Consider the following 1,153,433-nt stretch of genomic DNA (forward strand, 5'->3'; position numbering starts at 1 on the left):
ATCCCACCCCTCTAGGTGATCACAAAGCACTGAGCTGATCTCCCTGTGCTATGCGGCTGCTTCCCACTAGCTATCTATTTTACGTTTGGTAGTGTATATATGTCCATGCCACTCTCTCACTTTGTCCCAGCTTACCCTTCCCCCTCCCCATATCCTCAAGTCCATTCTCTAGTAGGTCTGCATCTTTATTCCTGTCTTGCCCCTAGGTTCTTCATGACCATTTTTTTTTTTTAGATTCCATATATATGTGTTAGCATACGGTATTTGTTTTTCTATTTCTGACTTAACTCTGTATGACAGTCTCTAGGTCCATCCACCTCACTACAAATAACCCAGTTTCGTTCCTTTTTATGGCTGAGTAATATTCCATTGTATATATGTGCCACATCTTCTTTATCCATTCATCTGTTGATGGACATTTAGGTTGCTTCTATGTCCTGGCTGTTGTAAATAGAGCTGCAATGAACATTGTGGTACATGACTCTTTTTGAATTATGGTTTTCTCTGGGTATATGCCCAGTAGTGGGATTGCTGGGTCGTATGGTAGTTCTATTTTTAGTTTTTTAAGAAACCTCCATACTGTTCTCCACAGTGGCTGTATCAATTTACATTCCCACCAACAGTGCAAGAGGGTTTCCTCTTCTCCACACCCTCTCCAGCATTTATTGTTTGTAGATTTTTTGATGATGGACATTCTGACCGTTGTGAGAAGATATCTCATTGTGGTTTTGATTTGCATTTTTCTAATGATTAATGATGTTGAGCATTCTTTCATGTGTCTTCTGGCAATCTATATATCTTCTTTGGAGAAATGTCTATTTAGGTGTTCTGCCCATTTTTGGATTGGGTTGTTTGTTTTTATGATATTGAGCTGCATGAGGTGCTTGTAAATTTTGGAGATTAATCCTTTGTCAGTTGCTTCATTTGCAAATATTTTCTCCCATTCTGAGGGTTGTCTTTTCATCTTGTTTATGGTTTCCTTTGCTGTGCAAAAGCTTTTAAGTTTCATTCAGTCCCATTTGTTTATTTTTTTTTTTAAATTTCCATTTCTATAAGAGGTGGGTCAAAAAGGATTGTGCTGTGATTAATGTCATAGAGTGTTCTGCCTATGTTTTCCTCTAAGAGTTTGATGGTGTCTGGACTTACATTTAGGTCTTTAATCCATTTTGAGTTTATTTTTGTGTATGGTGTTAGGGAGTGTTCTAATTTCGTTCTTTTACATGTGACTGTCCAGTTTTCCCAGCACCACTTATTGAAGAGGCTGTCTTTTCTCCACTGTATATTCTTGCCTCCTTTGTCAAAGATAAGGTGACCATTTGTGCATGGGTTTATCTCTGGACTTTCTATCCTGTTCCATTGATCTATATTTCTGTTTTTGTGCCAGTACCATACTGTAGGTTTGTAGTATAGTCTGAAGTCAGGGAGCCTGATTCTTCCAGCTCCGTTTTTCTTTCTCAAGATTGCTTTGGCTATTCGGGGTCTTTTATGTTTCCATACAAATTGTGAAATTTTTTGTTTTAGTTCTGTGAAAAATGCCATTGGTAGTTTGATAGGGATTGCATTGAATCTGTAGATTGCTTTGGGTAGTAGAGCCATTTTCACAATGTTGACTCTTCCAATCCAAGAACATGGTATATCTCTCCATCTATTTGTATCATCTTTAATTTCTTTCATCAGGGTCTTATAATTTTCTGCATACAGGTCTTTTGCCTCATTAGGTAAGTTTATTCCTAGATATTTTATTCTTTTTGTTGCAATGGTAAATGGGAGTGTTTTCTTAATTTCACTTTCAGATTTTTCATCATTAGTGTATAGGAATGCAAGAGATTTCTGGGCATTAATTCTGTATCCTGATATTTTACCAAATTCATTGATTAGCTCTAGTAGTTTTCTGGTAGCATCTTTAGGATTCTCTGTGTATAGTATCATGTCATCTGCAAACAGTGACAGCTTTACTTCTTCTTTTCCGATTTGGATTCCTTTTATTTCTTTTTCTTCTCTGATTGCTGTGGCTAACACTTCCAAAACTATGTTGAATAATAATGGTGAGAGTGGGCAACCTTGTCTTGTTCCTGATCTTAGTGGAAATGGTTTCAGTTTTTCACCATTGAGGATGATGTTGGCTGTGGGTTTGTCATACATGGCCTTTATTATGTTGAGGTAGGTTCCCTCTATGCCTACTTTCTGCAGGGTTTTTATCATAAATGGGTGTTGAATATTGTTGAAAGATTTCTCTGCATCTCTTGAGATGGTCATATGGTTTTTCTCTTCAGTTTGTTAATATGGTGTGTCATGTTGATTGATTTGCGTATATTGAAGAATCCTTCCATTCCTGGGATAAACCCCACTTGATCATAGTGTATGATCCTTTTAATGTGCGGTTGGATTCTGTTTGCTAGTATTTTGTTGAGGATTTTTGCATCTATGTTCATCAGTGATATTGGCCTGTAGTTTTCTTTCTTTGTGACATCTTTGTCTGGTTTTGGTATCAGGGTGATGGTGGCCTCGTAGAATGAGTTTCGGAGTGTTCCTCCCTCTGCTATATTTTGGAAGAGTTTGAGAAGGATAGGTGTTATCTCTTCTCTAAATGTTTGATAGAATTTGCCTGTGAAGCCATCTGGTCCTGGGCTTTTGTTTGTTGGAAGATTTTTAATCACAGTTTCAATTTCAGTGCTTGAGATTGGTCTGTTTATATTTTCTATTTCTTCCTGGTTCAGTCTCAGAAGGTTGTCCATGTCTAAGAATTTGTCCATTTCTTTCAGGTTGTCCATTTTATTGGCATATAGTTGCTTGTAGTAATCTCTCATGATCCTTTGTAATTCTGCAGTGTCAGTTGTTACATCTCCTTTTTCATTTCTAATTCTATTGATTTGAGTCTTCTCCCTTTTTTTCATGATAAGCCTGACTAATGGTTTATCAATTTTGTTTACTTCTCAAAGAGCCAACTTTTAGTTTTATTGATCTTTACTATTATTTCTTTCATTTCTTTTTCATTTATTTCTGATGTGATCTTTATGATTTCTTTCCTTCTGCTAACTTGGGGTTTTTTTTGTTCTTCTTTCTCTAATTGCTTTAGGTTTAAGGTTAGGTTGTTTATTTGAGATGTTTCTTGTTTCTTAAGGTAGGATTGTATTGCTATAAACTTTCCTCTTAGAACTGCTTATGCTGCATCCCATAGGTTTTGGGTCGTTGTGTTTTTTTCATTGTCATTTGTTTCTAGGTATTTTTTGATATCCTCTTTGATTTCTTTGGTGATCTCTTGGTTATTAAGTAGTGTGTTGTTTAGCCTCCAGGTGTTTGTATTTCTTACAGATTTTTTCCTGTAATTGATATCTGGTCTCATAGCGTTGTGATCAGAAAAGATACTTGATACGATTTCAATTTTCTTAAATTTACCGAGGCTTGATTTGTGACCCAAGATATGATCTATCCTGGAGAATGTTCCATGAGCACTTGAGAAGAATGTGTATTCTGTTGTTTTTGGATGGAATGTCCTATAAATATCAATTAAGTCCATCTTGTTTAATGTGTCATTTAAAGCTTGTGTTTCCTTATTTATTTTCATTTTGGATGATCTGTCCATGGGTGAAAGTGGGGAGTTAAATTCCCCTACTATGATTGTGTTACTGTTGATTTCCACTTTTATGGCTGTTACCATTTGCCTTATGTATTGAGGTGCTCCTATGTTGGGTGCATAAATATTTACAATTGTTATATCTTGTTCTTGGATTGATCCCTTGATCATTATGTAGTGTCCTTCCTTGTCTCTTGTGATAGTCTTTGCTTTAAAGTCTATTATGTCTGATACGAGAATTGCTACTCCAGCTTTGTTTTGATTTCCATTTGCATGGAATATCTTTTTCCATCCCCTCACTTTCAGTCTGTATGTGTCTCTAGGTCTGAAGTGGGTCTCTTGTAGACAGCATATATATGGGTCTTGTTTTTGTATCCATTCAGCCAATCTATATCTTTTGGTGGGAGCATTTAATCCATTTACATTTAAGGTAATTATCCATATGTATGTTCCTATTACCATTTTCCTAATTGTTTTGGGTTTATTATTGTAGGTCTTTTCCTTCTCTTGTGTTTCCTGCCTAGAGAAGTTCCTTTAGCATTTGTGGTAAAGCTGGTTTGGTGGTGCTGAATTCTCTTAGCTTTTGCTTGTCTGTAAAGGTTTTAATTTCTCTGTGAAATCTGAATGAGATTCTTGCTGGGTAGAGTAATCTTGGTTGTTGGTTTTTCTCATTCATCACTTTGAATATGTCCTGCCACTCCCTTCTGGCTTGCAGAGTTTCTGCTGAAAGTTCAGCTGTTAACCTTATGGTATTCCGTTATGTTTTTTTTTTTTCCCTTGCTGCTTTTAATATTTGTTCTTTGTATTTAATTTTTAATAGTTTGATTAATATGTGTCTTGGTGTGTTTCTCCTTGGATTTATCCTGTATGGGACTCTATGTGCTTCCTGGACTTGATTAACTATTTCCTTTCCCATATTAGGGAAATTTTCAACTATAATCTCTTCAAATATTTTCTCAGTCTCTTTCTTTTTCTCTTCTGCTTCTGGGACCCCTATAATTCGAATGTTGGTGCGTTTAATGTTGTCTCAGAGGTCTCTGAGACTGTCCTCAATTCTTTTCATTCTTTTTTCTTTATTCTGCTCTGCAGTATTTATTTCCAGTATTTTATATTCCAGGTCACTTATCCGTTCTTCTGCCTCAGTTATTCTGCTATTGATCCCTTCTAGAGAATTTTAAATTTCATTTATTGTGTTGTTCATCACTGTTTGTTTGCTCTTTAGTTCTTCTAGGTCCTTGTTAAACGTTTCCTGTAGTTTCTCCATTCTATTTCCAAGATTGTGGATCATCTCTACTATCATTATTCTGAATTGTTTTTCAGGTAGACTGTCTCTTTCCTCTTCATTTGTTAGGTCTGGTGGGTTTTTGCCTTGCTCCTTCATCTGCTGTGTGTTTCTCTGTCTTCTCCTTTTGCTTAACTTACTGTGTTTGGGGTCTCCTTTTTGCAGGCTGCATGTTCGTAGTTCCCGTTGTTTTTGGTGTCTGTCCCCAGTGGCTAAGGTTGGTTCAGTGGGTTGTGTAGGCTTCCTGGTGGAGGGGACTAGTGCCTGTGTTCTGGTGGATGAGGCTGGATCTTGTCTTTCTGGTGGGCAGGTCCACGTCTAGTGGTGTGTTTTGGGGTGTCTGTGGCCTTATTATGATTTTAGGCAGTCTCTCTGCTAATGGATGGGGTTGTGTTCCTGTCTTGCTAGTCGTTTGGCATATGGTGTCCAGCACTGTAGCTTGCTGGTCATTGAGTGGAGCTGGGTCTTGGCGTTGAGGTGGAGATCTCTGGGAGATTTTTGCCATTTGATATTACGTGGAGCTGGGAGGTCCCTTGTGGACCAGTGTTGTGACCTTGGCTCTGCCACCTCAGTTGCACAGCCCTGATGCCTGGCTGGAGCACCAAGAGCCTGTCCTCCACACGGCTCAGAATAAAAGGGAGAAAAAATATAAAGAAAGAAAGAAGAGGATAAAATAAAATAAAATAAAATAAAGTTATTAAAATAAAAAATAATTATTAAGAAAAAAAATTTTTAAGTAATAAAAAAAAAAAAAAAAGCAAAAACACGGACAGACAGAACCCTAAGACAAATGGTAAAAGCAAAGCTATACAGATAAAATCACACACAGAAGCATACACATACACACTCACAAAAAGAGAAAAAGGGAAAAATATATATATATATCATTGCTCCCAAAGTCCACCTCCTCCATTTGGGATGATTCGTGTCTATTCAGGTGTTCCACAGATGTAGGGCACATCAAGTTGATTGTGGAGATTTAATCCACTACTTCTGAGGCTGCTGGGAGAGATTTCCCTTTCTCTTCTTTGTTCGCACAGCTCCCAGGGTTCAGCTTTGGATTTGGACCCATCTGTGCGTGTAGGTCGCCTGAGGGTGTCTGTTCTTCGCTCAGACAGGACGGGGTTAAAGGAGCAGCTGCTTCGGGGGCTCTGGCTCACTCAGGCCGGGGACAGGGAGGGGTACGGATGCGGAGCGAGCCTGCGGCGGCAGAGGCCGGCGTGACGTTGCAGCAGCCTGAGGCACACCGTGTGTTCTCCTGGGGAAGTTGTCCCCGGATCACGGGAGCCTGGCCGTGGCGGGCTGCACCGGCTCCCGGGAGGGGCGGTGTGGAGAGTGTCCTGTGCTCGCACACAGGCTTCTTGGTGGCGGCAGCAGCAGCCTTAGCGTCTCATGCCCGTCTCTGGGGTCCGCGCTGATTGCTGCGGCTCGCGCCCGTCTCTGGAGCTCCTTTAAGTGGCACTCTTAATCCCCTCTCCTCGCGCACCAGGAAACAAAGAGGTAAGAAAAAGTCTCTTGTCTCTTCGGCAGCTCCAGACTTTTTCCTGGACTCCCTCCCAGCTAGCTGTGCACACTAGCCCCCTTCAGGCTGTGCTCACGCCACCAACCCCAGTCCTCTCCCTGCGATCCGACCGAAGCCCGAGCCTCAGCTCACAGCCCCCGCCCGCCCCGGCGGGTGAGCAGACAAGCCGCTCGGGCTGGTGAGTGCTGGACGGCACCGGTCCTCTGTGCGAGAATCTCTCCGCTTTGCCCTCTGCACCCCTGTTGCTGCACTCTCCTCCGTGGCTCCGAAGCTTCTCCCTCCGCCCCCCACAGTCTCCACCCGCGAAGGGGCTCCTAGTGTGTGGAAACCTTTCCTCCTTCACGGCTCCCTCCCACTGGTGCAGGTCCCGTCCCTATTCTTTTGTCTCTGTTTTTTCATTTTTCTTTTGCCCTACCCAGGTATGTGGGGAGTTTCTTGCCTTTTGGGAGGTCGGAGGTCTTCTGCCAGCGTTCAGTAGGTGTTCTGTAGGAGTTGTTCCACATGTAGATGTATTTCTGATGTATTTGTGGGGAGGAAGGTGATCTCCACGTCTTACTCTTCCGCCATCTTGAAGCTCCTCCACATCAGAATATTTTGTGCAGTAAGGACAAATTGGAGGTTAAGCCTTTTGAGATTAGAAAACAAAGGAGAGCTGGACCATCTCTTGGCCTCTGAGTAGGGTGGGAGCAAGGATCAAGAGGAGGAAGCAGCACGGTTGTTGGCATAACGGACGGGGCATGTGGTTCAGTCTGAGGGGGGTCAGGAGGAAACTAAATGAAGAAAGATGAGGCTGGAGGGGGTGCAGGGCCAGGTCCCCCAAATTCTTTTTTTATTGAAGTCTAGTTGATTTACAGTGTTGTGTTAATTTCTGCTGTACAGCACAGCGATGCAGTTATACGTGTATATACATTCTTTTTCATATTCTTTTCCATGATGGTTTATCACAGGAGATTGGATGTAGTTCCCTGTGCTCTACGGTAGGACCTTGTTGTTTAGCCATTCTCTGTATACTATTTTGCAGCTGCCAATTTTTATAAACCCGGTTAAAGTGTTTGGATTTTATTCTGAAGACGCTAGGGGCCCACAGAAGGGTTTTCAACATGATATAGCTCGGCTTTACATTTTAGAAACGTTACTTTGGCTGCTGTAAGGAGAGTGGATTGATTAGGGAAAGCTGAGGGTCAGAGAGACCAAACTGGGAGGTGGTTCAGTTACTGGGCAGATGGAAGGTGAGGTAGGTCTGTACTATAGGAGGCATTGAGAAGATGTGGTGTATGGGGTCTGGTGATGGGTGGAGTGCAGAGGGGTATGAGGACAGGATTCTGGCTTGGGTTACAGGGTAGATGGTAGTGGCATCTACTGGGGTAAGAAAGAACACTTTGTAACTGGCATTTTAAGTAAGCAGAGATAATGAGACACAATCACGAAAGCAACTTTGCTTTTCTATCTCTAACTATATACCTTTAAATCTGCTGAGGGGTTGAAAACTTCTGCAGGTCTCATGGCTTTTGTGGTCTCTTCATTGATACCAGGTCCTACTCACTTTCAGTCCCAAACACAGCCTCAGTGAACAAGAATAGTGTCCTGTCAGATATATATATATATATATATATATATATATATATATATATATATTTTTTTTTTTTTTTTTTTTTTTTAAGAAATGACTGCTTTGATATTCCTTCTAATTCTTTTATTTATTTATTTTTATTTTTGGCTGTGTTGGGTCCCTGTTTCTGTGTGAGGGTTTTCTCTAGTTGCGGCAAGCGGGAGCCACTCTTCATCGCGGTGAGCGGGCCTCTCACTATCGCGGCCTCTCTTGCTGCGGAGCACAGGCTCCAGACGCGCAGGCTCAGTAGTTGTGGCGCACGGGCCCAGTCGCTCCGCGGCATGTGGGATCTTCCCAGACCAGGGCTAGAACCCGTGTCCCCTGCATTGGCAGGCAGACTCCCAACCACCACGCCACCCCGGTCTGATATATTAACAAGCACCTTGATCCTCATTTTTCATTTTTTAAATTTTTAATTTTTTAAGTTGAAGTATAGTTGACTTACAATGTTGTGGTAATTTCTGCTGTACAGCAAAGTGATTCAGTTATTCACACATATATATACATACATTCTTTTTCATATTCTTTTCTTTTATGGTTTATCACAGGATATTGAATATAGTTCCCTGTGCTCTACAGTAGGACCTTGTTGTTTATCGATTCTCTATAAAATAGTGTGCATCTGCTAACCCCAAACTCCCAATCCTTCCCTCCCACATACGCCCTCCCGCTTGGAAACCACAAGTCTGTTCTCTACGTCTGTGAGTCTGTTTCTGTTTCATAAATGAGTTCATTCGTGTCATATTTTAGATTCCACACGTAAGTGATATCATATGGTATTTGTCTTTCTCTGTCTGACTCACTTCACTTAGTATGATCATCACTAGGTCCATCCATGTTGCTGCAAATGGCATTATTTCATTCTTTTTTATGGTGGAGTAATATTCCATTGTATATATGTACCACATCTTCTTTATCCATTCCTCTGTCGTTGGGCATTTAGATTGTTTCCACATCTTGGCTGTTGTGCTGCTGTGAACATGTATCTTTTCAAATTACAGTTTTGCTTGATCCTCATTTAATGTATGGTCCCCACCTCTGCCCAGGCAGGGGCCCTGCGGGTGGACACTGGCCCTCAGGGAAGGGCTGTGTTCGGCCTCACAGTTCCCAGTTCCTGTCCTCACTAACTTCCCAGCTGCTGTGTCTGCTCCCACCGGTGACGACGTAGGGGTAGAGGCAAGTCAGGAATGGGGACATCCTTACTGGACTTATGCTGCGTGGAGCTGGCTCTGCTCTCTGGCCCAGCAGGTGTTCTTATGGGCATGTCTGTGGATTCTTTGGGGACTCCTTGCTGGGCTCGTCTTCCCTGGGAGGTGCTTATCTATCAAGAGGATGCACTGGGAATTCCCTGGCAGCCCAATGGTTAGGACTCAGCTCTTTCACTTCCAAGGCCTGAGTTTGGTCCCTGGTTGGGAAACTAAGATCCCACAAGCCTCACGGTACCTCCAAAAAAAAGTAAAAGGGGATGCACTACTCACGCCTCAGCTTCTGCCTGAGCATCCTTCTGTGTCTCCATGCTGAGCCCCCACCCAGGCCTCCATTTAAGATCAATTTTAGGACAAGCCAGGGTCAACATTTCTATCACGAGTTCATCTTGGCCCACAGGCTTCCCTTGCTTTGATCTGCTCTGTGATCTGCACTTACTTCCCAGACTCAGGACTGGATTCTGCTGCCACAGTCGGCCTCAGGTTTCCCAGGCACGAGTCTGGCCAGGTTTGCTGTGTTCCCATCGGCAGGAAGCACGTGGCAAAGCCTGTTGGCTGTTGGGGCGAGTGGGAGGCCCCTCTCTATCCTCCCCTGTGCAGGTGGATGACACTGCTAGCTCCCAGTGACTGCCTCTAAAGGAATCTTTCTTCAATAAATAAACTTTTTTTTTTTTTAATTGGAGTATATTTGACTTCCCGTGTTGAGTTAGTTTCAGGTGTACAGCAAAGTGACTCAGTTATGCATATACATATACCCACTCTTTTTTAGATTCTTTTCCCATATAGTTCATTACAGAGTATTGAGTAGAGTTCCCTGTGCTGTACAGTAGGTCCTTGTTGGTTATCTATTTTATATACAGTCGTGTGTATATGTTAATCCCAAACTCCTGATTTATCCCTCCCTCCTTTCCCCTTTGGTAACCATAAGTTTGAAACACTAAATTTCTTAATATTTATTCTTGGTTCTTTTCCATTTTCATTGACAACGAATTATGTAGCTTGGTCTCATCACCAAGTTTGAAATGTCACATTGAGGTCTGTATTACACCCTGATTTTGGAAGCTGATGTTTATTACATGTCAATATCACCTTTGAAAGCTCCACCTGAATATTCTGTGGCAGGATGCTTTCAATCTTTCCCACACACCTTCTGTGTTTGAGCCTTAGAGCTGTACCGTGAAGTGGATAGGGAAGGCATTTTTGTCGCTGTATTTCATATGAGGAGATTAAGTGACTGGACGTGGTGCGTAAGAAGAAATCAACTAAGGGTCTGTGGACCAGACTGAGTCAGGAGAGCCAGGCTCAGCATCTACCTCTGGACAAGGCCATAGCAATGACCCAGACAGCAGTGCCTAAGGGGAGTCTTTCTGGATGGAACAGTGTCCCAGTGGCATGGATGTCACCCAGGTTAGGGCTGAATGAGAAATAAACTTGAGACAAGAGCTCACCCAGCCTGGGTCTTCAGATAGCAAGAGTTGAAATGAACTGCCTCAGGCTCCCGTGCTCTGGGGGAAAGTCCCTCCATGTCTCTGGGCCTCAGTCTCCTTATCTGTTAAATGGAAGCACAAATATCTTCCTCACAAGGTTGTCACAGGACTGGATGAGATAGTGTCTATTAAATTCCCGAACACTCTTTGCCAGAGGAGAGGTGGTAAACAGTAGACACAGTCCTTAAGCTAAGGCTACGGTTGTCAGGTAGAGGGGTACATGGTCCTCCACGCAGGTGGGGTCAGAAGAAGGAGAGGATTAGTAAGACCTTCCTCTAGAACTGGAAGCAGAAAGCAAAAGCCCTTGGTGATTTTTCTTCTTTCTCTCTCCATTCCTTCCTTCCTTTCCTTTCTCTCTTTTTTTCTTCCTTTCTCTCTTTTTTCTTCCTTTCTTTCTTTCCTTCTTTCTTTCTTTTCTTCTTTCTTTCTTTCTTTCTTTCTTTCTTTCTTTCTTTCTTTCATTCCCTTTCTTTCTTTCTTTCTTTCTTTTCCTCCTCCCTCCCCCCTCTCCCTTTTCCTTCCTTTCTTTTTTTAAAAATTGAAGTAGAGTTGATTTACAATGTTGTGTTAGTTTCAAGCATACAGTAAAGTGATTCAGTTATATATATGTACATATTCTTTTTCAGATTCTTTTCATTATAGGTTATTACAAGATATTGAATATAGTTTCCTGTGCTCTAAGGTAGGTCCTTGTTGTTTATCTATTTTATAGATAGTGGTGTGTATCTGTTAATCCCATACTCTTAATTTATTTGGTGATTTTTCTAATTTCCTTACTCCTAGTACTTAGGACCCTGGTTTGTTTTTGGAAACAGCAAGAGAACCAGGAGCTGGGGAGACTTCCAGGCCAGTCCCAGTGGCTGGAGAATGATAACCACGATGGACAGAGAGTAGAGCAATGCCAGTGACCAAGGGAGGAAGCAGGCCACATTTCCAGGTCCAGTGAAGAGAAGACAGGGGCGCTCCAGGTGCAGCCTTGGGAAGAGGGAACCCCTGGAGTCCGAGGAATCAGAAGGCCTGTGTGCAAGGCGGCACCACCCAAAGTCCTCTGCAAAGCTGCGGGGCACAGAAGGTGAGCTCCTGGCCTGAGGAGCACACAGCAAAGACACCAGGGCCAATCCAAACGCTAGGGCACCCATTTTCTTTGCTTGAGTTGAATCTCAATTTAGTGAGATAGTAGGGCCGAGGGAGAGGACCAGGTGGAAACACAGAAAATCCTTCTGTAGGTGTTGACTTGTTTTGTCCTCAGGCTGTGCTTTAAAATAGAATATAGCAGGGACTTCCCTGGTGGCGCAGTGGTTAAAAATCCGCCTGCCAATGCAAGGGACACGGGTTCAAGCCCTGGTCCGGGGAAATCCCACATGTCGCAGAGCAACGAAGCCCGTGTGCCACAACTACTGAGCCTGTGTGCTGCAACTACTGAGTCTGCGTGCTGCAACTACTAAAGTCCGTGCGCCTAGAGCCCACGCTCCGCAACAAGAAAAGCCACTGCAATGAGAAGCCTGTGCACTGCAACAAAGAGTAGCCCCTGCTCGCCGCAGCTAGAGAAAGCTTGTGTGCGGCAAAGAAGACCCAACACAGCCAAAAAAAAAAAAAAAATAGAATACAGCAAAACCATGGAGACAATACAAAGATCAGTGGTTGCCAGGGTTTTTCTAGAGGGAAGGGTACGTTCGGGGGACGGCTAGGTGCAGAGGATTTTTAGGGCAGTGAAAATACTCTGTGTGGTAATGTAATGATGGATACATATCACCATGTATTTGTCCAGACCCATAGAGAGTACAACACCAAGACTGAACGCTAATTAAACTATGAAGTTTGGGTGATGTTGATGTGTCAGTGTAGGTTCATCCATTGTAACAAACGTGCCTTGCTGGTGGGGGATATTTGTCATTGGGGAGGCTGTGCGTGTGTGTGGGGAGGGGCAGTATAGGAAATATCTGTGCCTGCAGCTCAATACTGCTCTGAAATTAAAACTGCTCGAGAAAATTAAGTCTTTACAAAAAATAGAATATACTGTGTGTTTAATCACACTATCATTCCTGTTCATCCCGGTTTGAGTAATGATTCTGCAGAGTACAAAGTGTCTTTTTCACTCCAGCCCTGGAGTTTCACTGTTGTTGGGTTTACCGTAATGGACAGGGTTGGGGTCTTTTCTGGCAGTGTTTGCTGGTGTGCATGTGTGTGTACACGTGTGTGCACTTAGGATGAGACGTCAGGCAGATGGGTGGATGGGAAGAATATAAAATGTGACAACCCTATATTTCAGCTTGTCTTTCTCTGGTAAAATGTATTTTTGTTAGAAATAAGTGATAGAAGAATTCTAAGCAATAGGAAAACACCGTCAGGGCATTTCCCCCGTGGAAACTTGCTGAGATGGGTACCATGTTTGTATGAATGGGGCCCATTCTGCTTCCTGTAGAATGAAATTTATTTCTTTATGTGCTGAGAAGTGTATGGGGCTCCTCTTATGGCAGCCTTTCCCCTGAATATTGTGTCAAGCCTTTGTTTTTAGTACCTAGTAGGCATGGTCAAATGGACTGATTGATGGATGGTCTCTGTAATTGGGGTCTCAAACTTGATCATACTTCAGAATCACCTGGAGGGCTTGTTCAAACACAGATTGCTGAGCCCCAGGCCTAGAGGGTCTGATTCGGCATGCCCGGGAGGGGCCCAACTAATTTCCCCAGGTGATGCTGAACTTCTGGTTCGAGGACCACAGTTTGAGAACCACTGGGCCTGTGAACAATTCTAATAAAATTTGATGTCATCTCTTCGAGGCACCAAAGCTGTAAACTAACTGTTTACTCTTAGGGCTTTAGAATGTTGCATAGTCAAAAGGAAAGTGATGTGCAGCTTTATCAACCACTGTGAGTTCCAGGAACCCCAAAGCAAAGCTCAGGGCAACCCTAGATTGGAGAAGAGACTTTAGGCTTGAGGCGAAAGGGTGGTTTCCACACCCGGACCCAAATGCAGGCCTTCAGTAATTACTGAGGGTCAGAGCTGGGATGTGAATGCAGGCAGAGTCTGCATCGTTAGATGGAGATTGCTGTTCTCATTGAATAGATGAGGAAATGGAGTTTCAGAGAGGTTAAGTGACTTGGTTACAGTCACACAGCTGGTAAGTGATGGGGTCAGAATTGAAACCCAGCCCCATGGGCCACAGACCTGGGGCTGCTTCCCCTCCAGGGCGCTGCCCTTTAGGACAGCTGCAACTGGTGAGGTCTACACATGGATGCCTGTGACAATTTCATCCTTGGAATAAGCGTAGCACTTTCTCCGGTTGCCTCCTTGATGGCGTGGCTGTTGCTTGGATGCATAATTTCCACTTGGGTGTCAAAAAGCCTTTCATGTGATTTTTGGTTTCATCTTACACATGCACTCAAATCTCCATTATGGATGAAGACAACAAGTGAATGTTTGATTTGCTTAAAAATCGCTGAGACAGCTCGTGGTGGTTCCGGACTTAAACTCAGCCTCCTCAACCCAGGGCTGGGCGCTCTTTGTGCCTGACCATCTACAGGAAGCCGTCAGGGCATCTACCTTTCCCTTCCACATTCCCAAATGGGGGGTGGGGGAGGGGAAAGCATATGGATTCACTGGTAATATTTTCACGCTGTTTCTGCTAAAGGTCAAACCGGCACTGCTGCCCTGGCCACTTCTGGCATCTCCAGTGAGTTATTTATCCTGTGTCTGTAGCACTCACACCATTTACACATGTGGAGATGCAATCTATGCAATTTGAAGGATGGTTATGACCATGGCCGGTTTATTACTGTATAAAAAGCTCCAGGAAATACGGTGTTTTTCTCAAAATGCCAATATGAAAGTTGATATAAAGATTGGTGATGTGTCAGCTTTGACATTACATAAAAATATATAGGCACTGTAAAAGTTAACAACCATGTTATTTATAATTATATTGCAGATTGGGATTTTTAGGTTCGTATTGTCAATGGTAACCTTTCCGCCTTCCCTTCAGTCTTGGCCCCAGATGTTTATACTAGGTTTTCACGTCTGTGTTTCCTTCTGTAACATCAGGGCTCACAGTGTCTTCCATGAGTCCCAGTCAAATGCGTGTCACTCATCCATCTCTCTTGGAAAAAGAATTCTTGTCCCACTGGATTCATAATTCATGGGATTCTGCTGCATACTTTGCTATCTCTTCACTGCCATGTAAGTACAAACTGTACTTTTCTCACTCTCGACATCTTCATATAACGTTTCTGGATTGCCACATCTGTCTTGCAAGATAGAAAAAGTTACATTCGGTTGAAATTTGAGCCCCTGGATTAAGAAATGTCCATTACCTAACTCTGCCAGGTTTACTAGGATGGAGATTCAAAGTCTCCTCCCAGCATACGTATGAGGAAGATAGTAGCACGTCTTTATCCTTTGCTCAGCACTGCTTTAAGGGAAAAAAAACACCTCATCTTAAATGTTTGTTCTTCTCTACAAAAGATTCCTTATTGAACAGGGAACTAGTATCTTTAGCTGGCAGAAAACCACCTTGACAGCGCTTTTAAAGTGGGAAGAGAAAAGTGACATCCACATGATATGCAGAACTATTGACCGTGGAATAATGCTATTTTCTTTCTTTCTTAAAATTTTTTTTTCCTTTTGAAGACCTAGGAATTTCTTATTTTAATTTAAAAAAAATTTTATTTTATATTGGAGTATAGTTGATGAACAATGTTGTGTTAGTTTCAAGTGTACAGCAAAGCCATACAGTTATACACCCCCCCACACACACACACACATCTATACTTTTTCAGAATCTTTTCCACTATAGGTTATTACAAAATATTGAGTATAGTCCCCTGTGCTATACAGTAGGTCCTTGTTAGTTATCTATTTTATACATAGTATATATGTATATGTTAATCTCCAAGTCCAAATTTATCTCTTTCCCCCACCACCCCCACTATCCCCTTTGGTAACTACAAGTTTGTTTTCTATGTCTGTGAGTCTATTTCTGTTTTGTAAATAAGTTCATTTGTATCATTTTATTTTAGATTCCACATATACGTGATATATCGTATGGTACTTGTCTTTCTCTGTCTGACTTACTTCGCTGAGTATGGTCATCTCTAGGTCCATGCATGTTGCTGCAAATGTCAGGATTTCGTTCCTTTTAATGGCTGAGTCATATTCCATTGTGTATATGGACCACATCTTCTTTATCCATCATCTGTCGATGGACACTTAGGTTGCTTCCGTCTTGACTATTGTAAACAAAGCAATGCTATTGTCTTTCTTGATGGCTCAGATTAAACAGTACTCTACGTAGGTGACCCCAGTGTCGGCGGGGTAGGCAGCTCTGGGCTCACAGAAGAAAGAGCAACCTTGGGAGTCAAGAGCTGTGGGTTCTGTGCCAGGTTCTGCTCTGCTGTTTACTACCTAGGCAACCTCTCTGAACCTGTTTCCCCACCTGTGAAAGATGGCATGGAAAGGTACCCCTCAGTCCACCTCACGAGATAGGGGAAGATTTGGTACAAGAACAATGTGTGATATTTTCTTCATGGAAGTGAAATCAGCCGACTCGTGTTTCTTTGACTAAGTAGAATCACTTGTTCGCTCATTTTAATCTCCTTGCTGAACTAAGACTTAAAGCTATGTCTAAAGGGTGCAGCCAGATGTGAGCACAGGGTAAACGCCATGTTGTGGGCACTCCATCCCTCGTCACAGCACCAAGGGCCCTGCACCATCCATTTCTGCCTCCTGCCTCCCTGTCTGTCTGCTCCATTGGACCTTGACAGTGGATCTCATCCTTGTGAGCACCTCACGCACAAGGACCATCGATTTATCCTCTGTCTTCATAGCACCTGTTATAGTGTTGGTCACATAGTAGGTTCTCAAGAACTTGGGGAAGGGGGAATAAAGGAATGAGTCACTCAGCAGTAGATTAAAAGGAAGTACTTTTAGGTCTCTGCCAACACGCCACAGTGACACCGCTCGTGACGGTTGAAAACCTGTGTAATACGTGTGTTCCAGAAACCCCTTCTATTTAGTTGTCAGCTTGGTTAAAAGGCATTTGCCAGGCTTCAAGGCTATGTTCAATGACTGCATTTGAACCCTTGAACTTGGTCCTGTCTCAGGGGCCAGACAGCCACCCCCTAATACCACCAATAGTCTCAAGTCTGGAGATGGAAGGGCTCCAAGGTGGTCTTATGACAATAACAAAGGGATTTAACTTCTCCTCTTGGCTTGAAGAAGTGACATGGACTCCTGGAGGGCAGGACGTATGTTTTATTTATCTCTATAGTAGAAACGTGAGTCATATGACTTGGCACATTTTTGATGTGTTTTGATGTGTTTGTTGAATGAATAAATGAGCCTGTTGTTATTAACCATAACACTTTATGGATGGGAAATGCCACTTAATGAAGAAATGCTAGCACTTGGGAAAAAAATAGGAGACCCCTGGCTTTTCAAATTATCAAGGACTTTAAGATTAGTGGGTGAGAAAAGTAATATTTTTGTGAGAGTCTGCCATGTGACAGACTCCTTATCTAGGGCATCAGACGTATTATCTCATCTCATCTTTGCTTAAACTCTGCAGAAACGTTGTCCCCACTTTATGGATGAAGAATTAAAGCTCGGACAAGTTGAACAATATGTCTAAGGCTACGCAGCTGGAGAACAGTACAATTGGGATTGAAACCCTGAGGTGGTCTGAAACAAGAACCTGTGCCAGGATTATCTCTCCCATTTTTGGGTCTTAGAATCAGTGGCTGGAAATCCAGAGACCCGGTTAACTCGAAGAAAGTAAGAATGCTGTTTGGCATTTAAACTCTGGCTCTGTTGGAGAGCTCGTTCAGCAGGACACCTTTGAATTCAAATCCAAATGCAATTTGTAGAAGGGTTTCCAGCATGGGGTAGGGAGTTGTCACTTCCACTGCTGTTCTCCAGCCTCAGGGGGTGTTGCAGGACTGAGATGATCTTTGAAAAAGAAAGATCAGAGGCACAGACTCTGAATTTCAGATATCGTTTCAGCCACCAGCATTCTCCGCATTTCACTACTGTATGTGCACTTGTCTTCCTCTGAAGACAGAATTCAGAAACTACTTGACCTTGGTGAGCTGGTTGCCTATCTGGGTCGTGGGTGAGAACGTAACTAGATGAAATTAGCATTGCAGGCACTTGACGGTTGCTTTATTAATTAGACTGCTTTATTTAGCAGACACTCTTCACATCATCCTCTCTCCTGCATGTGCTGAAGAGGCAACTACTTCTGTGCTCTGAATTGTGGAGTGGTGGGGTGGGCCCCGCATCCCAGAATAGTTGTGGCTCATGGCCCAGCATCACAAGAGGGTATCGTCTCACATGTCACTCGTCCAGGAAAAGATCAAAGTACAGTTTCTACCAAGTGCGTAGTGCTCTTGCCCCATTGTAAAGTCAAAACATTCTGAGTCCGTCCGTCTTAAGTTGGGGATCATCTGTATTGTTCTCTGTTCTCATTGTTTAACAGCTGCTCTATTTCTCCTTGTTTTGGTAAAGTTGGTACAGTAACCCTGGTCTTTGCCTGTTGGTTTAGTAGAAGGAGGAGCTCAGAGTGGTCAAACAGCCATCTCAAGTAAGTTCAGCGGAACAATTGTTGAGCCCCTCCAGTAAAAACATTACTGCCTTGGGCACAAAGACCTCCAAACCAGCAGACTCCAAAGTGATGGAGGTGTGAAGAAAAATTCTGCAAGTTAGTTATAGAAGTAGCAGTGGGGATGGCCACTCCTGCCTTCATGGCTTGCATCTCCCACCTTTACACTTTAGCTATCAGAGACAGAGTCCTTTAGTGGCTGCTGTATTTTATAGGATTTGCTTCCCAAGTGTGCACAGTGGTGTGTCTCAGCTAGTGCCACAACTGAGTTTTTAACAGGCCACTACAATTTTCTAGAAGGTCCTCTGTTTCTACATAATGGGGAAAATGGAAGAACGGCGAATGCCAAGGGGACAAGTCTATTGCCTTACTCATGCTGCTGAAATAAATTTCTTTGTGAGAAGCAATGTTATATAGAAGTGATAGCATAGTGATAACAAAGGCATTCAGTTCATTCACAGATGATAGTTCAGCAGAAGCATCAGGGCCAGAGAAGGCAAATCCAGATCCAGAGTAGGTCTATTCTAGTGAGGACAAATTGCTGACCCTTCATGAGAAGGGGCCCAGTATAATCTGACGGCCACCAGGTGTCTGGTCATATTGTGAACATGGTTTCCATCTCTGATTTGGGCAGGTGGGGCATTTGGCAATCGTAGCAGCCAGCAGAGATCAATATTGTTGAATTGATGCATAACTTCAATCTATGTCCTGGCTGCATGACTCAGGAATCCATTGAGCAAGCCCTGGGGTAGCTGGGGAAATAGGCTGCCTTGTCTAGAATGGATCAACTTCTTTACTACAAATAATAAATGCTGGAGAGGGTGTGGATAAAAGGGAACTCTCCTACACTGTTCGTGGGAATGTAAATTGGTGCAGCCACTATGGAGAACAGTATGGAGGTTCCTTAAAAAACTGAAAATAGAGTTGCCATGATCCAGCAATCCCACTCTTGGCCATATATCTGGAGAAAAACATGGTTCAAAAGGACAAATGTACCCCAAGGTTCATTGCAGTGCTGTTTACAATAGCCAAGACATGGAAGCAACCTAAATGTCCATTGACAGATGAATGGATAAAGAAGATGTGGTACATATATACAATGGAATATTACTCAGCCATAAAAAAGGATGAAATAATGCTATTTGCAGTAACATGGAGGGACCTAGAGATTATCATACTAAGTGAAGTAAGTCAGACAAAGACAAATATCACATAATATCTTTTATATGTGGAATCTCAAATATGATACAAAAGAACTTATTTACAAAACAGAAACAGACTCACAGACTTAGAGAATGAATTTATGGTTACCAAAGGGGAAGGGTAGCAGGGAGGGATAGATTGGGAGTTTGGGATTGACATGTACACTCTGCTATATTTAAAATAGATAACCAACAAGGACCTACTGTATAGCACAGGGAACTCTGCTCAATATTCTGTAATAACCTAAATGGGAAAAGAATTTGAAAAAGAAATGTGTATGTATAACTGAAGCACTTTGCTATACACCTGAAACTAACACAAGATTGTTAATCAGTTGTACTCCAATATAAAATAAAAATTAAAAACAAAAGAAAGTAGAAACAGAATGGAAATGGGGACAGTGCATGAATTCTGCTGAAGCTGGTATTTCAAGCCTTCATTCTGCACTGAGCCTTTCTTCTCTGGGGATGTCAGTCTTCCCCTGTACGGGCACCCTGCAATGTCCCCACCTTGGCCTTTCACTCATAAGGGAATGCGGATATTCTCAAGTTCCATTCCCACAGCCTTACATTGCCTCCAGACTCACGACCATGGGCAGAACTCTGCGGATTCTGTGGAGATGGGCAAAAGCAATAGCTCTTGATGTTCTCAGCTGCCGTCACTAAAGGCACGTTTCCTGGGAGAGATTCGTGGCTCACTGCAGAGCCTCCTGCTTGCTGCCTGCCCAAGGCCTCATGCCTACCTGCTGCTGTTGCAATGATAGCTTCTGCTTCTTAGCACTTTCCAAATCTTTCAGGAGGGCTTCTCACTGGATGATTCAGAAAAGAAACCACCCTAGCAAAAGAGTCTGGGAAATATGGTTTCTGGTCTTCTGCACCTGTGCCACCCGAGAGAACTCAGGCTAGTAGAGGTGGTGACAATCTCCCACTCGAAGGACCTGGTAAGGCTCACACTTGCTGAGAAAGTGAGGTGGTAACAGAGGAAAGAAGGAACATTCCTGCGAATGAGCTATTTGGAAGGTTAGAAAGGCGATGAAATACCTTGAATGGAGAAAAATTCTTATCACAACAAACAGTTTCATCACTGTTCTTGGTTGAAAAGACAGTTTCCAAAGACAGAAAAATGATATAGTTTTGGTCCCATAGTAGTAGCTTATATCTTGGTGGAGACCAGTTCCTAAATATTAATAAATTTCCAAAGATTCCTTGAAAGCCGTTAAGGGAAACAATTCTTTATGGGATTTGCTCAAGTTGGTTTTGTTTATAGAAAGGCTGAAGTCTTTCTCTCCTTGATGGGTTCTCTCTTAGGCATGAAATGTATTCCAGGGAAAGCCAGGAAAGCAAGAGAGCCAAGCAGTGAGTGGGACACATGTGTTTGTTAAGAGGTTTTGACAAAGCATCCAGAAGGGGCATCTGTTATTAACAGTGGGAGCTAAATTTCACTCTTTTGTTTCTCTTCGTGCATGCAGAGAAATGCGCCCACACCTCCCCTTTGGTATGATCGCAGAGATATGAGCTCTCTGGGAAAGAAGAAGGATTTCACATTTGAAATATGTGTACTTTCTTGGCTTCCGTACCCAGGACGTCTGAAGAACGAATAATGCATACATGATTATTCCTGATTATTATTTTAACCCTCAATATTGTACCAACTGGGAGAGTGTTGGCATGTTAACAGCTTCTAGAATAACAGGGAGCAAAGATTCTGCTTCAGCCATCAGAAGCAAACTCAACTCTACCGGCAAGGAGCACTGATACCCAGGGAAACTCCAATCTACCTTCATGTGCAGAAATCAAAGACCCCAAGATGACGTAGAAAAAAAATAGTGGACTCGTGTCAAGACTTTTTTTTAAGGAACTAAGATAAGTTCAGTGGGAGCTTATCACCAAAGAAGGTGACCCTAGAGTGGCAGAGTTGGAAGGAGAGCCTGAATTATAGGGGGAGGTGGTATCAGGCAGCCACAATGGTGCGCAGGAAGATGGCACTGGGGGTTGAAGAGGGTGGAAAGTGAAAGCTGCAAGGAAAGGTCCAAGCAGTGGGCTGGGGCAAGCGGCTCAGATCTACGCTGTGGACAGCAGTAAGGTGCTGGGCTGGCTTTTCCAGCTTGTGTGGGTGGAGGCTGAGTTGGCACATCAAAGCCACAGACCCAGGCTTGGGAGTCCCCGGAGAGCAGGTTATGACCCGGGACTGACCCACTGGGCGGCGGGGGGGGGGGGGGGGGCACCAGCGACAGCCCCCCTCTGTAGCATCTCTTCTTTGTAACTGCCCTTCTAGGACCACCTCCTCTGAGGGTGACGTGTGTGAGCTGGGCTTCAGCTTTGTGGATGTGGGGACTCCGTGGTCTTGGCCTCCCACAAACTTGCCTTTGCTCACCTCACCTGGGGCAGTCCTGCCGTTTTATATGATCTTACTCTGGCTGGAGCCCATCACCCAAGAAGAGCATCCTGCTGAAGTGTGTGATTGTGTAAACGGGGGTGGCTTCAGTTACAAGTGACAGAAACTCAACTCAAGCTGGCTTGGGTTGCTTTTTAAAAATGAATTTTATTGCCTTGTAGAACTAAAAAGTACAGAGGTAAATCTAGGTTCAATAACATCAGAAGATGCTTTTTGAACGTGGAATTGGGGGTAGGTGGGTGAAACAGGTTGGGGGTGGTCAAAAGGTACAAACTTCCGCTTATAAATAAGTCATGAGGATGTCATGTACAGCATGGTAACTATAGTTAATAATATCATACGGTATATTCGACAGTTGCAAAGAAAATGCAAGAAACAAAAAATCACACATCAGAAGACAGAGAATCAAATGATGTCATGACCCACGGGGACGCCAATGCCCTCTTTCATTCATCTCTGATCATCTCTGACTTGGTGTCACACTCAGGCAGGTTTTCTCTCTGTGTCTGTGGGTTTACAGTTTCATGAACTCAGGTCCAGAAGTAAAATAAGTTCCCTGTTTCTAAGTCCTGAGAATGAGCCTTTTTGGACCAGGATAGAACCCGTAAGCATCCCTGGTCTAATCTCTGTGGCTGGGGTTGAGGAGGTGGGGTTGTGTTCAGTGTTCTGATTGGCCAGACCTAGCTCATGTGTCCACATCCAGAGACAAGGGGGCGATTATCGCACTTGAGCCACTTAAACCGGGAGGTTTAGAGCTTGGAGGATTTCTTGCAGTAAATTAGGGTTCTGTTACTAGAAGAAGGGGAAGGAAAAAAATACCCAATGCATATGGGGAGCAGCAGGAGATTAGACCAGCGAAGCTAGCTCATGAAGCATCTAGAATGGCAGAGGCAAGTCTCAATTATGAATATCATTTGATTGGAATGACTGCCTGAAACATGGTGTTGAGAAGGATTCTGAGGCTGCCTCGGTGTGCAGTAACTGGTAAGCAATGTCAATCACGGATGCAGAAGGGAGGGCTGAGGTAAGTGCCATGGATTAGCCAACCCTGATGGAGAAGATGACTTTATTTGGCCGTGCTGATCATTAATGCCGTTAAAAAGAAAAAGATTTTCTCCTTTAAGAAAGAACATGAGACGGGATATAATTTTTCCTGCAGAAGATGAGCAATATATTCAAGCATCTCTTGTTCTAATGAAGGTCCCAGGATATCCTGCTCCCATCTTTTTTTGTGTGTTTGAAAATCAAGGTAAAGCAGAGAGCTTGGCAAGTATGGTTGAGATCTGGGTACAGGCTGCGGCAGCAATGCCTGGAGAGTGTTTGCGTTCCTCTGCTTCAGGCACAATTACATTGTGAATGAGCCAGTTGTGTGGAAGACGTAAAATGTTTCGGAGTGGATTTCTCGTCTTGACAAACTCCTCCACGAGCAGCTGGGGAACACAGATCTTTTTAGCCATGGAAGGAAATAGGCGTGAACGTAGGGAGGTTGGGATGCTAACAGCCTGAGCCCCTCTGCCCTCTGCCCAGTACCATCAGCTTAATCTTCCGTGGCACAGCGGCTGCCCTCCTGCAACTCTGGCCTTATTATACATGATCCTCGGGCCCACTGTTCCCTGCCCCACAGCTCCTCCTCATGCACCTGACATTCTCTCGTGAAGACATTGAACTTCACTTCTTACGACTGTCGCTCAGGTGCAAGTCAGTGTCCTCGGATGCCCGAGTGTCCGAGGGCCCCAGCAGCATGTGGCCACCAGGGTTGGGGCTCAGAGAGATGTTTTCAGGGGTGCATTCTCTCTGGGACCCATTCAGCAACACCCTTGAGTGTCTGGACCAGGCATGAGGATACAGAAATAAACATCACCTGTCCCTGTCCTCCAAGAGCATCAAGTCTGTGAGCAAAGACAGACCCCTTGATGTGTAAGTCACAATACAGAACACTGCATTCAAAAGGAAGGAATGGATCTGAAGAGGCTGCCTGAAGATGCAGTAATGAATGTGGCCTATCCTACTTCCTGATGCTCTCACTCCCCCTATTGTAAAGAACAAATCTGACTCCATATTAGAGCTGTTTCTTTTACTTTCACCTTTGTATCAATACCTATTGCTTTTGCTTCAAGAATGTTGCCTCTAGCCTGAAATATACAGGATAGCCCATTCTCAAGGCTCCGACCTTTAAGAGTATAACACTTTTCCATTCCTAGAGAGATACAAAGTTGCAGAACAGGGAATAACATTTGTCTTGTTGGAGGTTTACAGGAACATTGTGACCTGACCTGCCTGAACAGCTGCAAGAACAAAGGATTCAGACACCAAGAAGTTTGCCACAAACGGCCACGCCCCTCCCTCACCTGGCCTTTAAAAATGCTTTGCTGAAACCTTTTGGAGAGTTTGGGGTTTTGGGAGACATGAGCCCCTGGTCTCCTTGCATGGCCCTGCAATAAACCTTTCTCTGCTCCAAACTCTGACGTTTTGGTATTGTTTGGCCTCACTGTACGCTGGGCACACAAACTTGCATTAGGTAACACTATGAAGTTGGCAGGTCCTGTGTTTATTTCCCCCATTTTATAGATGGGGAAACCAAAGTTTAGGTTGCATAGCCTTTCATTCATTCACTTACCTTTTTCTAGTACCTACTATGTGTCATCACCTATGCTGGAGATACAGAGGTGGGTTGTCCCTCCCCGCCCTGATGGAGAGGCTCACACCTACCCCTCAAGAGTCACCACTCAGTAAGTGGATCTGGGAGGCCGAGCAGGTACATGTCATGCAGTGTAATCTCAGATATGGCATTCCTACAATGATCTGCTCCCCAAAATAACCCCGGATGTCTTGCTGCAGGATGTTTCTCTCAGTTCTCTGAAGCTTCGTCCTGATGGACATGGGCTCCTGGCTATACGAATGCAGGTCCATCCTACGGCTGAGACCATCTTTTGTGAACAAAGAAAGCTGACTCCCTATAAAGTTTTATCCTTTCAAATGGTTATTGACATATCCTGGAAGAATTCTTCAAGAAAGTTCTCTAAACACCAGACTTCAGAGTTATGTTTACAAAGCCATCTATTATGTTTACAAAGAAGCCCTGGAGGCAGAAATCTTTGGGCGGTGCAGGCGCTGCATGAACCCCGGTGGTGCCATCAGCACCCTTCTCTCATAAGGGAAGAAATGACAGGGTGAAGGGCTCCTCAGGACACCTCTGAACCCGGGAACCCGGGAAAGCCCTGGGCCCCTGCCACCTCCCTTTCCCCGGAATGAACACAGTGGAGGTGCCTCTGCTCTGCTTCTAACTCATGCAAGGCTATTAGAAATGATATTCAAGTTATTTTTCTGAAATCACCTACTACAATGGTTACACCCATGATTTGGTTCAGGCACATTTTGACCACCTTCCGAAAAGCTGTGTTTATAAGGATATTGTTAAGCTGACACAGAGAACATTCTTAGTTTGTTCCTTCAACTTTAAGCTGTCCTCGTTAGAGACAGGAGAGAGTGGGGAATCTTGTTAGCACCCTTTTGGGTGAGTTCTGCCAGTTTACAGAACAGCACGGAGCCCCCATCTCACAGAGCCGAGCAGACCATCAGGCTGGACCACAGAAAGCACTGTGGCAGCCTGTGACCTGTGACTGACAGATCGCCAGTCGAGGGAGGGTGGGACCGCGCTGTCCTGGACTTGGCTGAGGCAGGAGGACCCACCATATGGCCGGTGCTGTGCTTTGCCATTTTCATGCGCTTCTTCTCCCCTTGGGGGCTTGAGGAAGATTTGGGAGGCAGAAAAATGAAACATAGGGCTGGATAGAGTTGGAGTGGGGTTACATCTCCTGTGTTATTCCGAGCCTAATAAATCGACCTCAGGACTCAGGGAAAGCAAAGAACCCTTCCCACAAACCTAAGTGACCCTTGCTTTCTCTGAAAGAACACACTATCTGGGAATATTTAGGGTCAGTTATGCTGAATCCACTTAGGTTTTTTTAAAAAAAATTATTCAGCCTCTCACATGAGACTGTGACAAAAGATGAGGAGGGGTTGGTTAATTTTATCCTATAGTTTTCAACTAATATATAGCAAATCCACTTTTAGATCTAAAATTGCAATCTTCTAGACTCCAGGCTTGTGGTTGAAGTGTCACTGTGTTGTCACACACTCTTGACTTAGGAAGGAGCTGTTTATTTCCAGAGTCCCCCACTGTGAAGGGCCACGTGTGAGAGTGAATACATGAGAACCAGACGGTTTGGGAGGGAGACCACCGGACACTTCATCTCAATGGCCCATAATCGTGGGCAATGTGTAGAGGAAAAAACCTGGCTTCAAATTTTTTTTTTTCTTATTGAAATATAGTTGATTGACAATGTTGTGTTAATTTCTTCTGTACAGCAAAGTGATTCAGTTATACATATGTATGCATTCTTTTTTATATTCCTGGGTTCAAATTTTGATTTTTCACACTTACTAGTTGTGTGTCCCTAGGTCATTTTTTAAAAGCTACTTATTATCCTGGGAATAATACTGCTTTTGTAACAGGGAAGAGCTAAATAGGACTCGATGTTCCGATCTGTTTCTTTGACTTTAACCTTTGCTTTTCGTTGCTTTTGTTATTATAATCATACATAATGTCCTACCTCAGGGAACCCTGCCCCTCTGCCTGAATGTTAAACTAAAGTGCCTTTGTTCAGCTCACAGAGAGACAATCTGACCCCGCCCACCTGTGGAAGGCTGCAAGAAACAAGAAATTAACACATCCCCTCCCGGAGGCTGGCCATTCCAGGGGATATTTGCCAAACTTATGGCCTTTTTACTTTACTTCCTCATCTCCTCCCCCTCTCTGTGCTATAAAGGAAACTGGTGTCCAAACCCCGATAAGATCTTTTTTTCAGAGACACTAGTCTGTCATCTTCTTGGTCTGCCGGCTTTCTGAATAAGGTCGTATTCCTTGCCTCAACACCTCGTCTCCCGATTTATTGGCCTGTTGTGCGGTGAGCAAAGCAAACTTGGACTCGGTAACACTTCCTTGTAAGGTTGCTGCAAGGGGGCCTGGGCTTGCTCAATAAATGCTGCCCTTCACCCTGCCGTTTCTTCCCTTATGAGAGAAACATAAATAAAGCAGCTAATATGTATCCTCAGAAAGTAAAGACCACATTCAACTTAGTTCTTCAAAAGGTCATTTGTGCTTTGGGACTAGCCTTTCCCTGACCAATAACCATCTGGATTTTCAAGAATGTGTTTTCCTAATATTTTTAACATGCACGTAATTTGTGCTAAGCTGGCCTCTGCATGCATTTAAGTGAGTGATGATGTCCTCTGTTCTCACAGCCCAGGCCTCTGTTAAGCTCTGGAACCGAGTCAGAGCCAGTTCAAGTCAGGCGTGATTTATTAAGTACCAACGATGAACACGGGCTCAGATTTGCTTGCTGTCACTGTGTCCTTCACAGGTCTCTGAAACTGAGCAGGACCCTGTGGGGCTCCAGGGCACAAAAGCCTTTCTGTGACCCCTTTCCTGAGTTCCAAAGGGCAGGTTCAAACAGTTGCTAATCAGGGAAGGGAGGGGATATAGAGACAAAAGAGAAGCCATCAAAAAACAATAGTGTAGCCTTGGGGGCAGGGTCCTGGGTCTGTCTTAAGGGATATACATAACAATATCTTTGAGCTGTTTTGCAGGTATTGAAATCCGCCCCCCCAGGTGGCAGAAGTTAACTGTTTGCTGCCCACAAGCATGTAGACCCCAGACTTGTTGGAACCAGTTTGATGATGCGGACTCCCAATTATCTCACCACCAACCAATCAGAAGAATGTCCCACTCTCCTCTTTGAGCCATCACTAGCCCCTCCAGGTTGGGACACACAGTTTTGAGGGCATTAGCCTGCAGTGGACCCCTTTCCCTGGCAAAGCAATAAAGCTATTCTTTTCTACTACACCGAAAACTCTTGTCTCTGAGATTTAATTTGGTGTCGTTGTACAGAGGCTGGATTTGGCTTCACTGTTGACTGACCTGCACATCAAGAGCTTCTTTAGAGTTTCAGGGTCTCGGAAACCTAGGAAGACAATGAAAGGGGTTCAGCATAATATACTCTTCTTTGAAAACCATGGAAGTGCTGTGCTTTTAGCCCCCGACATGTCTCTCCTTTCTCCCACTGGGTCCTGGTTTCTGTCACGTGCGCGTTGAGTCTCTCACTGTTTTTTCTGGACCTGGACCACCTTGGACATGGGCACCAGGTCCATAAGAGGTGGCCTGAGAGTCATTAAGAATGATGTGGGAATTTCCTCTCTCTTTAAAATCGACAGGTGGAGTCTGGGCTTTCTCTCTCTTCTGGGTGGGCTCTTTCTCCCCACGCCCTGACCTGGTCCCTGAGAGCCAAGCTTTCCTTCTGAGGGTTGTTAGCTATCACCTGGCTGAACATTTTTTCCTCAACCCCTTAGGCAAAGAGACCACCTCTGCCTGGTGACCTGAACTAAAAGCTGAACATTTCCTTGCTCAGATAAACCCTCTTCTGGGGAATGAGCTAGTCTGAACAAATAGAAAAGAGGACAGGAGAGATACTTGGGTTTTTTCCTTCCTACTGAGGGACCCGGAGTGAGGCACTTAACTTCCCCGAGTCTCCGTGCCCTCCAGCAAAACCCTGGAGAATGTGAGGTTGCTAAGGATGGCCTTCTGTCCTGGAAGATGAGCTGCAGGATCTCTTGAGCTGATGGGACCCTCTGGGGCAGACTAAACTGACTGTAGTTTTCCCTTTTGTAACCACTTGTTTGATGTCATTTTAACAGAAGCTCTACTTTTTTTTAAAGGATGCTTTTTCATGCTGCAATTTGTCTTGTGATTCTTTCCTTATTATTTCCTCCTCCTGCTATTTAGTGCTGGCTTTCTACAGGTGTCCCTGGACCTCACCATCATCCATCAGAGTGATTTCCTCCGAATCTGTCCCCCACAGGGGCTCCCTGGAGGTTCCCCTTTTGTCCTGATACAACGAGACGATTTTAACAGCCACATTCCCACTGTTAAATCATGTGGAGGAGATGGAACTTTCCGACTGATTCTCTTTTCCTTTCTCCGATGCCATTACACGGTGCCTTTGATACGATCTGATTCGACACATGCCACAAAACGTGAAAAGATCACAATGCCTCTTTCTTTGGAAAGTTAAACAAGCGGCTTCCAACTTTTGATGCCACTTTTCTTCCACAAAAATTACCCAGAGAGTGGTTGATTTTTCTTCTCTTGGGGCAGCTCTAAAAAGAGAGAGGAGATAAAATTGTGATGTTGAGTGCTTCCCTTGTCCTTGGCTTTCTACCAGCTGCAGAAAGAACAGGCAACCTTGCCTTGAGAATTCTCAGCATAAAAGAAGACGGATGAAATGTTTCCAGAGGAGGCTGGAGAAGTGACTGCCCTGGCTTGCGGTGCTTTCTGCACCTGCACACTTTGTAAATTGCCCCTTTTGAGTCACAGCCTCCGGAAACGTCTTCTCTTTCTTCCCACTCATTTCTTGGGAGCAAAAGTTCATCGATGCTAATCAAATATTAGTTTTGATAACAATGAAATGGATGATAGTAATAGCTACTATTTGTGGATATCGAGTATGCATTAGGTGCACTACATGTACTGTTGTGTTTAGTAATCACCTTGGTCCTGCTAGAGAGAAGTGGTCTCCATTGTATAGACAGGGAAAGCAGAGCTCGGAGCAATTAAACTACCTGTCAGTAGGACTGAGCTAGAAATAAATGCCAAAGTGAGAATTCACACCCAGGGCTTTTCCAACTTCAAACTCTGTGCCCTTTAAATTTCACTTTGATTGTAGGTCTTTTCTCTTTCTTGGGTCTCCCTTGTCAGGGTAGATAGTATTTCTTTGATTTTCACTACAAGCAATGGGTAAGGGGTTTGAGCAGCAAAACTCTCTGAGAGGAACCTGGGAAGTTTGGGACCCACCCTCTAACACGCACCCATGCACACAGATGACACTGTTATTTGTTGATTTTATAGAAAAGTCGTTGATTTTATTTTCATTGTGAAAGGTTCAAACAATGGAAGAGTGTAGAGAAAAACAAATCACCCAGAGCCACGGGGAGATTTTTTAAAAAATACAGAGACCTGTGTCCCACGATGGAGACCCTGATTGAGGGCCCTGGGATGAGGTCTTAGGGTCTATATTTTAAATAGTCTGTACAGGTGATTCTAATTCACAACTTGAGCTAAAAAACCATGGCCTGCTCTAGACTCAGATGAAGGATCGCAGTCATGGTTTGGCTACTGGCCTGCTGTGTAAGTCCAGATGGGTCATGCGCCTCTCTCTGATCCCTTCTAACTGGAGGACTCTCTCTCTCTCTCCCTCTTTTTTTTTGGTTGCAATTTTCAATAAAAATTTATTTTTTAAGACAAAACTGTAGTGACAGAAAGCAGACTAGTGGCTGCCTAAGGTTAAGGACAAGAGTTGGTGATTGTCTGCAAAGAGGCTAGAGGGAACTTTTGAAGTTAAGAAAATGTTTTATATCTTGATTTTTTTTAATTGAAGTGTAGTTGATTTACAATGTTGTGTTAGTTTCAGGTGTACAGCACGGTGATTCAGTTTTATATATATATATATATGTATTCTTTTTCAGGTTCTTTTCCCTTATAGGTTATTACAAACCATTGAGTATAGTTCTCTGTGCTATACAGTAGGACTCTCATTTTCTGAGTGGGAAATAGGGCTGCCAGTGGTGTGGGAAGAGAAGTAATAGGACAGCGTGGAAGGCTCCAGGAGCTTTGCTTGTTCACTCAATCCCTTGAGATCCGGTATCTGGAATTTGCAAAGTTTGATCTATTTCCATTTCCAGGTAATGGCATGGTCTTCATTCTGAGATGCAGTGGGATATAGTGAAAAGAATGTGACTGCAGGGTCAGACCTATGTGGCCGGGAACTGGGGTCTTCCCTTAACTATAGTTGTGTCGGGACCCAATAGGAATCTCTGGCTTTATCATTAGACTTTGACATTTGGATCCAGCCCTTCCTGCAAAAGCATGGACCAAATGGGCCTGGTTCTTTGTAGGTATGCAATACATTCTAGTTCCCTTTTTCTGTTACGGGTAAGATTTTTAGAGCCAGGTTGAAGCCTATGCAGAGGGCATCACTTGAGATTTGCAAGCCTTGCCCACAGAACTCCTTTCCTTGGTCTCTTCAGAACTCCTTTCCTTGGTCAAGGTGACAAAGTCTCCCTCAAGCAGACGCTCAATTCTGCCTGGACCCAAGGAGGGAAGAAGCCTTCCAAAAAATGTAAACACCAGGAGTAAAGCACCACTTTGGTCAAGTGGAGATGCCAGCTTTTCTGTCTTAAAGAGAAGGATTTATGCTGTGGCCATTCCAAGGAGACTTGCAAATGGTTATAAGTGGTGCAAATTATAGAAGTGACTCATGGATACTTAGGTTATTTAATTTGATTGCTGCCCTGGAAAGATACCTCACTGACTGAAGTGTAACAGACAGGTAAACAGTGTCTGAGGAAGTTCCTTGACCTTGTCTGCCTGACTATTGATATGCATAAAAAAAACGAGGTATGAAAGAAAGACCGGGGGTGGGGTGGGGGGGGGAGGACCTCCAGCCACTTGTGGTTATAGAGCAGCTCCCAGCCTCAGAGTTACATTTGCAATGAAGCTTTTCAAACTCTCCTCTCCCAGCTCACCTCTTTCTCATCAATCAATGGCTGCAGAGGATGGGGACATTTACAGGTCAGTCCATTTATCCTTGAGGCTGCCGACAGGACTGTTGCCCTGCAAAAGTCTCAGACAGATGGGTGACTGTCCTCCTTTGCAGAGCTTTCCTGAGAAATAAATCATCAGCATTCTCAGTAACCCATGCTGGTGTGGAGCGCCAGTAAGAAGGTCTCAAATTCACATAGCCTTCAAGGGGAGAGGAGTTAGGAGTCCAGCTCTGTGTTTGGTAACATGGATCATACATCTTAGAATAAAGGAAGCATGGAAATCAAACACGTAAGTGTCAGAAACAACTCACTCAACACATTACCCTGTGGCTGGGGCATTATTCCTGACAATACCGGCTAATGTTCCTATAGAAAAGCATCTCTACTTTCAGGAGCTGCCTTTCAATTCTATGAAATGCTGCATTATGACACTCAAGGTGGAAGTCAACTATATGATTGGGACCTCATTTTAAGATATGGAAAAATTTTTTTTCCTTATGCAGAGCTGGCCCTCAGTGTAGATCTATTTGGCACTGATCTCCTTGGGTGTGGTTTGAGGGGCTCCCCACTGGTTAAAATTTTTTACAGCCTGTGAAATGGAGCAGGACCCTATGGTCCTTCCCCCACCCCATGTCCTCTGCCTGCATTTTGTCTGTGGAAAAACTTTAGCCAAAGAATACATTTAATCAGAGAAGTGAGAAAATACAGAAACAAAGGAAAAGAGTTAAAGGAGACCAAATAATAATAGTTTAGTCATTAAGCATAGCCAAGGACCTTTAGTTCCTTCTCAAGGGCTGTAGATAATATTCTGGGCCATATCCTGTGAGATGTCTTATAGATACTGGAACCACCAACAGGTGGAAGAAGTTAACTACTTTTTGGCTGATGACCAGATTGTAGCCATGACATAAGCTGCCACAATCCCGAGAATTGGCCTCAAGGAAATGGGAACAAACCGACCCTGGAAGTGAAGATTACCTGTACTGAAAACAATCAAGATGACGTCAGTCATACCACCGATGACCGATTTCAAGAGGATGGTCAGAGCTGACTCTGCTGTTTCTGCACGTAGCCCCCTGCCTCCGCCTATAAAACTCTTGCCCCCTGATTGTCAGTGTGTTATTTTTCCAAAATAAAGCAAACTTTCCTTTCCACTCTTTACTGGCTTTTGAGCAGCAATCAGCCAGATCCCACTTTCGGTAACACCTGTACATTTTGAATTTCCCTAATGTCCCGTATGGATGGCTGTCTCCCCTCTGTCTCTGCTCCCGCACTGGGACGACTCAGGGCTGACCCTTGGGAACTCTCTGTCCCTGGTGCCTGGCTTGATTCCATCTCCCAGACCAGACCGTCCCATGATGATAGACTCACATTACTGATCCCGTATCGTCAGGTACCCTCCCGGGACTTGGGGAAGACTTTATCTCCTCTGCTCCAGCACCTACTGACCCCATGAGTTAAGGAGCCCTTGGCTGTAAGTAAGAGGAGACAGAGACCCAAATTTGTTGTTATGATAAGGGCATCTATTATTACATATAACTAGAAGCTCAGTAGTAGGGCAGCTCCAGGATTCCTACAGTTAGAAGCTCAATGATGACATCAAGGGAAGTCTCCCCATTCTGTCATCCTCTTGTGCCACCTTTGCCCCCAGGATGGCTCCTTCTTGATCATATGATGGCCACACTGTTTTCCAGGTATTACATTCAGACATAGGGATTCCCAGGGGCAGAAGATGCTATCTATTCCAAGATTTCTTTCTTCAAGCAGAAAGGACTGCTTTCCTGGGAACCCCCCAATGACTGCCCCTCGTGTCTCACTAGCCAGCTGACCCACTGCTACCTACCAGCCAACACCAGGAAGAGGAAGGAGACCACCATGATGGGCACACAGTGGAGCTGACCTGGACCCACCTTCCCCTGAGGCACCCAACCCGGAGGAATCCTGTTAGAGAGGAAGATGAGACCATCAAGAGTTCCTACAAACTCTAGGTCCATCCATGTAGCTACAAACGGCATTATTTCATTCTTTTTTTATGGCTGAGTAGTATTCCATTGTACCATATATATGTACCACATCTTTATGCATTCCCCTGTCGATGGTCACTTAGGTTGCTTCCATTTCTTGGCTATTGTAAATAGTGCTGCTATGAACACCGGGGTGCATGTATCCTTTCAGATTATGGTTTTCTCCAGCGATATGCCCAGGAGTGGGATTGCTGGATCATGTGGTAACTCTATTTTTAGTTTTTTAAGGAACCTCCATACTGTACTCCATAGCGGCTGCACCAATTTACGTATTTCAGCATGATGTTAGTAACATGATGTGAACAAAATAAATATAACTGTCCTCATCCGTTTCCTTCCTGAAATGTCACATCCACTATGGTTTTCACCTTTTCTCCTCTTTCATTCCCAGTTTCCTGGAAGATATCCTGTTCCACATTTTTGTACAATTTCTTATTTAAATTTGGTTCCATTACGATCCTTCCTTGAGATACTGAACAATGGGCATTTCATTCAGATCACTGTCAAACTGAAAAACAATTGTTCCCATTTTATAGATGAAGAAATCAAAGTTGACATCAGAAAGCTCAATGAAGACAGCACTCTCATTAGATGTGGTGAAAGGATCCAGATGTCTCCAGCAACAAAGCCCACTGGCAAAGCGATTGGCACCCACCAAGCTGCTAATCCCCCGGGCTCGAGGAGCACATCTGAGCCGAAGAGAGAGCATGACACTGCTGTGGGATCCTGGCCCCTCTTGGGGTTTTGTTTCTGCTGCTGTTGTGGCTGTGATGGTCAAGCATCTGCCTGTTCTCAAGCTCTGTCACCACCTTGGCCCTGGCAACTGTCAACGTTTCTCTTTGCCCAGTTTAATCACTGACCTGTTGCTCAGAACTTTTAGATTTGGCACTGCCTTACTTTTACAGCCCACCTCCTGGAGAGACTCATGTCACTGGAGCTCAATTCATTATTTTTTAACCACTTTTAAAAATTGAAGTATAGTTAATTTACAATGTTGTGTTAGTTTCAGCAAAGCTATTCAGTTTTATATATGTATATGTACGTATATATATATGTGTGTGTGTGTGTATATATATATATTCTTTTTCAGATTCTTTTCCCTTATAGGTTATTACAAGATATTGAATATAGCTCTCTGTGTTATAAGTAGGTCCTTGTTGTTTATCTATTTTATATATAGCAGTGTGTACATGTTAATCCCAAACTCCTAATTTATCTCTCCCACTTCCTCTCCATCCTTTTTGGTAACCATAAGTTTGTTTTCTATGCTTATTCTTTTTTTTTTTTTTTGAATCTGGCAGAAAAGAAAATTGTGGGACAATATTCAGTTGGAAGAAAATATATTTAAAAATTTTAAATTTAATTTTTTGCCATTTAAAGAAATTTTTATTTTATATTGGAGTATAGTTGATTAACAATGTTACATTAGTTTCAGGTGTACAGCAAAGTGATTCAGTTATACATACACATGTATGTATTCTTTTTCAGATTCTTTTCCCATCTAGGTCATTACAGTGTATTGAGCAGAGTTCCCTGTGGTATACAGTAGGTCCTTGTTGGTTATCTATTTTATATGTTGTAGTGTTTATCTCTCTTGCTCCCCCTCCTTTCCCCTTTGGCAACCATAAATTTGTTTTCCATGTCTATTCACTTTTAACAGAAAATTTCCCTGATGCTAGTTTGCCGACCTTGACTTCCCTTTGGTCACTGCTTTTGGCCTGAGTGCCCCACCGCTGGGTACCACTGGACTGGATCCCAGTGAATGAATGAGAGCCAACTTTTCTAGAACCGTGTGGGGCAAAGTGCTGGGGAGGAATAAGAATGGTCCTTGTCCTCAAAGGCTCATGGTCTTCTTAAGGAGTGTGGAAGATGACATCATGATTCAGCAAGTTTCATTCCCACCCGCCATGGGAGGAGTTCACCTGTCTCCCCATTGACGTTGGTCTTGGCTCTGTGACTTGTTTCAGCACGTAGAATGTGGGTAGGAGTGTCCAGTGCACCAATTCTGAGCCCAGGCCTGGAGGGACACTGTGCATTTCTGCCTGTCCCCACACTCTCTGCCGTCACCGGGAAAGGGCTGTGCCCCAGGAAGCCTGCTGGCCCCTGGAGGACGAGAGACACGTGAGCAGATCTCAACTGAACCTGTGGCCTGGTCAAACCAGCAGACCTGCACACACGAGTGAGAAATAATGCAGACTGTTACTCCACTGAGATTTTGTGTTCTTTTGCGGCAAAAATTGGTACCTGGAGAGATATGATAATGATGAGTGTAATAATAGCATAATGGGGGAGGCATGATGGCTGGAGTCTTTACCCAAGCGCAGCTGCAGCTGTGTGGGTGCCTGCATTGCACGGCCCACCCTGGTGGGGTGTGGGGTTTGCCCCCCTCCCCTTGCTGTAGTTTGCTGGGATATTCTCCGAGAGACAGGACCCTCTCCTCCATGTCCATTGTTTAAATCTCCTCACTCATCCTGTGCAGTTAGGGCTTCCCTAGCAACTTCCGGGCAACTCAGGGATCTGCTAGGAGCACTGCAGTTATTCAGGAAGGATTACCCAGCAGTAAGCACTTAACCTTACATGTAATAATTATGTCAAAACTTAAATGACGACATTTTGTCCTTTAGATAGCATGGTGGGAGATCCGGAGATCTTTTATATTTTCTTTTTAAACACAGTTAAATCGTTAATGACTCCTTTACTGGATCTCAATTCTGAGATAACTGAGTTAGTGAAACCCCCTAGTGATTACAGAGAGAGCAAGACATCAACAGGGCAGGGCTGGCCTCCCAGACTGGTGACATCCTGAGGACCCACTGAGATAATGTGGTCCAAACCCAGCATTTGTGCATGTTTAAAATTGAGGTATAGTTGTGTTAGTTTCAGGTATACAGCAGAGTGATTCAGTTATATGTGTATATACATCTATATATTCTTTTTCAGATTCTTTTCCACCATAGGTTATTACAAAATATTGAATATAGTTCCCTGTGCTATACAGTGGGTCTTTGTTGTTTATCTATTTTATATATAGTAATGAGTGTCTTTTAATCCCAAACTTCTAATTTTTCCCTCCCCCCCTTTTCCCCTTTGGTAATCATAAGTTTGTTTTCTTTGTCTGTGGATCTATTTCTTTTGTGTTTGAAGTCCACAAAAGTGAAGGGACCTGCCCAAGGTCCCATAGCTGTTTGGCTGGTGCTGGGAACTAAGATTGATAGAGTATCTACCACGAGGTTTCTCCTCTGCCCCAGTTTTTTGTTATCACATTTTAATCCCTACAACATCCCTGTAAATATTACTGTACTTCCTACTACTGGTCTACAGTTGGAGAAACTGAGGCTCACAGAAGATAACTGTCGACCCCCCACCCTCATTACCCCCATCACCCTGCAGAGGAAGGGAGAGTATTCTTCTCTTTCAAGTAGCTGCCGGCATTGAAAACTTCTTAGATAATTTCATTAAGTTGAGGGTTTCAAATATCAAGAAAACTTGATGGCTTTTCTGCTTTGATTCCCATCCTGTGAGTCTGCTTCTTCTTTGTTTTATTCACTAGTTTGTTGTAGTTTTTAGATTCCACATACAAGGGATAGCATACAGGATTTGTCTTTATCTGTCTGACTTAGTTCACTTAGCATAATGCCCTCCAAGTCCATCCATGTTGCCGCAAATGGCAAAATTTCTTTTTATGGCTGAGTAGTATTCCATTGTATATATGTACCACATCTTCCTTATCCATTCATCTGTTGATGAACATTTAGGTTGCTTCCATGTCTTGGCTATTGTAAATAATGCTGCTGTGAATATTGGGGTGTATTTTTTCAAACTAGTGTTTTTGGCTTTTTTGGGGATGTATACCCAGGAGTGAAATTGCTGAAGCATATGGTAGTCCTAATTTTAGTTTTCTGAGAAACTCCCATGCTGTTTTCCATAGTGACTGCACCAATTTACATTCCCACCAACAGTGTACAAGGGTTCCCTTTTTTTCCTTGCCAACATTTGTGATTAGTGTTCTTTTTGATGATAGCCATTTTGACAGGTGTGAGGAGATATCTCATTGTGCTTTTGATGTGCATTCCCCTGATTATTAGTGATGTTGAGGATCTTTTCATGTGCCTGTTGGCCATTGGCATGTTCTGTTTGGAAAAATGTCTGTTCAGTTCTTCTGCCCGTTTTTCAATCAGGCTGTTTGTTTTTTTGATGTTGAGTTGCATGAACTGTTTATATATATTGGATATTAACCCTTACTGGTCTTATCATTTGAAAATATTTTCTCCCATTCAGTAAGTTGTCTTTTCATTTTGTTGATGGTTTCCTTTGCTGTGCAAAAACTTTTCAGTTTCATTAGGTCCCATTTGTTTATCTTTGCTTTTATTTCCTTTGTTTTAGGATACAGACACCACCCCCCCCCCCCCCACCAATAGTGCTGCTATTTATGTCAAAGAGTGTTCTGCCTGTGCTTTCCTCTAAGAGTTTTATAGTATCTGGTCTTACATGTAGGTCTTTACCTTATTTATTTATTTTTAAAAAATTTATTTATTTTAATTTTGGCTGCGTTGGGTCTTCGATGCTGTGCACGGGCTTTCTCTAGTTGCGGCGAGTGGGGGCTACTCTTTGTTGCGGTGCACAGGCTTCTCACTATGGTGGCTTCTCTTGTTGCGGAGCACGGGCTCTAGGCACGCGGGCTTCAGTAGTTGTGGTGCACTGGCTCAGTAGTTGTGGCTCACGGGCTCTAGAGTGCAGGCTCAATAGGCATGGCACATGGGCTTAGTTGCTCTGTGGCATGTGGGATCTTCCCTGACCAGGGCTCAAACCCGTGTCCCCTGCATTGGCAGGCAGATTCTTAACCACTGCACCACAAGTGAAGCCCCACATGTAGGTCTTTAATCCATTTATTCACTCAGAAGTCTGAGGGAACAGATTACTTTCAGAGAGTACTTTACTCACTCTAAGAGCAGGGCCACTAATATATAATGAAAATGATAAGGACAAGAACAATACCAATAATAATACTGTGTGGAGTCATGAGGGGCAGGATGGTCTCCCAATAGCCTTTGGCTCTGGAGTGGACGTGTTATTGTTTCTGCAGAAAAAGCAAACCTGTGGTGGGGTGGGAAGTCAGGAAGGCACTTGGCTTTGTTCTAAATGGAGAACGCACCTTCTTTTCACTTGGTGTGGGTTTTTATCAGGTAAGTCTTCACAGAGCAACTTTACTGAACCACAGTCTTTCTGCTATATTGAGTGTCTCTTTCCTGAGATGATTACAAAGATCCCCAGTTTCCTCCAACATGCTGTGACTTTAGTCATGTATTCCCGAGGGTGAGATTTCCGCTGAAATGTTACAAGGAAAAGAAATCAGGTTTCGAAAACTACCACGAAACTAAATTAAAAGGCATATAAAATAATTTCTTCTCCTATTGGCTTTTGGAGTATCAATATGACACATTGGGTTCTAATCTCAGATCTGCCATTTCTCATCTTTTGTTTCTATCCTAGTTTCTCCTTCTTTCATCCGTCCCTCCCTCTCTGCCTTCCTTATTTCCATTAAATTAGTAAGTATTTTTCTGAATAGTTGGGGGAAAAATGTATACTTTCAAGAAGGATTTGAAGTGGTAAAGATAATGACTTATTCAGAACTAAATCTTCTGGATGGACCTAGAGATTCTCATACTAAGTGAAGTAAGTCAGAACGAACAAGACAAATACCATATTATATCACTTATATGTGGAATCTAAAATATGACACAAATGAACTTATCTATGAAACAGAAACAGACTCAAAGACATAGAGAATAGACCTGTGGTTGCCAAGGGGGCGGGGAGGTGGGGAAGGATGGATTGGAGGTTTGGGATTAGCAGATGCAAACTATTATATAGAGAATGGATAAGCAACAAGGTCCTACTGTAGAGCACAGGGAACTCTGTTAAGTATCCTGCAATAAACCATAATAGAAAAGAACATGAAAAGGAATGTAGGTATATGTATATCTAAATCACTTTGCTGTACAGTAGAAACTAACAAAACATTGTAAGTCAATTATACTTCAATAAAACAAATTTAAAAAGGAACTAAATCTTTAATTTGTAGATGACATTTTTCAGCTCTTTTGACTCCATGTCAACCTTTTGGAGGAGGTAGGGGCCCTACTAGTATCTCCAGGTTACAGGGAAAGTATTTAAATGCCTCTGTTAAGATTCAGCTCACAGTGTGATTTGGTAAACAGTTGGGCCTAGGACCTGTATCTTGAATTTGCCCAAGCCTGAGAAGGTCTATGAGAGTCTAGGGCTGATAATATCATGACTCCTACAGCATAGGTCTGACCTTGAGACACCAGAGGTCGGCCTCCCATCCTGACCCTGCTCCTGTGTCTTACCAGCTTGGTGACCTGGGGCAAATTCAAAGGCCGCTCTTGCCTCAGATTCAGCTTCTATGAGATTCGTACAGTTGTGTCAAGAACTGTGTGGTCAGAATAAGTGAAACCCTGAAAGTGGAGCCTGGCACGTAGGAAAATCTCAAGCATGGCGTGGGTGACTTCAGTTATGACAATTGCCATCACGTCACTTTGCTAGGGAAACGGTCGTTCAGAGGCCTGAACAACGACAGGCTAGAGTCAAAACTGTAAATATAAAGATTTTGAATATTACTATTATTGGTAATACAAGCGATTTTCTCGGAAATCTCTGGCTATATGATGCTTTAATAATTTTGTGTATGCTGTTTTTTTTTGTGCTAGTAGAACTAATAAAAGTCCTAAAAAAAACCCCACACAAAACAAAACATGTTTTCCTGCTGATAGTAGATAAGGGGGCCTAAAATCCAGAAAGGAATGATTTTGCCATGATTAAAAAAGGAAATGAATGAAGACGCCTCTCACTGTAGGATAAAATAGAAAATATATGTGCTTTATGTTCTTTCTTCCCGGCTTAAAATTCCCCCCCCCCCCCACTTTTAATTCCTTTTGACCTCAGGGGTAAGTACCAGTATCCACCAGGTTGACATGGACAGAAATCTTTAGTTAAGCACAGTGGTGAGTATATAGTGTGCATGTTATTGCTGCCAATAATTTACACTATTAATCTGATTTTTTGGATGCACGTATTTATTTGGACTGGGGGTACTGAAGGAATTTGATTGCTTGAAAATAAAAGAACTAGCCTCAGCAGTCTTGGGTTTCCTAAGGAAGAGGGTGCTGGATTTTGAGCTGGGACCGAGGCTGGGGGCTCAAGTCCATATCTGGATACAGAGATCACTCTATCATCATTATTTGTTAATAAGCAAAAACAAACAAATCAACCAGACAGACAAAGAAGCAAACAAAAAACCCCAGTAGGACTTGGAGAAAACCTAAGCTCCAGAGAGTGTCTAGATTTTATGTTACTGTGGGTTGGGTTAAATTGAACCCGAAATGGTGAAATGGGTAACACAAGGAAATCTATGTTTGTAGAAGGTGAGATGAACTTAGTGAGTCCACGTGGCAGAGCTGTGTGTGTGTGTGTGTGTGTGTGTGTGTGTGTGCATGTGTGTGCACAGGGACTCTCTCTCTCTCTCTCTGCCTCTGGTGTAGAAATGTCTTTAGTCCTCCCTGTAATGATATTCCAAACGCATCTGGATCTTCTAAATACTTAGCTCATCTGCTCTCCTAATGGGCTCTCCAAGCTCAGGACAGGTGATTGCCCCCACCAGTCCTGAACAGAACAGCCAATATATTTGATCTTGGGAGTATTTTTGTCCAGAGGAGGCCTCTGAAAATCACAGCAAGTTACATGTGGCTTAAGAACGGGTAGGACTGTTTTCCAAACACCTAAAGCTGTATTTGAAAAATGTGATTCACAGACCACCTGCATCAGAACCACTGGTGGCTTCTGCTGGTTAAAAATGCATTTTCTGGGCCCCTTCTCAGACTCACTGAATCAGAAGGTCTGGGGGCAACTCTGAGAAGGCTTTAGAAATCAGTAGGGGATTCTAAGCCCACCGAACTTGAGCTGCAGTGATGACAAAGGATCCTTTCTCACAACTCTGCACGAGGGGACACATGTTCCTGCATCCCACCCAATTCAGTTTGGTGAGTTACCAAACTGATTACAACAAAGACTCCACTGCCTGAAAACCAACTTCCCACCATTGTCTGAGAGCTGGACACAGTGATAACAGGATTCTTGACATCCATTGACCTAAAGCTGATAGAATGCTGGCTACTCCATCATCAGGTCAGTTTGCAATTTGCAGTCGTGGAATTCAATGAACTCTGGTGGAGGTGGTGAGTCCGAGGCCATGGCTCCCAGAAGTCAATGGGGCAGGGAGGCCTGACTGGGTGGGAGGAGATGGGTCAGGACAGGCTGGGCCCTATGCATGGGCCACAAATAAGGTTGTTTGGAGCTTGAGAATCTCTGGTCCAGCACTGGGGGATGATGGGTACAGTGATGCCCCCAGGCTTCTGTTTCCCTCTCTGTCCACCTGGACCAATGTCTCCCCTTGCCGTTCTCCTTCCACGCCCCAGTGCTCAGTGGTCTGCGTTGATGATGTCACCAAGTTCTCACAATAATCCTCTGTGGTCAACACCAGTTGCTCCATTGAATAGACTGGGAAACCAAAGTTCGGGAAGTTTGGGTAAGTTGACCAAGATCTTTTACTTTGTGACTGGCATTCAAATGCTGTTCAGTGTTTACCTCACCTCCTTGGGTCAGGGAAAGAGATCCAGTGGCTGTCCTTGGGCCCCCTTTCCTGAGCCCAGGGAGGCCTCCTTCAGAGATCTGCAGAGGACGGCGGAGGTGTCCCTCATCTCCTCAGGCAGCCCTTCTCTGCGTGGCATCAAAGAGATGTCACTGCGCAGGGGAAAGAGTCTGGTTTTGGGGTCATTGGGTGTCCCACTTCTATCATTTTAGCTGCACGACCCTGAAAAAGTTACTTAACCTCTTTGGGTCTACCTATCTTTCCTTATCTTTAAGGGAGATTGGAAGGGTGGGCAGTAATACCCACAGGGCTGTGTTGAGGTGTAGAGCAAACAGTGTGTGCGGTGTGATTGGGACTGTTTCCAGCATCTAGTACGTACCAGTGACCCACAGTAGTGACAGCCAAGCAAGTTCAGTTTCAGCGCTGAGATAGACATATGCTGTGTGACGCAGTGGAACAGGCATCGGACCTGAGTTAGAGCAGCTGGGTTCTCATCCTGAGTCAGCCGTCCACCAGCCCTGGGAACATCGATGAAACTCTGAACCACTCGGAGCCTCAGTTTCTTCATCTGTAAAATGGGAGCTTAAATTGATCCCTGTCCCCTGTGCTCGCCCCATAGGATGGTTTTGAAGAACAGATGTCTGTGCAAGAGCTGTGTGCACGAAAGGGTTAGAGTTACACGAAAGAGGGACCAGACCCTGTCCCCACCCCAGAGGAACTTCTGATGCGGTAAGTGACATAACACACTCAGCTATGAAACTCTTGGGCAAAACGTTGGTATCACACGAGGACCAAAAAGATGCTACAGAGGACACTTGGGATTATAGCTGAACACCTCCTGCCAGCATCAGGCTTATTTGGATTTGTTGGGTCCTCATTGCCGATGGAGGAGATCAGCTAAACTCTTGGGCAGATTTTTGCTTTCAGGAAACAAACTCAATTTCCATTATTTGAATTTCTGTTGTCTTTAAGGGCCAGCTGGGTCTGCCTGAAGTCTTCGCTGTCCCTCGAGGCTATTTCTATGAACGTGAAGATCATTGCAAACAGCCTGCCCACTCCTGTTTGCTTTTTCCAACTCCTCCTAATGTTTCAAGGGGCGGGAAAGTAGAATTTGCATGGTCGAGCACCGCGTGAGGGGCGGGCTTAAGCTATTTGCATTTATGATTCCATTTCGTCTTTGCAACAACTTACCTGGTGGACATTATTGTCGTTTTGCAGATGAGGAAACCGAGGCTCAGAGAGGTTAAATAATCTGCTCAAGGGAACAAACAGAGTAAGTGAGCAAGTGAGCTGGGATTTAAACCAAGTATGTGCTCTTGCCTCCCTGCTCAGTGCTGAATTTCCTCCTGAAAGACTTTCTCCATCTCTGCCCCTTGCAAGATCTTACAGCGCTATTGACTTCCTTTGTACCCTCTCCAGGCACTAACCTCTGGACTACCCTGCCCTGTGGGGTTGGCTCCTGTGTGCCATAGGTAGTGCTCTTTGTATTCCAGGTGGGAGCGGGAGAGAGTACAGCTTGTTTCTCTAAACAGAGAACACCTGAGGGTAGGATATGTCTATTCATTCAGCAGATGTGGGTTGTGTACCTACTGTGTGCCAGACACCATTCCAGGCACTTGGACTATAGCAAGGGATAAAATAGACACACTCTTCTGTTTTCACAGAATATATTTTAGTGGGGAGAAGATAGACAATTTAATGAACCAAACCCTACTAACTAACCAGCTAACACATAGAGCTTGCTGGGTAGTGGAAGATGCCATGGAAAAAAATAAAACAAGAAAGAGGGTGCACACCAGTCAGAATGGCCATCGTTAAAAAGTCTACAAACAATAAATGCTGGAGAGGGTGTGGAGAAAAGGGAACCCTCCTACACTGTTGGTGGGAATGTAAATTGGTGCGGCCCCTGTGGAGAATAGTGTAGAGGTTCCTCAAAAAACTAAAACTGGAGTTACCATATGATCCTGCAATCCCACTCCTGGGCATATATCAGGACAAAACTATAATTTGAAAAGATACATGAACCCCTATGTTCATAGCAGCAGTATTTACAATAGCCAAGACATGGAAGCAACCCAGGTGTCCATCAACAGATGAATGGATAAAGAAGATGTGGTATACACACACACACACACACACACAGGATTATTATTCAGCCATCAAAAAGAATGAAATAATGCCATTTGCAGCAACATGGGTGAACTTAGAAATTATCATACTAAGTGAAGTAAGTCAGACAGAGAAAGACAAATATCATATGGTATCACTTATGTGGAGTCTAAAAAAATGATACAAATGAACATATTTACAAAACAGAAAGAGACTCACAGACATAGAACACAAACTTGTGGTTACCAAAGGGGAAACATGGCAGGGGGATAAATTAGGAGTTTGGGATTAACATACACACACTCCTATATATAAAGTAGATAACCAACAAGGACCTGCTGTAGAGCACAGGGAACTACACTCAATATTTTGTAATAACCTATAAGGGAAAAGAATCTTAAAATGAATATATATATGTATATAACTGAATCACTTTGCTGTACACCTGAAACTAACACAACATTGTAAATGAACTATAATTCCGTATAAAAATGGTTAAAAAAAAAAAAAGAAAGAGGATGGAAATGTCATTGGGGAGGGGTCACTGGGAGAGGGTCATTGAGGGAGGGGTTTACAATTTTAAAAAGGGACGCTCAGAGACAGCCTCACTGCAGGTGACCTTTGAGCAAAATCTGAAGGAGATGAGGGATAGGAGGCAGAGGTAGTGGGAGGAGGGCTCTGGGAAGTGCGTTCCAGGTGGAGGGAATGGCAAGAGCAAAGGCCCTGAGGTGAGGGGTGCAGGTCTTTTACAGGGTAGAGGGAAGGCTCGTCGGACCGGGGCCTGAGCGGGGCAGTTGTGGGGCAGGTGAGGGGAAGCTCCCAGAGGACAGGAGTCATTCTGCTGGATTTGCCTTTTATTTGGAATGAGGTTGGAAGTTAAAAGGAAGGCTCTGAGCCGAGGAGGGACATGACCTGAGTTATACTTTCACGGGCTCTCTCTGCCTGCTTCCTAGGGAAAAGCCAGAAGGAGGAGAGGTCAGAAGTTAGGAGGCTGCCAGGAAAAAAATGTTTTCATTTCTTTAATTTTGTATCTTTATGAGTTGATGGATGTGCACTGAAACTTACTGTGATAATCATTTCATTATGTATGTAAGTCAAATCATTATGCTGTACACCTTAAGCGTATCCAGTGCTGTGTGTCAATTATATCTCCATAAAACTGGAAGGAAAAAAAAAAAAATGAAGCGAGGGTGAGCTCTATCAGCCTGGCTTCCTCGAGTATGAGATTAAAAAAAAAAGAATTTAGGAAGCTATTGCATTAATGCAGGCGAGGGGGTCAGTTCCTCAGAGCACATCGGCCTGAGTTATTTTGTATCCACTCTCCTTCCACCACAAAAGAGTGGCGCATTGCAGGTGCCCACTAAACCCTTGTTAAAAGATGGAAAGCGAGGATGCAGCATCATCTAGTGCTTACAGAACGTGGGCATTGCTGCTGGATTGCAGCTACAGAGTTCCTGCGGTGTGACCTGGGACACGTGACTTTCCCTCTCTGTGCTTCAGGTCCCTGATCTGTAAATGGCATAATAACAGCCTTGACCCTGCACGCTTCTTGTGAGGATTGCACAGAATAATGTGTGTGAAGGGCTTGGAAGAGGGCCTGGCCCACAGTTAGGGCTCCACGAATATCCGTAATTGCCAAGGGAAGAGCAGGCTTTAAGTGACTTTGTTGAAGAAAGGGAAACGTTGAGAGAAAAATATTAGAAATCTTCATGAAAGATTTGGAAATGTGAGAAATACAGAGTATCTCTTTTGCCATGTTTCCATTCCAGCAATGCAGTTTTTGTCGCCCATCACTCTTCTTTCCTGGGATGCAATCAGAGTTTGGTTTTGCTGACATATTCCAAATGGGCTGATAGTCTGATCAGGCAGGAATGGGAAGGTGGGTTCCGTCCTCTGGCCCAACTTTTCTCTGTGTGGAGCAGCCCTGTGTCCTTTCCTTTTATCAAGCTTCATGGCACCCACGTTAAAAGTTTATTGCTAATGTTATTAGTTCCAAATCAGGGCCCACTGAGATTATTACCTAATGGCTATTGCTCTGCTCTTCCAACCAGATGTCAAATATAACGAGCCAATAAAACTGCTATTAATTTAGGCTGAGTGATAATTTTAGGCCCTCGGAGCTCAAGATGAGGGGCCTCATAAAAGCAGGGCACAAATAATTGGGGTGCTCAAAAGTAATAACAAAAATGGTGAGAATATGGCTAAATATGTTTCTAATTTAAAAGTGAAACACACAGCTCTGAATACTAAGATTTCTCGTGCACTTTCCCTGGATGAATGGAGCAGTCTTCAGGGACCCAGCCTGCAGGATTTGGGCAGAATGGCTGAGGAAGTCTGCTCTCCACAGGGAGAAATTATGGTACCACCACAGCCCTGTTTACCACGGTCCTGTTTGGTTCCAGTGAGAGAATGGGGTTCACGGGTGCCTGGAAGAGAGGGTTTCCCTGGAGAGCTCAGTGAAACATGCCTATTTGGCGGCCAGCCTCTGGGGCATCCTGAGTGGCCCCTGGTTGCCTGCCCTGACACGCACCCCATTTCTGAGAAATACCCTCCTTCTACTCATCTCTTCTGTCCTCCTGTAGAGGGTTTCGGGAAGCTTGTGTTCAAATCGTAATTGCTTCACTCTCTGAGGGAGTGATCGAAGCATCCTTCTGAATCTCAGCTCCCTCCTCTCCCAAATCAGCAATGTGAATAGCACCTACCTCAGAGGATTGCAGGTGCAGCATTCAAAGAAATAACAGATGGCAGGAGCTTAGCACGGCGCCTGCACCCCCATAAACTGGACCAAATATTGCAGCGCTTTAAATGATGCAAACGTGCTCTTTCTCCTTCCTCCTTGCCCATCCTCATACGCATAAATAACGCTGTCCTGTGTGCTTTCACTTTGTTCCACCAGTTTTTGTTTTTGTTTTATTTTCTTTTATTGAAGTATAGTTGATTTACGGTGTTGTATTAACTTCTGCTGTACAGCAAAGTGACTCAGTTATACATATATATATACATTCTTTTTCATATTCTTTTCCATAATGGTTTATCACAGGATATTGAATAGAGTCCCCTGTGCTCTACAGTGGGATCTTGTGGTTTATCCATTCTCTGTATAATAGTTTGCATCTGCTAACCCAAATCTCCCAAGCCATCCCTCCTCCCCCAGCCCCCTCCCTCTTGGCAACCACAAGTCTGTTCTCTGTGTCCTGTTTCACCATTTTTAAAGACACATAAACATGTTCTGCACACACACTTGGCTAATTGTGATGGTCGGGGTGTGGGGTGCAGAGGTGAAGCTTCAGTGGGTGCTTCGATTCTTCTAATGTCTGGTGACTGTAATCAAGGAGAACGACCCCTGTGTGGCCCTGGGAGAAGAAGGGTTGGCAGTAAAGGTTTCAGAAGAAGACTCCTTTGCTGTGGGCCCTCCATGGCCAAGCCTTCCATTAGTAGACCTGGGGTGTGGGGCTTGGCCCTGAGATGTTGCTGCAGACGTAGGCTAACTGTTCTCAATGGTTACTTGTTCCCACTAGGTACACAGGTCCATCCACGCCATTTCCCAGTGAATGGACTGTGGGCCAAGACGATGTGCAGCTTTCTCTCATCTCTCCCCATGCCTGGCCCATAAACCCTACCTTCCAACCCTCCAGGCCTCTCTTACTTTGTCTGCTGACCACCCTGAAAGATGCAGTAGCGCATCTGGGACCCCGCGATGTCAAACCAGCAGATGGAGGCAGCTGTCCCTGCATGAGCACCTGTCAACCTGCACTGAATAGTGAAGTGAGTACACAGATGTCATGGTGTAATAGGGAAAAACAAATCTGACTCCATGTTAGATCTGTTCTTTCACCTTTGTATTCTATTGCTTTTGCTTTGAGTTAAGAATGTTGCCTCTAGCCTGAAATACACAGAATAGCCCGTTTGGAAGGCTCCGAGCTTTAAGAGTCTAACACTTTCCCACTCATGTAGAGATACAAAGTCACAGAACAGAGAATAGCACTTGTCTTGTTGGAGGTTTACAGGAACATTGTGACCTAACCTACCTAGACAGCTGCAAGCACAGAGGATTCTGACACCAAGAAATGGTAGGATAAAAGAAGCCCTTTTTTAGTATAAAAGAAGCCTGAATTCTGACTGGGGTAAGATGGTTCTCCAGGATTAGTCTGCCATCTTCTTGGTCTGGTGGCTTTCTGAATAAAGTCATTATTCCTTGCCCCAGCAACTCGTCTCCCAATTTATTGGCCTGTCATGTGGGGTGCAGAATGAGTTTGGACTCAGTAACAATGGTGTGGAAGTCTGGAGGTTTGGGGTCATTTGTTATAGCAGCTAAGCATCCCTGACTAATACAGATGGGCAGGACTTTGCCAGGTAGACGGGCAGGAAGAGGGCACGGCAGGTCACAGGTGTGGAGGAGCCAGGAGCCCCCAGGTGTGTGCTGGGGGGACTAAACTCAGCCAGGACAGCAAGATTACCCAGTGGGAAGGGAGGGGGTGGTGACAGAGAGGGGGCAGGAGCAGAGGCTCAAGGGCTGTGTTTGCCTGGGCATGTCCTTCTGGTGGCAATTCTCCAGGGGAGGATGGATGAGGGTGACGTGGGATTTGTCCCAGGCTGATGGATAAGCAGGCTTTCCAGACGGTCCAGGGGAGACAGCATGGAGGCCTGAACTAGGAATGTGGTGGTGTTGGTGGGAGCTTGAGCTGACAAAGTTGCTATTTCAGAGGTAGAGTTTGCAGGACTTGGTAATCATTTTGGGCCCAGTTGGGATTGGGGGAGGAGACCCCTAAGACTTCCTCTTCCTTTTATATCCTTTTCTCCATTTTCCTTCTTTCCTAACTTCTTTCAAGTGTGAACTGGTGACACACTGGCTGTCACAAAATGAAGTTTGGTTCTTGTTTTCTGGGGGCATGCTTGCTTCCCACAGATGCACTGACCCACAAGGATGCAGAGCAAACAGTACTTGCCCATCAGTACCACTCATGCCCTGGCTCTGCCGTCTCCCAGGGCGTGTACAGGCAGTGGGCATCTAGGTGCAAGTTTCCTCAGCTCTGACTTCCTTGCTGTGGCCCCTCCATGGCCAAGTCTTCCATCAGTAGATCTGGGGTGTGGGGCTCCTAAACCACCTGCTAATTCATTGAGTCTGTTCATGAATTCATCACCAAGCAAGAAGATAGGAAATTATTTTAAATGGATTTGAACAGAATTTTAGCATGTTCAGCAGAGCCAGCTTTGCTTTTGGAACTCAGGTTAAAACTTGATGTGTTAATTGAGTCTCCAGTTCAACTAGATTATCTTTGCTGCTATTAAAGTAGAAATCAATATTAATATTTTCTCCCTGTTAACCATTTTTCTAGAACCAATATTTTTCTTCCCTTCATGTCTCCTTCTATGACTCTGCTACCTTTGCATTTCTAATTGTGTTTGGAATTTATGGAGTATCTTTTTTTTTTTTTTTTAAAGAACACAGAGAGTTTGTGATGCTGCAGCATTTCCCATCACATCTGGGATCAACATCTGTAATGGATTCGCTTCTATGCCCAGCTCCTGGACAGCCCTCTCATTATCTGATAAGAGAAGATTATTTTTGCTGGCCTTCTAGGTAATGGATCCTTTTCATCTGTTTTCCTGCAAATAAGAAAGGGGCTGGTGAGAGGATGGGAATTTTGTCCAATGTACCTCTTGAGAGAGCTTTTCTGACCCTCTGCTGTCCACGCAGCCTCACCTCTGACTGCAGACCTGTGCTCCCACCCCCTCTCTGGGGGCCAAGTTCATCATCTAACCAAGGTGTGTGTGCTCACCTGGGTCCCTGGGATGTTCCCCACCGTGTCTGGGGCGCTGGTGTTCTCTAACCTGGGTGTATAATTGGCGCTTGTGCCGACAGGCACTCTCATTCCTTTCCTCGTGCTCTACAGTGAGTGCTGCCCAGTGATTTTACCGCTCCCTCTAGGAACGGCTCTCAATTTGTTAGATGTGAACTCCTTAGCATGGCACGCAAGGTCCCCTGTAATCTGTCCGTCTTTATCTCTTTGGCCTCATCTCCAGCCTCCATGACGGGAATCTGAGCTGTAGTTATGCAGAGCTGCTTGCAAGTTCATGAAGACAGCTTGCAAAGGGGCCTTTCCATGTGGTTCCATCTTCCTGGGAGGTCTTTCCCCACGAGCTACCCTTCAAGGCTGAGCCTGAAGGGCCATTCTTCTGAGAAGCCCCTTGACCTTGCAGGCAGTTGGCTGTTCTCTGTCTTTCACATCCTTGTGGTCTGTCCTTCTCTCTTCTCCACTAGACCCTGAGTTCCTTGAGGGCAGGGCTCCTGTCTTCCCCTCTCTCTACTGCTGCCACCTTGCACGCAGCCTGGGGTAGAGATGTGCTGGGTGAAGGCTAGCTGAGCGGCATCTTTCCATGTGTGTCTGGTAACACAGCCCCCATGGAAAGTGCTTCACATGCCTACGTGCTTCACTCATCTACAACACACCTCTGTGAGGTAGGTGCTGTTCCTTTCCTCCATGTCACAGATGAGTCATTTGAGGCACAGAGAGGTTAAGTGACTTGTCTAAGATGGCTCAGCTTATGCGTGGAGGTGACAGGAACAAAACCCTGGCCTCTCGTGCTTCCAAGCCTATGGTCTTAACCATTTTGAACCATGGCCCTTCCCCTCCTCTCTGTTTCTCCCGCCCCTGCATCTTGACAGGTCTTTGTCCTCTCCCACTGCTTTCCTGCCTCTCTCAGAGGATACAGATTGTTGTAAGAGGAGATGGCGGTCTTTGTGAAGCTGAAAAACAGCGTAGGTGTGCTGTGTGGGGCTGCCCTCTGTTTGTCACCCCTCCCAGCACCTCCCCTGTGTAGGCTCCAGCTCTCTCTGCCCCGTGTCCCAGGAGCTCAGCTCTGGGGACTCTTCACTTGCTCTCTGGCTTCCATGTGGCCCATGGAGGCACTGGGATGGGGGACAGAGGCAAGGTGGTTCCCGCTCCCTAACTGTGCTCCCCTAGAGCAGGGGTTGCAAACTCTGTAAAGTGCCAGATGGTAAATATTTCAAGCTTTGTGGCCCAAGAGACAAAAGTAAGGCTATAATTTAGGTACTTATATAACCTTTTTTTTTTTAAATATTTATTTATTTATTTATTTATTGGCTGTGTTGGGTCTTCGTTTCTGTGCGAGGGCTTTCTCTAGTTGCGGCGAGCAGGGGCCACTCTTCATCGTGGTGTGCGGGCCTCTCACTATCGCGGCCTCTCTTGTTGCGGAGCACAGGCTCCAGACGCGCAGGCTCAGTAGTTGTGGCTCACGGGCCTTGTTGCTCCGCGGCATGTCGGATCCTCCCAGACCAGGGTTCGAACTCGTGTCCCCTGCATTGGCAGGCAGATTCCTAACCACTGCGCCACCAGGGAAGCCCCATAACCATTTTAAATGTAACCATTTGAAAATGTAAAGTCATCCCTAGCTCATGAGCTGTAACAGAGCAGGCAGCAGGTCCGGTCTGGCCCAGCTGTAGTTTGCCAACCGCTGATCTGGAGTCTACGGCAGGGGCTGTCAAACTTTGCTGTGTATCAGCATCACTGCAGGGCTGTTCTAAGACAGATAGCAGACCCCGTCCCCATAGCTTCTGATTCTGTAGGTCTGCAACGGGGACCGAGGATTTGCCTATCTAACAAGTTTCCGGGTGGTGCTGATACTGCTGGTCTGGGTACCACAGTCTGAGAACCATCAGAGTGGAGATGGCACCTGCCAAGTGTTCCTTTGGGCTCAGGGACTCTATGCTCCCCCTTTGCTCCTTCAGGCCTGGATGCTTCCCAATCCTTCGGGGATTCCCTTAGCACTGCCTAAATCTTGGTAAATCATTCTTTCCTTTTCAGTTAAACCCATTGCGTGCGCCATCTTGGCCAGAATCTTCCTGATACTTGAAGGGTTTCCATTTTCCAGAAAGGGCCTGAGAACTCTGTGTCTGTGTACGTTAAAGGAATACTCCTCCCTGCAGGAGAATGTTTCATCGTTGAACTATTCTTGTGCTGATCGCATAAACATTCCTAAAGAATCTCTTCTGTGTGTGGCTCTCTGGGAGCTGGGACCAGTTCAGAGGATGAATAGAACAGAGCAGAGTCCCTGCTACCAAATGGGCATCTGTAGGATGCTATGGGTGTGTCAAGGCCGCCCAGCTCCAAGGAAGTGGCTCACAGTAGGCTCTCCAGGGGAGGAGATGAGTTCAAACGAAAAGTATGCAGCAGCCCACAAGGAACTGGAGGTCTTGGGGAGCAGAGGGTGTGTGGAGGGACCTGGGGAGACCTGGCCATAGTGTGTGTGTGTGTGTGGGGGGGCAGGGTCTGAGAGCAGCCGTACAGCTAGAGAAGTGAGCAGAGGCCAGATCACTGGGTCCTCATTGAGGATAAATGTGGGAACACTGGGGTTTTCATCAGGGAATGACATAGCGAGATTTCCAAGCAGAAGGACCACCTCAGTGGGGAACTGCGTGGATGGCACATGGGAGAGAGGCTGGTGGTTGGGTAGAAGGGCCCCTCACAGGCTGCCAGGCTGGTTTCCCACTGATCTGGGCTGGGACAGGCTGAACCTGGAAACCATGGCTGCCAGGAAGCTTTAGGATAATCTGAGACTGATCTCTGCCATTGCACGTGTGCCCCCTGGTGAGTGTGCAAGAAGAAAACCTCTACCCAAGGCCTCGCCTCCTGCCTCTGGGAAGCAGAATTCTCATTGGGCTGGACGCTGTCCACCATGACTCCGCTTGAGGGCTTCATTTCACAAATGAAAAATATCAACGAATCGAATCATCTCGAAGAGGTAAAGTGTTAAGGAAACCACGGCAGCCCAATGTCCGTGTTTCCTGGGAGCCAAAGCCTTCTCCGAAACATTTACCCAACACCTCTGAGAGCTCCCACCAACCGAGGGCTACATTTTTGGAAAGGTCAGACTTTTAAAAGGTTAATTGTTACCCTTAAGAAAACTGCAAAAACAAACTGCAGGGCTGCATCTTTAATGAGTGTTTGGTACAGCAGTTCCCAGAAGCACCATTCCTGACGATTTGATTTAAACAAGACTAGTCTAGAAATCAAGTGCCAGTGGCGACTTCTGACTTAAAGTGTGCAGGGCCGTCTGCGGTTTAAGGAGTATTACTGTGCTTCGGAAATGTCCTCTGGCCCAAACCCCAGCCAGCCAGGAATTTGAGCGCTGCTAAATGCTTGGATCTTTGCAGTGAGGCGGCTGAACAGCCGAGCGCGGAGGGACCCCAAGATTTCAGCCTCTTCTCCTGTCCGTATGCTTTCTCGCTCAGCAGTCTCGCCCGGCCCAGCGCCTGGCCGGTCCCCTCTGAGGATGCCTTGTCCATCGGCTTCCTTTTTTTTTTCTTTTTTAAATTTATTTATTTATTTATTTTATTTATGGCTGTGTTGGGTCTTCGTTTCTGTGTGAGGGCTTTCTCTAGCTGCAGCAAGCGGGGGCCACTCTTCATCGCGGTGCGCGGGCCTCTCACTATCGCGGCCTCTCTCGTTGCGGAGCACAGGCTCCAGACGCGCAGGCTCAGTAGTTGTGGCTCACGGGCCCAGTTGCTCCGCGGCATGTGGGATCCTCCCAGACCAGGGCTCGAACCCGTGTCCCCTGCATTGGCAGGCAGATTCTCAACCACTGTGCCACCAGGGAAGCCCCATCGGCTTCTTCTTGATCCCCTCCACGTGGCTGCTTTGCAGCAACCTCAATGCAATTTGACCAAATCAAATCACTGTCGCCCCTTCCCTCCGCGCTAGCTCTGCCCCAGCCCCTCCCTTCTGCCGAGCGCGTCCCTCCCCCAGAGCTCGCCCCACCCCCAGCCGGAACTCTCCGGTTCTTGGTTATTTTCCCACCCCGCACTGTTCATCTAGGGCCTCGTCCTCCCAGTTGCCAGGTCCTACTGATTTCTTCCTCACGGTCCGTCTCAGGACTGTCTCTTTTCATCGCTGCGGGCACCACAGTGGTCTGATCCGAACCTCTCTCCTACGTGATTCCAATCACTTCCCACCATCTTCCTTGTGGGTCATCCACACCGCCCGCTGACACGAGACAGATTTTCCTGAAGATCTGCTGTGATTCCGTAAATCCCTCGATCCAACGGCTCACTCTTTTCTTATCGTCTCTGGAATGAAACTCAGAATTTCAGTATTCATCACCTTTGCTTAATCTCTTACCCTCCCCTTGCCTTCTTTAAATTATAAGTTTTTATTTATTTATTTTATTGAAGTATAGCTGATTTTCAATGTTGTGTCCTCCTCCTTTTTAATTGTGAGAGCATTGTAGAGATCTACCCTCTTATCCAGTTTGTAAGCCCACAGTACGGTATTGTGAGCTATAGGCACTGGAGTTAGGCAGACCTCTAGAACACATTAAATATTACAGAACCTATCGCATGGAAGAGGATGGTCTCTGGTCTAAACTGGAAGCTCACCTCCCCTCTCTGTGACTTTGCTTGGCCCTCAAATACCTGGGATGCCCCTGCACTCTTACGGGGGGGGGGTCTCCCTCTTCCCCATGTCCTCCCACTTCTCCCCCTGGTCACCCTGGGTGTCCTTTCTCCTAGGCTGCAGGGTATTACGGCTGTTTGTGTCCACGGGGTGTTAGACCTGCTGCACCGTGACTTATTTACCTTGTAGCCTCACGGCTATGCTTTTTGAAACTGTTTGGTTTGTTTTTAATCCATAGAATGAGGATAATCATTCTTCCAAAGCAAGTGTATGGGGTTAATATTATTGATAAATGCCAAGGGCACAGTGAGCTCCTGACAGAGTGTCTGGCCCACGGTGGGTAGGAAACACACAAGCACAGTCCAGAGTAGGTGGGTCATTTCAAAGGGCGGAAGTGGTGGGGAGGGAAGAAGAAACACAGGAAGGGAGGAAGGAGGGAAGGGAGGAGGGAAGGAAGGGGGTAAAAAAGCTCATTTGCTAGAACTGTCTTAACTGTGCTTCTCCTTGCAGTCAGACCATAGTCTTGCTACTCCTCCTACGTGGTAAGCTCTGTCCCATCTCTACACCTTTACCCATTCTCTGCATTTCTCCTGAAAGAGCTGTGTCCTGGACTGTACCAGGTTGCACCCAGTCCCGTGGATTCGTCTCCTGAAGCCGCCACACATGCACTCCAAGAGCTGTTTTCCCTTAAATTTTCCCTTACTAGTTGAGTGCCCCACGTGGAAGGTCATACCGGGTCATCAGCCACTTGTGCGTTTTTATTGCACATGCTCCATGGTTTTCAGGGCCAGAGTTTCTTGCTCAGATGCTACAAAGTTTCTGTTTTAGATGCCATTCCTCCATGTATCTAATGGCCTCATTCAGTGCAAAACGAGGAGGTGGCTTTGCCTTCTGGCTGTCCTTGGGTCCCACCCTGTCTTTCCTGCCTCAGTACTGCTATGGTCTAAATACCTTAAGTATTTAGGTAAGATTTAGGGGGGATCTGTTTTCCCCTCCAGGTTCCTCCCCTACATCTCCGCCTCGCTGGGCTGGCCTCCTAGGAGGAAACCTACAAGGCCTCCCACCCTCTGACTTACAGTTGCATTGGGTCAGTGTCACATCAGGAGGAGGGGCAGATGGGGTACTTCTTTTGGCTTCTCCCCTGCATGGTTGCCCAGGCTGGCTGTGGCCCGACCAAATGTAGCCTCTTCTCTCCTCTGGGTCAGGCGGCCACCCCCTCCCTCTCCTTCAGGGGGTGCTCCTGGTCATTACTGATGCCAGGGTGCTTGTGCATTCCCAAATCTCTGCCCCAAGTTTGTAGACAGGTTATTAAACTCCCTTAACTTACAAGTGGAGTCTTCCTTCCTGACAAATGTTCTCTGTAAGTGCCTTGTGGATCAAACTCAGAAATATCGTGTCCAGCAAAAGCCCCACAGGAAGGAATGCGCATGAAGTTCAAGAACAGACAAAACTCATCTGTGGTGATAGAAGTCAGGGCTGTGGTTGTTTGTTTTTGGGTTGGGACTTGGCAGGAGGGAACTCGCTGAGGTTTTGGAAACGTTCTGTATTGTGATTGGGTGGTGGTTATGTGAATATTTGCAATTGTCAAAAGTGATTGATGCAAATCAAAACTACAGTGAAGTGTCACCTCACACTAGTCATGATGTCAAAATCTTGGCTCTCTGTGAACCCATGATGAAAAAAAGTATGGAGACAGAGTTTTGGAGGAATGAGAAAAAAGGCTTTAATCTTTGCCTGCAAGGGGGGTAACACAGCAGGCTAGTGGCTCAAGAACTGTGCCCCCCTCCCTGGGGAATAGGGAAAGGTTATATAGCCTGGGGCTCGCGGTCTGGGGTAGGTGATAAAGCTCAAAGTAATGAAGGTCTTGCATTTATTTTCTTCTGCAAATTCATGGCCAAAGCTGCTGTCAGGTGACTCAGCAACCGGGTCTGGTGTCCTTGAAGTTATGGGCCCGTGACCTTCTTTCTGAAATGAAGAGTGCTACAAGGGAGTGCAAGGGGAGAAGAAATGCCAGGTGCAAAGGGTAATTCATGTGAAGTCAGAGAATAATCAGCTTTGTGAAGGACAAGTCTAGCTACAACTGTTTGTTAGTAGTAACAGCTAAAGAATAACCAAGATTGCTTAACTCTTTCAGGCCTGTTTATGTTGTTTCCCCAGCCTGTTCATTGTTTCCTTATTTTCCTTGTTTATTGGAAAACAAAAGTCTCATTTCTATTTTTGCTGCAACGGTCAGAATGGCCATCATGAAAAAGTCTACAAATAATAAATGCTGGAGAGGGTGTGGAGAAAAGGGAACCCTCCTATACTGTTGGTGGGAATGTAAATTGGTGCAGCCACTATGGAGAACAGTATGGATGTTCCTTAAAAATCTATAAACAGAGTTAACATATGATCCTACAATCCCACTCCTGGGCATATACCTAGAAAAAAAGCTAATTCAAAAACATACATGCACCCCAGTGTTCATTGTAGCACTATTTACAATAGCCAAGACACAGAAGCAACCTAAATGTCCATCGACAGATGAATGGATAAAGAAGATGTGGTATATATATATACAATGGAATATTACTTAGTCATAAAAAATGAAATAATGCCATTTGCAGCAACATGGATGGACCCAGAGATTATCATATTGAGTGAAGTAAGCCAGACAAAGACAAATATCATATGATATCATTTATATGTGGAATCTAAAAAAACAGGTACAAATGAACTTATTTACAAAATAGACAGAGAAAACAAACTTATGGTTACTGAAGGGGGCAGTGGTGTGGATGGGGAGAGATAGATTAGGAGTTTGGGATAAACATATACACACTACTATGTATAAAACAGATAACCAACAAGAACCTATTGTATAGCACAGGGAACTATATTCACTGTCTTGTAATAAACTATAATGGAAAAGAATCTGAAAAAATATATATATATGTGTATATATATATATATAAAACTGAATATATATATAAAAAACTGAAACCAACCAACAAACAGACTAACCCCAAAATTGTTCTTGAAGCAAAACTCATCTTTGGGAAGACTTTTAAAAAATTTGGCTACAGTGTTAAGATACTGGTATATGTTTTTCTGTAGGTTTATTGGTAATTTGTGTTCATTTTATAAAATGTCTATTCATATCTTTTTAAAATAAATTTATTTATTTTATTATTTATTTTTGGCTGCATTGGGTCTTCATCACTGCGCTTGGGCTTTCTCTAGTTGCGGTGAGTGGGGGCTACTCTTCATCGTGGCTCATGGGCTTCTCACTGCGGTGGCTTCTCTTGTTGCAGAGCACTGGCTCTAGGCGCACAGGCTCAGTAGTTGTGGCTCACAAGCTCTAGAGCGCAGGCTCAGTAGTTGTGGTGCACGGGCTTAGCTGCTCTGCGGCATGTGGGATCTACCCAGACCAGGGCTCGAACCCGTGTCCCCTGCATTGGCAGGCGGACTCAACCACTGTACCACCGGGGAAGTCCTATTCATATCTTTAAAAAAAAGACATTATGAGAAAACTCTTCTTCAGAATAACTCAGCCTGCACTTGAGAGGCAGTGAAAGGTTATCATTTGAATAAATCAAGGAAAAAAGTCATTGAACTCATACATACATTTTATTATACGTAAATTATACCCAATAAAATGTAAGTATCTAGAATTACAAGGGAAAAGTAATTATACTGAAATATATGTAATGAAATGTTAAATACAAGTTTGTGGAATGAATAAAAACGTCTTCCTTTTCCTCAACTATCCATCAACATTCCATACATCCTCAGTCATGAGCCCCCAACCTGGTGGCACCTAGGTCTGCAGCAGCCTTTCTTCCAGCCCAGAACTGTCTCCGCTGTCCTCACAGGGCATCTACTGCACCTATGTTAACCACTGTATAAGCAGGTGTTGTCACCTTCATAACACCCCCGTGGGAACCTGGGCACAGAGGTCTGCTGTTTAGGTAATTTTCATAAAAAGAGAAAATCAACTCCAGCCCAGCATTGTGTGTGGGATGTTGGGTGTCAGGATGGAGACTCACCAGGATGGCCGGCCTCCTGCATCCTCCCTGTATGCCTGCCCTTGGTCCACTGACATCCTTAGGTAGCATCTCAGTAGGTGAATTCCCTGCCCCAAGCAGCCACTAGGGAGGTAGAATCTATTCTTTCACGTTTCCCCTGCCACAGTGTCCATTTTCCCATTTCTTTTGAATTGTTTTTCAGGGACCAATCAAAGCAGGTCATTTTTCCTTTCATGCAATTTCCTGAAATTCTAATAAAAATATATTTTTCCATCTTATTACATCTGATAGAAAAGTATTTCAATCTCGTGTGGTGGTGCCAATGCAGAAGACCTCTCTGGAGGATGGGTGAGCAAAAGACAATAAATTGTGTAATTTTGGCCTCTGGCCATCCTCACCCAATACAGCTTCTGCCTTAGGTGATGGGCAGTGCTCTTCTCTGGGACTGTGCTTGGGGATCTGTTCCATGCCACAGCCGGGATGTGGGATGATCTTGTCCGTTCTACTTGAGGCTTCTCAGCCACTATGGGGCACCCGTGGTCGGGTAAGGTGTCAGGCAGCCTGGGGTGTGTGTGGATGTCGCGTGTGCAGACAGAGCTGCATGAGGATCTGAAGGGTCAGGGTGTGGGTAGTCGGAATTCCCAGGCTAGATCTTCTCCAGCTTCTTCTACCCTCAGAGCCAAGGTCTACCCCCATGTTGGACCCTATCCTTTGGGAGTTGTTAGGGTTTGTGAGGGGGCACCCATACTAACCAGATCTTCATTCTCTGACCTCAGTTTCTGGAGGTCCCACGTAGAATTCTTCTTTTTGGTGCAATTTGCCCCAAGATGTCCATCAAGAGTTGAAGGTAAAACAAATGGAATGCAATTCCACTTCACAAAGTCTTAGGTACCATTTTGTATTTCTTCAATCTGTCGCGTAAGTACCTGGGCTCTGATGGGTGCCACGAGGTGGTTGCCTAGGAGACCATGCATGACCCTGGAAGGGAATGAGCCTCTAAGTTGTTCTGAAGATCCCTTCTGAGGAACCCAATAATGACCTCACCCGAGGACTCTGCCTGGTTGGGGGTTCAGCCTCCTGCATAAGCTTTGGATATGGGAATCTGAGTTTATGCTCCAAGATCTCTGTGAGGTTTGTTTTCTGGGGGTAGCACTTTTCCTGGAGATAACAGACTTTTATTTTCCTAAATTCGCAAGACTGGGGGGCAGAAAATCTCAGCCTTTTTGTGCAGGCTCAGTTTCTTGAGCTGCATCTCACTGTCAATCATTTTCTTTCTTCTTTGCTCCAGCTGGATCTGATTTTCCAGATTAAAATCATGAGGGGTTGGTATCCAGCTTACTGCCAAAGCCTGGGGAGGTTTTACCCTGAGATCTTTTCTCCTTCCTGTTGGTGCATGTTCAGAAACCTGTCATTGGATGCCAGCACCATCCACAGTCCTGCAGGCCTGTCTGAGTGCTCTTTGGCCCTGGAGACAGAGAGATTCATGACTTTTGACTTTGTGCAATTTCTAATTCTGGACCACGCAATTTTTCTATTCATCACCATTGCTTCTCCATGTCTGAAACCTGCCTCAGCAGGAGCATTTCAGTGGCATGTTCTAACTGTGGCTCAAAATCTTCCTCTTCAATCTGGCACTGTTTGCCCCCAGATGCCTTATCTGGGCTAGCATCCATGTACCTGTGACCAGCGATTCCAGGATAGCTTGATAGTTACCCCTTAACAGGAGGCCGGGCTCTGGAGCAGTCTGTCTCAGCAAACAAAGCAGGATGAAGACCCTTCTCAGTTATCTTGAGCTAGGTGATCACGGGTCTCTTCTCCTCTTTTAGGACTGAGTGTCACTGGAAGCTGTATTGACCCCCAATCTGTAGGGTTTCCTCTGGTTGGCTAGTTGATAAGTTCATTTCTTGTCCTGTGTTGCCCTGGCCAGGGTACCAGCAAATGCTCTGTGTGTATTGCTCTCTCTACCTGCCTGGATAGGAACATCATTCCCTCACATTTTCATGTTGGTCTTGGGGCTACGTGACCACTGTCCTCTGACCCAAGCATCGCCACTCTTCTCTGACCCAAGCATCAGCCTGGTCCCTGCAGGAACAGTCATCTTTCTCCCCTTTTGGCAATCAGGATGAGAGTGCCCTTTGGCTTAGCTCTAGGGTAGTAATTTCATCCACACTGCATTGCACTGGGTTCCTGTTCCTCAGCTTTAAGATCCTAGGCCTGTGCCCCAGTGTTACTCAGCTGTCACTTGGGTTTGCTCCGCCTCCTGAATATTTAGGTAAATGTGACTCTAATCTTCAATGTCATGGATTGTGTGAGCTCAGAGCTCTCTGAACAATTGCTGTGAATTCAAAAACTTGAGTCCTCAGGGTCCCCATATGGGCCTCTTTGAAGACCTGGATGCAAATCTTTGCCTGTTCAGAGCTTTCCTCCAAAATTGTTACTCAAGCCAAGCTGATACTCTGCCACTTCTGTGTTTTTTTTTTTTGCTTTTCTGTTTGTTTTTGGTAGAGAAGAGCTGCTATAGGCCAGTCAGCTCTGTCTTGATGAATACAGTTTTCTCTCTTTCCTTAGACAAGTATTTTTAAGTTGGACTTGGCCGCGATCACCAATATTATTCCATACTCAATTACAGGCAATATTTCTGGCATGGAGTAGGTTTGAGTTTATAAACAAGGGGGTTTGCAATGCTTATTCAACAGTATTTGGCTTAACAGATGTTACCTAAACATGGGTAAGTAAGGGAAATGAAAATTAAACCCCTTATTTTCATGTGATTTCATGAAAAGCACATTGGCTTTTTTTCCTACTCCTCAAAATTCTTTTTTATTCAAAGAATTGCATTTTTATTGTTAAGTATCACTGTATTCATATTGTAAACAACATTTATAATATGCCTTAAATAGCTAATACGTACTTAGTTGTAATGGCTCTGTTCAACTTTCCAGCTATTTTTAATCACCACTTAATGCAACCCTGACATTAACACTGAATATATATATTTCATACCAATTTATTTTTCTAGAAGTCATTCTGCTTCCTAGAAAATGTTCATACCAGAGATTCTTTCCAGAAACCTGGACCTGGTTCTTCATAGGAATTTCTGCTGAAAAGTCTTTTAATTAAAATTTAACCTATATCGTTGTAGAAACAATCATCATCATCATCATCAAATTTGCATTCTCAACTCTTTTCATGAGCCCTAGAATAAAGCGCCTGTAATAGCTTTCTGTTCTTTTCCTGGCCAACAAAACATTCTCTCCATAGCTTTACGGTAAAAGAATGTAATGCCCCACACAATTTAAAATCATAATCTACTCTTGTTTAATGGTATTTTGTTGCCTTTATCTCCATTTATCTATAAATGCATTTTTAAACATAAGATGTCCATACCATTTTGTCTTCTTTTTTACTCACTCACACTAGAACACATTTCAATGTTTCTCCGGAGGCTTCATAAACGTAATTCTTAATGCCCATAATCTATCTTTCTATCTGCATCTTAACAATCAAAACGTTTATTTCCCCTCTGACATCTACAAACACATTTGCTCAAAAAGCTGCTTTTAGCCCGTGGTTTCAGGTAAGACTGCCTGGGTCTGATGGTAAACTTGGCTCTGCAGTGGTTCTCTGACTTCGGGTAAGTTATCCTCACCCCACTCTTCTCATCACAGAAGCCTGATAATAATAGTGCCACGTCATAGGACTGTTGTGAAGGTCAAATGTGTATTATGTGAAAAGCCTTTGGATCAGTGCCTGGCACAGAGTAAGCCCTTAATAAATGTTGCCTATTATTCTTTTCTTGTTTTTATTCTTATTTTTTGTAAACGTCTCCATTAGAAATCACCTAGTTCCCCAGGCTGGCCTAATGTCTGCTTGGGTTGTGCAATGCATACCCTTAATTCTTTTCATTCTTCACAGTTTATGGAGAATCCCTTGGAAATGCTCTACTCCCTGATTTAAGTGGCTTTCGAGGTAGAGTAAAATAAAGCGACTTTGTGTGGCGGTGAGCTGGCCCCCTTGCATTAATTACAGAAGTAACAATAGTGTTCCCTAAGAAAGCAGGTGTTGCTTTTTGAAAATTTACATGAAGATTGCTTTGTGGCATATGGTTTGTTTGACAACAAGAAATTTTATTTCTTCATAAGTAGATGCAAACCAAGAACTTAGAAAGTCACATAAAGAGTTATGTGGAATCACAATGACTGCATTGCTCTGAAACTCACCCAGCTGAGTTTCTGAACGAATTGGTCTTCAGCAAATTTACTATTAACCAATACCCCTATAGCTAGCTATATCACTTACTAGGCCCAGTTAGACCATTATGAAGTTTAGCAAGTTGAAGTTTACTTCTCTGTCTCAATTTTTCTCTCATCAAATTAAGAGAAACCCTGCTGAATTTCACAGGGGTATAAAGTATTTTGAAATGTAAATATAACTATAGATGCATATATAAAATAAACTATAAAACGCTCTGCAAATATCTTATTAAAACTATGCATTTTCTTTGAAAGGTCCAGAGATTATTTTAATTCACATTTTTAGGAAGCCTATTTTCAGTTAAAGTTAGGATTGGTGGTCTTTGTGAGTGAGGAAAAGTCTACAGTTGTAGGTTTCATTCACATGAGAGAGAACCCCTCTTCATATCTCTATATAATATAATGCTGTCTTTTCAAAGAAGGCTTTATTTTTCAAAGACCACCTGTGTAAGCAGGTGAGAAAAGCAAGATCAGAGACCTTCTCTCACCGTGTACTGATGACGTACTTTGGGTGAATTCCATTTCAAATCAGCAAAGGCACAGTGGATTTGAAATTAGAAGACATACATTTGCCTTTGGTTCTCCTGTGTAATCTTGGCAAATCAACGAATTTCTCCCTTCCACCTTGCCCTTCTGTCCTCTCGCTTATTTCCTCTAAAACATATTGCATGTCTGAATTTTCCAGACACCTACCCACTTATATTCTGAGTCTCGTCAGACGCAAATATAACCATTTTGTAGTTATAACTATAAAAACTATAAACATAACCTTTCTAACTAGCTGTATTTCTTTGTAGCAGTTCCTTGGAATCACAGAAATAAATTTTGGTTCAAATATCAGAGATTATCAGGTCTCTGGTTTCTTTGCATATTAATTGAATGCTAAGTTTTAATTAGAAAACATGATATTTATTTAGAAGTTTTCTTTCATGCACTTAGATTCTTTTAAAGACTTAAGAAATTATTCATTTTTAAGGAAAGAAGGGGATATTTAAAAAGTACAAAACGTATGTTAAAAAATAGTTTGTTATAGATTGAATCGTGTCGCCCAAATTCATATGTAGAAGTCCTAACCCCTGGTATCTCAGAATGTGATCTTACTTGGAAACAGGGTCATTGAAAATGCAATTAGTTAAGATGAAGCCATCCTGGGGTAGGGTGGGTTCCTAATCTGATAGGACTGGTGTTCTTATAAAAAGGGGAAATTTGGACACAAACACGCACCGGGAGAACACCAGGTGAAGATGAAGGCAGAGATCCGGGTGCTGCTTCTAAAACCCAAAAAGAATGTCAAATATTGCTGAAAAAACACCTGAAGCTGGGAGAGGAGCACAGAACAGAGTCTCCCTCCGAGCTTTCAGAAGGAGCCAACCTTGCCGAAACTTTGATCTCCAACTTCTAGCCTCCAGAACTGTGAGACAATACATTTCTGTTATCTTAGTCACCCATTCTGTGGTAGTTTGTTAGGCAACTCTAGCAAATTAATACAGATTGTAGTACCAGGAAGTGGGGTGCTTCTGCAGGGAATACCTACAATGAGAAAGTGGCTTTGGAATTTGGTAATAGAGTCTTGAGGTGCTTGATAGAAAAAGCCTAGATTGCCTTTAGGAGATTGTTGGTAGAAATAAGATTGTTAAAGGAATTCTAGTGAGGTCTCAGATATAAATGAGGAACGCTATTGGAGACTGGAGGAAAGGCAGTCCTTGTGAAAAGGTGGCAGAGGACTTGGCTGGATTGTGTTTTGTTTTTTGGAAAGTAGAACTTGTGAGCAATGGACTCGGGTATTTAGACGAGGAGATTTCCAGGTGAAGTGTCGAAGGTGTGATCCGGTTGCTTCTTGCTGCCCGTGGTAAAATGGGAGTGGACAGAGACGAATTGAAGAGGGACGACTAAGCAGTGCTCTGGAAGCAGGACCAAAGGTGTAGCTGGACAACCTTTGCTAAAGAGATTAGGTCTGTGGCTTGTGGGTCCAATCAACTGTCTCAGCAGAAATGCTGCCAGCTTGGACTGAAAGGGACAGAGTTGGGATGAAATGAAAGAAGGTTGCTGGACTTCTCGGATTCTACAGGCAAGAACTGAGCTGATAGTGCTATTCAGCTGCATACAACTGTTGTCCTTCAAGAAAAAAGAAGAATGACTCAAAGGCAACTTAGAGGACGGTGAGGCTACCTCTTGCTCCATTGTAGTGTATCTGTCTTTCGTTTTTAGTGTCCCTCTAGACCAGTATAGTCAGTACCTCTTTGCTTTCACTTGGGGAGGGCAACAATACACCTGGACAGTCATGCCCCAGAGGTTCACAGAAGCCCCTTCTGTTTTCCCTAGGTCCTTAATACTTAAGTGATCTAAATTTCCCTTGTGAGACACATGACTATTCACTGCCACAACACCCTGAATCCTGCCAACCTCCTGCCCCTACAAGAAGAAGGGAAATTTCATGACTGTCTTACCTTGGGGTACTTTCTGTACCTCACTCAGATATACTAGAGACTTCTACTGAGAATGCAAACCTGACATTATTTATGTGTGGATAATTCCTCAAAGGTGAAACTGGAGCTTATTAGGAGAATATGGTATTTCCAATGAAAGCTGTACTCTAGAACATGGTTCTCTACTTGAGGTAAAATCAACCCAGCTTTTGACAAGTAAGTGAAAAACTCATTGCACTTACTTGTCAGCTAGCCAAACAATGGAGAACAACCGTATACAGTTGTCCTTCAGTATCTGCAGGGAATTGGTTTCAGGACCCCCCCCCCCCATATATTCAAGTCTCATATTAAAATGGGGTAGTTTTTACACATAACCCACGCACATCCTCCCGTATGCTTTAAATCATCTCTAGATGACTTATAATGCCTAATGTAATGTAAATGCTATGCATATAGTTGTAAATACAATGTAAACTCTATGTAAATAGTTGCCAGCATGCGGCAAATCCAAATTTTGCTTTTTGGAATGATCTGGAATTTTTTCCTGGATATTTTTCATCCACAGTTGGTTGAATCCATGGATGTGAAACCCATGAATATGGAAGGCCAATTGTATACAGATGTCAGGTATGATTTTGGAGTAGTACATGACTCTGGGATGCTTTGGAGGAAAAGGCTTTTTTGCCTTTTCTGAAGCTCCTATCAAAAGTGGACAAGTTAAGGAAATTTAGATGCACTCTACTTCCCATAGAGGTGGCTAATTTAAAGGTTGAGGTCCATGAAAAGAGAGATAATATATATGTTAAAGGAAATACTCTGGCAGATCACTATGACAAAAACAGTCATAGTAACCCAGGTAACAATCTTAACTAAACCCTCCAAGTATTTAACCAGGTCATTATAAAATGTCAATGATTAGCCGCTGATTTTGGAAAGGAAGAACAGAAAAAGTGGGTTTCACCCTTAACTCATATAAACTCTGGCAATACCAAGATGGCTACTTGGTGGTACCAGATTATTTCAAATAGATACTAGTTAAATTTCTCCATGAACCAATTTATTATGGTACAGAAAAATGGGTTACTATCTTAAATCAACATCTGTGTGGAAACTTTCAAAAGACAGTTAAAGTTATTTTGAGGTCACATGTCACCTGTCAGGAACATAATCCTGGAAAAACTGTAAAGGAACATAGCCAGAAACAAAAACCTCAGGATCCTTTGAACACCTTAAGATGGATTTGGTACAATTTCCAGCCTCCATGGGATTTGAATATGTTTTAGCTATTGTATATTTATTCTCAGGATGGGTTGAAGCATTTCCTTGTCAAAAACTACAGATTTTACAGTAGTGAAACACCTGCTTGATTTTGTGTTTTAACCTGGGCACAGCAATTTTTATATTAAATTACTGAAGCACATAGTTTCTGGGAACAATTATAGAAAAACTCTGTAAGGCATTACCTGTTACTCAATAACTATATTGCTCTTACCACGCGTGATCATCTGGAATGATTGAAAGAACCATTGGTTTCCTTAAATTAAAATGAGCAAAACTTTCAGGAACTCTTGAGTTCTTTTGGCCAAAGCTCTTCTGAAATAGACCTTCTGGCCATAAATCCACTCCCTCTAGGACACATTAGTCATCTCCTTATTAATTGGTAACTGGAAGTCCCATGCACTTAAGATTTTACTTCCAGTACTAAACTCTGCCATGCTACACACAGACATAGCAAAATATTGTAAGGAACTCATCATGTACTATACCTGGCCTATCACCAATAGGTTAGTGCATCTTCCCCCAATATCTTCCTGAACAGCCTCTTCATGACATTCGACTGTGAGATTGCATATGTTGGAAGAGACATCAGAGAAAAACTGTTCTGAAGTCATGCTGGAAGGAACCATATCATGTTCTGTTAACAACAAGTACAGCAGTGCAACCCCAGGGAGTCAAGCTTTGTGTTCACATTTCACAACTAAAGAAGCAATTCAGAATTCCACACAATTGGAAGTCTACTCCAACTGCAGGTTCTTAGAGACCTTCTAGAAGGAGCTGATCTTCTGGAGTAGACAGCTGACCCAAGATCTTTGGAACTAGTACATGACTTCAGATAGTGGGAAGCTTCATCCCAAAATTTGAGCCAAGACCTATGTCTAATTCCTGTTTTGTTTTTCATCTGTTCGCTTATAATCATCTTATTTTCTCTAGACCCCTGGTTGTCACTGACCCATATTGGTCTCTTTTCTCTTTTCTTTCATCTTTATTATAATGGCTGAGTTTGAACCTACTCATTTAAACACCATTCTTAGATTACCCCCAATAGTAGCCACTACCTCAATCTTGCTGACTGCTGGATATGCCATCCATGATCAGTCCCCCATGATAAAAATTCTGGGCAATTCTTGTTTCATCAAATGAGGCAATCATAGCTAATGGCATTTCCACTTGCACCACATGGACAATTGACCCTTAACAAGTCAACTTATGACTTTGTTAGTGTTCCTCTCTCCCAGAAAAATAACTATTTATCACAATGTATTGATCAGACCCTAGGAACCTCTAAATTTGAATTCAGCAAACTTTGTAGGTGGATATGCCAAATCCCACCTGAAAGAGACTAATATAGGTCCAAACGTAACCCAGCTAATATAAGGGTTTGGTTCCAATCTCATGTCATGAAAACTCCTTTTTTCCTGATCTCCATGGACCCCTAATGGATACTGTTTCTTTTATGGCCAGGATGTCTGGTCCTGTTTGCTTCTGATTAGTACCTCATGCACTTTAGAACTAGTATTATTATACTTGTCTGTACACAAAGGTCCGATTTCTATAAATCATCAGGGCTCAAAATTCTGACTCAGATGTGGGCTCCAAAACAAAGCCACCCTCCACACGCTCTACCTGGAGGAATTACTGACTTGTTTATGTGAATCATCAGAGCAGTGTTCCCAATTGGCACTCTGCAGAGGTCATTAACTGTACCACCTCTGCCCTAGATGGAACACAGATTGGTCTCAACTCACTAGCATGAGTAGAAGTGGACAGTTACGTTGTTCTAGATGCTTTTGTTGGCTAGTTGTGGTGGAGTCTCTGCCATTGCTAATACCTTGCTCTGTACTTGGGCGGATGAAACAGACAGGATGGAGCAGGCTATACAATGCCTTAAGGAAAAAGCTACATGGCTCATGGTTGATGCTTATGGCCTAGAGGGGATTTGTTCTTGGTCTGGATTGGACAGTTGGGATTCCCAGTTCTGAAGCATTTTACAGGGACTGTTAATTGCTCTTGTTTTTGTCCTGATGATGGTCTGTTGCATTCTATCCAGAGTCTTAAATGCATCTATGCAGCTGTTCTTTTGTCAGAAGGTCATGATGATGACACAAAAACAAAAAGTTCAAGAAGATCTCACAATACAGTGAACTATGGAGAAAATTGTACAATTCATGAATGGAGACAATCTGGATCTCTAGCCTTCTGTGAACTGGTCAACCTCTCACAAGTGAGAGACTGACCAAAAGGGGGAACTGAAAGACTGAATATACAAGTGGACAAAGCCCAGACCATATACGACAGTACACTGTAACCCATATCAGCAGCAACCAGTCCAGGAAGCCCAGCTACAACTTCTGCAACAATTGTCCCTGAATGGTTAGGGCTTGGTCAATGACTGACAGCTTCCCCAATTTTTGTTCCCACCCCTTACCTCTTTCCAGTTCAGGGCCAACTAGAGAAAGCCAAATATGCTCCCCAAACCACTTACGTAAGATGCCTCACTTCTAGTTATCCTACCTCTACTTCCCTGTGGCAACAACCTCCAATCAGGGCATATCTGAAGTCTTCCCTTTTTGTCACTGTAAACCTTTCCTACTCCCCTGCCTGCTTCTGAGTCTCTGTCAAACTCAATGGTGGTGACTGCCACACTTCTTAGCAATAAAGAATATGTAGTGGGAAGCAGCCGCGTAGCACAGGGAGATCAGCTAGGTGCTTTGTGACCACCTAGAGGGGTGGGATAGGGAGGGTGGGAGGGAGGGAGATGCAAGAGGGAAGAGAGGTGGGAACATATGTATATGTATAACTGATTCACTTTGTTATAAAGCAGAAACTAACACACCATTGTAAAGCAATTATACTCCAATAAAGATGTAAAAAAAAAAAAAAAAAGAATAAAGGGCAATCTCGCTAATTAAGAATAATATGCATATTGTTTAGAGGGAGGAAGAAATTCTGGGTAGGAGAGAGAAGACAAGGTTAGTCTGATTTAGTACAAGAGTGAAATAGAGTTTTCAGAGTTGCATTTTTTTAAACTTTCAAATAATAACCTTTCTCTTGTCATTGTCTCACACATGGTAGACAACTATTAAGTGTTTGTTGAATGAATGAGTCTGTGGAAGCTTGTTCTCCCCTCTTCCATCCCCACAGCAACATCCTCAGCTCCTACTGTTTGCAGGATATTATTGAGCTGGACAGTTGGCCCTGGGGCCAGAACTGTGACTAGTGGAAATTGGTTTAATGCTTGTCCTTTCAACCTTCCTTTTGGCACTAAGGCTATGTTCTCTTTTTCTAGGACCCTCTGGTTCAAAATTGTTGCTACTTATTATTAGATCCTTTTATTCAAGAGAAAGAACCTGTATATTTTTTGAGGGCCGAAAAGTATTTTATTCCAAGGAAATTATGCAAGAGATATTTTCAAACTGTTGAAGTCCTAGCATTGTGGTCTTACAGGATACAGATTTATTCCTATAGCGAAGAATTATAAAGACTTAAGTTTTAGTAAATTAGGGAAGGTAAAATGTTGGTGAATGTTATGACTTTATATTGAAATTTATCCATGGAGATGGTCCATCTGATTGACCAACCAAGTCATGGCTCCAGGCAGGTGTGATGTGCACAAACTCACCCTGAACTTTCTCTAATTTTTTTCTCCCCCTGACTTTTTCCTCTAATCATTCTTCACTCCTTTTTTTTTCTTGTGACAGTTTCTAATCAATTAAAAAATTTTAGTTTATCTTATAGTACACTACAGTGGGTGCATGCATGCACGTGTGTGCATGCACACACACACACAGACACACACACACACACACACACACACACACACACAGTTTTCTCTAAATGGAGAACATCTTCCTTGACTTCTCTTACTTTGGTCCATTCCCTTCACGGCTTACTTTTGTGACACTGTGCACCTACCTCTCTTTTCTATCATTTGTCTCAGTTGCAATTTTATACTTATTTTATGATGATTTGATCAGTAGACTGGAAGAACTATGTCTATTTTTGTCACGGTTTAGCACAGTGCTTGGTTCAGTAAATATTTAATTGAATTAATGGAATAAAAGTATTGAAATCATCTAATAACCTGTTTTCACATCTCTCTCCTCATTAGGTAATGCTGATTTCTTAGAACACAGGGCTAAGACTGACACATATTGGACACTTAATAGAAAGCTTTTTTTGAAATGAATTGGTTGTATCTGTCCTGTGTCATTATGCCATCCCTGGGGGAAGCGTGAACCAAACTAATTACCAATGTGCCTGACTGAGGAGAAGTAGGTAAGAAACTACAAGGGGTACGTGTGGTTGCATCAGAGCAGTCTGCTTTATTTCTTGCAGAAGATAAGTGATTAAATCACACGTTAATTCACCTTCAGTGGCACTGGATTTATTGTCCTTTTGGTTTCTTAGGCTGTTTGATAATTGGATTAGTAAGTTAGTTAAGGAAGTAGGAAATTCTTATTGTAATGTAGTGGAAAAACTGGTCTAAGAATCAGAGACCTTGATTCTTCTATTTTGTCTTTAGCTAATGATGGGCAAAACTGTTTTACTCTCTGGGCTGCAATTTTTCAGCTTAAAATGAAGCTTTGGGGACAGAAAGTCTCCTAGATTTCTAACCCTAAAATTCTGTATCTTGTAAAATAAGACAGGATGTTAAGTTTGAATTTTCATTTATTTTGCTTATTTCAGCCATATATTCTTGCAAGTTTTGAATCATATTCTGAAAAAGTTGAGCATTCCTGAAGGAGTATTTACAAGGCAGAATAATACTGACTTAAAATATGGCCAAAAAAACTTAAATGTAATAAAATTCTCTCTCTATTTTTATATCTAACTGGTCATCCCAGGCTAGCTCATCACAATTATTTCTTACTCCTGACAAATATATTGTCAATTAATTGTACTCTGCCTTGGTTCTTTAATTATTTAAGTATGATGTATTTTATATGTGTATTATGAATTCTTTTTTCTAACCTACTAGGGAGATATGGTGTAGTGTATGGGCTTGTGTGTCAGACACAACTAGGTCAAAATCCCAGCTCTGGCGCTCACTAGCTGATTTATCAGGACAATTTATTTATTGGCTCTAATCCTCATTTCTTCCTCTAGTGAAGGCTAATGAAGATGACATCATCAATGTGATGACATCATCGATCAGTATGATGACATCATATTGTAGTCTTTGTAAGGAATAAATGCAATAATGTAGAGCAGACTGAGTTCCCATTATGTTCCTGGCACTGCAGTGTGTGAAAGGTTCTCAGTCAACACAAGCCCTTCCCCTTCTGCTGTGTTCAAGGAGAATTCCTGAGTCAAGCAACTCTTTCTTTTTGTAAACACTACACCACTATAATCAGCAATTTTTATAGTAGGAGCTTCAGACAGGCTGATGGTTGGAGCGAAAGATTGCTCAATACCTAGAAAGATCATAGTTTTGAAGAATTTTTTTTTTTTTTTTTAGTTCAGGGGAACCAGAAGGGGGATCAAGCCAATAAAATGTAAATGTCATGGGAAACACACAGAAGGTGGGAGACTTCTCGTTAAGGGTGAAATACGATAGTGAGTGTGCTCTCTGGATAGACCAGAAAAACAATGCTTCTCCTCTGGTCATCCCTGCAAGGCGGCAAAACTGTAAAAATGTGCATTATTTCCTGGCAAATCATGATGGAAATGCTGTGGATTTGTGCATGAGGACTTAATGGATTCATCATGGTTTATTCTATTACAATAAACACCAAAGAGAGTAATAATGGTACACCATATATTTTGTAGTATTGTCAACCTTTTTATATGGTAGACGGAATCTCCACAGGCTTGCTAATGGTATATAGGCCATAAAACCTTTGCACAATAATGTTTAGCTGTATCTGAAACAGTGCAGTCTTCTGGGAGTTGCATAAGTGGTCTGGTTCTTAAATCTCTAGGAGAATAACAGAAGTGCAACCAAAGGCCTCTGGGAATTTCTTTTTCAGAACAGATGACCATCAATCAGCAAATACTTGCTGCTTGTGTACAATTTATAAGGCTTCGTCCTGGTCCTGTATGTGTATGTGTATATGAGCGGGCATGATTACACCAGGTACTTCGATTTAACAAGTCAGATGCAAAGTCAATGTATGCAAAATGCTGAAACCGAACTGAACTTCCTTGTTAGGCTCTATTTTGTTTTACTTTAACTGGATCTCTAATCAAACTTATTTTTTAGTTAACTCCTAAAAACCAAGTATTAATCCATTGCAAATGAATAGATTAGAAATGTTAAAGTGTTTTCAACGAGGAACCTGGAATGAAAAATATTTTATAACATTGAAGGGACTGTCGCTCTTTTTCTCTCTCCCTCCCTCTCCTGGTTTCATTCTTCCTCCTTCTCTCTTCTCTCTTGTCTTCACTTTTTCCTTTCCCCAAGTTTGAGATATGCTTTTCTCCTTGTCAAATGAATAGCTGTATCATAAAATACAGCAGCTCTTAAGCAGAAAGGAATTTCAGGATGTCACCACATATGAGCCCATAGTTTCAGATCCAGTTGTCCCTGAAAGACCCTTAGATAATTGTTTTTCTAGTTGTTAGAACTAACTACCTCATTCTCAGCATAAGCAATAATGAGGGAAGGTAAATTTCTATAGGGGAGAACGCCTACAAAAATAGCCTTGCTTTAGGTTATATGGTAAGGCCCATCCCTGGAATTACAGAGGAAGATTCAATGCCAACTGTTCATGCATATATGAAGCAATCGGCATATATAATAGTCTCATGGTTCCACAGCCTTGGGTATAACACATGGAGTGATTTATCTCATTATAAACCATGATAAACCAAACAAACCTCTGTTTGTATTTCTTCCCAACTGCAAGAATAGTGATCATTGGGGAAAGTTGAATGTTTTATCCATTTCAGCATACTCAGAGTAACGCAATGTAGAATATGATTCAAATTGAGTAGTTTCCATGTAAAAATGAAACATACTATCCCATGCCTAATACATTAAACCATGCCCGTGTCAAAGGAAACATTCTGTTGTGAATAATGAGCAAGAATTTTCAGAGAACTTGGCTGAGGCTATGGGTAAAAATTTAAAATAAAGAGCTGCAAGTTTCCTTTCGGCCCGTGGAACTCTTGCAGTTTTCCATTAAAATGAGTCCAAGTGGAACCTGGCAGAGTAGCAATGGAGCATTTAAATCAGGAGAATGGTGCAACAGTTGTGAATATACAGTGGGTTTTTAAGCATTGGAAACAGGAATTCCTTTTGCCATGCAATAGCAGAACATTCTGTTATTTTTGTAAATGCATTGATCAACTCTATCGGGACAGAAGGATATTGGGACTGAAGATGGATCAGGGTTATTTCAAACTAGGAAAAAATATCAAAAGGTGGTTTCTGTTAAAGTTGCTGCAGGGAAATTTCCAGTGATCCCAACTACTTTGGCCTGAGTACCCACCAGTACCAGTTACCTTGGTAGGACTCACAGACACCAAAGATGGGAGAGCAGCAAAGTCAGCCTGGAAATTAACATTGACCCTCCGCTCAATATTCGTAGTAACCTAAATGGGAGAAGAATTTGAAAAAGAATAGATACATGTATATGTATAACTGAATCACTTTGCTGTACACCTGAAACTAACACAACGTTGTTAATCAACTATGCTCCAATATAAAATAAAAATTTAAAAATAAAAGAAAATGATTGCTTTAAAAACTAAAAAAAGTAATAAACAAATAAAAATGTGTAGCTTAGTGGTAATGTCCATATAGTTATTCTTAAAAATGTTTTAATTAATTAATTAAATTTTATTTTATTTTTTATTGAAGTACAATTGATTTACAATATTGTGTTCATTTCTGGAAATTTTAAATTTATTTTTATTATTATTATTTTTTTAGATGATAGTGGCTACAAGCCTATATTATAACCTAAAAGGAGCATGTTACACTCCCATGATATTAGACTTCTGTAATGAAGAATGATAAATTGGTCAGGGAAGGGAGATATTTTGCTTTCAAAGCGGGGGGTCGCATGGCAGTCAAATGAGCACAGGCTTTGAAGTTGGCCAGGGCAACTTCAAGCTTCCCTGCCTCCTGAGGGGAGGCAAATCATTTAGCCTTTCTGAGATGCAGTTTCCCTATCTGTCAAAGGACATGCTAATCCTGGTGGTTAGACATAATGTAGGAAAGCATGGGACATAGGTAATCAATACGTGTGTTATAATTGAGAAAGTGTCTGGTGAATGCATAGTACCAACTAAATTGCAGGGGCAGTCAAAACTGCATAAGATGCTAATGTGAGACCATTTATGTGCAATTGACTTGATCATTTAAATAATACTTACCAATAAATAGAGCCTTTTCCCACAGCAAGTAACTTCATAAGGCAAAGCTTAACCAGATTCCATCTGCAGGTATTTGAAAATATTTCTTAATTCTGAGCACTCTGGCACCTGGTTAGGACAGGGAAGTGGTGGAGTGCTGGAGCCCAGTTTCTTGGCTTCCAATCTTTTTCGGGTTCTTTTCCCTTATAGGTCATTACAGAATATTGAGTAGAGTTCCCTGTGCTGTAGAGTGGGTCCTCGTTGATTACTGATTTTGTTTATAGTAGTGTGTATATATTCATCCCAACCTCTTAATTTATCCTCCCTTCCCACTTCCCCTTTGGTAACCATAAGTTTGTTTTTATACAGAGTAGTTTGTATCTCTTAATTCCATATCTCTATCTTGGCCTTCTCCCCTTCTCTTTCCCCACAAGTAACCACTAGTTTGTTTTCTATATTTGTGAGTGTGTTTCTGTTTTGTTATATACATTTGTTTGTTTTATTTTTTAGATTCCACATATAAGTGATAACATACAGTATTTGTCTTTCTCTGTCTGACTTATTTTGCTAAGCATAATACTCTCTAGGTCCATCCACATTGTTGCAAATGGCAGAATTTCATTTTTTTTTAACATCTTTATTGGAGTATAATTGCTTTACAATGGTGTGTTAGTTTCTGCTGTATAACAAAGTGAATCAGTTATACATATACATATGTTCCCATATCTCTTCCCTCTTGCATCTCCTTCCCTCCCACCCTCCCTATCCCACCCATCTAGGTGGTCACAAACCACTGAGCTGATCTCCCTGTGCTATGCGGCTGCTTCATTCTTTTTTATGGCTAACATTCCATTGTATGTATATATACCACAAATACTTTCTCCATTAATCTGTTGATGGACACTTGGGTTGCTTTCTTATCTTGGCAGTGGTAAATAATTCTGCTATGAACATTGGGGTGCATGTATATTTTTGAATTATTATCTATTTGCATGATTAGTTTCTAAATTTTTATAGTGTTATCAGAGAGCTCAGTGAATGTAGGCTAATCATAGGGTATATTGATGTCTTCTTTGTGGCAAAATATATGGTCAAATAAAAATAATGTTTCCTAGACATCTAGTTTCATGATGTAGAGTTTGATACAGCTATAAGACATAACATGTTAACCAGGTAATTCAGATCTATAACAGTCTACTTTATTGTTTTCTACCTTTTCTTGATGGCCAGAGAACAATGAGTAAAAACATCGTATGGTTCTGTGTTTCCATTTTTCTCCCTCATTGTTGTTGCTTTGTAAATGTTTATGTGTCCTACGTGAAGATTTATGACAAACCTTCCTGTGGATGATGGCTTCTGTTACTAGTAAGTTCACTTCTTGGCTTCACTTACTGTTTTATGCTTTTCATTTAATGAGGACTACTATTCATCAATGAGTCCTGATTTCTTTTTGTTTCCATCTGCTTTTATGTTGTTACCCATCACTTTTCTTTCAAAATTTCTGAGTCTTTTGTTTGTGTCTTTTGTTTACAGCATGTGGATGGATTTCATGTTTTACACATCTAAGAAATATTTTAAAAGGTGAGTTCATCTCATTAACATTTATTGATATGACAGTTGTATTTGATGTGTTCATTTTTGTTTAACCTAGATTTTCAGTTTGTTTTCTACCTTTTGGTACATATTTTGTGTTTACGTTGCTTTGAGCACGTTTTCTTTCTGAGAACATGCAAAGTTTATGCTCTGTTTTCAGTTTTTGTTAATATATATTGTTGTATTGTTTGTGTTCTGTTGTTATTGTTTTTTCATAACTTTTAATAATACACTTAACCTTAAGTTCCTTGATTTATGAGACTCTGGTAGCATCTACTGTTGTCCCCCTGTGAAAGATGAAATAATTAGTGCAGATATAATTCCTTTCACTGCCTTTTGCTTCTTTGACCTCTGACTTTTGACTTTTTCTTTTCTACTTTCAAGGGGAAACCCATCCCCACCTCTCACCTTCCTACCTCTGCCTGTACGCCTAGTACCATGACCTGACCATAATGCCATACAGGATTATCTTCATAGAATAAATAGTGTGTGCAAACTTCCACTTCTTGATTTTCAGTATTAAACAGTACCCATTGAGTCTCTGGTATGAAAAAAGAGCTAATCAAAAACTAACCGTCCTCTAATTTTCTTCCAAAAGTTGCACCAGTATTGGTACTTTTACTGTTGTTTTGTAACTTCACTGACTTGTTATTCTTAGTTTTCATATACTGTAGGTTGGGGTTATAGCTGTTTTAGGGGGGCTATTTTGGGGGCATGTATACTTGTATATGTGTATTATGTCAGTATAAAAATCATAAAATTATGTAAGTATAAAGCTTTACATTGTTTTATATTCTATAAATATATTTTACATTTTACATATTATATTTTATATCATATAATATTATATATTATATAAGCCATTTTCTATTTTTTAGATTGTGGTAATATATGCATAACATAAACTTTACCATTTAACCATTTTAAAATGTACAATTTAGTGGCATTAATACATTCATAATTTTGTGCAATCCTTACCACTATCTAGTTCCAGAAGATTTCCCAAAATAAACTCTCTCATCCATTAGGCAGTCACTCCTCATTCTCCTCTTCTTCCAACCCCTGGTAACCACTAATCTGCTTTTTGTCTCTAGTGATTTGCTTATTATGGACATTTCACATAAATGGAATCACACAAAGTGTGGCCTTTTGTGTCTGTCTCCTTTCACTTAGCACGTGACCTAGTGATTCTACTTCTAGTTATATACACAGGTGTTCAAACAAAACCTGTACACAAATGTTCATAGCAGCATTATTCACAATAGCCAAAGGGTGAAAACAACCCAAATTTCCATCAACTGCTAAAGGGACAAACAAAATGTGATATATCCATATGATGGAATATTATTCAGCCATAAAAGGAAATGAAGTACAGATACATGTTGCAAAACGGATGAACCTTGAAAACCATTATAGGTTATTTATAATGTTATTACAAATTATTTGCATATTAATAGAAATTGTATATCTCTATCTAGGAGACTTTGGCTTCTGTGTTCCAAAACCCTAAAGCATTAGGGAAAATGATTTAGAAAGGCAGGCAATGTGCCCCTCACTCTCACACCCTCTCTCCAGACTAGAAACCATTTCCTCAAGAGCTTGGAGTTGATGAGGCTGAGGGGAGTGGATGAGAGTCAAGACTTTGTGCAACCCAGGGAAGGGGTTCTGTGCCTGCCCCCTTGCCTTGTTCCTTGTCCCGGGGAAAAAAGAAGACCCAGAGAGCTCTGGAGGAAGCAAGAACAGAGGAGATGTACATTTCCCACAGAGAATGGAGGAGAGTGGCTGCCTGCAGAGAGGGTGTGCTGCACGGTGCCCGGTGCATCTCAGCCAGGGTCAGCCTGGCCACAACTCCTAGGCCCCAATGTGACCCAGAAACAGCAATGTGATGGCCATGCCCTTAGGTCTCACCTGAGAGTATCAGAGAGAACCAGGAGGGAGTGAGCGAATGGGCCCTGGGGCCAACTTGTAGTAGCAACCTGTGTGTACAGATGGCTGAGCATCTTTGGGGCATGGACACAGCAATCTCTCTGTGGACATGTAAATCTATTCTATTATAGCTGGCTCCCCACTGCTTTCCCTGCTTCCTTGATAAACAACAAGATACAAACACATCTCCTTGGTATCACACAAATCTCTGGAACTTGGACATGGCTTTGGGGGAAGTCTGAGTGAAACCAAAATCAGCTGAGATGAATTTTCCACTATTTCATTGGGTGGAGTTTTAATTATTAGAGAAAAATAAAAAGAAGGATCATTTCTTTTTGATACCTAGGTTTTTGTAATTACACTTAACCTCTTTATACAGGTGTCAACAGGGTTTCTTTCTTCAATTTCCAATTTCAGTTTTTGTTGTTGTTGTTTTCTGTTGCTTTCAGAGAGGAAGTTGAAATAGAAGTACTTTATTCCAGTTTATTTAATTGGAAACTCCACATGAACTATTTTAAAAACATTTGGATTAAAAAGTATATAGATAGATAGATAGATAGATAGATAAACTGAATCACTTTGCTGTACACCTGAAACTAATACAACATTGTAAATTAACTATACTTCAATTAACAAAGAGAGAATAAAATAAAATATGATAAAATGAATCCATATAAAAGCTTTTTGGTAAAAATAAAGAAAAAGTAATATTGCTAAGGTCAAGTTCTTGGATTGTCTAAAGGGTCTGATTTGATTTTTCTAAACTTTTCCAGCAGGCAAAGTTTATTTGGGAAGAGACAATTAGCTGCATAGGTAAGGTGTGGTTTGCAAGTGGAAAGGAAGGAAGTCAACACCAGGAAAGATGTCCTCCCTCACTGCCTTGTATCTAGTTGTCCTAGGTTGTCTTGAGCCCATGGTTGAAGAACTATATCAGTTGAAGGTATATGCTGTTTTGAAGAAGAGCTCTCCAAAATTTCTTAATGAAAACTAAACATGCAAACTCAGAGAAGATACACGCAGGGATTATGAAAGCTTAACAAGATAAATCCAAACGAGAATGAATACATTGACTTCAAAGAAGCTGTGCTATATTTGAAGACAAGATGCCCATCCAGGGTCCATGCTGGGCAAACTTGCATGATCTGGAGGGACAGAGTCAGTTCGGGTGCAGGCAAATTGATGAGGTCCTTATCATCAAGTCTGAACAAAATGAAACAAAGGCAATCATTCAGTTGGGCAAACCAGCGGTTTTTCGAGCTGAGTCTGCAATCTGTTTTGGAGATTGGCTCATCATTAGGATGTTACACAGTGGAGTGACATGACCATTTTTCTCCTCTCCAGCTGTTTGTTATTGTGTAGCCACCCTCTTTTATGTTAGATATAAAATTACCTGACAAGGTAAAATGAAATGATGTTATCTTTTTAATAAACGTGTAATGGCCATACTGGTTTCAGCCACAGTGACTGAGCAGCCCATGTCTGCGATCCAGAGAAATCAGTAGAAATGCCATGGATGGGTCTCTCTTCTGGATGCTTTTGGGAGGGGATGGTGGCGGTATGATGTCACCGGGAGTGAACATTACTGTGTCTTTCGTCTTTCTTTCAACAGGGCCTCATTTACACTGTGAGAATTTCCTAAGAGAGTGTCCTCTCCCCTTTTTCAAGACATTCTGAGATGCCCTAGGGAAGGATTGGCACCCAGCAGTCAGTTGTTCTGCCCAAGAAGAGCAGCAGCAAATTCAGTGGCTGTTTTGACTCATGTGTACAGTTGATACTCCTGGAGGCTTCCCAGTGGGTCTGTAATGTCCATGCCATCTCTGATGATGTGGAGGAGATACCCAAGGCTCACACAGGAGGAGACTGATGTGGTGGAGTGTGTGAAAGCTTGGAGCCATGCAGGTCCATGTTCAAATCAAGTGCTCCAGGACTTATTACCTCTATGGCCTGGAATGAGTTTTGGAACTGCTCTGAGCTCTAGATTTCTCTATGGGAATAGAAATAATTCTATCCCCAAATTTTCAATGAAATCCATACATGTTTTGAATATCTGCTATGTACCAGAGTCAAGTTGGAGAGACAGATTTACGTTTATTCATTCACAAATATTTGGTGAGAATATGTTATGTGCCAGGCCGCTAAAATGAATGCCAAAAAAAGAAAAAGGATTGCAGGAGAAAGTGATAAATACATGGATAGAGATGATTTCCAGGTTTATAGAAGAGTATAGAAGGACTGGTGAGATCAGGGAAAGCTCACAGAGAGGAGCTTCTGGCCCGTAGCTTTGAATGAGGAAGAGGAATATTCCAAGTGGGGAGCTGACCAGCCTCCTCTAGTGAGGGTGTGATGGAGAGAGAGGCCCAGTCCCCGATCCAGGAGCTTCTGGACTCCTAATCTAGTGCTCTTTTTCATGGCTGTATTCTCCATCTTGGTTTGAGCTTTAAAGGATTAGATGCTAAATATGATAATTGGGGTATTTAGGAAAGAGCACATAAAACCACAAATGAATCAAATATGAAGAACCATTTAAAATGCAGGCTTCCATCTGTCTCTCATAGCCAGGAATGACATTCTGATGCTCTCCTTAGAGGATAATGTTTAAGTTAAAAAAATTAATATCAAAGCCTCAATTATGGGGGATGGGGTGGAGAGAATGCATTGCATGATAAGAATTATTTAAGTCATTGAGATAATAAAACCTTCATTCTCATAACAAGGATGAGATAATGAGATGTTAATCCTTCCAAGATTTCACAGATTTATTATTCTAATGAACTCTACTTGACAGCTTTGAACTGTATATAAAAACGTATTAATCTTTGGACAGACATTGAGATTTTTCTTGCTCTCCATCGAGGTGTACGATGGAAAAGTTATGGCTGAAATTGCTCACTGAAATTTTCTTCATGGCAGAGTGCCATGTTGAAGATATGTCTCTCTACCATCCTGACTTTATTGAATTAAACTGTGGAAATAAAACTCTGCAAAGAAGAAATTAGAGGCGTAGTGATGGAGGAGATTAACTGACGTATGGGTCCAGTAATAAACAAAATGAAACACAAATGGTAGAGGCTTTTATCTGCCAGCTCAGCAAGATTCTGTCTTGTTAATTTAATGGTGTTGTTAATTTCACATAGATGTTCTGAACATCTATTTTGTGCCAGGCACAGTGTTGGTGCCAGGGACACAAAGTTAACTAGGATATGGCTTCTGTCCTTGAGGATCTCAGCTTGTAGGGACCAGGGACCCCCAGCCAGGCAAGGAGGGAATTGAGTACTGAGATGGGCAAGGGATAGGAAAAGGGGCAGAATGAACAGATTGGCAGTCTTGATATAGTTAAATAATTGTGGGAGCTGGGATACTAGAGAGAATTAACAAGAGTACAGAAGGTGGTGGTTAGGGAGTGAGATGCTTGAAATAGAAACATAGGATGAGGTGCAATTATTGGTAATGTTTACAGCAGTGTTTTTCACATGTTTCTGACTATGACTCAACATAAGAGAGAAAGATTTTGTATCTCTACCTAGTACCCATGTATATCATTGAAACAAAGTTCCATGAAACAATTCTTACTCTTCCTACTGGAAATGTCCTCTGATATTTCCTTTTCTACTTTATTCTGTTTACCTAACTAAATATAGATTTTATGACTCACTAATAAATTGTCACTCTAGTTGGAAAATCACCAGGAATTGGTGGTTAACAAGGGGTAGAAGACAAACCCACTGGCAGTGAGAAGGTAAAGAAACCAAGAGGCCAGAGTATTGAATGGATTGTTCAAGGGTTTTGAAATCACCAAGCATCGTGGTAGGGGTAATGGTGGAGAGAAAGACAGTGGTCTAGGGGATAGAATCTTCAGTGAATGGGGGGAAGCGACCAGGAGAATGGGTGACTGCAAAAGAAGGAGGGATGGTGTCTTCTAGTCCGATGGAAAGTACTTCAGAGGGACCAGGAGTCTTAGGGAGATGGAGAGGACATGGTGCAGAAGCAGCTATGTGCGGCAAGAAGGCACTCGCCCCATGAGTGTGAGAGAAACACAGCTGCCACTTAAAAGAATTTCAGGGGAAACAGTCATCAGGGAGAGATAGCTTCCAGTTAGAAGATGGAAGGAATGTTTAGAGAGAGAGTGAAGATGGAGAAGACTTTGCCCTCTGGAACTCATGGTCTGTCATTGGGTTTGGAGGGCGGAGGAAATGAAGGAGCTTGGGTTGGTGTAGAAAATGGGTCAAATTTTGAGGGGCTGAGCTGTGGGTGCTCTATGGTGACCGAGTGAAAGGAGGACATTTGCATCATGGGCTTTGACATGGTGCCCTCTGGGCAGAAAGTTGATCAACCTTCATGAGACAAGTCTCTTCAGCAGCGTGTAGCATTGAGTCAGGGAGCATTTTGGGGAAGCATGTCTGCTGTTTTCAGAAGGTGGAGGGGGACATGAGATACCACCTCTATCCTCTTTGTAAAGGTTCAGAAGTTTGCTCAAACGACAGAGTGTTGCCAGATCATAATGCAGCATGCAGGTGCCAATCGCTATTGAGAGAAAATAGAAGAATTAACTTCTCAGAGGAATTGGGGAAGGTTTCACAGAGAGGGTGAACTCTAAGTCTTCACCTGGTTACAAAGAGAGGGCAAACATTCTACATCCAAAGGAAAATCCCCCTGGAGAAAGTAAGACCTGATCTGGGTCTTGGCACTGGCTTAGAACAAACTGTGGATTGCAAACCATTAGTGTATTTTAATTTAAGCAGTGGGTCTGCACTGGCATTTTTTAAAAGTATAGAACATACTAGAATAAAAAATATAACGTAGTAAGGGAAAATATAATTTCCTGAAGATTTTGCATGATGAACATCTAGTGTAAGTGTTCTCCACGGAGAGTCATAACTCTTGGTATGAGAAGTAGAGAGTAGTGGTCAATTACAATTCCCACAGAGAGTTAACTCTGGCACTGCCTCTTTGAGGGACTTAGGAAATCATGGTTCCCCTCTGGACTTCAGCCTCCTCATCTGCAAAGCAAAGTGCTGGGGTGATCTTTTTGTTTTTTTCCCAGCTCTAAAATCCTCTGATTTCTCTTATTCTTATCTAGGAAGATGGCTGCAAAGCACACAGTAGACAGAATGCTGATGTTTACTATTTCACAGTATATTTTATCTGAAGTTTTCTGTCTCATGGGGTCAGAGAATTAAACTCATTATCCTTATTGCTAATATAAAATGCCTTTGAAGCAGAGATTTCACTTCTGTAGTCATCACTGATCATTGAGTGATAATTATGTGGTCACATAATGAATTACATTACCAACTGCATAAATAATGAATTACAGAATCAGTTATTTAAAAGCTATTTTAAAGTGGAGGAAATTGACTTAATCTCCTAAACCAAGGAAGTATCCCTTAGAGCTAAGTAAATTCTTTCTTTTTTTCTTTTTCTTTTTTTTTTAAACTGATAACACTTAGAGCCTGGCCAAAAGATATCTACAGAAGTAGAAAATGGTCTGTCTTAGAAGTTTTTAAAGATCTATATTAAGGTGCAGTCCTGTTCTATACAATATGTTTGATTTTTCCTAGATCTATCTTTCTCTTTTTTTCCTGACAGCACATTTACCCATGTACCTTTCATACTGAGCTTTTCAACTGACCAGCCTCATTTGCAATTTGCTAGAAGGAGGTAAAATGCAACTTCTGATTTTTGAATGGAAATAGTTTGTGTGTAATAGAGTAAGTGAATGCAAGCTACTACTGATACAGTTTCTAATAACTTTCTGGAGATTAGAGAGAAAGCCATGCATAGAAAACATGGTTATCTCTCAGTTTTCAATGTGTACAGTTAAAATGAAAGATTACAAAAAAACTAGGCTTGATATAGGCTTAGAAGTTGAGGACAGCATAAGGAAAAAATAATAGCCTCGCCTTACTGTTATCTATGGGGTTTGTCATTGAGAATCAGCTGATGGGTTTCAATACTTCTCTTTATTAAATGGGTTGGGGACACACCTTCACATCTGTGATTAGAATCAAGTTTTTAATGTGAAGCTGCAAGTAACTGTACTTGTTCTAGACGTTGAAAGATCATATAAAAGTAATAAAAAATAGTGCAGAAAATAGGTTGCTATGAATATGAAAGAAAATATGTCTAAAATTCCTAGTTCAGGGCCTGGCACGTAGTATCAGCAAGTACCATAGTATCACAGCAAGTGGTAGCTATCATTATTTCTAGAGTATTTATTAGAGAATAGGGTCTTTGACCAACAAAACAAAACAAACAAACAAACAAAAAAGCCTCCCCACGGATTCCAGATTCCTCTCTCTGTTTTTCTTTTAACTTATTTGGAAATATTGTCAAACTTTTCCCATACCTTACAAAAAACAAATCAACTGAAAAAGAATTTAGGATTTGTGTGCAATTCTCCTTTTCCACCTCATCCAAGACTGAGGGCTTACAGTCACACATCATGTTTATAAGTTATTTGGATAAGTTCTCCCTCTTTTTTCCTCTTTAAGGTGGTTTTGAAATTACATACACAAATACATTCATTTGAAATACATATAACAGAGTTCCTTTGTTCCAGTTCTGGATTTCCTCATCACATCCTTATTGATTTAGTTTAATGTTTTGTATACACAGACCATTAACAAGCTCCAAAAAGCTCCTAGAAATGATACAAGAAGGTGTACTCAGAGAAGATCAGTCCCATACCCCTGACACCTCACCTTTACCAACCACTTGTAGGTAACCAACATTACTGTTTTCTAGTTTATCCTTTCTCTGTTCCCATTGGTAAATATAAGGAGATACAGGCATGCTTTCTTATTTCTCTTTGTTTATTTATTTCACCGAAAGATAACATATACATATCATCTTTTCCACTTTGCTTCTTTAGAAAAAAACTTTATGGTATCTTCTGGAAATCACTCCATATTGGTTCATAGAAATCTTCTTTATTCTTTTTCATAGTTGCATAGTATTCTGTCATATGTAGGTAACATAGTTTATTTCACAAGTCTGCCTGTACTTTGACTCTTTGGTAATTTCCAAATTAACATTTTGAAAAGTCAAATAATGCAGCAATAAGTAAGATATTGTTTGAAATGTGTATTCAGAATAAGTGTGATGTTGAAGTTGAGGCTGAAAGCATGTAAATATTTGTTCGATATTGCCAAATTCTGTAGAGGTTGTACAGTTTGGCATTCTTACCTGTGATGGGATTTCTTGAGCTGGAAAGACTCTAGTGTCCATAGCAATGTGCAAAATCAGCTGGTGCCTCTAAATCTGGTGTTTATTATTCAGTGTTTACTGGTATTTCTGTCTCCTACGTAGCCCCACATCTCACTTCAGTAATCAAAGCCACCACAACATTTCACTTCTCACTTCGAGGGAAAGTAGTGCCGACTGCATTGAGTCTTCTTCTCCCCAGTTTTGCTTCTGATTGTGCAGTAAATTTCCCTCTTTTGAGGAAGTAAGGGTTTGATCTGCAGAGAAACTCCTCCCTCTCTTACAGCTGGGACCTTATGCCAAAATCAAAAGATGGAACAGAGCCAGGAACTGAACTTGGAGGAAAAAATGAATAAGTCAGAGAGGAGGTGTAGAATGCATAGTCAGAAATGAGGATTAGGAAGTAGCTAATCCAGGATGATTTGAGCCAGAGAATTCAGGTGGAGAGGAAAGATCTTTGGATCGGGGAAGTGAGGAGCGAGCCCAACAATGACCTGGAACATAGTGTGGTGCATGGGAGGACAGTGCACACCACAGGTGCTGGAAGACAAGCCAGTAACCAAGGTCATCAAGCATCTAATCTGTGTCTGGTACCGTGGTTGGTGTTTCAAGTCAAGGCTTTTTAGTTCATCCATGCTTGGGTTGGGAGATGCCTCCAGCAGCGAACTAAGTTTTGGTGAACTTAGAATGTTCTTTTTTTAGACTTCTATTCATTTTTTCATCTTCATTCAGCTCAGTGAATAACCACTGGGTGCTTCTGGCAAACTAGGGATGATGCAGATTCAAGACAGCTTCTACCCAGCCTCTGCCTCCAAGGGTCTCGTGGCCACCACTTTCTAAAGTGGGTGAGACTATTCAGGCAGTGCCAATCCAACGTGGGAGAGGGGAGAACAGAGTGGGGGTGGGTATCCTGGGAGCCTTGAGGAGTCCTCAGAGATTTCCAGAGGAGGGGTTGCTGCCTGCCTGAGCCAAGTGTGGGCAAAAGAATGAGAGGCAACCAGAGGAAGAGCAATGAGGTTTCAGGCAGAGAAAGCATCCTCAGTTCTGCACCCATGGCCCAGAAGAATGAAACAACAGGACACGAATGGCTGAAACTGTGGACACAAGATACTGAATGGGGGAGGAGGATGTGGAGGGATGGGCTGCCCTTGGGGGTCCCTTGTCACCTCCTGTGGGCAGAGGATGTATGCGCAGTTCTCTTTGTCCGTAACTATCTGTGCACTCTTTCTAGTTGTTAAGAATCAGGAATAATCATAGTGTTAATAATAATACTCAAAATAGTAAATCATTCTTTATTTGGAAGGTATTTGGCTGGCCAAAAAGTTCAACCTGTTTTAAGTAAAAATAAAAGACACATTTTTCATTTTCATCAGGAACTTTATTGAACAACGTATTTGCTAACCAAACGAACTTTTTGGCCAATCCAAATAATTGGACAAATGAGACCTAGAAATTGTCACGTCTGGGAAGATCCAGTGGCTGCGTGATCTTTGGCCAGAGCTTCTGGGTGAGCGCTTGCTTGACTTTAAGGTCAGTTGGATTGATTTTATTCACTGTCTACTTCTGGAAATTGTCTCATGGAGACTAGATAGTCAAAACAAGCATGTGTTCTCCACTGTGTGGCATCTTCTGCAGTGGGGCACAGCCTGTACCCTGTCTTTGTTCCAGAAATACCGGAGTGATGGATGTGCTCAATAAAAGTGTACCTCAGAAAGACACTAAGAACACATTTTTCTTGAATTTTATTTTTAATACATTACTTTCTTATTAGCTATCTATTTTATACATATTAGTGTATATATGTCAATCCCAATCTCCCAATTCATCCCACCACCACCACCCCCACTTTCCCCCCTTGGTGTCCATACTTTTGTACTAAGAACACATTTTGTAAGTGATTTGTTGGCCTGAGCAAGAGCTGTACTACTGAATTATATTTATTTTTATGTTATTGCTTAATATCATTCCTAACAACCTTTGGGGCAAAATCAATCCTCCCTCCAATTACAGTGTTCTTTCCAAGCCTAAAAGCAAAAGAGTAACTTCCAAGTGGCTGAAGGTATAGGATCTGAATTATCAACAAGCTGATTTTCGTTAGAGCACCGCACTTGGGTGTTTCCCTGAGGAGAATCTAACCTGAGTCACTCATCAACTGCCACAGCCTCCTTTTTAAAGATAAACATTTCTTCTTGCACAAACAAAGATGTTTTCAGTGCAATCTTTACACATGGATTTTTTTTTTCTCTTCCTTTTCCTTTCTTTCCTGCAACATGTTTTTCTCCCTAATTATCTACTGTCAAATCTCTCTTGGACATTGTTATATAACCTGTCATTCGAGTGAGCTGTTGGATTAACCTGGTCTATTAACATTATTAAAACTTGCATGTTTCATGTTAGTCTTTTGTTATACTTGGTAGAACCAACTAGAATTCTCATCTCCCAGATGAAGAGAGACTATGCCAGCCTGGTTCATTCTCTTCATTAGGAAAATGGACTAATTTAACATTTCAGGAACCACTATCGAATCATTTCTCCATTTGGTTGTTGTATGCAACCACTGTACTGATGAACCATTTGAGCTGCATTCTGCCTTATTTTGTGAGAAGGACCCTGCTGACTGGCCCTTTCTTCTCTGCATCTGAGATTGTCTGACGTACTTGCAGCTCCTTGGATTTCTTTTTTCCTGTTCACAGAGATAAAAACAAGCACCACTCTGTCATCTAGAAGCAAATATATACTGAACAAAGGAAATAAAACATTTGCATAAATGATCACTTGGGAAAGTCAATAGCAAATGGATAATTGGATAGGATACAGGCAACTTTTTGTATGTTTCATATTTACTGTCACCTAAAACCGGAGGTTAGGGTACATATGAAAGTTTGTTGGTTTTTATAAGGTGATGTCAATTCTACCTGGGTTGAACTCATTAACTTTAACAATAGATCAAGTGATTCTCGTATATTTCCTAGCTAGATGATCATATTGTATACCAAGAATGACAAAAATACTATTTCCTTTCCTATAGCATTGGCTAGAACCAAGGTTCAGTATAGAATCATATGATTGATAATGATTTCTTTTACTTTTACATCAAGTATAACGTTGACTGTAGGTTTTTGAGAGATTGAAATTTCAAGTTAAGAAGTTTTCATTAAAACCTAGATAGCTGTCTTATTTTAAAAAAAACGATGGTAGGAATGAAGGTTGAACTTTATCAAATGATTTTCCGGAATCTATTGAATTGATTTTTATCCCTTACTCCATCTCAAATCTAATGTAATTTCATGTATTGATAGTATGGTGTATCAGCCTGAGAAATACTTTGATGTAGAAGCATGATCAAATTCCTGAATTAAAGCCTATGGCCATGAGGTGGTTTTTGTAGTTATTGTTTTTTTTTTTTTCTTTTCCTCTGCTTTATTCAATTTGCTAATAGTTTTCTATCGTTGATTTTGTTTTCCAGTTTAGTATTAAATTATATTTGATGGATAAAATGAGTTGGACTTTCCTATGCTCTGGGAGAAATCACAGAATCGTCTCAAAGTTTCATTAGAATGCCTCAAAAAATCAATCTGTTCTTATTTTTAACTTATCAATTACAATTTTGATTATTGGACTATTACATTTTCCATATTTTATTGAGTCATTTTTGATAATTTAAATTTTTCTGGAGAAATTTCTATTCCTTCTAGGTTTCCAGATATTATTGAAAGGCTATACATACCATCCTCCTATCACTTTAACATTTTCTTCTTCATCTATATGTAAAAACAACTTCCTAATAACATTCATTCCAATATCTATTTTTACCTGATTAGTCCTTTAATTTTTATGTATTTCAACAATTTTCCAAATTATCTTTTTTACTTTATTAATCAACTGTAGTTGAAGACTTTATTTTTCATTAATTTCTATTTTAATCTTTATCAATCCTTTCCTATTCTGTTAATGAATATATTTTTCTAGCTTTTAGAAAAGAAAGCTGTTTATTTATTTTTCATTTTTCTTGTTTTCCAATAGAGATCTTTGATATATTTTCTCTCATTATTGCTTTGGTTAGATCCCTCAGTTTGTATGTAAACAGTCACTAAAGTTTCTGTTGAAATTATAATTTTAACTTTGATAATTTCTTTAACCCAATAATTAATTAAGAGTATGTTTTAATATCCAGGCATATGGATTTTCTTTTGGATAGCCTTTATTGCTATTGTCCACTTTGATTGCATTCATGTTCGGAAAAGGTGGCCTCTTTGATTTTTACTTTTCAGAATTTGGGGAGATTTCTTTTGTGGTCTAACACATGATTTGTGTTGTCAATGTTCCATGTATGTTTGAAGAGAAAGTATTGATTTCATAACAACAAATTTCTATGTACAGATAGGTACTAGATCAAGCTTTTAAAATTATGTTATTCAAGCATCATCTACTTCTCCCCCCCCCCCCTTTTTTTTTTACTAACTTATCTCTGAGAAAGGTGTACTTAAATCTACTTCCATGATTTTAGGTGTCAATTACTCTTATATTTCCAACAGATTTTGCCTTACATATTTCTAATCTGTATGGTCAGGTACATAAATAAATGTGATTATTTTCTTTGTGAACTGGACTCTTTCTCTTATCAACATGAAATATCTTCCTATCTCTCTTAATATTTTCTAAACTGAATTCTGTTAACTTTTATTGATAGTATTATACCACTACATTTATTCCTCTTATTAACATTTGCACTGCATATATTTTCCATCATTTATTCAATTTTCTTGTGATGTTTTAGTTATAGGTATGTCTCTTTAAGGCAACATATTCTTGGCTTTTATTAGTTATTCAATTTGAGTTTACTTATCATTTTTAAAAAATTATTCTCTTTATTGTGGTAAAATATATACAACATAAAATAAGCAATTTTAACCATTTTAACTGTACAGTTCTATAAAATTAAGTACATTTATAATGTTGTACAATCATCACTACTATCAATTTCCAAAACTTATTCATCATCCTGAATAGAAACTGTAACCATTAAGCAATAATTCTTTATTTTTCCCTCATCCTGCCTCTGATAACCTCTAACCTACTTTCTGCCTCTATGAATTTGCTTATTCTAGATATTTCATGTGAGTGGAATCATACAATGTGTCCTTTTGTGTCCAACTTATTTCACTTATCACAATGTTTTCAAGGTTCATCTATATTGTAGTAGGTGTCAGAATGTCACTCTTCTTTTGTTGCTAAATAATAGTCCATTGTGTGGATATACCACATTATTTATCCATTCATCAGTCGATGGACATTTGGATTGTTTTCCACCTTTTGGCTACTGTGAATAATACTGCAATGAACACTAGCATACAAATATCTGTTTGAGTCCCTGTTTTCAATTCTTTTGAAATTCTCTTTTCAATTCTACCTAAAAGTAGATTTGCTGGGTCATATGGTAATTCTATGTTTAGCTTTTTGAGGAACCTCCATACTGTTTTCCATTGTAGCTGTACCAGTTTTCATTCCCACCAACAAGGGTTTCCTTTTCTCCACATCCTCACCAGCATTTGTTATCTCTTGTCTTTTTAATAATAGCCATTCTAACAAGTGTGAGGTTGCATTTTACCCTGATGATAAGTGAGGGCGAGCATCTTTCCATGTGCTTATTGACCATTAGTTTATCTTCTTTGGAGAAATGTTTATCTAAGCCTTTGGTCCGTTTTAAAATTGGGTCATTTGTCTTTCTTTCTATTGAGTTGTAGGAGTTCTTTATATATTTTGTATATCAAATCATTATCAGAGATATGATTTGCAAATATTTTATCACATTCTGTAGGTTGTCTTTTCACTTTCTTGATAATGCCTTTTGATGTACAAAAGTTTTAAATTTTGATAAAGTTCAATTTAATCTATATTTTCTCTTTTTGTTCATGCTTTTAGTGTGATAACTAAGACCCTGAACCTACAGTCATGAAAACTGAGCACTATATTTTCTTCTAAGAGTTTTATGGTTTTAGCTTTTTTGTTGTTTTTCAATTTTAAGTTAATTTTTATATATGCTGTGATGTAATGGTCCAATTTTTTTCCTTTGAATGTGGTAATCTAGTTGTCTCAGCACAATTTGTTGAAGAAATGATTTTCTTTTTTTTACTTAAAAAAATTTTGTTTGGAGTATAGTTGCTTTACAATGTGGTGTTAGTTTCTGCCTTATAGCAAAGAGAATCAGTTATATGTATACACATATCCCATCTTTTTTCGATTTCCTTCCCATTTAGGTTACCACAGAGCACTGAGTAGAGTTCCCTGTGCTATACAGTAGGTTCTCATTAGATATCTATTTTACACATAGTAGCAATAATGTATATATGTCAATCCTAATCTCCCAATTCATCCCAGCTCCTTCCCTCCCCCTTGGTATCCGTAAGTTTGTTCTCTATATCTGTGTCTCTACTTCTGCTTTGCAAATAAGTTATCTGTACCATTATTCTAGATTCCACATATAAGCAATATTATAGGATATTTGTTTCTTTCTTTCTGACTTACTTCACTCTGCATGACAGTATAGGTCTATCCACGTTTCTGCAAATGGCACTACTTCATTCCTTTTTATGACTGAGTAATATTCCATTGTATATATGTACCAGATCTTCTTTCTCCATTCCTCTGATGATGGACATTTAGGGTGTTTCCATCTCCTGTCTATTGTAAATAGTGCTGCAATGAACATTGTGGTACATATCTCTTTTCGAATTATGGTTTTCTCAGGGTATATGCCCAGTAGTGGGATTGCTGGGTCATATGGTAGTTCTATTTTTAGTTTTTTAAGGAACCTCCATACTGTTCTTCATAATGGTTGTATCAATTTACATTCCCACCAACAGTGTATGAGGGTCCCCTTTTCTCCACATCCTCTCCAGCATTTTTTATTTATAGATATTTTTGTTGATGGTCACTCTAACTGGTGTGAGGTGATACCTCATTGTAGTTTTGATTTGCATTTCTCTAATAATTAGCGATGTTGAACATCTTTTCATGGGAAAACTGGATAGCTACATGTAAAAGAATGAAATTAGAATACTCCCTAACACCATACATAAAAATAAGCTCAAAATAGATTAAAGACTTAAATGTAAGGCCAGATGCTATAACACTCTTCGAGGAAAACAGACAGAACACACTTTGACGTAAATCACAGCAAGATCTTTTTTGACCCACCTCCTAGAGTAATAAAAATAAAAACAAAAATAAAAATAAACAAATGGGACCGAATGAGACCTAAAAGCTTTTGCACAGCAAAGGAAACCATAAACAAGATGAAAAGACAACCCTCAGAATGGGAGAAAATATTTGTAAAAGAAGCAATGGACAAAAGATTAATCTCCAAAATATACAAACAGCTCATGCAGCTCAATATCAGAAAAACACAAAACCCAATGAAAAAATGGGTGAAAGACCTAAATAGAATTTCTCCAAAGAAGACATACAGAAGAGATGATTCTATCTTCATTCCATGGACTTGGTACACTTGTCAAAAATTAACTGGCCATACATTTATAGATTTATTTCCAGGCTCTCAATTCTGTTCCATTGGCTTATATGTCTAACTGTTTTGATTTTGATTTGTAGCTTTGTTGTAAGGTCAAATGTGGGAAGTGTGAATCCTCCAACTTTGTTCTTTTTCAAGATTGTTTTGCCTGTTTGAGGCCCTTTGCAATTCTATATGAATTTGAACATTGCTTTTTCCATTTCTGAAAAAAGGATGTTGAAAGTTTTATAGGGATTGCATTGAATCTGTAGATTGCTTTAGGTAGAACCAACTTCTAAACAATATTAAGTCTTCTTACCCATGAGTATGGGATGCATTTATGTTAATTTAGGTTTTCTTTAATTTCTTTCAGCAGTATTTTACAGGTTTCAGAGTCAAGTCTTTCACCTCTTTGGTCAAATTTATTTCTAGTTTTTTATTTTTTAGATGTTATTGTAAATGGAATTGCTTTCTTAATTTACATTTCAGATTGTTCATTGCAGGTGTGTAGAAACACAATTGATTTTTATAAATTTATTTATTTATTTGTCTTTGGCTGCGTTGGGTCTTCATTGCTGCGCAAGTGGGGGCTACTCTTTGTTGCGGTGCATGGGCTTCTCATTGTGGTGGCTTCTCCTTGTTACGGAGCATGGAATCTAGGTGCACAGGCTTCAGTAGTTGTGGCATGGGGGCTCAGTAGTTGTGGCTTGCGGGCTCTAGAGCTCAGGCTCAGTAGATGTGGCACACGGGTTTAGTTGCTCTGTGGCATGTGGGATCTTCCTGGATCAGGGCTTGAACCCATGTCCCCTGCATTGGCAGGCAGATTCTTAACCACTGCACCACCAGGGAAGTCCCACACAATTGATTTTTAAATCTGAGTTTCATTTTATTACAATTCATATTCATGGTGAATTTAAACTATTTTTGGATTTATTCTGTCTTTTGGCAATTTCTTTTTAATGTGTTTTTATTTTTTCCCCTTTCTTGCCTTTTGTTAAATTACTTCTAATGGCTTTGAAGAATAGATCGGAAAATAGATTTGAAAAATGTCTGTTTTTTCAATAGCTTCTCTTAAATTAAGAGGTATGCTAAGGCTTCCCTGGTGACGCAGTGGTTAGGAATCTGCCTGCCAATTCAGAGGACACGGGTTCGAGCCCTGGTCAGGGAAGATTCCACATGCCACAGAGCGGCTAGGCCCATGAGCCACGACTACTGAGCCTGTGCGTCTGGAGCCTGTGCTCCGCAATGGGAGAGGCCGCGACAGTGAGAGGCCCACACGCCGCGATGAAGAGTGGCCACCGCTCGCCAGAACTGGAGAAGGCCCTCGCACAGAAACGAAGACCCAACACACTGAAAAATAAATAAATTAATTAATTAAAAAAAGAAAAAAAAAGAGGTATGCTAAATATTAATACATATATATTTATTTTAAATTAATTTCTAGAATTAATCAGAAAACACATCATTGCTTGGAATAAGCAAGAATCATATCTTGTTTTTATCTCCTTTCCTTTTCTTCCACCCAACTGCCCTTCTTGATACAATGTAGAGTTTTAATTATACTATCATTATTATTTCTCTTTGTTTTTGTCTCTTATTAGACTTAGTGATAAGTTTTAATCCTTATTTTTTCTCATAATTGCTTCTATGATTCACTCTTGGATGCACTTTTATTTTTGTTTTGTTGAAGTACATCCTTTAGTACCTCTTCCAGGTTGATCTGTGAAGAGTTAACTTATTTTCTTCCCCAATTCTAAACATGCTTTTATTTTATTTTGCTCTCATTTTGAATAGATAACTTGTGTAGGGAATCCTTGATCAAAAATATTTTCCCTCAGAATCCTGAAGAAATTGTTATATTGTCTTTCTGCATTTAATAGTGTCAATAGAGTCTTCTATCAGTTTAATTATATCTTCTATGTAAGTAATCTATCCTCCTCACTAGAAGTTCTTTGAGTTTTCTCTTTTTCTCTGGTATTCATCATGATATGTATGTTTGCACCTTCATTTGGCATCATTAGGGCACTATCTGAGGTTTCACGTCTTTTTTAAATTCTAAGAAGTTTCTCCTATTATTGATTTATGTGTATTTCTCCTCTCTGGTTTCTGCTTTGGGAATTACTATTAGACAGTTATTAGAATTTGTGTAAGTGAGGGAGAATAATACGTACAACTTTCCATTTGCAAAATAAATGAGTTACAGGTATGAAATGTACACTGTGTGGAATAGAGTCAATAATTATGTAATATCTTTGTATGGTGACAGATGGTAACTAGACTTATCATGGTGATCATTTTGAAATGTATAGAAATATAAAATCACTGTGCTGTGTAACAGGAACTAACATAGTGTTGTAGGTCAATTATACTTAAAAAAATATATATGTATCTTTCCTCTCTCTCTTTTAACTTTCTACTTTCTTATCTTTTTGTGGTGTTTTTCTTGAATAGTTCAAACTTCCAGCTCACTTTTTTACTCCCTTTAAAAATTATATTTATCTTGAAAAATATTCAACATATTAAAAGGTACAGAGAATAATAAGTATTTATGTACATAAAATCTCGCTTAAGGAATAAAATAGCACCAAAATATTTGAAGTCTGTGGTGTTTCCCTCCTCAATCAGAACGTTTCTCTCTAACCGCAGGGAATCATATTTTTTGCATCTGGTGTTTTATCATTCCCACTCATGTCTCTACATTTACGATATACATGGCATTGCTTCCCTTTTTAAAATATTGTACAAACAATATTATAATGTATACATCTTTTGTAGCCTTGCTTTTTTAAAAAACTCAGTATTATGTTTATAATATTCACTCATGTTTATAGGTATAGTTCTAGATCATTCCTTCAAATTGTTGTTTAAAATATCTGCGCAGACCTCAGTTTATTTATCCATTTTCCTCTTGGTGTGCATTCAGGTTTTCTCCAAATAGACACTTGCTATTAGAAGCAGGCTTACTATGACCATCCTGGTCCACGTCTTTTTCTTACTGAACTATAGATTACCTTACTTATCTTAGGGAGTAATATTTTGAGGGTCCAAATATGGTCATCTCATTTTCTAATAGATTGTTTTTGCACTCCTCAAATGGTTTCTTTGGATAAAGAGATGTTTTAAAATTAGTGTGTGATTACGTTTATTAATTACTTTCTTTAAGATTTGCGCTTTTTATGTCTTATTAAGAAATCACTCCCTGTGTGAAGTCATAAAATATTCTTTACTGTTTTATACAGGTTTCAGGTTTTCATTTTATTCATATTTAAGTCTTTGATCTGTCTGCAATTGTTTATTACTCACAGACTAGTTAATTTCCATAGGTACTCAAATATTCCAAAATATTTGAGACATTATATAAATAAGAACAAGGCAAGATGAAAATAGCTAATGGCTAATTACTCATTATGATCGTGAGTAATTTAGACTTGACTGACGTCTTCCAGACATTGGGAAAGTTGGGCTTTTTAGAATTAACTCTTGTCATAGAGGGACGATCTGAGCTTGTGAGATGCTCTTGTGGTCTTAGCCCAGAGCATGAGGCTAGAAGACTCAGGACATCACTGCTGGGAAGCAGCATAGGAAATTAGTCCTTCATTCAAATGTGCCAGAGGACAGTGGGCAGTGAGTCTTTCGACTGTTTGCCATTTGATAAGCTTTCGTCATCTAACTCAGTAACTTGTGCCTGGGAGCAGCTTATGTACTATGTTATTTAAGTTAAAGCCACAGACTTGATATTCTGCAGGCTTTTTAATCATGTGGGTTTTCATTAGAATGCTGTGAACCTGCTGCTTTGTAACAGCTCTCTGATGGAGATTAGAGGAAGCCCGCCTCTCAGGGCCTGAAATAGCAAAAATAAAGGTGTTATTGGCTGTCATCACTGCCAGTCAGCTCAGGCAGAGGAGGAGAGGCAGTGCCTAGGTTGAGCCCATGGAGCTTAAGTGTGGATTAATTTCTTTTTGTCTGCTTTATCAGCTGGAGCCTAATTATTATGCGTAAAGCATGATTTTTATCTTTTATACCCCATATAGAGAAATGAAGGGATTTTGTCAATAAACCCATCTACCTGATGGGTCTATCTCTTGAAGCTCTGAACCCTTAAAAAAATAATAATTTATTCATTATCTTTGGACCTGGTAAGAGAAGGAATCTGCCCTGATTATTCACCAAAATTTCTCCTTGAATGACATCTTATCTATATCATGGTTCTGTGACTTTTCTCCAGCAGTCTCCTCTACCTGGCAATGTGTCCACCTTCTTTTAGAAAATAGACTCCTTTTCACCCTTTAAAACCAGCTAAGCTAAGAGTGCCCCTCAGCCAGTATCTCCATCATGGTGCTCAGCACATGGGTGAGGGTGGCCTCTTCATGTGTCCTCCTTTCTGCTCGACTGTGAGCTCTTGAAGAGCATGGACTTGTCCTCTTCATATCTGTATCTGCTCTTCTTTGTTCTTTGTACACACATGCACATACACACACACATACATGGACACAATGAATCTCTTTCTTTTTGGTGTCCATGTGCGTTTTATTTTTTATTTAAAAAGAGGCTGGGTGTTTCCTAAGGTGGTCTAGGTCAGCTTCTTTTTTTTAATCTTTTATTTTTTTTAAATTGAAGTATAGTTGATTTACAATGTTGTTAGTTTCAGGTGTTCAGGTGTACAGCAAAGTGATTCAGTTATACATATATACATATATATTTATTCTTTCTCTCTTTCTATTTCTGTTGAACTGAATTGAAATGAAAGTATCATTAACTGATATACAGAGAGGCAGAAATAAAAGAAGATTAAAAGCTTTGGGATCAGAGAGAACTGGGCTCAAATGCTACTTTGGCCGTTTATTGCTCAGATGACTTTGGAAAAATGAGTATCTGAATCTTAGCTTGTTGTTTGATAAAATGAGAATCATAAGTGTTCTGTTAGATGAGACAGCAGCACTTACACAGTCACTGTCACACAGTAGGGCTACTTTTAGGTCTACTCTCCTTCCCTCTTTTCAAAAAAGGGCCGCTTTTAGGTTATTTTCATTTTAGAAGAAGCCTATTGATGACAGTCCCTTGCATAAGCAAAGGATCAAATTATGCGTGTTCCTCACTCCTTGCTTATTTGCTATTTCCCTGTGTAGGAAAGAATAAATCAATGAAGATTTGGCATCAGACTCCAGGGACCAGAAGCATCACAGCCACTTGGGAGCTGGTGAGAAATGCAGAATCCCAAAAGTTATTGAATGAGAAATGTGCATTTTAGGAAGAGCCTCTGAAAATTCAAGTGCCATTGAAGTTTGAGGAGAGCTGAGCTAGAGCAGGTGATGAGTGCTGATGGAGTAATTGTAGGAAGTTAATTCTAGTTTTGTGCTATTCATAGGGAGACTTCTGGGGGTAAATATGGGCCAGCTGGATAAAACTTCCTTGTGGTGAAATGAGGGATGGGCTTCCTGTTGCATTTAGTTCATGGGTGTGCCAGCCTGGAGCTGCCTGAGCCTGTATAACCATTACTGTCCCCAGAGAAACCAGCTCACATGCTCACGGATGTGGAAAGAGTGGCTTGATTTCATTTCTCTGTCTGTGATTCTTTCCCGTGGCCATGTCAGCAGACTGTAAAGGCTTGTGCCTCCCAGGGATTCAGAGGACTGAAACAAAACTTTTATTTTCTCTTTTGTTGTTTTATTAAAAAAAAACCCTCGAAAAGCAAGGCGTTAATATAATGTATATTTATTTGAAGTGTTCCATGTCTCACAGAAAACATATTATTACCCTTTGAAAGGACAACCTTCACTGAGATTTCAAGTCAAGGATATTGGCCTGGTTGACTATCTTTCTTTTAAGCATCCATACATTTATTTGAGATTTGAAGGTGTTCTCACATCAATTTGATGTCTATATTCTGAAGAAGATCATTCATGAATAACTCCAGAGTTTCATCAGTGGCAGGTAAATGTAGATTTTCATGTTTGTCTAGGTGCGTACTTTTTGTCCTATCTTGTGTGATAACCAAACAAATGTCACTTCTGAGAGCTGGAGGGAAACTTAGGAAGTGTTTTTCAGTAGGAAAGATGGCTTTGATATTTTCCAGTTTCTCTTTTATGTGTTGGTTCAACAAATCTCTCAAATACACCTGCAGCAGAACACGTCCTTGGAGTAAAGAGAGATGAGGGGCAAAAAGAGTCTCTGCCTTCAAGAGGTCAAGAAATTAGTAAGCCTATAAGCAGTGTTCAATTGATTGCATATAAAATATGATGTAATTGCTGGACTCTAAATTAAATAAGACCAAAGTAGGTATAGAGTACTATTTTTGTCCAGGGAGAACAAAGGGGATGTTTGGGTGGGGGCTTGAAGTCCCAGAACAGGTAAGTAAACTTTGGTTGTGTGTGATTAAGAAGAAACCCCCATATGGACCAGAGTGGCAAAAAGACATTCTTTTGGAGGGAAATGCATCTGCTCAGGCCGGGAGATATGAAACAGTATTGTATATTTGGGGAACTAAAAGTATCTGTTGGTGGGAATGTAAATTGATACAACCACTATGGAGAACAGTATGGAGGTTCCTTACAAAACTAAAACTAGAACTACCATATGACCCAGCAATCCCACTACTGGGCATATACCCTGAGAAAACCATAATTCAAAAAAAGACATGTACTACAATGTTCATGCAGCACTATTTACAATAGCCAGGACATGGAAGCAACCTAAGTGTCCATCAATAGATGAATTGATAAAGAAGATGTGGCACATATATACAATGGAATATTACTCAGCCATAAAAAGAAATGAAATTGGGTTATTTGTAGTGAGGTGGATGGACCTAGAGTCTGTCATACAGAGTGAAGTAAGTCAGAAAGAGAAAAATAAATACCATATGCTAATGCATATATATGGAATCTAGAAAAAAAAAAAAGGTACTTATGAACCTAGTTGCAGGGCAGGAATAAAGAAAGACCCCAAAGGAATAGAAAATGGACTTGACCCCATAGAAAATGGACCTGAGGACATGGAGTGGAAGGGTGAAGCTGGGGCAAAGTGAGAGTAGCATCGACATATATACACTACTGAATGTAAAATAGTTGGCTGGTGGGAAGCAGCAGCATAGCACAGGTAGATCGGCTCGGTGCTTTGCGATGACCTAGAGGAGTGGGATAGGGAGGATGGGAGGGAGGCTCAAGAGGGAGGTGATATGGGGACATGTGTATGCATATGGTTGATTCGCTTTGTTGTACAATAGAAGCTACACAGTATTGTGAAGCAATTATACTCCAATAAAGATCTATTAAAAAAAACCCAACAATGTGGTATATACATACAATGGAATACTACTCAGCCATATGAAAGAATGAAATAATGCCATTTGAAGCAACATGGATGGACCTAGAGGTTATCATACTAAGCGAAGTCAGACAGAGAAAAACAAATATCATATGATTTCACTTATATGTGGAATCTAAAAAAATGATACAAATGAACTTATTTACAAAACAGAAATAGACCAAAAGGGAAAGGGGAGAGGGATAAATTGGGAGTTTGGGATTAACATATACACACCACTATATATAAAATAGGTAACCAACAAGGACCTACTGTATAGCACAGGGAACTCTATTCAATGTTCTGTAATAACCTATAATGGAGAACAATCTGAAAAAGCATATATATATATATATATATATATATATATATATTTAACTGAATCACTCTGCTGTATAACTGAAACTAACATAACATTGTAAATCAACTATACAACTATACTTCAATTAAAGAAAAATGATGGGTACTAGGTTTTGGCTTGAGCAACTGTATGTATGGTAGAATCACTTGTTGAGATTGGGGTGGGCTTGTGTGTATTATTGTGCAGGTGAAGGGTGGTGATCAAGAATCTTTGTGACCACCTAGAGGGGTGGAATAGGGAGGATGGGAGGGAGATGCAAGAGGGAGGAGATATGGGGATATATGTATATGTATAGCTGATTCACTTTGTTATAAAGCAGAAATTAACATACAATTGTAAAGCAATTATACTCCAATCAAGACGTTAAAAAAAAAAAAGAATTTTGTTTTGATTGAGGTGAATTTGAGACGACTATTGATTTCCAGGAGGAGATGTCAAGTAGATAGATGAATAAATTAATGAGGAATTCAGTGAGGATGTCTGGACCTAGATTCATGAATGTGAGTGTCTTTGGCATGCGGGTGGTATTTAAAGCTGTGGGATAGTATGGCATCAGACAAGAAGAGAAAGCAGATAGAGAAAAACAGGGAGTCTAGTTCTTAATGAAATGGGCTCCATAATTAAAACATGTAACTGAGGAAGGGAAGACAAAAACTAAGACTGGAAGCTGGTGGTGAACGTGGTAGAGGGAAGCCTGGGTGGTTGTTCTTAAAATACCAGCAGGAATGAGTGTCTTCTAAAGAAGGAGGCCCTCAATTGTGTCAGATGCTGATGAAAAGACAAATGGCAGGAAGGAATGATTGCGTCTGACAAGGAGAATTGGAGTGGTGTTGGAAAGAGTAATTTTTTGTAGAGTGGTGGCTTTGGAAGCAAGAATGGAAGGGCTGGAATGATGATCATGAGGATGTGGGGATTGGGACAGGTGCTGTACCAGAGCCCAGGAGGCAGTGAGAACACCTGTTTGTCTATCCCAAGTACAATGGAATGTTATTGAAAGGGTTTCAAATAGAGAGTTTTGAAATACTGTGTGGATAGTATATGGAGAGCAGACATGATGTGGGTGTGTGTGGCTAGAGAGAGAGAAATTAGGAGGCTTTTGCAGTGGTCCAGGTGAGAAATGAGGGCAGCTTATTCTAAGCATTTGGGTCCATGAAGGAACTATGTCACAGAAACCCTTCAGAGAACAAAGAAGCAAGTTCAACAGGAGCAGCAAAAGTGTTTTATCTTTGGAAACGAGCGTGATCTTGCATTTGACAATATCTCATGTTAATTTATTCTGTTGACTAATTGTTCTTTGGAGAGATTGAACTCATTCTCCATTAGGTTTGACATGTTAAATTAATCAGATTTCTTAAAAGGCTTCCAAATTCTGAAAACATCAGACAGTTCAAAATTGCATCCACATTTATCCACGCTGTTTTTGACATGACATGCAAAGAAAAATAGCCTCATTCATTCCTGTCTATACACCAGCATAGGGGGGCATTTCCTAGGTTACAAATTATTTCCCATTCTTCAAGATGAACTGACTGCCTTAAACTCAACTCTATGATTAATCCATTATTGATAAATAGAAGCCTTAAAAATACAGTGTTTTAAAAATTGCAACATACCATAGATCACGTTCCAACACCTTTCATTTCTCATCACTTCATTTATGATTTTGATATTGCTTTTAAAAAAAGATTTTCTCTTCTCTGTAATGAGATATGGTGTCTATAGCACATTTCCTATTACACTGCCATTTTCCTTTAATGGAACTCAAAGTATCAATTTTTCACTTGGAACAAAATGAAATTCTTTTGCTGAGTTGTTGTGTTAACGATCCCTGTTGTGTTGTTTCTAGCTCTTCAAAACCATTAGTGATGTATACTTAATGGGTCTTCTTCTCACATCTCACCCATTTTTCTACATTTCTCACTGATCCTAAATATTCTCTCCAAAAATATAACCTTTATGCTTTTCTACTAAGCTCTTCTCTTACAGTTTAATGCCTCACTTAGATGTAGTTTATCATTGTCTGTACTTAAAGATGTGGTTCTTGTTTGAGGAGATGTGATTACCTAAAAGTAGCTTTTGCAAAACTTTTAAATAGACTAAACTTTTAAGCAGACTTTTTCAGTCCTGAACAAAGATCTAACTACATTTCTGTGCAATTTGTAAAGTTCCAACTTGAATGAATGCTCTGTTGGTCTTGAGAATATTGAAAAGGTGTTTGACTTTGAGCAGGATGCATTTGTGCTCTGGTTCTCTCTCTGTCTCTGTCTCCCTCTGTCTCTCTCTCTGTACTTCTCTAAAGACTCTACCTGCCTCTCTGCCCCATCTCACCTGCATCTTGCACTGTTCCTCTGACTCCTGATAAAAGGAAGTTGTACCTCTTTTCTCCACCTTCCATTTTAATCCAGAAACTAGATTCCTCCTTCTCACCAACTCTCTTTCTTTTCACCACAGTTCTAACCGTCTGTACTTTATTGCTTTACACACTTGCGCACTGACCATGCCTTAAAGGTACTAGATAATCAGGCATCACTCATAATTCATTTCTTGGTTCAGTTAGCCAACAAACACTCATAGTGTCCACACTAAATGCATTATTTACTAGGAATGTAGACATGAATGAGACAGAATCTATGTCCTCAAGGAACATCCATGAGAGAAGGACACACCTAAGCCTGGATTCAAAAGGAAAACTCTCAGAAGACTTGTTGATATATCACATTTTCTTTATACCTTCATCTGTTGATGGGCACTTAGGTAGTTTCTATATCATGGCTGTTGTAAATAGTGCAGTGATAAACATAGGGGTGCACATATCTTATCAAATTCGTGTTTTCTTATTCTTGGCTAAATACCCAGAGGTAGGACAGCTAGATAATATGGTAGTTCTATTCTTCCTTTTTTGAGGAATCTCCATACTGTCTTCCATAGTGGCTGCCCCAATTTACATTCCCACCCACAGTGTTTGAGGGTTCCCTTTTCTCCACATCTTTACCAACACTTGCTATTTCTTGCCTTTTTGATAATAACCAGTTAACAGGCATGAGGTTATATCTCATTGTGATTTTGATCTGCATTTCCCTAATAATTAGTGATGTTGAACATCTTTTCATGTACCTGTTGACCATCTGTATGTCTTCTTTGGAAAAATGTCTATTCAGCTCCTCTGCCTGATTTTTAATTGGGTTGTTTTTGTTGTTGTTGTTGTTGAGTTGTATAGGTTCTTTATATATTTTGGTTATTAACCCCTGATGGGATGTATCATTTGCAAATATCTTCTCCCATTCAGTAGGTTGTCTTTCGTTTTGAAGCTTTTTAGTTTGATGTAGTAACATTTGTTTATTTTTGCTTTTGTTTCCCTTGCCTGAGAAGACATATCTAGAAACATATTGCTAAGATTTGTGTCAAAGAGTGTATTGCCTATGTTTTCTTCTAGGAGTTTTATGGTTTTAGGTCTTACAAGTCTTTAATCCATTTTGAGTTAATTTTTGTGTATGGTGTGAGATAGGGATCTAGTTTCTTTCTTTTTTTTTTTTTTTTTTTGCATGTGACTATCTGGTTTTCCTAACACCATTTACTGAAAAGACTATCCTTTCTCCCTTGCATATTGTTCACTCCTTTGTCATAAATTAATTGCCCATACTTGTGTGGGTTTATTTCTGGGCTCTGTCTTCTGTACCATTGATCTATGTATCTGTTTTTCTGCCAATACCATGCTGTTTTGATTACTATGGCTTTGTAATATAGTTTGAAATCAGGGAGTGTGATACCTTCAGCTTTGTTCTTTCTTCTTAAGATTGCTTTGGCTATTTGAGATCTTTTATGGTTCTATATAAATTTTAGAATTTTTTGTTCTATTTCTGTGAAAATATCCTTGGGATTTTGATAGGGATGACATTGAAACTTTAGGTTGCTTTAGGTAATATGGGCATTTTAACAATGTTAATGATTCCAATCCATGAGCATGGAATACCTTTGCATTTATTTATATCCTTTTCAATTTCTTTCAACAATGTCTTACTGTTTTCAGTGTACAGGTCTTTTACCTCCCTGGTTAAATTTATTCCTAGGTATTTTATTCTTTTTTTGCAATTGTAAATGGAATTGTTTTCTTAATTTTCCTCATTTTCACTCTATAAGCCATCCTGTAACATCATGCCTCTGAACTTCACATCAGTTTAGATTTTAAAGCTCCAGAACAGTTTGTGAACTGTTCTTATATGCACAATAAATGCTTATTAAATTTTACTGATCCGGTGGTTTTATTTTTGTTCTTTCTGGATATTTGACATCTTTATTATGAACACTTTCAAATATGCACCAATAGCACCTAGCATCAATATTCAATATCAAATATCAGTATCATTAATTTATCAATATCTTGCCATTCTTCTTTCATCCATCACCATCATCCCCCATATCTTTTTTATTTTTTATTTTTTTTGGGCAAAGGAGTATTTTAAGCAAATCAAAGATGTCATATTATTTCACCTGTATACATTTTACTTTCGGTCTGTAATAGTTATGAACTTGTAAATACACAAACAATATTATTAGCACAACAAATACAATTAATAATATTCCTTAATAATTGCTTAATATCATCCAATACTCAACTCATGCTTGCTTTCTTCTGATTGTCTCAAAATGTCTTTCTGGAGTTGCTTTTTTTTAACAATTAAGATCTCAAATAGGTCCATACGTTGCATTTGGTTAATATGCCCATTAAGGCTCTTTTTACCTTTACAATTCCTTTTCCTCTCCGTTTTTTTCATGCCAATTACTTGTTGAAGACACTTGGTTGTTTCTTCTGTGGAATTTCTCACATTCTCTATTGGGCTGATTATTTCACTTGATTTTGTTTAACGCATTCCTTTATCCCACATATTTTCAGTAAACAGGCAGGACAATCTAGTGGCATCATTAGATTCAGATTAATGTATTTTCTTTTGACAAAACTTTTTCTTCATAAGTGGTAGAGTGTCTGTCTTATTACAGAGCACATGATGTCTGGTGTCCCCTTTCTGTCAATATTACAGTTGATAACTAGGTTCAGATGTTGTCGATCTGAGCCACACTTTGCAAAAACCCTCATGAACCTCTCACTCATGGTTTTGAAGCCAAAACCATGTGCATTTTCCATGTCGATCATTTCATTAGGTGTTGTAAAATGGTGATTACTATAATTCTATCATTCCTGGTACATTCATTAGTTAGCAGTTTTCTAGAATAAGAATTTTTCCTACATCAATTATTTAGAAAATATGGTTCATAGCCAAAAGGCAGGATATATGTTTGATTCACTTGATTCTGACCCTGTTTTTACCAAGTTTCAGAATGATGAGTTGGTAGAATGCTATACAATACAACACAGTATTGGAACCCAGGATTATGTGACTCTAAGCCTTTTTAATTTCCACCTAACTAGAGAGTTTAAAAGGTTGCATAAGAATATAAATGAAGTCTAAAAGTCCTAGTGCTTTTTGGCAGGCAATAGGTTAAAGAGCCAGGATCCCTCCCTCATTCTGCTGTTTCAGGAGAAATGTCAGAGGTTACCAAGTGTCACCCAGTTGCATTTCATAGCAGTTACGGCCCTTTGCAGGCTGATTATCTATCATAATCACCATGGACTCTCAACACTCCGATGGTCAACAGCTATGTTTAATTTATACCCCATCCCCTCTCCTGTGCTCCTGGCTCCGGGCTGGAAGAACAGCAGAGAGAGTGCTTGCTGGGGCATTTCCTTCTATTTCACTTCCTGAGGTGCAGCAGTCTGACACCTTTGGAGAAGAGGAGAATTATGTGAGTAAATACAGTATTTCCTCTCCAGCCCCAAGGAGGTTGCCTTTGTCAGCATCAGCGGAAAATTGTAGATTGGAAGTGACTCGCTGTTGCTCCCGAGCTAGGCCAGCACAGCAGCTGAAACCAAACACGTCTCTGTGTGCCCATGTGAAAACCTGAAAATAATGTGTTTATCCCCGTGCTTTTAAAATGAGAAGGATTTTTCAAGAACCCTTGGAGTGTTCCTTGGAGGCACCAAGGAAATCGTGGAAGGTTCAGCTAACTGCTCTTTTTCCACCTGTTGCTCTCCTGGGCAGGTGGCCTGGGAGGGGTTATCTCCAGGCACCACTGCCTTAGAAAAATGTTGGGACTTTCTCCAGCCATCCCTCCCCCAAATTTGAAATGTTCTTACTAATCCTACATGGGAGGATGGAGCCCAACCTTAGTCATATCAAAGAGATGGCGTTGGATAACAGAGATATTTAGAATTGTAATATGTATACAAATTCCACCCCCCTCCCTACTGGGAACCCAAAAGGGTAGAGAAGATTCCTGCACACAACTGTCTTGGGGAGTGGGAGGAGGGAGGGTCAGAGTAGGGGGTATCCAAGAATACAGAGAAGAGGGCAGAAGGTTGGGGATAGAGGAAGGGCAAGGGAGCCCAAGGAGAGCAGAGGGGGCAGTGGGGCCAGGAGTCAGGTGGATTCCAAGGGGAGAGACCGGGCTCCCTTCCTTACTGCTCCCGAGTTCTCTGCCCCTCCTCTTCTTTCTCCCCCAGTGTCCTGATTGGGATGGCTCTTGGCAGGTGGTCCAGTACTGAGTCTTTGGGAGAGCCTGAGGCTGCAGATGGCTGTGGTGGGTGAGAACAGGGCATACTCTCAGCTCGTCTCCATGCTCATATTCCCATAAAGGTCAGTACAGAGTATTGAGTAGAGTTCCTTGTGCTCTACAGTAGGTCCTTGTTGATTATCTACCTTATACATAGTAGTGTGTATGTGTCAATAACAATCTCCCAATTTATCCCTTCCCCCTTTCCCCCCTGGTAACCATAAGTTTGTTCTCTAGGTTTGTGAGTCTATTTCTGTTTTGTATATAAGTTCATTCATACCATTTTTTTTTTAAGATTCCACATATAAGCGATATCATTTGATATTTGTCTTTGTCTGACTTACTTCACTCAGAACGATAATCTCTAGGTCCATCCACGTTGCTGCAAATGGCATTATTTCATTCTTTTTTTGTGGCTGAGCAATATTCTACTGTATAGATGTACCACAGCTCCTTTCTTTTTAACATTGAATGATAGTCGATTGTCTGGATGTCCCAAAGTTTATTAATCCATTCACTTAGTAAAAGACATCTTGTTGCTTTCGAGTTTTGGCAAATTATGAATAAAGTTGCTATAAACATTCACGTGCAGGTTTTTCTGTGGACCTAAGGTCTCAACTCACTTGAGTAAATTCCTAGGAGCACGATTACTGGATCATATGATAGGACTATGCTTAGTTTTGTAAGAAACCATCAAACTGTCTTCTAAGGTGACTGTGCCATTTGCAATCCCACCAGCAGTGAATGAGAGTTCATGTTGCTCTGCATCCTTCCTAGCACTTTGCATGGTTAGTATTTGGGGTTTTGGACTTTCTGATAGACGTGTAGTGACATCTCATTGTTGTTTTAACTTGCATCTCCCTGCTGATATTTGATATTAAGCATCTCTTCATATGCTTATTTGTCATCTGTGTATGTTTCTATGGTGATGTGCCTGCTCAGATATTTTGCCAATTTAAATTGGGTTGTTTTCTTATTGTCGAGTTTTAAGACTTCTTGGCATGTTTTCAATACAAGTTCTTTATGAGATGTGTTCTTTGCAAATATTTTCTCTGAATCTGTGGCCTGAACTTTCATTCTCTTAAAGGCCTTTAAGAGATTTTCCAAGTGTCTCAGAAGCACTGGGTTACACTATGGTGGGCTTCAGAACAGAAGGCAAGTCATCTAAGATAACTTCACAGAGTTGGTCCTTGTAGCCACTTAGAATAGTCCTGACATTTCATAAAACCTATAAAAGTGTTTGTAAGATAAAAGAAAACAACTAAATCAAGGGTGTTGTAAGTAGATGGTAGTTTACATGAACCTTAAAGATAGAGAAGTTATTAGATAGGCAGGATGGGATGGAATTCAACTGATTGAGATAACATTTGCAAAAGTCATAGCAAGAACATATTTAGTGATGTTTTCTGGTGAGGAAGGAAACTATAGGGCAGAGTAGAGGAAACCATTCCTCAAAAGAGAAAAAGATGGTGGACTATATATTCTATTATTAATAATAGAATAACAACTGTAATGAGGGCCCATGACTGTAAAATGTATATCTTTAGATGGCTGTAAAACATGAAATTGCAGTTTTCAGTTTTTCACCATTGAGAATGATGTTTGCTGTGGGTTTGTCGTATATAGCCTTTATTATGTTGAGGTAGGTTCCCTCTATGCCCTCTTTCTGGAGAGTTTTTATCATAAATGGGTGTTGAATTTTGTCAAAAGCTTTTTCTGCATCTATTGAGATGATCATATGGTTTTTATTCTTCAATTTGTTAATATGTTTTATCACATTGATTGATTTACATATATTGAAGAATCCTTGCATCCCTGGGATAAATCCCACTTGATCATGGTGCATGATCATTTTAGTGTGTTGTTGGATTCTATTTGCTAGTATTTTGTTGAGGATTTTTGCATCTCTATTCATCAGTGATATTGGTCTGTATTTTCTTTTTTTGTAGTATCTTTGTCTGGTTTTGGTATCAGGGTGATGGTGGCCTCATAGAATAAGTTCGGGAGTGTTCCTTCCTCTGCAATTTTTTGGAAGAGTTTGAGAAAGATGGGTGTTAGCTCTTCTCTAAATGTTTGATAGAATTCACCTGTGAAGCCTGGTCCTGGACTTTTGTTTGTTGGAAGATTTTTAATCACAGTTTCAATTTCATTACTTGTGATTTGTCTGTTCATATTTTCTATTTCTTCCTGGTTCAGTCTTGGAAGGTTATACCTTTCTAAGAATTTGTCCATTTCTTCCAGGTTGTCCATTTTATTGGCATAGAGTTGCTTGTAGTAGTCTCTTAGGATGCTTTGTATTTCTGCAGTGTCTGTTGTAATTTCTCCTTTTTCATTTCTAATTTTATTAATTTGAGTCCTATCCCTCTTTTTCTTGATGAGTATGGCTAATGGTTTATCAATTTTGTTTATCTTCTCGAAGAACAAGCTTTTAGTTTTATTGATCTTTGCTATTGTTTTCTTTGTTTCTATTTCATTTATTTCTGCTCTGATCTTTATGATTTCTTTCCTTCTACTAACCTTGGATTCTGTTTGTTCTTCTCTCTAGTTCCTTTAGGTGTAAGGTTAGATTGTTTATTTGAGATTTTTCTTGTTTCTTGAGATAGGCTTGTATAGCTATAACCTTCCCTCTTAGAACTGCTTTTGCTGCATCCCATAGGTTTTGGATCATCGTGTTTTCATTGTCATTTGTCTCTAGGTATTTTTTGATTTCCTCTTTGATTTCTTCAGTGATCTCTTGGTTATTTAGTAACGTATTGTTTAACCTCCATGTATTTGTGTTTTTAACATTTTTTTCCCTGCAGTTGATTTCTAATCTCATAGCATTGTGGTCAGAAAAGATGCCTGATATGATTTCAATTTTCTGAATTTTACTGAGGCTTGATTTGTGACCCAAGATGTGATCTATCCTGGAGAATGTTCCGTGTGCACTTGAGAAGAAAGTGTAATCTGCTGTTTTTGGGTGGAATGTCCTATAAATATGAATTAAATCTATCTGGTCTATTGTGTCATTTAAAGCTTCTGTTTCCTTATTTATTTTCATTTTGGATGATCTGTCCATTGGTGTAAGTGAGGTGTTAAAGTCCCCAACTATTATTGTGTTACTGTCAGTTTCCTCTTTTATAGCTGTTAGCAGTTACCTTATGTATTGAGATGCTCCTATGTTGGGTGCATATATATTTATAATTGTTATATCTTCTTCTTGGATTGATCCCTTGATCATTATGTAGTGTCCTTCTTTGTGTCTTGTAACATTCTTTATTTTAAAGTCCATTTTATCTGATATGAGTATTGTTACTCAGGCTTTCTTTTGATTTCCATTTGCATGGAATATCTTTTTCCATCCCCTCACTTTCAGTCCGTATGTGTCCCTAGGTCTGAAGTGGGTCTCTTGTAGATAGCATATATATGGGTCTTGTTTTTGTATCCATTCAGCAAGCCTGTGTCTTTTGGTTGGAGCATTTAATCCATTCACGTTTAAGGTAATTATCGATATGTATGTTCCTATGACCATTTTCTTAATTGTTTTGGGTTTGTTTTTGTAGCTCCTTTTCTTCTCCTTTTTTTCCCACTTAGAGAAGTTCCTTTAGCATTTGTTGTAGAGCTGGTTTGGTGGTGCTGAGTTCTCTTAGCTTTTGCTTGTCTGTAAAGCTTTTGATTTCTCCATCGAATCTGAATGAGATCCTTGCTGGGTAGAGTAATCTTGGTTGTAGGTTCTTCCCTTTCATCACTTTAAGTATATCATGCCACTCCCTTCTGGCTTGTAGAGTTTCTGCTGAGAAATCAGCTGTTAACCTTATGGGAGTTCCCTTGTATGTTATTTGTCATTTTTCCCTTGCTGCTTGCAATATTTTTTCTTTGTCTTTAATTTTTTCCAGTTTGATTAGTATGTGCCTCGTTGTGTTTGTTCTTGGGTTTATCCTGTATGGGACTCTCTGTGCTTCCTGGACTTGGGTTGCTATTTCCTTTCCCATGTTAGGGAAATTTTCGACTATAATGTCTTAAAATATTTTCTCGGGTCATTTCTCTCTCTCTTCTCCTTCTGGGACACCTATGATGTGAATGTTGTTGCATTTAATGTTGTCCCAGAGGTCTCTTAGGCTGTCTTCATTTCTTTTTTTAAAAAAATTAATTAATTTATTTTTATATTTATTTTTGGCTGTGTTGGTTCTTTGTTTCTGTGCGAGGGCTTTCTCTAGTTGTGGCAAGCAGGGGCCATTCTTCATCGCGGTGCATGGGCCTCTCACTATCACAGCCTCTCTTGTTGCGGAGCACAGGCTCCAGACACGCAGGCTCAGTAGTTGTGGCTCATGGACCCAGTTGCCCCGTGGCCTGTGGGATCTTCCCAGACCAGGGCTCGAACTCGTGTCCCCTGCACTGGCAGGCAGATTCTCAACCACTGTGCCAACAAGGAAGCCCTGTCTTCATTTCTTTTCATTCTTTTTTCTTTATTCTTTTCCACAGCAGTGAATTCCACCATTCTGTCTTCCAGATCACTTATCCGTTCTTCTGCCTCAGTTATTCTGCTATTGATTCCTTATAGTGTAGTTTTCATTTCAGTTATTGAATTGTTCATCTCTGTTTGTTTGTTCTTTAATTCTTCTAGGTCTTTGTTAAACATTTCTTGCATCTTCTCGGTCTTTGCCTCCATTGTTTTTCTGAGGTCCTGGATCATCTTCACTATCATTATTCTGAATTCTTTTTCTGGATGGTTGCCTACCTCCACTTCCTTTATTTGTTTTTCTGGGGTTTTATCTTGTTCCTTTATCTGGTACATAGCCCTCTGCCTTTTCATCTTTTCTATCTTTCTGTGAATGTGGTTTTTGTTCCACAGGTTGCAGGATTGTAGTTCTTCTTGTTTCTGCTGTCTGCCCTGTCGCCCACTCGTTCTTTCTTGAAGACTCTTGGCAAGTTAAGGTATGTGGACCCTTCTAGAGAACCTGCTCACATTTCCCAGATGGACCTTTGCACTTTGGATATCTTGGTGCCACTTAAATCTACACAAGTGTCTGTCCCAATATCCTTATATCATAAAGTGCATGCTGAAGTTCTGTAAACAGCAGTGAGAAAATGTAGGAAAAGTGGATGGTCTCATCCCTAATTATAGTGCATAGAGTTACATAAACCCCAAAATACAGTCAGGAGGTTCAGATACCACCATGGCCCTGGGCAGGGAAAGGCAGGGAGAAAGAAAAAGTACAGAGCTCTCACCCGGATGCAAGGGAGAAGGAGATTACAAAGCCAGAGTGTGGATTCTGCCTGTTACCTGGTACCCCATATAACCCACTCCAGTTCCATATGATTGTTTTCCCCCTCACATCCTCTTTGCTGTAGAAAATTGCAGGACATGAAGGAGAAGCAAGGAGCCTTTACTACACCCTGAGGAGGTGCACGCCACAGTGGGGGCATTCATCATGATATCAAGGACTAAGTTTAAAGAGAAGTGAACACTATGTTCAAGGAATAAAATGCCTGCTGATTGCATTTTCTTTCCCATTAATACCAAACAAACATTTTTCCATTTTACTCAGCTGTGCTGAATTCCAAGCTGGATGTCCTTTTTAAGTTCCACAATTAATCACCTGACAGAAGGAAGGAAGGGGGTGTGGGTGGGAAATGAGTTGATAGGAGAACGGAATCGGTGAGGAAACACACAATTACAGCTGTGTGAAGGGCTGCACCAAAGGCAGTGGTTTCTGTCTACTCCATTCCACTGAACGGAAGCAGCAGGAAACCCAGCGATGGACCCAGGTGACAACACATATTTAAGCACTGTTGGCTCTCCCCCTGCTCAGTTTGTGTTGGCCACACAATTTGGGAGGCTGAAGCCAGAGAAAGCGCAGTTAGGAGTTTCAGTTTTCAAATTATGAAACGTTTACCTGGTTCTTGAAGGAGAAAGATGTGTGCCTGGCAGAAGATGAGCCCACCTGGGTACTGCCCAATCATTCCTCTCTTGTATCATGTAGCATCTCCTCATCACACGTCTGCAGGGACCGTGAGCATCTGGGAACATCCCACCAGTTCCCAAACATGAAACTCCTTTGGCTTCTCTCTCTTACGACTTTCTTTGCCTCACCCTGCGAAGAGAGAAAAATGGGCCTGCATTCCAATTGCCTATTAAGGGAGACAAAAATGTTGCTTTTGAATTTCAAGTTTAACATCTACTAACACAACTGTGTATCTTAGAAAGATTATTTTTTTTTAATGTAAACTTTTTTTCTTTCTCTTTTTGCAAACAGCGTTAATTGGGGATGTGTCATAATTTCTTAAGTTCCTTTTGTCTGATTTCAGTTGATCAAAATATTAGTTGGTCATCTACTTAATCATTCAATAATGTCTTATTAGGTAGTGATTATCAATCATTTGGTAGCCTGGGATATAAAGATGATGAAGGAATAGTTGCTGTCCTCGAGGAGCTCCAAGTGTAGAAGGATCCCCGACATTCACAAGAGAAGCCAAACTGAAGCCTTTGAGATTAATCCCATAGCCTATTATGCCCCCCCAACATGCAAAAAACTAAAACTGAAAAATTAATCTCATTCAGGTCCTTTGTCATGCTTGAAGAGTCATCAATTAAGCCAATCATTAATTCAACAAATATTTATTAAGCATGTACTGTCAGAAACTCTCATGGAACTTACATTTATGTCAGATAGTGATAAAGGCAGTGATGAATGAACTCGGTTAAGCAGATAGAGAGAGATATCGTGGTCAGGGAAGGCCTCTTTGATACGGTGACAATTGAACAGAGAAGGGGTGAGCCTTACAGGTATCAGATATCTGCAAGGGCAGAGGGCCTGAGGCATGAATGAACTAGACTTGCTCAAGGGAGAGCCAGGAAGCCAGTGGGGCCACAGAACAGGAAGAGGAAGTAAGTGATGAGGAAGAGAGGAGGTGAAGGCATCTTATATGTGGATGCATGGTTGTGTGGGTCCTGGTAAGGATTTGGGATTTCACAGCGTGGCTACAGGAAACAGATGAATATACAATAAATGTTATTTAACATAATATGACAGTATAATCAAATAATACCATCTCTGTTTCCAAATTTTATGGCCACCCTGAATAATGAAAAATGTGGGCAGCTCATGGTGGGTTTGGAGCAGAAGAGAGGCATGGTCTGACTTTTGAAGGGGTTCAGAGTATGCTCCCCTCAATGTACCATGCTGGCATAAGGATTATTTTAAGTTCAAGACAATTGAGAAAAAGCAGACACAAGAAAATCTCTCTACCCTCCCCCTCTCTACCAGGAAGAGCAAGACAGTCCTTAATCCCCCAGGAGAAAACTCCAGGTGCTTATCAGACCAAAGATGACCCCAGAAGAATCTACATAGCAAATCTTGCGAAAACTGCCCTTACTTTACATTAGTTTCCTCCCTATATTTACCTTCTCACAATTTGCTTCTCAAGTTAAAAGCTCCCTTTCCTCTTTATCTTGTCACTTCTCTACAAAGTTATTGTTCTCTTGTTAAGATGCTATTTAAGCCCCATTTCTAATCACCCCTATGAATCACCATCACAGATGACTCCCATGTGCATGTGAATGCACTCATTAATAAACTTCTGTTTGTTTTCCTCTTGTTCATCTGTCTTTTGTCAGTCTAATTTGCAGAGCCCTAGCCGGAGAAACTAGGGGGGTAGAGGGAAAAAGAGTTAAGTTTTTCCTCCCCTACACTTTCATTTACCAAATCATTCCACCTGCTATGTTGGGAATAACATGGAAGGTTGTAAGGAAGAAGCAGGAAAAGCAGGTGATGGGCTATGGAAATGGCTTTGGTGGAAGATATTGGGAGACTGGGCTGGAATGGTGATGGGGAGAAGGGCAGATTCCAGATATATGTCAAAGGTAGAGCCAACAGGACTTGATGGTGGATTGTGATATGGTTTGAGAAATAAAAAATAACAAGGACAACTCCAGGTTTTTGTCCTAGGTGACTGACAGCCAGGAGTGGGTGATTCCCAAGATGGGAAAGACTAAGGGAAGAGCATGTTTGGGGTGAGGGTCACCCCAAATGGAGATAAATGAAAAGTGGGTTTGGGTTTTCTGTATTTTATCAACAGAATAGAAAACAAGTGGCACTGATGAGTGGGCAGTTGGATGTGTGGGTCTGGAGTTTAGGGTGGGGCAGGGGAGGAATCTGGGCTGGAGACCATCAGAATTTGAGAGACCCCGGTGTATGGATGTTATTTGCAGCCCTTGGTGGGGCTGAGATTCCTTGGAGAGTAAATATAGAGAGAGGAGGGGGTGAGGACTGAACTCTAAGTCGTCCCAAAATTTAGATGTTGGAAAGATGAGGAGGAACCTGGGAAGGGGATGGAGAGGAGTGAATAGCAAGATCCAGGAGAAAGTGAACTCTGAATGCCAAGTGAAGAAGACGGTTCAAGGAGCTAACGTTCAACTTTGACTCAAGGTGAAGACCTCACTTTCTTTTCTCATTTTTTTTTTAACCAGTCCTAAAAAAATGTCATAAATGGCTTTTATGTCTACATATATTAAGAGCTAGTAGCAACTTGCTTTCTTCCTTCTTTCTTTCCTACCTTCCTTCTTTCCTTCCTCCCTCTCACTCTCTTTCTTTCTTTCTTTCTTTGGCCATGCCACGTGGCATGCGGGATCTTAGATCCCTGACCAGGGATCGAACATGTCCCCCCTGCTGTGGAAGCACAGAGCCCTAACCACTGGACCACCAGGGAAGTCTCCGGTAGTAGCTTTCTTTAAGAAAATATTTTCAACTCTTCATAAAATGTATTACATGTAATAATTAGAGAATAAAGAGAGACGAGTGTGTGTTGAGATGAACTGCTGGACTGTGGATGAGGCCGTCTCCTTAGCTGTGTTTGTCTCACAACATTTGTGTTTCCCATTTAGACCTCAACAAAAAGACAATTTTCTGTATATCATTGACCTTTGGGTCTGATCACATATAATTGAAATTGCAAAAGTTCAAGTCATAAATGCCAAGAGCCGACAACAAAGAGTTGCAGGGGCTGTGATAGAAGAACATGTACAATTTGGGCACAAAAAATAGAAATAGTCAATTTTGCTTTCTATGTGGCTTATTTATTTATAACCTGCTTTGTCCCTAACTATAATCTTCCAGCAGGTAAAATCTGTGTCTAAAAACACCCATTGTTTGCAGGAACTTAGATTAAGTGCCTGGGGGTGTAACAAAGAATTAAAAAGAAAATAGAGGCAGGAATCTTCTAGTTGGCTTACTTTGGTCAATGTACAGATGCTACATACTTCTTAGATTTTTAGTTTTTCACCCATATGATCATTTAGACTCTAAACCCACAGGCTAAATCCAGGCAACAGGCAAGTTTTGTATGGTGAACACAATGTTGGCTTACATATAAAAACTGGAAGATTTCCCATTGTACATTTCTGGGTGTTTTTTTTTTTTTTTTTGAAAAACTGGCCCGATAATACGCTGAGCTGGGTCACAGCTAGCCCTCTAGATAGGGCATGCCATTCAGTCTTCAGCTTGCCAAAATCCACACTCGGCCTAATTTATCCATTTAAGTTACCTGAGTGAGCCTTAGAGAGAATGGAGTTTGCAATCATTGACCTGTGGGATTTAGTTATCACATAATTTATTATCACTTGAGTTTTCTTTCAACACAACACATGTGGCTCTCCCATAAACAATTTTCAAGATGAGAAAATTGACTTCTTCTGTGTGTTACATTGTTTTGGATGCTCATTTGCATCATGTAAAAGTTCACTTAAAATTATTTTGATATGTCAAAACGAGATGCATATGGTTCTGAGCAAGTCCATAAATATATATTGCTATATTTTCCAATGTCAGAGTATTGTAAAGATCTGATAAGTTGACTCACTTGGCCATACATATCCACCATATTGGACCAGACATCTTAACCCACCATGCTACAATCTCTGAAATGGCTTTCATTAGTTAATTCATTCATGTTCATTCGCTTACTCTGTGTCGGTGCCTTTTATATGTCAGAACTGCTGGGAGATTGAGATTACAAAGGAGTAAACTTGTTTCCCTACCATTATGATTCACTAGGAAGATAAATACAGAAGCAGACAATCAAGATCCAGTGGGATAAATTCTAGGAGAGAGTCAGCACAATGTGCTGTGGGACCACAGAGTAGAGGGTCTGAAAGCAAGCAGGAAGCTGTGGGGCCCTCCCGGGTACAAAAGCTCCTCTGTGTCCCCCACTGCTTGTCTATAGAAAAAGGCTTCAGCCTCCTAGACCTTCCCTTAGCTCCAAAGAGCAGACCCAAGCAGTTACTAATTAGGGAAGTGAGGGGATGCAGACTCATAGGAGGAGCAGGCAAGAAACAAGAGTTTAGTGATAAAACAGAGTCCTAGTTTCTCCTCAAGGGGTAGCAATCTGATGCACATCTTTGAGTTGCTCTACAGCAGGAGTCCCCAACCCCCAGGCCGTGGACCAGTACTGGCCCTCGGCCTGTTAGGAACAGGGCCACACAGCAGGAAGCGAGTGGAAGGTGAAGCTAGAGAATCTTCATCTGCTGCTCCCCATCACTCACATTACCGCCTGAACCACACCCCCTCCCCCAGTCCTTGGAAAAATTGTCTTCTGTGAAACTGGTCCCTGATGCCAAAAAAGGTTGGGGACCACTGGCATACAGGAACCCAGGTGGAGGATGGTAACTTCAGGCTGAGCACAAGATTCCTGGAGCACTGCCCCATTACCTCACCACCAGCCAATCAGAAGAAAGCCACACACCCTGCAGCCTTCACCACAATTGTTGCCTTTAAAAAGTCTTCCCAGAAAACCATTCAGGGAGTTTGGGTCTTCTGAGCAGAGCTGTGGATTCTCCTTGCTTGGCCCTGCAATAAACCTCTGCTCCAAACTCCAACATTTCTGTTTGTTTCTGTTTGCTTCAGTGTGCATCAGGCACACGAACTTGAACTTGGGTTCGACAACGGGACCAATGACCTCATTCAACGAGGAACTCCAGTGTGGATAACTTCCAAGCTTCTTTGTTCTTAGCAGTTGAGTGAATATCAAGTATCTTACTGAACAGTGCTACTCTTTTGTGTTGGTGTGTGATGGGTCTCCATCAGGTCTCATTCAAGGATATTCTCTCCGACTCTCTCTATCTTTCTGTCTCTCTCAGTTTATTGCTAGAGAGATAGGGAGGGAGGGAGAGGGAGAAGGGAAGAAAGAGAAGGAGGAAAAGAAAAAATGGGGGAGGTTAAAAGCATTTATTTTAATTTGGTTTCCAGAGATGGGTTTATATAACACTAGGGTTTGTAACACTTTGCTATGTAGCAAGGAAATTTACTGTCTCACAACAGCAAAGAAGTCCTGAGCTAGTCTTTTTTTTTTTTTTTTTTAAATTAAATCAAACTATCTATTTCATTAAAACCATATTGAGCCTCTAACTTTTTTTTTTATAGTAATCTTTTATTTATTTATTTATTTATATATATATATTTTTTGGCTGTGTTGGATCTTCGTTTCTGTGCGAGGGCTTTCTCTAGCTGCGGCAAGCGGGGGCCACTCTTCATCGCGGTGTGCGGGCCTCTTCACCATCGCGGCCCCGCCCGTTGCAGAGCACAGGCTCCAGACGCGCAGGCTCAGTAACTGTGGCTCACGGGCCTAGTCGCTCCACGGCATGTGGGATCTTTCCCAGACCAGGGCTCGAACCCGTGTCCCCTGCATTAGCAGGCAGACTCTCAACCACTGCGCCACCAGGGAAGCCCCTGAGCTAGTCTTATTATTCTCCATTTAACAGATGAGGAAACTCAGAGTAATTAGGTCACTCACCCAAGATCCAGGGCTTATAAGTGGCAGAAGCAAGTTGCAAACCAATGTCTCTATAACCTTGATAACCTTACACTATGCAGCTCTCCATCATGGCATACAGGAGTTAAGCTCTGCTTCTCAGAGGGGGGGAAATGGCAAGAACCAAGCAGAGACTCCAGACCTGTCAAAATATTACAAAGACTGGGAAAGCACAGTGAGAAATAGACTGAAGCTTGGAGGGTCCTGGGGGTCCAAGGGATATACTCCAGGCATCCTAAAAAGGCACCTGAAGCTTAAGGAAAGACCCCCTTAATTCCCACTCCAGCACCTGTTGACACCAAATCTAAGGCCCAATGTTGTCTTGGTCAGAATTGATGCAGTAGCCAGTGGGGAGGGGGCAGAAAAGAGGGCCTGCAGATCCAAACCTCTGTTTGCAGGACAGTTAGGAAGGGGCTGGTACTGTTTGTGGATCTACCTGTTGGAGAATGAACCCCTGCTCCTACTTTTGGTGGTGAGCATTTCCTTTGAAATATTACAGCCTTGTCGGTGAGCTGCATGCCTCCTCTGAGATGCATTTTAATGTTTCTATACAATTCTCCCCTCAATTTCGTGGGTTCTTGCCTTATTTCAAGTACTGTCTTCAGGCCAATGGAATGATTGCTGCAGAGAGTCTACATCATCCCAGGGTAGCCCTTCCTGGTCACCTACAGCTGCAAGGTCATGGAGGGCTGGCTCCCTCACCTGGGTGGGACGTCCCTAAACATAAATTACATTCCTGATTTCCCCTGTAAGATCAGCTGTAGCGGCTTCTGTAGGGTGTTGTCTGAACTCACACCTTTACTTGTCTTCTTCCCCTTTTCTGTCTGTCTTTCTTTTACTAGATTCTCCTTAATCAATAATTTGCTCCTGATCCTTGTTTCAGGATTTGCTTCTGGAGAAACTCACCTAAGACATGCAGTATTCATGTTTGTGTGTTACAGATTTATATATTCAGTCATGTTCGAAACTCACAGAGAGTGGTGTTTATGGAAAAATGGCATCGTGTTTGAAGCCAGATGAATCTTGCAAACCGAACCACTGCTACTGAGGCTGTCGGGCAAGGTATCCCACCCCACCAGCTCTCACCTTGCTTGTTTCATAATGTGTGAAATGTCAGTAATGGTACTGAAATGGGAGTCTGAATTTAATAGGATAAAGTATTTAAATCACCTAGTACTCAATGGCCTAGTTATTATAACCCCAAACAAAATAAAGTTTGAGACATTGACTCCCAGAAGTCATGAAGAAACTGCATTTAAAATATAAATAATTTTCCTTTGATTATGTTTTTGCATAGATCTTTCTCATATAAAGGAAGAAATGAATCAGTACAGCCCTGGCCTTCACAGAGACAGTCAATGCCTGCTTGGAGTTCTATAGTGTTGCTGGCAATTTGTTCTCACCCTCAGGAGGCCCTGTGGTCTGTGGACAGAGAAATAAATATTTCTGTTTGTTTCTTCATTTAGTATACGTCAGTCTTCCATTGATCTTGGCTATTTCCCTCAAAGGGCTGCATGTAGAAGCAGTTTTCACAGCACAGATAAATATTAAAGGCATATTTAGTTCCCTACAGTAAACTAAACAGAGGAGACAAACAGTCCTATCACCAAAGGATGTATTTGAAGGCAGATTAAGGGCTGGCCATCAAAATGACCTACCTAAAGCCCTAAAAAATATGCCTTTCCTAAAACTCAAGTACCTGCCATCTTCCTTTGGGCTCTGCATTGAGCCCTGCATCACTTCTGTCCCTCAAGACCCAAAACGCTTCTTCCCTGGCTCAAGGTTAAATATTCTATTCACAGAAGCATGTGGGCTTGATGTTTTCCTGGATTTTATAGAGAATTCAAACTTCTTTCTTGGAAGCAGCATGGGCTGTGGGTTGGTACCTGTCCGCCCCAAGAAGAGGCTGAGAAAGGGTTGAGCATTTATTCCACAGGACCTCATCTCTGGTTTGGGATAAAGAACCACTAATACCTCTGGCCGTTACAGACACACCAGGCTGCATTTTCTTTCTCTGTCTTCATCCACACTGCTTGCTCTGCCTGGAGTTTCCATCTCTTCCATTACCCCTACACCTGTCTCCCTCTACCTGGGGCTCAGCTACTCATGTTCCAAGATTCCGCTCTAGCAGCATCTGCTCTAATCAGCCTCTCCTGCCTCCTCTAATTAGCCTTGTCCTCATCTTCTGTTGCTCCCCTGCTCTGTTTGGATGTGCACTGCAGCAGCTATAACTGCCTAGAGCCAGGGACTGTGGTTTCCCATGAGTAAGAAGCATGACCGTCATTTTGGTTCTTACAGCGTTGGTCACATAATATGCACTCAATGCATGTTGGCTAGAAAAAGAGCATTCACAAAGTCAGATACCAGACAAGATGTTGAAATAAAAATATAACCCTACCTTCCAAAATTAGAAGCCTCCACAACTTTCCAGTTCCATGAAGAGGGGGATTTTATTTTATTTTATTTTTTCAAAATTAAGGTAGAGTTGATTTATGTTGTGTTAGTTTCAGGTATATAGCAAAGTGATTCAATTATATAGGTAGATAGATAGAGATATATAGATATGTCTTTTTCAGATTCTTTTCCCTTATAGGTTATTAAAAATATTGAGTATAGTTCCCTCTGCTATGCAGTAGGTCCTTATTTGTTATCTATTTTATATATAGTAGAATGCATCTGTTAATCCTAAACTCCTAATTTATCCCTCCCCCTCGTTCCCCTTTGGTAACCATACGTTTGCTTTCCTATGTCTGTGGGTCTATTTCTGTTTTGTAAATAAGTTCATTTGTATCATTTTTTAAAGATTACCCATATAAGTGATATTATATGGTATTTGTTTTTCTCTTTCTGACTTACTTCACTTAGTATGATCATCTCTAGGTCCATCCATGTTGCTGCAAATGGCATTATTTCATTCTTTTTTATAGCTGAGTAATATTCCATTGTATATGTGTACCGCATCTTCTTTATCCATTTATCTGTCGATGGATATTCAGGTTGTTTCCATGTCTTAGCTATTGTGAATAGTGCTTCTGTGAACATTGGGGTGCATGTATCTTTTCGAATTAGAGTTTTCATCTTTTCTGGATATATGCTCAGGTTGGAACTGCAGGATCATATGGCAGCTCTATTTTTAGTTTTTTAAGGAACATCCATACTGGTTGTACCAATTTACATTCCTGCCAAAAGTGTAGGAGGGTTCTTTTTTTGAGGAGGGGGATTTTAGTCTGCATTGTTCACTATATTTTCAATCCCCCAGAACAGTGCCTGACACGTAGTAGGCCCTTAATAAATATGTTATGAATGAAAGGATGCATTCCCCTTGGTAATAGTTATAGCTCTCTCAATGACGGATCCTGTTTAACATTATAACATGAGAAATGTATTGCTTCGGCTTGCCAAATCAGGGGTCCTTGTTAAAAGGCAAATATCTCTGGGGAAAAAGTGATGGAGATATTTTAAATCTTGGCCTAACCAAACAGAAGCAAGTTAAACCCTTGTTTAAATTTGCTTTTCAGAGGTTCTGGTTTGTTAGAATCTTAAATGGTACCTGGAGGTTAACAGAAGCTGGTTGCTTTTGAGCTCAAACACTTGCTGTAGGAAGTGAGATTGTGGGTGGGGTTTCATCCATCCAGGCATCAGCAGCCACGGAAAATACAAGTTCAGCTGTAGACTGTTGAATCCAATTTAGGGAGTTAAGTAGAAAATGTCTTCTTGATTGGAAGTCATTTCTGCTCTTCCTGGGTTGTTAGGTACTTCATCACAAGGGTAGATTTTGTCTTGTCTTTCTCTGTATATTCTGGAAGGTTTAATAGAGGGCAGTAAAACCTTTAGTAAATGGCTTCAACCACAGGCTGTGTCGCTGGAATAATTCCTGAAAGATGTATGGCAGGTATCACTGTAGAGATTTTTGATGGCAAAGTAGAATCCTCTCTTGATGTCCTAGGACAGTTTTGACTCTAAGAAGAGATGGTTACGGAATTACAAAAGATAATTCTATTCCAAGACTAGAGAATCTAACAAGATTATAGTCAGCTGTGATTGAGATCAGTAAAAGAAAGGAAAAAGCATAACAAAATCTAGAAACATTGACCCTATAGGTTTTATCTTTGAATGTGCTATTTATTAGTATTACTCTGTTTAGTGTTTAGAGGTATCTGTTTAGACTTACATTTCGGGAAATATCAGCATAGTATTCTGATTCTTAGAAAAGAATACGCTTCTCAGTTCAAACTAGATAATTAAGATACCTGTGCTCCACAGTGGCAATGTGGTATTTTCTGGAAGAAAAGAAAAGGGACGGGACTCAGGAGAAGCCCTCACTTGGCATTTGGGTCTGGAGAGGGGTGGGGAAGGCATCAGTGGGGAGAAGGTGCAGAGACTAGAACTTGGGAGCTCTTGGAGAAGAGGGCAGGCATTAGCTAAGCACCTTCTTGCAAGTGGATGCCATATAAATTGCAGAAACTTGGCCACTTGTCTTCTTGGCTTTTCTCTCTTTCAGAATGTCAGAAGGAGTAAGTGTTTGTGGAGGGTAGGGAGGACATGATGAGAATTTAAATGATGGTTTAGGGAGTCTGGTGGAGTGGCTCAGGTTGCCTAAATGGCTGGTGAAAGTAGGAAGTCCTATATATGCATTCCCAAGTGTCTTTCCTTCCTGATTATCCCCCCCCCCCCCCCCCCAGCGTCCTCTGCCTACCAGGAGGTGTGGAGTTGCATCTGCTAGAATTTCTACCCAGGAGGGCTATGCATCACTGTGTCATCCTGGAGTTGATGGCTGGCAGTTAAGCTGTCCCTGGGGCCTTTGCAGATTTAGCAATTCACCCTCCTGGAAAGCATGACTGGATTAATATTGATGCCCCAGGGAGAAGGGTTATTGTAAAAATGGAATCCTGGAATAGTCACTTTTACTGCCTCAATCCATTTGCATCATTGCTTTAGAGGGATGCATAGGTATTTCTATTTTTTAGCTTGCTTCTTTGTGAGCAAAGGGAAGGGAGTTATGTTCCCTGAAATGAGATCTTGATTTTTCAAAGCAGAATCAATAGGCTGCCTCATTTCTGGGAAGAGAGAAGATGCTGCAATGGGTCTGGAACCTGCTAATCAAAAGCACAGTAGAGTCACCTGTATTTCTCGTTCTGTCCTGGTGAAGAAAGGCTGTTGTGAGAAGGAAGCCTGACATCCACTCTCACTGCCTAAACCCTCATCCATCCACATCCTCATCCAAACCGCAAAGGGCTTGACCTCCCAGCCGCTCAGCAGGGGCTTTCATCTATTTTCTAAGGTGACCTCTATGAAATGGTGCTGTTATCCCCGCCTCACCTGATGACAGGGGAACTCTTGACCTTCAGAGCTCGTGAATAGAGAAACTAGAACTTGAACCTGGGCTTTTGTTCCTTAAGAGCCTGTACATTTAGGAAGTAGGCTTTCTTGCTTGTTTGTTAATTATTAATTAATAATTGAACAATTCAGCCAATATTTCTGCTTCTCTATTGTACAAAGAACCAGTTAGGACACTGGATTAGTCAGGGTTCTCCAGAGAAATGGAACCAAGAGGAGATATAGTTGGAGATTTATTATAGGAATAATAGACAACATATTTTATATATGTTAATATAATATTAATATTAATTAATAATAAAATTGATCATTATATAATATATTATGTATAAAATAACATAATAAATATAGAAATAAATATATAAAATAAGTAGAAAATATATAATATTGGGTATTATATAATTAATCATATTATTAATTAATCTTACTATTATTTTAACATATAAAATACATTGTATATTATTTCTATAATAAATTTCCATATCTATCTATCTATATCTATCTATTTATTACCTACCTATCTAGCTATCATCTATCTATCTATCTCTACAGTTTATCTGCCTATCTATCTATCTATCTATCATCTATTTACCTATCTATCTATCATCTATCCATCTATCTCTACTGTCTGTCTATCTGCCTGTCTATCTATCATCTATCTATCTATCTATCTATCTATCTATCTATCTCATGCGATTTGGAGGCTGAGAAGTCTCACCATCTGTCATGTGCAAGCTGGAGAAACAGGAATGCTGGTGGTATAATTCAGTGCACCTCTGATGACCTGAGAATCGGGGGGCTGGTGGTGTAAGTCCTGATCTGTGTCTAAAGGCCCAAGAAACCCGAGCTTCGATGTCAGAAGGCAGGAGAAGATACATGTCCCAGCTCAAGCAAGGAGAGCAAATTTGACCTTCTTCTGCCTTTTTGTTCTGTTCAGGCCCTCAATGGATTGTATGATGCCCGTTTGCATTGGTGAGGGTGATTCCTTTACTAAATCTCCCGATTCAAGTGCTGATCTCTTCTACAGACAACTTCACAGTCACACCCAGAAATAATGTTTACCAGCTCTCTGAGTATCCCTTAGCCCAGACAAGTGGGCATATAAAATTAACTATCCTAGACACAGTTGCAAGCATTTATCATTCTTGTAGACAAATGATCTATGGTGGAATGTGTTCTTTGAGATGGGTGACCAAAGAGGGATAATGTGAACATGGGAAAGATGGTTAGCAGGTGTTTCCTGGGGAAGACACTGCCTATCCTTCCCTGGGACATCTGACTGCTTCCTTAAATTCCGTGGACTCTCCGTGTGGGTGTGGTGAGCACATGCCAGATTTGGCTGACAAAGTGGAAGATCCTATTCTTTCTCATTGGAAATACAGTTGTTTCATCATCGTGTGTACCATCTCTCCTTCTGTTTTAGGAGACAGCTTTATGCAGTGGAAGGACAATGACCTTGGAGTGGAATTCCCAATCTCCTTTTGCAGTGGGACCAACCTGGGCAAGCCAAGGAAACCAGCTGCCCTGCAAAGGGACACACACCGCTTGGGTATGAATACTGACTGTTTCTTACACTTGGCCCTCTGGATCCATGAGTTCTGCATCCACAGATGCAACCAACCTTAGATCAAAAGTAATCAAAATAAAAAATTCCAGAAAGTTTCAAAAGCAAAACTTGAATTTGCTGCATACTGGCAACTGTTTAAACAGCTTATATGTTGTATTTACAACTATTTATATAGCATTTATACTGGATGAAGTATTATAAATAATCTATTGATGACTTAAAGTAAACAGGAGGATGTGTGTAGGTTATATGCAAATACCATGCCATTTTATATAAGGGACTGAGCATCCAGGGATTTTGGTATCCACGAGGGGTCCTGGAACCAATTCCCTGCAGATACCGAGGGAGCATTGTACTAGGAATATGACCTCAGACAGGTTCCTTACCTGTTCTGTGCCTCAGTCTCCTCATCTGTGAAATGGGGATGATAATATCTATTATGTTTTATATAAACCCATGGAGATTATATGACGGATAGGTGGGTTTCTAAATAAACTACTTTCAAGGATGCCTGGTCCATAATAAATTCTAAGCAAGTGTTCACTGTCTCAGCTATTTCTTCCCTGGTAAAAGAAGCATTTTAATTCCTTCCTCATGAGCAGAGTTGAGATAAATTTGTATACCTTATAGCTGTGACTTTCAACCAGGGCCAGTTTTTCTCCAGAGGATATTTGGCAATGTCTGTAAACATTTTTGATTGTTTAAAACTGGGGTGGGGTGGTGCTACTGGCATAGCACCAGAGGTCGGGGAAGGTGCTAAACATCCTACAATGCCCATTGCAGACCCCAAAGCAAAGAATTATCTAGTCCAAATGCCAATAGTGCTGAGGTGGGTACCCTGACTTACAGGATGCATGTAGCTCAGCCCTAGGTACCTTACAGGTATGCAGTGTGTATTGGTACCTTTCTTTTTCCCATCTTCCTTCACCTATACCATTGATATACCATTGACTATCACCTTTCTTTCTTCACAGGTGTACATTTACAGTCAACAACTCTACTTGATGCTCCATCTTTCTATTCCTTCCTTTAAGAATACACCAGATATTGGGCTTTTGTGGGAAGATTGGAATAATGAGCTCCCACTTCAGAGCTGTTTTTAGAGCTACCAGAAGAAAATGGATGATAGAGGGCCAGTTCTGGCTTGGAGCTTAGAGTGCTAGAATCTACAGTCATTGAAGTGTCATTGTTTCCATTTCTAAAATTCTGAGTGGACCAGGGCATGTTTTCTGCCCGTAATAGATCCTGGGTTGGGGGGGAGTTGAGTGGAATCTCTAAAAAGAACAGAACACTTGGTCAGTGATAGAAAGGGGTGTTCATTTATCTCACCTCTTTCCTTGATGAAGATCCTAGTGATTGGGAGTAATTGGTGTCACGGATGAGAAGAAGGAAATAATGGACATGCAGAGGATCATTTTAGAAACTGTCTTTGAGGCTTACCTGGGAGAGCTTCTGTAGCTACCGGTAAATTTATTGTTTGGAGATACATAATTTATCTGAATTTTTATGACAATCGTTTTGGCTCCCTATAAACATTTCCTAAAGCAGGAGGGTTCTAGGTTCCACCTCTTTTACGTTGACAAATGAAAAGAGAAATGATCTTGAGCATTACGTATTATCCAAAATTTTCTTAGTAGATGTTCTAGTAATTAGATGTATGTTCAGAGGAAGCTTCATTGGAATCAAATACACCATTATTAATTGCTGAACACAAATAATGCCTTGCATTTGTGTGATGTGTAGTACAGTATGAATCCTTATCTCCATGTTTGACTGGCCATTTTCCATTTTCTCAAAGTTCTTAAACTGTCTCTCTTATTTAGAAACTGACACGTTCCTCTCATAGATGACCTATGGTTTTAGAATGAGAAATATAATCAGGAAGAAATTTCCCTAAAAGTAATCCAGTATTTTATTTTCAAGGCTATAGAGTGTTATTGAATATGAATGCAATGTGCCTGTAACCTCTTGGCACCTACATTATATTAAAAAATGTGCATTTGATAAAGTCTCAGATATGAACCATGAGTCAGGGCAATTTTTCAAAGCCATTGTGCAGAGTTCTTATGACAGCAATAAATACCTAAACATCAGTTTAATAATTGGATTCTGACAAGTATGCAACTGTGGCCACACATCACCAAAACTGTTTATTCAGCACCTCAGAAAAAAATCAGAGGATGCATTTGTGCAAGATGTTTTCAAGTTAAAAAAGAAAGCAGAAAACAAATAGAGAGGAAGTGCTAAAAAGACAAATGCTGAGCCTTTTGCCTAAGTTTTTTGCATTAGTCTCATTTGAGGAGCAGGATTTGAAGATGTATCGTACAGGCAGTTTGACCTATGTTGAAATTTTGGTTCTTCCTCTTAATCCCTCTATGACCTTAGACACTTTATTTAACCTCTGCTTTTAAAACTTTTTCACATCTATGGATATTGCAAAGATGAAATGAGATAGTCCATACAGATATCTTTGCACAGATTACTGGAATATAGCAGGTAGTGCTTAAGAAATTGAACCAATAGATCCTCAAGTAAAAGTAATGTGTAATTGATGTGATATTTATCAACACAACATTTTGAAATTTCTATCTTCTCGTTATTTCCTTTTTAGGAATTTTGGAGTTGGGAGAGGTCAAAAGAAGTTTGACGTATGGCAAATTTCTAGTCACATCCAACTCAGGTGAACATAGATATTGTAGTGTAAGGGTAAAAACTGTTCCCAGTCAGATTTTTAGGCACATTATGAGCAGGTAGAATTTTGTTGGATTTCCCAAAAAGCTGAAAAATGACTCTAGTGAGGAGAAAGTCGGCTTACATGAATGACCATTATTACTCTGCTGTCTTTTAAATGCAAGTTCAAAAATGAAGACGGAAAATTATATAGAGCATTTCGGCATCTTTGTTTACATTGCTCTTCAAATCGAATTGAAAGTCCACTGTTTTCAAGCCCTCTGTCACTTTCTAGCTGTGTGATTTGGGGCAAGTTACTTAATCTTTCTAAGCCTTAATTCTTCCATCTATAAAATGGTACTACTCAGAGCACCTGTTTCAAATTTGGTCATGAAGATTAAAGGAGATAATGCATAAGAGTTTGTTAATAACCATTAGCTCTTACTTTCATTGTTAGCCTCCCAGAATTATTTTCCATTCACCCTGGCTCTTCTGGTCAAGTTTCCCCAGGGAGATGTGGAGGGTTTGGATGGCTGGTGAGTTTGTGAGCCTCTAATAGCTGCTGCTATAAGGTCTTAGGTTCAGGAATGCTGTCAGTTGTAGTGATAACCTTGGAGACTGGTAAAAAATGCAAGTTTGCTATTGACAGGAGCTGAGGCATCTGTAATTAAGCACCTTGTCTTTGACCTCTTGATTGCATCTGTCTATATATGTATCTATGCTTATATATTTATTTAGAAAGTGTGATTAGGTTAAACGTTTCTGGCGATATTTTTAACTCTTCTATGATGCTTCCTACGACCATCTTCACTGCAATTGTTTCCGGATCCAAACTTGGTTGCGACACTTTCTAAGGAATTTAAAAAATACAGGTACATGTATTTTAACTATTGCTTGACATTAAAAAAAAGTCTCACAATGGAAATATTCACTATGATTTACATCAAAATGAAAACTTCAGGAATTATAGTTGCTTTCATCCTGGGATAACATTAGCTGTTTGCTGGGAATGAATATCAGCCATAAAAAATAGATGGGAGCTGCTTATTTAGTGTTTTCATTTGTTGTAGCAAATCTGTCAGGTGACTTTGACAACAAGATGAGCACCCCCAGTTTGATTCATACAGGAGGAACGGGAGGAACTCTGCAGAGATTGGACTTAAGCCTGGTATATGAGGGAAATGTAGGTGAATAAGGAAATCCAGATAAACCACACAGCCAGCAAACTTACAAGAGAAAGCCTTCAGCCATCTGATAGTGACATACATTTTAGAAGGTGTCCTGCTTTAAACTGATACCACCAAGGGACCCCTCTTCTAACTCGGAGGTTTAGGTTACAAATCACTTTTACATCACTTTGAATGCTTAGTTTCTCCATACAGGCAAAGACTAGTATGGAGAATATCATTAATTTGTTCAACATGATATCTTAAATACCTACCGTGTTCCAAGTAAATGCTGGTGGCTGAGAAGTGCATGAGATACTGTGTTTGCTCTGGGGGCAGGTGGAAGGGATGGAGGCTGGGTAAACTCACTCACAAACAAGCAAATGTTACAAAATTCAGGGGCATTCCGGAAGTCATAGCTTGTGGGGCAAAGAGGAGATAGTTGTCATTTCCATTTGTGGGTAAGGGTTGTCCATATCAGAAAAGGTTTCAAAGACGAGATGAGGCTCAGGTGACTTGGAAAGTTAGCAGGTGTTTGTCAGAAAAGATAGGAAAGACATTTCAGGAAAAGGTATCATTTGAGCAAAGACAAAGCAGTGTGAAGCCCATGAGCCAAGTATTGGCATCCACATTTTTTGTGTGTGTGAAATTCATCCAAGTATTTTATTTTAAAGGATGACTCAATTACGAAAGAATAAACACAGATGAGAAGGTCATTAAAGAGTATTCAGTTGGAATAAAATAATACTTTAACAATATCTGCTCTGCTGGGGTGCCCGTGGTTGATTAGCAGCAGTGGTGATGTTGTGGATTGGCTCATTAAACACCATTCCAACCTTCTTCTTTGTGTGCGTGTCTGACTGGAGATTCTGAAACACTTAAAATGACACTTCCCATGGCACCCACATTTGACTTCATCTGGGCAGTCCGATCAAGCCTGGTCTCAGCTCCTTCCATATCACTCAACTGTATGAGCTTTGGGGTCAGGAAGTATAGAAATAGGACTGCTATAGACTGAATGTTTGTCCCCCTAAAACTCATATGTTGAAGCCCCAGCCCCCAGTGTGATGGTGTTTGGAGATGGAGCCTCTGGGAGTGTTATGAATTTGTCAGATTAACACTTGGTTAAATGGAGCTCAGGGTGCTGGATGGTGAGCTGTGTTTCAACAACAGGTCACAAGAGAGATTGAAATAAGGAAGTTTATTACTCGCAGGTCCTGGAAGAAGTATCTGGAATGCCTCAAGAGGCCACCGGTGAGGTCAAGGCAGAGTACAGACAGAGAGAGACAGGCCCTAGTACACATACCTTGTGAGGGTCTGTGGGTGGGGTGCTTTGGGGTTCTTAAGCAAGGCCGGTTTGGTTAATTGAAAGCAAAGTGCTGGCTTCTAGTACACTCCATGGGGGCTTTATCTGAGGGGTGTGTAAGGGGCAGGCCCTGGGAGACAGGGGAGACTGGGGATCACAAGGGCCCCTGGGAGGTCATATCAGGAACTTACATTTGCTTGGGACTCGGAGGACTGCTATCTAGGGCACATGTTTGAATGAGGGGCCAGTGTCAGTTTAAGGTCCCTGCGGGCCACACGGCTGAAAAAATTGGATGCCAAGCAAGACGGATGCCGAGGTAGCAATACCATGGAATAGCTTAGCTATACTCTCAACAGAGAGGTGATTAGGTCATGAAGGTGGTGCCTTCATTAACGCCATTTATAAGAAGAGACATGGGACAGATGATCTTTCTCTATCATGTGAGGCCACAGCAAGAAGGAAGGCATCTATCTGCAAACGAGGGAGAAGGCTCTCACCAGGAATCAAATCACCTGGCAACTCAATCTTAGATTTCTGAGCCAGCAGAACTATGAGAAATAAAAATGTTTCCACCCAGTCTATGATATTGGTTACAGCATCCAAGGCAGACTAAGGCAGACAGGTTTGAGATCTCACAGAGAACAGATTGGTGGTTGCTAGGGGGTGAGATGTGGGTGAAATTGTGGAAGAGAGTCAAAAGGTATAAACTTGCAGTTATAAAATAGGTAAGTCATGGGGATGTAATGTACAGTATGGCGACTAAGGTTAATAATACTCTATTGCATATTTGAAAGTTGCTAAGAGAATAGAATAGTTCGTATCACAAGAAAAACATTCTGTAACTATGTGTGGTGATGGATGTTAATTAGACTTATTGTGGTGATCATTTTGCAGTAGAGAGAAATATCGAATCATTATGTTGTACACCTGAAACTAATATAACATTATATGTCATTATACCTCAAAAAAATAAATAAAATCAAAGGAATTAAAAATGCAAAAAAAACCAGGGTTGAGATTATCTCAGAAAGAACTTTGGGTGTAGTTAGAGCTACATGGGTCAACTGGAATCAAATCAGAATCTAAATGCATTTTTGAACAGGCTTTATTGCCAACAAAACTGCAATCCTGGAAAATACAAAAAACTAGACAAAAAAAATCTCCATCCCTCAATTAAAAAACCCTGTGCCTGTTTGACATTTAGGACACTAAGTTTCCTATGGCAAGAAGAGGGTGGGGTTGTTGTGACATTCCCAAGGAAGACATACCTCCCCAAACCCTCTTCAGATACGGCAAAGAGGAGAATGGAAAGTGGACAGAGGCATTCCTCCCGGAAAACAGAATCAAAGCCGAATCAAGGAGCATCCCTCATCCCCTGAATCAGCTGGATCTCATAACTGGGCTAGTACTTCTGTGTGTCTTCCATTCTTTCATGATCAATGGGGAATTTTTATTGTCAATTTCCTGACCCTGGCCCACCGTTGCTTATCAAGTGTGTGTGTGTCTGTGGTGGGCAGGTGACTCTCACTGGACCACCAGCAGTCATGTGGCTCTTCATGTTGTCTTCCGGGGGCTGGGGTGAATGGGTTCCATGGCAACCAGAAGGGTGGACCACGAGGGGTATAGTGCTTGATGCTCACCGAGCCGGTGTCCTTTCCCCCCTGCTCACCCAGGAAGACAGGTCCCAGGCCCTTTCAACAAATACATACTTTCTAAAGTTAGATGGAACTTTGGGATTGAATTTTGGCCGTGGGAATGTGAATGGAAGTGGCTGGCCATTTGGGGCTAGTCCTACCACCTCCTCTCACAGGAGCCTCTACAGTTTCTCCCATCCCCATCTTCCAACTGGATTTGGTACCCAAGGCCACCTTGGGGACTACATATGGAGAATAGTGAAGCTTCTGTGATGAAACAAGGAGCCTTCCTTCCTGGCTCAGGACTGCACCATGAGTGCAGTGTTTGCTACAGTGTTTGCTGTAGGATTCTGAGATGTGGAGTTTTTTTGTTATAGCAGTTAGCCAACTCTGACAGCTCCTATCTAACTTCTACCTGTAGCCTCAGCATTTAGCAAGGTTCCCAGAACATAGTAAATGCTCAGTATATATACTTGTTGAACTAATGGATAAAGTTATATACTAAATTTAAGAATTTTTTATGGTTATTATAAAATATTGGCTACATTCCCTATGCTGTACAATGTATCCTTATAGCTTATTTATTTTACTTTTAAATTTTATCTTATTGAAGTATAGTTGATTTACAAGGTTGTGTTAGTTTCTGCTGTACAGCAAAGTGATTCAGCTATACGTATACATATACATTCTTTTTCATATTCTTTTCATTATGGTTTATCACAGGATATTGAATGTAGTTTTCTGTTCTATACAGTAGGACCTTGTTGTTTATAAGAAGAATTTAATGAGTATCTGCTATATGACAAGAATTGAGTGAAGTACTGCAGGGAAATGATGACTAAGATATTGTTTTATCCCTTAAATGGTTAAGAAATCTTTTAAAAAGTTATATTTTACTTTATTCAATCACTTTGTTCCTTAATGGTTCTGAGGTATTACATTAAAAGCAAAAGTCGTAGAATGAAATGCAATATCGATAAGAATCAAGAGTCGGGATCAGGGAAACAGAAGTTTTAATGGGCAGTCAAGATCAAGGTGAAGGCAGGAGACTAGTAACAGGCTGTAATCCCCCACCTGGTTCCTGGACTTGAGCAGCTTAGCCTCTTGGAAGCTAATGTGTAAAATAGGCATGGCTAGAAACCTAATTTTTATTGTAGGAGAGGAAAACCCAGGAGACACAAGGCTATGCACACTGTAAAGTATAAGTAGCCTTTTTTTCCCCCAGTCCCCAAAATTCCCTTTGAACTTGAAATTGAGACCATTCCACTTTCCTTTAACAACTACAGTCACTTATTAGAATTGGGAAGGCCATTAGCATTCAACAATTTTTTTTTCAAGGTGAAGTTTATTTAAAATGTAACAGAAATAGCTCTTTAATATGCTAGTGAAATACTATCCATTTAGGTGCACTTGAATTTAATGCAAAATGTTAAGCTACTTACTCCATGCTACATACCTTAAGGGAAGGAAAGTGACTTTTGGTAAATACTTCCTAAGTGCCTAGTACATAATAAACACTCAGTAAATACGTGTTGAATGAACACTTGCAGCCACCATCAGGTTAAATTTCAATTGAATTAGAGTTGGTTACCTTCTATAGATTGAACTTTATTGAAGTTCCTTTCAATAGGCCTTACATAATAGACCACATTGATTTTAATAAAATGTGCATTGATTACGGCAAAATGTCAGTTTTCTGCCCTGAACACAATCTCCCACAGTCATTAAACAACATTACAGTTTTATTAAATCAATTCTATTCATTCATTTTAATTAAGGACAGCTTTTAATTTGACCTTCTTTTTACTTTGGAGGACATTTGATCAAGATTTAGCAAAGAGTTAATCACTTCACTCAAATGCATTTTGTTGAATCCTTAGAAAAAAAAAGAAACTGCAATTATGTTGTCTTGGTCTTATCCAAAGGCACAGATAAAATACATCAATCACATCACTTTAAATTTCAATTTGGGGGTCAGAAGTCCAAGTGTTTGAAAAGTTAATTTTTGGAGCCAAATTTCTCTTATCTTCTGATCTAGAGTCAGGTTCCCAATGCAAAGTACAAAGCAGAAGAGGTTGGTCCTTGGAACTCGCCCACTTTCCCCAGTTTTCTTCCCTTTATACACTTCCTTTCTCTTTGTGACACGACTCAATTTATTTTCCACATTAGAAAATATATGTTAAAAAGTGTTTCCTAAGATGCTAAGTAAGACAAGCCATAGAGACAAACAAAAAAAACCCCAACCCTCGCAATAATAGGTGAAAGTGGAATCCTATTTTAGCTTTGAATTCTTTGCTTATTAGTGACGTTGATCATTGTTCCTTCTGTATGATTGTTGGGCACTTGTATATCCGGTTGTGTGAATGTGCCTTTAAATTTTGGTTATGGGTTTTGCTTTTTTAAGTAACCAAACAAATTGGTCTTTTCCTATGCCATGCTTTTCCCCCCATCTTTTCCTGTTAAACGTGGAGACCCTTCCCAATCTGGAGATTTAATAAATATTAATTTTCCTTTGCAAAAAAAAAAAAGAGTCTCCCAAGATGCTAATGGAGATTAAGTTTCATCTGCCTCATCATCCAGGGGTTTTTGTATTAGTTTAACAGGAGAAAATGCCTTGGTTCTTCAAGCACAACCTCATTTCTACCTCTAGACTGGATATGACTGACTTACCATAGCCACAGCACACCTGTGACTCTGGTTTAACAAGAAAAGCCTAATAAGTTGTACCTACAGTGAGTACATCAGTGAGGACTGACCCCAGCCTCCTGTCCCCACTGCGGACCCGATAACACAAAGTCTCATGCCCACAGGCTTGGCTAAAAGTAATTATAATCAAAGTGTATTGTAACTAATTATCTAATTTTGATAACTAATTATCTAATTTTGATAAGCTGTTTATAGTTAATTTTGTGAATATTCTATTATGAAAGTGATGACCTTATAAAGTGTTCCAGACAAAAGAGAAATAGATATGTATAAAATTTCCAGGTACAATTAACTTATGTTTGAGTTCCATCCAATTCTCTAATTCTCTGTGTGGATCAACCGTTATTTTAAAAGAAAAAGATAAACAAATGTGTCTTGTACATTCATAGGTTTTAGAGCTCATGGCCACTGCAGGGGGGTGGAAAACAAAACAAAATTCTATAGCTGAATGTTAACCCTAAACAATAAGAATCGAATGAATGCCAGTCATTTCCTCCCTCCCTCCCTGCCTTACCCTTACTTTGGTTTCCCTGTGCTTCTGTTTAGTTTTCTGATTCCTCTTCCTCCAAGTAGTCTATGAGCATTTCGAGAATGAGGCCCGTCTTTTATCTTTATCCCAGTTATGTTCATTGCAGCATCTAATTCATGGGAAGTACTCCATCCCATGAATTAATTGAATGAATTAATTATTAATTATTAATTAAGTAATTATTAAATGAATGAATGAAATCACTCTTCTTTATGAACATTTAAATAACATTTTACCCTGTGCTTCTGCAAAATAAATAAAAAAAAAATCCCTAGAGAAAGTCAGTGTAGTGTAATCAAAATTGATCCAACATTAGTCTTTTCGAAAAAAACATCTTACATGATTCGTGTGGTTTTCTGAAGGATAAAAATGAAATCTCTTCTTTCAGTAGTCGTTTTCCAACTATTCACAGAAGACTTGTTAAATAGACAGCATTGAGCTAAGCAATGTGGAAAACTAATGAAAATACTACAGCTTTCCTGTCCACAAGTTGTTTGGAATCTGGCTGGGAAAAAGCAAGAGGTAAAAATAGGTGAAGGTATCAAGGATTCTTAAGACTGAAAGAGCATCCCAAGAAGGGCTCTGCTACAAGCCGGATGCAAAACGAAGGTGGGCTGGAAGAAGCTTCAGGGGGAAGCTTCCTGAAGGGTGAAGCATCAAACTGTATTTAAGCACGGGTGGTTCACAGACCCGGTAGAGAGGAGGAAGATGGGCACTGCAGTGTGTATGAAATCGATGGTGGAAGAGGACATCTCATCATGATTAGAGGCAATGGACAGCTGGTCTCCCTGGAACTGGGGCAGATGGAATGAGGTTGGAAGGCTAAATGGAAAGGTGTGTGGTTAAGATCGTGGGCTTTGGAACACGTTAGTCCTGAGTAGGGGCCATGGCTAGTTTGTGCAGGGCTCCGGGCAAATGTTTTTTGTGCACTTTGATATATAAACAATTTGATGTAAAAATGTATTGCACCCCAGTCTAATCATTAGAAAACATCAGGCAAACCACAATGGAGGAATATTCTACACAATACCTGACTGGTCCTCTTTAAAAGTGTCAGGATCATAAAAAACAAGGAAAGACTGAGAAACTGCCAAAGATAGAAGGCAACTGAGCAGACATGGTAACAAGATGTAATGTGGGACTCTGGGTAGGACCCTGGAACATCTTGGGAAATCCAAATAAAACCTGTAGCTTAGTTAATAATATTGTACTGGTGCTAATTTCCAAGTTTTGACAAGTGTACCATGGCCATGTAAGATGTTAACATTGGGGAGTGGGTGAAGAGTATCTTTTGTAATTTTTCTTTAAAGGTAGAAGTTTATTTTTAAAAAACACATTCTCAGGGCAGTGAAACTACTCTGTATGATATTATAATGATGGATATATGTCATTATATATATTTGTCAAAGCCTATAGAATATACAACATGAAGAGTGCACCCTGCTGACCTTGGTTGATAATGATGTATCAGTGTTGGTTCATTGATTGCAATAAACATATCACGCTGGTGTAGGATGTTGATGGTGGGAGAGACGGTGTGTGTGGGGAGAGGGTATGTGGGGACTCTGTATTTTCTGTTCACTTTTGCTCTGAACCCAAAACTGCTTTAAAAAAAGGATGTTCTTTGGAGAATGGATATATGTATATGTATAACTGAACCACTTAGTTGTACACCTGAAAACTAACACAACATTGTAAATCAACTATATTCCAATATAAAATAGAAATTAAATTAAAAAATAAAGTATATTTCTTTAAAAAAACACATTGTAGTACCACATGTACAAGAATCCTAGATTCGTATGAAAACTGTTATATATAGTGTGCTCCTTACCCTGGAAATTTTCACCCCTCCCCACTTTTGCATGAACTCTTGAGTTTTCAAAATCAAAAAGTTCAATAAAAATGTGACTATCAAAAATGCATTACAAAATTCATGGGTTCGTGTGAGCTATAGTGATTTATTGATTAAGATTTTGAATTATAGATGGAAAAGAAGTACTTACTTGTTTGTTTATTGCCAAGTCGGTGCACATGGAGATTCTGCAGAGTGTCCAGGCACCACCTCACTGTCTTTGGGCCCAAACACACTATTTCTGCATAATTCCATACCTTCCACCATTACTCACAATACTATGGTTTGGGGGAAACAGTTCTATAATGAGTTAATGTAGGTCTCACCTTTGCGGTATCTCAGGTCATTCATTGAATACTGGTGACATCATCACTCCTGACGCTGGTCACCCACTGGACCACCTGGGAATACCAGCTCTCAGCAACTCTCTCTAATGTTGGCAATTTATTTCTGGTTATGTGAAATTTACTGCTCAGAATTTCCTATCATAAATATACAGCGGCACATCTTCCAGCGACATCTTTGAAGACTTCAGGCTGTAATGACTGCATTGCTAGAATGCAATGTCTTTCTTGGTGCCTTCCACAAACCTGCCTGTTGCAGGGAGTGTAGGTGAGGGGTCTGTGGGAAGAGTGAGAAGAGCAGTCCCATTTTTTTTTTTTTTAACATCTTTATTGGAGTATAATTGCTTTACAATGGTGTGTTAGTTTCTGCTTTATAACAAAGTGAATCAGTTATACATATACATATGTTCCCATGTCTCCTCCCTCTTGCGTCTCCCTCCCACCCTCCCTATCCCACCCCTCTAGGTGGTCACAAACCACCAAGCTGATCTCCCTGTGCTATGCGGCCGCTTCCCACTAGCTATCTATTTTACGTTTGGTAGTGTATATATGTCTATGCCACTCTCGCACTTTGTCACAGCTTACCCTTCCCCCTCCCCATATCCTCAAGTCCATTCTCTAGTAGGTCTGTGTCTTTATTCCCATCTTACCCCTAGGTTCTTCACAACTTTTTTTTTTTTTCTTAGATTCCATATATATGTGTTAGCATACAGTATTTGTTTTTCTCTTTCTGACTTACTTCACTCTGTATGACAGACTCTAGGTCCATCCACTTCACTACAAATAACTCAATTTCGTTTCTTTTTATGGCTGAGTAATATTCCATTGTATATATGTGCCACATCTTCTTTACCCATTCATCTGTTGATGGACACTTAGGTTTCTTCCTGGCTATTGTAAATATTGTATGTCCTGGCTATTGTAAATAGAGCTGCAATGAACATTTTGGTACATGACTCTTTTTGAATTATGGTTTTCTCAGGGTATATGCCCAGTAGTGGGATTGCTGGGTAGTATGGTAATTCTAATTTTAGTTTTTTAAGGAACCTCCATACTGTTCTCCATAGTGGCTGTATCAATTTACATTCCCACCAACAGTGCAAGAGTGTTCCCTTTTCTCAACACCCTCTCCAGCATTTATTGTTTCTAGATTTTTTGATGATGGCCATTCTGACCGGTGTGAGATGATATCTCATTGTAGTTTTGATTTGCATTTCTCTAATGATTAATGATGTTGAGCATTCCCATTTATGCAAGGAACCTCTGTCTCCCATCCTGCATGACTTATGACTCATGTAGGAGAGCATGGCTTTATCACATTGGATGTTTGTGATTCACTTGAACAAGGCATGTGTTTTGGAGATCTCTGTGACATCTGGTTAACCCCATGAGGGGGGCAGAATGTCAGGCACATCCCCCCAAAAGAGAGATGGGATCAGGGTTCATGCAGGTCCAAATCCAGGTCACGGGTACCCCCAGATGGCACTGCTCACCTCAGCCAGCCCCAAGAACAAGAGGGGACTTAGAAACTCTTGAGGAAGGTAGCAATACAAAGTGCGGGGCCCCTGTGGAGCCAGGTCTGGGACAGGAGTCCCGATTTCTTGCTCGAGACTAAGGGTGTTGCTGGACCTGAGATTGGTCCCAAGTCTGCCTCTTACTAGACCTGAAACCCAGACAAGTCTCGACCTCTGGGCCTTGTTTTCTTCTTCTCTAAGATGAAGATCATAACCTCACAGGGTTGTTTTGAAGAGTGAATGAGATATCTATTGAGTTCTTCTGAAATGCACTAGAGGAAAAGCAGTGAATAAGACACGTAGAAACTGCCCTCCTAAAATTTATAATCCTGTATTCTATGAAGTCAGAACTGTTCTGAGCAAACAATACACTCTCAATAAATGTCACGTGGCATTGTTGTTTGTACAAATTGTAGATCTTCTCCCCAGGGTGTTCTAGGCCTGCCTGGATGCTTCAGTGAGGCCAGAACTTGTTTTTGGCTTTACAGGGTGAGACAGAAAGGACTAGGCCAGGTGAGAAGGGGCTTTGCTTGTTGGGTTTAATCCAAGTGTTATTTAAGAGCAGAGGAGAGGAACAAAAAGACCACAAGGTCCTCAGGTGACACTTCCTAAATGTGTCTTTCTTCCAACAGAGATTTTTCAAGGGATCAGATAGCAGTGGGTCCAAGATTTTACTTTGCTGTGAGTTCCCCCCACTCTTAGTTGCATAAGTGAAGATATCTCTGCCTGAACCGGGTCAGGATGTGTTCGCTATAACAATATGTGTAGTGACTTTACGTTCCACCAAGATTCCTCCTGATGTCTTTGAAATAAATTCTATTAATAGAAAAATCTACTTGATCATCTTTCTAGAATACAACAATTGCTAAAAGCAGTGCAAAATGGCATTGTTCTTTAAATTTCATTTTCTGACTTTCCAATGTTTTTGGACCTGAAAAATATATTAAAAAAATTCCTTTCCAGATATGCTTCTAAAAGGCTGTATGAACCCCAGAGATACTGTTCTTCCTTTGAACAAGTGCCTACCATACATCCACGTGTGATGTACCAATAATTAAAGGATACCCTAGTCATAATTGGGAGTTAGCTTTACTTTCTGCTCAGTAGGAATTCTGTCTGAAATTCACTTTCTTTCGTGTTTAAATGAATACCTCACATGCATTTTAGTTGAATAACAGGGAGAAAAGCCAATTATATTTGCTATAGCTATCTTTTCCCATTGTCCCATAATAAAGCATTATCTCCATGTAGAGAGAGTAACATTGACATACATATAGTAAGTTTAAATAGAGATGTTAACTTATTTGTGATCGACATTCCAGTAAGAGTATAAGGCTATTATCTGGACAAGTTTTCTTTACCTGAACACTTTGGAGGAGAGAGCATAGGTTGGTAATTGTTATGGGCTGAATTGTGTCCCCTCCTCCCCCAACCTTTCTGTGTTGAAGATCTCACCCCCAGGGCCTCAGTTTATGACTGTATTTGGAGATGGGGTCTTTCAAGAGGTAATTAAGTTAAAATGAAGTCATTAGGGTGGGCCTTAATCAAGTATGTCTGGTGTCCTTATAAGAAGAGAAGATTTGGACATAGACACACACAGAGGGATGACCATGTGAAGACACAGGGAGAAGACAGCCATCTACAAGACAAGAAGTGAGGCCTCTGGAGAAACCAACTCTGCCGACACTTTGGTCTTGCACTTCCAGCCTTCAGAACTGTGAGAAATAAATTTCTGTTGTTTAAGCCATCCAGTCTGTGCTACTTTGCTATGGCAGCCCTAGAAAACTGAGATAGTGAAGCAACACTTTATAGTCACACAGCACAGGGCTGAAAAAATCACTGGGAGACATCAGTGCACCTAGAGCTTTACTTCCCTGATATTTTAGCTGAATCATAAGAAGTGTTCCTTTCTGAGTATATTTCTGCAATATTAATCATCACCACCATCACCACCACCACCATCAGCAGCAGCAGCAGCAGCATCACAATTTTATAAAGCAACTCCAGAGTCTTTCAGCTAGTACAAATTTACCAGGCAATGTGCTCTGGACTTTTCGTCCACACTATAGGAATATGATTCATATCATAGGACCATCACAAAGCCTTTAAAAATATCTGTGATTCAACATTATACATGTTTGCATCTTGCTCATGCATTGTCTGGAATGGGTACTCCTGGCTGGGAGGCTCTCCTTAGAGGTTCCCTTTCAACAAGTGAATGAGGGACACAACAATCTCCTTCTTCCTTCTGTCCTCTCAGAATTGACTTCACTGAGTCAGTGGGGAGAGAGAGAGAGAGAGAGAGAGAGAGAGAGGGAGAGATGAGGGCCATTGTGTTGTTCATAGGAGGATTTTGTGGGCAAGACTTGGAAGTGGAGTTTGTCACTGGTCACCACCTTCCACTACCCTGAACTAGTGATGGGGTTTCACACAAGTGCAAAAGATCCCGGGAAGTATAGACCCAGGATGGGAAGTGAGCAAATTGGGGAACGGCAAACCTTCCTCTGCCACGGTCTCTGAAAATTTCCTCTCTCTCCAAGTCTTATGCTATAATAAGGTAGATCTTATTCCCCTTTTACAAATGGCATGAAAATGAGGGTTAGAGAGGTTAAGTGATGTGTCTGAGGTCAAAAAGATGGAACTGGGAGTGAGCTCAAGGCCCCAGCATTCCAACACCTGTGATGTTTCCCCCAGTACATTAGTGTGGAATTAAAGTGAATTTCCAAGTGATGTTTTAAAAAAGGAAAAGTTCTATGGTCAAATACATTGAAAACACCACACACCATAGGCCCCCCTTGGATATTCAAAATGGACTTTGATATATTAAAGGATGTGAGGACTCTGGAAACCTGCCCAGAGCCACCCCAGCTCCTCCTTTGGACTCCTTAGTTATTCCCATGTGATGCTACATAAAGGTTACTGACAGCACAGCTGTTGGCCATCAGGATCCAGCTCCAGCACTAAGGCTAGTGTCTGTTCTGATTGTTCACTGACGATGTCATTTAGCTTTCAGAGGCACCCACTTCCTGGCCATCACTGTTGGCTGGCCAGGGATCATTACGTGCTGCTCCAAACCTTGCCCATGTTCCTGTTGGATTAATGGAGCCACAAGTGGGCACCACCAGGGCATAATCCTGGCATCTGCTGGGCTGCTGTTTGCCAGGCAATCAAATGGGACCCCCAACTAGAGTGGCCTTTTCCCTGGTGAGAGAAGAGGCACTCTTCGTGACATCACTGGCACCCCAGTGCTAAGTGCGTGCCGTCCATCTGGCCACCTGTTTCCATGGATACTCCCCACTGCCTAGTGTTTCTCAACTTTCCCTCCACATGGCCTTTTTGGGTACAAAGACTTTAGTACCAAGACAAAGATTTTGGCTCTGAGAGAGCCAAGGTTGGATAAAGAAGCAAATGAGTGGGCAGTCATAGAGGTCAGTGCAGACCCCAGCTGTAAATCATGTAATCTACCAGCATGGGGAGGGGGATACTCCTGTGACAGGACAGAAAGAGTGGCCGTGCCCGCGGGTGGTTTGGGATGAGAGGACACCAAGGCTTTGGGTTCCTCTTTTCAGCAATCCTGTTGAAGCTCATCTCCATTTAAGTGGAGGAATTCACTACAACGCATAAATGCTGACTTATCATAAATATTAAAAACATTAAGTTTATTAATAAAATGATAGTTAACACTTATACACCACTTGCTCTTCGCCAGGCATATCCTATCTAAATGAATAATCAATTCAGTAGACTATTATAATTATCATCATTAGCCCCTTTACAAGTGAAGAAACTGAGGGAGGGAAAAGTGATTTAATCGTAGAGCCAGAGTTTGAGATTACAGATGGTGATCTGAATTATCAGACAACTCCACCATTTTCTGGTCAGGAAGACAAGATTTGAACTAATTATCTATGACTTTCCAGTAAGTGATTTTTATGACTTAGTCAATAGTAAAGATATTGAAAATATACAAAAACTAAGACATTTTTATTTTAAATTTTAGTCCTTTTGCTAAATTGGTCTATTGCTGTTGCCCAATTACTATTGGTTCAGCAGAAACTGAGAGGATTCAGCTGCAGAGGAATGAATATGGTCGATTTTAGAAGGAAATTTTGACTTCTTATAAGTGACCTAATAAATATTGATTCAATGGAAACGTCATTGGAATAGTTTGATGTGGTTTCCTATGTCAAAATATGACTCAGACAGCCAGCATCCGTTGTGTCAGAAGGATTGCAACAGTGATCATTTTGGACATTTAAAAAATGATTTGATAAATGATTTATGCTACAACTTGTGAAAACTGATAATCAGTTGTTGAGTTTAACTAAATTAGGTGTTAGTTTGCAACTGTGGGAACTTTCTGTGTGCAATCTGAAACCAGTCCCTGTACACAGAGGGCAGGGGGAGACCAAGGAAACAGACATATCACTGCAGATTCGCAGGTTTCATAAGCAAGGGAACTTACACATGAGGCTTGTCTTTGGCGGCTGTGAGACTAGGAGAGCTCACACCCACCTGCCAGAATCTTCAAGTTTATACAGAGACCTTGATTGGGTTCAGCCACGTATACGGTCTAGATGGTCTCAGTAACACCTTACTCTCTCGAGGCTGTATCCTTGAAACCACTCCTGTAGGAATAGTGGGCATATTCCAAGGACAGTGGGGGGTGGGGCAGGGTGAGGAGTATCGGATTGGCCAGGTCCAGCTTATGGGTCAATCAGTGGTCATGTCCTTTGGATTACATCCTCCAACATTAGGAAATAAAAATAGATAAAATAGTTATATATAAATATATATATATATTTCCATATTAATGTTATCACTGTACCATTTTGATGGTATAGTCAATATTCTGACTATATACCTGTGGGTGTCAAATCTTATAAAAGTGCTTCTGGGTGGTCCACTCGTTATAGTTCCATATCATCTGATGTACTGGGTTAAATGGTGTCCTCCCAAGATTTTTGTCACTTGGAACCTCAAAATGTGAGGAAGTAGGGTCTTTGCAGATGTAATGAGTTAAGACAATATCATACTGGATTAAGGGGGCCTTAAATCCAATGACTGGTGTCTTTACAAGAGACATTCAGACTCAGAGACACACAGAGGGGAGAAGGTCATATGGAGATGGAGGAAGAAACGGGAGGTGTGCCATCACAAACCAAGGAATGCCAAGGGTTGACGGTAGCTATCAGAAGGTAGAAGAGGCAAAGAAGGAGTCTTCACTAGAGCTTTTGGAGGGAGCTTGGCCCTGCTGATGATCTGATTTTGGACTTAGCCTCCGGAACTGTGAGAGAATACATTTCTGTTTGAAGTCACCCAGTTACGGTAATTTCTTATGGCAGCTCTAGGAAATGAATACATTTGCTTCTGCACCTCTTACTCATTCTTCAAGTCAAATTCAATCTTTGTCTCTTTTGGGAAGTCTTCCTTCTCAATGCATGGAGATATTGCTTTTCTTTAAACCCTAAGACATCTTATTGTCTCAACCATTCCTACTCACACTTCAAGATTCAGCACAGGTATTTATTACCTTTCCAAGAGAGCCTTCCCTGAATACCACCAATACCTTAGTAAGCAAGGGGCTTTTGGTCTATAATCTCACGGCTCCCAGATTTTTATCTTTGTCACAGTACCCATCATACTATCTTTATTGTTGGTTTATCTGTGAGCCATTTGAATGTAGGTGTTGTGTCCTTCATTTGTGCCTAATGTTACAGACCCTCAAGTGTGTGCTAATTGAACCACATGCATGAAGGCTGGAAGTCAAGGAACTTTTTGCTTAATTGCATTTGGCAATATTCTTGTGATTTTTACGTTAAATTCCTTTAGCCCTTGCCTTTGTTTTCTTGGGATCTGTGAGCTTATAAAATGCATGTACTAATGTAATAATAGGTCATGACCCTGGGTCTTTTTTTTTTTTTTTTTTTTTTAAAGAAATTCACGTTCTTTTATTTATTTATTTATGACTGTGTTGAGTCTTCGTTTCTGTGTGAGGGCTTTCTCTAGTTGCGGCAAGTGGGGACCACTCTTCATCGCAGTGCGCAGGCCTCTCACCATCGCGGCCTCTCTTGTTGCGGAGCACAGGCTCCAGACTCGCAGGCTCAGTAATTGTGGCTCACGGGCCCAGTTGCTCCGTGGCATGTGGGATTCTCCCAGACCAGGGCTCGAACCCGTGTCCCCTGCATTGGCAGGCAGACTCTCAACCACTGCGCCACCAGGGAAGCCCTGACCCTGGGTCTTTTAATACCTGCAGCATCTTCAAAGTTGAAAACATATCAGAGATGGTTACAACATCCCTGTGAATTTTCCAGTGTATTAATATCTACCATTTTTATCAGCTTCCTTTGTTAATTTTCTCCATTAGTGTTTAGTTCTTCTTTTGTCATTTTAAATTGTAAAATCTTTACTAAAATTGCATTAAGTTAAAAAAAATAACACTCATTGTTCTTTATTCCATATGGCTAAACCTCATACTTTTATTTTTATAAATTCTGGTAGCTGCACATCCATACTTAATCTTTCTAAACTTTACTCATGATGTGACTATAATCCTGTTTTGTGTTTATAGTGGATGTCTGTGGGTGTTGCCTGCCCTTTGTCTGGTAGGGCATCTTGACTCTGAGACTAGATGGTGAGACAGAGGTAGATAAGAAAAGACAGAGGGAAGAGCAAATACAACACACTTAAGATGAGAAAGAAATTGGCATATTTGGGGAAAAGAAGTATGGTAAGTGGAGAGTAGTAGGAGATTAACTTGAAGAAGATGATGCTTAAATCATGAGAGGGCCTTTAAGCCCTGATAAAAAGGTTAAATTTATTCTAAGTGCAAAGCAATGAGACTCTATTGGGAAATTATAAGCAAGGGAGTAACATTGTCTGATTTTTGATAGGAATGATTTCTATGTGGAAATTGGATTGGGAAGGGGCCAGCATGGAAGCAGTGAGACCAAAAGCTCAGAAACCAAAGGAAAAAAATTAAATTGGACTTCATCAAAATTTAAAACTTTTGTGCATCAAAGGGCAACATAGTCAAAATACAACTAACAGAATGGGAGAAAATATTTACAAATTGTACATTTGATACACTCTAGTATCCAGAGTAACAGAAAAACTCCTACAACTTGTGGTAGGCAGAATAATGGTCACCTAAAGATGCCCATGTTCTAACCCCTGGAACCTTTGAGTATTTTACCTTATGTGGCAAATGGTACTTTGCAATGTGACTAAGCTAAGAACCTTGAAGTGGGAAGATTACCCTGGATTATCTAGGTGGGCCCAGTGTAATCACTAGGGTCCTTATGAGAGGGAAACAGGAAAGTCAGAGCCAGAGATGCTGTGACAATGGAAGCAGAGATCAGAGTGATGCAGTCATAGGCTAAGGAATATGGGCAGCCTCAAGAAGCAGAAAAAAGGCTAAGAATAGATTCTTTCTTCGAGCCTCCAAAAGGAATGCTGCTCTGTCAACACCTTGAATTTAGCCTGGTAAGACCCATTTCAAACTTCTGATCTCCAGAACTGTAAGATAATAAATTAGTGTTGTTTTAGGCCACTGTGTTTTTAGTAATTTGTTACAGCACAATAGGAAACTAATATGGACTTTGGTACCTGGAAATGGAGTGGCTCCTGTTATAAATAACTAAAAATGTGGAAGTGGTTTGGAAGTGAGCAGTGGGCAGAGGTTGGAAAAATTTGAGAAACATGATAGAAAAAGCCTCGATTGCCTTGAACAGATTGTTAGTAGGAATTTAGATATTAAAGGCTCTGCCGGTGAGGGCTCAAAAGGAAATGAGGAGCATGGTAGAGAAAACCTGTATAATCCTACAGAATACCTAAGGCATCATAGACAGACTGTTGGTAGAAATATGAATACTGAGTGCTACTGGTGAGGTGTCAGAAGGCAATGAGGAACACATTATTGAAAAATGAAGAAGGGGGATCCTTGTTATATAGTGGCAGAAAACAGTAGAATTTTATCTTACAGTTATGTGAAAGGCAGAACTTATAAGTGATGAACTGAATATTTAGCTAAGGAGGTTTCCAAGCAAAGTGCTGAAGGTGTGGACTGTTTCTTCTTGTTGCTTATAGTAAAATAAAAATCAGAGAAATAAATCAAGAAAAGAACTATTAAGCAAAAAGGGAACAAGGATTTGGTGATTGGGGAAATTCTCAGCTTATCTAGATTGCAAAAGGCACTAAAATTTGGAGATTTAGCCAAGAGTATGACAAGACAAACTTTTCCCAATACCTGGGGAGAATCAAGAGATCAGAACATTCAAATCATACAGAGGAGCCTTTAAAGAGATTAGGTGTGTGACTCAGCCATCTCCCCAGAAGCCAGGGATAGAGATGAGGTGGGATTTTTGTGGAGGAGCCTCTAGTTTATGAGTGAATCCTCAGGCATACACAGGAGACCTACAGGGTTCTTGAGAATGTTATACCGGCAGAAACACTGTCAATTTAGGCACAAAGAGAGGATGAAATGAAAGAAGGCTGTCAGACTCCCCAAACAGGCTAATAAACAACTAAGCAGCAAACATTTGCTACCCTCCATGAAAAAGGAACGATGTCTCAGAGGGTGGAGCCATGAGCCCAGAGAGAAAATAGTTCTCAAGCATTGGTGGTAAAGAGCTTAAGATTTTCTTTTAAGAGTTACAATATAGTATGTATAAAAACAAGGATGGCAACAGCAGCAGCATCAAGAGGTGTCATTCACTGAGTGTCCTTCCTGTTCCAGACACCATTCTATATGTGTTTCATTCGATTATTCTAACAATACCAGGAAGTAGGTAGTCTTGTGCCCATTTTAAAACATGTAAATTATGGTTTGGAGAGACCAAGAAACTTGCTCATGGTCACAGAGTGGGGGTGGAACAGGCTGCTTTCAGAGCCTGGAGTGGGTACCACAATGTTGCATTTCCTTCTCATTCTGTAATGGATTAAGGTGACATAGTGAAAGTCACCTTAAAAGTACTAAATCTCAGACCAAAGGGATAATTTTCAGGAACCTAAAATAGTTTATGGCATTAACATACTAGAAGGAAAAAAAAAAATCGACTAGAAGGCAGATGTCAGCAGTTCCTCCTGTAAGTATTCTAGTATGGAAGAAATTTTGTGTAAGAATTCTGAATATTTAAACTCTCTGGCCCTGCTAAACTTATACTAACTATTTCAGGTTAGTTTAGTTCATGGATACTCTGTAATTCAGAGTATCCATATATTAGATATAAAATATCAAATTCCATGCTCACCACAGAATCTATGATTTTAGGGAGTTCCCTGGTGGTCTAGTGGTTAGGAGTCAGAGCTTTCACTGCTGTGGCCTGGGTTCAGTCCCTGGTCTGGGAATTGAGGTTTTGCAAGCTGCACAGTGCGGCCACACACACACACACACACACAATTCTATGATTTTAATATCTTCATGTAGATTAGCTCCATACAGAAAATGTGGAGAGCACATATGCCTAGGGGAACTGGTCTACAGGATAAATATATTGCTTGTTTTCTTTCTTTATCTTTTTGGCTGTGCCACACGGCATGAAGCCCCTATATTTCTCATTGGAGTCATTAAAATGACAATCTGGGAAATGTACAGTTAGGTAATGGAATGTAGTGGTTAAAGCATAGATTTCAGAGGAGGAAAGACTAAGCTGGAATTATCGTTCCATCACTAACTAGCTACAGGCAAACTGCCTCGTAGGATAATAGTGAGGGCAAAATGTAGTATTTCATGTCATTTACATAACACAGTAACTTATACCTATTAAGCACTCGGTATAGTTTAGCTGTTGTTATTATGATTTTACCCAGATCCCTGGGACTTGGTTAATATGACTCTCTGAGATGACAGATCAAGTCCCTGAGCCTATATGATGGAAAAGAAGACCTGGGACTACAGTGAAACTGTCCCAGGGATAATCTATTCTGTCTGAATCCCCTGGGATTTCATGAAACAGAACAATTCCTGATAGAGGAGACAAAAGTAAGATTGTTGAAATTCAATCATGCCAAACAAAGCAAGCTACAAACAGAACAAACAGACCCAAATGTTACCATCATTTCATAAATGAAAGGACATTTCAACATCAAAATGTAATAAGGAAATAATCTTGGAATAAATAATGGCTCTTTGAATACATTTAGCTTTTTGAAAAATTCCCTTAATCTGACTTGGTTTTTCTGTTTGATACAGATCAGTGAAAATGTCATCTTTTTTGGCATCAATATGTGGATCAGAATTTAGCAAAGGTTGATAGAGATCATTTGACAGTTCTTTTGTCAGCTAGCTAGTTGATGTTGCTTGTAGACACTCCGAACTTGCTCCTTTATTTATATGCAAGGTTGCACTAAAATTTTTATAGCTCTGTTCATCTTCACATCTTTGTGAATAACTATCATGCACACAATCTATGACAGACTGCAGAGAGCTACCACTGAACTGGGGTAGAAGAGAAGATCACATCAATAATTTTAGTTGCTTCTTGAACATACCTAAGACATTTCCAGCTTATATTATTATGTTCTAGATGCTGTTTTCGGGTTTTATTTATATTATTTTACCAAAGCTCCACAGTATTCTCTTTAGAGAATAGCAAATAAAAGTATTATTCTTATTTACAAACTAGGTGTCCACGGCACACAGAGGTTTAATGTCACAAGTTAATAAGCAGTGGAGCTAGGATCCTATCCCAGTTTTTCTCACTCCATAACCAGCTCAACTATCATCTCTTTATCTGCAGATCTTGTCATTTGTGAGGATTATGGACACATAAATGGAGTGTTTCAACAAAATAACATATTATTAAGTCCTAGACGAGCATAAGTTACTTAGGAATACAGAGAATTAACCATTGGCCTATTCTGAGGTTCAGAAAGAGCTTCTTTAAAGAGATGATGCTTGAGTATAGTCTTAAAGGATGAAGAAGATAAGAAGGGCACGCCTGAGAGAGAAAACAGCACTAGCGAAGGCATGGATAGATGAAAGCCATGTAGAAACTATGCAGCTTAGGTGGAGTTCCATGTAATTCAAGAGTAACAAGTATAAAGGACTTGAAAGAGGTTTTTAAAGAATAACATTAATATGTATGGAAGTCTACTATTATAGTGGAATTTGAGTGGTCTAAAGCTTTGTTCCCTCCACTGTTTCCTGCAGGCGAATATCTGGAAGCAGGAGGATGGCTTTAGATGACCAGACATCTACATCATACCTTTTCTTTGTTTCTTTTCTCCTGAATTAATTAAATCAAGCTTTTAACAAACTTAACCTTAGACCTAAACATGCCTAGATATGGGGAAGGTGAAGAATATATACTTCCTTCTAGTTGGGGTATTTATACTTAGGATTTTTACAGTTGGGCATGGAATTTCTTGGGGTACAATTGTTTCCTATTTGGAATATTAAAGGATGAGACAATGTCACTGGGAAAGACGGGTTCAGGGGCATCAGCACAAAGGCCTGGAGTCTCTCCTGTTGCAGCACCACCTCCTCCTATGGTGCATCACTGGGGGTGTTTACCCTGCTGGATTGCGAAGCATTTTGAAATTATTAAGATGGTTCTTGTGAAGATGTGTTAATAGTGAAGCTATAATCAAGCTTGGCTGGGACTATTACTTTAGTCTTAGAGCATATGGGAGGCCATGTGGTCAATAACATCTGTTAAAATCCTGCTAAGGGGTGGCATCTATTTTAATTTAATGATCTTAGTACCTATAAGAGAGTAAGGGTCTGGTTTGTTATAGCTGTTAAGCAATGATGCAATCGAGCAAAAGAGAGCTCATTTATGTGTGGCCTTGCATACCATGTTAAGGAGCACACAAATGTTGGGAATCATTGGTGGATTTTAAGGAATAGAGTCTAAAATGGTCAGATATGAAACTCAGTATTTTCACGTGACAGTGTGAAGGGTGGATTAAGGGATTAAAGACAGGAGGATAGCAGCTGGAAGCCTATTGTAATCGTTAGCTGATGGAAGAGCATGGGCCATGGAGTCAGATAAACCAAGGTTCAAATCCTGGATCTACCAACTCCTGGGCTTGACTCTTGGAAAGTCACTTCATTCTTTTCTAAGCCTCAGATTCCTCCACTGTATGGAGGAATGTAGGAAGAAAAGCGTTTTGTTGTAGGATTTAAGAGATCATTTGTGTAGAGTACCCCATTTAGCACCTGCCAGAGTAAATGAATAGCATTATCATATCTCATAACTGTTAGGTGTCCATCACATTTTTCCATTCATATGCTAATGCCAGAAATTTCTTCAAAGCTACCGACCTCTTTGTGCAATTTAGCATAAAACTTAGAGTGAAAATCTCTCATGAAGAGAGCTCGTTGATTAAAATTAACCCTGATCAAGATGTAGATGGTTGGCATGACGTCTCACCCTGAAACCAAGGAGAGTAACTCTCCGATGAGAGAAAAATGGGGCCATGAACAAACTGCAGAAACAAGAGGCTGGTTGGTGGTGGACGTGTTGAGAGAACAAAAGACAAACACTTTACCAAAAACGCTGGTCTTGTTAATTAGATCCATCTGTAGCTTGGCTCAAGCTAACATGCTAGTCTTTTCTCTTTATCAACTCACCCATTTTCAGATTTTATTCCCCTATCAAACAGCACTTTGTATCAAAATGAAATTCCCTGAATGCAATTTTTGAACAGGGATGTGTTATTACTGAATGATCCCCTGGCTCCATTTTTTCCTAAGTTTCCTAAGTTTCAAAGTAGGGTCTTGCACTCTTGCAGGGGGTTTGAAGAGGTTGTGTGGAGCCAGTAATACCCTTGCAGTTGATTGTATTTATTCGGTGGTGAAGCAATGGAGTCTGTCATTCTCCAGAATGGCAGCTTCAGATGTCTATCCTTGAGCAGAAACACTGCTATGGCTGCATTCAACAGTGGATTTAATAGGATACCTTTTGGTTAAACCTCTGGAAGAATGACTTTGAGAGACAGAGTGAATTAGTTGCCTAAGTGGGACTGAACTTATGAGGTGGGAATTCTTTGACCTCTTTTGTGACCAAAACCAAAATTAGTTTTCCTTTATAGTTTTGGGCTGGGAAGCTTTCCTAAGCCACTAATTTATTTATTTATTTTTTTTTCATTTTTCCAAAGTAAGTTGAGCACAGAAAGATTTGCAGTGACGGCCACCCTCTGATAATAGATATAATTGAGATAAATATACTTAATATATTCTTTTTTTAAAAAAAATTACAATTGGTTTCTTCTCAAATCACATTTTTAATGAAATGTTTCTGTTATGATTTATAATGATTTGAAAACAAAAAGAAGATTAGTTTGAACAAAGAGTCCAATGAAAATGTGATCCAGTTATTCAAATACGATCTATTTCTCTGTGTCAGCACAGTAGTTCCAAGACATAACAGAGTGGATTAAAAAATATTTTATTACTAAAAACATTAATAAATGGGCATCAATAGGGTAAGCTTGATTATTTCCCTTAAGGAATATTCTCTGTGCGTCGATAAAATTGATAGCCGCTTAATTCACAGTAACATCTGAATGGCTCTGGAAGGTCCTTTTGTCCTCAGAGTCACCCTTCCCCAGCCTCCAGGTTATAGGATCTGTCTGTTTACAGGTTCACTGGCCCCTCTTTTGGGAGAAAGCTTTATGATGTGGATCAATGCCACTCCTGCTACATTTATTTAAAGAATATCACCTTGTTGACTGACAGACAGACAGACTTTGCAGTATAAGTCTCTACTTCTGATCCTCATTGGTCACAGTTGGACCAAAAAGGGGGCAAAAGCAGGATACCAGAAATAAATGACCTACGAGGCCTGGCTCAAATAGGCATACTGGTTGCATCAGAGTTTCTTGTGGCTTTGAGTCAAGAAATACTGAGACTGTGACCGTTAGCAGGTTGCCAGGAAGCTCTGCTGGGACCCTGGCCACAAACTCCACGTACAGGTTGAGGAAATAGACAAGGTATTGGATATAGGATGAGGACATCGGTAAAGATGGGGGAAAAGGAGCAGATATGCAGAGAAGCCAGAGAGAGAGGCCAAGAAGCGAGAGAGCATGAGTGGAGAGGGGCAGGGCCTCACCGCCTGCCCTGGAGCGCCAGCTCTTGTTCAGCCCATATATCTTCATGATAATCACATACTCCCTCTGGTAACTTAAATTAGGTCTCTCTTTTTCTCAACCTAATAAGCAAAACACAGAAAATATCAAAAGTTTTTTTCTAATAGCAAATAAGTTCAGAAACACTGACATAATATTTTCCAAGTGCCCATTGCTTAATGAGGTTAAATAACAAAACTAATGAGCTGGTCAAGGAATGGGCCTGCAGGAACAGGGCAGGAATTGAAAAGATCCTTTGGGCAGGGAAGGCTTAAGGGGACACCCTGGGCTAGTTATTCTCCTGGGTGAGCTTTGGGCTGGGAGTCTAAGGAGATGGGAAACAAACCTTGCAAAGAACACGATTTTCTCCTCAACGGGATGACTTTCACTTAGTTGTGCTTTGGCTTATACCCTACATTTTCACTGAGGCATCAAGAAAAAGTGCTTTCGAAAAAAAACCACAGTTACAGAAAGATAGAGAAGATGAAAAGGCAGAGGGCTATGTACCAGATGAAGGAACAAGAAAAAACCCCAGAAAGACAACTAAATGAAGTGGAGATAGGCAACATTCCAGAAAAAGAATTCAGAATAATGATAGTGAAGATGATCCAGGACCTCGGAATAAGAATGGAGGCAAAGATTGAGAAGATGCAAGAAATGATTAACAAAGACCTAGAAGAATTAAAGAACAAACAAACAGAGATGACCAATACAATAACTGAAATGAAAACTACACTAGAAGGAATCAATAGCAGAATAACTGAGGCAGAAGAACGGATAAGTGACCTGGAAGACAGAATGGTGGAATTCACTGCTGCGGAACAGACTAAAGAAAAAAGAATGAAAAGAAATGAAGACAGCCTAAGAGACCTCTGGGACAACATTAAACGCAACAACATTCGCATTATAGGGGTCCCAGAAGGAGAAGAGAGAGAGAAAGGACCTGAGAAAATATTTGAAGAGATTATAGTCGAAAACTTCCCTAACATGGGAAAGGAAATAGCCACCCAAGTCCAGGAAGCGCAGAGAGTCCCATACAGAATAAACCCAAGGAGAAACACACCGAGACACATAGTAATCAAAGTGGCAAAAATTAAAGACAAAGAAAAATTATTGAAAGCAGCAAGGGAAAAACGACAAATAACATAAAAGGGAACTCCCATAAGGTTAACAGCTGATTTCTCAGCAGAAACTCTGCAAGCCAGAAGGGAGTGGCATGATATACTTAAAGTGATGAAAGGGAAGAACCTACAACCAAGATTACTCTACCCGGCAAGGATCTCATTTAGATTTGATGGAGAAATCAAAAGCTTTACAGACAAGCAAAAGCTAAGAGAACTCAGCACCACCAAACCAGCTCTACAACAAATGCTAAAGGAACTTCTCTAAGTGGGAAACACAAGAGAAGAAAAGCACCTACAAAAACAAACCCAAAACAATTAAGAACATGGTCATAGGAACATACATATCGATAATTACCTTAAACGTGAATGGATTAAATGCCCCAACCAAAAGACATAGACTGGCTGAATGGATACAACAACAAGACCCATATATATGCTGTCTACAAGAGACCCACTTTAGACCTAGGGACACATACAGACTGAAAGTGAGGGGATGGAAAAAGATATTCCATGCAAATGGAAATCAAAAGAAAGCTGGAGTAGCTGTACTCATATCAGATAAAATAGACTTTAAAATAAAGAATGTTACAAGAGACAAGGAAGGACACTACATAATGATCAAGGGATCAATCCAAGAAGAAGATATAACAATTATAAATATATATGCACCCAACATAGGAGCACCTCAAAACATAAGGCAACTGCTAACAGCTATAAAAGAGGAAATTGACAGTAACACAATAATAGTGGGGGACTTTAACACTTCACTTACACCAATGGACAGATCATCCAAAATGAAAATAAATAAGGAAACAGAAGCTTTAAATGACACAATAGACCAGATAGATTTAATTGATATATATAGGACATTCCATCCAAAAACAGCAGATTACACGTTCTTCTCAAGTGCGCACGGAACATTCTCCAGGATAGATCACATCTTGGGTCACAAATCAAGCCTCAGTAAATTTAAGAAAATTGAAATCATATCAAGCATCTTTTCTGACCACAACACTATGAGATTAGAAATGAATTACAGGGAAAAAAACGTAAAAAAGACAAACACATGGAGGCTAAACAATACGTTACTAAATAACCAAGAGATCACTGAAGAAATCAAACAGGAAATAAAAAAATACCTAGAGACAAATGACAATGAAAACACGACGACCCAAAACCTATGGGATGCAGCAAAAGCAGTTCTAAGAGGGAAGTTTATAGCTATACAAGCCTACCTAAAGAAACAAGAAAGATCTCAAGTAAACAATCTAACCTTACACCTAAGGAAACTAGAGAAAGAAGAACAAACAAAACCCAAAGTTAGCAGAAGGAAAGAAATCATAAAGATCAGAGCAGAAATAAATGAAATAGAAACAAAGAAAACAATAGCAAAGATCAATAAAACTAAAAGTTGGTTCTTTGAGAAGATAAAATTGATAAGCCATTAGCCAGACTCATCAAGAAAAAGAGGGAGAGGACTCAAATCAATAAAATCAGAAATGAAAAAGGAGAAGTTACAACAGACACGGCAGAAATACAAAGCATCCTAAGAGACTACTACAAGCAACTTTAGGCCAATAAAATGGACAACCTGGAAGAAATGGACAAATTCTTAGAAAGGTATAACCTTCCAAGACTGAATCAGGAAGAAACAGAAAATATGAACAGACCAATCACAAGTAATGAAATTGAAACTGTGATTAAAAATCTTCCAACAAACAAAAGTCCAGGACCAGATGGCTTCACAGGTGAATTCTATCAAACATTTAGAGAAGAGCTAACACCCATCCTTCTCAAACTCTTCCAAAAAATTGCAGAGGAAGGAACACTCCCAAACTCATTCTATGAGGCCACCATCACCCTGATACCAAAACCAGACAAAGACACTACAAAAAAAGAAAATTACAGACCAATATCACTGATGAATATAGATGCAAAAATCCTCAACAAAATACTAGCAAACAGAATCCAACAACACATTAAAAGGATCATACACCACGATCAAGTGGGATTTATCCCAGGGATGCAAGGATTCTTCAATATACGAAAATCAATCAATGTGATACACCATATTAACAAATTGAAGAATAAAAACCATATGGTCATCTCAATAGATGCAGAAAAAGCTTTTGACAAAATTCAACACCCATTTCTGATAAAAACTCTCCAGAAAGTGGACATAGAGGGAACCTACCTCAACATAATAAAGGCCATATATGACAAACCCACAGCAAACATCATTCTCAATGGTGAAAAACTGAAAGCATTTCCTCTAAGATCAGGAACGAGACAAGGATGTCCACTCTCACCACTATTATTCAACATAGTTCTGGAAGTCCTAGCCACGGCAATCAGAGAAGAAAAAGAAATAAAAGGAATACAAATTGGAAAAGAAGAAGTAAAACTGTCACTGTTTGCGGATGACATGATACTATACATAGAGAATCCTAAAACTGCCACCAGAAAACTGCTAGAGCTAATTAATGAATATGGTAAAGTTGCAGGATACAAAATTAATGCACAGAAATCTCTTGCATTCCTATACACTAATGATGAAAAATCTGAAAGAGAAATTTTGGAAACACTCCCATTTACCATTGCAACAAAAAGAATAAAATACCTAGGAATAAACTTACCTAGGGAGACAAAAGACCTGTATGCAGAAAACTATAAGACACTGATGAAAGAAATTAAAGCTGATACCAACAGATGGAGAGATATACCATGTTCTTGGATTGGAAGAATCAACATTGTGAAAATGAGTATACTACCCAAAGCAATCTACAGATTCAATGCAATCCCTATCAAATTACCAATGGCATTTTTTACGGAGCTAGAACAAATCATCTTAAAATTTGTATGGAGACACAAAAGACCCCGAATAGCCAAAGCAGTCTTGAGGCAAAAAAATGGAGCTGGAGGAATCAGACTCCCTGACTTCAAACTCTACTACAAAGCTACAGTAATCAAGACAATATGGTACTGGCACAAAAACAGAAACATAGATCAATGGAACAAGATAGAAAGCCCAGAGATTAACCCACGCACCTATGGTCAACTAATCTATGACAAAGGAGGCAAAGATATACAATGGAGAAAAGACAGTCTCTTCAATAAGTGGTGCTGGGAAAACTGGACAGCTACATGTAAAAGAATGAAATTAGAATACTCCCTAACACCATACACAAAAATAAACTCAAAATGGATTAGAGACCTAAATATAAGACTGGACACTATAAAACTCTTAGAGGAAAACATAGGAAGAACACTCTTTGACATAAATCACAGCAAGATCTTTTTTGATCCACCTCCTAGAGTAATGGAAATAAAAACAAAAATAAACAAGTGGGACCTAATGAAACTTCAAAGCTTTTGCACAGCAAAGGAAACCATAAACAAGACGAGAAGACAACCCTCAGAATGGGAGAAAATATTTGCAAATGAATCAACGGACAAAGGATTAATCTCCAAAATATATAAACAGCTCATTCAGCTCAATATCAAAGAAACAAACACCCCAATCCAAAAATGGGCAGAAGACCTAAATAGACATTTCTCCAAAGAAGACATACAGACGGCCACAAAGCACATGAAAAGATGCTCAACATCACTAATTATTAGAGAAATGCAAATCAAAACTACAATGAGGTATCACCTCACTCCTGTTAGAATGGGCATCATCAGAAAATCTACAAACAACAAATGCTGGAGAGGGTGTGGAGAAAAGGGAACCCTCTTGCACTGTTGGTGGGAATGTAAATTGATACAGCCACTATGGAGAACAATATGGAGGTTCCTTAAAAAACTAAAAATAGAATTACCATATGACCCAGCAATCCCACTACTGGTCATATACCCAGAGAAAACCGTAATTCAAAAAGACACATGCACCCGAATGTTCATTGCAGCACTATTTACAATAGCCAGGTCATGGAAGCCACCTAAATGCCCATCAACAGACGAATGGATAAAGAAGATGTGGTACATATATACAATGGAATATTACTCAGCCATAAAAAGGAACGAAATTCAGTCATTTGTTGAGACGTGGATGGATCTAGAGACTGTCATACAGAGTGAAGTAAGTCAGAAAGAGAGAAACAAATATCGTATATTAATGCATGTATGTGGAACCTAGAAAAATGGTACAGATGAGCCAGTTTGCAGGGCAGAAGTTGAGACACAGATGTAGAGAATGGACATATGGACACCAAGGGGGGAAAACTGCGGTGAGGTGGGGATGGTGGTGTGCTGAATTGGGCGATTGGGATTGACATGTATACACTGATGTGTATAAAATTGATGCCTAATAAGAACCTGCAGTATAAAAAAACAAACAAAACAACTAATACTAAACTTTCATTGGGTTATTTGTATGGAAATATGTTAATATAAATGTTTCAGACATTACATGAAATTTCTAAAAATCTTATATTTGTATTTGTATGGAAATATGTATGGAAATATGTTAATATAAATGTTTCAGACATTACATGAAATTTCTAAAAATCTTATATGTTCTGGTATAATGTTATAAGTAATAATCCTAGTTATTACTTTAAAATGTATATCTCAGAAATAACTAATTTTCTTGTCAACTGCATTATTATGAACTTTCATCAAATCTTTAACCGTGGTCATTTTTAAGTCTTTTGTCATTTACAGACAGTTCTGGGTGTACTCTGATGATTTTGCAAATATGTTCCTATAAAAGGGTTTCATCTTCAAGAAATTCATGGAAAAGACTCTGACAAGTACAGGTTTCTGGTAACTGACTGTACTGCTGAACTGAATGAATAAGCATTTTCAGAACTCTAATGAAAAACTGATGAACTCATAAAAGTGCTAACAAAAGATCAAGATGAAAAAAAAAATGAATTACATGGGACTGAGTGAACTGATGAGGATGAGTATAATTTTTGTGACTTTCTGTCTGAATTAAAAAAAAAAAAAAATCCCACAAGGACTCAGAGGCAAAGAATATACAAATCAATTTTCACTGCAAAGTAAAGGAGCTGTTACAGTGGAGGATTACTGGACTGAATGTCAATATTATGACATAGTATGAGTGTGTTTCATGTTTGGTAATTGCAATCATTGTTGCTTTTGTTGTGGTCATCCATGTACAATGCTTGGTGTCAGTCTATTTATCTCTTGTAAAAATAAAATACAGTGTGTGTGTGTGAAAAAAAAAAAAAAAAAGAAAAAGTGCTTTCTGAGGCTCACACTTACATTTCATAACGAGATATGGTTACTATCACCACCCCCAACATTGCTTGAATTCCTTTTAAGAAGTTTCATACAGGGAATTCTGCGGCAGTCCAATGGTTAGGGCTTGGCGCTTTCACTGCCTTGGCCCGGGTTTGATCCCTGGTTGAGGAACTAAGAACCTACAAGCCACCTGGTGTGGCCAAAAAAAAAAAAAAAAAAAAATTCTTTTTTTTTCCCTACAAGAAATTTCTTTCGGAGTGAAGTGGTAGGTAAAATTTTACTTCCTCTTATGAACTATCATGATTTATCTTCATGGGCATTGAGAAACCACTCAAATGATTCTGTTACCATTTTTATTTTGGTTGTCAGGATGCTCAGAAGTAAAGTCCTGGAGGACCTTCTGGACCACATATTTGTCTTCTCTCTCTCTCTCCCTTTCTCTCTCTCCCTCTGTCTCTCTTTTTCTCTCTCTCTCTCTCTTTTTTTCTCCAGGCTTTAGTTTCCAAGGTTTAACTCTATGTTTACTAGGTTTAATATTTATGTTGTAATTAATATTTTACTATTTTATTGCATAATTAAGTAAGTAGTGCTGGAAAGATTCTAATTTTATTTTATTTTATTTATTTATTTTTTAAAATATTTATTTAGGCCACACCAGGTCTTAGTTGAAGCACACGGGATCTTCATTGGGGCGTGTGGGATCTTTTTGTAGTTGTGGCATGCGAACTCTTAGTTGCGGCATGCAAGTGGGATCTAGTTCCTTGACCACGGATTTAACCTGGGATCCCTACATTGGGAGCGCAGAGCCTTACTCACTGGACCCCCAGGGAAGTCCCAAGATTCTACTTTTAAAAGCATGATAAATGAAGGATCATAGAGAAGGTGATATTTGATAAAAACAAGAAGGAGGTAAGAGAGGGAGCAACGTGGGGTGGAAATAGCAAGGAGGAATGGCCCAGAAGAAAAGACAGCAAGTGCAAGTGCTTTCAGGAAGGAGTGGGACACAGAGTCTTAAAGAACTGTGAGCCAGCCAGTGTGGACCAGTGGAGGGTTTGAGGTAGGGAGGCATATGAGATAAGTGGGGCAGGGTTAAAGATTGTGTCAGACCCTGTAGGCCATTGCAGTGATTTTGGCTTTCACTTGAAATGATGTAGAAAGCTACAGAAGGGGAGTAAGAAGGAGAGTGAGATGATATAACTTACATTGTAACAGGAATATTCCAATTGCAGTGTCAAGAATAGACTAAAACATTGGGTAGTAGGCACGATAGAGTCAACAAAGTCCAAAGCAAGGAGACAAATTAGAAGACTTCCCTGGTGGCACGGTGGTTAAGAATCTGACTGCCAATGCAGGGGACATGGGTTTGATCCCTGGTCCGGGAAGATCCCACATGCCGTGGAGCAACTAAGCCCGTGAGCCACAACTACTGAGTCTGCACTCTAGATCCCGTAAGCCATAACTACTGAGCCCACATGCCAGAGCTACTGAAGCCCGCGTGCCTAGAGCCCATGCTCCGTAACGAGAGAAGCCACCACAGTGAGAAGCCCGCGCACCGCAACAAAGAGTAGCCCCCGCTCGCCGCAACTAGAGAAAGCCTGTGTGCAGCAATGAAGCCCCAACGCAGCCAAAAAAAAAAAAAGACGACAAATTAGGAGGCATTTCAGTCATCCATGTCAGGGATGATGCTGGCTTGTTACAGGTTGGTAGCAGTGGAGGTGATGAGATGTCTTTGACTGTGGATGTATTTCCATGGCAGCACAGGTACCTGATAGACTTGATGTGCCATGTGAGAGTAAGAGAGAAGTCGTGGACAGCTGGGCTGGAGCAATAGGAATACTGAAGTTACCCACACGGAGATGGAGCTCTGTCTGGGACACGCTCAGCTTAATGAGCTTATTAGAGTGTGGATGTTTAAGCAGAGATCTGGAGACGGAAGTTCAGGTGACAGGTCCATGGAGGAGGGTCATCATCTGGGGAGACAGCAGCGTATAGATAGATTTCAATGTCATAAGACTGATGGGATCATGAAGGAAGTGAGTCTATTTAGAAGAGAGAAGATGTCCAAGATTGAGTCAAGGAAATGAGGTGGATCCATCAGAGAAGATGCAGAAGCAATGGCCAGTGTGATAGGAGGAAAATTTGGAAATTTTGGAAATATCCTGGAGTCAAACAAGCAAAGACTATTGAAGAGGAGGGAGCAATCCACCTAGTCAATGTGAATGGAAGCTGGAGAATCAGCAGTTGCATTTATTAGAGCAATACAGGTCTCAGTGGTGACCTTGATTGGAATACTTTCTTCATGAAGCAACAGGAGAAGTTAAAAGCCAAAGAAGGTGGGACAGAGCTGCTTAAGAAAAAGAGGATGCCTAAGTATCAGGAGAGAAGGGGTCAACATCGATCTGGAGAGTCTAAGTCAAGACTGAAGCCTCTGCCTTCAGATTTTGGAGTAGGTGGAAACAGAATCTTAGTTCAAACAAGCTTACAAACAAGGAAAAATTTCTGAGAAATTACTTTGAGCATAAACTAGTGTTTTAGGCTGAACTTTACAGGACACGAATGCGTGGTATGTGAGTGTTTGAGGCTGGCTTATGGGGTTAAGCAACAAATGAACACAGACTCTTTCCATTTGGGGTATACAAGTAAATGTAAAGAAAAACATATTAAATATAATTGTGGTTATCTAATCCAAATTTTCACGAGACAACATTTTTAAAAAGAAAAATGCTCAGATTAATTATATTGTGGCATTTTAAATATGTCTTGGGTTGCCGTCATTTTATCTTTTAAAAACTATCCTTCTAGATTTGACCAATCCCCTATGTTTACAGAAAATCAATTTGATTTTTGGACTGCACATTAATTTCATTTCCTAGCATAACGAAATTCCACTGACCAATTTCATTAGCCCTGAAAAGTGAATTGGTCATTTTGGGTCAGAAAACTAGCATTAGGCTGAAAGACAACAAATCTCCCATTACTTTGCCTTAAAAAAAAAAAAAAAGAGTTCTCTGGTTTTACTGCATCTAGCGATCCTTTGGGTGAAAAAAACATTCTGTCCCAAATTCTGTGCCAAATTTCATCACATTTCCTTCACTGCACAGCTTGTTAAATGTGAACAAGTGCCTTGGATTTCAAGGCGGTGCTAAGATCCTCACTTAAATTGCCTTGGAACTTGGTGGCCCCTGATTAATCCAGTCATGGCTAGACATTTTGTGTGATACTGTTTACACAGTTGATAGAAAAAACACATCTGTGCAGCAAGGTCTGGAATGCATAGTGAAACAGGAAATACAGACTTTTAAACGTGGCCATTAAAATGTCCCAACGGGAAGCCTAGAGTATAGGTGTTACTCTTGTTATTTAGGTTATTTTTAAAGCGCTTGCAAAGGAGGACTGTTTAAGCAGAGTTAAATACCAGGCTGACTTTGGACTTCATTCTCCGAGGGAGTTGTTGAAAGAATTTGAGCATGAAAACAGCATGATCACTTCACTCTGGTGGTTCTTTGGAGCACATACAGGAGGAAGATGAGATTGCTGACAAGGAACTAAGAGGTTATTGAAATTGTCCAGATGCAAACAATGCACAAGACCTAGGAGGAAAGAAACAACGGCAATGGCGATTGAGGGGATTTCACTGCGTTACTTTGCATTTTGCTGTGTCGTTGAGTCTAGAAAATATAAGTACAGCCCAATTCTCCTAGGGTTTCCTATTCTAACATCCTGTTCTAACATCTGTTTCCTTACTTTGTTTTGGTTAGGTGCTCCAATATTAAATGCTCTTTCTATTTCTTTGAGCTGACGAAATTGGTGCTGCTTCTTCCCATTTCTAAAGAAGAGGGGCTTATGAACCGTAGCAACTAGCCATTCCTTTACCCAATTCGGTAATCTGAAAGTTATCTTGGACAATCTTTGCTCACTGTATAAATCCATTTTTCTTTTACCAAATCCCAGAAATAAGAGGAGACATCAAATTCCTTCCTAAGTGGTAATTATATGTATCTCGCTCCATGTGGCTCATCTTATGGTAAAATTGAGATGTTACCACTTTTATTAAGCAAACTGCTCTGGCATAGTTGACTAGGGTGGAATGTGGTAGACAAAGATTCCTGATATACTGTTGGTTTGTGTTTTGAAAGTAGATATTGAAAATAGTTCTGCTTAGAAAGTCTAAGCCGGAGGGTAGTATATGGTGATGTATCTTACCCATAATGGTTTTAAGTAGAAATGAAAATTTTTTTTGGATTGAATTTTTGTAGCTGTTATGTTAATCTTTTTTTTCTTTTTTATAAATTTATTTATTTATTTTTGGCTGCATTGGGTCTTTGTTGAGGTGCACCGGCTTTTCATTAAGGGGGCTTCTCCTGTTGTGGAACACAGGCTCTAGGCGTGCGGGCTTCAGTAGTTGTGGCATGTGGGCTCAGTAGTTGTGGCTGGCAGGCTCTAGTGTGCAGGCTTAATAGTTGTGGTGCACAGGCTTAGTTGCCCCGCGGCACGTGGGATCTTCCCAGACCAGGGCTCAAACCTGTGTCCCCTACATTGGCAGGGGGCCAAAAAACACAGAACTAGTTTCCAGTTTATTGAGTAAAGCCTTGTTTCCTGTGCTATGCTTTGCTTGATGTGCAGATAAGCAACAGAAGCCCATTATTCCTCTGTAAGTGCTCGCATGTTTGCATCTTCTGGCCCTTCTCCATGCCCCATCCGTAGGAGGCAGCCAATAAATTAATGCTGAAACTGTATAAACTCAATAGCAGTCTAATTTGGCATATTGATATGTCATTTAAAAAAAGCTCTTACTCATAATTAGTATACTAAACGAACCATTCATTTAGGAACAAAAAGTTCCACGTGTACCCATTTATCATTTTCTGAGTTTCCACTGTGTGTGGAAAGCGATAATTACTGCTGGGGTCTTCTGAAATGAGGACAGCACTGCTTTCATCCTCCAAGACTCACAGACTGATGGAGGTGACAACTGGATAAATTTTTACAAATCAGTTTGAAGTGTTGCAATAGACATGTGCAAAGACTCATTACGGTGTGCCTAGAAAGACCCTGTCAAGCCCATTTCAACCTAGAAACAGAAAGTCATAGCATTGTTTTGCTAGAGTTGGAGGCTGTTTCAGAGGTCATGATGCAAACTTTTAGTCTCTCTTGCCAGACAAGTTAAATAAAAACATCTTTACAATGAATCACAAGCAAGTAGTTTGGACAAAGACACCGTCATTTACCAGCTTAAATAAACAATCATTATTCAATAAATAATTATTGAACACCTATTATGGCCCAGATACCTCTATTTATAGTAGATGTCTCTAGATACAGTATTTAAGTTAAAGAGCTCAAATACTCAAAATTACCTGAATTCAATGTATTGACTGTCTGTTTATGTATTCTAGTGTCTTATGTTCTAACTCTCTTACATTGATCAATTCTAGTTTTCAACTCTTATTTGCCTCTTCCCTTCCAAAATATTTCTTGCATGATAAGTTTCAACTTTGGATTGGAGTAGAACTGACCAGAATTTTTTTCTTTTTCTTTTCTTTTCATTTATTTAATTGAAGTATAATTAATTTAAAATATTGTGTTAGTTTCGAGTGTATAGTTAAGTGATTCGTTATACATATATATATTCTTTTTCAGTTTCTTTTCTATTATAGGTTATTACAAGATATTGAATATAGTTCCCTGTGCTATACAGTAGGTTCTTGTTGTTTACCTAGTTTATATATAATAGTGTGTATATGTTCATCCCAAACTCCTAATTTATCCCTTCCCTGCCTTTCCCCTTTGGTAACTGTAAGTTTGTTTTCTATGTCTAAGAACCTGTTTCTGTTTTGTAAATAAGTTCATTTTTATCATTTTTTAAAATTCCACATGTAAGTGATATCATATGATATTTGTCTTTGTCTGACTTACCTCACTTAGTATGATAATCTCTGGCTCCATCAATGTTGCTGCAAATGGCACTATTCCATTTTTTGTGGCTGAGTAATAGTCCATTGTGTATGTGTGTATATATATATATATCACATCTTCTTTATCCATCATCTGTCAATGGACATTTAGGTTGTTCCTCTGTCTTGGCTGTGGTAAATAGTGCTGCTATGAACATTGGGGTGCATGTATCTTTTCAAATTAGAGTTTTCTCTGGATATATGCCCAGGAGTTGTGTTGCAGGATTATAAGGTAACTCTATTTTTAGTTTTTTAAGGAACCTCCATACTGTTCTCCATAGTGGCTGTACCAATTTACATTCCCATCAACAGTGTAGGAGGGTTCCCTTTTCTCCACATCCTCTCCAGCATTTGTTGTAGACTTTTTAATGATGGACATTCTGACTGGTGTGAAATGGCACCTCATTGTAGTTTTGATTTTCATTTCTCTAATAATTAGTCATGCTGAGAACCTTTTCATGTGCCTGTTGACCATCTGTATGTCATATTTGGAGAAATGAGAATGGATCAGAATTTTAAAAGAGATGACTTTAGGAGCAGGTACACTGGTGAGTTGTTCACATTCTCAAGAATTTTCCAATCCAGAAATAATAATTTTTAAAAAAAGAAATGGTGACTGAACATTAATGAAGACCATGAAAACTCTAGATATTTATGAATAGCCTCTAGGTTCAATAGAAAGAACAGGTCCTGGACTATAGGCTCTTCTCAGTAAAGGAAGAAGTGCCCATTTGGGGAAGTAAAACAGAAGAGAGTGTTGAAGTAATGGCTGTGAAGAGGGCAGCTTGGATAGAAAAATGAGAAACATTCTTTTTCACGTGAAGAATAAGCTCTGGTTACTTTCTTCCATTTTGGGAGAGTTAGAGTGGATTAGACTTAGTAAACTGCAGCCATTATTATTAGAGCCACGTTCTAGTAATTTGTTTGAAGACTCCTGTAGGCAAGAAAGCCTCATACGCTCTTGAGTGAAGAATAGTTCTTCCAGATGGGGGAAAGTGACTCCTTGGTGGAACTCAGGCAAAGAGAGGATGGAGGAAGAAAAAACTCAGAAGTCACATAAGAAATCTGATTTCTGGTAGTGATAGAAGAGCTTAATTAGACTCACCCTATAACTGTAGATGATAACTATAAAATGTAGACAAATAATGTGAAAAATACAACTATGTAAAAGCCCTAGAGAGCAAACATGCAGAAACAGGAGTGAGATGAACAAGTTGGCAGCATCAGGCTGGAAGGTACCCTCTGCTGCCCCATACTTAGTTTGCATGAGTCTCCAGCTGCAGAAAGCTGCTCCTTATTGGCACAAGTTGTCAAAGGACAAAGTTCAGGCTGGCAGAACGATGATAAAATTATGGGGGAGTTCTTGGAAGAGGGGGAGCCCCACAGAGAGTGTGAATTCCCTGATCGGCACATAAAAACCACCCAAATCTTTGGGGACTAGGAGCTATCTTACAAGGATGTAAGCAAACCTGCATTTTGCTCCGGAGGGAGACACTGTCTCTCTTCATCAAGGCTGGTCATTACATAAACATCCTTCAAAATATAGTCCAGAACAAAAGGCAGTCAGTTTCTCTGCTCAAGGTGTGCAGGGATTTGAGAGATCCATGAAGAATTTTACCCCTACAGTAATGTCTTTATAAGCTTAAATTCTTAATAAACGGAGTTGGAATGAAAAAAAAAAAACAACAACTACTACTTAAAGTAATAATTATAACACTGTAGTATGGGGTTTGTAATGTTTATAGGTATAATATGTATAATAATTATAGCACAAAGGATGGTGGTGGTAAATTGAACTATGATATTAGAAGATTTCTACATTTTTTTTACATGAAGTAGTAAAAATTAAGCCCACATAGGTGGTTAAGATACCCATTGTAATTTCTAGTGAAACCAGTAAAAAATAATGCAAAGAGATTATAGCTAAAACATCAACAGAGGAATCAAAATAGAACATTAAAAATATTTGACTAACCAAAAGGACTATAACATTACATATGTAATTGACATAAAAATAACACCTGCAAATCGATAAGAAATGCATTAAAACCCCAGTAAATGAAAGAAGCAAGAAGTATAAAGAAAGAATCTACCAAAAAAGAAAATAAAGCTATCAGTAGAAATGGGATAGAGGCAATTTATGAAGGAAAATTTCAGAAGAAAGTTTTGAAATTATTAAAAGCAAAGCTGTTCTGTTATTTGAAAAGACAGCCAGTAAAAAGTCTCTTTGGAAGATATTTTTCAAAATTTCTAGGACGAGCGATGTCTGACATTGAATTTAAATTTTTTCTTGGCTTATGCTAAAGTGACCCTCTTCTACCTTCAAACCCTCAACAAAGGCCAGCGTACTCAAGAATCTTGTGTTAGTTATGTCTGGAGAAGTTTAACTACCTCTAACAATGTAATATTTCCCACTACTTCTCTTCGATAGTGACTACTGTTTAAACCAATGCGAACCAGTGGTCTACTCCATGCCTATCACTGTGCTATGACCTTCAGGTGGTTTATTTTTAAATCTGGATTTACTCCCATTTTATGGAGGCCTAGGGAGCTTAAGTGACTTACCCCAAATCACAGAGCCAGAAATTGGGTGGGTGAGTTGACCCTTGGTTCTCTGACGTTAGTGTCAACACATGTAATCATGGGGTTACGCTGAAGGAAGACAGGTGACACCACCACGGCACAAAATAGGCTAAAACAGGATAGTAGCTGCCTAAGGACCCAAGCGCTATGAATGGGAGCAAGTGTTAGGTGTGAGTGGAAAACAAGATCACTGCACGCTGGAGAATGTTGAAATTTCCAGGTAGCTGCTGTCTGGTTTACAAGAAGATTATGATTAACATGAGAGAATGATACAATTATAGAACAAAGTGGGATACAAAATTGAGGCAGTATCCAAATGTGACTAACATACATTTATTTGATCTTGCTCATACAAAAATAATGTAGGAATTCAAGTTGAGAAAGAAATAAAACCCGAATAGTTAGTTACCGTCTGTGTTTGGACAATAGAATCACATTGATCTCGATTGTTCTTTATTCTGTTTCATTTTTACATTTTCTACCATGAACATTTACTATCTTTGTAAGCAGAAAATATATTTCTAAAAGGAAAAAAAAAAAAAAGAAAGCACCATCATTTTGGCCGTTCCAGGAAGAAATGTAAAAGAATAAACATAATTTCATCAGGCTTTAAAGAATATCTCTCATGGCAACTGCTTCTGAGAATCTGATATATTCTCTGAGGGAAACTGCTCATTAAACAATTCTCAATAATGTGGTGAAGAAATACAGCAAAGTTATTAAAGATATGATGGCTGTCCCAGGGTACACCTACCACAGGGGCTAGAACCACTCTTTTAAATATATTTTCATTTGACTACTGCTCCGACAGACTGAAGCCATATTACCATACCTAATTTTTAAAACTCTTTTTAATAGGGGTCATTCTTCTTGCCTTGCAAACTGGCTCATTTTATTACTTTGGAACCTCTGTGGAGCCTGATGATTTTACATTCTTTTGATATTTTCATATGGTTTGGTTTTCACTAAATCAAAGGATATAGTAAGATAGTGATGACTTCAGGGGCCTTCTGACACCTTACCTGCTCAGTGGTTGCTGAAATTATCTAAAAGTGTATACTTGTTAATTATACAAATTACAGAAAAACTTTAAGATACAAAGAACCTGGAAGAGGTCAGGCATGGCAGTAAATCATATTAAAGTAGAAATGTCTAATTATCTATCTATCATCTATCTATCTATCTAATCTATCAATCTATAATTTTAAACAATTAGAACTAGTGGGGATTTCAGGAAGCCCCAGGTTCCTGAAACAAAGATATATTATGGTGAGGGAAGTAAGCAATAGAGTTTTAGTATTCTTGCTTCATTGAGTACTAGTACTTATGTTGTCTATTAGACAGTTCTGCCTCAGTTTAACCCTAACCAAAGGAGTTTGTATGACTTGAAAGGCTGTGAAGAAATAGAGCAGATATACCTGGGTTAAAATATGCTCTCTGTCTCCTCTAGCTGTGTGATTGAAGGCAAGGGATTCAATCTCCCTCAAGCTCAAGTTTCTTTACATGTAAAATGAAGGTGATGTGAGCCACTGGTCTACTCTATGCTGCACACTGTGCTATGTATGTGTGACATCAGTTTTATTTTTAACCCGGATTCACTCCCATTTCATGGATGAAAAGGTAGGGAAGCTTATTGATTTGTTATGAGGGTTAAATGAGAGAAGTTTTCTGAAGTACAAGGCCTAGGGTTTCATATCTCATAGGCATTCCATAATTATTTGTCCAGCCCTCCAAATCCATTTCACAATGCACCCCAGGAGACTGTAACTTCTTAAGCACTATTTATTTTCTGCCTGTAAAGATGCGCTGCTTCTTCTCTCCCTGGTGAATTTCTATCCCATATTTCAGGTGTGTATTTTATCTACCACATCAGTCTTATATATTCACTCTATGAACACTGATTTTTCCTTCTATCAGATTTCTGTATCTAAGAATGTATGTCCCTTGGTCTGGCTCTATACATCATTCAACCAGAATTTTGGTCTATTTTGTAAACTTTGGAGTCCTTGGCTTAGAGTCTAATTTTATAATTTACTATGTGAAGAGCCACAGCAAAATATTGAATCTCTCTCTGTCCTCATTTCCGTATCTGCAAAAGAGGGAGGACCTTCGTTAAATGCACCTTGAGGACTATTGTAAGGATAAAATTTAAAAATGTGTGAAAACCCCCAATGCGTGTATGTACACAATGGATCATCTACACGTGCTAGATCTTGTCCCTAATTGTCCCAAAGAACTCTAATATTTTTGAAGCACAGATGATTTCTTATTTTTTCTTTGTATGTCTCACATGCCCATTGTCATGAACTGCTCTGGTCATATTGAACTACTTGCAGTTTCCGACGTGTGCCATTCTTTCCAACAGATGCGTTTTGAAATTATTGACCTGACTCCTTTATCCTTCACCACTCAGCTCAGGCATCACTTCCTCTTGGAAGACTCCTGGGACCTTTTAAGCTGGGGTTTCCCTCCACTCCTCAGGCACGATGCATGTCTGTCATTGTGCTTATTACACTTTATTACCTATGCACATATCTCCTTCCTCTGGTGGAACAGGAGCCTCTTGAAAAGTGATTTATTTGTCCCTTTATCCTTGAAGCATAGTTCAGGCCATGAAACATAGGTGCTCCATGAGTATTTGTTGAATGGATGAGTTGAATGAATGGGTACAAAACACGACTGTCAGGAACGGAGTGCTATCACTGGGTAGAGTCTCCAGCTGGACCCTGGGATGTCTGATTGCCAATGGGTACACTCAGCATTGAATTACGCAGCATGCTGTTGGCATTTTTGGTGATCCTTTTCTTCTTCAAACTCCCAGATATGGCAAAGACACATGACCAGTTGGCTCACTGGTCAGCCATCAAGATGACCTTTGGAAATTTAGCCGCAAGGGATAACTTGCCTTTTTTGGCTGGTGGTTTACGTAACTTACAGATACTGCAATGGTTCAGATCTCACTTATTTGTATGCATGCCATGGCTGATCTAGAAAACATATGGCATTTTGAAATATTGATCTCTTCAATGCCAGTGAGTAAGAGATATTAGTGTATCCTGGGATTCCATTTGTAACCGTGGGATTACAGTCAGAGAAGTAGAAAATTGGAATAGAGCAAAATTCATGTGAAGTGGAAAGTACAGCTGGCAGTGGTGTTAAAGAAGGAGAATGACAAATAAGGGAAGCATTATTTTAAAAGGTGACTCAACCATCAAGTGGGAAAGCAGCAGTCAAGTGAATAGGCTTTCGTTGCCTCAGCTTCCTGTGCCTCCAGGTTGGTTTTGCAGACTTAAATTCAGCACAACAGCTGGAAAAGGCAAAACAGAACGATTTGGAAGGAGGGAAAGGTGACACCCCTATGGGTTCCTGCCACTTCTGCCAAGCAAGTAAATGGGAAGATGAATTGGAGAAAGAAGTAACTGTGGTGAGGAAAGATTGAAAAAAATAATAGAACATTTTCCTAATGCTTATTATTATACCTAAACTGGACCTTTTAAGTCTTCCAATGTCACTTTCACCATGAAACCCTTCTAGACCCTTCCTGGCCTGTTCACTTGCAGAGCGAATCCTCTTTTTTCATCGCTAAGCTTGAAGATTCTGCAATAATGCCCTGGACAATTGACTCCATGTGTGTCTCTGTTGCCTCAGCTTTGTGCAGAACCTAGGTTTGATTTGATTTTGTGCTTCCAGAGACAGAGAACCTAGCACATTATCTGGCACATAGAAGGCACCCCAAAATACTTTCTGATTGAATGGCTGGGTGAACACATTTAGAAGAAATATATTTAGTTGATATTCTATCCACCGGACCTTTAAAGTATCTCTGTCCAAGGATTTAGTCCTGTTCTCAGGTGGGACTGGCTCCTCCTTGATTGTAAGGAGAAAGTTAAACCCCAATGTCTTTGTCTTTTTTTTTTTTATATAATTTTTTTTTTAATTCACGTTCTTTTATTTATTTATTTATTTATTTTTGGCTGTGTTGGGTCTTCGTTTCTGTGTGAGGGCTTTCTCTAGTTGTGGCAAGTGGGGACCACTCTTCATCGCGGTGCGTGGGCCTCTCACTATCGCGGCCTCTCTTGTTGCGGAGCACAGGCTCCAGACGCGCAGGCTCAGTAGTTGTGGTTCACGGGCCTAGTTGCTCTGTGGCATGTGGGATCTTCCCAGACCAGGGCTCGAACCCGTGTCCCCTGCATTGGCAGGCAGATTCTCAACCACTGCGCCACCAGGGAAGCCCTGTCTTTGTCTTTAAAAAGGAGGAAATGTACTAGATAAACAGGAAAGGAGACTGATGGGAAAGAAGTACCTTAGGTAATAGATGTAAGATGGAGGCATGACTCCTTGTTAGCAATTCTTGTTTCTTTGGTTCTTCTTTCTCTAGGAACCTTTATAGGTCAGGGTCTATCTACCATGTTCCCAAAATCAAGTCATACAGTATTGCCTGAAGACTTGAAATATTTTTACATTAAGTGGCAGAGAATAACATTCAGCAAATATTTAACTTTCTCTTCTACATTTATCAGTCATGTTTGTTAGAGAGGGCCATGTGGGTACTTAGGTCGATGAGCGATTGGCAGGTGATGTGGCTCCATTGCAGGCTGAGGCAGTAAGAAGTCCATGTGCAATTGGCCGTCCTTTTCCTCTTCCTGTTCCAGCAACTGAGGGGGATGCATATTATAAATGATGTTCTTTCTAAAAGAGGAGGGACCTCCCTCAGCCTGGATCCTCGAGTGATTTTTGTAATAGACACCTCACCAATCCCCTGGGGATGTGTAACATAAGGGAGAATTAAGCTTGTGCATTAAGTAACCACACTTTTGGAGTTGTTCGCTGTGGCATCATAACCAAGGCTCTCCTGACTCCTACCCACCACTTATACATTTTCAGCAATTTCTTTTTGCACGTGCTTTCCGCTATACTTTCCTCTGTCAATCTGATCTTGTCTTTTCTATATCTTTTATTCTGTAATGTTGTGGACTGATTATTTTTGAAATATGATTTGTCATTTTTAGGAATTTGGGGTGGGCAAGGGGGCAGACATATTTGCTCAGCCAGCAATTTTAATGCAGTCTCAGAATATACGTGGATACATTTATGGATTTGGGTTCCTTAGAGAAATGAAGCTGCTTGAAACACATTCCTATCATTTGAAGGAGACTTCACGATACAAAGTGACTGCTCTTCATATCATGTTATTTTGATTGAGCAAAATTATCACATACCTATTTAACGTCTAACTCTGGGCTTGGTAGGGGTTATGGTGGGGAAGGGAGGGTGGCAAGAGAATTTTAAATCATAGCTGCTATTTTCCCTCCTCCTACATAACCTTTACAGTTTTGAGAGGATGAAAAATATTGTGCAGGTGAAACATTAATGTAACAAAGCAGGAAAATTTTAAGTGATGTCGAGTCATCTTCTATTGAGGCTCAAACACATAGATAAAAGTGAATCTGCTTTGAAGTAATTGAACTTGACCAACTTATCTCCTTTAACCACCATGGTGATCCCTTGGACAATTGTTCTTGGAGACCCCCTCTATTTCTCTGCTGGCTCTAAAGTAATATGAGTCATAGTAGGTAAGGTGGATTCTGGGAGGGACTGTAATTTGAACTTGGCCTTCCTTGGTACAAGGAAGGGGGTGGGAAGCCTTCAAGGCTTTGAAAAAAAAAAAAGATTAGAATGGAAAAGGTATGGAAATGGCTAACTGGGTGGACCCCCGGGGATATAGGTTGGAAAACAGTAGAAGTGTTCTAGGTTTTGGTGGGTCTTCTTATTCTCTTATCAGAAACATGACTCTTCATTATTTAATGTTTTTAGTTGCTTAATCTTGTGCGTTCTCTACTGCCAATTTTGTAGTTTCTATGCAGTGAATAAAATGTAGGAACATTTCAATTTTTACCAAGGTATCTGGCTTTCAGTCATTTCTATAGCCATATGAAGCTACAAGTTTATTTCCTAATCTCTCTTTATCATCATCTATCCTTTATTCTTTTCTCTGTGACTTTTAGTCTGACTCTTGACACCAGGTAGACACACAGGCTGATGTGTAGCAACAAAATCTCTATGAGGATCACCCATCATCTGGATAGAACCATGCCAGGATGTTTATCCTCTCATGTCAATTCCTCCATTTATTCCACAAGTGTTAACTGTCAGAGATTGTGCTGGATATTAGGGATATAAAGAAGAACAGTGCATTCTCTGCCCTCATAGTCTTAGAATGGAAATAGCCTCATAACATCCTGTAGCACAGTGGGATAATTATTTTAGAGTTAGGATTAAGAAACAGCAGATGACAGCTCTTGAGAGCTCAAGTTGAAAACTGGCCTGAATTTCATGTGTTAACTGATCTGTTTTTGACTTCCTCAACTGGACTGGTACTGAAATATTGTCTTTTGGGTTAGTCTGATCCTGCTGCCTAAAAATGGACTCAACCTCTATCACTGGGGATGTTTAAACCAGCCACCTACCACATGAAATAAGAATCAGGATGCAAAGACTCCTCAAAAGAGTTTTGGTAGGATTGTTACCAAAAGAAGAGGAAAAGGATATCAAAAGGACAAAATTAGCAGATGCCTACAACTTGCGGTCAGCCTTTCTGAAAAGAAGTCTAGGGAGCCATGGAGCAGACAAGTTCAGAAGGGAGAAACCTGAGGGTAAACTAGACACATCCTGAGGGAAAAAGCAGGTATGTGGAGTCATGACAGGTATTTCCTTTCTTTCCTCCAGATCCATTCTGCACCCTTCTCTCCACCCTGTTTTATGTTGGAGGAAAATGACTATCACGGGCTACACTAGCCAACCTCCCTTGCCCCACACCTTCCACAATCAGAAGATGGAAAGATGGGAATAGAGAGAGATTGAGGTGTTTATTCCCTTTGGTCCTTCCCTCCTGTGCTCAGGTGGCAGTGATTGTGTTCTCCAGAAAGTCAGAGCTTCTGTCTCATTATCTTGTCCTACAGCTACAGCTACTGTTACAATATGACTATTACCTTCAACAGGGTCTAGAATTTTTTCCCCCTCTCCTTGCCCTTTCAGCCTAAGAGGTAGAGTGGCTCCCTGCTCTTGCTGGCCCTGAGGTGCTTTACCATTCCTTGTTGGTTTCCTTTAACTTTGTTCTCATCATTTAGGTAGGTGAAATATTACTATGCTTGAATGGATCCTGTCTCTTGTTGGGTCCTTGAATGCAGGATGGGACATTGTTGGATTAAGAAACAACTAAGGATAGGGAGCCCAACATTTGGAGACCATGGAACCAGATGATGGGTAACAACTGGGTTGGGTGGAGTCCCAGCAGGCTTGAGAAACATATTGAAAGGAGCAGACAACACACACCCAAGTAAGAGAGGGAAGGGCTGATGGCAAATAGTAGTAGGGCTACTGCATTGGAAAATTCCAGTGTTGACTTTTCACACAGTATTCTAAGTAAAACAATTTTTTTTCCATTGGAGACCACCTTGGGGGGGGGATAGGGAGGGTAGGAGGGAGACACAAGAAGGAGGAGATATGGAGATATATGAAGATGTATAACTGATTCACTTTGTTATAAAGCAGAAACTAACACACCATTGTAAAGCAATTATTCTCCAATAAAGATGTTAAAAAAAAAAAAAGAGACCTAGTCTTAGAGTGGAGCCTGACAAGATAAAGTGAACTACCTTTCCTAGAAATACTGAGGTGCTGAAGAACTTGTCCATGTAGGATTGTTGATTAGACAGGGTCTTTGAAGTTACAAACACCACAATTGATGGGAATAACACTGCTTTTAAAAATTATATTGAAAACATACCAACAGCTCTTCCAATTTCTTCATTTCCTTTGGTAGGTTATTTAAGCTCTCTAAGCCTCAGTTACCTCTTCTATAGACTGGGAATAATGATATCTACCCCCATGTGCAGGCTAATCTTGTAGCAGCTTATGGAAAGTAGTCTCTGCTCAAAAGTGGTAATAGATTTCTGAGCACAGCAAAGGGGGTCTTTGGTCCATTATGTGCCATTTAGTTAGAGGTTTGTGAGGTGCATTCTCTTGTCTGCCATGTGGCAGAAATGTGATTTTAAAAAATGATATACAAACAACCAATGAGTCATGAAGAAATCAAAAGGGAAATAAAAATCTTGAAACAAATGAAAATGGAAAAACAACATATCAAAACCAGAGGGATTTTGCAAAAGCAGTTCTAAGAGGAAAGTTTAGAGTGATAAATGCCTACATTAAGGAAAAAGAAAGATTACAAACAACCTACATTTACACCTCAAGAAAATTAGAACAACTAAGCTCAAAGTTAGCAGAAAGAAGAAAATAACAAACATCAGAACAGAAATAAATGAAACAGAGACCAGAAAAACAACAGAAAAGATCAATGAAACTCAGAGCTGTTTTTTTTAAAATTAATTTATTATTTATTTATTATTTATTTTTGGCTGTGTTGGGTCTTCGTTTCTTTGCGAGGGCTTTCTCTAGTTGCGGCAAGTGGGGGCCACTCTTCATCATGGTGCACAGGCCTCTCACTATCGCGGCCTCTCTTGTTGCGGAGCACAGGCTCCGGACACGCAGGCTCAGTAGTTGTGGCTCACAGGCCTAGTTGCTCTGCGGCATGTGGGATCTTCCCAGACCGGGGCTCGAACCCATGTCCCCTGCATTAGCAGGCAGATTCTCAACCACTGCGCCACCAGGGAAGCCCAGAGCTGTTTTTTTTAAAGATTGACATAAAATTGAAAAAGTAGTTAGATTAAGAAAAAAAAAAAAGAGAGAAGAGACCAAATAAAGTCAGAAATGAAAGAGGAGACATTACAACTGATAACACAGAAATACAAAGCATCATGAGACTACTGGTAGCAATTATTTGCAAATAATCTGGATAATTTGGAATATATGGATAAATTCCTAGAAACATACAACCTACCAAGACTGAATGATGAAGAAATATAAAATCTGAACAGCTCAATAATGAGTAAGGGGATTAAATCAGTAATCAAAACCTCCCAACAAAGAACAGCCCGGGACTATATGGCCTAACTGACAGGTTCTGTCAAACATTTAAAGAAGAATTAGAGCCAATTCTTCTCAAACTCTTCCAAAAAATTGAAGAGAAAGGAATATTTCCAAGTTCATTTCACAAGGTCAGCATTCTCATAATACCAAAGCTAGAAAAGGATGCTACAAGAAAAAGAAAGCTATAGACCAATATCCCTGATGAACATAGATGAAGAAGTTCTCAACAAAATACTAGCACACCAAATTCAACAATATATTAAAGGAATCGTATACCGTGATAACATGGGAATTATTCCTGGGATGCAAGGATGTTTCAACATTCATGAATCAATAAATGTGATAAAACACATTAATAGAATGAAAGGCTAAAATCATACAATGATCTCAATAGATGCAGAATAAGCATTTGACAAAATACATCTTTTCATGATAAAAAAACTTAACAAATTGGGTGTAAAAGGAATGTATCTCAACACATAAAGGCCATATATGATAAGCCCATAACTAACATTATACTCAATGGTGAAAGGTTAAAAACGTTTCCTCTAAGATCAGTAACAAGACAAAGGTGTCCACTATCAACACTCTTATTCAACATAGTACTGGAAGTCCTATCCTGTTCAATCAGGTGAGAAAAAGAAATAAGAAAGGAAGAAGGAAAATTTTCTTTGTTTGCAGATGATATGATCTTATATATAGAAAATCCAAAAGACTCCTCCAAAAAACCCTTCAGAACTGATCAACAAATTCAGTAAATTTTCTGGACACAAAGTCAACATACAAAAATCAGTTGCTTTTCTATATATTAAAAATGAAACATCTGAAAAAGAAATAAAGAAAACAATAAAAGTATCATAAGTATTTTATTGTCTAACATTAAAAACAATAAAGTACTTAGGAATAAATTTAATCAAGTTGAAAGATCTATACACTGAAAACTGCAAGTCTTCAATGAAAGAAATTGAAGAAGACAAAAATATCTGGAAAGCTATCTCATGTTCGTGGATCAGAAGAATTAATATTGTTTAAAAAATCCGTACTATGCTAAGCCATCTGTAGGGTCAGTGCAATTCTTATCAAAATTCCAATGGCATTTTCCACAGAAATAGAAAAAGTTATCAAAAAATTTGTATGGACTCACTATACACACACACACACACACACACACACACACACATATATATGCAAAGCAGTTCTGAGAAAGAAGAACAAAACTGGAGGAATCACACATCCTGATTTTAAACTATACTCCAAAGTTCTAGTAATCAAAACTCTATGGCACTGGCATAAAAGTAGACACATAGACCAATTGAACAGAATTGAGAGCCCAGAAATAAACCATTGCATTTACAGTCAACTAATATTTGACAAGGGAGCTAAGAATACTCAATGGGGAAAGAAAAGTCTCTTCGATAAATGGTATTGGATAAACTGGGTAACCGCATGCAAAAGAATAAAATTAGACTCTAATACCACCCACAAAAATTAACTCAAAATTGATTAAAGACTTAGATATAAAAACTGAAACTGTAAAACCCCTAGAAGAAAACCTAACGAAAAATCTCCTTAACATTGGTCTTGGCAATGATTTTTTGGATATGATACCAAAAGCACAAGCAACAAAAGCAAAAATTAATAAGTGGGACTACATAAAACTAAAAATCTTCCAAACAGCAAAAGAAACAATCAACAAAATGAAAAGGCAGCCTACTGAATGGGAGATAATATTTGCAGATTGCATGTTTGATGAGGGGGTAATATCCAAAAAATGCAAAGAACTCATACAACTCAGTAGCAAAAAACAAAACAAAACCCAAACAACCTAATTGAAAAATGGGCAAAGGATCTGAAGAGACAGTTTTCCAAAAAAGACATAGAGAAAAGTTCTGTGCTCAGCATCACTGATCATGAGGAAAATGCAGATCAGAACCACAATGATATATCACCTCAAAGCTGTTAGAATGGCTATCATCAAAAAGACAGGAGATTAAAAAGGCAACTCTTGTTAGTGTTGGTGACAATGTAGAGAAGAGGGAACCCTCATGTACTGTTCAGGGGAATGTAAATTGGTGAAGCCACTATGGAAAACAGTATGGAGTTCCTCAAAAAGGTAAAAATAGAACTACCATATGATCCAACAATTCCCTTTCTGGGTGTATATCTTAAGGAAATGAAAACAGTATTTTAAAGAGATATCTGCACCCTATGTTCATTGCAACCTTATTTACAATAGTCAAGATATGGAAACAACCTACATGTCCATCAACTGTGACTGAATAAAGAAGATGTGTGTATATGTATAATGGAATAATATTCAGCCATGAAAAAGGAAAAATATCCTGCCACTTGCAGCAATATGGATGGACTTGAGGGCATTAAGCTTAGTGAAATAAGTCAGAGAGAGAAAGACAAATACTGCATGTTGTCACTTATATGTAGACTATAATTAGGAGCCAGACTCAGAAATAGAGAGTAGAGTGGTGGTTACCAGGGGCTGGGGGTGGGGGAAATGGGGAGATGCTGAGAGATGTTTAGTCAAGTGGCCAAGACCGATGGGTACACGCTTTTAGGTATAATATTCTATTATATACAGATCTTCCTCTGTTTTCGATGAGTTTATATTGCAAGTCAAAAATGCATTTAATACACCTAACCTACCGAACATCATGGCTTAGCCTTGCCTACTTTAAACATGCTCGGAACACTTCTATTAGCCTACAGTTGGGCAAAATCATCTAATAGAAAGCCTATTTTATAATAAAGTGTTGAATATCTCATGTAATTTATTGAATACTATACTGAAAATGAAAAGCAGAATGATTATTTGGGTACAGAATGGCTGTAAGTGTATTGGTTGTTTACCCTTGTGATTGTGTGTCTCACTGGGACATGCAGTTTGCTGCCACTGCCTGGTATCAGGAGTGAGTATGTACCGCCTAATTCTAGCCCTGGAAAAAAACTGAAAATTCAAAGTACAGTTTCTACTGCATGTGTATCCCTTTTGCACCATCGTAAGTAAAAATTGTAAGCAGGACCATCAGAGTCGGGGACTGCCTGTACTTGAAAGTTGCTGAGAGAGTACATCTTTAATGTTCTCACCACAAAAAGGAAACAGTAAATATGGGATGGGATAGAGGTGTTAGCTAGTTCTGTGGTTATAATCATTTTGCAATATATAAGTGATCAAATCAACACAATGTACACCTTTAAACATACACTATATGTCAGCTATATCTCAATAAAGGTGGAGGGAAAATGGTATACAAACTCAGAGCCCAACTAATCATCAGGCTACCTTGTTTCTGAGTGACCTGAATTAAGGAATCCAGGTACATTAAATTCTTCCTGAAGAAGGGGCAGAATCCTTCTCAGAGTCTGAGCCTGAGTTTACTGGCCAAAACTGAAGGTAAAATATTGCAATGGGGAATAGGGCTTGCTCAGTCACGTTATTATCATGTGGATTATATTATAGGGCCAAAACAAACAAACAAACAAACTGATGAACAGCCTCATGTCTAGAATTATTTAGCAGTGCTGAAGAGCATCAACAGTTTAGTAAGGCAAATCGGTTTCTTAGCATTGCTCTAATCTCAATCAAGCCATCAGAATCATGAAACTCCATAAGCCTCCATCAAAGTTCCTGTATTGTTTTCAATATTCCGAGTTAGCTTGTTGTTGCATAAGAAATTTGGATGACAATCTGTGTAATCAACTTAATAATTCATTCAGAAAATGGACTTGTGACTTTTTGTATTTCTTTCAAGATTCTCCCCCCCCCCCCCGCCACCGCCCCAGAAAAATCAATGTTAATGAGATTACATTAAGAGTTACTTTTCGTGAAGGGTTTTATTGGAAAGATCATCTCAGTAAGGACATTATCTAAGGGGCTGAAAGGGCATTGAGAAAGTAAATTTGTGTACCAGCAATATCAGTTACAGCCTTGTGTAAAATAAATAATAATAATAGCATAATGAGAATGAAAAATTCCACTGCACACATGCTTTTAGAAGCAGCTCAGCATTAAAATATAACTGATGACAATCCAATTAAGCCAAATATTTCCTCCCTGGTTTAGAGTTACTTGTTTGAAGGACTCTATGGTTCCATCCGGACTTTTGTGTTGGCTCTGACCAGAATCGGTGTCATGGTTTATGGCTTACCATCATTTGCAATTTTATGGAAAATTACAATGCAATATAACATGCTTTCAAGACATAATGACTATGCATTTGGAGAGTAGAGTGAATTATTAAATCACAGGCTTTGAATATATGCCTAAAATTGATATGTCAGTGAGTCAGTTTGTCAAACTTTGATAAGAAGTTGTGATGGAAAGTCTTGAAGTAAGGTGAAAGGGGCAATAGACAAGCTGTATCCCCGTAATGTATGCTGAATATTTAATCAAGAAGGCAAATAGGGCCTGAAAATGCAAACCAGGGCACTGAATCACTGCTTGGTCCTTCGTTCCTGAGGAAGGTATGAGACCAACATTAACCATGACAAAGATACTAGCATAGGGAATGGAGACAGGACATGGCGAAAGCACATTTAGAAGGTGAAATCCAAGACAGCTAATTTAATTGATATAATAATTTCTTCCTCCTTTATAAATATACCGGGTCATCCATCCCAGTAGTCAGGAGCTCCAAATTAACTGATTTTGAGGCCATGGTTTTTCATTCTATTAGTGCTTTTAAATTTACTGTGGAATAATGCACAAGCTCTGTTGAAAGCAGGAGAACCCTTGGCTTTTAAAGCCAAAAAGAAAACCAAAATGAAGCCTTTGAAACTGTTACATGTCAGATCAAGGGTGTCATGTGCATCCTCTGAGTTCCTGCAGTGCCCTGTGTTTATTGCTTTTTGTGTTTATCATGGTGAATTGGAATGATCTGGTTGCTGCTCTGTTTCGTTCTTCAGATTGATGTTTTAAGGGCAGAGATCATTTTCTAGTTGAGTTCAGTCCAGCTGTAGAGTTTGCCAGACACTCCTGTTCAAGCTGTTACTTGAAGCTTTGGCAATAAGTATATGTACAAGATGTAGTTCTGGCCAGAGTGTTAAGTGGGGAAACTTGCCACATTATCAATGCAGTAAGAACTCTGATGATGGTATGTCTGGGGCCAATGGAAACATAGATGAGATACACTGTATCATTTTCAGCCTGGGGGAGAGAAAAGATTTGGGCAGGTTTTCCACAGTGGGGGTAATAATGGAGGTGTTTTACAATGTTTCATCGTTATTCATCTTAGGTGAGGCCAACAGACAAGAAGACAATTACCATTGAAGATACTTTGTTACTTACAGTTCCCAAGAGGAGGGGGCACATGTGCCACACAGGGGCCACAAAGGGAAGCACCAGGGTCAGTCAGGAGGCAGAGGGAACAAGAGGAAAACATGGCAAAAAACATGGTTTCCACAGGAAGGAGCTAGTGAAGCAGGGTAAATAGGTTTAGGATTGTCTAGTGTGAATAATTTCAACAGGCTCTGGGGCATAAGGGCTGTCCCTAGTTGTTTGTTGTCTGGTCCAGAGATGTTTAGGGCTGTGAAATAGTGGTTTGAAGTATGAGAGCTTGATAAAGTGGTGGCCTGGGTGTGTGCATTGGTTGGTTTGCCTACAGAAGATGCTCTCCCAGGTGAGTTGTTTACCACCTCTGGGAATCAGCCAGCCCTCAGAAGAGCAGTCTCTCCAGGGTCGGCAAGGTCCTGAATGTAAAAGCTTTAGAAATATGGAAAATTAAAAGGCATGATGAATACAGTGAGTTTTAGGGTAATGGGAAAGAATTATCCAAGCAAAGAGATGGCCAAGGGCACACCAAGGAGACAAAAAGCTTGAGCAGATAGGGTGCGGACAGCACATCATGATGTGTCCCCTGAATGCCTGTATTTAAAGTTCACTAGAATTGCAGTAGAATATGGATGACAAGAGTTGAGACAAAAGAGAAAAGCCAGAGGAAAATTCAGGAGGAGCCTGGGCTTTCTCCTGGAGGACATGGATTCTGGAGAGAGGATGATCAATCAGGCATGGGGAAAAATTGCATGAAAAGTAAAACAGACAGAAGGCTGTTGTCATCTATCCAAATGAGAGAAGATGAAGGTTGGAATTGAAGGTCGAAAGCAAGAATTTAAATCTGATTTATTTGACTCCTGAACTCATGTTCTTTCCACTATGTTATTGGGTTTATTATTATTATAATCCTATTATTGTTTACTAATTGTAGACAATATGAAGAACAATATGGCAGCGGGATGTAAACAAGGATGGACAGTGGATGTAAAATAGACAGGATTTGTTAGGGATTGACTGTCAAGATGGCATTCATTTTGTATTATATCTCCAGATCTTGGCATGTAGCAGGGACTCAGAAGTCATTTGTTAAATACACTAATATCTGGTCAAAAGGTTTTTTTTTTTTTGCAGAGTTTTATACAAACTACTTTATTCACCAGAAATCATATCCCTGAGGTTCATAATAGAGCTTGCATATTTCCTGAAATGGCTAAATCTCTTATAATCATTGTTACTAACATCTCTCAAGAGAATAAAAACAATTTGGTCTAATTATCCCAGGTTTTCTGAGAGGAACCATTATCACACATGCATAGCATCAAAGAAAGCTCCCCATCCTCCCCTTACAGAATCAGGGAGATGATTTCCTAAGCTAGATCACACCACTTCTGACAGCAAGAGAATTTTAGACTTTTCAGTTCATTAGCTTTATGGCAGCCATCTACTATAAACATATCCTTTGCTAGTCTTTAGGCATTTTAATTTTACCAGGTGTTCGAGAGACCAGACAGGCCATTGAAAGTCTAACTGATTACCCTGTATCCAGGTAAAGAACCTGGACTCAAAGCACACCTGTCTGCCACTGGTTTTACGGTCACAAACTTTGTTTTACATGGAGCTGATGTACCCGTGTAGGGGACATTTCTGGTTTGGTATCCGACTCTCTAGGTAGACAAAGACATGGCGTTTTTGACTCAGAAAGGTGTCTCAGCTTAGTTTTCAGTGATCAGCTTAGTTTTCAGTGAAGCTCCTTCTCCCATTTCGATAAAAATTTTACTATATAAGAAAGCAACGTGTATCATGTGAGGTAATTTACAGAGGTTGTTTTATTTAATTCTTACAACAGCTCTGGGAGGAAGGTATTCTATAAGGAATTTGATGAAAAAGGTAACAACAGGGCCTTATAAAGGTGATGAGACTTGTCCACCGTCAAATGGCACTAATTTAAATCATATTTATTTGATTCCTGGGCTCATGTTCTTTCCACTATGTTATTGGGTCTATTATTATCATCATAATTATACTATTATTATCATCACAAAACTGTCACTTACTAAGTGTAGGCAATTTGAAAAAATACGAAGAAAGAAACCTCATCCATAACCCATCCTAAACATTTCAGTTTTTTTTTTTCTAGTTATTTTTTCCCCTAACCAGTTTCTTCTATCTTTGCGTGGCTATGAATATACTGCATAGATTATTTTGTATCACTTGGAAAGATTTTAAATCTTTTTTGGGGGGAGAGAGAAAAAAGAATTTAAATGATATAAAAGAGCTTGAAAATAGGAGGAAATATGAGGTGGAAAGAGATATTAAGAATTAAGAAGTGTCAATCATTATAATTTATTTTGAAACATTTTTGCAGCCTTAAAAAATAGCCTCCTGTCACTGCCAATACTCATACAAGACACCTGTACCACTCTACAGCCAAACCTCAAACATCCCAGTAAGTTCCCTTATTCCCATACCAGTCAAATATAAAAATAACTAGGTTATTATAACTTTTGGATCCCTTTCTCTAGATAAAAAAGTGGTCATTTAAGACTGAAGTTGTGGAGACTATTTGTGAGAATTTAATTAATAACGAGATCTTGTTAAACTCATCCAATAATGGAACTATGATAAAACTAGGGGAAAATTTTGATTTTATTCCATGAGATTTAGGAATTCCTTCTAAGCTTTTGAGATGGCAATCAGGAGCCAACGACCCCCTGGTAAACCTGAACTAGAGTTAAATAATTATTTTCAAACAGTTAATTATTATAATCAAGTCATCAGCTTCATTTCGTCAATAAATGGAGCACCTTATTTCAGCCATGCACTCTGGAATCCAACCCAGGGAGGCGTTAGGGCTTGAGGAACCATGAGAAGTTCTAACAGCCTTTCTGCCATCTGACTGCCTTTACAGAGATGATATTTTCCTGGTGCGCATTTCTTGTTTTAGCTGGATATAGAATCTTGTGATGGTTCAGCAACAGAATAAGTCAACACAAAGAATCGATCTATATTGTACCTGCCAAGAATGATCAGAAGTGTGATTTGAACTATGTAGGACTGATAACCAGAGTAAGTGGTCATGTGGATTGCTTTGTCCAAAGCCAGAAATGCAGGCTTGTGTGTCGGCAGTGTTGTCAGTAATGCACGCCCAACTGAGAAGGCAGAAATCACAGTTGATAGGTGAAGCCAAGTAGGGGACCCAATTGTTGGCCAGTTGTTGGAGGAGACATCCAAATTCATACATTGAGGGTAAAGTGGGCTCAAGAACCAAATATGGGCCACTGAACACAAACCAGAACTGGCAGGAGATGGATGCAACTTTGACAAATGTCTTCTTCTTATCTTAGATATCGTTTTTTGTTCCAAGAGGGTGACTCTCACCCCTCTGGGGCCATCGTAAAGGAGTTTCACTGTTGGCATATGGAACCATCTCCAACCAATGAGATAAATTTAGGTAATTGGATAAGGCCTGGATACCCAGGTTGATAAGCTACCTAAAGACAGGTGAGTGACAAATATTTTAAATAATACATGTGATAGGAACATACCAAAAATCAAGCCACAATCACTTGTGGGTCCAGGAAGTGATCTCAAATAACTTGAAGCAGCCTTCGGTCAGGTTAATAATTTCCCACCCACTTGGCCTAACACCATTCCTGCCAGCCTTCCTCCACCCAACCAGAGGCAATGTGTTTTAAACTCTGATTTCATTTTATCTGCTAGATATCACAGCACAAAGTCTTTGAAATGCTCTTGTTTCCTCCACAGTTGTTCATCTATTTAGAGAACATACTTTGTGACATATTTTCTGTCATTATATACATCTCTCTTATTTTAGACTCTCCTGTTTATATCTTATTTCCCTGATTATAGTCTTCCTTCGAACAGAAATCAAGACTTGGAGTTTTACATTTCTCCACCAATGTTGATATAGTGCCCTGCAGACAGTCATTGCCATAGGGATGGTTGTCAATTGGGTGAGAATCAACAGCTACCTTTAAATGACTTTTTTGGTAGGTTGTCATCATTACACACCCATTTTCAATATAACTTATTCAGACAATTTTGTTTTTGTTGTTCTTTTATGAAGGAAAGGGAAGAGATCCATGTGCATAGATAGAAATTATGGGACCTGGGGTTAATCCTGTGACCTACAAAACTGTCTACTTCTTTAGTTTATGAGATAAAATAACTTATGTGTAAAGACTTTGTAAACCATTAAGGCCCTTTAGAAGCAGTCATTTTTATTTGATTAAAATTCTGGGAGCTGATGGTTGCTTTGTAGAATTCTTTTCAATACCATTATTATTTGCACGATATTGTTTTTAAATTCAGATGAATATATTTTGTTCTTTATACGTAAGGACATTCTAGGTTCCTGTCAAAACAATGTTAGAATTGGAAGCAACTATAGTAGTTTGCTAGAGCTGCCATAATAAAACACCACAGACTGGAGGCTTAAACAACGGAAATTATTTTCTCACAGTTTGGAGGCTGGAAGTCCAAAATCAAGGTGCTGGCAGAGCTGGATTCCTCTGAGACCTCACTCATTGACTGGCAGATGAACACCCTCTTGCTGTGTACTTATTTGGGCTTTTCCCTGTGTGTGTTAATCCCTGGTGTCTTTTCCTTTTGTTATAAAAGCACCGGTTCTACTGTATCAGAGCCCCACCCGTATGACCTCATTTATCCTTAGTTACCTCTTTTAAGACCCTATGTCCAAATATAGTCACATTGGGAGTTAAGGCTTCAAAATATGAATTTTAAGGGGACACATTTCGGTCCATAACAGTGATTTTATGGTTTAAAACAGTACCTACATTTTATAAATGGAGAAACTGATGTCTGGAAATGGAAAGTGCCCAGCAAATCAAGGTCAGAGCTGGGGCAGAGCTGGTGGCCCCGGCTCCAATCACACCATCTTCTGCCTTTCTTTCTCATGTTTTCGTTTCTCTAACTTCCATCCAGGTAGTACACAAGCAAAACAGGACACTTCAATGCATTTATTTTCATCCTCAGATCCTCAAGAATATGTTTGTAGAGAAATAACTTAAGCATCATCAAAATTATACTAGCAAATATAAAATTCTGTGTGTAATACTAGTGTGTTAATGATATTCTTTTTTTTTTCTTTTTCTTGACTTCCAAGGTGTAGTGTGTGTGTGTATGTGTGTGTGTGTGTTTATTTGATAAAAGTATCAGATTTGGACATGCCTACATGTTTTGTTAGCCTTTTTCCACATGTTTTGTTAGCCTTTTCTCAAAATATGAAAAAGGAGGATAGAAGGACAAAAGGAAGACAGAAATAAGAATGGAGTATGTTCATACAATTAAACACAATAATCTAAAGAGTAGACATATACCTTCATACACATATCTCTAGTTAACAAGACTCTTTAACCTTTGGCTCAACGTAGGCATGGACATTCGGTTTGGGATGAGGTGAACGCATGTGCAAATTGCTGGTCACCCCCTGCCTGTCCTTGTCCTCCTTCACTGACAGATGGTGCTCCTTTCACAGCCAAGCTATCCTGCCTACCACCCTTACCCCTGTGACCCAGGGACCCACCCTCTCTTGTAGCTAAGTGTGGAAATGCGACTATATTCTGGCAAAGAGATAAAAAACAGTTCTTTTCCCTATCCTCCTTTCCAGTGGCCGGAATGCAGAACTAATGTTTGGAACTCAAGCAATTATCTTGGACTATGAGATAAAAGGCACATTCTGAGGATGACAGAGTCACCAAGTAGAAGGAGTGCCTGTCCTTCATACTTCTATAAACCTGCTCCATCTACCTGCTCTATCTCTGGGGAGAGAGGGGAAAAAAATCAACTTCTCACTTACTGTTACTTTAGGTTTTCTGATACACACAGACCAACCCAACCTAACAAATTTGGCAGGACTTTAACATGTAGAGTAGTTGCAAGCAACAGACACATTATGTACTTTTCCATATGAATGCAGAACATTTTCATTGCTTTAGTGGGTTAACGTGGGAGCAAAACCACCACTTAGTATGTTATTTATTTACTAAAATTTCAAGTGACTATTTTTTCTCCCCCATGGAATTTTATTTTCTTGTATAAAATTGTTTTGATATTTAGAGACCTGGAAATCATTTTAAATATTCTCTAAAGAAAATGAGACAAGTAGATGTCATGTATTTGTCTATTTGAGTGGACAAAATATACACTTGTATAAAATGGGCACAACATAAGACAGATTGTGGTCAGTGGTTTTGTATGGGGAAGGAGAATTTTGATCACATGCTTGGTCCTGCCAGCAATTTGGGGTCATCCCAGTTTTAGCAAGGGCTCCTTTTGAAAGCTCTCATCCGCATGTGTCTTTAGTTTGTTTACTACAATACTGAGCATTTGCTCGATGTTAAATTATTTAATAGTTTTATTATACCTGATGTTTTTAGGTATTTAATACTTTGAGGTTTATTTGAAATAATCTTTGTTGTGCTAAAAGCTTCCTTAAAGTGCTTTGAGTACTAGAGCTCCAGTCATTCCGTCTGCATTCCTGTCAGCAAAGAATGAGGCAAAGAATGACAACCCTCCCTTTAAAAAAATGACTGGAAATTATGCACAATACTTTTACAGTGATGGTTGAAAAGCACACCATAATTTTTGACATTCACGTTGTTCTTCATCCATGTTAAATGTCATTATATAGCATATGCACTGTTTCTTTGGCGAATAACAGACATATTCTTCAAAACAATTTTTTAGGTATCTTCTTACTTAAAAGCAGCATTTTTTTCAAACTATGTCACTATACTGTACAAAAATATTGTTTTCTTTCTTTTTGTAATTGAATAAAGTGTCAACATAGTTGGAATTTTGAGTAGACCTAGTTCATGTGAAATTAGACATTTAGATTTTCATTTACGGTGAAGCCAGAGGTTAGCAAACCAGTAATGACGAACCTCCAGTATTAATGAAGGAAAGACAAAGTACAGAAGAGATGCTTAAAATAATTAGCTTCTTTTTTTTTTTTTTTTTTGCATGCAGGTGTTGACCTTTGTTCTCCAAGTTTCTTTCTCCACAGGAGGGGGAGCCTGCAATAAGTAATGGCAGTAAGATGGCATCTCCCACCGAGAAACACTTGTACCACTTAGAGGTGGGAAAGATGTTCTAATAAAGGTGGGCATTTCTGCTGGGAGCCAGTTTGTGCAGGTCTAAATATATCCCACATCTGCACAGGCACCCGAGATGCTCTGGCAGCACGTCTTAGCTGCAGTCTTTGTAGGAATTTGTGTTGAGCATATTATGAGAGACCCTTGATGTGAAGTTCAAAATCCATGTTGACTATACTTTACAAAAATAAACACTTATGTAAAAATGAGGTTTGTTCATCTCATAAAACTAATACATTTTTTCCTGGTACAAAAGTGATAAGTCAGGAAGTGTAGTTTGGGGGATCCTGAGATTCAAGTTAGGAAACATTAAATCTGGTTAAGTGGGTTCTGGGGCATGATCGTAGGTTTTCAGCAGAAAACAATTCAACAAAAGATGTAGATGAGAAAGATTAGACTGGCAGTAGAGTTTAAGATGGGTTGCGGGTGAGACTGACCAGGGACGGTAAGCCCAGATAGAGCCTGTGAGAAGTCCCAGTGAGCCTAGACTTGCACATCTCCTTTTTATGACACATTTTGGGAAGAAGTTTCAGTGGAGTTGTGAATGGGGAGAATAGGATATGAAAAGGTGGGGTTTGAAGGTGTAAAGTGATATAAGATACTCTTGAAGGTGGTTTGGAAAAGTTTGGGATTTAGAACAGAGAGGAAAGAACCTGACCGAGGGATACCTAATGAAGTGGGAAGTGATGGGAATTCGACACCGTTCTCAAGACGTTAGATTCTCAGAGACAGGAATCAGTAATGAGACAGAGCTAGGGAAAGTGGAATTAGAGGAAATCAAGGCTAAAGAAGCTTATTTGTGGGGCTTCCCTGGTGGCGCAGTGGTTGGGAGTCTGCCTGCCAATGCAGGGGACACGGGTTCGAGCCCTGGTCTGGGAAGATCCCACGTGCCGCAGAGCGGCTAGGCCCGTGAGCCACGACTACTGAGCCTGCGCATCTGGAGCCTGTGCTCCGCAATGGGAGAGGCCGCGACAGTGAGAGGCCCGCGCACCGCGATGAAGGGTGGCCCCCGCTTGCCACAACTAGAGAGAGCCCTCGCGCAGAAACGAGGACCCAACGCAGCCATAAATAAATAAATAAATAAATTTATAAAAAAAAAAAAAAAAAAAAAAAAAAGAAGCTTATTTGTGATGGATGGTAAGGAATCCACTGGGACACAAAAAAGTGGAGCAATGATGGGGAAGTTGGCAGAGACAATGGGGAAGGTTGGAAGCAGAAGGATTAACCACAGGGCAGAACAGAGGTGCCTCTTTGGCTAAAACATGGGTGGGGACAGGGAAGGCTAGAAAATACAGACACCACAAGAGGTCAAGAGGAGGGATGCCCACAGTACAGAGGGCTGGGTGAGCAGCTCAGGGATGAGGATTAGGGGTGCAATGACAGCAATTTTATCAATGCAGTTTGCACTTTCCAAGAAAACAAGGGTCAAGATTCCAAACAGATTCAGATAGAGAGGAGAAAACTTACATGGGTGTCCTCAGCAACAGTAAAGTAGAAGATTCAGTCATTTCCTGAGATTGAATAGGATGGTGAAGTGTGGATGCCCAGGGACTGTGGGGCGGGTTTCAGAAGTCTCAGTGAGATAGGTGACAGCAATCAAAACAAAACCCAAAATACCAGGTAGTACAACTAAAACAAAACTCAGGTAGACACGATTTGTGATCTTTTTTGTCACATGGGAAACAAGCATGTGAAATGGGTAGCGAGGATTACTCAGTTGGTGTAGAATTTGCACCAACTCATTCATTCATTCAACAAATATTATTGAATATTTACTTTGTGTAAGGCATTTTTCCAAGTTCTGGGTGTTCAACAGAACCCAGAAAACAGTCTTGAATCTCAGGCCTTCATAGCCTAGAGATTAAAAAACAAGAAATGACAAGTAGGTGTGATAAGGAGTTGTGGGAACACAAGGCACCTGATCCCATCTGGAAGGGTAGGGATGATGAAAGAAAGACTGCATGGTGTAAGGTGAAGCCTGAGAATGATGAACAGATCATGCACAACAGAGCCAGGGTCCCATAAAGTCCAGTTAAAGGGTCTAGAAGGGAACTGGAGAATATTGACTGGGCTTGGTGGCAGAAGTGGGATAGAGAATGAGAAAATGGGCTACAGAGGGTGCTTTGTCCCTACAAGAGAGAAGCACTGGGACAAGCTGGAAAGGCAATAAGAAAAAGAGATTGCTGTGTGGGCAGATATTGTATAAAAGAGAGAGGTAAAGAAAAACAATTGGCCTTCTGGTTGCTTTTGGCAAATGGGGACTGGGGCAAAAGAAGAGCCAGTCCTGTGTCTCCTCCCTGGCTCCCCAAGAGGCTGGCTTGTATTGAAACAGAAAGAACCTAGATCTTGGAATCATACCCAGGCTTGAACCACGGCTCTGCATCAACTTTCCTGAACCTCAAAGTCCTCATCTTTATGATTACTGTTGTATTTAAGTTTCCAAGTTGTTGTAAGGACCAAATAGGATAATTTAACAAAAAAGTACTTGGTAAATTAACTTGCAAAACAGTTCTTATTTCGTCTAAAGATGCCTCCTAGAGAGCATTCACAAGCAGGATGCCTGCATCCAGCTGTCAACAAAACTCTTCATCTCAGCATTTCTTTTCCTTAAGAGAGTGGAGAAGCATTAGCTCACCCCCGAATGCCAGACCATCAAAGAATCTAACCACTTTGTTGATTTCTGAAGCAACATTCAGGTGATGAGTTTTTAATGCTTGTTATCTATGACTTGGAAGCTTTGTGATTTCATATCTCAAACATAAACCAAGGCATCGTTGACAAGCATCTGTGAGACCAGCAGGAGGGCACTGGGCATTTCTCATCTGAGAAGAAACAGGTTGGTATGTCCCATACTATGGCAAGCCTGATCCAATACCAGTTAGAATTTAATGATTTTACAAGAGCATTCAGGAGTTTCATATAATCTTGACATGTTCATTCTGTAGAGTTGTTTTTCTCTGGACTTTGCTTTTCTGTCTCTACTTCCTTAAACCCCTTCCTCTCTCCCACCACCCACATATCTTACACCCCAAACTCACCCTGAATAACACGTCCAAAATTCTTAAAAATAGGTAAAGTATGTACTTCGTTGTCTTAAGCAACTTACATAAATTCAGAGTTGAGACTTAAACCCAGGTATTTCAAAATCACTGGGCATTAACTACAGCATATAGGAAACGTGTTTTATTTATATACAAACCAGGAAGTTGACCATACATAGTTCTGGCTTACTTTAGTTGTTTTATTTAGCTCTATGGTATGTTATTTGCTTTTTTTTTTTTCTCCCTAAGTTTCTGATTTTAGAAATTGGGTCAAATTGGGTCTAATATCAGTTTAGCTGTTTCACTCATTTTAAAATCCCTTGTTTATTAACTGATAGATTGGTTGATACATTCATTTGCTCACTCAACAAATATTTATTCATGAAATAAACACTTGTGCTAGGGGACATGGAGAGACATTCTAATATTTACCTGGAACTCAAACAGCTTGCAGCCCAATGAAATGTAAGATTGAAAGAGGAAGGGCAGAACCCAGAGGAAGGACATCAGTGGCGACTGTCAGTTCTGGCACAGGGAGGAGGATGCTTGGGTGAGATAAGGACAAGAGAGGTGAGAGTTACTCGTTCAGAAGGGGCCAGCTGGGACATGTGACAGGCAGAGTCCACAACTTCTGCAAAGTACTACAGGTGAGAGTTTGGTTGGTGTGTAGAAGCTAGACATCAGAATGGATTTAGGGGGGCACAGCGAACTATATTCAATATCCTGGGGTAAACCATAATGGAAAAGAGTATAAAAGAATATATATATATATTCTGAATCACTGTTCTGTACAGCAGAAATTAACACATTGTAAATCAACTATGCTTCAAAAAAAATATGCTTCCTGGAGAATACAACCTGGGAAAGGTTGATATTTCAGTACTTCCAGTAAATCAATATTAAAACCAGTAAATCAATATTAAAATATTTAATCAATATTAAAACTAAATTATTGAAGAGACCTTCAAGATGACAGAAGAGTAAGACATGGAGATCACCTTCCTCCCCACAAATACATCAGAAATACATCTACATGTGGAACAACTCCTATAGAACACCTACTGAATGCTGGCAGAAGACCTCAGACTTCCTCAAAGGCAAGAAACTACCCACATACCTGGGTAGAGCAAAATAAAAAAGAAAAAAACAGAGGCAAAAGAATAGGGATGGGACCTGCGCCACTGGGAGGGAGCTGTGAAGGAGGAAAAGTTTCCACACACTAGGAAGCCCCTTCACTGGCGGAGATAAGGGGTGGCAGGGGGGAAGCGTCAGAGCCACAGAGGAGAGCGCAGCAACAGGGGTGCAGAGGGCAGAGCAGAGAGATTCCTGCACAGAGGATCAGTGCCAACCTGCACTCACCAACCCGAGAAGTTTGTCTTCTCACCCGCCGGCCCAACGGGTGGGAGCTGGGAGCTGAGGCTTAGGCTTTGGAGGTCAGATCCCAGGGAGAAGACTGTGGTTGGCTGCATGAACACAGCCTGAAGGGGGCTAGTGCGCCACAGCTAGTCGGGAGGAAGTCTGGGGAAAAGTCTGGAACTGCCTAAGAGGCAAGAGACCATTGTTTCAGGGTGCGCAAGGAGAGGGGATTCAGAGCACCACCTAAACGAGCTCCAGAGACGGGTGTGAGCCGTGGCTATCAGAGCGGACACAAGAGATGTGCATGAACAGCCACCAAGAAGCCTGTGTGCAAACACAGGTCACTCTCCACACCGCCCCTCCCGAGAGCCCGTGCAGCCTGCCACTACCAGGGTCTCGTGACCCAGGGACAACTTCCCCGAGAGAACACATGGCATGCCTCAGGCAATTGCAACTTCATGACGGCCTCTGCTGCCACAGGCTCACCCCGCATTGCGTAACCCTCCTTCTTCCCCACCCCACCCCCCCACAGCCTGAGTAACCAGAGCCCTCTAATCAGCTGCTACTTTAACCTCATCCTGTCTGAGTGAAGAACAGTCGCCCTCAGGCGAAGTACATGCAGAGGCAGGGCCAAATCCAAAGCTGAACCCCAGGAGCTGTGCGAACAAAGAAGAGAAAGGGAAATCTCTCCCAGCAGCATCAGGAGTAGCAGATTAAATTTCCACAATCAACTTGATGTACCCTGTATCTGTGGAATAACTGAATAGACAACAAATCATCCCAAAATTGAGGTGGTAGACTTTGGGAGCAATGATATATATATATTTTTCCTTTTTCTCTTTTTGTGAGTGTGTATGTGTATGCTTCTTTGTGTGATTTTGTCTGTATAGCTTTGTTTTTACCATTTGTCCTAGGGTTATTTCTGTTATTTATTTATTTATTTATTTATTTTTAGTATACATTTTAGTGCTTGTTATCATTGGTATATTGTTTTGGTTTGGCTGGTCTCTTCTTTCTTTTTTTCTTTTTCTTTTTCTAAATTACTTTAAAAACTTTTAATTTTTAATAATTATTTTTTACTTTAATAAGTTTATTTTATTTTATTTTATTCTTCCTTTTTTTCTTCCTTTTCTTCTGAGCCATGTGGCTGACAGGGTCTTGGTGCTCCAGCCGGGTGTCAGGCCTGTCCCTCTGAGGTAAGAGAGCCGAGTTCAGGACATTGGTCCACCAGAGACCTCCCAGATCCACATAATATCAAACAGCAAAAGCTCTCCCAGAGATCTCCATCTCAACGCTAAGACCCAGCTCCACTCAATGACCAGCAAACTCCAGTGCTGGACACCCTATGCCAAACAACTAGGAAGATAGGAACACAAGCACACTCATTAGCAGAGAGGCTGCCTAAAATCATAATAAGGTAACAGACAGCCCAAAACATACCACCGGGTGTGGTCCTGCCCACCAGAAAGACAAGATCCAGCCTCATCCACCAGAACACAAGCACCAGTCCCTTCCACCAGGAAGCCTACACAACCCACTGAACCAACCTTACCCACTGGGGGCAGACACCAAAAACAACAGGAACTACGAACTTACAGCCTGTGAAAAGGAGACTCCAAATACAGTAAGTTAAGCAAAATGAGGAGACAGAGAAACACAGAGCAGATGAAGGATCAAGGTAAAAACTCACCAGACCAAAAAGTGAAAGGAAGTAGGCAAAAGAATTCAGAGTAATGATAGTAAAGATGATCCAAAATCTTGGAAATAGAATGGAGAAAATACAAGAAACGTTTAGCAAGGACCTAGAAGAACTAAAGAGCATGGGAAGGGGTGGCCACCAGAGAGTGGAGATAAGTAAAGACCCTTGCAGAATGCCTTCATTTTTCAGAGTCAGAGTTAAAGCAGGGTTTCCCAACCTTGGCACTACTGACATCTTTGGGGGATACTTTTCTATTGTTGCTCTGTGTGTTGCAGAATGTTTAACAGCATTGCTGGACTCTACCCACTGAATGTGAGTAGTACCCTTCCCAGCTGTGACAACCAAAGTGGTCTCCAGACATTGCCAAATGCCCCCTTAGGCCAAAATTGCCCCCAGTTGAGAACCACCAGAGTAATGGATCCAGAAGCAGTCCAAGAGGTCAGGAGTGAATAGTGGAGCTAGGATTCAAACCTGGACCCTTCTAAATGTAAGAGGCCAGGGCCTTTCCAAAGGTCAACACTGTCTCTCCCACCCCAACACTCACTGCCAGCACTCTTGCACATGTATACACATAAATGCACACAAACACACATACCTATGAACACACACACACGCATAATGCACACATGTGCATATGCACACACCAGTACAAACTTGCATGCAAGAACACCCATGTGCACACACACATAGATATAACCTAGATTAAAATGGAACCTATAGGACACTAAGAAGCTGGGTGGGAGTGAGTGTGGGGGTCAGGCCTTTGGTAAGTGAGCTGTGTGTCGAGGGCAGGGCAGGGGAGGTGGAGGTGCAAGGCCAGCTGGGACTCTGTTTTGGAGCTTTCACTCGTTTCTTAACCAGTCCCAAATCCTGGAGAAGACGGCAGCTCTGTGTCTGTGGTGATGGGGAAGCAGTAGCCCAGCCCAGAACTCTGGGGCAATGTCAGGGGTGACTGGGGATGACCAAATCTGCTTCCTTGACATCTGCCCTTTGGCAGGTGATCCCTTTGCAGAGAGAATGGTAGAAATAATCAAGAGTTTAGAGAGAGTTTCAAAATTGATTAAAGACCAAAATGTAAGACTGAATACTATAAAACTATTAGAAGAAAACATAGGAGGGACACTCTTTGACATAAATCATAGCAATATTTTTTTGGATCTGTCTCCTAAAACAAGGGAAACAAAAGCAAAAATAAACAAATGGGACCTAAATAAACTTAAAAGCTTTTGCACAGCAAAGGAAAAGACAACCTACTGAATGGGGGAAAATATTTGCAAATGATATGACCTAGAAGGGGTTAACATGCAAAATTCATTATCAGCTCATACAACTTAACACACAAAAAAACCAACGACTCAACTAAAAAATGGGCAGAGGAACTGAATAGACATTTTTCCAAAGAAGACATACAGAAGGCCAACAGGCACATGAAAAGATGCTTCTCAACATGGCTAATCATCAGAGAAATGCAGATTAAAACCACCTTACACCTGTCAGAATGGCCATCATTAAAAAAGAACACAAATAACAAGTGTTGGTGAGGATGTGAAGAAAAGGGAATCTTTGCACACTGTTGGTGGGAATGGAAATTGATACAGCCACTATGGATAACAGTATGGAGGTTTCTCAAAAAACTAAAAATAGAACTATCATATGATCCACTCCTGGGTATATATCTGAACAAAACTAAAACACTAATTTGAAAAGATACTTGCACTCCAATGTTCATAGCAGTACTATTTACAATTGCCAAGGTATAGAAGTTACCTGTGTCCATCAAGAGATGAATGGATAAAAAAGATGTTTTATATATATATATATATATATATATCACATATATATTATATATATATAATGAAATATTACTCAGCCATAAAAAATAAATGTTGCCATTTGGAAAAACATGGATGGACTTGGAGGGCATTATGCTATGTGAAATAAGTCAGACAGAGAAAAACATACATTGTATGATATCACTTATATGTGTAATCTAAAAAATATGACAAACTAGTGAATATAACAAAAAAGAAGCAGACTCACAGATATAGAGAACAAACTAGTGGTTACCCAGTAGGGAGAGGGAAGGGAGGAGGGGCAAAATAGGCGTAGGGCATTAAGAGGTCCAAATTACTATGTTTAAAATAAATAAGTTACAAAGATATATTGTACAACACAGGGAATATAGTCAACATTTTATAAGTATAAATGGAATATAACCTTTAAAAATTGTGAATCACTATGTTGTAAATCTGAAACTTATATAATATTGTACATCTATACCTCATTTAAAAAAGAAGAGTTTGGGGAAAGTTTAATCTCATCTCACCACTTTCTAGATCTTTGACTTCAGCAACTTAAGTTCAAATTCTCTGAGCCTGTTTCCTTATCTGTTAAATGGGAACAATACAGTTGTTTTTATTACAAGAGTTAGGGTATTATAAAGAGCCTAATAGCATCTATCAGTGTAAGATCTTGATAAATGGTAGCTGTTATTATTATTATTATTGCTATAAGTTTAAATGCTATAGACACATTATATCTAAGATTTTTTATTTAACAAGCAGCCTGGAATCATCAAGACAGCTGACCGAGAACATTTATAAATTTATGCATTTATACATCTACTATTTTCCTTTGTGTGTCTTTATCGGTTATTGCTTGTCAGCATTTTTCAATTTACTTGAATTATTTCAGTGTAAAGTTTCTAACTCCTAAGAAAATCCCTATTTCATATTGAAAATTAAAAATATACTGTTTATCCCAAGTTTCTAGGTTATTAGTAAAAACCTCACATCATACTGACCAAATTAAGTATCTCTATGGTTTTCCCCGAGTGACGGTGTCCCAAGATAGTGGTCTTTTAAACATGTTTAACTTGTGTGCCTACCAAACTGATTTTAATAAAGTCTTCTGTGAGTTTTCATAGTTCTAAATCACATTTCAAATATGTATGCATATAAGATTATATGGAGTTGTGTATAATATATATATACACACATACCCACAATCACAAACAAATGTGCACATCCTTTGCCTTTGCCCCATCTACCAATCCTGCCATCTTATCCAGAAAGCAACTAGATTTGTTTGGCATCAAATGACCAACACAATCCACTATTTCTGTTTTCCTCTGTATTGTTCAAGTAGAAAAAAAGCTGTTATTTTCTTGCATTTTTTCCCACAAGAACCACACCTAGACTTTTTGTGTGTTAATTGCTATATTTGATTTCCTTGGGTTGATTTCTAAGGTGATGAGCTTTTAAAGACATTTCCCTCAGGACATTTGTTTTCTTTGACATAGTTTTGCTGCTAGACTCTGAGTGTTTTTGTTACCCAAGACCATGATCATTGCTGATTTTATTAACTGGTTGATGCATAAGAATTTATTTTGAATAAATACTGCCAGGCTTATTAGAACATGTGTCTTTCTTCTAGGTCGTTTTGTAGGTTATCATCTTATCTGGTTTCTCCTAAGCAATTAAGATAAGAAAGTCTATTAAAAATTAAACTTTGAACAAAGATTTCAGTCATCAATACGTAATAGGATAATTGCTTTCCAAAAGTATCAATGGATTGCTTTCAGATCTTTCTGACAAAGCATGTTTGTTATGACCTTGGAATTATCCTTAAAAACATCTACCGTCCCTATATGTTTCTAAGTAGTTTGGTGGAAGACAGGTAGCAGTTATTATCGTTATTTTTATGAAAAGAGCTTTGAAGTCAACATACTTGTATTTAATCTTGACTTCATCACCTAAGACCCGGATGGACTTGTTAAGTTACTCAGCATCTGTGTGACTTGTATCCCTCGCCTGTAAAATGGAGATAGTAATACCTCTTCATCCAGTGCCTAGAGGGCCAAATGCACCTGCAGAAAAACAAGAGTGCTGGCTAATCGGACTTCCATTCATGATCACAACTGTCCAGTTGCTTCTATCTCAGATCGGCAGTTTCCTGTTAGAAGAATTTGCCCTTCTTTCCAGGATGATTCCTCAACCCTCCCCTTTGCTGTCCCACCTCTATTTTCAACCTGGGACCTTGCCTCACACTTCAATGGGAAAAGAAATATTCCGATTGGAAAGCCCCAGCCTCTCCCCTGCTCAGTCTCCCAACACGCTTGCATCCATATTCACACCTCCCCCTCTGTGGTCTCTCCTGCTGTGACCTGGACCAAGAGGGCTGAAACCCGCACCACCTCCTGGCTCAGTTCTTCCTCCACACTCAAGGTCTCTGCTCCTTCAGATTCCCTCTCCTTCCTGCATCTTCCATTTCTTCTCCAAGTGTCATTATCATTGGTGTAAAAATAAGTAACTAACTGTGATAATAATAATAATCTAACTGTGAATAAACCCTTCAGTGATCCAATGTCCCCCTGTATATATTGCTTCATTTTTCTGTTGTCCTTTTCAACTAATCTTTCCAAAGGAGTTGATACACTCACTGCCCTCTTTCTTCTCTTATATTCTCTCTTCTCTATTCTGTATGACTTATAGCCTGACTACTCTAACTCCTGGGTCAAAGGTATCCTTAACTTCCCTCTGGCCAGTTCCAATGGACATTTTTTGCCATTATCTTCCATGACTTGTCAGCAGCTTTTAATATAATTAACCATCCCCTTTGGAAACACTCTATTCTCTCTCTCTCTCTCTCTTTTTTTTTTCCTTGAAAATTACAGCATCTTTTTATTTATTTATTACAATTTTTTAAATTGAAGTATAGTTAATTTACAACGTTGTGTTAGTTTCTGTTGTACAGCAAAGTGATTCAGTTATACACACACACACACACACACAATTGTATATATATTCTTTTTCAGATTATTTTCCATTTTAGGTTATTACAAGTTCCCTGTGCTATACAGTAGGCCCTTGTTGCTTACCTAGTTTATATATAGTAGTGTGTATATGTTAAACCCCAAATCTTAATTTATCCCTCCATCCCGGCTCCCTGTTATCCCTTGGTAACCATAAGTTCGTTTTCTATGTCTGTGAGTCTATTTCTGTTTTGTAAATAAGTTCATTTGTATCATTTTTTAAGATTCCACATATAAGTGACATCATATGATATTTGTCCTTCTCTGACTTATTTCACTTAATATGATAATCTCTAGGTCCATCCATGTTGCTGCAAATGGCACTATTTCATTCTTTTTTTATTTTATATATCCATCTTCTTTATCCAACTGTCAGTGGACATTTAGGTGGCTTCCATGTCTTGGCTATTATACATAGTGCTGCTGTGAACATTAGGGTGTATGTATCTTTTTGAATTATAGTTTTCTCCTGATATATGCCCAGAAGTGGGATTGTTGGATCATATGGTAACTCTATTTTTAGTTTTTTAAGGAACCTCCCCACCACTCTCCATGGTGGATGCAACAATTCATGTTCCTACCACCAATGTAGGAGGGTTCCTTTTTCTCCACACCCTCTCCAGCATTTGTTATTTGTAGGCTTTTTGATGATGATCATTCTGATTGGCGTGAGGTGATACCTCATTATAGTTTTGATTTGCCTTTCTCCAATAATTAGCGATGTTGAGCATCTTTTCATGTGCCTATGGGCCATCTGTATGTCTTCCTTGGAGAAATGTCTATTTAGCTCTTCTGCCCATTTTTTTTGTTGAGGTTGTTTGTTTGTTTTTTGATGTGAAGCTGTATGAGCTGATTATATATTTTGGAAATTAATCCCTTGTCTGTAGCATCACTTGCAAATACTTTGCCTCATGCTGTGGGCTGTCTTTTCATTCTGCTTATGGTGGAAGCACTCTATTCTCTTGTCTTTTGTGTCCTTAAACTCTTCTAGTTTTCTTTATGTCATTTTGGACTTTCTCCATTCATTGTTTCTTGAAGGTAGCACTACCTTCTTTGTCTCTGCTGCTGGATTCTCTTTCTCTGCCAGCTGTCAAAGGAGTTGAGAATGACATGGTAAAACATAGGCATCATCCTTGATTCTGCTCCTTTTCTTACCACCATGTTGAATCTATCACTAAATATTCTAAGTGCTCTGTGGTATATCAGACATCTATCTACTATCCAGGTCCACCTCCACCCTAATCCAAACCATCATCATCTCCTGGTTCACTACTGCAACCAATTCCTGTTGGGGATCTCTGTCTCAATTTTGCTCTTCTGAAACTGATTCTTCACCCACCAGCCAAAATGATCTTTAAAAATCATAAGTTATAGAATTTTACTCCTTTACACAAATGCTGCCTGTGACTTTCTATTGCCTTTGGAATAGAACCCATTCTCCCTAACATGGCTGAGATAACTTCAGTTCTCCCTTTTCTTTATATCACTCAGTCCTCACCCACCAAGTTACAGCCATACTGATCTTCTGATTCTCAAACTCACCAAGCTGATTAAGTTTTGGCCTTTGCATCAACTTATTTAGCTATAGATATTTGGGATCTCAAAAATGGTCACTATATTATTATTAATTTACATGTATATATCCACTTTCTTATTTCATTTGGAAACATTGTTTTGAGTCATATTTTTAGGTGATGTTGGGTAATTGGCCAGAGTTTGTTTCAAGTCAAGATCCATTTTGTTCTCAGCTCTTTGGTATTATAAGCTTAAGCCTGGAAGGTTTGGGCTGGGCAGTTGATGTAGTGAAAAGGGAGCTAAGATAACACCACTATGAAATAGGATGTTTAAAGCATAATTTGGAGGTAATTCAACAAGATCTTTTGCTAGAGAAGAGAACTTACAGATAAAATTCTCAATAGATATGAAACTGTTCTGCTATGCATATCATAGGAAACTATTATTAAAGGTTTTCTAACTTCTTTAAGGCATAGAAGGAAAAGAAAATAAAGATTCATACAAATCTGCCTCAAATTTAATTCTAAATTAACTGTTCTAAGTACTTTTTGTGATGTTGCAAATAAACATTTAAAATTATTTTCTTAATATTTTTCAACAAAACTGATTTTATTATACTCATTGCTCTGCAATTTACATTTTTCACTTAAAATATATCATAAACAGCTTTCCAGATTAGTATTTAAAGATATAATTCGTTATGTTAATGGCTTCAAATGATTTAAGTGATGTTTCATAGTTTAGTCATAATTTTTCTATTTATGGGGTGTTTAGATTATTTTCAGTTTTCTTGCCATTATAAATAGTGCTGCAATGAACATATTTGGATACATACCTCCTTTGGGTACTGATATTTTTATTTCTATAGAATTAGTTCCTAAACTGAAATTGCTGAGTCATTGATTCTGAAGTTATCAGTCTCTAACACTTTTTGCCAATCTGATTTGTGAAAATTGTACTTATTTTAATTTGAACGTCTTCACTTGCACGTGAGGTTTAGTACTTTTTCATTCAAATAATATGTACTGAGCACCTATTATATGCTCAGTGGTGTGCTGGAGGGGGCTCCTAGTGGCTTCTGACAGCTGATTGGACATAACTCTTTCCAACTCCATGAAGTGACCTTGTTAATTTGGTTGCTTGAAATCTGCCAAGCTGAGAGAGTTTGAACCTTACCATCATCAAATGATTTCTACTCCCCCCAACCCCCGATTTCTTAAACGTTTACTAGTATAACATTGTACATTCCAAATGCTGTTCCAGGTGATTTGAAGACATCAGTGGTCAAACAAACAAACATCCCTGCTGTTACAGAGCTTACATTCTTGGAGAGGAGACAGATGATTCAGAAAATAAACAAATTGTAGAGTAGGTTAAAAGATAATAATATTACAGAAAAAAGAAACAGTAGAATGAGGGAAGGGGGAACAGGAGTGTGTGTGTTGGGAAGGCATGCAACTTTACATAAAGTGGTCAGAGGCTCAAGAAGACATTGGAGCTTGGGTGGAGGACATGAGGGGATACAGCAAGTGTGAAGGGAAGCAGTCAAGGTAGAGGATACCTCCCTGCAAAAGCCCTATTTAGGAGTGTGTCTGGGTTTCTAAGGATCAGTAAAGCAGGTGCTGTGCTTGAAGTGGAATGAGCAAGACAGAGGTTAACAGGGGAGAAGTCCCAGAGATAAGGGGGCCTGGTGGGTAGTGTAAGCTCTGTTCCGCTCTAAGTGAAGTGGGAGCCTTCACCAGGGGAGCTGAGGAGTGACCTGACCTTACTTTTTTAAAATTAATTTTTATTGGAGTATAGTTGATTTACAATGTTGTGTTAGTTTCTGCTGTACAGCAAAGTGAATCATTTATACATATACATATATTCACTCTTTTTTAGATTCTTTTCCCATAGAGGTTCCCTGTGCTATACAGTAGGTCCTTGTTAGTTATCTATTTTATATATAGCAGTGTGTATATGTCAATCCCAATCTCCCAATTTATCCCCCCCTCTTACCTCCTGGTAACCATGAGTTTGTTTTCTACATTTGTGGCTCCACTTTTGTTTTGTAAATGAGTTCATTTGTACCATTTTTTAAGATTCCACATATAAGCGATAATCATATGTGGAATCTAAGTGACCTTACGTTTGAAGAGCGCACTTTCTTAAGTTTATTGGTATTTAGAGTTTCTTCTTTTGAAAACTGTCTGCTTATGTCCTTCACAGATATATCAATTGGGTCATTTTTATTCTACTTATCAATTTGCAAGAACTCTTTATATATTAGATATATTTATCCCTTTCCTGCCATATACTCTTGCAAATATTTTCTCTGTGGCTTGTCTTTTGACTTTGTTTATAGTTTCCTATGCTCTGCTTTTATGTAATTATAAGTCTTTTATATAATTATGTCTTTTATATAATTATGTCTGTGGCTTGTCTTTTGAATTTGTTTATAGTTTCTTATACTCTGCTTTTATATAATTATGCAGTAAATATGTAAGTCATTTCCTTTCTATTATCTGGGTTTCCCATCTTGTTCAAGAAGACCTCTTCACTCTGAGATGAAGAAACTTTTCTTCTTTTAATATCATTGGGATTCATATTCTTTGTTTTCATTTTTTGGCATTAGATCTTTAAGTCATCTTTAATTTATTTTTGTGAGATTGGAAATTCACTTAAATTTTTCTGGTCAGGGGTTAGTACAGCCAGGTCCATTTATTTACATATTGTCTATGGTTCTTTTCTTCCTACAATGGCAGAGTTCTTGTGAAAGGTACTAGATGGGTTGCAAAGCTGAAAGTATTTACTATCTGGCTATTTACCAAAAATAGCTTGTTTTAGCTGATGGACAGGAGATTATTTCAATGTCATAATTGTCTTATTAATTAAAATGTCACATTTACCATATATTAATTTCCAATTACATATTTTGTTTTGCCAGCACTATTTTTTTCATTCACTGGTCTGTCTATTCCTGCATCAATACCACTACTATACTACCTCTGTGTAGATTTAAAACCATGAAAGGCAAATTATCTGTCATTGTTAACTTTCAAATTTTTCTAGGAAGAAATTTCTCATACACTTATTTTTCCACATAAACCTTAAAAAACTTTCCAGTTAAAAAAACTGGAATCCTTATTGCCATTCTAGTAAGATGACTTATTGGTTTGGGTAGAATTGTCCTTTTTATGATATTAAACATCTTCCAACCCAGGAAAGTACTATGCCTTTCTTTTTACTTATGTTCCACTTTATATCCTTTTATAAAATTTTATAGCTCTTTTCATATAGGCCCAGTAATTTTAAGTTAAATTTAATCTACATTTTGTGGTTTTTATAACTTTTGATAACAGGATTTTCCTCTTTACATACCTCTTTCTAGCATGGAATTGTTCGCATTAAAATCTATCTATTGAACTTGTATTCAGCCAACTTAAAAAATTATTTTATTATTTCAAATATGTTTTTAGTAGCCTTTTGTATTTTCTGGCAAACCATCATATAAAGATATTTTTGTTTAGTGACTGCTGGAATAGCTGCTGTTAATCATGACAACTTATTTCACTATTATTGCTATGTTTCTTGTTGGATATTGTTAATTAGACTTTGTGGTGTTTGGAGAATTTCATTTTATTCCTATTTTGCTAATAGTTTTCATGACAAATGGCTTCTAAATCATGTTAAATGTTATTTTATCACATGGTAACAAAATCATGTATTCTGCTTTTTTTCTCTTTAATTAGTTGATATAAAGTTATATTGATAAATTTGCTGAATATTGAATCAGCAGTCATGGAATAAACTTTTCTTAGTTAAAATGTGACATTTAAAAATATGGTGCTGTGTTTAGTGTGACTATAATGTATCAGGATTTTTTACTATTTATAAGAGAAATTTGCTGCAGTTTTCTGTGCTATGGCAAGTTTTGATATCTTAATCTATATCCTGGAACAGTTAAGATAATTAAAAGAAAATGCTGGTGATGGCAATGATAATGATAATGATGTTTAGAAAGTTGGATGGAATTCAGCTATAAAACCTTGTGTATTTTGTACCTTTTTAAGTAGTAGATCTTTATAATCTGTTAATGTTTTCTTAAAATGGATTAATTTTAGAAATTTATATTTGCATAAAAATAACAATTTTCTATTTATAGAGTTGAATGTATACCCTTCTATGACTATGACTTTGATACACTTGTGGGACTTTCTCATTCTTGGTGTTGAACATATTAAATTTCTTTTTGTTTCGATCAGAATTGCTAGGAGGTTAAAGGGTTTTTTTTCCCCCCTCTTTTAAAAAGGGCTAGGTTTGGGAGGAGTCAAGATGGCAGAATAAGAGGATGCAGAATTTGTTGCTCCTCACAAGTTCATCAAAAATGCATTTACAAATGGAATAATTCCCACAGAGCTCCTGCCGAACGGTAGTGGTAGACTTTGGACTCCCAAAAGAATGAAAGAAAGAAGAAAAAAGAAAAGAGAAATCAAAAAGAGACCAAAAACTCTGGTGGGAAGCTGAAGGCGAGGAGAGCTCTCCACATTAAGAAAGACTCCCTCATGGAGGGGAAATCAGCTGGGACAGAAAAGGAACTTCGGGGGATCAAAGGAGAATGCAGCAGATGGACGGTCTGTGGAAGGTAAGACAAAGTAAGAACCACACGCATGATCTATAACACAGCTCTGCGCATTCCAGCCTGAATTGTGAGCCACCTGTTGCAAAGGGGAGCTGGGTGCTGGAAAGAGGGGTTTAGAATGCAGACCCAGGGAGAGGACAGCTCTTGGCTGGGAAAAGACAGCCTGAAGGGACAGGAGCAAGGGGTGCCACAACTGGGCACAGGAAAGGAGACCATAAACAAGACAAAAAGACAGCCCTCAGAATGGGAGAAAATATTTGCAAACGAAGCAACTGGCAAAGAATTAATCTCCAAAATATACAAACAGCTCATACAGCTCAATATCAAAAAAACAAACAACCCAATCCAAAAATGGGCCACCTAAATAGACATTTCTCTAAAGAAGATATACAGATGGCCAAAAAACACATGAAAAGATGCTCAACATCACTAATCATTAGAGAAATACAAATCAAAACTACAATGAGGTATCACATCACACCAGTCAGAATGGCCATCATCAAAAAGTCTACAAACAATAAATGGTGGAGAGGTTGTGGAGAAAATGGAACCCTCTTACACTATTGGTGGGAATGTAAATTGATACAGTCACTATGGAGAACAGTATGGAGGTTCCTTAAAAAACTAAAAATAGAACTACCATATGACCCAGCAATCCCACTACTGGGCATATACCCTGAGAAAACCATAATTCAAAAAAACACATGTACCCCAATGTTCATAGCAGCACTATTTACAATAGCCAGGTCATGGAAGCAAGCTAAATGTCCATCAACAGAGGAATGGATAAAGAAGATGTGGTACATATATATAATGGAATATTACTCAGCCATAAAAAAGAATGAAATTGTGTCATTTGTAGAGACATGGATGGACCTAGAGTCTGTCATACAGTGAAGTAAGTCAGAAAGAGAAAAGCAAATATTGTATAATAACGCATATATGTGGAATCTAGAAAAATGGTATAGCTGATCTTAGTTGCAAAGCAGAAATAGAGACACAGACATAGAGAACAAATGTATGGATACCAAGGGGGAAATGGGTGGGGTTCGAGGAATTGGGAGACTGGGATTTACACATATACACTATTGATACTATGTATAAAATGGACAACTGATGGGAACATGTGTATAGCACAGGGAACTCCCCTAGTGCACTGTGGTAACCTAAATGGGAGGGAAGTCAGAAAGGGAGGGGATATCTGTATGTGTATGGCTGATTCATTTTGTTGTGCAGTGGTGGTTAACACAACATTGTAAAGCAACCATACTCCAATAAAAATTATTAAAATAAAATATTTGCTAGTTTGATGAAAAAAAGGTTAGGTTTTATAAAATCTTTCTTTTTAATATTTTGTTTCTTTTATTAATTTCAAATTTATCACTATTAATTCCTTTTCCTAGATTATATTAGTTTATTTGATTATTTTTTCCAGCTTTTCCTTCTCCTCCTCTTTATTAATTGCATGCCTATGAAAATAATAAATACTTTTAGGACTACAGATTGTCTGAGTACTATTTATCCCACATGTTGGGATATAAAACAATCTCTTCTTTATAAATTTTCCTTCTTGACTTACCCAAATTCTGGTATACTTTTGGGGGACATGAATAAGTGAATGAAAAAAATCTATAATTTCACCTTAAATTTCCTCTTTGAGACTGGGTTTTTTAAGAAGAATATTTCTTTGTTTCCAACTGGTAGATTTGCTTTGATCATTTTTTGTTGTTGTTGAGGATTTCTTGGTTTATTATGTGCAAAAAAGACAGGCTTTATAATTTCTTTCTTTTAAAATACCCTATAGACTTAATCCTTGTTTTGTTACTCTTTTCAGATAAGAAGCCAATCAGAGCAGGGCAAGGGAGGGAGGACTATTTTCTAGAGTGCTCATAGAGGGTCAGATTTGCAACCCGCATTATTTCTCATGTGGCTTATAGAGAGACACCTCTTTGGTCATGTGCTCTAAGCCCAATAATGTAATCCTCTCAGTACCGTTGGTGTCACCTGCAGGTATCTCTACTCTGAGGGCTCCCCATGAGCCCATCTGACCTTCTGGGCAGCTGAGGTATCTTCACCTGAGAGGCAAATGTCTCCCCACTTAGATGACATGAACCAGCAGGCTCTTGCCTAGACTCCAGCAGGCAGCCATAGGGTGGAGACGGCCCAATAAGGAGGTGGATGAAGGGATACCTGAGCATCTCCTGCTATCTTCATTCTAAAGCAATTTAAATGGGGGATTTTCTCCTTTGGTGTACATCCTGGTTGAACAGCTTCTCCTCCTCTTCCTTCCCCTCTTCTCCCTCCTCCCCCTTCTCCTCCTCCTCCTCCTCTTCCCCCTCCTTCCTCTCCTCCTCTTCCCCTCCACCCCCTCCTCTTCCCCTCCTCCCCCTCCTCTTCCCCTTCCTCCCCCTCCTCTTCTCCCTCTTCCCCCTCCTCCCCCTCCTCCCTTCTCTCTCTTTCCCCTCCTCCTCCAACTCCTCCCCTTCCTCTTCCCCCTCCTCTTCCTCCTCCTCCTCTTACTCCTTCTTCTTCTCCTAACCTTCCTCCTCTTCCTTCCTCTTTTTCTTCTTTTTCTGACATGCTATCCTGCTTGAATTGACTGGTCAATTTTGCTCTTTTTCTGGCTAAGCAGCCTGCCTGGGTTACACTTATATGCTGTGTCACATTGAGTCAGATGTTGAACCCTCCTAGGTTTCAGTGTCCCCATCTCCACTTTTCCAGTTGTGAGAAGTAGTGATATTTGCCACATGCTTAGCAAGGTTCATAACGGGCAGTTGCTGTTGTCATTATTATTATTAATTGCTTAGTCATTGCTTTGGCAGTCTGCCTTGGTTGAGCTGTCTCTGTAATTGAGCTAACCCTAATAATAACGGATCCATACCTCCTCTTGCCCTTGGAAATGCAGTCCAACATTCTAGACTAAATGTGTTCATATGTGGAAAGGGAACCATCTGACCTTATCCTGGCTGCTGGCTCCAGTTCCTTGACAAAAATCAAACGAAGCAATGCCCCACCCCCACACACACAAAAAAAAAACCTGTCAGGAAAATTCTCTATAGAGGTCATCTGGAAATACAATGCCACAAACAATATCATAACATGGATATTATTTAAATTCCGGCTTGGCCAGTGTTACAGTTGCAGTGTTATTTTAGCAATTTCAGCAGACCCAGGAGTGCAAATAGTTGTAATTAAAGGCTTCCAGTAACAGCCCTGTCAAGTCCTTGTGTGTATCACATTTGGCACATGTTTCAATGCTGAGAGCGATATTAAATAGACCATCTGTTGGTTTTCATTAGGTTTTCTCTCATCAACAGCACTTTAAATATAACTGAACTCATTTTAAAAAAATCCCTGACATCTGTGCTTTCATTTGGAGCGTTGATCAATATTAATAAAAATTCTACTTCACCTGAATTGATTATTAATGAAAAGTTAAATACAGCATAAATATAAATGTTTGTCCTACAATACTTTTAATAGTACTTAGCCACACAAAGCCAGAGAAAGCACCCTGTCTTATGAGTAGAAGTGATGGAAATGCCTGGATATGAGTATTCGACTGAATCCCACTGGTGGCCAGCATACCTGCAGCATCTGGGCTTGCAAATTTCTCTCCAGAAAGCCTTTCCCTGCAAATTTTACCTGGCAAACTTTTACTATCCTTCAAGTACTGTCTTAGGCATGACCTCCTCTTGGAAGACTTCCTTGTTTTTATCAGTGTTGACTTACCCTTTCCTTTCCCCTCCTCCAGTCCTTGAACAAAAGACTTTGATCAAATTTCACTTTCTTTCATGTTTGTCTCCCCAGGAAGAGCAGAATCATGCCTTATGGCTTAACATTAAACCTTGTGCATAGTAGGTGCTAGGTTGAAATTTACTGAATGAAGAAATAAATGAAGGAACAAATGAAATGCAACTCTAGTACACATGGGAGAGAAAACTTAGCTGAACTCAACAGTTGGTGAAGACTTTTCCCCAGCGCACAAACAAGGAGCATGGCAAAGGTAGAAAGATTTATAGAATGAGCACAAATATTAACTCTCAACTGAAGAGTCTGCCTTCTTTCTTGTTTCTGTTCCTCTGTCTTGCCCTGCAGCCCTAGACTAATGTGTCTTGGCTGTCACATTGTTCCTCTTTGAGGGGCTCAAAGACATTTTGATTCAATGGAGAGTTTTGAGTCCAGATGACTGACCTGTATCAGCATGCATACGCTAGTGTATAAACTCCTCCCCTGGATTATCAGCCACTTGAGGGCAGGGATTGGGTGTAATTCACCTCTGGACTTGCACAGTGTCTGCTTCAAGAAAATGCTGCAAAACTGATTTGAACACAGCAGAGACAGCTACCTGAGTTCAGGTATGTTTGATAGGCCCAGTAAGTTCTCCTCATTTACTCATTCATGGTTTTCTTATATAGACTTTATGACTATGTAAGTTTTTAAAAATTATTACTCAGTTATGGCAAGGCCTACAGATGAAGAGATGATAGTCATTGAAAAGATAATTTCCTACTCACAGTTCCCAGGAGGAGAGTGTGTGCTGCACCAGCAGGGCCACACAGTGAAGCACCAGGGTCAGCCAGGAGGGAGAGGGAGGGAGGGGGAAACATGGGTAGGAGCCTTTATCATGGTTCCTGCAGGAAAGGATGGGTGGGGCAGGGTAAGTAGGTTTAGTATTAGATGGTTTGAACAATTTCGACAGCCTCTGGGGTGCTGGTACCTTGGTATCTGGCCCCAGGGTGATAAGGTGGGCAGGTGGATGGCAACCCAGAGTGAGAGCTCAATAAATGAGGTATTAGTGGTGTGGCCTCTGGACCTGTTGGTTTGTGTATGGAAGTCACACCCACAGGTTAGTCATTTGCTGTCTCTAGTAGGGACAGTCTCCTCAGGGTAAGGCTCCAGATGCCAAAACATCAGAATCAAAAGACAGCCGAATACATTCATCCATTTGTTCAACAAGCATTTCCTGAATGACTGCTACCACCAGGCCATTGTGTTGGGGGCTCAATGTTGAGTAAGTCATAGGCCCTCCCCTTGAGGAGTTCATAGTCAAGCGAGGAGAACAGCTGGGGAGATAGCCACCATACAGAATGATTGAGCTGTGACAAAGAACAGAATAGGGTCACCCAAAGTGAACTAGGGGTTAAGAGCAGTGAAGCTTCCTAGAGGAACTGAGCTGAATGTTACAAGTAAGGTTTTGCAAAGCAGGGTGGGGTAGAAGGCGGCAGAGTCAGAAGTCATCCAAAAGCAAGCATGCCTTAATGTCTTAAGGTTTCCTTAAGGACCAAGTGAATGTCTTCACTGGGGCAGGTGCTGGGAGTAGAGACCATTAGGGAAGGCCCTTCACATGAGAGGCAGCCCTTTTTCTTACCCAGGTCTGGTTGATTTGCAAGGTGTCATGAGAAGGTGCATGTCAGGGTATTCCAGCAACTGTGTGTATTCATCTAGTGCTTTCTTTATGCTTCATGCTTATTTTCTTGTGTGCCTCTTACAAGCAACTTGTGAATCGGGAGGGGCACATCTCATATATGTATACTTCCGTACTGTATTTCATTATAATTCCATGTTTAAGAAGACACATATACAGCTAAGTGTGGGCTCCTTGATGGAGCTAATGAACTTTGTCGTTTTCTTCATCTATTAAATCTCAGACTTGTCACATAGTCAATTTCAATTGGCCATAAATACTCCCATCTATGAAGATGGAGAGAGAGAAGGAAGATGGGCCATTGGGGGATGGAGGGTCAGGGAAAGGAAGTGGGAATGTAGACATTGGTTCTTCCTAACTTTGCTTTGGCTCCAGAACCCTTCCACAGCATAACATCTCATCAAGCTGAGAGTGTCTGCTATGCAAAAGCTCTCTGTTATTAATATGGAAGCTCCTCACCAAGACAATGGGGGAGTGGATAATATTTAAAGAGCATTTTGTGGTTACAAATAAAATGACATATGCAACATACTTAGGAAAGTGTCTGGCACTTAATAGCTGCATGATAAAATGGTAATTGCTATTATTTCATTATTATCAACATTGTCCTTACTATCTTTTCATATATGGACACCTACCACGTACACAGAAGTCGATTTGCTCATTTTCTGGAGGAGATGAAGAGGCACTGTAAAGATACCCTGAGAAAACCATAATTCAAAAAGAGTCATGTACCAAAATGTTCATTGCAGCTCTATTTACAATAGCCAGGACATGGAAGCAACCTAAGTGTCCATCAACGGATGAATGGATAAAGAAGATGTGGCACATATATACAATGGAATATTACTCAGCCATAAAAAGAAAGGAAATGGAGGTATTTGTAATGAGGTGGATGGAGTTAGAGTCTGTCATACAGAGTGAAGTAAGTCAGAAAGAGAAAAACAAATACAGTATGGTAACACATATATACGGAATCTAAGGAAAAAAAAAAAGGTCATGAAGAACCTAGTGGCAAGACGGGAATAAAGACACAGACCTACTAGAGAATGGACTTGAGGATATGGGGAGGGGGAGGGGTGAGATGTGACAGGGTGAGAGAGTGTCATGGACATATATACACTACCAAATGTAAAATAGATAGCTAGTGGGAAGCAGCCGCATAGCACAGGGAGATCAGCTCAGTGCTTTGTGATCACCTAGAGGGGTGGGATAGGGAGGGTGGGAGGGAGGGAGATGCAAGAGGGAAGAGATATGGGAACATATGTATATGTATAGCTGATTCACTTTGTTATAAAGCAGAAACTAACACACCATTGTAGAGCAATTATACTTCAATAAAGATGTTTAAAAAAATAATAATAATAAATTCTCCCTTCTCCTGAAAAAAAAAAAAAAAAAAGATGCAGTACAAAAACAAAGAATCTGTAATCAGGATGCGGGATTTAAGGCTTAGATTTTGAAGGTTTCTTTAATGATGGGACATAGCGTTTGATACAAGGTAGATCAGGGCATGTGTAATAAGTGACAGTTTTGATGGAGAACAAGACAGCTTATAGCTGAGGGGTTAGAGAAGACCTGGTACATTTAGTATATACCCTGACTTGCTTCAAATCCTTTGTAGAAAAAGACGCAAAGGAAGGAAATGAAAACACACAGGTTCTAAATAAAATTCAGATTGTTTCATATGAGAGATACTGTTTGTATAGAGAAGGTGTAAAATAAAGATACTTGTGGAATGTTGGGCCAGACAGGGAAGGCTAAGAAGTGTGTTGTGAGGCCTCGGGACTTTGTCCTGAATGTCCAACCACAAGAGGTCACAGCAGGAACACTGAGTTACCTATCACCCACGGGTTAGCCTTTTGAACGAGTTAACAATGCTCAAAATAGAGCAAAGAGATATGTCTGATTTGGTAATGGGTATTAATCGGAAAGTTGGAAACAAAATAGTTTTTCTTTAAGATCACATGTACTAATTGTTAACACAACCTCTCTTTAGCTTAGGGTTCAAGTGTTGAGTTGCTACTTACTTGGTGTCTCAAGTAATGCCCTTCCACATTTGATGTGTTTTTCAGTAAGATTTAAAAATGGTTCTTTGGCATGTTAATAAGGCAACAGAGACACCCCCTAGTGTCAATGTGAAATTCTCTGATGGGACCCAGTACCGATAAAAGGTAATGCCTAAATGTTTTTGTGAACTTTCTACAACTGGGCACACAATCACAAATACGGTAACCACTTTATAAAAGTTATGTGCTGTCTAATAAACCCTCTTCTTTTTGGATGGAGAAATTGAGTTAAAGAAAAAATTATTGACAGAGCACATAAAGTTATTTTAGTGGCATCCATCATGTCTTTTGGGGTTATGTTGGTTTGATTGTGTTCTTATAACACCAGGGTTGGATTAACTTTGATAACACATATTTTCAATTGAGGACAATAAAATCATATCCTAGTTTGCCTTGTATTAGTTATTCAGATAATTGGGATAAAAAGATTTTTGGACTCTACTTCCCCTGGGTGATAGCTAACCCCTCACTTTCCTTTGTACTTGGAAAAGGGGATTTCCTGAGATCCTAAACTGAGTACCATTGCCAGTGTGGGGTTGTGTAGAATGATGGTGTTTGGGTCTGCTGGTGGGTCTGTTTACATAGGGTTTCAAGAGCTGCAAAGAAGAACAACTAACTTGCTGCTTAGAGGCTGGATACACAGCTGAGTCTTGGCACGAACATCCCCAAGCCCTAAGGAGTAAACTGGGCACTCTTAAATCAATGATTCTGAAGCAGGTATACACATCAGCCTCAAATGGGGAGCATTTTAAAGTACAGATTTCAGGAATCCAGATCCTGAAACATTCTGATTCTGTAGGTCTGGAGGTCGGGGAAGTGATACTCTTCTAAGAGGATGCCACGAGCAAGTCTTCTATGGAGTTCTAGTTGCTATTGACTATAAGTGTGCCTCTCAGGTAAGGACTAAATGCGGAAGGTAGTTTCCTGGAGGGAGGGGACAGTAAGGGCTCATGAACTTGTGAGAGGTGTATGTACACGTCCCCACTCATGACCCCTCTGTGTTGCCTTCAGGCCCTACTCCCTCTGAAACATGTCAGAGTCCTAGAAGTGTCTCTCAAAGGCCAGTAGAGAATCATGCTTTCTGCAGTTCCCCAGATGTGGCAGGAGAGATTTGGGGAGTCCAGTATCTCACCCTAGAGGAGAGCCTTTGTTTGGTTCTTAGAGCCAATGGAACAGGTGTGGGAGGGTTGAATTTCTAAGGGTGTGGCCTGTGGGGGTGAGCTGTGTCCACTACGTAGAGCTGCTTTCCATTTTCTTAGGCCAGTCCCTTTGCAAATATCTGCTACCAAGATATTTCAGTTGGAAGCAAGGGTTAGTCAATAGTCAAAGACATCAAACAAATGCAAATCAAAATGCAAACTTTCATGTTAACTTCTTTAACTAAAAGCATTTAAAAATCATAGCAATAAGATAACTCACATATACTCACATCATTATGTACCAGATACTGAATGTTTGTATTCTCTATCCAGTAAATCCAACTCTAGAATCTACCATAGGAAATAATCTGAAATACAAATATTTATGTACTAAGATATTCTCCAAAATGTTATTCATAACACTGGAATAATGGAAACAGATGTCCTAAATTGTTTGGTAAATTGAGGAGTGCTCTGTGAGAAAATACCAAACAACCACTAAAAATATTTATTAAAATATAGGATATGAGAAATTGATCTTGACATGCTGAGCAAAGGAAGAAAAAAGCAGAGGATGAGAAAGCGCTCTAAACTGTAACACACACACACACACACACACACACACGGACACACACACACAGACACACACATAAACACATGGACACACACGGACACACACACAGACACACATGGACACACACGGACACACACACAGACACACACACACACACAGACACACACAAACACACATAAACACATGGGCACAGACACACACACACACACACGGACACATACACAGACACACGCACACACACACACATACACATGCATACACAGACATGCACACGGAAACACGGGCACACACACATAAACACATGGACACACAGAGATGCACACACGGACACACAGAGATGCACACATGGACACACATGTACCCATGCACACATGGACACACACATACACACAGAGACACACACATACACACACGGACACACACACATACACACACGGACACACAAACACATACATACACGGACACACAAACATACACACACATACACATATGACACACACACGGACAGACACACATGGACACATACACACATGGACACACACAGACATGCACACAGATACACACACAGACACACACACACATACACACACGGACACACACACACTCACACAGATAAATGATTGGAAGAAATATGCCAACAAATGCCAAGGGATGACTTTCTTCAAATTTGACATGGTGACATTTTCTCACCCATCAATCTCACCTTGATATAGCCTCAGAGAAGACAACACTTACCCCTCTGTCTGTAGTAAGTTCCCAGCATTACCATGATTTTGTTACTGAATTAAGTTGTATGGACTCTGCTTTTTCTGTTCAGGTTTGTGTAGCCAAATAATGAAACCAAATTTGAGATAGTTTGCAATCTTTGCTCAATGGCCAAAGAATGGAGAAGTGGAGAATTGGGAACTAAGTTCACAGATCAACTTCTGGACCACGTGGTGAGAGGGATTTGATTTTAAAGAGTAAAGACAAAGGCTATATCCAATCTCCTGAGATATACCATAATGGAAAAGAATATTAAAAAAAGAATGTATAGGGCTTCCCTGGTGGCACAGTGGTTGAGAATCTGCCTGCCAATGCAGGGGACACGGGTTCGAGCCCTGGTCTGGGAAGATCCCACATGCCGTGGAGCAACTGGGCCCGTGAGCCACAACTACTGAGCCTGAGCGTCTGGAGCCTCTGCTCCGCAACAAGAGAGGCCGCGATAGTGACAGGCCCGCGCACCGCGATGAAGAGTGGCCCCCACTCGCTGCAACTGGAGAAAGCCCTCACACAGAAACGAAGACCCAACACAGTCAAAAAAAAATAAACATAATAAATAAATAATAAATAAAAATTAAAAAAAAAAAAAAAGAATGTATAAATGTGTGAAACTGAGTCACTTTCCTGTACAGCAGAGATTGACACAACATTGTAAATCAACTACGCTTCAATAGAAAAAAAAAAAAGGAAAAGAAAAAAAAATAAAGACAAATGGAGGAGGAGTGAAGCTAATGATGGGGAGGCATATGCATTAGTTTACTGGGGAAAGGGCAGGGCTTTGTGAGGGAATGTGCGCCACCCTCTTTTTATCCTTTTTTGGTCATAATTTCCAGTCCTGGCTGCCCGTATGTGTGTCATTTAATTTGCTAATATAGTGAAATCAGCATATAATGAGACTCAGGTTCTGTTGGAGGTCAGATTCATCACCATCTTGGTCCCAGCTGGTTCCACCTGTTTTTTGTTTGCTTGTTTGTTTGTCTCTCCCTATAGCTTCCTTTCTTTTCTCTGGGCCCTGTGACTTAAAGATTTATGTTCATTCCTGCTAAAGGTGTGGGTTGGGGGTTTTGAGCAAGGACCTGGTGCAGCAGCTCTGACAACAATTTTACTCTTCAGAACACTGTTCTTTTCATTTATAAAAAGAGAAGTACCTGTTTATTTGCTTATATAATAGGTCTCACTTTTGGAAAACTGTGCTTCTTAGGGTGAAGAGCACTTCTGCTTTACTTACTACCATTTATTTGGGGGCTGGTCCAGGTTGGTCCTGGAGCAGTAGACACTCAGTAAATTAGTATTTTCTATATTACATTAGCTGATAGAGTCTGTACTCTCTGTGTATTTCATATGTATTTGTATGTATATAAATACACATATGTATATATAATTTTCCACTCAATTCCACAGTGTCTGATATTTCACATTTGAAATTTGAGATTTACTTCATTACTTTACTTTTCTTTACAGCTTTTTAAAAAAAGTACATTCCTCTGATAAACAGTGGATGGGTAGGGTAATACATGACATAGTTACTTATACCTTAGCAGGAAATATTTTCTCAATAAGTTTCTTTCCTGGTAATAGGCTATTAAAGAAATGACCACTCTGATGATACAAGGAAGGGGTCTTACTGGACTTCAAGTTTGCCCCAATGGCCTCAGACACAACTGGGCCCTGCCAAGGGCAGCCAAACAGCCCCAAGAGGTGTGGCCAGAAAGGGAAGATGGAAGGGGTCAAAGCAGATATTTATTTTCTCAACTTTGGTTGGGAGCTAACCCTGTCTGCAGATGTTTGTGAAAGAGGAAAAGAAGGGCACATGTTGGTGGTGAGTGGGGAGAGAGATAGAAAGGGACAGAGAGATAAAGAGATAGAGATTGTAGCAGAGCTCAATTTCATCCTAAAAATTGTTCTGAAATAAGTGTATTCCCAGTTGTTATTTCCAGTTACCAAAAATATCCAGTCTCACTAACATGCTCATTTATTTTTCTCAAGCTTATTTAAAATTTCTTTCCCATAATTTGGAGTCTGACTCCAGAAAAGATGCCAATCCAACTTTATGCAACTCAATCCCATGGGAGCATTCTGATTTCCTTATAGAAGCCAAGCACAAAGGGCTCACTTTGAGGTCACATTGTTCTGGTTCCTAGCTTGCCTTTTCTTATGGAAACACAAGGGCAAACACATTGATGAATTTGGATGAATCCCTCCCCTTCTCTCTCCCTCCTTCCTTTCCTTTCTCCCTCCTTCCTTCTCTCAGGTTGCCTTATTCTCTCTTCTTTTCCTTTTCAACTCTCAGGTTGGAGCTAAGATTTAGGTCGAAGCAGATGAGCAAAACAGATTGGAGACATTAACCTGGAGGGTGTCTTTGACTCTGAAATTAGCATCAACTCTGGGTGTGAATGACTGTTGATCCCTATTTTAAAGGAAGCTGCAATTTCTTGAAAATTGGAGGGATATTATGAGCATCTGAAACCTGCAGGGAGCCCCACTAATTACATATCCTGGACAAATATTTCTTACAGTAAAATCGACACATATAGAAATACTAATTTTAAGTCTTCCAATGTTGATGCTTAATGTCTATTTTCCTTCTCTAATGAGAGAGCTCACGTGTTAATTAGGCTGGATCGCAGAGATGATTCACCTCTTCCCTGTTAGAAGGCAAAGCATGTTTCCTGCCAAAGAGGCAGGAGAAGTTTACTTTTACCTACTCCCCCCTTCCACCAAAGCCTTCTGGCATTTAGTTGTGAAACATCAATCTCTTCTAACGTTGTATCTCATCTAGTTTCCGCAATAATCTCTTAACAGGCTTTCCTCTTTCCAATTCTCTTGTTTGCTAGAGACAGTGCTGATTTATGCCTGTTACCCCGGCATAATTATTAAAATTGTCCCCATTTTTGCTCAGAGGTGTCTTGGTTTGGATGATAATTGTATAGTCACCCAGCGTGATTTGAACCATACCCACCTCTCCAAGCTCATATTTCACTTAACTTCTTTTTGCTTGCTGCACTTTCTCTTGTTCCCTTGGATCATTTCATGTTTTCTGGGGCCTTTTGGTGTATGTTCCTTTAGCCTTGCACACTGTCTTCTTCACCTCCCTATCTCAGCTCTGAAATTACTTCCAAAGCTTTCCTGACCTTACCAACCTAAATCAGGGCTCGTTGTTCAAAGGGTTCTTAGCGTTTATCAGAGCTATCATTCTACAATCATTTAGCATGATTGTTTCATGAATGTGAATTCCCCCATTAGATTCTGTCAGCCCCAAAATTATATTTCCTCCTTTATAGGAGGAAAACATGTTTTAGAGAGATTAAAAATTTGATGCGTGATAACTGAGTGTGTATCTGAACCTCAGTTCCACCTAACTCTGACACCTATGAAGGGAAGAGCTTATGGGATGCTTGTGGTGGGCCTCTCCACTCTTTTCTTTCTTATAGGATCATACTTGGCTGGCAGATTTGGGTGATGGCTGGGGACAGAGCAGCAGGGAAAAGCAAATCTTTTTGAAAAGGGTATCTGGAGCAACTACAAATTGAAGGAGGATTATCTTGGATTACTTGATATATTTTAAGATTTATTTTTCCTCTTTTTAATGCCGTGATTTTGTTTCTATAAAAATATTCATTAGCAATAAAAACATGGGTCATATTTATTGCATCACTGGATCATAGTTTGAAGGGACCTTAGGGTTTATGCAAACGAATCAATTTATTTTTAATATAAGAGGGAAAACGATGTCAAGAGAAATTACAAAAATTATCCAGAGTCACACAGCTCCTACCCAGAGGTCCTGTGGAACTGAGTTCAGATCAGTTATCTTGGATTTTTTCACCTGAGGTCTTGCTCATAATAGAACTCTATATACACCCCCATGACCACAAGGTGGGGGTGGGTTGTGAGTGTTGTACAGGAGAACCTAACTCTAACTTGGTTATCACAGAAGTTGCTGCCCACTTGGGTCAGTATCCTGCACCTCCTCTGCTACTCACTCAACCCTGGATCCATACACATAGAAAGAAGTGAAAGAATTATCTCAGACAGCACACAGGAAGCAATTTGAGACATGATCAGTTATTTTCAAACCAACTCATATACCATATTCATGCCACCAGCCTGCTACATATAATATGCGTTATGAATGAATGCTTGTGCACTGCTCAAATTCATAGGTTGAAACCAAACCCCTGATGTGATGGTGTTAGAAGGTGGAGATTTCGGGAGGCAATAAGTTTTAAATGAGGTCAAGAGAGTGGACACCCCTGCCCCCAGGATGGAATTAGTGTCCTTATAAGAAGAAGAAGAGACATCAGAACTCACTCTCTCCACCAGATGAGGATACAGCAAGAAGGCAGCCGTCTGCAAGCCAGAAAGTGGGCCCTCTCTAGAAACCAACCATGCTGGTACCCTGACCTTGGACTTCCAGCCTCCAGAATTGAAGGAAATAAATGTCTGTTGTTACACCACCCAGTCTATGGTATTTTGTTATAGCAGCTTGAGGTGACTTAGATAGTATATTTACAGAAGCATTTTAAAAATAATTAAAATGTTAAACATAGTTAAGAAATTGCTGTGATCTCCCAGGGAAGACAGTAGAGAGTTTAGAGTGAAGAAAACATCCCTAAGAGTTAAATAAGCAGGTGGAGAAACTCTTATTTTACAAAGAAGACACAGATGTGACCTGACAATTAAAAATATCTCTGTAGATAGGTACCTGTTAATAAATGGGCTGAGCTATGCGGCCCCATTTGTATTTCCTTTAGAAGTCTTTAGCAGGAAGTGCTAAAAGTGAACTTGACAAGGACTCTGTCTTGCAATATCTTCAGTTTCTCTTTGGTATTAAAAATAATTTCCAATCAATATTTTCAAGTTCTGGAAAGCCTTAAGACTGGTTGGCTGGAAAATTCACAGTTTTGAGTGATGTCACTATGTGTCCCTTATTACCTGGGGAATCTCTTTATTCTTTTTATCATTCTTCTGTTTGTGGCATACATATCCTAACCCCTTACTAATGGACCCTTGAAGGGGAAAACTTTTTTTTATCCTTTAATTTTGTTTATTCATTTATGTTATTATTATTATTATTTTTTACATCTTTATTGGAGTATAATTGCTTTACAATGTTGTGTTAGTTTTTGCTGAAGAGGAGAACTTCTGGTGCTGGAAATGAGAAGAAAGATTTGCCCTGATGGACAAAACCTAGAGAGGAAGGAGAAAGTAAGGGGATCATATGGGGCTTTAATCACATGGACTCTCTGAGAAGTCTCATGTCCAGCAAATTCTGTTTCCTGTTCTTCCTCAGAACCTGTTTAAGCTACATTTCCCACTTTCCTTTACAGTGAGGGGAAGCCCTGTGACTGAATTCTGACCAATGGGATATGGGGAGATATTAGGTATGTTATTTCTATACTATAAAATCTTGCATGCAATTTTCTGTATTCCATTTGCTGGTGACGTAATAAAATTGATTGCATACCTTGACCAAATCCACAACTCAAAATCCCAATTTCCTCTCAATTTGCCTGTATAGACAGTTGGAAGTGCTGGTCACCTCCTCTTACACCTGGTTTTAATCATCCTTACTCCCAACCCTGGATTCTGCTGTTAGTAGAAGTATAAACTGATGCAATATCGTGGGACAATTCTTTATGGGCTTCTTGCATTTCTGTAACTTTTATGAGCAGAGGCATTGATGGCTTCTGTTTCAGACAATTTCTTCAAGGATGCTTATAGAGCAAACTTGGAAAATGGGAAGATGCCAGATTAGTTTACTGTCTGAGACAATAAAGATATTATCTCCTTTCAGCTCAAAGACTGAGCAGGTTTGTTGTGAGCCTTTTAAAAGTTTGGGGGTTTCCTAAGCTCAAGGTTCCACTGCATGCATAGAATTTACCTGGGCCCCTCTGCATTGCCCCTGTGGGCTTTGTTGGAGAGGGGGGTCAGGGGAACCAACTTGAACATGAAGCCCATGCTGCCTGTTGTGGTATGATCAATAGGTCCTTTGTCTCTGACTCAAGAGTCTCATGTCTTCTTCCAGCATCTATGAAACTGTGGCAGGATGACCTGTTATTAGGGTAAAATCTCAGACTCTTCACAGTTCTTGACAGCATTTGTTGAGAGTAATTTGAATGTATCTATGAATTTAAAATCCTTTGATATTACAGTTTCATCCTTAGAAATCCATCCTGCAGAAAAAGTTGTGTGAGTGTATTCAAATACAAATACAAAGCTGTCTATTTCAAGGAAGAGTCTGATAGTGAGAAATTTAAAAGAACCTGAACATTTATCAGTAGGAACATACTTACTTTCATGATAGGCATCCATATTCTTTTCTTTTCTTTTTTTTTAGGTTTTTTTGTTTTTGATATGGACCATTTATAAGTCTTTATTGAATTTGTTACAATATTGCTTCTCTTTTATGTTTTGGTTTTTTTGGCCACGAGGCATGTGGGATCTTAGCTCTCCAACCAGGGATCAAACCCACACCCCCTGCATTGGAAGGCAAGGTCTTAACCACTGGACCACCAGGGAAGTCCCTAGGGCTCCATATTCTGACAACAATTCAGCAACTAGAAAACAGGGAGCTCTTTATGTGCTGACAGAGGACTTTTTCCATGATTCATTTTTTTCATGGGAAAAAGCAAGTTATTCCATGATAATGTGAATTATGAACTCATTTTCTATCCATCTATTCACTTACCAAACATTTATTGAGCACCTACTATGTGCCAGGATACATGATAATATAATCATAGGCAACATTAACAGCACCCCTACTTTCACATTGTGGGGAAACCAGAGAGTAAACAATAATAAAAACAAAAAATAAGGCAATGACATGGCTGTGAAATGATACTCAAATAATAGAAAGCCAGGGAGGCTGCTTTAGATGAGGTGGAAGTGGAAATCTGTAGTTTCAGAGAGGGGTCTGGGGAGGTAGCATTTGAGATGATACCACAGGTTTGGGAATAAGCTAACCAAGCAGGGATTGGGGGAACATTTGAGTCAGAGACTCAGAGAAGGAAAAGGTTTCTTATCTTTTAGGATGAGAAAGGAACCCACGATGACCAGATGATACCGGTCATGAGGGAGGATGGTGATGTTGAGGGTCATGATAATGTATTTGGAAGGAGGCAAAAACCATGTTAGGGCAGTGATAGGATCTGGTTTTCTTATTTAGATAATCATCCTGACTGCTGTGTGGAAAACAGACTTTAAGATAGTCTCTCTTTCTGTTTATATACGTGTATGTATATATGCACATATACACCCATATATGTGTACACACATACACATATACATGCATATATGCATACATACTTATAAACATACATGTCTATATTTTATGTAGAAATGACAGCTTATGGTTTTGGGGGGAGAATTGGGAGAACTTTGCTACTTAATTTTTTATAAAAAATATAAGGAAGCACATTCTGAATGTTACTAGGAAAAGATGGGAAAGGCCAGAATTTCAGGAGCCAGGTTATATACAAGAACAAGATTGAATTTTCCTCCCAGAGATATTATTAAAATCTCTTAAAAATTTTGAGCCTACTTTCAGACACAGAAAGTGAAATATCATATGATATCTCTTACATGCAGAATCTAAATTTAAAAAGATAAAAGTGAACTTATTTACCAAACAGAAACAGACTCACAGGCTCAGAGAATGAATTGAAGGTTATGGGGAGGGAGAAGGGGGAGGGATAGTTAGGGAGTTTGGGATTGACATGTATACCTTACTATGTTTAAAATGGATAACCAACAAGGACCTACGGTATAGCACAGGGAACTCTGCTCAATATTATGTAACAAACTAAATGGGAAAAAGAATTTGAATAAGAATAGATACATGTATGCGTATAATTGAATCAGTTTGCTATACATCTGAAACTAACACAACGTTGTTAATCAACTATACTTTAATATAAAATAAAAAGTTAAAAAAAACTATTTTTAAAAAAATTAAAAAAAATTTGACCTATTTATTTGTTTCTTTATCGCCAGAGATGACGATATTAGCATTGCTTAGAAAATAATTGTCTGTGTATATGCATGTACATGTTAACAAACATCCATCGGTTTCTAGCATATGAATATTAATTGCCATCTCTAAAAAGAGATCAAAGGAGGAAAAAGGAGCCACAAAGAATGCAGTCACGCAATCTTGTTTTGGACGAGTTAATAAATTGGAAGCTTGACCAAAATGACCTGGTCAAGGAAACATTTATGAGATCTTCTGATAAACTCTGCCAAAGATGGTATTAAGGGAAAGATCCTTTACAATTGAAGGATTTTAAAGGTTGCAAAATAGAAATTCAATGTTTTTTCTACTGTCAGTAAACAAATAAATCAATATATATCTTCTTTCATAAATACATAATTCTAGCAATTCATTGCTATGGCCATTTCTCACTAAGCCATCTTTTAATTTGATAACAAAATTATAATGGAACAAAACTTCCTTATTGATGCTGAGACTTCATTTAAGCATCTACAGGCTCCCTATTTAGAATGAACCTTGTTCTTGATCCAAATTCTGCAAGGCTATGAGAGCTATCCTAGGAGAAGTCTCACTAAACTATTTACTGAAATTTTATTACCACAAACTGTCATAGACACAGCCACTCGCACTCTCATTCTCACTCTGAGTTAGTGACTCACCTCAGGGAGAAAATGTCATATTCTTCTTTTTAAGCAATGGAATTAAAAAAAAAACCGCTAATTAATATGGAAGTAAATTGGCTAATTACCAACGCTTGAATATGTACAGCCAATGTTGGGAGCTTTTGGCCAGCCCGATGATAAGGACAGATAACTCTAGGAGCTGTCACTGGTTTTGTACTTTCTTCTGATGCTGAAGGTGGGGCTAATTATATTGAGGATTGGCAGAAATAACTGTCAGAGCCTTGGAATTTATTGATGGATTCATTAGAAAAACTACTGAACATCTTCTATGTTCCATGCACTGTACAGAATGAGTGAAATATGTTCTTGACACTTTTCTGGTGTCTAATCATCTTTCATTTGGTTGTTCCACCATGTTAGATATGCCACACTTACTTTTTCAAAATTTATAGGTCCTCAGAAAGTACCGTGAAATGATATCTCCCTCCAAGGGTTCTATTTGACTTTTGCTTGGTCGTTTGGAATTCATAGAAATTGTTGTTGCATTTGAATAGCATATTTCCTATTGTTTTAGGCAGAGTGATTTATAACAGTGCATGGGAAGGTTTGATTTTTGACATGCTTAACACTGATGAATTAGGTGAAATATTTCTCAATCACAGGTTTCTGGCCAAGCTTCTTCTGAAGTGAAGCCCAAGTTCCCTCTGCGGAAACTAGAGAGGAAGGAGCAGGTGAATTAAATAGCGCCGTCCTCAGACTAGAAAAGCTTCTACCCACATCTTGGCTGTAGCATCTATACCTTATTTTGCCTTGATGCACATCTGGTCCACATTTTTGTCAGTTAATCCTTGACTCTCCCTGGATTGTTGGAGCAGGTTAACAACTTTGCTTACTTTTCCAGGGAAGGAAGAAAACTATGGCTCTTTCCCTTAAAGCTTTTACTGGTTCTCCCTCCCTGCCTCATTGTGGCTCAGAATAGCCCATGGTAATTTTGTCAATCTTCTCGGAGGGGATACATACTTCCTGGATTCTCTTGACCAAAGTCAAGGATGTTCCTTGAATTCATGCATCAGAAATCACTTATTTTAAGAGCTGCAGGTGGACCCTCCTGCATGAGGTCTAAAAAGCCCTGTGATATCATAAAAACTTCCCCTTTTCTTATTTTCCACTACTGATGCCAGAAGGTTAGCCTTTTTTGTTTTAAATTTTTTACTGGAGTATAGTTGATTTACAATGTTGTATTAGTTTCAGGTGTACAGTTTCAGCTGTTATATATATATATAACAGATTCACTTCATATATACACACACACACACACACACATATATATATATATCCATTCTTTTTCAGATTCTTTTCCTTTATAAGGTATTACAGAATACTGAGTAGAGTTCCCTGTGCTATACAGTAAATCCTTGTTAGTTATCTATTTTATGTATAGTAGTGTGTATCTGTTAATCCCAATCTCCTAATTTATCACTTCCCCCCACATTTCCCCTTTGGTAACCATAAGTTTGATTTTGAGATCTGTGAGTCTGTTTCTATTTTGTAAAAATGTTCATTTGTATCATTTTTATTAGATTCCACATATATGTGATATCATGATATTTATCTTCGTATGGTTGAGTAATTTTCCATTGTGTCTATGTTCCACATCTTCTTTATCCAGTCATCTGTTAATGGACATTTAGGTTTCATTTAGGTCTTGGCTATTGTAAATAGTGCAGCAATGAACTTTGCAGTGCATGTATCTTTTCGAATTATGGTTTTCCCTGGATATATGCCCAGGAGTGGAATTGCTGGATCATATGGTAGTTCTATTCTTCCTGACACATAACTATCTTCTTCATGACCTCCTCAACTCAGAGACAAGATGGGTGGTCTGGCCTTTGCCTTGAACAGCCCCAGAAGCCTCATATTCACATAGGTTCCCGTGGCAACTTCAGAGCAATTTTTATAAAGGCAACACGTCTTAAACTTTTGAGTGTTTTGGGATCACCTGGGGTGCCTATTAAGAATTGCAGACTTGGGGGTCTTCCCTGGTGGCACAGTGGTTGAGAATCTGCCTGCCAGTGCAGGGGACACGGGTTCGAGCCCTGGTCTGGGAAGATCCCACATGCCGCGGAGCAACTGGGCCTGTGAGCCACAACTACTGAGCCTGCGCGTCTGGAGCCTGTGCCCGCAACAAGAGAGGCCACGATAGTGAGAGGCCCGCGCACCGCGATGAAGAGTGGCCCCCGCTTGCCACAACTAGAGAAAGCCCTCACACAGAAACGAAGACCCAACACAGCCATAAATAAAATAAAAAAAAAAAAAAAAAAAGAATTGCATACTTGGGATCATTGCCACGAGAGATAATGATTCTGTAAATCTGTGGTACGCCCCCTAAAACTGATCTAGTAATAATGGTCATTACAGTGCAAGTGGTGTTGAGTTCACGCTTTGAGGAAGATTGCACTGTGATGACAAACACTGGCTTGTGAATTGACAAACCTGGTTGAATTTCTAGCCCTACAACTTAGTAAGAGCATGACTTTGGATATGTTAATTTACTAACCAAAATTTGTAATCTAGCTCTCATACTTCTCATTGGTTTTTAATGTTATTTAATTTCACCAAGCCCATAATGACAGATAGTATAGATACAAGGATCAGGTCATTCTAGGGAAACTTATAAGTGAAGGTCAACAAGAAAAGGTACATAGTTACTCAGATTGCCTGGCTTTCTGCAGAGATGTATGCCGGGGATGGTGCTTGCTGGACCTACCGTGGCTGTGCTCCAGGGAAGGGACCTTGCAGTCTGTTGCTCTCCCTTTAATGGGATGAGCACCAGAAAGACCTTGACAGTGGGTGACACGATGCTTTGTGAGTTCACCTGGTATTGTACGTAATTATAATGTAATAACAGCTTAGATGCCACTGTTTAGGGGAGTGATGGGAAATGTCACCTGCTTAGTACCTGGAGACCTAGGGTACACCTGTAGGAAAATGCAGCTTCTCCTTCTTGGGCGAGGGTAGTTGTTTCTGGTTCCCTCTAATGCATTTCCGGGCAATTCAGAGACAGTTCTCAGGGAACTTTGCAGATAGATGCCACAATATCTCATAGGGCTTCTGTGAACATTGGATGGGATAATATATGATGAAAAGACTTAATTCAGCTCTGATCCACAGTAAAAATTGTTTATACTTTATCCCTTTCCTGCATCCTACAGGGCCCAGGACACTTAGAAACTGCATGTTTTATACTCCTTTGTTCCAAATTGGCTAATAGTTTATATTATAATTGTTGTTGATGTTTTTGTTATTATTAATCCCATTAATCTGAGTTGAAACCTTTTTGTAGTTTCTGGTTTTATTCTCCTGAGGGAAGTTCCGTCTAAGCAAGAAAATTTTTTTTCTCCTCTGAAGCCTAGGTTGAAGTCCGTTATAATTCTAACAATCTGCCATAGAGTTTTCCACATTCAAATTGTTAGAAGCATTGTATGAGTAGCTGAATTGCTAAACTGCATTTCTAGGGAACAAAAGGACTGAAATTCACAGATTTTGATTATTTAAAATATTGCTATCTGAAGGACTTGCTGCAAAATTGTTTTAATATAATCGCATACTTCCATTAATATGTGCAAACCTTTATACATGAGGCTTTGTGAGCTCACATGGAATTACAGATAATAAATAATGTTAATGCATACAATTCAAATTATTGTAAGTTCAAATTTCAACAATATTGTAAACTATTATATACACACATATGAATGTACTCTATATCTATCTGCTAAGATAGGGAATGAGTAATTTTGCCAGAGTACAACTTTGTACAGATTATTAAATAAAGCTGTATATCTCTTATTATTTTTAAAAACCCCAGCAAATGTTATGTACTCTCTCTCTCAACATCTATCTATCTATTTTATACATAGCACAATGCCTGCCATAAACAGAAACCCAGTCAAAGCTTGTTAAATATCCAGATTATCACCATCGTTTGTGATTTGGACATTTTCATTATCCAGAAAGAATCAATGAGTAGGGAATGTTGAAGAATTTAGTCTCCACTGATAGTGCTATATGCTTATAACATGAGTGCTATATTAGAAGATGTTTTGTTTATCTTCAGTTCCCGAATATCTCCCTATTGTTTACGAGGCCATAACTGAAGTTTCTCAAATCATCCTGAAGCCTCGTCCATTTTGTCTCAGAGAGGGATTCATTCAAGATTTGGGGGGAATTACCAAGGGCTGTATTCATTCGAGCCCATTGACCCTTCTCAGAAAACACTAAGTCCTGCTCAAGGGAAAACAGGAAAAAGGACGAAGGGAGAATTTCTGTACTGGAGAAGAGCATGACATAGATCAACCCCTTCATCTTCCACCATCATAAGGAAGCAGGTTTCTGTTACATTCTTTGCAGACAGAAGGAGAGAGCAGGAAAACCTCAAAGCACCCAACTCCTCCTTCCAATGGAATCATCTCTAACCATGTGCTATTGCCAAAATGTAGTCCCAACCCTTCTACTATCTTACCTCCCTTATTTCTTCCTTAGTCGTTATTTTCCTAAAACACAAATCTGACCATGTTGCATTTCTTATCAAAAACCTTCCCTGTGTTCCACTTCTTCCAGAATATAAATTTAAACTTGGCAGCATAGAATTCATTCCCTCTGACCCCAGTTTCCACCATGCCTCTTCACATTCTTTTCATTCTGGTGAAAGGGAACTACCTACTTGGCCAAACACATTACACAGTTTCACACTTAGTGTCTGTGTGTAGTATACTTTCAGCTCACAATAATCGTGACCATGCTCTCTGCTTTCCTTGTAGGGCCGTCTAGTGCCTACCTTCCCTGAAGGTTTTCCAACTCTCCTATAGATATTCCAATCTCTCAGTCTCCTGTTCTCATTGCTGGCACTTTTACCACATTACTGACATGATGAAACAGGCTGTTTGCATGTCATTTTCTCTCCTTTCACCCTCTCTGGTTTTAAGCATCTGTAGGGCAAGGACTGTGCCTTATTTACTCTACAACTCCATGCCTTGCAAGCCTAGCATGTGGACTTGCATGGAAAGAAAAGAGAGAAGGCGGGATTACATTCAACGCAGGAAATGCTTTAAGAATCCTCAGGTCCTTGGAGCCACTAGTGCAACTGGTGCTATACTAGGGGCTAAATAAAGAAGAAGAAAATGAGAACAAAGGGAAAGAAGACACTTAATAAATCAGTCAAGTCTATAACATAGACTTCATTCCTTAAAGAACTCAAGAATGATGCATTGCTTGGACAATGAAGAGAAAATTAGGCAAAATTTGAGAGAATATATGTTATGGTCTTATTTGCTCACTTGTTTATATAGGCTGCTTTATGGGTCTAGTTCATTTTGAAAATGTGATAATTGAGAATTATTTTATTGGTATTCAACAGGTATCACTATGTAGTGCACAGAGCTTGAGTTCTGGAGTCATACAGTATCCGGTTAAACTGTTAGTTTCTCCCCTAATTCGCTGTGTAGCTTCAGAAGCAATTTGACCCTCAGTTTTCTATTTCTAAAAAAAACCATAGTGATAACTGCTCCAAGATTAAAATAATGCATGGCAAGTATCTGGCACATGAACCCTGCCATTTTTTATTATTATTAGTGATTACAGCAATATAAAGTTAATACACAATTTATTGAGCACTCATAAGTGTACTTAGCTTTTGTAGTGTGTTTTTCCAAAGTCTCTAAAGAGCCAGCCTTTCTCTCTGTCTCTCCCTCCCTCCCACCCCATATATATATATACACACACACATATATATTCCTGCCATATGCAAAAACTCAATAAAAGTTTGTTAAATATCCAGAGTATCACCATCATTTGTGATTCGGACATTTTCATTATCTAGAAAGAATCAGGGAGCAGGGATGTTGAAAAATTTAGTCTCCATCTGCCACTTTCACCTCCCAGTAACCCCACCTCCACACTGCCCCTCAATAGAGCTTTGAGCATCTGTATATCTGAAGTACAATACAATACAATACAGTACAATGAGTACAATCATTATGCCCAAGACATAATCTCTCTACCAAAATTTTTCACATCACTTAAGGTGTTGATTGACATTTATGAGTTTACTAATATAAACTTGAATAAATTGATAATAAACTGCTAATATGAGACTAAAAATGTTCATGAAGTCAGAAACATTTAAAACTTGGCAGCAACTAAACTGTACTAACTGAAAATTGGACAGGAAATTATCCTTTTCTCAATTGACATTTTGAAATCCATTGACCTTTACCTCACTTGCAGCAGTATTCTGGTTTTATTTTATGTGCTTTCTCACTCCATTCGCGGCTGGTTCTTCTTCCTCCTGATTCCAGAGTACAGAAGATGCCTGTTGCTCCTTGACATTAGTCTTCTCCGAGCAGCACAAACATTGGCTTAGAGGCTGAGGGCAGGGCGTGAGCGGGCACTGGTGCGCCGGCATTGTAATGCTCGCTTATTTCCCCAAGAGGGAGAAGCCCGAGACGGAGTTTTTGAGTGAGGAAAATGAGGGGAAGCCAGAGTCTAAATGAGAGGAGAAAAGAAGGAAGAACTGGGAGGGGTTGTTGAAACAGAGAATTGTCACCGAGTGATCCTATATAGGGCACCATGATATTGGAAAGTGACTGCTTTAACAAGCTTTCTATACTGTGAACAGAGAGTTCACCTGCCTGCAAGGAGCAGACGTTCTAGTCATGACCACAAAACGTGCCTGTAAAATCAGTAGCTATACACAGAGCTTGGGATCCTTGGTCTATGCAGTAGTAGTTTCTGGTTGCCTTTTTTTTTTTTTTTTTTTTTTCCAGGCTTCAGAACACTTTGTACCTATGAAAATTTATTTTTAATTCCAATAAAAAGGAGCTGCCCTGGATGAAAGCAGGCAGGGCTCTGATCATTGTCTACTTGCAGGTCCTGGAACCCTGGAGGGACTTCCCAAGAAACCCTGGGTTTCTGGGGTTCAGCACAAAGCCTGCTGCCCCAGAGGATGCTCCAGGTTCCTGTCAGCCTCTGCCACCTGTCATTCTGTTCTTCTCCCCATCACCCTCCTGGGTAAGAACTGTGTGAACCTTGGCTGTAACCTAGACACCCCTTGACTCATGAGCTTCTTCTCATCCTGCAATCATTCTAGAATAATCTTTCCTGCTTCATCTGCCCGGTCAGTGAAGGTCGTCTTTTCTTACCAGATCCTCCACTAGGCAGCTGCCTCCACCCTGCGAGAGCTGGCCTGTCTGCAGTGCCCCTCCTTGTCTGCTGTGCTTGGCAGTGACAGGCTCATGGGGCCAACTTCCCTTCCAAGTGCTCTGTTTCTCTAGATTAGAGGGCTTTCTCCAATCTGTCTCCCCATCAGGGAGGACTAGGGATTTGCTTTTCTGGCTAAAGAAGGTGGTGAGAGACTGAAGATGGTCCATATTCCACCAGAAATTGTCTAAAAAGCAGGAAACAAGCCCACTGTCCTCTCTTTTGCTGCCTGCATCTGGGTTTGGTGAGGAAATCCAGCTCAAAGGGCAGAAAAGCCCAGGGACCGGGGCCAGCCTCCATCTCTTAGAGCAGACTGGGAGGCCCAGCTTCCTCCTCTTGGTTCCCCATTCTGCTGGCCCCTGGTGTGTGCTGAGTGACTGTGACCCCTTGCATGAATCAGTGCATTCACTACTTGGATTGGTGAATAAAACTTTTTCAGTAAATAGTGCCCAAAGTGGACTTGGGGCCAAGGTAACAAAAGACCTCACTTTGCCTTCAGATCCAAATCCCATTTTCCAACTCGACTTTACAAGAGAACCCTATAAAGTGGGGCATCAGTCAACCCTTTAAGACAACTTATGCTGAAATTAAATCCCCGTTGGTCCTTTTGCCTGTTTTCGGGCAGAGAGTGCAAGTGAGTGGTTAACACCTATAACCTACTACAGTGGCAACTATAACCTTTTGCATACTTATATCTTTATCCCATAGCCGAAAAGTGATGTGATGCACTTATCAATTCAAGTTGAAAGGCAAGAAGTATGATCTCTGGAGACAGCTAGCAACTTATCATAGTACATCGCAGGTACTCAGCAAATACTTTTTGACTGATCACTGATTGACTATCTGAAACAAGAAGAAATCACTGATCCTGTTTACAGTTTCCTAGGTCATTAAAGCTGAGGTCATTTCCTTAGCTATTAAACAAAGTCAAGGACCTTAGTTCCTCCTCAAGGGCTATAGATAATATTCTGAGCCATGTCCTTTGAGCTGTTTTGCAGATACTGAAACCCCCACCAGGTGGAAGAAATTAACTGTATGCTGCCCACAAACACATAGACCCCAGACTGGCTGGGACCAGAAGGTTGATGATGTTGACTCTGTATTACCTTACCACCAGCCAATCAGAAGAATGTCCATGAGTTGATCACATCCCCCCAAACCTCCGTCCCTTACCCTGTCTTTAAAAACCTTTTCCTGAAAGCCTTTGGGGAGTTTGTGCCTTTTAAGCACTAGCTGCTTGGATTCCTTGCTGGGTGCCCTGCTATAAACGCTGTACTTTCCTTCACCATGACCCAGTATATCAGTAGACTGGCTTTACTGTGCGTGGGTGAGCAGACCCAAGTTTGGTTTGGTAACGTGTGTGTGTTTCTGTAGTCTGAGAGAAACCATGACTGCATTACATACATTTTAAACTGTTTGTATTAATGTGCATGCACAGGTGAGGCTTGCTCCTCTCCCCTAGCTGAGGAAATGTGATAGAATGTGTGGCACAGGGTTCAGTCTTGAGTTGGGCTCCACAGGGCAATATGTCCCACATTCAGGGCACAGGCTCTGTGTTCTCCAGGCTCGAATCCAGCTTTACCACTTACTAGTCATGAGACACTGGGCAAGTTGCTCACCTCATTAAGATTAATTAGGTAAGACTGACAAAGTACTTAGAATAATGCTTAGTACTCAATAAGTGTTAGCTAATATTACCGAGAATGTTAATGTCATTTTTTTAACTTGAATTTCTAACTAGCTATAATTTTCTGATTTTTGTCATGTATAATATTTGGATTGTTTCATTGTCACCATTAATATAATATTGTACTACTAATGTAGGCAACAATAATAAAAACCATTTCTGTAAATGAGCCAATTCTATAATCTCTAATGCTCATTCATCAACGCACTTTCTTTAAAAGCCTGGTCAAAAAAATATTGCAGATGTCCTATTCTTATTTATGCAGAGCCATGGAAATGAGCTGCATTATGGGGCTGAGAGTATTACTACTGTAGCAGACGTCAGAGAGAGGGCATTCTATTGAGCTGATGGTCTTCACTAAGAGTAAAAGATACATGTCCCGTGTTCCTGAAGGAAGACCTCCTACCACAGAACAGGAGCTGTTCGTCAGCTAAACCTTTCAGGTATTATTTAATTTGAGAAGTGAGAGAAATTAAATTATTCCAGGAAGGGCAGTGAGAACCCCAGTGAAGGTAATGGGATGAAACACTGATTTAATTCAGAGCTATGCGTGGACTAAGTTACACCATACTCCCAAAGACTAGGCAGAAATCACGAGGTGCTCTACCTTTATTGATTTTTGTAATTCTAAAGCATTAACTCTTTTTGCTACTACTGGAGGGTGCCAATAGCAAGAAGACCATACTTAAAAGAAATGTTTTAGAAGTTACATAGTGAAGAGGATTGATTGCCGAATACTGTAGGATAAAGAACTCCATATGGGAGTCCGAAGATGTGTGGACTGGCTGTGATTCTGGATGAAGAATTTAATATTGCTGGACCTCAAGTCCTCATGTAAAAAGGAGTAATTTCTGCTTGGATGACAGCCGTTAAGGTACATGCTTTATAACTTAGCCTTGGAAAGAGAAAGTATATTGTTGCCATTGTATCCTTTAATGTTAACATTGATAATGATAGGTGAATCCTTAATTTTTCCCACCTACAGATTGAGTGCTTGTGATTATGGAGACTAAATGAGGCTGCACATGTAAAGCATTTAACACAACATTTAATAAACATGTTAGTTACTATTATTATGAGACTAAGAGAGGATGCGTATGCCTCCATATTCTAGAGTGCTCTAGAAGAAGGAATTCTGGGTGGAGTGGAGCCTTCGAGTCCTATGGTTAGTGGGAGAGCTGTGAGGAGAAATACTATTGGGTGTCTGTGGAACACTTCCTCGTAGCCAATCCAAGCAAAAAAAGCTATTAGAGGTTGCTCAAACTTTGCTCACAAAATATGAGCAATTTGAATTTAATAATATATAAATAGGATCATACACCATGATCAAGTGGGATTTATTCCAGGGATGCAGGAATGGTTCAATATTTGCAAGTCAATCAATGTGATCACCACATTAACAGAAGGAAGTATAAAACTCACATAATTATTTCAATAGATGCAGAAAAAGCATTTAACAAAATTCAACATCCATTCATGATGAAAACTCTTATCAAAATTGGTATAGAGGAAACATGTCTCAACATATAAAGATCATTTTTGACAAACCCACAGTGAGCGGAAAAGTAAGACTCTTAGGCTGGTATGAAAAAACTCAGGTAAAACTACTATGAAAGGGATGTTATATTGCTCTACTTTCATATTCTATTACCTTCTTTTCATTCCCAGAGTAGATATTTTTAGAACACACTTTAATTTTAGGAGAAAGAGACATCAGTTGTATATTTTACATTTGTGAAAGGACAAATGGGAGAAAACTGAAAACTAAAATTTTAAAATGTATTATGCCATCCCTGAGACTAATTGGCTTAATGATGAAAAACTCTAAAATCAGGGACAAGTCAAAGATGGCCTCTCTTTCCACTTCTACTTAACAAAATTTTGAACTCCTAACCACAGCAATCAGAGAAGAAAAATAAATAAAAGACATCCAAATTGGAATTGAAGAAGTAAAACACTATTGCAGATGACATGATAATTTATATAGAAAACTCTGATGTCTCCACTTAAAGTTATTAGAACTAATAAATGAATCAGCAAAGTTTCAGGATACAAGATTATATAGAAATCTGTTGCTCTATACACTAATAATGAACTATCAGAAAGAGAAATTAAGGAGACAGTCCCATTTATAATCACATTAAAAAGAATAAAATACCTTAAACTTAACCAAGGAGGTGAAAGACCTATAATCTGAAAACTAAAAAAACTGAAGACGGATTTTGAAAAGGATACAAAAAAATGGGATATCCCATGTTCATGGCTTAGAAGAATTAATATTGTTAAAATGTCCATTCTACCCCAAGCAAGCAACAGATTTAATAAAATCCTTATCAAAATATTCATGACATTTTTCACAGAACTAGAACAAATAATCCTAAAATTTATATGGAACCAAACAAAAACCTCAAATTGCCAAAGAAATCTTGAGAAAAAAGAACAGAGCTGGAGTTATCACATTCTCTGACTTCAGACTATACTACAAAGCTACATAATCAATACAGCATGTTACTGGCACAAAAACAGACACATAAATCGATAGAACAGAGTAGTAAGCCCAGAAATAAACCCACACACTTATGGTTAATTAATCTACAACAAAGGAGGCAAGAATATATGACAGAGAAAAGACAATCGCTTCAATAACTGGTGCTGGAAAAACTGGAGAGCTACATATAAAAGAATGAGATTAGAACATTTCCTCATACTAATTACAAAAGTAAACTCAAAATGGATTATATATCTAAATGTAAGACCTGAAACCATAAAACTTCTAGAAGAGAACATAGGTAGAACACTCTTTGACATAACTGATGGCAATATTTCAGATCTGTTTCCTAAGGCAAAAGAAAGAAAAGCAAAAATAAACAAATGAGACCTAGTTAAATTTAAAAGCTTTTGCAAAGAAAATCATTGACAAAATGAAAAGACAACCTACTGAATGGGAGAAAATATTTGTAAATGATATGACCAATAACGCATTAATATCCAAAATATATAAATAGCTTATAAAACACAATAGCCAAAACATAAAAAGAGAACCCAATTTGCAGTGCTATTTACAATAGTCAGGACATGGAAGCAACCTAAGTGTCCATTGACAGATGAATGGATAAAGAAGATGTGGCACATATATACAATGGAATATTACTCAGTCATAAAAAGAAATGAAATTGAGCTATTTGTAGTGAGGTGGATGGACCTAGAGTCTGTCATACAGATTGAAGTAAGTCAGAAAGAGAAAAACAAATACCATATGCTAACACATGTATATGGAATCTAAAAAAAAAAAAAAAGTTATGAAGAACCTTGGGGCAGGACAGGAATAAAGACGCAGATGTAGAGAATGGACTTTCATTCCATTCAGAGAGGGGGAAGGGTAAGCTGGGATGAAGTGAGAGAGTAGCACTGACATATATACACTACTAAATGTAAAATAGATAGCTAATGGGAAGCAGCTGCACAGCACAGGGAGATCAGCTCAGTGCTTTGTGACCATCTAGAGGGGTGGGTTGGGGGAGTGGGAGGGAGACGGGATAAGGAGAGTGGGAGGGGGATGCAAAAGGGAGGGGATATGGGGATATATGTATACATATAGCTGATTCACTTTGTTATACAACAGAAACTAACACAACATCATAAAGCAATTATACTCCAATAGAGACATTTAAAATAAATAAATAAATAAATAAAATTGACCCGACTAGATATTTTTCCAAAGAAGATATACAGATGGCCAAGAAGCCCACTAAAAGATGCTCAAAATTGCTAACAATCAGAGAAATGAAAATCAAAATCACAATGAGGTATCACTTCACACCTGTCAGAATAGATAGCCTCAAAAAGTTTACAAATAGCAAATGTTGGTGAAGATGTAAAAAAAAAATGAACCCTAGTACACTGTTGGTGGGATTATAAATCAGTGAAGCCGCTCTGGAAAACAGTTATGGAGGTTCCTCAAAGAAATGAAAATAGAACTACGATATTATCCAGTAATTCCACTGCTCATTATATAGTCAAAGAAAATGAAAACGCAAGTACATGCATTCCAATGTTCGTAGCAGCTTTATTTACAATTGCCAAAATATGGAAGCAACCCAAGTGTCCATCAACAGATGAATGGATAAAGAACATGTGATATAAATATACAATGTAATATTACTCAGCCATCAAAAGAACTAAATTCTGCCGTTTGCAACAACATGGATGGACATGGTGAGTATTATGCTTAGTGAAATGTCAGACAGAGAAAGACAAATACTCTATGCTATCACTTATATGTGAAATCTAAAGAATAATACATATGAACGTATATAATAAAACAGAAACAGACTCACAGACATAGACAACAAACTTATTTATCAGTGAGGAGAGGAAAGTGGGGAGGGGCAAAATAGGGGTATGGGATTAAGAGACACAAATTACTATGTGTAAAATAAATAAGCCACAGGAATATATTGTACAGCACAGGGAAATATAGCCATTGTTTTGTAATAACTTTAAATGTAATATAATCTATTAAAAACTAAAATGAATGTTAAAACAGCACATACACACACAAAAGAACTGTGATGATGTGAACTCCCTTTAAATGACTTATAAATTAATTTTCAAGTATTTTTTGAGACTCCTACCCTGCGCTAGGGTTGTAGGACTCATTGAGCAAACAGACATGAGCAATCAGAGGTCATACTATGTCTAATACAGAAGCCTATACAATTTACATCTAACTACACTGCTCCGGTTGTTGGGAAAGAAAAATGTAGTGAGTTCTGTCTCCTTTTCTTCAGAATGTTTTTGATTCATTCCATTGGCTCTAATTCATATCCCCCAATCTGGGTCAGGTCTATATCAAATCTCTATCACAATAGACTCATCCTTTGTCTCATCTCCCTGTCCATTTCACTCTGCTTATAGCTCCTGTATTAATCATTCTTAGAGATAATTTGCTGACTCTATGATTAAAAAAGGTAGGCATAGAAATGATTATCATTTTTAGAAACTCTTTGCCTCAATCTTGAGGTAGAGAAATTTTGCTAGATTTTGGAATCCTTGTTACCAGAAGGTATACAACCAAGCATAAAGAACACAATTACACTAACTTTGTCCAGGAAAAATAACTTACCACTTTTGTGTCCCAATTCCTTCTGTATCACCCAGAAAAGTCTTTTTAAAAACCCTTTTAAAACAGAGCATGAGTAGAAAAGTATGTTGGTAATTTGGTGAGAAACAAAGTAATTTATTGTCAACGAAAGAAACATCTCAGGTCACATATGTATTTGAAGAATTTTAAAATATCTTATTTACTCAAATGAATGGTTCCAAAAACAATTGAAATTAATTTATAGCTGTCTAATTAAAAGAACTGGCAGTAAGCTGAAATAACTTTTGGGGATATTAGCCCAATCAATATAAAAAACAAACTGTAAATGTCTGCAGGATAAAATGACAATCTCCAGCCCTGGAGGAATAATGAATGTGAAATAATTAAGCTGTTAAGATTTAAAAAAAAATCCTGCTATTCAGAACATGATGTAGCTTCTCTTCATTTCAATGTTACTAATAATGATTGCCTTTTATAAGTTGACGTGTTTGAAAACCCAATCTGTCAGAGGCAAGTGTGGAATTATGAAAGGGCTCATGAATTTCACATCTCAGCCTTTAAAAAGCAAGTTCTAATTCTTCTTTGTCTTTCCTCTCAGGTATCAGTCACATACTCTCTGGGAGTGTGTGTTGAAAAACTCCTTCTGACATGGAGACTTGCCTCCTATCTTGAAAAAACCCCAAGGAGCTTGCCCTGAAAGCACTATGTTCCCCCACATTGAACGAACTAAGTCCTTCATAAGGAAGGGGAAGAGAAGTTGGTCCAAACTGGTAAGGGGCCAGTCCATCAGAAGAGTTGTAAACAGTGGACTGAATGATTCACTTCACTAACAGCCCTGGCTTTCATCCTATGGTATAAAACCCAACTGCTAATTGTGGCATACAAGTCCCTTTGAAAATCGGTCTGCCTAAATTTCTTTCTTTATCTTCTGCTTCTTCCCTTGTATTCCTGCCATGCACAATACTCTATGTTTTTATTGCCATTGTTATTTTGATCATACTCTTCCCTTTACTTTGAATGCCATGACACAGCCAGCAAAGGCTAATAAAGTAAGAATATGAGCAGAACCTTCAGCAAATCATAGGTCTGGGATGTTGAAAATTGGAATTAAGAACATTCTAATGTGAAGAGGGTCAGGCAAAAATCTCCAGGCTTTAGGCTGGTTTCTTTGAAGGGATATAATCAAGAGTAAAAGTAAAACAACAACAAAATAGACCAACTTCCACAAACTCTGAAATCCAGTCTTAAATCATCTCAATCCTTAATTGGATTAAGGAGATCTTTCCCTAACAGCCTCCTAGAGACCTAAATATATTCTCTATGAGGAATTATAACTTCATCTGACTTAAAGACACAGATTGTTAGGGTGAATTTTTTAAATTTTACTCTTTTCTACTAGGAAGAGATCCATCTTAAATATAAGAATATTAAAATGTTGAAAGTAAAAGAATGAAAAAGAGATAAATCCAGCAAACACTTACCAAAAGAAAGAGTAACTATATCAATGTCAGAAAAAATAGACTTTATGAAATAAAGCACCACTAGAGATTAAAAAGGACATTTATATATTAACCAGGAATATATAAAAATTTTAAATTTGAATGCACCTGGTTAACAAAGTCTCAGAATATATAAATCAGAAATAGAGGTAAAACAAGAGAAATGGACAAATCTACAATCATAGTGGAAGATTTTAACACAACCCCTCTCATTAGATGATAGAACAGGTAGACAATTTGAATATACAGACAATTTGAACAACTGTAGAATATACACTGTCTTCATACATCCACTAAACACTATCCAAAGTTAAACATATGTTGGATCACAAAACAATTTTAACAAATTTCAAAGGATTGAAATCTTAGAGTATGTTCTCTGACAACAGTGGAACTAACCAGAAACTAAAAACAAAACAAAATAAAACAAAAGAAACTAAAATATTCTCAAAGTATGCATATTAAGAAAAAAATCTTTTAAATAAGTCATGGATTCGAAAAAGAAATCACAATAGAAATTAAAATAATTTCTAAAATATGTGGAATGTAGCAAAAATTGTGCTTAAGAGAAATTTATACCCTTAAGTCACATCAGAGAAACTAAAAGTTTGAAAATTTATGATCTAAATATACATGTCAAGATATTTTTAAAAATAACAAAAGATTAAAACCAAAGAAAGTAGAAAGAAGAAAATATTAAAGATAAGAAATTGATTTTTAAAAAGAAACATGCAATAGAGAGAATGCACAGAAACTGACAATGGTATTGCAAAAAGATTAATACAACTAGTACAATGCTGGTAAAGATTATTCAAGAAGAAAATCAAGAAGGCACAAATTACTAATATCCTGCATACATAATTAATACTAAAAATATATTAATGAATGACAATAGATTTAAAAATGTAGTTGAAATTGACAAATTCCTTGAAATCACATGCAAAAACTGAAACAAGAAAAAATGGAAAACCTGAAATGTCTAAAATCCTTAAGTAATTTAATCCATAATTTTCAGTCTAGATGATTTCACCAGTGAATTTTTTTCTAAATTTTTAAATAAAAATAACAGCAGTCAAACACAAACTTCACTATAGAATTGAAAACTGGAAACACTTCCCATATTCCTTTATATGTTTTATATTACCAATAAACAGAGACAGAATTTTTTTTTTATATAAAGGAATGACATTCACAATTTCCTTAAACAGTGACTACTTGCTAGGAATAAATTTAACCAAAGATGCATAAAATCTATATACCACCAAGCTACAAGATGTTATTGAGAGAAATTAAAAATATCTAAATAAATGGTGGGATATACCATGTTCATGGATTGCAAGATTAAATAAAGATATCAATTCTCCCTCCATTAATCTATACATTTAAAGTAATCTTAATTAAAATCCCAACTATTATTATTGGTGAAAATTGACAAGCTAATTCTAAAATTCATAGGAAAGTATACCTAATCAAGTATATCCAAAGCAGTCTTGAAGAAGAACAAAGTTAACCTAAAAAATCTTATTATAAATTTACAATAATTAAAACTGTGTGGTATTAGTGAAAGGTTAGACAGCAGATCAGTTGAATGGAGTAGAGCACACAGAAACAAACCCACATATACTTAAAACACTGGTTTTTATGATAAATTTTGCAATACAGGATAGTGGAGAAATAATAGAATTCTCAGTAAGTAGTGTTGGATTCATTGGATACCCATATGTTTATAGAGTGAACATTCACTACTACCCCACTTCCTACACAAAAGCAATAGATTGATTATAGATCTACATTTAAAAAGAAAAATAATAAAACTTCTAAAAGACATTATCTTTATGATAAGATAGATAAAGCTTTCTTAAATATGGTGTTAATAGGCTAACGATAGAGAAATATATTTAGAAATTCACTGTTTTAAGGTTAACAACTTCTTTGCATCGAAGTTATCTTTAAGAGAGTGAGAAAAGCAAACTTTTCAGTGGGAAAAGTATTAGCAATACATATAACTAACACAAAACTTCATTCAGAATATATAAAAATCTCTTACAGGGCTTCCCTGGTGGCGCAGTGGTTGAGAATCTGCATGCCAATGCAGGGGACGTGGGTTCGAGCCCTGGTCCGGGAAGATCCCACATGCCGCGGAGCAGCTGGGCCTGTGTGCCACAGCTGCTGAACCTGTACTCTGGAGCCTGCAAGCCACAACTACTGAGCCCATGTGCCACAACTATGGAAGCCCACGTGCCTAGAGCCCGTGCTCCACAACAAGAGAAGCCACCACAATGAGAAGCCCATGGACCACAACAAAGAGTAGCCCCTGCTTGCTGCAACTAGAGAAAGCCCATGAGCAGCAACGAAGACCCAGTACAGCCAAAAATAAATAAATAAATGAAAAAAAAAAAAAACTCTTACAAATCAACAAGAAAATCGAATGGAAAACTGGGCAAGAGTCTTGAAAAGTTTCTTTTAAAAATAAGATATTCAAATCGAAAATACACATATGAAAATATGCTCAACTTCATTGGGAATCAGGAAAATGCAAAATAAAATAACAATGGAACACAACTATATGTCCACCAGAATGGCTAAAAGAAAAAGACTGATGATACTTTGTGTTAGGACAACCTGAATGTTCAAATGCTGCTGGTGGGAGAGTAAAAGTAAAACAGATCTCTTGAAAGGCTGATGAAATACACACTTTCCCTAGGACCAAGCAATTCCACTCCTGGATATATATATCCAAAACGAAGTCATATATATGCTTACCAAAAGACATATCCAGGAATGAGTATAGTAGTCTAAGACACAATGGGATCAAACCAGGAAAAAAATCAAATGCTTATCACCAGTAAAGTGGGAAAAATACATTATGGCATCTTTAAACAAAAGAATACTGTATAGCCATTCACCAACAAACCACAACTCCTTGCAAAAGCATGGATAAATCTCCCAAACATTGTTTTGCACAAAATAAGCCATACAGTGACTTCCCTGGTGGCACAGTGGTTGAGAATCTGCCTGCCAGTGCAGGGGACATGGGTTTGATCCCTGGTCCAGGAAGATCCCACAAGCTGCGGAGCATCTAAGCCTGTGTGCCACAACTACTGAGCCTGTACTCTAGAGCTGGTGAGCCACAACTACTGAGCCCACCTGCTACAACTACTGAAGCCCACATGCCTAGAGCCCATGCTCCACAACAAGAGAAGCAACCTCAATGAGAGGCCCATGCACCGCAATGAAGAGTAGCCCTTGCTGGCCAAAACTAGAGAAAGCCTGCATGCAGCAACGAAGACCCAATGCAGCCAAAAATAAATTAATTAATTAAAAAAAAAAAAACCCAAAACACCAACTTTTGGTTAAATACATAAATAAATAAATAAGCCAGACAGAAAAGAACAAGTACTGTATTAGTCCTCTTATATCAAAAGTCCCCAAACAGGCAAAACTAATATGTACTGCTAGAAGTCAGTCAAATGGCTACCTTTGCATGGAGAGCAGGGGTAGCTACTGGGGCACCAAATACTCTTCTGAGATGCTTGTTATTGTTATTTTCTTGATCTGAGGGCTAGTTACACAGGTGCATTCACTTTGCATAAATTGTTCAGATTGTTCACTCCTGATTTGTGTACTTCTCTATATTCATATTGTACTTCAAAAATATTTATTAGGGGCTTCCCTGGTGACACAGTGGTTGAGAATCTGCCTGCCAATGCAGGGGACATGGGTTCGAGCCCTGGTCTGGGAAGATCCCACATGCCGCAGAGCAACTAGGCCCGTGAGCCACAACTACTGAGCCTGCGCATTTGGAGCCTGTGTTCTGCAATAAGAGAGGCCGCAATAGTGAGAGGCCCACGCACCGCGATGAAGACTGGCCCCCACTTGCCGCAACTATAGAAAGCCCTTGCACAGAAACGAAGACCCAACACAGCCATAAGTAAATAAATAAATAAAATTTAAAAAAATATATTTATTAAAAATAGTTCTAGTATTCCAAGCAGGTGGGTCAAGTTAGAGACTGCTCTTTATTGAACCCTGTGCTGTGCTTCTATCTGGATAAACTATCCAGTCCAACTCTTCTGAGTAAAGAATGAATCAAGGGCCACAGGATCGCTACAATTTCTCCAAGTTGAGGAGAAAGCTTATCAACCAATTCATAGAAAAAAAATCAGAGTCCCAATTGAGACCGTTTCTTCACTTAATTGGGAAACTGTGTGATGTGAGGCTTATGTCACAGGACCTAAGAACTGAAGGGCTAGGTAGGGGCCAGTTAGGAGACTATAATATGTATACATAGTCTTTAGTTTTACAATGTGAAATTGTTATGTATTAGATAATAAATCTCACCACAAATCTCACCTGAGGGACTCAGTACTATAGGGGAAAGGGAAAATGAATAACTATGATAATAACAGCAATTATATAAATTTATATAGTGGGGTAATGTCAGTGAAAATGGTAGAGTAAGGAACTTTGAAAATCCATACTTCCATAAGCAATAAAAAAGCTGGCAAAAACACTTAGAATCATTTTCTTTTTTAGTCTCTGGAAATCAACCAAAGGCTTGCAGCAATCTGAACTGTCTGGTAGTTCCCTGGAAAACTGGCGTGAAAGGCTTGTCTGATTCAGAACTTGCCCAGTGCTAAAGCCACCACCTAGGGAGCCTTTGCTGAAAATATTTATAGACAAATGTTTTAGCTGCTGCTGCTGCTGGTAATAGAAAAAAGTTGGGACAAACATTAGACTAATCAAAAAGCTCATGGGGAAAAGCTAGGGAATGAGATGGCCATAAGGAATTTGAAAAGCTCTGACATATTCCTGGGAACCTGGAAGGCCATGTGTATGTGTAGGGCTGTGCACATGCTCAGGAAAGTCCTGAGACTCTCACCTCTTGCTGACCTTGAGTCTTTGTGCAAATGGAAAGTCAAGGCTAAGGCATAGCTGTAACTCCCTGGCTATGTGTCAAAGGAGTGCCCCAAATGTACACAGAACCGTCCCGAGAAAGACTGAGTGTTTTTTGGTTTCAGAGGAATTCTCTGTTCAATCATTCATTGACCACTAATGTAATAGACAGAAAATTCAATGACTCACTTGAAAAGGAGTACAGAATTCATAGAATTAATTTAGAAAAGACACTAAACAAACAACTACAAGTATAGTAAACAGTACCAGCCAAAAAACTGGGGGGGTGTGCTCTGATTTCCAGAGTTGTACATTATAATATTCAAAATACCTACAGTTTTCAACAAATATTACAGAAATGCAAAAAAAAAAAGAAGTATGAATCATAAACACACACCCACAAAAACAAAACAAAGCAGTGAATAGAAACTGCCCCTGAGGAAAGCCTAGACATGGAAATTTCTAGACAAGACTTTAAATCAGCTATTTTAAATATATTCAAATTATAAAAGCAAACTATCTTTAAAGAACTAAAGAAATAGACAAGAACAATGTCAACCAAATAGAGTATCTTAACAAAAAGATAGAAATTATTTTTAAAATAGAAATTACAGAGTTGAAAATACAATAACTGAAATGAAAATGAAACATTTATTTTAGTAAATTTAGTGGTTCAACAGCACTTGCAAGCAAGCAGAAGAAAGAGTTGGTGAACTTGAAGATACATCAGTTGAGATTATCAAGTCTCAGGAATAAAAAGTCAAAAATGAATAAAAATGAACAAAGCCTCAGAAGCCTATGGAACATTGTCATATGTACCAACTATGTAATGAAAGTCCCAGAAGGAGAGGGGGGAGAAAAAGAAGTAGAAAGAATGTTTGAAGAAATAATGGCCCAAACTTCCCAAACATTAATCTATACATACAAGAAGTTCAATAAACTCCAAGTTGGGGTAAACTCCAAGAGATCCACACCCAGACACAACATGATCCAACTACTAAAAGCCAAACCAGAATCTTCAACTCAGCAAGAGAAAAGTGATTAATCACATACAGGGGATCCTTAATAAGATTAACAGCTCATTTCTCATCAGGAAGGATAGGGCTAGAAGGCATTGTGAAGACATATTCAAATAACTGAAAGAAAAAAATATATATTGACAAAGAATTCTGTATCTGGCTAAGCTATCCTTCAAAAATGAAGGATAAGTTCTGACATACCAGATAAACAAACATTGAGAGAATGTTAAGGTAGTAGAAAGTCCATAGAAGAAATTCTATAGAAAGTTCTTCAAGGTAAGGTGAATGGACAGTAGAGAGTAACTCACATCCACATGAATACATAAGAACCCTAGTGAGGGTAGCTATATGGATAAATATTGAAAACAGTGTGAACTCATTGTTTTTTATTGTAGCTCCTTTTCCCTATATGATTCAAAAAATAGTTACAAATCCATGTTGATGGGCACACAATGTAAAATGATGTAATTTAAAATATTAACACCACCATTAAAATGTGAGGGAAATGGAGCTATGTAGAAAAAAAATTTGTGTACTATTGAAGTTAAGTTAGTATTAATCTGAATAAGATCATAGTTGTAACCCCCAGGGCAACAACCAAGAAGATAACTAAAAAGTATATAGTAGGGCTTCCCTGGTGGCGCAGTGGTTGGGAGTCTGCCTGCCAATGCAGGAGACACGGGTTCGAGCCCTGGTCCGGGAAGATCCCACATGCCGCAGAGCAACTAGGCCCATGAGCCGCAACTAAGTCCAGGAACCACAACTACCGAGCCTGCGCTCTAGAGCCCGCAAGCCACAACTGCTGAAGCCTGCATGCCTAGAGCCCATGCTCGGCAACAAGAGAGGCCACCACAATGAGAGGCCCATGCACCGCAACAAAGAGTAGCCCCGCTCAATGCAACTAGAGAAAGCCCATGTGCAGCAACAAAGACCCAATGCAGCCAAAAATAAATAAAGTAAATAAATTTATATTTAAAAAAAAAGTATATAGTAAATGAAATGGCAAGAGAATTAAAATGGTATAGTAGCAAATTTAAGTTGAAAATTAACACAAAATAAGGCAGTATATTTGAGGAACAAAAGATACATGGCATGTAGAAAACAAATAGCAAAAGGGAAGAAATAAATCCTTTCTTACATCAATGTAAATGAAGTAAACTTTCCAATTAAAAGGTAAAGATGAAAGAATGGATTAAAAAACAGGATCCAACAATATGCTATCTTGAAGAGACACAAATAGTTGAGAGTAAAGGAAGAAAAAAGATATACTATGCAAATAGAAACTAAAATGGAACTGAAGTGTCTATGATGATATCAAACAAAATAGACTTTAAAACAAAAATTGTCACTAGAGACAAAGAAGTGTATTGTATTTTATACACCAACACATCAAGATATAAGAGTTATAACACATATACACCTCACAATAAAGCTCCAAAATATATGAAGAAAAACTGACAGAATTGAAAAGAGGAATAGACAATTCAATAATAATAGTTGAAGATTTCAATAACCTACTTCCAATAATGAAACTAGAAAGAAAGTCAGCAAAGAAAAAGAAGATTTGAGCCACACTATAAACCAAGTAGACCGAACAGAAATCTATGCAATGCTCTACCCAACAGCAGCTGATACACAATCTTCTCAAGTGAATATGGAACACTAAACAGGATAGACCATATTTTAAGCTTACATCTTAATAAATTTAAAATGATTGAAATCATACAAAGTATGTTCTCTGAGTACAACAAAATGAAATTTGATATCAATAACAAATAAATTTGAAAAATTCACAAAATATGGAAATTAAACAGCACATTCCTAAATAAGCAATGAGTTAAAGAAGAGATTACAATGGAAATTAGAAAGTGTTTTTTGATGAATATAGCAAAACACAACATATCAAGACATATAGAATGCAGTGAAAGCTCTGCTCAGAGAGAAATATACAGCTGCAAATGCCTCAAAATGAAAAAAAAAGGAAGATCTCAGATAAAATTCTAACCTTTCCTCTCAAGGAAAAAAGAAGAACCAGTTTAACCCAAAAGAAGCAGAAGAAAGGAATTATTAAAGATTACAGTGGAAAGAAATGATCAGAAAACAGTAGAGAAAATGAACAAAACCAAAAGTTGATTCTTTAAGAAGAGCAACAAAATTGACAAACTTTTAGCTAGTCTGATCAAGAAAAAAAGAGGAAAAAACTCAGATTAATAAAATCTGGGATGAAATAGAGGGCATTAACAACAACCTTACAGAAATGAAAGGGATTCAAGGGAAGTGCTATAAACAAGTGTATGTATGTATCCAAACAACAAATTGGACAGCATAGGTGAAATAAACTTCTAGAACCACAGAAATGATCAAAAGTGACAAGAAAAATCAAGAATATAAATACATCTATAACAAATAAAGAGATTGAGCTTTTAATCAGAAAACTTCCAACAAAGAAAGCCATGACACAAATGGCTTTGTTCTTGGAGGGACAGCTGTCTTGAAGCAGGATCTTATTTTCCTGTCCAGGGATTGAACCTAGATGTTAGTCCACCCGAGGCTAGAGGCTAGAAGCAAAGTTCCCTGGCTCTTGCCCCATTTGAGGGCAAGAATATTTCATGGAGGTAAAAACTGCAAAAACAGGTACAGAGTTTATTATTAGAGACACAGCACAATGTATGGGAGAGCACACAGAGAAACAGTTTATTTATTTAAGTCAGAAGCAAGGCAAGAATACACAGCTGGGGAGGAGTGTGGGCGTCCTGAATGAGCAGCACACTAAAGAGGTGATTTAAATCACTTATACAGGACATTCCTTCCAGGTCTTTGTTTACATTTGGCCAATTACCTTTTTTAAAAATCAATTAATTAATTTTTTTTTTTTTAGCTGTGTTTGGTCTCCCTTGCTGTGTGTGCACTTTCTCTAGTTGCAGCAATGGGGACTACTCTTCGTTGCGGTGCACAGGCTTCTCATTGTGGTGGCTTCTCTTGTTGTGGAGCACGGGCTCTAGGTGCACGGGCTTCAGTAGTTGTGGCACACGGGCTCAGTAGTTGTGGCTTGCGGCTCTAGAGTGCAGGCTCAGTAGTTGTGGTGCACGTGCTTAGTTGCTCCGCGGCACGTGGGATCTTCTCGGACCAGGGCTCCAACCCGTGTCCCCTGCATTGGCAGGCAGATTCTTAACCACTGTGCCACCAGAGAAGTCCTTGGCCAATGATCTTGTTTCTTTTTTCACAGCTAATCGGCCCTAGGGCCCTTCCCAGCACGCACGTGCAACTTTTTGCTAAGATGGATTCCACCTATCATGGTGTGGTTCCCCCTCCTTTTTGACCCCCAAGGAGCCTTTCTGTGTCTGTGTAGTCGGGGAAGTTTCCTTGACCTCAGGAGTGGTCATCTTATCTCTTTATTCCAGCAGAGCTCAGCTTCTGCTTTGTCCTTGGAGTGTCTGGGGGAAAACAAAGCTCCAATTTTACTCCACTTGACAAACACCAGTTGTCCAGCCCAGGGGCTCATCTACCTCCTACCTCAGCTTTACTGGTAAATTCCACCAAATGTTTAGAGGAGAGTTAACAACAGTACTTTTCAAAGTCTTCCAAAATATAGAAGAGGAGGAAATACTTCCTTATTCATTCTAGAGACCAGCATTATCTTTATACTAAAGTCAGACCAAGATATTACAAAACATGTAAACTGCTGACTAGTACCCTTTATAAATACAGATGCAAGAATCCTCAACAAACAGTAGAAACTATATCTGACAGCATATGTAAAGGATTCTACACTATGTTCAACTTGGATTTTTCCTAGGAATGCAAAGTTTGTTCATTATATACAAATCAATCAACATAATACAACGTACTAATAAGGGACAAAAACTACATGATCATCTCAATTTAAGCAGAGAAAAAAATGGCAAAACCTGATACCATTTAATAATTTAAACATTCAGTCAACTAGGAGAGGGGTATTTCTTCAATCTGATAAAGGGCATCTATGAAAAACTCACAGCTATATCATACCTGATGGTCAAAGACTGAAAGCTTTCTTCACGAGATCAGGAATAAGGATTTCCACTCTCGCCTGGTTTATTTAACATTGTGCTGAAGGTTATATCCATGGAAATTTGACATGAAAAATGCATCCATATTGGAAAGGGAGAATAAAACACTCTATTTCAGATGACATGGTCTTATATATAGAAAACCCTGAAGGATACACACACACACACACACACACACACACACACACACACACACACACACAACCACCAGAGCTAAGGAATGAGTTTAACAAAGTTTCAGGATGCAAGATCAATATACAAAAAAATCAGTTGCAGCCCTCTACACTAGCAATGAATAACCTGCAAATGAAGTAAGAAAATAATTTCATTTGCAATAGCATCAAAAGGCATACAATACTTAGGAATAAATTTAACCAAAGTACAAAACTTGTACACTGAAAACTATAAAGCACTGTGAAAGAAATTAAATACTTAAGTAAATGGAAAGGTATCTTGTATTCATGGAAGACTTAATATTGTTAACATGGTGACATTCCCCCAGCTGATCTATAGATATAATTCCTATCATAATTCTTGCTGCCTTGAAGTGGACAAGATAATCCTAAATAGAGAAATACAAAGGACTCCGAATTGATATAATTTTGAAAAAGAAGAACAAAGTTTGAGGACTGACACTTTCTGACTTCAAAAGTTACTACAAGGATACAGTGATTAAGAAAATGTGGTAGTGGCAGAAGAATAGATGCATAGATCAGTGTAATAGAATTGAGAGTCCAGAAATCAACCCATATATCTATGGTCATTTCATTTTTCAACAATGGTGGCAAGATTATTTAAGCAGGAAAGAATAGCCAAAAGTGGAAACAGCTCAAATGTCCATCAACTGATGAATAGGTTAACAATGTGGTATATCCATACGACAGAATATTATCGTCATAAAAAGGAGTGAAATATTGATTCATGCTACAACATAGGTGGTCCTTAAAAACTTTATGCTAAGTAAATGAAGTCAGACAAAGGGCCACATATTGTATGATTCCATTTATATGAAATGACCACATAGGTAAATCCATAGGAACAGAAGTAGGTTATTGGTTGCCAGGGGATGAAGAGTGTGTTGAGTGACTGGTAACATTACAGGGTTTCTTCTTGGGGTAATGGAAGTATTTTGGAAATAGATCATTGTGATGGTTGCACAACATTGTGAATATACTAAAAATCTCTGCATTGTACACTTTATAGTAATGAATTTTATGTGAATTATATCTCAGCTTAAAAAATGCAAATATATGCATATATATATATTCATATAGATCTCCAGTGCAAGCCCTTTACATGCATTAACTCTTTTTATCATAATAATCCTAAAGATTATTACTATATTTCCCCCCATCTTCCTTATGGAGAAATTGAAGTAGAAAAAGCACAGAGAAGTTAAGAGACTTGCCCAGGGACTTCTCTGGTGGTGCAGTGGTTAAGAATCTGCTGCCAATGCAGGGGACATGGGTTCAAGTCCTGGTCCGGGAAGATCCCACATGCCACAGAGCAACTAAGCCCGTGCGCCACAACTACTGAAGCCCGCGTGCCTAGAGCCCATGCTCCACAGCAAGAGAAGCCACGACAATGAGAAGCCTGCGCACCACAACAAAGAGTAACCCCCACTTGCCACAACTAGAGAAAGATGGCACACCGCAATGAAGACCCAACGCAGCCAAAAATAAATGAATGAATGAATGAATGAATGAATTTATTTAAAAAAAAAAAAAAGAAATTTGCCCAAGGTCATACAGTTTATGAATAGTGAAGTCAGGACTTGAAGACCAGTGGTCCAATTTCATGGTCCATTCTATTGACAATTATGGAAGCCCACTCTAGAAAGCCACAGTGTTGAGTACTTTATGGTATCCTATTCACTCCTAGCAAGAACCTCATGATACAACTATACTTGCTTATGAGATGAGAAAAGTTAGGCTGAATAGTGGTAATCTTGTCTATGGTTATACCCAACTAAGATGCAGCTATACCTAGGCAATAAAACCAGATCAAATGACTAATATATGGAGATTGTTAGATTGTTTTTATACTCTGAAAGTCCAAATCCTTCCTGTTTTCTTGTACTTCAAGCCTTGTTGTATTTATGTCCCTATCAATCTGCCTGACTCTCAAAGGTCCATTCTCCTGCTAAATAAATTTACATTATCAAATAGGGCAGGGCGATGCCTACAAATGAAAGTAGTTTTGCAGGCTGCTGATAAGGAGGTTGACAACAGGAAGTAGATTTGTATTAAACCACTTAGTTTTATCTAAGTCAGGAAGGAGAGGTGGCAGCATCTCTAGCGCAGGAGCCAATCAATCACTCAAATGTAATTTGTCAAAAGAAACTTTCTTTTAAGACAGTTCCCAACCTAACTGGGTCTGTCAATTAAACAGTGTGGTGTACAATCTTAGGTCTGTAAATGAAAAGAAAGGAAATGACAAGGTATTTAATCAGAATGACGGAGATGCAGAGAGACAAGTTTTTCATTATTTGAGGATAGAAGAACCCCAGTAAACGCAGAGGGAAAGAATGGATAAGAAGTCATTTGAAGAAACAAAGAAAATCAGTAGATAGCAAAACTTAGATGGGCCCAGCTAACCTCCTGTTCAGCCATATCCCTAGACCTCAGTGAAGTGAAAGGAAGAACATACATGTCGAAACCTGATAGATGCCTAGTGGCCTCTGCCTATCTTTATGAACTTGAGCAAGTTACCTAAATTCTTTGATTCCTAGTTTCAGTTTCCGTAACATGGCAATAATAACACTTGCTTATCAGGGTTTTTATGGAGCTTAATTAACATAATGGAAAACTTCTTGTGCACTATACGGCAATGTGCCCTAGGTGTTTGGTAAGTGAGATTTGCTTTCCTCTTCGCCCATATGTCATGACTTTGTAAAGTATGCACTTCTTGTTTATGCCTATGTCACTACTATCCCACCTTTTTCCACTTTTTGGCTCCCCGATGTCTGTAATGATGAGCTTCCTAGGTTTCCCCACATAAAATTTACTTCCAGAATAGGGTTAAGTGTGTACTTGAGATATTCTTTCTTTTCAGTTATTTTAACCTTCCTGCTAGGACAGCATTCCCAGACACTTTGCCATTCAAGCATTTTTCAGGAGGTGTTTGTAACCATTTTATTATTATTCAGCTATGGTGAGGTCAACTATTGGGAAGAAGAGGGGCGCACCAAGAAGAGGGGCACACCATGCCACCCCATGCAGGGCCACAAGGCAAACATCAGCGTGGGTCAGGGGGTGGAAGGAAAATGTGGGCAAGGACCTTCATTATGTTTTCCACAGGAAGGACCTGGCAACGCAGGATAAGCAGGCTTAGACTGGTGAGTTTGGGTAATTTCAGTGGGCTCTGGGGCATGGAAGCTACACCTGGTTGTCTGGTTCTTGGCCCTGGGATGATTAGGGGTAGGTGGATAGCTGTCTGAGTTCTTTATTGAGTTCTTACACGAACTCAATAAAGGAAGTGGTGGGGGTGAAGGCTCTGGGCTGGTTGGTTTGCATATGAAGGGTACACCTCCAGGTGAGTTGTTTGCTGTCTCTAGGCATCAGCTAGCCCTCGGAGGGGCAGTCCCTCCAGGGTCAGCAAGGTTCCAGATGTTAAAACATCAAGGACAGAAACTAGAAAACATGGTAATTACAAGGTCATATCCTAGGGATTTAGACTATAAATCCAAATTCTAGACCTAACTGGTAGGAGATACATGACCACGGACAAGTTACGCAGTTGCTCTGAACCTCGGTTTTCTCAAGGGCAAAACAGACTTACTACCTAGGACTGTCTTGAGGATTAAATGATATGAAGGATGTACATTTCCTAAAGCAGTACCGATTCCAGGACAAATGACTGGAGCAGTGGATGAGAAAGCAGTGCCTGTTATGTTCCAGGTACTCTTCTAGGTACTAAGGGTACAGCAATGAAACATTCGGACAAAAGCCCCCCTCTCGTGTAGCTTACATTCTGGAGATGGTGTGATAGGCAGTAAGTTAATAAGTAAAATATGTAGTGCGTCAGCTGACAATAAATGCCATTGGGAACATTCGGGCAGAGAGTGTTGGGAGGTGGAAATTACAGTGTATACGGGGTAGTCAGGAGAGGCCTCACTGTGTAACATGAAAGTCGGGGGATAGAGATGCTTGGATACCTGGGGGGAAATATACCTGACAGAGGTGGCAGCAGGTGCAAAGTCCTTGAGGTGAGAGCGTGCCTGGAGTGTTTCAGGATTACAAGAGAATCTAGTGTTTGGAGAAGGATGAGAAGGGGAAAAGGGGAAGCTATGAAGTCAGAGAGACAGTGGAGTCAGGGTCTGAAGGGCATTGCAGACCAGGGCACAGGGCTTGGATTTTAGGAGTGAGATGGGGAGCCGACAGTAGAGAGATTGGATCAGAGGAGAGACGTGGCCTGACTTACCAATAACTGCATCACTGTTGTTGCTGTGTAACGAGCAGATGAAGTTAAGAGTAAAAGCAAATGACTCTCAGGAGAAGTTCTGATAATCCAAGCAAGAATGGATGGAGGCTTGAATCACAGGGTGGTGATAAGGCTTGGACTCTGGATGAACCCTTGAAAGTACAGATGACAGGATTTGCTGTGAGATCAGATGAGGGGGCATTAGGGGCAGGGAGGGGTTAATGAAGACCCCAAGTGTTTTGGCCTGAGCAAGTAGAGGACAGAGGTCAACTGAGACAGGAGCCACTGTGAGAGGACAGATTTGTGTGTGGGGAGAGGACAGGGGAGAAGACAGGGCTTTGGAAAAACTGAATTGGAAATGCCTATTAAATATCTGAACAGAGATGCCGAGAGACAGACGGATGTATATATCAGGAGTCCACGGAGGAGCTCTAGACTGGAAGTATAAATTTTGGAGTCATTTGCATATAAATTATATTTGAAGCCCTGTGACTTGAAATAATAAAGGAGGTGAACATAGAAAAGGTAAAATAATAGGTTTTGAGGACCCTCTGGGCAAAATCTTCAGCCCTGACCTGTAAATCAATTAACTGGCTGTCAGTTCACTAGCGTTATCTCATTCATGCTGCTCCTTCTTTTTTCATAGCACCTATCCCCTCCTACTTTACTATTTTACATATTGGTCTGTGTTTGTTGTTCATAGTCTCTCTCTTTCCGTTTTCTGCCCCCTCCTCCACTGGACCCAAGCTCCTTAAGGGCAGGGGTCACTGTATGCCTGTTCAGGAATGTATTCCCAGCACCTAAAATGGTGCCTGATGCTAGGTACTGAATACATTTTTGGTTAATGAAAGAAATATTCCTTAATGAAAGAAAGAAATGGGGATTTTATTAATTTCTCTGTTGACGATCGTTTAATCTTTAAAATTTTGACTTTTAAAGGTTATAGTGTCAGGAAAAGCTAAAACTTACTAGCTATCACATTAGTTGATAGTCATCTTTGATGACAGGTTTGAGAACGATCTTGAAAGAAATGGAAACAAAGACATGCCCTGATCAGGACTTAGTAGAGAAAAGAAAAAATAGTGTTAAGGGAGAAGGCAGGTACCAGAGAAAACCTGGCTTCTGGATTCTGCTCTGGTCTGTTTGGGAATAATGGAAGGTATCACATTTCTAAGACCTGGCTCATCCTAGGGACCAAATCTGACAGTTATAGCTTTGCTAATATTTTCAACAGGGATTTAATTCAACGGAAACCTAGACATGCCATAAATGCTTGTTAATGGATAAATATTTGTTCTGCATTAGCTCTGTCCTAAGCAGTGTGTTATGTGTGCCATGCTACGGGTTGAGGGTACAAATATGAATAACGATAGTCAGTGTTCAGTTAGGATAGGTCACTTAAATAATAAGAAATGGACACATACAGGGAGATAGCAGGGCAAGAGATAAGCTTGCTTGGTACCGTTAGAAAGGTCTGCAAAACTGGTATGGCTTGAGGTGAGACTTGAAAAGTGAGTAGCATGAGTTTGTCAATCAGCCCTTCCTGGACATTTTTTTGTTATATGGATTCTGACAGGTCATAATTCCATCTTCCCATGATGACCCAGAAGAGCAACATAGAACAATTCAGAAGGTTCAAAAGTAACACATGTGTCCAGTCATTCTTTAACAAACATTCACTGAGTGCTTACTTAGGTCAAATACCGTACACTAGAAATAGCAGCTTAAATAATCCATGGACACTGCCCTCAAAAGACTTATGCTCTATAGCCATGATTCCCAAACCTTAAGGCACCTCAGAATCACCTGGAGAGCTTGGTAAAACACGAGTTTGCTGGCCTTAGGCCCGAGCTGTCGATTCACTAGGTCTGGGGTAGGGCTCAGTAAGTTGCATTTAAAGCAAATTCCTGCGTAATGAGCTGCTACTAGTCTGAAGACCACTTTGAAAACCGCAGATCTCTAGGAGAAAGGGACACCTAAGCAGATCAGGGATTACCAATCAGTGGGATGAGTACGTGAAGGAGCAGGAAAGAATTGAGACAGCACCATCTGGGATGTGGAAGTAAAAATCACACTATACCAAGCCATCTTTACTCCCCTGGGGATTCCCTACTGATGAACTACAGGCTTCCTCATGATGTACCTTACATAGAAGTATCAAAACCACGACCCCATAAATTCTCTTATCCAAAGAGTATTCATGTTCAGTGTCAAAACTTAGTCTATGCTATAAACTAAGTACATTTGAATTTTGAATTATTTTAGTGAAAGAAAAAACTAGAAACACATTTAATTCACGATGATTGAAGGCAATTAAAATAGAATATAATACACTTTATAAAATCTACAGATTATCTAGAATTCAAGTGGATAGTAGAATTGGGAAGAATGACTGATTTATCCCTCTACAGTGAAAAGAGTTTGAATAAGAATTTGCAACCAGTTAACATTTAATGAATCAATATTGTTCTGTGAGTTTCAAAGTAGTCAAAAATATTTCTTCAGCTACCTCTCTGTATGTAGCATGGTGTGATATGATGAAAATAATAACAACGTGAGAGGTGGCCCATGGCCTCAAATAGATTGCAGTATATAGTTAGATAAAAGGATCGGGTGACATCTATTCATTCATGCATTCATTTTGCGTCTATTGTAAACCTGAAGCTGTGTTATATTCTGGGAACACAAACTTAAACAACACAGGGTCCCCACCCTAAAAGATTTTGTATTTCAGTGAAGGGGGCAGTGATTTATGAGAAAATAAATATAAGTTGAAGTACAATGATTGTGCAAAGATGAAGTGGTAACAGTGATGAAGATTAGCAAAAATCTGAGGAAGAAATAATGCCTTCATTGGATCCTAAAGGAAGGTCACCAGGTGGATGAATTTGGTGGGCAGGGAGACTTTCAGGGCAGAAGGAACCGTTCGCTCCTACAGAGAGATATGACACGGCATGGGGCAGTGGGGAGCTATGAGTCGTTCAGTATGACTGAAGCCTGAGGCTAGAGAAGCAGGCAAGGGACAGATGAACAAGGGCCCTGAATGCTGTGTGTTTAATGTTTTAATTTTTTAAATTGAGTTATATTAGCCATACAACACTGTGTAAGTTCAAGGTGTACAATGTATTGATTCGATACGTTCGTGTCGTGATATGATTGCCATAGCAGTGCTAGCTAAAACCTCTATTGCGCCACATAATTATATATTTTCTAATGTTGGGAACCATTGAAATCTAGTCTCTCAGGAAGTTTCACTTGTATAATACGGTTTTGTTAAATGCTGCGTTAAAGAATGTGGACTTTACGCTGAGTCATGCTCTACACGGACGATGCTCTATTTGGATTGTAATTACTGAAACCTCCCGTCGTAGGTGGTTTTGTTGATCGTGAAGGATGGCCACTTTATGCGTGTTTTGCCAGGTGGTGGAGGAGGGTGACCTTTAACTTAGAGTTTGAAGAAAAAAAATACGCCAATTAATGCCTGTCAAATTAAAGTGAAACGCTCAAAAATAACTCTTAGATTGGGTGGGCGCCACCCTGGAGCCAGAGGGGCAGGAAGGCCTTCCTGGCTGTTTGAGGAGGCCCATTCCTTTTGGAGTAAGCAGAGCGACTCAGCTAATGGGGGGTGTGAGGAGATGGAAATTATAGCTCAGGGAACTCTGCTCAATATTCTGTAATGACCTATGAGGGAAAAGAATCTGAAAAAGAATGGATATATGCCTATGTATAACTGAATCATTTTGCCATATGCCTGAAACACAACATTGTAAATCAACTATATTCCAATAAAGTTTTTTTAAAAAGTATAAATAACTAACGGAGGAAGTTGAGGGATCTAGCCAGGGGATCATCCTAGAGACCTATAGACGTAGTCAATTATTCAAGGATCTTGAGAACAATTCATTGAACTTGGTAAATAATAATAGGTAGCATTTATTAATCTCTTACTATGAACAACATACTATTCTAAAATCTTTACAGGAATCAACTCATTTAATCCTCTTAACAACTTTATGCAGTAGAAACTGTTATCATTCCCATTATACATAGGAGGAAACTGAGGCACAGATGAGCTAATCAACTTCCTCAAATCCACAGAGTTAGTGTGTAGTGGAGTCAGTATTTAAAACCAGAAAATATGAGCAATTAGCTATTGTATTAATACTATACCTACCTCAGAAAACATACATCCAGGAATTGGATGTGGAGATACACCCATCCATATTCAGAGTTGTTGTTTTGGTGATGAGGAAAGTGCTTCCCCTAAGTGCTTCCTTATTTGAAGGAAGTTCTCTTGTTTTGTCTCATCAGACTCTTGGGAATATTTGCTGAGAGTGTCCTCTATGGCTGTGTAAAAAATTGACCCAAAACTTCCTGGCTTGAAATGACAAATATTTATTATCTCACAGTTTCTTTGGGTTGGGAATCGGGCATGGCCTATGTCTGTGCCTCTGACCCGAGGTCCTTCACAAGGTTGCGTGTGCCCATGGGGAGTATGGTCTCATCAGAGGACTGGACTCTGGGAGGATCTGCTTCCAAGCTTACTCACATGGTTGTTGGAAGGATTCAGTTCCTTGTGTGCTTCTGGACTGAGGGCCTCAGTTCCCTGATTACTGCTGGCCAGAGGCCTCGCCCCGTTCCTTGCCATGTGGGCCTTTCCAAGGGGCAGCTCACACGTGGTACTTGGCGTCTATCAGTGCCAACGAGAGAGAGAGAGGTTGTCCCTAGCTTATGCTACAGTGTTTTCATAACCTAATCTTAGCTTGACATCCTATAACTTCTGCTGTATTTTTTTTTAACATCTTTATTGGAGTATAATTGTTTTACAATGGTGTGTTAGTTTCTGCTTTATAACAAAGTGAATCAGTTATACATATACATATGTTCCCATATCTCTTCCTTCTTGCATCTCCCTCTCTCCCACCCTCCATATCCCACCCCTCTAGGTGGTCACAAAGCACCGAGCTGATCTCCCTGTGCTATGCGGTTGCTTCCCACTAGCTATCTATTTTACGTTTGGTAGTGTATATATGTCCATGCCACTCTCTCACTTTGTCACAGCTTACCCTTCCCCCTCCCCATATCCTCAAGTCCATTCTCTAATAGGTCTGTGTCTTTATTCCCGTCTTGCCACTAGGTTCTTCATGACCTTTTTTTTTTTTCCCTTAGATTCCATATATATGTGTTAGCATACTGTATTTGTTTTTCTCTTTCTGACTTACTTCACTCTGTATGACAGACTCTAACTCCATCCACCTCACTACAAATAACTCAATTTCATTTCTTTTTATGGCTGAGTAATATTCCATTGTATATATGTGCCACATCTTCTTTATCCATTCATCCGATGATGGACACTTAGGTTGCTTCCAGGTCCTGGCTATTGTAAATAGAGCTGCAATGAACATTTTGGTACATGACTCTTTTTGAATTATGGTTTTCTCAGGGTATATGCCCAGTAGTGGGATTGCTGGGTCGTATGGTAGTTCTATTTTTAGTTTTTTAAGGAACCTCCATACTGTTCCCCATAGTGGCTGTATCAATTTACATTGCCACCAACAGTGCAAGAGTGTTCCCTTTTCTCCACACCCTCTCCAGCATTTATTGTTTCTAGATTTTTTGGTGATGGCTATTCTAACTGGTGTGAGATGATATCTCATTGTAGTTTTGATTTGCATTTCTCTAATGATTAATGATGTTGAGCATTCTTTCATGTGTTTGTTGGCAATGTGTATATCTTCTTTGGAGAAATGTCTATTTAGGTCTTCTGCCCATTTTTGGATTGGGTTGTTTGTTTTTTTGATATTGAGCTGTATGAGCTGCTTGTAAATCTTGGAGATTAATCCTTTGTCAGTTGCTTCATTTGCAAATATTTTCTCCCATTCTGAGGGTTGTCTTTTGGTCTTGTATATGGTTTCCTTTGCTGTGCAAAAGCTTTTAAGTTTCATTAGGTCCCATTTGTTTATTTTTGTTTTTATTTCCGTTTCTCTAGGAGCTGGGTCAAAAAGGATCTTGCTGTAATTTATGTTATAGAGTGTTCTGCCTATGTTTTCCTCTAAGAGTTTGATGGTGTCTGGCCTTACATTTAGGTCTTTAATCCATTTTGAGTTTATTTTTGTGTATGGTGTTAGGGAGTGTTCTAATTTCATTCCTTTACATGTAGCTGTCCAGTTTTCCCAGCACCACTTATTGAAGAGGCTGTCTTTTCTCCACTGTATATGCTTGCCTCCTTTATCAAAGATAAGGTGACCATATGTGTGTGGGTTTATCTCTGGGCTTTCTATCCTGTTCCATTGATCCTACCTTAAGAAACAGGAAACATCTCAAATAAACAACCTAACCTTGCACCTAAAGCAATTAGAGAAAGAAGAACAAAAAACCCCCAAAGTTAGCAGAAGGAAAGAAATCATAAAGATCAGATCAGAAATAAATGAAAAAGAAATGAAGGAAACGATAGCAAAGATCAATAAAACTAAAAGCTGGTTCTTCGAGAAGATAAACAAAATTGATAAACCATTAGCCAGACTCATCAAGAAAAAAAGGGAGAAGACTCAAATCAATAGAATTAGAAATGAAAAAGGAGAAGTAACAACTGACACTGCAGAAATACAAATGATCATGAGAGATTACTACAAGCAACTCTATGCCAATAAAATGGACAACCTGGAAGAAATGGACAAATTCTTAGCAATGCACAACCTTCTGAGACTGAACCAGGAAGAAATAGAAAATATGAACAGACCAATCCCAAGCACTGAAATTGAAACTGTGATTAAAAATCTTCCAACAAACAAAAGCCCAGGACCAGATGGCTTCACAGGCAATTTCTATCAAACATTTAGGAAGAGCTAACACCTATCCTTCTCAAACTCTTCCAAAATATTGCAGAGGGAGGAACACTCCCAAACTCATTCTACGAGGCCACCATCACCCTGATACCAAAACCAGACAAAGATGTCACAAAAAAAGAAAACTACAGGCCAATATCACTGATGAACATAGATGCAAAAATCCTCAACAAAATATTAGCAAACAGAATCCAACAGCACATTAAAAGGATCATACACCATGATCAAATGGGGTTTATTCCAGGAATGCAAAGATTCTTCAATATGCGCAAATCAATCAACGTGATACACCATATTAACAAATTGAAGGAGAAAAACCATATGATCATCTCAATAGATGCAGAGAAAGCTTTCAACAAAGTTCAACACCCATTTATGATAAAAGCCCTGCAGAAAGTAGGCATAGAGGGAACTTACCTCAGCATAATAAAAGCCATATATGACAAACCCACAGCCAACATCATCCTCAATGGTGAAAAACTGAAACCATTTCCACTAAGATCAGGAACAAGACAAGGTTGCCCACTCTCACCACTATTATTCAACATGGTTTCGGAAGTTTTAGCCACAGCAATCAGAAAAGAAAAAGAAATAAAAGGAATCCAAATCGGAAAAGAAGAAGTAAAGCTGTCACTGTTTGCAGATGACATACTATACATAGAGAATCCTAAAGATGCTACCAGAAAACTACTAGAGCTAATCAATGAATTTGGTAAAGTAGCAGGATACAAAATTAACGCACGGAAATCTCTTGCATTCCTATATACTAATGATGAAAAATCTGAAAGTGAAATTAAGAAAACACTCCCATTTACCATTGTAACAAAAAGAATAAAATATCCCTGAATAAACCTACCTAAGGAGACAAAAGACCTGTATGCAGAAAATTATGACACTGATGAAAGTAATTAAAGATGATACAAATAGATGGAGAGATATACCATGTTCTTGGATTGGAAGAATCAACATTGTGAAAATGACTATACTACCCAAAGCAATCTACAGATTCAATGCGATCCCTATCAAACTACCACTGGCATTTTTCACAGAACTAGAACAAAAAATTTCACAATTTGTATGGAAACACAAAAGACCCCGAATAGCCAAAGCAATCTTGAGAACGAAAAATAGAGCTGGAGGAATCAGGCTCCCTGACTTCAGACTATACTACAAAGCTACTGTAATCAAGACAGTATGGTTCTGCTCTATTTTATTAATTGAAAGCAAGTCAATAAGTCGAGTGCACAATCAAAGTGAGGGGAGTAGATGAAGGCATAAATTCCAGGAGGTGAGGATTCCGGGGACCATATAAAGGCTACTTAACCACAGTGTGGACTCTTACTTTATTCAGAAGACTTGGTACAATTTACTGGCCCAAAACTAAGAAGCTGTCTTGACAAATGTTCTGGATCTCTGAGAAAATTTATGGGAGGAGAGTTGAAGAGGTGGGGTCCTGGATCCTCTGAGCCAGGCCCTCCAGCACTTGTCTGTCGTGGGAAATAAACATGCCAGCAGGCACGGGAGACATGCACAGTGTGTGTGAGGCGTGGTGCCTGATGAAGGGTTCCAAAACTCAGCGCCATCAGGGATGCACTGCCATTCTGTTAACCCTGCAGGAAAGCCCCAGGGCCTGGCTTTTAATAGAGGGAAGGGGGCCACAGCTCTCCTGCAACATAGAAGGGCGTCTCCTCCCTCTCTGGTTCCCTTGCTGACGTTCTACATAATCTCAGGTCACAGTGCATTTGTTCGTCTTAATTTTGCATTTGTGTTTTTCAGCTCCTACTAATTCCTGAAAGGATAAAGGAGACGCAGAGTTCAAATCAGATTCTCTATTGAGAATTAGGTGGGTTTACTGGGGCTGGTTAAGAAGACTTTTTCAGCCACGGTAACCAATTTTTCTGGGTTTCTGGACTCCTAAGATTTTGCCCAAGCTTTCAGTCTTAACCTATTATATGTAGAAGGAGGGACATGCTTTAGAGTGCAAAACTGAGATGTCATTTAAGAGCACCTCCTATACTCCCGGCAATGTTCAAGGAGCGCTCAGGGCACTATTTCAGTTAACACCTTCAAACACTATGCATAACCTGAGTTATTATCATCAGTTGGCAAATGTCAAAAGTGAGGTTTGGGGAGGTTAGGTCAGTTGATCAAGGCTGCTCTGGCCACAGGCGGGGCAAGAGCCAAGGCTTGGTGCAGGCTTGGCTGACTGCAGAGACCCTATTCCATGGCACGTCTGTATTCTTCACTGGGGAACATAATCACAAAAGTGATACCGAGCAGGGCCCTGTGGGGCTCCTGGGCACAAAGTCTTTCTGTGTCCCCCGTTTCTTTGATTACAGGAAACAGCCTTCATTCAGTCTCCATGACCTTCCCTGAGTTCCAATGGGCAGATCCAAGCAGTTGCTAATTAGGGAAGGGAGGAGATGTGAGACCAAGGAGAAACAAACAGTCAAGAGAAGCCTTGGGGCAAGGTCCTGTTTCCCCATCAACAATACACACAACCATATCTTTGAGCTATTTTGCAGATGCTGAAACCCCCTGGGGGGGGGGAGTTAACCATTTACAATGGTATGCTGCCCACAAACATGTAGACCCCAGACCAGTTGGACCTGAAGGTTGGTGATGCTGACCTCCCCACCAACCCATCAGAAGAATGCAAGCCTGTTCCTGCCTTGATCCTTATCGCATACCCCTGACCTCGAGCCCTGAGGATAAGACCTCTCCCTATTCCCCAGGGAGGGGGGCACAGTTCTTGAGGCACTAGCCTACTGTGTTCCCCCTTTGCCTGGCAAAGTAATAAAGCTCTCCTTTTCTACTTCGCCCAAAACTCTATCTCCAAGATTTGATTTGGCACCGGTGTACAGAGAAGCTGAGCTTACAGTATCAAAAGCAACAAGCAAGCAAACAAAAACAAAACACTGCATACCCTTGGATGGCTTGTACTTAGAAGTCAGGCTCGTGCTTCTTCACCTTTCTTGTTACTAGTATAAGTGCTGTTGCTGCTATAAATGTTGGGGCTGGCACTGAATGATGCTCATTCAGTATGCCAAGGGAAATTCAGTAAATCAAGGGCTCTGGAGCATGGTACACCTGAGTTCAAAGCCTAACTCCTTTTTCTACTATCTGTGTGACCTTGATGAAGTTACTAAAACTCTCTGAACCTCAATTTCTCCATCTGTAAAGTGGAGTTAAAAGCACCCATCAGTGTGTTGTTCCTAGGAAGAGCAGGTGTTTGACACATGGAAGTTGCTTTCTTCCTCTGGAGTAAGGGACGTTTAAACATTTTGGTGCTCCTCTGAGGGTTTGCCTAGATTCCGTCATCAAATGGAAGTTTCCAAGCTGTGTTCATAAGTAGTCTTATAATTTTAATGGAAATAGTTACATTCAAGCTTGGCTATTAAGGTTGGTCTTTGTGTGAAGCATCACTAAAATAACTTCTCCTTGGAATGTGTTTCCATCAAACTATTATCCCCTAAACATGGCGGTGCATTGATGAGGGATGCCACCATGGCCAAGGTGCCAGCAGCCCATAATGAAAGGGAATGGCCACTGAATCAGAAGCAGATAATCTTGTTATAGCCCACTCAAAATGGCCTGATTCCCCGATATTACTAAATGTCATTGAATTAAACAAAAAATCACTCTACCATTTTAAGTAAATTTTATCTGCAGCTAAAAATCTAAGGAGAGGGAGGGTGGGAGGGAGACTCAAGAGGGAGGAGATATGGGGATGTATGTATATGTACAGCTGATTCACTTTGTTATACAGCAGAAACTAACACACCGTTGTAAAGCAATTATACTCCAATAAAGATGTAAAAAAAAATCTAAGGAGAATTTGAAAAAAATGTAGACATATGCAGACTAAGAAAAAGAATGCAAAATTCAATTATGCAGTACACCTTAAAGTAAGTGTTTCAGGAATAGAAAGACCCAAATAACATCTAACACACAGATTCAACTAGGAGGAAACGGAATGTCCCACAGGTCTGTGAGCTAGTTGAATGGACATTGATGGATTTGTTTTCCTTTCAGATTAAATTGAACTTCTGATGTGAAAGTAGCTTACCAGCTTCCGATCTTGAAAACAACATTTTTTTTTTTTCTCTAACTAAATTTCTCTTGTTTAAGTGTCTTAGCTTTCGAGCAGCCTGAAAAGTGGTGCTTCAGAGTCTCAGAAGATTCAGGAGAAATTATTTACTTAAAAAATGTTGAGAGAAACACAGAACTTGGCAAACTTTACTTTCCCTCTGGTAAAGTGGTGTTTGGCAAATGGACCCTACACTGGGCTTGAATATTTTCTCTCAGGCTCAAATGCCCAAAGATATGCAAAATAATGTTTCAGCAATTTTTCATGGCTTGACAAGATAAATATTATCAGAACTGAATGTGAACATTTCTGTAAATGAGGGCTGGCCTTTAAGGATGGAGATAGTGCAGAGGAGTGCTAAGTAGGTGCCAGCTTTGGCTGTTAATTAGATAATGTCTGTGCTGAGAACTCATTTTCCCTTAGCATCTGTGGACGTAATCTCATCTTCAGGGTTAGCTGATTTAGGAAAAGATATCTTATGCTAATTTATTTCTCAAGAAAATATTTTAATTTCTGACATTGACAGATAAGATATCTAGACATGGCAGAGACATCCACATAAGTGTAGAATAAATGCTATTGTTCATGTGTGATTGCTGTTTTTCCCTGTGATCATCTTTGATTGCATGGTACATTTGTCAAAACCAAGTAATCAACATTGGTACATTACTACTAACTAAATTCCAGACTTTATTTGGAATTCACCTGTTTTTCCATTAATGTCCTCTTGCTATCTCAGGATGAAGACCAGGGTACCATAATGTGTTTAACTGTCATACCTCCTGAGTTTCTTCTGGTCTATGGCAGTTTCTCAGCTTTTACTTGCTTTTCATGGCCTTGACAGTATTAAGGTATGCTGGCCAAGTATCCTGCAGAATTCCTCTCAGCCTGGGTGTGTCTGATATTTTTTTCTCATGATTAGACTCGGGTGAAGGTCTCTCTGGTCACATTATATGATGGGGTCATGGTATCCATATGATGTATCTGATGATGCTACTGTTTTTTTCCTTTTCTTACTAAAGGAGACACTAAAATACTAAGTACTAAAGAGTATTTTAAATGACATTTTTGCATACTGGGTAGGAAGAATTTGAAGTGAAAGGAGGGAGTTTCGTTAAAAAATACTCTGGATATATCTAAGCCCTTCTGCATATCTACACTGAGATGGAGTAGGTCAAATGAGGGAACATCGGGGCTATGCTTTTTCTTTTTTTTAAGTAGTTTTCTTTAGGAACTGTCAGCAAGCTCTTGGTGAAGTGTGGAGTTGTAACTCTGCGTGAACTATCGACAGTCAGCAATATACACTTAAAAGTTGCACTATTGAGAAATGGGTGTTTTATCCAGTACTCATACACTGTTTTTTTGTACGGCTGGTCCTGTGCCAGAAACACTTTCTTTTATTGTTTCTTGCTTTTTAAACTTTGTTTTAGCCACTTAAAGAAAATCTGCTTATGGCACAGTTTGCCTCAAATCCATTCCAAGTTGTATATGTGTTTTCCAATAAAAAAATTACAGTTAAACAAAAAATAATAGAGGGACTTCCCTGGTGGTCCAGTGGTTAAGCCTTCGCCTTCCAGCGCAGGGGGTGCGGGTTTGATCCCTGGTCGGGGAGCTAAGATCCCACATGCTTCGCAGCCAAAAATCCAAAACATAAAACAGAAGCAATATTGTAACAAATTCAATAAAGACTTTAAAAATGGTCCACATCAAAAAAAAATTTTTTAAATAATAAAAATAAAAAATAGTCATAATCTTGAGTGTGTGCTTATGTGGGTGTGAACTAGAGAGATAGCTGTAGTTTAAAAATAAGAGGAAAATTTGAATGAGGAAAATTCAGTAGAACCCAGTGATTATCTTGAAGGAGAGGGTCAAGGATGATTTCAAAGTGTTAAGCCTGCACCAGGTGAATGACAATATCAAGGACAATAAGGTCTATGTAGGAAGGTAAACTTGGATAATGACTTCCTTTTTACTTGGATTTCAGTTTCAGAAGATAGTATTGTTCTTACCTGTGGGGCCATCAAAGAAACAGTTGAAAATGTGGAATTGAATGTCATAAAGAAGGTCAGGGTTGAAGAGAGAGCCTGTTTGAAATAAAGTATCATTAAAATGGAAGCTATTTTAGAGATTGCCAAACATACTCACTCCTTAATCACTGCAATTTATTCAGAGGCACCAACCTTCCACCCCAGCCATTTCTTTGGCTATCCTTCTCGCAGCCTTTCATTACGACTTTGGAATAAAAGCAAACCAAGGTCAAATATCAGATCCCTGCAGGGAGATAACCTGGGCCCTTTGTCAGATGAAATCTCAGCACCTGACAGCTCACTGCTCTTCAGGGAAATCCAAGGCTGCTGCTTTCCTTAACGTTCGAAATTCAGCACTTTGGACTGATCCAGGTGTCTTGTTGTTCCTCTGGCCGCCTCTCCAGTGGTCCAGCAAACTGAACATTTGCTGGCAGCCCTGACTCACTCCTGGGGTTTCCAGACCCATGAGGGCAGGAGCTGCATATGATATTTCTCTTTATTTTTCAAAGTACTTGACATGGAATAGGAAGTGTAACACTCATATCATAGGAAGAAAACATGAATTAGAAAGTTAGGTGGGCTTGAGTTCAAAATCTTGCTCTGCCATTTACACTTGAGCAGCTAGGGCTGTTGTTTAATCCTGCGGAGCTGCAGATTCCCCCTCTGATGTGCTAGGAGAAGTGCCCACATTCTGTGAGCGGGGTTAAAAACTTTGTGTCGGGTGATGTATTAAAGCTCTTAGCACAGAGTCTGGACCTAATAGGCATTTGATAAAGGTTAAGAATAACAGACACTTATATAACATTTCCTAAGGGTCGGGCACCCAAGTCCCATCTGTGTTGTCACAAATGGCAGGATTTCCTTCATTCTCATGGTTGAATAATATTCCATTGTATATATATATACCACATCTTCTTTATTCATTCAACCATTGATGAATGCTTAGGTTGTTTCCATGTCTTGGCTATTGTGAATTGTGAATAATGCTGCATTGAACATGGAATGCAAATATCCTTTCAAGATCCTGTTTTAATTTCCTTTGGGTATATACCCAGAAGTGGGATTGCTGGATCATATGGTAATTCTTTTTTAATTTTTTAAGGAACCTCCATACTGTTCTCCTTAGTGGCTACACCAATTTACATGCCCACCAACAGTGCACAAGGGTTCCATTTTCCCCACATGCTTGCAGCATTTGTTATCTCTTGTCTTTTGGATGATAGGCATTCTAAAAGGTGTGAGGTGATAGCTCACTGTGGTTTGACTTCCCTAATGATTAGTGGTGCTGAGTACCTTTTCATGTACCTGCAGGCAATTTGATATCTTCTTTGGAAAAAATGTCTATTCAGTTCCTCTTCCCATTTTTTAATTGGATTGTTTAGGGGTTTTTGCTATTGAGTTGTATGAGTTTTGTTTTTGTTTTTTAATATTTTGGATATTAACCCCTTATCAGATATATTATTTGCAAATATTTTCTCCCATTCAGTGGGTTGCCTTTTTATTTTATTGATTGTTTCCTTTGCTGTGCAGAAGCATTTAAATTTGATGTAGTTCCACTGATTGATTTTTGTTTTTGTTGCTTTTGCTTTTGTTGTCAAATCCAAAATAGTCGTTGCCAATACTGATGTGAAGGAGCTTACCCTGTATATTTTCTTCCAGGAGTTTTATGAATCCAGGTCTTACATTTAAGTCTTTTTTTTTTTTTTTTAATATTTATTTTTGGCTGTGTTGGGTCTTCATTTCTGTGCGAGGGCTTTTCTCTAGTTGTGGCAAGTGGGGGCCACTCTTCATCGCGGTGCACAGGCCTCTCACTATTGCGGCCTCTCTTGTTGCGGAGCACAGGCTGCAGATGCGCAGGCTCAGTAGTTGTGGCTCACGGGCCTAGTTGCTCCGCGGTATGTGGGATCTTCCCAGACCAGGGTTCGAACCCACGTCCCCTGCATTGGCAGGCAGATTCTCAACCACTGTGGCACCAGGGAAGCCCTACATTTAAGTCTTTAATCCATTTTGACTTGACACTTGTGATGGTGTAAAATTGCAGTCCAATTTCATTATTTTGCATGTGCTGTCCAATTTCCCAACACCCTTTATTGAGTGCCTTTTCTCCACTTATATTCCTGATTGCTTTGTCCCACATTAATTGACCATATATGCATGGGTTTATTTCTGGGCTCTCTATTGTGTTATATTGACCTCTGTGTCTGTTTTTATGTCAATTCCACACTATTTTGAAAATTTATTTATTTTTATTTATTTATGGCTGTGTTGGGTCTTCGTTGCTGTGCGAGGGCTTTCTCTCTAGTTGTGGCAAGCAGGGGCCACTCTTCATCACGGTGCGCGGGCCTCTCACTATCGCGGCCTCTCTTGTTGCGGAGCACAGGCTCCAGACGCACAGGCTCGGTAATTGTGGCTCACGGGCCCAGTTGCTCCGCGGCATGTGGGATCTTCCCAGACCAGGGCTCGAACCCGTGTCCCCTGCATTGGCAGGCAGATTCTCAACCACTGCGCCACCAGGGAAGCCCTATTTTGAATACTATAGCTTGTAATGTAGTTTGAAATCAGGAAGTGTTATGACTCCAGATTTATTCTTCTTTCTCAAGATTGATTTGACTATTCAGGGTCTTTTGTGGTTCCATACAATTTTAGGATAGTTTGTTCTATTTCTGTGAAAAATACTGTTGGAATTTTGATAGGAATTGAATTGACTCTGTAGATTGCTTTGGGTAGCATGGACACTTTAACAATCTTAATTCATCCAATCCATGAACATGGAATATCTTTCCATTCATTTGTGTCATCTTCAATTTCTTTCATCAGTGTCTCAGTTTTCAATGTACAAATCTCCACCCCCTTGGTTAAATTTATTTCTAAGCATTAATTTTTTGATGCAATTGTAAGTGGGATTGTTTACTTAATTTCTCTTTCTGATAGTTCATTGTTAGTGTATAGAAACTAAATCGATTTTGGTATATTGATTTTGTATCCTACAACTTTACTGAATTCATTTATTAGTTCTAATAGTTTTTGGTGAAGTCTTTCAGGTTTTCTATATATAATACTATGTCATGTAGAAATAGAGACATAATACTCTATAATACTACATAATACTCTATCTTTACTTCTTCCTTTCAATTTTGGATATCTTTCATTTCTTTCTCTTGCCTAATTGATCTGGCTAGGACTTCCAGTACTCTGTTGAATATGGTGAGTGAGTATCCTTGTCTTGTTCCTGATCTTAGAGGAAAAAATTTCAGCTTTTCACTGTTAAATTTGATGTTAGTTGTGGGCTTGTCATATACAGTCTTTATTATGTTGAGGTACATTCCCTCTATATGCAGTTTGTTGAAAGTTTTTACTATGAAAGGATGCTGGATTTTGTCAAATATTTTTTTTGAATCTATTGAGATGATCATATGATTTTTGTCCTTCATTTTGTTAATGTGGTATATTACATTGATTGATTCACATATGTCAAAACCATCCTGACATCCCTGGAATAAATGTCACTTGATCATGGTGTATAATCCTTTGACAGTATAGTTGCATTCAGTTTACTAACATTTTGTTCAGGATTTTTGCATCTATGTTCATCTTGGATGTTGACTTGTAATTTTCTTTTCTTGTAGTGTCCTTGTCTGGCTTTTTTACTGTTGGCCTTGTAAAATGAGTTTGGAATTGTTTCCTCCTCTTCAAATTTTTGAGAAATTAATTCTTCTTTAAATGGTTAGTAGAATTCAACTGTGAAGCCATCTGGTCCTTGACTTTTCTATGGTAGGGTGTTTTTAATTACTGATTCAATCTCCTTCCTGATAATTGGTCTATTCAGATTTTCTATTTCTTCATGATTCAGTCTTGGTGGTTGTATATGTCAACAAATTTATCCATTTCTTGTAGGTTGCCCAACTTGTTGGCATTTAATTGTTCATAGTAGTCTTATGATCCTCTGTATTCCTGTATTATCAGTTGTAGTATCTCCTCTTTTATTTCTAATGTTATTTATTTAAGTTCTCTCTCTCTCTCTTTGGTAATTCTAGGCAGCGTTTTGTCTATTTTGTTTAGTCTCTAGTTTGTTTATTTCCCTTCTGATTATTGTTATTTCCTTCCTTCTACTAATTTTGGGCTTAGTTTGTTCTTTTTCCAGTTCCTTGATGTGTAAAATTAAGTTGGTTTTTGAGACTTTCTTTTTTTAATGTTTGCAGCTATCACTATGAACATCCCTCCTAGAACTGCTTTTGTTGCATCCCATAAGTTTTGGTATATTGTATTTCCATTATCATTTGTCTCAAGATATTTTCTGATTTTCCTTTTGATTTCTTCTTGACTCATTTTTTATCCATGATCATGCTGTTTAATCTTCAAATATTTGTGAGTTTTCTAGTTTTCTTCTTGTAACTGATTTTTATTTTTCATGTGCCTATTAGCCATCTGCACATCCTCTTTGGATAAATTTCTATTTAGTTCTTCTGCCTATTTTCTAATCAGGTGTTTTTTTTTTGATGTTGAGTTGTATGAGCTATTTATATATGTTGGATAGTAATCCCTTATTGGTCATATCATTTGCAAATATTTTCTCCCATTCAGTAGGTTGTCTTTTCATTTTGTCAATGGTTTCCTTTGCTGTGCAAAAGCTTTTAAGTTTCATTAGGTCCCCTTTGCTTAGTGTTGCTTTTTTTCCCTTTGTTTTAGGAGACAGATCCAAAAAAAATATTGCTATGTTTTATGTCAAAGAGTGCTCTGCCTACGTTTTCTTCTAGGAGTTTTACGGTATCTGGTCTTACATTTAGCTCTTTAATCCATTTTGAGGTTTTTTTTTGTATATGGTGTTAAAAAATGTTCTAATTTCTTTCTTTTACATGTAGCTGTCCAGTTTTCCCAACACCACTTGTATTGAAGAGACTGTCTTTTCTCCATTGTATATTCTTGCCTCCTTTGTTGTAGACCATAAGTGTGTGGGTTTATTTCTGGGCTCTCTATTCTCTTCCATTGATCTATGTGTCTGTTTTGTGCCAATATCATACTGTTTTGATTACTGTAGCTTTGTAGTATAGTCTGAAGTCAGGGAGCATGATTCCTCCAACTCTGTTCTTCTTTCTCAGGATGCTTTTGGCTATTCAGGGTCTTTTGGTTTCCATACAAATTTTAAAATTATTTGTTCTAGTTCTGTGAAAAACATTATTAGTATTTTGATAGGGGTTGCATTGAATCTGTAGATTGGGTAATATGATCATTTTAAGAATATCAATTCTAACAAAATCAATTCTTTCAATCCAAATACATGGTATATCTCCTCATCTGTTTGTGTCGTCTTCAATTTCTTTCATCAGTGTCTTATAGTTTTCTGAGTACACATCTTTTACATCCTTAGGTAGATTTATTCCTAGGTATTTTATTCTTTTTAATGTGATGGTAAATTGGATTGTTTCCTTAATTTCTCTTTCTGATAGTTTGTTTTTAGTATGTAGAAATGCAACATATTTCTGTATACTGATTTTGTATCCTACAATTTTACTGAATTCATTGATGAGCTCTAGTAGTCTTCTGGTGGAGAAGCTTCTTAAATTTTAAAACTTATTTTGTGGTCTAAAATATGATCTATCCTGAGGAATGTCCCATGTACATTTGAGAAGGATATATATTATTCTGCTTGTTAGATGTAATATTCTGTAAATGTTTGTTAAGTCCATCTGGTCCAATGTTCCATTTAACTCCAGCGTTTCCTTATTGATTTTTTGTCTGCATGATCTACCATTGCTGCAAGTGGGGTAGTGAAGTCCCATAATATTATTCTATTGCTCTCTATTTCTCCCTTCAGGTCTGTTAAATATTGCATTATATATTTAGGTGCTTCTATGTTGGGTGCATAAATTTTACAAATGTTATATCCTCTTGTTTGATTGACTCTTTTATTGTTATATAATGCCCTCCTTTTTCTCTATTTATAGTCATTGGCTTAAAATCTATTTTGTCTAGTGTAAGTGTAGCTATCACTGTTTATTTTTGTTTTCCATATGCATGGAATCTCTTTTTCTATCTTTTTTACTTTCTGTGTGTGTTTCCTTAAAGCTGAGTTGCGTCTCTTGTAGGCAACATATAGTTGGGTCTTATTTTTTTAAAGTTATTCAGCCATTCTATGTCTTTTGATTAGAGAATTTAATCCATTTATATTTAAAGTAGTTATTTTTAGGGTATTCTGAACTTAATTATGTATTTATCTTTGCCAGTGAGATTTGTACTTCCATATGTTTTCTTGTAATTAGTATCTTTTCATTTCAGTTTGAAGAAGTCCATTTAACATTTCTTGTATGGCCAGATTAGTGGGGATGAACTCCTTCAGCTTTTGCTTGTCTGGAAATCTCTTTATCACTCCTTCAATTCTGAAGGACAACTTTGCCAGGTAGAGTATTCTTGATTGGTAGCTTTTGTTATTGTTGTTTTTCTTTCAGCACTCTGAATGTATCATGCCACTCCCTTCTCGACTACAAAATTTCTGCTAAAAAAGCTGCTGATAGTCTTATGGAGGTTACCTTTTATGTAACAAGTGGTTTTTCTCTTGCTTCTTTTAAGATTCTATCCTTGTCTTTAACTTTTGACAATTTAATTATAATGTGTCTTGGTGTGGTTGTTTTTGGATTCCACTTACCTGAAATTCTCGGGTCTTCTGATTTGGATGTCTAACAGATCCTACCTTATGATGGGTTCTGACCACATAGTTAGGGACTATAGTCACTTGTCCCATAGTTAGGGACTTCATCTCTGATAGAGTCCAACAGCACATCAGGAGCTGTTCTTGAAAAGTGTATGATGGCCTAAGGGCAAAATTTATGATGTGTCTCTTCTATTGGGTCAACACCATAAACTCCACATGACATATTTTCCCACCATAGATAAGTTCTTCATTGTAACCTCAAGTGACCCTAAGCAGAGGTTCCATATAAACTGTGTCCTGATTCCTCCACAGAAACTATGAGGTAATAAATTGTAATGAAAACAACCTGATGCTGCTGTAGAGTCCTTTCCTGTTCTAGGCCTGTGAGGATCAGTTATATGTATCAACTCTGCCAGGTTATTAGTCCCTAATTGTTTAATAAAACATGAATCAAGGTATTGTTATGAAGGTGTTTTGTAAATGTGAGAGAGTTTCCAGCCTGTCCCTCCTGATGGCTTGCCTACCAGATGGATGTCAGACTTGATTAGCCAGCTTCCTTAATTTCATAAGCCAATTCCTTGCAATAAATTTCATATATATGAATGTACTTGCATGTATGAATGTGTCTATATATGCATACACACACACACACACACACACACACACACACACACACACAATCATGTATGTATGTATGTATATCTTACTGATCTGCTTTGCAGGTGGAACCCTGACTGATAGACGGTCCTACTAAAATTTGGCAGCTTTTGGTTGTCCCAGAGTCCATTTCTTTCTAATAAAAGTCCTTATCTTGTCATAGCAGACCTGTTAAGTTTGAAAATTCAACATTCTCTCTACCTCTGTTGCTATTATAATTAAACCTTGAGCCCCACTCTCAGCTTTTTCTTCTCTCCCATTGTAGGAGATGAGATTCTCTTTATATACTGCTAAAGAGACCCTCTAGCCTTAATCTATGGCTGGAGATTAATCACCTCATTCTTTCATTTCATTTTTATCTTCAAAGCATTTATTGACCACAGCAACATCCTTTGAGTGCCCTTTTCCTGGTATGCCATCCTAGTTTATCACTGGAGAATGTGTTAACAATTACACTGCTCTTACATGCCAAGGACTATCCATGCTCCACCAACTACCATTTTGGGGTCCTCATTGCCTGACAGCCTGTAGGTGATCTAGCTTAGCTACAGAATTTCAGTTTAGAGTCTTTTCTCTTGGGCCACTCCTGGTGCCATCTATCATATCTTGGGTTTCCTGGTAAGCAGACTCTGAGATGGGGATTTGCAAGCAGGGGGTGTGTTGGGGGGGGTGCTTTCTGAATCAACACCTCTGGGGGAATAAAGGAACCAGAAGTGGGCAGAGCAAACATGGGAGAGAGTGATACAGTAACAATAAGTCTTTAGTCAATCCTATCTGTAGTTATGGAGCTGGTTGCCTCTTCAGAGTTGTCTGAGGCTAGAAAAGGAAGCTGGGCATTTATATCTCTGCACTGACCAGTCATTGGATATAGGCTAAACCTAAAAAAGTGGCAAAACTTGAGAGCAAGGCAACGTTCTTTACCTGAAGGAAAGTTCTAGACAAAGACAGTGGAAAGTCATTAGCTGCTAAATCTCTCAGCAGTAGGAAAATGAGGGTTTCAGTTTTGGACAGGGCTTCTAGGAGGTGCCCCATGGCATCCATTACAATCTAGCATCAAGGTCTACTGCTATCAGAAACAATCTACCAGCTGAAATCAACATTCACGGATCATGTCTGTTTAAATATTCTGGTGTAGGTTACTAACAAGACTTCATAGGAATGTAATAGCCTTTCAGTTGACTGGGGTTTTAAAGTAGTTGTATTGGCAGAGAAATACAATCTTGTCAAATGTATTTTATTAATTTCTAAGGCACCCCCAGATCCCTAAAATTGTACCTATAGAAAGTGGGCTTCTAAAGTGATAGAACTTCTAGATCCCTACAATTGTACCTATAGAAAGTGGGCTTCTAAAGTGATAGAACTTCTAGAGTGTAAGTTATTTCTGTGTCTCTGTCAGGCATGAGCATAGAGGAAAACATGCCAGAGAATAGAACTGTCGCAGCCAGATTGACTATCAAGGATCTCATTCCCCCACTAGCGCAGAGAGATACTACTCTTCTTGTCTAGTATTTCATGTGTGCTATAGATCAAGAACCTCTCTATATTACTCCCTTTTCTCTGAATTCTGAATGAGAACATTTTTGATTATTAACTTATTTTCCTTTCACTTTTAAATTGGTATGTTTGGAATGATTAAATTGATTATGTGTTCTATGCATAGACCACAGAATATTGAAATCGGATTTCAACAGGCATAGAAGCAGAATGAACATTCCTTGGATTGTAAACCCAATGGACTCATGACATGACAAGACTGTGTAACGTCTGGAAGTGACTTGAGGCTATAACTCTTTGGGAAGTGTTGAGCAGGATTTAACTTCCTGTGGATACTTGTAATATGTTAGGTGGAAATGGAAATGAATGTTTGAGAAGGGTGTGTGTGTGCTTTCTGGTCAGTAAAGGAAAACTCAAGCTATTGTTTTTATGTTTTAGCATGTTTCTTCCCTGTTTCTTCCATTTACATGTTCCCTTCCTTTTAAGATACTATTATCTTTTTCTGTGCTCCTATCAGTCAATGAATCATAAAATCCCTCTGTATCACATCCACTATAGGATTGAAACGTGACCTAAATACGGCCAATCCTACTAATCAATTTCTTGAATCTAGGGTTCACGTATGACCCAGGCAGGGCAAATTAAAGTTTTGCCCCCTGATTAACATCTGAACATTGGAAGAGAGGCTTCTTTTTCAACTGAGGTTGCTAAACTGAGAGGATATGAATACAGGATTACAGGTGGGCCATTTCCTCATCACAGGGGAAGACACTACATATAGAAGAGAATGAGACCAACACAGAGAGCTAAGATCCAGAACTCGAGAGAAAGCACAGATTGTCATTTGGTGACCGGAGTCCAGGTGTACTTGAAATCACCTTTAATTTCAGGCATCTTGGTTACATAAGGATATAATTTTTCCTTTAGCGTGAGATCGTTTTAGATAGTTTTCTGCCCCTTGTGACCAAAAGAGTCCTGACTAAATAGATTATCAACAATCTGCTTACAACAACCAATGACCTTTCATCAGCTATCACTCTCCTTCAGCTCTTCTTGGTATTTCCCAAGGATGATTGGTCCCTGGTTCCCTGAAGCCCTCTGTCTTAGTCTGGTTGGGCCGCTAGAATAAAATTCAACAGACTGGGTAGCTAGTAAACAATAGAAGTGTACCGCTTACAGTCCTGGGGGATGGAAGTTCAAGATCAGGGAGACAACACGGTCAGGTCACAGACATTTAATTTATCCTACCAGGGTGGAAAGAGCTTGTGAGCTCTGTGGGATCTCTTTTTGTAAGAGCACTAACCTCAATCAGGAGGCCTCCACCCTCATGACCTAATCATCTCCCAAAGACCTTGCCTTCAGGGGGCTAGCATTTCAATATGTGAAGTTTAGGGGAATGCAAACATTTAGACCATAGCACTCTCTCTTCACTTGACCTCTGTTATTCCTTCCCCCCACGCCGCCCACCACCAAAATACACACTTCCCTATGACTACAGAAGAAGCTTGGTCCTGTTTTTGCCATTAATTTATGGTACACCCATAGGTAAGTTACTTTTCCTAGGCCTTTATTTCCTCATCTCCAAAATGAGGATGTTACACTAAAATTACTCCTAAAATACACCATTCAGCTCTAAAATCCTGTGCTTTTATAACAGGAGGAAGTGAGGAGTAATCACTGTGCAGTTAGAAGTTGCATACATTTTAGCATATGCTTGATTCAAATGCAGATGCACTTAGGTGAAATAATTTTTAATTTCCCTTTTAACTGTTGGGTAAGTTCATGATGCTCTATAATATGTGTATTTTTTTCCTAGAGGAAGGAAGGAGACCTTTTGAAAAAAGCCGTAAAGGATTTGACAATGCCCAGTAGTATTGTTGCTGGAATCCAATTACTGGGGAAGCATTCTACATATCTTTACACATCACATTTGAACATGTCATCTCCTCTAAGTGGAACCGATTTCATTAAAGTTGTTAGGAAACTACAGTCATCCTCATCCTTCCAGTAAAAATTTAATCATAAAAAATTTAAATGTACATATTCATTTTCCTCCCCTTCAACCAAGCAAGTACACTTCGTCAGTATTCTCTGCAAAAGTGATTATCATGTCTCCGTTCATGAAAATCTTAATGGAAAAATTAGATGGTCAACAGACTCCTGCTAAACTAAACATCTGATTCTGTTACTAGCTGGTATTCATTTTTACATCTGCCACCGAAAATCTTTTATCTTTGCTATTTTTCCTCCTCTGTATTTTTTATTTTCATTATGTGTGTGTGTGTGAATTAGAGAAAAGAGAAGGAAAATATTTTCCAGATACTCAAGCTAATACTGTACCAAATATTTAAGTTGCATATTTTCAAGATTATATATATTCACTGACAGGGTTTTAATTTACTTACATCCAAGAATATTTCATTGCTTTATTTCTTCCAAATCAACTTAAATCTGACTCCAACTCTTCATTTGTCAAAGTAGTTAAGAAATGTAATGTCTTTTTGTTTTGAAGAACTCTTACCCACTTGGGAAGCATTTCAGAGCTCTTAGGGCCTGCCACATTCCAGAACATTTGGTTCAGGTTTTCTGGTCTGTCCACAATGGTCAGCAGGAATGTATTGTGTCCAAATCTATGTGATTCCTTGAAGTTGACAGCACTGCACACTTTTGTGTCATACTTGCACAAAGAGGCTATTCATGAGGCTAGGAGCATTTACTCATGCCCTGTCCTTCTACTGTGAAGTCTTGTTCTCCGAAGTCCTACCATCTTTCCTGCGTGCTGAATTAGGAGCAGAGTAATTGATTCTTTCACCTATGAGATTTCCCCCCACTTCTACAGAGTCTTTCTAGTTTGTGCAGAAGTTAAAAAAAAAATCTATCTATTATCATCTATCTATCTATCATCTATCATCTGTCTATCTATCTATCTAACTATTTATCTATCTATCTACAGTCTAACCACCTACTATCTATCTATCTATCTACAGTCTAGCCATCTACTATCTATCTATCTATCTATCTATCTACAATCCATCTATCTATCATCTATCTATCTACAATCCATCTATTTACTATCTATCTATCTACCTATCTGTCCTCAACCTGTGTATCTACAATCTATCTACAATCTATCTATCTATCTATGTATCTATCTATCTACCCACCTACCTACCTATCTATCATCTCTCTACTTTGACCATACCTAAGTAAGACTTGGCTCCCAGCAGGGGAAAGTTGGTCTCCCCACCTTTCCCTGGGGACTCTGGTATGTCCTAGCACAGCACAGTGCACACTCCTGTCCTCAAATCTAGGGGATCAGGTGTAAATATAGCTTTCTAGATTTTGAAAACAAAGGCCAGAGAGGATTATCAGAAGTTTGGGAACTTCTGCTTTGAACCAAGACAGATAAAAGTAATTAATTATCCACCCAAACAAAGGTCTAACCACATTTTGGGGAAAGGAGGAGTGAATATTACCAGTACTATTTAATACAGTATAGTGGGCAAGAAGAACTATCCTCATCTGGGTTCAAATCTCCACTCCAGTGTAGTTGTGGGACTTTGGGCTAATTACTTAAACTCTCTGCACACTAGTTACCTTATTTGTAAAGTGAAAATATATTAGTACCTAATAATTTATGGAGTTGCTATGAAGGTTAGATGAGTTATTATTAGAAAGGTGTCAGATTACCCGTGAGCTCTATAAGCCTGCAAGTAATAAGCCTGCATTTTCTGAACTCAATAACCCTCAACATCTAATGTCAAATACAACATGTTCTTCAGAATCAAAGGCTTAAATCTTGATCTTATCAATTGTCTGACCTTGGGTCATGTAACCTCTCAGCTTTGGTTTCATCATCCGGAAAATGTAGTTATTAGTATCTACTTATAGGATGGTTGCAAGTATTAAAATAAATGATGTCTGTGAATCCCTTAGCAGAAAGTTTAAAAAAAATTCTTAACTCTTGACCCCGGAGGGGAATTTATTTCCTGATCTGATTACATACTGCCCAACTCTAATATGATGTCTGCCAAAGTTACCTTACTTCTTCTCCCATTTTCCTGACCCCAGGGCTAGACACAAGGTAGGCACACAACTACATATAAATCCTTGTTGAATTTAGGTAACTCAGCTGGGACTGCAGATAGGTCTAAGTTATCTTTCTATTGGCTGTCGCCTGTCATCAGCAGTGTACCATCTGTTGTCCAGATCCGACAGCAGGACTCAACCCCCAGTTACGTTCATTTATCATGAAGTGGAGTCACGCTGAGAGAGTGTTCATTCTTGCCATGGATGCTCTGTCCTGTGCCAAGCAGCCAGGCTGCCTGAATGGAAGCAGATGCAGAGTGCCTGGCCTGGAGGAGCCATCGGAAGGGCCCACAGGTTGCCTGGGAGGATGCATCTGATGCCCATATTGGGCCAAGTCTAACACATGGGCTGTTAGCAATATTAATGACTGTCCTCAAACGGGCCCAGCCAAATGTTATTTCTATTCAGTAGTCTTCCAACTCACTCTGTGTGGCAAGGCTGAATGGGAAGGTGAAGCTATGTGCTTTTGATGGCAATAGCAGCTTTTCTTTGACAGACAAAGTTTGTTTGCTTTTCATCATTCAGTAAACTGCCAGAGACTTTTGGTTCTTCTATTGTATGCTCATCCTTAGCCTAGGCACTTTGTGGAGCTCCGTAGAGAGCTGTTTTAAGCCTCTGAGAAACTTACCATCTAACTGGGAAGAAATGAACTATATTTATTAACTAAACAGGGAATTAAAATAGTGAGCTCTGGCATATTGATTTAACAGACATCCATTCATGTATCACATAGTTATCAAAGAGTGACAATTGATGGTATGGCTGTGCACTTGACTATAAGTGAAGAAAGCAGAGCGAACAATGTAGCCTGAAATAGCCACAGGACATTTCACAGAGGAGAGAGAGATTGAGCATTGACTAAAGGAGGGGACAGATTGGTATGCTGATGTCTTTCCTGGTTTGGCGCCTTTACGTAAACCCAGCCCACGGGTAAAAACCATCAGAGGGGTAATGCAAACTGTTCCCTGGGTCTCAGTACTTTTCATGCTGCTTACCAGTTGTTAGAGCTGAGACTTGAGTGTATGAATGTCTATTTCCCAAACCTAAGTTAGTGTTCGGGGGTTGCAGTAAGCATTAGGGCTAATGGTAAATCCTGTGCTCTTGTTTCCTTCTTTCTGGGCACATGGTAGAACTGAGTTTTCTTCTTTTGGTGTTGTGTGTGCCCACATGACTAACTCTGGCGAATGAAATTTGAATGCGAGTGGACTGTGTTACTTCCAGATGGAAGCTGAGAGTCAGAGTGTGATTCTCCATGACGCTTCTCCCATCACAAACATACAAGCATGTGCCAAAATGGAACTGCCCTCAATCTCTGTCTCTAGTGACCAAAACTACTGGCCAATCTGTATTGGGCATTGTGGGAGGGAGAGATGCATTTTTTTAAAAATTAATTTATTTATTTTTGGCTGTGTTGGGTCTTCGTTTCTGTGCGAGGGTTTCTCTCTAGTTGCGGCAAGCGGGGGCCACTCTTCATTGCGGTGCACAGGACTCTCACTGTCGGGGCCTCTCTTGTTGCAGAGCACAGGCTCCAGACGCGCAGGCTCAGTAGTTGTGGCTCGCGGGCCCCGTTGCTCGGCGGCATGTGGGATCTTCCCAGACCAGGGCTCGAACCCATGTCCCCTGCATTGGCAGGCGGATTCTCAACCACTGCGCCACCAGGGAAGTCCCGAGAGGCATTTTTGATACATTAAGATTTTGTGTGAGATTTGGGGGCTGTTTGTTCCTGAGGCATAACCTGGACCATTCTGCCAGAACTGGAAGCATAAGACAAATGCCAATTATAATAGGGACCAGCCTAATGAAGGGCAAAGAGGATATCTACCTATCCACAAGGACGAGGGGAGTCTCAGAATCCCCTTAATTAAAAAATGATTTCCCCTACCATGGGGTCACAAAAACCCAGTAATCCCCGCTTCTTCTGTCTCCTTTAAGTTATGGCCAAATGCTTCCTGTTAGAATGCAAATGCGATCCCCTACAGCGGCTAATTAGGCAGCCACACAGATCGAGTTTGCCAGCTGTGTTTCTTTCTAGCCCAGTGGCTTTCATCCTCTGTTTTTGCATAAGCCTGGTGGTCCAAAGCTACAGTCAGATTTAAACAGCTTTTTTTTTTTTTTCCTTCTCAACTTTCAATGTGAAAAAGTTAATGGGAATAATTTTTCTTAATTAAAAAAAATTACATCATGAATTGCATTTAAATCTCTTTTACATGCTACTGCTTATTGCTTGTAAAAATGTAGTCCCAGATTCCATATAGAGTAATTTCAAATACAAATATTTGCATTCTGACATTTCTCATGGTGTCATGGAAAGAACACAGAGGTGTTTAGGTCTTCTGTGACCTTAACCAGGTTCAGAAACATTGAATTATTACTCAGTTCTGCTCCTTGGTTTAGGGATTCACAACCCTGACTGTGCCTGTCTCCTAGAAAAGTATGTTAAAATGGAGGGTTCTAGGAGGAAACAAAAGCTCCCCTGGGAATTATAATATTGAAGAAGGCAGAGGGTGGTCAAGGGAACGGATACTTGACTTGGTATTAGGGGAGAAGGGAGACAGCCTGTGTCCACAGGGCTTCACCATCAGGAAGGACTGGGGACTCCTGTGTCCGCACAATTTAACTATACCTTCCAGGAAATTATCACTGGGAACGATAAGGATGTAAACCAATAAATAACTTTGCTGTTGCTTCAGGAAATTTCTACAAACCAATATGTCTGGACAAATGGTTTGCTCATTAGTTCACCGATCCTACATAATTTATTCCTCAGACTCACTTCAAGACCCCACCTCATGGTGCTACCTGGAACAAAATCCAATAACGATCGACTCCTTGCCTAGAAAGATCTGCCTAATACCACTTGAGCAGAAACTCCAAAACTCTATAAATATCCTCCCAACCTTCTCCTTTTGGGAGAGTACTAAGGTTCTGCCAAGGTAGCATTTCCTCTTACAGCACTGAGTAAGATTTGGTGAAATATGGTAGATTAGGATCATATGTCCATCCATGTCATACATTGACTTCCCCTTGTTTAGAAATGGAATATTGGAATATATGTCGTCAAAAATGGCAAAACACATTCTAAACAGCAAATTTATTTTCCATCATGTATTTATTTATGCTTGCTAATTAACTAGCCCAGTACCAACTGCACAGGGATGATATATTTGGACAAACTAAAAAGAAACAAACATGCATATTTTGGCCAAGGAGCCCAAATTTCAAAGTGGGTCTGTATTTCATCTCTCCCCAAAGGAAATTCAAACAACTCTGTAAAGAGAAGTATAGCTAGTACAAATGAAACTTCTACCGCCTTATATGCTGGTGCTCTCCACTTAAATGATCATTTACAGTTTCATCACCATCAAAGAAGTAGATAATTTTGCTGTCAATGATGATCCTGTCCTAGCAAAATACTAATATAGGTTTGTCGTATTTGGACTTTTCTGTGTCAGTGCTTTAGCTGTAACACAATTTTGTTTGCAAAGGAAGACTGCTTTTTGGTTTTCATCCATTCTAAAATTAATTAGCCTTTTCATACTTGTAGCTGGCATATCTCACACTCCAGCAGATAGCAAGGCTGCATTTCCGCTAACTACCCATCTTGCAATTATTTTTGCACATCAGATCCATCTCCAAGGAACCGGGCACCAGCTTTAGCATTTTGCTGTCTAAACACAAAGAGAAGAACTATCCCTTCCAACCCAGCAACAAAACATCTAACACTCACTAAACATCAACCCTGGGTGGAGTGGAGACTGTGCTATGCACTTACATGTCTTAACTCAAGAAACCTCACAATAGCCCTATGAATTAGTACTGTTATTAGCCTCAGTTTAAGATGAGAACGTGTAAGTAGAGAGAGTTTAAGTTGTCCAACAACGGCAGCTAGAATGTGGGAACTGGAATGGGATCTCTACCTGCTCTTTCCACAACTTGTGCACTTAACCACACTCCCTACTAGGGCCCAGAATTAACGCACACCAGAATTTATCTTACTAAACAAACATAAAATATTTGCATTAGGATTACTTCACCATTTTTTTTCTTAAGAGATGGGAAAAGAAATGGCTCCTCATTTTACATTGCGTACCCAAAGGGTGGCTTCTTCCAAATAAAGGAGTCGTCTGTCTACAGATACATGGAAGCTCCTACTTCTGGTGATTGACATATATTCCAGGCTCCATAAGAGCTTGTGAAAATGTGAACAAAGTTGAGCCCCACCTGCTAAGAGGGCTTCCCTCATCCTCTTGGGTCCCCAAATTTCCCAGACCAGAGACACCTTCAAGCTTGCTATTACCTTTGTTCTTATCAAGACTAGATGTCAACTGGCCCTGACTAGTCTTTCTCCTCATTCCTTTCATGCTCCAAACTGGCTGTCTGTTGCCATATCCTGGAAAGTTTTCTCCCTATTTATCCCATTTTTTCCATAAGGAGATGCTCTATCTCATTCCCTGTTTCCAAAATGGTGTGCCTAGCAGTTTTATACACATTTACAATTCAATGTTTTCTTCACGTAGTATAAGACTAATCCATTCCTTTAACTTATATGAGATTGGCTTGTCCACTAGCACAATAAAAGTGAAAGAAATATGAGATTGAATTAACCTTACAAGTGGGATTGTAGTGAAGTCTGAAAATCTTTAAGAAGAAAACTGAAAGATCATTGTTTTTTATAACTGGGAATATTTTCCAAGTGGCTTAGATGCTCTAGAAAAGAGGAGGAAGTTGTTCTACTTTGAACACACACCTGTTGAGGCTAATAAATCACTGTACTGCATACTTTGGTCCTCATCCTTTCCCCACACCCCACCTTAATTTGTAAAATGCAAAGATACATGCTTCATTTGTGGGTGAATGAGTCTGTTTAACTGGCAAGTTGTCATGATTTCTTGTAATTTTGGTTTTTTAGCTATGTGAAAAAAGCCAAATGATAAATTATAGTACCATCATTTGTCACTTGATGTAACGATGATCTCTGAATTATAAGTGCTGTGTGCACTAATGCATCTGTTATTTCTCTGTGACAAAGAGGATGATCAACACCTTTAATAGAGTGTACTCTTTTCTCCTGACAGGTTTATTTATTCTTTTTTCTGTGTTTGCAAGATCCCTTCCACTCATTATCTTCTACTGGCACCCAAGGCAGGGATCCAGAGCCAGGACCGAGAGCAAACCAAGATTTTCTCTGGTAAGCAGACCAAAGTAAAACTACCATCCTGACTGGTGTATGGGAGGTTCTTGCAGGCAACTTGAGGAGGGCATGTGGATAATTGAAGCCACTGCTACCTTAGCACCAATTCTTCACTAGGTATGCATTATTATTCTTGTTATCTCCAAGAATCCTTCAGGAGCATTCTCTCACTCCTCCCTCTGCTGGCTCCAGCCTCATTCCCCCAGTTGCTTGGTTCTTAGGAGAAGCTTCACTCCCCACTATAAATTCCATCTGCTGTGGAATAGGGCGACCTGCATATCACGTAGGTGCTCTCTGATGGTACTTGGAGAGCTGAGGAACTTGGTGGCTTCTCTGGTGATTGGCATTTTATCTCTTATCTTGCCTTTTTATTATCTCTTGCTGTCTTCTTTAGAGATTTATAATCACTAGTCTTTAAACTGGGCACACATATCCCTATGGACATAGAAATATTTTCTAAGGAGCATGTATAGATGAAAGAAAATCAATTTCTGGATACTCAGCTTCCATTTGCACCCTCCTCTAAGATTATTCTACCTGGGAACCCATCTGCCCGTTCTTTTCTTCATTCCCCTTTACCAAATGCTTTTTCCAGTTTCCGGGGAAAATAAGGAAACATCTCCCTCAGCTATCTGGAATTTACTAAAGTGCTGTGATCCAGAGCGTAAAAACCTCCTGAGCACTCAACAAAAGGACACCTCAAAACTGTTCCCCTCTCAAGGAAGAGAGCTTTGTTTCAGCCAGGAAGCACCCAGGCAACGCTACATCCCACAGCTAGCTAGTTAGCCTCTTAGAATTAAAACTCAGCAGTGAAAATTTCATGGAGGGGATGTGTATTCACAAGTTTATTTAAATTTTAAAAATGAACTCAGGCTTTTTCTCTCAGAATTTAAGCCTCTTAGGCTGATTGGTTTGACAGTGAGGATGGGAATGAATGGACTACATCTGCAGAGTTTAATCAAAATATATTTAAAGCATTACAAAACATGTAATAGGTTGGAAAACACATCTTTGGTAATTAAGAGAATTATAATAAAAATTTTCAGACGTCAACTTAAAAATATGTCAGGAGTCCACGGGTTTCCAACCTGTCATGTGGGAACAAAACTGTTCTCACTGTTCAGTCTCCTGTGCCCATTCAACATCCGTCTTTCTCTTTCTGTATTTCCTCTATCTGTCTCAATGTATGGAGAGTAGCAGTTTCTCAAAACGTGCATATGAGATAGAAATAAAATGATTTTTTAAAAAGATCTGAGTTCTTAGAATACTGCAGTGGACTTGTTCATCTGAAATGTGATACAAGTTCTTTATGCAGATGGATCAAAGTTGATTTCATGGCTCTTTTTCACATCCCGGCACGATTTACTTTTACAGGCATTATGGTATTAAATGTATGTTTTCAAGGAATCAAAGCCTTAGGGAATTAAGTGGTTGCATAAACTAGTTAATTTTGAATGAGCCTGCAGCTCAGTGGAAAGATAATTAAGAGAGAGTTAAGAGAGAGACCCAGTTCAGGGCAAGAGCCCAAAAAACAGGAGCATCCATTCAGCCCTTAAGTCCTGAACAAAAGGTTTCCCTAAAATGTTTCTGGATGAAAGAAAATCCAGAATCAAGTCAGTTTTCAGAAATATCATAGCTTAAAGGAAAGTTCTTTTTAATGTGTATCTTGCAATATTTATACCCAAGTGTCAAAGGGAGAGTTTGGATACTAATTCAGTCATACACTTGAGATGAAACGGGCCCCAGGAATATAATTGTCTGTTGAGATCTATCAAAGCCTTGGTACCAGGGGGCACACCTTCCCTCCTGGCCAGCAACATGACAAATGAACTCCTGAGATCAGAAATATTGCTGAGATGGGACATGAGCCATGCTATAATTACGTATTTCCCCCTGCTTTGAACTTTGGAACTAGGTATGCGCAAAGGAAAGTTATCTTAATACGTGAAAAAAGAAGCTTATGAGCAGGAGGAAGACATTCAAACAGCATATGAGCACACAACACTCTTGCGCAGTCGGAAGTCATTTTGGCATGGGGTGCAATGGGACCCCGAGGATCGTGGAATGTGCTCAGAAAGGCAAAGATGTAAGAAAGACCTGAGAAGGGAGGGACAGAGAATAAGGGAAAATACAGGGAAAGAGAGAGCGGAAGGGAGAGAGAAACAAGAGTTGATTTAGAATGCCAAAAATATTAGTACAGATATGTGCAAGGGATGAATATAAACATGACTGCAAAAATGCATAGGTGATTAGAATCTAGAAAGACCAAAGGGATTTGCTAAAGGATGAAGCAAACAATTTGAAGTCACCATGATGACAATATGGTCCAGGGCAGGGGTCAGCAAACTATGACCATGGATCACTCTGCCCCACTGCCTGCTTTTGTGTGGCCCAGGAGCTATGAATGCTTTTAATATTTTAATTTTTTTAAGGTTTAAACTGTATGTTACTATTTTTATTATTTTAAAAAAGTCAAGCATAAGTGAAATAATTTTAGGTGACAGAAAAGAATCAAAAAAAGAATATTTCACAGTGATAATAACTATGTGATTTTCAAATTTCAGTGTCCATAACTGAAATCTAACTAGAACACAGCCATATTTGTGTATAGCTACAGCAACAGAATTGCATAGATGTGACAGGGTCACATGACCTGCAAAGCCTAAAATATTTACTGTCTGACCTTTTATAGAAAAGTATTTCCAATCCTTGTCTAGAGAACTTATACTGAGCTTTTGGCCAGAAACACATTTTTGTTCTACTTTTCCTCTGTGTGTCACCTGGGTTGGTTAGTTAGACTTTCTTGGCTTTGGTTTCATCATCTGCAAAACTAATAATATATCTTGGTGGATTTATGGTGATAATTGGGAATAGTCTCAAAGTGTATTCATTAACCTGGGAGAAATGGTTAAAAGTCACCATGCAACATAAACAATGCATAATCCTCCTATCTAAGGCTAATCTCCTCTTTCTCTTTACTTTGGGTTCTATCACCTTTTTCTTTTTTTCGGGAATTCTAAATATAGAACTGAATCACTTTGCTGTACACCTGAAACCTGCACAACATTGTAAATCAACTATACTTCAATAAAAAAACTTAAAGTGCTCTCTTTTAAGTAAATTGGAGTCTTTTGATTGCCTTGTTACATCTCATGTTGATTTACCCACCATCTTCATGCCCACTGTGCCCTTGACATAGTAATACTGTAACAAAACTAATACTTCACATTAAAGAAAAAAGAAAGAAAACATATATCATCATATTTTCAGCAAATTAACGTATTAATTTTGGATATCAGGTTCACAGTAGTTTAAACATCTCATATTATGATTCATCATCATCACTGATCTAAGCTGATACTCTCTTCTATTTATTTACTTTTAATTTATTTAAAAAATTTGGTTCTCTGTACCTCTTATTTCCAATTCTAAACCCTCCACATTTTACTCCTCTCCACTGGCATCCGCAGTTAGTATTTAATGTGTGTTCTTCCTTCCATTCCACTTTTCATAAAATTATTTGCATTTAGGCATCTATGAGCTATTTACAGTATTGGTTTGTTTGGGGGGGCATGTTTTACTAATCTGTTTAAGGAGTACTGTAATTCTGATTTTTTTACTTATAATTTTTTGCGATTCATCCCTGTTACTTACTTAGACCTAGTTCTTTCCTTAGACTGTTGCATTATATTCCACCATTTGCATATGATAGTTTAAAAATATTATTCCCTCATTCCCATTTGACTTGCTTTCCACTTACAGTCATTACAAATCAGGCTCTGATAAATATCCACATAAATAACTCTCTTTGTACCAAATGAGAGGTTTTACTAGAGTATATATCAGGAGTGAAATTTCTGTAAGATAAAGTTTATCTTATTTTGAGCAAATACTTCCAAATTTATCTGCAAAATGGCTGCACCAATCTTCACTCCCATAAGCAATAGGTGAGGGTTTCCCACATTGTCAACATTTGAAATTATTTTACTTGTAAATGTTTACCTTTCTGATTTCTTGTACAGTGGTTGCTTGTTATTCCTTTTAAGTAGATTTTTTCTCTTAGCTAGTGAGGTGGAACTTTTTAATTCATATTCCTTGTAGCCAGTTGGGTTTCACCATTATTGAAATATCTATTCATCTTTTTTGCTCAAATGTTTAAAAATTGGTTACCTTCTCTTTTCTCCCTAAATAATTTAAGATCTACATAGACGCATATACATACGTGGCCCCACCTGACACATATTCTTTATGATTTGTCAGCAGGAAGCATGACAAATATATTCTTTTTATAAGTTATTACTCCTTTAACTATGTTTATGTTTCTTAATCAGAAATCTTTAACAGCAGTACTGAAGTGTAATTGACGTCAATAAACTGCACATAATTAAATTATGTGATTTGATAAATGTTGACCTACTGAAGTGGGTGCTATGCATACCCATGAAACTAACACCACAATCAAGATAATTGACATAGCCATCACACTCAAAAGTCCCCAAGCCCCTTTGAAATCCCGCCCTCCAGGGTCTCCCTGCTCACCTCCCTTCACCCACCCTATTCCCACACAACCACTGATCTGCTTTCTGTCTTTATAGATATTTTAAAAACATTTTTAGAATATTATATAAATTTATATAAATGAAATCATATAGCATGTATAAACCACACAGTATGTGTATGCAGTATGTATGATTTTTTTGTCTTTTTTCATTTGGCTTAATTAGTTTGCAATTTATTTATGTCATTGCGTGTATCAATAGTTCATTCCTGTTAATTGAGAAGTAGTATTCCATTGTAGCGATATACCACAACTTACGTATTCATTATGTATATTTATGTTGTATATTTATGTTGTTATGTATATTTATGTTGATTATTATGTATATTTATGTTGTTTCCAGCTTTTGCTTATAACCCAAAAAACTTCTATAAATATATGTGTAAAATATGTATTGATATAAGCTTTTTTTTTTTTAGTAAATAGATAAGTGACATGGCTTGTTAATATGACTGATGAATGTTTAAGCTTTCAAGAAAGTGCTAAACTATTTTCCAAAGTGGGTGTACCATTTTACGTTCTTACTAGAAGTATAAACTTACTGTTTTCACAGTATATGGTTTTCAATCCTTTTGCTTTTAACATACTTCTGTCTTTATATAAGTGGATCTCTTGTAAACAATATAGAGTTGGGTATCTTTTAGTTATTCCAGGCCAGCCATCTTGTTCTTTCATTTGCAATGTTTAGTACATTTACATTGGTGTAATTACTTATATATTTGAGGTTAAATCTTTCATCTTACTAATTGTCTTTTATTTGTCCTATCTGTATTTTCTGCCTTTATTTCTTTGTTCCTACCTTCTTTTTCAGATGAATCAAATAATGTTTTATTATTTCATATCATCTTCCAATTGGCTTTATAAATCTAGCTAATTCCATAATTTTAGCTAATGTAATTCTAACATATAAATATATATATTTAGTATTCACTGTAAAGATTGCAGTACATATCCTTGACTGAAGTCTTTCTTCAGTTAGTGCCTTTTCCACTTGCTAAACAATCAAAGAATATTTGAGAGTTATTTGTATTTTCTCTTCCATTACTAATTTATCGTTATGAAATGCTTTACTTATTTTTCAAAGTTGTTTTGGCAATTATGGGTCGTTTGCATTTCTATATGAATTTTAGAATCAGCTTGTCAATTTCTACGAAGAAGATAACTAGGATTCTGAGAGGAATTACATTAAATATGTAGGTAAATGTGGGGAGTATTACCATAATATGTTTTCCAATTCATGAGTATAAGATACTTTCCCATTTATTTAGATCTTTTAAAAATTACTATCAAAAACATTTGTACTTTTCAGTGTACAGATCTTGCATTTTTTTTTGTTAAATTTATTCCTAAGTATTTTATTCTTTTTGATGCTATTTAAAATGGAATTAATTTCTTAACATTGTTTTTAGGTTGTTCCCTGCAAGTTATAGAAATACTGTCAATTTGTGTATATTGATCTTGTATCTTGCAACGCTGATGAACTTATTTATTAGTTCTAATAGTTTTGTTTTTTTACTGGATTCCTTAGGATTTTCTGCATATATTATCATGTGATCTGTGAATGGAGATAGTTTTACATCTTTCTCAGTCTGGATGCTTTTTAATTATTTTTCTTGCCTAACTGCTCTGGCTGGAACCTACAGTACAATGTTGAACAGAAGCATCAAGAATAGACTTCCTTATCTTGTTTCTGATCTTTGGGGGAAATCATCAAGAATTTCACTATAAAGTAGGATATTAATTGTGGGCTTTTCATAGATGACCTTTATCAGATTGAGAAAGTTCCCTTCTATTCATAATTTGTTTAGTGTTTTTATCATGAAAGTCTGTTGTGTTGTGTCAGAGCTTACTAAGGTAATCATATGCTTTTTGATTTTTATTCTGTTAAGATGATTCTGGATAATAAACTGTGCTTGCATCCTTGGGATAAATTTTACTTGGTGATAGTATGTAATTCTTTTTTATACAATGCCAAATTGATTTTCTGGTATCTTGTTGTAGATTTCTGTGATCCATATTTTATAAGAGGTATTGGTTTGTCGTTTTCTTTTCTCATTATGTCTTTGTGAGTTTTTGGAATCAGGAAAATGCTGGCCTCATAGAATGAGTTGAGAAGTTTTATCTTCTCTTCAATTTTTTTGGAAGAGTTTGTGAAGAATTGATGTTAATGATTGTTTAAGTGTTTGGTAGAAATCACCAGTAAAGCTACCTATACCTAGGCATTTCTTTATGGGTACCATTTTGATTATTAATTAAATTTTTTAACTTTTCTATTCAGAATGACTATTTCTTCTTGAATCAGTTTCAGTAGTTCGTCTCTTTGGAATTTGTCAATTTCATCTACATTCTCCAATTCATAGACATAAAACCGAATACAGCCCCACCCACTAGCAAGCAGTCTGTCTTAAGCCCCCCTGAGCCCACAGCTGTCCTGGGACCTGGCCACATCCACAAGAGGGCGCAGGATCTGGCCCCACACACCAGTTTTCTGGCACTAGCCGCAGCAGCTCCAGCAGCCCCAGAGACCCTGGGACCCAGATCCACCCACTGGTGAGTTGGCACTAGCCGCAGGACACCCTGGGCTGCAGCCCCACTCACCAGTAGGCCAACACCAGCTCTGGGACCCCTGGGCCCTGCAGCCAGAGACTATAGAAAACAGTATGGAAATTCCTCAAAACATTAAAAATAGAACTACCATATGACTCAGCAATTTCACTCTTGGGTATATAGCTGAATAAAATGAAAACACTAATTTGAAAAGATATATGCACCCCTATGTTCATTGCAGCATTATTTATAATAGCCAAGATATGGAAGCCACCTAACTGCCCATCAATAGATGAATGGATAAAGAAGATGTGGTATATATATCACTTTGAAATGTATAGAAATATCAAATCACTATGTTGTATAATATAAACTACACAGAGTTGTAGGTCAGTTGTAATTCAGACACCAACCAACCAACTAACCAAGAAACTCACAGAAAAAGAGATCAGACTTGTGGTTACCAGAGATGGTGGTTGGGAAAAGGGGGAGTTGGGTGAAGGTGGTCAAAAGGTACAAACTTCCAGTTATAAGACGAATAGGTCCTAGGGATGTGATGTAAACATAATTAACATTGGTGTATATTATATATGAAAGTTATCGAGAGAGTAAATCCTAAGAATTCTCATCACAAAGAAAATTTTTGTGTTCTATTTCTTTAATTTTGTAACTATATAAGAGGATGGATGTTCAGTAAATATATTGTGATCATTTCATGATGTATATAAGTCAAATCATTATGCTGTGCACCTTAAACTTATACAGTGCTGTATGCATATTATATCTCAATAAAACTGGAGGGAAAAAGCAAGTTTGCCTACACACATGTCTGATATTTTGTCTTTTTTTAAAAAAATTTCTGTGCCAAAAATGTATTGTTTAAATTATCATGGCCTAAAAACGAGCCTGATTATTTGATAGAGACAGTGTGAAAAAATTACTTTTTTATTTTTTATGTTCAATTATTTCATATTTATTTCAAAGTTAAGTGTTTCAAAGCCACAATGTATCACATTGTGATTTTTATTGGAAGAACGTTAAGTTTATAGATTAACTTGGAATAAAGTTGACATCTTTACAACATTAAGCCTTCTCATATACAAACACAGTGTAATCTCTCTAGTTATCCAGATTTTCATTTATGTTAATAGATTAAAATTTTTTTCTTTATAGAGTTTCTATCCACTTTTTTTTCTTGTTTTTAGGTTAATTCCTCAATACCATATTTTTTATTTTGTTGCTGATATTGTACATGATATTACACTTTTCCTTTTTAAAAAATTATTGGTGTTGAGAAATACTGCTGAATTTGATATGTTGTTCCATTACATAGCAATTTGGCTGAACTTATTTTACTAGTTTTAATATGTTGTCAGTTTTGCTTTCCTGTAAGTGATCATATCATCTGCTCCTACAGAAATTTACTTCTTTTGTTTCAATCTTAATAATTATTTTCTCTTACTGCAGGAATTCTTGTTTTCTTACTTTAAATAAAATGCTTCTTCAGTTTCTATATTAAGCTTGATGTTTGCTGTAAAGTTTTTGTAAATACAGTTGTCAGATTAAGGAAATTTTATTATATTCCTACTTACCTATAGGTATTTTAAATTCGTTAATATACATTAACAAATATATATATATATATATCTTGTCAAATGCCTTTTGCCCTCTATGTTGGGATGTTGTTTTTCTCCTTAAATCTGTTAATTTGGTGAGATAAATGATAGGCATGTAATTATTTCTTTAGTTTGTATTCCTAAGGTAAATCTATATGAATTTGAAATTACATTTTGCTTAAAATACTCTTGCATTGCATCAACTATAATATATTACTTAAGATTTTTGCATCTATGCTCAAAAGGAAAATGAGTCCACATTTTTTGATCTCTTTGAATTTCATTATCTGACCTGTGTCAATGATATAATAATTTCTCGGGTGGAGTCAAGATGGCGGTGGGGAAGGACACAGAGTTCATGTCTCCCCACAACTAGGATGCCTGCCAGAGGCTGGTGGGTGACCTTGACTCCCATGGAGATGGGAGGAACCCCTGAGTGACCGGATTGGATGTGGGGGGAGCAAGGGGGGAGAGAGGAGGGGGGAGAAGTGGAGGCTGGACAGTGCCCTGAGGGGTGGCTGGGAGGGGGGAGGGGTTCCCATGCCTGGAGGGGCCCTGGGGGCTCAGAGGATCAAGGCAGAGTGCTCCTAGCGTTTCCCCCACCCACTCAGCCCAGGAAGCCTGCTGGGCTCCCAGGCCTGATCCTTTGTCCTCTGAGGCCCCCTCTGGCTGCAGGGGTCCTAGGGACATAGGATGGAGGGAGGAGGGGGAAGAGGAGGAGAGGCAGATGGAGGGGACCCTCTGGGGACGGGGATTAGGGGAAGTGATGTGGGCTTTTCCCCCACTCATGGCCCTGAGAAGACTGTTGGGCTTCTGTGTCTGGTCCTCTGCATTCTGGGGTCCCCTCTGGCCACGTGGGTCTTAGGGGCATAAGAGGAAGGGAGGAGGGGAAGAAAAAGAGGGGCCAACAGAGAGGGGTCCTCTGGGATCGGAGGATTGGGGGGAATGGGCCTAGCATTTCCCCCGCCCACTCGGGCCCAGTGAGCCTGCTGGGGTCCTGGACCTGGTCCTCCACCCTCCAAGGCCAGAGGCATTCCTGGGCCCCTCCTGCTACGTTGAGCCTAAGCCCCATGCCCCAGACACCCCAGGGCCTTTTCCGGCCCTGTGGGTCCCAGGCATAGGCCACACCCACCGCCTAAATCCCACCTGTGCCTAAGCCCCGCCTCCTTCAGCCAAGGCCTTTTCTGGATTTTTTTTTCCTCCTCTTTTTTACTATTGTGGTTCTGTTTTAACTTTTGATGTTTCATCTATATGTTTATGTTTTTATTCTTCCTAACATTTCTGTTAGTTTTCTAATCTTATTTTATTTTTTACTCTTGTTATTGTTCTGCTCATTTTTTCCTTTATTTATTTATTTATTTGCTGCCCAATGCAGCTTGTGGGATCTTGGTTCACAAGCTGGGGGTTGGGCCAGAACTCCTGTGGTGGGGGCTCCAAGTCTGAACCACTGGACTAACAGAGAACCTCAGACCCCAGGGAATATTCACTGGAGTGGGTTCTCCTGGAGGTCCTCTTCTTGGCACTAAGGCCCAGCTCTATCTAACAGCCTACAAACTCCAGTGCTGAAAGCCTCAGTCCAAACAACGAATAAGACAGGAACACAATCTCACCCATCAAAAAAAAAAAAAAAAATGAGATGACAAAAAATTATGTCACAGATGAAGGAGCAAGGTAAAAACCTACAAGCTCAAATAAATGAAGAGGAAATAACCAACCTACCTGAAAAAGAATGCAGAGTAATGATAGTAAAGATGATCCAGAATCTCAGAAATAGAATGGAGGCACAGACAGTTAAAATACAAGACATGTTTTAAAAAGATTTAGAAGAACTAATGAACAACTACAAAAAAAAATACAGAGATGAACAACACAATAACTGAAATGAAAAATACACTAGAAGGAAGCAATAACAGAATAACTGAGGCAGAAGAACGAATAAGTGAGCTGGAAGAAGATTGGTGGAAATAAATGCCAAGGAGCAGAATAAAGAAAAAAGAATGAAAGGAACTTAAGACAATCTCAGAGACCTCTGGGACAGCATCAAATGCACCAACATTCAAATTATAGGGGTCCCAGAAGAAGAAGAGAAAAAGAAAGAATCTGAGAAAATATTTGAAGAGATTATAGTTGGAAACTTCCCTAATATGGGAAAGGAAATAGTTAATCAAGTCCAGGAAGCACAGAGTCCCATACAGGATAAACCCTAGGAGAAACACACCAAGACACATATTAATCACACTAACAAAAATTAAATTCAAAGAAAAATATTAAAAGCAGCAAGAGAAAAGCAAAAATTAACATACAAGGGAATCCCTGTAAGGATATCAGTTGATTTTTCAGCAGAAACTCTGCAGGCCAGAAGGGAGTGGCATGATATACTTAAAGTGATGAAAGAGAAAAACCTACAACCAAGATGACTCTACCCAGCCAGGATCTCATTCAGATTCGACAGAGAAATCAAAACTTTACAGAAAAGCAAAAGTTAAGAGAATTCAGCAGCACCAAACCAGCTTTACAACAAATGTTAAAGAAACTTCTCTAGGCGGGAAACACAAGAGGAGAAAAAGACCCACAATAAGAAAGCCAAATCAAATAAGGGAACGGTAATAGGAACATACATATTGATAATAACCTTGAATGTAGATGGATTAAATGCTCCAACCAAAAGGCACAGATTGGCTGAATGGATACAAAAAACAAGACCCATATATATATATGCTGTCTACAAGAGACTCACTTCAGACCTAGGGACACATACAGACTGAAAGTGAAGGGATGAAAAAAGATATTCCATACAAATGGAAATCAAAAGAAAGCTGGAGTGGCAATACTCATATCAGATAAAATAGACTTTAAAATGAAGAATGTTACAAGAGACAAGGAAGGACACTACATAATGATCAAGGGATCAATCCAAGAAGAAGATATAGCTATTGTAAATATTTATACACCCAACATAGGAGCACCTCAATACATAAGGCAATTGCTAACAACCATAAAAGAGGAAATTGACAGTAACACAATAATAGTAGGGGACTTTAACACCCCAGTTACACCAATGGACATATCATCCAAACAGAAAGTAAATAAGGAAACACAAGCTTTAAATGACACAATACATCAGATAGATTTAATTGATATTTATAGGACATTCCACCCAAAACTGGCAGAATACACTTTCTTCTCAAGTGCACATGGAACATTCTGCAGAATAGATCACATCTTGTGTCACAAAATAAGCCTCAGAAAACTTAAGAAAATTGAAATCATATCAAGCATCCTTTCTGACCACAATGCTATGAGATTGGAAATCAATTACAGGAAAAAAAAAAAAAACCTGTAAAAAACACAAATACATAGAGGCAAAACAGTGCACTACTAAATAACCAAGAGATCACTGAAGAAATCAAAGAGGAAATAAAAAAATACATAGAAACAAATGACAATGAAAACATGATGACCCAAAACCTATGGGACACAGCAAAAGCAGTTTTAAGATGGAAATTAATAGCAATTTAATCTCATCTCAAGAAACAAGAAAAATCTCAAATAAACAATCTAACCTTACACCTAAAGCCACTAGAGAAAGAAGAACAAAGAAAATCCAGGGTCAGTAGAAGGAAAGAAATCATAAAGATCAGAGCAGAAATAAGTGAAAGAGAAACAAAGAGAACAATAGCAAAGATCAATAAAACCAGAAGTTGGTTCTTTGAGAAGATAAACAAAATGGATAAACTTTTAGCCAGGTTCATCAAGAAAAAAAGGGAGAGGACGCAAATCAATAAAATTAGAAATGAAAACAGAGAAGTTACAACAGACACCACAGAAATACAAATCATCATAAGAGACTACTACAAGTAACTTTATGCCAATAAAATGGACAACCACGAAGAAATGGACAAATTCTTGGAAAGGTACAATTTTCCAAGACTGAACCAGGAAGAATTAGAAAATATAAACAGAGCTATCACAAGTAATGAAATTGAAACCGTAATTAAAAATTTCCAACAAACAAAAGTCCAGGACCAGATGGCTTCACAGGTGAATTCTATCAAACATTTAGAGAAGAGCTAATACCAATCCTTCTCAAACTCTTCCAAAAATACAAATGAGACTTAATTAAACTTAAAAGCCTTTGCACAGCAAAGGAAACCATAAATAAGACAAAAAGACAGCCCTCAGAATGGGAGAAAATATTTGCAAATGAAGCAAGGGACAAGGGTTAATCTCCAAAATATACAAACAGCTCATGGAGCTCAATATCAAAAAAACAAAAATCCCAATTAAAAAATGGGTAGAAGAACTAAATAAACATTTCACCAAAGAAGACATACAGATGGCCAAGAGGCACATAAAAAGATTCTCAACATCACTAATTATCAGAGAAATACAAATCAAAACTACAATGAGGTATCACTTTACACTGGTCAGAATGGCCATCATCAAAAAATCTACAAACAATAAATGCTGGAGAGGGTGTGGAGAAAAGGGAACCCTCTTGCACTGTTGGTGGGAAGGTAAATTGATATAGTCACTATGGAGAACAGTATGGAGGTTCCTTAAAAAACTAAAAATAGAACTACCATATGACCCAGAAATCCCACTACTTGTCATATACCCTGAGAAAACCATAATTCAAAAGGACACGTGTACCCCATTTTTCATTGCAGCACTATTTACAGTAGCCAGGTCATGGAAACACTTAACTGTCCAATGATAGATGAATGGATAAAGACAATGCGGTACATATATACAGTGGAATATTACTCAGCCATAAAAAGGAATGAATCTGGGTCATTTGTAGAGATGTAGATGAGAGTCTGTCATATAGAGTGACGTAAGCCAGAAAGGGAAAATCAAATATCGTATATTAATGCATATGTGGAATCTATAAAAATGGTACAGGTGAACCTCTTTGTAGGGCAGGAACAGAGATGTAGACATAGAGAATGGACATGTGGACACCTTCGCCTTTGGGGGAAGGGGAAGGTGGAACCAATTTGGAGATTAGGCTTGACATAAATACACTACCATGTGTAAAATAGGTAGCTAGTGGGAACTTGCTGTATAGCACAGGGAGCTCAGCTCCATGCTTTGTGATAACCTAGATGGGTGGGATTGGGGGGAGGGCTGGGATGGAAGTCCAAGAGGGAGGGGATATAAGTATACATATAGCTGATTCACTTCATTTTACAGCAGAAACGAATACAGCATTGTAAAGCAATTTTATTCCAATAAAAAAAAAATGATATACTATTTTTATTTAAAAATCTGGGAAGTTTTCCCCTTTCTCTAATTTTGATAATGAATTGTTTGTGAGTGTGCCTTTGTCCTCTGATGTGTGGGAAAATCCACTAGTAAGCCATTTAGGCTTGGGAATGTGGGGAGTTGGGAAATTGTTGACAATTTCTGTTTTAATAGTTACTTTTCTGTTTAATTTTTCTATCATTGTGCCAATTTTGGCAGTTACTGTGTCTTTGATCTTATATGTTTATCTATGTTAAATAGAGCTTTGGTTTGTGGCTTATTCTTTTCCAAAATGTTCTTCTAATATATATATATATTTTATCTATTATTTTTCTAATATTTTTGAATCTCTTCTATATTTGTGGTTAGTTCTCCATCCCCTCTCTCTTGTTTTTGTAACTTCTCCCTTTCTCTGTTGTGAATGTTTACGTGAGTTTTACTGATCTGTCTTTTCAGAAGTTTATCATATTGTACGTTTGTAATCATTCTTATTGTTTTGTTGTTCTCTGTTTTGTGGATTTGTGATATCTTTCTTGATTTCTTTCCTTATTTCTTTTAGTTTATGTTTTTAATTTATTTAATTTCTCGAGGCCAATACATAAGCTCATTCATTTTTGACATTTTTTTCTGACACATTTAAAATTATTATTTTTCCCTCTAAGTAAATATTTTGATATTTTGAAATTTAACTGCTATTTAGCACTAAGTACCTTAGGGTTTTTTGTCATTTCATCTTTAATCCATTGTTTAAAGGGAGTATGCTTTCAAGTTTTATAAACTGTTTTAATTATCCATTTGCTACTAATTTTCAAATTTATTGGATGTGGTCAGAGAAAATATTTGGATGTTGAAATGTATTGAGATGTCCCATGTGGCTTATTTTACTGTTCCCCATGCTTTTGAGAGGAATCTAGAGTCCTAATGAATAGTACAAAAAAATGGAAACACATCAATTAAATTGTCCTTGTTAAGCATGCTAGTCAAGTCCTCCATAACCTAGGATAATTTTGAGGATACTGTGTTTTGAGGGGTGTGTGTGTAACTTCCAATTACACTTGTAAATTACATATTTTTCCTAATACTTCATCATATGATATATTACATAGTTCAAGGCTATATATTTATGTGATGTATGATTTTAATTATTGTCTCCATTTAGTATAGATTTTTCCTTTATTCAGTATGCAGCGTTCCTTTCTGTCACACTTTCATTTTTATTTGAATGCTATTTTTTCATATTAAAATGACCAGCTTGCATTATTTTAACATTTGTTAGCTATTCCTTTGTTTTCTAATCCTTTTAAATCAAATTTCTTGTGATATTTTTTCTTCATCTTTTAAATACATATCATTAGTTCTATTTTATTAAAACCTATGACTGCATCCTTTTAATAAATAAATACATTTGTGTATAACATAATAATAGATAAAAATGAACTTATTTTGCCATCTCCCTTCATATTTTGTAATTATCATGCTTTTTTTGGTTTTGATTTCTTTTTCTAATTATTATTGCACAGATGATTTTTTTCTTTTTCTACTGCTGATTTGTAAGCTCTATGTAGTTTTTTTAATAGTAACACAATTTTTAAGGCCTTTATGTACCCACATTTTCCCTAATTATTTAATATTATCAATACCTGTATACTCTTTTATGGGAACCAGCAATTGTTTTTATCATGCTTTGTCACTCACCTATCTTTAACCTTCCCAAACTGTCATGTTGATTTTCAGATAGTTGCAGATATTCTTGGTGAGTTTGATGACTTTGTAGGGGAAAAGCTTGGCACTCTATAAACTCTTTCAACAGAAATCTAGTGTCATTTAAAAGCACATATATTAATTTTAAAATGTTTTGTTTTTCCTTTGTCCCTATTTCCTCTCCTGTTTAGACAGATTGGCTCTTTTGCTTTCACATTTTTCTTAGCTTATCACTTAAAATTTTCATTCTCTATCTCTTGATATTACTTTTGAAAAGACCTCCTCCATCTTAATGTTTGGTTTTTTAATTTGCTCTCTGAATCCATTTATTCTATCATATAACTCATTGTTATCATTTTGAGAACTTTATTTGCAGGTAGAAAAAAATCCAGTTTCATCTTAAAGATGGAAAGGAATTTAATGGCATATGCAAACAAATATGTCTTCAGCTATAGTATGAACAGGGCTCCTAGCTCTGATCTTTATATGTAGACTTGATGCTCAGACTCACTTCCATTATTATAGGAAGACAGTTTTAGGCTTCAAGCGACATCATCCAGAGCAATCTAGAAGCATCTGTGTCCCACAACTTCCCCACTGAATCCTGACAGTCACTTGAATTTGACCACCTTAGGTTACACGCCAACACACAGATCAGTCACTGTGGACAGGGAAGCAACACACATTGTTCAGTTTTTCAAGGCCACAGGCTCTTTGAGAACCACACATGTCCCAGTGGAAATTATGGGCCATTGGGAAATGGGAGTGGTGATCTAGGGAAGCCACCAATTAGTGCTATAATTCTTTTGAAAATGTTATTTTTAAGGCAATATCACCAATCATTTCTCATGCACACATCTTGTTCTTATTTCATGCTTGCAAATGCCTTTTTAAAATTTTCTGAAATAATAATAATAGTTGTTTAAAATCCCTCCTCAAACTGCCATATTGCACTTGTCGCTTCTGTTACAGATAGGTCTCTTTTTGCCTTTTTTCCCAATGTTTGACCTTCATCAATACTTTAACTGTTTTGCCCCAAGCTCAGGTTTGTTCTCTCTAGACTGTCAGCTGTCTAGGCTTGTCTTCCTTTTGGTAAAATTTACAGCTAGAAAGCAAAACAGATATCTGAACTCAGTACTGTCATGTGGACTCAAACATCTCCTTTTTTCACGACCTTTTTTGCACCCAGGTCAGCTTCCTCCCATGTCTGGAGGTACCACTCTTGTCTGATGAACTCAACCTTAGTTTCAAGAGCCTGGTCCAAGGGGAAGGGGTGTAGATGCACACTAGCTGGTCTATGTGCACCTGTTTTCAGCATGATTTTGGCCTTGTCTTCCTTCCTCCTTCTTGCCATTGTCTTCCTGCTACTTCTCTCTCACCAGGGACCAGGGCAAGGTGGACCTTCAAGTGTTGGCACACTTATGTACCTGTTTGTAGGTCCCCCTATTCTGAGTGTTTCCCTGGTCAGCAACACCAGCCTGTGTCCTTACATGCCACCAAAGGGGTTCTAATCAGCTCTTGCCCAGAGTGCTCTGTTATAGACAAAATTTGTTGCTCCAAATTTTAACAGGTGCCCTACTCAGCTGGGCTCAGGCCCCTATCTCTGTCCCTCTTGCAGCCACCATTCTTCCTTACAGTGAGATCCAACCATCTTTAGTCTTCCAAGTTTTCCTTTAAGTTTTGTTCCTACAGGCATCTATTCTGACACCCTGTGTTTTCTCCAGTGCCTCCAGGCTTGGTGTGAGGGACTATGCAGAAAGCTGGAGCATAATTTATCATCTAGATCTAAGCTGGAAGCCTTTCTTTATTCCTCTGTGATAAAATGGAATCTCTCCTATCATTTACACATTTTCCTCTAATTGACAAGATGGATGACAAGAGTTTGATTCCTTATCACTCCATGGGAGGTGGTACTTTTAAAGAGACTTTTCACTCAGAGAGAGGAAAAAAATATTTATATAATGGTGGGGAATTTCAGGTACAAAAACAAGTCAGATATATGTTTTTTTTTATTATGGGGTAAATGTGGCTCTTAAGTTTCACAATAGAGAAGAATTCCTAACTCACTTACTTGTAAGATCATCTTTCTATAACATATAATAACATACAAGGTAAGAATTGCCCTTGTTCTCTATACTGGACATGTAAAAAATAAATAAATAAAATTAGTAAGATACATATTCTTATAAACCTTGAAGAACATCTGACAAGAGCAGAGATCATCAAAAAGCTTTTGTCATAAGGGTGAACTGAAATTTACAGTGAAAAGAGTTAATATGTTAGTCATATGATACCAGAAAATGTTATACTAATCATAAAATGTGTTGCTATTTTCTATTCTCATTGTTGGTTTGCTTTGAAAAATTTATTCTCTTCATTGCTGATATTTAAAGTCAGTTCTTCAAGTAAAATATTAAAATAAATGTGATTTAGAAATGAATTCAATGACTTTGTTTTAGCAAATCAAGGTCTGTGTGTTTAAGTTCTACATTACGTTGAAGATGCAAGTAGCATTAGTGAAATTAATAGTACAAAGACTTTCAGTACTTTTTTAAATGCAAACATTTTATCAAAGTTTTTGTGATTTTTCCTTCTTTTTTTCTCATTCACATATGTGTACACACACTTAGAATATTATATCAAGCAGAAGTAGGTCCTCCCTTAACAGTAATTATTTTGAGTGTAAACTCTCCAATCAAAGACAGAGATTTTCAGAATGGATAAAAAATACACATGATCCAGCTACATACTGTCTATAAGGGACTCAATTTAGATTGGCACATAAAAATAGGTTGAAAGTGAAATGCTGGAAAAGATATTCCATGAAAATAGTAACCAAAAGACAGCAGAGGTAGCTATACTGATATCAGACAAAATAGACTTTAAATAAAAAATTCATAAGAGACAAAATAGGACAATATATCTTAATAAAAGGTTCAATATAGCAAGAAGATACAACAATTGCAAACATTTACTCACCTTGTAACAGATCATCAAAATATATGAAGCAGAACTTCCCTGGTGGTACAGTGGTTGAGGATCTGCCTGCCAATGCAGGGGACACGGGTTCGAGCCCTGGTCTGGGAAGATCCCACATGCCACGGAGCAACTGGGCCCGTGAGCCACAACTACTGAGCCTGCATGTCTGGAGCCTGTGCTCCGCAACAAGAGAGGCCGCGACAGTGAGAGGCCCGCGCACCACGATGAAGAGTGGCCCCCGCTTGCTGCAACTAGAGAAAGCACTCACACAGAAATGAAGACCCAACACAGCCAAAAAAAATTAAATTTAATTAATTAATTAATTAAAAAAAATATATATGAAGCAAAAACTGACTGAACTGAAGGGAAAAATAGACATTTCTTCAATAATAGTTGGAGATTTCAACATCCCACTTTCAATAATGGACAGAACAACCAGACATAAGATAAGTAAGGAAATAAGGACTTGAACAACACAATAAACCGACTAGATGTAAAAGACATATACAGAACACAGTAACATGGATGTACTTAGTAACAAAGAATTGTACACTTAAAAATGGTTGAGATGCCAAATTTTGTGTTATGTGTATGTTACCACATATAAAATTTTAAAAATTAATATAAATATGATGAGTTATGGTTTCATGGGTACAGTGTTTCAGTTTTGCAAGATGAAAAATAGTTCTGGTGATGGATGGTGGTGATGGTTTCACAACAGTGGGAACGTACTTAATAGCAGAGAACTGTACACTTTAAAATGGTTAGGATAGTAAATTTGTGTGTATTTTACCACAATAAGAAAGCAGAAAAAGTCGTCATAAAAAAACTTTTATGTGATAAGACCAGGGTTTAAAACATGTGTCTGGCATAACTCCAACAATCATGTTACGATAGACGTTTGCTTTACACCAAATTCAAGGCTAGTAGTAACCACAATAAGGAAGCAGTATGGTCTTCTCTGCAGTATGGACTTCACTCCCATTTCACTGTAAAAAATATGTAGAGTGAGAAGATTTGGATGTTGCCACACATTTCAGTCTTACCAGAAACAGCATTCATCACTCTGTCTTGTACAAAATACATGGGAAACGTGTTCCCCTTTGCCAGAGTACAGCATGAGAAACCTTGTGAATTTTGAAGCTCAGAATTTTGCATAAGGCTCTGGAGGCTGTTAATCACCTTTTTGAAAATATGAGATTCCTAAAAACAAATTTCTGGCACCAAATAAATCTAAAGAAAATCACGGTGGAGATATACAAAAATAAAGTCATTTCAAGTTCAGTAGGACTCCAGAAGTTTTCCAAGTGTATTTAAAAATGCATGTTTATTAAAGAAATTAGGGAAAACCATCCAAAAAAGTAGAAATATTTTCATGGCTCTACACTTCTTTCTCTGCATTTTAAAGTTGTCTTAAATATACTATAAAAGGTAGAATTATTTCTGCTTTATTCACTTAATATAATAACCGTTTCTCACAAACATTTACGTTTGGGCCTGTGTCATGTATGTGCTTAGATTTGTTAATTAAGAAATTATTAAGCACCCAGTATGTTCCAAGTCAATCTATATGCTGAGAAAGATATAAGAAAAATGGAAGTCAAGAAATTTAGAGTCCTGAATATACAATACAGATGAACAGATGAGCGTCCAAATTCCAGGAGAGCTTCCAGAAGGAAAAACCTTTAACATTCCCAAGCAGGGTTAGTCAGTCCCTCCCACTGGACTTTCCAGTTCAAATCTTCATTCTTTTATCTTCATGTCTAAAGTCTCCCGAAGCTCTTGACTGGGTGGTGAAACTCAAGCTGACCTGAACTCATTTGGGAGCCAATATGATCTGAACAGATGTGAGTCTATTTTTAGTCTTTAGCATATTTTGTGTGAATATTCATAGATTCCCTGAAGAATTGTCAGCATGTTTGCTTATTGAGTGCCGCTCTAGACAAAGAGTATGATACATTATGTCATATAAACACTGTATGACCTTTTCTTAAAATTGAAAAGTTCTGGATTCCAAAACAAATCTGATGTGAAGGTTTCAGATAGATTATGGGCCTGCACTTAACCATGGAATTGTAATGCTTACATGTCATCCTTATAGATTCTGAGCTTCTGGAAAGGAGACTTACTTCACCTTTGTATCCCCAATACCTTGTGAAAAATAGATGCACAATTAATGATTTTTGTGTCCTGCTGTATCTGACAAAGGAATTAGGCTCTGGAGCATGAATATAGCAGGCATAAGAAGATGAATTTCAGTACCCCATTTCTGAGACTAGATTCCCAGGGACCATCCTATGATGAATTTCAGGGTATGCCTATCATTATCTTATACACATTTTGATTCCTTTAGAAGTTGAACCCCAATCTACGTTGTAGATTTTTAATGTTACGTAGCAACAGTGCTGAAGGATGTGAAATCCTCATAGACTTCCATAATTTACCAGGTTTTTAGATGATCACATCAACTGGTTTGACAAACATTGTATGTTGGACTTTTGCTTTTTACAGTGTCTTGAATCCATGACTTGAAGTCAGGGACTCATGTTTGGATAATCTTCTATTTTCTTGCTCAGGGTCATGCAGATAGGGTATTCTTTCTAAATAGAAACCTGAACCTGTTTTTTTTTTTTTTTTGGCCCCAAACACAAACACGTCTCCTTTGATTCAAGTCCAAAATTGACTTTAATTCATTTCCATTTTTTCCCGAGTTTCTAGCTGCTTTATTTATTTCCTTTTGTACACTGGAAGACCACTTTTCCCAAACTTTGAGCTCCTTGAGGGAAGGGTCCTTGTTCTATTCATCTGTGCATTCCAGTGTTCAGCATGTGTCCTATACATGCAGATGCCCAGCAATTTTTGGAAAAAGGTTTTAAAATTACTGCCACTATTCTTTTATGTGCATTTAGCTTTTATTTATAAACCTCTGAAAAATGTAAAGTGAAGCAATAGGAATAAGTCAGGACCTGTAAAATACTCATGGCCAGGAGGACCTCAGATACCACTTAGCTCCACTCTGCTCATTGACCACATGGGTAGGAAGTGAGTTAAGTGACCGGCAGAACCAAGTGTAAAGCTGAGATTTGGTGCCCATTCTGTTGCCCTCTCATTTTGGTCTTGCCTCAGATTAAACTGCAAACTGTAATAAGCCCTAGATGAGCCCCTTGCCCAGAACAGACATTCATAAAACATCTATTGAGTGAATGACATACTGTGATGAGAAAACAGACCACTAATAAAAGGAAATGCCCAGGTTGGCAGAAAAGACATGCTAAAATAAAAATCATGAAATCATCATCATACCCCTTTAAATCATGAACCATGCTTTGAAAACCAGTTTGGACTTCATTTCGACCCCTAAATGTGATGTTAATTTTTACTCTTCACCTTTTAGTGTCTGAGGGGGAACAGGAAAGGACCATATTTGGCAGGGAAATGACTGGAAGTTAAAGTAAGACATCAGGGTTCTCAGAAGAAAAGGATGAGGAGTCAGTCTTATATCTGTTCCTTGCACATACTGTATAATTTCCTTTGGATGCTTTTAAGATTTCTCTATTTATTACTAGTTTTCAACAAATTGCTTATGATATGCCTTTGTGCAGTTTTCATCATGTTTCTTTTACTTGGAGTTCATTGAGTTTCTGAATCTATGGGCTTTTGTTTTCATTAAATTTGGGACATTTTTAGCCATTGTTTCTCCCAATATTTTTCTTCTGTCCCCCCTCTTTCTCATCTTCTTTGGGGATTCCAATAATATTAGGCTGCTTGAAGTTCTCCTACAGTTCATCAATTCTATATCCCTTTTTTTCAGTTCTTTCTTTCTTTCTCTCTTTTTCCTTCTTTCCTCCCTCCTTCCCTTCGATCAATAGATCAATTTTGTTGAGTCATATAGAATGTGAAGAAAAGCAGCTGAATTGAGATATGCTGCTAGAAAGATACAATGGAACAATTTTTCAAATATCCCCAAAGATAGCAGTAAAAAGGCAGTGTTTATTTGGTAAAGCCAGGGCAAGCTTCTCTCATGTAAGTGAATATAACTGCAGCTCTGTGGTAGAAGATTAAACTTCCAGAAAGCAGTGATTGAGGGAGACTGAACTGCAGAACAACACAGAAGGGAGACCTGCCTGCAAGACATTGGCCCTAGCCCAGAAAGAGGTTATAAAGACCGTAAGTGGAGGTGAGAATGCAGGAATGTGGGAGAGGAATCAAGAGAGGGAGCTAAGAGTGCAGTTCAGGATGGCAGCACAGGAAGACCCTGAACACAATAGAAAACCTCCTCCCATGGACACAATAAATCTACAGCTACAAATAATTTTCCTCTGAAAAGGACCTGAGAACTGGAGGAACAGCCTCTCCACAACAAAAGACCAAATAAAAGCACTGAGAAGGATTTGACAGGTGGAGACACAACCTTGCCCAGGACCCCACCCCAGGTGTGGTGACCCCACAACTGGAGGGATTCCCCAAATCTGGAACCCTTGAGGAGTGAAGGGATTATACCACACATCAGGCATCCTGACTCTGAGGGACAGCATTGGAAAGATGGGCCTCCCAGATGTCTGGTTTTGAAAATCAAAGGGGAACAGACCAGGAGAAACACAGAAATGTAGGAAACAGAGATCCCACTCTTAAAGGCCTTGCTTGCAAACCTACTCTCCCTGAGACCCAGTGTAGAAGTGATAGATTGAAAACCTACTATAGCATAAATGAGGGAGACCCACTTACTAATTTTAAAGCAGTTGCTGCAGGGACTTTATCCAGAGATGGGAGCACTGCCAGACAGCATTTTTGCAATCTCATCCTAACTTCAGGAGATGGAGCCAATGGACACGAGTTTTAGTGTCCTCCCCCCAGCCTGCACTGGAGGGTGTGCTCTGCCAACCCTGGACCACAGCCAGGCTGGTCGAGTGCTCCGCACCCCATCACTTGGCAGAACTGAAGCGGCAACTGCCTGGGCCAGTGCCCTGAGTTGCATCCTCCCTGCAAAGCAGCTGAGCTGCACCTGCACCCTGCTCTCCCCAGGAAGCAGCTGAGCCCTGGTTGGCCAGGACTGGGTGCCCTGACCCCTGCCTGACCTGCACAGAGACCAAGCTGCAACTGGGATGGGTAAGCGACTCAAATCCCACCCTTCTCATGCAGCAGCCATGGCCCGATTACAAATGGTGGGCACATACCGCCCACACAGCCCACACTATGCCCATAGTGTCCCTGGCACTGGTGGCCTGAGGAGATTGCACTCTGGGCCACACGGAACAGTTCCTACATGAGACCACTCCTTGGAGACTGAGGGAGGTCACCATTTCACCTAATACTTACAGATAAACACAGAGAAACAGGCAAAATGAGGAGACAGAGGAATATGTTCCAAACCAAAGAACAAGGCAAACCCTCAGATAAAGATCTTTATTTAATGAAATGGTGATAAGCAGAGTACCTGGTAAAGAATTCAATTGAATGGTCATAAAGATGCTATCAATCTCAGAGAAGAAAGGGTGAACACAGTGAGAAGTTCAACGAAGAAATAGAAAATACAAGAAAGTACCAAACAGAAGTTATAAGTGAACTGAAAAATACACTAGAGAGGTTCAACAGCAGAGTGTATAAAACAGAAACACAAATCAGAGAGCCAAAAGACAAACAATGGAAAATACACAGACAAAACAGCAAAATGAGAAAAGAATTAAAAGAAGTGAGAATACCTTCAGGGACCTCTAGGACAACATCAAGTGAAATAACATCACATTATAAGGGTCCCAGAAGGAGAAAAGAAAGAGAAAGGGCCAGAAGAAAACTGTTTGAAGAAATAATGGCTGAATACTTTCCTAATCTGGGGAAAGAAACAGACATCCAGGTCCAGGAAGCCCAGAGAGTTTGAAATAAGATGAACCCAAAGAGATGCACACTGAGACACACTATAACTAAAATGATAAAAGTTAAGGCTAAAGAGAGAATTTTAAAAGCAGCAAGAGAAAAGCAACATATTATGTACAAGAGAAACTCCAAAAAGCTATAAGCAGATTTTTCAGCAGAAACTGTCCATGCCAGAAGGAAGGATATGACATATTCAAAGTGCAGAAAGGAAAAATTTTCCAACCAAGAAGTCTACCTTTGCAAGGTTTTCATTTAGAATTGAGGGAAAGATTGAGTTTTCTAGATAAGCAAAAGCTAAAGGAGCTCATCATCACTAAACTGGCTTTACAAGAAATGTTAAAGGGACATCCTAAGCTAAAAAGAAAAGGCACTAATTAATAATTAAAAAAAAATAAGTGAAAATCTCACCAGAAACGGTAAACAAATAGTAAAGGTAGTGTTCAACATCCATTTATGATTTAAAAAAACTCTCAACAAAATGTGTATAAAAGAAACATACCTGAAGATAATAAAGGCCATATATGACAAGCCCACAGCTAATATCATACTCAACAGTGAAAACCTAAAAGCATGTTTTCTAAGATCAGAAACAAGAGAAGGATGTCCACCCTCACCACTATTATTCAAGATAGTGTTGGAAGTCCTAGCCACAGCAATTAGATAAGAAAAAGAAAGAGACTCCAAACTGGAAAGGAAGAAGTAAAACTGTCACTTTTTGCAGCTGACATGATACTATACACAGAAAATCCTAAAGATGCCACCATAAAACTACTAGAACTCATCGAAAAATACAGTAAGATGCTGAAAACAAAATTAATATACAGAAACCTGTTGCATTTCTATACACTAATAAACAAGCAGAAAGAGAAATTAAAAAAATAATCTGATTTACAATCCCATCTAAAACAGTAAAATATCTAAGAATGAATCTACCTAAGGAGATAAAAGACCTGTACTCAGAAAACTGTAAGACACTTCTGAAAGAAATTGAAGGTGACACAAACAAATGGAAAGGTACACTGTGCTCTTGGGTTAGAATAATTAATATTGTTAAAATGACTGTAATACCCAAGGCAATCTACAGATTCAATGAAATCCTTATCAAAATACCCATAGCATTTTTCACAAAACTAGAACAAATAACCCTAAAATTTGTACAGAACCACAAAAGACAATGAATAGTAAAAACAATATTGAGAACGAACAAAGCTGGAGGTATCACAGTCCCTGATTTCAAATTCTACTACCAGACTATGGTCATCAAAACAGTGTGGGGCTTCCCTGGTGGCGCAGTGGTTGAGAGTCTGCCTGCCAATGCAGGGGACATGGGTTCGAGCCCTGGTCTGGGGGGATCCCACATGCCGCGGAGCAACTGGGCCCGTGAGCCACAACTACTGAGCCTGCACGTCTGGAGCTTGTGCTCCGCAACAAGAGAGGCCGCGACAGTGAGAGGCCCGCACACCACAATGAAGAGTGGCCCCCACTCGCTGCAACTGGAGAAAGCCCTCGCACAGAAACGAAGACCCAACACAGCCAAAAATAAATAAATAAATAAATTAATTAATTAATTAATTAATAAAAAACAAAACAAAACAGTGTGGTACTGGCACAAGAACAGATACATAGATCAATAGAACCAAATAGAGAGCCCGGAAATAAACCCACACTTATATGATATGGTCAATTAATGTGTGACAAATGAGGGAAAAGACAGTCTCTTCAAGAAATTGTGTTAGGAAAAGTGGACAGTTTCATGCCAAAGAATAAAACTGGACTCCGTTTTCACACTGTATACAAAAAATAAACTCAAAATGGATAAAAGACTTAAATGTGAGAGCTGAAACCATAAAACTCCTAGAATAAATCAGAGGTAGTACGCTCTTTGACATACTTTTTTGGATCTGTCTCCTCAGGCAAGGGAAACAAAAGCAAAAAATAAACAAATGGGATTACATCAAAGTAAAAAGCTTTTGCACAGTGAAGGAAACCATCAATAAAATGAAAAGGCAGCCTCCTGAAGGGGAGAAGATCTTTGCAAACAATACATCTGATAAAGTTTTAATATCCAAAATATATAAAGAACTCATACAACTCAACATGAAACAAACAAACAAGCAACTAGATTAAAAAATGGACAAAGGATTTGAATAGATATTTTTCCAAGGAAGATACACAGATGGCCAACAGGCACATGAAAATATGCTCACCATCACTAATCATCCAGGAAATGCAAATCAAAACCACAATGAGATAACACCTCATGCCTGTCAGAATGCTATAATCAAAAAGACAACAAAGACATGTATTGGCAAAGGTGTGGAGAAAAAGGAACACTTCTACACTGTTGGTGGGACTGTAAATTGGTGCAGCCACTATGTGAAACAGTATGGAAGTTTCTCAAAAAATTAAAATTAGAACTACTATACCATCCAGCAGTTCCACATCTGAGTTTTTATCTGAAGAATATGAAAACACTAATTTGAAAACTTATTTGTACCCCTATGTTCACTGCAGTGTTATTTACAGTAGCCAAGATATGGAAGCAACCTAAGTGTCCTTTGATAGATAAATAGATAAACAAATTGTGGTATATATACCATGGAATGTTAACTAGCCATAAAAAGAATGAAATCTTGCAGTTTTCGACTGCATGGTTGGACCTAGATGATACTATGCTAGGTGAAGTAAGTCAGGCAGAGACAGACAAGCACTGTATGATTTCACTTATATGTGGAATCTAAAAATTAAAAGAAAGGAACAAAACAAAAAACTGAAACAGACTCAGATGCAGAGAACAAACTGATGGTTGCCAGAGGAAAGGGGTAGGGGAATGGGTGAATTAGGTGAAGGGGATTCAGAGGTACAAACTTCCAGTTATAAAATAAATAAGTCACAGGGATGTACTGTACAGCAGTGGTCCCCAACCTTTTTGACACCAGGGACCGGTTTCATGGAAGACAATTTTTCCACAGACTGGGCTGGGGTTGGTGGGGGATGGTTTGGGGATGATTCAAGTGCATTACATTTACTGTGCACTTTATTTCTATTATTATTACATTATAATATATAATGAAATAATTATACAACTCACCATAATGCAGAATTAGTGGCACCCCTGAGCTTGTTTTCCTGCAACTAGATGGTCCCATCTGGGGGGGATGGGAGACAGTGACACCCGAAATGTTTTGCTTATGTCCAGTCTACTCTGTAATCCTGTTTTGGTTGCTGTCATTGCAGAGAACCCTGCTTCACAAAGATAGGATGTTGGAAATGGAAGCAGGCTTTTCAGTGCTTTTGTGGCAATCTCAGGATATTCTGCCTTGACTTTCATCCAGAATGCATGGAGATTTGAAGTTGTCTCAGATATACTTTTAAGGTCACCGTCATTTGTGATCTCAAGCAGTTGATCCTCCTCTGGCATGGAGAAAGTCGATTCACCTGGCTTATCCACAAATGGGTCATGGATCCATTCCTTCCCATTTTGGGGGTCTTTTGTGGTTGGGAAGTAATGCTCAAACTTTTTGAAAGTTGAGATAGGTGATCATGCACCAGCTGGGAAAAGAAGGCTCTGGCTCAGCCTCTTTCAAAATCTCTGCTAGTGTTTGAAACATGTCAAAAATCCCCATGTTCACTCGTCGCCCCTATAATTCCAGTTCCGCTTTGAATGCAGCCACTTTATCTGCCGACTTGAACACAGTTGTCGTTCTCCCCTGAAGTGACAGATTGAGTTCGTTGAGCAGGTTGTATATGTCACACAAGTAAGCAAGTTTTGCGACGCATTCTGTGTCACTGAAATGTGCTGCCAGTGGTGACTGTTTTTCTAAAAGAAATCTCCGGAGCAGCTCTCGTAACTCAGAAACTCTGGCCAGTGATCTACCTTTAGAAAGCCATCCCACTTCTGTGTATAAGAGAAGACGTGTGTGCTCTGTGTCCATCTCCTCACAGAGCTGTGCAAACAGATGTGAGTTAAGGGCGCGTACTTTAATATGGCTGATAATTTTAATCACATCCTGCAAAACGTTGTTAAGTTCAGTCGACATTTTTCGGCTAGCCAGCACTTCTCTATGGATGACACAGGGCGTAGACACACATTCAGAAGCGACCTCTTCAACCCGAGTAGTGAAACCAGAAAGCCGTCCAGTCATGGCAGCCGCTCCGTCCGTTCATATGCTGACACAAAATAACCAATTCAGTTTTCCTGATATGTAATCATTCAAAGACTTGAATAGTTCTGCAGCTGTGGTGTTGGTTGGCAACAAAAGTGCACATAACATAGCTTCATGAACATCCTCCTGAAAAGTGTATCACACAAAAACAAGCATTGTTGCCTTGTTGTCAACATCGGTAGACTCTCAACCTGGATTGCGTGCCACGGTGACTCATTAATCCTCTCGAACAACTGAACCTCAATATCCTCTGCTATTTCATCAATTTGGCTAGTTATGGTGCTAGCCAAAAGAGGAACACGTACCACCTTTTGAACTGCAGCCTCTCCTAAAGGTTCACAACAAACATCCTTAGCAGCAGGCAGGATCAACTTTTCACCAATAGCCAAGGGCTTCTTAGCTTTAGCAATGTGGTTAGCCACTAAAAATTATGCTCACCGTGCAGACACATTTGATGAAGTGGTGGCCTTCAATAATTGCTTTTGTTCTTTGTGTTCATGTTTCTTTCTTTTGAAAAACTCCAAAGCCTTGTCTTTTAATTCAGGGTGCTTGGTCTCCATGTGGCGAAGCAGTTTTGAAGGTTTCGTTGAATAGCCGGTCGCCACATATTATACAAAGTGGGCTTGGAGAATGTGAAGCACCTGTTGCAACGAACCTTTGATTTAAGTAGGACTCTTGGTATTTTCTTTTAAATGCAGCTTTCTTTTTGTTGGCAGTCTTAGAGTCTTCTGCTGTCTCATCATTGGGTCTTTCCCCCTTTTCAAAGAAACTCTCCAGTGACATTTGTTTTTCACTCATTTTGGCTAGGGTTAGCCTGTGGGCTTACCAAAACTGTGACTGAGACAAGTGCACAGCACAGGAAAGAGGAGAAGATGGAAGTGGTAAATAAAATAATGGGCGGGCCACATGTGGACTAAAGTAAGTGTTGGATTCTGACTTAAAGCCTGCCACCAGATGCAGCTTAATTGTCACTTGTCACTCACTGATAGGGTTTTGATATGAATCTGCAAGCAAATGATTTATTATGGTCTCTGTGCAGTCAAACCTGTCTGCTAATGATAATCTGTATTTGCAGCCACTCCCCAGCGCTAACATCACCGCCTCAGCTCCACCTCAGATCACCAGGCATTAGATTCTCATAAGGAGTGTGCAACCTAGATCCCTCACATGTGCAGTTCACAGTAGGGTTCACGCTCCTCTGAGAATCTAATGCCACCTCTGATCTGACAGGAGGTGGAGCTCAGGTTGTAATGTGAGAGATGGGGAGCGGCTGTAAATACAGATGAAGCTTTGCTCGCTCACGCACCTCTTACCTCCTGCTGTGCAGCCCGGTTCCTGGGGGCCAGGGACCCCTGCTGTACAGCACAGGTGATACAGTTGATAATATTGTGATAACTTTGTATGGTGACAGATGGTAAGTAGATTACTGTGGTGATCATTTCCTGATATGCAAAAGTATCAAACCACTATGTTGTACACCTGAAACTAATATAATATTGTATCTCAATTTAAAATTGAGAAGTTAAAAATTAAAAAGAGGAAGAGAGAGAGGGCTTGACCATCATCAGCTTAGCTGGAATGAGGAAGAGATTGGAGGTAGAGTGGCTCTGACATCTGAATCTGGCTGACTGTGTAGATGACATGCAGTTAGTGAAAATTAATAATGCAGGATGAAGACTAGGTTGTGAGAAGAAATATAATATTCATATAGTCCTTATATTTAATTATTTAGGGATTTGAGACCATGCACAATCAAATGACTTATCCAAAGACACACTTTCCTCTAGTGAGGCAAGAACATAACCTCCTTTCCCCCAGTCCACAGTATTTTCTGCTTGACACCTTTTTTCTCTTTAGTATTTATTCTGATTAGCAAGTGTTTACAATTCCTCCTTCTGTCTAACTTGAATTATTTTTTAAAGTAAAACGAAGCTATGTTTTTATTTTACCTTGTTCTTCCCTTAACATAGAGATAGATCCTTTACCTAGTGATAATGTATAATTGACACTTTATATTATTTTCCTTGGGCTAAACAGTCTTATTCATTTTTATCTTTTCCTGTGCATAATATCTAGTTGAAACTAATTTGAATTAACAACACCTTTGCCATTAGTAAGGGCCATTATAGCACTTTGAAGTTTCGTTTCAAAAATGATATATTTACAAATTGATTCACTCTAGTTTCAATGAGTTATTACTGATGAGTCTGAGGACATCATACCAATTACCAGTACCTTATGTGATTGGCACTGCTAGGTAGTAAGCAAGTGCAGCCCGGAAGTAGACACAGGAACTCTGTCTTCTCAAGGCTGCTCCTTCCCTCCCACATCCTATCTCAGAACCATGTCTATTAGACTAGAGGTTCAGATTTATTTTAGGTTTCAGGACAAATGGATGAGCATTCTCCTTAAATTGTGAACTTCTGTGGAATGCACATTATTTTTCAATCATTTTCACACAATCACATTTTGAGTCCACAACTAGAAAAAGATAATATTGTTCACATATTGATAACAGTGAGGAAACTGAGTCTAGGAAAATCCCAGCAATTCATCAGAGGTGACACCATGAGTAGTGACAGACACAAATGAACCCATGTAGGTCAACTCTAGTCCAGGGCTTCCCCCAACCCTCCATACATCATTAAATGCTGATTCCAGAGTCATTTCACTTTGAGTTAATTTAATCAATCATCTGCATCTCCTTTTAAATCTTTCCAAAGTCTCCACAACTGTCCATATCAAGTTATGAATGTAGTGACAAAATTGGAGACTCATGTCTATTTTGCTTCCACTTTTCCATGCAAGAATTTGTGTGTGGGTATATGTGAGTGTGTAACTGTGTGAATGCTTATGTGTGTATGAGCAGATGAAGTGTGTATGTGAACATGTGTGTGGAAGTATATGGAAGTGTGTGTGGCACATCTGAATGTGTGTTTGTGTGGACATAAGTGAGTGTGTATGTGAGTGTGTGAGGAGCATGGATGAGTGTGTGTGCACATATGTGGATGTACCAGTGAGGGACATATGTAAGTATGTATGTGGCAGATGTGAGTGTGTGAATGTGTGTATGTGTGTATGTAAATGTGTGATGTGTTTTGGCAAAGAATGGGCAGAGGTGTTGCTCTCCTTGGATTTCTGTCCAATCCTCAGATTGTGAGAACGACAAAGTGGTACTAGTTTGTGCAGCGGGCATAGCACTGACCTGGGGCCCCCAACATCAGTTTGCACCCATTTTCTTACTAGCTGATTGAGTTAAATGCTCAAAGAACACTCACTAGGATCAGCCACTGCCTATTTTCTCCAGACACCTCCCTTCCCTAGGACTCAATACTCTGGCATTGCCAAAAATTGCTGGGAACTTCCTGTGCCCGCCACACATTTCTGCTGTGTCTTTGCCTGCCTTGGTATTTTCCCCTTTCCTTCTGTTCACTTAATAATTCTTATTCCTCTCATAATTCCTATTCCTCCTTGTTTTCCTTTTGGGATTAACTCTTACTTCACAAGCAGTCATAGTGGGCTGTAAATCAAAGTGATCTATCTTCGTCTAGGCAAGAACTGAGATTTTTTGAGTGGAGGAGTATAAAGAAAGGAAAACCACTGGAGCTCATTCACCATGGCAGTGGTTTCCTGATGAGACAGCCAAGCTCCTCAGAGTGTTCCATGCCTGCCACCCTCGCCTTCCCAACTGTTCTATATAAACCAGAGACTTAGTGCTCACCAAGTCTTCCACATGCTCCTCCACATTTTCCATACTTCATTGCAGTTATTTCAGAGCTGTATGCCTTGTTTTGGCCAATGGACTGTGAGAAGAAGTGATGTTTTTAGCTTCTGGGCCAAGCAGTTAAGAACTAGTGTGCCTCCTATATCCTTCAATGTAATATTACTGAGTCATAGACAAAGAAGAATGAAATGATGCCATTTACAGCAGCATGGATGGACCTAGAGATTATCATAGTAAGTGAAGTAAGCCAGACAGAGAAAGACAAATATCATATGATATCACTTATGTGTGGAATCTAAAAAAATGATATAAATGAATTTATTTACAAAACAGAAACCCACTCACAGACACAGAAAACAAACTTATGGTTACCAAAGGGGAAGTGAGAGGAGGAGGGATAAATTAGGAGTTTGGGATTAACTGATACACACTACTATTTAAAAAATAGATAAACAACAAGGAAATATTGTATAACATTGAGAACTATATTCAGTATCTTGTAATAATCTATAAAGGAAAAGAATCTGAAAAAGAATATATATATATATATAACTGAATCACTTTGCTCTACACCTGAAACTAACACAACGTTGTAAATCAACTGTACTTTAATTTAAAAAAAGTCTAAATCCCTGGGTCACTGTTTGGCAGATACCCCACCTGTATCAGACTAGGACATAAGCAATAGTCAAAGCTTCCTTGGATTCAGCCACTGTGATTTAAGGGTAGTTGTTCTTGCAGTATCTAGAGCTGATTACTCCAATCAATATAACTCTCTATTTTCTAGTTAAATTATTTTCTGCTTTAGTTACCACAGTCATTTTCTTTTGCTAGTACCAAAAGAACCTAGATTGATAATACACCATCCATTGCACACCAAAATTAGAGCACACCTATGATTATTTGTTTATGACTCTGCTTCCTTCACTAGGCTGTGAGCAATTTGAACCCAGGGACAATGTTTGTTCTTTCTTTATTGCTGGTGATTAGACTAGTGCTTGGTATAGAAAGAGTCTCCCTTTAGGCTTGCTAAAAGAATAAATTATTTTCTCCTTGGTGTATTTAATTTGATTTTTATTTGGCTTGATAAAAATAATGTTTTGATCCTTTGGAATAAAACCCAACTGGGCTTGCTTTCCAGCTCAGACAGTGGTAGACTTTCATCAAGTTAATTAACTTTTCTGATCTTCTAGTTCCTTATCTATAAAATGAGGACAAAAATATGACCAACCCTGCAGAGTTATCAGTAAGATAAAATAAGAAAATGTATACAAAATGTTTAGGGCAGTACCTGATACACAGTGAGAAATAGGTAAACAGCGGCTACTATTACTACCACTGTGGTATAAGAATTGTGAGCCTTTATTTTAATCCACTTTTGTTTTCCATAACCATTGATATCAACACAGCCAAGTTGACAAGAGAATCCAATGGACATTCTCCCTGACATTCTTGTCTGTATTTAATCATTATCTTCTCTTCCTAAGACAATGCTATTTCCCTCACCCCCTCCCATTTTCTTCTATATTGTTGGCACACTCTTCTTTACTGATATAAAAGTAACTAGCAATTCCTTGGGATTTTTCATCATAAGTAAGAATTATTTTATTCCTCAAATAAAATCTCTGTTATAAATAGTTCAGAGTGTAGATTTAGTAAATGAGAAAAAAACATCTGTTCAAGATTTCCTAACCTGTCAGCAACTCTCACTGTTGAGTGGGTCAGATTCAGCAATGTGACCAGAAGTGATGACTCCAATTCAATAGGGCTCAGAAATGATCAAACGTTATGATTCCTTTTCAGCTGCTTGATGCTCAACATTGAGCTGTTTTAGCAAACATCCCCTTATTCTTGCAGCCAGATGCCATGGAGCATGAAAAAATAAAACATTATAAAAAAAAAAAATTGAGATTGGTGCAAGATGGCAGAGTAAAAGGACGTGTGCTTACTCTCCCTTGTGAAAGCACAAGAATCACAACTAACTGCTGAACAATCATCAAGAGGAAAACACTAGAATTCATCAAAAAGATACCCCACATGCAAAGACAAAGGAGAAGCCACAATGAGATGGTAGGAGGGGCACAAACACAATAAAATCAAATCCCATAACTGCTGGGTGGCTGATTCACAAACTGGAGAACACTTATACCACAGAAGTCCACCCACTGGAGTGAAGGTTCTGAGCCCCACATCAGGCTTCCAAACCTGGGGATCCTGCAACGGGAGGAGTAATTCCTAGAAAATCAGACTTTGAAGGCTAGTGGGACTTGATTGCAGGATTTGACAGGACTGGGGGAAACAGAGACTCCACTCTTGGAGGGCACACACAAAGTAGTGAGCGCATCACGACCCAGGGAAATGAGCAGTGATCCCCTAGGAGACATAACCAAACCTACCTGCTAGTGTTGGAGGGTCTCCTGCAGAGGCAGGGGGTGTCTGTGGCTCACGGTGAGGACAAGGACACTGCAGCAGAAGTTCTGGGAAGTACTCCTTGGCGTGAGCCCTCCCAGAGTCTGCCATTAGCCCCACCAAAGAGCTGGGTAGTCTCCAGTGTTGGGCCACCTCAGGCCAAACAACCAACAGGGAGGGGACCCAGCCCACCCATAAGCAGACAAGTGGATTAAAGTTTTACTGAGCTCTGCCCACCAGAGCAACACCCAGCTCTACCCACCACCAGTCCCTCCCATCAGGAAACCTGCACAAGCCTCTTAGATAGCCTCATCCACCAGATGGCAGACAGCAGAAGCAAGAAGAACTACAATCCTGCAGCCTGTGGAACAAAAACCACAATCACAGAAAGACAGACAAGATGAAAAGGCAGAGGGTTATGTACCAGATGAAGGAACAAGATAAAACCCCAGAAAAAAAACTAAATGAAGTGGAGACAGGAAACCTTCCAGAAAAAGAATTCAGAGTAATGAGAGTGAAGATGATCCGGGACCTCTGAAAAAGAATGGAGGCAAAGATCAAGAAGATGCAAGAAATATTTAACAAAGACCTAGAAGAATTAAAGAACAAACACTTAGAAGAATTAAAGAGCAAACAAACAGAGATGAACAATAAAATAACTGAAATGTAAAATACACTAGAAGGAATCAATACAGAATAACTGAAGCAGAAGAACGGATAAGTGACCTGGAAGACAGGATGGTGGAATTCACTGCCATGGAACAAAATAAAGAAAAAAGAATGAAAAGAAATGGAGACAGCCTAAGAGACCTCTGGGACAACATTAAATGCAACAACATTCGCATGATAGGGGTCCCAGAAGGGGAAGAGAGAGAGAAAGGACACGAGAAAATATTTGAAGAGATTATAGTGAAAACTTCCCTAACATGGAGAAAGAAATAGCCACCCAAGTCCAGGAAGCACAGAGAGTCCCAGGCAGGACAAACCCAAGGAGAAATATGCCGAGACACATAGTAATCAAATTGACAAAAATTAAAGACAAAGAAAAATTATTGAAAGAAACAAGGGGAAAATGACAAATAACATACAAGGGAACTCCCATAAGGTTAACAGCTGATTTCTCAGCAGAAACTCTACAAGCCAGAAGGGAGTGGCATATATATAAAGTGATGAAAGGGAAAAACCTACAACCAAGATTACTCTACCTGGCAGGGATCTCATTCAGATTTGACAGAGAAATCAAAAGCTTTACAGACAAGCAAAAGCTAAGAGAATTCAGCACCACGAAACCAGCACTACAACAAATGCTAAAGGAACTTCTCTAAGTGGGAAACATAAGAGAAGAAAAGGACCTAAAAAATAAAACCATAACAATTAAAAAACTGGTAATAGGAACATACATATCGATAATTACCTTAAACGTCAATGGATTAAATGATCCAACCAAAAGACACAGACTGGCTGAATGGATACAAAAACAAGACCCATATATATGCTGTCTACAGGAGACCCACTTCAGACCTAGGGACACCTACAGACTGAAAGTGAGGGGATGGAAAAAGATATTCCATACAAATGGAAATCAAAAGAAAGCTGGAGTACCAATACTCATATCAAATAAAATAGACTTTAAAATAAAGAATGTTACAAGAGACAAGGAAGGACACTAGATAATGATTAAGTGTTCAATGCAAGAAGTAGATATAACAATTATAAATATATATGCACCCAACATAAGAGCACATCAATACATAAGGCAACTGCTATCACCTATAAAATAGTTAATCGACAGTAACACAATAATAGTGGGGGACTTTAACACCCCACTTACATCAATGGACAGATCATCCAAACAGAAAATTAATAAGGAAACACAGCTTTAAATGACACAACAGACCAGATAGATTTAATTGATGTTTATAGGACAGTCCACCCAAAAACAGCAGATTACACTTTCTTCTCAAGTGCGCACGGAACATTCTCCAGGATAGATCACATCTAGGGTCACAAATCAAGCCTCAGTAAATTTAAGAAAATTGAAATCATATCAAGCATTTTTTCTGACCACACGCTATGAGATTAGAAATGAATTACAGGGGAAAAAATGTAAAAAACACAAACACATGGAGGCTAAACACTACGTTACTAATAACCAAGAGATCACTGAAGAAATCAAAGAGGAAATCAAAAAATACTTAGAGACAAATGACAATAAAAACACGATGATCCAAAACCCATGGGATGCAGCAAAAGCAGTTCTAAGAAGGAAGTTTATAGCAATACAAGTCTACCTCAAGAAACAAGAAAAATCTCAAGTAAACAATCTAACCTTTCACCTAAAGGAACTAGAGAAAGAAGAACAAACAAAACCCAAAGTTAGTAGAAGGAAAGAAATCATAAAGATCAGAGCAGAAGTAAATGAAATAGAAACAAAGAAAACAATAAAAAATATCAATAATACTAAGAGCTGGTTCTTTCAGAAGATAAATAAAATTGATCAACCTTTAGCAAGACTCATCAAGAAAAGGAGAAAGAGGACTCAAATCAGTAAAATTAGAAATGAAAAAGGAGAAGTTACAACAGACACTGTAGAAATACAAAACATCCTAAGAGACTATTACAAGCAACTCTATGCCAATAAAATGGACAAACTGAAGAAATGCACAAATTCTTAGAAAGGTATAACCTTCCAAGACTGAACCAGGAAGAAACAGAAAATATGAACAGAACAATCACAAGTAATGAAATTGAAACTGTGATTAAAAATCTTACAACAAACAAAAGTCCAGGACCAGATGGCTTCACAAGTGAATTCTATCAAACATTTAGAGAAGAGCTAAAACCCATCCTTCTCAAACACTTCCAAAAAATTGCAGAGGAAAGAACACTCCTAAACTCATTCTATGAGGCCACCATCACCCTGATAGCAAAACCAGACAAAGATACTGCAAGAAAAGAAAATTACAGACCAATATCACTGATGACTATAGATGCAAAAATCCTCAACAAAATACTAGCAAACAGAATCTAGCGACACATTAAAAGGATCATACACCATGATCAAGTGGGATGTATCCCAGGGATGCAAGGATTCTTCAACATATGGAAATCAATCAATGTGGTACACCATATTAAAAAATTAAAGAATAAAAACCATATGATCATCTGAATAGGTGTAGAAAAAGCTTTTGAGATAATTCAACACCATTTATGATAAAAACTCTCCAGAAAGTGGGAATAGAGGGAAGCTGCCTCAACATAATAAAGGCCATATACGGCAAACCCACAGCAAACATCATTCTCAATGGTGAAAAGCTGAAAGCATTTCCTCTAAGATCAGGAACAAGACAAGGATGTCCACTCTCACCACTATTAGTCAACATAGTTTTGGAAGTCCTAGGCATTGCAATCAGAGAAGAAAAAGAAATAAAAGGAATACAAATTGGAAAAGAAGAAGTAAAACTGTCACTGTTTGCAGATGACATGATACTATACAAAGGGAATCCTAAAGATGCCACTAGAAAACTAATAGAGCTAATCAATGAATTTGGTAAAGTTGCAGGATACAAAATTAATGCACAGAAATCTCTTGTGTTCCTATACACTAATGATGAAACATGTGAAGGAGAAATTAAGGAAACACTCCCATTTACCACTGCAACAAAAAGAATAAAATACCTAGGAATAAACCTACCTAGGGAGAAAAAAGACCTGTATGCAGAAAAATATAAGACACTGATGAAAGAAATTAAAGATATAAACAGATGGAGAGATATACCATGTTCTTGGACAAGAAGAATCAATATTGTGAAAATGACTATACTACCCAAAGCAATCTACAGATTCAGTGCAATCCCCATCAAATTGCCAATGGCATTTTTTTTACAGAACTAGAACAAAAAAATCTTAAAATATGTATGGAGACACAAAAGACCCTGAATAGCCAAAGCAGTCTTGAGGGAAAAAAATGGAGCTGGAGGAATCAGACTCCCTGACTTCAGACTATACAACAAAGTTACAGTAATCAAGACAGTATGGTACTGGCACAAAAACAGAAATATACATCAGTGGAACAGGATAGAAAGCCCAGAGGTAAACCCACGCACCTATGGTCAACTAATCTATGACAAAGGATGCAAAGATATACAATGGAGAAAAGACAGTCTCTTCAATAAGTGGTGCTGGGAAAACTGGACAGCTACATGTAAAAGAATGAAATTAGAACAGTCCCTAACACCTTACACAAAAATAAACTCAAAATGGATTAGAGACCTAATTTAATACTGGACACTATAAAACTCTTAAAGGAAAACATAGGAAGAATACATTTTGACATAAATCACAAGAAGATCTTTTTTGATCCACCTCCCTAAAGTAATGGAAATAAAGACAAAAATAAACAAATGGGACCTAATGAAACTTCAAAGCTTTTGCAAAGCAAAGGAAACTACAAACAAGACGAAAAGACAACCCTCAGAATGGGAGAAAATATTTGCAAAGGAATTAACGCACAAAGGATTAAAATATATAAACAGCTCAGGCAGCTCAATATTAAAAAACCAAACAACCCAATCCAAAAATGGGCAGGAGACCTAAATAGACATTTCTCCAAAGAAGACATACAGAGGGCCAAGAAGCACATGAAAAGCTGTTCAACATCATTAATCATTAGAGAAATGCAAATCAAACTACAATGAGGTATCACCTCACACCAGTTAGAATGGGCATCATCAGAAAATCTACAAACAACATATGCTGGAGAGAGTGTGGAGAATAGGGAACCCTCTTGCACTGTTGATGGGAATATAAATTGATAGAGCCACTATGGAGAACAGTATGGAGGTTCCTTAAAAAATTAAAAATAGAATTACCATATGACCCAGCGATCCCACTACTGGGCATATACCCAGAGAAAACCATAATTCAAAAAGACACATGTACCCCAATATTCATTGCAGCACTATTTACAATAGCCAGGTCATGGAAGCAACCTAAATGCCCATCAACAGATGAATGGATAAAGAAGATGTGGTACATATATACAATGGAATATTACTCAGCCAAAAAACGGAACGAAACTGGGTCATTTGCAGAGACGTCGATGGATCGAGAGACTGTCATACTAAGTGAAGTAAGTCAGAAAGACAAAAACAAATATCATATATTAATGCATATATGTGGAACCTAAAAAAATGGCACAGATGAACCGGTTTGCAAGGCAGAAATAGAGACACAGATGTAGAGAACAAACGTATGGACACCAAAGGGTGAAAGTGGTGGGGGGGTTGGTGGTGGTGGGATAAATTGGGAGATTGGGATTGACATATATACACTAACATGTATAAAATGGATGACTAATAAGAACCTGCTGTATAAAAAATAAAATAAAATTCAAAAATTTCCAAAAATATTTCCCCCTCACCCCTGCTACCGCAGTAAGTGGAAGTCACAAAGGAAGGGATTTAAATGAGCTGCGAGACCTGACTGAGCTCTCCCGGGTCAGAGGTGCGGTGCATTGACACACCTAGGGAAGCCTGCTCTGCTAATGTACCTGTGCCGTAAATCACCCTGGAAGGAATCACTTCATTATCCATGACTTAAACATTCCTGTTTGAAAATGGTGGTCTATGTCATGTACTGTTGCATTACCAATTCAGTTATTCTTTTGTCGTGCCAACTCCCTGAGCAGTGACAAAGGGTGGGGCAGGCTCTTCATAGCTCTCGAGCTATAATGTTGTCCAGGAGCAGTTTTCTTCAGGCTGCTGGGAGCGGGAGAATTTATGACATGGCTCTCACGGAACTTGTCTGCCAATAATGGGAAATCGATGATCACTCTCTAAACATTTAGCAATCCTCCATTAACCTGCCTTCCTTAACTGTTAGTATTTCATGGTTTGGGGGATGAATTTGGAAAAATGAGAGAGAAAGCCTGCCCTACAGAATCTATCACAATAAAATTCATTTTTTTTGTTGCTTTCTATTTTCTTAATGTTATGAAACCAATTTTGCAGGGAAAGATGTTCCAATGTTTTTGAGGAGGTCTTTTTTATGTTGGCAATAGAAAGGATGGAGTTGAGATTGATATGATGGCAAAACAAATATGTGAGGAGAGAGAACTTCAGTCATTCATGTGATTGTTTTAGCCTCATGGTGGCAAGTGTTGATTTTATATAGTGGTATAGCAAGTATCTGCTTTTCCTTCTGAGTTGATTAAAATGGTGTTGGTGTCACTGGATGCAGCCAATGGAACACTTGTAATTTCAGGCACTACAATGCTTTTACATACCTGTATGTCAGAGAATTATTAAAATTTACTGATGCCTTCATGTTAGCAGAGAACAGAGCACTGGATTAGGAGCTTTGAGGACAGCATTTAAGGGGGGGAAATGTGATTCATGTTCCTTTGGTTTCTTTCTTTTTTCGTTTCCTCTCTTCCTCCCTCTCTCCCTGCTTTCTCTGCTCCCCTCCCCCCCCCCCACTTCCTTTCTTTTTTCTCTCAGTTCTACTTTTTACTGGACTGGGGTCTTTAACAAAGGAAGGTTGAGGAGCAGTGAATCAACCCAGTTCTACACAGGATCTATTTCCGGCCTGAGGTTGGAGGGAAATGTTGACATTTTGTCACCACCATATTTGTGGGTGTTACATTTCATCCTCAAAATGACCCTATGAGTTACTATTTCTGTTTTGCTGTTAAGGAAATGTTGATAGATTTTCAGAAAAGTCAATGACTTGCTCAAGATCAACAAGGTCGATCCATTTCCAAAAAATCTTCTCTTTACTATATATCCAAACAACTCCCTAACTGTATAAACTTTGGGGCTTTCAAATACATAGAAGGCAAGATCTTTATAACTTTAATACTGCCAGTTAGTCTATAATTAGTACAGAGATGGATCTAGTTTTTGCAAGACCTGAAGCTTGTTCAAATCTGGGACTCTCTTTTAATGAAAATAATACAAAATCATAAGATCACAATTAGGTTTAAGACTTTAAATGAAGCCCATCAGGTGAGGGACCTTGAAGATTAAGCTTATTAGTTGCATGGCAAATTCACCTCTGAATAAGTGTCAAGGAAAGAAATAAAATTATTTCCAAGTGTGTCCCAAGTAATCCAGGACTCCTTGAAGTAAAGCAGTAAAATTGTAGGTGGTTCCAACTGTGTGTTTTCAGTCAAGCAGTCTCTCCAATCAACGTGGCTTTTTTGTAGGCAAACACTTGCTAAGTGCTATGTGTCATTAAAGCAGAAGGATGTTGCCTGTTTTCAGAATGAGCCAATAATCCTTGCTAAAGGGACCAGTATTTCCAATGGAAAAATATGAACCCTTTTGGAAGTGCTAACCTTCTGGCTACAAACTTATCCAGTGTTTTAAGATCACATTTCCAAGTAGCTCCAGTGCCCATAGTTCCATGTCCTATAAATCAAAACCAAAACCACCACCACCAACAGAAAATAACTTCAAATTATTCAAAAACTTTTGCTCTGTATTAATTAAGCCCTTCAGAAGAGTGGCTTTCAAACTTTTTGATAAACACATCCAGAGAATGAATACATTTTAAATCATGGTTCAGCTACATATATATGTGTATATATATATATATATATATACACACACACACATATTCAAGGGTGTGTGTGTATATAATACGTAAAATAATACTTGCTTACTGCATGTACAGAACTCTAATAACTTCTTTTTTTCTTTTTTTTTTCTGCCGGTTCTTATTACTCATCAATTTTTTACACATCAGTGTATACATGTCAATCCCAGTCGCCCAATTCAGCACACCACCATCCCCACCCCACTGTGGTTTTCCCCTCTTGGTGTCCATACGTTTGTTCTCTACATCTGTGTCTCAACTTCCTCCCTGCAAACCAGTTCATCTGTACTATTTTTCTAGGTCCCACATACATGTGTTAATATACGATTTTTTTTTTATCTTTCTGACTTACTTCACTCTGTATGACAGTCTCTAGATCCATCCACGTCTCAATAAATGACTCAATTTCGTTACTTTTTATGACTAAGTAATATTCCATTGTATATATGTACCACAACTTCTTTATCCATTCATCTGTTGATGGGCATTTAGGTTGCTTCCGTGACCTGGCTATTGTAAATAGTGCTGCAATGAACATTGGGGTGCATGTGTCTTTTTGAATTATGGTTTTCTCTGGGTATATGCCATGTAGTGGGATTGCTGGATCATATGGTAATTCTATTTTTAGTTTTTTAAGGAACCTCCATACTGTTCTCCATAGTGGCTGTATCAATTTACATTCCCACCAACAGTGCAAGAGGGTTCCCTTTTCTCCACACCCTCTCCAGCATTTGTTGTTTGTAGATTTTCTGATGATGCTCATTCTAACTGGTGTGAGGTGGTACCTCATTGTAGCTTTGATTTGCATTTCTCTAATAATTAATGATGTTGAGCAGCTTTTCATGTGCATCTTGGCCATCTGTATGTCTTCTTTGGAGAAATGTCTATTTAGGTCTTCTGCCCATTTTTGGATTGGGTTGTTTGTTTCTTTAATATTGAGATGCATGAGCTGTTTATATATTTTGGAGATTAATCCTTTGTCTGTTGATTCATTTGCAAATATTTTCTCCCAATCTGAGGGTTGTCTTTTGGTCTTGTTTATGGTTTCCTTTGCTGTGCAAAAGATTCGAAGTTTCATTAGGTCCCATTTGTTTATTTTTGTTTTTATTTCCGTTACTCTAGGAGGTGGATCAAAAATGATCTTGCTGTGATTTATGTCAAAGAGTGTTCTTCCTATGTTTTCCTCTAAGAGTTTTATAGTGTCCATTCTTGCATTTAGGTCTTTAATCCATTTTGAGCTTATTTTTGTGTATGGTGTTAGGGAGTGTTCTAATTTCATTCTTTTACATGTAGCTGTCCAGTTTTCCCGGCACCACTTATTGAAGAGACTGTCTTTTCTCCATTGTATATCTTTGCCTCCTTTGTCATAGATTAGTTGACCATAGGTGTGTGGGTTTATCTCTGGGCTTTCTATCTTGTTCCATTGATCTATGTTTCTGTTTTTGTGCCAGTACCATATTGTCTTGATTACTGTAGCTTTGTAGTATAGTCTAATAACTTCTATTTTATTTTATTCTATTGCCATTTGATTGAAACATAATCTGACTCTTAGAGGTGTTAAATGTAATATTCCATGGTCCCTCTCCAAGTAAGACATGAGAGTTAAACACAGGTTTACTCTATAACCAGAGTTAAAATTGCTGACTCTATACAGGAGAGAATATATAATATTTTGTCCTTCTCCAGCTATGGTTAGGAAACAAAAAATCTGTATTATGCGTGAACTAATACAATGTTTTCAGTCAAACTAAGTGAATAACTGTAAATTTAAAAGTGTATTTAATTGAACCCCAAAACAATATATCTTTTTAAATTTATTTTTTCCTTCAGATATGCTCTTTGAGTTTGAGGCATTGGCAAAATATCCACAAGCATATATCTCTTGTAAACCTTCTTCACTTATTTCACTCCTCCTTTAGCTAACTTGTAAGCCACTCTATAGTAGTCCTCAGTGGCTCTATGTTTGTTCTTAGATTTGTTACAGAGTGCCATTATAATTTTTTTAAATGAGCGGTATTTAGATTATTTAAGGGCCCCAGTCCAAAACCTGAAATATATAAAACGATGTTTTCTAAATAAATAAGCACACTAGCATTTTGGAGTTGCATTTGCAAGAGTGAAGATTCATTCCTCCATTCTATATTTCTATGCAACACACCTTAATGATACAAAGAAAATCAGCAGAGGTTGGATATCACCTGCAAATGGGTTGGTAGATACAACCCAAGCAGCTGTGTCCAAAAGTAACTCACTTTGTCAAGTGAGTTACTTCCATATGGACCTCTGTATACATGAAATACTATTGAGGATTACAACCCACAAATGCTTTAGAAATGGCCAAAGGGGCTTCCCTGGTGGTGCAGTGGTTGAGAATCTGCCTGCCAATGCAGGGGACATGGGTTCGGGCCCTGGTCTGGGAAGATACCACATGCCGTGGAGCAATTAGGCCCGTGAGCCACAGCTACTGAGCCTGCGCGTCTGGAGCCTGTGCTCCGCAACAAGAGAGGCCGGGATAGTGAGAGGCCCGCGCACCGCGATGAGGAGCAGCCCCCACCTGCCACAACTGGAGAGAGCCCTCGCGCAGAGGCGAAGACCCAACACAGCCAAAAATAAATAAATAAATAAATAAAGGAGTTCCTTTAAAAAAAAAAAAAAAGAAATGGCCATAATATGGATAAAAATGAGATTGCTTCAGGGTGCTATTTAAAACTTGTGATAGAGTTGAAATAAAATTTCAATCCTTTTTCATTTGGTAATGAAACACATCTCTTCATATGCAAGAACCATTTAAACAAGCAGGTTAATTGGATTTTGCAAAATATCATTTTCTTCAATCAAAAATAATTCACTTAATTTTAAGTACCTAGAACATTTGTACTAAAAACATGAATGTTTGGCCTAGGAGATTAAAGAGGGATAAAATGAAGACAGAGACAGACCCAGTACAGGAAGGAAAGTAAATAAAGAAAGAAACTTGAAGATTAAAAAGTCTTGGGTATATTTGAATCAGTGCAATGATAAAGCCATTGAAGGAAGGCAAATAATGGATACATTATTACATTTAACCTTCCAAGTTAGAAAGGTCAAAAGGTGACAGTAAATATACATGTTACAGAGCAAAATATGTGAAAAGTTCTGTTTTATGTATTAATTAAACAATAATTAAATGAATGCTTATAAGCTAACAAGTGCTCTGCTTGTCATTGACAATATTTAAATAGAATTCTTGGCCTAGGATTTTAAGAATTTGCTAATCTAATAAGAGACACATGTGTAAATAAGCTACTAAAATGCAATATGTTAAGTCCTTTGAAAGATGTATGTAAAATTCAATACGAACATTATCCTAGTTATCAATTTCATCACCTTCACAATTGAGGTCTTATAATGAATGGTTGGGAGAAAATTCTCATTGGATTTCTCATGTTCCTGCATGGTCCAGCCCTTCTGAACAAAAGACATGTCTGAATAGTAAATACCCTTGGAAGCTAGAGATAATGTATCCCTCCAGAGAGATGCAGAGGCTCTCTGAGCCTCTAAAAGCCCTAGGGCAGTGAAGGTAAAACCTTCTTCTTCCCCTCTCTAGGGACACTGGCCTATGTTCCAGGACAAGAAGCCTAGAGATGCCTTTGCCTTCTCCCTTAGAGAAGAATTTCTTACGTTTCAGGACAATTAGTAATCTTTCTCCAGGGGGTGGGATGGGCAGATGTGCAAGGAGAGCCATCACAGTTCAGAGCCTCCAAATTTTATGGTTCCTTTCTGAGGTGTATGCGTGTGCAGCTAAAACCCTGACTTTAGTACGTCTGTGAGGAGATCAGGGCATGGCAGCAGCACGATAATGCTCTGGCTACTGTTTTCCATGTGAATAATAACACCATGTGTTTCAGGGTACCTCTGACCTGGGAGACTTGAGGTCTCACACATATACACAGCTGTGTGTGTGTGTGTGTATATGTGTGTATGCGTGTATATATGTGTGTGCATGAGTGTGTATGTGTACATGTGTGTATGTGTGTATGTGTGTATATATGTGTGTGTGTGCATGTGTGTGTATGTGTGTATGTGTGTATATATGTGTGTATGTGTGTATATGTGTGCATGAGTGTGTATGTGTGTGTATATATGTGTGTGCATGTGTGTATGTGTGTGTATCTGTGTGTATGTGTGTGTATATGTGTGTGCGTGCATGTGTGTGTATATATGTGTGTGCATGAGTGTGTATGTGTGTATATATGTGTGTGCATGTGTGTATGTGTGTGTGTATCTGTGTGTATGTGTGTATATATATGTGTGTGTATATGTGTGTGTGTGTGCATGTGTGTGTATATATGTGTGTGCATGAGTGTGTATGTGTGTGTATATATGTGTGTGCATGTGTGTATGTGTGTGTATGTGTGTGTGTGTATCTGTGTGTATGTGTGTGTATATGTGTGTGTGTGTGTGTGTGTATACATATCATCAGATAACCATAGACTTCATTTTTACTCATTGTTAAGAGAAGTTTATCATGGATTGAACTGTGTCCTCAAAAAAAAAAAATCATATGCTGAAGTCCTAAGCCCCAGTACCTCAGAATGTGACTTTATTTGGAAAGAGTTATTGCAGATAAAATTAGTTAAGATGCAGTCATAAGCATGGACACTAATTCAATATGACTGGTGTCCTATAAAAAGGGAAAATTTGGACAGAGAAACACACAGAAGGAGAATGCCATGTAGAGATAAAGACAGAAATTAGAATGATGCTTCTACATGCCAGGAAATGTCAAAGATTGCCAGCAAACTACTAGAAGGTAGGAGAGAGCCATGGAACAGATTCTCTCTCTTGAAGTCTTCAGAAGAAACCAACCCTTCCGATCACCTAGATCTGTGAGACAAGACATTTCTCTTACTTAAGCTACCTAGTTTGTGGTACTTTGTTAGGACAGCCTTAGCACACTAATACATTTATTGATAATTATTTTACATAGTTGTTTTGAGCATATGTAAACAATGTTTCAAAAGGGAATAATGTGGTTCACTAAACAATAAAAGTCCTGCCCCCCACTGCAAATGGTGAACACATCTCACTCCATCTGTCCCTGTCCTCAGCTCTCAGTCTCTCAGAATCCTATCCTGTCAGACTGCTGGCTTTGTCCTTACATGGCTGATGTATGGTTGAAAGGCGTCTCAGGACATTTGTTCTTCCTATGATGCAGGTTGCAGAGTGCCTGAACTATTATGTGTTTAATGTATATCTACTTTGGCTGCCTGTCTGTCTATCTGTCTATCTGTCTGTCTGTCTCTTCTTTTCCTCCTGGGGAACTCAGAATTAATTCACTGTTGCAGGCAAAGGGGTAAATTGTAGTAGGATTTTGGGGCAGTATGGAAAAATACCTGGACCAAGAGTTAGTCGGCTGTGAATCTGAATTCCAGTCTGACTACTCCGTTACTACATGGGTCAAATCACTTAGCATATCTAAGTATCGCTGTCCCTGTGCAGTACTGATTCAATAATAATTATTCTAACCATTTCTAACAGTTGTCAGGAGACTCAAAAGAGACAATACTTGTGAAAAAATTGCGCTACACAAATATGATAAGTCTTATAAATCTAACTCTTATTTTCAATATTTTTAAAATTAAGAAGAAATGTTTGACTCTTAGCCTTTTTTATTTCTTATAACATTTGCTATTGTCAACCTCTCCCCCTTCCTTGAAACACTCTCTTCTCTGGATTTCTGTGACACAGTATATTTCTGGTTTCATTCTGGTTTTTTTTTGATTACTACTCTTAGCCACTGTCACAAGCTCATCCTTTTCTAGGTGGATGTTGATATAGGCTGAAGTTTTGAAGGTTTCATCTTAGGCTACTGTCTTGGTATATTTTCTCTAGGCTAGGCGCCCATACCCACGAATCATCACCTTTGCCCAGATAACTTACAAATGGATATCTCCACCCCAGATCTCTTAACTACAGGCATAAATATTCAACTGTCCACTAGAAATCTCTTCCAATATCATTTAGGGCAGCTAAAACTCAACATATCCAAAAGTAAATTTCTGATGTTCCTAAGTAAACCTTGCATCTCCCTTACATATCTACTGAGACTGCCGTATCTCCCACCGCCACCCAGAAATCTAAATATTCTGTTCTTCACTCCTCATGTCTATTCCATTATATTCCTATAGATTTTAAAATCTGTATCACTTCAGATGCTTTAGCTACACCTAACAGAAAAATATGTCAATTTAAATTTATTTAAAATTAAACTTTTTTAAATGTCAGATAATAATAAGCCCTAGCGTAAGAGAGCTCCAGGGTTGGTTATGTCAGAGGTAATTCATCAGGAACCAATATTTTTCTTCACTTTTCTCTCTGCTGTCATTAACATGTCTGCCTTGTCCTCAGACTATTTCTATTATAGCTGCAAGACTGCTGAAGCACATCTCAGTTTCACATATAAATTCAACAATGCCCAGTGGAAAAAAAGGCCATCTCTTCTTAAGCACCTCTTTTTAAGAATGCAGAAACATTTTCCCAGAAGCCTCTCTGGCTTCTCCCATACATATCATTTGTTTGAATTACACTACATGCCCATACCTAAATCAATTACTGTCAAGGGATCTGGAACCAGCTTACCCTGAAGCATGGAGGGGAGGGAAGTTACCTGAACAAAATCCAGTCTTCGCTGGCAAAGAAGATGATGCAAAATAGATTCTGGGAGAGAACAACAGTATCTGTATCACTTCCTAAGTATGTCTCAAACTGTTCATTCTTTTCATCTTAATTCCAAACACTTAAGGTAGACGCTATAGCTGCTTACCAAGAGTTGGAGTTCTAGTACAGTGTGCCCTCTCCAAAAGGGAGCAGTGGTCCTGGGCCTGGATTGATAACCACACTCACAAGATACAATAGGCTTCACCCAGCACAAAATATACATAGCATTTAGAAAGGATATAAGGCAAGAAAAATACAGCATGTATAGCAACAACAAAGGGATCATAACCTCCAGGAAGTTTCCCATTTCTCAATGTTGCTTTGCACTTGGCATGAATGTTTCATGAGAGATCATACTGAGAAGGCGTGGATGGACACCTTCATCTCAGGGAAGCCATCAACCGTGGCACTTTTAACATTTTATCCCTTGAAAAGCATATAGCTCTTTCGGGAATAAGTGACTAGCACCCAGGACCCAGTGCAGCTGCATCTCATTAATATAGGTTCCTCACTGAACAACCTTAGATACAGATGCTTTAGTACTTAGCAAGTTCAGCAGGGTACCATACACTTCTACATATTCCTTGATTTAGAATAGCAAGGAAGATACAACTATGCATTACATTTTCAGTTATGCATGAGGCTAGAGCAGGATTTCTCAATCTTAGCACTACTGATATTTGGCCAGATAGGGGGCTTTCCTGTGTATTGTAGGATGTTTAGTACCAACCACCCAGTTGTAAAAACTCAAACTGTTTCTAGGCATTGCAAAATGTCCCCTTGGGGGCAAAATCACACCCAGTTGAGAACCACTGGGTTCAAGGAAAGGCTACAGACTGGCTGTAGTTTATTGCTTCTTTCATGGAGCATTCCCTACCTACTTGATGTAAGGCATGGTGCAAGTGACTTATTTTTTTTTCTAATGAAACATGAGCAGGAGTTACACAGTCACTTCCTTGAGGAAGTACTTAAAAGTCAGTATATGGTTCTCCAGGCTTTCTCTTCTATCTAGGATTTGTGGAAGCACTAGTAGTTGCCGTGAGGTCAGAGCAACCTGAAGTATTGTGCCCGGGGGAGAGCATCCCTGGGCAGTTGTCTGGTCCATGGCAGATACTAAATAAATGACTGATACACATCTGTCTGATTTTTTTATGTCCTTGAATTTTGGGGGTTGTTTTTTATTTCAGCATAAACCTGTCTTAACTGGTACAGTCCTCTACTCCAAAGGACCATCATCTTAGGTTCAGACAGCTACGACAGTCTCCAAATTGGTCTTCCATACACACACTGGTTCTCCTCTAATCCAGTAGTCATCCTGCCAGATATGTACTTTAAAAACTGCAAATCTGATCATGCCATCCCTCAGAGTATAGCCCTTTACTGACCTCAATGACTTCCCATTATGTGTAGGATAAAGTCCAAGTTCCTAGTATAACCACAAAGCTCTGGGCAATCTGACCTCCTGCTTTATCTCCAGCCTCATCGTACACACTAGTCTCTCTCACTTAATCTCTTTATTCCAGACATACTGACTTTTACTTCCTGGGAATTTTCACACCCACTGCCCTCACCTGTTACCTGAGCTTTGCGTGTGCTGTTCCCGTCCCCCTTCTACATCTAGTTCACACTAACCCTTTCTTCAGAGCTTGAATCAGCTGTCGCTTCTTCAGAGATGGACTCTTTGGCCCTCCCAACTGAGCCAAATCTTCCAATTAAGTGGTCTTTCTCATAATACTATGCACCTCTGTCTGAAGCAGATTTTCTATTGTAATTTTTACCTTAATTGGTAAGAGTACAGGATTCACGTCTATGTTGTACACTAGATCATAAGCCCCATGAGGTCAGGAGCAATTTTTGCTAATCATTATTTGCCCTAGTACCTGCTCTAAGGTGTGACACATAGTAGATTCCCATCTATTCCCATTTGAGGATTAAATGCTTTATAATAACAGATAGTCCCACTGATAGAAATGTTCAAGCCTTGATGTTTCATTTAACCTTCCATATAGTTTCTAATTATTCAAATGAGGTTGCTTTTAAAGTGATAAACCTGTTACATTGCTTGAGGTCTGAATGGATTCGTGGTCTTGCAGACATTTAATGGAGTACTCACCAGAAGTAATCAACTGTAACCATGAATTCCATTTATTTACAAGAACAAATAAAAGATGACCTTATTCTTATTCTACACTCTATTATACTGAAGTAAAAAATATAACAATTCTGGGCTTTTGAATTATTAATAACCATTATATGTAGCTAGAGAACAGAGGTTAGAAGTATATGACCCTGTCCTTTGTCTTTGCTCATTTATTTTGCTTAAGAACAGCACCTCATATTAGCATAATTCCTTTAAATTGTAAAATCACTTTCATTTCAGCTGATTCTCATAACAGCCCTGGTTGTGTTAGGACAGGACATATGTCTCCATTGTGTAAAAGAATAACTATGGCACAGAGATTATGTGATTTCAATAGTTCAGAAGTCTAAGTGAATAGTACAGTCAATATATAGCCCAATTTTCCTGGCTCCCCACCCTTGGATAGTATGATGAATCTGTGGATATTTGTCATAGGAGAAATTTATGGTTGACAAAATGGAGGAAAAAAAGGAAAGCTGGAAATGAAGTAATGAAAACCGTGGACTTTACATTATTTTCCATTTACTAAAATAAAGCTATAAAAACAGTGTGTTTAAGTGAAATGACATCATAGTTCAATGGATATGTGTTCACCCATGAAAAATTTCCATCTAGTAAGCATTCAAGTGTTTGCTTAGTTAGTAGTATTACCATTATCATTATTTACCAAAACTTAATTCCAAGACATACTTCAAGATTATCTCTGCTGCTGTTCCAATCATTTTCTCATACAATAATTTTTCATAGACTATTTGAAAGAAGAATGCAAAGGACTTCCCTGGCAGTCCAGTGGTTAAGACTTCACCTTCCAATGCAGGGGATATGGGTTCGATCCCTGGTCGGGGAGCTAAGATCCCACATGCCTCGTGGCCAAAAAAACAAAACATGAAACAGAAGCAATATTGTAACAAATTCAATAAAGACTTAAAAAAAAGAAAAAATAATAATAAAAAGAAAAGACTTTGGGTAATTAGCTGCATCTAAGCAAATTGGCCAACTCCTGTTGCTTTATAGAAGAGAGACCCCGAGGTTACCTTCTCTTAGCTAAGGGACAACCAGTCAGCTGAGAAAGTGGCCTTCTAAATGCAATTTTAGGGTGGTTTGTGATATGCACAAATAATGTTGTATTCCAATGTGGGGAAAAGTTCACTGAAGGTAAATCAGTATTGCAGAATTCCAGTAAGGGACTCTCAGTGCTTAGGCTGAATGATTATACTGTATTAATTTTCCCATGGACAACACAGTCTAATAGAACAGAGCAGAAGTTTTGAGACATAGTGACCTGAATCTGACATCTGCTTCTGCCTTTAATGCTATATTCAGACAAATCCTCTGAGGTACCTAAGCCTTAGAGAGCTCATCTGTAAATAGGACAACAATGGGGCCAAGTATGATGGGAATGATGCAATGCTTGTAAGTAGCTGAGTACCACTGTCCCTGATACATATTAACTATTACTCTTACTACCAACCCATGTGGCTGCAGTAGCCTTGGCAACTACTCTGAGTGAATCACATGCCAACTAAGACATCCTCTGTCCTCTGTAACATCAGTCACCCTGGCGCATCATCAATGCCTGTGCTGAAGCAATGCTCAGGCAACCACTTCACTCTCTGTGTAGGAGACACCGGCCAGTCTTGACTGGGCACCACATGGAGCTCAGGTCTGAAGACAGGCACTATGGGTGAGTCAAAGGGCAGATAGGACTGTGCAGCCATGGTGTCTAGACTTCCCTTTTGTGGTTTTTTCAGGCTGCTGCTGTACAGAGATTTATTTTTCCTCTTTGTCCAACCATTTATGTATATAACCTACTCATTTCTGCCCAAACACCTCTCTCTCTCTCAACAGGGTCTCAACGGACTTCCAACTATGTGAGCTACATGAAAACCAGCGAAATACGCTCACAAGTTCTGACTATACATAGGGTAAGTGTAGAAGATATTTTTATCAAATAATAAGTAGCATTTTCAGGACATATTTTATACAGGAAAAGTTCAAATCTCTGAGGAGACATTATCTGTGAATAGGAGAAACGCCATTCCAATGTAGACCAGATGGACACTATAGAAATACTTTACCCATTGACTGAGGTCATAAAGACCCCATATCCAAAGAAAGCAATCAAGGAAGGGAAAGGAGATGGGAAGTAATCTTAATTATGCTCTTTCCTTGCACCTGACCCTTTGTCACAATTTTCACATACTTTATCCCACTTAATAAGCACACCAACAATGTCACCTAGGTCTTAGTTTCTTTTTTCTTTTACAGTAAACTGAGGATCCAATTAAGGACGTTGGTTTAATTCAGATTCAGCTTAGTGAATATTAAGATTTTTATTTTAATTTAGTTATTTATGTTGTTTAATTCAATTATTTAAGAAAAGATGAAGTTTGGTCCTAATTCCAACTCAGTATTTAGTTTATCTACAATGTGTGTGTTTACCATTGAATTTTTCAAATAATTGAATAAAACATACATATTAGGGTTTGATTGTAGTTTGGCAAATTAGAGCATTCCACTGAAATTTTTTTCATATTTCTATTGGATTTCAAGGCACCTTGAAAAATAAAAGAATATTTGTGCATTGAAATAGACCATATCTATCATCTAGTCCAGACTTCCACCCACAGAAATTCCCTCCATGGTATTCCTGACAAGTAGCGCCCAGGCTCTGCCTGATCTCCTCCAGTGACTGGGAGTGTCTCACTTGCAGAGATGGCCCAGAGCATTTTTCATTAATCTACTGGTTGGTCTGAGTTCTGTCTTTTCAATCTGAACAGATGCAGTGGCTTCCTCTCAACACATGGTAGAGCTAAGAGTGAGAATTCCTTCCCTTATCTCAGTGAATGTATTAGCTGAAAAGTTGGCAGTGTTCTAACACTCCTCACAGCGTCACCTGCTTCATCTAAGAGTGACACTCAGGGGAAAGGCCTGGGGTGGGGAGAGAGGATAGTTTAAGGATGAAGGATCAGCAAAGCAACAAAGAAGAGGTGGGCCATGAGCTGAATCTTTAAGTTTCTGACTTTCTGTTATTGCTTTTATTGATTTTGGAATGATCTTCTTACTCCCTTTTGTTTTGTTCTATTTTCCTACAGTCTTCTTTTCATGATTATACTGAATTTGGATTTTCAGTGGAAAATAGTCATTTGTGCACGGTGGAGCTGGGTGCCTGGGACAGGAGGTGGGGTAACCCTAGAATACAACCAGCAAGGCTACCTTGCCAGGAAGAATGGGACACAGAAATGCCCTGATTTCCTGTGAGTGTTAAGAAAGAACAGACCCTGAAAAAAAAAAATTGTCGAATCTCTAAACCGGCTCCAGAAACTGATCCTTAGAGAAATTCCTCCCAATACAGCAAGAATTAAAACCCAAACTGAGAGAACTAGCAAAAGCAGCAGTAATCCTCAGAGGGAAGTCAGAGCAAGGCCACAAATCAAAGAGCAATATTAGAAAAAGCTACAATAATAAGAAAGAATCATAGCAAGACAGTAGAAGGGAGCTGGGGAACTGTAGGTTTTCCTTTTTGTTGGACACACAAGCCAGAAGTCTTGCTTTGTAAACTTCCCAAGAGATCGGACAAGAAATTACAGCCTGTGGAGGGGCTGGTGGGGATGGAGAGAAGGCTGAGATGAACAACAGAGGCTCCTAGTCCTGGGTCTCAGCTTTAACCCCAGCACAGCCTGAATCTAAGAGCATCGCCCTTCTCCTGCAGTAGCAGGGTGACTGATGCACTTGCCTGCATCTCTTTAGAGGGTACCTTCCCTTGCTCTAATACATGATGCCCTTGTGCCCTTGGAGGATGATGCTGGGAACAAAAAAGGAGGAGCCCCGCCAAGCCAGGAGCCCAGCACTGCAGGCAATGAACACCTTTTACAGGAAAGAGGTGTTTTAACCATGGTCTTATGTATCTTTGCATTCCAATTTCCCCTGACATTTTTCCCCACTTATTGGAATGGCATGGGCATTTTTAGGATCCAGCTAAGGGGAAGTTGAGTCAGAAATGCATTTAGTTTGGTATATTTAGAATCATTCAACTGTCACTTTAATATACTGCAAAGAAACAGCAACTATGAGTAGCCCAGACAGTCGCCATGTTAGATCAATTGACAAAGTGACAAAAAAGGCACAGGGCCCAAGGGATGTCACAAAATAGATGTGTCTTTTAGTGCCAGAAAAGAAGTATGTATGCAGCTAAGTGGGAACCAGGTTTGATCCATGAGGAGCAGGAGGCTAGTCTAGGGAAGTTCTCCCAAATCTCATAGTTCATATAACAAATAAGGTTGATATATTTTTCCCTAAATTTGAAAGCCATACTAAAGATGTATGTGGCATTATCAATAAAAACTTGGTAGATGAAAGAAATATAAAAAAAAAAACTTTTCTAAACTATCAGAAAATTTAAAAAGTTACTTGGATCAAGCTGCTAGAAGAAATATTGAATAATCTTTCTATTCCCTTCATAATGTTACAAAATTGATGTCATACAAAAAGGCATTAAAAAAATTTACAGCTATAAATGTAGACAAAAGGTATGTATTATAGAGTTATGTCAGTTTGTTAATTAAAGCTATGCTGTTTTCTAGATTTTGTGATTTTTATGATATTTGTTCATTTTTTAAAAAATTTTATTTATTTATTTTTGGCTGTGTTGGGTCTGCGTCTCTGTGTGAGGGCTTTCTCTAGTTGCGGCGAGCGGAGGCCACTCTTCATCGCGGTTCGCAAGCCTCTCACTATCACGGCCTCTCTTGTTGTGGAGCACAAGCTCCGGACGCGCAGGCTCAGTAGTTGTGGCTCATGGGCTTAGTTGCTCCGCGGCATGTGGGATCTTCCCAGACCAGAGCTCGAACGCGTTTCCCCTGCATTGGCAGGCAGATTCTCAACCACTGCGCCACCAGGGAAGCCCACATTTGTTCATTTTTAAAGTAATTTGTATTTGAATTTTTTTGTCATTGATATTCAAAGTGATTTTTTAATTTGGAGTTTTGTATTCTTTTTCTTGGCGAGTACATCCCAAACTGTTAAGCTTCTGACCCCACAAAACCTCCACCTGCTTTTTCTTCTTTCATTGTATATACTCCACTGTATCATCTTTTACTTGATTACGTGTCTCTGTTACCTCCTGGGTGGTAAGGACTAAATCTAATTATTCCTAATATTCCCAGCACCTAATGTAATAAGATCTGGCAGTCGTTCAATATATTTTTGTTGATTGAAAATCTAATTGATGGCTATTGGAAAGAAAGTGGAGTTTCCACATAGTTATGCTTCAGATAGGAACAAAAAAACAACACTAAGACTGGAAGTGGGGTCAAAAGCTGAAGGGGAGACTGGGGAGGTTGCAAGATGCTGAATAAAATGTGAGAGGATGAAGAACCTCCCGCAGAAAAAATAACTGGATTATAGAAAAGACCACTAAAGGGTGCATTTGGGAACAAAAGGTAGACATATATGAGGCCTAAAATCAATAGCTTTACTTTCTCTAGAGGAGGTAGATATATTTCTTTCTGGAATTAAATGTGATTGCACATACATCATTTACCTTAATATCAGTCACAGAGTAGGTGATCAATAGACACGACTGCCACTCTCTTCACTAACTTTGCTTCAAGAATACAAGTTTGAGCCCAGAAACTATACAGGGATAGAAACCAACAACACATAAGTAGGACGGTCTGGAGTTTAAAACCTTTATCAGGTGGAGTGAACACAAGTGAGAATGTATACCTTCTCTCCACATTGAGGAGGTTGAGCTGAGTGTCGGAACTGATTGTACTGGTCTGAAGTAAGTAAAGTGGAGAAAGGGGCCCTAGTGGAAAGGAGAGAGAAGAGAAGCCAACCTAGAATTTCACTCTCCTCTCTCTGCAACCCCACCTAGCAGTGGTCCTTCCTACCCATCCAGGGACACGATGGGGTGCTTGGCTTGGTCCCCCAGGAGGCTCATTTTCCAGGGGTGGTCTTTACAGAATAAACTTTAATTGCAATGTGCCTTAATGGGCTTTGCATTTTGTCAGGCATATCCTCTCACCCGTAATTCCTTCCCCTAGACAGTGGGAGCTCACCCACTTACCGACATTATGGCAATTTCCCCTTCACTAGAAATCTCCCCTAAGCGTCTACTTAGGAAGCTCTTTGTTTGATGTCATTGACATGCTAATAGGAACAGCTCTGGGTTCTCTGCAGCTGTGAATACTGAAAGCTGAAGAAAATTTGAGAGAAGCTGGCAGGGGCATTCCACATTCCAAGTTCCATTGTTGAACACTAAGTGGAAAACAGAAGGATTCAGAGCAATAATTAAAAAGTTTTGAACACAAAGTTTGATACAAGTTAGAATTTGAAGAGGCCAGATCAACCATGTGTTCTAAGTAAGTGGATAGAACCACAGAGGAACAGCTGGCCCATATTTAAGTCCTCTTAGGCTTTTGTACAAAATCTATATTTAGGAGTTTGCTCATCTTTACATTGACACTAAGGCTGAAGTCCATTCATTAGTATTATTAATGATGAATCACCATTTATTCTTGAACAAGTGATAAGTGAGGTATAGTCCTTCATGCAGAGGAGTTTACAGTCAAATAAGGAGAACAGTTCTGGAGACAGATGATGGATGTAGTCAGGGTCAGAGCTGGAACAAGGAAGGGCTAATAGTGTCCCTATGAGAGCCAGGCAATCCGGGTCAGGATGGTCCAAAGATGGTGTCATAGCCAGAGGCAATCCCAGGCCTCCTAATGACTATGGAGATACATTTATCTATGTTCTGTAATAATAGATTGGCCCATTTTCCCTTTATGTCCCTCTAGCTTAGCAATGAAAATGGGTGATTGTTTTCTACATCCTGATCCAAGGAAGGAGATGTTGTCTCTGTGGAATTTTTTCCCCAAGGATGTGGTTGGGTTTAGCAGGTGTGGACTCAGAGTTGCCAGCATGGGGAACCCAGCACAATGTTTGGGTTGAGGTCACATTTCTTATGTGCCAATGTGGGATTGGATTAAAGGTGTTTTGAAATGTCTTTCATAAAGAGATTAAATGAGGAACCTCTTCAGAAGACCAAATATCTCCCATGCTCCAAACCATATAAGGCCCTGCTTCAGGTAGAAAAATTTCCTGCAGTTGTTTTTATTAAGGAATCAATTTAATTTCAAAGGTCAAGGTCACGCACAAAGGAAATGGATGGCAATAAACTTCTTGAAGACTTATTTCTATGGCTGCTTCCATGTGGGGATAAACAGGATCAAAAAAATGGTAACAGACAGAACTAGGTATCTATCTTCATTCATATTGTAGCATCCCAAGCTCCTCTGGTTGCAGACATCCTCAAGGGGTATCACATGTGGGTTTGTGAGTGTGGTTCACTCAACCACGCATTTCCCATATTTTCCCTCTTTTGTTCCAGCAGCTACTCTGCTGTCTTACCCTACATCCTTCCTAGTCTAGCCCATGCACTGATACTCGAATGCCAGGTGTCTTCTGCCATCAATATATAACTAGATTTCTGATCCTATTCTGTATGTCCACATACTGTAAAAAAAACCCATTTGTGGGAAAAAGTTGTCATCTCCACTTGGGATACCATCTTGTTTTATATGCAACACAATCATGTGTTCTTTTTATTATTGAAGTATAGTTGGTTTACAATACTGTGTTAGTTGCAGATGTACAGCAAGGTGATTCAGTTATACATACATATATATCTATTTTTTTTTCAAATTCTTTTATATGTTATGTATTCTTAGAACTTTATAAAGTTTTGTGACAGAAGGACTTTCCAGTTACCATGTAGCTTCATTGTGTTCTTCTCACTATAGGGATCTGTACTCTGGTAGTGATCTATAGAAGCTGGGACAGAGTCCAGGATGGTTTACAGACATCATATTGTACATTAAGTTTCCCCACTAACCCAGACCCACAGTCAAGTCTGTATATCTGAACTCTCACTCCACATTGGCTGAGTTCTTTTCCAGGGTGAGTCTTGTTTTCTCCTGCAAGTAGGTCTCCAATGGCTTGCCCCACTGTTCTTTAGGCATGCTAGAAATCCCAGAATTTGTGACAAGTACACAACTTAGAGCAGATCTTTGGACTCAGTATATTAGGATGACTTGCTATTTGTAACTTGCCTCCAAATAAGTACTCTTTTGTGACAGGCAAAGAGAAAGATACTGTTAATTTACCTAACCCATAGGTTAGGGGAAAAATAAATCAATGATTCTGAAACATGGAAAGAGCAATAAGCAGCAGGTTCTTGTAGGCCCATTTGCTGGGAGCTCTAGAATTCTATAAGAATTCTGCCATGAAATTTGGGAGCAAAAAGAAGGAAAACTAACATTTAGAGTCATAGAATGTATTAAGTAATTTAATTACTAAGGCACACATTTAATGTAGTATTATTCTTTGTGGAAACACAAGTTCATAGCAAATGATAAGGTATCCAAGGCACAAAACTAGTCCTATCTCATTATTGTTATTGCCCCATTATTGTTTTCCACTATAATACAAAGTTGAGTCTTTTAAAATCCCTGAGCTGAGACCCCCAGATATTAAGACCATCAAAACATGTTTTGGATATTAAGTCACAAAAATTAAATATAAGGGAAAATGGGGAGGTGTGTTTTAAAATCCAGTATTTTAATCCAAGACCTCCTTTAGGGCTGTGTCCAGCGGATGCAAGCTGGGCCATCTGGCTCCAGAATCTATGCCATTACATGTAAAGCCATTAATGAAACTTGGCAAATAGTATTTCTATTAACTTATTTATCAGGACCTCCCCCCTTATAAAATGAGGACAAAGGATGGAAAACCCAGAAGAATTACAGAGGGAATTCCAGGAGTAAATATGGAAACCCTTCTGATGTCCCTGTAACACACTTCATGTGATTTTTGCACCTGCTCAGTTTTCCTACATGTTTGGCTGATGGTTACACATCACACCATCAGGACACATGTGAGCTGCCTGAGAGCAATTGCCACTAACAGGAGTGTGAACTTGAAACCAGTATATTTATCGTCAGAAGACCAGGAGAGAAAAGCAAATCAAGTTGACTTCATTGATTAGGAAGAACGTGGACTCAGGAATCAGACAGACTTGGTTTCAGGACTTAGATCTTTTCTTATCTGCTATTTAAACTTGAGCAAGTTGCTTAACCTTTTGGTATGTTAGTTTTATCAAGGGAAATGGAGTATTAACGTCTAATTCATAATGTTGGTCTTGATTATATAACGAAGCTGTAACGGCGAACCATGGATGAAATTTGGTTCTGGGTATCATGAAACCTCAGTGGACGGAGTCTGGGAAAGTCTCCATCTGTAACTACAAGCAGTCTCATTTTCAGGGATGCAGAGGCTTCAACATTCCTTTTGTGTTTTTTTGCTGTAGAAAACCCACAGAAAGTGCCCTTTAGATAGAAAAAGAAGTCAAACACTATTTTACTCAAGGAAAGCTCAAAAGTCACTATTCACCAAATGCAGATAGATGTTATATTTGGTAATAATTGTAGGATGCATATTCATTAAAATATACATGTTCATACTTTTGTTTCTTTGACATATTTTGAGGAGAGCATTTCTTTTTCGCTTATGCTATGCACTGTTTATACACGTTTGTTTCTTACTGTTGTTGGCTTATGCATGGTGTATGAGGTAATGAGGAAAATAGAATAGCAGACATAATTCAATAATACAAGGGCAGAGCAAAGAGTATTATTCATTATTTCATATCTTTATAAAGTTTATTTCTACCTTAAAGCCCTACTTGGAAATTTTCTTTAATTCATTATATGATGCTTCCATCTAGATTAGGTCTGTCATTTATTTTATTTTTTTAATTTTTTAATATAACCATTACAGTTTTATTCTGTGTTTATCTTAAATCCCAACATATTTCCAAAATTGTAGAGACATAAACTTTGATAACCTCAGGCAATTTTGTTTACACATATTTCTTAGAAACATGATGACTTTTATTTTTATACAGCAGGTTCTTATTAGTCATCAATTTTATACACATCAGTGTATGCATGTCAATCCCAATCTCCCAAATCATCACACCTCCACCCCCACCCCCCCCACAACTTTCCCCCCTTGGTGTCCATACGTTTGTTCTATACATCTGTGTCTCAATTTCTGCCCTGCAAACTGGTTCATCTGTACCATTTTTCTAGGTTCCACATATATGCATTAATATATGATATTTGTTTTTCTCTTTCTGACTTACTTCACTCTGTATGACAGTCTCTAGATCCATCCACGTCTCAACAAATGACCCAATTTCGTTCCTTTTTATGGCTGAGTAATATTCCATTGTATATATGTACCACAACTTCTTTATCCATTCGTCTGTTGATGGGCATTTAGGTGGCTTCCATGACCTGGCTATTGTAAATAGTGCTGCAATGAATATTGGGATGTATGTGTCTTTTTGAATTGTGGTTTTCTCTGGGTATATGCCCAGTAGTGGGATTGCTGGATCATATGGTAATTCTATTTTTAGTTTTTTAAGGAAACGCCATACTGTTCTCCATAGTGGCTGTATCAGTTTACATTCCCACCAACAGTGCAAGAGGGTTCCCTTATCTCCCCACCCTCTCCAGCATTTGCAGTTTGTAGATTTTCTGATGAAGCCCATTCTAACTGGTGTGAGGTGATACCTCATTGTAGTTTTGATTTGCATTTCTATAATAATTAGTGATGTTGAGCAGCTTTTCATGTGCTTCTTGGCCGTCCGTATGTCTTCTTTGGAAAAATGTCTATTTAGGTCTTCTGCCCGTTTTTGTATTGGGTTGTTTGTTTTTTTTTAATATCGAGCTGCATGAGCTGTTTATATATTTTGGAGTTTTATCCTTTTTCCATTGATTCATTTAAAAATATTTTCTCCCATTCTGAGGGTTGTCTTTTCGTCTTGTTTATGGTTTCCTTTGCTGTGCAAAAGCTTTTAAGTTTCATTAGGTCCCATTTGTATACTTTTGTTTTTATTTCCATTACTCTAGGAGGTGGATCAAAAAAGATCTTGCTGTGATTTATGCCAAAGAGAGTTCTTCCTATGTTTTCCTCTAAGAGTTTTATAGTGTCCAGTCTTACATTTAGGTCTCTAATCCATTTTGAGTTTGTTTTTGTGTAAGGTGTTAGGGAGTGTTCTAATTTCATTCTTTTACATGTAGCTGTCCAGTTTTCCCAGCACCACTTATTGAAGAGACTGTCTTTTCTCCATTGCATATCCTTGCCTCTTTTGTCATAGATTAGTTGACCATAGGTGTGTGGATTTATCTCTGGGCTTCCTATCTTGCTCCATTGATCTATGTTTCTGTTTTTGTGCCAGTACCATATTGTCATGATTACTGTAGCTTTGTAGTATAGTCTGAAGTCAGGGAGTCTGATTCCTCCAACTCCGTTTTTTCCCCTCAAGTCTGCTTTGGCTCTTCAGGGTCTTTTGTGTCTCCATACAAATTTTAAGATTTTTTATTCTAGTTCCGTAAAAAATGTCATTGGTAATTTGATAGGGATTGAATTGAATCTGAAGACTGTTTTGGGTAGTATAGTCATTTTCACAATATTGATTCTTCCAATCCAGGAACATGGTATATCTCTCCATCTGTTGGTATCATCTTGAATTTCTTTTATCAGTGTCTTATAGTTTTGTGCATACAGGTCTTTTGTCTCCCTTGGTAGGTTTATTCCTAGGTATTTTATTCTTTTAGTTGCAATGGTAAATGGGAGTGTTTCCTTAATTTCTCTTTCAGATTTTCATCATTAGTGCATAGGAATGCAAGAGATTTCTGTGCATTAATTTTGTATCCTGCAACTTTACCAAATTCACTCTTTAGCTCTATTAGTTTTCTGGTGGCATCGTTAGGATTCTCTATGTATAGTATCATGTCATCTGCAAGCAGTGACAGTTTTACTTCTTCTTTTCCAATTTGTATTCCTTTTATTTCTTTTTCTTCTCTGATTGCCGAGGCTAGGACTTCCAAAACTATTTTGAATAATGGTGGTGAGATTGGACATCTTGCCTTGTTCCTGATCTTAGAGGAAATGCTTTCAGTTTTTCACCATTGAGAATGATGTTTGCTGTGGGTTTGTCGTATATGGCCTTTATTATGTTAAGGTAGGTTCCCTCTATGCTTACTTTCTGGAGAGTTTTTATCATAAATAGGTGTTGAATTTTGTCAAAAGCTTTTTCTGCATCTATTGAGATGATCATATGGATTTTATTCTTCTATTTGTTAATTCGGTGTATCACATTGATTGATTTGCATATATTGAAGAATCCTTGCATCCCTAGGATAAATCCCACTTGATCGTGGTGTATGATCCTTTTAATGTGTTGTTGGATTCAGTTTGCTAGTATTTTTTTGAGGATTTTTGCATCTATATTCATCAGTGATATTGGTCTGTAATTTTCTTTTTTTGTACTATCTTTGTCTGGTTTTGGTATCAGGGTGATGGTGGCCTCATACAATGAGTTTGGGAGTGTTCCTTCCTCCACAATTTTTTGGAAGAGTTTGAGAAAGATGGGTTTAGCTCTTCTCTAAATGTTTGATAGAATTCACCTGTGAAGCCATCTGATCTTGGACTTTTGTTTTTTGGAAGATTTTTAATCACAGTTTCTATTTCATTTCTTGTGATTGGTCTGTTCATATTTCCTATTTCTTCCTGGTTCAGTCTTGGAAGGTTATACCTTTCTAAGAATTGTCCATTTCTTGCAGGTTGTCCATTTTATTGGCATAGAGTTGCTTGTAGTAGTCTCTTAGGATGCTTTGTATTTCTGCGGTGTCTATTGTAACTTCTCCTTTTTCATTTCAAATTTTATTGATTTGAGTCCTCTCCCTCTTTTTCTTGATGAGTCTGGCTAATGGTTTATCAATTTTGTTTATCTTCTCAAAGAACCAGCTTTTAGTTTTATTGATCTTTGCTATTGTTTTGTTTGTTTCTATTTCAGTTACTTCTGCTCTGATCTTTATGATTTCTTTCCTTCTGCTAATTTTGGGTTTTGTTTGTTCTTCTTTCTCTAGTTCCTTTAGGTGTAAGGTTAGATTATTTATCTGCGATTTTTCTTGTTTCTTGAGATAGGCTTGTATAGCTATAACCTTCCCTCTTAGAACTGCTTTTGCTGCATCCCATAGGTTTTGGATCGTCGTGTTTTCATTGTCATTTGTCTGTAGGTATTTTTTGATTTCCTCTTTGATTTCTTCAGTGATCTCTTGGTTATTTAGTAACGTAGTGTTTAGCCTCCATGTGTTTGTGTTTTTTACATTTTCTCCCCTGTAATTCATTTCTAATCTCATAGCATTGTGGTCAGAAAAGATGCTTGACATGATTTCAATTTTCTTAAATTTACTGAGGCTTGATTTGTGACCCTAGATGTGATCTATTCTGGAGAATGTTCTGTGCGCACTTGAGAAGGAAGTGTAATCTGCTGTTTTTGGATGGAATGTCCTATAAATATCAATTAAATCTATCTGGTCTATTGTGTCACTTAAAGCTTCTGTTTCCTTATTTATTTTCATTTTGGATTTTCTGTGCATTGATGTAAGTGAGGTGTTAAAGTCTCCCACTATTATTGTATTACTGTCGATTTCCTCTTTTATAGCTGTTAGCAGTTGCCTTATGCATTGAGGTGCTCCTATGTTGCATGCATATATATTTATAATTGTTATATCTTCTTCTTGAATTGATCCCTTGATCATTATGTAGTGCCCTTCCTTGTCTCTTGTAGCATTCTTTGTTTTAAAGTCTATTTTATTTGATATGAGTGTTGCTGCTCCAGCTTTCTTTTGATTTCCAGTTACATGGAATATCTTTTTCCATACCCTCACTTTCAGTCTGTATGTGTCCCTAGGTCTGCAGTGTGTCTATTGTAGACAGCATATATATGGGTCTTGTTTCTGAATCCATTCAGCAAGCCTGTATCTTTTGGTTGGAGCATTTAATCCATTCACGTTTAAGGAAATTATCGATATGTATGTTCCTATGACCATGTTCTTAATTGTTTTGTGTTTGTTTTTGTAGGTCTTTTTCTTCTCTTGTGTTTCCTGCCTAGAGAAGTTCCTTTAGCATTTGTTGTAGAGCTGATTTGGTGGTGCTGAATTCTCTTAGCTTTTGCTTGTCTGTAAAGCTTTTGATTTCTCTGTCAAATCTGAATGAGATCCTTGCTGGGTAGAGAAATCTTGGTTGTAGGTTCTTCCCTTTCATCACTTTATATATATGCCACTCCCTTCTGGCTTGTAGACTTTCTGCTGAGAAATCAACTGTTAACCTTATGGGAGTTCCCTTGTATGTTATTTGTCATTTTTTGCTTGCTCCTTTCAATAATTTTTCTTTGTCTTTAACTTTTGCCAGTTTGATTACTATGTGTCTCGGCGTGTTTCTCCTTGGGTTTATCCTGTATGGGACTTGCTATGCTTCCTGGACTTGGGTGGCCATTTACTTTCCCATGTTTGGGAATTTTTCGAGTATAATCTCTTCAAATATTTTCTTGGGTCCTCTCTCTTTCTCTTCTCCTTCTGGGACCCCTATAATGGGAATGTTGTTGTGTTTAATGTTGTCCCAGAGGTCTCTTAGGCTGTCTTCATTTCTTTTCATTCTTTTTTCTTTATTCTGTGCTGCAGCAGTGAATGCCACCATTCTGTCTTCCAGGTCACTTATCCGTTCTTCTGCCTCAGTTATTCTGCTGTTGGTTCCTTCTAGTGTAGTTTTCATTTCAGTTATTGTATTGTTCATCTCTCTTTGTTGTTTCTTTAATTCTTCTAGGTCTTTGTTAAATATTTCTTGCATCTTCTCGATCTTTGCCTCCATTGTTTTTCTGAGGTCCTGGATCATCTTCACTATCATTATTCTGAATTCTTTTTCTGGAAGATTGTCTATCTCCACTTCATTTAGTTGTTTTTCTGGGGTTTTATCTTTTTCCTTCATCTGGTACATAGCCCTCTGCCTTTTCATCTTTTCTATCTTTCTGTGAATGTGGTTTTTGTTCCACAGGCTGCAGGATTGTAGTTCTTCTTCCTTCTGCTGTCTGCCCTCTGGTGGATGAGGCTATCTAAGAGGCTTGTGCAGGTTTCCTGATGGGAGGGAGTGTTGGTGGGTAGAGCTGGCTGCTGCTCTGGTAGGCAGAGCTCAGTAAAACTTTAATCTGCTTGTCTGTTGATGGGTAGGGCTGGGTTCCCTCCCTGTTGGTTGTTTGGCCTGAGGTAACCTAATACTGGAGCCTACCTGGGCCCTTTGTTGGGGCTAATGGCAGACTCTGGGAGGGCTCACGCCAAGGAGTACTTCCCAGAACTTCTGCTGCCAGTGTCCTTGTCCCCATGGTGAGCCACAGCCATCCCCCGCCTCTGCAGGAGACCCTCCAACACTAGCAGGTAGGTCTGGTTCAGTCTCCTCTGGGTTCACTGCTCCTTCCCCCAGGTCCCGATGTGCACACTACTTTGTGTGTGCCCTCCAAGAGTGGAGTCTCTGTTTCCCCCAGTCCTGTCAAAGTCCTGCAATCAAATCTCACTAGCCTTCAAAGTCTGATTCTCTAGGAATTCCTCCTCCTGTTGCCGGATCCCCAGGTTTCGAAGCCTGACGTGGGGCTCAGAACCTTCACTCCAGTGGGTGTACTTCTGTGGTATAAATGTTCTCCAGTCTGTGAGTCACCTACCCAGCAGTTCTGGGATTTGATTTTGCTGTGATTGCGCCCCTCCTACCATCTCACTGTGGCTTCTCCTTTGTCTTTGGATGTGGGGTATCTTTTTTGGTGAGTTCCAGTGTCTTCCTATCGATGACTGTCCAGCAGCTAGTTGTGATTCTGGTGTTCTCACAAGAGGGAGTGAGAGGACATCCTTCTACTCCGCCATCTTTGTTCAATGGCATTTATTTTTGTATCCTATGTTCCTTTTATTCTCCTTTTTGAATTCTTTTCTCACTCATTTGTTTTCATTCTGCGCTGTAATTCATATCCATCGTATACATTTTTGTTGTAAAATGCATCGGGAAGTTGCAGTACAGGTAGGAGAGGGAGAATGCAGCTGTGGTTTAATCCAGGTTCACTGGAGAATTTGGTCTTTGCTCATTTAAGTTTCACTAAATGTCTGCACCATGATACTCTGTGCCTAGGAGTGTGCATGTGCATGTATATGTGTGCATATGTGCATGAGTGGGTGTGTGTGTCTATATAAGCATGTGCAGTAAGGTTATAACCTGGCCTTTCCTTGGTTCCCTCAGTCCAGCATGCAGCTCTGGAAAAAAAATCTCATTTTCCCCACTTTTGATGAGACACTAAGCCAATTAGGAGGGTTTTATAGTATTAAGAAAAACAATTTCCAATTCTCTCTGATATTTTTTCTTATGTTTTCAGTTTAATTCTCTCCATATTAGTAGTCATAGTTTTCAGGCTTTGTCAGAAGTTTCTTCTTTCCATAGTAATCTTCCAGAAGTGGAGGTGGTACCAAGATCTGTCCTAAGCCCCGCTTTCACCTCTCTTTCTTTGTTCATAAAATCTCAAAGTTTAAAAAATAATATTGTAGACTTTTTCCTAGTTAATTTTTTCTGGTGACCTTTTTTTAAAATTTATTTTATAATGGGAAAAGTTTCTGTGAAAGTTTCATTCTTCAATGTTTCCCCATGAGATGGAGTTTTATATATGAAAGCAAATAAGTAAATTAATAGACAGACAGATAGATGAAACACATTAAATATTCCATGATAAGCTAAGTAAATTGTAATATAACTATATTATGAAGTGCCATGCAATCATCAAAACATATTTTTGGAGATTTTTAAAAATAGCATAGGTAATTCCTAAATTTAAATGTGACATGTTAAAAAATACATATAGAAAACAACCTTAACTGTGTAAAACATATAGAGTTTATGGCTCATGAAGCCTAACTAAACATATGTGTTTACCTCTCCCTCACCCAAAAATCTCACTGAAATGATCTAAGGAATACAATAATAGCAATAAATCACAAGCAATGTGGCAGTGATATATAGCTGGGAAGAGAGCCTCCAGCATACCAAACTAGTATAAAAATTTTAGAAATTTTAAAAGCCCATGAAGTTAGATGACCACAAAAAACAAGAGTTTCTGAATGACCTTGTCTATCACCCCCAGAATAATTGTGCAAATGTAGTTTTTAATACTATAACTTCCTTTTATAAGAATTTACACTAGCTTTCTGTATATCCTTCCATCCAATGTTAGCTCCTCTGTTTGATGTTCAGAGTCTTCTAGGATATGGTCCAACCTTCATTCAATGCTGTCACCCTTGTCTTCTCAGTATGAAGATCCCTTTATCTCCTGAATTTGCTCATGTTATTTTCTCAGCCTGAAATGCAGACTTCCCACCTTCAATTCACCATTACACAAATCTTCTCTATATTTAAAGTTTAAAGAATAATTTTTCTCTGACTTCTGGGATTCCCCAAGTAATTAATACCCATCTGTAAAGTCATACTGATTGGGTCACATTTGTTGATTACAAGTTCTATCATTTTTTTAAGGAATTACCTGACATTTAAATTTGAAGCCTCTTGAGGCCTTCCATTTTTGTACATTTCATGATATATAACTCCAGGCCATGGACACAGATGTTCAATGGATTCTGAATTCTTTGTAGTGCTCTGGGCACATCATGCTTTCATCTGTCTCTAGGCTTTGGTTCAGGCTCTCTCCCTTGCCTGGAATACTCCTCTTGCTTTCACTTTCTTAATCAAATACCATCTTTCCTTAGAGATGAAATTTCTTGACTTTCAGTGACTCTCTGCGCTACTTCTGTGCTATGAATTTTCCTTAAATAGAGCAAAGATCACACTGTAATCATTTGCATCTCTCTCTCCCTTCCCTAGAATGTGTATGGTATACAGAATCCTCAGATGGCTACCAAGGTTCCCACCCTTGATATATAACCTTCTCCCTTTAAATGTGGGAGAGATCTGAGAATATGATGGCTATTATTCCAATGATTAGGTTACAATAAGATGACTTTGGGTTAATTAAGAAGGAGATTTCTTGAGTGGGTTTGACTTCATCAGGGAAGTCCTTAAAAAGGACTGAGAGCTTTCTGAAGTCAGAGATTCCAAAGTGAGAATGTGAGAGTGCTGATGGAGAAAACCATGGAGCAAGGACCTCAGAGTGGCCCCTATGAGCCAAGAGCAGTCCCTGATGGGCAGCTAGCAAGACAGGGGGACCTCGGCTTTGCAACCACAAGGAAATGAATTCTGGTGACATCCTGAGAAAGTTTGTAAGTGGATATCCTTTCTAGTAAAGCCTCCAGATGAGGGTGTAAGGTCAACACTTTGATGTCAGCCTTGGGATACCCAGTGTGGAGGACCAAGGTGAGACATGCTAGACTCTTATCGTGCAGAAGAACATCATGCAGAAGATTATCAATTTGTCTTGCTTCAAGCTGTTTACATTTGTGGTGATTTGCTACACAGCAATAGAAAAATGAACAAAATATGAGTGTTGCAGTTTCGGTTGCTTGGCACCTGAGATTAGGCAGATTCTGAAATGGAGATTAGGATGCAGAAAGCTTGCTGGGGAAGTGTTTAACATGAACACCACAGGAGGAGTAAAGGGAGCAGGACTGAGTAGAGGGAGGGGTTGGGCTGTGCTGCAGCCACGATGAAGACCTCAATCCCTTTCATCAGGAGCTTGGACACTGGGATGGTCCTTCACAGTGGACCAGTCCCTCTGCATAGTCCCTCCTTGACCAGTCATTGGATGCAGGCTGCCTCCAGGAAGCGCACATGGCCTTGGACAAGGTGACTTTCTTCAAGGAAATGTTATTCTTAGACTGGACTCTCAGCTGAGGGTAACAGGGAACATGTTCCTGGTTGTACAGCATACGATGCTCCACTGTGAGCTTTTTAAGTGCAGGGACTGCATCTTCTTCATTTCCATATTCCCTTCAGCTAGCATTGTGCCTAGCACAGACAGAGTATGCAAGACAAATTTTGGAAAACTCACCTGGTTGAAACATCTCTAGTTTGTTAATAATCAGTACAATATACACTGGAAGTATTTGTTTCAGGGTCCCAATTACTAGGCTTTTATTTAACAAATAATTACTGACCACTTATTATATACCTGACTCTCTTGTAGATACTTGGAATGAGACAGTATATAAAACAGGCAGACTCCCACCTTCATAGATGAACAAAAACTAAACAACAATATACATGTATGTATATAAACACACCAAAGACATGTATAACACATGTATAAGTATGTGTGCATATATATATATATATATTTTTTTTTTAGTAAAAGTACTTTATTTCTTCTTGTATTTGTTTTATAGCTCGCTTCACAAAGTTAGAAAGTGCATACGTGCAATGAGAAAAAGAAACTGTAAAGCTGGGTATAGAGTATCAGGATTTTGGGGGGCAGGGCGTGGGGACCAGTTGTGATTTTAAAATAGGATAGTCAAGCTGAATCTCATTGAAAAGGTGGCCTTTGAGCAACGACCTAGAAAAGATGTGGGGGAGAGCCATTCCAAGGGAAGGAACAACTAATGCAGAATCATAAGAAAGGGTTGTGCTAGTGAGATGTTTCAGAACACCAAAGAGTCCAGTGTGGTAGAAACAGCAAGTGAGGGGAGGGTGCTAAGAAAAATGAAGTTGGAGAAGCAACAGGAGGCCAGGTCACTTAAGGCCTTGTAGGCACTGGGGACTTGGGGTTTTACGCTGCATCACTCAGCAGGTTTAAGAGAGAACACACAATGGATGCTCATGTTATGCTGTGCAGTGTGCTGAGCACTTTGTGTTCATATGTTTATTAGTCCTCGTGGAAACTCTGTGTATAAGGTAGTATTACTAGTATCCCTGTTTCATTAGTGAGCACACCTGGTTTTAAAGACGTTGATTAACCCACCCAAGGGCACACCGATGTTAAGTTATGAGGACTGCATCTAGGCTGTCTGACTCTTGTGCATTGAATCATAGCATCATCCTGATTCCCAACTCAATGGCTTCTATTTGATTTTGTAGCATCAAACTAGATGAAAAGTTCTGCACATACAAGTCAAAACCTACTGCTGTCAAAGGGTAAGTTGGTAAAATATCTTAACACTCTCCCAGATAATAGAAAGTGCATTTACCTTCAACTGAGAAAATAAGTTCTGTCGTCGTTTGCCATATCATCACCATCCAACAAACATTTGTTGTGTTTCCATCTTGCAAATTGGGTTCTCTGGAAAGGCCTTTGAGAACAACCCTTGTGAAAAGTAGGCGACAGACAGGTGAGTGGGCAGAGGGGAAGTTAACCCCGATGCAGCCCCAGTGACAGCCTTGACTGACCTCCCAGGAAGCTTGGGAGCTTGAATGGCTCAGTAGAGTTGGGCCAAGATGGCGAGGCCTTTGTTCTCCTACAGCAGCCCATCACTGGCTGTGAGCCTTTGAAGGGGGCTAGAGCGCAATACCTGACAGGGTCACCATGATCCACTATGCACAAAAAGCCATCTCTGATCCCCTGAGTTGTCTTAGTTGCTACAAGAAAAGTACAAGCAGATCGCTAAGCATGGTTTTGATGATATAGGAGTGTAGCTTCATCCACATGGACAAAGAAGCAGTGGCAATATACAAATCCACTGACATTTTCCCTACATTTCGTGTGCACAGACACATTTGGTCTGCATCTATAAATTTAAAGCTAATGAGATTTTTTACTGCTGCTATAACTTTTTAATCTAAAAAGATTGAGAAACATTCTTTTGTGAAAAAAGAAACCTAGAATTGTGAAGTCTCACAAATAGAGACTAGGAGAGGTGGCATAAGAGAATGTAACATTTTTCCCCATTTTTTCTTCCTCATTCACGTTCATCTCTCCTTTCCCTTTCATGGTTGCTGAGGCTCTACTTAGTCATCTGCTGCCGGAAGAGCAAGTATCCCAGTGTCAAAGGGCATTGTCTCTCTGCGGCTGAGCTGCTGATGGTAGTTGAGTGATGGTAAGATGTTACTGTTGTTATTACCAGCTTTGATGAGCAAAAACTGGAGCTCAGCTTAAAGTCATTTTCATCCCTAGAATTTTCTTTCTTTTTCTCCTACACAGACAAGAGTGGTATCTTTTGCATTTTATGGCTTTATTTTTTTTAATGACCCCAAGTAAGCCAAACTCAAAGGACAAACTGTCAAATTCCCTTGCTTTTCATAATTTGTAAAGAATTTACCATGTGTCTCACCACGATTTTATCAACCTCTTCACCCAGGAAAGTCACTAATGGAATTCCCACTGGGTTCATAATAAAAGAAGGCCACAATTTCATCTATTAATTAGCATATTAGTATGTAGGATCATGCACACCTGAAAATAAGGGTGCTATTTTGCATTGTCTTATTTTCTGAGAAAGCAGTGACTTGTATTTTGATATAAACTCTGTGTGATTTTTATCCACGTTTAGAAAAATCCAGCATACATATTTCCCAGCTACAGAAATGTGATAAACCCACATGCCCTACTGTTACACAACCTTCCTTATCTCAGAACTACCCATTCAAAAATCCTATAGGAGGCCTCCTATCAATCATTAAATGTGCAGGAATAAGCCTAACTCTTAGCTGTATAAAGGATTGGAAAACTATACTCTTCTGGTAATTGTCAGTGATACATAAACCTTCTAAGATACTTTGAAACAAGAATATTCCGGTTAACCTTCTCCACCCTTTAACACAGGAGGAGACAACATAGATTCTCCAACCTCTGAGATTGTTAGGAAAGAAGGGCTTCCAGAACCTTACCAACCAGCCACAGAATCAAAGATTGTACTCAACTAAAACACACGGATTGGCAAATTCTTCATTTATGTGTCTGAGAATGTCACCTCTCAGGAAGCAGAGAGTATACAAAGGGAAACAAAATCTCTAGATGATTCACAACTAGCTAGGAAACTATATATGGATATATGGAACTAATAGGTACCTTGGGAAGAGTTTATTATGTTCATTTGCCTATTAATTGAAACATTTTTTTATTTATTCGATAATCAAACATTACTTGAATGCCTACTGGGCTCCATGAATCAAGGATACAGAAATTAAAAACTCAGACCCTGTCTTGGCTGCAGAGAGGCACAGAAGAGGAAACAAATATATAATGCAATAACCTGAGCACTTCCCTGGAAGTACACTCAGAGAAATATGAGAGGGTATGGGCTGGAAACCAAGCTCAGACTAGCAGCTGTGGAGGAAGCTTTTTTTTGCAGGAATTCCATATGACGTCAGGCTTGAAGTATAGTATAAATAAACCAGGAGGCGCAGAAATAATCTGCGGGTGGTAGTGGAAGGGTCGGATCGTCAGGATCTTCAGCCCTGCTTGGAATTTTGGACTTTATCCTGAAGACAATAAGGAGCCCCTGAAAGCAGGGAAGTCCTGGGGACATTTCTGCTTTATAGCCGGGGGCTGTACACAGGGGTTTCGAATCCATGAGGACCATGAAATTAAATGAGATGTTCCAGATGACCATGTTTTCTTAATGAAATAGAATCAAGTAGAATGGAAAAGAAAACATTAAAATGCATTATAAGTAGTATAAGTAAGTATTGCTTTGTGAAATGTGGGTGTTAGATCACAAAATAAATTTTTCTTAAAGGGGGCTGTGGTCAAAATAATTTGAGAAGCAGCGTTTTAGAAAGATATTTTAGGTAGTTGAGGCAGGGATTATTACAACCAATAATAAAAGTGAAAAAAGATGGGCTCTTTGGAATCTGTAAGACCATGGAAAGGACAGTAAGTTCATTTCTCTGACATCTCTGAGGTAGGGAAAGCCACCGGACTTTCTATTTTACACACTTATAATAAGAACAGCTCCCTCCTTGTATCCACCACTGCTTTTGCCATTTTCTCCATCTGAGATGATATTGCCCCTGTTTCTGCATGAAAAATCCATTATTCAAAGGACAGTTAAGGGCTTCCCTGGTGGCACAGTGGTTAAGAGTCCGCCTGCCAATGCAGGGGACACGGGTTCGAGTCCTGGTCTGGGAAGATCCCACATGCCGCGGAGCAACTAAGCCCGTGCGCCACAACTACTGAGCCTGCGCTCTAGAGCCCGCAAGCCACAACTACTGAAGCCCGTGCGCCTAGAGCCCGTGCTCCACAGAAAAGAGAAGCCACTGCAATGAGAAGCCCGCACACCACAACGAAGAGTAGCCCCCGCTCGTCGCAACTGGAGAAAACCTGTGCGCAGCAACGAAGACCCAATGCAGCCAAAAATAAATAAATAAAATAAATAAATTTATTAAAAAAAAAAAAAAAGGACAGTTAAAATGGTGCTTTTTCCATGAAATTTCCCAGAGCTCCCCATTGAGACATAACCTAGCATCAATCCTTCCATGTACCGTAAATCACTTTCTGTCTTAGCCTGTTGTATGGTCTTCACAATAAGCGGCACTATTTGGAAATGGCTTGTTTTATTGTAGGCCTTCTTATTTCTTCTTCATTTTCCCTCTTCTAGAATGTTAGACGCTTGAGGGTAGGATGGGGACTTCCTGTTCACAGCCCCTAGAAGTGGGGCTGGCAGTGCTGAAAGACTGAATAAAAAGTTCTTAAGTAAAGTAATGAATGAACTCGTCTCTTACCTGAAAGAACTTGAGGCAGAATTGGTGTGTGACCTGCACCCTGATTCCACAACATTGACTTCATTATCACCACTCCAGGATCTTCATTCTGGTTTCTGTTTTCCCCATTGCACCAAACTGTTTCTTTAAACAGAAGACCCCAAAAGAGGGAAATTCATTGTAAAGTAGATTCCATTTTGAAACTTTATTTGGATTAAAATGAATTGTGGTCATATTTTCACTTCCTGCTAAATGGTTACATACATAATATATATCACACTTGCATTATATTTACAAAGCATCAGTGTCTCTTATTCTGTGACTTTAGAAAGTTTTTCCAATGTGGATTCAATGTGCCGATGTCCCTGTGAGAGGGGAGAAGAAGGGCACATACGTTTTGGAGGTTCCCAAGTGGGCAGTGCTGGCGATGGTTCCAGGAGTCCTGTCCAGTGGTCTCTGGGAAGGTCTCCAACCCCTTACCCACTTTTTTCCCCTTGTTTATTTTTAAGAAGCAAGACAACAGGAGAACATGTTGAGCAGAGAACATTTAATTATAGGCTGTGGCTTTTTTGGAAATAAAATAAATAGTAGTGCATTAACCATTTTACCAAACAACTCACAATGCTCTTGCTGTTAAGGCTGACAACACTTCTTAATTTAAAAGTCAAACAAACCTAGCATTTATCCAGTGGTGAAACAACCCTGCTGCTTAACCCTTTGTGCTGCATCTGGTGAGAGTATTTAGGAACCTGGCTTGAGGAGAAGACCTGAGCTTTTACCTGATTCAACAAGGCATTAACAAAACACAGGGATCCCTGAAAAGTCAAATGCAGGCTAAAACCAGAGACTTTTTAGCACTGAGATACAGGTATCCAGAGTCTGGTGCCCATGCTGATGGCCGATGGAAGAATTTAAATGATTGTGTAAGCAGACCATGTACAATGATCTAGATCTCACTTGGGGCTGATTGCTTCTATAGGGTGTCATAATGTGGTTAAGAAGGGGAAAACAATGACAGAAACCAGGACATCTGGATTCTAGTTACTGTTTACTATAAATTAGTTGTATAACAATGAGAGGATTTTAAACCAAACCAAACCAAAATAGGACAAATGTCATTTGAATTAGAAGATGTTGGGGAAGCAAAATAATTTTCCCTCTACCCTTCTAGGTTCGTGACTGAGATCCTCCCCCCACCCCGTAATAAAAGACAGATTAACAGGAAAAACAAGCAAGGTTAATAACATGTATACCTCCCATATATATAGGAGATACTCAGGAAAACTGAGTAACTCTGAAGTGGCCCAAGCCACCATCTCCAGCTAAAGACAAAAGAAGATTGGGAGGTTGGCTGTCATAAGAGGTGACCAGGAAAAACACAGTAGACCAGGGTGTGGCTGTTTTGCAGATTTCAGTCCTAGCCTTCCCCATTGATAAGTGTTTCTGGAGGTTGAGAGTCCAGGTTGAGAGTCGGCCTTCTTTTCTTCATGGTACAGAAAAGGAGACATCCTTACAAATGGAGACTTCCTTTATAAATGTAAACGTTTCTTGCAAAAAGTAACTTCCGCTTGGTTTTCAGAACTTTCCCTGTGTTTACACTTTCTTAAAAAATAATCAGTGGGGTAGGGATGGATTAGGAGTTTGGGATTAACATATACACATGACTATATAGAAAATAGATAAACAACAAGGTCCTACTGTATAGCACAAGGAAATATATTCAATATCCTGTGATAAATCATAATGGAAAAGAATATGAAAAAGATTGTATATATATATACATATATATACACATATATAACTGAATCACCTTGCTTACAGCAGAAATTAACACAACATTGTAAATCAACTATACTTCACTAAAATTAAAAAAAATAATCAGTCTAAAATAATCCTTAGGCCAAAGAGGCATATTTTTGTGCAACCAATTCTGCTCCCTTTCAAGGAACTACAGACAAATTTGAGATTAAATCCTATGTTTACTGCTTACCATCTTCGTAATAGTTTGCAAGGTCTGGTGTTTCAGAGCCTCAGTTTTCTCATCTGTGGAGAGAGGATGACATGCTGGGTCAAGAAATTGCGAGAATCCACTGAGTAGTGTTAACGTAAATCACCTATGAAAAATACTAAGGGTTCAATTTTTTTCTATAAAACATTACTGGGGCTAATTGGGGGAAGGAGACCGAGATCCAGAAGAGCTGGGAAAAAGGTCATTGGAGGAAGTGGGAAGATTCACCACGGAGAAGTGACAGCAGCGTGTTGGAAAGAGAAGTGGATTGGGGGCTGGGAATATGATTTATCCGCTCAGCTCTGCCACCAAATGTAGGGGACTGGGGATCATCGTATTCTGGACCTAATTTTTCTTGATTTACAAAATCAGAAGAGTGGAGTGGACGATCTTTGAGGTGGTTGTGGTTGTTTTTTCACTCTGTGGACTGAGATATAAGACCAGTGCTATAAGACAACAAAAGCATTTATCTGGGGCCTTAGAAACTGCAATTCAGGAGACTCAGATTTGGGTTGAAACTCAAATGTGCTCTGAGGAGGATTGAAAACCAAAGAGTTTTTAAAGGCAAAAGGAGGAAATTTACATAAATTGTTTTGCAAGAATTCCGATTGGTGCTGGCAGACTAGAGCCATTCTTGTCTACACATTATTGGTTGCTGAGGCTGTTACTAGGCAAGAGTTCGCTGGGTAAGCCATCCCTCAGGATGCTTTTGGGGTCTGGCCCAGTTCGAAGTGCATGTTCCATCCAGGTAGAGACGTGCATAGTCTTTCCAGCGACTCCTGGCTCCATCTTAGTGCTCTGCCAGCATCACAGACTCCCTTTTATTCATTCATTCACGACTCTGACAATTACCCGAATCTAAGAATAAACTGAGTAGCTGCCGGCGGATGTTTAAGGGGTTGGCATATTGTAGGAGATACGGACTTACTCTGTGCTGCCCTGGAAAGCAGAACTAGTCTTGAGAGTTATATTGAGAAAATATTTGCTCGAGAGTTATAAAAAGGGACCCTCCAACAATTAAAATTATTTAAAAATAGAAAAATGCCCTTGTAGTGACTCCAAATCACTGGAATTATTAAGCCTCTGTATTTCCTCAGATGCTATTCCTTCTTTTTACAACACCTTCCTCCCTCTTTGTCACCTTGCCAATTCATATTCAGACCCAACTAACTTATCACCTCTTTGGGTAGGAGGTTCTGGTAAAGTCACCATGTTTCTGTTTTCCCTCAGGCTTTCGTGCTTATAGCTGTTGCTGGGGCCAGTCTTGGGGCAAAAATGTAATTACAACGTAATTTGTCATGACAAGAAAGTGTAACCTCCCCCAACGGGGGAACTGAAAAACCATGGGTTATCCATGTGATGAGACACCTCAGAGTCATTTAAAATTTTGTCCTTGAGAAGTTGTTTTTCCTTTAATATGTAAAATTGTTTTTTATAATGTTATCTAAAAAAACAAGGTACAAAGTTGTACGTATAAATGTATTTAAACTGATTTTTTTCTTCCAGTTTTATTGAGATATAACTGACACACAGCACTGTATAAGTGTAAGCATAATGATTTGACTTATACACGTCATGAAGTAATCACAGTAATTTTAATGAGCATCCATCATCTCATAGAGATATAAAGTTTAAAACAGAGAAAATGAATATTTTCCTTTTGATGAGAACTCTTAGGATTTGTTCTAACTTTCATATATAATATTGATATATACAGCAGTGCTAATTATAGTTATCATGTTATACATCACATCTCTAGGACTTATTTATCTTGTAACTGGAAGTTCGGACCTTTTGACCACCTTCATCTGATTCTTTCTCCCTCAAGTGTCCCACCTCTGGTAACCACATACCTGAACTCTTTTTCTAGAATTTTGTTTATTTTTTTTATTTTTTATTTTTGTTAGTTAGTGCTTTATAACAAAGTGAATCAGTTATACATATACATATGTTCCCATATTTGTTTTTTGAAGTATAATTGCCTTCCAACTCTATGTTATTTCCCGGTATACAGCACAGTGATTATATATTGTATTTCAGCTGTTTTAAATGTGCTTATGAAGACCTAAAGAGAAGCACATACATTAAAATATCAACTCATTTTTTCAAAGTGAGTAAATATGAGTAAATGTTTATTTTTTTCTCAACTGTTTTATGTTTCCATATTTTCTAGAATAAATATTTTTGCTTTTGTAACCAGAAAAATTATTTAAAATTGAAAGTAAATTTTTAAAAAATCATATTTTGTAACTCATGAGAACAGTTGATATTCATGCTACTCTGGATATCTGGAATGTTACCAAATTCCTGGAATCTGTGTTGTAGGTAGGCATGGAAAAGTGTCATGTATGATTTCTGATGAGCAATCCTTTTTTTCTGGAAGCTTCTTTTGCCCTTCATTCTCATTCAGTATCTAGTACCAGAGTCCACCTGCAGGAAGGCTGAGACCAGTATACCATAAAATCACAGAGGCTGAGTTCAGAGAATGCAGCCTGCCCATATAAGGACGTTGGGATTAAAAAAAAAACAAAAACACCCACAAAACTTCCCTATATTCTTCCTGTTTCTCTCATGTTACTTGCCCTAACCCTGGCTAAAATGCTGACTAGATTGTTATGCTTGTGGATTTGGACTTCAGTTTCTTCTCTCTTATTTCTTCAGTCTCAATTCTGCCGTGGCTTCAACTCATAAGCCAAACCTTCCAGGGTTCCTGTCATGAAAGGGGTCCTGCTGATTTTGACACAATTAAGCTCTGATGTAGATTTCAGAAAGAGAAAGAGCCATTTCATATCAGGATTCTCTGGTCAAAAAAAGGATTTGGATGCGTTGTGAGCAGATGACTTAGGTCAGGTGCCTGGAATAGTCTAGAAAAAGTGAACTGTGTGACAATGGGGTTCAAACTATTTGTCTAGTGTCACCTCCTTCAATCAACAAATGTTGAGAAACACCTCACACTAGTCCAGGCTCACTGCTAGGCATTCTAGTGAACAAAGGTGAACAAGCCTCAAGGAGTTCATCAGAGTGTCAGCAGGCAGAGGTGGGAAGAATTAATTGCAATGTTGAGTAATATGCACAATAATATAGTTATATGCTAAGTAGACTGCAGTGTATATGTGAATTTGTCTTTAAATGCAGGCAGATATAAAGAACTGAGTTATAAGAGTGGTGAGAATTTATCTCCCAAATATGGGAAAAGGCAAGGAGAGGTAAATGAAGGGGTAGATGAAAGTGCCTGTGTAGAGCCTCAGACATATGAATAGGCCTATCCGGTGGGAGATTGTCATTCAGTCGGTTGATATTTAGTGAGAACCAGGGTGTGTTAGGAGCTCTACTGGAAACTCTTAGGCAATGGGAATCAGCTTCTCAACCTGGGCATGTATTATATGAGGGAGGGAGAAAATACACTGATTAACAAATATAACTATAATAACTTCTCGGCCATCAAGGAGGTGAAGCATAACTTCTCACCCCTTTAGTGTGGACTGCACATAATGATTTCTTTCCAAAGAGTAAAATGTGAAAAAGAGTGAGGAGAGAATAACTTTACAGTGGTGAAACCTCAGCCAGGTGGTCAAGGTCAACATCAACAGTGATATGCTGATAGTATATATCCTTGATATGATGGGATGAAAATGGCACTTTACCTCTGCTGTTTTTTTCCCCAAAACATGTCATCCCAGGCTAAAAATGAGAAAAAAAAAAAAAAAAAAAACAGACAAATTCCCATAGAGAGACATATTGCAAAGTACATTACCACTACTCTTGAAAACTTTAAAAGTCATCCAAAGCAAGTAATATGTAAGAAATTATCACAGCTAAGAGGAACCTAAGGAGCCATAACAAGTAAATGTACTGTGGTGTCCTAGATGGGATCCTGGACACTTAAGTGAAAACTAAGGAAATCTGAGTAAAGCATGGACTTTGCATAATAACAGTGGTGAAACCAGTATAGTTTCATTCGTTGTGACAAATGTACTAAGGTGAGATGTTAATAACAAGGGAAACAGGATGTGGAGAATATGGAAACTTTCTATAGCATCTTTTCAATTCTTCTATAAATCCAAAATTGTTCTTAAAAATATAAGGTCAATGGATGATAAATGCTGTGAGAACAAAGTAAAGCAAAGAATGGGGAGAAAGAAATTGGGGACAGAGGAGTTTTTTGGAAGGGATTGTAAGGGACTCCAATATGAGTAGGTGATAGTTGTAAAAAAGGCTGGAGTGAAGACGGAGGAGCATGCCAGTTTCTGTGGGAAGAGCCCGCCAGCAGATGGCATGCATCAAAGGCCTTGAGGCATTCTGAACTATCCTTGGTGTGTTTGAAGAACAGAAAACAGGCAAGTTTGGACAGGGTGCAGTGAGCTGATAGGAAGGTCACAAGATGAGGTAGGAAGCCAGATTATGCAAAAGTTTAGAGGCCATAGTGGAGGATTTGGATTTTACTTAGAGTGAAATAAAACAATGTTACTTGATTTGCCTTATGTATTCTTAAGATTTTGTTTGCTGCTGCATGGATAGTTGATGGTAGAGGGCAGAGAGGAAGCAGAGGGGCATTTAGGAAACTTATTACTGTGGAGCAGATCAATGGTGATGGTTACCAGAGGCAGGACAGAAGTGGTGGCATTTGTAAGAAATAGTCAGGATTTGGAAGAAACATGCCATGCTGATGCATCAGACAGAATGAGGGAAAAAGAGAAAAATTAAGGAAGCTTCTAAAATGTTTTGAGAAGTTGGGTGGTTGGTAGTGTCACTTAAGAAGTTGAGGGAGACTTTGGAAGCAGCAGACTTGAGAGGTAAACCAAGAATTTGAATCTTGGATGTGTGATGTTTGAGATGCACATTAGGCCTCCAAGCAGAGATTCAGATAAGTAGCTGAGTAGATGAATTTGGAGTGCAAAGGTGAGATAAGAGCTGAAATAAACACTTAGGAGTCATCAGTTCATCTGAATGGTTTTTCAAGCATGAATGGTGAATTTACATAGGAAGTGATTGTAAGTTAGAGGTTTCTGAAGACCAAGCCCTGAGGAACTCCCAACATTTAGTGGTTGGGAAGAAGAGAATTTAACAAGTGAACACTTTGGGGAGGTAGAAGTAAAAGCAGGAATGATTGTATATTTCAGAAGCCAAGTGCAGAAATTGTTTCCAAATGGAGGGAGAGGTCAACTGCATCAAATGCTATGAAGAGTTAAGTAAGATCAGTACTGGGGATTGACCACTGAATTAGCTCCCTTGACAAAGGTAGTTTAGGGCAATGATGGGAATAAAGACATAATTGGATTGAATTCAAGAGAGATTGCAGAGTAATAAAATGAAAACCGGTAGTATAAGCAACAACATTTGCTGTCAATTTTGACAAAAAGAGGAAGAAAAAAGCATGGTAACTGGAGAAGATACTAAAGCCAGGTAAAAAAAATTTTTTTGGTTGGGCATTTATTAAGTGTAATTTCAAGTTGATGAGAATGACCCAATAGAGAAGAAATGGTTGATTGCCTAAAAGGAAACAGGGAAAATGGGGAAATTGTAGGTGCAAAATACTTTAGAGAAAAGAATAAATGGGATTCAGGTCATAAGTAGAGGGATCTACTTAGATAGGGGTCTGAGGAGTTCATTCACTGTATGAGAAGAATGGTCAGATATAAGAGTGCAGATGGGGTTAATAGATTTGGTGTCATGATACTGAAAATAGTCTCTGTTCATCTATTTTCTCAGAAAAATGAGAAGCAAGGCCACCAGGTGATAATGAGAAGGAGGAAGGCATTTGATATTTTAAAGAGTGAAGAAAAGGTGAGAAATAGTTGTTTTAGAGAGTGGGAGAGTGAATTGGCTGGGCTAATAGGTTTCCTAAGCAGAGTTTAGATCATAAATTTAAAGTAAGCCCAGCTGGCAGGTACTGTGATTTCTCCAGCCTCAATCATCTGCATGGGTGCAAGAGAGAACAGCAAAAATTGGATTTAAACCAGGGTTGGGATTTTGCAAAAGAGTATGATAGAGAGAATGATAGGCAAGGAAGAGAATGGCAAATGGAAGGAGTGATGATAATAACAATAGACCAAAGACTCTGAACTGGATAAGAGAAGAAGTGATGAGCTGAAGGAAGAAGGGGGTGGAAGGTGGCAGTGTTAATAGATGTGAAGTTGTCCTTGAGTGGAAGAGCAGGTGTCGCTACCCAGAAGACTGGATGCTGGATTGGAGCTCTTAGTGATGCTTTAGTTACTGGTAAAGATAAAATCTGAAAACAAAAGCAAACAAAACAAAACGATATGGGAGTGATGAACAGTTAAAGGAAGAAAGGTGGGGTGTCCTATAAGTTGATTGGAAGAGGAAGACAAGCTATTGAGAAGCCAAATATTAGACGGATTTTGAGGACTGAAAATGATAATAGGAGTATAGTGGAGAAGTTAAGAGTTAATTCGGGTGCTAAAGACTTTTAAAAATGAGAGGGATTGATCTGAAAGATAGAAAATTGTGACAAAGAAAAATAGTGAGAGGTATAATTTGAGAGTACTATATGTGGAGGGAGAGATAAATTAGGAGTGTGAGATTAACATATACACACTACCGTATATAAACTAAGTAAACAACAAGGCCCTACTGTATAGCACAGGGAACTCTACTCTTATAATAATGCATAATGGAAAAGAATTTGAAAAATATATATATATTCAGATATATATATATATATCCGAATGATTTTGTTGTGTACTTGAAACTAACACATAGTAAATTTACTATACTTCAGTTTTTCAAAAAGACACCTGATTTAAAAAAAAAAAAAGAAAGAAATCTATGTTTCAATAAAGCTTGTTTATTGCTTCTAAAAAAAAAAATTGAGAGTATATGCATCAAAGACCGGGAGGTTTAGGGAGGAGAAAGAAGCCATCTTCTGGAACTGGCAACAGAGACCAAGGAGGACATTTATCCCAGACCCAGCAAGATAAGAAGACTCATCTCTTGAGAGGGCTGCAAGGGAAGTGTGACCTCAGGGGAGAGACAGGTTTGTAGAACAGAAGGCAAAGGGAATATTCTGTGAAGAGGTTGAATATATAACATGGGGGTTTTATTCTTCCTAGAGAGTTTAAATTCCAGAGGAAATATTTTGAGGAGTTTGGTAGGAATTAGAGCTTGAATCTGATTAGGGAACTTACACAATAGAAGATGGAAGAACACATCTTAGACTTATTGCCGTAAGAGACACAAAAAGGGACTGTACTAATGTTCTCTTAGGGAGGGGCAACCATCAGTTCAAATGATCATCTACTTCTTGGAAAAGGTCACTTGGGTCATTTGCACTGGTGTAGCAGGCAGTGTTGGAAGGAGGGAGGGTGACCCTGTGTGCTTCCCATAAATCCAGCTGTGGACATTGTTGACACCAGGAAATGAGGCTGAGACAGTGAGCTGAAGTCATGGGGAGAGGTTTGAACCAGTCTTTGAAATGAGGGTGCTGCATTGAGTTGAATGGTGACTCCTCCTCCCCAAATGATATGTTCATGCCCTAATCACAGATCCTGGGAATGTGACCTTGTTTAGAAAAAAAAAAATCTTTGCTGATGTCATTAAGTTAAGGATCTTGAGTTGAGATCATTCTGTATGTGTGGGCCCTAAAACTAGTTAAGACTGTAAAAAAAAAAAAAAAAGAAGGAAGGGAAAACAGACACAGATGCACAGAGAAGAGGCTATGTGAAGACAGGCAGAGACTGAAGTGATGCAGCTACAAGTCAAGGAACACCAAGTGTTGCCAGCAGCCACCTGAAGTTAGGAGAAAATCATGGAACGGATTTTCTGGCAGAGTCTCCAGAAGGAACTAACCAAACACTTTGATATTCTAGCCTTCAGAATTGTGAGAAAATAAACTTCTGTTGTCTTAAGCCACCAAATTTGTGGTCATTTGTTATGGAAGTCCTAGGAAATGAATACAGGTGCCTAAGTAAAGAATGATAGTGTCACATACATGAACACACATGGCTTTTTAGACTTTTAAAGCAGTCAATCCTCAAAGAGATTTGTGACCAGCCTGAGATTTCTTCAGCCTAGAAGTGTTTACTTAGCTGATAAAAGCAGACCTTAATTGAAATACTGAGTGTTATTACAATACTGTGTTAGAAATGATTTTATGTTAGTGAATGAAGAAAGAGATTGGCAGGAATGAGTTGAATAAGGAAAAAAATTGTGTGTGAAAGAGAACATGCCAAATATTTCAGTAGATCTAACTCAAGGACAATTCTCTGGAGCTGGTAGGACTCTTTCCTCGTGAGACCAGCAAGAACCAACTGACTGAGGTGTCTTAGGGTGTTGAATGACAGGGCATGTTGGTCTGACCTGACTTTGTGCCTTGATCTAGAAACTGCTCCCCACAAATACCACAGAGGACAAAATAATAGGAGTCTGCAGAAATCCTCTTGGACCCTTTCTTTTGGTTCTTTTGTCTTTATAATTATTCTGGTAGTTTCCAGTGTTTTCCTCTAGGACATGAAGAAGCTGGTGATGGAGAGTTGCATTATTTGCTTGTACCATTCTTTTGGCAAATATCGGACCTCTTACTCTCCCACAAACATTGCTATAGATATGGAAAATACTTCATAATGCATATATTCAGTGGATGAGAAAGGCAACACATGAGTACATGAATGCGATTTTAGGCAATAAAACTATGTAGGGAAAGAGATAAAAGGCATGCTATTTCTGATAGGGTGGCGAGAGACAAATTCTGAATGAGTGACATTAGAGCATAGACATACATTACAATGCATATGGGGAAGAATATTCTAGGCAGAGATAAGAGCAGGTGAAAATCCCTTAGATGGAATGAACTTGGCATATCTGAGTGACAGCAGGAAGATCAGGGAAGATGCTGTTTATGGAACCAGGGGCAGAGATGGGGCTAGAGAGACTGGGTTTTATCAAGTGCTATGTTTTTTTTTTTTAATATTTTATTTATTTATTTATTTATTTATATTTTTGGCTGCGTCAGATCTTAGTTGTGTCAAGTGGGATCTTTGTTGCTGCATGCGGGATCTTCATTGCAGCACTTAGGCTTCTCTCTAGATATGGCGTGCATGTTTTCTCTCTCTAGCTGTGGCACGTGGGCTCCAGAGTGTGTGGGCTTTGTAGTTTTCAGCATGTGCGCTCTCTAGTTGAGGCACATGGGCTCAGTAGTTGCAGTGTGTGGGCTTAGTTGCCCCATGGCATGAGGGATCTTAGTTTCCTGACCAGGGATTGAACCCACGTCCCCTGCTTTGGAAGGCTGATTCTTTACCACTGGACCACCATGGAAGTCCCAAATGCTATGGTTTTAATGGGGGTAGAACAGTGAGTAAGGCCACATCAACTGATTTCTGTTTTTAAAGTATCACAATGGCCTTGGGGTAGAGAAGAGCCAATAAGAAGCCAGAGTGAACTCTGGGAAACAACTTGGGAGGGTTTCTCAATAGTTAAGAAAGAGAGATGAAAGACAAGGATGGTAATGAAGGAAGTGCTGGAAAGCAAGTTGATTCAAGGTGTATTTGAGGGTAGTAGAGTCAACAGGATGTGCTGGTGGATTAAAAAGTGGGATGTGGGAAAAAAAAGAGAAATCAAAGTTTTCTCCTAGGCTTTTGACTGAAGAATTTGGTGTATATTGTACGTTTATTGGGATAAGGAAGACAAAAAAAGAATCATATTGAGAGAGAAGGTGAGAAACAAATAGTTCCATTTTTAGGTATTTAAATTTACAATGTATCTCAGATGGTTAGAGAAAACATTGCGTAGGCAGAGAGAAATATGAATCTGATGCTTAGGAGGAAGATTGAAGCTGGAATTCGGTGTTTAAAACCATAAATTAGAATGAGCTAAACTAGGGAGTAAGTGAAGGATAAAATTTCCATGCTGACATGGAGAGATAACAAAGAGGCTGGAAAAGTCTTCAAATTTGCAAAACAAAAAGTCTTGCTGCAACACAAAGTATCCTTCCTTTGCACAGCACCCATAAGATGGTATCAAGGGCCAGTAAAAACTTTATCAGTATTAAATTGAAACTGTCTTTTGGTTCTCTTCCAATCACATTGGGACATTGGGTCAACTTACTAATCTTTAGTGACATGTGTGTATGTGTGTGTTTATGTTTATGTATATTGTATTATGAACTGTTTGGATATGAGTGACACATTGTGATTAAGAAATATATTTAAAATGGGTAATTTTTTTCATTATAAAGTCTTCTTCCTGAGATTCTATACTAAGAAACATTGAGGCCAAAAGTTTTTCAAAGAGATCTTGATGCTATTGTGTCCTGGCATCAGGTCAGCATCTAAGAACTGTTTAAATTTGGTATGACAGAGGATCATCTTAATGGGAAAATTTTTTAAAAATGTGAGATGCAGAGTCAAAGTTTAAGAACACAATCAAGACTGGAAATATGATTTCAGGTGTCTTCCATATAAAAACAGTGAGCTTTAAAACCATGCAAGTGGTCACGTTTTCCAAGAGAGAAACATGCCCAGAGAAAAGAGAGCAGGGCACAAACCTGGGTTCTTCTATAAAGCAAATACCTTCTTATTTAACTGTTAAAATGATAGACACAGAGAAATATTCCAATAGGGTTAATGTCTGTCACATGGCAGGTCTCCGTAACTCTTTAACCAGTTAATGAAAGAATGGAATAAATAAGATGTAGTTGAGAGGAAGAGAAACAAACCTGAGCAGAAATCTGAGAAGAAATACAGTTAATGGGGTAGAACCAAGATAGGGCAGCGTCTAGGAAGCCAAAAGAATAAAGAATTCTAAGAATTTAGAAATTGTTTACAATCTCAAATGAGGAGGAGGAATTCAGTTCACAAGGAATCAGTATCCATGGTTCATTGTTGACCTTGATGAGAACAGTTTTAATAGCATGCTTTAGAGTGCTAGGGAATACAGATGAGCAACATATCCTGGAAACAATGTGAGGGGGAGTCTCTGAAGGCTTCCTGGAAGAAGCGATGCTAGGCTTGAATCTTAAACAATGAGTAAGAGTTTTCCTGGAAAAGTAAGAGAGGACTCAACATACTAGTTAATATTTTGAAGCATTTTGTATCCTGTTCCTCCTCAACTAATCCTTAACAGATCTATAGTGTGTGATCCTCATAAATAATATCTTACTCCAGTCAAGTGCTAATAATGACAAGATGATTTTTTGAGCACTTAAGAGTGCCAGATGCTCTGTTAAGATGCAGTTCATACAAAGGTACAAGAAATACAGTCCAATCTTCAAGATCCTTATGATGTATTTGCAGAGAGAAAAAAATCATGTTGATTTATAGAGCACAGACTATGTGTCTGATCCTATATTCTGCTTTAAGGACCCAGAGATAAAACCCACAATGTATGCCCAGGGTTGGACATGTAGGTTAAAAGACAATTACAGTTTCTTATGATAAACGATATGACGGGGCCTGTGGGAACAAAGAAGAAAGATACCTAACCTAGATCAGGTAAGAGGTCATGGAAAGCATAGAACAAGTAAACTTTGAGCTCAGTCTTACAGGAGACACTGCCTACAAACTTATCTGAGTAAAGTAGAATGTCCTATGAGAGTTAACGCACAGATCCAAGGGAGGAAGCTGCATTTGAGTATTTAGAATAAATACCTGAAAAGTATCTATAAGATGGGAGGGTGAGAGTGATGAGAAAAAAGCCTGGAGAGGGTGAATTTTGGCTAGAAAATTGTGACATCATATAATTCAGAACACTGTGGCTTTCTAACTTTTCAGTAACTCCATATTTCTTAGTGAGCCTCCAAATAACGTCATCTATATTAACAGCTTCTACAGACCTACTAGTACGTTGGAGTTCTGCTTCACCACATCTGGGTTCCAAATGCTCCTCATCAGTCATTTCAAAGCCTTAGCTTATTTTATTTAGGACTTGCTCCAATAAACACAATATTCCTACATGGAATTTAATGTGAACTATTGTCAGTGATTACTGTTCAACATGTGGTCTCTAATCTCCTATGCACCCCATAGTACTTAATGAGCACTCATTCAATCAGAATTTATTGAGCACTGCTACATGGTTGGAACTGGGCCAGGTGCTTTACAGCAATGTTTCTCAACCTCTTATATTCATATTTTCTTTGATTGGACATTAACATCATCCTTTCCTTTAATATCAATTGAAATTTCAAATTTTTCTTAAATTAAAAACAAAAGTATTTAATGGAATAAAAGTACTCATAGAGAAAATTAATTTTGCCCTAGGGAGGCACAAGGGACATTTTTGGCTCATATAATGACGATAGAAAGACAAGAATGAATCTGCTTGTTTGTGAAAAAGTTCTATGCTAAAATTATGTATTCATTTAACAAATATTTATCAAATATCAAGTGTGGGCGGAGCACTGGCCCTGTTTGGGATGTACCAATGAGAGCAACAACAAAAAAAATGAAGTGGACTTTCTGTTCTAGAAGGTTCAGACAGATAATACACATACACAAAATGAATAACTAAATGTATAATACATTTTAAGGTGAGAAGTACTATGGAAAAAATAGGAAAGGTTAAGGGAGATGGGAGGGTGGGGTTGGATGGGGGTTGCAGTTTTAAAAAGGGAGGTCCACACTGGCTTTATTGAGAAGGTAACAATCGAGCAAAGACTTGAAAAGGTTCAAGGAGATACCTATGGGGATATCAAGGGAGGAGCATTCCAAGCACAGCAAACAGCCAGCAGGAAAGGCAGGAGTGGGCCAGGTGAGTAAAGGAATAGCAAGATGTCCTGTCAACCCGGAGCGGGTAGGGTGAGTGTCAGCCAGAGTGGAAGGAGTGATGGTCAGAGAAGTTGTTGGGAGTGGGGAGAGATTCTAAGAGAAAGAGAGGGAGCGAGAGAGGAATCTTTAGTGAGTTACCTAAACAAAGATTACTTTTCTATTCAAGTCTAGGGTGCATTTATTAGTGCAAATAATGGCCTCAGAAATGCATGTGGAAGAATGCAGGACAATGGGATCGAATCTTTCACAAAGCTCCCCTTGAGGTCTTCTGCCAAAGACTGTGCAGTGGTTAATTCAGCTCAGAGGTGGATGCAGAGGGGGAGCTAGAGGGCCCTGGAATAAGACTACCTTTGTTCAAGTCCTGGCTCCACCACTGCTAGGCTGAGTTCTTTCCGGCAAGTTCCCTAACCTTTCTGTGTCTCATTTCCTCACATGGAAAAAGGAATGCTAGTCTTTCCATCATTATGACGCTGTGGGAATTGAGATAATACATGTAAGACATTTAGAGGTTTTGAGGATCGAGATGGCTGATGACAAAAACCCATGTCTGACACATACTAAATTCTCAGTCGATATCACCTATTATTGTAGCTTAGAAGAGGATTTCCTTCAAGTGTTTAGCAGAAAATTTTCACTCCAAAGTCAGGAAAATATCTTCTGCAGACAGAGTAAGTGAAATTGGATACTTTCCTTCAAATCATTTTAAAGAGTTGTGTCCTTGAGCATCTCATCAGTCTGAGAAGATGAAGACATGTTTTAGTACAAATTCTCGATGTCCATAGGTATATTTTGGTTATAAATGGTTGAAGCATATCATAATGAGCAAAGGTATTGGTACTCGTCCCCAAGGTTTTTATGTTCAGTGTATTCAAACTTCAAAAATATGGTTTTATTTGCTTAACATAGCTATAAAATATAATTCCGGGTAGTTTAGAGCAAATGATGGTTTTAAGTTAGCCCAAAATAGCTTAGTTCCCATTGACAACTAATGACCATATACTAGAGGGACTTTGGGATTGGTTATCAAATCTGCACAGAGAAGGGCAAACATTCTTATCTTTAATATATTTGTCTTCAAGGTCACTGATTTACAGCTGTCACAGCAAGGCTGAAGGCCTCTTGTGAATTAGCAGGCAGAGTTTTTGTGGTCACAGTGGGGTAGAGAATAATGGCGGGGGACTTTTAAAAACTAAAGTACACCTGTGAGTGTGCATTTAAAGTGCTTTGTTTTTCTTTTCTTTTTCTTTCTTTTTGTTTTTCTTTTGGAAATTCTGACCACTCTATTAAGGCATGACTGATTTGGTTAGAACATGAACTCTTCATTAATTTCAAACTCAACCCATTCACTCCAGGACATTTGACACAAAATTAAAGAAAAAAAAATCAGCTTTTAAAAACGTAGTATCCTAGGCTACAGAAAGCATCAATTCTTCTGCACACAGTTGAGTACAATTCATGTTGTCAGTGGAGGCATTAAAACTAAAAACAAAAGAGAGTGACAGCCATACATTTGAAAAATATTGTTGATCTCTTTGGCTATATTACAATTTTGGCACTTAACTAAAATTTCTTTTAAAATTTAGAATCCAAGAAATATTTTCCAAAGCAGTTAGTTTGCAAATTTTATAAGTTCTCCAATGATATGACTTAAATTTTTTAAATAGTCTCTCTTATTTCATAAAAATTTTCTGAGTCTGTAGATTCCTGCTATTATTTAGTCCAGTACTGCCTTGCTTCATGTGTAGGAAAAATGCTTTGTAAAAAATTTAAAAATATAATATGTAAACATTTTTTATTCAAATCATTTTAAGACAAGAGAGCTTGGGTCAAGTTTAAGATATACAACACAGAAAAATTTCTACAGTAGTTCTTGCAATGTATATAATAAATACAAACTAGGAATGCAGTAAAGCTTGGCATTGACCTTGATATTTGACCAAAATCAGGTATTTGGCTTCTACTCTGGTCTTCAAAAGGCTGACTGTCTACTTCAATGTAATTTTGATTCTGTGATCAGATACATTACCATCAATTTAAACACAGTAATGTCATTAGTACTCTAAATAACACATACCATTTGGATTTGTTAATGCCTAAATATTCTTTTTCAGATATAGAAAGACTTCTACCTATAAGTTGAAGTAAACAATTTTCTGCCTACTTTATACATAGAAAAGTCTCTACTTACTTAAAGTATAAATGTACCTTACTGTTGCAACTATAAAATGCTGTAAAATCATCAAAGTTGATGTGAAGCCTGTTAAATTTATGTTAAAAACCAATAAAAAATTCATCAGTGAAACCATTTGGTCCTGGGCTTTTCTTTGTTAGGAGGTTTTTGATTATAGATCCAATTTCCTTATTCATTATTGGTCTGTTCAGATATTATATTTCTTCTTGATTCATTCTTGATAGGTTGTATGTTTCTAGAAATTTATCCATTTCTCTAGATTATCCTATCTATTGGTATATAATTGTTCCTAATTGTCTCTTATAATCCTATTTTTATGGTATCATTTATAGTTTTTCCTCTTTCATTTCTAATTTTGAGTCTTCTCTTTTTTTTCTTAGTTAATCTAGCTTTAATTTTGTCTATTTGTTTATCTTTCCAAAAAAACCAACTCAATTTTGTTGATTATTTTACATATTGTTTTTCTATTCTATGCTTTATTTCTGCTTGAATCTTTATTATTTCCTTCCTTCTGCTAATTTAAGGTTTAGTTTTTTTCTTCCTTTTTTAGTTTTTTGAGGTATGAAATATTATTTATTTAAGATCTTTCTTCTTTTTTAATATTAGCATTTATAGCTATAAACCTCCCTCTTACTACTCCTTTTGCTGCATCCCTTAAGTTTTGATATGTTGTGTTTTCATGTTCATTTTTCTCAAAATATTTTCTAATTTTCCTATGATTTCTTCTTTGACCCATTTGTTCTTCAGGAGTTAGTTATTTAATTTTCACACATTTGTGAATTTTCCAGTTTTCCTTCTATTATTGATTCTACTTTAATACTCTTGTGGTTGGAAAAGATGCTTGGTATCATTTAAAATTTTCAAAATTTATTAAGGGTTATTTTGTGAACTAAAATGTCATCTACCCTGGAAAATGTACCACAGGCTCTTGTGAAAAATCTGTATTCTATTGCTTTTGGGTAAAATGCTCTGTATATCTGTAGGTACATTTGGTCTATATGTTATTCAAGAAGAATTAACACTGATCTTCTTAAACTCTTCCAAAAAATTTAGGAAGAGTGGACACTTCCAACTTCATTTTATGAGGCCTGCTACTATCCTGATGCCAAAGCCAGACAAAGATTGTACAAAAAACTACAGGCCAATATCCCTGATGAACATAAATACAAAAATCTTCAATAAAATACTAGCAAACTGAATTCAACAACACATTTAAAAGATCATACATAATTACTATGCAGAATTTATCCCTGGGTTGCAAGGATAGTTCAATATATAAAATCAATTAATGTGATACATCACAACAGAATGAAGGATAAAAGTCACATGATCATCTCAACTGATGCAAAAAAAGCATTTGACAAAATTCAACATTGTTTCATGATAAAAAAACTCTCAATAAATTATGTATACAAGAAATTTACCTCAACATAATAAAAGCCATTTATGAAAAGCCCACAGCTAACATCATAATTAATGGTAGAAAAACCAAAAACTTTCCCCCTAAGATCAAAGATGACCACTCTTACCACTCCAATTAAACATAGTACTAGAACTTTTAGCCAGAGCAATTAGATAAGAGAAAGAAATAAAAGGTGTCCAAATCAGAAAAGAAGAAGTAAAATTATCTTTGCAGATGAAATGATCTTATTGTAGAAAACTCTAATGGCTACACACACAAAAAACTGTGAGAGCTAATAAATATATTCAGTAAAGTAGCTGAATACAAAATTGACATATGAAAATCAATTTCATTTCTATACATTAATGACAAACTAGCCAAAAAGAAAATTTTAAAAAAATCTCATTTACAATAGCATAAAAAATAAAATACTTAATAATAAACTCAGCTAAGGTGTTTAAAGATTTGTACTCTGAAAACTACAAACAACTGATGAAAGAAATTAAAGAAGACAGTAATAATAGGAAAGACATCCTCTGTTCATGGATTGGAAGACTTAATAATGTTAAAATGTCTATACTACGTAGAGTGATCTAGATTGAAAGTAATCCCTATCAAAATCCTAATGGCATTTTTTATAGAAATAGAAAAACCCATCCTAAAATTCACATGAAATCACAAAAGTCCCTGAATAACCAAAGCAACCTTGAAAAAGAACAAAGCTAGAAACATCACACTTCCTGATTTCAAAATATATATAAGCCTGCAGTAATTAAATCAGTATGATATTCGTATAAAACCAAACATACAGACTAATAGAATAGCGAGCCCAGAAATAAACACATACGCATACTGTCAACTAATTTTTGACAAGGATGCTTAGAATACACAATGAAATAGTCTCTTCAACAAATGGTGTTCACAAACTGGATATCCACATGCAAAAGAATAAAATTGTATACTTATAACTACAAAAAATAAAATAAAAATGGATTAGAGATTTAAACATAAGACCTAAAACTGTAAAACTCTTAGAAGAAAACATAGGGGAAAATCTTCATGACACCAGTCTAGGAATGACTAATTGGATATGACACCAAAAGCCCAAGCAACAAAAGCAAAATCAGATAAGGGGGTTTACAGCAAGCTAAAAAGCATCAATACAGCAAAGGAAATAATCAACAGAATAAAAAGGAGACCCATGGGAGAAAATATTTGCAAACCATATATCTGGTAGGTGATTAAGACCCTTAATACTTAAGGATCTCCTACAACTCACTAGCAAAAAACCCAAATAATCCAACTTAAAAATGGGCAAAGAACTTGACTAGACATCTTTCCCCAAAATGACACACAAATAGCTCATAGGTTCATAAAAAGATACTCAACATCACTAATCCTCAGAGAAATGCAAGTCAAAACCAAAATGAGCTATCACCTCACATCTGTTAGAATGACTTTTTTTTTTTTTTTAAGTAAAAAGTACTGGTGACAATATGGAGAAACTGGAACTCTTGTATACTGTTTGTGGTAATGTGAGATGGTGTAACCGCTATGGAAAACAGTATGAAGATTCCTCAAAAAATTAAAAATAGAACTACCATATGATCCAGTAATTCCCCTTCTGAGTATATACCCAAAAGAATGGAAAGCAGAGTCTCAAAGCAATATCTGTACTCCTATGTTCATTGCAGCATTATTCACAATAGCCAAGATGTGGAAGCAACCTAAGTGATGAATGGATAAAGAAGATGTCGTATTTGTATATAAACGGATTATTATTCAGCCATGAGAAGGAAGGAAATCTTGACATTAGTGACAAGTGGCTGTACCTTGAGGGCATTATGCTAAGTGAAATAAGCCAGACTCAGAAGAAGAAATACTGTATTATTGCACTTATATGATGTATCTAAAAGAGTCAAATTTGTAGTGAGAGAGAGTAGAATGGTGATTATCAGGGGCTTGTGGGAGGGGAATGGGAAGTTTCAGTTCACATATAAAGTTTCAGTTATACAAGATGATTCAGTTATAGAGCTCTGCTGTACAACATTGTGCCTATAGCTAGCAATACTGTATTGTGTGCTTAAAAATTTGCTAAGATGGTAGAGTCCATTTTGTGTTCTTAACACTGTTAAAAATAATAAAGAATAAATAAAAATTAAAAACGAATGAAGATTCCATTGTATATATGTACCACATCTTCTTTATCCATTCCTATGTCCTGCAAACAGATTGTACCGTCTTTTTTTTTTTCCTGTGCTATACAGTACGTCCTCACCAGCCATCTACTTCATACATAGTAGTGTACATATGTCAATCCCAATCTCCCAATCCATCACACCTCCCCTTCCCCCCTTGGTGTCCATACATGTGTTCTCTATGTCTGTGTTTCTACTTCTGCTTTGCAAATAGGTTCATCTGTGCCATTTTTCTAAATTGCACATGTATGCATTAATATATTTGTTTTTTTCTCTTTCTGACTTACTTCACTCTGTATGACAGTTTCAGTTTAGGAAGGTGAAAATTTTGGGAGATGAATGATGGTGAGAGTTACACAACAATGTGAATATACTTAGTGCCACTGAACTGTACAGTTAAATATGGCTAAAATAGTATGTTTTATATTATGTGACTTTTACCACAATAAAAAAACAAACAAAAAAAAAACCAATGAGAACTCTCAGATAATTAAATAGCAACATAAATTGGTTGTGACATAAATATTAAGAAAGAGTGAATTCAGGGAGATCAACTTGATGCTTTATGATGACCTAGAGTGGTGGGTTAATGAGGGTGGGAGGTAGGCTCAAGAGGGAGGGGATATGGGAATATATGTATGCATATAGCTGATTCACTTTGTTGTACAGTAGAAACTATCACAACATTGTAAAGCAATTATACTCCAATAAAGATGTAAAAAAAAAGAGTGCATTAAGTAGTTAATTTAGATATAATATTTTCTTTTTGATTTAACAAAATTTAGAAAAGATTGAAAATTATTAAAAGTTGTATTATATTTTAATACTACTTTAAAAACAAAATTCTGGATTATTCTTTTTTTTAGAAAATAATATATTGAGGTGAAATTCATATAACATAAAATTAACCCTTTTAAAGTGAACAATTCAGTGGGTATTGATACATTCACAAAATATTCTACAACCACAGCCTTTATGTAGTTCCAAAACATTTCCATCATGCCAAAGTAGAACTCACTACCATTATAGTTTTCCCTGCTCCCCTCTGACCCTAGAAACCATCAACCTGTTTGATTTCTGTCTCTATAGATTTAACTATCCTCGATATTTCATATAAATGGAGTCCTACAATGTGAAATTTTGTATCTGGCTTCTTTTACTTAGCATAATGCTTTTGAGATTTATTCACACTGTACTTCATTTATTTTGATGGCTAAGTAATATTCCATTGTATATATATCAAAATTTGCCTATACATTCATCTTTTGATGGACATTCAGTCTGTTACCATCTTTTGGCTAACTGTGAATATTGCTGCTATAAACATGCATGTAGGTATACTAGTTTGGGTAGCTGTTTTCAGTTGTTTTGGACATACAAGAGTGTAATTATGGGCTCATATGGCTGTTGGATGTTTAATTTATTCAGGAACTGCCAAAACGGTTTACACAATGGTTGAACCATTTTACAGGATCCCACCAGCACTTTATGAGGGCTCTATGTCTCCATACCCTTGCCAAACTTGTCATTTTATGGTGTTCTGGTTTTAATCACCCTACTGTGACTGAAGTGGTACTTCGTTGTGATTTTAATTTGCATTTCCCTAATGATGAATGATATTGAGTTTTTTTGTTTTGTTTTGTTTTGTTTTGTTTTCTCCTTGAGAACAACACCTTTCCTTCAGCACTAGTGATGGGATACTTACAGCACGAGGGTCTCATGAGTCACATCATCATGGAAGTGTTACTGTTAGTGAACAGTTGACTGAAACCACCCGCCTTGGCCAGGCCCACTTGCCTGAGTTGTCTCACAACAGGAGGTCCCAATAAGGAACATGGTGCTGCCACTGAAAACTAACCAGGAGAATTCGGAAGGGGCCCAAAGAAGGAGGAGATGACCAGCCTCCCAGAGCCCTTCTCACTGGAATCCGTCTCAGCTGAGCGATGCACGTGCCACCAGGAAGGACCCTGAGTCAGACTAACTATGGGCCAAGCCAGAGATTGGCCAGAGACAACCAGGAAACTAACCCCATCACCATAAAACCAGAGACTGTGAGCCACGTGGCAGAACAGTTCTCCTGGGTTCCCTTACTCTGCTGCTCTCCGCCCGGGGCCCCTTCCCAATAAAGTCTCTTGCTTTGTCAGCACGTGTGTCTCCTTGGACAATTCATTTCTGAGTGTTAGACAAGAGTCCACTCTCAGGCCCTGGAAGGGGTAAGCCTTCCTGCAACACTCCTGTGCACCCCCTAGTGATGGTGCTGTCTGACCTGGAGTCCACAGTAGCCACACGGCCCATCTTTGTCCAGGTTTATGTACACTTTGGGGTGGGCAAGGGTCCCCCAGCGCCCTCACATGATATCACTCGACTGCTGACTTGGCTCACAGGCTGCTCTGCTATCAGATGGATGGTGAAGTTCTCATTCACCTCTTTCTGACGACTTACAAATCCAACTTTCCTGTTGTCTTTATCATCATAAACCTGGCCGGTGTGTGTGCGACCTTCTCCGTGATCTGCGAGGTCAACACCCCAAAGCACCTGGCGTCCCCCCCCCCCCCACCGCGCCTCAACCCCAGCAGCCGGAGGAGGGTCACTGCCACAGCCACCTTGCAGGCTGACCCTTGACCCAGTGCGTGGGCGCTAGCAGCTCTGAGAGCCCACACTTGCGCACTGCTCAATAATGAGTATTTTTTTCATGTGCTTTTTGGCAATTCGCATATCTCCTTTGGGCAAATGTCTGTTCAAGTCTCTTCCTCATTTTTAAATTTAGTTATATGTCTTGTTGCTGTTGATTAGTAAAATTTCTTTTATATTCTGGATACTAGAACTTTATCAGAATTATAATTGGTATATAATTTTCTTCAATTCTCTAGGTTTTCTTTTCACTTTCTTGAGGTCTTTTGATGCATAAAAGCTTTTAATTTGGATTAAGTCTAATTTATCTCTGTATTCTTTTGTTGCTTTCCTTGTCATTTCTAAAAATCCATTTCCAAATCCAATGTCATGAAGATTTTCCCCTATAGTTTCTTCTAAGAGTTTTACAGTTTTAGCTGTTATATTTAGGTCATTCATCCATTCTGAGATTATTTTTTTATATGGTAAAAGGTTGGGTCTAACTTTATTCTTTTGAATGTGAATATCCAGTTTTCCCAACTCCATTTGTGGAAGAGACTATTCTTTCCCACGTAATGATCTTGGACCCTGTCAGAAATCAATTGATTATAGATGTATGGGTTTATTTCTGCACTCTCAATGCTAGTACATTGATCTATATGTTTATGTGTGCCAGTGCCACACTATTTTGATTACTATAGCTTTGTAGAAAGTTTTGAAATTGGGAAGTGTATATCCTCTGGTTTTGTTCTTCTTTTTCAAGGATGTTGGCTATTCAGAGCCCAATTCAATTCTACATAAATTTGAGCATTGGATTTTCCATTTTTGCAAAAAAGTCCCTTGGAGTATGGACAGAGATTCCATTAAATCTGTAGATCACTTTGACATCTTAACAATATTAAGTCTTCCAATCCATGACAAGGGGATGCCATACTATTTATTTAAGTCTTCTTTAGTTTGTTTCAGCAATGTTTCAAAATGTTTAATGTGTAAATCTTGTGCCTCCTTGGTTAAGTAATTTCTATGTATTTTATTCTTTCTTAAATTATGACCAAATATACATAGCATAAAATTTAACACTTTAACCATATGTAGGGTACAATTCAGTGGCATTGAATGTATTTACACTGTTGGGTAATAATCATCACTGTCCATTTTCTGAACTTTTTAATAACCTCAATCCTAAACTCTGTACCATTAAACAATAATTTTCTATTAACACATCCTCTCCCCATTGAATGGTCTTGTCACTAGAATCATTTTGCTAGGGCTGCCATAATAAATTACCAGAGATTAGGTGGCTTAAACAACAGAAATTTATTTTCTCACAGATCTAGATCTACAGGCTAGAAGTCCAAGATCAAGGTGTTGGCAGGATTGACTTCTTCTGAGGTTACTCTCCTTGGCATTTAGATAGGCTTTTCTCCCTGTTTCTTCACATGGTCTTCCCTCTGAACATGTCCAAATTATTTTTTCTTATATAAACACCAGTCATAGCAAATAAGGTCTATTCAGCTCCATCTGGAACCAGGAACCAAGATTCCACACTGGGATTTCAGGGTGCCATCTTTAAGACAATATCAAGCTGAAGAGGGTGACCAAGGGCAAGTGAAATCACCACAAACTTTCCTACCATATTTAAGTTTTCTTCATATTGATTCAGCATTCACTTGGTTGCTGTAAACTTTTGATTGTTTCCCAGAGTTCTGACCAAGTAGATTCTGACAAGTACTGCTTATTTTTAATGTTTTTGCAAAGGAACAGGAGTTTGGAGCTTCCTACTCCATCAGTTTGCTGACCTCACCCTTCCAGATTTATTCTTGATCTCAGAAGTTAATTCTATGATAGAGATAATCAGTTTTGGCTTCAAGGTTCAGCTAGTTTTAAAAACTAGGTCTTTTTTGATAATTTGGCAAAAATATGTATTCACTGCACCTTATTATGGACATTGTAAAATGTTCATTCTTGCCAAAGACTTTATTTATCCCTACTTCTTCCAAAACATAAATATGAGGAGTATTAATAAGGTTGTATAAATTACCTTTTGGAGAAATAAATGGTATTGTTCTTGGCTTGGCTATCTGTAGTGTTTACTCATTTCTGAAACCTGAGAAACAAGATTTTTTTAAAGTTTTATAACCAGGATCAGCCACTTAACACTCGACTCAATTTAATGATGCCCAAAGGCAGATTAAAATGCCCTTAATTTGATAAAATCCTCTTTTCTAGCATAGAGATTTCAAGAAGAACGTTTTAAAAATGGAAAATGTGACAAAAATAATCTCTTAGAGTTCAAACCCAATGTAGTTATTAAGACCCACAAACAAGAAATAGTTTGTCTTTTAACTTAGCTATACTTACAGACAAAAAACAAAAAAAACAACCTTATATACACTTGTAATATACAGCAGCATTCTAAAATTAAACTGTAGTGTACTAAGACCATCTCTCAGAGTTAACAGACATATCATGCCCCTCGTTAACAGTCGGTTTGGACTGGAATGATTCCTCACTCATTTTTTTCTATTTCTTCACCATCACACATGTGTTTATCATATTTGTTCTCAAACAATAAGTGCATTTTTATATAAGTATATATTTCAGTGATTCTCAAATAAATTTACATTACAATATAGAATAGGCTTGTTTCAATGGAAAATACCCTTCTCCATCAAAGAACTTTGATAGGTTTCTAGGGGATTATACTGGTCCTCTCACTCCTCTTTCCCATCTGCCACCCTAGATAAGGCGCAGCTCTACATGACGGGAGCATAACATTATAACATCCCTTTCTACTTCAGAGACAAGTTATACACTTATAAGATCCTGAAATTGTAAAATATTAATGCCAAAAATCCCTTAGGAGCTGAATGATCGTTTACAACACCTCAACTTAAAGACCGAGAAACTAAGGGTTTGTGAGGTATATTGACTTTTCCAGGGTCACATAATGAGGCAGCATAATGGGGACATGAAGAATTAAATACTGAAATGAGTGCTGTAGGTAACAATTACACAGAAGGCAGAAATGGAAAGGATTTGAATTATTTAAAGGCTAGTTAACATTGCAGAGCACTTAAACTTTCACAGCACAGAAAAATATAGGAAAGCACTTAAAATAGGGATACCACAGTCTGTAAAAATGTATGGGTAGCTTGTTCTCAACCAAGATCTACTTGGCCAATCTAGAAAGTGTGTCTTGGGAAAGGTAAGGAATTAACAGCCGTTAGGATACAGATCTTTGTCTTGTGCAATATTTGTTTTCTCACATTTAAAATCAATCCAAGAAATTCGTGCCATGAAATCTGTCTGACTCTGATTTCCATGTAACTTCCACCATTGCACACTGCCTTCCAAGAGGTTGAGCAATGGAGCTATTGAATCGGTCTACATTTTGGGAAGAAAACTTCAAATGCAAGTGTCTAGTAGGTAGGCTTTAATGTTGAGGCCAGCGATAAACTCTTGAGGACAACCATGCCATGGCTAACTTCTATGACATTTAAATTTGTTTTCATTTGAATCATTTCAGTCATACAAAAAGGACAGACATTAATATAAAAATAATCCAAGTTTACCACTCTGATTTAGGAAATGTTAACATTTTTCTGTATTTGTTTCATGTTATTTTTGTTTGTAGGAATAAAAGCTTCAGGTACAGTTGTAGCCGCTCAACCTTCCATTTTGCCAGAAGTAACCATTTTACTGAGGTTGGTGTGTGGCCTTCTGTAGCTGCTTTATTCTTTACAACATATATTTATGTCTATAAAAAAGTCTAGTACTATTTTACGTGGTTTTTTATATCTGACATTGTACAATGTGCCCTTTTGCAACTTTTCACAGTGTTATGTTAGTGACATACCAATGTTGATACATGTATATGTAATTTATTTATCTGTGCTTCATTTAATTTGTTATTTTAAACTGATGGATTGAAAGAAGAGCAACAACTTAATTATTTTTTCTCCTCTGGTAGACATTTTAATTTCCTGTAATTATTTCCTATTATCAACAGTTCTGAAAAGAACACTGTGTTACATGTCTCCTTGTGCAAGTATTTAAGAGTCTAAGATAGCTAACTAATAGTGGTATTACTGAATTGTAAGGTATGTACTTAAAATTTAGGAGACAGTGTTCCAAGTCTCTCCAAACTGGTTGTGCCTTTTGTATGCCATGTTAGACAAGTATTTGCATGTACTTGTCAAATTGCCAGCTAGTCGGGTTCCAGATCATCATTCAGAGCCTGGCAGAAAAGTCACATTTTCCAGCTGAAAGGGATACTGTGTTCTCTGCTGTCCTTGGTTTTTCCCTGTCTGAATGGTGCAACTACTCAAGTCATAGCACCCTATAAAGTCTATCTATTGTTTTTATTTGCTACTCTTTGCTTTTCCTGTTACTGAAATAAGGGGTGGGATTTGCTACGTGGCCTTCTTCCTTGAATATTTGCTACAGATAGGTGCTATCACACCTGTGATAGTCTGCAAAATGCAGTCAGTACCAGAGGAGGTATTTGCTTTCAAATCTCCTTGAAAGATTGATAAAGATTATTGGGTCATAGTCCTACTGTCTGTTTGAATTGAACAACAGACAAGAGGTAGGGGTCTCTTGGGTAGACTATTTGGTATCAATTCACATGTTAAAGAGACTAAAAAATGTGAATTGCACAAATATTGCAGGAGTCCTTTAGGCATTGGAGGTTCACTAACCAGAGGCCAGAATCCATTCGCGCATCAAACATCAGTATCTCATTTCCTAAACTTTACTCCAGACAGAAGGTGCAAAATGAATCCTACAGGTGGTTATTTGAGGCAAACTATATCACAACTAGTTAATTCTGATCATATTCCTGCTTGATAAATCATATATTTACTCTTTCAACAAATTAACCTCCTGCCTATCAAAGAAGGAAGTTGCGTTGTGTTTGAGTTGCATAGTCTGGGAGAAGCTAACCATCTTTTCCATTACTGAGCCATCAGCTCTCACTAGGTGGTATGGAAAGAGAAGACCTACAATTGCAGTCAATCTCAGGAGAGCTGGGATCAGGCTCTGACACACAGAGCCACATGGTGTTGGTAAGGATGCGTTTCCCCCAGGTGACTGCTGTATTGTTCAGGGTGAATGACTTAGAGGAACCTGGGCTGGGTTTTGGCCCTTTAATCCCCTCATCAGGGCAGTCCATTGCAGTGAGCACCCTGTCAGGCCATCCGCTGCATCTCTGTCTGCTAACAGGTGGTTACTTTTGATTACTGTGTTATTCCACAGAGGGATTTGGGAAGGAACAGTGAGAGATGTGAACTCAGATTTCCAACTTAGAATGCTCTCCAATACGTCTACATCTTTCCCACAGATACTTTTAAGTTACAGGGAATTAAAATGCAGATAAGTAACTGTGTGTCCTATTTTGTTTGGTTGTATTGTATCAGTTCCATTTTTAAAATGTCATTATATTTTAATAAGTGCAAATCTTTGGCTGCATATTTTATTGAATGATAGGTATTCATCATAAGGCCTACCAGAGCTCTGTTTTTCAGACACTTATTTCCAACGTTTTTTATCTCAGCACGTAATGGTCCCGTAAACATTTTTGTGTGTAAATCTTGGTCTGCTTTTCAGATTGCTTACTCATTCATTCATTTTTACATATATGTATATATTGTATCTATTATGTGTCAGAGACTGTTGTTAATGCTTTTGATACATGGGTAACAAGTATTTGAAAGGAACTCTAGGATTTCAGAAATGTAAACATTTCAAAACATTTCAAACATTTCTTTATAAATACAAGCAAATTTACACGCATAGTTTTCAAGTTACAGATGGTCTTCAAGCACCAAACATTTTGAGGACTGGTGTCTGATCTCTTGGAACTTGAAATGCCAAGACCCATCCTTTCTTTGCTCCAGAGTTCAAAATATTAGAAGATACTTTAAAAAAACTGATGGCCAAATAGGGGGTAGCAATATAAGCTTTATTGAGATAAAATGACTGCAGAGCATAACTGTAACCTGAGGTCCACACTGCCTGTTTTTAGTTCCTCCCCGTTGAAAGAAAGGCCTAAGCAGAGGCAGCTGAAGAAGCTGGGCCAGAAAGAACAGATCCCTCCCCAGCCTAAATATAGGCCAGAAGCTCAGAAGGCCATGGCAGCTCCACTTACCCATGAAACAAGCACAAAAGATGAGGTGCAACTTGTGCACAGAAATCCTATGTACACTTACCAGGGCCCTGGGCATGTCAGGCCCTCCCCAGCCAGATTACCTATACCCCTTTCCAGCTTCCTCCCCTCAGAGAGAGAATAAGTGGGCTTATCTTCTGAAAGAAACATGATAGAGAAAATTTAAGGGTAGTTCTTTTGCAAATACTCCATGAGAGCTACAGGGAGCAGCATGTTTTCTCAGGAAGAGCAAGATATCAAAGGCTTTCATTCCTGGACACTTACTATGTAACATTAGACAATCTACTTAAATTATCTGAACCTCAAGCAGTGAGGATATGATACGCATTTCATAGTACTATTGCATAAATTAAAAGAAGTATTATTACTGAGTAACTTCTCCTCCCTGTGGAGTTGTCAATTCATCGACAGGGGAAAAAGTCAAAACAGTTGTTTAATACATTACCTCATTGACTATTATAGCTACAGAGGTCATAGTGGTGAAATTAGAAATGCCGTATAGACGTTCTCATTATTAACCCAGAGTTTATTGAACTTATGGCTCTTCTAGCCCCAACTGACATAAATCAACCACACGTAATTCTATGAGCTTGCTTATTTTATTTATATGTAAGATTAACAGATTTCTTACTTAATAGGCTTTGGAGATGTGTGTTAGCTGTTGATTTAGGTAGCTGTGTAAACAAGGGTTCTGATTTCTCCACATCCTTGACAATACTAGTTATTTTCCTTTGTTCTGACTCTGGCCAACCTAGTGGGTGTAAAGTGACACTTTGTTGTGGTTTTGATTTGCATTTCTCTAAAGATTAAAAATAAGAGCGCATCTTCTTTGGGAAAATGTCTATCTCAGTCCTTTACCCATTTAAAAATTTGATTGTCTTTTTTGTTGTCATTGAGTTCTTTATATATTCTGGATAGAAGTCCCTTACCAAATATATGATTTGCAAACATACTCTCCCATGATTTCGGTTGTCTTTTCAGTCTTCTGTTAGTTTCTTTTGATGCACAAGTTTTAAGTTTTTATGAGGCTCAATTCATCTTTTTTTGTTGTTGTTGCTTACACTTTTGATGTCATATCTAAGAAATCATTGTCAAATTCAAGGTTATAAAGCTTTCTAGGTTTAGCTTTTACATTTGCTCTCTACTCAAATTTCAGTTCTTTTTGCATATGATGTGAAGTAAGGGTCCAACTTTATTCTTTTGCAAGTGGATATCCAGTTACCCAAGCATCGCTTGTTGAAGAGGCTGTTCTGTATTCATTGAATCACCTTGGCACCCTCATCAAAAATCAAATGGTAATACATTTGACCCTTGAACAACATAGGGATTAGTGGACACTGACCGTCTGCATAGCGGAAAATTTGCATATAACTTTACAGTCGGCCCTCTGTATCTGTGGTTCCACATCTGGGAAGTCAAACAACCTCAGATTATGAAGAACTATAGTAAGTATTTATTGAAAAAAAATCCATGTATAAGTGGACCTGCACACTTCAAACCAGTGTTGTTCAAGGGTCATCTGTATATAGAAGGGTAAATTGGAAGTTGATTGTATTCCATTGGTCTACGCTTATGCCAGTACTACACTATTTGATTATTGTACATTAGGAGTAAGTCTAGAAATTAGGTAGTGTGAGTCCTCCAACATGGTTCTTCTTTTCCAATACTGTTTTGACTATTCAGAGTCCCTTGCAATTCCATATAAATTCTAAGATTGGCTTTCCCATTTTTGCAAAAGGGGTCATTGGGATTTTGAAAGGAATTGCTTTGAATCTGTAGATTGCTTTGGGAAGTATTGCATCATAACAATCTTCTGTTTTCCAATCTATAAATATGGGATGTCTTTTTATTTATTTAAGTCTTTATTGATTTCTTTTAGCAATGTTTGTAGTTTTCAGTGTACAAGTCTTGAACCTTAGTTGAATTTATTCCTAGGCATTTTATTCTTTATGATAAATGAAATTGTTTTCTTAATTTCCTTATTGGATTATTCATTTCTAGTATATAAAAACACAGCTCATTTTTGAGTGTTGATCTTGTACTCTTCAAATTTGCTGAATTCATTTACTAACTCTAATATTTTTTGTGACTTTGGGGCATTTTCTATATGAAAGACCATGTCATTTGCAAACAGTTTTTTCTTCTTCCTTTCCAATGTGGATTGCTTTATTTCTTTTTCTTGCTTAATTGCTCTATCTAAAATGTTCAGGATAATGCTGAATAGAATGACAAAACAGGCATACTTTTCTTTTCCCTGATTTTAGGAAAAAAGCTTTCACTTTTTTACCATTGAGCATGATATGAGCTCTGAGTTTTTCATAAATGGCCTTTATCATGTTGAAGAAGTTAACTTCTACTCATTTTTTTTAATTATAAAAGGTGATGGATTTTTTCAAATGCATTTTATACATTAATTAAGATGATCATGTGTTTTTTCTTCATTCATTTCAATAATTTTGTATATTACTTTTATTCATTTTCATATATTGAACACTCTTTGTATTCCTAGGATCAATCTCACTTGTTCATGATACAATCCTTTTAATATGTTGTTAGACTCAGTTTGCTAGTATATTTAAAGCACATTATCATCTATTTGGATAAGGGACATTGGACTGTAATTTTGTTTTCTTTTGATGTATTTGACTAGCTTTGGTATCAGAATTACGTTGACATCATAGAATGAGTTAGAAATGGTAGCCCTTACTCTATTTATAGGAGAATTTTAGAGGATTGGTCTTCTTTTTTTGAATTTTTAAAAAATATTTATTTATTTGGTTGTGCTGGGTCTTTAATTGCAGCAGACGAGCTCCTTAGTTGTGACTCCCTGGATCCTTAGTTGTGGCATGCGAACTCTTAGTTGCAGCAGGCACATGGGATCTAGTTTCATGACCGGGGATCAAACCAGGATCCCCTGCATTGGGAGCATGGAGTCTTAACCACTGCACCACCAGTGAAGTCCCTAGAGGATTGGTCTTAATTCTTTTTAAAATATTTGATAGAATAGCCCTGGACTTTTTTGGTGGGGAGGTTTTTGGTTACTGATTCAATCGCCTCACATTGAATTGACTTTTGTGTATGGTGTGAGGTAGGGGTTCAGCTTCATTTTTTTGTAGGTGGATATCCAGTTGTTCCTGAACCAATTCTTGAAAAGACTATTCTACATTTTATGTACCATTTTATCTCAGGATGCCCAGCATCTGAGGCAAATTGTCTGGAGGATCATGATCCCAAACCAAGTGGGGATAAGTCCCCCATCACATTGTTTTCTGTCAAAGGTTTTTCCTAAACTGAAGAGAGACTCAAGAACTTCTTAGGCCTTTCCTTCTAGTACAGACCTTCCCTCAGACTGTCTTCAGAGGCCTTGAGATGAGCAATGACTTTGGCATGTGATTCTCCCCCAAACTGGGGAGAAGGCCAAAGTTTTCTTAAGCCACATGCTGCCTCTACTTTTGTCACGTCTCAATCACACACAACTTTTCTTATTCCTTTGGTTTTGTTTTATCTTAACTACTACACTAATATCATAAACATTATCTTTCCATCTCAAAATTTCCTGCTGCAGTAGGATTTTGATTTGAGACTCCTCAGTGCTGGCAGAGAAAACAGAATCTGGGGGTAGCCACATGTTTACTCCAGAGTTCTGCCCTTTTGTGTTGAGCCTCTGCTTTGGCCTCTGCAGATGGGGCTCTAAGGTAAGAAAGATTGCCTTGGCTGCCCGAAGTCTCCAATAACATCTTTCCTGTCTCCCCACCAAATTCCTCTTCAAGCCAAGGCCAGATTATAGTTTGCTTTGTTTAGGATCATAAACAGACTTTCTCTCACCCACAATTTGGTTCTCTTTGTTACTAACACTAGTAGTTAGAACCACACTTGATAACTCAAACCATCAATGTGAGATCAGCCCAAACAGCCATGGGACCTGGTGCCTGGGTTCCCTGACTCTTTTTTTTTTTTTTTAAATTTTTATTTATTTATTTATTTATGGCTGTGTTGGGTCTTCGTTTCTGTGCAAGGGCTTTCTCTAGTTGTGGCGAGCGGGGGCCACTCTTCATCGCGGTGCGCAGGCCTCTCACTGTCGCGGCCTCTCTTGTTGCGGAGCACAGGCTCCAGACGCGCAGGCTCAGTAGTTGTGGCTCACGGGCCCAGTTGCTCCACGGCATGTGGGATCTTCCCAGACCAGGGCTCGAACCCGTGTCCCCTGCATTGGCAGGCAGATTCTCAACCACTGCGCCACCAGGGAAGCCCTCCCTGACTCTTTTTAACTTGAGGTTGAATGCAGCCTTTCTTGGAATTGTCACCTCCCTTTCTCTTTCTCTTCCTGGTCCCTGCAGCTTGGTTATAAGTGGATTCAGCATCCTTCTTGGCCTTGGCTGGCTCTCTCTATAGACACACAGGCAGAAGGGCAGGCCCTTTTTAGGCCTTGAATATGGGTTACCTCAATTTAGCATTTTATCAGAATTCTTCATAGAATTGTACAGATATTAATATTTTAGTGAAAAACTTGCTATTTCTTTTGAGAACTTTTGTCAAAGTTTTGGAAAAATGTATGGGAAATTTTAGGTTAGATTTGGGGAAATTATTGGCTTTCTGTCTATAGCACCATTGCAATATTCCTCAAGTTAAGTGTTTTTAGAACAATAATCTCAATATTTATAAGAGGTGTAAGAGGAATTTAGCAATAAACAGCCACCATTGTGGACATTTTTATCAGATGCCCAAAACATGTCATTGAAGCTTATCTAAAATCTACTCAAAGAACTCTGATGAATAAGAAGTATAAAGACCTTCAATTGGGAAGATAAGAAATGAAGATCATCACCTGTGACTGAAGAAGGCAGAGTCAGCTTCCGTGGAAGCACCACGGAAAAGGAAATTTGAATTTGAAGACAATGGGGTTGTCATCGCCTCCTGTGGAAATTAGCCCCACTGAGTAGCAATGATCTAGAAGGAGCAAAATAAACCAGAGTCAACAAATGCGTAAGAGCAAATGTCGTAGTTTTATAAAACAAGCTGCATTTTTAAAACACATTACATTTGTGAAAACAAATGTTGCAATGTTAGTAACTATTTGTGCCTATTTTTTCTCTTGTATTGTTCAGGGTGTTTTTGTTTCAAAGCACGACAGCTTTTGACAGCATGGTGGGGGTTGGAGGTTGGAGAGAATGTGCCCAGACCAGGAAGACCAGAGCTGAGGTCTCTGACTTCACTGAGGGGCCAGACTCCAAGGTGGATGATCAGCAGTTTTGTAAGCAGTATCATTCAAAGGTTGGTGGTAGGTCTGGTTGTGATGCATGAACTTTTGATATGTAAGGAGCTTCAATTCTATTAGAGACTCAGTCAGCATACAAAGAGTATTCACGATGGAACCATAATCCGTGTAAGCCAGGAGTGGGGAATCTCTGGTGATAAGTACATCACAAGAACATAGAGAAGCAAGTTCCAGTCATTTGAAAGTGTTAAAGCAGGCAGGTAGCTAGATATGAGCAGAGAAAGGAGGGCACAGGCCAGGTGGCAGGAAACCACACATGTTGGGGTGATCAGTGTCCTGAAGGCAGACAAAGAAAGATGGGAAAAGGAGGGAATCTCCGGCATCCTAATGTAATTTTTGCTCATTATGCTCTCATTACAATAAAATTAGCCTTGCAGATAGGAAGTTCCCATCATGCACCAAGACCATGACCCTTCCAATAAAGACTAAATAAGGACAGGGGCTTCCCTGGTGGCACGGTGGTTAAGAATCTGCCTGCCAATGCAGGGGACACGGGTTTGGGCCCTGGTCCAGGAAGATTCCACATGCCACGGAGCAACTAAGCCCATGTGCCACAACTACTGAAGCCCCTGAGCCTAGAGCCCGTGCTCCACAACAAGAGAAGCCACTGCAATGAGAAGCCCATACACCACAACAAAGAGTAGCCCCTGCTCGTCACAACTAGAGAAAGCCTGTGCACAGCAGCAAAGACCCAACGCAGACAAAAATAAATAAATTAATTAAAAAAAAAAAAAGACTAAATAAGGACAAAAATCCCTCCTCCCCTTGTGAAGGTGGAGCTGAGATGAAAGTCAGGGAATACGACCCCAAACCCCTCCTTCCCCAATGAATATTCTGCCGTTTCATTCTATGCCTCACATAACCAGCTTGCCAAAGAAACTCAGGGCATAAATCCTCACTTTACTTTCTTATCCCTGTCGCATTTCTGAATTGTTTATGTGACAAGACAAGAGCCTTTCACTGGGAACAAAAGGATACTTTGTTAGAATTAGGAACAGTGATGGGATTCCAAAAGTATGGAGAAGAATTGGCCAAAAATCTATTCCCAGCAAGAATGTGAAACCAGTAGGAGTGGGTAAGTACAAATCTGAAGCTCAAACCAAGGTGTAGAGATTTGGCCATATGGCAGAATGCCCAAAAGACCAGTGATTCATGGGCAAATGTGTGTCCAGAGGTCACCCCAAACACATGAAATGAGAAAATTTTGCTTCCATATCCAGAAACAAAGGATGTTGCAGCCATCAAGCCATCACATTACTGCATTTAGCTGCTCCTAAAGGTGAGCCCTGAGGGAACTCATGATGGAGACAGGATGTCCCCCGTCTAGCAGTCAGCCACTACAGCCACCCCCAACCATGCACCCTGAGGAGACTCAGGATGAGAAAGCACAGGATCCTGGCCCCAGAGAGCTGAGGTGCATATCAAAGGAATGATTTCAGTGAGCCCAGACTCTTGCATCTTCCCATACATAGAAGAGTGCTAAATTCCTTAACCTGAGATGTCTGGTTTTCTGTAATTAACAGTAATCTTTTGATGTTCTGACTACCTGGTCTTTGTTACAAAAACTCCCATAGATCCTGGCCCCTCCCTTGCCTCTTCGAAGCAGTCCCTCAGAGCATCTGAGATGCTGTCTCCTGGGCTTAGGTCCTCAGTCTTGTCTACCGAGTAATATATAATTCTCAAGTTTTAGGTTGTGTGTTTTTTTCAGTTGACACTACCCAACAAATCTCAGAACTGACCAATGGATAGGGCAGATTTGAGCTTTGTAGTTGACTTTGAACAACATCTTAAGGTTTAGTGTTTTCTAAACTGATTTCCTAAGTTACTTCTTGTGGTCAAATAAGCTTAAAAATGATATATGCAAAATTTCCATCTGATGGATTTATTAAACTTCTATAGTAAGTTAAAACAAACAAACAAGCTTTGTTTATCCCAGCATTTTCTAAATTTCCTTAAGAAAGGAATCCTTGAAATGTATTTTGAAAAGTCCTGCTGTAATCAGCAGATGAGACCCAGCAATCTAAACCAGAGGGCTTCCAGCTCCTCACACTCATTGCTAAAAGCATTCACTGCACTCTTTACCTCCCTGTTCAGCCCCTGAAGTTGGCCCTGAGAGCCTATTCACCAAGATTGTGGAAGCATTTTCTTTCCCAGAGAAGAAGATGTCATTTATCTCTTGTTGACCTTTGCATATATCATTCTCTCAGCCATCACCTACCACCAGATTAACTCCTACTCTCTCTCTCTCTCTTTTTTTTAAGATATCACTCCCTCTCAGGAAACTTCACATCACCTCCCCGCCCACTCACTACCAAATCTGCATGCACTGTCCCTGTTAGGTGCTCCCCAACTCTTTTGTTAAGTGGGTATTTATTGAGACTCTATTTTGTGCCAGGCTCTTGGGTTACATCAGTGAACAAAACAAAGCATCTGACCTTAGCATCTATCTCCCTAGGTGCCTGCCTTACATACACCTCATTAGTTTGTCAAGTATCTACTTTTTTTGTCTATCTCTCATGCTTACTCTAGCTGTGTAAGAACAAGATCCATCCAATTCTTTCAGTTTTATTCCCAAAACCCAGCATCACTTTTATGATGTTGAAGTCATTCAGTAAGTGCTAGTCAATGGCTATGAGAAACAATCAGACCATTTCTTATTCATTTTTCCTTTTGTTTGCCATAGTTTCAAATATCAAAATCTTATCTGGGAAGCTATCTCTAGGAGGTCAAAATAATTTATAGTGCAAATCTCTTAGTCAGATCTCTGCAATAATGGAAAGAAGCTCCTGGACTTTGCCAAGTTCCCCTTGGCCACCCCTCTGGTTTTTGGCAGTAAAGCCCTCCACCATCTCGTGCTCATATTTCCTAGAGTTAGGAGGTTGCAGTTTTATTAGCTTTTCTAACAACTTTCTATGCAATGTATAATTTTAGTGAATTAAATAAAAGTAAATGAATTTCTGATGAGATTTTTGTTGACCATGCTCAAGTAGCCTCTGTTCCCTTAAGCTGTCAGTCACCTTGGGCTGGCATAGAATGTAGCAAGAACAGAGTCCAGATTTTGACCAATTTGAACTAAATCCTCCCTTTGTCCCCGGGATGTGTGACTTTGGGAAGTTTACTTAACATTCTTGAGCATTACTATCCTCATTTGCAAAACAGGAATGACTAAGCTCCTTGCTGCCCTCATAGAATTGTGTGAACATTCAAAGAGTGTGGAAGGTGACAGACCTCACACAGTACTGCCTGACATATAGTAGAAACTCTGTAAGTGTTAGTTTCTTCTTCCTCCCAGGAGGATGACTTTCCTTTTACGGAAGGGGTGGGGGAAAGAGATATAAGACTGTCAAATTGTGGTGAGAATGTTAAATTAAGGCATCTTCTTGTGCAGATGTTAGGTCTCCTGTAGTTCGGCCTTAATTATTCAAAGGACTGAGCTGGAGGAACTGGAGTAAATGCATCATTTTAAAAAGTTATCTGCTTAATCTGCAGGGGTTCTTTCACTTGCTCCAGGCTGTAATTAAGACTTGTCTGAATATACACTAGTATTGTAATCGAGGTACAAGAGGAAGAAGATGAAATGCAGGAAAAACAGAGCTTCCAGCTTTCTTCTGAGTGAAAGATTGCTCACTTTGGAGAACAGAGTGAGCCTTCAAAAAGTGCTTACCATGTAAAGCAATTATACTCCAATAAAGACGCTAAAAAAAAAAAAAAAAAAGTGCTTACCAGGGGAAAATTTTAACATTTCCTTTTAACTACACAAGTAACATCAATGTGCTAATTATTCTAAAATGAGCTCGGAATTTGCTGTATAGTTACGCTTTACGAAATACTTGAGCTCCATTACACCAAGAAATAAAATGCTGCAAATTCACTTCTGTTAATTCATGCAAGATTGAAACAGGGGCTGGTGTGAAGCCTCCAGAATATGCACATTTTGGTTCCTTTGTTCTTACTGCATTTGTAGTTAAAGGTTTACAACAACAAAAAGCTGTAAGTACATTGGACTCATAACTTTTATGAACTGTTTAAATGCATAATGAAGATGATTCATAAACGTCTCTAATTATATAAACACGTCACTAAATATGGATTATAAAATATCTTGTTTACTTTTTCTATAAACCCACTATAGGTTAAAGAATATTACGAGCATAGCATCTATTTTGTGTAGGATGGAGATTGGATCTAATTTTTACCTAAGAAAAGTGGCCTTGGGGCTTCCCTGGTGGCGCAGTTGTTGAGAATCTGCCTGCCAATGCAGGGGACACGGGTTCGAGCCCTTGTCTGGGAAGATCCCACATGCCACGGAGCAACTGGGCCCGTGAGCCACAATTACTGAGCCTGCGCATCTGGAGACTGTGCTCTGCAACAAGAGAGGCCACGATGGTGAGAGGTCCGCGCACTGCGATGAAGAGTGGTCCCCACTTGCCACAACTAGAGAAAGCCCTCGCACAGAAACGAAGACCCAATACAGTCATAAATAAATAAATAAATAAATAAATAAATAAATAAATAAATAAATAAAAAGAACGTGAATTTCTAAAAAAAAAAAAAAGAAAAGAAAAGAAAATTGGCCTTGTGTCATTGGGACCATTTTTTCTTCAATTGTTTTTTCACCAAAATCAGAGAAATCATTCTGATATCATCTCGGTGAATATAAGTGAGGCCTTCAGTTGGCTGAATTTCTCAGTTAAAGCTTTAAGCTAAACCACATTAAAAATAATTCCTCTTTGAAAATCTTGTTAAAATATTTAAATCAAGCCCCCATGGCTCCATGCCCCACAGAGAAATGCAACAAAGCCGTTATGATACTAGATCTTTATCTGTCTCACTAAGGATTTTGTGTGATATGAAGGAAGTCATAATAGCCATTATCTAATGATCAGGTACTATATGCCAAACATATTTGCAGTTGCTTGTCCCCAACCCCTTCTCTCAACCCCCGCCCCCCAGGAATCCAGGATTGAACCTCTGCAAGTATGTGCCAGGCACTTAAGAGGAACTCAGAACTAATTGTGAACGATTTTGTGAAGTCATTTGTCAATGAACATGTTACTGAACTCAGCTTCAGCTGCTCGCTGCTCAAAAGCCAATACTTTGAGAGACAAGTGTCAGTAGAAAGGAAAGATGCTTTAATCAGAAAGTCTGGCAATCTGGGGAGAAGGTGGGCTCGTGTTCTAAGACCAACTACAAAAATTCTGCTCAACCATGACAGTTTTTAAAAGAAAGTGATGGGGGGAGGTGGTAAGAATCTCAGTGAATCATTGAGGCAGGATATTGGGTTCTGCATCTTTCTCCATTGCGTGCAGACTGGCTGACTCTCTCTTCAGGTGTTATCTTGCCCACATGATCTGTCCTCAGGATTCCTTGGGGCGGGGGGGTGGGTGTTGGGAGTAGAGAGCTAGTCATTTTTTAACTGCTTAATTCTTCATTCTTCTTTTTATCTAGGAAAAGAATCAACAGGTTAGGCAAGGCATGTTGTGCGTTCAGGAGAGCATAAGTCAGGAGTTAGGTTCAACTGCCTAGTGATCTCATTCCAATAATTAGGTTCTTTCAAGGTTAGAGGGGGACAGAAATGGGCAAACAAGAAAGGGGCAGAAGAGTTGATTTCCAATATATTGTGTAAGGCTTTTACAGTAAACATCTCCAACCTGCTGCAAACTGTTTGTGGCAGCATTAATTATCACCCCATTTTACAGGTGAACAACTGAGACTCAAGGAGTCTAAGTCATTTAGACATTGTAACACTGAGACAAAAATAAGGAAATTGGGTTCCAAGCCACATTTTAAAAATCCAACCTGGGTTGTTTCCAGTGCTCAAACCATGATGCAGTTCCATCTGCCAGAACAGGCTCACTGGCCTGGATTGCAGGAAACTCAAGAACTAGAGGGATTTCATGGGTTTGGGTCAACCTCTGAAAGATGTGTGTCTGTTTCCACATTAGGATAATCTTTTGTCTGCTTCTAAATTGTTTTTTAGCAAATACTTTTGGTTAGCTGAGGTTGTGATTAGTTGTGTTCTCATTAACTGGTGTTTAATTAATGAGAATCTGAACTCTCAGGCAAAAACAGGGCCAGAGAGTTCAGATTCTATAGACTAGGTTTGGAAACTCTAGGGCTTACAGAGTAACAATGAAATCAGCTCTTTTGCCCCTTTCCTGTTTGCCTATTTCTGTTCCCCTCTAACCTTAAAAATCTAACTATAGAGAGGTATAGAGACCCCAACCTCCTGCCTTGATGATTCACTGAGATTCTCTCTCTCTCATTATTCCCTTTAAAACTCTCATGGCTGAGCAGAATCTTTAGAGTTGGTCTCGGGACACAAGTCCATCTTCTTCCCAAATTGCTGGCTTTTCTTTTTCTTTTTTCTTTTTATTTGTTTATTTTTTTAACATCTTTACTGGAGTATAATTGCTTTACAATGGTGTGTTAGTTTCTGCTTTATAACAAAGTGAACCAGCTATACATATAAATATATCCCCATATCTCCTCCCCCTTGCATCTCCCTCCCACCGTCCCTATCCCACCCCTCTAGGTGGTCACAAAGCACCGAACTGATCTCCCTGTGCTATGCAGCTTCTTCCCACAAATATCTATTTTACATTTGGTAGTGTATATTAGTCCCTGCCACTCTCTCACTTTGTCCCATCTTACCCTTCCCCCTTCCCATGTCCTCAAGTCCATTCTCTATGTCTGCGTCTTTATGCCTGTCCTGCCCCTAGGTTCTTCAGAACCACTTTTTTTTGCTTAGATGCCATATATGTGTGTTAGCATATGGTATTTGTTTTTCTCTTTCTGACTTACTTCACTCTGTATGACAGACTCTAACTCCATCCACCTCACTACAAATACCTCCATTTCATTTCTTTTTATGGCTGAGTAATATTCCATTGTATATATGTGCCACATCTTCTTTATCCTTTCATCTGTTGATGGACAGTTAGGTTGCTCCCATGTCCTGGTTATTGTAAATAGAGCTGCAATGAACATTGTGGTACATGACTCTTTTTGAATTATGGTTTTCTCAGGGTATATGCCCAGTAGTGGGATTGCTGGGTCGTATGGTAGTTCAATTTTTAGTTTTTTAAGGAACCTCTATACTGTTCTCCATAGTGGCTGTATCAATTAACATTCCCACCAACAGTGCAAGAGGGTTCCCTTTTCTCCAACCCTCTCCAGCATTTATTGTTTGTAGATGCTTTTGATGATGGCCATTCTGACTGGTGTGGGAGGATACCTTATTGTAGTTTTGATTTGCATTTCTCTAATGATTAGTGATGTTGAGCATACTTTCATGTGTTTGTTGGTAATTTGTATATCTTCTTTGGAGAAATGTCTATTTAAGTCTTCTGCTCATTTTTGGATTGTGTTGTTTGTTTTTATGATATTGAGTTGCATGAGCTCTTTGTAAATTTTGGAGGTTAATCCTTTGTCAGCTGCTTCATTTGCAAATATTTTCTCCGATTCTGAGGGTTGTCTTTTCATCTTGTTTATGGTTTCCTTTGCTGTGCAAAAGCTTTTAAGTTTCATTAGGTCCCATTTGTTTATTTGTGTTTTTATTTCCATTTCTATAGGAGGTGGGTCAAAAAGGATCTTGCTGTGATTTATGTGATAGAGTGCTCTGCCTATGTTTTCCTCTAAGAGTTTGATAGTGTCTGGCCTTACATTTAGGTCTTTAATCTATTTTGAGTTTATTTTTGGGTATGGTGTTAGGGAATGTTGTAATTTCATTCTTTTACATGTAGCTGTCCAGTTTTCCCAGCACCACTTATTGAAGAAGCTGTCTTTTCTCCATTGTATATTCTTGCCTCCTTTATCAAAAATAAGGTGACCATGTGTGGGTAGGTTTATCTGTGGGTTTTCTATCCTGTTCCATTGATCTATATGTCTGTTTCTGTGCCAGTATCAAACTGTCTTGATTACTGTAGCTTTGTAATATGGTTGGAGGTCCAGGAGCCTGATTCCTCCAGCTCTGTTTTTCTTTCCCACGTTTGCTTTGGCTATTCGAGGTCTTTTGTATTTCCATACAAATTGTGAAATTCTTTGTCTAGTTCTTTGAAAAATGCCATCTATAGTTTGATAGGGATTGCATTGAATCTGTAGATTGCTTTGGGTAGTGGAGTCATTTTCACAATGTTGATTCTTCCAATCCAAGAGCATGGTATATCTCTCCATCTATTTGTATCATCTTTAATTTCTTTCATTAGTGTCTTATAGTTTTCTGCATACAGGTTTTTTTTTCTCCTTAGGTAGGTTTATTCCTAGCTATTTTATTCTTTTTGTTGCAATGGTAAATGATAGTGTTTCCTTAATTTCTCTTTCAGATTTTTCATCATTAGTGTATAGGAATGCAAGAGATTTCTGTGCATTAATTTTGTATCCTGCTACTTTACCAAATTCATTGATTAGCTCCAGTAGTTTTCTGGTTGCATCTTTAGGATTCTCTATGTATAGTATCATGTCATCTGCAAACAGGGACGGCTTTACTTCTTCTTTTCCGATTTGGATTCCTTTTATTTCTTTTTCTTCTTTGATTGCTGTGGCTAAAACTTCCAAAACTATGCTGAATATTAGTGGTGAGAGTGGACAACCTTGTCTTGTTCCTGATCTTAGTGGAAATGGTTTCAGTTTTTCACCATTGAGAACAATGTTGGCTGTGGGTTTGTCATATATGGCCTTTATTGTGTTGAGGTAAGTTCCTGCTAGGCCTACTTTCTGGAGGGTTTTTATCATAAATGGGTGTTGAATTTTGTCAAAAGCTTTTTCTGCATCTATTGAGCTGATCATATGGTTTTCTCCTTCAATTTGTTAATATGGTGTATCACATTGATTGACTTGTGTATACTGAAGAATCCTTGCATTCCTGAGATAAACCCTACTTGATCATGGTGTATTATCCTTTTAATGTGCTGTTGAATTCTGTTTGCTAGTATTTTGTTGAGGATTTTTGCATCTATGTTCATCAGTGATATTGGCCTGTAGTTTTCTTTTTTAGTGACATCTTTGTCTGATTTTGGTATCAGGGTGATGGTGGCCTCATAGAATGAGTTTGGGAGTGTTCCTCCCTCTGCTATATTTTGGAAGAGTTTGAGAAGGATAGGTGTTAGCTCTTCTCTAAATATTTGATAGAATTCACCTGTGAAGCCATCTGGTCCCGGACTTTTGTTTGTTGGAAAATTTTTAATCACAGTCTCAATTTCAGTGCTTGTGATTCGTCTGTTTATATTTTCTATTTCTTCCTGGTTCAGTCTTGGAAGGTTGTGCTAGATTGCTGGCTTTTCTGATTAAAGCAACTTTCCTTTCTACTGACACTTGCCTCTCTAATTATTGGTTTTTGAGTGGTGAGCAGCCGAACCTGAGTTCAGTAGCAACATCAGTATGAGAAGGATCCCAGCCTAATACAACTGGGACAGGTGGATGCCTATCCAATTACTAACCACACAGACAACTGAAATTAAAATAGTTGGCTCTAAAAAAAATGCCAGGAGAGTGAAAAGGCAAGTTCACTAACCTTCTACACTAAATCTTAATGCTTTGGAAGGCAACACTTTCCAGGGACAACTATACAGGTTTCAGAGTTGGACAAACCTAAGTTCCAATCCTGGTTTTATAACTGTGTAACTTTGAGATACTTGATCTTTCTCAGCCTCAACTTCCCCCTTTATACAATTGGGAACATACACCTAATTTCTCCAGTTGGGATAAGGAAAGAAAATAATATGTATTTACCTAGACATAGGATTTTGTCTCTAAACTCTGTTTTTTTGTCCATATGAAATGTCTGAATTCTTGGTTGAACTGAAGAATCATCACCATTTGAGATTATAGTCATCTGAACTTTACATTAACTAAATGTAATTTATTTGGAGTATCATGCGTCCCCTAAAGATTTGTAGCTTGCACCATCAGTGAGAATTGCCAAGACTGCAAGAGATGAAGAGATGTATATATCTCCATGTTCTGGCCCTTGGACCAGCTAATAAGTCCCTGTGGGGGATTCTGAATGGGATTGATTTTCTTTCAACCCTAATGTTATAGCTGGGCCTAAATCACAGCTACAGAAATAGGAAAAGTGGGAACACAGGCCAGCAGCCTGGCATGCTGTTCCCAGGCTCTTTTCTCTGGAAGATGGGAGGTGCTGGCATATTGCTTTAAGCCACACCTGCATTGAGAAGAGGAGATACAATATTCTGATGCTCAAAGAATGTTATTATTCAATTTTTTTTTTAAATTAAAGTACTCCTAATTTTTAAAAAAATTTTATTGGAGTATAGTTGATTTACAAATGTTGTGTTAGTTTCTGCTGTACAGCAAAGTGATTCAGTTATACACATATCCACTCTTTTTTAGATTCTTTCCCCATATAGGTCATTATAGAGTATTGTGTGGAGTTCCCTGTGCTGTACAGTAGGTCCTTACTAGCTATGTATTTTATATATAGTAGTGTGTATATGTCAATCCCAATCTCCCAATTTATCCCTCCCCTCCCCTTCCCCCCGACCCCCGGTAACCATAAGTTTGTTTTCTACATCTGTGACTCTATTTCTGTTTTGTAAGTAAGTTCATTTGTATCATTTTTTAGATTCCACATATAAGCGATATCATATGATATGTATCTTTCTCTGTCTGACTTACTTCACTCAGTATGATCATCTCTAGGTCCATCCATGTTGCTGAAAATGGCATTATTTCATTATTTTTTATGGCTGAGTAATATTCCATTGTATATAAGTACCACATCTTTATCCATTCATCTGTTGATGGACATTTAGGTTGCTCCCATATCTTAACTATTGTAAATAGTGCCTCTGAAAACATTGGGTTGCATGTATCTTTTTGTATTAGAGTTTTCTCCAGATATATGCCCAGGAGTGGGATTGCTGTATCACATAGTAGCTCTATTTTTAGTTTTTTAAGGAACCTGCATACTGTTCTCCATAATGGTTGTAAAGTACCCCTAATTTTGAACTGATTAATAAATTGGTTTACCATTCAGAAAGTACTATAGACACACACACACACATATATATATATACATATATAAAATAAGAAACCTCCAGAAACTTTTCCTCCATGTTTTCACTGGTTTTAAGCATATAAATAAAATTCGTAAAAGTGCTTTCATTGCCTCTCTCTACTTCAAACCTATATTGCAGTAATACTTACAATTCACAACTGCAAAATATTGAGTGTACCCCTCTAGAAATGTATACGAGGAAATGTCAATGTATATGCACACACATACACAGAGGGATATCATTTTAGACATATTGTTCTGTCACTTGAGTTTTGCTTAATAATACATGTGAACAAATTAATACATAAAGGCCTTTTAATTCTTTTTATTGGCTGCATAGTGTTCATCATATGGGTACATTATGAATTATTTGAATACTACTGTATTCAATACAATACATCCAGAGTACATCCAGACTCATTTGTGTTTGTTCTTTAGCTTTGTCCAGCTACCCTGCAATGGATATTTTTGCAGATACATTGTTATGTGGAGAACAATTCTTTGGAGTAGTTACTGGGTAAAGGGTGTGCACAAATTGCCCTTCCACAACCACATTTCCACTAGCAGGATATGAACGTGTCCCCTCCTCTCATCCTTGCCAGCTCTGGGTGGTTTCTGTTTTCTTTTTTTAATTTTCAGTCTGACAAGTAAAAATGGCATTTCATTTTATTAAGATTTATGTTTTATCAATTACTAATGAGCTTGAATATGTATTTAATATCTTTCTGGCTAGGAAATGAATCTACTACAGAGTGAGCTTTTCTCTAATCCATGCCTATACTCCTGAACTCAGCCAGACATGTAGAAAGCCAGTATCTCTGATCACAGGGAACCAGGGGATCAGACGTGTGCAAGGCCAGGCATGTGTGTGTGTGTGTGTGTGTGTGTGTGTGTGTTGTAACACCTGCTATGGACCAGCAAGGCCATGTGGACACGTTCCTGGTGTTTGCTCTGGTATTCATCCCTGCAAAAACACGTATTTGCCTAAATGAAATAAATTAATCATAGGTCTTTTTTTCTTTTACTATTTTTTTCTTTTACTATTTAAGCAACTTTTATTTGAGAATTTCTCAAAATATCTTAAAATAATTTAGAGACACTCTAAAGAATGTGAGGAAAAAGTTATTATAAAGTAAGGGCTTAGAGTTTCTTCTTTAGAGAAATTCTTTCATAGGAAATCATATCTAGTTCTCAATTCCAAAAAATAGTTCACAACTCAATTGGTATTCAGTCCAGAGTCATTAAACATTTGGGACATACCACAACTAGGCTGGTATTGGTATACAGAAATGAAAGTTTTATTCCCTACTTTCCACGAGCTCACACTCCAGAGGAGGAGGAGGTGAAAAGTAAAGACATAAGCATCATACAGTGAACTGAGTATTTTAGAACCAGTAAATATTGAGTGCAGTGGGGACCCAGGGTATGAGAATGTTTGGGGTCTGTCTTCATAAGAGCTATAAAAGCTCTCTGGAAAGAAATTTGCTCTGTGTGTGTGTGCATGTGTATGTGCACATGCGTTGGTACGTTCTACGTACACCTTTATTGAATTCACTGGTCTACAAAATACATGGCCAACTCCTGCCCAACAATTTTAATACAATTGCACCACACTGAAAGCCAGAGAATGAAGAGACAGATTACAGACCAGACTGTAACTTAATTACGGAACAACAGAAAAAAGAGGGGACTAGAGAGAGCTTCAAGATGGCGGAAGAGTAAGACGTGGAGATCACCTTCCTCAACACAAATACATCAGAAATACATCTACATGTGGAACAACTCCCACAGAACACCTACTGAACGCTGGCAGAAGACCTCAGACCTCCCAAAAGGTAAGAAACTCCCCAATACCTGGGTAGGGCAAAAGAAAAAAGAAAAAACAGAGACAAAGAATAGGGACGGGACCTGCACCAGTGGGAGGGAGCTGTGAAGGAGGAAAGGTGTCCACACACTAGGAGCCCCTTCGTGGGCGGAGACTGCAGGTGGCGGAGGGGGGAAGCTTCGGAGCCACGGAGGAGAGCACAGCCACAGGGGTGCAGAGGGCAAAGCGGAGAGATTCCCGCACGGAGGATCACTGCCGACCAGCACTCACCAGCCTGAGAGGCTTGTCTGTTCCCCCGCCGGGGCGGGCGGGGATGGGAGCTGAGGCTCGGGCTTCAGTCGGATCGCAGGGAGAGGACTGGGGTTGGCGGCGTGAACACAGCCTGAAGGGGTTAGCGCACCACAGCTGGCCGGGAGGGAGTCCGGGAAAAAGTCTGCAGCTGCCGAACAGGCAAGATACTTTTTCTTGCCTCTTTGTTTCCTGGTGCGCGAGGAGAGGGGATTCAGAGCGCCGCCTAAACGAGCTCCAGAGACAGGCGCGAGCCGCGGCTATCAGCGCAGACACCAGAGGCGGGCATGAAACACTAAGGCTGCTGCTGCCGCCACCAAGAAGCCTGTGTGCGAGCACAGGTCACTCTCCACACCACCCCTCCCGGGAGCCTGTGCAGCCCGCCACTGCCAGGGTCCCGTGATCCGGGGACAACTTCCCCAGGAGAACACAGGGTGCGCCTCGGGCTGGTGCAACATCACGCTGGCCTCTGCCGCCAGAGGCTCGCCCTGCATCCATAACCTTCCCTTCTCTCGGCCTGAGTTAACCAGAGCCCCTGAAGCAGCTTCTCCTTTAACCCCGTTCTGTCTGAGCAAAGAACAGATGCCCTCAGGCCACCTACACGCAGAGGCGGGTCCAAATCCAAAGCTGAACCCTGGGAGCTGTACGAACAAAGAAGTGAAAGGGAAATTTCTCCCAGCAGCCTCAGGAGCAGTGGATTAAATCTCCACCATCAACTTGATGTACCTGCATCCGTGGAATACCTGAACAGACAACGAATCATCCCAAATTGAGGAGGTGGACTTTGGGAGCAATGACATATATATATATTTTTTCCCTTTTTCTCTTTTTGTGAGTGTGTATGTGTATGCTTCTGTGTGTGATTTTGTCTGTATAACATTGCTTTCACAATTTGTCCTAGGGTTCTGTCTGTTTTTTTTTTTTTTTTTTTTTTTTACTTAAAAAATTTTTTTTCTTAATAATTTTTTTATTTTAATAACTTTATTTTATTTTATTTTCTTCTTTCTTTCTTTCATTTTTTTCTCCCTTTTATTCTGAGCCATGTGAAGGACAGGCTCTTGGTGCTCCAGCCAGGCATCAGGGCTGTGCCTCTGAGGTGGGAGAGACAAGTTCAGGACACTGGTCCACAAGAGACCTTGCAGCTCCATGTAATATCAAACAGCAAAAATCTCCCAGAGATCTCCATCTCAACACCAAGACCCAGCTCCACTCAACGACCAGCAAGCTACAGTGCTGGACACCATATGCCAAACAACTAGCAAGATGGTAACACAACCCCATCCATTAGCACAGAGACTGCCTAAAATCATAATAAGGCCACAGACACCCCAAAACACACCACCAGACATGGACCTGCCCACCAGAAAGATAAGATCCAGCCTCATCCACCAGAAAACAGGCACTAGTCCCCTCCACCAGGAAACCTACACAACCCACTGAACCAATCTTAGCCACTGCGGACAGACACCAAAAACAACGGGAACTACAAACCTGCAGCCTGCAAAAAGGAGACCCCAAACACAGTAAGTTAAGCAAAATGAGAAGACATAGAAATACACAGCAGATGAAGGAGCAAGGCAAAAACCCACCAGACCTAACAAATGAAGAGGAAATAGGCAGTCTACCTGAAAAAGAATTCAGAATAATGATAGTAAAGATGATCCACAATCTTGGAAATAGAATGGAGAAAATACAACAAACGTTTAACAAGGATCTAGAAGAACTAAAGAGCAAACAAACAGTGATGAACAACACAATAATGAAACCAAAAATTCTCTAGAAGTGATAAATAGCAGAATAACTGAGGCAGAAGAACGGATAAGTGACCTGTAAGATAAAATAGTGGAAATAACTACTGCAGAGCAGAATAAGGAAAAAAGAATTAAAAGAAGACAGTCTCAGAGACCTCTGGGACAACATTAAACACACCAACATTCGAATTATAGGGGTCCCAGAAGAAGAAGAGAAAAAGAAAGGGACTGAGAAAATATTTGACGAGATTATAATTGAAAACTTCCCTAATATGGAAAAGGGAAGAGTCAATCAAGTCCAGGAAGCACAGAGAGTCCCATACAGGATAAATCCAAGGAGAAACACGCTGAGACCCATATTAATCAAACTATCAAAAATTAAATACAAAGAACAAATATTAAAAGCAGCAAGGGAAAAGCAACAAATAACACACAAGGGAATCCCCATAAGGTTAACAGCTGATCTTTCAGCAGAAACTCTGCAAGCCAGAAGGGAGTGGCAGGACATATTTAAAGTGATGAAGCAGAAAAACCTACAACCACGATTACTCTACCCAGCAAGGATCTCATTCAGATTTGATGAAAAAATTTAAAACTTTACAGACAAGCAAAATCTACGAGAATTCGGCACCACCAAAGCAGCTTTACAACAAATGCTAAAGGAACTTTTCTAGGCAGGAAACACAAGAGGAGGAAAAGACCTACAATGATAAACCCAAAACCATTAAGAAAATGGTAATAGGAACATACATATTGATAATTACCTTAAATGTAAATAGATTAAATTCTCCAACCAAAAGACATAGACTGGCTGAATGGATACAAAAACAAGACCCGTATATATGCTGTCTACAAGAGACCCACTTCAGACCTAGGGACACATGCAGACTGAAAGTGAGGGGATGGAAAAAGATATTCCATGCAAATGAAATCAAAAGAAAGCTGGAGTAGCAATTCTCATATCAGACAAAATTGACTTTAAAACAAAGACTATTACAAGAGACAAAGAAGGACACTACATAATGATCAAGGGATCAATCCAAGAAGAAGATATAACAATTGTAAATATTTATGCACCCAACATAGGAGCACCTCAATACATAAGACAAATTCTAACAGCCATAAAAGGGGAAATTGACAGTAACACAATCATAGTAGGGGACTTTAACACCCCACTTTCACCAATGGACAGATCATCCAAAATGAAAATAAATAAGGAAACACAAGCTTTAAATGATACATTAAACAAGATGGACTTTTGATATTTATAGGACATTCCATCCAAAAGCAACAGAATACACAGTCTTCTCAAGTGCTCATGGAACATTCTCCAGGATAGATCATATCTTGGGTCACAAATCAAACCTTGGTAAATTTAAGAAAATTGAAATCGTATCAAGTATCTTTTCCGACCACAACACTAGGAGACTAGATATCAATTACAGGAAAAAATCTGTAAGAAGTACAAACACAGGGAGGCTAAACAACACACTACTTATTAACCAAGAGATGACTGAAGAAATCAAAGAGGAAATTAAAAAATACCAGAAACAAATGACAATGAAAACACAATCACCCAAATCCTATGGGATGCAGCAAAAGCAGTTCTAAGAGGGAAATTTATAGCAATACAATCCCACCTTAAGAAACAAAAAACATCTCAAATAAACAGCCTAACCTTACACCTAAAACAATTAGAGAAAGAAGCACAAAAAACCCCCAAAGTTAGCAGAAGGAAGAAATCATAAAGATCATATCAGAAATAAATGATAAAGAAATGAAGGAAATGATAGCAAAGATCAATAAAACTAAAAGCTGATTCTTTGAGAAGATAAACAAATTGATAAACCATTAGCCAGACTTATCAAGAAAAAAAAGAGAGAAGACTCAAGTCAATAGAATTAGAAATGAAAAAGGAGAAGAAACAACTGACACTGCAGAAATACAAAGGATCATGAGAGATTACTACAAGCAACTCTATGGCAATAAAATGGACAACCTGGAAGAAATGGACAAATTCTTAGAAATGGACAACTTCCGAGACTGAACCAGGAAGAAATAGAAAATATGAACAGACCAATCACAAACACTGAAATTGAGACTGTGATAAAAAATCTTCCAACAAACGAAAGCCCAGGACTAGATGGCTTCACAGACGATTTCTATCAAACATTTAGAGAACAGTTAACACCTATTCTTCTCAAACTCTTCCAAAATATAACAGAGGGAGGAACACTCCAAAACTCATTCTACGAGGCCACCATCACTCTGATACCAAAACCAGACACAGATGTCACAAAGAAAAAAAAGTACAGGCCAATATCACTGATGAACATAGATGCAAAAATCCTCAACAAAATACTAGCAAACAGAATTCAACAGCACATTAAAAGGATCATAGACTATGATCAAGTGGGGCTTATCCATGGAATGCAAGGATTCTTCAATATACGCAAATCAATCAACATAATACACTATATTAAAAAATTGAAGGAGAAAAACCATATGATCATCTCAATAGATGCAGAGAAAGCTTTTGACAAAATTCAACACCCATTTATGACAAACACCCTCCAGAAAGTAGGCATAGAGGGAACTTGCCTCAACATAATAAAGGCCATATATTTGAAACCCACAGCCAACATCGTCCTCAATGGTGAAAAACTGAAACCATTTCCACTAAGACCAGGAACAAGACAAGGTGGTCCAGTCTCACCACTATTATTCAACATAGTTTTGGAAGTTTTAGCCATGACACTCAGAGAAGAAAAAGAAATAAAAGGAATCCAAATAGGAAAAGAAGAAGTAAAGCTGTCACTGAAGATGACATGATACTATACATAGAAAATCCTAAAGATGATACCAGAAAACAACTAGAGCTAATCAATGAATTTGTTAAAATAGCAGGATACAAAATTAATGCCCAGAAATTTCTTGCATTCCTATAGACGAATGATGAAAAATCTGAAAGTGAAATTAAGAAAACACTCCCATTTACCATTGCAACAAAAAGAATAAAATATCTAGGAATAAACCTACCTAAGGAGACAAAAGACCTGTATGCAGAAAATTATAAGACACTGATGAAAGAAATTAAAGATGATACAAACAGATGGAGAGATATACCATGTTCTTGGATTGGAAGAATCAACATTGTGAAAATGACTCCACTACCCAAAGCAATCTACAGATTCAATGCAATCCCTATCAAACTACCACTGGCATTTTTCACAGAACTAGAACAAAAAATTTCACAATTTGTATGGAAACACAAAAGACCCCAAACAGCCAAAGCAATCTTGAGAAAGAAAAGCGGAACTGGGGGAATCAGGCTCCCTGACTTCAGACTATACTACAAAGCTACAATAATCAAGACAGTATGGTACTGGCACAGAAACAGAAATATAGATCAATGGAACAGGATAGAAAGCCCAGAGAGAAACCTATGCACATATGGTCACCTTATCTTTGATAAAGGAGTCAAGAATATACAGTGGAGAAAAGACAGCCTCTTCAATAAGTGGTTCTGCGAAAGCTGGACAGCTACATGTAAAAGAATGAAATTAGAACACTCCCTGACACCATACCCAAAAATAAACTCAAAATGGATTAAAGACCTAAATGTAAGGCCAGACACCATCAAACCCTTAGAGGAAAGAATAGGCAGAACACTCTATGACATAAATCACAGCAAGATCCTTTTTGACCCACCTCCTAGAGAAATGGAAATAAAAACAAAACAAAAAAAAAAAAATGGGACCAAATGAAACTGAAAAGCTTTTGCACAGCAAAGGAAACCATAAACAAGATGAAAATACAATCCTCAAAATGGGAGAAAATGTTTGCAAATGAAGCAACTGACAAAATATTAATCTCCAAAATTTACAAGCAGCCCGTGCAGCTCAACATTAAAAAAACAAACCGCCCAATCCAAAAATGGGCAGAAGACCTAAATAGACATTTCTCCAAAGAAGATATACAGATTGCCAACAGACACATGAAAGAATGCTCAACATCATTAATCATTAGAGAAATCCAAATCAAAACTACAATGAGGTGTCACCTCACACCAGTCAGAATGGCAATCATCAAAAAATCTACAAACAATAAATGCTGGAGAGGGTGTGGAGAAAAGGGAACCCTCTTTAACTGTTGGTTGAAATGAAATTGATAAAGCCACTATGGAGAACAGTATGGAGGTTACTTAAAAAACTAAAAGGAAAACTACCATACGACCCAGCAATCCCACCACTGGGCATATATCCTGAGAAAACCATAATTCAAAAAGGGTCACGTACCAAAATGTTCATTGCAGCTCTATTTACAATAGCTAGGACATGGAAGCAACCTAAGTGTCCATCATCGGATGAATGGATAAAGAAGATGTGACAAATATATACAATGGAATATTACTCAGCCATAAAAAGAAATGAAATGGAGGTATTTGTAATGAGGTGGATGGAGTTAGAGTCTGTCATACAGAGTGAAGTAAGTCAGAAAGAGAAAAACAAATACCGTATGCTAACACATATATATGGAATCTAAAAAAAAAAAAAAAAGTGGTCATGAAGAACCTAGGGGCAAGATGGGAATAAAAATGCAGATCTACTAGAGAAAGACTTGAGGATATTGGGAGGGGGAAGGGTAAGCTGGGAGAAAATGAGAGAGTGGCATGGACATATATACACTACCAAACGTAAAATAGATAGCTAGTGGGAAGCAGCTGCATAGCACAGGGAGATCAGCTGGGTGCTTTGTGACTGCCTAGAGGGGTGGGATAGGGAGTGTCGGATGGAGGGAGACGCAAGAGGGAAGAGATATGGGGGCATATGTATATGTATAACTGATTCACTTTGTTATAAAGGAGAAACTAACACACCATTGTAAAGCAATTAAACTCCAATAAAGATGTTAAAAAAAACAAAAAGAGGGAACCAATAAAGGCTGAAGTTTCACATTTACAAATGAGTTGATGCAACTGGAAGAAAAATTCAGGCTCTTTCAGATGCCAGTGCTCACAGAGGTGAAGGTGCAAGAAACAGTACGGAGGGGTTAGGAGCAAAGCAAGAAAGCAGGCACTAGGACAGAATGAATCGTCAAAGCCGATAACACTTGAAGCCCCTACTTTCAATTCCAATGATTCCTGGCATGGTTGAAAATAGTTGACATATTTTTCCTCTATTAATTTGTGTTTTCATGCTGCCTTTGCTCTTTCAGTCACAGAGAGTACAGCTACAAATATAAAAAGGAAAAATATCTTTTTGCAGCATTTTGGAAAAGCTAAGAGATGAAAAGGGCTGAAAATTTTGCAAAACTTTGTCCTTGATCAGTTTTGCAAACCCAGGGGTTCCACATAATTTGAGTAAACAAAGGAGAAAAATTTTTGCTAACCTTTCTAGTTCCCCCATTATTTCTTCTGGTCACATCCTGGCCCTTGTATTCCTGAAAATCTTCCCTGGAACCCACTGTTTCTTGTTGCTACTGATGTATTTTTCTGGTTTATAAACTTCTTAAAGGAGCTTTGCACCCTCTGAAGGACTGCCCAATGCCTCTCAGGGGAAAGATGTAGACCAAATTGACTCCTGCAGATGGTTTGCACAGAAAAGTAATGTTGAAGAAGTAGATTGGAGTCTTAGTATGGGGGCCTCAAATGTTTGGCTGTGAAGTTTGGAGCTTATTAAATAGGCCCTGGGGCTCCACATGAAAAACATGATGGTTTGCTGAGATTAATGATGCCAGTCCAGAGGATGGATGGTGGAGAGGGGTAGGAAGAGATACTAAAGGCAGAAAGAGCACTACAGAAATATAACTGTGAGGTGTAAACTCATATTTGAACTAATATAGTAGAAATGGAAGGTTAGGAGCGTATATAGATTCATCCTTCATTCAATCACCAATTTTTTGTTGGACATTGTGTGGGATGCTTTCTGAAGATCCAAAGATGTCTCAGGCATCTTTAACTGTCTCACATCTACTTCTATTGTTTGTAAGATTTATTTCAAGCTTGACCTGCTGGAAAAAGTCTTCTCTGACACCATACCTCTTTGACATTGGTGCCCAGGTCCATGTGCCCAGGTCCATGGTTTCCAAGGTTAAGTGCTCTTCACACTGTTGTAATTACCTTTTACATGCACATCATTCACTTTATACTGTGAGGCCCTTGAAGGCAGGAACTATGTCTCATTCATCTTGGTGATGCCCAGAAAGCAATGCGGGGCCTGCAACAGAGGAGGTGTCAACATTGACCTAAGGAATAGTGGCCTCAATATGAAGGGAAGCATGATTTTGGTACACAGTATTGTCACTGACTTTGGATTTCCCAGGAAGAAATTGAGTTCTTTTAATCACATTGTTACCAAATGCAGGTTTGGCTGCTTGCTGTTCAAAGCCAATAATTCAAGAGGCAAGTGTCAGTAGAAAGGAAAGCTGCTTTAGTCAGAAAAAACGGCAATTTTGGAACACGGTGAACTAGTGTCCAGAGACCAGTTCCAAAGATTCTGCTCAGCCATGACCGTTTTTGAAGGGAAAAATGACGGGAGGGGGGAAGAATCTCAGTGAATCATTGAGGCAGGAAGTTGGGTTCTGCATCCTTCTCCACTGCGTGCAGAATGGCTGACTCTCTCCTCAGATGTTATCTTGCCTGAGTGACCTGCCTGCAAGATTGCTAAGGGGACCCTTGGGAGTAGAGAGCTACTTATTCTTACTTCTTTTTATCTAGGAAAAGAATCAACAGGTTACTTAGGTTCTTTCAAGGTCAGAGGGGAGCAGAAATGGGCAAACAGGAAAGGGGCAAAAGAGCTGATTTTAACATGTTGTGTGTGAAGAGATACTAGTTGTCTAGAAGAGATACAGAGGCAGATGCAAAGGCAGAAGCACAGTGCAGTCAAGGAAGGAAGGCTAGACTCAGATTTGAAAAAGGAAGATTAAGTATTAGGTCTGAATAGAGAAGAAAGCCATAAATGAGGGAATGAAAGAGTAACATTCAAAATCAAGGAGCTTGAAAATATGTAGAAAGTGGAATATAAGTTGGTCTGTACCATTCAGTTTGAAGACTAAAAACAATCTGATGGTTCTGGAGACCAATTTTTATGTAGTGTTCACACTATGACATAGGACAACCAGGGCATGGGAGATCAAATAGAGCAGTGCAGAAAGAAGCTAGAGATGCGAACTTGCTCTCCAGTGAATGGTTCTGGATGGATTTATAGGTGCCATTTGTTTACTCATTCATTCATGCAACATTGCTGAGTGACTATCAAAGTGTTGAAAAACCGAACATGTCCTCAATAAATGTTTGCTAAACAAATGCTAGACGCTTTGAGGGTTGCTAAACTAAGACAGGTGTTCTACAACTCTAATACTGAGTTAGAATAGGAGCATTTAGAGGAACAGAGAGGACTAGATAGAACCCCATTGGAAAAGGCATCCATTCATTTTTTCCTGGACAGCTGTATAGGCAGACTTAAAAGAGGAATCATGGGAGAGGAATCTAGAAGTTGGGAAAAGCAGGAATAGGCATTTATATTAGAAATCAGTAGACACATTAGGAGCCCCGTTTGGTAGAAGTGTAGGACTTGTGTGTACTACACACATTACTGTCAAAATGAAGACTCTGTTTGAGAGATGTTCATACCGCATCTAAAGAGAAAGGTAGATGTCATCCAAAATTGTATACATGTATGTAAGTATGACGTCTCAGTTCCTGTTGATGAGGCCACACATGAAGTTTTTTTCTAAAAATATCCTAGAGAATTATCTCTTATTCCATAGGTCAGCATCTTCTTTTCCATAGGTCATCATCTTCATAGGTCATCATCATCATCATCATCATTTTAATAGGGCATCTATTTTTTTTTTCACAAAGATCATGATAACAAACCACCAGACAATAAAGCTGGGAAGAGCTCTGGACCAGTAGCCAACCAGGAGCCAGTCAGGCTTCATGGGCTGCTTAACAATCTGACTTTGGGCAATTTGCTTCCATTTTGAGTCTCAGTTTCTCTGTATGTTCAAACCAATGTTGAGTTCAGTGGTATCTCAAATTCTTTCTGACCTTGAGAGCTTTAGGGTTTTTTCTATCTTCTGTTTACATTAATGTCATGTAATTAATGTAATTACATGACATTACATTAAGTCAAAACACAGTGAAAGAGAGAACATATGACCTGGTCAGGACAATAGTTTTTGATGATTTAAATTACTACATAGCGGGTGTTTTAAAACCTGAAATAAACCATCAACATTGCTGTAGACTGAGCAATGAAACAGTAACAAGCTCCTAACACAGAACTGGGGTAGGAGTTCCTTTCCCTGGGAAAATTAAATCAACTCAAGTCATCAGACATTTCATTTCCATTTTAAAATGAGAAAATACACAAGCGATCATCTAAAAATATTACAGGGGGAAATGAATAAAGCAGGGTTTGTGTGTATGTTTTAAATTATTATTTTCAGAATGAATGTTTTTGCAGAATATGTTTCTCCACCGTTGCAGAGCCTTTCCTCAAATGTATTCAAATGTAGGTGAAAATAAATAAAGATACAATTGTCAGTGCAAAGTAATTGACAATCAGAGAGAAAGACAGATCTCAGTCATTATGTCAATACAATGGGTTTGATGGTCAGAGAAAGGAGACATCTTCAGTCGTACTGCTATTAATTGTTATTTTAACTGAAATCATAGGCTAGCTTTTTTTTTTTTAACCATGGATTTTTCTTGAAAATTCAGACTTGCCAGCTTGTTCTACAATTACTATTCAGAAATTGCATGAAATTCTCATTAATGATGCTGACCTTCTGGGAAGTAAGTCGGTAGGTTTCTACTGGTGGGGTGGAAGCAAGGCTCACCTAACATCTCTGCTTCGATGTGTGGGCAAGCATGTAGCAGGTGAGGGCTACAGTGGGTACCATCCCATCGGGCTGTGAACAAGCAGGCTGCACATCCATAACTCAGCTTGTGTTGAGGACCTTTTCTCAGCACAATGTGTGCAAAACAAAAGCAGTGGAATGAGTGCAGCACCCTGTGTGTTCCTGTACCTCCCCACCATGTGAGTAAGGAAAAGAGGAAGAGAATGGTAATGTTAAGGGCATGACAAATTATTTAGCAGAAATCTGTTCCCTTTTCCCTTGAACATTGACAGTCAAACCTATAGCATTCCATCTCAGAAATGTGGGGAACTTCTATAAGATTTACCTTGAGGTTTGTGTTTGCCCCACAGAGAGAGGAAGATTGGGGAGGGGGGAGGGTAGGCTAGAGGGGTGACCAGGTGGAGGACGTTGGCATTTCCCTCAGGCATTACGAGCTATCAGTGTGATTCTGCAAGACAGCCTTAGGAATGTCAAGTTCTTGCATGTTTCTGGGATATTTTAAGGCAGACAGCCATGACGCTATTTAAAACACGAAGATTACGCAGTTTATGTGAAATTTCTCTTCGGGTATAAATCCACCAATTGTGGAAAAGTGTAACACAAGATATGTGCATCCAGATATTCAAACAGCAAAGATTCATTCATTCACTCCTTCATTCTACAAGTATTTATTGAATATCTGGTACAACAGAGACATCAACTCATAAAGTCCTGCTTTCATGAAGTTTATATTCTAGTATATCCTAATCATTTTAGCATTTTCTAATTTTAATATTTTATATGGAGTTGTATACCTATAAACACACACACATACACAGAGTATTTTCATCAGATAGGATACTTCATAGAAAGAAATAAAAGAAAAGCAAGTAATAACAGAAATTGACTACAGTTTGTTTAATCTGCAAACAGGTTACTGAAACTGTAGAAATTGCTAGCTAACCAGGCTTAGATACAAGGCAGGAAAAGGGAACTACAGCCAATAGACACCACAGAACCAGCATGGCGGGGACATGGCCAATGCTACAGCTGAGCAAATGCTGTCAGAGCTCCGAGTCCTGGAGACTGCAATAAACCCTATATGGAGTGATGGCAGCTTGGTCCATGGTGCTGAAAAGTGATAAGATACTGGATATATTTTGAAGGTAGAGCTGAGAGGACTTGCAGATGGATCAGAGGTAGAGTATGAGAGAAAGACTCAAGGGTGATTCCAAAGTTTTTGACTTGAGACTGGAAACGTTCGTTGCCAACAATTGAAGTGGTAAATATCGTCAGCCATGACATTTAGGAAATCTGATTCTCATTGGTGGTGATAGTGTCTTCTTTTCCCCTGATCTTCAATGCTGAGAAATCTTTATCAAAACAGTGCAATACCAGAATAAAACGATACTTTAGGTTTTCATATTGTTCTACTTAAACCAAACCTTTGTATCATATCAGCTGAAATGATGTCCACATTGACTTTTGTTGTACTTTGATTTTAAAAGAAGGATCCTAGAAATAAATAATTTATGGCAACTGTATCACAGAGTTAATTCTAACCAATAGCATGCCATTTAAAATATGAATGTGCAAATAGTTCAATTTTATTTTTTTAATTAACTTTTCGGAAGTAATAGCTGACAATTGTCCTTGATCAGGTCAAATATTATACTTAAATGCCTGACAGTTTTTAAGCCTTTAATGGAAATCAATGGAAACAACTTCCTGAAGTGTGCTATTTACTTTTATCCTCCTACTGTGTTTTTAATAAGGATCAGGACTTAAAAATAACTTCCAAAATTCTCTCTGGCTAGAGCTGTCTATTCTTTCCCAAATAAATTCATAGTAGGCACTTACCCCTCTGATATCTTCCCCCCTAAATATCCAATCTCTATGCACCAATACTCTTTTCCTTTTTTTTCACTATCTATACACCACCCTGTCTTTCAAGGGCCAACATAATTCCCACTTCCTATAATCAATAACCCTGCCTTCAGCCCACACTGACCTCATATATTTCAATGTGATATTTCATATGTAAATTACTGTTTTTCACATAATATTTAAAAAATATGATTTGTAAGCAACCATTCTAAAAAAACAAGGATTTCGTTTTTGCATATCGTTTTTCTTTGTGTGTCCCTTCTTTGCAGTGATTCTTTAAATTAGCATCCCAGAGTGGAAACATGACAAGCTCATGATTCTAGTGGGCCCTCGTTAGTCTCTTACTGGAATGTTCTGAGCCACTAGACCATCCGAATGCCTGCTCCTGGTGTGTGGAGAAAAGGTGGGGCTAGGAGTCGAGGTGTGAGAGTTGGGTGCACAACCTGCAAGCCCATTGTTTGATGTGGTCGTTGTATGCTATGGGAAGGAGTTGGGTTGGAGGCTTGAGCTGTTTTGCTGGTGTCCATGGCATCGGTTTCTGCATGAAACTAACAATAAGGGGCTGAGGTGTGCACAGGGAGATGTTGGGTGTTCTTTGTTAATGGACTGTCATGAAGAGGACAATAAATACAAATGCTTGTACCCCAAGGGATAGATAGTGCTACTGCAGAAAGGGAGAGGAGTTTGCCAGCACCACGGGCCAGGAGGTAAGAACTTCTCTGTCCTCTCTGCAGCCTCTGTTCCACACCAGGATGCTGGGAGATGAGGAAAAGGAGGAGGGGTGTGGAAAAGCAGACCCTCCTCCCTCCATGCCAAGCAGCTAGAGTTACAGGCTTGGTATATCTAGGGATTTTGAATGGGAAGTGAGATGGAAGTTTGTAAGTGAACAACAGTGAGCCTTAAGATGCAACAACTCTGCTAATAACTGAAAAAAGTCATAACTGTTTGAACTCAGGATGAAGTTTTGTTAGGGGACCCTGCTACTCATGATGACAGAAGACTGACATAAAGCCATTGGTGGTATATATTGGGACAAATAAAAACATGTCATGCTTAGAGCCCATGACTCTGAGTTTCCTCACTAAATTGGCATTAGTTTCCTTCTTCAGAAAAGGAAATAATATTACCAGCTTGCATTGCTGCCAAAAAGTACTAAGAGCCAGGGGCTATTAATAGGGATCAGAAAATGCTGACCACCCCCCCCATACCTGGCAGCTGTAAGGATACACATGAGCAATGAAGTAGGATTTTCTCTCTCTCTCAACATTTGTAATGTGCAAATGTTTAATAAATAAATATTGTCTCACAGTTTGTCTTTTCCCATAGTATTCCTATAAGCTACCCCCATCCCAAGAGTGTCATACACATGGTCTGATGTTAAAGGAAAATTGTACTTCCATCTTTTCATTTATGTTCTTTGTTTTGAACTGTTTGTTTCAACACATCATACCTCTGACTTGTACTACCTGTGCCCCCAACTTCCTAAATCATTATTCTTTCTCAAATTTCAGGCTTTGGTCTTCCTTCCCCTTTCATAACTGATTTCCAGCTTTAAACTATGGTTTTTCAAAGAATGAAATAATGCCATTTGCAGCAACATGGATGGACCTAGAGATTATAATACTAAGTGAAGTAAGTCAGACAGAGAAAGACAAATATCACATGATATCGCTTATATCTGGAATCTAAAAAAAAGGTACAAATGAACTTATCTACAAAGCAGAAATAGAGTCACAGATATAGAAAACAAACTTATGGTTACCAGGAGGTAAGGGGGAGAGGGATAAATTGGGAGATTGGGATTGACATATACACACTATTATATATAAAATAGATAACTAACTGTGTGCGTGTATAGCACAGGGAACTCTACTCAATACTCTAGGAAAAGAATCTGAAAAAGAATGGATATATGTATATGTATAACTGATTCACTTTGCTGTGCACCTGAAACTAACACAACATTGTCAATCAACTATACTCCAATAAAAAAAAAAGAAAAAAGAAAAAACTGTGGCTTTTCTTCAATCACTATAGAGGTTTTCTGAATCTCAGATGGCCTTGAGCTCAGCGTTTTCAGTTCTATTCAGCAAGGCATGTCTCCCATGCCTGCTCATTGGCATTAGTTAACTGGTCACAAACGATTTTTCTAGATGTTTATAGGTACCAAATCCTCTCCTAAACATTATTGAAGAAAGATTATATTCTCAACACTAAATGAAATTTTGCTTGCTACTTCTTATCCACTATTGATTATGTTTGGAAGCTCTCCGTATAGTTTCTAAACATGTTAACATAAGGGATAACACCAGTATTCTAACAATATTAATGGAATGAAGAACAAGGACATTCATTCTTGTCATAAGTAAATTAAAAGAAAACCATAAGAAAAGCATTGATCTTTATAATTTTTCAGATTTAGGAATGACCACCGTCTAGTTATTTTAATCTAAGTGGCTTTTCTATCTCTCTTTCTCTCTTGTTAAGTAGTTATTTTTTTAGGAATGAACATCAGGATGCATCAAGTAATTTATCATCTAATCATTCATTTATGGCTGAAACTATAAATAAAAATGATTAGATGTAGGAACTCTGAGTATATACTTTGATTATTGCTTTTTCAACTTGGCCTGCTGAAAAAAAAATTTATTTTATGCCTGCATTTATTTTGCCCTACTCTTTTAGTTAAAATCTTATAAATGAAAAAATGGTATTTAATGGAGTTAAAATGTGGTTCCTTTGGCACAAGGGACATTTCTCATATAAATCAATAGAAGGAAATCTAATCAACATTTACAAACAACATTATTTTGGCTGATTCTCTGAGATTATTTCACCCACAGCGATAGCAAATAAGTTTCTTTTTGTCTTCTCCCTGATATTAGACTAAGACTTGTCTCAGTCTGGAATAAGGTAGATAAGACAAGCTTAAGATGTTTTCAGAGGCAACATGGCAGGCGAAAAATTGCAGTCTTTGGTGTTGGCCAAATCTGCATTTAATTTCATATTTTATCTCTTCATAGTTGAATGTTTTTCTGGGACATATTACTGGGCCTTTCTGAGTCTCAGTTTCCTGCTGTTCAAATGGGGTTAATAATGATTACTCTTCAATAGAGATTGGCTGCTAAGTAACTAGCCTAGGGCATTTGTGTGGTATGGAATCATTTGGGACACACTTTCAAATACATTATTGAATACACACATTGGATATATCGTATTTTGTGCTCACCATTTTGAAGGAGCTGATTTGACGGGAGATGTTTCAATGCAGCTGAAATAAACCAGCCATTAATCATTAACCATGATGGATGAGGAAACTAAAACTTAGAGAAGTAACTGACGTGCTCAAGGTCAATATTAGCAGGACAAAAGTGAAGCCTGACTCTTGGTCTCATAGGCTAATGTTTTCTTTATCCTGACCTTAGTCATGTTTAATGCAGGTTATGTTAAAAATAATACAGAATTTAGGGAATATTAACTCTTGGTCACAGTTGGATGTTTGATTATGTGGACCAGCTCTTTGCATTGGATAAAGCTAACAATTCTCTTTCCAAAATAAAGTATTGAAAAACAGATTCAGGAAACTAAGTTATGTGAATAGAGGGGGGTTTATGATTATACTCACAATCTATGTATTATATTAAATATACTTTATATTTTATTTAATCTGTAAGTAACACATATTAAGCAAACACAGTAATTAAATTGATTTATAGTTATTTCTTCTTGCAAGTCCTTTTTCCTAAATGTAAAAGAGAAGTTTTGGATATTTGGTCTCTAAGTTTGTATTTAATCTTGTCCCTCTTTATTAAAATATTTTGGGGAGGGGGAATCTATCTATTATTGACTGTCCAATCATGCCCCTTTCTTAAATATTTCTTCCACCTTGTATATTCTTGGAGGCTTCCTATATCTGTACCATATAAACCCAATCCTTTGGTCATGACTGCTGGCCCCAGGATGGGAACCTCAAAGAGAGTGGAAATAATGCACAGCAGGCACTGAGCCTTTTAGACAATCTTTCTTAGGAAAGTGGGTTGGATATATTCATTGGGTTGCAACATCATATAGAAATAAATGAGTGTAGTTGATAGAAACATGAATGAAAGCTGCCAATACAGGTAGGCTACAGGAGGGTGGCTTAGAGACTCAGGAAAAGTCATTCTGAGGAACTGAGATTGAGCAGATTTGACAAGACATGTGCAGGTCAAGAGGAACCTTGTACCTCCACAGAGAAAAGAGAGATGGGGAAGGAGAGAGCCAGGAAGCTTCAGTTCTCACTAGACACAGCTGAAATTTCTGCCCCATATTATCTTGATATTTCAGTAAATCTCTCCAACGAATCCTCATTTTGGGGTCAATTTGAATTGGTTTATGTCCTTGCAACTGAAGGATCATGATGCGAAGACAGTCTTTTGGTCGACAATTAAACTTATGGCTGTCTTTTAAATTCAGTGATGGAGAGAAAAGATGCTACATACTTGTAGAAGTTCCTCCCTTTTTGTCACTGAGCCTTGAACTGAGTAGATTCCCAACAAATATTTGATCTGAATACTCAGCATTGTGAAGAAATGAGTTCTGAAATGATTTAGACTACACTTCTTATTTATTTTTATTACGGATATTATTTTTTTTTAACATCTTTATTGGAGTATAATTGCTTTACAATGGTGTGTTAGTTTCTGCTGTACCAAAAAGTGAATCAGCTATACTTATACATATATCCCCATATCCCCTTCTTCTTGTGTCTCCCTCTCACCCTCCCTATCCCACCCCTCTAAGTGGTCACAAAGCACCGAGCTGATCTCCCTGTGCTATGTGGCTGCTTCCCACTAGCTCTCTATTTTACGTTTGGTACACTACCAAATGTAAAGTAGACTACACTTCTATGTAGCAGCCGTCTTCCTAAGTCAATTTCTTTGCAACACACAACTGAGGGGATTTTCCTATTACATCAGTTGGTAAGAGTCGTTATCACGGTTAGGAAAGAAAAGGTACAGTGAGAAGAGGGTGAATTTTTTTTTTTTTAAACAAGCTTCAAGGAAATTGGGTTTTCTGTTGAGTACAGAATTGATCAATTATAACCTAAAAAGCTGAGAAAGTGTTGTTTATTAAGAAAAGTTAAAAAAATCTATTTTTTTTCATTTGAAAAATGTCTGGTAGATACTAAAACATCTGGTTGAAAACTGAAATCTCCAGTGACACATCTGGATGTTTGCTCCATATGATGTCAAACATGAGGATAATTAAAAATATAGAGCTAAGTTACTTAAATGCTAAGCTTTCATCCAGATGTTTTATGCTGTATTAGACAAAAATAAAATCTTTATGTCAGACATTAAAGTAATCAGGAGTGTCTAAATGTCACTATGAATAAAATAACATTTCTAACATGTTTCATTGAAGAGAAAGTATTAACCAATGATTAGAGACAACCCAAGAAGTCTGTTAGTTAAAAGGTTTTTTCATCTGATCAGTAGTGACTAGTAAAATGTGGGAATATAGAATGAATATTCCTGGATGAAAATTGTCCAGACTGACTGACAAATAAACGAGTGTATTTTGATTTCCAAACTGTTATGTTTTTGTGCATGTTTAGTTCTTATGCATAGAAGTATCTATGAACTAAAGTTTTTGGCTATTTATTAAAGAACATAGGAGTTTATTTTTGTTTTTTTATTATTTTTTTATTGGGGTATAGTTGTTTTACACTGCTGTGTAAGTTTCCGCTGTACGGCAAAGTGAATCAGCCATATGTATACATATATCCCCTCTTTTTTGGATGTAAGAACACAGGAGCTTATTTTTGAAAGTGCATTAGAGAAATGGGGCAAAGTTTTGAATTGCAGTTCCTTGGCAATGTTTATTTGTGAGAAATAAAGTCCAAGTAGATACAACTTGCAGCTCTAATTCAGCATCAAGAAGTACCAGATGATATAGCCAGGGTTGGCTCACAAGTTATATCCTACGGGAAAGTGAAACCCAGAGAGCTGAGGATATGGGAAGGCACTTGGCTGACACAGCAGGCTCAGACAAAGAAAGTGTTAAATCCAGGCAGGGGAGTAATGCAGAGAAAGAAAGACTGTATCTTTGGGCAGTGCAGGCAGGAAGCAAGGTTTACCATCTAGGGAATCAGAGGAGGTTAAAGTGCCACTAAGTCATGCTAGTGGACAGAATCAAATACTCCTCATGGGCAAATAAGTAAACAAATAAACCCTCTGTGTACACTGATCAGTTTTTTTTAATTGGCTTCATTTATTTAGGCTGAATTAAAATGTCTCCCTTCCAAATGTCTCCATCAAAATGTTGGTAACAAATTATAATACATCCATGTGAAATGTTTACCCACATGAAGAATAAATACTTTAAGTCCCATTTACAAAAAAGGAAATAGGCTAAGAGAAGTCCAGTGACACATTCAAGGAGACACTCAGTTATGAAGTAGCAGGATGTGGACACAAATCCAAGTCTAACTCTAAAGGCCACGTTTGCTTTTCATTTATCATGCTGGCTTTGAAAACATCAAAGCATCAGTTGCCTTTTTCTGCACTAAGATGAGAATTGCTACATTTTATGGATTAATGTGCATATACAGACTACAGATGTGCATCCCAAATGGACTTGAGAAACAACTCTGATTAAGGAAAAGATTGAACATGTCCTACAAACTACTGTATGTATGAAACATGGAAAGTGTAGAATAATGGAAAGATTGTAGACTTTATGGTCAGAGAGGTAAAGTTTTGAGTTTCAGTTTTACCATTCCAGTTTTAGGCAGATAACATAAATACTGACTTATAAAATGAAGGTGACACTAAAGCTATGTTTTCTCTAGATTGTCATCCAGTTAAAATAGTTTCTCAAACATTTAACTTCATAAACTTGCTTCAGTGTTAGGTGCACAGAGCTCAATAAATATGGAATGAAACCACTTGAGGAAGTTACTTTTATATCTATATCTATGGGTACATGTATCTGTGTCCTTAACAGTCTTTACCAATATTTCTCTCAAAGTCAAGGTCAGGGTCATGTGTGGTATATTAGGGTCCACATATATCTTCTCATTCAGGAAATCATTTCAGGCTTAGGTCAAGAGTTAAGCATCTTGCCAGACAAGCCATGGTTTTGCCCATGCTAGACTCTCCACCCTAGTTCATGAATGGTTGAGAACTGTCCAGTCAGGGACCTTAGATGCCAGGAGCCAGTGCATGTAGCAAGGTCAAGAGCATATAAAGAGTTTAAATTATGTCTACCTGGGTCAGATTCAAGACAGCATAACCCAGATGACTTCTGGTACCTCTCAGCCCTTCAGAACAATATTAAAATATTTTAACTTCAATAGTCAGTGGTATTTCCCCATGTTTTGTTTTCTTGTTGGATGGTTTTTAATAGCAACCAAAGTATGTGTGGGAGGTGGAGTGAGGAGTGAATTGTGTCTTTATGGTGAGCTTTGGATTGCAATCTGGCTTCTGCAAAGTTTAATTTATTAATTGATGTTATTCCCTTCTCTTTGTGATGTTTTGAGTTTTGTGCTAGTAAACCCAGATGTAAAATTCAGCCTGTTTAATAATATGGGCAAAAGGTTCTCATTCACAGGCATTTGTATTTTGCCACTCTTACTAGAAACCTGGTTAAGAGGAGAGAGAGGAAGTGGTGTCTTCATAGAAGATAACCCAAATCCACTAAATGGTTGATAGACCCTGTTCTTTAGAGTCCTTTGACCATCCCACTGGGGAAAATTTTGCATGCCGTTTTATCCACAGCTTCAGACCATGTCCTGGGTTCTGTTTTCTTCCTTTTTCCTTCTCCATCCCTCCTTCTTTTCTCTTTTTTTCTCTTCTCATTTTCTCATGGAGTACTATTTATCCATCTTTTGTCTTCTCTTCACTGTTGTTTCAACGGTCTTAACTTCTACTGCAAAGTGATAATCAATTATTTTCTTAAAGAAAGATCTTCCAAAATAGATTTTTGGTAAAGCTATCCTTTCGTTATTTTGTCTCTGTTTCAATGTAAATGATCTCTTCCTGATATTCACCTAGGTACTTTTTCAAATATTTAATACACCCAACCAGTGGCTTTAGATTATTATTTTTTTAGAGATTTTTTTGATGTGGACCTTTTCTAAAAGTCTCTATTGAATTTGTTACAATATTGCTTCTGTTTTATGTTTTGGCTTTTTGGCTGCGAGGCATGTGGGACCTCAGCTCCCCAACCAGGGATCAAACCCACACCCCTGCATTGGAAGGCAAAGTCTTAACTGCTGGACCACCGTGGAAATCCCTAGATTATTTTAAGTCAAGTGGTTTAATATATGTCAACACAATTGCAATATTTAATAACACCTAGACCAGATGGTTTCTGTAAAGGCAGTACAGTGATTTGTGTAATTCCATTATAATCCTATTCTTTTTCTTCTAATGGTTAAACATTCTCAGCAAAGAAGTTATCTATGGATAGGCATGCTGCTTTTTTTAGATTCTCATTTGAAGTAAAAGTGTGAAAGTCCCAGCTAAATTCAGTAATTGGCTGTCATACGCTGTTTAGAATGCTGCTTTGAAGAGATCCACTTCTTTCTCTGCTGTTCTCTGTTTGCACCACAAAATATTCAAAATGGACAGATCAAAGTGGAATATTTATTTTTATTGCTTCTCTCTCATTTCTGATACTTATTCTAATCTTTCTTGGAGTAAGGACCAAAGATTTGGGTCAAAACAGAATTTGAACAGAGATGGATTGGGTCTGTTAGTTGCCCAGGAGATGGAAGCAGAGGAGAATCAGAGCTGGGATACTTGTAAGTACTTGCAAAACCTGTAATATTGTCTTTATATAGATGAAAGCAGGAATTTATCATCTGAGAGAAGGAAGTACTAAGTCTAGGAAGGGAAAAGGAGAGAAAGAGAGTCTGCTGATTTTGTTTCCTGAGTGCCTGGTGAAGTTGATTACATGCCTGCAGTCAAAATGGGATTCCACGTCTGAGAGATTGCCTTCACTTGACTGCTGCACACGACTGCATCTTGAAGATGGGAGTGCATCTGTAAAGAGACTGGCTTTACTTTGCAGTTACGGAAAAGAATTAGTTTACATCATAATTATTCTTCTTGAACTAACAGTTCAAAAACTTGCACTTATTTACAGGTCATTTCATTGTGTGTGGCAGAGACAAGGCCTTGTTTTAGCTACTCTCACTGAACAGGAACGCTTGGTGGAAAGTTTCTCTCTCTCTCTCCTTTCTCCATCCTTGACTTCTTCTCTCTTAACACAATTTCCCTTTCTTCAGGAACATCTTTACCTGGATCTTCCTCTAAAATGGATCAACATAAATACATACCTAATATTTTTTTCCTTATTGAATACAATGGATGTAGTTGAAATCTCTTTCCCCTGATATGTGACTCCCAGCTGGCCCAGCTAGCAGGGCTTGGATCCTGAGATGAAGCCTGCCATCATCTGCTTTCTTTGCTATTCTTTCCTGAACTGGTGTCTCTTCTGTCTTATAAGGAATCATCATTAGCACATCTGGTAGGTCTCCTGGAAGACATATCTCATTTGAAGTATCAAGAGACTCCAGCAACAAAACAGCATTCAGAGTTCTGAGTGGAGCCAGACATTGAGCTGACTGCACTAGAGAGGGCCATCTGATGATTGTCAAGGTTGTCAAAATTGACAGGCGAGGGCTTCTCTGGTGGCGCAGTGGTTAAGAATCTGCCTGCCAATGCAGGGGACACGGGTTCAAGCCCTGGTCCGGGAAGATCCCACATGCCGCGGATCAATGAAGCCCATGCACCACAACTACTGAGCTTGCACTCTAGAGTCCATGAGCCACAACTACTGAGCTCGTGTGTTACAACTACTGAAGCCCGCGCACCAAGAGCCCATGCTCTGCAACAAGAGAAGCCACCACAATGAAAAGCCCACGCACCGCAATGAAGAGTAGCCCACGCTCACTGCAACTAGAGAAAGCCCGAGCGTAGCAACAAAGACCCAATGCAACCAGAAATAAATAAAAAATAAATAAATTTTAAAAAATAGACAGGCTAGAACAAGATTCCACCTCTTATCTTAGGGGTGAATGTTTCATGAATTGGAATCCCAGGAAGGAAAATAAGTGGAGAATATTTCTGAGCAATTGCCTGGTTAAAGGGCAGCTGTCTCCAACTGTTCTTTTGATTCCCCTCTTTCCACTTGTTAACCTTCAAAATTCTACCCTATGTCCCAGTCTAGTCTGATGCAAGAATTAACTTGATTGCCTCATTCAGGTTGGTCCAAGGAAGAGTCAGGTGAAGTGGGTCTGGAAATGTGCATTTCACATTTCACAAGTACTCCAAGGTATCCTTTTAATCATGACCTTGTTATATAGATGTCCACATTCTCACCTTGATCTCTGTCTTGCCTGTTCATCTCTGTGCCCCCACGGACACCATAGCTCCTGATATCAAGATTCTTAATACATATCTATTGCGTGAATGGAAAACAGCACATATAGAGCAAGTACTTACTAGGGTCCAGACTCTGTTCTGTGCTTTGGGGATTCAATAATATATAAGTAACAAACTTGCTTCAAAAGGTTATTTGTACAATAAAGGCTATGTGTTGTCTGGTAAGGGGATGGCATTGGTGGTACCTAAGGGGACTATTGGATGTTTAGAAGTCAGGGACCTTCTTCCTGAAATCAGAAAGATGCTGTACAGTCTATTCTCCAATAGAAAGAATGGAGTCTAGTGGAATCCAGAGAAAAATAACAGAAGCTACTAGAAAACCAATCTGGAAGAGGAGAGATCTTACATTCCAATTTAATTTTTTAAAAATAAAAATAGTGAAATCTGAATAGTGAAGCTACTTGACATGCTGTGCTGTCCATCTGCCAAGGGCAGGCAGGCCTGGGACTTGCGCTAAGTGACAAGTCCTGTGGTTACCACGTTTACCAACTTCTCCTCTTTCAATGAGCTGGTTTGGCATGGCATCACCACACTCAAGAATTCAGCCCATAACTTCAAATGGCAACCTGACAAAGCTGATATGAGTATTGCTTATTGTGTGTCTTTCCATTGATGAGCATGTATGAAGCTGTTACCAATGTTTAGATATTCTGAATATCTTCAGTACCTCCTTGGGGGCAGAGCTTATACCTTTATAAAATAATGAGAAGGTATGCCTGCAAAGACATGAGAATTTGTTAATAAAAAGTGGCTGAATTAAAGTTCAACATGCATTTAGGCAAAATAGGTAACCTAGCTGATCTTCAGATTACTTCTTTAGAGGAAGAACATATACACAATCGTTGATAAGATTAAATAAGATAATGTGTAAATTTTTGATACATTATATAAAAGCTCAATAAATATTTATCCTCCTAAATTTCCATTTTCTTTCATTATATAACTGTGTATAAGGCTAAGTCAGGACATCTTTATAGACATACAGCATGGGAATAACCAGGAAAAGTTGAAATATTAGAAAAAAAATGATTGTTTCCTTTTCTCTCTTTACTGAGCTCCATCTATTTTTGCTGGAGCACATCACTTAGAGCATTTTTGAGGAAAGATCCTGAAAAAAAATCACACAAGCTAAGCTGAATATGATGGATAGAAATGAAGATATTGAAGGTGTAAGTAGTTGTTCTCAGACATTAGTGTACCCATGAATCGTCAGGGAAGCTTGGTATGATTTTATTCATACAAATCCCTAGATTCCACTTCCACAAAATTCAGCATCAGTGGGTTCCAGTATCAGACTTTGAAAAACCCAGCTCTAAAGTACATTTTCAAGATTAACAGCACACCTTAAAGCTGTGACCTTAAAACTGTGACTTGAGTGGTAGAAGCTTATAGTTTGAGAACATTCTGTGAAATAGATTTCTTGTAGGTGAAGGGTGTTCTGGAGCCCCTCACATAACTCCGCACAGACTACTAGGTAACGGAGAACCCAAGAATGGCATTTGCTAATTGTGTATAGAATTACTCTTTTTAAGGTTGCCTAAATATATTTATTAACAGTATTCTAAAGAAGTACTCTTAACTCTTTCAAAATCAATTAGATTTTTGAAGGAAGGGGTAGGGATAGGTTTGAGTGATATACTATTATACATCTTATAACATTGGATGAAATGTTTTTAAAAATCAATGTAAATCTTCTCCTTAGAAATGTAATTCTTGTCCCTCTAATGCTGCCGAATAAGAGGAAAACTGGTATGTCTTCTATCTTCCAGTTTTCATTTTTTACTCATTCATCCCCTAGAGTTTCTTCTTCATGATAATCCATCTGTTTATAGCTTGCAGATCACATCTGGTGCCTTTTTAATCTTTGGTGGGCCACGACAAACTCAGAGGTGATTAGAAATTTCAGAAGAACAGTTTTTAAAAAACTTCACCAAAGTACCATTTTCCCTTTTTATTCTTTGGTTTCTTTGGCAAACAAATAAAATTTCTTACTCCTGTTTGCCACTTCCTTCCAACAGGCAGCTGAGTAAATGTTGGCCCACACCCAAGGTAATGATAGCTTCTTGTATGCTCTGTCTTTGCTGTTGGCTCTCAGACTAATGGCTTCTGCTTTCAATGGATGAAATTTAGTATGATTAACTCTCAGGTGATTAATAGAGAGTGTTTCTGAAAGCTAAATAATGAAGAAGCAATTAAACAATCTGATATATTGTCTTGACCACAAATCAAGTCACACTTTTTCTTCCTGTTCCTAGGACTGTGGTTTGGGGGTCAGAAGGCTGCCATAACTCAGGGAAGAGAGCTCCTGGAAATGGTTCTGGGAAAAATAAGGACAGGAAACATGGCAGGACATGATTCAGCATCACTCAGCTGAGTTTGAGCTCTTAAAGTGTAGTATTTGAAAAACAGGCAAGTTATTTAATTCATGAACCCCAGTTTCTTCATCTCCAAAACAGGCAAGATAATACCTAATTTGTAGGTTTAAATGAAGATTAATGGAGATTAAATGACATAATGTATGCAAAGTATCTTGCAAATGCCAAGTATATAATGTTCAGTGCATATGCTAGTTTTAAATCCCTTCTCTTCTCCCAATCTTAACTCTCAACATTTTCCTGGGAGTGAAGAAGGTTAGGAGAAGGGATTATATGTAGGGAAACTTCTTTCTTTTTCTAATCTTCAGTAATCCAGAAAAGAAAGAAATTGGTGCCCACGCGCCCCTGCCAAATATAAAAAAAATGCCATTTATAGCCATGATCACTCTTACAAGTTATTATTTTTTAAAAAGCATAAGCCATTGAATGCCATATTTCCAGCTTCTAATATCAATTTCCACACTTCCTGTCACTTGGTCTCCCCTGTGTAGAATTTTATAGTTTCACTGGAAAGAACAATACAGTACACAACAAGTTAAAAAGAAAAAAGACATTATAGGTAATGGATACATTTCATTGAAACATTTAAAGATGGTGAGATCTCAAAATGGCAGAAATAGGAAGGCAATTTGCCTTAGAACAAGTAAGACTTGATCAGTTTATTAATCACCTTCTGCTTGGTTATGCTTTAGGAACAAACAATTTCAAAATATCATTGGTTTACAGCATTAAAGGTTGATTCTTGCTCATATCGTAGTGCAGCTCAAAGCAGTTCTCAACTTTATTTTTTACCAGTGGAGATAAGAAATAATTGCTCTGATCAACACTACTATAAAACTAGCAAATTCTTATCTGCATCTCTCTTTTTTATTCATTTTTGTTGAGGTATAATTTACATATCATAAAATGGATATTTTGTGCTCAGATCAATGAATTTTTACAATAGCATACATCTATGTTACCACCACCTAAAACAACATCTAGAATATTTCCCATCATCAACAGACATGCCCTTTTGTCTCTTTCCAGTCAATCCTTTCCCAGGCAACCCCTTCTACTATCAGTTAATTTTGCCTAGTCTAGAAATTCAGTTTTAAATAGGATTATAAAATATGAGCTCTCATTTGTTGGCCCCTTTTCAGTCAGCATACTGTCTGCATCTTGTATATTCATGGTCTTGCATGCATCATTAGTTAAGAAATTTTTATCGTTAAGTGATTTTCCATCTAATGGGTATATAATAGTGCAATATGTGGGCTCATACTCCTGCTATGAACGCTTGGGGTCATTTCCAGTTTGGGCTATTGTGAATAAAGCTGCTATTAATCTCATAGAAGTCTTTGTGGACATATGTTTTTATTTCCTTTAGGGAAATACCTAGGAGTAGGAATGCTGAGTCATAGGGTAGGTATATGTTTGACTCTATGAACAACAGCCAAAATGGTTTTTACCATTTCACATCTTCACCAGCCGCATCATAGTGTTCTGGTTGCTCCACAGTTTCACTGGTATTTGGCTTGGTAAGTAATCTTTTTATGAAGAGCAGGGGTGGCGTTCGAGTGGATATGAAATGGTGTCTCACGGGCATTATAATTTGCATTCCTCTGGTGATCACTGATATTCTGGACCTTTTCTTGTGGTTATTGTCTATTCATATGTCTTCTTTTGTGAGATGTTCAAGTATTTTCAGCCATTTTTATTGGGATATTCATCATTTTATTGTACATAAGCTAGACTTCTTTGTATAGCCTAGATATTAATGCTTTGTCAGATATATGTATTTAAAACTATTTTCTGAGCATGTGTGTGACTATTAGATATCTTAATGGTTGCTTTTGATGAGCAGAAGAGTCTATTAAAATCTTTTGCATTTTTTAAGAAAATTAGGCTTGTTGTTTTCAGGTAATTCTGGATATAAGTTCTTTATCATCTATATGGCTAATATTGTCTACCAGTATTTAAGTTGTCTTTTATTATCTCAACTATATCTTTCAAAGAGCATGAGTTTTTAATTTTGATAAATTCCAGTTTAACAATTTGTTCTTTTATGGATTGGGCTTTTGGTATCATATCTAAAATATTTTTGCCTAACTCAAGGCACAAATATTTTTCCTCATGTTTTCTTCCAGTGGTTTTTTAGTTTTTATTTTTAAAAGACCTATGACTCAATTTGAGTTAGTTTTTGTATATGGTACAAAGAATGTATTAGAGTTTTATTTGTATTTTTTATTTTTGCTTTTTTTTTTTTTTTTTTTTGCATATGGATATCTAATTGTTCTAACATCATTTGTTAAAAAGACCATACTGTCTCCACTAAATAGCCTTTGCGTCTTCATTGAAAATCAGTGATGCTATATGTGTGAGTCTTTCTGCAATCTCTGTTCTGTTTCACTGATCTATTTGTCTACAAATACTTGAATACACACTGTCTTGGTTATTATGCATCTTGAAATTAGATAACATTAGTTCCCAAACATTTTTTTCCCTTAGTTTTTTTTTTTTTTAGTTCCTTTTTTTTTCTATATAAATTTTATAATTAGCTTGGCAATATCTACAATAAAAACCTCTATCATTTTTATTGGGACAGTGTTGAATTTGTAGATTAATTTGAGGAGAATTGACATTTAACAATATTGTTTACTTTTGATTCATGAAAATGGTATATCTCTGCATTTATTTAGGTACCCTTAATTTTCTCCTGACAACGCTTTGTAGTTACCAAATCTTTGGACTCATTTCTTTTGCTTTCTTTCTGTCAGGATCACTACCCATCATTGCTTGATGTCCAGTTGAATATTGCTGTTTCATACATTTTTGTCTAACTATTGAGTTTTTTCCATTGAGAGGGAAATTGGTCTCTGTTACTTCATCTCGGTCATCAGAGGAAGTCTAGTTCATTTGCATTTTATTATAATTATTAATAAGGTTAGGTTTAACTCTAATATCTTTTGCTTGTTTTATATTTATTTATCCAATTTTTCCATGTTAGACTGTTCCTGTTTCCTGGATTATTTTGTGTTGATTCTTTTTAGCATTCAATTTTATAGCTTACATCAACTTTTCAGATTTAGTTTTGTGTTTTGTTTTCCTAGTTGCTCTAGAAATTACAGTATACATCTTTAAATTATTATAGTCTGCCTTCGTATAATGCTGTTTCAAAATCTCACTACTTCCTACATAGTGTGAAAATCTTACTACTGATTAATCCCATCTATCCTTCTGTCAGCTATTTGTGCTCTGCTTATTTACATTTGAATTCTATAAATATCACACATTCCATATTACATTGTCATTATTTTTGTTTATACAGTCTTTAAAATCTCTCTCTCTTTCTCTGTCATTAAAGTCATTAAAAATATTTTTTATGTTTACACAGATACCTTCTTCACTGATGCTCTTTATTCTACCTTGCAAGTCTAAGAATCATTTCCCTCTGATGTGAAGATTTCTTTAACATTTTCCATAGTGCAGGTCTTCTGAAGGTAAACACCTCTCACCTTTATTTTAATGAAGACATCTTTATTTCACTTTCATTTTGAGGCATATTCATGCTGGATATAGGATTCTAGACTTTTTTTCCCTCTCTCATGTAACTTTAAAGACATTGTTGTATTGTCTTCTGGCCTCCATTGTTTACAGTGGCAAGTCATTTGTAATTCTTATATATGTTCTCCTGCATGAATTGTGTCCCTTTTCCTTGTTTAGTTTTAATATTTGCTTTTTCTCCTGGGTATCAGTAATTTTACTAAATTTACTAATTTTACTAAGATGTGCCTAGATTGGGGACACTTTATATTTATCCTATTTATAGTTCACACAATTTCTTGTAGCTTTAGACTGATATCTTTCATCAATTTTGGAGTTCTTGAGACTTTTTTTGGAGGGTAGCTAAAATACCACCTTTATCCTTTTTTAAATTAAAACATTTTTACATAATTTTTAAATGTTACTTTCCCTTTACAGTTATTACAAAATATTGGTTATATGCTCTGTGTTGTACAATACATTCTTGAACCTCTCTTACACTCAATAGTACATACCTCCTGCTTCCCCACACAAAATTGCCCCCCCCATTGGTAACCACTAGTTTGTTCTCTATATCTGTGAGTCTGCTTCTTTTTTGTTATATTCACTAGTTTGTTGTATTTTTCAGGTTCCACATTAAAGCGATAGCATAAAGTATTTGTCTTTCTCTGTCTGACTTATTTCACTTTGCATAATGCTCTGCAAGTCCACCCATGTTGCTGCAAATGGCAAAATTTCATTCTTTTTATGGCTGAGTAGTATTTCATTGTATAGATATAGATATGGATATAGATATAGATAGATAGAGATATAGGTATAGATATACTACATCTTCTTTATCCATTCATCTGTTGATGGACACTTAGGTTGCTTCCATATCTTGGCAATCATAAATAATGCTGCTATGAACATTGGGGTGGATGTATCTTTTCAAATTAGTGGTTTTGTTTTTCCAGATATTTACCCAGGAATGGAATTGCTGGGTCATATGGTAGTTCTATTTTTAGTTTTTGAGAGGAAATGCAGATGGCCAACAGGCATATGAAAAGATGTTCAACATCACTAATCATCAAGGAAATGCAAAACAATATGACAATGAGATTTTAGCTAATACCTGTCATAATGGCTATCATCAAAAAGACCAGAAATGACAAATGTTGGCAAGGATGTGGAGAAGAGGGAACACTTGTACACTGTTGGTGGGAATGTAACTGGTGCAGCCACTGTGGAGAACAGTATGGAGGTTCCTCATCTTTATTCTTCATGAAGAGGAAGGTAGAGGATGCAGAATTCTGTTAGCGGAAAAGGGGCTGCTAGCTGAATTAATTTAGCAGCCACTCCCTCCCTCTGTACCAGGCAATGTCAGCTGGAAAAATGGATGGGGATATTGCTGGGATAGCCCATCTCAGGCATGGGTTCGACCCTACCTGGTGAGTCACACCAAGGAAAAGCAGAAAAACAAAAACACTCTGCAGGAATCTGGCTCCCAAAGGAAAAAGGAGGTGTCTAGTTGAGAAACTCTAGTTTACTTTTTATTTTTTTCACTAGCATGTATGGTACTTTTTTTTCATTGGGGAAAATATATATAACCTAAAGTTGGCCATTTAACCATTTTTTAAATGTACAGTTCACTGCCATTAATTACCTTCACAATTTTGTACAATGATATTCACTATCTGTTTCCAAAACTATGCATCCTCTTAAATGGGAACTGTGTAACCATGAAGCAATAACCTCCATTTCTCCTATTCCACAGCCCTTGGTCACCTTTAATCTACTTTCTGCCTCTATGAATTTGCTGATTCTGGATGTTTTATATAAGTCAAATCTTATTGTATTTGTCCTTTTCTATGTGGATTTTTCACTTAGCATGTTTTCAAGGTTCATCTGTGTTTTAGCTCAAGTTCATTACTTTTTATAGCTGAATAATATTTCATTGTGTATATATACCACGTTTCGTTTATCCATTCATTTGTTGACTGACACTTGGGTTGTTTCTCCCTTTGTGCTATTGTGAATAGTACTGCAATGAATACCGGCATACAGTATTTGGGCCCTTGTTTTTAACTCATTATAATATATACCTAGGAGGGGAATTGCTGAGTCATTTGATAATTCTACGGTTACATTTTTGAGGAACCACTGAACTTTTTTCCACAGTAGCTGTACCAGTTTACATTCTCACCAGCAATGCATAAGGGTCCCAATTTCTCTACATCCTTGCCAATATTTTCAGTTTTTTTCTTTTATTACAGTCATCCTAGTAGATGTGAATTGGTATTTCATTGTAGTTTTGATTTGCATTTCCCTAATGATTAATGATTTTAGCATTTTTTTTCATGTGCTTATAAGCCATTTGTAAATCTTCTTTGGAGAAACATCTATTCAAATACTCTTCTTATTTTTAAATTGGATTGGTTGTCTTTTTGTTTTTGAGTTGTAGGAGTTTTTTCTATATTCTTGATATTATTGTTTTTTACAGATATATAATTTGCAAGGATTATCTTCTATTCAGCTCCCATAGGTTGTCTTTTTATTTTCTTGATAATGTCCTTTGAAGCACAAAGAAAAACTAATTTTGATGACATCCAATTTATCTATATTTCTTTTTTTATTCCTCATACTTTTGGTGTCATATCTAAGAATCCATTGCCAAATTCAAGGCCATGAATACTTATCCCTATGTTTTCTTCTAAGAGTTTTATAGTTTTAGCTCTTATGTTTAGGTCATTGATCCAGTTTGAGTAAATTTTGTATATGGTATGAGGTAAGGGTCCAACTTCATTTTTCTTTTTCATGTGCTAGTGCCTTTTATTGAAGAGACTCTTCTTGTTGAATGGACTTGATACCTTTGTCAAAATAAATAATTGGTCATATATATGTATGGGCTTATTTCTGGACTAAAAATTCTATTTTATAGGTCTATATGTCCATCCTTTTGCCAGTACTACACTCTTTTGATTAATGTAGACTTGTAGTAAGTTTTGAGATTGGGAAGTGTTAACCTCAAATTTTGTTCTTCTTTTTCAAGATTGTTTTAGCTATTCAGGGCCCATTGTAATTCCCTTTGAAAATAAATTTGAAGATTGACTGTTTTGTTTCTGCAAAATGGATTTTGGAATTTTGATAAGGATTGCATTGAATCTGTGGACACTTTGGGTGGTTTTAATATCTTAACAAATATTGAATCCTACTATTCATTAACATGGGATGTCTTTCCATTTATTTAGCTCATTTTAAATTTCTTTCAGCAACATTTTAAAAAGCTTTTAGTGTACACATCTTTCATCTCTTTGGTTAAATTTATTCTTAGATAGTTTTTAATGCTATTATAAATGGAAGTGTTTTCTTAATTTCTTTTTAATTTCAGATTGCTCATTGCAGATATATAGAAACACCACTGAATTTTGTGTTGATCTTATACCTTGCAAGTGTGCTGAATTTATTTATTAGCTCTAGTAGATTTCTTGTTAATTTTTTGAATTTTCTATATATACGGGATCATATCATTTGTGAATAGAGATAGTTTCAGCTCTTTCTTTCCAATTGGAATGCCTTTCATTTTTTTTCCTGCCTAACTGCTCTGGCTAGAACTTGTAGTACTGTATTGAATAACAGTGGTGAAAGTGTGAATCCTTGTCTTATTCTTCATATTAAGAAAAGTTTTGTGTCTTTCACTATTGAATATGATGCTAGCTGTGGTTTTCTCATAAATACCCTTTGTCATGTTGAGGGAGGTACCTTCTATTCATACATTTCTAAGTGTTTTTATTATGAAAGGTTTTGGATGTTTCAAATGTCTGCTCTGTCTAAATTGAAACAATAATATATTTTTTTTTCTTTGTACTATTAATGTGATATATTACAGTGATTGATTTTATTATGTTGAACCAACCCTGCTTTTCTGAGATGAATTTCACTTGGTCTTTTTAATATGCTTCTGGAGTCGATTTGCTAGTGTTGATATTTTGTTGAGAATTTTTGCACTTATATTCATATGGGATATTGGACTGTAATTTTCTTACAATATTTTTATCTGTCTTTGTTATCAGTTTGCCTCATAGAATGAATAAGGAAGAGTTATCTTCTATTTTTTATGAATTAGAGAAGGATTTTTGTTAATTATTCCTTAAATGTTTGATAGAACTTAATAGTGAAGCCACCTGCACCTAGACTTCCTTTGTTGGGAGGTTTTAAATTACTGATTCAGTCTCTTTATTTGTTATAGGTCTGTTGAGATTTTCTACTTCATTGTGAATCAGCTTATCCAATCTGTGTGTTAGTAGGATTTGTCTGTTTCATCTCGGTTATAAAATTTGTTGGTATACAATTGTTCATAGTATTATTTTATAATCTTTTTTATTTCTGTAAGGGTGGTAGTAATGTCCCTACTTTTATTTCTGATTTTAGTTATTTGTGTCTTGTCTCCTTTCTTTCTTTGTAAGATTTGCCAATTTTTTTATCTTTTCAAAAAATTTATTTCACTGATCCTAAAAGAACAAAAAACAAAGAAAACGAACAGAAAAACAAACAAACAAACAAAAAAATAAAACTAAAATGAGAGAGAGATAGAAAACTGATCTCTCAGGTCTGAAGACTGACTCTACAATGGTGTCCTCCTTGAACACTTAGCCAGGTTTGTACTGACTTGAGGCATCCACACCAGGTGAAAGCTCAGTCTTCTCAGCCTGCAGGCATCTTGCCTGGTTATACATGTGCTTTCTAAACTCCGCAGCATACATGGCTACTTTTGAATGTTTTAATTTTCTAAAAAAGCTCTCCCAGCTTTTGCTCCAGACTTCATGCAGTCTATTTTATGCTTTGACTCTATACTTTTGCCACAAGCATCTTGAGGGCTGTTAGTTTGTCTTGCAGTATTTTCAACCAAAGCTCGTTGCGTTTCCAGCATGAGTTCTGAGTTAGATGAAACAGAGATGAACACCTTGCATCTGTTTTTCAGGTAACCCCAGACAAGTTAGAACTGACATACATGATATTTGCTCATGATACTTTTTCTTTTCCCTCCAGAGTCATAGAAAGAGTACCACATTGTGAATTCAGGCCACTATTGTTTCAAGACCAAGTCCATTTCTGCACCAGGGGTGGGCAGTGGTGGTGATGCAAGGGAAAATAAAATTGTCACAAAAATACCTACCATTTTGAAGTGACTTCTTCTTGATTCAGTATTTGGTTACTGCCAACTTTTTGACTGTTTTCCAGTGTTCTGACAATTTCTGCTTATTCTCCAGTGTTTCTGTGGGGAGATGAGAGGATGGAACTGCCTAGTTTACCATTTTGCTCATGTTTAGATCAGAAAGTTCTTGGTTATTTATTATCTCTTCAAATATTTCTTCTGCCTCATTCTCTCCTCCTTTTCCTTCTGAAATTCCAATGACACATATGTTACATATTTGATGTTATATCTCAGATCTCTAATATTGTGTCTATTTTATTTCACCCTTTTTTATCCTTGTGTTTCAGTTTTGATAGTTTCTATAGAAGTGTTTTCAAGTTCATTGAACTTCTTCTCTGCTCCGTTTGGTCTACTGCTAACTCCAACAAATGAATTCTCCTTTTATTATATTTTTCACTTCTAGTATTTTCATCTCTCCTTTTTTATTGTTTCCATCTCTCTGCTGAAATTCCCCATTTCTTTACCCATGTTGTCCATACTTTCCATTAGCTCCTTTAATATTTTCATTGTAATTGTTTTGTTATAGTGATTTCTGACAGAATTTCTGTTTTACTTCTAAATTTATATCAGCTCTTTGACTTTGATGACTGAACCTGGTTTTCCTGATTTTGATCTCTGGTGTTCTAAGGACTTTGGTTTTAACTTCTTGTTAGCCTCTTGACTTCAAGTTGCTTTCCATGGCTGCCAGGTAGGGGGTCCTAGTTTGGGGTCCAGGACCCATGCTTAGTCAATGAGATTCTCTTTGTGCAGCATTATATATGAGCACAGTGAAACCCTTTCTGACTTGTATCTCCCCCCACCCTCCAACCAACACACACTGCCTTTTTTTGGCTGGTATAGTTTCCTGCATGTAGTAAGACACTTAATTATTGATGTTGCTGCATTGAAATATAATGGCTAATAATATAAACCTTAGAATAGATGTACTGGTTTTAAATCTCATCTTCACCCTTTAAAAGCTGTTTGATTTTGGCAAAATTACTTCACTTCTTCAAGCCTCATTTTCTTCATTTGTAATATAGAGATAAGAAAATCCACCTTGTAGAATAATTGTAAAAATTATATAAAGAATAAAGGGACACAGTGCCTGGAGTTCACTACGCAATCATTAAACTGTACTTGTTATATTTACTTTATGACTGTAACCTTACTGAGTTTTAATTTCCTTACCTGAAAAATGAGTATTATGTTATACAATAATAACATTGCATCACGTACCTTTCTATATAAAATAATATGATAATTTTAACGACTGAAATTCATAATGCAATTTACAAATTACAAAGTATCTTTACATAGATAACATTCCCATAGAAACCTGAAAGGTGGGTGTAGTTTGCCCATTCTACAGATGAGGAAAGTGATGCCAGGAGAGAACTGCTATCACTCACAAGTAGTTAGAGACAGGTCATAAAGCAACACCTATGTCTCTTTAATCCTGGTCCTGCACTCTTTATACTGTATGATTCTAAATACTATAAGAGCAGGCCTAGAGGAACTCAACCATCTCGATTCTTTAGGCCAATATGCCCAAATGGTCTCATTATTTTCTTTCATTTCCCTTAATGTATTATAAACGTTGCTGATTTGCTGTTTTATGTTCTTCTCGGCTGTGTTTCTTAGCATTTTTTCATGCTGCATTTCATTTCATCATCTTTAGTTTCTATTTCCAAATGTAGCTATTTGTTCAGCCTGGTTTTGCTCTGTGAGGTGTTATTTACAATACATACTAATTTAATCCTTGTTCAGGGAAAAATGAGGAGCGATTTGCATACTTTCACAGATCATTGAAATTTCAAGCCTGGAAGAACTCACCTAGGACTAGAATCCTCCTTTTTATTTTATCAGTGACATATGTATATATACTGCCTGACCATAATACAAAAGTGGGTAAATATCATTCACAAAATTGTGATTGATTGCAAGCATTGTCTCCCATACATCTAATATAAAACATATTTTCCTAAACACAAATTTTGGATACAAATTCAGTAACCAGTAACGTGTGACACCTAGGATTTGAGAATGCTAAAGCTTAAAGGGAAGTCATCCATCATCCCAAGCAGATGAAACTAACACAGTAGACTGCAGAATCACCCATCACACAGGGCACATGGGGGCTGAATGTCCACTCCATCTGTCCCTAGACCTTCCAGGAGAGCATCCTTGTTGTAGCTCTTAACTTCATTTTGGTATTTTTCACCTGCCTGGACCTTCATCTAGGAGGAGCTGGTGTCTTTATTAAAGAGAAGTCCACTCCCAATACTAATTTTAACTATTTTCTCACTTTGTAATGCATCCCTTAGGTCCAGTTTCATTTAAGAGAAGTTCTGCATTGATGAAGTATTTCAATTAGGTCTTGGAATTTAACATTTTGTTCAAATATATATTTATTGAATCAGAAATAGCATACAGGGCTTCGCTGGTGGCGCAGTGGTTGAGAATCTGCCTGCCAATACAGGGTACAGGGGTTTGAGCCCTGGTCTGGGAAGATCCCACATGCCGTGGAGCAACTGGGCCCGTGTGCCACAACTACTGAGCCTGCGCGTCTGGAGCCTGTGCTCCGCAACAAGGGAGGCCATGATGGTGAGAGGCCTGCGCACCGCAATGAAGAGTGGCCCCCGCTTTCCGCAACTAGAGAAAGCCCTTGCACAGAAACGAAGACCTAACACAGCCAAAAATAAATAAATAAATATTAAAAAAAAAAAAAAAAAAAAGAAATAGCATACATTTATGGGAAGAGCCCAGTCTTTAGAAGGATTTTGAATTACTAATTTCTGGGGTTGCTCACTACTAACAATTTCAATAGTTGCCACCATCTTCTGAGCACTGACTAAAAAGCAGGTCCTCTGCTCAAAGCTCTCTATGAATTAAATCAGTGAATTGTCAGGATAAGCCTGTAACTTGTGATTTTAGACAAGTCATCTGATTTCTCTGCTCTCAGTTGCCTCCTCAGAAAAATAGGGACATTAATACCTGCCTTTCTTGCGTAGGCACTGATGAGGAAAAAATGAAATTATTTCTGTAGAGGCAATTAAATGACATTTGAGTGTTCAAATAAGATATTGAAGGTTTTTTTTTTTTTAACTTCTGTTATTCATTGAATCTTTACCAGTAACTGACAAGCTAATTTAGTATATACTGTTCATTTTATATGTTCTCCACTCTTCATAACTTTGATCATGTTAGATTTTCCACCAGGAATATTCATCTACCTTTTCTATCAAGATGCCTGTAAATCTATTCAGTGCTTCAAAACCCAATTCAAACAGCCCCTGTTCTTGAAGATTTTCTGATTTTCCAAACAAGGTAATTTATTTCTCCTCTGAACATTCAGAGTTTTTTTAATATCTACTGTGGCAATTGTTTCTTACTTTGAATTGCTGTTATTTGTGTGCTTCTTTTTTTGCTCTTATAGCCTGTGAGTCCCCAATGCCAAAACCTCTGCCATGTGTGTGTATGTTTCTCTCTCTGGATTAGAAAGCAGTAGATTACAGTTCTCGATAAATGCTTGATAGGAATTGCTGAATGAATTTCAACTTTGTCTTGTATCAGTAATGGTTATAGGACAGCAAGTGTTACTGGTTTTGAGATAAAATAAAATGGATGATGTGTTCATTAGGACTATATCTGATGTTTGCTGAAGCTCTGTCATTGGTGGTTGCCGAGGGGACACAGGGGTATTTGTCTTCTTTGGAATGCATCTTCCCTTTGTCCAGAAAAAGAGCCACGTTAGGGAGTCACTTTAGTTATGCAAATGCATGAGAAAACTGCTTGAAACCAAGAGGTTAAGTGTTTTCATTAGTCATGCAAATTGAGTTTATTAACAAGATGGTGTCCCTGAAGAGTCAGGTAAAATTATTGTATGTGTTTTGTGTTGTCACCTAAATTGGATTTGGAGTGCAGTCTCTGAAAACTGGTGTTGCTTCTTTTTGGGAAATGTGTCTCCCCTGTTCAAAAATTAGTTCAAGTCAGTTATGGAGCAAAGTTTTGAAAGATGACAGATGAAGGTGTAGACTCATTTTCGCTTTGGACTCTGGAGTTGGGAGTGCCATTCCCACACTGGTTTGTTCTGCCAACGATCCAAAAGGGATCCTTTTCAGTGAAAAACCCTGACTCTGAGATAGAAAACAAACAAACAAAAACCCCAAAAAACTACTGTTAAATATTCTGTTTGCTGTATTTGTGCCAGAAGGGCCTGCCAGGGTAACACTTGCGTCCTGGGGTGAGAAATTGGCTTTTGCTAGTTGTGCATTGAAGGGAAGCATTTTTCCTGCAGACAGAGGCATCTGGGTTGAGGAAAGTGATATCAAGAACATAAACTTAAGGCTTTTCTTGAGAATAAACAAAAAAGGAATGCCAGATCCTTTATGGAAAGACAAACATATAAAAGGGTCAGGGAATTTAGGAATTTTCTGGGAATGGATAATCCATCTTCCAAATGTGAAATGTCGTTTGGCAATTTAGGAAAGCAGCAGAGTAGAATGAGTTTCAATTTAGCAGTAGGGACTGTGGCTGATGTTCTCTCCACTGGAGTCCTGGGAGGATGGTGCCAACAGGACAGACTAGAAAAGCCAGAAAATGAGGGACTTCCAGCAACTAGCAACCAGAGCCATTACTGCCAATGCATCTGGATATTTGCTTTTGCCACTATGGTTATATTTTCTGTTACTGTGACTCTAATTTGTTTCAAGGGTTCTTCAGCAGAGCCTAAAATGCAAGGCAAAGTAAGTGAAATGTTAAATCTTGCTGTTTCAGATAGATAAACCTTTTATAGAACAAAACAAAACAAACCAGAAAACCCAAATAAGCAGATAAACAAACCAAAAAAACTGAAATAAGCAAATAAACAAACGAACAAGAAAACCCTCTACCCCCACCAACAAAACAACCAAACCCACCACAAGGATCATGATCTTGTGAGAAAAAATGGACTTTTTTTCATATTCATACTAGAAATGCCTGTGATATTTAGTATTAATATTTATCTTCTATTCAGCTTTTGTTAAATATCTACTATTTCCAAAAATGTATCATTTTCCTGGAAAAATACTGTACCCCATACCCTCTGATGCTAATCCTATCAACTTTGGAATGAGTATCATCTTCAGATGATACTCAGATATCAGATCAGATCAGATTTTTAGCCCCAGCTAAAAATCAGATCAGATTTTTAGCCCCAGCTCTGCTATTGTGCTAAGCACTTTACATCCTTTTTACATCCTTTTTCTTTTTTTTTTCCCTTCATTTAATCTCTCCAACAACCCTGTGAGCTTGGTGGAATTAGCTTCATTTTATGGGTGAGGCCACTGAAGCTTAATGGTGTTAGGTAACGTCCATCAGTGGCTGAGCTGGGCCATTCATCAGAGAAAGTTCATCAGTAGCTGAGGTGAGCCCTGAAGCCAAGCCTATTGGTTTTTATAGTGTGTGTACTTAACACCTATACCTGCTGGGTGGGATTATTTCTCACTCCACCTGTTAGGGGAACCACTAACCAAAACCGTCTGCTCTGCCCAGGCATGATAGTGACCACTTGCATGAGTTATCTTACCACAGGAGGTCCTAGTAAGGAACGTGGAACTAACAAGCTACCACCAACCAGAAGAATTCGGGAAAGGTCAAAAGGAGGGAGGAGATGCCAGTCCATATGTCCTACCAACCTCCCAGGGCCCTTCTTGCTGGAATCCATCTTGACTGAGCAAGGCGCATGCCACAAGGAAGGACCCTGAGTCAGACCAGCTATGGGTCAAGCAAGATGATTGGCCAGAGACAACTTGGAAACTAACCCCATTACTATAAAGCCTGAGACTGTGAGCCATGTGGCAGAGCAGTTCTCCTGGGTTCCCTTACCCTCCTGCTCTCTACCCGGGGCCCCTTCCCAATAAAGTCTCTTGCTTTGTCAGCACTTGTGTCTCCTCGGACAATTCATTTCTGAGTGTTAGACAAGAGCCCACTCTCGGGCTCTGGAAGGGGTCGCCCTTCCTGCAACACACCCTCTGTGATTCTAAGACAATCATGAGAATGTCAAGGCACTGAAGGATTTTCTGATCCTGACCCAAACTTTGTTTCATATTCTTGGCTCTTTCTTTAACCAACCATGAATATCTTGATTGATAAAAATCACTCTTGGCTTTTTTTGACAAATTTGTATTTTGGGTAGATACATCTTGAGATTAATGATTGTTATATAACTAGCTCTAAGAAATTAACATATCTAAGTCTTTGTATACTAAAAATGTACAGAATTATCTTCAGGAGACTGAACTCATGTTGGAGAAAATTTATATACATCATTAATGTTTTCCTTTGTACCCAGATATTTATTATTATATAAACAGCATTCTGCTTTATTTGAGGATTAACTTTGAGAAATTTAATAGTGTTTGGAACAGTATTTTGCCCAAAAGGCATGAATCAACGGTCCTTATTGTTTACCTTCCATACCAAAAAAAAACCCACTTTTTAAAATCTTTGCCAGATTTTTTTAAAGATATGATTGTTTATTCAACATGTCCTTTGTAGTATTTGATAAAAATAGAACAACCACAATAAAGTAATAATAATAACATCAGTAAGTATTCTTGAAGGCTTATGTCAAGCTCTATATTAAATGATTTACATGGATTATTTAATTTCATTTTTATAACATCTCCAAGAGATAGGAGCTATTAGAACAATTTTACAGTTAGACCAAATTTTGAAAGATTATTAACATGCCCAAATTCACACAGCTTTTAAGTTAACAGTTCTGGTCTTCCCCAGGCCCCAAGATTTTAGCCACTAAGCATATTGCCTTCTTAGAGAGAAAGTAAAAATACTACCAAAGGATTGTTAGTTATACCTTGTGATTCAGCTGCTATCTTAAAATTTTAAGTGAAAACTTTTCACTTGGGCATATTTTCATTATTTAAAATACATCTGAAACAAATTTGAAATGTGTTAACATTATTGGTCATATATTGAGACATCATAAATATTTGTGAATTGAATCATGAGAAAAATGGGAAAGGATGTTTCCTGTCAATTTGAAAAGTGAAGCAAAAGGAAAGAAGGAAGGAAGGGGATAGCGAGAGAAAATATATTTTCCTTACCTTATATATTGTGGGCAATGACATCTATATAGCTGTATTACATTTTTACAAGGTTTACATTTCATCCTTGGTTTATGTTGCCTTGTGATCATGTGGAATGCCTATTTATGTTGGTTGAAATTAATATATAAATCATACCTCCTAAGTTGACATCAACTATGGTAATGGTAATAGTTGGTGGGAAATAATAACGCTCTGGTTACCTTGTAAACATCATTTCCAATGATACAAACTCCTACCAGGGAGCTACGCCTGCTTTCAGACGAGGTTTAGTATTTTGCAGAAGTACCCAGCACAACTGTAGTAGCACTGAACTGGGACTGAACACAGCTCTAAGGCAAGCCTAGCCTCATTCTATGGCACAACGAACCTCCTAGGGGGAAGATCAGCATCACCCTTGGGAGGGGAAAGACATCTGAGAGCACCCAGAACTTTTTGGAGAGCTGTGTTAATAATCCAGTAACTTATACTTTTCCAAATTGCCAGGCTCTACTTGGAGGCAAGCAAAGCTCTCAGAAAGCTGAAAGCCGTGGCCTGCCTCTCTTTGCTGCTGATTACGGAGCTGCATCCTTCCTGGATTCCGTTCATTGATGGATGCTTCATGCTCATGCCCACCCTAGGCCAGTGGGCAGCCGGCCAGCCAGTTGCTACGGCTCTGCCTTTGTCAGCCTTTCTACTGGATCCTGTGCCCAGATTCCTCTCTGAGTTTTTAAAATTTTGATGAAGAGGATGATTATTTTTGAGTACAACAAAATGTGTAGAATTGGCATTGTTTGGAAATTTTTTAAAATCTCACTTTTTTTAATCCCTCAAAGAAAATGACCCTTTGAGAGAGGCAAGGGAGCTTCTCTCACTGCTCAGACTTTAAGTTGGCCGTGTATAGATACACGTGAGGGGGGCAAAGAAGAATTCCAATCAAATTCTGGGAAATCCAGGCATCTATTCAATACATATTTATTATGTGCCAGGCATTATCTTAAGTGCTAGAAACATAGTGACTAGCAAAGCAGATGGAATCCAGATCCCCATGGAGAGTGAATCTAATGCGAGACACGTACAATAAACACATGAGCAAATAAAGTCACAATATGATGTCAGATAACAGTAAGTACTATGAAGAAAAATGTATTCAAATTAAGTGGATGGAGGGTGACGGCTGGATATTTTACATAAGGTATATATATTCTTTGATTGGCAGCTTCAAGAACCAAGAGTTATATTTCAAATGACTGTTTTCCAAATGTTAGGGTAAGTCTAACATAAAATGAGGGAAGAGAGAATATGGCACATTTTCTGGACATCTTCATTTCTGACATGATTCTAAGGGCTCTCCTTCATCAGCACCCAGCCTGTCTTCCTGCTGCTTCGACCAGAGTAGTTTGTGTTTGTTCCACATATAGGGCTTTCCTATCAATTTTTCTTTGGAGATGGGGGTTCGTATCTAAAAATGCTTCCTTTGATCAAATATTCATTTAACACAGCTGGAAAGTGAGCGCCAGAGGGGATAAGTAACTTAGTCAAGGATGCCTGTGCGCCTTAGTGTCCGAGGAAGACCCAGGCTGACGTCCTCTCTGTTCCTGAACTACGGTCAAACCCCTGGTCCCGGGGAGGACCTCGGCCCTGAAAGGCACACAGTGGGCCTGCGAAGTGATCTAGAGTTTCCTGACTGGGTAAGGCTGAGCCCCCAGCCTCAGTCAAAATGAACCAGCAGCTTTAACAAAACTTTCACCTCAGGGACCTGGCACTCCGTTCACCCCTGGCTGCAGTTCAGACACAAATCCTGACCCTCCAGGGGCAGTAAAAACCGCCAGCTCCACAAACGCCAGGGTGAGAGGGGCATCGGCCCGTGGACTTTTCCCTTCTCTAATTCTGCAAAGCGCTGCACACAGAGCGCGGCTTCTCAAAGAGGCTGTTGCGAGGGAACGATGATCCGGATGCTGGCTGCGTTGCTGGTGGGCGGGGCAGAGGAGGGGTCCCCGCAGGATGCACCACTCTTCATCCCATCTTCCTGTGGCAGCTGCTACACTGTGACTGCCTTTGTGTTTGGTTGAATTGTCACTGAATTCCTCCCTGACTCCTTTTCTCCTTCTGAAGACAGAAGAAAAGAAAGGGGGTGGTGGAAGTCTCCGCTGGGCATCTCCTCTCCCTCCATCCCTCCCAAGGAGAAGGCCCTGCGTCTCACAGCGCCTTCGGGATGCCTCCGCGAGGGCCAGGACTCCTCAGTGCCGGCAAGAGGCGAGCAATGAGTGTTTTTCTTAACGAGGAGTCCTGGGGAAGAAGGAAAGAAAGTGAAGGAGACCGTAGTAGGCATTCAAAGCTGCAGGCAGGAGTGGGAGTTTTCCTGGCTTTTCTGCCACTTTCTGTTTCTAATCATCTTTTCTTTTTCCCCAGTGAGGATGCTAATGGGGTAAACACTTGGGCATTCAGGGAGAAGAATCAGTGGAGATTTCAGTAAAAGGAAACGTAATCTGGGGTGAAAAATAGCTTTTCTTTCACTGGCACGTGCGCACGCACATGTGCGTGTGTGTGTGAGAATGTTTTGCCATCTATGAGGCAGTGTATTAAAAGCAGGATAAACACTGAGCTTGGAACACATTCGATTTGATGAATGTGGGTCATGAGGAATCCAGCACTACCCTGGGGGCTTTGAGTCCTTCTTTATAAAATAAGGGCCTTGGCTAATATGATCTCCTGGCCCCCTTACAGTTTTATAATCTCACTATCAATTACACTTAAGAAAGAACACATTTCAAGATAATAGCTAGGAGGTTACTCATAGTAATGTGGTGTGATTTAAAAAGCACTCAAATCACTCCAGTCTTCAAAGTGTGTTTATATATACACGTGCACAGACATGTACATACGCAAACATACACACACGCTCATTCATTTTCAGGTGCCTGAAATTCTATCATGAAAGCCAATTGTGAACCTCAATTTTAATAGTTTTTTTTAATACATTTATTTATTCATTTATTTATTTTTGGCTGTGTTGGGTCTTCGTTTCTGTGCGAGGGCTTTCTCTAGTTGTGGCGAGCGGGGGCCACTCTTCATCGCGGTGTGCGGGCCTCTCACCATCGTGGCCTCTCCCGTTGCGGAGCACAGGCTCCAGACACACAGGCTCAGTAGTCGTGGCTCACGGGCCCAGTTGCTCCGTGGCATGTGGGATCCTCCCAGACCAGGGCTCGAACCCGTGTCCCCTGCATCAGCAGGCGGACTCCCAACCACTGCACCACCAGGGAAGCCCAGTTTAATAGTTTTAATTGTGGCCTTCTTGGTATTGTCTAATCTCTGCAAAACTCGACTTTTCTTTCCTTTTTTTTCTTCATAAGGGGAATAAATATTATCTACTTTATAACTTTATTATGGGATTTAAATGAGAAAACGTGTATAATGCTAGTTCTTCTAGCCTGAAAGATAAGAACGCATGGGTGTCATCATCGGGTCTCAAAATCATTGGAATTTGAGAGTAAATAGTGTGATGGGTAATTATGCTATTTCCCCAAAGCCATTAGGAACTTGAAGTTATTTTTTGACTACCTTTTCACACACCTATGTTGGCTAGAGCCATGGGCTCACCCTCATGAAGAATGTAATCTATGCCAATCTTTTTCAATGCCTTTTAGATGACTTTATCACCACCTTACAAATGTGGGTTATTTGCTGACACTGAAAAGGCCACAGGCACGGCCCCACTGACCTGAGGTTTTCTGGAAGCTCTTTTTTCTACACTGGACTTCCAACCTTGTTGACAGATGTCAGTCTGGGATGTAATTGATGACACTGTACACACCTGGAAAAAATAGAGGTTTCTTGTTTGTTTCTTCAGAATTAATTTTCTGGATTGAAAGTCAGCAACTCAGAGTGTTTTGACTTTCCAGTATTCAGAGGGCAGGAAGAATTTGAGGTGGGAATTTTACCTTATCTTCCAAATGCAGAATATTGAATGTTTTACTGCATGTCTCAATTCATAGCTAATCAGCCTTTAATTTTCAGGCAAATGTCTCAGAGCAGAGGCGCATGGGCATTCAGTTATTAACAAGATGGAGCTAGTAAGACGGACATGTGGATTCACATTGGAAAGCACATAGGCTGTGAAGTTAGGCGCCCTTGACTCCAGTTCTGTCATTCCCTCTCTGTATAAACTACTGGCAAGGTGCATAATTGATCCCCTGCTGACTTTTCTCTTACATCATCTGGAGATAATATTTACTTTATATAATTATTGTATTAAAAAAATAGCGCTGCAATGAACATTGGGGTGCATGTATCTTTTCAAATTTTGGTTTTCTCAGGGTATATGCCCAGGAGTGGGATTGCTGGGTCATATGGTAATTCTATTTTTATTTTTTTAAGGAACCTCCATACTGTTCTCCATAGTGGCTGCACCAATTTACATTCCCACCAACAGTGCAGCAGGGTTCCCTTCTCTCCACACCCTCTCCAGCATTTACTGTTTGTAGATTTTTTGACAATGGTCATTCTGACCAGATATACACACGACTGTATATAAATAGATAACTAATAAGGACCTACTGTACAGCAGAGGGAATTATACTCAATACTCTGTAATGGCCTATATGAGAAAATAACCTAAAAAAAAGAGTGGATATATGTATATGTATAAATGATTCACTTTGCTGTACACCTGAAACTAACACAACATTGTAAATCAACTATATTCCCATAGAAATTTTTTTTAAAAATTTAAAAAGAATAGAACATACCTAGCATGGTGTCAGTATCATAGGTATGAGTTTCGTGTTCTCACTGCTTTGCACTCACTGCTTTCTGGTGAAGGAAATATAACCACACATCAGAATATAATGTCTGTCAAAATACCAGAATCCTCCCTGTAGTTCTGGAACAAGAGTGAAGGAGAAGGAACACTGTAGTATTTTTTTTCTTTTTCCGTCTTTCTTTTGAGGAAGAGAACATTTGTGTGTGGTTCAATTGCAGTAATGGTGTGTGTAATGCTTTCGTGCTGTCATACCAGCTAACCTCCAAGATCTTATCCGGAAAAAAAAAAAAAAATCAGTTAAACAAGTGTCTTTATTGACCAGATCAGCCAAAACTGGAACAGGGAAAGTTGTTTTTCTCTGGATGAACTGTCGCCTGGACACGTGCAGTGTTGCAGAAGTCAGGAAGGTTTATTGTCTGTGGCAATTCTAGGAGTTGCCCTCTTTGTTAAACACACCATGGCGCTCAGGGGGAGGCTGGTGAGCCATTAATTCACTGTGATGATTTGTCCTAATGATTCTAATTAGTGTCTTGTCTCTGCAGACCAGCTGGTGTCTGGAAGCAGAGGGTAAGTCCCTGGGCATGAGGTCTGCCGTGGTGCAGAATCCTGGGCACTGGGACCTGCAGGATTCAGGGACTCAGTGTCAGGAGGACCTCAGTCTGTCGCTGCTGGTCCTGGCTTGCCTGTGCTGCTGCCGTAGCCTGGGTCAGTGTCCCCGGGGTCCTGTGCATCCTTTCCCACTGTGCTTCTTCCAACTTTTCCGGGAGATAAGCGTCCTGATAAATGGTCCTCTTCCATCTTGCCAGCCTGCTGTCCTGCCAGCTCCAGGTCACATTGGTCGCGTGTCCTTTGTACTTCCTCTTATTCACCCGTCCCTGCCTGGATGGCTCCCAATGTCGGGCTGGTCTCCTAACGACTGTTGATGATAAAAAGATCTATTCCGTACTGCATGCTGTCCAGTGCTGACGGCCTCACCTGAGCTGCCTCTTAAGTGTCACAGGGATCCATTAGCCTTGAACTGGAAGAGTCACGGGGCAGTTTCAATCCACACCCATGCACCATGGGCATTCCCTGGCTCTCTTTTCATATGGTCTTTGGGTGAACTGCCTGGTCAGGTTGACCAGAGAACTAGAACCTGATCTGTGTAGCTAAAGAGTTTTGGTAGCACCTGCACTGTTTATTTTTCAAAGATGTTAGGAGACTCAAACAAATACAAAACACATGAAGAGTTGGTCCAAATGTAAGAAGTTGTACTTCACTTTTCTAACAGAACTGAAGACGGGTTTGGTCGGCTCCATTTCCCATGGTCACTGTTTGCTCTATACGCCCAAGAGCCTGATGTGAATAAGACCCATGATCTCATGTGCAACTTGTAACCTTCAGCCTGGACCAATAAGCATGCTGTTTTGTGCTCACAAGGAACAGATGGTCTAAATGTAACTTCAGATTTTAAAGGAAACACAAAGACAAAATGAAATTCTTTGAGTACTTGATGAAAACATTTGATATTTGTTAATAATGAAGTAAAATTTAAAGGAATTCAATTGAACTCTTAAACTGTCCAGTGATAAAAATTAATGTCAGTTCTTTGATCTTTTTATATCATCGCAGTAATGAGTCAGACTTTTCTGGACCGCAGCTTTGGGAAGAAATACTGATAGAAAAAATAAGACAAACTTCAGGACATCACTCAGCATGATGTCTGAGAAATTAATACTCTTGATAATAATTTGAAAAGGAGCCATTGCCATAGAGGAAGCTGACCAGGAAACAGAAGGTTTTTAAGTGCAGAGGTGGCAGTAACCGCCCCTGGGGGTTCTCTTTTCTCTGCTCTGTAGCAGCAGACATGGTCCTGACTGAGCTGGGATGTTAATTTATTGAAGGACCAGACATATCTAAACCCAGCTGTGCAGGGGAACAGGCATGGGACAGAGACTCAAGGGAGGTGTTTTCTGGCTAGGGGGATCATGGGATCAGTCCAATTTATGCTGAGTTCACATGTGTTAACTGCAGCTCTTTGGCAAATCAAAACCCTAGCTCTAGCCCAAAGCCAGTCACTGCATAATTCTCTGATCTTATGAAGGTCTCTTGGCCTTCCTGGGTCTCAGTTTCCTCATCTGTCCCAATCCCTGTGTAGGAACCCTCAAGTGTGTTATGAGAATTCAATGAGATACACAGGTATAGAGAACAGACCTGTGGTTGCCAAGGGGAGGTGGGGGAGGGATGGATTGGGAGTTTGGGATTGGCAGATGCAAACTATCATATAGAGAATGGATAAACAACAAGGTCCTACTGTAGAGCACAGGGAACTCTATTCAATATCCTGCAATAAACCATAATGGAAAAGAATATGAAAAAGAATGTGTATATATATATATATATATATATACATACATCTGTAACTGGATCACTTTGTTGTACAGCAAAAAGTAACACAACCTTGTAAATCAACTATGTTTCAAAAAAATAAATTTTAAAAAGAGAGTTCAATGAGATAACGTGTGTTTGAGAGATTTGAAATAGGGGAAAATAGCATTGGGTAGCATTGTCTCTGTGACGTGGGTAGAGGTAACTCTCCTATAAACCACTTATTTTTTCTCTATTGATGAGAAGAATGAGAAGTAATTGAAATACAAATTAAAATGATTAAGTTCAACCTATAGGTTCAGGTCAGTAGTTTATATTTTAGTATTGTTTCCCTTTTATTATTTTCCCTCTAGGACTTTCATGATTTAGACATCATGACAGCTTTCAAACATAAAATAACTTTATTTATCAAACGCACATATGACTACCAGTCCTGAACTTCTGGCTTTAATGAAAAATCAGTGTGAACATGTTTAGTAATTCTTACTCCAGGAGAATGTAAAGGCAACTAGTTAACTTTTGTAGTATTATTTAGTGACAAATTATTTCTTTGGGGTTATTGCTAAATACTGAGAGAAGAGGCTGAGGACCAAGAATCCCTCCCCACCCACAAACAAGCATATATTATGGTCTCTTCTCTCTTGTGTTTTCCAAGGGCCTCATGTGAGGGCTAGCTCCCATACACTGTGTCCCACCCAAAGCTCAGAGCCAGCTGTTGGAAGGATCTGTGCCTCAGGGAGATTCCACAATGCACCCAAGGTCAAAGAGTGAGCAAGGAAAGGAGCAGAGAGGTGAACCATCTACTCTTTCCTCTAATTCAGTCTCTAAACTCCAGGTCCTCCAGGAATCCAGGAATAAGATCAAAGATGAAAACCTTTTTAAATTGATGTGAGACAAGAGTTTTCTAAAAATTTAAGATGCGGTGAATGAGTATTGAAAATTTCCAAACACTTAATATGCTGAAGTGTGCTTGAAACCAGAACAAAATGCAGGTAGGAGACAAGAAAACCATTGTCATCAAGGGATTGATTGACTATTAGAACGTTAGCAATAAAACCAGCTATCTGCAATTTTGCCAGACTCCTCCAAATTGGTTTAGCTTAAAAATTGAATAGCTAAACGTCTTTTTGTTTTAATCATCTAGACTTTAAAGTAAAACAGATCCAATATATTCCAATATATTATCTGAGTTTGAACAGTTTTCACATGCTGATTCTATCTCAATCATGAATATCTAAGTAACAGATATTCCATTTGAGAATACACACCAAAGAGAAAAATATCAATATTATATTTCAAGTCGAATTCTTTTCACTTTAAAATATGACCATCACAATACTTGTAAAGCTGAAATGAGCCAGTTCATCTTACGTATGCAAATCACAGAACGATGAAGCATGCAACTTCAGCTTGCAAACTGCTATGCGGGTAGCCATTACCTAGAAACATGCCAAAAGCCTAAAAGCACCTGGCTGAGCTTGCCTGGAGCAAATATGCTCAGTGGGAAGATACAGCTGTGCTTCAGTCAGTAGGTGGCCAGTGTGTCCATCCAGGGGAAATTGAAGGAAAGAGATGCTAGCAGACAGAGACAAAGGTACTCTGCCTCAAAAAAGGGACACCAGCCAAACCTAGGTTGTCCACAGGTGGTGAGTAACACACTGCCAAGGAGAGGCTTGTGAGGGAGATAGAGTGAAGGTCAAGATCCTGCAGATAGTATAAAATAATGCAGGGAATGAGGAGGGCTTACTGAGGGCTTGCTGTAAGCCATGCACTGAGACCTTTCCTATATTTCCTCATGTATTCTTTACTATAACAATATGAAGTAGGCACTATTTTATAAATAAGGAATTCAGACATTGCTTAAATAGTGTGATTAAATTGCTTGTCCAAGATTACAGTTGTAAGTGATAAAGACAAGATTTGCCCCCTTGTATATATGACTGCATATTCTGAACTTTTAACCACTACAAAGATAAATATTTTAAAACTTAGAAGTTTGGGGGATTGTAATAGTTACTAGGGGGAAGAGATGAAGGGAGAAAACATTTTTTGAGCACACATTATATTCTGGGGAAGTTTTAAATCTCTTAGTTCATTTCATCAATGGTAACATATTTTCTGAAATGATGACACAGAGACTCAGAAATATGAAAAAACTTTTCAATATCTCTCAGCTGGTACAATGATGAAAGAAATTTTGCCTCTCTGGTTGCAAGGTTGACATCCTTTACATTACTCCATGCTATTGAGATATGACCCTCTGCAAACTAATGGAACAGGAAACACTGGCCCCACATCCTCCTCGAAGTGCTGGGTACATCATCTTCTTTCCATCCTGCTTCTCTGAATACCAACTCCAAGGATGCTCGTTTCAATATCCCTCTGACTCTTCTCTCCTAAGGAGTCTTTGAATCCACCCCTCACCTGACTATCAAAATGTATTCATTCTAGACTACCGTCTCACTGGCTTTTACTGGGGGACTTGTTGACTGATTTTATAGATACATTAATTTAATATGATGTGCTTCATCTGAGGTCAATTGGATTTAAATGGTGTCTCCATGAAAGTAAATGGATTAGGTATTCAAAACATTGCTTGAGGTGTCAGACAACGTGTACCCTATATGTTGGCATTTCTGATACTGTGGTCATTCAGTGGAGCATTTAGGGTCAATTTTCCCTTTCTAACATTTAAGAGTGTGTAGGATATAGCTCTTTTCTACACAGAATTATCTCTCCTTACTACACAACTTACCAGTAAGATTCTCCAAACCCACCTTCTTAACTTATGATTCTTGACTTTGAAGGATAATGGGGAAAAGGAAAAGTCTGGTTCCAACTCTGCCACTAAGGGGCCTAAGGTCACTTGCATAAGCCTTCTGACTTATAGTTTCTTCATTAACAGAATGTGGCTAAAATGTCTACTTTTCTGATTTCTTAGGTTTTCCATGAAGATTCAAAGTAGTGGATGAGAAAGCACTATAAAAACAGAAATGTACTGCAACATTTGTAACATTATTATTTAATGGAAGAAATCAATAAATCATTACTGAAAACTGTTGTAGAAGCTACATATCTATCAGAGCCTCTTAATATACGTAGGATCAGAAATATAACATTTCCTCTAGAAAATAAATAGACAAGAGAATAAATACCTTGTTGATGACTTTTTCCCCCCTAGACTGTAAACTGATCATGGTAACCAACTCCCTGCTCAATTGTCTTTCTTACATCTGACTTTTCAGGAATCAATAAGAAAAGTCCAGTAATGGTGCAGCTGGTGTGGCAGAGAAATTGTTGTAGCAAAACATTCAGGATGAAGTTAATGAGAGCATGTGAGAAACGGAAGAGTGTTGAATTGATGTTAAAACTAATTTATTTCATTAGCTGGCACTAGACATAAATTGCAGTGTAATGGAATTAATCATTTAAAATGGATTGTTCACTTAGAAGTTATAAAAATACCAACATACCACTCGGTGCTGTCTCTTCCTCTCTGCTGAATCAATCTGGTTTTAAAGGATTTGTTTGCATTTAAAGTATAAAGAGAACTAAGGAGTTCATATAGCTCTGCTTGGGAGCAGGAATGAGACAGGGGAACTGGCTGGGGCAAGAGGATGTTAATGAACAAAAAGACTGAACAGATTTGTAAGGGGGCAGTCAATGATTACTACCTGGAGTCAGTGAACATGACCGGATAAATGGCTTTTTTTGGCCGCTAGGCATGTGGGACCTTCGCTCCCCAACCAGGGATCAAATCCGCATCCCATGCAGTGGACGTGCAGAGCCTTAACCACTGGACTGCCAGGGAAGTCCCCTTTGCCTTTAATAAAGGACCCTAAAGACTTAATCCATTCTGAGCCAAGCTGAACGCTGTGATTCTTAATCCTGGATATATATTATAATCTCCTGGAAAACTTTTGAAATACCAATGCCCAGGACTCACCCTAATTTAATTAAGTCAGAATTGTTGAGAACTAGTGCTGTAGAATGAATATAATGCCACTTTATTTTAAAAAATCAGATGGGGTTTTAAAAAAGAGTGTATTAATCAAAGGAATAAATATTTATATATTCCCTGAGCTGCATAAGGTCTTGAGTTAGGAACTATGGATTGAAAGAGGACTAGATATTCTTAAACAAGGCAAGTACTACCAGATTAGGGATATAAAAATATATGCATGCGCTCCAAGGTATTGACTGTCAATTCATGGTGGAAATGTTGTATGCCATAGACATTCAAAAGAAGAAGAAATGACTCTGAACCAGGAGAATTAGGGAACTCTGCTGAGAATCAGTAGGAGATGGGCCAGAATTTAAAGTACAATGTATCAGTAAGCCATCGTGCAACGAACAGTTTCAGTCTTAAAAACATAACAACAGGCATTTATTATATTTTTAAGAGTTTAAATCCACCTTGTTGACTTGGCTGTTCTAGGTTAATCTTGATTGGTCTTGGCTTGGGTTCTGTTGCTAATGATCAGAAACTGTTGTGGTCAACCATCTAATTAAAAAACAAAAAAAGATGCTTAAAATGCCTGTGACAGGGAGACCTTCAAGAAGGCAGAAGAGTAAGACGTGGAGATCACCTTCCTCCCCACAAATACATCAGAAATGCATCTACATGTGGAACAACTCCTACAGAACACATACTGAATGCTGGCAGAAGACCTCAGACTTCCCAAAAGGCAAGAAACTCCCCACATACCTGGGAAGGGCAAAAGAAAAAAGAAAAAACAGAGACAAAAGAATAGGGACGGGACCTGCACCACTGGGAGAGAGCTGTGAAGGAGGAAAAATTTCCATACACTAGGAAGCCCCTTCACTGGTGGAGACGGGAGCTGGGTGGTGGGGAGGAAGCTTCAGAGCCATGGAGGAGAGCGCAGCAACAGGGGTGCAGAGGGCAAAGTGGAGAGATTGCTGCACAGAGGATCGGTGCTGACCAGCACTCACCAGCCTGAGAGGCTTGTCTGCTCACCCGCCAGGATGGGTGGGGGCTGAGAGCTGAGGTTCTGGCTTCGGAGGTCAGATCCCGGGAGAGGACTGGGGTTGGCTGTGTGAACACAGGCTGAAGGGGACTAGTGTACCACAGCTAGCCAGAAGGGAGTCCGGGAAAAAGTCTGAATCTGCCTAAGAGGCAAGAGACAATTGTTTCAGGGTGACGAGGGGAGAGGTGATTCAGAGCACCACCTAAATGAGCTCCAGAGATGGGCGTGAGCTGTGGCTATCAGCACGGACCCCAGAGACGGGCATGAGACACTAATGCTGCTGCTGCAGCCACCAAGAAGCCTGTGTGCAAGCACAGGTCCCTACCCACACCTCCCCTCCTGGGAGCCTGTGCAGCCCGCCACGGCCAGGGTCCCGTGATCCAGGGACAGCATCCAAGGAGAACACATGGCATGCCTCAGGCTGTTGCAACATCATGCTGGCCTCTGCCACTGCAGGCTCGCACCGCATTCTGTACCCCTCCCTCCCCGCAGCCTGAGTGAGCCAGAGCCCCCTGATCAGCTGCTTCCTTAATCTCGTCTTGTCTGAGCAGGGAATACATGCCCTCAGGCGACCTATATGCAGAGGCAGGGCCAAATCCAAAGCTGAACCCCAGGGGCTGTGCAAAAGAAGAGCAAGGGAAATTTCTGCCAGCAGCCTCAGGAGCAGCGGATTAAATCTCCACAATCAACTTGATGTACCCTGCATCTCTGGAATACCTGAATAGACAACAAATCATCCCAAAATTGAGGCGGTGGACTTTGGGAGCAACTGTAGACTTGGGGTTTGCTTTCTGCATCTAATTTGTTTCTGGTTTTATGTTTATCTTAGTTTAGTACTTGGAGTTTATTATCATTGGTAGATTTGTTTATTGATTTGGTCACTCTCTTCCTTTTTCCTTTTTTTAATACATAGATATATATATATTTTTTTTCCTTTTCCTCTTTTTGTGAGTGTGTAGGTATATGCTTGTTTGTGTGATTTTGTCTGTATAGATTTGCTTTTACCATTTGTCTTAGGGTTATTTTTTTAGTATAGTTTTTAGCACTTGTTATCACTGGTAGATTTGTTTTTTGGTTTGGTTATACTCTCTTTTTTTTATTACTTAAAATTTTTTTTATTTTTAATATTATTTTTTATTTTAATAACATTTTATTTTATTTATTTTTTCTTTCTTTCTTTCTTTTTTCTCCCTTTTCTACTGAGCCATGTGGCTGACAGGGTATTGGTGCTCTGGCCAGGTGTCAAAACTGTGCCTCTGAGGTGGGAGAGCTGAGTTCAGGAATTTGGTACACCAGAGACCTCCTGGCACCATGTAATATCAAACAGTAAAAGCTCTCACAGAGATCTCCGTCTCAATGGTTAGACCCAGCTCAACTCAATGACCAGCAAGCTACAGTGCTGGACACCCTATGCAAAACAACTAGCAAGACAGGAAAACAAACCTGCTCATTAGCAGAGGGGCTGCCTAAAATCATAATCAGGTCACAGACAACCCAATACACACCACCAGACGTGGTCCTGCCCACTAGAAAGAAAATATCAAGCCTCATCCACCAGAACACAGACACAAGTCACCTCCACAAGGAAGCCTACAAAACTCACTGAAAAAACCTTAGCCACTGGGGGCAGACACCAAAAATGATGGGAACTACGAACCTGCAGCCTGCTCAAAAGAGACCTCAAACACATTACGTTAAGCAAAATGAGAAGACAGAGAAACACACAGCAAGCAGATGAAGGAGCAAGGCAAAAACCCACCAGATCAAACAAATGAAGAGGAAATAGGCAGTGTACCTGAAAAAGAATTCAGAGTAATGATAGTAAAGATGATCCAAAATCTGGGAATTGAATGGAGAAAATACAAGAAACGTTTAATAAGGACCTAGAAGAACTAAAGAGCAAACAATGATGAACAACACAATAAATGAAATTTAAAATTCTCTAAAAGGAAGCAATAGCAGAATAACTGAGGCAGAAGAACGGATAACTGACCTGGAAGATAAAATAGTGGAAATAACTACTGGAGAGCAGAATAAAGAAAAAAGAATGAAAAGAATTTAGGACAGTCTCAGAGACCTCTGGAGCAACATTAAATGAACCAACTGTTGAATTATAAGTGTCCCAGAAGAAGAAGAGAAAAAGAAAGGGACTGAGAAAATATTTGAAGAGATTATAGTTGAAAACTTCCCGAATATGGGACAGGAAATAGTCAGTCAAGCCCAGGAAGCACAGAGTCACATATAGGATAAATCCAAGGAGAAACATGCCAAGGCACATATTAATCACTCTATCAAAAATTAAATACAAAGAAAAAATATTAAAAGCAGCAAGGCAAAAACAACAAATAATATACAAGGGAATCCCCATAAGGTTAACAGCTGATCTTTCAGCAGAAACTCTGCAAGCTAGAAGGGAGTGACAGGACATATTTAAAGTGATGAAAGGGAAAATCCTACAACCAAGATTACTCTACCCAGCAAGGATCTTATTCAGATTTGATGGCGAAGTTAAAACCTTTACAGACAAGCAAAAGTTAAGAGAATTCAGCACCACCAAACCAGCTTTACAACAAATGCTAAAACAACTTCTCTAGGCAGAAAACACAAGAGAAGGAAAAGACCTACAATAATAAACCTAAAACAAATAAGAAAATGGTAATAAGAACATACATATAGATAATTACCTTAAATGTAAATGGATTAAATGCTCCAACCAAAAGACATAAACTGGCTAAATGGATACAAAATCAAGACCTGTATATATGCTGTCCATAAGAGACCCACTTCAGACCTAGAGACACATACAGACTGAAAGTGAGGGGACGGAAAAAGATATTCCATGCAAATGGAAATCAAAAGAAAGCTGGAGTAGCAATTCTCATATCAGACAAAATTGACTTTAAAATAAAGATTATTACAAGAGACAAAGAAAGACACTACATAATGATCAAGGGATCAATCCAAGAAGAAGATATAAAAATTGTAAATATTTATGCACCCAACATAGGAGAACCTAAATACATAAGGCAAATGCCAACAACCATAAAAGGGAAAATTGACAGTAACACAATCATAGTAGGGGACTTTAAACCCCATTTTCACCAAGGACAGATCATCCAAAATGAAAATAAATAAGGATACACAGGCTTTAAATGATACGTTAACAAGGAAACTTTATTCATATTTTTAGGACATTCCATCCTAAAACAACAGAATACACTTTCTTCTCAAGTGCTCATGGAACATTGTCCAGGATAGATCATATCTTGGGTCACAAATTAAGCCTTGGTAAATTTAAGAAATTTGAAATGGTATCAAGTATCTTTTCCGACCACAATGCTATGAGATAGATATCAATTACAGGAAAAAATCTGTAAAAAATACAAACACATGGATGCTAAACAATACATTACTAAATAACCAAGAGATCACTGAAGAAATCAAAGAGGAAATCAAAAAATCCCTAGAAACAAATGACAATGAAAACACAATGGCCCAAAACCTATGGGATGCAGCAAAAGCAGTTCTAAGAGGGAAGTTTATAGCAATACAATTCTACCAAAAGAAACAAGAAACATCTCAAATAAACAACCTAGCCACTAGGGAGAACAGTATGGGGGTTCCTTTAAAAACTAAAAATAGAACTACCATACAATCCAGCAATCCCACTACTGGACATATTCCCTGAGAAAACCATAATTCAAAAAGAGTCATGTACCACAATGTTCATTGCAGCTCTATTTACAATAGCCAGGACATGGAAACAACCTAAGTGTACATCAACAGATGAAAGGATAAAGAAAATGTGGCACATAATAGAATATTATTCAGCCATAAAAAGAAACAAAATTATATTATTTGTACTGAGGTGGATGGACCTAGAGTCTGTCATACAGAGTGAAGTAAGTCAGAAAGAGGAAACCAAATATATGCTAACACATATATATGGAATCTAAAATAAATATATAAATAAATAAAAGGTTTTGAAGGGCCTAGGGTCAGGACAGGAATAAAGACACAAACATAGAGAATGGTCTTGAGGACATGGGGAGGGGAAAGGGTAAGCTGGTACGAAGTGAGAGAGTGGCATGGAAATAGATACACAACCAAATGTAAAATAGATAGCTAGTGGGAAGCAGCCGCATAGCACAGGGGGATCAGCTCAGTGCTTTGTGACCACCTAGAGGGGTGGGATAGGGAGGGTGGGAGGGAAATGCAAGAAGGAGGAGATATGGGTATATATGTATATGTATAGTTGATTCACTTTGTTATAAAGCAGAAACTAACACACCATTGTAAAGCAATTATACTCCAATAAAGGTGTTAAAAGAAAATGCCTGTGACAATTGTGACACAAAGGCATTTCACAAATATCACTATATTGAGATTCAAAGAGTTTTTTTCAGTGGTCTTGACTGCAGGGTAATTAATGATATATTTGTAAGGAAAAGGGCTTCTTATATGTACATTTTTACGGACAATGAAGCTAGTTCAGAGCAGTTAAATGACTCTACCTGAGATAGTGTTTGGTCCATTTAAGACCCAAACCCAAGACTCTTGGATTCAAGTCTAACGTTCTTTCTACTTTGCAATTACAGATGGTCTTTGAAAAAAGGCTTTATGTACATTTTCATACAGAAGATTAAGTTTAATTAACCTCAAATGCAAGAAAAATTTATTGCCAGGACAGAAGAGTTCCGAGAACAAATATCTCTGAAGAACTCACTAGGTGTCAGCCAATTATAAATCATTACCTTTTAAATCTGTGACCAATCTTTTCAGTAAATATCTAACCATTTTACATGCAAAGAAGTTGAATCAAAGAGATGAATCCATCCACGCAGGATCACACAGTGGGTGACAGAGTTGGCATTGGAGTTCGGGTCTCTGTTCTTTCTAATCCATTGCTCCTGTACACTGTTACTTCAAAATGGGATATATTATATCTGACTGACTTTTAACCAGAAAGAATAAGTGAATACTAGGTAGGGGATCAATATTGACGTTTAGGAGCTGTAAGATCATGCAACAACATTTTCCTGGTTGATAAATGAGACGTTACCCTTCTTTGAATTAACTTAAACCTCTTTCCAAAAATGGTATTAAATAAATTTCAATGCATAACCATAGTGTCTATGCCTCCTACAGTTTGTAGGGGAATATATATATTATATATAATATGTATATATTAGTAAATATATGAAATGCTGAGAGAATTCCCTGGAGGTCTAGTGGTTAGGACTTGGCACTTCACTGCTGAGGCCAGGGTTTAATCCCTGGTAAGGAAACTAAGATCCCACAAGCCACATGGTGCGGCCGAAAACAAACAATACCAATATAGTATATGAAATGCTGAACACTGGGCCTGGCATATAGTAAGTGCTCAGTAACTTTCAACCACTATTTAAATAAATGTTTCATGAAAACATAGATGGGTAGTGAATGAATACATCAGTGTTCTTGGTAAAGTGGCACACCATGAGAATCTAAATAACACCCTATAATAGTTCATCCTAATTTGTTTTCTACCCTAAACTCAGGATCCATCACAATCTATATGGGAAACGATCAAAACAAAGTGGCATACCAAGAAGTCCCATGACAGTTGTGTGGAAATGCCATCTTTTCTTTTTACAGTGAAGTGGTAAATCCTTGCAAGTAGCATTTGTGCCTTTGATAAAGGGGAGACTGACAGCACTTAGTCGTGGTTGACAAGTACAAAATAGCATTCAGTAGGCAGGCACCAGAAAGTGAAAACAACTCTTATGTGTTGCTGTCTGTATTGAGGTAGATTTTAAAGAACTGAAAAACTCTCCATATGAGAATTGAGAACATGAAGATCCTTCAGTAAAATCTGTTATTCTTTCTAAGACAGACTGTTTTCTAAAGCTTTTTCTTTTTTGCCCACTATATGAAGATTGTATTGGAAAAATATCCATGGAAAACATAATAAAGCAGGTTTTGATGGAAAACATTCCCCTTCTGTTATAAACATCTAAATAATCCATTGTGAACATCAGAAGTTATTGAAATCTCCAATGTGACTGCAATATATTCTATCCTGTAGAATATAGGCATGTTTTCTGAAGGTTTATTGAAAAATGAAAGTCTTGTATAAAATGTATTTCAGATCATTTAACTTTTCTATCTTCTTTTATGATCCAACGAATTTTATTCATTTTAGCAACTTGTGTTAAACCTAAGTACTTTAGGATTAAGATTAAAATACTGAGTATATGAGTTAGGGTTAATAAAAAATCCAATATATTTTTGCTTATGCAGCTGCTGTCACTTAAATAAAATGATATGGCTTAGAGGTGCAGTTTGGGTAAATGAACTGATTTTCTTTTTAATATGATGTCCACAGAAATAAGCCCCAGATGGTCCTGTTGTTTAAGTTAAGTTTGGTCAAAGTGACACAGCTCCCTAGGGAACCTTTTCTCCAGACATTAAATCAGGTGCCCATAACTGTATTACTCCAGCTCTATCCCTGGGTGTAATCAAGGAGAAAACTTAAGACTAATCTGTAGACAATAGCAAATATCTCTCAGATATATTTCAACTGCCATTGGTTGGGTTAGCTAGAGAATATAAATACAAAGATGAAATATCTCTGAAATGAGCTATGAACAATTTACCTCAACTGTAGTGAAATTCTACCAGCAGCATATGTACAGGTTTAAAGGAAAATTCAGGCTATTTGTCAGACTAAATATGTAATCTGAGTTAAGGCACTGCATAGATGCAGATGTGTATATAAATCCTGCATGTGCCCCAGGGGGGACTCCTCTGTTTGTCTTCACTGGATAATGAAATCACACAGAAGGAATGCTCGTGATGTGTGCCACTGCTTCTCACAGCCTTAAAGAATGGGAACAATCTAGAGAAACATGGCATGATTGAAAATTAACCCTGAGGTCAGGGTGAAGAAGGGACAGTACAAGACCAGAGGTAGGGAGGTTTCTAGGGGAGCCCTTGAAATAATCTATAAAGAAAGAATCAAATGATATTTGTTTGTCTTTCTCTGGCTTACTTCACTTAGTATGATAACCTCTAGGTCCATCCAAGTTGCTCCAAATAGCATTATTTCATTCTTTTTTATGGCTGACTAATATTCCATTGTATGTCATATGATATCCCTTATTTGTGGAATCTAAAAAAGAAAGATACAAATGAAATTATTTACAAAACAGAAATAGACCCACAGACATAGAAAACAAACTTATTTGTGGTGAACAAAGAGGAAAGTGGGGTGAGGGATAAATTAGGAGTTTGGGATTAACATGTACACACTACTATATATAAAATAAACAACAAGGACCTACTGTACAGCACATGAAACTCTGCTCAGTATTCTGTAATAACCTAAATTGGAAAAGAATTTGAAAAAGAATAGGTACATGTATATTTATAACTGAATCACTTTGCTGTATACCTGAAACTAACACAACATTGTAAATCAACTATACTTTGATTAAAAAAAAGAAAAAAGAAAGACTCAATACCTGACCTATGATAGTCAAATCTGAAGTGGAGAGGATTAAACAAAGTTGAGAAACCTGAAGGAAGTGGAGTAGCAGGTTTTCCTGATGACTGACTGTGGGGAGAGATGGTGGAATTCAAGGATACTCAGGGACCAGCTCTTTCATGATGTTATTAATCAAGATAAGGAAGATTGAAGAAGAAAAGGGGTGATGGGAAAGACAATAACTTCAGTTTTTCTTCAACTGAATATGAGGTACCTGTGAGACATACTACACATAAATCCTAGTAAAGTGATCTGGGATATGGATTTCAATGTTGATTATGGATAATCAGATTGTTGAAGGTCAGTGAAACAATGGGAGAATAATGGATTGGATGTGAGACACATGTGTGCAAAAGAGACCTTATCTGTCATTTGAGATGGTTCTCCTTAGCCTTAGTGTTTAAGGTTGAGAAGCACACACAATTATACAGAAGGGGAAGCACAATGGTGTCCTGGCGGGAGAGCTGACTGCTCAGGAATTTGGTGAACTGGTTGTTAGACACAACTAGTAGTAGATACTAAGTTGTAGACATTTAACATTAAGTAAATTGTATTAAAAACAAAGATAAACAATCAAAATTATTTTCTACAATTTACTACTATCTATGCTCTTGAGGGTATTTACATCTATCGAGAGTCTGTGGTGGAAAAACTACAATGGTGTGCTACTGTGTAACTCCTTCCAGCTCTACTGTGAGTTGTATCCCACTGGTAGTTTGAAAAGACCCCTAGGTGATCAGCCAGCACTACTACAAATCAGGGCTTTCCTGTCCAGACAGCTGGCTGTTAAACATTTACCAGCACACCACTGATTAAGTAGGACCTTCCCTATCCAAGGAATGAAAATGGAATAAAAATGGAATGAAAATGGAATAAAAGCATTCCACTGACTATTGCTAAATAAATAAATCACCCCATAACTTAGTGGCTTAAAGCAACACCTATGATTTTATTATTATAACTCAAAGTGCTGTTGGTATATAGTTCCGGGATTCCATGGCTGGGGAGTTCCAGCTAAGGGTCTCTCAATCAGTGGCAGTCAGGTGATGGCTAGAGCCAGAACTGTGATAGGCTGAGACAGCTGTGCTGACCCTACTTCTCTCTTTTTCTTCTCCAGGTGTTCTCTCTGTGTCAGCTCGTTTGCACTTCCTCACAAGGTGGTCTCCTGGTAGTTGTACTTCTTACACGATGTCTCAGGGCTCCAAAGGTAAGAGTCTCAGGGAAGAAGGTGGAAGTTACATTACCTTTATTTCCTTGTCTCAAAAGCAGAGTCACTCCCATCACATTCCATTGGTTACAAACAAGTCAGCAGCCTGCCCAGACCTGAGGGCAAAAGAAGTCAACTTCATTTCCCTATAAAGGAAGGGCAAGTTTTAAGAATATATGGACTGGAAGATATCTGAAGACTATCTTTAGAAAATACAATCTGCCATGGAGCCCAATCCACAAACAACTTGTAGAAAAACAACTATAGGTACCTACCCCTGTGGTAGGCCCTCTGGAGGACACCTGAGAATGGTCACTTTCATCAATTTCAGACAAAATGAATACACAGGAGTTAGGCTGCCATTTTCAAGTAAAACATAAGAATGTTTAAAGCTCTGTAGTTGACTCCAGAATGTGGTTAATTATGAGAACCACTGTCCTAGAAGTTCCCAATGGTAAAGACATGACTGTGAGCTCAGGTGTAACTTATTTATTTATTATTATTTTTTATTGGAGTACAGTTGATTTACAATGTTGTGTTTGTTTCTGCTGTACAGCAAAGTGAATCGGTTATACATATATATCTGTATTTATATCTGTCCATCGATCTGTCTATCATCTATCTATCCCTCTATCTGTCTATCTATCTCAACTCTTTTTGTAGCCTCTTTCCCCATATAGGTTATTACTGAGTATTGAGTAGAGTTCCCCATGCTATACAATAGGTACTTACTGGTTATCTATTTTATATATAGTAGTGTGTATATGCAATCCCAATCTCCCAATTTATCCCTCCCCCCACCCTTAGCTCCTGGTAACCATAAGTTTAGAAATTCTTAACAGAGAGCGTAAACATCAATGGCTTCAGGTGGCAAGCAGTTAAAATGTACGAGGGAAGCAGTTCAGTTGGGAACAGGGGTGAACCAGCCAGAGTGTGGTCCTCTGCTCCTGCCAACAGGAGCCACATGGAACGAGGGACCAGTTTGCTCCATTAACCTCTTTTTCGGAAGTCAGAAATATGGATTGTATTTGTATGTGAAGCCTGCCAATTTTTAAATTTTGGCAACTTATTCACTTTATTAAAAACAATGAATAAGCTGAAGAAAAATTTGTCTGTGAGCTGAATTCAGCCCAAAGAATGGCCAATTTGTGACTTTTCTTTTAGAAAGGGGCCCTTCATATGGGTATATTATATTCTTCTCCAGCTTTTGTTTTTTGTTTTTTTGTTTTTTTTTTCCTCAGAAGCTTCTTTTATCTTTGCTCCCATGAAAATGTGCCAGAAGTTTCCCAGCCACTTCTAAACATTTGAAGGAACTTTTCCTCTGTATTCCAAATTTTTATGCCCAGTGCAGATACAAAGGCTGGTATCAGTAGACATTCAGCCTTTAGATCAACACATGGAAGAATGAGTGTTAGTTCACTAATGCTGTATACAAAACACCCAAACCAAATTTTACAGTACTTATGGATTCACGAAGAGATAATTAGCAATTTCTTTACTTCCCACTGAGCAGGATGAGTTGAGGATTAACTTCTCTCAATAGATTACACATTAGAGAGAAAAATGTCAAATAGCAAAGTAAAATAGGATGCTAAGTCTTCCCACACAAGCATCTACAGAGCACTAATGAGCTAGCTTTCCTGTCACATTCACAACTAGCAGGAGCTGACCTAAGAATAAGTCAGAGAATCTTTCTATTGGAGGAACTTTATTTTACCTCTAAATAATAGTAAAAAAGTGGGTCAATTGGTATTTACAGAAATTAGTTCAGTTCGACTTGGGAAAGTTAACTGAATTTGGACATAAGCCTTGGAAAGGTAGTCTCCCTTATTTCACATGTAAATTTAAAAATCTTTTAATTTGAAATAAACACTATTTTTTTTTTTAATTTGGAGAAATATATTTTTTCTGTCTTTACTCCATACATTATCTCCATGTCATGAGGCCTCTGATCCATGACCCCAACCACTTTTTCACTGTCTATTAACCTATTGCTGCTTTTCTTCTCTGTCCCACCTAGCACTCACATCCTATGCTTGGAATCAGATATTAGCAGAAGCAGGATGTTAGGCAGGGATGCAAGACCTGGGGAGTGGCCAGTGTACTGACCTATGCTCTATGATGCTTTGCAGGACCTCTCCAGATGGCTGTACTGGAGGAGAGAATTAAGAGTGAGAGATGAATCTGTGCATATTTGACATTTTATGATTCCTGTTGATCAAGATCTATTCAAGGGGACCCCCCTTTCTCCCCCTTGATGGTTCTGGACTGTGTCCTGGCAACACTGGCAGCTGCCCAGAGTACCAGATCCCATATGCTGCAGTGTGTTTCTTCATTCCAGTCTACCAGTGGCAGGAGCAGCCAGAGCTTCTGGGACTCCATGGCCTCCATGACTGCTCAAGGCTGCTCAGGCAAAGCACGAGGACAAGACGCTAAGAACAGAAGAGTCCAAGAGGGTCTGATAAAGGAGGTGAGCAGTGATGTTGGATACATATGGGCCAGGTGTTTTGAGAAAGAATATAGACACGTGAGTTTTGAAATGAAGGCATTGTTTGACATTTATTTCCTAGTATGAGGTCAGAATCCTAGTAGATATTTAGCCTTGAATAAAAAAATAGCATTTACTTTTGCTAGTAGAATTGACTTGGGGCAACTGTTTCCTTTTTCACGGTAGTTTACTTGACTGCAGTAACATATAATGATTTTTTTTTTCCAGTAAATTATTTTCAAAGATTTTCACAATTCATTTCAATTCATTACTATACTATTTATCTCAGAATTCCTGACATTATTGCTTTCTGCAAGAAGCTTCACAGTGAAAGGGGAGATTTTTTCAAGACAAGTGTTAGATTCTAAGACTACTCTGTCCAATAGGAATATAATTTGAATAACAAAAAACAGTCACTTATTAACTTTAAACATTTTTGATAGCCGCATTAAGAAAAGTCAAAGGTAAAAAATAAAAATACTTTTAGTAATATATTTTATTTAATTCAATTATTTCAATCTATAATCAATATGAAAGAATATTACTGGTTAAGAGAATAAGAAGACAGGCCACAGACTAGGGAAAATATTTGCAAAAGAAACATCTGATAAAGGAATGTTATCCAAAATATTAAAAGAACTCATAAAACTCAAAAATAAGAAAATGAACAACCCAGTTAAAAATAGACCAAAGATCTGAACACATATCTCAACCAAAGAAGCTCTACAGATGGCAATTAAGCATATGAAAACATACTCCACATCACATGTCACAAGAGAATTGCAAATTAAAACAACGAGAGAGATTGGTTCAAGATGGCAGAGTAGAAGGACATACGCTCACTCCCTCTTGCAAGAGCACTGGAATCACAACTAACTGCTGAACAATCATCGACAGGAAGACATTGGAACTCACCAAAAAGGATATCCTACACCCAAAGACAAAGGAGAAGCCACAGTGAGATGGTAGGGGGTGTGCAATCACAATAAAATCAAATCCCATAACTGCTGGGTGGGTGACTCAAAAACTGGAGAACAATTATACCATAGAAGTTCACTCACTGCAGTGAAGGTTCTGAGCCCCACGTTAGACTTCCCAACCTGGGGGTCTGGCAACGGAGGGAGGAATTCCTAGAGAATCAGACTTTGAATGTTAGTGGTATTTGATGGCAGGACTTCAACAAGAATGGGGGAAAAAGAGACTCTACTCTTGGAAGGCACACACAACAAAGTGTGCACACGAGGACCCAGGGGGAAGGAGCAGTGACCCCATAGGAAACTGAATCAGACCTACTGCTGGTGTTGGAGGGTCTCCTGCAGAAGCGGGGGGTGGCTGTGGCTCACTGTGGGGACAAGGATACTGGCAGCAGAAGTTCTGGGAAGTACTCCTTGGCGTGAGCCCTCCCAGAGTCCACCATTAGCCCCACCAAAGAGATGGGTAGGCTCCAGTGTTGGGTCACCTCAGGCCAAACAACCAACAGGGAGGGAACCCAGCCCCACCCATCAGCAGACAAGGGGATTAAAGTTTTACTGAGCTCTGCCCACCAGAGCAACAGCCAGCTCTACCCACCAACACTCCCTCCCATCAGGAAACTTACACAAGCCCCTTAGATAGCCTCATCCACCAGAGGGCAGACAGCAGAAGCAAGAAGAACTACAATCCTGCCGCCTGTGGAACAAACACCACATTCACAGAAAGATACATTAGATGAAAACACAGAGGGCTATGTACCAGATGAAGGAACAAGATAAAACCCAAGAAAAACAACTAAGTGAAGTGGAGATAGGCAACCTTCCAGAAAAAGAATTCAGAATAATGATAGTGAAGATGATCCACAACCTTGGAAAATGAATGGAGGCAAAGATGAAGAAGACAAAAGAAATAATTAATAAAGACCTAGAAGAATTAAAGAACAAAGAGCTAGAAGAATTAAAGAACAAACAAACAGAGATGAACAATACAATAACTGAAATGAAAAATACACTAGAAGGAATCAATAGCAGAATAACTGAGGCAGAAGAAAGGATAAGTAATCTGGAAGACAGAATGGTGGAAATCACTGCTGCAGAACAGAATAAAGAAGAAAGTATGAGAAGAAATGAAGGCACCCTAAGAGAGCTCTAGGACAACATTAAGCTCACTAACATTTGCATTATAGGTGTCTCTGAACGAGAAGAGAGAGAGAAAGGATCTGAAAAAATATTTGAAGAGATTATAGTTGAAAACCTCCCTAACATGGGAAAAGAAGTAGCCACCCAAATCCAGGAAGCTCAGAGAGTCCCAGGCAGGATAAGCTCAAGGAGAAACACGCCAAGATACATAGTAATCAAACTGACAAAAATTAAAGACAAAGAAAAACTATTAAAAGGAACAAGGGAAACATGACAAATAACATGCAAGGGAACTTCCATAAAGTTAACAGCTGATTTCTCAGCAGAAACTCTACAAGCCAGAAGGGAGTGGCATGATATATTTCAAGTGATGAAAGGGAAGAACCTACAACCAAGATTACTCTACCCAGGCACAATCGTATTCACATTCAATGGAGAAATCAAAAGCTTTACAGACAAGCAAAACCTAAGAGAATTCAGCACCATCAAACCAGCTCTACAACAAATGCTAAAGGAACTTCTCTAAGCGGGAAAAAAGAGAGAAGAAAGGACCTACAAAAACAAACCCAAAGCAATTAAGAAAATGGTAATAGGAACATACATATTGATAATTACCTTAAATGTGAATGGATTAAATGCTCCAACCAAAAGACACAGGCTCCCTGAATGGATACAAAAACAAGACCCCTATATATGCTGTCTACAACAGACCCACTTCAGACCTAGGGACACCTACAGACTGAAAGTGAGGGGATGGAAAAAGATATTCCATGCAAATGGAAATCAAAAGAAAGCTGGAGTAGCAATACTCATATCAAATAAAATAGACTTTAAAGTAAAGAATGTTACAAGACACAAGGAAGGACACTACATAATGATCAAGGGATCAATCCAAGAAGAAGATATTAAAATTAAAAATATATATGCAACAGAAAACCTACTGGACGCTGGCAGAAGACCTCAGACTTCCCAAAAGGGAAGAAATTATGGGGAAAGAGGAGAAGATGGTGGAAGAGTAAGACACGGAGATCACCTTCCTCCCCACAGATACATCAGAAATACATCTACATGTGGAACTGCTCCTATAGAACACCCACTGAACACTGACAGAAGACCTCAGACCTCCCAAAAGGCAAGAAACTCCCCAAGTATCTGGGTAGGGCAAAAGAAAAAAGAAATAACAGAGACAAAGAATAGGGACAGGACCTGCACCAGTGGGAGGGAGCTGTGAAGGAGGAAAGGTGTCCACACACTAGGAAGCCCCTTCGTGGGCGGAGACTGCGAGTGGAGGAGGGGTGAAGCTTCGGAGCCGCGGAGGAGAGCGCAGCCACAGGGGTGCAGAGGGCAAAGCGGAGAGATTCCCGCACAGAGGATCGGTGCTGAGTAGCGCTCACCAGCCAGAGAGGCTTGTCTGCTCAGCCGCCGGGGCGGGCAGGGGCTGAGAGCTGAGGCTCGGGCTTCGGTCGGATCGCAGGGAGAGGACTGGGGTTGGCGACATGAACACAGCCTGAAGGGGTTAGCGCACCACAGCTGGCCGGGAGGGAGTCCGGGAAAGTCTGGAGCTGCCGAAGAGGCAAGAGACTTTTTCTTGCCTCTTTTCTTGCCTCTTTGTTTCCTGGTACGCGAGGAGAGGGGATTCAGAGCGCCGCTTAAAGGAGCTCCAGAGACGGGTGCGAGCTGCGGCGATCAGCGCAGACCCCAGAGACGGGAAGGAGACGCTAAGGCTGCTGCTGCCACCACCAAGAAGCCTGTGTGCGAGCACAGGTCACTCTCCACACCTCCCCTCCCGGGAGCCTGTGCAGACCGCCACCGCCAGTGTCCCGTGGTCCAGGGACAACTTCCCCGGGAGAACGCACAGCGCTGCTCAGGCTGCTGCAACGTCACACTGGCCTCTGCCGCCGCAGGCTCGCCCCGCATCAGTACCCCTCCCTCCCCCCGGCCTGAGTGAGCCAGAGCCCCCGAAGCAGCTGCTCCCTTAATCCCGTCCTGTCTGAGTGAAGAACAGACGCCCTCAGGTGACCTACATGCAGAGGTGGGGCCAAATCCAAAGTTGAACCCCGGGAGCTGTGCAAACAAAGAAGAGAAAGGGAAATCTCTCCCAGCAGCCTCAGAAGCAGCGGATTAAAGCTCCACAATCAACTTGATGTACCTGCATCTGTGGAATACCTGAATAGACAACATATCATCCCAAATTGACGAGGTGGACTTTGGGAGTAAGATACATTATTTTTTCCCCTTTTCCTCTTTTTGTGAGTGTCTATGTGTATGCTTCTGTGTGAGATTTTGTCTGTATAGCTTTGCTTTCACCATTTGTCCTAGGGTTCTGTCCGTCCATTTTGTTGTTTATTTTTTTACTTAAAAAATTTTTTTTTCTTAATAATAATTATTTTCATTTTTAATTTTAATAACTTTATTTTATTTTATATTACTTTATTTTATTTCATTTTATCCTCTTTCTTTCTTTCCTTCTTTCTTTCTATTTTTTCTCCCTTTTATTCTAAGCCGTGTGGATGAAAGGATCTTGGTGCTCCTGCCAGGCACCAGGGCTGTGCCTCTGAGGTGGGAGAGCCAACTTCAGGACACTGGTCCAAAAGAGACCTCCCAGCTCCACGTAATAACAAATGGTGAAAATCTTCCAGAGATCTCCATCTCAACACAAAGACCCAGCTTCACTCAACGACCAGCAAGCTACAGTGCTGGTCACCCTATGTCAAACAACTAGCAAGACAGGAACACAGCCCCATCCATTAGCAGAGAGGCTGCCTAAAATCATAATAAGGCCACAGACACCCCAAAACACACCACCAGACGTGGACCTGCCCACCAGAAAGACAAGATCCAGCCTCATCCACCAGAACACAGGCACTAGTCCCCTCCACCAGGAAGCCTACACAACCCACTGAACCAACCTTAGCCACTGGGGACAGATACCAAAAACAACAGGAACTACGAACCTGCAGCCTGCAAAAAGGAGACCCCAAGCACAGTAAGATAAGCAAAATGAGAAGACAGAAAAACACACAGCAGATGAAGGAGCCAGGTAAAAACACACCAGACCTAACAAATGAAGAGGAAATAGGCAGTCTACCAGAAAAAGAATTCAGAATAATGATACTAAAGATGATCCAAAATCTTGGAAATAGAATAGACAAAATGCAAGAAACATTTAACAAGGACCTAGATGAACTAAAGAGGAAACAAGCAACAATGAACAACACAATAAATGAAATTAAAAATTCTCTAGAAGGAATCAATAGCAGAATAACTGAGGCAGAAGAACGGATAAGTGACCTGGAAGATAAAATAGTGGAAATAACTACTGCAGAGCAGAATAAAGAAAAAAGAATGAAAAGAACTGAGGACAGTCTCAGAGACTTCTGGGAAAACATTAAACACACCAACATTCGAATTATAGGGGTCCCAGAAGAAGAAGAGAAAAAGAGAGGGACTGAGAAAATATTTGAAGAGATTATAGTTGAAAACTTCCCTAATATGGGAAAGGAAATAGTTAATCAAGTCCTGGAAGCACAGAGAGTCCCATACAGGATAAATCCAAGAAGAAACATGCCAAGACACATATTAATCAAACTATCAAAAATTAAATGTAAAGAAAACATTAAAAGCAGCAAGGGGAAAACAACAAATAACACACAAGGGAATCCCCATAAGGTTAACAGCTGATCTTTCAGCAGAAACTCTGCAAGCCAGAAGGGAGTGGCAGGACATATTTAAAGTGATGAAGGAGAAAAACCTACAACCAAGATTACTCTACCCAGCAAGGATCTCAATCAGATTTGATGGAGAAATTAAAACCTTTACAGACAAGCAAAAGCTGAGAGAGTTCAGCACCACCAAACCAGCTTTACAACAAATGCTAAAGGAACTTCTCTAGGCAAGAAACACAAGAGATGGAAAACACCTACAATAACAAACCAAAAACATTTAAGAAAATGGGAATAGGAACATACATATCGATAATTACCTTAAATGTAAATGGATTAAATGCTCCCACGAAAAGACACAGACTGGCTGAATGTATACAAAAACAAGACCTGTATATATGCTGTCTACAAGAGACCACTTCAGACCTAGGGACACATGCAGACTGAAAGTGAGGGGTTGGAAAAAGATATTCCATGCAAATGTAAATCAAAAGAAAGCTGGAGTAGCAATTCTCATATCAGAAGAAATTAGACTTTAAAATAAAGATTATTACAAGAGACAAAGAAGGACACTACATAATGATCAAGGGATCGATCCAAGAAGAAGATATAACAATTGTAAATATTTATGCACCCAATATAGGAGCACCTCAATACATAAGGCAAATACTAACAGCCATAAAAGGGGAAATCGACAGTAACACAATCATAGTAGGGGACTTTAACACCCCACTTTCACCAATGGACAGATCATCCAAAATGAAAATAAACAAGGAAACACAAGCTTTAAATGATGCATTAAACAAGATGGACTTAATTGATATTTATAGAACATTCCACCCAAAAACAACAGAATACACTTTTTTCTCAAGTTCTCATGGAACATTTTCCAGGAGAGATCATATCTTGGGTCACAAATCAAGCCTTGGTAAATTTAAGAAAATTGAAATCATATCAAGTATCTTTTCCAACCACAACGCTATGAGACTGGTATCAATTACAGGAAAAGACCTGTAAAAAATACAAACACATGGAGGCTAAACAATACACTACTTAATAACGAGGTGAACACTGAAGAAATCAAAGGGGAAATCAAAAAATACCTAGAAACAAATGACAATGGAGACACGACAACCCAAAACCTATAGGATGCAGCAAAAGCAATTCTAAGAGAGAAGTTTATAGCAATACAATCCTACCTTAAGAAACAGGAAACATCTCAAATAAACAACCTAACCTTGTACCTAAAGCAATTAGAGAAAAAGGAACAAAAAACCACCAAATTTAGCAGAAGGAAAGAAATCATGAAGATCAGATGAGAAATAATGAAAAAGAAATGACAGAAATGATAGCAAAGATCAATAAAACTAAAAGCTGGTTCTTTGAGAAGATAAACAAAATTGATAAACCATTAGCCAGACTCATCAAAAAAAAAAAAGGAGAAGACTCAAATCAATAGAATTAGAAATGAAAAAGGAGAAGTAACAAGTGACATGGCAGAAATACAAACGATCATGAGAGATTACTACAAGCAACTCTACGTCAATAAAATGGACAGCCTGGAAGAAATGGACAAATTCTTAGAAATGCACAACCTGCCGAGACTGACCAGGAAGAAATAGAAAATATGAACACACGAATCACAAGCACTGAAATTGAGTCTGTGATTAAAAATCTTCCAAAAAACAAAAGCCCAGGACCAGATGGCGTCACAGGAGAATTCTATCAAACATTTAGAGAAGAGCTAACACCTATCCTTCTCAAACTCTTCCAAAATATTGCAGAGGGAGGAACACTCCCCAACTCATTCTATGAGGCCACCATCGCTCTGATACCAAAACCAGACAAAGATGTCACAAAAAAAGAAAACTACAGGCCAATATCACTGATGAACATAGATGCAAAAATCCTCAACAAAATACTAGCAAACAGAATCCAACAGCACATTAAAAGGATCATACACCATGATCAAGTGGGGTTTATTCCAGGAATGCAAGGATTCTTCAATATACACAAATCAATCAACGTGATACACCATATTAACAATTTGAAGGAGAAAAACCATATGATAATCTCAATAGATGCAGAGAAAGCTTTTGACAAAATTCAACACCCATTTATGATAAAAGCCCTGCAGAAAGTAGGCATAGAGGGAACTTTCCTCAACATAATAAAGGCCATATATGACAAACCCGCAGCCAACATCGTTCTCAATGGTGAAAAACTGAAACCATTTCCACTAAGATCAGGAACAAGACAAGGTTGCCCACTCTCACCATTGTTATTCAACATAGTTTTGGAAGTTTTAGCCACAGCAATCAGAGAAGAAAAAGAAATAAAAGGAATCCAAATCGGAAAAGAAGAAGTAAAGCTGTCACTGTTTGCAGATGACATGATATTATACATAGAGAATCCTAAAGATGCTACCAGAAAACTACTAGAGCTAATCAATGAATTTGGTAAAGTAGCAGGATACAAAATTAATGCACAGAAATCTCTTGCATTCCTATACACTAATGATGAAAAATCTGAAAGTGAAATTAAGAAAACACTCCCATTAACCATTGCAACCAAAAGAATAAAATATCTAGGAATAAACCTACCTAAGGAGACAAAGGACCTGTATGCAGAAAATTATAAGACACTGATGAAAGAAATTAAAGATGATACAAATAGGTGGAGAGATATACAATGTTCTTGGATTGGAAGAATCAACATTGTGAAAATGACTCTACTACCCAAAGCAATCTACAGACTCAATGCAATCCCTATCAAACTACCACTGGCATTTTTCACAGAACTAGAACAAAAAATTTCACAATTTGTATGGAAATGCAAAAGACCCTGAATACCCAAAGCAATCTTGAGAACGAAAAATAGAGCTGGAGGAATCAGGCTCCCTGACTTCAGACTATACAACAAATCTACAGTAATCAAGACAGTATGGTACTGGCACAAAAACAGAAATATAGATCAATGGAACAGGATAGAAAGCCCAGAGAGAAACCCACCCACATATGGTCACCTTATCTTTGATAAAGGAGGCAAGCATATACAGTGGAGAAAAGACAGCCTCTTCAATAAGTGGTGCTGGGAAAATTGGACAGGTACCTGTAAAAGTATGAAATTAGAACACTCCCTAACACCATACACAAAAATAAACTCAAACTGGATTAAAGACCTAAGTGTAAGACCAGACACTATCAAACTCTTAGAGGAAAACATAGGCAGAACACTCTATGACATAAATCACAGCAAGATCCTTTTTGACCCAGCTCCTAAAGAAATGGGAATAAAAACAAAAATAAACAAATGGGACCTAATGAAACTTAAAAGCTTTTGCACAGCAAAGGAAACCATAAACAAGACCAAAAGACAACCCTCAGAATGGGAGAAAATATTTGCAAATGAAGCAACTGACAAAGGATTAATCTCCAAAATTTATAAACAGCTCTTGCAGCTCAATAACAAACAAACAAACAACCCAATCCAAAAATGGGCAGAAGACCTAAATAGACATTTCTCCAAAAAGGATATACAGATTGCCAGCAAACACATGAAAGAATGCTCAACATCATTAACCATTAGAGAAATGCAAATCAAAACTACAATGAGATATCATCTCACACCTGTCAGAATGGCCATCATCAAAAAATCTAGAAACAATAAATCCTGGAGAGGGTGTGGAGAAAAGCGAACACTCTTGCACTGTTGGTGGGAATGTAAATGGATACAGCCACTATGGAGAACAGTATGGAAGTTCCTTAAAAAACGAAAAATAGAATTACCATATGATCCAGCAATCCCACTACTGGGCATATACCCTGAGAAAACCATAATTCAAAAAGAGTCATGTACCACAATGTTCATTGCAGCTCTATTTACAATAACCAGGACATGGGAACAACCTAAGTGTCCATCATCGGATGAATGGATAAAGAAGATGTGGCACATATATACAATGGAATATTACTCAGCCATAAAAAGAAACGAAATGGAGTTATTTGTAATGAGGTGGATGGAGTTAGAGTCTGTCATACAGAGTGAAGTAAGTCAGAAAGAGAAAAACAAATACAGTATGCTAACACATATATATGGAATCTAAGGGGGAAAAAAAAGGTCATGAAGAACCTAGTGGCAAGACGGGAATAAAGACACAGACCTACTAGAGAATGGACTTGAGGGTATGAGGAGGGGGAAGGGCAAGCTGTGACAAAGTGAGAGAGTGGCATGGACATATATACACTACTAAACGTAAAATAGATAGCTAGTGGGAAGCAGCCGCAGAGCACAGGGAGATCAGCTCGGTGCTTTGTGACCACCTAGAGGGGTGGGATAGGGAGGGTGAGAGGGAGACACAAGAAGAAGGGGATATGGGGATATATGTATAAGTATAGCTGATTCACTTTTTGGTACAGCAGAAACTAACACACCATTGTAAAGCAATTATACTCCAATAAAGATATTTAAAAAAAAAAAAGAAAGAAAGAAATTCCCCAAGTACCTGGGTAGGGCAAAAGAAAAAACAGAGACAAAAGAATAGGGACAGGAACTGCACCTCTGGGAGGTAGCAGTGAAGGAGGAAAAGTTTCCACACACTTGGAAGCCTGTTCACTGGTGGTGATGGGGGGTGGCGGGAGTGAAGCTTTGCAGCCAAAGAGGAGAGCGCAGCAACAGGGGTGCAGAGGGCAAAGCAGAGAGATTCCCGCACAGAGGATCGGTGCCAGCCAGCACTAACCAGCTGAGAGGCTTGTCTGCTCACCCACTGGGGCAGGTGGTGGCTGGGAGCTGAGGGGGTATATAGAAAATTTCTGTACCTTCCTCTTAATGTTGCTATGAACCTAAAACTTCTTTTAAAGATAAAGTTTACTCATCAAAACGTATTATTGAAATATTTTACATTTTTTAATAAAGACTTTGAAATTCAAACCATTTTTCCCCTTACAGCACATCTTAGTTTGGACTAGTCACATTTCACGTGACCCACACACACCACTAGCTACCGTGCGGGACTGTGCAGCTCTAGGAAATGTGAACGACAGGCTTGCAACCAATCCAAGAGAAATGCTTTGGATGGAAATTACGGTTCTCAAACTTGAGTATGCTTCAGAATCACGTGCAAAGCTTATTAAAATACAAATTACTGGGACTTTGCTGGTGGTCCAGTGGTAAAGAATTCACCTTCCAATGCAGGGGACGTGGGTTCGATCCCTGGTCAGGGAACTAAAATCCCACATGCCGAGGGGCAACTAAGCCTGCGTGCCACAACTACTGAGCCCACGCGCCTCAACTAAGAGCCATGTGCTGCAAACTACAGATCCCACGTGCTCTGGAGCCCACACACCACAACTAGAGGGAGAGAAAACCCGCATGTCACAGCTAGAGAGAATCCTGCACACCGCATTGAAGATCCCGTGTACTTGAACTAAGACCCGAAGCAGCCAAAAAAAAAAAAAATCTACAAATTACTGAACCTTATGCCAAGAGGCTCTGATTCCAATAGGTCTAGAGTGAGACCCCAAATTTCTGTTTCTAACAAGTTCCCAGGTTGTGCTGGTGCCACTAATCTGGGAACCACTCTGAGAATCACTGGTGAAGACAAAGCTTTGGGAAATCAGCTGTGTAATTTTTAAATGATGGAAGGGAGAGTTTCTAAATATGATGTAGATATTTCCTCCATAGCAGTAACAATCAGTATACAGCAAGAAAGACAGGTAATCAAATTCTGTTTAAGATCACAATTCTAGGGCTTCCCTGGTGGCGCAGTGGTTGAGAATCTGCCTGCCAATGCAGGGGACACGGGTTCGAGCCCTGGTCTGGGAGGATCCCACATGCCGTGGAGCAACTGGGCCCGTGAGCCACAACTACTGAGCCTGCGCGTCTGGAGCCTGTGCTCCGCAACGAGAGAGGCCGCGATAGTGAGAGGCCCGCGCACCGCGATGAAGAGTGGCCCCCACTTGCCACAACTAGAGAAAGCCCTCACACAGAAACGAAAGACCCAACACAGCCAAAAATAAATAAATAAATAAATAAAAAGAAAAAGAAACACTCTCTCAGCCTTGTTTAAAAAAAAAAAAAAGATCACAATTCTATTCCTCAGTGAAATGGCACAGAATAATCATTTTGGTCTTCTTAACCATTGGTTAAGTGAAGATGCAGGTATATAGAACTTATGTACACAAATGTGATATATTTAATTTATATAACTTGTGCATCGCAGCCAGAATGGATTCTTGTTTACATTTCCATTCACTAAAGGCAACATCTAGACATAGTTTGAATAAACAGCCACTTTGAGGTGAGAAAGTGATACCATGAGCACAATTCAATTCCTTTTAACTTACTGTAAACTCTCTTTAGTCTGCAAGTCCCTCTTAAAGTGGAATGTTTCTCATATTTACTGCAGTAGTCCCAGCTTTTTACCTCCCATTTTTAATTCTCTTTTTTGTATACAGTTGGTATCTAATAGATGAATGAGTGAATATTTTTACTTGCTTTATATATTTTTGAGAATGTGGTCTTTGGCTCTTCTGAATGTTTAAATACAATGTTGAAGTGTCATTGTAAAGGTCAGGAGAGTATGTACGTATGCAAAGATAGACAGCTCTCTTAATCCTATGTTCATTTTTGTGAGTATTAGGAATGTAATGTAGTTCAGAATAAAAATACAAGTTCCAACAAACTGTTTTTTACCTTGTGATTCTAGATGGCCTGATTATAAATAGCCCATTTCCAAACCTCTTCTCATTCCATAGGAGCCTAGAGGTGAATTACAAATTACCTGATGCTTTAGATTCACATTTCACAGTGTGATATCATAACATATTGCAACAAGGGATGCTACACATGAATCTTTAAATGATAGAAATGTATATCTCTAGTGATGCAAAATAAGGAACTTATGAATCTAACATTTTCTCAGGATTGGGCTTACAAATAGAGGTCAAACAACTTTAGTCAAGTGGAAACGAATTGAGAGTTGTTACTGCCTGGCATGTGTACATTTTTTCAAATAATCTAATGCTCTTGCTAATACTAGGTTCTAGGAGTCTAACTTTTATAAAGCAACTGTGGAGTTCATTACTGGATTATCATGTCACATGCACAATTAATCCACATGGGATAGTTCCATAATATTGTTGTTTGGAGGATGACATTAAGAATGCTCACATCCACTGAAGTATAAATCTGTGCCAGGCACTATTTATTTATTCTTCTAGCTTTATTGAAATATAATTGATATTTAACATTGTATAAACTTAAGACATACGTGTTGATTTGATACACTTATATATTACAAAATGACTACCTCCACAGCATTAGATGATACCTGTATCACTTCATGTAGTTACCATTTCATTTCTGTGGTGAGAACATTTACAATCTACTCTTTTGGCAACTTTCAAATATTTATATAGTACGGTATTATCAGCTATAATCAACATACATAACATTAGATTCCCAGAACACATTCATTTTTTTTTTTAATTTTTTAAATTTATTTATTTATGGCTGTGTTGGGTCTTCGTTTCTGTGCGAGGGCTTTCTCCAGTTGTGGCAAGCAGGGGCCACTCTTCATCGCAGTGCGCGGGCCTCTCACTATCGCGGCCTCTCTTGTTGTGGAGCACAGGCTCCAGACGCGCAGGCTCAGTAATTGTGGCTCACGGGCCTAGTTGCTCCGCGGCATGTGGGATCTTCCCAGACCAGGGCTCGAACCCGTGTCCCCTGCATTGACAGGCAGATTCTCAACCACTGCAACACCAGGGAAGCCCCACATTCATTTTATAACTGGAAGTTTGTGCCCTTTGACCACTATCTCCCCATTTCTCTCAGTCCCCAGCTCATGGTAGTGACCACTCTACTCTCTGTTTCTATATTTGACTTTTTTCCAGATTCCACATATAAGTGGTATCATACAGTATTTGTCTTTCTCTGTCGGACTTATTTCACTTATAATAATGCCTTAAAGTTTCACCCATGTTGTCACAAATGGCAGGATTTCCTTCCTTCTTTCACATGGCTGAATAATGTTCCATTGTATGTATATATCTCACACCTTCTTTATTCATTTATCTGTTGACAAACACTTAGGTTGTTTCCATATCTTGGCTATTACAGATAATTCTGCAATGAACATAGGAGTGCAGCTACCTCTTTAAAATCCTGTTTTCATTTCTTTTAGATATATACCCAGAAGTGGAGTTGCTGCATCATAAGGTAGTTCTATTTTTAATTTTTTGGGGGAACCTGCATACTGTTTTCCATAGTGGTTGTACCAATTTACATTCCCACCTACAGTGCGCAAGAGTTGTCTTTTTCCACATGCATGCCAACACTTCTTATCACTTGTCTTTTTCATGATAGCTATACCCACAGTTGTGAGGTGATATCTCACTGTGGTTTTGATTTGCATTTCTCTGATATTTAGTGATGTTGAGCACCTTCTCATGTACCTGTATCCATTCATATGTCCTTTTTAGAAAAATGTCTATTCAATTCCTCTGCCCATTTTTTAAACAGGTTGTTTTTATGTTTTGTTTGTTTGTTTTTGCTATTGATCTGCATGAGTTTTTATATATTTCTTATGTTAACCCCTTGCAGATATACAATTTGAAAATATTTTCTATTCTTCCATAGGTTGTCATTTCACTTTACTGATTGTTTCTTTTGCTGTGTAAAAGCTTCCAGTTTTATGTGGTCCCACTTATTAATTTTTGCTTTTCTTGCTTGTGTTTTTGGCATCATATCCAAAAAATTGTTGCCAAGACAAATGTTAAGGAACTTTTTCCCTATGTTTTCTTCTAGGAGTTTTATGGTTTCAGGTCTGATATTTAAGTCTTTAATCCATTTTGAGTTAATTTTTATGAGTGGTGTAAGATAGGGGTCCAATTTTATTCCTTTGCATGTGGTTGTCCAGTTTTCCCAACACCATGTATTGAAGGGACTATCTGGTCCCCATTGGTATCCTTGGCTGCCTTGTCAGATATTAGCTGAACCAAAACCTTTTTAGTCACTCAAATACTTGCCCCAACCACCATCAGAAGTAAAAATTATCATTTACTCCCATTTTGTATGAAACATGTCAAACTCAGTGAGTTCAAGTAATTTGCCCAAAGTGACCCAGATAGTAATTTGTCAAAGCATCTTTGGGAGATTCTTCAGACTCTACAGCCTACACTCCCTACTACTGAGCTATTCTAATTAGGCAGGTGACATAAGGCCTTCAGTAAATGTCCTTCATTATGGAAAAGACTTCTTATGGATAAACACACCTAAGTCATATCAGTATACAACTGCGTGGACCCCAAAGCAAGCAAATCCTTAATGACAGCACCGTCACACCTCTCTTCCATTAACCATTTAAGTGAAAAGGATATTTTTAAATACACTGAGGTTTAGTATTAACACAGGGATGGGACGTGAACCCACGTCTTCTGAGTCTGTGGCCTGTGCTTGTTCTGGGGCTCCACTGTCCATGGAAGCAACCTAAATGTCCATCAACAGAGGAGTGGATAAAGAAGATGTGGTACATATATACAATGGAATATTACTCAGCCATAAAAAAGAATGAAATAATGTAATTTGCAACAACATGGATGGACCTGGAGATTATCATACTAAGTGAAGTAAGTCAGAGAAAGACAAATATCATATAATATCACTTATATGTAGAATCTAAAAAAATGATACAAATGAACTTATTTACAAAATGGAAACAGACTCACAGACTTAGAAAACAAACTATGGTCACCAAAGGGGAAAGGTGGCAGGGAGGGATAAATTGGGAGTTTGAGATTGACATATACACACTACTGTATATAAAATAGATAACCAACAAGGACCTATTGTATAGCACAGGGAACTCTGTTTAATATTCTGTAATAACTTAAATGGGAAAAGAACTTGAAAAAGAATAGATATATGTATAACTGAATTGCTCTGCTGTACAACTGAAACTAACACAACATTGTAAATCAACTATAGTCCAATATAAAATAAAAATTTAAATGAATAAATACACTGGGGCTTTGAGAGCTGGATCCATCCTGAGCAAGTTGATACATCAGAGATTTGTGCTGGCAAAGGTGAATGCAGTGGCTGTACCATGGAGATTTGCACATTGGCTGTACAGCCATTTCCTTTCAAAAACATCTATAGAAGGTGATTTTTATGACAGTGTCTATTATGCTAGAGGATGAGGAATCCCAGTTGCTCTATTTCTACAGTTTTAGGAATCAGAGTAGAATCATTCCTTCCTTCATCTTAAGGCTCTGGAAAAGGATTTATCACGAGTGCTAACGAATTAAAAGAATTAGGTTATCTTAGTTCAGATAAGATAAAAGGCAGAGGACTAGAAACATATCCCAGGGGAATTAATTTACAATTTTTCCTTTCTTACTTTTGACATGAAAACTACACAATGATCTTTGGCCATGACATACACTCTCAAAACACATTTTCTATAGTGTTTGGACCTCAGGGAGCAGTGGCCACTCCTTGTCATCATTAAATCTTTTTTTTTCTTTTTTTCTCCAAAAACCACAGCTAGCTTTTTTGAGACACTATCACCAGTGAACTATATTTCTTAAAAAACATTCACGAAACTCCTCATAGAAAATCATTTATTCATCTTAGAAGTTATGCATCAAGACCTCACCTCTGCCCTGATGAGACTAATCCCTGCCATTAGGACAATTTTCACACACTTATACTTGATGTCAGGTCAAAAATTTATGAAGCCAACTGGGCTATGGCTCAGAAACCTTGTCTTTATTTTCCTTGGTGAGAAGATGATGTGAAACTGTGCTAAGCTGAAATGTTTGGAACACTGACTCATTTGAAATCACTATCAGTAGAAGATGTAAAGATGTCATGAAACATTTCCACCCAATTTTTTAATTTACACGCTTAGTCAAGTTGAGAGTATGGCATTATATTTCTTTTCTACTTAGTGAAGCCAAGCTTATGATCAGAATGAGATTAAAAGATAGAGGAATTAGACTCCAACAATCCATGTCTTTTGGTGTTGTTATTATGGAAATTAATGAAAACCACTTTTTTTATTCTGGGGCTCCAGGAGAGGCATTTGATTAAAATGAATGCAAAGCATTACATTGGTATAATTTTAAGATTGATATGGATGACCAATGAAACCCTACAGTTTCAAATTGCTTCAAAGAATTTCACCATAATGACTGTACTGCAATTTTGATGAGGTACCAAAAAATACCAAAAACTAATGACAGGCAAACAGACATATTAAAAAAAAAATAGTGGCATTATTTTATTCAATACAATCTTAGTAATTAACAATGCAATTTGGTCATGATACAAAAGTCTATTCATTCATTAATTTATCATGTGTCTATTATGTGTAGAGTACTGTATTAGGCACTAGAAATTTTCATTTATTCAACAAATAATTATCGAGTGCTTTTCTGTGCCAGATATTGTTTTGGAGCTGGGGAAACAGCAGTAAAATTCACATGCAAGATTTCTCTTCTCATGGAATTTATATTCTAATGGAGAAGAAGCAAAATAGGTAGGATAAATAAGAATGCAATATGCTTAAAAGAGTTAAGTACTAAGGAGAAAAAATGTAAAAGGGGAAAGGGGATAAGATACTATTGTGATGGGATGCTGAGGGGGTCATATTTCAGTAAGAGTGCCAGGGAAGAAATTTCAGAAGAGGTGACAGTTGAATGAAAACTAAGAAGAAACCAAGAAATTAACCACAAGGGTATCTAGGAGAAGAATACACAAGGTAGAAGGAATAGAAGGTGAGAAGCAAAGATTCTTAACATCTTGAGGAAGAGTAAGGATGTCATAGCCATTTGGTAAATGGTGTGAGGGGAGAGAGAGGTAGAAGATAAAGCCAGAGAGGTAAAGGGAATGGCTGATGGAGGGTCTTGAGGGGCATATGAAGGATTCTGCCACTTACTCTCAGTAGATGGGGAACCACTGGAGGGTGCTGACAGAGTAACAGCTGATCTGATTTATGACTTAGGAGGACCACTCTGACTGCCATGATGAGACTAGAATGCAAAGATGGGTCAAATACAGTTGCAATGCCAGTGAACTCACACTCCATTTAAAAGGCTGAAATGAATACAAGTTCAATGCAGTGAGCTAAGTGTTATTACACAATTCAGAGTGCTATGAGAGGTAAGGGTAACCCCTAAGACTCCTTCTCACTCCTCAGCCTACTCTAATTGACTTCCACCTCTCTAAGTCCACTGAGATAATTCCAGCTAACCATTCTGATGTCTTTTATGTCGCCAAGCTCAATGTCATTTTTAAAATCATCATAACCTTGATGTCTCAGCAGCAGCCATGATTTTTCTCATTGCCATTCTTCTTGAAATAGTATCTTCCCTTTGACTGCCATGCCTTGTCCATATTCTTCCCTCATTTCTCTTTACAGGCACTCACTTTACTAGCTCATCTTCCTCTCTCTCGGTCATTAGGAACTCAGACCTCATCCAGGACTGCCCCTTTGAACAACTCCAAAGGGCTCAGTTACGACACAGTCCAAGGGACTGGTGCTTTTTGAAGCTGAGTGTTGCTACCTGGCATGGCATGTAATGAAATAACTCATCTCCGTCCTAGTCTTTCATCTGTGTTGGTTCTCTGTACCTCAGCAATCTCCATCATGCATGTGGCTTCAAAATAAGAATTGTTTACACACTTATGTCTCCATCCCAGGATATTTTGCTGTGTAACACACTCCTATCAGTTGGCTGCTTGATATCCCCAGTTGGGTGTCTCAAATATACTTCAAACTGTTATGTCCCAAAGGGAACTCAAGGACTTCTCTTGATACAAGTTCCTCTTCCAGTGTTCCTGGGCTAACGGAGACCACTTCCATCCATCCTGCTATGCAAGCCAGAAACCTACAATTCCCATCTGATGTATCTACTTCAGGACCCTCCAAGTCTAATCCGTTATCCATCCATTGACTTGTTTCCCCAAGCCATCACCCTAGCCCAACATACCTTCATCTTCTGCTTTTTCTTCCTTCACAAATCCTACTCTGCACCACCACAGCCAAAGAAAGTTTTTCAAAATGCTAACTGAGTCATGTTACCAACCACACATCTGTTTAAACACTGTAATGGATTTCCTAGAAAAAAAAATTATCGTAATCTTTAAGTCCCCAGATGTTCTAACCTTTGTCTACCTCTCCAAGTTCATTTTGCTTTGATGCTTCCCCTTCCCCCTTTACATTCCTACTGCTACGGGCTTTTAAAAATTCATTTTTTACACATATGAACCTCTTTACCTTAGATGCTGAGGGAGATGCCACTGCTTATCTACATCTTTTTCTGCCACAACTAATCGCTGAGACACACCAAGTATCTAGAAATACCTGGATCTTGGCAGTTCAGGCAAACATACTACTATATAGAGTTTATTTGGATCATTAAAAACATTAATCAGATATGAAAATTTTACGGACAAAAATTAGAATCTGATCTACTTAGGGAATTGTATGGAATGTCTATAAGGATTGCTTGGGTTCCATCTCAGAATGGCCATGTTCTAAGTGTCTGCTTCTGGACAACCCACACAAGCTCTCCTTGCTTCATTTTCTTCTATAATGTTTCAGTGAACATTAATAAATGAAAATAAGTAAATAAATAACCAACATCCTTTGGGCTAGCTCTCATCCAATATAGTTCTCTAGCCCTGCAATTCCTATAATAAGCTGATTTAAATTCTCTTTCATCAAATGTCCTCTCTGGTTAAGAGAGTGCTTCTTGGTTTTAGATATGGGATTTTTTTTTTTGTCTGTAAAGCCTTTCTCTGCTTGAATCTGAAGAGCTTAAATTAAACAAGCCTTACACAAAAAGACATCGATAAAACAGTAAAAACTAGACAGGACTCTCCTTCCCAATGATGAGGAAAAGAAGGCATAACACCATCACCTGCGATTAGAAAAGTTGTCTGAGCTATTACGAGTCATTTTAGAACCTACCATAATGCTTTGGCATCTGTAGGAATACCTCTTACTGTAAACAAAAGGTTAATCGCTGTGCTTTTCCAGCTGTTTCACATGGGCCAGATGTCTGACTAGCCCAAACTACTTAGCTGCATATTAGTGCCACATAAACTGCCGGCTGCTGCTTGTCGGGAGAGCTGTTAATTTCTGTAGAATGTTGCACTGAATGTCATTAAGGTTTGAATGAAAATAAATTTGCTAAGTGGGTTGTATGTAAATGCTGGTACAAGAATTAGTTTAATGGAAGCAAAAATTATGCACGATTTAAGCAACACTCTAAGGCTTTTTTCACACTGCCCTCTCTCCAGTATCTGTACTTCCTGTCTGGCTTTCAGTTTCTGTAACTTGCCAGTACCCATGCACTACGTAGAGCCAAAGCATTCTATCAAAACTGAATCTTTATGTCCTACACCTGAAACTAATATAATGTTGTAAATCAACTAGACTTCAATTTAAAAGCCACTGAATCTTACAATTGGAAAAAAATTCTTGTAAAACATGATAGGTATTTATACTGCTTGAGAATATTATTATGACAATGAACTATTATGTAGTGTTCTAAAAATTGTAAATAATAACATTCAATGCAGGTACTGGATTCGGACTAAGTTTCAGATTGAGGGCTCAGTTTCTACATACTGTAATCTTAGTTTAGGGTCTGCATGCTGTATCTGCAGACCACATCTCACATATGGTTCATTTTCACAAACGATCTCATTTATTCCTCATAATTATTGCAAAAGGCAATATTTCTGTATTCATTTTCTATCTTTATTTTCTTGAAGCAGAAATTGAGATCTAGGTAGATTGTGAATTTACTGGTTGGTGGTGACACTAGGATTTTAACTGCAAGGCTATAGCTCCATAGGTCATGATTTTTGTATTGTTTCTTTCTGGATTAGTACAGATTTTTTCCTCTGTGCAACTACTGACTTAGGCAACTGCACACATGAATGTTTTGGTGATGGAGTTGGCAAGGAGAAGGGGGAGTATTTCAAAGTTCAGAGTCCAGTTGGGTGAGAACATCTTGGGGCCTGAGGAAGCGACCTGGCTTTGAGGAGTTTATTACGGTCAACATCTTTTCCTTTCCAATGTGCTTGCAGTTGCTGTAGTAAGCAGTTTCTGTCATTTTTGACCTAAGATATCTTTGAACTAGTCTCATAAGCTATCAACATTTATTGATGCTACACAACTAGTCACTCTTAAAAAGAGAAAAATACAAAACTCATAATTTTAAAACAAAATTATTTTTTAGTGCAATGACATTTATTTAACTTTCAAAGAGAAAATTTGCTTTTTCACAAGAAAGGGAGAACTAACATGTGTGTATGTGCATACACACAGACATGGAAGTTCTGCTAATTATACAGAATTATTTTTACTTAATTATTTCACTTAATTATCAAAATAATCTTGCATCATTTTGATACAAAAATAAATGTATTGTCTACATTTTACAGAAAACTTCAGAAAATTTAAATATTAATTTTTTTTTTGCTTTCTTCCATCTTCTCCATTTTCTCCTTAAAGGATAACAAGATAACATCATCTTCTTCCTTAATATTCAGTTGTGAAATAAAATAAGTTAAGAAACCTGCCACTGTCTATATAATTTAAAGAAATTTATTACAGTTGTTAAACTGAAGCATTAATATGTATTTTGCCTGGATATTAAGCTATTCAGAGGCTTTAGAAAAAGTGGTTAAGAGGAAAAATAAGGTTAGGACAGAATAGGTAATACTAAGAAACTTGAAACAATGCAAATGAGGTAATTACCATTTACCCAAGAATGCACAGGTGTGTTAAAATTAATAAGAGATGTGTTTTTATTATGTGTCATTTTTTAAGAAGTCTTAATACAGCTGTTCCATTTCTCATTTAAATATCTCTAAACCTCTTCTAGGTCCATATGACTGAGGGAGAATAAATAAAACCTTTCCTATCTCTTCCAAACAAATATGAAAGGCAGGTAAAATGTATTTTTATGTTAAATAGAATACATAGACTTACCTTTAAAAAGGGAAGGGGAGATCTCTGCTCATATCAAGAATAAATAGAAAATTACTTTAAACATCTACCAGAAGGAGAAGAAGGCAAAATTTTACAAAGTAATAGCAATTAGCTTGACAACAGACTTTTCATCACTACAAATAAACAAGGCCAATAAACTATTATCTTTAAAGTATTCAACTTAGAATGCTTACACTAGTTATACCATTATACTACATGGTGAGTATCAGAGTAAAGTCAAGACATTTAAGAAATATAAAGACTACAAGAAATTATTACTCATCTATCCTCCTGGAAAAAACCACTAAATGATGTAGCTGAGGAGGAAAATAATGTGTCTAGGTGGAAAAGTGAGGTTCATATGAAACTGTAACAAAAAAAGTAAAAATATGTGGTATTACTTTCCCATTGTTTCTGTAACAAATGCCCACAAATGTAGTGTCTTAAAAAGCACAAATTTGTTACCTTAAAATTTGGAGGCAAGAAGTCAAAAAACATTCTCACTAGGCTAAAATCAGGGTGTCAGCAAGGCTGGTTCACCTTGGGTACCTTAGGGGAGAATCTACTTCCTTGCCTTTTCCAGCCTCTCAAGAGTACGGGCACCCTTTGGACATGGCTTATTTCTCTATCTTCAGAGCCATCAGGGTAACATCTTTAAACCTCTGCCTTCTCTGACCTCTGCTTCCATGGTTATATCTCCTTGTCTGACTCTCTTGCCTTCCTCTTTCTCTTATAAGGACTCTTTTAATTACTCTGAGCCTACACAGATAATCCAGGATAATCTCCTTATTTCAAATCCTCTAATTTAATCACATTTTCAAAGACCTTTTTTTGGCCATGTAAAGTAACATGTTCACAGATTCCACAGATTAGAATATAGATATCTTTGGGGGACCTTTATTCTGCTGACCATGCATGTTGATAGAGCTAAAGAAATAATGACTATAAAAAGAAAATAGAAACAGTAGTTATATTTCTGCTAAAATAAAGGCAAGGGAGAGGAGCTATATTAACAAAGGAGCATCAAATTAATTTTAAAAAAATAGAAGGTAGAAAATTATTGAAAGACAAAGGAAATGCACAATGAAGAAAATCAACAAAGGAAAAGTTTGATCCTTTGAGAAGACTAATAAATTTGATAAACTCCTAGCAAAACTAAACTAGAAAAAAAATATGTATAATGCACAAATCACCCACATTAGAACTTGCATACATGAAAACTTAATAAAATGACATCATAAACAACTCTATGTGAATCAATTTGAAATTTGATTCATAATTAATGGGAGAAAATTATCCAGTTCCTTTTGTGAGGTCTGAATAACCTCGAAAACAAAACCTATCAAAATATTACAAGAAAGAATAATTACTAGCCAATCTTTCTCATGAGTCTAGATGCAAAAATTTCTGCATGCAGTATTAGCAGTTTAAATCCAGAGGTATATTAATAGGATAACAGGATGATGAATCATAAATACATTTTTTATTCCAGGAATACAAAGTTTCTTTAAAATTTGAAAATCAAGCAATGTACTCTACTCAGTGCTCTGTGGATACCTAAATGGGAAGGAAATCTAAGGAAGAGGGGATATATGTATATGTGTGGCTGATACACTTTGCTGTACAATAAAAACTAACACAACATTGTAAATCAATTATACTCCAATTAAAAAAAGAAATTCAAACGATGTGAGTCATCATATTAGCAAAATAAATGAGGAAATTCATTTGATCACCTCAATAGTTGCAGAAATTTCATTTGATGTAATATAGCGCCTATTCAGGGTGTGATTATCTACTTAGAAAATCCAAAAGAAACTACAGATAAATTGTTAGAATTATTGAGTTAATTTAGTAAGATTGCTGGATTCATGGTCAATAAAGAGAAATAATTTTTATACTTATACTGCCACAAAGAATTAGAAGATAAAATTTTAAAAAGCGGATATCATTTATAATACTGCAAAATAACTCTAGAAATAAATTTAGAAAATATTTGCAAAACATTGACACAGAGAACTACAAAATATTATTGAGGGAAAGTACAGAAGATCTAAATAAAAGGAATGATATTCCGTGTTAAGGGATGAAAGATTCAATGAAATAAAATTGTCGGTGTTCCTTACATCGACCTATTAATATATTATAATCTCAACTGAAATCTAAGCTTCTTCTTTTTTCTTTTGGTGAAAAATTTTACGTTGATTCTAAAATGCTTATGGAAGTGCAGAAGGCCAAAGTTAGCCAAATAAAACTTGAAAAGGAACAAGTTAGATAATGTATACTTGTAGGCATCAAGATTTATTATAATACTATAGTAAGGAAGAGAGTGTTGTATTAATGTAAAAAGACAAATAGAACAATGAAGGGAAAAATAATAGATTTGTTTAATAAATAATGCTGTATCAGTTAAATATCTAAACAGAAAAAAATGAATCCTAATCTTTATGCCACACCATACATAGAAATCTGTTTGAGGTGGGTAGATTGTAGATCTAATATGAATAGTAAAGCAATAAATCTTACAGAAGGTTATATATGACAATAATTTTATAATCTTGGGGTAGGCAAAATTTTCTTAAACAGGACATAAAAAGTCCTAATCATAAAGAAAATAACTGGTAGATTGTATTACACTAAAGTTAAGACTTTCTGCTCAACATACTATTAAGGGAGTGAAAATCAAACCACTACAGAGAGACTTCTGAATTTTTAGCAATTTCTAAGAAAAAGGTAGACAACACAATTTTAAAACTGAGGAAAAGATTTAAAAGGCAGTTTATTAAAAGTCTATCAGAATAAAAAACTTATAAATAATAGCTAATAATGTGAAAATGTGCTTACATGATTAGTTATTAAGAAATGAAAATTACACTACCATCTGTTTCTATTACCTACCTATCAGAACAACTAGAATTGAAAACAAAAGCAAAACAATAATAATTCTTTAATATTAAAATTCTCATATACTGCTGATGGGAGTGTAAATTGGTACAGTCCCTTGGAAATCTGTTTTACCCACAAGCATATACCCAAAATAACGACATGCATATGTTCATGAAAAGATATATATATATATTTGTGGAAAAAAATATATATATATTAATAAATATATATGCTCAAAGCTGCGATATTTGAGTCCAAAGTGGCAACAACCCAAATGCTTATCAACACTAGGGTAGATAAATACATTTTGGTATATTCATGCAATGTTATACCATAAAGCAGTGAAAATATACAAGCCATTGCTCTATCCAAAAGCATAAACAAAGGAAGCCATATATGAATGAATAATACTTCATGATACCATTTATAAAAATTTTAAATGACATAAAAGAAAATGGTTCTAATAGTTCTAATAGTTTATCTGCCTGTTCTAATAGTTCTAATGGTTCTAATAGTTTATCTGCCTGTTTGTTTAATTTCTATTACTTATATTCACATTAAATCAGCTTCATTTTGATTAGAATACACCTGGTTTATCTTTTTTCTTTTTAATAACCTTATGAACTAATTATTTATTATCTTTGATGTATATAATTTAAGCAGCATATAGCTAATTATTTTTAGTTTGTTTTACTTTTTGCAATCTGAGAATCTTCTTTCTCATAATTGGGTTTAGCTCATTTATATGAATTGTGATTACGGGTATATTTAGTGTCATAAGTTAAGAAGTGTTTACCTTTGGAGATAATTGCTTTGAGAGGGTTTAAGGAAGATTTCTGTATTGCTATACTCTTCTATTTTTTGGTTGGAGTGGTGGTAAAAATTTATCAAACTGTGTGCTTGATATTATGTACCTTTTAGAATGTACATTACATGTCAATAAAATGTTTACTTAAAAATTATACGAAATAAATGTGTTTTAATGAGAATTGAAGGATATAACAACCCCTCCCCCAAACATATAGGGTGTGTAATTGATGTGATATAATTTTAAATGAAAATATTTTCTCAACCCATACTATAAGTGAAAAAATTAAAGATGGATTTAAAAGCAAAATATAGGTAGGAGGAGTCAAAATTATTGGAAGCAATAAAGGGGAATATATTTATTTATTGGAAGCAATAAAGGGGAATATATTCTTCAAGAAGAAAGTAAAAATAAAATCCCTAATCAAAGAAAACAAGTAGTATAATTTGACTTCATTAAATATAATCCATTTATAAGCACAAAGACAACAACAAAAAGACACTGCAAGCAACGTTACAGGAAATATAATCAATTAGGAAAACAAATTTAGAATATCTATACTAATGTTTAGAAATTTGGTGGATATGTAAATTAGTATACAATTTGAAGAACAAATTTTAATATTTATTAAAATAGAAAATGACTCAGCAGAGAATATATATATAAAGAATATATAAAAAGTATACATATATGTGTATATAATCCAAACATAGATACGATTTTATATATAGACTCTGGCACAGGTGTTCTAGAATGTTAATTGTTCATCTATCTAGTTTCAGCTTTTGAGTTGGGGGAGGGGAGAAGAAAGGAAGGGGAGATCTGAGATAATTATTCTTTTATTAATCTGTTCACTCATTCAGGAAGTATTTATTGAGGAAGCACTAGGTATGGTACTCTATCTAGGCTGTTGTCAGTTCACACGTGGAAGTTTCACCCTGTCTCAGTGAGATGTCATGAGTCCTCTAGGAATAAATGCAAGTTGCTACTGTAGTTCAAAAGAAAGAATCTATTTGTGGGTACTGGGGAAGATCTCACATTCCAGAGGGTTCTTGAAAGATGAGGTCTATGCGAAGATAGATACGGAACTGCACACCACTCCATGGAAGACCAGATATCTGAGTCACTAAAATCATCTTGTCTTACTGATGGAGAGACTGTCTTGTGAGGACTATTAGCATAGACGCTGGAAGTCAGGATAAGCCTGAGCCCTTTATACTATCCCTCATTTTATGGGTGTTAGGTAGCCAACTAAGCATATCCAGACTGGGAAAAATACAAAAATTTACTGTTTTGGAAACAGAATCCAGTCAGCTGGGCAGAGGAAATTCTCAAAGGAACAGAGACCAGAGACAGAAAGTTAAATTAGGCTACTAAAGCGAAACAAAGATTAACAAAGATTAATAAGGTAGAGAAAACAGTGTGGAAGGAAAGAAGGGGAAATTTAAACATGGAGGTGATATAGTATGGTGAACCTTGATGGCTGTTCGTATATGAGAACGTAGGGCAGGGAGAGATGTGGTAATGACTGAATTTTCATAGCTTCTAATGAGCCCTTGAGTCATTCAATACTGTCCAGCTGGCAGGTGAAAATAGGAAAACTAATTATGGTTCTTCTGCTTATGAATTTCAGGAAGCTTATATTGAAACTGGTCTCTTTTTCCTCAGGAATCCCATTTGAGCTAATAAGCTTCATAACCACAACTTACTTCATGTCATGGCTTTGGCTGTGAAGGGAAAATTATTTATTGAATCAGAAGTTATTCTCCTAAAATACAGTCACTACTGATGCACATCTGAGGAAGAATCATCTTTTTTTGACAGCATGCCAGAAAATGAAAATTTCCACACAGAACAGGAGAAATATTAACATATGAAGACCTTGAGAAAGGACACTGATTGCTTTACTGAGTGATCTGGTTCAAATGAACTCCTAATACATGTGGACAGTCTCAAAAATAATCACCTTCTCTACTCTTAGAGTGTCATGGTATTAAAATATTCCATGGTCATTCAGGTGGCAATCATTTGAATGTCCAAGGCTTTTAAAAAGGAAAAAGGAAAACCTAAATACTTTGGCAACTGGACACATGATTTTAAATAGCAGAGAGAATTATCAACTTAGAAAAAAAAAAATCAGAACAAAAAGTAGGTGCTGAGTCATTAATTTCTCTTATTTGGGAAAGTCAGAAGGTCTCACTGGGTATTTGTTGGTCACTTGTTTTTGTCTAAAAATTGGTTACTTCTTTTGCCTGAAGTGGAAGCATTCTGAAGAGACTTTGTCAAGATCTGGATGTTTTGAAAACAGTGATAATTATGATCTCAGAAGTGCTTTAACACATATTCGTTAGGCATGTTCTTACTCAGAGCCAGGGAATAGATTTTGAACAATAAAATCCAATGTCGATTTAAAAAATGCACCTGCAAGTTCTTGAACATCCAATTAAATTGATAACTCCTTAGTTTTGCTTTCCCTAGGAAAAAAGATTCTCATTTCCTAAATCCCAGTGACATTTTCTTTACCCACTTGTAAGAGGCCTTATTCAGAGAAACACAGTGTGAACTGATATATTGGTCTGGGTCACTTTGCTTTGGGTGAGGCTGGAATAAATCAGTAGGAAATGGATATTCTCAGTGTCAGTCACTGTAAGAAGAAATTATACTTGAGAATAAGACAGGAGGAAGCTAGATTAGCCGTGGCTAGAAGGAGTCCAGGGAGAAGGACCCATGGGTAACTTCCATCTCTGCTAAACCCACTGCTCTGACCCTGTTGCCCTCATGCCAGCGTTGGATGGAAGCCCAATGTCAGAGGCTGGCTGGTGTCAACAAGATGAGACATTTTGTCAGTTAGTGGTTTCGTGCCTTTTCCTTGTTGGGCCTTAACATGTGATAAAAAATCTTCAAACTTTGTGCCCACGCCCATGTGTTTCCATCTCAGCCCTCTTGTTCCCAGTCTTCCAACTTTCCTCTATTCAGGCCCTTGGCCAGATGACCAGTCTAAGTGATCCATTGGCCACTGTTCATGAATTTCCATATAGTCTCATCCCAGGCTATTTCTCTTTCCACACAGGACATATGACCTGTTATACTGCTCGAAGCTCTGCCCATTGAGGAGATTTTCCTCTGCCACTCTATACTGAGGTCATCCCTGAGTGAAACTGGACTGCAATTGCAGTCTATTTTCATCTGGCACTCACATACCTAATCAAACCATCCATAAACTAAGCTGGTTTTTTTCCCTCTGTTCTTTGGTTATAAGGACTCTCTCATAAGGCTGCTTGTGTGGGCTGACGGAGGTCAGTTCTGGTGCTACAGTGCTGAATGACATGGGATCCTGAGATGCTTGCCTGTGTCCTCTGGTCTTGCTCATGTTCAGGTACTGATACACTACATTCATCATGCATCATGTGCTGTGCTTGGCCTGCTCCATTCAGGACTCAGTCAATACTGAACTCGTGATCAGTTCCACATTCATGATCACTTGGTGTTCCATGGCTAGATTTTCAGCATCTACCAAGGTCCAAAAGCACAAGAGAAATATTTTTCAAAAAATGTGTACTTCTCCACTGACTATGATATTGTCTTTTCCCAGAAGACCGGAGGCTTGAACTGTGATTCTCCCGTGGGGGTGTGATGAAATTCTGTTCATCATATTTCCCCACTATTCCTACCCGTGCTATCATAACCAGCTGCATTTTAAGGGCCAAGTGGCAGGACCTCTTGTACCTAGTCTGGACTGCTGCAGGACCCTTTCCTATTCTGGGCCAATGTCAAATCTGGGGACCTTTTGCATGACCTGGTTGTAGGTGAAAGCAATGTTCTAAGGTGTGTAAGATGCAGTTTCCAGATCCTTGAGAGGCTTATTAGGTACGTTTATGAAATAAAATATTTGTGATTCCCTCCCCCCATTCATATGTTGAAACTCTAACCCCCATTGTGACGGTATTTGGAGATTGGGACCTTTGGGAGGTAATTAGGGTCAGATGAGGTCATGAGTGTGGGACCATCATGATGCCATTGTAAGAAGAGAGATACTGTTGCCCTCCTCTCCCTCCTCCCCTCTGCCTTCCCCACCTCTCCTCTTTCCCTTCCCCTTAACCTCACTCACCCTCCCTCTGTCTCCCCCTGCAGACACAAAGGGAGAGATCATGTGAGCACAGGGCAGTAAAGTGGCCATCTGCAACCCAGGGGGAGAACCCTCACCAGAAACTGACCACGCTGGCACCCGAATCTCAGACTTCTAGCCTCCAGAATTGTAAGAAATAAATTTCTGTTGTTTAAGCCATTCAAGTCTACGTGTTTTTGTTAAGGCAGCCTGAGCAGACTAAGACAGGTATTATCAATCCTTCTTCATGGTGATAGGTGGGAGATGCAATAATTGGTCTTTTAAATTGGATAAGATGTCCCAGCATGTCCCCAACATATGGACCCCTAATATTTTTACTAATATGAAAGGCCCTTGAATCTTTGTAGGATTTTTCTCCTACACTCAGAAATACATGTTATACTAATTTTTCTGATATGCTAGCTGTTTCTTGCTCAATCATGATAATTAGCATGATGTCATCAATGTTTTGGATCACGTGATGTTGAGTGGTATGTATAGTTAGATGATCCAGATCTCTTTGAACCACATTATGACAGAAGTTGGGGTAGTGAATATAGTCCCGTGACAAAACTTGAAACTTTACTGATGTTCATTCCTTGCCAGTATAAATTGTGTCTGAACTTTTTTTCTGATAACAATAGAAAAATTAATGGCCAAATTAATGACCATATATGTTTACTTGAAGCCATGCTAATGTGCTTTTGTAAAGATAAACATTTGGCATTGTGGCTGCAACTGGGACAACTACTTGCTTGAGTTTGTAGTTTAGCTTGTTATGATAGTTTAATGTGTTCCTTTGGGATCTGTCTGGTTTCTACAGGAACTAAACTGATAAATCAAATGGTGTTTGTTGGGACTACCAGTTTAGAGAGCTTTAGGGTGTTACTTTTATGCCATTCTCCCACCTACTTCCATCCCCTACCCCGTGATGCAGTGTTGTTTTCGGTGTACCATCCATGTGGTGTACCGCTATGATCATCACACAAGGCTTGTACTAAAAATTAGTATATTTGCATTTGCTTTTATCTTTTCCTAATCCGTTATCCACTCCTCAGCCAAAAAGAGACTTTGTTTTTCATCTTTTTTATTGTGGTAAAATATACATATTTTAGCCACCTTTAGTGATCAGTTCTGTGGCAATTTGCACATTCGCATTGTTCTGTAACCATCACCCCTATCCACCTCTAGAATTTTTCATCATCCCAAACTGAAACTCTGTATCATTAAACATTAATTCCCAATTTCCTCATTCCCCAGACCCTGACAACAAATGTTCTACTTTCTGTCTGTATGAATTTCACTGCTCTAGGCTCCTTATATAAATGGAATCGTAAAGTATTTGTGTTTTTGTGACAAGTTTATTTCACTTAGTATAATGTCATCACGGTTCATTCATCTTGTACCATGTGTCAGAATTTCCTTACTTGTTAAGGCCGAATAATATTCCATTGTAAGTATATGCCACATTTTGTTTATCCATCCATGGGCATTTGGGTTGCTTCTATCCTTCGGCTGTTGTAAATAATGCTGCTGTGTATATGGGTGTGCAGATGTCTCTTTGAGACCCTGTTTTCAATTCTTCTGGGCAGAAAGCTAGAAGTATAATTGCTGGATCACATAATTCTATTTTTAGTTTTTTCAGGAAATGTCATTTTGTTTTCACAGTGGCTGTACCATTTTACATCCCCAACAGTGCACAGGATTCCATTTCTCCTCATCCTTGCCAACCATGTTATTTTCTGTTTGTTTTTTCATTTCAATAGTAGTCACCTAATGGGTTTGAGATGGTGTCTCATTATAGTTTGTATTTGCATTTCCCTAATGATTAGTGATGTTGAGCATCTTTCCATGTACTTATTGGCCATCTGTATATCATCTTTGGAGAAATGTCTATTCAAATTCTTTCCCCATCATTTAGTTTTCTTGTGTGTGTGATTTTGTTAGTGAGTTTTAGAACACTTTCTATATCCTGAATATTAATCCTTTATCAAATATATGATTTTCAAATATTTTATACCATTTGGTGGTGCTTTTTCACTCTTATTATGAACTTTGATGTACAAAAGCTTTTAATTTTGATGTTGCCCTATTTATCTACTGATATTTTTATTTTGTTGCCTGTGCTTTTGTGTTATATTTAAGAAATCATTGCCAAATCCAGTGTCATGTAGCTTTCCCCCTATGTTCTCTTCTAAGCATTTTGTAGTACTAGTTCTTACATTAATCTCTTTGATCCATTTTAAGGTAACTTTTGTGTATGGTATAAGGTAATGGTCCAACTTCATTCTTCTGCATGTGGAGATCCAGTTTTCTCAGCACCATTTGTTGTAAAGACTATCTTATTTTCATTGAATGGTCTTAGCACCCAAGTTGAAAATTATTTGACTACACATGTGAGGGTTTATTTCTGGGTGCTCTATTATTTTCCATTGGTTTATATGTCTGTCTTCATGCCAGCACAATACCGTTTTGATTACTATTGTTTTGTAATAAATTTTGAAATAAGGAATTGTGACACCAAATTTGTTCTTCTTTTCCAAGACCATTTTGGTTATTTGGTGTTTGTATGAATCTAATAATAGATTTTTCTGTTTTTTCAAAAAATATCATTTTTATTTTTATAGGGATTGCATTAAGTCTGTAGATCATTTGGGGTAGGATTAACATCTGAACTAAGTCCTTTAATCCTTTAATTGAGGTGTTCCATTTATTTATGTGTTCTTTAATTCCCTTCAGCAACGTATCGTAATTTTAGCATCAGGGTCGGTGGCCTCCTTGGTTAAGTTTATTCCTAAGTATTTTATTCTTTTGATACTATTGCAATTGTTTTATTACTTTTCTTTTGGGATTTTCATTGTTAATATAGAGAAAGACAACTGATTTTTTAAAAAAATTTATTTATTTTTGGCTGCGTTGGGTCTTCGTTGCTGCGTGCAGGCTTTCTCTAGTTACGGGGAATGGGGGCTACTCTTCGTTGTGGTGTGTGGGCTTCTCATTGTGGTGGCTTCCCTTGTTGCAGAGCATGGGCTCTAGGCATGTGAGCTTCAGTAGTTGTGGCACACAGGCTCGGTAGTTGTGGCTTGCGGGCTCTAGAGCGCAGGCTCAGTAGTTGTTGTGCATGGGCTTAGTCGCTCCGCAGCATGTGGGATCTTCCCAGACCAGGGATTGAACCCATGTCCCCTGCATTGGCAGGTAGATTCTTAACCACCGCACCACCAGAGAAGTACAGGCAACTGATTTTTTATGTTGATTTTCATTCTGTGAATTTGCTATATCAATTATCAGATTTAGCAGGTTTTTTGTGGAATTTTTAGAGTTTTTATACATATAAAGTCATGTAATCTGCAGTCAGATAATTTAAGTTCTTTCTTTCTAATTTGAATATCTTTTATTTCTTTTTCTTGCTTAACTACTCTGGCTAGAATTTCTAATACTATGTTGAATAGAAGTGAAAAAGTGAGCATCCTTGTTTCTAATCTTATGGAAAAACTTTCAGTCTTTCATTATTGAGTATGACATTCATTGTGGGTTTTTCATGTATGGCGTTTCTTATGCTGAAGTAGTTTCCTTCTACTTCTTTTTACTTGGTTGTTTTTATCATGAAAGGGTGTTGATTTTTGTCAAATACTTTGTATGAATTGAAACCATCTTGTGTTTTTTTTTCCCCCTTCATTCTGTTAATGTGATGTATTACACTGATCAATTTTTATATGTTGTACCATTTGTATTCCAAGAATAAATCCTACTTGGTCATAGTGTAAGATCATTTTAATATGTTGTTGAATTTGGTTTGGCATATTTTATTAAGGATCAAGATTCATCAGGGATATTATTCTATATTATTCTTTTCATGTACTAGTTTTGGCTTTGGTGTCATGTTAATGTTGGTCTCATAGAATGAGTTTGGAATAGTTCCTCTTGAATTTTTGGAAGTGTTTTAGGAGGATTAGTGTTAATTCTTATTTAAATGTTTGGTAGAATTTATGTATGAAGCCATCTGGTCCTGAGCTTTTCCTTTTTGGGAGGCTTTTGATTACTAATCCAATCTCCTTGCTGGTTATGCATATGCTCAAATTTTCTATTTATTCATGATTCAGTCTTGGTAGGTTTTGTAGTTTTAGGAATTTGTCCATTTTGTCAAGTTATCCAACTTGTTAATGTACAACCGTTCATAGTATCTTATAATCAGTTATGTAAAAATGGTAGTAATGACCCCTCCCTTTCATGTGTGATTTTCGTTATTTGGGCTTCTCTCTTTTTTCCTTATCAATCTAGCTACAGTTTGTCATTTTGTGTTGTCTTTTCACAAAATCTACACTTGGCTTTGTTGATTTTCTCTATCATTTTAAATTTCATTTATCTCTGCTCTAATATTTATTACTTCCTTCTGCTAGTTTTGGGGTGAGTTTTTTCTTCCATTTCCATCTCTATAAGGTGTAAAATTAGGTCATTGATTAAAAACCTTTATTCTTTTTTAATGTTGAGTTTACATGTATAAATTCTCCTCTTTGCACTGCTTTCACTGCATCTCATAAATTTTGAAATGTTGTGTTTTTGTTTTATTTGTCTCAGGATGTTTTCTAATTTTCTTCTTGATTTCTTCTTTGACTCACTGGTTGTTCAAGAGTGTTTTGTTTAATTTCCACATATTTTTGAATTTTTCAGTTTTCCGTCTGATATTGATTTCTAGTTTCATCTATTATTGTCAGAAAATATACTATGTATAATTTCAATCTTTTAAAATTTATTAAGTCTTGTTTTGTGGCCAAACATGTGATCTATCCTGGAGAATGATTCATGGCCCCTTGAGAAAAAGGTCTATCTGCTATTGTTTGGTAGAGTGTTCTGTTTGTGTCTCTTAGCTCCAATTGGTCTATAGTGTTGTTCATGTCTTCTCTTTCCTTATTGAAAGTGGAGTATTACAGGCTGATGACTATTACTATAGAGCTACCTATTTCTTCTTCAAACTTGTAAAACTTTGTTTCAATCTTGCAAAAGTTTGATGATTTTGGAACTCTGATGTTTGGTAAAAAGTATCTATAATTGTTATGTCTTCCTGGTAAATTGACCATTTTATCATTTTATAATGTCATTCTTTGTATAGTAACAGTTTTTAACTTACATCTATTTTGGCTGGTACTATTAAAGTTGTTCCTGCTTTATTTCAGCTAGTATTTGCATGAAATATGTTTTTTCCATCCTTACCTTTTCAATCTATATGTGTCCTTAGATATAAAATGAGTCACTTGTACACAAGACTTGGTTGGATCTTCTTTGGTTTATTTGTTAAATCATTCTGCTATTCTGTGGCTTTTGATTGAAGAGTTTAGTCCATTAACATTTAAAGTAATTGCTAATATGAAAGGATTTACTATTGTCATTTTTGTAATTGTTTTCTCTATACCTTGTAAATTTTTTGTTTCTAATTTTCTTCCCTACTGACTTCTTCTGTGTTTAGTTGATATTTTTATGGGACACTTTTTTTGTTGTTTTTTGATTTCTCATTTACTTGTGTATATGCTGTAGATATTTTATTTGTGGTTACCATGGTGATTACATAAAATATCTTATAGTTACAACAAACTATTTTAAACTGTTAACAATTTACTTCAGCCACATACAAAACCTCTATTCCTTTTCAGCCCTATCTCTTAATTCTGGTATTGATGTCACAAATTGCATGTTAAGTATGGTTTAGCTATTAACTTAGATTTATAGTTATTTTTACACTTATATTTTTAAAACCTATGAAATAATTAAAAGTGGAGTTACACACCAAAATAAAATAATACTTATTTATGTTTATCTATGTGTTTACCTGTACCAGAGAAGTTTATATTTTTGTATGGCTTTGAGTTACAGCCTTACATCCTTTTGTTTCCGTTTGAAGAATTCCCTTTAGCATTTATTGTAGGGAAGTCTGGTGGTAATGAACTTCTCAACTTTTGTTTATTTGAAAATGTCTTAATTTTTACCTTGTTTTTGAAGGGTAGTTTACCAGATACAGTATTCTCGGTTGACAGATATTCTTTTATCAGCACTTTAAATATATTATCCCACTGCCTTATGGCATACATTTCTCAGTTTAACCTGAAAACTACACTAATAATCTTTTTGAGGATCTCTTTTATTTGATGAGTCACTTTTCTCTTGTTGCATTCAAAATTCTCTCTTTGTCTTTGACTATCCACAGTTTGCTTATAATGTGTATTGGTGTGGATTTCTTTGGGTTTACCCAAATTGGAGATGTTGAGCTGCTTGGACTTATATCCACATATATCCTAGCATTTGCGGAGTTTTCAGCCATTATTTCTTCAAATAAGCTCTCTGACTCTTTCTTCTACTGAGACTTCCAGAATGTGTATATTGGTCTTCTTGAAGGTGTCTCTTATGTCCCTTAGGTTTTGTTCACATTCCATCATTATTTCTTTTTGCTTCTCAGACTTGATGATTTTAAAGGATGCCTTCAAATTTGTTGATTATTTTTTCTACCTGTTCAGTTATGCTGTGAAACTCCTCTAGTAAATTTTTCAATTCAGCTATTGTGTTCTTTTAGCTCCAAAATTTTTTGGTTCTTTTTAATAATTTCTCTTTGTTGATATTGTTATTTTCTTGATACACCATTTTTCTTGATTTCCTTTAGTTTTTTGTCTATGTTTTCCTTGACTTCAAGTGTATTGGAGACAATTGTTTAAGAAATATTTGTTTACTAAAATGGATGTGTTTCTTCAAGGATGGTTTCTGGAGGTTAATTTTGTTCCTTTGAATGGGCCATGTTTTCCTTTTCTTTTTAAGCTTTGCCATCATTTGCTGAAAATTGAACATTTAAAAAAGAAGCTACCTCTCACAATGGCATGGAAAACTTTTACTAAAAATAGGTTCCTAAGACTTGAAATCATCCCTGGATAGAAGCTTAAGATATTCTCTAGTCTTTTCTGGGCATGTATCCTCTCTGAGCCTGTGTGTGTGCTTGTGTGTGTGTGTTTGTTTGTTTGTTTTAGGGTTTTATTTTTTCGGTTTTTTGTTGTTTTGTTTTTTGATCCAAGTTAGCTTTTATTTTCATACTTAAATGTATTGAGCTAAAACAAAACCAAGGAACTAAGTTTTCCTAAAATATTGGCACATAGTGGAACAGAGATGACTATTAGGCTCTCCTTTTCTTCTTGTCTTTCTTCTTTACTTTCCAATTTTTCTAAATAAATACCTACTAATTTTTCCAAAAACCTGTATATTAGGATTTTATTAGTACTATTCTTTGTATATTATTATAAAGTTTGTAAACCATTATTTTCATTTTTCCTCATATTCCATCAGACGCAAATATCTTACAATTTTATTTACTTTTTATAGAAGTTTAGTTTTTTTTTATTTCTGTTTTTTTTTATACTTTCTTAAATAGAATCAAAATGAACATCTTGCTTGGATTATTATAATTAAATAAAATTTTATTTAATTATTATAATAAGTAAATTTAAGAAATTATTATAGGTTATATTGTCAGTGCTTTCTCTAAAGTTGTATTCAAAAGGAAGATATTATTACTATAGTTGCTATTCTGCTTTACAACACAAAATAACGTCAATGAGAACAGAAAAATTATTTTATTAATTGAGGTATAATTGACATATAACACTAGTATCAGGTGTACAACATAATAATTCAATATTTGTATATATTGCAAAATGGTCACCACAGTAACTCTAGTTAACATCTGCCACCATACATAGTTAAAATTTTTTCTTGTGATAAGAATCTTTAAGATTTACCCTCTTTGCAACTCTTAAATAGGCAATACAGTATTATTAATTCTTGTCACCATGCTGTACTTTACACCCGCATGACTTACTTATTTTATAACTGGAAGTTCACTTTTTATTCCTTCCATACCCACAGCTGTTTTTAATGTCTTAATTTCCCAAAGTATCTCACCCCAGCTTTCTCTTGGGGGCCTTAGAAGTTCTATTATATTTATCTGTCCATAGTCTCTTGCCACAATGTATCCATAGGCCTGCAGTCTCCCTGCAGTGTTCACAAACCATGATGCCCATCATTGCCTTCCATGGTTTCCACTGTTCCCTGTCTGACCTCCAAGTCAGATGAGACTGAAACCAGTCCCCCAGGCAGCCCAGAGAGAAGCTAGAACATTGTAAACAAGTTCCATTCTGCTCCTTTCATCCTGAGGGAGGGAATTGAGAATTGAGCCATTTCCTCCAGACCAGAAAGAGGATGGGGCTAGGTGAGTAAAATCACCAACCACCTTCTACCATTTTTAATGTACCTTTCTCTTGATTATATATTTGCTTGACTGATGTAGATCTTTGACTGGTCTTTCCATAGTTTATTTCATGTTTCTTATGGAGAGACAAGAGCCTGAAGCTTCCTATTCTGCCATCTTCCAAAGGGAGGCTTTTAAAACACAACTTAGATGATTTAATGCCTCTACTAAAAATCCTTCAAGGCTTCCTATTGCCCTTAAAATAATATCAACATTTCTGATTAAGAGCTACCATTTTCTACATGATCTTAATACTTCCGAGAGTTCTGAACTCACAATATACCATCATCCACATTTTGCCCAACCTTAAGTCATGTGTGTTTTGTTTTTGCTTTTTGACAAGTCCACCTCCTCTGTTACCATTGCTCTTGCCTTTCTCTCTGCCAAAAACACTTTCCCCAGAGTGCTGAAGAACTGCCTCTCCCTCATCTTTTGTTTGCAGCACAAATGATCTTTATAAGATCTTTCCTGACCACTGTAATTAAGGTAGCTATCACTTTTTTATTTTCTTCAGCTGGCTTATCTGCTTATCCAGTTGCCTTTTTATGTCACTCTCTTACTAGAATATTACAGCAACAAGAGCAGCTCTGAAGAGTGGATTCCCCGATCTCAGTGGTGCCCATCTAAATTTAAATTCTACTGGAAACTCATAAAATAGTAGATAGACATACATCTAATTTGCATAGCTGGGATTTGGGGTTGTTATACTCCAGAATAAGGAGGTCAGGGAGGTTCCTTTCATCCTAGTGGATGAAGCTAGGTATATGGGTTTCATATTTTTTGGTATATATCAGTTTTTATTTAAAATTAAATTACAATTTAATTTTTCAATAATGCAATATGCATGACATGCACCTGCCAAGTAGAATTAATCAATGTTATATTTATTTTTTTCCAAATTTTCTTATACAACCCTTTACATATTTATTGACTCTTTAAAGAAAAGATTTGCAGGTATAGTTAGAGCCACTCTCTTTTATGTTTTACAGTTCCCTCTGTCCCCAGACTTAATGGCTATCATAGCACTGTATATATTTATATATATATATATATATATATATATATATATATATATATATATTCTGTAGATCAGTGCTTCTCGATCTTTACTGTGTATATGAACCACCTCTTGCCATGTGGCTTTCTCCCTCTTCAAAGCTAGCAACAGAGAATCTTTTCCATGCTGGATTCCTCTTGTGCTTCACATTCTCTCTTGAAGATCCTGTCCATATTAAGGACTCACCTGATCATGTTAAGTCTATTGGAGGATAATCTCTCTATCTTAAAGTCAGCTGATTTGGGGTGTTAATCACATCTGCAAAATTCCTTTACAGCACCTAGATTAGTGTTCAATTTGATGACCGAGAGCATGTATATGTACATCAGGGGCCAGGAATTTGGGAGACTGTCTTAGAATTCCACTTAACACACCTTCTAAGTCAAGGACAAATTCTCACTTAAAGTGGGAATCAGCACAGCCTCTGAAATTTCCCTGTGTTTATACTAGGAGCTGATTACACAAGTAAGATTCCAAAGTATTTGCATTTAGTCTTTCATTCACCAAATTATTATTGTCTACATTATATTGTTAAGTACAATTCTATTCATGAGACACTGTGTGCTGAATGAGATAACCAAGTTCTAGAACTTTAGAGAGCTTAGTCTTTAGTGAATAACAAAGGTAGAAGATTAGAAGTCTAATGGAAAGCATGTTTTAATAAGGCAAACAAATCGATAATTAAAGAAATATCTATGTCTCTATGTATCTAAGTACCTATCTATCTATATTTTGATTTCTCTTCATAGCATTTACCATTAATCTAATTATATATTTAATTTGTATTCATACTTATATATATATATTGTATATATTTGTATATAATTTAAATTAATGGTAAGTGCTATGAAGAGAAAGCAAGACATGGAAAAGAGTGATGCAGTGTAGAGTGGGAAGCATATTAGGTGAGCTACTCAAAGAAGATCTCTTGAGGAAGTAATATCAGGCAGGACCTGAAAGAGGTGAGGGAGTAGACTAGAAATCAATCCCCATACTTGGGGAAAAGTCCAAAGCTCTAATAATCTTAGTGTTTTTAAAGACAGCCAGTTCAATGCAGACAGCACTAAATGAGTGAGAGGTGAGTCGTGTGAAATGAGGGAGGGGAGGGAGGCTAAGGCCAGATTATGTAGGAAACTGCAACTCAGTGTGATCGGCAGCATCAACATCATCTGGAAGCTTATACAAAATCCAGAACTTCAGGCCCCACTTCAGACCTGCTGAGTCAGAATCAGCATTTTAACAAGATCCTCAGGTGATGTTTAGGTGATTCAATTAGCTCATTAAAGTTTCAAAAAACACTGAGTACAGATAAAAAACATTGTAAAGTATTTGAGTTTTATCGTTATTGATGAAAAGCCATCGGTTTGGCAGTGGCTGAGTTTTTAACAGGATGCTGGCTGTGTACAGAACAGATCATGGCGAGGGTGTACAAGAGTTAGGAGACTACTGAGAGATGGTCATAGTTTCATGATGCTCTCACTCTCACCTGTAAGATAGAGGCAGGTATACGACTGCCTGGAGTCTGTACATACAGATGGAATATGTGAAGAAGAACCTTTGTATCCCAGCCTTCAAAGCAAGCCATGGCTATCTTTCCCCAGTTCACAAATGAAAGTTAATTTATAAATATTTATTCTTTACACTTAAAAAAAAAAAATTGGCACCTGCTCTTCCGAGCTCATTCCAATTTTACCATGGAGAAAGAGAGCCACTATCGACACAGTCTAGAAGTCAATTGAAGGTGTTGGAGCCATTTCAAAATGACTTTAAAGTAGATATTAATGAAATCTTCAGATAGTAAGAAAGAAATAATATCTACATATATAAATAAGGAATCAAAGGAGAAGGAGAGAAAAAGGATCTAATTGGAAGTCGTGACAATAAAAAAGAGTTATTGAAATTACAAAGACGTCAGCAAATGGGATAAACTCTTGGCTGGGCAGAAAGAGCAAACTAGGGAGGTGGACAATGGTGAACATTTGTCTAGAATACATTACAGCTGATAAAAACATGACATCAATCAAAGAGAAGGTAAGAGGCATGGAGTATCTATTTCAAAGAACCAATATACGTCTGGAGAAAAAAGAACCCTCCTACACTGTTGGTGGGAATATAAATTGTCACAGCCATTATAGAGAACAGAATGGAGGTTCCTTTAAAAAATAGAACTACCATATGACCCAGCAATCCCACTCCTGGGCATATATCCAGAAGAAACCATACTTTGAAAAGATACATGCACCCCAATGTTCAGAGCAGCACTATTTACAATAGCCAAGACTCAGAAGCAACCTAAATGTCCATCAACAGAGAAATGGATAAAGAAGATATGATTCATATATACAATGAAATATTACTCAGCCATAAAAAAGAACAAATAATGCCATTTACAGCAACATGGATGGACCTAGAGATTAACATACTAAGTGAAGTAAGTCAGACAAAGACAAACATCATATGATATCACATATATGTGGAATCTAAAAAAATGATACAAATGAACTTATTTACAAAACAGAAATATACTCACAGACATATAAGACAAACTTATTGTTACCAAAGGGGAAAGGAGTGGAGGAGGGATAAATTAGAAGTTTGGGATTAAATATATAGACTACTATATATAAAATAGATAATCAACAAGGACTTACTGCATAAGTATTTATTTATTTATTTATTTTGGCTCTGCTGGGTCTTAGTTGCAGTGTGCAGAATCTTTTTTTTTTTTTTCAGTTGCAACATGCGGACTCGGTTGCAGCATGCATGCTGGATCTAGTTCCCCAACCACAGAGCATGGATACTTACCCATTGGACCACCAGGGAAGTCCCAAAGACTTATTGTACAGCACAGGGAACTATATTCAATATTTTGTAATGACCCATAATGGAAAAGAATCTGAAAATGAATATATATATATAACTGAATCACTTTGCTGCACACCTGAAACTAATACAACATTGTAAATCAACTATACTCCAAGTAAAAATAAATAAATAAAGGGAAAAAATACACACCCGATATAAGTTCCAGGAGGAAAGAATGAAATAGCAGAGAGGTAATATTCATATTGACAGTGACCGAGAATCTCCTAGAATTGAAAGACAAGTATCTGCAGATGGAAACTACACTCTAAGTGCTAAACAATGTAAAAAAAATTGTCTTTCACTTAGACACATCATAGAGAAACTGATGAACATTAAAGATAAAAAGAACATTAAGGGTATAAACTTATTTTTCACCAATGGAAAGAACTAGGTCAACAAAAGATATACAGTAAGCATTCCTTTGGTCTACCTTGGTGTGGCAGTACTTGCTAACCAATTGTTAAACTGCTCCAGCCTGAGCCTCAGATTCTCTTCACCAGGGCCCTTTGTGACTTGCCAACTCCTCCTTAAGGAAACATTGGATCTCCCCATGACACAGGCCCGGAGAGAGTGGACACCTGCACGGCAGCATGAGACTCCAGCACTGGGGCTGCTGTGCATTCTGACTTCTCATTGCCTGAGACACATGCACGAAAACATGAAAATATCCCCTAAGACTGCTTGCAAAGCATCATTACCAATGTATGCCTGGTCATGACTCAAGCAGAATAAAGATATTTTCATATATTCACAAATGAAGAGAATTTACCGGTAACTTCTAAAACTTACTAAAAATACTACCAAAGACAGGTACTTTATTGGGAATAAAAGTGAATCCAAAGACAAGAAGTAGAATGCAAGAAACAAAGATGAGCAATGAATCTGGTAAAATTTACTAAAAATGGTTTAAAAGTTAAATAAACATAGTTATTTAGGGGAATAAAGCATTTGAATTCAAATGTTAGGCAAAAATAACAGGGAAGATTTTATAGGAAACGAGCAAAGAAACAATAATGGTATTTAAAATCTGCTTTGTTCTCCATCTCATTTAGGAAAATAAAATCAAGATAATGTAATAAATTTAGAGATTATTAGAAAAAGTTAGAGACACATGTGTATGTATAATATATGGTAACTACCATAAAAAGAAAACCTGAACAAAAGATGGGTGTTTCACAGAAGCATGAGCCATAAATAAATACATATAAAGCTGCAGTCTCTTTAATAAGCTGGGTAATACAAACCAAGACCACAATGAGAAGCATTTTTATATCCATTAAATGGACAACATTTAAGAGTCCTGACAAATGGGAATTTTAATATTTTTATAGCTCTTCTTGTTTTTACTTAACATGGGAAAAATTAACATGTTGCTGAACATGTGATATAGAGAAGCTCACACAATGTTTTAATTTATGTCTTCCAAAATTGAACATAAACATTTCATGCATCACATCAGTGCCACTCTCCAGAGAAACTCCTTCAAATGTGCACCAGGTTATCTGTGTAAGAATATTTGTAGCACCATTGTTCATGATCACAAAAAGTGGGAAACAGCTTGAATGTCTATCAATAATAATAATGGATCAATAACTTGTATATGTTAATGTAATGGAATACTATACATGAGTAAAAATGAATAAATATAGCTTTGTTAGTCAGCATGGCTCACTGTTAGAAACATAAGCAAGACATGGAAGACTGTATACCAAAGTATAATATTTGTATAAATTACAGAAAGAGGCAAAACAACATACTGTATGCTTTGGGATGCAAAGCATAAGCAGTACATAAACAGCATGGTTTGGGGATAGCAAAAAAAAAAGTTGGGGGGGACAAAACCAAATTTTCAGCAGTAAGGAAATGACTAAATATAGATTGTGATACATTTATGAGACATATTTATAATATGTGGTCGATGTGTAGATAAGGTGTAGAATTGAGCAGTAAAAGAGATGAAAATATGTCTATATGTATAAACAAGTTGCTAAAATACAATTTTGAGTGAGTAATCATGGTGTGCAACCTAATACACTGCATGATGCCTCTTACATAAACTAGATTCTCAAGTCAGTTCATGTAGTTTATTGACTTAACACATATGTAGTAAAAACAAAATGTACTAAACACACACCTACATTCATGATAGAAGCTGTGTCTGGGGTAACAGGATAAAGGATTGGGAGCATTTGGGATGGTGGATACATATGTGTTTTTATATTCTCCTTGTACTTTTCTGATTTTTTAATAGGTAAAAATATGAACATTCAACAGAATGAAGAGTATAAGTCTGAATGTCTGAAGGATCTAGTCCCAGCTCTGCCTCTGTATTGAATTACATGGGGCCGTCCCTTCACCCTGCCAGGACTCAAGGTCTCCACTTCTAAATACAGATTATAAAACCATTTCTTAAAGTCCCTTCTGCCTCTGACAGCCTGTAGTCCAACATATGACTTAACAATTTCACTGTTTTGGGGACAGTGCCATTGGCCAGGCTGTTCTAGTAAGTTGTCCATTAGACCAGATAATCCTTAAGAAACTCTAAGAAAGTGATTTCAGTTTAACATGCCAAAATTATTCTATACCTTGTACTGACCTTGGGTAACCCTAGGTACAGGTTTTCGCTCATTAGGTTATTGCTTAGATTCATAAGAGGGAGATGTGGAAGAAAGGAAATGACAGCTGTAGTCTAGGAGAGGAGTCTTCACTTTGCATAGTTTACCTTGAGGTAGCAACAGAATGCCAAGAGGGTCAAAAAACCAGAAATGTCAAAGCTGTGAGCAGAGAGAGCACTGTTGATTCTGGTTCAGTCTTAAGCACTTGCAGAACTCTGAGGCTGTCTGCCAAAAGGAAGGAATTCCAGATGTGGATAAACGGGGATTTAAACTTTCTGCACTGCACAACTTGTAGATGTGTGACTCTGAGTACATTGCTTCGCCTCTTTAAGCCTCAGCATCCAGCCTCTGAGAGTTACTGAGAGAAAGAAATGCAGTGAGATGAGGCAGATAGAACATCTACAATCTAACCTCCTGGCACAGAAAATATCGTCAATAAATTGTAGCTAGTATTATTTTAGCTGTGCTCTCACTTAAATCACTAGCATGATTTTATTAGTAATAATAGTACCTAAGTTTTAATGGTTTATGCATGCATTCATAAGCATTAACTCACTATATATTCACAATATAGCTGACTACATAGTTGTAGAATTCTTGAAACAAAGCCAGGTGACTGCTCCATTTTATCAACAGTGAGGGGTTTCTAAAGATTGAACATTGTGTAAATTATATACATAGTCCTTGCATATTTTGCATAAAGGACTTTGAAGCAATCAGCTTTGGAGTGTTCATACTTCATAGCCCTCCTCATAATATGTGCAAAGTAATGAGAAAATCCATATTATTTTCTTCCACTGACAGCATAGATTTGAGATCATTGTATAAATAAAAATATTCTTTAAATGAAGACCATTAAACCTTAAAAAGAATAATAATGCTTTATATTTTAATAGGGTTATAAACTTTCCAGAGTATTTTTAGACGTATTCTTTCACCAGGTAATGGGAGTACAAACCAACATGCCATAAAAGGAAGATAACGTCATGAAGGATGTTCTATTTTTATATAAATGACTTACAAAAACAGATCTACAAGATTCCTTCTTCAGCACTTATCCTAAGATCTCTATGATATTTAGGAAAGCAGGTATCGAGCATACATGTTTGAAGGTATCAAGCATGGAGTTGGCCAAACTTGAGTTTGGTGTGATCTTGGACAAGCTATTAACTTCCTTGAGCTATAGTTTCCCATCTGTTCAAAGGGGGGATAATAATATCCATTCCTCAGATATTAAAAAAGATTAAATTAGCACTCTATGAAATGATACTTGTATAGAAATGTTGAATAAGTGGTGAATTCTTCTTATTTTATTTTAATGTTTCATCCTTTTACTTGACTGGAGTTCTGTAATATAGAGGACTTGGGGAGAACGTGCCTATGAACTGTGGAAGCAGCCTGGAGTGAGGCAGAGGGATGCCAAGTAAGACATTATGGGCAGCTCTTACTTTTGTCTGTGGAATAAGCTAGTCCCTGAGTAGAAGGTGATGCATGATAGTTCTGACAATTTTCATAAAGAGTTATTACCTGATGTCAGTTATCTGTAGGGAAGTAGATAAACTTCCCTACTACCCTATGCTAGGGTAAAATGTGACAGGGAGAAAGTGATGTCCCATCTCTAATTTCCAGAGTAGCCGTAACAGTGTGGTCCTCACTGGAGGTGAGTTCTGTCCAGTGAAGCACTGCTTGGTTTGTCAGCTAGAAAGCCAGTACTGTGCTGGTGCAGACAGGAAGGGGTGGGCACACTGTGAGCCTGTTCCCTCCAGAAATTTCAGAAAAAGGTGGGGACACTGTGAGGGGGAAGCTGATTGTTGACAACAGCATCACAGATTTGCACCAACCTGGTTGAGTTACAAATGTTAGGCAACTGGCAAAATATTTAGCACACAGGATGCTCCACATGGCATTTTCTTCCTCTCCAATTTGTGCAATATTTTCACCCCAATAAGAAAGTAAACAGATTGGTCATGTGTGCTTTGCATCCTGTATTCAGCTACAAGCTGTACTTTTGACTCTTCTATCAGATTGATGACACGACTTGGCTAAAGCTGTAGAGTATTGGTCATAAAGACTAAATTATCTAGGGCAGCAGATCTAAATAGACATTCCTCCAGAGTAGGCATACAGATGGCCAAAAAAGCATATGAAAATATGCTCAACATCACTAATTATTGGAGAAATGCAAATCGAAACTACAATGAGGTATCACCTCACACCAGTCCGAATGGCCGCCATCAAAAAAATCTATAAATAATAAATGCTGGAGAGGGTGTGGAGAAAAGGGAACCCTCCTACACCGTTCGTGGGAATGTAAATTGATACAGCCACTATGGAGAACAGTATGGATGTTCCTTAAAAAACTAAAAACAGAACTACCGTATGACTCAGCAATCCCACTCCTGGGCATATATCCTGAGAAAACCATAACTTGAAAAGATACATGCACTCCAATGTTCATTGCAGCACTATTTACAATAACCAGGACATGGAAGCAATTACTCAACCATAGAAAAGAATGAAATAATGCCATTTACAGCAACATGGGTAGATCTAGAAAGACAAATATCATATTATATTTCTTATATGTGGAATCTAAAAAAAGGGTACAAACGAACTTATTTACAAAACAGAAGTAGAGTCACTGATGTAGAAAACAAACTTATGGTTACCAGTGTTTACCAGTGAGTAAGGGGGGGAGGGATAAATTGAGAGATTGGGACTGACATATACACACTACTACATATGAAATAGATAACTAATAAGGACTTACTGTATATCACAGGGAACTTTACTTAATACTCTGTAATGGCCTAAATGGGAAAAGAATCTAAAAAAAAAAAAAAAAGAATGGGTAGTTGTATATATATAACTGATTCACTTTGCTGTACACCTGAAACTAATACAGCATTATGAATCAACTATACTCCAATAAAAATTTTTAAAATAGAATGAATCATCCAGGATGAATTGTGGGACTGTGGTCTTGCGGCTTTGCTGACTGATTGTTCTACAGACCAATGAAAAGTCTTTGATTTGTCATCCAAATATCTGTTAAAGCACTTACAAAGAAAACGCTCACTGCCAACTGAATCACAATACTTACTCAAAAAAATCCCCCTTGCCTTCAAATAAGTATATTTTTCTCCCCAAATTGAAATGCACGGGAATAAAAAGACAAAAACCCTACAAAAATTAGCAAACACTCCAGGAAGTTTTTTCAACATTGCCATCAATAATTCAAAGAAATGACAACTCAGGTGGTATTTTCCGTTTGACTAGCCTATATGTTAGTACTCGGCACTCTCATAACAAGCAACAATGTGGTAATTAAAATGAAATGTTTTGCATTGTTTCAAGATCTGTTGTTCAGGGCATTACGTTGAAAAGCACTTACCCAAAAAGAAGAGCTAATATTCTGTTAGTGGTGGAGAGCAGGACTGATTTCCATTTGCTCTGTGCATGTCACTAGAGAGGTTCTAAACTATAAACAGTTCAGTGTCCACTTATGAGGTTTATACATGCAATTTCTGCATCATTTGTCTTTGTAAATGAAACTCAAAATTATCTTTACACTTATTCAACAGCCTTTCCTCGTCTCCGTCAAGTGGGAATGAACCTTTGGGAATGAAAATATCTTCTAGGTGTATGATTTTGCTGGGAAAATATGAAGTGATTTTCCAGCTCCAGAGTTTGTAAAAACAAGATAATTTTTTTCATTTATTGAGCAAATGATATTCTTAGAAATGATTCCTGTATATTACATCTTATACAATATAAATTTCCAGGGAAAGACCATGAGTTTTGTAATGAGATCTAAGAGTGCTTGCTCCCTCTCTGCTGTTTACTGGCCAGTGATGTAGGACAAATTAACTTAATTCTGAACTTAAGTTTCCTCATAAATAAAATGGGGATGAAAATATTTTTCCTGAGTTCTGCTTCCAGAGACTGTGACACACTAAACTGAAAGCTGAGATGCATGATGTGAAGGGTAAAAATGAAAAGAGAGATGAAAGATATGAATGTAAAATCATGTGAGAAAATATTATGAAGAGTGAAAGTGACTGAGTCTCATTGAGGGAAAAGTAGCAGCTTTGAGTAAAAAATATCCAGATGCATAGTCAGAGATTATGTTGGGATACCCTTTTCATTGTGGGGATATCCTTTTCTCCCCCAAATTTCCCAGAATAGACTGTTGCCCATCCGTTGACCCAATATGGTTGGTCCGGAAGAGAAACACTGTCCACGTGCTGTTCAGAGATGCTGGAGATATCAACATAGAAGCCCTTGAGAATAGCTGATGGAAAGTAAATCTCAGTGAGTTTAGGTAAGAGAGCTGGTACTTGAGAAATCCCTTGTCCACCCATCTAGCACATAGCTCCAAGGGCTAGGTGATCACACCAAAAATTACAAACCAGGAAAGAGGGATAAGCAAGCCTCCCAAGGACCAGGGTTGCAAGGGGGATGTGGCAAATAAGTAGTAGTTCTGCACCTTGGAGTGTATCCTTTTCTCAATACAGGCACATTCCTCTTGCCCAGGCCTTTCTCACACTTCAAGTATAGCATATATTCAAGCTTAAGGGTTTGCTTCTTCTCCCCAAGAATATATCAACTGTTAAAGTAGCTGAAAGTCTCAAGAAATTATGTGACTACAGGGGAAAATAACAAGACACTTAAGGATCATAAACCTTAAAAATAAAGAGAAAAAAATAAATAACCTCTATCTGATGACCCATTGAGAATGAGAATTTAAAATGATATTCACAGATAGAGAGGGTAATATTGGTAATGAGAAAAAAGAAGGCCCAGTAGTTACATTAAAAAAAGAAAAACTAAATTAAAATACTGAATAATAAAATTATAATAGTTGAAATAAGAGAACTGATATATGGGTGAATAATAAACTTAAAAAAAGAAGAATGATTTGGAGCTTCCTTTCTGAGAAGGCATGAAAAATAAGTATAAAAGATAAGCTAAGTAAAAGGAGAAGAAAAAACATGATTAATAAAATAGTAGGTCCAGAAGAAAAAAATAAAAGAAATGGAGGAAAAAGTAAGTACTTGAATACATTATGCTGAAAGATTTCTCATAAATAATGGAAGTTGATGACTTCAAATTGATGGAACTCATAGACACCGCAATGGAAATAGAGAAAAACAAAACATCCTTGACATAATAGTGAAATTTAGGTAGATCAAATGACAAAGGGGGATCCCAAAAGGCTTCTGGAAGTAAGAAGCAAATTTATATCAGATATCCCAAGAGCAACAATGGCTGCAAGATGATGATTATTATTTACAACATATTCAATCCAGAGAATATTTAAAATGTTGTATCAGTAAAGATAGAAACAAAGTTTAAAAACATCATAAGAGTACATAATAAGGAACAACAGATCAAGAAGATATAACAATCATGAACATACATGAGCCTAGGTATGTAGACTTGAAATATATAAAGCAACAACTTACAAAGTTGAGGAACAAATAGATAAACTAATAACTATAGTTGGGTAATTTAACATACATCTTTCAGAAACTAACAGGTCAATCAATTGGATTATAATAAAATTACAGAAAATATAGATAACCCAATTAATGAATTATACATATGTATAATGCATGTGTAGATAGATAGATACTGTCAAAAATAAATATTTTGAGTTCATAGGTAAAACTCACAAAAATTACCATATACAGGCCACAAATGAAGCTGCATAAATTTCAAAGACCCAAAATCATGTAGACTAAGGTCTTTAGCCAGAATGCAATACAATTGGCACTCAATAATAAAAGACCCACTTCAAAATTCTATTTTAGATAATTAAATAAGACACCAAAGAGATTTTGAAAGTATTGAGAATATTATGAGCTATTATATGCTAATACATTTGCAAACTTAGATGAAATGGTGAATTCCAACAAAAACATGAAATATGAAAAAGTGTCAATGAAATAGAGAGTATGAGCCATTCAGTAAGTGTTAAAGTAATTGAGCTGGCCAGCAAAGGATTAACCAATAACTTCTACAAACTTTCAAGGAATCACTATTTATTAACTTACAAATATTAATTTATAAAATTTATAAAAATATAAATTTTTACAGGAAAAAAAATGAAAATTTCCCAGCTCATTTTACAAAGCTACAGTAATCTTTATTCTAATACACACAGGGTTTCTAAAAAGCCATCAAGGGTGTGTGTGGTCCATATACTGCTGATTCCAAAATTGATTGAGAGCTTAGGATTAAAAGTTCAGAAATATAACCATGTATTTATAGCCAATGAGATATATGACAGAACTGGCATGCCAGAATAATAGGAAAATGTTAAGGATATAAGCCCATTAAACTGAGAAATGTGGAGTTGGATCCCTCTCATTCAATACATAAATGTGAAATTCAGAGTGCTTATAAATCTAAAACACTATAAATCTAAAGGAAGAAAATCTAGGAGAATATCCAGGGGGCCTTGAAGAAGAGTGGAGGAAAGAGACAGTATCCCAGATCCCAAAACCAAAAACTTCAGGGAAAAAAAGAGTTAATGGATTTTATTACATAAGAATTCAGAAATCCATTAAAGAAGAAAATCTAGACAACTAGCAAACATATGGCAGATTAGAAGGCATTATTTTCAACAACTAAATCCACTTAAGGACTAATATCTTGAATATAGAAGGACTTCCATGAATCAACAGGGAAACATGGAAAGCAAAGAAAAATATCTAGAAGTATATGGAAATGTATTCAACATCAGCAATAACAATCTGGTATATCATTTTACTAATATTAAAATATACCCTTTAGAAAATAATTAAGATTTGCATCATAGCAACTGTTGATGTGGATGAGGGTATGTGTGGATGTAGGCCATGTAGAAAAATGTGCAATGAAAGATTGAATAAATGAGTCTATATTTATAATTTTATATATATATATATAAAATTATATATATATATATATATATATAAAATAAGCCCATGGCAAACAATGTGTAAAATATTTAAAAGTGGTATCTATTCTAGAGCAATTCTCCAGAGAAATATTGACCCAGGGATTTGCATTATAACAGATTTTTAAATATTATACAAATTTCTTACAGAGTTCCATCTTCTAAAATTATGTCAAGGACAAAAATTACAATATTGTAACTATACCTTTAGTGACACAGCTGCCTGGTTTTTAAGAGAAGCATACTATGTAATTAGCAGTTTATCATTGAAAAAATAGTCCAAGGATTTTTGCTGGACATTTAAGAGTTTGTTGTGTTCAAGAATCAAGATAATAACAGCATAAAGTTTTCAGTGTGTGAAGTTTTAAAAACTGAGGTCTGCTGACTAGTCTTAAAAGACATTTGCACAAGCAGCATAATAAATTCAACATCATTTTAACCTTTAAAAAGAGTTTGCATGGTTGAAATGGAGGGCAACTGGCAGTAGTTCCGTAGTATATGTTATGTTTCCTGTTACCCAGGAACCCTATTCTTATGTATATGTTTCAAAAAAGTATGTATGAAGGTAATTCTTTTCAACATTGTTTGTGGTAGCTACTGTTTGTAGCCATCTTATGTGTTCATCTCTAAATAAATAAAATATGATGGATACATTCACTGTAACAAGCATTTAGGAGCAATGACTTAGGTATACATACAACGGCATGAAGACTTAAAGCTACAGCATTGTACATATACAAATCTCCATAGCACAATACCATTTACATAACCTAAAAACACATAAAAAGGACCACTGTAATTTTTTTTTTATGTGGCAGAATGTATGACTTGTAAACATTTTTTTTTAAACATCTTTATTGGAGTATAATTGCTTTACAATGGTATGTTAGTTTCTGCTTTATAACAAAGTGAATCAGCTATACATATACATATATCCCCATATCCCCTTCCTCTTGCCTCTCCCTCCCCCTCTCCCTGTCCCACTACTCTAAGGGGTCACAAAGCACCGAGCTGATCTCCCTGTGCTATGTGGCTGCTTCCCACTAGCTATCTATTTTACATTTGGTCGTGTATATTAGTCCATGCCACTATCTCACTTCATCCCAGCTTACTCTTCCCCCTCCCCATGTCCTCAAGTCCATTCTCTACATCTGCGTCTTTATTCCTGCCCTGCCCCTAGGTTCTTCAGAACCTTTTTTTTTTTTTCAGATTCCATATATATGTGCTAGCATACGGTATTTGTTTTCTCTTTCTGACTTACTTCACTCTGCATGACAGACTCTAGGTCCATCCACCTCACTACAAATAACTCAATTTCATTTCTTTTTATGGGTGAGTAATATTCCATTGTATACATGTACCACATCTTCTTTATCCATTCATCTGTCGATGGACACTTAGGTTGCTTCCATGTCCTGGCTATTGTAAATAGAGCTGCAATGAACATTGTGGTACATGACTCTTTTTGAATTATGGTTTTCTCAGGGTATATGCCCAGAAGTGGGATTTCTGGGTCATATGGTAGTTCTATTTTTAGTTTTTTAAGGAACCTCCATACTGTTCTCCATAGTGGCTGTATCAATTTACATTCCTACCAACAGTGCAAGAGGGTTCCCTTTTCTCCACACCCTGTCCAGCATTTATTGTTTTTAGATTTTTTGAGGACCACTGCATTTTTATAAGGTTATATACATATCCAAGGAAATGTTAACACATATATCAGATTGAGTGCCTATGTGGGAATACAGAACAAGATTGGGGATCAGCAATAGTGAAAAGAAAATAAAAGAGAATAAAATCTTCCATAAGCTAATGAGAATGGTTTACCCTACTGGAAGTTATACTTTTAACTCTAAAGCTGAGACCAAAAAAAAAAAAAAAAAGAAGAAAATTCCCAGTAACCAGAAGATGTTTCAGTTAATAGGGCACAATATCCTTGTGTCTCTCTGCAGTTAAGAACACTGGAATTTTGAAAGGCTGGGTTAATTCCATATTTCTTATGCTTTTTGTTTGGTCATTATCTTCATTCCTTGTCGGGCAAAAGAATTTATTCCCTGATGTGAATTCCTTTTGTAGTCTTTGGGCAAAATCTTCAAGTGCTTTACTAATTATGTAATCTTTCTTTACTATTCAAATGATGTTTTTAAAAAATTTTTATTTATTTATTAATTTTTATTAAAGTATAGTTGATTTACAATGTTGTGCCAATCTCTGCTATACAGCCAAGTGACTCAGTTGTACAGATATATACATTATTTTTTAATAGTCTTTTCCATTGTGGGTTATCAAGGGATATTGAATATATTTCCCTGTGCTATACATTAGGACCCTGTTGAGTATCCATTCTTTTTTTTCTTTTTTAAAAAATTTTATTTAAGTTATTTTTTATACAGCAGGTTCTTATTAGTTATCTATTTTATATATGTTAGTGTATCTATGTCAATCTCAATGTTGTTTTTTTTATCAGTTTCTTGTGTTCAGTTGCATGTTCCATCTAGGAGACACTGTGGTAAGAATATGATCCTTAGTCGATACACAATGCATACTTATAACAAAAACTCTTCACACGTTGGCAGCTGGCCTGTGAAGGGTTCCCAACACACCCCCTTGCTGTGATGTGCCAGTGGACAAACACTAGTCCAAATGAGCTAGAATAAAGCAATCCAGAAGAAAACTATGTGGTCCTTGAATGATGGGAACAGGTCTAACAATATGGAGAATGTAAATAATACGAGTGGAAAATATCACCAAACAACAAAATTCCATGCACAGTATTTGTAGTAAAGATATGTTTGAAAAAAGAAATGAAACACTTTAGCAGTGATTTATCATTGTCAGAGGAAGATTGGCCTTGGCTGTAGCAGACACAGCCAGCCCCCACCTCCACAGGCCTCCAGCCCTTCAGAGTGCTCTGACAACTTCCAGAGGCCAGTATCTGCATCTTTGTGCCTGAGAACCATTCCCGTGAAAGAGTGGGAAGCTGCCCTGTTGATGTGTTGATGTGCCCATATGCCAAGAAACCCACACCTCCTGGGGGCAGCTCTCCACAAACACACTTGGGAGTTGGTGCATAACACCAACAGGAAAAACAAGGCAGCATGAACATCGCTTTATAACAAATGAACTCCGTTGGCGTGATGACTGGTAGTCTGGAAATGTTGTCTATAATACAACCCTCTTGGCTTACTTGGACTCTACTTATGTCTAAAGCTCATGAGCAGCATGTGTTAATCACTTTCTAGATAGCCTTGAGGGAAAAAAAAAACTAAGATGAAAAGGTCTACCTTCCCACTTAAAAAGAAAAATAGAAAATAGAAGTTATGAAAAAGGCTAAATTTCTCTTCAACCACTGCTGTGATATAAATCTTGGACTGACCAAATACCCAGTGCCAAGAAGTTAAGACAAGGTGAATTTAAGATCTCCTCAATTTTTATCTTGATCTTCCACTTGTTAAACATTTTTAGTGTTCTAATTTCTTGTGTTCATAACTATCATTCAAAATCGGCAAGCCAGCCCCTTTCTCCATGGAAAAGTCGTGCTTACAGACTAATTGATCTTAAGCAATACTTGGTATTCTTTTGGGTGTGTTTCTTCCAAACCAATTGGAAAATAGCCTTACCCTTTCCCATCCAATGATTTAGGATGCCTGTTAAAAGTGTCTCTGAATCTCCTATAAGCTCACTTCTTGATGTATGCCAGGATTTCTCTTAGAAAAATAATTGCTATGTAGTTTTCATAATAAATTTTGACAAACCAAGTCACATTAAAACACACACACACACACACACTAGCTCACACAGGCAAGTATGAATAAAACAAAAGAAGTATGTGTTAAATCTAAAACAAACATCTTTTAATTCATTCAGTTAAAAATAATTTCTCCATTGAATCCTAAAAAAAAGTCCTTCACAGTTTAATATTTCAATTACAAGAAATTCCAATCAAAATATTTTGCTGAAGTTTAAAAAGTGATTCTCAAATGTATCTATAAGAAGAAACACATTAGAATAGCTGATGTCTTTCTTGGGTCAAGGGATTAGCTTTGCCTTGTGTGGAATGGACCCAAGTACTTCAGAACATATGTGGTGTCCTGCCTTCTGTGCCCAAGCCAAAGGAGGATTTCTTCCAGCTCCCTGAAGGAGGCATGTTCAGATGACCCAGGACTTTTAAATAGGGTATTGTTTCTTCTCTAAAATTACATTTCTGCCCACATCACCATGCAAGATTTATTATATTTAATCTTTATCCAGTCTCCAAACTGAGGCTGTTCTCCATGGTTTTTTTAAGAAATATTTTAGTGATAATTTGTTTAATATTTGTTTCTCTTACTGCAATGTAAGCTCTATGAAAAAAGTAATTTTGTCCATTTTTTTTTTATTATATTCTCAGTGCCTGGCAGTAAGGATGGTCTATGAAGAATCTCAATTCAGCATAAACAGAATGAAATTAGTACTTTATGATGGGTTAATGAGTTAATCGTCTTTAAAAAATTACATGGAGCATGCAACCTTACACAACTCCAAAATAAATGCCGTATGTTCTAAATATTTAAATGTAAATTATGAAATTAAAAAATATTTTAACAATATATCTATAATTTGGGTGGTTGGAAAAAACTTTTAAAAACACAAAACCAAAATAGGAGCCATGAAGAATAATATTAATAGTCTTAATTGCATAAAACTTAAATGTGTTTGAATAACCAAAAAAGTTTAAAAATGTTAAAAATATATAAAAAAGAATGTATAAAAAAACTGGGGTTTCATATCTAAAATAGGAGCTTAATTAAATAGCACATGAAAATGTAATTTTATAGATTTTAAAGCACTATCAAATGTAGGATATAAAATTATTAGTCTAGTAAATTAATAAACTTCAAAAAAATGTTAAAAATCAACGCTGAGAAATATATGTAAACATGCTATTATCAATAAACAAGAAAAATAAAACTTCCCTTTGGAAATGGACATAGAATATATAAGGAGGTGATTTAAAAAAAGAAAGAAGTCATATGATATACAGTTTACAAAGATATAAAAACATTAAATATTATTTGAAAATAAAAGAAATGTAAATCCTACAGCATTGAGATACCACTTTTTTCCTGTCAGATACATAAAGAATACATAATAGAAGTACTCTGTTTCTAGGAGTGTGCAAAAATAGACACTCATCTATACTTTAGCACAGAAGTGAAGGAAAATTTAAAATAAAATAATTTGAAATATGCATATTTATTGGTGTGTGACATTTATAATAATAAACTGGAAACAAATTGTGTCTCCAGTTTGAGGCTTATAAAAATGTATTATAGTGCATCCAACAAAAGAATGAGCCATGAAGGATGATGTCACAGAGCATTTTTATTAATGGGGGAAGGTATTTCTATACATGTGTGAACTATGCCACAAAAACATTGAAAAAGCTTGTATTTTTAGCATAAACCTAAGAATGGCTGTTATAGTTTCTTTAGAAATGATTTAATTTTTATTTTAATTTTTCTAGTATTTCTTCAAGAAGCAATGGGGAGCTATTTGGAATAACATTAAAAATGTATTCTTGGGTAGCCCGCCCAAACCTGAGATTCAATAAGGTTTATAACATGAGAGAGGTGAAACCAAAAACATTTTTCTAAAGTTTTTTTCTTTTTTGTTTCTCTGATTCAACCTGGTTTGGCCTACATTTAATTTTCTTGCAAATCAGAAGTAATTTATTTCTAATCCCTTAATTGTTTAATAAGGAAAACACAGGATGATTTTTCCATTCTTATGTAAAGTCTAATTCTCAGAGGACTTTATATGTGTCATATTTATGTCACTTTCCACATGATAATATCATATTTTATGAACATGCTTTTCTTCTACTGTACTGTAAATTTCATGAGAACTGTATTCTGACTAATCTATCTAATGTATCTTCCACTGTGCTGAAACTAAATATGTTTTTGAACGTAATAGATTCTTAATATAGTTGATGCAATAAATGAACTTTTTCTTTTCCTACATTTTTCCATTTAATATGTGGCCTGAAATGGGTTCCTCTCTTGAGTGCACCTGTTCTTTATGCTTAAGCTCTCTCCTTTCTCAATTAGAGCCATTTTCAGATGTTTTACTGTGTCTTAGATAGAACACATCTTCAGTGGCTAAGATATATAGGGGGGTAGCCTCAATATGGCAACATGTCTATTTTTCACGGTACAAAGCCCATAATTTTGTAAGCTAGCCCGTTCCATTATTGGACTGCCAAAGCTGTTTAAATTTTCTTTCTAACAGGTGAATTGTACTCATTTTTTCTATGACTATAACCATTGATTGCAGCTCTACCTCTTGGAGAAGCAGAGGAGAAATATGGCTTCTTGTCTATACGGCAGCCCACATCTGAAGATTCAGCCGAGTTACCTCAGACACTCCTCTGCTGGGCTAAGTGGCTGCTTGGTCCCGACATTTGTGGTGGTTGTTCCTGAATGCTCTGTTGCTTAGCCATGGCCTTCCCAGGACAGACAAAGTTGTTCCTGATTTAACTAGCCCTTTACAGAACACAGTGAGACAATCATCACCTTTATTTTGGAGTGTATATTCCTATGATAATACCTGTTTGCTTTGCCTTTGCTTTTTTCAGCAAGTATGTGACATTGCTGCATTACACAGATCTTATGGTTATTTGTTCCAGTTGCTCCATGTCCATTTATATTGTCTTTGTTCTCTAGCCCTGCAAGATTTCTCCACTGACTACACAGTAAACAATTCCAAGGTTTTAATTTTTTTCATCCATTTAATTTTTTCCCCCAAGCTATTGCTGTAAAGGAGAATTGGTAATACACCTTGAAAACTAATTTCTTTTCTATACTAATTTCCCCCACCCTGGCACTCTTGTATTATGTATGACGTGAGAACAGAGTCAGCATGATTCCTAGAGCACGGAGACCCAAAAAAGTTGAGACACAAGTCTCAGGGTTGGACACTGCTAAAATCAGAGAACCAAGAAGCCAGATTCAAAAATAGTGTTCACAAAATATCATTCCTTAGCCATCAGAGAAAAGAGTCCATGCCTGTTAGAGGCACCAACTTGAGTTCATATTATAATTGTTCAGTAAATTATCTCATTCAATCTTCTCAACCATTCTGTAAGGAAATTTTGTTTGTTTTCTTCGCTTTACATTTCAGGAAAATAAGTCTTGGGAAAGTTACACACTTGTCCGAAAGGTACTCTCAGATTCTGCCTTTTCTCCTCTCGTCATATCTCTTCCTGTGTCTTTAGAAAAAGAACATGAAGAAACTCTCTCTGTTCTGTTATTTACTCTCTTAACCATCTCACCCCAAGACAGTAAGAACTCCTTGTCTGAATGGGCAGAGCCTGAGACACTAGGCAATGTTTTACTAGACAGTGGACCTCCTCGTATGAGGAGCACACAGTAAAGCCCGAGCTTTGCATTCACTTCTCGCCTTCTGTGTTTTTCCCCTTGTGCTCCTTGGCTCCAAGAGAAAACCAAATCGGTGGAGCCCCTCTGTAAAGAGCCCAGCTACGTGTGCATTTTCTGCTTCAGCCTCTCAGCTTGATGAAACAAGGTGCCAGGTTAGCCTGTCCACAGGGCATTTGTCTGGGATCTGGTTCCACACATCCAGCTCTTCTAGACTAGAGGGAAAGAAAAGTAAGAAGTCTCACATAGGTTCCTGAATCTGAACCCAAGCTTGAGAGCTGTTGGGAAAAGGTCTGCCCAGGGTTGTCATGACAGTGTGGTCATGCTCTGACCTAGCTACTAAGTAAAGTGTTGTTTTTAAAAAAAATTTTTTTCAAGTTCAATTTGGCTGTTGTGCAAATATTGTGTCTGAGCAAATATAGTTTCCTCCCTATGAAACTGTGGAAAGAATGAGTGAGTGGTAGAATTTGTGCACCAAAACCCCTGCCTTATACTCTTAACGTTAACCTTATACTGCCGACTCCTACCTTCTTAGGCTTGTCCTGGAAGGCATGGGGTTAACTCAGCTTATTCACATGGGAAGAAACATTAGGTGGCCTCGTAGAAACCTTCTGAGCTTGAAATAATGAGAAGGAACATCTTCGTGGGTGGTAAAGACCTTCCTCCTACTACTTAAAACACAGGTTCACAGCTTAAGTTCTGTCCAGAATGCCCCCCTGCCGCCCTCCAACCTTTTTCTGCTCCCCTTGTCAACATACCCTGTCTTTCTTCCCCAGCCAGCCCTCATGTTTGATGCAGTGTGTTCTCTCAGGCTGGACAGCAGAAATAGCCCCTCTATGAACTCCTTACTCCTTCAAGTTTACATTCATTTGTAAACTGTCTCTCTCCTGCATTTTACATTGGGGCAGACATCAATACTGAGCCTGCTTATGAAAGCTGGAGGTGAACAGCTTACCTGGGTAAAATGGGAGTGAAGATGAGACAGGTGGGGCCTGGGACCTGGGACCCTTTGCTGCAGGGCTGGCACCTGGACAGATGTCTCCTCCAGCAACAGTTACAAAGTTATGAGGGACTAAAAATAGTGCATGTGCAGCTGGGGCAAATTATGGACAACAAGATACAAAGAGACCAAAACTCCAACTTCCACTTCTGAAAAGCCAGCCAAAGCAGAGGGTCGGGAGCAAAAGCAGGGCACTGAGCATGCCCCCTGCACACAGTACCACCAAAAGGGTGGGCAAACCACCTCAGCCACCCCTCCGGCCAGACCCCTGGACACACCCTCACTCCATATAAGGAACCGGCTTAGCCCCCCCTCAGAGAGCGAGCAAAGAACCCTGTTGTTTGTTCTCGCTCCCCCCTGCTGCCTCAGGGGCCCCAATAAAGCAGTGCCTAAATTTCTTGCCTGGCTTCTTATCAATTTCTATTGATTAAGGAAGGCCAAGAACCCTGGTCGCTATCAAAGATAAAGGGAGTGAAACCTTCCTTAACTCTGTGGGTGAAAATGAGCCCACTTGAAAACCGAGTTTATGATTAATCTCTCTATCTAAAACTTTATCCTCTTTCTTCCCTCCTCTGACCTCAGTCCTGTGCTAACTGAACACTAATCAACCAGAGTCAGCTGACTAAGATTGCTATTGTCAAAAACATCATTCACGTACTAAAATTGCTAGTATAGATATCATCATTAACATACAGGCTGTCTCCCCAGGGCAAGATGAGCTCACAGACTCCAAGCCACGGACCACCTGGACAGAGAATCCTAAACCAGAGTCATCCTGGCTCCCGAAACTACAATTAAGAAATGTTACCAGACAAGGATTAATCCCAGCCTCTTTGTTCTTCCCTGTTAAAAAACCGATAACTCAAGGACCAAGTGGAAGTGGATCTTTGTCCCCTACTCCCTTGCTGTGTTCCCTGCAAATAAACCCTTACTTTATTGCTGTCAGGGTTTGGCTTTCTGTGCTGCAGGCACACGAGCCCTGGCTCAGGCATCCTCCACACGTGCATGGAGCTTGTCCTATTGCATTCTGCTTATCCTGCCACCTCTGTCTCTACCATTAAGCTGTGACTTCCTTAACTATCTTTCCCTTTATTCCTTCAGCATGTACTGTTTTGAGCTTGTCCTATTTGCTAGGGAGTTGTGACTAGCTCCCAAAGTAAAAAGAAGTGAAACAAAGAAATGAATAAGATAGAGCTGCAGTCGCTTGCCCACAAGTCACTCACAATAACCCAGACGAGTAAACATGCAGAGTCTGGTGACTGCTTGAAGGGTCGGCTAATGCCTATGAGTCCTCAGAGGAGAGGCACCTTATCTGGCTGAGAGGTGAGGAGACTCAGGCTGGAGCAGACCACTTTATTTATTTATTTTTTAAATTAATTTACTTTATTTTTGGCTAGGTCGGGTCTTCGTTGCTGTGCGTGGTCTTTCTCTAGTTGTGGTGAGCAAGGGCTACTCTTCGTTGTGGTGCACGGGCTTCTCATTGTGGTGGCTTCCCTTGCTGTGGAGCATGAGCTCTAGGAAGCGCAGCTTCAGTAGTTGCAGCACGTGGGCTCAATAGTTGTGGCTCACGGGCTCTAGAGCACAGGCTCAGTAGTTGTGGCACACGGGCTTAGTTGCTCCATGGCATGTGGGATCTTCCCGGGCCACGGATCGAACCTGTGTCCCCTGCATTGGCAGGCGGATTCTTAACTACTGCACCACCAGGGAAGTCCTGGAGCAGACCACTTTAAGTGGAGTCCAGAAAGATTAGCGATCACTTGAGGCAAGGAGCAAGGCTGGGAGTAAGGGGCAGGGACCCCTCATGCCCTGCAGATGAAGCAGTGGCTGTGCAGTCTTCCTGGTGACAGCACAGCTGGGCTCAGAAAATTGGGCGTGTTCAGTGCAGCTGGGGAGGAGAGTGGGAGGGGTGTGGATTGGACAGAGGCTTGAATGCAGTTACTCATCATTGCCATTACTCTTCTGACTCCACAAATAGTAGCCTCTGTCTGTCTGTCTGTCTCTCCCTTATCTCTATCTCTGTGCTCTCATTTTCTTTAATTTTTTAAATTTTGTTGAAGTATAGTTGATTTACAATGCTGTGTTAATTTCTGCTGTACAGAAAGTGATTCAGTTATACACACAGACAGGCACATATATATATATTTTTCACTTTCTTTCTCATTATGGTTTATCACAGGATATTGATTATATATAGTAGTTGAATATATATAGTATTGAATATATAGTTCCCTGTGCTATATACAGTAGGACCTTGTTGTTTATCCAGCCTGTATATAACAGTTTGCATCTGCTAATCCCAACCTCACACTCCATCCCTCTCCCACCCCCACCCCCTTGGCAACCACCAGTCTGTTCTCTATGTCTGTGAGCCTGTTTCTGTTTTGTAGACATGGTCATTTGTGTCGTATTTTAGATTCCACATGTAAGTGATGTCATATGGTATTTGGCTTTCTGTGGTCTCATTTTCTAATGAATAAATGAATGAAGATCAAAGTAGACATCCCAAGGCTATCTCCCAAATGTTATATAAATATGTATGATTCATGGTTGTTGAAATCCCCAGAAGAAAAAAAGAACTTTAACTATTTGTCTCATTATTCCTTAAGTGCCTGTTTATGTGTTTGCTTAATTACTTTACATGGAAACATAGGGCTTCCCTGGTGGCACAGTGGTTAAGAATCCGCCTGCCAATGCAGGGGACACAGGTTCGAGCCCTGGTCTGGGAAGATCCCACATGCTGCGGAGCAACTAAGTCTGTGTGCCACAACTACTGAGACTGTGCTCTAGAGCCCATGAGCCACAACTACTGAGCTTGCTCTCTAGACCCCGTGAGCCACAACTACTGAGCCCCTGTGCTACAACTACTGGAGCCCGTGCTCCGCAACAAGAGAAGCCACCGCAATGAGACTCCGGCGCATTGCAACGAAGAGTAGCCCCCGCTCGCCACACATAGAGAAAGCCCACACGCAGCAACGAAGACCCAACACAGTCAAAAATAAATAAACAAAATAAATTAATTTTTAAAACTCTTAACAAAAAAAAGGGAAACATAGTTTAGAATTGCTGTGATTTCTCCTAAGGAAGAAACAAGCTGCAGGGTGCGGGAGAGACTCCAACCGTGGACCACAAATTGCCTTTTTATCATGTGAAGTTATTAGTATTGTCCTTGTTTATTGATTATTTGGAGGATTTATTTGGCATATTTCACCGCAGGTATTTTAGTCCGTGCTAACAGCTCCGGAAAGGCGTAACTGTCCAGCCTGTGTGGTGTGATGCCCTGTTCTTTGCAGGCAGCTGCCTGTGTCCTGGACTCACAAGCACCCAAAAGATTGTGGGAAAACTGTGGGAAGGAGCGGTGTGAGGCAGGAAACAGGCCAGAGGGGAAGTACAGTAGAGCGAGAACAGTTGAGAAACGTTTGACTGTGCTTGCCACTGAGTAGATCAAGGTGTTATTTGAATTACATCAGATAATCAAACTGGAACAAAAAAAATTGGGGGAGGGCACCTACTCTGTTCTTAGTCTTGGCTAAACAAAGACACGTTTAGGTAAAAGGATAGCTCCTGGCATTGTAGATCTGTACTATGTACTTTATTAAATTGCTATTATTCATCTTCCCATACACCATAATGACTCTCAGGGAGAAAACAATATTTCAGTGGAAATAAAATGAACTGTGGGTAGAGGGGGAGGAAGTAGAATCCTGTGAACAACTGGAATAAACTTTCCCTTCCAGCTGAGTGGAAAGAGTACGGGATTTGGAGTTAGCCTTTTCTGTGTGTATTTCTGGACCAGTAACTGAGTAACTGAGTAACACAAAATGGGGAGAATGATACATAATTTTCATGGTTGTTACCATGATTAACTAGATAACGCATGCAAAGTGACAGGCAAATTGTGGTTACTGTTGTTTTAACCAATGTGGCTGTTATTATTATTACTATGATTATTATGATTATTTTAAATTTTACTCATTCTTCACAATGAATGGAGAGAAAACTGAGTTTTTGTGAAAAGTCACACAGCAGCTAATGAGGGAACTAGAGCCAGGTCCTCTGACTCATAAGCAAGTTCTCTTTCGTATGTGCTCAGCTCGTCCCTGAGACTCCTTCTACTTCCTCTTCACCCCTTTCCGTGTCCTCGTCACAAGGTGGGATAACCTCATGGCTTGGAGGCAAGGAGAAAATCCCCTGACACTTAGTGGAACAATTTGGGGTGTCCAGGAAAGGCGTTCCCTCCCTAAACCCATTCCCCGTGATCCACAGTGATAACAGAAATCTCACCACAGATAACTTGATGCTCTGTTTCAACTTTGCCTTTCCCTCTGCCTTTTCAAAGCTGCTACCAGCCATCAAGAGGAGCATCAGTGACTTCAGCAAAGATTCTTGAATTCCTTCAAGTATTCAGGTAACTGAGCCATTGGGTGTTCTTCTATCCTGTGGAAGGTTCTTCCAACCTATTTTCATAGGTTTACATTAAAATCAGTAAATAAACCAGACACCATTTATTTTAGGTCCTAGGGTGAAAAAAATTTCAATGAAAGGATCAAAATGGAAATGAGCTCCCCCAACGTTTCATACATAGATATAGCTCAGACAACTGAGGCTGATTTTGTACCCATGTTTCCAGAACAGGCGTGAGGGGAGTACCTAATGACCTCTCTGAAATAAGAATAAGAAGGGGACATGTGGGCACACGGTAGTAGTTATTGACTGAGAAAATAACAGTAACAAATGTGACTTAAGTAACTTTGAGTTAGGGAGTCAGATCTTGGGCTAAGGCCGTAGAGTCACATATAACTTTTGTTCAAGTGCTAGTACAGCATATCTGTAGGATGCTGCAGAAGTTACTTACTCCTCAGGGTTTCCCAGTTTCTTTATCTGAAAAACAGAAATAATAAGATCTGCCTCTTGGGTTGCTGTGATAATTAAATTAGATAAGGAACCTTCTATTACATCCTCCATAGAGTAGCCTTTTAGAAGAGGCTAGCTTTCTTTTTTTTGGGGCCGTGCCGCTTGTTCTGTGGGATCTTAGATCCCCCACCAGGGATCAAACCGGTGCCCCCTACGTTGGAAGCACGGGAGGCTAGCTGCTTCTCCATTTTTTTTTTTCAAAGGTTTTACATAAAACAGTTTTAATTCTACACATTATGAGAAACATTTTACCACCCCAATAGAGTGGCTCACATCTCTGTCCTCATATTTAGGATGCCTCGACCCTCGTTGTCAACCTAAGATGTTCTGAGAAGCCCAATGTTTCAGCCACACCAGGGGAGGCGGACCAATGGTGATATTTTGTTTGCACCGCATTTCTTTAAATGAAAATCACCCCCAAACGTTTTAAAATAATTTGATTTCATATTAAAAACCACGATGGTGTGCCTCTCTGTGAAAACTGGAAGGTCTGCAAACCAGGTTTCCTTCTGGTGAGGCAAAGGTGAGCCATTCAACTGCCGCTTCAGAAAGGACTGTTCCAGCTCCGACCCTGCTCCCTACTTACTTATCTGGTTGATTTCTCAGCTCAAACTCAGAAATGTAATAGTTCTGAAAACTTGTCTGTCTTTATTCACTAATATTTAAACTAAATGTGTTTTTCTTAAAATTTGAACCCTTGTTATTTGATGCAAATTTTCACCCAGTCTTAGGGCCGCCGTAGAGCTTTCATACTGCATCTTGTGAACCTTATTTTATAGTCAAGAGTGACAACTAGCTGGAAGCATCTAGTATTCCAAAGTCCACTGTTGCAAAAGGGAGGGAGGGAGGTGGTGGTGTCGGGTCTGAGAGTGATGAGAAAGTCGAGACCTGAGCTCCCACTACAGCCCAGATAACAAAGAGAGATGAACCAACTTGGCCTCTGAATCTCCCCTGAGAAAATGGTTTTTTTCCCACTAAGGTAGCGACTTGGCTGAAATTTGGGGCTTCATCACCCTGATAGGACAGAAAAACACACTTGGGATGCACAGTGCATCCCATAGTTGGGAGTGAGCAACAGAGGCTGGGAGAAAGCAGGGCTGGGCAGGTCCAGAAATCCTCCAGAGCCATAGCCTCAGGCCCAGAGCGACTGGCTGGTACAAGAGGGGAGCAAGTGTCAGTGTCCTGGAAACACACTTGTATTGAAGGTCAGGGCAGAGGACGGTGCCCAAAGCAAGACAGAGAAGAAGCAGTTAAGGGAACAAGGCTCACAGGCCGAGAGAAGGAGTGAGTCAGTAAGACTGTAAGTAGTAGTTTACTTTAAAGCTCTTCATCTTGGGCCATGTGATATAAATGTGAATATGAGTTTGGTCCTATTGCATGCCAGGGTTAATCAGTTGCTCTAAATGTGTCAGAAAGATCTGGCAGCGTTTAATCAGAAAACCCACATTCCAGGGGTGGCTACTACAAATATTTGGATTCCTTTCTCACCAAATAATATCAGAGGCTATGCTAATTCACTAGAAAGGTTGATGGGTGTTAGAAAGGTTGTTGATTAGGAATAGGGAGGGTTAGAAATGTGCTTCCATTGGAACATTTTTGCTATTCCATACAGGTGGATAAGGTAAAATATTTTTAAAACATTCCCTGCTTTTTAAGGAATAGAGCTTTAAAATCTAGTGTCTCCTTCACCATATACCCTTAGAGATTACATGGGAGGTTTGGTTCATAAATGAGCTAGTGTCTTGCTGCTGGTTTAGCAGAGTGTTGGTCATAGCCTTGAAGAGATGATTCACTGAAATATACAACTGGAATACTGTATCATTAGTTTTCAGAGAAACTTCCATGCAAGGCATTTTCAGAGCCTCAAAAGAGATTAGTGGGATTTCACTGAGGCTGAATGCTTGCTCATTGGTTGTATGTGTGACAGAGTTTGGTCTGGGACTTGATTTTATAATTTCTTAGTAGAAATTATAAAGGAGGAGTGCTAATTCTCACTTATCTCCCATTATTGGGCCATGCTAGTGAGGTCTTCAGAAAGAACCTAGTAACTGTGCATGGTCACCGTGCTCAGGAAGATAGGCAAGAATGAGGATGACCTAAGGATTAAAAAGACAAATATCATATGATATCACTTATATGTGGAATCTGAAAAATGATACAAATGCACTTGTTTACAAAGTAGAAATAGACTCACACATAGAAAACAAACTTATGGTTACCAAAAGGGGAAGGAGGTGATGGATAAATTAGGAGATTGGGATTAACAGATACACACTACTATATATAATATAGATAACCAACAAGGACATAGTGTATAGCACAGGGAACTATACTCAATATCTTATAATAACCTATAAGGGAAAATGAATATATATATATATATATATATATATATATACATATATATATATTCAGTTGTACATATGTATATATAACTGAATCACTTCGCTCTACACCTGAAACTATAATTGTTAATCAACTATGCTCCAATTAAATAAAAGAGTGGAGCTGCCAGGGGAGCTTCAGGCTCAGTATAACCACTTGTGTAAAAGGCTTGGACCTTGCTATGCCTGCTATGGGGAGTAGGCAGCTTGGTGTGTGGAAAAGCTGAGACAAGATTCAGGGGACTTGGTTGAGGGTCAGCCCCAACTGACCACGTGAACTTGTGTAAGACCCATAATCCACTCTGCCCCTCGGCTCCCTAACATAAAAGATGAAGTGATAAAAGCCATAGCCTCAGCTGGGGTAGCACGGTGAGGTGAACTCAGCAAGACCTCAGAGCCTGTGGTCATGGCTAAGATCCCAGGCTCACCACTGATTAACTCAAACTCCCTGTGCAAGTTATGTAACCCACTGAAGGCTTAACTTTCTCATCCATGAAATGTGGGCAATGATATCTATCTGGGAAAGGTTGTTTTTAGGTCTCAGTGAAATGAGAAATGTGAAGAGCTCACACATGCATGCCCCACGAACAGTGCTCAAAAATGTTAATCACTCCCCTCCTTCCTTTTCTTTAGGCTCACACAGTCTACAATTCTACGGATCAAGAGAAAATGAAGGTCAGTTGTGACACAGGCAAAGCAATCTTGGGAATGATGATATGATTTCCTTGGTATTGGGCTCGAGATGATGGTAAATTACTTTTGATGTGAGATGGTTAATGTGCTAATGAGGGAATATATGTTTAAACTAATAAATAGGAGACTCATTTTCAAGTTAAATTCTTCTCCACAGAGAGAGCAAAAATAGCAGCCGAAAGCTAAGGAAGATCTGTAATTGCTAGTTAGGACCTTGAATCCAAGGATAGACATCTCTGGGTGAGGGACCAGAATTTGGAGCATGAGGAGAATACAGTGTGAGCACATAAACCATCTCTTCAGTACCACTGGCCGAAAGTACCACCAGGGAGGAGGAATCTCTCTCTCTATCAATCTCCTTAGGTGGATGATAGATAGATAGATAGAAACACAGGGCTTATATACATACATATAATATATGTACACATATTATATACATTCAGTAGATTTGAAAATTATGGAATTATGATAGAATATGATTTCAATCATCATCAACAATTCTTTCTGTCTTTTTTAAGCCATTACTTAATGACTTCCTTTTTATGAAAAATTGGATTGCTTGGTTCCCTATCTGACACTTTATTTTTAAAATGATTTACTTGTATTTAAAAAGGTAAACAAAACAAAAAGTAGAAGGAAACAATTAAAAATCCAAAAGGAAGCCCCCAATGCAGTGAAAGAGAATGAATCACTGTTAGCATTTGATAAACCTGAGCTGTACCTGGAGGCAGGAAGGCAGAGGGTAGAAGGTGAGCTCAGGACAGATGTGTCTGAAGATGAGGACAAGGAAGGCTATTGTACTAGGTTCTGAGAACATGTCTCTGGATCAGTGTGAGATCCAGTGGATCAGTGTAGCTCACAGGAACCCTCTTGAAGTCCTAAGTTCTCTGTGTTGAGATCTCATGATTTCTGCTCTTCCATTTTGCCTCTTTTCAACTTCATTTCCAGCAGTTCCTCAACCAGAAAGTAGACTGAAGTCATAAAATGACACATGAGGGTTTTCCTTCTTCATCTGTACCTATTTTAAAATGATGTCCATATGTGGATATCCCCCGTTTTTCCTTTGTACCCTCCTTCCACCGTGAACTGTTGAAAGGCTGTTTGAGGCCAATATTCTTCCTTTAGGGAGAGCTGAATCCTGCCCAAGGTCTGAATTAAGCACTGTCTTTCAGCCTTCTTCTTCATTCTGAAATCAATATCAGTGTTTTTGGCAAATGATCATCAAAGCATGACATTTGGAGTTGGGAACTTTTCCATATTGTGATGAAGATGGAGCTTTCTTCTTTGTGGTCATTTTTTTAGAATTTAGCAAGTTTCATAGCATGAGAAGTGGAACAGAAATGGCTTCATTCAGGAGATTGGTTCAAGATGGCAGAACAGAAGGACGTGCACTCACTCCTTCTTGTGAAAACACGGAAATCACAACTAACTGCTGAACAATCATCGACAGGAAGACACTGGAACACACCAAAAAAGATACCCCACATCCAAAGACAAAAGAGAAGCTGCAGTGAGATGGTAGGAGGGGTGTAATCACAATAAAATCAAATCCCCTAACCACTGGGTGGGTGACTCACAAACTGGAGAACACTTATACCACAGAAGTCCACCCACTGCAGTGAAGGTTCTCAGCCCCATGTCAGGCTTCCAAACCTGGGGGTCCAGCACCGGGAGGAGGATTTCCCAGATAATCAGACTTTGAAGGCTAGCAGGATTTGATTGCAGGATTTCGACAGGACTGGGGAAAACAGAGACTCCACTCTTCGAGGGCACACACAAAGTAGTGTGTGCATCGGGACCCAGGGGAAGGAGCAGTGACCCTATAGGAGACTGAACCAGCACTACCTGCTAGCGTTGGAGGGTCTCCTGCAGAGGTGGAGGGGGTGGCTGTGGCTCACTGCGGGGACAAGGACACTGGCAGCAGAAGTTCTGGGAAGTACCCCTTGGTGCGAGCCCTCCCAGAGTCCGCCATTAGCCCCACCAAAGAGCCTGTAGGCTCCAGTGCTGGGTCGCCTCAGGCCGAACAACCAACAGGGAGGGAATCCAGCCCCACCCATCAGCAGACAAGCAGATTAAAGTTTTACTGAGCTCTGCCCACCAGAGCAACAGCCAGCTCTACCCACCAACACTCCCTCCCATCAGGAAACTTGCACAAGCCCCTTATAGCCTCATCCACCAGAGGGCAGAAAGCAGAAGCAAGAAGGGCTACAATCCTGCAGCCTGAGGAAAGAAAACCACATTCACAGAAAGATAGACAAGATGAAAAGGCAGAGGACTATTTACCAGATGAAGGAACAAGATAAAACCCCAGTAAAACAACTAAATGAAGTGGAGATAGGTAACCTACCAGAAAAAGAATTCAGAATAATGATAGTGAAGATGATCCAAGATCTCAGAAAAAGAATGAAGGCAAAGATCGAGAAGATGCAAGAAATGTTTAACAAAGACCTAGAAGAATTAAAAACAGAGATGTACAATAAAATAACTGAAATGAAAAATACACTAGAAGGAATCAATAGCAGAATAACTGAGGCAGAACGGATAAGTGACCTGGAAGACAGAATGGTGGAATCCACTGCCCCGGAACAGAATAAAGAAAAAAGAAAGAAAAGAAATGAAGGCAACCTACGAGACATCTGGAACAATATTAAATGCACCAACATTCACATTACAGGGTTCCCAGAAGGAGAAGAGAGAGAGAAAGGATACAAGAAAGTATTTGAAGAGATTATAGTCGAAAACTTCCCTAACATGGGAAAGGAAATAGCCACCAAAGTCCAGGAAATGCAAAGAGTTCCAGGCATGATAAACCCAAGGAGACACATGGTAATCAAATAGGCAAAAAATAAGACAAAGAAAAATTATTAAAAGCAACAAAGGAAAAACGACAAATAACATACAAGGGAACTCCTATAAGGTTAACAGCTGATTTCTCAGCAGAAACTCTACAAGCCAGAAGGGAGTGGCATGGTATATTTCAAGTGATGAAAGGAAGAACCTACAACAAAGATTACTCTACCTGGCAAGGATCTCATTCAGATTTGATGGAGAAATCAAAAGCTTTACGGACCAGCAAAAGCAAAAAGAATTCAGCACCACTAAACCAGCTCTACAACAAATGCTAAAGGAACTTCTCTAAATGGGAAATACAAGAGAAGAAAAGGACCTACAAAAACAAACCCAAAACAATTGAGAAAATGGTAATAGGAACAAACATACTGATAATTACCTCGAATGTGAATGGATTAAATGCTCCAACCAAAAGACAGGCTCACTGAATGAATACAAAAACAAGACCCATATATATGCTGTCTATCACAGACCCACTTCAGACCTAGGGATACATACAGACTGAAAGTGAGAGGATGGAAAAGGGTATTCCATGCAAATGGAAATCAAAAGAAAGTTGGAGTAGCAATACTCATATCAGATAAAATAGACTTTAAAATAAAGAATGTTGCAAGAGACAAGGAGGGACACTACATAATGATCAAAGGATCAATCCAAGAAGAAGATATAACAATTATAAATATTTATGCACCCAACATAGGAGCACCACAATACATAAGGCAACTGCTAACAGCTATAAAAGAGGAAATCAACAGTGACACAGAAATAGTGGGGGACTTTAACACCTCACTTACAACAATGGGCAAATCATCCAGATGGAAAATTAATAAGGAAACACAAACTTTAAAAGACAAAATAGACCAGATAGACTTAATTGATATTTATAGGACATTCCATCCAAAAACAGCAGATTACACTTTTTTCTCAAGTGCACACGGAACATTCTCCAGGATAGATCACATCTTGGGTCACAAATCAAGCCTCAGTAAATTTAAGAAAATTGAAATCATATCAAACATCTCTTCTGACCACAACGCTATGAGATTAAAAATCAATTACAGGGAAAAAAACGTAAAACCCACAAACATGTGGAGACCAAACAATACCTTACTAAATAACCAAGAGATCACTGATGAAATCAGAGGAAATCAAAAAGTACCTAGGGACAAATGACAATGAAAACGCGATGATCCAAAACCGATGGGATGCAGCAAAAGCAGTTCTAAGAAGGAAGTTTATAGCAATACAATCCTACCTCAAGAAACAAGAAAAATCTCAAATAAAAATCTAACAGTACACCTAAAGGTACTAGAGAAAAAAGAACAAACAAAAAACAAAGTTAGTAGAAGGAAAAAAATCATAAAGATCAGAGCAGAAATAAATGAAATGGAAACAAAGAAAGCAAAAGCAAAGATCAATAAAATTAAAAGCTGGTTCTTTGAAAGATAAACAAAATTGATAAACCTTTAGCCAGACTCATCAAGAAAAAGAGGGAGGGGGCTCAAATCAATAAAATTAGAAATGGAAAAGGAGAAGTGCAAGGGACACTGCAGAAATACAAAGCATCATAAGAGACTACTACAAGCAACCCTATGCCAATAAAATGGACAACCTGGAAGAAATGCACAAATTCTTAGAAAAGCACAAACTGCCGAGACTGAACCAGGAGGTAATAGAAAATATAAACAGATGAATCACAAGCACTGAAATTGAGACTGTGATAAAAAATCTTCCAACAAACAAAAGTCCAGGACCAGATGGCTTCATAGGTGAATTCTATCAAATATTTAGAGAAGAGCTAACACCCATCCTTCTCAAACTCTTCCAAAAAATTGCAGAGGAAGGAACACTCCCAAACTTATTCTATGAGGCCACCATCACCCTGATACCAAAACCAGACAAAGATACTATAAAAAAAGAAAATTACAGACCAATATCATTGATGAATATAGATGCAAAAATCCTCAAAAAAATACTAGCAAACAGAATCCAACAACACATTTAAAGGATCATACACCATGATCAAGTGGGGTTTATCCCAGGGATGCAAGGATTCTTCAATATACACAAATCAATCAATGTGAGACACCATATTAACAAATTGAAGAATAAAAACCATATGATCATCTCAATATTATATAAACAGATAATAATCTGAAAAAATATGTCATTGCCAAGGTGAAACTATTTTTAGTGTTTAATAATTTAATATATTTAAGACCTGTAAGTTTTTAAGAGGAGGGTTCCAAATGAAAGAAACATAGGACAAAGTTAGACATGGGAAGGAAAATGTTCACATGTGTCTCATGTCTTGTTTCTGCACTATTTTGGGAGATGCTAAGGTCCTATTTAGACTCCATGAAACCTCGATTACCACGAAATCACCCACCCCACCCCCCCAGTGTAGGCTGCTGTTTCTTCTTTCAGCTTTTCTCCAGGAGACCTCTATCTCTCTGTCTTGGATATATATTTGGCCCTGATGGTAGCCCCAGAGCACCAGAGCTGGGATATTAAAATCCTTTGAGTTAAATAGTGTTAGGTGATTATTTTCCCTGGAGCCCTTAAAAATAGATGTATCCAATTACTGCAATTCTAATTTTTCAAATGTTAGTACTTTTGACAAGTTGTCAAGCTTTGTTTACCTATTCTTGTAGGAGCCTCGGTGATTTCCCCCAAAAGAGCAGCATGAAGCTGGAATTTTCCGTTTATCAAAGAAAATTGCATGCATTTTCCAAAAGTAAATTGCAGACCAAAGGTATTTGTAGATGAATAGAAAACTATGAGAAAAGGAACACTCTGCTGTTTGCCCACTTGTAACTTCAACCCCAATTACCTTTTGAAACACTCTTTGGAAATCTAAAAAAATTTCAAAAGGCACATTAATGGGTGTGTTGAAAATAGAACCCAACTTCCTTCTGGAGCTGAACCCAGCTCCAGACCCAGAGCACCACTATTCAACAGCTTAACCTTAGCGGAGTCTTTTTCCTAGGTTTCCTGGAGTATGTCCAAGTTTCAGTTCATAAAGTTCGCAGGCCCCCAACACAGCAAAGTTTACATTCTACTTTCTGATCACTCATATGCCAAGGGCAATTAGGAGGTCCTTCACACCGTGCCCTGCCCCGAAGAAGAGTGGCTTATTGAAACTCTTGTCACATATTTCTGAACAAACCCTTTTATTTAAGAAAAGGTCAGTAAAAATAGTGCTAGGGATTGAGGCGCAGAGGATTTAAGGGACTGTTTCAAAGGCTGTCAGCAAGCCAAAGGCAGACTTGGAACTTGAATTCAGGTCTCAACTTGCCTTTCAGCAGGAACATGCTGCTCTAAGGATAACTTACGATTTCTTCATAATATTTAATTAGATAAAGGCGTCATCCCTGTGGTGGTGTTTTCTCAGCATTTACTCTCCATTTCCATTCTTCAACTCACTCTCTCCTGCTGTGCGTGTTCTGGAGGCTGATCAAGGATGGATCAACTGGGTGCCTTGCTCTTCTGTTCTACGAGGCTGATGGAAATCACGGGAAAGAAATGAGAGAGTGGGAAACAGAAAGATCAGAGCCTTTAGCCCTCCCACATGATCCCTGCTTTAGTTCAGGCCTGGCAATGTCTGCAGCCATAGGAATATAGCAATGAGGGCAGCTCCTAATCATGCTCCAATAACACCACTTCCTCCCTCTGTTCCATCACATTTAGGGGTGGAAAAATTTTTCCACTACTGCTAGTCTTTAGATAGGGACTTGTGGGTTCCCTAGCTCTGCTCACACCTTGGTAAACAGCCACCTCATTAAGAAGTATCTTTGACAAATCCCAACTCAAGGTGCCATGTTTAATGCTGGAGTCCTGACATGTCGTGAACACTCTGTGTATATAATTTTTAAAAAGTGTAATTCACTTTCTGCTCCTGCCTACAATTATAACATGTATCCTGTAGCTGGATAAGAGATAAGCAAACTCTGCCACTAAATGACAGGTATGCACTTGATGTCTACATAAGCAGAGATGTTCTTCTTTTAGCAAGAGCTTCTTATCATGTGGGTATCTTACTGCCCTCTGTCTGCTGTGGTTTCTGTGTCTTGTTCAAGGGTCTTGATCTCATTCATCATATCCCCTATGTAACCTTTCCAGGCAGGGCAATGTTTGAAGAAAGACAGCCAACAAGGCAGATACCGTTTTGTTTCCAACTGTGAGAGGGGAGTTCTGGTATTCAGAACAGGAGATAATTCTTTATTTTTGTTCTTGGGATATATTTGGCATTTCTAAACTAGTATGCATGTGATATGTCCCCAGAACTCTGAAAATGTATTTAAGTATACGTTTAATTTCTTTACTGTATGCTCCTTCAACTTAACTTTGTTAAATCACGTTGACCCTTGAACAGTGCAGGGTTTAGGGCGCTGATTCTGCACAGTTGAAAATCTGCCTATAACTTTACAGTCTGTCCTCCAGATCCACAGTCCTGCATCCTGGGATTCAACCAACCTCAGATCATGTAGTACTACAGTACATATTTCACGAAAAAAAATCTATATATAAGTGGACTAGTGCAGTTCAAACTTATGTTGTACAGAGGACACCTGTATTCTACTCTATTCTGAAAGTGGCCAGAAAATTCTTTTCTATTCTGAAAATTCTCCAAGATTAACAGAAAGATCATGTAAAAATATAGCTTTCTCTCTTACATGTTCCTTCTCAATTTTATTTCTACCACTTGATATATTTTATCTTATTTATTTTTAATTGTTTCTGGTTCATTAGATTAAAGATTTAATTTACTATTTTACTTTTAAGGCTTTCACTTATCATGCAAGCTGTGTTCCATACAATGCATGAGAGAGAAGAAAATTTTAAAGAAAAATAAACAATAGTTTGACTTTCAGCTTACTGATAGTAAACAATCAATCGATACTATTTCCTGGGAGGTTTTTTTATTTATAAATTACTACACTAGGCTCAAAATAATAATAAAAATAAGGTTTCAAATAAAAGCATGCAAAAAGTGTCAATAAAATCCTAACTATGGAGTCTTGGGGTAATTGATAATTGCCTATACTTATATGCTTTGCAGTCTATCAATTACTTAGTCAACAAATATTTTCTACACCTCCTCTAGTGTACAAAACAATTTTGGAGTGATATCAAAAAAATATATTCTCTACCTTAAAAAAATAAAACTTAAAATTGATTTCGGAAGAAAATCAGGTATTTCTAAATGAAATACAAAGATAGTGGCAAATAAGCATTTCAAGCAGTACAGAGCAGTGCAATGGAGCCTCTTATCTGGGGTTGGAGACTGGGGGCTCTAGTCTCAGCAACAAATCAATAACAAATACCAATGACAGGAACCATGAGGCCTAGATAACTGGGTGACTGTGTATACTTCTAGTTATTGATTCAATCCTCAAAGGAGATGAAGTAAATACTGGTTAATTGAATAATGGAGTGTGTGTGTGTGTGGTAGCATAGGCTAGTACTTTGCTCTGTGAAGATAGGTTAAAAGCACCTTCATCCCTCCCTTCAGTATAGAAAGATGCAACTTGAGACACCACAGAAAGTAGGGAAACAGACCTGTTAATAAATTTCCAGGATTTACTCCCTGGGTTTGATGGTGAGGGTGAGGCTTAAAGTCTAAAAGCAATAGTGTGCAACTGATAAAATAAAATTCTAGTTTATCTATCAGTTGCTAAACAGTTACTAATAGGTGGTTGGTTATTCAACAGGTGGTACATTCAGGCAGACTGAAATACAAGTAGTTTGAAGAATTACCTAGAAAGGGTCCAGTGTAAAATGTTAAGAAAATAAAATGTTGTTCAGACACTTCCATATGACATCCCTAGAATGGAATACATCAAGGCTTTTCCTTCACCTTTATGTACCTTTAATAGAGTGGGCCTCTGGGAGTCCAGCTCATGAGAAATAGATCCAGGAAAGCGTCAACCAAGAGTCTTCATGCCTCTTTGTGTTGGTCAGAAAAGGCTGAAAGAAACTTCTGAAGAGAAATGACAAATGTTAGAAGAAGGGTAGAATGTGGGCTACTATTAGATGGTATCATAGCAGGGAAACCAGAATGGTCAGAATCCTGTCCCAAACCATAGCCACCTCTTTTCCAGATGAGGTATCTCCCGAAGACACACACAGAAACCACACTGCTGATCTCAGGTAAACTGAGCTAAAACATGTGAGAAGCCCAAAGACCTACTGGGCTTTCTCCCACCTGTGTGTCCAATCTCATGACCTTGTAAGAGCCCACTGCCAAACCCTGCCATGGTTGAAGTATCTTTTATCATGGGAAAGACAGAGACACAGAAATAAGCAAAAGAAAACAGCTGGGCTTTGATTTGCATTTCTCTGATAATTAGTGATGTTGAGCATCTTTTCATGTACTTTTTGGCCAAACTAAAATGAGGTTTCACCTCACACTAGTCAGAATGGCCAGCAATAAAAGTCTATAAACAATAAATGCTGAAGAGGTTATGGAGAAAAGGGAACTCTCCTACACTGTTGGTAAGAATGTAAATTGGTGCAGCCACTATGGAGAACAGAATGGAGGTTCCTTAAAAAACTAAAAATAGAACTACCATATGATCCAGCAATCCCACTACTGGGCATATATCCAGAGAAAACCCTAATTCAAAAAGATACATGCACCCCAGTGTTCATTGTAGCACTATTTACAATAGCCAGGACATGGAAGCAACCTAAATGTCCATCGACAGAGGAATGGCTAAAGAAGATGTGGTACGTATATATACAATGGAATATTACTCAGCCATGAGGAAGAATGGAATAATGCCATTTGCAGCAACGTGGATGGACCTAGAGATTATCGTACTAAGTGAAGTAAGTCAGACAGAGAAAGACAAATATCATATGATATCACTCATATGTGGAATCTAATTTTAAACAATGATATAAATGAATTTATTTACAAAACAGAAACAGATTCACAGATTTTGAAAACAAACTTATGGTTACCGAAGGGGAAAGGGGGGGAGGGAAAAATTGGGAGATTGGGATTGACATATACACACTACTATATATAAAATAGATAACCAACAAGAACCTACTGTATAGCACAGGGAACTCTACTCAATATTCTGTAATAACCTAGATGGGAAAAGAATCTGAAAAAGAATGAATATATGTATATGTATAACTAAATCACTATGTTGTACACCTTAAACTAACACAACATTGTAAATCAACTATGTTCCAATAAAATTAATTAAAAAAATAAAAGAGCTGGGCTTGCTCTGAGAGCAGGGTTGCCAGATAAAATAAATACAAGACACCACTTAAATTTTCCTAGAGGGTGACATCAGATACCCAATGAGAGATCTGCCATTTATCCCATCTTGTCAAGGATTTGTGAGAGTGGGGACTAGGAGAGACTTTCTCCCCCCAGTTATTTCCTCTACATTGCTCTCTCATTTCACTTTTTGATTCCCAAAGTGCATCTGTGGCCAGCCCAGGTGTGGCCTGTCCTTTGAGGTCACCATCTACACAGTTTCAGTAGCTCACTAGCCCCTCCATGTGGTCACTTCTTTTTTCCCTTCTTGGCAGAGTGCGATGCTTATACCCATCCTTGGATATTACTCTCAAGAGTCCAGTGTCATTGTCAACCATGAGAAATTTCTATCTTGAAACATTTTTATCTCCATATTGGAAAATTTTATTAGCAGCCCTACTATAGGGGTTATAAAAAGTACAACTATACTCTTCAGCAGCTTAAATGATTTCACCCAAGGAGATGCATTTACTTACATCAGCCCCACTCACCCTCTCCTTTGCTCCTCCTGCCATGTATGCGGGATGGGCATGCACACACACACACACACACACACACACACACTCATGCACACACAGTAAGTATTTCATGTGAGAACTGATAAATATCACATGAATTTTAGATATATAATTGGAGCAAAAGAAGGACATCCACGGAAAATATTTTTTGGGAATTCCCTGGTAGTCCAATGGTTAGGACTCAGTGCTTTCATGCTGTGGGCCCAGGTTCAATCCCTGGTCAGGGAATTAAGATCCCACAAGCCATGCAGCCAAAAATAAAAAAGTATTTAAATCTCATTTTATTTTTTCACTTTTCAAACAATGTTTTTCTCTCTGTGCTTACCTAGAGGTCTTTTGTCCTCTATAGTCTGTTTCAAGGGCCTGTCCTCTTCTTGCCCTGTTGAGAAATGATCACCTTCCCCACCCCACTCCCACCCAGCACTCCATCTTGCCCAGCAGACAAGCCAAATAATTACAGATCAACACCCTCAGTCAAAAGGCTTACCAGGTAATGAATGAGTCCCCCATGCTAGCAAGTAAGGAAAGAAAAAAAAATCAACTCTGCTAATATTTCTGGTAGTCTGGAGGAGAAATGCATGATTTGAATGTGAGCATTTAATTGTCATTATCTGGAACAGCTACTTCATTTAAACTTCTCTTTTATGTAAAATAAACACCTCAGTGCTCAAATTTCTGCCTGAGACATTTTTAGCAATAACTGCCAGTTGTCACTGACAACAATCATATTTAATTGTTGTTCCTGGGATGTTCCAGCACTCTATTAAACACAGATTACTCTAGATTGAATAAATGAATAGCAAAGATGCTGGCCAAGAGCTCTGAACACATCAGTGGTAACGGTGAGTTACATCACCTCTCATGAAAATACAGGAAGAGTCAGCATGAGAGCTTGTTAAGAGTTCCAGGTCATCAATTTCTGTCTGAATTTTCAAAAAACAAGTGTATTATCGACTGTATCTTGTGAGGGGGAAGAAGATGAAGGTCAGATTTCTTGATTGGAATGTTATTTAGCTATTTTATTTTACCTCTCAAAGTTATAATTCAGGAAGAGAATGAAATATATCTTATTCCTTATATTAATTTGTAAAAGGTAGATAGTTTTATTAACTGAATTTTAGTTCAATTTCTCTTTCACTTTCATTTTATTTTTATTATTATTATTTTATCAAGGACAATAAGTATTACCTTTTCACCAGTTATTATAAGAGTGTTTTAATATAAATAGGATTAGCTCAACAAATGTCAGAATAAGATTATATACAGTTTTATAAACATGCCTTTCCTTTGCTTCAATCTAATCTTGAATTTTTCTGAAAATTCTGGAAAGAATAAACTTTTCTCACCATTTTTAAGTCATTGGCAGGTCATATTATAACTATTTTTCTTTTAAATAATGACGATGAAAAGTGTGGGTTGTTCAATTAGTCACATCACTGAACCCGGCTATATAGATGGAGATCACTTTGGTGCTTTGTACCATGTCACAAATCCAGATGTCATGCTCTGGTACTGAGCTAAACACTAATTACAAAATCATTACACAGAATTATTATTATTATTATTATTATTTTATGACAGGTGGGTGTTAACATCTGAGCATGTTATCTATAAAAAAAAACACTCCTTTTTAAAAACATGTGCCATACATTTTCTCTGCACATAATAAATATGTCAATAAATGATTTTATTTGCTATAAAATGATCCATTCAGTGACAGTAACCTCCCATCATTTATTCAATAATTATTTTCTTAGTTACTAAAATACATTTTCATAGGTTTACTGTTTTAAAATTGCTTACATAAGCATCCCTGTGTATCTCTATGCACAAGAAAAGCAGGGAATGTACATTTTAAGACTTTGAGAGACATTTCCAAATTGTCCTTTAGAAAGTTTGTAACAATGCATGTGGTCCAATAATAGACAAGGGCATCTTTCTACTGATCACATTGAATATCTATTTGACAAAATTATAGGAAATGTGATATATGGTTATTGAATTTTTATTATAAACAAAATATCTTTTCACCTGTTTATTGAATATTTGAAGTTCTTTTATAAATTTCCTAGCCTTCTTAGCCTTCATTAGACTTTGTGTGCCATTCATGTTGCAAATATTTTTCAGTTGATCAGTTTCCTTTTGTTTTTTTATTATATTTGATATAAAATCTCAATATAATTATTATGGTGATTAAAACAAAGTGTCTCTAGCACCAGAATAACAATGCATACAAATATAGAATAAATGTGGTGCAATTTTAAAGTCCATACATTGAGTGGGAACTGAGGGGAAATCTGTCTTCATGATGCAGGGCACAGGCTTTGTGAAGGCTGCTCCTATCAGCCCCACCTAATTTTATCTAGATCTTTGAGGGTGTCAGAAATTTTACCTCCAGAAAAACAGGCACTGTTTCATGGCGTCAGTTATTGTCTTGGATTGCAAAAAGTGTTTCTTGAAAATTAAACGATGAGAGTTGGTTTCCTTCTACGCTGCTTTGACTTTAGATGATGGTTTTGTTTCCACGTACATTATGGTCTATAATCCTGCAAAGTGACCCATTGACAAGGGTTAGCCAAATATTCTGAAGCATCAGCCTGAGAATTTTAAATGTAGTTTTCATAGAAAATAAGAGCAAGCTTGTCCTACTAATACTGACTGCCCAGGAAGGCACCTGTACTTTTATAAAAGCTGGTAAAATGTCTTTTTATTGAGACATTATTTTCTTATAACAGATATTCATTGAATATTCTGTATCAAGCCCTGTATTCAGCACTGGCAGATTAAAGATTTACCTATCTATCAGTCTATCTATCTATCTATCTATCCATCTATATATCTATCCATCCATCCATCCATCCAACTACCTATATCAACTTATCTATCATCTAATCTACTTATATCTAAACTATGTATCTATGTATCTATCAACTATCTATCTATCATCCATACAACATAGATGTAGATATATACATATGGATTTTTTTTTTTATCCTCAGGAAAACCAGCCTTAAATGAGGATCTCAACTGAATGTGAAGGCAATAAGAGGGCAAAAAGTGGGGGAATCTAATTCAAGTGTGAGGTTCAGGGAAGGCTTCCTCGGGAAATTATACTGAAACTTGAAGGACAAGTGCATTATGTGGGTAAATAACTAGGGGGAGGGCTATAACAGACTAAGGAGGAAGAGGCAAAATTTAACATGATTATTTAAAAATGGTGCTATGGAAATAAAGAAAAAGTAACAGGAAACTACCTTAAGTCAATGTTTCTCAGGCCTGTCCATAAAAAAATAATTCTTGGGAACTTTAAAAAGTTCAGATGTATGGGAACTATCCCAGACCTACTAATAACTTTAAAGAGGCCAAAGCTGGTATTTTAAGTGATGGCAATCTTGAAAATTACAGGTAAGGAGTGAGGCTAAAGGAACCAATGCAAACAATCATAATTCTAAGCACAGGGAAGAAAGATAATAATTATTATTCTTAAGTGTTAAAACCAAGCTTATAACTAATGCACAGAAACAGACACCTAAGACAATATTTGAAATGAAGTAATGAAAAGATAATATATCTATAAAGCTGACTGTACACTTACAAAATAATTTAGAGAAAATAAAACTTGTTTTTCCAGTAATTTTGGGGAAACATATTAGGATTTAGGCAAATAAAGAGGAAGAAATTTGAATTCACTTAATGACCAATAAGAAATAGCAGGTTTCTTGACTTAATCACCTTATTTGCTAAGCTAATGAAAGGCTCTGGAAACAGCAAACGTGTGAGAAAATTCTTATCAAAATTCAATCAGGAAGTCTTTCTCAAATTGAGGAATCTTTCTCTCTTTCTCTCTCTATCACACACACATATACATACACACATACATACACAGGCACCAGCAGATTTTAAATACAAAATCAATATAGATGATATCCATATACAATAATTTTAACATTTAATATAAAAATACCAAGATCAATAAATAGGCTGTTCAGACATAAGACATTTTAATATTTTGCAATATTGGTTCCATATTTCTGAAGAAATAAAAGAGCTGTAGTTGAAGTCTCTTTTGTACTGCCCTTCTTTGTGTGAGTTTTCTCATTTCTTCCCTTTGTAGAAGATGCCATTTTACTGAGTATTAAACATTTAGATCTAAGTCATCTTACTTAAATGCTGTACCTTATGAACGTACCATGATTTATTTACACATTTCTCTATTAATGGACATTTAAACTTATTCCCAACTTTTTATAATACAAAATGTTGCAATAAACATCATATCTTTATCTCTTTACTCTCATGTATTAAAGTTGTCCTTTAGGGTTTATACCTAGAAGTGGGAGTTCCGAGTTGCAGTATATGTTAACATTACTAAACCTCATCCTTTTCCTCTATTTTTGTTTTTTCATTCTTCACCCTACTTCTGCCTAATCACAGTCACCAAAAGGGTGGTAGATTTTTTGGATGTGTACTTCCTTGGTAACGAGGGTTGGCTTAAAGCACCTAATCCTTTCAAGAACATCATGCAGTGTATAGACCTGTTCCATTTTTGAGTTGAGGAAGGCAATGTTAACGCAAACAAAAAACATTATTTAGATCTCAGCTAGCAAATGGCATACTAGAACATAAAAGTCTGGGCTGTTTTAGTTAAACTCAGAAGTCACAATTGAAGATGAATTTATTTAATTTTTTTAAAGTTTATTTTATTGAAGTATAGTTGATTTACAACATTGTGTTAATTTCTGCTATACAGCAAAGTCATTCAGTTATACATACATATACTTTCACCAGGTCTTATTATTTGGACTCTTCTCCTATATTCACACCTTTGAAGGTCTTATCAAGTCTCTGGGCTATAAATATGACCTATATTCTGAAGACTCTAATTTATATCTCCAGCGTGGATCTTTCCACTTAATTCTAAACTCAACAGATCCATTTAGATGTGTACTAGGCACACATCACACAATCTATCAGCAAATTCTTAAAGCACTACAATTGATATATAGTTTATGTATATCTGTAACACACACACATGACTAATGGTCATTTAGACTTTCAAACATTATTCTTTCTTATTTTTTTCCCCTAAATTTGTTGCAATGTGATTTCCCATTTTTTTCATCTGTCTTTACTCAGCCAATGCTAATGATTGCACTGTATAGTTGAACATTAGTTATAAAGTTTACCCTTGTATTTCACTATTATGAGAAGCAATTTGAGACTCTGTGCATCAGAGCTGCTTATTATTAAATCATGGGGGCACTATTACTTCCCCAATGGGTTGGCCCTAACCTAACCTCCACATCCTTATAAGCACGTGTCCATGGGCATATTTTTAAGTAAGAATAGTTATTCATACAGTCTCATCAACTGAAAAGAAGCAAAGGAAATCTGGAGAAAAAAAGCTATGTAACATTAATGGTCCATTTTCTATTACAAGTGCTTCTACAAGAATAAGCAAATATAAAAGTGATGGTGTATCTCCTCCTCATTCTTGTGTTATGGCATATCTCAATTCCTAGTCTAACTAGTTGTTTCAAACATTGTTTCATCAAAATTGCATGTATATGAAAACCTTCGGTCTCATCCCATGTTTCTTGATATTTGTGTTTGAGATGGAAGCCACACCCCGTCATGTCTGTAATTTGTGCAAAACTTACTAGTTGCAAAACTTACATGACTAGTTGCAAAACTTACAATACAACCTGGGTTGGAAAAATAAAAAGAGAAAACTTACAAGGGGATAGAGAATCATATCAGAGTGACAAAGGCTGAGAAGCACCAGTCTCAGAAATGAGCTTGAAGCGAGGACTGGCTACCAAACAGATTCTTTTGACTTCACTCATCTTTGCTTTGGTCCACAAATGTTCTCCATTCTTCTCTTATGTCTCAATCTGCTTTCTTCTGATTCTTTTGTTTGTGAAGTAGAGCTTGGCCTCTAATAATTCTTGAGCTTATGTGTTACTATTTCCATCATCAGGCATAATAACTTCCTCTTAGTACCAATATCTAATTCCTAGGGAAGCGTCTCTATCTGATGCTATCAAATATTGCCAAAGAATTGAAATTCTGCTCCAATGAATACTTCATTGTCCTTAATTGTATATTGAGGGAGTGGGCAGTTAATGGAAATTCTCTTAATAAATTCCAAAATTGTCCATTTAATGTACATGTAATGATTTAAGTCATATGATGCCATTTTCTCTTTTGGTTCAGCACATATCAAACAAACCAGCCAAAAGTCATGGTCTAGACATATGGTGCCTTGGCTTTGTGAAAAAATAAAAAATAAAAAAGGGAGGAAAGAGGAACCTCAATCACATATCCTATTAGGCTTTGCTAAAATCCACACTGAATAAACTTTATTTGCCAAAACTTGGGAGGCCCTCCTAGATTTGATTCCATTCAATTTATCCAGATGCTATTCAACACATACCTTCCGTGGAAGGTATCTTGGTTTCCACACTCACTCCCACCTTTTTGCATTAATCAAACTATCTTCTCATCCCCGAGATGCCCTCTCTCTTGCTTACCTAATTTTACCCACTCCTCAAGGCCCTCCCCCAGTCTGTTTTTATTAAACTTTTATTTTTTAATACACACTGTCCAGGGTTCAAAAGTTGCAAGAATAAAAACAATAATTTTTAGTTTCAAGGCATTTATAGTATACTAATTCAAGAGGGAGACTTTAAAAATAAATATAGTACTACAGTCTTATACATGTAAAAATTAGAATGGCTGGCTATCTGGAGGGGATAGTTGAGATTTGAAGACAGGAATGATGAGCTATTTTGGAGGAAGGGAAAGTAAGAGATGGAGACATTCCAGACGAATTCATGTAACTGCAACGAGCTTCCCTTGTGCTCCTGTCAGCACTGTAGTGCGGGTCGGGAATGTCGCATCCATTGGCTGGGCCATTTCTTATGTGCACTCTGTCATTAATGAGATTGTACAGTAAGTCCCCTACATACAAATGAGTTCCGTTCTGAGAGTGCGTTCATAAGTCCAATTTGTTCATAAGTCCGACAAAGTTAGCCTAGGTACCCAACTAACACAATCGGCTATGTAGTACTGTACAGTAATAGGTTTATAATACTCCTCACACAAATAATACATAAAAAACAAACACAAAAAATAAAGAAAACATTTTAAATCTTACAGTACAGTACCTTGAAAAGTACAGTAGTACAGTACAACAGCTGGCATCCAGGGGCAGGTTAGCAGCTTTGAAAGTTCACAACCTGAAGGTTCATATGTAGGGGACTTACTGTAACTTTTTGTGAGGAGAGGACATGAGTTACATGTCTTCTTCCTTTCACAGAGCGCCCTAAAGGATCCTCATCATGGTGCTGTATTTCAGTAATGAGTTACTAATTATCTTTCACTTTTCTAAGTTTTGATGTTTTCTGAAAGCCAGGAACTTAACAGTTATTAATTTCCAGCAATTGCAAAAAAAAAAAAAAATGGTTTGATGCTGTTTGATGCTGGGAAAGAAACAGATATTATCAGCCAAAGTGCTCTTCCCCTAAGGTGCTAGAAAATTATAAGGGCAGAGAATACTCTCAAAAACATGTGTAAGGTGGAAGTGTGTCATTGGAATGATCTGCCTCATATTTGCTTCAAATAAAGCTAAGCTCTTCTTTTTGCTTCTTCGTGTTTCCATGTAATGGATTCTATTCCACCGTCTTTCCTCTAGCTCCACTTGTTAGTCCTTTAAAAGGATTAACTTTTGGATTTTATCTACCATTTCACATTTTTATTATTTCAACCATTACCTATTATTTTCTTTGTTCTACTTTATTTTGTTTATTGTCATTTTTCTAGGTCCTCGAGCAAATGCTTAGGTCATATTTTTTTTCCCACTCATATTTCCTAACTGTAAGTGATATTTAAAATGACAAATTCTATCATGTGTGTTATTTATAAAACTATTTCAATCTTGTTGAGCCATTTTGTTTTGGGTGTGTCTTGTAAACAACATAGTCCCAATTTTGTTTTCTATTATAAAATCTGACAGTTTATGTATTAAGGAGTGGAGGACAGGATTTTAACTTAGTCACTTTTATTGTGATTATGGAATGTTTGAATTTATTCTAGACACCTTATCATATGCTATTTATGCAATGGGCTTTCATAGTCATGTCATTTATTTTTCTCTTTGTTGTCTTTTTCTCCTTTCCTGACATTTATTAGAGTGATAACATTATGTTTTGTACCATTTTGTCTTTATCATTTTTTTGCAACGATTTGCTTTAATTTTTTTAAAGTTAATTTTTAGAGCAGTTTTAGGTTTACAACAGAATTGGGAGAAAGAGACAACATTTCTCATATATCACCAGCCACAACACATTCTTAGCCTCCCCTATTATCAGTGTCACTCACTAGATTGATATATTTTTTTTTTTTACCAAGGATACACCTATATTGACACATCATAATCACCCTAATTCCATTGTTTACCTTAGGGTTCACTCTTGGTGTTATGCATTCTATGGGATTAGACAAATGTATAATGACATGTATCTATCACTAGAATATCATAGAGTATTTTCACTGATCTAAAAATTCTCTGTGCTCTGCGTATTTTTTCTGTCCCCCCACTCTTGTCAATCATTGATATTTTTATTGTCTCCATAGTTTTTTCTTTTCCAGAATGTCATATATTTGGAATTATCCAATATGTAGCCTTTCAGATTAGCTTCTTTCACTTAGTAATGTGCATTTCAGGTTCCACCATGTCTTTTTAAGGCTTGAGAGCACATTTCTTTTTAGCCCTGAAGAGTATTTCATTCTCTAGATGTACCACAGTTTATTTATCCATTCACTTACTGAAGGACATCTTGGTTGTTTCTAAGTTTTAACAATTAAGAAGAAAGCTGCTATGAACATCTGTGTGCAAGTTTTTGTGTAGGCATACATTTTCAAATGCTTTGGGTAAAAAGCAAGGAGCATGATTGATGCATTATATGGTAAGAGTATGTTTAGTTTTGTAAGAAACCACTTAAGTACTTTCCAAAAAGGATTTACCATTTTGTGTCTCACCAGCAATTTATGAGAGTTTCTGTTGCTCCACGTTCTCACCAAAATTTGCTGTTGTCAGTGTGTGGGTAACAGTTGTGTAGTGAATGGATTGAATGCCTCCCCCGCAAATTTGTATGTTAAAAGTCCTAACCCCATATCTCAAGCACGGCAATGTCTTGAGATGGGGCTTCTAAAGAAGTAATTAAGGTTAAGCGAGGTCATAATGGTGGGGTGCTGATCCCACTGAATTAGCGTCCTTTTAAGAGGAGAAATCATATAAAATAGAAAACTAATAAGAACCTGCTGTATAGCACAGGCAACTCCACCACACTGTACAGTAGAAACTAACACAACATTGTAAAACAACTATACCCCAATAAAAATAAATAAATAAAATTAAATTAAAAAAAGAGGAGAAACCAGAGAGCTTGCTTTTTGTCCCTTCCTGCTCAAGAACTGAGGAAAGACCATGTGAACACACAGCAAGAAAGAGTCCATCTGCAGTTAGGATGGGAACACTCATCAGAAATGGAATGGCTAGAACCTTGAGCTTGGACTTCCAGTCTCTGGAACTGTGAGAAGATATATCCCTAGAGTTTTAGCCACATAGTCTGTGGTATCAGCCTGAGAAGAGGGGTTCAACCCAGGTTCCCTTTTCAGCTCCAACACACCCATCCCATAGGGACTGAAGACTCACCTACTCTCACTGTATGTTACCTTCCACCAAAGGGAATCACCTTGTGCAAGAATGTGCTTTCTCCCAGGTTGTGGCTCACAGCCTAGGTAGCTGATATGGGGATCAAAGGCCTCAGCCTCTTACTTCAATTTGGAATAATTCTGGAGGATCATCCCAGCTCTAGAGCTCCCTGTAGGGTCAGTGGAACATTGTAAGTGTATTAGTGGGACAGAGTCTCCCTCCATCCAATTTTCTCTTCCTCACTTTCCTACAAATTTATCTCAGAACATTCCTCAGTAAATGTTCTGCACCTAGTTCTCTGTCTCAGAGTCTGTTTACAGATAACTCAATCAAAGGCAGGGTTTTATAAGTTCTTTCCTGTATTGTACTTCCATTCCCATATACTTTTTCTTACAGGGAGCTGACTGGTCCGCTATCCAAAGGCAAGGGCTCATCCCATGTTTACCTTACACGTGTATAAAGAAAGATGCTTGAACCTGGCAAGACTGGTGCTTCAGAAAGAATGAGGTCAATGCTGGAGATAGCAAGTGATAACTAGGATGGATTTATGAGACTTAGAACCATTTACCAGGCAACTTAGGAATGACTAGGGAAATTAACATGGTAAAATACAAGGGTTACTTCAGGAACAGTTACTTAGACAACTGTAATTTGGCATAAAGGAAATAACGACCTCAAAGGCCAGTGAATTACGGTATATACAGGATATCTTTCTTTATATACATGCATTAGCAAAATTGAGATTATTCCGTATAAAATCTTATGTATGGTTTTATTTCAGTTTTAAAAAATTAGGTCATAAAATAATTTTCAAAAGCATGACTTTTGATGATTGCATAATTTTACATACTTGATATGCACTATAATTTATTTTACCCATTTCTGTATTTTTGGATATTGATATCATTTTCTCATTTTCTGCTATTATAAATAATACTGAGATGACTATCATTGCACATAAATCTTAATGTGTATTTCTGATTATTTGCGGGGAATAAATCTGTAGAAGTGGGATTCTTGAGTTAAAAGGAAGACTATTTTGATAGCTTTTGATGTATATTGCAGAACTGTGATTCATAAGTGTAAAATATGCATTCCTTCCAGCCTTTCAATCAGTGTAGGTTTACTGAGTTATACAATGTAATGGGAACTCTTTCTAGATGTTGGGGGAAAAAAGTCAGATAGGGTCTTATTCTCAGGATTCTTATATTCCAGTGGGAAGACAATAATAACTAGTAGCAAAAAATAAGATGCCAGATAGTGATAAGCTCTGTGAAGGAAACAAAGCAGTGGTGGGGGAGAGCGTGCAAACATTGGTGAGAAGGTTGAGAACTCTTAGAGAAGGTGACTTTGAAAGATCTAAATGAAACCTGGGAGCTAGTCATGCAAGGAAATAATTGTGTGGCTAGTCATAGTGTTACCAAACAGTACTCATTAAAAAATTCTGATATTTACATGGAAATTGGATCCCACTATTATTTTTAAAAATTATCCTTTTATTATTTTGGAAAACTTTATTTTTCAAATACTTACTGATCATTTGAATTGCTTGCCTTGTGATTGTCCTATCTTGTCATTTATCAACTGATGGTTTAGAGTATTAGTGGCTTTCTTACTTATATTCAAAGGTTCCTCATGTATTAAAAACAATGACATTTCAAATGTCAGTACTTGCTGCTAACGTTTGTTCCAAGTTTTCCATTTGCTCTTTACTTCTGTTTTGACTGTACCTATAGAACTTTTTTCTCTTCAGATTTTTACATACTCAAATCTGTTCACTTTTACCTTTGTGATTCTCCTTTTGCAATGTAGCTTTAGAAATGACTTTCAAATTATCATTTTTGTCATTTAGAAGTGAAAGTTTTCCTAGACTGACAGAAGTTGAATTTGAACCTAGATATTTCCGTTCCCCAAAGCCTCTTTTCTTTCCATGATACCACACTCCTTTAAACATGAGCTGGAAAATATAAATGAAGCCTGTGATTTTAGTTTTTGAACATGTCTTTTATAGCCAGCCAGCTAGCTAAAGTTTTGCCAATATCTAGAACAAATAGAATACAAGACAAAATGAATTCTAGTGTCTTTGGATTGTGAAATCTGGGGCGAGATGCTGTTTGGCCCCAATTAGTATAATCCAAGTTGGGAGAGCCACAGTGGAGGAAGGAAAGTGAGCTATTCTCAGAGCACCAGAATGGTATCAAATTTCAAATTCCAGGGTTCGGAGACAAGGAGATAGAAAAGCCACCAAGTAAAGAAGATGTGGTACATATATACAATGGAATACTACTTAGCCATAAAAAGAATGCAATAATTCCATTTGCAGCAACATGGATGGACCTAGAGATTATCACACTAAGTGAAGTAAGTTGGAAAGAGAAAGACAAATATCCTATGACATCACTTATAGGTGGAATCTAAAATATGGCACAAATGAACCTATCTATGGAACAGAAACAGACTCACAGACATAGAGAACAGATTTGTGGTTGCCAAGAGGGAGTGGGGTGGGGGAGGGATGGAGTGGATTGTTGGGATTAGCAGATGCAAACTATTACATACAGACTGGATAAACAACAAGGCCCTACTGTAGAGCACAGGGAACTGTATTCAATATCCTGTGATAAACCATCGTGGAAAAGACTATTAAAAAATAATGTATATATGTATAACTGAATCACTTTGCTGTACAGTAGAAATTAACACTGTAAATCAACTATACGTCAATTTAAAAAAACTTAAAAAAAGAAAATCTATCAAGAAATAGAGTCAGAGACATATCTAGAGGAAGGGCTGGAGCTGAAACTACAAGAAATATGGATTGGTGCTTGATTTTCACTGAATTTATGAGCTTATGGTTGTGGCTAGGAGCTGGGAATGGCGTTGCCTGTGTCAGGGTAGAAAGAGACCCAACAGTGAATCGTCTGCCGATCCTTCCAATTGGTGGAATTAAAGACTGTGTGCACTACAATACAGCACAACATACTATAAATACATAACCATGTGCAATTTCATGGGTGAGTCTTCATTAGATTTTCAGTTGCATCAGGCATTATTTAAAGTATTTTCACATCCTCTTTTCGGTATGCCCCAAACAAAGCAAGTTTGTAGAGAAGATGCCTCATTTTCTTGGAAAATAAAGATGGTCTATTTGATGTAAGCTTTTTTCCTGCTCTGATAAGAACACGAAGGTATGCTGTTGTTGACCCTTCTTCCCTATATTTCTTAGCTACTTTTTATTTCACATTCTGCTGTTATACTTCCTAGATTTCAACATCAGTTTATATCCAATTACATCTCAAACTTCAAATCCTTACTTGCTCCAGAATCTTCCCACAAATCCCTTTCCTGCCCTTGTAATATATATGTACCTTTCAGGTTTTCACCTCGTGAAAAGGTAAAGAAAAAGGAACACCTTTTGTTTTTACCATGTAAGGAGTTGAGCTCCTGGCAGTTCTTCTGCCAGCAGAGCTGTTGATGAATGCTGGCAGCCTGTATAAAATGAGACAAAAAAGCATCAAGACTCTCCCTCAAATGTTGTATGAGATTCCTCTAGTAATTTTACCCAAGAAAAGGCACCATTGTACCAGTCATTTGCACCAGCAACGCTATTGCTACCATCTACATTAGCATCTCTGCCATCATTGAATGCTTTGGGTCATTCCCTCTGTGAATAATGGCACAGAGAATGATCTACTTTTTCTATAAAGCCTGGAATGACATACCTGAGACACATACCTTAAGAGTAAAATCTAAATATCCCTCTTTTCCGATACTCCCATTTTCATGGACCAATAAAGGAAAATGAAGGAATGAAGATACATGCAAAAGCATAGCCAATTTATGAGAAAATCTATCATTTACAGGCAGGTGGAATGTAAATGGTATAGGTTTTGAAGATTTTCAGCTCCGAATGAAGCCACAGCTCTGCAAATGAGTCAGTGTGGCACTTTATCTGACCTCTCTGGGCTTCTGTTTTCTCCTCTGTAAAATGCATAAAAAGGTTTTCTTAATTTATATTATGCATATACCACTTCTAGAATAATGCCTGGCCTATGGTATTGTTCATTAAAAAAGTAACAATAATAGTGAAATCAATTTGGATTTTCTGTTCAGTAAGTAAGCTTACAAGTAAAAGTACCTACTTTGATTTTTATGGCAATTACATTTTTTTTTTTTTAAATCTGAAAAAATCACTAGTGTTTCAGCATATTCTTCTTGTTCCTACTCATGACCCTTTTGAACATGAGAGGACTATATTATCTAGGAAGTACCTGAGTTTTGACAACTGCACATTTTGTGTGCAGACTGCACATCAATAGTGTTTTCTAAAATAACTAGTAATGGTTTTAGCTATATTGTAGGTACCCACTACAATATAAATTTTTGTTATTTTATTTTTCCAAACACAGAATAAAGGATTAGAAAATTACTCAGTTACAACATGTGACCCTGTATAGCTAATTATCCCAAATCAAAAGTCAGTTTCAGCCTCTTTTTCAGAAGTTGCAACCAAAATTCCGAATTGGATGACATATGTCCCATCAAGACAAAGAAATGGAGCCTATTAGTGGAAGTAAGTTCATCTGGTGAGGCCAAAAGACACCTGGGCCCCAATTTGGATTCTGTCTACTTGCATCCGTAGGAAAACATATTACACTTTTTAGATCTCACTGTCCTTATTTGTCAAGTTCAGATGACACTGATCTTCCCAAAGCACAACGTTGTTATGAGGGCCACCTTGTACAATTGGTAGACATCTGCTGCCACAAAAAGATGTAAATGAAGTACAGAATCAGACTCTCCTACAGAACATGCTCCCACCCAAGGCGTTTGCTGAATCACCTCAGGTTGTACAATCCAAGGTGAAGAAGGTCCAGGGTTCCAACCACTGAATAGAGGGACCATCTGGGAACTACAAAGTAGAAAACAGGCTGGTCTATGGTGAAAAATCGATGAGAAGCTGAGTAGTATTCCATTGTATGCATGTACCACGTCTTCTTTATCCATTCATCTGTCGATGGACACTTAGGTTGCTTCCATGTCTTGGCTATTGCAAATAGTGCTGCTATGAACATTGGGGTGCATGTATATTTTTGAATTAGAGTTTTGTTCAGGTAGATACCCAGGAGTGGGATTGCTGGATCATATAACTCTATTTTTAATTTTTAAAGGAACCTCCATACTGTTTTCCACAGTGGCTGCAGCAATTTATATTCCCACCAACAGTGCAAGAGGGTTCCTGATAAAAAAGAATGAAATAATGCCTTTGGCAGCAACATGGATGGACCTAGATATAATTGTACTAAGTGAAATAAGTCAGACAGAGAAAGACAAATACCATATGATATCACTTATATGTGGAATCTAAAAAAAAAAAATGATACAAATGAACTTATTTACAGAACTGAAATAGACCCAAAGACACAGAAAACAAAATTATGGTTACCAAAGGGGAAGGGGCGGGGGTGAAGGATAAATTAGGAGTTTGGATTTAACATATACACATCACTATATATAAAATAGATAACCAACAAGACCTACTGTGTAGCACAATATTTTATAATAACCTATAGGGGAAAAGAATCTCAAAAAGTATTTATATATATATATATATATCTGAATCACTGGGCTGTACACCTGAAACTAACACAACATTGTAAACTGACTATAGGTCAATTTAAAAAAATTTTAAAAAACAGATGAGAAGCAAGAAAATCAGTCCATAGTAAGAAAATAGAGAGATTAAACAGAGAAAGAGTCTAAGGCTCTGGCTGAAATGAGCATTGTTGAGCATGGGGTTTTGAAAGGCCCACTGTGTTTAAACAGTGAAGGGTGGGCAGAAGTAGCTGAACTGACCTCTCTGGAGTCATCATCCATGGACCTCCCTTTCCATCACTGGTACTTTTTCCCCAGATGCCCAGCCTTGGCACTTCAAAAGGGTATAGGTGAGAAGGTACATGTGTCCATGAGTTACCTCCCTTTGACACAAGGCAGAATATTGTTTGGCTTCCAAGAAAGAATGTATAGTTGAGTATTTGGGGGAAGATGTGAACAAGTAAGAAAACAAGTGCTTTATATTGAGGTAGATATAATTTGAGGCATCAGTTGGCATCCAAGAAAGAGATATCAAAGAGAAAAATCCACCTTCAATTATTGGACCCATCATTTGGCTCTTTGGGAAAATAACTTAAATTTTCTAAACTTTATCTCTAAATTTAAAATATGGATACTATATTAATCAGGGTTCCCTAGAGAGGGAGAAGATGAGAGAGACAGACAGACAGAAACAAAGACAGAGACGAGATCGTCCTTAATCCCATAGAAATGGAATGATATCTGAAGGGGGGGATTTGTTAAGTAGCTCTTTGCAGGCAACAGTCCTCTGCAGGAAATCCCTTTTCTCTTGTCACTTTAGCAAAACTACATCGTGACTAACTTTTAAATCAGGCTCCCCCATGCCCTACTCATCTCTGGCCCAAGCACACCTTTCAAATCTTTTGCTCACACAATACCTTGCCTAACTTGTTGGTTCTTTCTGTAGATCAAGAAGTAGAAATAAAGAATAAGTAATTAACAGGTGACCAGATCTCTTCCCTAGCTTCCCCTTCAGTAATCTCACAAACTGTGTGAACAAGATATTAGCTAAAGAAAGATCATGAGGAGTTGACACGTCTGCACACAAGCCTGCACACAGAGGGAGATGGCGACGGCCCTGAGCTCCCATCTCAATGATTAACTGAGATCGCTTCCCTTTTTCCCTTTAAAAACTTTCATGGCCCAACAAAACCTTCAGAGTTGGTTTTCTGGGGACACTGAGTCTGCCTTCTCCCCAGATTGCTGGCTTTCTGATTAAAAGCAGTGTTTTCCATTTCTACCAAAAAAAAAAGAATTGGCTTACAAGACTGTGAAGGCTGATAAACCTGCATTCCTTAGGCTAGATATTCAGATAAAGATTGATGCCATTTGAGTCTGAATTTTGTAGGGCAGGCCAGCAGGCTGGAAACTCAGACCAGATTTCTATATTATAGTCTGAGGCAGAATTACTTCTTTGAAAAAACTCAGTCTTTGCTCTTGAGGCCTTCAACTGATCGGATGAGACACACTCATACTTACTTAAAGTCAACTGATTGTAAATGTTAATCATGGGCACTAATACCTTAACAAGCCACATTTAGACTAGTGTTTGACCAAACAACTGGGTACCATAGACTAGCCAAGTTGACACAGAAAATTAACTGTCACAGATCCTTACTGCTTGGGGTAAATGTGATCACATGCAGAACGTTTAATAAGGGGGTTGACACAATTTGCCTTGTCAGCGTTTGATTTGGGTGACTGGTGGAAGTGAGGTGTATTGAGGAGATATTTTTCAAATGTACCAAATTGAACCTAAAACCATTTCCAGTTGGCTGGAATATATATATACATATACATATACACATTACTTTATCTTAGTGTTTTTTATGTTAAAGAAATTGATGTGACTTTGGTCAAAGAAGCCAGAGAAAACAGTGCTATGTATAGAAGAGCATAGCATTTGACAGTGTCAATGCCAAGTTTGAATCTAAGTTATGCTCTGTGTCACTTTGGCCAAGTTGCTCTCATCCTCAATTTCTTTATTTGCACAATGGATATAATAATGTCATGTCTTAGAGTTTGCGGGATGTGTGAAACATTTAGACCATGGAGTTTCTCAGAAAATTTTTTTTTTTTTTCTTCTCCATTCACTGTTTTCAACTTGCTGAATAGAAGCTCATTTTCCAGTCAGAGGATGACATTGTAAAATTTCATAACTGTCTGGCCCTTTATGATTATTACACTTAGTCCAGGGCAGTTTATAAATCCAATCCTGTGTCAAATTTAAAGCTTCTGTCTCCATCATTAACTATAACTGAGGGTGAAAAGACTTGGAGTGAAGATTGAGCGTGGCTTGTTTTTTCACTTCTAGCCATCGATGTTCCGGACCTTGTGTGAAGAGCTGTAATGAGACAGCTATGGCCATATGCAACTGAGGGGGTGCTGGCACCATGCAGAACTGCCCCTGGCCTTCCCCTGATGTGTGAGGCATCTGAAGACATAGCAGTCTGTGTATGAAGCGTCTGATTTTCTTGGAGAGGTATCCAGATTCCTCTAGCCTGTGTCTCACTGAAGACCGCTGTTTTGAGGTATAATTGACATACGACGTTATATCAGCTTTACTTGTGCAACGTAATTATTTGATATTTACATAGGTTGCAAAAAGATCACCACAATAAGTCTCGTGAACATCTATCACCACACATAGTTACAGAATTTTTTTTCTTGTGATGCAAAATTGAAGATCTACTCTCTTAACACCTTTCAAATATGCAATAGAGTATCGTTAACTATAGTCACCACGCTGTGCATTACATCCCCATGATTTATTTATTTTATAACTGGAAGTTTGCACCTTTTGACTCCCCCCATGCATTTCTCCCATCCCTCACCCTTTGCTTCTGGTAGCCACCAGTCTGTTCGCTGTATCTATGAGCTTGTTCTTTGTTTGTTTTTAGATTCCCCATGTAAGTGAGATCATGCAATATGTGTCTTTCTCTGTTTGATTTATTTCACTTAGCATAATGGCCTCAAGGTCTGTCCTTGTTGCAAATGGCAAGATTTCATTTTTTATGACTGAATAATAGATATAGATAAAGATTTAGATACAGATACAGATATAGATATAAATCACATTCTCTTTATTCATTCATCTGTCGATGGCACTTAGGTTGTTTTCTGTATCTTAGTTATTGTAAGTAATGCTGCAATCAACTTGGGAGTGCATATATCTTGTTGAGTTAGTGTTCTTGTTTTCTTTGGATAAATACCCAGAAGTGGAAGTGCTGGGTCGTATGGTAGTTCTATTTTTATTTTTTTGAGGAACCTCTGTACTATTTTCCAGAGTGACTGCACCAATTTACATTCCTACCAACAGTGTACAAGTGTTCCTTTTCTTTACATTCTTCCTAACACTTATTTCTTGTACTTTTGATGATAGCTATTCTAACAGGTGTGAGGTGATATTTCATTGTGGTTTTGATTTGCATTTCCCTGATGATTAGTGATGTTGAGTATCTTCTCATGTACCTGTTGGCCATCTCTATGTCCTCTTTGAAAAAAATGTCTATTCAAATCTTCTGACCATTTAAAAAATCGGATATTTTTTCTATTGAGTTGTATAAATTCTTTATATATTTTGTATATTAGCCCCTTATCAGATGTATAATTTGTGAATACTTTCTCCCATTCAGTAGGTTACCTTATCACTTTGTTGATGATCTCCTTTGCTGTGCAGAAGGTTTCTAGTTTGAAGACCAGTTTTAGAGGGGCATATATGTCCCTTCATTGGCTGCCACCATTAACAATACACCCCTCCACATTCTCTCTTCAAAAAGAGCTACTGGAGTTACTGAGGTCCTTCTCCTTCTGTGTCTTCTGGGGTTCTTAGGGATCTGGGATGGGGAATGGCATATTTGTTCCCATTGCTTAGGGCTACTCTTGTACACCTCCCATGTTCAGATATTATCTTGCCTGGCAAGAACCAGACAGACGTCTCTGTTTACATTCCCAAAGGCACACATGTCAAGCTTCTCAAGAACTGTCTCACAATGCACCTCTGCCCCTGTTCAGTCATCCATTATATATCCTGGGTTGACAAGTTATCCAGTGTTGATTGTTTCAGAAATATTTCCATCCCATCTTTGTAAGCCTCAGGGGTCTATATCTGACCCCTTTTGTTGATCACCTTCTTTTGATTATAGGCCTTAAATGCCAATTACAGGGCAACTGGAAAATTTCACTCTGAATTCTATTACAGTAGCTAATATTATTATCAGCAGAAACAGTAGCTACATTGTTCACACCAAACAGGTAGTCCTCTGTTTTTCTCCTTTATGACCATTGTATAATGTATATTTTCTGGATGGTGGCATATTGGGGCCTAAATACTGTAAATTTCTCCTACACAGATTTCCAATAGACACACCTTTACAATCATTTTATGGTTTTAAGAATAGCTCCATATCTTCAAGATCTTGTTTCCTGTTTCAAAAAGAGTTATTGGTTTTCCTCTTCCTTGTGCTGAGAAAAAATACATTTGAAGAACAGAATATTGCATGTTCCCCAGGGGTTGCTTTCTATAGGGTTACTCTGGGGGAGACCAACCAAGGCATTTCAGCAGGACTTTGCCATTTTTCTGCAAATCCTGGTCACATCTCTCTTTAGACACCACCTTCATATATATATGCACACATATTGTTTTTTGGCCATACTGTGAGGCATGCAGGATCTTGGTTTGCTGATGACCAGAGATTGAACCTGGGCCCCCTGCATTGGGAGTACAGAGTCTTAACTCCTGGACCACCAGGGAAGTCTCTCTGCCTTCCAATGTGTGCTGTCCAATTTCCAGTTTAATGAATTATTTTACAGGAAAACCCAGAACCAACAAAATCATCAGTAAGCTGGAAAAATTCAAATTTTATAGGGTGGAATATCATGCTGTACTGCCCTGGGGGTACTGTCTTAATCATGGCCTATGCTTTTCTGACTTAGTTAAACACAGTTATGGGTATCTCTTAGTTAGCACCTGGAAAGGACTGACAGTGATGTCTTTGAATAGGTCTCTGGTAAGTAAACTAAGGCTGAGGCCAAACAAAATATTAGGATGCTCTTGACAAGGACATCATCTCTGCTCAGCTTCAACCCAACGTTCTATTACATTGAAAACAGAGAGAAACTAGATTTTCAATTAATCTAAATTGAATACCTCATTACTTATGTTTGTTACTCACAGAGAAGATGTTCTCTCTTCAAAATTTTCAGGTTTCCCCAAAACAAAGCTGCACTTGTCTAGGAAATTAGGAGAAATGCAAGATTTACTGAAGATTCTGTAAGTGAAGTAGAGGTGGCCCAGCACTGAGCTTTGAAGTAGCAATATCTCTTCCCTGCTGCATCAGTGGCTAAGTCTCTTTTTTCTTTCCTGTGCTTAGGTTTCCTGGCTCTTGCCTCTTTTTCTGACATCTCTTTCTCTTCACTTCTTCCCACGGTCTTCTAGGTTTCTCTGGCAGAGCCATTTCACTCTGCCCCAGCTACTGTATTTTGTGTTCCTCGTTTAAAGGAAAGGTGATCTGGTTGCTAGGGCTCTTCCTCTCCAGAAGGTAATAGGTTATAACAAATGGCGAATAATTTCTTCCTGTTCTATGCCAGTATTCAAAGCAAGAACTTTATTATGTCTGCTCAATGCAAGATAAAGCAATTTATAATTTGCTATTTGTTTGAATTATGTGCAGAAACCCATGTTAACTGGCACCACATTTTCTATTTATTTCACTGATATTTTAGCACCCCTTATAGATCAATGCATCCAGCAGATGCCCAGATGGCTGGCCTATTAGCAGGTGTCCAACTGACCCTGATCCTGGGCTCTACCAAGCCTGTTCATCCATACACAATACTAAGGGCAAATAAAAATGAGAGTTGAGCACCACAGAATTTTTTTTTTATGTTTTTCTTTGTTGTAGTAAAGCACAGATAACATAAAATTTACAATTTTAAACATTATTAAAGTATAGTTCAGTGGCATTAAATGCATTCATAACGTTGTGAAACCATTACCAAGATCCATCTTCACAAATCTTTTCACCCTGCAAAACTGAAACTCTATACCCATTAAACAGTAACTTCCTGTTCCCCTCTCTCCCGACCTTGACAACCACTATTCTATTTTCTGTCTCTATAATTTTGACTACTGGAAGTACCACATATACAAGGAATCATACAATATTTGTTTTTTTGTGATTGGCTTATTTTACCTAGAATAATATCCTCAAGTTTCATGCATGTTGAAACATATTGCAGAATTTCCTTTCTTTTTAAAGCTGAATATATTCCATTGTATGTTTACACCGCATTTTGTTTATCCATTCATCTGTCCATGGGCACTTGGGTTGCCTCCACATTTTAGTTATTGTAAATAATGCTGTTATGAACATGGTGTACAAATATCTTTTTAAGATCTTGCTTTCAATTATTTTGGGTATATGCCAGAAGTAGAATTGCTGGATCATATATTAATTCTATTTTTTTTTTTTTTTTGAGGAATTACCATACTGTTTTCCATAATGGCTGTACCATTTTACATTTCCACTAACAGTGCACAAGGGTCCTAATTTCTCCAAGTTCTCTCCAACATTTCTTTTCTTTTTTTGAATAGTAGCCTTCCTAATGGGTGTGAGCTGGTATCTCATGTATCTTTCATTTGCATTTTGCTAATGAATAGTGATATTGAGCATCTTTTCATGTGTTTATTGGATATTTGATGTCTTCTGTGGAGAAATATCAACTCAAGTCCTTTGCCCACTTTTAATCAGCTTATCTGTATTTTTGTTGTTGAGTTTTAGGAATTCTTTATATATTCTGGATATATATTCCAGGTATATAATTTTCAAATATTTTCTTCCATTATGTGGGTTACCTTTTTATTCTATCCATAGTGTTGTTGATACACACATCTTTTAATTTTCATGAAGTCCAATGCGTCTATTTTTTATTGTGTTACATATGCCTTTGGAGTCATATCTGAGAAATCACTGCCAAATCCAATGTCATGAAGTTTTTGTCCTATGTTTTCTTCTCAGAGTTTTATGGTTTTAGGTCTTACATGTAGGTCTTTCATCCATTTTGAATTAATTTTTGCATATGGTGTTAGTAAAGGGTCCAACTTCATTATTTGCATGTGGTTATCAGTTGTCCCAGAATAATTTGTTGAAAAGACTGTCTTATTCTCATTGAATGGTCTTTCTCCATTGACTGGTCTTGTTAGTCTTGTCAAAAATCATTTGGCCGTATTTGTGAGGATTTATTTCTGAGCCCTCTATTCTGTTTCATTGGCCTATATGTCTTTTTTTTTTTTTTTTTTTTTGCTTATATCACACTGTTTTGATTACTGTAGCTTTATAGTAAGGCTTGAAATCAGAAAGTGAGTTCTGCAGGTTTGTTATTTCTCAAAATTGCTTTGTCTCTTTGAGGTCCCTTGAGATTCCATATGAATTTTAGGATGGGTCTTTCTATTTCTGCAAACAATATCACTGAGATTTTGATAGGGGTGACATTGAATCTGTAGATTGCTTTGGAGTGTATGGACATTTCAACAATATTAAGTCTTCTAATACATGAACATGGGATGTGCTTCCTTACTTATGACTTCTTTCATTTCCTTCAGCAATTTTTAAAAGATTTTATTGTGCAAGTCTTTTCCCTTCTTGGTTAAGTTAATTCGTAAGTATTTTATTCTTTTTGATGCAATTGTAATTCCAATTCTTTTTTTTTAACCTGGGAATATCCTACTTACCCCTCACTTTTGAAAGATAGTTATGCCAGATACAGAATTCTTCTTGATAGCTTCTTTTTTGATTTTTAGCACTTTGAAAACCTTGGTCCACTGCCTTCTGGCCTCCAACATCTTTGATGAGAAATCTGATAGTTTTATTTGGGACACTCCTTGTGTTTGGATTCACTTTTTTGTTGCTTTTAAGATCCTCTCTTTGTCTTTGTCTTCTGAAAGTTTGATTAAAATGTGTCTTGGTACGGTCTCTGAGTTCATTCTACTTGGAGTTTGTTGAGCATTTTGGAGTTTTATAGTAATGTATTTCATCACATTTGGGAAGTGTTCAGCTATGGTTTTTAAAAAGTATTCTCTCTGCCTTTTTTTTCTTTAGTTTTGGACTCCCACAATGTGCATATTGGGTCCATTTGATTGTGTCCCAAATGTCCTCTTATGATCTTTTCAATTTTCCCAATCTTTTTGCTTTCTGTTCCTCACACTTGATAATTTCCATTAAGCTTTCAAGTTTACTAATTCTTTCTCCTGTCTGCTCAAATCTGCCTTTGAATTCCTCTAGTAAACTTGTCATTTTAGTTATTGTACCTTTCAGTTCCAGAATTTATTTTTGGTTTCTTTTTAGGTTATCTGTGTCTTCATTGACATTTTCATCTTGTTCATACATGATTTTCTTGAGTTTATTCATATCTTTCTTTAGTTCCTTGAGCATCTTTAAGAAGTTGTTTTCATCTTTGTCTAGTATATGTCCCATGAGGTCTTTTTCAGGGACAGTTTCTGTGAATTTATTTTCTTCTTTAAATGGGCTGTACTTTCCTGTTTCTTTGTATGCTTTGTGATTTTTGCTGTTGTTGTTGAAAGTTGGACATTTGAATTTAATCATGTGGTAACTCTGGAAATCAGACTTTCCCCTTCCCTGGGGTTTGCTGTTTTTCGTTATTGTCTTTGCTTATTTATTATTATTTTAGGCTATCTCTTGCTGATTATCAGCCTGAGGAATAAACTTAAGGTCTTCTCAGGTCTTTACTAGACCTTCTCCTGGGTACACAGTGCCATTTTCTACATTTCCCCACACAGGCAGTTGTTTTTAAATGTCCTAGTTTTTAATGTCTTTGTCTTAAAAAGGGGAAAAAAGAGAAAAATGAAGAGCAGTAAAAAGGGTGCCAGCCCTTTAAATTCCTTGGAAGTTTCTTCAGTCTGAGGAAGAGGGTCTTGAAACATTGGGGGTTGGCGCAGGTACAATGGCTGCCCACTTCTTGTCTGCACCTCTGTGATCAGAAGCAGCAATCAGCCATCAAACACAGATGTCCAATATTTGGAGGATAACGTCCTTTTTGCCCACCCTGGCTTCCGCTTCAGGAATACATGCATGGCTGCCTGACACACGGCTGGCATGTCAGATGGGTTGCTGCTAGTATACTAAGAGCTAAAATTGTCAGAAATAAACCACAATTTACTGTCTGAGCCTTCATCTAGAAGTTGCAAGCCTTCAATAAACTCCAGAGTTCCAAAATGGTTACATCAGACAGATTTTGTCATTGCAAATTTTATCTACAGAATTTTTAACTACAGAATTTTTAGAACGATTTTCAGGCATGAACTTTGTTCTAAGCCTTTTTCTTTACCATATTTACTTGGTTCTTAGCCTTAATTTTATCTCATTTTAGTCCTAAATTTGCTCCTCAGATTTCATGAAATACTTTAGCATCCTGGTTTGGGTCTTCACAATTCCCTGAGACAATCTGTATAGAACAGTTAAGAAGTCCATGAGGGCAGAAATCCTAGATTGGAATTAGGTCAGCCACTTGCCATCTTTGTGATCAAGATTCATCTGGCATCTCAGAGCCTTGTTCTTCTCACCCATGAAACTTAGAGCTTAGAGAGGTTTGTTGTAAAGATTAAATTAGAAAAGCAGTTAAATGGCTTTAGTCCAGTGTAAGAAACATGGCAAACTTCATTGCATACTATTTGAAATGATAATTTCATCAGTTGTATTGTAATTACAATGCCTGACTACTTTCATCTCTAGCAAGTACCCAATGTTTCTCAGCACTGGTCTGCAGACCCTCACTGAGGCATCAGTCCTGCTGGAGACCCGTATGAGAGCTCACCCTCTTCCTTGGCAATTTGCACACTCAAGAGTTATCTCCCAACATATGATCACTTGTGGACCCAAGGCCATATTCTCTTCCTAATTAAAATAAGATCAAATTGATGCTTATTGTTAATAGCTTTAAATGTCCACTTAACACAGCTTTCGCCATATCAAGGTAAAATGAGATTTGAATTGTCTTCACGCAAGGAAAATCATGTGTTTTTCTTCTAACAGTCACTGCTGACATCGGGCCTATTAACAACAACAAAAAATGAGATAAAGGTATAGTTTTTATGAACAATACACTCTTTAGAATGTGTTTATGAGAATAGATGTGTTTGAAGGGGAGAAAGCAGCCCTTTTTCATTTCTGACGTGATGTTAATATGTCACTCTCAACTTGTACACTTGGCTCCCATTTCCGAGAATCATTTAGTTCCTTTTTTTATCAGTTACATAAAAGTGAAGGACTTTGGTTTATTCCTAGTTTAAATAAAGAGAACACGAAGGCAGCAGATCGTCAAGGACAGAACGTTGTCAGAGGAGATGGTGCTTGACAGTGAGAGGCTGACCAGGAGAGGCAGGTGCCACCACGGAGAGCGAACAAGCTCAGTTCTAAGTGGTTCATTTTCTATCTGTATAAATATAAAAATAAAAACATGCCACGTTGTCAGGGACGCTCTGGGTTCTGAGCATTCGGTGTAAGATGGGCTAGGAAGGAACCTACCAAGTGCCCTCGAAACCTCTCTTCTCTGGAGTGCTCTGGGGACATGTACCTCCCTTCCGGCTTAGAGCCTTGGTCTTTCAGTTGACTCCTCTGCCTTCTTTTCCCCTGAGTTTAACCTTTGTGTTTCTCACTTTTATATATGCTTCTGCAATCTTGATTATCCCACGTCTAAACTGTATGAGCTTGGGTGAGTCACTTAACACTCTCAACTTTAGTTTACACATCAGTAAAATGGGCATAATAATAGTGACCAACTCATATTAAAATATTTAAAGTATTTTATCTCTCTTGTGGTATTTTACCACTCGTCTCCGGTCTAGTAAAGACCTGAGAAGACCTTCAGTTTACTTAGACTCAGTAAGTAAAACACTTACAAGCTTTATTCACTGCAATCATTGAATTAACAGTATTTCTGATGACAAACAATAGAATCCTTGCCGCAGTTCAAGTGCAGGGTAAAACCTTCGTCTGGGTGCTGTGCTGCTGGGGAAAGTCACACAGCCATTCTCAGTAGCTTCACTTCAGAGCTGTAGTAAAATCAAAATGGGCACTCAATATTATCATGACACCCTCTGAGTTTTTCTAGAGGGATCATTTTTCACTCCTGGGAATAAATATTGTATGATATCTATCTCCATAAGATTGCCAAACCATTCCTTCTACCTCTCATCTCAACTATGAAGTTGCTCACACGACACTGGAAGAAAAAGAAATCGACAAACTACATCATTTCCCTATTACCAACTGGTAGTCTCCCTCTACTCAGCTTTACTTTCTTAATCTGAATACAAAGAAGGAATTGTCCCTTATCCTATCAAAGGTCAGTTCCTGCACATCTAGGGCCAGTGCTCCATCCCTCCTGGCTCTATTTGGTTATTGTGATTCTCCTGAACCATAAGCATCCATATTTCTGTTGAATCATTTCCATTAGCACATGGACATGTGCTGGTGCATTCTATATTTAAAATTAAAAATAAAGAATTCTTTCTTTTCTTCATTTCTGTTTGGCTAGCTCTATAATTGTCTGCCTCAGATTCACAGAAGGAGTCTCAAGAGTGATTTACTTTTGCACTATCCACTTCCTACTGAACCCACTCCAATAGGCTTCTTCCTTGACCATCCCATCCATTCCTTTAAGTAACAAATGTACCGGCCAAATCTATGCTAGGCTTGAGAGATGCAATAGTGAGTAAGAGAGAGAGCAATTCTTTCTTCACGACACTTACATTGTCTAGCATTAAAAAGGATTAAGAAAAAAACAAGTGACCACACTAATTATAAAAGATGCTAACAGGAAAAAAAAACAGGTGATTACTTGGATAATAATTGAGGTTCATTTGGGTAAACCTGAAGGGCCTGTGTGGGAAGCTCATGGATCCTCATGGTGAGGAAAAGTGAGGCTCTTGGGTTAGGTTCTAGGTCTTTGTGGAAGACACAAAGAGATAGGGCAGATACTCTAGATAGTGTGGGTCTTTCCAAAAGCAGGAGATGTTCATTTCACAGTTTAATGATGAATAAGACTTAGTCAAGAGTTGAGGAAAAGAGTATTCAAGTTAGAGCAAAGGAACGTTATGTCAAAGTCTGGTAAAGGAAAGTTTGAACTTTTCCAGAAGTGAAAGAAAATCTGTAAGCCTGGATTGTGGTGAACAAGATGGGTAAGTGCCCAAGCTGGGCATGGAGGGTGTGTAAGGACCAGAACTTGAAAAATCCAGAAGGCCACTGTCAGTAGTTTGGAAATTCATTTCTTACACAAGGATTATGACTGAAGGCTGTGTAGCAATTAATAGCATTTTTTTTGTTGGAGACAGTCTTGAAATACTGCTTATGTGAAAAGTGAGAGGCCAACTAGCAGATTATTCTGATGGGCCTGGAGGGAGACAATGGTGGTCTAGCTAGTAATTAATCCTCCCTAGTAATTATGCTCTGTCTTAGCCAACTGGACACCCTACAAAGCCTTCACCCCAGATGGCCTATTTTGGTGCCTGAGATTTTCTGATAGTAGAAACTGAAACCCAACTCTATTATTTCATTATTATTGGATTTCGTAGAACTCAGGAGTTGTGGCCCTATGCGATTGTGAGTTATTATTTTTATTGAGTTCCCAAAATATTTATTTAGTTATGGTACTAGACATTCTTAGATATAATTTTGCAAGTAAAACTTCATGGAGTTGGAGGCCCTGAAAGTCTATTGACTTATCCAAAATCTCATATTCACTAGTAGATACTATATTTTAAATGAGTTCTTTCTAGCTTCCGGGTAATAAGGAAGTGATGAACTAGCCTTAAAATAATAATGTTACTTGAGTAGCACACAATGTATTAGTGTTTTTCTCATTGTATTCAAATTTGCTTACCTTTTCACCCTCAAATCTCCTCAAATCTTGAGTCAGGTGAGAGGATTTACGTATTTACGTATGGAAACGCATCTCATTGACTTTCCTTCCTAACTACTTCATATTCTATTGGAAAAAGCAAGAGAGCTAAAAATAGAATAAGGTAATTTAGTAACCTCTGGACAATTCTGGGAAATTGAAAAACAGAGTCTGTGATCACACACACACACAAAAAATACCATAGGGGCTTCCCCAGTGGCGCAGTGGTTGAGAGTCTGCCTGCCAATGCAGGGGACACGGGTTTGAGCCCTGGTCTGGGAAGATCCCACATGCCGCGGGGCAGCTAGGCCCGTGAGCCACAACTACTGAGCCTGCACGTCTGGAGCCTGTGCCCCGCAACAAGAGAGGCCGCGATAGTGAGAGGCCCGCGCACCGCGATGAAGAGTGGCCCCTGCTTGCCGCAACTGGAGAAAGCCCTCGCACAGAAACGAAGACCCAACACAGCCAAAAATTAAAAAAAAAAAAAAAAAAATACCATATTTGGATAATGAAAATGTATCATGACAAGTCTGTAGAAAGTGACATCTTGAAAACTCACATTGTACCAAATCGAATCTTTCCTTCATGATGGCAAATGGATAGGTCCCACCTCAAATTTCTTTCTACTGTCCCAAAAAACAAGGTAGTCATTCTATTGCCTAAAACGAAAGAAATCATTCTAGGGAAACTTCAAGTGCTTTTAAATGAATAATCCTTTACATGTTTAACATTATCTTCCTCAATGATGAGAAAAGGAGTGCCATTTTAGTGTGACTAAAACTGTAGAAAACAGATCCTGCTTATTTGATATTTCTGATGGAGAGAGGATGGAGGTATTAATGTCATCAGAGCATGTACTGTTGATATAAAGTGGGATCCAAACACAGAGAGAGATGATTGATTGACTGATAAATGTGGGCGTACTTTTATTAAATCATGAAAACAAGAGTCACAAGGCCAAATGACTGTATCATTTATCATAACTGTGAAACTCTAAAAGGAGGTGGGGATGGGAATATTTAACATAAACTGTTTCTGAAATGAAGGAGACATTAAAATCAGGCTAATTTGGATTGTGTCTTAAACTCATCGTTTAGCTGATGTCTATCCCATTCCCTGCATGTGCTGTAAAACTCCTGCTGTCCATCTCTAGTAACTTGGGAAACTTTGCACAAGATGTGGTATTTATCCTGAAAACCCAGGAAAACCCAAGCTCCTTCACATACCAGCATGAAAACTGAAGAGGAGGGAATTGACATGCTCAGAGCATCATTTTCCTCACACATTGTATTCATTCCTAGGGTTGTCATAAAAAATTGCCACAAACTCAAAGCCTTAAAATAACAGGAATTTATTCTCAGTTTTAGAGGCTAGGAGTTTAAAACTGAGATGTGGGCAGGGCCATACTTCCTCAGAAAGCTCCAGAAAAGAACTCCTTCTGGTCCCTTCCAGCTTCTGGTTCCTCCTGCCACTCCTTGGCTCTTGGATGCTCTACTCTCTGCCTTCTTCACGTGACATTCTCCCCTGTGTCTCTGTGTCTGCTCCACTGTGTATAAGGACACCCTTCATTGGTTTCAAGGGCCACCCTAAACCTAAAGCGGTTTCATCTCAAGGCACTTAGCTAATTGCTTCTGCAAAGACCCTATTTCCAAATAAGGTCATATTCTTAGGTTCTGAGTGGACATGTATTTTGGGTGGGACACTATTTAACCATCTATAAATGGAGCTGGTGATGCCTAACTTGTAGGATCGTTATCATGACTGAATAACTGTCATGTAAAATATCTGGTACATTTTAAATGATCCATAGTTTTTGTTTGTTTTTAGGGATACCACTATAATTATCTTTATTCCTGACCAAGATTGGTCTGGATATTCTCATTTTCTTAAATATATTTTCAAGGTCTGCTCTGTTTTAGGTGTTGAGTATACAAGGAAACTACAGTATGCAAATAGGAATGATTATTATTCTATTTACTAGGCTGTGTGTTATAAATGCTTCCCAGAAGCATGGATATTGTGCAGAAGAGGGAGTGGTAACTTCTGGAAGAATGTGGCTGATAACTTTTCAGTAAGCCTCTGCAGGAAGGGTCACATGTTATTTTAAGTGGGTGGTGAACTAAACTAAGAAGCAACACTGCGATGTAACTAATTGGCTCCAAAGTGAGGTTCTTGAGCACCATGCTTTTCTCTTTCTGACATTAAAATTGATAATCAGAAATGAATTTATTATTTGAAATAAGCACAGTTTAAGTAAAACAAGCACTCTCTGAAAACAAAATTTTGAAGATTTTGCGCATTCTACCTTGCTAATGACAATAGTGAATCCTTATTGGAAATCAGTTTCAAAATATACACTCAAGAAATATTTAAGAGCTTGTATTTTTTGACCCAGGAACTCCTTATTATTGAGAATAACTTTGGAAATTGTACTTGACTTTTTAAACCTTTTTACACTGATATATTTATTTATTTAATCTAGCAGTGTTTTTGACATTGGAATTGGGAAACAATGTAATGCCCAACAGTGGGATTTTAGTAAAAGAAATTATGATATTCCCCTCCATTGAATACTGCATGGTCATTATAATTTGTATTTCAAAAGAGTGTAATAAAATAGAAGAAAATACTGGACTGAACGTCAATATTATGACATAGTATGAGTGTGTTTCGTGTTTGGTAATTGCAATCACTGTTGCTTTTGTTGTGGTCATCCATTTACAATGCCTGGTGTCAGTTTATTTATCTCGTAAAAATAAAATACAGTGTGTGTGTGTGAAAAAAAAATAGAAGAAAAGTTAACCTTTGATAATATGTATCTTAGATTGGTTCTTCCCAGAAACAGACCCTGAGATAAGGATTTGTCCCAGTTGTTTGTTTGAGAAATGATAACACGGAGCACAGTAAGAGGTGCCAAGAATTGAGGTAGACAATAAGGAAGCTACTAAAAATAATGGTTGGTAAACAATTTGTCACTATGGGAAACTGGGGCTCAGTCTTACTGGAGACTTCTTAGAGATACACAAAGTGTGCTTCAGAGTTGTTCCATCCGAGGGACCAGTACGCTGGTGTCCGTCTCTGGCCTCCAGCTCTGTCACTGGTGGGGGTCTCTTCTCAGGAGTATTAACTCTACAGCACTTATGGCACATTTGGTGCATGACATACATTCTAGAAGCTATAGACAGACCCAACTTCAGTGGGAAGCTCTGGGCTTGACATGCACAAAAAGGTTATGACAGGCAGCATGTTCCACATCATATGGGAAAAAAATATTGTTGTGTTCAAATTCTGATAATGACTTCTTGTAAAGCTTCACTAAGAACATGCCTTTTCTTGTATCAGAACCCTTAAATATAAGAGAATTTATGTGATGATATTTTGTAAATAATCACAACAATAATGATTATTGGGCTTCCCTGGTGGCGCAGTGGTTAAGAATCCGCCTGCCAATGCAGGGGACACGGGTTCAAGCCCTGGTCCGGGAAGATCCCACATGCCACGGGGCAACTAAGCCCGTGTGCCACAACTACTGAGCCTGCGCTCTAGAGCTCGCAAGCCACAACTACTGAGCCCACGTGCGACAACTACTGAAGCCCGCGCACCTAGAGCCCGTGTTCCAGAACAAGAGAAGCCACAACAAAGAGAAGCCCGCACACTACAAGGAAGAGTAGCCCCCGCTCGCCGCAACTAGAGAAAGCCCGTGTGCAGCAATGAAGACCCAACACAGCCATAAAAAATAAATAAATAAATAATGATTATTATTGTGAGAGTGGTTATTCATTATGCTCTTACTATCGGGGAAATATTATGATTTCTTTTTGTCCAGGTAATATTGCTAGGAGTTAGTGGCACCACCCTTCAATGTTAAGCAACCTGGTTTCAAGAAGATAATTTTAACGAATATGTTATACTATATAATCCTGCCATCGTGTAGGTAAGGAGAATTCCTGCAAATTAGAAAAACAGAGAAGCAACAAGAGTGTGTATATAATAGATCAATGAACGATACCCATGTAAGGAAACAGTAAAAGAAATGCAATGTGTTACAAAATACAAAATGTGCTTGTGTGGTGGAGGTTATAGGGACTTTGCTTCCTTTCCTCCTTTTCGATTAATTGAAAGGTCATGTGTTTGTCTATGAAAAAACTGTTGACTCTTTTCAACTGGTGATGAGGAGAGGTGAAACAATCCTTGAAGACCTGAAAATGCTGAATCCTGATTCTGCAGTTGAGCAGACTCGTAGTGTTCAGACTTTGTCAATCTCCAGAGGACAGAGACAGACAAGATAAATATTAGAGTTTCTGGGTGCCGTGTTCTTTGAGGGCGTCTGCCTTTATAAGAAAGATAGATTCTGGCTCAGGAGCAGTCATTATCACACTGTCCAACATCAAAAAGCCCCTCCTCCCTGCTCTGCCCCCAGCACCCCATTGATCTTGGACATCGCTGGGTGCTCTTGGACTCTTCCCAGCATCTGCTCAGCCTCTGAGCCCCTCCAACCCTCACTTTGCTTCTACAGGTCACATTAAATCCAAATTATGGAATTCCTTTAGGCAGAACTTTTTCAAAGAGTTGAAGCCAAAATAAAAGTTAATGAATTCCGGCAAAGGCAAAAGACTTCTGGATAGATGTTTTACCCTTTTTATTCATTGAGCTCATGCAGTTTTTGTTTTCTCAATTTTCTCTTTGTGAAACTCTCTGTTTCACCAATGTTTCCAAAATTAATTTTGACCTTCCGGCAACATTTTAATTTCACATGCCCCAGTAGATTCTCTTTGTTCAAAAACTTATTCCATATATTCATTATTCTTTTTAGAAAATAGCATTATCTTGCACAACATAAGTGTTCATTATATGCTTAATTACACTGAGAACTGCAAACAGAGGCATTAGCCAGGTACAAGGGAAGCAGTGCTTGTCTATGGGGGGAGCCGACCTGGATTCAGGAATGACCCTGTTATTTTTCACGGGGTCACTTCAGTGTGGGGCTGCTCCAAGCTGGAGTTCTGCTCTCATCAGAAGCTCAGTGAGTCACCTCTGAGTCTCATTTTCATGACTCTATAACATGATAGAGACCTTTAGGATTTTGTGACGATTTGGGAACGGTATTGCTAGCGTACATGAAAGGTGATGATGAAAGGTGATGATCCAGAATATATAATGAGTGGTATTTATTATTATTAATGATAACATCTCCTTGACATGAGAAATGAAGTACTCTTCTCTATTCAGAATCATTCAAGTGCCTTGTCTTCAAGAAGGTTCGACTGGAGAAGAGGAGATGGCTTTCCTTCACCTTCAGGAATAAATCCAGACTCCTCCCCGGGCTTAATGAGGCACTGGGCAATCTGGTCCCAGGGCAGTTCTCTAAGCGTGTCCTGGTCCTGGTGGACTGAACTTCTGCTTCACTCACTGTCCTGCATGCTGTTCTGGACACAGAGCAAACCCTTCCACACTTCTTTGATTCTGCATTTGCTTTTCACTGCATTTGGACTGCTCTACATACCTCAATGTCCCCATCCTTGTATGTCTGACACCTTCTTAACTTCCCTGGGTCACCTCCACCCTCGTTCCCTCAGAAAGCCTTTTTCTGACTATACTATTGAGGTGTCTCTTCATTCCTGGGCACTCTGTTTCATGATGTCATGATCTCTTTATAGTACTTGTCTCTATCTGAAATTCCCTTTCCAATTATTTCTTGATTTTTTTTTTTCTCTTTTTTCCAACGAAAATGAAAGTTTCACAAAGGCAGTGATCTTCCTGGTCTTCTTTCCCACTATATCTGCAGCTTTTTAAAAAAGTGGTTGTTGCTCAATCATAGTTGAATGGATGTGAATTGGATAAGAATAAATGGATGAATTAATGAAAATGACTCTGGTTTAAATGAACAGGTGTTTTGTTTTGTTTTGTTTTCCTATAGAAGTGGTGGGTATAAAAGATGGCTTCTAGAAGAAATAATTTTGGAGCTGGGCTTTGATAGATAAATGATTGGAAAAAAGAAAAAAAAGGGTGGAAGACAGGGAATTGGGTAGATAGAATACGAACCCTGGGGACAAAGAACTCCCTTATATGGCTGCCTATGGTCATCAAAGACTGAATGTGTCCAAAACTACTCCTCCTGCAGCCTCTCCTAACTCAGCAGATGCATGTTCTAACTCTCAGCCTATAAACGTTAGAGTCACCCTTGATTTTTTCTTTTTCTTACAGCCCATGTCCAGCCTATCAGGAAATCCATTTGGCTTTACCTCAAAATACTTTCAGATATTGGCCATTCCAAACCACCGAGGCACCACTGACTTTCAGATTGCTGCAGTAGCCTTTTAACAAATCTGATCCTAGCCTTGCCTCTTCTACAATCTATTCTCCACAGGGAAGCTGGATTGGGCTTTTAAAACACAAATGGGACTTCCTTGGTGGTCCAGTGATTAAGACTCTGTGCTTCCACTGCAGGGGGCCTGGGTTCCATCCCTGGTCTGGGAACTAATATCCCGCATGCTGTGTGGTGTGGCCAAACAAATTAAATAAAATAAAAAAAACACAAGTCATCTCCTGTACTTCACGTACCACCTCCTCCTCTGGCTCTCCGTTTACTCAGAGTAGAAGCCAAGTCCACAATCTCCCTCTTGGTCTGGCTGATCTCTCTACTTCCTTCCATCCTCTCTCTTTGCCTCGCCCTGTTCAACCCCACTGGCCTTGCTATACTTCATACACATCATGTATGCATCAACCTTACTCTTGCATCTTTCCTCAACCTGGAAATTTCTTCCCTCAAAACCTGTTTGGTGATTCTCTTACCTTTGAAACTTTTATTCTAATTGCATCTTCTCAGTGAGGGGATCCTATTTAATTCCATCCTCTGTCCCTGCCGGTCCTGATACCCCAGGTCTGCTCCTGATTTTTCTTTTTTGTCTGGCACACATAGAACCTTCTAGAGCACCATATTTTTACTTATTTATAAAGTTTGTTGTTTATTGTCTATCTACCATCACTAGAATGTCAGTTCCATGTGGGCGGAGATGACCGTCTTTTGCCCAATTCATAATAGGTCCTCAAATAATGAATGAGAGGTAACACTTAGTTCTATTTGGCCCACACACAGGAGAAACAGGTAAAGAAATTGACAGGCATGGCCAGAAAGGTAGCCTGGGGTCAACCGAAAGAAAGCCTTTAAATTCCAGATAAGTGCTTTTGTCCTTTATTCTAGGCGCACTGGGAAGTGATGGAAATTATTTAGAAAGAAAGTTGCATTGTTGCTGACAGCCCCCTTTAAAATGTGGTAGAAATTTTCTCCTGGACCTTTAACTTTCTTCCTCATAAATTTCATTGACTTAATACTTGCCTTCTTCCAATGAAGAGGAATTGTTTTGATCAGGAGTAGATGGTGATTGTATTTCTGGCCCATGGCACACTTGGTCCATGCAAGGCCTCTGCTTGGTTATTTCCTTTTCCTCCATTTCCTCCTCACAGGAAAATATTCTAACAAGCTTGTATATTCTCATGGGAAGTGTGTAACGTTACATGCATGTTTAGTTACATAAGTGACATTGTGTTACAGGCCTTATGTGGTTAGTTTTGCACATCTCCCTGGATGCGGACACCTAGGTTGGTTCCGCATTGCCCCAGTTAATGGTGTTACGAGCGTGAATGGAGAGGCCACATTTATCAGGAATCACAGTATCGTTATGGAGAGACCCAGCTTTTCTCACTACTTCTTCTGAAGTCAGCTCAGGTCCAAGCTTCCTTCTCTTCAATTTGCTGTTGTTTAAGGACCTCCTGTGCCCATACTTAGAAAGACAAGATCTACTCACCCTCATTCACTCAAATGCCAGCAACAATAGCGACAACCACAGTTTGATAGAAATTCTTGTTGGCTTTTAGGGGGTACTAAAATTTTTAAAACATTCTTGTCATTTGAACCTGGCCTGAGTTACAGAATTGCAAGATGATTGATTTTCATGTATAATCATCATGCAACACTTCCAGATTCTGGAAGAGAGTGTAAATATTGAGAATTCGGTGACAGATATATTAAAATAATCAACTGGTTACCTTTTAATGAATCACATGAATAAATGAATCTCAGGTTTTTAGTTATTTTCTGGCATGTACCCTTATCTGTATGTAATCATACTTAAATATTGATTAGTACATGTTGTGGATCTATGCTAAGTGCTATAGATGTGCAGTGAGCAAGACAACTGTGTAGTAATGACCCTCACTTTAGCTGTTGTCCGTCAGTCCCTAGAGGTGGAAGGTGTATCTCTCTCCCTGTTCCTCCTCTACGGCAGGACCCCTGTTCCATTGGAACCACTGAAAGTGCTCCATGTTCTTTGGCAGGATTCCTTGCAGCTACAGCCTGGCCTGCCACTCAGTGGTACCCAGGGAATCTTGAGGGGTAGTCAACATATTGAGCTTCTGGGTAAAAGGGTTCTCTCTGTCAATGTTGAACTCAACTTGGTCTTGTGATCCTGGAAAACAGTGATGGTGAAAGAAATCCCCCACTTTTATATTCTGGGAAACAGCTCACTGCAGAGATCCACCTTTCCCCATATGATTTAGATGACTCAGGATGCTCCCTTGTCTACCTGTGACCAGGCCAGACACAGGTTCCCCAAATTCCCATTCTTTGCCTCCTAAATGAGTAGCTGAACTGCTTCAATCCACTGACCAATCTGGGCAAAGGACTTAAGTCCTTGACTTGGCCACAATTTACTTGAGCTTCTCTCCTGCCACCAGGTCCTGAAACGTGGGGCTGAGCCCACACATGACCCCTCTTTAACAGCCTTTCTTGAGAACAGGTGAGCCTTGGGTGAAACATTCTCTGATCTATGGTCCTCTCACACCACCCTAGCTCATCCCACCTCCCCATACCCAATTCTTCATCTCTTTCCACCTTGTTTACCTCTCCCTATACAAGGAAAACCCTTTTCTGGCTGACCTTTATAGTGCTTGCACATCTCATGGTGTAAGTGCTTCCCCTATGGCAATATCCCCCTCCACTTAGTGCTATATTTTTGAATACAGTCTCCCATTACCTAGGTCCAGAATTGTTTCTTATTTTTCATCTCCTTAAGAAAAACAGATGTATTCAAGAAAATCCTCGTCTCCTTTTTAGCTGGATGCTGTGTTTCTATGCAGGAGGCCTAGAAATTGCTTTGGTCATCTTGACCCATGAGAAAACCCTGAAACTCTATGTCCTCTGAACTTCTTGTTATAATAGATAATAACCTCTTTATGGCTTAAGCCAATGAGAACTGGGCACTCTGCAGAAAAAAACATCCTCACGGGTACCTGTAACCAAGGGGCTGAGTTGTGGTTTCAATACTCTAGCTGAAGGTAATTTTGAATGTCGGGTTTGTTTCTGGAGTTGCCATAGAGACATTACAGGGATGAGGAAAGATAATGGATTTTAATGATTTGTTGAGTACCTAAAGTGATAGATGTAGAGAGAAGCAGAGTCATTTTAGGGGATTATGACTATCCTATAATACAGTAGAGCAGGTTATAATTCTATATTTTCTCTTCTCCAGGTTGGTGACCTTTGATAGGCAGGTTCACTACACAACAGTGAGCATTTGCTCTGAGTCTCTGAGGTCTTCTGCCATGATGCTTGATTCTGGGGATGCAGAGGAAACAAAGACACAGTTTTTATACTCAAGGGGCTCATGGTTTATTAGGAGAGTTAGAATTCATAAACAAATAATAGTAAATCAATGTGAAAACCACATTAATGAGTGTGCACAATTTATTGAAGGACAAATGCACTTTGTGGGGTTTTATAGCAAAGACTTGTAATAATGAGACACATGAAGAATGCCAGCAGTTTGCCAGGCAAATGAGGATGAGATGACCATTTCAAAAACAAAGAAAAGAAAAAAGACACGACATGTACCAAATGCACGGATATACAAGCGTGAGAAGACTGACCTGGCCAGACCATACAGTCAGTCCCTCATGGGTCTCACTCAGTCTCTATCCCAGCCTGTAGATGAAGGTTGCCAAACAGGGCCCCTGGGGACTCCAGTGATTCTGTGAGTTTCTCAGTTATCACTCTGTGAGGCCTGGGACTTACAGGAACTGTGGAGGGTTTTGATGAACAGACAAAATCCAGTTACCCATTTTATTAGCTCTGTGACATTGGGTAAGTATCCTAACCTCTCTGTGGCTCTGTTTCTACACGTGTATAATGGGAGAAATGATCGTAACTCTATCACTGGGTTGTTGTAAAGGTAAATTGTATAAATATATATAAAGTTCTTAGAACAAAGCTTGGCATATAGTAAGTGCCATGTATTATCAGCCAATGTTATGATGATCACACTTTAATCACAGGATCACACTTTTTCCAGAACTTTTTACCTATTTACATTGTAACTGAGTAGGATGCTCCTAAATGCAACTATTTTCTTTTCCTTTTTCTTTTTTTAAAATTTATTTTATCAAAGTATAGTTGATTTCAATGTTGTGTTAATTACTGCTCTACAGCAAAGTGATTCAGTTATACATATATATACATTTTTTTCGTATTCTTTTCCATTATGGTTTATCACAGGATATTGAATATTGTTCCCCCCAATCTTGTTTATAGAAAAACTTTAGCCTTCTCTGAGTTCCAAAGAGCAAATTTAATCAAAGAAGTGAGAAAATACAGAAGCAAAGGAAAACAGTCAAGCAAGACAAAATAAAAATAGCTTAGCCAAAAAACAAAAGTCAAGGACCTTTAGTTCCTCCTCAAGGAATATAGATACTATTCTGAGCCATATACTTTGAGCTGTTTTGCAGATACTGAAACCCCCACCGAGTGCGAGAAGGTAACTGCATGCTGCCCACAAGCATGTAGACCCCAGACTGGTTGGAACCAGGTTCCAGGTTGATGATGTTGACTCCCAATTACCTCACCACCAACCAATCAGAAGAATGTCCACGAGCTGATCACATACCCCACAATCCCCCTTCTTCACTCTGTCTTTTAAAACCTTTCACTGAAAACCATCAGGGAGTTCAGGTCTTTTGAGCATTAGCTGCCCATACTCCTTGCTTGGCACCTGCAGTAAAGGCCTCACTTTCATCACCACAACCCAGTGTCAGTAGACTGGCTTTATTATGCCCAGGTGAGCAGATCCAAGTTTGATTCAATAATGATATCTTCAGATTTAATTTCAGATACCTTTGAAGAAATGTTTGCAAAAATCTTTTTAACATTTGAAGATAACTCATATAGTTTAATTCTTTCAACACATATATAGTGAATGTCTATTGTGGCCCAGGCATGGTGCTCAGGATAGAACAGCAACACATTAGCAAATACCTCTGCCTTCATGGACTTTCCTTTGAATAGAGAAAGTCAAAAATTAAAAATATATTATGTATAGGAATAAAATATCTTAAATCATGTTAAATTCTCTGATAAAAATAATAGAGCAAAGCATTGGAAAAGAAATGCTGTGAGTGAGAGTTTAATTCCCAATCAGGTTGATAGGAAAGGTCTTGATGAGCAGATGATACCTGGGAAAGATGTAAAGCAAGTGAGAGAGTGAGTCAGCAAATCACTGGGGAATAAACCCTACGTGTGTGAGGATCTGAGAGGGAACCAAGGAATTCAGAGAGGAATGAGTGGGAAGAAAATGGTAAGGGAGGGTCTTTTGCCCCAAGGTGAGGGGCTGGACTGACTGGGGTATTGTTGGCAACTTGAACTGGAAATCATGGGAGGGTTTAGATAAGTGACGTAACCACTAGGCTAAGAGTGGATGGTTGCAGCCACAAAGGTCAGGATGCAAGTTACTCAACAATCCGTGGGAAAAGTGATGGTGGTACCTATTGGGGTGGTAGCAGAAATGGTAGAATTTTGAATAAACTTGTAAAGGGCTATATGGACAAAGAGGCTGTGACAGCGTGTAGCCAATGAAATTATTTGTAATTAATGTCTTTGGCAATCCTGTTACTGAGAAATTGTTTAGTGGGTTCCTGTGTATCTGGGCAAGAAAGGGTTACGGGAGCAGTTTGGCTCTTATTCCAAACACAGGTGCAGCCAATGGTTTTCTTGTCTTTGGACAAGAGTCCTTGGTAATTCCCTTGCTTAAACTGTTCCCTTGTCCCTATCATAAAATAGAATCTGACCCTGAATAATGTGACTTAATGAGGGCAGTTTAACTGCGCATACAAAGAACCACTAAATATACATTTATTTTATATTTAGTCTCAGCCATTATGCATGATTATATTTGAAAGGACACTGGATGGATAAGTCATAAGCCACAACAGGTGTGACTGGAGAAACACACAGAAATCACATAAAATTCAGGAGAGAGAGCAGACAATATAAGCTTCCCACTAGGGCAGCGAGATATAAGGCATGTTTGAACACTGAGGTCAATCAGTGCACAACCAAGTAACTACTGGCGGCCTACACCAGGATGGGAGATGCTGTGGGTGTGAACCAAGGGGCTCCCCCATAACTCACTCATCTTCAAGGTGCCCTTGGGTGCCTTGCCTCACTTAAAAGAGGAAATTATGGAGCTGTGGTAGGTGCAGGCTCTATGGAATTATATCAACAACTGAAAGACCATGGAACGAATAAGCCACGTTGCCCATGATTAAAGCAGATTACCTGAAGATTTAGCTCCTCTCCATTAAGTTCCTGTTAAACCTGACACTTTCTGTAGGTATTATCTTATTAACAGGCACACACTTTAATGACACACTATTCGTTAAGAGGTGATGGCAGGAGGGAAGAAATGACTGTAAGATTCCTAAAAATTCTCACAAGCAGTTGAGACCGAAACTAATGCTCAACAACTTCCTTCTTATCAGGGATTTGCAAGCACCACTTAATTCACTTCTCATGTCAACCCTGTTCTTTAAAGGAAGAAACACTGAGAGAGACGTAGTGAGTTTCTCAGAAGTGGTAGCATTTTCTAGAATCTAAATGGACTCTGAAAATATTGAGTCCCATGTTATTTCCACTACATCATTTGTCCTTCAAGGAGTGAACTATGACACCCAACATCGTATAGTATTTTGGTGGCAGAGCTGTCTTAGTACCCAGGTCTTCTGTGTTTTTCATTGTAGTCTCATGCCAGTTTCTGAGCTACAAGCCTACAGAGTCAATGCCTGGAGAGTTCCTATTAGGATATAGATAACAAGGTTTAAACATACCTCCATCTCTTACGTGAGTGGTGAGAGGGCGCGCTGGGGGGGGGGTGTAGCTGACTTTTCTGTTTGTATATTTCATTTATTGTTTTGTAGAACAAGCCTCAGACACTGGAAGTGGCTAAGTATTTCTCTCTGAGTATGAAGAAAGCTTGCCTATTTCCAGGTCATCTTTCTCTTAACCATTAAATTACTTTGGTCTCTGGCATCAAATATCCTTCAGGGGTGGCCTTAGACGAAGCTGTGAAATCCATCCTCTGTTCCGGGAACTTCTTCTTGTTTGCCCTCTCCATCACTCTGTAGAACTCCCATTCTCTAATAGGGCTTGAGGAATTTCCCTCCTACAAGCTCAAACAATTATTATATGTATGAAAACATGCTTCTGTTTTGCAATTCAAAGGGCAGGACAACTTTGTTTTCACCTCTTATGTGTTCAGAATCCCAAAGAAGATTTTTAACAAATGGTTCAAATTGAGGCATAGCCATGTCCTAAAATCAATGGAGAATAACTTGTGGACCTTTAAAAGTGTGTTGCCATTTGCCATTGCTTCCTTTAACGTTATGCAGTTAAGTCTTAATTCTCAATTCATCATATTTTTTAAATTTTTTTAAACTTTTTAATTAACAATGTTGTGATAGTTTCAGGTGCACAGCAAACTGATTCAGTTCTACATATACATGTATCTATTCTTTTTCAAATTATTTTCCCATTTATGGTTGTTACATAATATTGAGCAGAGTTCCCTGTGCTATAGAGTAGGTCCCTGTTGGTTATCCATTTTAAATATAGCAGTGTGTACATGTCATTCCCAAACTCCCAATCTGTCCCTCTCCCCACCGTCCCCCCCGTAACCATAAGTTCATTCTCTCAGTCTGTGAGTTGGTTTCTGTTTTGTAAATAAGTTCACTTGTATCATTTTCTTTTTAGATTCCACATATAAGCGATATCACACGATATTTATCTTCCTCTGACTTACTTCATACAGTATGACAATCTCTAGGCCCAGTACATTTTTAAAACATATTCTTTAAAACAAGCTTCTTGTTCCGTGGCTGAAACAAGTTTAAGACACTTAATTGAGTATTGCTTTATGGACCCAATCAAAGAAATGTTAATCAGCTACTAATCTAGTAAGAATTCCCTCAGGAAAACCAATAGGAACAAAGAAACAAACAAACCTGTGATTCAGAGTTAAGATGGCTGTCATAGGCTAAATAATGGTCCCTCCAAAGATGTCCACATCCTAATATTAGGAACCTGTAATTATATTCCCTTACATGTCAAAAGAGACTTTGCAGGTGGGATGAAGTTAATGATCTTGAGATGGAGATTAAACTCCTGGTTTGTTTGGGTGAGATCAATGTAATCACAAGGGTTCTTATAAGAGGGAGTCAGAGTCTGAAAAAAGATGTGGTGACAGAAACAGATAAAAGAGTGATGGAGAAATTTGAGGATGCCATGCTGCTGGCTTTGAAGATGGAGAAGGGTCCACAAGGTAAGAAAAGTGGGCCACCCATAGAAGCTGGAAAAGGATAAGAAAAATCAATTTTCCCTAGAGCTGCCAGATGGAATGCAATCCTGCCGACAGCTTGATGTTAAGATTCCCAACTTCAGAATCATAAGAGAATGAATCTGTGTTATTTTAAGCCACTAAATTTGTAGTCATTTGTTACAGCAGCCGTAAGAAACTAATGCCACAATTGTATGCCACACTAACAGTTAATATTTGGTACAATAAATCTTTGTAGAGCCACAGCTGTTGTAGTGGAACACTGGAATTTTGTGTTAGAAAATGCTTCAGGAAAACGAGCTAAAAATGTCCATGGTGTGTACCAGCAGGCCCCCAAGTCTTTCAAAAGAGAAATGACAGCAGTAAACAAACCGTGTTTCTTGGAGTGAATACTGGTGTTCTATTAAGTGTCCTAAGTTAAGGTGGTACATCGCTGCATGCCACTATAGCTACCTTTTCCTCTCTTTCTCTTTTTGAAGGTTCATCCAATAGAACATAAAACTGTGAAGCTTAAAGCCAAACATTAACTTGACCAGCCTTGATGTGAGTAGTGATTTCTTTCAGGTGTCAATCCTCACCAATCACAAGGGAAAGGTCAACCTGGGGCAAAAGAAGGGCTGACGTGACAGAAAGAACATTTTCTGGAGAATCTAACATTCTTTCTTCATCTGTAGAATTTCATCAGGCTTACAAAGAGGGGGGGAAAAAATGTTGTACGTTAAAAGTAATATAACAGTTGTTTACTGGGGCAAAACTTAATGACTTGGTTGGTTTGTGCCCTGACTATAACTCCCTTGTTTTCCCTTCTGACCCCCAAGAAGTTGAGAAGGTCTGTCTCAGTTTCTTCTCTCTGTAGAAAGAGGTCTTTTTAATAGCTCTTTTTTATCTATTGTAGATGCAATCCAGATTTAAATCCAGTGAGGACAAGAAGATCTAGAGACACAAAATTGTACGTTTTGTAGAGCAACATTTTCCCAAAAAAAGAAAAAAAAATGTGTTCTGTAAGTCATGAGAGATAATTCTGTTTCAAAGAGAGCTATAGTAATCCCAAACCCCTAATTTATCCTTCCCCCAATATATACGCACTACTATATACAAAATAGATAACCAGCAAGGACCTAACATAAAGCACAGGGAACTATACTCAATATCTTATAATAACCTATAATGGAAAATAATCGATATATATATATGTGTGTATATATATATATATATATATATATATATATATATATATATCTCTGAATCACTTTGCTGTATACCTGAAATTAACACATTGTAAATCAAATATACTTCAATAAATATATATATATATATAATATATATGTATGTGTGCATACACACACACACACACACACACACACACACACACCAAAAAAAAGCACAAAGAGAGTCATGGTCAAATAAATTTTGGGGAAATAATTATACCCCTTTTCTTGGGGACAGTTCAGTAGTGTTCTGGGTCCCCCATCAAACTCTTTGCACCCACTCCTCTGATTTGCCCCTTACACAGGCTCTATCAGAAGTCCTACGTGACCATCCTTCTGGTATGCTGTAAGGGAAGCAGCATAAGGTGCCAAGACTTTTAGGACATACTTTGCCGCAAGTCATTCCCATTTACTATCAATATCCAATTTAAAGGTAAATATTCAATAGCTCCCTGTGGCTGGTGCCTATGTTATTGCACAGCAGAGATCTAAACAAATATCTGTGATGAGTATTCTTTGGTTGCTCCCTGGGTTGAAGGAGGCAAGGAAGAACCTGCTCCTTTCTCCATGGATTGATACACTTTTAAGGAAGGGGATGGGTGGAGGAGGAGGAAGAGTCAGCCTTTCATCCTTTCTTTCCTACAGCAGTGCTACCGTGGTCAAAATGTACAGTTTCATAGAGAATTCAACGTGAGTCCAAATACACCTGAAATTTCATCAAGCACCTGCTGACGTGCATAATTTGCAGGCTCCATACATGCAGAAGAGCACAGGGTAATCTGGCTGTGCTTACGACCTAAGCTGTAGGGTGTGATCGCTATTGCCTGTGAGCACCTTGCCTTTCCACCTTCTTCCTATGGTTTTTGCTGCACATTAGCTATTGCTTGCCAATAGACAGGCCTCATAAGAGTAAAAGTAATCAGACCAACTGTACTTATGGCAAGAACACTTACTTGGGGTCACCATAATCTTGAGGACCCATATAATGGTAGAGAAAAAAGGAACCTTTGTGTGATTGAGCCTCACCACCTCACTTTACAGTTGGGGAGGGAAGTGAAAAGAGAATAAATTACTTTTCCAAGTTCACACAATATAATGATATGTGTACTCTACAGTGTCCTGGAGTCAAGCAGGATAAACTTGAGCTCTGAAAGTGCACTGTCTCTCTCTCTCTCTCTCTCTCTGCAGGAGAATTTTCTCCAACAATTTGAAAAAACCATAGGGAATACTCTGGATGAAATATGAAGTGCATGACAGTTCCTTCTGTCATCTTTAAGATAAATATTTTTTATGACATTAGCTCGTCCACTGAAAAAATGTTAGGCTTCCTCCATTCTACTACTATGGTAAAGAAAAGAAGGAGGGAAAATAGGAATTACTGATTACAACACTACTATTGTAACTACTAGTTTCCACTACTGCTTAATGAGAAATCCTTTCTATAAATTATATTATTTAACTCTCTTGACAACACTGTGAGATAAGTGGTGTTATCCCCAATAACCCCAGTAAGGAAACAGAGAGGAAGTTAAAGTAGTTTATTCAAGTTCCTACAACTGGTAAGTGGTTATGTTGGGGTTTGATCTCCAAGATAAGTATTTCCAAAGCTCATCGTTTTCCCATAGTGTGTGGTAAGTCTGAGTATCTGAAAATACCCTCACTTCAGATCTTTCCCTTCTCTTTCATCCTCTTTCTAATTTTATAGAGTGTTAGCCTATCTTTGGAAATATGGAAAACTAGTCCTTCTTAACATTTTAATACTGACTAATAAAGTATATTTCCAATTTCAAAGGATGAATTGAATACAATTTCTTTAAAAAGAGTGGAGTGAAAAGAGCATCAGAATAGGAGTCAGGTGACCTGCATTTCCTTTTCAGCTCTGTTTCTAACTCAAATCATAGAGCAGGAACTAATTGTTCTTACTGTACAATATCACAATATCAGGATTTGGCAGGATCTGTGATCTCACTTGGAAGCAGAATTGGGCGCACAGTAATCAAAATCACCTAGGGATGCTTTTTTTTTTTTTTTCCCAGTATATTATACCTACATCTGTCCATTCGCTAAGCCTCAAGTTATGACAGAATATCAAGGGTGGTGGTGTGGAAACTGACATGTCCATTTTAAAACCAGTCCCTAAGGGATTTTAATTTGTCACCTTCTTCTTTGAAGAGATGATCACCAAAGTCCATAAGATGTAGGTTAAGCGACGTTTGAGAATAGGCAGATATGAAATCGGTGAGACTTCTACCAAGTTGCCTTTTAACAAGTTACCATTCACTTTACCAAACTACACTGCAATGTATTCATTGTATAATACATCACACATTCATGTACTAACCCCTCTCTGACCACTAACATGTGCCGGATCCCCAAAGATAATTCTCTGCACTCAGAGGTTTTATTTGAAGCCTATGAAGTGCTAGATGTAATTCTGAAATTCTCTCAAGGCACCTGTAAAATCTTTTCTTTTTTCCTCAAAGCAAAGATTATTGGAAAAGGTCACTTAACCATTTTCTTGTAGAGGAGGCATGCATAAATCCATACCAGTCCCCAAGGAAATAAATGTCTTGCCTGTTATATTGGAAAGACATGAAATTGAGTTGAAATCCAAGGCGTATCTTGAATTCAGGCTTTATATTTAAAGTGAAAATCTGCATTCAAAACAAAAACATTAAACTAAAATATGTGTTTGGGAGGATGTAAATGTTGTATAAAGAATAATAAAAATAAAAAGCAGGTCAGGGCTCATTCAAAATTTATGACAGTTTATTTTGGTAAATCCACTAGATGGAATATAATATATTCATAAAATTTTAGCTATTAACTATATAATGTATAATATATAGTATTATATATAATATATAATAACTAATGTATAATAATATGTTTAAAAATCTAACAACATAAAAATATATAAAAAAAGCAGGACATAAAATTTTATTTACCATTTGAATAAAATTAGCTTGAAATATACACATGAAAATTATGTATACATATGGCTAATTGCCAATGTATTAAATATGAACTATAAGCCTGGAACTGTACCTTATATTTATTATCTCATTTAAATCTCAAAGCAACACTTACATAAGTACTACTTTTTCATGTTCAGTGAGAAAACTCACTTACTTAAAATGACTCAGCTTTTTATTTTCATGCCTATAAGATGGTTAATTTTACGTGCCAGCTTGGCCGAGTTATGGTACCCAGATATTTGGTCAAATACTATTTTAGATTTTTCTGTGACTATATATTTTTGGAGAGATTAACATTTAAATCACAGACTTTAAGAGAAGCCAATTTCCCTTCATCATGTGGGTTGACCTCATTCAATCAGTGAAGGTCTTACAAAAAGACTGACCTCCCCTGAAGAAGAGGGAATTCTTATAGCAGATGGCTTTGAACTCAAACTGTAGCCCTTCACAAGGTCTCCAGCTGACCAGTCTACCCTGCAGATTTTGGATTTGCCAACCTCCACGTCAGTGAGCCAATTCCTTACACAAAATCTCTCTCTGTCTCTCAGTATAGATAGATATTAATGGATAGATAGATATAGGTATAGATAGATAGATACATAGGTAGATATAGATATAGATACACATGTACATATAATATCTATCTATATCTATATGATGTCTATTTTTATATACATATCGATATATGTGTGTTATATACCCACATCCTATTCTGTTTCTCTAGGAAACAGTGACTACTACAGATTTTGTTTCAGAGAGTGGTTCTAGAGGAACATAATCTTAAGAATGAGTTTTCTAAATTGATTTTAGTTTTTCTGGAATTGTTTTTCTAATCTGATTAAATTTAAAGTCACTAATGACTCTATTTCCAGTAGTAAAGAGGGCACTGATCATCCATGATGTGATGTGACCATAGAGGTAAGCAAGGTATCACCATAATATTCATAATCAAACACTTATAAAAGGCAAGGTTCTGTGTGGCCATGTACTGTACATGATACCTTTGAAAATTTTTATCAAAATAATGTGTATAATGAAATTGTCTAGTTGCTCCTATATCACTGGAAAAAGTAGGGGAAAAAAGGGTGAGCTCAAGAATTCTAATTTCCAGTTGAAGTGCTGTATAAATGATCTGAAAACTTCTGTCTATGCTGAAAGAGACCCTTATCTACTATAGTTGCAGAGCTGAGATTGCTGAAAAACCAAAACCAGAAACTCATCCTGTGAGTGGCTGAATTACAACACAAATTGAATTCCCAACCTCACTGCATGTCTGCTGTTAAAGTGCGGTCAATGATTGGGAAAGAATGGAATCCTGGATGTTGGAATGGGAATGTATGGGAAGATTCAGATGAAACTGGGGACATTGAACCCCCAAATTCCGATGAGTCTTCTTTGCCAGTAGAAGTAGCTGATCCACCCCATCTGAGGAGATTGACCCTGCTTTGTCTGAGGAAACAGCAATGGCCTCCCCTGAAATAGTACCTTTCAAGACACAACAGATTCTTCTCAGGAATCACCCTCACCACCTCTCTTTGCTTCTGGACCTATAACTAGACTCAGCAAGACCTATAACAAGCCCCAGCAGGCTTCAAAAGATGAGGTAGAAATTATGACCCATGAGGATAATGATAGAAGGAACATAAAGTTGTATCCGCTGAATTTATGAATATGGGCCCCCTAAGCAGACATTCTCAATTTCATGTTGCAGCTCAGATTGTTAGAAAGGGCTCTAACAGTTTGGTTGGATGTTAAAACATGGATCAAAGGTGACACAGGTTAAATAAACTTGAAATGCTAGACCTGCCTTGGTATAGTGTGAGAGGAAGGAATTCAAAGGTTTAGAGAGATTGGAATGTCAGAGTGAATTTGTCACGTAAGACTTGCTCACCCACCTGGGAGGGTCTAGAGGACATATCTGTTACCAATACTGTGAGGACTAAATTTGTGAGGGAAGCCCCAGCATCCTTTAAGAGCTCTGGGATCACTCTTTTCTGTAGACCCAAAATTGCAGTGGGAATTGCTGCCACTAAATGCAATGGAAAACTTAATGCAATGAAAATCATTGGATCCCGGGGTAGCAGGGCCACATGGTGGCATCCACTGCCAAAGGCATAATGGACATAGCTATCCCAGCAGACAGCAGAGTCAAAGCAGCGATCAAAGTAATCGGGCTCACAAAGACCTGTGGTGTTAGCTAGGTGATCATGGTGTTCCTAGAAGGCAAATAGATGAGAAACATACAAATTCTTACCTTATCTGCATAAAGTGAAATAATTCTGGGTCAAGTGAACAAAACTAATTTGAATTATAAAAATAGAGAGTCATGGCCCCTCAAGTCAATTCCCAAACTTGACCCAGTTTGCGGACCCAGAGGCCCTTGTATAAAGGGAAGGTGGAGTCCACTTGAGGAAGGACTCTGTACCCTGTCAAAAATGTATACTCTTCATCGTTCTCTCAGTTTTACCCAAAGGGAGCCATGATCTTTTATCATGGTGACTCTGTACTGGGGATAAAGAGATAATCAGACCTTTCAGAGACTACTGAAAATGACTCTGAACTGAGACTAATTTCAGGGAATCCAACACATCACTGTAGCCCACACTGCAGTCAGAGTAGGGACTTGTGGACGTCAGGTGATCAATGAAGTTTTAGCTCAGGTCCATCTTACAATGGGTCCAGTGAGTCCATGAACCCATCCTGTGCTTATTTCTCCAGTTCTGGAATGCGTACTTTGAATAGACACACTGAGCAATTGGCAGAATCCCTACATTGGTTCCCTGACCGGTGGAGTGAAAGCTATATGGTAGGAAAGACCAAGGAAAGCCATTAGAACTGCCTCTCTCTAGGAGAAATCGTACACCAAAAACAACATCTCATTTATGAGATTAGCGCCACCATCAAGGACTTGAAGGATACAGGGGTAGTGATTCCTATGATATACCTATGCAGCTTGTCTATTTGGACTGTGCAGAAAATAGATCTTGGAGAATGAGAGTGGATTATCATAAGCTAAACAAGGTGGTGACTCCAACTGCAGTTACTGTACCCGATGTGGTTTCATTGCTAGGGCAAATTAACATGTCTCTTGGTGCCTGGGATCTAGCTATCCATCTGGCAAATGTCTTTTTCTCCACACCTGTTCGAAAAGACTATCAGAAGTGGTTTTCTTTCAGCTGGCAAGGCCAGCAATACACCTTTACTGTCTGACTTCAGCGGTACATCAACTTTTTAGCCTTATGTTATAGTTTAGTTATCAGGGATCTTGATTGCATTTCCCTTCCACGAGATATCACATGGGTCCATTACGTTGTTGATGTGCTGGTTGGACATAGTGAGAAAAAAGTAGCAACTGTTCTGGACTTGTTGGTAATGGATTTGCATCTAAGAAGATGGGAAATAAACCTGACAAAAATTCAAGGACCTTCTACCCAGTGAAATTTCTAAAGGCCCAGGGGCTTGAGAAAGTTGATAGCCCTTCTAAGGTGAGGGATACATTGTTGAATCTGACTTCCCCTACAAATGAAAAGTGACACCACACCCTGTGGGCATCTACGGATTTTTGAGGCAACATATTCTTCATGTGAGTGTGTTACCCTGGCTCATTTACCAAGTACCTGTAAAGCTGCTAGTTTTGATTCGATCTCAAAACAAGAGGAAGTTCTGCCACTGGTCCAAATTACTGTACAAGCTGCTCTGCCAAGTGGCCATATGTTACAGCAGATCCAATGGGGCTTGAAGTGTAATGGCAGATAGGGATGCTGTTGAAAAGCTTTAACGGTTCCTTAAAGCTGATCCACAGCAAAGGCCCCTAGGATTTTGGAGCAAAGACTTATCCTCTTCTATGGATAACTCCACTTCTTTTGAGAGAACAAAAAACAGCTCTCCGTGTTTTGAAACAGTGTTTTCAAACTGACAGCTGTTTTCTGAAATGGATCTTGGCCTGCTACTGAACCTTAGTAGAGACTGAATGATGAGAAGACTACTGAATCAAGCGATAACGATGGTCCACCAAGTTCCCATGCGACCTGAGCTGCTCGCCATGAACTGGATGTTATCTGACCCACCAAGCCATAACGCTGGGCATGCGCAGTAGCACGTTGTCATCAGATGAAGAGGTATGTGTGTAATCGGGCCCAAGCAGAGCAGGAAGGTACAAGTAAGTTACAGGAAGAAGAGACTCAAACGCCTATGGTCCTCGCTTCTCTCTCCCAGCCTGCACTCATGGCCCCATGGGGAGTTCCCTAAGATCAGTTGACAGAGGAAGAAAACATGTGGGTATTGTTTACATATGGCTCCGTGTAATATGCAGACACCACCCAGAAGTGGACAGCTGCGGCCCTGCAACATCTCTCTGGAACATCCTAGAAGGACAGTGATAAAGGGAAATCCTCTTAGTGGGCAGAACTTCAGGGCCTGATGCACCTTGATGTTCATTCATCTTGGAAGGCCAGGCATACAATTATACACCAGTTCTTGGGTGGTGGCCAATGGCTGGATGGTTAGGGACTTGGAAGTCACATGATTAGAAAATTAGTGACGAGATCTGGGTCAGAGGCATATGGATAGCCCTCTCTGAATGAGGAAAAGCGGGAAGATATTTGTGTCCCCCGTGAATGCTTACCCAAGGGTGACCTTAGCAGAGGGGAATTTTAATATCACGTGAATAGGCTGACTCATTCTGTGGATACCAGTCATTCTTTTCCCACAGCTACCCTTGTCATTACCCGGTGGGCACATGGGTAAAGTGATCATGGATGCAGGGATAGAGGTTTTACAAGGGCTCAGATACAGAGTTCCACTCATCAAGGCCAACCTACCTATGGCCACCACTGAATGCCCAATCCGCCAGCAGCAGAAACCAACACTATACCTCTGATATGGCACTATTCCCCAGCTAATTAGGCAGCAATCTGATAGCAGGTGGATGACACTGGGCCACTTCTATAACAGAAAGGGCAGTGTCTTGTTTTACAGTAATAGGTACTCGCTCAGGATCACATTTACCTTTCCCGTATGCAGTGCTTGTTCACGGTTACTTGGGGGTTACTAGTATTCACTTTATCCTCCGAGCAAGGAAAGTAAGGTGCAGAGGGGATAACTGAATTGCACTTTGCTACCTGGATGCTCATAGCAATATTTTAGCTTTCTTGTCAACTTTCCAACTATTTCTCATTTATCTATCTCTTCATAGAAGAATCATACTGTTTACCCCTTTGAAGGTGTATATTATGTTTACTATCAACCCTCATTACTCTTATTTTTCAGAATTTTCAAGCCATTCTTGTAAGGATTTTATAAGGATCTTGAAAACAAAGTTTTACTTTTTACCAAAAACATGTTGGTAATTTTATCAAATTAGCATTAAATTTATATCTTAGCAAAGATCATTTAAATGGTTATTTTTCTTTAAATAAGGTAAGACTTCCTATTTGTTGAAGTCTTTGTATTTTTGTGTTTATGCCACTCATTATCATTTTCAATATAGACCTAACTTCAACATAGAGCTGGTGTCTAGTAAGTTAGGTCTAGTTCCCCATCACTTCTTCTTACTGTTAAGCCTGATGTAAGTGTGGTTTTTTCTTCCATTATTTCTTCCAACCAGTTAGTAAGAAAATATTTATTTCTATATATTAAATTTACAAACAATGGTTCTGAGTTTTTTTGATCATTTGAACATTTAAGTGAGTTTTTTCAATTGAGTCTCATAGATGTTCCACATATAAGGTTAAAACTCTGATTTTGCTGTTGTTTTGTTTCATTTTTTTCAAATGTATTATTTCTTTCTTGTGAAATTGTATTTACTTGCAACTGAAGAATCTGGAGAAATAACAGTGGTGCTAGTGGAAACCATGTCTTCTTAGAACAAGAATGATCCTGGGACAGGATCCCTGGACTGGGCTCAGACCCCTCACTCCTTGGCGGGAAACTCTACAATTGTGATTATCCTCCTTTCTGTGGGTCACCTACTCAGTGGTGTGGGCCCTGGCTATACCGTATATCTGACCCTACTATCCATCTCACTGTGGTTTCTTCTTTATATCTTTATGTTTTGTAGCTAGTTGCTGACTTAATAACAGTGATCTTATATGCATTGTATTTATATCTCTTTCATTAAACATTTTCTATATTTTCTTTCCATAAATAAAAAAAATGTGTCCACTTTGTTTCTGCCACTCACTTTCTTCATCTCCAAATTTTAGATGATTACAGTGTTTGTGTGTGTGTGTTAAGGTTTATGCCTTTAAATATTCTCAATTATTTTTTGTCCTTCAAGTAAGTTTTTTGACCCGTTTATAAAACGTGAGAAAATTTCATACTTACACAACTTCATACCTTCTCTCCCTCATCAACTTCTGTTAGTTATATAATTTCAATGACACTAGAGTTTTTAGCATTCAAATTTTATATTAAAGTCATAATTCCACATTTGTTTTAGTCTTTGTTCTATAGTGAATGGAATCAACACTCAACACTAACCCTTCAATATCATTTCTCCATCCATCTTTTGTCTGGCTCAAGTTCATTCCAACGTATTTCCCTTAAAAAGGCCCCATTGGAAATCTTTATTCTGTTCTTGGGAATTCTAAATGATGTGTGTCAATTGCCTTCATTCTTAAATCCCTTTATAACTCGTATAAAATTCTTGGGACATTTTTGTTCATATAAGAATTAGGAACGGCTCTACTGTTTTCTACCATTGCTAGAAATGCTAGCTTAAAACATTCTTTATTTAATTTACAGTTCGGTAATTTATGAGGATATGTTTCAGGGTTAATCATTCTGTGTCAATTTTTCCCAGAACTCAATGCATTCTTTAATATTTAAAATCAAGTTTTCTTTTATATCTGGGAAAAATATTAAATGATACCTTCATTTTTTTCTGTTTCTTTTGTCCTCTTCAGAAACAACTAGTTTTCTTCAGAAACACCTATAATAAGAATCTGTCTTCTATAGGTATTATTATTATTTCAATTCCATAATGTATTATAATTTCAGTTACTTTTAAACTCTTTTAACCCTTTGGTTATTTTTCTTAATCATGTGCTTTATATAGAAGCCTTCATTTTTCTGTAATATTGTAAAATTCATCCCCCCTAAATACTACATCCAAAATTATCTTTATTTGTGTATTGGTTTTACTTTTTCATTTCACTTTTTTAGTTTAATTTAGCTTTGTTTTGTTTTGTTTTTTTAGTTCTGTTACTCATGCCCTTCTTTTGTTTCACAATTTTCCTCCTTCAATGTTTTTTGTAAGCTTTGAGCCCTTATTTTTTCTAGGAGAGTACTTAATTAAAGTTTTTTTTTTTCCTTTTATTTTATAGTCATGGCAACAGTTTTCATCCACTTCATGGCAGCATTTTTTTTTCCTTTTCTGGCAAATGTCTATACATATGTGTGTAAATTGTAATGTCTTTTTCTAAATCCAGTACTTATTTTTATTATTATCATTCATCTTGAATCAGATGAGATATTCTGAACCACATTTGCAAGAGGTACATATGAAAATCCAATACCAGGGTCCAGGCTAATAGGTTTAAGTTGTCTGTGTAAGTGAGCAGTTAGTTAGCTGAGCAGAGCAGCTGGAGGTCTCTGCATAATTCATTGCAGAGAATTCACTGAATTCATAATTCAGTTTCTCACTGCCCACTGCACCCTTTACCCAAAGGCTACCTCTTATAAGTATCATTTGGTTCTACACTGCCTCCTATGTTCCCACCTCCTGCACTTATTCTTGGTGCCAAACTAGCTCTATGAAAGCTTTCATTCTCATTTTTCAAAATGAGCTTCTAAGTGTTGTTCTTCAGCATATCCCCAGACTTTGTACCACCTGGGAAGCCATGACAGCACTTTTCGTTTTGTTCTCCAGTACGTTACATACCTTGTGGCTTCCAGTTTCAAGAAAAAGTAATGTTCTGCTATTGCCTTTCTTTCTCCCTATTGTTTTTGTATCATACCTGTGAAGAAAATTAGGGAGAGCTGATTTTGATGTTTTAAAATCTGTAGCCTGTTAGTTTTATTATCATTTGAGTATAGCCATACTTCAAAAATTCAACATTCCTAAAATGTAAGTATAGCAAATGTATTTTTATAGATTTAAAGCTTTTATTAGTTTGTGCAAATTTGGAGACAATGATAAAATATCTAACTTTTTGAAAACTTACATATTGTTACTTGTAGTGTGCCCATTTTTATAAGAGTAGAAAAAAATCAATAGACTAAACAAATAAATAAAATAGCAAGAAAATGTCAGGTAGTCAAAAGTGCTGTAATGAAAATAAACTCTGTTAGAGTGACAAGATTAGTTTATATTGGATGTTTTGAGAAGCTGTCATCAAAAGTAGGTATTTGAAGTGAGTATTAAATGCTGAGAATGAGGCAATTATATGAAGATTTGGGGACAGAGCATTCTAGAAATAGGGCACAGCAGTTCTCATGTTGTAAAATGTGACAGACTAGGATGCTGGCTGATATCATCTGGAGCCAGGTAGAGTCTTAAAGTCCAGGGTAAGTGCCTGGATTTCATTAAAGTGCACTATAGGGGATTTTTTTGAGATATAATTTGCATATACTATTATATTAGTTTCAGGTGTACAACATAATCTTTCGATATTGGTATGTATTTTGAAATGTTCACCACAATAAATCCAGTTAACATCTGTCACCAGACATGGTTAACAGAGTTTTTTTTTTCTTCTGATGTGAACTTTTAAGACCTACTCTCTTAGCACCTTTCAAATACACAATACAGTGTTATTAACTATAGTCACCATACTCTACATCCCTATGAATTATTTGTTTTATAACTGGAAGTTTTGACCCCCTTCACCCATTGATAAAGGAAAAAAATATTTTTTATAATGAAATCAGATGTCTTTGACTCGCATTCCCCTTTTGAATGGTATACTGTGAATGAGAATACAAACCCTCTTAATTCACCAGGTACTACAAGGTTTCCCCACACACAGATTTGTGAAATTTGAGATATAATTCAAACATATGGATGCTTCCTGACCTCAAGTGTTTTTCCACCTAGAAGAATTTGAATTGTAAATGAAGAGTCTAAAAGCTCCACTGATGTTGACCTAAACGAATTATCATTCATGAAGGCTTAGGTACATTGTCAAAGGGAGATGCTCTAGCCTGATGGATTACTTCTCTGAGGTAGATTCTCCCAAACAGTGACTGATTTAATTTTCACAACAACCTATTTGAAATAGGGGTATAAATTTCTTCTATTTTCCAGTTAAAGAAACACACATTCAAGGTTTAAGGACTTTGCCCAAGGTTACACAGCTAGTAAATGACAGAGCACAACCAAACTCAGCTCTGCTCATCACCCAGCCTGGGTGCTTCCCCTAAGTACTGATCTACCACCTGAAAGGCTAGAGGTAGAGAGAATTGGGGGCAGGAATTACCTTTCCGATTTGGCAAATCATTCCCCTATTACTAGTTGTCTCTGGAAGCTATGCAAGTGGTATCTTTGAGTTGGACCATTTATTCATCTCTGGCAAAGAGTAGGCTCCCTTTTCCCATAGCGGTGCAGCCTCAGCAGTCAGAATTGATAACAGCTCCTGGACACCTGAGTTGTTTTATATTTGCCAGGAGACAACAGCGTGAATGACTTGTAGCACCTTTGGAACCCCGATGAGTTCAAGGCCCAGAGAAGAGATTGCAGAGGATAATTCCCAGATAATTCAAGGAGAAGGGAAAACTAGACAAATCCCTGTTTCACTCTTTGAAGTTGTGCTATGAGAAATGAGTTTAGAAGTCTGAGAAGAAAAATTGTCTCATGGAGAGTGCTTCAAAGAATTTTTATCTTATTTTTCCTTCACTCTTTGGGGATTGAACTCCAACCCAACTCATTTTTAAAATTGGAATTTCTCTTCCATTCGGAGCAAGATTTAACACAAGATAAAATTTGATGCTTCCTTCAAAGACACCAAATGTCTTAGACACAGGCCAGGGAAACTATTGCTGGCTACTCATGTGCCATGGATCTCTTTCTTCCTTTTTGCCTTTTTGGTAAATTGGTGGTGGAAGTATAGGGGTTTTAGATCATTCAAATATGCTATTTTCTTTATTTCAAAATGCTGAGTCCATTCAGCCCTTCTGAAAGAGAGACAGATCATGCAGTGCTGCCTCAGTTTAGGCAGAAAACTGACTTTAAAGAAATTTATTTCAACATGAAGTTAGTGCCTCTCATATGTCAAACCATCTGGTAGGAGCTGAAATTCAAAGATAATAGGATCCTGGTCCTGTCCTTCCGAGGCTTACCTTCTCATTGTGGGGACAGATGGGCAACTAAGTCCAGTATGCAATGGGCAAGGCTTCCCACACTTTCTTGAAATTTGAGGTCTCCCTGTTTTTCATCATTTCTCCATCTTCTTAGGAAGGAGCCATAGATGAAGACCAGGGCCACACATCAGAGGAGAGATTGGAGGTACAGAGGTTTATGTGACATTATTAACGGGTTCTTCATGGGCTGAGATTTGAGATGACCTGGATTTAAATTCTAATTCTTTTACATACTGTCACTGTCACCTTGTGTGTAGTTCCTGTCTGAGTCCTCAGAGATGTGAGAAGAGGCTGAAGGGAAGAACATAGTCTTTGTGATGTGTTCTGCCAGGATGGTGGCTGGGACTCTTGGGTATGTGGTTGTCTGGAGGTGGCTTCACTCTCACCAGGTCCTTCTGTGACTTTCTCAGTGATCCCATGCTGGAAAATTTCTGTTGTGAGTCTTGTGATGTGGTGATGACTTTTCTCAGAAGGTTACACAGTAATTCTACAACCCACCTCTGCCCAGCCCATTCTGAGGCAGCCCCGTCCCCCACTTCCTCAACCACCCCCCCACCAGGGGACCTTGTCAGGAAAAGTCCCTTTAGAGTTGCATCCAGCTGGATCTTTCCCACATGCCTCAAATCAAGTTCATCCTTTTCACTGCTCTTTGTGGAAGTGAATGCTGGTCCTAATACAGCCCCTTATCTTTCTTCTGCCATCTTCAGTCAATAGCTACAGTCTTCAGATTTCTCAAGTTTTAGCTCGTTGGAGAAGAAAAACAAGTCTCAGATGAATTGTAAAAGGACTCTAGTCATCATAAACATGAACGAGTTCACACAAACAAACAACAATAATAACAACAATGATAGATGTCAATTTTTATTGCAAGCAAAATTAGATCAAAACATTGAAAGAGACCGTAAGTGATACGGAGGACAAAGGCTTGCCCATATTCACAATTATTGTCCCTGAATTAAAGATTTCAAGAAATGGAACAAAGCTGTATTCAAAGATAAAAAATGATAACTTCTTTTTTTCCTGGAATTAAGGAAGAACTGAATCTGATAATGCAAGAGTAGAATTGTGTTCCAAGGATGCTAGCACAGACATCTTCTTTTTCTGCAAATGTTGGGCTGTGTCACTAAGAGCAAACCTTCTGCCAAAAATTACCATAAAAAACTGGATAAAAGACTTTTTAAAAACAATTTTAAAAACCTGAAAATATGGTGAGGTAGTGCTAGAACAAACTTTGTGTCAGAACATTAACCAAGGGTATACAGAGCTGTACCATGTGGTGTAAAAAGGGAGGGTTTTTATTTATCTGTTTTTGTGCAATTAGACATCACACACTAATATGACTACTTGTGTCACTGCCACCAACCTGGAAGCACTGTTAAGATCATTTTCCTGAGGATCCACTTTTACACATTTCTGAATGATGCCTTGGGGACTAGTTTAGTCCCCCAGGACACCCAGGGGAAGAAAATCAGATAATATCAACGATTAAATTATTTTTGTTCCCAATAAATAACACCATTTTTCTCATCTCATGGCTACTGAGATTTTGCAGTAGCTGGAGACACTCACAAGTTGTAGGTTAGTCAAGTGAAGGAGCAAGAAAAAATATTTGCTCTGAAATAAACCATAATGGTGATGTGTCAGCTTAAAGAGTAAAAGAAAAATATTTTTTCTTCACATGTCCACCAGCTTATCACTGTGACTTATGTCCATCAGCTTATCACTGTGACTAGAAAACCCTTTCTCTTTTCATTATGGCACACTGCCTTCTTATCTGGAGAGACAACTTAGGCCAAAGACCTGGCAAAGTCCCTGGAATGTGGCGTGGGCCTGATCAATGACCTTCACTTTCTCACCTTGAACAAATATACTGTATTTCATTTTTTAGGAAGAGGCATGGACTCATCTTACATACAAATCTTGATGGACTTAAAATACTTTTCCCAAATGTACACTCAACTAATATCTCTTTAATAAGACTAGGTCTCTTTAAAGAAGATGAAAAGAAAAAGCATGTGGAGAGTTATTCTGTAGGGAAGGATGAGGTAGGTGATAAGGGGAGAAGACACCACAAACTAAACGCTTTGAGGATACCTTCGCTGCTCTCCTGCAAGAAAGCTAAGATGTAGCTTTTCCTATGATCACACTGAATTTATATTGTGTCACTAATAGTGTGGCAATTCTTTTATTGAATTTATTCAGTCTTTTGTTGATGCAATTTGGTGGATGAAAGAAATAAAAGAGGGACCAAACTATAGTCATTTATTTGATGAATTTAAGGAGTAAACAAATAGACAAATATAGTATTTTTTGATAAAGATAAACGAAGCTTGAGTTGAGATGAGCACAGGGGAAGAGTTCCAACAAATTACTGGGCCACAGAGACTATAACATTTTCCACAGATACATAGTAAGGGAGACCTGAAGAGTGAGTAGGAATGATCTGGAGACAAATGAGGAAAAACTCACCTAGACAGAGGATTGGCGTGTGCAAAGCCCAGCAGTAAAAAGTGTAGTGTAGCCTTCCAGGATTTCTTGCTTACTCAAAAGGTAGCAAAATATGCACACATCTCTTACCCTTCTTTTGTTCAATTAACAATATATTCTGGACATCTGCCTGTACAGGTTCATTAATTTCCAACTGCTTAGGAGTCTACTCTGTGGATACAGTTGAATCTAGTCTGGATTGATCACTTGCATGATTTCCGATTTTTGCTATTGCAAAAATGTTGCTCTGAATAAGATAACAATGTTTTCCCAGTTCCTCATTTATCTTTACATGTGTTTTCAAGACCTTACATAAAATTGTTTGTTTACATCTAGTATTCTATTTTGGCTTGAGATACCTCATATGTTATATATAAAATTTTCATAAATATTTGGGTCTATTTCTGAACTTTCTATCTTGTTTCCTTGCTTTGATTTTCTATTCATTTGCCAGTACTACATTTTAAAATTGCTGAATCCTTATAGTATATTAATATCTCTTAAACTATATTTCCTTGTTGCCTTTTTACTTCCAGTGCTATTAAAGCCATACTTACTTGTTCAAGTTTTATATAGGATTTAGTATTAACATATAATTCTGGAAATAAATCTTGGCATTTTCACTGACAGTGTTAATTTATAAATTATCTAGAATTGACATCTTTATGGGACTGAGTCACTCTATTAAGAACATGTTATACATTTCTATTCATCAGGTCTACTTTTGTGTCCTTAGAAATTTTGTTGTTGTTGTTTTTAAAGTTTCTGTGTGTAGTAGTTTTTTGCACATTTCTTGTTATAATTATTCTTAGGCTTTTATTTTCTGCTAGTAAAGGTGAAGTGTTTTCTTCTATTATATATTATTAGTTATGTATATATATGAAGGCTACTGACTGCTGAATATTAACTCTATAACCTGCTATCCATTGAGTTAATTTACTGTGTTTAGTAGTTTTTTTTCCTTGTTGACTCTTCATGGTTTTCCTGTTTTACAATCACATACTCTACAGAGAGTGTGTGTAGGGGGTGTGGGTGGGTCTATTTTAACCTTCTCCATACCACTTTTAATTCTCTAATATCTTTTGTTTGTCTGATAATGCCTCCAGTTAAAAGTTAAACAATAATTTTAGGAGTTAGGAGAGAGTGGGCATCTGTGTCTTGCTCCTGACTTTAAAAAGTGATAAAGTAACCAGGGTTTGTCCTTTCATTAAGCTGGATTTGAGATGTGTGTGTGTGTGTGTTTGTGTGTGTGTGTGTACACAGCATGTTTAAATAGGTAATCCTCAATTTCTGTCATATTACAGTTGTGGGTTATTTCTCAAGAATATAGTCGAAAGCTGTCAAAGTCCTGTTTCTATGGAGAGGTTTATATAATTTCTATAATTAAATGAAACTATGTTATCAATTATATTAACATATTTCTTGATAGTGAACCATCCTTGAATTATTGAAATGGAGTTTCATAAAATAAATTATTCTGTAGGTTTTCTTTTTGTGTTATCATCTTTATATTTTGAATCAATATTACGTTGTCTTCAGTAAAATAATTTAGTGATGACCCTTTTACCCCTAAATCTGGAATAGTTTAAATATTATTAGAATGATATGTTTGTTTGGTGTAATTCTGCTCTGAAACCATATGTTTTTGACATTCTTTTAGCAATATACTGTTGTCAAAGCTTTCCACTTGCTGTATGTATTTGATTTACTTATTTTGGTGTAAATCAATCTATTTAGCTTCTTCTCTCATGAAGACTTTTAGATAAATGATAGTTTGTTAAAATGTCATCCATTTTATCCAGTTTCTATTTATTTGCTCTGAGTTTACAAAAAAGAAAAGTCTCCTATGTTTTTTAATCTGCTCTTCCTGTCTCAGTGATTATGTCTTTATTTTGTGTTTTATCTTTTTATCAGGAAAGTTATTCTTTATTAATTTTGTATTGCTACAAAAGTAAGTTACTTATTTATTAGAAGTTTTCTTATCAGCTTTTCCCTAAATGATTAATTTGTATTTTATCTTCAATTATTTCTTATTTTCTTCAGTTTACTTTCACTGCTATTTTTCACCTTTTTTCCCTAAATTTCAATGAGATGCTTAATTCATTCACTTTCATTATTTCTTGTCTATTTATATGAGTATTTAAAATAATATTTCCTCTGAGCATTTCTTTTACTTCATTTTGGTTCTGAAATATAGTGTTCTCATTATCATTCTTTTTCTAGAAACTTTGCAATTTGGATTTATTTATCTTTTGACTTGAGATTTGCTTGTGAGAGACTTAAGGTATTCATGAATATCAAATATTATTCTTATAAGTATAATATAAGTATTATTATTTTAAACACATGAGAAATCTTACTCTCTGCAGAGGAGATAATGGATTGGAGGGAAACAGGCTGTAAGGACCTCCTTACGGGACTTCCCTTGTGGCACAGTGGTTAAGACTCTGTGCTCCCAATGCAGGGGGCCCAGGTTCGAACTCTGGTCAGGGAACTAGATCCCACATGAATGCCACAACTAAGGAGCCCACCTGCTGCAACTAAGACCCAGCACAACCAAATAAAGAAATAAATACATACATATTAAAGAAAACATAGATAAAGTGAATATGGAAACGTTTTTTAAAAAGAAACCTCTTTATATTTGAAATTGCTTATGTTCAAAGATAAATTTTAGGTTGCCTGAGATTGAGCAATTATGTATTCTAAACAAAGAAGACGATAGTGAGAAGGAAACAAGCAAGTGGATTTGAGGCATAGAAAGGGACTATAATAAAAATTTTCATAGGGATTCATTGTAAGTGCTTCCTGAGGCTGAGAAAAGTGTTAAGGCTATTGACATAAGATGAGGCATAGGCAGTGGCCTGGGTGGAGGAGCTACTCACTGAAGCAGGAACCGACAGATGAAGCACAGGTTCAAAGGGAAAGACAAGAAGAGACCTGACCTGTTAGATTTTAGGTGCCTGAGAAATATACAGGCAGTGATGTTCTCGACACAGCTGGATCCATAAAAGAGCCTAGGGGTGGAGAAAAATTTTAGAGTCATAGTATTGAGGTGGTAATTTGATATATGGAAATGGCTGAGGAAGGAAACTTAACAAGATAGGACTGAAGAGAGATCCTGAGACCTCCAGGCATTTGGGGGATGAGCAGAGCATGTATAGCCTATGATGGGGGCAGAGAAGAAGGAGCCAGTCTCTCTTGCCACTGAATGGTGAGTGCCTTGAAGCAGGCACAGAATCTGCAACGTGGGAAGTGGATGGAAAAGTGTTCATTAAAAGAGCAAATAAGTGAGTGTGTGGGCAAAGCAATTTTCCAAAACCGAGACTTTTCCATTGCTTATGCACGTGCAACATTTTGCTTGTCCATTCATCTGTCCGTTGACATTTGCAATGCTTCTGCGTTTTGGCTATTGTGAATAATGCTGCTATGAACATGCATACACAAGTATTTCCTAAATTTTTTTTTCCAAAACCAAGACCAATCACAAACACTGTTATGCTCATTTAATTAATGAGGAAATTGAACCACGAAATAAGTGGTGCTTAAGCCAGGACCTCCAGGGAAGGACAAACCTCCATAGAACCTGTGGTTCCATTGTTGTCAGAGTCCTTATCCAGCAGTAAAATACAGTCTCTCTCAGCCACTCTTGCTGTGCTTTAACACCCAGCCAGAGTGATCATTTTGACAGCTAGTTATTTAACAAGTTATCAGCAAGCAGGTAATAGCCCCTCAGGTCAGTCAAAACAGTCAAATGGGTTGTACATGTAGATATAGCCTTCCTTTGCCAAGATTGATGACATGGAGATGGATGAATCAGAAAATAGAACAATAACATCCTGTATATGAAAGAAGTGGCAACTGTCTAAAGTGAAAAAACACACACTGTTTACTGAGTGCCAATTGTCACTGAAGGTTGGAATAGTTTTAAAAGAAAACCAAAATATTCTAACTTCACTCCAGGGATTGAAACATACAATTTTGGAAGTTTTTATGGAAAGGAAGAGAAAAAATTAAAAGGGAAGTTGAAGTCTTTAAAAAGAGATGTATGAGTCAGCTCCTATCCAAACACCATAACCTTGACCTTGATTTAGACTTTGCTACTGTTTAGTTTCATCTAGGAAAATAGCTTCAATGGCACTTCAAAAAATAATCCAAAATTTTTTTTTCAAACAAGGTAGCAAGAAACCATCTGGCCAAAATTTTTACAAAATTGCATTCTTAATGCAAACCAAAATACATGTTTTAAAAATGTTTTATATCCATGACCCTGTGTTCTTACTTAGGAATGCAATACCCTTCCCTTCTCTCAGTCAAATAAAGGAACAAACAAACACCCTATGCATTGGACAAAGCTGCCTGATTAATTCCTGCCTGAGGGGCTGTTGTTTCTTTGACATAGATGTTAAGCTTCATACTCTATCATTTATGTAACATTTTATCATTTTGCCCAGTGCGATTTATAACACTGTACTGTGATTTTTTTCCTAAGCTTTAACTATCATGTTGTTTGCTGTTGTTTTTCACTAATCCTTGATTTCCTCAGAAGTCTGTTCTCTGTATGAACACGGGCTGGTCTGCACGTTGAAAGGGCGCAGTTATTTGTTGGATGAATAACTTGCTTTCTTCCTCTCCTCCCTCTGACTTCATTCCTGCCCCGCCCTTCTCTAAGCTCTCTTCTAAACAAATGGTTCACCGGATTTTCACGCAGCCCTCTGCATCAGTTACTTCCGAGGGCTATTCCAGATCTTGGTCACCCCACCACGAGTTTTCCAATTAAGTCTGCTATTTTCTCTTTCCTTCTGTGCCCCCCAGAATTGCTGTCAGTTAAGCAAAATGCAGAACCAGTGCGTGTTGGGCTGTTTAGTTTACTGATGTGGGAAATTCAATCAAGTACAGTTCCAGTTTTAATTGCTAATATTAAGTGATTTTTGAATTTCTAATGAATACCTAATTAGAGCAAATGTTTTTCTCTCTAACAAGTAATTATAGCATTCCGAACACATTTACTCTAATTAAACAAAACAGTTTGACTAATTACAATGGCAAGGCAGGACACAGTGTATTTTATCTTGAAGGTTCTTCCCTCAGAAATTCTCTTTAGGGAAAGAAATTTTCTTTCAGGCATTGGAAAGGCAGCTGCTGGTGGTACCAGTCACACGAAGGGAAGTGGTCCATCTGGAGATTCAATACGTTCTCTGTATGGTAGAGGTGTCTCCATGGGGTTCTTCTCAACTCCTTTTTTCCCCACTGAAGGGGAACAAATTACTCCAGAGCACATGGGGTAGTTGCCCAAAACAGCTGCTGGAATCTACAGACTCTAAGTTTCAGGTTAAAAGTTTTAAATGATATACATTTTGCATTATACATTATAATAACAAATCTGTTTTGATTTTAATGAAAGAAATAATAGCTTGCCCCAACTCTTTGGCCCTCCAAAACATAACCCACATCCTACTGAGGCTTTCTGGGCCCCTGGCACCACACAGTGGACTCGTGTGTTTGTGATTTTGGGGCAGTATCTATGGTGTCTGAATGCAAAATTCATCCTCTTGGTACACACTTAATGGTATGGGTCTCATTTGAATCATCATTGAAGGTAGCTAAACTTCAGTCTCCTCTTAGAGCTCTTATATATTGAGCTGTTACTGAAATTTGAAATTAGATCCTAAAATGTTACTACTGGTCTCTCTGTGCAGTATCCAGCAACATTACTGAGGAAACAGATAATTAGATATTTCACATTTACCTCTGAACCAAGCTGACCTGGTATCACTACTAGAGAGCTCCTGAAAGGAAATTCACACATAACCCTTCAAAGAGGCCAATCACAGGTACAGGGATCATATGAGTCACAAATAATGATGTAACTAGATATATTTATTGATGCTCATGTTATATAAAAATTTATCCTGAAGATATGTGACTGAAGGAAGATGAGCATGAAATGTGGTCTTGGGAGGATGCTTCTGGAGAAAATGGGTTTCACCAAATATCTGAGGATAAGCTTATAATCTGGTAAGAAAGAAAGTGTATTTACACCTAAGAATAGATTTGGAAGAAGGCAAAGGGATGAACTGACTATGGCATGGGAGAACAACAAGCAGGGAGAATAAAACTGTGCAGAGGATTGAAATCCAAGATGAACATGGAAGAAAAGTAGGACATAAAGCCCAAGAGAGAGTCCAGGTCTCAGCTTTGGAGGTTGTGCAAGGCATGCCTGTGTTTTATTGTGTTATTTGACCAGCACCCATCCCCGAAATCAGTGAGTATTTAACCACTTTTTCCCAGGTGCCAGCTGCGTGGGGCCATGCCATGTCCATAAACTGTTGTGATGTGAAGTAAGGGATCTGTCCCATGAAAGAGAAGCAGATACATGCTATAGGGGTTCAGAGGCCACAGGCTGGCCTTGCTTCTCAGTTTCTTCTCCTGCTCAGTTCTGTCTTGTGACTCTGCTCAGGGCATCTTCACGCAAACTGCCTTCACTGCTCATTCTCTCCCTGTTATTCTCTAGCCCTCATCAACTTCTCAGACTGGTAGAAGCTTTCCCCAATGAAACAGATGAATACTTGGCACATTTCTAAGGGCTTTTCAAGTGTTAACTAATTCAACTTGCCCAAGGGTGAATCAGTGGTGAGATACAGAGCCAGCAGCTGACCTACAGAACTGTGCTTCCATAGCCTGTATACTTAAAATATACCCCACAGTGCCCCTTCGATTCCTTCTTTGTTGTCACGAAGTATCCCCAATTTATCCATATAGAAGGTTCTCCATCTCCTCTGAATTCATGAAGCATTCCTTATGGCTCTCATCAAATATTTGTCTCACCATCATTTTATATGGGGGGTTCTTGAGAGTGTGACCCATGGGTGTTTTATATTTAGAGTAAATCAATAAATATTTGTAAAAGAATGAGTGATCCTATATCCAACCAAGAAAGCTCCAAAATAGTCCCAGATTCCTGTTTGATTTTTTTTTCATTTTTTTTTTCATAATTTTGGTCATTTTCTTGGTTTTTGAAATGATATAAGTATGTGTTTCTTGGCTAGTCTTGTTTTGAAGGTAAAATGCAGATTGCATACATGAATGTTTTGTGGTTAATTTATCTTTGTATAACTTTCCTCATGTAGACAGGGATTATGCAAATCTTTGAAGTTTTTCTTTGGTCCCCTCCCAACGTCTCTTTTATGGTCCTCTCCTATGTCCTGGCATTTGCAATGGCCTCCATCCTGGTATCTGATCCAGACCTGCCTTTCTTAAAAGGCCCTGTGCTCAGTTCCCTTCAAAAAGCCAACTTTGAGGTTTTATTTTAGCAGAGTAGATGAATTTACACTAAACTATTAATGAATACCCACTTATGCTTCCTATTATATTTGTTATTATTAAAATTGTTATCTTAAAGAGACATTGATTAACAATATTTGAACCTTTGCAAATAGTGGTATTTTTTAGCTGCAGTCTAATATTTCTCCTTGATACTCCAAACACCTTGTAAAATTCAAAAGGATTCAGGCATCTGAATCTTGCCTTTAATCAACGCAAACATTGTTCACTTAAAGCACTCATGAATCCTTTTCATAGATCTTAACTCAGAGGAACCTGCTTAATGCTCATTAAAGCTTTAGCCTCTGTTTAGCTGTGTTGGCATACAATGATTTTGCCCTCTAAGCCCTAAAGTTAGACCATTCATTTAATGTAATCAAGGTTTGAAGGATAGGCTTATAATAAGTAAACAAAAGGGAATTATCCTCCTACAGATTCCTTTTGCCTCCTGATACGATGCCATTTGCTTATCAGAATTCAGTTCCCTTCAGGATAGAATAAATTAGAACATGAACTGGGCAAATGTTAAAGCAAATAAAAGACATGAATTTTAAGGTGTAGATTTCAAGTAGCACAGAAGCCAGATGAGCGCTAACCACTACTTGCATTACACTTAGGGACAGAAAAATAAAATTTACTTGACACTATTTTATTTGAGGGCAAAATTTCAACTCACCAAACTCTGACGTCCTGAAATTTGTTAAAACATCTTAGGTGACCTAAGTACTAGAATCATCTCAGGCAAGACATGTTCCTCTCTTTGTGCCTCAGTTTGCCACACTGTCCAGTGATGATACTAGTCTGTGAACCTCCAAGATATTTTGCAATTCTGCGCAATATTAATTCCAAGTGAGATTGCTTCAGCTAGCTTGCCATCAAATGCTACATTTTTATTTGTTTTCTGATTTCCTTTTTTTCATTTAATAAAAAACAGAGTTCATGAATCTTTTCCTATCTATTTGATAGTGGGAAATTATAGGCACTTGGAACTAGTTTTAAATTTAAATTATATTTACTTTTCTCTCTTACTCCACCAGGGACATGTGCATGTAAAAATGTTTGCCTTCTTCCATCTATGCTCTGCTGACTCATTCGGAAACTTCAGAAGTGAGAGTCTCCTTCTCCCTTGCTAATAATAGCAGAGGAATCTAACATAGAAGAAATTGTACCTTCAAAGGATTGTTGCATGTAGTATTTGATATTTATTTTCACAATTGCATTATGATGTAGGAAGCATCATTACCTATTTTGCAAATAAGAAAATATGCTACAGAATAGGAACTTGAGCCACTCTACAAAACCCAAAGGTGTTATGGGTATAAGCAGCCATGGTTGTATGCCTCCCCCACAATCACTTACCCTTGACCTGCCTGCGCACATGCACACACAAACACACATACCTCACAAACATACAGAATGAAAAGCCAGGTAATAAGGTCTCTGTATTTATGTAAGTCACCACCTCTAGAATAATTGTAAGAATTAAAACCTTATATAGCGCAGGAAGGTAGTAAAAGCTCAACCAATGTAATTTTATTAATTTTGCCTCCTTTCTCATCTATAAATTCTACTGAAACAGAGAAGAACAAACTGACTCCCTATTGGATCTAGCCCTTGAACTCTAATCTTTGTGCCCTGTTGCCTGTGCTTAGTCATGCTGGCTCTGCACCTTTTGTAAAAGAATGTTGCCTAGAGCCTGAAATACACAGGAGAGACTATTCTCAGGGCTCTGACCTTTAAAGGTGTAACACTTTTCCATTAAACAGTTGTGGAACAGAGAATAACATTGGATTTGTTGGAGGTTTATAGGAACCTCTTGACCAGACTTATGTGGACGGCAGCAAGAACAAAGGAATCAAGCCGGCACCAAGAAGTTTACAACAACCAACCACACCCCCTTCACTTGCAGGAAAAACGAAGCCTGAATTACAACTCTGGGAAGATGGTTCTTTGGGACACGAGTCCACCATTTTCCTGGTCTGTTGTCCTTCTGAATAAAGTTGCTATTCCTTGTCCCAACAGCTCGTTTCTCGATTTATTGGCCTGTCCTATGGCAAGTAATACGAGCTTGGACTTAGTATCACTACCTCAATGTGGTCATAAGAACTATAAATGTAAGAGTGATGAATGCTTGATGCCCAGTTCATTCTCTGGGAATGATGATACATTCTTCCTTTACATGATTTCAGGGTCTCAGATCTGGATAATTCCTCCATCAAATAAGCAAGTCCTTGATAGTCCATTAATCATTTTGCTTAGACTCAACTGCACTATAATAAAAAAAAAAAAAAAAACACTCCAAATGTCAATAGCTTAAAACAGCAAAGGTTGACTCTTTGTCCCCTGTACATGCTGAGATACTGTTCCATATCCCCTATGCCTTAGAGTCAGACTGAAGACAAAGCCCCCATCTGGGACATATTTGTCTCAGGGCACAGGGGAAAAAGAGAGATGAGGGAATTATGCAACTGTTCTTCACGTTTCTGCTGAGGAATGGGTAACATTACTTCTGCTCCATTTTATTGAGCAAAGCAAGGCATTTGGCTTAGCCTCACGTCAAGGGGCTGGGGAAGTATAATCATCACACAGGCAGAGAGAGTCGATATTTGAAAATAGTAATCTATCACAAAGTAGCATGTTTTAAACAATTTTTAATTGCTCTCATCTAAGTGGATGACTGCAAACTTGGGCTCATCATTTGCTCATTTATTTATTTATACATTACTCCTCAGGTGCCCATGGAAGGTGTTCGAGATACTGTGCTAGGTCTTGTAGGTAGTAAAGAGAGAAAGAAAGTGTCGTCTACACATAGCAAGAAATTTTTTGATAGAAAAAGAAAAAAGTACTTTATTAGGGGGACTTCTGTGTATGTGTATATGTATGTGTTTGGAAGGTGGACACGGTGTCAAACACACACACACACACACATACATACACAAACACTTGTAAAAGTAGTGAGTGTTCATGTTTAGCCTTTTGAAGATCATAAGGGGAAGAGAGGAAAAAGCATGAACAAAGGCACATAGACCTCAAACATATTCTATGTTCAGGGAACGTAAACTTCATAGAAGCAGAGGTCACGTCTCATTCTGTTCACTTCTCTGTCTATACTCAGCAACTGTTCCTTGGAAATGAGAAAAGCAAGTGATCCAACACGTGGATGCACAGAGTGAGAGCAGAAGTGGTGAGTGTACAGTAATTCACACCAAAGACATCTGTAGGAAAACTGCTCCCAAATCGTGACAGCAATGCCTGCTCCGAGTCTCAGAGCAGCAGAGACCATGTGTCCAACATGAAGGTAAGGAGTCATTGGTGTCGGGAGGGAGCAATCTGAGGGTACTGTCCTGCTCCCTCTGTAAGACCAACTGGAGGGCCAGGGAAAGCTTCATGTTGAGATGGTGCTGACTGGGGCCCAGGTTCTGGCTACCAGAGGGTAAGGAGGCCCTGATCCAGAAACAGAAGAGGCAGTGTATGCTAATTCAGCTTATGTGGAAGGGAAGCCGATGGTTATTGACAGCTTGAAGCTTACTGAGAATTGTCAGCTTCTACATTCAGGCTTTGCATTTATATTAAGTGTTTAGGGTCCATATCAGTGTGTTGTCCTCATTAATTAACTTTTTTCCTATGATTTTGTACTACAGGATTGCAAGAAATGAGGTGCTGGGGAAAACAACTGTTTGGTAGAAGAAATCCAGGATCCCTACTGTAACATGACTGAAAGCATCCTACTAGGTTTGAAGACCCTTGAGGGAAAGGATGTCTTTGTATTGCCAGAAATAAGCTGTGTGTCCTGCATACATTAGGTATTTGGCAAAAGCTGTGTAAATGGATATAGGAGTGAATGACAGTGGCTCTTATTGAGAGAGGTTTTCCTTGCAATTTTCTATTCTATCAATCACTTGAGTCTGCAAGACTGCTATAAACCCACAATCTTTGGCACACTGCTGTTAGGATGAATAAATAGAAATTAAGGAGCTTTCTAGAGTGTATTAAAACAAGTTTCCTGCTTTGTAAGCTCATTTCAATTCTATTTAACTAAATTCAAGAAACATGTATTGAATCACCTGTAGGCATTAGGAACTGAGGTTCTGTGGTTTCAGTGATGATAAACACTTGATCCACGCTTTCAAGGATCTCACTGTCAAGTGAAGAAATAGATCACCTAATTTAAAATAATGTGCAGTTGATACTTTATTAATTGCACATTTACTGAGTCAATAAAGAGATGTGATTCTCTCTGGAAGGCTCAAATGAAAGGTTCTCAGGGAGGTACTTTTGACCCGAGCTCCAGTTGTAAAGTGAAATTAACCAGGCAGTCAAAGCTGAGAATGAAATCTACCTTCAAGGTGTTAATAAGAATTGAGTCTCTTTCATCATGAGAAGCAATGATCAAGGAACAGATACATGGTTAGAGTTGGAAAAAATATAGGAAACTGTACTGAATCTATGTGTTCCTAGGGAGATTGCCTTTTCTTTAATTAATCCATAATAAAGAATTGGATTTTATAATTTTATTCTGTGCTTTTAAGAGACAAAACAAAGTGAATTCTCTAACATTGCATTTTTTGTACTAAACCATCAATTTACATAGCTGCAGCATAAACAGTCTCAAATGATAACTCTAAAATATCAAGAACAAAACACTATAATTCTTTTGTTATTGACTTGTTCTGGAGTTATAATGTAGATTCCATATATTTGTTGTTCAGTACTTTATTATATTATTTCTCAGGCAATTACATTTTTACTGCCAATTTGGAGGATCTACTTGACATAATCATTGAATACAAGCACAGTGCTAAGTATTTAAATGAGAATATTATCAAATGAGTCTAATTTTTCTTGTCCTGTTGTAACCAGATTATTTTTAATATGGAGGATTTATTAAAACATTCTCAATTATGCTGGGAAATTTAAATCAAGGAAGCATTTCACACATAATATTGCCTCCGAATAAGGTTGCCGTTTACAAGATGGTGAGTAACATTTTGTATGCTTATTTCTTAAGTACTTTAGATTTTGTCAATACAAGATACATTAGCTAAGATCAGGCAAATTATGTTTAGGTATTTGGATTAATCATGTGCTCCATCTTGTCTGCAATATTGATAGGAATGTTTAGCAACTGTACCAAGTAGACTGAGTGGCAAAAATGAATACAGATTTTGCTATAAATTGAAAATAAGTACAGAATTATTCTGGTTGACTTAATCAAGAATACAGAATAACATTTCCATTTCAAGTAACTGTATTTTGATTTGTAGAATTCATTGGCAATGTAAAATGGCAATTTTATAAATCTTCACTTAGGAAAAATGGCAAAGAGAATTTATTTTCCAAATTAATAATGTTTATGTTGCATATGCTTATTCCAGACATTGCTTATTTGGTGTTATTGTTTAGGAAAAAATGTTTAGGAAAAAATGAACATTGGGAAATTGGGATTGACATATACACACTACTATATATAAAATAGATAACGAATAAGAACCTACTGTATAGCACAGGGAACTACTCAATACTCTCTAATGACCTATGTGGGAAAAGAGTCTAAAAAAGAGTGGGTATATGTATATGTATAACCGATTCACTTTGCTGTACACTTGAAACTAACACAACATTGTAAATCAACTATATTCCAATAAAAATGTAAAAAAAGAAAGATAAAAAATAAAAATAAAGGATCGTCATCACAGGTGGGTTTTAAGACACACTTCTCAATTGAGTGACTAATATAAATTTAAAGACTGGATGGCAAATTAAAGAATTTTTGGTGTGACCTCTTCTACATGTGCAACTGAGCCAATTTCTTTCTGGTTGTATACAACCCATTACCCCACAAACCTTGTCATAGTATTTTGAGTTGAAATTCCCCACAATCAGTGTCAGTGGATGCAGAAAAGAACCTTGTGAAAAAGCGCATCCGGAGCTAGCATTCAACATTCACATTTCTTTTTTCTTTTTAACTTACTTTGTAAATAAACATGCAGTTTTCATTTCTCCCAATCTTCTGAATTATTTTTATAATTAACTAGTGACTATATTGAGCTGATTTAGAATTAATCAATTTTTATGAACACATTTATAAGAAGGGATGGATTTAAGCATTTTTCCATTTTCACACTTTAAAGTTATCCAAGGAACTCACTCACCTTTAGGATAGAACCATATCTAGTCTCAGCACCACTTACTCGAGAGAGTATACATGAAGGTTATCTACTTTGAGAAAACTAACCCAATGTATAGTAGGATATATTCCCTCTGTCCCTTGTCCAAACCTAGGGAGAGAAACTTATGAGAACTCTGAGATAAAGGGTCATTTTCTAAAATCTCTGTATCACTAGTATCAAGGAAGGTGCTTAATATGTTATAGACACTTCACTCAGTCATTTAACAATATATAGCTTCCTTTCCTGGGGCTTATGTTCTGTTAGAGGCACAGAAATTTTAAAAATCATCAGTTCTTATATAATATTTCAGATGGTGATAAGTGTCACAGAAAAGATAAAGTCTGGGGAAGGTGATACATGTACTGTGCAGAGATTGCTGTTTTATATAGGGTGAAAAGAAAGCCCTTAACTTTAAGTTAACATTTGAGTGGATACCAGGGAGAAGTGATTCTATCTTAGGGAAGAATATCCAATACAGAAATCAATAGCAAGTACCAAGGACTGTGCTTAGCTAGTTTTAGGAAGAAGAAGGACATCATTGCAGAGAGGAGGAAAGCTAGTGGGAGACAGTAGAGCGGGTCTCATAGACAATGAGAGAGGATTTGGTTCCTCCTCTCAGTGAGAAGAGAAGCCAAGTGAGGATCATGAGAAGAGGAATGGCACAAAGGCACCTAAATCTTCAAAGGCTGATATTTTGAGAGTAGATAGTAGAGCACGTGGATAGTATCTGGGAACCCACTAAAGAGCTTCTTGCAATAATCTAGACAAGAGATAATGGTAAAAGAAGTTTTTAGTTTCTAGACTACTTTGCAGAATCAAATGCTTGGATGTGTTGACTGTTGGCTGGGAAAGAAAGAGAAAGCACAGATGCTTTCTGTTTCTGAAAACTGGGAATGAAAGAGTAGCTATTTACTGAGAGAGGGAACGGCTTGGGACAGGGGTAGGTTTTGGACTTGCTAAATTTGAGGTGACCACTGACATCTAAATGGAGACAGCAATACTTGATTAACTCTGCACATGAACACTGAGTAAGGGAGGACAGGGGCGCAGAGGGGAAGAACCCAGGAAGAAAGGATACACCAACAAGAGTAATAGCAAAAAATGTGAAATTTAAGTAGAACTGAAAGTCAAGACATCTTTTCTCAGTGAATACTTTTAGTTCTGTGTGGGCTAAGGCTAATTAGTAATTTGAGAATTAAATGAGCAGGAGTGGAAAGTATTTCCCCAGCAGTGACATCTGGCTTCTGAAAAGCTATTTTGGCAGATCCATGGCACTCTCCAAATCTAGCACATGGCTGAAATTCTGTATTTTAGCTGGTGTGACTTTTGTTCCTATACTTTTTAATTAGTGTCTCATGTATATTTGAAAAGAAATTATATTAATCATAATATATTTTTAAGGGAAAGCAACCTCAAAATGATTATATATTTGAAAATATAAAATAATGTTTAATAATTATATGTCATACCTAACAATTGAAATTACCTCCACGTGGATTATTAGTCAGTTAGCAATCATTCACTGGGTCTGTGCTATGTATATAACCTTGTTGTAAAGAGGTAATAATCAAAATGTTGAACAACTATTAGTTATGCACGCTGATTAGGTAGGAAGGGGCCCAAGAGAGAGGTGGAGAGTGCAGGTAAGAAATAGGGGGGCTTGAGGCAGCAACTATTTACCAGCCACTTTAGTCATATTATTATACTTGGTTTCTAGTGTGTTTCCAGTGATAAGAAAGGTACCTCATTACATTCTCACAACAATCTTGAGGTTTGTGCTTCTTTGGCAGTTGAAGTTGATGCCCAGAAAAGTTGTGGTTTTCCTAAGATCATCCAGCTGCTTTTAGCAATTCTGAAATCACATCCAAGTGGACTTGATTAGGAGAAGGGCTACATGTTTTTAGGATTCCTAAGAGTTGTTGATCCTCAAATCTTCCTTTGAGACCCACTCCTATAATCTCTGCTATCACCTCTTTAATCTAGTCTAGAAATACTTTCCACCCTCAAAGCCTAAATATCAAACTTTATCAGTGGTGTACTTTTACTTTACAATGCTATAAAATAAAATGACCTTAAACTATATTGCACAAGCATTTTCCAACTTATTATCCATTCTTACAATTGTCAAAATGGAACAGAGTTTTAACTGAGTCATAGGTTTTATGCATTTTAGCTATTGGGATATAGACTGTGATTATATTTTTGGGTAAGAACCAGAAAGATGTACAACCGTGCTGACATTACAATCTGAAGAAGTGAGACATTAACTCTGTAGGAAATCAATGTGATGTAGGATCAATGTGACCACTAAATAGATGAAAGTTGCCAGGGCAACTTTTCATATGCTCCAAGCAATGTTGTGGTTTGTTTTCCTGTTAATGAATATGATGCACACTTTTGGCTAAAATCCAATTCATTTAAAGAAATATTTATTACATTCTCACTGTGGATCCAGCATATTGTATCATTTTCCCTGACACCATTCATATATCTCTTCAAAAACTGAGACTTATGCAAAATAAACTGGCTTAGACTTTGTCTACATGGGACCAGAAAATTGACTCTTTCTATAATAATGACCAGTTCCATTTGCCAGCATGTATACCAAATTGCTGAGCCAAGATTTTGTTAGAAAATATTTGACACTAGCCTTAACTTAAGCTATAGTATAAAGTTAGAGCATCTAAACTATCCACTAATTAGTAACACGAAAACATAGAAAAATATACAACACACTGGTAAGAGTAAGCATATAGTAAGAGTCAGAATATTCTAATATCTTAGTATAGTGTTATGTTAACTATTTCACTAAAATGTAAAGGTTAAAAAGCAAAAGTATAAAAATAGCTATAGCTACAATATTTTGTTAATGGATACACAGTACAAAAGGATGTAAATCATGACATCAAAAACATAAAAGAATGTATATGTCAATCCCAATCTCCCAATTTGTCCTCCTCCTCCCTTCCCCTTTGGTAACCATAAGTTTGTTTTCTACATCTGTGACTCTATTTCTGTTTTGTAAATAAGTTCATTTGTATCATTTTTTTTTCATTCTACAAATACACACTACTTTATATAAAATAGCTAACTAATAAGAACCTACTGTATAGCACTGGGAACTCTTCTCAATATTCTATAATGGCCTATACGGGAAAAAAATCTAATAAAGAGTGGATATATGTATATGTATAACTGATTCACTTTGCTGCACAGCAGAAACTAACACAACATTGTAAATCAACTATACTCCAATAAAAACTAATTTAAAAAAATAAAAGAAGGGAGAGTAAAATAATGAAGTTTTTGGATGCAAATCAAGTTAAAATGTTATCGGTATAAAATAGACTGTTATATCTTTAATAAGTTTTATGTAAGCCACATTGTAACCACAAGATAAAAACCTACCGTAGATTCATAAAAGATAAAAAGAAGAAAATCAAAGTACCCTACTAGGGAAAAATCATCAATTCACAAAGGAATGCAGCAAGAGAGGAAGAAAGGAATAAAGGAAATGGGAAAAGCCAGCATTAGTAAGTCCTTACCCATTGATAATTACTCTAAATGTAAATGCATTGAATTTTCCAATCAAAAGACATGCAGTCGTTGAATGGATTAAAAAACAAGACTGTACTACATGCTGACTCCAAGATACTTACTTCAGCTTTAGGGATACAAATAGGCCCAAAGTGAAGGGAATGAAAAAAATATTTCATGCAAGGAGAACCCAAAAGAGAGTAGGAATAACTATATTTATATCAGACAAAATAGACTTTAAGTCAAAAACAGTAATGAGACAAAAACATCATTATATAGTGATAAAGGTGTCAATTCATCAAGAAAATATAACAATTGTATTGTAAATACATATGCACCCAACACTGGGATACATAAATATATTAAGCAAATACTAACAGATCTGAAAGGAGAAATAGACTACAATACAACAATAACAGGGGAGCTCAATATTCCACTTTCAATAATGGCTAGGTCAATCAGACAGAAAATCAACAAGGAAAAGTTAGATTTGAACCATACTGTAGATCAAATGAACCTAACAGACATATACAGAACATTTCATCCAATAGGATCAGAATACACATTTTTTTTCTCAAGCACACACAGACCAATCTCATATGATAGGTCACAATGCAAGTCTTAGCAAATTTAAGAACACTGGAATCATATGAAGTATCTCTTCTGATCACAATGGTATGAAACTAGAAATCAATAACAGGAGGAAACTGGAAAATTCACAAATGAGTGGAAATTAACAACACACTCCTGAACAGCCAGTGGGTCAAGAAGTAATTGAAAGGGAAATAAAAAGATATCTTGAAACAAACAAAAATGGAAACACAACATATCAAAACCTATGGGATGGTGCAAAAACAGTTCTGAAAGTGAAGTTCATTAGAATAAATGTCAACATTAAGAAAAAGAAAGATTTCAAATAAACAACTTAACTGTACACTTCAATAAACTAGGAAAAGAAAACAAACTAAGCCCAAAGTTAGCACAAGGAAGGAAATGACAAAGATCAGAGCAGAAATAAATAAAATAGAGATCAGGAAAACAATAGAAACTATTAATGAAACTAAGAGCAGTTTTTTAAAGATAAACATAATTGACAAAACTTTAGCTAGACTAAGAAAGGAAGAGAGAAGATGCAAATAAATAAAATCAGAAATGAAAGAAGAGACATTGCAAATGATACCACAGAACTACAAAGGATCATAAAAGACCACTATAAACAATTATATACCAACAAACTTGATAACCTAGAAGAAATAAATTCCTAGAAACATACAACTTACCAAAACTGAATCATGAAGAAATAGAAAATATGAACAGACCAGTTACAATTGAATTAGTAATCAAAAACTTTCCAAAAGAGAGAAGCCCAGGTCCAGATGGTAACACTGGTGGATCCTACCAAACATTTAAAGAAGAATTAATACCAAGATTTCTCAGCCCATGTGCAGATGGGCACAAACACTACATCAGGGTAAAAAAGTGGAAACTCTGAGTCAGAAAAATGAGGTTGCTGTGGAAAATGACAGAGAAAATTTTCCCAATTAGACCATCTTTGGCAATAGATTTTGTACAACTTTCCATCTTTGGAAATAGATTTTGTACATGGCTGAGCTTCAAGATACTTGGATTCTCATCTCTAGTCTAAGTGGCCTAAGCAATTATAAATATCTGGACTTCAGGTGTAAAATGGGTTTGGAGGTGGAAACAGATTATTTCCAAATTACTTCCAACTCAAAAAATTCAATTGTATAGTTTGTTTGGGGCAGAGGACACAATGTTTAACCTCAAAAGCTTGCAAATAAATAAAAATTAAAACAGTAATACAGTATCACTTTACAGTTATAAAAGTCAGATATTTTTTCTTAAGAAGATTGTTATTTTCTATTGTTAATGGAAACTAATGGTGTTTTGAAGCATTTTAAAAATAGAATACTCTATGCATGGGATGTTCTTGTATCTTCCTCAAACTTCTAGATAGTCTCTGTTCAAAGAGCCCTTCTCTTCTTATTTCCATCTGCCTTATAACCAATTATATCTGCTCTTTACTGCACTATATGGAATAATTGTCCTCTTTATGTTCTTGCCTAAAAACACACGCAACCACCCTATTCCTGACACTTAGAAGGAGATTAATTATATTTAACCCAAAGGACACTTGCTTAACTAGGAATGTTAAATGTATCAGCTACAGGCAAGGCCCAGCTGCCTGGTTGGCCATTTGGACATCCTTCATCTCTTCTCACTGATGCACAAATGTCTGAGGACTTGCAGGTGAACCCCAGTGTGTTGCACCCAGGGAAGGGTATTGTAAGCTGGTGCTCAGCTAGTCAGGTGGCATGTAGTGCCAGATCTCCATTTAACAACTTCATCAGTTTCTTTCTAGAGTTCAAGTATTTTACTCTGCAGAAATAAGAGCTGCTATTCATCGTAGTGCTATCACTTGTTTCCTCCCCTCTCAACCTCCAGAACTTATCCAATGTTGCATTGGATAAGTTCTGCAGGGGTTTGAACAATTGCTAATAAGGTAAAGGAAGATCCAGTGATTGGCTATCTTTCAGGCTGTGGTAAAGTTCCAAATTAGCTGCTGCTCTTATTGAAACTATGGTTAACATCATAAATAAGCACTGAAAACTAAAAGTATCCAGGGGTTTTAGAGATATATATACAGGACAAACATGTCAAGGACCCATAGTTTCCTGTGCAGAGACATATCACTTCATAAATCTTTCAGTACAGGGTGCTTGTGTGTTTGCAGGTACTTAGAAGAGAAAAGTTTTATGTATATGTGTGTGGGGGGGGTATGACAAAATTTAGAAATAATCTAAAAGTTCAATATTGGGGAAATATTAATAATGCTTCTTCAACATATAAAGCTATTTAGTTGATATTATAAAGCTTATATAACAATGTTAAATAATTATCATTTAATATTAAATAAATACGGAAAATACAAACTATCTGTACTTTGATCATATCTCTAAAAGTGTATGTATATAGAGAAAATGTGAAAAAGAACACATTATATTGTTGATATGGTATAGTATTAGGATTTGTCTTCCTACTTTAAAGCTTAATTTCATTAAAATGTAATCTATAAGCCACATATCAACATATATATTTATAAGGTTTCAATAAATAAGAAAATGAAATAAGGGACACTATTTGTCATGTACCAAGTCTTTTGTGTATTTGATCTCACAGCTATGTTTCGAGGCAAACATTATGCCCATTTTACAAATTAACAGACCAAGGCCAATTAACCAAGGCTAAATTAATTGCCCAAACTTACCATAGCAATAAGTGCAAAGTCAAATTCAGTGCTCTTTCAACTGTATCAAACTCTTACAGTGCCAATGATTGAAATGAGGTGCAAACAAAATCTTTGTTAGCTTAGAATGAGTACATGTATCTGGAGAGAAAGAGAACAAAAAATCTTAGGATTGAAAAACAATTCCTTTTTAGAAATAGTTTACTCTTAGACAAATGATATGCCTAATTTTATTTTGTATTTTAAAAAGATGATGTTATTTCCAGTCATTTCAGTGTTTCCAACTAGCAAAATCCTAAAATGACAACTCATTTATCAGCAATCAAGAGAAAATGTGTTTTGTCTCTACAGATATAAATTCCATTGGTGCACATGGACAGCATATGGCAAAGGCAATGACATCCGGGCATCAGAGAGGAGCTCTCGGAACCAGGAGAACAAATGGTGATGGACGGCGACACACAGAGGTTGATACAGAGTAAGCAAGAGGTTTGGAATATTTCTGCAGATAGAAGCAACTGGTCATGGCCAAGTCAAGATAAAAAAGGTCATGATTGTTTCAGGCACAATGTCAGCAGCAGATATTAACAGAATGCCAAATAATAAGACCAGATACACCATAACCAAAAGAATGCCAAGAGAGTGAAATTACCAGTATGGCAATATAGGTCATTCCTGAATTTGTTCCCCCTCACGAGTAGAACAACTAACAACTATTCAAGAAAGACAACACCGAGAGAATCCTAGAACATAAGGATGTTGCTGAAGCACCCTCCTTGAACCATGAGACAAAGCAAGGCTGCATTAGAAGGTTAAGAGAAGGAGATGCACAGACACCACCTTTCCCTTCACCCAGGCCAGTGCAACCCCATGCAGAGAGCTTTACCAGCTTTACAGCTGCTTCTTCCAATGCACCTGGGCACTCATTCAGGGCTGAATACAGCCTCCAGCTTGCCCAACCAGGGATCCTAACCAGAGCACATGGGAAGCTCTGTTATTCCACCCAACAGCCCTGCTTACAGTGGCACTTGAACAGAGAGCATAGCTTGTGGCTTTAATGTGTGCAAAGAAAAACTGATGGCCTCATCTAACCAGGGAATTTAGTGCATACTCTTGCCTAATTTAGGGCCCCAAACAAAGCTGTACAGACCCTGGGTCCCATCTTGCTGCCCTGCCAGTGCAGGGACGCTAATTTGTAGCTCTATATACCATCTTGCTGCCCTGCCAGTGCAGGGACGCTAATTTGTAGCTCTATTTGTAGCTCTATATACCAAGTAAATATAGTATCCAGTCCCAACCATCTAGTAAGCTGGACCATAGAATACAGGCAACCACAGAGTCCATCCTAGAGTCTCAGGTGGGTAGAGAACCAAGCCAGCAGTCCTAGCCAACTGTTTTCAGCCAGTGGCACACTCCCACTTTCAACCTCAGAGCTTAAACACTGCTTCACCCCAAAATAGACCATAATAGCAAGGCCTGCCTGCCCCAAAATGTTAGTAGCAGACATGCCAGAAACCCAAACTGAGCTGATTGGTGAAAATTTGTCTCTCCCAAAGCAAACCTGTAAAGTCTGGAAGAGGAACCTGTTTACTCAAATGTGCAGATACCAATGTAAGGAATTAAGGATTATCAAAAAAAAAAAAAAGAAAAAAAAGAAAGATATATGTGACACCACCAAAGAAAACTAATAAAGCTCCAAAAACTGATCCTAAAAAATGGTGATCTGTGAACTACCAGAAAAAGAATTCCAAATAATCCTCTTAAAGAAGTTTCATGAACTACATGAACACACAGACTTAAAACTAAGTGAAATTCAGGAAACAATGCAGGAATAAAACCAAAAAAAATTGGCAAAGCAATAGAAACCTTCAAAACAAAACAAAATAGAAATCCTAGAGTTAAAAATGAAATAAATGAACTGAAGAATTCAATAGAGAGTTTCAAAAGCAGACTTAAGAATGGAGAAGAAAGAATCAGCAACGTGGAGCACAGGATATTCAAAATTATCCAGTGAGAGGAATAAAAAGTAAAAAAGAATTAAAAAAATAAAGAAACCCTACCAGATTTGTGGGACACAATGAAAAGAAATAATACTCACATTATGGGAATCCCAGAAGGAGAAGAGAAAGAGAAAGGGATAGAAAGTGTATTTAAAGCAATAATGGTTAAAAACTCCATGAACCTGGGGAAAGAAATGGACATCCAGATCTATGAGGTTCAAAAGATCTTAAATAGGTTGAACCTGACTAGGGCTACATCAATACACATTATAATTAAATTGTCAAAAGTCAAAGACAAGAAAAAAAAAAATCAAAATAACAAGAGCAGAGAGATAAAAGAGATAGATTACAAATAAGGAAACCTCCATAAGTCTGTCAGCAGATTTATCAACATAAACTTTTCAGACCAGGAAGGATGACATATTCAAAATATTGAAAGAAAATAACTGTCAACCAAGAATACTATGCCCTGCAGAACTGTTCTTCAGAAATGAAGGAGGGGTAGACTTTCCCAAACAAACAAAAGCTGAGGGAGTTCATTACAACCAGAACTGCCTTACCAAAATGCTAAAGGAGTTCTTTGAGTGGAAGTGAAAGAACACTAATTATCATCACAAAAACACAAAAAGGTAGCATAAATCTCGTTGGTAATTGTGAATATATAGTCATAGTTAGATCTGCAACATGGTAATAGTGGTGCATAACTCACTTACAAACCTAGTTTAAAAGTTAAGAAGAACACAGAAAAATAATAATAAATGCAATAAACTGTCATTACTTACACAATATAAAAAGCATGTGAATTGTAACAATAACGTCAAATGTGAGGGGTAGAAAAAGTAAAAATGTAAAGTATATGAATTCTATTAAAGTTAACTTGTTATCAGTTTAAAATAGGGTGTAATAAGTGTAAGGTATTTTATGTAAGCCTCATGGCAACCACAAGGGAAAATCTTGTAGTAATTACACGAAAGAAAATGTTAAAGTCAAAGCATACTGATACAAAAGACATCAAATCATACAAAAAAAGACAGCAGATAAGAAAAGAGAGAACAATTGACCTACAAAACAACCAGAAAGCAATTAACAAAATGGCAACAGTAAGTCCTTACTTATCAATAATTACTTTAAACATAAATGAATTAAATTCTCCAATCAAAAGGCATTGAATGGCTGGATGGATTAAAAACAAAAAAACAAAAATAAGGTCCAACAATATGCTGCCTACAAGAGACTCACTTTAGCCATAAAGATATACATGAATGGAAAGTGAGGGATAGAAAAAGACATTTCAAGCAAACAGTAACAACAAAAAAAATCAGGGGTAGCTATACTTATATCAGACAAAGGAGACTTTAAACTAAAAATGGTAATAAAAAGAGACAAAGAAGATCATTATATAATGATAAAGGGGTCACTTTATCAAGAAGATATAAAAATTGTAAATATTTATGGACCCAATATCAAAACACCTAAATATATAAAGCAAACTAACAGAGCTAAAAGGAGAAATAAAGAGTAATACAATAATAGCTGGAGATTTAATACCACTTATTCAAGAATGGATACATCATTTGGAGAATCAATTAGCACACAGTGATTTGAACAACGCTATAGATCCTGTGGACCTAACAGACACATATAGAACATTTCATCCAACAATAGCAGAATACACATACTTCTCAAGTGCACACAGAACAACATTTTCCAGGATAGATCAGAACTTATGGAATGTAGCAAAAGCAGTTCTAAGAGGGAAGTTCATAGCTATAAATATCTACATTAAGAAGCAAGAAAGATCCCAAATAAATGACCTAACTCTACACGTTAAGGAACTAGAAAAAGAAGAACAAACTGAGCCCAAAATTAGTAGAAGAAAGGAAATGATTTGAGGTGAGAGCAGAAATAAATGAAATAGAGAACAGAAAAAAAATAGGAAAAATAACCAAACTAAGAGTTGGTTCTTTGAAAAGATAAAATTCACAAACCCTTAGCTTGACTAACCAAAGAAAAAAGAGAAAGAACCCAAGTCAACAAAATTCTAAATGAAAAAGGAGATGTTACAACTGATACCACAGAAATACAAAGAATTATAAGAGGCTACTATGAACAACTATATGCTGACAAACTGGACAACCTGGAAGAAACTGAAAAATTCTTAGAAACTTACCAAGCCTGAATCAGTCTTTGGCTATCATCAAACAGATAAGAGGTAACAAATGTTGGCATAGATGTGGAGAAAACAGAACCCTTGTGCACTGTTGGTGGGATTGTAAATTAGTACAATCACTATGGAAAACACTATAGAGTTTCCTCAAAAAATTAAAAAATATCATAAGATCCAACAGTTCCACTTTTGGGAATATATCCTAAGAAAATGAATACACTAACTTGAAAAGATATCTGCACCCTCAAATTTTATTGCAGCATTATTTGCAATAACCAAGATATGGAAACAATCTAAATGTCCATATATGGATGAACTGAATAAAAAAGATGTAGCATGTATATACAATGGAATGTTAGTCATAAAAATGAGAAAATCCTACCATTTGCAATTACAATGGATGGACCTTGAAGGCATGATGCTAAGTAAGTAAGACAAGGAAAGACATACTATATGATCTCACTTATATGTGGAATCTATAAAACAAAACAAAATAAAAACAAACACAACAACAAAAATCTCATAGGAAAAGAGGTCAGGCTTGTGGTTACCAGAATACCAGAGGCAGAGGGTGGGGTGAGGGGAAATGGGAGGCAAGTGATAAAATGGTACAAACTTCCAGTTACTATATTAATTAGTACTGGTGATGTAATATACAACATGATGACTAGAGTTAGCACTGTTCTGTGATATATAGGAAAGTGAAGAGAATAAATCCTAAGAATTCTCATCACACAGAAATATTTTTTCTTTTTTTTCTTTTTTTTAATCTTTCCTTCTTTTTATTCTATCTATATGAGATGACAGATGTTAGCTGAACCTGAGTCATTTCACAATATACGTAGATCATACTGTGTTCCTTAAACTTGCACAGTGATACATGCCAATTATTTCTCAATAAAACTGGAAAGAAAAAGAATACCAGATGAGTCCCATCTCAGCCAAGACTAGTAAGGACCCCAAAGACACAGAAAGGAGGCTGTCATTCCAAAGCACAAGGTCACAGGTGCCCTTCTTCCTCCAAACAGTCAGATGCCACACTGAGTACAAGCAGAGGAGAAGGAAGAGAATCTATGAGGCTAAGTACCTACAAAATGATATTGCTTAAAGGGATTACTTAGAATATTAGTTTGGATAGTCTTAAATCAGATTAGACTAAATGAATGTTCCTTTATATCAATTGGATGAAGATCATGAAGAAACAGCATATCAGTTTTAAGCAAGATGCATTCTGTGCCTATAGTACGAGTGCAGTTAAATTATCATCTGTATTAACACACACAAATCCCTTCGTACACTGTGTGTGTATGCATTTATTCTCATAAGTAAATGTGTGCACATATTCGTATATCTTATTGACAGTACAACCACCGCTCCAGTGGTTTTTACCACACTAGAGAATGAATAAATCATCTGATCAGGAATCTATTTGCCAAATACCTGGATCTGTTTTACACATGGATTTTGTTATTTCATATCACTTGTAATTCACATTCACGTGGAGCTGGGAATGTTTTTGAGATATTACTGAAATACTAATTGTAGCATATTCTCAAATGCTTTTACAGCTCCCCCAAATTTAATCTTTACTTAGAATCTTTGTTAACACTTTTACTACAGCACTAGCCATCTCTTCTCTCACTTTTTTTTAACTGTGCAGAAGTGAGAAAAGACTGGAGTTGTATTTCTCTTATAATTGTATAAATATACATATAGTTTCTACCTTAATTTACCCAGAATATGCTTTCTTCTCTGTGTGTTGCATAGAAAGGGTTCTATATGCCTGCATTTGAAGAAAATAAGTCACTTGCAGTCGAACTCTTATCTGAAATATTTTCCTCATTACTTAAAAGCCTACAACCCTTACTTTTTAAATTGAATAATTACATGTACAGCAGTTTGTTTTAAATGGACCACAAAGTCACTTTTAGGGTATATGTGTGTATGTGGTATGTGTATGTATATGTACAAACATGTGTTTATATCTAGATATGTACATATGAAATACAAATTATGATATATAACAGTGTTACATGTGATATAATATGCAATATATATATAAGATTTACACATATATCTAGGTACATACACTTTACACACATACCTTATTTACACACACACATAAATTTTAATCAAAAGTTTTATTTTCATACATGTACAATTTTGTGAGTTAGTTGGACCTACTTATTAGCTGGACTTACTTATTTAAAAAGGTTTTTGTTGCAAAAAATCCCACTGTAAACTTTTTTTTTAATTGAAGTATAGCTGATTTACAACATTGTGTTAATTTCAACTGTACAGCAAGCGGTTCAATTTTATATATATGTATATGTTTTTTCAGATTCTTTTCCATTACAGGAAATGTAATGGAAAAGAATGTATATTATTACAAGATATTGAATATAGTTCCCTTTGTTATACAGCAAATCCTTGTTGCTTATTGATTTTATGTGTAGTGGTTTGTATCTGTTAATCATATATGACTGTAAACTCCTTGAATGTCCCTCCATCCATTTTTTAAAAATTTGTAATGAATATCAAACATAATTTTAAAGAAAATGAAGGCCCGAGAAAATTAGGATGACAGTTCAATTGTTTTTACCAAACTGGGATATTTTGAGATTGAGAAAATAAAGCACTTTTTATGCCATGTTGATTGATAGATATCAAATGGGACTGTTATGGACAAAGTAATGAGAATGACCAACCCACTAAAATGTAGGTTCTATGTTCTATGATCCCATTATGGAAGAAGGTGCAGAGCTAGCCTACCTCTGTCCTTTGGTGCTGGTGTTGGTTGGGGTTTGGACACTGTGCTTGTGGGGTTTGGGCTCTGACAGCACCAGCAGACAGAGCCCATCCTTCTCTCCAAGTGACTCTCCTTCAGGTGCTGAGTCACTGCTCAGTCAACACCTGCATAATACCTCAATCCTGTTGCCGGCTTTTCTCACTCCATCATTCCCTCCCCACCCTCCCCAACACTTCAATGAAAGCCTGCTTCCCAAGCTGCAATAAATAAAGAAGGGAAAAGACACGGCTTCACCAGAGTTTAGTATGAGACCTAAACCAGTTTCTCATGATCGACCAACATTTCTTTCACAGATTTAACAAGGTGCTTTCTAAGAAAAGAAGATTAATCCAGAAGTTTTCTTCTCTGTATGGTAGATAGAGGTCTGTCATCTTTTGATGTGTTTTTCTTCGTACATTTTCATTCTGAAACTCTTCCATCTTTAGTCGGCGTCACTCATCCTGAAGTTTCTCTCTGGAGAAAGATGTCTTTTCTTATCGTATTTTCATTTCTCTGAAAAAAAACCTTATGTTTTAATACCTCAATCTCAGTACTATTCTTATATATATTGAATACTTGCTTCAGGGAGATATGAGTGAGAGAAAGTTGGCACTTCCTTTTCTATGGGCAAAAAATGAAAAGTTAATTTTAATATTAGAATTTATTTTAGATTAGTATATTCAGGAGAATGCACATAGTACAATTTCAATTTTCCCCCAAACTCCTTCTGAAAAGGAAGGTTCCTGGATTGTTCACACCTAACTCAACAGCTATTAGATTCTCTTTTCTCTCTTATCACAAGTTTCAGATTCTAAATTTCATACCTCCTATCAGAAGGATCCTTTGTTCCAGCTGCCCAAACTTTCTATTGTCAAGAAATTGCTCAATGACCTCCAGAATCCTGCCTTTTAATTACATCATCTGATGGACTTTTTAAAAAGTAACTTTTAATGAATCACACATAAGATCAGTAAACTATCAAAAATTCTGATCCCAAAGGGTCTCTGACAAAGCAAGTTTATTTTTTGGGGGTGGGAGGTGGGGAGGGTACCAAGATGACCTCAAGCAGAAAATAACGTGGGCTTTAGTTACATCATCAGGAAGGTGCAAATGTTTCTGTTTCATGAAGACTCCAGGGGCTGAGACCCACAGCAGGTGTGAGAAGAGCCTTCTGGTAGACCCCAGACCTGAACACTTGCATAAACTGGAGCCCAGGTCCTCATCTCTGCCACAAACCTCCACTTTGATGCCAGTGTGAAGCCTGGGCATTTTGCTGCTGCTGAGAGAGGCTCTGAGGCCTGGAGGACCTGAGACAGTTGAGTTGAGCCTATCTGTGTCAGTCTGAAGTCAGTGCCCATGACATCCACGGCGGGAACCAAGTCAACCCTAAAGAATGATATCACAGCAAAGATGCGAGTATTAAGGCAACATAAGGCAAGAGGTCATAACCAGAAAAAAAGCTGAAACAGGTAGGAAATGTGGACCAAGGGAACAGGATACAGTAGAGACAGCAAACACAACAAGGAACCTAAGGGCATAACTAACTTGTTTATGGCTGTAGCCTCAGTGCCTGGCACAGACACAGTAAACACTCAGGAAATATTAAATACATGCATGAACGAATTACTGACGTGAAATGAGACTGCCCAACCAATTGAAAGTACAAATCTTGACAGATCGGGACAATGTTACAGATACATTATCAAGCAGAATGGAGAAACTAGAGGATGCATGGAGTTGTCAGATTGCTCTACCCTTGAAATAATCTCCAACAAGACTTAAAAAAATCAATTACCTTACGTCATTATCATATTTCCTGGATGGCTAGGGATAGAATATCTAGTTCCTTAGTCCTAATATTCAAGGACCCTATGATTTGATGCATGAAACGAACAGCATACAGAGAGGATTTGCAATAGCTAAGGGATATCTTGAGCAGAAAAGTACAGTTGGCAGTCAAGATGGTGGAAATTAAGCTCAGATTATGAAGAGAAAGCACACACACGTACATTAGACTCAGTTTGTGTATACAAGGATGAACTTTGTCTCCCCTGTAATTCCAGTGTAAAAGATAAGACATGTGACCCTCAACTCTATCCAACCAAGTTAGAATATTTTATTTAAAGTAAATACTTAATGTCTTAGTTTGGGCTGCCATAACAAAATACCATAGACTGGGTGCATTATAAACAACAGAAATTTATTTCTCACAGTTCTGGAGGCTGAAAGTCTGAGATCAGGGTGCCAGCATGGTCGGTTTCTGGTGAGAGCCCTTTTCTGGTTGCAGACTGCCCTTTTCTTATTCATTCGCAGGGCAGAAACAAAGCAAGGGAACATTCTGGGGTCTCTTATAAGAACATTAATTCAAAGACCCCACACCTTAATATCATCACGTTGGGAGTTAGGATTTCAACACATGCCTTGGGGTGACACAAGCATTCAGTTCTTTGCACTCAGCTTTCATAATAGTTAAGTGGGAACAAAACTGTGAGGTCATAGATTCATGACCTGATTCCTTCTTTAGGGAAACCAGCTTTGTTTACATTCAGGGTGAAACTGAATAAAACTCTCTGTTTGCTTCAAGTTAATATACCTTGTGAACCTCAGCTTCTTATTATGAAATCAAAAAGCTGCAACCTATTTTAAGTAACTAAAAGGAAGCATAGCTTTGATGCACCCCTTCTTCCGGGCTTGAGGAGTCTCAGAAAGGAGAGCTGCAAATGCTAACTGGGTGACAATAGGTTTGACAAAGCACAGCATCACCTTTGCCTCAGGGAGGCTATGAAGTTAACAGACTATCACCACTTCGCTTTAAAATTTTTCCCACTTCTTCTCTTCAGAACGTTGCAGAGAAGATCTCCTCTTGGTAATTAATATGTTTCTGCTTTCAGATATGACAGGCTAAAGTCTACTTACCCAGATGGAAGCAAACTGTTTTTTGGCTTCTCTCCTTTGAGTAGCAGCCAATGTAACCATGGGTTTCTGAGTGAAATTCCAATGAAGAGATTCCCAAACCTCTGGCTGGTAGGAAAAGCACTCAATGTCTACGCTATTTGTGCCAATCAGGAAGAAGGATTAAGAAATATGAAAATATAAATTGATATCTACATATTCAACTATTTCCAGATCAGCTTAGAGAGGTAATCTGATAGGGCTTTTTGTTAAAAATTATAATTATAAATACTATATAAAATATAATTTATTAAACTAATTATTATAAAAAATTTTACTACACTAATAAGACCTCCTGTTCTTCTCACACACAGAACATTTTACTATAATAAACCTCCCTTCTCTCTCTCTCATGCATACACACACAATATGTGTTTGTATGTATATGTTTGTGTGTATATCAGATTGATGGGCATATCACTGAGTAATAAGATCAAGCAAATCTGAATGGTGAGAAAGGAAAATCTCTAAATGTCTGCTTACTTACAAAATTAATTCAATAAACAGTCATAGGTGAGAATGAAAAAAAGACTTTCTTCTGCGTAAAACATTATATTTGTCTTAAGTTGTATAGAGAGCTGAAGTTTGATTTAAGAGAAATGTGGGCATATATTCTTTCAAAGCTGGAAAATATGATTCTGGTCAAGTCAATGTCTCTGAGAGAAACTTCAGAATGTAAACATCACCTCAACATTGTGTTCTTTCATGGAGAGAGCATGATTCTTCTTAGCTGAGGGCAATCTTTTTGCAGAAGGTAAAAAGGGTAATGAGGGAAAGAATGGGCTACTTCCCGCCAGTGGGCATTTTCCTGTGGTTCATCACAAAATACAAGTCATCTTGAAATACAAATTTATGGGTAACTTGAACAGCAAAAAGTAGAAGCCAGAAAGGGTATATCTGAGAAGAATTAGGGAGCAACTTAAAGATGGGCCAATTATTAGGATTAACACTGAAAGGAGGATGAAATAATAACCCTTTTCAGGGAAAAGACATAGAAGGGCAATGATTGGTACTAAGTCTACTTTACAGTGTGTTCAACCAACATGAGCTCACTTTGACCCACACTATAGGTTTTTGCAGTATTATCATCCATATATTACACATGTGGAAATGGAATCAGGTTAGATAAGTTGTCCATGGCCACACAGCTAGTAAAGCCTGGAATCAGAATTCAAACCTAGGCTGCCATCCAAACCCAGTGATATGACAAGGTTGGATAAGGGGTTCTGTATTTCACCAAAATAGTAGAGTAATACTTTAAAGTTAAATAATGTGCTGAACAGAGAAAATTTCATCTTGTCTGAACATCTCTTTCAATCCATTTAAATAATTGTGAAGACAAAAATGGCCTTTTTATTTCCTCTACATATTAAAGAGTGAAAGTAAATGTGTTTACCAAAGTTTACAGTATTCTAAATCAGTAGTTCTTGAAGAAATGAATGACCACAAGTCCTAGGAATTTAGATTATACAATTTACTTTTTATAAATATATATTTAAATAGGTATTTGTGTACCTATGCACACAAGATGTAGATGCAGAGAATATTTTCACTAAATAGAGGTTCACTGACTTTTCTTTCAATAATTCCCAATACTTCTTTATCCTTTTTGTTTGTTTGCTTGTTTTTGTTTTGTTTTGTTTGATTATCTTAAAATTTTAGGAAATTTTCTTTTTGGAGATAACTTCAGATATGTTCTCAAACCAGCCTTTCTGGAAAGTTCTGGTATTAAAACAAAACAAACAGCAAAAATCCTAAAATATCTTTAAGAAAATGGTGCATTTTCAAGCCTTCATGAATGCAGACTGTCATTAACTTTGTTGGTATCATTATACACTTAGACATTTCTAAGGAGATACGGTTATGTCCCTGGGAACTTTCTCAGAAGTCCAACCCCAAACAAGGAAACCCTGTACAGAAAGGACATGCTCTAGAGTAAAGACCAAGATTAAGAAGAGGAGATGGTGGAGCTAGGATCCATGAGTACGTCACAGGCACAAGAACGAGTGGCACTAAAAACCTGGAACAGAACAGGTGGAGGTCAAGAGCAAAAGAACTGGCAGAACACACCCCCGAGCAAATACGGTTCCATGGTTTAAATGGAAAGTCCTGTCAAGCTAACTGTAGAGTTTTAAGAAGACTGAGGCTGTTGGAATCACAGTAGAGGTTGACCCTGAGTGATGTTTGATCATTCTCATTCCCACATATGAATCTTTTTTAAGACTCTCTACTGAAGACATGTTTTTATCTCAAAACTTAACATATTGTCTGGCTCTGACTCTTCTTCCAATTCCTGTCCTTCTAAATCATTTTTGAGAGCTAATTAGGTTGAGTGTCATTTTCAACTGCTACTTTGGAAGATAAGGTACATGCCCCCATATTGTGCACTTACCGCTGTGTACATCTGTGCTCCATATCTCTCTGCAGGGATTTTGAAGATTAACATTTCTTTAAAGGCAAAACAGGGTTATAATCAAAGGCATGTATTTCTTTTTTTTTCTTCACAACTTTATTGGAGTATAATTGCTTTACTGTGTTGTGTTCCTGCTGTACAACAAAGTGAATCAGCTATATGTATAAATATATCCCCATACCCACTCTCTCTTGCGTCTCTCTCCCACCCTCCCTATCTCACCCCTCTAGGTGGTCACAAAGCACCGAGCTGATCTCCCTGTGCTATGCAGCTGCTTCCCACTAGCTATCTCTTTTACATTTGGTAGTGTATATATGTCCATGCCACTCTCTCACTTCATCCCAGCTTACCCTTCCCACACTGTGTGCTCAAGTCCATTCTCTACATCTGTGTCTTTATTCCTGCCCTGCCACTAGGTTCATCAGTACTGTTTTTTTTTAGATTCCATACATGTGCGTTGGTATATGGCATTTGTTTTTCTCTTTCTGACTTACTTCACTCTGTATGACCGACTCTGGGTCCATCCACCTCATTACAAATAACTCAATTTCGTTCCTTTTTAAGGCTGAGTTATATTCCATTGTATATATGTGCCACATCTTCTTTCTCCATTCTTCTGTCAATGGACATTTAGGTTGCTTCCATGTCCTGGCTACTGTAAATAGTGCTGCAATGAACATAAAGACATGTATTTCTAATTAGTCTTTGGTCTTGCGGATACAACGTGGACTGCAGTTGAAAATGTATATGAACAGAATTAGGGCTTTTAAAAAATTTTGGAAATGCTCCTTTCTCACACAAATACACATAGGTAAAAAATATAGTTGGAAAATCTATATCTTAAAAATAAAATGTATGTTAAAAATAGTAAACAGATTTTTTTTTTCAGCTGCACCATGCAGCATATGGGATCTTAGTGCCCTGACCAGGGATCAAACCCACGCCCCCTGAGTTGGAAGCATGGAGTCTTAACCACTGGACTGCCAGGGAAGTCTCAAAAAATAGTAAACAATTTTTGAAAGATGCACCATGTCAGTATAAAATGGAAATCCATTTATATTTTCAAGAAAATGGGTTAGTCCAATTTTATATCAATTCTGAGATGCTTGACATGGGGAGATAAAAACAAATTTAAAAATCCCACCAAATCTTGATTAGAACTATGATCTCTGGAGGTTTTAAAATAGAAAAAAAATGCAAGTCTTTTTTCCCTATCAGAAGCATAGTTTTTTTTCCCTACCACTTTTATTTTATATTCCAGGTCTTGGGCCCCTGGAATCTGAGAACCTTTGTGCCTAGGGGAAAGAGAATGCCTTAAAGACATGTGTGTTTGTGACTGAGTCTTTTTTTGTTTTTGAAGTTTTATTTTATTTTATTATTTTTTTACAAAGAATATTTTGTTTTTTATTTATATTTTTTAAGTTTAATTGATTTACAATGTCATGTTAGTTTCAAGTGTACAGCACATTCAGTTATACATGTACATATATACATTTTTTTCTTCTCAGATTCTTTTCCCTTATAGGTTATTACAAAATATTGAGTATAGTTCCCTGTGCTACAAGTAGGTTCTTGTTGGTTACCTATTTTATATATAGTAGTGTGTATATGTTAATCAAAAACTCCTAATTTATCCCCCCCACCACCTTTCCCCCTTTGGTAACCATGAATTTGTTTTCTATGCCTGTGGGTCTATTTCTGTTTTGAAATAAGTCATTTGTTTTTGTTTTTTTTTTTTAGATTCCACATATAAGCAATATCATATGATATTGTCATTCTCCATCTGGCTTACTTACTTAGTATGGTAATCTCTAGGTCCAACCATGTTGCTGCAAATGGCATTATTTTATTCTTTTTTATGGTTGAGTAATATTCCATTGTACATATATACCATATCTTCTTTATCTATTCATCTGTCAATGGACATTTAGGTTGCTTCCATGTCTTGGCTGTTGTAAATAGTGCTGCTATAAATATTAGTGTGCATGTATCTTTTCAAATTATCATTTTTTCTGGTTATATGCCCAGGAGTGGGAATGCTGGATCATATGGCAACTCTATTTTTAGTTTTAGTTTTTTGAGGACCCTCCATACTGTTCTCCATAGTGTCTGCACCAATTTTTATTCCCACCAACAGAGTAAGAGGGTTCCCTTTTCTCCACACCCTCTCCAGCATTTGTTATTTGTAGACTTTTTGATGATGGCCATGCTGACGGGAGTGAGATGGTACTTCATTGTAGTTTTATCACATTATAAAGGACATAACTGTCTCCCCAGGAAGAAAGGATCAGATAACATATAGTCAATGATAGCCTGGAGGGATGAAGCAATTGACAGGTTTGATTTTTTTTTTTTTTTTTTTGAAATTGATCTTGAATTCTCTTAAGATGGAAAGAAAAGGGCAAGATTGGTAGCTAGAAACACCCAGAGGATCAAGCCAAAGTTAGTTGCACAGTGTATTTTGAATTTCCTGGTGCTGTAGTACACAAGGAGGAGCGAAAGGGTATGATGTAAGAACAGAAACTTACACATCTGGATGGTCCTGTTTGTTCCGTGTTTTATCAATTTAATTTAATTTATTACAAATATTATATAGTATAGGCAGAAATCAAAGCAATAGCATATATGGGTGAGTGGAAAAGAAGGTAATATAAAAGAATAAGGAACTCAAAGCAGCCTGTGGTCCTACTAGATTTGAGACTTTCAGATAGTTTGGCAAACACTTTCTGCAAAGGCCCAGATAGGGCCAGGTAGTAAATATCACAGCCTTAGCAACTACTTGATTTTGCCATTGTAGCAGGAAAGCTGCCATAGATAATATGTCAACAGATGAGCCTAGCTGTGTTCCAACTAACACTTTATTTATGGAAACTTAATTTGAATTTTATGTAATTTTCATATACCACCAAATAGCCTTCTTATTTTTTTCCAATCATTAAAACATATGAAAATTATTTTGGACTCATGGAACGTACAAAAGAAGGCACTGGGCTGGATTTGTCCCATGGACCATGGTCTGCTGGTCTCTACTTTAGAGCCTTGTGTTTACGCATAACTTTACATATCTCAAACGGGTATAGAGGAGGCACATTGCAAAACCCTCATGTTCTCTCTGATCACTGTGGTTTTTAAAACACACTCCCTTTGAATTACTTCTTTTCTTGAAGATATAAACCCCCAATTTAGAAACACAGACATTAGAAGATCTGGCAAATGAAAGAGAATTGTGGATTACTTTCCCACTGAATGTTTTAAAAATAAATAAAAACCACTTCGATTGGCATCACTGAACATACCAACGCTTATTTCTGCAGATTAAAAAGCCAAGTGCTATTTCCTACAAAATAAAGAGACTGACACATATATCAGACTCATTTGTCATTTCTGATATGAAAAAAAAAAAAAAGACTTCAGTAAGACCAATTAATTTATTTCTCTTTAGCATTGAGGCAAGTCACCTAACTCATCTGTCTGTGTGCAGGCAAATATGTTTTCCATTTTTCTGTGCTGGGATGCTATCAAACATCACCACCTTTTCAGATACTCTTTATTACACTGACAGGAAAACAAAGTAACAAGAAAGCTAGATAAAAGTCATTTCCTCAAGGTAAATTTGTAATGGTGGTTCATTTATAGTTTAGTGGCCTTGAAAATACAGGAATATTTTGTATTTTTTCATCTATCTTGTTATGGATACTTTTGTTCAGTGTTCATTATAAATGTAGTATCTATATAAAAATGATTGTAGGTCACATAATGTTTATTCAGCCAGGCTGAACGATGAGAAATATTGTCACCTATAATATCCCTCAAATAAAAAGATAAGTAATAAGTAGTTCCACCTTGAACGTACACTGCTTCAGAACATTGACTTAGTCTAGAAATTACAGGCCCCACATCTCCATCTGTGGATATTAGGGAAGCCACATTCCCTTCCTACCGCTCTATAGACCTACTTTATTTAACTGCTACTTTACTTCTCAAACTGTGTTTATTGGAGGCCCAGGGTGTCTTGAGGCCTCTCACAAGCAGAGAGAGGGGCAAGCAGAAATCCACAGGGTGCCTTACCCTGCTTCAAAAAAAAAGATAGCTTTGATTTGAACGTTTCATATCTATTAAATTCCTGCATAACATTTTATTTGAAAGTGTATTTCTGTGGTTTAAGAAATGTGAAAGTCAGAATGACAGACATTGAAGAATTATCAATATATTATTCCCAAATTACCTGCAACTTAATAATCACATTGATTTCCCATTGGGTTATCTCTCTTTTTTGTTTTTTGAATTTTATTTATTTTTTTATACAACAGGTTCTTATTATTTATCTATTTTATACATATTAGTGTATACATGTCAATCCCAATCTCCCAATTCATCCCACCACCAGTCCCCCCCACCCCACTTTCTCCCCTTGGTGTCCATATGTTTGTTCTCTACATCTGTGTCTCTATTTCTGCCTTGCAAACCGGTTCATCTGTACCATTTTTCTAGGTTCCACATATCTGCATTAATACACGATATTTGTTTTTCTCTTTCTGACTTACTTCACAGTGTATGACAGTCTCTAGGTCCATCCATGTCTCTACAAATGACCCAATTCCGTTCATTTTTATGGCTGAATAATATCCCATTGTATAAATGTATCACATCTTCTTTATCCATTCCTCTGTTGATGGACATTTAGGTTGCTTCCATGTCCTGGCTATTGTAAATAGTGCTGCAATGAACATTGGGGTGCTTGACTCTTTTTGAATTATGGTTTTCTCAGGGTATATGCCCAGTACTGAGATTGCTGTGTCATATGGTAATTCTAATTTTAGTTTTAGAAGGAACCTCCATACTGTTCTCCATAGTGGCTGTATCAATTTACATTCCCACTAACAGTGCAAGAGGGTTCCCTTTTCTCCACACCCTCTCCAGCAGTTGTTTGTAGATTTTCTGATGATGCCCATTTTAACAGGTGCTCATTGTAGATTTTATTTGCATTTCTCTGATAATTAGTGAAGTTGAGCGTCTTTTCATGTGTTTGTTGGCAATCTGTATATCTTCTTTGGAGAAATGTCTATTTAGGTCTTCTGCCCAATTTTTGATTGGGTTGTTTGTTTTTTTAATATTAAACTGCATGAGCTATTTATATATTTTGGACATTAATCCTTTGTCCATTGATTCATTTGCAAATATTTTCTCCATTCTGAGGGTTATCTTTTTGTCTTGTTTATAGCTTCCTTTGCTGTGCAAAAGCTTTTAAGTTTCATTAGGTCCCATTTGTTTATTTTTGGTTTTATTTCCATTTCTCTAGGAGGTGGGTTAAAAAAGATCTTGCTGTGATTTATGTCAGAGTATTCTTCCTATGTTTCCCTCTAAGAGTTTTATAGTATCTGGTCTTACATTTAGGTCTTTAATCCATTTTGAATTTATTTTTGTGTATGGTGTTAAGGAGTGTTCTAATTTCATACTGTTACATGTAGCTGTCCAGTTTTCCCAGCAGCACTTACTGAAGAGATTGTCTTTCCTCTATTGTATATTCTAGCCTCCTTTTTCATAGATTAGTTGACCATAGGTGTGTGGGTTTATCTCTGGGCTTTCTATCCTCTTCCATTGATCTATATTTCTGTTTTCGTGCCAGTACCATATTGACTTGATTACTGTAGCTTTGTAGTATAGTCTGAAGTCAGGGAGTCTGATTCCTCCAGCTCCATTTTTTCCCTTCAAGATTGCTTTGGCTATTTGGGTACTTTTGTGTCACCATACAAATTTTAAGATTTTTTGTTCTAGTTCTGTAAAAGATGTCATTGGTAATTTGATCAGGATTGTATTGAATCTGTAGATTGCTCTGGGTAGTATAGTCATTTTCACAATATTGATTCTTCCAAACCAAGAACATTGTATGTCTCTCCATCTTTGTGTCATCTTTGATTTCTTTCATCAGTGTCTTATAGTTTTTTGAGTACAGGTCTTTTTCCTCCTTACGTAGGTTTATTCCTAGGTATTTTGTACTTTTGGCTGCAGTGGTAAATGGGATTGTTTCCTTAACTGCTGTTTCTGATCTTTCATTGTTAGTGTATAGGAATGCAAGAGATTTCTGTGCATTAATTTTGTATCCTGCAATGTTACCAAAATCATTCATTAGCTCTAGTAGTTTTCTGGTGGCATCTTTAGGATTCTCTATGTATAGTATCATGTCATCTGCAAACAGTGACAGCTTTACTTATTCTTTTCCAATGTGTGTAATTTTATTTTTTTTTTCTTCTCTGATTGCCATGGCCAAGACTTCCAAAACTATGTTGAATAATAGTGTTGAGAGTGGCCATCCTTGTCTTGTTCCTGATCTTAGAGAAAATGCTTTCAGTTTTTCACCATTGAGAATGATGTTTCCTGTGGGTTTGTCATATATGGCCTTTATTATGTTGGGGTAGGTTCTCTCTATGCCCACTTTCTGGAGAGTTATTTTACCATAAATAGGTGTTGAATTTTGTCAAAAGCTTTTTCTGCATCTATTGAGATCATCATATGGTTTTTATTCTTCAGTTTTGTAATATGGTGTACCACATTGATTGATTTGCATATGTTGAAGAATCCTTGCATCCCTGGGATAAATCCCACTTGATCATGGTGTATGATCCTTTTAATGTATTGTTGGATTCTGTTTGCTAGTATTTTGTTCAGGACTTTTGCATCTATATTCATCAGTGATATTGGTCTGTAATTTTCTTTTTTTGTACTACCTTTGTCTCATTTTGGTATCAGGGTGATGGTGGTCTAGTTGAATGAGTTTGGGAGTGTTCCTTCTTCTGTAAATTTTTGGAAGAGTTTGAGAATGATGGGTTTTATCTCTTCTCTAAATGTTTGATAGAATTCACCTGTGAAGCCACCTGGTCCTGGACTTTTGCTTGTTGGAAGATTTCTAATCACAGATTCAATTTTATTGCTTGTGATTGGTCTGTTCATATTTTCTATTTCTTCCTGGTTCAGTCTTGGTAGGTTAAACCTTTCTAAGAATTTGTCTATTTCTTCCACATTGTCCATTTTATTAGCATAGAGTTGCTTGTAGTAGTCTCTTATGATACTTTGTATTTCTGCAGTGTCCCTTGCAACTTCTCCTTTTTCATTTCTAATTTTATTGATTTGAGTCCTCTCCCTTTTTTTCTTGATGAGTCTGGCTAAAGTTTATCAATTTTGTTTATCTTCTCAAAGAACCAGCTTTTAGTTTTAATGATCTTTGCTATTTTCTTTGTTTCTATTTCATTTATCTCTTCTCTGATTTTTATGATTTCTTTTCTTTTACTAACTTTGGGTTTTGTTTGTTCTTCTTTCTCTAGTTCTTTTAGGTATATGGTTAGATTGCTTATTTGTGATTTTTCTTGTTTCTTGAGGTAGGATTGTATTGCTATAAACTTCTCTCTTAGAACTGCTCTTGCTGCATCCCATAGGTTTTGGATCATCGTGTTTTCATTGTCATTTGTCTCCAGGTACTTTCTGATTTCCTTTTTGATTTCTTCAATGATCTCTTGCTTATTTAGTAACGTATTGTTTAGCCTCCTGTGTGTGTGTTTTTTATGTTTTTTCCCTTGTAATTGATTTCTAATCTCATAACGTTGTGGTTAGAAAAGTTGCATGATATGATTTCAATTTTCTTAAATTTACCAAGGCTTGATTTGTGACCAAAGATGTGATCTATCCTGGAGAATGTTCCATGTGCACTTGAGAAGAAAGTGTAATCTGTTGTTTTCAGATGGAATGTCCTATGAATATCAATTAAATCTATCTTGTTTATTGTGTCTTCTAAAGCTTGTATTTCTTTATTAATTTTCTGTCTGGATGATCTGATCGTTGATGTAAGTGAGGTGTTAAAGTCCCCCACTATTACTGTGTTACTGTCAATTCCTCTTTTATAGCTGTTAGCATGTGCCTTATGTATTGAAGTGCTCCTATGTTGGGTGCATATATATTTATAATTGTTATATCTTTTTCTTGCATTGATCCCTTGGTCATTATGTAGTGTCTTTCCTTGTCTCTTGTAACATTCTTTATTTTAAAGTCTATTTTATCTGATATGAGTATTGCTACTCCAGCTTTCTTTTGATTTCCATTTGCATGGAACATCATGCAATATTTTCCATCCCTTCACTTTCAGTCTGTAGGTGTCACTAGGTCTGAAGTGGGTCTGTTGTAGACAACATATATACAGGTCTTGTTTTTGTATTCATTCAGCGAGCCTCTATCTTTTGGTTGGAGCATTTAATCCATTCACATTCAAGGTGATTATTGATATGTTTGTTCCTATTACCATTTTCTCAATTGTTTTGGGTTTGTTTTTGTAGGTCCTTTTCTCCTTTTGTGTTTCCCACTTAGAGAAGTTCCTTTACCATTTGTTGTAGAGCTGGTTTGCTGGTGCTGAATTCTCTTAGCTTTTGCTGGTCCGTAAAGCTTTTGATTTCTCCATCAAAACTGAATGAGATCCTTACTGCGTAGAGTAATCTTGGCTGTAGGTTCTTCCCTTTCATCACTTGAAATATATCATGTCACACCCTTCTGGCTTGTAGAGTTTCTGCTGAGAAATCAGCTGTTAACCTTATGGGAGTTCCCTTGTATGTTTTTTGTCATTTTTCCTTGTTCCTTTTAATAATTTTTCTTTGTCTTATTTTTTGCCCATTTGATTACTATGTGTCTCGGCGTGTTTCTCCTTGGGTTTATCCTGCCTGGGACTCTCTGCATTTCCTGGACTTGGGTGGCTATTTCCTTTCCCATGTTAGGGAAGTTTTCAACTGTAATCTCTTCAAATATTTTCTTGGATCCTTTCTCTCTCTCTTCTCCTTCTGGGACCCCTATAATGCGAATGTTGATGTGTTTAATGTTGCTCCAGAGGTCTCATAGGTTGTCTTCATATCTTTTCATTCTTTTTTTCTTCATTTTGTTCTGCGGCACTGAATTCCACCATTCTGTCTGCTAGGTCACCTATCCGTTTTTCTGCCTCAGTTATTCTGCTATTGATTCCTTCTGGTGTATTTTTCATTGCAGTTACTGTATTGTTCATCTCTGTTTGTTTGTTCTTTAATTCTTCTAGGTCTTTGTTAAACATTTCTTGCATCTTCTCAATCTTTGCCTCCATTCTCTTTCCGAGGTCCTGGATCATCTTCACTATCATTATTTTGAATTCTTTTTCTGGAAGGTTGACTATCTCCACTTCATTTAGTTGTTTTTCTGGGTTTTATCTTGTTCCTTCCTCTGGTACATAGTCCTCTGCCTTTTCATTTTGTCTATCTTTCTGTGAATGTGGTTTTCGTTCCACGGGCTGCAGGATTGTAATCCTTCTTTTTCTTCTGTCTGCCCTCTGGTGGATGAGGCTATCTAAGAGACTTGTGAAAGCTTCCTGGTGTGAGGGACTGGTGGTGGGTAGAGCTGTGTCTTGCTCTGGTGGGTGGAGCTCAGTAAAACTTTAATCTGCTTGTCTGCTATTGGGCAGGGCTGAGTTCCTTCCCTGTTGGTGGTTTGGCCTGAGGTGATCCAGCACTGGAGGCTACAGGCTCTTTGGTGGGGCTAATGGTGGACTCTGGGAGGGCTCCTGCCAAGGAGTACTTCCCAGAACTTCTGTTGCCAGTGTCCTTGTCCCCACAGTGAGCCATAGCTGCCTCTCCCTGCCTCTGCAGAATACCCTCCAACACTAATAGGTAGGTGTGGTTCAGTTCCCTATGGGGTCACTCCTCCTTCCTCCTGGGTCCTGATGTGCACTACTCTGTGTGTGCCCTCCAAGAGTGGAGTCTCTCTTTCCTCCAGTCCTGTCAAAGTCCTGCAATCAAATCCTGCTAACCTTCAAAGTCTGATTCTCTAGGAATTCTTCCTCCTGTTGCCAGATCCCCAGGTTGGGAAGCCTGACGTGGGGCTCAGAACCTTCACTGCAGTGTGTGGTCTTCTGTAGTATATTTGTTCTCCAGTTTGTGAGTCACCCACCCAGCAGTTATGGGATTTGATTTTACTGTGATTGCACCCTCCTAGTGTCTCACTGCAGCTTCTCCTTTGTCTTTGGATGTGGGGTATCTTTTTTGGTGAGTTCCAGTGTCTTCCTGTCGATGATTGTTCAGCAGTTAGTTGTGATTCCAGTGCTCTTGCAAGAGGGAGTGAACACACGTCCTTCTTTGCCATCTTGGGAAGGATCTTGTGTTCTCTCTTGAATGTTAATATGTAGGAATACCTCAGGACTTAGAATACCCATACTCAAATTCTGGTTATTAATAAAAGCACTGAATTAGATTAGTGGTTTTGATGAAAATAATCAATTACAATGTATAATAATAATAGAATATACCCCGAGAGACAGCTTCTCAGATAATTCTGAGGAACTGCCCCGCAGAAGCATGGTTTTTGGCAGTTTTGTCTTGTCAGAACAAAGAATATTGAATAAGTCAGGGATACATTCCTTAAAGATTAAGAAAAAAAAAAGCTCAGCACATACACAGTGAGTCAGTATGGCCTTGGAACTTGGGATGGGTGTCTTATCATCAAAGGAGGACCAGCATTGGTGTCCCAGCATTTAATATTAATTTTAACATGGACATTCTTTACTTCTGCCCAATGTACCCTTTTCTTTAAAAATTAAAGCAGATGTACAATGTATGTATGATAGGCCACAAACAGGCGTAAATTTCATATTAGCTCACATATAAGTCAGAATGATTTCTCCATACCTCAGTATGTGAACATTTCTTTTATCAGTGGGAATGGTGGAGCAAGAACCCCTAAAAATCCATTTCTCCGTAAAAGCAATGAGAACAGTATCAAAAACTGTCAGAGTTAACTCTTTTTAGAAGAGTCTGTAGATTAACCAAAGGCTTTTAAAAAATCTAAGGAACATTTATTTAAGAAAAATAGCTGAATCTCAGTAACAACAGAAAGCTTTGTGGCATTTTACTTGTCTTTTTCTCATCATCTTTCCCTCACCTCCATGGTAGTCTTGAAAACCAATATTCCCACAATCACACTGAAAGCCAAAAACCTATCATGCACTAGTGGAGACAAAATGGGTTTGGAGCTCCCTAAAAGCAATATTCCAAAAAGAATTGTCATTATCTGACTGTTTATAACAGTAAATGTCTACATTTAAAAAAAATAAGGATCTCAAATGAATCACTGAACCTCTCTGCCTTAACAATCTAGCAAAATAAGAACAAATAAACCTAAAGGAAACAGGAAAAAAATAAACATTAGTGTGAAAATAATATAGAGACTAGAAAAACAATATAAATGTCACAAAACCACAGATGGTTCTTTGAAAAGATCAACAGAATTGACAAACTTTTAGCTAAAATGCCCAGGAAAAAAAGAAAGAAGACTTGATTTATGAAAATCAGGAATTAAAAAGGGGGCATTCCTACTGACATTGAAAATTTTTTTAATTTTTTAAAAATTTTAAGAAAGATAGGACTGTAAACAATTGTATGCCAATAAAATAAATAATCTAGATGAAATGGACAAATTCCTAGAAAGGCACAAATTATTGAAAGTAAGAAAAAATTAAAATCTGAATAGATTTATAACAAGTCAAGAGATGGAATTGGTAATTAAGAAACTCCCAAAAGAAATAGGACAGGCTCAGATGTGTCAATGGCCAATTTAAAGAGGAATTGATTGAAAGAAACATTTAAAGAAAAATTAATACCCATATTTTACAAATTTTCCAAAAAATAGGAGAGAAAGGGACATTTTCTAAATTATTCTATGAAGCCAGTGATACCTTTGAACCAAAGGTATCAAAGAACCAAAACAAGACATTATGAGAAAAGAAAATTAGAGCCTCATATTTCTAATGAACATGGATGGAAAACTCCTCAAAAAAATATTAGAAGACTGAATCCAGCAACATATAAAAAGGATTGTATTGCAAACCACATGTCTCATGAAGAATTAATATCCAAAATATACAAGCAACTCATACAACTTAATAGCAAAAAAAACCTCAATTTAAAAATAGTATTGTAAATACTCTTCTCTGTCCATTTAGCAGTAAAATATTAAACCTTGTGCTCTCACTTTCCATGTATTTTCCTGGCTGTTCATCCTCTTTCTCTTCTGCTTCTTCTTCCTTTTCTCTTTGACATGTCCAATTAGGATGGCCAAGAGCTCAGACTTCAGACCTATGTGCTCCCTCATATTCTCTCCTTTGACTTTGACTTAAATAGTTTTTCTCTATACCAGACCACTCCTCTTACATTTGTGCTTGTACATCCAACAGCAACGTCAACATCTTTATTTGTATGATTACTAAACCCCACTTTTTCCAGGGTCTGCTATCTCAGTTAATAAGTTGATTTGTTCTGGCCAAAACCCTGGATCCATTCTTGTACAATTATTCTCTCAAACCTGACACTGAGGGACTTCTCTGGCAGTCCAGTGGTTATGACTCTGCACTTCCACTGCAGGGGACTTTGGTTCGATCCCTGATCAGGGAACCAAGATCCCGTATGCCACACAGCATGGCCAAAAAAAACAAAAACAAAAACTGACATTGAACCCATTAACAAATCATGTTGGCTTTTGTTTCAAAATACACCCAGAATATGACTACTTCTCACCACTGGTACTGCTACCGCTCATGTCCGAGCCATCTTCTCGTCTCATCTGACTTCCTGTTCAAACCTCCCGGCTCATCTTCCTGCTTCTGTTCTTGTCCTCATTCATTAAATGCACAATTTACCACCGTAGCCAAAGTTTCCTTATTAAAATCCAAATTAAATTCCATCTGTTATTTCTCTGATCAAAATTCTATAATGTCTCCCAATTATAAACAAAACAATATTCAACGTTTTTATAATGGCCTACAAGGCCATATATAATCTGGCCCCATTATCTCTCTGACCTCACCTTTTCATAACTCTTTGTTCACTTTGCTCCAGGCCCCCACTCCACAGTGGTGTCCTTCTCTTTCTTGTCTCGAGTTCCCACTACTTTACTAGTGTTTCCACATCCCCTTCCAAGTAAACTAATTGTACTAGCATCCTTATCCCAGGGACTCCTTGAGTGAGAATCTAAGCCAAGAATTTTGGTAATAGAAATATTTCTAGGAAGCAAATCCTAAGAATCCCTTGACTTTGGATCACCTGCTACCCAAATGGCAATGATGAACTTACTGCTGGTGGTAAGATGAATGTTGATAACTCCTGACATGTTATAGCATCAAAATTTTTAAGACTTCTGTCTATGGTGGATTGAGTTGGGATAGAGGTAGAAGTGGTTAAGGTGACCTATGCAGTAACCCTAGCACTTGAGAGATAGGAAGTCAACAGTAATTATAAGAAGGTAGTTTGGTTGACAACTGTTAACTGTCATTGAAACTCTGGAAGAAGAAAATTATAGGCTCGGGTTAGCCAACACTCAATTCAACGTCTCTATGAAAGCTCAAATTTAAAGGCTCTCATTTCCTGCAACTGGATGGGATAGGTGCAGAGTTACAAAGTGAGCTGAATGCACAGTCCCAAGCAGCCTCTCTTGCTGGAGTCATGACCCAGACTGGACGGAATGGAGTCCTGAGGTCTGGGATGGGCATGTCTCGTGGTTGGGTTTGTGAACCAGAAACATCTAGGTTCCCCTGAATCCACTTAGAAGGCAGAAATGCCCTCTTCTCCTTGCTAGAGATTAGCAGCCTTCTCTTGTCTGAAGATTATGCAAAGTCCTTACCTGGGGTGGATTCCCCACAACATTGTACTTGCCCTCATAAGACTTTTCCCCAGGTACTATTTTGTGAGCAGTAATTAAGGTCTTGTTTCAGTATGCCTTCCTTCCCCTGCTACCGGAAGAAACACATTATTGACAAAAGTCCTGAAGGAACTGTCTAATAGGGAGGGGCGGAACTAGGAGAACAGTTCAGGAATTATTCTGGAGTTTGCTGAACCCTGGTGATAGAGACATGTTAAGGATCGAGAATGGAGCTTTGATTGATATGGGGCACTTTTCTGTAACTCGGGGTTTAATGTCCTGGCAAGGATAGCTGAGCAAGTCCCAGTGCACTGCTGGCACGGATCATTAAAGCTTAAAGAAAATGGTGGTATATTGAAAATGAAGTGGAAGTGACAGAATTGTCTAGAAGAATATTGACAAATGGATAACGAGGCTCATATAACTGTGTTAAAGGTGATCTATCATAGAACAACAGGGAATCCACCAGCTGACCCTATTCTGGGGAAGCCCATGGATTCTCCCTTCACTAGCAATAAGAAAGTGCTGGTGCAGAGGGTATATTAGCATAGCTGAGGAACTCAGAGTAGGCAGTCACATGCCTAGATGGAAAGCGACAAATGCTGCTATGGAAATAGTCTCCTTTGTGTCACTGGGAATGACAGGATTCTAGGAGGACAGAGGCCACTTTTTTTTTTTTTTTAATTTTTTGCCCATGCAGCATGTGGGATCTTAATTCCTGGACCAGGGATCAAATCCCCTGCAGTGGAAGTGCGGAGTCATACCCACTAGACCGCCAGGGAAGTCCTAAGAGCAGAGGCCATTTGATGGCAATAAACTGTTAGCGATCAGCTGAACCTAAGCAATGTCATGTGCCCAAAAGATACTGACTCACAGGGACCAGGTCATTACTAGAGATTCAAAGAGCAGCCATTGGCAAAACTGCTTCACTTATATAACCAACAGATCGGGAACAGAGGGGGTGACTGTGTATATCACCTACTATTGATACAAAGGAAAAGTATGGGTGTGGCTGGGTTTCTATACCTCAGTTAGTTCTCAGATCCAGAGGCCATGAACTGAAGATCACTGCAAGCATCTCCAGTAGAAATCCCCCCAAATTTTACTCAAGAAACATACAGCTATGTGCCAGAATCATTGAACACTGGGGAAAGGGAATACCCATACCCACAGCCAAGGTGGTAAATCAAAAACATGGTGGGATGGCAGATAAGGGCTATCCTCAAAGACTAAATAGTTCAAGGGTTGTTATCCCTGTCATGTCCACATTTAAGCTTCTAGCTTAATGCCTACAAAACACAGAAGGGCCATGAGGGATGATGGTAGAGGACTATAAACTCAACTAAGTGGTAGGTCTACTAAAGCAGCTGTGTTGGATATGGTATCTTTCCTAGAAAAAGGTCAACACACTCTCTACAACTTGATATGCAGCTATTTACCTGATTTTATTTGGTAAACTTGTTATTTAAAACATCTGTCAAGAAGAAGGTTCAGAAGCAGGTCACCTTCACCCAGGTTAGACAGCAGAATAGAAGTCACATTCTTGCCCCAAGGTTATATATCTTTGTCACGATATAGTCTGAAGGGAAAGGGACCTTGATCCTTAGAATATTACACTGGTCCACTATTTTTATTGGCATGGTGAGATAGAAGTGGCAAGGACCCTAGTAAGATGTATGTGTGCCCAAGGCTGGGAGATAAATCCTCCAAAATTTTAAGGGTTGTCACATCAGTAGACTTTTAGGTATCTAGTAGACTGAATGCCAAGACACTATGTTCAAGTTAATGCATAAGAGTTTGTACATCTCACTCCTTAACACTTAGAAAGAAAAACCCTGCCCTTGCTAGACCACTGCTAGTTCTGAATATAGCACACATTAAACATGGGAATATGACTTCAATCTATTTAGTTAGGACTTGAGAAGTTTAGGTCAGAGTAGCAATAAATCCACCATAAATTGGAGTCTGAACATTCAGGAATAAAGTTGAACAGATCCAAACGGTGTTGTATGTGGACCTGTGGGATTTTAAACTATGAAGGTAACTGAGAGATGACCTGGAGAGGCCAATGCCACTGGAAGAGGATTTATTAGGTGCATTTCTCAAGAGAAGGGGTCACGTCACACCATGTAGGAGCACAGGGGAAAAGCACCAGGTTTTGATCGGGAGGCAGAGGCAGGAGCATGTGGGAAGCCTAGGCTATAACCTTTATTTTGGTTTCCAGGGGGAAGGCAAAGCAGGACACAGTGATCTGTTAGGATTGCCCAGTTTGATTACTTCCAGCAGGCTTGGGGCTGTAGGCGTGGTCTCTAGTTGTCCATATCTGACTTTAAGGGATTTAGGGCAGGAGAGATATTGGCTTGGCACGTGTAGAGTTACTCAGGATTCGCTGGTTTGTATAAGAAAAGGGTGTTTGTGGGCATGTTGTTATTATCTTTGGGAATTAGCTAGCCCTGGGAGGGGCAGTCTCTCTTTAGGTCAATCCCCAAACGTCAAGACATCGTAAAATACAGAAGATAAAAAAACATGATTCACACAGGAAGCACAAGCAAGCTGTACAAGCAAGTAGCTTAGACCATATATCACCTACCTCAGAGGTACTGACACCACTCACTCACTTCACACAGGTGGGCTTATATGTCTGATTCATGGATGAATTGCCTACATATATGATTTCAGCCAAAAACACACTGCTGAAGATTACTGCTCCAATCAGGGTTGACCCTGAGAGATGGTAGTGAGGGCATGAATGTTCTCTCCACATAAAGAGATCTTAGCAATATACCAGGTCCAAGGTCAGCAAGCTTTTTCTTAAAGAGACAGATAAAAAGTATTTTGGTATGTGGGCCATTTGGCCTCTTCCATAACTACTCAGCTGTGGCCTTGTAATATGGAAGCAGCTACAGATAAGATGTAAACAAATGAGTTCAACTGTCTTCTAGTGAAATTTCATTTGCAGAAATAGGTGGTTAGACCATTGGCCATAGCCTGCTGACACTGGCACTAAGTCATCAACTTGGTATGGAGAGAAAATTGGCCTTAGATAAGAATATACACAGATTCTAGGACAATGGCAAATGTCTTGGCTTGTGGAGAGGAGCATGGAAGCAGCAAGAATGGAATTCCAGACACAGGTATAAAGTTCTTTGAGCCTATGGGCGTAAAGTGTGTGGATTTTTGAAACATATCAATGCCCACCAAAGATCATCACTCTAGAGAAGTCACAAAACAAGGTGAATAAGATATCTTGTACAGTGCATGTGAATCATCGTCTGTCTTAGCTCACCCTGAGGACAGAAGCAAGACCAGTGATTCATCACGGACTATGAAGAAAGCTGTGTTGGTCGTAATAGAGAGAATGAATGGGTCCAATGCTACCTATTAGCAGCAGAGAGGGATGTTGAGCCTTCAGGATGCTTCTGCCTCTTCAAAAGACCAGCAAGCTACTTGGTGGTGCTAAATGAGTTACATACTTTTCCTTCGAATACCTAATGCTCTGACTCTTGCCTGGTCAGCTTGGGCTCTTCATGCTGTGGGGCCAGTGGACAAAGGAAGGAGTTACTATGCTGGAACAGCAGTGACCCTTATTACCATGAAGAGAGAGAGTTTGATAGAGACAGAGTTTGGATCAAGCATTCAGGAAAAAAATCTCTGAGTCACTCCACGTCACCGGCAAACTTGCCAGCAGAAACCGTAGTCCAAGGTGATGGGAATATAGAATGAGTGACAGTGGGGGGACAGGATGAAAATCATTTATAGCCCAGCCTCAGTATTCCCTGGTTCAATCAACTGTTGGTTGAACCAGTGATTGGTGGAACCCACAGATGCAGAACCCGCGGATATGGAGGGTTAGCTGTAAGGGACTTGAGCATTTTGGTATCCACAGAGCGTTCTGGAATCAATGCTCTGTGGATGCCAAGGGGCTCTGTATAGCTTTGGAAGCAAATGCACAATCGGGAACTATAGCTGGTCCCACAGAAACTCCTGTCATAGAACTTTTTGTTAAGTACTTGTGACTTACTACCATTCAAAAATAAGTGACCTGGCAGGATGGACTTGCAAGTGGTTAAAAATAGGTGATGCTTCAGTGCATTGCTCTTTTTCCCTGAGAACAGCATGTCTACATGCTGAAGGCTGCCAAGTCTGCTCCCTGGGGCATTTTCTCTGGCTGTGGGGGCATGCTTGGTCTTTGCACAGGACAGGTGTGCCAAAGCATTAATTATGCCAATCACAGGCCTGGACCAATGAGGAACCTGGAGTTGATGTATAACCACCAGAGCTTCTTCAAGTCACCCCCAGTGGACTCAGGTCCAATGCCCACAGTAGTGACTGACTTGATCACCAAAACTCTTCTTGGCTTGCTTCTATTCTCTGTCTCAAGCTCCACTTCTTTCCTGGAATTTCCTGAGATTATTTCCCAAATAAACTACTACAATTAAAATCCCTTTTCAGAGTCTGTTTCTGGAGGAACTCACACTAAGACAATGATCTGTTGAGACTGGAGAAGCTACGTTTCAGTTTGCATTTTGAGGGAACTATTGCACTTAAAGATGCAAAATTCCAGAAGGTTATAATTGGATGAGATTCTAGAACTCTTTAAATCTGCAATTCTAAAAAAAATGGATGCAATATAATCAGTCTTCCCTTCACAATGCATAGGTAAAGCAAGCTACACTCCACATAAGTTAGTGGCTAAGCTTAAACTTTTCTTCTAATTTTTAGTTATGATTAGCCTGCCCATCTAACTCTCACTTTTAATTCACTGAGACCTCTAAGAGCAACAATCAAATACCTAAAGAAGCCACAATTATTCCCAACAAGGTAGAAAATTATTCCCAACAAGATAGAAAGGAGATAACTAATTCCCATAATTTTGATGAATTATATAAGAAATTATTCAGAGATTGTTGGAACATGAAATTCTGTTCATTAGTGTGTATAAATACATTCTTACCTCTCTACTAAACGATGCTTCCTGATCTCAGAGTTTTGCAGTCATCTCTTTTCAAATGACTACCTATTTCATTTGTTTTCTCTTAAGGCTCTCATTTTTCCCCAACAGTAATATATAGTCTTTACAAAGAGTATTTAAGTACAGAAATATAAGCATAAAGTGGGTACTTTTTGCCCCTCTTTCTAAGCTTTTGCTCCTTTTTTTCTTGAAGTAGCCATTGTTTCCAGTTCTTGAATATTTTTCTTGATATTTTTCTGCAGGTGTACACGCACAAATGCTTTGACACACCTGCACAGACACACATTCAGACGAGGCACACATGAATGTACACATTTATATGTTGACATAAATGAGATCATATTACCCATAGCACTTAGCAACTTGCATTATTGATGTAATGGATCTTAAGATGATTTATATCAATGTGTCAAGAGCCACCTATTTTTTATTTATTATTTTCATTGCATTATATCATATGGTTGTAGTACTACAATTTTTAACTATTTATATATTGATGGATTTTAAGTTTCTTCTGATTTATTTCCTATTACAAACAGTAACATTGTAATCAATAGTCTTGTATGCTTATCTTGCAATATTTCAAAGGACAGATTTTTAGAAGTGGAATTTTGGAGTTTAATGGTTTAGCCACTTTAAATTACACAGATAATGAGAAATTGCTTTCCTAAAATTTATTGTAACATTCTATAAATATCACTAATATTATTTTTGACAATTCCTATTTCCCCTAACACTATTATAAATATATTACTTGTTCTGTTATATTAAACAAAAATGGTATCGCTAGTAATGTTGATCATCTTTTTAATATACTTACTGGTTATTTGTGTTTCTTCTTCCATGAATTGTGTATTAAATTATTTTGCTCTTTTCCTACTGTATTATTTTATATTTAAATTTGTGACTCATAGAAGCATTCGTGTATTACAGATATTAATTTTGGTTTAAATATTGCATGTTTTCCTAACCTTTCTTTTAAATACTTTGTCAATATTTTCTTTTCTGATAGAGTGTCCTATTTTCACATATTCAAATCACTCACAATCAAAATCAAATCACAAATATTTGGAGTATTAACTTATTAACTGAATTTAGATTTTGTTTGTCAAGTTTCTTTGATGATAATTACATGAATTTTGACAGGCAAACAGCATTTCAATTTATACTTGCTTTCTTAAGTTATTTCAAAACTTTCATTCAGTCATTTCACACATACCATATTTCAGGCATTGACGATATAGCTATGAACAACAAATTGACAGTTCATTCTTTTCTGTGGGAGATATTTTAACACTTAAAAGTCATCATATATAAAAAATAATATCACCATCCAAAAGTAGTCATTTCTCTTATATCTCTGATTCCTATTAATAACACTTCTAATATTTTCAAGTATATAGATCAGCATTCATGGAGCCATGAATTCTCCTTCTACCTTTTCCTTTCCCCCATCATGACATAAATCTTCTGTCAATACTTGCTTGGCCTGCATGTGCAAGTCTTCCCTTTCTCTTTCCTCACCTGCATTTTTATACCATCATGTTGATTCATGACTCAGGCTGCCTTTATTTCCCCTAACTGCCCCATTCTGTTTGTTCACTGCTGTCAAATACAAAATCCTAAACCACAGCTTTGGTCATATCACATCTCAAATCAAGTCCCTCAAGTCTTTTCTTCAAACTTTCAAGAATACAAGCTTGGCCTGGCATTCAAGGGGAGATGGTGCAGAAATGCACTGAAAAACCAGTGGCAAATGTGATTTGCTTCTGAAAATTAATATAATCCTTATTTTAAAAAGTACAGGATGCATGTATTAGAAAGAAGTGTGGCATCAGCTGAAAATGGACAAAAGGAAAGTAGGTGGAACAGGGCAACGGTTAATAGAATGAAAGCTCCATGAAGACGGATTGTGTGTATGTTTTGTTTTTTGTTCTTTTGGGTTTATTTTGTCACTTCCATATCCACAATTCCTAGAGCAGTACCTTGTGGATATTGTGCCCTTGGTAAATATTTTTTTAATGAATGTCAAAGGCAGAGAAACAGATGTTGATATAGATTATTTGTTTGAGGTTTACCTACCTATTTGAGCAGTGGTGCTATTGATCAAGATAGTCAAGATAAACTATTTATGTAACAATAATTTGGTAATAGTTAGTCAATGCTTACCAGATACCAGGTATTGTTTAATGCTTTACATTCCTTATATTATTTAATCCCCAAACATCCATATGATATAATTGTGTTATGTCTATTCATTTTAAAGATAAAGGAACTGAGGCTTAAAGGGGTTAATTAATACATCAGATGCCAAAACTAAACGTATGCTAGAAACAGAATTTGAACTTACAGAGATTTACATAGACTTTATTACATAGACCAGGACCTAAGATATATTTGGGTTACAAAATAAATTTAAAAAATTATCATAAGAAGTAGAAAACCTAAATACATAAAGATGCATGTACTATAAGTTTTTAAAATGTTAAAAAGTTAAAATAAAATATCCATTCTTGATTATCCTATGGTGAATTCTTTCAGATTTTTAGTGTTGACACATTCTAATGCTACAAACGTGTTTCTAGAAAAGAGAACATTTTGGAAAGTTTTTTGTTTAATTTTACAATATTAATTATTTTTCCAAAAGAGAAAAAACACAGAATGAGCACACACATGTATAGATGTAATAATCTTACATAAATTGTCATACATATAATCCAATAGTATGTTAAACTTATAATTTACTTTGCCAAAAGAGAGTTTCAGGTTAACTTCATATTAGGAAATCTGTTTCTATAATTAGTTCATTAAGTAGAAGGAAAAAAAATGTATGTCATAATTTAGAGAATAAGCAGACCCTTAAAAAAGTGCAACAACTATTTCTGGTAAAAGCTGAAAACAGGTGTCATAAGAATATGCTGTTCACATAATAAAGAATGTCTGTCTTGAACCAACATTTCATCTCATAATTGAAGGCATAAAAGCAAAGGAGTTCCCATCACATATAGGAATCTGTCAAGAAGTGTGATTATTCCAATATTACTTAGTATTATTCTGGAAGCTGCAGTTAAGGGATAGTAAGAAAAGACTAAAAAAACTAGTTTTATTTTTGTTTGGTATATTTATTGTGCTAGTGTTTGGAATGGGAGAGAGTTCATTTAAAAGACAATCCATATGGGAAACTTATTTTACATCTGATTCTTCAATTTATTTTGAAGAAATCTGTGGTCAAACAAAGGGTCTCATGTAAGAAAGATGAAGAAAAACTTTCTAGTTTAGTGAAAACACCACCTCGCTGTGGATGTTCTGATCAGTAGGCCCCTTTACTAAGACCTGGGAATTCCCACCCCAAGATGTAGACTCATAATCATTTTTATGTCTTGGAGGGTGGCCAGTGTCTTTTGTCCAAATCTTTTCAGATTCCACCTCTTCTAATGACCTCTGGATAAAAGTGAGACCCAGGTTTTGACATGGCAATATTCTCAAGCTATTAACCAATTGAAGTAAACCATGTGGCAGGAATTTGAAACATGTTCTATCCATCCCATTTCAGACTTATGCAAAACCTGTACTTGCTTCTACTTCCTTCACTGTCATAAAGACGAAGTAAAAGATAGGAAGGAGGTATGTGGGAATCCTGCGGTTTAACTCTCATTTTGATATTCCAGGGTTTGGGGGACCTTGGAGAATTAGTTTGAGATTCAGGCATCTCTGCACATCTCAGACTTTTCTACAATAGTATGGTATTCTAAATCTTCAGATCCTTCCACCTTTCCACCTCCATAAAACAAAAAATCCAAAATCTAAAATAGCATCTTTAAATACTGAGATACAAATCATAGGAGAAGTGATTCTAAAAGTAACAAATATAGATATGCAAGCATATATGCTGAAGTATTTAGCTGGGGTAAAAAATGGCAAATTTAGAACATTTTAGACTCTGAATTCAGGTATCCAAAACTATACCGTCTTTTGAATGAACATTTTGTTTCCTGTGAAAGCAACATGTAAAGAAACAGCCTTACATTGATACCACACACATCTATCTACAAACTGAACCTCCAAATCTCTCTAAGATACTACTAGAGACAAGTGTAGGAATATGGACAATTGAAAAATTAGAAACAAAAATAAAAAATGATTTCCAGTGAATTATTTTTGTAAAATTAGTGTACAGCTAGGCATAAAAATACACATGCAGACTACATGTTCTGGCTAAGACAAGTTAGCTTGTGGAATAACAATTACTTGCTGAAAACAATTATGAAATCTGGATGAAATACCAAAAAAATTCTATTTGAAGGCATAGAGGAACTATCATGAGAGCCAGAACTTGAGGAGTCAAGCTTTTATCTTTATATGGAACAGAAGATATTTCTATACTGAAATGAGCACAATCTTTTACACTGTTTCAGAAGCAGCCCAAGGCAAGAGATAGAGAACCTATGGAGAAAGCAAAGACTAAGGTGACTGAGGAGATTAGTGGGGCTTTTGGCAGTCTCACAGTGCTAGGGAGATGAAAACTGGAGATCAGGAACCTGGTATAAATCTCAGGAGTAAGGAAGAAAAAGAAATTGCTCTGCCCATATGAAGACTGATAAACTTTGTTTACTAACTCAAGCCCTAATTAGATAAATATGATAAACCCCCTATTCAAACTACCTACCAGAAGCTACGGAGGTATTGGAACCCCTGCAATTTTTCAGTCCAAATGTCCAGGTTCACTAAACAATTAACTAAACAAACAAAAAACAGCTACATCAAATAACAGGACTGAAAGGAAAAACAGACAGTAGACACAGAGTCACAAGTGATCTAGATACTGGAGTTATCATGTATACTTTAATAGAACTACAATTGATATAAAATACAGGGAATAATTGATATCTTGAATAGAGAATTGCAATCTATGCAAAGAGAACAAATGGAAATCCTAGGATTAAATGTCAGGGGAATTCCCTGGTGGTCCAGTGGTTAGGAGTCCACGCTTTCACTGCTGAGGGTGCAGGTTCAATCTCTGGTTAGGGAACTAAGATCCTGCAAGCTGTGCAGTGTGGCCAAAACAATAAAAAATAAAAAAGAAATAAAAAAGAATAAATAAGTCAGTACTTTAAGACTGTATTAGATGAGTATAATAGCAGATTGGACACAATGGAATAGAGGAGTAGTAGGTAAAAGATAGATTCACAGGAAATTATTGAAACTGAAATACTGAGAGAAAATGGAAAACACATCTGGGAGAGTGTGAAAAAATCTTAAAGGGATATAATTACGTTCTCAAAAAGATAGGAGCAAGAAAGACAGATGAGGGCAGAAACATTTTAAGAGATAACAGCCAAGAATTTTCAAAAGCTGATAAAAGATACCAAGATATTTGCTACTAAGCCAAATAGGATAAACATACAGAGAAAGAATACGTAATTAGGCACATTGTAATAAAACTGAAGAAAGTCATTGAGAAAGTTAACATCTTAAAAGTATCTGAATAAAAAAACACCATATTTTAAAAATCAACAGTGAAATGACAACTAACTTCCCAGAAGAACAGATGGAAGCTTGAAGATGATGGAATGACATTTAAAATGTTTGGTTTCTCCACATTTTGAAGGTTTTCTTAAAGAAACGATAGTCCTCCCAAAAGCTAGCTATATAATAATTAGATAATAATTATCTTTAGAGAAAAGAGTGATAGCCAGATAGAGTTCATCAGGATAATCCCTAAAATTGAATAGGTTTCTGAAAAAATAAACCACAGAACAGACACTGCTTAAATAGAGGCATTGATGACTAGAAGGGAGAGAAGTGTCTGAAGCACCAGACTGGATCCAGAGAAAACATTTAATGTGCAACAATCCCATATTGAATAAATACAGGTTAACATACCTTTTAAAGATGCATTGCTTACATGCTCTGGCCATTTTATATGTCCATCTCTTTGTTCTTAGCCTTTACTATTTATAAGTAAAAGGTTTTAGTTTTCCTCATGTGCAGTGCCTGAACATGAGCCTTGACTGATTTTGTGTGACGTCCTTGTTTTTCTTACGTGTGCTCTGTGTGATGCCAACTTCCTCTTCTTTGGTCAATGGTACCAACTCTCTGCCTCCTTCTCTCCTCCATCACCTGCCTATGTCTTTGTTCTCTTTGTGAGCTGGGCTCTCAGTGGGTCGATAAACCCTGTGAGATGTGATGAGCAGGAGGCACTTTAAATCCCTTTAGCTGGACGAGTCCCTTGTGTATTCCATTCTGAACCAAAAATAGATCTCCCCACTTCTGGTTACTTCCTGGGTCAAACATCAAACACTGCCCTAGAAACAATACTTAAGATCAAAACCATCTAACCACTCTCTACTTTCCTTCAGAAGTGGGAAAGGAGCAGTGAAGAAAGCAAAGCAGTAAAAAGGGGGAATCATAATAAAACATGAAGACAAGGGCATGAGAATCCTATCTCATGGGGACCAGTCCATTGTGAATTTTATCCTATTTCTAATAGACACATATACATTGGCAAGATACTTAGAAATAACAACTTATTAAAAGATGAAGCCTAATATTGGTGTCAGCATGTTTGCCTTCGAAAAGGTAAAATTGGTCTTATGTTGTACTACAGTAGATGCTCACCTTTTAATTGTATTTAAGTCATCCATGATCACACCGTAGGGAGGTTGTAATTTTATTTCTTTCTTCCTAATTCCAGAAAACTATTTTCAAACAGCTATATGTGCCAATGCTGGGTTTTTACGATTGTATTTGTCATGTATTTCAGTACAGGTAGCCATGTATTTCAGTACATTTTGTAGAGATTATCAACACTCTACCCATCTTTTTGACATAGCACACACTTCTCAACCCAGTATGGTACCTACAATTTCTCACATCGCTGAATGGAACTTGGTGAGGATAAACGCTGTCCTTTCAAGGCCAACATATTGTCTGGTACATAGAAAGCATCCAGAAAATAGTACTGATTACTTTAATTATGTTTTCTTTATTTACTAATCCTTATGTACTTACCCAAAGTTTTAGGTTTTGGCCAAAATCCTGGCCAAATTTCATTTGGATTCTTTTAAAATAAGAAATGAAAAGCAATTTTATGACAGAGGGATTTCAGCAGGAGGTTAGGTGTATAGCTATTGCCCTCTGACCTTTATGAAATGATATTCAGGAGCAATCAAAAAATACTTACACTAAATTCAGCCTTCTCCTGACATGTTCTAGCCTTTTGCTTTGTGAGGGCTTTGGCTGTGTTTCCCAAAAGTCTGAGCAGTTCTCAACTCCCAGTTGTGGAGAGAAACAAGGCAGAAGATTTTTCTTTCAAACAGGAGAAAATGCTTCAAAGGGAAGAGGTCAGCTCAACCCATTTAATAACCTATCTTTGGGCAGAAATAGTTGGCTTTGTTAAATTCTACTCAAAACTACAATAAATCATTTGTGGTATTGATACATTGAGAGGTGGGGTTCCTGTTCATCCTTGTAGCTTCAGGAAATACTGAGCAAACGCATATTGAGGCAAGTTTTTTTTTGCCTTTTTGCAGGAACTCTGCAAGCGTTGCATGTTTCATGTATTGAAGAATTTCATAAAGTTTCATGAAGAAATTCATTTTCCAAAGAGTGGAACAGACACATCTGAGTACAACTTTCTTAATAAACATAGTTTGTCTTTTTCACCTTTTTTTTTTTTTTTTTTTTTTGAGTAAAGAAAAGAACATTAATTATAGAGTGAGTATCAGGAGACCTGTACAGGGTGAAATAACCAAGGGTCTTCTAGAACAGTTTGTCAGTGAACCAATTTTGAACTAAGTGAATTTGCCATAATTACTGTAGATAAAATGGTGAATAAGACAGTTGCCACCACCAACGTGGAATTTGTAGTTAAGTGCAGACAGCTGAATATTAACATATTTGTTTTGCAGATGACTACAAGGGCACAATGCATTGATGAAGGTTGTTAGTGGAACTTGTCTGGGGTTTCAGGGAAATATAGAAATGAAAGTACCTTTATGGAAGTTGATGAATGTTTTGTAGTCCTGTCTAGGTTCTTGTTACCTGATGAACTACCATTCATCCCTCACAATACAGCTTTCATGAAGTCTTGGTAGCATTCCAACCTCCATGCTCTCCTGCACAGACACTGCTGATTGCATATGCTTATTGTGTGAATTGACAGCACTGGGTTGTCATGAGAGATCATTTCCCATGTGTAACTGTGCTAGATTGCAAGCTCTCTAAGGACAGGCAGTGTCTGAGTTGCCCAGCACAGAGCCTGCCAGAGAAAACAGAAAACACCCTCAAAACCTATGTATTGAATTGAATGGTAACAGTGTGACCAGAACAGAGGAATGAAGCTTGTTAGCTTCCTATTTCTCTAATCTCCAAGGCTGTTGTATATTAGTATGTCAATGGAAACAATATTTAATGAGTGTCAAAGGGCAAATCAAGATGTTAGCTGGAAGCAGAGAGGAAATATTAAATATTAGGAGGTATGGTCTCATAACAGAGATACAAATAGCTTACTTGGATAGGAAACATTTTTATACTATGCTTGGTCTCCTATGCTTCTCATGTGCCTGTTTTCATTAGCAATGGTCTCAGGTGCTTTCTTCAAACTCATTTTTTTTCTCTCAACTCTTTTCCCTGAGCTTTTGAAATATTAGCTTGCTCTTCTGATGGACATCAGCATTACCAGCTTTATCAAGCATGACATCTCCTCCTAGTCTCTGATATTCCTCACAGATGGTGTTTCTCAACATGAACTACTTTGTCAAACATGACATTTACTTACAAGGTTTCTGAGGGGTGGATTAGAGGCTGCCTCATAATTTTGACTGCTACAGGTCATTGTTTCATAATTCCCGTTGATAACTTATTAGTCATACCACCTTGCTTCTCTGGAGGTCCACTGTAAAGGAGTTTAAAATTTACGTTTCACAGATTAGTTGAAATCCACCACTTCTGCTTCAATTTCAATTTTCATTACCATCTAGAAAGGGACCTTTCTGACAATTCCTAAAAATCAAGCAAAAGAACCACTTCTTTCTTAGCATCTGTGTGTGTGTGTGTATCTATACATGTGTGTGTGTGCTTGCATGTATGTCTAATTAAATACTTCAAGTATTTAGTTATCAACATGTGTGATTGGTATACTTAGCACAGAAGTGTTCAGTTATGGGAATTGAAAAGTTAGAAAAGTACACAACACAAAAAGCTGTGTGTGTGCTTGTGTGTCTGTGTCTTAACAAAACTGAGAAAAAATAGAAAAAACTAATTTTGTCTGCATTTTGCTAACTCTAAAGTTATTTGGAAATGTCAATTTTAAGGATTGCTTTAATTTTTAAACAGATGCGTAGTGCCAGGTGGAGAGAGCTTCTGTCGATGTTAAAGAATTTTCAGCTGGACTCTAGGTGTAGGGTTTTCTTTTCTGCACTAAATTCTGACATCAAATGGGAGAGGTTCTTCTGGGTTCTGGTTTTAGTTTTGTCTATTTTCTTTTCATTTCTCACTGCGGAGCAAATAGATCCTGGCCCCTGGCCTGTTAATTCCTTCTCCTCCCAGCCTCAGCCTTACAAACTTCCTCTCACTGCCCTCTGAAAAGACACCAAACACTGTCTTCTACACTTTCCCTGAGCCCCTGAAAAGTGATCTGAGCCACTGTTCTTGAGGTGTTAAGATCCCATCATGTCACACATGGCTACATTAGCATTTTAGAAAATAGTATTTGGGGAGAAAAAGTAATTGCAAGGATAGACAAGAAATAAAAGGCTTCCTGGACAACCAATGATCCTTTATACATTGGCGATTAAGATTCAATATGTACTTTGATTGTCCTTGTAAATCTAAAGAGAAAGAGAACATGTGCCTAGCAAAATGGGACGTGGGATATCAAGAGTTCAAGATATTATGAAATAAACTCATAAAACATCTAATGCACTAAGTTCATTAGCCCTTGCCAAAACCAGAGCACATTTGTTCATAAAAAGAAAAGTGTAAGAAACAAATTGCAAGTGTATTAATAATTTAAACTCAGGCCACGCAAAAAGAAAATGTAATAGCAGTGTTAGAAATTAAATTAGTCAGTTAATTGCGATTTCAAACACTCCCATTCACTATGGTGTGAGAAGTTAGGCATTACCTAGACTTCATTGCAAATGGACTTTATATGATTAGTCAGAATGGGCTAATTCCAGAGCTGGATGTTAACTGTTTTAATCATTTACATTTTGCACTGTATTATTAATTTTCATCTTTATTCTTCTCACAATCAAAAATCTAGAGTGTGTCTATTTATGAAAAAATATCTAAAAGATTATTTCCTTCACTCTCTTTGGTGCTTGTATATTTGTCCTGGCAGCCTGCTGAGGTAGAAATAAACTTTGCATTTCAAGTTTAATTATCTGAGTTCCATAGTGTCGTCGTACACAGACGATTACTCACTTGTTTCCTGTGCCTCAGTATCATCATGTTGCTAGTGAGGGCAAAGAGGACAAAATCACATCCACTGAGATCTCATTGTCTCAGTCACTCACTATTGAGGATCAGATATACACACTACTATATATAAAATAGATAACCAACAAGGGCCTACTGTATAGCACAGGGAACTATATTCAATATCCTGTAACAAACCATAAGGGAAAAGAATCTGAAAAAGAATGAATACATGTACATGTATAACTGAATCACTTTGCTGTATACCTGAAACTAACACAACATTACAAATCAACTAGACTTCAATAAAAAAATTAAAATAAATTAAAATAATTTTTTTAAAAAGAGAATCAGCCTGAACTCCTAGGTTCTTAGACCTCCACAAAGAGTGAACTTTAATCCCTTCAGGAAATGAAATGAAGGAGGGATGGTTAGCGCATTGACTGAATTAACTGATCATTTGTTCAGTCAGGAAATACTTTTTGTCCCGATATTTTTACATTATTCTTTTTTATTTCCATGATGATGGAGATTATTCTAATATAATTACCATCCCTTTACTTTTGGAATAGTCTTTTAACTTTCAATTTCCCTGAATTATAGTCTCTCCTATACAAAAATCAAAACTACATACTTTCATCAGATTAATCTTGCTATACACTTCATTTTGATTAACAGTTTTCTTAAAAAAAGAAAAAACAACTTTGATTAGTTCTGTATTGTCTATTAAATAAATTTGGGGTCAATAGCTTGTCGCTGAGTCTTCTCCAAGGCCAGGCCCCAACTTACCCATTTAGCCTTGTTTCCAAATACTCTCCCTTGGCAAGATATTTCTCCAAAGTAATTTAGTAGACTTCCTAGCTACAGAATACCATTTGAGGCTGCATGATTAGCTACAAGGTGATCTATACAGAAGAAATAAATAGAAAAAGTGTAATCTATCCTCAAAGAGAATGTCTAACATCTAAAAACCAAATCCTCAGAAAAGAAATTTGATTCCTATCTATGATGAATATATTAAGAGTTGAAGGAAAGTGTACCAAAGTTGATGTTAAGAATTTAGCTTCTAAACTCCTGCTGTGAATGAATACAAGAACAGTGATTAAGCTAGGTCATATTTAGAGGAAGCCAAGAGGAATTCAGATCCTTGAGATTTGAGAGCTGATAGGCAATCGTCTTTAAGTTAGGCCCACTGTTTATTCATTCTTGCATCACCCAGTTTCTGATACTTAATACTCATTAAATATAGATTAAATGAATAAACAAATGACTTAATATATCATAATGTGCATGTTCTTGACCATTGCCTGAAGTATTAGGTTGGATTCTCTTGGGCAACTAAGATATACAGGAGCCACAAATGAATGATTATTGGGGAAATAATCATAAGGCTGGTAACTCTGGGCAATATAGCCAGGAGATACTACTGCCTAAGGCCTGTAAGGAAGTGCCTGAAAGTTAGATAATCTTATGTTTTTAATGTAATATAAAGGCAAATATAAGTCACCAGAAAGAGGAAGGGTTATCAATAAAATGTAAATGTATAGAGAACAGACATGTGGTTGTCAGTGGGGAGGGGTGGTGGAGGAGGGATGGATTGGGAGTTTGGGATTAGCAGATGCAAACTATTATATAGAGAATGGATAAACAACAAGGTCCTACTGTAGAGCACAGGGAACTCTGTTCAATTTCCTGTGATAAACCATAATGGAAAAGAATATGAAAAATAATATATATATACAGCTGAATCACTGTGCTGTACAGCAGAAAATAACACAACATTGTAAATCAACTATACTTCAATAAAAAATAAAAATGTAATGTAAATGTAATAAAGAGCTTTAATAAGCAATCTTTGATCATGTGTGTCCAGCACCAAGCAGGACAGAGAAACAATGAAAACAAGATGATTTACTAGGTCAATAATCACAGCCTTTTTCTGAATCTATTGAGATGATTGTATGGTCTTTATTCCTTAATTTGTTAATGTGGTGCATCACATTGATGACTTTGCATATAATGAAGAATCCTTGCATCCCTGGGATAAATCCCACTTGATCATGGTGTATGATCCTTTTAATGTGCTGTTGGATTCTGTTTGCTAGTATTTTGTTCAGGATTTTTGCATCTATTTTCATCAGTGTTATTGGTCCATAATTTTCTTTTTTGGTGATATCTTTTTCTGGTTTTGGTATCAGGATGATAGTTGACTGGTGGGAAGCAACAGCATAGAACAGGGAGATCGGCTCGGTGCTTTGTGATGACCTAGAGGGGTGGGATAGGGAGGATGGGAGGGAGGCTCAAGAGGGAGGGGATATGGGGACATGTGTATGCATATGGCTGATTCACTTTGTTGTGCAACAGAAATTAACACAGTATTGTGAAGCAATTATACTCCAATAAAGATCTATTAAAAAAAAAAACCACAGCCTTGTTCACATATCTTTCAAGGCTACCTCTTTCTGCTTAGATTTCAGGCTCAACAAGCAAATGCCTCATGACTAGAATGCTGATGAGAAAATTGCTACAGAAAGAGAATGCCCTGCAGAAAGGGCATACACGCAAAATATCTTGGTTGGAAAAGCAACTTCTCCACCATTATAAATAGAACATGTGTAGTCTATTAGAAACAGTTTCATTTATCTGGGTCTACTCATAAAATCTATGTTGGTTTGTTTGTTTCTGTGTTTAATTCTGGATCTGCAAGTTTGATTTGAAGACACAGGACAGATGTCGGCAAGTCACCTGGTTATTCGGTTCACTGAGGTCTCTTGGCAACCTCACGTGCCTGCCTAGCCTTCCGCTGGGCCTCCCTCCACCTCACAGCTCATACTGCAGCCCTCAGGGGTAAATCCCTCCATTTTTCCATCATCTCTTCCTTGTTTCGTGCAACATTAAAGATAATCACTGCTACAAGGACCTCCTGTACAACACAGGGAACTCTGCTCAGTATTATGTAGCAACCTAAATGGGAAAAGAATTTGAACAAGAATAGATACATGTATATGTAGATCTGAATCACTTTGCTGTACACCTGAAATTAACACAACATTGTTAATCAACTATACTTCAATATAAAATAAAAAGTTAAAAAAAATGTGAAGAGGCTTCTTTCTAGGGTGAGTAAGGAGCAGTGAGAAGAAAACAGACCTCTGTGCACTTCACCAGGGCTCTGTTACCAAAGGGACCTAAGGGGCCTGGGTTAAAATAACAGACATTCTTCTTTTATAATTGTCTTGGTTTGCATCTTATGATTTATCATATTTAAGGTAGTTTTTTGCATCGTTCCCCTCTAAAGGGTTTGTTCCACTTTAATACTGGGCCAGGACATATTCCTACTGCATTTATATGTTTTATCTCATCATAGATGGTCATCAAGTAACTGTGGCCCCAAAGAAGAGAGCTGGGGCTACTTCTAAGCACTGGCAAATCTACCTGTCAAAGCTACAGCCGTCTGGAGTGGTGGTCTGATACCTCAGACAGCAGCATCCATCACTGAATGCATTAAGCTGAGTCTTAAGCAGGGCTACTTGCTGGATTTTGTAACTTGAGGAAATCACTATTGAACATGTGCTTGGGTAAGTTAGGTTTTATGTAGACTTAAGCTGCCATATTTAGGGAGTATTTTGGCTGGATCGGTAATGAGCTAGCCATAGAGGTTACTAAGTTTCATGTCACTTTACTTTTGTGTTCTTTATGGTCTTTCTGTCCTGAGCTATGTATGGGGCCAGGTGAATCCTTTGCTCACTCTATTCTAATTATAACTAATACTGGAAAATGCAAATGGAAGACAGGGAGGGGAAGGGGTGGAGGGAGTGGGCTTATTGCTGGTGGCTGTGGAAACAGAACAAAGGGATGTGATCATGCATGAATGACCAGGATCGGGGACGGTACAGCTCCATAAAAAATGTTGTGGGTCAGTATAGCTGGGGAAATCTGTAGATTCAATGCAATCCTAATCAAAATCCTGGCAGGCTTTTTTGTAGCTATAAAAAATCTGATTTTAAAATTTATGTGGCAAGGTACAATTTACATTGAAAAGTTACAAAGTTGCAGGACTCATACTACCTCATTTAAAATCTTATTATAAAGATGTAATAATCAAGATGGCATGGAATTAGTGAAAGAATGGACACAAAGATCAATGGAACAGAATAGAGTTCAGAAATATATGTCCACATTAATATAGTCTATATTTTTGGCAAAGGTGCAAAAACAATTCAAAGAAAAAAGAAGAGTCTTTTCAACAATAGTAGTGGAGAAATTAGACATCTATTTGGGAAAAAAAGAACTTCAGCCTATTCCTCACATCTTATATAAAATAACTCAAAATGGATCATACATATATAGATAAACTGTTAAACTATGAAACTTCCGGAAAAAGAAATGATAAAATACCTGTGATTTGGATTAAGCAGAGAATTTCTCTATAAAACTCTGTAGGATGATCCATCGAACTTTTTAAAAATAATAAATAGGACATTTCCAAATTTTAAATCTTTTGCTATCTAAACAATTGTATTCAGAGATAAAAAAGACAAGCTACAGACTGGAAAAAATATTTGCAAATCATAATTGACAAAGCACTTATATGCAGAATATATAAAGAACTTCTAAAAACTCAACAATAGAAACAAATTCAATTAGAAAACAGGCAAAACTTTCAATAGACACTCTGCCAAAGAGGATATATGCCTGACGAATGAACACATGAAAAGATGTTCAACGTTATTCATTAAATGCAAATTAAAACCACAATGAGATTGCACTAGACTTTACACTTACACACATAACATCGACCTGATATTACACAGCGCTGATGAAGATGAAGGGCAACTGGGGTCCTCCTACATTGCTGCAGAGACTGCAAAACGAAGGCACCACTTTGGTAAACAATTTGGTGGTTTTGTGTAAAGTCAAACATACAGTGATCATAAGACCCAGCAACCCCCCTCTAAGTATTTACCAAAGATAACTGAAAACTGATGTCCATACAACTTTTATATGACATTCTGGAAAAGATGAAATTATGGGAACAGAAGACAGACCAGTGGTTGTCAGAATTTAAGGCTGGAGAGCATTTGACCACAGGGGCAGCATGAGGAAAGTATTTGGGGTGAGGAACGCGTCTGTATCTTGCATGGGGTGGTGGATACGTGATTCTATGCATTTATCAAAACCTATAGAGCTGGGGCTTCCCTGGTGGCACAGTGGTTAAGAATTCCCCTGCCAATGCAGGGGACATGGGTTCGAGCCCTGGTCCGGGAAGATCCCACATGCCACGGAGCAACTAAGCCCTGTGCGCCACAACTATTGAGCCTGCGCTCTAGAGCCCCCAAGCCACAACTACTGAGCCCATGTGCCACAACTACTGAAGCCCGCGCTCCTAGAGCCCGTGCTCCACAACAAGAGAAGCCACCACAATGAGAAGCCTACGCACCGCAACGAAGAGTAGCCCCCGCTCGCCGCAACTAGAGAAAGCCCGCACGCAGCAACGAAGACCCAATGCAGCAAAAATAAATAATAAAATAAAATAAATAAATTTATAATTTAAAAAACCTATAGAGCTGTCTACCATGAAGAGTTAATTTTATTCTGTGTAAATTTATAAAACAAAACAAGTAGGAAACATAGAATGAGTTGGTTTGGCAAAAGCAATGTCTCTTTTAGTTTGGTTTAACTCTGAATACCTATCATTACGATGACTGGATCAACGGATGGTCCCGCAGACAAAAGTGGTATGTATTTACGGTTTATAGAAACACGGAGTTGATGGGAGCAAAGGAAAGGGCGAGAAAATGAGATTGATATGGATGGAGTGCCAATGTGATCTGGGCTTTTTTCTAGGCTCTTAACACCAGTGATTTCTCTTTATATTGACAAGTATCACTACACTCCTTTCATGGATAATGAAACTGAGGCTTGTCCAGATAAAAAGAAAATTTTCTGAAGACACACTGCTTCTGTACACAGAATGCATAACACCAACCCAGGCCTATAATTTGGTGGGGGGGGGGGGAGCATGAAAATGAAGGAATACACAAGAAGGTGTTACACAAAATTCCGCTTAAAGTTTAATAACAATTGTCTCAGTTTTCCAATGATAACTCTACATAGTCTTGGGGATGTGATGGAGAAACACTGGCTGGTTGATGATGCGAATACATGGAGTTAAAGATATTAAACCAGCTACACCCAAGGAGCATTTATTTCACTTTCTAATGGGAAAGACTGATCTGGCGGTATGCCACAGGGCTCTGTGTTGTTCTATAATCTGAAACACAACTGGAGTGAAGGCAGGTCATGTATGCTGATCAAATTCACATGTATTACAGAGGCAGGTAAATGGTTTATCTGTTGGATGGAATATTCAAAATATCATGCCAGGCTAGAAATATGGGAACAAGTAAACACTTGAAATTCAGCAGGGATCAATATAAACGTGTGCATTTTAGTTCAGAAAAATTAATTGTATAAAACAGAGAGTGTGTTGCCCACCTTTTGTGAGAGTGAGACATAAAGGGTGTTTTTCTAGGTGATTGTCTGTAGCTTTTAAATTTCACAAAATTCAAAAAAAAATAGAGGATGAAGAATTTTGATTTTAGAGCAAGTTTGGGGAACACAGATCTGACTGCTTTTGCTGGTCAGATTGTAATATGATCATATATGCATGTATGTGCACGCTTGTTTGCGTGTGTGTATTGGCAGCTGTTGAGATCTGGTGAACAAGCTGCAGCATTCCTGATGGAAATGAGGTTAGCAATGCGAGAGTAAACTTTGGTTTTCTTATCTGTTAATTGGAATAATTAATTCAACTAATATTTGTTTAGGGTGTAACATGCATTCCAGATACTGTTTCCGGGGCTAATGTTACAGCAGTGAATTAAAAAATATAGAATTTTTTTTTAAATGAAGATATCTGCCATTTTGCGATATTTTCAGAATTGAAGGCATCTGGTTATTTATTATAGGCAGTCAATCATAGCCAAGCGTGATAGTTACTGACAGAGTGGATAAGTTAGCATAAATATACATTTTATGTCCTGATGACTTTTAGAAACTTCATGCAAAGATATTGATTTGCCAAGACAGAATTAAACCATTAGGCTGGTCTAGGCTGTAACTACAAAGATCACTTTGGGCATTTTAGTGTTAACCTCATTAAAATGTCTACCTCTGTTCAGTGATTCATTTGAACTGCGTTGCATGCCTGGCAAATTTGATATTTTAAAACTGTTTGAAACTGACAGAAAAAAAAATATCATACCAAGAAACGGGCCTGTTTGAATTGTCAGACCGCTGTGGGCGGCTGTATCCTATGGCGTTATACTCTTGCCATTGGCAAGCCATGGCCAATACGTATAATCTTGCCATTGGCAAGCAGCCCTGGGCACCAAACCTGGGGGCTCCACAAAAGCTGGTAATCTGGGCAGCTGACAGCAAAGCCAACACAGAAGCCTCACAGGGGCATAATTAGAATCTCTTCTGTCAGACTGAAAAATCATAAAAAAGAAGGGCCCCATGGATTATGTGCAAATATTGGCTAGAATAGAATCACTTGCAAAAGTAAGAAGGAGAGATGACTTCAGCCCCTCTGGAAAGACTAGGAAGGACTTGTATAACCTACCTCCAATTACAAAGGGAGAAAAAGAACCACTTTTTTTTTATTGAAGTCTAGTTGGTTTACAATGTTACGTTAGTCTCAGGTATACAGCAAAGAGATTCAGTTATACACATTTTAAGGAGGAAAAGGCAATTGAAATTTTATTTGCATAACTTTCACAGGAGGGAAACAATGTAATGGCCCTATGGCTTCTGTGCCTGGTCAATTTGCTCCTCTGGGCTGGTCTGCCAGCCAGGGGTCAAGCAAGGGATGTTTCTGGATGTTTGCCTTTCATTAAGGTTTATTTTCAATGTGCTTAGGAATATATTAGTATATTTATCCTAGAGTCAGAAAATCAGAGCATGAATTTTAGCTGGGAGAGAATAAGAATGAGCGATTGAGACAGATATTCTATAATAAATAACTGACCCCTTACAGCTTATTTGACACCCAGGTACTATTTTCACAAATCTAGGCTGGCAGCTTAAGCACATTCAAACCACATCTAGAAGAAATCTCTGGGTCACCATCACCAGTTATGATGTTTAGGATGTGTCTTTCCATTGATCCGTCATTTACTGAGAATCTACCACCTGTCAGGCACTGCAGATCCCTACCTGTCGAGATTACATCACTGCTTCCTTCAAACTGTTCACTAGTTAATGGAAAAGAAAGAGACATCCACAGATAATGACAATGTACTATCATAAATTGTCAATTTTATGCAACTTTGTCTCAAACTGGGTAATTGCAGCGGCCTTCTCAGAGATTAAGTTTAGAACAGAACCTCCAAGAACACGTGTATTTTATCCAGGTGAATGTGGAAGGAGGTGGAGGGGAAATAGGAAATTCTACATGAGAGAAGCAAGGTAAGGATGGTCAGATGCTTCAGAGAATTTTACCTAAAAAATTTGGGAAGTAAGTCTATAGTCTGACGACAGTACCAAATGACACTGAAAAGGTAGTAGGAATCATAGCGTGAATCCTTTGCTAAGGAATTTTATCCTAAAGGCAAGAGCAGAGTCCAATGAATGAGGATGTTCCTTTTCTCCAGGGTGTGGTTGGATCAAGGTCATCTGGGGCTTTTTGGTTGAATTACAGAGAGACCTGTAGTGGAGAGATGGCTGCTGAACCATTGAAAACACTCAGCAGGGAGTTTGTTGGTGGGAGGAGGACAAAAAGGTGACATCTGGCATCAGGGCAGGATTGCCCCTCAGGAATCTGTCTGGGGACTATTTGAAGCAATGAACCCAGGACTGATTATGGGATGGTGTCTTCCCTTAATTGCCACTTTTATATCAGGCTTGAAGAATGGAATGTATTAAAAAGCTTGGGAGTTCTTTAGAATTGGCCATAAAGAAAACATAGGATAATTATGACATGGGTGATTGAATCATATCAATTTCTGTGACATTAATAATTCTGAAGAGTAGGTGTAGCTCTTACACCAGAGCAAGGAAGCCTGGTGGTGAAGGCTTCATGTATAGATCCTATCTGGATTTTGTGGGCTGGTGAGGAAGCCTCCAGAATGTGGGCTTGAAGGGGCTGGAAAGAATTCCCTAGAAGCAAGGGGTAATTTTTGGAATGCTTTTCACAGCTGTAAATAAAAGTCAACAGCACCTGAAGCTCTCAAAGTGCTGACAGCGGAATTCTGGGGTTTGCGAACCACATCTGGCCCTTCTGCAAGAGCAAATTGTCCTGTCCTGCTCACTCATGGTCCTGTGTGCCATAACTTCCTGTCCCACAACGATTTCCTCTTTAGTGGTCTGTTGTGTGCCCTCTCCTGGGGTTCTACAAGGGGAGGCTGCTGTTGGTTATACTTGAACCTGCCCCCATGGCATTGCTCCAGAATGCCAGGGGTTGTTCCCTGACCTGTGGTTTGATGGTCATAATAGAGGTAGGCCTCAGCGCCCATAAGGCAAAGGATATAACTTAGGTTGGACTTCAGTTTTTCTCCCAAAGGCTTTTGTGTCTTTGAGTGACTGCCATACCTTAGATTTTCTTCAGGAGAAACTGAAGAATATTAGCCAAATTTTGTTCTGAGATTTTACAAGTCCCTGGATATGATATCTTTGTCCGATTTGAGAGGAGGGGAACAGTTGCATTGTAACCCATGCAATTCATCTGGAATCCAGGCCACAGAGCATGTAAAATGGGTGCAAGCTCAGTGATGCACAGATTCATTACTCACTTAACCAGGTGACCATGCCCCATGTCAGTCCTGTCATCTCCTCTTCCAGCAGAAGGACCAGGGCTCAAATCCAATTGAAAATTTCTTTGGTTGTAACCCTCCATATACCTGCCCTACCTATTTCCTTGAAGCAGGCTGTTTCAGAGCAAAGCCGAACTCTTAACACAGGATGTTATAGACTTCCAAAGTGCTCTTTGCTCTAAAATGTATCTCTCATTGACTTCACCAAGCGTTCTGCCTTAGAAAGCCAAGGTAAGCCAGGGCCTCCCACATTTTGGTCATTACTGTACCATTCTCACAATTTTTGACATTGGCACTAATTTTTACTTAACATGTTTCCCTCCTTTTTTCTTTTTTTTCAAATTAATTTAATGCATTTATTAAGAGGGAAATTTCCCATCACTACTAAATAAGAAAATAAACAATATAATAGGACATGGGTGAAAGATATTTTTCCAAATAAATGTAAGAAAAACATAACAATTAAAATAAATCCTATCCATCTATGTAAAACTAAATCATTTCACAAACTATGAACTAAAACATAGCTAGTAGTATTTGGTACCATAATAAATAAGCATAATTTCTCTTGTCAAGGAATTCAGAATATAGGAAGGGAGAGAGACACATCAATAGACCACTGTAGATTGATGTCAGCATTTCTGGGATGAAGATAATCCCAGAGCACTTTACAGGCACAAAAGAAGAGCATTTAGCACTGCAAGCTTGTTTCAGAGAACTTGCTGGGGCAGGTGATGTCAGATCCAAGTGTTTGGTAAGGGGCTGGCAGAGGCCATGGTTATATGACAAAGGATCTCCCAAGCAGAGAGACAACATGAATAGTCTAGATTCCAGAAAAGGCATGGGATGAGTGGCATTTGTGTTGCCATAGTGAACAGTGAGGTCAAGGAGTGATGGGAAGCAGTTGAGGTTGAAGGCTAGGCAGGTAGCTTGCACTTCATTTTGTAAGTAATGGGGTGAGAGTGATGGATTTTACACTTTTCAGCAGGAGGTTTTAAAAGAATGTTAGAATTGCAGTCTAGCAAGTAAATACCACTTAGTGAACAAGGAAAACAAAGGAGAGAGGGAGATGGAAAGAAAGCTCTGAGAGAGCAGAACATCGCTGCCTAAAAATGATAGAGATTGGCTGTCCTTCCCTCCTGGTCCAAGCAAGCTTGTTCCAAGAATAGTTTGTTGAGGTGTATGTTGAGGTAGTGAGGATGGGTAGGACAGCACCAATTTTTCTGTGATGGTTGACAGCAAACCTTGAGAGCCGGCTTCCTTGACATTGATCTATTCTTCCTATGAGCTGATCCTTTTTAAAGACTCCTGTAATATTTCTTAAAGTCTCCAGGCAAGAATTACTTCCAGGGCCAGAGTCATGTCTTTGTACTCTTGTATATGATTACAAGAGTAATCTCTTCCTTTTCAAAGGCCTAATTTTTTTCATCTCTAAGATGGAACCAATGAAAGTCACCTTGAAAGGGAGTCTTGAAGATCAGTTGATATAAAGCATGTGAAAATGCCTTGCCCTGGGGTTTACACACACCACAAGGACTCAGCATTTGTTAGTTTTCTATTTCATTTGTTACACAATAGTAGGCATGTGATGGATGTTTGATAATGATGGTGACTTTGGAAAGGATTGATCAGCACATGCTTTTGTGGATTGGAAATGTGATTAAGGAAACAAAATGGACTTCAGTCTTTTGTTTTGATGACAGTTCAAATAATTTGGTGTTTGGATCTTCACTGTATTTGAAGTTATTGTAGACTGTTCTATGCTTTAGTGTGACTAAGTGACAAAAGGGAACCCAGGCTAAGAACATCCTTGATTCTCTATTAACCCTGATACCGACCATAATTCCTCCTGCTAATAGACTATTAGTCTATTAGTCAGCACGCCTATAATAAGGCCTGTCAAAATCTATATGTGTGCTGAACCCATTGTAGGAGAATCCAGCTTCTGCTGAACCGTGATGTCTCCAACCACGTCCTCAGACCAACCTGGAGGACAAGTAATCAGTTCACAAAGAGCTTATGTTTAAGATAGTTCATCTTCCTTTACATCAGCTATTTACACCAATGTGATTAAAAGATCAGATGATGGCAAGGACTCTCAAATGCGATGAAGTGCAAAGTAAAATCTATTCCTCAGAAATATTTTACGTGGGTCTGGGCAGTGCTGTTGATCTCCCATTTATTAAAGTTTTATATGTGCCAGGAACTGTGCTAAGTGCTTGACATACATTATTTCAGTAAATGTTCCCTACAAGCTTATGATATACGTGTTTTTTAGAGATGAAACAAACTGAGCCTGAGAGAAGTGAAATAACTTGCCTAAGGTTACAATGCCAGTTAAGAAGCAATCTAGATATCCAATTCCTGGTCTACCTGTAGCCATTGTTCAGGGAGGTTGCTAGATCCTCATTTGTCAGATGATAAAAAATATATTTCCACTAATATGAAACTCACTGGGGAGACATGGAAATCAAGTAAGTGAATAAATATGAAGAGGATCAAAAAAAAACTAAATGACTTAGCATGAGAACCGTAGCTAATGTATCTCTATCATACCCAAAGCAGAGTATCATAAAAAGGAGATGCCAAATAAGGACTTGTGTGTGAAGTTGGTTGTAAGTGTAAATTAGGCAAGTTAAACTGGAAGCAAACAAGTGGGGTAAAGTAGTTTGGGGGAAGGCACCAGACTTCTGATTAATGTAATATTGGGTTGATGGAGTTGCCATGGACTCCACATAGATTACCCATTTCTTCAAACTTAGTAGGTAGAAACCCACCCCACCAATATCCTGAACAGAATGACATCTTTTTTATTTTTTTAATTAAAAAAATTTTATTGAAGTATAGTTGATTTACAATGTTGTGTTAATTTCTACTGTACAGCAAAATGATTCGATCATACATATATATACATATATTCTTTTTCATATTCTTTTCCATTATGGTTTATCATAGGATATTGAATATAGTTCTCTGTGCTATAGAGTATGACCTTGTTGTTTATCCATTCTATACGTAATAGTTTGTATCTGCTAATCCCATACTCTCAGTCCATACCTCCCCCAGCCCCTCCCCCTTGGCAACCACAAGGCTGTTCTCTATGTCTGTGAGTCTGTTTCTGTTTCATAGATAAATTCATTTGTGTAATATTTTAGATTCCACATATAAGTGATATCATATGATATTTGTCTTTACCTAACTTACCTCACTTAGTATGATAATCTCTAGGTCCATCCATGTTGCTGCAAATGGCATTATTTCACAGAATGACATCTTATTCTGATGATTCCTGCAGAGGGTCTGACCTTCCTTCGCACCCTCCAAAAATCTCTTAAATTGACTTCTGCAGAAAATCTTTCCAGATGTCCCCAGATATCACTTTTCCCTCCTTTGAGGAACAAAGCAGCATGTGAATAGCTTTTAGAGGACATCATTTCTGACCTCTTTGTTTGAAAATTATTTTCTGGCTTTTATATATAGTCCCTATAATCACAGCATCAGTGGATAGCAAACAGGATCATTTTTTTCCCACTAAATTTAATCAAATTGCTGCAAATTCCAATGATGTATGATTCTCTCACAGAGATGCATAAATACTGGCTGAATAAAAACTGATGGTTGATGTGTTCCAACTTTCTAATGGTGCAAAGTCACACTGCAGTGACCGGTTCACAAGTGTTCACCAGTATGGCACGTTTGGAATAAAATCTCCAGCTGGAAATGTCTTACTAGGCATTACTCTGTGTATGTGTGCTCTGAAAGGAAAAGAAACTGGCCCTGAACTGGGTTGGTCCTGCAGACTTGCTGGATTTGGTTAGCGGGATTAATTTGGCAGAGGCATTCCTTGCCACTGGGAATGACTAAGTCACCAGACCATAACTGCATACTTCTTCAGTGGGGAAGGATGCTACCAGCAAGGGCAGATACATGTTTTGCTTTTCATAAAGGGATCATTAAATTTTATTTCCATTCCCTGCTGTTATCACCATAGGCGTAGGTCTAGATGTGAGCCCAACAGGGATAGAGGTGAGATATCAATATGAGAGTCAGAAAATATGCTGTGGTCAGATTCATCCATCCTGTACTTAGACTTCGTTCCTACATCAAGAGAATTGTGCCTGATTTCATGCTCCTGGTAAAGGGTATGATCATCACGAATGATGGTCACCAAATATGTCCAGCACGTGGTACTGCTGCCAAAATTTCGGCCTCTGTACGTTGGCACCTAATCAAAATCATGGAGTCAGAGTTTTGGGTAAGAAGAAAAGAGTAGCTTTATTTCTTTGTCAGGCAAAGGAGGCCATAGCAGGCTAGTGCCCTCAAGATTGTGTCCTCCTTGACAGGGTTCAGTGAGTAAAACTTATAGGGTTAGCTCAATAGGATTCCTGATAAGGGTCAGGGCAGGTGCGGGGTCTGCATTCTTCCTTTCTCTTGGAACATTTCAAAGCTGTCAAGGCTGGCGTCGTGAGGTCCAGAGATGGGCTCTGCGTTCTCCAGGTTTATCGTACCATGACCTTCTCTTCTGGAATGAAGAATGCTTACAAAGAAGAAAAGTGTTAGTGTTTCAATGAGGAAAAATACCAGGTGCCTGATATAGTTTTAGCTAACGAGTGAGTTACCTTAAGCAATTGGGTGCAAAGGAATCATTAATGAAAGAAAGAAAAAGATATATGGGAAAGAGGGCGTGCAAGTGAAGCATAAGGTGATGGAGACCTAGCTAGTCCAGTCAGTTTTAGCTACAACTAAACTTCCCGGTTTTTTGTAGTTGAATGTGTCCATATGACCAGTTCTGGGTGAGGATTTGTGAGCAGAATTGATGGGTTGCTCTGTCATCCTGGCTGCAATGAGGAGACATGAGGACTGACCCACAATGGGCAGGACCCTAAAACCACACCTTTCTTGTAATAGGTCATTAGCTTCCATGCTTGTTCATTACATGGAACAACCTTGCCATTTATGGTACATGGGGACTGCCCAGTCCTCACAAACACAAACTTTGGGTAGGCCTAGCTGTCAGGTTTCTTACTGAACAAGGAATTTACCGAGCACTGCTTCAAGGCAGACATTATCTAGGCACCAAATACACCGCATTGAACAAAGATCTTTATGCTGTCGAAGACCAGAAGAATCCATAAATTTAGGCCATGTGAAGTTAGCACTACTTGGGTGAAATTTTGATGTTGGGGAGGAAGATCGGGTCCTTTTTTTTTTTTTTTCCTCTGGATATTGCTAGGCTCAGGATGCCATATACTTCTGGACAGTTTTGGGTTGGGAGAAATAAGAGGAATTGGGACATGGTTGGGGAAAGTGGGTAAGGAGGGACATTTACACTGGCTCTAGGCTTTCAGAGAGGTGCTAAGGAGACTGCCTTTGGTTTCTGGTCCAGCCATTCTTGTCACACTAAGACAGTGCATAGGAATTTAGGAATATAGAATGCTCATTTGACTAATAATCTCTAGCTTTGCAGTTTTTAGAAACCCAGCCTAAGGGGGTTCTGGCCCAGGGAAGGAAAATGACAGGTGACCAAAGGCAGGGGATATTTGGAATAGCAGTCTTTCCTGGAAGAGGCTCTTTGGCTCTGTGATATGAAGTGAAATTTTGTTTTATACAAACTCGAGGTGGCTTTTCAACTGTAATACAGATTTTTTTTTTCTGGTAATTCACAAAACCCCTAAATGGAATGGTGTAACTTTACTTTTGTGGCAAACTGTAAAGTTTTCTCTGACCTTACACTGACCCTCTTCCTTTAAATGACTTCTCTTTGTCAACTATTCCTAGATAAGGATGTAAGTTTCCCAGGCTTACAATGCCTGCCACACCAAAGCCCATCAAATTCGGAGGTAGCACATGGCCCCTTTTGTTTCTTTCCCCTGTAAAGCCCTTTTGACTCATCATGTCTGGGAAACACTCTGCAACATTGTTCCTATTGTAACAGCCTAAATACAGTACCCATTTTCTTGCAGCCTGGGTCCAGGAGAAATGTTTAAATTTTGACAGTTTCTAACAGATGTAGATTCCTAGCACTCTTGAAAAAGAATTTTAAAAAGTTTACAAATAGAGACATTGGTCAGACCAAGAGGATTTATGATTGGTAAGAAGGTAGGAGAGGACATCTTTCAGAAGAGCTGAGTGACTCATGACCCAAAAATTTTCTGTTAAATTATAATAAAGTCATGCCTTTTATGGAGCGGAGAACTTATAATGCCATTTGCAACATGAATGAACCTAAAGATTACCATACTAAGTGAAGTAAGCCAGTCAGAGAAAAACAAATATCATATATCACTTATATGTGAAATATATTTTTTTAAAAAAAGGAAGCAAATGAACTTATTTACAAAACAGAAATAGGCCCACAGACATAGAAAAACAAACTTATGGTTACCAAAGGGGAAAGGGGAGGGTATAAATTAGGAGTTTGGGATTAACATATACACACTACTATATAAAAAATAAACAAAAAGGACCTACTGTATGACTCAGGGAACTATACTCAATACTCTGTAATAACCTATATGGGAAAAGAATAGATATATGTGTAACTGAATCACTTTGCTGTACACCTGAAACTAACACAATACTGTAAATCAACTAAACTTCTATAAAAAAGAGCTTATTAGAGTTCCATCAATTAAAAGAGACATGAAAGTAGAACATCTGATTATCTTCAGAATGTAGCAATAGTAATTATAGCTTCTATCTATTGAACATCTTCTATAGGATAGTTACTTGAATATATACAAATTATCCAGAATTATGCATGAAAATGAGGAAGAAATTATATTCATTTTCTATCACTGCATATCAAATTACCATAAATTTAGTAGCTTGAAACCACACCTATGATCTGCTTCTGTAGGTCAGAAGTCCAGGTGAGCTCAGCTGGTCTCTGGTCAGGTACCATGAAGCTTGAATCAATGTGTTAACCAGGCTGAGAGCTTACCTGGAGAACTGGGGGAAGAATCCATTTCCAAACTCAAGCAGCTGGTTGACAGAATGCATTTCGTTATGGTTATAGAACTGAGATTCCCATTTCCTTGCTGGCTGCAGAGGGTCTGTCTCTACCCCTAGAGGTCCCCGCATAGCTCCCTCCTCCATCTGTAAACCAGTAATAGCACCTTGAGGACTTCTTGTGCTTCAAATATCTGTGACGTCCCCTTCTGCCTTCTTCTGCCTTTTAAAAGGAACATATAATTCGATCAAGCTCATCTGGATAATCTCCCAAATTTAAGGTCAACTGATTTGCATCTTAAATTACAAGTGCAAAGTCCCTTCGCAGAAATACCTAGATTCGTGTGTTTGAATCCCCAGGGAATGGAAACCTTGGGGGAAAGTGGACAGTCCTTGGAATCCTGCCTACCACATAAAGTCTTAGAATTTCTCAAAATTGAGCATGTTGAGGTATGCTAACAGATCTAAATTCCTGCTCTGCAAATGTTTTCATCTCTCTGTGTCCTCATATCCATGAATCTAAGAAGCCACTTGGTAAACAGAGCTCTTTTTTAGGAAAAAAAAAAAAAAAACACCTTCATCACCCTTCCATCCCCCACATACATATACACACATACACAACATGCACACACACTTTTAGTTCTAAGGTAACTCAGAATATCGACTTTTACTTTTCTAGTGAGGAAAAATTTGTCACAGCACCCATTAACCTGAAAGATCAACACAAACAAAATTAAAAAATTGAGAAATGACACAGCACTAATTTGGGATTATAACGAATTTGTAAGGTGAAGCAAAGACGGGCGTGCTTGCATATATGCTCTAGACACATTACCACACGCCCGGTTTGAAGTCTCAGAATCAGCTCTAAATCATGTCAGCCTCACAATGTTCCTTTGTTTTGAATCCTCTATCAAAGTGCCAAAGCCATTCAATGGACTCTCCTTTGTAAATGCTGACTGCTTTGTCTTTACCAATTCACAGTATCCAGCTGAAGCTCAGATGTCACAGTTTGTGAACAACCGGCTTCCTTCTCTCTTTCTCTTGTCAGACTGCCAAGAAGCTGGCAATCAACCAAGGCTGGTTCTACTGGGTAACTCTTCATGCTGGCAAGTGTCAAGTTCCCCCTAAAGAGACCCCTGGTTTATAATTCCAGAGTTCAATGGGGAGGAAACAGTTTACTGGCATCTGTTAGCAAATAGGGACTTTCCTTATGTCTCCCCTAGGCTCTAATCAGACAGCACTTGCCATCTTTCCTGTTCCCACTCTAATTTCCATCTCAGGGTCTTCATTTATGTTTGTCCCCTACCTGAGAACTTCCTTCTTTCTTTCTACTTATTTAGAAGGTTGTAAATTCTTGATTCAATTTATTTAATACTTATAGGCCTATTCAGACTGTCTGCTTCCCTTGTGTGAGTTTTGGTAGTTTGTATCTTCCAAGGAATCAGTCCATTTCATCTATTACCAAATTTGTGGGCCTTTGTTGTTCATAGTTCTGAGTATTCTTTTATTTTTTAGTCTTTTATCATTGTTTCAACATACACAGGATCAGTTGTGATGACCTATGTCCGATATGGAAATTGGTATCTCCTCTCTGTTTTCTTGATGTCAAATAACAACCAATTAGACTTAGTTAAGGGGAGATTGTATTGAAAAGACTATTCCGATAGGGAGAAGATTCCAAGCACAATCTACAAGCCAATCAAAATCAAACAGAAAAAAGTTTCCTTTCCTAGGGAGGGGGGAGTAGGACGAACAGGAATTTTGAGGGGAAACTGAGTAAGAATGAACAGACAGCATCATAATTAAGGTGGTCTGATGGGATATGCTTCTGTTTTTCACCGTGGTCAGCCAGTTCTCAGGATGAACCTAAGGAGGGGTGTTCTGTTTTACTGCTTGTTCAGACTGGGAGACAAGCCAAAGTTCAGGGGTCCTTGGGGAGGAGAGAAGCCTGCCTAGAAACTGGCCAAGCCAGGGTAGAGGGTAAATTGTGGGCAATTGTAAACACTTGGTCATTGCTCAGCCTGGCTAGAGGTTTATCAGTTTCACTGATATTTTCAAAGAACCAGCTTTGGATTCATTGATTCTCTCTATTATTTTCCTGTTTCCAATATCATTCACTTCTGCTATAATTTTTATAAATTTTTGTATTCTACTTGCTTTAGGCTTAAATGGGTCTTCCTCTATTTTCTTAGATGGAAGCTTATATTGTTATAAAAGTCCTTCCCTGTTTCTTAACATACACATTTAGTGCTATAAATTTCCATCTGAGCATTGTTTTTTCTGCATCCCAACTTATTTTGATAAGTTGCATTTAGATTTTTCCTTCAGTTCAAAATATTTAAAAAATATTTTTCTAGAGATCTCTTTGTCCTCTGTGTTATTTAGGAGTGTATGTTTAATTACCAAATATTGGGGATTTTCCAACTATCTTCCTGTCATTGGTTTCTAGTTTAATTCCATTGTGGTCTGATAACATACTTTGTTTATTTGTACCAATCTGTTAAGGTGCATTTCATAGTCTGGAATGTCATCTGTCTTGGTGAATGTTTCATGTGAACTTGAGAAGAATGTGTATTCTGCTGTTGTTGAAGGGATATTCTATAAATATCAGTTAGATCAAGTGGATTGAGAGTGCTGTTTAAGTCAACTATATCCTTGGTGATCTTCTTCCTGCTTGAGCTACCAAATACTAATAGATTGTGTTGAAGTCTCTGACTATAATAGTGGACTTGTCTATTTCTTCTTGTAGTTCTGTCAGTGTTTGCCTCATGTATTTTGATGCTCTATTAAGTACATAAATGTGTAAGTTTGTATGTGTTCTTGGAAGACTGACAGCTCTTCGTCCCTGATAGTTTTCCTTGTTCTGAAGTCTGCTTTCTCTGAAATTGATAGCACTATTCCAGTTTTCTTTTGATGTTTTAGCATAGTATAGCTTTCTCTTGCACCGTTTACCTACCTGAGTCTTTTTTTTTAATGGGTTTCTGTAGACAACATACAGTTTGGTCTTGTACATTCATTCACTCTGGCAATCTCTGTCTTTAATTGGTGTATTCCTTCTACATGTTTAGACCTTATTCATCGTGACAGGCAAAATAATGTCTCCCAAAGATATTCATGCTTTATTATCTGGAAACTGTGACTATGATGCATTTCATGGCAAACAGGAATTTGCAGAAGTGACTAAAGTTGAGATGGAGAATGTTTTTTCTAGATTTTCTGGATGGACCCAATCTAAATCACTGTGAAAAAGGAAGGCAGCTGAGTAGGTCAGAGTATGTGCTGTGAGAAGGACCCAATCTGCCATTGCTAGCTTTCAAGGTAGAAGAAGGGGTCCATGAGCTAAGGAATGTGAGATGCCTCTAGAAAGTGGAAAAGACAAGGAAATGGAAAGCTACAGCAAAAGAGCCTACAGTAAGGACCACAGCCCTCCAATACCTTGGTTTTAGCCCAGTGAGACTGTCTCAGATTTCTGACCTATAGAACCATAAGGTGATACATCTATATTGTTAAACTCTCTAACTTTGTGGTAATTTGTTAGGGTAGCTATAGAAAACTAATAGACTCACATTTCATATTTCAGGATCAAATCCAGTCTAAATCTCCCTGGTATAGGTAGTACTTATATACCAACCTGGCCTGGGCTTCGATTTCTTTTGTGGTAAATCACCTTCCTACCATTCTTACCTGTTTTTGGTTTCACGCATTTCGGTTTGTGTATATGAGACAGAGTTAGTGTTTGTGTTGTTGCTATTCTTCTTTACCAGCCCCACACTGAGCTAAACTAATATTTGTTCCTAAAATTTTTCAGTTTATATATTTCTTAGATGCATATTAGAAGTATAAAAGAATAAGGCCAATTTGATTGAGGAGAAAGACCACGTGCTGACATTAGATAATCAGAGATGCTAATTCCATGTTACCTAAAATGACACCCAAATCTCAGTGCCCTCATCTGTAAGATAGTAATAAACATACCTACCCCAGTGAATACTTGTAAGGATTCAAGTCAGAAGCATGTAAATTGTTTGCCACTGAGTATTTGTTTAGATATTAGATATTCCAGTGCTTGATTTTCTTAATAGAACCGAAATAAGCAAGATAATTATCAGCATGAAATTTTCACTTCTGTTGCTCTATTTAAAAAATAGCAGTGGGAGACAAGGAGAAAGTTTACACCTAGCATTTTCTTGAGTGAGTGCACACAAATACTTCAGTTCTTGAGGGTCAACAGTCCTGTCCATAAGATGATCTCCTGTTCAATCCAATTATATGTAAGTAAACATGACACTTGTGCATACATCGCTCATTTCCATGGTCTGAAAGATAACAATTACATTGTTTTCCCTTCATTTAGTTCATACTCATGAGCTAATTGGACATGCATTACATTATTTCAAAATTCTATCTTGTCAACAAAAACAGGCACTTCATATGATCATTTTCATTTTAATGTATTTTTGGACTGGTAGGCAGTTTACTGGTGACATTTTACGAAAATAAATTTTGTTTTCACAGCACATAGAAGAAAAAATTTTATTAATTTGAGTGTTGTGGGCTTTTGAAAATAATTTAATTACATATAACTGATATAATTGTTATTTGACAATACAGATGCACAGAGAAGACTCAGAAAATTCAACAGAATATCTTTAAATTCAGTCATTCCCTTTATACATATATATATGAATGATATATGTCTATATCATATACAGATTATATAGATCATTCCTTGTATATATATGATGTATATATAATATATATCATACATACATGACCATATATACATATAAGATATATCGATAATATATCATATACATACATATTTATATGTGTTTTACATTTGTTTTAAATTTATAAATAAGCTTGTTTTAAATTTCCCAAATACTATGTAGTTGAAAGTGGTTTCCGGTTTGCCTCTTGCAGGCCCTTTTGAGATAAAATTCTCCATGGGTCCATCTTGTCTTTGCACATCTGGGGCACAGAAGCAGTGAGGTCTTTTTAAGAGACTATCTCTTCAAGGATATTTATAATCCAAACAGTCTCCGAAGGTAGAAATTGTATCTTTCTCCAGAGCAGAGGAAAGGTTTCCTTACTCTCCAGTCTAGTAAATGTAGTGCTTTCCTCCAGGTAACATTATTTGCAGATGTTCTTGCTGTCTACTATAAACTATTTGGGTCTCCAAAACCTGGGGTGATTCTTCTGTAACAACACTTGATGCAGGCATCCCCTGGGCCTCTTTGTGTCACCCTATGGGAACTGGGGCATGGAAACACTGAGCAAAGGTGTTAATATTTTGGCTACAGGTATTTCTGTAAATAATGATCTCTCCTTTGACTCTGACCCAGGACCCCGGCTGAGTTGTTAGTTTGCAAGTACAGTAAAATGTCAGGCCCATGGCAGCTCCTGACAGAATGAGATAGTAACACCTGTGACACAAGAAGGGCTTCATGTCCACAAAATAGGTTAATTACGTGTGTGCACATTTTCAAGATGTCTAGAAACATGATTTTCACACGTATGCAGAAGTGGCTTAGTGTAGCAGGACGAATACAAGGCTTGGGGTGGACATTGGACCCTGTTCCAGGTTCTCCTTTACCTCAGTTTGTGAACTGAACAAATTTACTTGTGCTCAATATGTTTCTCATATATTAACTCATTTATTGTTCACAAATGAAAAATACAGCAGGTTTTAAATTGCACACTTCTTTATAAAAAATTATTTTCCTGTTTTTCCTAGTTGATTAATAATTTGTGCAATTTTAATGTTGTCTGGTTTATTTATTCTGAATATGGGAGGTAAGGAGGATACAGGGTGCTGGAGAGGACCGCATACAAGTCTTGGTCCATCATTTTAAGCATACTGCAGATCTTACTGGAAACCTTTTAGTGTTCATGGGTATTTCCCATGAGTCATTAGACTCCAAGAATTCACTAGAGGAAGATACGACATCTTTAATGTCAAATGGAGAGCAAAGGTCACATTGGCCTGCCTGTATCTCCTGATAACATACCTACTATGTATCATGGGACAAGGAAGATAATGAAGTTAGTTCCGAAGATTGGACCACAAAGCAAAGTGACTGTGAAATATCACAACTGAAGAAAAAAATGTGTATTTATTATTTTGATCTAGGCTGACGGCTTGTATTTTACAGTTCTCATGATAGTAGTAGGCATAATACTGTGATCCAAGGATTTTTAAATGTTCTGTTTTGAGTGTGATGGTGGTTACACTACTGTATATATTTGTCCAAAGCTGCTGAACTGTACATTTAAAATGTATAAATTTTATTGTGTGTAAACTATCTCTCATAAAATAAATTAAAGAACATGTGATACTTTAGTACCTGAAGGAAGGTCTTGGTATTATCCTTGGCACCGTAGCTTCCCAAGGGATCTCAGCTTTTAATGGTCGTAGGGACACCATGCAAACTTCCATCAGAAGTGACAGCCATCTAAGATTTAAATATGTCTCCCAGATTCATTTTTTTCTGAAAATTATTTTTACTTAAGAGAGAAAGAAAGAGAGTATGAAACTAAGAATGAAAGAAAGGCAGATCTTCAAGAAAAAGTGATGCCCTGGGTAACTTAGGGCTTCCTCCCAATGAGACCTTGACTTAATCTCACTTTGTATTTTTTCTTGTGAGTAAAACATACAAACAGGACACCAGGCCTTCTTCTTCCGCCCAATGCCTCATTAATATAAAAACATTTCCTGTTCTTTTGGTCCGTACTTTTAAATGAGTAAAGAAAGAAATGCAATTCATTGGCTTTATGTGGTTAACTATTTAAAATTAATTTGGACAGCTTTGGTAGACTATCTTGTATTTATTTAATTTTCAGAATTAAATGTGACTCTTGATTTGCCATTAAAAATAATAGCCAGTACAAAATATTGTCTTAGACTTACGGGTTCCATAATGAGATATGTGAAGAGTGAAGTGATCCTTATTAGGGGTAGAATTATCGATAATTTATCATCATCATCATCTATATTTTTTTCCTAGCATAGTGCTTGACATAATATAGGAACATAAAAAAAATTTTCCTTTCTGTTAATATTCTGCAGCCACTATGAAAATTATGAACTATAATATTCTGTTAGAATTCATTGAGTGTTTGCACTGTTGTAGTCAGTTCAGAATGACATAGGACACGTAAAATTAATATCTAGTTCCTGTTTAAGACTGGTCATGCAGACACCTCAGGAACATGAAATTTAGAGTCCTCCTATGATAGGGTTGAAAGGGCTAAAGCTAGTGAGTATTTGTTCTCAATGACCAGAAAAAAAGAAGGGAAATCAAAAGCAGCACACAAAATGTTTTCAGGTAAATTTGGGGGGGGATAAGGATTAGCTGTAAGCAGAAGGGTGAGACGTGGTTTCTGAAGTCAAGGGTTCATCAACCATTCTGGAAATGTAGTCCAAGGTCGGGTGTGGGGAAACGGACTGGAGAGTGTCCACGGGACCAGGGGACATTGCAGATATTCCCTTATTACTAAGCATGGCAGACTTTGGCACAGGGGTGCTTGTAATGATACAGACCAGATTTCACAGAGGAAACATAAATTTTGCTCAAGATGAAAAATTATCCATACAGCACGCAATTAGAGCAATAGTTCTTGACTTTCAGTGTACAGATCTTCCTCGATTTACGATGGGGTTATTTCCTGATGAATCCATCATAAGTTGAAAATACCGTTAAGTTGAAAACACATTTAATACAAATAGCCTACCAAACATCGGAGAGTAGCTTCACTTATCTTAAAAGTGCTGGGAACACTTACATTAGCCTACAGTTGGGACAAGTCATCTAGTACAAAGCTTATTTAATAATAAGTTGTTGAATATCTCATGTAGTTTATTGAATCCTGTACTGAAAAACAGAACGATGTATGGGTACAGAATGGTTATAAATGTATTGATTGTTTGCCCTGGTGACCGTGGGGTTGACTGAGAGCTATGGCTGCTGCCCTCCCCTCCCCCAAGCATCAGGAGATATTATCAGACCACATATGGCTAGCCCAGGAAAAAATCAAACTTCAAAACTGAAAGTACAGTTTCTACTGAATGTATAATGCTTTCACACCACTGTAAACTCAAAAAATCCTAAGTTGAACCATGGTAAGTTGGGATCCCTCTGTAGATACTTTTCTCCCAAGGTGCTTATTCTAAGCACCCATTCCCAGACTCCATTTGAGAACATTTCTGATAATAGTTCCAGGATGGGGGCAGAATCTTCATTTAAACAAACATCTTAGGTAGACAAAGTGTAGATCTAATGTTTCACATATTAGAGTTAAGCTCCCAAGTAACATGATATCCAAGTATCATTATTCTAGAATGTATTAATATATTATGTCCTTTAAAATTTCTTTTTTTTTTTTTTTGGTGAAGATGAAAGCTTGCTTTATTTCAGATGCTGGCAATCAGGTGGTGGTGGGGGGACTCCTGTCCACAGGCTGACTCCCCACTCCCACCCACCAATCAGTGGGCAAGAGCTTTTATAGATGGAGGGAGGGGGTTACATGCAGAAACAGCACAGTCAGCTCTGACCGTCATCTTGAAACTGGTCGTGAAGTGGTCTGACCACCACCATCTTGATTGTCTTAAGTACGGTTAATCTTCAGTTCCAGGGTCATTTTGTTCACATTTCTTTGAGGCCAGTTCTCAGAATTGTGGCAGCTTATGTCATGGCTACAGTCTGGGCATCATGTAGTTAACTTCTTCCACCTGGTGGGGGTTTTAGTCTCTATAAGACAGCTCAAAGGATAAGGCTCAGAACGTTATCTATAGCCCATGAAGAGGAACTTAAAGTCCTTGACTTTGCTTAATGACTAAACTATTATTTTTTAGTCTTGTTGTACTGTTTTCCTTTGTTTTTACATTTACTCACTTCTCTCTCTCTCTCTTTTTTATTAAAGTATAGTTGCTTTACAGAATTGTGTAAGAGAATAAAATACCTAGGAATAAACCTACCTAAGGAGGCAAAATACCTGTATACAGAAAACAATAAGACACTGTTGAGAGAAATCAAAAACAACACAAACAAATGGAGAGATATACCATGTTCTTGGATTGGAAGATTCAATATTGTGAAAATGACTGTACTACCCAAAGCAAACTATAGATTCAATGCAATCCCTATCAAATTATCAATGGCATTTTTCACAGAACTAGAACAAAAAATTTTACAATTTGTATGGAAACACAAAAGACCACAGAATAGACAAAGCAATCTTGAGGAAGAAAAATGGATTGGAGGAATCAGCCTCCCTGACTTCAGACTGTAATACAAAGCTACAGTAATCAAGACAGTAAGGTACTGGCACAAAAATATGTGGGTTTTTTTTTTTTTTTTTTTTTGATATTAACATTTTTTCCTTTTTTTAGTGAAGCATAGTTGATTTACAGTGTTGTGTTAGTTTCAGGTCTACAACAAAGTGATTCATAGATATAGATCTATTTTTTCAGATTCTCTTCCCTTATAGGTTATTAAAAATATTGAGTATATTTCCCTGTGCTATACTGCAGGTCCTTGTTGCTTATCTGTTTTATATATAGTAGCGCGTATATGTTAATCCCAAACTCCTAAATTACCTCCCCCATTTCCCCTTTGGTAACCATAGGTTTGTTTTCTATGTTTGTCAGTCTATTTCTGTTTTGTAGATAAGTTCATTTGTGTCATATTTTAGATTCCACATATAAGTGATATCGTATGATGTTTGTCTATCTCTTTCTGACTTACTTCACTTAGTATGATAATTTCTAGGTCCATCCATGTTGCTGCAAATGACATTATTTCATTCTTTTTTATGGCTGAGTAATATTCCATTGTATATATGTACCACATCTTCTTTATCCATTCATCTGTCAATGGATATTTAGGTTGCTTCCATGTCTTGGCTATTGTAAACAGTGCTGCTATGAACATTGGGGTACATGTGACTTTCTGAATTACAGTTTGGATCTGAAAAAGGAACCCTTCATCATTAACATTTGAATCTGATGCAATTTGCCTATAAACATTGGTGGTCATTAGGCAAGATGGTACAGTGAAAAGAACCTATTCTTGGAATCAAAAATATATAAAGTAAAACTCAACTTTTGATATCTCTTAGTTAGTAAGATCCCAATTTGTTAATAAATGCTCAGTCTCCGTTTGTCATCTTTAGAATGGGGGAATAGTGGTGCTCATTTCACAGGGCCTTTTGGAGGATTAAATGAGAAAATGAGATGACCAGCAACTGTCCAGAAAAAACACAGGCATATTACAAATGTGATTCTCCAAACTGGACAACATAATGTATTTCTATGTACCCAGAGCAATTTGTTTTGATGAGTTGATTATCTTTTTTTTTTTTTTTTTTTTACTAATATTTTGAACTAATTTTAAACCTAGAGAATAGCTGGAGATTTAATACAAATAATTCTGTTATATCTGTCTCCTACTCCTGCTAATGTTAACATCTCACATAACCATAGTACAGTTGTCAAGAGCAAGAAATTGACATTAACACAATAATATAAACAAAATTTTTAAAAATGTCTACCAATTATTCAAATAATGTTATTTTTCTATTCTGGATTATATCCTGGATCCCACATTGCAGTTAGTTGTTATTTCTCTTTGTGTCTTGTAATTTGTAACAATTCCTTAGGTTTTTTTTTTTTTTTTACTTTCATGGCTTTTTACTTTTGAATAGTAAATTTGAATATGATTTGAATATGTCCATGCATTTTTGGCAAGAATGCTATATCCTCAGTGCATGATATCAAGGGATTAATGATGTCATATATATTATTACTATTGAAGTTTGCAACAATCACTTGTTTAAATTGGTATATGCCAGGGTTTTTTTACTGTAAAGTTATTTATCTCTCCTGTTGTCATTAATAAGTATCTTGAGGGAGTATTTCAAAACATTACACATCCTGTGTTTTCACAAACTTCCTCCCTGCAATTTAGTAACACCTATGTGTTGTCTTCTACAATTTTTACTTTGTTGTTTACCTAATGTTTATTCTCCATTTTCCACTTTCCTTCTACATTTATTAGTTGGATTCTACTGTAAGTAAGAATTACTTACACTTCTACTGTAAGTGAAATTTATCTTTTTTCTTCCATGTATTTATTTATTTTATGATTACTTTTATATCAGTATGGACTCATAAGTATTTTCCTATCAAGTAAAATATAGTACTTGAGTTAAAAGTCTTTTTTTTTTTTTAACATCTTTATTGGAGTATAATTGCTTTACAGTGGTGTGTTAGTTTCTGCTGTATAACCAAGTGAATCAGCTATGTGTATACATATATCCCCATATCCCCTCCCACTTGTGTTTCCCTCTCACACTCCCTATCCCACCCCTCAAGGTGATCACAAAGCACAGAGCTGATCTCCCTGTGCTATGCAGCTGCTTCCCACTAGCTATCTATTTTACATTTGGTAGTGTACATATGTCCATGCCACGCTCTCACTTTGTCCCAGTTTACCCTTCCCCCTCCCCGTGTCCTTAAGTCCATTCTCTACATCTGCATCTTTATTCTTGTCCTGCCCCTAGGTTCTTCAGAGCCTTTTTTTTTTTTAGATTCCATATATATGTGTTAGCATACGATATTTGTTTTTCTCTTTCTGACTTACTTCACTCTGTATGACAGACTCTAGGTCCATCCACCTCACTACAAATAACTCAATTTCGTTTCTTTTTATGGCTGAGTAATATTCCATTGTATATATGCACTACATCTATTGGCTACTTTGATTAGACTTTCTGCCCTAAACTGATGAAGTAGAACTTGTGGCTGGAAGTCAAATGATTCTTCTGTCCCAGTGATTTCCAAAATGATATCTAAATATTGTAAAAACAAAAAAATTTTAGAAGTCACACAACTACTTAAAGCAATACTATTGAAAGACTAGAAACATCAGATTTGTGTAGTGCTGAGTATGATTTCTAATTGCACAAATAACACTTACAATGAAAAATTGTTCACTGTTTCACATCCTCATTTCTTCATTTTTTGAAGTATACAAGTGATGTATACTTAAAGTATAAATAAGAGTATAAATAAATCTTTTCATAATTATTATTAGAAGAAATGCATTTAAGTTGTTAGTATTTTATGTGGTACATGGTGGGTGAAAAATAAATTGAATCTATTATACTGTGTGAGATGATGTATCTTTATTTCCCGAATTTCTTTGCAAAGAACAAAGCATTTAACGTGTTCCCATGACATTTTTTCTGGTACTAAAATTGAAAGCAATATTTGCCTTACCTAACTTCCAGGGGAGAATTTCTAGGTGTTCAGTGGTCTCAAGCATGTCATAAAGTTTTCTCCAAAGAAATTTTTTAAAAAGATGAATCCTATGATGTTCATTTTGGATTTTAGAGGCAACATGTATGATAGTTATGTATTTCACACTAAATCTTTCAAAGGATGACTCAAAAAGCTGCTATTTTTGAATGTGGCTCAGAGCAAAAGAAGGTCCTCCAACCTGATCAAGGACACAGTGGACTCGCATCCACTTCGTCCATAGACTCTGGCCAATCAGATGGTGATGATCCCTGATGATCATCGCAAGCCTGATAGAAGTTTCAAAGAGGACTCCCTGTATTTTTGAAGCAAGGCAAATTCCTTCTTAGTAAAACTGTTCTGTGAAAAACACAGAGATTGATAATGATGTTGATATTGTCTTGATAGTCTTACAGTGGAAATGGAGGAGTTGCCATTTTGGACCCAAGATGACTTTGTCTGCCATATGAAGCACTTATCACATATTAGGTGCTATCTGACTAGGATAACAATATATCTCAGTGTGGCCAGTGTAGACATCACTTCAACTCAGTGCCTCAGCATAGTTACTATCTCTGCCTTTACTCTCAAACGTGTTTCCACTAGATAACAAATCATGCATCAAACCATAAAGTGGAGTTTGACTTATGACACTACCCTCAGATTGAAGAAGTATATGAAGAATTTGGCCCTGACACCTCCTGTAGGTCCCAACAGTACTTTGAACAACTTTTTCCTGCCCATTATAAGTCTATCAGCACTTGTTTTTGTATGGTATTCTATACAACATTTTTTTCCTTTTATTTTTTTGAAGTATAGTTGATTTACAGTGTTGTGTTAATTTCTACTGTATGGCAAAGTGATTCAGTTATACATATATATACATTTTTTTTCATATTCTTTTCCATTATGGTCTATCACAGGATACTGAGTAGAGTTCCCTGTGCTCTACAGTAGGACCTTGCTGTTTATCCATCCTCTATATAATAGGTTGCATCTGCTAATCCTAGACACCCATCCATCCCTCCCTTCCCCCTCCCTCTCCCCCTTGGCAACTACAAGTCTGTTCTCTGTGTCCGTGAGTCTGTTTCATAGATAAGTTCATTTGTGTCATATTTTAGATTCCATATATAAGTGATATCATATGGTATTTGTCTTTCTCTTTCTGACTTACTTTACTTAGTGTGATAATCTCTAGGTCCATCCATGTCACTGAAAATGGCATTATTTCATTCTTTTTTATGGCTGAGTAATATTCCATTGTATATATGTACCACATCTTCTCTATCCATTCATCTGTTGATGGTCATTTAGGTTGTTTCCATGTCTTGGCTATTGTAAATTGTGCTGCTATGAACATTGGGGTGCATGTATCTTTTTGAATTATAGTTTACTCCAGATACACACCCAGGACTGGGATTGCTGGATCATATGGCAACTCTATTTTTAGTTTCTTGAGAAACCAACATACCGTTCTCCATAGTGGCTGCACTCATTTACATTCCCACTAGCAGTGTAGGAGTGTTCCCTTCTCTCCACACCCTCTCCAGCATTTGTTACTTATACAGTATTGTTTTGAACAAAGGATTTCACATCACATTTAAGGAGGACAATGAACTAATGCCCTTGGAAGTCATTGATATTATTACAGAATAGAGAGAGAGAAAAATGTAGTGGTTAAGAGTGCTTTCTAGAGATAGATTACTTGGGTTTAACTCCTCAGCCTTTAAAGCTCTTAAATTTTAACTCATTCTTGTAAACTAACCTGACTCTTATTAGGTGTATACCCTGGACAACTTGTCTCACCTCTCTGTGCCTTCTTTCCTCATCTGCAAAAGAATATGATTATGATACTATATATAGGGTTATTGTGGAGAGTAAATAAACATGTGATGTTCTTAGAACTGTGCTTGACATATAGTTAGCACTTGATTATTTTTTCCCATTATCATCATCTGCTAGTCTTCTGGAAAATTGAAATTATTTATTGAAGACCTAGCTGTAGTGCCAACTGAAAAACATACTAACAGTTCCCAGTGTTCTGGAAGATGCTGTCTTCCAAACTGCAATAGCCCTGGTTTAGCAACCCATATATAGCACAGAGATAGCTCCATGAAGAAAGTAATGGAATTTAGGGCCAGGGGAAAAATATCTCTCTACTACATCTATTGACCTATTCTCAAAATGATTTTTCCAGTCCCTATGCATCTGTACACTGTTTAGGTAGATGCTTTATTAACCCAAGGGAGAAATGCTTCCACAACTAGATAATAAATTGTACCACTCAACCCAGAAGCTGAACCTGTCACAGGGCTATTTCAGGCTTCTTATGACATTCAGAAAAGCAAGTAAAAGTGGGTCCACAGGGAACCAAGGTTTATAACACACTGAGGATATGTACTTCCTTTGAAATCCTTTGTCCAGTGTTAAAAATAATAAGCTCTACTGCTGTGTTTATAGACAGAGCATTGACCTCTTAAAAATGAAATTTATTGCACCTGAATAGCAAAATATGGACCAGCTGAAGCAATATCTGAGAGCAAAAAGACATAGCAGCACTGCAGACATAGTAACAAATTTATAAAGGGTTTATGTATTTTTCAAAACTAATTCAACTCTATACTTAAGATATGTGCTTTTCATAGTACAAAAATTACAACCTTTGTGTAATATATGTAAACATAGCTTTATTTATCATATATACACAAAACAGTTTATATATGTGTAAAGCAAAAGTTGAAAAAAACAAAAAGGAGAACTAGAAAAATCCACAATCATCATAGTTGGACACTATAACAGACCTCTCAATATAATAACCAACTTTACACCAATATTAGCAAGTGAAATCCATTCACGTATAAAATGGACAGAACATCATGGTAAAGTGGGATTATTTCAGGTATGCAAGATGGTTTGCCATTCAAAAGTCAATTAAAATTAGCATGTAATAATCAATCCAGTTAACATTAATGAGTATTCCTAGCCAGGGCCTAGCCATTATGTAGAAAATACAAATAATCTAAAGCCAGAATTGAATCAATTAGTATATTTTTAAGGTGAAATTCATATAACACAAAGTTAACCATTTTAAAGTTCCAATTCAGTGACATTTAGTGCATTAACAATATTGAAAATTCCAAAACATTTTCATCACTGTAAAGAGAAATCCTTTACCTATTGAACAGTGACCATTCATTCCCCCTTCTCCCAGCCCCTGTTAACTACTAATCTGCTTTCTGTCTCTATAGGCTTACTCTTTTTTTTTTGGCTGCGTTGGGTCTTTGTTGCTGTGCATGAGCTTTTCTCTAGCTGTGGTGAGTGGGGGTTACTCTTCGTTGCGGTGCATGGCTTCTCATTGTAGTGGCTTCTCTTGTTGTGGCACATGGGCTCAGTAGTTGTGACCAACAGGATCTAGAGCGCAGGCTCAGTCATTGTAGTGCACGGGCTTAATTGCTCCACGGCATGTAGGATCTTTCCATCTCAGGGATCAAACCTGTGTCCCCTGCATTGGCAGGCGGATTCTTAACCACTGCACCACCAGGGAAGTCCCTGAGTGGCCCATATTAATGTTTGTAGACAATGTCGATATGGAGCCATTGTTTATTTTTAAGGTTAGAAGTGATGTGATCCTATATGGCTTTTAGGTTCAGCGCTTTGGCAATAATAATGATGTCACAATCTTCTAGGAAATAGAAGACAAGGGCCTGAATTAAGGCATTTGTCATGAAAACACAGGGAAGAAATTGGATTTAGAAATTTCTAAGACAATAAATTTATACAAAATTTTGGCCAATTCTTTGCTTGGTGAAGGAAGAAGTCAATAATGACTTCTAGATGTTAGCTGGATAGATGTTGACGATATCATTTGAATATTGAAAAGAAGGGAAGATGGTACCGAAATCATAAGTATTTATGGACACATAGATGTGTCTGTGAAATATGTCCCAGGAGCTGCCCGTAGATAGGACTGGCTACATTATTGATGCGGGCCAGGAGAAAATGAAAATGCAGGGCCCTTGTTTAAGAATTACCATAAGTTCCCAGACAGTGACAATAGAGAGTTAAACAAACATAGGGCCCTCTGCACATGAGGGGCCTGTGTTCCTGCACAGATTACATGCCCATGAGCCAGCTTTGCCATCAGCAGTAGAAAATATATCCGTGAGTCTTAGGAGAGGGTATTGAACTGAAGATGTAGGTTCAGAATCAACTTACATGTGGTCACTGAAGTAATGGGAAAGCTTGGAACGCACACAGAAGAGGAACCCTAGGATGGGTCCTAGAAAGTGTGAAGGTTCAAGAAAATTTTAAAAAGTAAAAGAGATTGAAAAGCAATGGTCAGAACATGAGAGAGGAATCTGAAAAAAAAAAACCCAAAACCCACAATGACTGGAATGTCAAGACCAGAAAAAAAGAAAACAGCCTGCACTGTAAAATATGAGGGAAATGGACTACAGGGTAAATTCAGAAGTAAACTTGAGTAGATAATTAAAAGCTATGGGTGGTCTTAGATCAAAATTAGTAGACAGTGGAAGAGACGCCACATGGATCACAAGATTAATGTGATCTGAGAAAGATGAGAAAACTTCCATGACTGGGATTCTACAGAAGTTTCAATGTAATACTTTCTAAAAATAGAGGCACAAAGGTGGCTTAGTCCATTGATCCTGGACTTTCCAAAACATCATTTTTTTTTTGATTCAGAAAATATGCTTATTTGGAAATTCCAAAATACTGAGCTTTTGTTGAGAGTGGCTCCCAAGGCATAAACAGTGTAACTTTCTGAGTGGAATCAAGTGCTAACTAATGGCAGAATGAGCAAGGCCCCCTTTTCCCCAGTAGAAGCCGGTTGCCAAGATAAGCCAAGGAGGAAAGCATTTCTTCTCTGTGCTTCTCTGGACTTCGGAAGAAACTTTCTTATGTAGACTAAAGGCAACTTCATTTCCATTTAGAGTTGGGAGGGTCAGGAAAAAGTTCCTTTATGCCCCCAGAATTCCATTTGGCTTCCTATCATGTTTTCTTTTTTTTTCTTTTTGGTACACATATTTTTCTTCTTCTTCCTTTTTTTTTTTTTTTTTTTTTCGATACTGAAAGATCTGTGAAAAGCATAGGACTGATGATGGAATTATTATTATCATTTTTTTAGCCATTTTACCTTAAATTTAAAAAAAATATATAAAATTCTGGATATCTATAATGTTAGGATGCATCTCTTTAAGACATAGCAGACATGCTCCTTTTATTGGAAAGAGAATAGTTACTGCATGAAAGAGGTAATGATGGGACGCTAAGTCACTGAAAAATTTTTACCCACAATCTACTTTTCAGTGATAGGAGGAAATGTAAAGGATTAAATTCCTGCAGAGGATTGAAAAATTAGAGTTTAAAGCTGATTTTTCATGTTATTTGCAGTTGTAATGTACATTTTACTTAAAGCAAAAAAACTTTGTCACAAAACATCTTAGGAGAGCTTTACTGTGACCAGGAAGACTGGACATGTCTTATTATTTTAATTTTATAGAAGACGACGTTAAGGCACAGAGTCAAAATGTCAAAGGGCATATGTATAAAGGTCAAGCATTGAAGTCACTACCTCTTGGTTAAATGTTCCATCATCTATAAAAAGTGCCCTCAGGCACTCATTTTAACATTCTCCCTAACCATCTTTTTCTAGCAGAATAAGCTTTGGTCTTCACCTAATTTACTGCTTGGAGTAAATGGCATAGTACTAGGGCAAAAATAAAGAGAAATGAGACTTGGTAATATTCCAAGTTAATAACTGAAGTTTCGATTTTCAAGAGGTAGCTATAAATTAAGAATTCTAATTCTTAATTCTAACTCTAATTCTTAATTTTAATAGTCACACACATCCCATTTTATTTTCTAATAGTCACACACGTTCCATTAATATAGTTTCTGCCTTTTTATTTGCTATATAACAAAAACTTGACATTTTTGAGAAAGGTGAGTGAAACCTTCATAATTTAAAAAATTCAAGAAAGTCATTATTTGAAATGCAGACACTTGGTAGTCTCAAAGAGGCTTCTGTGTTGGCTTAGTGACTTCCCTCTGCAACTCAGCCTACCAATGTGCATAATAAGAATTCAGGATAGATGTCTAATCAATGTAAATCAAGAGACAGTTCTGATCAGCTTGCCCTTAATATCTAGAGGAGAAAGGCTCAAACTTCCATTCCATTCTGTACATTCTATGTACACACAGACTATAATTATTTTCTCTCTAATATTTTTATCTGTTCCCAAGATGTTTGCTTTCTAATGGTTGCTAATGTCGTGAATATGTACTTTTCATTTTCCTAGTACATTTTTAAATAGTTCCACCATTCTGCATGGGTGGTTCCTTTTCTACTCTATGCTGGCCAAGCTGTGCATTCCTCACCATCTAACAAAATGAAGTTACTGATAGCTCTCTTGCCTAGTAGACTTCAGGGAGAGCTTTGAAGAATGGAGGATTTGTGTTACTGTAAGACAAATACTACCACATGGATTGTTAGATACCAATGTGTTCAGAGTTCTTACCAATTGTGCCATTTTTATTTTTTTCCAGCTTTATTGATGTATAATTGAGAAATAAAATTGCAGCATATTTAAACTATACATTGTGATAATTTCAAATATGTATACATTATAAACGGACTCTTACCATTAATTAACACATCCAATACCTCACATATTTACCTTTCACGAGTATATGTATGAAAACACTTAATATCTATTCTCTTAGCAAATTCCAATTACACAATACATTATTATTAACTATAGTCACCATGCTGTACCCCAGAACTTATTCATCTTATAACTGAGAATTTGTACCATTTTATCACCCTCCTCCTATTTCCCCCACTGCTCAGCTGCAAGCTGCCATTTTGCTACTGTTTCTATGAACTCAACTTTTTCTTTAGATTCTACATATAAGTGATACCATGCAGTATTTGTCTTTCTCTGTCTGGCTTATTATTATTAGCAAATGTCCTTCAGGTTCATCTATGTTGTCAGAAGTTGCAGAATTTCCTTCTTTTTTTAAGAGTGAATAATATTCCATTCCAAAAGAACCTCACATATTTTATCTATTCATCAATCAATGGACCCTTAGGTTGTTTCCATATCTTGGTTATTGTAAATAATGCTGTTATGAACATGGGGACATGGCAGTACAAATACCTTTTTGAGACAGTGATTTCATTTCCTTTGGCTATATACCCAGAACTGGAATTGCTAAATCATATGGCAGTTCTACTTTTAATTCCTTAAGCAACCTCCATACTGTTTTCCACAGTGGCTGAACCAATTTACATTCCCACCACCAGTGCACAGGTCTTCCCTCTTTTCCACATCCTCATCAACACTTATTTGTTGTCTCTTTGATGACAGCCATTCTAACAGGTATTAGAGGTGACATCTTACTACGACTTTTTATTAATTTTTATTGGAGTATAGTTGCTCTACAATGTTGTGTTAGTTTCTGCTGTACAGCAAAGTGAATGAGCTATACGTATACATATATCTTTCCTTTTTTGGATTTCCTTCCCATTTAGGTCACCACAGAGCATTGAGTAGAGTTCCCTGTGCTATACGGTAGGTTCTCATTATTTATCTATTCTATACATAGTAGTGTATATAAATCAATCCCAATCTACCAATTCATCCCACTCTCCCTTCCCCCTTGGTATCCATACATTTGTTCCCTACATCTGTGTCTCTATTTCTCCTTTGCAAATAAGATCATCTATACCATTTTTCTAGATTCCACATATATGATAATATACAATATTTGTTTTTCTCTTTCTGACTTACGTCACTCTGTATGACAGTCTCTAGGCCCATCCACATCTCTGTGAATGACCCAATTTCATTCCTTTTTATGGCTAAGTAATATTCCATTGTATATATGTACCACATCTTCTTTATCCATTCCTCTGTTGAGGGACATTTAGGTTGTTTCCATGTCCTGGCTAATGTAAATAGTGCTGCAATGAACATTGGGGTGCATGTGTCTTTTTGAATTATGGTTTTCTCTGGGTATATGCCCAGGAGTGGGATTGCTGGATCATATGGCAGTTCTATTTTTAGTTTTTTAAGGAACCTCCATACTGTTCTCCATAGTGGCTGTATCAATTTATATTCCCACCAACAGTGCAAGAAGGTTCCCTTTTCTCCACACTCTCTCCAGCACTTTTTGTTTGTAGATTTTTTGATGATGGCCATTCTGACTGATGTGAAGTTATACCTCATTGTGGTTTTGATTTGCATTTCTCTAATAATTAGTGAAGTTGAGCATCTCTTCATGTGTTTGAAAGATCAGCTGTTAACCTTATGGGGATTCCCTTGTGTATTATTTGTTTTTCTCCCTTGCTGCTTTTAATATTTTTTCTTTGTATTTAATTTTTGATAGTTCGATTAATATGTGTCTTGGCATGTTTCTCCTTGGATTTATCCTGTATGGGACTCTCTGTGCTTCCTGGACTTGATTTAATATTTCCTTTCCCATATTAGGGAAGTTTTCGACTATAACCTCTTCAAATGTTTACTCAGTCCCTTTCTTTTTCTCTTCTTCTGGGACCCCTATAATTCGAATGTTGGTGTGTTTAACGTTGTCCCAGAGGTCTCTGAGACTGTCCTCAATTCTTTTCATTCTTTTTTCTTTATTCTGCTCTGTAGTAGTTATTTCCACTGTTTTATCTTCCAGGTCACTTATCCGTTCTTCTGCCTCAGTTATTCTGCTATTGATTCCTTCTAGAGAATTTTTTAATTTCATTTATTGTGTTGTTCTTTACTGTTTGTTTGCTCTTTAATTCTTCTAGGTCCTTGTTAAACGTTTGTTGTATTTTCTCCATTCTATTTCCAAGATTTTGGATCATCTTTACTATCATTATTCTGAATTCTTTTTCAGGTCGACTGCCTGTTTCCTCTTCATTTGTTCGGTCTGGTGGGTTTTTGCCTTGCTCCTTCATCTGCTGTGTGTTTTTCTGTCTTCTCATTTTGCTTAACTTACTGTGTTTGGGGTCTCCTTTACACAGGCTGCAGGTTTGTAGTTTCCGTTGTTTTTGGTGTCTGTCCCCAGTGGCTATGGTTGGTTCAGTGGGTTGTGTAGTCTTCCTGGTGGAGGGAACTAGTGCCTGTGTTCTGGTGGATGAGGCTGGATCTTGTCTTTCTGGTGGGCACGTCCATGTCTGGTGGTGTGTTTTGGGGTGTCTGTGGCCTTATGATTTTAGGCAGCCTCTCTGCTAATGGATGGGGCTGTGTTCCTGTCTTGCTAGTTGTTTGGCATAGGGTGTCCAGCACTGTAGCTTGCTGGTCGTTGAGTGAAGCTGGGTCTTGGTGTTGAGATGGAGATCTCTGGGAGATTTTCACCATTTGGTATTACGTGGAGCTGGGAGGTCTCTTGTGGACCAGTGTCCTGAAGTTGGCTCTCCCACCTCAGAGGCACAGCCCTGATGCCTGGCTGGAGCACCAAGAGCCTTTCATCCACACGGCTCAGAATAAAAGGGAAAAAAAAATAGAAAGAAAGAAGGTAAAATAAAAAAGTAAAATAAAATAAATTTATTAAAATAAAAAATAATTATTAAGAAAAAATATTTTTTAAGTAAAAAAACAAACAAACGGACAGACAGAACCCTCAGGCAAATGGTAAAAGCAAAGCTATACAGACAAAATCACACACAGACGCGTACACATACACACTCACAAAAGGAGAGAAAGGGGAAAATATGTATATATCTTTGCTACCAAAGTCCACCTCCCCAATTTGGGATGATTCATTGTCTATTCAGGTATTCCACAGACTCAGGGTACATCAAGTTGTTTGTGGAGCTTTAATCCGCTGCTCCTGAGGCTGCTGGGTGAGATTTCCTTTTCTCTTCTTTGTTCGCACAGCTCCCAGGGTTCAGCTTTGGATTTGGCCCCGCCTCTGCGTGTAGGTCGCCTGAGGGTGTCTGTTCTTCGCTCAGACAGAACGGGGTTAAAGGAGCAGCTGCTTCGGGGGCTCTGGCTCACTCAGGCCGGGGACAGGGAGGGGTACGGAGGAGGCGGGGCGAGCCTGCGCGGCAGAGGCCAGCGTGACGTTGCACCAGCCCGAGGCACGCCGTGCGTTCTCCCAGGGAAGTTGTCCCTGGATCACGGGAGCCTGGCGGTGGTGGGCTGCACCGGCTCCTGGGAGAGGCGGTGTGGAGAGTGACCTGTGCTTGCACACAGGCTTCTTGGTGGCGGCAGCAGCGGCCTTAGCATCTCATGCCCGTCTCTGAGGCCCGCGCTGATCGCCGCGGCTCGCGCCCGTCTCTGGAGCTCGTTTAGGCGGCGCTCTGAATCCCCTCTCCTCGCGCACCAGGAAACAAAGAGGGAAGAAAAAGTCTCTTGCCTCTTCGGCAGCTGCAGACCTTTTCCTGGACTCCCTCCCGGCTAGCCGTGGCGCACTAGGCCCCTTCAGGCTGTGTTCACGCCGCCAACCCCAGTCATCTCCCTGCTATCCGACCGCAGCCCGAGCCTCAGCTCCCAGCCCCGCCCACCCCGGCGGGGGAGCAGACAAGCCTCTCGGGCTGGTGAGTGCTGGTCGGCGCCGAGCCTCCGTGCGGGAATCTCTCCGCTTTGCCTTCCGCACCCCTGTGGCTGCGCTCTCCTCCGTGGCTCCGAAGCTCCCCCCTCCGCCACCCGCAGTCTCCGCCCGCGAAGGGCCTTCCTAGTGTGTGGAAACCTTTCCTCCTTCACGGCTCCCTCCCACTGGTGCAGGGCCCGTCCCTATTCTTTTGTCTCTGTTTTTTCTTTTTTCTTTTGCCCTACCCAGGTACTTGGGGAGTTTCTTGCCTTTTGGGAGGTCTGAGGTCTTCTGCCAGCGTTCAGTAGGTGTTCTGTAAGAGTTGTTCCAATGTAGATGTATTTCTGATGTATTTGTGGGGAGGAAGGTGATCTCTGCGTCTTACTCTTCCACCATATTGAAGCTTTCTTCGGAAGTTAACCATTGATATAAATGTATTATAGTAATCATTTTGCAATACATACATATATCAAACCATTATAATATACACCTAAAACTAATACAATGGTATATGTCAATTTTATCTCAATTAAATATGAAAAGATAAATTTAAAAGAGAATCACTTTCTAAAAGCAAAAAACATGCCTGGTGTCTATTGAGTGTTCATGTTAACCATGCACCAGATATTGTGCGAGATCCCATTCACGGCTTTTTTTAAATCCTTGGTTTACTTTAAATAAAGGAAAATTTCATCAGTACCTTAGAATTTCTTCAACTTCCCACCCACAACACTACAGAGTTGCATTGCTTTATTTCTCCTAAAAATAGGTTTATCTGGAACACAGCAAGACTTAGCTGAGCTTTCTGATTGGGTTCCATCAGTCCATCTCCCACCTCAGAGACCCCCATTCTGAAAGATAGTGAGTCCTAAGATTTTGTTTTTAGCCTCCTTTCTCTTGTTTAAGGTAGCTGTACTGCAGTTCTCTCAGCGTCTTGACCATCCTTTTTCCTCTGATAACCTAATTAACCTTAACTCTTTTGTTAACTTCTAACAAGTTTATATCCCACTTTATACTAACAGAGAATTTCATTTTCAGTATTAAATATATACCCTTCATGTGCAGTTCTTCTATGAGAAGCTTGCCCGCTCAGTAAGTTATATCTTCATCAAATCCTATGTGAATCTACGATTTCATATTGTTCATATCATATTTTTTCTTTTTAAAATTTGCCAGTGTTTTAAAAACTTTAATCTTCATTTAAAAAATTTTTTTCTACACTACATTTGTTAGTAATTAATTCATCATCAAATATACGTAAGCAATAACATTTCTAAGTTCTGGCCCTACCAAAATGTTGTTAGTTTATTCTCCCATATGAATCCAGTGTTGCATTGGTATAGAATTCTAGCTTCAAAGCATTTTCTTACAGAAATTCATAGACAATGTTTTATTATTCTTAACACGAAGTATCTCAATATGTTTTGACATTTCATTTGTATATGCATCTTCTAATTTTATTCAATATGTTTTGTACTTGATGGACATTTTCAGCTTAAAGCCATTTTATTTTCTTTAAATAATGAGCAATATTATTCTACTGATTCTTAACTTTTTTTTCTTCTACTCTGTGGTAGAGAACTCTAGATGCCCAGATTCATTCTCCAGCCTTCATTCATTCCATGAGGTGCAGCTATATGTGTAAATTCTTCCCAGGGGAACATAAGAGGCAAAGACATGCATCCATTCTTTAAATGGAAGGACATCAGTCATACGTAGCGCCTGCACGCATTCCTCAAGGATGCTCTCTCCTTCCCGGGGCTGCTGGTGGTGCCTACAGAGATACTGCATATGACAGAGCCACTGCCAGCCTGGACTTCAGAATGAATACAAAGAAAACCCTCTACCCACTGCGAACCAGAGTACCGCATGCCTTAGGATATTCGAGCAAGAATAATCTCCTGCTTCATTGAACCACTGGAATGCCGAGATACGTATGTTCTCCTATCCTAGACCACCCTAAAATAAACCATTCTTATGCCCTATGTGCTGAATAAATGATAGGTTCACCTTTTTATGTCTTTGCATATTTTTCATATTTTACTTCTATCTCTTTTTGTACTACTTTTGGGAAAAGTCTTTGAGTCAGTCTCTTTTCTTATGACTTTTCAGCTGTGTCCATTCTTCTTTATATTTAGTATTAATAATTTTCATTTTCAAGAGTTTTAATTAATTTTTTTCAAAACAATATGTTTTGATGTCTGGGATGTAATATCTTACCTTTATCTCTGGAGATATGACATATATTGTGAAGTTTTCTGTTTCTTAATAACAACCAATTACTCATTCATTATTTTTTTTATTTTTTGGTGACTGAGTTCATCTTTTTATTGGCTTTTCTTCATTGCTCTTTGGTTAATTTCTGATGATTTTTGTAAGTACTTTCATCTTTTTATTAGAGACTCCATTAGTCTCTGCATGCATTTCTCACGTATCAAATGTTACCTCTATGGACTCTGTGAGAGAAAATGCATGTGCCGCCAATATGTCTGCACCATTAAGGGATCTTCTAGGTTTGGGCATTTTTATTCTGCTGATTGTTTTCTCTCATTTCCGGGAACACTGACCTGCCACTCTGTCCCAAATGCCTGCACTCACTATTCCAGCCTAAGAGTAGACATCTCTAATGTTCATTACTAGCACAAGTAGAGGACAAAATATCATGTAGGAAACAGCCCAGCATGTAAGAAATAATGCCTATCAACATCAAATGCCAAGGTAATTGCCCTAGAGCTCCTTCCGCCAGGGTATCTTTTACCTCCAAGCTTGAGGCACCTGTTGACAAAAATCACAACTTTCATAGCTGCCTTCCTCTGGCTATCCCATATTTTTAGTAATTTCTGATAGTACTATCTTTTTTTCCATCTGCAGATAGGATGCACTTTATTTTCCATAGATTTATGACATTCTGTTTTCATATCATATTTTCTGCAATTTCTGAAAATTTTGGTGAGGGTTTGAGATGGATATGTTTCTGCTTAATTTTCCCTTTTTATCCAGTTCTCTTTTGGAAACTTTTCAATATCAAAGTCAAGCAGTAACCATTCCAAATTATCCCTGCTTTTTTGTGTTCAGACAATAACAGAATTTACTATTATATTTCTTAGGAATTGGAGGACCAAACACAAATCTATCAATGGCTGTATAGAAGGGACTAATCTTTAATGACAATGTGTTTTTTATAGACTAGGGCATTAAAAATCATTCAGAAGAAATTGTCAAGTTTAAGAAGATAGTCTACCCATCATTCAATTGGCTGCAGTCAGAGCACTGATTCCTCTGTATACCTTTATTCCAGTGGATAGCTGATACGAACACTTCACTATGGCAGATAAAGAATGTTTGCAGATTTCAAGAGTGTCCAATAAATACACTGAGCACTGTGAGCATATATTTCAACTACAATGATTTTCTTTCATTACAGTAATAATAAAGATTGTTTTCTAGCTCTTATGTGTTAGATTCTAGGTTAAGTGTTTTTTTGTACATTGTTTCTTTAACTATCACTACAGCTCTGTTAGTTAGGTACTTATATCTGTTTCACCAAGGAGAATACTGAGGCCGGAGAGAATAAGTAACTCATCCAAGGTCATATAAATCAGTGATGACATTTGAACTGAGGTCCACCTGATTTCAAAGTGCATGATTTGATCACTCTGCTATATTGCTGTATTGTTCTATCCTATAAAGCACTATGCTATATTGATTTCCCCCTCAGTCCACACACTATCCTAATAAATCTAATGAGTTTTCTTTAATTTCAATAATAAGTTATATTATTGATTCCATTTCAACCTGAAATGGCAGAATCAACTGGCACAGTCTAAGAGAAAGAATGAGAAATATACTTAAAACACTTAGCATAGGAGCTGACAGATAATACGCACTTCATAGCTGAATGTCATTACAGATGAAATGCTCTCATATGCTTCATTCCAAAAGGCCCAGTTGTCAACTATTAATAAATCACAAATTCACTCTCAGCATTTAGTTGAGATGCACTTAGAGTGAAATACCAATACCCAAGAGTATGAGCTTTAGTGGTGAAATTTCTTGCTATTTTTTACTTTGTTATCTCTCAAAATATAGAAATGCAAAATTAGAATTCAAATTTCTGGAATAAACATTTGTCTATTTTCTTATAATTGTGACCTAATCATAATACAAAGATGTATATACAGTATGACACACAAGTTTAACTATGCCTTTTAGTGGATAAACTTTGTGTGTGTGTATGTGTATGTGTGTGTCTGCTGATTTTTTTTTTTTTTTAAGAAGCTAAATGTAACTTACATTGCTATAATTGTCTAAAATACTTTCAGGTATATATGATTATATTCACTGCTAATGTGGAAAAATTAGACAGAGACAGTGATCAAATGAATGTTTAATACTTTTATATTATGTAGTCTTGGAATATCTACCACTTGACTCTTTTGACAACTCAGCAGTTCTTCCACTGCTACCTTTCCCTTTGCCTAAATTCCATGTAAGAACACAAAAGAGACAGATTGTAGGCTCAGATCTGAACTGATAATCACCTTTAGCATCCCATTATTTCCCTAAATGCAGGAAACAGATATTTTTTCAGTCATGTAATTATGGTTTTATGTGGTGTCCTTCACATTTCTATTTGTGTGGATTGCAATTCCCAACTGTCTGCCATTTGCTCCTAAAATTGAAATGTAAATCTAATTGGAGGCTGATGTGAGATTATCTCTGTTGCCATGTAAGCTATTTATATGTATGTATTACATGTATAAATAGCTATTTTCAGTTTAAGCATTTCTGGCAAGACTTCATATCAACACAGAGTTAGTCTTCATGATAGAATGGAAAATATGTCAAATACACAGTTTACTTCCAGGCCTAAAATTTTGCTTGTGACATAAGAACGATAAATTATATGCCAATAACGTACTTGATGTCACAGAGTTTAAAAAAGACACTTAGTGGAGTACAAATTGTAAAACCTTTCCCCAGTAAGCCCGTTGGTTGATATATTCCAAATATTTCCTTAATAATGCATTGTAGTTCTATTATTAACAAATACAATTTCACATTTCTGAAGATTTTTCTTTCACATTTGCCTCTCTAGAAGGTCATAATTTTTTAAAACCCAAATCAAAAGGAACATATACATACGCATATACACGATATATATATATATATATATATATATATATATATATGATTTGATCCGACATTAATGGGTCCTTTCTTTTGTTGAACCCAGTTAGTTAACTGGTTTGTTTGTTTTTTGTTTGTTTGGAGCTATGTTACGCTCCCTCCTTTATTTGGAGTCCTGGATCTGCTTTGAGTTTTATTTTGGGAAAAAGAAGAGAATTATGACCTTTTTGAAGCAAAATACAAAACAAAGAATAGAAGAGAGAGAATATCAAAACTCATTTATTTGCCCCTGGCTAGGTCTCCTGGCAAAGGAAGGATTCTACCAAGTCCCAAAGGTCCATTCCAGTACATTTGTTCCGAGGATACATTGCTGATAGTGAATATGATGTGATGGTGATTCTTTTTATTTTTAGTATTTTCAAACATATTTTATATTTGTTATCTCTATCTAATACCATCTCTGAAATGTGCAGAGAAAAGAAAATCTCTATTAGACACATGGAGAAACCGAAGACCAATGAAGCAAAGTTAGTGTAACCTAACAACTCTATCTAATCATGCAAACTCTTTGAAGACAGTGATTAGGTCCACCTTGTCGGTTATTATGTGCCCAGCAAGTAGCAGAGTGCCTGAGACAAAGTTGCTGTTTCTTAAATCAATGTAAATGAATGGGTGGAGAGAGCTTGAGCCTCCCCACCTCAATCCACAGGTTTTTCATCTATGCCACACAGCCAGGAAGATTCATTTCCTCAACTCCTCTGAGTCTTTCATTTTTAACTTTTATTATCCCACAATCTTTTTACAGACCTGACGACAGATTCTGACACTGGAGGTTCTAAAAGAACTTACAAGAAGGTAATAGTTTATAATCACGATCTTTTCCTTCCAAATTTGAAAGCTGACTCCAATTACAGTCAGTGTCATTGTAATGTATATTTCTTAACATTTATTCTGTACTTAATAATTTTAAAGCACTTCTTCAGACTTATATAGTGAGTTGCCTCAAATTCCCATGAACGATAGCATTATATTATCTGCAGATTCTCTAGAGGAAGGTCCTGCTTTTTTTTTTTTTTTTTAATTTTTAGAACAATGTTCTTTTTTAAAAAAATATCTATTGGAGTATAGTTGATTTCTAATGTTGCATTAGTTTCAGGCATACAAGGGAAGAAACTTGCATACAGCAGTTGGCACATGTGTAAGGGAAAGAAATTTGTCCAAACCTGTGGCTGGTGAAGAGTGCCTTGTTGCAAGGGACAGAGCACTTCTTGCTGGGTGTCAAGGGCTGCATTTAGAAAGCCTCCTTTTTTTTTTATGCACTGTGAGTGGGGTGCAATGCTCATTCCCTGTGTCTCCTCTCATATATAGTCATGCCTTCTCTTAAAAACGTTTTCTTTCATTTCCTTGCTTAACTCAGGAAAATGTCTACCTCTAAAGAAGTTGTACGAAATTAGGGTCGTGCAGCACTGGAAGAGAAAGATGAGTTATTGCAGGGCTGCCTCATGCCAAGTACTGTCCTGGGGACTATTCCTGAATCCTGTAATTTACCGCTGCTCAGTGCGTCAGAAGAGTATTTGTCTTTCTTGATAGTTGGAGGGTTGAGGAGGTTTGCCAAGGTGTGGTTGACTCCAGAACACAGGCTCTTCCTGCTACACTGAGCAAGAGCTATTATCATGCAACTTGGGTTCTAAAGTCAGCTCTTCTACTAATGAACGTGCTATGCAACCTTGGATATTTCACTTCAGTGTCAGGAGAATATTACATGGAGAAAGGATTTCACTTTCTCTGTAATTAATAAATTAACTTTAGAGTTGTGTATTAAAATTTTCCTTTATGCCGGGTTCTGTAATAATGGGACTAGCACAAGAGCAAAGTAGACCCATTCCTGACCTTGACCGTAGCATAATAGTTGATTTTATTGTAAGAATTTATAAAACTGAGGATAGCAAATTTATACAAATGAAAAAATGTGCTCCTAAGACATTTGAGATTACCTTTCCTTATTTATGTGAAAGCCAGAAAGCATCTCTCTAGAATTTCAAAGGCATCAATGTGTTTTCTTGTCAAAAATTCTTGCTAATTGGGTCTGAGAGATCCAATGTTATTTTTTACTGAACAGATGATAAAACAGCTTAAAGATCAATTTGAAAAAAAGGGCAAAAGAGGGAGCAGTTTTTCCTTTTGCACAAAATCTAGTTTTTAATTTCCACTCATATATGTTGTTATATAGACACAGTATATATAACATTTAGAACCATTTTGTTTTTCACTGACTATTTTTTTTAGGTATTTTCCATACTTTTGTAATTAAGACACATATTTATTTTTGAATTTTGACTTAGGATCTAAAATGTACTTACAAAGCAGTGAGATTATACATAATGTAAAGGGTAACATTGAGGGCAATGGATTCAAACAGTCTGAGGTCAATTCCCAGGTCCACTGCCTAATAAGTGTATGGCATTGAACAAGTTATTCAATGCCTAATACCTCAGTTTTCTTTTCTATAAAATGTAAATAATGTACTCACCTCATAGAGCTGTGAGCATTCGATAAGATAATGTATTAGAACACTTGTATCACTACCTGGTACAAAGTAACCACTCAGAAAATTATGTTATTAATAAAGAAATAGTTTACAACAATGGAAGTACATAATGCTAGAACATTAAGATGAAAACAGGAGAGTCTTTTGTACAAAATACTGAACTCCAGATTGTTTTATACAGTTACTAAAATAGCAGTTCAGTGTGGTAGTTTTCAATGTTTAACTGTTTCACATATTGACATATCACATCATTTATTAAATCATTGTGCTTTTTAAAATATTGTTTTCTGTCTTCAGTTATTATATATGCTCTTGTAATAAATCCTTCCAAGGAGTTTCCTTTATAGATATACTTCTTTAGGATAAGAGAGTCAAAAGATATCAATATAAATATACAAAACAGATACTGGAAATGTATTTTCAGAAAAAGGGAAAACTGACTTTGTTAATCACATTTTATCAAATACTGGATTTAACTTACTTCAGAATTTAAATTCATCACATAAAGTAGAAAACATAAAAACATAAGATAAGAATAACATGGCTCTGATAATACTAAAAATTCATGGTGCTTATGATATGATCCAGCAATTTCACTCCCTGATATTTACCCCCCAAATTGACAATGTATGCCCACACAAAAATCTGCACATAAATGCTTACTGAAGCTTTATCCACAATTGCCAAAAGTTGGAAACAACCAAGGATGGATAAACTGTTGTACACTTTATCCATTCAGTAGGTTCAGTAGGTGAATGGATAAACTGTGGTACCTCCAAACAAGGGAATATTACTCAGTGCTCAGAGGAATGAGCTATTGAGACATATGCAAAGACACAGAGGAAACTCAAGTGCATATTACCAAGGAAAGAAGCCGATCCAAAAAGACTACATATGCATGACTGCAACTATATGATTCTGGGAAAGCAAAACTGTGTATACACTCCAAGGACCAGTTGTTGCCAGGGTTGGCGGTGAGGAAAGGATGAATAGGCAGAGTACAGAGGAATTTTATGGCAGTGAAATAGTTCTGTATGAAAATGGTGAGTACATGCCATTACACATTTTTCAAAACCCATAGAATGTGCAACCAGGAGAGTGAGCAGTGATGTAAACTATGGACTTTGGGTGATTAGGATGGGTCATTGTCGGTTCATCCGTTGCAACGAATGCACCATCTTGCGCAGGGTGTCAGTAGTGGGGAGGCTGTGTTTATGTGATGGCAGGAAGTACATGTGAAATCTCTATACCTTCGTCTCAATTTTTCTGTGAACCTAAAACTGCTCTAAAATAATAAAGTCTATTTTTTTTTTAATGCATGATGTCTTTCACCGATGTGATCTATCTCATCGGTGATAATCCATTCTTCCGACCAGATGATTTCAGATAATTTATGCCTCTTCTTTCAAATTCAGTATGTATCACTTTAAAGAAGTTCATAGATATAGGTATAATTTTTAAAAGTTTGTTGATCTGAAGAAAGAATGAACAGTAGCAATGTGATTAGAGATAAACTGATAGTATGATATGCATAAAGTACCCTGCTACACATTAGAAATAGCAAGAGATATAAGAGAAAGGCTTGCTTCCAGTAGGCTCAAGATCTGGAGAAACAATAAAATGTGGAAGATTTGTAGTCAACAGTGGGCTGCAGCAGTAATAGGAAACGATGAAGTACCCGCACGTTCTCCAGATCTACCATTTCAGAAAACTAGTTGAAGATGGTTTCACATGGTTAAAAGTGATTCATTTTAGAAATGCTTCTCCTCTCACTAGGAACTCATCTCTCCTACAGGGTTGATACAATCTCATTTTGATCATTTTCCATTCAACTTGCCGGTCCATTATCATATTACTCAGAGTGTGTCACTCGCTTTGTTCGAACTGTGTGTGCCTCATTTGTAAATGACATTGTCAAGGCTATTATTGCAGCTGTTTGCAGAATGTCAGAAAGCTGTCAAACCCAGCAGAGTCAAACTGTTTGCAGCCAACAGCAAATGAAACGTACTCATAAATGATTAAAGGCACTTCATAAGTGATCCTTACCAAGAAAATGGAAATGTTGTCAGACTGAGTCATCATCTGTTTTCTGCACCTGGAATCAAGCCAAAGACAGTTGCTGCTAATAACCAGCTAGGGGAATGCCTGCTTCTCCAATGGAAAGGGGTGCTTTGCAGAAGAGCCTTTCAGTTTATTTTTTCCTTTATTTATTTTTTAATTGAGTATAGTTGATTTACAATGTTGTGTTAGTTTCAAGTGTACAGCAAAGTGATTCAGTTATACACACATATATATAAAAATCTATTCTTTTTCATATTATTTCCACTATAGGTTATTACAAGACATTGAATATAGTTCCCTGTGCTATACAGTAGGCCCTTGTTGTTTACCTATTTTATATTTAGTGGTGTGCATATGTTAATCCCAAACTCCTAATTTATCCCCCCCCCTTTCCCCTTTGGTAACCATAAGTTTGTTTTCTATGTCATTGGGTCTATTTCTGTCTTTTATATAAGTTCATTTGCATCATTTTTTTTTTTAGATTCCACATATAAGCAATATCATATGATATTTGTCTTTCTCTGTCTGACTTACTTCACTTAGTATGATAATCTCTAGGTCCGTCCATGCTGTTGCAAATGGTATTATTTCGTTCTTTTTAATGGCTGAGTAATATTCCATTGTGTATATATATATATATATATATATATATATATATATATATATATATATATATATATATAAAACACATCTTTATCCATTCATAAAGAGCCATTCATTTTAATGCAGGGTTGCCACATCAAGTGGGCATGACCCCCTTGTTTTTAGACTCATTACATAAATTCCATTTTATTCATTTTGGTGACTTCCCGAAAGAAGATATCAATAATCTCAAAAACAACATAAAACTAGGAAACATCAGAAGCAACAACCAAACACCCACATGCATACAACCAGCATTTATTCAAAAGGAACTCACCCACTTGGATATAGTTTTTCTTTATTGACAAAATAGCCAACTTTATTAAGGAGAATATTAGATATATTTAGTGAGATTTGTCTTCAACATGCTCATTGACAGTGGAAGGTCAGGATCCCAAATGAGAGTGGAATTTTACTTTTTCAGTTTTATTATTTGTAGAAATCAAGACTCTAGAAGTTTGCTGTCCAAGATCACATCTAATTTAATAAAACTGATAGGCATTTTGTGGTAAACTGAGGATGCTCCCAAAACAAGATTTTGATATAAACTTAATCATGTGCAGAAAAAATGAGGGAAGGAAAAAAAAGACTCAAAAGATGTGCTTCTCATGGCTCAAGGAAATAGATTCAAATCACATGTACTTAAAAAAAAAAATCAGCTCTGTCTCCATCTAATTTACATACAATAAAATTTGCTGATTTTAAGTGAACAGTTAAGTGAGTTTTAACAAATGTGTATCACCACAGACATCATCCAGAACATTTCCATTATCCCCCAAATACTCCACTCTTGTTTGCATAAAACACCTTCTCTCTACACCCTGGACCCTGACAACCACTTACCTGCTTCTCTCACTATAGATGTACCTTTTCTAGAATCTCATATAACTGGATTGGCTTTGCATGTGGCTTCTTTCACTCAGTATAATGTTTTCATAGTTCATGCCGTGAACATACTGTTGCATGTATAGGTCGTTCTTAATATATTCTACACATTAAAGTTCATTCTCCTTTACTATATTAGACTTCGACAATGTGAAGCTGCTCGCAACAATAGTTTTTGAAGGGGAAGAGCAAGGCCTTGTGCTTGCTCTACACATTGTTACATTAGATTCTCTTAATGACCCTTCAAGGTGGAGTTTATTAATGAAATGAAAAACTGAAGCTCATCAGATGTTTGTTAAAGAAAACGGCAAGCATCTCAACAGCTCTCTTTGTCTGATGACAATAAATGGGCGATCAATGGTTTGTCTTCCAATTTCTGTTAAGGTTAATAGGTTCCCTACAAGTGCTCAGAATAAACACTGGCTAAGAGGTCATGATGTTATACTTCGTTGTTTTGCTGCATGAAGTATTAGGACAATTGATAAAATGAGGAATGAGATGGTTAATGCTAGTACACCTCCTGTTTGTTGTGAATGGATCATAGAATTGCATATGAAAATAAGAAGTATAATTTTGGTTTGATGTGGGGGAAAGTATTATGGTCTGGATGCCCTAGAAGTTCAGGGGAGACTAGTACTAGTATTAGTAAGATTAGAAATAGGAACAAGGCACCCAAAATCACTTTAATCACATAGTATGGATTATATGGGATTTTGTCCGTGTAGGATGAGATCCCTGTCGGACTATTAGAGCCTGTTACATGACGGGATAATAGATGAAGAAGTGGAGGGAAAATTTTGTGCCCCAGTGGAAAACTATGCAGTGTCTAGAGCACAATTTCCAGGTTATATGATTGTATGGAGTTTTTTACATTGCTGTAAGTTGTTGCTAACGGAGAGAGCTGTGGAAATATTCTTATCCATAGACATGCAAATTCTGTCCAGTGGAAGTTCAATTTACTGCCTTCCCCTCTGTTGAAGATACCAAGATATTTTAATATTTGCACCTTCATTTTAATATTCCTTATCTATGAACATGTCTGTTTTTTGGATTCTCCATTGAACCGCCATAACATCCTGCCAATTTTTTATTAGTGAGTAAAATAAAATACTTAACACATGTTCATTTTTACACCTGTATAAGAATCATGATTTTACCTTTTTTCCTTTCTTGAAAATTATCTTTTAACAGAAAGGAAATAAACTCAGGGGTTTTGACCATATAGACTATCCTTCTTTCTGCTGTACTATGATTAGCTTCTATATTTTCATGATACTTTACTGCTGTTATTATCAATTCTCTTAACATATCAAAAAATATGTTTACATTTTGAACTCTCTTTCATCAAGGACAGAACAATCTCCTGGGATAGATTTATCTTTTATACAACAGGTCAGTATTGTGAATGGCATACATGGATTTTAAGGGAACTATATAGCTTTATTTTATAAAGATCAGGCTTCATCAGGTTGCAGCATTAGCAGGAAGCCTTTGACTTTGAAGAAGATAAGGTCATGTCAGAATATCTCCAAGACATGAGACGGAAGTGTCTCTAAGCCCTGACTTTTCTAGCTACCAACATTTTAAGGAGCATATTAGTAGTAATATTTGATGTTGAAGGAACCCATAGAAAAATGGATATGCCACTTTTTTCTCCTCTCTTATCTATTCAGGTGAAATTTGTGCTTTGTTCTCGTAGGAGACACCTGATTAGAACAGACCAAATGTCTAAGCTTTGTTTATGTCATTTGGTAATGACTTCTTAAATAAAATAGGTGTTTATAACCTGCAGAAAGTTACCCCATACCAAGATGAAGATGACTTCATGTCTTGTGCTTTTAGTGTAGATTTGAATTTTCAGGCTGGTTAAATGGGTCTGGGAGGGGGCAACAGGTATGAGAGACTGAGATTTCTCAACAGCAAGGTGGTTGCATCAGGATGCGTCTTGGCTACTGAGGGAAGCTGGAAGCCAAACGCTGTTTTTGCTTAAGTATTTTGTTTAAGTATTATTGCTTTCGTGACCTGAATTTCTAAGTAGAAATATTTTGAGAACATCTCACACTTTTTATATCACCAGATTTGTTTCAATCCCAATGGCATCATTATTAGCATCATTTTTTAAAAACACTCTCCCGTGATTCCAACTGTTCAAATCTTAGCACTTAAGACCCAATCCTAAGTTTTTGATGCACATAGAATAATTTGTTCCCTGTGATACTGGAGGAGTTTTCTTTCCGTGTTCTCAATTGTTTGAGCCCAAGTTCTGATATTTTTTCACAGCTAAATACATTTTAGGCTTCTCAACTGGGGGTAGGTTAGGAAAGAGGCTCAGAAACTTTACATCCATCCATTTACATCCATTCAAGAGCAGCAGTATGGAAACACAGCTGGTAATGGGAATCTGGCGAGTCTGTAGAGAATTCTGCACAGGCTGAGATCCCAGAGGTTCTGAGTATTTGAAAGGAACTTCACATGCATTACTGCAGTGTGGAACGGATGCTGAAAGCCCACGGAATCCATGAGGGTTATTTAGCATTTAGTTATTTAACTGACCATATTGTGACACCTACCCCTATTTAGGGGTCAAAAATAAAATCCTGTTTGAGCTCTGATTTTGTTTATGAAGAATATGCTTTGGATATTCAAAGCTGCCCCAATAATAGTGATGATGTGTTTTGAGGAGCATGTGTAGTTGCTGACTTTCTAAATTGTAAAAATAAGATCTAAATGGAAAACTTACTAATATTTAACTCTATCATATGAAATGCAATTTTGTTACGTTACCTTTGTTTCCACAATAACTACTTGTCAAGCTCTAGTTCTCCTTTGAGAAATTTCTTTTATTCACTTAAAGGGCTGATTCATCTGATGCACCATCAGACTACCACCAGTGGATGTATATTATTTCTTATTGCAGTATGCTACAGATATTTCAGTAATTTCCCTTTATTCACAAAATATTTCAGCACCTCACTTTCTGTATTCTTGTCTATAACTAACCTCAACATCATTTCTTATGACTACGACATTCACACAATTCCATCTAGTCCTCTAACTTCAGCTATTCAACCTTAAGTCTACATTTTCACCTTTGAAACTCTGATTTCCATTACCGTGCTCTCTGGATATCATAACCTACATTTAAATCTTGTTTATGATTTTATCTCAACTCCAACAAATTTTCAGCCACATGGGGATATCCACGGAATGATCTGACTGCCTTTTCACTGCTTTCCTTTGTGTAATTTCCCTTCGAACTCAACTTAGATTCAATAGTCTGACACTAAAATTGCTTCTTTACGTAGATTCTCAGCTCCCTTGAATCTATCTTCATTTGTCACACATACCTGACCAAAAGCAAGCTTATTTAAGTGGCATACTGACTAATGCACTTTTGAATGGTGGGATGGAATTATCATATATATTTATGATATACTATATTACATGTAATATATTATATGTTGTAGTATATTATATATAATAGTATATATATATATATATATATATCCTTCTGAATGGACTAGCTTTAAGTTTATGATAACGATTTTCAACTGTGCCTTCAGCACTGCCTGTTGTCTCAATATTTTTCTAGTTCTTTCCATTTACAATGGCCTGAGATGACTATTTTATATACTCCTATTTCTTCTCAGAACTTAAATATATCTCCCTCCCACTGCACAGTTTCAGCCAATGCTTGATTACTAGTTCACTGGAAAAATAGTGGCCAGCAGATTCACATGTGTCATCGTCCTACTATCAGTTATATAAATCTTTGTATACACACATACACAGATGTATTCTTCCTGCTACCATGAATGTACTATCTCTGTGCTTAACTTAGGCCAAAACTTCCATTTGTGCACTGCACTCCATTGGCTCTTGTTTACTCAAAAATATCCCTCTGTAAGTAGTCTCACCAATGCTTGCCCACATCACCAACGTTTCCCTTTTTCCCTCCAATCTGTAAGGGAAATTGTGCTGAGGAACTTTCATGTCTGGGGCTGCAGAATTTACATTAAAAATATATCTCTTGATTTAAAAAGTCCCTGATAGAAATTGTGGGTATGGTATAGCAGGGATGATTTTATAAGTATGATTGAGTTTTATAAAATATGAAGATAAAACCCCAGCTACCAAAAATGAAGAGAGACTAGAAAATCCTACTGTCAGGTTGACACCACACTGTGGCTTTGTTCATATTTGCTAATCTCAGTAATTTAGACATATTGTTTGAATGAACCCATGTGAGGAAGAAACACAAAAAGACCTCTCCCTTTACAGCTTTATTGTCTAATTTAAGTAGTTTGTCAAAGGAATATGTGTACACTATTTTAAAATTAAAAATATATTGAAGGTTAAAAAAGAGAGAGGGGAAGATAAAGAACATACAAGAAAAGAGAATAAAGCCAGAGCCCTCAAAGTTCGACACCCTGGGCTTCCCTGGTGGCGCAGTGGTTGAGAATCTGCCTGCCAATGCAGGGGACACGGGTTCGAGCCCTGGTCTGGGAAGATCCCACATGCCGTGGAGCAACTGGGCCCGTGAGCCACAACTACTGAGCCTGCGAATCTGGAGCCTGTGCTCCGCTACAAGAGAGGCCACGATAGTGAGAGGCCCGTGCACCGCGATGAAGAGTGGCCCCCGCTCGCCGCAACTAGAGAAAGCCCTCGCACGAAAACGAAGACCCAACACAGCTAAAAATAAATAAATTAATTAATTAATTTAAAAAAAAAAAAAAAGTTCGACACCCTCAGTGAAAAAAAAGGACTAGAAAAAAGTTGGGTTCCCATTTGTGTTCTGGATGGGGCAAAGTGCCCTCTGAGGAATCATCCACATAAGCTTGATTTCATGTGCGTCTGAAGCTTGAAATGTATCTAATCTCAACTCAACAAATTAATTTAACATGTTCATAGATTGGGACCATTTTAGAACTCCTGGCAGAATAGGTGCAAATAATCTCTGCTGGTGTGTATTCTTACAGTAGTTCCATAAAGTTCTGCTCTCTGAAAATGAGTATACAATCCAAGATTATAAAACTCAAAAAGAAAAATATGACTATGAGTGAGAGTCAATAGGAAAAAAGCTCAAAGGAATACAGATATTAGATAATGCACATGTCCAAAATGTCTATTTTTTTTTAAATTTTATAGGACCATAGTTGATTTACAATGTTGTATTAGTTTCAGGTGTACAGCATAGTGATTCAGTTATACATATACATATATTCATTCTTTTTCAGATTTTTTTCCCATATATGTTATTACAGAATATTGAGTAGAGTTCCCTGTGCTGTACAGTAGGCCTTTGTTGAGTATTTATTTTATATATAGTAGTGTGTGTCCAAAATGTTTAGAAAAGAAAAAGAGACAGTTATAAATATGAAGCAGGAATGGCATACTAGCTTAACACACATAAAAAGCAAATATTAAAATTTTAAAGTTACAAGATTGTAATTTTTACACTTACAGTTGGATGGATGAAACAGCAATTTAAATGAAATAAGATTTTATGAGAAAGAAGGTACACCTAAAGAAATTATCAAGAATGTAAACAGACAAAGAGAAGAAAAAATAAAAGAGGACACTGAAAGCTACTGCAGCTAACAGTAAAAAGTTGGGGATAAGACTAATCCAGAGAAAGAAATATTAGAAAAAAAGGGTGAGGAAAATTAAAAGAAAATAATGTTTTAAAATGTCCAGATTTAAAGAAAGAAAAAGTAATACTGAGATTTAGAAATTATAAAACATTCATACAGAAAAAAATAAAAAGAAACTACACATAAGTACATTTTGGTGAAAAGGAAAAATGAGAGACAATACAATTTTATTTCATTATTTTTTTGGGGAGTATACTTGATTTACAATGTTGTGTTAGTTTCAGGTGTACAACAAAGTGATTCAGTTATACATATATATACATATACTTTTTCATATTCCTTTCCATTATGGTTTATTACAAAACGTTAAGTATAGTTCCCTGTGCTATACAGTAGGTCCTTGTTTATTTATTTTATATATAGCAGTGTTTATCTGTTAAATCCAATTTCTCAATTTCCCTCCCCTCAACCCCCTTTGGTAAGCATAAGTTTGTTTTCTATGTCTGTGAGTCTCTTTCTGTTTCATAGATAAGTTCATTTGGATCATATTTTAGATTCCACATGTCAGTGTTAACATATGATATTTGTCTTTCTCTTTCTGACTTACTTCACTTAGTATGATAATCTCTAGATCCATCCATGTTGCTGCAAATGACATTATTTCATTCTTTTTTATGGCTGAGTAATAGTCCATTTTATATATGTACCACATCTTCTTTATCCATTTATCTGTCGATGGACATATAGGTTGCTTCCATGCAGAGATAATACAATTTTAAATCAGCCAAAGAGAAAACATAGATTACCTACTAAGGTTTAGAACTTGGTTGAAAGCACCCTTCCCATCAGCAAAAATGGAAGCCACGAGACACAAAGTTATCTACTGAAATCTGTTCCTGCTTTGACCTTAGTTATTTACCTCGCTTTGCTGTATTCATACAACTAGTGTAGAATATCTTCTTGCCTCATAATTACATATGATTCTAGAGCAGTTGTTTCAGGTGGAAGCATGGTGGAATCACAGGGGAAGTTTAGTAATCCCAGGAAGTGGACACTTCACTCATGTGTCGTTGCCAAAACTCAGTCACACAGCGGTGGAATCTGAGCCTAAATAAAGATAAGTGATTTATCCAAGTTCACACAGATGTGAAGAAATTAACAAGAAATTCAGATCCAGATTTTTTATTGCAGAGGCCATGCTCATCCTACTGTACAATATCCTGAAGGTTCTGGAATGATCTGCACTGTAAGTAAAACAAATGAAATTTTTAGCCCAGTTCTGCTGTTACCTGAAGCCACATGATGGTGGTATATGGGAAAAGGGTGAAGGTCAAGTTCCTAGAGTGGGCTTTCCCCCAGAGGCTCCAAGGATGAAGTTTTATTTGTTTATTATAAAGTCTAATAATAACGAATGTATTCAATTACTCATTTTTTAATAATTATTGAGAATATAGGAAAATTATAATTAGCAAATCAAGTGATACTGCTTTTCATACCATGTAAAATTATATAAAAACAGATAGGTTAAAATTTGACGTAAAATTCTCAGGTAAATGAAAGTGCCACTGATAATATTAAAAAATTGTGTGGCAGTATTTGAATATGAGTATAAGCTGGGCAAAGCTGCCTGCTAAACTACGTATCCTTTTATTTCTCATCTACGATGCAGCAGGGATCACAATAGATACACATATACATGTCTAATATTTTAATCAATTCATCCAAAGAAATACAGTTAATACCATTCACAGATGAAGAAAATTAGATAACAAAGTTAAATGCATTTCCCAAAGTAAGTAGACTTATGAAGGGCAGAGCAGACCTGCCAAATACCAGACCAGCTCAGTTCTAATGCCGTTGTCTTCATCCTTTGCCTCATCTAATTGTACATGGCATGAGGAAAAAGTCCTCATAAGTTTACAGGAAACTTGAAGCAAACTATTTTTGCTTGTTTACTATGTATAAGATGCTCAACATACAGGTGCTATGCAAGACAGAAAGAAACACAAAATTCTAGCTATTTACAAGAGGCCATGAAAAGAAAGTAACAAAGCAAATTTCAAAATAATATAAAGCTATGATATAAAGAGAAACATCAGAGAGTTTGTGATTTATTGTCAATAATAAATCTTTGGTTACATTTTTAATTACTCTTTTAATGGTAGTGCAAATGGAAACATATAAAGATGGTATGCCCCTATTCGTTTATAAAGAACTTTTTCTCATTCTAAATACAAAACTGCTTGACACCAAATACCATCTGCATTCATTTAAAAACACTATGTGGCACACAATAACATTATTCTTGGCTTCATTTTATTTTATTTCATATTGTTGTTTTCAAAATCATGGCACATCAGCATCATTGGACTTCTTGAAGTTATCTAAATATTTTCATTCTGTTTACTTCTGACAGGTGTGTATATAAATCTCCTGTTTTAAAATATTTGATCGGCTTCCATAGTTGTGATATTTAGCAGAAACACTCCAAAGCCTCACTCCACAAATTTTTTCAGTTCTTTTACAATTCAGCATATCTCCTTGCTTTTGTTCTAAACTCAATCCTTCCCTCTGCAATTTCCTCTCATTTACTCTGTGTTTTCCAGGCACTCAAGCTACAAATTTCCCTAAATAACTGTACTTATTTATAGAAACACTTCTCCCCTATACTTATTGCCTAAACAATCCATCCACTTCTGGCCTCTGTTTGTTGCCTTCTTAAGATACTTCAGAATCCACATGGCTGGTGTCTGTTTCTAGTGCTAAGGAAGAGTTTGCAGGTAAGATGGGAAATATGCCCAAGATTTCTAAGACTGTTACTCATTTTTGTTCCTTGAGGTATGATTCTACAACCAGCAGGTTTGCTCTAGGATTTACACAGAAGAAATAATGGTCCTGAGGCAACAGGGGCACTGCCTGCCTTCAGGAAGGGGGTCAGCATCCGTTGCTTTCCTGATGCAGCAGCTGGTTGTGTGCAGCCTGCCAAGGAGAGTGGTGCACCTGTGTGCAGTGTAGGATCCCTGTGTGAGCTCTGGGTGTCCCATGACACCCCAGAGCCATCTGGAGAACCAAGGCAGTGCCAGGGAATTAGCAAGTTTGGACACAAGCCAAATTGAGCAAGTCAAATGAAGACCAAACTTTCTCAGTGTTCTCTTATTTAGAAGCTGAGAGAAAAAGTATAGATTTGGAGTTAAACAAAGTTAAGTTGAAATAACCACTTTACATCTTAAAATCTTTGTTACCTTAGATTTAATTAACTTGTCTAATCTTACTCTCCTGACCTATATAATGTAAGAGAATAATGTGTACATAAAGCTCTCAAATTTATATAAACATTTAATGTTTTATTTCTTCTAACTTCACCTCCATCACACAGGAGTATCTCCAGATCAAGTCCAACCAGGGAAAACTCAGTGCTTATTTTTTTACAAATAATTTATGTGAAGTTTTCCTCTCAAAAATGGACCATACTCCTCTTCTCTTAAGTGAGGGCTGTGTTGGTGATTTTCTTCCAAAGTGACCAGTAGGGAAGGGAGAAGGGGGAAGAGAGACTTCACAGTGGAGAAACCTGACCAATAAATACTACCTCAAGCCAGTAAAAAGTCATCTTGATGGAGTGTACACTCGATTTGGGGTGTTGAAAATGGCACTTTACCTGTGATCTTGCTCTATAAAACCCCAGTTTAACCTTCAGAGAAACAGCAAACTGACACAAATTGAGGCAACTTTCTACAAAATACTCTTCAAAACTGTAAAAGTCATCAAAAACAAGGAAGGTCTACAGATAGCCACAAGGCACATGAAAAGATGTCTACATCTCTAATTATTAGATAAATGTAAATCAAGCTTGCAATGAGGTATCACCTCACACCAGTCAGAATGGCCATCATCAAAAAGTCTACAAATAATGAATGCTGGAGAGGGTGTGGAGGAAAGGGAATTGTGCTACACTGTTGGTGGAAATGTAAATGGGTGCAACCAGTATGGAAAACATTATGGGGGTTTCTTAAAAAACAAAAAATAGAGCTACTGTATGATCCAGCAATTCCACTCCTAGGCATATATCCAGAGAAAACCATAATTCAGAAAGATACATGCACTCCAATGTTCACTGCAGCACTATTTACAATAGCCAGGACGTGGAAGCAACCTAAATGTCCATCGACAGATGAATGGATAAGAAGACGTGGTACATATATACAATGAAATACTACTCAGCCATAAAAAGAATGAAATAATGCCATTTGCAGCAACACAGGTGGACCTAGATATTATACAAAGTGAAGTAAGTCAGACGAAGACAAATATGATATGTTATCACTTATATGTGGAATCTAAAAAATGATACAAATGAACTTATTTACAAAACAGAAACAGACTCACAGACATAGAAAACAAACTTATGGTTACCAAAGGGGAAAGGGGGAGGGGGAGGAAAAATTAGGAGTTTGGGGTTAACATATACACACGACTATATATAAAGTAGACAAACAATAAGGACCTACTGTATAGCACAGGCAACTATATTCAACATATTGTAATAACCTGAATGGAAGAGAATCTGAATATATATATACACATAACTGAATCACTTTGCTGTACACTTGAAACTAACATACCATTGTAAATCAACTATACTTCAATTTAAAGAAAAGATATATGTTTTGTAAAGAAAAAAAAAAGAAAAGTCTGAGAAATTTCCCCTATTTGGAGGAGCCTAATCCTGGTACCTGGATGGAATCTTAGAACAGAAAAATGACATTATGTAAAAATTAATGAACTCCAAATAAGGTCTGAACTTTAGTCAATCAGAATGTGTCAATGTCAGTCATAAGATGCTGATAATAAGGGAAACTGCAAGCGATATATACAAAGTTTATTTTAAAAATCAAATGTAGGAATTCACAGTAAGAGAAAATGGTACATGGTGTGACCCCATTTTCCACTCTTACCCATGACTGACCCCTTGGACTTTAGACCAAAAAGTACATTCTTAGAGATTTATTATATGTAGACAATCAACTTTGTGTAATGACACCTTAGTAAAAATGAGTTTTTTAATCAAAACACTTTTTTAAATGTTAATTACCAACACTTCTTTTAAAACGGATTTTGCGTAGGCATAGTCCAGAGTTCCTTGTGGGAAAATATAATCTAGGAACACATTGTGCACATTCTCGGTTGAATTTGGGTTCTGCTTCATGCAAAATTCAGTGAGCTTCTTAGTTGAAGGGATAATGAGAGTCATAAAATCACAGTGACAGGTAGTTTATACTTGATGAATTTACCCTCGTGAAATTTGGTACAAAAAGAAATTAAACTTGCACAAAGTTTGCCAAAGCAAATGTGTATACTATCTGAATAATGTAGGTTAAAAAATGGTCTCTGAGCCAAGTAAATTCTCAACAAAGGAATTTGGGGGAAGATGTAAGGAATATAGTTTGTCTACTTTGCCCAATATGCTAATATTTACTCTATGGATTTGTGAGAGAAAATGGACTGTAATATGAAACAAAATTTACTTTCCTCTTCACTAAGTCTACATTTCAGCCACAGAGGAGAACTATTTAATGACCTCTGAGTCATACTATTTATGTACCACAGATCCAATTCATGTCCGTTCAAGGGATTGAGCAGGTCCAAGGCCAGGGGTCAGAAATACCTGGATTTAAAGTCAAACTCTAATATCTGAATGATATTGTCAACTTGCCCAACTTTGACAAACCTCACTTTCTTTTCTTAACATGAAGATTATAGTAAATATTTAATGTACCAGGCACATGGTAGATGTGAAACAAATATTAGTTTTCTTCTTTTCTATTTCCTTTTTCCAGAATCCTCCCTCCCCATCTCCACAAAACCCCCAAAACAACAACAACAGAGAGAAAATCCATTTATTGTCAGATAAAGTCCAGTTCACCCACAAAATACTCACCAGCTTTTAATTGTTCTGCACAGAGTTTCTACCAACAAGAAAAACTATTTGTCACAACCCCAGTGTTGCCTGAACTGTGATGGGTATGGGAGTTTTTGTCTCTCTTAACTGCAGTTGAAAAGAGTACTCTGTATTCCAATTTATTGGGCAAGTTGTCACATGTAGCAGAACTGGAAAAAGTCAGAGTGATTGTACTTGTTAAGATGGTGACACAAGGAAGATTATTCAATAAATATTTGCTGTTGTTAGTGAGTCTGGCATACTTGAGGCTTTGTTCTGTGTAATTCAATTTCATTTTTTTAACTTCAAAGAACAGTTCATCCTCAAAAAGCAACCAACATGACCCAGAATAAATAATTTCTCTTTATGGTATCATCTGCTAATCTCCATAATAACTGATTTACTTAGAAAAAAAGGCACTCCCTTTATTTCAACATGATATCCAAAATATTTTACACGTCTCTTTGTAAGTTTCATGCCGGTGAATTTGCTCCCACAAGGGTATTCCCATTCATCTTCTCCTCCTTGAGTTGTTTGGTTTTGTTGTTGTTGTTGTTATTGAGTTGTATGAGCTGTTTGTATATTTTGGAAATTAAGCCCTGTCGGTCACATCATTTGTAAATATTTTCACCTAGTTCATAGGTTTTCTTTTCGTTTTGTTTATAGTTTCCTTTGCTGTGCAAAATCTAATAGGTTTGATTAGGTCCCATTTGTTTAGTTTTGCTTTTATTTCTATTGCCCTGGGAGACTGACCTAAGAAAACATTGCAACGATTTATGTCAGAGAATTTTTGCCTATGCTGTCTTCTAGAAGTTTTATCGTATCACATCTTGTATTTAAGCCTTTAAGTCATTTTGAGTTTATTTTTGTGTATGGTGTGAGAGAGTGTTCTAACTTCAAAGATTTACATGAGGCTGTCCAGCTTTCTCAATATCACTTGCTAAAGAGACTGTCTTGTCTCCATTGTATATTGCCTGCTTTGTCGAAGATTAATTGACCATAGATGTGGTTTTATTTCTGGGCTCTCTGTTCTGTTCCATTGATCTATATGTCTCTTATTGTGTAGTCGACATTTCTCTTTAGGTTCCTCTTTAGAAACTCTGTGGCAGTTTCTCAGACTTTCCTTATTTTTAATGACCTTGGCAATTTTGCAGAGTACTGGTGAGGAATTTTGTATGATGTCCTGCTATTAGGTTTTGTCTGACTTATCAAAATGTCTACCCTCCTAAACAACTGTCTAGTTAAGCTATTACAATTTATCAAAGCTTGCTTAGAAGAAATGTGCTCTAAATTATAAACGTTGTTGATGTTATAATTATAAGCCTGGGACCAGACAAAGCAAGATGCACTAGGAAGGGAATGAGCAATGGAGTGTTTGAAAGCTGAATCCCCAAACATTATCAACACAGCTTATTGATGAGACCAAATTGAATGTATTGCTTACCTCAGTAATGGAGAACACCACCTTGTAAAATTTCAGCAGGGTTGGGGGGAAGGGAGGTGCCTGGAGAGAGGGCTCTTGAGGTCTTGATTGGGATTGGGTAAGGACCAAGATACAATAACTCAGGACGAGTGGAAACCTCAAGGGAAGGATTTTGAGATGATGGATACAAAGAATCTTAGAGCACAAACTATCTGTAGATATTTTCCATTGAAGAGTTAGTGGGTCTTTTGGAAAGTTTCTGTATTAAACCATTAAACTATCTACCTGGGCAGGGGATGGATTAATGGAATAAAGGCACTAATGCTTCATTTTCATCTGAGTAACCACCTAAACCAAAAAGGGCAATGAGGAACAGAAACATAACTTTATGTTTAATGCATCTAAGTGATATCCATGGGAAATATTTAACATTCACTATAAAACAATTGCTAATAAATCAACAAAAATGATATTAAGTAAAAATTCTTGAAATAAGAAGGCATAATGAAGCAATGAACATTTTCAAAGATGATCCCAAAGCAGGTATACAAGAGATCGAGGAAGACATAAAGCAGTAAATGGAGAAGTAAAATCAAATGCATACATCAAAAACATAAGACATAATCAAAAACATGAAGAAATTAAATGAATTATAAAAGACTATTTTGGTCTATTCTAATCATACGAATTAAAATTGAAAACACTGAATTAAATGGAATAATACAATTTTATAGAAAAATTAGCAAAACCAATTAAAAGATATATTAGTGCCATAAATAACATGGATGAAAACAATTTTTTCTCAAAGTCCAATCCCCCCAAAACCATACTGCTCAAAAGAGTTACAGAGGTATTCTTTCAAATGTTTGGAAATAGATGACTCCAAACCCTGTTAAACTTTACAATAATGTGGAAAAAAAAAGAAATTCTCTTCAATATGTCTTTTGATGCTAGCAAATCAATTCCCAAACACAATAAAACATATACAAAAGAGAAAATTTGCCATATTTTTGCTGAACAAAAGTGTCCTAAATAAAATATTAGTAAGCATAATTTAGTGGCATATTTAGAAAATAATATTTCTTTCAAGAGTGGACTGTTTCCATTTTTGTCAGTTAACTATCATATTTTAATACAGAAGTTGGGCAAAAGGGAAAAAATAATCATATGCTCATCTCTGTAAATATTAAAATGTTGTTGATATGCCATAACTTAATTCCTTAACATATAAGTTTCAATAATATAGGAATATTGTCAAATAGAAATAAATATTAAATATGATTTAATATAGATCTAAAAACCATATCCTGGAATCCATAATCCAAAAAATTATCTTTAGATATAATCCAGCTCTATTAGAAGAGCCTGACAATCTCGGATGCCTGAGCAAGAGAGAATCATGATTAAGCTTTCTTGAGAGCTTCTCCAACAAAGCACCATCTATGAAATGATTCTGATGATTGAATGACCTCCCCATTGATACACTCTGAGCCCATCTAAGCTACTAATAAGGTGTAAATTGACTGTGTATCTGCAACCCAAGTGTATTTCTACTCACATGGACAACCCTCCCCCCTTGCTCTCACGTCCACTTTGAAAAGTTACATAAAACTCTTTTGAAGGTACTGCTTATGAAATACAGAAATCTACCAATAAATATCTCCTTTCAAAGTAGTCTGAGAAATCTTCGTAAACAGGGAATTCAGAGGCTTCAGAGTAATTCACCTTCATGACCTTGAAGGAAATTCTTTAATTCAGAAGACAAAGGGGAAACACTTTGACGTCGGGACCACTTGCACACCTCCGCACTGCCACAGTCCTGCTTGTAGAACTAGACAATTTCACTATTTTGTCAAGAAATTTACAGAGTGGAGGGGTCAATCTGAAGGTGTGAGAAACTTGAGTTCTCAAGTGCTTTAAAGAAAATACTCTTTCATGATTTTCAAACGCTAGGGTAATTCCAATTCTGATTTTTTTTTTTTTTTTTTTTTTTTGCAATTATGCAGCCCACTTGACCCAGTTTAAGGCAGAAAACTTCAGAAGTCAGCATGAATAGTAAAGAAGGAACCACTCTGACGGGAATTTACTGTCTCCTTCCGGAAGGTTGTCAATTTGCAGGTGTTTTGGTTTCACACATCAGCTTCCTTCTGGATGTCAATGTGTGGAACATGGAGGTGGTGGGAACTACAGGGAGTTACGACTCACAGAGGAGACACAAAGTGACCAGTTTAATGGGGACAGAAGCTAGGAAGAAGCTGGTTGCAGACTCAGGAATTTGGAATCAAGATGATAGGGTGAGAGCGCATTGAAGCATGAAGGGATTTGGACCTTCTAGAACATGCATTCTGAAATCACGCAGCCTGGGTTTGATGACTCTTATCAGCTCAGTGAGTCTGAACAAATTATTCAACATTTCTAAACATGATTCCACTTTCGCAATATGAGGATAATAATCGTGACGGCCTCACAAAGACGTTGAGAATATAAAATGAGATAAACAAGTAAAACACTTTGCACGGTGCATTCGGGAGATTGATAATATTGTGTGTGAGGCTCTTCTTAAGGATTGGGTGGGTAGAATGTGGGTAGTCAGCTGGAAGGCATTGTGGTTGGAACTGAGAAGCTCAGAGAAATGCATCTGATAATATTTGTTATGCTTCTCATATATTCCTTTATAAAGGTTCAAATAACATGGCATCTGTAAAAGCACAATAAAAATTATAAATAGCACTGTAAATAAAAGATTTCATTATAAAATTAGCTACATTCATCTGCAAATAATGCCTAAAGCATTTGAATATAATTTTTTCTTCTCATTAACTGAGTACCTTACAATAGGCTTTACTCTACATTTAGTTTGTTCAACTATGTAATTTCTTCAACACAATGAATAAAGAGATTTATTTCAACCTAAGTTGAATTATTAAAGAAGAATGAATTAGTGAGATCCAGATAAACCCATTTCTGCTTTATCTGATGGTCCCTTGGATTGAATTTTGAAGCTCAACAAGCTTGAGTTTTGTGGTTCCTCACTTACAATGGCCTTTGTAAGGCTCCCCTGTGCCCCAGAGTCCATTGCTGTTCCAGCCTGGACACACTGTCTACCCTTTAACGACCACAGGCCTATGGACTATGTGAAGTGGTCCTGTTATATTTGTTCCTTGGTCATTCCCTGGTGCCCTTCCCACCCCCCACTCCTGCCACCTATGGGGTAATTTCTCCGGCTGTCTAAGTTTGTGTCCAGTGTAAAATTCAGTTCATCTAATGCAACCTGTTCCCTTCTCAGCAGCAGCACCTGTTCCCTCTCCCCTGTGATGGAAGGGAGGTGTGTTTAGGGCCCTGGGAGGAAAAGATTCTCCAGGTGGATGGGGAAGGGTCTGGTCCGGGCTCTTCCCCGCCCCCATCCCCTTTCCACCCACTGGGGGAGCCGTGACCGTCCCCCCACCCCACCTCTACCACCTCCACGCCAAGGCTGTTCTCACCAGCTCTTTCAGACCACAAATGAGGCTAATGTACAAAACCTTCAGCGTCCTTTTTGCCTGCACCTTTTTAATGAGAATATACTATAATACTAAAAAACGTTAACTCCGTACCATCCCCACCTACAAGGGGAAGACTCTGAACTAAAGTTGACATGGGACACAGTGACCACCCAGTGGTCACTGTTGGGGACAGGAGTGGCTGAGGAGAATGGGAGTGGTGAGATGCCTGGGTTTTCTTTTTGTCCCACATATTCCAGACTTGGAGCTAAAGAATCTCACAACCCATTAAATCAGTGGGTGAGCTAAGGCTCTCTCGGCTGACCCACTGCTGTGGCCGAGGCCCCTTGCTGCCAACCAAGAAGAATCCAAGCCCTGAGTTCACTGAGGACCTGTCGGTTGACAAAAAGCATTCTGAGCAAGAAACTGTGGAGCTAAATCAAATGTGCCATTACCAAAAATGAGTGGTGAAACTGCAGGAAACTTTAATAAGTGATTTAAACTTTTTAAAAATCAAATTAACCAGAATAGAAGAAACTGAATTAGCTTTACATTGTTTCTGTAGAAAATACAGCAAATTTATTGTCGTATCAAGAGTCATTTAAAGAAGAAGCAGGGAGTTCCCTGGTGGTCCAGTGGTTAGGACTCCATCCTTTCACTGCCGAGAGCCAGGGCTCAATCCTTGGTCGTGGAACTAAGATCCCACAAGCTGTGCGACAGGGCCAAAAAAATAATTAATTAATTAATTAAAAAAAGGAAACTTGCTGTTTAAAAAAAAAAGAAGCAGCAGCAGCAGCCAGGAATTTCTTCGCCCAGCAAGATGCATAGACATAATTCCCCCATCCTTCCTGCTAACAACAACTAAACCCCCAGGATGTTATATTAAAACAAACAAACAAACCAAAAAAAAAAAAAAAAAAAAGAAGACTCTTAAAGATGGAGAGGAGGTGGCAGACCACCTAGAATACCAAAAAATGACACAACTTTGAGATTCCCTGGGTTTTCTCTCTGCCCCATATATTCCAGACTTGGAGCTGAAGAATCTGACAACCTAATAATGTTAATGGTGGCAGACAATAAAACTCCGCCCAAATTCTGTTGTCTCTAGACAAACAACCAGGAAAGTTGCAGCCTAGCAAGACATGACAATGTTTAAACAACCACTTTAACTTAACCAAACACCACAGAAAAAACCTAAGTTCTACCCCTACCCATGTCAGCAATGTGGAGGGGAAAGCCTAGGTTTCTACCCTTGCCAGGCTAACGAGGTGACCAAATTCCCCAGATGAAGTGGCTAAATGGGAAGCCAGGATTTTAAGTCCAACCAAGTGGTAACAAGCAGCTTCCACCCCACCCCTTGGTGTCCAAGGATGCCATGTGGGGAACTTTATGAGGCAATGCTGTTCCACCCATCCAAACAGGGATCAGTGAGAATCTGGAGAGAAGCCGTAATTAACTCCCATCCGTGCCCGGCAGTAACACGGGGCTCCCTAGCTCAGGTGCCAGTGAGGCTGAATGGGGAATCTGGACTTCTATCCCCACCAGCAGGTAATAGTAATAAGGCCAACTGCAACACACTGGATCTTTTTTCCTTAAGAGTAGGAACCAGTCAAGGATGTCCGCTCTCACCAGTCTTACTCAACCTAGCGCTACAGACTCTAGCTATTGCGGTGAGGCGTGGAATGGAAATAAAAGGCATCTAGATCAGAAACAAAGAAATAAAATTCTCCTTGTTGGTAGGTGACAAGAATGTCTGTGTGGAAAATCACATGGTAGATACCAAAACCTCAAATTCTTAGAACTTAGAAGTCAGTTCAGCAAATTACAAGATACAAGGTAAACACCAACATCAACTGTATTTCTATAGACTAACATTGGACATGTGGACACCAAAATTAAAAATATAAAGCTTTTCACAAAGAGGATCCCCTACAAAATAAAAATATCCCAGTAAAAGAGACTATTTATTAAAGTGCATTAATAATTATTTTATAGTAGTTATCTTGTTATTTGTAATCCTTTATTATTTTATTTTGTAATATATGTTATATAAAATTATTGTACTTTATTATAATATGTTAGTGATATGTATTTTTTAACAATTTTTGCACACCTATGAGTTTATAAGAAAATATTTGGTGAAGTTTTGGTGAAAGAAAGTTTGAATGGATGTTAGGGTATTTATTTTCTACCTTCAGTTCTGTTACTTCCAAACCACATGACCTCAGGTGAATTCTTTCATCTTTTTGGTCTTCCCTTAAAAATGACAAGCAGGACTGTAAGATTTAAATCCTATCTCCCATGACTTTGGAAAAGTTACATAACCTTCCTGGGCTTCACTTTCCTTATCTGCAAAAAAGAGAGCTAATCATAGTATCTCCATCATAGGGTAGCTGTCATGACTAAAATATTCATCAGATGTAAAGTACTAAGAATTGCACCTTATATAGCAGGTGCTATATAACCTTTTTCTTTTACCATTATAACAATCAAATTGAATTTCATGATCGGCAAATTGTTTCTTGCACTTAGGAGAATACAAGAATGAATATGAGAGTCTCTGATTTGCAGGTACTTGAAATTTCTGTTAAAGGTTTAACTACATGTTATACCCATATTCCAGTATCACAACAGGAGTGGATCTTAGGCCAGGGCACTGTAAAAGTTTTATTCTTTCCTTTTACAAATACATTCAGAGTACCAGTACTCTCCCATCTCCATTAACTTTTAGAGGCCTTGGAACTAAACAAATAAATATGTAACATGGAAGGTGATGAGTGATACTATCATGTGGGAAATTGTCGAGATTCATTGGTGGCCTCCAAGCTCAATACCAGGCAAGCTGTCCCAGTGGGTCCCACTCAGCGAGTCTCACAGACCGAATTAAAATGTTCAAATGACACGGCTTATCCATACCAAACACAGAGTGATAAGCAAGGAGAGAGAGATGGCAAAAGGCAGGACAGGGAATAAGAAGAGAATAGGGTGCAAGCCAGGTGGCAGCTCCTTCCTACCCAAACGCAGGGGCATGTAGCGTTCACATATCCTGATGCTCTGCCACGTCAGCCTTCTTCTGATGGTGTGAATACAAGGACAGAGTTGAGGTTCAGACAATGCGACCCACGGACAGAAAATGCCCTGAGCCAATAACACACTTGCTCTGTGGGAGATACACAGAGACATTAGCTCAGCGCAGCAGTAGCTTGACCATTAGCTCCACGAACAACCAGGGGATTTATTAGTGTTTCCTGGGCAGAGGACATATGGGGCCAGAATAGGTGTCACTGACGTGTGGCTGAATTAAAATAGAGTGAAAATTAAGTACTCGTGTCTATTGAGTGCATCCTGAACATTAAGTGGCTCTTTTATATTTGTATGTCATGGATATTTCCCTCATAATTATCTATGTTGGATACACATTCTCTACTTCCTCACTACATCTTACACTTAACACCTCGCATGAATTCTGCCTATATCTAACAAGAGTTTTGCTTCCTAGGTACTCATCTATCTAAAATATTTTAAAGGTTTGGTTTATATTTGACAAACTACACATTTATTCATCAAAGCAAAAGCACATTGCAGACATGAAAAAATACAGCAGGCTGAGTGCAAGTTTAGCCCCAAGTCAGCTAGAACAATATCTCTATCCCCTTTGCAAAGTGCAGCGCTCAGCTCTTTTCCTTTCTATTATGTCTCTTAGAGTACCAAGGGGATGAGTTTCCCTGTGTCTCTGTACCAGCACTGGAGTTTCTGCCTTCTTGACACCGGCTGCTGTTCTCTTTGTGCCTCTGGACCACAGTCTCCTCTCTAACTGGTGTTTAGAGCCTGCTTGCTGGTCTGCTATGGGCACCTTCTCTGTTCCTTTTGCCTTGAGAACGTTGGCAGAGCTTCTCTTTCTGCTACTGTTTATAGGAGTTCTTTGCTAATCTTCTCACCTGGCCATCCCAGGGGTGCACTCTAATCTGCTTCTGAGTGGCAGAAAAATCTTTTTCTCTTTACATGTCCTATCTTTATGTTAGCAATCTCATAGCAAAATTGTGTGAGTTCTCATATATCTATTATCTATCTATCTATCATCTATCTATCTATCTACAATCTATCCATCTACTATCCATCTACTTATCTACCTACCTACTACCTACCTATCTACAACCTATCTATCCATCTACAATCTATCCACTATCTATCTACCTACAATCTATCTATCTATCTGTCTATCTATCTATCTAGTTTTGACACAACCTCTTCCTCAGAATGCAGGTCACAGGAAGTTATATATTGCTTTACATTGTTTAATTCCTTTATTTAGACCTTGAATCTTCTGTCAATGACTTCCAAGTCTATTTCTACATTCTGGATTTCAATGAGCAACTCCAAATGCATCAAACAGGTTTATAGATATCTGAATTCCAACTGTGATAAGACTCAGAAATCATTTCAAAAGAGTCTGATAATCCCATATAAATCAAAATTTACATTAAGCTGCGATTGGATGTCATATAACACCAAAGGTACACAACCACAAAGGGCTCTCCATCAAGCAAATTGTAAGCCAGACATCGGCAAATCTTTCTTGTAAGGGGTTAAATGGTAAATATTTTAGGCTCTCCAGTCCATACAGTTTCTGTTACAAGTACTCAAGTCTTCCTTTGTATTTAGTACAAAATCAGCCATAAACAATACAGAGGGAATTTGAACTGAGAAACATGGAGAGGATCAGCCAGCTGGATTGGGGCTTGGGGATGGTGAGAGTGAGGGCAGGTAGGTAGAGAAAGGAGAAGCCACACGTGTTACCCTGTGGAACTGACCAACCAGTCCTCCTGACCTGAGGTAGCCTGAGTGAAATTATTTCTGTCCTTTGCAACCCAAAGAGCATAATTAGCCCAGTGTAATGCTAGAGCATAGTTTCAGCCTATTAATGTTTAAGCCATCTAGGGAGTGTGCTTAAGAACACTTAGAAGTATGGAAATAGAAAAAAAAAAATCCCAAACCCTGTTTTCCCCTTCCTCTGCCAGCTACTGCAATGGAATCAGCGGGTCACATCAGTCTGAAGGGAGAGGCTTGGAAAACCAAGTGTTGGAGGAGGTTATCGAGAGAAGATGCGACCACTGGTTGATCCCTGACCTGGAGCTAGGCAATTGGAGGCCCCTCACCCCATCCCCTGTCTGCCCACCATTCCTATAGTTTGAATGCAGCCTTGAGAGAGTACGTGTTTTTGAGAACATGTGGACTGAATATGTGACTGAACCCTGATAGGGCCTCTTTATAAACTTTTAAGATTCTGAGGGGGTGGGAGCGGGAGTGGAGATAGATGTACATGTCTTACAGCCACCGCCCAAGACAAGCCTCTAAGGAAGTTCCTTTGCTTATTAAGCCTGCCATCTCACACCCCCCAAAAAAATACAGAAATGAAGGGGTGTGACTGAGTTCCAATTATTTACAGAAGCAGGTAGCAGGCAGAAGTTGCCAACCCTAGTCTAAGTCACAACTTCTCTCTTAAGAATAGCGCTGACATTTCTGTAAGTGCTACCTGTGAGGGTCTCAGGATCAATCTGTTTGTTACGTGAATGAGCCACTTTCTGCCGTCCTTTTGCTATTAATCACTTTTAGGCCCTGGGGTTACATTATGGAAAAAAAAATCAGAGAAAGACCCCTACCTCTATGGAGTTTACGCTCCAGTGGAAGGAGACAGAAAACATACAAAATAAATAAAATATATAGTATTGAATATGTTTCACAGTGATAAATCAAATGATCGAAACAAAGCAGATGAGAGAGATGGAGATGGGATCTGTTGGGAATGTGGGATTAAAGGTGAAATTGAGCAAAATATTGCATTCCGTGAGGGGGCTGACCACATGAACAGCGGGGGGAAGAGCATGAGAGGCTTGGCAAGTGTGAGAGCACAGAGGCAGCAGCATGGAGTTTGATGAGCTGCAGAATGTGGTAGAAATGATCCCAAAAAGGGGAGAGACTCTTAAGAAGTAAAGTGGATGGGACTTCCCTGCACTCCCAATACAGGGACCTGGGTTCGATCCCCGGTTGGGGAACTAAGATCCCGCGTGTAGCATCATGCGGCCAAAACCAATTTTTTTTAATAAATTAAAAAATAAATTTAAAATGTTTTTAATAAATTAAAAAATAAAAATAAATTAAAAAAATAAATTTAAAAAAGTAGAAGAATCTACTGGCCCATGTTGTGTAGGGCCTTCTAGACCAATGGAATCACTTAAACTATTATTCTCAGGTGGGAAGTTATTGGAGAATTTTGGTAGAGGTTAAGTATTTAAGTCTTACCTCTCTCTTTTCCTCTTTCCTTCTGTCTTTTGCCTTCTCTATTCATGCCTACTTCCTTTTCTCCTTTCTTGTCTTTCCTCCTTCCTTTCTTTTGGAAATATAATGGACTCTACCAAGTGCTAGATATTGTATTATGGACTTGAGGTACAGAGATGGTAAATTACCTAAATTCAGACTGCAGTCTCTAAGAATGAAGAGGAATGTAAAGAATTACAATACAATGGAAGTCAGGAGAGAGTACAGGCAACTATGAGACCATTGAAAATGTCACATCCCAATCTAGTGATGACAACGGACTATCAGAGATCGGTTTGCAGTTACTTACTACTGTTTACTAGTAAGTAACTCAAGGCTAGTGGATTATAAGGGTCACCTATAACCTAATACATAGATATTAACAATATTATGTCAGCAAATGCACAAGGTTTCTCAGTGGCATTTGATTAAATTATCTGGCGGTTGAATAGTGAATTGAAATTAATGAATCAGAAAGAAGTATGTTCTAAGCTAAGGGAGATTTCATGGAAGGAGGGAAAGCTGAGAAAGTATAATGTAATTGGTTAAGCATGAGTAGTTCTATAAAGTACACGTGTGGTGGTCATGGTCCGAAAATGTTAGGGAAGTGAAAGGAATATGGTGAAGAGGTCTATACAGGGAATTAATTCTGTTTCAGGTGGAATGTTGATTAGTTAAAAATTCATGAATATGATTTTGACGATGACGTGCATGTAGCTTTGCAGCAGGCTTGATTGCAATCCACTCATAAAATACACTTTAACCTTATTTATTTTACTAACAGTAGTAAACTGTGTGGGAAATGCTGTCTATCTCCACATTTAAACACAGTTTTGACCTTCTCAATAAAAAAGTTGTAAACATATATGTCTGTAAAAGCCAAAGATGTTACAAAATGTTGAGAGCCACAACTTGCATGGATAATAATCCTATTAGAACTGCAAAGTGATATGGAAGTGTATCGTGGTAGCAATTTCCCATTACATCCTCTGTATCCTAGTAACGTTTCATGGCAAGTCTAGTTCATTTACTACCATATGGATTCAATAGTGACACATTCATAAAAGTCATAAATAAATGTCAGACATAAAAACTCTGAGGAAGCTTCACATGACCAGTGATGTAATACCATGCAATGAATTTGTTTTTAAAATAAGTTAACTATGATCATGTTATGTCAGTTTATGTACTAGTTACAATTTGTAATTTTCCAAGTTATCTGGGAAGCATTTATTCATAGCTTCCAAAAAAGTTGGAAGATGTTTCAAGCCTTCAGATTTATAATTAGTAGCCTAAAACAGTTAAGGCTAAATCTTTTTATTGTACACAATTTAAATGATCAATCTGATGAGACAGTACACTTAGAAATGTTTAAAAGTTTTCAATAATTTTGTATATATTTCATTTAAGATATACTAACTTGGAAATCTCTCATAATTTTACCACTTTAAGCCTTTCAGAACAAAACCAAGTTAAAACAAGAATTCCCTTGACCATAGGGGAAATATTAAGATTAAAATTAATAAGGTGTCTCTTAGTTCAATAATTTTGAGAAATACTAAATGCAACTAAGTTGAACAGATTTCTCAATAAATTTAATAGACCATACTTGGCATTGAAAATTACCATGGGGGTGTCAGAAAATCATAGAACTATTTTATCCATAGAGCATTTGCCAAGGCTCTATAAAATCATGGAACAAAATTCAATAAATGTATATAAAAGAAAAGCATTAGACTCAAAACTTAATAAGATAGCCCTCAGTGAAAAGTAATACTAATATGTTAGGAATAAGAGAGATGATGGAAAACAAGAACATTGGTCCAAATTTCTGTAACCACTTCATGAACCTGAAAATACATACAAACACTACAAGATAAGATTTTTTAAATGAATTTGAGAAGTAAACTCTGCTTTTGAAAGAATTTAGTCTACAGTATATTCATTGTTGTTCATAATGATGGTCCTGATTCATCAAGAGAAGTGAAAGGACAAGTTTCAAATCAAAGGAAATCATTTACAACCAGGAAAAAAAAAAGCAGCACCAAGAATGTATAAATGACCCATGTATGTCAATAAAAAAAGCATAAACAACATGAGAAATAATACACAGTGTGTTCTTTCATCACAATGGAATTAAACAAGAAGTCAATAACAGAATTTTGGGACACTTGCAAATATTTGGAAATAAATAACACACTCCCAAATAATCAGTGGGTATAAGAAGAAACCAGAAAGAAATTATAAAAAATACTTTGAGATACATAAAAATGAAGACAAGGAACACTTGGGAATTCCTTGGCAATCCAGTGGTTAGGACTTGGCACTGCCATGGTCTGGGTTCAATCCCTGGTTGGGGAACTAAGATCCCTCAAGCCGTGCCATGCAACAAAAAACAACAACAACAACAAAAGACAAAGAATACTAAAAAATAGAGTGCAGCAAAAGCAGTACTCAGAGTGAGAGTTATAGCTGTAAATTCCTATAGTAATAAAGATGAAAGACCTAAAATCAGTAACAAAACCATCCACCTTAAGGAACAAACTAAACCCAAAGCCGGCAGAAGGAAGAAAATAATAAAGATTAGAGCAGAAAATAAACAAAACAAAAATAGAAACATAATTTTAAAAAATCAGTGTAACCCAAGCTGGTACTTTGGAAAGATCTATAAATCTGATAAACTTTGACTAGAATGACTTAGAAAAAAAAGAAAAGAGAAAACTCAAATTACTAGACTCAGAAGTGAAAAAGGAGGCATTACTATGAAACTTACTGGAATAAAAAGGATAACAAGGGAACAGCATGAACAGGACACCCAAATGGGTGATTAAAATACTCCTGCTCCTTAGTAATCAGGGAAATGTATTTTAAAACCACAGTAATTTACAACCATATAGTCCCCAGAATGGCAAATAAATAAAAGAACAGAAAACTGACAATACCAAATGATAGAAAAATTACAGAATGTTCATTTTTCTAGTTGGGAGTATAAAGCAGAACTAATTAAAGAAGTTTTTCACATTATCTGCCGACTTCTGAAACTATGCATATGTTATGACAGAGCAGTTTCACTCCTAGGTTATCAAAGAGGGTAATATGCATGCATCTCAAAATACCTGTGCTAACACGTACATGGTTGCATTTTAACAAAATTCTAAGAAAAGAGCAACCCAAATGTCTGATCAGAGTAGAATGGTAGTTTGTGGTATATATAAATATATATATATATATATATAAAATACAATATAAATATATATATATAATACAGCCATTAACATGAACTCATTACAGTTATATATGGTAACACAGATGGATCTTGGAAAGTTCATGCTGAGGGAAAGAAGCCAGACACAAATAAATATATAGTATGCCTTTCCTTTTGTAGTGTGGCAAATACTACAACAGTGACTGGGAGAAGGAAATGTAGGCTTATGGATGCATGTTTAGTCAGCAAAATTATGAAGAAGAACCAGAAGTTATTTCAGTAAAAGTCAGAATTTGATAACTTTTTACGATGAGTGAAAGATAAGGATGGATGTGAAGGTGTCTTCTAGGCTGATGTCTCCGTGTGGCTAAATGAGGGTGGTGACTACATCATGGTTATTCATTTAATAGCAAAACACATTATGCACTTTTGTCCTATTTACTTATGCATTTTGTATTTCACAATGAAAAGTAAAAATGAATACATACACACACATACACGCATGCACACATAAAAACACCAAGTGTGATATGGTACGTGCTATTTCTTTGTTTGAATAGAAAATGTATGGAGAAGTGAAACAAAAAGTGATTACCTATAAAGTCACAAGGAGGAACAGAGGATTGGATGGTGGAGGACCCTGGGCAGGAGTAGCTGACTGTTCTTCAAAGGAGTCAGTAGAGAAGAGGGCAAGTGGAAATGATGTCTTGAGTTAAAATAGGGGACAACCGAAAGATACAGAGCAGCTGTGGATGAGACTAGAGACAGCCATTGCCAGGCTGCATGTGATGTGCTGATTGGTTGGCTTGAGTTAGAGTGGGATTACCTGTGTAGTAGGCTTCTTTCTCCATTCAATTTACTTAATAGCTTCTTCCCAAATAGGCAAAATATCTTTGGGGATTGAAAACCTCTCTAAAACTTTTTTTTTTTTTTGCAAAGAGTTGCACCACATCTACAAATTAATCCTGCAAAAAAAGATGGTCTCTCCTAGAGTAATGGAAATAAAATCAAAAATAAACAAATGGGACCTAATGAAACTTAAAAACTTTTGTACAGCAAAGAAAACCATAAACAAGACGAAAAGACAGCTCTCAGAATGGGAGAAAATATTTGCAAATGAAGCAACTGACAAAGGATTAATCTCCACAATATACAAGCAGCTCATGCAGCTCAATATCAAAAAAACAAACAACCCAATCCAAAAATGGGTGAATGACCTAAATAGACATTTCTCCAAAGTAGACATACAGATTGCCAACAAACACATGAAAAAATGTTCCACATCACTAATACTTAGAGAAATACAAATCAAAACCACAATGAAGTATCACCTCACATCAGTCAGAATGACCATCATCAAATAATCTACAAACAATAAATGCTGGAGAAGGTGTGAGAAAAGGGAACCCTCCTGCACTGTTGGTGGGAATGTAAATTGATACAGCCACTATGGAGAACAGTATGGAGGTTCCTTAAAAATCTAAAAATAGAACTACCATACGACCCAGCAATCCCACAACTGGGCATATACCCTGAGAAAGCCATAATTCAAAAAGAGACATGTACCACAATGTTCATTGCAGCACTATTTACAATAGCCAGGACATGGAAGCAACCTAAGTGTCCATCGACAGGTGAATGGATAAAGAAGATGTGGTACATATATACAATGGAACGTTAGCCATAAAAAGAAATGAAATTGAGTTATTTGTAGTGAGGTGGATGGACCTAGAGTCTGTCATACAGAGCGAAGTAAGTCAGAAAGAGAAAAACAAATACCGTATGCTAATGCACATATATGGAATCTAAAAAAACGGTGCTGATGAACCTAGTGGCAGGGCAAGAATAGAGACGCAGACGTAGAAAACGGACTTGAAGTCACAGGGAGGGAAGGGGAGGTTGGGATGAAGTGAGAGAGTAGCACTGACATATATACACAAAAAATGTAAAATAGATAGCTAGTGGGAAGCAGCCGCATAGCACAGGGAGATCAGCTCGGTGCTTTGTGACCACCTAGAGGGGTGGGATAGGGAGGGTGGGAGGGAGGTTCAAGAGGGAGGGGATAAGGGGCTATATGTATACATATAACTGATTCATTTTGTTATACAGCTGAAACTAAGACAGCATTGTAAAGAAATTATACTCCAGTAAAGATATAAAAAAATTGATGGTCTCAACGAAAAGAAATATATAAATTTTTATCTCATTTATTTTTTGGAATTTTTATTTTTATCTTCATCTATTAAAATAATATAAGTTTAAATACATAAAAGCACATACCTATATACATATGTACACTTATGCTTTTAAATATTTTTCTTACACATTGTAGGTCATACTTTATGGATAATTTTTGTACTACTTTTTTTTCTCTCTCTCTTTGCTGACAATGTATAGTTTAATTAATAATATTGTACTACTTTTAATTTTTTAAATAAAGTCTTTCTAATGTTACTGCAAATAATATTCAATCATCATTATCAAAGATGGCATAATATTCTATTCTATGACTAAATCATGATTTTCCTCACCTTTCCAATGTTTTTTCTTCCTATATTTTCAAACTACATTTAGCACTAGAATGAATATCATCTCAAATTATAAAATTTTCTGTACTCATAATTATTTCCTTAATGTTCAAAGCAGAACTACTGTGTCATTTGAACTACCTGTGAACATTTTTTATGACATTAAATTTGTTGCTAACATGCTTTCTGGAAAATTTTAACAAACTCACCAAAAGTGTATAAGAGAGAAATTATTTCCCATTACCTTGCCAGTCCTGAATATTTCACTAGTTTAAATTATTTGAAAGATGGGAAGAGGTATCGCATGGTGATTTTAATTTCCACTTAACTGAATTACTGGAAAGATTAAATAACGTTACATATGTTATTGAGAATTCATATTTCCTAATTAAAAATGGAACCTTCATGACTTTTGTCCATTTACCTAATTGGAGTCTTAATGTTTTCCCTCATGGATTCATATAACTTTTTTTTAATCATCATTAACTTGGAATCTTTCTTCTTGATGACTTTGTCATAAGCTTATCCTAAGTTTGGTTAAGCAAACACTCATTTGGCTACGAGAACTCATTCGAATTTGCTAAAGGAACTATGGTGATAAAATTACACAGCCAGTTGGGAAAAATACCCATGAAATAACACAACTTTTTCTAAAATTGTCAGGTTTCGATTCCAGTCACCCATAAGATAGGGCCTGAAGCCTATTCATAATCATCTTATTCCAGAATGAGGAGCTATTGACAGAAACTTTTTATGGGGTGAGAAAAGGAATAAAAGATGGTCAGTGGTGATGAATACAGGTTTAATGATACAGTGCTCTTCACAGGTGGTTACAGGAGACTGCAAACTGTTATCCAGGAACATACAACCATGCAACACTGACCACTTGGCCAGATCTAAAATAAACTGGCTTCTTACAACTACCCCGTAAACGTTGTAGCCCTTCCTGCATCCCCAAATGACCCTCATCTCACACGAAAACAATAACGTAGGGGAATCAGATACCCAGCTTTGCAGCCTAAGGTAAAAATTAAAGGAAAATAGCAATTCAGTGGTTAGCTGGTGAAAGTGGGAACTCTGGTGCCTTCACCATGCTGCTTTGCTTTTCTTACTCTTGTTCCTTTCGTCCCCCTTCTCCAGCCCATCCATGGTAGCTCTCAATAGGTTTGAATAAGCCATCTGAAACTTAGTCACTTCTTTGGAGCTCACCACAGCGCTGATCTTTATCCTATCAGTAGCTCTTAACAGACACTTGTTGTCTGAGGGCTCAAAGCCCTCCACAGAACTTTTCCTTGGAATGGGTTTAGTTCGACCATCATACTTCTTAAGAGTGAGGAACAGGTTGCCCACCAACAGGCACTTCTGGAAGAGCCTGGTCAACTCGGTCAGGAACTGACACACAACAAGCCTGGTCCTGTGAGGCACCCCATGTCCCCTTCCCACCCCAGTGCCTCCTGCAAAAGGAGACAGAGCTCCTGAGCCAAGCACCAAACAGCATCGGTCCCTCAGCCAGCCAGCTCTCATATAACTTTTTATAGAGTAAAATATTTTGCTATATTTATTTATTCATTTATCATCTAGACTTTTGGAACCATTGTTTTCCCTCTTGATTTAACCATTTTCTTTGAAGACCTTCTTTATTCTAAGATTTGATAACTATCCATTTTATTTCCATCATATTTTGTTCTGCAAACTCTTAGTGTGATGTCACGAGACAAATTTATTCCTTAATTTATTATTAAGCAAAATATGTATGCTTTAACTTTTCTACTTTTTTCTCATGGATACACACACACACACAAATGTTTTGTAATAATATGATATTTGGCTATGGGTTTATGTTTTTAAACATTGACATATTCATTGGAAAAATATGAAAATTATTGGACTTTTTTACATTTATTTTATAGTTTACTCTTGCTTTTATTTTGAATACCCATAAAGAGTATTTTAAAATTTTCAGTCCTTCGATCCTCTTAATCAAAACTTGTTCTGATGTAACTGGAATATATTTGTTTTCCTCCTTTCTCCTCCTTTCAGGGACAAACACTTTATCTTCTTCACATCCACAGACACTCCTTATCTCCTAGGAAAAGGAGAAGTCTACTAATTTGTTCTGCTTGATCTTTATTTAGAAACCATTTCTTATGAATAAACTGATATAATATCTTCTGAGGAAAGGTCTCTTCCCTGCGTATTGATGGAAAATTTCACCCAGTCAACTATTAAGCTAAAGAGCTCTTTAAATAGCCTTTATCCTACTACCTATCAGATAATGTTTTATAAATAATATGCCATTAATTCCCACCAGCTCGCAGATGTCAGTTTTCTTTTGCCCAGTTTATAGATGAAAAAAGTTACTAGAAACTTAGTAATTAGCCCAAATTGACAGGTGGAAGTATAAAGACTCAAGTACAGTTATCCTGAAAGCAAAGTCCATCATACTAGGAGGCATCCTAAATCTAGAGACATGAGCTCATCTCTTTCAAGTTATATATAAATCAGAATCCAAGGCTTCCCTGGTGGCACAGTGGTTGAGAATCCGCCTGCCAATGCAGGGGACATGGCTTCGAGTCCTGGTTCGGGAAGATCCCACATGTCGCGGAGCAACTAAGCCCGTGCGCCACAACTACTGAGCCTGAGCCCTAGAGCCTGCGAGCCACAACTACTGAAGCCTGCGAGCCACAACTACTGAACCTGTGTGCCACAACTACTGAAGCCCGCCCACCTAGAGCCAGTGGCAACAAGAGAAGCCACTGCAGTGAGAAGCCCGTGCACCACAACGAAGAGTAGCCCACGCTCACCGCAACTAAAGAAGGCCCCAGCCCAGCAATGAAGACCCTATGCAGCCAAAAATAAATAAATAAATAAATTTATTTTTTTAAAAAAATACATAAATCAGAATCCAAAATACTCAAGAATAAACGGCTGACACCCAAGAATGCATCGCTGTCATTCTATCCCGGGCCATCCTGATACAGCAGAATGGAATCTGATAAGCTCACCACGAGCTGTTGGCGTCTCTAATCTTCATTGCTGTGTTCTAGGCATGGCTCTAGAGATTCACACCTGTTAGACGCAATACTCTCCATCTCAGAGCCTATGTCCTAGTAGAAAAGGAACATACTAAAGGGAAAATGAAGGCAAGCCCCCAGGATGGTTGACAGGCTACTCTCATGGACACGCATGCCACAAGGGGCCAAGCATCGAGACCTCCTCCACACAAGGCCAGTCTTGGTGCGGACTCTGTGTCCGTGTTTGTATGCCTTGCACTGCTCCTTCCTGCACACAGCGCATACATTTCACTTGTGTTTCCTGCCTTCCTTCCTCCCAAAAAAGCTTAATATTGCTGCTGCAACCACCCCAGAAAAGCCTCTCATCTTTCTTTATTCAATTCTAATTCAGCTGCTGTATTGCAGCTATTAATAATAGTGGCCACCATACACTGGTTTCTTTTTGTACTAAGTGCTTTTCTTTTAGTTATTCAATTCAGTTTTCTCAATTACCCTATTAAGGTGGCAGTATAATTTCCACTCAGCAGGTGGGGAAATGGAAAAGGAGGAAAGAACACACAGAGAGAATGGAACAGACTTGGAACTCTCATTGGATTCTATCAGACCCAAAGCCCACTTTTTAGAAATTTATTTTATTGAAATATAGTTGATTTACAGTGTTGTGTTCATTTCTGCTGTACAGCAAAGTGATTCAGTTATATATATATATATATGTATATATATACATATATATATATATATATATATATATATATATATATATATATATTCTTTTTCATTTTCTTTTCCGTTATGGTTTATCACAGGATATTGAATATAGTTCCCTGTGCTATGCAGTAGGACCTTGTCATTTATCCATTCTGTATATAATAGTTTGCATCTGCTAACTCCAAGCTCCCAATCCATCCCTTCCCAACCCCCCTCCCCCTTGGCAACCACAAGCCTGTTCTCTATGTAGTGAGTCTGTTTCTGTTTCATAGATAAGTTCATTTGTGTCACATTTTAGATTCCACATATAGGTGATATCATATGATATGTGTCTTTCTCTTCCTGACTTACTTCATTTAGTATGATAATCTCTAGGTCCATCCATGTTACTGCAAATGGTATTATTTCATTCTTTTTTATGGCTGAGTAGTATTCCATTGTATATATATATATACACCACATCTTCTTTATCCATTCATCTGTCAATGGACATTTGGGTTGCTTCCATGTCTTGGCTATTGTAAATAGTGCTGAAATGAACATTGGGGTGCAAATATCTTTCCCAATTAGAGTTTTCTCTAGATATATGCCCAGAAGTGGGATTGCAGGATCATATGCAAAGCCCACTCTTTGTACTAGACAATATGATGAAATATTACCACTCCTAGTTAAAATGCCTTAACTTTGTTAAAGTCTACGTGGTTCTTTAAGAATGTATCTTTTAAAATACCTTGTTTTTTCAAGCATACTCTAATTATAGACAAGTAAGTGCAGATTTTGATGAGCTTCTACAAAATGAATACCATTACCACCACCCCCACTATAACCAGCCCTCAGATCAAGAAAAAGGATAATATTACTATTTTGGAGGCCCCTATCACACTTCCCTTTAGTACCCCACTCCAGGAGTAACCACTACCCTGAGCCAGGAGTGTTACAGTGAAATTAATTCTGGAGATTGAGGCAAGCTAGTGTTGAGAGGAACTTTGATCAGAAAGATTTTCCATGGATTGCGTAATGCAGGCAGAATCTGGTGCTAATCATTCCACAGGGCAGTCCTGGCTAAGCAGGTGACATAGGATCCATTGCATACCTGTGTAGAGACACAGGTAATTTGCAGCCATACTATTTGGTGGTTTTACAAGATGCCAAAAGTCCAAGTCAAATAGAGCCTAGCTGTGGGACCACAAGTTGAATTGCATGTTGTGATGTGTTCCCTGACCTGCATCAGTGCTGTCATAAATCCCAAGTTGCCACCCAAGGCTAGCCTCCCGTGGAAATGTAGACAATGTTATATCACAGAGCAGCATGTTCAATTTCTACCCTGGGAAGTATTTAACTCGAGCAGAATCAGAATTGATGTCAGAGATTTGGAGATAGATAAAGGTTTCTGAACAAAGAGTAAAATTATGACTAGTAAAGAATCTGGAAGAAAAGGAGAGAAATTTTTAGAAAACCACAATGTATTCTCAGAAGGGAATATCTTAAAGGGAAAGTATCAATTGGATGTGTATCTCTTTTCCTTTCTCTTTTCATTTTTCTTTTTATTTGTCAAGCTGCACTCCATTTATAACTGCTCATGCTTTGATTCAATTAGATTTGAGAAGATTGATGTCTTAGGGGTATAGAGAGAGCTGGTTGTGACTCTATAGTGCTCTTGGGGCATAAAGTGTAAAGATTGCTAATAAAAAAATATGGGATGTAGAGAAAAATATTCCGTGTCAGTGCTTCCAGGTTCAGTTGGAAAACAACAATGATCTTGTTTACATGACTTTGTGTCTGTGTTCCCAGTGATAGCATGAGCAAGAGGTGTGTGTGTGTGTGTGTGTGTGTGTGCGCGCGCGTGTGCACATGCACGCGCGCGCGCAAGAGAGAGAGAGAGAGAGAGAGAGAGAGAGGAGAAAACGCAAGAGATGGTGTGGGACTCAGCTGAATAAATTTTTAAGCTGTGCATTCTCTAGTCCAGGCCATATGCCATACCCTGGATGAGAAAGGTCCTTTCAAGTTATTGGAAACAAAACAGGAGGACATACATTTTCATACAGTATATTACCTATTATGAGAGGTGACAGTACAGGGTACAAAGAGGAAGTATACCTAAAATAGTGAGCCATCCCAAGGTTTTCCTGAAGGAGACAACACTTGAATTGTCAGTCGGGTGAAGAAGAGGTAAAAAGCCAATCTAGAGGAATGGAGCAGCCCAAGCAAGGGCTCAGAGCTAAAATAAATGCATAAGTAAATAAATAAATAATAAAAATTTAAAAGAACAAATGAATAGATTCATTCAAGAAACTCTGCGTAAAGTAGTGAGTTTGCCAGAAGGCTAGGGCAGTCAGCCACACAAAGGTCCTGAGGATGCTTCACGCCAGGCCAAGGAATATGGGTTTTATTCCAGGACCCATGTGGAGCCTCTTCGGTCCACATTGCTGAGATCGAGGGCTTGTACTTCAATAAAATATCTCCGGGGCTTCCCTGGTGGCGCAGTGGTTGAGAACCTGCCTGCCAATGCAGGGGACACGGGTTCGAGCCCTGGTCTGGGAAGATCCCACATGCCACAGAGCGGCTGGGCCCGTGAGCCACAATTACTGAGCCTGCGCGTCTGGAGCCTGTGCTCCGCAACAAGAGAGGCCGCGATAGTGAGAGGCCCGCGCACTGCGATGAAGAGTGGCCCCCGCTCGCCGCAACTAGAGAGAGCCCTCGCACAGAAACGAAGACCCAACACAGCCAAAAATAAAAATAAATAAATAAATTTAAAAAATAAAAATAAAAAAAAAATTAAATTAAATTAAATTAAATTAAAATATCTCCGGCAGATGTGTAGAGATAGAGATTGAGGGAATTAAGGTTTGAATCAGATGTATGAAGACCTCATTGATGTGAAAGTGTAATAGTATCAGATCCATTCATTTGAGAGCAGTTTTTTTTTTTTTTTTACTGAGTAGATCAAGGAAGCAACCAGAAGAGGGAAAGATTGGGAAAGTGGGATGGGGACCCTATAGAGACTGAATGGAAACTTCTCTCTGTCATACTTTCTCAGAATCAGTCTAGCTGATAAGATAGATATTCTCTGTTGAAATGGTATAATTTGTGAGAAGCATTCATTCTAATGTGTAACTAGAAGCAATACTCTCCAGCATATATTGCGTTCTGAAATGCTTGGTTTATCCACAGCCTATCAGCTATAGGCAACTCATAGTCACTCATTATTTTTCACCCAAAGAGGAAAAGAATGGATAAGGTAATAAACATTTGCTTTCCTTGAACTCTTCTTTATTGTCAAGAAATTCCTATTGCTTGAAGAAATTTTGATTAAAAGTATAACATTTATCTGGTTGTCTCCTTCCCTGTGGCTTCAGTGAGTTAATACTTGTTTTAAATTATGTTTTCTTACAAGTAATTGTTTCTGTGGTATGCTTGTGAACATGGGAATTTGGCTCTTAAATTCAGATTAATAAAATCTGATTGAATAGACATTTTTTTCCAGATAAAGATCAGTGCTTGGGTAGATTTTTAAAATTTCTCCAGTGGCAAAAATAAAAGATAATAAATTTTACAAGAATAAAATCATTATAATCAAAAGTATAAAGTCTGCCATTTAGTTTTAAACGTCTTTTGCATGAATAAGAAAATGGTTAAATAACACACATGTAAACTCTGCAGATGTTTTGAGCCAGAAAGGAGAAGGAAGAAGGGAAATGTTACTTAAATGTGCAACATTGTTTCAGAAAGTTCTTGGGTCTCTGGTGAAAGGTCTGGTCTTTTCGTTGGTGGTTTAGGATTTCAGGAGATTTTCTTAAGGTTGTTAGAACATTTATTATGGGGAGAGATGACAAGAGTTAAAGAAACTTATGCTAGAAAACAGACATGATAAAGAGATTTATTTGTAAAGGACCAAGGCAAAGTCCATCAATTAGACATTTTTATTATAAAGAGTAACATTTGTAAAGGAAACAAAATTCCTTTATCCTTTTAATTGTGTACCAAACTTACTGTAGGCAGATTGGTTAAATACATATATCCAGAATATTTACCAATGACAGACACTTGGCTTAATGACATAAAGAAGAAAAATTAACATTTATTGAGAGCTTACAATGGGCCATGTACTGAACCAGGTGATTTTAAATATCTTTTTTTACTTACAGTATTCTTGGGTTACAAATGCTATTAATCTCAGTTTTTCAGAAACTTACACATATTACCAAGTAGATTTTCAAGTAACCCAACACCACAAAGCTAGTAGGTAGTAGGTCTGGAATTTGACTCTCCCTCCCATCTGCTCCCAAAGCCTCATCTCCACGCTGTCAGTCTGGCTGTCACTGAATGAAGACTGCATCTTTGCAGTTGTTAAGAAAAAGTATTTACAAGTTTTGAAATAATTATAATTTTATACCATTCAATAAAAACTACCAGGATGTGTAAAATTGCTGCCTTACCAGGATGTGTACAATTGGTCCAAAATTCTTACCAGGATGTGTACAATTGCTGTCTACAAAATGTATTAAAGCATATGACTTCTGTGATACTTTACTGGTTACTAATTTGTTTAACATTATTTCAACAGTGAACATCTTATAATAAATTCACTAACTTTTCTTATTTAGTCCAGAAATAGTACAACATGAAATAGATTTTTTTCTCCCCATTCCTCAGGTTTTATGCCCGGTTCTACCAAATACCAATGTGGGTCACTTTTCCTTCTGGCACCCAACACAGTACTTGTGTTGGTCTCCTAACAATTTCAGAATTATAAGCAAAAGGCAACCAGCCCCTTGTCATGTAGGCCAAGGTACAGATGCTTCATAGTTCCCCTCTTGATAAATACTCAGGAACTGGTCAGTTTAATAAAAAAGATCAGTTAAAGATAAATGGTAATTCTGCATGATTTTACTCTTACTTGGGGAGGCCGCACCATGCAATGTAACGAATATGGTCCTTGGCATCAAAAACTGGGCTATAAATACTGGATCTATCAATATTTCTGTGAGTTGAGAAAATGATTTCATCCCTCTGAGTCTCAGTTTACAGTAAGATGAAAATAATAATTTGAGGGAGTGATGCTGAAGATGATATATGATATCTTATGCAAAGCTCTGGATATATTTCAGTATTCAGCTATTATTTACCATTTCTTTTTGAAATACTTTCTAGTACCTCCACCTTCTCCTTGCCCCAAGTTCCGGTACGGTTAAAGAACAGGCCAATTCTGTTTACATATTTGTTGAATGTAATTTAAATAATTTTTATAGAAAAAGAAACACCACAAACAAAAGGGTTTATTTACATAATTCAATCTTATATAGCCACCTAATCAGTTTGATTATATGGATGCAACCACTGTCTTCCTTCCTTTGTGGAACCTAAAAGTAAACATGTAGTAGATTTTCCAGAACTGCTAATGCAGAAACATAGAATTCCTAGAGATAAGAGGAGGATGCCTCCCTCAATCAGTGATCAAAACCGAAAACAGTATCCTTACGACCTTTCTCAAATGACAGAATATGGGCTGATAGTAACTGGAAATCTGGCTTTGAGTTTTCAGTGTTCACGTTTTTGTGTCCATGATAAAGTGGCTGCCGACATAAATTGAATCCATTCACTGTTTGCATGAAGGTCATCAGAAAAAATCAGCTCAGACCTGTGGGGGCTGATAGGGCTACCAGCCCTGAGAATAACTATTGGTGATCACACCAGGTTCAGGGAAGATGAATTTTGAAACTGGTCCTATTCACGTGCAGAACATTGTGAACTAGAAAATCCCCAGATGGTATTCATAGTGCATTTACCACCATCCGTAGTTGATTAATTGACTCAGGGTTTACTAAGCATCTCGTTTCTGAATTTAATGTGTCTTTAATGTTTCTTTTTTTTGTATGATTGTTATTGTTAGTTTTTGACACATAGTATGTGTCATTTTGGAAGATGCAAACAAAATGTTGGAGTGAGAGTAACTTAGACACAATGTCCCAGCCACCGTTTTCGTTACATTTGCTTTTGCTCCTGACTCAATATAACTTCAAAGCAACGTTGATTTCTCTGAGCTCCTGTACTGATATGGGATACTACAATAATTCCAACAATCAAGGAGTTTGGTTCTAAAATACACAGAATGCCTCAGCACTTCAGATTGACTGGGTTAATCTACACCCCCTCAAAAAAGATCTTATTTGTAGGTTTTTATGAAAATGTCCATTTTCAAAAATACATTTATAAGCCAACAAATAGATGATTTTTCTCCCATTAAACAGATATAAAATGCAATATCTGGAATGATACACTTTATATAGTAAAATATAAAAAAAAAATTCTGTTAACCAAGGAAGGTAGTTTTACAACACAATTACATTATTTTATTGCAGTAGAAACATTGAGTAATACAAGGTAGCAATCAATGGAAAATCAAATATATAAATTTTTTTAAATCATAGCAAGTTGTACTGCATACTTGGAATTTACATGGAAATTCAAATGAAATTACTCAGCTGGCTCCTTTATAATAAAGTGGAGCATGGAACACTCGAGTTGTACATTTCCTTATAAACAAATATTGATAAAATAATTTTGCCAGTAATACTAGAATGAGGAATAAATGTGTAGAAACGTACGAAAATAAAGTGTTTCTTCATTTTTTATGTCAATTCCCTTAATTGTAGCCATCACAATGCTTTTTCTCATCAGGCCTAAGTCATCAACAGAGCCTTCACTGGCAAATGAGTAAATAATGTTTACACTCCAATTCTAATTGTGCCTGCCTCTACTCTTGCTGATAAGCCAAATGGTGACTTGCAATTCAAAGAAAGAGTGCATGATCCAAAGAGCATGTACCTTGGAAAAAGCTGACCTTGGTTCCAATCCCATTTTTAACTCTTATTACCTGTGTAACCCCGGAATAATTCCTTTGGCCCTCTGACCTCAGGGTCTTCATCTCTAAAACGACTACAACAGTGACCTTAGGATTATTACAAGACTGTAAAGGGAGAAAACTTATATAAAACAAGCCAATGCAGAGCCAAACCCAAAATTTAGGGCTCAAACTGAACTTTTCTATAGCAAATGAAGAGGAGGCCATGAAGCACTGACAACAACGGAATGTAAGCATGGTGGGACTGAGTGCTACAAACCTCGGCATATTGCTCTATTGCTCTGTTCACAACATCAAGGGGATTTTTTTTTTTTTTTTTTTTTTTTTTTTTGTAATTCATGAAGTTTCTCAGCCTTAAATTCCCATCTCCTATGGAAAATGACATGGTCTCCAAGCACCAAACACCTTGGCAATACACAATTTCTCTTCTCTCCTCTTAGGCAAGAAGTGACTCTTTCCTGTTCCTATTTCACCATTAATATGATGCTATTTATTTCTTTCTACCTTATAAGATTAGTACATTGTTTATATATATTTTTGCAGGCATATATTAGATTCTTGAGAGAAAGGCCTTGTATACATTTGCACTGTATCTCTAAATTGTACACATCCACCTGAACCCTTAAGCCACACTAACCCACTCTCATAATAGGCAGCAAGGAGATAAAATGTAACAGAATTTGTCCCCAAAGATATCAAATATATGCTGTAAAAAACTGAAACCTTTATTTCTCAATCAAAAAATAAGACCTAAATAACACCCTCATGAAACCAAGGAGGCAGCCCTTCAAACTAGGAATCTACTGGGAAGTATTCACCATTTGGGAGATTTTCCCAATATTTAAGCCCTTCCTCCCCTGCATGTTGGATCATATTATATCAAAATGTGGTAAACAGATCCAGTTCTCAAGAGTAAATAAGTTTTAACAAATTGTACCCAGATATAAAAAAGCAGAATGCTAATTAATTCACTTAACAATAAGACATATTATCATGAAAACCCAGTATCTGAAATCCTCCCCATCAGTACATTTCCTTCCTCTTATTTTTCACTATGAGGAATTACTATCAGGTGCAAACTAAGAATAGAGATTTCCATAATTAATGCTCTCTTTTCCAATTATCCCACATCCTTCTGAATCACACAAGACAGGGAAGCAGAGCTCCCACTCAGAGTGCTTTGTTGTTCACTTTTTGTTGAATCATTGCTTTAATAAGCAAGACCACTCCCCATTTTTTAAAAAATCATTTTTGTAGTTGATCTTTCTGATTGCAGCTATTGTGCATTTTTTTGAATAATCACTTGTAAACATTGTTGCTGCTTGAAGCTATTTTCTTTGCTCAGGTTAAAGGAATTTTGTTGGTTTCGGCGACCTTGGTAGTGACTGCAAGAGTACAGTGGGAAAGAACCCCCGCCAACTATAGACTTGAGTACCATGAGGCTGTGGTCCTGCTTTTAATTGTGTTTGTATGTGTCCCTTCACATCAGCATCTAAAAGTACACACACACAATCACATACATATGTGCAGCACTATTCAATAAAGGATAGCTACTAATATATGCATATATATATATGCATTTGCAATATAATTGAAAAAGTAAAAATTATGAAGCATATAGCTTACATTGCAGCATTTTCTAACTCTAGCTAACACATCATTTCAAGCATTATGTAATCACATCCATCACTTGCCTTCACTCTTGGAATGTCTTTAGAGCACCTGCTGATATTTTCACATCAAATATTATATTTCCCTGAATAGTAAAAGGACAGATATCAAATGGGAGGAGAAACCAATTAGCAATGAACTAAATAACAACTTACACTTATTGGGCTCCTCTTGGCATTCCACTCAGTGTTAAGGGGTTCATGGGAGAGCTATTCAGAGTGGCTTCACTGTCTAGGTTAGAGTCAGACACTCAGAAGAATGGTCGTCACCCAGCCTTCAAAGTCCTTAGAGATGGAAATTGTAGCCAGGGGTTAAGGGTGGTTCCATTTTCCTTGCACTGTGCTCACTGATTGCATTTAAAGGCTGTGTCGGGAGGAGGATAGTGGCCTGGGTGTCTTGATCTGCTGTTTCCTTCAAATCGTATTCTCAGCAAGGAATCAGGACAATGAAGAGGAAATATTTGTGAAGGTCCGTGGCTTCTTCCCCATGTTTTCTTCTGTTTGTTGCTCAGTGGGTTGTTTATCACAGTGTCTAAGAAAAAAAATATTGAAAACAGGGAGATTCTGAGTAGTTACTGACTCTAAGGCATGGAGATATCTCAGAATAATTGACACAGTGTCCAATTTCTGCATATAGGGTGGCAGAGTGGCTCCACGTTCTAGAATGTATACAAGTTGCGTCATCTCTCTCTTTGTCCATTATGATTTATGTAGCTACCTCTTCAGTTTAGGAAACTCCTGGGGCTGCAACTCCTTCCATATTCTCAGAGTTTCCCCAGTCATGATTTCCAAGTCTTGGTCCAGTTATCGTGTGCTTGTAGGCACCTCTGTCTAAGGCATTCTCATTGCTTGCTCGCTCAGAAGTTCCCTGGGTTTCCACTTGGTGTGGTTCAAATAGAACAGTCATGATGCAAGCATGTAAACATGTAAGAGAGAGGCAGTGTCCCCAGGGCTTGTTTTAAGGCCTGACAAATAGCCCTAAGCAGATTAGGTTACAGAAATCCAGGTGTTTTTATTTTATTTTTTCCTCACAGAAGACTCTGGAGATAAGCTTCTGTTTCAGCAGATTTATTGTTATGGTAGTTTTTCAAACTTCCAAAATGCCTTGATATTTTTCCAGGTCAAACATATTCTTAGGGGAAAATTCTGAACATTCTGGTAAAATTATTATTAGAATAGCTCTAGCAGGCTGATCCCAGGAATACCCTGGGATAAAGAGTGTAGGTCTTCTTCATCCAAAACATCACCTCAAACTTTGCTTAATTGACAGTGGACTTGACATGTGATTAACAATGAAATTTTCTTGAGAGGCCTGCTTTCTGGCCTTCGAACCCCTCACATTCTACAAAACGTCATTCTCCAACTGATAAAGGAAGTACCAGCAGGAATAGAGAGGAAAAGAAAGGGATTCATTTTGCTATTTCAGGTATCATATTCACATTCAAAGCACTTTCTAACACATTTACTTTCAGAAATTTTCACATTTTCCTGAGGGGCAGGTAAGTGTTTTTATCTCAATTTTACAGATGAAAAACTTGAAACCCAAGGTTAAGTGATTTGCTTGCAGCAGGACTTGGAGCTAATGTCAAGATCAGAATTCCAACATCAATGTTTGATTGTTCAGACCACTGGACCACGACTCTTTCTAAGTATAACACAAATGTTTGGAAAATGGTTTTACCTGCTCCTGGGAATATAAACATTCAAAACTGTGCTCTGGGTCAGAATAGACTTTCTAAATGCCTGACGAACATGCAAATAGTGAAAGCAGAATGATGGCTGCTATATTTAATAGAGACGGCTACCATTGTAAATAATGTTGTAGGTTAAGTCATTCATCATTTCTATTTTCATGGATGAATTCAACAAACACTTAGCAACCAATGGCACAATTATCAGCTAAATTGTAAATATATATGCATGCAAATGTTATCCATGTATAACACACATTTGCAGCTACTATCTATAGAAATTATTCAGTGACAGGTTGTCTGGTGAATTATTCATTATATTATCACATATGTTGGTATATATTATTTCATTTAAGTATTAAACAAACTTGCACAATATTGTCCCAATTTTATAGGTAAGAAACTTTACAAATTACACAGAGAATTCACTTAGTAAGACAATATCTAAACCTAGGTTGGTGTTGGAAAGAACATGGGCTTTTGTATAAGACAGACATGAGTTCCAATTACAGTTCCACAACTTACTAGGCAAGTTGCAGTGGTATTATTTAAATGCTGTGAGTTTGTTTCCTTGCTTTGAAAATGGAAATGTTAATAACTAATACCATTGTCCAACAATTTTTCTGAGAATTAAGAAAAATATTACTTTTAGGTCTAACACTTTTTTTTCTAGAGAATTCAAGAGTCTCCTTCTAAAAATAATTTTAAAGTACTCTGGAAAAACTAATTTTAAAAAATCTTAAAATACAGGTGATTTGGGGATTAAGTAAGAAGTTTTCAGAACAAAGAACAAGTGAAGGCAGAAATACAGAACAGTAAGCTGAACCCAGCAGTTGGCTTTCATTTCAAAGCATATCATTACCAGGAAGACTTGAGCTTTGGCCTTCATAGATTCACAGGGAGAAAGGGAACAGATGACAAAGTCTATATCCTACACCAGGTGGAGTGTCTAATGGGAAATCCTCTCACATAAAATGGGGATACCCAAGAGTTATGTCTCATTGAAATAATGAGCCAAAAATATTCCCAGATGAAAGCAGGCAACATGGAAAATGTAATATTTTGACAAGGAATAAGGGCTAGAATATGCCTGAGAACTTGAAATGTCAACCTGTAGGTTATGTTTACAACTTGGATGGCTCAAAACTTCCAAGCTAAGCATTTAATTTGGAGTAACCTAAATTAGCAGTGCTTTTGTGGCTGCTGTTTAGAAGGTACCTCCCTTGAGAGCTTGGCTCTGGTGGCCAGTGGGGCTTGTGTTCACATGTTCAGTGGGACAGGAGCCAGCAAATAAACTGTTCTTAACTGGTGTTGCCGAAAACTTGGCCTCTGTGCACTGGTGCCAAATCGAATCTCAGAGATAAAGTTTTGGGTGAAGAAAAAAAGAAGAGCTCTATTGCTTTGCCAGACAAAGGGGGGACACCGTGGGCTCATGCCCCTCAAACACTGTGTGTCCCAACCCAGGGAGGATTTGGTCAGGAGTTTTTAGCAATGGTTCAAGGGCAGGGTTGCTGGTAAAGATTAAGGTGTGTGCAGGGCCCGCACTCCTTTAATCTAGTCTCAGGTGGTCTCTTGATGAGCTTCTCTGGTTCCTTTAATCTGGCCTCAGGTGATCTTCTCTGGAATGAAGAATGCTGACATCTTCCATCTGTTGGGGATTTTAGTTCTGTAAAGAGCTCAAAGATATTGTTATGTGTATCCCTTGAGGGGGAACCAGGACCCTGCCCCAAGGCTGCACTATTGTTTCTTGACTGGTTCTCCCTTGTCTCTGCATCCCCTCCCTTCCCTGATTAGCAACTGTTTGAATCTGCCCTTTAGAACTCAGGGAGTGTCATGGAGACTGAAGTCTGTTCACTACAAACAAGGAACAGGGGACACAGAAAGGCTTCTGTGCCCAGGAGTCCCACAGGGTGCTGCTTGGTTTCACTGGCTATCACTTCATGACATTGTACAGGGTGCAGACAGAAATGCATATCTTTAAGTTTTCCCCAGAAAGAGGTATATTTGGTCTGGCTTCTAATCATTCTGAATCTAGGTGCTGACTGAGATCCTCCCCTTTGGGACACTGACAGGTCTGGGTACACCCTCAACTATAGGGAGCCACTTCAAATAAAATAGGCTGATAAGAAAATCACAAAGTTTTGAAAGAAAACCAAGATCTAGGACATGGTTAAATGATAAGGTTCATCTCCTACATGAGTTCACTCCTTTAAGACTGGGAGAGGTGGCTATTTTACCTAATGCATAGAAACCAACACATAGAGTCAAGGAAAGTGAAGAAACAGAGGACTATTTCCAAACAAAAGAATAAGATAAAACCTCAGAAAAAAAAAAGTTAATAAAATGGAGATAAGTAATTTTCCTGATAAAGAGTTCAAATAATGTTCCCTGAGCTCAGGAGAACAATGGATAAACAGAGTGAGAATTTTAACAAAGAGAAAGGAAATATAAGGAAGTCCCAAACAGACATCACAGTGCTGAAGTATATGATAACCAAACTGAAAAATACAATAGAGGGGTTCAAAACAAACTAGAGGAAGAGAAAGCAAGAATCAGTGAACTCAAAGACAGAGCAGTGGAACGCATCCCATCAGAACAGCAAAAAGAAAAAAATATATATTTAAAAAGTAGTGAAGGTAGCTTGATGGACTTATAGAACAACATCAAGCAGACTAACACTGACACTATAGGTTTCCCAGAAAGTGAAGAGAGAGAAAAGAAGGGTAGAAAACTTAATTGAAGGGATAATGGCTAAAAATATTCCTATCCTGAGGAAGAAAACTTGCATTCATAACCAGGATGCCCAGAGAGTTTCAAATAAGACAAACTCAAAGACTCCCACACTAATACATATTATAATTAAAATGTCAAAAGTTAAGGGCAAGGAGAGAATCTTAAAAGCAGCAAGAGAGAAGCAATTTGTTACATACAAAGGACTCCCCATAAAACTATCAATTTTTTTTAGCAGAAATTTTGCAGACCAGAAGGGGATAGCAGTATATATGCAAAGTGCTGAAAGAAAAATCTGCCACCCCAAAATACTCTACCCAGCAAAGTTGCCCTTCAGAATTGAAGAAAAGATAAGAAATTTACCAGACATGAAAAAGCTAAAGAAATTCATCATCACTGTTAAATGGGACTTCTTAAGTTGAAATGAAAGAACTCTAAGTAGTAACAGGAAAACATATGAAAGTAAAAATCCTACTGATAAAGGTAATTATATAGTAAAATTCAACATACCATAGTTGTAAAGGTCATCACTTTTAAAGCTAGTATGAAGGTTACAAGACAAAAGTAATAAAAATAACCATAACTAAAATAATTTTGATGGATACACAAGATAAAAATATGTAAACCGTCAAATCAAAAACATAAAATGTGGTGGAAAAATAAAATTGTAGAGCTATGAATGCATTCGAACTTAAGTTGCTATCAACTTAAAATGGACTGTCATAAATACATGTTATTTTATGTAAGCTTTATGGTAACCACAAAGTAAAAGCCTATGATAGTTACACAGAAGATAAAAAAGAAGGAATCTAAGCATACCACTACAGAAAATCATTAAATCACAAAGGAGGAGAGAAAGAGAATAAGAAAGGAACAAAGAAATTATAAAATAGCCAGAAACAATTAACAAAATGGCAATAAGTACATGTCTATCAATAATTAATTTAAAAATAAGTGGACTAAATTCTCCATAGACATGGGTGGCTGAATGGATAAAAATACACAGCCCATGTACATGCTGCCTACAAGAGTCTCACCTCAGATGTAAGGATGTACACAGACTGAAAGTGAAGGAATGGAAATAGGTATTACATGCAAATGGAAACCAAAGGAAAACTGGGGTAGCTATACTTATATCAGATGAAATAGATTTTAAACAAAGACTGTAATAAGAGACAAAGAAGGTTATTATAGAATGACAACAGGGTCAATACAACAGTAGGACATGACATTTGTAAATATTTATTCACCAACATAGGAGTTCTTAAATGTATAAAACAAATATTAACAAACCTAAAAATAGAAAAAGAAAACAATACAATAATAGTAGAGAACTTTAGTACACCCCACTTTTGTCAATGGATAGATCATCCAGACAGAAAATCTATAAGGAAACATTGGCCTTAAAGAACACATTAGAGCAGATGGAATTAACAGACATATATAGAACATTCTACCCAAAAGCAACAGGGTACACGTTTTTTTCAAGTGCACATGGAACATTTTACAGGATAGGTATTACGTTAAGCCACAAAGCAAGTCAGTAAGTTTAAGAACCTTGAAATCATATCTACCGTCTTTTCTGAAACACAATGATATGAAACTAAATATCAATTATAAGAAGAAAAGTTGGAAAATTCACAAATATTTGGAAGTTAAACAACATGCCACTGCGCAACTAAGTTAAAAAGAGAAATCAAACAATATCTTAAGGTAAATGAAAATGGAAATACAACATACCAAAACTTATGGGATGCAGCAAAAAGCAGTTCCAAGAGGAAAGTTTATAGTAATAAATGCTTACATTGAAGAAACAAGAAAGATCTCAAACAACCTAACTTTATACCTCAAGGAATTCAAAAGAAGGATAAATTAAGCCCAAAGTTAGTAAAATGAAGTAAATAACAAAAATCAGGGCAAAAAATACAATAAACTAGAGACTAAAATGACAGTAGAAAAGATGGATAAAACTAAGCTGTTTTTTTGAAACTATTTTTTAAAAATAGGCAAAATTCGATATTCTTTTACAATGAAAACTCCCGTAAAACAAGACATGATAAAGGGAATTTACAAAAATACCAACAGCTAACAACATACTCAATGGTGAAGAGTCAAAACTATATTGAAAAAGAAATAAACTTTTATATTTATGATTAATTGATTTTTGACAAGGATGCCAAGCATATTAAATGGGGAAAGAATAGTCTCTTCTACTAATTGTTCTAGGACAACTGGATATGCATATGAAAAATGATGAGGTTGGACATCCCCTCAAATCATATAAAAACCTAACTCAAAATCAATCAAGAACCTAAATAAAAGATCCAAAATTATAAAACTGTTTGAATTATCCATAAATTTCAAAGTGGTTCAAACACTGGAAAATGGTTTCGTTGTTCCTGGAAAAGTTAAACATGGGGTGGAAGGAGAGACGGATAGGCAGAGCCCAGAGGAGTTTTAGGGCTTTGAAACTATTGTGTAGGATATTATGATTGTGGATACATGACACACGCATTTGTGAAAATTATAGAGGTACAACACCAAGGGTGAACGCTAATGTAGACTATGTACTTGAGGTGATAATGACGTGTCAGAATAGGTTGATCAGTTGTACAAATATACCGCTCTGGTGGAGGATGTTGATGGGAGGGGGCTGTGCCTCTGTGGGTGTGGTGCACATACAGGATTTCTCTGTGCTCTTTGCTCAATTTTGCCATAAACCTAAAACTGCCATAAAAAGCAAAGTCTAGTTTAAAAAAGATTATACATGGAATTGTACCTCACCCAGTAATTCCACTCCCAGATATATATCCAAAAGAAATAAAATAGGTACTCAAACAAATATCTATACACAAATACTCATAGTAGCATGATTATCAAGAGCCAAAAGGTTGAAACTTCCTAAATTTAGATCAAAAGATGAAAGGATAAACAAATCATGGTATGCACATACAATAAAATATGATTCAGTTGTAAAAATGAAGTACTGATACAGGTTACAACATGAATGAACTTCAGAAACATCATGCTAAATGAAAGAAGCCAGATACAAAATGCCACATAATGTATCATTACAGTTCCATGGAATATCTAGAATGGGTACATTCATAGAGACAGAAAGCCAACTGTTGGTGCCAGGGGCTGGGGAGAGGGTGCCATTAGGAGCAACTGCTTCATGCTTATAGAGTTTTCTTTTTGGGTGATGACAATGTTTTAGAACTAGAAGCAGGTGGTGATTGTACAACATTGTTAATGTACTTGATGCCACTGAATTGTACACCATAAAATGCTTAATTATGTAGATTTTATGTTAAGAAATAACTCACTGTAGATGAGTTAGGCAAAAAACAAAATCACGTGGAAAGTGAGATTTGCCTGTTATTGATTAAATTATAGCTTGTCAAATCAGGGAAGTTTAGAGGTGGTTTTGTGAATATGTTATGCATCTAATGACATCCTCTTGTATATTGTTAAATTCAGAGTATCTAAAGGAAATATTGAAAACATGTCCCTACTCTGCTTATCTTCATGAGTAAAGTCATTGAAAATCATCAAAATGGGGTTTATTTACAAGTCATTTATGAATGATTGCTGTGAAACATATTTTATTTGAAGATAGCTTGATTTCTGAATTAGGTTAAGAATTTCCCCTGCAATTTTATATGAAATATACATTTTAAAAGTAAACCTTTAAGGATAGCTAATATTAAGATATATTCTAGTTCAGCTCTATACAAATTCTTTATCATCCAAGTCATTTTCATATCATTAAACAGAAGGACTATAGGCATAGAGGTAGTAATAATCATGTGAAATTTAGAAAAAAATGATTCTAATTCACTCTGCTTCTCAAAGCCCAACTAAGGATTGAGGAATATAACTGAGGAAATTATGGGATTGATACAAGATTTCATTTAGTACCAAATTCTTCCTTGTTTCCATCTGTAACTAACCCCCATGCAATGGTACAATATACCTGTAAAATTTCTATATCAGTGTAAGTATCTCTAAGAATACTTAGATAATCAAGTCAGATAGTTTTTCCTCCTATGCTATAGTTCTGATAGAAAATTAATTCCAAACATTTTCATGTCTTGGTGGTTCGTGTTGAAATTTCCAAAGGAATACCAAAACCTGTTTTAATTTCCACAGTAGAACATTTGAATCTAAGTTTAATAAACTTGAGAATGGTTGGACATTACTCAACTATTTCTTTTGCATTTGTACCACAGCTCCTATTTGCTTTATATTTCCTATCTTCTAACTATTCTTAATGTTATACATTATTTATTTTTACATCAAATCAGGGAAATTGGTGTTATTATCCCTTTTTTACTGAAAAGAAAACTGAAGTCTAGAGAAGTTAATTTACTGTGTCCATGATCATAAAGGAGGCTTTGCAGGACTGAAATTTCATGCTTTTAAGCCCTGCATCATATAGCTTAATCTATCATTGGCATATATTTTGAAAATAAAAAAAAAAAAAGACTATTCTGCCGTTGAGAAACTCTGTGAAGTTTGGGACAAAATATTGTTAATATCCATGTATTAGGTTATAGGTTACCCTTATCATCTACTAGCCTTGAATTACTTACTAGTAAAATGGGCATACATATCTTGCCTGCTTCATGAACAGGTTTATAAAAGTGTTTGAAAGTTTATTATAAGCTGCAAAACTAATGATATTGATTATGTATTCAATAAGGACCAGAAGGCATTCAATTTAACTAAGATAGGCAATAAAATTATTTATTAAACACCTAGTGCCAGGCAATATGCTAACATTAGTACCAATCTTCAAAGCAATCTTAGAAGGTCAGTATTATAATATTAACTTTACAGAAACAACAGCTATGAAGCATTGTTAAGTACCTTGCTCAAAGTGGAAAAATAAATGGAGGCACTGTTATTAAAAGTCATGTCCGTCTAGTCAAAATTTCCAGGCTCTTTCCACAGGCTTCCCTGAAGTCAGACCAAATGTGCTTGAATCCAGGTTAGTCATTCTGGTGCTGTGTGTGCTTGATTACTTACTGAACTTCTTAAAGCCTCAGTTCCCACATCTGTTGGCCTTGTCTGAATCTAAGGCTGTTTTGCCATAAATTATCTGTCAAATATGTAGCTTCATCAGAGAATGGGTGTAGTATGACCAGCACATGAGGACTGCGGGAACCCCATAGCTGGTGACTTCTCTAGCATGAGGTGATTTGTATACAAACACTCAGCTTTATCTCATGACTTGTGACTGCCAGATGAGGACCACTCACTGTGCTGTGCTGTCCCATGCATTAACAGTGCTGGATGAAGTCTGCGGTGTTCCATGAGTTGTTGGCCTTCTGAGTCCAAGATCACTGCTGTTGGGTAAAGCGGAACAATCATTGCAAATTCTTCTCCTAGGTTTATTGAAGAGTACAGTTAGTCCCCTATATATGAACCTTCAAGTTGCGAACTTTCAAAGATGTGAATGTGTCCCTGTATGCCAGCTGTTGTACTGTACTGCTGTACTTTTCAAGGTACTGTACTGTAAGATTAAAGATGTTTATTTTTGTTTGTTTTTCACATATTATTTGTGTGAAAAGTATTATAGACCCATTACAGTACAGTACTATATAGCTGATTGTGTTAGTTGGGTACCTAGGCTAACTTTGTTGGACTAACAAACAAAATGGATTTACAAACACACTCTCAGAACGGAACTCATTCGTTCATATGTAGGGGACTTACTATAATTATTGAGGACAGATTTGTTCTCCATGATTAAAAACTCAAATAGTCTTATTGCACTTAATTATACTCTAGGGATTGCCATTTATTCATCTAGATCATTTTGGAATTTTTGAGTAATTCAGTTTCAAGGGGTGGGGTGTAAAATTTGTTCCATGAGTTAACGGAGTTTGGCGTCTGAATTAGGCTAGTGGATTTTCATTGTGCAAACTGTCAGTCTCAAATTCAAGGGCAGTCGCCTCTCAAATCCTCAATTCTTCCACCTAGAGAATGTAAATGATAAAAGTAACTACCTTTAACATTTGTTATGTAGATTAAATGGGATAACATCAGTCAATGCCTAGCGTAATGCCTAGACCATGATAGGCTTTTGATTCATCTCTTTTTCTGCCCATCCTTTTTCCCCAGTCACCTAGTCATAGTTTCTTTTCATCCTACTTATGAAACATTCCTTCTATCTTTTGACAATTTTCCTTCTGAAGTTCTAGTATTTCTTCTTAGAGGTGAATAGATAAAGAACTACAACAGTTTTCTGTAGCTGAAAAATAAGGAGAGTAGTAGGCGAATAATCTGAATCTGAGGCCCAGCTATGACACTGAGTTTATAATCATACTGAAGTCAATATACAGCCCTACATGGGGAGCATATGTGAAATAATATGGTGACTTCCAGACTATGCAAGCTTTAGCAAATGAAGAAGGGGAAGTCTATGCTTTTCCTGATTCTTAAAGCACTCTGTCTCCATTTCCCGCCTAAAAACATGTTTGGTCATGTGACATTATAGTAAAAAACATCCTTAAAAATCACCTCGTTTGACCTCCTTATTTTGCAAGCAAGGAAGGTCATACGAATAAAACCATTTGCTGACAATAGTATACCAAGTTTGTTTCGGAGCTCACCTCTGCTGATTTCCAACGTAGTGTCCCCTCCTCTGCATCAGGCCAGCCCTTCTTTCAGAGTGAAGGACAATGTTCCACATATTTACAACCCAGAAATCAAGTTTATATTGTTGGAAGATTTAAGGCATGAGCATGTTTATTTTACATTTCTTTCTTTAAAACCATTGTCAAATATTTCATAGGTACAAAGAAGTGTATACAACCTGAATATAAAATTTAAAATATAATCAAACAAATCCAAGTTAACATTATCCAGGTTAAGGAATAGTATGTTACCAGTCTATTTAAGACTCCAGCCTCTGACATCCACTGCATATGTAAGCACTATCCTGAAATTTATGCATTTTCTTGCTTTTAAGAAATGGAGTTTTTGTTACATATCCCTAAATGACATATTATTTAGTTTTATTTGTTTTTTTGAAATGTATGTGTAAATGGAATAACACTGTATATGTCTTATTTCAGATTACATTTTCTACTCACAATTATATTTTAGAAATTTATTCACATTGATACTAGTCACTAAAGCCATTCTTTTTCACTGCAATATTTTATTCAATTGTATAAAAGTACCATGATTTATTTAGCTATTATTCTGTAGGTATACATTTAAGTAGTTTCCAAATTGTGCTGTATTAAACATTGCTGCTGGAAATATTCCTTTGTATGTCTCCTTATTCACGCGTGCAAGAGTTTTTCTAGCATATATACTTGGGAATAAATTTGCTGTGACATAGGTTATGCATTTACTCAAAATGGTAGTACCAGTTTACACTGCCACCATTCCCATTGCTCCCTGCCCTTGAAAACCTCTGATAATTCTACTTTAAATTTGTCTCCATTTGTTAAATGTGAATTGTATCACATTGCAGCTTTGCTATGCATTACTGAAAAGAAGGATTGTGCTCTCACTTGTTGGTAGTCCATTTACATTTCCCCTTTTGTTAAATGTCATCTTTTCTTTTGCCCATTTTTCTTGTTGTGCTATTTGTCTTTTTCTTATTGATTTGTATAACATATACTATATATGTGTGTATGTGTGTGTTTATGTATGGGGGGGTGTGGGCTCTTATTCCAGAGTGAAGGACAATGTTCCAAATAGTTATAACCCATAGATCAAGTCCATAATGTTGGAAAGTTTAAGGTACAACATATAGCCTTGTAAATGGAGATCAATGATACCTTTTTCATCTATGTTATTTCGTATGTGAAAGAGTATTATGACCTCCATACTATGCAACATACATATACCAAAATTTCCCACATGCTTTGAAATTAAGTATGGTCATGTGACTTGCACTGAGCAAAGAATCACATGTGGAAACAACTTGAATTATTACTTCATAGAGAAAGTTCAAAGAGCCAGCAAATGATCTGTCATCCTCCCTTACCCCTGCTGAAAGGATAATGGTAGAATATGTCAAGGTGAAACCCTTCAGTCTAAATCTCTGATTAATTGCACTGAGTAAATTCCCCAGCCAACCCAAACTAATTATGTAATGTGATTAAGAAATAAACTTGTGCTATGTTAAGTCTATAAGATTTTGGAATTGATTGACATGTTGACATTTTTACACTTTTACCTTTTTTTGACTTGATAAATTGTATTTCATCAAAATTAGAAATTTTGCTCTTTGAAGGACCACTAAAAAAACAAAAATGCAAGCAACATATTGGGAGAAAATATTGACAACACAAATATCAGAAAAAGAACTTGTATCCAGGAGATATAAATAATTCTTAGAAATAGTAAGATATGAACAACCTAATATTTTTTTTTAAATGACAAAATATTTGAATAGATGATTCACAACAAATGCTCAAATGACTAATAAGCACATGAAAAGATTCACAATAATATTAATAATTAGAAAATTAAAATTATAAGGAAATATCACTACATAGACATTAGAATGTCTAAAATTAAAGAGTAAAACGACCACACCTCATGTTGGCAAGGATGTGAAGCAACTGGAATTCTCATAACTGCTGGTGGGAATATAAAATTTTAAAGCCCTGATAAAGGTAGGAAATTCTGACACATGCTACAACATGATTGAAGCTCAAGGACATTGAGCTAAGTGAAAGAAGCGAAATGCAAAAAGACAAATACTGTATGATTCCACTTATATGAGGCACCTAGAATAGTTAAATTCACAGAGACAGAGAGTATCAATAGAATGGTGGTTGCCCGAGACTGAGGAAAGGGGAGAAGGAGGAATTGTTGTTCAATTGGTATGAAGTTTCATTTTTATAAGAGGGAAAGTGTTCTAGAAATGGTTTGCAGAGCAATGTGAATGTTCTTGGTGCCACTGAACTGGTTAAGATAGTAAATATTATGTTATGCATATTTTACCATAATTAAAAAATTTTTAAATAGTTTGATTAAACTAATATTTCCTCCTTGACTGTTTTGTAGAAGTTTCCTATAAAAATATCTATTGTTCTTGTATTTTTCTGAAAATATTTTATTTTTCAATAGAACAATTAAAAATTTCAATAAATTCTTGAACCATTTTGGTGCTTGATATTTTTCCATGAATGTGTCCATTTCTCCTACGTTTTTACTTCTAATTTTTTTTTCACCAAGTTGTTATAATATCTCTATTTTCCCTCTCCCTCTCAACATTGCTATTTTAAAATTTCTAATATCATTTATCTCTTGTTTTTTACTTTATTTTTCTTGATGTGTTTTTTTCCCCCCATTTATTTAAAATCAATTTTCCCTGCATTGATTTTCAGTCTTTTGTTTTATCTCAATATAAGTTCTGACATGGCAAAACCCCTTAAAGTTAAAAAGTATCTTTTCAATATTACTCAGTTCTAAGAATTTTCAGATATCCATGATAAGTTATATTTAAGTGTGTTTTGAACTGTCTAAACAGATGAAGAAAATGGAATTTGCATTTTGTTATCTTTTTTATTGATTGCTTCATTTAATGCATTAGTGTCTGAGAATATAATCTATTCAATTAAAATGCTTTAAATTTGTACCGAATTGTCATATATCTTGGAAAGATGTCAATTTTCATCAATTTTATATATCACTTTAAAAAGAATGTATATTCTTCATTTGTGGTGACTGTAATATACAATATTTGTTTGATTACACATTTTAATTGTCTTGTTTAAATATTGTTATTTACTAACAGAGGTTTATTGAAGTCTTCATCTTTGATTATAAATATGTTTACTTCTGTCTTCTTTTGTTTCATATTTGAAGTTATATTACTAAGTGAGGAAAACTTTAGCATTGTAATAACTTCCTTTTGTCACTCTAAAGTGATGACCCTCTTTATCTCTGAGTGATGTTTGTTTGTCTTATTTTTTGTTTTTTATTAATAAACTTCTATAGCTATATTATGTTTATGTGGTTAATACTTTTATAGTAAACAATTTCCCATATTTTTACTGTTAATTTTTGTGGTTCTTTTACATATGTTGCTGTAATCAGCATTTCACTTGATATGCCTTTTTAATTCAGTCACACAAATTTCTGTTTTACTTATAACACTTTAAAATACTAATATGTTGCAATATAAATTCACAACATTTTGTCCTACTTCTACTATATATTTTTCTTTTTTTTTTTATTGCATATTCTCATAATTCCATTTTTTTATTCTGCTAATTTGTAAAGTACAAACTCAATTTCATTTTAGCAATTATATACAGTTCATAAAATACTAATCACCACCTTTATTTTTTCTCCAAACAGTAGGTTTTTTAAATATGTTAAATCCAGTTATTCCCTTCCTGTATCATATGTCATTAGTATGTATATTGATTCTATCATTTTTTCTGATATGTCATTTAATAATTTTATTTATTCTTTAGTTTATTATGTTTAAACACATATTCGGAACACCCAAAGAAGCTTTCATTCCTTCTTGCACTGAAGATATTCCATTGAGAACATATTCTTTTTACATGAGATCAATCCTTTAAACTATGCTTACTGTAGCTGAGGTAGTGTCAAACTCAGATTTTGATTTTTCTGAAAATTTCTCTTCTTTTCACATTCAATCTTGAAATATATTCTCACTGCCTATAGAATTTTAAGTTAACATATTTCTCTGTGTTGAATTAAGAGATTTTGCTATTCTCTTCTGAATTCCATACTGACAGCTGGTGTGTTCTATCATGTTAATATTAAGTTTCAATTTCTCTTTGTTTTTCTGGTTGTTCTAAATATATATTTTTTTTGTCTTTAATGTGCTCTGCAGAAATTGGCATTTACTGGACTTCTAAGCCTTGGAGATCAGTGTATTTTGTCAGTCTGATATTCCTTAGATAGTTTTCTTCTTTTAATTCTAGAAGTTCTCTTTTTTCAGGTCAGAATAGAAAATTTTCTATTTCTTATTCCTTTGTTATAATTAAACTATCATTATTACATTGGGTTGGCCAAGAAGTTCGTTCTGGTTTTTCCATAACATTTTACGGAAAAACCCAAACAAACTTTTTGACCAACCCAATATATTTAATCACCTTATTCAATGTTTTGTACTATATAATTCCAACCTGCAATTTTTTGTGGATCTGAATTTGTAATTGATTATTTTTGTTACTCCACAATTATATATATTTTTTTATCTTCTAGTGTTCAATGATTTTTATTTTTTCTCTCTTGTTCCTTGGAATCATGTCTGTGTTTAAGAGAATTCCTTTAGACAAGGTTTAAGTTTGTCTCTCTCAGGTGCCAGGGCTTAACCACATCAGGTCCAAAAGATATTTTGGGTAACATATATTCTAATTTTGGCCCTATACATTTACATATCTGTAAATGCCAGCTCATAATAAAAACATTCTCAGAGAAGAGTTTTATTTTTTAATTCTCCATAAAGAACCAAGGCTGAGACAGGCAAAATAGTGCTTTGTCCTGTACTTTCTTGTCTCCAATTTTTCCGATGGTTTGCCCCATCTCAAACATACTTCAGAAATGTTTTAGTCACATATTATCCAATAAATTTAAATATTTTCTATCAATACCAGAAGTTGTATCTCTACTTATCTGTACCATCAGAAAACAGAAGCCATGTGTAACTGTATTCATCTGCTAGGGTTGCAATAACAAAATACGATGGATTGGGTAGCTTAAGTAACATGTTTGTTTTCTCACAGTTTTGGAGGCTGGAAGTCCAAGATCAAGGTGTCAGCAAGTCTGGTTTCTTATGAGGTCTCTCTCTTTGGTTTGAGGATGGACACCTTCTGACTATGTCCTCACATGACCTTTCATCTGTGTGTATGCACCCTTGGTATCTCTTCCTCTTCTTTGTAAGGACACCATTCCTATCGGATTAAGGTCCCACCCTCATGACCTCATTTAACCTTAATTACTTCTTCACACGTCCTATCCCCAAATAGAGTCAAATTGGGGATTATTGTTTCAACAAATGAATTTTGGCCAGGGAGACACAATACAGTCCATAACAGTAATTAAAATGCTTTTAATACAGCTCCCTCATCTGGCTTCATTTTATTATTATTACTTATGCCCATTTCCAAGTTAAACATGCAAGTTTCTTGATAGCCGTCTTCTTTCCATTAAAGATATTTTACTTTTATATTAAAAGCTATTCATGGATAAGGGAATAGGAATATGTCATCAAATATTTTCTGTATGATACGAACAAAACAGTATCTTTAAAAAAAAAATCTAAACTCTGGTTTCTTTGTTAATATTACCTAAAGGAGTTTGTTGATCTCTGCTTTATTGACTGCCTTGCCACCAGGATACAGTAGCAGTGCATTCTTTTTTTTTTTTTTTTAATTTTTTTTTTAAGTCTTTATTGAATTTGTTACAATATTGTTTCTGTTTTTTTATGTTTTGGTTTTTTGGCCATGAGGCATGTGGGATCTTAGCTCCCCGACCAGGGATTGAACCCGCACCCTCTGCATTGGAAGGTGAAGTCTTAACCGCTGGACCGCCAGGGAAGTCCCAGCAGTGCATTCTTTAATCCCAGATGCAATTTGCTATTTACATTCCAACAAGAAATTCAGAATTGTAGTTTTCTAAATGAGCTCACTCTCATGCTTATGACCAGTAAGTTTCAAGTTATAGTTAAATAGAAAGTGTATCAATTCATACAATTTTACCTCATAAACTTTACCCAAATTTGACTGATAAGATATTCTTTTAAATTCTAAACTTATGAAACACTTGAAGGGAGAGTTTAGAGTTGAGATGAGAAAATCTCTGAAGATAAGGAAAGCCTTTTGTAGTTTAATCTGAATCTTATCTTTTGATCAGACTCTCTTGGCTTGCCTCTTTCCTAAGCAGCTGATTTTATGTATGCTTTTATTATGGGTTGTTTAAATATCAGATATATATTAAAACCAACTTTATTCATCCCCCCCAACACTACTCTTGATCTTTCACTAATCCATTTACCGGCTTGATGGGGCAGAATCTGCCAATGCAAAAAGAAACACAACATGTGCCCTCCTAGAGCTGAATCAATGATTCTTTTATGTAACACCAAATAATTCAACTTTCCCTCATATCAGCTGAAACATTTGTTTTTTTTCCTTTTAACTCTCTGGAAAATTTTGTCCTATATATTCATTCCCATTATCCCTCTGACTTCCAAGAATCTTCAGAATCAAGTAACATATACTCATTTATATATTCCATAGTTAATTTTAATTAGTATTAGATTTCAGGTCTGCATTTGATTAGCAAAAATAAAATTATAAAAAAGCTCCCCAGGTGCTACTTACTGTCATATCTTTAACACCGTTTACTAGTCTGGGGCCAAGGATAGATGATATACTATGTGTAACTTTCTTTGTACTCATTTAATAAAGTGTTCTATTAGCAATGTAAGTGTAAGAATTAACAGTCGATATACAAAGTATCTTGCAGTAGCTTTGCATACATTAATTGCTCAATATACCTGATTATTTTATTTTATCCATGAGTTTGTTTTGTTCACACTTGCATCCCCTATGCCTCCAGGAGTAATTGACACATAGTGTGCAGGAAGTGTATATTTTTTAATAAAAGAATACCTTGGATTTATTTTTAAGCCAATAATACTCTCTGTTTCTTTTTAAGGCCAAAAATCAAGGCTCAGCTCCTTCATAAATAATTTCTCATCAGGCTCATCCTGCATACAACTTAGCATGTCACTGTAGACTCTGTACGATTGTCCTCTGATCTTTTTTTGTTTATAAATCATTTGCACACCCTCAAAATAATTAACTTCTTTAAGTGCAAGGGGTATCTATTATGTCATAGATCTACTGTACTGTAAACAAACACTTAACTGAGGACTGGGTGTATGATAGATTCCCAAGAAACCATTCTCAAGCCTGGCACTGAAGTGAGATTTAGGGGTAATTATGGAGGCATCCACCCAATGCAAGCATACCTCATGAATTTGAGTATGTCTTTACTCCCAGTCCCATGTTCTAGCTGTTTAAACAAAGCAAGAACGATGTTTGTCTCCTTAATCAACAACAATGAAATCTGCATTTCTTTCTTCAGTGATCATCAAAGTTAGGCTCCAACAACATTGATAGATAACTTGAAGGATGTTTGGACAGATCATGCATTAATCTGACAGGACATATCCCCCCGCCCCCGTCTAGCCTCAGTGAATAGAACCATAAAAAATATGATAGCCACAGCATCATCTGAAAGACAAAAGACAGTATATGACATATTTATTTCAAAATTATCTGAAACCCTCGTGTGAACCAGTGTTATATTTTTCCTCTTCATCAAACATGAAATCAGAGGATTCATAGAGAAATAACATAGTCATGCAACTTTTGTGGCTTTCCTCTTTTGTGGAACACCCTTCCACATTTCTGGTGTTAGAAATTACATGTTAAATGCCCGGCTCTACTGCATACTTCTAAGTTGGTTGTTGTGCCTCTCAGATGCCCCTCCTCTTTCCCAACAGAACTGGCACCAGATAAATACAGTTGATCTTCATTATTCATATATTCCATATGTATGAATTCACCCACTCACTAAAGGTTATTTATAACCTTAAAATCAGGAGAGATCAAAATGGCAGAGGAGTAGGACGAAGAGCTCACCTTCTCGACACAGATACATCAAAACTACATCTACATGTGGAACGATTCTCACAGAACATCTACTGAATGTTGGCAGAAGACCTCAGACTTCCAAAAGGGCAAGAAAATCTCCACGTAACTAGGTAGGGCAAAAGAAAAAAGAAAAAAAAGAGAGAGACAGATAAAGGGATCGGGATGAGACCTGCGCCACTGGGAGGGAGCTGTGAAGGAAGAAAGGTTTCCACACACTAGGAAGTCCCCTCACTGGCAGGGATGTGGCAGGGGTGGACTTTGGAGTCTCAGAGGAGACGGCAGTGGCAGGTGTGCAGAGGGCAAAAAGGAGAGAGACCTACACAGAGGGTCAGTGCCAACCAGCACTCCCCAGCCTGAGATGCTTGCCCACTCGCCCACTGGGACAGGTGGGGGCTGGGTGCTGAGGCTCAGGCTTTGGAGGTCAGACCCTGGGGAGAGGACTGGGGCTGGCTGCATAAAGACAGCCTGAGGACGCCAGGGTGTAGTACATCACAGCTGAGGGAGTCTGGGAAGAAGCCTGGGCCCACCAGGGAGGCAAGAGATCATTGTTGGGGGGTGCATGAGGAGAGGGATGGCCCATATTAGGAGCTTCTTTGTGTACTCACAGGCAGCAGGGCACTGCCTACATGAGCTCGAGGGGCAGGTGTGAGCCGTGGCTGCTATCTTGGACCCCAGAGGTGGGCATGGACTGCTACCACTGCTGCTGCTGCCAACAAGGGTCCTGAGCGAGCACAGGTCACTGCCCACACCTTCCTGGGAGACTGCATGGCCACCACAGCCGAGAGTCCCGCCATCTGGGGCCAACTTCCCTGGTAGAGTGCACAGTGCACCCCAGGCTGTTGCAACTTCCTGCCGCTCTCTGCAGGCACAAGCACATCATGCACATTGCAAATGTAGCCATCAGCTGCTGCTTTTGCCCCTTCTGGCCTGGGCAGGGAACAGATGCTTGAGGATGGCCCACATGCAGAGGTGGGGTCAAAACCAAAGCTGAGGCCCTGGGGTGCTACGATTCAGGAAGAGGAACAGAAATCTCTCCTTGCAGCTGCTAAAGCTGCAGATAAAATCCCCATGATCAGCCTGGTAAGCACTGCATTTGTGGAATATCTGAACGGACAATGAGTGTTCCCATAACTGGGAATGGTCCAGCCTTTAGAGCTGTGGACTTCAGGAGCAAGCACATGTGAGAGCTGGGCCAGGTCAGAGTCTGAGCTTCCCCCACCATGCCCACAGTGGGCCCAGAGACCTACCTAGAGGTATTGCAGGGCCTCCTGGGGAAGTGGGGGTTTGCTGTGGCTCACTGTGGGGGCAAGGACACTGACAGCTGAGGCCCCAGGAAAATATTATTATTACTATTTTTTTAAATTTCATTTTGTTCTGTTGTTATTTATTTATTCTATTCTTTTTTATTTTTAATATATTTCCTATTTTTCTATTTTTACTTTACTTTTTTGTTGTTTTGGGTTTTTTCTTTTTTTTTTTTTAATTCCTCTGTTTTGTGTTTACTTTTTTTTATCGTTTTTGTGTGTTTGTTTTATGTTTTCTTTGCATTTTTAAAATTTGCTTTCTGCCTTGGTTGATTTTTTGTTTTTGTTACTTTTGTTTTTATTGTTTGTTTTTCTTTTGGGTTCTTGTGTTGGTTTGTATTTCTCTTGTTTTTTGTTTTCTTTGTTCTTGTTTTTTTTTTTTTCTTTCTTTTCTCTAATTTTTGTGTGTGTGTGTGTTCGTTTTAGTTTTGGTTTGTTTGATTTTGCTTTTACCATTTGTCTTGGGTTTTGTTTGTCTGTTTGTTTTTTTTTTCCTTTTTTTATTGTTGTTGTTGCTGTTTGTTTGTTTGGGTCTTTGCTATTTGTCTTGGGTTTTGTTTGTCTGTATGCCCCCCCCCAGTTTTTTTTTTCTTTTTCTATGTGTTGGGAGGCCTGCAGAGTCTTGGTTCCCCAGCCAGGGGTTGGGCCCAAGCCTCTGGGGTGGGAGTGCCAAGTCCAGGACACTGGACCACCAGAGAATCCCTACTCCAGGGAATATTACTTGGTGAGAGCTCTCCCAGAGGTTTCCATCTCGACACCAAGACCAGCTCCACCCAACTGCCTGCAGGCTCCAGTGCTGCCTGCCTTGCTCCAAACAACTAACAATCTAGGAACACAGACACACCCATCAGCAGACAGGCTGTCTAAAACCCTAAGAGATCACAGACACCCCAAAACACACCACCTGACATGGCCCTGCCAATCAGAGGAACAAGACTCAGCTCCACCAACAAGAGTGCAGGAACCAGTCCCTCCAACTAGGAAGCCTGCACAAGCTGCTGGATCAACCCCACCCACCAGGGGGCAGACACCAGAAGCAAGATGAACCATGAACCTGCAGGCGGCAGAAAGGAGGCCTCAAACACAGTAAGATAAACAAAATGAGACGACAGAGAAAAATGCTGCAGATGAAGGATCTAGGCAAAAACACAAAAGACCAAATAAATGAAGAGGAAATAGGCAGTCTACATGAAAAAGAATTCAGAGTAATGATAGTAAAGATGATCTAAGATCTCAGAAACAGTATGGAGGCATGGACCGAGAAAATACAAGAAATGTTTAACAAGGACCTAGAAGAAATAAAGAACAAACAAACAGTGATGAGCAATGCAATAACTAAAATGAAAAATATACTAGAAGGAATTAGTAGCAGAATAACTGAAGCCGAAAAACAGATAAGTGAGCTGGAAGGTAGAATGGTAGAAATAACTGTCATGGACCAGAATAAAGAAAAAAGAGTGAAGAGAAATGAGGACAGTCTCAGAGACCTCTGGGACAACATTCAATGCACCAATATTCACATTATAGGGTCCCAGAAGAAGAGAAAGAGAAAGGGTCTGAGAAAATATTTGAAGAGATTATAGTTGAAAACTTCCTTAACATGGGAAAGGAAACAGCCACTCAAGTCCAGGAAGCTCAGAGAGTCCCATACAGGATAAAACATAGGAGAAACATGCTGAGATATGTATTAATCAAACTAACAAAAATTAAATTCAAAGAAAAATTATGAAAAACACCAAGGAAAAGCAACAAAGAACATACCAGGGAATCCCCATAAGGTTAACAGCTGATTTTTGAGCAGGAACTCTGCAGGCCAGAAGATATAATTAAAGTGATGAAAGGGAAAAACTACAACCAAGATTACTCTACCCAGCAAGGATCTCATTCAGATTCGATGGAGATGGAGACATCAAAAGCTTCACAGACAAGCACAAGCTAAGAGAATTCAGCACCACCAAGCCAACTTTACAACAAATGCTAAAGGAACTTCTCTAGGCGGAAAACACAAGAGAAGAACAAGACCTACAAAAATAAACGCAAAATAATTAAGAAAATGGTAAAGGGAACATACATATAGATAATTACCTTGAATGTAAATGGATTAAATGCTCCAAACAGAAGACACAGGCTGGCTGAATGGATACAAAAACAAGACCCATATATATGCTGTCTACAAGAGACCCACTTCAGACCTAGGGACACATACAGACTGAAAGTGAGGGGATGGAAAAAGATATTCCATGCAAATGGAAATCAAAAGAAAGCTGGAGTAGCAATACTCATATCAGAAAAAAATAGACTTTAAAATAAAGACTGTTACAAGAGACAAGGAAGGACACTACATAATGATCAAGGGATCCATCCAAGAAGAAGATATAATAATTATAAGTATTTATGCACCCAACATAGGAGCACCTCAATACATAAGGCAAATGCTAGCAGCCATAAAGGGGAAATTGACAGTAACACAATAATAGTGGGGGACTTTAACACCCCACTTACAGCAATGGACAGATCATCCAGACAGAAAATTAGTAAGGAAACACAAGCCTTAAATGACACATTAGACCAGATAGACTTAATTGATATTTATAGGACATTCCATCTGAAAGCATCAGAATATGCTTTCTTCTCAAGTGCACATGGAATATTCTCCAAGATAGATCATATCTTGGGTCATAAATCAAGCCTTTGTAATTTTAAGAAAATTGAAATCATATGAAGCATCTTTTCGGACCACAACGCTATGAGACTAGAAATCAATTACAAGAAAAAAAACTATAAAAAACACAAGCACATGGAGGCTAAACAATATGCTACTAAATAACTTAGAGATCACTGAAGAAATCAAAGAGGAAATCAGAAAATACCTAGAAACATATGACAACAAATACACAATGACCCAAAACCTATGGGATGCAGCAAAAGCAGTTCTCAGAGGGAAGTTTATAGCAATACAATCCTATCTCAAGAAACAAGAAAAATCTCAAATAAACAACTTAAACTTACACCTAAAGCAATTAGAGAAAGAAGAACAAACAAAACCCAAAGTTAGTAGAAGGAAATAAATCATAAAGATCAGAGCAGAAGTAAATGAAATAGAAATGAAGAAAGCAATAGCAAAGATCAATAAAACTAAAAGCTGGTTCTTTGACAAGATAAACAAAATGGATAAACCTTTAGCCAGACTCATCAAGAAAAAAAGGGAGAGGACTCAAATCAATAAAATTAGAAATGAAAAAGGAGAAGTTACAACTGACATTTCAGGAATACAAAGGATCATAAGACACTACTACAAGCAACTATATGCCAATAAATTGGGCAATCAGGAAGAAATGGACAAATTCTTAGTAAGGTACAACCTTCCAAGACTGAACCAGGAAGAAATAGAAAATATGAACAGACTAAACCCAAGTAAGGAAATTGAATCTGTGATTAAAAATCTTCCAACTAACCAAAGTCCAGGACCAGATGGCTTCACAGGCGAATTCTATCAAACATTTAGAAAAGAGTTAACACCTATCCTTCTCAAACTCTTCCAAAAAACTGCAGAGGCAGAACACTCCCAAGCTCATTCTACAAGGCCACCATCACCCTGATACCAAAACCAGACAAAGATATCACAAAAAAAGAAAATTACAGACCAATATCACTGATGAACATAGATGCAAAAATCCTCAACAAAATACTAGCAAACAGAATCCCAAAACACATTAATAGGATTATACACCATGACCAAATGGGATTTATCCCAGGGATGCAAGGATTCTTCAATAAATGTAAATCAATCAATGTGATACACCATATTAACAAACTGAAGTATAAAACCATATGATCATCTCAATAGATGCAGAAAAAGATTTTGACAAAACTCAACATCCATTTATGATAAACACTCTCCAGAAAGTGGGCATAGAGGGAACCTTCCTCAACATAATAAAGATCATACATGACAAACCCACAGCAAACATCATTCTCAATGATGAAAAACTGAAAGCACTTCCTTTAAGATCAGGAACAAGACAAGGGTGTCCACTCTCCTCAATGTTAGTCAACATAATTTTGGAAGTCCTAGCCATGGCAATCAGAGAAGAAAAAGAAATAAAAGGAAAACAAATTGGAAAAGGAGAAGTAAAACTGTCACTGTTTGCAGATGACATGATACTATACATAGAAACTCTTAAAGATGCCACCAGAAATCTACTAGAGCTAATCAATAAATTTGGTAAAGTTTCAGGATACAAAATATAACACAGAAAACTTGCATTCCTATGCACTAACAATGAAAGATCAGAAAGAGAAATTAAGAAACAATCCCATTCACCATTGCAACAAAAAGAATAAAATACCTAGGAATTACCTACCTAAGGAGGCAAAAGACCTCTACTCAGAAAACTATACGATACTGATGAACAAAATCAAAGATGACAAAAAACAGATGGAGAGATACACCATGTTCTTGGATTGGAAGACTCAATATTGTGAAAATGCCTATACTACCTAAAGCAATCACCAGATTCAACACAATCCCTATCAAATTACCAATGGCATTTTTCATAGAATTAGAACAAAAAATTTCACAATTTATAAGGAAACACAAAAGACCCCTAATAGCCAAAGCAATCTTGAGAAAGAAAAACGAAGCTGGAGGAATCAAGCTCCCTGACTTCACACTACACTACAAAGCTACAGTAATCAAGACAGTTTGGTACTGGCACAAAAAAAGAACTATAGATCAATAAGAAAGTAAGCAGATTGGTCATGTGTGCTTTGCATCCTGTATTTAGCTACAAGCTCTACTTTTGACTCTTCTCTCAGATTGATGACATGACTTGGCTAAAGTTGTAGAGTGTTGGTCATAAAGACTGAATTATATGGGGTGGCAGATCTACATAGACGTTTCTCCAAAAAGACATATAGATGGCCAAGAGGCACATGAAAAGATGCTCAACATCGCTAATTATTAGAGAAATGTAGATCAAAACTACAATGACTTATCACCTCACACCAGTCAGAATGGCCATCATCAAAAAATCTACAAACAATAATTGCTGGAGAGGGTGTGGAGAAAAGTAAACCCTCCTACAATGTTGGTGGGAATGTAAATTGGTGCAGCCACTATGGAGAACAGTATGGAGGTTCCTCAAAAAACTAAAAATAGAACTACCATATGACCCAGCAATCCCACTACTGGGCATATACCCAGAGAAAACCATAATTCAAAAAGACACATTCACTCCAATTTTCATTGCAGCTCTATTTACAATAGCCAGGGCATGGAAGCAACCTACATGTCCATCAACAGATGAATGGATAAAGAAGATGTGGTACAATTATACAATGGAATATTACTCAATTGTGAAAGGAATGAAATTGGGTCTTTTGTAGGGACATGGATGGACTTAGAGATTGTCATACGGAGTGAAGTAAGCCAGAAAAAGAAAAACAAATATCGTATATTAATGCATATATGTGGAATCTAGAAAAATGGTAAAGATGAACCTATCTGCAAAGCAGGAATGGAGACGTAAATGTAGAGAACAAACGTGTAGACTCCAGTGGTGGAAGGCAGGGTGGGATGAATTGGGAGATTGGGATTGACATATATATGCCACTGGGTATGAAATAGATATCTAATGAGGACCTGCTGTAGAGCATGGGGAACTCTACTCAGTGCTTTTTGGTGACCTGGATGGGAGGGAAATCCGAAAGGGAGGGGTTATGTGTATACATATGGCTGGTTCACTTCGCTGTGCAGCAGTAGCTAGCACAACATTGTAAAGCAACTATATCCCAATTAAAATATATATATATGAGAAAAAACCCCTAAAATCAGTACTCATGGTGTTTTTGTGGGCATTCCCATACACGTGCAGAGCAGCAAAAATTCGAATTGCCCTATGGACATGTTCCCAGCTGAGGTCAAACAAGGTGAAAACTTTAACTTCTTCTTTTACCTCTCCTACTATAAACAAGGTCCTTGTCAAAGTATATGCAGCGCCATATTTTTCTCATTTTCCCACTTCTTCTTGGTGATTTCGCCATTTAAAATGGCCTGCAAACCCAGTGCTGAACTGTTGTCTACTATTCCTAAGCACAAGAAAGCTGTGATGTGCCTTTTGGAGAAAATATATGTGTTAGATAAGCTTCATTCAGGCATGCATTTTAGTGCTACTGAGAGTGAGTTCAATGCTAATTGATCACAATATACGTTAAATAAGGTTCCTTTTAAAAGAAATAGACATAAACAAAGTTGTGTTGATCGGTTGATGAGAATGTTGTGGGCAGAGGCCTGGAGAACATAACCCTATTTTTCCTCTAGGAACAATGCTTCAGTTTCATTAATTCAGTGGGGTGACTGTGGGATATAACTACTACAGATAATAAGAACTCAGTATCCGTACTTTTTTCCACTTGACAAGTGTGGTAGACATAGCTGACTGCCTAATCTAACACCTACTTCCACTTCTTCCATGCTAGCAAAGCTCTAATATGTACACATTTGTATTGAGCTCAAGAACCCATTTCCTCAGTGGCCAATGCACCTATGGGAACCATGTAATACAGTTCTGGTCAATGTGATGTAGCCAGAAAATTGGTATCAGTGGTAATACCTGAAGTGTCTTCTCTTTATTCCTTGACCCTCTCCACTCCTTATTTCCGGTTAGCATAAAACAGAGCAACTGATGGGGTGGCAACCACCTTACAAGTAAGAAGCAATAAGCAGAGGATTAACCAAGATGGCGGAGTAGAAGGATGTGCTCTCACTCCCTCTTGCGAGAGCACCAGAATCACAACTGGCTGCTGGACAATCATTGACAGGAAGACCCTGGACTTCACCAAGGAGGATACCCCACGTCCAAGGACAGAGGAGAAGCCACAGTGAGACGGTAGGAGGGGCGCAATCAGAGTAAAATCTAATCCCATAACTGCTGGATGGGTGACTCACAGACTGGCGAACACTTATACCACAGAAGTCCACCCACTGGAGTAAAGGTTCTGAGCCCCACATCAGGCTTCCCAACCTGGGGGTCTGGCAACAGGAGGAGGAATTCCTAGAGAATCAGACTTTGAAGCTTAGTGGGAATTGATTGCAGGACTTCGACAGGACTGGGGGAAACAGAGACCCCACTCTTGGAGGGCACACACAGAGTGGTGTGTGCATCGGGACCCAGGGGAAGGAGCAGTGACCCTGGGGGAGACTGAACCAGACCTACCTGCTGGTGTTGGGGGGTCTCCTGCAGAGGCGGGGGGTGGCTCTGTTTCACTGTGGGGACAAGGACTCTGGCAGCGGAGGTTCTGGGACGTGCTCCTTGGCGTGAGCCCTCCCAGAGTCTGCCATTGACCCCACCAAAGAGCCCAGGTAGGCTCCAGGGTTGGGTTGCCTCAGGCAAAACAACCAACAGGGAGGGAACCCAGCCCCACCCATCAACAGTCAAGTGGATTAAAGTTTTACTGAGCTCTGACCGCCACAGCAACAGTCAGCTCTACCCACAACCAGAGCCTCCCATCAAGCCTCTTAGATAGCCTCAACCACCAGAGGGCAGACAGCAGAAGCAAGAAAAACTACAATCCTGCAGCCTGTGGACCAAAAACCACAGTTACAGAAAGATAGACAAGATGAAAAGGCAGAGGGCTATGTACCAGATGAAGGAACAAGAAAAAACCCCAGAAAAACAACTAAATGAAGTGGAGATAGGCAACCTTCCAGAAAAAGAATTCAGAATAATAATAGTGAAGATGATCCAGGACCTCAGAATAAGAATGGAGGCAAAGATTGAGAAGATGCAAGAAATGATTAACAAAGACCTAGAAGAATTAAAGAACAAACAAACAGAGATGAACAATACAATAACTGAAATGAAAACTACACTAGAAGGAATCAATAGCAGAATAACTGAGGCAGAAGAACGGATAAGTGACCTGGAAGACAGAATGGTGGAATTCACTGCTGCGGAACAGACTAAAGAAAAAAGAATGAAAAGAAATGAAGACAGCCTAAGAGACCTCTGGGACAACATTAAATGCAACAACATTCGCATTATAGGGGTCCCAGAAGGTGAAGAGAGAGAGAAAGGACCAGAGAAAATATTTGAAGAGGTTATAGTTGAAAACTTCCCTAACATGGGAAAGGAAATAGCCACCCAAGTCCAGGAAGTGCAGAGAGTCCCATACAGGATAAACCCAAGGAGAAACACGCCGAGACACATAGTAATCAAAGTGGCAAAAATTAAAGACAAAGAAAAATTATTGAAAGCAGCAAGGGAAAAAGGACAAATAACATACAAGGGAACTGCCATAAGGTTAACAGCTGATTTCTCAGCAGAAACTCTGCAAGCCAGAAGGGAGTGGCATGATATACTTAAAGTGATGAAAGAGAAGAACCTACAACCAAGATTACTCTACCCAGCAAGGATCTCATTTAGATTTGATGGAGAAATCAAAAGCTTTACAGACAAGCAAAAGCTAAGAGAATTCAGCACCACCAAACCAGCTCTACAACAAATGCTAAAGGAACTTCTCTAAGTGGGAAACACAAGAGAAGAAAAGGACCTACAAAAACAAACCCAAAACAATTAAGAACATGGTCATAGGAACATACATATCGATAATTACCTTAAACGTGAATGGATTAAATGCCCCAACCAAAAGACATAGACTGGCTGAATGGATACAAAAACAAGACCCATATAAATGCTGTCTACAAGAGACCCACTTTAGACCTAGGGACACATACAGACTGAAAGTGAGGGGATGGAAAAAGATATTCCATGCAAATGGAAATCAAAAGAAAGCTGGAGTAGCTATACTCATATCAGATAAAATAGACTTTAAAATAAAGAATGTTACAAGAGACAAGGAAGGACACTACATAATGATCAAGGGATCAATCCAAGAAGAAGATATAACAATTATAAATATATATGCACCCAACATAGGAGCACCTCAATACATAAGGCAACTGCTAACAGCTATAAAAGAGGAAATTGACAGTAACACAATCATAGTGGGGGACTTTAACACCTCACTTACACCAATGGACAGATCATCCAAAATGAAAATAAATAAGGAAACAGAAGCTTTAAATGACACAATAGACCAGATAGATTTAATTGATATATATATAGGACATTCCATCCAAAAACAGCAGATTACACGTTCTTCTCAAGTGCGCACAGAACATTCTCCAGGATAGATCACATCTTGGGTCACAAATCAAGCCTCAGTAAATTTAAGAAAATTGAAATCATATCAAGCATCTTTTCTGACCACAACGCTATGAGATTAGAAATGAATTACAGGGAAAAAAACGTAAAAAAGACAAACACATGGAGGCTAAACAATACGTTACTAAATAACCAAGAGATCACTGAAGAAATCAAAGAGGAAATAAAAAAATACCTAGAGACAAATGACAATGAAAACACGACGACCCAAAACCTATGGGATGCAGCGAGAGCAGTTCTAAGAGGGAAGTTTATAGCTATACAAGCCTACCTAAAGAAACAAGAAAAATCTCAAGTAAACAATCTAACCTTACACCTAAGGAAACTAGAGAAAGAAGAACAAGCAAAACCCAAAGTTAGCAGAAGGAAAGAAATCATAAAGATCAGAGCAGAAATAAATGAAATAGAAACAAAGAAAACAATAGCAAAGATCAATAAAACTAAAAGTTGGTTCTTTGAGAAGATAAACAAAATTGATAAGCCATTAGCCAGACTCATCAAGAAAAAGAGGGAGAGGACTCAAATCAATAAAATCAGAAATGAAAAAGGAGAAGTTACAACAAACACCACAGAAATACAAAGCATCCTAAGAGACTACTACAAGCAACTTTATGCCAATAAAATGGACAACCTGGAAGAAATGGACAAATTCTTAGAAAGGTATAACCTTCCAAGACTGAACCAGGAAGAAACAGAAAATATGAACAGACCAATCACAAGTAATGAAATTGAAACTCTGATTAAAAATCTTCCAACAAACAAAAGTCCAGGACCAGATGGCTTCACAGGTGAATTCTATCAAACATTTAGAAAAGAGCTAACACCTATCCTTCTCAAACTCTTCCAAAAAGTTGCAGAGGAAGGAACACTCCCAAACTCATTCTATGAGGCCACCATCACCCTGATACCAAAACCAGACAAAGACACTACAAAAAAAGAAAATTACAGACCAATATCACTGATGAATATAGATGCAAAAATCCTCAACAAAATACTAGCAAACAGAATCCAACAACACATTAAAAGGATCATACACCATGATCAAGTGGGATTTATCCCAGGGATGCAAGGATTCTTCAATATACGCAAATCAATCAATGTGATACACCATATTAACAAATTGAAGAATAAAAACCACATGATCATCTCAATAGATGCAGAAAAAGCTTTTGACAAAATTCAACACCCATTTCTGATAAAAACTCTCCAGAAAGTGGGCATAGAGGGAACCTACCTCAACATAATAAAGGCCATATATGACAAACCCACAGCAAACATCATTCTCAATGGTGAAAAACTGAAAGCATTTCCTCTAAGATCAGGAACGAGACAAGGATGTCCACTCTCACCACTATTATTCAACATAGTTCTGGAAGTCCTAGCCACGGCAATCAGAGAAGAAAAAGAAATAAAAGGAATACAAATTGGAAAAGAAGAAGTAAAACTGTCACTGTTTGCGGATGACATGATACTATACATAGAGAATCCTAAAACTGCCACCAGAAAACTGCTAGAGCTCATTAATGAATATGGTAAAGTTGCAGGATACAAAATTAATGCACAGAAATCTCTTGCATTCCTATACACTAACGATGAAAAATCTGAAAGAGAAATTATGGAAACACTCCCATTTACCATTGCAATAAAAAGAATAAAATACCTACCTAGGGAGACAAAAGACCTATATGCAGAAAACTATAAGACACTGATGAAAGAAATTAAAGATGATACCAACAGATGGAGAGATATACCATGTTCTTGGATTGGAAGAATCAACATTGTGAAAATGAGTATACTACCCAAAGCAATCTACAGATTCAATGCAATCCCTATCAAATTACCAATGGCACTTTTTACGGAGCTAGAACAAATCATCTTAAAATTTGTATGGAGACACAAAAGACCCCGAATAGCCAAAGCAGTCTTGAGGGAAAAAAATGGAGCTGGAGGAATCAGACTCCCTGACTTCAGACTATACTACAAAGCTACAGTAATCAAGACAATATGGTACTCGCACAAAAACAGAAACATAGATCAATGGAACAAGATAGAAAGCCCAGAGATTAACCCACACACCTATGGTCAACTAATCTATGACAAAGGAGGCAAAGATATAAAATGGAGAAAAGACAGTCTCTTCAATAAGTGGTGCTGGGAAAACTGGACAGCTACATGTAAAAGAATGAAATTAGAATACTCCCTAACACCATAAAAAAAAATAAACTCAAAATGGATTAGAGACCTAAATATAAGACTGGACACTATAAAACTCTTAGAGGAAAACATAGGAAGAACACTCTTTGACATAAATCACAGCAAGATCTTTTTTGATCCACCTCCTAGAGTAATGGAAATAAAAACAAAAATAAACAAATGGCACCTAATGAAACTTCAAAGCTTTTGCACAGCAAAGGAAACCATAAACAAGACGAAAAGACAACCCTCAGAATGGGAGAAAATATTTGCAAACGAATCAACGGACAAAGGATTAATCTCCAAAATATATAAACAGCTCATTCAGCTCAATATTAAAGAAACAAACACCCCAATCCAAAAATGGGCAGAAGACCTAAATAGACATTTCTCCAAAGAAGACATACAGACGGCCACGAAGCACATGAAAAGATGCTCAACATCACTAATTATTAGAGAAATGCAAATCAAAACTACAATGAGGTGTCACCTCACTCCTGTTAGAATGGGCATCATCAGAAAATCTACAAACAACAAATGCTGGAGAGGGTGTGGAGAAAAGGGAACCCTCTTGCACTGTTGGTGGGAATGTAAATTGATACAGCCACTATGGAGAACAATATGGAGGTTCCTTAAAAAACTAAAATTAGAATTACCATATGACCCAGCAATCCCACTACTGGGCATATACCCAGAGAAAACCGTAATTCAAAAAGACACATGCACCCGAATGTTCATTGCAGCACTATTTACAATAGCCAGGTCATGGAAGCAACCTAAATGCCCATCAACAGACGAATGGATAAAGAAGTTGTGGTACATATATACAATGGAATATTACTCAGCCATAAAAAGGAACGAAATTGAGTCATTTGTTGAGACGTGGATGGATCTAGAGACTGTCATACAGAGTGAAGTATGTCAGAAAGAGAAAAACAAATATCGTATATTAATGCATGTATGTGGAACCTAGAAAAATGGTACAGATGAGCCGGTTTGCAGGGCAGAAGTTGAGACACAGATGTAGAGAATGGACATATGGACACCAAGGGGGGAAAACTGCGGTGGGGTGGGGATGGTGGTGTGCTGAATTGGGCGATTGGGATTGACATGTATACACTGATGTGTATAAAATTGATGCCTAATAAGAACCTGCAGTATAAAAAAACAAACAAACAAAACAACTAATACTGAACTTTCATTGGGTTATTTGTATGGAAATATGTTAATATAAATGTTTCAGACATTACATGAAATTTCTAAAAATCTTATATTTGTATTTGTATGGAAATATGTATGGAAATATGTTAATATAAATGTTTCAGACATGAAATTTCTAAAAATCTTATATGTTCTGGTATAATGTTATAAGTAATAATCCTAGTTATTACTTTAAAATGTATATCTCAAAAATAACTAATTTTCTTGTCAACTGCATTATTATGAACTTTCATCAAATCTTTAACAGTGGTCATTTTTAAGTCTTTTGTCATTTACAGACAGTTCTGGGTGTACTCTGATGCTTTTGTAAATATGTTCCAAAAAAGGCTTTCATCTTCAAGAAATTCATGGAAAAGACTCTGACAAGTACAGGTTTCTGGTAACTGACTGTACTGCTGAACTGAATGAATAAGCATTTTCAGAACTCTAATGAAAAACTGATGAACTCATAAAAGTGCTAACAAAAGATCAAGATAAAAAAAATTAATTACATGGAACTGAGTGAACTGATGAGGATGAGTGTAATTTTTGTGACTTTCTGTCTGAATTAAAAAAAAAAAAATCCCACAAGGACTCAGAGGCAAAGAATATAGAAATCAATTTTCACTGCAAAGTAAAGGAGCTGTTACAGTGGAGGATTACTGGACTGAATGTCAATATTATGACATAGTATGAGTGTGTTTCATGTTTGGTAATTGCAATCATTGTTGCTTTTGTTGTGGTCATCCATGTACAATGCTTGGTGTCAGTCTATTTATCTCTTGTAAAAATAAAATACAGTGTGTGTGTGTGAAAAAAAAAAAAAAAAAGAAGCAATAAGCAGAATGACAAAGGCTTACAGTAAATGTTAGAGCAGAACATCCAGATCTCTGAAGCTTAGTCATGTCTTTACCTTGATCACTTACCTTAAAGTGTCTCTTGGTGTAAGACAGATAGTTTTATACTTTATACTGGACACAGTATTAGTGCAGATAATCACTTTTCACTCTAATTCCTGGTTTTTCTGACTTTTTTGTCTTCAAACATGCAAAGATATGATATGAAGGTTGACGCTGCTCCCTTCCTAGATTGCAACTAGCCCTTGATATTTGTACAAATGGTTTTTCATTGCCCTGGGGAGATATCTGACATTTCAGGTGTTTTAGAATCCTATTCGGCTATAGCACCTCACAGGCGTACACTACACATATATTTATCTTACTCTCTGGGAACTTGAACTAAAGTTCAATATCTCTTCTTACAAGTACAAGGTATTTTAGAAAAGACAATGCATTTCCCATAAATGAGGGAAGTGAGAACAACTTGCATCTGTTGAGTACTTACTGTCATGTATCAGATCCTACAGATAGACTGGGATATTTAATCTGAACCAGAAACAAAACAAAATAAAACAGTACTTGTGATGCAGGTGTTACCTTGCTAATTTTGCAGATAAGGACACTGAGAAGAAAGAAAAGAAAGAAAGAAAGAAAGAAAGAAAGGAAGAAAGAAAGAAAGAAAGAAAGAAAGAAAGAAAGAAAGAAAGAAAGAAAGGAAGGAAGAGAGAGAGAGAGAGAGGAAGAAAGAAAGAAAGAAAGAAAGAAAGAAAGAAAGAAAGAAAGAAAGAAAGAAAGAGAGAGAAAAAGAAAGAAAGAAAGAAAGAAAGAGAAAGAAAGAAAGAAAGAAAGAGAAAGAGAGAGAGAAAGAGAGAAAGAAAGAGAGAGAAAGAAAGAGAGAGAGAGAGAGAAAGAGAGAAAGAAAGAAAGAGAGAAAGAGAAAGAGAGAGAGAAAGAGAGAGAGAGAGAAAGAGAAAGAAAGAAAGAAAAGAGAGAGAGAAGGAGGGAGGGAGGGAGGGAGGAAGGAAGAAAACTACTTGCCAAAGATCCCAGAGCTTGTATTCATTTATATAATTATCTAATGTGTAGCAAATCACTGAGAAAAAGTAGTGGCTTTAAACAACAGTAATTAATGTACTATCTCTCACACTACCCTTAGTTCAAAAACTCAGGAGTGGCTTGGTTAGACAGTTCTGGAGCAGGGCTTTCTTGTGAAGTTGCAGACAGATGTCCCCTGTGGCTTCAGTCATCTGAGGTCTGACTGGGGCTGTCAGATCCAGTTCTCAGGTGGTTCACTCACATGCCTGGCAAGAGACGCTGGTTGTTGACAGGAGGCCTCAGCCGCTCACCATATGGGTTGCTCCACAAGGTTGAGTGTGTACACGGCATGCAGCCAGAGTCCTTTGGAGTGAGAAACCCAAGAATGCACAATGGAAGCCACAGTACCTGTTATTACCCAGCCTTGAATATCACACACCTTCACATCACCCATTCAACATGGGCGTGAATACAGGAGCCAAGGATCACCACACTCTGGTTACCACGAAATACTAGGTTGAAAAAACTTAATTAAAAACAAATAAACAACAACAACAGAAACCTCATTCAAATGCCAGTGCATGTTCCTTCATACCATGTTGTCTCAAAAAGTTTAGGCATTTAAGCACATTTCCATACTTTATAACATCCTGGATCCCAGGAAGCCTGGAGTGGATGGAGCTAAATTTCAGGGGCTAGGTAGTCACGTTAGTTCAATATGTATCATTCCTGACAATAACATGTTATAAAACAATAATAAAACAATTTTGAATTTCTTTAGCACCTCCAAGATTTGATCCAGAATTGGAAAAAAACCAAGTTCCCTTGCTGGGTCTGGTAGATTAATGTCCTTACTCCTTCAGGCATTTGGCACATACAGACCTATAGGAAAACTCAGAATTCAGGAAGCAATGCCCTGTTCCAACATCATCAGATCTCTTATTCCTGTTCTGCTTTCTGTAATTTCCTTATGGTAACAGGACAATACGGAAGGAGTGAAACCAGGTAAACTGGGGGCAAATAAATTAGATCTCTTTATATTTTTACTGGTTCATATAAGACTATATTTATGCTTCTTGGGAATTGCATTATGAAGAGGGTGATGAATACTAACACCACAACCACCATTTAATGAGAGTTTAAAAAGTGCACCTCTCTGTGCTAAGTGCATTGTATGTTTCAATCATTTACCCTCATATAAAATATATCTTACGAATTAAGTATTATGACTTTCATTATACAGAGGAAGCTTTGAAATCTTAAGGAATTTAGCCAAAGCTAGATCCTTGAACGGCAAAGCCTGGGATTCCAAAAGCCAGAACCACACTATAATATCCAAATGTTTCTCTCAACCATTGTTCATGCCCATATGGTCAGAGTAATTTTTTGAAGAAATTAACTCATTTTTCTTCATCAGGTAAGCAAAACAGTACCTTGTTCATATGGCCTTACCAAAGACTAAGACAGTCCACATAAAGGAATTTTCCAGATGGCTGAAACTTGAAAAGCACAAAATGTATTTTAAACATTTTGGTTTTTTTTTTTTTTTAAAACATCTTTATTGAAGTATAATTGCCTTACAATGGTGTGTTAGCTTCTGCTTTATAACAAAGTGAATCAGTTATACATATACAATATGTTCCCATTTCTCTTCCCTCTTGCATCTCCCTCCCTCCCACCCTCCGTATCCCACCCCTCTAGAGGTGGTCACAGAGCACCGAGCTGATCTCCCTGTGCTATGCGGCTGCTTCCCACTAGCTATCTATTTTACATTTGGTAGTGTATATATGTCCATGACACTCTCTTACCCTGTCACATCTCACCCCACCCCCTCCCCATATCCTCAAGTCCATTCTCTAGTAGGTCTGTGTCTTTATTCCTGTCTTGCCACTAGGTTCTTCATGGTCTTTTTTTTTTTTTTTTTTTTTTCCTTAGATTCCGTATATATGTGTTAGCATACTGTATTTGTATTTTAAACATTTTGAATAGAAGTCTTTCTCAGGCATACTTCACACCTTTTTTGCTTCTTGAATGAGTATTTGAAACCCCACATAACCTCTTCTTGATAAGACAGAGATCACTGCAATTTCTATTCTTGCTGCGGATTGTCATGCTGGGATACCTTAGGGGTAACTAAGCTATTTAAGATGGCTTATCCCAGTATTTAGGGGCTCCAGATAAGAGTTTCTCATGTATTCTATAGCTCAATAAAAATACAGAACAAAATGTTTGTTTTCCTGTCTTTTTGACTGGCAGCCATCACCCTTCCCTATCTCAGCTATAGCCTCTCCTACACATGATTATTTATTGTTATAGGAGAGGCTGAGATAGGTAAGGCTGAGGGTTGCCAGTCATTATACAAAATGAACTAGAGATACATAATACAAAGGCAACAATGTTGCTAGTACTGTGCCTTAAATAAGAGTATTAGTACATCTGCTGGTAAACTGGGTTAGTGCTCATATAAGAATTGATTAGATCTTATTTAATTTCTTAGAGGCCATTCACGTTTCCTCCATTGTTTTCCTGCAGTATTTTCAGATGTGTTTGAGGCTTAAGCAATCATGGAATGATTTTGATTATATTGTAGTTAATAAGGTCACTGTTAGACACTCACAGTACTGAACATAAGACAAATATTAAAGATGTTCTGAGCCTTAAAGGGATTGACTAATTTATCCTCTGAGGAAAGGGAAGGGGAATTATCATGCCTGCACACAACATCTTTCAATGTTCCAAACAATGTTCTGAATTAGTTAACTAGTATTCACAGGTTACATGTGGATTTAAGAAAGTGCCCAGGGACACAGCACCTGGATTCCACCAAAGCTGTCTCTGATTTCAAAACCTGTGTCCTCATTAATTCACTATTATTCCTCCACCAGTATGATGAAGTAGGACATTTAAAGCAGAAACAAAAGTACTGAATAGTCTTGATTCCAAAGTGTTATCAGTTATAAAGCTCATCAATAATTTAGCAACATTTTAGTGGAAGATGAATGATTCAATAAACGTATCCATTGCTAGTAAGAGGGACTGCAGATTTAAAAAAATATAAATGTGTATGTGTATGACTGAATCACTTTGCTGTACACTTAAAAATAACACAACATTGTAAATTAACTATGCTTCAGTTAAAATAAATTAAAAAATTAAAAAATTAAACTTCATTCCTGGTAACTCCAGGACAAAAAATGTAAATCAAGCCCTTTATACAAATATACATATGTGAAAAATACATCTTAGAATGGGAAATTTCACATTATGAAAACATTGTTGTCATATGAGCATTTGTAAAAAAAATATGCAATATTTAGAGTAAAATATATATTTTCTATGACTCTAGAAAAGAGGAATAAAGGAGTGACGACTGCTCAGAGATGAGGTTAACTAGGGATGCTGTACTACAGTTAAGTTACTTCAGGACCAGAACTTGATAAAGCTACGTAATAAATGTTTGTCAAGATGAAATATCTAATACTGTTATTATTAATCAGAAAAACAAACTTTCACATACATGGTTTGCCCCCTAATCCTGTGTCAAAGTAAAAGGCAGGGTCAGAGAAGCTCTAGAAAATATTTTTAGATTGCCATGCCTCTGTTTTCAAACAATTGTGAATTCAAAGTAATCTACGGAATATCTCCCTGATCGTCAACCACTGATCAATTCAAGGTGAGGATGTGTGCTATTGGGAAACATTTCTAGGAGTCAATGGAACATGGGTGCACATATGTGTACCCTCACCCCACTCCGACACAAACAGTATCTTAGGACACCACCAGCAGAATTTCCAATTTTCTGTACAGACTATAGAAGCTCTAGAATCAGCTAAGGTCAAAATGTTAGATGTTAACGCAGGTGGGATCATTTTGACAAGTCACACTAAAGTCTGCAAAGATCTTCAAATACTCTCCACATATACCCTGATTTGTGAGTATAGGGACAAGCTGTTCACAAAAATGACAACATGGGTCAAGCAAACTGAAATTTATAGGAACAGAACCAGCTCAGCGAGTGGTAACTCCTAATTATCTGTTCATTTTCAAAGGTTCAAAACTAGAAATTTACCATTATGTTTGATGACTTTCTGGAAACCAGTCCTTTGAGGGGAGCATTCTTCTCTCTCTGTAGCAGACATTTAGCAGCCAAGGTTTGGGGCATGCATATCTGAACATGTGTGAAGTCCATCCTTTAGGATCTCAAAACAGATTTTCCTATCCTGGAAAGAGGAGATTTAACTACTCACCCAGCAATAGACCAGACGTTGTTTATTGCAACTGGCCGATCAGGAACAACTGATTAAGGGGGAAAAGAAAGTAAGAAGGAAAGAAAGAAAAAACCAAAATGGTGAGTTCCTCTATAGTTAGGTCATGCTACCAAAACTGTGGCAAAAAAAAAAAAAAAAAGTAAGCACAGGGCATTATGACAAATAGTAAACATTTTATTCTGAGGTAGGAAAAGTCTGCCAAAGTCAGCACATCCACTTAGGCCAAAATAATCTGATTCATTTAATGGAAGTTTTAAGTCTTTTATTGTGTGTAAGGGGGAAAAGTTAATATTTTAATTTAGAATCACTTTTACAGCTAGTGCTAGCATAGATAAAAATTTATAGATTCACAGCTGTAGTTTTTAGATTTAATTAGAGGAACTGTTCCCTTTATGCAACAACTTTCTCACAGAGGTAGGCTATGCTGATTTGAATTAATGTGCTTTAAATAATTTTTACTGAGTTCCTTGCTGTGAATAGCTAAATAGAAGTTTTATGGTACGTGATTTTAAAAGGAGAATTCTTTTTTCTCTTGTAACTGAGTTTGGGCTTTTCTTCTGCCCTTAGCAACAACAATTTATAAACAAACACTTTTATAAGGAGAGGAGAGGTCAATATGACCGTGTTTATTAGTCAGTCCTAGATTTATTGGGAAATCTGTGCTCAGTAACTTGGAGGCTAAAAAAGAAATGTCTTACGAGGCCTTATCTTTGCCTTTATAAATGTCATAAATTAATTATTTTTAAAAAACTGATGACATATTTACAGGCTAAATTTTGTGGAAGAGTCTGGACTTGTGCAAATTAGAGGCAGACAACCATCAAGACAGGAGATCATCAAGAAGTCAGAATCCCGGGCTTCCCTGGTGGCGCAGTGGTTGGGAGTCCGCCTGCCAATGCAGGGGACACGGGTTCGAGCCCTGGTCTGGGAGGATCTCACATGCCGCGGGGCAACTAGGCCCGTGAGCCACAATTACTGAGCCTGCGCATCTGGAGCCTGTGCCCCGCAATAAGAGAGGCCGCGACAGTGAAAGGCCCACGCACCGCGATGAAGAGTGGCCCCTGCTTGCCACAACTAGAGAAAGCCCTCGCACAGAAACGAAGACCCAACACAGCCAAAAAGAAAGAAAGAAAGAAGTCAGAATCCCATTTGGAAATACTGCCAGCCAAAGAGAAAGTCACGCCAACCATGGCAGATGTGGAGGATGGCCCCGGATTGTCTGGGTTTGAGAACTGGTGAGGCAACTTGGACTTCACAGAACCATTCATTTCAAGAGTCTTTGAATGTGAAAGGCAGTTAGACAACCATTTGTGTGCAGTTTCTTTTGGTCAAACATTTTATATGTAAAACTGAATGCCAGGCAAACAATATGAGCAGGAGGGAATAGAGACATGTTTGGTAACTTGACATTATGGCAAAAAGAAGATTAAATGCAAATCATTTTACTTTATTCCAGGTAAGTGACACACCTAGGTATGTTACCAAATGCAAGTTCATGTGGTCAACTCACAGTGAGGCCAAGCAAATGGAAACATTGGAGTTTGGAGTAGAGAAAGGTATATTTCAGGGCCATGCAAGGTGACAGGTGGCTCATGCCCCCAAAGTCCCTGTACTCTTCGAAGGGTTTCAACAAAGCACTTTTAAAGGGAAGGCGAGGGAGGGGTGTGGCTGGTTGTTGCAAACTTCTTAGTGTCGGAATCCTTTGTTCTTGCAGCTGTGCATGCAGGTCAGGTCACCATGTTGCTGTAAACCTCCAACAAGACAACTGTTATTCTCTGTTCTGCAACTTTTTAATCTCTATATGAATGGAAAAGTGTTATACCCTTAAAGGTCAGAGCCCTGAGAATGGGCTACTCTGTATTTTTCAGGCTACAGGTAACATTCTTTTACAAAAGGTACAGAGCCAGCATGACTAAGCACAAGATAAGGAACAGATCTAATATGGAGTCAGGTTTGTTCTTCCCTATCAGAGATAGACTATAAAAAGAGGGTTGTGTAAAACAAAAGTGGGTATACAAATGTTTTATTATTGTTACACAAGGTCATCCATCCCTCTCTGTTTCCCAGATGGTTATTTCAAACTCTCTCCTTTGTGCTTAATTTATCACCATCTTTTTCCTCAGTCCCTCCTTTCAGCTGAAGAATCTCTTTCTCTGAGAAAACAAAATCCACAAGCTTCCAATTTCCTTTCCACCCACCGGAATGCACTGGGCCAACATTCCCTATCTTTTCTCCAATTATTATCGTATTTATCTTTGTGTCTCTAAAGACATCATGCTGATGTTGCTGTTGTTAATTTGTTAAGTTGTATTGATGTTTCCTTCCCAATAGGAAAAGCTATATTTTTTCTTCCACCTTGTTATGCATAAAGTTTGCATCTCCATACCCGCTAAATGTTATATTGCTATTTTGGTAGTAAAGTAAATACTCCAAGTTTAGCATTTCCTGTCTATTATATTCTATTTATCACTGAGCATGATAGTAAACTATAATTACACTTGCTTTACTTCACATGTATTTTTTTAATGTTGTTTTGTTCTTTAGTTTTCTGCATTCACAAACTCAATGTTATTTCTTTGCCAAATTATCAGAATCTCCTCAAAAGACTTTCAATAGTCTGTTCACATTACCTTTCTGAAGAAGTACATCCCATAACTTCTGGTCTTTTTCAGCTACACAGGGTGCCCTTTGTTTCTTGTCCACAGCAGTCTTGCTGAAATTTGCCTTCACTGCCCTCCTACACATTTTTCTCCTTGCTTCTGGTGATGGATTTCCTGCTTCCATCATCTCATGGCTCCCATTTTATTGGTTTACTCTTAAAAAAAATTTTTTGTACAATAATTCTCTAATAACTTTCATGAAAAGAATGCATTGGAGGTAATTTTGTTGTTGTTTTAGTTTTTACGTATTAAACTTATGTGTATTGGAACCTCACACTTGATTACCTCTGGACCTGTTAAATACAAACAATTTCCTATTTCCCCAGAGGCTGGAAACAACCATTCTACTCTCTGTCTCTATGAATTTCTCTACTCTAGGTACCTCTTATAAGTGAAATCATGAAATATTTGTTCTATTCTGACTGGTTTATTTCACTTAGCAGGCTATCTTCAAGGTTCGCGAGTGCTGTAGCATGTGTCAAATTTTTGTTTATCCATTCATCTATTCATGAATGCTTAGTGCTTAGAAATAATGCTGCTATAAATATGGCTATACAAATATCTGTGAGTCTGTTCTTTTAGTTTTTGGGGGGTATATATCCAGAAGTGGAGTTGCTGGATTATAGAGTAATTTAGTATTTGATTTTTTGAAAAATGACATCCATTTTGATATTCCTACTAGTAATGCACAGGGTTTCTGCTTTCTCCTCAGCCTTGCCAACATTTATTTCTGTTTTTTCATTTGTTTATTTTTTGTTTGGTAATAGTCACCCTAATGGGTGCGGCATGGCATCTCACTGATTTTTGATATGCATTTTCTTAATAATTAGTGACTTTAAACCTCTTTTCATGTGCTTATTGTCTATTTGTACATCTTCTTGTGTATCTGTTACATCTTTTACCATATATTCATTTGTTTTTTAGTAAATTGTTGTTTCCAAACTGCTGTTTCTTCTTCATTTCTTTTTGTCTTCATGTGGTTATTTTTTTTTAAACTCTTTACTGCCATTAGTGATGTTTTGAGAGACCATGATTGTAGATAAATGTGCTCTATCTACAATATGTAAACAAGAAACTTCCTTCTTACTTTTCTCTCATACAGTACAAGCATGCTTTCATCCCCACAACTCTATCAAAGTTGTTTTCCCCAAAGTTATCAAAGACTTTCACCCTGCCAAAACCAAGAGTTAATATAATGTCCTTCAGAAACAGTAATGTGCTAAACTAATTTCTAAATTCCAAGTTTGTTATGTATTTAATGCAAATTTGGGCCTTAAGAAAGAAAATAATGCAGGAACACCTGTGGGCAGTTGGTGTTAATTATGAATACACAAATTGAACCTGTGCCCCCTACAGTGGAAGCAAGGGGTCTTAACCACTGGACGGCCAGGGAAGTCCCCACATCACATCTTTTAACGTCTGTGGTGATAGGTCAATGCACACCTACTATTCAGTTCATGCATGAACCAGAAACGGTGTCATGTGTAACCTCCTTGTCTCTCAGTGATAACCTCATGTGACATTATACAAAAATACATAATTGAAAGAGAAAGTTGACCAGGAAGATGAAATTGCAGCCAAAGAAGAAACAAAATGTGATAGTACTAGAAGTGAAATTCAAATCAAACGTATAATTTATTATAGATGAAGTAGCTGACCACAGAAATGTTGACACTGCTGCCATTTGTGAGACTCGACAGATTCAACTACAGGATTTCAGTGAAGGTGTATTTATCAACATAAATGTGAGGAAAAGCATGAAGATGTCTCAAAAAAAAGTGATGGTGCCAAAAAGCTGCACACTGAAAGCACTCACAGACTTATTTCACAAAATTAAAGAACAAATGATGAAATGCTAGAAGCTTCAACAAACATAGAAAGTATGTAACTATTTGCATAGAAAAGATTCTTATTCCATATCCTAAGCTATATGGCTAGAAGAAGGCAAGTACTATTTATAAAGAAATAAAGCACATTGATTCTCAATCTTTCTAAAAATTGTGACGTGATTTGTCATTGATTGCCATGTGCGTCTGTAATCAGTGAACTGAAGAGTTAGCTGCAAAGTTTACACTTCATGTAATTACTCACTGTTCAAGTGCTAGGGTAACTGGAATTTGAATTGTGTAGCTGGGGACTAATGTTATTTAACTAAACTATGGCAACTGGAATTCACACACATCTGTGCCAGGTAAAGCATGGACAGTTGGTGAGAGCAAAGGAACTAGATAGGAGTATAGCACGGAATGCTGGAGGTGAGGGAAGGTGCAGCTAAGGAAGTGCCAGCCCTCTGCTTAGATTTCAGGTCATTGTTATAACCATTTTCAGTTATTCTCGGAAGCTCTTGTTCTTACACATGGATACACATCCATTCACAGACCGAGAGCTATCAGCTTTACACAATGTTTGATAGATATAATCTATATTATGTCATGACATTTTGTCTGCTATTAAATGCAGGTCTGTACAACTAGGTCTTTTCATTAAGGACAGTTGTCAATGGTTTTAACCAATAAAAATTTATAACAGAATAGCTACAATAGTAAAATACTGTTGACTGCAAAATTACATTATATCTTATGATAGATTGCATTATTTTAAATATCTGTTACATTTATCTGTCAGAGAGATATGAAACTACCTAGATCACAACTGGACTCTGATATCCTTACCCATGTCTGTTTCTTCCAGTCTACTGGTTATCAGGGTCTCCTTCTGATTTCTTGCTTTTAAGGGGCTCCTACCTGTGTAAGAAGCCAGTGGACCTTCAGAGGGAATATGCATTTTTAGCTGGGTTTCTCCCTCCAATAGAAAATGATACATTTTGGTTGTTGTCATAGTTGTTGCTGATTTAGACCTTTGGAATTGATGTTTTTGAAGCACTCCAGGAACACTTATATTCTTTTCTAAGAAGTTCTGCAGGCTTCTTGAATTCCAACCAAGGCAAAGCATTGAAAGGTATATACGATCGAGAGCTTACCCATCCATTTCAAAAGATCTAGCCCAATGCTACACAAAAGCAAGTGAGAGGAGGGTGCCTGTGACCGTGTTCTGTGTCTACCTGTCAATCATCAGAGGCCAGGATCCAACCCAGCAAGTGAGAACTGGGTAGGAGAAAAATCCAGAGCTGGTATTCTTAAATGATTTTGAACTTAGAATTTAAAATCATTTGCTCATATGATAACATTTACTCATATGAGATCAACTGGGAAAGAGGATGAGCTCAAAGTTTTAATTCAGAGGAGAGGCACAAATTATATTGATATACTGTGCATTTTGGTATTTGTTCACTTACATTGTTTAGAAATAGCATCTAAAGAGAAAGGAAAAAGAAAACTTAAAAATAAATAACACCAAATGGTAACAGTAAAGTGAATAGGTTTTGCTGCACTCTTCACAAACAAGTGTACATTTATGATTTTTCATTAGTCACACTATTTTTCATATCATTTTTGCTGTGTCCTGATATTTAATAATTGTGTATTCTTGATCTGAATCTTCAGACAGGTGTGAAAAAGGAAAGGAGTAAAATGATAACATTTTCCTGACCAATGGCCTGGAAACCTTTGCCTTGGCCAGATTGTTAAAACTATGAAACAAATGGTGTGTTTTATATTCCCATTCATATGTGCAGTGTCCTGTCATAGTTTCTCCTCTTAGGTCCTTTAAATAGCTATTTCTGGCCTTTCTATGTATCTTCTTACCTAATGAACATTCATCTTTTGCATCACTTGAAAGAAGGTGACAAATCAACATTTCTTTCTAAATAAATTGTAACTGAGAATGTAAAGCAGTATCTTTTTTTTTCTCTGTCATTTCCTCATTGTGATAGCACCTAACATATCATCCTGTGAAAACTTCTCAGAGTCATTTTTTAAGAGGTATTTTTCTATGGCTATCAAAGACTTTATTATATACATTAGTGCATTACTGAAATAGACTGGCATCCCATCTTATCTTTTCTAATCTTTTATACAAACATATCTTTTATTTAAAAAATTTAAATCTTCTTTCCAAGGCTATGTGGCTAGGCAGCAGAATTGCTAGGGGATCATTCATTGTTTCAGCTTTTTCCAGTCTTGAATTTTATGCTTTTTCCGTTTATTGCAGTAATTAAATGAGGGGTATTTTGTGTTATTTTCTTTTTCTTCTAGCTAGAAAGTTTATATTGTGACATAGATATGCCCTCTGAGATAATTCCAAATGGATAACAGACTTGAGAAGATAATAAAATATATTGCAAGTACAATGATTTCTCAAGCCCTCTTTGCTATTTGCTCAGGGAAGAGAGAAGGATAAACTGGAACTTCTTCCCTGGAAATGCTACCATCAAACTCAATGAGACCAGGTTTTAGTTTAGCCCCATAAACACTAAGTTGTCAACAACCATTGCACCAGAGCTTGAGAAAATTCCTGGTGTTTGGAAGGTAAGTAAGACACAAGGAGCTCACAGGGAAAGTTAGTTAATGACAATCATAGATCGATGTGAGAAGCGTTACAAATGGAAGACCAGGAGAGACACCACAAAAAAATCCCCTTTTCATCTGGAGAGAAACTATTTTTCTGATTTTTTTTATCACCAATTTCTTTTTTCACCTGTTCATGTGAATAGAAGCACACAGGATGCACTCCAGTGTACAGCTTTATTTTTTTTTAACATCTTTATTGGAGTATAATTGCTTTACAATGGTGTGTTATTTTCTACTTTATAAAAAAGTGAATCAGCTATACATATACATATATCCCCATATCTCCTCCCTCTAGTGTCTCCCCCCCACCCTCCCTATCCCACCCCTCTAGGTGGTCACAAAGCACTGAGCTGATCTCCCTGTGCTATGCAGCTGCTTCCCACTAGCTATCTATTTTCCATTTGGTAGTGCATATATGTCCATGCCACTCTCTCACTTCATCCCAGCTTACCCTTCTCCCTCCCTGTGTCCTCAAGTCCATTCTCTATGTCTGTGTCTTTATTCCTGTCCTACCCCTAGGTTCTTCAGAACCTTTTTCTTTTTTTTTTAGGTTCCATATATATGCGTTAGCATACGGTATTTGTTTTCCTCTTTCTGACTTACTTCACTCTGTATGACAGACTCTAGGTCCATCCACCTCACTACTATTTTGCAGAGCCTTGTGGTTTTGAGGTTTAATCATGTTGTCATGTGTATTACAACGTGATTCATCTTTATTGCTGAGGGGTTTATGTATCCATTTCCCTGTTGCTGGATATTTAGGTTGTTTCTAATTTGGGGCTGAGAACTGCCCAACTCTTGACACATAATGACTTTGTCCAAACATCTGCACTAAGAGGTGACCAAACTCCAGCAAGGCTTCTAAGAGCATAAGGCAGTGTCCCTAGGATGGCCCCAGTCCCTTACAAAACACCTGCCCTAGAGAGCTCAAAGCTGCCATAGAACTTACTGTTTGTTCTAGCCCCCAGACCTCTCTTTCTTAGAGCATTTACTAAAAGAGCAATTGCAAATCCTTTATTTTTTCCCTTTGCGATGCATATGTATCTCCTACAACCCAAAAGTGTCTTCCTGAAGGAGCTGAAGACTCTACCACTCTCCTGCTATGTAATCAAGAGTACAATTTATTCCCCTTTCTCGGTCTCAGTTTCCTTATTTGTAAAATGAGGGGCATAACTGGATAACATCTAATTTGCTCTGGCATGTTCTCTCATTTCCCAACATAATGGTGAAGAAACGATGTCAGTTCTTCCTCAAATAGGGAATTCCCTGGTGGTACAGTGGTTAGGACTCCGCACTGTCACTGACGAGGTCCCGTGTTCAATCCCTGGTTGGGGAACTAAGATCCCACATGCCGCATGGCCCAAAAAAAATGTGACCCAAATCATGCTTACTACCATTTCAATTGCAGTCTTATTTTTTCTAATTTGCAGAATGAATGGATCCTATCCTTTGTATTATATCTAATCAATCATATGGCTAGATATTAGATTCCTTTCTAGTTCACCTGTCTCCATTTTTGCCTGTGTAGTTTCATTCCAATAAACAGGCAGCAGGCACATATTAAATAGTAAATATTTTAGGTATTTGCTAAGTAGGATCACGGTTATTTTTACAAGTCACGGTTCTGTCAAAGTAATAGAAGTCCATGAATAGCAGCAGAGAAAATTATAGAATTTAATTCACCTTTGTTGAACATTCTTAGTGCCAAAATGCTCAGATTGTTTTCCATGGTACAATTTTTTTTAAGTTTTTAAATGATTATTTTTCAGAGTAAAACTATCAACTGGCCATCATCAATAAAATGACTGTAAATCTAAATCTCATTATTTGTGTATGTTTGTGCATTAGTCCATATATGTATATATTGTGAATCTGACTTTTCAGAACACATGCTGAAAAGCAAGAGACAATAGAGCAATATTTGAGGAACTTTAAAATTATATTTATCTGAATTCAAAGTTGTTTATTTTTTAACCATTACCACAGGTTGCTTAGTTGGGTCAAGAGAAAACTATGAGTAGGGATAAAAGTTCAAACCCAGTCCCATAGATTGAGCCAATACAGAATAAAAGAGGAAATTGGTTGTCAAACTTTTTATGTGCCAGAATCACCTGGGGTCTTGTTAAAATATAGCTCACCAAGCCCCACCTCTGGAGTCTCTGAAGTCTGGGGACAGACCCAAGAATTTATATTTCTAACAATTTCCCAGCTAATGCTGCTAGCCTGGGTACGACCCTCTGAGAACTACTGACAATGACAGAGAAAAAGATGTCTATTGCTGATTATGTTTCAGATGCTAAGATATCAAGGTGCTGGTGTCTCTCACTTTGACATGGTATCCAAAATGTAAAGTAAGTGTGAAGTCTTTCCCATCTGGAAGGTAGAGCTGAGATTGATGGTAACTCCTGCCAAGTACAACATAAGGAACTGGAATAGGACTGAATCTGTAAGTAGTGAGGAGAAAAGCATTGACTTGAAGTTCAGCTGGAGATCTTGGGGAAAGAAGAGGTGTTTGAAGCAAGCCGTGAGGCTTGAAATATTATACTCCTTAAGACTGGGGGCAAGAGTAACACGTGATCCTTTAAAAATACAAATGACGGAAGCATTGCCAACACATAAACTTGAAAACTCACTGCAGCAAGAGAAAACAACCATAGCCAACTAACTCTGCGATATGAATGCATAACTTTCCTATGAATGACATTTGCAAGGAAGACTTACCTTTCAGGGGTGTATCCTGATTTCTCTTGTGAAGAAGCTATGGTTTGGGGACAGAAGGCAAGTTCCAAAGTCCATATTTCTACTCCTTATTGACTGAGTGGTTTGGGGCAATTTGCTTGATTTCTCCAGTCTTCCAATGATAAATGAAAACTCTTTGTACAATATAACTTATGGATTATAGAAATGATCAACCATAGTAAAGGACATGTAGATAGTTTTTAAAGTTCAGTAGGCATTACTAAAATTTTATCTTATTATCTGGCTGTGTGGTATGTAAGTATTTTGAAATGTCAGGAGTTAGGGAAAGTAGCCATAGCTGCAAACATAGTGTGAATATATGACTTCTTCCTTGCTTCGTAACACTGGGAAGAAAGAAGATTAAGGACAGACATTTTGTAGTTTATTTCTCCACATGCCTGATTTTCACAAGGAGTCAATACCATCCTCTAGTGGAGTAATAAGAAGAACATCAACATGACATTCACAATTTACGAGGCAAGTCAAAATACCTTCCTAGGGGGCTTTCAATAATGAAATACTGGCATTCACTCCATCCATTTCAAAATCAGATTGAAAGCCTAAGGGAAAATTTCCCTGAAGAATTAACATTTCTTCATGTTGCATATATGTATAATACAATAATTCTGCACATGGAAGCAATTTTTTCTTGAGTGTCATAAAAGGGGAACGAGGGTAAAATTACCATTTTACCAATTGGAATGAGCCTGAAGAGGCTCATGTTCAACATCTTGTAATTTACATTTTCTAAGGTCTATTTACAATGGTGTTCATCTCTCACTGCAAGATAATTGGCTTTTTCCTTTACTCCTATGGTGGTTAATGCTGCTTCTAATGATTCTCATCTTATTAGTCATAGTTGAAACTAGGTTCAAAAACAGGTGCTTTCATTGCTTTTTTTTTCTTCATTTGCGTGAGTTCCATGGAGTCCTACACATACTAGGCATTTGCTACATTTCTACCCAAACCATAAGGCTAGCAACAACAGCAGACAACAAATGAATGCTCTTCACTACTTCATTCAATCCTTCTTGTGAAGGATTCTGATCAAACAAGGTGGCTCTTAAATTGCCTGCTTTCATGTTCTTTAGAGAAAGGGAAATCCTTCTGTCTTTAAAAATACAAAATCATTGTAGCTGATGTTGGAGGGCTTCATGTTAACAGAGAGAGGAAGGAAGGTGGCTATTTTCTCTTCTGGATTTGTTCACAACTGAGCTTTGAAGAAAATTTTTCTTTTTTTATATATATACTTTTATTGGAGTATAATTGCTTTACGATGTGTTAGTTTCTGATGTATAGCAAAGTGAGTCAGCTATATGTATACATATATCTCCATATCCCCTCCCTCTTGAGCCTCTCCCCCACCCTCCCTATCTTACTTCTCTAGATTGTCACAAAGCATCAAACTGATTTCCCTGTGCTATGTAACAGCTTCCCACTAGCTATCGATTTTACATTTGGTAGTGTATATATGTCCATGCTACTCTCTCACTTCATCCCAGTGGTTTTTGAAATGTTAGTCATCATAGAGTATAACGAAAGAACAAAAGCATGGCACCTGACCTTGAGATGTTCATAGTTATGACAGATGTATCTTGCTTATCCCAGGATTATATTATTATGTTAGTGGACTGAGGAAAAAAGTTACACACACACACACACACACACACACACACATCAAGCCTGGCATTTTACTGAGTGCTACTGTCTATTTTCTATATGGAAAGAGAACAAAACATGTCTAAAATACAAATTAGGATTTTCTTTTTCAATTAATTTTTTATGATGATGTCTAAACTCTATGGAAATTACCAGTCCTTCACATGAATTCTCTTCTCCATTTAAAAGCCTTATTTCTGCTCACATTTTAGTGGTAAAAATTAAGCCACATAAAAGACTACAACGAAAGGCATCCCCTTGCTCGTCTGTCTGCCCTCCCAGACCTGCTCTCCAGAGGCGGCCAGTTTTTATTTTTGAACACTCAATAAATACTTCTTAATTTTTTCGTGTTTGAGGCATTTCTTCCTTCATTCATTCACTCAGAAATATTACTTGAGTCACAATTACACGAATGGCAGCCATCTTGCTAGACACTGGTGAATTGAACCTGAAACAAACCAAAGATAGATGGTGGCTAAATGCTGCAAAGCAGTGCTTTTCTAGCTGCCTAGGGTGAATGATGAGATCTTTTCCCCTCAATTCATTTCAGACCAATACTGTTATACAATATAGAACTAGAAAAATGAAATTAAAAACATAAAAATTACAAACAATTATTACATTCAACAAAACATCCAAGCATTCTGTCAAATTGCTGGGCAAGATTCTAAATACTTATTCTCCATTTTCTCTTCAAAGATGGGCAACATGATATTTCTGCACTAGCAAAGGAAGAGGACTATGTTTGAGAAGCATTTGTATTAGTCACAGAACACAAACACAGCAGGGACCAATTTATTCTACTTCCTCCTACCTGTTAGTGTCAAGGATATTTCTTCCACCGCCCCTCAGGGTGTTGAGGGCCTCCATCCCTTTAGAAGATAAGCTTGCTTGTCATTTTCCTTGGCATTAGAAGAAAGGATGTATTCAAATGGGGCTCATTAAAGTCTCCTACAAGAGCCTGGCATCCAGCTTCTGGGAGCTCATGGACAATGGAGGCAGATACTTTTAATTAACCGGAAATAATATTTTTATGTCTTTATTGGTTTATTCATGAATTTTAGCAATTACCTCTGTATTTTCTTATGAAAGTTGAAACTATAACTTGCTAAGATGTCCTCATCTCCTTTTCCTCAGTTTCCAAATTTTTCACTGTATCTCTACCTTTTCTTCTTCTTTTGGCCTCATTATATAACACACACAAACACACTCATGCAGATTGCACACATATATACTAAAGTTTATGTTTCCTATTTTATCAGTTTTATAATGTCTCAGCTTCTTCATGAATTGATATATTAACATCCTGACCTGTTTAAAGCCTTCTCATTTTCTGCTTCAACTTGTTGAATTTATCATCTGCATTTTTAATGAAATTATTTATATTAAGCTCTGGAATCATAATTACATTTTCTGCCCTTTTTTCTTTTTTTTTTTTTCTGCCCTTTTTTCTATATTTTGTTTGTAACATGAAAATCACTATGTGATGATTTATTGTTAGTTTTATAGCAAGAATGTTCATGATAAAGCCAGAATCCTAGGAATGCACTACTTCTGTTATAAATCCAATGCACAACCCCTGTGACAATCAGGGGAGACAATTGCAAATGTTTTAGACTGTCCTTTCACTCCCTCAAATATTCAAAATATGATATAGCTTGGTTTACTTTATTGAGCAAACAACTTTCTTGTGCCTTTCTTCTGCTTATTAGTTAGTTTGCCCCTGTTTTTTTTTTTTTAACTTTCTTTCTCTTTGTTAGTTTTTCTTTATTCATCATATCATGAATATCTCACATTACTGAGGTTATCTACTTTACTGAAACCATTCCATTTTTATCCTGAAAATCATGCTTCACTCAGGCCTCTGAATTTGTATCCTAATTCAGACCAAATAAAATACTTGCCAGGATTATTGACAGTGGCTATCCTGAGATTTCCTCACTAAAATCTGTTATTATAATCCACGTGTTTCACTTTTGTGACAGTTATCTTAGTTAGCTACATCTTCAAGTATCCTCCTAAGAAAGTGTGTATGAAACAGAAATGTATTCATTCTTTGCAGTGGCAACATTTTGAATACATATTTTAGGAATGCTTAAGCTGAAGTTCATGATCAAAATTATTTTTCCTCAGAATTTTGTAGACCCGATCTGCTGGTGGTTCATGGGCGGTGGGGACAGAAACTTTTCATTAACTCTAAATATTATCTTTATTCCTTTATTTTTTACTCAGAAACTTTAGCAATTCCTTCTTATAAAATTTTCTTATAAAATTCAGCTTCCAATGTTATTGATAAGACATCTTATAAAAAGTAGTTCATATTTCTCTACCATTCTAGAAGTTTTTTAGGACATTATTTTACAGTGTTAAATTTCATAGCAATATGTCTAATTGTGGATCATTAAGAAATAACTTATCCTCAGTGGTATTCAGCCCTTTTAATCTAAAGGATCATATCACTTCCCAGTTGAGAAAGAATTATGTATAGTGACATATATATTATTATAGCTATATATGAGTTATTTTAACCACTAGGAATTATTATATCTACATGTTAATTATTTCCTCTGTGTATTTCCTATCTATCTTCTTCCCCTTTAAACTCATATGTTGGATTCATTCCCAATTCTTCAGTCTCTCGTTTTCTCTTATAGTCTGCCTATTTTCTTTCTTTTTTTTTTCTAACTATTTTTACAAAGACTATTACTTGTTGTGTGTGTTCATGAAAGTCTCTGCTTTTTAATCCCATGTTCAGCTAAAGTTTTGACAGAGATTTCATTCTGTGCCATGCAGTGCAATGGGTACTGACAAATGCATAATGTCGGATATCCACAATGGTACCATAGAGAATAGTTCCACCTCCCTAAAAATCCCTTGCAGAGTCACGTATTTTAAACTCTTATACTCCCTCAATTTTGTGTCCTCTTATCTTAGCCTTTTCACGTTATTTCCTTCAAATGTACTTCGAACATTGTATGTCCACTTATATTTTATTTATTTATTTAATTTATTTTATTGAACTAGAGTTGATGTATAGTATTATATAAGTTACAGGTGTACGATATAGTGATTCACAATTTTTAAAGGTTATACTCCATTTATAGTTATTATAAAATATGCTATATTCCCCATGTTGTATAATATGTAGCTTATTTTATACCTAATAGTTTGTATCCTTTATATATGTCTACTTAGATTTTAGAATGAGGGAATAGGGGTCCTACATATAGGAATTGTGGATACGACAGAACACATAGAGCTTATAGCTTCGTATTAGTGGATATGTGTGCAGGGATCTTGGAATTGCCAGAAAAAGGCTGTATCTAATTTGGGATTCCAAAACCCACAGCACTTATTTCAATTTAGGTGGGATGGATCAGTTACCTCCTCAGATATAGTCCATTATCAAGTTGGGACTTTTGCTTCAAAACTTTGTTGAAATCTCAGAGGTGGGGCGGTGGTGTCAAGATGACGGAGTAGGAAGATGAGGAGTTTGCATCTCCTCACAACTACGGTAACCTCCAGGCACTGGTGGGGGACCTTGGACACCTAAGGGGATAGGAGGAACCCCTCATGACAGGGTAGGATGTGGGGGGGAGGGAGGGGAGTAGGAGGAGTGGAGGTGGGACAGGACTTGTACCCCTGAGGGGAAGCTGGGGGAGGGGAGGGTTTCCCAAACCCAGAGGGGCACACTCACAGCAAGGGAATCAGCAGGGTTGGGGAGAAACCTTCGAGGTATTGGAAGTTCAGAGGAGAATGGGGAAAACATTTCCCCCATCTGCTGGGGTCCCAGGCCTAAACCTCTGCCCTCTGAGGCCACCTCTGACCATGCTGAGCCTAAGCCCCACACCTGCTACCCCCCAAGAACCTCTTCCAGCTGCACTGGTACTGAGTCTAGGCCTCACCCCCTGCTTAAGCCCTGCCGACCTTAGTCCTGCTCACGCCTAGCCCTGCGCCCAACAGCCAAGGCCTTTTCTGACCTTTTTTTTTTTTTTTTGCCATGCTGTGAGACTTGTGGAATCTTGGTTCCCAGGTCAGGGGTCAGGTCTGAGCTCCTGTGGAAGGAGCACCAAGTCCAAACTGCTGGACTGACAGAGAAACTTAGACCCCAGGGAATATTAATCAGAGTGAGGTCTCCCAGAGGTCCTCATCTTGGCACCAAGACCCAGTTCTACCCAACTGCCTGTAAACTCCAGTGCTGGATGCCTCAGGCCAAACAACCAGTAAGACAGGAACACAGCCCCCCATCGAAAAAAAAAATGAGATGACAAAAAATATGTGACAGATCAAAGAGCAAGGTAAAAACCTACAAGACCAGATAAATGAAGATGAAATAGCCACCTACTTGAAAAAGAATTCAGAGTAATGATAGTAAAGATGATCCAAGATCTCAGAAATAGAATGGAAGCACAGATCGAGAAAATACAAGAAATGTTTAACAAGGACCTAGAAGAACTAATGAACAAACAAACAGTGATGAACAACACAATAACTGAAATGAAAAATACAGTAAAACAAATCAATAGCAGAATAACTGAAGCAGAAGGACAAATAAGTGAGCTGGAGGATAGAATGGTGGAAATAACTGCCAAGGAGCAGAATAAAGAATAAAGAATGAAAAGAATTGAGGACAGTCTGAGAGACCTCTGGGACAACATTAAACATACTAACATTCAAATTATAAGGGTCCCAGAAGAAGAAGAGAAAGAGAAAGGGTCTGAGAAAATATTTGAAAAGATTATAGTTGAAAACTTTGACTATAATGGGAAAAGAAATAGCCACCCAAGTCCAGGAAGCCCAGAGAGTCCCATACAGGATAAATCCAAGGAGAAACTCACCCAGGCACATATTAATCAAACTAACAAAAATTAAACTGAAGAAAAAATGACCCACAAAAACAAACCCAAAACAATTAAGAAAATGGTAATAGGAACATTCCTTGAATGTAAATGGATTAAATGCTCCAACCAAAAGACACAAACTGGCTAAATGGATTCAAAAACAAGATCTTGATATATGCTGTCTACAAGAGACCCACTTCAGACCTGGGGACACATACAGACTGAAAGTGAAGGGATGGAAAAAGATATTCCATGCAAATGAAAAGCAAAATAAAGCGGGAGTTGCAATACTCATATCAGAAAACATAGACTTTAAAATAAAGACAGTTACAAGGGATCAGGATGGACACTATATAATGATCAAGGGATCCATCCAAGAAGAAGATATAACAATTATAAGTATTTATGCACCCAACATAGGAGCACCTCAATACACAAGACAAATTCTAGCAGCCATAAAGGGGAAATTGACAGTAACACAGTAATAGTGGGGGACCTTAACACCCCACTTACACCAATGGACAGATCACCCACACAGAAAATTAATAAGGAAACACAAACCTTAAATGACACATTAGACTAGATAGACTTAAATGATATTTAAAGGACATTCCACCTGAAAGCAGCAGAATATGCTTTCTTCTCAATTGCACAGGAAACATTCTCCAAGATAGGTCACATCGTGGGCCACAAATCAAGTCTTGGAAAATAGAAGAAAACTGAAATCATATCCAGCATCTTTTCTGAGCACAATGCTATAAGATTAGAAATCAATCACAGGAAAAAAACTGTAAAACACACAAACACATGGAGGCTAAACAGTGCACTGCTGAATAACTAAGAGATCACTGAAGAAATCAAAGAGGAAGTAAAAACATACCTAGAAACAAATGACAATGAAAACACTACAACCCAAAACCTATAGGATGCAGCAAAAACATTTCTAAGAGGGAACGTTATAGCAATTCAATCTCACCTCAAGAAACAAGAAAAATCTCAAATAAACAATCTAAACTTACACATAAAGCAACTAGAGAAAGAAGAACAAAAACAAGCAAACAAAACAAAGTTAGCAGAAGGAAAGAAATCATAAAGATCAGAACATAAATAAATGAAACAGAAACAAAGAAAACAATAACAAAGATCAATAAAGCTAAAAGTTTGTTCTTTGAAAGAATAAACAAAATGGATAAACCTTTAGCCAGACTCATTAAGAAAAAAAGGGAGAGGACTCAAATCAATAAAATTAGAAATGAAAAAGGAGAAGTAACAACTGACACTGCAGAAATACAAAGGATCATGAGAGATTACTACAAACAACTATATGCCAATAAAATGGACAACCTGGAAGAAATGGACAAATCCTTGGAAAGGTACAAATTTCCAAGACTGAGCTAGGAAGAAATAGAAAATATGAACAGTCCAATCACAAGTAATGAAATTGAAACTGTGATTAAAAAATCTTCCAAAAAATAAAAGTCCAGGAACAGATGGCTTCACAGGCAAATTCTATCAAACATTTAGAGAAGACCTAACAGCTATCCTCCTCAAACTCTTCCAAAAAATTGCAGAGGGAGGAACACTCCCAAACTTGTTCTATGAGGCCACCATCACCCTGGTACCAAAACCAGACAAAGATATCACAAAAAAAAAAAAAGAAAATTACAGACTGAGATCACTGATAACACAGACACAGAAATCCTCCACAAAATACTAGCAAACAGAATCCAACAGCACATTAAAAGGATCATACACCATGATCAAGTGGGATTTATCCCAGGGATGCAAGTATTCTTCAATATATGCAAATCAATAAATGTGATACACCTATTAACAAATTAAAGAAAAAAACCATATGATCATCTCAATAGATGCAGAAAAAGCTTTTGACAAATTTCAACACCCATTTATGATAAAAACTCTCCAGAAAGTAGGCATAGAGGGAACATACCTCTAAATAATAAAGGCCATATATGACAAATCCACAGCATGCATCATTCTCAATGATGAAAAACTGAAAGCATTTCCTCTAAGATCAGGAACAAGAAAAGGATGTCCACTCTCACCACTATTACTCAACATAGTTTTGGAAGTCCTAGTCACGGCAGTCAGAGAAGAAAAAGAAATAAAAGGAATACAAATTGGAAAAGAAGAAGTAAAACTGTCACTCTTCGCAGATGACATGACACTATACATAGAAAATCCTAAAGATGCCACCAGAATACTACTAGAGCTAATCGATAAGTCTGGTAAAGTTGCAGGATACAACATTAATGCTCAGAAATCTCTTGCATTCCTATACACTAACAACCAAAGACTGCAAAGAGAAACTAAGGAAACAATCCCATTTACCATTAAAAAGAAACAAACCAACAAAAAGAATAAAATACCTAGGAATAAACCTACTTACAGAAGAAGAAGACCTGTACTCAGAAAACTATAAAACACTGATGAAGCAGCCGTATAGCACAGGGAGATCAGCTTGGTGCTTTGTGACCACCTAGAGGAGTGGGATAGGGAGGGTGGGAAGGAGACACAAGAAGGAGGAGATATGAGGATATATGTATATATATAGTTGATTCACTTTGTTATAAAGCAGAAACTAACACACCATTATAAAGCAATTATACTCCAAAAAGATGTTAAAAAAACAAAAAAACAAAAAACACTGATGAAAAAGATAACACAAACAGATGGAGAGATATATCATGTTCTTGGATGGGAAGAATCAATATTGAGAAACTGACTATACTACCCAAAGTAATGTACAGATTGAATGCAATCCTTATCAAATTACCAAGGGCATTTTTCACAGAATTAGAACAAAAGATTTTACAATTTGTGTGGAAAAACAAAAGACCCCGAATAGCCAAAGCAATCTTGAGAAAGAAAAACAGAGCTGGAGGAATCAGGCTCCCTGACTTCAGGCTATACTACAAAGCTACAGTAATCAAGACAGTATGGTATTGGCACAAAAACAGAAATATAGATCAATGGAACAGGATAGAAAGCCCAGAGATAAACCCACACCCATATGGTTACCTTATTTTTCATAAAGGAGGCAAGAATATACAAGGGAGAAAAGACAGTTCCTTCAATAATTGGTGCTGGGAAAACTGGACAGCTACATGTAAAAGAATGAAATTAGAACACTCCCTAACACCATACAAAAACATAAACTCAAAATAGATTAAAGACCTAAATGTAAGACCAGACACTATAAAACTCTTAGAGGAAAACATAGGAGGAACACTCTTTGACATAAATCACAGCAAGATCTTTTTTGATCCACCTCCTAGAGAAATAAAAACAAAAATAAACAAATGGGACCTAATGAAACTTAAAAGCTTTTGCACAGCAAAAGAAACTATAAAAAAGAGGAAAAGACAACCCTCAGAATGGGAGAAAATATTCACAAATGTAGCAATGGACAAAGGATTAATCTCCAAAATATACAAACAACTCATGCAGCTCAATATCAAAAAAAAACAAACAACCCAATCAAAAAATGAGCCAAAGACCTAAATAGACATTTCTCCAAAGAAGACATACAGAGAGATGGCCAAGACACACATGAAAAGATGCTCAATATCACTAATTATTAGAGAAATGAAAATCAAAAGTACAATGAGTTTGGACTTCCCTGGTGGCGCAGTGGTTAAGAATCCACCTGCCAATGCAGGGCAGACAGGTTCGAACCCCGGTCCGGGAAGATCCCACCTGTCCCAGAGCAACTAAACCTGTGCACCACAACTGCTGAGACTGTGCTCTAGAACCCACGAGCCACAACTACTGAGCCCATGTTCCACAACTACTGAAGCCTGCATGCCTAGAGCCTGTGTTCCGCAACAAGTGAAACCACTGTAATGAGAAGCCTATGCACCGCAACAAAGAGTAGCCCCTGCTCGCCACAACTAGAGAAAGCCTGCACGCAGCAACAAAGACCCAACACAGCCAAAAATAAATAAATAAATAAATAAATTTATTTTTTAAAAAAGTACAATTAGGTATCACCTCAGAACAGTCAGAATGGCCATCATCAAAAAATCTACAAACAATAAATGCTGGCGAAGGTGTGGAGAAAAGGGAACCCTCTTGCCCTGTTGGTGGGAATGTAAATTGATACAGCCATTATAGAGAACAGGATGTAGGTTCCCTAAAAAACTAAAAATAGAACTACCATATGACCCAGCAATCCCACTCCTGGGCATATACCCTGAGAAAACCATAATTCAAAAAAACACATGTACCCCAATGTTCATTGCAGCACTATTTACAATAGTCAGGACATGGAAACAACCTAAGTGTCCATCAACAGATGAATGGATAAAGAAGATGTGGTACATATATACAATGGAATATTACTCAGCCATAAAAAGGAACAAAAATGGGTCATTTGTAGAGGTGTGGATGGACCTAGAGTCTGTCATACAGAGTGAAGTTATCCAGAAAGAGAAAAACAAATACTGTGTATTAACACATGTATGTGGAATCTGGAAAAATGGTACAGATGAACCTAGTTCCACAGGAATAGAGATGTAGATGTAGAGAATGGACATGTGGACACAGTGGGGGAAGGGGAAGGTGGGATGAATTGGGAGATTAGGTCTGACATATATACACTACCCTGTGCAAAATAGATAACAAGTGGGAACCTGCTGTATAGCACAGGGAGCTCAGCTCAGTGCTCTGTGATGACCTAGATGGGTGGGATGGGGATGGTGGGAGGGAGGTCTAAGAGGGAGAGGATACCTGTATACATATAGCTGATTCAATTCATTGTACAGCAGAAACTAACACAACATTTTAAAGCAATTATACTCCAATAAAAAAAGAAAGGACAGAAAAAAAACAACTTTGTTGAATTCTCTCATCAAATGAGCGACTACTTTCTCATTAAATTTCACATACATAAATTTATAAATTTTTAATTATTATTCCATTATTTCAATAGCATCTTGGTAGCCATGAAACTCAGTTTTGTGTGCAAAGTCTTCCGTGAGGTAAGTAAAATAATATAGTCTATACCAATTCATACAATACTCAGCACTCACCATATGCAAACCTGTGTTACAAATATTTTTGCTACCATATTCTGTTTTCTACATGAATTCAAGAATAAAAGCACTTATAAATTAAGACCTGTGGCTTATGTATTAAAATTATATGTGTGTGTCATTTAGTGAAGGTAAAAAAAGCACTGTGGGAGTTGTTATCAAGCAACTTTGTACTTTGTTATCTAGAAGTATACCTTTATGTGCCATTGCCTTATCATTTCAAATAAATAATTTATTATTAGAATTACTTATCCCCATTTTATATGGGAAAAAGAATATAATTATGATGAGATGTCAGCTGTTAGTCTTATCTGGTTTTCTATATACATGAGTGATTTTAATCTTGCTACTTTCAAGACTTTCTGTTTGTCCTTCAATGTGTTAACTCTAATGTGTCTAGGTGTAGATCTCTTTGGCGTTCATAGAGCTCCTTGGATGTGCAGATTGGTTATTTTTGTAAAATGTCAGGACTTTTCAGCCACTACATCTTCAAATATATTTTTGACTTCTTTGCCTCTCTCCTCTCTTTCTGTACCCGCATTATGCACATGCGGGTGCACTGGTGGTTTTCACATTCTCTGAGGCCCTGTTCATTTTTCTTCATTTGCTTTTCTCTCAGATTGCCTATTCTCGATCTGTCTTCAAATTTGCAGGCTCTGTCTTCTTCCATCTCAAATCTGCTATTGAGCCCCCCTAGTGAATTTTCCGTTTTGGTTATTATACTTTTCAACTGAAGAATTTCCACTTGGTTCCCTTTGTGATTTCTATCTCTGTTGCTATTACCCTTTTCATGAGACATTGTCATCATCTTCATTTAATTCCTCAAACACAGCTTCCTTTAATTCTTTGAATATGGTTCTAAAAGTTGCTTTCATGTCTTTGCTAAGTCCTACATTTGACACCCTCAAAGGAAGTTTCTATTACATGTATATTTTTTCTTGTATATGTATCACACTTTCTTATTATTTGCATGTGTCTTTATTTTTGTTGAAAACTGGACATTTTAGATAATGGATTGTAGCCACTCTGGATACCACATCCCAGTCCTCACCCCCATCTCCAAGGGTCTGTTGTTATTGTTTTGTTTAGGAACTTGGCTGCAGCAGATCCGTGAAGCCTATTTCCCCCACAGTGTGTGGCTTCTGGTGGGCTTGTGTACAGTCCTCTGACCATCAGGGATGAGTGTGGTCTTAGTCAAGCTCTCTCATGGTCTCTCTCTGAACTCCCAGTAAAGCTTTTAGCTGGTCTGCCTCTTTTGGTATCACACCCAGCTATTCCTCTCCACTCCTTGCTGGTTGATTGTTCTATTGTTTTTGACAACACCCTGGGAGCAAATTGCTCCACAATCTAATCCTAATTAAAGTGGCCATTTTGCATGAGCAGGGTGTTGCCTATCTCTAAGACTTTCTCAGTCTCAGGAGGGGACTTCTTAGCTGTCTCTTTTCCTAGCTCTCTCTGCATAACTTTGAGCCAGTTTTTTTATATCTTGCTTGTTGCTAATACTACCATGGAGCTACTAACCTTTTCCTCTTTGCTTACCGCCAAGATGTTCCTTAGGCATAAACTTTGCAAGCTCTATTCCAAATAAAGTCAGCCCCCTTAGGGAGAGCTGCAGAAATTTCTGTTCTTCCAGTATGTCCCATCCCAGGGCAGAATATCTATGCCATTGCACCGGGCCTGGAGCTGGGGACAACGGTCTGTTTCTCCCAGATGTGCATGCTACTCTATGGGTGGAGTGTTGCATGGCGATGGTAGCCCCTGGTCTTCTTGGTTTGGTCCTGTCATCATGGAACTACAAAGTACAAGCAAGCTGGGGCAAAGTGAATGAATTCCCAGTGTTCTCAACCTGCTGTACCTGGGTTATAGCTTTTGCCTCGTGAATGGGTGTCAGGAAACTCAGATCCTTTTGGTCCCACCTACCTGGACTAGAGCTACAGTAAAGTCCCTCACATACGAACCTTCAAGTTGTGAACCTTCAAAGAGGCAAATGTGCATCCGCATGTCCAATCACGTAAGTTACTTCACGTGTCTGGCGTACATTGTCACGTACGTGCATCCTCTACACGTGGTTGTGCTTTTGTGTGTTTTACTGTACAGGACTGTATAGTGTACAGTAGTACGGTATCTTTTTTTTTTTTTTTTTTAGTACGGTATCTTTATTTCAAGCCCAGGATGTCCTGAAGCAAGCGTAAAAGCAGTGGTGATGTAGCTGGTACTACTGTACTTTTCAAGGTACTGTACTGTAAGATTAAAAATGTTTTCTTTGTTTTTTGTGTTTGCGTGTCTTTCATGTATTATTTGTGTGAAAAGTATTCTAGACCTATTACAATACAGTACTATTTAGCTGATTGTGATAGTTGGGTACCCAGGCTAACTTTGCTGGACTTACGAACGTGCTCTCAGAGTGGAACTTTTTCGCGTGTAGGGGACTTGCTGTATTGCAGTATATTGCTGAGGAGGATGAGAGAGTCTGGCTGCATACACCTCCTGGAGTAAAACCGTGGCTTTAGACTAGGTGCTGGGAGAAGAGGGTCCCCATGGCTTTGGCCATAGTCACCTAGAGTAGAGCTTCCTTCACACTGAGTTGGGTATGGCAGTCGGTACCAGAGCAGATCATGGCTTAAGTCATACACACACACCCCACACACACATTCTTACTGTTCTTACAAATATTTGGTAGATTTTCTTGATTAAACATTTCTTCATTTTCTATGTGTTTCTTAGGAAAACTTTCAGATACTTTTAATTTGTACTGTAATTTTTACCAATCAAAGGCTTGTTTCACTGGGAGGAGGGTTTGCTGACTTCTCACATAGCCTAGAGTTTCTCACTCACATTCTAGAGTGAGAAAGCGAATTTTTGACTGTAGAGTTTATCCTAAGGGCAGTGAGATTTTGGGAAAAAATAAACAGCTGTTTGCAGGCCTTAATAGAAACAAAATTCTTTATGAAGTGCTCAGGACTAGAGCACAGCTTTGAAGATGAGATTGGTATATACAGACTCCTGTGAAGTCAACACACGTGAAGGGTCATTAAAGTCCCGGTTAGCTGAGCTCCTAAATATTTGTCTTATTGGAAACCATTTATTTAGTATATATAGAATACCTATAATACATCTATAAGTAATACTTTTAATACCCTTAGAAACTTCAGGAAGAAATTAGTTATAATTATTTATCTAGATTGTGAGAAAAAAGGACATGTCATACTTAAACAATAAGGAATGGGTACAGTACACATTATATTCACACTTGGAGGTTGAGGATGGTTCATTTAAACAAAAATAGCTGTCCATGTCTGACCACAACTCTGAGTTTGTGAACTGTGTAGAGGGCACAAAAGACAGTGGGTCTCTTGGGTAAAAATGAGTGCAGATTAATTATTAATATTTCAAGATTAAAGATGTGAAAGGAACTCAATATTTGCTTTCATTTTGATTGCAGTTCTTAGGATATAATCACCTACTATTTCAGTTACACAGGTGCTTTCACAATAGTTTTGTAGTTTGAGTTTGTGATTTTTCAGTTTGGCATTATCATCTTCTTTTTAAATTTTATTGAAGTCTAGTTGATTTACAATGTTATGTTAATTTCTGCTGTACAGAAAAGTGACTCAGTTGTACATATATATATATGTTCTTTTTTCATATTCTTTTCCATTATGGTTTATCACAGGATATTGAATATACTTCCCTGTGCTCTACAGTAGAACCTTGTTGTTTATCCATTCTCTATATAATAGTTTGCATCTGCTGACCTCAACCTCCCACTCCAACCGTTCCCCAACCCTCCCCCACACCTTGTCAACCACCAGTCTGTTCTCTATGGCTATGAGTCTGTTTCTGTTTCATAGATAAGTTCATTTGTGTCATATTTTAGCTTCCACATATAAGGTGTCTTTCTCTTTCTGACTTACTTTGCTTAGTATGATGCCCTCTAGGTCCATCCATGGCATTATCATCTTTATCAGTTTGATAGACTATCTTCCTAAGATTTCTCTTCTTTAGTTACTACTACTAATTTGATGCAAGAAAAGCTGATTTTTCTTACTGTCATGGTTTCTAATTCTTTTTTTCTGGTAGCCCAGCCATTGATACTACCATCTACGTGACATCTGAAACTGAAAACATTCTCAGGTGACGAGCATCCAGTTATTTGGATTTGGTTTCCTTGTGGCTGATTCATGGCGTTTTCAGAACACTCACTGTGCTTCTTCCAACCTGATTCCCTGAGGCAGCCACTGTTACTGATTCCAAAATACCTACTCCTATGGATTGAAATCAATACTTGATTCCTCATCACAAACTCTCCCTCTCGACTAATTCCTGTGACTACTTTGCTGCCTTCACTTGCCACTGTCTGAACAACAACAGAAACATTGCCTTCTTCCAGCTACTTTTGAACACATTGAAAGTAGGACAAATAAATGCATGCTTTTTGTAGTTTCTTTGCCTGCTCTCAATAGAATTCTCTATCATATTCTAGTTATAACTTGTCTCAATTTATTGGAACTGTGAGATGGAACAACCATAACCTCTCAAAGAACAACTGTCTGCAGATTCATGACAATTGGAGAAAATGCTTCCTTCCATACTGCAAGATACAAATGACAGATAGGGCTTTAGGTCCCCATAAGTCCCTAACTGATCAGAAGAAAGATTTAAAACCAAGTGGGTCTGAAACATACATTCTGATATGCCATATTAAAATTCATTTTTGTATCTCAAGGAGCTTTTGTCACACATCAGACAGTGAGGTCAAGGTAATGACTAGATTGGTTACCTCTCTATATAAACCATATTACTCTAAATTAAAGTAATAACTTTCAGGATAACTCTAGTACTTCAGGTAACCCTCTTCTAATAACTAATTTTCTTTCTGCACTTCTTGCCCTTTCCTTGCCTGGATTTCTCCATGATACCATGCTTTCTTTATATTAGAAATATATAATTCAGTGTAACTGTCCTGCTCAAAACTTCCCCAGAAAAACCTTGGCCCAGTTTTTTCCAATTTTATTTTATCTGCATTTCCTGATGAAGACCTCATTATTTCTTGAAAGCTTGGCATATTCAGTCTAAACCTCAGTTTAAAGCAACTCCAGAGGCCTCTAAAATATAAAGATGGATGGACACAGAACTGAACCAAGATAGCTCTCTTTCTACAAGCAAGTGAATTTATTTTCCAGTTATATAAATGGGTTCACTAGAAAAAGAAGAAGGAGGAGAAGAAGAATATAAATTTATAGATGCCCTAGTGAAGATCTAACCTCCCAAATATCCTAATCTGACATGGCCTTTGGCAAACTTTGAGACTTAGTCAGCAAACAAACCATTAGACTATACTCTAACTGAACCCATGGGATTAGCCTACTAGGAAGTCTGTTTTAGATTGGTTAATATCCTGGAGAGGTTTTACAATCTCCTGCTGGAACCATTCACAACGTAATATAGAAGGTAAAACTTCTGTCAGGGGTAAGATTCACAACCGCACCCCACCCACTCCCCCACCATCCATGCAAGAGGAGAGAAGCCTCACATCTAATCTCTCCTGGGCTGGCGTTTGGCCATTCTAAAGAGTTGTGCCTGGGATCACTTCTAACCTCTCTTCTTGGGAACTATAGTCATCAACTCAGCCTGAGAATACCACGGAGTTGGTGGCTTAAACAACAGAAATGTATTTCTTACAGTTCTGGAAGCTGGAAATTCAACATCAGGGTGACATCAGGGTTGTTTCTTCAAATACCTTCCTGAATTGCAGACGGCCACCTTTTGGGATGTCTTAACATGGCCTTTCCTCTGTGTATAAGTGGAGAGACGTCTATCTCTGGTGTCTCTTCCTCTACTTATAAGGACACCAATCCCATCAGATTCTGACCCCACCCATATGACCTCATTTAACCTTAATTAGCTCTCTCAAGGCCCTATCTTTAAATATAGTCACATTGGAGTTAGGACTTCAATATACAGATTTGGAGGGCACACAGTTCAATCTGTAACAGGGTCCTTGGCTGCACAAGGAGGATAGCTCACTTCTTCCCTTCTCTAGTTCCTAGTCAGGCAGAAAATCACTTAAATCCATTTCCTTCGATTAATCAAATAATTAAAGGATCTCTCAAGTCTGCCTTAATTCCCTTTCCCCAACTTTTATCTTAGTTTCATTGCTAGTGCTGAGTAAGCAGGTAGAAAAGAGCTGGGAGGAGGGGGTTCACCAACTAAAAACAGCATGTAATCTGTTTAAAATCTATAGCTAAACTCAGCCATGCAGTTATATTTTAAATCACTGTGTGCCAAAATTTCAAATTATATTACAAGCAGAGTCCATCTCTTCAACAACACTACGGAATGTGATGGTGACCACAGAAGACTGGAACACTACACAGTGCTGTTTTTGCTTTGGAGCCCCTCCCAGAGATCACTTCCATGCACAGTGGTAGGTGCTCCAAAGATGGGTATTGATGAGAATGGAGCCTGGCATTAATATACCTCTGATGAGAGAACATGAACTTCATATACACAGATGGAGGCAATTATACTCTGGGCATCGAACATTTATTCATTCACATGTCTATTCAACACCTTGGGATTTCGTTTCATTCCATTTACTAAATATGTCTATTTATTGTCATAGAGCTGGTAATACAGTTTATCACTTTGGGTCATTTTTTTGTTTGTTTTTTTATTCTATAAATTGTTTTTATCCTTAGTTGTGCATTTTGCTTTAAAATCCACTAGAGTTCAGTGGTTAGAGATGGAAAATATTAGTAATACAAACGCACAAAATTAAAGATGAGCATAAAGTTGATAATTGTGCAAACTTGCCTCAAGATATTCTAAAGGTACCTTAGACTCATTTATTTGATCAAACTAACTAACTAACAAACTAACTAACTAATTTACTAACTAACTAACAAAATTAGATGTTAATTTAACTAACTAACTAACTAACTAATTTACTAACTAACTCAGGATATCTCTAGTACTACAAAAACCTGTGCTAGGTGGTGAAGATATAAAGATAATTATGGCTAATTATTTTTTAGTGTGAATATAATTATCAAACCTATGTTATTTCTAAGCATATAAATTATTTATTTTTATTAAATAAAAGAAATATTAAATATAAATATAAAATTTTAAATTTAAATATAAAATAAAGAAAATATTTATTTTTTATTATTTATAAAAAGAACTCAAAAAGTCAAAAAAGAACTCAAAAAGTCAAGAACACTTTTTGTCTGTTTGATTAAAGTTCAATCTATAGTTTTACATAAGTTTGGATCTGCATAGCAAAACAGCGATTAATGCTTAAATGTATTTCCTGACAATACACGCTCATGGAAAAATAAATAACTCAAAGCAGTACTTATAATTAAAAATTATACAGTTTTCCTTTGCAATAAGAATATTAAGAATTTTATTTAAGTGAATTTTATAGAAAATTGTTATTAATATACTTAGCTTAAATGTTATTTATTTATTTCTATAACTTTTTGTGACAGGCACTATTTTAAATGCTTTAAAATTTAATAAAATGAATCCACTTAACAATATCATGAGATAGGTACTATTTCATTTCCATTTTAAAGATGAAAAAATAAAGAAAATAAAGGAGAGTTCAGAAAACTTGTCCAATTATTTCTGTATCACACAATAATAATTTTATTGTTAAATCCATAAGATATTTATAAATAGGATAAACTACAGTGAGAAGGGTATCGGAGCCAAAATTATTAGGGAAAAACTGGATTTAGATGATCTCGTATACCCATTTAGGCCAGAAAATGTCATGATTCATGGATTCTCTGAACTTCTCAGCTGCAAGCAAGATAGTGTGGAAAAAAATTAAGTCTTCAGATATGGCATTCTCTGCTTTCTTCTAGAATGTTAGATACCAGATGACAGGCACCCTGTTTGTAAGAATATGTTTCTGTCCTTTATTTTCAATAGACAGGTATTAAATGTTTAAGTACTGTATTTAACTAGAGGAAGATTTGAGAATTTTCCATAAGGGTAAGGAATAAGTGCCATACTACAGGAGAGTTTAACTCTAATTTGTGAGTACACAGCATCCACATCTAATGAAGGTCCTCACAGTTTAGGTCCAAGAATTAAAATTATTAAAAAATAACAACATAAATGCACAAAAACAGCCCATACAGAAAAATAGAGATGATACCTTCCACCACAGGACAATAATCCAAAGTTTAGATTCTCCATGTCCAGGGAGGGTTGATTTTCCACAAACTATCATCTAGCATCATAATGTTTCAAAAGAGGCACACTTTTACCACAAACAAAACAAAGCAAAGAAAAAGGAAAAAATATTTGAAGTTTTGTTTTGGGCTGTGTTTCATTTAACCAAAGGAGAGCAAACAACATGTATGGCTAACGTTGTATAGAATTGGCAGGTATTTTACCAAGTGATGAGATGCTGCAAAACTCTGACCATATTTCTGTTCCTTCCATCGGTTAACTGCTCTTTTGGATATGTTATTTCATTTCACAAAATATACAAAAAAATACCTCTCCACCTTTGGGGGATTTTATTGGACAAAAATTTGAAAATGTTTGCCATCTTAAAAAAAATAGAACAAAACTTAGTAAGGAGTAGCGCTAATAAGTAGAAGGACTAATTTCTCTCCAGGCTTATTAGGTCAACTTCTATTTTTGTTTTGTTTTGTTTTGTTTTGTACTTGTGTGTGTATAATCAACCACCAGAGCACATGGGATATATATAGGAAATACTTTAAAATTCAAGTCTACAAACATGTTAGTTTCCTTATGTTAGTCTATTTCGAACAAATCTTTAGGATTACCCATTTTGTGCACTATTCTTAGTAAAATCAGAAAGTCCCCATCCTCTGGGAACTTACAGTCATGAAGATGAGAAGCACAGAGATAATTCTAAGATAATTCTGACTCTAATATTAGTCAGGGTATGGTAGACAATATCTGATGCATAGATGGTCTGTATCAGGCAACTGTCCTGATTAGTAATTACATGATGGCTGCAAACATATCCACTGCTCCAAACTCATAGGAAAAGAAACAGGGATTTTGAAAATCCTCTTGAAAAAGGTGAACACTGAGCTGTTGAACTGTTTGTTGAAGGATGGGCCGGAGTTAATCAGGCAAATGTTAGAGGGAGTTTATTTCATGCAAAGGCAAAGAGAACAGATTTGGGAGCATGAAGACACTGACATACATATAAAATTGTAATGTTACATCATCCTTGAATTTTCTTTTATAAGCTAGGCATCCCGCTCTCTCTGTCTCTGTCTCTGTCTCTGTCTCTGTCTCTGTCTCTGTCTCTCTGAATGCGTGTGTGCCTATAGGGATTTGAATTTTTTGAATTTGTCATAATTCAAACATATTAGGACATAATTTGTGTTAATGTCCTGTATTCCACTTGACTGTCAAAGCATATGACTGTAAGATTTCCTCTAAGTTTCTTTCTCCATCTACTTAACCTCTGTTGCCTATAAACCAGCTTCGAAGGGAATTGTTTCTCTACAAAAAAGTTCACCACCATTATTAGTACTCATAAAATACTTTTTGTGAGAAGTGGCAAGAAAGTACAAGATAAGTGATTGGAATATACATTAAATATAAGTATTTATTTACTATTACATTTTATTTTTATATATAAAAAATACTCTAGCAATAGGCTTAGATTTTTAACAATTTAATTCCTGCTCCTTCCAATACACAGGAATGTAGCTGTCAGAAACCAGATAGCATTATAGTCTCTTACCAACATGCATCAATTTATTTTTTGTTTATTGATGCCATGGGTAATATAAATTATTATTTAGGAGTTGCTCATAATATGTAGAGGAGAAATTCTAGAAGTCTTAGGTTTTTCTGAGGAGTTAAAAGTTAATAGCATAGATTAGGGCAAGGGTAATCCTGTGTTAAATTTTTGTTCTGATAAATTCTAGCTGAGTGACATTGGGTAACTTTATTTTACTTATCTCAGTTTCCACACTGAATTCCCATCTGAAATGAGAATTTTTGTGAGATTTGAATGGAGTTATAGAGATGTATAAAATAAAATCTTTGGCTTAAAATGTGTATACAGCATGGACTTCAAATGCTGTGCGCTATGTGTGTGTGTGTGTGTGTGTTTGCATGTACGTGTATATATATGTTTACCCAGAATATATTAAGGACAGAAAAAAGTTAGGAAAACCTGTAGAGAAGAGCATGACATAGGGCCTGACAAAGAAATCAACAAATATATATATATATATATATGTATTATGAGTGAAAAATAAGTGTAAATCTACAAACACAATAGGTAATTTTTTAAAAAAATAAACAAATAAATGAATTAGTGCCCCATAGAGAGAAGTAGCAAGAACCTTAACTGTTGTTATTTATGTGTCATCTTCTTTTTTTAACCTTTCCTTTAATCTCTCTAATTAAAACTTCACAATTGACATGTTATCATTCATGCAAGGAAGATCTCACTAAAATTTGCAATCAAGAGGAAGAAGCAGGAAATATATGAGGGGTGGGGAGGGGAATGTAGGTTGTCACCATAAACACTAAGTCCATAAAAATTATCAAACTTTGAGTTGTCTGTGGTTTCTTAGTTGGCAGTTACAACTATATAATTACTATTATATATTATTCCATTAATCAGAATATTTAAGTATGTCTGAGGAATCTGTACTTTTAACGATCCTTCTGAATGATTCAATAAAGTACTATGTCTTGAAAAACAATGATGTAAATCTCATACAGAAAATGAATCTATAATGTAAGTCCTATGTGGTACTAAGAAAAACTATTTCCACAGAGCATATCTACCTCTTTGGTTGGCAGACTCTTTGGGTCACCAGACAGAATTTGTTAGCTTCAAGTTGTAATAAAGGAAATTCACTGATATGTAAATTGATTTGTTACAGTAGAGAGCAATTTAGAAGTCCTGAAGCTGAGTGGAGAGGGACTACTTTAAACAGACACATTAACGTACACACAATGACAGAAAATGTTAAATACTATAAACTCATAGTTCAATGAGAATATTCAGTGCAGGGGCAAACCATATAAATAAATGGGACCCTTGAATGTCTTACTAAATATAGATTTGTACTAGTATGCTTTATTTCAAAAACATGACAACTTTCCAATTTTTAGCAAATTTCTGTATTTGCTAAAACTTTATTGGAAAGAGAAAAACTTAAAGGCAGTCTCAGCTTTCAAGGTGCTTACAAATTAAGAGGTAGAGAAAGTCACCAACAGTTAATTTGAAAATCAGGCAGCTGATTAGCCATACAGACAGCAAGAGAAGAGATTTCATAAGTAGTAAGTGATTAATTGTCCCTTGAATTACACTGACAGTAATTGATAGAGGACTTAAAAGCAGGGAGAATTTATCTGATGACGCTGAGTCATTCCAAGGTGAACCAATGCCAAGTGCCTCTTGGTTTTAAAAGAAAGCAGAAGGATAAAGTACTGCAAAGCCCTGTGAAAGCTTTTATAAGATTAGACAAAGAAAATTGATACTTTCTATGTGATTGGAACTGTGCTATATACATTATACATCTATATACATTTCTTTAATCTTTACACCCTGGGAATTAGATACTAGAACCTAGTTTACAGATGAAAAAACCAAGATTAACAAAGTGAGTAACTAAGTGATCCAAAGTCATGGAACGACTGAGTACAAAATTTAAATCGTGGTTGATGACTTCAAATCTTGTTTATATTACATTGCATCAAACTAATATCTGCTCTACTTGCTTATTTGGAAGAAATAATGATGTGAAACAGGTGATTATGTCAGACCAATGAATTTTAACTAAAATTACTTCCAGTTGGGGTGCATTTTGATGCTACCAATTTCAGGAGTTTAGAAGTTTGGATTTTCCTCTCTCTATATTCTGTTCTCTGACTCAGTTTTCTTTTCGATCACCAATTTAACTATTGTTGCAATTGCCTACAATTTCTATGTGGCTTTATCCTTGCTAAGATGCTTAAGAACTATTTACAGTTGTGTTAATTTCCCTATTGTGTCATTGTTCACTATATTGTAGGGATTACTTGATACGAGATGAAAGAGGAAGATTTACGTAACAGCAGCAACAACAAAGTCTTGACTGAAGAAACAAGAAGGCATTTTTCTTATTTTATTTTGTGGTTTTATTCAACTTTTAATACCGTAAGTAATACTTGGTTTTAACAGCCAATTTTCTCTCATGTAAGGTAGATGAATATTGTGGTACTGTTAGGACTATGGATTGTGATCAAAAGTTTGAAATAATGTCTTCAAGTCTCACCCATGTTGAGGACATAATGCTAAATGAAATTAGCAAGTAGGAGAAGGACAAATATTGCATGATTCAGTTATATGAGGTCTCTAAAATAGTCAAAATCGTTAAAAGCAGAAAGTAGAATGGTGGCTTCCCAGGGCTGGGGGGCGACGGAAATGGGGAGATGCATTTCAATGATGCAAGATGAAAAGTTCTAGAGGTCCATGGTACAATATTGTATGTATAGTTAACAATAATGTGCTGTACATTTAAAATTTTATTAAGTGGGTAAACTTCATCCTATGTATTTTTACCACAATAAGAAAAAGTTAAAAATAGGAATCCACATCAGAAAAGTATTCCCTTTAAGAACTTCTATGACAAGTTATGGACATGAAGAGTATTTGAAAACAAGTTCAAGGAGATGAGCAGAATTTACGTGTTCAATTTCTTTAACTTAGAAAAATGCCAGTCATGTCTGTGCCTCTAATGTCTCTGATTGCAAAAGGCATCAAATAATCTGAAAAATAAATCCAAAGATAAATAAATAGCATAGATATTTTAGAAATTAAAAGTTTACCTATTTTATTTTCTGAAATTTACATTAGAGTACTTCAATATAGAGCTCCACTTCTGCTTACAATGTAGGAACCCACAAGAGAACATTGCTCCTACCCTATCCATTAAAAAAATTACAATTTTCCTTAAGTCCATTAGAGAGTTGAGTCTACAGGGCAACAAATTGATTTAAATTCTAAAGCAACACTATGCCAATAAAATGGACAACCTGGAAGAAATGGACAAATTCTTAGAAAGGTATAACCTTCCAAGACTGAACCAGGAAGAAACAGAAAATATGAACAGACCAATCACAAGTAATGAAATAGAAACTCTGATTAAAAATCTTCCAACAAACAAAAGTCCAGGACCAGATGGCTTTACAGGTGAATTCTATCAAACATTGAGAGAAGAGCTATCACCCATCCTTCTCAAACTCTTCCAAAAAATTGCAGAGGAAGGAACACTCCCAAACTCATTCTATGAGGCCACCATCACCCTGATACCAAAACCAGACAAAGATACTACAAAAAAAGAAAATTACAGACCAATATCACTGATGAATATAGATGCAAAAATCCTCAACAAAATACTAGCAAACAGAATCCAACAACACATTAAAAGGATCATACACCATGATCAAGTGGGATTTATCCCAGGGATGCAAGGATTCTTCAATATACGCAAATCAATCAATGTGATACACCATATTAACAAATTGAAGAATAAAAACCATATGATCATCTCAATAGATGCAGAAAAAGCTTTTGACAAAATTCAACACCCATTTATGATAAAAACTCTCCCAAAAGTGGGCATAGAGGGAACCTACATCAACATAATAAAGGCCATATATGACAAACCCACAGCAAACATCATTCTCAATGGTGAAAAACTGAAAGCATTTCCTCTAAGATCAGGAACGAGACAAGGATGTCCCCTCTCACCACTATTATTCAACATAGTTTAGGAAGTCTTAGCCACGGCAATCAGAGAAGAAAAAGAAATAAAAGGAATACAAATTGGAAAAGAAGAAGTAAAACTGTCACTGTTTGCAGATGACATGATACTATACATAGAGAATCCTAAAAATGCCACCAGAAAACTACTAGAGCTAATCAATGAATTTGGTAAAGTTGCAGGATACAAAAGTAATGCCCAGAAATCTCTTGCATTCCTATACACTAATGATGAAAAATCTGAAAGAGAAATTAAGGAAACACTCCCATTTACCATTGCAACAAAAAGAATAAAATACCTAGGAATAAACCTACCGAGGGAGACAAAAGACCTGTAGGCAGAAAACTATAAGACACTGATGAAAGAAATTAAAGATGATACCAACAGATGGAGAGATATACCATGTTCTTGGATTGGAAGAATCAATATTGTGAAAATAACTATACTACCCAAAGCAATCTACAGATTCAATGCAGTCCCTATCAAATTACCAATGGCACTTTTTATGGAACTAGAACAAAACATCTTAAAATTTGTATGGAGACACAAAAGACCCCGAATAGCCAAAGCAGTCTTGAGGGAAAAAAACGGAGCGGGAGGAATCAGACTCCCTGACTTCAGACTATATTACAAAGCTACAGTAATCAAGACAATATGGTACTGGAACAAAAATGGAAACATAGATCAATGGAACAAGATAGAAAGCCCAGAGATAAACCCACACACCTATGGTCAACTAATCTATGACAAAGGAAGCAAAGATAGACAATGGAGAAAAGACAGTCTCTTCAATAAGTGGTGCTGGGAAAACTGGACAGCTACATGTAAAAGAATGAAATTAGAATATTCCCTAACACCATACACCAAAATAAACTCAAAATGGATTCGAGACCTAAATGTAAGACCAGACACTATAAAACTCTTAGAGGAAAACATAGGAAGAACACTCTTTGACATAAATCACAGCAAGATCTTTTTTGATCCACCTCCTAGAGTAATGGAAATAAAATCAAAAATAAACAAATGGGACCTAATGAAACTTCAAAGCTTTTGCACAGCAAAGGAAACCATAAACAAGACGAAAAGACAACCCTCAGAGTGGGAGAAAATATTTGCAAACGAATCTGCGGACAAAGGATTAATCTCCAAAATATATAAACAGCTCATGCAGCTCAATATTAAAGAAACAAACAACCCAAGCCAAAAATGGGCAGAAGACCTAAATAGACATTTCTCCAAAGAAGACATACAGATGGCCAAGAAGCACATGAAAAGCTGCTCAGCATCACTAATTATTAGAGAAATGCAAATCAAAACTACAATGAGGTATCACCTCACACCAGTTAGAATGGGCATCATCAGAAAATCTACAAACAACAAATGCTGGAGAGGGTGTGGAGAAAAGGGAACCCTCTTGCACTGTTGGTGGGAATGTAAATTGATACAGCCACTATGGAGAATAATATGGAGGTTCCTTAAAAAACTAAACATAGAATTACCATATGATCCAGCAATCCCACTACTGGGCATATACCCAGAGAAAACCGTAATTCAAAAAGACACATGCACCCCAATGTTCATTGCAGCACTATTTACAATAGCCAGGTCACGGAAGCAACCTAAATGCCCATCGACAGACGAATGGATAAAGAAGTTGTGATACATATATACAATGGAATATTACTCAGCCATAAAAAGGAACGAAACTGAGTCATTTGTTGAGACGTGGATGCATCTAGAGACTGTCATACAGAGTGAAGTAAGTCAGAAAGAGAAAAACAAATATCGTATATTAATGCATGTATGTGGAACCTAGAAAAATGGTACAGATGAACTGGTTTGCAGGGCAGAAGTTGAGACACAGATGTAGAGAACAAGCGTATGGACACCAAGGGGGGAAAACCGTGGTGGGGTGGGGATGATGGTGTGCTGAATTGGGAGATTGGGATTGACATGTATACACTGATGTGTATAAAATTGATGACTGATTAAAAAAAAAATTCTAAAGAGTGCTAGATCTATACAAGGAGACATGGGACACCAAATTGTTTCCCTGTTGACAGAGCACAAGAGAAAGAGGTGGCTGCTGTAAAAATAGGTAAAAATAAAACAGCCACAATTTTAATGATTTCTTGTAAGTTTAATATGGGCTGGCACGACAGGTTAGAATAACTGAGAACACTGAACCCAAGGGGTGTCTATATTCACACATGAACTATTTTACATCGGCCTCTACTGGCTATTCAAGAGAATGTTTGAGGGCAGAACGGAAGACCTGCTGAGAGCCCTCTAGTGACTTACAGAACCCAAATCCCACTATTCCCCATGTCCTTCTCTTATATTAAGCAAAAGACTTAAGCTGGTGGGGAAGGGGCAGGAAACCTTCCAGGTCCAAGCAAAGATAGATGACTAAAAGAGGGAAAAAAAATCTCTCTGTCACTGGACGTGGGCATGAGTAAATCTATGGAGTACATGATACTGCATGACACAAAGATAAGTCAACTACCAATTATAAATACTACTGGGTGAAGGGCAGGAAACTCTTTCCTTTCAAAACCACCTTCCTTCCCAAACACTAGGCAGACTTTGGCTGCAATAAAGGGAAAGAAACACTGAAAAATTCTTACTCCTGTAGTCCAAGATCACAAGACCTCTCTAAGACTGAGATTGGAACTGTGGAACCAAGCAAGAACACTCCCTCTGTATAACTTGATGCAAAGTTATAAGCAGAAGTAGGCTAGTGCTAGTACAGGGACAGTAGAGTGAAGGGAGCACCCATGGGGCAGGTGCGCAAGGGCAGTCGACAGCTGAGGATGGTAATATAATTCTCAAAAAAATATATTATGGAGCCCCAGGTCCCACTCTAAGCATTACATACTTGCATCCCAATCCTGTAGATGTTTGAAATCTGTGGTGCCCTGAAGGTAGCAAAAACAAGTCCCAAAGCCAGCTAAAATACTGAATAAAGAGATTCAATTCCCCACATAGAGAGAAGATGGATGAGAAAATTATTTACCTCGGTCTTTACTATTCATCTGAACACAGTATCCAGAATTCCATAAAAATGACAAGAAAAGAAATGAAGAGAAAACAAGGCAGACCCAGATGTCACCTAAATTTTGGAAACATCATAGGAGCTTTAAAGTACGTGTGATCAATGTTAAAGGATCTAACGTGATGATAGATCAGCAAACATGAAGACAGATCATATCTATTATTCAACTTGAAGTATACACAAACCAATGGCTACATTTTTGAAAATAAGGTAAGTTCTAGATTGGGCTATTCTGGGTATCCAGTGGCAGAGACCTTGGGTAGGGTCTTTGAAAGGCCTGCGGGGGTGGGAAGTGGAGGCTGGAGATGAGACATACATTGTGTTCCATGCTGCCTAGTATTGTTGCAAGAGCAGCAATAATGAAACAGGAAGTCAAGTGGTCTGAGCACAGCACTTAGTTGTGTTTTTGAAGGAATTGTCTTCCTTCTCCCTCTTTTGGAAAATTGTGAAGTCTTTGACTAACTAATACTGAGATGGATTTCAGTTTATTGTCTTCCGGGGAGCTGAAATGCACAGTCTGTTTCTTCTTATCTTCAGCTGCTTTTTTGTTTGTTTAAGTCAGACACTATTTAATGAAAATAAAAATACCTAATTTCAGAAACTTAGGAAAGTGTTGCCAGGGTGTTTAGTTTAAAATAATAAAACCAACTTGCTCAGTACTATAAAGAGAAAGACTGATACTTGTTTTACTTTTCAAAATTTGCCCACCTCTATTTTCAGAGCTCACATTAACCTCCAGAAACCATAAGGGCAGCATGGCTCGCCACTCAAGATTGATGGAGTTTTCACGTTTGTTTGTTTGTTTTTAAGTATACTTGATTTACAATGTTGTGTTAGTTTCAGGTGTACAACAAAGTGATTCAGTTATACATATATATATTCTTTTTCAGATTCTTTTCCCTTACAGGTTGTTACAAAATATTGAGTATAGTTCCCTCTGCTATATAGTCGGTCCTTGTTGGTTATCTATTTTATATATAGTAGTGTGCACATGTTAGTACCAAACTCCTAATTTATCCCTCCTCCCATCCCCCTTCCCCCTGGTAACCATAACTTTATTTTCTATGTCGGTGAGTCTGTTTCTGTTTTGTATATAAGTTCATTTGTGTCATCTATTAGATTCCACATATTAGTGATATCATGTGGTATTTGTCTTTCTCTGTCTGACTTACTTCACTCAGTATGATCTTCTCTAGGTCCATCCATGTTACTGCAAATGGCAGGATTGATGGAGGTTTGAACTGAGATAGTCTCAGAACAGGTCTGTAAACCCATTCTATGTTTATCCCCCAGTTCTTAAGCATATATTGATAGTTGGAATAAGTATAGCCAGCATCTAGCAGAATGCTTATCTTGGCTGTAACTCATGAGGTGAGGGTACTTATTCATAAGAACCAAGATTAAAAACCGAAGCTTAAGCCTACAGAGCTTTGGCAACCTACAAAGATATTAAATTAAAGCAAAAAAATTTGATCACTGGGGAAATTAGAGGGAAAAAAGATTGATGTCAAGATCGTGGTAATTCCCAAAGGCTAACTAAGGACTATCATATAACTAGGACCTTCAGGAATCTATGTATAACATAATTTCATAGTGCCATAAGGTACCTTGGAAGAGGATTTTCTAGCCCAATCTCCTGACTTTTAATTATAAGAAAATCGATGGAAATTTTTAGCAGAGCCTGGACCCTTTCATAATTACTGATTTTAAGTCCCTGAGACATGAGTTGGGACAGGAAATGTTTTATGATGTAGGTTCTCACTAGCTCCATTTTATAGACAAGTATATTAAACTCAGATCACAGATTTAGTAAAGCAGGAAGCTGAGATTCAAACTCAGGTCTCTTTGACTTTAAAAATCTGGGCTTATTCCTTTGCATCATACAGGGACCTCTTGGCAGTATGGAACAAAATAGAAAGTTTGCCCTTTTTTCCCTCTTAGTCTTGTATTCTTATGGTTGGGGAGTGGGCGAGGATGGCATTCTTCTTGTCTTCAGGTACAGGGATGTACATGAACCCCCTTGTGAATGGGTCAGTGTGGAATCTTTCAGTTGGATTTCTCTGAGTGTAAATGTGAATGGTGGGCTGTTGTTCTGCCAGTATGCAGGTGTGTGTGTTTTGGTGGTGGCATTGGGATAGCCGACAGGTCTCAATGGGGGAATGAGAGGGCAAATAACAATTAATATTCATAATAGCAATGATGACAGCTAACATTTATTGAACATTTCCCATGTGCAAGAGGAAAGAAAATTGCCCCCTCTTTATAATCTCTGTACTAGTCCTAGGTTTCATTACTTTGAAACTCTCAGAAGATAAGACCATGAGTAAATTTGTGACTCTAATAATATTTTAATAGTGCTCAGAGAAAGTGATTGTTGCATTAGTTCAACAGAATTAATGAGTAAGTATAAAAGTAAGGCTTAGAATAAGTATAAAAGGAGCCTTTCCACAAGACCAGAATAGATGATTCACATTTGTACTTAGTTTTTACCTAATAAAATCCCATTTGTCTTGGATGAAGGTCTCTATTACATAATAGCAGAGAATAAAATGACAGCCATGCATCTCTTTTCCCTTATCTGTGCTCAAGAGAGAGGATTAGTACAGAAGCAATGCCTGAAAGCATCTAGCTCCTGTTTGATGTAGCAATTTGCCCCCTGCAATAAGTTGCTACAGTAAAGTTAGCTATGATCATCTTTTCTTCTCCTTCTTTGTATTGTTAAATGCTGAAAAAGCACCTCTGCCCCAGTTCCCAGAACTAAAGAAAGCCCTTCTTCCTTGTATCTCCTCTTTGAAGCCAGTGAGAGGTCTGCAGAAAAGAAAAAGAATGAGAGATTTGGCTTCAGACAAAAACTGTAGTCTCAGTGGTTTAGTAACAAAGTTGACAGTTTGAGGGAAAAAAAAATCCCAGGTGGCAGATCCATATGTGGCAAAGTCTTCCCAGAATGAATGAATGTATTATAAATCATTTCTGGAGTTGTTCCACATGTTGATTTAAAAGGGACTTCGTTTCACTTTTATTTTAATATACTTTAGTGTATCTAGTGGATAATTAAAATAGAATATGAAACAATGACACTCAGAGAAACACCTGAAGATAGAATATTTTTCTTCTTGATAAAAAAAAATGTATTTGGAGAAAAGCTCAAACTCGTTACAGTGGTAAACCTTGTTTCAGGAGGGGCGGGTGGAGGACCCATAAGACCATGATTAGCCCACTTTTTTTTTTTTTCAATTCATTAAATGCGTTTAATGCTTATTTAATGGCATAGCTGAAAAACACTTCAGTTTGGCCCAGAAACTCAGAACTATGAATGCACCATGTAATTTTCTTACAGATTTAAATGTTTCTTTTCTCTTCTCTTACTTGAAAAGAAAATGAATGCAAAAAAAAAACTTACTGAAATGGGCAAAACGTAAGCATCCAACATTCAAAAATTTACAGTAATGGGTGATTAGCCCACTTTTAAATGAGTTTACCTTTAGGAGGCTTTCTGATTTTCCACTGACCCACTTCCAGAATCTCTTTTTCAATTTTCAATCATGTAAAATAAGCATCTTATCCTGGAACATGAACAGGAGGTGGAGGCTTTTCTTCTCTGCAATGTATGCAGGTTTCTAGTTCAAATGGTAATATCTGCTTATAAAGATTTTTTTTAAATAAAGGTAATGATATTCTTGGTGAATATTTGAATACAAAGATTAATTGTATTTAGTTATGTGTTGTGATGGCTAATTTTATATGTCAACTTGACTGGGCCACAGGGTGCCCAGACAATTGGTCAAACATTATTCTGGATGTGTCTGTGAAGGTGTTTCCGGATGAGATTAGCATTTCAATCAGTGCACTAAGTAAAAGAGATTGCCCTTTCCGCTATGAGTGAGCCTCTTACTAAGTAACAAGACCTGAATAGGACAAAAAGTCTGAGTAAGAAAAACTCCTCCTGCCTGAATACCTTCACTGGGAAATCAGTCATTTCCTGGCTTTGCCTTGGATCTGAAACATTGGATCCTCTCTTGTGGGGTCTCCAGCCTGTTGGCTTTCAGACTGGAGCTACACCATCAGCTCTCCTAGTTCTCTAGCTTGGTGACTGCAGATCTTGAGACTTCTCAGTTTCCATAATCATATGAGTCAATTCCTTATTCCAAAGGATATATATATATATATATATATATATATATATATATATATATATATGTATGTATGTGTATATATATATTTATACACACACATATATATATGTAAATGTATATGTATGTAATTATGTTATACATAAGTATATTATAATATACTTCTGACTTGTACGGATATTGAGAAACATGTTTTTCTACCCCATGAGCATCTTCTCTGCCCTGGTCATGGTTTTCATGGGAGCAAGTGGAAAAACCACAGCCCAGGTGTCCCAGACATTTCTTTAAGTAAAAGCAGAGGCAGAGGTGAAGATGCTCACCAGGGTTTCCAGTTACTCCTCATCAAGGTTAACAGAACTGGCACACTGTACTTGCTTAGAACAGCCAACAGTCTCCTTGGAGAAAAGTCCTGTGATTTCCTCTCATCTTTCAGAGTTTTCTGTTGCAAATTCTACCAAGCAGAGATGGAAGAGTCGACTTGAGCAACATTTCAGAGGAGTCCAGAAACCACATAAACACCTGGGTAGTCAAAAGTTAAAAGGTAAAATTATAGAGTTGCTGTCTCCAAATTCAGTTAATTCAATGACTAATCTGATTCCTGTGAATGCCATCTAATTCAAAGGAAATTGGACTCATCAACTTAACAAAGTGCAGACCAAAGAAAGACAATGGAAAGTCAGCAAGAATGAAGACAAGCCTGTGCAAATGATTAAGGAATATACCTTTAAAAAGACCAATATAGGAGAACTAGTCACCAAAATTTTGGTGCTTCCCCATATTGGCAAGAAGCTGAATATGTTCATTATGCTTCCAGATGAAAAGACCAGTTGGAAAAGGGTGGGAAAATAACTTACTTATGAGAAATTCATAGAATGGACAAAACTAGACATGATGGATGAAGAAGAGGTGGAAGGTTTCCTCCTTAGATTTAAACTTCTGGAGAAATAGGACAGACAGGATGCTCTTTGCAGTCTGGGAATGACAGATGCCTTGGAGCAGCCAGGGCAACTCTTCTGGAGTGTCACCCAAGAGAGACCTGCATCTGCCCAAGGTCCTGCACAGGTCCTTCGTGGAGGTCAATGAGGAAGGCATGGAGGTCATGGCCACCACTGCTGCCATCATGATGATGCCACCTGTAAGGATGATCCCCAGGTTCTTGGAGGACCACCCCTTCCTTTTCTTTATCCAGCACACCAAAGCCAATTTTATTCTTTGTGTGGCTGATTTTCCTCCTTATAAGGAAATGGTTGGTGCAGCTGATAGACATTCTCCTGTCTCCTACTGACCCACTTTTCCTCTGAAACTTCACAGTGTGTCTCCAAGCCAAAATGACTTTGATGACAATCCAAAAATAAAGGGTCCAATTAAAAAAACAAAAGTAAATAATTAAATATAAGTGATTCTGTTTCTTTGGAGAGCCCTGACTAATACATGTGTGGATTCACTTAAAAATAAAATAGGTGTGTTTAAGTGTATACAGATATTTATTTACACACATTCATATATACAATACATTATGCATACTGTAATAAATGTTTTAACCATATCATATATTATATACAGAGGACAGAGCAATAGAGAAAGGAAGAGGAATTAAAAGGTGATAACTAAAAAGTCATCAGAAGTTACAAGAAAAGTAGAGAAGGAACATTACTCTGGAAGTCACAGTTCTGGATTCCATTCTTAGTTTAACATTTACTAGTAATCAAAACCCAGGTATGTTGTGGGGAGGCTGGGCAGGGTGTATAGAGTCAGCACTTTCAATTCTATGACAAAGTAGGACATTTAAAGGAATTCAAGTTCTTGGAGGATCCCAGCATTGGGAAACTGAATAGTGAGAACATCTTGGGCAGTGAACATCAGTCACCATTTTCCACAGATAGTAGGATCCAGGTGGGAATCCACAGAAGAAATAAGGTAGACACAGGAGAAACAAGAGGGCAGGGACTCCCCATCACCAACTGAGGTCAGAATTAGGTTTTGATTACAGAGGAAACCAAGAAAAGTAGAAAGTTTTCACAACTTAATTACGCTGCTTGGGAAGGAAGTGAGTCCTGAAGCCTGAATTCAATGTTTAGCTAATTGGGAGAATATTTAAAAATTGCATAGTTTCTAGATTCCAGATGTGGCCAATTCCAGGTCATGATGTTGACTCATAATTATTATCTTTTTCATGAAGAAATCCTCTTTCTTTCTGGTTAGAATTGACCATTTATTTTTATTTAAGACACAGCTTTACAACAAATGCTAAAAGAAATTCTCTAGGCAGGAAAGAGAAGAGAAGAAAAAGACCTACAAAAACAAACCCAAAGCAATTAAGAAAATGGTACTAGGAACATACATATCAATAATTACCTTAAATGTAAATGGATTAAACGCTCCAACCAAAAGACATAGACTGGCTGAATGGATACAAAAACAAAACCCATATATATGCCATCTACAAGAGACCCACTTCAGACCTAGGGACACATACAGACTGAAAGTGAGGGGATGGAAAAAGATATTCCATGCAAATTGAAATCAAAAGAAAGCTGGAGTAGCAATATGCATATCAGACAAAATGGACATTACAATAAAGACTATTACAAGGGACAAAGAAGGACACTACATAATGATCAAGGGATCAATCCAAGAAGAAGATATAACAATTGTAAATATTTATGCACTCACTATAGGAGCACCTCAATACATAAGGCAAATGGTAACAGCCATTAAAGGGGAAATTGACAGTAACACAATCATAGTAGGGGACTTTTAACATCCCACTTTCGCCAATGGACAGATCATCCAAAATGAAAATAAATAAGGAAACACAAGCATTAAGTGACACATTGAACAAGATGGACTTAATTGATATTTATAAGACATTCCATCCAAAAACAACAGAATACACTTTCTTCTCAAGTGCTCATGGAACATTCTCCAGGATAGACCATATCTTGGGTCACAAATCAAGCTTTGATAAAATTAAGGAAATTGAAATCATATCAAGTACCTTTTCTGATCACAATGCTATGAGACTAGATATCAATTACAGGAAAATGTGAAAAATACAAACACATGGAGTCTAAACAATACACTACTAAATAACCAAGAGGTAACTGAAGAAATCAAAAAATACCTAGAAACAAATGACGATGAAAACATGATGATCCAAAACATATGGGATGCAGCAAAAGCAGTTCTAAGAGGGAAATTTATAGCAATACGATACTAGCGAGCTCAAGGAACAAGAAACATCTCAAATAAACAACGTAACTTTACACCTAAAACACTTAGAGAAAAAAGAACCAAAAAAACCCCCAAATATAGCAGAAGGAAAGAAATCATAAAGATCAGATGAGAAATAAATGAAAAAGAAATGAGGAAACAACAGCAAAGATGAAAAAAGTAAGAGCTGGTTCTTTGAGAAGATAAACAAAATTGATAAACCATTAGCCAGACTCATCAAGAAAAAAAGGGAGAAGACTCAAATCCACAGAATTAGAAATGAAAAAGCAGAAGTAACAATTGACATTGCAGAAATACAAAGGATCATGAGAGATTACTACAAGCAACTATATGCCAATAAAAATGACAACCTGGAAGAAATGCACAAATTCTTAGAAAAGCACAAACTGCTGAGACTGAACCAGGAAGAAATAGAAAATATAAACAGAACAATCACAAGCACTGAAACTGAGACTGTGATTAAAAATCTTCCAACAAACAAAAGCCCAGGACAAGATGGCTTCACAGGAGTATTCTATCAAACATTTAAAGAAGAGCTAACACTTATCCTTCTCAAACTCTTCCAAAGTATAACAGAGGGAGGAATACTCCCAAACTGATTCTACAAGACCACCATCATCCTGATACCAAAACCAGACAAAAGTGTCACAAAAAAAGAAAACTACAGGTCAATATCACTGATGAACATAGATGCAAAAATCCTCAACAAAATACTAGCAAAGAGAATCCAACAGCACATTAAAAGGGTCATACACCATGATCAAGTTTAGTTTATTCCAGGAATGCAAGAATTCATCAATATAAGCAAATCAATCAATGTGATACACCATATTAACAAATTGAAGGATAAAAACTATATGATCATCTCAATAGATGCAGAAAAAGCTTTCGACAAAATTCAACACCCATTTATGATTAAAAACTCTCCAGAAAGTAGGCATAAAGGAAACCTACCTCAACATAATAAAAGCCATATATGACAAACCCACAGCTAACATTGTTCTCAATGGTGAAAATTTTAAACCATTACCTCTAAGATCAGGAACAAGACAAGGTTGCCCACTCTCACTGCTATTATTCAACATAGTTTTGGAAGTTTTAGCCACAGCAATCAGAGAAGAAAAAGAAATAAAAGGAATCCAAATCGGAACAGAGTAAAACTGTCATTGTTTGCAGATGACATGATACTATACATAGAGAACCCTAAAGATGCTACCAGAAAACTACCAGAGCTAATCAATGAATTTGGTAAAGTAGCAGGATGCAAAATTAATGTACAGAAATCTCTTGCATTCCTATACAATACGATGAATAAAATGAAAGAAAAATTAAGGAAACATTCCTCTTTACCACTGCAACAAAAAGAATAAAAAACCTAGGAGTAAACCTACCTAAGGAGACAAAAGACCTGTATGCAGAAAAATATAAGACACTGATGAAAGAAATTAAAGATGAAACAAACAGATGGAGAGATATACCATGTTCTTGGATTGGAAGACTCAACATTGTGAAGATGACTATACTACCCAAAGCAATCTACAGATTCAGTGCAGTCCCTATCAAACTACCAGTGGCATCTTTCACAGAACTAGAACAAAAAAATTCAGTTTGTATGGAAAAACAAAAGAACCCGAATAGCCAAAGCAATCTTGAGAAAGAAAAACGGAGCTGGAGGAATCAGGCTCCCTGACTTCAGACTATATTACAAAGCTACAGTAATCAAGACAGTATGGTACTGGCACAAAAACAAAAATATAGATCAATGGAACAAGATAGAAAGCCCAGAGATAAGCCCATGCACATATGGTCACCTTATCTTTGATAAAGAGGCAAGGATATATAATGGAGAAATGACAGCCTCTTCAATAAGTGGTGTTGGGAAAACTGGACAGCTACATGTAAAATAATGAAATTAGAACACTCTCTAACACTATACACAAAAATAAACTCAAAATGGATTAAAGACCTCAATGTAAGGCCAGACACTATCAAACTCTTAGAGGAAAGCATAGGAAGAACACTCTTTGACATAAATCACAGCAAGATCTTTTTTGATCCACCTCCTAGAGTAATGGAAATAAAAAGAAAAATAAACAAATGGGACATAATGAAACTTAAAAGCTTTTGCATAACAAAGGAAACCAAGACGAAAAGACAACCCTCAGAATGGGAGAAAATATTGGCAATGAAGCAACTGACAAAGGATTAATCTCCAAAATTTACAAGTAGCTCATGCAGCTCAATATCAAAAACCAAACAACCCAATCCAAAAATGGGCAAAAGACCTAAATAGACATTTCTCTAAAGAAGATATACAGATTGCCAACAAACACATGAAAGGATGCTCAACATCACTAATCATCAGAGAAATGCAAATCAAAACTACAGTGAGGTATCACCTCACACCGGTCAGAATGGCCATCATCAAAAAAATCTACAAACAATAAATGCTGGAGAGGGTGTGGAGAGAAAAGAACCCTCTTGCACTGCTGGTGGGAATATAAATTGGTACAGCAACTATGGAGAACAGTATGGAGGTTCCTTAAAACACTAAAAATAGAACTTCCATATGACCCAGCAATCCCACTACTGGCCATATACCTTGAGAAAACCATAATTCAAAAAGAGACATGTACCACAATGTTCACTGCAACACTATTTACAATAGACAGGACAGGGAAGCAACCTAAGTGTCCATTGACAGATGAATGGAGAAAGAAGATGTGACACATATATACAATGGAATATTACTCAGCCATAAAAAGAAATGAAATTGAGTTACTTGTAGTGAAGTGGATGGACCTAGTGTCTGTCATACAGAGAGAAGTAAGTCAGATAGAGAAAAAAAATACTGTATGGTAACACATATATATGAAATCTAAAAAAACAAATGGTTCTGATGAACCTAAGGGCAGGACAGGAATAAAGACGCAGATGTAGAGAATGGGCTTGAAGACACGGGGAGGGGGAAGGGTAACCTGGGACAAGTGAGAGAGTAACATTGACATATATACATTACCAAATGTAAAATAGCTAGCTAGTGGGAAGGAGATGCATAGCACAGGGAGATCAACTGGTGCATTGTGACCACCTAGAGGGTTGGGATAGGGAGGGTAAGTGGGAGACGCAAGAGGGAGGGGATATGGGATTGCATGTATACATATAGCTGATTCACTTTGTTATACAGCAGAAACTAACACAACATTGTAAAGCAATTATACTCCAATAAAGATGTTAAAAAAAGAAAACACAATTCTTGGAATTCTATCAGTTAGAAAGAAACACAATTTCCTGAATTGGCTTTCTCTCCTAATTTCCTCTGTAACCGCCCTCTCCTATTATTTTGTACCTTTGTAATACAATACCCTCTTAACTGGTGTCTCTAACTTTTGTGTCTCCCTTCCCCAGTCTTTATTCCACATAGCAAATAAAAAATTATGTTTGTGAAGCACACACACACACACACACACAAGATATGTATCTTAGAATCCATATGTATGGATTTTATAATATATAATAGTCTATGTTGTAACAGCATGTATTTATTCTATTACATATCTCATGACTCTCACTCTGGAAACATTTTATTTTTATTTTACATTTGTTTTCCTTACACTTTCCTACAGTTTCCTGTAAGTCACAAAGAACAAATATTATCATATATATATACATATGTCACCTTCTTTACCCTAGCAATATGCTTCTAAAATTTTATTTTATCCAAGAGTTACATGAATGGCTTAATAAAGCTTAGGTTGCTGGGCCCCACCTCCAGAGTTTCTAATTCAGTAGGTATGGGACAAAGGGACTGCGGAATTTACATTTCTGAAAATTTCCCAAGTCATCTCAGTGACCACACATTGAGAATGACTATCTGTCAATACCTGACAATTAGTAAGGTCAAAATTATACTCCTAATAAATGCATAGAGAAATGATAATCCTGGTAAAACTTGTTCTTTGGATCTAGGCTCAGAAACCAAGGTCAGTGTATGTTCTTGAGTAGAGAACATTTGAACATTATTTGAAGGAGCTTGAATAGAACAGAGAAGGGAAATTGGTTAAGGAGTGAAGCAGTCATTGATAATATTTTCATATTATCTATTAATTTTATTAACACCTTGAATTTGTGCTGCACATTTTTACCAGTGAATCAGTAAATAATTTTTGGAGCACCTGTTCTGAGAAACAACTAGTATTATACCCACTGCAGGGTATGGCTAATTTTCTACTAGTCAGACAGCTTTTGTATTGTTTTTCTTGCATGTTAACTTGCTTGCATCTTCTAACACTGAGTCCTCTGGTTACACACTACTGCAAATAAGAATGATCATACTTTTTAAATCTTGCTGATTAATGCAGTGGCTGTAATTTATAAGAAATTTAGGGTATTTTTTAACAGCCTCTGATTTGTGCATTTACCTAGAGCATTAAACAGAAAAAAAAGAATTCATATGCTGGGGGGAGTGGTCACTGTAGAAACAGCAGGTGAAAAACTAAAACAGAAATCAGTAAAAGAAATTGCTTCAGGAGAGTGAGGCTAAGGTAGGGAGAGATGAAAAACATCAGAAGACATTTTAAACATTTGTTTTATAAACATGTGCATGCATTGTTTTGATTATACAAATACAAAAGTAGATACACCCAACACTTTGAACATATACAAATATTTATGCCAATTTTCATCTACTTTGGAGGTTCCATGATCACTTCCTTTGTGGAAAAATTGGTATTTTCTTTACCACCTGTTTACCATTTAATATATTACTTGTCATTTTATTTTCATTGATGTAAATTTTTAAGATTTTTATCTTGCAAACATTTTTGGAAATATTTATTAATGCAAAAAGAATGGATAAAGAAAAATTTGACAGCAATACAGTAACCACACTTACATCAGTAGATAGATCAGCCATACAGATAATCAATAAGAAAACATTGATCTTAAATGACACTTTAGATCAAATGAACTTAAGAGATATATACAGGACATTCCATCTAAAAGTAACAGAATACATATTCTTTTTAAGTTCATATGAACATTCTTCAGGATAGATCACATGTTATGCCACAAAATAAGTCTCAATGAACTCAAGCTGATTGAAATCATATTAAGCATCCCTTTCAACTAAATAGTATGACACTGAAAATCCATTACAAGAAGAAAATTAGAAATATTTAGAGATTAAACAACATGTTACTGAACAAATATGGGGTCATAAAAAAAATCAAAGAAAAAATAAAATATACCTAGAGACAAATGCAAACAGAAATACTACATACTAAAATCTATGTGTTGCAGCAAAAGTGGTTCTAAGAGGTATATTCAAAGCCTACATCAAGAAACAAGAAACATCTCAAGTATTAAAGGAACTAGAAAAGAACAACAAGCACCCAAAATTAGAAGAAGGAAGGAAAAAGTAAAGATCACAGCAAAAATAAATGAAATGAAGACTAAAATGACAATAGACAAGATTAACTAAACTGTTGGTTCTTTGAAAAGATGATTAATAAACAAAACTTTAACTAGATTCACCAAGAAAACTCAGAAGACTCAAATAAATAAAATCATAAATGAAAGAGAAGTTACAACTGATAACACAGAAATACAAAGAATCATAAGAGACTACTATGGACAATTATATGTCAACAAATTGGACAACCTAGAATACATAGATAAATTCCTAGAAAAAAAAATCTTCTAAAACGATATCATGAACAAATAGAAAATCTGAATACATTGATTATTAGTAAGGAGATTGAAATAGCAATCAAAAACCTCCCAACAAACAAAAGTCCAGAACCAGACAATTTCACTGGTAAATTCTACCAAACATTCAAGATGAGGAAACAAAGGCACAGGGTGCTTATGTAATGTGTCCAAGTTCATACAACCAGAAGTGGTGGTGCTGGAATGCAGGCCCAGAATCTAAGTCCAAAGTCTTTACCACAAGATACTCACTGGAGGAATTCCCCTGTGAACTCACTCATGATTTCTCCCATTCAGATGTGCCACTTATTTTGGAAATCTGTTATATAGACTTGTGATCTGTAGCTGCAACGTCCTCTTGCATGACCTTCCTGTGTCCCATTTGAACACTACTACCTTTAGAAGCTCTTCCCTATTGGTTATCCATTTAAAATATAGCAGTGTGTACATGAACTCCCAAACTCCCTAACTATCCCTTCCCACCACCCTTCCCCCTGGTAACCATAAGTTCATTCTCTAAGCCTGTGAGTCTCTTTCTGTTTTGTAAATACGTTCATTTGTATCATTTCTTTTTAGATTCTGCATATAAGTGATATCATAGGATATTTCCCTTTCTCTGTTTGACTTACTTCACTCAGTATGACAATCTCTAGGTCCATAGCACAGGGAACTCTGCTCAATATTATGTAACCACCTAAGTGGGAAAAGAACTTGAAAAAGAATAGATACATGTATATGTATAACTGAATCACTTTGCTGTACGCCTGAAACAAACACAACATTGTAAATCAATTATACTCCAATACAAAATAAAAAGTTTAAAAAAAAAAAAAGGAAGAATAGAAGCTCTTCCACACACTCCATCAGGGCTGGTTTTATCAGCATTGTGCCCATCCAGAGCACAGGGCTGAAACTTTAAAATGCCTGGTTTTTGGTTCAATGCTATGCTGCTACTATCTTGAAATTCACAATAATTTTCAAAAAGGCATCTCACATTCTCATTTTGCACTGGACCCCACAAATTATGCAACCAGTCTTGTGTATTATGTCTCATGGGTCCTCCTGTCTTTTGTGTTATCAGTGCTAGAAATAGGTTTTTCCCCTTCCTTGTTTCTCTTACTTGATTCAGAGATTTAAAAAAGTAACATGGTATTCTACTTTGCCATTTTTAAAACAAATCTAAAAGTTTAAATAGTTTCTCTATGGTCAGAAAATTATAGGTGAGGTTTCAAACCAGAGGGCTTTATTCCAGAGATCTTGCTCTTTTCACTTTACCATGATGCTGTCCTAAGTATAAAGACCTTGTAGAATTTAAAAACTGACTCTGGAAAAGTAGCTACATCAAAATAATATATAAAATTAAGTCATGGCTTTGACCCAGATGACTGACTGAGTACACACACATGTCTTTCCAAATCCACCACACTGAGATGCTGAATAAATTAAAATGACAAAAATTATTACATCACTGAGCTTGAAAGATAGGCAGGGAAAATCTTCCTGAGCTAGAGAATAAAAAAATAATTAATGGCTATATAAATGTCACCCAGTGCTGTCCATGCCCAAGACATTGTCATACTATATATTTAGCCCAAGACTGGGGTCCGAGGGCTGGGACAGGAGACTCTGGTGGACCATCCAACACAAGGAAGCTATACCTAGGTACCTCTCAGAATCTGAAGCCTCAAAAGGATATTCATTTCTCATAGAATAGAAAATTCTCAACTCAAAGTTAGAGAAATACTGAGAAATCTTGACACTTTTCTACAGTTTTGTGTAGAAAAATAAAATGTTATCAATGAGAAATTGAAAACCCAAGCATTTCTTCATTAAGGTTTGTAATCCAAATAGAGAATGATTTTATTATGCATGAATCCCAAGCCTCCAAATTAGATGATCCTGGATTATTACAATGTCTGGAGGTTCGACTTGGAATAAACTTAAAACTGCTTCATAATAAATTGTTCATTTTCTAGGCTTTGTAACACTCCACAGAATGATCAAATTCCAGTGAAGTAAGTTCACAACAAAATAAAATCATAAATAAAAATGAAATTTTATTTGGAAGGGTTAGTGGGCTAAATAAACAGAATTAATGCACCAAAAGAATGAGAAATAATGAAATCATTTGGAGAAGCTACAAAATCATGGCTTAACTGATTAAATAGGCAAAAGAAAAAAAAATAACATGCATAATGAAGGAATAGGATGATATGAGAAAGAAAAGTTTAATTGGAAATGAATCAACTAGAACAATTACAAAATGAAAATTCAGCATTTGAATATATAAAACACATTAAATGGGATAACCACTGATTACAGTCAGCTGAAGAAAGAATTCAAGAACTGACTGATTCAAAGAAATTATTGTAAGTAGCTAAAGAAATGGAAATTATTAGAAAAGGTGTTAAGAGACATGAAGGATGGAATCAGAGCTCCAGAGGAGTGGTTAAGGATAATGAAATGAAACAAATGCAATATTAAAGAGTTCAAGCCTAGGGATAATTCAGAATTTAAGAAAGAGATAAATATCCAGATTAAAGATGTACACCATATCCCAGGCAAAATAAATGTAATGAACACCTAAACACGTCTCACTAAAATTGCAGAACACCATAGACAAAGACAAAATATTGAAACAAAACTGTCAGATTCCACATTCTGGTCTGAGATGTAAAGACTTTGTAGGCATAAATCCCATACTCAAATAAGAAAAAAATCTGAAAAATTTAAAATCAACATCTCTTCTTAAATTTTTCAGAGAATTGAGGTAACAGTGTAAACCACTACCCCCAAACCTGGAAAGACAGAACAGAGAATCACAGCTTTCTGGGACCAGAACCTGCTGCTGGAACATAGTAAGAACACCTAAATGGTAACTGACTAATTTCTGGAGATTAAGCATGGAGTTTGAAGGATCAAAGCTCCTGGGGGCCAGCCTTAAGAGGATCCCCACACTGTCATGAATTTTACCTTTAGCAGCCCTACCAGGTTCTCAGGGTGAAGATCAGAGAAAAATTCCTTCCTGCTTCCAGGTGAAGGAGGGATTAAAAAAAAAAAAAATTGAAGTACATGCAACACACTGTATTCTTAACAAACGCCTGACTTCAAAGGAAACTATTTTCCCAAAGCCTAACTGACTTGGAAGAATGGATATACCCAACTCCAGTCCCTTCTACCTTTCCTGTCTCAGCTTAGGATGAAGGGAAGGGAATCTCAGAAGCATTTGTGAAAGTCACAGCCCGGGGACCCAGGCTCACTAAAAGATTTATACCAAATTACAGGAGTAGAAAATACTTCTCCTTCCACAACTCACCACCACATCAACAGGGCTCCTGTATAATAATAACTAGGGATGAATTGCAAGGCTCAGACTTTATTTTAGAGAATCTGTAGACATGCCCAAAGACAACAGAGGAGACAAAAAAAAAGACACAAGTGAAAGTTTTAGCCTCTGACACAACAGCTACAGTAAACAGTTAATGCTGCCAGACTTCTAGCCAGATAAACATACAATCTCATAGTAAGATCAACTTACCTCAGTTTCTTTACTGGATATTTTATTTCTGGCTTGCAACAAAAAATTACAAGGCATAAAAAGGCAAAATATAGTCTGCCATTTGCAAAAAAATAATAAAAGTTTGAGGAAACAGAACAAGTATCAGAATCAGATATGGCAGGAATTTTGGTTATCATACTGGATATTTAAAATAATTCTGTTTTTTTTTTTTCAGTAAAGTTACATGTACCTTTATTACATTAAGGAAGAATGCATCTGTTCCTAATGAGTTTTTTAAATCAAAAATAAATATTCTATGTTAACTAATGGCTTTCAGCAACTATGAAAATGCATGCTTTTTCTCCTTAGAGATATTATAATGATAAACTATATTAGTAGATTCCTAATACTAACGTGTCCTTGCATTCCTGAAACACAAGCTATGGGCTCTAATAGGAAAAGTGGGCAACATACAAGAATAGATGGGTAACGTAAGCAGATGGATAATGAAAACTCTAAGAATAGAAAGGAAATGCTAGAGATTAAAAAAAAAAAAAACAAAAGAATATCTTGAATAGGCTTCTCAGTATATTGAATGAGGACAAGGAAAGAATTGGTGTGCTTGCAAATATGTCAGTAGAAATTTCTCAAACTGAAAAACAAATGTAAAGAAGAATAAAATAAATAGAAACAGAATATCCAGGAACAGTGAGACAATTACAGAGGGTGTAACAGACACATAGTGGGAATACAAGAATAAGATAGAACAAAGGTAACAGAGGAAATATTTGAAAGAAAAATGGCTGAGGATTTTCTAAATTAATGACAGACACCAAATAATATCCAAAAAGTTCAGAGAACACCAAGAGGATAAATATGTTTTAAAAATCTATGTTCAGCATGTCATGTTCAAACTGCAGAAAACCAAAGACAAAAGAGAAAATCTAGAAAGAAGCCAGAGAAGAAAAAACATTTTACATAGAACACCTTACTGAGGAACAAAGATGAAAATTATATCAGACTGTTCTTTAAAATCCATGCAAGCAAAAGGAAAGTGGAGAAAATATTTAACATGTTGAGAGAAAAACAGAACACCAACCTAGAATTAACCTAAGATAATCTAGCAAGTTATCCTCCAATGTGAAACAAAAATAAAGACATTCTCAGCCAAATACAAAATGAGGAAAGTTTTTACCAATAAACCTCTCTAGCAGGAAATGTTAAGAGAAGTTCTTCTCAGAGAAGCAAAATGATATATGTCAGAAATTTTTTTTTTTTTGTGTGTGTATATATATATATATATATATATATATATACACACACATATATATATATATACACACACACATATATATATATAAAGAAAGGAAGAACATTAGAGAAGAAATAAAGGTAAATAAAATCTTTAATTTCTCTCTTCTTTTTTTTAGTTTAATTTGTATTTTATATTATAGTCGATTTACAATGTTGTGTTATTTTTCTTAATCTTTATTAATCTAAAGGTAGGGTTTGTTCAAATAATAATAGCAATGACACATTTGGTGATTATAGCTTGTGGATAAGTGAAGTGACTGACGGCGGTATTGTAAAGGATGAGGGAAGGAATTGGGAATACCACATTATATGGTACATGCTCTACCTGCAGAGTGGTGTAGTCTTATTTGAAACTAATTTTAGATTAGTTGTAAATGTACGCTGTAAAATCTAAGCCAACCACTGAATACATTTTTTAAGAGAAGGATACTCTATGTGGTAGGAAAGGGGAGAATATTGAATTATATAAAATCATCAATGTGGGTTGGGTGCCAGCCCACTGCAGAGTAAGGATGGGTCCCCACATAGATGTCTGTGTGACCTGGGGTGGCCCAGGCCTGGTGACAGCCCTCTGTGGTGGGCAGGTAAGCCCAACTTCTAATAGGCTAGAGGGAGGATTCCAGAATGACTCAGACCAGTATTCTCGGTAGACCAATCTCCCCCAAATGACTGCGACCAGAATCTCTATTCCCAGGGGGAAGCCAGTTTCCTCCTGCCCCTTCAGGAGGCTCTCCAAGACCAGCAGGTGGGTCTGACCCCGTCTCTTTTCAAATGACTGCTGGTGCCCTGGGACTCAGAGTGTGGGAGATTTTGTGTGTGCCCTTTAAGAATGAAGTCTCTGTCTCCTATCGCCCTCCTGTTCTTCCATACACATGCCCTGCTGGCCTTTATTCTGGGGGCTCATCTTCTTGGTGCAGGACCCCCAGGCTGGGGAATCTGATATGGAGCTTGGACAACTCATTCCTTGGGGAGGACTCTGAGATTGTAACATTCCTCCTATTTGTGGGTCGCCTACCTAGGAGCGTGGGTTCTGACTCTACAGCGTCTCCACCCCTTTTACGTGGCTCATTGTGGTTCCTTCCTTAAGTCTTTAGTTGTGGGAAATACTTTCTGCTAGTCTTCCTGTTCTTCACATAGATAGTTGTTCTGTAGCTAGTTATAACTTGGGTGTGTCTGTAGTAACACAGAGTCTTGCTACTCTGACACTTAGGTCAGCTCTCTCCAAAATTCTACATTTTATTAAAGTAGAGAAAATCTAAATAAAGGTATATTCTGACAAAATTCTGCAGGTTTACCACACATAAACCCTTTTTGAAACAATTATTAAAGGATATATTTCAATCAGGAGTAAATTAAACCCAGAAAGCAGAAGCAGGATGCAAGCAGTAATGTGTCAAAATGTTAGCAACACTCTAAATCAAAAATTGTAACGTCTCAAGCTTGTTTTATCAACATAATAGCAAAAGCCATTCTTTTTTGTCCTTTCAGAGTAACAAAACCAGGATTTAATTATTTAAAAAATAACAACCCCAAATTTCATATGTCTAGAGTATGATAGACTTTGGATATGTGAATATACACACTCGACAAACTAGTTGTTAATTTCCTATATCATTAGCTACTACCAAGTTTATATTAAACTTCCGTGCAGAGTAGAAACTATCCAGAGGGTTTTATTTGAGTCATTTTATAAATACCAGCACTGGGTCCCATCTTGTGATAAATTCCAGCTGCTTTTGATTTAATCCAGAATAGGAAGATACATTAAGGAGCAGAATATCACTCACATATGTGTGTTCCTTCGTTTATAGTGTCATATCACACCTGCAACTTTTGTCCCTACTGGCTAAATGTGACAAACTAGTAATGGCCCCCATTGTCTGGGCATATTAGCCATTGGAGACAAATTACTCAACTTGGGTCCAACAGGCAGCACAATGAGTCATTTTCTTTGGCACAGCAGAAGACTTGTCAAGAATAAACAAAACAGAAGGCGGCCATACAGAGGCTTCTTCACAGATGTGCTTGCGTGTGGGTTGAGCAGCACATATTGAAAACACTTAATTATTATCTAACACAGCAAATTAATTGCTCTACTGCCATGAAGACACCTTGGAGGTGGAAAATGCCTGGAGGGCATAAGATCTTATGGAAAAACCCGAACCAACTTTCAGGCTAACCCCAAAACATGGTTTTGCAATCCCCTTCAGCCCTTCCCTAATGAAGAGGCAGTCACAAGTACTCTTATAAATCTCCATTTTCTAGGGCTTACTTCAAACTCATTTCTTGTCTGAAAATTGTCATATGCTCATGGGCCAGAGATTTGTTTTTAACCTAATTTATTTTAAGCCAATTTGGCCACTATAAGCATGTTACCAAGATTTATCTTCCTATTCTGAACAAGACACTGTATATTATCTTGTAAAGATCTGGGGAAAAATCAGAAACAAAACCAGGAGGGAAAAAAGTAAGAAGAAAAAAAAGAGCAAGGGTGTATTAAGAAGGTAGCCGTTTGGGAGGAAGTTTAGTTCTGGCTCCACACTCACTAAGGGTCCCCAGGCGATTTATTTAAAATTTTTTTCCTACTCAGTTTCCTTATGTGTCATGAATGAATAATATAGCTTCTTTAGCCATTTCACAGCATGGGTTGAGAGTCCAATTAGTACTGTAATCAAAAAAAAAAAAGCTCTTTGAAAGTATGAATTATCTTATGAATGTCGTCATCATTATACTTATTTTGCTAATGAATGTATTTTGGAAGTGTTCAAGTTTCCCAGTGGTTTGGTGACAGCCATCATTTTTCATTATCTCATTTTACTGACTGCCTCCAAATCGCTTGCATAAGGGGTCATGCGCAAACACTCAACACAGAGGAATGTACACACTAGATTCACACATTTATCTCCCTGCTTGCTTACCTCTTGTCCTGGTTTGCTCTGTAGAGAAGGTTGGTGTTTAGAAGCCAGAAAGGTAGAGATTTCTTTGAGAAAGCAAATGAGAAAAGGTGAAATTGGAAATAACTGAATAGAAAGCAGAAGAAAAGTCCTAGGGAAGAAACATAAAAGCTAATGCTACCCAGTAAAGATTTTCATGCTTCTCTCCCCTCAAAATGAGCAAGCTCTTGTAGATCAGAAGCAATGATTCAAAAGCCAGGAAAAGTCTCCTATGCTAAATTATTCTCAGCCTCAAAAAGTTCAGAAAAATGCAACTGTAGCAGATTTTAGCAAAAGATTTATGATGCTGACACAGGAGTGGGCAGTGGTGGACACAGAATTTCTGCATGGGTATAGGTTTGGGTGGAGGGGAAAATGTAGTTGTGCAGTAGGGCTTTGGGACTAGGAGTTGAAACCATTTTTACTTAGAATTTTACATAAGATTTAGAAAATAGCTGTCTACATCAAGAAAAAAAAGATGTATCTCAAAGATGGAGATGGTATGTGTGAGGAAAGGGGGGCTGGAGTGTGGAGGAGACATTGTCATAGATATAGTCAGGACCCCAGAATCCCACAGAACAATACCTATATTCCCCTATAATTTGTGGGTTTTTGCTTCTGTGAAAATGATCAAAAAATACAATTTGGGGGATACAAACAAACTTTATTGAACACTCCTTGAAGGGGACATTGTCCACATGGAGAACTGCAAGGTAAGGAAGAAAGTGGGAAGATTTTATAGAGGAAAGAACAAGGAATACGAAAGAGAAAAATAGAAAACGAAAAAGGAACAAGGAGATAAGTACAGATCTTCCTAGACTCACCATGGAGTTACTTGCCAATAAACCCACTGTAAGCTAAAAATATCCTAAGCCAAGTATTCATTTAATTCACTTAACCTCTCAAACATCATAGCTTAGCCCAGCTTACCTTAAACATGTTCAGAACACTTAGATTAGGCTACAGTGGGGTAAAATCATCTAACACAAAGATTATTTTCTGATAAAGTGTTGAATATCTCACATAATTTGTTGGATACTGCACTGAAAAAGAAAAACAAAATGCTTGTATGGATGCAGAATGGTTTTAAGTGTATGGATTGCGTACCCTCGCAATCATACGGCTGACTGAGAGCGTGGTTCACTGTCACCGCCCAGTGTCCTGAGACAGTGTTGTACCACATATCACTGGCCCAGAAAAAGATCATAGCTCAAGATGCGAAATATGGTTTCTACTGAATGCGTATTGCTTTCACAACATTATAAAGTAGAGAATCATAAGTTGAACCATCATAGGTCAGGAATGTCTGCATAAAGTCCAGAGTTGTCTTGGTATATGGGGATTGGTTGACTGGATATAGTGCATTTCTGGTCAAGCAGAGCATTTGTTATTGAAGTATAATTGACTAATAACAGAAAATATTACTGTCATAATCTCTCAGGAAGACAGTTGTTGATTGCATGTTTTTCTTCTATATTTATTTTTCCATAATAAGATAATTCTCTTAGACTTAATAATGAACATTCTAGGCCTCCTAGAATACTCTTCGAGTCTAGAAATGGCCTATTTTAATATTTTGGGTGGTCTCACACTTTAAGAATTGCTAGATCTACAAAGAGAAATGAAGAATTTTTCTGTTTTGTTTTCCAGACATACCTCCCTATCTGATTTCTTAGGTGCTTAGATGACAGCCACTCAATGAATACATAGATAGATGAATGATTGATTAGTTATAGAATCTGTTCCCCAGGGTGAATTACACAACTAAGGAAACTGAACTATACAGGAACCATGATGAATGCCAGACATGACAAATATATCTTTTTTACTGGCTGATAAATCTTAAAATTTTCCACAGAAGAAAAAGTGCAAAGATTTTTAAAAATAGCAATAAAAATCCTTAAGAATGTAAATTTATAAGAAGATAAATGTTACCATAAAATTATGTTTACTAATTCCATATTATTCTCTCATATTCACTAGAAATTCACACATTGCTATGTATACACAAACATACTAGATTATGTCTGTGAAATGTAAAAGAGTAAATATCATTCCATAGCTTTCTGCTCATTTTTCTACAAATAATACCCTGAATGAATATAAATAAAGGAACATTCCTCCATCTGCCAATTTGACCATTCATGAAAAAAAAAGAAAATTGAGTTTAATAGAACTAGTGCCACTGAATTTCTGTTGCATTTCCCATTTCAGTGAAAGACTAAGAGTCTTCTCAACTGGCCTCTCCAGGAGCCATGATATTAATCTAAACACCTGCATTTTTCACACTTGTTAAACTACAGACTGAATTTTGAAAATAATTATTACTGAACAGAGAAAATTTTATTTCCCTATTTCAAAGCTAATAAGTTTTAAAAAGTTAAGGCATATAGATGCTGTCTTTTCAACTGTCCCTAAATTTGATGCTTACCCTGTATTTACCTAATAAATAAGAGGTATTGATTTAGTAAATGAGCTCCTGGCCCCTGGATCATGGAAACAGTGGGTGGTAACATGTGCAGACACCATTCTTGATACAGCCTCGGTTACACCACCAGGTGGGGCTGAATTGCAAATAAAGCATTCTGGATTTAGAAGCTCTAACTACCCCTAATAATACACACTAAAACTAAAAATAGAACTACCATATGACCCAGCAATCCCACTCCTGGACATATACCAGGAAAAAAACATTATTCAAAAAGATACATGCACTCCTGTGTTCATTGCAGCACTATTTACAGTAGGCAAGACATGGAAGCAACCTAAGTGTCCATCAACAGAGGAATGGATAAAGAAGATGTGGTACTTATATACAATAGAATATTACTCAGCCATTAAAAAAAATGAAATAATGCCATTAGCAGTGACGTGGATGGACCTAGAGATTGTCATACTGAGTGAAGTAAGTCAGACACAGAAAGACAAATATATAATATCACTTATATGTAGAATCTAAAAAAAAAGGGTACAAATGAACTTATTTACAAAACAGAAGTAGAGTCACGGTTGTAGAACACAAACTTATGGTTACCAGGGGTAAGGGAGGGGGGGATATATTGAGAGATTGGGATTGACATATGTGAACTACTATATATAAAATAAATAACTAATAAGAACCTGCTGTATAGCACAGGGAACTATAGTCAATATTTTGTAATAACCTATAAGGGAAAAGAATCTGAAAAATATATATATATGTGTGTATAACTGAATCACTCTGCCATACACCTGAAACTAACAACATTGTTAATCAAGGATACTGCAATAAAAAATTTTTTAACATCTTTATTAGAGTACAATTGCTTTACAATGGTGTGTTAGTTTCTGCTGTATAACAAATTCAATCAGTTATACATAAACATATATCCCCATATCTCCTCCCTCTTGCATCTCCCTCCCACCCTCCCTATCCCACCCATCTAGGTGGACACAAAACACCGAGCTGATCTCCCTGTGCTATGCGGCTGCTTCCCACTAGCTATCTATTTTACATTTGGTAGTGTATATATGTCCATGCCGCTCTCTCACTTCGCTCCAGCTTACCCTTCCCCCTCCCCGTGTCCTCAAGTCCATTCTCTACGTCTGCGCCTTTATTCCTGTCCTGCCCCTAGGTTCTTCAGGACAATTTTTTTTTTTTAGATTCCATATATATGTGTTAGCATACGGTATTTGTTTTTCTCTTTCTGACTTACTTCACTCTGTATGACAGACTCTAGGTCCATCCACCTCACTACAAATAACTCAATTTCATTTATTTTTATGGCTGAGTAATATTCCATTGTATATATGTGCCACATCTTCTTTCTCCATTCATCTGTCGATGGACACTTAGGTTGCTTCCATAAGATATTCAATTCAACTCACTGTTATTAATACCTGCTATGTGCCTAAACCATGCAGGTTCTGGAAATAAAGGAAGGTTACCACAGGGCCCTGTGAACTTTGCATTTACAGAAAAATTGTGCACTTTAGAGGGAAACGTGTCTTCTATTGTTCTGTCCTTCACCACACATATAACATCTAAGTGTATAAATGGTCCTTGTCACATTCATGCAAAGTAATACATATGAACATATATTCATATATATGTATGTATAGATAGGTAGATGCAGATATAGACATATAGATGTATCGATCTAGATTAATGCAGAGAGAGGGAGAGAGAGCAGAGACATCAGCCCTGAGGAGCCCCATCTGCTACTGTCAAATTCTGATGCCAATTTCACCTTCTCACCTGCTATCATCCTCCGGGCCCCTGCTGCCCTCCAAACCTAGGCTTCCGATGAGCTGAACAGCATACAGGTTTTGAAAGTGAGAAGCTCTCTATGTATTCTGGTTTGGGCACAGAATGGCTTTTAGTAGGAACAGGAAGCGGAGCAGGAGCGGTAGTTTTATTCATAATCATCTCTGCACTCTCTCTGCTTCGCTTAGATCCTTGCTGCTCTAATCTTTAGATTAAGCTAAGATGTAGGTTTTATTTTTGCCAAATATGATTCTCAACCAGAAGTCATTCAGCTTTCTCAAGCAAGCAATTGAAAACGCAAGGGTGTATTTTTGGTTGGCCCAATGAGTGGGAAATTCTCCTGCCATTGGGCGAGCACAGGGCAGGGTTGCTAAACGCATTGGAGTGTGCCGTACAACAGAAAACTGCCCCATCCAGTGTGTTGATGGTGTGCCCTTTGAAAACCCCTGAGGAATTGGGGGAGGCCATTCCACACAGAAGGACCAGCATCTATCAGACCTCTCTGAGGCTAAAACATCAAAACTGATGTATCCTGATATTCTCTAGCTCCTGCCATACAATAGACTTTCACAATAGACTTGTAGAATGAACAGGTGAATGAAGGAATTTGGTTACTTTCCCCGACCCCTTTATAGCGCTAGGTGTCCCTATGTTGTCCTCTGCAGGTACCAGGTGCTTACCCTTAAATATAACTTTTTTTTTAGAAGTACACCCAGCTAGCTATAGCATTTTTTAAGGCGATACAAAGAGTCATGGCAGAAGTATAAGTAAATACATAAATATATTTCACATCCAAGGAAGATCTATTTAGGAATGTATATACTTTGTACCTTACACTCAGAAATGTTTATCAAGTACTAATTCTGAGACAGGCACATTTTATAACTGCCTGAGAAAATCAGTGATAAAACAGACACCACGTGAGATTGGTTTTTATGCATGTTGTTTGAATCCTGGTTTGATGAGCCAGAATTGCTTCGAAAAACTGCTGGAGCTCCACCATACAATGAAATCTTCTCTAATTTTCCAGGTTCAATGTAGATGCCTCACCTCTGTGTGCTCACAGCATTGTACGCACCCCCCTCTTACAAAATTTCATGTTAAGCTGTTTTCAGCAGGACTTCATCACCAGATTACTGCATCTGGTAAAATCCATCTTTCCATCTTGCTGTGCTAAACCAATCCTCAGACATTTCAAACAGTGGGAGTATCATGAATTTTGCTTTTTTTTTTTCTTTTTTACCATATGCAAGGGACAAGGTGAGAGTTAGATTTGGTCCCAGCTTGTGTGAGCAACTGCTACTGTGTTGAAGAAACCTTCACATTCGTGAGGTCCATAAATACGTAGTGTCCTGTGAATGAACTAGCTACACTGGATTTTGCTCAACAGTTTTTACAAAACCTTCCCTAGTTTTGAAAGGAATAATTGATTTTGAAATTTCTGGATTAGTGGACTTTCAAGCTTGCCAGCCCCATTTTCTGATATTGTCTTTAGAATGTAGAATTTAAAGGCTGACAGACTTGGATGTGAATTATGATTCTGATGTTGACTTTGTAATCTTGGACATAGAGCACAATGAGTCCCTGCTTTTTATTTATAAAAATGAAAATAATGCTTTGTCAATTGAATAAGGCTGGAGGGCGTCCTCAGCTTTGAGTTGCAGTCAAGCCAAGACATCACAGAAAATATAAACTTGTGTATTAATCTCTGACATGCCCCTTTACTCTTTTTTATTGAGATGAAATTGGTATTAACGTTATATAAGTTTCAGGTGTACAACATTATAATTTGACATCTATATACACTACAAGGTGCTACTTACACTTCAGACTGTGTTTGATTCATAGACATAACTGTGATGTCCCGTGAAACTCTAAACTACATATAATTAGAAAACTATATTAGTATTATATTCAGGCTATACTGTGAAATAAGTTGTGGAATAACTATCTAGGAAGCAAATCTCTTTCTATAACTCTGCTTTTATGAAATAGTGTAATATCAGCTTTTGATACACCTTTAAAATACAAAATGGCCATAATTGGTTATTTTCCTGACCATTAAAAACACCTTTAATAGAACATGATTGTTAAAATATCCTAGTATCTGAGTTAGCTTCTCCTTCATGAACAGTGTCAGTGACTACATTTTCTAAAAAAAGTTTGCAGATATTCTGGACCCAGACTGGCCAAGTTTGAATTGTGATTCTGTTTACCACTAGCCCTGTAATGCTGAGCAAGTCATTAACAATCTCTGTGTCTCAGTTTCCCTCTCTGCTAACTGAGTAATGACAGTAAGTAGCAGCTACATCACAGTGTGTTGTAAGAATTAACCATAGAGCATTTAGAAGAGTGTCTGACACTTAGTGAATGCTCATTACTTTCTAAGGACACCTCATTTTGTGGTCTTTCTGCAAATATTTCAGAATGACCCACAGATGCATCTTGGAAATCTACAATCGTCATAGCCTTTGCTTTGCCCCATTGTGACTTAGTCTGGACTAAGTGCAAGTAACCTTCACCGAAAGGAAAGAATATATGCCTTATTTGTGTGTTCTCAAGATCTAATGAAAGCATGTTATTTGAAGCACTTAACAGTGCTTTATACATAAGAACTACCCATGAAAAAAGAGAAGTATAGAAAACCAATTTCCTCTAGTTCCTCTTTTTCTTCCCATATTTTTCCATGAGACTGGCATGGCTTCTGAATGTTAGTCCATTTTTCTATTACTCATTGGTTACCATATCTGATAGCAGATATTTATATTGACCTAGTTTATTTAAGAAATGAAGCAGAGTTCAGAAAATGGCTATGCTCAGTGGCCCGGCTGAATTGCTCTGAAGGATGGCCAGCACTCAACTATTTCCAAGAGATCTAACTTCCTCCACCTACCTTCTCCTTTCCAGTCTTCCCAATAACAACATCAACAAAGGGTGGGGAGGGGGCTCTGGGGAATAAACAGCAGGAACAGATCCTGTTTTCACTCTTTTGCCTTGGTTGAATTTCAGAGTTCAAGATCTAGAAGTTCTTGGGACAAAGTGTTCATTTAGCTTACTAAAACCTTTGTATTGGAAAACTTCACCTTCTCACTATGCCTGGTTACAAGACTGATGAGGAGTGTGGTGAGCTGAGGGCAAAAGTCTTTGACAAGCATATACGGGTATATATTCGAGCTCAGAATAGGGAAGCTGCATGATTGATTTCCACCAGAAATTGGTATGGTGGAGCAGTGGCTTGATTTGCTGGGATACAGTCAAATAAAACATTTGTGATTTAGGTAGGCAGACCTGGTGAGGGTGAAAAGTAGTTTGGAGAGATTTAACGGTTGTCAGGATTGAGTGAAAGAACAGAAGTGAGCAGGTGTCTCATTGGCTTCGAGAATGTTTTAGGTCATGCTGTCTTTACTGCCTGTTTTGGGGGAAAAAATAGAGTGAGCCTCCTGGGTTAATTGACTGTTTAATATATCAGCTGCTAATCCCACGTCTTTCATCATCACCCTTTTTGCGTAATTCCTGTGTTAGAGATCACTGAAATGGACAAGGCAGGCACTTGATGAAAACTGGAAAGGGGAATTTCAAGTGCATTAGTAGTGACTGTTCTAGTTTGCAAATGTTAGAACCCCAATTTGAACCAGTACATGCAAAAGGGAAATTTATCAGCGCATTGTCTCTGTGCTGGACCTCTTACGTTTGCCCCTCTTGATCCATTCCTGGATTTTTCCACCTGCTCTCTTCTCAGGATGTTAACCCACATGAATTATACTAGTGGGATCCCTTGTTCTTTGGTCTCTCATTTTGGCATGGGCAGGAGATTCCAGAGATGAGGAGGGTGAGGTCAGAGTACTCCTTCTTCTTGCATCACCTGGCTTTGGCTACAGTTCTCTATCAAGGGTTAGAGTTACTGTCATAAATCCTTCTCTATAGAATTTTCTCTCTGCCTTCTGGTAGTCTTTCCTTCCCTTTGCTCCTGTAGGCTTAGGAGAGGCAATGGCTCTCTACTCTTACTGCCCCATGCTGTGTGTTTCCCCTGCTCTCATCTTTGTAAATAGTCTCTTGATTAAAATTTCTTCAATTACTCAGCTTGAAGGAAGCATGGCCCACTCACCTGTTTGGATTTGGTTTGATCAGCATCATCTTGATTGTTTTCTAAGTACAGTTAATCTTCAGTTCCCGGGTCACTTTGTTCCCATGTCCCTGAGGCCAGTTCTCAGAACTGTGTAAGATGGAGCAGCTTATGTCATGGCTGTAGTCTGGTCATCAAGTAGTTAACTTCTTGCACCCGGTGGGAGCCTCAGTATCTGCAAAACAGCTCAAAGGATATGGCTCAGAATATTATCTATAGCCCTTGAGGAGGAACTAAAGATCCTTAACTTTGCTTAATATCTGAACTATTATTATTTTGTCTTGCTTGACTATTTTCCTTTGTTTCTGCATTCTTGCGCTTCTCTGAATAAATGTATTCTTTGGAAATAGGGGAAGAACTAGGAGGCTAAAGTTTTTCTACAAACAAGAGGTAGGGGGAGGACATGGTAGGAGGGTGTCTGTTCCAGGAAGGCCCCATAGGGTCCTGCTCAGTGACGATCTCATCAGCCACATCTATTTATAGGAGACCAGAAATGCCTAGTGTCCTTCCTCATAGCCTCTACCATTGTCCTGGCTTCTGTGTCCCTGTGTCCTCCGTCACTGCTTATTAAGTCTTGGCTATTTTCTCTGGGCTGGATCAAGTCCAAACTTTTCCTGCTCACTCTAGATCATAGTGTTCTCTCCTGCTGAGGTCTTATAGTGTTTGTTATCTGGATCCGTAAATTTCTACTAACATTATGCTTTAAACTTTTTATCTTTTAATTTTTATCCCCAAATCTAGATTGTTAAGTATTTGAGTAGAAAATTAGTCATTCGTGTTTTTCTCATATTATACCTTCCTTGCATTGTACCTCTCCAGATATCTATGGATACACATTAGTGATCAATCAGTATTTACTGCCATGACTTGGAAAGTTGATGCAGGTGATACAAAACAAAACAAAAAAATTCTGCACAGGAGCCTAGTCTCTGCACTGCCCCAGATTCCCTTGTTTCCATTAGTCTCAGCTCCATGTTCAGTGAAAAGTCTTGGTCACTGCTGCTGTTGTCTGCTCTCCTGAGACTGTAATCCTATTCCATCATCAGAGGCAATTCACTCTCCTTTTCTTCTAGACAATGATTTCACACCATTCCCTCCTTATGCAAACATCTAACACAAACACACACATTGTCATCCTGAGCTGATGACCTCATTCCTATTTCCAAACAGAAGCAACCTGTAGAAATTCCACAGGCTCTCACAAGCATACCTAACCAATTTTTGCAAGGAAATTTCCCCAAGCCACTCTAGTATGACTTCCACGGACCCCAATGAGGCAGGAACCTCAACAGTTGCAGAAATACGGAAGGTCTGGCTTCTCTCTACTTCTGAAATCCGATAAGGCAGGTGGCTCAAAGGAAACTTTGGCCTTGGAATTCACTTTCTGGAAGCTATATGGAGGGGCTGGGTGACCTAACCTAAAACCGAGGAGAATCAATCACTTGGGAGTGAACCTTGTCCGATGAAACATAGGAGGTGTGCAGGACCCAGCAGATATATCCTTAACCCTTTTTTTTTTCTTTAAAAGACTGTTTCTAGTCCCAGTGGCTTCACAGGGCCTGTCTGGAGGACGTACCGTGGAATCAAGCAATGGTTTGTGTTGTCTCAAGACTGTGTACCCACATTATTTGTAAACCACATTGTAGTTGCTTTTTTTCTCCCCTGCTTCATGTCCCATTTTTCCTCCTCTTACTACCCTGAGATTGCAGTACTCTCAAAACCTCAGCATGAAAGACATGCCTCAAGCTCTATTTTCTAGGGATCCTGCTCTACGACTTTCTAATCTATTACCAGCATTACTGAGACATGAAATGGAAGAACTAAAAGAAGTCACTTTAATAGAGAATCGACAGTATCAAAGGTTGTTTCATGCATTTACAACATTTCATGTTTGCAGTAGTATTCTAAGATGTTATTGCCTTTCATAGATGAGGAAAATGAGCCTCAGAGTTAAAGGGATTTCCTCAAAGTACCAACATTTGAATTCAAAATTTACTAACCCTTGACATACTTCATTGCAAACAATACTTCTATGACTGAAAAGATAAAACTTCCTCTAATTACTTGCATATCATCAGGGGTTTTATGACACATGGTTCTTACACTCTATCAGGGATGCAGGAGATGCTTCCTGGACGAGTGTCTTTCCTAGAGGACTACAAGGCAGCCCAGGCCACTTTACACAGCCTTACATGCTTAAGTACCTTTCAGCAGTTGGGGAGGGTATCCTGACATTATCCTCATGTCCCTACAGGCCTCCAGATTTTTGGCCATTCTCACAAACTGTCCAATCGGTGTGATTTACAGAAGATTTAGAGGCTTGGAACAGTCAGGATATAAGTGTATACAACTTAAGAACCATCCTCCTTCTCTTCTCCAGACAGTTAAAAATTTCTAAATCATCACAGGCACACTTAGCCTTTTATGAAAGATCTCTAGGGAAGATGGCTTCAAAGCTTTCTCAGTAGCTAATTCAGAGGCTAATAACCTTTCCAGTCAGTTTTTCCTGCACTTGAAACTGAATTTCTGTGACAATCAAAACTCATTTCTCTTTGGCATCTCTGCTGGGACACAACATAAACTTGCAAAGTATTATAATAGATTATCTGGCAGATGGATTTCAAAAACACCAATAGTAATAGACTTATAATTTAATAATAAGACCAGGAAAAAAATAAGTACTTGAAGCAATAGCTTGTGAAAAGCTGCTAATTGGAACTAGTGCCCCAGAAGGCACTCACTGAAATGGGAAATATGCAAGATTAAGTATTGGGAGAGAAAGGGGCGAGAGAGAAGGGAAATGTCGCTACAAATAACAAAAGTTCATAACTGCAATGCTTTGGGGTTGACACAGACCATACAGGGCAAATAAATTGTCCAAATCCCTCTGCTATATAGATACAGAAGTAACAGGAGAAAACCCTCTTCCTAGCAAGCCCAAGGTAAAGCACTCCATAATGATTGCACTCAGCAATCCATAATAGAGAAAGAACAAAAAGAGAAATTAGGTCAATGGGAAATTTGGGATGAAATTATCACTCCTGTGACATATCCCACTCCAGCCCTGAGAGGGCCATGGCAGACACTGTCAGCTCCCAGGGAAGCAGGTATTTCTTTGTCTTCCTTTGAAAGAGAATCTTAATTATTTTCATGTATTCATGTCCAGCCCAGGAGGTAAATTTGGATTCATCCAAGATAATCTAGGTCATTCTACCTTCCACAATAGGAAGGATCTTGGGGTGAAGTTTGGGCCAGTAAGACAAAAAGTAAAGTCCCCAAGAAACATTTCTATCCCTCTTAAAAGCTAGTTGAGGGTGACATTTTTTTTTCCTTATCTTGTCCCTGGACTTGGTTTCATGAGACTGTGGTATCTGGAAGAGTAGCAACCATCATACAACCATAGGAACATATGCCTGAAAGCCATGCCATCAACTTGAATAGGCAGGGTGAAAATATGGGACCACACTTGCTGGTTTATGAATTAACTACACTGGGAACCACTGGACCTCCAGACTGAGAAAAGAGCTGCAATAAATGTTGAGTCTCTGAAACATGGCTTTGGTAAATAGAGCCAATGGAAAAATTACCTAATTTTTTTTCTTTCCATTCTCCCTTCCTTCCTTCCTTCTTTCCTTCTTCCCTCCCTTCCTTCCTGCTTCTCTGCCTTCTTTCTGTGCATCCTTTTAGTGATGGGGAAGTTGTAGATTAAGGGATGTGAGTATTCTGCATCAGCTCATTCAGTCCAAAATCTGTTTTATAAGCAAAGGGTTAGAAAGGAAGATGGTGCTAATATATGAAGCAGTAAAAAGAAAAAAAAAAGTTAGACAGTGGCTGAGCAGCAATGACATAGAAATAAGCACTGAAGAGAGCTCCTTTTATAAGGGAGTTATGTTTAGTGACATGGGAGACATGAGAATCTTTGAAGAACACACAGAATTACACAGAAAGAGATAGAAGTATGATGCACTTATGAATCAATTTATTAGAAGAAAAAAAGATGCAGAAGAAAAAGAACCAAACTAGGAGGAAGGAGTGATTGACCTTTGTCCTCTTTTTCTCATGCAATCATAAGCCAGGACAGAACTTCCTCTCTGCACATGGTAATAATAATGCATGTTCTATTCATCCTCAAAGTATCATTAGTGGTAAAATAAAATAATGGGAAAATGCTTTGGAAAGAATAAAATAAATTCTCATCATAGTAATAACATGACAAAATATATTATGACAAAATATGTTCCATTTATAGGATACTGAGTTTATCACATTTGATACATTCTCACAAAGAAATTTATGGATGTCATTTTCAGATAAGAAAACTGAGGCTTAGAGAAATTTTTATTTGTCTAAATGTACACAACTAATCAATGGGAGAACTATATCTAACCTACAATTTCATATATATACAAACTAAGCAAAGATATATCTTTTACCACCCTCCCTTTCCATTTACATTGGGCTTGTCCTAAACTGATATCTATTGTTTCTATTTACAATAGGGCGGAGAGGGACCTAAAGAGTTTACTTCAAACTATCCCTGATAAATTCAAGAGTGGTAGACTCAGTGGAGGTTGATCGTAGCCAACAAGTGTTTACCCCCTTACCCCTTCAGAGCAGTGAGAGAGGATAACTTTTAAACACATGTGACACACTTCATATTCAACTAGACCAGAGTGGTCTTCTGCCTGAACTCTTCCACAGGTTTGTAGGACTGCAAGTCTGTTCATTATTAAGCTTATGACATGGAAAGTAGTTCATTTGTATGGAAATAGTTGAATTGGGATGATGAGTTCCTTGTTCAAAATGAACAAGAAAATGAACACAGATTTCTGATTAAAAGCCAAATCATTCTTTGAAAAGGTCAAAAATGATGACTTCAAATGAAATTATGTCAGCTCTATTTTATATGGGTTATTGATGAAGCGCCCTCCAAAATACGATCTGGTTCTCTGGTGTTTCTGTGTGATAGCAAATTTTAAAGTCTCCTTTCAGTTAAAAGTTTTAAAAGTAGATACATGTTGAATGCCTAGATACATTTTGAATGCACAGATTTTATGTTTTATGATAAAAATAGACTAAGGGATTATATCAATCAGGGTCCTGGTGGGCATTATACACATTACCTTGTAAAGCTAAGCATAAGTTATTTTATGATCCAGCATTTCTTCCCAAAACAGATAGGTGTACATATCTACAAAAATGAGTATATATACCCTAAAAACATGTGTATAAAATGTGTATGGAAATAAAGTTCATAACTAAGAACTGAAAACAACCCAAATGTCCATTAACAGTAGAATGAAATAACAAAGAAGATGGGTCTCACACATATGACACTATACAAACAATTTAAACACAAATGAGGACATATGCATGATTTTATTTCCATAAAGTTTAAGAATAGATAAATTTTACCTTTGGTGTTACAAGTTAGAAAGTATTTGGAGGCTTTGGAAATATTAAATGGTAGGGCTTATGAGGGAATGTCTGGGCTGCCAGAAATGTTCCCTTTATCCATCCCTGTACTGCATATATCTGTAAAAATCCACAACACTGGACATTTAGGATTTGTGCATGTTACTGTATTAATTGGATACCTAATAAAAAGAATTCAATCAGAGTTCCTGGTTTCACAATTCTATATTTAAAAGAAAAGCATTGCACAGATGTTTTAGAGCTTTTAAAAAGCTAGTGAATGGGCAATTCTGACTGGCCTGGTTTATGTTTCCCACAACTAGTTCTGCAGTGACCAGTAGAACCAGTATCCAGCTTCCTGTAAATTACAATAGATAACCAGCAGTCAATTTGAATCCAATTTTTATGCAGATTTATAACAATGAGTTCTTTTTACATTTCACTCCATTAGTTGCCTTATTAAAAGAAAATATACATTCACCATCCTCTTTATTAGAAAAATACTATCAAGGGTTTTTTTTTTTTTTTTTTTGGTTACTATAGGTCTCCTTTGTCTGGAATAGGTTTCTAATCTATAATTACATTCCAACAGTAATAATGATAAAAATGAGACAATTTATGTATAATTAACATTGCATTGTGGGCTGCTTTTCTTAATTTTACAGAAAGAAAAACATGAAATCCTTTATGACTTCTTTTATGAAAACATTGGCTTTTATGTACATTATTTTGTATTCTTGGTTTGTAGTGTACAGTGTATAAGGAGATCTTTGAATCAAGCTCTTTTCAGTTTTCTTTTTTTTTTTTTTGAATAGCTGTGCTTTGAGGGATAATGGTTTTATTTAGGAAGGTACTTTTAAATTACTGTATTCCTTTTTTTTTTTCCAATGTGCTTAACTGTATTTTAATGATTTTGATTTCCACATAATGATATTCATTCTCACAGACCAGAGAACTCCAATTTTAACCAAATATTTTATTCATCACCCTTTCTTATTGCATTACCTTTTAATTTAGAAAAGTTTTCTTTTTATGGGCATTGATTCTTGATTATGTAAGGACCATTCTAGTTGAGTTAGCTTAGTTGACTAGAGTGTGTACTAATAAAGTCAAGTTTTGAGGTTTCATACCTGAAGGGAAAATAGACTTTATCTATAAGTCAGATGAGCTGCCCTGTAAATACCTTGCAGGGGACCAGTGACTTAGGTGTCTGGATTCTTTCATCTATAAATGAATTAATGAATATGAATTAATAGATGGATAAATGACAGATAAAATTAAACCACTTTCTCAGTTGATAAGAGGATTAGCTGCAAATATCTGATTTTTCAGAATTTCAACAGCACTGGTAAAGTGTTATGCATTGTAATATATATTTTCCACTCTTCAACTTATTATTCCAAAACTAAAAGCAAATTAACAGCCTAAAATATGGCAGGCACTTTGCACAAGGCTTAACATGTAGGAACAAATATGACACAGTTCAATACTCAGGTAATTCATAGGTAATAGAGGGAGGGGACTGTGTGTGAAGATGCTTTAATCAACAATTAGCATTTAGAGTGTGCTAGAAAAAATGTATATGCAAGAAGAGATGACAGAAAGAAGAAAGTGAATAACTTTATAGGAATACTTATGGGTGGGTGTGGAAATCAGGGGAAGCTTTTTGAGAAAATCAGTCTTTATGATAGAAGACCTTCCCATTTCTCTACTTATCTTTCTCATTCTTCTGTTTTCTTTCTATCCTGTTGGAATAAGTACTCTTTATGTTCTTCCCACATTCTAGAGAATGTGCCTCTTCTTTTTATATGCATGAAGTCCCTTCTATATCCACCCTCTTTCTTCACATATGCTATTATTTTTCTTCATCCAGAAAATTCTGGCTTTTCTCATACCTTTGAAACAACTATAGTGAAACCCTTTCTTGTTTCCATCCTTGACTCTATTCTTTGTTCTATTTAATTCCGTCCTTACTCAAGAAGTTGAAATTAGCCTGTCTACTCAGTTTGTACATCTTCCCCTTCCCTTTACTTATTAGTCCACTGTAGAACAGATGTTGTTTTAACTAAGGTCACCAATAAATTTCATTTTCAAAATATTTTGAGACATCTCTGCATTTTCTGGACCTCTCTGGTGCTTTGCTACTGTTGGATTATCCTTCTTTCTTGAAAGAGTTGCTTCCTTTAGCTTCTGTGCTGAGAACTTCTCCAGGATTTTCTCCTATGCCACTGAGAAGTTTCTTTCATTTTCTTCTAATGGTTTTTTGTTTTGTTTCTTCCTAAATGTGAATAATACACTTTGGTTTTAACCCTTCTCAATCTACACATTCTCAATTTAAATGATTATCCCTATGATTCCCAAAAGCTTGTCTTCAACATAAGCCTTGCCAATGATTTCAGATTTAACTTTGGAAAATGTTTTTGAAACACACATACACACACACATTTGATGGAGGAACGTTGAATTCAAGTTTTGAAAGATAAATAAGAAGTTGGCAAATGGAATGAGATTATGGATATACATATACTTAAGTATAATATACTTAACTGAGAAACAGCATATGGAAAAGGGGTCGGGCCCTGAATCATGAAATAATATTTTGGGGTGGAGAACAAGTTTGACTGGTAGTGTTAAAAAAAAAAAAATCAGGGGCATGGAAAGAAAAAAAAATCAGGAAGACAAGGAGAACAAAATTAAAATAAAAACAAAATAATACAAAACAAAACGTGTGTAGCATCCTTATGAGTTTTTTGTTTGTTTGTTTTGTTTTTTTCTTTTTATCCTGCAGTAGACACAGCATATGAATGCAGGGTTTGGGGAAGAAAGTAAGTATAACCTGCTCTGGTAGTTATGTGGACCACGAGGTGAGATGTGTAATAGATGCAAATAAGACAAGTGTAAGGGGGCCCAGAAACAGTTGGAAGGTGCTTTTGCCTCCAATGCTGTCACCAACCTCCCCTGTGAGGACCATGTGTTATCTTCTGTCTTTTATATCTCTCACTTAAGGCTCAGAGAAATGGTCTCCAAACTATTGGATAGCACACCCTGTCAGTAAAGCAAACCAAGAAACACAACTTTAGGGGACCCCAATAGAGTTATATTTGTTTGTATTATATGTGCGTGTCCTGTTGCACTCATATGCAATAAACATGCACAAGAGAAATTTTTAAATTATAAGACAAAGCTGAAATTAAATGTTTTGAAATGATTAATGTGTTTTAGTTCAAAAATCCTTTTAGCTTGAATGGATGTGTGTGTATGAGCATTGTTTTCACACAGATATGATTACTTCATATATACGTAACACATATATCTGCATATATGATTATTTATGCTTAATTATTTTTTAAAACATTGGTTTAACATTTTTTATATAGCATTTCAAAGAGATGGTTCTAAGTTTAATTTATATTGATATTGCTTTTAATGATTGTCATAGATCGAAAAAAAAAAACCCTCACCAAGGAATAATTTGTACAATATTCACTTAGGTAAGGTTCTTGTTAATAACAGTGGTTATGGATTTGTATCCAAGTAGATTTTACGACTTTATGTACTTTTGCTGACTTTATTGTTATATCTGATTATATCCTCATTTTTTAACCTCTATGTTTCAAGTGAAGAATTCACTTTAGAATTTAAAATGTCAGCTCTGCCAATTTTTATTGTTGGTTTACCTTGTTGGTTTAGATCATTAATATGATTTTTAATTTATAGTTTCCTTGAAGGTGTTTTTTGAAATTACCTATTTTGTGAGACTTATTTTAGTTGAAGTTAGATTCCTTCCTTTGTAAGTTCATTTAACCACACAAAAGCTGAAATAAATGCAATATACTAGAAGTAGATACCAGAATGAGGACCCCATTCTGAACCTTTTTGACCTTCTGACCAATAGATCCCAGCTCAAAGGAGGGGACTTAAAATATAATTTCAAAAATGTTTAAAAAAATTTCCTACAAATACAAAATAAACACTTGTCAAAGATGTTATTCAATTCATTAATTAATGACATAAATAGTAAAAAAGGGAATGGTGCTTCAAAGAACAGTTAAGGAGCTGAGTACTTATAGGCAATTTAGTAAAGAATGTTAGACTAAGATAAGATCTCTTTGTTACATGTCCTACAGGGCAATAAACCATATCCTTTAGGGTTACCTTCTGTGCCTGGCATGTGCATTTCTATTACAAAAAAAGTTGACAAACAAACATGCAATTTCACTAAGTCTGGCATCTCTAATTTAAAAAAATAGTGATTTGATCAAAGTACATTTCAGTAAATGGTAATTCTTAGGTGTACTTGTGCCTTCGGTTGATCAACTTTAGTCCAATTTCTAAGTTATAAGTTATTTTTCTTAACATTTTGAAATATGTTGTTTTCAACACTGTTCATAATAAGGATAAAATGCATGAACAAAGCTGACCTAACCTAAGAGACCAATGCACAGTTTGGCATAATCAAAACCACTAATGATCAGTGTTCTACTTCCCTCAGGGCTGTTATCTGAAACAGCATGATCACAAAAGATATTCTATAGCATGTATTATTGAGACAAACAGAGAAAGAAATGCAGTGTGCAGCTGTTTTTATTGTATCTGTCATAAGATTTGACTGTGCATCCACTGAGAGCAAAGAGGTCTCTTATGTACAGAAATATAAGGACAAAGGACAAAAAAAATTCATAACTCCCTGGAAGATAATTCAGGAAGTGCAGAGAAGAAAAGTTGAGGCAATGTACAGAATTCTGTTTTTCAGATTTCTATTGTTTTATGAACAATTTATTGTGAATCTATCTTGTGTTTGTTTGGAAATCAGATCTTAATCTGTGTCCTTACTAATTTTATTTATATTGGAGAGAGAGAGAGATGCAATGAACTGTGAAGTCATAGAAGTATGTAGGGCTAGAGTAGAATATGGTGAATTATTCCTGGGCAAGTGTTAAGAGAGAGTTCATAGGGGAGGGGACACTTAAGCTCTAAATCTTGAAAGATTAGAAAACATATTCCAGGTGGACACGGTGGAGAAAGGCCTGCCAATTGGACCTGGCAGTGTACACAGGCATGGGACTCTAAACAGCATTATGACTTTGGAGAGACGAATGTGGTTTGGGGTGTGAGGTAGAGTATGAGGGAAAAGGAGGCTGGAAATCACTGAGGGCAGAATAATGAGTCTTCTAAATCATACAAACTATTTTGTACTTTATCAATGACAAACCTCTCCTACACACTGCCGGCCTTGGTCAGGAAGAATGGAAAAGCAAAAGCATCTACTTCCATTAGAATCACTGGTAAATTTCCACTATGATAATGGAAATAATGCCCTGATTGGCCTCTGAGGTATAGGTTCCTGCCAATGCTATTAGCTTGGATCCTTCTACTTTCCTATCAATTATTATCAGTAATGATATTCATTATTGCTATAAGCTAATGGACAGGTTATAAATTGACCTCAAATTTTATTTATTTTATGCCCTTAATAGTTGAAAATTGGGACTATATGCTACCAAGAGTTTGCTGTGGGACAGTGGTTTAAAAAAGTGGTTCTATGAAAACTGGATTGGATTCTACTCCACAATGAATCACTTTGGATGAGTCAGTCTTCTCTTCTTGCCATCATTTTCTTCATGAATGCAGTGGAAGTTAGGAGCTGGAAATAGAGAACACCATGCCAAGCCCCTCATATTTGCCCTTAAGAGTTACGCTCTAAAGGCTACGTATACACAAAAGAGAAAGTGCCTGCTCAGAGTAAGAATGGGCTTTAACCTAACCTAATGATAACAGCTATTTAGCTAAAAGCAAAACCATTAAAAAAGGCGGGGAGGGGGACAAGCAAAGGGCAAGCAAATCTTTAACAGCCAAGGTGTTAAGTTCTTCTCCAAGGACTGACCAGGAGAGGTGAGATTCTTATTGTGAGTGGAGACATCAGGCCTTCAGAACCTGAAGCAGGCAAATATTTTAAACGTATGTCCATTAGCTTTTGTTCTAAAGCCTCTGTTACCCTGCACCTTTGAGATATAATGTGATTTCTCAACATTCCTTCTACATGGAGAGAGAAAGTATGAGCCCAAGGATAGACTATTAAATCCCAAACGGCTACATTTCTCATGTAAAGTTACAAAACTGGCAGTCTGAGCTTAAATCTTGGCCCCTATGAGCCTACCATTGTGAAACTGATTTTATCTTGCTATATTAACACAATCAAGTCTTTCCGCTTGTTTGTGAAGACTAGACTATCATTGGTAAATGAACCACATGAATTTTGTGGTGAATTATCTTGGTGGCAGACTTACCTCAAAGACTATATACATATTCTCTTTCCCATTTCAGGAGCAATTATATCTGTATTCATTATTTCACATGATTGATAGAGGGACAAGTATATTGAAAAGTAACACATAGATGAAGTTATGACTCCCACTGGTTTTCAAATTTCATTTAAGATATTATAATTTGTGTATTACAACATCTAAGTCACTATTATTCACAATTTAAAAGAATTGACGATTATTCTACTACTGTAATAAATATTTGTCCATTACAGAAGTTTCCTACAAGCTTAAATGCTAAAATTAAAAAAAAAATCTATTGTGCAATTCTAATCACCATTATTAGTGAGTTGATATGAGGAAAATAAGTGACATGATCAGATACCAATTTGATTTACTTAACAGTTTAACCCAGGTTCCATCCAAGTTCTGCAATCTTTCAGTTTTACAAAAGAATATACCTTTTGGAAAAGCTTGTATTGCATATATAACAGAAATACAATCCCATCGTTATTACGTTTGAAAATTCTTAAGAAAAATTACCCTAAATTTGGAAATAAGGTAGTGATGGATAGAAGAAAACTCTTTAAATATCAGATAGTAGTACCATATAGTAGGCCCAATAAAACATTATTTCTTTAGGAGAATGTACTTGGGTTTGATTTTATAATTTACTATTTGATTAGAGCTCAGTATTGTGAAGTTGCATGTTTACTCACAAATTTCTTTTCAGTAGTGAAGATAAGCTCCAAGATTATAGTTTTATTGCCTTATATTGGATTACCCACTTTTATTCTAACATTCTTTTTTTTTTGCTTTTTTTAATGCTGCAAATCCCCAGTTCCTCCTCAAATGCTCTTGGAACTAGGTCTATCATTTATACTGGTTCCTTCACTGTTGATTTGAATAAATGTTTGACTTGTGCATTTTTTTCTGGTTGTTGTCGAAAATCATGTTTCTATGTATTTTTTTAAATTATAAGTTAATATATGTAAAACACTCATATTTGTGTTTGGAACACAAAATGTCAGCTATTAGTATCATTCTCTTGGTAATATAATTTAGAGTTAAGGATATGGATTTTAGAGTGAGAAATATTGGATTAAAAATCTGACTTTGTATGATATTAATTATATGAATTTGGACCCATCCCTTAACCCCTCCAAATTCCCATGACTATATTACACATAGTAATAGCAACTACATACTTTGTTGTAAAGACTAAATAACACAAAGCATTTTAAAGTTCTTGGCAAAAGTCTGACACTAAGTGCACAATAGTCACTGGCTACTGTAATTCGATTAAAAAAAGCTTGTTCTTGGAATGTGAATGAATACACATGGCCATGATGCATTGTGCAGTTCCATATTTGCAAGAGGGTGGAGGGGGACAAAGCACCCACTTACACATTTATTGCTATAACAACTAGAGTAAAATTGCCTGTGTTTTACTGGAGGATTCCCCCATCAAACGCCAGTGAAATTGGTAAAGAAACAGTTCCCATTTCCTTAATGTGTGAATTGCTGAAATGGATTTTCTTAAGTGAAAGATTTCTACTCCTAAATCCTTTTAAGTGTGTCCTAGTTCCCAGAATACAGCTTGGAAATTGCTCCCAAGCACCAGACTCACATTTCAAAGTGCAATATTCAGTGAACCCTTCAGAATCTGCTTAATAATGAACCCTTGTGTGTTGACATGAGACTAATATAGGTGATATATTGATTATAGTCTCATTGAAATATGAACTTTTTCTGCACAACCAAGGGTGTACAAGTAAGAAATGTGGATTCTCTGCCTGGACCAATTAGCAGGTGCATGAATTTCACTTGTCCTATTACCTCCCAGAGTTAATATTAATGAGAGGATTGGAGATGCTCACTGAATTTTCCTTTTTTATTTTTCTTTTTTGCTTTGCCCTTGTGCAAAGCAAGTAAAAGATAAGTAGCCAAGGGCCAGTGCCCATGGCTGTGATTAACTGGTGACAAACATTTACAAGAGCAGTGCTAATCAGTGGGGGCTCACATAGTTCAAATAAATAGTTTTTGACCCACACTACAAAAAGTTAGAGCCAAAAAGAGGGCAGCATAAAGAAAGAAAGAGCAACCTCCTCATTCATAGACTGCCATTGCCATGCTTGGAGAATTCTTAAACCTGAAATGGTTTCCATCGACCACCCAGCAAGTTCACTGCCAGCTGGTGAATGCTCCAGAAATGCCAGCTTTAACATTCTCCTAACAATAGGAACAGTCAGGAAGGTAACCTACCAGCAAACATGTGTACGTGTGTGGGACAGAAAGCACATGTTATTGGAGACACTTCCATGAAGAAAATGCTGTATGAGAGAATGTTTTAAAAAGTGAATGAGATTTTGAAAGAGACAGGCTTTATTTTACACCACTGTGCTGTCACATATGCTCATTGCAACTTCGCCAACTCTTTAAATTATCCAGGCTCAGTTTTCTCATCTGTAAAATGGGAATAAAACTACCAAATCTTGCAGGGATGCTGTTAAGTCTAAACAAGAGTAGACATATTGAGATGATTCAGTGAAATAATGGATGTGAAAAAACACAGTTCCTGACACTTAGTATACAGCTAATTGATGTTAGTTTCCTTCATGAATCTGTTAGTAACCCCCTACTATTAATCTTAATCGATACACATTGTTGTTCCCTAATAATTAGCATAGACCTTACTGTGGTCTTTTGTTGAATATTTGCTCTTTGAAAGAGGTCTTCCAAGATGTTTGGTGATCTAAAACATCTAATTCTGCCCCCTTTGAGAGACTCAAAATGGAAATATTTCATAAAGCAGTCGTGAGTTTTTCTATGTTGATGACAATCTTGACTTATCTAGAACAGAAATATTTCTGGAAGCACCACCATCAAGTCTTCTTTATAACAACTGAAACCGAGGCCTCAGATGGATATATTTTTGCCTTTAAGGACAATTTGCAAGCTGAATGTCACAGGAGCGATTGGGAGTCTAAGAGGAAAATGGCCCATTGGAGAATGCCACATCATGCAAATTCCCTGGTTCTATCTCAACAAAAAGGCAGGTTAGACTGAATTATCTAATGCATTTCTGCTCAATAATTCAACAAAGGAAGGTCTGCAGCCATATTTGGGGAAGAATTCTACTCTGGCCCTCCACGTTCCTTCATCTCCTTTGGTTGAACCACAAACGAGTCCCAGTGCAATTAACTTGAACCAGTTCCAAAAGGGTCATTCTCCATTGTATCCCAAAACTCTCTCGCTTAAACTAAATATCTTTGTGTGCTACATCCAGGATGAGCCCATAATCCTGCATCTGAAATTTTAGTAGTCCTCATCCACATGGATGTATTCCTTTAAATTTGGTACTTTTTTACTTATTACATGTATTGACTGGGTCTTATGAAATATTCTGGGTGCAATAAGCCAAACAGGGAAAGACAAATACTCTACGATCTCACTTATACTGCTGATCGTATGGCAGTTCTATTTTTAATTTTTTGAAGAACCTCCATCCAGCTTCCCCTACTGGCTGAACCAATGTATATTCAAACAACAGTGAACAAGGTTTCCCTTGACACTGCATCCTCGCCAAAAGTTATATTTCTTGTCTTTTTTTAAAACTTTTTATTTTCTACTGGAGTACAGTTGATTAACAATGTTGCATTCGTTTCAGGTGTACAGCAAAGTGATTCAGTTATACATACACATGTATCTATTTTTCAAATTCTTTTCCCATTTAGGTTGTTATATAATATTGAGGAGAGTTCCCGGTGCTATACAGGAGGTCCTTGTTGGTTATCCGTTTTAAATATTATTTCTTGTCTTTTTGATAATAGCTAATCTAAAAAGTGTGGGGTGATACCTTGTGGTTTTGACTTGCATTTTCCTGGTGATTAGTGACTTTGAGCATATTTTTATGTACCTGGCAGCCATCTGTATGTCTTCTCTAGAAAAAAAAAGTATATTCGGATCCTCTGCCCATTTTTAAAATGGATTATTTGGGTTTTTTAAATTTTGCTATTAAGTTGTATGATCTCCCTTCTGAGAGTCGGTGCTCTGGAACACAGCAGAGGGAAAGTGCAAAGATAACGCCTGCCTTCTGAGGTCTCGGGACAGGTTTACAGTCAGTCTTTAGATGTGTATTTAATTAGAAGCCTGCCCCTCAGGCTGCAGCTTTGATAATAATCTAATAAGCTTCCTTCCAGATGGATGGAGCTCCTCCATCTGTTGCCTGGTGCCCTGCTACGGGGCGGTAGCCTTTCAAGAACCCTTTCTCTGTTGGTTAGAGTCCTGTGGAACCTGTGAGCGGTGGTCTCACTGTGCATCAGAGTCAGGCAACATAGAGTTGTCTGTCCCCTGGCAGCAGCCCCCAAATCAGGGCACCAGAGAAGGGTCTAAGCTTCTTTCTGCAAGATACTGGTGAGCTGGGGTGAGGCAGAAGGAGTGCACAAAGATTGCATTCACAAGCCCCCATGCCTTCCCAGCCCCTTCATAGACCCCTTTATACTGATATTTGCCAAACCAGAAGCCTGCCCCTCCGGCCAAAGCTCTTGGACAGGGAAGTAAGCTTCTTTCTCAGAAAAGGGCAGGTGGTGTGTTTCAGTCTGCTATCTGCGCAGTGCCCTGGGGGTGGGAGTCTTCTAAGTACTATCTCTCTGATGGTTACAATTACTCAGGAAAGCAAGCCCCTCTGGCCTCCAGAGCCAGGTGATTAAGGGGTGTCCCCTGCGTGGCAGCCACAAAAAGTAAGGTCACCAGATACAAAACCTAGGGCACCAGACGTGTGTAAGATCTCCCCCCAGTGATACTGGGCCAAAGATGGCAGCCACTGGCTGGAGCAAGGCATAAGGGGAGTACAAACACGGCAAAAAATACATAAATAAATAAAAAGGAAAAAAGAAAGAAAATGAAAAAAAAGAAGGAAACGAAAAAAGGAAAATAAAAAAATAAGTAGAAAAGAAAATGTAAAAAAAAAAAAAAAAAAGATAGTCCCTGCAGCTTCAACAAGGATGAAGGAGAGCATGAAGATGGCCCCCACTGGCTGGAGAAAGGAAGAAGGGGAGTGCAAAGATGGTAATAAATAAATAAATAGTAAAAAGAAAAGAAAAAGAATAAAAAAAGAAGGAAAAGAAGAAATAAGGAAAATAAAAATTTTAAAACAATACATAGAAAAAAGAAAATAAAAATTTTTCAAAAATAGAAAAAAAGGAAAATTTTAAAAAAAAAGGTAGTGTCCACCAGCTGGAGCATAAATATGGCACCTTCGGAGCAGTGCAGGAGGCAGGGGGAGATGTTTGGCCCCTGCGGTTTTAGCAAGGATGAAGGAGAGGTGCCCGCCAGCCTCGTGTCCAGCAGGTCTCCCTGCCCTTAGACCAATGCTTTACAATTAGGAAATAAGACTCTTTCACATACAGTCTGGGTGCTTTTCTAAGGGCTGCTTCTGCCCTGGGCCGTGGGGCGGGTGAGTCCCTACCTGGGCTGTTTAAGAGACATTCCTCAGTTTGCACAGCCCCCTGGACCTCAGGAGGGTGAGCCCCATCGGTCTTTAAAGTCAGGTGTTTTAGGGGCTCACCTCTCAAGTGCTGGTCTTCAAAGTTGGAGTGCTTGGTGTGAGGTAGGAACTCTTTACCCTTCGGGAGAAACTCCAGGTTTTGAGTTTCCTCCCCACGGTGGGTTGCCGCCCTGAGGGGGGCGGTTTCAAGATTGCTTACCTGCTTTGATGTGTTTTCCTTCTCAATTCCTGATGTGACAAAGTGCCTCCACAGTGTTTAGGTGTTTTCCAGAGGAAACTGCTCCATCTGTAGCTGTGGATGCAGTGTGTCTGCGGGAAGACGTGAGTTCAGGATCTCCTTTCAACTCCGTCGGGAGCCAGAACCCTCACTGATTTTTCTATAACTTTTCACTTTAAATTTAAGACTTGCAGGATGCTGCAAAAAGTAGGACAGAGATAATACTATGCCCTTCACCCAGATTTCTCCAGCTCATTGATTTTTAAAAATTCAGTAACTGTTTTTTCCAACTTTTACAAATCCACCTATTTTTCCATGATAGTCCACCCTTTCTTTATGTTTTATATACCTTTAATTCTCTATTTCCTTATAGCAAATATGTTTATTTTATAGTGGTTTACATAAAAAAAATTTTTTTTGTGGTGTTCAGCCTCAAGATTGATGTTATGATTCTCACTAGTCATCTAGTCTGTAATTTCTGAACATGGGTATATTTACCTGTGGTTTCTTCTTCAGGGTCCCTTCCCTTTGGCTGAGAAAGTGGTTCTACAGCATGAATGTACAATGCCTCTGCTGGGTGCTCTGAGGAATCACTGGTCTGCGTCCAGTTTTTAAAATAATATCTCAAGTTGGGGTATTCCAAAGCATGTGAATAATGCAAAGTTGGATTTTATACGTTTGGAGTTTATATTTCTTAAGGGAGATTTGTTTTGCTACCAGTTACCTGAGGCAGCAAAAAGCTCACTCCTGGTACCCTAGAGCAGTGAACTTCTTTTCAGGCCCCATCTATCCGAGGGTGACTCTTTCTGGTCTCAGCTTTTTGCTGGGATTTCAGTTTCAAATCCCTATTTTGTAGGTACATAAGTCCAAATTTCCTCTCTTTGTGAGAGCATTAATTTATTAGGAAAATACCCATTTCCAATTCATTCCCAGCCTTCCTTTACCTTAGTATGGAAGCCGACTATATTGTCTTCAAGTTTCCTTTTGTCTGATACCTAGAAATCTCTTTTCAGTCTTTAAACTCAGATATGAATTAAATGTTTAAAGTATTTAAGTATTTCTTTTTTTAGAATTTTTTGTGTTTTTAGAATTATGTATATTTTGTTAACATTCTGAGTCTAACAGTGGGAATGTACAAGGCACTAGAGGTTATTCACTTTAATTCCAGTAAAGTATGATAAGACATTTACCCATATACTAAGTACTTATGTTGTAGACTGACTTGACACTGCGTGCAAGTCTGAATGTGTGTGTGTGTGTGTGCACGCGTGCGCGCCTTAGGTTTTTTTTTTTTTAATCAAGAATGAGAATCTTGATTTTTCTTTTGGTCACTGTCGAAAGGCCTGGGGAAATTTTTATCTCAAGTCACTGGCATTTAAAGAGAAGGAAAATTCCTTCCCCCATCTTCCTAAGATAGAATCTTGGGTTACTCTCAGTTATTAATCACACAGTGACATCTTTGTGTTCACAGCACTGAACCAAGCAATGCTATGAGAGATGCAGCAATAGGGCGGCACTCTCCCCCTCAAGTCGTTGGGAAGAGGAAGAGGCACAAAGAAGATACACTTTGGTGAGGGTCCTAATAGAGACAGAGTGGCTTTGGATCTTTTAGAGCAGAACAGACAGGATAGAAACAATACTAGAAATATGAAGTTGTCTAAGTAAGGTCTGAGGGTTTAGAGACTCATTTCTGTTGGCTTCCTTCAAACAGCATGTATACCATAATAAATAGCTAGTTCCCCACTTACACAACTGGTGGCTGACATCCAACTAGGGAAAATACAATTATCTATTCTACTATAAATGTGAATTCACAAAGAGAGGTATTTACCAATACCTGCATCCTGCAAGTCTAGTGTTCAAGAGCAATTATTATTGTTACTTTGCATTTATATAGCTGTATTTTATTTACAAGAGCTTTACAACTATGTTTGTGTGTGTGTGTTTTTATTTGCTTTCTCTTTCTGCAGCCGTGTGAAGTGTGTCAAGGTTATTGGCCTTATTGTGTAGATTAAACATTTGAGGCAATTAAGATCTGAAGGGAGTTTCAATTTATTTTTGGCTTTGGAAGAACAGTTCACAGGTAACAAGAGGTCCATTTAAAAGTGCAAAGGGTGGGTTCACAGAATATAGCAATAAAAGAAAAACAAATACATTCTGCTTCCAGTAAATTAAGATAAGCCCCATTTCACATTAAAAGCATTTTTAAATTCTGAAGGTTCTTTTTTCATTAATCAGTAGAATATAATGTACCTGTTTAGACTAAAGGCTATTGATTCTAGGAGACTTGTGATTAAATGCTATTATTGCTGTTTACTAGCTGTGTGGTTCTGATAAACTCCTTAATCTCACTGAGTTTCCAAGTATAAAGCATAAACAATAATGTGTTCTTAATTGGCTTTTCATGAATATTAACATCTTGCTTGCACAATAGCTAACAGGTGTAGAACTATAAGGAAAGAATGAATAGCATTCATCTTTAACATAATTATCATGATCAAATGTTTATTAAATATTCAGCTTTTGTGTCCTCAAAAGAATAATATAAAAACATAGCAATTATGCACTAAAATACTCTACAGCATTTTTAAAGATTACATGATATTATTTTATTTAAATATTTGTCATAATGTCTAAAAATGTCAATAATATATATATATATATATATATATATATATATATATATCACTGCCTCACTTTTAATGCTTGATTTATCAAAATTTTAGACCACAGTTCAACAAAGTATACCGAGTTACACAAATATGTGCAACAAATACAAGAAAATTTTACTAAGCAATTATTTCTGACTAATCAATAAAAAAAACCCCTCAGATACCCCAATTTGAGGAGAATGGTGCTATTAAATAGCTAATTCCCAGCAGAAATGAAATATCAATAACCCAAATAGTAATGAGGAAAATAAGACTACAGATTGAGTATTTAAGTATAAGATTTTGCCATCTATATGAACTGTGCTGTAAGAGGGAGCAGGTGGAGATAGTTGATGACCAATCGTTACATGTATCACAAGCCAATATCAAAGGATTTCTTTGAGACCTGGGCGCATTCTCCATTATTTACCCCAGCTGGAGTGGTCAGCATGGGAAACGCATTTCAGACCACTCTGAGGAAATGAGTGGTTAATAGACCTCACTCCAGGTCAGCTACCTACATCCAAATCTCCAAATACATTGCATACAAAGCAAACATAAAGGACAGAAAATAAAACTGTGCATAACCCATGCCTAAAGTAGAACTAGAAGACACAGAATACTCAAACTTTAATTCACTTATAAATGGATGAATAAAAATATGAAATTACTAGAGCCAGGGCTGGAACACTTCCAGAGGTAAGTTAAGATGACACTACATTTAAAAAGGAACACACTGTGGGGTCTGGGAGGTGGCCCTGATCTTGATAACCTCACACAGGTCCTCTGAGCAGGAAGAGAATTGAAAACAGCTCTGAGACCTTGATGAGTCAGAGCATGATCTACTGAGGATAAGAGAATGTGAGGGATGGATGAGGACCTCTGGCAAGTAGAGCTTCTGGGGAAAAGGGTGCAAACTAAATGAGGAAGCTGTGTCTACAGTCTTGGCAGGAAATGGAAAGAAGAAAGCAAGAGGTACAAATTAATGGATCTACCAAAGAAACGAAACAAAAATAAAAATTTCAAAGCCCACATCCATTAAAAAAGAAAACACACACAAAGCCCCTCATTCCTCCAAATAAATAAATAAATAAATAGATAAATAAATAAAGTAATTCAATAAGTAAACTGTACTTCACAGTTCCAACACAGAGGATAGATTTTGGCTAAGAAAATAGTAAGTTGACTCATATGTTTACCAATTCTCATAAATAAATACATTGGATGTTGTTAGTCCAAAAAAAAAAAAAATCCTAAACACTTATGAAAACAAACAGAAAAAGACAAGTAAAATAAGGACAAAAGTTTTCACTGATGAAAATACTCTCCTCAATTATCAACCACAAAATGGCCCAAAACATAATAAAGCAGGAATTAAATGCTATTAAACAGCTAATTGAAGATATTTCAGAATATTTAAAATAGGAAATTCAAAAAATCAGAATAGAAATGAATAGGAGGAAAAGGTAAAATAAAGTTGATGGAACTAAGAAAAATTAAAGAGAACTAGGTCTTCTGAGATGTGAAGGCTGAATTACAAGGTATTAAAGAAAGAATAAGTTTAACTGAAAATAAAAGTTGAGGTAGAGAGGATAAAAGAAAACATCTAAAAAATTTAAAGCAAAAATATAAAGGGAATAATAAAGATTAAAAAGAAAGTAAAAGAGAAAATAGGCACACACAAACACACAGAAATAAAATACCTGGAGAAGAATAGCAAACAACATGTATGTAGAACTATCATTACAAATTATAACATAAAAATAAACTCTGGAAATAGAGGGAGGATGAAGATCTACATATTAAAGTTGTCCACAATTTACCTGAAAAACTGGACCAAGACTGGTCAACCATAAAACACATCTTAGTAGAACAAATAGCTGTAAAGGTATATTTTTGTATCTGTAGAAGCCCACACAAAAAGAACAAGTTACATACGAGTGAAAGAAATGTAGTATAAGAGTTTGCAAGAGCATCACAGAAAGCAAGAAAACAGTAGATAAGTGTTTTCAAGAAACTCAGAGAAATGTGTGAGGCAAAGGGCTGATGAATCTAGAAGTAGAGTAGCAGTGTCATGAGTGGATCCTCCCCATCATTACTCCTGTGAAAGTTAACTGCTATCTTGATTTCTACCCCCAGAAATAAATTTTGTCTTTTTTGAGTTTTATATAAATGGAAGCATACGGTATGCAGTGTTTTATTTCTGGGTTCTTTTGCTCAACACCATGTTTGTGAGGTTCATTCATGTTTTTCTGTAGCAATAATTTATTTAATTTGCTTTGCTGTATAGTAACAGTTGTGTGATTAGTCACTTATGATTCTTTGTATTTATGTGATATCAGTTGTTATGTCTCCTTCTCCATTTATAATTTTATTTATTAGGCATATATGGTCAATTAATTTATGATAAAGGAGCCAAGAATGTACATTGGAGAAATGATAGTCTATTCAATATGTGGTGTTGAGAAAACTGCAAAGCCACATGTGAAAGAATGAGACTGCACCCATATTTATACCATACATAAAAATCAACTCAAAATCAATTAAAGACTTAAAGATTATACCTGAAACCATAAAATTTCTAGAAGAAGAAATAGGGATTAAATTTCTTGACATTGTTCTTGGCAATGATATTTTGGATTTTATACCAAAAGCCAAGGCAACAAAAGCAAAAATAATAAGCATGACTATATTAAACTAAAAAGATGCTTCATCAGCAAATTGAAAAGGCATCTTATGGAATGGGAGAAAATACTTGAAATCATTTATCTAATAAGGGATTAGTATTCAAAATATATAAAGAACTCACACAAGTCAATAGCAAAAAACAAATAAACAAACAATACAATTAAAAATGGGCCAAACATTTATATAGACATTATTCTAAAGAAGACACACAAATGGCCAACAGGTACATCAAGAGGTGCCCAACATCACTAATCATCAGGGAAATGCAAATCAAAACAACAATGAGGTATCATGTCACACGTTAGAACCGCTGTCATCAAAAGACAAGGAATAACAAGTATTGAAGAGGGTGTGGAGATACAAAAACCCTGTGCACTCTTGTTGGGGATATAAATTGGTGCAGCCACTATATAAAAGAGTATGGAGGCTTCTCAATAATTTAAAAATAGAACTACCATATAATACAGCAATCCCACTTACAATTTATTATAATTATATTTTTATCTGAAGGAGATAAAATCAGGATATGGAAGAGATATCATCACTCCTGTGTTCATTGCAGCATTATTCACTATAGCCAAGATATGGAAACAACCTATGTGTCCATCAACAGATGAATGGATAAAGAAGACATGGTGTAGATAGATAGATACATAGCTAGACAGATATAGATTGTACACTAAAAATTAGACAACCTAGAGGAAATAGATAAATTCCTAGAAACATACAACCTACCAAGACCAAATCATGAAGAATAAAAAAATCTTTAAAGATTAATTACTAGTAAGGAAATTGAATCAGTAATCAAAAGCCTCCCAATGTTGCTCCCAAAGGAAGTCCAGGACCAGAAGGCATCACTGGTGAATTCCACCAAACATTTAAAGAGGAACTAATATCAATACCAATTCTTCTCATATTCTTCCAACAAAGAGAAGAAATTCTTCCAAACTCATTTTACAAGGTCAGCATTACCATGATACCAAAACCAGACAAGACATCACAAGAAAAGAAAATTACAGGTGAATATCCCTGATGTACAAAGATGCAACAATCCTCAAAACATATTCACAAACTAAATTCAATAATACAGTTAACAGATCATACATCTTGATCAAGTGAGATTTATTCTAGGGAATGCAAGGAAGTTTCAACATCCACAAATCAAGCAATGTGATACAGCTAATTAACCAAAAGAAGGATAAAAATCATATGATCATCTCAATAGATGCAGAAAAAGCATTTGACAACCTTTCATGATAAACACGCTCAACAAATTAGGTACAGAAGAAACGTTCTGCAACTAGTAAAGGTCATATGTGACATGTTTACCCTCCATGTGTTGGAATTTTTTACAGATTTCTCCTTAATCAATATCTAGTCTTATAGCGTTGTGGTCGGAAAAGATACTTGATATGATTTCAATTTTCTTAAATTTACCAAGACTTGATTTGTGACCCAAGATATGATCTATCCTGGAGAATGTTACATGAGCACTTGAGAAGAAAGTGTATTGTCTTGTTTTTGGATGGAATGTCGTATGAATGGCAGTTAAGTCCATCTTGCTAAATGTATCATTTAAAGCTTGTGTTTTCCTTATTTATTTTCATTTTGGATGATCTGTCCATTGGTGAAAGTGGAGTGTTAATATCCCCTACTATGATTGTGTTACTGTCGATTTCCCCTTTTATGGCTGTTAGTATTTGCCTTATGTATTGAGGTCCTCCTATGTCGGGTGCATATATATTTACAATTGTTATATCTTCTTCTTGGATTGATCCCTTGATCATTATGTAGTGTCCTTCTTTGTCTCTTGTAATAGTCTTTGTTTTAAAGTCTATTTTGTCTGATATGAGAATTGCTACTCCAGCTTTCTTTTGATTTCCATTTGCATGGAATATCTTTTTCCATCCCCTCACTTTCAGTCTGTATGTGTCTCTAGGTCTGAAGTGGGTCTCTTGTAGACAGCATATATACGGGTCTTGTTTTTGTATCCATTCAGCCAGTCTGTGTGTTTTGGTTGGAGCATTTAATCCATTTACATTTAAGGTAATTATCGATATATATGTTCCTATTATCATTTTCTTATTTGTTTTGGGTTTGTTATTGTAGGCCTTTTCCTTCTCTTGTGTCTCCTGTCTAGAGAAGTTCCTTTAGCACTTGTTGTAAAGCTGCTTTTGTGGTACTGAATTCTCTTATCTTTTGCTTGTCTGTAAAGGTTTTAATTTCTCTGTTGAATCTGAATGAGATCCTTGCTGGGTAGAGTAATCTTGTTTGTAGGTTTTTCCCTTTCATCACTTTAAATATGTCCTGCCACTCCTTTCTGGCTTGCAGAGTTTCTGCTGAAAGATCATTTGGTAATCTTATTGGGATTCCCTTGTATGTTATTAGTTGTTTTTTCCTTGCTGCTTTTAATATTTTTTCTTTGTGTTTAATTTTGGTAGTTTGATTAATATGTGTCTTGGCTTGTTTCTCCTTGGATTTATCCTGTATGGGACTCTCTGTGTTTCCTGGACTTGATTGACTACTTCCTTTCCCTTATTAGGGAAGTTTTCAACTATAATCTCTTCAAATATTTTCTCAGTCACCTTCTTATCTCCTCTTTACTGAGACCCTTATAATTCAAATGTTGGTGTGTTTAATGTTGTCCTAGAGATCTCTGAGATTGTCTTCAATTCTTTTCATTCTTTTTTCTTTATTTTGCTCTGCAGTAGTTATTTCCACTACTGTATCTTCCAGGTCACTTATCCGTTCTTCTGCCTCAGTTATTCTGCTATTGATTCCTGCTAGAGAATTTTTAATTTCATTTATTGTGTTGTTCGTCACTGTTTGTTTGCTCTTTAGTTCTTCTAGGTCCTTCTTAAACGTTTCTTTTATTTTCTCCATTCTATTTCCAAGATTTTGGATCATCTTTACTATCATTGCTCTGAATTCTTTTTCAGGTAGACTGCCTATTTCCTCTTCACTTGTTTGGTCTGGTGGGTTTTTGCCTTGCTCCTTCATCTGCTGTGTGTTTCTCTGTCTCCTCATTTTGCTTATCTTACTGTGCTTGGGGTCTCCTTTTTGCAGGCTGCAGGTTCGCAGTTCCTGTTCTTTTTGGTGTCTGACTCCAGTGGGTAAGGTGGGTTCAGTGGGTTGTGTAGGCTTCCTGGTGGAGGGGACTGGTGCCTGTGTTCTGGTAGATGAGGTTGAATCTTGTCTTTCTGGCAGGCAGGACCACGTCCATTTGTGTGTTTTGGGGTGTCTGTTACCTTATTATGATTTTAGGCAGCCTCTCTGCTAATGGGTGGGGTTGTGCTCCTGTCTTGCTAGATGTTTGGCATAGGGTGTACAGCACTGTAGCTTGCTGGTTGTTGAGTGGAGCTGGGTCTTAGCGTTGAGATGGAGATCTCTAGGAGATCTTTTGCCATTTAATATTACATGGAGCCGGGAGTTCTCTGGTGATCCAATATCCTGAACTCGGCTCTCCCACCTCAGAGGCTCAGGCCTGACACCCGGCCGGAGCACCAAGAACCTGTCAGCCACACGGCCAGGTAGGTGGGGAGTTTCTTCCCTTTTGGGAAGTCTGAGGTCTTCTGCCAGTGTTCAGTAGGTGTTCTGTAGGAGTTGTTCCACATGTATATATTTTTCTGATGTATTTGTGGGGAGGAAGGTGATCTCCACATCTTACTCCTCCGCCATCTTGAAGGTCTCTCCTGTTGAATATTTTCTAATAAAAATTATTCTGAAAATGAAAATAAATAAAAATTGTTATGCTCGTCATATCTGGACAGTTAACAACCCTTATGATTGTATTTGCTTAGTGTTTCTTAATTTATCCTGACAGCTCAGCATAAATGACATTTTCTCTGATTGTTATGGCTGAGGGCTACCTATCAGACCAGTTGACATAAGACAGTTGAAATCTGCTCTGAAAGGTAAATGACTCATGAAAGCAACAAAAGAACAAGAGCCATAAACTATGCCTGTTATTTTGACCACCCATCAAATATAAAATTAGTCCTAGAATATTAATTTTAATTATGTAAAAGCCTGTTTTTCTCAATTCAGTCTAGCCTGGGGTAAAACTAGTATCACTAAAGCAGATTTCTAAAAAGTATTTTTATAACCAAAATAAGAACTTTGTAACATAAACAACTCTTAAGAAGTAGTAGGAAAAGGAAGACCTCTGAAAACCTTTACAGAAAATGTAAGCAATTCATTCATAAAAGAGTAGTGTGTGTCCAATAAACATATTTGAATCATTTTCAAACTCATTGATAATTATATAAATAAAAATAAAGTGAAACACTCTCATAATGCAAGGATGATATCAGAATTCTAAATGTTGTATTTGACTGGTTGCATTTAGAAAACATGAGTCAAAAATCTGAACTGTGTACTCTGACATGGTAATTATATTTTTATATTTATTATAAGGAAAAATCATAGGTGTGCACAAGGACATTTAAAATCATAAATAGGGACTTCCCTGGTGGGGCAGTGGTTAAGAATCTGCCTGACAATGCAGGGGACATGGATTCTAGCCCTGGTCCGGGAAGATCCCACATGCCGTGGAGTAACTAAGTCAATGCGCCACAACCACTGAGCCTGCACTCTAGAGCCCATGAGCCACAGCTACTGAGCCTGCGTGCCACAGCTACTGAAGCCCACACGCCTAGAGCCCATGCTCTGCAACAAGAGAAGCCACTGTTAAGAGAAGCTTTCACACCACAACGAAGAGTATCCCCCACTTGCTGCAACTAGAGAAAGCTCGCCAACAGCAACAAAGACCCAACGCAGCCAAAATAAATAAATAAATAAAATAAAATCACAAATACACTTTCTTAAGATAGTGACAATTTGAATAAAATCCCTGCATTTTGAATAGCAGAGAATTGGTTATATATATTATGGTATATGCATATTATTAGATTGTTAAACTTGTGTGCAAAGGAATATTTATTGGCATGTTGAAATGTTTTCAATATATTGCTAACATGACTTAGAGAAAAAAAAAGGCCACTTATGTTATATACAGTATGGCCTATTAAGATAATAGAGTTAATGAGGTTTGGGGAAGGGGCTGTAGCAAAAGTCAATCCTAGGTTTGACAAAGGAAAACATAATATTGTCATAAAAATGTCAGAGACTTTTCAATATACACTTCCTGTCTTAGAACAGCTTTAGATTTATAAGAAAATTGCAAAGATATTATAGAGCATTCAAATATACACCACACCCATTTTCTCCTATTTATTAACAACTTAAAAGGGTAAGATGTTAGTTAGAATTAATGAATCAGTATTGATACACTACTATTGACTTAAGTCCAGAGTTTATTCAGATTTTGTTAATTTTTACCTAAAGTCCTTTTTTTTCCCATCCTGGATACCATCTTAACATTTAGTTGTCATGTCTCCTTAAGCCCATCTTGGCTGAAACAGTTTCTTAAACTTTCCTTGTTTTTGATGAGCTTGACAGTTTTAAGGCATGCTTGTCAGGTGTTTTGTAGGATGAGCCTGAATTGGGATCTGTTTGATGTTTTTCTCATGATTAGGCTGGGATTATGGGTTTGGGGGAGGAAGCTCGCAGGATAAAGTGCCATTTTCATCACATCATGTCAAGGGTATCATCTACATGATTTATGACTGTTGTTGCTGACCTTTATCACCTGACTGAGGGAGTATTTGTCAGGTCCTGTAAAGCACTGGTTTTCTCCCTTTTAACCGTACTTTGGGAGGAAATCACTATGTACAGCGCATACTCAGAGACTGAGGGTTATGTCTCTTCTCCTCCATTTATTCATTTAATCATTTATATCAGTATGTACTCACGTATTTATTGTATACTTTGGGTTATAACACAATAAAACATTATTTATTACATTGTTCAAGTTGTTCCAGCTTTGGCCTTGGTTAACTCCTATGGACTTTGACATACTCCCATCAACATAGGCTTTGTTTTGTTTTGTTTTGTTTTGTTTTCTTCCACCACTGGTTTACTTTCTGCCAGGTACTTTGAGATGCTCCATGATCATCTTACACATTTCCTGCCTCAGTCCTAGAATCAGGCATTTCCCCAAGGAGCCTTGGTTCTTATCATTAGAGAAGGGTGTGAGAAACCAAGATCTGGGTGCTAGGAGTGCTTATTGCAACTGAGGTATCATTGTTTCTAGGTCCTCACAGCTAACAGAACAAAGAAATATGTGTTGTGTGTTCTACCTCATCTATGTGATCATGTCTATTTACATATATATATATGTTATATATATTTACATTATGAAAAATTAAAAGTGAAAATAAATTTAAATGAATTAAAAATTAAAGATGAAAAAATACAAAACAAACTTATGGTTACCGAAAGGGAAAGAGGTGAGGAGGGATAAATTAGGAGTTTGGGATGAACATACACACACTACTATATATAAAATAGATAACCAGCAAGAGCCTACTATATAACACAGGGAACTATACTCAATATTTTGTAATAACATATAAGGAAAAAGAATCTGAAAAAGAATATATATATGCATATATATATATATACCTGAATCACTTTGCTGTACACCTGAAACCAACACAACATTGTAAATCAACTAAACATCAATTTAAAAAAAATAAATTGATGGAAAAAAAAGACAACTTACCCTCAACAAAAATGGACGTTGTTCTTAAATATTTAAAAAATTAAAATGTAGGTGTTGTGCTGAAAAAAAATGAGTTCATATGATATTTCTAACGCTAATCCATTACCATGTGTATCATTCTATCCTCTTCCCCTTGCTTATCTTTAAGCTTCAATTCCAACAGTGAGAAGCCTATCTCCCTCCATCCAGCCCATTTATCTAACTGCTCAATTCCAGTATACAGGTAGAGTCGTACCAGAGTTATTGGCCTCTACCTTCAAGACAAATGCCTTCACCAACCCAGTTAAGTAGTTACATATAGTTTTATTTGCTTTTAGGCCTACAGACTCCATTCATCTCTAATTACTTAGATGAGCACCTTTTCCACCACCCTTTCAGTGAGATTGTTTTAAATATCTGTAATATTGTTAGAACGTTTTGTCAAAATCTGCATTCTGTCGTGGAGTCCTCTGACCTCCTAGAGATATATATTTTAAATTTTTATTTATTTATTTATTTGTGTGTGTGTGTTAATTGGGGTATAGTTGCTTTACAATGTTGTGTTAGTTTCTGCTGTACAACAAAGTGAATCAGCTATATGTTTACATATATCCCCTCCCTCTTGGACCTCCATCCCAATTCCCTATCCCACCCATATAGGTCGTCACAGAGCACCGAGCTGAGCTCCCTGTGCTATACAGCATGTTCCCACTGTTTACTTTAAGATTCACTGTTCATGCTGTAAAGTTCTATGAGTTTTGAAAAAATGCATAGTGTCATGGATCTACCACTACAATAGTATATAGAATATTTTCACGACCCTACAAAATCCCGTGTTTCATTTATTCAATCCTCTCTTCCACCCAAAGCCATAGAAACCAGTGATATTTTATCATCTTTGTATTTTTGCCTTTTCCAGAATATCATAACCTGATGGGATTTCTGAAAGGGAAATCGACGAAAGTATTGGTTTCACCCAGGAGCTTATTACTCTTCAGGTGGTCCAAGTGCAATCTCCAATAATTTGCCAAAAATGCTTTTAAAGTGTTCATATTAGTTTATGGTTCCAGCAGCTTCTCTCCAGATAAACAGGGCTCCATTATGACTCTCTGGATTTGCCTAGCCTTCCAGATTTTTGGGGTGGCAGTTTGCCCTGAAACTTCAGTTTTCTCATGGTTCCAGTAATTGTTAGTGATTTTCAGTTTGTTCAACTTTACCATGTTATAAAGATAGGAGTGAAGACTTTCTAGTTCTTTATATGTTGGAATTGAAATCAGAGTTTTCAGGGGCTTTTCCAACATTTAAGTAATGATGTAGGGAGTAAGATTATGAATTTGGAACTTTATGAAGAAATCTGGATTATTGATGTTTGTGTGCCCCTTGGACATGGATGGTAATTAAAGCTAATGGAATGGATGAGATTGCCTGGGGCAGAAATATTAATATAGAAACCAGGATCAAGCCTGACAAGTGTCAACATTTGGTGGCAAGTAGAAGATAAACCAGCAGAGGTGCTGGGCTATCAAGAGTTTTAAGAGGAAAAACAGGACATTGTGATACCAAAGAAGAGAGTTTCCAAATGCGAGAAAACAGATGAGGACTAAAGCATATAGCCATTTGATTAGCATTATAGTTTGTTGTTGGTAATATTGTAATTATTTTAGTAATGTGTGGTCCCGGCTAGTTTTAAATGGTTAATGGATCCCAGAGAAAGGGTAAAGGATGAGAATGTTGAAATAGACTGCATTTTAAAGATTGGAGTTAATTTATATATTTAAATGTGTTGGAAAGGACAGAGCTGAGAAATAAAGATTTAGTAATACGGAGGAGAAAAATTGTAATTAATAATTTAGATGGGTGCTGATAAAAGTATTTATGAAATTAGCCCTGTGCAATCACAGTTGAAAAGGGAGAAATAGGGACAAATATATATCTAGAAAGAATATGCCAAATACTAGCAAAGATTATTTCTGGTTAGTGAAATTACCTGATTTTTTTCTTGAACTCTTTCCCCGAAATTATCTGGCACTGATCGTATGCTAGTTCATAGTTAGAAGAAAAACACTGACAAAAACAACCATAACAATAAAATTTATAACAACAGCCAAGGTTCATCCCTAGCTTTTCTCTGACTTGAAATTATTTGAATGATAGACCCAGTTCCTACTTTCATGTAGTTTACATCCTAGGAGAGGAAATAGCGAAGAATATATAAAATCTTAATATAGAGTGATAGGTACTAATTAAGGTTTGCATTTGAGGTTATGAAAACAGCCTGATTATTCAAATAAAAGAGCTTTTAGCATAATATGAGTGTTGTATCCATGACAAAAATAGTAGAAACACTTTGACAGTTGTTATTTTGGTGAAACTCTTTATTTTTATAGATGTCCAAGGAATGAGGCTGTCCTTGTCCTTATATTGTATATTGATTTTTTCCTCAACCATTTCAAGGTTGATATTGACTAACAAGTAGGCCAGAAAGAATCCAAACAGTATGAAAAAACTGCTATGTTTGTTATTCACTGAATTGATGGCTGCAGAATGCACGTCTTATTCAACGTCCCATATTCACAAGTTATTTACTCACAAGTTCTGCTTGCCTCCTCTTTTTCCTCTTTCGATTCAAGTTTTAGTATTTAGAGCTTACTCAAAAGACAAAATTAGGAAATCATGAGATGGGACTTTCCTTTTATTGACAGAGGAAAACATGAATAAATGCATTTTTGTCATATGCAATGCTTTTGGTAAGCATGATTTTAACCAAAACTAATACAAACAAATAAAAAAATAACTTTAGTTATCTTTCTTTTACTCTCAGTTTGTTTAAATTGTATACTCACTAAGATAGTAAGTTATATATAAGAGCCAAACAAAAATGTCTTATGCTTTCCTTATGTTTGGACTTAGTTTTGCCTACAAGGATTGCAATATTTTCACTTTCAAATCATTTTCTAACATATTTACATATGTATTCCAGTCATACTTTAATTGGTAGTAGTGAGTATTGGAATGTAGACAAATATTTTTCAAGCATGAATATCTTCCATTGGCAACTAAGAAACTGGTACATCCAAGGTGGCTTTGTTGACAGATTTCCATGTGAAAATTTGAAAAGACTGATGATTTGATCAAAGTCCTTTCAATATGACCTCTCGTTTCCAAAGTAAGCCTACTTCCTAGCCTGAAATTAGAGATTCTCCGTAATGTGAAAAAGAAATTTCCATCCTAGCATTGTTTACCATCATTTCCTTTCGTGTGACATTAATACCAAATTGAACTCAATCTCAGGCACTATGGGAATTATCACACATATTGTGATAATAAGTTACCAAAGATGCCACTTTACTGCATAATCAAAGAAGGCTTGAGTCTCAAGATTCGAGCCATGGCCGTCTCATCTCAAAAATGACATGTAAACAGAACGAGACTGCAGCAGGAACCTCAAACCACTTTATTAATCAGTGCTATCTTCATTTAATTCACTGTTAAGTGTCTCTGCTAAATAACATTGCCTCTCTGGTGCTCATCATGATCTTGGATGATTAAAAAGCATTTAGGTAATATCTGTAATAAAATTAAGCTCACTGAGCGATGTATACCACTGAGTTCTGGGGACCAAATGCGACAAAAGTTCCAACTGTCAAATTAAGCAAGTTAAAAGAAATTAAAAATGTGCGTCCCCAGAGACACAATAGATACATTTTATTCTCATTATTTTTCCTTTATCATCTCTGAAGACAGATGCTGGCAGCTGTTTGTGAACAAGCATTGAAAGGTGTCTTTGGAGGAGAGAAGTAGAGAACAAATCCAAATAGAATGTGTATTCCTTTTTGTCTTATATATTTCATTAAAAATCAATTCCCAAGCTGTCTGAACTGAAGTGGACTAAACACTTTTTTTCTTTTTGTATGCTTCTCGTAGCTTCAAAAAAGAGATTTTTACCATGTGAACATTCACATTATTGAAATAAAAGTATTGAATAATTATGTTAAATATGTTATATCCTCTATTTCCAAAGGGTAGGCATTCATTTCACTGTGTCCAGAAGGCAAAATGTCCCTTTAGACTCAAAATTCACAAAATTCATCATCCAGGGACTTTATTGATGGGACTAAAGTTTAAATCAAGTCAAGCATTTTGTTCCTCTTCAGAAATGCAAGGATAAAATGACATCTAAATTGTAACATTAAAAAGTAATAATAATAATAATAATAAAGTAATAATAATAATGCAAAACTTAAAGAGATCCCAGAAAATTCTTCTTTGCTTTATAATGTCACATTGCCCTAGTGTTAGGGGAACCACTGACTGAAACTGCCCACCCTGGCCAGGCCCGATAGTAACCACTTGTGTGAGTTCTCTTAACAGCAGGAGGTCCTGGTAAGGAACATGGAACTAACAAGCCAACACCAACTGGAAGAATTTGGGAAAGGTCAGAAGGAGACAGGAGACGCCCGTCCATGTGTGCTCCCAGAATCCTCCTGGCTGGAATCTGTCTTGGCTGAATGATGCGCTTGCCACCAGGAAGGACCCTAAGTCAGAATGATTGGCCGGAGACAACCCAGGAACTAACCCCATTACCATAAAACCCAAGACTGTGAGCCAGGTGGCAGAACAGGTCTCCTGGGGTCTCTTACCCTGCCGCTCTCCACTTGGGCACCCCTTCCCAATAAAGTCTCTTGCTTTGTCAGCACGTGTGTCTTCTTGGACAATTCATCTCTGAGTGTTAGAGAAGAGCCCACTCTCGGGCCCTGGAAAGGGTCCTCCTGCCTGTAACACTAGGAGCTGGAAGTGAGGAGAGCAGAATTCTGAAGCAAAGCATTTTAAGGTTTATGAGGAGGTTCAGTTAAGCAAGGGTCATTTGCTTGGTGACTGCTCACGTGGAGGTATCATACAGTAAACACGTTTGATGTCCTGGCAAGAGCACAGACTCAAAGTCGGCCATGTGTCTATGTTTAAGGCATTAGATATAAGTTAATTTTGAAGGCAATTAAGGGCTGATTTAAATTCCAATATGAACATAGACCATCTTTCTGCATGTGACATTGGACAGGCTGTCTAAACTCTCTGAGCTTCACTGTTTTCATTTATGAAAAAAAAAAAAAAAGAGGGGAAGTAATCCTACCCCCTGGAGTTAGTGTGTGCAGTAAATGAGCTATGATCTTAACACGTCTAGGGTACTCTGTGAGTAGGCTCTTAACACATACGATTTTCTTTTCCCATCCCCTTCCTTTGTTTTTCCTTTCATTCTCTTTTTATTTTCTCCATTATGATTTAAATGAAGATGCAATAATTATCTTCACAGAACTGCTGTAAGCATTAAAAAAGTCAAAGATTGTGTGTGATACTGTTTTATATTGTAAGTTATAGAGAATTGTGGAGCAACCCTATTATGAAATAGTGCAGGTAGAGAAGAGAACTAAATCAACTCAAATATTATATTTCCAGCCTTGGGGCATAATCATTTAGGACATATCATGATTGTGTATTTGGTAAATATCTGCATATTTCATTTTTATTCATCTCCACTCAATCTCCTGTCATCCAAACCCACCATCCCCCAACTGTTAAGGAGTCTAAGGGAATAGCTATTGCAGTTACCTCTGGCCTCTTTATTGCCTTCTGCAACTGGACTTGGGAAATAGATCTCATTTTGGCAGGAGCAAAATATACATTTGCTTACCAGGATTTGCCCAAAATCTTCCCCAGTGGCATTCCTAAGTATCAGTGTTTTAATTTTTGTCATTTTTTTAAAATGCCAGTATTCCTGGAGGGAATAGGAGTTAAACTGATAGCAATTATTTTTTTTTTCTTGACATGAATTCATTTATTCAAAATAGGGAAGTTCATTTGAAATAGTTGGTTTTAATGTAGAAAATGGAGGTTTGTAACAAGGTCCCTGACTTATATATGCACAACTCAAATTTATATGTAATGTGATATATGTATATATATACACACATACATACATAATACATGTAGGTCTGTATATAACATACCTTACACATATTAAGCATAACATCTACCTATGTACTATCCTAATTAGTTTGCAGGGAGATCACTTGTCCAAGGTGACATAACAAGTGATTAGCAAACAGAGTGGTAGATTCCATTTCAGCTCTATTTGGCTACAAAACTTGGGCTTGGCATATGAAAATTCCTTTTTTTTTTTAGGGAAATCTCTCCATAGTTTTGATACTTGATATATACAACTTTTGCTTTTCTAAGAGAGACAGTGAAAGATGAGGCACTTTTAAACACTCAGGGGTTGGAATTTCCTCCCAAATTTTGAAACACAAGAAAAAAGGGAGCAGGTCACAGAAGTGTATTATTTCCAGATGCTGATTGTAATCTCACAACTCAAAAAGACATTCTCTTGGAAATGTCTTGGCACTGCTTTGATAAGCTACTTAACACCAACTAAGTATTTTTATTGAATGTTTCCTTTAAATGAAGTGTTATGTTTACACATCCAAGCTGTCTCTGTTTGTGGCTCTTCAACTCTTTATGAGCCACAAAACATCATTTTTTTTTTTCATTAAAAAAAGAAAAAGGAAATTCAAGTGGCATTCAAAGAATACACAGCTGGACAGATGCAACCAGAGACTTTCCAATTATTCCCCAGAAGATGATGATTCCAGTTAATGCATGTTGTCAATAAAAGGGTTTATGACAGTCACTAAGTCTAGTGTTTTCATAATAGGTCTTATCAAATTTTAACTACGTGTTAGAAAGCGTTTTTTACCTAAACACAATAAGAGCATTAAGGCAGTGGAAGAGAAAAGAAAACAGCCAATTTACTAGCAGTATTTTCTAAAATATGCTAACTGGGTCAGTTCTGTAAATTTTTTTTTTTTCAGTTCTAGACTTAGCCTTTGGCGTACACTGCAAGGTATACAGATACAATGAAGCAGAGACCCCCAAAATCCAGACCTGGGTTTTATACAGACCTTAGATTAAATCCAGTCTCTTGCATTTAGTGAGTGTTCTCTAAGCTTGTTTTCCCATCAGCTTCTCCATATACTGTCACAATTAAATTTAAATGAAATAATTCCTACAGAGATCTTTGCACTGTGTCTCAGTAGTTTAGTGGTAATGATTGTGATGATGATACATTTATATGGTGATTAATCGTGGCAACTACTTTGGAGGTATCTGTAATCTAGGCCAGAGCCCAGGAAGATTACAATCCCTATGTTTAAAGGGATCCCATTTTTATATTTCTTAAAGGAGGAAAATTCAGTACTGATGCCCACTTACAGTGTAATTGTTAAAACTGGGACTGCACTTGGCCATGAATGAAAATCAGAAAGGGCACATCAGCTTTGACCAGAGAAATTGAACTGATCCTAGTGAAACCAAGCAGGACCCGTGGGGCCCTCCTGGGCACAAAAGCCTTTCTGTTTCCCTATTTCTTATGTTCAGGAAAGGCTTCAGCTTCCCAGACTTTCCCTGAGTTCCAAAAGGTAGGTTCAAACAGTTCCTAATCGGGGAAGTAAGGGAACGCCGTAAGAAAGGAAGAATAATCAAAATACAGTGCAGCAATTAAAGCAGGGTGCTAGTTTCTCCTCAAGGAATATACATAACAATATATCTCTGAGTTCTTCTGCAGGAACTAAGGACCCCCACCCCCCACCCCCAGGTGGAGGAGGGTAACTTCAGCCTGAGCCCAAGGTTCCTGGAGCCCCACTCTGTTACCTCACCACCAACCAATCAGGGGAAAGTCACACACCCTGCAACCCTCACCCAAATTTCACCTATTAAAAACTCCTCCCCCCAAACCTTCGGGAGTTTGGGGTTTTTGAGCACAAGCCACCCGTTCATCTTGCTTGGCCCTGAAATAAGCCTTTCTTTGCTCTAAGCCCCCGACGTTTAGGTTTGTTTGGCCTCACTATGAGTCGGGCACACAAACTTGCCTTTGGTAAGTTTAAAGTCTCCTTTATCCAGAATTTCCTGACTTCAGGGATGCTTTGCTGTCACTTGTGGTGTGAGTTCACACTTGGAATCACTGGGCACACCAGATGCCTTGACTTCTTTTGGAGGGTAGGTTCTTGTCTCTTTGCAGAAAGAATCCAGAGAGGAAACAGGGAGGTCAAGAAAGCAAACTGAGAATTTATTGAAACGATAGTACACTCTCAAGGGGAGAGCAGGCAGACTCAGGTGAGTAGCTGCCCCGAGTTTTCTTGGCAGGCAGGTTATGTGGGGTGTAGAAATGAAGGGGTGGACTATTCATTGGGGAGGGAGGGGTTTGGGGCCATATTCCCTGATTTTCATCCCAGCTCCGCCTTCCCGAGGGGAGAAGGGATTTTTGTCCTTATTTAGTCTTGATCAGAAGTGTCAGGACATCGGTGCATGATGGGAATTTTTATCTGCAAGGCTCATTTTATGCTAATTAGAGCATAATGAGCAAAAGGTTACATTCAGATGCCAGAGATTCCCGCCTTTTCCCACCTTTCTTTGTGTGCCTCCAGGACACTTATTACGCCCCAAAACCAAAATGTATGGTTTCTTGTCAATCTGGAGATTCCTTCTCTTCTTTGCCCAAGGACCCCTGCCTGCTGTTAACAAGATGTATGGTTTCCTGCCAAGTGGCCCGTGCCCCCATTTCTCTGCTCGTATCTAGCTACCTGCCTGCTTTAACATGCCTGCCTCAAGGAGTCTGGACCCTTATTATCTTTTAAGGGGCAAGAGTTGAAGATCCGTCTTCTGTAACTGCTTTAAGCTGAGCATGGGCCAACGTTGTCCCTGCCTGTGGTTCCAGATCTCCTTGCTATCTGTCAGAGAGAGGGGTCTCAGGGTTGTTCACAGTGGCAGAGGTGGAGAGTGGGAAGTAGAAGGAGACACCTTGTCCAATGGGTGTTGATGGTCCCCATCCGCAGGTGGGATGGGTTGAAATCCCTGACACGTCATCATTTGAAGCTGGAGTTTTTTGAAGCCATCGGGTTTTTTCCTTGGCACCTCAGGTTTTGATACAGCAGCTGTAACAGGGAGAAATTGGAGTATATCTGAGTATAGTTATTAGTTATATTAAACATTAGTTCGGAATATTGTCTACTCCTTGTGTTGGCTTTCTCCTGTGTACTGTTAACTATAATTATGTTTTTATTGTGAGTTTTAGTTTTATTTATTCCAGTCACCAGATAGTGACATTCCCCACATATTATATACTGGCAATCTGGCTGATGTCTGTTACTCAACTGTGACTACTAAAAATTAGAGTGTGATTGTACTATGTTTCATTAAGCCATCCTAATTTTAGTCCCTGGATGCTAATACCAGTAAAACAGAGGCTAAAAGCTTAGTCTAAAAGCTGAAATACCCTTTCCTGTCATTTGGAGGGGAGTGTCTGTTCCAGAGAGTTTGGCCTCCAGTTGGTTCCTGCAACAGTCCTGCCTTCCTTACCGCACTGGGTGATAAATGAGAACCCAGCATATTTTGCCGTTAGCACCATCTGGTCCCCCAAGGAGGTGGGGAGTCCTAAAAGACGTAGGTTCCCTGGGGAGGTGCAGCTGCGGGTCCAGATTCAACAGTCAGATGAGTTAGTAACTTTAGCGATGGCATTCATGGTATCGGATGGTGGATGTTTGTAAGTTGGAGCTATGCTGGTATGAACAGCAAGGAGGACCGTTAGGGTGGGTGTGGTTAAAGGAGAAATGACAAAAGAGCAGAGAGACAGAGGAGGGTATGGATGCTTGGATGGGAAGTTATTAGCCTCCTTTAAGGTGGTTTTTACAGGAGTGACAAACTTTGCTTTCCCTGGGATCCCTGGGTCCCGGACCTGTGGATCTGTAAGTTTTTCAATTTCTGGGGGCATACTTGGGGCTGGACTGTTCATGTCTTGTATAATACATAGTCCAGTCAAAAACATTCCTTGGTTTTGGTTTTCAGAAAGAGTAAGAGTCACCCCCCAAGGCTGAGAGAAAATCCCTTCCCAATAATGGGCTGGGGCATTCAGGCATGACAAGAAACTAGTGAGTTATAGGAGTCTTTCCCCAGGTGCAAGTTAGACAGGTGGTGAAATGTTTTAGCTTTGGCCTTCCTTCTACCCCCAAAAAGAGCAGGTCTTCAGGGCAAGGAGCCCAGCATGAGAAGTCAGGACAGAGTAAGTGGCTCCTGTGTCCACTAGAAACTGGACAAGCTTACCTCTCACATCAATGGTCACCTGCAGTTCCTCCCATGTGATGATGACTGTCTTCTCGGGAGCCTTGGGAGGTCCCAGGTCCCGCAAATCAGCCACTGCTGTGACTGGTTTGGGGGAATTCCCTCCCTCCCTTCAGAGCCGGGGGGTATTCCCTCCTCCTGTGGCCCATCTTCATGCCGAGTTGGCGTGGCGTCCTGTTTCCTGAACATTCCTTGCTCCAGTGTTTAGGGCTCCCACAGCTAAAACAGGCTCCCTTCCCTGGCCGAGGTCTTCTGGGAGTACTTTTGGGGTGCCCAGGAGGAGGGTTAGGTCTTGTCTTGACGGCTGCCAAAAGCCTGGCTTGCTGTCATTTTTTTCTTAAGTCACGCTGTTCCTTCTTTTCCTCCTCAGCCTGGTCTCTATTGTTAAAGAAACTGAAGGTTGTGTCAATAAGAAGGTTGAGAGGGGTTTGGGGTCCTATGGCAAGCTTTTGAAGCTTCCCACAAATGTCAGGGACTGATTGCTAATGAAGTGGGTTGCAAATACAATGTGTCCCTCGAAAGTGTTTGGGTCTACATTCGTATACTTTTTGAGGGCATCTACCAATCGAGCCTGAAATAGGGCTGGATTTCCATCTTGGCCTTGGGTGATCTCTTTAACCTTACCATAGTTAACAGGTTTAATAATGCATTGTTTTATCCCTTCAGTGAGGCAAAGGATCATGTGATCCCTACTAGTGATACCAGGCTGACCTGGTTGATAGTCCCAATTGGGAACCATTAGAGGCACTGATGTCAGGCCCACAGGGTATCGATGTGGTTGGGCAATGTGTAATCCAACAGTATATGTTCGAGCCTGTGCCCAAATATGGTCTTTTCATCAGTGGTGCAGCCGTGGGAAAGGACAATATATAGGTCCTTCCAGGTAAGGTCAAAGGAAAGAGTCAATGCCTGGAATTCTTTGGTGAGCCAACTAGGGTCCTCGGAGAATTGACCCAAGCAGGTACGGCATTAGTTAAGGTCAGTCAAAGAAAAACAGGTGTGGACCCTGAGGCCCGCTTACTACTTGCTGAATGGGGCAAAGAAGCTCTGGCTGCACTTCTGGTATTGGAAGGGAAAAGAGACTTATAGCGTGGGGGGAGAGGCTGAAGATGGTGGAAGAGTGTTGGGGCTTGAGTCTTCTGTCTGGGGCTCCTGTTCTTCACTAGCCACTAGAGAGGGCTCTTGTGTAGTCTGAACGGGCCCCAGCCTGCAAGGTTCCCTAACATAGGACTGACATAGCTCCAGGTTCTCTCTCGGGGTCATAAGAGCCTGAACATAAGGAACTTAGGTCGTTTCCCTGCCTTTTGCAAAAGATGTCTAACAGTAGGATGGTATTATAGTTGAGGCTCCCATTTTCTGGCCCGGCCTCATGGTCCTCAAGTTTATACTGGGGCCAGGCTTCTTCACAAATGGAAATGAGCTCTTTTTCATTTTGAAGAATCTAAAGAAAACTTGTCCCAGTGACTCAGCTTGCACCCAAGGGGTGAGTCTTTGGGGATGCAGGAGGTGTTCCCCATCGTTCCCTCAGGGAGAGGACATTCCTGTAACAGAGAGGAGCACTAGGGTTAGGAGGTCTCATGGGGGCTCCCTAAGACAGGACTGGTTCCAGGCATGCCCATCCACCTAGGCCCACTGACCCTACTCACAGTGGGGGCCAGCTACTGCCCCACGTGGCAGTCCCGCTGGCCCCAACATCCTGGAGCCCACGTCCTATCCTGGCATCCCTGGTACCCAGGCTGAGTGACCTTCCTGAAGGCTTCTCTATAGATTCTGTGGCCAATGATTACTGCCTGTGTTCTGGGGTATGTTTCCTTGAACAGACATCCTCATAGTCCCAGGGCCTATTGAGGTTTCAGATTTTTCTCTAAAAGGGTGGTAAATTTCTGAAAACAGGCACTGGCCATTAAGGGAGGTGGTTTGTAAAAAAGCCTCTCTTGGGCTTCCCTGGTGGCGCAGTGGTTGAGAATCTGCCTGCCAATGCAGGGGACACGGGTTCGAGCCCTGGTCTGGGAAGATCCCACATGCTGCGGATGCGACTAGGCCCGTGAGCCACAACTACTGAGCCTGCGCGTCTGGAGCCTGTGCTCCGCAACGAGAGGCCGCGACAGTGAGAGGCCTGCGCACCGCAATGAAGAGTGGCCCCCGCTCGCCGCAACTGGAGAAAGCCCTCGCACAGAAACGAAGACCCCACACAGCCAAAAATAAATAAATAAATAAATAAATAAATAAATTTATTTTTTTAAAAAAGCCTCTCTTTTCCCTTCCCTTTTGTGGGCAGTGCTGCCCTCACCCCCCACTCTATGATGCTCCGTGGGGCCTGGCATAGGGGGATGTGGCGGCCTGAAGCAGAGGCCCCTTGTCCGCACTTAGGGCGATGGAGCTCCCGTCCAGAGGCCCGAAGGAAGTACGCCCGGAAGCCGCAGGCGCAGGCCCCGCCCAGGCACGTATCCCGGGGGCGTGGCCGTGTGTGTGAGCCACAGGGAGCCGGCTGTCTGCCTCCGCGCACGTCGCCCCGCCAGAACAGGACAAGGTGGAGGGGAGGCAGCGATGGACCCTGGCCACACGGTGGACCTTGGAGGGGGCCGGCCAAACGCCAGGCGACGTGCAACCTGGATGTGGCCCCACCGCAAGGGTCCCAACCACAGGGCGCAGGAGCAGGAGGCCGCTGTCCCAACACCCGGGCCCAGACCGCCTGACAACTCAAAGTAAGGCTGCGTTTTATATTTCCACACAATAGAACCTGATGACGGCTCACTAAGTGGTGGACCAGGCAAACCCCGAGGGCAGAGCTCGTGCGGGTCGGGTGCCTGGCTGCCTGCGAAGAAGGCTGGAAACTCTCCCGTCAGGCCCTGCGCCCTGTAACAGTGAGGAGTGCCGGACCTAGCGGGGAGGTTGGAAGATGCCTAGCCGATTTCTTTCTTTTTCCCACTTCCAGCCAAGGAAAGCACAAAAGTAAGAGTGGAAAGTAAGGTGGAGAGGGAGAGGGGGGGAGAGGGAGAGGGGGAGAGAGGGAGAGAGGGGGAGAGGGGGAGAGAGGGAGAGAGGGAGAGAGGGAGAGAGGGAAATGGCGGGAAATCAAGTAGCGCCGCTTGAGTGCAAGGGGGGCAAGATGCTAAGGCTTCCCCAGTCCTCCTGGCTGGCTCCGCTAAAGATGGTACCCGAGGGTAGGTTTTTGTCTCTTGGCAGAAAGAATTCAGAGATGTGACAGTGAGGTCAAGAAAGTAAAGTGAGGATTTATTAAGTGATAGTACCCTCTCCAGAGGAGAGCAGGCAGGCTCAGATGAGTAGCTGCTCTGAGTTTCTTTGGCAAGTTGGTTATGTGGGGCATAGAAATGAAGGGGTGGACTATTCGTTGTGGAGGGAAGGGTTTGGGGGTCGTATTCTCTGATTTTCATCCCAGCTCCGCCTTCCCCAGGGGAGGAGGGTTTTTGTCCTTATGTGGCCTTGATGGGAAGTGTCACGGCCCCGGTACATGATGGGAACTTCTTATCTGCAAGGCTAAGTTTATTGTAATGAGAGCATAATGAAAAGTTACATTCGGATGCCAGAGATTCCCCCCTTTTCCCATCTTTCTCTGTCTGCCTTCAGGACACTGATCACCCCAACATGTGTGGTTTCCTGTTAGTCCAGAGGCTCCAGCTTTTCTTCGTCTGCCCAGGGACCCCTGCTGTTGACAAGATGTGTGGTTTCCTGCCATGTGGCCCGTGCCCCCCTTTCTCTGCTCATATCTAGCTGGTAGCTGCCGGGGTTAACACTTTCATAGTGGCCTCTTTCACATAGACTGAAAAACTGTGATTTGGTTATTGTTGGGTAACTGTACCTTTTAGAGCTGGTTTATATTTACATTTTTTTTAAATAAATTTTATTTATTTATTTATTTATTTATTTATTGGCTGAGTTGGGTCTTCTTTGCTGCGCACAGGCTTTCTCTAGTTGTGGCGAGCGGGGGATACTCTTCGTTGTGGTGTGCGGGCTTCTCATTGCAGTGGCTTCTCTTGTTGCGGAGCATGGGCTCCAGGGGAGTGGGCTCTGTAGTTGTGGCTCGTGGGCTCCGTAGTTGTGGCGCACGGGCTTAGTTGCTCCGCAGCATGTGGGATCTTCCTGGACCGGGGATCGAACCCGTGTCCCCTGCATTGGTAGGCGGATTCTCAACCACTGCGCCACCAGGTATGCCCTGTATGTACATTCTGACAGCAATTCATAAGCAAGTTTTAAGTTGTTACTATTCTTATCCGAGTATTCATCCTGAGACTATATATTTTACTTAATCCTGAGTCTATTAATACATTTTACATTCATTCCAACTTTAAAGAACTGTGTTTTTGCATAATATATTGATTAATTTAAGACTACATTTGCTCTTTGATGTTTAAGGTGCTTCTTCATAATGGGTTTTGAAAGACTGAGTTAACTGCCTACACCGTGTCAGGTATTATGTTAATAATTTTACATTCATTTTGACTCTGTGGAAATCTGGACACATAAGGACTGTATCCAAACCTCTGCACTTAGAAATGACCAAGTTCTAGCTTGCCTTCTAGAAGCCTAAGATTGTGTCCCCAGGAAGACCTTCTCCCCACCCCCCACTTAAATGTCTGCTTGAGAAAGGTCATCACTACTGGAGCATTTACTCTTTGTTCTAGTCGAAGCTGGATGAGAGGCACCTGACCTCTCCTCTTTAGAACCATGACTAAAAAGGGCTTACAGTTGTGAATATGCATCTCTTACAGTTCAGGAGTATCTTTCTCAAGGACTTAAAAGTCATTCCTTTGAAAAGTAACCATCAGAAGAGAAAGGGCCCCAGTCGGTGCGGGCAGAGGAGTCTTACCTTCCTAACTGCCAGCGAGCAGACACAACTGACCTAGCCACACTGACATGGACTAACCCTCTGTAATTTTTCCTTTCCCTGATTCTACGAGTCTTTCTTGCCCCTCCCCCCATTTCTTCATGTTTTCTTTGGAAATGCCCAGTCACCTCTCTACAAATCAGATTGGAGCTCAGGTCTTTCCCCCACTGTCTGAAGTTGCTGAATGTAACCTACATTTTAACCACCTTAATGTATAGCTTTGTCTATATTTGACGACTCAATATTCAAAATGATTTCTGATGGAAGTTATCCCCATTTCACAGATGAAAAAGCAGAGGCTCAAAGGAATTAATTATCCCAAGACCACTATATCTAGACTTTAGCAGAGTTGAGGTTTTAACTTAGATTTGTTTTGGTGCTAAATCTTCATTCCACCTATGCACTTAGTAACTGTCTAGAATACCTCAGATACATAAGGCCTCATCCCAGACATGATAAATGCAAACTAAAGTAAGCAGTCATTGACTTTAAGAGTTTGGATTCTGTCTAGGAGTAAACAAGCCAAACATTACAAGAAAATGTTTTCAATTATTTCAACTAAGGAAATTTAATGATTAGAATTGACGAAATCTTGGACTTGGAAAATAAGAAAAATCCAAAAAGAGCCATTAGTGAAACTGTACAACTAAGACTGGGATTTGAAACCACTGTCTTTTAATTGAGAACAACACACCTGGTCTCAGGACTTACGGAAGCTCAGGTTTTTTGTGTCTTATCACAGAAAGAATTCAGTGAGAGACAAAGTGATAGGTAAGAGGTGGATTTATCTAGAGACACACACATTCCATAGACAGAATGCGGTCCATCTCAAAAGGCAAGAGCGGCCCTGGGAGAAACACTCCACAGAGTGTGGGCCATCTCAGAAGGTGAGAGGCCTTGAAATATGGGGTGGTTAGCTTTTTAAATTTATTTACTTATTTTTTAATTTATTTTATTTTTGGCTGCGTTAAGTCTTCGTTGCTGCACGTGGGCTTTCTCTAGCTGCAGCAAGTGGGGGCTACTCTTCATTGCAGTGTGCAAGCTTCTCATTGTGGTGGCTTCTCTTCTTGCGGACCACAGGATCTAGGCACGCAGACTTCAGTAGTTGTGGCACACGGGCTCAGTAGTTGTGACTCATGGGCTCTAGAGTGCAGGCTCAGTAGTTGTGGCTCATGTGCTTAGTTGCTCTGTGGCATGTGGGATCTTCCCAGACTAGGGATCAAACTCATCTCCCCTGCACTGGCAGGTGGATTCTTAACCACTGCACCACCAGGGAAGTCCCTGGGGTGGTTAGTTTTTAATGGGCTGGGTAATTTCATAGACTAATGAGTGAGAGGATTATTCCAACTATTTTGGAGAAGGGGTGGGGATTTCCAGGAATTGGGCCACCGCCCACTTTTTGGCCCTTTGTGGTCAGCCTCGGAACTGTCATGGCGCCTATGGGTGTGTCATGTAGCTAATGTATTACAGTGAGCATATAATGAGGCTCAAGGTCCACTGGAAGTAGATCTTCTGCTATCTTGGACCTAACCAGTTCTATCCAGTTGATGTCGTATCTTCTATGGCTATATCACTCTTTTAGAGGTTGTGCCCTGCCCCCTTCCCTCTTGTTTCATTAGGAATTTGGATTTGCTTTACAAATTAACAAAATTTATTAGCAGTTTAGGGTATTTACCATTTCTAATCAAATGGTGAGTTTGACCTTGTTGCCTAAACCAGTTTTCACTCCTTGTTTTGTGCTGGTCTCAGCCTATCAATAACCAGTTTTGTGGTTCTTATGATTACAAGATGCCTTTCAGGAATAACCACCAGGAAACACTGAAAAAAATATATAAGTTTATTACTTACAAGACCTGGAAATTTCACAGCACACCTTGGACCTGTAGACTTAGGAAACGGCACAGTTTAGCTGTGGGTTGAGTTTATTCAGTGTCCTACTGAGGACTCTAGCCCTGGAGATAGCCTCTCAGATAGCTCTGAGAAACTGTTATGAAGAGATAAGGGAAGAAGAGGTCAGTATATGAGTGATTTTGGTGAAGGGGTTACATACAACTAAGCACACATCTTGGTAGAGGTTGCTGCTAGTCACAAGAAACAGCTATCTTCGTTAATGGTTTTAGTGCTTTTCTAAGTATGGGAAGATGCAAGACTCCAGGTTCATAAAAAATTCTCCTGAAAATACCTATCTGAAGGCCTGTTCTGCCAGTTTTCCCAGAGCACAGAGTACCTCATTCCTGATGTGTATTCTGAAATCCTTTCAGGGGGCGTTAAAGGTCAGTGGCTACATTGGCTAATAACTCGATCCTCATAGAGCCAGGGACAGTCTTTAGTTGTCAGGCCACAGCAAGGTCGCTGGGAGAGAGAAAAAGAGTGCAGAGCCTGGGATTCTGTTTTTATTGGAGTTGAGGGCAGAGGCCTAGGGCTTCATGGGCTCACTCTTTATTGGTGAATTTAAAACACAAGACCAGGAATTTAAAGCTTGGGAAAAGGAAAAAAAAAAAAAAAAAAAAAAAAGGCATCCCAAATGGTCAGTTATTGAAATCAACCAAGATCTAAAACAAAGGAGCCTGGGGGGGGCGTGGAGGTGAGGGGTTCCTGGCTCTTTATCTAGTTGTATGGCTGGCAGTGTCTTAATAGAGATAGCCATCGTTAAAGTAGATGCCTCTTTGAAATAGATACCTAGGCAATCGAAGCTTAAGTCATGCACTTGCATTACAAAAGAAAAAAAAAACCCCACAAAACTGTTAGAACGTACACTACAGTTCTCCCATCTTCCATCTGTTTAAATATACTTAGCACATTTTTCATCCATCAAAAATAATCTTAGAAAAAACGTCACTCATTTATTCCTTAAGATGAATAAATCACCTTACTTATTTGAGCTTCTCTTCCCTGTAGAATTATGACCCCAAATGTTTCCCACAATTTATAAGAAAAAGTGTGTAACCCCCATCCTCATAAGAATTTCAACTATCAGAAGTGGGTAAGTAAACAGTGAGAGAATAAAGAGACAGCAAGGTACAACCTAAAGACTCTGGAATGGATAGGCACGTTTCCATCTTATTTCCCTTGGAACTGAGGCAGGAGGTAGATGGGCCCCAGGATGAGCAGCTGGAGTTTGTCCCCTGTGGACAGATAGTCCAAGATGAAGATCATAGCAGGATAATAGGAGAGGCTGAACCCTGCCCAGAGAAGAGACAAAGACCACATATTCCTCATTCTCAAGGTCAAGGAGACCTTCCGGACTACGCATACGCAGAGGGGCTCCTCCGGGGTCAAAAAGGAAGGTGATGTCAACCTACCCATAGGCCTCTTCGCTAGAATCCTTCTTGGCTAAGAGATGCGTGCACACATTGTATAGGACCATGAGATATACCAAATACGGACTCAGAACCAGGCAAAGTAAGATGATTGGCCAGAGGAAACCCAGAAGAAATGCCCCATATAAGTGATTTAAACTGCCACAAGGGCGAGACTGTCTGATTCCGCCCATGTGTCTATCCACACGTACTCTTTTTCCTCCTAATAAGCACTTTGTTTCACTACTTTCTGTCTCTTTGTGGAAATTCATTTCTACAAAGCCGAAGGGGCCTTGTCACTAGCCACTGGTCTAGTGGCGAGGATTCAGCGCTCTCACTGCTGTGGCCTGACTTCAGTCTCTGGCCGGGAACTGAAATCCTGCTTCAAGCTGCTGCAGGCCAAGGCCAGCCGAGATCAGAATCAAATCCAAGTCTAGCCCTTCTCTTAAATAGTTTGTCTTTTATCCCATCCCCCTCCCAGTGGTATAGAACTGTAAGTTAAAATTATAGGGGTACAGTTTTATTAGCCATTTCAAAGCAATCTCAAATCAGAATATCCAGAACACTTCTCTGTAAAGACTTCACTATTTCCATCCTGTGATACCAATAAAGCAATCATTCAAATATTAAATAATACAATAAGGACAGTCAGCTCTGATAGTTTTGATATTCATCACAAATCTGTTACCATGAATGGTCTCAGATTTGGAATAAATAGTTCATTCCCATCTGGCTCTGTTTTCCTCCATTGCAGAAAAATACAATTAACCTCATTCTTATTCTTTTACCTGTAATGTTAAAAGCACTCTACGTATTATGATTCCAAAACATGTGTTTAATTACTTAATTAGAGAATGGAAAACCACAGTGGTTAGTTAACAGCAAGGTGAAGAGAGAAAAAAGCGGGAAAGACAGGATGTTTAGTGAAATATCCCCACATTTATATGAGATTGTTTAGTATGATCATTTAATGTCAAACAATTAGTTTACTTATATGAGAGAGAACCGAAAATTTAATTCTAGTTCAGATAGTGGATAAAAAACGTTCCTGGAATTTTAAAACATGGGTTAATGATGTATGGCTTATCTGAAATATCAAGGGAGATGTCTGGCCCTCTAACTATTTAGGAAGAAAGTATCAAAGGTAAATAAATATAAACTTTGAAAAGGAAGTAATAATCCAACACAGAAATATAAAATAGTTTACAATTTAATGAATAATTGATTTATAGTAATACTTTTGTGTCATTTGTAAAGCTTATAAATAAATGTTACTCCCTCCAGAAGGTATGGAAATGCTTGCCACTCTGAGCAAGCCTGGGTCAACAAATAATAATATTACCTAGAGCTGGAAGGATATACGGGCTTTTAAGCTCCACCTAGAAGTACTCAATCAAGTCTGAATTTTAACAAGATGATTTGTATGCATATTAATATATGAGGAGTGTGTGGACTTATCCTCTCTTCACACTTTTTTTTTTTGCATTAAGATATAGTAAATATTGCAAAATCGTTAAGTTATTAATACTCCTGCACTATGACATGACATACATATCAAATAGCACAGCATTCATGACTTTACTTTTCTTCCCAATGCGGTTTATCCTCACCATCAAAACAAAACATATTCATTTTTTCACTATAGAAGAGAAGCAAATGCCATTGTATAAAATCACTCTGTCAAATGTTTGTAAACTGGATATTTCAGAGTAGATGAAAAGATATGCCATCAGAGAAAGAAAAAAAAATGTTCACTTAAAGTAACTCATTTAACAGTTTCTTTCTCAGAATATTTCTTGCATTTATCATGATTTTGGATTTAATTTTTTCCAGTTCTTATGGATCTTTTAGTAACTCTTTCAGCATAGGTTTGAGCAAGAAGCTCTCAGGCTTTGTTTTCCAAAGAATCATTTCCATTCTTGAATGATAGTTTAGCTGGGTATATTTGCCTCAGCAGCTTAGAGATGTTTTCCCATTGTCTATGGAGTACATTGGAGCTGTTGAAATAGTAACATACTTATTGTGCTTTGTAGGGAAATATATCTTTCCTCTTTTTTTTTAAGACTTTTTTTTTTGTTGACTTTTTTGACTTTTCTTTAAACAATGTATTTGGTTTCATATTTAGGTCTTTGATTAATCCTGAAAAATTCTGCTATTATTTTATCAAATAGTGCTTTTAATATGAAATAATAGTAAATATTCCCTTTTATTTTCTTCTAGGATTTATTTTAGACTAAAGTTGAAAATCACATGCTGTCTTCTATATCTTTTAACTTATTTCTGATGGTTTGCATCTCTTTAATTCTTAGAATTGCATTTGGGGCTAATTTCCTCATATTTACCTTAAAGGTTACTAATCCTCTTTCTAATTGTGTGAGTTGTTAAATACTATTTTTTATAGTATTTTCTTTGTGTATATTCTCTGTAATGTATTCAGTTGCTTATTTCAGGTTATTGTATTGTGTCTGTTTCTGACATACTAATTATGCCCTGTGATATGGCTCTTGACTCATTCATGATGAATCATTTCTTTATGTTTTCTTCATATTTTTTTATCAGTTTTAAATGTGAGCTTATATTCAGTGAGGATCAAATCCCTGACACTTCTGGGAAAATCATGTCTTTGTGCTATGGACATGTCTTTCACAGCATTTAAAAAATTTTTCATTTGTCAGATGAGCCATTGCTATACTTGGCCTGGAAAAATTTTTATGTTACTATTTAAATTTTATAATTCCTGTCATATATAGGTAAGGTAAATTTGAACTTGAAGCTTTCTGTATAGTTTCCTTAATCATGAAAAAAAAAAGTATTCTTCCTCATGTAAACCCAAGGTGAATGGTACATTTCTTTTAGTTTTCATATCAGCTAGGGTCCTAGCAGAGAGTATATGGTGCATTAATATTGGAATATTTAAGAAGTGTTAATGAAGTATTGTTAGAAGATGTAGACAAGCTGTAGAAAAATCAAAAGAATATAATACCTCAGGGATGGTAAAAGGAAGGCTCAGTAATTGATGCTAAGTTTGAAGAAGTGAGAAGCCAGAGGCATTCATTAAAAACTTCAGGCTGATAGAATTCAAATGGCTTCTAAACATATGAAAAGATGCTCAAACTCACTCATAATAAAATAAATACAAATTAAAGAAAAAAAAAAAACCTATTGGATGGCCTCCTGATCTTAGGTGAGGGAAGCACTTGAATGTGGCAAAGCTGAAAATAAGAAGCTAGGGAAATAGATATCCACATCTGCCCTCCATTCCTTCATTTTCTTGCTTGTACTCCCCATTGGTGAACCCCAACCAAAATCCAGAAGGCAGGCGAGCCAGCTGATAGGGTTCTCCCAGGTCAGGGTTCTGGAGTAGGTAGGATAAAAAAGGATGAGAGATGGATCTTTGGGGGCAGTGGAAGTTGTCCAGTGCAGCTTCCTTGTTGCTTTTTTGGAGAGTTACTTTAACTAGGGGTGTATAATGCTTTAAAGCACCATGATTTTATTGTCTCTTCTAACCATGCTATTAAACATTTCCCCTCTAATCACTGTGTGGACACTGACATCTAAGCCTGAGAATGTTGCTGCATAATTAAACATTTAACTATGTCCCGCCTCAAAACAGACATTCACAGAAATTAATAAATATCATATCACAGAAATAATCATATAGAGTCCCCATACTTACTTCTCTTTTTTTCTATCATTTAGAAGTTTCATTTTCTTTTTTACTTGCTTGGCCATATATAAAAATTATATTTTTATCCAACACTTTTAGAGAGAATTCCATTTTAGTTCAGATTGCGTGTCCCTGGAATTTGAAGCCCAGAAAAACTTGGTTCATGGACTTTGTCCTAACTGCTTTGCATCCTAAAAGCTACAAATAATTAAGAGCAATGCTGTTTACATTTGTGTGTATTGGTGCATGTTTTTATTGGGGTTCGTTGGGGAAGGACAGACAGTGGGGATAGATGATGCCCCCTGCTGCTCTTCAGCTTTCACTTCATTCATGATTTGTGTTTCTTCTTTGTTTTTAATTTTTATTTTATATTGGATTGTAGTTGATTTACAAGGTTGTGTTAGTTTCAGATGTACAGCAAAGTGATTCAGTAATACATATACACATATCTACTCTTTTTCAGATTATTTTCCCTTATAAATTATTACAAAATATTGAGTGTAGTTCCCTGTGCTATACAGTAGGTTCTTGTTGGTTATCTATTTTATATATGGTAGTGTGTATGTTAATCCCAAACTCCTAATTTATCCCTCCCCTCACCTTTCCCCTTTGGTAACCATAAGTTTGTTTTCTAGTCTGTAAGTCTGTTTGTGTTTTGTAAGAGAGTATTTCTATTAAAAGACACTGGAAATTTCCTCTCCATGGTACTTCCTTCTGAAACCTGATAAGGAATGGAGCTATCAATGTAGGAAAATGCACATATCAAAAGAGATCCATAGGATAAATGGATGTTTAAATTAATGTTATGATAAAGACATAGTACTTACATTGTGTTTGAATCATTTGAAGGTTCATGTTCTTTTGAAAGTCAGCAGGAAATAATAAGTGCCTTAACAAAACGAAGCAAACAGTCCTAATAGAATGGTACTGTAAACTTAAGGACACATGTGCAAAATATGTACAATAAGAAAAAAAGAATAACCTGGACTGGTCCAGAAAATAAAGCATGTTTAGTGGGATAAATGATTAATATAAATTATAAATGCATCTATTATAGGCTGAGATGTTATAGATTTATGTATTATAATTTATTGGCAGTGCTCTTCGGTGACCCAGCTATAAGAACTCCTCAGTTTATCCAGTTCTTGGCTTTTCCCTTGAAATTCTTGATCTCTCCTGATCAACCTCTGGGGCATCACTCACACTTCTAGCTAAAACAGGGTTTCTCTTGTAGATTCAATAATATTTGTTAGAAAGTTATGCTTTATCATTTATGTTATAGACCTTGAGCTAGATGTTGGAGACAAAACAGAGAAAAGAAATTAGAACTCTTACCTCTTGAAACTTAGAGTCTAATGTGAGATAGAAATTAGGTAACTAATTAAACACATTTATGATTTCAAAAAATCATAGTTGCCGTGAAAATCACAGATATGACTCTATAATAGAATAATGGGGGTTAGTTGGAGGTAGGCATGATCATTTAATTAGCCTTACAGTGGAGTGAGTTAGTTAAAATGTTTTCTGGTGTGAACGACAAAATGAGAAATATGAAGAAAAGAGAGCTAGTTAGTAGTAAAGACAAGAAACATTATTGTATGTGTATTGACAAGTACGCCCCTTTAATAATATTTAGTCAACCCATATCATTGACCCTGAGTCATTGTGTCCTTTGTCTTACCCTTAGTGATAACTTAGAGGTAGTACACTAATCTAACCAGCTTTGTGTAGTTGCATTACATGTGTACCGAAGAGCTTTTTTCAGCTGTCACTCTCTGAGAGGATTGCAGATAAGTGACTGATTTTCAGTCCTACCATGACTGATACCCTACACTCCAGACCAGGAATTATCACAGGCTAAAAAGTTCAGATGGACCACAATTAAAAGTGGGGTACGATAGAAACAATTAGCCTAAGGGAAGTTTTATCCTAAATTCTTCATACATTGTATGAAGTTTCTAACTTAAGATCCCTACACAGTGTCAATACTTAGATGAATATATATTGACAAATTATTTACCAAAGAAAGACCTAAAACTGTGATTTTCACTTAGAGGTTCTCTGAACTGTTAGATCAACATCACCTATGTACCAAGAATCCTGTGGGTTTTCACACTGATGCTGGGGTATCAAGGAATTTGCAAATTTAGGGGGGGAAAGGTGCAAAGAGAATTGCCAATTTTGTGCAGTAGAAAACTACTTTTCTAAGCAGCAACCTTAACTCTGTTTTTGTTATTAACTAATGATATTTTGTTGTTGAGGAACTACAGGAAACATGGTCCTTAATTATTCAGCAGCCCTAGGGGCTATGTCCAATGCTAAGATAAAAATAAATTTCTGTCAGCTGCTAGACTGAATCCAGCAGCAAGGAGGAAAAAAATCATACCTTTATTTCATTTGTGTGTTGCAAAATGTGCCTGGGAAATGATCTAAAGGAAGACTATTATAATCAAAACCTTGCTGCAGGGTGGCTTTCCATGAAGTGACAAATTAATGTATCACGTGGCATTGTACTGAGGTTTAGAAGGTGAGAGTGCCTCTGAGGAGTTGGTTTTTTATTCAGTCTGTCTGAAGGGGATTTCTTAGCACAGGTTCTAAATGAGAATCGACGTAAGCTACATATATGCAGATTCTATCTGCAGAATCCCCGGGAATAAAACATTTCCATATTGCCTGCTGCTGTCCTTCATCATAAGGAAGTCAACTTGTCAAGTTATTCAAGGCAGAAAATGGTGACTCCATTATAAAACCTCTGCAATAAAGATAGACTTCGTAGTCATTTGATTGCATTGAATTGGCTTTCTTCTCAAGTCATGATATCCAGAGCTAGTCAGTCAACATGGACCTCAAGTCAGAGAATTTGAGTTCTAGTTTTCCTTTACTCACTGGGCAGCGACATGGTTTTGGGCCAGTGTTGTCAAACAGCAGTAAAATGTGAGCCACAAAGGCAAGCCATATATGTAATTTTAAAATTTTCTCATCAACATATTTTAAAAGGAAATAGTAACAGGTGAAATTAATTTTAATAATATATTTTATTTAACTGTATATCTAAGATATTTTCATTTTAACATGTAATCATCGTAAAATTATTAGTGAGATATTTTACATTTTTAAAATAATTCTTTGAAATTCAGTGTGTGTTTTACTTATCAGTACATCTTGATTCAGACTAGCCACATTTCAAGTGCTTCATGGTCACCTGTACTTTCTAGCTACTGTATTGGACAGCCCAGTTTGGGACAAATCTCCAGTTCTCCAGTTATCATGTCTTAGTCATAAATGACATGGGAAAACTTAACAGTGTAGAAAATTCCCAGAGATGAATCGTTGAATAATCAGAACAGTAACATACAACTCTGAGATAGAGAGAGCTATTAATATTTGAATGAGAAAGTTTATTCACAGAATAAACCTGAGATTGTAATATGGGAGTGAGATATTAAAGACTTGGATTGGCAATTGATATTGAAATGTATTAAGAAGAAAGTGAAAAATTGAAACTCATGTAGGTAGAAAGTGTACAAAGTGAATCATTTTGTGGAATACAATGGAAGGCAGTAGGGACATTTAACACTTAGAAAAAAAATATGAAAAACATCACCTATCTTCAAATAATGATTGGAAAGACTATTGAAAAGTTAAGCTTTTTCTAGATTACCTGAAGAGACAAATTAAGACCAAAACATGGCCATTTATTTGTACATTAAGTAATTCAACGTGCATTCTATATTGAGCACGTACTATATGATCTCAATATGCTGACTGCTGGGATGCAAAGATATGAATAATAAAAAAGTAGACAGGTTTGAAAAATGGAATAGCTAAAGTAGGTAATTTTTCTTTCTTCTCTACATCTGTGTCTCTATTTCTGCTTTGCAAATAAGTTCATCTGTACCATTTTTCTAGATTCCACATGTAAGTGACATTATACGATATTTTTCTCTTTCTGACTTAGTTCACTCTGTATGACAGTCTCTAGGTCTATCCACGTCTCTGCAGATGGCACTATTTCGTTCCTTTTTATGGCTGAGTAATATTCCATTGTGTATATATGTACCACATCTTCTTTATCCATTCCTCCACTGATGGACATTTAGGTTGCTTCCACGTCCTGGCTATTGTAAAGTGCTGCAATGAACATTGGGGTGCATGTATCTTTTTGAATTATGGTTTTCTCCGGGTATATGCCCAAGAGTGGGATTGCTGGGTCATATGGTAGTTCTATTTTTAGTTTTTTGAAGAACCTCCATACTATTTTCCATAGTGGCTGTACCAATTTACATTCCCACCAACAGTGTAGGAGGGTTCCCTTTTCTCCACCTCCTCGCCAGCATTTATTGTTTGTAGATATTTTGATGATGGCCATTCTGACTGGTGTGAGGTGATACCTCATTGTAGTTTTGATTTGCATTTCTCTAATAATTAGTGATGTTTTCATGTGTTGGCCATCTGTATGTCTTCTTTGGAGAAATGTCTATTTAGGGGTAATTTTTCTTTGTACAAGTTGCTCCAAAATGGGCTGGAGGGTGACTTGGTAAGTATAAGACTGTAGAGTTTTAAGTTTTAAGTATTGTATAAAAATATTACGGAGGAGCATTGTTACTGCTGGTAACAATAGATTGGGTTGTTTCAAACCACTCATATCAGCTGATGGGCAGGGCCAGGTCCCAGCCCCAAGAGTCTAAAGGAAGGATGCTTAAATGGCACTTGCCCCACCAGGGTCCTCATGGTAGAACAAGCTCCCCAGAATGAGTCCACCAGCATCTATGTCCCCAGAGGGGAATCCCAGTGGCTCCCTGCCTTTCTGGGAGGCTTCTCTAAAATCAGCAAGTGAGTCCGACCCAGACTTCTTTCAAATTACTGCCTCGGCCCTGGGTCCCGGAGCATGTGAGATTTTGTGTGCACCCTTTAAGAGTGGCGCTTTAAACCACAGCCCTCTGGCTCTCCTGTAAGAAAGCCCTGCTGGTCTTCAAAGCCTGGTGTTCTGTGGCTTACCTTCCCATTGTAGGAGCCGGGGCTGGGGAGCTCAATGTGGGGCTTGGACTCCTCACTCCTTGGGGAAAACCCTGCAACTGTGAGTATCATGTTCATTGGTCCCCTACCTGGTAGTGTGGGTTTTGACATCTCAGCTCCTCCTGCTTTCCTCTTTGGTTCCTTTTTTGTATCGTTAGTTGTAGAAAATCTTTTCCACTAGTCTTCAGGTCTTTTTCATCGATAGTTGCTCTCTAAATAGCTGTAATTTTGTGAGGAGGTGAGGTCATGGTCTCCCTACACTGTCATCTTGTCCACTCCCCATTCTTTTAACACTGTAAATATTTCACTGCGCTCTTCTCTTGCATGCACGATTTCTGTTGGAAGTATCCTATAATTCTTATCCCTGTTCCTTTACTGGTAAGGTTTAAAAATCTTTTTTACCTTTCAGAACTTTCTCCTTTCTATTGTTTTTCAGTCATTTGAATAAGATTAGCCTAAATGTGTGTTGGGTTTTCTCTGTACTTTTGTTGCTTCTTCTTCTCTGAGCTTTCTGGATCTGTTGTTGGTAGCTGTCACTGATTTTGGAAAATTCTTGACCATTTTTATTTCAAGCATTCCTTCTAATTGGCCTGTTTTCCTTCTGATATTTCATATACCCATATGTTATACCTTTTGAAATTTGATATTCAGTTTATTTTGTTTTCATTTTTTTCTCTTTATATTTTAGAGAAATCTCTATTGATTATCTTTACACTCACTGATTCCTTCCTAAGCTGTGTCAAATTTACTATTGGGCCCATCACAGGCATTTTAAAAAATTTCTGTTATGATGTTTTCTTTTTTTAAAATTTCTAGCCTTTTTAAATTCTTTCTTGGCGTTTCTATATCTCTGTTTACATTACATTGTCCAGCTGTTTTTTTTTGTTGTTGTTGTTGTTTTTTTTTTTTGATGTGGACCATTTTTAAAGGCTTTATTGAATTTGTTACAATATTGTTTCTGTTTTATGTTTTGGTTTTTCGGCTGTGAGGCATGTGGGATCTTAGCTCACGGACCAGGGGTCCAACCTGCACCCCCTGAATTGGAAGGCGAAGTCTTAACCACTGGATTGCCAGGGAAGTCCCCATGTCCATCTGTTTTTATACATTGTTTTCCACTAAAGCCCTTAGCATATTAACTATAGTTATTTTAAATTCCCTCACTGATAATTCCATCACCTGGTCATATCTTAGTCTGGTTCTGATGCTTTTTCTCTACAGACTATATTTATTGCCTTTTTGCAGCCTTATAATTTTTTGTTGTTGAAAGTGAACATCCTTTACAAGGTTCTAAGAATTGACATAGATAAGGTTTTAGCGTGAAGATTTATGTTAACTGGGTAGAGCTGGGCTGCGTTTAGTGGTTTCTGTAGTTATAAGTGTGAGAGGTTTCAAATTTCTCTCATGTCCTTGTTTATGTCTCCTCTCTTGACTTTGAGCTTCCCTAAGTACTTCTCAGAAAGAGTATGAATCTTAAAGCTTTTTTTTCTAGCTGCATTCTTATTTATTATACTGGATTCCTGTAGGTGTGGTGGTATGGAAGATTATCATTCTACAATAGTTTGATTAAGTATCAGTCCCTGACCCTATGGAGGAGGTTCCTCCCTCCTTAAGTGAAACAGGAAAGCTAGAGAAGGATGGAGAAGAAAGAATATTCTCCTCTTAGCTGAGATAAAAAGCTTGCAAAGTCTTTTCCCTTACAGTATAGGCTTTTGTTATGGAGAAGGCTCTGCCTATATTTCACAATGATTATTTTTCCTCTTCCCCTAATAGAGCCACAAGAAGTTCTTCTTCAAATCTTTCTCATGAAAATCATGTTCCTAGAAGTAAAGCCCATGAAAGTTTAGTGATCTCACTTGTAACCCCCAAGGAGTTTCTTACTCTCATTTAAATATTCCTGGTAAATTATGCCTCCAGTGGCTCCTATTCCAGGTAAACGGATCTCAGTCGCTGTGTCCCTCTGGATGTGCCTGTCTGTTCAGATTTGGGTGATAGTTTTCTTTTTGGGTTGATGGTTTTCCTTGCAACATCAGTTCACTTACGGGCCCAAGAAAAATCATTGATTTCCAGTTCCCCCAGCTTTTTCTTGTTGTAAGCGCAAGAGTGACGACTTCTAACCACTCTACATATTATAAGTAAATCTAGAAGTCCTAACCAAACTTTTGTTAATATTAGTCTTTTATATTTTACCCTGCTTTACCCTCCTCCATCCATCATGTGCCACAGATATTATTGGTTGGTTTAATGAAAAATATATCCAAGTTTATCCGAGTTTTATTCATTTTCCATTTTGGGTACTTTAAATAAATATGACTGTCCCTCAAGGATTCTAGCAGCTTCTGGCATTTTGAAGTCACTCTCAAACACTGGTGCTTTTTTTCAAAAAGATATACAGACATATTATGTTTATCCAATACTGGCCTTTCTTATCCTTCTTCCCTATTTCACCAATTTAATTCTTCATGTATCCTATATTAACAACTGTTTGGAATACTTTGGGGGACATTTTTTTCTCAAAATATTTACATTTTGAATTGACTGATCCATGTTGTTTAACAGATTTCAGTAATTTGTATGACATTAAGTAAAAGGCAATACTTTTCAACACTCTAGTCATTAAATCAGATTAGTGAGTTATCCCTCAGGTCCAGCTAGGGAAGGGGATTCATAGACTCCTTAATTTTATAAAATTATAAAATTACTTGCCTGAGATCCCCAAATAGATAGTGAAGCTTGATAGCTGCTTTGGAAGATCTATGTTGTTTATGTCCTTGAATAAAGAGTCATTCTCATGGATAAACTGAATCACTCTCGTATAACTGAATCACTTTGCTGTATAGCAAAAATAAACACAACATTGTAAATCAACCATACTTCAATTAAAAAAAAGTCATTCTCTTCTATTTGAAGGCTGCCTTCTTCAGTAATGTCCACAAATTTGAGAAGGATATGCCCAAAGTCCAAATAAATACACAAGGAAGATAAAGAAGAAACGTCCACTTAGCTGTTGGGTTAGTCTAATTAGTACTGGTTCTCAATGGGATGAGCGAAGTGGTGGCATGAGTATCCTTATATCCTACAGCGAGTTATTGGCAGCCCTCCATAGGACTTATATTTTTGTCATCTCTGGTATCTTTTCATCAGAAGCAGGCCCTATTTGGAATACCTGCCATGAGCAGGACGATCCCTTTTTTCTTTTTTTAAAAATTTTATTTATTTATTAATTTTTGGCTGTGTTGGGTCTTCGTTTCTGTGCGAGGGTTTTCTCTAGCTGCGGCAAGCGGGGGCCACTCTTCATCGCGGCGCGCGGGCCTCTCACTATCGCGGCCTCTCTTGTTGTGGAGCACAGGCTCCAGACGCGCAGGCTCAGTAGTTGTGGCTCACGGGCCCAGCAGCTCCGCGGCATGTGGGATCTTCCCAGACCAGGGCCCGAACCCGTGTCCCCTGCATTGGCAGGCAGACTCCCAACCACTGTGCCACCAGGGAAGCCCAGGACGATCCCTTTTATCAGAGATGTTTTCTTTTTTATCTCTGAAATGGACCAAGAAAGCCTTTTGGAAATAGTTGACGAAACTCAAACTGGGCCAATAAGATGCTACTTTCTAGAAACTTGAATTGGAAATTTACCCATCTCATTTTTTATGAATGACTAGCATGATGGTAATATAAGTGTCTCCAAGTTTGGAGATGCAAGTAAACAGAAACAACAAGAATGGGTATTCACATGCTGAAATTGAAGGATGGATCAGACACTCAGACAGAAGTAGAGGTGAGAGATGAGACAGAGAATATAGTTAGACAGAGAGAGACAGAGACAGACAGGCAGACTGTGATTGCTGCCAGCAACCAGCTCCTAGTTTGAGTTCCCAGCAGGGTCCTGCTGTACTCTGTCTTTATAGTCCAGGGGGCAACCTTCTCAGTGTAATACAACTCCCTTTTTGATTAGTAACCAAGGGAATCTTGGTTAAGATGCCTGTCTGCTTCCTTACTTATCCTCTGTATTAGGTAACCAATATGTAACCTCTTGATGTGCCATGAATCTTCCCAAGTAGGGCCAGTGGAGGAACAAATGACCTCCTCAGAATGGGGCATCCCAACCATGCTGATGTGTAAAAATCTTTACTCATTATGACACTAGGGATTTCAAGTTGGTTAGATGGTTTCTACTTTGTGCCTAAAATATCAATAGTAGGACCATAAATATTTAATATAATTCTTAGGTAGTGAGCTTTTAAGGATTCCTTCTCCCCAGTTTTAGAAGAGCTAGACTTCTAACCCAGGAAATTAATTATTCATAGCAAATGTTAGATGTATAATCCATACTCCCCCTGAGAACATATTTTTTTTTAAATAAGGGCGATTATAAAATACATCTTTGATTCAATATTATTCAAGCATAATAATAAGATAGGTGCCATATGATGATATCGGAAGATTTTTCCAGTCTGTGTAAGATGTGTTAATTCCACCATGAATCATGCCCTGTCAGCACCAATGAGTTTATGAGATCCTTCCATTTTGTAGGGTATATTTAGATTTTTCTTGCAAAGTTAATTTCTTCAAACTAATTTCTTTGTGAGGCAGTCATAGATGGCATAGTTATAAAAAAAAGGTGTATGATTCAACAATGCCCCCAGTTTGACTATTCTCTGGCATTTTCCCTACAAGAAGGCACTTTCTTCTCCATCATATTTTAAGTGTCTTTTCTTCAACCCCTTAATAAACAGTTTCCAGAATTTTAGAATGTAAGTATCTGAAAGCATAGATTTATTTCAACCTGAAAGAAATGTAATTGGTCCAAGCATTGGTGACCTATTAAGGAGTGACTTAGATCTGAAAGCTTAGTGTCTCTTCCACTTGCCCAGCACAGAAATCTGGAGCCACACTTGAGGGAGGATGCCATTAGGCATGGAGGTGATTACTTTTCTATCCTGATTTTTATTCCTTTTCATATTTATGATGAGGTTTTAAAAATATATTTCCAAGAAAGTAGTTTTAATGGGACTTTAAGGATCTTTATACCTGACAGGATATTTTGCTTAACATTTCTGCTTGCTTTTCTTTTGGGGGAGGGGGTGTTCAAAATGTGAGGACTTTCACATCTACTTCAGCCCTAAGCAAGGAGGCATATAATTTTACCCTTAGAAAAAGAGGTATTCTGAATAAATTTTCAGGTGTTCTAGGAGAGGCATGCCATAAATCTACTTTAATAGGCTTCCTTGACACCTAAACTACCCAACTACATATTTATTTTCTGAAGATAAATACTTCAAGGAGTCTTTTATTCAAGTAAAAATGACATTATCTCCTTAGGGAGATAGCACCTAATCTCTCAGTAGAGATTAGCAGCTAATCACGTAAAGCAAGGTTCTCAGGGAGGAGAGAAAGCTCAGTGCCTGATGAAACATCATGGTATCACCTAAAAGGAAGATGGATGGGCACCAAAGGCAAGGTCTTCCTATCACATACCTTGCTGACAGAGAATCTAGGCATAAGTCAGTAGAACATTCCAGCATCTCCATCTTTGAGGAGAAGCAGGTCCTGATTCATTGTCCTCATGCTAACTGCTTTAGTCATTTCTTCAGTCCAACACAGAGTTGTTTTCTAGACCCAAATATACTGAAGGAGTTCATATCATGTCACCCCAAAATATGCCACTTTGTCATATCGATTATTTTTAGTTAAGGGCACTTGAGAAACAGCAGATGCAAGAAGGGCATCCTGACCTTCCTTTATAGTCCTGAAAGCAGGAGATAGAATTCCTGTATGAAAGCTGTCCTCCCCTCCCAGAAGGAAAGTAACATCATCAAAGAGGAGAAGTTGAGACCAAGGGAATTCTATACCAGCAGACCTTGTTAAAATAGTACTTATCTTCTTTTAACTTCCTGTCACAGTTTTCTTTCTTTTCCATAATATCCTCTCTTTGTTCAACCTATCAATACTATAAAAATATGTATGTTTAATTATTTCTTTGGATCTTCATTGCTTATAAGGGCTCCTGTGTCAGGTAAAACATACACATTTGTATGTTTTTCTCCTGTTACACTGTCTTATGTTAGTTTCTCAGTCCCAGCCAAAAAATTCTAAAAGGACAAAAGTAAAATTTCACGTCTGTGTATATGTATAACTGATTCATTTTGCTGTACACCTGAAACCAACACGACATTGTAAATCAGTTATACGCAATAAAAATTTAAAAAAATAGTAAATTAAAAATAAATAAATAAATAAAAATGAGACAGTGCTATACAGCACTTAACATGGTAACTGGCACCCAGCATTCATGTAATAAGTTAGGTATTATAATTGTTGTTGTTATTATTATTATTACCATAAGACCCTTGTTTTGTTTTTTTCTCCAATTTTTTTTTTTTTAATTTTATTTATTTATTTATTTATTTTTGGCTGTGTTGGGTCTTCGTTTCTGTGCGAGGGCTTTCTCTAGTTGTGGTGAGCGGGGGCCACTCTTCATCACGGTGCGCGGGCCTCTCACTATCGCGGCCCCTCTTGTTGCGGAGCACGGGCTCCAGACGCGCAGGCTCAGTAGTTGTGGCTCACAGGCCTAGTTGCTCCACGGCATGTGGGATCTTCCCAGACCAGGGCTCGAACCCATGTCTCCTGCATTGGCAGGCAGATTCTCAACCACTGTGCCACCAGGGAAGCCTAAGACCCTTGTTTTTAACAGATGACAGTTGTCACTGTAACCTAACTTGAGCCGTAAACCAATAAAATCTATTTTTTAAACCCAAAAAATAATAAATTTCACCTCTCTGCAATATGAATGCATTTAAGTTGGATAAATGGACTTAACCTGTTTTGCTTTTAAAGATGCTTTTCAAAATAAACATAAATATGAATATATGACTATTAAATAAAATTTAACATATAAAATAGATTGAAGAAAGTTTTTTTTTCAAACTCACCTATAATCTCATCAGTCAAAAATCAGAATGGAACAGTTCCTTCTGGACTGTTTCTACTAGTTAATATCCTATTACATTTTGATATATCATTATATTTCAAGTAATACCCAATAACTATATAATTGCATGAATAACATTTCTAATATATGAATACTGTTTTATTAAGTGAAATCACCATAGCTTTCTTATAACCCTTTTGCTAAAATTTTAGCTTGTTTCCAATAATTTTGTCTAAAAAAAAAGAATTGACTCTCTATGAAAATTATACTTTTCATGCAATTTCCACTTGACATATTCCTTCAAATGGAATTACTGTATAAAAAAGAAACAGCCTGTTTATACTGTTTGCTAAACTTTGTCTAATTGCCTTCCCAAAATTGTTGACCATTTTGTTCTCTGTCCCCTGTTAACATATACCCAGTTTCATGATGGCAAAGAAACTTTGGGTAATTATCATTTTTTGGGGAGTCTTTAAAAAAATCTGGATGGACGAAGTTTTATTTGGATTTGCATCTTTCTATTTTTATATTTTCTTTATATTTGTGAATTATTAATTCCTGTCCTTTGCTCCTTTAGGATACTATCAACTAGAATTTAGAGGTTTTCTTAGATCCCTGACATTAATATTAAAGTATCTACCATGCAAAATAGTGAGACTGTTACCAAGGAACACACTCAACAAACATAGGGAAAAACTCACAGAGGAAAGAGTAGTCACATGTATGCTGGTACCCTGGCTCACTGCATCCTAGGGCAATGCCCAGAGGTTCTAGGAAGATTTCAGGGCAGAGTTCAGAGGAGAAACCAGAACCATTGGGAAGTAAAATTTCTCATATATACAATAATGTACAATGGAAACATCAGCCCTTTCCAAGCTGTGATCAGGGGCAGGGGTGCAATGGCAACATAATATGATGCTAACATGGGTACAACCTTTCCTCTCAGCTTTATTGTTGATTTAAGGTCAGAACTGGTTTCCATGTATTTTTGAACAAGGCCATCTTCTTTGCAGAAGATACATTATGCAAGATATAAAGACAAGTTAACCCTTATCTCCCTGTAATTCAATGGTAACCTTATTATTAATTGATTGAATTACTTGTGGTAGGTAGTTTAACCTGTGTTCCTCAGTTTCTTTATCTCAGTGATGTTGATATGAGAACTTCCTACACACCTAGCACACAAAAATGATTTTATGCAGATTGGTTGGAAATGTTTAGGAAGTTAATCAAGTGTTCTGGAAAACTTTGGTGTCTCTCTTGAGACCATAATGAAATGCGTTCCAAAGTTATTCTATTTCTGATGTTTTAACATACTCACCATCTCTGACAATGAATTCCAATATATGAGGATGGGTACCCAGCAACCATGACATTAACTTGAAGTTACCTCTCTGGATATGGGCCAATTAGATGCTCTCATCTTAGAATTTGGAATGAAGATCGAGTGGAGACAGACTCTGAGAATCACTGATGTTGTTATATAATGTGCATAATCTAAATGTAGGCTGTTGCTGATGACTCCTGTACCTTTCTTTCTTTCTCTCTCTCTCTCTCTTTTCTTTCCTTTTCTTTTCTTTTATTTCTTGTCTTGTTTGTTCATCTCCTCCTTTGAGACCAGTGCTCACCCTCCTTGTTGTTCATTATATTTTCCTTTTCTGGAAAAGCTGGCCTGAGTCAGAGCCAGAGTCAGAGTCATTTGCATATAAAAGGAGAATAATTATTGTGGCGTATATTGTTACTCATTTCATTAATAATGTTTAGCCCCCTAAGGGACATATAGGAGCAATCGAGTCCACATTGCTCCCTTTTGTCTTGATGTTTCCTTTGAAAAATCTACTGGATTTATTGAACACCTACTAATGATAGGACCCTTGTGCTGAATATTTTGCTTTACCTATTTTTTCTCTTTCTATGTTTACAACTTTTTCATCTAAGAATTGTTTTTATCTTAGATGAGGGAACTGGAATTTGAAGATGTTAAATGCTGTGTTACTGTTCAAAGAAGTATGAAATTATAGACCAGGCAGCTTAATACCTAAATCAACATTTTTCCACTGTATCTTTCCACTTTCATCTTTCAGGCTTCCACATAAATAAAAAGAGATAGTGAATAACTTTATAAAAGCCCCTAGATTACAGATATTTTATGTTGTGTTCCCAGGAAACAGACACTGAGGGAGAGAATAGCGTGCAGAAATTTCCTTAGGAATTGCTTTCAGAAAATATACCTGAGTGGATTGAAGAATATATGACTGGGCAGAGAGAAGAATAGAAGAATATTACAGTCAAAAGAAAAACATCAGCTGATTCCACTGGGAGTTCAGGAGTTGGCATGTCCTTTCATATTTGTCTCACCTGGAGGCAAGGGGGGGGCCTTTATACCCCTATATTAACCAGACATTGTGTACGACTGCTGATGGGGGAAGAAGTGATCTTAGGTGAGGCAACGTTTGTAAACTGAGGAAAACTCTCTCTGGAGGCATACCATGGTATTCACTATAATTCATTGCTTGTGCCATTTGGATTCACTTCTTTGCATAATAAATTTTAGGAACAACTCCTGCAGAATTCTGGCTGGGGCCTTTTTGTGGGGAACTTATAAAAAGACAAAATCAACTGGGCATGTTATATACTTTGTCAGAGCTGCCTCTTTGGTGGAAATGTGTTCCACCAAAATTCATATGCTGAAATCCCAACCTCCAGTGCCTCAGACTGTAACCCTATTAAGAGATAAGGACTTTAAAGATGTGATTAAATTAAGGTGGGGCCCTAATCCAATGTACTTGGTGCCCTTATAAGAAACAAATGAGCACCAGGGATGTGCACGCATGGAGAAAAGAGCATGTTAGAACATGATGAGAAGGTAGCTCTCTTCATGCCAAGGAAAGAGGAGTTACCAAGAGAAACCAACTCTGCTGACACCTTCATCTTGGACTTTCAGCTTCCAGAACTATGAGAAAATTAATTTCTGTTGTTTTAGCTACCCAGTTTATGATATTTTATTATTGCAGACGTAACAAACTGGTACAGACCACTTGGCTGCAGCTGGTATTAAGTTATACTTGATATTCATTATCTGCAAATCTACTACAGATTCCAGATGCACTTCATCTTTGACACATAACACTGCTCAGATGGGTGGCTGATTTGGAAGGGTAATTAGCTACCCTGTCTAATACAGTTTCTTCAACCACTAAATCTTGGTAGCTTAGAGCAGTAACAAAAATTGCAAAAGTATAGTGTTTGATGTTAGAGTTATAGTTCAAGAAATAACTGAAGTTATTTCTTCAAAAATATAGAAATATAGTTCAAGAAATAACATTCTTCTTGATAATGGTTCTTAAAAGCAAAACTGAAAAAGCCACAGTATAACTGTTAATTCTCATTATTTAATCTGGAGGGTGTACATGTTATTTTTAAAGGAAATAGACAACAAAACTGAGACATGTAATATATCGGCTCCCATTATAACTAGTTTTTCAGCCATTAAATGGTGAGTTGACTGAATTCAGTGAGAGAGAGAAAAAGACAGAGACAGGCTGGGGGTGGGGGCTGTGGACGGTATGTGTGGAATATTTTCTAATTTCAGTAACAGGTGACTAATGGATAAAAACAATTACATGATTGTTCTCTCCACACAATGTCAAAATCTTAAAAGGAACATTTTACTTTTGAGTTGTGTAATTGTGACTAATTCAGTTTAGCTTTGTTTAATATAAGTACTGTATTAATAGTTTTGTTTTGTTTGTTATTTTTTTATTTCTATTTTAAAATTTTTATTGGCGTATAGTTACCATGTTGTGTTGCTTTCTGCTGTACAGCAAAGTGGATCAGGTATACATATACATATATCCACTCTTTTTTAGATTCTTTCCCCATATAGGTCATTACAGGGTATTGAGTAGAGTTCCCTATGCTGTACAGTAGGTCTTTATTAGTTATCTATTTTGTATACAGTAGTGTGTATATGTCAATCCCAATCTCCCAATTTATCCCTCTCCCCCTTTCCCCCCGTGTGTTGTTGCATTGTTTTACAAATACAAACACTAATAGTCTGTATCCTTAAAGAAGAAAGAACTTTGATTCATATAGAAATAAATTTCTTTGCAAAGTTAAAATGGCTACAAAATACTTGTAGCTACAAGTATCTTAAAGTTAAAGAAGTAAGTAAAGAAGTTAAAATGACTACAAGATACTCCTGTCAAATGCCAATTAAAATGAGGGGGAAAAAATAAAAGAAGAGAGCAGGACCTAGAACAGTTTTGGCAAAGATTCATTACAAAGAATATTAACATCCATACACACAACACACACTCTACAGGTATGTAGGAGTAGGAAACACTTAGGATGGTGGCCTAAGTTAATATTAAAATTGAGTAAACTAGAGAGTACAATTGTGCAAAAATGCCTTTATCCTAAATGGTAGCTAAACGCTGGTTAATGTGGATAGAGTTAAAAAGAATGAATACCTCTTTTGATTTATTTAACATTTGTTTTATGTATCCAAATGCATCTCAAGAACTGTGAACTTGGGGTCCTGCAATGAATAAAGACAATGCCACTGTATTCAGTGGAGTTATAATGTAGGCTTGGATTCCAATGAGTAAATTTTAAATATAGTTTGTGTTACATGGACCCAGGTTTCATTCAGTCATTAGGATGATCCCTTTGCATTATCTGTATTCAGCTAGGAAAGTGGAGGAAGCATAGACTCCTTGAAGGGGCTGGCATAACCTCTGCTTACTTGTTGTTGTCAGGAATTAGACACACCTTCTGTTCTTTCACAGCTATAGGTTTCAAAACTATCAGAGTTTTTGTAATTGTTCTCTGTACTTTCAGTTTCCACAAGCTAGCAAGCTGAGATGAAAATTTGTATCATATTTTATTGCATATATATGCATAGCACAATATATAGAATACAAAGTTTAAATACTTTGATGTATTAATAAATACATATCTATTTTTCTGCTCAATCATTGGTTCTAAAACAAATCAATATACATCACATGGTAATGTTACGGATAAGGGTAGAGAATGGCAAGACAGGAATGTCTTGTTTATATAAAGTTTTCAAGGTGAGGCAGTAGAGGAAATAATATGGTTTATATTCTAGACATATTTTGGAAGTAGAGCCAAGGAAGCTGCCAGAGGACTGGAAACAAATTGTGGTTATGATGTGAAAGAGAAAGAAAGTGATACTGACCAGGGTTCTTGGCCTTCCCCAATCAATAGAAACTGACTAAAGGCCAGACAAGAAATTCAGGCAAGGCTTAATTGGGGTCCCTGCTGAAGCAGGGGGCTGTGAGAACAAACAACAGATTCCCTTGCTTGCTTGCTCCCTGGGGGGGCAAGCTTGTTCCTTGTATGGGGTGAGGGTAGGGGTGTGTCCAGGGGTCAGGCCGGAGGGGTGGCTTAGGTGTTTTGCCCACCCTCTGGTGGTGTGGTGTGCAAGGGGCATGTTCAGTACCGTGCTTTTGCTCCCAACACCCTGTTTTTACTCCAGGCTCTTCAGAAGTGGCAGTTGGGTTTTTCGGTCTCCTTGTACCTTTTGTCCAGAATTTGCCCTAACTGTGCATGCATGCAGTTATTTTTAGTTCCATATAGTTTTTTTTTTGTCTTTTGTTGTTCAAGGGGAGGTGTGTCCAGGTGCAAACATTGCAGCACTGCAGCAAAGGGTCCCAGGTCCCAGCCTGTCTCAAAAGGAGTCCGTGCAAGCTCTAATATTTTAGGCTTGATAATATAGTCATTAACATAGTTCACCAAATATTCCTGGTTGTCCTAAAACCAATAGAATATCTTTCCTCTTCTTGATATATGAGAAGAATGTACTCCATGCCCCTTTGCATTTGGATATGGTCACATGATTTTCTTTGGCTACTGAAATATGACATTTGACACCCTTTACTGGCATCTCTAACTGCCAATGTATGATTCACCAAATACTCTTTTTCTTCCTGCCAAAACTGGCAATGTTGTAGATACTGGTTACTTCATCAGCCTAGATTCTGGAATGAGGACAACATGGGGCAGGTCTCCAAGCCTACCCTAATGTTGAAGTGGTGTGAAAGAGAAAACAGTTTGTCGTTTTGATTCACCAAAATTCTGGAGGCTATTTGTCACTGCAGCATATCCTAGACCATATGTAATTAATAGATTTGGGCAACTGGAAAAACAGTATCTTTATTTACTAAAGATTGGAATAAATAGGAGGGAGAATCAGAAATTTGATTAGACAAGTTCAGTTGCAGCTAACTCTGTTAGAAATTCAAGTAGATGTCACATAACAATAGGATATAAGAGCGTAGAGCTTTGGGTAGAGAACTTGGGTGGAGATGAAAATTTGGACTCTATCAGGACTGAGTATTTAAATATACAAGATTGCATGAAATCACAAAATGAGTGAGTGCAAGCAGATAAGAGTAGAGATTCTAAGGATTAAGCCTGTGGCATGTTATTATTTAAAAGTCAGAAAGATAAGGAGAAAACCCAAGTGAAGACTGGAAAGGAATTACCACTAATGTAGAATGGAAGGTGTCTTAGAAGTTAAAGAAAGATATTTGTTAAAATGGAGGAAATGATCAAGTATTCTAAGTGCTTCTGAGAATTTAAATATGATGGAATTTAACAATTTACCACTGGCTTTAGCAATGTGGAGATCATCAGAGACATTAAAAAAGCGTTGTCCCTGGAGTGGTCAGGAAAACACCTGTTGATGTGGTTTCTAGGGAGATTGGGAGAAGGATTGAAGATATGAAGTTTAGATACTTTTAGGGAAACATTTTGCTCAAAATGTTATCTGAAAAATGGGAGCAGTATCTGAAATTAAATGTAACTAAAGAGAACATTTTTATCATGAAGGATATTACAGCATATGAAGCTGTTGTGAATGATCTAGCAGAAAGAAAAATATTGATGATGCAGGAGAGAGGGGACAATTGTGGGAACAATGTCACCCAGTAGACAAAAAGAGTTACTACTTAATATACAAGTAGAAAGTATGGCTTATTTTAGTGCATGCGCACCTCATCCTGTAAATCAAGGAAGTTCAGGAAAGTGATTCTAGGTATAGCTATGGGCTCTCAGAGGAAATGTGAAACATACAGGGACAGATGCAGGTAGGTGGGGATGTGTAATGCTGAGTGCATTTGGATGTTCTTTTCTGATTTCTTCTCTTTCTCAGTTAAAATAGGAAACAACATAAAGTGAGGATGCTGGAGATTTGAGTGAGAAGATGTGAAAGAGTTATCTAAAAATGTGGGAGCATGAGAGGATGAAGGAATTGAAAGCAGAATGTCAGGCAGAACTTTGAAGTTAGTGATTATGAACTAAAGTCAGCATGTTCATCAGAGTTGCATGGTTTTTTTTGTTTTTTGTTTTTTTCTAATCCAAATTCAGCTATATGGTACAGATGCAGAGTTGACGGAGCAGTCAGTGTAGACAGCATTGGTGTATTTCGTGTATTGTGAAGAGCACAAGGGTCAAGGGAGAGCGTACGCAAGAAAGGGATGGAATCTGAACTGAGTAATAGAAGAGAGAGGCCTAAAGCTATGAAAGACAATAAACATTAGTGGGACCAATGCATTGTTAGTTCAAGATGGGTGAATGAATTGTTTGATGTGTGCTGTTATGGACAGGGAAGAAAATATTTAGTAGTTAATAGTCTGGTAGTTGGCGGAAAGATAGTAGTCACTGTTTTTGATAATTTTTCTTATTATTTTATATTATTATATTAATTATATTAATTATATTATATATATTATATATATTATATTATATTATATATTATATATTATATTATATATTTTATATATATTATATATATTATATTATATATTATATTATATTATATTATATTATATTATTATATTATATATATTATTCTTATATTTTTCCTATTATGGCAGATAATTTTGGTGACAGTGAAACATCAGTACAGACTTGCTCAGCAATCACAAACCACTGCTGAAGAGGGAAATAATTACAAGTGTTAAATATGTCATGATTGCTCAATCCTTGAAGTTAAATGCACTTATGGACTATTTGCCTTCACAGTCCGTCAATTCAATTCTCATTTTGTGAAAGTGATTGCTGTTGGTAACAGAAAAGAAAGCCCTAGGGGAAGAAAATAATCTTTTTCATTCCTATTTAATTCTAGGCTCTATATGTTTTAAAGAGGAATAAACCAATACACACAAAATAGCGATTTAAATTAATGAGCCCTGCCCATTATGGTCTAAATACTTGTAACTAAATATACATTATTTTATTCATAAAAACTTGGAAATAATTATACCCAGAAATCCTTAAAAATAAATTGCTAATTTCCAACAGGCATATAATTTCCTCTTGAATCTTATCATTTAAACCATGAAATGTTTCTGTATTTATATAAATCTGTATGCATATTTTTTGCAGAAAATTGTTCTAAAAGAAGACAAATTCTACGGCAAGTATTTTTGTATTTAATGAGAACATGGAGCAAAAACTGAAATATAGCACTGAGTGAAATATGAAAGAATGAATGTATTCAAAGTGTGGACAATTAAAGTCACTTTCTTTTCCCTCTCATGAAAAAATGATTTAAGTGAACTTGTAAATAGAAACCATATTATACAGTGAAAGAGTGAAATGGGCCTGGGATAAAATTCTGTCTTCAAACATTTATTATGGGACAATTCTCTAAGCCTTAATTTTATCATTTATAAAATAAGAAAGTCGCTCTCTCCCTCTCTCTGAAAGGGCTTAAATTTTATAGAGAATTAATAAATATCTTTAGGTATATTTTTACTTAATGTTAAATAAGGTTTCAATATAGGCTTTAAAAATATCCAGTATTCAACTTAATATTGGCTGTTTACCTTAAGCCAGCACCTAATACACTAACTCTGAAACATTTTGCTAAAAGTTTCAATATTCAAATAATCTCAAGAAAAAGTAAAGTCTTACTTGATATATCATGTATATAGAAAAATGCAGTAAAAGGATACAGCTAGATGAATTTTCCCATAATCAAAATACACATGTGATCAGCAATTAGAGCGTCCAGAAGTCATTCTCCAAAAGACACCCTCCACTCTACACACTAGAATAACAATACAGTGATGCAGATTAATTTGTCTGTTCTTGAAATTTACATAGATGGAATCTTATTACTATCTGCAAACTTCTGGGTCTGATTTTTTTGCCTCAATATTTTGTTTGTGAATTTCATACATGGTCTTATATATAATGTAATCCATTTATTCCTTTAATTCATATTATTTTATTGGACGCATATACCAAATATTATTTATCCTTTCTGATATTGATGGAGATTTGGGTTATTACAAATGGTTAGGTATTAAATCTTGTTATTCTCATTTAGAACTACTATTGTTTTAATCACCCTCTATTCATCCCATTGCTGAGGGAGGGCTTATTGCTGAGAGTTATGGAGATGGCTGAACATATGATATTCAACAATGGGCTCATGAGATTGACAGAAATTTATTAGTCACATACACTCACAGCCTGAGGAAGGAGGATGTGCCCCACGGTTTTACATGGGAGTTTTACTCAGGTACAGTGAGCAACCAGGGCCTGTGGGAAGCAGGCTTAGTAGTACCAAGAGGATGACTGCAGCTCTAGCTTCCATGGGAGACGTCATTAGCTTGTTTAAAAAATGTTGTGGGCTGCCAGGGAGGGAAGTGAAACCCGCTACTCAAGGATAAGCAGGGACTGTGCCTGGTCCCCTTGATAAGGAAGGTTTTTTGGCTGGGGAACCTTTTCCAAGGGAGCCAAGTGGGAGGAGGAACTTGTGGTTAGGCTATTTGACACCCTCCTGGTCTCACAAGCTGTCAAGACAGCACATAATGTTGGATTTTAACTTTAAGTCTAAGTTTAACACCACAATAATCCATCTGGAATTTATTATTTTTTTCCATATGGCAACTTAATTGATTTAAAACTTTATTGAAAAAAAGATATCTGTTGCATATTCTTATCACTTGTTTTATAAATCAATTAGTCTTGTGTATGTCCATTTTTAGAATCCATTCTTTTCATTACTGTACTTGATAATTCTTATGTTAAGAATCTAACTATTGGGCTTCCCTGGTGGCACAGTGGTTGAGAATCTGCCTGCCAATGCAGGGGACACGGGTTTGAGCCCTGGTCTGGGAAGATCCCACATGCCGCGGAGCGGCTAGGCCCGTGAGCCACAACTACTGAGCCTGCGCGTCTGGAGCCTATGCTCCGCAACAAGAGAGGCCGCGATAGTGAGAGGCCCGCGCACCACGATGAAGAGTGGTCCCCGCTCGCCGCAACTAGAGAAAGTCCTTGCACAGAAACGAAGACCCAACACAGCCATAAATAAATAAATAAATAAATAAATAAATAAATAAATAAATAAAAAACAAAAAAGAATCTAACTATTGTTTCAAAATAGGTTTTGATGTCAATAAATCCACAGGTTTTATTTCCTTATTCACGTTTACCTTGACTATGCTTGGACATTTATATTTGCATATAAATTTGATAATTGTCTTTCAATTTTAAACAATAACTTACTCAGATTTTGCTTGTGACCATATTCAATTCATAGATCAATTGTGGGAAAACTGACATTTTTGCAATACCAACCTTCCAACCCATGAATTTGGTATATCATCCCTAAATTTATTTTTTTCAATAATGTGTTTGTGTGTGTGTGTGTGTGTGTGATGTGTTTCCTGGAAATACATCTCACATATCATTTGTTTGATTTATTCCTTGGTGTTTGCCTTTTTTTATGATAGTGTGTGCGGATATATTCATTTTTATTTAGGTGAAATTCATATAAAATAAAATTAACCATTTTAAAATGTGCGATTCAGTGGCATTTAGTGCATTCACAATGTTGTGCAACCACTGACTCTCCTTAGTTTCAAAACTTTTTCACCACCCCACAGGAGCACCCCAGTTTTCCCTCCCAGAACCTCCATTCCTCTATGCTCTGGCAACCACTAACCTGTTTTCTGTCTCTTTGGATGTGCCTATTCTGTATATTTCATATAAAGGGAATCATGCAATATGTAACATTTTGTGTCTAGTTTCTTTGACTTAGCATAATGTTTTCAAGGTTTATGGAAGTTGCAGGATATATCAGTACCTCATTCTTTCTGTGGCTAAATAACATTTGATTGTATATTATATACCATACTTTGTTTATCCAATAACCTCCAACTTTTGACTGTTATGAATAATGCTGCTATAAACAATTATGCACAAGTTCTGTGTGTACACATTTTCAGTTCTCTTGAATGTATACCTAGGAGTGGAATTACTGGGTCATGTGATAATCCTATGTTTAACTTTTTGTGAAACTGTCAAACTATTTGCACAGGATATGCACCATTTTACATTCCCTCCAGCAATGTACAAGGGTTCCAATTGCCCTACATTTTTACCAACACTAGTTATTTTCCTATTTTTTAAAAAGATTCTGGAAATTGGGTAAGGAATCATGATTTTTAAGTTTTATTCAGAGGCACTCCCTAGCTTTGGTTATTCGGGAACTCCACAATCCCCTTTGATATCAGGAATGCCAATTTATTGGTGCTTACATAATATAGTTCATAATGCAGCGGCCATGGCTTATGTTCTTTTTTAAAAAAATTTATTGAAGTGTAGTTGATTTACAATGTTGTGTTAATTTCTGCTGTACATCAAAGTGACTCAGTTATACGTATATATATTCTTTTTCATATTCTTTTCCATTATGGCTTATCACAGGATGTTGAATATATTTCCCTGTGCTATACAGTAGGACCTTGTTGTTTATCCATCTTATATATATATAATAGTTTGCATCTGCTAAGTTAAAAAGAGGAAGGCAAATACCATATGATATCACTTATATGTGGAATCTAAAATACGACACAAATGAACTTATCTAAGAAACAGAAACAGACTCACAGACATAGAGAACAGACTTGTGGCTGCCAAGGGGGAGGGTGGGTGGGGGAGGGAAGGACTGGGATTTTGGGATGAGCAGATGCCATGGCTTATGTTTTAAACTTTATTGTAGTAGAATATCACTAGAATATGGTCAAAGCTCAGGCATATTGTTTAGACTTGTTAAAATCACCTTATTAAAATTAGTATTAGCCAGAATACCAATGTTGTGAAGTCTAGATGCCAATAATTCTTGAAATCCTATTTTAATTGAGGTGGAGTAAGATAAATTTATAAATGATTAAATATTTAATCATTTATTTATTTGAAATATTAAACCAATTTGTAATTCTGGGATATACCCAGGTCATAGGCATTATCCTTTTACTTAAACTTAGCATTTTCTTGTGAAGATTTCCAAACTCATTTGGTCAATTGGATTGTGTTTGCCAGCTTGGTTACCCTAATTATCAGAGTCTGAGTGAGACAAGGTCTCACATGCAAGCGATTTATTTTTTTAAGTGATACAAAGGAACAGATGCAGGGAACTGGGTGTCATGAAGTGGGGAAGAAGATAAGACAATGGTTATGTTCTCAAGCTGGTCCTTGCTTGTCCTTGATTCAGCTCTCAGAATCAGTATAGAAGAAACCTTAGAACTGTCTACTCCAGGGATGGAAGTTTCCAATGGTTCCTATTTGTAACTGTTCAAAGACTGCTCCATGTAGATTCCCCACACATGTACTTTCAAGTTTTCACCTATGTCAGATAGGATGAGGGGGTTTCTACCAGGCAGCATCAGATGAGTACTGAGCAGAAAGCGAGATGCAGTATTACTGAAGTGATGCATTTTCAGGTTGTACCCATGCGCATTGAAATGTAACAACACTGTGGAGAAGAGGTTATGAGATAGGACACAGTAGGCATCTTATTCTGTAGTGTATATGTTGCACCATTCAGATACGTCTGTCTTACATAAAGCCCAATCCATTACAGAACCTTCAAGGTGGGGTCAACCACCAAATCTACAAAAAACTTGACACAGGAGGGATAGAACTTCTAATAAAACAGGTCCAAGTCAGTCACTGGTTTTCATTATTTCCCTTTACCACCAGCCAGTCTAGATTTCCCTCATGATCAGTCAGGACTTCAACAGATCTAGTTTGGTTGCCTGATGGAGTGCCCAGATTTCATCCTCAAGAGATTGGAGTCATGAGTTGCTTTACCCTTTTCAGTCTGTGTTTGCTGCACTGTCTGTTTGTAGTAATCGCTAGGCAAGGAACATCAAGAGATTGACCCCATGAGTTCTATATTTACTCTTTACAGTTTTCTATTTTGTAGCAACCTTAGCTCTTTAGGTTACTTAGAACCAATTACTCCGTCTACATCTTAACTCATTTCTTTGCTTTTTATTCCATTAGCATGGCCAAATGGCTATTTGATAGTCATAGCTTTGGGTTCAGTGGAACTCTTGCTGTGTACCTCAGTGAAAGAGGCCCTCCTCCAGGGACAAGTACTTTCAATTTGGTATAGCCTAAATTATCAGGACAGAATGCATAAGTTCTGCAAGAATTGTGGACATGATGATGTAATGTTTGTACCCTTGGCTTGCTCAACCCATGTAAAAATACATTTGGAATGAGCTACATATATAAGTTTTCAGTACAGTGCAAATATTACATCTAAGAGGGCAGCGCCCCAAATTTCAGGGGAGTGCACCAAGTAAGTGCTTTAAGCTATTTTATTTAAATTGAACATTCCATCATTCTGTTAGTCTAGCTATTTTCAGTGATGTAGTAGCTGAGAGGACAAGTGGTCCCTGTGACCATGTACCTATAGTTCCACCTCCTTTGCCAAAAAACCATCTCTTGGGCTGGGACTATTCCATTCAGAATCCCATGTCTTTGTACTGGACAGCTCCTAAGCCTTCAGATGTTTGTAGTAGCAGATTCACTGCAAACAGCATAGACAAATCTACATCAAGAGTAGATGTCAGGGAGACCTTCAAGATGGTGGAGGAGTAAGACATGGAGATCACCTTCCTCCCCACAAATACATCAGAAATACATCTACATATGGAACAACTTCTGCAGAACACCTACTGAACACTGGCAGAAGACCTCAGACTTCCCAAAAGGCAAGAAACTCCCCATGTACCTGGGTAGGGCAAAAGAAAGAAGAAAAAAACAGAGACAAAAGAATAGGGACGGGACCTGCACCTCTGGGAGGGAGCTGTGAAGGAGGAAAAGTCCCCACACACTAGGAAGCCCCTTCACTGGCGGAGATGGGGGGTAGGCAGGGGGGAAGCTTTGGAGCCACGGAGGAGAGTGCAGCAACAGGGTTGCAGAGGACAATGTGGAGAGATTCCCACACAGAGGATCAGTGCCACCCAGCACTCACCAGCCGAAGAGACTTGTCTGCTCACCCGCTGGGGTGGGTGGGGGCTGGGAGCTGAGGCTCGGGCATCGGAGGTCAGATCCCAGAGAGAGAACTGGGGTTGGCTGTGTGAACACAGCCTGAAGGGGGCTAGTGGTGCCACAGCTAGCCGGGAGGGAGTCCAGGAAAAAGTCTGGAACTACCTAAGAGGCAAGAGACCATTGTTTCGGGGTGCGCGAGGAGAGGGGATTCAGAGCACTGCCTCAATGAGCTCCAGAGACGGATGTGAGCCACGGCTGTCAGCATGGACACCAGAGATGGGCATGAAATGCTAAGTCTGCTGCTGCAGCCACCAAGAAGCCTGTGTGCAAGCACAGGTCACTATCCACACCTCCCCTCCCGGGAGCCTGTGCAGCCCGGCACTGCTAGGGTCCCATGATCAAGGGACAACTTCCCGGGAGAACACACGGCGTGCCTCAGGCTGTTGCAGTGTCACACCGCACACCCCACGTTCCGTGCCACAGGCTCACCCCGCATTCCGTGCCCCTCTCTCCCCCGGCCTGAGTGAGCCAGAGTCCCCTAATTAGCTGCTACTTTAACCCCATCCTGACACACAGAGGAGGGGCCAATTCAAAGCTGAACCCCAGAAGCTGTGCAAAGAAGAGAAAGTGAAATTTCTCCCAGCAGCCTCAGGAGCAGTGAATTAAATCTCCACAATCAACCTGATGTACCCTGCATCTGTGGAATACCTGAATAGGCAATGAATCATCCTAAAATTGAGGCAGTGGACTTTGGGAACAACTGTAGACTTGGGGTTTGTTTTCTGCATCTAATTCGTTTCTGGTTTTGTGTTTAACTTAATTTAGTATTTAGAGTTTATTATCATTGGTAGATTTGTTTATTGATTTGGTTGCTCTCTTTCTCCATTTTTTTAATATATAGATATATATTTTTTCTTTTCCTCTTTTTCTGAGTGTGTATGTATATGCTTCTTTGTGTGATTTTGTCTCTATAGCTTTGCTTTTACCATTTGTCCTACAGTTCTGTCTGTCCGTTTTTTTGGTTTGTTTTTTTTTTAGTATAGTTTTTGGCACTTGTTATCATTGGTGGATTTGTTCTTTGGTTTGGTTGCTCTTTTCTTTCATTCTTTTTTTCCTCTTTTTTTATTTTAAATTTTTCTTTATTTTTAATAATTTTTTTATTTCAATAACTTTATTTTAATTTAGTTATTTGTTCTTTCTTTTTTTTCTCCCTTTTCTTCTGAGCCATGTGGCTGATAGGGTCTTGGTGCTCCAGCTGGGTGTCAGGCCTGTGCCTCTGAGGTGGGAGAGCCAACTTCAGGACATTGATCCACCAGAGAACTCCCAGCTCCACATAATATCAAACGGCGAAAGCTCTCCCGGAGATCTCCATCTCAGTGCTAAGACCCAGCTCCACTCAACGACCAGCAAGCTACAGTGCTGGACACCCTATGACAAACAACTAGCAAGACAAGAACAAAACCCCACCCATTAGCAGAGGGGCTGCCTAAAATCATAATAAGATCACTGACAACACAAAACACACCACCGGACACGGTCCTGCCCACCAGAAAGACAAGATCCAGCCTCATCCACCAGAACACAGGCACTAGTCTCCTCCACCAGGAAGCCTGCACAACCCACTGAATCCACCTTACCCACTGGGGGCAGACACCAAAAACAACGGGAACTACGAACCTGCAGCCTGCGAAAAGGAGACCCCAAACACAGTAAGTTAAGCAAAAGGAGAAGACAGAGAAACACACAGCAGATGAAGGAGCAAGGCAAAAACCCACCAGACCTAACAAATGAAGAGGAAAGAGACAGTCTACCTGAAAAACAATTCAGAATAATGATAGTAGAGATGATCCACAATCTTGGAAATAGACTGGAGAAACTACAGGAAACGTTTAACAAGGACCTAGAAGAACTAAAGAGCACACAATGAAGAACAACACAATAAATGAAATTAAAAATTCTCTAGAAGGAATCAATAGCAGAATAACTGAGGCAGAAGAACAGATAAGGGACCTGGAAGATAAAATAGTGGAAATAACTACTGAAGAGCAGAATAAAGAAAAAAGAATGAAAAGAATTGAGGACAGTTTTAGAGACCTCTGGGGCAACATTAAACACACCAATATTCGAATTCTAGGGGTCCCAGAAAAAGAAGAGAAAAAGAAAGGGACTGAGGAAATACATGAAGAGATTATAGTTGAAAATTTCCCTAATGTGGGAAAGGAAGTAGTCAATCAAGTCCAGGAAGCGCAGAGAGTCCTATACAGGATAAACCCAAGGAGAAACACACCAAGACACATATTAATCAAACTATCAAAAATTAAATATAAAGAAAAAATATTAAAAGCAGCAAGGGAAAAACAACAAAAAACATACAAGGGAATCCCCGTAAGGTTAACAGCTGATCTTTCAGCAGAAAGTCTGCAAGCCAGAAGTGAGTGGCAGGACATATTTAAAGTGATGAAAGAAAAAACCTACAACCAAGATTACTCTACCCAGCAAGGATCTTATTCAGATTCGATGGAGAAATTAAAACCTTTACAGACAAGCAAAAGCTAAGAGAATTCAGCACCACCAAACCAGCTTTTCAACAAATGCTAAAGGAACTTTTCTAGGCAGGAAACACAAGAGAAGGAAAAGACCTACAATAACAAACCCAAAACAATTAAGAAAATGGTAATAGGAACATAAGTATAGATAATTACCTTAAATGTAAATAGATTAAATGCTCCAACCAAAAGACATAGACTGGCTGAATGGATACAAAAATAAGACCCAAATATATGCTGTCTACAAGAGACCCCTTTCAGACCTAGGGACACATACAAACTGAAAGTGAGGGGATAGAAAAAGATATTTGATCCAAATGGAAATCAAAAGAAAGCTGGAGTAGCAATTCTCATATCAGACAAAATAGACTTTAAAATAAAGACTATTACAAGAGACAAAGAAGGACACTACCTAATGATCAAGGGATCAATCCAAGAAGAAGATATAACAATTATAAATATTTATGCACCCAACAAAGGAGCACCTCAATACATAAGGCAAATGCTAACAGCCATGAAAGGGGAAATTGACAGTAACACAATCATAGTAGGGGACATTAACACTCCACTTTCACCAATGGACAGATCATCCAAAATGAAAATATATAAGGAAACACAAGCTTTAAGTGACACATTAAACAAGATGGACTTAATTGATACTTATAGTACATTCCATCCAAAAACAACAGAATACACCTTCTCAACTGCTCATGGCACATTTTCCAGGATAGATCATATCTTGGGTCACAAATCAAGCCTTGGTAAATTAAAAAAATTGAAATCGTATCAAGTATCGTTTCTCACCACAATGCTATAAGACTAGATATCAATTACAGGAAAAAATCTGTAAAAAATACAAACACATGGAGGCTAAACAATACACTACTTAATATCCAAGAGATCACTGAAGAAATCAAAGAGGAAATCAAGAAATACCTAGAAACAAGTGACAATGAAAACATGATTACTCAAAACCTATGGGATGCACCAAAAGCAGTTCTAAGAGGGAGGTTTATAGCAATACAATCCTACCTCAAGAAACAAGAAACATCTCAAATGAACAACCGAACCTTACACGTAAAGCAATTAGAGAAAGAACAAAAAAACCCTAAAGTTAGCAGAAGGAAAGAAATCATAAAGATCAGATCAGACATAAATGAAAAAGAAGTGAAGAAAATGATAGCAAAGATCAATAAAACAAAAACCTGGTTCTTTGAGAAGATAAACAAAATTGATAAATCATTAGCCAGACTCATCAAGGATAAAAGGGAGAAGACTCAAATCAATAGAATTAGAAATGAAAATGGAGAAGTAACAACTGACACTGCAGTAAGGATCATACCAAGGATCATGAGAGATTACTACAAGCAACTATATGGCCATAAAATGAACAACCTGGCAGAAATGGACAAATTCTTAGAAAAGCACAACCTTCCGAGACTGAACCAGGAAGAAATAAAAAATATAAACAGACCAATCACAAGCACTGAAATTGAAACTGTGATTAAAAATCTTCCAACAAAAAGTCCAGGACCAGATGGCTTCACAGGTGAATTCTATCAAACATTTAGAGAAGAGGTAACACCTATCCTTCTCAAACTTTTCCAAAATATTGCAGAGGGAGGAACACTCCCAAACTCATTCTGCAAGGCCACCATCATCCTGATACCAAAACCAGATGAAGATGTCACAAAGAAAGAAAACTCCAGAGCAATATCACTGATGAACATAGATGCAAAAATCCTCAACAAAATACTAGCAAACAGAATCCAACAGCATATTAAAAAGGATTGTACACCATGATCAAGTGGGGTTTATCCCAGGAATGCAAAGATTCTTCAATATATGCAAATCAATCAATGTGATACACCATATTAACAAACTGAAGGAGAAAAACCTTATGATCATCTCAATAGATGCAGAAAAAGCTTTTGACAGAAATCAACACCCATTTATTATAAAAACCCTCCAGAAAGTTGGCCTAGAGGGAACTTACCTCAACATAATAACGGCCATATATGACAAACCCACAGGCCACATCATTCTCCATGGCGAAAAACTGAAACCATTTCCTCTAAGATCAGGAAAAAGACAAGGTTGTCCACTCTCATCACTGTTATTCAACATAGTTTTGGAAGTTTTATCTACAGCAATCAGAGAAGAAAAAGAAATAAAAGGAATCCAAATCGGAAAAGAGGAAGTAAAGCTGTCACTGTTTGCAGATGACATGATACTATACGTAGAGAATCCTAAAGATGCTACCAGTAAACTACTAGAGCTAATCAATGAATTTGGTAAAGTAGCAGGATACAAAGTTAATGCACAGAAATCTCTTGCATTCCTATACACTAGTGATGAGAAGTCTGAAAGGGAAATTAAGGAAACATTCCCATTTACCATTGCAACAAAAAGAATGAAATACCTAAGAATAAACCTACCCAAGGAGACAAAAGACCTGTATGCAGAAAACTATAAGACACTGATGAAAGAAATTAAAGATGATACAAACAGATGGAGAGATATACCATGCTCTTGGATTGGAAGAATTAACATTGTGAAAATGACTCTACTACCCAAAGAATCTACAGATTCAATGCAATCCCTATCAAACTACCAATGGCATTTTTCACAGAAGTAGAACAAAAAATTTCACAGTTTGTATGGAAACACCAAAGACCCCGAATAGCAAAGCAATCTTGAGAAAGAAAAACGGAGCTGGAGGAATCAGACTCCCTCACTTCAGACAATACTACAAAGCTACAGTAATCAAGACAGTATGGTACTGGAACAAATACAGAAATATAGATCAATGGAACAGGATAGAAAGCCCAGAGATAAGCCCATGTACATAGGGTCACCTTATTTTTGGTAAACGAGGCAAGAATATACAATGGAGAAAAGACAGTCTCTTCGATAAGTGGTGCTGGGAAAACTGGACAGCTACATGCAAAAGAATGACATTAGAACACTCCCTAACACCATACACAAAAATAAACTCCAAATGGATTAAAGACCTAAATGTAAGGCCAGACACTATCAAACTCTTGGAGGAAAACCTGGGCAGAACACTCTATGACATAAATCACAGCAAGATCCTTTTTGACCCACCTCCTAGAGAAATGGAAATAAAAACAAAAATAAACAAATGGCACCTAATGAAACTTAAAAGCTTTTGCACAGCAAAGGAAACCATAAACAAGACAAAAAGACAACCCTCAGAATGGGAGAAAATATTTGCAAATGAAGCAACTGACAAAGGATTAACCTCCAAAATTCAGAAGCAGCTCATGCAGCTCAATATCAAAAAACGACCCAATCCAAAAGTGGGCAGAAGACTTAAAGAGACATTTTTCCGAAGAAGATATACAGATCGCCACCAAACACATGAAAGGATGCCTAACATCAGTAATCATTAGAGAAATGCAAATCAAAACTACAATGAGGTATCACCTCACACCAGTCAGAATGGCCATCCTCCAAAAATCTACAAACAAATGCTGGAGAGGTTTTGGAGAAAAAGGAATGCTCTTGCACTGTTGGTGGGAATGTAAATTGATGCAGCCACTATGGAGAACAGTATGGAGGTTCCTTAAAAACCTAAAAATAGAACTACCGTACAACCCAGCAATCCCACTCTTGTGCATATACGCTGAGAAAACCATAATTCAAAAAGAGTCATGTACCACAATGTTCATTGCAGCTCTATTTACAATAGCCAGGACATGGAAGCAACCTAAGTGTCCATCAACAGATGAATGGATAAAGATGTGGCACATATATACAAAGGAATATTACTCAGCCATAAAAAGAAATGAGATTGAGTTATTTGTTGTGAGGTGGATGGACCTAGAGTCTGTCATACAGAGTGAAGTAAGTCAGAAAGAGAAAAACAAATACTGTATGCTAACACATATATATGGAATAAAAAAATAATGGTTCTGAAGAACCTAGGGGCAGGACAGGGATAAAGACGCAGATGTAGAGAATGGACTTGAGGACCTGGGGAAGGGGAAGGGGAAGCTGGCACGAAGTGAGAGAGTGGCATAGACATATATACACTGCCAAATGTAAAATAGATAGCTAGTGAGAAGCAACTGCATAGCACAGGGAGATCAGCTCGGTGCTTTTTGACCACCTAGATGCGTGGGATAGGGAGGTTGGGAGGGAGACACAAGAGGGAGGAGATATGGGGATATATGTATACTTATATCTGATTCACTTTTTTGTACAGCAGCAAGTAACACAACAATGTAAAGCAATTATACTCCAATAAAGATGTTAAAAGAAAATAAAAATAATACAAAGTTGTTAAAAAAAAAAAAAAGATTAGATGCCAATTCTGATAAGAAAAAAAGTACTAGCCCTGCAAAATGTCTGGCTGGATTCCTAAGTGGTTGGTCAAATAATGAGGACTCAGTTTTGATCTCTGTTTTTGGCACATTGGGCGATCAGCAAAGACAATAGCGGAAATAGCGTTAGTGAAAAGATAAACTCTGGGGGCTGGTGCTCCATGTTGAGAAACGTGGCAGTAGAGAGTTTATTTGCCTTACGAATTGCTAATTAGCACGAGGTGAGACATTCCATTTGTAAATTATCACATCATATTTAAGAATTCACGAGGACTATGTAGTTCATGTACGTTAAGTTTTGTTTCCAGTTGTATTAAATATGATATTACCGTTTCAAATGGAAGATCTAATATAAGTGAGTTTCCCTTACAGTAGGAAAGGATTACATCTGTTATGAATGGTATGCTTTTAGAGTATGTATAAAAAAATTTCTTGCTTACATGAACTAAAGAAAAAGTGTTCAGTGAGAGTTCTATATGAGAATGTGGAAAGAAATCCATACTTTTTAAAGTAGGTTTCATAGAATCTGGACACAGTGTACAATAATAGAAAAGGCTCTTCTTATTCCAGACATTTATAGATTATTAGCCTTTACAATATACAAATTGCTGGGAGGCTGATCAAAGCAAACTCAAATAAGTTATTGAGTAAGAATGGCCATGTACAGATGTTGTAAAGAGGAGGTAGTTCCAAATAGGAAGGAAAATGAAAAATATTTTGCACTATATTATGCCCTTCATGTCAAATAAAATACCTTCACGTGTTGACAAGGGTGACTTTGATGAATTCTGCCGTGATTTACATGTCTTTCAATCAGCTAATGCTCATCAGCTATGAGCAAAATTGGACTTTCTGTACTCTACTGACCCTTTTTTTCCCCCAAATATAGTGGTTTATTTGTATCATTGATGACTGCTGTTTCTTTGAAAGGCAATTTGCTAAAAGTGAGAAAAATGATAGATTGTGTTTATGTCTCTTCATCTATCTCAAAATCAATCCTTAATTTCTGTTTTCTTATTTTTTATTCTGTTTAAAAAGAGCAACCCCAGTGTATATTTTATATACTTGTATATTTCATATACTTGTATATTCCAAGTGTATGAGCTATAAACTAATTCATGCAGGGATTCTTAATTGAGTATCTGCAATGTTCTGGATACTGTGCTAGACATCAGTGAACAAAAAACAAAGATGCAGTACTTAGGATATTATAAAACATAACTAGTGCCTCAGTGTAAGAAATAAATTAAAAATATAGAGCAGGGTAAAGAATATATGGAGTTTTGAGAGAATAAAATGAGTTGCAATTTTAGATAGTCAGGGTAAGTCTAATCTAGGAGGAGGTGATATTTGAGGGACTGCTTGAAGAGTTATGAGAGATGCCCTCTTAGAAGCAGAGAGAATAGCTTCTAAAAAGGTTCTGAGGCAGAATCACGTCTGGCATGTGTGAGAAACAACAAGGAAGGCAAGAGACCAAAGGAGAGAGCAGTAGAAGTTGAGTGAAGGGAAAAGTATTGGGGTAGTACTGAACAAACAGGAAAACTAAGTTCAATAATTAAATATATTTGGAAAGAACTACAATCACATGCTCTTCTCAGGGATGCATGAAGTTATTACTGAAGTTAGAGACTGGAGAACTACTATACTGAGAAATGTATTTAACACTTTAAAATCCAATGACTCTCAACACACCTCTGACCATATTCCAGGCATTTTTCTATTTCTGTACATGTGATAATAAGCATTTATTTTCTTATGAGCTTTCTCCGTCTTTCCCTGGCTCTCCATAATCTTCTCCAGCTGCACTTCTCACTGTTTTCTAAAGATAGTACAGTCTTAGACTGGTTCCTGTATCATTTTGAACGATGAATAGGTACAATGTGTAGAGAGAAGTTATATCTCGGTAGCAAAGAAACCAGAAGAAATGGGCTTGAGAGACCTTCAGTACTTCATTCCTTCCTAGATTCCTGGCCCACAGCAATAGATGATGTGAGATTCTAGGTTGTTTATAGCAAGTTTCCTTGCCTATAGGAAGATCTCTATTCCCTAATAATGAAGGAGATTCTCTCACAGATCTCTGTGAACTTGTAGGCATAATCCCATTCCCAAAGTGTCCTAGAGATGATGCTTATGTAAGTTTTGAAGGTAACAAAGAGTAGGCTAGAAAAGTAACTATGGAAAAAAAATTTCCAGGAACAAAGGGAAGCATATATGTTTCATTATGACACTTAAGACTTCTGTTATTATTACTGATGTCATATTGGAGAATTAAGAAATCATTGTAGCAATAGAAACACAAATGTAAACTCTTAGTAAGCCATTAAATAATACAATTTCAAGCCACTACCATTTAAGGATATAAAGGTGAACAACGGGAGTAAACATTAGGTAGCTTCAAGAGACTTAATCAAAATGCCATATCTAAGGAAATGGTGGGACTTCTGAGGAACTAAGCGGGTGGCGTACAAGGGAGACCAGAATGTGCCTTCCGTTGAGCATATCCAGAAGTGCCTCTACAATAATAGCCAGTCAGCGAAGGGGCATGCATGCCAAGAAACAGGAACATATTTCAATCTCAAAATATCAATATTAGTTCAGGAATTGCAAGCTCTTTGGTGGAGATAAAATGAAGAGTTTCAGCGAAGAAGACAGAGCAAGATTACTTTATATAGAGTTTTAAAATTGTGGCTGCTCGATTACAGCCATATAAAATATTGCTTATGAACAGGAATAAGTTGTATTTATTTTTTAGACTTGGGTGGCACATTGGCTTGTTTTAAGAAGCTCTCCAGGTGATTCTATTATTCATCAAGTAATGAGAATTATTGGACTGGAAAGGAACACTACGACCATATCTGAAAAGCCATGTGTGCTAAGTTCAGAGTTTTGAACTTAAAAGCTCTACGGAAGCCCTGAAAAGCTTTAGTTGGGTAAATTCTTATTTTGGTGTGAAGGTTCGATTGTAGTAGCTTTAGCCCATATACAAGAAGACAGCAGGAGAAATAATGAAGGTCCCACGCTGCATAGTTGGCAATGCAGAAGAAGAAGGAATGTAAGTAGAAATTAGCAGTCAAGGTGGATTTACTAGGAACCCCTAGAGCTTGGCAGTGTGTTCAGTGAGTAGTTCTTAATTCCAAGAGTGTATAAAAAGAGTCATTGCACAAGTAATTAAAATGTCCTGAAATCTTACAGCTCATAAAAAAAGAAATTTTATGGCGTTCTCAAATTTTACAGTAATTTGAGAAGTTTCTTTTCAAGAGCAGTTTTAGATTCACGGCAAAATTGAGTGACTTTTGGGAGGGGCGGTTACAGAGTTTTCTTATACTCCCTGCCCCACACATACATAGCCTCCTCCACTCTCAACATCCCCCGCCAGAGTGGTACATTTGTTACAAGTGATGAACCTATATTGACGCATTATCGTGGCCCAAATTCCACAGTTTACATTAGTAATTATTCTTGGTGTTTTACACTCTGTGGGCTTGGACAAATGGATAGTGACATGTATCAAACATTACAGTGTCATATAGAGTAGTTTTACTAACCCAAAAATTCTCTGTGCTGTTCCTATTCATCCCTTCCTTTACCCTAACCCTAGCAACCACTGTTCTCTTTATTTCTGCACAGTTTGCTTTTTCCAGGATGTCATATATTTGGAATCAGACAGTCTGTAGCCTTTTCAGATTGGCTTCCTTCACTTAGTGATGTGCATTTAAGTTTCCTCTGTGTCTTTTCATGGCTTAGTAGCTCATTTCTCTTTGGCACTGAATAATATTCCATTGTCTGGATGTACCTCAGTTTGTTTATTCACCTGCAGAAGGGCATCTTAGTTGCTTCCAAGTTTTGACAGTTATGAATAAAGCTGCTATAAATACCTGTGTGCAGGTTTTGTGTGGGCATAAGTTTTCAACTCATTATAGAAAACCAAGAAGTATGATTGCTAGATCTTATGGTAAAGGTATGTATATTTTTGTAAGAAATTGCCAGACTGTCTTCCAAAATGAATGAACCATTTTGCACACCCATTAGCAATGAATGACAATTCTGTTGCTTCACATCCTTATCAGCATTTGGTTTCAGTGTTCGGAATTTTGGTCATTCCAATAGGTGTATAGCAATACCCTTTTGATGTTTTGATGTCCTGGTGACATATGATATGGAGCTTCCTTTTATATGTGTGTTTGCCATCTGTATATCTTCTTTGCTGAGATATTGGTTAAGGTTTTTGTCTCATATTTTAATCAGGTTGCTTATTTTCTTACTGTTGAGTTTAAGAGTTCTTTGTATATTTTGAATAACAGTCGTTTATCAGATATGTCTTTTGCAAATTTTTTTTCTACTTTGTGCCTTGTCTTCTCATTTTCTTGACTATCTTTCCCAAAGCAATTTAAAAAAAATTTAATGGAGTTAAATTCATCAGTTCTTTCTTTCAGGAACCATATCTTTGTTGTCTTATTTTGAAAGTCATCATCATAGCCAAAGCCATCTAGATTTTCTCTCATGTTATCTTCTAGGAGTTTTAAAGTTTGTGTTTTACATTTAGGTCTGTGATCAGTTTTGAGTTAATTTTTGTGAAGGGGGTAAGTCTGTGTCTAGTTTCCTCCTCCTCCTTCTTCTTCTTCTTTTTCATACATGATGTCCAGTTGTTCAACTGCCATTTGCTGAAATGACATCTTTTGTCTATCATACAGTCTTTGCTCCTATGTCAAAGATAAGTTGACTATATTTATGTGAGTCTGTTTCTCGGCTCTTAATTCATTTTGGTGATCATTTTTCTATTCGTTCCTCAAACTATACAGTCTTGATTACTGTAGCCTTATAATAATTTTTGAAGCTATGTTGTGTCAGTTATTTAACTTTGTTCTTCTCTTCAATACTGTTGACTATTCTGGGTCTTCTGTCTCTCCATATAAACTTTGGAATCCAAGCAAGTTATTTTGTGGATATTGACCACAAAATAACTTGCTGGGATTTTGTTTGGGATTGCAAAGAATCTATAGATCAAGTTGGGAAAAACTGGCAACTTGACAGTATTGAGATATCCAGGAGCATAAAGTACCTCTCCATTTATACAGTTCCTTGATTGCATTCATCAGAGTTTTATAATTTTCCTCATATAGACATTTTAATTTAATCTGAGAATTTTTATGGCATTACCGATAACAAGTTGTCACACTGAAAGAAATATTTATTAAAAATCAATCATGCTAAAGGACGAATAGGAAAGAGAATAAAATATTTTATTCTAGCTATAGAAAATTATATTACCAGATCTTTGTTATGAAAAGGGCAATGAAAGAATGAAAATCTAAAAGGGTAGGGAAAACATATTATAGAGATGTGTAAGGGTTAATAATATATATATATGTGTGTGTGTGTGTGTACATATATATACTTTCTGCACATTGCAAGAGCAACCCTTTATTTATTTGCCAACTTTTAAATATTGTATTTGTGATTTATCTTTTCTTTCTAAATAAGTATTCACTTATATGACTTTTGTTTTTTCTGAAAAAGAGCTCTTAAAATGATATCGGCTTAGGTGTAGCAAGACTTGGATCTACTCTGCTGAGCAGGTAGAATATATGAAGCCACTGACTGTATCTGGAGGATTCACTCAAACTTCATCAGTGAAATGAAATAATGATTCAGTGTACAGTACATGTGTCTATTTGGGTACTCTACACTCCATTTTACACCAATTATTACATAGTTAACTCTACCTTTCAGGAATTCTATAACAGGCTTTCTATACAAATCCTATAAAGACAGTGACAGGAGATAGGAGTTAGACCACTGCAACACAGCCTATTAAAATTTTAAGCACATGATTTGCATTAGCCTGGTCATGCCATTATCCACAAGCCATACCTTATCTTGAATTTACAGACTCTTTTGAAACCTCAACCTGTCTATCAGTTTGTCTAAAAGTAATCAATCAAAGACTCTTCTTTAAAATCTGTATTTTGCAAGGTGGAACCTAAAGGGTAATTATAATTAGAAATCTAAAAGTAGCTAAGGTATCTATTAAAAAAATGAAAAAGAATATCATGAGAGACATTCTGTACCTCTGGAGTTTATTTTCCCATTTTTCCCCAAATTCAAAGAAATTAACTGCTCTGCAGTGATACATCAGTCAAATACTCAGTTTACTCAATTCACTTTTAATTTTCTCTCATTTTGTAATTTATTCATTGTGTGAGAAACCAAATAATTGAAAAGCATTAGGCATGAAAGTTGGTTGACCTAAACTCTGTATATTATGGATAAGACATAGAAGGGCAGTTAATAGCTATAGCTAAGAGCAGCTATTTGGAAATTAACTAATTAAAGATGAAATTTGCACTTTGCTAGAAAAGAGTGTTTCCATTTTAAGTAGTTATATATCCCTGAATTTGAAATTAATGTGAAGAAACTAAATGGTTAACCCAAATTTGAACAATTAAAATTATCTACATATGAGATATAAATGATAACATATATAACCAGACATGGTTGTGAATTGAAAATGATCATACTACATGTTTGAATACTAAATCAGATATGATCTGTTTACCTATAATATTGTATGTCATCTAATAATAGTAGTTGTAAATAGTAATAGTAATTTGATAGCTAAATTGTTATCAAGCATGTTAGCATTAACATTTTAATCTCCAAAGCCTCTAAATATTGATATTTTAGAAACTGAGGAATATAAATCCCATAGACTGTTTATACCTGCTTTATCACTAAGTTTCTTCTCTATTTCAAATAGACATTTACTGAGCTCTAACTGTGGGCCAAGGTGATCAGCAAGTCTTCCAAGTTGGAAGAATTTGTGAGCAATGATATTCAAGAATTATACTTAAATTAGGCCTTCAAAGTTTGAAGTACATTATATGTTAAGCAAGCAAGGGGAATACAAGGGAATATTTTTTAACCTCAATAATGCATTTCCTTAAAGTCAATTTTTCTGATAGTAAGTTTGCCAGCCTTCATTTCTGTGTTCTTAAGAGTGTTACCTATTAGTAACATATATTTGTAATATAATTTTATTCAATTACAAAAACATTTTTAATTTTCTACTGCATCCTGTTTAGCTCTTTGAATATTGAAATATTTGGATTCACATAAAATATTAGCTATTTGTACTTTGCTTCACATCCAATTTTTCCAAAAGTTCTTTTTTCTCTGCTGCTTTTAATTGTATTGTGGTGTTTTCTTTAGTCCTTCCACTTTCTTCACCCTACTGACTTAATAATATAATATTAAAAATAGTATTGATAATAGGTAACAGTGGCTCATACTCTGCACTAAGCGCTCTTCTAAGATACTTACATAGATTAAGTAATGTAATTATCAGAATAAGTGTAAAGTAGGTACTGCTACTATCTTACCCTCATTTTGCAGATAAGAAAACTTGCAGAGCTAAATGGTTGCTATGAAACACACTGCTCTCTACCTGCCCTAACAAAGCTTAAAAACACCCCAAAAGAGTCAAGCTGCTCTCTAAGTAACATAAGTGCCTGCCAGAAGAAACTCTATCACTCTTTTAAAAAATTAAAATATCAAGCAACATATTATTAGCAATATCCATCATCCAGTCACATATTGTGAGACATACAAAGAAGCTAAACAGTTTGACCTATGACCAAAAAAGAAATCAGTCAACGGAAACAGACTTAGAAATGACATAGAGGACAGAATTAGTAGCCAAGAACGTTAAAAAGGCTGTCTTAAATATGCTTACGTATTTAAAGGGTATAATTTTGGAGGTTTCAGGACCAAGCACACATTTACCATTCTTTTGGATGGCCTGGACTCCAATTCCCTATGCATCCTCCACCCCTCACCCCAGTGACTATGAAGAACTGTCAGATACCTTCACAGACTCTTTTCTGGAATCTGCATGCTCTTCTGGGTCAAAGGGGGGCCTAGATATAAGTCCCACACTTTTGGGTATCTGATTCTTCTGAATCAAGGTCCTATCATTATTTTTTGCCTAAGTAGCTGAGGATGGCTTTAAGCAAATTCTGTAGGCGTTTTAAGGATCCCCATTGGTAGAGTTGACTTGAATTATCATGTCTGCTATTCCTGAAAGTGAAGATACACTAATATCTAATAACCTCTTATGTGTTTTTATGTTGTTTATTATTTTATTGCTACATTTTTCCACTCTAATCTTTAACTCAATCATTGCTTATATTTAACTTTATCATTATCAATAAATATAAATTATTTGATTACCATTCTTTCTACCATCTCACTCTTTATTTTGGATTCATTTTTTTTTCTTACTTAAAGTTACTTCTTTTTTATTAAAATGAGGAATAGTAGGTAACTGTAAAGTGTATAAAGTATAATATCCTTAGATACAAAGTTAATGATGTTATCATATATTTACATCCATATGTAAACTATCCAGACAACATATAAAACATTTATAGATCTCATAAGATACCTTGCATCTTTTCCCAATCCATAACTCTGAGGTTTCCACTATTATGACTTCTGTCTTCATTGGTTAGTCAAATAATTATGTTGGTTAGTATTGTTGATCAGTTCACATACACTTACTTGTTCTATAACCTACAAAGAGATATATACAAAAATCTCCACGAATGAGTGTGGATTTGTCTACTTCTGCTTCAGTTCATCATTTTATGTTACCTATCGAAGCTATATTTTTAGATGAATACTTAGCATTGTTATGTCTTTTTGTTGAATTAACCACTTATTATGGTATTTTATTTCTAGATGGTTTAAATATTTTTCTCTTCATTTTAGTTGCAGCAGTTTGACTATGGTGTTTTGTTTCTTTGTATATTTGGAATTTTTTTTTCCTTTTTGGGGATGTTATTTTGGGATATTATTTTGTTTGATATTTATCCTGCTTTCATTTCACCAGGCTTCTTGAATGTGTGGTTAGGTATATTTTATCAATTAAAAGAATTCTTAACCTTTATTTTTGCAAATACTGATTCTGCTCCATTTTTTCTCTCCACTTTTTTGAAATGTCGGTCAATGTGTCCATTCAGTGTACTGCATTTGTTTTGTTTTTTTCGCTCTGTTTGGATAATTTGTATTGATATATATCCGAGTTTACTAAAACCATCTTCTACTGTGTTATATTTGTTGTTAAGTGCATCTACTGTACTGAGAAGTTCATAACTGAAATTTTATTTTTTATCTTTTTAAATTTTATTTTTATAAAACTTTTATTGAAATATAGTTGATTTACAATGTTGTATTAGTTTCAGCTGTACAGCAAAGTTATACAGTTATACATATATAGACAAATATATATATTCTTTTTTTATATTTTCTTCCATTATAGGTTATTACAAGATATTGAGTATAGTTCCCTGTGCTATACAGTAGGTCCTTATTAGTTATCTATTTTATATATAGTAGTGTGTATATTTTAATCCCAAAGTCCTAATTTATCCCTCCTCCCTCCCCTTTGGTAACCACACATTTGTTTCCTATGTCTGTGAGTCTATTTCTGTTTTGTAAATAAGTTCATTTGTATCATTTTTTAGATTGCACATGTAAGTGTTATCATATGATATTTATCTTTGTCTGCCTTACTTCACTTAGTATGATCATCTCTAGGTCCATCCATGTTGCTGCAAATGGCATCATTTTTTTCTTTTTTATGGCTGAGTAATACACACACACACACACACACACACACACACACACACACACACACACCCCACGTCTTCTTTATCCATTCCTCTGTCGATGGATACTTAGGTTGCTCACATGTCTTGGCTATTGTAAATAGTGCTATGAACATTTCAAATTATGTTTTTCTCTGGATATATGCCCAGGATTGGGATTGCAGGATAACATGGTATTCTATTTTTAGTTTTTTTAAGGAAACTCCATACTGTTCTCCATAGTGACTGCACCAATTTACATTTCTACCAACAATGTAGGAGGGTTCCTTTTACTCCACACCCTCTCCAGCATTTATTATTTGCAGAATTTAAAAAAACATTTTTAGCAGTTGAAACTTTTATTGAGGTAGATTTTATATATAACAAAATGGACAGATACTAAGTATACAGTTGGATGAGTTTTGACTAATGTGGACCCCAAATTTTTAAAAAAAATCACTAGAGGATATCAACAGTAAATTTGAAGTAGCAGAAGAAAGAATAAGTAAATTGCAGGTATATTGATAGGGATTATACAAGCTGAAGGGCATAGAGAAACAGGAATGAAAACAAACAGAGCCTCAGACAAATGTAGGATCTCAAATTTATTGAAAAATAATAACCTACACATCCAGAAAGCTCAATGAATTCCAAGTAAGGAAAACACAAAGATATTCACAAACAGACCCATTATAGTAAAAAAAAAAAAAAAAAAGGAGAAAATCTTGAATAAAACAAGAGAAAACAACTCCATTTTACTAAGAGGACCCCAATAAGATAAACAGCTGATTTCTCAACAAAAAACAATAAATGTCAGAAAGCCTTGGGATAGCATATTCATACTGCTCAAACAAAAACACTCAAACAAGTATATTGAGAAAAAACACTTTTCAAAAATGAAAATAAAAGACTTACTCAGGTCAAAAATAACTGAAAAAAATTTGTTGCTAACAGACTGCCTTACAAAAATTACTAAAAATGTTTTACAGGCTTAAAGCAAGAGACCCAGACAATAATTCAAACCCACATAAAACAAAAATAAAAGCACAGTAAATGTTATATAATGTTTAAATGCATTTTATCCTTTCTTAAATTATTTTAAAAGGGAATGCATAAAATAATATCTACCTAACTTACTGTTGGCCCTGTAATGTATAGAAATGTGATATATGTATGATACATTGGCAAGTAGTATCAATGAAAAAAGAGGTGGATGGAAGCAAAGGTCTATTGGGCTAAGGAAATAAGTACAGATAAAAAAATACATTGTTATATGTTGAATTTGAAACATTAATAAATGTAATATGTATAATAATAATAATACATTCAAAGTGGGAAAAGGAATGGAGCTTTATATAGGAGCAATATTTCCATACATCACTGTATTTAGCTGCTATGAATCTGAAGCTTATTCTTTTTAAGTTAGGATGTAAATGGTAAACCCTATAACCAAGACTAAAAAAATCCTCTAAAAATATAGAGAAGAAAATCAGTAACAAAATGAAAATCTAAATTAGAAAACATTCATTTAATTCAAAAGAAAGCAAGGTAGAAGGAATAGAGGAATGCTAGTTATACAGAAAAAAAGAGTAGCATGGAAGATGTAAATTCCAGTATATCAATAATAACATCAAATATTAATAGATTAAACAATCTCTATAGAAGACAGAAATAGTCAGACTGGATTAAAAAAACAACTGATTTAACTATATGCTGTCCATAGGAGACACATTTTAGATTCAAAGATCCAACTATATGGATAGAAAAAGACATATCTTGCTAAGTGAAAGAAACCAGTCACAGACAACTAATACTATATAATTCCATTCATATGAAATGTCCAGAATACGGGAATTTTATAGAGAGACACAAAGAAGTTTAGTGATTGCTTAGGGCTGTAGGGATACGGGGTAAGATATATGATAGCTAAAAGATACAGGGTTTCTTTTTGAGGTGATGAAAATATTCTAAATTTGACTGTGGTGATGGGTGCTCATAACTGTGACTATATTAAAAACTATTAAATATACATATTAAATGGATTAATTATATGGTATGTGAACTATATTTCAGTAATGCTGTTAAAGCTTTCCGTTTGTTTCTGTAACAAGTTGCCTGGGAAAACTTAATTGTGCTAATTTTTCTTATTTAAATTCAGGTTTTTATATATATTTTTATTGAAGTATAGTTGATTTATGATATATTAGTTTCAGGTGTACAACATAGTGATTCAATATTTTTATAAGTTGTACTCCATTTAAATTTATTACCAAAAAATGGGAAATGTATTTCCCTGTTCTGTGTAATATATCCTTGTTGCTTATCTATTTTATACATAGTAGTTTGTATCTCTTAATCCCATACTCTTATTTTGCCCCTCCCCCATTTTCTCTCCCCACTGATAACCACAAGATTATGCTCTACATCTGTGAGTCAGTGTCTGTTTTGCTACATACATTTGTTCATTTTATTTTTTAGATTCTACATATAAGTGATAACATAGAGTATTTGTCTTTCTCTGACTTATTTCACTTAGCATAAAACTTTCTGGGTCCAACCACATTGCTGTAAATGGCAGAATTTCACTCTTTTCTTCCGGCTGAGTAATATTCAATTGCATACATTATATATACATACATATACATATATATATATATATATATATATATATATATATATATATATATGTATATGTATGTATATATATATATGTATATATATATATGTATATATATATATATAAAAATATCTTCCATATCCATTCATCTGTTGATTGACACTTAGGTTACTTCCATATTTTGGCTTTTTAAATAATACTGCTATGAATATTGGGGTTCATGTATCTTTTCAAATTATGTTTTCTATTTTTAATATTTTTAATCTCGTGTTGTAATAAGTATAGGATATTGTTTAATTTGTGACTGAGTCCTTCCTTCCTTCCTTTCTTCCTTCCTTCCTTCCTAATGACCATCATTCATATCAAATTATTTCTTTAATTTTTTTTGAATTTATATTTCAAGTTTTAGTTACACCACCCTTATCAACGTGTATTCTGGGTTGAAATTTTAATTCTCCACATTAGATTGCATTAGTTTACACCAGGTTCCCCAGAGGCGTGCCAGAGGTATTAACATCCAGGACCCAAAAAAAATGTAAAAATATGCCCAAATTAAGTAGCAGTCATGGAAAAATGCTATTTAAAAAGCAAAACTTTAAGTTACCATTTCCAACCCACAAGACTGACAGTTTTACTTTATCACAAATTCTGGTAACACAAAGTGTTGGCAGGGATGTGGGGAAATGACATAAATCAAGCCTCACTAATAGGAGCTTAAGTGCCTGTAGCCACGTGTCGATATATATAACCAGAAATTCACTTTGTGAGTTTACTCTAGAGAAAGCTAAGGCATATGAGTAATTTTTATAATACGGGAAAATAGAAATTACTGAATTTGCTGAAAATAGGGGACTGGGGACATAAAATGATTTTTACACATGAAATGGAAATAAAGAGCACTTTAAATGAATGAAATTACATATAAATATATCAATGTTAATATCCCAAAACAATGGTACTGAAGAAAAATAGTTCGAAAAAAAAAAAAAAATGTGGCGGTCCAGTGGTTGAGACTCCGCACTCCCACTGCAGGGAGCACAGGTTCATCCCTGGTCAGGGAATTCCACATACTGTGCAATGCAGCCAAAAAAAAAGAAATGTATAACATGATACCATTTTCATTATTTTAAGGGATATGTGTATGTATATACCTATATACACAAATATATATACCATTATCAAATTTAAAGTATTAATAGCTTATGGGCACCAAATTTTTTCTTTTCTTATTAGTCATGCATTTTAAACACATCAGTGTATACATGTCAATCCCAATCTCCCAATTCATCACACCACCACCCCACCCCCTGCCGCTTTCCCCCCTTGGTGTCCATACGGTTTTTCTCTACTTCTGTGTCTCAGTTTCTGCTCTTCAGACCGGTTCATCTATACCATTTTCTAGGTTCCACATATATGCGTTAATATACGATATTTGTTTTTCTCTTTCTGACTTACTTCACTCTGTATGACAGTCTCTAGGTGCATCCACGTCTCTACAAATGACCCAATTTCTTTCCATTTTATGGCTGAGGAATATTCCACTGGATATATCTACCACATCTTCTTTATCCATTCGTCTGTCGATGGGCATTTAGGTTACTTTCATGACCTGGCTATTGTAAATAGTGCTGCATTGAACATTGGGGTGCATGTGTCTTTTTGAATTATGGTTTTCTCTGGGTATATCCCCAGTAGTGGGATTGCTGGGTCATACAGTAATTCTACTTCTAGTTTTTTAAGGAACCTCCATACTGTTCTCCATAGTGACTGTATCAATTTACATTCCCACCGACAGTGCAGGAGGGTTCCCTTTTCTCCACACCCTCTCTAGCATTTGTTGTTTGTAGATTTTCTAATGATGCCCATTCTAACTGGTGTGAGGTGATACCTCACTGTGGTTTTGATTTGCATTTCTCTAATGGTTAGTGACGTTGCGCTGCTTTTCATGTGCTTCTTGGCCATCTGTATGTCTTCTTTGGAGAAATGTCTATTTAGGTCTTCTGCCCATTTTTGGATTGGGTTCTTTGTTTTTATAATATTGAGCTGCATGAGCTGTTTATATATTTTGGAGATTAATCCTTTGTCCGGTGATTCATTTGCAAATATTTTCTCCCATTCTGAGGGTTGTCTTTTCATCTTGTTTATGGTTTCCTTTGTTGTGCAAAAGCTTTGAAGTTTCGTGAGGTCCCATTTGTTTATTTTTGTTTTTATTTCCATTACTCTAGGAGGTGGATCAAAAAAGATCTTGCTGTGATTTATGTCAAAGAGTGTTCTTCCTGTGTTTTCCTCTAAGAGTTTTATAGTGCCTGGTCTTACATTTAGGTCTCTAATCCATTTTGTGTTTATTTTTTGTATGCTGTTAGGGAGTGTTCTAATTTCATTCTTTTACCTGTAGCTGTCCAGTTTTCCCAGCACCACTTATTGAAGAGACTGTCTTTTCTCCATTGTATATCCTTGCCTCATTTGTCATACATTAGTTGACCATAGGTGCGTGGGTTTATCTCTGGGCTTTCTATCGTGTTTCCTTGATCTATATTTCTGTTTTTGTGCCAGTACCATATTGTCTTGATTACAGTAGCTTTGTAGTATAGTCTGAAGTCAGGGCGTCTGATTTCTCGAGCTCCTGTTTTTTCCCTCAAGACTGCTTTGGCTATTCGGGGTCTTTTGTGCCTCCATACAAATTTGAAGATTTTTTGTTCTAGTACTGTAAAAAATGCCATTGGTAGTTTGATAGGGATTGCATTGACTCTGTAGATTGCTTTGGGGAGTATGGTCATTTTCACAATATTGATTCTTCCAATCCAAGAACATGGTATATCTCTCCATCTGTTGGTATCATCTTTAATTTCTTTCATCAGTGTCTTATAGTTTTCTGCATACAAGTCTTTTGTCTCCCTAGGTAGGTTTATTCCTAGGTATTTTATTCTTTCTGTTGCAATGGTAAATGGGAGTGTTTCCTTAATTTCTCTTTCAGATTTTTCATCATTAATGTATAGGAATGCAAGAGATTTCTGTGCATTGATTTTGTATCCTGCAACTTTACCAAATTCATTGATTAGCTCTAGTAGTTTTCTGGTGGCATCTTTAGGATTCTCTATGTATAGCATCATGTCACCTGCAAACAGTGACAGTTTTATTTCTTCCTTTCCAATTTGTATTCCTTTTATTTCTTTTTCTTGTCTGATTGCCATGGCTAGGACTTCCAAAACTATGTTGAATAATAGTGGCAAGAGTGGACATCCTTGTCTTGTTCCTGATCTTAGAGGAAATGCTTTCTGTTTTGCACCATTGAGAATGATGTTTGCTGTGGATTTGTCGTATATGGCCTTTATTACGTTGAGGTAGGTTCCCTCTATGCCCACTTTCTGGAGAGTTTTTATCGTAAATTGGTGTTGAATTTTGTTAGAAGATTTTTCTGCATCTATTGAGATGATCATATGGGTTTTATTCTTCAATTTGTTAATATGGTGTATCACATTGATTGATTTGCATATATTAAAGAACCCTTGCATCTCTGGGATAAATCCCACTTGATCATGGTGTATGATCCTTTCAATGTGTTGTTGAATTCTGTTTGCAAGTATTTTGTTGAGGATTTTTGCATCTATATTCATCAGTGATATTCGTCTCTAATTTTCTTTTTTTGTAGTATCTTTGTCTGGTTTTGGTATCAGGGTGATGGTGGCCTCATAGAATGAGTTTGGAAGTTTTCCTTCCTCTGCAGTTTTTTGGAAGAGTTTGAGAAGGATGAGTGTTAGCTCTTCTCTAAATGTTTGATAGAATTCCCTGTGAAGCCATCTCATCCTGGACTTTTGTTTGTTGGAAGATTTTTAATCACAGTTTCAATTTCATTACTTGTGATTGGTCTGTTCATATTTTCTGTTTCTTCCTGGTTCAGTCTTGGAAGGTTATACCTTTCTAAGAATTTGTCCATTTCTTCCAGGTTGTCCATTTTATTGGCATAGAGTTGCTTGTCTCTTAGGATGCTTTGTATTTCTGCCGTGTCTGTTGTAACTTCTCCTTTTTCATTTCTAATTTTATTGATTTGATTCCTCTCCCTCTTTTTCTTGATGAGTCTAGCTAATGGTTTATCAATTTTGTTTATCTTCTCAAAGAACCAGCTTTTAGTTTTATTGATCTTTGCTCTTGTTTTCTTTGTTTCTATTTCATTTAACTTTGGGTTTTGTTTTTTTTCTTTCTCTACTTCCTTTAGGTATAAGGTTAGATTGTTTATTTGAGATTTTTCTTGTTTCTTGAGGTAGCCTTGTATAGCTATAAATTTCCGTCTTAGAACTGCTTTCGGTGCATCCCATAGGTATTCATTGTCATTTGTCTCTAGGTATTTTTTGATTTCCTCTTTGATTTCTTCAGTGATCTCTTGGTTATTTAGTAATGTATTTTTTAGCCTCCATGTGTTTGTGTTTTGTACGTGTTTTTCCCTATAATTGATTTCTAGTCTCATAGCGTTGTGGTCAGAAAAGATGCTTGGTATGAATTTAGTTTTCTTAAATTTACTGAGGCTTGATTTGTGACCCAAGATGTGATCTATCCTGGAGAATGTTCCAGGCACACTTGAGAATTAAGTGTAATCTGCTGTTTTTGGATGGAATGTCCTATAAATATCAATTAAAACTATCTCATCTATTGTGTCATTTAAAGCTTGTGTTTCCTTATTAATTTTCTGTTTGGATGATCTCTCCATTGGTGTTAAGTGAGGTGTTACAGTCCCCCACTATTAATGTGTTACTGTCGTTTTACTCTTTTAGAGCTGTTAGCAGTTGCCTTATATATTGAGGTGCTCCTATGTTGGGTGCATACATATTTATAATTGTTATATCTTCTTCTTGGATTGATCCCTTGATTATTATGTAGTGTTCTTCCTTGTCTCTTGTAACATTCTTTAATTTAATGTCTATTTTATCTGATATGAGTATTGCTACTCCAGGTTTCTTTTGATTTCCATTTGCATGGAATATCTTTTTCCATACCCTCACTTTCAGTCTGTATGTGTCCCTAGGTCTGAGGTGGGTCTCTTGTAGACAGCATATATATGGGTCTTGTTTTTGTATCCATTCAGCAAGCCTGTGTCTTTTGGTTGGAGCATTTAATCCATTCACGTTTAAGGTAATTATATGTATGTTCCTATTACCATTTTCTTAATTGTTTTGGGTTTGTTTTTGCAGGTCCTTTTCTTCTCTTGTGTTTCCCACTTAGAGAAGTTCCTTTAGCATTTTTTGTAGAGCTGGTTTGGTGGTGCTGAATTCTCTTAGCTTTTGCTTGTCTGTAAAGCTTTTGATTTCTCCATCAAATCTGAATGAGATCCTTGCTTAGTAGAGTAATCTTGGTTGTAGGTTCTTCCCTTTCATCACTTTAAGTATATCACACCACTACCTTCTGGCTTGTAGAGTTTCTGCTGAGAAATCAGCTGTTAACCTTATGGGAGTACACTTGTATGCTATTTGTCATTTTTCCCTTGCTGCTTTCAATAATTTTTCTTTGTCTTTAATTTTTGTCAATTTGATTACTGTGTGTTTCGGTGTGTTTCTCCTTGGGTTTATCCTGTATGGGTCTCTCTGCACTTCGTGGTCTTGGGTAGCTATTTCCTTTCCCATGTTATGGAAGTTTTCGACTATACTCTCTTCAAATATTTTCTTGGGTCCTTTCTCTCTCTCTTCTCCTTCTGGGACCCCTATAATGCGAATGTTGTTGCATTTAATGTTGTCCCAGAGGTCTCTTAGGCTGTCTTCATTTCTTTTCATTCTTTTTTCTTTATTCTGTTCCGCAGCAGTGAATTCCACCATTCTGTCTTCCAGTTCACTTATTCATTCTTCTGCCTCAGTTATTCTGCTATTGATTCCTTCTGGTGTATTTTTCATTTCAGTTATTGTATTGTTCATCTCTGTTTGTTTGCTCTTTAATTCTTGTAGATCTTCATTAAACATTTCTTGCATCTTTTCGATCTTTGCATCCATTCTTTTTCTGAGGTCCTGGATCATCTTCAATGTCATTATTCTGAATTCTTTTTCTGGCTGATTGCCTATCTGCATTTCATTTAGTTGTTTTTCTGGGGTTTTATCTTTTTCCTTCATCTGGTACATAGCCCTCTGCCTTTTCATCTTGTATATCTTTCTGTGAATGTGGTGTGTATTCCACAGGCTGCAGGATTGTAGTTCTTCTTGCTTCTGCTGTCTGCCCTCTGGTGGATGAGGCTATCTAAGAGGCTTGTGGAAGTCTCCTGATGGGAGGGACTGGTGGTGGGTAGAGCTGGCTCTGGGCACCAAATTTTAATGAAGAGGTAGGGCAATATAGTGGTTAGCTGTCTGAGTTATGGAAAGAGAGACAGGAATAATGTATAAGTATGTTAATTCAATGCAATCAAATATATATCTTGTAAAATATTAAATTCATGTACTAAGCAGCTAAGAGTTTTATTATTTTCTCTATTTTTAATATGTTTTAAATGTTTCCCTAAAGAATGGAGACCAAAGGATGTCCAGTTTTGACAGACAGCTGAATATTAAATTTATTTGGAATTTAGTAATTTCCTTGCAGAGGTAAATATACTTTTTAAAAAGTACTAGGCAGTCTTAATGGCATAAAAATTGCTTTCAAAGGGAGGTTCGAAACATTTTAGCAATTACAGAAAAGAGATTTGTTTTTAGTTACTGAAACCAAAATAATTCTTAGAATACTCTGTAATTCAGAGGGATAAGTGACAAGAAAAAGTAAAATTCTGTCAAACTTGAAATATTTATTCAGCACATGCACCAGGACTTTATTACATATTGCGATTTCAGTAGCCTATAAAAAAGTTTAATGAAAAGAAAGGTTTTCCTATGTTTCACTTAATTTTAAGGTGGTTTAATTTTCAGTTGTTATAATGGGAGGATCTGAGCAAAAAATACAGCTTATCTCCTACTACTACTAGATTTGGATAAAATGCTAATAGATAACACTGACAGCTGATATTTGTCCTAGTGCATGAATCACTTTTGTCATATTATTAAATTTTATTAATAATTAGAATTGCAAACTATGAATGATGTAGGTCTCTTTCCAAAAAGACAATATGTGTTAATTGTTTTTCTTATATATAAAACATTGATAAATGCATTCTTAACTCCAAGAATGTTAAATGCATATCATGAATGACAAGGTGTTGTATTAGATATGCGTGAGATGGGATTAAAAGCTTCCATTTAGCAAATGGAAAAAGTAAAAAAGATTTGTTTTATACATATGAAAAGGAAAATACCTGGAAATGAAAAATGGTATAACTACTGTGGAAAACAGTATGGAGGTTCCTCAAAAACTGCAGATAGAACTACCTATTGACTCAGAAATTCTACTCCTATGTATACACCTGGAAAAAACAAAAGAATAATTTGAAAAGGTACACACATCCCAGTGTTCATAGCAGTATTATTTACAATAGCCAAGATATGGAAGCAACCTATGTGTTCATCAACAGACAAATGGATAAAGAAGATGTGGTATATATATGCACTGGAATATTACTCAGCCATAAAAAGAATGAAATTATGCCATTTGCAGCAACATGGATGGACCTAGAAAATATTATGCTTAGTGAAATTAGACAGAGAAAGACAAATACTGTATGATATCACTTATATGGGGAATCTAAAAAATAAAGGAAACAAATGTATATAACTAAAGAGAAATAGACTCAGAGATATTAAAAACAAACTAGTGGTTACCAGTGGGGAGGGTAAAGGGGTGAGAGGCAAGATAGGGATATGAGATTAAGAAATAACACCTACTATGTATAAAATAGATACACAACAAGGACATCATATTGTACAGCCCAGGGAATTATAGCCATTCTTTTGTAATAACTTTAAATACATGTGAATCTATAGAAATACTGAATCAGTATGCTGTACTGCTGAAGCTAATATAATATGGTAAATCAACTATAATTCAATCTAAAAAAGAAAATAAAGATATTCTGACTGTATTAAAGACAAGCTGAAATTTAAGCCTAGAATGGAGGTAAATATTTGCAACACTCTTAAAAACTATGATTATATATAAATAATATTTACATGTTATAAAAACTTGTAAAAAAAAAAATTGAAAAGTAACCTAATAGAAAACATGTGCAAAAAATATGAAAACTCAGTTTTATAAAGATCCTGAATTACCGATAAATATTCAAGAAATGTATAGTTCTATAAATTAGGGGAATGGCATTTAAGTTGTAAATTTTAAAAAGTAAACATCTCTGATAATGCCAAATTTTATTAAGAATATAACAGTATAGAAATACTCATCTATGGTGAGATTTTAACAATTATAACCCTTCAAGGACTAATTTTTTATTATTTTAACCAAAAGATGATGTATAGTTAGAACCCAGCCCTTTCATTTGCATTACATATGGGGGTGTGTTTAATAATGTTCCCACATTTTTTTCAATTTAAATCATAGACTAGCAGAATTCTCTGTTAGAGGATAAATAAATGTATTTTAAATTATAAGTTCCTAAACAATACATATTATTCAGCAGTTGCAGTTGAATAAACCATGTACACATGAATATTGAAAAGACAATATTCAGAAAAATAAGCAGTTGATTTAAAAGTAGGTACAATATGATTCTTGTATCTGTAATGTTAAAAAAAGTGATATATTTTAATCTTAAATTATACCATAAATAGTTTTTAATTTAAAAAAATATATACAAGTATAAGTGAGAATAAAATAAATAATTATATTTGCTGTTTATTTCTGATGAGAAAAATATTTAGAAGAGGGTTGGGAGAGATGCTTTGCTTTTAACCATATTTTCCATTTTTAAAATTTAAAAAAAGTTTAAGTTAAATGTGGTAAAATATTACCATTTGTTAAACTTAGGTGTTGAGTATGCATTTTCTGTAATTTAAATCATGTGTGAATTGATTTACTATTAAGCATACAAAGAAATCACAACTCCCACACCTACCTTTTAATTACTGTTCTTATACTTTTAATTTATTTATGCTTTTTAAAATATATCTATTGCAAATATATTAAAAAAAATGCATTGGCAGCTTCACAGTGTCAGAATATCCAACATTTTGGAAATTGTTTTCATCATAAATTTTATTGTGGTCAGAATCCTGATGCTTATATATCATCTTCTGTTTTAAGGTAAGTAAGTTAAGAAAATGATGCACAAAGTTTTGTGAATATATATATGATATTTTCAAATAAAAATTCCACTTAATCCTATTAAATAATTAAAACAGAATAAACAACTTAGAGTTTTTAGTAAAATTTGTTATTTTGCCAGACATATCAAGAAAAAAAGATAGAGGGCTCAAATAAATAAAATCAGAAATGAAAAAGGAGAATTTATTACCAACACCACAGAAATACAAAGGATCATAAGATAAAGTGGATAACCTAGAAGAAATGGATAAATTCCTAGAAATGTAAAATCTCCCAAGACTGAATCAGAAAAAAATATATAAAATATGAACAGATCAATTACTAGTAATTAAATTGAATTAAAAAAAAAAAAAAAACCTTCCAAGAACAATAGTCCAGGATAAGAGTACTTCACAGGCCTAGAATAGGTCTCACAGGATAGGCCTAACCTATAATTCTCAAACTATTTTTTAAAATTGCAGAGGAAGGAACACTTCCAAACTCTTTCTATGAGGCCAGCATCACCCTGACACCAAAAAACACAGCAACAATAACACAACAAAAAAAGAAAATTACAGGTCAATATTACTGAAAAACAGATGCAAAAATCCTCAACAAAATACTCACAAATCAAATTGCACTGTACATTAAAAGGATTGTACAGCATGGTCAAGTGGGATTTATCCCAGGGATGGGAGAATGGTTCAATATCTACAAATTACTTAATTAACAAATTGAAGAATAAAAAGCATATCATCATTTGAATAGATGCAGAAACATCTTCTGACAAAATGTAACATCCATTTATTACAAAAACACTCCACAAAGTGTGTATAGAGGGAACATACCTCAACATAATAAAGACCATATATGACAAACCTACAGCTAACATCATATTCAATGGTTAAAAGCTGAAGTCATTTTCTCTAAGATCAGGAACAAGGCAAGGATTTCCATTCTGACTACCACCTTCAATATAGTATGAGAAGTTCTAGCCATAGCAATCAGATAAGTTAAAGAAGTAAAAGGAATCCAAATTGGAAAGGAGGTGGTAAAACTCTCACTGTTTACAGATTACATGATGTACAGAAAATTCTAAAGACACCATCAAAAACTATTAAATCTCATTAATGAATTCAACAGTTTCAGGATACAAAATTAATGTACAAAAATCTGTTGCATTTCTGTATACTAACAGCAAGCTACCAGAAAAATAAATTAAGAAAACAATTCCATTTAAAATTGCATGAAAAAGAATAAAATACCTATGAGTAAATCCAACTAAAGAGGTAAAAGACATATACTCAGAACACTAAAAGTCACTGATAAAAGAAATTGAAGATGCCACTAACAAATGGAAAGATATACCATGCTCATGGATTGGAGGAATTAATTAATATTGTTATAATGAGCATAATACCCAAGGCAATCTAAGGATTCAATATAATCGCTGTCAAAATACCAATGGCATTTTTCATGGAACTAGAGCAAATAATTCTGAAATTTGTATGGAAACACAAAAGACATCAAGTAACCAAAACAATCTTGAGAAAGAACAAAGGAGGAAGTATTATGTGCCCTGATTTTAAACTATACCACGAAAGCTACAGTAATCAAAATAGAATGGTACTGGCACAAAACAAAGAGATCAATGGAACAGAATAGAGATCCCAGAAATGAACCAACACTTAAATGGTCAATAAATTTACAACAGAAGATGTAGGAGTATACAATGGAAACAAGATAGCTTTTTCAATAAATGGTGTAAGGAAAACTGGACAGCTGCATGCAAAAGAATCAAACTGGACTACTTTTTTACAACAACAACAAAAAACTCAAAATGGATTAAAGACTTAAATATAGGACCTGAAACCACAAAACCTAGAAGAAAACATAGGCAGTACACTCTTTGACGTAGGTTTTAGCAATTTGTTTTGGATATGTCTCCTCAGGCAAGGGAAATGAATGCAAAAATAAACAAATGGGACCATAACAAACTAGAAAGTTTTTGCACAATCAATAAAGGAAAATATCAAAAGAAAGAGAAAAAAGAAGAAAACCAAAAGAAAAGAAAAGAAAAGGCTGCCTACTGAATTGGAGAAGGCATTTGCAATTGATATATTCGATAAGGGATTAATATCCAAAATATTCAAAGAACTCATACAACTCAACATCAGAAAATAAACAACCCATATAAAAAATGAACAGAGGACCTAAATATGCATTTTTTTCCCAAAGGAGATACACAGATGGCCAATAGGCACATGAAAAGATGCTCAACATCACTAATCCTCAGAAATGCAGCTCAAAACCACAATGAGATATCACCTCCCACTTGCCAGAATGACTATTATCAGAAAATACAATAAATAACAAGTGTTGGTGAGGATGTGGAGAGAAGGGAACGCTCTTGCACTGTTGGTGGGAATGTAAATTACTGCAGCCATTATGGAAAATAGTATGAAGATTCCTCAAAAAATTAAAAATACAGCTACCGTACTATCCAACCATTCCAATCCTGAGTATTTACCCAAAGAAAACAAAAACAGTAATTTAAAAAGTTATACACACCCCTCTGTTCATTGCAGCATTATTTATAATAGGCAAGGTGTGGAAGTAACCTAAGTGTCCATCAACAGATGAATGGATAAAGAAGATGTGAAATATATATATATATCTCCATATATACACACACACCTACAAAATGGAATACTACTCAGCCATATAAAACAATGAAAACTTGCCAATTGTGAGAACATGGGTGGACCTAGGGAATATTATGCTAAATAAGTCAGATGAAAACAAATATTGTATGATTTCACTTATATGTAGAATATAAAAACAAAACAAATGAACAAATATTACAAAACAGAATCATAGATACATGAACAAATTGGTGGTTGCCAGAGGGGTGGGGTTCGGGTGGATGAGAGAAATAGGTGAGGGAGATTTAAGAGGTCCAAACATCCAGTTACAAAATAAATGAGTCACAATATGAAATGTACAGCATGGAGAATATAGTCAGTAACAATATAATATCTTTGTATAGTGACAGATGGTAACTAGACTGGCCAAGGTGATCATTTTCAAATGTATAGAAATATCAAATCACTTTGTTCTGCACCAGGAACTAACATGCTGGTGTAGGTCAATTATATTTCAAAAACAAACAAAGAAACAAAGTCATAGAAAAAGAGATAAGATTTGTGATTACCAGAGACAGGGATTGGAGGGAAGGGAAATTGAATGAAGGTGGTCAAAAGGTACACACTTCCAGTTATAAATAAGTACTATGGCTGTAATGTACAACATGATGAATGTAATTAACACTTTGTATGTGTTATATGAAAGTTGTTAAGAGAGTGAATCCTAAGAATTCTCATCATAAGGAAAAATTTTTTTCTTTTTCTTTTGTATCCATATGAGATAATAGACATTCACTAAACTTGTTGTGGTAATCATTTCATGATGAATGTAAGTTAAATCATTGTTCTGTACACCAGTGGTCCCCAACCTTTTTGGCACCAGGGACCAGTTTCATGGAAGACAATTTTTCCACGGACTGTGGTGGAGGGGATGGTTTCAGGATGATTCAAGCGTGTTACATTTATTGTGCACTTTATTTCTAGTATATTACATTGTAACATATAATGAAATAATTATACAACTCACTGTAATGCTGACAGGAGGAGGAGCTCAGGTGGTATCACGAGCAATGGGAAGCGGCTGTAAATACAGATGAAGCTTCGCTGGCTCGCCTGCCACTCACCTCCTGCTGTGTGACCTGGTTCCGTGGCCCAGGGGTTAGGGACCCCTGCTGTACTCCTTAAACTTATAAAGAGCGCTGTGCATGTCAATTATATCACAACTGGAAGGAAAAAAATGTAATTTTAAGAATGTGTGTGTGGGGGGGCTACATTTATTTTCAAATCATGATTCCAAAAAATAGATCATGTAGTAACATAATTGTCTACAACTCATCATTCTTTCATTTACTGTTTGATCTAAATTTATGAGTTATTCATTATTGGAATTTAAATGAGAATATGAAAAGAATTGATAGCCAGAGTGTGTTTTAATGCTTTATTTTCTATGAATAATTTATGTGACAATGTAGTTGATTTTTTACCTCAAAAAAAAAAAAAAAAAGACTTTCCAGTGAACATACTAGCAGCTTAATATCAGTCGAGATAGGACAAAATTGCAAATCAAAGAGCCTAAGTCTGAGGTTGTCCACTCACCGATGGCCTAGGTGTGCAGGGCACCCTGTTGGTTACATGCATGGACTTTGCAGTCAGATTGACAAGCAGTCATATTGATTCATTTTTCAGTGGTACTGCACACCATAATTGTCATTTAGTGTCAAAGTTTTATGTTAACTGTGAAATAGGAGCAATAATAGTATTTTTTCTGTAAGTTATCCATGATGCATTTTAATTATCATTTTAATATAAAAAATAATTAGAATGTACCTACATGGCAACTGCTGTTTTCTTCTCCTTCTCCTCTTCCTTCTTTATTATTCTTATTACTATTATCTATTTATTTTATAAAATCCTTGATAGAAACTCTTCCTGATCTTTGAAATCCAAAAACTATTTACTTCTACCAGTCACCTTTTAAGGATTTTCTGTTCTGTTTCAAATCCTAATAATTATCTAGATTAATTGCATTTCCTTCCTGACATCTTGCCTTTCTCTGCTGTAACTCAGACTCCAGGTTGCTATATGTATCCCCTAACCATTCATATGTGCCCTTCATTTGGAATACCATTCATACTTTTTTCTTACCAAAATAATGAATTTTATTGAGGAACCTAAACTCAGTGAATTCTAAACATGAAATACTTTATTTTAATATGTTATTTAAGTAATGCTGCCAAGTTGTTATCTACCCTCCCTATGGCTAGAAGAGTTATCTCCATGATACTCATACTGATTCTGTAACTAATCGTATTTTATCAGTTTCAAAGTTATTCTAGTAAATAAAAACTTCTAGGTCGTAGGACTTTCTTGTTTAACACAACCTAGACTTGGCTGGCTGCTAGAAGATATTCACACTGAAGAACATGGGTCCCAGGTTGATTTACAATGTTGTGTTAGTTTTTGGTGTGCAGCACAGTGATTCAGTTATATATATATATACATATTTTATATATATACATATATATATTCTTTTTCAGATTATTTTCCATTATAGGTTATTGCAATACCTTGAATATAGTTCCTTGTTCTATACAGTAGATCCTTGTTGTTTATCTTTTCTGAATATATTAGTTTGTATCTGCTAATCCCAAACTCCTAATTTATCCCTCCCCCCGGCTGTCCCCTTTTGTAACCATAAGTTTGTTTTCTATGACTGTGAATCTATCTCTGTTTTGTAAATAAGTTCATTTATATCATATTTTTACATTTCACATATAAGCGATATCATATGATATTTGTCTTTCTCTGTCTGACTTAGTTCACTTAGTATGATCATCTCTGGGTCGATCCATGTTGCTGCAAATGGCACTATTCCATTCTTTTTTATGACTGAGTAATATTCCATTGTGTATATATACTTCATCTTCTTTATCCATTCATCCGTACATGGACATTTAGGTTGCTTCCATGTCCTGGCTATTGTAAGTAGTGCTGCTATGAACATAGGGGTGCACATATCTTTTCGAATTAGAGTTTTCTCCAGATATATGTCCGGGAGGGGGATCACTGGATCATATGACAACTATATTTTTAGTTTTTTAAGGAACCTCCATACTGTTCTCCATAGTGACTGCACCATTATACATTCCCACCAACAGTGTAGGAGGGCCCCCTTTTCTCCACACGATCTCCAGCATTTATTGTTTGTAGACTTCTTAGTGGTGGCCATTCTGACTAGTGTGAGATGATACTTCATTGTAGTTTTTTTTTTTTTTTTTAATTTATTTATTTATGGCTGTGTTGGGTCTTCGTTTCTGTGTGAGGGCTTTCTCTATTTGTGGCAAGCGGGGGCCACTCTTCATCGCGGTGCGCGGGCCTCTCACTACCATGGCCTCTCGTTGCGGAGCACAGGCTCCAGATGCGCAGGCTCAGTAATTGTGGCTCACGGGCCCAGTTGCTCCGCGGCATATGGGATCCTCCCAGACCAGGGCTCGAACCCGTGTCCCCTGCATTGGCAGGCAGACTCTCAACCACTGCGCCACCAGGGAAGCCCCCTTCATTGTAGTTTTAATTTGCATTTCTCTATTAGCAATGTTGTGCATCTTTTCATGTGCCTGTTCCAATTATGGCATCTTAACTTACTACATGGTGTTAGAAAAATCTGTGTAAACCTGATGGAATTGGACTAAACTATTTAAAAGTGTCCCTCCAGTTCTGAGATTCTATTAATCATACAAACATACTGACTTAAGAACCTTTGTCAAGAGTGTCTTTTGTGGCATTATTAAACATTATGTTAGTGATAAGTACTTCAAGTTACTTGTCCGTACCTTCTAGAAACTTGAAAAAATTCTTGATATTTTTAAAATATAAATCTTCTTCAGTTAAGATGTACCTGTACTGTCAGAAATTTAAAACCTAGACATGTGTTTAACTTAATTATTCTTTTTATCATCCCTGTTCCCTCATGACATAATTAGTTTCTGTTGAAGGCGATGATCTATTAGCAATAACACAATTAGTTCTACATATACCACACCTGCTAAAACTGATTTCACGGCACATATACATGAAGATAGGCTCTAAAGCATAAATATGGGCAGGGACTCAATGGATCATGTGCTCAGTCACACAAAACTACGGACAGAATATAGTACAAATATTAACTAATGTGTGTGTATTTATTTTAATCCTAGTAGTTTCTTTCCTTTTTCATTGCCTCACACTCACTCTCACCCTCCTGGGCTATGGGAATTTGGATAATTCAACACTGTAATACATATTTGGGAGAATTCCTGTGAGGGAGATTAAGATACATCAGGATTGGAAACAGAGATGCCCTCTCCCTAACTAAGGTGTCAGGCAGAGGGGAAGAAATACAGGCATGAAGAGAGTAGAAATATGGTGCAATTTAGAGAAAAGGGTCCCAGAAAAACCTGATTTAGATTTTCAGGGCTCTTGGAAATTTAAAAATGATGGAGCACAAACCTGCATGTAATTCACAACAGAATAACAGCTTAATTCCTAAAATAAATAAGGAATTTGAATAAAATTTTAATTTGCCCATGATTACTATTTAAAACTACTCATTTTTGGTTGGGTTGTTTGTTTTTTTTGACATTGAGCTGCATGAGCTGCTTGTAAATTTTGGAGGTTAATCCTTTATCACTTGCTTCATTAGCGAATATTTTCTCCCATCCTGAGCGTTGTCTTTTCGTCTTGTTTATGGTTTCCTTTGCTGTGCAAAAGCTTTTAAGTTTCATTAGGTCCCATTTGTTTATTTTTGTTTTTATTTCCATTTGCCTAGGAGGTGGGTCAAAAAGGATCTTGCTGTGATTTATGTCATAGAGTATTCTGCCTGTTTTCCTCTAAGAGTTTTATAGTGCCTGGCCTAACATTTAGGTCTTTAATCGATTTTGAGTTTATTTTTGTATATGGTGTTAAGGAGTGTTATAATTTCGTTCTTTTACCTGTAGCTGTACAGTTTTCCCAGCACCACTTATTGAAGAGGCTGTCTTTTCTCCATTGTATATTCTTGCCTGCTTTATCAAATATAAGGTGACCATGTGTGCATGGGTTTGTCTCTGGACTTTCTATCTTGTTCCATTGATCTATATTTCTGTTTTTGTGCCAGTACCATACTGTCTTGATTACTGTAGCTTTGTAGTATCGTCTGAAGTGAGGGAGCCTGATTCCTCCAGCTCCATTTTTCTTTCTCAGGATTGCTTTTCTATTCAGGGTCTTTGGTGTTTCCATACAAATTGTGAAATTTTTTGTTCTAGTTCTGTGAAAAATGCCATTGGTAGTTTGATAGGGATTGCATTCAATCTGTAGATTGCTTTGGGTATATACTCATCTTCACAATGTTGATTCCACCAGTCGAAGAATATGGTATATCTCTCCATCTGTTTGTATCATCTTTAATTTCTTTCATCAGTGTCTTACAGTTTTCTGCATACTGATCTTTTGTCTCCTTAGGTAGGTTTATTCCTAGGTAATTTATTCTTTTTGTTGCAATGGTAAATGGGAGTGTTACCTTAATTTCTCTTTCAGAAGACCTAAATAGACATTTCTCCAAAGAAGATACACAGATTGCCAATAAACACATGAAAGGATGCCAACATCACTCTTTATTAAAGAAATGCAAATCAAAACTACAATGTGGGATCATCTCACACCAGTCAGAATGGCCATAATCAAAAAATCTACAAACAGTAAATGCTGGAGAGGGTGTGGAGAAAAGGGAACCCTCTTGCACTGTTGGTGGGAATGTAAATTGATGCAGCCACTGTGGAGAACAGTATGGATGTTCCTTAAAAAACTAAAAATAGAACTACCATATGACCCAGCAATCCCACTACTGGGCATATACCCTGAGAAAATGATAATTCAAAAAGAGTCATGGAAATGTTCATTGCAGCTCTATTTACAATAGCCAGGACATGGAAGCAACCTAAGTGTCCATCTACAGATGAATGGATAAAGAAGATGTGGCACATATATACAATGGAATATTACTCAGCCATAAAGAGAAATGAAATTGAGTTATTTGTCGTGAGGTGGGTGGATCTAGAGTCTGTCATACCGAGTGAAGTAAGTAAGAAAGAGAAAAACAAATACTGTATGCTAACACATATATATGGAATCTAAAAAAAGGAAAAAAATGGTTCTGAAGAACCTAGGGGCAGGGCAGGAATAAAGACGCAGATATAGAGAATGGACATGAGGACACAGGGAGTGGGAAGGGTAAGCTGGGACGAAGTCAGAGAGTGACATGGACGTATATACACTACCAAATGTAAAATAGATAGCTAGTGTGAAGCAGCCGCATAGCACAGGGAGATCAGCTCAGTGCTCTGTGACCACCTAGAGGGGTGGGATAGGGAGGGTGGGAGGCAGACGCAAGAGGGAGAAGATATGGGGATATATGCATATGTATAGGTGATTCACTTTGTTATAAAGCAGAAACTAACAGACTCTTGTAAAGCAATTATACGCCAATAAAGGTGTTAAAAAAAAAAAAAGAGCTGGAGGAATCAGACTCCCTGACTTCAGACTATACTACAAAGCTACAGTAATCAAGATGATATGGTACTGGCACAAAAACAGGAATATAGATCAAGGGGACACGATAGAAAGCCCAGAGATAAACCCACACACCTATGGTCAACTAATTTATGACAAAGGAGGCAAGGATATACAATGCAGAAAAGACAGTCTCTTCAATAAGTGGTGCTGGGAAAACTGGACAGCTACAGGTAAAAGAATGAAATTAGAACACTCCCTAACACCATACACAAAAATAAACTCAAAATGGATTAGAGTCCTAAATGTAAGACTGGACACTATAAACCTCTTAGAGGAAAACATAGGAAGAACACTCTGACACAAATCACAGCAAGATCTTTATTGATCCACCTCCTAGAGTAATGGAAGTAAAAACAAAAATAAACAAATGGGACCTAATGAAGCTTAAAAGCTTTTGCACAGCAAAGGAAACCATAAACAAGACGAAAAGACAGTGCTCAGAATGGGAGAAAATATTCGCTAATGGAGCAAGTGACAAAGGATTAACCTCCAAAATTTACAAGAAGCTCATGCAACTCAGTATCAGAAAAACAACCCGATCCACAAATGGGCAGAAAACCTAAACAGATATTTCTCCAAAGAAGACATACAGATGGCCAAGAAGCACATGAAAAGCTGCTCAGCAACACTAATTATTAGAGAAATGCAAATCAAAACTACAATGAGGTATCACCTCACACCAGTTAGAATGGGCATGATCAGAAAATCTACAAACAACAAATGCTGGAGAGGGTGTGGAGAAAAGGGAACCCTCTTGCACTGTTGGTGCGAATGTAAATTGATACAGCCACTATGGAGAACAGTATGGAGGTTCCCTAAAAACCTAAAAATAGAACTACCATACGACCCAGCAATCCCACTACTGGGCATATATGCTGAGAAATCCATAATTCGAAAAGAGTAATGTACCACAATGTTCATTGCAGCTTTACTTACAATAGCCAGGACATGGAAGCAACCTAAGTGTCCATTGACAGATGAATGGATAAAGAAGAAGTGGTACATATATCCAATGGAATATTACTCAGCCATAAAAAGGAGCGAAATTGGGTCATTTGCAGAGACGTGGATGGATCTAGAGACTGTCATACAGACTGAAGTAAGTCAGAAAGAGAAAATCAAATATTGTGTATTATCACATATATGTGGAACCTAGAAAAATAGTACAGATGAACTGGTTTGCAGGGCCAAAATAGAGACACAGATGTAGAGAACAAATGTATGAACACCAAGGGAGGAAAGTGGAGGGCGGTTTGGTGGTGGTGGTGTGAATTGGGAGATTGGGATTGACATATATACACTAATATGTATAAAATAGATAACGAATAAGAACCTGCTGTTTAAAAAAAAAAAATAAAATTCAAAAGTTAAAAAAACTACTCATTTGTTTGTAAATTTAAAGTCAAATAGTTTCAAACTATTATTTATGTATTTATGAATTTATTTATTTGTGGCCTCAGTTTACCAGTGTCCTGCACACCTCTTTACTTGCTGATGCTTACAGAGTAATTCATGCCACTCTACAGTCAGAGCTCAGTGGAAACAAGCAGGCTCCAAGAGGGAAAAGCTGAGCCCTGAATTGTTGAAGCCACAGCTAGGACTGCCAGTACGAATTTGAATAAAGACCTGCCTGACTCTAAATCCCACACTTTTCCATTCTTCTGCTACCAAAGTAATTGCATCAACAGTCCATGATAAGGGCAATTTAGAAATATAAAATAAAGTTTTGTTTCGGAAAGGGAAAATTGAGAAAAACAGATGTTGCAGTTTCAAGCTTGAAACTAGAAAGGAGAAAATTTGGGGTGATAGAATGTGAAAGATATTAACAGATGAAGAGGAGAAAAACCCAAGCCAAGAGCCCCAAACTCCAAAGTCTTGAGCCAAGAATTTTCTTCTACAGCATGTCGTATCCAGGAAATATTGAAGCAAAGTTGTTTTATCTCGAAATCAAAACCCCTCTAGCTCAGCATTTCCCAAAATTTCCTTCAGTGTAAGCTATCCTTCCAAAATATGTCACCTATAATTGAAAAATACTTCATAGTACACAAGCACACTCCACCTTATAAATTTCCAGTGAATTGCAAATACAGTTGATACTTGATCAACATGGGTTTGCATTGCATGTGTCCACATAGAGAAAGGCTGTTTTTCAATAAGTGCTACGCGAATATAGCACGATATGTGGTTTGTTGAATCCTTGGATTCAGAACCTTGGAGAGGGAGGGGCTGACTCTAAAGTTATATGGACACCTACTCTGTGGAGGGTCCGAGCCTCTCACCCCACAATGTTCAAGGTTCAACTGTATAATGTTCTGAACCCACATTTGGTAAAGAAATTTGTATACTTTGTTTAACTTACCGTCTTGCAAAATTAATTAATCATGGGGCACTTGACTTTTTAGGATGGCTATAAGTATATTACAGAAGTAGTGCAACATGGAACACAAATAGGGGAAGACAGCATTAGCTTACTTTTTCAATGCTATTTCTAGGTCGCCAGAATCAAGCTAAATAATATATGTTATATGGTATGAGGAGAGTTCAGAAAAAAAAAAAACCCAACATGATTGTGGTGCAAACGACAGAAAAATGGAAGTATTAATTTTCAATCTAAGGAGAAAGAAGCTAAAAATTGGAATAATGAAATACAGTGGCTAAAATGTAGTCTACTATAATTGGGATTTGAAAAAACTGTTAGCATTTCATGTTTAGCACATGCTCTAAAGTAAATTTGCCTTGAGTGAAAGAATTAGAATGTTTTATATGGTAATATTATTTTCCAGTGGTTCAAGTTGTTCAGGGTAATTTATATTTCCCTTTCATTTCTATTTGTGTAGTTGAATTGCTCACTGGTGGTAGATTGCCCTTTTGCTGCATTTGAAAAGGTAAATCACTAATCACAGTTAGATTCTACTTAGTCAGCTGTCACGAACATGACTAGTAGTACATAGATAATTTCTGAATAATGGAACTTTCCTTTATACTTTAATATGCCTTCTGAAACTGCTACTTACCTAAGACTCTGAACTGCTAAAAATCAAAACAATCTATTTAATAACATTGATTATTTCTTTTAGGATCCAGAAGTTGTTTTGCTAACTTTCAGAGGTCTAGATTTATACATATAAATAAACATTAAGATTACATTGCCCATGTGTGAAGTTCAGTGTTGTTTGGCAGACTACAAGCTAATCATCAAAAGCACCATTTCTTCTCACTATATCATATACTCTCTTTTAAATTACTCTCCTTAATTATAAGATGGTCTCATCTGGCCAATTTCTGATCCATGGGATTTTATAATTAACATAAATTATCTGTATAATAATTAGCTGCATAAATAACCCTACATTTTTCAATTTTTTTGTTTTTTTTGAATTTTTGAATTTTCTTTTATTTTTTTGTACAACAGGTTCTTATTAGTCATCCATTTTATGTACATCAGTGTATACATGTCAATCCCAATCTCCAAATTCATCACACCACCATCACCACCCCTTGCTGCTTTCCCCCCTTGGTGTCCATACGTTTGTTCTCTGCATATGTGTCTCAATTTCTGCCCTGCAAACTGGTCATCTGTACCATTTTGCTAGGATACACATATATGCATTAATATATGATATTTGTTTTCCTCTTTCTGACTTACTTCAGTCTGTATGACAGTCTCTAGATGCATCCACGTCTCTACAAATGACCCAATTTCATTCCTTTTTATGGCTGAGTAATATTCCATTGTATATATGTACCACTTCTTCTTTATCCATTCGTCTGTCGATGGGCATTTAGGTTGTTTCCATGACCTGGCTATTGTAAATAGTGCTGCAATGAACATTGGGGTGCATGTGTCTTTTTGAATTATGGTTTTCTCAGGGTATATGCCCAGTAGTGGGATTGCTGGGTCATATGGTAATTCTAATTTTAGTTTTTTAAGGAACCTCCATACTGTTCTCCATAGTGGCTGCATCAATTTACATTCCCACCAACAGTGCAAGAGGGTTCTCTTTTCACCACACCCTCTCCAGCATTTGTTGTTTGTAGATTTTCTGATCATGCCCATTCTAACTGGTGTGAGGTGATACCTCATTGTAGTTTTGATTTACATTTCTCTCATGATTAGTGATGTTGAGCATCCTTTCATGTGTTTGTTGGCAATCTGTATGTCTTCTTTGGAGATATGTCTATTTAGATCTTTTGCCCATTTTTGTATTGAGTTGTTTGTTTTTTTAATATTGAGCTGCATGAGCTGTTTCTATATTTTGGAGATTAATCCTTTGTCCGTTGATTCATTTGCAAATATTTTCTCCCATTCTGAGGGTTTCTTTTCATCTTGTTTATGGTTTCCTTTGCTGTTCAAAAGCTTTAAAGTTTCATTAGGTCCCATTTGTTTATTTTTGTTTTTATTTCCATTATTCTAGGAGGTGGATCAAAAAATACCTTGCTGTGATTTATGTCAAAGAGTGTTCTTCCTACGTCTTCCTCTAAGAGGTTTATAGTGTCCGGTCTTACATTTAGGTCTCTAATCCATTTTGAGTTTATTTTTGTGTATGGTGTTAGGGAATGTTCTAATTTCATTCTTTTACCTGTAGCTGTCCAGTTTTCCCAGCACCACTTATTGAAGAGACTGTCTTTTCTCCATTGTATATCCTTGCCTCCTTTGTCATAGATTAGTTGACCATAGGTGTGTGGGTTTAATCTCTGAGCTTTCTGTCTTGTTCCATTGATCTATATTTCTGTTTTTGTTCCTGTACCATATTGTCTTGATTACTGTAGCTTTGTAGTCTAGTCTGAAGTCAGGGAGTCTGATTCCTCCAGCTCCGTTTTTTTCCCTCAAGACTGCTTTGGCTATTCGAGGTCTTTTGTGTCTCCATACAAATTTCAAGATTTTTTTGTTCTATTTCCGTAAAAAATGCCATTGGTAATTTGATAGGGGTTGCATTGAATCTGTAGATTGCTTTAGATAGTATAGTCGTTTTCACAATATTGATTCTTCTAATCCAAGAACATGGTATATCTCTCCATCTGTTGCTATTATCTTTAATTGCTTTCATCAGTGTCTTATAGTTTTCTGCATAGAGGTCTTTTGTCTCCCTAGGTAGGTTTATTCCTAGGTATTTTATTCTTTTTGTTGCAGTCGAAAATGGGAGTGTTTCCTTAATTTCTCTTTCAGATTTTTCATCATTAATGTATAGGAATGCAAGAGATTTCTGTGCATTAATTTTGTATCCTGCTACTTTACCGAATTCATTGTTTAGCTCTAGTAGTTTTCTGGTGGCATCTTTAGGATTCTCTATGTATAGTATCATGTCATCTGCAAACAGTGACAGTTTTGCTTCTTCCTTTACAATTTGTATTCCTTTTATTTCTTTTTCTTCTATGATAGCCATGGCTAGGCCTTCCAAAACTATGTTGAATAATAGTGGCAAGAGTGGACATCCTTGTCATGTTCCTTATCTTAGAGGAAATGCTTTCAGTTTTTCATCATTGAGAATGATGTTTGCTGTGGGTATGTTGTATATGACTTTATTATATTGAGGTAGGTTCCCTCTATGCCCACTTTCTGGAGAGTTTTTATCATAAATGGGTTTGTATTTTGTCAGAAGCGTTTTATGCATCTATTGAGATTATCATATGGTTTTTCTTCTTCAGTTTGTTAATACGGTATATCACATTGACTGGTTCGCATATATTGAAGAATCCCTGCATTCCTGGGATAAATCCCACTTGATCATGGTGTATGATCCTTTTAATATGTTGTTGGATTGTGTTTGCTAGTATTTTGTTGAGGAGTTTTGCATCTATATTCATGAGTGATATTGGTCTCTAATTTTCTTTGTTGTAGTATGTTTGTCTGGTTTTGGTATCAGGGTGATGGTGGCCTTATAGAATGATTTTGGTAGTGTTCCTTCCTCTGCAATTTTTTGGAAGAGTTTGAGAAGGATGAGTGTTAGCTCTTCTCTAAATGTTTGATAGAATTCACCTGTGAAGCCATCTGGTCCTGGACTTTTGTTTGTTGAAAGATTTTTAATCACAGTTTCAATTTCATTACTTGTGATTGGTCTGTTCATATTTTCTGTTTCTTCCTGGTTCAGTCTTGGAAGGTTATACCTCTCTAAGAATTTGTCCATTTCTTCCAGGTTGTCCATTTTATTGGCATAGAGTTGCGTGTAGTAGTCTCTTAGGACGGTTTGTGTTTTTGCAATGTCTGTTGTAACTTCTCCTTTTTCATTTCTAATTTTATTGACTTGAGTCTTCTCCCCCTTCTTCTTCGTGAGTCTGGCTAATGGTTTATCAATTTTGTTTATCTTCTTAAAGAATCAGTTTTTAGTTTTATTGAGCTTTGCTGTTGTTTTCTTTGTTTCTATTTCATTTATTTCTGCTCTGATCTTTATGATTTCTTTCTTTCTACTAACTTTGGGTTTTGTTTGTTCTTCTTTCTCTAGTTCCTTTAGGTGTAAGGTTAGATTGTTTATTTGAGATGTTTGTTGTTTCTTGTGGTAGGATTGTATTGCTATAAACTTACCTCTTAGAACTGCTTTTGCTGCATCCCATAAGTTTTGGATCATTGTGGTTTCATTGTCATTTGTCTCTAGGTGTTTTTTGATTTCCTCTTTGATTTCTTCAGTGATCTCTTGGTTAGTTAGTAACGTATTGTTTAGCCTCATGTGTTTGTGTCTTTTTAAGGTTTTTTTCTCTGTACTTGATTTCTAATCTCATAGCATTGTGGTCAGAAAAGATGCTTGATATGATTTCAATTTTCTTATATTTACTGAGCCTGATTTGTGACCCAAGATGTGATCTCTTTTTTTTTTAATATGGGAAAATATATTCTTCATCAGTTACATAAACAAATAAATTAATAATGCTAAGAAAACTAGGTAGTCGTAAACATATGGTAATTCAATTGAGGAGACTTTAATAATGCTCAGGATTAAAACTATATTCAATAAAACAAGCATTACCATCTAGGTTTTAAATAATTATTTATCAAAGGTTTGTCATATGTATTAGTTACGTAGCCCACAAACCTGAACCCTTGTACATTGTCTTATGGATGGTCACCAAGTGCCTATTTGCAAATCACTGTGGTGGGTTAAGGAATCAAGAAACTAACATGACAAAATAAAAAGGCCATGATTATACACTGAAAGAAAGTAAACACTAGCGGAAGAAACTGAAATGTACACAAACATTACCAAAAAGAAAAAAAATAAGTTGAGGGTGGAGAAATATAATGATAATTAAAAAACAGCCTATATCTATTTTATTTTTGTCTTCAGTTTTTATTTTAGGAAACTTACACATATTAACTCTTCTATTCTTTCCACAATACTGTGATTTAGGTAAAATTATTATCTCCATTCTTACAGAGGGGAAAACTAAGCTACAAAGAAGTAAAATAACTTACCCATGGCGAGTAAAGCAGCCAGATTCACACCCCAAGAAGCAGTTCTCCAGAGCCCATACAACTGATGATCTTGTTACATGCTATCCCCTCCCTTATCCATTGGGGATATTTCCAAGACCCCCAGTGGATGCCTGAAACCATGAATAGTACCAAACCCTATATCTACTATGTATTTTCTTATACATACACATCTATGATAAAGTTTAATTTATAAGTTAGGCACAGTAGTAGATTAACAATAGTAACTAATGGTAAAGTAGAACAATTATAAAAGTTATGTGAATGTGGTGCCTCTCTTTCTAAGTATCTTAGTGTACAAATTTAATAACTTTTCCCTCTTAATTAAGCATTTACCATTCACTGTGACTGTAACTTTTCCAATTTTAGGTACAGCAGCAAAACTAGCACAAGTTTTTTTCCTCTTCATAAGTTCACAGAAGTTTTTCTTAAAGTAGATCTTAGCAACCTCAGCATACAATTTTTTTCCATTCCTTATTAAGATGAGAACTTTCACCTTTTTGCATAAAAGAAGCACTTTACAGCTTCTTTTTGGTATATCTGAATTGCCTGTATTGCCACTCTTACACTTTGGGGCCATTATTAAGAAAAATAAGGGTTCCTGAACACAAGTACTGTGATTCCATGGCAGTTGATCTGAGGGCAAAGATGCCTACTAAGTAACAAATGGAATACTCTGGACAAAGGGATGATTCACTTCCCAGGAGGGATGGAGTCTGATGGCATGAGATTTCATCCCATTACTCGGAATGGCATGTAATTTATTTATTTATTTATTTATTTATGGCTGTGTTGGGTCTTCGTTTCTGTGCGCAGGCTTTCTCCAGTTGCGGCAAGTGGGGGCCACTCTTCATCGCGGTGCGCGGGCCTCTCGCTATCGTGGCCTCTCTTGTTGGGGAGCACAGTCTCCAGATGCGCAGGCTCAGTAATTGTGGCTCACGGGCCTAGTCGCTCCGCGGCATGTGGGATCTTCCCAGACCAGGGCTCGAACCCATGTCCCCTGCATTGGCAGGCAGACTCTCAACCACTGCGCCACCAGGGAAGCCCGGCATGTAATTTAAAACTTATGAATTGTTAATTTCTGAAATTTTCCATTTATATTTTTGGACCATGGTTGACTGAAGGTAACTGAAACCTCAGAAAGCAAAACCAAGAATAAGGGCCAGAGGGGGGACTACTGTATTACAACTGAAAATTTGAAAGGAGAAGGATTGTCTCCAAAAATGACAACCAGCTGGCTTTAGAGTCTTGTTAAAGGGCATTTGCATCAGTGAATTTAGGAAATTCCAGGGCTGCTTTGTAAACTCAAAAACTTTTTTGATCAGCCTGAATGGATCTTTTTTTAGGGACATTTCACATTCATTTAGTTCATAAACTATGAAATATAAACACCAAATGACAATCATTTATATGAGACAATGTATCAAAGAACTAAAACATTAACCATGGATTCTCTTTCTATAAGTGTATCTATGTTGGAAAACAGATTCTAATCAGAAGATTGGTGAGCACAAAATCAGATTGAGAGAAATTAGTTTATGATGGAAATGGTTGAGGACATTGGGACTGATGTCCAGAATATGTATTCATATTCCAGTGTGGGAACATTATGGATATATGTTCCATGAGTTTGTGGCCAACTATGTTATCTACCTTAGGCAGAGATAGGAGGGGAATGTCTTAATGAAAACATTGTTTCTGGGTGTATGCATATATAAGTTAGAGCAATAAATTCTATTTTTAGGGGAAAATGTAGGAAGGTTTAAATTAGAAAATGGAAATTATCAATAATCATACAACCCAGAGAATTTCTTTCACCATATGCACATTCTGTTTACTTTTTTTTTTAAACATGAAGTCAAAATAAGCACTTATACAGGGTAAAACATAACCTTCAACATTCTCATTTTACAGAACTGTATAATTTTTAATTGTAATAATGTCATTTAATTATGTATTATATTTCCTTGGCTTTAGACACTTAGATTATATCCTTTTTCACTATTATAAAGCATGCTATAATAAGCATTAATCTAAATAAATGTACATCACATTTCTGAATTTTGACTTAGGTTGTGATCTTAAATGTGCAACCAATGGAACAAAATATGTAAGTATTTTAATACCTTTGTTATGATTTTCTATATTTACATTGCCTTTGGTCAGCATTGCCTTATTAATAAAAATATACATGTATATTTATAGAAAGAACTTGTATCCAGTGTATGTTTCTTTTTGTATTTCTGTAAATTCTAGTAAGGTTAATCATTGTATCTTTTTGTGTATGTTAGGCATTTGCCATTTCTATTCTCTGAAATCTATTTTCTAATACATTGTTTATTGAAGTCAATTTGTGTAAACTCTCTATACATTAAAAATTAGCTTTATCTCAGATTTATTTTTCTACATATTTCCTCCAGTATATGGTTTACATTTCAATTTGTTATGTGATGAAGATTGATATGCTCCCCAAAGAACTTCATAATCTAGCCAAGAAGATTTAAGTAGATAAGATTTCAGAAGGCTAGATTCTGCTTTATTTCACAAGGCACTAAACTCTGTGATCCAGATCTTAAAAGTAATAGGATAATGATGAAGAGAGAGATCAATATAGCTTGAAGACTTCATGCTGTGGATGTGAAATTCCATTTTTATTTTCAGCATATATTTACAGACTGGCAACTATGTATTAGGCACTGGCTGGGTACTGGGAATGCAGGCTGGGAATGAAATAAGAAAACCAATGACTCTTCTCAAGAAATATATAGTTTATCTGAGGAGACAAAGTTTAAACAAGGGAAAGTAAATATAACTGTGTTGGATTTAATAGATGCTGTTCTGGTTACAGGGACTTTAAGTATAGGAAAAATTTGATACAATAAAAAGGAGAAACAGGGAAACTTCTGTTTAGTAAATAACGTAAGTCTAGGCAAGGTGCAGACATCAGTGTGGTGGAATTTTTAGTAATGAAGAGTCTTTCAGGCAAAAGTAGAGAATAAAAGACACATGACATAAGGTTTAAGAAAAAAAAGGCTTAATTTGAAGGTCATAAAATGTCAGAATGAGGACTTTTGACTTTTTTCTATAACCATAGAAAACATCAAATATTTTTTAAAACAATACAATAAATGTTGGAGAGGGTGTGGAGAAAAGGGAACCCTCTTGCACTGTTGGTGGGAATGTAAATTGAGACAACCACTATGCAGAATGGTATGGAGGTTCCTTAAAACACTAAAAATAGAACTACCATATGACCCAGCAATCCCACTACTGGGCATATACCCTGAGAAAACCATAATTCAAAAAGAGTCTTGTACCACAATGTTCATTGCAGCACTATTTACAATAGCCAGGACATGGAAGCAACCTAAGTGTCCATAGACAGATGACTGGATAAAGAAGATGTGGCACATATATACAATGGAATATTACTCAGCCATAAAAAAGAAATGAAATTGAGTTATTTGTAGTGAGGTGGATGGACCTAGAGTCTGTCATACAAAGTGAAGTAAGAGAAAAACAAATACTGTATGCTAACACATATATATGGAATCTAAAAAAAAAAAAGAGTTCTAATAAACCTAGGGACAGGACAGGAATAAAGATGCAGACGTAGAGAATGGACTTGAGGACACGGGGAGGGGGAACAGTAAACTGGGACAAAGTGAGAGAGTAGCATTGACATATATGCACTACCAAATGTAAAACAGCTAGTGGGAAGCAGCTGCATCACATGGGGAGGTCAGCTCTGTTTTTTGTGACCACCTAGTGGGGTGGGATAGGGAAGGTGGGAGGGAGACACAAGAGGGAGGGGATATGGGGATATATATATACATATAGCTGATTCACTTTGTTATACAGCAGAAACTAACACAACATTGTTAAGCAATTATACTCCAGTAAAGACGTTAAAATAAATAAAAATAAAACTGTCTACAAAGCCACAGTATTCAAACAGTATGTTACTGGCATAAAGCCAGACATATAAACCAATTGAACAGGATAAAAGCTCCAACAATAAGCCAATAAAACACTGAACCAGGAAGAAATAGATAATGACTAGTAATGAAATTGAATCAGTGATTTTAAAAAAATGACAGCAACGACAAACGAAAGTCCTGGACCAGATGGCTTCACAGGTGAATTCTATTAAATATTTACAGGATGTAAATACCCATCCTTCTTAAACAATTCCAAAAAATTGTAGAGGAAGGAACACTTCCGAACTTATTCTGTGAGGACAATATCACCTTGATGCAAAAACCATAGTCTGGGAGGGTTATATCTGCAGCTTTGTTCTTTTTCCTAAGGATTGCTTTGGCAATTCTGGGTCTTTTGTGATTCCATATACATTTTAGGATTATTTGTTCTAGTAGAACAAGTATATTTATAATAGCTATAAATGGAGTACAACCTTTAAAAATTGTAAACCAGTCTATTGTACTCTTGTAACATATAATATTGTGTATCAACTATACTTCAATAAAGAAATACGTATGTATAAGAAAATATTGGATTTAGAAACTGAGACATTTCTTTATTATTATTATTCCACTTTATATTTTGTTTTTCTTTTTTATTCGAGTATAGTTGATTTACAATATTATACTAGTTTTGGGTATAGAACATAGTGATTTGATATTTTATATCCCATTCAAAGTTTTTGTAAAATATTGACTATATTCTCTTTGCTGTACAATATATATCTTATTTATTTTATACATAGTAGATTTTACCTTTTAATTCTCTACCACTATCTTGCCCCTCCCTCCATCCCTCTATCCACTGGCAACCACGAGTTTGTTCTCTATATCTGTGAGTCAGTTTCTGGTTTGTTATATTCATTCATTTTATTTTTTAGATTCCACACATAAGTGAAAACATACAATATTTGTCAGTCTCTGTCTGACTTATTTCACTAAGCATAATACCCTCCAGGTCCATCTACGTTGTTGTCAGTGGCAAGATTTTATTAATTATTTTTTATGGCTGAGAAGTATTCCATCATATATATATATAAAATCTTCTTTATCCATTGACCTGCACCTGTTGATGGATATTTAGGTTGCTTCCATATCTTGACTATTGTAAATAATGTTTCTATGAAAATTGGGGTGCATATATTTTTTCTAATTAGTATTTTCATTTTCTTCAGATATATACCCAGCAGTAGAATTGCTGGACCACATGGTAGTTCTATTTTTAGTTTTTTGAGGAAACGCCATACAGTTTTCCATAGTGGCTGCACAAATTTACAATCCCACTAACAGTGTGTAAGGTTTCCCTTTTCTCCATATTCTTGTGAACATTAATTATTTGTGGTCTTTTTGATGATAGACATTTTGACAAGTGTGAGGTGATATCTCATTGTGATTATGATTTGCATTTCCCTGATGATTAGTGATGTTGAAAATCTTTTCATGTGCTTGTTGGCATTCTGTATGTCTTTAATTCTTCTGCCCATTTTTTAACTGTTTTCTTTTTATATTGAGTTACTTGAACTGTTTATATATTTTGGATATTAACACCTTATTGGTAGTATAATTTGCACATTTTTTCCTCCCATTCAGTAGGTTTTGTTTTCATTTTATCCATGGTTCCTTTGCCATGCAAAAGCTTTTACATTTAATTAGGTATCATTTGTGTATTTTTGCTTTTGTTTCCTTTGCCTGAGTCAAATCCAAAATATATATATATAAAGATAGGTTCTAATTCAGTAGGTCTGGAGTGGAGTCTGGGTTGCATTTGTAACAAGTTCCAAGGTGATGTAGCAAGGATCCAGTTTCTGGAGTCTATGGAGATAAATTTTTAAAATCCACTGTGGTATTTTTTATAATAAGGAAATAGTGAAAAACCACCTAAATGTCCATCAACAGAAGGATGAATTCAGACAGTGAGACATTATATACTATTTTAAATGAATAAATTATAGTTACATGTATCATCATAGATAAATCTCAAAAACAGTGATGAGAAAAAAGAAAAATACAGAGGTATCTGTATATTATGATGCCATTTATATTAATTTTGAAAGCATAAACAATACTATATATTGTTTATGAATACATATGGTATGAATATAATAATGTACATGAAATAATAAATACCAAATTCAAGATGTGGGTTTATCTGGGGAGGGATGAGATTAGAATTGGGGAAATATATATTTATGTGTATATATATATATATATATATATATATATATATATATATATATATATACACACACACACACACACACACACACACACACACTTATGTCAAAGCATAGTCTGCCTATATTTTCTTCTAGGAGTTTTATGATTTCCAGTATGACGTTTAGGTCTTTAAACAATTTTGAGGGTTTTTTTTTTTTTCCTATGGTGTGAGAAAATGTTCTAATTTCATTATTTTACATGTAGCTGTCTGATTTTCTCAGCACCAATTTTGAAGAGACCATCTTTTCCCCATTTTACGTTTTTACCTTCTTTGTTGTAGATTACTTGACCATATATGTGGGCTTATTTCTGGGCTCACTATTCTGTTTCATTTATCTATGTGTTTTTATGCCAGTAACATACTGTTTTTATTACTGTAGCTTTGTAGTATAGTCTGAAGTCAGTGTAATACCTCCAGCTTTGTTCTTTTTTCTCAAGATTGCTTTTGCTGTTTGGGATCTTTTCTAGTTCCATAAACATTTTAGGATTTTTTTTTCTAGTTAAGTAAAAAATGCCATTGGCATTTTGATAGGAATTGCACTAAATTTGTAGATTCCTTTGTATAATATGGATATTTTAACAATATTATTTTTTTCCAATCCATGAACATGGAATATCTTTCCATTTCTTTGTATCATCTTCAAATTTAACAATATATTAAATGGATCATACCCTATCACCAAGTTTGATTTATTCCAGAGATGCAAGTATGGTACAATATCTACAAATCAATCAATGTGATATGCCACATTAACAAAACTGAGGATAAAAATAACAAGATCACCTTAATAGATGAAAAAAAAAACATTTGACAAAATTTAACTTCTTACATGTTAAAACTCTCATCAAAGTTGGTATAGAGGGAACATATCTCAACATAATAAAGGCTATTTATGCCATATCCATAGCTAACATTGTAATCAGTGGTAAAAAGCTGAAAGATTTTTCTCTAAAATTAAGAACAAGACAAGGATGACCATTCTCACCACTTCTATTTAACATAGTATTGGAAGTCCTAGCCACAGGAATTAGACAAAATGAATAAATAAAAGCCATCCAGATTGGAAGGGAAGAAGTAAACCTGTCACTGCTTCTAGATGGCATGATATCAATACTATATATAGAAAACCCTAAAATCTATAAAACTAAAAACTATTAGAACTAATAAATGTAAAGTTGCCAGATACTTACTTTAATCCATTATTATCTAATTTTTAGACATGTCTAGAAGCCACTGGAATGAACATTGCCATTTGGCTATGAACAATCTGTTCATAATCTTATGGGATTAATATTTTTTAAATTGGTCTTGGAAGATAGGGTGGTCACATGACTATTGTTTGGTTAAACTATTCACCCCAAAACATGAAGCTACTATAGGAGCTATATATATGTACATTTGTACATATGTGCATGTTTTATGTTTTAATATCTATATTATTTCAATAACATATGCATATTTATAAATTATTAGTATTTAATATAAAATTGGGGGGGAGATGTGATTATTAAATAAGATATCTGAATTTCCAGGAATGCTTTCAGTGAAGATTTAGAGAATTATTGTGTGTGAAGCACTGTCCTAGGCACCAGGTTGAATTGTTTAACAAGACATAAAGGTCCCTCAGGACATTATTTTTTGGTAGTCATATATATAATTTAGATTAAATATGAATTTTTCCCTTTTAGAAAAAAATAAGAGGTGCTAAATCTAATTATAATTTTAAGCCAATTTTGTGGACATACTGCATTCTCTTTTACTACTAGACAACATCCCAGTGAAAGGAGGTGGGGCCAGAGGTTGTGGAACAGCTATTTCTTGTTCTTATTCCATTAGTTATATATGTTATCTTATTTAATTCTAGTAAGAATCTATAAAGTAAGCATTATCCCATTTGTTTTTATATGTGTGGAAGCTATGTATTAAAGATGTCACTAATCTAGGTTAGCCAGCTGGTGTCCACACTGTGATTCTATTCAAGGTCTCTGTGAATCCAAACATATAGTAATTTTTATAGTGTAGTATGTTGGATACAGGTGAAGTTATTAAACCTAGAGTTTCAAGTTTTTAAACCAAGTTTGAAATTTGAAATCATGCTAAATATATGGAATTGGTGACTATGTCATTACGTTTCCTACTTTCTGCTTACACCTCAATTAAAACACGAATCAACTTGTTTCATGACCCTTGATAAATGGTTTCATTAGCTCCCCATTAGTCCTAGGGCAAAGGTTAGGATAAAATAAGGTTTACAATGTCCCACAGAGTTTGTGCCCTTATCTCTCTGTAGTCTCAGTTTTGTTATGCCTCTATTTATACACCAAGATCCAGTGTAAAAAAAAGTTCAGATTTTTCTCATTTTCTTACACTTGCCATGTTCCTTCCCCATTTGCAGGAGTTTCTACATGCTGTTATTTTTGTTATTTTTTTGTTTTACCTGCTTAATTCTTAATTCCATGAGACCAAAAACTGCCAATCTTGTTTACATATCAACTCAAGCACTGAGTCTGGTTTCTGACTTCTATACATACTTATAGAACTTTCTTAAATTAATAGCAACAAATAATTTATTTCAAATAAGAATTGTCTGAGCTCCAAGTTTCTAAATAAAATAGGAAATAGCAATTTTTCCATTCTAAAAGCATGATCTTAATAGAAGCTTGTAGGCAGTTTCAATTGTACAGTTCTACGAATTTATAGTTTGAATTTTATTATGCAATAATACATGTACTATTTCAAATGCATGCTACATATTTACATCTCTCTATATATGTGAAAGTGCTAGGACATTGTGCTGTATGTATAAATGATATATATTTTAACTATACAACATAAATCTGTAATGTTTAGAAGATAGAGTGTCTTATTTTATTTTTTGTAGTTTTTAAAGTTTTTTTTTGATGTGGACCATTTTTAAAGTCTTTATTGAATCTGTTACAATATTGCTTCTGTTCTATGTTTTGGTTTTGGGGCCGTGAGGCATGTGGGACCTTAGCTCCCTGACCAGGGATTGAACCCGCATTAAGTCTCAACCACTGGACCACCAGGGAAGTCCCTGTCTTATTTTAGAATAAAAAATGTAGATATCTCAATCTGTTCTTATCCTTCTGACATTGTGTTAATATGGGGAACTTGTTGGCCTGAATGGACACAAAAATTCAATTATAGAAAAAGGCAGTAAGTTGTATAAATTTTACAGAAAAAAATTCAAGTGGGTTTCTTTCTCATTTAATCAAGGGTGTTTCTTATGTTAGTGATTGAAAACTTAGAGAAAGAAGTTGACTTGCTGGAGACCACTTGCAGTTTCATTAAGAAGAGTCAATTCTAAAATGTGCATGTTTCTCAAAAGAAATTTCTGTGCTAGGTCAACATATTCAGGAGGCAGATGAATTTATTTCAGATTTCTAATGAACAGAGGGAATTTTCCTAATTAACAGGATCACACAAGGAGTAAAAAAAAAAAAAACAAAAATCAGTTGATGTAGTCTGCCATTAATCAACTAATTTCAGTGCAAGCTGCAGAGTCATTGATTCTTGTTCCTCATTGTGCAGGTCTCCAACATTGATGAACTGTAGTGAACTAAACTTCTAATTTATAGCATCTACTCTAGAATTCATGACTTTCAGCTCTACTGGAGCAAGCCTACTTTTCCAATTGAAAGAACTATTTTTATTTTGTAAAATACATTAATGTCACTCTCACTCCATGATACACACAGGGAAACAGTATACAAGTACATTCAGAAGAAAAACATTGTACTCTCTCTTTGTTAGTACATTTGTTTTAGTATAATCTTCTAATAATTAAAAATATATCTGGTCAAAGCAGAATAAACATTATGAAAATGAATTAAAATATTCTTAATCACTGGAACTATTTACTATCTTTGAGTATCTGTGCTACTTTCTTTTTAAACTTCTCAAATCTTATCTTCACAATCTCTGTGGAATTGGAAAAATAACAGTAATAACTTATTAAATTCTGGAGAGAATTGAATAAGGTAATGATGGTAAATACTTAGCACAATGCTTTGGTCATAGTAAACTCCCAATACATGTTAGTTATAATCATTATGATTAGATTTTATAATTGCTATTATTAATATTAATATTGTTCTTTTTATTAACATCTTTATTGGAGTATAATTGCTTTACAATGGTGTGTTAATTTCTGCTTTATAACAAAGTGAATCAGCTATGCATATACATATATCCCCATATAATATTGTTCTTTTGACAGAATTGACCACTTAGCATTTTTATGTGTGGTTTTGCGCATTAGTCATTAAATGAGTGAACAAAACTCGATGCTTGGGAATCCAACTATAATTTCTCTTATTGCCCAAGGGTAAGAATAATTCAAATGTCTGCTCCTTTTTTTTTTTTTTTCAAACTTTCTCTTGTAACCATATCTTCCCAGCTTAGCTGTAGTTGATTTCATTGCAACAGTGACAACTCAATTTTCATCTATATATATTGCTAATTAACTTCATCTTCTGCTATGTAAGAAACCCCTGAGCCTTGAGTCACATTTGGTGCTTCCTTAATGAAAAATTTTATAACCATAGTTGTCTGGGGGTGATAAGATCCTTCTCTCAGAATCATATAACATAATTAGATATAAAAAATAGGAAAAGAAAAGATTAAAGAACAGGAAATGAAATAGATAGGAGAAGACTGATGTACACAACAAATAATTTTAGAACATTTTCAAAGACTGGTTGCCAAAACACTAGAGCATGAAAATCATCTGGTATATTTCTTAAGACAGTAATGCCTCATAATTCCTGGACAATTGCTTCCTCATCCCAATGAATCATAATTTTCCAGAGAGCATCTCTGGAATTTTAAAATTCTTGACTCTTTGTATTCTATCTGTTTGGAAGACTCCCCCACCCCCACCCTGCCCCCACCACCCGGTCATGATAGCGTTTCTTTTGCCAAAAGCTGCTCCCAGTGAGTTAAAGCTGCTTTCACTTATAGAGCCTATGGCCCCTGTTCAAAGATGGTATATGTGTTAGCATATTAAAAAAAAAAAATAAAGATGGTATATGGTAATGGTAAATTCTATTATAATTGTTTCTTTATTGTCTTTCCACCAAACCGTGTATTCTGTAAAGTACAGACCCTGCTACGCCACCTGACTTTTGGTAGTTACCCACTAAATGTTTGTTGATTGAATGAACCATCTTGCTATGGGGGCATGGACACACACCTCACTGGCACAGCACATTAAATATAAAGTAGGGATTATTGGGGAAGAAGTTATAAACACAGACATAGAAGATGATGCACTATTCCTTGAATTCTCACTCTGCAGAAATTGTGGTTAAATCAGAAATACCAGGCTGGTGTAACATGAAATGAGATTATTACAGGCATGCCTCCTTAATGCTACATATTTGTATGTAAAGGGAAAAGTGAACTCCTAGGCAACTTTGTAACACCTGGAGCTTTCTGGTTGTGAAAGTAGATTATTTAGAAAAGAAAGGCCTTCTGGAATGTGCCAGTTCTTGTGTTGACCTCAGATTAGTAACTCTATGCTACCTTATAAAATGAGGGGAGAAACTGAATTTCTACCACCAGTCTGTTTCCTCCCCTCATGAACTATTCTCATTTCAAGAATGCAGTGTTCCCTGTCTCTTTACCATTCTCTGCTTTCTTCTGGGTGTGTTCTCTGGAATTAATTTAGGCTAAACTGCAGGTGAACTAAGAGGGGGACATACCAGGTCCAAGATATGTATCAGAAGAGAAGTAGGTAGGAAGGTTCTTTGGGATTTGTGAAGGTTTCTCCAGCTTCTAAGATTATTCCAAAACATTTAAAAATTTTGAGTTTTGTGATTTTTCTTCAGATTAAATCCAAGACATATTTTTCTCCACCACAGTATACTAGCTTTGAAGCTTTTTACTTAATCTTACTTAGCTTCTGTGTACTAAAATTTTAAAAGGAAGTAATACTACCAGCCTCTTGGCAATTTTGTGGTTATTACATGAGACCATACTTTAAAGCATTTAATACATTTTTGGAAGCACATTGCTAATAAGCATTGAATAAATGGTGGATGTTACTAATATATTTATGACAAATGAAAAGCATTAGAGTTTAGAAAGACAAAGAAACCACATGAGAATGAACTGAAATGAAGAAAGCACATCTCAAAAGATATTAATTACACATAAATGTGTAAGTAAGGAATCCTATAGAATTTCACAAGAGAGTGAAAGCAACATAGATTTAGTCAGTCTGTACTACAGATAAACTTGGATGGTGGAATTGGAGGTTGAGATGTTAAAAATGTAATTAAGTGGAGCTGATGGGAAAAGAAGGAAGGATCTGTGCTCTGATGAAAAAAGAGTTAAATAAGTCAATTATACTGTCTATTAATTTAAAATAAGTAGTGTATTGAACTGAAAAGTCTGAAATTGTAGGAATCCTTTGAAAATGTTGATAGTGCCTCACAATCTTAGAAATTGTTTCCTCTAACCTTAAGACACTACGATACAATGAAAATGCATCTCATATTAAGCTGGCAGCTATAGATTCTATATTTAAGCTATACCTCTTCATAGGTAATCAAAGAATCCCAAAAAAAAAAAAAAAAAAAAAGAATCCCTTTGAGTATCAGCTTTTGCATCTATAAAATGAAAATAATAGTGCCTTCCTATTGGATATTCTTCAGATAAAATACCACAGTGAAAAGACATGACATATATTTGGTAGTCAACAAAACAAATGAAGATTCCTGGCCTGAAGGAACTTCATGATGGAAGCTACATTTAAGTGCCAACCAAAGGGAAGTCCTTTGCCTTCGCTGACTTATTTTTACAAAAGGCTAGCCGTGTGAACAAAACTAAAGCATTGGTGATGGCTGAAATGTAGCATCACCACAACTTCCTGAATATAATGTTAGAAGACAGTATTCTCTGCAGTATTGGTCTTTCATCTTGAGTCAAATTCTGCCTTCCCAAGATAAATTTTGTCCAAAAATGTATATGTGGATGATTTTCTTATGTCTCAGATACTTGCCAGAATTTACTACTGTGAAAAAAACTCTTTTTTCTCTACAATGATTTTTTTCTCCTTATATCAGTGGCCCTTCATTCTGCTTATCACTTGGCCACAAATTCTGAAACAAAATTACTCCTTTGCAATTTGTTGTTACATTAGCAGAGGCTTAACTGATATTCATAAATCAGCATGTGGCCTATTGATGTAAGGTTCTTTGGTAGAGATTGATGGTCACTACCCCTGGTAATGTATTTTTCTTTTATTGGTCAGAATCAATGCCATGAACATGAGGTATTCAGATGAGATCCATGCATCTCAAATTTTAATTGGGAAAGGAATAAGGGAGTCATAAAAAAATAGTGTGCCTAAATTAGAATATGCTTCAAAATTAAGTGAGAATTCAGAAAAGTAGAGTTTTTTTTTTTTCATTAAGAAACATGATTTAAAGAGAAAAATAAATTGTATTTTTTGGTAGGGAAGAGAGAGTAAAGGATTTGAGTGTTTTTTCCTCTCTACATGAACCTTTGACTTCGCTAGTTTTATAAACTTGGAAAATAATTTTATGTATATTTGCACTGTACGCATTTAATAATAGATCTTACACATGTTCCCAATGTTATTAAACATTTCTCTACAATATCCCTTTGAATACCTACCTGGTATTTGTTATGTAGAATACTTAAACCAATTGGACATATAGATTGCTACAAAATGTTCACTGCAGATCAGGTAAGTAACAATTTATTCCTAGAAATATTTCTCGAAATCCTAGAAAATACCACATTTAAAAAGTGCATGATTATACCTCCATTGGCAGCCAATACTTCCCTTCATGTTCCCAGATTTCTGGTAAGAACTGACAGAATCAATACTAGTTTTTCATGCGGCAAGATTTTAAGGATCTGCTACCCCTTAAAAAATTTCCACAACCCATAGAGCATTCTTGAAAGTCACTGTACTAGTATCTTTATCATTGTTTTCTGGTTAAAATCCAAAGGACTTGTGAGAGAGTAGTGCAAAGCTCTTAACCAGTTAAACATAAATATGGGCAATATGGTTAGGGAAAAAAGAGGCTTGGTATAGACTGAGAATAATGTGTCTAAAGGATAAAGTAGCCAGGAACATGTTCTCCCCAGTGGGAAATTTTGGATAATTAATGGAGAGCAACCTTCTTAAAATCAGCCGAAGTAGAATGATTAACCCAGAGTCTCTTAGGTGGCTTTTCATCTCCCTGTACATGCAGCCCCCATGCCACTTTGGCTTGGTGTTGTCATGCTCACTTTATCATTGTGAAGTCTGCACTTTGCTTCCGAACAAACTTAGCAAGAGCTTGCAGGGAATAAAAAAAAAAAAAAAAAAGTTATGTTTTTAATGATTGCCAAGTGATATTAGAAAAGTGTATGCTCTCCCTTTTCAGAAGAAAAAGTAACATAGACGTTTAACAAGATTTATCTTCGCATAAAATAATGAAATCTGCTTTTTGGATTAGGAAATGCAATAACTCAGCCGAACCCTGGCACAAGGGATGTTCCCCTATTGAATCCCCTTCTGTTTCAGGCTGAGAAAGTAAAAGAATTGGAAAAGGGTTGACATATTTAATGCATGTAAAGCTGTAAAGATAATATATTTTTAATAAGCCTCTGTCTTTCCTGTCACTTTTTACAATGATGGTGCTGTATTGCATTCATTTCAAAACAGGAATGAGGTCAGAACTGATTGTGTTCAATTTATTATATATGTATTTTTAAAAAATTTTGCCAAGCACAGTTTTATAGATATGCAATCCAACAAGCATAGAAACACCTCAGAGGGATAACAAGAGAAGAAAAATATAATTGGGTCATTGAGCCAGGTTCTAAGATCATATTCATCTTCAAAATAGTAGTAACTAAGCAGTACTGACCTTTTCCTTCAAGAAACTATCTCTTTCAAAAATCTGGTTTCCTAATCTCTCTAAATTATATTTTGATAAGAAAGTCAAAGTCCCTGTAAAAGTTCAGATTCTTATTGTATGTTTACTTTTACATATCCAATAGTTATTAAAATTTCCAATAATTGACCTTCTATCACTTATTTATGAATTCTGTACTTTTTTTTTTTATAAATTGACTTTCAACTCTGTTTTTTTTTTTTTAATAAATAAATAAATTAATTTATTTATTTTTGGCTGTGTTGGGTCCCCGTTTCTGTGCGAGGGCTCTCTCCAGTTGCGGCGAGTGGGGGCCACTCTTCATCACAGTGCGCGGGCCTCTCACTATCGCGGCCTCTCTTGTTGCGGAGCACAGGCTCCAGACGCGCAGGCTCAGTAGTTGTGGCTCACGGACCCAGTTGCTCCGCAGCATGTGGGATCTTCCCAGACCAGGGCTCGAACCCGTGTCCCCTGCATTCGCAGGCAGATTCTCAACCACTGCGCCACCAGGGAAGCCCCTGTACATTTTTATCAGAGGATTTGGGTAAGCCAATGTGAAACAAAAAAATATCAGATAAAAGAAAAGATCAGGGACATAATGATAGAATGTGAATCCTTTTTTAAAATTGTGAATAGAACTCTAACACAATGATATCCAGGCTGTGAAGAAATTTACAGTTTTTCAAACTGAATCAGAAATTTAACTGATATGTAGGAGGTTAAAGCAAAGATGAAAGCTGTGAGTTATATGACACACAAGTTCCAAAAGAAAATCCATAACAAACTTCTCAGGAGACCAGATATTTTCTTGGCTTTTAAATATATAGTGTAGGAGGAAAAATAATTTTCCCTCTACCCTTCTGAGTTCTTGACTGAGACCCCCTTGTAATAAAAGACAGAATAATAAGAGAAAAACAAACAGAAGTTTATTATCATCTATAACCCATGTACAGATGGCAGATACCCAGGAAAACTGAGAATTCTCCCAAATCTCCCAGGTCACCACCTTAAATACCAGCTTCAGCTAAAAACAAAAGAAAGATGTTGGGGGACGGGAAAGACAGTTATGAACGGTTACCAGAAAAAAGCACAATGAACTAGGGGTAAACTTGTTATTCAGACTTACGTCTTTGCCTGCTCCATTGGTAAGATCGTCCTGTGATTTACAGTCATCCTTTGCTTCCTGGTACTAAGAGGGAGACACCCTTATAAATCGAGATTTCCCTTATAAGTGTACATTTCCCTTACAAAAGGGTACCTCCTACTGTTTTTACAGTTTCTCTTCTGTCTGTAGTTTCTCAAAAATAATCAGCTTAAAATACTCCTTATGACATAGAGACATATTTTGGAGTAGCCCATTCTGTTACCCATCAGTAGTTATTTCCCTGCTTTTGGTCTTTCCATAGCTGACACTGAGTGAAGAAATGAATACTAATATTGTGACTTTCCAAAGAATTGGAATGAAATATTTCATGTCACTTCCTGAACACTGAGCATAAGATAAAAGAAAACACTCTCTTACCACTCTTACCAGCCTTTTGTTGAGAGACAAAATGGTCCTGGTGTAGAGAACTTGGGTTCTACAGATTGATGCAATAGTAACACCCTGATAATGCAAAGGAACATCAGTAGCCTTCCAGCAATGTAAGTCAGTCTTACTCTGGAGAGGCAAAGTGGTAAGATTTAATAAAAGTGTTAAATTAACAGAACAAGGAGATCATTAGATGGAGGTGACTGTTATGCCTTGACAGCCCATGTAAGCAAACCAAAATCTAAGCCTGTAAATGCCTCATGGTCACAGTACTGAAGCCTATACACAACAAATAAACAGCCCACTATACTTTAAGCTATATACAATCAATAATTTTCTTGCTTTGCTTTTGCTTTTTCTTTATAAAAGTCTCTCCCCAAGTTGGTGGCACACTCCTAACCAGTTCTGTTTTGATGCTGCCAGATTCAAATCGATTTTTGCTCAAAAAACAAAATTTAATTTGCTCTAAAATTTTTAATATGCCTCGGTTTACCTTTTAACATAAGTCACACCGTATTCTTGCCCGAACTAAATTTGGTTCCAAACTCTCAAGTCTCACTGTTTCTCTGAACTACAAATAACTCTGTTTCTAGGCTGGATTTGTTACATAGCAATTGGATGACCTAAGGTAAGCCATGATCTTATGTGATATTCTGCCTCAACTTTAGTGTTATTGATGCAGTAGTAACACCCTGAACATACTGAATGTGCATTGTACAACACCATAATCCCTTCAAAGAGTAAACGTGATATACCAGCTCTTTGGCTCAGTGTTTCTAATAAATGTACTTCATTTTCACGGCTTAATCATGCATATAAAGATGCAAAAAAAAAAATCTTCCCTAGTGAAGATTACTGATATGGAACAAGCAGTGGCTATAAATAGCTGTTGAATAAATGAGAGAGAGTGTTACCAAACTCAGGTTCAGCTGCTTGCTGCTCAAAAGCCAATAATTTAAGAGGCAAGTGTCAGTAGAAAGGAAGGGTGCTCTAAGCAGAAAAGCTGGTAGTCTGGGGAGAAGGTGGACTCATGCCTCGAGACCAGCTCCCAAGATTCCGCTCAGCCATGAGAGTTTTTAAAGGATAAAAAGGGGGAAGAATCTCAGTGAATCATCGAGGCAGGAGGTTGGGTTCTGCATCCTTCCCCATTGCGTGCAGACTGGCTGACTCTGTCTTTCAGATGTTATCTTGCCCTTGTGATCTGCCTGCAGGATTGCCAAGGGGGCTGTTGGGGATAGAGAGCTGGCGTTCTTTAACTACTTAATTCTTCATTCTTCTTTTTATCTAGGAAAAGAATCAACAGGTTAGATAAGGCATGGCGTGCGTTCAGGAGAGCGTAAGTCAGAAGTTAGGTTAAATTGCCTAGTGATCTCATTCCTATAATTAAGTTCTTTTCAGGTTAGAGGGGAACAGAAATGGGCAAACAGGAAACAGGCAAAAGAGCTGCTTTCGGGAGCTATGTTTGTTTAGATATAGATATATACTGTTTACTGAAGATATAGCCAAAATTGAATCATATAGTTTACCTTGATGAAATTGTCAAAGTTAGAGTTAGTTATGCCATATTATTATTCGCATTCCTTACACTCCTTTTATATATTGGTGTTATCTACCTAATTATTTGGTGAGCTATCTGAGGTCTGGACTTTTTTGCTTCTTAGACCTCAAAAATTTTAGCACATACAATTATGCTATTAAAAAGAGTTTGATCAACTTGACCCCTTGATGTGACCTAACATGAATTTTCTCATTTTTCTTGAAGTTTTTCTTGTATTTGGTTGTGCCATGGAAATTGCCTAAGTCTCAATCACATGAGAATTTTTATGTGAAATTTAGCCACATGGAACACTAAAAACACAGGAGCCCTTACAGAATGAGTTCATATTAACTTCTGTGCTGTAGATAGAAATTCAGTTTTATGAACCAGTTAAAGGAGAAGTGCATGGTGTGCTTTTTGCAGCACTTAGATATTGATATATGAATTTTTTCTTTTCCCAAGGCTAAGCAGGGGAAGTCACAGCAATACGACTTTTTAAATGTGAGTGAAACTCTCATCTGAAAACTTTCCACTACATAACTTCACTCAATTGACCTGATGACTCAAATAGACACAGGCTGTAGGTTAAAATAGGGACAGAGGACTAAAAACTCTTACAAGAACACTAAAGTTGAGCCAGAATATCACATAAGCAGCCTTGTATTTCAGAGTTCTCCTTATGTAACCTTCACACTGGTTAGTCCTGCAATGCCTCCATGATGATCAGACCCTGTAGCTCTGGACACAAGAGGGAACCAAAAATCTTCCCTGTCCACACTCTTGTGTAAAGTTCACATAGTTGGGACAAGCAAAGCTTGCCGAGAATGTGCATTGTCCAACACCATAATCCCTTCAAAGAGTAAACGTGATATATCAGCTCTTTGGCTCAGTGTTTCTAATAAATGTACTTGATTTTCATGGCTTAATATAAAAAGTTACACAAATATGCTAGTCTATACATAATTTTTCTCTTCTTTCTTTGTATGTCAAAAAGACATAAAATCAATAAGTATCTACTATATTCCTTGCACTATACTAAATGTTAAGGCAAAATTGATGAATATATATGTAAGTGTAAATTATATATATTTATATATTATAAATAACTGTGCCAGTTGATTAATTAGAGTATTAGGCAATAACATGCATTGCATTGGGCATTGCACTCTACCAGGCACTGAGGGAGGTATTTAGAATATAGCTGTAAACAATGCAGATATAGGTGAGCAGCCCATAGTCTAGTGGAGAGCAGACAAAGACATAATTGCAGTGCAGTTACGATGAATGACTAATGGACATATAAGTATTAACCAGTCCAGTCCCGTAAACTTTGAAGAGTAGGGTAGAAGAACATTGTATGTTTGGGGAGCAGAAAGTTTCCCATGTGCCTCAGAGTCTGAAATCCTCTAATTTTTATTATCCTTTCCTTCATAAGTTATTATGTATTACATAAATAATTATTTTTATTTTTTATTATATTTCTTAGGTTTTGGGGAGGTTTCCTCCTTTTAAGCCCTTCTTCCCTGTGTAATTTTCACAAAAAATAGAACTGTTTAGAGCAGGTATTTCTGTGAAGAAAATAAATTATCTGACTCTGATACCTCACTTCTTCTGGGAATTACATTCCCTGTTCTTCTAGTAACAATTCTGGACTCCACTCTGATGCTCATTTTCTTAGAAGACACCCTGAAACTGTTGATTCAAAGCTTGACAAATAGCCCAATTTATGCCCACCAGAGTCCTTCTCTAAGTCTTTTTAGAAGGAACAGAGACAATCAATGGCTCTCTAATGATGCAGACCACGGGGATAAAGATCTGAATTTTGGGAGTAATGAAACCTTGCTCGTTGGTGAGGTAGGTCTATAAAGTAAGAAAGTAGACACAACATGCAAAAAGAAGGCTGTGCAACCAGGTCTGGGAAAAATTAATGCCTGAGCCAACTTATTCCTAGGGCCAAGGTACATTCTTTCCCTTTTCAAGGTTTGATTGTTCAAACCATCCTTGAATTTTATGAAACAATAAAGCTGCTTGAACAGCAAGCTAATTCACGTTGTACTCCTTTCACTTGTAACCGAAAAATTCTAGATTATATAACTAGTGCTTTTTATTTTCTCCTTTCTTATTTATAACACAATCCTCAGGATAAAACCCTAATAGACTCTCTAAATTTATTGTGTATGTTGTTGATATTGATAGTATCATGTTATGACAAGAATTGTATGATTCCCATACTTCGCTCAAATTATTCTTGGAAAAAAATCTTTAAGACTATTTATACATTATCATTTCGTCTCCTTGCCTTTTACACATATAAGTTATTCTATGTCTTTATTGTTAAGACAGATCAGTTTCCTTCTCCATCATCATTCCAGATGGGGCTTCTAGTTAATTATCAAGGAATGAGGAATTGGTACACAAGTACACACCTCTAGGTTCTTTCTCTACCTGTTTATGTCCTCCTCCTTACAAGAAGAGAACTAGATAATTAATTGATTAGAATCATACACTCTTTGGGACATTTAACAACCCAGGGTAAGTTTGCTGCTCTAGAAAGGTAATGCATGTCTGTTGGATTTCACTTGACTCAGTTTGAACATGTTGCTGTTCTGATAGCAGCCCATATTTTAGTAATGCCCAAGTGGAAAGTAGGATGATATGAAGAAATAAGTTCTCTGTAAGGCTTGGAGACTAAATTATCTACAGTAGGCTTGCTTCTTTCGGATTCCACCCTTTCTTGGATTTCTTCGAAAATGTTATTAAACAATAACTTAACCATTTTCCTATGTCAAATCTCAGACTCTATCATACTTACTTTTTCTATGTATTTGCCTATTGTAGGTACTTCATATAAGTGGAATCATACAAAATTTGTCTTTTTGTGTCAGGCTTATTTCAGTTAGCATAATGTTTTCAAGGTTCATCAGGTTGTAGGATGTATTGGAGTTTCTTTCCTTTTTAAGGGTAAATAATATTCCACTATGTGTATATACCATACTTTGGTTATTCAGTCTTTTGATGGGCTTTCGGTTTGTTTCCAACATTTGGCTACTATGAATAATGTTGACGTGAACATTGATGTACAGTTATCTATTTCAGTCCTGCTTTCAGTTCTTTGGTGTATATACTCAGAAGTGGAAATAATGGTTCACACGGTGATTCCATGTTTAACTTTTTGAGAACTACCAAACTGTTTTCCACAGTGGTTGCACGCATTTTCCATTCTTGACAGCAGTGCTTTAGGCTTCTAATTCTTCCACATCCTCATCAATATTTGTTATTTTCTTTTTGTTTTGTTTTGTTTTGTCTTGGTAAATAAGAACCATCCTAATAGGTGTGAAGTAATATCTCATTGTGGTTTTGACTTACATTTTCTTAATGACTCGTGAGGTTGAACGCTTTTTTATGTGCTTATTGACCATTTGTTTTTGTTTTTGGGAAAACTGTTTATTCAAGTTCTTTGTTCATTTTTAAAAATTGTGTTGTTTTGCTGCTGTTTTGTTAAGTGGTAAGAGTTCTTTAAAAATCTTTTATCAGATATATGATTTTAAAATATTTGCTACCATTCCATGAGTTGTCTTTTTATTTACCTGATAGTGTCCTGTGATGTGCAAACATTTTTAATTTTGATGAAATCCAAATTGTCAATTTTTCTTTTGTTGTTTGTGCTTCTAGGGTCATATTCAATAAATTTCATCCAAAGTCAGTGTCAGTAACATATTCTCCTATAATTTCTTCTAAGAGTTTTTAACATTTTAGCTCTTAAAGTTATGTCTTTTTGTAATTGAATATTATAGCTTGATAGTAAGGTTTGAAGTCAGGAAGTGTGAGTCTTCCACATTTGCTCTCTTTTTTCAAGATTGATTTGGCTACTTGGGGTCCCTTGAGATTCCATATGAATTTTAGAGTGGATTTTTCTGAAAAAATACCATTGGATTTTGCATTAAACCTATTGATTTCTTTGGATAATATTGTCATCTTAACAGTATCAAGTCTACGAATCCACGAACTTGGGATGACTTTCCATTTATTTGTCTTCTTTAATTTCTTTCAGCAATGTTTTATAGTTTTCAGTGTAGAGGTCTGTCACCTCCTAGATTAAATTAGTTCCTAAGTAGTTTCTTCTTTCTGATGCTATTGTAAGTGGAAGTTTTCCTTAAATTTTCTTTTCGGGTTTTTTAATGTTAATGTGCTACTAATGTTTATGTGTTGATTTTATATCGTGAAATTTTGCTGAATTAGTTTGTTATATCAAATCATTCTTTTGTGTGTGGGATATTTAGGGCATATATATATATATATATATATATATATATATATATATATATGATCTGTGAACAGAGATAATTTTATTTCTTCCTTTCTAATTTGTATACCTTTTATTTCTTTTTCTTGCCTAATTTTTCTTTCTAGAATTTCCAGTACCATGTTGAATAGAAATGGTGAAAGCTGGCATCCTTGCTTTTTGATCTTATGGGAAAATATTTCAATTTTTTTAACATTGAGTATGATTTTTTTTTAACATTGAGTATATGGATTTTCCATATAGAGCCTTTATTATGGTAGGAAAGTTTACTTTATCCCTAATTTATTCAGTTTTTTTTTATCAAGAAAGAGTGTTGAATTTTTGTCCAAAGGTTTTTTTTAATTCATCAGTTGAGATGATCATGACTTTTTTTCTTTTATTCTATTAATGTGGTGTTTTACATTTATTGGTTTCACATGTTGACCCATCCTTACATTTAAGGAATAAATCCAACTTGGTCATGTTGTATTCTCCTTTTAACATGATAAATTTGGTTTGCTAGTATTTAGCTGAGGATTTTTATAAGGAATCTTGGTTAGTAATTTTCTTCTTTTTTGCCGTGTCTTTGGCTTGGCATTAGTCTAATGCTGGTATTATAGAACAAGTTAGGAAGTTTTCCTTCCTTTTCAATTTTTTGTAAGAATATGATGAAGAGTGGTATTAATTCTTCTTTAAATGTTTGGTAGAATTTACCAGTGAAGCCATATGCTTCTGAGGTTTTCTTATTTGGGAGGTTTTTGAATATTGGTTAAGTTTTATTACTAGTTATAAGTCTATTCCAGTTTTCTATTTCTTCAAGATTCAGTTTTTGAATATTGTGTTTTTCTAGGAATTTTTTCATTTTATCTAGGCAATCCAATTTGTTGGTATACAAATATTCTCTTTAGTAACTATTATTATACTCCTTTACATTTTGGTAGTAAAGTCCCTATTTTTACTTCTGATTTTAGTAATTTCAGTCTTCTTTCTTTTTTTCTCTGTCAATCTAGCCAAATGTTTGGTAATTCTATTGATCTTCTCAAAGAACCAGCTCTGGCACCCTGGTTTCTCTAATGATTTTGTATTACCTGTTTTATTTATCTCTGCTCTAATCTTTATTATTTCCTTCTTTAAGGTTTAAAGTTAGGTTATTAATTTGAGAAACGTCTTTTTTAATGTAAGCATTTACAGCTGTACATCTCCCTCTTAGTTTTGGTTTCACTGCCTTCCATAAGTTTGGTAGGTTGTGCTTCTCTCTTTTTCTTTTTTTCTTAAGGTACATTTTCTAATTTTCCTTGTGGTGTCTCCTTAGACACATTGGTTGCTTAAGAATATGTTGTTTAATTTCCACATTTTTGTAAATTTAAAATTTTTTCTTCTTTCATTGATTTCCAGCTTCATGCCATTGTGATCAGAAAATATACTTTGTATGATTTCATTTTTTTAAATGTATTAAGTCAGGTTTTGTAGCCTAAAATATTTTCTATCCTAGAGAATATTCCATGTGCACTTGAGAAAAATGTGTATTCTGTGTTCTTGGGTGGATTTTCCTGTATGTCAGTTAGGTTTAATTGGCTTATGGTGTTGCTCAAGTCCTGTATTTCCCTGTTGATTTTCTTTCTCATTATTCTATCCTTTATTAAAAGTGTTGAAGTTTCCAAGCATTAATTGTAAAATTGTTTTTTCTCTCTCAAATTCTGTCAGTGTTTGCTTCACATATTTTTGGTCTCTGATGTTGGTGCACTTAGGTTCATAATTGTTAGATCTTCTTGATGACTCAACTTTTTAACAATATAAAATGTTCTATTTCATCTCTTGTATTTGTTTTTAACTTAAAGTCTATTTTGTCTGATATTTGTATAGTCACCCCAACTCTCTTTGATTACTATTTTTATGGAACATCTGTTTCCATCCTTTCAGCTTCAACCTGTGTATATCCATAGATTTAAAGTGGGTGAGTTTTGTTGTAGATAGGCAGCCGCATGCAGTTGGGTTCTGTTTTCTTTTTTAAACATTCTTGCAATGAATGCTTTTTAATTGGATATTTTAATTCATTTATCTTATATAAAGACATTACTTATAAGGAAGGACTCCTGCCATTTAGCTGTTTGTTTTCTGTATGTTTTATATCTTTATTATTCCTCATCTCCTACATCATTGCCTTCTTTTGTGTTTAGTTGATTTTTGGTACTGACATGTTTTGATTCCCTTCTCGTTTACTTTGGTGTTTACTCTGCTGATTTGTGGGTGTGATCATCATTGGGATGACCTCCAATGTTGTGAAGTTATAACAGTATCTTAAATTGATATCACTTTAACTTCAGTTGCACTGACTGTTCTCCTTTATAGCTCTTCCCTTCCCCTTTATGTTACTAATGTCACAAACTACATGTACATATTGTATACTTATGAACATTAATATGTAAATATTTTGTGCATTTTTTTTCTTGTTGTATTCATATATAGTTTAGTTGACTTCCTTTAGTTCTTTCTCTTTGTTTCCCTTTAGTTCTTTGAGAATATTTATAACAGTTTCTTTTTTAAGTCTTTGTCTAGTAAGGACAGTTTCTGTCAATTTAAATCTTTCCTTTGAATCAGCCATGCATTCCTGTTTATTTGTACTCCTTGTGATTTTTTTTTTGAAAACTGGCCATTTGATTATTTTAATGTGATATATCTGGAAATTAGATTCTCCCCTTCTCCAGTGTTGCTGTTTTTTATTTATTGTTGAAGCTATTTAGCTAAGACTTTTCCAGACTTCTTTAAAAAGACTATTTCTTACTGGATGTGTTCACGGAAGTATCTGGTCCTTTAGCTCATGTCCAACTAATGATTTGACAGAGATTTCCTTGAATTCTAGGAGCTGAAGCAGAGAGACAAACCAACAAATATTGAAATCATTCACCTCTCCCAGTCTTTGCAGATTGGCTCTGTGCTGGGGAAATCCTTTACTGATTAGGTAAGCTTGCTCTGAGCTTATGGAGCAGTGTGAGGTGAAAGTTTTTGGTGTTCTCAGCACGTTTCTCAGCGTGTGTCTTATTTGGACATGCATGTGTCTTTACAGGCATCCGCCCACCACATATTGTTTCTTTTGAATGTCCTAATTTCCCAAGGAGTCTCACCCCAGCTTCTCCTTCAGGCCTCATATAGTATGTTGTATATCTCTGCCTATCTTTTCTTTCCCAGGTATCTGTAGATTTGCATTTCCCTTGGAGCTTTTATAACAAGAGTCCAGTGCTTTTCCTGCTTGTGTTTCAAGTTATGCAAAAGAGAGACAAGTCATTCAGTCCTGCAAGAAGCCACCCAGACATACACAGTATTAGAACATATATACACAGTATTTTGCAAATAAGAACAATTGTTTTCCCTCCTGTTTCAAGGAGGAAGCTAGGAACCAGGTTGCTACTGCTCAAAACCAAGACTGCTACTCTGCCAGGAAGTGATGAGGCAGAAGTAAATAAAAATTTCACAAATGTTTTCTATCATTTTAAAGATTTTTTTTTTTACTTCACTGGGCTTTTGCTTGGTTGCCGTAATCCTCTGTTGTTTTCCAGAGTTTCCACGAAGTTGTTTCAGACAGCTTTTGGTGGTTTTTTGATGTTTCTGCAAGGGTACAAGAACTTGGAGTTTCCTAGTTTCCCATTTTGCTCAAATTAGTACAAAGCACAAAGTAAAACAGATGATGAATGGGAGTAAAAAAAGAAGAGAACAATGAGAGAAAAGGAAGACTGGGAGGAGGAGTAGGAAGACTAACAAACAAACACAAACTAGACTGCAAAATAAAAGGGTGGCTTTTGCTTTTTCGCAACGGGTTTGTCTCCAGGACACAGGTGTCGTGAAAACCACCGCCAAACCTAAGCAAAAATGGGAAAGGAGAAGACCCACATCAACATCGTTGTGATCGGACACGTAGATTCGGGGAAGTCCACCACTACTGGCCATCTGATCTACAAGTGTGGTGGGATCGACAAGAGAACCATTGAAAAGTTCGAGAAGGAGGCTGCCGAGATGGGGAAGGGCTCCTTCAAGTATGCCTGGGTCTTGGACAAACTGAAAGCTGAACGCGAGCATGGTATCACCATTGATATCTCCCTATGGAAATTCGAGACCAGCAAGTACTACGTGACCATCATTGATGCCCCAGGACACAGAGACTTCATCAAAAACATGATTACAGGCACATCCCAGGCTGACTGTGCTGTCCTGATTGTTGCTGCTGGTGTTGGTGAATCTGAAGCAGGTATTTCCAAGAATGGGCAGACCCGTGAGCATGCCCTTCTGGCCTACACTCTGGGTGTGAAACAGCTAATTGTTGGAGTTAACAAAATGGATTCCACTGAGCCACCCTACAGCCAGAAGAGATACGAGGAAATTGTAAAGGAAGTCAGCACCTACATTAAGAAAATTGGCTACAACCCCGACACAGTAGCACTTGTGCCAATTTCTGGCTGGAATGGTGACAACATGCTGGAGCCAAGTGCTAACATGCCGTGGTTCAAGGGATGGAAAGTCACCCGTAAAGATGGCAATGCCAGTGGGACCACACTGCTTGAAACTCTGGATTGCATCCTGCCACCAACTCGCCCAACTGACAAGCCGTTGTGTTTGCCCCTCCAGGACGTCTACAAAATTGGTGGTATTGGCACTGTCCCTGTGGGTCGAGTGGAGACTGGTGTTCTCAAACCTGGCATGGTGGTCACCTTTGCTCCAGTCAACGTGACAACTGAAGTGAAGTCTGTTGAAATGCACCATGAAGCTTTGAGTGAAGCCCTTCCTGGGGACAACGTGGGCTTCAATGTCAAGAATGTGTCTGTCAAAGATGTTCGTCGTGGCAATGTGGCTGGTGACAGCAAAAATGACCCACCGATGGAAGCAGCTGGCTTCACAGCTCAGGTGATTATCTTGAACCATCCAGGCCAAATCAGTGCCGGCTATGCACCTGTGCTGGATTGTCACACAGCTCACATTGCCTGCAAGTTTGCTGAGCTGAAGGAGAAGATTGATCGTTGTTCTGGGAAAAAGCTGGAAGATGGCCCCAAATTCTTGAAATCTGGTGATGCTGCCATCGTTGATATGGTTCCTGGCAAACCCATGTGTGTTGAGAGCTTCTCGGACTATCCTCCTCTGGGCCGCTTTGCTGTTTGTGACATGAGACAGACGGTTGCTGTGGGTGTCATCAAAGCAGTGGACAAGAAGGCAGCTGGAGCTGGCAAGGTCACCAAGTCTGCCCAGAAAGCTCAGAGGGCTAAATAAATATTATTATCCCCAGTACCTGCCACCCCAGTCTTAATCAGTGGTGGAAGAACGGTCTCAGAACTGTTTGTCTCAATTGGCCATTTAAGTTTAATAGCAAAAGACTGGTTAATGATAACAATGCATCGTAAAACCTTCAGAAGGAAAGGAGAACGTGTTGTGGACCATTTGTTTTGTGTGTGGCAGTTTTAAGTTATTAGTTTTTAAAATCAGTACTTTTTAATGGAAACAACTTGACCAAAAATCTGTCACAGAATTTGAGACCCATTAAAAAAGTTTAATGAGAAAAAAAAAAAAAAAAGGGTGGCTTTTTAGTTTATTTCCCATGATTTTATTCAAATTGGTGAATCCCAAATTTCTTAGAGTAATACTATTAAGCACCAATTATTGACAAAGTAACTATAAGCTACGTATGTCTAGTACCCCATCTTATGTGAAAATCATTGTGATCCTTTTGCCACTTTTAAGTGGCACATTAAGTCAGAAGGAGTAAAGCAAACAGCTTTGATCTCTTGCCAAATCTTATTACTTGGCCAGTGGGGCCAATTTAGGAAATGTCAACACAAAATCATAAATGAATTCAACTCACATTAACAAATTAATCAAGTACATAAAAATGCCTTATGAAAGAAGCTTGTGGTAATAAATGATGTTGAGAAACAATTTTCCCCTAAAAATGTGCCAGTCCTTTCATATTTCAAGCTACCAAGAAATTAAGAGCAAAAACTGATAATAAAAATGAACATTTATGCTCCCCATGTACAAATAAGAGGTCTGGTAGACGTGAAATCTTATGACTTGAAGATATTGATCCCATCTGTCAATTAACATCAATTCACATTCTGACCTGTATGTTCTGTTATGCTGCTTTAAACCTTTTGGACCACAACTTCATAATCCATTCCCAAATATCTTCTACCTCCTGCATTGCATTTGAGTTCTGAATTAGATCTTATATTTATGAAATATACTTGAGTTGAAAGGGGTCAATCAGGATCACTTATTGTAGAAGAATTATGGGTTAGAGTCAATGTTAAGTTATCCACCTCTCACATTTTGGGAGATTGCTCTTATATCAAACCTGAGAAAAAGGGCCTACAAACTGCATTTCATCACACTCCTAACATTCGCTCTTAAGAGCCATCAGATTAAGAGTCAATAAAGAAGGCCTCCAAAGATGGCATTAAGTTAATCTATGGTAATTTGGTTAGTTATGGCTTTAGCTGTCTCCTGTTGCAGAAGTCAATAAAATTCCCCCTCTCATCTAACTCTGCATTTTTGTCTCTCTCTAAGGGGCTTTACGTGATGTATTTTGATCAAGTGAATTCACCATTAAATATAGCAAGTCTTGCTTAGGTTCCCAGGAATTCTCAGCCAAGTCGACCTAGAGATACCATGACCAGATGGTAACCTAGACAGAACCTCTTTCTCATCCTCTTTCCCTGGTAACAAGGATTTCTATATGGACACTTATGCTCCATGGAGAAGCAACGTTTACAACATGGCCTTGAAGAGGTATCAAGTATGCTTTTATTGTCCATTATGCATAGTATATTTATACACACATTCAATGTATACACATATACATATATGCACATGTATGTTAATATGTACGTATACATACACGCATTTGTGTGTACTGGTGTGTATATATGTGTGTGTATATTACATATATGTAATCTACTCATAATGGACAATAAAAGCGTATGTGATAGATTTTAAAGGCCATGTTGTAAATACATACATATATATCTGTATACATGCAAATATATGTATGTAGGTAGTTATATATTGGTGTGCCTGTATATATGTATATTTATATGTATATTGTGCATATGTGTGTATCTGTGTGTGCACATATGCATGTATCACTTCAGAAAAACCTGTGTTTAGGGTGTAGCACCCAGGCAAACATGCTCCACAAATTCAACTTGTATATTTGGCAGATTAAACGTGACATTAATGTAAAAAATAAAAATATATATACACACACACATATATACATATACACAATATTCAAACATATACTTACATGTATTTTATATGTATATGTATATATACATACATATATATACAAAATTTTTGTTTCTTGTTTAACAAATCCTGCATTGCAGTTTTATTAACATTCATGAAGTATTGTGTTTTTAAATCATACTGTAATCCAGTTGTGAGTCAGGTACAGCAATTGCATTATAGTTTGATTAAAGAAACACAGTACTTCATGAATGAAATATGACTGAATCAATGGTATTCAAAGGAGGAGTGATGCCTGTAAACCCAGGGAAGGGTCTATGGATGACATGGAATATGAGCTATAATGAAAAGAGAAGGTGAAGCTTAGTCAAGTCTCAAGGTGAGAGAGGGGTGGTAGGTAAGGGAATGGCATGGAATAAAGGCAGAATGGTCAACATATATTCAGAGAGCAGTGAATGAGTAGTTCCTCTGGAATGGATGGTTGAAAGATGAGAGGCATGTAGATGATGAAGGTAGGGAGAAACCAATCTCTATTACCTACAGCTTTTCCTAGTAGAAGAATCCAATTATTTTTTAGTTAGAGTAATGATTAGATTAACAGAATGTAGGATTTAACATAGAGTCATCGCTTGCAAAGAAAAGTTCTGTAAAATATTATATCTATACTTATGTAAATAAATCCATCAAAAGGTAAGTGTATGTATGTGTGTACATGTCTTTGAAATTTTACTGTATCTTTGTAACTTTAAAATTTGATTGGTACAAGGCTACTCTGAAGGCCTAACTTTGCAAAGGTGTGAAAATAGCATAAAGTGGTTTTCTCTAGATGAAACATTGTGTTTTTATTTTTTAAGTTAGGTTTCCAATTTCCAGGAGTTTACACAAATTTATTTATTTATTTTTCATGTGGTATTTATAGTTTGTCAGACACTGTTCTTATTTATTTGTTTATTTATTTTTGGCTGCATTGGGTCTTCAGTGCTGTGCATGGGCTTTCTCTAGTTGCGGTGTGCGGGCCTCTCCTTATGGGGGCTTGTCTTGTTGCGGAGCACGGGCTCTAGGTGTGCGGGCTTCAGGAGTTGTGGCACGAGGGCTTCAGGAGTTGTGGCACGCAGGCTCAGTAGTTGTGGCTCGTGGGCTCTAGAGGGCAGGCTCAGTAGTTGTGGTGCATGGGCTTAGTTGCTCCGCGACATGTGGGATATTCCCCGACCAGGGCCCGAACCTTGGCAGGTGGATTCTTAACCACTGTGCCACCAGGGAAGCCTGACACAAATTTAAAAACGAACTTACTGGACAAAAATCATGCTCAAGTCCTTGCTCCGAGAAAAGAACATCATGATGCAGTAATAGAAATAAGCAAACATATTGGCTTTACAAATGGATATCTTATGTTATCCACTTCATAGGTGGTGCAATAAGCAGAAGAGACTCAAGTCCTCACTCTGGGTTTTATGGACAACAAAGCAGCAGAAATTAGGTTCCCCTTTTTCAGAGTAAAGGACTTCACCCAAGACTAGCTTCATTCAGTATCGAGGGAATACTTCAAAATTCCATGAACTATAAGATATTTAGTCTCAGATAACAGATTATAGCTAGCGTCCTAATCCAGAGGAGGGTAGCCAAATTTATTTTAATAAAGCATGAGGATCATGTGACCTTCTGTTTTGCCAACCTGGCTTTCTGAGTTTCCCCCTTTCTCAATAAAGCCCAGTTCTTAACTCACACCTTGTGAAATTGTGAATACAGTTCAGCCATAAAAAGAAGGAAATACTGTCGTTCGAAGTTGCATGAATGAAACTTGAGGGCATTATGCTAAGTGAAATAAGTCAGACAGAGAAAGACAAGGACTGTGTGACAAGTGTGCATTCTAAAAATGTCACATTCATAGAAACAGAGAGCAGATTGCTGGTTACCAGAGGCGGGAGGATGGGCTGTGGGAGAAAAGTGTGTGGCTGGTCAAAGGGTACAAGCTTCCAGTTGTAAGATCAACAGTTCTGGGGATGTAATGCACAGCACAGTGAGTGCAGTTAACAACACTGTATTGTGTATTTGAAAGTGGCTAAGAGAGTAGACCTTAAAAGTTCTCACCACACACAAAATTGTACTTATGTGACATGATGGATGTATTAACTAACATTTTTGTGGGAATCATTTCACAAAAATACATATATCCAATCACTAGGTTGTATACCTTAAACCTACACAATGACATAATGTCAATTTTATCTCAGTAAACTAGGGGAAAAAAAGAGATGATGTCCCAGAAAGGACATACCTGAAACAACATATAGTTATCTCCCTTACAGTCTTTAAAATGTGATCAAAATATTTAAAAAGCAATCCCAAACTTACAGTATACATACTGCTAACCAAAATCACCAGTGGCCTTTTCTTTCAAGATGGCAAAAAAAATAGCAGACGCTTACATCCTTTTCTCCTCACACCATTGATTTCTTATAGTGAAATAGAGTATTTGATTAAAAACAAACACTATTGTATTTTTTGCTTTTATGAGTCTGATTATTTGAGATACTTCATATATGTGGAGTCATACGGTTTTTTTTTTTCTTTTTTCCCTCCTGGGATTGGCTTATTTCACTTAGCATCATGTCCTCCAGGTTCATCTGTGTAGTGACAAATGGCAGTTATTTCTTCTTTTTTAAGGCTCGATATTCCATGGTCTGTATAAACTACATTTTCATTATCCATTCACTTGTCTAACACTGAGACTACAATAGTGGTTGTCAGTGTCTGAGGGGTGGGGGAAATGGGGAGTTGTTTTTCAGTGGGTATAAAGTTTCAGTTGTTCAAGATGAATAAATTCCAGAGATCTCCGGTGTAACATAGCGCCTATAGATGACAAGATAGCATTGTGCAATTCAAAATGTATAAATAGGGTAGATCTTATATTAAATGTTCTTACCATGAAACACAAACAAAAACACAAAAGTGAAACAAGGAAACTTTGGGCAGTGTTGGATATACCTATTTCCATGATTGTGGTTGTGGTATCATGGGTATTTGCATATGTCCAAACTCATCAAATGGTACATGTTGAGTATATACAGTTCTCTGTATATCAATTATACCACAATAAAACTGTTAAAACAAACATAACATAAAAAACTCAAATGGAAACAGGAATTTCCCCCTACAAAAAGGAAAACCAGTAAATGTATGAAAGACCAAAAAAAAGAAAAAAGTAAGAAGCTTGACAATGACACCAAAGAGAGGAAGAGACAGCCTTCATAAACCTCACTGCTCTGTAGAACTCCCAGGAGACTCTGGACTCTGGGAAGCCTAGAAAGAGGGATGAAATGTATGGAAGATATGGCCAATAAAATATAGAGATTGATTTAGTGCTTTTATATGAAACCATAGACCTCATCTTGCCCTTTAGCCACCTCCAGCCACAATGCCTACTACCCAGATGTTAGCCCCTTGGCAAATACAGCAAAGGTTTATTCATTAAAACTTTATAATAGCTGGAATGAACTGAGACAACAAGTGGCTGGCAGCATCAGCTATTTCCTCCCATCCTGACTGGGGCAGGGGGAAGCATACTGTCTGGTTCCTTTGGGGTCATCCTAAGAAAAAGTCCTATCAACTGACAAGAATATAGAACTCCCAGTCAGTGTTTCAATCATCGGAGTCTTGAATATCAATAGAAAACTGAGAATCATCAGACATTTGATGAAGCATGCAACATGAGAGAAAAAGAGATAAACAAATGGAAAGGCTAATACAGAAGGAAACAGAGGTTTCTAGGGAAGATAAATAACAACAAAACACATTAGCAACAAAATATATTATTAGTATAAACACACATTTTTTTGTATAAACCCTTAGGATTATACAGTAGTATAAAGTCTCTACATTTCTAATATTTTTATTTTAGCTACTCCATGTGTGAAGAAACCTTTTTGTACATGTATATTTTTTCTTCATTATTTCCAATCATCTTAGCCCGAGACCACTATGGGGCTGCATAGACCCAGCAAGCTGGGAATATGTGCTTTTGTGTCTTTTCATTAAAAAGAACATAGTATTGTTAATTACATTACCAAAGGTATTGAATTGCCTAGGATCTTTGGGCCACTTGCATTTTCTTCCAGAAACTTTTTTTAACATTTGAAAATTTAATTTGCACTGCATATTTTACATGCTAAAATAGCTCATCTTTCTGAGAACTGTTTAAAAGTTTTTCATTTATTATCCCATTTTATTCCCTAATAACCCAATGACAAATATTCTACTTTTACCCCTCTTTTATGAGATAGAGGAACCAAGGCAAAGTAAGACCAAGTATTATGACCTTAGGCAGAGCCAGGTTTCAATCCTAGCTGTACCAGTGCCAGAGAGTCTAGTATCAACAACTTTGACACCAGGCTTCTAATGCAGGATCCCACACCTGTGAAGGGGTAGACTCTGAATCTTCAGGTGGTCTGCATTGATTTCTTTTACCAGAATCCCTACTTAACTAAGTATTAGATCTATATACAGTTTCCAGGTTTTTAATGCTTATTATTTCTTCTCAGTATACCTGCTCCAATGTTAATTTTTTTTCTCTGAGTATGTTTCTCCAGGGATCCTTTTATGAGTTATGCAGGTTTGCTCTGTAAAGGCAATAGAGCAGAATGTTGTGGTAACAGTCTCCAGATCATATTAGCTTAGTTCAAACTCTGCTTTCACCACTTACAAACTGTTTCATCATGGGGAAAATCACTTAGCTTTCTTTGTAAATCAGTTAAGTCAGCTGAAAAATGTGATTCAAATTTTAGTCAGCTCCTGGACTTAGTGGGTAATTAAATTATATAGTTCCTGTGAAGCAATGAGAATCATGTGGGGCATGTGATAAGCAGTCAGTAAATATTAACTATTATTCTTACTATTAATATCATTATCATTGTATTCCTGAGTTCTGCTCTGGAACTTTGGCAAAAGCATTATAAACAGACACTTTGGGTTTCAAAGACTGAGCACTGGTGATGGGCTAGTTTGAATATATCCTATAGGCAATGTGATTATAGCTAATAGAGAACCAGTGAAAAATTTGCCTTGGGGACATAACACACATACATGAATCTCTACATTGTTCTATTCCAAGTGACCAGGGGAAGTTGGCTGTCCTCATCTCCTCTGGGTGCTGAGTACCACTACCAGGTTTCCTGGTCCATATGATACACCAAGAACGATGCTACTTTACTGTAGCATATAATCAGCCAAGAAATTTTCACTTAATGTCACCCTGACATTGAGAGAGTGCATCATGTAAGGACTACATTTCTCTCTTTTTTTTAAATTGAATTTTTAATTTTGAAATCATTACAGACTCACATGTAGTTGTAAGAAATAACCATTAGTTTGTTCTCTATATCTGTGAGACTGTTTCTGTTTTGTTTATATACATATATATGTATATATATATATAAATGTGTATATATGGACATATATATATAATGTATGAATATATATATACATTTGTTTTATTTTTTTAGATTCCACATAAAAGTGATATGTGTCTGACTTATTTCACTAAGCATAATACTCTCTAGATCCATCCATGTTGTTGCAAATGATCAAATGTCATTCTTTTTATGGCCGAATAATAGTCCATTGTATATTTATACCACATCTTCTTTATCCATTCATCTGGTGATGGACACTTAGGTTGCTTCCATGTCTTGGCTATTGTAAATCATGCTGCTGTGAACATTGGGGTGCATGTATCTCTTTGAATTAGTGTCTTTGTTTTATCCAGTATATATCCACGAGTGGAATTGCTGGATCATATGGTAGTTCTGTTTGTACTTCTCTGAGGAAATTTCATTGTGTTTTTTCCATAGTGGCTGCACCAATTTACATTTCCACCAATAGTGTACAAAGGGTTCCCTTTTCTCCACATCCTTGACAACGTTCCTTATTTGTGATCTTTTTGATGATAGCCATTCTGACAGGTGTGAGGTGACATCTCATTGTGTTTTCAATTTACATTTCTTTGCTGAGTATCTTTTCTTATGCCTGTTGACATTCTGTATGTCTTCTTTGGAAAAATGTCTAGTCAAGTATTCTGCCCATTTTTTAAATTGAGTTCTTTGTGTTTTGTTTGTTTGTTTCTTTTTTGCTATTAAGTTCTATAAGCTACTTATAAATTTTGAATATTAACCCCTTATTGGTCATATCATTTACAAATATTCTCCCATTCTGTAGGTTGTCTTTTCACTTTGTCAATGGTTTTCTTTGCTATGCAAAAGCTTTTAAGTTTAATTAGATCCCATTTGTTTATTTTTGCTTTTATTTCTTTTGCCTTAGGAAACATATCCAAAAAATATTGCTACAATTTATGTCAAAGGGTATTCTGCCTGTGTCCTTTTCTAGGAGTTTTATGGTTTCCAGTCTTCCATTTAGGTCTTTAATCCATTTTGAGTTTATTTTTGTATATGGTGTGAGAAAGTGTTCTAATTTCATTTTTTTTTTTTACATGTAGCTCCCAGTTTTCCCAGCACCACTTTTTGAAGAGACTGTCTTTCTCCATTTCATATTTTTGTCTTCTTTGTTGTAGATTAATTGACCATAAGTGCATGGATTTATTTCTGGGCTCTCTATTTGTTCTATTGATCTATGTGTCTTTTTTGTGTGTGTCAGTACCATACTGTTACAAAGCTATATACTACTGTAGCTTTGTATTATACTCTGAAGTCAGGGAGCATAATATTTCCAACTTTGTTTTTCTCAACATTGCTTTAGCAACTTGGGGTCTTTTATGGTTCCATATAAATTTTAGCATTATTTGTTATAGTTCTGTGAAAAGTGTCATGGGGATTTTGATAGGGATTGCATTAAATCTGTAGATTGTTTTGGGTATGGCCATTAATTCTTCCAATCCAAGAGCATGGGGCATCTTTCCATTTCTTTGTATCATTTTCAATTTTCTTCATCATGTTTTATAGCCAAGGGGTCATCTTCCCTGTGTTGAACCCCAGGACTGGGATGCCCAATATGTTGCTTGAAACACTCACTCCCCAATTAGGATCTTCATCCACATAATCTCTTTTTCCCTCTTTTTCCCTCCAAGGGGCACAGATCCTGACCTGTCACGTCTCTTCCTACCCAACTCTGTGTGGATCATTCTTATAGCCTTGGTTGTACAGGAGTCTCTCTGCCAGTTTCCAATTAGTTTTCAGTGAGAATTGTTCCTCATGTAGATGTATTTTTGATATGTTCATGGGGGGAGGTGAGTTCCATGTCCTCCCACTCTGTCATTTGATCTCCTCCCCTCAATTTGATTAATTTCTGATTCAATTTTTATTATTTATTTTCCCGCTGCTTGCTTTATGTTTATGTTGTTATTCAGTGTTCAGTTTTCTAAAGTGGAAGTTCAGGTGAATGAGTTCATATCTTTTTTATTTTCTAATTTAAACATTCAATACTACAAATTTCTCCCTAAGCAGTTTTTTCACTGCATCTCACGTTTTGCTGAGTTGTATTTTCATTGTCATTAGTTAAAATATTTTAAAATTTCCTTTGAGACTTTTTCTTGGACCCATGTGTTATTTATTTAGAAGTGTTTAATCTCTAAGTATTTTGAGATTTCCATATGTCTTTCTGTTATTGATTTGTAGTTTAGTTCCACTGTGGTCTGAAAGCATACTTTATATAATTTTAATTCTTTTAAATGTGCTAAAATGTTGTTTAAACCCCAGAATGTGGTCTATTTTTCTGACCATTTTGTGTGAGTTTAAGATGAATGCATATCCTGCTGTTGTTGGATAAAGTATTGTATAAATGTCCATTAGATCTAGTTGATTTATGGTGCTGTTCAGTACAACTATATGCTTATTTTCTGCTTGCTAAATATGTCAGTTACTCACAGAGATGTGATAAAATTTCCAATTATAAAAGTGAATTTATCTATTTCTCCTTGCAGTCCCATCAGGTTTTGCTCACATTTGTATGCTCTGTTGTTTGGTGCTTACATATATTAAGGATTATTATGTCTTCCTGGAGAAATGACTCCTTTAGAATTATTTCATGCCTCACTTTATCTTTAATCATTTTCTTTGCTCTTGAGTTCAGCTGTCTGAAATTAGTATAGCTACTCCAGCTTTCTTTTGCTTAGTGTTATGTTGCTATATATTTCTTTATTCCTCTACTTTAATCTGTCTGTGTCTTTATATTTAGAGTGGTTTTTTTTTTTTTTGCATATGGCATATAGTTGAGTAGTGTGTTGCTTTTTTTCCTTTGTTTTGATTTTATTTATTTTATTTTTTTAAAGTTCATTGTGATAGAGAGACCTTCAAGATGGCAGAAGAGTAAGACACGGAGATCACCTTTGTCCCCACAAATACATCAGAAATACATCTACATGTAGAACAACTTCTACAGAACACCTACTGAACACTGGCAGAAGACCTCAGACTTCCCAAAATGCAAGAAACTCCCCACATACCTGGGTAGGGCAAAAGAAAAAAGAAAACACGGAGACAAAAGAATAGGGATGGTACCTGCACCTCTGGGAGGGAGCTGTGAAGGAGGAAAAGTTTCCACACACTAGGAAGCCCCTTCACTGGTGGAGATGGGGGGATGGCGGTGGGGGGAAGCTTTGGAGCCACGGAGGAGAGAGCAGCAACAGGGGTGCGGAGGGCAAAGGGGAGAGATTCCTGCACAGAGGATCAGTGCCAAAAGCATTCACCAGCCCAAGAGGCTTGTCTCCTCACCCGCTGGGACAGGTGGGGGCTGGGAGCTGAGGCTCCGGCTTCGGTCAGATCCCAGGGAGAGGACTGGGGTTGGCTGCGTGAACAAAGCCTGAAGGGGGCTAGTGCGCCACAGCTAGACGGGAGGGAGTCCAGGAAAAAGTCTGGAACTGCCTAAGAGGCAAGAGACCATTGTTTTGGGGTGCACGAGGAGAGGGGATTCAGAGCACTGCCTAAATGAGCTCCAGAGATGGGCGTGAGCCGCGGCTATCAGCGCAGACCACAGAGACAGGCATGAAACACTAAGGCTGCTGCTGCAGCCACCAAGAATCTTGCGTGCAAGCACAGGTCACTATTCACACCTTCCCTCCAGGGAGCCTGTGCAGCCTGCCACTGCCAGGGTCCCATGATCCAGGGACAACTTCCCAGGGAGAACACATGGAGTGCCTCAGGCTGGACACCCTATGCCAAACAACTAGCGAGACAGGAACACAACCCCACGCGTTAGTAGAGGGGCTGCCTAAAATCATAATAAGGTCACAGACACCCTGAAACACACCACTGGATGCGGTCCTGCCCACCAGAAAGACAAAATCCAGCCTCATCCACCAGAACACAGGCAGTAGTCCCCTCCACCAGTAAGCCTACACAACCCACTGAACCAACATTAGCCACTGGGGGCAGACACCAAAAACAACGGGAACTATGATCCTGCAGCCTGCAAAAAGGAGACCCCAAACACAGTAAGTTAAGCAAAATGAGAAGACAGAGAAACACACAGCAGATGAAGGAGCAAGGTAAAAAACCACCAGACCAAACAAATGAAGAGGAAATAGGCAGTTTACCAGAAAAAGAATTCAGAGTAATGATAGTAAAGATGATCCAAAATCTTGGAAGTTGAATGGAGAAAATACAAGAAACGTTTAACAAGGATCTAGAAGAACTAATGAACACACAAACAATGATGAACAACACAGTAAATGAAATTAAAAATTCTCTAGAAAGAATCAATAGCAGAATAACTGAGGCAGAAGAATGGATAAGTGACCTGGAAGATAAAATAATGGAAATAACTAGTGCAGAGCAGAATGAAGAAAAAAGAATGAAAAGAATTGAGGACAGTTTCAGAGACCTCTGGACAACATTAAATGCACCAAAGTTTGAATTATAAGGGTCCCAGAAAACGAAGAGAAAAAGAAAGGGACTGAGAAAATATTTGAAGAGATTATAGGTGAAAACTTACCTAATATGGGGAAGGAAATAGTCAATCAAGTCCAGGAAGCACAGAGAGTCCCATACAGGATAAACCCAAGGAGAAACACACCAAGACACATATTAATCAAACTATCAAAAGTTAAATACAAAGAAAAAATATTAAAAGCAGCAAGGGAAAAACAACAAATAACATACAAGGGAATCCCATAAGGTTAACAGCTGATCATTCAGCAGAAACTCTGCAAGCGAGAAATGAGTGGCAGGACATATTTAAAGTGATGAAAAGGAAAAACCTACAACCAAGATTACTCTACCCAGCAAGGATCTCATTCAGATCTGATGGAGAAATTAAAACTTTTACAGACAAGCAAAAGCTGAGAATTCAGCACCACCAAACCAGCTTTACAACAAATGCTAAAGGAACTTCTCTAGGCAGGAAACACAAGAGAAGGAAAAGACCTACAGTAACAAACCCAAAACTATTAAGAAAATGGTAAAAGGAACACACATATCGATAAATACCTTAAATGTAAATGGATTAAATGCTCCAACCAAAAAACACAGACTGGCTGAATGGGTACAAAAACAAAACCCATATATATGCTGTCCACAAGAGACCCCCTTCGGACCTAGGGACACATACAGACTGAAAGTGAGGGGATGGAAGCAACTCTCATATTAGACAAAATAGACTTTAAAATAAAGACTATTACAACAGACAAACAAGGACACTACATAATGATCAAGGGATCAATCCAAGTGGAAGATATAACAATTGAAAATATTTATGCATCCAACATAGGAGCACCTCCATACATAAGGCAAATGCTAACAGCCATAAAAGGGGAAATTGACAGTAACACAATCATATTAGGGGACTTTAAACCCCATTTTCACCACAGACAGATCATCCAAAATGAAAATAAATAAGGAAACAAGAGCTTTAAATGGTACATTAAACAAGATGGACTTAATTGATATTTATAGGAAATTCCATCCAAAAACAACAGAATACACTTTCTTCTTAAGTGCTCATGGAAAGTTCTCCAGGATAGATCATATCGTGGGCCACAAATCAAGCCTTGGTAAATTTAAGAAAATTGAAATCGTATCAAGTGTCTTTTTCTACAACAACGCTATGAGACTGGATATCAATTACAGGAAAAAAATCTGTAAAAAATACAAACACATGGAGGCTAAACAATATACTACTTAATAACCAAGAGTTCACTGAGGAAATCAAAAAAATACCTAGAAACAAATGACAATGAAAACACGCCAACCCAAAACCTAAAGGATGCAGCAAAAGCAGTTCTAAGAGGGAAGTTTATAGCAATACAATCCTACCTCAAGAAACAAGAAACATCTCAAATAAACAACCTAACCTTACACCTAAAGCAATTAGAGAAAGAACAAAAAAAACCCCAAATTAGCAGAAGGAAGGAAATCATAAAAATCAGATCAGAAATAAATGAAAAAGAAATGAAGGAAAAGATAGTAAAGATCAATAAAACTAAAAGCTGGTTCTTTGAGAAGATAAACAAAATTGATAAACCATTAGCCAGACTCATCAAGAAAAAAGGGAGAAGACTCAAATCAATAGGATTAGAAATGAAAAAGAAGAAGTAACAACTTACACTGCAGAAACACAAAGGATAATGAGAGATTACTACAAGCAACTCTATGCCAATAAAATGGACAACCTGAAAGAAATGGACAAATTCTTAGAAAAGCACAACCTTCCGAGACTGAACCAGGAAGAAATAGAAAATATACAGACAAATCACAAGCACTGAAATTGAAACTGTGATTAAAAATCTTCCAACAAACAAAAGCCCAGGACCAGATGGCTTCACAGGCGAATTCTATCAAACATTGAGAGAAGAGCTAACACCTATCCTTCTCAAACTCTTCCAAAATATAACAGAGGGAGGAACACTCCCAAACCCATTCTATGAGACCACCATCATCCTGATACCAAAACCAGATAAAGATGTCACAAAGAAAACTACAGGCCAATATCACTGATGAACATAGATGCAAAAATCCTCAACAAAATACTAGCAAACAGAGTCCAACAGCATATTAAAAGGATCATACACCATGATCAAGTGGGGTTTATCTCCGGAATGCAAGGATTCTTCAATATACGCAAATCAATCAATGTAATGCACCATATTAACAAATTGAAGGATAAAAACCATATGATCATCTCAATAGATGCAGAAAAATATTTCAACAAAATTCAACACCGATTTATGATAAAAACTCTCTAGAAAGTAGGCATAAAGGGAAATAACCTCAACATAATAAAGCCCATATATGACCAACCCAGAGCCTACATCATTCTCAATGGTGAAAAACTGAAACCATTTACACTAAGATCAGGAACAAGACAAGGTTGCACACTCTCACCACTATTATTCAACATAGTTTTGGAAGTTTTATCCACAGCAATCAGAGAAGAAAAAGAAATAAAAGGAATACAAATCCGAAAAGAAGTAAAGCTGTCACTGTTTGCAGATGACATGATACTATACATAGAGAATCCTAAGGATGCTAACAAAAAACTACTAGAGCAAATCAATGAATTTGGTAAAGTAGCAGGATACAAAATTAATGCACAGAAATCTCTTGCATTCCTATACACTAATGATGAAAAATCTGAAAGAGAAATTAAGGAAACACTCCCATTTACCACTGCAACAAAAAGAATAAAATACCTAGGAATAAAGCTGCCTAAGGAGACAAATGACCTGTATGCAGAAAACTATAAGACACTGATGTAAGAAATTAAAGATGATACAAATAGATGGAGAGATATACCATGTTCTTGAATTGGAAAAATCAACATTGTGAAAATGACTATACTACCCAAAGCAATCTACAGATTCAATGCAATCCCTATCAAACTACCAATGGCATTTTTCACAGAACTAGAACAAAAAATTTCACAATTTGTATGGAAACACAAAAGACCCCGAATAGCCAAATCATTGCTGAGAAGGAAATACGGAGCTGGAGGAATCGTGTTCCCTGACTTCAGACTATACTACAAACCTACAGTAATGAAGATAGTATGGTACTGCCACAAAAACAGAAATACAGATCAATGGAACAGGATAGAAAGCCCAGAGATAAACCCATGCACATATGCTCACCTTATTTTTGATAAAGGAGGCAAGAATATACAATGGAGAATAGACAGCCTCTTCAATAGGTTGTGCTGTGAAAACTGGACAGCTACATGTAAAAGAATGAAATTAGAATACTCCCTAACACCATACACCAAAAAAACCTCAAAATGGATTAAAAACCTAAATGTAAGGCCAGACACTATAAAACTCTTAGAGGAAAACCTAGGCAGAACACTCTATGACATAAATCACAGAAAGATCCTTTTTGACCCACCTCCTAGAGAAATGGAAATAAAAACAAAAATAAACAAATGGGACCAGTGAAACTTAAAAACTTTTGCACAGCAAAGGAAACCATAAACAAGATGAAAGATAACCCTCAGAATGGCAGAAAATATTTGCAAATGAAGCAACTGACAAAGGATTAATCTCCAAAATTTACAAGTAGCTCATGCAGGTCAATATCAAAAAAAAAAAAAAAAAAAAACCAATCCAAAAATTGGCAGAAGACCTAAATAGACATTTCTTCAAAGAAGATATACAGATTGCCAACAAACACATGAAAGAATGCTCAACATCACTAATCATTAGAGAAATGCAAATCAAAACTACAGTGTGGTATCACCTCACACCATTCAGAATGGCCATCATCAGAAACTCTACAAACAATAAATGCTGGAGAGGGTGTGGAGAAAAGGGAACCCTCTTGCACTGTTGGTGGGAATGTAAATTGATACAGCCACTATGGAGAACAGTAGGGAGGTTCCTTCAAAAACTAAAAATAGAACTACCATACGACCCAGCAATCCCACTACTGGGCATGTACCTGAGAAAACAATAATTCAAAAAGTGTCATGTACCACAATGTTCATTGCAGCTCTATTTACAATAGCCAGGACATGGAAGCAACCTAAGTGTCCATCAACAGATGAATGGAGAAAGAAGATGTGGCACATATATACAATGGAATATTACTCAGCCATAAAAGGAAACAAAACTGAGTTATTTGTAGGGAGGTGGATGGACCTAGAGACTGTCATACTGAGTGAAGTAAGTTAGAAAGAGAAAAACAAATACTGTATGCTAACACATATATATGGAATCCAAAAAAAAAAAAAACAAATGTTTATGAAGCACCTAGGGACAGGACAGGAATAAAGATTCAGACGTAGAGAATGGACTTGAGGACCCGGGGAGGGGGAAGGGTAAGCTGGGACGAAGTGAGAGATTGGCATGGACATATATACAACTAATTGTAAAATAGCTAGCTAGTAGGAAGCAGCTGCATAGCACAGGGAGATCAGCTCCGTGCTTTGTGACCACTTAGAAGGGTGGGATAGGGAGTGTGGGAGGGAGATGCAAGAGGGAGGAGATATGCTGATATATGTATATGTATAGCTGATTCACTTTGTTATAAAGAAGAAACTAACACACCATTGTAAAGCATTTATACTCCAGTAAAGTTGTTAAAAAAATAAAATAAAATAAATTTAAAAAAAAGAAGTTCATTGTGATAGACTCTGACTTTTAATTGGTGTTTTTAGACCATTCACATTTAACGTGATTATTGATATAATTGGATTAGTAGATACCATATTTGTAAGTATTTTCTATTTTTTGCTTTTTTTCTATGTTACTTTAAAAAATACTTCCCATTTTTCTGTCCTATCTGATTTTAAATTACTATTTCATTTTCTCTCTTCTCAGTATATCAGTTGTATTTCTTTTAGAAATTTTTAGTACCTTCTCTAAGGGTAGCAGGATACATTTACAGCTGTCTTTACTCCACTTTCAAAAAGCACAACTGTACCTTTAAATAACACTGTACCACTTCATGTGTAGTGCACATGCCTTATAAGAGGATACTCTCAATTCCTCTCTCCATCCCTTCTAACTTGGCTTCCATTCCTTGTATACTTATCTATAAGCTATTTTAACCCAATACATTGTTGCTATTATTATTTTGAAAAACAGTTTTCTATTAGATCAGTTAAGGATATAAAATAATTTAGTTTACCTTCATTTTTTCCTTCTCTAACTCTCTTTGGTAGATCCATAGATCTTATCTATAAGATCACATTTCTTATCTATATCATTTTCCTTTTCTCTGAAAAAAAAATTTGCCATTTGTCTTACAAGACAATCAAATTCCCTCAATCTTTATTTGTCTAAGAATGGCTTATTATTTACAATTGAAGGATAATTTTGCTAGTATAGAATTCTGCTGGCTGTACAATTCTGGGTTGTTTTTTTTCCTTTCTTTCTTTCCATACTTTAAATATTTCACTCCACTCTTCTTGCTTGCATGAATTTTCTATGGAAAAGTCAGTTGTAACTTTTATCCCTGCTCCTGTTAAGGTAAGGTGCCCTCTGGCTTATTTCCGTATTTTGTTTCTTTGTGATTTTTGCAGTTAAAAAATTGATATGCCTAGGTATAGATTCTTTAGTACTTATCCTAGTTGGTATTCTCTGAGCTTCTTAGCTCTGGATTTGGTGTCTATTTTTAATTTTCAGAATCAATGTTGGAAATTTTTAGTCATTGTCATTATATTTCTTCTGTTTCTCTCTTCTTTTCTGATATTATCATCATGTTATATGTTAAATCTTTCATAATTATCCCTAAACTCTTGGGTATTGTGTGGTTTTTTTAGTTCATTTTTCTATTTGCATTTTAGCTTATGAATTTCTGACTGACGTGTTTTCAAACTCACTTGTTCTTTTTTGACTGTGTTTGTGTACAGATGAACCCATCCATCAGTTACTCTTCATTTCTGTTAAAGTGATTTTGATTTTGATTTTGCTAGTTTCTCAGAGTTTTTAATTTCTCTGTTCATATCATCCTTCTGTTCTTGTATATTGTCCACTTTTCATTTTAATTAGAAATCCTTAACATATTAATCATAGTTATTTTAAATTCCAGGTCTGTTATTTCCAAAATCTCCACTATATCTAAGATAAGCCCTAATGATTGTTTGACTCTTTACACTGTGCTTTTTCTTGCCTTTTAAAATGCCTTGCAATTTTTTACTGAAAACCAGACAAGTTGTATGAGGTGATAGGAACTGAGGTAAGCAGGCTGTTTGTGTGAGTTGTTTTTAAGCTGGCTAGAAGTGGGGCTGTTCTTAATGGTGGCTGTTAACTGCAGGTGCCAGAGGCTTCCATTTCCTCTAGAGGACTTGTTTTTATCTTAATGTTTCCCTACCAACTCCTTCTTACGTAACAGTCCGTCTCTTGAAGACCTCTCAGTTTTAATCTGCTGTTATTATACTAGAGGCATGTTGATATCGTGGTTAGATATTGAGGAGAGGAAGCATTCTACACTATTTTCATTAAATCTTCATCCTTTTAAGAGGCCACAGCCCCTGGGCTGTGAGCTTCAGAAAAATGTCTTAGCGTTTTTTTGTCCTCTAACTTGAGACAGGAAGGCTAGGGTAGACTGGAATTAGGTAATTGTCTCCCCCGAACCCAGTTCAGTTAACGCTCTGGTAGTTTTTGTTGGGAACATGTCTGTGTTATGAGGAACAAAATGCTTTGGGAATTTTTCAAAATGGTTACTTGCCCCCAGATGTATTTCAAAATCGTTACTTTTTCCTCCTGCTACTCAAATCACAAGGGAATTTTTCTCCCATCTTCAGCATGAGGACCTGTTATAATTCCTGGTGGTAAAACTCATGAAAATGTGGAGGATTCTCTTAAACTATGACTTCAAGAGTTTTGACTCTCAAGCTAGTCCACATTCAGCCCTCAGCAGTTCAGAAGCTTCTGCTGCTGGTAAGCTGTGACTCTGTGTCCACACATCCTTCCTACTCTGGAGTGGCAGTCTTCTGTGATAAATCTAAGAAAAGGTATCGATTCAGGTTCTTCATCTCTTTTCTTGTTGTGAGGATAAAAGTGATGACTTCCAAGGTCTTTACCTGTTAGAACAGACACTGAAATATTGTCACTGTTTTTTTGTTTTAGCAATTCTGATAGGTATGTAGTAATATTTCACTGAACTTTTAATTTTCATTTACCTAATGGCTAATGATGTTGACCATCTTTTCAAATGCTTATTTGCCTTGTGTATATCCTCTTAAATGAAATGTTTGTTTATGCCATTTGCCATTTTCTAATTGGATTTCTGTTTTGTTTGTTTACTATTGAGTTATGAGAGTTTTTATATACTCTAGGTACTAAACCTTTTTGGGATACATGGTTTGCAAACACATTTTCCCAATCTATAGTTTTTCTTTTCAGTGTCTTCACATGGGCTTTTGCAGAGCAAAGGTTTTTAATTTTGATGAGGTGTGATTTTTCAATATGCTTTTATGGATTATGCTTTTGGTGTCAAGTTTTGCTTAGCCATACATCCCAGTGATTTTCTCCTATTTTCTTAACTTTTAAACATTTTAAATAAAATTATAGTTTTACATTTTATGTTTAAATTGATAATCCGCTCTGACTTAATCATTTATAAGGTGTGAGGTTTGGGTCGAAGTTCATGTTTTTGCCTATGGATTTCTAATTATGCTCCAGCACCATTTGTGGAAAAAAATTACCCTTCCACAATTGAATTTATTTTGTTCTTTTCTCAAAATTCAGTTGAGAATATTTGTGTGACTCTACTTCTGTGTCCTCTATTATGTTCTACTGGTATGTGTCTATCCTTATATTAATATCACATTATCTTGATTTTTATTGGAATAAAATAGGTCTTAATATTGAGTAGAGTGATTCTTCCCACTTTATTCTTCTTTATTCACCTTTCAATATAAACTTTAGAATATGTTTGCTATGACTAAAAAAAAAAATCCATATTGTAGTTTTGATAAGAATTGTCTTAATCCTATGGATCAACTTGGGGAATATTGGCACTTTTACTGTACTGAGTCTTTGAATCTACTAACAAGTTATGTGCCTCTGTGTTTTCATTGATTTCTTTTATCCACATTTATATTTTTCAACACAGATTCTGTACATGTTTATATAGGCATATATCTAACTTTTTATTTCCTTTTGTTATTTCCTTTTTATTTCCACTGTGAGTGGTTTTGTGTTTTTAATTTTAGTTTCTACATGTTCATTGTTAGTATGTAGAAATGTGATTGATTCTTACATGTTGTGCATGTATCCAGTGAACTTTATCAGTTTTATGAGGTTGTGTGTGTGTGTATGTAGAGTACCTGGAATTTTCTATGTATATAGTCAGTTGTAGTCTTTCATTTCCAAGCTGTATGTTTTTTATTTCTTTTTCTTGCCTTGTTGAACTCAGTAGAACTTCTGGTACTTTGGTCAGTAACACCGGTGAAAGTGGACATTCTCTTCTTTTCTCCAATCTTATAGAGAAAGAATTCAGTTTTCCACCCTTAAGTACGATGCTGAGTGTGGAGTTTTGTTTGTTTGTTTTTGTTATTTTGGGGAGAATATGTTCTTAATTTGAAGGAGTTCCCTCCTATATCTAGATTGGTGAGAGCTTTTTTGTTTGCTTGTTCGTTTTTAAACAGGAATGAGTTTGGATTTTAACAAAATTGACATGGATCTTCCATCTTCATTGATATGATGATATGATATTTCCTTCTTCACCTGTTTATATGGTGGACTACATGCATTGATTTTTAAAATATTGAACCAGTCTTGCATGCTTGAAATAAATCTCCCTTGGTTGTGTTGTATAATTATTTTTATACATAGTTGGATTGGGTTTTCTGATATTTTGTTAATGACTTTTTGTCTAACTTCATGAGATAGATTTGTCTATAGTTTTCTTTTTTATACTGTCTTTGCTTTATGTATCAGAATAATAATGTTACTACAGTCAGTTGGGAAATGTTCCCTCATCTTCTATAATCCTATAAATGGTACCTGGAGGTTAGAGTCTTTTGGGTATCATTGGGTTAATATAAAAGTGTTAACAGGGGCTTCCCTGGTGGCGCAGTGGTTGAGAATCTGCCTGCTAATGCAGGGGACACGGGTTCGAGCCCTGGTCTGGGAAGATCCCACATGCCACGGAGCAGCTAGGCCCGTGAGCCACAACTACTGAGCCTGCGCGTCTGGAGCCTGTGCTCTGCAACAAGAGAGGCCACGATAGTGAGAAGCCCGCGCACTGCGATGAAGAGTGGCCCCCGCTTGCCACAACTAGAGGAAGCCCTCGCACAGAAACGAAGACCCAACACAGCCAAAAAATAAATAAATAAATAAATAAATAAATAAATAAAAGTGTTAACAAATTTGTGTTCCCTACTGAAGGTTCTGGGAGAGAATCAGTTTCCTTGCCTTTTCCAGTTTCTAGAGGCCACCTACATTCCTTGGTTCATTTCTTCTTCCTCTATCTTTTATTAAAGCCAGCAACTAAAGGTCATTTTTTTTCTCATGTTCCCATTTATCCAGCTCAGTTCTTTCTCTTCTGCCTCCCTCTTCCACTTTAAGTAATCTCCTGATTACTTTGAGCCTACCTATAAAATGCAGGATAATCTCCAAGCTGGCACTTTTTCGGCTATTACACAGTTCTCCAAAAATATGTGAGCCTTCTATGTATTTCTCTTGGATTCACTCCATTAGACAAAAAGTTCCTCTGCTTAATCTCATCTAGATATTTTTGGCTTCTGCTTAAATGGCTGAGAGGATCTATGAGTCATATGCTTAATTTTCTCAAAGAGCCTTTCACACGAATAAATACTCTGACTTTTTGATCTTTTTGAGGTATCAGCAAAGGGTTGTCTAGCCACATCTTTGGCTTTTTCTTTAGAGCAGATTTCCTAACCATGAATCTCCTAATGTAATGTCTTTTGTGATCTGCAAGACTGAGAATATCCCAAATCACCAGTTTCTGATTTCATTTTGCTTAACAGTTCTTATCTGTATCTATCTCTTTCCTCTCACATTTTACTACAAGCAGCAAGAAGAAACCAGGCAGCAAGATTTTACTGGGAAATCTCAGCTGAATGTGCAATTATACCTTTTACAATTCTGTATAGCTTTCTCCTACCGTGTAACAGGAATCAGCTTTTCTCCAATTTCTAACAAAATTGTTCTTCATTTCCCTTTGAGCTCTCATGAGCAATGCCTTAAAGGTACATATTTGTACAAATAATCTATTCATCACAATTTAGGTATTCTCTAAGGCAATATATACTTTATCTACCAGTCTTCTCAATTTTTTTTTTCTTGAGCCCTTATCAGCAGAGCCTTTAACATTCATGTTTTTACAAACATTTGTTCAGGTCAATTGAAGCTTTTTCTATCATGTTCCTCAAAATTTTTCCAGCCTCTTCCCAGTGCCAAATTCCAAAGCCACTCCTACATCTTTGGCATTTATTATAGCATCACTCTACTTCAGTTAGAAAAGCTGTATTAGAGTTCTATTGATGCTGTAGCAAATTACCACAAATTTCATGGCTTAGAACAAGTTTATTATCTTACAGTTTTGGGGGTTTTTTTTCTTTTTTTTAAGTCATAGGTCTGACACTGGCCTCCCTAGGCTAAAATTAAGTTGCTCAAGGCTATGTTCCTCTTCAGAGGCTTTAGGGGGAAATCTGTTTCCTTTTTTTGGTTGGTTTGCTTTTTCAGTTTCTAGAGGCCACCCACATTCCTTGGCTTTTGGCCCCTTCTCCATCTTCACTAGCAGCTTCCTGCTGAGACTTCCTCATGCTGCCATCTGTCTGATTCTCTCTCTTCTGCCTCCCACTTCAGTTTTTAAAGACCATTGTGATTTCATTGGACCCACCTGGGTAATTCAGGATACTCTCCCTAATTTAATATCAGTTTAGTAAGTAAAGATTAGCACCTCACCTTTATCTTCAACATTGAGCACTCTTTGCCATGTAGACTAACATATTTACAGATTTCCAGGATTAGGATGTTGACCTCTTTGGGGCCATTAATATGCTTACCACAAATACTCAAGATCCAAATGATCATATATCTGGGACTTCCCTCGTTGTCCAGTGGTTAGGACTCTGAGCTTCCACTGCAGGGGGCACAGGTTCAATCCCTGGTCAGGGAACTAAGATCCCACATGCCACGTGGCACGGCCAAGAAAAAGAAAACAAAAAAACCAAATGATCATATATGCAAAGCTGCTAAATAGTTCTCAGCTTCCCAGAAGGTGCTCAGATTCTAGGAAGTTTAAGGCCATGTGGACTTAGGAGCTACAGACTGAAGTTGACAACAGTTTTCTCTACCACTCTCTCTAAGACCATACACATCTGCTGGGCAGGGACTCTAGTTTACCAGTCTGAAAAATGTGCCTGTTGTTTTACTAGGCTACAGACATCAATAACATATATTAACACCACACTCAACAACTGAACACTTCCCTTCCAAAGGTTTTAGCTTCTTGTGTTTCTCTCCTTTGGCACTAAGTCAGCATCAGCTAGATTAGTTTCATTTTAAGCAATCAACTTAAAAACAAAATCTCTTTAAATTAAAAGGAGTTTGATGAACTGTTTTCTCCCAACATCTTTAGAAAAGAGATGTGAACATCTATCCAGAGTTTTATGTAAACCTTAAGTTTACACAAATTAAATTCAATTAAAATTAAATGGTGCAGACCAAACAAAGTGCATTTGCTGGTTGAATTTAGCCTGCAGACCGTGCTCCATCTACCTTTGAAAACACTCAAAAGTTTTTAAAACTTTTGAGAGGACCGCAAGTGAGGCAACTTTCTTGTAAGCTGGTATGATTTTTGTGATATGTGTTGAGTCTCACTCTCATGTTTTATTCTTAAATTCCAGTAGCTATAGAGATGAAAAATAAATACATGCTGTTACCTGATGACTTTATAAAATTTCAATTTTATTTTCAAATTAAGGAAGCTGGAAAAAATAGGTCTTTTTAAGGTACTTTTTACAGAGTTCCCATTTCCCAGCCATACTGTCTTTTCTCAGGGCATCTCAAAGTAGATAAAGTGATAAAAGGCAGGAGTTATGTAAATTACTAAACTTCCATTCTTTCTTCCTCAGTTCCTAGTACCTGAAAATGATTACATTCTATTATAGCAACTATTGCAAGCAACTTTTAACTCACTGACAAAAATGTTTTTACATACCAATAACTTGCCATTCTAGTAAGGGAATAGAAACCACACGTTACAGTAATGGATGAGAAACCTTGAACTAGTAGTCAATGATCTTTTCTGAAACACACAGGTAATGATAGACAATGGAATGGCATCAGATTGAATTTTCTCTTGTTCTGGAGATTATTAGAACAAGCTCAATAAAAAGATAGAGTCTTGTTACAGTTATCAAAATTTTGTGCTTTGATTTCCTTTGAATTTGATACTTTCCTGATAAAATTAGGAACAGTTATTACAAAGACATGCTCACAGATATATTCTTTAGACAGATAATTCTCTGTTTAGTGTGGCTTTCTATACATTATCTTTTCACCACTCCAAACTCATTTCTCACTACTGAACTCAGAGGATCGTTCCAGCCAGGTCAATTCAGATCAACTCTTAGGCAGTGTATTAATTAAACATCTCATAAAATATGTTAATTTTACCCTTTGTTTCAGAAATTGTCCCCACCTAACCCCCAAATGTTCCCCCCGTGGAGAGCACTACTAGTTATGTGGGTAAGGTACAACTCATGAATTTTGATCAACCAGAGTGCTAACTCCAACTCTGCCACTTACCAACCTCTGTCTATCTATAGCAATGTACAATGGAGATGAAAATTACACCTCCCAGGATTATTGAAAGATTAAATAGATTAAGTGAGGGGCATCTATAAAGTGCCTGGCATGGTACCTGGCTTAGAGCCGTCCCTCAAGAAATGTTAGTTTCTCCTGTCCTTCCCTCCACCTCTAAATCTGACTCCAGATTTACCTATTTCCAGATGTAATGCCTGGCTAATATTTCTCTTTGATCATTGCCTTGTTTAATGTTGTCTCGCTGGATTACACACACATTCTAGTTACTGTTTCTAGTGTCCTCTGATATACACTCTGAGCAGGTTTTGTGTTTTATATCTCCTTATATCTCTACCTTTGGACTAGAAAGGGACACATTTGATGGGTGTGAATTATGAAGAGAATTAGCAAGACCAGGAAGCACACTCATTTTGACCTCATTTATATTCCTAATAACTGTGTTCACTATCACTAATTAAAAAAAAAAAAAAAGAAATAAGCTATGGATATCCTTTCTCACTCGGGAGAATAAAAATTAGTAGTATACCTTACTATTTACTTTCTACACCTATATATTACAAGGGACATTCATAAGCTCAGAGCAAATGATTTCCTTAGGTTCAAAGGTCAAAACACTCCTGACTTGATGGCAATTGTTTATCTTTTCTGAGATTTCTGGATGTAAGAGTTTCCTTTTTCTTACTTTTGTAGACTGCCCAAATAACAATAACAGTAGTAATGACTTCTGTTTAAGAGAAAATATAGGCTGGTCAGGAAATCTCCTTTTCATCACATTTTTCCTTTGAAATAGATGTTATTTTCTCAAGTTTAAAGGTGAGGGAACTGAGACCTCCAATAGTGAAATAAAATTGGCAAAGTTCAGGGGCTAGAAAATGAGAGAGGTAGGCTTTCCATCCAAATCTATTTAGATCCAGAACCCATACCCTTCTCACTATCAAACTCAAGTTCTCCTCCTTGGATTCACCTTTTCCTCTTGGTTTTAGGGCCCTTGTTTGTGTTTTCTTGTTTAAAAAAACCTTCTGCCTATATTGTTACTATCTGCCAGATATTTCACACTTAAATAAACTTCTAGATTATTCCTTTCTAGGCTTGTCTTATGCTTTTGCTGCCTGTGTTTCAGCTCATGAAGCATGAGCTCATGGGAACAACCACAAAAACAGATTTTAAGAGAGCAATGGCAATGAATGATTGTAACAGCTCAGATATATAGCCCCATTGCTAGGGAATTGCTATTTGACTGCCAGTCACACATTGCAACGGATTTTAGTTAAATCAAGCTCTGACATAATTGGAACAAAAACCAAATGACACATCTGCCAAAACAGAAATTGTGTCAAACTCCTAAACAAGGAGGAATGCCTCTAATGGTATAACATCTGAACAATAGTAAAACTAGTTTCTATAAAGTTTTACAAAATTGTCAATGGATCTTTTGGTGCCATTGGATAATATTTTTTCTACTCTTTTTCATTCTCGTCTATGAATTGTTTTCCAAATGTGCAAGAAAGGAGTAAGTTGAGGTATCAAAATGTGGGGTAGGATTCAATTCCATTTAATTCAGTTGAGTGTGCAGTGTCATTCAAGAAGAAATGGAACCTACCTGCTAGGTATCTGGAACGCATCTGCATCAGAGGCATTCTGCATCTAGACAGTATTATACTTCTAGATTAAAAAGGAGGCTCACCCATGTCTAAACGCTAGATGATTTGCTGAGTTTTCCCATTTTACCTTAACGTTTGTGATTATATAGACAGATCGCACGATAGCAAAGGTTAAATGGGCCTCACTCTGCATCACTGAACATCTCTATCTATGAACAGAGTGTATTTAGACTGGGTAGTATGCTAGAAAAGCAATATCACATGATAAGAAGTTCATAAGAAGGATTGACTGTGATGCTTATTACCCTTAGGCTAGCCTTACTCATGGTTGTACAGATGCCTTTCACATTTCTAGGTGTAAGATGCAGACACAGCAATGTCCAAAGCGGAAAGAGGGCCCATCTTCTTATGTCATCCTGAACCACTTGGCCATTTGAAACCAAGCACCAGTAAGGGGAATGGGATTACCCAGGTTGTGTTAGATTAACCATTCAAGGTTAGTCTATGATATGGGGAATAAACCACCATGACCATCACAGGCACATGGGACTGCACATCATCTGTGTCCTTGGAATCACCACTGTGACATGTAAGAAGTAGTAGAGGACAAAAACCTGAAAGCAACAGTTACAGTTGACAAAACAACAAAAACAATAATAACAAATGCTCTGAGCAAAGGCATTGCTGTCTTCAGATCAATTGATTGATGTAGGTTTCCTAAGCAATCAATTAGGAAGGAAGTTAGAAATCACTATAGGTTTTTCTTTTACAAAAATATATTTGGTTTGTATTTTATCATCTGTTACTTTGAGCGAGGTAATTAATCAGCTATTCCTCAGTTTCCTTGTCTGAAAATGAGAGCCTAACTAGTAATTGTTCAATGTCCTAGTCATTTACAAGATTATATGATAGTCAGATGAGCCAGTATTTTGAATTCATTGAGCATCTATCAAGTTCTTTCTATGTGCACTGAATATAAAAAAGCATAAATGAATAATATTTATACTTTCACATAGTATTATTATTTTAATTATATTAAATATTTTTGAATGTCACAATCAGTTCAATTTTAAAGACCCAACTATAAAAATGAATATATGGACATATAGCTTATTTTTGCTGCTCTTCTTCAATTTGTGTCTGGATTCATCTGAAAAAAAAAAAAATTGGATTCTTCCTAATATAATCTCCATACCCCCAAACATACAAAAAGAAAACCAGGAACAGAGAAAAAAAATTAAAGCAATCAAACAAGACCTTGAAATAAAATAAACTTAGTTTTCTCCTCTTTTGACTTTCTTTTACACTTGGAATTTCCCTTTGAACACAATTCTGCTTCCCCAACTAAAAATTTTCAGAATCAGAGGCCAATGTTTATGACTTTTTTTATGGACTCAAGAGGTTACACAGAGCATATTAAGTCCTGAATTTTTTGGACAAATCACTGCTGCTGTTATTGTGAAGGTTTTCTTTTTACGAGTAGAATTTAACAGCTCATAAAATTCTCTCTCAGTTATGTTCATTTGGATTACAGATGTGTGCACTTTGTTGAGCAAGGCTAATGCTTCGAGACTCTATTCAAACTGAATGACTATTTACCCGCAGAATTAGTGAACACACTTTACTTTTCTAATGCAACCTTATCTAAATGGCTTTAGGGTGTAAACATAATATGCCTATTGCTCTGTGTACTGCTATGTCATAATATGAAAATTGCAAAGGAAGAGAGAGAAGCTGGCTATAAGGAATGAGATCTTTGCATGTTGTGAGTAAGTACTGCTGACCACTCTCTTAGGGTGTGGCTGGACACTGCCATGACAAGCCAGCAGTTCAGCATCTGTCTACTTAGCATGCACACAGACACTGTTAATTCTCACCCCACTCAACACCACCTGATCCGACTCTCCACTCTCCCTAGCTTCCCATTACTGCCAAGGGTACTGACAATACACACGTCCTCACGTGAAAACCTTGGGGTGAAATGAGTGCATAACTCCTTTGCCTATACAATTTTTATCACTAAAAGAAGTTCATAATTTGTTTCATGATATATCTCAAATGAGTTCTATCTTCTTCTACTCGTTATCAGTGAAATACCACCTCCTCACATACTCTCTACACCCAATACCCCTTCTCCCTAATCTATTCTGCATAAGGGCAGATGAATCTTCAATCATTTATCATCATCTTCTACATAAGCATCATTTACATTGATCATCCACTCTATGCTAATCGTGATGTAGGGGCTTCACCTCTGAGGTTTCGCTACCCCAGCCATGAATGACAGGCGTTATTACTCCATTTACCAGATTGTTAAATAAAGACTCAGAGAAGGATAGTAACTTCCCCAAGATCACACAATTGAAGGATAGCAGAGCCAAAATTAAAACCCAGATCAATGTGATTCCAAAGTTCTATTCTTAGCCATGTCCTTGAGGATGGTGCATTGAAACTGAAAAGAACATATGTCTTTTAGAGATGCTGCCGTGGTTGAATATAACTGTTATATCTGTTTACCATTCAAAACAGACTCAGGTGTCTTTTCTTAACAATTCCCATAGGGGGATAATTTTTGTTTATATCAGTCACAAAAGATAAATTGAGAAGCCATAAATTGAGATGCTCTAAATTGGTCAATTGGTCAACTTATATACAAAGAATACATTGGTATACCTGCTGTATGATCTTTCATTATGTTAGTCCATCTGGCACATGGTATGAGCACAATAAATGTGAGCTAATTAAAATGATTATTAGTAAATTTCTTAACCAGGATTATGCAAGCTATTTTATTATGATTTATAGTTTGCAATTAAACTCTGGTGCTCCCTTTTACCTTCCACATTGATCAATATAAATATATGATCACTTGATAACATAAAATTGCTGAGAATTCTGCATAATTGGTGTGAAGTTGTTAAGTTTTGTTTTGTGCACAATTCAGAAAATCTTCTGTTGCTGGTTCAGTTCCAAACTGCAAATACAGAAACGTAAGAAAAGCAGTGTATGTTGGAATGGTGAGGTTCTCAGCTATTATTTTCCAAACTGAATTTATTTAGAACACAAGCAGGAGAAGATGTCCCATGAAGAAAGAAGTTTATGTTCAAAGAAGTTTTAGGAATCCTGTATAAAATATTCCTATCTTGGAGATACACAATGAGCTTTAATATACTATGAGCCCTGAGAAATCTAACTAAGGAAATTGTTTTTATTTTTAACCATAGTTTCTAAAATATATTTGACCACAGAATATTTTGTAGTTTCTGTGGATATTATTTCATTTTATTCTCATATGCCTTTAACGTCCCATAATACATATTTTAGGAAGTGTTGTTCTGTGCATTTCTTTACACATGAATGCCTTCTCCAAATGTGTGCCGTCTGTGAATATTGAAACAGTAGAACAGAATGTATTTAGTTATCTCAAAATAAAAAAGAATTTACTTTATCTTGAAAGCTGTTCCCTATTTTTCAGATGTATTTTCATTATAATCTCCTTGGATCTTTATCAGTTGTATTTTAGCTGCAATATCTCTGGCTGAATTTTCATCCTAGCATCACAGGAATCTTGGTGTTTTACTGCTTATTTCTATCAATCAGACTTTTTTCCTGTACAATGCCACTGTTCCAATTAAAAGCATGAAATGTCATTCAGTGCTGTTCGTTGTGTGTCTGCAGCTACTGTAACTTGAAAGCCTTCATCAACTTACCCTATCTTAGCTACGTAATCCTATTTTCCATTTGTCTCCAATAAATTTATTCCAGATTATATTGGTGTGAAGTAATTAAATAGCACCACCAAAGAACTATTTCTAGAATAAAAATATAATAGTCTTACAAAGGAAGATTCAAGGCATCCGTGTTTCTACTCAATAAAGATATAGCTCCATCTTAGGTTCAATTTATAAAGTAACACAACTCGCTAAGAGTTATACAGTATTCTCTCTACATCCAGATGTGCGGAGAATATAGAACTTAGGATGGAACAGGGAGAGGTATGCTACACGAAAGCAGAAGAAGAGAATAATCTTAAGTTCACATACAAAGGATACATGTTTCTCCTCCCAACCCAATAATTCTTTGGACCAACTCTCTCTAGCATGGTTGACTATATGTAGACTCTGGGATTAAAGAGTCCACCTTTTGTCTTCTTTAATAAAAGGCATATTATTGGACAAACAAAAGAGGAGCAATAGAAACTAGAACATAAATCTTCATGGAATAACATTAGCAATTTTCCCTGGTTAAGGGTTTTTACTACTTCATTAATCCAAGGTAAGTTTAAATTCAGTATATGCTAATATTATCTAGTATCTAAAATGTATATAATTATATTTACAGTGTGGTTCAGTCATTCTTCTTTTTTTAAAATTTATTTATTTTTGGCTGTGCTGAGTCTTCGTTGCTGCGCGCAGGCTTTCTCTAGCTGCGGCGAGCAGGGGCTACTCTTCCTGGTGGTGCGTGGGCTTCTTATTGCAGTGGCTTCTCTTGTTGTGGGGCACGGGCTCTAGGCGTGCGGGCTTCAGTAGTTGTGGCACACGGGCTCAGTAATTGTGTCTCATGGGCTCTAGAGCGCAGGCTCAGTAGTTGTGGCGCATGGGCTTAGTTTCTCCGTGGCATGTGGGATCTTCCTGGACCAGGGCTCAAACCCGTGTCCCCTGCATTGGCAGGTGGATTCTTAACCACTGTGCCACCAGGGAAGTCCCAGATTCGGTCATTCTTAATATACAGTTTTATCATCTGTATTAGGGTTCTTCAGAGAAATAGAACCAATAAGATAATGTGTGTGCGCTCACGTGTGTGTGTATGTGTGTGTGTAGGCTGAGAAGCCCCAAGATCTTCACCTGGTAGACTAGAGACCAGGGAAAGCTATTGGTGTAGTTCCAGTCTGAGTCCAAGGCCTGAGAACTCGGTGAACCCATGGTGTAAGTTCCAGTCGGAAAACCAGCAGATTTGAGACCCAAGAAGTGTCAATGCTTCAGACTGAGTCCAAAAGCCAGAAAAGACCAAGGTCCTGCTCAACCCCTCAGGCAGAAGGTATTCCCTCTTCCTCAGCCTTTTTGTTCTGTTCAGATCTTCAGTTGGTTGGATGAGGCCCACCTACATCAGGGAGGGCCATCTGCTTTATAATTGTACTGATTTAAATGTTAATCGCATCCGTACACTCCCTCACAGACACACCCAGAATAACGTTTGACCAAAGGTCTGGGCACCCTGTGGCCCAGTCAAGTTGACACATAAAATTCCCCATCACTACCCCCATCTGGCACCCCAAGTTTTGTGACTGCTGCCAGGGGACACCTCTATCCGCTAGCTCCGTCAGCCAGTGGGTCCCACAGAGCTGTAACAAATGGACAGAGGGTTCTTAAACAGCTGCTACCCCCAGGGCATAGCAGGAAGCACAGCCCCAGGAGCTCAGTCTTCTGGTGAAGGAGACCTATTAGCTAATCCTCAGGGCTGTGGCCTGACCGGCAGCCATCCAGTTAGTTAAACATCTCTTTGAGACTGCAATCCTTTCCAGAGATTTCGAAGGGTGTGCATCATCTTCACGCTCTCTCTCTCTGCTTCACTCTACAGCACAGGTGTCTCCTGCTGGGGAGCTTTGCACATCACATCACCTTTTAAAGTAGAGTAAGATAACTTCTCCAAGTTTTGTTATAACCAGATAACTGGGTTCACGTCTCCTGACTAGGGAAGGAAGAGTTCTGTTGGCCAGAGTGGGGGATACTAGGTAAACAACATCTTTGGAAAATGCCACTAGTGTCATTCTCTGATCCCAGGGATATGGAAATGGTGACTACAACCATGGGTAGAGGAAAGGCAGGGATTGCACCTTCCTCCACGTCAAATACCTGCCTCTTAGAACAGAGCTCACATACAGGGCTTTCTTAGCATATGCCTATAAAATAAATACTGTTAAGAGAATGAAAAAATGATTTGTAAAATTAAATGAGTGAATGGATGAAATAGAAGTCATGACCATTGGTCACACATTTTTTTCTTTCTTCATGAGAGTATTCTAACTTCCTGTGTTTTGTGTTGAGATTATAGATTGGACCCAATGGCTTAATTTACCCTATGGGATGATGAATATTTACTTTTTCTAAATATTTTGATGGTAAATTCAATGAGATTAAATATATACTTGTACTTGATGCCATATTACTAATTTGCATGTCAAGGAATTCATTAGGGTCAAATTAGTGCAAATAAATTATTCATGAGCTGATGCAGAGTTCAAGTTGCAATGTTAGTTATTATTCGTATTAAAATTATGAATAATATTCACAGGTAGCCTTATTTAAAGAAATAAGGGTTATTTTTAGTTTCCTTCTTTTGAGTCTTGGTTTGATATGATGGTAATGAGTCATCTGACAGGCAAAAGGAATGTTTGACACGATATAATATTCAAGGCAATTTCCAAAAATTAGTCACTGATCCATTTTCTCCTCAAAGATCCGTGAAGACTTTCCTAGATGTCTGATTCGTATCAATCTTTGATCTCCCTGAAAGTTTGTTTCTTTTAAAATATCTGTGTCACTAATTTCATAGTTCATATTTTTGTTGCTAATTATATTAATTTTCTGTTTTCATCTTGTTAAGGAATAAAGCCATCTTTTATAAATCCTATTTACATTTACATGCATTCGGCAAGGAATGGTTTATATAACATTAATTATATTATCTAATAACACTTACAAGGCACCAAGCTCTCACCTAGACTCCACAGATACTGTGGTGAAAATGGGATTCTAACACTGAAATCATTAGCTTACAGTCTAGCACACTATAATTTCTCAAGTAATTTGTAGATAATGGTAAATTGAGATTCTTAGTTGTTGCAAAACCTTTACACTATTAAAACTAAACATTTGTGTATGTTCCTTAGGGGAAAAAAAATACCCCCATGGGAAAAAACTAAATCACTTTTCCTATTAGAAGCTTTTCCTCAAAGTAGGTTCTCACCTCATTAGATCCAAAGTGACAGCTTGTCACATACTGCTAACCTAAGTCCTATCTAAGGAAAGAAATGTTAATATACGTGAGTGTATATGTGCAGTGCCAGATACTCCTACTCTCTCAGCAATGGGGGGGCCAAGGGTCCCAAAACCCTGGTGAGGAAGGATGACTTGTAGCCTTGATAGTGCTGGCAGTGTGAGGGTGAAATTGTGGATAGTAAATTCAGAGTTTAGATGGGGGCAGAAACATCTTTCTGAGTCAATAATATCTAAGTGGAGGAGTCTACGTTTCTGTTGCTGGTCATCTGTCACTCAAGTCCACAGGGTGGGGATTTGGCAGTGCTGGAATCTGGAAAATTAGCTGGGCAACTAATGATAAGTAACATAAAGATAAGCCCCAATGCTGGCAGTAAAACAGTATGGCAGTCTGACCGTGAGGTAAGGAATAGCAAATGTAATGGCACAGTCAGTAAACTAGAGACATCAGCTATTTCCAAACAGCAGCAAAGGTATACTTTCATGTGGCTCTAATGAACACTTTCCAATTTATTTGGGGGTGTTCCAACTATCTTTTCTTATCTTTGCATGCAGTAGCACCCACTTATCTAAAAATGTAGGAGAGTCTTGAAAATTCTAGGCAGGGAATCACAAATCACAGGGATTCCATAAATCCCACAGATAAGGAAAAAAAAAAAAGAAATTGTAATCTCATATAGAAAGATTATTTGAGAAACATATGTTCTAAAATCAACAAGTCAAATGAGGCTTAGGTAAACAAGATTGTATATTACAGACCTGTACTTATATGGAGTAGCAAGATTTACTTATGATTCTATTTTTGTAAATAAAAATATTTCAAAGTAACAGTCAAGAAATTTGTTCAGAAACCTGGACAGTGGGTACTGGATATAAAACTCAACTATCTGGAAAATAAAAGACTGAGCTTTATGTGTGGGGTGGTATGAGTGTTGATAAATGTAAGATGTACTCTGTAAAACAAAGCATTGGTCATCTCACCCTAATTAAGTTTCTTCGTGTTGTGTTTTAAACCTTATCAGAAGCAGTTTTAGAGAGCCGCATCTCATAATGTATTGAGATCTACTAATGAATCATCTTTAGTTTTATAAATTCTGTAAAATGTAAATAAGCAGCAACCTATGTTGGGTAGTTTGAAAGCTACCAAGAAGCAAACCTGTTTAAATAGTTCTTTTTTTCTAGTGTCTGCACTTTTTTATTTTTAATTGTATTCCCCTGTGCCTCTAATGATTTTTCAATTTCTGAGAATTAACCACACCAGCTATTACCCATCACCAGGTTTGAAAGGTTAATATTGAACACAACAGAAACTCAAGAGCAGAGAATACAAAGGAGAGAAAATAGACTAGATGAAAGAGTGGACGGCAAAGGAAATCTTCACAAAGGTATAAATTGGTCTTGGGGCTGCCCTTGTGCATTCTCTTTAGGTATAAGACAGAGTGGCAGAATATGAAGCAGGGGAGTATATTCCTCTTGCCCCTTTGAATAACCTTGGCAGATTTCAAACTGGCAGCCCTGAGAGTCTAGCTCATGGATTTGACGTGTAGGTATATTGTATTTAACTCTTCCGAGGTGCTGGTTTTTGAATTTCCTCCTTACATCGATCTCTCTGTCATTTAATTAAAAAGAACAAAACAAAAACAAAACTTCATTTGCAAAGTAAGAAATGAACAAGTCCAGCTTTGGTACTTCTACTTTGCCTATTTAATGAAGTCTTATCTGAATTTGAATTTAAAATATTTTCTTTCTTCATCAGACTGATTTTCAAATATATTTTTCTTCATTACCTTTGAAGATGACTAAAACTGTAATGACCTAATATTATAGGAAACTATATTTAGGCGTTGGTTAGTGATGACTTTCAGAATGAGTTTAATTCAAAAACTCAAAGGAAAGCTAGTTTTTAAATGATTAATATTTTCCTTTTGTCCTTCCTAGGCTATTTACAATTAAAAAAATTATTTTCTTTTTGTCCTTGCTCCCACTGGCCAGAAGAAAATATTACTATATTGTTAATAAACCATAGTTTATAAATAGGTGAAGCACTGCCTCTTCAAATTATAGTACTAAACTTTCACTTTCTACACAGTGTCCATGATTACTTAACATATAGTAGTAGAAATACAGTGATTTTGGAATTGAAAACAACAGTTTAAATTCTAGATCTACCACATTTGTGTCCTTAGGCAACTTAGTTAATTCGAGGAACCACTACATTCAGCAGAGTTTTAGTTTTCTCATATATAAATGGGGACTATTATATCTACCTTTCAAGGTTACCGTGAGGATTAAATAATTTTTCATGTGAGTGATTTTATAGATGGAAATGTGAATTGCCAACAAACATATCAACAGTTGTGCAAATTTATTAGTGATCAGGGAAACACAAATTAAATGCAAATTTTTAAAAGAATACCAGAGGTAGTAAAAAAAAAAAAGAATGCCCTATAGCTATATACATACAGCAAGAATATCAGTCTGGGTCAAATAAGGAGAGAGAATCAGAAAGTAATTTGAACAGAGAAAATTTGATATAAATAATTAATTGTAACAAGACATCGGAGTAATAAGGCATCGTCTAATTGGAAGTAGAAAGAACTCTAATGAAGAACAACCATGACCCCTTGGGCTGAGTAGAACAGCCAGGTTGGAAACACCTGTCAGGTCTGAGATCCAGCCCTTGTTGGGGAGAGTATAGCCATGGCCCTTGAATGGCAGAAAAGTCACTGTGCTCCCATGTTGCAGAACTTCCCAGAAATCTGCCTTTTGGGACTTGAAGGAAGTTACTCACCAGAGGTAATCTACTAGGAAACCACCTGCAGGAGAGGTGCCAAGGAAAGCCGTTGGCTTGTTGCTGTTGACCTCCAGGAACTGCAGGAGGTGGGACCTGGAGAAGCCATGGCTGCTGCAGAACCAGGCTCTGGGGAATCTGCATGTGCTGCTGGGTCCTGTCCAGAGAGGTACACTGGAACCAGGAAGCAAGATCCTTTCTTCCCACAGTGTCTTTCTAGGAATGTATGCTGACAAAGCTTAACACTGTGCCAGCTGACTAAGAACAAATAGAGGAAAGGGTCCAGATTCATTTGTACAGAGCAGGGCAAAAGGGGTAATTTTGGAACTGAGAGGAAATAAATCAATAATTATCAGGCTTGCAAACATCTTTGAACAGAAACTATATAAGATATAGATGAATAACTACAGTCATTTTCATCTACATAAATGCATTCACATAAGTTTAAATGCAGGATCCATACATATATGATAAAAATGTGAAGGCAAGCAGACATAACATTCAGGTTTCTAAGATGAGATGAATGCATTTGAGGGCAGGATTTAAAGGGATTCCAAGTAATTGGTAATGATGAGAAGTGATGAGAAGTAAACTGATATGCCTGGTAAAACCCCAAGGATTCAAAAATATATTGGCATCAATAAGGTAGAGGTTAAAATTGAAGCACAATTCACAATACATTCTTGGGTGAAAGTAGTTTGGAAGTTTATCTATAAGAACTTTTCATCCTCTTTTACGGTCCCGTTGAAAGAACCCCCAAAGACAAGCACCTAAGTCCAAGGCAGAACATCAAATAGATATTTTCTAGAAATAGTGACCTGGATGTGCTGTGGCTTCAAGGACACCAGTTACAGCAAACAACAGAATTGGGATGTGAAATAAACCAGGAGAATTAATTGGAGTTTGCGTATAGATTAGTATGAACACAGTGGTCACGGTCTGGCTTCCAGATTGTCTCTGCCTGGTGTCTTCTCCCTTCATCCTCCTTGGATAAGAGTTTCAGGCAGCTCTTCCCTGGAAAAACTAACATTCAGGAGAAAAGACCTCCTATGTTGACAGTCCTTCTAGATAAAAGGGCAGCAACCAGACCAAGTGCACAAAACTGAGACCTGCTTGTCAATAAATCCTAATTCAAGAACACTACGTTTGCAACTAATATCAGTTTTTAATGTCAACAGCCAATAAAATATCAACAGGCATCGGTGAGAGGTAAAGAGAAACAAAGATAAACGAAAATGGAAAGTGATGTAATTGAGATGATTTTTGAAAAATAAATGTATCAAGCTCACAGATGTTATGATATTGCATCCATAAAACAAGAAAATATATAACACTCACAAAAAATTAAAGGATCTTAAGAAAAAGAAAAAAATCCAAGTACATATTTAAATACAGAAATGGACTATAGGGTGAACAAAATATCTAAGGAAGTATAATAAAAATGACTATAAAAGGGAAAATATGAAGAAAGTAAATAAAAATCTTCAAGAATTAATCCAAAAGTTATATTATTCAACTAAAAAAAATCTTCCAGAATGAGGTATTGGAGAAAATAGATAATTGTTAACAGACTGTATTTTTCAAAGGTGATCACAATATCTCCCTTCCCACAGTATAACCTTGACACTGCTCCCACCCAGACGTGAGATCCGTATCTTTCCATATCATAAGGATTGTCATTTCCTTATAACTAATAGCATGTGGCGGAAGTGACAACATGTGATTTCTCAGATTAGGTCAGAAGAAGCAGTGCAGCCTCTTCTGGTCACTGAAAAACATTCAGTCCTGGACCCCTGAGTTCCAGTGTAAGAAACAAGATATATGACTATTCTGAAGCTGAAACACTGTGAGGACGTCTAGCCAAAGGGAAGACACCACCTGAAGCAGCTCCATTTGGAAATCCTAGTCCGTAAGTCTTACCACCCCAGTTGAGGCTGTACCGAGCAAGTTCTTCCCTTGCTCCTTTGCTTCAGGTTGTAATTGGTACCAACTCTGATCGTTGACAACAAAACTTCAGATTCTAATTCCCCCAGCTTCTTCCTTATTTATTTATCCATAAATTGCTATATTACCTCACTGATAGCCATATTATTCGTAGTGGCTCTAATCTAACCTAGACAGGTAAAATACCCCTTTTCAGATTAAGAGAATTCACTGGTTTCAGGAATATTCTTGGTTATTAAAATGGTTATCATTAATTTGTGAGAACATTTTCAAATTATTTTCCTGTATCTAATAAGTTAATTGTGTGCTTTTTTCTTTATTCTCTTAATGTAATTAACTATACTGATTGACTTTAGAAAGTTAAACCTTTCCTGTATCATTGGAATAAACCTCACTTGTCGTGATAGATTATCCTTTTTATGTATTGCTGTATTTGGTTTGAAAAGATTTTAAAGTTTTGCATCTCTATATAGAAAATTAATTAACACATTATTTTCCTTTTTTATACTTTTCAATTAGATTTTGGTATCTGTGCCAAGGTAACTTTATAAAATAAGATAATAATAATAATTATTCTCCTTTTTTCCATTCTCTGGAAAAAAATGTATTATAGGTGTTAATTTGATTCTAAATGCTTGAAAATTTTACCAATGAAAACATCTGTATTTATTTATTTTTTAACTATAGACTTTAATTACAAATTCAATATCTTTAAGAGATTTGGAACTATTCAAATTTTCTGTTTCTTCTGGAGTCAGTTTTAATATGCTTTACTTTTCTAAGAATTTATCTATTTTATCTACATTGCCCAATTTACTGACAGAATTATTCACAAAGACCATTTATCATCCATTTATACATACTTACAGGATTTTGAGTAAAATCTATATTTTTTTTTATTCTTAATGTCAGCAATTTGTTTTCTTTCTCACTCTCTCTCTCTGTCTTCCTCTCTCTGTCTTCCTCTCTCTCTCTCCCTTCCTCCCTCCCTTTCTCTCTGTTTCTCAACAAACCTCCTGATAATTTATCAATTTTATAAAGCTTTTCAAATCAATTTTTGATATTGTTGATCATTTTATTCTATATTTATCTTTATTTAATTAGTTTCTGCTTTTATCTGTATTATTTCCTTCCTTCTGCTTTTGTTTAGTTTAGTTTGCTCTTAGTTTTTTAACTTCTTTGAAGAGGTATTTAGATATCTCGTTAAAACTTTGTTTATAATATATTTATTTGGGTTATAAAATTTTCTTTAATAATAGTTTTAGTTTCATCCCACAGTTTGACATATTTTATTTTCATTATCTTTGAATTCCTAATGTGTTCTTGTTTACAGTGTGATTTCCCCCTAATTCATGTCAAAATGCAATTCTTTAACGACAAATGAATCAAAGAATAATTTTTACTGAATAGTAGAATAGCCATGTTTGGAATGATAACATTAATAGATATTATTGTAATAAATAATAATAACATAATACTGCATACTATTTGCTTACACTGTTCCCTATATATTACACACGTTAGTTTATGTAACCTCACAACATTTGTGTAAATTGATAAATATTAAACCTACAAAATAAATCTAAAGATAAATCAATCTGTTGATCTTATAATAGGCATAAAGATTTTATATTTAAACCTGAATTTGGAGGTATCTAATTGGACTTGTGTTACATAACAGTTGGTATAATGTTGGAAAAAATAATTATGCAGAATTTAGACATTTTTTCTTTAAGCAGACTTTCTCAGAAAGATGATTGGTGAAATTTTGTGTTACCTATCCATTGTTCTCTAGTCATGATTTTTCAGTTTCTACTTATTTTATTTAATCATTTTTTCCTTGCGTGCTTAGCATGTTGAGGTGTCTGGTGTTTAATTGATAGAAGTGTATTCATCTGTCTAAATAATGTACTCCCCCATCTCTTGAGAAACCATAAAGTGAATTTTCAGAATTTGCCTTCCTTTGCTTCTCTGGGAAACTTTTGTTGCGTCCACTCACCCCAAATAGATTTGTGCATTCAGAATCCTCATGGAGTTTAACAGTTCTTGCTTAGGGGTTTATTTGACAGTTTGCTTATTATGATCCTAGATCTGCAAATTCCTAATTGTACCTTGCCTGTCATCTTCATCCTCTAACTCTATCTTCTTGAGGGTATTTGACTGAATGAATAATAGCTATATAAATTACAGAATCATATTATTAAAAGTTGTCACGTTTCTCAATAATCCTTAGCGCAAAATTTTGCTAAAAGTTGGGTTGGGGATTAAAATTTAAGTTCTTTGCTTCAATGTGTCATCATCCTCTCCTCTAATCTCTTCTTATTTAATTTAAATTTTGAGGTTTGCCCTCCTCTGGCCTGTCAAGATTTGGGTAGGAAGTTGAGATGAGAATGGTTGGTAGATGAGCATTTATGCAGGCAGGCCCTGGATGAAAGAAAGTAGCCACCCAGATACAAGTGTAGAAGGAGAGCCTGGGCAGAGGTGCATGGCACCCCAGCTGTTAGTGAGGATGCCCCAGTGTTCCGTGAATGAATTGCTGTCCTTTCCTCCGTGGGGTAGGAGGAAGAGGGTGGAGGAAGATTGATGCAGAGTGAAGAATAGGTGTGGAGTTAAGAGTGGGTTTGAACACTCTCCTCCTCCAACTTCAAGCAGGCATTTTGTGTGTGCAGCAACTCGGTAGCTAGTACAGATTTCTGTCTTAGCCCCAAAGCATGTTTCACACTCCTTTGCTTAAATGCTCATTTCTCCAATGGAACCTGACTTTCAGAGCGACATTATTTCTTTCTTACCTTATTAAGTTTTAAGATCATTCCATGAAAACAACTATATCAAATGTAGACATATAGTATATATCCAAATAACTCCTCTTTTACAAATTATGTGTTTTTTTTGTTTTTTTCTTGTTTGTTTTTTTATAAAAGGTAGGTCATGTTTGCCTTGCTTTCTTATGTGTTTATGGTTTGTCAAAGTTTTAATTAAAAATCATAAGAACCTTTAGTTCCCAAGTTCATTTTATTGGTCCTCTTTAATTTAAGACTACCGTTGGTTCATACAATAAATAATTAGCAAATATCAACTTTGTGTCAGACCCTGTTGTAGAAGCCATACAAACAGAACAGTCATGGGAAAGGACGACCCTGCCCTCATAAAGTTACATTTTAGAAGGAGAAAGACAATAAATAAGTAATCAAAAATTAAAGGAATAAGTAACTGCAGAAATTAATAAATGCTTAGAAGAAAAATAGAGTGGGATAAGGGAAGAGTGAGTGATGGGAGAATAGTATTTTAGGTAAGATAGTAAACATCTGTTTAAGAAAGTATACATTTGAATGGAGACCTCATTGGTGTGAAGTTTCAGGCCATAAAAAGATCTGGGGTGAACAGATTCAAAGTCATGCCTTCAAATACAGAGAAGACTATCTGCTTAATTAAGGGGTATATCTATGCCATTTATGGTGTTTTTGGCTATAGGAAGACATCCACCTAAAAGCCCCTCGTAAAGTTAAGCTATTTTGTCTCAAACACATAATCTAGAGTGGTTCAATATTTGGCTTATCTAACCAGGAATACCATCATGAACTGAAGGAATTTTTGTTTTTTAGTTTGCCATTTTTGGATGGGTGGTTGTTTCTCCCTCAGGGTACCAGCGTGGCAGCAGAATCTGCAAGTGACACATAGAGGAACAACAGATCTAGCAAAGATGAGAGACATTCTTTCCGTGCCTTCCATTTTATTAGCAAGGGAAAGCCTTTTCAGACTTCTAGCTGCAGACTTTTTAGATCCCACTGACCAAAACTAGAACCCATAACTATTGGGTTGCCCAAAAAGTTTGTTTGGGTTTTTGCGGGGGAAAATCCCGAACGAAATTTTTGGCCAGCCCAAATATTTTCTAGATGGAGAGGAGGTAGCTTTGATAAATGTCTGATATTTTCAACTCATTTAGTAGAAAGTGAACTCTGTAAGGAGCCAAGAAGAAGTCTGTGTGAGTATGTGTGTGTGTGTGTGTGTGTGTAACGACTGAGTAGCCAGCAAAAATGTCTGTCACGATAAAATATATGTATTCAGTACTAATGCTGTAGAAAACCTTGGCCACAATCTATAATTCACCTTAGAAATCTATCAGTCCTCATTTGACTGCTAAGAAAGTAAGACATAGATTGAATAAATGCCTTGCTTAAGATCACCGAGGACATAGAATAACAAGGACTCTTAGCATGCAGCAAGGATGTATTTCCATTAAACCCTGTTGCTTCAAGAGTTAAATAAAGTGAATCTATACTTAGGAGAAAATCCCCCCAGATGGCAAGAAAACACTAATTTACATGTTTTGTTGTTACTGCTCCTAGGACTTTTTGCATTGTCAGCAATAATTTCTAAAGCTCACTGTACATAATAAATAAATGCTTAATGATAAAAATATATACGAGTATTATTTTCCATTCCCAACAGCATTTTGAAAATAGCTTTTTAGCATATAATAGTTGAATGAATAATGCTAATACTAATGTCTTTTGGAGGTTCAGAGTAAAACTTTGGTACCGTAGACTCAAAGGGGAGTAATCAAAAAATTCACACACCAACTTCAAGGAGCTGTGTTTTGGTTGTATGCTACCTCATTTTATGATGAAAATTTATACATTTAGACTGATATTCATGTGTTTCAAATATCTGATGTCTAGGATCATACTGATCTAGCATTACTCAAATTGTAAAACCATTAATGGAAAAACATAAATAAGAAACCATTACCAATCATTTTAGTATAGGATGAGTAGTAAGATAAGAGTTTTTGCATAAGCATCAGGTACTCTTTCTGTTGTCCCTGGAAGCTGTTTGCTGGTGGAGTATTTCTAGTATGAGGAAGAATATATTAGTTTCTGGAAGGCAGTAAGCTCTTAATAAATCACTTTCATACATAGAGTAAAGATGATGTCTGAGCATTTCAGGATAGCGTTTTAGGTAAATGTTTAATCTATTTTTAATGTGGATCACAAATGTAATGCATTGTTTTTTTTTTTAAATATATATTTTTTCCTCCTACAAAAGCCTTTTCTCTATAATTACTATCAGCTACACTTCAAAATGGAAAAACTCTCTCAGACTGATCTTGTTAAGTCCCTGGTTTAACAGAACAAGCAGAAGAGAACAGGCAAAAATTATTCTCATTTCTTCGTTCCATCATTTCAACATTATTTCTTCCTTTATTCTTTTGTCATTCATCCAAGTGTACTGCACAATTTGGTCCTGGTGTTTAGAGATTAAATGTATCGCTTATTAAAATGATAAAAACTTCATGCCTGCAACTCTGTCAAACACATCGATAGATCATCATGCTTCCATGAGAGTCTGATGACAGAAAGCATGGGATTCAGTCAGTAGCAGGAGACAGGAAACAGCTCAGGGAGGTAGACATTAAGGGAAGCTCCCTAAATGAAGTTATATCTCACCTAAATCTTAGCACACCAGTAAAATTTATTATTAACTGAGACATAGAAAGGAAGCAGGAAAGAGTCCCAGCAAAAAGGAGAGTACAGACAGTCTCTGACTTACAGTGGTTCAACTTATGATTTTTCAACTTTGCAATGTTGTAAAAATCATATTCATTCAGTAGAAACCATACTTTGAATTTTGATTTTGAATTTTGATTTTTTCCCAAGCTAGATATGCAGTGTGATACCCTCTAGTGATGCTGGGCAGTGGCTGTGAGCTGTAGGTACCAGTCAGCCACTTGATCACAGGGGTAAATAATCAATACACTTACAGCCACTCTGTACCCAAACAACCATTCTGATTTTCACTTTCAGTAGTCAATAAATTACATGAGATATTCAACACAATTATATAATAGACTTCATGTTATATGATATTGCCCAACTGTAGGCTAATGCAAGTGTTCTGAACATTTTTAAGGTAGGCTAGGCTAAGCTGTGATATTCAGTAGGTTAGATGGATTAAATGCATTTTTGACTTAAGATATTTTCAACTTATGATGGGTTTATCAGGAAATAACTCCATCACAGTTTGAGAAAGATCAGTAGATGTAAAATCATATCTTGTGTTTGGGAAAACGTAAGCAAGCCCACCAGCCAATCCAATGTGACTTCCGCACCTGTCAACAAATGGGGCCCTTTCAGCCAACATTTTGCAAAGTTTGAGAATATTACCCTAAACAATTTATTATAAATACTAGTCCATGCTAAAGGGTTCAAAAACCCCACCTGAGAGAGAGTCTGGCATGAAAAACAGAAAGGGAGAGTGTGTCAGAAAGTCCATCCGACCGAGGGCAGGGCATATGGCATCTTTGGAGAGATGCTTGCTAGAGCCTGGGCAGGGCTTAAACAGAAGATGTACATGGGCATATGGTCATCAGTCAAAACCAAACAAATCATATGATATTTGTCTTTCTTTGTCTGGTTTACTTCACTTAGTATGATCATCTCTAGGTCCCTCCATGTTGCCTCAAATGGCATTATTTCATTCTTCTTTATGGCTGAGTAATATCCCATTGTATATATGTACCACATGTTTTTTATCCATTATTCTGTCAGTGGACAGTTAGGTTGCTTCAATGTCTTGGCTATTGTAAATAGTGCTGCTGTGAACATTGGTGTGCATGATACAAATGAGCTTATTTATGAAACAGACCCACAGACATAGAAAACAAACTTATGGTTACAAAAGGAGAAGCAGGGGGAGGGATAAATTAGGAGTTTGAGATTAACATATTCACACTATTATATATAATGTAGGCAACCAACAAGGACCTCCTGTATAGCACAGGGAGCTCTACTTAATATTTTGGGATAACCGATAAGGGAAAAGATTCTGAAAAAGAATACATATATATGTTTTATATATATATATAAAACTGAATCACTTTGCTGCACACCTGAAACTGACGCAGCATTGTAAATCAACTATACTTCAATAAACAAAAAACAAACAAGGCGCAGAAAACTTGCTCTGAGTAATTAGAAGCAAGTCTGTGAGAGGGAGTGGGAGATGCCAGTGGCAATAGATTCCATTTTCTCTTTGTGTAGCGCTGCTTCTTTAAAAGTTTGAGAATAGTTTTTAAAAGACCATATTGATCAAACCTCAATCATGAGAGGAGAGAAGATGGCGGAAGAGTAAGACGCGGAGATCACCTTCCTTCCCACAGATACAGTAGAAATACATCTACACGTGGAACTGCTCCTACAGAACACCCACTGAACGCTGGCAGAAAACGTCAGACCTCCCAAAAGGCAAGAAACTCCCCCCGTACTTGGGTAGGGCAAAAGAAAAAAGAAATAACAGAGACAAAAGAATAGGGACGGCACCTGCACCAGTGGGAGGGAGCTGTGAAGGAGGAAAGATTGCCACGCACTAGGAAGCCCCTTTGCGGGCAGAGACTGCGGGTGGCAGAGGGGGGAAGCTTCGGAGCCACGGAGGAGAGCGCAGCCACAGGGGTGCGGAGGGCAAAGCGGAGAGACTCCCGCACAGAGGCTCGGCGCTGACCAGCACTCACCAGCCCGAGAGGCTTGTCTGCTCAGCTGCCGGGGCGGGCGGGGCTGGGAGCTGAGGCTTGGGCTTCGGTTGGATCGCAGGGAGAGGACTGGGGTTGGCGGCGTGAACACAGCCTGAAGGGGTTAGTGCACCACAGCTAGCCGGGAGGGAGTCCCGGAAAAAGTCTGCAGCTGCCGAAGAGGCAAGAGACTTTTTCTTCCCTGTTTCCTGGTGCGCGAGGAGAGGGGATTCAGAGCGCCGCCTAAACGAACTTCAGAGACGGGTGCGAGCCGCGGCTAACAGCGCAGATCCCACAGCAACAGGGGCGCAGAGGGAAAAACGGAGAGACTCCCTCACAGAGGCTCGGCGCCGAGCAGCGCTCACCAGCCCGAGAGGCTTGTCTGCTCCCCCGCCGGGGCGGGCGGGGCTGGGAGCGGAGGCTCGGGCTTCGGTCCGGATCGCAGGGAGAGGACTGGGGTTGGCGGCGTGAACACAGCCTGAAGGGGTTACCGCACCACAGCTGGCTGGGAGGGAGACCGGGAAAAAGTCTGCAGCTGCCGAAGAGGCAAGAGACTTTTTCTTGCCTCTTTGTTTCGCGGTGCGCAAGGAGAGGGGATTCAGAGCGCCGCCTACACGAATTCCAGAGACTGGCGCGAGCCGCGGCTATCAGCGCGGACCCCAGAGACGGGCGTGAGACGCTGGGGCTGCTGCTGCCGCCTCCAAAAATCCTGTGTGTGAGCACAGGTCACTCTCCACACCGCCCCTCCTGGGAGCCCGTGCAGCCCGCCACTGCCAGGCTCCCGTGATCCAGGGACAACTTCCCCGGGAGAACGCACTGTGCACCTCAGGCTGGTGCAACGTCACGCCGGCCTCTGACGCCGCAGACTCGCCCCGCCTCCTCTGTACCCCTCCCTCCCCGCGGCCTGGGTGAGCCAGAGCCCCCGAAGCAGCTGCTCCTTTAACCCCGTCCTGTCTGGGCGGGGAACAGACGCCCTCAGGCGACCTACACGCAGAGGCAGGTCCAAATCCAAAGCTGATCCCCAGGAGCTGTGCGAACAGAGACGAGGAGGGGAAATCTCTCCCAGCAGCCTCAAAAGCAGCAGATTAAAACTCCACAAACAACTTGATGTGCCTGCATCTGTTGAATACCTGAATAGACAACGAATCATCCCAAATTCAGGAGGTGGACTTTGGGAGCAGGATATATTAATTTTTCCCCTTTTCCTTTTTTTTTGTGAGTGTATATGTATATGCTTCTGGGGGAGATTTTGTCTGTATAGGTTTGCTTTATAATAGCTTTATTTTACTTCACTATATTATAGCCTCTTTCTTTCTTTCTTTCTTTCTTTCTTTCTATTTTTTCTCCCTTTTACTCTGAGCCGTGTGGCTGAAAGGCTCTTGGTGCTTCAGCCAGGCATCAGGGCCGTACCTCGGAGGTGGGAGAGCCAACTTCAGGACACTGGTCCACAAGAGACCTCCCAGCTCCACGTAATACCAAATGGCAAAAATCTCTCAGAGATCTCCATCTCAACATCAAGACCCAGCCTCACTCAATGACCAGCAAGCTACAGTGCTGAACACCCTATGCCAAACAACTAGCAAGACAGGAACACAGCCCCATCCATTAGCAGAGAGGCTGCCTAAAATCATAATAAGGCCACAGACACCCCAAAATACACCACCAGATGTGGACGTGCCCACCAGAAAGACAAGATCCAGCCTCATCCACCAGAGCTCAGGCACTAGTTCCCTCCACCAGGAAGCCTACACAACCCACTGAACCAACCTTACCCACTGGGGACAGATACCAAAAACAACGGGAACTACAAACCTGCAACCTGTGATAAGGAGACCCCAAACACAGTAAGATAAGCAAAATGAGACGACAGAAAAACACACAGCAGATGAAGGAGCAGGGTCAAAACACACTAGACTTAACAAATGAAGAGGAAATAGTTAGTCTACCTGAAAAAGAATTCAGAATAATGATAGTAAGGATGATCCAAAATCTTGGAAATAGAATAGACAAAATGCAAGAAACATTTAACAAGGACGTAGAAGAACTAAAGAGGAACCAAGCAATGATGAAAAACACAATAAATGAAATTAAAAATACTCTAGATGGGATCAATAGCAGAATAACTGAGGAAGAAGAAAGGATAAGTGACCTGGAAGATAAAATGGTGGAAATAACTACTACAGAGCAGGATAAAGAAAAAAGAATGAAAAGAACTGAGGACAGTCTCAGAGACCTCTGGGACAACATTAAACGCACCAACATTCGAATTATAGGGGTCCCAGAAGAAGAAGAGAAAAAGAAAGGGACTGAGAAAATATTTGAAGAGATTATAGTTGAAAACTTCCCTAACATGGGAAAGGAAATAGTTAATCAAGTCCTGGAAGCACAGAGAGTCCCATACAGGATAAACCCAAGGAGAAACACGCCAAGACACATATTAATCAAACTGTCAAAAATTAAATAAAAGGAAAACATATTAAAGGCAGCAAGGGAAAAACAACAAATAACACACAAGGGAATCCCCATAAGGTTAACATCTGATCTTTCAGCAGAAACTCTGCAAGCCAGAAGGGAGTGGCAGGATATACTTAAAGTGATGAAGGAGAAGAACCTACAACCAAGATTACTCTACCCAGCAAGGATCTCATTCAGATGTGATGGAGAAATTAAAACCTTTACAGACAAGCAAAAGCTGAGAGAGTTCAGCACCACCAAACCAGCTTTACAACAAATGCTAAAGGAACTTCTCTAGGCAAGAAACACAAGAGAAGGAAAACACCTACAATAACAAACCCAAAACATTTAAGAAAATGGGAATAGGAACATACATATTGATAATTACCTTGAATGTAAATGGGTTAAATGCTCCAACCAAAAGACACAGGCTGGCTGAATGGATACAAAAACAAGACCCATATATATGCTGTCTACAAGAGACCCACTTCAGACCTAGAGACACATAGAGACTGAAAGTGAGGGGATGGAAAAAGATATTCCGTGCAAATGGAAATCAAAAGAAAGCTGGAGTAGCAATTCTCATATCAGACAAAATAGACTTTAAAATAAAGACTATTACAAGAGACAAAGAAGGACACTATATAATGATCAAGGGATCGATCCAAGAGGAAGGTATAACAATTGTAAATATTTATGCACCCAACATAGGAGCACCTCAATACATAAGGCAAATACTAACAGCCATAAAAGGGGAAATCGACAGCAACACAATCATAGTAGGGGACTTTAACACCCCACTTTCACCAATGGACAGATCATCCAAAATGAAAATAAATAAGGAAACACAAGCTTTAAAGGATACATTAAACAAGATGGACTTAATTGATATTTATAGGACATTCCACCCAAAAACAACAGAATACACATTTTTCTCAAGTGCTCATGGAACATTCTCCAGGATAGATCATATCTTGGGTCACAAATCAAGCCTTGGTAAATTTAAGAAAATTGAAATAGTATCAAGTATCTTTTCCGACCACAACGCTATGAGACTAGATATCAATTACAGGAAAAGATCTGTAAAATATACAAACACATGGAGGCTACACAATACACTACTTAATAACGAAGTGATCACTGAAGAAATTAAAGGGGATATCAAAAAATACCTAGAAACAAATGACAATGGAGATACGATGACCCAAAACCTATGGGACGCAGCAAAAGCAGTGCTAAGAGGGAAGTTTATAGCAATACAAGCCTACCTCAAGAAACAGGAAACATCTCGAATAAACAACCTAACCTTGCACCTAAAGCAATTAGAGAAAGAAGAACAAAAAAACCCCAAAACTAGCAGAAGGAAAGAAATTATAAAGATCAGGTCAGAAATAAATGAAAAAGAAATGAAGGAAACAATAGCAAAAATCAATGAAACTAAAAGCTGGTTCTTTGAGAAGATAAACAAAATTGATAAACCATTAGCCAGATTCATCAAGAGAAAAAGGGAGAAGACTCAAATCAATAAAATTAGAAATGAAAAAGGAGAAGTAACCACTGACACTGCAGAAATACAAAAGATAATGAGAGATTACTACAAGCAACTCTATGCCAATAAAATGGACAACCTGGAAGAAATGGACAGATTCTTAGAAATGCACAAACTGCCGAGACTGAACCAGGAAGAAATAGAAAATATGAACAGACCAATCACAAGCACTGAAATTGAAACTGTGATTAAAAACCTTCCAACAAACAAAAGCCCAGGACCAGATGGCTTCACAGGTGAATTCTATCAAACATTTAGAGAAGAGCTAACACCTATCCTTCTCAAACTCTTCCAAAATATTGCAGAGGGAGGAACACTCCCAAACTCATTCTACGAGGCCACCATCACCCTGATACCAAAACCAGACAAAGATGTCACAAAGAAAGAAAACTACAGGCCAATATCACTGATGAACATAGATGCAAAAATCCTCAACAAAATACTAGCAAACAGAATCCAACAGCACATTAAAAGGATCATACACCATGATCAAGTGGGGTTTATCCCAGGAATGCAAGGATTCTTCAATATACGCAAATCAATCAATGTGATACACCATATTAACAAATTGAAGGAGAAAAACCATATGATCATCTCAATAGATGCAGAGAAAGCTTTCGACAAAATTCAACACCCATTTATGATAAAAGCCCTGCAGAAAGTAGGCATAGAGGGAACTTTCCTCAACATAATAAAGGCCATATATGACAAACCCACAGCCAACATTGTCCTCAATGGTGAAAAACTGAAACCATTTCCACTAAGATCAGGAACAAGACAAGGTTGCCCACTCTCACCACTATTATTCCACATAGTTTTGGAAGTGTTAGCCACAGCTATCAGAGAAGACAAAGAAATAAAAGGAATCCAAATCGGAAAAGAAGAAGTAAAGCTGTCACTATTTGCAGATGACATGATACTATACATAGAGAATCCTAAAGATGCTACCAGAAAACTGCTAGAGCTAATCAATGAATTTGGTAAAGTAGCAGGATACAAAATTAATGCACAGAAATCTCTTGCATTTCTATACACTAATGACGAAAAATCTGAAAGTGAAATTAAGAAAACACTCCCGTTTACCATTGCAACAAAAAGAATAAAATATCTAGGAGTAAACCTACCTAAGGAGACAAAAGACCTGTATGCAGAAAATTATAAGACACTGATGAAAGAAATTAAAGATGATACAAATAGATGGAGAGATATACCATGTTCCTGGATTGGAAGAATCAACATTGTGAAAATGACTCTACTACCCAAAGCAATCTACAGATTCAATGCAATCCCTATCAAACTACCACTGGCATTTTTCACAGAAGTAGAATAAAAAATTTCACAATTTGTATGGAAACACAAAAGACCCCAAATAGCCAAAGCAATCTTGAGAACGAAAAATGGAGCTGGGGGAATCAGGCTCCCTGACTTCAGACTATATTACAAAGCTTCAGTAATCAAGACAGTTTGGTACTGGCACAAAAACAGAAATATAGATCAATGGAACAGGATAGAAAGCCCAGAGATAAACCCACACACATATGGTCACCTTATCTTTGATAAAGGAGGCAAGCATATACAGTGGAGAAAAGACAGCCTCTTCAATAAGTGGTGCTGGGAAAATTGGACAGGTACCTGTAAAAGTATGAAATTAGAACACTCCCTGACACCATGCACAAAAATAAACTCAAAATGGATTAAAGACCTAAGTGTAAGGGCAGACACTATCAAACTCTTAGAGGAAAACATAGGCAGAACACTCTATGACATACATCACAGCAAGATTCTTTTTGACCCAGCTCCCAGAGAAATGGAAATAAGAACACAAATAAACAAATGGGACCTAATGAAACTTAAAAGCTTTTGCACAGCAAAGGAAACCATAAACAAGACCAAAAGACAACCATCAGAATGGGAGAAAATATTTGCAAATGAAGCAACTGACAAAGGATTAATCTCCAAGATTTACAAGCAGCTCATGCAGCTCAATAACAAAAAAATGAACAACCCAATCCAAAAATGGGCAGAAGACCTAAATAGACATTTCTCCAAAGAAGATATACAGATGGCCTACAGACACATGAAAGAATGCTCAACATCATTAATCATTAGAGAAATGCAAATCAAAACTACAATGAGGGGCTTCCCTGGTGGCGCAGTGGTTGAGAATCTGCCTGCCAATGCAGGGGACACGGGTTCGAGCCCTGGTCTGGGAAGATCCCACATGCCGCAGAGCGGCTGGGCCCGTGAGCCACAATTACTGAGCCTGCGCGTCTGGAGCCTGTGCTCCGCAACAAGAGAGGCCGCGATGGTGAGAGGCCCGCGCACCGCGATGAAGAGTGGTCCCCACTTGCCACAACTAGAGAAAGCCCTCACACAGAAACGAAGACTCGACACAGTCATAAATAAATAAATAAAAGAACGTGAATTTCTAAAAAAAAAAAACTACAATGAGATATCATGTCACACTGGTCAGAATGGCCATCATCAAAAAATCTAGAAACAATAAATGCTGGAGAGGGTGTGGAGGAAAGGGAACACTCTTGCACTGTTGGTGGGAATGTAAATTGATACAGCCACTATGGAGAACAGTATGGAGGTTCCTTAAAAAACTACAAATAGAACTACCATACGACCCAGCAATCCCACTACTGGGCATATACCCTGAGAAAACCATAGGTCAAAAAGTGTCATGTACCACAATGTTCATTGCAGCTCTATTTACAATAGCCAGGACATGGAAGCAACCTAAATGTCCATCGACAGATGAATGGATAAAGAAGATGTGGCACATATATACAATGGAATATTACTCAGCCATAAAAAGAAATGAAATGGAGGTATTTGTAATGAGGTGGATGGAGTTAGAGTCTGTCATACAGAGTGAAGTAAGTCAGAAAGAGAAAAACAAATACAGTATGCTAACACATATATACGGAATCTAAGGAAAAAAAAAAAAAAGGCCATGAAGAACCTAGTGGCAAGACGGGAATAAAGACACAGACCTACTAGAGAATGGACTTGAGGATATGGGGAGGGGGTGGGGTGAGATGTGACAGGGTAAGAGAGTGTCATGGACATATATACACTACCAAATGTAAAATAGATAGCTAGTGGGAAGCAGCCGCATAGCACAGGGAGATCAGCTCGGTGCTTTGTGACCACCTAGAGGGGTGGGATGGGGAGGGTGGGAGGGAGGGAGATGCAAGAGGGAAGAGAAATGGGAACATATTGTATATGTATAACTGATTCACTTTGTTATAAAGCAGAAGCTAACACACCATTGTAAGGCAATTATACTTCAATAAAGATGTTTAAAAAAAATAAATAAATAAAATAAAAAAAAAACCCTCAAAAAAAAAATAAATAAATAAAAAATAAAAGACCATATTGTTGGTAATACTGACAGATAACTAGCTAGCTGATACACATTCCGGGATATTAATATACCTAACATGGTACCCTGCTCTAGAACAAACACTGCAAAAATAAGTTGCTTTCTATGTGGTGTCATAAAGTAATTTTGAAAATCCTCCTCCTCCCAGTATCCATCAGTATCTTTTTGGTAAAGATATTCGTGAGCTCTGTTATGCTGCAGATGTCACCTGAGGAGGACAATATATGAAGGTTCTTTTTCCTGTTAAGACCTTAGAATAATTCTTCTTTTAACTCCCCTCTCACCTTCCTCCCCCTCCTTCTTCTTTGTCAAATGATCTTAACAGTACAGTGGTAAGTTTTCCAATGGGATAGAGTGAAATTAGGAAGTTTTATTCAGAATACTATGCCACCAGGAAAGTTTCCCTGCCAGTGAGTGGTAAATTCCAGAAGGTGCATGTTTGAGTGGCAAAGTAGGGAATTCCAGAGAATGGTGCAAAATAAAGGCATAAAGACATGATGACAGTATGAAAACAGAGAACAAACAGAAATATATTCAAGTATATATATATATATATATATATATATATATATATATATATATACACTTCTGATTACAAAATATTTTTGTCAGAAAATATAGTAGTGAAGAAAAAAAATAATATAGGTATATTCATTCAAATACAAAATCATGCTAACAACAATCCCAAATATAACCTTTTGTTCCAAACCCTTTCAGGCTTTCTTCTCTGTGTGTATTTTCATTGAACTCGCATTATGCATCAATTCTGTCTTGCTTTTTTTTTTTTTAATAAAGTGCTTTGATTTTTTTTTAAATTTATATTATTTATTTATTATCTATTTATTTATTTTTGGCTGCGTTGGGTCTTTGTTGCTGCACGGGCTTTCTCTGGTTGTGGTGCACGGGCTTCTCACTGCAGTGGCTTCTCTTGTTGCTGAGCACAGGTTCTAGTTGTGCGGGCTTCAGTAGTTGCAGCACATGGGCTCAGTGGTTGTGGCATGCTGGCTCTAGAACACAGGCTCAGTAGTTGTGGCACACAGGCTTAGTTGCTCCACGGCATGTGGGATCTTCCCGGACCAGGGCTCGAACCCATGTCCCCTGCATTGGTAGGCAGATTCTTAACCACTGCACCACCAGGGAAGTCCTACATAAAGGTTTGACTCAGCAAATGAAAACAATCTCTTCCTTTGCAAATAGGAAATGATTCAATTAAATAAAATGCACAAGTCAGCATGCAAATTGTAAAATTAACTATGTATCTTGATACGATTTTAGAAATTATTTAGTGTAATATATTCACTTTGTAATGTACTTTGTTTATTGTTTTCTGTCTGTTATAAATATTTTATCACTTTGTTCATTAATTACAGTTTGCTTAGTGATTTCTAAACACATGCATTAGTTAATTCTCTGTGAACAGAAACATTGTGCCTATTATTAAAGATTGCTGAGGCATTCTCTATCTTGCGATAGCATCTACTTAAAAAAAAAAATCTGTACCAAAAAATAAAGATAGTTAACTCCACGTTTACTGACCCATATGTGACCTGGTTTGAATACAGCATTCCTCACCAAGTTCTGTGGTCTACTAGGTGGTGTTTTTGAAAGTCAGCATTTTAGCTCAAGGGATTGGCAAGTGTCAAGGGGGAGACAGTAAATATTTTTGGCTTTGTTGGCCAGATCATCTTTGTCACAACTAACCAATTCTGTCATTATTGCATGTTAGCTGCCGCAGACAGTTTGTATGTAGATCAATAAGTGTGGCTGTGACCCAATGAAACTTTATTTCTGGATATTGAATTTTGAATTTCATATAATTTTTATATATCATGAAATATTCTTTTGATTTGTTTCAACCATTAAATAAACCACTTCAGTCAAAAAATATACTAGACTTAATGATGGTGATTAGAGTTGTGATAACAGTGATAATTTTTGGTAGGACAGGATCATGGCCTCATTAATCAACTAGGATCTTCTTTATGATTAAGAGCATTGTTCTTGCAAGAATTCAGAACACAAAAGGCATAAACATTTTCCATGATATTCATTGATTTGTATTATTACATTAATATGCATGTCCATAAGACATCCTGTGGTCGAGAAAAGAAGATAAGATGTCTTTACCTTCTTTGGTGCTCTTGTTTTCTGTATGGGAGAGGTATAACACCTGTCTCACAAATTATATATATATGCAGTTTTGAATCTTGCATTTGTGAGGCAGGTATTTGTATCTATATTTGTGAGAAATAGATATATAGATCGAGAGAGAGAGAGAGAAAGAGAGGGAGAGAGAGAGAAGTTAAATGTGAGAGTGAGCGTCTGGCACATGAACACCTTATGAAATACCCTTAATGAATGCTAATCATAGTGTAACTAATGATTATTAATATTTTACTCATAGTCACCTTCTCCTCTACTTCACATCCTACCTTGATAAATAGTAAAAAAAAAATATGGTCTTTTTTACTGTATGGACATTAGTTAGGGAGCCCTAAGGAGACAGTCCCAACTTGGAAACCATCCTGCAAAATCATTATACTGGAGAAGACAAAGACTGTCCAGCCAGGTTTATCTGTGGCGGGTTTCAAAGCCACCTGTAGGACCACCTTCCTAAACAGAGGAAGAGCTCAGCAATACACACTTCTTAGAAGAGCATATTTCAGGGACAGGGTGTGGTAGAGCAGATGAGGAAGGAAGAGTGCTGGACCATTGTGAAGACAGTATAGGTCCATAGCTCAGATTGATTCTGGCTGATTTTCTACATACATTTTTTGAACCCAAGACTCATGGGACAGAATAGTGATTTCTCTTGTATCTCTATAAGATTAAAGAGAGAACATAAGTTAGAACTCTTTCATAGGCTATTTGCTGAAATGTAGTAAAAATGACAATGAACGATATATTCATCTTTTTAAGTCATTGAAACCATGGAGAAGGTAAGGTGATCTGAAAAGAAGTGGGAGCTAGATTTGTAGATATCATGTTCCAGGGGCCATCAAATGCATCTGGACAACTTCGGAATTTTTGGCCTCTGCTGCAAATGTCATCACCAGCAGGAAGTCTCACAATATCTTGTTAGAGCAGTCTGGGAAGAAAATGGCAGCCACCACTGGGTAGCCTATCAGACCACTCCATGAAGAAATAGTCTCCTTCCAGAACTATTTAAACAATTTCAGAAATGGGTGATTCTCTCAGTTGTGAGTTAGGCAGGTTTTATGGGGGGGCAAATTATTGACACCAATAAAATACGTAAACCTGAATTTTAGACATATGGCATTGTGGATGTTTAAGCCAATATATTACAGAAGATAAAATTAAAATCTGGGGAAATAATGTGATGTTTCCCACTACTGCAAAAATAGTTAGACTCAAAGCTGGAGTACCAAATCAGAGTGAGTTTTTGTTCATTCTTCTTCCCATTTCCGACACATTGGTTACTAAGATATTTTCTTTTCTTTCGTGTATTCTAATTTAATTTTAGTAGTGATTTATCTTTCTTCTCAGTTCTGTTTTAGTAATGAGGACATGTGGTCTATCTCTGTGCCTCTCTGTGTCTGTCTCTCTCTCTATATACATATATGCATACATATACCTGTATACATATATCCATATATCAAAAGAATATAAAATTGAATAATAGTCAATATTAAAAGAGTAGATAGAATGGATTATGGTTTGTTTTCTTTCTAAGTATAAAGGAAAATTTTTTTTTAAAATTTAGGCCACTTAAAGGAGGATTGGCAAAGAGATCATTCATATGAAATCTGATGTCTTTTCTTTGCCACTTAAGATAAAACTGAAGGCCATAAAGTTATATTATGTAAGAAAGGGTACTTCCCATGACAAATAACAATATGCTATAGAATATGTTTTAAAATGTTATTTTTGTTTTGTTTTGTACTACCTATATTTTTTCTGAGAAGAAGAAAAAAACTGTGGACTGGGAAATGTGTTCATGTTTATTTTCAAGCCTTCGCATGACCCAACAGAGAAGATTATTATAATGTGGCTTATGAGAGGAAAGAATTAATAATCTTGGTAAATTGCAAAATGCCTCATTCAAATTGAAGTGTATCAATTTTGGTGTAGACCACCCAAGAGAAAAGAGAAAAGGGCAAGCCTTAGATTATCTCAGTGGTAACTTCTACAGACAGATTTAGGAGCACTCCAGCCTACACTGTGGTATCAGATCTTCCAAAGTATTTTTATAAAACTTTAAGCATTATTTGACCTGCAGCGGAGACCCCAGAACAATCCCCCAAAGCGTCATCTCCTTAGACTAAGCTTAGAGGAATGATGCTTTAAAATATTTTAGTTAATTCATTGTAGGAATAAACAGTGTTCAAGGATAAACAGTAACATAATGGATATTCTTATAAAGAGAATTTGTGAAAAGACAGTATCACCCTACAAAAGCACTTTGAAAATATTTTTCATGCTGTGAAACACATCAAAGCATTATTATTTTGAACTTCTACATTGTGATAATAGAAATTTCAAATAAAATCTAAAGAAATTCTAAGTGTTGCTGAGCCAAAGGGGGCTCTTAAATCCATTCTCTTTGTATCTCAGTGAGCACAATTAAATGAAAATTGTGGGATTACCTCATTCTTTGAAAAATCAGAGGAAAATGAAATCTCCTTAAAAAGATAAAAACTATTTTCTTCCAAAAAGTATTAGGTCATAATAGCCAAAATGTACAGAATACTATTGGAAATCACCCACAAGACCAAGAACCAAGAGAATCAAAAATTTAATGAGGAAAAATCAACTGAGGCCAAGACTAAAATTAATCAGATGTTGGAATTATCTGATAAGGAACTGAAAGCAGTCATAGTAAAAGAGTTTCAAAATTAATTACAAAGTATGTATAAGCAAATGAAAAAAATGTAAAATATCTATAAACAAAAACCCAGAAGTTATAAAAAAAAAAAAAGAGAAGCAAATGGAAATTATGGAACTAACAAAATAATGTCAATTCAAAAAAAAAATCACTGGATGGGCTCAATAGTAGATTGGGTAGAACAGAAGATGTAAACAGTAAGCTTGGGGAAAGAACAATAGAATTCATACAATCAGGAAAACCAAGTGAAAATACACTAAGAAAAAGCCAATATTTAGATCATCAGGATGTCAGAATTAGAACAGAATGAAAATGGGGCTGAAAGGTTATTTGAAGAAGTAATAGTTGAAATTTTCCCAAATTTGAAAACACACAAATTTATAGATCCAAGATTTCAGATGAACCCCAAACAGAACAAACCACACAGCATCCCTGCCAGGACACATCATCATTAAATTATTGAAAACTGGGACTTCCCTGGTGGTCCAGTGGTAAAGAATCTGCCTTCAAATGCAGGGGATGCGGGTTCGATCCCTGGTTGGGTCCTGGTTGGGGAACTAAGATCCCACATGCCGCGGGGGCAGCTAAGCCCGTGTGCCACAACTACTGAGCTCACGCACCTCAACTAGAGAGGCTGCGAGCTGCAAACTACAAAGCCCACATGCCCTGGAGCCCATCTACCACAACTAGAGAGAAGCCGGTGTGCCTCAATGAAAGATCCTGAGTGCTGCAACTAAGACCCGACACAACCAAAAAATTAATTAAATAAATAAATAATAAATAAATCTTAAAAAAAATAAATTCTTGAAAACTAAAAATAAAAAAACCCTGGAAAACTGTCAGAGAGAAATGGTGCATCATTAATAAAGGAATCCCAATTCAAATCATAGAGGATTTCCTTCTTAATCTAGGAAGCCAGAAGAAATTAACACAGTATTTTTCAAGTTCTGAAGGAAAAGTGCTATCATCCATGGATTCTGTGTTCACTGAAATATGCTTGAGAAATGAAGAGGAAACTGAAGCATTAAGACAGATATGACCTATCCTGGAGAAAGTTCAATGTTCACTTGACAAGAATGTGTATTACACTGCTCTTGGATGGCATATTCTGTAAATGGCTAAGTTCATATCATTTAAAGTTCATATCATTTAAAGTACAATGTTTACTTACTGATTTTCTGTCTGGATGATTTTCCCATTGATGAAAGTGGGGTACTGGAGTCTCCTACTATTTTTATTTCTTTCTATAGGTTTGTTAATATTTCCTCTACATATTTAGGTGTTCCTTTAGTAGGTGTATAAATATTTACAAATGTTACATACTCCTGTTGTACTGTTTTTGTCTCTTATTACAGTCCTTGTCTTAAAGTCTGTCTTGTCTGATATAAGTATAGCTATCCCAGCTTTCTTATGGTTTCTGTTTGCATGCAATATCTTTTTCCATCTCTTTACTTTCAGTCTGTGTGTGTTCTTAAAGCTGAAGTGAGTCTCTTGTAGGCAGCCTCATATTTTTTTGTGTTTTGAGGGTTTTTTTTTAATTCTTTCAGTCACTCTGTGATTTTTTATTGGAAAATTTATTTGATTTACATGTAAAGTGATTATTTATAGAACAGGTATAAACTTATTGTCATTTTGTTAAGAGTTTTCTGAAAGTTTTATAATTCCTTTTTCCTTTCTTCTTCCCTTGAGCTCTTTCTTTGTGGTTTGGTGGCTTTCTTTAGTGGTATACTTACACTCCTTTCTCATTATCTTTTCTGCATCTACCCTTGGTTTTTGCTTTGTGGTTACCATTAGGCTTACATGAAATATCTTAGAGTTATAACAGTCTATTTTAAGCTGATAACAACTTAAGTATGAATGTGTTCTGAAATTCTACAGTTTTTACTAGTTTTCTCCCCCCTCCATATTTTATAATTTTTATTTTCACAGTTTACATCTTTTCACTTAGAATATCCATTAACAAGGCACTGTAATTATAGTTATTTGCATGGCTTTTGTTTTAACCTTCATACTAGATTTAGTAGTGATTAACCCAACACCATTGCAACATTGGATTACTTACCAGTGATATTTATAATTTCATATGTTTTGTTTCTTATATGAAAGTGTAAGTATAAGGGTTCTCTTAGAGTCCTTTCATTTCAGCTGAAAGAAGTCCATTTAACATTTCTTGTAAGGCTGGTTTACTGGTGATGAACTCCTCAGTTTTTGCTTGTCTGGAAACCTCTATATTTCTCCTTCAATTCAGAAGAACAGCTTTGCTAGGTAGAATGTTTTTTGTTGGTAATTTTCTTTTCTTTCAGCTCCTTGAATATATCATGTCCTTTTGGCCTGCAAAATTGCTGCTGAAAAGTGTGCTGATAGTCTTATAAGGGGTCTCCTTGTACATAACACATCATTTTTCTCTTGCTGCTTTCAAGGTTCTCTCTTTGTCTGTAATTTTTGACAATTCAATGATAACATGTCTTGGTGTGAGTGTCTTTGGATTCATCTCTTTTGGAAATTTTCTGGGCTGCTTGGACCTGAATGTCTGTTTTCATCCCCAAGTTGTGGCATTTTTTTAGCCATTATATCTTCAAATAAACTTTCTGCCCCTTTCTTTCTCTCTTCTTATTCTGGGACCCATATAATGTGGATAGAGTTGACCCTTGAACAACATGGGCTTGAGCTGGGAGGGTCCACTTATAGGGGGATCTTTTCAACAGTAAATCTTACAGTACTCTAGAGTCTGTGATTGGTTGAATCCCCAGACGTGGTACCGCAAATAACAAGGAAGTGCAGATGTGAAGGGCTGACTATAAATTATATGCAGTTTTGACTGCACAGAGAGTTGACACACGTAATCCCCACATTGTTCAGGGGTCAACTGTACTAGTATACTTAAGTTGGCCTATAAGTACCTTAAGCTAGCTTCATTCTTCATTCTTTTATTCTTTTTGCTACTCTGGATGAACTTCATCTTCCTATTTTTGAGTTTGCTGATCCTCTTTTCCACTTTATCTAGACCACTGTTGAAACTCTGTTGTATTTTTCATTTGAGTAACTGCATTCATTAATGTGATGTAATGTTTTATATTGTGATTTCTGTTTGGTACTTTCTTATATTTTTATCTCTCTGCTGAAGTTCTTTGTTCATGCATTATTCTCATGACCTCAGTAACTTGGAGTCTTTATGGCCATTATTTTCAACTTTTCATCACGTAAACTTCTAATGTCTCATTCACTAAGGTCTTTTTCTAGTGTTTTACATTGTTCTTTTGCTTGGGACACATTGCTCTTTTTTTTCTTATTTGCTTGACTTTCTGTGTTGGTTTCTATACAGCAGATAAAATAGCTGCATAAGCCAGTCTTGGAGGTGTAGCCTCATGGAGGAGATGATCCTTATTGTTCAGCCCTGCCCTAGCTCTTTGTTGTTTCTCAAACCTTAGTGAATGCCCAAGCGACCTTCTTTTTTCTTAGTGGTTCTCAGGAGTCGAGGGTGTCCCAAGACCTGTGAGTGTCCCAAAGGGGAGGATCTCAGTCACCACCCAGATCTAGGCTGATTGCAAGCCAGACCCTCAAGCAGCAGTTTTGTTTTTGTTTTTTACAAATTTATTCATTTTATTTATTTTTGGCTGTGTTGGGTCTTTGTTGCTGTGTGCGGGCTTTCTCTAGTTGAGGAGAGGGGGGACTACTCTTTGTTGTGGTGCATGTGCTTCTCATTGTGGTGGCTTCTCTTGTTGTGGAGCACAAGCTTTAGGTGCCCGGGCTTCAGTAGTTGTGGCACGCGGGCTCAGTAGTTGTGGTGCACGGGCTTAGTTGCTCCACGGCATGTGGGATCTTCCCAGACCAGGGGTCCAACCTGTGTCCCCTGCATTGGCAGGCAGATTCTTAACCACTGAGCCACCAGGGAAGTCCCAAGCAGCAGATTTTAAAGTATGTAAATATACCTCTTTCAGGGGAAGACTGGGAGATGGGCATTTCTGTTTGCTCCTGCACTGAGCACCCGGGGGGACTGCCAGTTAAGAGCTATTTCTTTGTTTGCTTACCAACGCCCCCGCCACCCGGTTGAATATTTGAACGTAAGCCCTGTTGGCCACCAGAGCCAGGCTATAAAGGGATGTGTCTCCTGGGTGGTAGTCACAAAAGCCATGGCACCAGATGTGTGCACAAGCTCCTTTCATAACAACATCAGTGACCTGGGGCAAGGCAGAGGAAGTGTGTTAAGATGGCCCCTACCAGTCTCCCAGGTGTTTGGAAAGAATTGCAGTTGGCCCATAGATGTTAAGGTAAAAGCTTGCCCCTTTCAAGATAAGCAAATAGACCTATTTCTTGGGAAAACTGGATATTTTGGTATGCTGCCTTTGCACTGCACAGTGGATGGATAGCTACAATGAGTCCACACATGCCTGATAAGAACTGTTTCATAGTTTGTTATAGCCTAGTGAGTCTCATGATGCAAGCCCCATTGGCTTTCAGAGCTAAATGTTCTGGGATCTTGTCTCTCAGGTGGAAGTTGGGTTGCCAGTCATGGGGTCCAAACCCTTTACTTTTACAGTAGAGGCTAGGAATTGTGAGTCCCCTCCCAGTTGTTTGTCACTGTGCTGGGAGTGGGGTTTATGGTGAGATTGTGTCTAGGCTCTCCTACCCATTTTGATGTAGATTTTTTTCTCATTCACCTGATGTATAGGAGCCATTCTACTAGTTTGGGTTGCTTTCAAGAGGAATTATTCCATATGTAGCTATAGATTCAATTTATCCATGGGAAAAGGAAAATTCAGGAATCTACTATGTTGCCATCTTGAACTGGAACTTTTATGATTTCAGTCTTCTTAAATTTCCTAAGACGTTTTTGTGGCCCTTGTATGATCTATTGTGGAGAAAGTTTCATGTGGACTTGAGAAGAATGTGTATGCTGCTGTTGGATGGGATGATTTATATATGTCTGTTATGTCTATTTCCTCTAAAATAGGATTCATGTCCAATCTTCCCTTATTGATTTTCTCTCTTGATAATTTATCTTTTGCTGAAACTGGGGTATTGAAGTCCCCTACTATTATTGTATTGTAGTCTATTCCTCCCTTCAGGACTCTTAGTATTTGCTTAATATATTTAGGTACTCTGATATCAGGAGCATATATATTTACAATTGTTTTATCTTGTTGATTTGTCAATTCTTTATCATTATATACTAACCTACTTTGTCTTTGTTACCATTTTTGGCATAAAGTCTATTCTGTGTAATATGTTATATTCTGATAGAAAGTGTATTTTTTCTGTCTTTCTTTTGGTTTTTACTTTCATGGAATATCTTTTTCCATCCCTTCCCTTTGAGTCTACATGTGTCCTTTAAGCTAGGTTAATCTCCTGTAGACAGCATATAGTTGGTTCTTATTTTTTTATCCATTCAGCCATTCTGTGCTTTGTGAATGAAGAATTCAATGCAATTACATTTAGAGTAATTCTTGTTATCATAAGAATTACTAATGACATCTTTTTAATATCTTTCTGGCTGTTTTACAGTTCCATTTTTCCTTTTGCCTGTCTTATTGCCTACATTTGTGAATTGGTGGTTTTCCATGGTGGTATGCTCTAATTGCCTTCTCTGTATTTGTGTGGTTACCATGAGGCTTACATAAAATCTCTTATAGATAAAACAGACCACTTTAAACTGATAACAATTTAACTTTGATCGTGTATAAAACTACCTTTTTATTCTTCCCTTTATGATTTTGATGCCATAATTTATCTTCTTTTATATTGTGCATTCATTACCAAATTATAGTAGCAATAGTTATTTTTAATAATCTTTTTTTTCAACCTTTATACTAAAGTTAATTTGTTAATACCCCATCATGTTACAGGATTAGTATTTTCTAAGTGTGATGTATATTTACTTTTACCTGTGTGTTTTGTATTTTCATATGTTTTCATGTTACTAATTAGCATGTTTTTATTTCAGCTTGAAGAACTTCTTTCTGTAGTGTTTAAAGGCAAGTCCAGTGGTTATGAACTCCCTCAGCTTTTGTTTGTCTGGGAGAGTTTTTATTTCTCCTTTATTTCTGAAGGGTAACTTTGCAGGATAGGGTATTCTTAGCTGGATTTGTTTCCTTTCATCACTTTGAATATATCATCCCACTCTTCTGGCCTAGAAGGTTTCTGCTAGGAATCCTGCCGATAGCTTAATGGATTTTCCTTTGTAGGTTACAATCTTTTTTCCTTGCTGCTTTTAGGGTTATTCCTTTGTCTTTGATTGTCACAGTTTTTTAACTAATATGTCTTGGAGAATATCTTTTTGAACTGAAATAATGGGGTGGTCTTTTAGCCCTATGAACTTGGAGTCCAAGTTTCTCCTCAGGTTTGGAAAGTTTTCAGCTATTACTTCTTTAAATAAACGTTCTGTGCCCTTCTTTCTCTCTTCTTCTTCTGGAAATCCAGTGATTCTGAGAGTTATTCTTTTGATGTTTCTCATAGATTATGTTGGCTTTCTTCTTTCTTTTCATTCTTTTTAATTCGTTCTTCTCTGACTGGGTTATTTCCATTTTTTATCATCTAGATCATTGTCTCTATCTTCTGTTTGATCTAGTTTGATATTGATGCTTTCTTTGCAATGTCATTGAGTTCTTCAGTTTCAGAATTTCTGTTTAGTTCTTTTCAATGACTTATATCTCTTTGCTAAATTTCTCCTTTTGTTCATGTACTGTTTTTCTGATTTTGATGAATCATATTTTCTGTTTTCTTGTAACTCTTTGAGTTTCCTCAAAACAGCTATTTTGAATTCTTTATCAGTTAAGTCACAAAATTGCCCATTTTTTAGCTTGGTTACTGGATAATTATTGTTATCTTTTGGTGATGGCATGTTTCCTTTATTCTCCATGTTTCTTGTAGTTTTGTGTTGTCGTTTTTGCATTTGAAGTAGCAGTTGCCTTCTCCAATCTTTACTAGCTGCTTTCAGGTAGGAAATATTTTTTTTGGTGCTGCTTATATCTGGAGCTTACTCTGCCCTTTTGTGGATACACCTGCTCCATGCTTCTTTCTCCCTCTTGTGGCAGAACCCTTAAGCTTGTAAATATTCTCTTGATTACCAGCCACCAGCTGCTGGAAACCTCTGTTTTGTTTTCCTGATGGTGGAACTAGGGCTCATTTTTGTGGTTCCTCTCTTTCCTGCAGATTCTGGTCTATTATCTGAGAGCATTCTATGTCTACCAGAGCTAGTTCTTGCTCCAGCCCTGGGGAGTGCACATAAAAAGCCAGCTACAGAGTGGGAGTTGGTGTGGGCTTAGCACTTGAGGTATTGGGGCTGCCTGAGGGCAAGGTGGAGGGATCTTCAGGTGAGGTTTTCCTAGCAACTATGGGTAGTTTTCCTGCTGGAGTCCTTAACACAGTCAACAGGAACCATGTCCTTTTTGTGCTTTCTGATATTCTTGTTTGCTTCTTTCCTGATCTCCTGCCTTCCCCCCCCACCACCCGACCCACAATGGAGGGCTCCCTTCAGTACTCTGAGTGCTTTGGCTGAGAAATGTTTCTTTAGCTGTGTCCTGCAAAGCCAGAGAAGGCTGGCACTCACTCACTCGTCTCCTTTTCTCTGATGAGAGAAGTCATTGCTGGCTAGTTCAGCCCTATGCCCTATCACATTGGGGCAGGGATGGTGCTGGCAGAGTTCTTTGCCAAAGGCTCTCTTGACTGCTCATGTCTGCCCAAGTCAGCACTCTGCAGATATTCCCTGATTGTGGCTGAGAGTAGCTGAGGCTGGCTTACAGGCTCCTGCTGGTTCCATAGCCTGTACCCAGGTTTGGCTACCTATTACCCAGTGGTGGGTGAGTCCCTTCACATATGCAGCTGGATTCTACAATTTCTACAGAGGCACTTTTGTTCACGCACAGATACCAAATTTTAAATTTTAAATATTAAAATGGGGGACAAAAAGTAGGGGTGTCTTGTGCTGCCATTACATCTCTCCAGAGACCCATTTTAAAGGCACAAAACAAAAACAAAATTCAAAACATTGAAAACATTCAATAACTCTCCATTCTGAGCAACTGAATATACAAATAGACAATAGATAGACCATTTATAAAAATAGAACTCCAACCCACAACCTGTGGCAACCAGCCCAGGAAACCAACCCGTTAGCTACAGTAACCAACCCAGGATGCCAGCCTGCAATCTCTTAAGTCAGTCGTGTGGGGAGTCAGAAAAAAAACATAGTCTCTAGTAACAATCAAGGAATTAAAACAATAACTCCTGTCCAGTTGGCTCAAAATGGCCAGAATTTGATTAATAGTTCACAGCTTCCCTAATTTTTGTCTCCACTTTCAACTGAGGACCAAATAGAAAAAGCCAAGTATGCACCCCTGACCAACCACATCATCACCTAGGAAGCCTCCTTTCTGCTTAGTTTTTCTCCCACTTCCCCATGGCAACAGCCCCCAATCAGGGCATGCTTGAAGTCTTCCCGTCTTTCCTCTGTAACGCTTCCTCTCTCTTCTGACTTCTCCTGGGTCTCTGCCAAAACACAAGCCATGGCGGCTGACTTCTTTGCTACAGCACCTCTGAATAAATAACTTTTGCTTGTTCTCATTTGGTTGGTCTTTGCTTATTTTCACAATTCCTTTCTTTAAGATAAAAGGACAATGCGAAAAATATGCAGGAAAGACAGTTTTTTTACATGTATACCCACCTCTATATAAAAGATAAAAGAAAAAAGAACTTAGGTGTTGTTGAGAATTCCCTGGTGGTCCAATGGTTAGGACTCCGTGCTTTCACTGCTGAGGGTCCAGGTTCAATCCCTGGTTGGGGAACTAAGATCCTGCAAGCCACACAGTGCGGCTAAAACTAAACAAAACAAAAGACAAAAAACAGGTGCCTAAAAAAAAAAAAAAAGAAGAACTTATGTGTTGTCTAGAACTGTTCACAAATTAACTCTAAGTTATCTGGTCATTTTCAGGACTCAAAGCGGTTGCATTGCTAAATAAGGACAACATCTTATGCGTCCAGGGATGTGAAGGACATGGTTGGTATCATGAGAGTGGGACTATCTGTGCAGCAGTGCATACTAACGCTCTCATTCCATGCTCTCTGTGTTACTCATTCATTGCCACTTATCCTGGCACACATTTATTAAAAATTATGTATTAAGTATCCTCTATGGATGTGATGGAGGTGTGCTAACAATTGGGATAGTAGGATAATGGGAACATGATTTAACTTCTTACATAGCTCCAGCTCTGAGAGAGGGAAGAATACTAAATTGAAAGTAAATAGGCTAGAATTTCAGTCCTACTACTAAATTAACTTTTTGAACTTAAATAATTGTCCTTGCTCTTTGTGTGCAAATTTCTCCCAAACAATCCCAATTATAAGTCTTAGAAGGCTTCTCATATATAACCAAAGTCTTAGCTCAAGTTCAGCTTTGACCCAGAGTTCAAAGGAATCTGTGATCATGCTGCATTTGGTTGTGGTAATAATTTCTGAAAAGTCAGGAACACTGAAATGCAAGACAGTTTAAAGACTGAAAGAGATGACAGGCTTTGCTGTATGACAGAATGAGAGGAGCTGGTTACAAATAAGTGGTTTAGGTGGCTCAGATGGGCTGTCATCAAGGCAAACAAGCCCTTAGAGATCAGAGTGGAATGCAGCCCTTTGATAGGAAGGAGTGTTATTGATGCTTCAATGAAGGAAACTTGTAGATCTGAGATACTTACTTTTTGGAATGAATTAAAAAAGAGTGGTATGAAAAATCTACATCCCCTTCTTAGAAACAAATTGAGCTTACTTGCAATAAGTAGCAGCCTTCTAATTGTAGCTCTGGTGTTAAATAACTTACTGACCTTGAAGGAATTGAGTGACCTTTACAGAGCTTACGTGAGTTATTGTTTGATATACTGGAAAGATCAGAGACGGAGAAGTTAAACATCATTTGTTCAGTCCATGACTGGACATTAAATGTCACCTTATTAAAGTCTCTGCACTTCAGCTTTGTCATTTGCAAAGGAAAGGCAATGTCCTCAAGCGTCAGTGAGGAGTGGTGATGGTGTCAATGAACCACAGGCATGACATGCAGCTCACACAAGTCTGCAGGGAAGAGTGGATGTGATGGTTATCATTTAAATGATGACATGGGGCTGAGATTGATAAGGTCACTTAACGGTCTAGGTTCTTTTATTCAATATATTTCATGGGGGATATTTTGGGTTTATGATATGGATAGAAGAAAGATGTATATTTTATACAGAAGATGATGAGTACCCAACCAAAAAAAAAAAAAGCAATGAACCTACATCAACCTGATGGAGTTTTCCTGAATGTGTCAGGAGAAAAGTATTTAAATAAGAGTATCTGTATCTATAACTACATCTATAACTATGTCATATGCTGTAAAGAATTACCAGCATCCCAGAGAAAACCAGAGTGAAAACTCTAGGCCATTCCCTCCAGTCTTCACACAGGTCTAGAACCTCCACAAAAGATTCAGATTCCTAGTCTCTTAAAATGGCTAAAGAACATATAGATTAACTGCCAGCCTTTAAATATGTTCCCCTCTTTCTTTCTTTTTTAATTTAAAAATCAAAACCAATTTCTAATTAGCAGTTACTTAAGTTTTCAGTCTTCATGGAGTCTTTTAACAGTTTCTGCAGCAGGATTCTCCGTTGATAAAGGCTCAGTTAGGCAGTGGGAATAAAGAAGAGATAGTTTCAGAAATTCTTTTAAGAAGATGCTGATGCATGCCATATAAATTATATTATCTCCTACTATAAATGCCATTATTACAAAGAAAAATTAATATGTAATTACCTCTGCTCCCACTTGCAGACTGCACTTGGCAGAAAGGACTGAGAATGGTAGTTCAGTTTTGGCTCTACCTCTTCCTTGTTGAAGGGCAATCACTTAAATTTTCTGTGCCTCTGGAATTTTATCTCTAATATGGAGAAAGCAACATCTCAGAGATTTCTGTGTGGATGTGTGTGTGTGCACGTGCACACATTTTAACCAAGCATTTTCCCTATTTAATGGAACTGCAAACTGAGTGGTAAAGTGACTTTCCAAAGTCAGAGCTTGTTGGTTCATTCAGTCAATAAATGAGCACCAGTTTCGTACCAGACCTTGTATGGGGTTGAGAGAAATGCAGTCCTGCCTTCAGGGAACACCTGGTATACTTGTGTTTTGAGGTCAGATCACTCGCTGACAGAACACTATTTTGCGTCCGTGCTATCAACATTCTCTTTTGAGCAAACACTGAAGCTCTTTAGAGATGGTTCATTTTATAGTCGGCTTTGTGTCCTCTCTTTCAGTTTCTTGTCTGTCTGTCCACCTAAGTCTAGCATGTTCTTTTATTGATTGATTGAATTACAGTTGATTTACAATGTTGTGTTACTTTCTGGTGTGCAGCAGAGTGATTCAGTTATATATATATATATATATATATATATATATATACCTATTCTTTTCATATTCTTTTCCATTATGGTTTATTGCAAGATATTGAATATACTTCCCTGTGCTATACAGTAGGCCCTTGTTGTGTATAATATATACACACATAGTAGTATGTATATATTAATCCCAAAGTCCTAATTTATCCCTCTCCCCCGTCCCCTTTGGTAACCATAAGTTCGTTTTCTGTGTCTGTGAGTCTGTTTTTGTTTTGTAAATAAGTTCATTTGTAACATGTTTTAGATTCCACATATGTTCTTTGATGACATAGCTCTATTGAAAATGACCCATGGTGGTGGTGGTGGTGGTGTTGGTATAGCACTACTTATGGTGGGCATAGTAGGACCTTTTGACACCACTTTACTTGTATTGACCCATGGACTCCTCATAACAACCTGTGAAGTAGTTTCTGACATTAATCCCATTTTACTGATGAAAAACCCAAGGCCCGAGTGCACACAGGTAGTTAATGCTAGAGTGGGGATTCAGACCTCACTAGACTGACTTCAGAGCCCACACACCAGGGTTACCCAAAGTGGGATCCTCAAGTCAGAAGCTTAGAATCATCTGGGAGCCTGACAGAAACGTAAATTCACGAGCCCCAATCCATCCTACTGAACAAGCAACATCGCTGGGGTTTGGTGCCCAGAAAAGGGAAATCCAACAAGCTCACCATGTGATTCTCCACCGTAGAGTCCCTGCCCTGAGCCACCACGTAGCCCTGCCCATCAGTGACTGATTCAGCTTAGAATCCAGCTGCCTGTGACTCTGTCCTTGACCTGCAAGCAGCATGATCACCATCTTTAAGCAAGACCCCCGGGCTAGGTCTCCTCCATCTCAAAACCGTCAAGGGGAAGGGTTCTAATCTAACAGTGGTGCTCAAACTCAAGAAGATTTTTAATGATTAATTGAGGTGATATATTTAATCTAGTTAGCTTTATAGTTAGTCTTATAGATAGTAAAAAAAAAATACAATTATGTGCTTACAGTATTATTATAGATTGTCAATATGCAGTGGTTATTACTTGCAATTTAGCTTAACGGAGTATAGCTTGAAAAACCTCTGCTCCTTCACTATTCTGAAACTTTGTTCTAGGGTCTCCTCTTCATATTTTGTCCCAAAAGCCTCAGTAATATTTGCTCTCATGTGACATTTAAACATATACTGCCTTGGATTTGTTTTTGTGCATGCTGCTTCTTGTACTAGATTGTAACTCTTTTGAGATCTCTTTAAGAATTAGAAGAGTATTTTCCAGTTGCTTGCAGGAGTGGATATGAATGATAAATAAGAAAATAAAGTGATTAAAATATGCCTTATAGGAGGCATTAAAGTGATGCTTACTTTTAAGAAATACTGCTTTATCTGTTTCCGTGATGCTGGAATGAATGAATTAGGCAGAGGGAAACTGACTGGCGGCCACTGAGTGATAGCAAAGTAGAAAGGTCTATGGACAGCTGAACTCCTTCTGTCTCATAAATGAACAGAGCCTATTAAATATGACAAAGTCATTTTTAAATCCATTTATAAAACTCCTAAGAGGGTGAAGCTGCAGCACATCTATTTTCATTTGTAATATGGGGCATGTTTTCTCAACAGTGGTCTAATAACTCAATGTGTGATGTTAGCAATTTTTATCCTCCGTGTAGTAGAAAACATTACCATCAAGCCCCAAAGCGTCATGAAGTTCTAAGCTGAGTAGAAGAATCTCAGAGAATGCCTCTGACAGTAGTTTATGCCTCTTGTTATTACTTAACTGAGAATTATCAAAATGTTTAGAGTTGATTACTTCATATTATTTTAGGACCTTATCGTTAGCTAAGGTGTAAAATAATGCTCATAGTACTGAGGAAATGCATTATATAATATGACTATTTGATATAAAAGTTACTAAATATTTAGCTAATTGGAACTAGAACTACTAAATAGCAAAAGAACTTATAGGAACGAACCAGTCTAATCCTGTTACATTTCAGATGATGCAACCCAGGTTAAAGAACTGATGTCACATAGTTAGCGAAGTCTAATCTTTTATTCACTTTTATCAGGCATCTACTGTATGCCACAAAGGTAGAATACAGAGAGGAATTAAATACTTCCTCTTAAAAGGGGATCAGAATACTGCTATGATTTGGAGATATAAATTTTTGTTACACACATACCAATAGTTAGTTAAATAATAAGCAGTTATGTTGCTGTTGTTGATGAAAAATCTACTTATGAACTGAACCACATGCAAAATTAAAACCATCAATAAAATCAGAAATAGAATTTTCACAAAAAGAAGACCCCTTCATTTAGGGAACCTATTGTTTTCTTAAAGATGTAAAGGATATCTAAGGAAGTAGAACCAGTCTTTAGGACTTTAGCTATAGCAACAAGGTTACAGGGGTTGCCTAGGAACAGAGCTCATTCACAAGTCATGGATGAGTGGCTGAGACACATGATGGGTGGGGGTGATTGATGGAGTGGTTCACTGGCTCACTGCTTCCCTGACAAAGCTGGATAAACTACCCCATTCCCACTTTGGCTAAGAGTTTGTAAGTGTGGCACTCCTGCTCTTCCATCAGAGCCAGCAATAGATGTGCTGGCATCATTTGATTTGATTTCATTCACAGGAGAGGATGAATGTAAAATGAGAAAAGAATGAAGGACAATGCCTGAAAGTATGTCAACATTTCAGGGGTGGAAGGGAAAGAACCTCAAATAAATATCAGTTTTCTGATGAACAGTTTTCCTCTGTCACTCTTATACCTTGAAGTACTTAAGGAATTATAATCTGTATTGATATGCTAGTTTGCATTTTGTATTTGTATATCCTGGATTTATTTAATAAGAATTTAAGTTAATAAGAATCATATTTAGTGTGCTCTTCACTTGTAGCACAATTCTTCAAGTTCTCAATAAATGCTTGTTAATTGATTAATTTAAAACTTTTCCCTGTAACATGAATGGTTAAAAAAAGTTTTCTTAAAAAGGTCAAGTTAGCTACAAAGATAGAATTTTATTTACTTGGAGGAATTATAGCCCACTGGAATGTCATAATGATTTTCAGAAAACTTACTTTACTTAAGCCTTCTCTAATTGACATATTTTCAACAAAATACACATAATCTTTAAAATTTACCCAATTATAAATCCCAGAATATGGTCAGAGGCAATGCTCAATCATCCCAATTAATTAGTGAAGTTTGTTGCTGATATTTTTATTTTTTTGAGGAAAATTAATCTGCCATGGTTTAACACATGCATCTAGAGATTTAACTACAATTTCAAATTTCATTCAAGGATGGATTCCGTCTTTTATGGATGAGAAGTTCTGTGAAAAGACACCTAATATACAAAGGTCACTAATTTCTAACACGAACTACAAAAATCAACTAGTAACTTTGACCTCCAGTGACTCAAAATGGGCCAAATGGATATCAGGCACAAGATAGGATAGTGGGCTCTTTTTAAGTCAATTTTTCTTCGTTCTGTTAATTGGCAGTTTATCTCCAGAAGGAAAGATACAAAATTTTCACATTAGGGAGTTTGATTTTAGATTAATGGAGGCTCTAATACAGATTATGAACTAGCAGTGTTAAAACTATCTAGTATTTAAACTCTCTGTATGTTGATTTACTTACGTGTACAATGGGAATGAATAATCATATCTAACATTAGGAGCTTCTGCAAAGATTAGAGATTGTGAATACTGAGTATTTATTATAGAGCTTGGAACGTGGTGAGAATGTAGTAAATGATCGTATTTCGGTTGTAGTTTTATTTTCCCTATTGTTTTTCTTTATTAGGATAATTTATTGATTAGACATAGCTATGAACAGCAATGATTAGAGGCGGAAGGCATCAGTGGAGTCCATTCTTTGGACTTGTTGGAACCACAAAAATAAACTATTCAATCTAAGCAGTGATGGATTTGAGCTTGCCAGCATGCTTTTTCTTTTTTAGATTTTGCAAAAATACGGTGGTCAGATTCTTTATCCCACAGTGGTTAAGAGTTCTGCTTTTGGGGCAGACAGACATGGGCTTGGCCCAGCTTTACCATCGACTTGTGTGGTAGAGTGTAATTTCCAAAACCATCACTCTAAAGTAAAACTGCTGAAATCTGAATAGATGGGTGTACTGCTTCTATATCCATATCCTGGTTGTGTACTATTATTTTGGAGATGATACTATTGGAGGAAGCTGGATGAAGAGTGGAATCTCTCTGTATTATTGTTACAGTTACATGAGAATCTGCAATCATTTTAAAACTTCAGTTAAAAATGTCTAAAACACTACGTCTGGTCCCACATGTTCTTCTAGAAACGTACCATTCCCTACCAAGAGGCAGAGTCTACTTCCTCTCCCCTTGAGCCAGAGGGGCATTGTAACCACTTTGCTGAACCGAACGTGGCAGAAGAGACATTGCGTGATGTCCAAGGCTAGGTCATAAAGGGTAAGGCAGATGCCACCTTTTAAAAAAAAAAAAAATTCGAGTATAATTGATTTACAATGTCATGTTAGTTTCAGGTGTGCAGCAAAGTGATTCATTTATACATGTTCATATATCCATTGTTTTTCAGATTCTTTTCCCATATAGGTTATTGCAGAGTACTGAGTAGAGTTCCCTGTGCTATACAGTAGGACCTTCTTGGTAATCTATTTTATATATAGACGTGTGTATGTTAATTAAAAACTCCTAATTTATCCCTCCCCCCCTTTCCCCTTTGGTAACCATAAGTTCATTTTCTAAGTCTGTGAGTCTGTTTCTGTTCTGTAAATAAGTTCATTTTCATCATTTTTTTAGATTCCACATGTAAGTGATAATGTATGATGTTTGTCTTTGTCTGACTTACTTCACTTAGTATAATAATCTCTAGGTCCTTCCATGTTGTTGCAGATGGCATTATTTCATCCTTTTTTATGGCTGAGTAATAGTCCATTGTATATATGTACCACATCCTCTTTATCTAAGCACAGATGCCACCTTAATCCCCCTTAGCATTCTTGCCCTTGAGCCCAGCCACTCTGGTGTGAGAAAGCTCAGACAGCCCATGTGGGGGTTAACTGACATCTCTACTAACAGTCAGCCAGACGTATGAGTGAGTGAGCTTCAGATGATTTTAGCTGAGGCTCTGACCCTGTGGGTCACAGAAAGGCCACCCCCACTATGCACTGTGCAAATTCTTGACCCACAGAATGTGTGAATCTGTGAGGATAATGGATGATTGTTTTACATTAGTAACTTTGGGGGCAATATATCACATAGCCACAGTAACTCAAATGGCTAGGCTAGCTAGATTTACTTGGCAAATTTATTTAAGAGTTTCACACCTCATTATTCTTATGCAAAAACATCCTAGAAACAATGTTAAATTCACAGTAGTATGAAGAATGAGTAAAACAGAATACATAAAGTTTAGTGGTTGACACTTAGAAATCTTGAAGAAAGGGCTTATTCTATTCATACGATGGATAATAGTCTTTTCTTGTTTTCAGAACCCATTCATCGCATCACCAGTCAGTCCCGAGGTCTGCAAGGCCCTCCTCTCAGGAACACAGCGCATCAGTGTTGCTAAATTCCAGCCCCATGAGTTTCCTAATACCCGACTTCTTCAGTGAATTCCCGTGAGCCCAGGCGCATTCGGTGCCTCGCTCTGTCTCACCTAAGCTCCTGAGATCATCTTCTGCTCACCCACTTGCTGATCCGTTTCCTTGTATCAGCTGGCATGCTTTGAAGCCCGGCTTCTGTCCTGTCCTTCTTAAGTCATCACATGATCTCAGTATTTGATCCCAGTCGTAGTTTAGATTCCTGGCATTCCCCTCAGATTACCCCATGCAGGATGAAGATCAAATAACAGGGAGCAAATTTGCAACCTTCAGGTCAGATCTGGTCAAAGGTTATTTCAAATATGCTTTGTAAAAATGGAAACCTTTAACAAGTTGAAGAGTTCAAATAAAAATTCAGATTTCTGGCTTATCTTTTGAAATACAGAAAAATGTAGTAATACCTGGCTCGTATTCCTCGCGTCCTGATTCCGCTGGAGCTGAGGAGTCATTCACAGGGGCTGTCGCTCTCCAGTTCACACGTCTGGTCAGTCATGCAGGACATGCACGTACATGTGTGCGCACCCAGCTTCACTCCTTCCCTTATTTCTCTTACCCTGGAGAATAGGAGCTTATGACCACTTGTTCAGATGTGTTACCTGATATTCAGGTGTTGCTGTCATAGTCTGGCTAAAAACTATTCTCCGTTAAAATATTTTATTTTATTTTACTATTTTTAAAAAATTTTAGTTGGGGTATATTTGATTTACAATGTTGTGTTAGTTTCAGGTGTATGGCAAAGTAAATCTGTTGTACGTATACATATATCCAGTTTTCTTAGATTCTTTTCCCGTATAGGCCATTACAGATTATGGAGCAGAGTTCCCTGTGCTATGCAGTAGGTCCTTATTAGTTATCTATTTTCTATATAGCACTGTGTATGTGTCAATCCCAATCTTCCAGTTTATCCCTCCCCCACCCTTAACCCCTGTAACCGTAAGTTTATTTTCTACATCTGTAACTCTATTTCTGTTTTGTAGGTAAGTTCGTTTGTAACCTTTTTTTAGTTTCCATACATAAACAGTATCATATAATATTTGTCTTTCTTTTCTATCTGACTTACTTCACTCAGTATGACAATCTCTAGGTCCATCCATGTTGCTGCAAATGGCATTATTTTGTTCTTTTTTATGGCTGAGTAATATCCCATTGTATATATGTATCACATCTTCTTTTATCCATTCCTCTGTGGATGGATATTTAGGTTGCTTCCATGTCCTGGCTATTGTAAATAGTGCTGCAGTGAACATTGGGGTGCAGGTATGTTTTGAATTAGAGTTTTCTCCAGATATATGCCCAGGAGTGGGATTGCTGGATCATATGGTAGCACTCTTTTTAGCTTTTTAAGGAACCTCCATACTGTTCTCCATAGTGGCTGCACCAGTTTACATTCCCACCAACAGTGTAGGAGGGTTCCCTTTTCTCCACTCCCTCTCCAGCATTTATTGTTTGTAGATTTTGAAATTAGAACACACCCTAGCACCGCACACAAAAATAAACTCAAAATGAATTACAGACCTAAATGTCAGGCCAGATACTATAAAACTCTTAGAGGAAAACATAGGCAGAACACTCTGACATAAATCAAAGCAAGATCTTTTCAATCCACCTCCTAGAGTAATGAAAATAAAAACAAAAATAAACAAATTGTACCTAATTAAACTTAAAAGCTTTTGCACAGCAAAGGAAACCATAATCAAAATGAAAAGACAACCCTCAGAATGGGAGAAAAGATTTGCAAATGAAGCAACCAACAAGGGATTAATCTCCAAAATAAACAAACAGCTCCTGCAGCTCAATATCTAAAAAACAGTGCAATCCAAAAATGGGTGGAAGGTCTAAATAGACATTTCTCCAAAGAAGACATACAGATGGTTAAAAAGCACATGAAAAGATGCTCAACATCACTAATTATCAGAGAAATGCAAATCAAAACTACAATGAGATATCACCTCACGCTGGTCAGAATGGCCATCCTCAAAAAATCTACAAACAATAAAATATTTTAAACAGTAAAATATACATACATGCTAAAGAACACACACACGTGACATACATGCATATTGTAAAGAATAAAACAATGAGAAGTAAATACTCCTGTGCATACCACCTCAAGAATAAGAATTTTGCCCCAACTTCTGAGGTCTCTTGTGCACCTGCCACTTTCACATTTCCCTGCTTACTCCCTAACATCATCGTACACTTTGTGTTAATCATCCCCCGTGCTACAATGTAGATTTAGTTGTTTTGAAGGGGATTACATTGTATATGTTATCCTGTTACTTGATTTTTTTTTCTTTTGCTCAACATTATGCTCATATGATTTATCTATATATTAGTCAATTCTTTTGTACTGCTGTATAGTATTATACAAACCATGAATTATTTATTTATTCCAATGTTGATGGCACTTCGAATAACCTCTCACTTTTATAAAATTATGAAGAATGTTGCTATGAAAATTTCTATACATATCTCCTTATGTATGAATGCTAAGCACACAATGTTGTGAAATACTGATCATAGAGTGTGTGCATATTCATTTAACAAGGTATTACCAAACTATTTGTAAGATCAAGTTTGACCATAATCTAGGGAAGTCCTTTGTGCCTAGATATGTGGAAATTTTTTTGCAAAAAGAAAACAAAACAAACAAGACTAAATTCTGTAGGTAACTAGATCCATCCTCTGCCCACTTCAGCCTACCATGCCTAAGTTTGGTTGTTTCAGACTTATTTTCCTTTACTGACTCTTGTTCAAAGAATGAATATCTCAGTAATTGGGTGTCTCAATAATCTGGCCCCAGGGTAGAAAAATTCCTGTTGCTTTCTAATTCAAGTCAGCTTCTTAGAACACACTCCTAGCTTCTGTGACTGTGGCATCTGCCATTCTCATCGGGGTCCTGGGTATCCCTGCATGGCTCTCAGACACCTAAGATACAGTACCAGCTACCATAAACCCCAGCTGTCACATGTCTGAAGGATTGGCTTTCTTATTTGTTTGTTCGTATGTTTTGGGTGGTTCCGGGAGAACCATCCTAACTTATGTGAGCTCAACTATTTCTCAACAGTGTGTTATATGGGTTTGGTTGTTGTGAAGCAAGAAGTTTTCCTCAGAGTCTCTGGTCACTCATAATTGGATGCTTGCTGTTTAGAACCTTTTTATGTACATCATGAGTAAGCTTGTATTATAATTTTTTTTCTTTCTCACACTGTTCTTTTCTGGTTTGGGTATCAAGTTTATAGTTGCTTATAACATGAGTTGAGTATTGTGTGTGTGTGTGTGTGTGTGTGTGTGTGTGTGTGTGTTCTCCCTTTGAACTGTAACTTTATTTTTTTTAGTTAATTTTTGTTGGAGTATAGTTGATTTACAATGTTGTGTTAGTTTAAGGTGTACAGCAAAGTGAATCAGTTATACATATACATATATCCACACTTTTTAAGATTCTATTCCCATATAGGTCATTACAGAGTAATGAGTAGATTTCCCTGTGCTATACAGTAGGTTCTTACTACTTATCTTTTATATACAGTAGTGTGGAGGATTATTTTTTTTTAAAAGAACATGTAAAATTTGAATTATCTCTTTCTTGAATGTTTAGATTTTCTACTACTGAATATATACTACTGATTGTATACCTTTCATGTTCATATGATCTTTTAGGTTTTCTGTTTCTTTTAAAATTATATTTATGAAGTTTTTTCCTTAGGAGTTTGTTTTTTTTTTCTCTTAAGATGTCCAATGTATTATCATAAACATCCATACATTAAATAAATAGTGAGCATCCTTTCTGCAGCAGACACTATTGTAGGTGCCTGGGCTGTATCAGTGAACACAGCATCTAAGATCCCTCTATTCATGACACATACATTCCAGTGCTCACTGGTACACTAACCATTCCCTCAATTTACCTCTAGTAAACTGGAAGGCACATGTCAGGGTGCAATTCCTGGTCCAGATCTTGCCTTTGGTTGTATAATTTACAATCTCTTTGTTAGCAGCAAAGTCTTACGACCCGACCCTTTTGGTTCTTGTGGATCTTGTGGCCCCTACAATTTTGCCCAACCACTTGACTGTAATTTATGTTTCTCATTCAGATCCTGTATATATACTGAGTATTGACATTTCATGGAGTTTGGTAGCTTTTCTGTAAGGCAACATCCTCTGACCATGGGTATTATTTTTACCCCTTTGTTATCCAATTTGATAATATCTGCCTGAATACCAGTATTTTTGAAGAATATCAGTTACTTCAATTAATTCACATCTATCATAATTACTGATCTTAATAATTGTGGATTTCTTAAAATGTGAGCTTAATCACTGCGAAGCCTCCTTTTAGACTTACTTATTGTTTGCAGTTCATCCTCTTCATTCACGAGAGTAGCCAAAGTTTGTCTTTTTGTTTTTTGTTTTTTTAATTTGTAAAATATGGAACACATTTATTTCATGAGATTACTATAAGCAATCATGAGATTGCTATAAACACATGATTTCATGAGGGCGTCAAGAAATATTTGCTGTTATTCAATCAATCCTCAGACTCTTGCTTTTCCAGCTTCTTGGGTTTCTGATTTCACATCTTCACTGTTTCTTTGGGACCCTGACATCTTACAGTGACCACCAGAAAAAAGGAAAGTCGGTCAGTGACATACTGAGAACAGAGTTCCAAAGGGTGGCAGAGAACAAAGGAGGGCTCAGAGACTGAATAAACTTGTCCAGTTTGGAAGAAACAATTATAATCTGTGCTTTAAATGTATTAAAATGTTGTGCTCCTGGCTTTTAAGACAAACTTACAATCAAATCTGGTTATTCAACAGCTCCTAAAAATGTTTATGAAAAAGGAAAGTAAATTTTTGAGATTAAATATCTCAATACTGGTTTGCTTTGTGAAAGTAAAAATACACTTGAAAAAAATATTAATTTCTTTTCAACACTAAGGGCTTGAGAGAAAAACAAATCCATTTGTTTCTACCAAAATGAAGTAACCTTGAACTTATGTGAAAGCAGACTCTTCAGGCTGTTTCTAAATTAGCAATAAATAAGCACAGGCAGATGACCCAGGAAATGTTCTGATACTATCTCCAGTAAACCTTGTTTTATAAACACATTATGTATGTACATATTGATAAATAATGGGCCATATCCTTCCTACAATAGTTGCCGGCCCTTCCTCCTCAGGTCTTCAAAAGTATTTAGGCTTAGAAAAGTGCAAATTCCTTTCTGCTGTGGCTCACTGGAGGAGTTTCTGCTCCTTCTCTAAGTACCTAAAGAAGTAAATTAATCCAGAAACATGATTCACAGTTGTCCCAATACCTTAAAAAAAAATGGGTCAGACAAATTCTTACTCGAAAGTCAATAGAAATTATTCAATATTGGACTGATCCTTTCGCTTACAAATAAGAGCCTGTTAACCCAGTGTTGTTTGAAGCAGCACATGAAGTGTATCCTTCTGTCAACGCCAAGTGCAAATCCCGCTGGTGCAGCTCATCATTATGACATGCTTATCTCAGTTTCAGCATGAATCTCTGTCCATAGGGTCCAGGAAAAATAACTGCTGGTTATAGCATTAAACAGCAGTGGCAGAATGCTAACATATACTAAGAACTGATTATACATCTACAGTAGTAATTGGAATTTACTTAATTTTCCTCCCAATCCATACAAGGTATGGAGGCTATTGTATAATTAAAGAAAACCTGATTACAGAAATGAATTAACTTATGTAACATCAAATAGCCAGTAAAGGGTAGTGCTAAGAGTTACCCTCAGCATTGTATGTTTTCAAAGTCCATATTATTTAAACCTACCCTAAGATCCCCACTTTGGTTTCCTTTCCATTTTTTTTCTGATGCCTAATGAATACATTTTAGGAGTTCTAAGAGAAACGTTTTATGGGTTATTTTGTTTGTTTGGTTTGTTGGTTGTTTTTTACGCTGTAGACAATGAAGAAAATGTAAGAACATGGTAACTAAGCTTCAAAATTAGGCACTGAAGAAAGGAACTTGGGTAGGTTTCAGAGGTAGGAGTTCTATCTCCACATGTACCTGACTCTCCTTGCTGAAGGACCTTCCAAAAATGACTTTCCTCTGCCCTGCCTCAATTTCTATTGTCAGAGGGAACAAAGAGCTAAGAATCTCTGCTCTACATTTGCCTCAGTGTTTAGGATCAAATAAATAAGATTAGAGTCCATGACTGAGACTCAACAAATGTGAAATCACCAGCAAGGTTAAATAATTAACCCAGCTGTTTGCTCCCTGCTTGTGTTTTGTCCCAGGGCCATTGATATTGAATCAAACATTCAGTTTTTTCAATCAGTAATTTTGTTTTGAATGCCAGACAAAACACAAAAGATCCTGCCCTCATGGAGCATACAATCCAGTCATCTCTAAGATATTATTTAAATAATCACATGTTTAAGTGGAAAAATAACAGCAGAAATAAGTTCTATAAAGAAGAAAGTGTGACTGTGGGTGGGAATGTAAGTTGGTGCAGCTGCTGTGGAGAACAGTATGAAGGGTCCTCAAAAGACTGAAAATAGAGTGGTCGTATGATCCTGCAATCCCATTCCTGGGCATATATCCGGACAAAACTATAATTCAAAAAGATACATGCACCCCAATGTTCACTGCAGCAGTATTTACAATAGCCAGGTCATGGAAGCAACCTAAATGCCCATCAACAGACAAATGGATAAAGAAGATGTGGTACATGTATACAATGGAATACTACTCAGCCATAAAAAAGAATGAAATAATGCCATTTGCAGCAACATGGATGGAACTAGAGATGATCATACTAAGTTGAAGTAAGTCAGACAGAGAAAAACAAATATCATATGATATCGCTTATATGTGGAATCTAAAATATGACACAAATGAACTTATCTATGAAACAGAAACAGACTCACAGACATACAGAACAGAGTTGTGGTTGCCAAGGGGGAGGGGGGCAGGGGAGGGATGGACTGAGAATCTGTGACTAGCAGGTGCAAACTTTTATATATAGAATGGATAAATAAGGTCCAACTGTATAGCACAGGGAACTATATTCATTATCCTGTGATAAACCATAATGGAAAAGAATATGAAAAAGAATGTATACATATGTATAACCGAATCACTTTGCTGTACACCAGAAACTAACACAACATTGTAAATCAACTATACTTCAATTACAAAAAAAAGAAGAAGGAAGTGTGATACCATGAGATCATATAATAGAGGGATCTGTTCTAGTCCGGGGGACAAGAGTAAAACCTTTTAGAGGAAGTGAAGATTGAGCCAACATGTTCAGAATTAGTTTACTAAATGAAGGGAGGAGAGAGGAGTTCTCTGTGGAAGAAGTCATTTTATGTAGATGCCACACAGTAAGAGAGAAGCAGGGTAAACTGGAGAATATTTTTTAAAAGGCCAGTACAGCTCAAGTGTGTATGGATATTGTGTGTGTGTGTGTGTGTGTGTGTGTGTGAGAGAGAGAGAGAGAGAAGGAGAGAGGGAGAGAGGGAGAAGAGAAGTGTTAGGGCAAGTGGAAGGTCAAGTGGTAGATAGAAACCAGATCATGTAGGGCCTTCTCTGCCTTTATAAATATTTGGCAGTTTTCATACAAGTGTTTTATGAGTGATAAGGCCATATCATTTCCATTTCAAAACATCCCTTTGGCTTCAGTGTGGAGACCAAATTGAAGTTCAAGAACAAAATTGGATGGAGATTGACCATCAGGTAGGTTGATTATCTTTCTAATCAGAAGCTCTTTCATACAAAATATGCTGTTGTTACGGTAGGGCTGCAATTATAATAGAAAGATTTGCTGTATTCTTAGCTGTCTTTTCTTTTTGGATTCGATATCTGAAGAATAAGCTTGTTTCGCTTCACTCTGCTCATGGTATTTTTAAATGTCCCTTCAGAAAAATGGAGTAATTGTTTTCTATCACTATATTGATCTGGAATAACCCTAAAACCCCTTTAGGGTTTCTGTTTCAGGCAATTTACCTGTAATATTTTTCACCTCTGCCCTTGTGCGCAATGGAAGTATTTATAAAGTTCAGTTGTCCCCATGTGTTTAATCCTGAGATTTTTAGGAAGGGCACTGCAGGGTAGACAATGGGATTAACTCAGATTTGCAATTCTACCTTCTCTCTCTTCTTTTATATCAATATGTCATGGTGCCTAATAAAAAATGACTTCAAACATTTTCTTTTGCTTGTGTAAACATATTTGGTGCTTACAGTAGATTTCAGAGAAAATGCTCATTTTATTTATTTTTAAATTTTAATTTATTTTTTATCTTTTTTTATTTTATTGGAGTATTGTTGATTAACAATGTTGTAGTAGTTTCAGGTGTGCAGCAAAGTGATTCAGTTATACATGTACATATATTCATTCTTTTTTAGATTCTTTTTTCATATAGGTTATCACAGAATATTAAGTAGAGTTCCCTGTGCTATACAGTAGGTCCTTGTTGGTTATCTATCTTACATAGTGTGTGTGTGTGTCCATCCCAGACTTCTGTCTTATCCTCCCCCGCCCCCCTCCACGTTTCCTCTTTGGTAACCATAAGTTTGTTTTTGATATCTTTAAGTCCATTTCTGTTTTGTAAATAAGTTAATTTGTTTCTTGTCTTTTTTTAAATTAGATTCCACATATGAGTGATATCATATGATATTTGTCTTTCTCTGTCTGACTTACTTCACTTAGTATGATAATCTCTAGGTCCATCCATGTTGCTACAAATGGCATTATTTCATTCTTTTTTTTTGGCGAGTAATATTCCATTGTATTTATGTACTACATCTTCTTTGTCCATTCCTCTGTCGATGGATTTTTAGGTTACTTCCATGTCTAGGCTATTGTAAATAGTGCTGCTATGAACTTTGGGGTGCAAGTATCCTTTTGGATTGTGGTTTCCTCTGGATATATGCCCAGGAGTGGGATTGCTGGATCATATGGTAGTTCTACTGATATTTTTAGATTTTTATGGAAACTCCATGTAGCTCCTCATAGTGGTGGTACCAATTTACATTCCCACAAACAAGGCAGGAGGGTTCTCTTCTCCACACCCTCTCCAGCATTTATTGTTTGTAGACTTTTTGATGATGGACATTCTGACCAGTGTGAGGTGATACCTCATTGCAGTTTTGATTTGGATTTCTCTGATAATTAGTAAATTAGTGGTGTTGAGCATCTTTTCATGTGCTTTTCAGCCATCTGTATGTCTTCTTTGAAGAAATGTCTATTTATATCTTCTGCCCATTTTTAAATTGGGTTGTGTGTTTTTTTGACAGGGCTTCATGAGCTATTTGTATATTTTGGAGATTAATCCCTTCCTGTTGCTTCGTTTGCAAGTATTTTCTCCCATTCTGTGGGTTGTCTTTTCATTTTATTCATGGTTTCCTTTGCTGTGCAGAGGTTTTTGACTGTAATTATGTCCCATTTGTTTATTTTTGTTTTTATTTTCGTTACTCTAGGAGGTGGATCAAAAAAGATATTGCTGCAATTTATGTCAAAGAGTGTTCTGGTTATGTTTTCCTCTAAGAGTTTTAAAGTGTTTGGCCTTATATTTAGGTCTTTGACCCATTTTCAGTTTGTTTTTGTGTATGGTGTTAGGGAGTGTTCTAATTTCATTCTTTTACATGTAGCTGTCCAGTTTTCCCAGCACCACTTATTGAAGAGGCTGTCTTTTCTCCACTGTATATTCTTGCCTCCTTTATCAAAAATAAGGTGCTCATATGCGTGTGGGTTTATCTCTGGATTTTCTATCCTGTTCCATTGATCTATATTTCTTTCAAATTTCAAGGCATGTTTAAACCATTTCAGGTGTTTCCCTTAGTGAACAGATAGCAGAAGTGAATGTGGTCTCAAAAGGTTCAGAGAGACCAAGGTACCCATTGGATTTCTAGCCCAGCCTCAGGAAGGTTTTATTCATGTCTGACTCTCTTGCCTCTCTGAGCTTTGTTTTCCATATTCTTCCCAGCACTGGTAAAATCATCCATCTAGGTTGATTCTCTCATTTTTCTCCTAATGAGCTTTAATCTTTCATCCACACCCCTGAACCTGTGTTCCATCTGGTTTAGCTCAAATGGCATCCCCTTTAAAAAATCTCTCATGACCCCCCTCACCCTCAATATCACACTTCTCTCCTTTGGATTTCACTCTGTTCTGGCCAGATTGTCATCATTATGCCAGTAACACTTACTTATATGAGTTTGCCCATCTCCATCTAAAAGATTTAAGCTCCCTGGAGCCAGGATTTCCCACTTATATGATTTTTCCCTGCTTCCTAATATTTTGCTCTTTGATACCTTGTCATCATTTAATATCAATTGCCTTTTGCTCTCTACTATACTTAACATCATTAAGGGTCCACCTCATAGCCTACTTCCCAATTCATACTTCCCTGACCACAGCAGCGAAAAATTGATAGCTGTTCATCCACCATTCCTGATTTATGTTAATGTGTCACTAACTGCCTCAAAACTTATTGGTTGAAAATTGCCATTTTATTTTTGCTCACAACTTTATGGCCCAGGAATTTAGGAAGGGCTCTGCCGCGTGGTCCATCTGTGATCCACATGGGAGTGGCTGGGGCAGACAGGTCTGGAGCATCTGCTTCATGAAGGGGTCCTTCCTTCACGTGTGGATGCCCAGTGTTCCTTGTTCTCTTTCCCTCTCCTCAGTGGGGTCTCATCCTCCAGAACCTCTCCATCACAGTGCGATGGCCTCACAAAATAGGATTTCTTATGTGGAATTTAGTTTCCTCTGGAATGAATTCTCTGAAGACCTGGAAGGAAACTGCAAAGCATTTTCTGACCTAACTCTGAATTATGCAGTGTAACATCTTCCTTATTCCACGGGTCAAAACATGAGTCTTACATGCCAACCATATTCAAGGGGAAGAGAAACTGAGAAGAGCATGAACCAACAGCCATGTTTGCTGAGGATGGGGAGGTGCCTTGGGAGACTAGGGATCACATTTGCATTCTTTATTTGGCAGGAGACATGCGTTTATAGACTCCCATTTCTAACTGCCCTTTCATTTGTGTATGTTCTGTGCTGTTCCATGGAGACCATGTCCAGCTTCTATCAATGGAATTCAACCATTTGTATATGATTGACTGAAGCCTAGAAAATCTCAAATCACTATTTTCTACCAGCCTGATAACCTTTTAATTGCATAAGTCCACAGAAAATCGACATTCATTAGCCAGGTTAGGTTAATCAAATCCAGCGATCAATGGAGATGCATATTTTGCAGCTCAGTTGCTCACCAAATCCTACATGCATGGTAAACATTTTTAAGACTGAGATCTCACATTTGTAATTTTGATTTTGACAGTACCTAGCATAGCATGATGGATGTATTATAGTCATGGAACTTCCTAGTTGAATAAACTGGTGAATAAATAAATAAATATTCTACATCTTTTCTGAAGATGTAATCTTAAGAAATGGACTGATATCTGTAAAAAAATTTAAGTTTGACACATGGAAAATAATTGTGAACTCAGAGCTCAAAACCCATTCAGTACTCACGTGAATGATAGACTGTGTCTATCATGGATAAAAAAACATGAGGTGACCTTTTGCTTCCTTTGAAATGCCAGTTCCTGTGTTTCCCTTTCATTCAGCGTCATTGATGCTAAGTACACAAGGCATGCTAAAAAATGAAAAAAATAAATCAAGCAGTCATTTGTCTGCCAGTTGCCAAAAATGTTGTTTGGTTGTTGACTTTTTTTAAACAAATTGACTAGTTCAAGTGTTGGCAACTTTTTCTTAAAAGGCCAGTTGATGGTAATATTTTAAGCTTTGAGGGCCATATTGTTTTTGTCACAACTACTCACTTCTTTCATTATAGGGCAAAAACAGACATTGACAATAAATATGTAAATGAATAACTGTGTCTGTGTCAAATAAAACTTTACTTACAAAAACAGTCTGCTATCTCATAGGCCACAGTTTGCTAACCTCTGGTCTAGTTCAATTGTTAAGAAAAAAAAAATAGACACACATAATGTTTAACTTGTGCTTATTTTGTTATCTGGAAAAAATAAGACAAACTTTTTTTATGCCTCAGAACAGATTAAAAAAAAAATACTGAAATGCCGGCCCAAGAGAGCCCATGCTAGACTTTCAGTCCTGGTGGAAGAATAGTAAGAGATCCTACCAGAGATATACAGAGGTCAGAAAGCTTGCAAGTGCTTTGGGTCAAAATGAGGAAAATGCGTTTAAAATACCAAGTCCAATAGTTAAAGCCAGAATCAGAAGTCACCAAAATGTGTCAAGATAGGGATATGGCTAAATACATACCAGCTGGCCATGCCCAGCTGCCAGGTGTCCAACGTGTATCTTTATCTGTGGTCACAAATATGGTACAGGTTCTGGGAAGACAGATGCCAGGTAATGAGCAACTTTATTTTAGATGAGGAATTTGTATTTAATTTCTGTGTCCACCACCCTTTACTCGTTCATCTAGCAAAATACACCAAAGAAATATCCCAGGACACGATCTCTACCACTGAGATGCTTGAAGTCTAGTTAATAAAATATCCTATATCAACACGAAATAGACAAACACATACAATGCTAATTCAGATGATACAGAATGATGTTCTATACCAGTGTTTCTCAAATTTTCATGCACATACAAACCACTGGGGATCGTGTACAATGCCGATTGTGATTCCATAGATCTAGAGTGGGGCTTGGGTTACCACATCTGTTTCAAGCTTCCATGTGATGATATTCTCTTTGTGCATGGACCCCATATGAATTAAGCAATATGTGTGGTCAAGGATTCCCGAATGAAGTGGGAATGAGGCTATGCCTGGAAGCAGAAATTCAAACTCAAATAACTTACAAAAGTCACGTGGTGTAAAGGGAGTGCTCTAAAACCTGGTATCATTGTTGAGCCATCAAGTGTAGGTATAGTTAGAGCAAGGAACCAAACTAAAAGTAACGATCAATCCTTGCAAAATGAGAGGTGCAGATTTCTCCGTTGTTCCATTTCCTTGTTTGGAGTGGCACTGGGCTAAATCAGGTGGATCATTGCAGATGGGGAGAATCATCTCACACCAAAGAGCGCTAAGCTAGAAGCTTTTACCTATTTTTGGACCCACGGACAGAGGTTAGTGAGAAGGGGAAAGGTTAGGAAAAGTACTATATCAGAGTAGAGAGAAGTGCTTCAGCTGAGGCTCCCACAGGGGCTTCCATGTGGAAGTGCCTGGGCTGGACATGCAGATACACACATTAGGATGGCCAACCTGGGAGGAGGGGAGCCTGAGTCCTTGACCATGACGTCCTCCAGAAAACTGCAATGCACAGTTGGGTGTACCAAGTCTAGTGTGGGGAGGGTAGCTTCCCCTCATGAGGCTTGCCTGGCAAAGCCTTGTAATTGCCCTGGTCAGGTTTGAAAAATCACAGATGGCATTCTGGCCTAGAACTGGACTCCTCACCTATGCTATACCTCCAAATGATGGCCACTCTTCGTGATCAGCCGTTGTTTCCAGGAAGGAATACAAATGTTGCCAGATCTTCAGTTTTTTCAAAGGAAGCCACAAATTTATATTTATACATGAAGTTCTCTGATTTTCACATGCTGGTGACTATTTTCTAAAATTATTATTCTTATTTTTTAACAGTTTGGACTCAAAACAAAACATGCTTTATTTTCCTGATCCAAGCTGAGAGCCAACAGTTATAACTTCTGCTTGAAAGGATGATAGAATTTGGCTGAAAGATAGGGTTATGGAGGAAACGTGGAGTGAGAACAGCAACAATAAAAAAAATGCCCATCCTTTGAGGTGAGCTTGATGTAGTGTGGGATCAGGCCAATTTTAAATTTATTTTAGCTCTTGATGGACATTTAGGTTGTTTCCACATCTTGCCTATTGTGAATAGTACTGCAATGGACATAGGAGTGCTATTATCGCTTCAAAATCCTAATTTCAGTTCTCTTTCTATCTTGGAAAGGGGACTGCTGGATCATATGATAGTTCTAGTTTTCATTTTTTGAGGACCTGCCACACTGTTTTCCATAGCGACTTCACTGTTTTGCATTCCTGCCAACAGTGTGCAAGGTTTCCAATTTCTCCACATTCTTGCAAATACTTGTCTTTTATTTTTTTTGATAATAGCCTTCCTGGCAAGTGTGAGGTAATGTCTCATTGTGGTTTTGATTTGCTGGTGTATAGGTATAATTAAATACTATTCAGCCCATAAAAAGGAAGGAAATCCTGCAATATGCAACAACATGGATAGACCTTGACGTTATGCTAAGTGAAATAAACCAGTCACAGGAAGACAAATACCGCATGATTCCTCTCATATGAGATATCTAAAATAGTCAAATCCATAGAATCAAAGAATGTAGTAGTGGTTTCCAGGGACTTGGGAGAGGGAGAAATGGGGGGGTTACTAATCAACAGGCATAAGGTTTCAGTTAAGCAAGGTGAGTAAGTTCTAGACATCTGCTATACATGTACCTTCGGTCAATAATAATGCATTGTATACTTAAAAATATAAAAGGGAAGGGCTTCCCTGGTGGCGCAGTGGTTGAGAATCTGCCTGCCAATGCAGGGGACACGGGATCGAGCCCTGGTTTGGGAGGATCCCACATGCTGCGGAGCAACTGGGCCCGTGAGCCACAACTACTGAGCCTGCGCGTCTGGAGCCTGTGCTCCGCAACAAGAGAGGCCGCGATAGTGAGAGGCCCGTGCACCGCGATGAAGAGTGGCCCCCACCTGCCGCAACTGGAGAAAGCCCTCGCACAGCAACGAAGACCCAACACAGCCATAAATAAATAAATAAATAAATAAATAAATAAATAAGTAAGTAAGTAAGTAAGTAAGTAAGTAAGTAAGTAAGTAAGAAAAGCCACAAATACCTTGGTATTCTGCTGGGTGTCTTGCCAGCCTGTAGATCAATTATTTCTAAAAAAATAAAAAAATAAAAGGGTAAACCTCATGTTAAGTGTTTTACCAAAATAACATTTTTTAAGGTCTTTAAAATTCATTTTATCTTCTAATTGGCTCCATGTCATGAGGCCCCTGGACCTTCCCAAAACTCCCATGTTTTTAAGACCTGAGCTCTACATGTAGCAGACTGTAGGGCAAACAATTGCTGGGCTGTTTCTTGTTAAAATGTCACAGTTTTCAGAGTTATAGTTCATCCCATTCAAGCACCCTAGGAAACGATCGTCCACAACATGAACTCACAGACCCAAAGTGAAAATGTTTTTTCCCTGACATAATAAACATCTCTTTGTGCAGTTAAAGAATAAAGGGAGACATTTATTTTACAGGGCTATTGACTGTGTGATGGGGTACCTGAAATTCCCAGGGTGGCTATAACAATGACAGGGACTTGTTTGTGTGCCTTTAAATATGTACTATTGTGAATGCCAAGCTGCAAAGATAAATCCTTCTGAGGAATAATAGGAGACTTTCTGCTTTGGAAATGAATGGCCCTCTGGATAGCTATTCCCCAGGCTCCAAATCTAAGGGCAGTTTTTGTCTGCCCATCCCCTCCCCACACATAGAGATTTGCCAAGGCTTCTGCTGGAATGGTGTTCATATCTTTCTTTCCTTGGTGCAGGGATGTCCCTTTTTACTACCCAAGCCAGAGGTTCTGCACCACATTTGGTAATTACTGCGTAACTTTCAAATTGGTCTCTCTCAATGTCTTCAGATTATCTCTGCCTATTACCTAATATCATCTTTTCAAAAATTTAACTCCAATTTCACCTTCAATATATTGAATAGACCAAATTAACAAAAATAAACAAAATAATTAAAAAGGGAAAAAGAAATACGTTGATATTCACAGCTGCCCTTCTGTACCACTTTATCTACATTTATTCCTGAGTTTTTTTTACTACCTACATATTTCAGGCTTATACCGTCAAGAAATAAATCTTTTAACTTTATATCCCTAACCCCCTGGCCTTCTTCTTCTCGCTTCTATGTTTGACCCTTATTCAGCATTTGCATCAAATTCATACCTTAACTCCATGGAAGCTTTTCCTTTTCTTCCTCAGCCCATAAACAAATGTTTTAATTGTTCAGATTCTTTTAATGTCTGAGGGGTTTTGTGTGTGAAGAAACAGTCACACTGTGTGCATTTGGTTTAATTACCTTACAAATCTATTTTTACAGGTAATATTCATTTTTATATTGAACTCTTAACAATATAACACTTATTCATATATTAAATTATCAAAATCCAAAGATCTTGCACATCTTGTACAAGTTATCAATCAAAACGAAAGATACTGAATTTCTTTGGACTTAAAAGTTTTTATACACATATTTAACTAAATTTTTCTGAGCAAATTAATTAAAATAAAATGTCCTAGTACCTTTAAATAGGCAAACAAAAATCATGAGATAATTGAAACCTCATTAGTGCACTTACAGTTATATTAATTGTAAAATTGCTAACTCCTGAGGTTTAAAATTTTTCTTTGTAATTGCCAATTTCATCATTATTACTATTCTTTTTATTTCCAAGGTTAGAGTAATCGTAGAGGCCATTTACACCTTTTTAGAATTTCAATAACCTTCCTAGTATCAAAGGAAAAAAGAGTAAACTGTCAGATTAGCACAGGTTCTGGATCTGGGGGATGTGAATGCACTAATTCCTCTTTGCAGAGGCCTTGGTGCCCAGTAAAACACGGTTCAGAGTTGAACTATCGATCGTTTATAATTAGGTCTTTGTTATTTAAAGTAAGATTTAGTAACACATTTCATATAGAATTTAGTTCTTGAAGCTTGGAATTTTTACTATAATTTAATTACTGACTCATCATGGTCATATGGTATATTGTGATATATGGACTTACTGGTTTATGGAATTGAAAATTCTAGAAAACTTTATCAATATAAAGAGTAGGATCTCATTGATGTGTCATCTACTAGGAGATGAGGGTTTAAATCTTCTTGGGCAATCATTTAAGAAACGACCGGGAAATTCATTTTGGAACTCACCATCAGACCTTCTTGGTACATCACCATCAATGGCGATCACTGGCCATATACTTTTTCAACCTTCTTATTTTATATTATCATTGGCGCTAGTGGATCTTAGTCTTTACTGAGAAGAACTGACTCAGTTACAACTTATTATGTTCATTCCTTTCTAATTGCACACACGTACAGATGCACAACCCTAAAAGGAAAAGAAAAATGATCACCAATCTAGTATTCATTATTGTTAAGTATGTGTGTTTTTATCCCTATAATGTTCAACCACTTTTTATATTATAATTACTTTTATATACTCCATATATGTTTGCATTTTTCATATTATCATAAATTCATGATATTTCATAAGTAACTACAGTTATTACTGTCAGTTATGATTATTAATGATGCACAGATTGTCACAGCCCGTCCATTAGAACCTCCTTGGTCCTTTCAGTGTTCTCCTGACACTCTTGAGTGTGTCCTTGAATTTTGGCAATGATAGGATAGTCTATGCCCATCCAAAGATTTCAGTCTACTCTCCAAAGATCCCTGCTTCTAGGTACACTATAACCTATAGAGAACCTTTGAGAATATTATGAAAAGATGGTGTTTCTTCCTGGTAAACACAGCTTCGTACCAGATCTTGGGGCTTGAAGCAGCAATGTGCCCTTGTGTAGTACACACACTGCACACCTGTGCAGAGCAGCCCAGCCTGCTCCCTTGTAGTGGTCAGTATTAGAGACTAATAGTTCATTCTAGTTCATTCACTTACATGTACAAATTGGACACTAGTGCTACTTCAGATTTTGCACAGTGGTTAAAAGCATGGGTTTGTTGGAAACCCGGCTCTGCCACCAGCTATGTGACCTCAGGCAGCTCATAATCATGTCTACACTTTTGCTTTCTTAGGTCTAAAATGGGGATAATAATATTATCTACCTCAAAGAATTATGGTGAAAATTAGATAAGTCAACCTACCTAAAGCTCTTAAAAGAGTGCTTGGTACATAATGAGTCCTAGAAAAATGTTTTCTATACCCACTACTACTGCTTTCATTGACAGGACTGAAAAAAAGGGGATTCGCATTCATGCCTTAAATTTACATGGCTATTTTCATGTATCCTATCATGCAGCTGTGCTCTATCCTTAAAACATAAAAGTTGTACTCACTATCATAACTTTCTTCTATGATGACCATTAGGACATGAAGGACAAAAGAGCATACTCCTGTAAACAAAGGGGAATATAATTGGCTGATGCTGAGAATGAAACTAAGAAATTAACACACCATGCATCCAATCAGAGAGGAGGAAGGTCACTTCAAAGAGGCGTGTGAGGAGTCTAAAACATGTATCACTTCACTTAAGTTACTCTAAACGATAAAAATGATGTAGATTGTTTTGGGGCACGTAAGTATTTCATTATTTCTAACGGACCAATTAAAAACAGGATTAAGATTTTTGAAAAACATGAACTATTTCAGACTGCTGTAGTCCTGTGTCAGGATGTCTTCCCTTCTGTACATCTAACACTGATCTTTTTTGGAAAAATCTTCACAATCCTATGCTTCTTATAATCTCTCCTAGCTTCTGTTTAGAGTTATTTCCTAGGTGCCAGTATCTTTACTTAGGGTATCACATTTAATTCAGACAAGAACCATATGAGCTCCATATTTATTTCATTTTTCAAGATGAGGTAGCTGACGGTGACAGCAGTTCATCAAAAGTTCATCAAACTGAGTAACTTTAAAGTTCAGGTAAATGCAAAGGCTGGGACTAGAACTTGGCTCTGGTTAAATGACTAATGTGCTGTTCCCTATAAGTCAGCTCACATCTGAGTTGAATATTGCTGATGAATTAATGCTACAATTGATTTGACTAAAATGTTAGAATAGGAGAGGTTTAAACAAAAGTATTAATTTTCTAACTTTTAAAATATAGGTCTCACCACTGATAATTAAGGTACATTATTTTTTTATCTTTCTATGCCTCTATTTCTTTTATGGTAAAATGAAGACAATAGTGGTATTACCTCATAGACTGTCAGGGAGACTACAAAAGAAGTATATGCAAAGTTCCTTTCAAATAGAAAGAACTCAATTAGGGTTAGCTGCTGTGATTATTATTACCATTTTCTTGATTATACACTCCTCCTCATATAGATGAAGGTGGGAAACTCTGGAGTGAACAATTTTCCTTGACAAGCCCAGAGCCCCTTGTGCCAACCCTGGGCTCAGCCATCTTGTGCTGCTTTGTCTACAATTTCAGTTTCCATTTTCTCGGAAACTCATGGCCTTCTCTCCAGAGTATATTTTAACACACTCTACTTCATTCATTGTTGGTGAATGATTTATTCTCTTTATTTTTCGTAGAGCAATGGGTTGTATTCAGGAGAGAGTCACCAAGGGAATGTTAAGTCCAGGAAGAAATGTCATGAGAGCATCAACCACAGTGACCAAAACCTGGTCTTGGTCTTGGAATTACAAAGATATTACAGTGAAATTGATGAGATAGGAAATACATATGCTGTATTAGAGGCACTAGGATAGAAATATATTTCAGTATATAATAGAGGCTTGTAGGAGGGCATTCCCATTTCTACCTTGTTTGGGTATGGGGGTCTGGAAAGAATTCCTAGGAGGACAAATTTGTTTAATTCAAAAATTAAGCAGCTTTGTTTACATCATGTATACCTTATTTCTGGTGACAATCGTCTCTCGCCTTTACCAATAAATAAGTAAAAGTCCAACTTCTCTGCTGCTTGCATTGGTTGATTTGGTTGACTTGCTGTCAAAAACAGTGTAGAATCCTCACTTTAAAAAATATCAAGAGAAATACCCAGGGACTTTTTTTTTTTTTTTTGGCTGTGTTGAGTCTTCATTGCTGTGCGCGGGCTTTCTCTAGTTGCAGCGAGCGGGGGCTACTCTTCATTGTCGTGCACGGGCTTCTCATTGCGGTGGCTTCTCTTATTGTGGAGCATGGGCTGTAGGTGCACGGGCTTCAGTAGTTGTGGCACAGGGGCTCAGTAGTTGTGGCTCTCAGGCTCTAGAGCGCAGGCTCAGTAGATGTGGCTCGTGGGCTTAGTTGCTCCACAGCATGTGGGATCTTCCCGGACCAGGGCTCGAACCCGTGTCCCCTGCAATGGCAGGTGGATTCCTAACCACTGCGCCACCAGGGAAGTCCACCCTGGGACTTTTAAGAGATAGAAATACCTTTTATTATCACATTCTTCACTTGGCTATCCCCATGAGACAATACTATCAAATAAAAAGAGTTCAGTCAGCAAATAGATTTTTTAAATATATTTTTTAATCATAAGGAGAGTTAACAGCTCTTTAGCTGTTTTGAACACGGCTTAATAAGTGAATGAATTGGTTTCAAACTCTCAAAATATGTAATTAAGCACTAAAGACCATAGCATGAAGATTTAAATTATTCACAGAAGATCCTTGGAGTGGCTTACAAATGCATTACCTGTTCTATGATTCAGTTATGCAGTACCAAACTTATTACTGTTCCTATTAATACAACTTGTACTTGACACAGAAAAGAAAATATCTTCCTTTTTTGTATAACAAAGCTTCTTGCTGCAGCTCTGTTTGGCCAGTCCTCAGACATATGTCATTATATTGAATCCATAACCTTGCATCACATTCAAAGAAATCTCAGCTCACGCATGTGCTTTGGGAATAGCCAGGATAAGGGAGGAGGTTGTTGTAATCCCCAATGCTGTGTTGATAACAAAACTAAGCCTGGTTTGTTTACCACATCACTCTAATCCTTGGTACTTCCTAAGTAGCAGCTACCTAAGGGCAGCTCCTTCTTGAGTTCTAAATGAAGACATAGAATTTAGACACAATATTTGCAATGGAAAATAGTGTGTTCTTAATTACATAGGTCATTTCTAATTGGGAAAGAAGAAATACATTACATTATATGTAAAACACCTCATTGAGTGCAAGTGTGCAATATGTTATTTTAAAGTAGGGTTTACCACCCAGGATCCTGAGATGTGGAGAGCAGAGGACTCTTGCCTCTCGCTGGGTGAAGCCAAGGAAGGTGAAAAGGAAAGCTCACTTCTTTGTAGGCACCTATCCAGAAGCTTGGTCTAGATGGCTTCAACAACATTTGAATTTGCTTTTTGAGAGGTGGAAATAAATTTATTTGTTTTGCTGTACATTGTTCGATATTTTTTTTAAGTAGACCATAGTGGGGAGAATGTTAGGTGTGGGCTTGGTTGTTCTAGTGGCACATTCTCATGTGTTAAGATATTCACTCACCACTGGGGTGCCCACCAACTTCTCTTTTCCTTTAAAAGGGCCAATAAGCCTCCAAAATTCCTGCCTCCTTAGAGAGACATGAAGCGGTCACAGGTGCTAGACAACAATAAGATGATTATGTTCTGAAAATAATAATAATAATGTAAGGTTAGCATGCTATTTGGTATTTCATGTAAATAATCATATTTTGCTTTAAAACGTGAATGTGATGCCAACCTTGGGTTCCCACTGCTTCTAAGTCAAAATCCCAAATCATCACCACATCATACAATGCCACCCATTTCTCTCTACACTTATCTTCACTCTAATATTTTATGCTTATCATATTTTTTTTATGCTCCAGCCATATTATTCTCCCTTCAGCTTCTTCAGTGTGATAAGCCATCACCCCTGAGGACCTTCACATATGCTGTTAACTCTGCATGGAAAATTACCCCCAAACACATCCCACTTTTATTTGCACCTAACCATCTTCCATGTAGGTAATCAAATCTCACTTTCTCAAGGAAGCCTTCCATATATTCTTGAACAGTCTGGAAAGGAAAGCAGGGTCCTCATCAGTTAAGTTCAGGGGCTTAGATTTTACTCTTGGCCATTTGCATCTCTGGGAGAAAGTTCAGTAGATGTATATATGACTGACTGGCTGGGGGGCTCATGTAGTTGTCAACAGCCCACAAGTTGAGGTGAGATGGACCCAAGTTCAAATCCAGACTTTGCTAAATATTAGTAGTGTCCTATGGGAAATTCATGCAACCTCCCTTTAAAGCCTGTTCAGTGTTTCTGTTAAATGGATAAGGGTGATAGTGATGATGATGACAGTGATGATGATGACGATGGTGACGATGATGATGGTGATGATGATCATGACGGTGATGATGATGACGATGATGATGGTGACGATGATGATGGTGATGATGATGACAGTGATGAAGGGGATGATGATGATGGTGATGATGATGGTGATGATGATGATGGTGATGATGAAGGGGATGATGATGACGGTGATGATGACGGTGATGAAGGGGATGATGATGATGGTGATGATGATGATGATGGTGATGATGAAGGGGATGATGATGACGGTGATGATGACGGTGATGAAGGGGATGATGATGACGGTGATGATGACGGTGATGATGATTGTGATGATGATGGTGATGATGAAGGGGATGATGATGACGGTGATGATGACGGTGATGAAGGGGATGATGATGATGGTGATGATGATGATGATGGTGATGATGAAGGGGATGATGATGACGGTGATGATGACGGTGATGAAGGGGATGATGATGATGGTGATGATGATGATGATGGTGATGATGAAGGGGATGATGATGACGGTGATGATGACGGTGATGAAGGGGATGATGATGATGGTGATGATGATGATGATGGTGATGATGAAGGGGATGATGATGACGGTGATGATGACGGTGATGATGGTGATGATGATGATGGTGATGATGATGGTGATGATGATGGTGATGATGATGACGGGGATGATGATGACGGTGATGATGATGGTTGTTGGAGCCCATCCAGACGTCGCGAAGTGAAACTAGCACAGCTAGTGCCCTGAGCAAAGCTTGGGACGCTTCGCGGATAAGAAAGCAAAGCTTCTCGCCACGGTTTGGTGGGAACCTCATAACATTACCCCTGTTGTTACTTGGAAGTGTGTTACTCATCCCGGGAGTGCTTGGGGGATTTCAGCCCCGAGAACAATTGTTGAGACGACCCCCTGAGAAAATTATAACAACTGTATTTCCCACATTGCCTATACCCACCCCACCTCCTCCTGTTTGGGTTAAAGGATTGGGGAATAATATGTTTAGATTACGAGATCCAACATTGTAGGAGAAACTAAAAGTATTATGGCCAAAATATGGTGTTTTGGATGTTTATGGAAATGTCTGGTTTTATATTAAGGGATGTTTACGACCATTGAAAGTAGCCAGGAATAGATTTGAAGTTGATGTTTTATATGCAATCTATAGCAGATCCGGTAATTGGCGCGCGAAAGCAATACAGTCACAAGGTATATATTGTAAATACTTTAAGAATGATTTACCTTTTAATGTAACTTGCCCTTGAAGTGAATTTATGTTACGCATTTATAAGAATTGTGTAATCATTGTATTATGAGAATGTTTTGAACTATACGCTCTTTCATAATCGATAACATCAAGGAAAGTAAACACCTGAGAGACTGTGGTCATGAAACAATGGTACACTTGAAACAGAGACTGCTAATATGAAGAGATATTCATCTAACCGAGAAAACCACAATGATGGGAACGTACCTTGCCTCAGGGCATGGAAAAAATAAGATGACCACAAAGAAAGATTATTATGTCTGGACCATTATAATATTGATATGACTATTTGAAAATAACTGAGAGCCTAATAACTAGTTGTTATGATAAGGTTAAATAATCATTTAATGATATATAAGGACTTAAGTTTTTACAATAAACTGTCAGATGCTTGCAACCCTTTTGAGTGGTGCTGCTCTGTCCACGCTGACTCCGTTCCCTACCTCAGGTTATCCTGTCCCGCTGGCGCTGGACTCCGGCAGATGGTGATGATGATGACGGTGATGATGATGGTGATGATGATGGTGATGATGATGACGGTGATGATGAAGGGGATGATGATGATGGTGATGACGGTGATGATGATGTCAGTGATGATGATGGTGATGATGATGGTGATGATGATGATGATGGTGATGACGGTGATGATGATGTCAGTGATGATGATGGTGATGATGATGGTGATGATGATGGTGATGATGAAGGGGATGATGATGATGATGGTGATGATGAGACGATGATGATGATGATGGTGATGATGATGATTTTATAAGAATAAATGAAGCTTAGATGAATACGAGATAGGGATAAGACTAGAGGAAGATTGTTGTTGGAGGAAGGATAGCACCAGTTGTTACTGCTCCTTTCTTTTCCCTGCCTAGCTGTTTAACTGGGCTAGCAATGTTGAAAGGGTAAGGGGTGTAAATCAGATTCCCTACTACCTCATTTGACAAAACAGTGGTTCTAAAACTCAGTGTGTATCAGAATCATCAGACTTCCTGGTTCAGTAACTTTAGGCTTTCCAAGAATGCCATGATAACAAGAACCCCAGATACACAGACTGTACTTTGAGAAACAGTCAGTCCTGCGCTAGAGGAAAATATGCTCATAAATGAGGATTAGCACAGACTCATTCTCATTGTGGAATTAAAGCACTAGAAGGGTTGTCAGAGACCAGTGGTCACTTCACAGCTAAGAAAAATAAATCCAGTAATGGAACAGACCAGGGGTATGCTTAAGATTACATATCATGTTAGTATCAGAACCAGTCCCGGGACCTGGGTCTCCTGTGTCCTATCTATTTACCAGTTTTCCTTATTGTCCCCAAACTTCATTTGCTCCTACACCTGTTACTACTGCCTGGCTTACAAGAATGACAGAGAACGCTTCTGGTGTTATTATGGACGTATTTAGAAGAACACTTTCGAGACATCTAAAGTTAGAAATGCATAGAAATGTAGATAGGAAGAGTCTTCATGCTGTGAACAAAGAAACACATTAAAATTCATGTATCCTGCCTTCCTGTCCCAGGAGGAGACAAGCCAATATCCCAATAGTTTCTTTACATTGCAGGGGAGGAAGAAGACTTACATGTCTCTCCATTGTCTAACTTGTGGAGGTTGTAGCATTGAGAAATCTTGGAAACTCTTGCTTAAGTCACTTATGTAGCCATCCTGGGGCATTTTTATTTATTTATTTATTTATTTATTTTTGGCTGTGTTGGGTCTTCGTTTCTGTGCGAGGGCTTTCTCTAGTTGCGGCAAGCGGGGGCCACTCTTCATCGTGGTGCGCGGGCCTCTCTCTATCGCAGCCTCTCTTGTTTCGGAGCACAGGCTCCAGACGCGCAGGCTAAGTAGTCGTGGCTCACGGGCCCAGCTGCTCCGCGGCATGTGGGATCCTCCCAGACCAGGGCTCGAACCCGTGTCCCCTGCATTGGCAGGCAGACTCTCAACCACTGCACCACCAGGGCAGCCCCATCCTGGGGCATTTTGAAAGCCACATTGAGTCACAGAGAGAATATTACTTAAGAAATCCTCACGGTATTGTTACAAGGCTGTATTGCAATATTCATGGCAGAGTCTGTATGAGCGTCTGATTATATACTACAAAAGCCACAGTGTTTTCCTCTTTCCCTTGTGTGTTTTCCTCTTTCCCTTGTGTGTTTTCCTCTTTCCCTTGTGTGTTTTCAAAATATTTCTCCAGCCTCATACTACAAGCCAGTTGCCATCACTCACAGCCAAATTGGTCATACACTTGACCTTCACTGTGTTACAAGGCTGCCTAGCTATTTTCTGTATTTTCTTGTACATTCTAGATTACCCTGTAAAAATGAGGCCAATTTCTTACCTCATAATCACATAATTTAATACTTCCACTAAGAGAAGACTTCGATTCACTGTTAACCATGTATGAAGCTCTGGGCAATGTGCTTTGTGTGCATTTTATTTAATTCTCACAAAACCCTCTGAAGTAGGTATTTGCTCCAGTTTGACAGGACATCCCTGAGGCATTGAGAAGCTGATTGGTTAAATAATTGTTCAAGGTCCACAGCCAGTTTCTGCAGTTAATATGATTTGCCTTCTTTGCCTGATATTAACATGAATACAGCCATTCAGGAGAGAGGCATATTTTAAAGCTGACCCTTGCCAAAGTTGGAAAGTAAGCAGGGAATTTGGTAGATGAAACCCTTTAGTACTAGAGCATGACATTTATTCTTTAGAAATAATTATGTAGCCCTGACTTGATTTATTTGATAAGAGTTGATGGCTCAGTCATGACTACCCACAGATCTAAGACAAGACTCTCAGGTCTGACTGAGAGAAAGAAAGAAAGAAAGAAAGAGGGGGAGAGAGAGAGAGAAAGAAAGGAAGGAAGGGAAGAAGGAAGGAAGGAAAGGAGGAAGGAAGGGAGGAAGGAAGGGGGGAAGAAAGAAAGAAAGGGAAAACAGAAAACATGGTAGACATAAATCATAAATTTTGAAAAAGAATATTGAGTCACTTCTCTTCAACTTAGCTGCGTTTGAGTTGTGTTTTTATACGCAGCAAATAAACAAAAACCCTGCCTATGACTCCCTGAACTCAGTGCTAAGAACATTACATTTCTTCTTCTCTTTGCCTGGAAGTTTTCTTTCTGCATAATGAAACACTTTCTTTTCCCCTTATTCCTCCCTGACATTTTGATTATTATGTTTCCTTTAAAAACAATATTATTGGGAGTTGACTGGGTAGAGAGGAAAAAGAAAAAAGAGAAAAACAAAAGAAAAACAATATTGTGTAGTGCTGTATAGAAGATATTTATTGAAAATTATATTAGTAGTAGTCAGGAATCTTATTGTTGAGATATTAACATTGATAACTATCCAATGCATTTTTCAAGAAATATGATAAAGTAGACAACTTATTTCAAAAATGATTATATACCGTTGTTTGAGTTCCATGCTAGCTATTTATACAAAGAAATTACATTCATGCTCTAGGATAGTATTTTACCTGAATTATTTTGTAGTCCTGTTGATTCAGCTGTTGCATCAATAGTGTTTCAGTTTTAATATTAAAATTTAATTATACACTCCAAAACCCCTGACAGTATAAAAGTTTTCTTGCTTATCAAAGCACCAGATATAAGTATCTTCAAAGGTTTATTTCTATTATGTATATAATCCTGTTTACATGTTGAAGTTTCAAATTATAGATGTAGTGGAGGCATTTTTATTACTCTGCGCTTTGAGAATTCTGGATATTGTAATACACCCTATTAGAATTGATGTACTGTATCATTACATATTATAGATAAACTCATATACCACTAATGTGAGAGGGGTTATAAAATTGAAATAGAATAACAATTTTTTTCTGGTTTCTCTGGTGCTTTATGCACTTCATTTACTAAAAAAACATAAAATGGTCAGTAAAATATTTACTAGGACTTTGAAAGTCTCTAAAGACATAAATTGAATTGTGCAGTATCTCGGGTTTTCTATAAACCACCTTGGTTCAGAATACAGCAGTCCAGCAATTTTTTTTTTTTTAATTGCGTATATGTGTCTTTGGAGGCCGATCTATTTCAATCCAGCATTAGAGAACATTTCCATTTTTCATTGAATACTTAGAATTTTATGTATAGTTTACTGATAAAATATTACTATATATGTGGTAGCTTTGCAATTATTTTATATGAAAGTTGATAATACTTTTACATATTTGCCTAGAACAGAGCAGATGAATTTATGTTTCTTAAAAAGCTAGCCTTTATAAAATTAAGAAGTTCCCCAAAATCTTCCATTAGTAGCGTCTCCTTTGTGTCATTATCTTTGTGCTCCTGTGGCTATGGTCTGAATATTTGTGTCCCCCCCAGAATTTATATATGAAGTCCTAACTCCCAAAGATGATGGGATTAGGGCCTTTGGAAAGTAATTAGGTTTCAAAAGTAGATTCCTCACGAATGGGATTAGTGTGTTTATAAAAGAAGCTCCAGAGGAATCTTTGACCCCTCTTGCCAAAGTGAGGACATAGTAAGATGGTGGCAGTTTTGAGTAAGGAAGAGGGTCCTCACCAGAAAATGTGACGATGCTGGCTTGATCTTGGACCTCGCAGCCCAGAAAGGTGAACAATAAATTGTTATTGTTTATAAGCTACCCAGTCTGAGGTTTGTTGTTATAGCAGTCTTGTGCTGCAGGATGCATGGTGCATTATGAAACAGAGGACTTAAAGCTTAAACTATGTCATGCCTCCCAGAAAACATAATTTAAAGGAGGAACCAGAAGAACAGCAGTGTACAATCCAGTGGAAAAATATTGCATTTTCAATCATATGGTTTTTGGGTCCCATTTGGAAAATGACTGATTAACGCTTGGAGGTCTTGTCAACCCTTTATGCCCATCCCTCAGGTTTGGTCATCTATACCCCTAAGGTAAAAGTCTGGTCCTGGCAGCTAATGCTTTTGGTACCATCAGTATAAATCTGATATGTATTAGTTTGGTTTTATGTGTTAAACAAATGTGATGCACACATTTAAAACTTGAAAAATATCTACATTTCAACATAAATGTTTCCTGTTTCCTTCTCTAGTCGCATATCCCACTGTAATCACTATAGCCGTATACAGTCATACCTCAGAGATGGTGCGGGTTCAGTTCCAGACCCCTGCAATAAAGTAAATATGGCAATAAAGCAAGGATTTTTTGGTTTCTCAGTGCACATAAAAGTTACGCTTACACTATACTGTAGTCTGTGAAGTGAGTAATAGCATTATGTCTACAAAAAACAATGTACATACGTACCTTAGTTTAAAAAATCCTTTATTGCTAAAAAATGCCAACCATTATCTGAGCCTTCAGCAAGTCGTTATCTTTTTGCTGGTAGATGCTGACGGCTGCTGACTGATCAGGGTGATGGTTGCTGAAGGTTGGGGTAGCCGTGGCAACCTCATAAAATAGGACAACAATGAAGTTTGCTGCATTGCTTGACTCTTCCTTTCAGGGGTGATTTATCTGCATCATGCAATGCTGTTTGGTAGCATTTTACCCACAGTGGAACTTCTTTCAAAATCAGAGTCAATACTCTCAAACCCTGCCACTGCTAATCCAACTAAGTTGATGTAATATTCTAAATCCTTTGCTGTCATTTCAACAGTTTTCACAGTGTCTTCACCGGGAGTAGGTTCCATCTCAAGAAACCACTTTCTTTGCTCATCCATAAAAAGCAACTCTTCATCCTCATATGTTAACCTTTCATCCTGAGATGGCAGCAATTCAGTCACATCTTTAGGCTCCTCTTCAAATTCTAGTTCTCTTGCTATTTCCACACCTGCAGTTACTTCATCTATTGAAGTCTTGAACCCCTCCAAGTCATCCATGAGAGTTGGAATCGTGTTCTTCCAAACTCCTGTTAATATTGATATGTTGACCTCTTCCCCTGAATCATGAATGTCCTTAATGGCATCTCGAATGGTGAATCCTTTCCAGAAGGTTTTCCATCTACTTTGCCCAGATCCATCAGAGGAATCACTATCTATGGCAACTGTAGCCTTATGAAGTGTATTTTTTAAGTAAAAAGACTTGAAAGTCAAAATTCCTTCTTGACCCATGGACTGCAGAATGAGCGTTGGGTTAGCAGGCATGAAAACAACACTCATTTCATTGTCCATCTCCATCAGAGCTCTTGGATGGCCAGGTGCATTGTCAATGAGCAGTCATATTTTGAAAGAAATCTTTTATTCTGAGCAGTAGATCTCAACATCAGGCTTAAAATATTCAGTAAGCCATGTTGTAAACAGATGCTCTGTCATCCAAGCTTTGTTATTCCATCTGTGGTAAAGTAGACTTAGCATAACTCTCAAGTGCCCTAGGATTTTTGAAATGGTCAATGAGCATTGGCTTCAGCTTAAAGTCACCAGCTGCATCAGCCCCTGATGGAAGAAGTTTTCACATATGGAGGTATGAAGAAGTCATTCTGGCTTACACAAGATTTCGCTTAAACTTTATGCTAACTAGAATAGCCTGTTTTGTGGCCTATTAAACATATATTGTACGTCTGCTTTAACCATTAAGGAAAATAATGCACTTTAAGTCAAAATGGAGTAACTGTGGTTCAGGCATTCAAAGTGGAGCTAAGAGGCCATTGTGAATGTGGTTTCAGACACGCTTCTCTATCACTGAGAACTTAAATATTCTGAACTGTATTAGATTCAAGGACACCATCATCCATTCTAAAAATAATATCTGCCAACAACTGCCAGCTGCAAACTCATGGTCACAGGGTCTCTCCTTATAACTATGCAGACATTTCAGACCCCAACCAATCCTTGCTTAACAAGCACCCTTACTTCTTGGAGCTCCAATCCTAAAGCTGGACAAACAAGTTATGTTATTTTGTGTGTTTGGCCTATATGAGCCTCCTTTATTTTGTAATCCAGCAGAACACAATTCAAATGTTTCTAAATCTTTGTCTCCCGGGTTATAGTCTTCAGTTAGCTTTGAAGAAAACTCTCTTCCATTCATAGCATAGATTGTTTTTTAAAATAATTTTTATTGGAGTATAGTTGCTTTACAATGTTGTGTTAGTTTCTACTGTACAGCAAAGTGAATCAGCTACATGTATACATATAGCCCCTCTTTTTTGGGTTTCCTTCCCATTTGGGTCACCACAGAGCATTGAGGAGAGTTCCCTGTGCTATACAGTATTTCTCATTAGTTATCTATTTTATACATAGTATCAATAGTGTATATATGTCAATCTGAATCTCCCAATTCCTCCCACGGCCCCCTGCCCTTTTCCCCTTGGTATCCATATGTTTGTTCTCTATGTCTGTGTCTATTTCTGCTTTGCAAATAAGATCATCTGTGCCATTTTTCTAGGTTCCACATGTATGCATTAATATACGATATTTGTTTTTCTCTTTCTGACTTACTTCACTCTGTATGACAGTCTCTATGTCCATCCACAAATGACCCAATTTCATTACTTGTTATTGCTGAGTAATATTCCATGGTATATACGTACCACATCTTCTTTATCCATTCATCTGTTGATGGACATTTAAGTTGCTTCCATGTCCTGGCTATTGTAAATAGTGCTGCAATGAACATTGGGGTGCATATGTCTTTCTGAATTATGGTTTTCTCTGGGTATATGCTCAGGAGTGGGATTGCTGGATCATATGGCGGTTCTATTTTTAGTTTTTTAAGGAACCTCCATACTGTTCTCCAAGTGGCTGTATCAATTTACATTCCTACCAACAGTGCAAGAGGGTTCCCTTTTCTCCACACCCTCTTCAGCATTTATTGTTTGTCATAGACTGTTTATTGATTATTTCTGACAACACTGCTACCGAGATAGTCAGCCTGTACTTTTAAGCCTTAAAGCCGGGCATTGTCTTCTATTCTCTGTGGAAGTCTTAGATGGCATCTTCTTCCAATATAAGGCTGTTTTGTCTGCATTGAAAATCTGTTGTGTAGTGTAGCCACTTTCATGAATGATCTTAGCTAGATCTTCTGAAAAACTTGCTACCGCTCCTACATCAGCACCTGCTGCTTTACCTTGCACTTTTATATTATGGAGTTAGCTTCTGTCCTTAAACTTCATGAACCAACCTCTACTAGCTCAAAACATTTTTTTCTCAAGCTTTATCATCTCTTTAAGCCTTCATAGAATTAAAGAGAGTTAGGACCTTGCTCTAGATTGGCCTTGGCTTGAAGGAATATTGTGGCTGGTTTGATCTTTTATCCAGAGCACTAAAACTTTCTCCATATCAGCCATAAGGCTGTTTTGCTTTCCTATTATATGTGTATTCCCTGGAGTAGCACTTTTAATTTCTTTTAAGAACTTTTCCTTTGCATTCACAACCTGGTTAACTATTTGACACAAGAGACTTAGCTTTTGGCCTGTCTCAGCTTTCAACATGCCTTCCTCACTAGGCTTAATCAAAATTTAAATTTAAATCAAAAAGTGCTTCCTTTCACTTCAACACCTAGAGGTCACTGTAGAATTATTAATTGGGTTAATTTCAATACTGTTGTGTTTCAGGGAATAGGGAGGCCTGAGAAAAGGGAGAGAGATGGGGGAATGGCTGATGGGTGGAGCAGCCAGAACACACACAACATTTATTTATTGTTTGCCATCTTATGTGGGCGGAGTTTGTGGCACCCCCAAACACTTACAATAGTAACATCAAATATCACAGATCACCAAAAAATATATAATAATAAAAAATTTGAAGTATAGTGAGAATTACCAGAAAATGACTCAGATAAAAAATGAGCAAATGCTGTTGGGATAATGGCCCCCATAGATTTGCTGGATTCAGACTTGCCACAGACCTTCAATTTATGAAATATGCACTATCTGCAAAGTGCAATAAAGGGAAGCACAATAAAACAAGGTATTCCTGTAAGTGGGCATGTGAGAGATTAACTTATATTTCTTTTTTTAACAACTTTTCAGCATTCTGTTCTTTTACCCAATTCTTGACTAAAAAATCAATTAGTAATACTAAGTTATTAACATTTATGCATTTGTTTGACTTTTATCCATTGCATTTGATTGTTTCTTGTTATGTGAGCTATAATTTCCAGAAATAACTTATTTTGATCTTTTTTTCAAGAAATCTTACCATTTAACCCCTAAAATGGATTGATTTTACCCATCACTTTCTTTAATCTCTTCCATGAGAGGTTCTAGTAACTGGCAGTTGCTAGGTGGTGCACTGCCTAATGAGTTATATCATCCATCATTCAATGAAATTTTCATTGATGTTAGTGTTTTCACAGTAAGAGATAAGAGGAAGACAGTATTATCTCTTTAAATACTGATTATTTGGAACAGTATTCTCTAGGCACAACGTTATTGCACAAGGATATTCTACATAATCAAAACATTTCCTAGAATTAGCCTAATTTCTTGAAAAACCTGCAGAAACCAAAGAAGAGAGTGTGTGTGAGAACTCCAGAACAGTATAAAAAACCCTTTCATTCTTACCTCACTAATCTCATTTTCCTTATACTTCAAGGGCTAGGTGCATTTTTGGAATGTTCCATGCTTTCTCTAATCTTTGAAGCTTTATATATGTTGCTTTGCTTAGATACTCTTCCACACAGTTTATCTGTGTACTTGTCAAAATCTCATTAATCCTTCAAAACTGAAAACAGGATTTAGATCATTTGTAAACACATATTTGAGCTTTATTTTCTGCCTTCCAGTCAGAATAAGGTTCCTTGCTTCTTTTTCTCTGTGGCGTCTTGTGGTTACATTTACAATGACATTTATAATAGTATAAATGTATTTATACTATTATAAATGTATAAATGTATTTATACATTTATAAATGTGTTTATAATAGTATAAGTGTAGCTTCATCTGGTGGTTTATTTTTGTTTCTTCTGCTAGACTATAAGCTATTTGATGGCAATAAATTTATGTCATTCATATGGCTGTGTCTGATTTCTTAAAAATATTTGCCGAAATGAAAATTATACAGATGGATATATGGCCAATCCATAAGTGATTTTGGATTTACTGCCCCAATGTAAAACAATACTTCTTTAAGATTAGAGTAGAACTTGAGTGAAAATGAGAGAAATTCCTCAGGATTCAGATAAGCTTAAAATAGACAAAATATACATCAAGATATTGAGTCATTATCTGATTCTTATTTCCTGATACAGCTCTCTGTACTTACTGTTTGGCAAAATAGTCAGAAATGTTAGCAAGAAAAAATAGGGTATATTTACAGGAAAGTGTGGGAGCAATTTGTTATGTTAAAATGTTTAATTACTTGAACAGATGTTCCTTTGGTACATTTTAAGCTAGGGTCTGTCAAAACACTGAGGATAAAATAATCAGATAATTCTCCCCTTTCCTTGGAATCTTGTTGTGTATTATGAGAAAGAGATACAAATAACCAATTACGTGAAATATCTCCTGTTTTCATAGTGATGTATTAGTTTCCTGTGGCTGCTATAAAAAAAAAAAAAATTACCACAAACTTAGGGGTTTAAAGAAGTAGAAACTTGTTTTCTCACATTTTTGGAAGCCAGAATTTCAAAATCAAGATGTTGGCAAGGCTACACTACCTGGACACAGAGTCTGGGGGGAAAAATCCAAAACCCATTCCATACCTCTTCCTCTTAGTTTCTAGTAGCTGCTGACCTGCCTTGGCTTCCTTGGCTTGTGGCTTCATTACTGGCTTCTCTGCCTCTGTCTTCACGTTGCCTTTTGTTCTTCTGTCTATATAATCTCCCTCTGCTTCTCTTTTATAATGACACTTATGATGGCATTTAGGATCCACCCAGACATTCCAAAATAGTCTCCTTATCTCAATATCATTAATTACATCTGCAAAGACCCTTTTTCCAAATAAGGTAACATTCACAGGTTCTTGGGATTAGATCCTGGCATCCATTATCAGCTTACCACAATGATATGTACCATATGGAGGAGGAACATGGCACAAAGAACAGTGCATGCACTTGAAGAGCTTAAGAAAGCTGCAACAGGATTCCTGAAGTTAAACCAGAAAAAAAAAATGTAGAGGTATATGGATAAGAGGACACGCAAAGAGCATTATTCAAGTCAGAGGCAGGAAAATTAGCATAGTTAACATATATTCAATTGGAGGCTATTCTAGCGCCAAAATTAATTCCATACAAACCTTCCCTTTGAACAGCATTCACAGCACACTTCCTAGCAGAATAATGTTGAGACCCCAGAGAACCTTTTTACATTTGAATATTTTCAGTCTGCTTTAGTCTGGGCTGGTACTATTCTTACTGGTAATACCATTTCAGAAACTTTATGTGTTTTTTAACGAATTTGAGTCTATTCCAGTCTAACAAGTCAGAAAGCCACATCAATACTTATTTTCTGTATAGGTCTTTCTTGTTTGGTTTATTCAGTATTATTTAGGTGTGCCAAGCTTCTTAGATTCCTAGAAGCCCTTACTTCCAAGTGAGAGAAGCAGAGTGAAATTGTTTATCTTTCTTATCTTTTCTGTATATTCTGTAAATACCTGTGTATGCATATATTTTTATGACTGAATGTCAGAATAGGAACCATGGGAATCTCTTAAGGATACTTAATTAAAATGCAGATTCCAGAGCCCAACAAGTCTTACTCAGTAGGAACCTCTGATGTTATATATTAGAAACAAAGAATTTAGAAGATCAATGATTCAGATATCTATTACAGCAATATAGAAAATTAATATTTTAAGTTAACTTAAAAATTAAGTTATTTTTTAAAATAATGAATTGATGATAATAAAGATAAAAGAAGAAACTAATAAAATAGAAAACTAAATAGATAATATACAGTATAACAAAAACTTGGTTCTTTAGAAAAAAACAAATAAAATTAATAGCATCTTAACTTAATTGAACAGGAAAAAGTGATTAGGCACAAATATCCAATGTAGGAAATGAAAAATAGAAATAAGTGCAGACCTTATAGCTATTGAAAAGATAAAAACACATTATGAACAATATGGCAATGAAAGTTTAAATAAAATGATGAATTTAGATAAAAGACAAAATTTACTAATAATGATGCAAAAAGTTACAGGAAACTTGAATAATCATTAAATAAATCAAATAGCTATTAAAAATCAAATCCATAATTAAAAAGCTTCAACAAGCAATCCTAGGTGCAGCTGACATCATTGATAAACTGAAACAAAATTTTAAGTAGGAAATAAAGTTAACATGACACAATTGTTTCCAGAGAATGGACAAAAAGTAACATCTCTTCCTATATACACTTTCCTCTATATTTTTAAAATCTACGTTATTGAACCCAGGTTCGGCAGCTCACCACCAGAAGCCAATAATTCGAGAGGCAAGTGTCAGTAGAAAGGAAAGGTGCTTTAATCAGAAAAGCCAGTAATCTGGGGAGAAGGTAGACTCATGTCCAGAGACCAATTCCAAGATTCTGCTCAGCCATGACAGTTTTAAAAGGGAATAATGGGGGGGGGGGGGTAAATCTCAATGACTCATCAAGGCAGGAGGGTGGGTCCTGCATCCTTCTCCATTGCATCCAGACTGGCTGACTCTCTCTTCAGATGTAAATTTGCCCCGTGTGATCTGCCTGCAGGTGATCACACAAGGTGATCTTTTCCTTATCTAGGAGAAGAATCAACAGGTTAGGCAAAGCATGTTGTGCTTCAGGAGAGCTTAAGTCAGGAGTTAGGTTAAATTGCCTAGTGATCTCATTCCTATAATGAGGTTCTTTTAAGGTTAGAGGGAAACAGAAATGGGCAAACAGGAAAGGGGCAAAAGAGCTGCTTTCATCTATACAAAGGAGATAGCACAATAGAAACAGGAGCAAATTCTTGTACATAAGTTTCCAAAAAGACCTAAATGGCCAAAAATGCATATAAGAAGATGCTCCCTCTCATTTATTATCAGTGATATGAAAATTAAACCATAATAAGAAACAATTTTGTATGTACCAGTATAGCTAAAATTAAGGAGATTAAAAATAGCAAATTTTGGAAAATATATGAAGAAACTGAAATTCCTATGCAATGTTGAGAATGTAAATTTATACAACCACTCTGGAAAATTATTTTGTGGTATTTATTACAGTAACAATATGCAAAGCTCTTTTGTATTTTCTTATACGAATATAGACAGCAGAAATGCATGCATGCATGCATATGTGCTCTCTCCCAAAATGTAAAAGTATGTGTATAATAGCATCATTCATGAAAGAAAAAATTTGAATGTTCACCCACAGATATGAGTTATATTCATACATTAAAATACTAGACAACAACAATAATGAGTAAACTATTGCTACATTCAACAAACATGAATGAATCCCACAAACATAATGTTTAAAGAAAGAAGTAACACATCCCCCCCAACCCCAAAGTTCATACTTTATGATTCCATTTATATAAAAGCCAAAAACAGGCAATACTTATGTATGGTCCTAGAAGTAGAGTTACCAGTTATGTTTGTGAGACAGTAAGAGTCTGAAAAAAAACTTTCCAAATGTGAGCAGTATTTAGTTTCTTTAACTGAGTGCTTCTTATAAGGGGATGCCAATTTGTAAAAATTAAATACCTCTCTTTTGGTTACATATATACATACATATATGTATACACATGTATTTATATGTGCTATATTTCATTTGATTTGAGTGTTTATAATAATTAAAACAATAAGCAAAAGACGAGCAAAAGGTGGTCTTTTGAGAGCGTAATTTTCTCCTCAATTTTCCTCCAAGTTTAAATACAGATACAAACCAACAATTCTTTTAAATAAATACCTGTTATTACATTAAATGTTTTACAAGTATCCTTAACAATTAAGTTTAAAGGGAAGAGGATGAAATGAAACAGAAGTATCATGCAGTGTATTAGAAGGATTGGTAAGAGGTTCTGTTTCCTGGAATTTAGAACGAAAACAAAAACAAACATGTTCTAACAAATAGAGTGTTTGACTGTGTTGAGTATTTCTGAGACGATCTGTGACTCACAGACCAAAAAGCAGCCTTTTGGATTGGGCAATTTTGGAGCTATTGTTTACTTTTCTAGATTGGCTTAAGTGGTGTGGTAAATGCAGAAACAAGTAGAACTGATTTCGGAGGCAGGCAGCAGTAAGTGGCAGCTTGCAGCAAGCTACAGCAAGCAGGAGCTGGAAGCAAGATCTTAGTTCCGGGACCAGGAGTCCTAACCACTAGACCACAGGGGCCAGCGGCTAGGGCCTGGACCCTTAGTTCTTGCCTGCCTTGTCAAGAATGAATTCAGGCGAAGAGGCAGAAGGTAAAGAGAAAGGTAAAAAATTACTGGAAAAGCAAAGTACATGCGGAAGGGCGCACAGGCAAACTCAGAGGCAGAGTTGCGCCTTTGGGAAATTCTTAAATTCTTTATGAAGGGGCAGTTTTCCGGGTCTTTGTCTTCCTTCTGGCTAAGCATCTTGCTTTGTCCCCCCCTGGCTAATTAGTCTCAGGACCCTCCCCTTAGGTGCGCACGCACCTCTCAGCCAAGATGGCTCCCGACGTGAAGGCATCTGGGAGAAGCGAGAATCACGATGGCCTGGCGTTGTCCCCTGACTTTTGACCCCCAAGGAGCCTTTCTGTGCTTGTGCAGTGTCTCCCTTGACCCAAGCAGGGGGGAGCGGAGATCCCTTGATCCTTTCCTCAAACAAGGTTTAGCTCCTCTTTGTCTCTGCCATGACTGTTATCTTAAGGTGTCCACAGGAGACAAAGCCTTGCTCTTTACCCTGTTTCTGTTGTTGCTTCCATTTCGGAGGGCAAACAGGAGGCTGATCGTAAATGCCTAACCTGGAGCCCAGCTATCTCCTGTCTCAGGGAATGCAAACATGGGGCTAGTTGCAAGTGTCCGGCCTGAAGCCCACTTTTTTCTGCCTCTTGAAATGTAAACGGGGGCCAGTTATAAATGTCTAACCTGGGGCCCATCTATCTCCTGCCTCAGAACCTGTTAGAGATTTCAGAGGCAAAGAATTTTGGAATCTTAAACGACATCAGGTTAAGCCCTTGCATTCACTGTGAGCTCCGAGGCCAGCAGTAAAGAACCTTGCAGGTAAACTTACTGAAATTAGTTGACATCACAGCCTATGCTGCTGAGATCACCAAAACACCACCTTTTTGCTTTGAGTAATTGAGTTGTACCCAGAACATATAAGGATAGGATAAGCTAATTAAATTAATTCTTTCATGGGAATTATTTCAAACATGTGATATAGAAACACAATTCACATGTTGACACATTTTATTAATGAATATGACTAAAACCCTAATCTCTAGGTGAAGACTCCTTTGACCTATTTTATTTTATTCTTTAGTTTTGAACATGATAATTTAGAGACTTAAATCTTGCTTTGTCCTGAGGGAGGGGATATATGTATACATATAGCTGATTCACTTCATTTGGACAGCAGAAACTAACACAGCATTGTAAAGCAATTATATTCCAATTTAAAAAAATTTTGCTTTGTATCTGATATTTAGAATATTAAAATTTTATTAAGTTATGGCTGTTTACTTATTTAGATATTTATGTCAGTGGAAAAAGTATACAGTAAACCTGGTAGAGAGTTTTCACATAGGGAATATTTAATAAGCAGTTTATGACGACAGCAGACCAAAGATCCTACAATTCACATTTCCAGAGTCAGATAGCTTTTATTTCTCTTTTCAAGACAGAGACTGCTTTCCTAAACCAACTGGTTACAATACATTTATATCTCTGTGGGTGACACTGATGAGATTCCTAGCTTGGTTACCACACCTGTGTCCTGGATTGAATGCAGAATTTTGTTACCTAAGACATTTTGTAATTTTTATTTCATTCTTGTGAACTTGACTGTGATTTCCTAAATGAGACACTGGTAATAAGGCACCAGAAAATCAGGGAAAAAAATTAATGTATTTTGACTTAACTGGTCTGTGATTCAAACAAGACATCAAACTTATTTATTCTTTTATTATAATTCTGCTTTCACAAATATGCTTGCCCTACCCTTCTGACATGTCAATTATATCATTTACCTTTCCCGGAAGATCCTATGATTTATCAACAATGTCTGAAGAGCTCAGGGAACCAATAATTACATCTAGCCTTTTTTAGTATTACATTTCTAGTAGCCACAATGAATAGAGATTTGTTAAATTAATAGGGTAAAGTACTCCTTTCAAAATACATGTGACTTAAGGGAAAGTTCATGGATGAAACTTGAAAACGTTAAGGTAAGTGAAAGAAGCAATACACTAAGACAATGTGCTGTATGATTCCAATTATATGAAATGTCTTGGACATGCAAATCCATAAAAGCAGAATGTACATTAGTGGTTACCGGAGACTGGGGGAAAGGAGGGTGGCTGCTAGTGGGTAAAGGGTTTCTTTTTGGGGTAAAAAGAATGTTCTAGAACTAGAACATTGAAATTTTCTAGAATTCACATCTCTGTGAATATACTAATAAAACATTGAATTTTACATTTAAACAAATACATTTTATCATATATGAATTACATCTGCATAAAAAATTAAAGAAACCCCATATGATCATATCAATAGAAGTATAAAAGCATCCAACAAAATTCTCCAGGCATTCATCATGAAACTCTAAGAAAACTAGTAATAAAGGGAAACTTTCCTAATATAATAAAGAGTATTTCTAAGAAAATATTACCTAACATTATGTTCAATCATTAGAGACCAAACAGTTTCTATCTAGGATAAGAAATAAGGCAAGCAGGTCCTCTCTCACCACTCATATTCTCACATTCAGCATTTTGCCGGAAGTCCTAGCTAGTTCAATAGAAAAGTAAACAAATGAAATGTACAGAGACTGAAAAGGAAGAAGTGAAACTCTGTTTGAAAAGAGCATATACCTAGTAGATCCCCAAATATCTATTTTTTTAAGAAAATAAACAAACCCTAGAAGTAATAAGAGAGTGCAGTAAAGTGTAGGACACAAGATAAATATGCAAAAGTCAATTGCTTGCCTGTATACCAACAATGAATAACTGGAATTTTAAAATTAAAAAAAAACAACACGAGTTAAATAGTGCCACACATACAAAAAATAAATACTTAGGTATAAGTCTAACAAAACATGTACAGGATATATATGCAGAAAAAGATAAAACACCAAAGAAAAAAGTCAAAGAAGGTATAAATAGAGAAATATTCCATGTTTGTACTTTGGAAGACAATTTCATTAAAGTGCCAATTCTTCCTAACTTTAGCTAAAGATTCAACACAATCCTCATCAAAATCCCAACAAGCTTTCCTATAAACATTGAAAAAGTTATTATCAAATTGATATGGAAAGGGATAGGACCTAGAATAGCCAACACAATTCTGGAATAAAAGGTCAAATTTAGAGTATTCATGTTACTCGATTATAGAACTTATTATAAAACCACCATAATTAAGACTGCATGTCGATTGACACAAGTACAAACACATTGATGAACAGAACAAAGTAGAGGATGCAGAAATAGACGCACACAAATGTAATCAAGTTATTTTCTATAAAGGCAGAAAGACAATTCAGTGGAAGAACAATTGTCCTTTCTAAAAATAGTGCTAGAACACGTGGATATCCATATGAAAAAAAAAAAAAGAAACTAGACAGAGACCTCATGGTTTTAAAAATAGATCATAGAGATAGATGCAATAGTCAAAACTATTAAACTTCTGTAAGAAAATATAGCAGAAAATTTGCTAATAAACTTTTAGTTTTTAACAGAAAGCAAATCTATGAAAGGAAAATTTGATAAGTTGGCCTTTATTAAAATTAAAATTTTTGTCCAACAAAAGATGCTGTTTAAGAGAATGAAAAGACAACCTGTTCACTGAGAGAAAATATTTTCAATTTGGGGATGGTTAAATAGGTAAAACACAGGGGAATTTTTAGGGCTGTGAAACAGTTTTCTATGATACAATAGTAGCAGATACATGACACTACTAATTTGTCAAAACAAAGGGAATTTCATAGAGAAAAGAGTGGACCATAATATATGAAAGTTCAAATAAAATTCAGCAGAAGATTGGAGATCCTCTGATGTAATGCAGACTGTGATGAAAGAATCTAATTCTATTCCAAATGTGGGGCATACGTGACTAAAGAGGGTGAGGGAAAAGGGGCTAACCTAGGTAACTTCAGAAAGAAGTAAAGACTGTAAAACTAGAGATGAGAACTATATATCAGCACTGTAGGTAAATTTATTTCCCATATGGATACAGGTTAACAATTCTGAAAGCAGTGTTCATGTACAGTGGGATTGGACAAATAAGTAAATGTATGGTAGACGGTGAGAGCCAGATTTCTCCCTGTTGGAATGGGAGCTTGGTCATAAGCAAGCAGGAAAGGCTAGAATGAACCATATATACTAGATGAAAGTTGGAGACATCAGCATGAACTCACATTGAACTTAAAATAAGTATATATGTCTCATGATGTGATGTGATGTTATGAGAGTGGCAATTCTGTGGTCTGCATCCCATTAACCCATAATCCCAGTAATCATAAGAAAAATATCAGAGAAATCCCAATTGAAGGACATTCTACAAAATACCTGATCAATACTCCTCAAACTTGTAAAGGTCAATTAAAAAAAAAAGAAAGAAAGAAAGAAAAAAGAAAATCTGAGAAACTGAGACAAGTCTAAGTGAACCTAATGAATCTACTTGTAGGAATATATGAACTAGATTAGGGAACAGAAAAAGAATATGGGGTAAAAATTAAGGAAGTATGAAAAAGTATGTGCTTTAGTTAACAATAATGTATCATTATTGATGTATTAGTTGTGACAGACGCACTAAGGTACTGTTAACAGAAGGAAAGTTGGGTATGAGGTACATAGGAACTCTGTAGTGTTCTTGCAGATTTTGGTAATGCTAAAATTCTTCTGAAATAGAACAAATTTTTTTAAAAAATGCAACTGTCAATTATTGGCCTTGTGATCCTGGGGAAGTTGCTTATTATCATAGTATCTCAGGGTTTTTTTAACCTGAAGATGGGAATAATTGCATCAAATTTATGGAATTGCAATTCAGAGCAAGTGGGAAGTATTTTTTAAAATGCTTTTGAAATTGTATAGTAAAGGTGGGTGTTATTGGTACTCAAAGGAAAAGAGAAAAAGTGCATGCCCCACTAGGATACTTGATATTAAGACTTCCTACATATTTTACTCAAAGTGTGTTTCTATGAGTATATTCCAAGTAGTAAGTGTATGTGGTTGATTGTGTGCATGTGCCTGTGTGTTATTGGTATATTTACAGAGAAAAATTATATGCCTCCCAATATATGATAAATATAAAATATCTTCCACTCTTATTATGAACAGATTTATTCAGAACAAAATGAGTGACATACATAATAAATAAATGCAGATGTTATAAAAATAACAAAACTCTTAAGCTGTTTGATAAATCATGAAGATACCCTATTGCAAAATATATAAAGCAATTTGCTCTTTGAAATACTGTAACAATCGGATATAGTCAAATCTCTCCTGAGTTTAACAGAAACCACAGAATGACTTAGCAATCCATAAATCCACACATGACAGTACTTAAGCAGGTTTCATAAATGATTTGCAATAGAAGGAGGATTTTACTATAATTGTTCTCCGTGGCCATAAAAAGCATTATGGAATAGAAAAAAAAAAAAATAAGTGCACAGTACAAGATGTGGAAGGGAAAACACTTTTAATGAGCTAAAATAAATGTATTATCATCTATATAAGGACTGAAGGGGGTCTTTCCAAGTACCTAAGACCTATCCTCTAATTTTTCAAACAAATAAGTCCAGTTTCTTCTTGATTAAGTCACAAAATAAGTGGGTTTTAAAGCTTTGGGGTATAGAAGTATCTCATGGGGTGCTTGTTAAAATTATCCTTGACCCTTATCATCAGAGCTTATATTGGTCCTTTTTTGAAAACAATGTTGTTTTGTTTTTATTTTTTCTCTGGTTGTCTTTTAAGGTTTTTTTAGAATAAGCTTACCATAATGTATCTATAGAAATGTTTGCTTCTTTGCCTTGATGTCTTGAATCAATTTTTGAAATTTTTGACTTTATAACCATAGCTGACTATTTTCGTAAACTTGAAGTTTGAAGAGTTTTTGGACAGGAAACATATCTGTGTTATAGATAATTAGGTCTCTTTACCATATCTTGAACATATGCTCTTCTTTCTGTATTTTAATTCTTTTATTTTCTATCCTGTTTCAATCAGAATATTGTTATTCTGATTTATATGCTAGTAAACTACTCTCTTTCACACTGTCCAACCTGCTGTCTAAACCCCCAGGTAAAATGTTATTTTCATTTATTGGATTTTTGTGGTTCTTAAATATACATTTGAATTTTTATATAGTATCCAATTTTCTAACAAGATTATGTATCCATTTTGTCACCTTGTTTAATAAACAAATTAATCACAGATATTATAAAGTCCATTTCTTATAAGAACAGTATTTGACTCCTATAGTCTATGTCCATTTTTATCAGCTTTCTTTAGATTTCTGCATTAGATTTTATCTTTTTACATTCCTGGTGTTGAAATGAATTTTTATGCTCAAGATGGAACTGCTCTTGCCCCAGGTGGTCCATCAGCAAACCAAACTTTTATGTTCCTCTAAATGCTCCACTTGACCAGAAACATAGTTTATACAGTCAGCCAATCCCCAGATGCCAAGCTAACTCTAGGCTCCATAATTCTTTGTTCCTTTATCTTTCTAAAGAAGGTCAGATATGCAACCCCAGCCAACCATGGCCTGTTCCCATGTTGCCCCTTCTACTGCTCTGTAAACTCTTGCCCAAAATCCCTCAGGAAGAATGAACCACTGCTTGTAAGGCACTGTATTCCCCCAATCCATGGAATGCTTTCCCTTGAATAATGGACATCAAACTTGTTACTAAATTGTTTTAGCTTTGTGATTTGACCCTGATTATTGTTAACCAAATACTGTTGTGAATGAAATGATGTAAAAATAATTTGAAGTACTGAAAAATGTTATAATGATTTACTTTTGTTTGTGACAGCCGGTTAAGGTGGGGACAAATAATTATAATACAACCTGAGATTAAGAATAGAATGTTAGTTTTAGGAAATCTGGTCTAGACCTTCAGAGTGACATTCAAAGCCTGAGAGAATCTGTTATCCAATTCTTGTCTCCCATAAGACCATCAAAATCTCTGTTTAAGTTCAGCATCTTCACCTTCGATTTCTCCTAAACTTTTCATTCTCCCAGCATCAGCTTTAGAATCATTAAGTTGTAGATTCAAAGAAAAACTCTCATTGCTTTCAGAAGATATGTTTGCATACATAGAAAATTCAGTGGATTCAACAAATGAAAAGTATTAGAACTAATTTAACAGGGTTACAGAATATAAGGTCAATTTTTAAAAAATCAGTCACATTTCTGTATATGAATAACAGTCAATTGGAAAATTAAATTTAAAAATTAATTTATAAGAGTTCAATTTCCAGCTCTGACATAAGCCTGGACTGAAAAACAATTTTCCTTGGATGCAGTTGAAAGGTAGAAGAATATGCCATCCCAAAACGTGCCTCTTTGGCCTAAGGATTATTTTGAGCTGATTACTTTTGAGACACAGAAAGAAACTGTGCAGACAGAAAAAAACTCTGATAACAGAGTAGAAGATATTTTACCCTTTTGTAAAGAAAAATCTACATTTATAAAAGCAATTTACATTAGAAAGGTGCCTGTACCAGGAAGAGAGCTATTACCGGAGACAACTTTTTCACCTGAGAGACTTATCTGCTTGTCATGGCAAGCTTTGTTTACCAAATATTTCCTCCTTTCACCTACTTAATTGCTTAATTGCTTCCCTCCCTGCCCCCAACATCTTTCTCTTGTCTTTAGCTGAAGATAGTATTTAAGGAGATGGCTTTGGCCATCTCAGGGAGTTAGTTTCCTTGGGTATCTCCCATGTGTCAACTGAAAAAAAAAAAAAATGTACAACTTAGAAACTGAGAGTTATGTTTTATTTCATGGACATTCTGAGGACTTCAAACCCGAGACACAGCATCTCAGATAACACTGAGAAACTATTCGGAAGAGGAAAGGGCGGGATGGGGGGGAAGCCAGAATGTATGAAAGTTTTTGCAACAGAAGACCAGGTAGTCAGAACATCAAAAGATTACTGTTAGGAAAATCAGACATCTCAAGTTAATGAATTTAGTGCTTTTCTATGTTTGGGAAGATGCAAAGTCTGGGCTCGTTGAAATCATTCCTTTGATATGCTCCTCAGCTATCTTGGGCCAGTGTCCCATGCTTTCTCATCCTGAGTATCCTCAAGGTGCACTTTTGGGGGTGGTTGCAGCATTCTGTTTCCATCCTGAGTTCCCTCGGGGCTCACTGTCAGGGCTGTAATGTGGTGGCTTGTTGTCTGCAACATCCTTTGTTTACTGATATGGCAGGCAATATTTTTCATTCACACATCCGTATTGAGGTATATATTTAATAAACTTCTGGGTTTTTTTCTCCTTATTGGTCTGTCTTTTATTAAAAGGGGTGTCAGCCAAGAGTTCAGAAGGGTAGAGGAAAAATTGTATTTCCTCCCTTACATATTAGAGAACTGTTTTAGGGGAATGCTACCACTCTGAAATCAAGAGACAGAGTAATCCAAAGAGACACAGCTGAGAACTGGTTTCCTGGAGCAAAATCTCCTGGAGTCGTAAACTGGTAGAAACACTTAAAATGATAATTTTGACAAATTGCTAGAGGCCAATAGAGTACCAACATGACAGTGAGACACTCCTAGGAGGTGCCATCTTAGAGAGGCCTGCACTTTTATTGGCTTTATTTTCAGGAACCCTACCAGCTTCTCACAGAGAAGATGCAATAAATAACCCCTAATGTCTCTGGCAGGGGGATGGAAAGAGTAATCCTTGTGAAATAGTCCTAGAGCCTTTTCCATAACAGGGACATACTCTCTGGAAGAAATCCCTTACAGGGTCATGTTCCAGAACAACAAGAGAAGGTATTCCTCTCACTCTATCCCCCATCTCACCTAAGGAGTGGGACAAAGTTATACAAGAAGAAACACTTATGACATCAGAGGTGCCAACTGAAAAACAACAACAACAAAACACAGCACACACACACACACACACACACACACACACACACACACAATGTGAGAGCTATGAGTTCAGTTTTATTTGGGGCTTTCTGAGGACTATAGGCTGTCAAGAGACAGCCTCTCAGATAGCTCTGTGGAACTGTTCCAAAGAGGTAGGGGGGAAGGTCAGGATATATGTGATTTTGGTGAAGGGGTGGGGGTGGGGGGGTCCACGCAATCAAGAACACAGTTTTTGCAGAAGGTTGCTGCTAATCTCGTGAGGGTTACCGCTAGTCATGAGGAGCAGACGTCACCATGAATGATTTTAATGCTTTTCTAGGCACAGGAGATGCAAGAATTGAGCTCCTAAAATCTTCTCTTGACAATATCTACCTATCTGAAAGCCTATTCTGCCAGTTTTTTCCAGAGCACAGAGTGTCTCATTCTTAAACTCCACCCTGAACTCCTTTCAGGGTGTGTTGAAGGTCAGCGGTTGCTGTGGCTCATGATTTAATCCTAGTAGACGAAGATGGCAAGTGCCAATTTTTAGTTGGCAAGTATCTGCCATCAAGGCATGGCTCTTGCTTTTAAGGTTCAGGCCTTTGCCATGTCTTAGTTGGATATCAAAGATGTAAATGCATTGTTAAAATGATCCATCTGTTTTGGATGAGTCAGAACAATATGTCCCCAAGCACTGTTCTTCCTCCAAGAATGCTTGATCTCTGTCTTCTCATTACCATTCTCAACTTCATAGTTTTCATGGTAGCTGCTATTTGGAAAGCCTCCATCAGTCTTCCTCTGTTTGTGTGGAGCGCTGCCCTCAGCTCAACAATTGCCGAGACATGAGCTTCTGGGGTCTACTCTCTGCTCAGCTCCTTGAAATGATGGTTACTTCACCTCTCTCTGGCCCTCATCTCTGCGTCCACTACTCCTCAACACTGTCATGAACTGCAAGGACTCTAGCTCTCTGTTGCAGTTAGAAATTGTCCCAAAGCAGAGAGCTGAGTAATTGTGGAACAGACTTCTTATGAGTCTTCCTTACTTCCTTCCTTCTGCCCTATTTTCATGGAAAGTTTAATGTAAACTCCTTAAGAAAAAACAGTATAGTATCTGTAACTTATTAACATTAAAAAATTAATATGAATTGACTAAATTGCACTGAATTATCTTCAATTGATTAATCATTGTGAAACAGGAGGGAAGGGGAAGGGCACAATCTTTGAAAGAATGACATAGCCCAAGGACATGACATAAACTAATTAGAACCAAATGGGTCCAAGATGGAGGACAAGTCAACTTCCACTAGACCTCGAGCCTCAGTACACGCTCACTGTAACACATCACCAAGCTAAATGACACACCCACAGGCGCCATGACACTTCCAAGACTGACCTTAATGATCAAAAAGTGGGGGGTGGCCCAATTCCTGGAAATCCTCGCCCCTTCCTGAAATAGCTGGAATACTCCTCCCACCCATTAGCCTATGAAATTACCCACCCCTATAAAAACTGACAACCCCATACCCTGGTGCCTTTCTCGCCTTCTGAGATGGCCCACACTCTGTCTGTGGAGTGTGTTTGTCTCTAAATAAATCCACTTATTACCTATCACTTTGTCTCTCACTGAATTCTTTCTGCGAAGAGACATCAAGAACCTGAGCTTCATTAAGTCCTGAAACCAAGTGTGTGATCTCAGTTGGTGGACTGTGGGTTTTGGCTGGGTTCAAGTCCCGGCTGCTTGAGTTCAAGTCTCAATCTAGGTTTTAGCCAGGTTCGAGTCCCGGCCATGTGGGTTCAAGTCCCAATCAGAGTTTTGGCTGGGTTCAAGTCCTGGCATGGGGGTTCAAGTCCCAATCTGAGGTGCATGGTTTCAATTGGAAGAATTCATAGAAAAAAATATTGGAAATATCAGAGTTAAGTTTCTTGAGAAAAAAAATTGCAGGTGAAGCTAAGTGAGATAATTCTTTAAGTAATATTCTCAATTAAAACTTCAGCTAAAAGTAATTCACTGAATCATGCTTTATTGGGTGGGGAATTTTGTCAAGGTCATTTGGAGGTTGGGTCTAGCTGGTCCCAAGGTAGGTGTCTAGGAAAACAAAAGGAAAATCCAGTCCAACATTGAAGGAAGTATACTGTGACAAAAAGGCTGGATAAGTAAGACAGTCCAGAATAGAATTTTGAGCAATGATAACAATTTGGACTTCATTTGCAAGCCTGTAACCAGCTTTTATAGGATATTAAATAGTGCAGTGAAATGATACAGAAAACCACTTGAGATCATTCTTTCAATAGTCATTGAATATGTAAACCATACTGAAATGAAGCAGGACCCTGTGAGGCCCTCCTGGGTACAAATCCCTTTCATGCCCCCCATTTCTTGTTTGTAGGAAATAGGCTTCATTCAGCCTCTTTGACCTTCCCTGAGTTCCAAGGGGCAGAATCAAACAGTTGCTAATCAGGGAAGGGAGGGGATGCAGAAACAAGGGAGGAGCAGTCAAGAAACAATAGTGCAGCCTTGGGGCAGGGTCCTGGTCCCTAATCAAGGGATGTATATAGCAATACCTTTGAGCTCTTCTGTAGGACGTAAGGCCCCCTCTCAGGTGGAGGATGGTAACTTTGGGCCGAGCACAAGATTCCTGGAGCACCGCCCTGTTATCTCACCACCAGCCAAGCAGAAGAAAGTCTGCACATAGCAGAAGATAATGAAGACTCTGACCCCTTCCCCAAATGATTCTCCCTTTAAAACTTTCATGATTGAGCAGAATCTTTGGAGTTGGTTTATGGACATGAGTCTACCTTCTCCCCAGGTTGCTGGCCTCCTGAATAAAGCAACCTCTCCCTTCCAACCAACACTTGTCTATCAAGTATTGGCTTTTGAGTGGTGAGCAGCTGAACCTGAGTTTGGTAACCATATTGTTTAGAATTATAAAATAATATATATTTGCTGCCAGAAATCATAAAATTAATAAGGAGTAAATTATCACATTGCTATCACTTAAACAGAGATAGCCATGGTTAAAATATTGGTGTATATATTCTACAGAATTTTCTAATTTTTTTATGACAGAATTTATTGGGTGGGGAATTTTGTAATGGTCATTTGGAGGTTGGGTCTAACTGGTCCCAAGGTAGGTGTCTAGGAAAACAAAAGGAAAATCCAGTCCAACATTGAAGGAAGTATACTGTGACAAAAAGGCTGGATAAGTAAGATAGTCCAGAATAGAATCTTTGAGAATGTCCATCTAGCATTCTAGCATATTTTCTGGAAGATTACAGTAATAGCTCTATAGCAAATATTCTCATAGTGTTAACATTAAGTTTGTAACAATTACATATAGTACACATAATTAAAATAGATGGACCTCAGGGACTAGTAAGTGCTTAGTTAAAAACTTTTAGTTAATCTTGAAATTTCTACAAATTGAAGGACTATACTTAGCAGTGATAAAAATTTGTCCCTTTGATATTTGATCTCTTCATAATTTGAAGAATTTGCCAAATTGTTCTTAAATATATTGTTGGTTTTTGAACAATGCAGGGGTTAGGGGTGCCAGCATCCCCGTGCAGTCAAAAATACATGTACAACCTTTGACTTCCAAAAAACTTAACTACTAATAGCCTACTGTTGACTGGAAGGCTTACCGATACCATAAACAGTCAATTAACACACATTTTGTATGTTATATGCATTAAATACTGTGTTCTTACAATAAAGTAAGCTAAAGAAAAGAAAATGTTATTAAGAAAATCATAAGGAAGAGAAAATACATTTATAGTGCTGTACTGCATTTATCAATACCATAAGTTTATGTGGTCTGTTTACAGATGAATTGTCTGTCAGTACCTACATCAATATTGTCTTATATAATACAAGACAATGTAGATATTATATGTATTACTAACACTAGACATCAAAAATGAAAAGATAATATGAAAAAGAAATTCATGTTTATTTACAGGCATAGCAATTCATGCATTGATAACAAAGAAGCAGCAATATGACTGCTTTATGGTCACCTAGTGTAATCGATACAATTGCTTCATAGTAGCCTAGCCTACACACTAATAAATGAATTGTTACTAAAATTTTTATGGCATACAGTATTACCATCATATTCATAATAAACTATTGGAAACATTGTTACATTAAAAATAAAACTTACCTGTGATGATAGGCTGATACACAGTTTCTCCAATTATAAGACAGGGAAATTGACAGAGAGAGAATACTGTATGGTAAAGTAATTCTTTGAAAGAAAGCAAAGTTATGAAAGAGCAATAAAACTAACACATTTAATTTTATTAAATTTATTAAATAATTTTATAAATATTAAATGTCACTCATGCCTATGCAATGGTAAGCTATCCACTCCAGTACAAGTCCGGCACACGGTGTTCTACATGATAAATACTTAGGCAGTAATAATGGTGATGACACAAAAAAACATTTAACACAGTTCTTGCCATATAGTTATTAGATTTTCACACAAAGACATTCACACACACACACACGACAGGTAAGTTTTTTAAGTGTACGATATGATGATTATTTACTATTAGTTACGTGAAGTGGATCATCATAAAGGTATTTATTCTCATTGTCTTCACCTTGAATAGGCTCAGGAGGAGGAGGAGGAGGTGGGGTTGGTCTTGCTGTCTCAGGGGTGGCAGAGGCAGAAGAGTTAGAGTGGGAAGGGGAAGCAGGAGAGGCAGGTGCACTTGGTGTAACTTTATCAAAATACATGTAACCTCTCTCTGACTTTTTTGCTTTTTCATTTCTCTAACAATGTTCCTATACAGGACCAATCCTTCTTCCACTGTTTGCTTTAGTTTTAGTGCCTGTGTCAGAAGGAGGGTCCATGTCCTTAAAGAAGTTAAAAGCAGTCATGAAAAATCATAATCCTTCTGCTAGATTGTCTGATGTCAATTTGTTTCCTGGCACTGCTTCTTCTAGGTTTCCTCATCATCATCTGTCACTGGTTGGGAAGCACTCATCTCCACCAGTCGTCTTCTGTTAATTTCTCTGGCATGGTGTCTATCAACTCTTGAATTTCTCCAAGATCTATATCTTGAAACCCTTCACCCACCCACCCCCACCTTTTGTGCCATATCTACAATTTACTTTATGATTTCTTTGCTTGGCTCTGTTGTAAATCCTGTGAAGTCATGCGCAACATCTGAACAAGTTTTCTCCAACAGGAATTTATTATTCAGGGCTTAGTGGCTTTCATGCCTTTTTTGATAACAAGGATGGCATCTTCACTGGTGTAATCCTTCCAGACTTCCATGATGTTCTCTCTGTCAGGGTTCTCTTCCATAGTGTTGTCAATCCTTTCCATAGGGCACCATATGTAGTGAGCATTACAGGTCCTTATGACCCCTTGATGTAGAGGCTGAATTAGAGACATTGTATTTGGGGGTAGGTAGACCACTTTGATGCCATTGGGGTTGAACTCATAGGTTTCTGGGTGGTCAGGGGCACTGGCCAATATCAAAAGAACTTTAAAAAGCAGTCCCGGGCTTCCCTGGTGGCGCAGTGGTTGAGAGTCCGCCTGCCAATGCAGGGGACACGGGTTCGAGCCCTGGTCTGGGAAGATCCCACATGCCGCGGAGCAACTAGGCCCGTGAGCCACAGCTACTGAGCCTGCACGTCTGGAGCCTGTGCTCCGCAACAAGAGAGGCCGCGATAGTGACAGGCCCGCGCACCGCGATGAAGAGTGGCCCCCGCTTGCCGCAACTGGAGAAAGCCCTCGCACAGAAACGAAGACCCAACACACCCAAAAATAAATAAAGAAATACATTTAAAAAAAAAAAAAAAAAAAGGCAGTCCCTTACAGAGACAAAGCATCAATACAAACAACCCAAAAAAGGGGTTCTCATTGTTCAGGCCTTCTTATTGTACAACCAGAAGACTTGCTGCTGCTGTTTATATTTTCTCTTCAAGACTCGGGGCTTTAGAAACTTTATATAAGGACAGTCCTGATGATAAGCCCAACTGCATTTTCACAAAGCAGTAGGATTATCCTATCCCTTCCTGCCTTAAATCCTAATGCTCCCTTCTCTTCCTTACTAATAAATGTCCTTCATTACATTATTTTTCCAAGAATAAGGCACTTTCATCTGCCTTAAAAATCTGTTCAGGCAGATATCCTTCCTCTTCAACGATTTTTTTAATGGTGTCTGGGAACTTATCTGTTGTCTCTTGGTTGGCAGAATCTGCTTCTCCTGTTATCTAGACATTTTTTAAAGCCAAACCTCTGTCTGAAATTATCACACTGTCCTTTGCCAGCATTAAATCTCCAGCTTTAGATCCTTCACCTTCCTTTTGCTATAAGTTTTCATATAATGACTTTGCTTTTTCTCAAATCATATGAGAGTCTATAGGTTTGCCTTTCTTATAACAATCCTGCACCCACATAAAGCTACATTTTCAATATGAGATAAAAAGGTATTTCACGAAAAGTGCAAGGCTTTTGTGCCTACTAGCCACAGCTTCATAAATTTCTTTTTCTTTTTTTACAGTGGTCCTTACACTGGATTCATTTCTCTTGAAATGATACGCAACCACAGTTGTAGACTTCATTCTATGGTATGTATCAAGTAATTCAACTTTTCTTGTCATGTCATGACTTTGCTTCTTAGGGACACTTTCAGCATCACTAGTGACACTTTATATGGGTCCCATTATGTTATAAGGTTTACAGTATTGCGCTGAACACAATGAAAAATACACAAGAGCCATGAGACATCACTTTTTGCTGTGATATGCAATTAACTGGAGAGAAACTGCTCATGCAGAGATGGTTACTGTCACATGGTATTTTAATCAGAAACTCCCAACACTTGAGCTCACTGCATTAGCAGCAGGAAGTGGCTACAAAATCATTACAGTAGTACAGTGTGTACTGCAGATAATTTTATTTAGTTATGATTTAATACTGCATCTTATTTGTTTACATTTCCCTCACCTGGGAATGGTGCCATGTATGGTCTATAAGTGTGTGTGTAAGTTTTGATATGTTTTAAATTTTTATAATAGATTTGTGTATATTTTATGGTAGTAAATGATAAATTGTTGTCTATAATATTTTATGCATTCATGACATACCAAACTTTTTCTTAATTTTTTCAACATATGTAGGTTATGTAGTTTGTCTGAAAGTTTTTTCAAATTGTCACAAATCTAAAAAAAAAAAAAAATTACAGTATGTTTATTGAAAACAATCTGTGTATAAGTGGACTCATGCAGTTCAAACCTATGTTGTTCAAGGGTCAACTGTACATGCAACACACTTTTTGCAGAAAACACACATGAGAAGAATCAAACCCCAAAAGTTATAAGAGAAACAGTATTGGAACACTAGCTATGTCGTTCACTGCTGTGAACAATGTAATAAACTAGAAAGGAAGGTAATAGGGTATGAAACTCCTTTGCTAGGGGATGGAGTATTATGCCCTAACAGAAAAAGGTGGCAAGCACAGATAACAGCCCAGCCATTTCAAACACACTGAGAAGGAAATTACCAGGAGTAGAATACATTTCAAATTTAAGTTTCACAATTATTTAAACATCTAGGTCTACAAAAGTTAAGGGTCTTTTCATATAATGAAATAAGTCATTTTCAAGATTATTTGCTCTTCCTAAACCTTCTCAGCAACCTCTGTAATATTTTTCATTGTGTGATAGCTAAAGGCAATGAAAAAAAGATCTTCCTCACATTAGTCCAACTTTTCCCTGGTTTAACTAAGCATTCAAAATGTGTGGGAACACTTCTTGAAAAATTGCTGAAATGCAGAGTATTCTTTCCACCTAAGAAGAATACATTGTTTCCTTGTGAAAAGTAAAGGGATACACAATAAAAAGTCAATTTCTTCTTCATGATAAAAATAAAGCCAAACAACTAAGTTATTAAATAACCTACTAGATCACAAAATAGACCTTTTTATATTCTCAGATAAATAGTCCTCAACATTGACCAAGTGAGGAGAGAATGTAGTAGAGATCCCAATAATGTCTTCTTCAGTTTGGAAAAATGTAAATCCAAACCAACCAGTAATTAATCTTAATTCATGCAAAATGCTGTTTTACAGGGGGAGTGAAATGGAGGGTTAGGCATGAATGTAACAGTCATTTGTTCAAATGAATGTCTTTGTAGGCCACTCCATCATCAAATTCTTAGGTAGGGAGGAAAGCCAAAGGAGTTGAAGATGGCTATTAATGAGAGCAAATGAAACATTTTTACATATTCATTTACTTTTCGTTTACTTATTCATTCATTTATTTATTTATTTTTCTTTATCTGCCTTCTATTATAAGTACCATGAGGGCAAAGATCTTGCATTTTTGGTCACTGCTGTATTCCAGTGTGTAGAATGAAGTCTGAATCATACAAAGCACTCAATTACTGTTTTTCCAGTGAATAAGTGACTGAATAAATGAAAACAAAATTTGTCCCCCCAGCTGAGTCCCTGGGAGGTGTCTTAAGGTCTTCAAAGTAGTAAGATTCAAACCAGTTTTGATTCAGTGTGCCTGTACTTTTGTGTCTGGAGGGGTTTCAGTGTATGGTAGCAACCAACACTGATTGTTAAGAATTATGATTTCAGGAGCTCAGGCTTCGTGGAGATTGAAAGTCATATGACTGGTTCAGAGTTATCTTCCAAGCCCAATCCATGAACAAGCTACTCTTCACCAAGGACGATAGAAGGTAGAGGAGAGGACCCAGGCTCTACAGCTGAACTTGGCCCAGATTTAAGACCGGCCTTACCTGTATGGATGTTTGGTCACTTTGCCACAGCCCAAATATTCTGCTTGGGAAACTTTATTGTTGTGCCTTCTCCAAACCACTTCTTATCTTCCAACAAAGAGACCTATTGGCCACTTTGTTGCTGAGATGTTTTAAGGAGAGTGAGTGGCACTTTGAGGTTCAGAAGTTCAAGGAGTTTGTTCTCTACCACCTCAGACTTATGAAGTGACTGTGAATAGAAAGGAGCCTAAACTCAAAGGGAACACATTGACTGGGGACGTCACCATTTCGCTGAGAATAGCACTGGTGACTAGTCAGCTCTCCCCAGGAACGTTAACAATTGTTTGTCTAGCTCCTCGGCTCCAGTCATTCAGTTCTGTATTCCCAAGGCTAACATCTAGTTTCTATATTACCAAGGCTAGACACAAGAGCACCTCTCGCTTATCCAGACCAGAGTTTCAAACAAGCCTTAGAGGGAACAGAGTGAACTCTAGAAGTTTCTGCTCTAACTAGGTAAACCACATGTCTCTTTTTGCCCAAGACAGTTTCAGTTTACATCTGATATTCTGGAGTTTTTTATTAATATTTTCACCAAGAGTATGTCAAAAATAACCTAATTCAAATGATAAGTTATATGGAAGCTCTAAGATAAGGCGTACATAGTGCTTGAGCATTTCCATTTGGAGGATAAACTCAGATACTGGAGTAGCACAACCAGTTCTTTCAGAGGACACCCTGGTTAGCATTATAGGTATGTAACATTGGATATTAATAAGTAGCCTCAAAAGGAATTAAATGCTTATCAAATTATAAATGTATTTAATAATTTAATAAATATTTGAATTCTGACCTTATAATCCAAAGACAGTACTAGAAAATGACTATGTTGCAGCAATAACTATGTCAGAAGTAATCATAATACGGATATTTTGCATTTGTAGAGTGGGTGAGATATCAAAATTTCTTTATGTGCATTGTATGCATGGTTTTATTTAAACATTATAATGACTGTTAGCTAAGTTAGTTCTCCCCTACTTTTTTTTTTTATTTTACAGACACAATAAGAGTGTTATGAGGAGTTTATATTTTAATGTATTTATTTTATGTGAAAAGGTGATGCTATAGAAGCACTCAGGACCATGTATTTTTAAAAAAATCTTTGCCAAATGGAATTGACTATATCTGGAAAGCCATCATCTCTCACCTCTTCTGTCTGTGGGTTCTGGTTCTTTGATTAGTGTTTAGAGACAGCTGAATGCAATTCCAGATAAGAGCAAGTCTATAAA

At 37.8% G+C, this 1,153,433-nt stretch overlaps 3 long non-coding RNA genes and 2 pseudogenes across 5 annotated transcripts; 3 read left to right on the forward strand and 2 right to left on the reverse strand.

Moving 5' to 3' along the window:
- Window positions 1-89,933: 89,933 nt before the first annotated feature.
- Window positions 89,934-105,357, forward strand: LOC309631490. The gene is made up of 2 exons (XR_014246307.1): window positions 89,934-94,317; window positions 94,631-105,357. It is a non-coding gene; the product is annotated as an uncharacterized lncRNA (long non-coding RNA).
- Window positions 105,358-158,381: 53,024 nt separating this feature from the next.
- On the reverse strand, window positions 158,382-663,198 carry LOC309631477. Its single transcript, XR_014246295.1, has 2 exons — window positions 658,420-663,198; window positions 158,382-159,622 (listed from the first exon to the last, which is right to left on the reverse strand). It is a non-coding gene; the product is annotated as an uncharacterized lncRNA (long non-coding RNA).
- An 11,263-nt stretch (window positions 663,199-674,461) lies between these two features.
- LOC309631481 lies at window positions 674,462-695,171 on the reverse strand. Its single transcript, XR_014246299.1, has 2 exons — window positions 690,533-695,171; window positions 674,462-688,126 (listed from the first exon to the last, which is right to left on the reverse strand). It is a non-coding gene; the product is annotated as an uncharacterized lncRNA (long non-coding RNA).
- A 151,871-nt stretch (window positions 695,172-847,042) lies between these two features.
- LOC309631449 (serpin B6 pseudogene) lies at window positions 847,043-860,684 on the forward strand (annotated as a pseudogene). Its single transcript has one exon. The product of its transcript is annotated as a serpin B6 pseudogene (transcript).
- A 160,127-nt stretch (window positions 860,685-1,020,811) lies between these two features.
- On the forward strand, window positions 1,020,812-1,022,579 carry LOC309630616 (elongation factor 1-alpha 1 pseudogene; annotated as a pseudogene). Its single transcript has one exon. The product of its transcript is annotated as an elongation factor 1-alpha 1 pseudogene (transcript).
- Window positions 1,022,580-1,153,433: the final 130,854 nt, after the last annotated feature.

The sequence above is a fragment of the Balaenoptera borealis genome, assembly GCF_965194805.1.
Source record: "Balaenoptera borealis genome assembly, chromosome: 6".
NCBI classification, from domain to species: Eukaryota; Metazoa; Chordata; class Mammalia; order Artiodactyla; family Balaenopteridae; genus Balaenoptera; species Balaenoptera borealis.